Source organism: Amphiura filiformis, chromosome 4 (genome assembly GCF_039555335.1).
Source record: "Amphiura filiformis chromosome 4, Afil_fr2py, whole genome shotgun sequence".
NCBI lineage: Eukaryota > Metazoa > Echinodermata > Ophiuroidea > Amphilepidida > Amphiuridae > Amphiura > Amphiura filiformis.
This window is the reverse complement of record NC_092631.1, coordinates 75,066,452-76,057,860: the sequence shown is the minus strand read 5'-3', so window position 1 is coordinate 76,057,860 and position 991,409 is coordinate 75,066,452. Positions and strand designations below refer to the sequence as shown.

Here is a 991,409-nt window from a genome sequence, read left to right as displayed (position 1 = left end):
ACATGGAGTTAATGCAGTGTTCTCTCCCGACTATCTTTACGCTAACGGTACCTAATGGGTCTCTGTCTGACTCGGCTTGGATTCCGACGTCCCACCCACATTTGGGGTCCATATGTGTCTTTCACATTAGGTGTTCTCCTGTATCTCCAACCTGCTCCACCATACGTCCACATCCTGGGACTTTGTTGCCTTTTCCCCATCTTGGGATGTGTTGCACTGCCACTTCCGGATTGAACTGGACTCTCTTCTTTTCTTCTGCTCTTACTGGACGCTTCCTCAAGATACTGGGTCTTCCGGTGTCCGGGTCTTTACTTGAGCTATTCTTTCTCCTGTCCTTATCTTCAGTTTCTTGACTCTTTGCAGGTTCGTCCTCATTGGCTACATGATCATCTGGTCTGGGTGCTTCCACTGACTCTTCCACCTCCGTCAACACATCAGTCTCTGACTCAGACTGTTTCTCTACTGGGACTGGAACTTCGAAGACCCATGGTTCTAACACTGGTCCTTCATAGGGTTTGAGGCGATCTGCATGCACAACTTTCGGTTTACTTCTGGCCGTCTTCTGTATGCGGAAGGTAACATCCGATAATGCTGTCACCACTAGGTAGGGACCTTCCCATGGCAGTGTGAGTTTCTTTGACGAGCCAGGTCTCCTCTTGACATCAAACAGCCACACAAACTGACCCTCTTTATAGATAGGATCTCGTGTTCGGCGGTCATAGTTCCGCTTCTGACGCCTACTACTCGCTTCAAGAGCATGCCTAGCCCTTTCGTGTACACCTCTCATTCTCTCCCTCAACTCTTCTGCATAGTCAGTTGCACATTCTCCTTCTCCAGGCACTGCACCAAACACTAGGTCAACTGGGGCAGATACTTCACGTCCTAACATCATCATATTAGGGCTTTCACCGGTAGATGCTTGGATACTCGATCTATATGCGAAGCCTACGTAAGGTAAACACTTGTCCCTCCTTCTGGTCTTGTAGTGGCAGCAACATCAGCGACACTGCATTGGTTATGGTACGATTGTACCTCTCCACTAAACCATCGGCTTCGGGTTATAAGGAGTAGTCCTCGTCTTGGTGATGCCCAGTATCTTGCACATCTCACTGAAAACTTCTGACTCAAGTTCCTCCCTTGGTCTGAGTGCAGTTCTAGGGGACTCCAAACCGGCACACAAATTCATTCACTAATTTGTTTGCTACTGTCTCAATACGCTGGTTAGGTATGGGGTATGCCTCCATCCATTTAGTCCAGTAGTCTCCTACCACAAGGACATATGAATTTCCTTGGTGAGTTTCTGTAAGGGGTCCTAGGACATCAATTGCTACTCGCTCCAGGGGGGCTCCAACACGGGTTTGCTGCAAAGGGGCTCGACGCTTGCACGGGGGGGTTCTTCTTACGGGCACAGTCTACACACTGCCGCACATAAGCTCTGACATCAACGCTCATGCCTACCCAGTAGTACCGCTCTCGCAGTCTTGGCAAGGTTTTCTCTCTACCCAAATGGCCTGCAGTCTTGGATGCATGCAGTGCATCAAGTGCCTTCCTCCTTAATGACTTTGGAAGCACTAGTAGCCATTTGAACTCTTTGCCGTCGTCACTTTCCCATCGCTTCAGAAGGACGCCCTCTTTTACCGTCAACATGTCCCACTGGCCCCAGTATGTCTTTAGTGCAGCCGACTGGTGTGCAACTTCTTCCCATTTGGGTCGTTCACCCCCAGATTCTTTCCACACTATAATTGGTGACATAGTCTCATCAGCCATCTGGGCTTCTCGGATAGAAGTCAGTGAAACTTCAGGTATGGTAGTTATACGCCGTAGCCATACTTCAGTGTCACCGGTATCACTGTCTTCTGCGGCTTCTGTCCCTTGGGTGTCCTACATAACACCAACTCCTTCAACCACAGGAGTGTGCTCTTCACCGCTGTCATACTCTGTCTCAATATTGGCTTGGGCAATCTCTGCCCTCTCATGACTTTCCAGCTCGTGTTCTGGCTCTGTCTGGATCCCAATCTCATTTGTGGCCATAGGGATCTCATATGTTTCTCTTAATTCAGCCTCATCAACTTCTGTCTCCTGTCTTTGGCTTTCTTCTGCTTCTTTAGCCATCTGCCCTTCCCATCGACCACACTGCTTACATGGGCGCCTAGATAACCCATCTGCATTCTGGTGACGTCTACCAGGGCGATACTCGAGGTAGAGATCGAAGCTTTGCACTACTTCTAACCATCTGGCGAGTTGGCCTTCAGGATTCTTGAAGTTCGACAACCACCTTAAGGAGCTGTGATCTGTCCTCACTTTCACTTGGCCCACTCCCAAGTAATGTCGGTACTTCTTCAAGAACTCCACAATTGCTAGCAGCTCTCGCCTTGTCACGCAATAGTTTCTCTCAGCTCTTTTCAGTGACTTGCTACCATATGCAATCACCTTCTCTTCTCCATCTTGTTCTTGTGACAGTACACAACCGATTGCAAAATTACTTGCATCTGTGTCCAGGATGTACTGTCCTGCTGATTTAGGGTAAGCAAGAACTGGTGCCGTTATTAGTGCTTCTTTCAAGGTGCAGAAAGCTTTCTCACAATCTTCGTTCCACTGGAACTTTGCACTTTTCTCTGTCAACTTGTGCAATGGTGCAGCCGTGTCAGCAAAATCACGTATGAATCGCCGATAATATGACGCCAGTCCCAGGAAGCTGCGGACTTGTGTCTGTGTAACTGGTGTCGGCCAGTCTTTCACGGCTTCTATCTTGTCCGGGTCTGTGTGTATCCCTTCCTCGGACACAATATGTCCCAAATACCGGACCTCTTTCTGTAGCAGGGAACATTTGCTTGGCTTGACCTTCAGCCCGGCACTCCCAAATCTGTCAAACACTGAGGACAACCTTGTCAGGGACTCTTCGATTGTACGTCCAAATACAATGACGTCATCCAGGTAGACCAGTAATGCTTCCCAACGTAGGCCTGCCAGTACATTGTCCATCAGCCTCTCGAATGTGGCCGGTGCGTTACACAGCCCAAAGGGGAGTACATTCCAGGAATATAGGCCACTAGTTGTCCTGAATGCAGACTTGTCACGGGCATCTTCGTCCAGCTCTACTTGCCAGTAGCCTGACGCAAGGTCCAAAGTAGAAAAGAACTTCGCCTCTCCTAGCGCATCGAGTGAGTCGTCAATCCGCGGCAGCGGGTAAGCGCTTTTAACGGAAGCTTCGTTCAATTTCCTATAATCCAAACACAGCCTCTTTGACCCATCCTTCTTCTTCACAAGAACCACTGGACTTGCCCATGGACTGTCAGAAGGTTGTATCAGACCCTTGTCCAATAACTCAGCCACTTGTCTCTCGACTTCTGTCCTCTGCTCCGGTGAAGAGCGTCTCAATGGCTGTCTAATAGGCTGGGCACCCTGTGTGTCAATGCTATGCTGGACCAACTTAGTACGCCCTATGTCATACTCGCCCCTCGAGAATATGTCCTGATACTTGACAAGCAGCTCGAAGATCTGTTTCTTCCCCTCAGGTTCTAAGTCAGTGGCACATTGCTCATACAATTCTGTCAGGTGCTCTGGAAGTTCCACTTCAGCTCCTATTTCTTCACATCTGCGTACCGACTGTTCGCATTCGACTTCAACATCTTCTTCCTCAATCTGGAGCAACCGGGCAACTACCTTTCCTGCCTTGAGCACCTTTTCTTCTGGACCCAAATTCATGATTCTCACTGGTATGGTTTCCAAGCTAGCGTCTACTACGGCTCGGGCTACCATTAAGTCATCATCCTCTAATCCTTGATCTATGGGTTCCACCAAGCACATCATGCCACCTCTCCTGTTACCAGCCAAGCATGCGGGGACCACCATTTCATGTTCTGCAGGTATACGAATCTCTGATGACGTGACCAGCTTTGAATACAATGGTTTGTCATCTTTTGTGCGACAATCCACTCTCTCGCCACGAATTATCAGCTGCAGACTATCGAAGTCTATCTTGGCTCCACACTTCCTCAGGAAATTCGTTCCCAGCAAGTTGTCGCTGACTTGTGCTACGTAGACTGGTACACTCTCAACATGACTACCAACTTGCACTTCCATGTAGGCTGAACCCATTATCTGTACTCTGGACCCATCAGCCTGTCGCAAGTATACTTTCTCTTCTTTTAATGGTGGTCGTCTCTCCTGCGGGATCTGACGGTACTGCTCCGGTGTCAATGTTACTTTGGAGGCCCCTGAATCAACACAAAGCATTACTGTCTCTCCCTGTATGATAGTTGAAACCCATAGATCCTTTATTTCCCCAGGCTCATTCTCCCCTATCCCCAAAGCGATTTCTCCTATGTTCGTGAGAAATTCGGTCTCCCCAGTGTCTGACTCTGGTTGTTCCCCTGTCTCGCAAATTGGTTCGGTCTCCAGCCTTGGTCCCTCCTCATAGGTGGCCTCCCCCAGGACCATTGGTTTGGCCTCATCTCGTTTCCCTGCCATCTTGCAGGACAATTCCGGTACATGTGTCCTTCCTGGTGACACTCAAAACATGCCAACGGGCGTTCACATTGCCACCGAACATGATCACGGCCTCCACAATTGCGGCACTCCTTCCACTGTTGGTCTACCCTTCCATCAGCTGGCTGTGGGCAGGACTTCTGCATATGCCCTGGCTCTCCACATTTGAAACATCTCCGTGGGAAGTCTTGACGAGCTGGAGGACGCGGGGCGCGGACTCACTCTACCAGTCGGCGGTGGTTGCTGCGACTTTGCTGCAGGAGGTGACCGAGGACTCTTATTAACTGGACCTTGGCTCACAGCACTCACAGTCTTCTCAATTCCTTCCATCTTCTCTAGCAAGACCCTCACCATTTCATCTTGGCTCTGGTATCCAAGACTATCACTCCTGTCCACTCTACTGGAGACAACTTCGGGTCTGGTCTGCTTAACTGATCTCAAGTCACGCTCCATTTCGCTCATACGTGCAATCAGCTCACTCACTTCCGAATCCCTGGGTGAGTAGTCTCTTTCTTCTGTCGCTATTCTGCTATAGCCAACCTGTTTTCCACGACCTCTGGTCTGTTCTGTCTTGCAGAATGACTCTACATTCTCGGCAAGCCCTATAGCGTCCACCAGAGTTTTTGGAGTTGACCGGAATAGTTCCTTGCGTAACTCTGTATCAGCTATCGCCCTCTTGAAATGCTCTCTGGCTATGTAATCTTTCTCTGCTTTCTCAGACTTCGGGTGTGCCAACTCCACAAGTCTTTTAATCTGCTTCCCCAATTCACGGAGGCTCTCTCCTTGTTTCTGTTCACGCCGAGAAAGAGACAGGAAGTAGTTCTCGGGACACTCACGTGGGCCGAACTCTAGCTTAAGCACCTTCACTACTTTGGCATAACGAGCCTCGCGTGGGTTAATGTCATTCACGTTCAGCGTGGCCAATGCCTCGTCTTGGCAACAAGAAAACATCTGGAATGTCGCTTCCCTGTCTGACCAGCCATTGTAATCCCTACACGCATCAAACTGGGCGGCAAAGTCCTTAAATGAGCCTTTTCCATTGAACTTCGGTGGCTTCATACTGACTCGTTTTGTGACTGTGTCGTCTGCACTCGTGGACTCATCCGTGGATGTCAGTGTAGATTTATTTTTCTTCTTTCCACGTGACTTCTTCCCTCTTGAAGACTTCTTTTTCTTTGACTTCGCTCCTAAGGGCGATCTAGTCTCATCTTCACTGGACCCCTTGGACTCCCTCAGAAGCTTTGCCGCTGGGGTGCTCCTTTTGGCCGTCTTGCTGACTTTCTTACGCTTGTCATCACTTTCTGATACTGTGTCAGAGTCACTCCCACTGCTACTGCTACTCTCGGTTTCACTTTCTGCTTTTATTGTTTTCTTCTTCCTTGACACCGCTGCTCTCTTGGAAGTCGATTTGGGCCGAAAGTCAGACTCTGATTCGCTTTCACTGCTAGTTCCAGTCTCGCTAACTAGTTGTGACTTCTTCGAACTTGTCCTTTGCTTCTTCTCCTTTCTTCTTTTGGACTGTTTATCTCCAACTTGATCCGGCTTAGTGTCCTTTCCTTTCACCTTTCCCGATAGGGGTCCCAACTTGGCCTCAAATTGGCTCTTCCCTTCAGTCTCTTATCACGCCTTAAGGGGGGTGGCTGGCTTTGCTCTGCAGTGTCACTATCCTCGTGTCCTTGGCGCAGTCGTCTTCTCCCACTCTGCCGACTTTGTTTCTTAGAGTGCCGTTTTGATTCTTCCCCTGAATTGGAATCATCGGTCTGACAGCCTACTTCCACTCCTTCTCTGGATGCCATATTCACAGGTCCGTACTTATGCTCACGCTGCATGTCTCGCTGTGCTCGCAGTGCCCGCAATTCCTCTTGTTGTTCTCTCTCTCGGTTCAGACTATCAATTTCTATTTGAAAGGCCTCCTGGTTGCTATTCCTTCCTCGTTCTGGCAATTCTTTCCACTGCCGCTCTTCACGTTGTGCTTGTGCAGTTTCTTCGCGTCTTCTCGCCATTTCTCGTTCCACTCTCTCATGCTCTTCTTGTTCCCTACGACTATTTCGGAACTGGTTGATTCTCTCCTGCTTCTCTCGTGCTTCCTGTTCCATCAACCGCATTTCTTGATCCATCATCTGTAACTTCTGTTTGTTTTCCTCTTTTCTCCTTCGCATCTCCTGATCCTCCCTTTCCATTTCCTGTTCCTCCTTTTGCATTTCCTGTCTTTTCTTTTGAGCTGCGGCCTCAAGTTTCTGCATTTTACGTTCTGCCCGTGCATTTTCCTCCATTTGTTCTCGTTCCCTTTCCCTGCGTGCCATCTCCAGGTTTTGCTCATTCCACTCAGCGTCCCTCATAGCTCTTTTTGCCTCCTCAATAGTCCTTTCTTTCACCTTCAACTGCCATTCCTTACCCGCAAGTTCTTTCTCGTGCTCGCGCTTGATCCTATCCAGTTCTGCCATTTTCGACTGGTGGCGTTGATGTTCCTCCATACACTCCTGGTCCAACCCTCTACTCCTCACATCAAGCGCTATAACACCAGGTTCTCTCACCAGGGCACCTTGCTCATGGGAATCACCATCCTCGCTTGCCTCCAATCTTGACGCCATCTTCTCGGATCCTCTAGATCTAAGGTTGTACCGTCTCCCCCCGTGCTCATGTCTAGCGCCATCACCCTCAATCTCTGTATCACTGCCGGGTGCCTCTTCCTCAGATACCTTTTGAGTCCTACTCTTCCTTCTCCTTTGTGACCGCTCCATCCCTCTCTTCTTCTGAGTCCGTTTCTCCTCTTCAGAAGTACTATCCCGCCGTTTCCGAGTCATTTCCTTAGAGCGTGTAGCCTCCCGCCCTCTATCAGCAGGTTCATCCCAGAAATCTAGATCACTAGCAGTGCCTGAACCACTTCCGGTATCACTCTCGGAACTACTCTCATTACTGTCTGCTTCTTCCAGTTGATCTGATTCGACCTTGCCTTCTGTTGACTTTGACTCCAATGCATCATCACCGGGTCGAGCTCCTTCCCACTTCTCTTTCCATGCAGGGCTACCTCCATCTTTTTCTGCATCACCTTCCGACATGGCTCAATGTTCCACTGGTCCTTTAATGCTGTCTCACCTTGCTCCCCCAACTATCATACAATTCAGTTCTCTCAGATTCCAGGTTTACTACTCGCTCCACTGCCTCGACTTGTTGATCTCCTTTTACGCCACCGCAGTTACGGGGTCCATCTAAACTCACAACTCCTCCTAATCTGAACATAAATCCCACCGCTGCCACCACTTGTGACGGGACCGAGCGGCTAGGTACTTAGGTAGCAAGTGGTTTAATTGGTGGGTTTGCCGGAGCTGGAATCCGGCTACGCACTGGAAGAGTTATGATGGACCACAAAGGAAAACTGCGGCGACACTTTGTTCTACTTTCTTGAAACTTATTTATTACTACAGTTGTCAGATCAACAATACGGATAACTCTGGCTTCGACTCAATACTTCACTTATACAGGAGGAAGTCGACTACATACTTAACAACTCTTTACTTCTTATCACTACGGTCTAACACACTGAAATCTGAAAGGTCTACTATTTCATTTCTGCACACTGAGATTTGGGACTTGAAGCTCTACTGGTCCTAGACTGAAAGGCACATCACGTGAACTTGCTATTTCCAAACTTGATACTTGAAACTGCTAAGATTGTAACCACATCTAAGAAGCGTTTTGGCCTATGTCTCTTATCCTATAACAGTTAGATCCACAACAGGCGAGCAATAACAGAACAATAACAGGCTGTTGCAGAACAGTTACAGAACAGCAGGCGAGCGATAACAACATACAGTAACAGTAACAGGTTTCAGAAAAAGCACCAATATTTCTTTTGCAACCCTTTGGTTCACATTTGTCCTTAACTCGCTCGCCTTTACACTAAATAAACAAAAGTTGATTTTTACCACTTATTTACTTCCGCCACTTTTTACACTCAAACAGTTGCAATAGAATACGGTAATCTAAAATGGAATGATTTTTAATTCTGTTTCATCCACGCCAACCTACAACCCAATGAAACAATAATATTTACTTGACACGTGAATAATCTCTGGACCATGACTATAGCTCCATTTTGCATTGCAATGAGCTACAATAAATAATGGCACTTCTGCTCAAACCTGATGCCATTTTGCATAACTGACATTTATACGCCTACACACAAGTTTATATAAATGCATAATATGAAGACACATCATTATCACCTGTTTACTCAAACTTCACATGATTGAAATGTAAACACCACTAAGATTGATTTCTTTTAATCTGAAATGAACATTGGTAAGACACACATTTCTTTTGGCAATTTTTGGTCACTTGAATTGACATCATAACAACAGAAAAGCAATTAATCAATTAATTATGAACATCCAAATAATCCATGCCAAACATTTTGGTCTATTATTTTGGTACATGAATTAAAATCACAACAATGGGCGAGCAATCACTTAATTAGGAGCATCTGACATAATATAAACAAAGTACAACATTCAATCTATTTTATACATCCTACACAATGCTTTGTACGGCAAACCGTACTTGTACGTGTACCGCAGCAAGCATGTACCTTGTCCTATGACCCTATTGCTTACGCGACAGATTGTAAAATATCAATTTCCAAAATGTAGATAATCTAGAAAATGACTAAGTTTACGGCCAACCACTCATGTCTACTCTAACGAAGTCAACATCATGATAGATACACATTAGTGATGACCCCTACACACCAATTAGCACCTGACATTATGTCAACAAAGAGGATTTCGAACCCAAACTCGAGATTGTCATGTCAAAAATACGCAAAATCTTGGCGACCCTGTTTTGTTTACATGAAATTTGAATGCAGATCTGAATGCAAAATACGCACCAGAAAACATTGATTTCTATCATTTGAGAGCATTTAAACACACGCCAGCGGGCTCATCATGTGCTATAGATGTTTGTTTACTCAAATCTTATTTATATATTTATATATATTTATAACTACCTGAATCCCCAGCACTGGTTTAGTGATAAATATCACTCGTTCCGGTTTGTTTACACACAAATTCATGAAATTGCTGGTCACTGCCATTTCCGGGTTGTTCATTTCTCATGCAATTAGGAAGCGCGCCGTCTATCGCCACTACCAATTAGCGCTTTTCAGGGGAGACTGAACGCGGTTTGCTAGGACATTTCGGATCCCCGTCACAATACGAAGGATTAATAGAGGAAAAATATTAATTTTAACAAAACTAACAGCGGGGTTCGAACCCGTGGCCTGTAGTTTAGAAGTCGGCGCCTTTACCGCCGAGCCACGGAGATTTGAATGAATTCCAAGCCATATCTAATAAAAATTATATTAATGTTAGTTTAAAATTATGCAATGCATATGGTATCAAATTGACCTGAAACGTCTCCAATACACATAATTTCATCGATTTACAACGATTATATATGTTGGCAATGTATTTAGGGTTATAAAAATAAACTTGGAATTTTGATTCACCACCTTTCCCCACGTTGGACAAATCTTAAATAAAGAAAATAATCTAAATTTTTTTTAAATTTGTTTGTGTCGACCGTCCACCGTTAAATCATCAACCTCATCTCCATATGTGCAATGGGTTACTGATCTTAAATGCATTTGTATGACATGTTAATTCTACTATGAGGTTATAACATCTCTGTATTAGGTTAAACCAACCAGAACGGCATAACAATTGAAATTGTAGGTGAATGAGAATTAAATCACCTGTTTTAGTGTACATATACGCATTGCATAATTAGAGTCACGCGGTAGCTTGACCAGCAAGTTTTAAAAAAACGACTGATAAAGAAGAATAAACAGATGCACCGCGGGACTATATTTACACGAAACAAAACGCTATTGTTCTATGATATTTTTCGCTGGGTACAAAATATATCTAAAACCATGCTCAATCTTATTTACTGTCCAAAGTGTAATATTTTAATTACTCATTAATTCAAAATGTTACACCAATCTTACAATCAATCCGATTGTTTGATAATAAACAAACATTCTTGCTTCATTTCACGCGGTATTTTATAGCCAAAATTAGTGGCAAATCATAGCTAATCATACTGATATCCAGAATCTTTCGACACTGCTACAGCCATACATGGCTGTCACTGTCGCACTACCTTTTGAGATTCACTTCCAAATATACCCTAGCATTTTCCTGGATACCCTCCATACAAATTCTGGATCCCATTCGCCAAAAAATCAAATTTTTCACAATTCTTTTATTCTTTCCGGACCAGGCGGCGGATGACATGATCGCGCCGGCAACTCGTGAAACCGCCCGGCCGTATGGCATTTTCCATATACTCGGTTAGTTTTGTGGGGTTCATTATCGAACCTCAACGGTTTTAGCTTGTATTTATATTATTTATCAACATAGGCCTATTTGTTTGTGATATTTCAAGCGTTTTAAAATTTCAAAATAATCCCATTCAATTACACGGTTGACGATGAAAATTTACTGAATTTAGGGACTGCACGTCATACACCACCTGTTCCGGACCACAGCATACATTCATATTAATAAATACTCCACTTTTACACGTCGTTATATCGAGACGTCCCCGTGGTGAAGCGGTTGAGGCCATGGACTTCTAATCCATTTATGACTTTTTGCTCAAGTTCGAAACTTCCCACCACCTTTTTTTTCGATGTTTTATTAACCAATTTATTGTCATAAATCAAGAATAACACCATTTTGAACACCCATTGGTATGGTGATTTTTTTTTTCATCAAACAAACAATTTATCAGTGGCTCTGTTCACAGCTCAGACTGAAATTATATTTGGAATAAATATTATAAATTGTCACAAATTAAAATCACAAACCGCGACATGATGCAGTCATGGTCCATGGCAAAGGCGATTCGACCTTTGTGGCATTAAACCCTGGGGGGCCACTCAAATATGACAGTGTACGCATGCGTGACCAAATTTTTTTCAAACACCCCCTAAACGAGTTTTACCCTACCAGCAAATTTAGCCCCTTAATAAGGTAATTTAGTGTAGAATTTACCCCTAATGAGTTTTTGGCTGGTGAAAATGCAACAAATGTACCCTTTTGGACTCATAATTTACCAAAAATTTGAAAAGGTACCCTAAACAAGTTGTCCAGTTTCAGAAAACTACCCTTATTCTTGAAAATCACTGTTTTTTAGACCCTAAACGCGTCACGCGCGTAACTTGCCTTGCCTAAAAAACACCCCTTTTACTTGTTTTTTGGTCACGCATGCGTACAGACCATTTATGTGAGTGATCCCCGGGCATTAAACCCAGTTAACAGGAAATTAATCCAGTAAATCGATTCAGTAAAGCAAATAAGCTCATGCATTCGATCACTAACGGCAACCAGCTTCGGTCGATTACCCCAGCTGCAGCGTGTGTAAACTCTAATTGGCATAGAGGCTGTACGTGAAATTATTGATTGGCTCCAAACAAAGGATTTGAACCGGTGCACGTAATCATGGCGCAGTGCAGTCCATTCAATCAAATGTTGTCATCAACCTATTTGATCGCAGTGCATTGTTATGTGTGTGAGACGAACTGTCGCGGTTGATTGCAATCAAACAAACGATGTCTTATGTATTACTTTGTTCCGTGATGAAAATCGTGATGTTTTATTTAATCACTCTCGAAAAATGTATTTCTTTTGTAGGCCTATTACTTTGTTTTGTGATGAAAATCGTGATGTTTTATTTCATCACGCTTTAAAACAAACGATTTCTCATGTATTACTTTGTTTCGTGATGACAATTTTGATGTTTTATTTCATCACTCACGAAAAATTGATTTCTTATGTATTACTTTGTTTCGGGATGAAAATCGTGATGTTTTATTTCATCATCACGCTCTAAACCAAACGATTTCTTATGCATTATATTTGTTTTGTGATGAAAATCGTGATGTTTTATTTCATTAAAACGGTAGGCCCTATGTTGTTTAGAAAAAATGTAGAAAGTGATGATGATGATGATGTCGATGATGATGATGATGATGATGATGATGATGATGATGATGATGATGATGATGATGATGATGATGATGATGATGATGTCTCCAAAAGTGTCCCGCTTTGTTTTTCTTGCCTAAATCGTGCGTATCTATTAATAAGGCACTTCAATAATCAATAATCAGTCCCGTGACGGCCTCCACTAACTAGCTACTAACTTGGGTTTATGGGCGCTGATATTTCATGTTCACTGTCACTTATTTATCAGAAAAGTGCGACCCTTTGTCAATCACCTACAGTACCCAATTTCGGCATACTATATAAGAAACTCATCATGAAGGTTTGCCAGAGAATAATTAAAATGTAGCTTTTACCGATTTTGTGGCATCCTTCAGAAGTGAGCGGTCCGATACCAATATTTTCGGTCAAATCTCCATTCAATTAACACGGGGAGTTGGCTAGCTATGCCTTGCCCTCACTCATATTTTACAAAAGTGCGACCATTTCTGAACATCTAACCTAGCTGTAATTTTAGGTCATGTTAGAGAAATATATTTGCTAGAAGTTTTGGAGAATAAATTAAATATTGGCTGGTTATTTTTCACACAGTGATGTTAACTAGTCAAGTGCCCATTCTTCCAACATACATCATTTGTAGGGGTCACGCGTCAATGGTGAGAGCACTGTGTATTGTGTATAGGAAAACGGACAGTAACTGCAGTATGAAAGATCGCCAACAACTGCCGCTAAATATTGATATCCAACTAGATTTCCCCACAGGGCTATAAAGAACCACAAACCGCGAAATTTTGATATCCAACTACATTGCCCCGCAGGGCTACAAAGAATCACACACCACGAAATATGGATATATCCAACAAGCTTACATTATAAATTAGCTCCCGATAGAGGGCAGGGCTTGATAAGGGAAATTCAAATCACAAACCGCGAAAGATCGCCGACAACCGCCTTTTAATAGGGATATCCAACTAGATTGCCCCGCAGGGCTACAAAGAACCACAAACCGCGAAATTTGGATATCCAACCAGATTGCCCGTAGGCCTATCTATTATTAAGAACCATAAACCGCGAAATATGGATATCCAACAAATTAAGACCACAAACCGCGAAAGATCGCCAACAACAGCCGCTCAATATTGATATCCAACTAGATTGCCCCGCAGGGCTAAAAAGAACCACAAACCGCGAAATTTGGATATCCAACCAGATTGCACGTAGGCCTATCTATTATAAAGAACCACAAACCGCGAAATATGGATATCCAACAAATTAAGACCACAAACCGCGAAAGATCGCCAACAACTGCCGCTCAATATTGATATCCAACTAGATTGCCCCGCAGGGCTATAAAGAACCACAAACCGCGAAATTTGGATATGCAACTATTGCCCCACAGGGCTTCAAAGAACCACAAACCACGAAATATGGATATCCAACAAGCTTAAACTATAAATTAGCTCCCGATAGAGGGCAGGGCTTGATGAGGTAAATTAAAACCACAAACCACAAAAGATCGCCGATAACAGCCGCTTAATAGGGATATCCAACTAGATTGCCCCGCATGGCTACAAAGAACCACAAACCAACAAATTAAGACCACAAACCGCGAAAGATCAACAACAACTGCCGCTCAATATTGATATCCAACTAGATTGCCCGCAGGGCTATAAAGAACCACAAACCGCGAAAATTGGATATGCAACTAGATTGCCCCGCAGGGCTACAAAGAACCACAAACCGCGAAATTTGGATATCCAACAAGCTTAAACTATAAATTAGCTCCCGATAGAGGGCAGGGCTTGCTGAAAACAACAAACCACGAAAGATCGTCGACAACCGCCGCTTAATACAGGGTGTCCAAAAAAAAAGAGGCCCCTCATTGCGCCCTCTTTTTCTCCTATTTCTGAAAAGTTAATCAAATGTATTTTGGTATGAAAAGAAACCTTAAATCGTTAGCTTTAATAAACCAAAACAATTATTTCAATTGGCTCACAATTTTTGAAGATATGCCCTCTTTAAGAAATATACCCGTTTTTCACTCTGTCCACGGATGAGGTTTGGCTACATCAAAGATTTAAACGAAACACACGGTTAATGACATGGATAGATAATAACATTAGGCTTGGGAAAGCATTCAGTATAAGCGAGGATCACCAGCTAGCTTCAAACATCTTCGCAATGCCGTATTACTGCTGCATTCGCAAGTATCCGGCGCACAAGGATGGTACGCAACGCAATTAATGCAATGAGGACTAGGGCTGAAACCTGTATTCGTCGAGGAGGCAACCAGGTAGAGGGCAGACCAGCACAGTAAACTCACTTCAAAAGAACCAAAGACAAACTAAGCAGCCCTTTTCAGGGCTACCTTTTATTCCAAAAAGAGAAATGACTTATGTTGTCAATAAAAAGAAAGCAAGATACAATAAAGTAAGAAACATAATAACACAAGGCATAAAATGACCGAGAAAAACATAAGTAATTGCAAGTATAGCAAAAGAAGTCCCATCCCACATCAATTTCGCCCAAATTAATGACACTTAACAAAATCTATAACCCATGAGCCCAACGGTAAAGCCCATTCCTTAAAATAAAGTTGTTATTTTATAAATTTATCATCGAGGAATGTTTTATATTCATGCATGGTATATGCACTTTTCAATCTTTGAAGTAGCCGAACCTCCTCCGTGGACAGAGTGAAAAACGGATACAATTCTTTAAAAGGGCATATCTTCAAAAGTTATGAGCCGATTGAAATGATTGTTTCGGTTTATTAAATCTAACGGGTAAAGGCTTCTTTACATACCAAAATACATTTGATCAACTTTTCAGAAATAGGAGAAAAAGAGGGCGCAATGAGGGGCCTCTTTTTTTTGGGACACCCTGTAGGAATATCCAACTAGGTTGCCCCGAATGTCTATACAAAGAACCACAAACCGCGAAATTCGGATAGCCAAGTAAATTGCCCCGCAGGGCTGCAAAGAACCACAAACATCGGAATTACTCTCTGTGTCTCTCTGGCATTGTCAACATTGGGTGTGTGTTGTTCATATTTACATTTTCTTTACATATTTACGTGTATTAAAATGTATATTAACATTACAGTCACGCGTGACGAGCAAGTTTTAAAAACAAACGACTGATAAAGTTTTGTTTAATTTATTTTTTATTGTCATGAATCAAGAATAGCAATCTCAAACATCTATTTTTCGTTTTATTCGTTTTATGGAGCACTTCGTAACTTGATGACTTTCCAAGCTTGGAGCTGATTGACTACATTCATAAAAAGAAAAAAGAAATCTACCAAAAAACGTTGACAACGTAAAGAAATCAGCAAGTTTAAAAAACCCACCTCGGCTCACTTTTTGAAACTTGGTCCCATTTTGAACACCAACACCAAATCACTGTTTTTATTTTATTTCAACAGAATACAGCGTTTCCAACAAGATTACAAGCCTACTTGTTATTCGTTTAATTCAATCATTAAACATGATTATTATAAAACAAAACACAATAGGATATTGGTTTACCATGCAAGAACAAGATAATAACCTTTCAGGTCGTTTCATTTGCACATTAAAGATACATATAACACTACTGGAAATGTTTTAAATTTATATAAATATGATAAAGTTTAAATCAGTATCTTTTACAAATGGGACCAAGTTTCAAAAAGTGAGCCGAGGTGGGTTTTTTAAACTTGCTGATTTCTTTACGTTGTCAACGTTTTTTGGTAGATTTTAAATTAACATTAATACATTAGAAATACTCACGAATTCAACGACGTCTTCTTGGCTCAGCGGTTAAGTCGCCGTCTTGCCAATCTATAGATCAGCGAGATCAGGGTTTCGAATCCGTCTGATGACTTTTCTATGATTATAATTTTCCTCTTCTGATTATTATTATTAGGTCTAATACTTAAACTTCACGCTATTTCGTCATCATTAAAATAGTTTTAAAATTTTGCGTGTACTATCTTCAGTAGACAGCATGTACATGTAATGGCGATTGATATTTTTCACATATTTTGCATTATTTTGGCATCTTTATAAACAATAGGACACATAGACCAAGCCATGTATAAATTACATGAAAATAATTATATTTAGTACAGAGTACATAAACAGGCTAAGACTCTGTGAAAATTGCACGTAAATCCGGCATTCCGTTCTAAAGATATGAACGAAAACGTAATTTCAGATGATTTTTTTATATGTTATTAGAGACAACTCTGGCGGAAATTCGTTGCCACACCAGCACGTTCTGGTGTTAAAAGCACGCAATCGAAGCTAAATATGTGATAGTTCCGTATTATTTTGTATAATAGTTGCAAATGCACATTTGTCCAAATCAACATTGCAATAGGGGAGCGGGGAAGGATGTTGGCCAATTAACGCTCAGGTGTGGCAACATTTTTCGCCAAGGTTGTAGACCCCAGATAAACCCAAATAAGGCGCCTTAACCCCCCGGGCTTAACCCTAAATAAGGAACATACCTTATCTGGGGTTTAGACTGCGTTATGCTAGGTTAAGGCATCTTAGCCCCAGGTTATTTTTAAATTTTGGCGGCCATCTTGGGATTTTAAGGTCCTGTGCTGTTCTAGATTATTTCAATGGATTTCTAGACCCTGTAAATATGGGTATAGACACCAGAATCATACTTCCAGGACTTTCTGCACCCGAGATATAGCCAAATTAATTTTCACTGGCGGCCATTTTGAAATGTTGGTAGCCATCTTGGAATGATAGGTCCTAGGCTGTTGTAAATGACTCTATTGGATTCCTTGGCCCTGAAAACATGGGTATAGACAGAATCGTGCTGCTGAGTGCTTCTCTGACCAAGTTATGGTGATTTTAAGGGATTTTGGCGGCCATTTTGAAAAACGCCCTCTAGCGAGAGTTCCCCACATTTTCGATGGTGCAGACCCCTCTCATTTTATTCAGCGTCCTCAAATCTAAAATAAAAACACCTTCAAAACTTCTTGTACTCAACCCAGGGGCTATTTTAACGTGCCTCACTGTCACGTACGTGTCGAGATAAAATATTCGTACAGTGACAATTAACAATCCATGTAGATATGCTTTAATAGTAGACAATGGTAGCGCCTTTCTTACGGTCATTTTCAGGTAAAAATGTCAATTTGTTATTTTTGAAACGCACTCTACTTCATCAACACTTTTATCTCATTGCACGAACGTGACAGTGAGGCACGTTAAAATAGCCCCTGCAACCCGAGAACGGGGCTTCCATTCTGGACCCTACTGTTGGTTTGGGGTTCGAATCTACGCTTCACTGATTCATTGTGAACATGGAAATAGTAGATGAGTAGACATTTCCATGTTGTGAATGAGTATGTTGTGTGTGAGGTGTGTGAGTCGCAAGCTAAAATAAATGACACTTGCGGCGAGTTAAATGTGATAAAATACGGTTATGGTCACCAATATTACCAAGGTGGATGAAACATTGCAACAACATATATCACTCATTCATTTTTTTTTTTTTGAAAGAGAAATACTCGGTCTATTTTAACACCATCATTATTTGCTGTAAGAAAATGACCCAAATTCTTACCTTTTCACCCACTGAGCTGCTATTTTTCTATACTTGTCGTTTAATTATTGTTATACCATAATGATGGAGAATGAATTTCTCAATATTTTACGATTTAGGATATATTTATTCATAGTCAAACTATGCATATAAAACGCACGGGCATTAAACAACAGCTACTTACTTAAAAATAATCCTCAAATGCATTATCATAACAAAATGGCTAATCACTAGCGCTTAGCCTGTTATCATTGCATTTTAAGTTCGATTTTGATAACACGAATTACATCTTCTCTGGAATTACGTAGTGTTAAGTAAAATAATCGTATTCAAAAATTACTGCCCACTTTATTTAATACGTTTCTCATACTATAAACACTGACAATTCAATTTAAACGCATTTTGCAAAGCTTAGTCTTAAGTAATTTCCTCACTCGGCTATTAAATCCAAATGCCAAGAAAATAAAAATGCCCTGCATTGAATTCATAATAACAAATATCCACGACAAAGCTGGTACGTTAACAGAACCCGAGATAAAACCTAAAGTCCATGAAAACCCCATCAATGTAGACATCTGAAAATAGAAACAAGAAAGAAGAGAGAGAAAAAACAATCAGTTTTAATGAAATGTATGCAAGCACACATCTTAACCCCATCCACACGAGATACATCTGAAACATATTATTCAGTAAAGACAAAAAATATTGCATTGCGGTAAATAGGCCTTCCTGAGTTCCAACCTGTCGTAAATGTGTGGATATCAGTGTGATTATATCAAGCGTTATATTAAGCCTTTTTAATAGTACTCAGAAACTTGTAGCCGCCCACTAAAACCATTACCTTGCAGTTGTATAACATTATAAGATTGTTACTATTGATCTCAGAGCCTCCAAGAGCTGGCCCGGGCTCAGGAGCAGATGACATATTAGGTTTATATATTTTTTTTAATATGTAAAGATATGGAAGACTGCCTGCTATTTAGGAAGCAATCGTCCCAAAATGCAGCTGGAAATAAGCTAACAATTTGCAACTGTTTGCTATCGACCATTGGCCTCATACAGCCCGAACCTCGTCGCGAGGTGCCCTCCGTATCCCCGTTAATTTGTCGGTACGCCTGAATAATCTTACCTTAGAGCAGATAAGAACTTCTTCCCATCCATTAGTCGTTGTTTTACTCTGCCGAAGGTTTCGTGACATTTTCGCTGCTGTAAGAATAGTGTAAGCAGTGACTGTGAAGAGACAGGCGTTTAGCAAAAGAGACACTGCGACAGGTAGTCCAAATGCAAGCAAATTAGCGAGACCACTAGAGATCCAGCACACACTCCCATGACCGTATTCAAATGCAACATTTGAAAAGTGCAACGACAAACATAAGGATATGATTATGAGCGGCAAACCCCAGCCTATCAACTGAAAACCTGCAATGGTCATGAAATTGTCCTCCATTGTTTTCATTTTGTTAATTACAAATGTATTCACCAAATTACCTGCGATAATGGACATCCAGTGAAACATACACAACCAGAAATAATGGTTAACTACAGCCAATGACACGCATGCTGGCTTTGAGAGATCCAATTTGTCGCCTAATTCGGTCAAAATTTGTGCAACAGAAAAAGAAATACACAGACACATAACAGCACGGCCATGAGCATTTCGAATTTCATAGAGAAGACAATGAAAAAAGAAAGTAAGTAACAGAAAAATAGATGACAGGGAGATTCCAATCATGTTGATGACATCTAGAGGTCCGGCAAACATGACTTCCTTTGTACTGTTCTTCTGTGTATTCATCAGATTTAACATAGTGTCTTTAAGAAAGCTAAACAACCCTTCTTCAGATTGTGTATCACATATTTGGGCGCGCCCGTCTGGTAACAGAATGAAATAATCTGCACTAAAAGATATATTCTTGTAAGTTAAACTGGAATTACTTTGGTTGTAGGTAAATTCCTTCACATTAAGTGTCAAAAGAGGGCATTTCAGGATGGGCATTTGTGTTCCACATAACAGTAGCGTTTCACGTTTATCATATGAACTTGTGTTAAATGAGTACCTGTATGTGGCACGATACATGATGAACTGTGGATTAACAAAATGCCTCGTTCCTCTGAGAAAATAAATTTTAGATACCTGTGACGTGTTAACAAGTGATGCCGAAGATGGGGGAGCTTCAAACCATTGCCCAGAACAGCTATCACCTGATTCATATCTTTCATCCAATCGCAGTACCTCAAAGTTGGTGTCAAAATGACACCCAGAAACATTACTGTTGTTATTTATAGACATCAGCACATTGTCCAGAGACATAGACAATATTGTTGCAATGTGTCTATTTAAGACAAGAGACATACCATATTTATTTATTTCCCACGGTAATGAATAGAACTTTATACCCATATCTTGCAGAAAAGAAGTTGTATTGTTTGGATCTGTGGCATTGGTTGAATTTTCAAAAAGCTTTCGTAGAAGACAGTGCGGAGCATGTTGATCATTACTATTAAATATTATTTGATTAAACAAAAAGGTCTCATGCTGCAAACCCCAAGGTACTTCCAAGTTAGGGGAGCACTTCTTATTCTTAATTGAAAATCCAGTGAAACAGGACAACGACCGACACGATTGCAATACTGGGTCATATATTTCGTCATCAAGACATTCTATGTTTAGTAAAGATGAGGTAAATGACTCGCCGGAAGGCCTAAAATTCCAAACTGTGTCAAAGGAGAAATCGTCCAATAAAAAGGAATACCAGGATGGATCATTGTCGCATAATATTTGTGTGAATTTAGAATCGCAAAGCTGGCAGTGAGGATTTTTGTAAGAAACGGTCTCACCGAAGTCAGGATATTGACACGTAACAAGAGCTTGATAGCTTTCACATGCTTGCTTAATCATTACATCCTCAAAAGAATCGGGACATCTTTCCCACAGGTTTGGGACGCAAAAATGAACTTTCGCATTAAGTGTATATGAAACGTATGAATACACAAACCAACCAACCTCTTTCGTTGTTACATTTAACAAATGTAGGTCAGATATACGCTTATTATTACATAATGCGCAAAATATATTCTTAAATAGAACCCCAGATAGATCGAAAATAGGCCATCGAGAAGACAAATCAGTATCGTCAACATCAAGCTCACATTTTTTCTTAAAGAAGATGCCGCCAGTCCAGGCTGAGGAGCATTTTACTACTTGAAAAACAAAACCAGTTGATTTAAAGAGATTTGAGCAGGAGATTTGTCCCGTAATACGTGGGTAGCGGTTACCTGCGTCAATAGCGGGACAATGAGTATCGATATCATAACAACAGTCACCATAGATGGGGCAAAGGTCATCACAAGAACACTTAAAAGACCCGACTGTTGTAGGCATAATTTGCCCACATCTACCGAGACATGAATGAAATCTTTCCGAGATAAGAACGCGATGACTCGTGAGCAGAATTTCTGCAAAAGAAAACAAAAGAGAGAAAATATGAGCAAGTGATAGATTGAAAGAGAGAGCACAGACATTGTTTGCTGTGGATAGACACAAATTTAATATATCCAGACGTTGTAGCAGTGCAACTTGCGCTAATGCAGGCAGCCTAAACTAAAGCAATATTATAACATTTAGAAATATATTTGCATTTCTTTTCCAAAAAATGTTAATTTTCACTGTCAGATATGTCCATTTCCTTGAATCGTACAAATGAGGCAAAACAAATAAATAATTCCAACACCTGTGTCGCCAATACGCGTCACTCCGTTGATCGTGATTGAAGTTGGACCATAGTATTGCTCGGTGAGTTGGACCTTAGGTGCGTTATGACCATTCCATACACCATATACGTACAGTAGAGAAATTGCGATGTTCCTGCGCGGTCCGTGCGTTCATACGGGCGTTCAAACGTACGCACATATCGCTAGTTTCGGTTCTAAACTGGATTGACGAAGGAGCACATGGCGGCTGGGACCAACTCTAGATCTCGCCAACACGCCGATGATATGGTTTTCTCTTGACACATGAAGATTTGGGCACACAAACTCATACTCTGCAACTTGAGGTCAAATTTTGCACTATGATTATGTAATTGAGGTTATTGGACTATGCCATTGGGATGAGACTCTTGTGGTCCATAGTGATAAGATCAATTAACGACGCCTCTTAAACTGATGGCTTTTGTTTGCTAATTACCATAGAATCTATATAGCGGTTATTGCCAAAGTTGCAATATGGTGGCACAATTGGGCGGCAAACTGTATGCAAACAACACGGCATACTAATTATACATGTTCTACATTGTTGTATTTTAAAACACTAAAGACCAAAATTGACGTAAATGCCATGATTGGATCATGGAGGTAGTACTAGTAGCTACTACCTCCATGATTGGATTAAGTAAATAACTAAATCCTGTTATCTACCCAGCAATGTTTGCTTATCTTAATAATTGTAACAAACTGTAGTGTACTAAATGGTACAAGACAGAAAAGGCAAACAGACAGAAATTTAGAGTTTTAAATTAGAGAGTTGACAGGAAGTTGTAAGAGTTAAATTGTTATGGATATGATTGGTGTGTAAGCGCGAAAATGTTGAATGTCAGATCAAAGTCATCCGAGGTGAATTAAGTAATGTCAATCACAAATTGTTACAGGTCATTTGAGGTGGACTAAGTTTATATTTGGATTGTCAGAACACCTTCCCCAATCAAACACATTTCTCTTGCATTTGATCATCTTCTACTCTTCCCTAGAAAAATCATTATAATACCAAATCTACACACCATGGAATTCACCATATCACGTCCAAGCTCACATTGGGCGCCCCATTCCTTTTTAAAGGAATTTTTATTCATAATACAGCTTATCGTTTCCTAAAAGCCTGCTATGTATGGAATCCCTACACCTCCTTTGCTCTTATTTGTGTTTGGATTGATCAATAACATCATCAACGCTTTGAGAAAGCCAGAAGATTTCTGGCGAAACTGTTAGCAACAAAAACGTAAGGTTTTTCAATTGGTCTTGACAAATGAACTCAAAATAGCTTTATTATTATTTCAGGTATAACACCCAAATAGCAGCCAAACTGGCTGAATTACATTGTGAATTACATACAAATTCATAAAGATATGCAAATGGTAATAAAATACATAAAAAGATCATTATTGAATTATCGCACAATTCATACTCAATGAAATAATACATGAATTATAAGTATTATTAGAAATAAAATTCAAACTTTATATAGTTGTAGCTCATACCCAACCGCACTCGCCCCAACAGCATATCACACATACTTGCACCCCACACATCACTCCTATACCCCTACACACCCACCAACATCCACTGATACACTCCCACACTTATCATTGCACAAAAACTCAACCTATTAAAATACCAAATGTGACAACATAATAAAATAAATGATAATATGACAGGAAAGCGAATTGCACTTGTGGATATGGAACTACGAAATCACACCGGGCCAAGTCCCTCTCATCCATCTATTCGCACAATAAAATGATTCAACCAGATCACTTGGTAGAAATGGTAGAAAGGAGAATACTAAGACTGATTCAGGCGGGGATTCAGGAGTTACTGGGCTTTTTTTGGTTTTTCTCTTGTTATTCTTGACTTTAGCAGGCTTTCTTAGGGTCATTGAGGAGCTGATTAATTAACAGACCTGATGAACCTCTTCAATAATACTAGGAATCAAAGCGATCCAAATACCTAATTTCATAAGATCAGGATTTAGCTATTCGTATGAGCTTAATACGTTAGCAGATTGATTGTTATTACTACGCTACGAGAACATATGATACAAATTTTGTGAAGAAAAAATGTTGGTTCTCTTAAAACAACTTACCTTCGTGACATCTTATTTCTAAAGAATGACTTTGCACTTCGTCGTAACACGTACTGACGCCACGCAATAGATAAGTAGCAAAGGTTGAATTGTCGAACGTATAAAAGAAAACAACTTCTCGCTTACTAATCGTCCAATTGCCGATATATTTGTTGTTCGAACTCATATTTCGAAAGAAATCACAAATCATAGATAAATTCATGCTATATGTGTCGCTGCATGTTTCAAACAGTTCTGTCTGTCCGCTGATTGAAACCATTGGAGTCCCCGTAAATTTGTAAGTATAATCTTCCATCCATGGACTTCTAAAATGTACACCTGTAATGTTTATTTCTTCTACAAGGACACGATCTTGATTGAATGAAAATTTGGGGGAAAAATGCGATAAATCAGACACTATTTGTTCTCCAAGAGATCGTGAGGTACCCGTTTCTATTATATATTCCAACTTCAGTGGCACGTACCTCATGCATATTTTCTGGGTATGATTAAGACTTAAAAGATATTCAATGGAGGGGAATGACTATAGCACTGGATAATAGGAGCTAAGTGCAAAATTCGACTTGAAGCCACTCAAGCGCCCATAACTCAACAAATGATATCGTAGAGCAACAACAGAGGTATCAAAATGCGCAGGAGAAAACTGCGCTTTATGTTTTTGCTATATATTTCAGTTCCCGATATATCTGACCATCTATAATCGTTTCGATACTTTCTGGGTTGAGTTTAGAAAACAAGCCACTGCAGCCCAAACACCTTGTTAGTTGGATTGTAAAAGATTATGATGCTATGTTACTGTACAGTTTTCATAAAAAATGTAACAAAATTACATTATTACAATCAACAGAATAATAGCCTGTGGAGTAAGAAGCATCAATACCAAAAGGGTGTGACTTCTCCAATAGGCATTAACATATTAAGGTATATGACATTCCCGGGAGGCACTCAACACAAATGACCATACGAGTATTTTTCCCCAGGAAAGACCCCCTTTTTGGATTTCGCAGCTCCGAAAGACCCCCTATATTTGACCGAAAGACCCTTAATTTTGATTATTTCAGCTCTAAAAGACCAAAAAATTACTCATACATCATATTTTTCAGGCAATTTCAACCACCAAAAAGCAAAGAAAGACACTTGATTTTGACTGTTCGCAGCTCCAAAATACCCCATTTTACTTATTCGCAGCCCGGTTCGCAGCTCCAAAAGACCCCCTTTTACCGGTACGCCGTCAGCTCCCAAAGACCCACCACCTCAAAATTCCGGGGGAACATATCCACCAAAATTGTTTGATGTGCCCCCCCGGATGATATTACACACTATAAATATTGTACAATACTATGTTGGGTTTTAACAGGTGGTGTATGACATGCAGTTCCTAAATTCAGTAAATTTTCATCGTCAACCGTGTAATTGAATGGGATTATTTTGAAATTTTAAATCGCTTGAAATATCACAAACAAATAGGCCTATGTTGATAAATAATACAAATACAAGCTAAAACCGTTGGGGTTCGATAATGAACCCCACAAAACTAACCGAGTATATGGAAAATGCCATACGGCCGGGCGGTTTCACGAGTTGCCGGCGCGATCATGTCATCCGCCGCCTGGGTTTTAATTCACTTCCTCACCTATGCATGACAGTGATACATCAAAGTAATTTATGCACTGATTTTGAAACAAACGAACAAGGCAGCTTTCTAAAGGCGGAGTAGCTTCAGGTGTGGCAGAGCAGTCGAATTGAATAACAAAGATGGATCCATTGCTGTTACCAAATCTAAAGTTAAAATTGAAATAGAAATGTTATAACGACATACTTAAGAGGTTTTAATAATCGTCTACCAGGACCGCGAGACGTGATGTTGTGCATCAATGTACGCAATATCTTTGATTTTCAGTGAATCGGCAGTTTATTCCCCGAGGTTTATTCATGATCTCAATTGTCATCAAATGTACACGAAACCTTTGTTTTACAAGGAATCGCGGATTCGAACGATAATTTTTATGTTCAGAGAAGTGAAGTTTCCGGAATACTACACCTGCTGCCTGCTATAGCAGAGTTACCGTTGTATTGTCAGCGGTTTTGTGTGTCCCCAGCAGAAGATCAGCCAAAGCTCTCGAATATCTTCTAACATCTTTATGATCTTGTGTAAGAATTATGAGTTATTACAATACTACTGATGAGAAGGAATCCGGCCAAATTTGAAATATCGCCCCAGATTCCGGGACTAATTATAGCTCTCCACGAAAACCAGATACGTGCACACAATTTTACAGTATAAAGTACAGAAGGAGGTCTCGACCCCCCCCAATGATACCCAAACTAATGATACTGATGATAATCGTCCTTGAGACAAATAAAACGGTAAGACGTACCTTTGAGGATCGTCATTTTGGGCTGGTCTATAAAATCCCAACCCTAGACATAAGGCAAATCGTTCCCTTTCACTGAGATAATGAACCTGATTACAATATGCAAAGCGTCCCCATGATCCTGTCGGTGATCGAGCCACTATTCGTCCTTCGTAGTCATCTGCACCACCTTCTAAGCGCCAGTCCAATTGATCTGTTTCTCGAAGAAAGATGATTTCATTACAAGATGTCTTCACAGGAAATTTCGTGGCTGCTTGTTATTCAATAACTTTCCATATGAGAAGCAAATATGTGAATTTAATAGTCCTATATTAAAGTACGTGTGGATAAAATGGATAACCCATTTTGGCATCGTTTGGATATATTTTTGACTTGCAACATCCAAACAACACAGTTTCCATCCCTAATATTTGTCAGGGTCAACAAGAAAAATAACCCAGTTTGTCTCAATTATCTCATCTTAAATGCCTCCAAAACTATGGCATTGATAATTGCAACAAAAAAAATGTTTCTTCATAATCGAAAACTCTTTCTCAACAACCTTCTTATTAAGAGAGTTGCAGTTGGGGTGGTTTTGCGGCGAATTCGCGAATTGTATGTGAAAAACATGCTAAAACTGTTATAGGGGTAAAATTGCGTAATGAATGACAAATTTGAAATAACAGTAATTAAGCAACAAAAGCAAAGAAAATGGTGTGTTATTTTTTGGTTGCGAAATAACCTTTAATATATTATGTGCTCCAGATATTATGTCCTCCAGATTTTATACGTAAATAAGTAATTTACTTACCTGCTGTATATATTTCAGACGTACACCCCACGACACCCAATGCACTACATACGACAAATACAAAGAGACGTGTAGCATGTTTCTTTTCACACATGGTGATAAGTGTTTCAAAATGGTCGCTCAGGGAATCGAGGGTCACAACTGAGGTGTTTAGATGTTGCTAGTATGGCACATTTTATTGGTAAACTTACTGGAATACACCAGTAAACTATACTCGCTTGCATCTGAATAACTTCTACAAAATCAGTTTGCAGCCAATCTGTCAAATGCAGTTCATGCCTCAACTTTTTTTCCACTTTGGCGCAAATGTGCCGGAGGGATGACAGAAAAATAGTAATTTATATTCCTTAATTTTTCTTCGTTCTTTTCATCATCCTCGTTTTGTTGTATTTTATTAGCACTTTTTTTGACAGTAATAACCAGAGGTATGTAGATTCAGAAAATGAAAACAAACAAAGAAGGGGCATTATAAACCGAGGGCACGAGCTAGTGACCCAACCCAGGCAAGGTTTGACAAGATAACATCAAAAAGGCAAATATATAATATAAAACAAACATGGTATTATTTATTTTAAAATAACTAATAAATAGATATAATGTGTACGCAGTGTGAGAGGATCCTAAACAAAAAACCTATGGTTCGTGTCTGGAGGTCTACAATACATAGCTGCATATAAGCATAGTTTTAGTAATGTCTTTTAATGTGGATTTGTTACTTTTGGCGTCGACACATTTAAATATGCAACGTAATGTGGTCGTATTCTCAGATGTTATCCTCTATACCCAATAACACACAAACCTTGTCGGCTTTGAAGCTGGGACACTATTCAAGATTTATCATAAAAGATCCATATTCTACCTTTCAATAATCTGGATACGCTTGGTGTTGTTATTTAAGATGACTATATCTGAGCGTTGACTGGTGGTGAGAATAAAAGTTTTAAAAGGCAATGCATTAGTTCTAAAGTAGGTTTTTTTTAATGCCCCAAGGATGATTTTATAAGTAAATGGAAACAATGGTTGAAATGCCTGCGGATGATTTTATAAGTAAATGAGAAAATATTTGTTAACGTTTTTGAGAAAATCACAAACGTTGATTTTACTTTCCTGCATCGAAGGTAAGGGTTTATCTTGTCACTATAATGGGTTCTGAGCGGGAATTGTCACACAATGCGCCAATCAACTTGTCATATTTCAATTTCGGCCGAGTATTTTAATTAATACAAATGATTATAATTATCAATATACAAGAACTGTTATATCCTCGATTATGGTGAAAGTGGTCCAAACCGTTTTCTAGACCCATTAGACATTCAGGCATAAGTTTGGTAGCCGAGCATCAAATAAGCTCAACTAAAATTTTCTGGTAGCATAGACATTAATTTTTACTATATGAAATATTATGCCGTTGCACTTTTTACTATTTTGTTTTTTGGAAAAAATGCGATTGTTATTTTGTTGGTTACAACCTGTACATGCGTCATAAAAATAAAACACACTTTGAATGACCACACAAATTGCAGATGCAAAATTTAAATTCATTGACAGATTCGCATTGTTCATCCTTGTATTCACAGGTGAAGTATAATCTCTTGCAGTCTTGGACATCTTCTACAATATCAGTGACAAATGCATCATCATTATCTACGATTGGCACAAAGGTACCGTAGGCATGGTAGGGATGGCAGATAAATATTTGGGTTTGTTTCTCGCTATTTCCTTCACGTTCGTTACTGAGCTATGATTCGAAGAATATTAATATTAGCAGCCACCAGGTGAGGAGCATGCAATTGTTGGCGGATCGACAAGAGGAGGGCAAGCGATTTTTGGCACACATTGGCATTTTTTTAAATAAAATTCTCTAAAAGGCTCAGGAAAACGGTACAGAAACGCAATTATGAGGATATATAATCATTTTTATTCGTTCAAATTTTGTTACTTCATCATATTTGTTATTCAATCAATTTTTACTTTTAAAAATAAACAAAGAAGGAACATATACACCCAGGGCACTAGCTGGTGACCCAACCCAGGCAGCCTTGACAAGATAACATCAAAAAGGCAAAATATAAAATAAAAACGAACATTGCATTATATATTTTAATAAGCTAATAAATGGACACAATGTAGACACTCAGTGAGAGGAACATAAATTTTGATGTAGGGCACCCTTCCCACAGGTTCGTGTCTAGAGGTCCACAATACACAGCTGCATAAACATGTTTTGTAATGTCTTTGGATATGGAATTGTCACTTTTGGTCGTACTCTTGGATGTTATAAGTCCTCTATAAGTCAGGGCACTTTTCAAGATCGTTCATTTAAGATCCACGTGCTACCTTTCTACTATGCGCTTTATTGATATTCATTTTGAAATGGATGGTGAGTTCAATAATCTGAATGCGCTTGGTGTTGTTATATAAGTTGACTAAATCTGGGCGTTGACTGGTGGTGAGAATAAAAGTTTTAAAAGGCAATGCATTAGTTCTCAAGTAGTTTGTTTTCTTTGATATGCCCCAAGGATGATTGCATAAGTAAATGGAAACAAATAATTCTTACCGTATATTCCTCGAGGCAGTGATTTAGATATTGTTTTTTATTGTATCTCTAAACGTAATCAAAGTAGACATCCAACTAACAGATTCCTGCAAAAATGAAAAGTTTTTGAGAAAATCACAAACATTGATTTTACTTTACTGCCTTGAAGGTATACAGACTATAGCTTTATCTTGTCACGATAATGACAATTTTCGCGCAAGGCATCAATCGATGAACATTGAAAGGCAAAGAACTTGTCCAATTTTTATTTTTTTTTGGCCAAGTATTTTACTAACATACCGTATTCACTCGATAGTTAGCACATGTGCTTCCTATCGAGGGCTTTTGAAAACGTGCAAAAACGAAAAAAAATGAACAGCGCCATCCACAAAAGTGACAAAAGTGTAAAGGGTTTTGAGCAAATCATCGATACACATAGCTATATACGAACAATTAAACCTACAAATTTGTGTGTTAACTACATTAGCTCAGTTGGTAAAGCGACAGAATTTGAATCATCTTCAGAAGAGCGAACTGAGCAGGAGTTCGAGGCTCGTTATAAACTTTTCCGTTGATTAATTTTTATTTTGGGGTTTGAGCTTTTCTTGATAAATTTAATCTTTTTTTTGTTTTGTTTTTCATTTTGTTTCTTTATTGTTTCTTATTTGCTTTATTTTGTTTTGTTTTTTCTTTTCTTTTCTTTTTCTTCTTTCTTTTTTGTTCTATTCATACTGGGGTCATGGGCTGTTTATTCAACAATGTAGTTGGGTATGCCCTCAATGTTAAAATGAGGTGGTCATGGTCCTCTTTGCCATTACACGCTACAGAAATTCCATATTTTTCAAAGGCTCTGATGATGGTTCCTTCTATCAAATGACTATCATTGAAGACTGAGTTCCGCAGTCTATTTCAAAATACTGACTTCGTTTTACATCAAGAAGGACACAATAACTGCGACTTAAACGTGATATGGACATGCTTTTTAACCGCAAAGAAATCGTTTGCATTTTATAATTTTAACCTTATCCATTATACTTTTGTGCAATACGAAAAATAAAAAAACAAAGAGCGTGTTTATAGTGGGCCAGATTATGCGGTATTTAGCTGGACTGCCACGCAGTCTATATTTGTTTATGTTTTACTAACCATTGCAAATCTAGACTGCGCGGTAGTTTAGCTAAATAACGGAAAGATTGTCTCACTATAAACACGCTCATTGTGTAACATGTAAAATCCCGCTCCGATTCAATTGTGCCTGTTACCTTGTGTGCTTTATTGAATCAGGGACCTTGTATAGAGGCCCTGCATGAAATTATCGATTGGCTCCAGACAAAGGATTTGAACCGGTGTCCATCATCGTAGTTATAGCGGAGTGCAGTCCATTCAATCAAATGTTGTCATCAACCTATTTGATCGTAGTGCAGGGTTATGTGTGTGAGACGAACTGTCACGGTAGATCATGCTTTTATTGAATGGATTTGAGTAGTCCGCCATATTTACGGGATGATACGTCACATGCAAGGAGGGACTGTAAACGGCTTCCACCCATTGTACCATGCGAGTTGCTGGTTTACAAATTATCCTTAGTTGAGCAAGCATGAATAATACGTTGATCAATAGACCCTGGTACGAATCCAAGCACAGTTACAACACAGCGCGTGGCTTGTCTTGTACATTGCGAAATGAGCCTACATGTTTGCCTATAATGACAGACTCTAGAAATGCCAACATAAATCTTCAAAGTATCGAAATCAGTAGGAATACCAAGCGTACGGTGTACACATTCCAGAAAAAATATAATTTTGTTTGTTCTAGCATTCTGTATCTCCACAAAATTATCACATTTTGTCTTCAAAATCCTATGTAAATGATTTTCCATGCTACACAGAAATTGTGTTCGACAAAGGATAGACATTTTACACAATTTTACATAACTTAAAAAAGATATGGGAATATTTTGATGTTTTTTGTATATTTAGTAGGGCAACATGAGTAAATAATAAAATTCAAACATAGCGCACTCGGCGCAACTCGCATACAATCGAAGGTCGAAAAGATAATCTGATAACAATAGCTTGACAATAATCTGTTTCCAGTCCCTGATTAAATGGCCAAAAATACGCCAACAATGACATAACAGCAAGCCAAAGACGAATTCTGATCACCAAGTGGGTTGGAGAAGTATGGAAGGACATTACAATGAAGGGAACCAGACCTACTGTACATATTTCGATGAGCATAACAAACACCAATTGGTGTCGTATGACCTTTGACATGCATGCATTCTTTTGTCGAGAGTGACATGGTCTTTCAATTCGTGCCGAGTGTCCTTGTCAGACTTGACTATGCATCAGTGGTCATGAAAGGATTCAATTAACCTCTGCCCCAGTAATCCCAAGCAATTGTCTGAAATTGCTCCTCGGAGATGTATCATGATAGTCATAACGACCAAAAGATAAATGACTGACTATCATTGAGGACTAAGTTCCGCAGTCTAGGTGAAGCTGAGTCCTATCAAAATCAAACAGGAAACAATTTCGTGCCTAATTTTAACACCGGGATTTTTTTCAAATGTATATCCAAGAACTATGTTTTTATTCAACATTTTTATTCAACATTACTGAAAAAAAAAGTTTTTTATTTGACCGAGAATTTTCAAAGCAAAACGCGTATTTCTGTGCTGAGTTCAACATGTATCGACCGACTTTTAGCACGACTATGCGTAACAATTCGTAAGGGAAATGTTACGTGTAATCCGATTATCACTGTCAGCTGGATCACGTTTTTGAGTTCTGCACCACGATCGATATGATCGCAACACAAAGTCTATGGCATTCAACGCCATTTATTGTTCTATTGTGTCCCAGCAGCTATGTCTGCCATTGAGGTGTAGCATGCATGGGTGTAGAAATGCATGAAATTGGATGTAGGGGTGAAATTTTAAAGTTGATCCAATTATTCGCCAGCGAAGTGTTACGTGTAATCCGATTATCACTTTGTCTATTAGAACGAAATGAGCGTATTTATTTGCCTTCAAAAGGTGCGTGATCCAGTTACCAAGGAGTTATGTAACCACTCCACTTTTAATCCAACTGATCTCTAATTGTTCCTTTGGTAAAAATAAATAAATAAATAAATAAAAAGCCCACAAAAAAACCTTCAAGAATTGTCAAATGTAGGCCTATATTCGTAGTTAAAAAAAAGACCTGTAAAACAAACATGGCAGAGAAAAAAATCTAAATAGTGAAATACTGAACAGATTTGACCTTCATCGAGTCTCGAAGTCCGGCGTTTTCCAAACTGAGCTAATGGGATTCAGACATACATTTGCAGGTTGAATTGTTCGTATATAGGTATGTTTTGAATAAATAACCCATGACCCCAGTATGAATAGAACAAAAACAAAACAAAATAAAGCAAATAAAAAACAATAAAGAAACAAAATGAAAAACAAAGATTAAATTTATCAAGAAAAGCTCAAACCCCAAAATAAAAAGCAACGGAAAAGTTTACAACGAGCCTCGAACTCCTACTCAGTTCGCTCTTCTTAAGATAATTCAAAGTCTGTCGCTTTACCAACTGAGCTAATGTAGTTAACACACAAATTCGTAGGTTTAATTGTTCTTATATAGCTATGTGTATCGATGATTTGCTCAAAACCCTTTACACTTTTGTCACTTTTGTGGATGGCGCTGTTCATTTTTTTTCGTTTTTGCACGTTTTCAAAAGCCCTCGATAGGAAGCACATGTGCTAACTATCGAGTGAATACGGTATAACAGATTATAGTTATAGAAATTTGATATCCTCGATTATGGTGAAAGTGGTAAAACCCGTTTTCTAGACCCTTTAGACAATCGGTCATATAGCCAATCTGACCTATTGGGATTTTTTTTTCGTTTTCTATGCTGTTTTTATCGTACAAAATATTTTTTTCAAATGTTGTCATTTCATCAGTTAATTATTTGAAATATTTAATGATAACATTGTTACAATAGTAAAAAATGAATGAATAATAATTAAAGCAATGTTCCCGATAGTTCAACGTGTACTACAATTGTCCCACAATGCATTGCGAATTTAATGCCGATTTGGCTTATTTGTTGGTCCTTTTGACTAATTTTTCTAGACCAAAATTACAGATTCAGTCGGTCCTATTTCTATCTCCATTCCATATCATTGCTGCATATATGATACATGTATAGTTGTAGATAATGTCCGCCAATGTCAGCCAAATTCAATCAAGGCATCTTCAGGGGCGTAGCAAGAGCTTCGGGGGCCCATGGACAAGATACAGTTCGGGGCTTTACCATTGGGCTAGAGGGGCCCCAAAATTGCCCTGTGCATATTCTTATGGTAAAATTGCACAATTTTGCGCGCTTCGGGCATATCATACTATAACAAAGTTAACCTTCATTTTGGGCTAAATGGTCTGGTCTGAAATTAAAATTTATTTCGCGCGCAAATGTCCTAGTAAGATCGGAACAAAATATGCTTATCTCCCTCTAATATGCAATGCCTCTGCCACCACTGTCGATCTTATAGTAGGCCCCCAATTTGTAATCCAAACTATGAGCATCCCCTTGAGTGCACATGTCTTCCTCACGGTGAGTTTAGGCCTCCAAATTTTGGCATGGCCCAGGTATTTTCAGCATCTCCTTAATCAGCGCTTATTTCATGTTCTCTTTTGCTTGGGGCCCCTGAACCTTCGGGGCCCATGGACTTCGTCCACCCTGTCCCCCGCTTGCTACGCGTGTAATGTGTCAAAGAAATACAGCTTCTTTGCCCCATGCTAGTCTTTTGAATAATCTGATGATACCTCGAAGTTTTCATGGTTATGTTCATTTTACCGTAATTATGTGGGTTTTTTCGGGGAAAATGCTTTAATTATTATTTTATTCGAAAGAAAGGACAGTTTACCAACCCAAAGTGTTACAATTAAACAAGACAACAAATAAACACAAATCCCGACCGGCACATAACCCAACTTAAAAATAAACAAGGGAAAATGCCGGCGTGGGAATCGAACGTACGATCTCTAGACGAACGCTCTATCAATTAGGCTACCAGCTACCACTGATAAACGGTGATTTTCTCAAAAACATTTCATTTTTGCATGAATCTGTTATGCTAGTTGGATCACTGCGTCATTTTCTCTCTGATAATGTCTACTTTTATATCACCATCATGATTACGTCTAGAGATACAATGAAAAACAATCTGAAACAATCTAAATTACTGCCTCCAGAAAGGTATACGGATTATAGATATTATAGATGACTAATATTTTTCTGTTTACTTCTAAAATCATCCGCGGGGCATTTTAACCACTGTTTCCATATATCGGGGCATATCAAAGAAAACAAACTACTTGACAGCTGACTTGAGAACTAATGCATTGTCTTTTAAAACTTATAAATATTCTCACCACCAGTCAACGCCCAGATTTAGTCATCTTATATAACAACACCAAGCGCAATAAAGCGCATAGTAGAAAAATTGCTAATAATGGATGTGGAAAAAACGAAGAAAAATTTAAGAATATAAATAACTTTTATTCTGACACCCCCCGGCAAAATAGGGCCAAAGTGGAAACAAAACGTTGAGGCATGAACTGCATTTGACAGATTGGCTGCAAACTGATTTGGTAGAAGTTGTCCAAGTTCACGGGATTATAGTTTACCGGTGTATTCCAGTAAGTTGGCCAATAAAATGCGCAAGATACTAGCAACATCTTAACACCTCAGTTGTGTCCCTCGATTTCATGAGCGACCATTTTGAAACACTTATCACCATGATCACCATGTGTAGAAAGAAACATGCTACACGTCTCTTTGTATTACTCGTATGTAGTGCATTGGGTGTCATGAGGTGTACGTCAGAAATCTATACAGCAGGTAAGTGAATTACGCATAAAATCTGGATCGAGCACACAATATATTAATAACAACAAGTGTAACATATGAGGGAGGGAGGCACATTCGCATATTTTATCAATCATACCAAGACGAATTTCGCACTAATTACCGTTGTTTCAATTTTGCCCCTATACATTTCAACATGTTCTTTTTGCACATTTTGGTACAATTCGAGAAATTGCCGCGAAAAATATTGTTCTTAATTTCGTGGTTGTAAAAGAGTGTTTCAGATCAAGAAAAATGGTCTTTTTGGTTGTATGGCTATAGTTTTGGAGCCATTTACGGAGTGATCATTCAGACAAATTTGCTCATTTTGCTCATACGGAAAGTGGTAAAAACACAAGTGAAGTCATCTTGTAATGAAATAATTTTGCTTCGAATATATATTTCGCATTTTTATAATTGTCGTACAACATTCACGACAACAGATCAATTGGACTGGCGCTTAGAAGGTGGTGCGGATGAATACGAAGGACGAATAGTGGCTCGATCACCGACAGGATCATGGGGACGCTTTGCATTTTGTAATCAGGTTCATTATCTTAATGAAAGGGAACGATTTGCCTTATGTCGAGGGTTGGGATTTCACAGACCAGCCCAAAATGACGATCCTCATAGGTAAGTTTTATCATTTTATTTGTCGTATATGCAAGCCTAAATATGGAGTGATTATCATTAGTATGATCAGTTTGGGTATCATTCGGGGAATCCAGATACAATTAGTCCCCAATTCTGGTACTATATTTAAAATTTATCAGAAATTCTTTAAGAAAAATTTCTTTCGTATCATCCGGAATTTGTTATTTAAAAAAAAATATTATACGTCTCGCGTATAACATTTCAATTTCAATTTTTTCTTTAGATTTGGTAACAACGATGGGCCCATTTTTGTTATTCAATTCAACTGCTCTGCCGCACCTGAAGCTACTCCGCCTTTAGAAAGCTGTCTTGTTCGTTTGTTTGAAAATCAGTGCATAAATTACTTTGATGTATCACTGTCATGCATAGGTGAGGAAGTTAATTACAAACCTAACATAGTATTGTGCAATGTTTTAGTGCAATATCGTATACGTATTATGTTAATGCCTTGATGGATTGGAAAAGTCACACCCTTTTGGTATCGATGCTTCTTACTCCCCAGGCTATTATAATTAATTTGTGGTGTTCTGTTGATTGTAATAAAGTAATTTTGCCTTATTTTTGGACAAAAAATTACAGTAACATAGTCTTTTACAAACAAACTCACAAGATGTTTGCCTGTGTCAGGGCTGCACTGGCTTGTCGTGGCCCTGGTCGTGGTGTCCCGGACATTTTACTCGAGCCGACTGGCCCTTGTATGTAGGAATCTATTGAGCTCAAGTTTATTTTATGATCTTCTAGAAACGGATAACTCACGACGATTACAAGTTAGATCTTTGACCCCTGCGTCGCCACCGTGACTATTCGCAAACATCTCTTGGAGAACAAATTGTTCCTGGTTTATCGCATTTTGATATAATTTTGTGTTTATTCACATTTTCATTCCAGATCGTATCCTTGTAGAAAAAATAGACATTACCGGTGTACATTTTAGAAGCCCTCTGATGGCAAGTTTTGATTACAAATTTACGGGGACTCCAATCGTTTCAATCAGCGGACATACAGAACTATTAGAAACATGCAGCGACACACATAGCATGGACGTGCCTATGATTTGTGATTTCTTACGAATTTTGAGTTCGAGAAACAAATATATTGGCAATTGGACGATTAGTCAGCGACAAGTTGTTTTCTTTTACACGTTCGACAATTCAACCTTTGCTACTTATCTATTGCGTGGCGTCAGTACCTGTGACGACGAATTGCAAGGTCGTTCTTTAGAAATAATATGTCACGAAGGTAAGTTGTTTTAAGAGAACCAACATTTAAATTGTATATTACATGCATGGTTAGAGGTGAAAGTGGTCAAACTATTTTTCCCGAGATACTGGCTACGGGCTTATCACCATTTGCGTAGCGACCGGGGGGCAGAGGGCAGAGGAGGGAGCCGAATTGACCAATTCAGTATCGATTCTGCGCCGCACCAAGCGACGAAATTCAAAATTTTCGCGCACAAATACTCATTTAAAAAATCAATTTAAGACCGAAATTCACTGAACACTCTCTCTCTCTCTCTCTCTCTCTCTCTCTCTCTCTCTCTCTCTCTCTCTCTCTCTCTCTCTCTCTCTTTAATCTCTTACTTGCTCATAATATTCTCTCTTTTGTTTTCTTTTGCAGAAATTCTGATCATGAGTCATCGCGTTCTTATCCCGGAAAGAGTTCATTCATGTTTCGGTAGATGTGGGCAAATTATACCGCCAACGTTCTGGTCTTTTAACTCACTAAAGTGTTCTTGTGATAACCTTTGCTCCATATATGGTGACTGTTGCTATGATTTCGATACTCATTGTCCTGATATTGACACAGGTAACCGCTACCCACTTATCACGGGACAAATCTCCTGCTCAGATCTCTTTAAATCAACTGGTTTTGTTTTTCAAGTAGTAAAATGCTCCTCAGATTGGAGTGGCGGCATCCTATTTAGGAAAAAATGTGAGCTTGATGTTGACACTGATTTGTCTTCTCGATGGCCTATTGTCGATCTATTTGGGGTTATATTTAAGAATATATTTTGCGCATTGTGTAATAATAAGCCTTTATCTGACCTATATTTGTTAAATGCAACAACGGTAGACCTTGGTTGGTTTGGTAGTGCTTCATACACGCTTAATGCCAAAGTTCATTTTTGTGTCCCAAACTTGTGGGGAAGATGTCCGGATTCTTTTGAGGATGTAATGATTAAGCAAGCATGTGAAAGCTATCAAGCTCTTGATATGTGTCATCCCGAGCTCGGTGAGATAGTTTCTTACAAAAATCCTCACTGCCAGCTTTGTGATTCTAGATTCACACAAATATTTTGTGACAATGATCCGACCTGGTATTCCTTTTTAGGCCTTCCGACGAATCATTTGCGTCATCTTTACTAAACATAGAATGTCTTGATGACGAAATTTATGACCCAGTATTACAATCATGTCGGTTATTGTCCTGTTTCAATGGGTTTTCTCTAAAAAATAAGAAATGCTCTCCTAACTTGGAAGTACCTTGGGGTTTGCAGCATGAGACCTTTTTGTTTAATCATCTACTTTTCTTTTACTTACACTCCTTTTCCACTGTCTTCTCTCTGAAATTCGAAATGCTCATGGCCGCGCTGTAATGTGTCTGTGTATTTCTTTTTCTGTTGCACAAATTTTGACCGAATTAAGCCACAAATTGGATATATCAACGCGAGCGTGCGTCTCATTGGCTGTAGTTAACCATTATTTCTGGCTGTGTATGTTTCACTGGATGTCCATAATCGCTGGTAATTTGTTGAATACATTTGTAATTAACAAAATGAAGATAATGGAGGATAATTTTATGACCATTGCAGGTTTTCAGTTGATAGGCTGGGGTTTGCCACTCACAATAGTATCCTTATGTTTGTCGTTGCACTTTTCAAACGTTGCATTTGAATACGGTGGTGAGAGTATGTGCTGGATCTCAAGTGGTCTCGCCAATTTGCTTGCATTTGGACTACCAGTAGGAGTGTCTCTGTTACTAAACGCATGTTTCTTCTCAGTCACTGCTTACACTATTCTTACAGCAGCGAAAATGTCACGAAACCTTCGGCAGAGTAAAAAAATGACTAATGGATGGGAAGAAGTTCTTATCTGCTCTAAGGTAAGATCATTCATGCTTACCGACAATTAATGGGGATACGGAGGGCACCTCGTGAGGTTCGGGCTATATGGAGCCAGTGGTCGATAGCAAACAGGTACAAATTGTTAGCCTATTTCCAATTGCAGTTTGGGATGATCGCTTCCTAAATAACAGGGAGTATTTCATATAGTTACTTTTATATATAAACCTGATATTTCAGCTCTGAGATCAATAGTAACAATTTTATAATATTATGCAACTGCGGAGAAATGGTTTTAGTGGGCGGATACAAGTTTGTGAGTACTATAAAAAAAAGCTTATAGTCGAGTAGATGCCTTTTGTACACTTTCCTTTCGTGTAAAGTTGCGTATGACTAACATTTTCTGATTTATAGTTGATGCCTAACATGCTAAGATTAAAAAATGACAGGTGTCCAGTCGGCACCCTTGAGCAATAAAAGAAATATGAGGTCAAAGGTTATACAGGGGTCACAATGATTCAGCTTAAAGGTCAAAGGTTGAAATTTGAGCTCCATTGGGGTCAAACACATAAAATGTATCCGATTTTGATCGAAATGGTCTCAAAATGTTTAGCTTGTTGTAATAAAACACAAAAGAATAGTTTTCAGAAGTATGACATTTCGTTATCTAGGTAACGCGGGATAATATGTTCACATCAATTGAACTCAATGAGCAATAACTCCTTTTGGTGTGTTACCATGATAACGAAACATCGCAGATAAGGCAAATTATTTATTTTCTGAATTGTTATAACGATAAAAACATTTTGAGACCAATTTCATCAAAATTGGGTAAGTTTTCTGTGTCTGACCCCTATGGAGCCCCAAATCTAACCTTTGACCTTTTCGCCAATAACTCCAGACTGATTGCTGGATCAAACTATATATTTTCTGAATCCTTGTATGTAATATGGGGAATATTTTGCAATAGCTTTTAACAAAATCGGAACGATTTTGAGTTTTGACCCTGTGTAAAATTTGACCCTGAATTTCTCGGAATGCTCAAGGTGCCCACTGTGCACCCGTTATATTCTTATTCTATATACCTCAGATGTCAAAATTAAAGCAAAACATGTTAGTCATATCCAACTTTACACTCATAAGCAGGTTCTATCCGACTATTAACGTTTGATATAATCACACTGATATCCACACATTTACGAGAGGTTGGAACTCAGGAAGGCATATTACCGTGATGCAATATTTTTGGTCTTTAATAATACAAGGTGTCCCATAAAAAGGTTACATGTAGAAAATGAACCACATTTTGTACAACAAAACAATGTAATTTTTTTCAGATATTATTTATTCATCCTTCTTGTAACTGTTTGCTAAGTTTCAATTCTGTATCTTAAAAGCGACTTAACTTATGAGCGCAAGATGACATGGGTGTTAAGATGGGTATCGCACAACGAAAGTTGAACACAATCACACTTTTGTTTTCAGATTGTTTTCTTTATTACTTTTTATGTTTCTCTTATTTTTCATTCTTGAACTTATTGCACAAAAGAAACATATTGAAAAATTAAATATTGCACACTGAATTAAATCATTTTTGGAGCTTCTTGACTCTTGGTGGTAACAAATAAAGGAAATAAGAAATGGTTATTTGATAAGAACACATTTTTGGTGAAAGCAGTTCTGCACGCTGTATCTCCTGTTATCAATATAGTGAAATGAAAAACAATCTTTTGCATGCAGGGTTTGCTAGGATTGTGTTGAATTGAAATTACTGCTGTTTGTTTTTTACATTTCTGATTGAACTCTTGAAATAAAATTGAACAAGTTTTATTCGTTGTTTATCAGAATAAAATACTGCATCTGCCATGCTATGGATGTGTCTACTCAAGTGCCCCACCAAATACACGGTGGCTGTGACGGTGGTATAATGAACCTCATGTTGCATTATGTTACGTAAAGAGCTTGCTCAGGAATGCCTGGAATGCGGGCTAAATACGTAGGTTGCAAACTTGACATTCACAAGAGTACTAGTAGAGGATACATAAATTATGTCATGAAAAGGATATTTATATTTCTTAACATTAACTTAGATTATTTTCAAAAATCTGTACATGTAACCTTTTTTTGGGACACCCGGTATGTTTCAGATGTATCCCGTGTGGATGGGGTTAAGATGTGTGCTTTCATACATTTCATTTAACCTGATTGTGTTTTCTCTCTCTCTTCTTTCTCGTTTCTATTTTCAGATGTCTACATTGATGGGGTTTTCATGGACTTTAGGTTTTATCTCGGGTTCTGTTAACGTACCAGCTCTGTCATGGATATTTGTTATTGTGAATTCAATGCAGGGCTTTTTTATTTTCCTGGCATTTGGATTTAATAGCCGAGTGAGGAAATTACTTAAGACTAAGTTTTGCGAAATGTGTTAAATATGAAAAGTATTAGTGTTTGTTTATAGTAGGAGAAACATATATATTACAGTGAGCAGTATTTTACTTAACTCTAAGTGCAAACCGCGTTCGTGTTATTCGTAATTCGTGTTATCAAAATTGAACTTAGAATGTAATGATAAAAGAGGTAAACAGGCTAAACGCTAGAGAGCAACCCTTTTATTATGATCATGCATTTAAACGGGGCCTATGTATAAGTAATAGCTGTTGTTTAATACGCGTGCGTTTTATCCTTAATCAAAAATATTGAGAAAATCAATGACGATCATTATGTTATAACAATAATTAAGCGAAAAGTATGATAAATAGCAGCTTAGTAGGTGAAAAAGTGAAAATTTTGGTCATTTTCTAGCAGAAAATAATGATGATGTTAAAAGAGCCAAGTATTTCTCTTTTTCTTCACCCAAAACTGAATGAGTGATAATTATGTTATAGTAATGTTTCATTCACCTTGATGAGAACTATTGTAATCACGTACTCTTTGTATTTATTATATTATATTGAGTCTACCAGTCTAAATGTATTTTTTCACTTCATTTGTCTTTTGGATGCACAAGTGATTTTCTTAGTGTGCTTTGAGGTTTGAAGGCGGTGGCGATGTTATGTTTCTTGAAGACGCGTTGGAGTTTTTCTGAAGTTCCTTGCCCATATGGAAGTACTACCATGCCTTTTGACTGTTGGTTCTGGTCAGTCTTTTTCTTGGTTTTGAATACCATTTCGAATACCATTTCCTGTACCATCGGTGTTCTAAATAAGCTTAAATATTTTGTGTCCAAAAGTAATCTTTTATGTATTTATAACTCTTTAATACAACCTTATATTTCTTACGGTATTTTGGCTTGGGGTAACTCTCATAATATTTATCTAGACAAAGTATTTAAACTTCAAAAAAGAGCAGTAAGAAATATAACATTGTCTCACTACAGATCTCATTCCAGTCCTCTTTTTAAAGATCTCAAGCTCTTTAAAATACAGGACATGTACAAATTTTATCTATGTGTATATATGTGTAAGTATTCCATGGGAATGCTTCCATCTATATTGAGTAGCTATTTCAATCTAATGCAAAACATTCATAATTACAGCACTAGATATATCAATAATTACCAACTGGTTAGAAACAAAACCACTTTTTCATCCAAAGGTGTCAGAACCACTGGCCCTATTCATTGGAATAAACTTTCTTCTGATGCCAAAACTCTTAAATCTCTTAATATGTTCAAATCACACTTTAGAAATGCTATTATCATGTCTTACTAGATTTAATAGTCAGGGAAAGTACTTAGTATTTTTCGCGGGTCCATGCTTTTTTATTTTCATGTTTATAATATTGCATTTTCAGTTGATTGGTTGATTATAATCAGTTATATCAGTTTTATTAGGCTTAAGGCGATATAATACCCTGATTTTCATCAGTACCCATCTTCTTTGTTTTGTTGCACTATAAATATGTTCATCATCTCATGTCCTGAACTTATAAAATATCTCTACATACAAAGTGGTTTTAAACCATTTTAGAAAATCATTTTAGCCCTATATATTTTTTTGTTTACTGTATCCTGGTAACTGAGATGTGTGTTTCATAACAAACCATAATTTATTCTATTGAACATGTCCAAGTAGAATACATGAATAGAATACATTAAATCCTTTGTTATACTATCTATAGAAATGTACTCACTGATTATAACACTGAATAAATTAAATAGGCCTAATCTCTTCCACATAGACAATTTAATACTACTCCATGTATATATCTTTTATAATGTGTTGTTAGGAAAAGAGATTAAAAAAGGCTATAAGGTCATCAAAGGTCAGGTTATAGGTCAATTGGTTCAGGTCAAATTCAGGCATCAATTTTGAATACATGTGATAGTCTGTGATATCTTCTTCTTCTTCTTTCCGTTACTGTGCATAAACCTCCTAGGAGTATACTCGCACAAATGGTGGCACGCTCTCACACATGACAGGCATGAGACTCAAAGGCATAAAAAGATACTATATACAGGTTAAAAACAGGCTGGAAGGTACTGGCTTAGCTGAAGACGACGTCCTTGACCCTGGTCTTGAAGACGTCGACAGATGGTGAATCAACTACTTGCTGAGATAAGGCGTTCCAAAGACGGATGGTGTCTGGGAAGAACGTCCCCTTCAGTAAAGTTGTACGAGTGTATGGTATGGTGAATCTCTTGTTGTTCCCTCTGGTTGGTGTTTTGACAGGTATGAGCTGAGTGTCTGGAATGTCAATGAGCTGGTTTGTGATATTTTGTCTGTTACTGGATATATAATGGAAATGTGTGAGGTGGATATACTAAAATACCTTGGGATGTAAATGGTGAGTACAATTTAGATTGCCTAGTTGAGATGGATTGGGCAAATAAATATAAAATAGTTACCAAAATCACAAAAATGAAGCTTACGGAAAACTACCTAATATGGTGGTATAGGTGACAAAAATACAATCTTTTTCAACATTGCTGTAGTGTGGTTGTGGTAACCTGTTACATATGGCTTAATTAAGTTTCAGTGACATAGTGTCGCAAGTTCAAAATACAAAATATAGCTCAACATTGAAAATAGAAGCATTTTAACCGGTTCGTTTTTTGATAGTTGTGGAGCACCAAGTTCATGAAGTCATAAAAGAAATCAGGGACCACTTATTCCCATTTTACATATCAACATTATGTCCCTAATGTGTTAGCAACACATATCCAAAATTTTAACGAAATCCGTTGATAGTAAGCTTTCCAAAATGAAGTGAATTTAAAACATCAATGATGTACCACTTTTTGGCTTATACCATTAGAAGCATGTACGCGTCATTGATACTGATGCCACCAATTGAACGAGAAGATTTGCCCCTTCATTTTGCATACCACTTTGTCCAATTTTTTTTCTCATTTCTTCACAAAATGCAAAAAAATGCAAAAAAAAAAATGCAATGGGTGTAGTACCCCCTTAAGGTATTATCTTTTTTCTCGTGTTTGTTGCAGAATTAATTTATAATGTAATGTAAGGTAATTTAACGTAACGTAACGTAGCGTAAGTAAGGGGGTCGTTCACTGCTGGCCTTTTGGCCTTTCGAACGGCTCCTCCATGTCATGATAACAGAATAACTTGTACTATTTTTTTCTCATTCTTCATTAATATAATATAATTTAACCAATGTACTGACTTACATGTATAATGTTTATGTTTGTAATATGACATGGAAATAAATTTGATTTGATTGATTGATTGATTGGTTTTGGGCGTTTTGTTTCTTTGCTGAGTTTTGACTTTATTAATTGTCCATTCAGGATAGTTACATTTTTGAGTGCTTGCCGGATGTGGTCTTCTTCTTTTTGTCTGTCTTTGGGATCTGTGACAATCCGCTCAGCTCTGTCTAATAATGTTCTGACTACGCCAAGTTTATGTTGTAATGGGTGGTGTGAGTTTAAGTTCAGATATTGATCTGTATGTGTTGGTTTTCTATAGATGAGGAGCTTGATTTCGCCATCTGGTTTGCGAATTAAGAGCGTGTCCAGGAATGGGATTTGTTTCTCTTTTTCTGGTTCGTGCGTGAATTTGATGCTGCCTGTGTCATCTGCCTTGTTCAAGTGTTCAGTAAGTTGATCTACACTGCCTTGTTTGACTATCTCCAAAACGTCATCGACGTAGAGCTTCCATAACTTGGAACGGCAATCAATGGGTACTGTAGTAGCCATGGCTTTCTGTTCTAAAAATTCCATGCAAAATTCTGCAGTGATTGCCGACACATTTTTGTCTATATACAATTGGCCGCGAAAGACAAAGTAAGTGGTGGTGCATAAACACTCAAGGATTTCCATGAGGTCCTCAACACTTAAATTGGTACGTTGGTTCAGATCGCGGTCGTTTTCTACTTTTTCTGATGATATTGAGTGTCTCATTGATGGGAACGTAGTTTATTATCCTATGACCTCGATGCTGCGTCGCAGTTCCTTGTGGTCGGTGCAACTTGCCACGTACGCCTGATTTCAGGTACCTGTTTCGGGGTATTAATGTGTAGAAAATCATGTTGTCTTACGAAGCACACAAGCAACCGCACAGAACTGGAGCTAAAATACTGCGGTTTCATGGCATAATCTGAGTTCAGTACCAGGATCAGTATTGACGGTGAAATAACAGAGAACATGGTTACTCGCCCGGGTTAGTCGTTTCACGGCGGTGAAGAAGCCCTCGACCTGGCGGTGTTGGGAAAATTGTAGGCCAACGGTCTCCAGTTCACCTTGGGGACCAACAGATTCCACCAGATCCCTCAAGAGCGGTAAATATTTGTATATTAGCTACTGTCATGGCATTTAAATAGCATAGCTATTTGTTGAGGCCATTTGAAGGAGAATAAAGATGGGATCAAAAATGACCCCTGTCCACTGATCGACTGATTGATTGACTTAATTACGATTAACCCGAAAAGCGAAAACATGAGCAAATCGTTATCTTATAGTGCAAGCGAATTGATAAACTGAAGGATCCTGCTACTTCGTTTCTCCTTCATGTACGGGACTACTGCCTTAAGGTCCGTTCATACTAAGCTGCAATTTCTTTGCGGTGCGCTGCGGTGCCGATATATCGATTCCTTTTTGCTGCAACTCACCAGAACTCGTTGAAATTGGCTTCTTTAGAAACAAACAATTACGGGAGATATTCACCATTTTCTTCCCCGGTATCCAAAGATTTATCGTCTGAATATCAAATCGTGCATAGCAGTTACACCTGTATTGATCCCGGGTATTGATTTAGTTTCCCTGTCTGTACAAAATAATTTTCCCAGGTGTCGTCGCTGTGCGTCACAGAGCCACGAACCCGTCACAATGAGCAAGACGGCAGAATGGTTGTTGGATCACCGTTTTGTATTTGTAATGCATTGTTGGTCGAAGCAGCCAAAAATAGATTTTCATTATCTTAATCAATATATTATTGAAAAATAATACTTTGATACATCATATACTTTGAAAACTTGCTTGATTTATTGTTGTAAATGAGTTATGTACGTTTTACAAAAGTGTTGTTGTTTCAGCCCTCTTTACAACATAACTCAAGAGCCACGGGACCTACAAATGTATATCTGTGTTATTTGAATTCTTCTACACACTCGCTATGAAATGACCAATGCAATTTTTGCCAAAGCTCACTACCATTCGCAAGATGCTGTGAACTACCAAATCGCAACAGTTTAAAATAGCTGCTAACCTTAATTTGGCAGCAATGCAAGGTGATGATCGGTCTGATTTTCGAATGTGTTTTTTTTTAATTACATCATCTAAAATGGAAAAACATTATCAAGATTGTTTCTTTCAGTAGAACTGTATTTATTGATTTCCTTTTTTTTTATAAGCACCGTTAATGTTTGTATATCAGTTGATGATTGTTATGATTTGATAGACTTTGCTTTCAAACCATCCTTTGATTACATGCTGATGCAAAATAATAATGCTCGAACTTATTGCTCTCTCGGAAGATTTATGCTTTTCATTCATGTGCAATTTATGGAAAATGACTGAATTAAAATACTTAAAACATTAAATAAAGTTGTCGTTAGTGTAGCGAAACTGACTTGTTGAAGAGAGTAAACACGCCCTCTAGCAAAGTCGCCAGATACCGGAATTGTAATGTGCCTTGTTCAGAATCTATAATAGACAATATCCATTATTGTGGAATTCGTTTGTTGATGATACACCAAATCACAGTTTACCTTTGAACGCAATTCAATTTAATGTCATTTCTTTAAACAAAATATATCCTGGGTTCTTCACGCACACATGTTTATATTGCCACCAGTGTTTCACGTTACGGTGTGCACTTGTCTCGCCTATCTTCGTCTATCACTTTTGAATGTCTTGTCTTACTCGTCTGTAGCATGTACTTTTGTTTTTTTAATTATTTAATTTTATATTAGTAAATTGGTAATTGGGGTCAGAGAAGTTGGCCCACATATTTTGGTGAAATAAACTGAAACTGAAACCATCAGACAGCAGTGATTTGTGTTTCAAAGAAAATCTTCTTATGTGAATAACTTGTTGTAGTTAGTAATGTCGAAATTAGGATTTGCTGTCAATACGTGACACGTACAGGGTGAGTCAAAAGAGTGCAATAGAGCAAAGAATCGATATTGATGTAAGAATCAAGTTGAACTTTCCCATTATTGAAAGTTTTTATAAATGCCACACTCAATAGTCACCTTCTGTGAAAAAATGAAGTGACTGGCTACTACCGTTTAATTTTTATGAGCCCTTTTGCTGCGATACCCAATTTCATTATTTGTCCACGAGGTACCATGTATTTTGAATGAGAGCACACAATGCACGATAAAGGCACCAGCTCTGAAACTGACTTCAACTTAAATATGGTTGATATTTGCGTTACTTTAATTTCTTTTTTTCTGTTCATACAAACTTTCTAACATTACTTTAAGTCCTTCATATCTCATTCGACTCCAACTCTAGTTTTTTAAACTCTAATATGTCCAACTTTCTGGATATTTTGTAATTCACTCCACTTGAATTTGCGTGCATTTCATTTCGACATTTGAAAAACCCGCCTACAAATTTATGTTTTAGATAGAGAATAAACATCTTTAAAGTAAAGGGAAAATGAAAATAACAACAAATAATGTTTCTTCTCCTTAAACAGACCAAGGACAATAACACTTTGGATGCTCCATTTTATTTCAATGGCAACGAGGTTAAGAAAATAGCAGTTGTTCCAAATCTACCTTACACAGAGTGGGCTGACATTCAAATTTTAGATGACTCTTGGACAAACATTAAAATTGGTTATCGCTATAAAATGTGTCATAAAAACAAAACGGTAAATGCTAATTCCTTGATTTTTTCACACAAGATCACTAATGGATATATTATTTATAAAATGTTTTAAAACCTAAAATGTTCATCTCGGTTCTTAAATAAAAATGGATTCCTTTCTCTATTGCACTTCAATTTTGACTCACCCTGTATCATAAAAATGCAAGTACCGGTAGTAATATATATGAAGTCACGAAGATCTTTGACACCTCTCCTGACCTTACATCATGGCGCCATTTTTTCTGTGTGTTCATATTCGTGTACTCGTGTGAAAAGATATCAATCTGCACTTATCAGACATAATGGTACTTGGCTCCCGGCATGTATTATTGCCTGTCTCAAAAAAAATTGTGCAAGTGAAAAGCGCCCTCTTTGGCAATATTAGAAAATACCGTTGTGACAAAATACTTACATCAACGTCAAGGGCGTAGTCTCAGCTCTCAAATGCCGTTTGTTCTGTTCAATGTGCTTGTTTTAATCTCGAGACATGCTTAGTTAACGACGAAAGGGTAACACCACATTTATGCCACTTTTACTAGGGAAGAGAGCTTTACATGTAAATCAGTGATAGCATCAAGTTTATCAAGGGTTCATTCGTGAAATCCAAAGAATGCATCAATTACACAATAATTTTTTTTTTACTGTTTTTACTATTTAATCATGATACAGGAATAATCATTCTCTCTTTCTACAGATTAAAAGAATAAATATTTAACATTCTGCTGTAAATTTAAATACATGTGCACGTCAATGATTTTATCATGGTAAATAATGTTCTCTTAGTCACTCAAGACATGTTAAAAGACAAACAAATATTGCACACTAAGGTCCGTATGCACAAAAAAGTTAGACAGGGTCTAAAGTTAGACCTGGTCTAACTGGAATTAAGTTCCATCAGGCATGGCCTTTTACTCTTATTTCCTTCCTAGAGTAGCTAGCACATTCTAAAGATTTTAATGTAACGTTCAAAAATAATACAAAATAACTTAAGCAAAATGTAAAGGAAAATGTCCTTTCTCATGGTACTAAATTCCACTTAGACCAGGTCTAACGTTAGAACCGGTCTAACTCTTTTGTGCATACGGACCTTATAGGTTTACATTACTTGTTGGGAGAGAAATTAGACAAAATAATGCATGCACGCTGATGTTGATGCGAATGATGCGTCTAACAGGGCTCGTGCATTAGACGCATCAACTTCAGCTATCATTGATGTACAGCTCTCTTCCCTGTAAAAGTGGCACAATTGTGATTTTGCCCTTTTGTTGTTAAATAAACATATCTCGAGATTGAAACAAGCAAATTGAACAGGACAAACTGCATTTGAGAGCTAAGACTGCGTCCTTGACGTTGATGTAAGCATCATGTCACAACAGTATTTTCTAATTGCTAAAGAGGGTGCTTTTCACTTGCACAATTTTTTTTGAGACAGGCTGTATAGGTAAAAATTGAACACAATATTGACTACACAATAATGCACCAATGACTCCAAAAAAGTCACATGCCCGGTCACATGTTGACATACCACGGGGTCAACATTTTAAGATCAAGGCTGGTTTACATAATTATATTGTCATTTGTATACTCGATTATTTATCTTTGTTAATTAACATATCTATTAAATACAGATAGAAACGGTGTTTGCTGAATATCTATCAGTTATAATACAATTAAATGTTTGAACAGAATTCTCCCATGCAGTCGGGGTGCCGTACAGAATAGCTTTCAATCCAGCTATGCACTTTAAATGCCAACAAAAGTCATGTAAACTTCAAAGATTACACGCAATTAGATTTGAATTGAACAATTAGATTTGTTTTCTAATGAAATGGTATATCCTATAGGAAAGCGATCATCAAAAGCTATTCCTCTTATTTGCAACATTTCACTAAACGATACAAAGTGAATACGGTATGTGTTATAGACTTCTCCGTAGTCCACTTGCCCATTTTGCATACTATATGGCTATTACATTTAAACTCTGATTTGTATTGTATGCAATTGATAGATTTTCACATCTGATCTTTTCAGTCACCGTACTCCCTCTGTTTGTTAGCTTCCCAAGTGGACTACTTACTTTGACTTGCGGTTAACATTTTTAACACGGGTCTCTAGGTAAAGCTAGGCCAATTTCTGGACTAAAATTGGCCATGATGTTATGTAGTCTCCTCCGCAGCCAGTTTGGTTACGCTCCCTCCACACAATGTGTGGAGGAGCGTAACCAAACTGGCTGCGGAGGAGACTATGATGTTATGCATCTTTAAATGAATCTGGCTTGTGATTGGTCGCCCAGATCTCGTTATTGTTTAAATCCTCCGGGCACGTGCCATTATCAATAACTATACACAACTATCTATGGAATGCGGCGCTTTTGTGCTGGCGCGAAAGTTGGTGGATGAACGTACATCTAGCGCGTATTGTACCACTATGCTTAGTGCATGTGATTAAATTTGATTGATAAACAAGTATGATTGACAGTGTGTTTTAGAGAACGAAGTCCCGGGGTAAAGTTCTGCTTAAAAGTCAAAGTACATAGTCGGATTTTTTACTCGGGCTTTCGCGAATAAACTGGTAGATTCCAAAATCAGAATTGTTCAGTATTAAAGTGAGCCATTATGCAAGATATGTTGCATTCAATAACATAAGTATACTTTACTTTTACTATCACTAATTATATAAACTCTTTAAGACCATTTTACTATTAATTATAATACACATCAGTATAATTTTAAGTTCCAACAGGATGCGTTCATCATGATTAATAATAACATATTTTTATTTAAATCGAAATTCGACTATGACATAGTCTATATGTGTTATTGCTTCAGCCAAGTGTCAATCATAGCATTTCCTGTTGGGTCTACAAACACTTGACGCGCTATTTTTTGGATTGATTTATAAGATTGGTACCAAAAATGGGGTTTTTCGGAAAGGATAATTTCTTCCACCACCTTCGCAAAATCATCAGTTGTCTGCGTTTCCGTACCCATGACGTCATCCGGGTTGGTTGTTAACATTTTCGCGACAATCTCCCTAGTGTCTTCCGGAATTTCTGTTGTTATAGCTTTAAATAACGCGGTAGGGTCGGATCCAAAGTGTTTTGTCATTTCGGTAATTACAAATCCTGGTTGGATGACAGAAACCCTGAAGTAAAAGAAAACAACAGTAGGCCTACTAACAAAAGCCCGCATATGTAATGCACTTCCGCATATAAACATCACAGGAATGAAACGGGTCAGCTTCAAAAAGAAGGTTAAAGCCATAATGTGTGATTTGCTTCACAGCGACGCCCTCAATTTTACTCGGATTTCTACTTTTTGCATTATCATAATGCCCAGTGGTGCACTAAAATACCACGTAAAAGACTAAGCCTGAAGTGCTTTAATAACAGTAAAAGTTCACTTTTTATATTCAGAGTTCATCGATCGACTGCTTGCTAACATCTCCCGTGGATGTGAGCTTATGTGTGCACATGTCGAGCGCGATGCTCCGTGTAGTATTACATGTTACGATCGACGAGCGTAGTACACGCATTGTAGGGGCTGGAATGAAATCGCAATTTTCTTCGTTATACCTCATTGTTTGGCTCGAAATTAAAAGGGGATAATGTGATCAGTGAAAACAAACATTTAAATAGGAATCTGTTCTTTATGCAAATCACACATTATTGCTTTAACAGCTATCTAGGCGCCAACCCTATTAATAATAATAATAATAATAATAATAATAATAATAATAATAATAATAATAATAATAATAATAATAATAATAATAATAATAATAATAAATAATAATAATGTGGGTTTATAATGCGCACAAATTCACCATTAATGGCGCTAAAGGCACGATACAAAGATTACCTTACACTGCAATTTAAAATTAACTTACATTATAAATTAAAATACATAAACAACAACAAAGGGGAACAAAAATATGGTGACGCACATCAGGAAAATGCTACTTTCATTAACTGAGTTTTTAAAGAACTTTTTAAACTAAGCTAGGAGACGTACTTGATTTAACTTGAGTTCCAGTGACGAGGAAATACAATTGAAAAAGCCATGATCTCCCACGAGTGTTTTGAACGGGGTTCGCAGAGAAGTGGTTTGTTGCTGGAACGAAGACTTTACCATACTAATAGCAGCTGTTTATACCTTGATATTGTCTTGACATAAAAAAAAAAAGAGAAAAAAATCCATCAAGCGTAACAACCCATAAGCAATAAAATTAGCATGTTTTGGTTTGGATATGAAAAAGCAGTACTAATTTTTTTGTATGCAGATTAAAGTCATTCAGTAATCCCAGCGAAAGAGCAAAAAAAATAATAAAATTGTTTATAAATTGCTTAAAAGTGACGGATAAGTGGTTCAAATTGTTATTTGTTATTTTTGAAATGAAACATTTGGCAAAAAACGAAGAAAACAGCAGCATTGACGAAGCTGAAGTCCCATTCAAATACATGTAGCTAATTAAAATACTGTCAGTATGTAAATTACATATTCATGTATGACTTAAATACACGGCTTTCGGGTGAACCACTAGCAGGCTATGTTAGCACATCTATGACAATGACAAAGGTACCAAAATATGCATTTTTACGATCGCCCAGAATTTTTAAGAGTATTGGACTCGCATTACGGACCCACGCATACCGACACCGCCTGGCTAATAATTATTTGGTGCAGCAGAGACACTAAAATGAATACACGGGATCGATACACGTGAATTGCTATGCACGATTTTGATATCAGACGAAAATCTTCGGATACCGGGTTAGAAAATGATGAATATCTCCCGTAAATGAATTTTTCTCAAGAAACCAGATGTGGTCTCATACACTTGAAAATACGTGTTGAACAGATATGATGGTCGCTAGAATGCGCTTTGAAAATTGGCCGTGCGCTTTGAACTCAAAATCGGACCAAAACTCAAATTTTATATTGCGTTGTCCTGTATGGACTACATCGTGTAGTACAGCTGCACTCACTACTAGGCAGTATAAAAGTCGATGACCATTGACCTCAATGGGGTATACAAGCTTATTCACGCACAACCAAGATCAATTACCCGGCTATTGTGAGTAGCCTTAGTCATGTCCCTCGACTAATTATTCGTCTCAAAGAGCTTCAAAGGTCTGAACCAAATGGCCAATCGTGGCTGTGGATTCAACCTACCATGGCGATTTCTGCCATGAAGATATAGGGTCGATGACACTGTGCCACGCTTCATGAAAATACTTTCACGTATTAATATGTACCTTACACCACAAATGACGACTCATAATTATAGAGACAAGAAGTCAGCTAAACAATTTGAAATTAATTAGATTATCAACCTTTTTGTTTCCATGGAATTTGTCAAAATGTGAGTTGATCATGTTCTTACATAGCCTTACCTAATTTATATCATCTTATATTTTTAACGAAGAAGGAGGCGGCCTATATGCTTCACCCTAGTAGTAGTAGGGCGTAAGACAATGCGAGACACACATTAATGTATGTGAGGATCGGAATAAACGATACAAGCCCGAGAAGCTTGTATCGTTTATTTCCGATCCTTGCATACATTAATTATTTTGTGTCTCGCATTGTCTTACGCCCTGCTAGGGTGAAGCATACAGGCCGCCTCCTTCTTCATTATTTAGTATTATAATTGGCCGCTAAGACATATTGAGAGAGTTATCATCGGGAGTTATAAAGTTGAGATTAGAGAGCTTGCGGAATGAAGTTACTGGAACTTTAACGGCAACTTCAAAAATATCGATTCGATTTCTTGCTCAACTTCACTTCAACGCGAACGTCAGATTGGTTTCTGTACCAACAGCGTCTTGTTGTTTAAACTAGGGAAGTGTATCAATGGGTGATCAAAAGAAGGGTATGTAAAAGCGACTGCATCAAATTTCTCCCTTTTGTTTGCTGAAGTGGTTTGTTGGTAACACTTATTACAATAGGCGCTTAGTTTGAATAAACATGGATTACATCTCTTGGCGATGACCAATGCAATGGGAATTAGGCCTATGTTATAATATTATACTTCTAAACATGTTTCAATGAAATATTCTTGTGATATGCCTATATTATTGTCCCGGATTATTATAATAAAAGCTCAATTATTATTCCAGTAAACGTCAGCTTTGTCAATTTTATATTTAAATCAGGACACAAGCCCATTTTATCGGTTTGCTCTCCCTAGCCCCCCCACCACCACCATCACCACCTCTCCATATCATCCCCTCCCTCCATCTATTCATCTATCCTCACTTTCCCACTCCCCAGTGGCGTTGCCAGGAGTTTTCTTTTAGGAGGGCAAGGACTCCTCTTTGCATTCTGATCCTCATTTTGTTCTTTAAAAACTCCCAGAATTTTGAATTTCAACCAACATATTTCTGGATGCTCCTTTTCTGACATTCTTATTTTTTGTAACAAATAGGCCTCCTCTTTTAATAATGAATAATTTGGTTGACATACAATACCCATAGGCCTATAATATGCGTATAATAGCGTGGCACATATTAGACCAGCTTTCTGCTGAATTGGGGTACATAATGTAGGCCTAAATGAATAAAATAATAATTAAATAAAATACCTGAACAGTACAAACATATTTGGTTATATAGAGGTGTAATTATAAGACACGCAACGTTGTAAAAAAATGTTCACAGTAGCTGCAATTCGCAGAAGTTCACTACACTGCTGGGTCCCGTAAAATCAGTCCATTTTACTGGAACTTAATCCCTTGGCGTTGAAGTCAAGCCAAAAACTTGATTTGTCAGTTTGCTCGAGCCCCAAACACCCCATCTTATATTTTTCGATGGTTACACAGATGGCCAGTGATTATGCCATAGTATTTTTTACATTCATGTCTATGCACCTAAGCTATGCACCTCTGGTAACAACGTTTGCACAGTCGGACATGAGAGCACATCAGACATAATCGAATTGTATTCTGAATATGAGGAATGTCCGTCTGATATCAAATGATTTTGAATTTTTGAAATTGGCGAGATAAAACAATTTTGGTTTTCATATTTAACAGTCCTCGAAGTAAAATGTATAAATCTAATAATATGAACCTGTAAAGTGTAGGCCTATGTAGCTGGAGGAAAAGCCGACGATCATTTGAAAATGTTGACATTTCGTATTGAAGATTTTTTCCAAAACCCAAAAATACCTCAATTTTTTGGGTGTTTGGGGGGAAAATTTTAGATCTTCAAAACGAAAGATCAAAATATTTAAATGATCGTCGGCTTTGCCTCCCAGTTATAACAGTTGTACAAACACTTTAAAGGTCCGTAACCCGATCGACAGCATCATCCCCCCGATTTTTTTCATTGTTGATGAGGGTTTGGTATCACATAATAGATACTATTTTTCTCATTACTATCCTGAAATTTGACGCTCCAAGTCGATGTATTTCCGGAGAAATCATGAAACACAGCGGTTTTTACAGGTTACCAGTTGTTCGCATTTTACACGACACGGGAGTTTTGGGTAGTCATAGAATGAAATCGGAATAGATTCGGAAGACTTCACCCCAGTACCAATTCGTCCGCAAAAATACATCAAATCGGCCCCCTAATGTCAAACTATAGATGGCGCTATAATGATATAAAACAAAAAACAAAAATAAAGAAATACATAACAGGCGAAATAAATAAGGAAACATGACCTATATTGTCAAGCATGATACGAGGAATATGAAAAAAAAATTATGAGAGCACCCCCCATTAAAAAAAATTAGTTAAAAAATAAAACAAAGAAAAATCATAAATATGTGAAAATGTGCATCATATAGCTAAAAATAAAGAAATAATTAAGCGAAGTAAATACAGCATGGGCTATCTTGTCAAGAATGATAATGAGCGCAGTGATATGTAATGTTTTTTAAGATTAATCACTATGAATAGAGGGTATAAAAGTGAACAGGGGCGAGCCGGTTTTCAGTGCCAAGGCGAACACTTCCTGTTTCCACGCGTACCAGTGTATTGGCTTGCTAATATGCTAATTATTCACATTTATGCTGAAATTGTTCCCGTTTTCTCACATAAATTGATAAAGGGGACAATGTTTGACATTGTATGTAAGTTTGAAGAGAATCCATATCCTAAACCGATAGGGTTACCCCCCTTTAAGTAAATATTATCAGATTCATAAATTATACTTCGAGGACTGTTAAATGTCAAAAATATCAATTATTAATAATTTGCCATAAAATAGTATTATATCGCGATTAAAAAAATCAAAATTGTTTGATATCAGAAGGACATTCTTCGTATTCAAAATGTAATTATTGTGCAAACGTTATTGCCAGAGCCCTTAACTCAATTTGATATCCCAATTTTCCTTCCTATATGCTGTACCTCAATGGTTTGAGTATTAACGCACGAGGTTCACGCGCACAGGTACATATCCACGATCCTGGATCCCGCAAGACTCGAACCATCGCAGATCGTATTCTACCTGCCGATAGCGCAGCGCCATATACCTCTCGACCATCTCATCCTCATTCAGTCAATTTTTAAGGCAAAATAACCGACGTCGTACAATCGCCGAAAACCAAAAGGTTAATTCCATATAGACCCTCTGTGCCATTTTTAAGTGTTAAAATAATGAGGCGAAACTTACCAAACGTTAAATTTTCTCAGCGGAGGGGTGATAGATTCACTGAAGCCTTGTAAAGCACGTTTGGAACCAGTGTACTGTGCAAGTACAGGTATTGCTGAAAATAAACATGGAAGTGTTAGTAAACCTCAATGCATTTAATATTAAAATCTAATGCAGATATCCCGTCTCATTTTGTAGGGCTTCTTTTGAGTAAATTCTGAAGAAAGAAGAACATTTGGATAAACAAACAATTTTGTTAGAATCTCGCGATCGGTCGCAGGTTGTTGCTTCATGTCTCAGTGATATCTTAGGGTTTTGAAATGTAGGTCTAATTATAAAATTCACGTATCAGTTTTAGATTATAACAATGAAAAATTACTCATGGTTGATTATAAATGTCGCAGTATCATTTTTTTGACAATCTATACTTTATGTTATCGAGTTTTATCGGGCACCATGTCATATCCAAGAATGATGTATGTAACTCCTCGGAAAGAGCTAAAAACGCGATCATACCATTACCTTTCAGTCCAATCGTACTGGACAACTGAAGAATCCTGCCACTTCGTTTCTCCTTCATGTACGGGACTACTGCCTTAATCATTCTGACGCATCCAAAGTAGTTGACTTCCATGATATCGTAGAAGGATTCCATTGAAGCAGTTTCCCACCACAGTGGCGTGACCACTCCAGCATTATTGACTACAAAATACAATATTACACCACTAGTTTATATCTGGTGGCGTATCATGATTTCTTTTGTTTGTACTTCCCATCATGTGTCTATTATGGAACATTCATGGTCTATCTGTTTTTACATATTCTTAATTATGTCTTGTATTGTCACTTTGCCTTTGGTAAAGATTCTTTGAAATCACTAACTAAAACATATGCATTCAATAATGTTAGCTCAATACCACATTCCAAAAATACCTACCTAAGACATCGATTCTTCCTTCGCTGTCCACAATTTCCTTAACAGTTTTATCAATTGTCTCTTGTTTTGTTACATCCAATTCGCGAATAAAGAGTGTATCGTCTAAACTACTCCCTGCTTTGGCTTTCAGATCATCCTGTCTGGTAGACTGATTACGCATAGTAGCATAGACCTTAAATCGACGCTGAGGATCTTTGGCAAGATGTAGAGCTATTTCTTGCCCGATTCCTTGTGAAGAACCAGTGATTAGAACTACTAAGGAAGTCATCGTTCTCGTTGTCCAAAGTGACTTATACCTTTATAATATTGTACAATGGAAAGAATGGACTTTGAGCGCTTTGACCACAGTTGACCATGGCCGAGATCGATGACCTCTCAGAACCAATAAGATATCTGGTGGCGTATCATGATTTCTATTGTGTGTACTTCCCACCATGTGTCTATTATGGAACATTCATGGTCTATCTGTTTTTAAATATTCTTAATTATGTCTTGTATTGTCACTTTGCCTTTGGTCAAGATTCTTTGAAATCACTAACTAAAACATATGCATTCAATAATGTTTGCTCAATACCACATCTCAAAAATACCTACCTAAGACATGGATTCTTCCTTCTCTTTCCACAATTTCCTTCACAGTTTTGTCGATTGTCTCTTGTTTTGTTACATCCAATTCGCGAATAAAGAGTGTATCGTCTAAACTACTCCCTGCTTTGGCTTTCAGATCATCCTGTCTGGTAGACTGATTACGCATAGTAGCATAGACCTTAAATCGAAGCTGAGGGTCTTTGGCAAGATGTAGAGCCGCCTTGTCCGATTCCTTTTGAGGAACCAGTGATTAAAACTACAAGGAAAGTCATCGTTGTGAGTTATACAATTATATAATTATTGTATGATGGGAAGAATGGACTTTGAAAGTGTCAAATGTTTTATATACATATATTTCTATAATTCCTTGATTTGTTTGTTTTATGACCAGCACATTCAAAAGCAAATTCCATCATTTAATTGCTCTTTGGGTGATAATGTGATCGCAAAATCATTGCACATTGCCAAAGAGCCTTTTAACTCATAAGATATGAATATTGTAAACTTAACGGGATCAGCCGGTCATGTTATGTTTTGCTTAATTATCATTGTTTATGAATTAACAAACATACCTGGTTCGTTTAAACTTTTCCCGGTATCGGGGGCGGCCATTTTCGATCATTTCTTGATGACGTCACTACAGCCCAAGTATCGATACAGCCGTATGGGCAATGTTAGTTTTTCCTATGGAGGTTATCCACTTCACTCATGTGTGACTTCTAACAAAAGGAGCTGGTTCCCGTAGTATTCCTCATTCAAACCAATTCAATGCATGATCTCGGAGTTACCTGCGTGACTTTGGCGGGCTATTTTGAAACAGTCATGGTTGCACATGTACGTTGTTTTCGATTTTCATGTTCCGTTTCGCGCTGATTTCCGTGTTGCCAGTATCGCTTATCACTCGACCTAAGCGCCCGCTCAATGTGTGCAATGTGACGCCACTAAAGCCGAAGTATCGAAACATGGCGATTTCCACTGATGACTTAATTTATTACATTAATTAGCATATGTAACTAGAAAAGCAAGTACTACAATATGCCCTTTTAAAAAATCGTCCGGCTGTTTCCTTTAATAACAAATATTTAAAAGGCAAAGAACTGATTGATATTTTGTGCACGCACGCGTTGGCAAGGTCTTGTTAAGAGATCACACCACTAAATCGGGTCCAACCCTATCTGACTGAAGAAATAAGAACACAGGATCACTAATTATCCATTATTATTCACCTCATAACTCGAAAACTATTTATGTAAAGTATATAAAAGTATACATTTTTTGAAAGGAAATGATCTCATAAATCCATTTAAAATGTCAGTTTTGGGTCAAAAAGTACAATTTTCGAGAAAATCCCAAAAAATGGCTTTTTTGACCAAAATTTTTTGGTCCGCCATAAAAAAATTATTTGAAAATCAAAAACTGTAAAACATGAATTTTATTAATTTAGACAAATAAATCTAGAAAGTGTTTTTTTATTTTTTTCGAAATTTTGCTTAGTTTTTAAAATATAGGCAAAAAATCAGTAAAAACGTGTGACCCGTGTTCAAATTTTTGAATCATGGGTGATAAAAAAAAAAGCCCTAATTTTAAAAATGAAAAAAAAAATATCTAGATTTTGGCCATATCTAAACGTTTGACTTGAAAACTTACCTAAGTGATGCTTCATTTAGACGCTATGGCGGACCAAAAATGGTTAAAAGTGGTCAAAAGTGAACTTGCCGAAAATCGCGATTTAGAAAAATACAGCGGATTTTAGGTCCATTTTTGAAGATTATTCCATAAATATATAATCCGGTGACTTGTGACGTTTGGTCAAGTTAGAAAATGAGAAGGGGCGTCCAACTGCAGCAGATTGGCATTTTTTTGGTGATTTAGAAGGTAAAATATACAATATGACAAAATCTAATTTTCTGAACCGCAAACATGATGTTGTTACTACTCGTTGCTTTTTCTTTTTAGTTGGTGCTTGAGAGGCACCACAGCGGCCCGTCCGCGCCAAAGATAGGCATTTAACGCCCGTTATAGCTAGGCCTACACCATCCCAAGTAAAATTTTAAAAGATTCTGATGTGTCGCATTACTCAATATTCCGTTTTTGTTATTGTAATTGTTTGTTGTTATCATATTTTATTTTTAACTTTTTACGGAATATCAAACACGTACAAAAGTCATAGGCCTATTATAGGCCTAAAGCCACAATAAAGTTGTAAAATAATTTGTACCGCATAAAAAGTGAATAAAATACAACAACAAAAATTTTAAAAAAGTGTGTCTGTTGTTGTTTTCAATCAAATAAACGTGTAAAAAGTGTGGTAAAAGTTGTAATATGTCTTGAATAAACTTCTTGTAAAACGGACAAAAAGTAGGCATTTATATATGTTAAATGGGCAAAACACGGAGAGGTCACAAGAAAACTGAAAAACACGGAAATTGACATAGCCTAACAAAACCGAATTTCAAAAGTAGAAAACGGAACACTTATGGCTTTAAATTGGTTTATGCAGTAGGCCTACCGTATATGCATCATGCTATAAAGAGCGTTTAAAACACTGCATGAAATCATTCATGAAAAAATGCTTTAAAGCAGTTTACATTTTAAAGTATCCAGAAAACATTATAAACGTGAAAGTTGAAAGCCAGACAAACATTGCAAATAAAAAGGCATTCGGCCAAAACATTTGCAAAAAGTGTCGTAAAACCAAAAGCTTTTATCGCAATCATGGCATATGGTAGACCTAATAGGCCTACTAATGGAAATGTAGTTAAAATGGGTTATGAAAAAAGCACGAATTCGCGTTTTCGATTATATTTCTCGTTTGAAATTATTATTTAGCATTAAAACATTCATGAAAAATGCATTCATAAACGAGTGCTCGCTATGCCAATTTCAAATATCGACATTTTTGACATAGAGTTGTAGGCCTATGCCTAGATGGTCGATATGATGCATTGAAATGTCAACGTTTTTGACATTGCGTTAATGGTCAATCAGGAGTAGAGAACGTTTGAAAACGAATCTTAAATCTGTGTTTTGATAACACTTTGAAACATTATTCAGGGCCTTAGGTATCTAATATAGGCCTACCGGTAGTAACTGGTTGCCTATTTTTTATGGTCTTCAAAATTAAGACGAGGAACGACCGCAGAGGCCCCCGAACCAAGGCTGATGGGACTGCATAAAATATAATAGGCCTATATTCTTGTCCAACTACACCAACTTGGTAAATCAAATAATAACAATGAAATGAACGAACGAATGAATGAATGAATGAAATAAAACAAATTTTTAAACATAAAATAATAAGCCTAATGAATAATGATGTACTACACGGGCTAAGTCTAGCCTACTAGCAAAATATTTAGGGCCTACGTTTTCTATCGTATCTACCAGATTGCGTCATCATTACAGGGCTTCTTACGGGTAACTACTTCTTACAGATAAATTTCATCTTTTCAAGTTCAGAATGAAACTTGAAAAACAAAACAAAAACAAACAAAAAATTCACTATTATGTTCATAAAAAAAGCCTATAATAATATTTATACCACTATACCAGCACTTTTTTTGGCGAAATTTATCGAGTAGGCCTACTGATTCTGGGACGGGGAAGGTGGTGGTCTGTCGGCCCCCAGTTTCGCAATGCAATGGTGCAAGCTTTACCTACCTTGGAAGAGATCAATACGATAAAATACGGTAGTGATCGCGATTGGCGACTCCAGCGCCTCAATCAGCAATCACCTCGCCCATCCAGTTTACCATGGTGCGTGTCTTTGCTAGCTGTACGCCGCAGTACGCGTTACGAGAACGCGATCTATTGCGGGAAAACAATGATTTATTTACTTTTGCATTTTGACGAATTTTTAATGAAAAAGGGTCTTTAAAATAGCTTTTCTTATGGTTCAAATTTTAAGATTTCTTTAAAATCTATTAATGACAAGATAAAATACGGTTTGAAGATGACATTAGTGATGAAAACTCAATTCTGGCCATGTAACACTTCAGTGATCCTGTGTGCATCCTTAATTCGCTGACCATACCAGGTACATTAAAATGGAAAAAAAAAGTTTGAAATGAAGGCTGATATGCCAATTATTTGGTGATAGTTGTGCTCTGTGGATGTTTTTCTAATCATCTGAGCATAAAAAGATGAAAAATACTTCAATTCTGAAATTTTATGAAGGTTTTTTGGTTCCATGGACCAACTGATGTCACAACATAGAGGCACTGAGCTGTAGAGTTTGGTATGGTTTACCTCATGTTCGATGCACCACTGCGAAAAATCGAGCCGCTCAACTACCAAAAATTGTTTTGGAAAAATGGTGTTTTGTATGAACGCTAACGTTATAACTATGAGAAAATGACGATTTCTTGGGTACCTTTTAACACATAAAAGAATAGGAACTTGATTTAGTGGTGTGATTCCTTAAGGGTGGTCTTAACCCTGGAATTATGGAATTTTTTCCCATAACTGCTACATTATTGGCCTAAAGTTTATTAAAGTATATATATTTAGAATGGCAAAGACTTGAAGAATTCATCTGCGAAGTCAAATTTGGGCAAAATGCTCATTTTTGAGGGAAAATCCCCAAAACCGATTTTTTTTTTTTTTTTAAATTTTTTCGGACCACGTAAGAAAAAATTCTTGAGTAAAAAAATACCAATTTTTAAAAACTAGATAAAAATATTTAGGACCCGGTTTTCTTAATCTTTTTGAATTGTTGCCAACTTTGAGAATTTTGCGCCAAAAATGGTTGAAAAATGCTCAACTTTCAAAATTATAATTAAAAAAAAGCCTGATTTTCGCCCAAATTTCAGATATTTTTAGTGAATTTGAAAAAAAACGGGTTCTAGATATTTAGGCAAAATAAAAAAATAAACATGTTTCACGTCCCCTCCCGCTTCCTTTTTTGAGGTTTCTTCAATTTTATTTTTATTTTTTGAAATTCAGTTATAACTTTTCACAAAATATGTCTAGGAAGTAGAGATGCTTTCTATAGCCTTGCTAATATACAAGAAACACTTTTATAAGGTTTTGTAATAGTTAGAGGGGGCCTATCTCTCAGAACAACAAATAAAAAGAGGCCTCCTCCTTTTTCCAGGCATTATTGTATACGCTAAAACAGCTCTAATTATGGGTATTTACACTGATTTTGCGATAAAAAATAATAAATAAAAAGCCCCCTCTTCCTCCTTTTTTTTTCAAAAACCCGGACGTGAAACATGTTTTTTATTTTACATTATCTTTACATTATTTTACCTTATATCTAGTTTTTTAAAACGAATAAAAAAGAAAATTTCTACTCAAGAATGTTTTTGTTACGAGGTCCGAAAAATTTGGGCCAAAAATCTGTGTGCAAGATATGGTATATAAACCTAAACGAAGAACTCTATCTGTAAACATAAGACGCAACTAAATTCGCTTGTTTTAATAGTAATAATTGAATCAGAATGAACGAAGCCAAAAAGAAGACATGTCTGTATTTGTAGTATTCAATTAAATTCCAGGCAGGTATACACAAATTACAAATTAAATCAATTCACCAGATATTTCAAATTTTGTTTCAAACAATATGTATTATATAATCTAATGGGAATGCGGAATAATGACCTAGCATGTCAGTCAGCTCAGTCTAAAATGGTCTAAATCACAAAGTTTTGAATTAAATCTTTTATTGGCCTTACTTCGCTACGTTGATATCACATAACCAGCCCAGCGGGTCAGCTATCAAACGTGTAATGGTACACGGCTTTGCCCACAAAGTATCAAGGTTAGACGGCTTTGCTCACACGATTTACCTCTATCAGATATGCTCTTTCAAGAGCTAATATATTATACGACATTTTTTTCAATAAGTTTTGTTTTGTTTTGTTTTTTGTATACTTAATTTAGAAGAGCTCTTTCTGTGTCTTAAATGCAATACCACAGATTAATACTTCAGTGATCCTGTGTGCATCCTTAATTCGCTGACCATACCAGGTACATTAAAATGGAAAAAAAAAGTTTGAAATGAAGGCTGATATGCCAATTATTTGGTGATAGTTGTGCTCTGTGGATGTTTTTCTAATCATCTGAGCATAAAAAGATGAAAAATACTTCAATTCTGAAATTTTATGAAGGTTTTTTGGTTCCATGGACCAACTGATGTCACAACATAGAGGCACTGAGCTGTAGAGTTTGGTATGGTTTACCTCATGTTCGATGCACCACTGCGAAAAATCGAGCTGCTCAACTACCAAAAATTGTTTTGGAAAAATGGTGTTTTGTATGAACGCTAACGTTATAACTATGAGAAAATGACGATTTCTTGGGTACCTTTTAACACATAAAAGAATAGGAACTTGATTTAGTGGTGTGATTCCTTAAGGGTGGTCTTAACCCTGGAATTATGGAATTTTTTCCCATAACTGCTACATTATTGGCCTAAAGTTTATTAAAGTATATATATTTAGAATGGCAAAGACTTGAAGAATTCATCTGCGAAGTCAAATTTGGGCAAAATGCTCATTTTGAGGAAAATCCCCAAAACCGATTTTTTTTTTTGCCCAAATTTTTTCGGACCACGTAAGAAAAAATTCTTGAGTAAAAAAATACCAATTTTTAAAAACTAGATAAAAATATTTAGGACCCGGTTTTCTTAATCTTTTTGAATTGTTGCCAACTTTGAGAATTTTGCGCCAAAAATGGTTGAAAAATGCTCAACTTTCAAAATTATAATTAAAAAAAAGCCTGATTTTCGCCCAAATTTCAGATATTTTTAGTGAATTTGAAAAAAAACCGGGTTCTAGATATTTAGGCAAAATAAAAAAATAAACATGTTTCACGTCCCTCCCGCTTCCTTTTTGAGGTTTCTTCAATTTTATTTTTATTTTTTGAAATTCAGTTATAACTTTTCACAAAATATGTCTAGGAAGTAGAGATGCTTTCTATAGCCTTGCTAATATACAAGAAACACTTTTATAAGGTTTTGTAATAGTTAGAGGGGGCCTATCTCTCAGAACAACAAATAAAAAGAGGCCGCCTCCTTTTTCCAGGCATTATTGTATACGCTAAAACAGCTCTAATTATGGGTATTTACACTGATTTTGCGATAAAAAATGAAAAATAAAAAGCCCCCTCTTCCTCCTTTTTTTCAAAAACCCGGACGTGAAACATGTTTTTTATTTTACATTATCTTTACATTATTTTACCTTATATCTAGTTTTTTAAAACGAATAAAAAAGAAAATTTCTACTCAAGAATGTTTTTGTTACGAGGTCCGAAAAAATTTGGGCCAAAAATCTGTGTGCAAGATATGGTATATAAACCTAAACGAAGAACTCTATCTGTAAACATAAGACGCAACTAAATTCGCTTGTTTTAATAGTAATAATTGAATCAGAATGAACGAAGCCAAAAAGAAGACATGTCTGTATTTGTAGTATTCAATTAAATTCCAGGCAGGTATACACAAATTACAAATTAAATCAATTCACCAGATATTTCAAATTTTGTTTCAAACAATATGTATTATATAATCTAATGGGAATGCGGAATAATGACCTAGCATGTCAGTCAGCTCAGTCTAAAATGGTCTAAATCACAAAGTTTTGAATTAAATCTTTTATTGGCCTTACTTCGCTACGTTGATATCACATAACCAGCCCAGCGGGTCAGCTATCAAACGTGTAATGGTACACGGCTTTGCCCACAAAGTATCAAGGTTAGACGGCTTTGCTCACACGATTTACCTCTATCAGATATGCTCTTTCAAGAGCTAATATATTATACGACATTTTTCCCGCAGGCGGGTATAATTCCCGCAGGCGGGTATAATACTGAATTGATTGGGCATAAAATATAATTATTTGACACATAATTGTGACTGTGGAAATTGTTTTTGTGTTTGGTAGCTTTATGTATAACAAGATTGACTTATGTAAAATTGTTGTTTAAATGCGTTGAGTTTGTGACCGATAATTTGGAAAGAAACGTTCATTTTAATATTCTATTTTTAGAAACACACTCTGTCTAGAAACGCACTCTCAGCTAGACGCATGCGTGGTGTCAATTTTGTATAGAATGGGGCTCATTTGCATATGCATAAGTTCGTTGATAAGGCTGTAGCGTACTTAGTGATAGTAGAGTTGCAGTAAAATGAAGTTGCACGATTGCGTTTGGTGATATAATGCGTAGGGCCTATATATATTTAAACTGTTGAAACATTTGTTTTTGTAAATCTGCACAATGTCCAGGCATGTCGCAAATGGCAAATATTGTATTGCGTGTAATAATATGTCCTAGTGTATTGTATTTGCTCGAAAAGTTTAGCCCCGCTAACATACTTCGCGCAAGGCATAGTTAAAGTTGGATAACTTAATTCACGATATAAAAGCATGATAAAAGGTAGGGATAGAGATATGACGTCATCGAGAAGTGATTTGTTTTAGATTGAGAAATAATGCATGTCAAGTAAAATTTTCGCTGACATTTTTATTTTACTGTTGTATTAATTGTTGTCAATGAAAGTGACAGTAAAATTTCGGATATAACCGTGCATTTATGACGAATTTTTGTCATGGGACTATTTGTTATGCGTTTAATGCGGAGGGACACGGAGCTAAGGTCAGTAACTGTGAATCGGTCAAACTCACCTGGATTGAGACATGCAATAAATAATGCATGTCAAGCAATTGTAATTGTGGGAAATGTTAAATGTTTGTATTAATTGTTCTGCATGAAGATGATAACCAAGTCATAGATAATGATCATGAATTACAAGGAACTTTTGTCACGGACTATTTGTTTTGGTTGTAATGCGGAGGGACATTAAAATTGCGTCATTAAAAGTGAAACGGTTGAAGTCACGCTCAGTGACACGTGCCATGAAAAGTCTTTGTTCGATTGGAAAGAAAAAGTTCAGGTTGTTTATATTGAGTTCCAGTAAACTTATTTTGTCGTAAAAAACGTGTGATGTAATCGAAAACCAGCGAATAATTGGCATGGCGTAACAAGGTGATGGGGTTAAAGTTGAAGGATTTTGACCATGCGAGATAATTGCAACAGGTTACTGTGTGGCAGACTTTAATAGATAGTGGTTGTTGACAGGAAGATCCGGAATTGTAGACGAAGAATAGAGTTACGAACGAACTGCAGTATTCATACATATCAATTGTAATAGATAGTGGTTGTTGACAGGAAGATCCGGAATTGTAGACGAAGAATAGAGTTACGAACGAACTGCAGTATTCATACATATCAATTGAAATAATGGTAAGTGTTATCTTTATTTATATATTGAAACCGTAATAATGCATCCGCAGCGTGTACTTAGAGCAAATTGTCATCAAGGCAATGTTTCAATGTTTGGCCCAAACGCCGGTAGGCAATGTACAGCTATTGCCTTGATGTTCTTGCTTGCAAGTTTTCAATTACCATGTGATGAATGGAGTAGTAGACACTTATTGCTGGCTATGCAGTATGGTACGGAATTGTATGGTAATCTTATTAATTCTCAGTACAACGGAAGGCCGATCTTTTAATGCCACAAGATTTGCCAAATATTTTGAGTGCAAGCATGGTAGAAAGAGACAACCACACTTACTCAATAGATTATTATCATGACAGTATATATGGTGCGATTCAGAACGAGCAGGACAATTCTAGCAATAGCTTAGCTATGAACATTCAAAATGCCATTGTGATTGCACGTAACGTATCCCCACGCATAATATTGACAATTGGTGGAGCGTTTTCTGCCACATCGGTTGCTATAGTTTGTCATGATAACGAGACTCATTTTCTTATAGATTCCCATTCTCGCAACAGTGCTGGTGAAGTTGCGTCTGATGGATCAGCTGTGTTACTGGAATTTGTGGGTGTAGAAAATTTGGTTCAATACTTGCTAGCTATGTATAGTGGAAATCATTTCACAATGACACCTGTGCTAATTAATGAAATTAATGAGTTGACAGGTTCTAATAATTATACTGCACAAGAAGCATTTCATAACAATGAGGAAATGGAAATTGATGATTGTCACAGTGATATAAAAGTTGATGTAAATGTACTGAATGGGACAAACATGCATATAGTGTCACCAGATGTAGAAATTGAAGCAGTTGAGAACACAAACATGGCAAGTACTGGCACGAACAGTGAAATGGTTGTTGAGAACAGTGATAATCATGATAATGTCCAGATGTTTCCAGAAATAGTTGTCAGGAACAATAGAAATACTACATTTTCAACTGATGCTGGTTGTACGGCTAAAGAAACTCAGTCATTATGTAGTACTAATAATATGATGGTGGAGGATAGTGTGACTGTTAATATGAGCAAATTGCATGTAGAACTAGAAGATCAAAATAAACAAGACGATTCTGCTAGTGCATTATATGTGTTGGTATCGAGTTACAGTAATGAACTTGAAAATGTCGAGGTATTTTCAACATGTGACCCTTCAGATATAACACCGACCATATTAAATCCAAAACTAGTTATTGGAAACAGTACCGGTAGTAACATTACTAGAAATACTACATTCTCAACTGATGACAGTTGTACGGCTATAGAAATGCAGTCATTATCTAGTACTATGGATGTGCAGGATAGTGTTAATATGAGCAACTTGCATGTAGAAGATCAAAATATGCAAGATGCTGCTATTGCATTATATATGTTGGTCTTGAGTTACAGTGTAACTTCTAGTATTCATGTTGGTATAAACCCAGAAGCTGCAATACAAGCATTACTCCTAGGCAAAGCACTATACATGAACATTATAGCCACCAACTTTAAAAACGTTCCAACTGTTTTGTTTGTTCATGACTTGCCTAATTGCATTGAATATCTTAACTCTACCTTGACAATTTCATATTATTTAGATATGATATACGGTGAAGTCAGTTCATGCAACAATACAAATTTAGCAATGCAAATGCTTGAGGGAATGAAGCTAGCATTACAAGTATCTCCTTATAATATTTTTTCTTCATTAGGGAGAGCTTTCGCAATTATTATGAATGAAGCTGGAGATATTGACGTTATTGAATGTGTTACCAATTCACCTTGTTCCAAGAGTTATGATACAGTTGTTGTTTCTCGGTTCAATAGCATTGAGGAAGTTGTAAATGACTTAAGTGGTAAATTTGCTTGCAAAATGTATGAAATTGTGCCAGTTGTTATGTGTACATAAACTAGTGAAACTCAGAATGAAGAAATTTGTTTGAATCCATGCGTAGTACATGTAAAGACATGCAAGAATTCTAATGACACAGACGTAAACTCACTGTTGAATAACACAAATATTGCCATTGACAATGGTACAGGGAAAAGAAACCATTCTGTGAATAAACCAAGTTCATATCAGCATTCAGTCAATATCAGCCAATTAAAAAGCGATGAATTGAAGTATGAGTTACAAATAAGGATGACAGCACAGTTTTTCTGTCAAGTTTGTAATAAAATTTTGTTTTCAAATCAGACACAAAATATCTGTGCAGAAAACTTTACAGTGCTACAAGAAGTTGGTTTTGCAAATTCTAGTGTCACAGTATGCAACATTTGCTTGAACTCAATTATGAAAAATAATATGCCTGCATGTGCTGTATTCAACAATCTTGATGCTGGAGTTGTGCCTGAATGCTTAGCAGATTTAAGCATTATTGAAAAAAGACTAATAGCACAAATGCAGAGTTACATGACACTTGTTATACTTCCTGGTGGTCAATATGCAGAAAAAGGTTTAGCCATTCATTTTCCTTTAAATTTAGAAGCGTATTTTCAGCAACTTGAGAATGTTCAAAACGAAGAGTTGGTTGTGGTTGCAGAAACTAAAGCTGGTCATAGTATGAGTTCATTACAAATGAAATCAATTGCTAACATGAGTAAAGTGAAAAGAGCTTTATTGTGGTTACAAAGAAACAGCAAATTATATGCTACATTTCCAGCTCATTTATTATACCCTGCTGCAAATAATACAAACAAAGAACAAGTAGCAAATGTGCTGAATAGTGACGAGCATTCGGGCGTTATACCACTGAATTATAGCGTACCTAACATGAAAGCATCCTCAATAATAGAAAATAGCAGGCAGTTCTCTCTGCCTGTACAGTTTGACCAGCCAACTTGGATTTCGCAATTGTTGCATGGTGAAGAATTGGCATTCCCATGGTTGTTTCCTTATGGAACAAATGGCTTGTCAGAGAAACGGAACAAGGCTATAACACTCCTAAAATACTTTCATCATCGTTTATATAATGTCGACGCACGTTGGCGCACAGATATTACATATCTAATGTTTGCTGTGAATCATATGGAGCAGCAAAGATTATCTAATGATATTAGTATTCAGTTACGTGTGTGCAAAAGTAATAATCCAGATGATAGGTACACGGTAAACGATCTGACATCAATTCAGTCAGATGAGAATGTAAGATCACAATGTTACATGTTTATGAAAAACATACGTGGGACAGCAGCGTATTGGGCAAACATATTAAGCAACTTGCTTTCAACGGTAAAATGTCTAGGTCCTCCCACATTATTTGTAACATTGTCTGCAGATGATAATAACTGGCCAGAGTTGAAAATGCTGCTTCAAAACATTACATATGATGACGCATTACGAACACAGTCCGCTGCACAGCATATACGTAAAGATCCTTTGTTGACATCATTACATTTTGAAAGAAGATGGCGTGCATTTTTGAAATACATTTTGAAAGGTCAGAATAAGCCTCTTGGTAAAATCAGTGATTACTTTGCACGTATAGAGTACCAAAACCGTGGGTCTCCACATTTACATATATTTTTGTGGATTGAGGAAGCCCCGTCTTTAGAGACAAGTTCAGCTGATGATATAATAAAGTATATAAACAGTGTAATTTCTACAACACTACCTGCAGAGGAAGAGAACAAACAATTACACCATTTAGTCAAACGATTACAGATTCACCATCACACAAAGTCTTGCACTCGCAACAAGGAATGTCGTTTTGGATTTCCAAGACCTGTCACAAGTGAAACGCATATTCTCAATAATGTTAATATCAGTGATCCCAGAATTCGGGGACGATTCTATGAAACAAAGAGAACAACAGAGGAGCAGTATGTTAATGCTTATAACCCATTTGTCTTGATGAAATGGAGAGCTAACATGGATATCCAAATGGTGTGTGGTGCAAATGGTCTTGCCTATTATGTGTGTAATTACATTGCCAAAGCTGAGCCAGATGACTTAAAGGATGCTCTGTATAAAACTATGATGGACATTCAAAACAACCTGAAGTATCAGTTAGAAAGCAATTGCATTTAATTGGGAATTGTGTTTTAAAAACAAGACGCCTTAGTGCTCAAGAAGCAGCTGCACGTGTGGGTCATCTGCAGCTAACTTGGTCAAGTAGAACTGTAGTTTTTGTTAATGCCCGACCAGAGAATGAGCGTTATAAGGTACTTAGACCAAAGGGAGAACGTGATGAACTACCAGATGGTAGTACTAACATTTTTATCAAAAACATTATTGATTACTATATAGATAGGCCCTTGAATTTATCAGACCTAACATTATTTGAGTTTGCTTCATGGTATATCAAGTCTGCATCAAATAACATGAATGTTTCTGACCGCTGTCAGCAGCGAATTAAATTACGGACCCTAGATATTGTTATGCAGAAAAGAACTAAACATTGCATCATTCGTACACCTAAATTTTCAATGAAATCTGATAAATACTTCTTCTCTATGTTAATGCTTTATTTGCCTTTCTTTGATGAAGGTGAACTGTTAAGTCCATTCACTTGTGCTGAAGAAGCTTTTCTGAACAAGTATAAGCAATTACAAATTGCTCAATTTGTACATGAACCCCTCATACAGCAAATACAACAAGTGGTACAGATGATGCAAATTACAAGAGATGAAATTGGACCAATTGTTGCACCAAATACATATGAATCAAAAGAAAGTGACACTGAGGAACCAGCTCCAGACTATGCAATTATGGCTTGTACAACCTTACTGGCAACTGATATTGAAGCCACAAGCAGAAGTCCTGCTGTTGACAACACAACAGTGGCTGATATTCAACCACCTATGATAACATTAATTTCAGAAGAAGAAATAGAAAACCAAGTGACTCGTTTAACAGACGATCAATTCGCTGTATTTCAGCATGTCAAAGGTTTTTTTGATGCCAGGAAAGCTGCAAATGAATGTTTGCGTTTATTTGTAACAGGAGGTGCTGGAACTGGTAAATCATTTCTCATATCAACTTTAGTCAATTGGCTGAGAACGCTTCACTACACAAATATCAGGTGTTGATCCTGTTTTAATTTGTGGACCCACTGGAGTAAGCGCAAGAAATATTGGCGGACAAACATTGCACACTGCATTTAAGTTACCAATTCAACACGGTTATGAACCTAGTTATAAGGAACTTAGTAGCCGCTCCCTACAAGATTTACGAAGGAAATATAGGTCCATCCACACTGTAGTTATTGATGAAATATCAATGGTGTCAGGACAAACTTTGCTCTATATTCATCGAAGGTTATGTGCTATCAAGAATAGCAATGATTATTTTGGTGGATTGAACATTCTTGTTATAGGTGATTTTTATCAACTGAAGCCAATTCGTGGGAAGTATGCTTTTACAAATTCATTTTTGTGGAGTCTCTTCAGACCATTTCTATTGTCCACTAATATGCGACAAAGTTCTAGTGATGGTTATAAAGAACTGTTGAATAGAGTACGTGTAGCAAATGTAAATGAGAATGATGTTGACATTCTGAAATCTCGAATCATTACGAATGAAAATCCTGCATTTATTGGTGCTTTGCGTGTATACTCAACACGCAATGAAGTGGATGAATTTAACGTTGAGCAGCAAAATGTTTTGAACGGTGATGTCATTACTGTACTGGCTGAACATTCCTTTACTTCATCTGATATTGGGGACAAAGTTAACATTTCCACATTTATTCCACCTGACGATCGTGATGCCGGTGGTCTTTCATTGACATTGCAATTTACAATTGGAACTAGAATAATGTTAATTCGCAATATTGCAACTCAGCAAGGCTTAGTCAATGGTGCCATGGGATTTGTACACAGCATGTTATATGAAGATCAATGTATTACGGAAATTTATGTTAAGTTTGATGATCCCAACATTGGACAGCTTTTTTATAATAAAAACCATGATGCCATTGCTATCCGTAAAGTAACACAAGAGTTTTATAACCAGGGACGTTCCTTATCACGAACACAGTTTCCACTAGTACCAGCTTGGGCTACTACTATTCATAAAGTGCAAGGAATAACCTGTGATAAAGTTGTCGTTAGCCTTGGAAAGACAGTCTTTGCAAGTGGCCAAGCATATGTAGCACTGTCACGTGTAACCACTTTGAATGGATTAGGAATCTTAAAAATAGATATTTCAAAAATTAGAGCTGATAAAAGAGTGCAGCGATTTTACATGAAACTAATGCAGGACTTAAATTAGCCTCATTATTGTATGATATTGTAAAGGCAAAACAAATTTGTTTGTCAATTGACATAACAATTAACATTATGGAAAAAACCAAAAGATTGATGTACTATAAACAAAAGAAGTTTCGTTTAGGGGGAGGGATAAAAATACTCGATTATAATGTACAGAAACATATTGGCCTGAAGAATGTGTCTTTATTATGATTCTGTCAAAATTTGCAACATTTCATTATTACGATTCTGCCAGGGAGGGGAAGGCGTCAGCTGAGAACGTTACTAGTTACGTTTATACTAGTATAGCATGTCATCAATCTTTTGGTTTGTTCCGTATACGTCAATATGTTCAGTGACATTTATTTGTTACACTTTTCAACAGAAACCAAAGAAAATGTTGGTCATATGTTGTTATGTGTTACGAAAATATGTGGCGAAGGCATCCTCTGATTTGCATAATTAATGACCTCATTTGCAGATATTGCCATCATCATGTCAAATAAGGCATCTTTTAATTTTTAATTAAATATGCTAAAGGAGGTACTACACTCCTGCCCAATATGCTTGGTTACGTAACTCCTTGGTAACTGCATCACGCACCTTAATTGGTAGTACATGCCATAAACTTTGTGTTTTGCGATCATTTGGATCATAGTGCTGCACTCGAAAGCATGATCCAGTTGACATAGTCATAATCAAATTACACGTAACACTTCCATGGCGAGTTTTGTGTTGACTTTGCTCAAACTTGATAGGGCATATATAATAGAGGCAATAAGTAAAACTACTGCATTGGAAAATGTATTTCAGCACAGACACCAGTTGTAAAACTTATTAGCCAAAATTGTAGGCAAACTAATATTTGATCAATAAATCAATAACTACTTGTCTTGAATTGTTAAATTTTTAGTGCAGTAGTTGTAATCCTTGCCCCAATGATATGCATATGTACCTTGTCACAAATGCCCTATTATGTTTGAGAACAATGCATAAATAAGCACTAAATTGGCAAGGGGTGCAGTACACCCTTAAATTACTTGGAAATAGCTTTGATTAAGCCAATATTTTGTTTAATTAAAATGAAAATGGATGCATACCAGTGAAATTATCATTGAATTTATGTAACAAATGACACATTGGTGCACAGATTATTGAACACCTACAATTTGATATGTTCATTTATGTTACAACATTATATTCATTTGGAAAACGCTAGACTATATTTCAAGCCAAATAAATTAAGCACAAAATGTTATATTGCATTCTTGCTTGTACAATAATAATACTTTAAACTTGAACACTTTACAATTTATTATTATAATGACACACTTCAATGAAAACAATATTTCATTAAGAAAACACTACCGTATACTATATTACAAGCAAAATTAATTACAAAATGTTATTTTGCATTCTTGCTAACTACAATTATAATACTTAAAAATAGAACACTTTACAATTCATTATAATGCCACACTTCAATGAAAACAATATTTCTTTTAATAATGACAATAGTTACCAAATACTTGTACAATAAGTAACAAATACAATTACAAGTACATAAAATGGTAAGTGAAAGTAATTAATTTTGCAAATACAAATCAAACACTTCTATCCTAATCTGCTACAATAATTAAAAATATAATCTTTGCAGTGAATAACAAAATAATGTAAATAATATACAATTTAACTGGATTTAACCATTCCAAATTTGTAGCAAAACCTACATGGTTAAATATCAATTGCAAGGATTAATTTGGATCAATTAATATAGCAGGCTAATATCACATCTATATGTACTCAGAATGCTTAGATACAACTTCCCAAGACCATACCAGCCGATCAACTGTATTGAAACTTTCAGTAAAGTAAATAAACACTGTCATAAGGCTATGAGGATAAAGGTGATAAAGTTTGCTGAAAGAGCAGTGAAATCTTATTAACAATAACAGTCTGTTCTACCTATTGAAACTGCCATTTAAGTTATGTTCTTGGTACTTTTTCTCCACTGCAGAATACACTCAAGAAGCTGAAAGGCAGCAGCGCCGGTACCCGGCAAGTCTTACCATTGAAGGTAAACATCGTGAAAGCAGTGAAATGCAAGAACAACCTAATGGAGGCCATTGTTGTTGACAACAGTGCATGCAGGTAATTTCCACCTTCCTTTATTTTAGTGCGTTATCACTTCCTCGTTCTGCAGTTCCAGTATACAAAATAAGCGTGATAAAATAAGCACATGATTTCATTGACACCACCTTAGCATCATGTTAATCAAGAAATTAGATTTGTTATGTTTAAATTGTATTTTTACATACAGCTTTGTATTTCACATGCAATTTCAGTACAAGAATTGCAATTACAGTACTTTAGTAAAAAAATTCAAACAATTCATTTCAGATACATGTATTAAGGTACAGAAAATGGCTCTGTTCTGAAAGCTAGTGACAACTTAATAAAGCCATCTGTAGAAACAATAATTTCATAGTTCTATTTTAGAAAATCTCTCATAGAATAGCCATGCTTCTATATAGATAAGCATTTCATATGCTAACATGTCATTATTTTACTTTGCCAGTTATGTTTATTAATAAACAAGTGATCTATCTTCTGCATGCATGCACAATAAAATTATGTGCAATTTCATTATATATAAATAACAACTCCTAAAAGCAGTTCCCAAAACCTTATATATTCATGTTTCTATTATGTCATTTCAGCAAAGTCGTCATCTACAACAAAACATGCCAACCCTTTGTTGTGGAGGGTAATGCCGTAATGCTACTGAACACGTTGGTCAAAGCTTCAGAGATAATCGTCGACCAACAGAGTCGCATGGCGTTGTTGCCCAAGGCACTTGAAATACCAAGGAAAATCATGGACCAGGCTGAAATGCTCCAACTATCACAGCAACACCAATCTGATCAGAAGATTGAAAACCTTACCAACATAGCTGATTCAACAACAGTAACAATTTTGGGACAGATAACTGAGGTAAGTTCATATACTCCAAAATGTAACATTACCTGGCATGCAAGGGTGAACATAACCGTGATTAAACCAAGGGTCACTTTCATTAATAAGTGGCCCCTGGTTTATCCACATTTGGAGTGAACCAGGGGCCAATTTGGATAACCAGGGGCCAATCAAAATAAAGATGTGTTGGATGAGTGATAGAAACAAAAGTTGCTTTGAATTTGGTATTTTCATTTAATTATCCAGGGAGACAGTTTCCTGAAAGAGTGTTTCCTGCTCAATTAAAATTATGATGGAGGCAAAGCTATTTCAGAGTTTGTACGGGCTACATTGCTCATGTCTAAAACTTATTCCACCCTTGCTGCCATGAGCATTTCGTGTAACAGCTTCACTTCCATTACTCTTTTCAAATAAAGCTCACATTTGTACATTAGTATCACCCTCATATTGTGACTATTTTCTGCATTTATTTCAAACTGGTTCCTGGGTACTAAGCAAAGAGTAAATGATACAAGCAATCAAATATGAAAGTGTACCAGTATTAGAAAAAACATGTTCTCAGAATGGTCATTGGATTTCAAGATCAGAAGTCACAATTACAAACTTTCTTTCTACTACCTCAAACTTAATGAGTTGAATACTTGATTAACTTTATATGTCATAAAAAATAATGTACAATTCTCAATATGAGAAGAACTTGTCAAACACTCAAACACATTAGCAAGTGCCAAATTATTGCACTGCTTGTTTGTGTCCAAAAAAGACCATATACCCAAACAATTGAAATCACTGACATACTGTTAATGCAGTGTCAGTATAATGTCACAGAATTCCACATTTGAAAAAAAAAAAGCCTTTGTAGTATTGAATGGTACTAATCAATGTCTAAATTGTTTTTGTTTTTTAACCAGCTCAAGGAAATCCAAACATTTCCAAGTAAGTACCCACCATTCCAAGATGTAGAGGTGAGAAACGGAAGTCTTTCAGATGACACAGGGTGTGTTGAGTTTGCATTGTGGCGGAAGTTAGCAGCTTCAAAAATCCAAGTTGGGGACACGGTCCGACTACACCAAATGACTAAATCGACATCCACCTATGCTGGCACATCAAGACCTAAAATTACATCTGGACGTTACACATCCATTGAGGTAAGTTTACACATTTCCATTATGTATCCATTTTCAATTCCTTAATCATACAAGGTCATGTATGATATCATGAGCCAAAAAAATCAGAACCACAAATTTGTAGGACTACTGGTCCTTTTCACTTTCAAAATTATTACATTTCTTAAAATCAACATCCAAGACCAAAAAGTGTATACATTTTTGAAAAATTTGTTTTCCAAGAAATTCGCCTATGCAAAAAGCAGCTTGCAGCTTGCACAAAACTCAATTTAACTAGTAACATTATAATTAATTGGGTTTCTTTAATGTTACGTAACAACTCCATCAATATTTCTGGTAAAGGACACACTATAGCCATAAATCAAATTTCACTTTTCCTATATCGTGCTAAACAGGCCTTGTCTTTTGAAAAAGACTTGAAAGTGTTCAATCACATTCCCTAGAATTTGACAGGTGAGCTGTAGGCCAAAAAAAATTGAACATATTACAGATGTAAGCAGTAATAACACGTTCTCCTCAGTTCCATTTTAAGATAGTGATCACTCTAACTCACCTTCAACAATGATGCCTGCTGAAAGTGTAATATAACAAGTCCTATCATACACCAAATGCCAGCTATATTTTGCCACAAAAGACAATGCCTCCTCAGATTGTAATGTAATGAGTCCTTTCATACACCAAATGTAATATATGTTTTGCAAATAACTTCAGCAGTGTCTCTTGCATTTATTCACACACATATTGCAATGATTCAAACCTATATTGTACCTAAAATCTGAAAGTTTATTTCTGCTCTAAATAGGACAGCATTCATCACACTTGTAATACTACACAATTACCAGAAAATCAAGTTTCTGATTAATTTGCATTTTTCTTCAAAACATAAAAACACACTTGTAACAGCATTTTATTTGGGTAAGTGTATAGCTACAAAACGCACTTGTAACAGCATATTATTTGGGCAAGCGTATAGCTACACTACACTCCAACATTCATCTTTTTCTAACATTCTGCTTATATTTCAGCACACAGTAGCAGCTTTTAACATTAAAGAACCAGAAGACAACTTTGCAGAAGATGGCGTCATCGAGGCCGTCCTTAATGCAGCTCTCTACACTGCTTGCAGCCAGTGCAAGACATCGACCAAGGAAGGACAGTTTTGCTTTAGATGCAACACAACAGTCACACCTATTAAGATGCCAAGGTGTGAAGTTCTCATCAAACAAGAGGACGACTACACACCAGTGACTCTTTTCAAAACACAGCTTCAGGACATTATACCCACAATACCAGAAGAAGTATCAGACCTGACAAGTTCCATCATGACTCACCTCCCAACCACGATCCGCTTCACGCGATCTCCCAAGAAGGGTAATTCCTCATCAACAGCCCTCTCCAAAATGAAGGTGGTATCAACTACAACAAATTAAGATGTTTATATCTTGTAAAGTCAATCAGAACCACTCACTAAGTTCAAGAATCACCACCACGTATCTAGGGTTGACAAACAGAAGGCCTTAACTCATAAAGTGCCTTTCTGAGAAAAATTAGTAAAAATAATATTTTGCATTGAATGTGACCAAGTATTATTGTACTTCAGATGCAATAGGAAGTTAATTGAGTTAAGAGTTTATGATTTTGGTACCAGAATCTTAAAATGGCCACAAGTGAAATAACGCCTTCTGTTTGCCAACCCTCGATATACAATTTACATTGAAGATACCTGAAAATTTTCTTAATTCCAGATTCAACCCTTCAACAGATGCTCCTACTTCTCATTTTTGTAAAGTACAAACAAATATTAATATTTTGAAGAATCTGTTTGCAATTCATTACTCCTGATTTAATGTACCAGTATTCAAAAGGACCGTTCATCATCCACAGCATCATCTCCACACTTTCCTACAATAAAAAAAAACCCAAAATTGATATCACTGGAAACAACTGCCTTCATGACAGTTACGCTTCCAAATATTTCAATCAGATTAATCATTTAGCACAATATACTATTTTCAATTTTGTTTCATATACCACAACAAAATCAACACATTGTCCATGCACCAGTGCCATACACTTCATCATGCATTGCTCTCAAAATCAACTGGCATTTGAAATATACTTTTCGTGGATACTTTCTGGAAAATGCCAAAAACAGTGGATGCTAGAATCATGAACTACTCCTTTAATATCATGTGATTAATATTTCCTGTACAGATGAATGCCAACTCAAATGTCAGGAATTTCATGAACAATTTTGTTTTGTATTTTCTCAAATTGTTAATTATTTCACATAAATATTAGTGTTATGTCATGAATGCCAACTCAAAATGTCAAGAATTTCAAGAACAATTTTGTTTTGTATTTTCTCAAATTGTTAATTATTTCACATAAATATTAGTGTTATGTCATTGACCTACTTGTCAAGCTCCTCAGTACACATAAAGGAGCACTAAGCTCCTGCTTTTCTCATAATTAAAGGATTGCCAACTCAAAGTATTCCTGAATCGAACATTTATCATGCAATGAACCCCAACAGCCTGATCAGGTCCATTCAAAAACTATTGCTTTTAAATACTATTCATACTTATGTTTCCAATTATTGGAAACACTTCTCATCTTTAGAACTGCTTTACTCAGTTCTGATAGCATTTGCTGCAAAACGCAGCTTTATAAGTGCTTTCTACTATGTTTGAAGCAAATGAATGTTTCATATTTCTAAGAATCAAGTTCTTTTCAATAATGCAACCAAATATACTGCCATATTATTATTATTTATTTTTTCTTTATTGAGGGTTATACTGCTTCAGTACCAAACACTACTTTTCAGGCAGGCCCTCATTGAACAAACATTGCCATAATCACATTACACTATTATACATGTAATCTGCTTCAAGCCTGAGTCAAATAACTGTATTGAAAATATTTTGCATTGCTGTTATCATCATGTCAATACAAAGTTATACCTATTATAGTGTCAGCCACTTGACCAAGCAAGGTAATCAACAGCATGTTACAACAGCTAGGAAATTATTTTGACCAATTAAGACCTGCCAATTTCCACACATTTTCAAGGACCAAAATGTCCCTAATATCATTTCAATGTCAATATTGGCTACTTTTAAATGACAATTTCATTTCCAACATTTTGCTGTAACATATTCTTTAGTCTGTTGTAGTCAAATAACTGTATTGAAAAAATTTTGCTTTGCTGTTATCATCATGTCAATACCAGCGCCTGGTAAGACGATGTTAGATTGTAAGGTGTCATATTATTCAAGTTTGTATACTTAACAATGGTGACCCAGCGCCTGGTAAGACGACGTTAGATTGTAAGATCTTATATTATTCAAGTTGGTATAGTTAACAATGGTGACCCAGCGCCTGGTAAGACGACGTTAGATTGTAAGGTGTCATATTATTCAAGTTGGTTTTGTTAACAATGGTGAACCAGCACCTGGTAAGACCACGTTAGATTGTAAGGTGTCATATTGTTGTATCTGTTGTAGTAAGTTAAGCCTTCTAAAACTTCAATCTGAAAATATTGCCAACTTAACTATGAGTTTTTCAATACCTGTTTTATCTACATGTACAAGATTTTTGCCTGGTAACACAACGTTAGATTGTAAGATCTTATATTATTCAAGTTGGTATAGTTAACAATGGTGACCCAGCGCCTGGTAAGACGACGTTAGATTGTAAGGTGTCATATTATTCAAGTTGGTTTTGTTAACAATGGTGAACCAGCACCTGGTAAGACGACGTTAGATTGTAAGGTGTCATATTGTTGTATCTGTTGTAGTAAGTTAAGCCTTCTAAAACTTCAATCTGAAAATATTGCCAACTTACCTATGAGTTTTTCAATACCTATTTTATCTACATGTACAAGATTTTTGTCTGTTTCAGAAGCTGTTATTTAGATTAATTTTTTCTGTAGTAGCATCCTTTAAGAATTAAGTACTTTTTACATGTATAAGTACTATCTATTTACAACTGAGTGGCTCAGTATCAAAACAGCCCAAAGCATTTCTGTGAAAATTGACGACTTTTCAGCTGAAAGTGCTCTACTGCCTTCTGTTTATCTACCACAGAATTTGCACAGTTGTAAACAGTCACATTTTACTGCAGAGGTCAAAGAAAGCTCCCATTTCTTATATTTCCCTATGCATCTACAATGTGTCAGTCAATAACTTTAACACAATGATAACAATGTGCCATAGGCCATTTTTATACCGTGCCACTCAATTATCAGTAATGTATTGTCTGTACAAACACCTTGCACCCATTGTGATCATGAAAATGCTAACATGTATTGAATTGCTTGCCAGTACAACACATTCAATTTTGCATCTTCAATCTAGTCACAAGCTTTAAACCAACATCTCCCCACACAAGGATCTGTGTATGTTTGTCTCGCACTATTGTTATTGTACATATTATTTATAAGGCACCATCATGTATGTAACATTTAAGTATAGATAAAAATTAGTATTTAGTATTCAAAGTGTCAAGTAAACAATCTGTTGATATTGTATCCAAAGTTACAAAATCATACATTCATGTCAGAGGCTATAATACCACCTTCAAGTCAATCTCTTTCAATTTCATTTCCATTCACTTCCATTCTTTAATAACCAACATGTGCCTTTTATAACAGTTAGGATTAGCTTACACGAAATAATTACATCAAGGATTGACCCATTTCAGGGACAATCAAGCAATTTCTTTACCCTTACTTCATTTCACAATATTGCTATTTATTAGAAAAAGCCAAACAATCAGTGCAATACAGCTCATGCCAAACATGTCCAAATTCTCAAAGTACTCTTCTCATATTTTCATGTCACTACTTAAGCAGCTATTTGTAACAACTGTCTTCAAATATGCCGTCCACTTGTAACAAATAAACAAGTTCATATGAAATAACATTTATTTATTTTTTTTAACAGTAACGTAACTAGATACTTTCTTACCTATTTTGATATCATGTACATATGTTTGTTCATTACATAATATTTTTTTTATTTAACCTTTTCTTAAACACTTTTGTAATATATAAACACATATGTACTCATCTTTATGTCAAACTTAATAAAGAAACAAAAATTCACACTTTGTCTCACTCATGTCTTCTTTTTGCATTGTTTATTACAAATAATAATTTAAGTCTACATAAAGTACTTCAAGTAGAACATACTCTAATGTCTCAGTTTCCCCTATCCATCAAAACAAGCATAATACAAATTTAAACTTCCATTGCTTTATGTAATCCAGTTTGTCACCACTCATTCACTTGTTATCCAACCACCTCTATCCCTTCAATTACTGCGTTGTCTTTTTTAAAGACATTTCTTGTTTTCAATAAGTTTTGTTTTGTTTTGTTTTTTGTATACTTAATTTAGAAGAGCTCTTTCTGTGTCTTAAATGCAATACCACAGATTAATAAACACATAGATTGGAACGTTCCGTGCCTGTGCCCTCTAAACCAGGCGGCGAGTGGCATGATAGAGCCGGCAACTTGCCAACTTGTGAAACCGCCCGGCCGTATGGCATTTTCCTTATACTCGATTAGTTTTGTGTGGGGGGGGGTCATTATCGAACCCCAACGGTTTTAGCTTGAATTTATCTTATTTATTAACATAGGCATATTTGTTTGTGATATTTCAAGCGTTTTAAAATTTCAAAATAATCCCATTCAATTACACGGTTGACGATGAAAATTTACTAAATTTAGAGAATGCACGGCGACCACCACCGGGTCTAAACGTACTTGAATTCAGCTGACGCCGCTACATCATTCAGACCTGGCGACATCACTCATCATACGCGCGAAGTTTCATTTGTGTACGCTCGCGCTATTTGAGCTATTTTGAGTTGGCTCACGCAACCCTGACTTAGCGTCGACCCCACAGGCAACATGCCCACAATCGGCGGTATGGTAAATACATCTAATCTTATTGATCACTTTATTATTAGAAATGATTTCTAGCATCAACCAGACGTATACTATTGTGATACGTGAAATAACGCACTAGAGCATCGATCATTATATCGAATTATTAGTATACAGCAGGAAACAAGTACATACACACGAGAACACAGGCCGGGCTAGCGCAACACTTACGACTTGCTATCCCCGGTCTTGTCCTCCGCACCCGAGGGTTTCAGTGATTCAAAACTGGACCGAAGAAAACACATTGTTTCTTTTTTTCTTTCTTCTTTCCATCAATCCTTTCGTTCCAAAAGGCAGAAAGATTGTAAAAAATTAATTTATATATTTATTTATCATTACTTTATTTCTTGCTACACGAGATGAGATAAAATGAATGCAAAGTAAATGTATTATTGCTTCATCCAAGTATCCATCATTTCATTGCCCGTTGGGTCCAGTAAACGTCGACGCGCTAATTCTTGGATCGATTGATGAGTCTGGTACCGAAAATTGGGTTTTTCAGAAAGAATCACTTCTTCCATGAACTTTGCAATATCACCAGTTGTCTTTACTTCCGAACCATAGACGTCTTCAGGGTTAGTTGATACCATTCGCTCGACAATGCCCCTAGTGTCTTCCGGGATTTCTCTTGCTACAGCTTTAAGGAGCGCGGTAGGATTAGGTCCAAACTGTGCCGTCATTTCGGTAATTACGTGACCTATTTGAATGACAGAAACCCTGAAATGAAAAAATATACAAAATTACAGTTCTTGAAGCATAACTCCTAATAAACTTATAGTCAACGGGTTATAGGCTGCCACGATAAGCCTAAGATAAGAGTATCATGTTGTGATTTAGATAGGACAGGGAAAAACAAACACGGTAATCACGATTTGAGTATGAGGGCGCTTTGATAGCTGCAATTCCTCAACATCGCTCTCTTGAATATAATATGCTCCAAAAGTCGTCTTTAAAGATATTTATAACTTTGTGTGCTTACAATTGTTCTTCATTATTACCAAGGACATCATTGATTTAATTTTCTTGTACTTTTCATCGCTTTTTCGTGAGTAATTTGATATTTTTCGTCGTCGTTACCAATGTGTATTTCGCTACATTAAACTCTGGCTGATACGTTGTCGCTATAGACTTTATCATATTGACTGTTCGTTACCAACGATTGACTTGTTTATGTTTTCGTGCTTAAGTTGTGATCATCATGAACAATTTACTACGATATTCTATGTCAACGCTTATTTCCATCGGAAATGGTGCGAGAAACTCTATTCTAAATAGACTTGACCCAATTACCTGGAATAAAATCAACAATTTTGGTATCTGTTCATCCAAAACACAGCGAGGATGTCGGGCTGGAAAGAATAAACAGCGTAACATCAAAACTGTCACTGATATCTTTGATCGTTCTGGTATAAAATTTGAACGCGGTGTTAATCATTCTAACCTCTCACCCATTCAGATTAACCACAATCAAGGCGGTAATCTCATTCACATAGCGTGTAACTCTGTAGGCTCTAGTTATGATATAGGCCTGCCTCGAACAAAATTCGCATCTTGGAATGCGTGGTCTATCAATAAGAAAACTACGTCTCTTGTTGACCTTGTCATCGACAAAGATCTCGATGTTCTGGCTCTGCAAGAGACATGGCCCACTGGAACACCGCGAGATGACTGCACGCTTGCTGACATCAAAAGCTCACTCCCGAACTTTGCTATCTTCAATACCCCTAGAGGAACGCGAGGCGGGGGCGTGAGTCTATTGCTGAAGAGTGGATTTACTGCACGTTTCAACACATCCACCAGTTTTGATTCATTTGAACACACGGACTACTCGGTCTCCAAGAACACGTCCCACTAAGAATCATCAATGTGTATCGCAAACAGGAGATTGCTTCCAAAACGTTCCTCACCGAATTCTCCTCGCTACTTGAATGTGTTCTATCCTTGCCTGAAGAGGTTGTCATCACAGGTGATTTTAACTATCACGTGGACGTTGTTGACGATAGAGACGCGTGTGCCTTCAAAGATCTTATTGATGAAGCTGGACTCCAACAACATGTCTCCGGCCCAACACACCGCTCAGGACATACTCTCGACCTCATGCTTTCGCTTAAAGACTCTAGTTTGATTAGTGATGTTGGTACTGAGCAAAGTTTGCCTTCTGATCACTATGCTGTGTTATGCACCCTCAACTTTGCTCGTCCTGCGGCTGTGAAACAGAGACTTCGCTATAGAAAAATACGCGAAATTGACATTGATGAATTTAGGAACGACATTGCATCATCTGAAATGTACACTCATCCTGGAACCAATGTTAACGAACTTGCAAACCAGTACAACTCTATCCTTCGCGAGCTTCTTGACGCTCATACTCCAGTCACTGAAAGATCTGTCAATGTTAGACCAATGTGCCAATGGTACTCTGACAGTCTTCGTAGTGCAAAGAGGCACAAACGCCGTCTGGAGAGAAAGTTTCGGAAATCAAAACTTGAAGTAGACAGGCAAATCTACATCGACGCCTGCAGGTCTTATAGATATGCGTTGAACGAATCAAAACGTATTTACCATAATGACAGAATAACTGGAAGTAACTGCAAACAGCTGTTTAGAATTGTTGACTCGCTCACCAACCCGAACAAGGACCGCGTTCTTCCAACGTCCAAATCTCCTGCTCACCTCGCAAATGAGTTCGCTGACTACTTTGACAGTAAGATTCAGAAAATCCGTGAAAACCTGAACTCGAGTTGCCACACCGAGCTTTCTGTTACTCTCGTCGATGATTGTTTCAGTTGTTTTAGCGAGTTCAAAGAAATGACGGAGGATAAAGTTCGTGAGCTGATCATGCAATCTCCAGTGAAAAGTTGTTCTTCTGACCCTATACCTACCCCTCTCCTGAAGAAATGGGGACTTACCACAGTGTTTCAAAGTTGCTAAAGTGACACCTCTAATCAAGAAAAAGTCGCTGGATAAAGACACTTACAAGAACTACCGGCCGGTCTCGCTACTCTGCTTTCTTTCCAAACTTGTAGAAAGATGTGTCATGGCTCAGTTACAGGATTATTTGACCACCCACAAACTGTACACATGCACACAATCGGCATATCGTCCTAGCCATTCCACCGAGACTGCGCTTTTGAAGGTTCGGAATGATCTGCTTCAGTCAGTTGACGGCCATCGGGAGGCAGTGCTCGTCCTTTTGGACTTGAGCGCTGCCTTCGATACTATCGACCACCAAGTCCTTCTTCAGAGACTTCAACTTCGCTATGGCATATCTGGCACTGCTGTAAAGTGGTTCTCCTCTTACCTCAAGGATCGCTCACAAACTGTTAACATTAACAACTGCGAATCCAAGCACCATAAGATTATCTGCGGTGTACCTCAGGGATCGGTGTGTGGTGCTCCGCTATTTACTCTCTATACTGCACCAATCAGTGATATTATCTCTCGCCACAAGTTGCAGCACATCGAGTACGCGGACGACACTCAAGTTTATGCATGTTTTGAACGGCATGAGAGAGACTCTGTTATCCATCGTCTGGAAGCCTGCATTAGTGACATCAAAGCATGGGCAGTGAAAAACAGACTCCAGCTTAATGACGACAAGACGGAGATATTGCATTTTAGTTCGCGTTTTATTGACTCCGAACCACTTCCACCGGTTAAGATTGGTGATGCGTACATCAGTTCAAGCCCGGAGGCTCGCAATCTAGGAGTCACCTTTGATAGCCATCTCAGACTTAAGACTCATATAAGCAACATTTGTCGCAGTGGCTGGGCATTTATTCATAAGCTTGGAAAAATCAGGAAATACCTCGATAACAATTCCACTGAGCGTTTAGTCCACGCTTTCATCACCTCCCGCTTGGACTGCTGTAATTCGCTCCTTACAGGCCTGCCCGACATTGATCTGCAGAAACTCCAGAAACTTCAAAATGCCTCGGCCCGTCTCGTCACACGCACTAAACGCAGAGAACACATCACCCCCATCCTTGAGCGCCTCCATTGGCTACCAGTATCACACCGAATCAAATATAAGGTTCTTCTTCTTGTATTCAAAACTCTCAATGACCATGCTCCTGTCTATCTAGATGAGCTGATATGCCGCTATATGCCCATCCGCACCCTTCGGTCTTCCTCACATAACTCTCTCAGGTTTCCATCGCAGCGTCCACGGACACAATATTATGGCCATAGAGCTTTCGCTGTTTGTGGGCCAGCACTCTGGAACGCTTTGCCATTAGAGATCAAAAATGCTGCTACAACTGACCAGTTTAAATGCCGTTTGAAAACATTCCTTTTCAAGGACTACTATGGTTGATTGCACCATGCTGGAGCATTGTTATGACTTTGTGCTATATTTTTACCATATTTGTGTTGATCATGATAATATTGCTTTTGTTGTTTTTGTATATACATTTAATATGTTTTGCTTTTTAGAAATTACTGGAATTATGTGATTTCTGTTATGTATTTTATTGTTTAAATTCGCTTTTTATCATGTTGCCTGTACAGCGCTCAGTGGCTTGCTTGCTTGCAATGGGCGCTTATAAATCCCTCCTTTATTATTATTATTATTATTATTTATTATCATTATTATTATTATTATTTTATTAATATTATTATTAATCATGATCATCTGCTATTGGGATCTTTGCTTGCTGGAGGCTGTGAGTGACCTGGACAAAGCAAGCTAGTGTTTTGCATGTTGTGAATTTTAACTTTTATGTTGTAGTGTCTAAGATATTGTAAGGGGCAGAGGTTCTCGCATTGTATGAAATCCGTCATTATTCATGTTAATAATATTATCATTGTTGCTGTTGTTTTGTTTTTTCAAACGATAATGTACAAAAATAGGTCTAATAATGTCAAAAATAATAATGAACTGAAACTTACCAAACGTTGAATTTTCTCAGCGGTGGAGCTACTGATTCACTGAAGCCTTCCAGAGCAAATTTAGTAGAATTGTATTGTGCAAGTTCAGGTACGGCTGAAAATAAACGTGAATAATTAGTACTCAAATCTCGGGATCAAACTGATCCAAGCAATTCTCCCGGTTCTATCAAAAAATATGAAAATTCTTAATTATCAATCAGGCTTTATTTAGGCCCATGCATGGCACCTCAACTGCCTCCAAGGGTGCAACTAGGGTTTGTGACGCCCAGGTCAGAAACATTGCACCCCTTCTGGAAGAAAGAATAGCTGACAAGGCTGCTCCTAATAATGACGTACTGTTCTTGAACATTTCGCAAATGCTACTAATTTGGTCATAATGTGAATTTTGCCATTACTGGTGTCTCATAAGGAAAACATTTTATTAAAATACATGTACGCGCGAAAATGTAAACTTTCACTTGTATATCACGTAGCGGTTAATTCACCCCATTTTCCAACACAGCGACCGGGACGTGTTCCATTTTACCTCACGTTCTTAAGTTGCTCTTGTGAGGCTGGACGTAAGAAATGTATTCGATGTTAACAACTTGGCAGAGAAGCTTAAGAAGTACGAGAATGCTATGATTTAGGTGGAAAGTGTATCAAGTCACAAATGCTTTTATTTTGCCAATATAACCTACTATATGCACTATAATAATATTAATGTTTTAGATTACAATAATAAAATATTGCCTATGAGATTGATTATCAATTTATGGCCTAGTGCCAAATCTTTGAGCGACAATCTAGAAATGCTATTCGGTTAGAGATGACATCTGTTACATAGATTATGAATAGAGAGGGAGGTACTCAAATCGAAAAAAGTAGACCCATCAATATACTAATTCCTCTAGAAATTTGGACTCATTGACATACTAGAAACCTACATTTTCCTCAAAATTGACACAAATTGTTTTAGCTTTTGCATCTTTTCTCCAAATTTGGTGGAAATTTAAAAGTAATAGCTACAGTGCGGAAAATTAGTCTAGAATAAGGGGCCAGGGAGAAAAAAAGCAGTCTAAAAGCATATGACCATTGACCTCATTAATGGCGTATACATGCTCACTCACACAAAGAGAGGTCAATTACCAGGCTATTGTCAGTAGCCTTAGTCGGATGTCCCTCGGCTCATTATGCGTCTCAAATGTGGGAACAAAATGGCCATGCGTGGCTGTGGATTCAACCTACCATGGCGATTTCTGCCATGAAGATATCGGGGCGATGACACTGTGCTCCGGAGCCATATACAGGATCTCATTTTGCATTTAGGTTTTTAAGCCACATACAGGAAACAAATTTGGCTATAACTACGAAGAAAATTGTATGCAAGACGCCTTATCACTAAAGTAAACAAAATACACAGCCATTTGGTCTTGCTAGCTTTTGTCAGGGATATTTGTCTCATAGCCCTGCTTTTATGAAGACCAATTATTTATTTTGTAACAGAAAATATATTATACAGGTTTATACACACATTGCTGGGTCATTACAAGAGTCAATAAACATTCAATTAACTATAGATAATGGACTTAGTTTTGTGCAATGTTGTTATATTTAACTTTTTCTGAAGTAAATCGCCTGCTGCATAGTTTTCTATACAGATGATATAGGCCTAATCACAAAGTAAACATTCAGTATACTGACCATGACCTGCTAGTTTTGATTAACCAATCAGTTATGTGTATTGTCAGCATGTGATGGCTATAAGCCAATTATTGCAAACATGTTTATAAAAAAGGCACACAAATTCCTACACTGAATAGACTCTTTGCCGGATTTAAGGGCTAAAGTAGTCCTTGTCATGTGGGGTAGGATTAGATAAAGGCATACAAACTAGGGTATGAGATATTAGGAATTATTTCTTAGCCTCTTAACCACAGGGTTGGTGGGCTAATAGCTATTCAAGACACAGGATAATGTAAGGGATAAAATGTGCATCTGAGATGTGGGGGCAAGTGGCATCATTTCACTGCCGTGAAAAAATCCGAAAATGCTACCCATGTTTGTGGCACGTCATTTGGTCATTTGTACTGCGTACCCACTCCCTCCGTTGTATCACACAGGAAAGAGATAAACACGTGAGTAAATCATTACCTTTTAGTCCTAGCACACTGGAAAACTGAAGAATCCTGCCACTGCGCTGCTTTTTCATGTACGGGACTACTGCCTTGGTCATTCTCACGCATCCAAAAAAGTTGACTTCCATTTGGTCATAGAAGGATTCCGTGGGACTAGTTTCCCACCAATCTGCTGTGCCCACTCCTGCATTATTGACTACAAAGTGAAATATCAAACCATTAATTTATCACTGAAGACTGAGATATACCACACGCTATCTTAACCTTTCCCCGATTAGTTACCTAGGTAACAAGGCAATAAAGGTCAAAGCCCATTGAATCCTATTGACCTTTACCTGTTTTGTTATCATACCTATATGTAACAGAGCAGTCCAAAATAATACAATATATTCTTATTTTTATTTACTATTTGAGACTATTTTGATTAGAATTAGAGCACGTTTCAATATCTGACCCCTGTGCAATTCACAGTTTGACATTTGACCCTTTTGCCGAGAACGTTACGTCGGTAAAATTATACATTTTCTGAAACAGAAGGGTCCGATGTGCCCTGAGTAATTTAATTTGGTCATTTAACTTTGTTTACAATTTAAAGCTATTCCATGAAAGATGGGAACCCCCTTTAGCGAACATCGTTTCTGCGCATTGCAAGTAGGCGTGACGTCAAATGACGACACCTCAGGCATACTCGCAAAGGCTTATGGGATTTGCCGAAAGGTCATTCTAAATTGGGAGGGCGTAGGACGAGCATTGAGAGCGTCAGCGAGAAACCTGCGCGTCATGTTACTACTTGCTATTGATACTTGACTGGTTGAAGTTTTACTATGGCTCTAAACTAGAGCAAATGGTTCAGCAGATATGAGCTGAAAAATAAAATTTTGTCTCAATTCATGCCCTTCAGCCATAACCCTATTTAACCCGTTTTACGATACCCATCTGAACCTTTTCATGTTTGTAACTCAGGTTTGTTCTGTTGTTCTGGTATTGTACTGTATATAATAGATTATACTTTGCATTTTGTAAAGATTCTTAGGGCTACTAATATTCAAACCTACCTAGTACATCGATTCTTCCTTCGCTGTCCGCAATTTCCTTAACAGTTTTATCAATTGTCTCTTGTTTTGTTACATCCAATTCGCGAATAAAGAGTGTATCGTCTAAACTACTCCCTGCTTTGGTTTTCAGATCATCCTGTCTGGTAGACTGATTACGCATAGTAGCATAGACCTTAAATCGACGCTGAGGGTCTTTGGCAAGATGTAGAGCTATTTCTTGCCCGATTCCTTTTGAAGAACCAGTGATTAGAACTACTAAGGAAGTCATCGTTCTTGCCCAAAGTGAGTTATACCTTTATAATATTGTACAATGGAAAGAATGGACTTTGTGCGCTTTGACCACAGTTGATCATGGTCGTGATCGATGACCTCTCAGGAACAATAAGATAAACTGATGAGTGATGATAAAGATACTAACACGACTAAGTATGAACGTTCTAAACTTAATAACAAACATTTAAAAGCCAAAGAACTCAATACTATTTTGTACACGCACGCATTTGCCAGGTCTTGTTAAGACTGTATGGTGAGCAATATATGGTAAACCTACATGACGAACTCTTTCTGTAAAATTAAAATTCAACTATGGGATCAAATCAAAACTCGACCGCCAGTTCTGGGCGGTTTCCGGAGGATCCGCCGGAAATCGCCCGGAACCGAGTTTTGATTTCAGGTTTAATTTTGAATATCTTTTTTTTCTCGGTTGGTCCCACATCGCTTGTTTATATTAAACGTTAATCCTAATACCCCTTGATAAATTTATGACTATTTTTGCATTTTTTTCTCAAAAAATAATAACACACTGGTAACAAAAGTTATGTATATTATAGGGGCAAGGAATCCAGTTACTACACTGGAATTTCAAGACAAGCGGTACGTTATTTATGATGAGAAAAGAGGTACCGCTAGAATGTACCTCGTTTCTTAACATCCCAGCAAACACACAACGTTTTCGACATCATTCGCAAAAGGTTAGAAAAGGTTGCCGGAAAACGTTTAAATGTCAGGTTATATAAGGACATATAAAGTGTATAAAACGTTTTCATAACATTCAAAAACATTAATTGCTGATAACCTACTGCAAATATTCTAACATAAGGTTATTTAAGTGTTGACAAAATATTTGGCAAACATTTTGAGACCATTTTAAAAATATTGTTGTGGTGTGTTTTCATACAAAACGTTTTAAACGTTTCCATGACCTTTATATAACCCGATATTTAATGTTATTAAAACGTTATATCTAAACCAAAACCCAAAGTATAACATTTTTAAAACGTTTTAAAAACATTTTTTTGTTTGCTGGGATATAATGAACCACTTGCCTTATAATACTGAAATTTCAGTGTCAGTGAAGTAATTGGATTCCTTGCCCCTATACATAACTTTTGTTACCAGTGTGTAGTTCTTTTTTGAGAAAAATGCAAAATTAGTCACAAAATTTATCAGGGGGTGTTGTACCACCTTAATCAGAATGAACGAAGGTAAGACAAATAAGAGCCAAAAGAAGGTACTGTATTGGTAGTATTCAATTAAATCACCCTTTCAAATTGCCGATATATTACTTTAATTCCAGGCAGGTATACTATCCACAAATAGCAGAATATATCAATTCACCAGATATATTAAATTTGTTATCAAACAATTTGATTTCTCTACCATGTTCATTTTACAATGGAATTGTTCAAGTATATAATTATTATAGTCAAATATGATATGTACACAGGCAATGCTCAATAATGACCTTATAATGAGCATGTATGAAACTCAGAATAGTGAATATTCTCAGTCATCCAGTCGTTAAAATCACATTATTAAATCTTTTACTGGCCTTACTTTTACAACTTTGCTACGTTGATATCCCATGACCAGTCCAGCGGGTCAGCTGCCTGATGCAACGTAGTAAGTTTAATTCAAAACAATGTGATATATCAAACTTGCCCACGCACGATTTACTTCAAGAGCTAATATATTATATGATCTTTTTCAATAAATTACGGTTTTTTGTTTGTTTCTTTGTTTCTTTTTCTCGATATGTATCTTACTTATTTTGAGGATAAAAATTCAAATCAAACTTGATGATGATTTTTATGATAATTTCTAGCATCAACCATACGTATACTATTGTGATATTTGAAATAACGTACAAGAGCATCGATCATTATATCGAATTATTGGTATACAGCAGGAAACAAGTACATACACACGAGAACATAGACTGTCCCACAGTCTCGATCCATCTCTGGGTAAATAATTAGAGCTACAACCACCTTCTCCTTCACTCCAAAGATTAATACCAGACCTACTTGTTTATTTTTTGGGCGAGAAATGCACTGGGTTTTGACATACATATTGCTCACAGCGTTGCAGAAAATATTCCTGCTGTCTATATACTCAGGAAACTACAGAGGTGATAGTGTACATTTAGATTTGTAATTATTACTTCATTTTGATATTCAAACAGTTCTATAAAGTCGTCTTAACAAGGAATGAGTTTGTATTAAAAAGAAATAAATTGTTATACAACTTGGATGAACTAGAATTACTTGTATGCAAATCCGAAAATTGCAACAGATATTTTCATTTCTTTAAGATTTAGCGGTATTACCAGAATTTACGTACAGTTGGGCTACATTAATAGCTTCATTATAGTTTTATTAATACTGGCAAAATACTTGCTTGTATGTGCTTGCTGTTTTATCTATAGCGTATATAATCTGTTAATGATACGATACGCCATAGTCTCGTTATAGTTTTATGAATACTGGCAAATTACTTGCCTCAATGTGCTTGCCTGCTTTGTTTAGCGTATATAATTTGGTAACGATACGAGACGCCCTCCATGGACGAAAAAGAAAAAATATTAGTATGTGACGCCCTCACTCAGGTTTGCTGGTTTAACGAGAATCCATTAATCGGTGTAATGAATAACTGGAGCTAAAAGGCGCAAGGTACCATTCGGAAGTAAATTAATGTACGTGCCAATTCGACTTTCTGATGGGGTGTAAGATGAGCTGTGAGTCTGTGTATATACTAGATTGAGGGATCCGATACTGATAAGGAAATATTCCTAGTAGGCCTATAATATCTGGGTATAACTTATAAAGAAGTTAAGAACGTCATTTGTAATATGGAACAATTAAGGCTAAAGATACAAATTACATCTTGTGAAAATGTTATTCGGGTCAAATTTATTGTCAGAACACGGAGATAAAATAGCATTGAAATAGAAATAGATGTATCAAGGACGTTTATGAACATTAAGAAATAGATGTATCGAGGATGTTACGTTTATGAGCATTAAGAAATAGATGTATCAAATTGTTATACGTTTATGAACATTAAGAAATAGATGCATAGAGGATGTTACGCTTATGAACATGATTTTCAACATTGTTAACAATTGCTAGTATGTCAACAAATGAAAGTTCTGTAATTTGTTTAAATTCTTCAATACTAAATTCTTTTGGATGTCATAAAATTGTAAATCTCTAGTCAAATTTTCGATGTATTAACAACTAGCTATGTATCAAAGACGTTAACTTCATATACAAAACATTAACGCTCTTATCTTGTAAACATTGTATACCCATAGCTACTTTAATGAACTATAAATGTTCTGTAATTGTTCTTTATCCTTCATTTCTATTAGACTTTCAGTGTATTAGCAAGTAGATGTATATGTATAACAGACGTTATTCGTTTGTAAACACTTTTTTTTTCATAAACATAGGATACCCAAAGCTACTTATTATGCTAACAATGAACGTTCATTGACTGTTAGGCTAAGTAAACGTTACAGGATAATATGTATTCAAATTCTGCCTGAAGGTTCCTGCTTAAATCGTGTTCAAGAATCAACTATAAAGATTTATTTGGCCCCACCTTTTGCCAGTAAATTGGCTGTCATGAATTATCCAGTGTATTTTTACTACGTGCCCGGCCTTATCACTTGGTACACAATAGCTCACCAATCTGAAAGCCTGTTTTAATCACATGGTCAGAATTAAATAGTCAAAATGATTAGACAAATAGGCTACACTGTCCATACACTGTACAGTCTCATTGCAAGATCATGGGCTAAATAGTCCTTGTCATTTGAGGCACGTAAAAACATACTCATTATGATCAATGCGAATTAAAGAAACAGTTCAAACAATAAAATAACTACACCTTTATCTTGACAATTCCTCATTTGCTCGCCATATTCCTTTTTAAAGGAATTTTTATTTTATAATAGCTCTGCTAATCATGTATCGTGTTTATTTAATGTTATATAATCTACATTACCAGTCGTTCTCCATGGACCCGAGGGAGGGTCTAACGAGAACACAGGCCGGGCTAGTGCAGCACTTATAGGGTTTGCTGTCCCCAGTCTTGTCCTCAGCACCCAAGGGTTTGTTATTCAAAATCAGACCGAAGATTACACGTTTATCTTTTTTTCTTCCTTATTTCCATCGTTTCTTTCGTTCCAACAAGCAGAAAGGGCGTTAAGGTTAAGCAATTAGTTTACTTTATCTTATATATTTATTATTACTTTACTTATTTTTATTTTTTGCTACACGAGATGATATAAAATCACTGCAAAGTAAATGTATTATTGCTGCATCCAAGTATCCATCATTTCATTGCCCGTTGGGTCCAGTAAACGTCGACGCGCTACTTCTTGGATCGATTGAGAAGTTTGGTACCGAAAATTGGGTTTTTCAGAAAGAATCACTTCTTCCATGAATTTCGCAATATCACCAGTTGTCTGTACTTCCGAACCATAGACGTCTTCCGGGTTAGTTGATACCATTCGCTCCACAATGCCCCTAGTGTCTTCCGGGATTTCTTTTGCTGCAACTTTAAGTAGCGCGGTAGGATTAGGTCCAAACTGTGCCGTCATTTCGGTAATTACGTGACCTATTTGAATGACAGAAACCCTGGAGTGAAAAGATATAACAAAATTACAGTTCTTGAAACATAAATCCTAATAAACTTATAGTCAACGGATTACAGGCTGCCAAGATAAGCCTAAGATTAAAGTATCCTGTTGTGATTTGGATAGGACAGGGAAAGACAGACACGGTAATCATGATCATGTGCTATTGGGATCTTTGCTTGCTGGTAGACCGTGAGTGACCCGGACAAAACAAGCTAGTGTTTTGCATGTTGTGAATTTTAACTTGTATGTTGTAGTGTCTAAGATATTGTAAGGGGCAGAGGTTCTCTCGTTGTATAAAATCTGTCATTATTCATGTTAATAATATTATTATTGTTGCTGTTGTTATTGTTGTGTTGTTGATGTTGTTCTGTTGTTTCCAACGATAATGTCCAAAAAATGTCTAATAATGTCAAAATAATGAACTGGCACTTACCAAACGTTGAATTTTCTCAACGGTGGAGCTATTGATTCACTGAAGCCTTCAAGAGCAAATTTAGTAGAAATGTATTGTGCAAGTTCAGGTACGGCTGAAAATAAACGTGAATAATTAGTACTCAAAACTCGGGATCAAACTGATCCGAGCAATTCTTCCGGTTCTATCAAAAAATATGGAAATTCTTGATTATCAATCAGGCTTCATTTAGACCCTTGCATGGCACCTCAACTGCATCCAAGGGTCAGAAAAATGGCACCTCTACTTTGGTCATAATGTGGTTTTCGCCATTACTGGTGTCTCATAAGGAAAACATTTTATTAAAATACATGTACGCGCGAAAATGTAAACTTTCACTTGTATATCACGTAGCGGTTGATTCACCCTATTTTCCAACACAGCGAAGTGTTCCATTTCACCTCACGTCCTTAAGTTGCTCTTGTGATGCTGGACGTAAGAAATGTATTCCAAGTTAACAACTTGGCAGAGAAGTACGAGAATGCTATGATTTAGATGGAAAGGGTATCAAGTCACAAATGCTTTTATTTTGCTAATATAACCTACTATACGTACTATTATAATATCAATCTTTATCTTAAAAGTATCAGTTTTAGATTACAATAATGAAATATTGCCTATGAGATTGATTGGTTGTAGACAGAGAGCGAAAAAGTGATGAGTTTGTGATAGATGGACAGCAGATTGAGGAGGTGAAGCAATTTGAATATCTGCGTTCAATGATTAACAACAGCGGTGACAGCACAACTGAAATTAAGCGAAGACTGGCTATTGCAAGGACAACTGTGCAGGGCATGTCAAGCATATGGAAAAGCAGAGGCATATCCGTTGACCTCAACGTACGCCTACTTCGTGCAACTGTGTTTTCCATTGCCACTTACGGATGCGAGTCTTGGGCTACAGGGTGTATCAAAATGATTGGTACCAACGACTTTTCATTTTTTACTGATTTGTTTTACTATTTTTTGTACCAGTTTGGGGTAAATTGTTTACATATTTGTAATTATAATAGTTTTATCTTTTCTAAGAATTTTAGATCATAAAGATAGCACATTCTGTTCAGAAGTTAAATGATTCTAAAGGAAAGTAGGGTTTTTTACACTTTTCATCGTTACGCTGGATCAGTAGCGCACCATTTTCAAAGCTCTATTTTACTACAAATACCTTGTGAGAATGATATGTTGAAAATGATGGAAATATTTAATTGTTCCTTGCCTATTTCTTCATTCATAATATATATAAATGTTCTAATCAATATTTATTGGTTGAGAGTAATATTATTAACTTGAATAATTTAGATGGGGTGAAATAAGTTTGTGAATCAACACCTTCTAGGGCGGTAATTTAAATTGCAGTATTGAGATTACTATTAAGTAGATGGTGTGGCAGAATGGCTATAGACTGTTGACAGTGTAGGTTAGGTTAGACCTGGTAAAAGTATTCAACAGTATTCCACACTTCAGCGTGCATTTATAGTAAAGAATCGCTGGTTAACACGACGCTATGGTACAGAGAAGCTTTTGAAGACAGTTTTCAAGCGCAAGGAGTATCTCATGCAAACATGTATAACTTGCAATTTTTCACAATTTGATATGGGCAGTTACAAAACAGATTCACCTCAGGTGTCCATTCAAGTTCATTCAAGATAGAGGGCTTCACCTCATACTGCCAGAGTCGTAAGGCATGGTCTTCAGGAACTATCTTTCTAAAAGCATGTGTAAAGCAATTTGAGACTGAGGTGGGATATTGAAGAGCATGTATGCAATAAAAAGTTCAAGCAGTGAACCTACGAGTATTCATATTGTGTTGTGTAAGTAAAACCATGATTACGTCGATCTTCGTTTAAATGACAATAGCTTCCAGATGCAGCAACCAATCATATTCATATTATTAGATCAATAAGTTAACATACGCCCCGTTCTATTTATAGTACAAAAACTATATTAAATACCAATTTTATATTTTTGATATATTTTTGAAAATGTTACATAGCCCGGTACCAATCATTTTGATACACCCTGTATGACCAAGAATGATAGGAAAAGAGTAGATGCTTTGAGATGTGGTGTTACAGGAGGCTTCTACAAGTGACATGGAAAGACAGGAGAACAAATTCCTGGATCCTCGACAAGATTGGTACAAGTCTAACCATCAGAAGCGGCATAATGGAGAGAAAGCTGAAGTACTTTGGCCATATTGTCAGGAAACACGGAGGTGTAGAAAAACAGATTTTGCAAGGAGCTATGGAAGGCCGACGAGGAAGAGGACGTCCACCAACATCTTGGACTAACGACGTGAAGCTGGATTGATATTCCAAAGAACTGAAAATGCTACCCACGTTTGTGGCACGTCCCCGTATGCATGGTATGGTCATTTGTACTGCGTACCCACTCCCTCCGTTGTATCACACAGGAAAGAGAGAAACACGTGAGTAAATCATTACCTTTCAGTCCAATCACACTGGAAAACTGAAGAATCCTGCCACTGCGTTGCTTTTTCATGTAAGGGACTACTGCCTTCGTCATTCTCACGCATCCAAAAAAGTTGACTTCCATAATATCATAGAAGGATTTCGTGGGACCAGTTTCCCACCAATGTGGTGTGAGCACTCCTGCATTATTGACTACAAAGTGAAATATCAAACCATTAATTTATCACTGAAGACTGAGATATATTATACAAATATATACTGCCATGAGAGGTTCTGGTTAAAACTATGGGCCCGAGGTGAGATCAATAATACTACAGCCCGAAGGAAAATAGTATTAATTGGACCATAGTTTTAACCAGAACTTCGAATAAAGGCAGTACCCAGCAAACACAAAAACGTTTTAAAAACGTTTTAAATAAGTTATATTTTGGCTTTTGGTTTAGGTAAAAATGTTTTAATAACATTAAAATGTCGGGTTATATAAAGGTCATAATAACGTTTTAAAACGTTTTGTATGAAAACACACTACAACAATATTTTCAAATGTTTTCAAAAATGTTATTGTAAACTATTTTTGCAAACATTTTTGCCAAATATTGTGTCAATACTTAAATAACATTATGTTAAAATATTTGAACCCAGCAAACACAGAAATACTACTTAAAATGTTTTTTCAAAACCTTTTAATAACATTTAAATGTCAGGTTATATAAAGGTCATGAAAACGTTTTTAAAACGTTATTGAAAATATTGTGGGCAAACATTTTTCGCAAAATATTTTTCAACCCCAAAATAACATTCTGTTTAGAATGTTTTGTATCAAGTTTTCAAGAATGTTTTTGGAATGTTATTAAAACGTTTTTATACCCTTTATATAACCCGACATTTAAACGTTTTCTGTAAAACATTTTTGTTTGCTGAGCTGTAGATTATCAAAAAATGTTTATAAAAACGTTTTATACTCTGAATATACCCTTTATATAACCCGACATTTAAACGATTTCTGACAACCTTTTATACCCTTTTGCGAATGATGTCGAAAATGTTTTGTGTTTGCTGGGTATATATTTGTTTTATATACTTCATTAATATATTCTTTGTTTATTGATTGGTTAAAAGAAAATTATTTGACGTTTGGACTATCCAGCTTCTATCCTGAGTGAACTAGCACGACCAATTTAAGCACAACCTATATTTAAAAATCGAATAGGCTAAAATCGGGCTAACCAATTACAGCAGCGTGAAATCACGCTATGGCAGTTTCGCGTGCGTGAGCCGTTCCGTCGCATCGAATGCTCGCACGCGGAAGGCATGGTCAAAAGTACTATTTACGGCTGGGAGGTACTATTTATGGGTCATCCGGGACATTAAAATATTATATACTTCATTAATATATTCTTGTTCATTGATTGGTTAAAAGTGGATCACATGACCCAAAATAGTTCTACCATCAGTACTCCTATCCGTAAATAGTACCTCTAAGCCGTAAATAGTATTTTCAATGTCCTGGATGAGCCGTAAATAGTACCTCCAAGCCGTAAATAGTACTTTTGACCATGCCTTCCGCGTGCGCGCATTCGATGCGACGGAACATTTCACGCACGCAAAACTATTTTATAACAAAATTGTCACCAAAAATGTTGGAAAATACAAGCAAATATAAGTGGATCCACCCGCAAAAACATGAACGCGTCCGAAAGCACTTCGCGTACTACGCGGAGTGCGCGCCCGTGCAATTATACAACATTTATGCACGGCTAGTAGTTTACTAACGATTGCTCTGATTGGTTGTCGCTATCTAGGAGTGTATGAATGAAGTATATAACACTCGCTATTCTTTTTTGTTTCTTAACCTTTCCCCGATTAGTCCAGGCAATATAAGATTTAACTTGGAACTAACTGCAACATAATAATTATTTTACCACTATAAGGTCCCCATAAAACTAATATGGTCGATTATTCATGGGTCAAATTTCACATGGAAATGTGATTAAAAATTATATCAATGTATTCATTGTACCACACGGACCCATTAAATGTATAGTTTGACCAGGCTCCGGCGCTCAGTGCTTGAGTTATAGGCAAAAAGATCAAAATGTCACATTTTGGGCTCCAAGAGGCTGAAAAATGCTTCAATTTTGATAAACAAAATGGTCTTAAAGTATTTTTCTTATTATGCAAAAAGATATTAAACAAAAATTATACAAACACCATATCTCAGGTGTTTTGTTACCTGGGTAACAAGGCAATAAAGGTCAAGGCCCATTGAATCATATTGACCTTAAACCATTTTGTTACGGTATCATACCTATATGTAACAGAGCAGTCCAAAACAATACAATATATTCTTATTTTGAGTTATTATTTGAGACTATTTTGATTTAAATTAGAGCACATTACAATATCTGACCCCTGTGCAATTCACAGTTTGACATTTAACCCTTTTGCCTGAAACAGAAGGGTCCGATGTGCCCTGAGTAATTTAATTTGATCATTTAACTTTGTTTACAATTTAAAGCTATTCCATGAAAGATGGGAACCTCCTTTAGTGAACATCGTTTCTGCGCATTGCAAGTAGGCGTGACGTCAAATGACGTCATCTCAGGCATACTCGCAAAGGCTTATGGCATGCTGGCACACATAAGAAGATGAGTAAAAGCCTACAAATTGCTCAAAACAAAGTTATCAGATTCATTTTAAATAAGAATTGCATGTTTCATATTACAGAAGATGATTTTAAAGATCTTAATTTCCTTAACATACAAAATAGGGCAAAACAACTCAGGTTGAACCATGAACCGTGACCCTATTTAACCTGTTTTACGATACCCATCTGAACCTTTGTCATGTTTGTAACTCAGGTTTGTTCTGTTGTTCTAGTATTGTACTGTATATAATAGATCATACTTTGCATTTGGTAAAGATTCTTAGGGCTACTAATATTCAATCTTTTTGCTCAAAACCACATCTCAAAAATACCTACCTAAGACATCGATTCTTCCTTCGCTGTCCGCAATTTCCTTAACAGTTTTATCAATTGTCTCTTGTTTTGTTACATCCAATTCGCGAATAAAGAGTGTATCGTCTAAACTACTCCCTGCTTTGGCTTTCAGATCATCCTTTGCTTGGTATTTTTTATGATAATTTCTAGCATCAACCAAACGTATACTATTGTGATACGTGAAATAACGTACAAGAGCATCGATCATTATATCGAATTATTGGTATACAGCAGGAAACAAGTACATACACACGAGAACACAGGCCGGGCTAGCGCAACACTTATGACTTGCTATCCCCGGTCTTGTCCTCCACACCCGAGGGTTAGTGGTTCAAAATCAGACCGAAGATAACACTTTTTTTCTTCTTTTTCCTTCTTCCTTATTTCCATCGTTTCTTTCGTTCCAAAAAGCAGAAAGGCGTTAAGGTTAAGCAATTAGTTTAGCTTATATATTTATTATTACTTTACCTTTTTTCCCCTACGCGAGACGAGATAAAATGAATGCAAAGTAAATGTATTATTGCTTTATCCAAGTATCCATCATTTAATTGCCTGTTGGGTCAAGTAAACGTCGAAGCGGCACTTCTTGGACCGATTGAGAAGTGGTATAAGAACAAACTTGAGGAGAGTTTTGATCCTTACAACACATGCTTTTGGGTTACATGTTGCCAGTGTTCTGATTGTAGGCGTGTGTGGTTCAAATTTTTGTTCAAATTTTTTGGGAAGGGGAGGGGTGTCCTCATTGTTTTGATCTTTGCTGTCCTAGAGGTGCTTTGCACCTGTTAGTCCTTGCCTTTCACTGGTGCAAAATGTTATCTACTTCCTTTTTTTTGTATATACTTTTGAATATGCATGTGCAATTTATTTTGATGTTATAATATAATCATTGTATGTACCAGTGATAAAGTGTAATAAATAAATAAATAAATAAATAAATAAATAAATAAATAAATAAATAAATAAATAAATAAATAAATTAACATTCTTTGGGAGAATGATTGTTTGGTTGGTTGATGTTTTAAACTCGTACCCAGCAATACTGAGAGTTTACTTTAACTTAAATATGAAACCAATATTAACAAATGCATAAAAATAGCAGGCCAGCTGTAAGCAATTTAATTAAAAATACACAAGATCAAATGCAATTCAATTAAAAAGACAAAAATATCTCAATGCATGAAATCGCCAATTTGCCGACTGAGATGCAATTTGTTCGTTATGACATTGCTTTTGCTTTGGATATGTCTTATTAACAGTGATTGCTCTCTACTTAATTTTGTTTTGTTTCTCATTGCATTTTCTTACTTCTTCTCCCTTTTCCTTCTTACTTTTCTTCTTCTTCTCAAGCGTTTACTGTCCAAATTTGGACAACGTTACGCGCCTGGCTCCATTTATCTTTCTTTGAATTTGGTGGTACACATTGGCCTAATAATTAATGCAACCACGTACCTAGTATGTCAATTCTTCCTTCCCTTTCCACAATTTCCTTGACAGTTTTGTCGATTGTCTCTTGTTTTGTAACATCCAATTCCCGAATAAAGAGTGTAACGTCTAAACTACTCCCTGCTTTGGCTTTCAGATCATCCTGTCTGGTAGACTGATTACGCATAGTAGCATAGACCTTAAATCGACGCTGAAGGTCTCTGGCAAGATGTAGAGCTAGTTCCAGCCCGATTCCTTTGGAAGAACCTGTGATTAGGACTACTTGTGAAGTCATAGCTTTTTCGTCAAAATTCAAGTTTTTTAATACGTTGCGCAATGATGATATCTATGTAGGAGCAGGAAAATGGTCTTACGTGTAATGCCTTAGGTTACTAACAGTTGACTGTAACTTCAGCTGGTTGAATGGGCATAAGGGCAAATTTGAGCTCGCACTGTCGCACACATACGTAAATACATGCACAATAAATGCATGTATTTTTGGTGGACCGCATAGCGGAAACACCCTATATCAGTGCATGTTACTGACTTACTAGCTTACTTACTAGCTTACTAACTAACTAACCATTTGGTCTTAAATGAGTATATCTCGAAACGCCACGAAGCTATAACCCTACCAGTGGTGTCAAATGAAATAAATAAGCCATACAATAAAAAACACAGGGGGTTCTACTCCTAATACTTTTGAAGTTACGTCCATTTTACTCCCCCTCCCAAGTGAACTTCAATTTAGTGCAGCTGTATGGTTAACAGTTAGGACACTCTTGTGGCAACTTGCCAAATTTCTATTATGGGTGAAATAAATGTCCTATAACCCCTTATACCCTTATAAGATTTTTCAATGTTGTGCAATGGGGGTGCAATATATTAACCCCTTAAATGAAGAAAGAAAGAGAGAGAGGATAGTCAGTTAAAAAAGTAAAACATAAATAATTGAATTAATTAACTAATGTCATCCTAGGTCAAAGGTCATCAGGCAGAGGTCAACCGAGGTCAAAGGTCATATGGGGTCAACGGGATAGGCTTAACTCGGTCCACCAGTTTGCGGTACAATAACCGCTCTTGTTTTTCTTACGGTAATAGCTAAAAATCTCCCAAATGCGTAAAATGCATACTGACAGGAAGCAATCACAAGAGAAACGATTAGAAATTATTTGGTAAAAGTGAAGTGAATTTTAATATTTGTAATAAAAGATAAGCACGTCTTTAAAATAATGCATAGTGTGCAAGATAATTGTTGTAAACCTAAATGATTGAAGTACTCCATTTGTATACACATTGTAACAATGTAACTTTAAATCAAGTTTATCAGCTTACAACTTTAATCTGTGTTTTAGTTTGGCTCCCATGGCCTTTTAAAATGTTAATCCCAACAAGAATTAGAATGAACAAGGTTAAGACTATTAATCCAAAGAAGCGGTCTATTGCTAGTTTCTACATGCACTTGCCAAAGTATTGCAATATTGCTGAAAAAAGAAGAATTCAGCAAATTTATCAAATATCCTGTCCATTTCTTGCAAGTAGTAGCGGACTCGGAAATTTCAATTGCATAAGGTTATGACATTTAAATACGTAATGAACACACAAAATAAATAGTTTTGGTGTAATTCAAGGTCATTATGTGCGTTATGGATTCTTTTTTCTGAGTCTCCCAGACATTGAAGGACCTTCGTTTTCTATGTATCTGTATCTGTATCTGTGGTTGTACTATACAACGCTCCCAATGTTGGAGCCAGGCGTATAGGGTAGTGTGCGCATACGGAACAAAGCTAGTCTTGGCGAAGGTGCTGAAGCACTGCTTCCTTGAAGTTAGCTGGATCCTTTATCTGAGTGATATGATATGGTAGACTGTTCCAGTCAATAACTGTTTTTGGTAAATAAGAGAACTTGTGACAGTTTTTGGTGCTTGTTATGATCTGGTAGGCTGCTGGATGAGTATGCCGCGATTGACGTGGGTTTGGTCTAAGCAAGTGATCCACCGGCAGAGCCAGGAGGCCCTCTCTGGCTTTCTGAAGAATTGTTAGTCTATTAGCATGACGTCTGTTTTGAAGGGTATCCCAACCCAAGTCTTTGATGAGATTTGTGATGCTTGTTTTTCTATCGTATGTGTTAGTGGTAAATCTAGCAGCTCTCTTTTGGATCTTTTCCAACTTGTTGATGAGATCTTTTTGGTGTGGGTCCCAAACTGCGTTAGAGTATTCAAGAATAGGTCTAACTAGGGACATGTACGCAGTCTGTTTTAATGGTTTGGGGCAAGAGTGAAGGTTACGCCTAATGAAGCCTAGGGATCTGTTAGCAGATGATGTTATGTTGCTTATGTGTTTTGACCAAGAGAGATTGTTTGATATATTGACGCCGAGATATGAGTGATTGTCTGTTTCCTCCAGTATGCATGCTCCAATCTTGTAACTATACATTTTAGGATTTCTGATGTGAGTTAACCTCATGACAAAACATTTTTTGGTGTTAAAATTCATTTGCCAGTCTTTTTGCCACTTCTCTAGAGTGTTTAAGTCATCTTGGAGAAGGATATGATCGGTGTCATTTACAATTTGGCGGTAGACGACGCAGTCGTCTGCAAAAAGTCTGACTTCTGAATTAAGATTGTCGGGAAGGTCATTGATGTAAGCTAAAAATAACAAAGGGCCTAGCACCGTGCCCTGAGGGACGCCAGAACCAACATCTGCCCAGGTCGAGTGTTCACCACCGACAACGACTCTCTGTTCACGGTGCTTCAAGAAATTTGAGATCCATGCGAGTAAATTATTTCGAATACCATATGAATGAAGTTTTAAAAGAAGACGGTTGTGGGGGACGGTATCGAAAGCTTTCGAAAAGTCCATGATGATCATATCGGTTTGGGATTTGTTGTTTAGTGAAGTGGCTAGGTCATTTACTGTAAGTATAAGTTGGGACTCGCATGAATGCTTGTTTCTAAAACCAAATTGTTTGTCAGTTAGGATGGAATGATTGTCAAAGTGGGTCATGATTTGTGAGTGTATAATGTGCTCAAGAACTTTGCTACAAATGGCGGTAAGGGACACTGGACGATAGTTGGAGGCATCAGAACGGTCACCTTTTTTAAATATGGGGGAGATATTCGCACGCAGCCAGGATGATGGTATCTCGCCAGTCTCTAAGGATTTCTGGAAAATGACAGTAAGAGCCGGGGCTATCTCCTCAGCAGCAACCTTGAGAACTTTGGCAGGGATACCATCAGGGCCTGAGGCTTTGTGAGGGTTAAGACCAGAAAGAAGCTTGCAAACGCCTTCGGATGAAATTTTGAAATCAGGGACGGATGGAAATGAACTTGGAGGTAAATGGGGTAAACAGTCTTTCTCCTGTGTGAATACTGAGGCAAATTGAGCATTGAGAATGTTTGCTTTGGTGTTGTTGTCAGACTCAAGCTTTCCTCTGCTCTTCAGAGTGCTCTATGGCTGGTACTTCCTTCCACTCGAAACATCCATGAATCATTCGTCAAGCACATTTTTCCAGATACCAATAAAACCATCAAATGCAAACGAATTTTAGTTTTGGCTAAAGCTTAATATAATGAATTCAAAAAAAGATTTTAATAAGCATGTTGAATAATAAGACTATAATTGATTTTGTCTTTAATTAATTTATTTGTTTCTTTCTTTATTTACTTTTTGATACAATTTGTTTCTTTGTTTGAGATACTGAATGCAAAATAAATGTATGTTATTGCTTCAGCCAAGCGGCCATCATTTCATTGCCCGTTGGGTCTATAAAACGTTGACGCGCCATTTCTTGGACCGTCTGAGAAGATTGATACCGAAAGTTCGGTTCATCAGAATGAATTGCTTCTTCCACCAGCTTAGCGATATCATTAGGTGTCTGTATTTCCGTACCGATGACATTATCCGGGTTAGTTGTTACCATTTGCTCCACGATATCACTTGTGTCTTCCGGAATTCCTCTCGCTATAGCTCTTACGACTGCGGTAGGAGCTGATCCTAAGCTTGCGACTATGTCAGTTTTTACGAATCCTAGTTGTATAACGGAAACCCTTATGATCGAAAAAAAGTAAGAAAAACACAATATTTCATTCCACATTTTCAAACATAAACCCTCAATGATGGCGCTATTTATCTAAAATCTTATTTACATCTTTACAAGGGGTAGACGCTTGTAAAATGGTATTAGAACATCAGGAAACAAATTTAAAAAGTCAAGGGAATTTTCAAAAAACTTGTTATTAGTTATAACTCATATTATTTGGCTAATTCAAATTTGAAATATATGTAAATAGCGCCCTCAATTTGCACACAAATGTATAGTTTGTAGAATTAAAATAACCACAAAAAAGCAGAAAAAGATGAATAATTTGATATAGAAACGAAAATCTATGTTAAAAATTGCTATATGTGTGTATATATACAGTTTATTAGTGAGCTAGCTGTTCAACAATTACAATCAATACATATTTGAATAATAAGGAGATGCTCAAAAGGCCAAAAGGCCTGAAACAAACACCCCTTACAAACTCAAGTTTTAAATAGCGAGGGCGGCCTACCTGCTGTGTCCTAGCAGGACATCAGTCAATATGAGACATTAAATATTAAATGTGAGGATCCAGAGGATACATGCCTGAGAAATATATAATAAACAAGGAAATGAAGCTCAGACAAACTGGCATTATAATAAAGGAGAGAGAAAAATCAGAACCGTTCGGATTCGAACCAGCGTGCACTAACGATTACATGTCGTTCAGCTCACCACCACATGCCACAACAGCTCATGGCGGATCTGCCGGCGAATTGAACATGTAATGATTTTATTATTTCGAAAATGTCTCACGGCCAATGTAAATTAATTATTAATAGGGAGGGCGGCATATCTGCTGTGCAAAATAATTATTGAAGGCATTTGGTAACTGATTTGTAAAGTACTTGACATAAAATTGCTTATTTTAAGTTCATAAGTATCATAAACATTAAGCAAATTGTAATTCTTGAAAATGGGGGCCGAGTGACTTAAAAAGTGACTATTCGATTCGGTTTTAAGTGCTATTTTTTAAGTATGAAAATCTTGTTTCCCCATACCGTAATTCACTACTTTATAAATGGAGACTTACCAAATGTTGAATTTTCTCAGTGGTGGAGCTATTGATTCGCTAAAGCCCTCCAAAGCAAATTTGGCAGCACTGTATTGAACAAATACAGGGATTGCTGAAAATAAATGTTAAATAGTATATGTATTATATCGAGTAGATGCCTTTTGTTCTTCTCCCTTTAGTGTAAAGTTGCGTATGACTAACATTTTCTTTTTAAAGTTGGTGCATAACATACTGAAATGTCATAATGTACAGGTGCGTTCATTTTTTTGATCGCTTGAAGCTGTCAAATTCAGAAAATATATACTTTGACCTACCTACAACAAATCAGCCCGGAGTTATTAGCGAAAAGGTCAAAGGTTGAAATTTGGGCTCCATATGGATCAGAAAACATAAAGTTTATCCGATTTTGACAAAATGTTTGTCTGGTTATAATAATTTAGAAAATGAATAGTTTTCACTATGTGCGACATTTCGTTACAAAGGTAACGTGGGAAAATACGTCAACCTCAATTGGACTCAATGGGCAGTAATTTTGTGGTGTGTTACCAAAGTAACGAAACATCGTAGATAGTGCAAACTTTTTCTTTTCTGAATGATTATAACAGTACAAACATTTTAAGACAAATTTCATCAAAATTGGAGAACTTTTCTGTGTTTGACCCCTATGGAGTCCAAATTCCGCCTTTGACCTTTTCGCCAATAACTCCAGACTGATTCGTCCATAGATCAAAGTATATATTTTCTGAATTTGACAGCTTCAAGTGATCAAAAAAAATGAACGTACTTTTATCGTAACTTAAATTTGATGTCAGATATCGTCTATCAGATTGTTTTCACGTTTGCCATTTGATCTTTTCATTAGCATCATTAGGACATTTTGAATGTTCTGGATTGGTATAGCACTGATCAGTATACTTCGGTTATATCTATAAATGCGCTTTTATAAATACGCACGTGACCCATGGGCACGACATACCAAGATCAGCAAGCGTGACTAAATCCTCATGCATTGACCACTATACAAAAAGGGATAGGAACTCTGTAGATAAATATCATCAAATTTAAGTATTAATTATTACACATTTCGCAACTCCGAATTTGTAATATGTTATCAAAAACAACATTTTGAAAGTATTTGACGACGGAAAAAAATATTCAACGACGGAAACGTTTACAATATAAGCACAAAGTTGAACAAAATAGACAATTTTGCTGCACAACAGTCTCATGTTGTTCCGCCTTTGCATTCAAAATGTATAGAAAGACCACTCGCTATGTAGAAGGTCACTTCGAGACTTACTATCATAAGTTGATATGACAGCGCGGAGGTGGTCACGTGCGTATTTATAAAAGCGCATTTATATATATAACCGAGGTACACTGCTGATAAATCCATTTAATTGCATGTATATATCTGATGCCCTAGTCATTGTGACTAGGAATCCATGCGAGCAGCAGTAGTATTAGAGTAGTGGTGGCGGAAGCGGGGAGGGTGTTTGCGGAGGGGACACGTCCTCCTTAAATTTTAGTTCCCCCTAAATAAACATCATATATGTTACCCGAAACGAAAGGTACCTTATGTCATGTATGTCGGCTCCTACTTGTGTCTCTTTTTCCCCATTGTTGGAATAAACAATCATGACAATCTGAAGTGGCGGTCATTTCAAATCATCCCCTAGTCAACGAGGTCAAAGAATGTCCTCTCATTGTTAGTGGGTGGCTAATACATACCTACATAAATACAATACATTACCTTTACCACTTCAAATCAGGGATTAGCCATGGTAAAAAAAGACTGGAGCTGTATAAAAAACATTTCTATAGGAAATATACCAGCTTATTATCCTCTTCAACAATAGAATTATTGATTGGTTTAGAATGTGCTTGGCGCTAGAAAATGAGACATATGTAGCACCCGACCTAAGATTTTTAATATGCCCCCCTAAATGTCAATGCTTCCGCCGAATGTGTATGGTGTGAGCTGGTGTGGGCAGTATTAGTTAACACCAAAAAAAGGCACGCAGCAGGGATATTGAGTATAGCTCCAAACTGTGATAAAATGTGTACCTTTGAATCCAGCTATACTCGAAATCTGAAGAATCCTGCCACTGCGTTTCTGTTTCATGCACGGGACTACCGCCTTAGTCATTCTGACGCATCCAAAATAGTTGACTTCCATGTGGTCATAGAAGGATTGCATTGGAGCAGTTTCCCACCAAACTGGTGTGAGCACCCCTGCATTGTTGACTTAAATGAAAGTTAAGTAACAAACTATTAGTTTGAACTTAACGGATTCTGTTTTCGAGGAGATAAATATAATATGTCAATGGTTCGTATGTGTAAAACATACGCATACCTTTTTACATGTTTGCATTTCTTCAAATATTTTTCGATTTATTCTAAAAAGTATTTAGGGGGAACTTATAACTTATACCAACTATACCTGTGTCAGGGTATACAGGGTGTCCCCAAAAAAGAGAAGACTCGTTGCACCCTATTTTTCTTCTATTTCGGTAAAATTGATCAAATATATTTTGGTATGTAAAGAAACCTTCAATCAATAGCTTTAATAAACAAAACTTGTGTATCATTTTAATTCCTTCAGTTAGATTTACCTGGTCAATATGGTAAGTTTTACGTGCAAATGAGTGGGTTAAACTGTATTAGGTATGACGATTAGCATTTCAGGGACTTCGTGGGGTTCATTTTAAATGCTGGACTTGGGTGGTTTTTTGAATCATATACAAAGACAACAATGTTGGAATGAGATTACCACTAGTAAGATAATACAAAATAAAGCACACACAGGGCCGGATTTACCATAGGGCCAGATGGGCCCGGGCCCATGGCCCCCAAATTTTTTGGGGCCCCCAAAATTGCCCTGTGCAGTGTGCATCTTCTATTTTAGCCGAAAAATACCATGTTTTGGGCCAAAATAGGGTAAAAATATTGCAAAATTTTGCGCACTGCCTGTTACATACCAAAATTTAGCTTCAATTTGGCTTAAACAAAGTCTAAAATTGAAAAAAAAAATTCGCCCGCTTCGCGCGCAAATGTCTTATTTAAATCGAAAAACTTGCCCACCTGAGTGCACGTGCCTTCTTCACAGTGCGTTTGGGGCTTCCAAATTTTGGGCTGGCCCGGGGCCCCCAAAACGATAAATCCGGCCCTAAGCACACATGTATGTATAATGTTGATAAGCATACTGCCATGTAATATAAACCACACACTTTCCTTGATTAAACCCATTTTGTTTTTCAAAAGTCACTCTCCAGCAATGAATGTGTTACAAGTGTACTTTTATACATACTGGATTTCAATCAATGTGTTACAAGACTCAAATCCTGGCCTTGGGTGTGGTTCTTTCATTCATGCTATTTTTCACATGCTCAATAGACACAGAGGATGCATTTGAGTTGTTCTTGTTTTTTCATACATATAACAGGCCTATGTATAGCAACAATTTCCCATGCTTAACTCAATTTGGCCAAAGTATGGACTTGGGTGGGTTTTGTATTCATATATTCAGTTGTTTACGCTGTAGTTTAGTGATCATGCTTCGGGATCACACTGAACAATCTCATCCATCGCCACAACCTGTCAAGGACCTACGACGCAGCTATCAGGAAACTACCCCCAGCGACTCTCCTGTGACGTCATACCATCAAGTGTGTCACAGATCAATAGTTCATCACCTGATAAGTCAGCCTGATGATGCGTCTTGGATGAGACGCGATACTGTCGCTATCTAAAATCCAGATGGACAGATTTAATATTCATGTTTATTATGTTTATCTACCGGGATGACTGAGAATATTCACAAATTTAATCTCATCCATTGATGACAACGTAGATCAGCTAACTGCAAAGGCAAAGATAGTAGAGAGGTTGCGATATTCCATACTTCTTACGCCTATCGCACGTTCATTTGCCAGTTCATACGTCCGTACACGGTCTAGGACTTATGCTCGGTTATTATGTCTACTTTAATTCAGCATGATTTTGATTTTGACTATAAACCAATCTAACATGCCGCATAAAATTAAGAGTATGCTTGCCATAAAACCCAAATATTTCGGTAGATTAAGGACCACTACCACTACAAGTATATTATAATTATCATGACTTTATGTGCAAAAGGATACTTTTTGTGGGAAAAAAAACTGTCCATTTCAATGTCTTTCTGGCGTTACAAGTGGACGTTTGTATCACACATTCAAATCGCAAACTCTTTTATCCATAGAGGAAAGAGATAAACAGAGAAAGTACAACCAGTCAAAGTCCCCGTGTATTGTATGCTACCAGTTCTCGCATATTCATGAGGGCCGATTGTTCGATCGTGCCGTGTCAAACAATCACGCCAGCGCTGCGTGCCTTCGCGTATACGCGATAGAGCGTTGCGTGCTTTCGCGATTACGCGATAGACCATGAAAATACGCGGTAATTGCGTAGCAGTCTCGCCTGTCGCATTTCATGGCACAATCGGCCCTCATTATCGGATGAGGCGGAGACTTTGACTCTGGTGGTACGCGCTCTGTAGTCCTCTGTGCTTTTATCTTATGCGGCACGCTAGGGATGCATCATTAGATATCAAACATACCTCTCAATTAATTTATTTATTTGTGTACCCCTGATTGAGCAAAGCTTTTTTATACTCCTCAATGAGCAAATAATTTACCAGGGACCATCGTCTAAAGGCCCGGTCACACTGTGACGAATAGGGGTGAACGGCAAGCGACGTTAAGCTGCGAATTGCAATTTTGAATTTACCGCCACTCATCGTGGGTTGCCGTTAGTTGTCGCTGACGAATCCGTCAGCGACCGCAGACGGCCGAAATTATTCGTCGGGAAATTTTCAACATGTTGAAAATTTTGTGACGACAAAAAATAGTTGTGATTCCGTTCAAATTTCGTTGGAGACCGCAACCCTCATTTCTTTGACGTTTCCATACCGTGCGAAGCCGTCTCTAGTCGTTTTGAGGTCGTCACAATTTCGTTGGTAGTCGTTGTCAACGACCATTGACGAATAAACAACGGCAAGCGACGTCACATCTCGAACCCTGACGACACGTTGCGGCAAGCAACGAAATTGTAACGATCTTGGTGCGACAGTGACTTTTTGTCCGGAGAGTGACGGATATTGTTTGCGAGTATCGTTTGCGAGTACCTGCGGCATTGAAACGGTGGTCTGCGATGGGTTACGATTTTTAAACGATGGTCAACGATTTTAAACTTTTTGTGCGATTCATGAAATAGATATATGCATTTGTAGGATTGTAGAAATTAATCAAGTCTTTTTTATGGTCGTTGACAACGACTACCAACGAAATTGTGACGACCTCAAAACGACTAGAGACGACTTCGCACGGTATGGAAACGTCAAAGAAATGAGGGTTGCGGTCTCCAACGAAATTTGAACGGAATTGCAACTACTTTTTTGTCGTCACAAAATTTTCAACATGTTGAAAATTTCCCGACGAATAATTTCGGCCGTCTGCGTTCGATAACGGATTCTCAGCGACAACTAACGGCAACTCACGATGAGTGACTGTAAATTATAATCAAGTCTTTTTGTGCGATGTTTGACGTTTTATTGACGTCAGTTCGATTTCAATAGACTACCCGGCACGATGCAATTTTAAAGTTCATATAAAAAGAAAATAATATCAATAATAATCAAAAATATTAATATTTCTGATTATTATTGATATTGTTATTGATATTGATGTTAATATTTGTGATTATTATTGATACTGATATTAACATTTTTTATTATTATTGATATTGATGATAATATTTTTGATAATTATTGATATATTGATATTGATATAATAGTTTGGATTATTATTAATATTGATTTTAATATTTTGATTCCTATTGATATTTATATTAATTTTTTTTTTTTTTTATATGTGTAGTATTTGTTATTATTATTGATATTGATATTAATATCTTTGATTATAATAATTGATATTTATGTTAATATTTTATTATTGATATATTATTGATATAGATATTAATAGTTTGGATTATTATTGATATTAATTTTTACTATTTTTGATTATTATTGATATGTGTAATATTTTTGATTATTATTGATATTGATGTTAATAATCCTGATTATTATTGATATAGATATTAATAGTTTGGATTATTATTGATATCGATTTTACCATTTTTGATTATTGTTGATATTGATGTTAATATTTTTGATTATTTTTGATATTGATATTTTTGAGTGGATGATCAGAACGTTGTGAAGAGTGGGAACGCCAAAGGGGACTATACGACCCGCACACACACAGGCTTTGATGTCGGCTGCTGAGTCACGTCATCATCACCGCAATCCACCGTCAGCTGCCGTTCCTTGCCGCAAGCAAATCCGCTGCCAGCCGTCTGACCTCGTTGCTTGTTGTCGGGCTCCGTCAAAACTTCGTCACTCACCGCCCAGACAACGTCCGGTTTTGGTCGCTAGTCTCCGTTTCCTGCCGCAGCTTTTCGTCCCTTGCCGTCGTGTTGTCGCTAAAGGTCGTTCCCACTCGTCAGCGAATCTTGTTTTTCCTCTTTTTGTCGTCGCTTTGCCGTCAACATTTTGTGATTTTCACGTTCGTCACCTTTCGTTGCTTATCGTCCGTCATAGTGTGACCGGGCCTTAAACTACTCCCTGCTTTGGTTTTCAGATCATCCTGTCTGGTAGACTGTTTACGCATAGTAGCATAGACCTTAAATCGACGCTGAGGGTCTTTGGCCAGATGTAGAGCTATTTCTTGCCCGATTCCTTTGGAGGAACCAGTGATTAGAACTACTAGGGAAGTCATCATTCTTGCCAAATATTTTATTAGTTATACAATTATTATAATTGTATAATGGAAAGAATGGACTTCGAGCAAAATATTTCATTTAAATATACATGTAGTTCTATATTTCCTTAATTTATTTGTTTTGAGACAAGCACATCAAAAAACCAAAGTCCATCATTAAATTGCCCGTTGAGTCATAAAGTGATCGCAAAATCATTGCATATTGCAGAGAGCCTTTAAACTCATAAAATATGAACATTGTAAACTTAATAACAAACTTTTAAAAGCCAAAAAACTGATTGCTGTCTTGTGCACACACGCGCTTGCAAGGTTGGTTTTCAGGGTGGTCTTAACCCTGGAATTATGGAATTTTTGGGCTAATAACTGCTACATTATTGGTCTTAAGTATATTAAAGTATTTAGAATGGCAAAGACTTGATGAATTCACCTGTGAGGTCACATTTGCTCACAAATGCTCATTTTTGGGAGAAAATCCAACAACAAAACGGTTTTTTGGGCTCACATTTTTTTCGGACCACGTAACAACAAATTCTTGAGTAAAAAAATATATTAATTTTTAAAAACTACATAAAAATATCTAGGACCCGTTTTTTATCTTTTCAAATTTTGACCAACTCTGAGAATTTGCGCCAAAATGGTTGAAAATGCTCAATTTTCAAAATACATGTAATCATAAATATTTTTGATTTTAGATATTTTTGGTGAAGTTGATCAAAATTTAACAAAATTAAAAATGGGTCCTATATATTTATTCCTAGGTTTTAAGAATTAATGACATTTTTTAACAACTAAAATCGCTTGTTTTAATCGTTATTATTGAATCAGAATGAACGAAGCTAAAACAAATAAGAGCCAAAAGAAGGTTCGTCTGTATTGGTACATATATTGGTCTGTATATTCAATTAAATCACCTTTTCAGATTCATTGCCCATATATTAAATTCCATGCAGGTATACACGAATTACAGATTAAATCAATTCCCCAGATATATATATTTTGTTTCAACAAAGTTTTGAATTAAATCTTTTACTGGCCTAATGCCCCCAGCATACTTTCCTGCCGCTTGCCGCTGCGGCAAGCGGCAGGGCGTTCAACCAATGACAAGCCTTGATTGTGTCCGTTTGTCTGCAATGCGCGTGCGCCACGCCGCTCAGCGGCAAGCGGCAGGGTAGTATAAAACCAGCTTTACTTTTACGACGTTGATATCACATGACCAGCCCAGCGAGACAGTTGCCTGATGAAGTCTGATGGTGTTAGACGCAAGTTTAAATAAGTACCAGTAAAAGATATAATTCAAAACTATGTGATATATCAAAGGCGTAATGCAAAGTATCAAGGTACACGGCTTTGCCCACACACTTTACTTCTACCAGATATGCTCTGATGATTATACGATTTTTTTTCAATACATTTCGAGATTTTTTGTATACTAAATTTAGAAGAGCTCTTTCTGTGTCTTAAATGTAAATACATCTAATCTTATATTGATCACATTGAATATTTATTAAACATGATTTCTAGCAAACGTATACTATTGTGATGCGTGAAATAACGCACTACTCTTTGATTTTTGTGATTCGATTGTCAGAAAACAGGCTGAAAATGCATGTTGTTGGCTCTTTTTCAAGAAATTAATAAAATAGTGAACTTTTTCTTTTATCTCCAGTTAGGACTAAAGGAATGGGAATGGTTAGGATTGAACTATGTTTCACATGGCAGAAAATATTTTTTTAATCCCAAACAAATAAGTGCTGTATTTTTCTGGAATGGGAAGTAGAGCATCGATCATTATATCGAAATTTTTGGTATACAACAGGAAACAAAACTTAATACACACATACGAGAACACATGCCGGGCTAGCGCAACAATCACGCTTGCTATCCACGGTCTTGTCCTCTGCACCCGAGGGGTCCGTGATTCTAAGCTGGACCGCAGATAACACATTTGTTCTTCTTTTCTCTCTTCCTTCTTTTCATCGTTCCTTTCGTCCCAAAAAGCAAAGAGGGCGTTAGGGTTAAGCAATTATTTTCATTTATATATTTATTATTCCTTTTTTTGCTACACGAGATGAGATAAAATGAATGCAAAGTAAACGTATTATTGCTTCATCCAAGTATCCATCATATCATTGCCCGTTGGGTCCAGTAAACGTCGACGCGCTATTTCTTGGACTGATTGAGAAGCTTGGTACCGAAAATCGGGTTTTTCTGAAAGAATCACTTCTTCCATGAACTTCGCAATATCACCAGTTGTCTGTACTTCCGAACCATAGACGTCTTCCGAGTTAGTTGATACCATTCGCTCCACAATGCCTCTAGTGTCTTCCGGGATTGCTCTTGCAACACCTTTAAGAAACGCGGTAGGATTAGGTCCCAACTGTGCTGTCAGTTCGGTAGTTACGTAGCCTATTTGAATGATAGAAACCCTGAAGTGAAAATATATAACAAAATTACACTTCTTGAATTATAACCCCTCATAAACTTATATAGGCCTCCGAGATAAGCCTAAGATAGGACAGGGAAAAATAGAGATTATCGCGTAAGGTGTTATATGAAATCTGTCATTACTCTTATTAATATTATTATTGTCGTTGCTGTTGTTATAGTTGTATTGTTGTTATTGTTCATGTTGTTTTGTTGTTTCAAACGATAATGTCCAAAAAGTGTCTAAAGTCAAAATAATGAACTGGAACTTACCAAACGTTGAATTTTCTCAGCGGTGGAGCTACTGATTCACTGAAGCCTTGCAGAGCATATTTAGCAGAAATGTATTGTGTAAGTTCAGGTGCGGCTGAAAATAAACGTGAACAATTAGTACTCAAAACTGGGGATCAAACCGAATCGAGCCATTCTCCCGGTTCTATCAAAAAATTGTGCGAAGGCGTTTTTCTCCCAGCTGTATGATATTCTTAATGAAAAACTCTAATTATCAATCAGACTTTAGGCCCTTGCATGGCACCTCAACTACGTACATCCAAGGGTGTAACTAGGTTTGTGAAACCCAGGTTAAGGATAGAAAATGGACCCTTTTCTGGAAGGGGGGACAGCTGCTCCTATAAAGGACGTACTTTTCTTGAACAAATTGCGGAATGTCTCATAAGGAAAACATTGGTTGAAATACAATCATGTACGCGCGAATATTTAAATTTTTACTTGTATATGGGCGCTGAATCGATCGGTTTATATATCGCGTAGCGGTTGATCCGCTCAATTGCAGATCACATCCTTGGGTTGCTATTGCGATGATGGGCGTAAGGAAAGCATTCGATGTTAATCACTTGGCAGAGAAGCTTATGAAGCATGGTATAATTTAGATAAAAAAGTGTATTAAATCATAACTAGCTACGTCCCCGTATTGTCATCTGTACTGAGTACTCTCCCCCTCCCTCCAATGTATTATTACCTTTCAGTCCAAGCACACTGGAAAACTGAAGAATCCTGCCACTGCGTTGCTTTTTCATGTACGGGACTACTGCCTTGGTCATTCTGACGCATCCAAAAAAGTTGACTTCCATAATATCATAGAAGGATTTCGTGGGACCAGTTTCCCACCAGTCTGGTGTGACCACTCCTGCATTATTGACTATAAAGTGAAACATCAAACCACTAGTATATATATCACTCTTGAGGTATACCACTCGCGTTTTTTACCAAATAATCATACAATATTTTGTGTGTCATGACATTTTTAGTGGAACACCCATTGGGTGCATTGCATTATTCAATTCAGATTTATTATTATTATTTTATATCAGGCTTTTGAGCGATACAACAAAACTTTTACAAAAAATTAATAGTTTTTGCAAAATAGCTGGATGAAAATACAATATTGTTTTCAATATTGTACGCGTAGCGAGTGCGCCATCGCGAGTCACCGTGGTCACGGCACCTGACAGCACCAACACGCATCACAATACAACAACACAACAACACGGCCACCGCGCCGTACCTGCGCACAGGAGATTTTATAAACAAGTAACCCCGGCAAGTAACACCACAAACTTTATTTGCGGCAATTCTGGATGATGAATAACCTAGGAAATATAATCCACATCTACAAATAAACCTGCATATTTACCGAATTTGTCTTTGGGGAAAGGAAAGCGCAGAAAACAAGAAGGTCAATACGCATTGCTTAGGCCCGGTGACTAGGTAAGCTTAAATTTTCATTTCTACCGCAGAGAGAATGCCTGATATAAATAATAATAATAATAATATTGAATGGCTTATTTTCGTGTGATACAGGAATATATTGCACTCGAAAAATATCTTCTTGTAACACACTCAAAGCCATTCAATATTATATAAATATCTTGGAAATCCCCATGTCTTAATGTGACTATTTTATTGCACCATATAGGGAAAATCATAGCTGGCAATTTCCATGTTTCCTAGTTTGAGATAAAACACAGGAGCGAGAATTTCTCGTGGCAAATCCGAGTTAGAAAATGGTTGTAGACCTTTTAATGTGTTTTATATATATAACGACAGGGACTTCGATTGCAACAAAGTGCTCGTCTCTTCCCAAAGTAGGAATATGTTCTTCTGTCGACTTCCTGCAGTCTTTTTTTATTTCATGAAACAACACATCAGTCAATGAATAAAGTGGAACTGTGCGGAAAAGGCCTGTTTGGTAAAAGCAGCACCATTTTCTAAATTGTCATCTGTGCGAGGATTTTATACACAAAAGATATATAAATTCACGTCTACATTGGACTTCGCTGAATAGTGATCTTCGCAGGGCAAGTCCTCAACATTGAGTGCAACAGAACTTTGTCATCAACAAGAAGTAGACTGCGGATAAGTAGTAATTATTAATGTGATTCTAAAGTGTATGCATTTATGTTAATGTACAAAATCATTATCAATCACATTATACTTTTCATTAAAGATTTATATTTTGTTAACTAATACAAAGAGTGTATTTTGTTGTGCATTCTGAATTGAATTTGCCATTTTTGGCCTTGATTCATTTACGATTTGTAACAAAGGGAAAACGGGTATATATATATGTATGACGAGTTTTATAGGGTGCATTTTCTGGTTTTTTTGTTGTCATTGTCACCATCCGGATCCTGTTGGAAGTTTCCACCAAATCTAAAACATTCCATGCATACTTGGTATATTCAGTATTACCAACTTGAATAGGACTAGGTATACCTGTGTAATGAATATCTTGGACAGAGGCCAGGGGACAAATATGTATAAAAGTTGAAAACTTTTGAAGCTGAAAATACTGTACGCTTTATTGTTCCATAAGTTGGAAAAGCAAACAATCAAAGTTTGGAGTATGGCTTGGTAGAACTGGCCCAGTTCCCTCCGATCACGACGTCTTAATTTTACTCAAGAACTCTTGCTTTGAATTTGTATGACAGTTATAACAGCTATCGAATCAATGTGAAACTATCGGTGAGCAAATTCTCGAGCAATTGACTTTTTCGGTCAATCCCACAAGCCTTTGCGAGTACATCTGAGATGTCGTTATTTGACATCACGTCGTATGAAGCCGATGCGCACATCGTTTTGCGAACATCGTTTCTCGCAAAGGCTTATGGGACTTACCGAACAAGTCAATCTAAAATGCGAGCGCATAATGAAAGGGGGAATGAAAGACAGAGATAAAAAGAATTTATCGCGTCTGACGTCACTGTCAATTACGATCCATGATTGGTTTACACAGGTTAATAGCGCGTTAAAGGAAGACCGATCTATCTGGTGCCGATCGGAGAAAAGGAATAGCAGAAAATGGCAAAAAATTACGTACTTTTACAAGGCAAAATCAACTTTTTTAGGCATTGTTGACATGGTGTCTTCGCGAAAGAAAGTTTCCTACTATAAATACCTAACTTTTGAGATGGTTTACATGTTTGAAGGTGCAAAATTAACAATAAGGCGCCCGGTTGTACCGCCGTGTTCAGCAAGTCATCATCACGACACTTGTAAACAACCGTGCTCGAGTTTGATTGACAGATGACGTCAGACGCGATAAATTATTTTTTATCTCTGTCTTTCATTATAACACAATCATTGAGAACGTCAGCGCAAAACCTACACACCATTTTACTACGTTCTATAGATACTTGACTGGCTGAAGTTCGGGCTGAAGTTTTACCATGGCTCTAAACTAGAGCTAATGGTTCAGCAGATATGAGCTGAAAAAACAAAATTTGAGCAATATATGGTAAACCTACATGAAGAACTGGGTGGGACTGTCCTAGAGGTGCTTTGCACCTGTTAGTCCTTGCTTTTCACTGGTGCAAAATTTTATCTACTTCCTTTTTTTGTGTAAAACTCTGTTCTAAAACTGAGGGATCATCCAGTTCCGAAGAGTATATGTTCTCAGTGTGCTACTCAACTTCTACCTTTTGCGGATGCTTCATTTTTGACTGGAAGTTCTGAAAACTCTACCACGGACTCCGCCTCTGAAGCAAACTGTAGTGTTAATTATAATGATCTATCCATGCTTCTGCTCAATGCAGGCAGCATTGGCAACAAAATGGATGAGCTTGTAAATTTAGTTTATAGTTTCAGTAATAGACCTGACATTATTGGCGTATCAGAAACTTGGTTATCTTCAAACATAAATGACTCTGAACTCTCCATAAATGGTCAATACACTGTTTTCCGTTGCGACCGCCAAACAAGAGGCGGTGGTGTATGCTTACTAATTATGAACTCTCTTAGATGGTATGGGCTGAATGCAATTTGCATAAATGCAACCTTAAGATCTGTTGTTATTACCGTCCTCCCTATCTTCCCGATTTGAGTCATTGCATTGCGCTAGCTTCGCGCTCCAATTCCCCCGATTCTAAACTTCTGGTCATAGGTGACTTTAATGTTAATCTCCTCAATCAAGGTCACTACCTTTTTGATGATTTGTCAGATTTTTCTGCCAACCATAATCTTCATCAATTTGTCTCGCAGCCCACTTTTCATAGCCCGGGTATCAACCCGTCCCTCATTGACCACATTTATAGTAATGACCCTGGCTTAATCACTGGAGTTGCTAACCTCTCTCCAATCGGTGCCTGTCACCATTCGGTTATCTATTGTGGCCTTAACGTCCGGCCAAACAAACCTTCCCGCACCATCTGGCAATACAGTAAGGCCGATTGGGTTGATGCAAACAGGCAACTCAGTGATTATCAACCTCAGGACGGTAATGACATCAACTATTCTTGGGATCATTTTCATACATTTTACATGGAAGTTATGAACCAATGTATCCCTCGCAAACTCTTCAAGTGTAAGTCAAAAGAGCCTCCCTGGCTCAATGAAGAGTTACGTAAACTATGTAGAAAAAAGCACAATCTTTTTCGAAAATGGAAAAAATCTCAAAAATCTAGTGATTACACTAAGTACAAAGCAATTAGAAATAAGCTAACCAATATACTTAAGTATGCCAAGCACAACTTTTTTGCTAGCCGTCTCGAAAATGAATCCCCAAGTAAGCGTTTTTGGGGTTACTGTAAAACTCGTTCTGGTCAAGCAACCATTCCTGACTCCAGCCATTACAATGGCGTTTGTGCCAGCTCTCCTACTGACATAGCCAATACCTTTAGTCAGTTTTTCGCTGAGTGTTTCAACCGTGTACAACTCAGTACAACTTCAGTTCCACTCTTTCCTGTTTTTCCTGCTCTAGCTCTGATGTTCTTTCTCTTGTTCAAAAGCTTAACAACAATTCTGCTGCTGGGATGGACGGTATCACAAGTCGTATGCTGAAAAACACTGCTCCTTCTATTTGCCCCATCCTCTGCAGACTGTTTAATCTGTCGCTCATCACCGGTAGAGTCCCTGATGCCTGGAAGGTCTCCCGTGTTATTCCCATCTTTAAGGCCGATGACCCCCATGCTGCCACCAACTACAGTCCGATATCTCTCCAACCAATCTGTACCAAACTGCTGGAAAAAATCATCCACCGTAACATCTTGGATCACCTTGCCAGCAATGACATTCTCACCAAACGCCAGTTCCTTCCTAGATCATCTACATCCGATGCCATAATCACTGCCCTTCATGATTGGTATGGTTCTATTGAAGACAGGAAGAGTATTGTTATGGCCCTTTTCGACCTATCAAAGGCCTTTGATCGTGTTCCCCACCACCCACTCCTTCGGAAACTTGGTGATGTTGGGTTAACAGGTCCTATTCTCTCCTGGCTTAAATCCTATCTCTCTAATAGGTCCCAGCTGGTTGCTGTGCACGGCGTTGACTCTGACCATGTCCCTGTTATTTCTGGTGTACCCCAAGGCTCTGTCCTTGGGCCTCCAAGCTGGACTTCCAAGCTGATATAAACACCATCCATGGCTGGTTCATTAACAACTATCTCTCTGCCAATGCTTCCAATTCCAAGACAAAGGCCATGGTTATCACCACCAAAAAGAACCCCTACCCGGACATGCAACTTCACCTTGACAACCAAGTTATTGAGAGGGTGTCCTCAGCGAAATTTCTTGGTATTTTGATTTCTGACAGCCTCTCCTGGCCTCTTTACATCGATCATATATGTAAGAAAGCTCGTCGCACGATTGGTTTTATCCACAGGGTATTCTCTAGTGCTCCCATCTGCACCCGTCGCATCCTTTATCTTGCGATTGTTCGCCCAATCTTGGAATATGGCATCTCTTAAACACTACCCTGACCAATCGCCTTGAGGCTTGTCAGCGTTTCGCCGCCAGGGTTATCTTGCAGTCCTGGAATCTCAGCCACGAGGACCTTCTCCTGAAGTCTTGCTCTCCAAACGTAGGGACTATGCTACTCTCTGTCACCTGTATAAGATCCTCCGTCATCTTTCCTCCTCTCCTAACCCTTAAAACCCTCACCCCCGGCCTTCACTCCGTAATCTGAACTCACAAGCATCGTTCCTCCTTTCCGTCGTCTGACCTTGTGCCAAAAATCCTTCTACCCTTATGCTCCGACACTCTGGAACTACCTCCCCGAGGACATTATCCAATGTAATTATCTGCAATCCTTTAAGGGGGTACTACACCCCTGGCCAATTTATGCCTATTTTGCATTTTTCTCAAACATTATAGCGCATTGGTGACAAGTAATGTATGTATATTATAGGGGCAAAGACTACAACTACTGCACTCGAAATTTTATTTCAGCACAGACAACAGTTGTGGCGTTACAGTCAAAAATGAGGGAAACCAATATTTGATCGATAAATCAATAACTACTTGCCTTGAGTTGCTGAATTTGCAGTGCAGTAGTTGTAGTCCTTGCCCCTATAATATACATATCTTACTTGTCACCAATGCTCTATAATATTTAAGAAAAATGCAAAAATAGGCAGCATATTGGCCAGGGGTGTAGTACCCTTAAGTCAGCCCTCCATGCCCATCTTGGCTAGCCAGTTCCTTATTGTTTTGGTGTTTGTTTTTTCTGTGTTTTTGGTTTAAGTTTTCTTTTTATTTTGCTGTTTTGATGTTTAGCCTCCCTTTAATTTATTGCTTTTGCAATATTGGGCTGTGCCAGGCCTACGGGCCGAATGGTATAAATGTACTTTTGAATATGCATGTGCAATATATTTTGATGTTATATTATAATTATTGTATGTACCAGTATGTATGAAACGAATATTAACACATGCATAAAAATAGCAGGCCAGCTGTAAGCAATTTAATTAAAAATACACAAGATCAAATGCAATTCAATTAAAAAGACAACAATTTCTCAATGCATGAAATCGCCAATTTGCCGACTGAGATGCAATGTTCGTTATGACATTGCTTTTGTTTAGATATGTCTTATAAACAGTGATTGCTCTCTACTTAATTTTCCTCATTTTTTTTGTTTTGTTTCTCATTGCATTTTCTTACTTCTTCTCCCTTTTCCTTCTTACTTTTCTTCTTCTTCTCAAGCGTTAACTGTCCAAATTTGGACAACGTTACGCGCCTGGCTCCATTTATCTTTCTTTGAATTTGGTGGTATAGACATTGGCCTAATAATTAATGCAACCACGTACCTAGTATATCAATTCTTCCTTCCCTTTCCACAATTTCCTTCACAGTTTTGTCGATTGTCTCTTGTTTTGTAACATCCAATTCCCGAATAAGGAGTGTGTCGTCTAAACTACACCCTGCTTTGGTTTTCAGATCATCCTGTCTGGTAGACTGGTTACGCATAGTAGCATAGACCTTAAATCGACGCTGAGGGTCTCTGGCAAGATGTAGAGCTACTTCCATCCCGATTCCCTTTGAAGAACCTGTGATTAGGACTACTTGTGACATCATAGCTTTTTCGTCAAAATTCAAGTTTTTTAATACGTTGCGCAATGTTGATATCTATGTAGGAGCAGGAAAATGGCCTTACGTGTAATGCCTTAGGTTACTAACAGTTGACTGTAACTTCGGCTGGTTGAATAGGCAAGAGGGCACATTTGAACTCGCACTGTCGCACACATACGTAAATACATGCACAATAAATGTATTTTTGGTGGACCACATAGTGGAAACACCCTATATCAGACTGTATGTATTGTGAAATGGACAAATTTTGTACATTTTCAACGATGTATCTACGTTCATTTCGCACGTGTAAAATCTTCAAAACTGGCTAAATACGTGACCTCGCTTCGATACAGGAGAATAGTTTTGAATAGATTACGTCCGATACCTACGTTTGGAAATCGCAATCTCTCTATTGTTATATTCCGGTCAGACAATATTTTAAACATTAATACCATCACAAATTCGCAACAAATCCAAATTGGGAAAAAATCACCCCGGGCAGATTTTTGGCTATTTCTCCATTTGCGACCCTGCCCAAAAGTGTCTCCTTTTGACATGACACGTCACATATAATGAATTCAAAAACATTTTAATAAGCTTGTTGAATAATAAGATTATTATTGATTTTGTCATTAATTAATTTATTTGTTACTTTCTTTATTTACCTTTGATACAATTTGTTTCTTTGTTTGTTTTGAGATGAGATACTGAATGCAAAATAAATTTATGTTATTGCTTCAGCCAAGCGGTCATCATTTCATTGCCCGTTGGGTCCATAAAACGTTGACGCGCCATTTCTTGAACCGTCTGAGAAGATTGATACCGAAAGTTTGGTTTATGAGAATGAATTGCTTCTTCCACCAGCTTAGCGATATCATCCGTTGTTTGTGTTTCCGTACCAAAGACGTTATCTGGGTTAGTTGTTACCATTTGCTCCACAATATCACTTGTGTCTTCCGGAATTTCTCTCGCTACAGCTCTTACGACTGCGGTAGGCCCTGATCTTAAACCTGCGACTATTTCTGTTTTTACGGGTCCCAGTTGTATAATGGAAACCCTGCATAATTGAAAAGAAAAAATATAAGAAATAAACCCTCAGTTTGTGAGCCTATTATATATTATTTTGTAATTGAATTCCCGCAAGTTTCTGAGAATTGACTTCAGAAAAGTCTCACTTTAATTAGCAACATCTGAAGATTAAATTCAGACTTCTGCTCTCCCCGAGGTTAAATTAGAATTGATCAAATGAACAACGAGATCCCCCGTCATTCGGAAGGGACGTTAAGCCGTCGGTCCCGTGTGCAGAGAGTCATACCTATCAATCAATCAATCAATCAATCAATCAATCAATCAATCAATCAATCAATCAATCAATCAATCAATCAAAATCTTTACTTCTTTCAAAAATACAACAACAGCAAATACAATCAATACATATTTAAATGAGGAGATGCTCAAAAGGCCACAAGGCCTGAAACAAACACCCCATTAACATAATATGGGCCTAAATATTGCCTAAGTTGCATAAAGTTACCTGATATTTGCATACATACACCCCTCCGCCCACATACCTACATACCCAGCAAACACAAAACGTTTCGACATCATCCGCAAAAGGTTAGAAAAGGTTGCCATAAAACGTTTAAATGTCGGGTTATATAATGGGCATACAAAGGGTATAAAACGTTTTCATAACATTAAAAAACATTTTTAATAACCTACTGTAAATATTCTAATATAATGTTATTTACGTGTTGACAAAATATTTGGCAAAAAATGTTTGCAACAAATACCTTACAATTACATTTTGAAAACATTTTAAAAACATGGTAGTATTGTATTTTTCATGTCAAACGTTTTAAAACGTTTTCATGGCCTTTATAAAAACCCGATATTTTAATGTTATTAAAATGTTTTTATCTAAACCAAAACCCAAAATATAACCTGTTTAAAACATTTTGAAAACATTTTTGTGTTTGCTGGGTACGTACATAAAAAATAAGCAGAAAAATTCCATGGGTAAAGAACATGCAGAACATAGGTGTAAGACAAATTTGAAAGACTTCATAACATAATCACTTCGTTTATCGCACACGAAAGCTGTCATATGATTTGAATAAAGTATTAATGCTAGGAAATCAGTCAATTTAAGCGATTTTTTGGAAATGGAAGAAAAACAAAACTAAGAAGTACTGAATGTACATTTGTGTTTTAATTTGGGGCATAAAGATTTAACCGTTTTGGTGTCATTTTCATGGCCCGGCAGTTCTTATTGTTTTGTTTATCAATAAAACTCTGTTTTATTAGACAGATTGAACAACGACGCTTTTGGAAAAAGCGCTTCATAAATAACGGTAAATTTAAATTACTACATAATGAGACTTACCAAATGTTGAACTTTCTAAGTGGTGGAGCTATTGATTCGCTAAAGCCCTCCAAGGCAAATTTGGCAGCAGTGTATTGAACAAATACAGGGATTGCTGAAAATAAATATTTAATAGTATATGTTAGTATATATCATTTGTTGAAATCTAACACGGCTTTCCTGTACCATTCTTTCTTTGGGAAGAACAGCAAATTGAGGAGAGATTTTGTAAGATTAAGAACAAAATGTAATAATTGTATGATGGAAAAGTGGATCTGGATTGGAGTAACTGAACATTATTATACATGTAAGGATAAAGCCGAATAGGCTGCAAAGATATTTCGATGGACGAAAACTACCAACCATAAAGTTTGGAGATGAAACAGCGATGATATAATTTAAAGCGATTATGAGAAACTTTCGGTACATAATAGTTTGTCTAACTGCACTACCAAACGATAAAGTTAATATGAATAAATATTCAAATTGGAACTCGGAAATACACAGAGCATGGGCTTTTAGTGTCCTTTTTAAATCCGCGAATTTATTTTTAGTATTTTTTTTTTTTTGTAACAATTTTCTTCATCCCTGGACAAAATTCCGAATAATTCTGGAATAGCCTGCGCAATATATCCCTAACAATACAACTTACCCTAACTGTAATCTAACACACAGTGCTGTGGATCGGCTGCTTAACCAGAATTATGCCCCAGAAATCAGTATCATGAAATTGGGTAAATCGCTGTTTTTCCTAACAACCTAAATAAATTCGATGGTTTAAAAAGAATTATAATATTGGTGAAAACTTTTGGTGTGTTTTAGTTTCAATTTGAATATGTATCCGTACAAGTAAGCGCCGGTATCAATCTTTCAGAAGCACCCTGTATTCAGGCCTGAATTTCTTAAAATGCAATATCTTGCTCTATAAGATCTCCAGCGTCGACTGCACGCGTATGCAAGTTAACTATGTTTTTTTATCGGAACTTAAATTTGATGTCAGATATCGTCTTTATCAGATTGTTTTCAGATTTGCCCTTTAGTCCTTAACACATCTAGTGTTCTTGTTGAATTTTGTATGTATTTTAGTGTTCTGGTTTGGTATATCACTGATATGTATAGCACTATCGTTCTAGTCATTGTGACTAGGAATCCTTGGGAGCAACAGAGTATTACAGTAGTGGTGGAGGAAGCGAGAGGATACGTCCTCCTTAAATATTAGTTCCCCCTAAAAATCACATGATCACATAATGTATGACCCTTAAAATTCAAATTTTTAATCTGCCCCTCCCCCCCCCCCATTTCCCCAGCAAACACAAAACGTTTTCGACATCATTCGCAAAAGGTTATAAAAGGTTGTCAGAAAACGTTTAAATGTCGGGTTATATAAAGGGTATATTAAGAGTATAAAACGTTTTCATAAACTTAAAAACATTTTTGATAATCTACTGCTCAGCAAACAAAAATGTTTTACAGAAAACGTTTAAATGTCGGGTTATATAGAGGGTATAAAAAAGTTTTAATAACATTCCAAAAACATTCTTGAAAACTTGATACAAAACATTCTAAACAGAATGTTATTTTAGGGTTGAAAAAATATTTTGCGAAAAATGTTTGCCCAGAATATTTTCAATAACGTTTTAAAAACGTTTTCATGACCTTTATATAACCCGACATTTAAATGTTATTAAAAGGTTTTGAAAAAAAACATTTTAAGAACATTCCTGTATTTGCTGGGTTCAAATATTTTAACATAATGTTATTTAAGTATTGACACAATATTTGGCAAAAATGTTTGCAAAAATAGTTTACAATAACATTTTTTGAAAATATATAAAAATATTGTTGTAGTGTGTTTTCATACAAAACGTTTTAAAACGTTATCATGACCTTTCTATAACCCGACATTTTAATGTTATTAAAACGTTTTTACCTAAACCAAAAGCCAAAATATAACTTATTTAAAACGTTTTTAAAACGTTTTTGTGTTTGCTGGGTCAATGCTAATATTAGTTTAACCCAAAAGTATGCCCACAGCAGGGATCTTGAATATAGCTCCAAACATACCACAAATGATGAAACGTGTACCTTTGAATCCGCATGTACTTGAAATCTGAAGAATCCTGCCACTACGTTTGTCTTTCATGTACGGGACTACTGCCTTAGTCATTCTGACGCATCCAAAATAGTTGACTTCCATGTGGTCATAGAAGGATTGCATTGGAGCAGTTTCCCACCAATCTGGTGTGACCACCCCTGCATTGTTGACTTAAATGAAAGTTAAGTAACAAACTATTAGTTTGAACTTAACGGATTCTGCTTTCGAGGAGATAAATATAATATGTCAATGGTTTATACATATCAAAATATATAAACTCTTCAAAAAAGTTTGGAAACAAACAGAGTAGTTGGGATGGGTCATGCCGTGGAGTGGCTTGCAAGATCACAAGAACTCACAACACTTTATTACTTCCTTTGTGGCAAAATCTAAGATCTTCGCAAACGTATTACTGCTATATTCGCAAGTATCCGGCGCACAAGGATGGTACGCAACGCAATTGATGCAATGAGGACCAGGGCTGAAATCTGTGTTCGCCAAGGAGGCAACCAGGTAGAGGGCAAAAACAGCACAGTAAACTCACTTCAGAAAAACAAAAGACAAACCAAACAGCCTTTTAGGGCTACCCTTTATCCTAAAAAGAGAAATGACATATGTTGTAAACAAAAAAAAAGAAAGCAAGAAACAACGAAGTAAGAAAGTAAGAATCATAATAAAACAGAAAGGCATAAATAACCAAGAAAAAGTAAGTAATTGCAAGTATAGCAAAGGAAGTCCCATCCCACATCAAGTTTACCCACAAATTAATAACACTTAACAAAATCCATAGCCCATAAGGCCACCGGTAAAGCCCATTCCCATAATTATAAAGTTATCATTGAGGAATGTTTGATATTCATGCATGGTACGTGCGCTCCTTTTCAATCTCGAAGTAGCCAAACATCTTCCGTGGATAGAGTGAAAAACTGGTAAATTTCTTTAAAAGAGCATATCTTCAAAAGTTGTGAGCCGATTGAAATAATTGTTTTGGTTTATTAAAGCTAACAATTAAAGGTTTCTTTACATACCAAAATATATTTGATTAACTTTTCAAAAACAGGAGAAAAAGAGGGTGCAATGAGGAATCTCTCTTTTTGGGACACCCTGTACTTACTCCTAATATTCATCGATCAAAGATCAGAATGTCAAATATTAGTATAATTACTTGTACAACCTATACAAATTTGAAAGAATATTGAGAAATAATTATGTTATTAATCATGATGAACGCATTTCAGTTGATCTTGAAATTATACAGATCTTTGTTAAAAGTAACGTAATCATTAAATAGTCATGAAAAGGTGTCTATCAGTCATAATGAAAGAACGCAACATATTTCGGCATAATTATAATGAAAGTTCACATATTGGAAAAGTATTCTGATTTTCATATTTACCCGTTTAGTGTACCGCGAAATCTATTTGTGTCCATTCCAATCTAACCGCAAAGACCAAGTGAGATTTAAACACCACGCACCATTTGCCAGTTCATACGTCCGTACACGGTCTAGGACTTATGCTCGGTTATTATGTCTACTTTAATTCAGCATGATTTTGATTTTGACTATAAACCAGTCTAACATGCCGCATAAAATTAAGAGTATGCTTGCCATAAAACCCAAATATTTCGGTAGATTAAGGACCATTTCCACTACATGTATATTATAATTATCATGACTTTATGTGCAAAAGGATACTTTTTGTGGGGAAAACCGCGTGACGAAGTACAAAACTGTCCATTTCAACGTCTTTCTGGCGTTACAAGTGGACGTTTGTATCAAACATTCAAATTCAATTCTTTTATCCATAGAGGAAAGAGATAAACAGAGAAAGTACCACCAGTCAAAGTCCCCGTGTATTGTATGCTACCAGTTCTCGCATATTCATGAGGGCCGATTGTTCGATCGTGCCGTGTCAAACAATCACGCCAGCGCTGCGTGCCTTCGCGTACACGCGATAGAGCGTTGCGTGCTTTCGCGATTACGCGATAGACCATGAAAATACGCGGTAATTGCGTAGCAGTCTCGCCTGTCGCATTTCATGGAACAATCGGCCCTCATTATCGGATGAGGCGGAGACTTTGACTCTGGTGGTACGCGCTCTGTAGTCCTCTGTGCTTTTATCTTATGCGGCACACTAGGGATGCATCATTAGATATCAAACATACCTCTCAATGAATAATTAATTTGTGTACCCCTGGTTGAGCAAAGCTTTTTTATACTCCTCAATGAGCAAATAATTCAAATAATGCAAAGCTTGTAAGTTCTGTCAACGTGTCAATTTTAAATTGGGCTTACTTTAGCATTAAGATATCAAATATTTTGGCAAAAAAACTTACTTTTAAAAACTACAAAGTGGTTTGTACACGATGGTCCGTGGTAAAACAAATTTAGAATCAACAATCATAATTTCGTGTGTACCGGTTGCCAAAATCAATGATGTGTTTACTTTCAAAATTAAGCACATATTGGCACATTGAAGGACTAACGTTGCTATATAAATATTAAGGACAAATTTCTGGAAAATTGTTTTGGTATGCACACCTCATACCCCCACCGCACTTTTTAGATTTTTGAGCGCCATGGGAACAAATTTAGGGTCACAATTTTAGTCGGCAAAAATTTTTCTGTCGGTACTTTCACTGTATGAATTTGAATGAAAAAATGTTTTAAAAAATGTGTTGGAAACATGTAGTATTCACTAATAATGTTTGTCCAAAGACCTACAGACAATGAAGAAAAGCACCTACCTAGGATATCAATTCTTCCTTCGCTGTCCACAATTTCCTTCACAGTTTTGTCGATTGTCTCTTGTTTTGTTACATCCAATTCCCGAATAAAGAGTGTATCGTCTAAACTACTCCCTGCTTTGGTTTTCAGATCATCCTGTCTGGTAGACTGGTTACGCATTGTAGCATAGACCTTAAATCGACGCTGAGGGTCTTTGGCCAGATGTAGAGCTATTTCTTGCCCGATTCCTTTGGAGGAACCAGTGATTAGAACTACTAGGGGAGTCATCATTCTTGCCAAATATTTTGTTAGTTATACAATTATTATAATGTATAATGGAAAGAATGGACTTTGAGCAAAATATTTCATTTAAATATACATGTAGTTCTATATTTCCTTAATTTATTTGTTTTGAGACAAGCACATCAAAAAAGCAAAGTCCATCATTAAATTGCCCGTTGAGTCATAAAGTGATCGCAAAATCATTGCATATTGCAGAGAGCCTTATACAGACGTACGTTCTTTTGGCTCCTATTTGCCTTAGCTTCGTTCATTCTGATTCAATTATAACGATTAAAACAAGCGATTTTAGTTGTAAAAAAAATTTCATTAATTCTTAAAACTTGGATATAAATATCTAGGACCCGTTTTTCATTTTTTGAATTTTGATCAAGTACACCAAAACTATCAGCAATTTGGGCGAAAATCGGGCTTTGAAAATTGAACATTTTCCAACCATTTTTGGTGCAAATTCTCAGAGTTGGTCAAAATTTAAAAAGATATAAAATATGAACATTGTAAACTTAATAACAAGCTTTTAAAAGCCAAAAAACTGATTGTTATTTTGTGCACACACGCGCTTGCAAGGTTGGTTTTCAGGGTGGTCTTAACCCTGGAATTATGGAATTTTTTGGGCTAATAACTGCTCAATTATGATGAATTCACCTTTGAGGTCAAATTTGCCCACAAATGCTCATTTTGGGGAGAAATCCAACAACAAATTCTTGAGAACATGAAAATATCTAGGACCGTTTTTTATAATACGGAAAAACAGTGGCATGATCGACGGGAATTATATAAATAAACATTTATTTTCACCAAATAATAAAGGAGACAAGGAGAAAGCTACTATGGGCTATTTGCGGGGAGGAGATAAGTTTAAGTGACCGCTTATGGGTTCGAATTTCAACCAGCCTAATCATGAAGCTCCCGTGGCCAAGTGGTTAAGGCTGTCTCTTAAACCTGAGGTCCTGGGTTCGATTCCCGGGCGGGATCACTTTCTCCTTGTCTCCTTTATTATTTGCGACGGCGAACCTGGTGAAAATTACCGGTTCTTTTTATCTTTTTAAATTTTGACCAACTCTAAGAATTTGCACCAAAAATGGTTGGAAAATGTTCAATTTTCAAAGCCCGATTTTCGCCCAAATTGCTGATAGTTTTGGTGAACTTTATCAAAATTCAAAAAAATGAAAAACGGGTCCTAGATATTTATATCCAAGTTTTAACTAAAATCGCTTGTTTTAATCGTTATAATTGAATCAGAATGAACGAAGCTAAGGCAAATAAGAGCCAAAAGAAGGTACGTCTGTATTGGTATAATCAATTAAATCACCCTTTCAGATTGCCCATATTAAATTTCATGCAGGTATACACGAATTACAGATTAAATCAATTCCCCAGATACATTACATTTTGTTTCAACAAAGTTTTGAATCAAATCTTTTACTGGCCTTACTTTTATGACGATGATATCACATGACCAGCCCAGCGAGACAGTTGCCTGATGAAGTCTGATGGTGTTAGACGCAAGTTTAAATAAGTTCCAGTAAAAGATATACCGTAATTCAAAACTATGTGATATATCAAACGCGTAATGCAAAGTATCAAGGTACACGGCTTTGCCCACACGAATTACTTCTTCCAGATATGCTCTGATGATTAAACGATTATTTTTCGATACATTTCGAAATTTCAGTAAAGAGATTCATTTGGTAGGATTGTTGAAATCATAAACTGGTATTTTTGTTAGCCAAATCCAAATAGAAATTACTCACGAATCTGAGCTTTCGCCATCTTGGCTGATGGCTTGATCACAGATGAACTGGTCCACTGCTTTTCCCGCGAGACTTGGTTGCTAAGGACGCATCCTCGTTATCCTACTGCAGAAAGTGTTCCGAGATTATACTGTACTACTAAAATCCACAAGGAAGGAAATCCCATCAGGCCCATTGTGGATTATACGGGGTCGTTGGGCTACCAAACATCTAAAGCTCTCGCTGAAATTCTGGGCCCCTTAGTTGGTAACACAGAGCATCATGTTGTTAATTCTAAGCAGCTGGCTGAAGAGATGACAGGTGTACTAATTGAAGATAATGACATCTTCAATTCCCATGACGTGGTGTCATTATTTACGAACACGCCCATTGAAAAGTCGCTCAATGTGATCAAAGACAGGCTAGAAAAAGACACTCAGCTCAATACAAGAACAAATCTCACCCCCGACGACATCTTACAGCTTCTCCAATTTGTTTTAACTACGACATACTTCAGCTTCCGTGGATCTATATATCGCCAGGTTTTCGGGGCAGCGATGGGCAGTCCCGTCAGTTCAATTGTAGCAAACCTCTTCATGGAATGGTTGGAGCAGGAGGCTATAACAACAGCGCCCCTAGACTGCAAGCCTAAGCTATGGAGAAGATATGTCGATGACATATTGGAAATTATCAATAAAGACTCTACACAAAAGCTCACTGACCACCTCAACACTACCGATCAATCAGGAAACATAAAGTTTACCTACGAAGAGGAGAAAGAGGGCCAAATACCATTCCTGGACACTTTGCTCATTCGTAAACAAGATGGTACGGTCAAACTGCTGGTGTATCGCAAAAAAACCCACACCGACCAATATTTAAGTTTCAAATCTCAGCACCCACTTCACCAGAAACTGGGTGTAATCAGGACGTTGATGGATAGAAAAGACAAGATTGTGACAGAGGAAGAAGACAAAAAGAGGAGGAGCAAAGAATCATTAAGGCGCTGGCGGTCTGTGAATACCCCGATGGGCAGTGGACAGGGTGAAACAACAGATGAAGGACAAAGCAACAGCATCAAAACCACAGAAAAAGACAAACGAGAACCCAATTAAAGGCATGGTTGTAATACCCTATGTGGAGGGTACATCTGAGAAACTCCAAAGAGTCTTTCGTAAACATGGGTTTACAACGGCCATGAAACCAACCAACACGCTCAAAAGTATTCTTGTCCACCCCAAGGACAAAAGGACATTGACCAAACCAGCGAAGTCGTGTATGACATTCCATGCAAAGGTTGCAACAAATCCTATATAGGAGAGACTGGAAGGCCGTTTGGGGTAAGAAAGAAAGAACACCAGAAAGACGCCGACAAGATTGCGACTAAGAACTTTACAAGAGCCAACAGAAAGCTATCCACCACAGAGCAGCACAAATCGGCAATAACCGACCACATAGCGCAAGATAACCATGTCATCGACTGGGAGGGGGCCAAATTACTCGACAGAGACTCTAATGCGTTCACGAGGAGAGTCAGGGAGGCCATCCAAATCAGAAGGAGGGGCAAAAACTCACTCAATCGTGACGAAGGTGCACACTTTCTAGATCATGTATATGACCCACTGCTAAAATCAACATCACTTCCGGGTAACGAGGATGCGTCCTTAGCAACCAAGTCTCGCGGGAAAAGCAGTGGACCAGTTCATCTGTGATCAAGCCATCAGCCAAGATGGCGAAAGCTCAGATTCGTGAGTAATTTCTATTTGGATTTGGCTAACAAAAATACCAGTTTATCATTTCGAAATTTGTTTGTATACTAAATTTTTCTGTATCTTAAATGTTAATACATCTAATCTTATATTAATCACATTGAATATTAAACATGATTTCTAGCATCAAGTAAACGTATACTATTGTGATGTGCGAAATAACGCACTACTTTTTGATTTTTGTAACTCGATTATCAGAAAACGGGCCGAAAATGCATGTTATTGGCTCTTTTTCAAGAAATTAGTAAAATAGTGAACATTTTCTTTTATCTCCAGAATGGTTAGGATTGAACTATGTTTCACATGGCAGAAAATATTTTTTTAATCCCCAACATATTAGTGCTGTATTTTTCTGGAATGGGAAGTAGAGCATCGATCATTATATCGAAAATGTTGGTATACAACAAGAAACAAATACATACATACATACGAGAACACATGCCGGGCTAGCGCAACACTCACGCTTGCTATCCTCGGTCTTGTCCTCTGCACCCGAGGGGTCCGTGATTCAAAACTGGACCGCACAAAACACATTTGTTCTTCTTTTCTGTCTTCCTTCTTTTCATCGTTCCTTTCGTCCCAAAAAACAAAAAGGACGTTAGGGTTAAGCAATTATCTTTATTTATATATTTATTATTCCTTTTTTTTTTTGCTACTCGAGATTAGATAAAATGAATGCAAAGTAAATGTATTATTGCTTCATCCAAGTATCCATCATTTCATTGCCCGTTGGGTCCAGTAAACGTCGACGTGCTATTTCTTGGACTGATTGAGAAGTTTGGTACCGAAAATCGGGTTTTTCTGAAATAATCACGTCTTCCATGAATTTCGCAATATCACCAGTTGTCTGTGCTTCCGAACCATAGACGTCTTCCGAGTTAGTTGATACCATTCGCTCCACAATGCCCCTAGTGTCTTCCGGGATATCTTTTGCTGCAGCTTTAAGGAGCGCGGTAGGATTAGGTCCAAACTGTGCTGTCAGTTCGGTAGTTACGTAGCCTATTTGAATGATAGAAACCCTGAAGTGAAAATATATAACAAAACAAAATTAAAGTTCTTGAAGCATAACCCCTCATAAACTTCCGAGATAAGCCTAAGATAGGACAGGGGAAAACAGAGGTTATCGCGTAAGGTATTATATGAAATCTGTCATTACTCTTATTAGGGATGTCACAGTGGCCGCACAATAATTATACCACACTGTGCATGCATGCAAGCATAACGGTGAATTGAAAAGCGCGCGCTTCAAAGTTGGTCAATTTTAGAAAACATCCATGTCGAAAAATGAATTTCCTCATATGCTCCATTTATCTTAATTGTTTGAATTTTTAGTATATTATGTATGAAGCCTTTCCGAGGCTACCACCAGGACAGTAAGAATTAAATATTGCTTTGTTTAAGAACTACTGCCTGGTTTTTTTTAAGCTCGCTCATAAATCAGTAAATATAGGCCTATGTAAATTATTTCAGTCGACAACGAATGAAGCACTTGAGGAAAACTGTTTGAAACATAACATTATCAAAGATATTTCATAGGGAGTAGTTTTTCAAACCACAATTGTTGTAAGCAATTGTGTGTGCCCAAGGCCACGCTATTTTTGTATAGCCTACGCGGTACAGTGTAATGGCGGTTCCTTTTACCAATTTTACCCATGTTAATCCAGATAACAAAATGTTAATTTAAAGTCTCATTGCAACTGAATTTTTATTTTTACTTTTCGGATTTGGCTTTGAGTAATGGTGACACATACCATGTTTACAGTAAAAATGAAAATTCTATTCCAGACACCGTCAAAATGTCAAACGTTATATTTTGTTGTATTATTTTAAAGTAATTAACTGCATTTCATTTATTCAACCTCATAACAGGTTCATACTTGACAAATTTATGATGAATGAATAGACGTTCATTAAATATTGAAAAGAAAACCCAAAATTACTCATGCCTAATTTGCATAATAATATCATGAATACATAATTAGCTGCAATTACCTAATTTGTATAATTAATTACTTTTTGTGTATTTTTTCAATCAATCAATTGAAAGAACTTTGTATACATATGTGTGCAAAAAAGACCGCACCTTTATATCATGTACGGTTTTCTATTGGCATCAATTTTGCATATTTATTAGCTGAACTTAGTAATTTTTTTCAGGTTTAATTTGTCTGCAGATTGGCCGAAATTGCTCAAATAGTATATTTGGTTAATTTATTATAATTATTCAATGATAGAATTTTAAATTTTGTTTTCTTTAACGAAGTCAGGAAAGATAGGCATTTAACATGTGATATTTAACTTAACGCTGCTTTTTCAAGCAAGCGTCCAAATAAACCTTCAAAATCTCGAAATTTGCCAATTTGTGGCAGGATTTCATTCCATCTACGAGCATCTTTAAATTGACACTAGATCACAATGCATTGACCGATTTGAATCCTGTTTTTTTGATTTTTTGATTTTTGATTCTTATAAAGCTCAATAATGTAGAAACATTAAATAACCGGTGTCTGCTGCGCTTATTTTTGAGGTGATATGCCTACTCTTATTAAAGCTTTAATGTACGATCTTTTCTTTTTTTTCTTCCAAAATGATAATATGCAATCATTATGAAAGTTCCAATACATTTGTATTTGCAAAGAAATAACATCATAAACTTCACCTCTATTACTCGAAATATCTCACACTTTTTGGATTAGGACGGCGAGTGCGGCCTCAGGTTAGTCTCCTACGCAGCCAGTTTGGTTACGCTCCTCCACATGTGGAGGGAGCGTAACCAAACTGCCTTCGTAGGAGACTATGATTTGATGATCATTCCGATATATTATCATACTCTGAAAAATTATGTATGACGGACCAACAGAAAATCATCCCGTTATACTAAAAATAGGGCGGATTTGACAGTTTGCGCATAGATTTAAGTTGGAACATATGTAGGTATTACAAATATGCCAAAAAATCGGTTTTGAAAAAAATAAAAGTATATTCTGAAAAAAGATCGTACATTAAGGCTTTAATATTATTATTGTCGTTGCTGTTGTTATAGTTGTATTGTTGTTATTGTTCATATTGTTTTGTTATTTCAAACGATAATGTCCAAAAAGTGTCTAATAATGTCAAAATAATGAACTGGAACTTACCAAACGTTGAATTTTCTCAGCGGTGGAGCTACTGATTCACTGAAGCCTTCCAGAGCAAATTTGGCAGAAATGTATTGTGTAAGTTCAGGTGCGGCTGAAAATAAACGTGAACAATTAATACTCAAAACTAGGGATCAAACCGAATCGAACCATTCTCCCGGTTCTATCAAAAAATTGCGCGAAGGCGTTTTTCTCCCAGCTGTATGATATTCTTAATGAAAAACTCTAATTATCAATCAGACTTTAGCCCCTTGCATGGCACCTCAACTACGTACATCCAAAGGTGTAACTAGGGTTTGTGAATCCCAGGTTAACAGCTGACTAGACTGCTCCTATAAATTACGTACTGTTTTTGAACAAATTGCGCGAATGTTACTAATTTAGTCATAATGTGAATTATTTGGACCATAACTGGTGTCTCATAAGGAAAACATTTGTTGAAATACAATGCGCGAATATTTAAATTTTTACTTGTATATGGGCGCTGAATCGATCGGTTTATATATCGCGTGGCGGTTGATTCACTCAATTGCAGATCACCTCCTTGGGTTGCTATTGCGATACTGGACGTAAGGAAAACATTTGATGTTAATCACTTGGCAGAGAATCGTATGAAGTATGGTATAATTTAGATAAAAAGTGTTTTAAACCATAACTACGTCCCCGTATGGTCATCTGAGTACTCTCCCCTCCCTCCGATGTATTATTACCTATTAGTCCAAGCACACTGGAAAACTGAAGAATCCTGCCACTGCGTTGCTTTTTCATGTACGGGACTACTGCCTTGGTCATTCTGACGCATCCAAAAAAGTTGACTTCCATAATATCATAGAAGGATTTCATGGGACCAGTTTCCCACCAATCTGGTGTGACCACTCCTGCATTATTGACTATAAAGTGAAACATCATTTTTACATCAATCCACTAGTATATCACTGATGAGGTATACCACTCACGTTTTCTATTATGTTTCTTAACCTTTCTCCGATTAGTCCAGGCAATGTAAGATTTAACTTGAAACTTATTGCAAACATTATGATTATCTTTACCACAGTGCATTTCTATAAGGTCCTCATAACACAATACTAAAGAAATCCTAAGAAATGTGCCTGATTTGCATAAAACTAATATGATGGCTGATTATGCATGAGTCAAATTTCAAATGGGAAATGTGGTTAAAACCTATACCAATGCATTCATTGGATCACAGGGACCCATCAAATGTATAGTTTGACTCGGATCAGGCCTACAGGTCTTGAGTTATAGGCAAAAAGATCAAATGTCAAATTTTGGGCCTTCAAAGGGGTGAGAAATGCTTCAAGTTTGATGGTCTTAAAGTATTTGGCTTATTAAACAAAAAGAGTTTGAACAAAAATTATACAAACATCATATTTCAAGTGTTTTGTTACCTGGGTAACAAGGTACTAAATGTCAAAGGTCACTTAATCCTACTGACCTTTACCTATTTTGTTATCATACCTATGTAACAGAGCAGTTCAAAACAATCCAAAATTTTCTTATTTTGACATTTGACACTTTTGCCTATAACTCGCGAACAATATGTCGGAGATAACTTAAACTATACATGTTCTGAAACAGAAGGGTGTGATGTGCCCTGAGTAATTTAATTTGATTATTCAACTTTGTTTGCAATTTAAAGCTATTTCATGAAAGATGGGAACCCCCGTTCAAATAATAATGCAATATCATTTGTGTGTCATGATATTTTTAGTGGAACACCCATTGGGTGCACTGCACTATTCAATTCAGAAAATCCCCACGTCTTAAGCGGTGGGGTATGAACGTTTGGACAGTATTTATTGTGGGACATTAGAGCATATCAGACATATCGAATTGCATTCTGAATACGAAGAATGTCCTTCTGATATCAAATTATTTAGATTTTTGAAATTCGCAATGTAATACACATTTTATGGCAAATCATTAAAAATTGATATTTTTGATATTTAACAGTACTCGAAGTAAACTTTATAAATCTGATGATTTATATTTGAAGTGTTTGTAGGTGGGATGAAAAGCCGACGATCAATTGAAAATTTTGACCTTTCGTATTGAAGATATCGATTTTTTGTCCCAAAACACTAAAATAAAAAGGTCTTTTGGGAAAAAAATCCATATCTTCAATATGAAAGGTCAAAATTTTCAATTGATCGTCGGCTTTTCCTCCCTGCTACATACACTTTAAGAATATATCATTAGATTTATATAATTTACTTCGAGGACTGTTATATATCAAAAATGTGAAAAATATCAAATTTTTATAATTTGTCATAAAATTTGTATTATATTGTGATTTTCAAAAAATGAAAATTATTTGATATCAGAAAGACATGCTTCGTATTCAGAATGCAATTCGATAGGTCTGAGGTGCTCTCATGTAATAAACGCTCATTCCAGGTCCCTTAATGTGACTATGTATTGCATCATACAGGGAAATTCATAGCTGGCAATTGTCAGGTTTACTAGTTTGGATATAACACAGGAGCGAGAATTTCTCGAGGCAAATCCGAGTTAGAAAATGGTTATAGACCTTTTAATGTGTTTTATAGTTTGTGTGCCTTCAAAGAAAAGTACATGTGAGACAGTCAATTTGCATAATAATGTGCTATCATTCCAGCAATAAATAACGAAAGGGACTTCGATTGCAACAAAGTACTCGTCTCTTCCTAAAAGGGGAATATGTTCTTCTGTCGACTTCCTGAAGTCTTTTTTTTTAAATTTTATGAAACAACACATCTGTCAATGAATAAAGTGGAAAAGGCCTGTTTGGTAAAAGCAGCACCATTCTCTAAATTGCCATCTGTGCGAGGATTCTATACACAAAAGATATATAAATTCACGTCTACATTGGACTGCGCTGAACAGTGATCTTCGCAGGACAAGTCCGGAACATTGCAACAGAACTTTGTAATCAACAAGAAGAAGACTGCGGATAAGTAGTAATTATTAATGTGATTCTAAAGTGTATGCATTTTTTATGTTAAGGGGGTACTACACCCCTGTGGTAAATTTGTGACCAGTTTTGCATTTTTCTCAAAAAATAATAACACACTGGTAACAAAGGTTATGTATATTATTGGGGCAAGAAATTCGATTACTACCCTGAAATTTTAGTGACTCAAGACAAGCGGTTCAGTATATATGATAGGAAATGAGGTACATCCTAGCGGTACCTCCTCTGTTCTTATCATAAAAAACGTACCGCTTGTTTTGAGTCACTGAAATTCCAGTATAGTAATTGGATTCCTTGCCCCTATAATATACGTAACTTTTGTTACCACTGTGTTATTAGTTTTTGAGAAAAATGCAAAAATATACACAAATTTATCGAGGGGTGTAGTACCCCCTTAATGTACAAAATCATTATCAATCATATTATACTTTTCATTAAAGATTCATATTTTGTTAATTATACAAAGAGTGTATTTTGTTGTGTATTCTGAATTGAATTTGTTATTTTGACCTCGAGTCATTTACGATTCGTAGCAAAGGGAAAACGGGCTTCGAGAAATGAAAATGTCCTAAAAATATGTACATGTATGACGAGCAATTGACTTTTTCGGTAAATCCCACAAGCCTTTGCGAGTACACATGAGATGTCGTTATTTGGCATCAGGTCGTATGACGCCGATGCGAACATCGTTTCTGCGTGACGTACGTCAAATAACGACATCTTGGGTGTACTCGCAAAGGCTTGTGGGACTAAACGAACAAGTCAATCTAAATTGTGAGGGCATATAATGAAAGACAGAGATAAAAAGAAATTATCGCGTCTGACGTCACTGTCAATTACGATCCTTGATTGGTTTACAAAGGTTAATAGCGCGTTAAAGGAAGACCGATCTATCTGGTGCCGATCGGGAAAAAAAAAAGGAATAGCAGAAAATGGCGAAAAATTACGTACTTTTACAAGGCAAAAAGCAACTTTTCTACGCATTGTTGACATGGTGCCTTCGCAAAAGAAAGTTTCCTACTATAAATACCTAACTTTTGAGATGCTTTTGCTCGAGTTTGATTGACAGATGACGTCAGACGCGATAAATTATTGTTATCTCTGTCTTTCATTATAGCACAAGCATTGAGAACGTCAGCGCAAAACCTGCACCGCCATGTTACTACGTTCTATTGACCCTTGACTGGTTGGGGTTTTACCATGGCTCTAGACAGTAGAGCTGATGTTTCAGCAGATATGAGCTGAAAAACAAACCTTTGTCTCAATTCATGTCCTTCAGCTATGACCATATTTAACCCGTTTTACGATACCCATCTCCCCTTTTGTCATGTTTGTAACTCAGGTTTGTTCTGTTGTTCTGGTATTGTACTGTATATGATAGAGCATTTGCATTTAGAAAAGATTCTTAGGGCTACTAAAACCTGTGTATTCAATCATTTTTGCTCAAAACCACATCTCAAAGATACCTACCTAAGATATCGATTCTTCCTTCGCTGTCCGCAATTTCCTTAACAGTTTTATCAATTGTCTCTTGTTTTGTTACATCCAATTCGCGAATAAGGAGTGTATCGTCTAAACTACTCCCTGCTTTGGCTTTCAGATCATCCTGTCTGGTAGACTGATTACGCATAGTAGCATAGACCTTAAATCGACGCTGAGGGTCTTTGGCCAGGTGAAGAGCTATTTCTTGCCCGATTCCTTTTGAGGAACCAGTGATTAGAACTACTAGGGAAGTCATCGTTCTTGCCCAAAGTGATGTATACCTTTATAATGTTGTACAATGGAAAGAATGGACTTTGAGCGCTTTGACAACAGTTGACCATGGTCGTGATCGATGAACTCTCAGGATCAATAAGATAAACTGATGATAAAGATACTAGACGACTAGGGTTACCTATTTATAAGAAATTGTATTTTTTGATTATTTATTGATTTATCTATTTGTTTATTTTTTTTCTTCAAATTTAACTTTATAGATTTCTATATTTCCTTTTTTGTTTTGAGACTAGCATTCTGGGTCATAACGTGATCGCAAAAGCAACCATTATCTAATTTACCAATGAAATCTCTACCAGATAATTTGGGACCAGTAACCCCGGGCCAGTAACAGCACCCCTCAACCTTGTTAGGTTATAAACATCTCAAAAAAAGTAACTAACCCCCCTTAAATAATGACCATTATTCAAAAACGGGCGATTATATTGCAAATCTGTAAAATGTGTTGGAAGCAGAGTTTATTTCTGCACATTTTGACACCTCATTTGTAGCAATATTGACTAAATATTGACGTCACAGCATACATTAATTTTGAATCAATGTAACCCAAGATTTGAAAGTTGCAGTAAATTGAATACATGAATCCAAAACCCACCGAAGTCCATGGGAAGTGATTTTGAGAAAAAAACCTGTGTATCATTTTAATTCCTTCAGTTAGATTTACCTGGTCAATATGGTAAGTTGTACGTGCAAATGGGTGGGTTAAACTGTATTAGGTATGACGATTAGCATTTCAGGGACTTCGTGGGGTTCATTTTAAATTCTGGACTTGGGTGGTTTTTTGAATCATATACAAAGACAATAATGTTGGAATGATATTACCACTAGTAAGATAATACAAAATAAAGCACACAGTTATGTATAATGTTGATAAGCATTCTGCCATGTAATATAAACCACACACTTTCCTTGATTGAACCCATTTTTTTTCAAAAGTCACTCTCCAGCAATGAAGATGTTACAAATGGACTTTTATACATACTGGATTTCAATCAATGTGTTACAAGACTCAAATCATGGACTTGGGTTGATTCTTTCATACATGCTATTTTTCACATGCTCAATAGACACAGAGGATGAATTTGAGTTGTTCTTTCAAACATATGACATGCCTATGTATAGCAACACTTCCCCATGCTTGACTCATTTTGGCCAAAGTATGGACTTGGGTGGCTTTTGTATTCATATATTCAATTGTATTAGAAATTGTATTGGAAGTAAATTGTAATGATATTTGAGTGTTTCTGTATTGTATGTATTGTATATCTGGACCTCACTACATTAAATCGACCGGTGTTTTATTGTTTTCTAGGCTATCGTATCAAATGAGTTGTCAAAATGCGCAGAAATAAATTCTGCTTCCAGCGCATTTTTTCAGATTTGTAATACAATAGTCCCTTTTTGAATAATGTCCATTATTTAAGGGGGTTAGTTACTTGTTTGGAGATGTTTACATTGAATCCATATATAAGATCGATCCCATCGACACTAAGGTCATGGATGGCAGAAACAATTAGATTTGGCGACGATCGATCAGAATTCCACCCCCTGATCTATTACGATCTTTAAGGTAAACTTTGTATAGATGTTTAAGAATTTGTGGATGCACCAAGCCACGTTTCAGTAATAAGTCTACAAATAAGCCTACAAGTTTCCAATTAAACAGGCAAATTTAAGCTCTCGAGGGTTCGAATCCTACATGGTCGCTTTATTTGTTTTTGATCACGATATTTTGTCCCGTTTGTTTACTTCTATAGAATAGAAGTAAACAGTCCAGGGGGTCAGATGCCTGATGAAGTGTGATGGTATCACAAGCAACGTAGCATTGCTATAAATTGTAAGTCCAGTATTTTGATTCAATTCCAAATTTTAATTTTAGTGATCAGTCCCTTTATCTGACTGAATAGCTATTGTTATTGTGGTTAAGCATAATGCCAACAGCTGCTTAGCCTCCTAATTGTAGGTCCATATCGTATGTACCTTTAATTTTATGGCTAAAAAAACAAAATTAGATGATTACATTTTCAACTTTTCATAACAGTGCTAGACAAAATATATTGGAATAAAAAAAATAGAATGTGCACCTTGTAATGGCCATATTTTCGTTATCGTTATAGTTATAGAGTGATGAAATGGCGTCTTAGTGTCAAGTCTAAAAATTACCCCCCCCCCCCCCCCCCCAGACAAACGAGAACCTAGACCAATGACTTTGACTCGCGTAGTGAAGCCGACACTGCTTAGCAACGAATATGACAAGGACGCATACCCGGACTCAAACACGCAGACATGTTCGCGTCAATGGAACATGTTGCATTTGACGCGGCGATAACGGCGCAGTAACTACGCAAACGAGCGCGTCAAACATGTATGCGATATTTCTCCGCGCCTAGTAACCCCGTCAATCCGTCAATATCACCTTGGATACGGGGCTTCACCTCCCGCTGTGGTAAAGGATGGGCAGTAATAGGTCTAGGTGGTATGTCTATGCCCACCCCCATCCCATATCTCCCTCTGCTCCACCAATCAATGTTGGGTGTTACTGAACGCACATCATGTCAATTTGTAAGCGCTCTTTAGCAAAGTCATAGTTCATTGAATCTACAACCGTATGACAAAATAGGCGAAAATAACTTTTTGCACAAGATTTGCAATTTAAAGAGAATTGGCCATTGCTCATTCTAGTGACGCTAGTGTATGGAGACTATTCACTGCTTGCTGTTCTCTGCTTGGACGCTCTTGAACGAAAATGTGTGCTCAGGTGTCTGATCGAGGTGGAAACTGCGTAGATGGTTTATAAGAGAATCGTTTTTGTACAGAAACCTTTCCATATGGAACAAAATGTCAGGATTCAACATTGATTGGGGGAACGGGGGCTCATGATTTGCACTACCGATGCCGTATTTATTTCATTCCTTTTGTCACTCCAGCCAGGATTGTAGTTCTTTTTACGCAATCGGCAGGCTAGTGCAAAAGGTCTTTGCAAACTACTACTGAGTGTAACAAAATTTGAAGTCTGTTGCTAGTTCCCAGCTACACTCCCTTTCACGATTGTGTTATATTCCATGGATATTGTTATAATTGTTATAAAATATATCCAACTTATTAGTATGATTAGAGCGTAAAAACATACGTGAATCATTTGTTCATGTGGTTCTTTTTCCATTGTTGAGAACAATCAAATACCATGGAATTTTAGGCCAAAATTTTTTAGTATTGAAATTAAAAACTTATTTTTTGATATGTGAATTTATTAATTAAAAGGGCATTTCGTGATCCATAGCCTCATCTCTCCACTTAAAAAAAATATCTTGCAGATTAATTCGTTCAGCAAAAATATCGCCATATTTGAATTTCGTTCTGGTATACCAGAACGAAAGTACAACAGTGTCAGTGGCCTATGGAGCAGTGTAATACACATTTATAATCACGCATAACTCGCAAACGCAAAATCTGAATCAACTGAAATTTTGGGAATAAGCTTTTTTCATGGATATCTACTGAAAAATGACATAAAAAGAGGATGCTAGGATCACGAAATCCTCCTTTAATTTATTTACTTGTTGATTTTATTGTTTGCTTGTTCGTTTGTTTTGAGATGAGATAAAATTAATACAAAACAAAAGTTATTGCTTGAGCCAAGTGTCCATCATTTCATTGCCCGTTGGATCCAAGAAACGTTGACGCGCCATTCTTTGTATTGTCTGAGAAGACTGATAACGAAAATTGGGTTTATCAGAAAGAATAACATCTTCCATAAGCTTCGCAATATCGTTAGATGTTTGTGTTTTGGTACCAAGGACGTCATCCGGGTTAGTTGTTACCATTTGATCCTATATATTCCGTGTGTCTTCCGGAATCGCTTTCGTTAATGCTCTCAAGATTGGGGTGATATCTGATCCAAATTGTAAGCTCATGTTGGTTGTTACGAGACCTAGATTAATAATGGACACCCTGGCGATTGAAAAAAACAAAACAAACAAATAAATAAATATTTTATTCAATCATAGAACTTACATGTAAGAAAGCTCTGGACTCAGGCCAAAATTAGAGGCCCCAAGCGCACCGTGAGGAAGGCATGTGCACTCAAGTGGTCAAGTTTTTTAGATCATTATTAGGACATTTGCGCGCGAAGCGCGTGAAAATTTTTGAATTTTAGACTATTTTAGCCCAAAATGAAGCTGAATTTTGTTATATAGCAGGCCAGTGTGCGCAAAGCGCGCAAAAGTTTGCCATTTTTACTCTATTTTTACCCTATTTTGGCCATTTTGGCAAATTTGGGGGCCGTGGGCCCGGGCCCATCTGGCCCTGTGGTAAATCCGGCCCTGATGACCATCGAGAGCTACTCTCTCGGTTGAGACCAACGGTCTGACTCCAGTCTATGGTCTGATTGACTTCTGGTGACTGTTTTGGACCTCTTTTTATATACGTATAAACTATGTTTTTGGTGGCTGCCACGTCAGCCGAAATGTTAGTTACGCAAATCAATTACTCAACAGAAATTATGGTTGTGAAATTTGATGATGTGGAAATTCTAAATTAAATACGTTCAAAACAATTTAATATATTTCCATAATTAACATTAACGTGCCAGGGGGAACTTGTTTACCAAATCGTGAATATTCGTCCTTCACAACAACTACATGAATATACTGATTCCTGATTTTGCATATGGATTATTTTATTAAATTGCATAAACCATAATCATAATTTGTAATTGTATCACTCATTAACATGGTTTATCCGTTTGAATTACCCCAAATCGGGTTATTATAACAATAGTCTGGTAGAAAATATGTACCTATTGTTATGTGATTTTCCCGTTGCAATACCAATCTGTTTAAAGAATTTGTGCATGTAATTGAAGGTAACAACATACATATCATACTATAAAGGTTTGATATCACTGTACAAATACTTGCAATCTGAGATAAGAATATCAAAAAGGATCGGAAGCATAGCCTGAGCCCATTCATCACTGTGTGCAACGCCCGGTTAGGCATAAAAAAGGGACATTTTTGGTAAGAAACTACAAATTAATGCAAAAAATTAAAAGTTGCCCATGACATGGTGTATTATTTCCTTAATGCATTGCAATGTTTAAAAATCATGATGTAGGTCTCAATAATATGTAGTTTATACAAGTTTGTTACATTTTTGTCAAATTTCGATATTACAATCATTTTTCTACATTTGAGCAACAAATCGTGTATTTTAATATCAAAATATGAAAAAACTTAAGCTTAATGATATGAAATATGAATGTGTTGGTAACACAGATCAGACCTCAAATTTGGTAAAATTCTTTACTACAGATATTTTGTCTCTAGCCCACGTTAAGCAGACGTGAGTTGGCACCCTTCAGTTGTTCATATCCAAAATTTACTAAGATATATGTATGGAATATTTCTTGCGTTTGCCAAGACGAGTCTGAAAAGGGGGTCTGCATACTACCGCGCGGCTAAATATTTATTGGGGTGTATCGGTAGATGGTGTAGACGCTCATAATGTAGTGAATTAGCCTAAAGTGGCGGATTTAAGGCGACTGATTTTGATATTTGTGGGTGGTAACATTGTTCTTATAATTTATATTGACGTGTTGGTCAGAACTGCAATTAACTTGTAATGTACCAGTTTGAAAGTGGGAGGAGATTAAAAAAATATTGCCCTTAAAAGTTATTATTTATAACTCCTAAAAGTTACTTATTGCAAGTGCATTTGAGGTCTGACGTTTAGGAAATATCACCTCAAACCCCAATACATTTGATAATGACAGAACAATGTCACATAAAGTCTGAAACTGTGTCCTGAGCTGTCCTCCACAAAGCTCAGATTCCGCCATTTTAGGCAAATTGTTTTTTGATCAGTAGCCATAAAATGTGTATTAATTATTGTGAATTTCGAAAAATATAAATTATTTGATATCAGAAGGACAGTCCTCATATTCAAAATGCAATTCGATATGTCTGATGGGCTCTCAGGTCTCACGAAAAAATACGTGAAGATGTCGCTTTCCGAGCCCTTAAATCACGATAAATTAATAAATAAGTACATTGTAAAAGTGTGAATAGAAACTTACCAAACGTTGAATTTTCTCAGTGGTGGAGCTATTTATTCGCTAAAGCCCTCCAAGGCAGATTTGGAAGCATTGTATTGAACCACTACTGGTAGTGCTGAATATAAATAAATGATATTATAAATTATTATAATATAATAGTGTTAGTATAAGCTATAATTTTTGAAACTTAGCACGGCTTTCCTGTACCATTTTCCCGAGACCATTCTGGTACTTAGTGCTTTTTTGTTTCTGTTCCTCTTGGACAAAAAACAGAAGATGAACGATCTTGCAAGGCATAACAACAAACCTGCATGGGTGTTGCGAAAATGGGTCTGGATTCTGCTTAAAGCATCGCACCATTATGTTGGTTTACTCCAAAGTTGATCTACAGCAGGGATCGTGAATATAGTTTACCAAAAGCGATAAAATGTGTACCTTTGAATCCAAGTATACTCGAAATCTGAAGAATCCAGCCATTACGTTTCTCTTTCATGAACGGGACTACTGCCTTGGTCATTCTGACGCATCCGAAATAGTTTACTTCCATAATGTCATAAAAGGATTCCATTGACGCCTTTCCCACCACAGAGGTGTGACCACTCCTGCATTATTGACTTAAAATTGGAGAATTATACAATTAGTTTGAGCTTACGTCTTCTGCAAAATACATTATAGATCCTATTTTTATAGCTAAATCAACTGTCGTATTTTGCTTCCTATTATAGTATAAATGCAATTAATCGTAAAACCATGACGAAGCATACAGAGGAGACCTTCAAATATAGCCCTTAAAAAACATGCAATCGCAGTTTATCCTTAGTGCGTTATGATGCTTTATATCCCAGCAATATTCTATCGTATAAAAACTGGGGGCAGGGAGATTTTGGTTGTCTCTAATTTTCCTTCGTTTGTGATCTGATTGGCCATTACTTTTTGCCTTTTACATTGTTTTTCAATTTGGCTTTCTACACTTGCTGGTGTGGGTTTCCTTGACTGAATCAAGCCTCTTCTGTTATTTCGTTTATTTTCATATTTTATCATCCCTTAGTACTGGTCGCCATACGTCGGGTTTTTAACTTAGTTTATGCCTTTTGTATTATTCCCCCTTTTGATATTGTGTCACATTTCCCCTGGTTTTACTAATATTCCACGAGTCGCATACTCTCATCTCTGCGCGAGTTTCGACGCGATACATAAAACTATAACGTTCCAAATTTGTCAAGACAATAATAATTGCTGGTAGAAATGTCCCTTGGAACTATTGAATGTCCATAAAACCTATGCAGAGAAGACATTTCTCCAATTTCCTAACTAATGTTTAATAGTATATCTTTTCAGTTTTCTTGCACGTATAATGCTTGCAAAGACCTTAAACAAAGCCGCATCCAAACAATACATACCTAAGACATCGATTCTTCCTTCTCTTTCCACAATTTCCTTCACAGTTTTGTCGATTGTCTCTTGTTTTGTTACATCCAATTCCCGAATAAAGAGTGTATCGTCTAAACTACTCCCTGCTTTGGTTTTCAGATCATCCTGTCTGGTAGACTGGTTACGCATAGTAGAATAGACCTTAAATCGACGCTGAGGGTCTCTGGCAAGAAGAAGAGCTATTTCCAGCCCGATCCCTTTAGAGGAACCAGTAATTACAACTACTTGTGAAGGCATCGTTTTTGTTTGAAGTTTTCTAATTTCGTGGTATATTCATTTAGTATTTTATAGAACTTTGAAGCATTGATACATGGACAATGTTCATCATAGATATGACTGACACGGTCTCACCAAAACAATGCGATAAAATGTTACTTTAAAAAAACCATATAAGAGGATTGATTTCTTACGCTTTGGTGCTTCCGCCTGTCTATTCAAAACCATCCTCCTTGATTTTAAATTACACGGGCGTAGGCACCGAGGCATTAGAGAGTTTGCGGAATGAAGTTACTGGAACTTTAACGGCAACTTCAAAAATATTGATTGGATTTATTGCTCAAATTCACTTCAACGCGAACGTCAGATTGGTTTCTGTACCAACACCGTCTTGTTGCTTAAACTCGGGACATGTGTATCAATGTGCGTTCAAAAGAAGGGCATGTGTAAGAGCTTGTTACCAACTACATCCAAATGTCTCTCTTTTGTTTAGTCAAATGGTTATTAGTCCCACTTCAAGACAAAAGACTCTACCTTAAGAGCTTCGTTTGAGTAAACATGAATGAACTCGCGATACCACTCAACATGGATTATGTCGGGACCCAGCGTTAATCTTCTTATCATATTATTTTGAAACTAGCTAGGCCCTATACGTTTCAATTAATATTCTTACGATAGTTATAGGCCTATATATATATAATATTATTTAATAAAGGCTCGTCAGCTTTGTCAATTCCATATTCCAATTTACTTCGCAAAGCCTAATGAAATACATATTCTTTATTTCTTTCCCATCCTTCTGAATCTCTCTCCCCCTTCCCCTCCTGTTTCCCCTTCCCTACATTCTCCTTATTTTCCCCTCCTTCTCCCCTCTATCTGTACTCGCTCTCTCAAACTTGACCCTCCTATAATTACCCACTCGCACTCCTGTTTCCCCCTCCCCAGTGATTTTGTCAGGGTTTTTCTGTTAGGAGGGCGTGGGCCGATTCTCAAAGGGAAACGTTTGTACAAAAATGGGCTTAAAATGGCAGAAAAAGGCCTAAAAGCGTAAAATATCACGGCGGCCAGCATCCAAAAGGGAAGGGTCAAGAAGGAAGAGAAGATGTCCCACGGGGGAGCCCCCCCTTGGCTACCAGCAAAGCACCTCCCTGTCCACTTCCAATGCCCTCCCTCTCCTCCTCCCTACCCCCTCTCTCTCTCTCTCTCTTTACCAGGCACAACCTATGACATGTTATATAAATGTTATGCACCTGCTTTACTCTTCCAGAAGTATCGTACACTGCTGGCTCAAGTAAAACCAGACCATTTTACGGGAACTTAATCCCCTTGGCGTTGAAGTCAAGCCAAAAACTTGGTTCCGCAAGCTGATTTGGTGTACGTCATGAGCACACACAAAATGATATATCAAATGTGACGTTTGGAACAAAATTTATTTTGATTTAATTCAATCAGTAATTTTCAGCAACATGTAGCATGTTTTTTACCCAAACCAAATTAGATTTCCAATAATTGGTCTATTAACTAGATAATACATAAGTGGTAATTATGTAGTCTATGAGGAAATAGGCAAACTATTGTTCTAAAGTATGACGTATTTCATCATAATTTACGGCACACTATAGATTCTCGCGTTAACTTTAACTTCAAGCGGCTTTAATGGCATAGTGGTTTTGAATACATAATCCTCTATAATCCTCTAGACGTTAAAGTTAAAGTTAAAGTAACTTCATTCCGCAAGGTCTCTATTAAAAACTAATCACAAACTTTCAAAAATGCATGTCTAAACGCCTTGGAAAAATTCAGTGACCTTCATTCAGTACTTTGGCAAAAGAACACATACCTCAGAGTTTAGTATGGTTTATTTATTTATTTATTTATTTATTTATTTATTACAGCCATAACCATTATTAAACAAGCCAATAAAGTGAAGGAAGTTTAAAATCAAATCAAAACATTACTATAAAATACATAAGCGAAATATTATACAGACTGTAACAATAAAATTTATAACAATAAAACAATGTAACAATAAAAGAGAAAAGTGGCTAATAGAAAACTTTACTTGTTTTTTTGACCAAATGCTATGCTCAACGAAAACGAGTCGGGCCACTTTGACATTTTCGCGCATATCAAGCTTGCATCGCGTTCATGATTAGCAATTGCATTTTTGCTTTTTAGAAAACTAACTAACTAAATAAATAAAAGGATCATGGCATAGATGCGAGATGCAGTAGAATAAGTCATATATTGGCTACAGAAAAAAACTTTACATGGTTTCTTTTGATATGCCTGATTTTACTTAATCGCCCGAGTTGGGCCACTTTTTGCCATGTTTGTACGTATCAAGTTTGAACCGCGTATGAAATAAATGAACTTTTATGCTTATCGTCAACAATTTTAGAACAAAAGCAAATGTTTTTCATGTTTTCTTTCATGTATATTAATTTTATTTCAAATTAAAATACCACTTCAAATGCCCCATAGTTTAAAATTAGGAGTATTCCGTGATCCTAGCATCCTCTTTTTATGACATTTTTCAGTAGATATCCACGAAAAAAAGCTTATCACAAAAATTATTTCAGATTTCAGATATGCATGATTATGTGTATTACACTGCTTTATAGACAATGTGTTGTAATTTCGTTGTGGTATACCAGAACGAAATTCAAATTTGACGATATTTTTGCTAAACGAATTAATCTGCAAGAAAGTATTTGTACATAAACATTATAACCAGAGGTTTCCAGTGATATAAAAATCTCAACTTTTTTTGCGAAAAGTGGGGGATGATGCTGTGGATCACGAAATGCTCTTTTAAGAGCACCGACCAGGTGGTTCATGATTCAACTAATTTAGTCACTTTTGCTACACAAAGACACGAAAGTGGCCCAAGCTGTTTTAGGACTACTTTACACCATTGGTCATATATTCGCGTGTGGACCACCGATTTTATTGAAACAAAGCTCATGTAGTAGCTTAAGAAATATTATCTTGAGGATTAAGTACAATCTCGGGGGTCATTGAAACCTGGTAGAAAGGAACAACAGTGCATGAATTGATGTTGCGTAGACCGGTTCAGGGATGAAATCGGAAAGGATTCGGAGAAGACCAAATTGGAAAATATTTCGAACAAATGACATAGAGAACCCGGATAGAGAAGCAACATCGCGACCCTTTCTGAGAAGAGGCTGGTCGGAATCCAAGAGGTCGTCATAGGAAAGGTTCCAAGACTGAAGATTGACGCAACAGGCGAGTCTTTGAGTAGATTCCAGGCGGTTGCAAGGGTTATGATGTCAAGTAGTACAACCATAGGGGAGACACCAGTGCTGCGTGCAAGACCACATACTTTTGCAAAATATGATATTTTGCATATGCAAAATTACATACTTTTCCAAAAGTATGTGATTTTGTATCTGCAAAAGTATATACATGGTTTCCCAAAAAAGAGGCCCCTCATTGTGCCCTCTTTTTCTCATATTTCTGAAAAGTTGATCAAATATGGTTTGGTATGTAAAGAAACCTTGAGTCGTTAGCTTTAATAAACCAAAACAATTATATCAATCGGCTCACAACTTTTGAAGATCTTTTAAAGAAATGTCCCCGTTTTTCACTCTGTCCACGGAGAATGTTTGGCTACTTCAAAGATTGAAAAGGAGTACACATACCATGTATGAATATCAAACATTGCTCAATGCTAACTATATAAAATAACTTTATTTATGGAATGGGCTTTACCGGTGGGTTTATGGGCAATGGATTTTGTTAATAGTGTCTTAATTTGTGGGTAAAATGGATGCCGAATGGGACTTCTTTTGCTTTACTTGCAATTACTTATTTTTTCTTGGTTATTTATGCCTTTTTGTTTTATTATGAATCGTACTTTCTTACTTCGTTGTTTCTTGCTTTTTTTTTTTTTTATTTACAACATAAGTCATTTCTCTTTTTAGGATAAAAGGTAGCCCTAAAAGGCTGTTTGGTTTGTCTTTGGTTCTTCTGAAGTGAGTTTACTGTGTTGTTTTGCCCTCTACCTGGTTGCCTCCTTGGCGAATACAGGTTTCAGCCCTGGTCCTCATTGCATCAATTGCGTTGCGTACCATCCTTGTGCCCCGGATACTTGCGAATGCATTCAGTAATACGTTTGCGAAGATCTTGGATTTTGCCACAAAGGAAACAAATCAAGTGGTGTGAGGTCTGGTGAATGTCTGGTGAACTTTTATTCAAAAGGGCATATCTTTAAAAGTTGTGAGCCGATTGAAATTCAGAAATAGGAGAAAAAGAGGGCGCAATGAGGGGCCTCTTTTTTGGGGGGACACCTTGTACATCTGAAAAATATATGCAAAAGGACATATTTTACGGTCAAGTGGTTCATAATATATATTAAGAAATGAGGTACATTCTAGCGGTACCTCTTATCATAAATAACGTGCCGCTTGTCTTAAGTCACTGAAATTCCAGTGTAGTAACTGGATTCTTTGCCCCTATAATACTTTACTTACCAATGTGTTATTATTTTTTTGAGAAAAATGCAAAAATAGGCACAAATTTATCAAGGGGTGTAGTATCACCTTAACCTCAATAAAATTTGTCTTTCCAAAGATGTGATCCTTTTTCCATTGTTGAAAAAATAAAATACCATCGAATTGTTGGCCAAAATTTGAGATGAATTCTTAGTACAGGGTGTCCCAATAAAAACAGAACCCTCATTGTGCCTTCACTTTCTCCTGTTTCTGAAAGGTTGACCAAATGTATTATATTTATATCGCTAGCTTTAATACACCAAAACAATTATTTCAATCGGCTCACAATTTTTGAAGATATGCCCTCTTCAAGAACTGTACCCGTTGTTCACTCTGTCCACGGATGAAGTTTGGCAACATCAAAGATTATAAAAACGAAATACACGGTTAGTGGCATGGATAGATAATAGCATCAGGCTTTGAACCGTATTACTGCTGCATTCGCAAGTATATGCAATTGATGTAATGAGAATTAACCAGGGCTGAAACCTGTATTCGTCAAGGAGGCAACCAGGTAGAGGGCAAAGCAGCACAGTAAACTCACTTCAGAAGAACCAAGGACATACCAAACAGCCCTTTTCAGGTTATCTTTTATCCCAAAAGAGAAAATTACATGTTGTAATAGAAAAGAAGCAAGAAACAACAAAGTAAGAAAGTAAGAAACATAACAAAACAAAAGACATAAATAACCAAGAACAACTAAATTTAATTGCAAGTATAGCAAGAGAAGTCCCATCCCACATCCATTAATGACACTTAACACAATCCATATTCCATAGGCCCACCGGTAAAGCCCATTCCCTATTAATAAAGTTGGTTAATTTATAAAGTTATCATTGAGTTGTGAGCCGATTGAAATATTTCTTTCAGTTTATTCAAGCTAAAGAATGAAGATTTCTTCACATATCAAAATATATTTGATTACCTTTTCAGAAATAGGAGAAAAAGAGGGCGCAATGAGGATTCTGGGTTTTTTTCGGACACCCTGTATTAAAATTAATCATTATTTTTGATATATGAATTTATTAATAATTTATTTACTTGTTGATTTTATTATTTGCTAGTTCGTTTGTTTTGAGATGAGATAACATTAACACAAAGTAAGTACAAAATAAATATTATTGCTTGAGCCATGTGTCCATCATTTCATTGCCCGTTGGATCCAAGAAACGTTGACGCGCCATTCTTTGTATTGTCTGAGAAGACTGATAACGAAAATTAGGTTTATCAGAAAGAATAACATCTTCCACAAGCTTCGCAATATCGTTAGCTGTTTGTGATTTCGTACCAATAACGTCATCCGGGTTGGTTGTTACCATTTGCTCAACAATATTCCTTGTGTCTTCCGGAATTTCTTTCGTTAGAGCTCTTAAGATTGGGGTGGGACCTGATCCAAATTGTAAGCTCATATCGGTTATTACGGATCCTAGATGAATAATGGAAACCCTGGCGATTGAAAAACCAAAACAAACAAAGAAACAAATATTTCATTCAATCATAGAACAATAGAACATACATGTAAGAAAGCTCTGGGCTTCAAAAATACAAATTTGTGAATTAAGTATACATTTGATATTTTTTATGTAAAGGGAAGTAATTTGAGACCAGTTTCGCTGAAATCGACCTTACGGATAACTCCTGAGCACCGTGGACAAATGTAAAAATTGCCTTTTTTTATCCCCTGTGATGAGAGGAACAATTTGAGATTTTTAAGTTTTGGCCCCCACTGTGACCTTCGACCCCTCGTGAGAACCACGGGGTCATAAAAATGCAACCATTGAATGTTTAATATCATTTCAGGCCTCTGTGTCATGAATAGATATTTTTGACATTTATTTGACCTTATAACTCCTGAACTAAGCACCGTGGACATATGTAACAGTTTACTTTTTTATTCCCTGTGATGACAGGAACAATTTGTGATTTTTAAGTTTTGCCCCCACTGTGACCTTCGACCCCTCGTGAGAACCACGGTGTCATAAAAAATGCAACCATTAAATGTTTAATATCATTTCAGGTTTAAGAATGCCAGAAACATTGGTTCCACTAATGTATCAAAAGAAAATCCGAAACGCATAGCGCCATATTATTACTATCACGGTGAATTCATAATTAATTACATTGTAAAGGTATGAATAGAAACTTACCAAACGTTAAATTTTCTCAGTGGTGGAGCTATTGATTCGCTGAAGCCCTCCAAAGCAGATTTGGAAGCGTTATATTGAACCATTACTGGTAGTGCTGAAAATAAATAAATAATAGCATTGTTGAAATTTAGCCAGGCTTTCTCCCGTGAACATTGCTGTATTGCTAGTTTTTTTTGTAGTTTTTTTTTCTGTTCTCTTAGGGAGAACCATCTTCTCTGGGATATTGCAAGGCATCATACAACAAAACTGGGTGTTGGGAAACCCGGGTTGGGGAAATGGATCTGGATTCTGCTAGATATCGCACCATTATATTAGTTTACTCTAAAGTAGACATATATACAACAGGGATCGTGAATATAGCTTAACAAAAGCGATCAAATGTGTACCTTTGAATCCAAGTATACTCGAAATCTGAAGAATTCTGCCACTACGTTTCTCTTTCATGTACGGGACTACCGCCTTAGTCATTCTGACGCATCCAAAATAGTTGACTTCCATGATGTCATAAAAGGATTCCATGGAAGCAGTTTCCCACCACACAGGTGTGACCACTCCTGCATTATTGACTTCAAAATAATTTACACTCATACTATTAGTTTTAGCTTACGGATTCTGCAAAATATATTATAGAGCCTATATCTATAGCTAAATCAACTGTCTTATTTTGCTTCTTATTATTGTATAAATGCAATTAATCGTAAAAACATGTGATGATGAGCATACAAAGGAGACCTTCAATCGCAATTTTTCCTTAGTGCGTTATGATGCTTTGTATCCCAGCAATATTGTATCGTAGAAAAACTGGAGGGGCAGCAGAGAGATTTTGGTTGTCTCTAATTTTCCTCTCTCCTTGCCACTTTTGTCCTTCATTTGTGACCTGATTGGCCATTACTTTTTGCCTTTAACACTTTTTTTTAATTTGGCTTCCTACACTTTCCTTGCTGGTGTGGGTTTCTGTTATTTCTTTTATTCTCTGCTGCCTGATTAATTTGAGTGCATTGGGTTTTTTTTTTATCCCTTCGCGTTATAATTAAAACTGGTCGTCATACGTTGGGTTTTTAACTTTGTTTATACCTTTTGTATTATTCCAATATTGTGTCTTATTTTCCCTGTTTTTACTCATATTCCATCGGTCGTGTATTATACATAAACCTAACGTTCCAAAAGGGGCATTGCTGGCGGAATTTAAAATTAAAAATAATTTAAGATAAAACATAGTGCATTATTCAAATAGTGTTTATTGAATGCCCCTAAAACCAGTGGCGTGCCTGAAGGGGGGCGACCGCCGCGCCGCTTCTAACAACTCGAAGAAAGAAATATTTTCTTTAGTACTATTGAAATAAGCGCACATTCGATAAACTTTGATTTTGGCATAAAATAGTGTAACAAGTTTTTGCGCACCCAGATATCCCAGTAAAATTGAGCCGAAATAATGCTCACGGGCAGGTTTTTTTCCCTCCCCTGACAAAATGTCCAGGCAGTCAGGCATGCCACTGCCAAGAAAACATTTCTACAGTTTACTGACGCAGTGTTAGTATTATAATTATTTTCTTATATGCAGGGGCGTAGCCAGCTTTCTTGGTCAGGGGGGGCAAAATAAAATTTTGGGGGCACAGACGAAAAAAATTGCAGTTGCATCATACAATACATAGAGACTGTATGTCTTCGAGCTTCCCGAAAAGGGCCTTATTGGCATGATGTGCGCGCGTAGCGCGAAAAAAATGGTATAACTATTTTCGCCCATTATCCGGCTAAAAAAGGGCTTTATTGTTACAATTTGCGCGCGTAGCGCGGAAAATTTTTGTATTTTACACTATTTTGTATTTTACACTACCTTGCCCTTTTTTCTTTTCCTTTGCCCTCCTGATTTTCTCTCTCATTTTTTTGTCAGAGGGGCACTTTTTCTTTCATTTTTTGTCAGGGGGGGCACTCTGCCCCACCTGCCCCCCCGCTGGCTACGCTACTGCTTGTATGTATTAAAGAAATGTTCGCAAACCTACCTAGTACATCGATTCTTCCTTCGCTGTCCACAATTTCCTTAACAGTTTTATCAATTGTCTCTTGTTTTGTTACATCCAATTCCCGAATAAAGAGTGTATCGTCTAAACTACTCCCTGCTTTGGTTTTCAGATCATCCTGTCTAGTAGACTGGTTACGCATAGTGGCATAGACCTTAAATCGACGCTGAGGGTCTCTGGCAAGAAGAAGAGCTATTTCTTGCCCGATTCCTTTAGAGGAACCTGTAATTAGAACTACTTGTAAAGGCATCGTTTTTGTTTTCTAATTTCGTGGTACATGTAGAGAATATGTAGGAAAATGGACTTTGAACGCATTGGTACATGAACAAGGTTGATCATAGATATGACAGACAAGGTCTCACCAAAACAATGAGATAAAGTGTATAATACCGAAATGAGAAGATCTGATAAATTTTTTACGGCTTGGCGCTTACGCCCGTCTATCTATTTATTTTTTATTATATAAAATGCTACAGTGAACAATCGCCCATGACACAGGTCAAGAACTTTGGCAGCTAGGTACTATTGAAGACAACCACGTGGGCCAATCAATTGTTTACAGCAGCTTAGGAACAACAAGGGGTACAGTAAAGCATCAGACACGTGAAATAAGTGCTTATGCACTCTGCTCTTGAAGGATGGCGCGCCGTTGTCAGATATGTCTCCGACTACTCCATCTGGTAGGCTATTCCAAACGTGAACTGCAGTACGGATGAAGGTCCTGCTAGTAGATATGGTTCTAGAAACGGGTACTGTGAGAGCATGGCAAGGCATGGAGAAGCTGGAGCGGGTAGCTCTTTTGACTTCAAACGGCTTTGGTAACGGTGCTTTCATATCTGATGGGCACAAACTGGTGTGCATTTTGTAGAAGACTGCTGCTACAACCACTTGACGCTCTTTGATGGAGCGATGTGATTTTCAGCTCTGTACTTGCTTCCTCTTCGCTTATGCCTATGATTCGAAGGGCCTTCCTCTGGATAGAGTCTAGTAATCCTAGAGTGGTGGCGCTGGCACTCATCCAAGTCAGTAAGGCGTATTTCATCACACTGCGAACTTGAGCCTCTAGACGGTTGCTCTGCCTCTGCTATCAAGTTTATTTGCAACTCTCCTCAGAGCGCCCAGCTTCTGTCCTGCTCTGGATGATACGTTAGAAATTTGCTTTGTCCAGGTCAGCCTGCTGTCGACTGTGACTCCCATGATCTCCAGCTCCTCCTCAGGTACCAAACAGAAGATCTATCTTGGTTGGATTCCTCTTTCTTGATATTGTCACTGTCTTACATTTCAATGGCTCGAAGGTCACCTTCCATCTGTCTGCCCAGATCCCCCTTTTCTCCAGGTCTCTGTTCAGGCTAGCAGTAACGGCTTCAGGGTTGTCTCTAAATGTAATCTCACAGAACAAGGTGGAATCATCTGAGTAGAGTTCGTTTTTACACTCATCACCCAGGTCATCAATGAAGACAGAGAACAAAATTGGGCCCAATATTGACTCCTGGGGAACTGATGCATTGATAGAGGAAGTACTTGATAAGACAACTTTGATGGATTGGTCTGTCAGGTAGCTCTTAATCCAGTTGAGCAGCTTGCCGGATGCTCCTTTTGCCATGAGTTTTGAGCAAATGCCATTATGCCAGATCTTGTCAAATGCTATTTGATGTCCAGGGCAATCAGGCGCAATTCGTTGCCGCTGTCCAGGGAGTTGGTCCACTCTTGGGTCAAAATGGGGAGGATGCCAGCTGTCCTGTGGTGTGGCCTAAATCCAAACTGTATCTGATATTAGTTGGTTTCCAAGAAGGTACTTCTGAAGTTGGTTCTGTACAACAGCCTCCATAGACTTGCTGATGATGCAGAGCAGAGAGATGGGGCGGTACATAGATGGATTAGACTTCGATTCTCTCTTGTGAATAGGGATGACAGATGCATTCTTCCATTGGCTTGGGAAAACTCCCTTGGAGAAGCAAAGCTCAAACAACAGGCTGAGTGGCCTTGCAAGTTCTGCACTGCACTCCTTCAGGACTGCGAAGCTTCCCAGCATCTTTGACCTTAAAGGCTATCTTTTCCATTGAGCATATTGTTGAATGCTGAACTTCTGCGCTGGCAAGCTTACATTTAGCCGCAAAGGTCTGGCAAAATTTTTCAGCTTTGTCTGTTGATGTAGTGTAGACACGACGCCCATCCTCCAGCACTGGTATATCTACTCTGGTGGGTTTACCAGACAGGGTGTTAACAGTGTTCCACCATTTCTTACTGCTGAGGCTGCCATCTGAGAGTTCTTTCCTTAACTTATTGTTATAGCTCCTTCTAGCTACCTTCTCTGCATGATTGTACTCCTTTCTAGCTTCTGTAAACTTATCCTTGTTTTCCTTGGTGTTGTTCTTTTTTAGCTTTCTGAATAAGCAGTACTTTTTGGTTGCTGCTTGTTTGCATTGATCATCAAACCATACTTTGTCACCAGTCTTCTTGGAAACAAGCTTTGCTGTTATGAAAATCTCCATTGCATCACTGATCAGTGGTGATGTTGATGCACGCTTCTTCTGGGTTATCAGATTGGAGTGTAAGAGACCAGTCTGTAGATGCAAGAAAACCCAGTAATCAGTCTTATGGCACTGCCACACTTTGCGTTTGTGGGGTTTATCTCTGTACAGCGGCACGTTCAGAACTGGGCCATGGTCTGAAGTACCTAGTCTTGCATGTATTGTGCAGGTAGCATCTAGATCAGTGATGACCAAGTCGAGAATCTGGTCTTCCCGGGTAGGTTCTTTGACAAAGTGTGTTAGACTAAGAGCATTACACATCTCTAGTGTGCGGCGTCCAGCAGCATCTGTTGAACGGTTGCCAAGCCATACCTTGTGGTGGACATTGTAGTCGCAATGCAAGAAGAACTACTGATTGTGCATCAGAAACCTTTGACAAGGTGGTGATGGAGTTCAGATAGCTGATGATATCACTGTTAGCACTAGGTGGCCTTTTGATAGCAGCACAAATTTATTTCTGTGACTTCATTGTTACTGAGAATCACATTGTTACTGAGAACGAAATGATGTATAAAATAGGGAGAACTGGTTAAAGGTGAGATTGGATGGCCAATTTGTACGTTTGGAGGGAAGTTGCAATGACAGTTGCCTAAAAGAAATATTTCCAATGGAGAAGGCAAATGGATAAAAGATCTCTGGGCCAATGAAACCTGGTGGAAGGGCACAACAACAGCGCATGAAGGTTGCGTAGACCGGGTCTGAGATGAAGCCGGAAAGGATTGGAAGAAGAGCAAAGATTGGCAAATATTTTAAACAAATGACATAGAAAAGCAACATCGCGACCCTTGCTGATTCGGAATCCAAGACTGCAGAATGAAGCGTCAGGAGAGTCTTTGAGTACACTCCAGACGTTTGCAAGGGTTATGGTAAGAGGATGTCAAGTAGTACAACCATAGCCTACTCCAGAATATGGGCATCAATCCCGGGGTGAGAGCGACAGATGCACATTACAGGGTGTATCAAAATGATTGGTATACCGACGACTTATAATTTTTGCAGAATTTTTGTACTATTTTTTGTACCAGTTTGGAGTTAATTGTTTTATTATTTGAAATTATAATAGTCTTATCTTCTCTAAGAATTTTAGATCATTAAGATATCACATTCCGCTCAGAAGTTACATGATTCTAAAGGAAAATATGTGTTTTTACACTTTTTAACACTTGGATCAGTAGCGCACCATTTTCAAAGCTCTATTTTACTACAAATACCTTTTAATTGAGAATGATATGTTGAAAATCTTGGAAATGTTTTATTTTTTCTCAAGTTGCCTATATCATCATTCATAATGTATAGTGATCTAATCAAAATTTATTGGTTACGAGTAATGCCTTTTAGAACGGTAATTTAAATTGTAGTATAAGATGCATTGAGATTACTAAGTAGATGGTGTGGCAGAATGGGTATAGATTGTGTCTGTTAGGTTAGACCTGGTAAGAGTTATTGGAATGGCTTCACAGTACTCCATACTTCAGCATGGTTTCATAGTGAAGAATTACTGGTTGACACGAAGCTATTGATAAGTGCAGAGAAGATTTAGGAAGTTTCCAAGAGCAAGGAGTATCCCATGCAAACATGCTATAACTTTACTTAACTATAATTTGATATGGGCAATTACAGAATGGATCCATCCCAGGTCTTAGGCCTAAGTTCATTCATTCACCTCACACTGCCATAGTAGTAAACAGAGACTTCCGGACCTATCTTTCTAAAAGTACATGTAAAGCAATTTTATGTTATGTAGACTGAAATGAGATGTTGATTGAGAGCCTGTACGCAATAAATAGTTCAAGCAGTGATCCTATTCATCTTGTGTAAGTAAAACTATGATTACGTCAATCTTCGTTTAAATGACAATAGTTCCCAGATGCATCAACCTATCATCTTCATTTTATTAGATCAATAATTTAACATATGCTCCTTTCTATTTATAGTACAAAAAATATATTAATTAGCAATTTCATATTTTTGATATATTTTTGAAAATGTCACATATCCCGGTAGCAATCATTTTGATACACCCTGTACAAACAGCTACAACATATCTAACCGTATTAATATTAGCCTACCCGGGAAAGTCAGCTCGCAGATTAATGTCCTGTTGTTGAAATATAAATAAGACTTCTTTCATGTCTCAAACCTATTTCACCGATTAGTGAGCAGAAATGAAAATAGTGGAATTATTGGCTTTACTATTAAGGATCAACGATTAGCTACCTCTTCTAAATGGAATTGGAATGGTGACCTGTCTTTCCCAATTTGTGCCCACTTAAAAAAAATATAGTCTGTGCTCTTGCTTTGCAAACCCTCTTGCGTGTGCCCACCAGCATTACAAAAACTACTAATTCAGGGATTATTTTAAATGCAAAATAAAAGTTTCAACCGTTATCCTGATTTGCTATTTAAAAAAAAGCATTGACAACAAAGATTCCCCCGGTCACCCCACCGCTGGTTACACCCCTGAATCTTGGGGATTATAATGGGGATGATGCACAAGGTCCTACTTCCCTTAGCACAGAAACCTGTTTGATGCAAGAATCAATTACTCACAAATACGCATTTTTCTGGTCTTTTTTCTCTTTTATTTTGAATACATATCAAAACATCAATATTCAATAAATTATAAATATATCTTACACTGTACAATATTAAAGCTGAATCTACAATAGTAAATTGAGACATTTGAGGTCAAGAATGATGTTGGATACTTATATTTATTTTTTTTTTTGTTTTGTTTAAAGGATATTAAGATGAAGCTCCACACTAGACCTCACGTCGTGAAGCATGATCGCAGGATGAACACCACCAATCGCACAATGCACTATGATTCAGAAATCATATCAAACTTGAGAGATGATGTCAAATGTTGACTTCTACACAAAAATAATGTGAAATAGGCATTTAGCTGCTATACAACAAATAGGCGTTTCTCACATGTCTAATACAGAATATTCATATTGTCCTTTATTTTTCCCAAGAGAATGTTTTTTATTCTATATAAAAATATCCAGCAAGTAAATTTTACAAACCCAGTTGTAACTTTAAACCCTGTAATGAACTTAGTCACTTAGCCAAGTTTCATGAAAAACAAACAATCTTGACTTATTTTATTTGACATTAGACTGAAATGTCACAATTTCGTGTTGTGAGATTCAACATAATATGTGATGTGATTTGTGAAAACCTTTCATATGTTATCCTACTTTGATTTATAAAGATAATAAAGACTAACTCACTCATAACTATATCTTTATTTTTTCAATCTTACTTTGCTCATAACTTTTGATGTTGCAATCACAGGTAAAAATGTAAACAGTTCTAAACAGATTTCTAAATTTCAATGTTTTTTGTCTTCAAAACTCACAAATTTAAAATATCACCATGTGAAGGGTTTTCACAGATCACATCACATATTATGAAAACTGCTGCTCATATACCGTAAAAACTCTATAGTTAGCAAATGTGCTTACCCATTCAAAACATGCAAACATGAAGAGCCCCATCCACAAAAGTGTACATGGTTTTGAGCAAATCATTGATACACATAGTTATATATGAACAAGTAAACCTGCAAATGTGTGTCTCAATCCCATTAGCTCAGTTGGTAAAGCACTGGACTTTGGTACAATTTCATGTTTTCAAAAGCGCTCAATAGTAAGCACATATGCCAACTATCAAGTTTTTACGGTATCTTGATAGTTATGTATGGCTTTACACAGATATGATACAAGAAAGGCATAAGACAAGAAACACAATTTGACAAATGAATTATGTATCCAACTGATAACTATTGCATTCAAATTGGTAATACTATGCTACACCTCCAAATGACTTGTAACAAAAAGTGGTTTCAGCTAAATATTAATCAGTAACATTTACCAATACACTAAAAATGTTTTATACAATTGTTTTTGACATTGGTATATTGGCTATTATTTATTGAGAAAAGTAGCAATTCACAAAAATGCTTGGACTCAATATCTGCACATTTTTGAGCATAATAGAAAAATAAAAAAATTCAAGGTGAACAGATTTGTTTGGTGTGTGAAATTCAATCATAGAATCATACGCACCTCAATCAACCACCTATCATGATACTGGCAGAAACTGTTGGCATTAATACTTTGCCTAGTTTTCTGCTGGTGCAATACTGAAGAGGTAAGCATATCTCGTTAACTTTTTTACCCTCTTAAGGGAACTGGAATGAGCGTTTTGAGAGTTTCGACAGCATTTTTTGTGGGACATGAGAGCACATCAGACCTGTCGAATTGCATTCTGAATAATCGAAGAATGTCTTTCTGATATCAAATAATTTTCATTTTATGAAATTCACGATATAATACAGATTTTATGACAAATTATTAAAATTTGATATTTTTCACATTTTGGAGATATAACAGTCCTCGAAGTAAATTTTAGAAATTTAATGATATAGTCTTAAAGTGTATGCAGCTGGGAGGAAAAGCCGACGATCAATTGAAAATTTTGACCTTTCGTATTGAAGATATGGATTTTTTTCCCAAAAAGACCTAATTTTTTTTTGGTGTTTTGGGAAAAAAATCCATATCTTCAATACTGAAAGGTCAAAATTTTCAATTGATCGTCGGCTTTTCATCCCACCTACATACACTTTAGGTAGAAATCATCAGATTTATAAAGTTTACTTTAGTACTGTTAGATATCAAAAATATCAATTTTTAATGATTTGCCATAAAATGTGTATCACATTGCTAATTTCAAAAAATCCAAATTATTTGATATCAGAAGGCCATTCTTCGTATTCAGAATGCAATTCGATATGTCTGATGTGCTCTAATGTCCCACAATAAATACTGTCCAAACGTTCATACCCCTTCCTTAAGCCCAGAAGGTACTTCTATAAAGATAATGGCCCAACAACAAAATTAGTGGCACTCAGAATAGTGCGCATTGTGGGTCATATTGAGGTGGGATAACCAGATCGAAACTCAGTGTTTTATTGTCAATGAAGTTGGCACTTTGTAACAAATGCTTTGGCCGTCAATAGAAATCGATCAATGCAGCTTTTAATTCCATAATCAAAAAAACAGACAAATTACTTATTAAATACATTACTACAAAGAAGATTGAATGAAACGATTATGGAGGGACTGATTGAAAGGCCAATAAAGCCAGCGACCACCCTCTTTTATAAGACGGAAAAAAGGGAAAAGCAAAACAAGAAGATACAACACACATAAAACTTGCACCAAGAATTAATTGTAAGATGAGATAGGATGCAATTTGTATTTTTTTCGAAAGTTTTCCAATGATTTAGCTGCTAGAGGAGACTGTGTTACTTATCCCACCTAAAAATTACACATTATTATGTTTTGATGAATCCAAGTGTGTGAAAATATTGGATCCAACACATAATAATGATAAAATTAGATGCTTTACGCCCAATATATATTGGTCTCGCTATGAGTTTAAAAATATTGGACTCGACTACGTCTCGTCCAATATTTTTAAACTCATAGCGACCAATAAACATGGGCTCAATCATCCAATTTTATATCACAATGCATTTGCTTCTGAATTGTCAATTATCATTTATACCTGCCCGCACCTGCCTCATTGTCAGATACTTCTGAAGTTTTACCCTCTCCAGTAGCAAAGTCACTCGCCATAGGCATTGTGCTATCTCTGCAGGTCAGTGTCACTCTAACCAACATACCTTGGGACTGCGAAGTACAATGTTTGAATGAAATACTGTGCATTCAAAACTTGGTTAGTCCTGGTATTTAAATTGTTACCCAAACAATTAAAGCAAGGCCACATGGCCAGGAACCTTCACAAAGGCAATGTTTACTATAAAAACATCATAATTACACTAGTCAATCACTTGAAAGTGCTTCTTCCTGCAACCTCTCACTGTGAGCAACTGTTTAGCTTTGAGAAAAAGTACCGAATTCTTCCACCATCCTTTGTAAGTGTATTGCTGAGAGTTTACATTATGTAACTGATGATATTGCCAACACATGATGGCATCTTTCTGGTTCAGTTTCATTTTAAGGTGAACAAATCACCTTTGTTTCATAACCACTAAGGTATAGGACATTTTTTGTTTTAGCTATAGCCTCCTCTCCAGAAGTATTTAATTATATTTGTACTTGCTCAAGTAGCATTTTGTGCAAATTTTATTACGCAATTTGTTGCCGTTCTTTATAAGTGCCTAAAATGGCCTAAAATGAGGCTATATCACCCTTTCCAGGCTTGTCTAATATTAATCTCCATAGACTTTACATGTAAAATGAAAATGTCCATAAAAAAAGAACGGAACCAAATTGTGTAATAAAATTTGCACAAAATGTTAATTGAGCAAGTACGTATGCAATGCACTAGTTTTCGTGAGGGGGCTATACGAAATATTTTTTATGTATTGAATGCATGGTCTTTTCAAAAATTAAATGTCCATCTGAAACATAGGTGAAATGTCTCTGCTATGAAGCACCAACAAGTTCTTACAATTTAAACAAGCAAACAAAGTAGGGTCGTGCAATTGGGATAACTGAAAATTTAAATATGGTCATGTCTGGCCTGCATGACCCCAACTCTGATCCATTTTGGCACTTTCAAAATATGTTAACATATGTCCCCATGTCCTCGGGTATTCTACAGGGCAGGCATCTTGGTACAGCTCAGTTATAAGCTAATCCAAATAAGAGGAATCTGTATGTGCAATACACAGTTAATATCATGATGCAGCAGAGGTTGGAACATTGGCTGTTGGAACAGCCGCCGCTGCTGCACCAGGATTGGTATCAGTTGCTAATGCAGCAGCTGTAGCTGCACTGGGAATGCTTAATGTCGATGGAATTACGTCAAATCCTAGTTTCTTCATATCTCGGGTGACGATGTTAAATGACACTCGGATGTGGCCCTGAGACCTCACTCTGGTAACTGTACAAATAAATCAAAACAGTAAGATATATTCTTTAGTTGATTTTAACATTGATTTGTTTGTGGAATGGTATATAATGTTAATGGACACATAATTTGTGCAGAAAAAAATTCTGTGTGGATTTTCCACAGATTATTCAATTTGTTTTTTCTGTGCAATCCTGCAGTTAATCAATTGTAAATATACGTGTGAATGCTTGTCTTTCCAATATAAATCTTTACTAAGTGATATCTGTAAATGAATGTGGCATGTTCTCAACTTCAATGCCTCTTTAACATTTCGTTACATTTTGTTTTCAACTTATTCTGTTACATTTATAACCTCAACTTAAATGCTTCTTTTACAATTTTCAATGTAACTCCCATGGCAGGTATTAATCTAGTCTAGGTCCCAGCCAGTTTGTGCTCCTCCCTTACTAAAAAAAACTGTCTGGACACACAGGCAGTCAACGTTTCTGGTTGGTCAATATTGTATCCAAATATTTTATCAGGTTTGTGCTGACATTCAAAAGCTAACCAAGCTTCTGAATCACATGCATGCATCCTGAGATTTTGAATGAGGTATGTACTTTTTGAGTGTACAAATAGTAGATTTTTTTCCATCAAAAAATTAACAGGGATTTAAGAAAGCCGACTTTGGAATTAAAAAGATTGTCACAGCTTTTTTTGAGTACAATTTCCACTTCTTGCATTCTTATTTCGCCCAATTGAAGACATGTCAGAATGCAAAATCGTATTTAACATACCTTCTCTTCCTTCACCTCTGGCTACAACATTAGCATCAACATACTCTGGTCTTCTTCCCATGATCCAACTGAAATGAATGATAACATGGTAATATTTGTGTACTTGCTGGTTATAGGGAGAGGAAGAAACAAGAAATATCAGTTATGAGGAGACTATGAGGACAACCTTTATGAGTATTGAAGCACTTTTGAGTGTCTTCTCAAGTGAAAGATACAGAACACAGAATAAGTTCCACACATTTGCCTGAATTCATTTCTATATATCCTCGCTGGGGCAGAAAAACCTTGCATGTAAATTAAACCTCTGAAGTCAAAATCTCATAAGTAGTAAACAATGCATTGTTCAATGACAGAACATCCAATTTTGTCATTTTGCAAAAGGCACAAAAACATCAAATCTAACAGGATTTAAGGGGGTACTACACCCCTGCCCAATTTTGTGCCTATTTTTGCATTTTTCTCAAAAATTATGGCGCATTGGGGACAAGTAAGATATGTATATTATAGGGGCAAGGACTACAACTACTGCACTGGAAATTTTATTTCAGCACAGCCAACAGTTGTGGAGTTACAGTCAAAAATGAGGGAAAACCAATATTTGATCAATAAATCAATAACTACTTGCTTTGTGTTGCTGTATTTTCAGTACAGTAGTTGTAGTCCTTGCCCCTATAATATACATATCTTACTTGTCACCAATGTGCTATAATTTTGAGAAAATTGCAAAAATAGGCGCAAAGTTGGACAGGGGTGTAGTACCCCCTTAACAGGTGTTGGTTTTTTTCTTTTCGTTTATTTCCTTTAAGTTGACACAAATACACAAAATTGAACCAAAATGACAACCAGGAGATGTATGTACTGGGAGTCCTTGTTTTACATACACAATTTCGCATTTGACCTTTGCAATTAACTATGAAGGTTTCCTACCCAGCGCCAATGTGTACACACAAACCCTGTGAATGTGCTTTTACAAAATGTAAGCTAGAGCCCTGGCTAAATTACCTTGTGAACTTTTGGAACCGAGATGTTGACTCTGGAACAAACATTGGAATAGTCCTTGTGTGTCTGGAAGAAATAAAATTTTAGTTTAATGAAAGAATGAAATTAAAACCAAATATATTATAGTGATTTGTTAAATGCAAGATAAAGGAGATAAGAGATCATGTTGAAGCAATGCTCACAAGTCAGAGTGCCCATTTCCTTTCCTTCGTGTTTGGACGAGACTCCTACTCCTGAAATTTTGTCAGTGCAATCACTGGTCCTTATGTACACTATGGTGCAAAAATGGTCTCATAAGTATGTTTCCTTTTTTTACAGGAGCTAGATGTCACTACCTGCCTATGTAACCGCATAACCAGCAAAATGGAGAAAATTGAGGCATGCAGCATGATTAAGTTCCATTTAAGGGTTACAGTGCCCAGAAAATCTGTGATGAAATAAAATTCCTTTTCCAAAAAGCGACAGTGACATATCACAATCACCACCGAAGATAACTTTCATTTCATCATCAATTTTCTAGGGACTGCAACCCTTCAAAAGCAGGATCTTAATAATGCTGCTTGCCTCAATTTTCTCAATCTTGCAGTTTATGAGCAGTAACTGTGGCAGCAGGTTATTGGCATCTAGTGCCACCTGTAAAAAAAGTAAACATACTTATGGGCCCATTTTTGGACCATAATGTACATAAGGACCAGTGATTGCACTGACAAAATTTCATTGATATAGCTCTTTCACTTCTGGGCGATTTCTAAAACTTTTTGATACCCCCTCGTATATACGTTACTTGGCTGTGGGAAGTTTGTCAATTCTCTCACACAAAAAGTATGTTTTACCTTCATAGCACTTTATAAATTACGCTGGTGCCCATTTATACACCTGGGATGGTGGAGAGGGGCGCGTCCAATGTGATGATTCCTACACATATTTTAATTACTCCAGGTCTTGTATAGTTTCAAAAAACTCAATATTTTTTGTGACATCTATCTGTAAATATTACTGCACATGTCTACAGCAACAAGCAACTTACCTTCCAGGAGATATAGGTATATGTACTGCTCCATATCCCCGTACCACTGATGTACCAAATACATCTAGACCATAACAGCTTACTACAAGTTTTGGCCCTAGTGAAGGAAAAAAGTGTAAAGAAACATCAACATTTAACATGAACTTCATCTTTATGGATAACAATTTTCAAAAACATTACAATATAAAATAAATACAATACCCATTTTGTCCCCGAAAGTTAAACAATAAAATAAAATGAAAATGAAGAACTGTGAAAATTAAGCAGCAAGGTTATCAGTGAAACATTTCAAATCTGTTGAAATCTAGCATTATAATCTATTCATGTTCCTTTCTATCAGTTTTACAGGTAAATTGCACAGTTATTATTTTCCTCTACCACCTTTGTTTTGCAATTATTAACATTAAAAATACTCAAGTATTCTTCCAATTATAGCCTTATATGCACTTTTAATATCACTAAATGCTAGTACTTGTAAACTTACAACCATATGGGTTTGTACTTTTGAAAGTAACTTCCAGTGGGAAATTCCAGGCAAACAATCCTCGTCCATCATTACTTTTTTTGCAAACTTGTGAAATACCTTCTTCCAAACCCTGCAAAAGTGGTTGTAACAAAATTAAATGAAATTAGAATCCTTAAAAGTTCAAGTATTCCAGTTGGCTTTTTCAAAGTGTGAAGTGCTTCCATTTTGAAACCAAATTATGTGGATACATACCGGCTGTATGGCCTATACCCCAACATTTTTTTTGACACACTGAGCTAGCCAAGTTAAAAATTCTATCAGTTATCCCCCCAATTAATTACCATATTTGACCTAATTAACCCTAAAGCTCACTATTAAAACCACTCTGCGTGCATGCATTCCACGGGACTTGATGACGCAATCAGCCCAAGTCATATATACCCAGGGAATCGTTGGCCGGGCCAACGTCACCTGTGTGGCTACATGCTGGGGATCTTCTGCGTGGCATGCGAGGGGTCCCAGGCTCGAATCCCGGGGGTGCCAAGTGACTTTTCTCCTCATCTTCTCTCCTTTTTCATTTCTTCTTTCCCTTCCGATAGCTGGGTAGGGTTAGGGTTAATGCCCCTCCTTTAATAAGCACCCTACAAAACATTTTGGGTGACATATCTAAGTGCTTTCTTTTCAATACACCTGTACAACTAAATTCCATCAAATGTCTGAATAAAATGACCTTCTAAACCTTTAAGTTTAGAATTAAGCTGATTTTGACTTGACACCATATTTTTTATGTTTATGCATGTAAAGTCCCATTCAATTCAAAATTTATAAACTCTCCCTGAAAATGAATGACTTTATTATGTCACATATGGTACTCCAAAATTGTTTCCTGCCCATGGTCACAGGAAGACGATTCATGAATTGGCACTATCCAATTAGTAAGTTTTTAGCGGGTTTGCTGTCAAATAAGTTTAGATCTGTCAAGCCTGCTAAAAACTTACTAATTGTTACGAACTCCCGTCGTAAAAGTAAATACCAAAATTTGTTTGACACCATCCAACAGCAAAAATGTTAGATGTACCCTCCACTTGCATGAGGGCAGACGTTAATGTACCGGTATACCCCTGGATCAATGTGTAACTATTATCTTCATTCTTTGCATGCCCAATGTTGGCATTATAATAAGGACAGAAGCAATTTGCATACATTCAGTGAATAGCAGCATTAGGGATATATTGGAGGAGAAAGATTAAGAACAACACTTATAATAACATCCCAGTAAATTTTATAAATACTTACCGAAGTTATCACCCAATCTGTACCAAACACAAAGTTGTACTTCACATAGAGATCATCAAATTCTGGAAACTGATACATAAAGAAAGAAGAAAGACAATAAATTGATCAATTAAATCTTACCTGTATCAAAATTTATTCACAGGAATCTTCTTCTTCATTTGTCTCCAACTAGACTAGGCCTATAATATCATTCCCAGATTGCATGTGGGTCAACCATGAACATACAAAGTGGCAGAAACCCGAGTGGGAAACAATATAGCACTATAGTCGGAGACAGAGATAAAAATACTAGTTTGACGTCACCTGTAAATCAAACTCAGAAACGATCTGTTTAGGAATTGACATTAAAAGAGTGTGCCTTGTTTAATTTTGCACCTTCAATCATACAAACTGTCTTAAAAGAGTGGGTCTTTAGTAATAGGATTATAGGAAACTTTCTTTCCTGTTGACACCATGTCAATAATGACTTGAAAAGTTGCCTTTTGCCATGTAAAAGTACAGTAATTTTTCACAATTTTCTGCAATTCATTTTCTCCAATAAAGGCACCTGATGAATAAACTTTCTGTTTACGCCCTACTAACCGATCAATAACCATGGGAGTTTTATAATTCTGTCTCAAGACTCTCAGATTAAAATAAACTACAAATTTTGTGATGGGGAATGATGGAACAAGATTGTTATATTATGAAGTGAACACAAATTACAACTTCACCCTTTTTAGTTACAAAATTGCTTGTAACTTACTAATGTACGCTTTGCTGATTTGATTTTTTCAATTAAAAAAAATCAAACACAATGATTCTAGCACTTGGTTCTACAAGTGCTAGCTTCCAAAGAAATACAGGAAAAATATTAAAATAAAATATTATTCACAAGAACATAACAATTAAGGCAATGCTGCTAGTGACCAGTCACACTAGCGCACAATAATGTGATGTCTAAATATGGCGTCGGAGGCCAGCATCCGCATAAATTGTAGGTATGCCAGGCAAACCTTAATTAACACATTTGCTAGTCAGCCAAATTCGCCTAACACAATACATATTTACATAGAAATTTAAAAGAACTGGCCGGTCAAGGAAACCTACATAAATATATTGTCTATACTTCACTTAACCCAAATATATGATTTTTTATGGTGATAAGTCACTACTTTTGGAATTTTAGAGGATTTTGATAGCAGTTCCATTAAAAAAGCTGCAATCAACATGAGACTAAGATCTAGAAACACCACCGAAATGCTTTTTTGGGGAATTTGGCTAGCTGAATCTTTTTGATGAAAGTCAATCTTTGACTAGACTATGCCATAGTCGATTTTTGATAAATAAAAATGTTATTAATCATGATGAACGCATTCAGTTGAACTCGAAATTATACTGATATTTAGTAGGCCTACATCAAAATACTAGTATAAAATGGTTATGAAAAAGTTTAGGCTATATAATTATATTTGTGACAGTAAAAGTAAAGTATAGGCCCTACGTAGGCTTATATTATTGAATGCAACATATCATAATGGCATAGGCCTAATTATAATGACACTTCAATACTGAACAATTCTAATTTTAGAATCTGCCAGTTTATTATCCGAAAAACCGACTATGGACGTTCACTTTTAAGCAGAACTTTACCCCGGGACTCACACACTGTCAATCATACTTGTTTATCAATAAAATCTAACCACAAGACTAAGCATGGTAGTACAATACGCGCTAGATGCATACGTTCATCCACCAGCACAAAAGCGCCGCATTCCCTAGATAGTTGTGTACCATGTATAGTTATAATGGTACCAGTACTCGTCGGGAGGATTTAAACAATAACGAGATCTGGGCGACCAATCACAAGCCAGATTCATTTTTAAAGATGCATTACATCATCACCAATTTTAGTTAGGCCAGAAATTGGCCTAACTCTCAAGGCAAAGTCAGTAGTCCACTTGGGAAGCTAACAAACAGAGGGCGGACGGTGACTGAAAAGATCAGTTGTGAAAATCTATCAATTGTGCACATTAATTAAATCAGAGTTTTAAGCTTAAATGTAATAGCCAGAGTAGTGCACAATTGGCAAGTGGACTACGGAGAAGTCTAATCTTTGACAAGATGTAACTTTGCTATGGAAAGTGCTTCTACTTCCTACTTGGTTACTCGTCAAAGCATTTTCAGCATCTAGACGAGGGTGCTGCCGACGATGGACCGATGGACGGCTCGTGCATGTGCTAAATATGTACAGTCAAGGTGCAAGTAAAAACAGTGATGCCAACTACTCGGTGCTGACGGCTTCCTTGAACTGCTCTTCTTCTTCTTCTTCCTATATACGTGCATACCTCAAATTGAGTATTGTCGCACGGGCTTAACGTGCACAGTTTTTTACCTATGCACGATCCTGGAACCTAGGGTTGATTGCAGATATCAGAACCGGGGATGGTCCCCCTTCTCTTTTCGAATAGCTCTGACACTTAACGTGCACAGGGTTTGACTCTTCCTGTACACAGGACCAACGGCTTTACGTGACTTCCGAATCATGGACGAAGCACATACACTACCTATATCTGCACGTGATAAGCAGTGTATGAGGGCGAGAAGAAATTCTTCAATTCTGAAATTAAATTTCTGAACTGAATTGAAGGATTCCTGACCATATAGGAACTTTTTGGGAGGGAAGAGAATTTTCACCTAAGGGCAAGCCCAAGGCTCGAACCCTCGTCGATCGTATCTCCTGGCCGGCAGCGCAACGCCTTAACCACTCAGCCATCTCGCCCTCTGCTCCAAGGTGGTGCTATGAAAAAAATGTTTTCAGTTTTGGCTTTCTTTACTCAAGGGCTTTAATTTGATATATAAAATGATGCAGTTTGATGGCAAATTTGAATTCACCTGGCATACCTATAAATTGTAGGTATGCCAGCCGGCAAACACATTTGCTAGTCAGCCAAATTCGCCGACAATGTAAATGCATTTTTACATAGAAATTTAAAACAACTGGCCGAAGAAAGAAACCTACATAAATATGTTTTCTATACTTCACTTGACCCAAATATATGATTTTTTATGGTGATAAGTCACTGCATACATGGGAATTTTAATAGCAGTTCCATTAAAAAAAGCTGCTATCATCATGAGATTAAGATCTATAAACACCCCCGAAATGCTGTTTTGGGGAATTTTGCTAGCTGAATCTTTTTGACATTGTTTGATGAAAGTCAATCTTTGACAAGATGTAACTTTGCTACGGAAAGTGCTATGAAAAAAAGGTTTTCAGTTTTGGCTTTGTTTACTCAAGGGCTTTAATTTGATACATAAAATGATGCAGTTTGATGGCAAATTTGAATTCACCTAGCATACATGTACCTATAAATTGTTCGTAATCGAATACATAACACGTCACACAGCACGGTCATTGTATAGGTATGCCAGGTGAATTCAAATTTGCCATCAAACTGCATCATTTTATATATCAAATTAAAGCCCTTGGCCTTGAGTAAAGAAAGCCAACACTGAAAACCTTTTTTGTCATAGCACTTTCCGTAGCAAAGTTACATCTTGTCAAAGATTGACTTTCATCAAAAAAGATTCTGCAAGCAAAATTCCCCAAAACAGCATTACGGGGGTGTTTCTAGATCTTAGTCTCATAGCGATAGCGTCTTTTTTTAATGGAATTGCTATCAAAATCTCTCTGAAATTCCATGTGCGAGTCTCTCATCACCAAAAAAAATCATATATTTGGGTCAAGTGAAGTATAGACAACATATTTATGAAGGTTTCCTTCTTAAAAAGCTTCTTTTTAATTTCAATGTAAATTTGTATTGCCGGTTTAGGCCATTTTGACTGACTAACAAATGTGTTAACTGAGGTTTCCCTGTGATACCTACATTGTAAAGCGTACTTGTAACTACGTCACGAGACATGATCATTATACTTTTTCAATAACCCGCATTTGCGTCCGCGTAAGTTATTATCTGTGATTGGATTAAACACTTTTTAAAAAAAATTTATGAATGGTCTGTGAGTGACTCTGTGTATGTGTGTGTAATTTTTAAGCTTACTTACATCAGCAGTTTCGATTTGTCCACTTATCATAACCAAGAAAACCGTAGGATTCGTAGCCATGATTTGACACTCCTTTCATAGATTGGTGTTTGTAAGACAATCAGAGAACAAATCTATCGGTAACAATCTGGAAAATTACAACATTTTCAGTTGTTTGGTCCGGTTCGACACGATACAAAATAATTGTTTACAAGCAGCTTTGTAAATATGTTGCCTCATCCACTAAGCGCGGTCGATGTTGGTCATGCAAAACAATAGTAAGACCAATGTAGCATAAAGAAAAAGCAGTTGAGACTATTTTGTTTTTGTATTTGTGAAAAAATTATCTACTCCATCCCAAAATGTATTTTAAGTTAGCAAATATTTAAATAAGCTTTTCTATGAAAAGAAATGAGATATAAAAAACAGATACAAAAAAGCCAATTAATATTTTTATTAATGTTGAAAATAAAATAAAAAAATCTTCTAGGGCTCGTGTGTATTTTCTCTAGAAACCGTAACTGTAATTTTCATCCATAAATTATGTAACAAATACACACGTGTTAAAGGTCGCCCTGATGTAAACAAACCAGGGACCGTGATGTTGACACATACAGTGCTCTACTATAATTTAGAGTCTAAATTCAGATTAAGAACAAAGTTCATGGTTAATATTAGACACCGAAGTTCATAAATAGTTTTTACAATATTTGGCAACTTGTTACCCGTGTTCATTTAATTTTTAAATGTTTATAAAATTATAGTCATACTGTTACTGTTTTTATAGGAAAGCTTATAAATTTAAAAACTAAAGTGCACTGACTGCATGACTGCCTGTCTCACTCTGCACACTACACTGCAACAGAAGCTCAGCTGAAAGTTCAAATGAAGATTGTTAAATTTTTGCAAGGAAGAGGGCTGGTTTCAGGTACGTATACGTCATCACCGGATTAATGTTGCTCGAGAATAACCACAAATTTGCTCACTGTCACTGATGAGCTTCACATTCGAGGCTAGATATCGTTTCATTCAAAATCTGCAGATTCGCTGAAGCATGATACCGTGTAAAGCAATGGAAGTTCAGAAGTAACAAAGCCGATCACGACGGGTGATCGCATTAAAAATGTTACTAAAATTGCACTTCAAAAAAATTTTGGACTGTTCAAAATATTTAGGCAATCTTTACTAAAGAAATACAGTTGACTTATCAAAATAACATTCATCCGAATTTCAACATCAAAAGGGCATTTTGTGATCCACAGCCTCATCCCCCCACTTTTCTCAAAAAAAGGTTGAGATTTGTGTATCCTGGAAACCTCTGGCTACATAATGTGTATGTACAAACAATTTCTTGCAGATTAATTCGTTTAGCAAAGATATTGTGAAATTTTAATTTTGTTCTGGTATACCAGAACGAAATTACAACACATTGTCTATGGAGCATAACTCGTGGATATCTACTGAAAGTGAAAAATGTCATAAAAAGAGGATGATATGATCACGAAATACTCAGACTTTAACTGAATAAATAACATCTGTTGCAAAAATGTCAATGCAGATTGACTGACAGAAAAACAATAGCAACATACTCTAGCATCGAATGTGTAACTATTTCTCAAGTAAGGTTAGTAAATCTTCTAATGCAAGTGATTGGGTTTATAGCATGTGCAATTCAAATCTGCAAATTCAAAATCCAACATGGCTTTAGGAGCAGGGTCTTAGCTAGCCACCCGTCTGGCCGTCATTTTAGACGGCCAGTTTGCTCCTGGGACGGGCAAAATTAATGCCTTTGACAGATGCTATATTATAAATTGTATGTTTTGAGAAGCTAATTGCCCTTTTTAGTAGACCCAATTTGTAGGACAAGGCCATACCAGCACATATTTGAACTCTTTGAACCCCCAATGGGCTATTTTGATGTCTGGTAAATGTTTTAAAGGTCAAATTAGGACAGGCAATTTTATTCAAATGACGGGCAACCCTCAATTTCTAGCTAAGACCCTGGTTAGGAGACAGACTAGAGGCAATTCAAAATGCTAGGGTGCAAAAGAAGAGATGTTTATTGTAATTTGTGAAACGTAAATTTCCATAGAATAAATTAATTTTGAAGATAAATTACATTTTCAGACAGTGTTCAAGAAAGTTGTGTACCACATACATATGAGATATATGATTTTTCAAGATACATGTATATGTGTACCACATTACACCTTTTTTAACGGGGCTTTTTTATTGGGACATGGTACATGATGAGGCCACTGTTTGAATTAAAGGAGCATTCTAATATATGTGCAAGCAGCATAAATGTGTATTTGTTTCTTACTAAAATGCTTAAAAATTTATCACAAATCTTCATTTAATTTTTCTATTTTTTAGCGTATGGATTTCTGTCCTACAAGTGTCATCCAATAAGATGCAATAGAGTTGTCACCCGTGTGCTTCAGGCACCACTATGTACAGCCTCTAGTGGTGACAATATCCCTCAAGTATGCATCGTTGGTAGTGGACCAGCAGGATTCTACACAGCGCAAAGTTTATTAAAGGTATGTTTTATAGAGAGCATTGCTGGTCAGGTGTTTGAGAGTGAAATTAATGTCTGCGGACACATTTTTTTCAACACAAACAAAGGCAACAAATGCATTGAAGAATTCTTTGAATCACATTCTGGATTATTACTACCAAAAATAAAATATAGAAAGTTATTTTTTGTTTCTCCACTGAGATTTTAAATTTGATGATAAAGACATAGTGCCCGCAAATATTTATTTTATTTATTTATTAACCATATTTAAGCAGGGTAACCTACTCAACAATTATTACAATGTTGATTTTCAGTAGGGCCCAGAGACAAACATATAAAAGCATTAAAATACACGTAGATCATACATTATAAAACCATATAAAAATTGAGCTTACATAAATATTATATAAATATTATACAGCATTAAAATCATAATTGTTCGAGAAAATCATTAAACTGGTAAAATAAGTTGTACTACAATTAAACAAAAACCCAAGTTATTATAATGAGTAATTAAAAGAGAAACACAAAGTATTTAAAGCTGATATTCTGGCCTACTCCACAATTCCAGAAAAATACAGAACTAATTTTTTTGGATTAAAATTTTTTATCTTGTTTTGCCAATTGAAACATAGCTAAATCCTAATCCTTTAGTTAGTCCTAACTGGCAATGAAAGTAAAATTTTAATATTTGGTCAATGTTTGGAAATAAGGGCCCAAAACATGCATTTTTAAGGCGTTTTTCGACCTTTTTCGTATTCTGTGACATTCAAGCCCAAAGACTTGAACAAAGACTAATTTCAAGTTATGCGTTCTATTTTTTGGAAAACACATTTTCCAATCTTTTTCATAACTAATTAGCAAAAATAACATATAATATTAAAATTATGAGCTAACTCTTAGCCTATATACTCAAGATTTTGAATGCTTAGACTTGTGCCAAGTCTTACAATTTTGTCACTGCAATTGTGAGAAAACCTGCAAAATTGCATGTTTTGGGACCATTTTACCTCAAATTGCAAAAAATATTTGAATTTGACTATTATTGCCAGTTAGGACTAACTAAAGGATTAGGATTTAGCTAGGGAGTAGGCTAACTCAGATGTGTGGGATTTAGCTGTTGATATGGACATGATGAGAGACAGAGAGACTTCATCTTGGATGTCAGTCAGGATGTATTTCATTAACAGTGGTATAGCTAAAGTCAGTGGATGAAATGTGTGTCACCAGTGCTACTGTAAAAGGGGAAAAATTTGCACTGTGTCACACTTTTCATGCTCTCTAAAATTGAAAATTTCTGAAAATATTTGAAATTGTTTATGGTGTGGACTGTGGAAAATACCATTTTTACAGTATGAGATACATTGTAGCATCACCAAACTCCATTTGAAAACTGAGGATTCCATTTAGATTTTTGACCTGTGATCCAAAAAAGGCAAAATCTTTTTTTTTCATATACTTTATTTTAAATTTAAAGTAATAATAATGCTTCAATGTTTTCCTATTATTATTATAGGGTGACAAAAAGTTGACAGTGGACATTTATGACAAACTTCCAGTTCCATTTGGTTTGGTTAGGTTTGGAGTTGCACCGGATCACCCTGAAGTCAAGGTAAGGTTTATAGAAAAAAAAAAAATCATTATAGTGCATTTTTATCTTCACAAGCTTTGAATTGTGTACTAGAAATTGCTTTTTGAACAGTGAAGGAGTTTTTTTCCCAAATGCAGAAACAAACTATCCAACATTTAAAGGAGGTTTTCGTGATCCTAGCATCCTCTTTTTATGACATTTTTAGCAGATAATCCGATATCCACGAAAAAAGCTTATTCCCAAAATTTCAGTTGATTCTGATTTTGCGTTTGCGAGTTATGCATGATTTAGTGTATTACACTGCTCCATAGGCCACTGTTGTAATTTCGTTCTGGTATACCAGAATGAAATTCAACTTTGGCGATATTTTTGCTAAACGAATTAATCTGCAAGAAATTTTGGTACATAAACATTATGTAGCCAGAGGTATAAAAATCTCAAGCTTTTTTGAGAAAAGTGGGGGGATGAGGCTGTGGATCATGAAATGCCCTTTTAATAGTCAGATTTCAATTTCGAGTATAAATTCAGCCTTAGTATTTGGAAAACAGTGAGTGGCGAGTTCAAAACGAGTGAGCTATTGTACAAGTGAAAGTGTTTATTCTTCTTTTCTTTTAGGCCTATACACATTAGGATTAACTTTACTCTGTTCTTTTCTTTTCAGAATGTCATTAATCAATTTTCAACTCTGGCGGAAGGACAACGCTGTAGTTTTGTCGGCAATGTCAATGTAGGCCAAGATGTATCAGTGGAACATCTATTACAGGCCTATGACATTGTTGTTTTGGTAAGTGTGCATTTTGTCACATAATGATCAGTGTTTCACTTGTTTGTGGCTACACATGATATACATTGTACAATATATTCATTTGGTTGCCCCTCCCATTTTGATTTTTGTCACATCTACACTGGTAAAAATCCTGGGGAGGTATTTTGGTGGATATTTCTTGGCTATCTGGTTCACCTTTAAAAGACAGAAATTAGACAAATGAGCAAATGGAGTCTTTTATGATCAGAATTCAAATGTCTTTCAGTGCACTGACTGGGTCAAAGTCAGGCTGTATGGTCCCAAAACAGGTCTTTCTAGGGGAACATATCTGTATGGTCATTTGTGTTAAGTAATCCCACATATGAATATCAATGAGTTCATTTTCAAACATTTAGGCAAACATTCCATTTAACCCTGTCAATACCAAATTGCAGAATTTGACTAAAACATTATTTAGGGTTGACGAGCATGATGACCTCTGGTGCTGTATAGTTTTGTTTTGTTTTGCATTTATATTTTAATATTAAAATACCTCATTATACATAGTTTTTAAATTAAATTGGATGGGAAAAATAATAACACTGACAGTGACACACTGATTCCCAAGCTGGTTTTGTTTGTGGGTGACAGGGTGACACTTTAAGGGAACAACCCAAAAGTTTGATGAAGCCCTATAAACGAAAGTCCTTTCGTTAGAAGGCTAACGCCTCCCCCTCCCCTCTAACGTAAGGTTTCAAATATCGAAAAATTCCAACCCGGATTTATAGGATACAGGACTATCGCTATTGTGGATGGGGATGTGGAGGAGTGCGACAATGCAAGGATATTGAACACGTTTATGGAAGAAACCAATATTATATTTTATTTTATTTTTAAAATAGATTTTCAAATAAAAAATAATCAAGGTGCGGTACAGCTGATTAAAAAAATGAACGTACAAACTGCAGGTTGCGAGTACTGCACTCTATACTGATTTGAAATTATTTTGAAGCAACCACTTAACTGTAAAATGTCAATATCGCACTTCAGAAAATACTAAAATTTTAAAATTATATTATTAAATCCTTAAAAAAAAAGATCAACTTTGACCGATGTTTTAACTACTTTTTGACCCCCTCCCTCCCTAACGAAAGGACTTTCGTTTATAGGGCTTCATCGACCTTTTGGGTTGTTCCCTAGCACATATGATTTTTATTCTCATTGAACTATATTGACTGTTCACAGAGTTATGGAGCTGAGGATGATACAACTTTGGGTGTCCCTGGAGAGGATTTGCCTGGCGTATACTCCGCAAGATCTTTTGTTGGATGGTATAATGGACTTCCTGAAGATACTCATGTAAGTATTAAACAATATTTAAGAGTGGGCATTTTGTTACTGTTCAATCAATCAATCAATCAATCAATCTTTATTTTTCATCAATCTCATAAAGCATACAATGTAACAACAGAGGTAAATTAAATTATTGCACATTAACAAGTATTGATGAAGGCAGGTACATCACAAGGCCAAGAGGCCTGAAAACGATGTACCACCTTATAACATATAATTATAATTGTACATTAAATAATCAAAACATTAATTATACACAAGAACATAAAAACATACAAAGAACCCATCTTAAGTTATAAAAATACAAATTAAAGCAAACAAATAATTAGCAGTGTTAGTGTGATAATACATTATGGTGAATTGTATACAGAGTCGGCAAAGACAAGAAATTATGAGATTATGAGAGGTATTAATTAGATTTTAAATACCTTATGCTATTTTTGAATTCACATACCCGTTTAGCTTCTTTAATTTCACTTGGCAAACTATTCCATAGCCTAGGACCAAGTGTTAGAACATCAGTCATTTTATGGATATCAGTACGATAATTTTCTTTCTTTCTGGTATTATAATTGTGAATAGACTTCATGTTTATGAACAAATTGTCAAATGATCTTGGTAATAAACTCATATGATATTTGTACATAAAAATACCCAGTTCTTTATTAAATAGTTGACATATATTAAGTAAATTGTACTTTTCGAACAGTGGTTTAGTGTGGCAAAGATACAAACTATTTGTGATAATTCTAACTGCTCTTTTTTGGAGCTTCACAATTCTGTTTAAATTATAGTTATTAGCAGAGCCCCACAATACTATACCGTAAGTTAAATATGGTAAGATTAGTGTACAATACAACTGATACAGGCTTGGTTTAGGTAAAAATAGCTTTACTTTGTTTAAGACGCCAATATTCCGAGAACAAGTCTTACAAATGTTGTTAATGTGTGACCTCCAAGTAAGGTTTTCATCAAGTGTAATTCCCAGAAATTTGACATCATACACACATGAAAGTTTGCATCCATCGAGAAATATATTGTGAACTTCAGTTATATTTTTTGTTTGATGAGGTGTTCCAATAAACATAAGATTTGTTTTACTGGCATTTAAGGATAACTTGTTACACTTAAACCAGTTAACAATTTCCTTCAACTCTTTATTCAAATTATCACAAAGCCTCTGAATATTGTTATCAGAAAGAAAAACAGTTGTATCATCTGCAAATAATATGAAAGATAGAAGTTTTGATGTTTCACAGATGTCATTCATATATACAATAAAAAGTAGTGGCCCCAGGATGGAACCCTGTGGCACCCCACATTTAAAACTAGTATGAGATGAATTTGCAGAATTAAAGGATACATATTGTTTACGATTTGACAAATAGTTTTCGAACCAGTCATATGATACACCACGAAAGCCATAATGGTACAACTTTTGTAATAAAATGTCATGATCGATAGTATCAAAGGCCTTTGAAAGGTCCATGAAGATACTTGCAGTACACATATTTTCATCAATAGCCTTTCATCTTATATCTATGTACATTTGCATCAGTAGGTTTTTGGATTTGTTTTTTGAACAGCTTGTTCTTTCTACGAATACATTTCAGCAGAGAATAGGTTATCCAAGGTGCCCTAGGCATCCTATTTTTAATACTGAGATTTCTTAACTACCTTTTTAGGAATACATTCATCAAATACCTCTTTAAATTTATCAATAAACTTGTTGTATGATACATTAGCATCATGATTTTCACACACATTGGCCCAGTCAACCTTGCGAAGGTTATCTTTAAGTGTATCAATGTTTTGAACACTCATATCCTTAATTTCTATGACAACATCATTGGTATCTTTACCATAAACACTTAGGTTTGTCGACACAAATATAGGAAGATGGTCACTTATATCAGTAAGAATAATGCCAGATGTTTGATTTGCATAATTGTTGGTAAAAAAGTTATCAATAAGAGTTGCTGATTTTCTAGTTATCCGAGTCGGTTTAGTTATACTAGGGTATAAAGAGTATGATGTTATAACATCTACAAATTCACCAGTTGGTTTATGAACATCGTCATTAAATAGGTTAATGTTAAAATCACCCATTATATATAGAAGCTTATTTTCCTGACCCGTTATTTTACATAATACAGCATCAACATACTTATTAAACTCATCAATGTTTTGGTCAGGTGGTCTATAAACTACACCAACTACAATGTTTTGCGAATTACTTTTTTCAATTTCTATAAACAACGATTCAGTATACTTCAGCTGATTTAGATCATTAATATCATGTCTAACATGATAAGCAATATTTTCGTCAACATACATAGATACACCACCGCCTCTCTTGTCATTTCTATTACACAATTCGAGGTTGTATCCTCTTAGATGATAGTAATCATGAGGCTTTTTGTTCAACCAAGTTTCAACCAGTCCAATGATTTGAAAGTTGACATCAATTTCTGAGAGTAACTCCTTTAGTGCATCGAAATTTTTAGTCAAACTTCTTACGTTACTACAAAGTAAGGATAAATTACTGCTTTTGATACCAGCTGCTTCTTTTAGGTTATCGGTGGAAAAGTATTGTGTGTTGTTATTACAATCATTTACAATGCATCACTCTTGTCTAGAGGATTATACTTCATGTTTTCAAAATGAGATTTCAGATATTCAGTATCAGCCGACATATCCTCAAAGCACCTGTACAATTCAAGTTGGAATTCACGCTCATCAGTAAAGTGATTAAAAGGCAGTGCCAGATTTTCATTACAACTAGAACAATGCCAATATTTGGTATAGTCATTACTTCTGAACTCCTTTGCAGGTAGGTCACTGCAACATTTGTGAACATATTTCTTACATAATTTGCATATTAACTTTCTATGATTTCTTTTTACAAGATGGGAACATATAGCACATAAACAAGACATAAAAATATATATGAAAACAACAAAAGGAACTAATTATAAAGCAATAACCTAGATATGCTGTAAACACAGCAAAATATTAGGGTTTCACTTAGATATTACTTGGCTTGCATATGCCATTATAATGAACATATTTATCAAACACAGTTTGCATATTAAGATAGCAATGAACATATTTATCAAACACAGTTTGCATATTAAGATAGCTACATACTCAATGTGATAGATGACCAACTTATGGAATAAACATAATATATTCATATAATCAGTCACATTGGAAATACAAACATTCATGAATTTGAAAATACAGAAAATCATTAATGGAATCAACATGGATTCATATGTCAAGAACATTGTGTATCATTGTTCATAAACATATGAGAATTTCTATAGCTACAAAAGATACATTTTTTAAAGAACCAACATGGATTCACATTAAGCACGGTAAGTATTACACCGGTATTACATTCATTAGCTTGCAAAAATAGCATAGATATCATTTATAGAAACTACCAAAATGGGCTTATCATGCACATTGGAACATTACATCAACATGCATGGAATTATAAAGATAAATCATGTGGAAGAACATTATATTCATACATATATATGTTTAATGAATATAACAACATACATTAATTTGAAGAAATAATAAGGATACTCTAATTGAATCAATTTGAATTCATGGCATATTGTATCACATGCATATATGCATTTTAAGATACAGCAATAATTATCATATAACATAAAATGTTGGACACCAAAGAACATGTATCAGGCACAATGTGTGTATTAACATGAGACTGCAGATACAACAAGAATTGTAAACACATGTTTAACAAAGTTATCTGTGTGGTATGCATGTATCAACAATCAACCTATGATTTGTAATTTAACATAGGCCTACTGAGTGCAGGGTATGTATCAACATATCAATATTCTTATATAGGCCATTGTACATAGGATTTATAGATACAACATACTTTTTTGGAACCAACATAATTTATAATTATACATCAGGTTTAAAGAATATAACAACATACATTAAATTGAAGAATGCATCAATGACACCATAATGGAATCAATTTGGATTCATACACCAGACACATTGAATCGGAATGCATGGATTTGAAGATACAACAACTATCATATACCGTGTGTCGAAAGTCCGTTCCGCCTATATTCCGACTTCCCCTGGAGCATAACCTCAATATGGAAGTACCCCCTCTGTTTATTTGCCTTTGGGCTACTAGCTGCAATGAACCTTAAGGCTCATTGCAGCGAAAAAACATGTCGGCCGTTGTTCTAGAATTTTAGAGCTAATTTTTTATGTTATGGCAGATTTAAAGGTGTGCAAACCTTGATTTTCAATGGAAAAACAACAATAACAGAGGTTTGCAGACTTTCGGAGATTATCGACCATAAAAAGACAACAACTTCAAATAAATTGCTAAGTGACATTTATATTAATCCAAAACAATAACCAGTAACAAATTAATATCAAATTAATTGTGTAAGTTTAATTTCAAGCATGTTAAAATGGTTTTCCTATGGGGGGAGGAACAGACTTATGACACACCGTATATAACATAGAATGTTTGACACTCTGGAACAGATATCAGGCACATTGAGTTGATCAACAGTATTAACATTACATTAATACATTAATTTGAAGAAATAATAAGTATACTCTTAGAATGGAATCAATTTGGATTCATGGCATATTGTATCAAATGCATACATTTTAAGATACAACATAGTTATCATAAAACATAAAATGTTGGACACCAAAGAACATGTATCAGGCACAATGTGTGTATTAACATGAGACTGCAGATACATCTAGAATTGTAAACACATGTTTAACAAAGTTATCAATATGGAACCAACAATCAATCCATGATTCATATTTTAACATACTGGATGCAGGGTATGTATCAACATTATTCTTATATAGGCCTTTGTATATTAACATACACGGGATTTATAGATACATGGGATTTATAGATGCAACATAATTTTTTGGATTCATATATCAGACCCAATGAATCAACATGCATGGATTTGAAGATACAACAACTATCATATAACATATCATATAACAAGAAAAAAAAAGATACCTTAGGCCAAAAAAAAAAAAAAGGTTTGTCTCACGAACATTTGCCAAAAAAAGCTAAGTGCTATGCTTTTTTTTTTTTTTTTTTTTGGTTTAGAAGCTATGCTAATGCGTTTTTTTTTTTTTTTTTGTTGTTTTTTTAGCCTGAGACAAATGAAAATCACAAGACAGGTATTGGAAAACTACAAGTGGTCTTACAATGAAAGAGAAGCAACAAATTTACAATGTTAATATTCTGTAACTGTATTTTACAGCTTCGCCCGACACCAACTCATTTTAGGGCATTCAGAGTAACCGAATCGGTAGCACCGATGCAGTGCCCAATTCCTCAGCACAGTCCCCCTGTTTTAACTATCTGAATCTGAACAATCATGTTGAAATAAACGGTAAAAAATTAGTTAAAAACAGCTACAAAAAATACAAAAATTTATGAAAACAACATGGCTTCACTTTCGATCAAGCAGAGTTCTCCGTAGGCTAAGTCCTTTTATATTGCAGCCACTTTGCTTCGTCGGCGTTGGGGTCCGTGCCGTTGCAAGGATGGCGTGAAACTAGCGAGACTGAGGCTACGGTGTGGGTTACGGGCTATCTGCAACACTAATGGCATACGCGCTGCCTGACATTTTCGATGGTTTTCTGACATTGAGGAATTCATTTTTACTACGTTGGTCGAACTATCGGGAACCGGAAAAATCGGGGAAAAAAAAAAAAACCTTTAAAAAGGCGGTCAGCAGCGTGACAAACGCTGGCTGTATCGCTTTCACATACTTATCTTGCGCAGGGTTCGTGAGACAAACCTTTTTTTTTTTTTTTTTGGCCTTATTAGGACCAACATGAATTCTTGTATCATGACATTTCATATAGATTGAATTTGTAAAGATACATCATACATATCATATGATATAATTCATATACCAGGTATACAACAGAGTCGTGAATTGTATAAATTCAACAACAGCAAAGATATCATTTGATGGAATGAACATGGATTCACATAATCAAGTACATTGCATATAATAATGTACAAGAATTGTACATATAACATATCATATTTAACCAACACGATGATTTATACATCGGGCACAATTGTACTGTATTATAACATCATACAGCAATTAGTAAAAACATCAGTGAGATCACCATTTATAGAATCAACATGGACTCATATCAGTCATATTGTATAATTTTTTCACAGAACATGCTTATTTAGAACAATAATATTGCTATTTCATGATATTATTTATAGCAACATACATTGAATTTGAAGAAATATACATCATATATCATCAGTATGGAAGAAATGATTGCTCCATAGAAGTATAACTGAGAGGTATCATGCATAGCAAACATAAAAATCCATGTATCAGACATACCAGAGAAAACATTTACACCTGATACATTGGGCCCATAATCATGAACCTGTGGTGATAGTGAACATGGATTTAAATAAATACAACATAATTTTTGGAACCAACATATTCATACATCAGTTTTAAAGAATATAACAACATACACTAAATTGAAGAATACATCAAAGATACCACGATGGAATCAATTTGGATTCATATGCCAGACACATTGAATCACCATGCATGGATTTGAAGATACAACAACTATCATAATACATATCATTTAACAAAAAAAGATACCTTTTTAGGACCAACATGAATTCTTGTATCATGACATTTCATATAGATTGAATTTGTAAAGATACAGCATACATATCATATGATATAATTCATATACCAGGTATACAACAGAGTCGTGAATTGTATAAATTCAACAACAGCAAAGATATCATTTGATGGAATGAACATGGATTCACATAATCAAGTACATTGCATATAATAATGTACAAGAATTGTACATATAACATATCATATTTAACCAACACGATGATTTCTACATCGGGCACAATTGTCAGTACTGTATTATAACATCATACAGCAATTAGTAAAAACACCATTGAGATCATAATTTATGGAATCAACATGGATTCATATCAATCATATTGTATAATTATGTCATAGAACATGCTTTTTGGAACAATACTATCTCATGATATTATTTACAGCAACATACATTGAATTTGAAGAAATATGCATCATATATCATCAGTATGGAAGAAATGGTTGATCCATGTAAGTATAACTGAGAGGTATCATACATAGCAAACATAAAAATCCATGTATCAGACATACCAGAGAGAACATTTACACCTGATACATTGGGCCCATATTCATGAGCCTGGGGGTGATAGTGAACATGGACTTAAATTACTTTAAGCTACCAGTCCTATTTCTTGTTTGCATTGTATGCTTAGGTGAAGCTACACGAGGTTTATCAGACTTGGAGTTTAACCTAGCTAGTTTAAGACTAGCAACAATGTCTTCATCGACTTTGGGGATTTTCTTGAAGTCATTGTCATCTCTTATAATTATTTTTTTTTGGTGTCTACTGTTTTGGAAATGCTTCAATTGTTCATATCTTTGGAACTAAATGGGGTTTTCTGAAAAATGTACATTTGCAAATTGCATTATACAATCATGTAAAAAACTGAAAATTAATATTTCCTACTTCAGACTGATTTTATTTGATTACACCACAAATGTCTTTTTTGAGTTATTAAGAGTTGATTTACGATTAAAATCCTTATGTTCTTTATTGTGAAAATGTTAACTACTATGATTTGGTGTACTTACAATGTATGTCATGTATAATTGATGCCATTTACATCAAAGTATAGCTGATTTAAGGTGGTACTACACCCCTTGATAAATTTTTGACCATTTTTGCATTTTTCTCAAAAACAATAACACACTGGTAACAAAAGTTAATGTATATTATAGGGGCAAGGAATCCAGTTACTACACTGGAATTTCATTGACTCAAGACAAGCAGTACGTTATTTATGATAAGAAAAGAGGTACCGCTAGAATGTACCTCATTTCTTAACATATACAATGAACCGCTTGTCTTGAATCACTGAAATTTCCGTGAAATAATTGGATTCCTTGCCCCTATAATATACATAACTTTTGTTACCAGTGTGTAGTTATTTTTGGAGAAAATGCAAAATTAGTCACAAAATTTATCAGGGGGTGTAGTACCACCTTCTTCATCATGTAAAATCTTAACTTTAGTTTTCAGTGGCATTGTCCTCATTTTACTTGATTGGGTATATTACTGTTTCATGTTTTATTTGTCTGTCTTTCAGGAAATAGTAGTGTACTAAGATTAATTAATATCAATTTAACAGATATTCAGAATCATGTGTGGCACCACCTGTCATGAAATAATTAAATTGTGTGAGTACCCCTTAGTGAGATTGTAATGCTGCCCTCTTGTGGTCATACTAAAGTTTTTAATATTGAAGAATCTGACAACTAACCCCGGGGGGGCCACTCAAATATGAGAGTGTACGCATGCGTGACCAAATTTTTTTCGAACACCCCCTAAACAAGTTTTCCTCTGTGAGCAAAATGACCCCCTAAGCAAGTTTTTAGCGCCCTTTCCCAAAAAAATTGACCCCCTAAACAAGTTTTTGTCTAATTTTGACCCCCTAAACAAGTTTTTGTCTAATTTTGATCCCCGAAACAAGTTTTGTCTAAATTTGACCCGCTAAACAAGCTTTTGTCTAAATTTGACCCACTTTACAAGTTCTGATGGATTTTGACAAATTGAACAATTTTTTGTAAGCCTACTAACTTGTCATTAATTGAACACTAAAAGTCTACCCCTCCTGGATATACCCTAGCCTGAATCCTTCTGGCCTCTAATGGCGGCGCCTTTTTTACCCACAATCCTTCACGTTGCCTTATTCATCACAGTGGAGCGGCCGTGCGTGAGTATTCGAGGACTGGAGGATCGAGTCTAGATATACCCGGCCTCAGGTATACCATAGGCCTACCACTTTAAAATATAAATACTGACACAATGAATTCATAGTGTAGGCCTACCATATGAGGTCTTCAGATTTGTAGCTTGTTACATGAATCTGATTGGATTCTCGTAAAGTAGTTTTGTGAGAATATAAAATACCAATATACATGATATACAGCGTAATTTATCCAGAGGCAACGTTAAGCAGTAGGCCTATTCACATCGTAGTTGGTACTGTATTCGGCACCTAAAGTTGATCGTGTCCCTGTATCGTGTGCCCTTTTCATGCTTTCTACTACAAATATAATGTAATCCAGAGAAGGGGAACTCACAAATCTACAAGCAGGAGTAGTAAATAATGTGAGGAATCTATAATAGGTCCTGAAAATATTTTTGAAATACATGATATTTTCGTCCCAGATTTTCGTCTCCCCGTTTGTCCACTGAACAATATACCCATCATAATTTTGTATGACGTCATTAATTATAATTAATATGCACGTTTTTTTTAATATGAGGCCATGGTTAAATCACAATGTAATACGTCATGAAATATATTTGCATAACATAGTGACACTTTAGGTTTGGAGTATGCTGTAAACATTTAACATACTGAACGGGAATTCCGCACTGGAATAAACTTTTTCGAATCAGAGTTTCAGCAGATTTGAAAAGCGGATTAAAATGGTACCCTAAATGCGTACAAACGATTTTAAAACTACCCTTTTCATGAAAATCACCGTTTTTACCCCTTAACGCCACACGCCAGTAACGTGCCAACCAAGAAAAAACACCCCCTTTCACGCGTTTTTTTGGTCACGCATGCTTACATCATTATATTTGAGTGGCCCCCCCGGGCAACTAACTCACTATTCCATACTACATGCAACACTAATAATATTCTTTCGGGGTTACAGACCTGCAATTTGCTGGTCCAGATAGACAATATCATCAAGATTTATAAGTGAATGTTCTTAGTCATCAAGATTTCCACTGCAATGTTGAGGACATTTCCTGAGCTATAACATAGAATCCATTCATGAGTAGCAGATAATCACAAGGAGCAGATAAGCAGAAAATTAAATGACATAGTCTGCTCTGCTAGGATTCAAAATACTTTGTAGATGGCTACACATGTATTTTGAATTTGAACTGATGGTACCAATGCATCCCTGGTGTTTTTTACCATTGGTAATAGATATGTTGTGGGGGGGGGGCATTTTGCACAGTTTTGGGCAAATCACCCTCTGTATATTTTAGCCTTGACTCTGTCTATGGTAAATTAACTTCTTTCATGTCACATAATAAAGTGATTAACATCTCAAAACACATTCTTACTTTCCCACAATCAATTCCATGTTATACACACCCCATACATATGACACACCCCCACATACACACCCCCACACATAGTTTTTTTGTGACAAATATTTTACATCTCCACCCTCTATAGGGCACACAATTTTCTACCTGAAATATCATGGTGATAAATGGCAATATTAAAAGTGCATAAAGATTTAGTTAGCAAAAATTGGAAAGAATTCTGTAATCTCTTTTTACTTTTTTTTACTTTTTACTAAAATTATCAAACTAAATTTATATGAACAAGTCCAAAGGCAAAAAATCAAATAGAGTTCATGTTCATTAAAGGATAATTTTTCTGAATGGAATATGGCAACAGACTGTAGATATTTTCCCATATTTTGAGAGATCAAACAAGGGGTAATTAATAATTTGTGACACGATCAAGGGAAATGAGTCGGATGTCGATATTGATTTTGAGATATTGGCAAAGAAAGTGTTAAAATTTTCTTGTTTTATATTGTTTTAAGCGATTGATCAAGTGATGTAACTTCGCAAAGAAAGGTCGTCTTAACATGGGGTTTTCAGTTTTTGAAAGCTCTAAATTATCCTCTTTAGAAACCAATGTAAAACTCATTTTCGACCAAGGCCGACTCATTCCCCTTGATCATGTCACATATTGTACATTCAACCAAGCTATAGGTAACAATGATTGAAATTGCGTACTAAATGTACAAGTAAAAGCAACCAAAGATGCTAGTGCTCCGTGTGCAAGCCATTAAAGGCTTCAACATAAAAAAAATCCAAGTTTGAGATATTTTCTCAAAATATCAAGAGCTATCTTAAGAACCACTGAACCAATACAAGGCTTGTTTGCTTGCCATTTAAAATCATGAAAATTTACAATTTTTCAATTTTTTTTTAAATTTGAAACTTGTCTTCTGCAGTCGACACCCGTAGAGCTAGGGATGGAAGGATTTCAGCTATAGAACACTTGATTTACTGTGCAAGTTTGTAATGACAAATTAATCTATATTCACAATAGCCACCCTTGGCCTGATCAGATCATATTGCATCACACATGTCACCAACAGTATTCTACTCATTTTGAATTGTCATCTTGAACTAGAATACAGCTGCCTATAAGAAAAGCCTGACACAAAAAAGAAATATTAATAGGACAATGACATATAATATGTGTTGACAAGTGCTTGAGTTGAAGCATTTGGTTTAATAACATACAAAGCTCGGCTTTCACCTTCTCTGATTCAATACAGGGTTGTCATAATTGTTTACACTAAAGGTGCATTGAGCACAAGGTAAAAAAACCCACAAAAAAACAAAACAACAAAAAACAAAACAGCACAGCAGACAGGCAGTGCTTCACCCTGTGAGAACTACCTGCCGATTGGCCAAAATGAATATTGTGTCCAAATTTGAACCAATCAAGGAGGGTTTTAATAAGATCATCTGCAAATGCACGTTTGACCATAAATAGTTTAAAGCCTATAATTGGCAATTGAAATGAGCATTTCAAGTTATCAACCAATCAGAAATGCTGCTAGATAACCAGTAGTGTCCAGGGGGTTAATTCCAGTCCAAAATCCTGATATTTGGGTGCTTTTAATTATTTTATTTTTTATTTATTTACAACATATTTGTAGAAGGTATCCCAAATCATTGATCAAAGATAATATTATAATTTATATACAAAATAGAAACTACCATTTACATTTAAGATACAATTTCACACACACAGTATACATACAGTTTAAGTAGCACCAAATAAAGGAACATAATATAAAGCTGATAAATATTGCTCATGTAAATTGCCTTTATTGAATTAAAAACCTTAATTCTCGAAGTAGTTTCAACTATATGCTAAAACAATTTTTTTACATTTTTAAAATGCATGAATAGGCCTACAAGAAAATGCAACAAATTAATAAGAAAGCGCACCAATCCTTAATTTAGACAATTACACAAACAATTGTATAAATTAAGGTGAATCATGCATGACTCAAGTAACGAAACCACCCAATTTGATGGATGGCTGATGCCTACACTCGCTGTACATTTTGATTGATCAAACAAGTGACCATAAGATACTTGAAAGGTCAACTTAGCTTATTGTAGATTAAATGACAATGAAACTATGAAGTTAGTAACATGCTGGTGTCATATTCGTTGAATTCAGAAAGCAAGACAGCTGAAACCAGTGCTATAATGCTCAGGTATCTACTGAAGATAGCATAATTTGTCACATGGATTTATAAAGCAAGACAGTGCAGAAACAAGTGTTATAGTGCTATCTACTGAAGGTAACAACATGCTGGTATCAAATTTGTCACTTGGATTTAGAAAGTAAGACAGAGCTGAAAACAGTGTTATAGTGCTATCTACTGAAGATAGCAACATGCTGATGTCCAATTCGTTACTTTGATTTAGTAAGCAATACAGTGCTGAATCCAGTGTTATACCATAAAAATGTGTTAATAAGCATATGTGCCTATTAACAAGTTGCTTGGTCCAGAACCAATTTTTAAGGTAGTTTGTTGATCTTTTTCATATTTTTGTCTTTTGATTTGCAAATATCTGTGTTACAGATATCTGTGTTAATAGGCAGATATTTGTAAATTTAAAAAAAATGAAAAAGTTTAACAAACAACTCTAAAAATTTGTTTTTGTCCGAACAACTCATTGCTTATTAACAAATTCTTACGGTAGTGCTATCTACTGAAGATAGCAACATGCTGGTATTAAATTTGTCACTTGGATTTAGAAAGTAAGACAGAGCTGTAAGCAGTGTTATAGTGCGATCTACTGAAGAGAGCAACATGCTGGTATCAAATGTGTTGCTTGGATTTATAAAGCAGGACAGAGCTGAACCAGTGTTACAGTGCTCAGAGCTCTGCTGAAGATAGCAACATGATGGTATCAAATCACTTAGATTTAGAAAGCAAGGCAGAGTTGAAACAAGTGTTATAGTGCTATCTACTGAAGATAGCAAAATGCTGGTATCAAATTTGTCAAGCAGGACAGAGCTGAAACCAGTGTTATAGTGCTATGTACTGAAGACAGCAACATGCTGGTGTCAACTTTGTCACTTGGATTTAGAAAGCAAGACAGAGCTGAAACCAGGGTTATAGTGCGATCTACTGAAGTTAGCAACATGCTGGTATTAAATTTGTTACTTGGATTTAGAAAGCAAGACAGAGCTGAAACCAGTGTTATAGTGCTATCTACTGAAGATAGCAACATGCTGGTATAAAATTTATTACTTGGATTTAGAAAGCAAGACAGAGCTGAAACCGGTGTTATAGTGCTATCTACTGAAGATAGCAACATGCTGATATCAAATTTGTTGTTTAGATTTAGAATGCATGGCAGAGCTGACACCAGTGTTATAGTGCTATCTACTGAAGATAGTAACATGCTGATATTAAAATTTTCAATTAGATTTAGAAAGTAAGACAGAGCTGAAACCAGTGTTATAGTGCTATCTACTGAAGATAGCAACATGCTGGTATAAAATTTATTACTTGGATTTAGAAAGCAAGACAGAGCTGAAACCAGTGTTATAGTGCTATCTACTGAAGATATCAACATGCTGATATCAAATTTGTTGTTTAGATTTAGAAAGCAAGACAGAGCTGAAACCAGTGTTATAGTGCTATCTACTGAAGATAGCAACATGCTGATATCAAATTTGTTGTTTAGATTTAGAATGCAAGGCAGAGCTGACACCTGTGTTATAGTGCGATCTACTGAAGATACCAACATGCTGGTATCACATTTGTTGGATTTAGAAAGCATGACAGACTGAAACCAGTGTTATAGTGCGATCTACTGAAGTTAGCAACTTGCTGGTATTAAATTTGTTACTTGGATTTAGAAAGCAAGACAGCTGAAACCAGTGTTATAGTGCTATCTACTGAAGACAGCAGCATGCTGGTGTCAACTTTGTCACTTGGATTTAGAAAGCAAGACAGAGCTGAACAAGTGTTATAGTACCATCTATTGACTTACAAAACCACTGTGTGTTCATACTTGCTGCAGTAGCCAAATATTTACCTAAAAGGAAATGTTTTCATTGGATGATTCTTCTTGTTTAGTGAATTTGGAGGCAGTCAAAACATGTGATAATCAATTTAAAAAAATGTCATTATTAACATCAGTGGTTATTGTTTATTTAATCCCATATTAAGACATGTCAAGTTCTATGACCAAGAAGGTCACAAGAAGTGCAAGACCAAGGGTTACATCTGTAGGTAACACCTCCCAATCAGGAAATTTTACATCTAACTTTACCACTAAAAGGACAACTTGCATCTATAAGCGATTAAAGACCTTGTTGGTTGGTCAGAAAAATATTGAAATCGTTATGCTTCAATTTGATATTACATGAATAATGATCACTATGAATAGTGACAATTGTTATTGATTATCAAATGTTTTGATCTCCTCCAATGAGAGCTGAACATTTCATTCAATGGATATACTGAATACAAGGCAATAGGATTTTGCTGCAACTTTCAAATCTTAAGTAACATTCATTTAAATGTATGCTGTGGCCTCAATATTGGGACTATCTCAACAAATGAGGTGTCATAGTGCAAAGTAATAAATTCTGCTCTGACTGCGTATCCCAAATTTGGCATAAGATCAACCGTTTCGATATAATGGTCATTCATTACGTTGGTAAGTGCTTTTTGGGATGAGGTTAACATAACTGCTTGTGCTCGTGCACTGTCCCCACACATACACTTAATGGCAGCACCTTACTGATTGAGTTAACTTTGACTGCTTAGAAAAGGTGCTTCATATATGAGTTAACAACACCTGATATGTCTCGTGTTCTACTGAAAAGTCAATGACTTCCATTTTGCAGCAGATTTTTATGCTCGTTCAAGGAAAGAGACATTCAAACAAATTTAATCATATTGGTTCACCAGTTTTTGAAATTTCCTGTATGTTTGAAATGACAGTATTGAAGTACTATAACAACAGTGTGTAAGGAGCACTGTTTCCAACAATTACAAAGTATTAAGGAAAATTTGAACAGCAGAAAATAGAAAAGAGAAAATTAAGGAAAAATTCAAAAGCAATTGATTAAATTGAAGAAAAAATGGTTTAGATGACTTTTGTGCATACCACTATAGTAATAGACTGTATGCCATTTTGAGTGTACAACAGTTAAAAGGTCATGGACCTCATGATATAACAGAGGGTTTTACTGGTATTTTTCACTGAGTGATTGTGGTAACTGGGTTAAAGAAACAATAAAATTAAACTAAAAAAACTTAAAGTAGCATATATCTGAAGAATCCAGATATACAAAAGGCTTCCTGTGCAGTTTTTGTTGTATATTAATGTTTGATTTTAAGAGATCCTTTATCTTTGTAATGGATAATTAGGGGAGGCGCAAAATACAGGGAATTAGAAACATACTGACTGGTGTTGAAAATACAGGAAAAAATTTGCTTGAGTTCTTCCTTTTGGCCAGTTCCATCCTAAAATTAGGCAAATTTTGACACATTTTACAAATAATATTGCAAACTTCGTCTTAGTAATGAGTCATTTTGGGAACCGATCAGTGGGACCTATGGGCAATTCTCGCTATTCGCAATAAGGGCGCTGCCAGCGGTTTGCGATGTAATTGTGATGTATCATGGGAAAAGGTCGACATCAAGTCCATGTCTGAATATTACCATGCTATTACATAGGAACACGTGACAATATTTTTAGTTTGTCAATATAACGGTATTACACGCAAACCGATAGAGAAAAATTAATTGTGCACATTTCAAATCACATTATTAAGTATTATTGAGTATCGATTCGCGTGTAACACCTTTATTTTGACAAACTAAAAAATATTGTCACGTGTTCCTATATAATAGCATGGTAATATTCGTATTGCGCGGACTTGAATGTCGACCTTTTCCCATGATACATCACGATTACATCGCAAACCGCTGGCGGCGCCCTTATTGTGAATAGCGAGAATTTTGTCCCACTTTGAATTCAGCCTGTACTCAACTGCCTGCCTGACAAATAAGAAAAATTTACATTGTGATGCACAAAAAGATTATTGATAACAAAGTTAATAATTCAAGTAACACAATTCGTGAATGAATGTTTTTATTTATTAGTGATGTGGTCGACATGCCTTATGTCGACATAATGTCGACGTCGGCACGTATGCCGACATGTCGACATCAAAAAATCATGTCGACAAAAAAAATTTTTTTTTTTTTTTTTTTTTTTAGTTTTCAAAAATATTTTTGCCCAGAAAAGCAAGTTATAGGCCCAAACTGACTTGTTATTCAAGGTTGAAACCAGAGAAATACTGCTACTAAAAAAAAAAAAAAAAATGCCAATTTTTTTTTTACAAAGTTGGATGAACTTGTACATTTTGATTACCTTTGCTTCTATTGAACAGTCAGGGACACATTGAATTAGTATGCATTGCTAGCTGTTCAATAGAAACAAAAGTAATTCAAATGTACAACTTTTTCCAACTTTGTAAAAAAAAAAAAATTGGCATTTTTTATTTTTTTTTGAGTAGCAGTATTTCTCTGGTTTCCAACCTTGAATAACAAGTCAGTTTGGGCCTATAACTTGATTTTCTGGCCAAAAATATTTTTTTAAAATTTAAAAATTTTTTTTTTTTTTTTTTTTTTTTTTTTTTAGAATTTTTTTTATGTCGACACACTGTCGACGTCGGTATACGAATTATATCGACATGTCGACAATAAAAAACGGTGCCGACCACATCACTATTATTTATACCAATGCACTTGATATCCTTGTCTCTTAATATTGGTCTTCACACCAATACAAGGCAACAACTCATAAAATGCTTGGGGTGCACGGTAATAAGAATATACAACTTGATAGCATGTGGCATTGGCTGATTACTGACACTCCAACAAGATGGTACATCACTGTGTTCAGTGGTGTGTAACAATGGGCTATTCCAGTTGAAATCCATACACCCCTTATAGAAGACATGACCTTAATATCCCATACAGCACAGATCTTGGAAATATTTCTTCCATAGGGGATGTATGGATTTCAACTGGAATAGCCCAATGATGTACTATACAGCAGGATATTTTAACAGTAGTCATTTTTCACAAATTTGTTGTTGTTCTGAGCAGTTTCGTTCGTGCAGTTTGTTTTCATGCATGCTGTCTCAAAGAACATGGGTCAGAATATTGTTTGCATGCTTTTACATTATTGGAAGAAGGAAGGTTTTATTTCAAATTCTAATGGTGACCCGCAGGTCAAATTGCTAGAATTGTACATTAAACACACCTAAACAGACACAATGCAATTTACAGGCAGCAGCTTAATCAGCGCCAATATTGCAACATTGAAACAAACAACTATACAAACATCCAATCCAACCCAACCCCATCACCCAGTAGGCAATGAGGATAAAGTGCCTTGCCCAAGGGCACAACACGTTGGCACGAGCGGGGCTCGAACTCGCAACCTATGGATTATGAGTCGGGCGCCTTATCCACTCGGCCACACGTGCTCCCATGCTTCTTGAATCATGTTTGAAAAGCCCAAAGAGTTATTTACCACTGAAAGTATGTAAAATGCATGAGTGAAATGACACCTCATGTTGGTACTGCATATAATTATTGTCACTCTTATATGTTGATTGTATTATTCATGTTTATGGGTATATCCTAAAAACACAAAAGTACAGTTAACAAACTGGTCAAATAAACATTTATTCACTATCCTATGGACATGAATATTTATAACTGATTATGAAACATGATTTGAGTATATGTGCATGGTGATGGGGAGGTGTGGGTAAGAGAATAAAAACCTGGTTGAGAAACAAGTTACATAGTCATATTATGGTGATTCATAAGAGCAATATACTAAAACAAAGAATTACACAGTTCAGTAGTTATGTGCCTAATGACACCCGCCATCCCATTCCCCTGAAATGATCCTCATGAAGGAACTCAGCAACAGTCACCCCAAGTGGTTAAGGCCAGAGTAATGAAAGAAACATTCGTCCACGCCCGAATTTGAGATTTCTTGATATTTATCAACACTAAGATGTATTCTTTCACTTGAAACTGATAAAATACAACTTTTTAATATTTACACATATTTTTGCTTGATTTATTTCACTCTTTTCAACTCTAAAAAGTCACATGGCTCAAGACAGCTTAGTAAATTGGCGGGAAATAATGAGTCAGAAATGCGCGAATGCGAAATATTGTAATTACGTGCAACTCTGCGCGTATGTCCAACGCAGTCAAGGCGCATTCGGTATGTTGTTAACGCCGGCAAATGCCACTTAGATTTTTTTTAATATTTTGAATTTTGGCGCACTAAAAGCAGACATTATAAATTCATTGGTGCAAAAAGATGCATATTTAGACCATGCACCAGATACAGCTTTTACAAGCGTGAAAGTCTTGCCGTTTTAAAATATAAGGACATTTGGTGCATAATTTTACTAAAACATCGATTTCTCATAGTTCACTTTGACAATATTGCATGATTTTTGTGACAAGATAACTCGAAAAATATGCAAGCAAAAGGTAAACTTTTTGCACTATCGTTTAGAGTACATCAAAGTCTAGGGAAGGTTTTCTCATTTTTTCAAAATATTTGTTTTAAACAAAAATATACACCATTATGTGAAATTTTTAGCTGAATCGAGTGACAAAATTTTTCACATGTTTTTTTCAATATTTCGAAAAAAGAGACGAATTAAAAAAATCGAGTGACAAAATTTTTCACATGTTTTTTTCAATATTTCGAAAAAAAGAGACGAATTTAAAAAAAATAAAAAAACCTTTCCTAAGTTCATGTCTCTTCTTCATAAAAAGCTAACTGATTTTTTTTTACTCCGAACGGATTTTTTTTAAGTTGTCACAAAAAAATTGGGGTAAAAAGAGATTTTTTGTGATTTTTTCAAAAACTCAAGATTTTTGAAAAAATCTGACATCACCATGGGATTCCTTGACTCATTTCCTTTCCAAAAATGTATAGTTTTATATACTTTGGACATACATGTACAATTCAGAAATAATGATGCTCGAAAAGGTCCATGTTCTCTCCCATTACTCTGGCCTTAACCCTAACCCTCCTAAATACTACAAAATACTACTTGATATATGCGCTGTTCGTGCATGCATCCCACGTGGTGTGATGATGCAATCGCCTAAGTGATATATAGGCACGGTTTCGCTGGCCAGCGAAGCCCAAGACCCGTGGCAAAGTGTCGCCGACCGAGTGCTTGGCATGCGAGGGTCTCGGGTTCAATCCCACCCAGAGCAAACAACTTCTTTCCTTCTTTTCTCTCTTTATTCTTTCCTTCTTTCCCTTCCGTCGCCAAAAAGCCCTTAGGCGGTTAGGGTTAGGTTACCACTATCGAAACTCAGTATAGGCTTCCTTAACCCTAACCCTCCTAAATACTACAAAATACTACTTGATATATGCGCTGTTCGTGCATGCATCCCACGTGGTGTGATGACGCAATCGCCCTAAGTGATATATAGGCACGGTTTCGCTGGCCAGCGAAGCCCAAGACCCGTGCAAAGTGTCGCCGACCGAGTGCTTGGCATGCGAGGGGTCTCGGGTTCGAATCCCACCCAGAGCAAACAACTTCTTTCCTTCTTTTCTCTCTTTATTCTTTCCTTCTTTCCCTTCCCGTCGCCAAAAAGCCCTTAGGCGGTTAGGGTTAAGGTATTTAATACTCTGGTCCAGGTCTGTGCCAAGGTGTCAATCTCAACTAAATCTGAAATTAGTGGCTGGTTTTTACTTCTTTTAGAATATACCATTTTGATACAAGTGCCTTGACAAATCCTTTATAGACAGTACAGTATTTATTCTAGCCTTTTGGGTGACAAGAAAGGACTAACTAAATTCCATCCATCCTTCATTCTGTTGTATCTTTATTTGGTTGGAAGGACGTATGGTTTCACCAGTATAAATTTAAGGAAGTTAGTATGGTTTCAGCTAGCAGTGTAAATTTAAGGAAGTTTACCGGTATTATATTAAAGGAAGTTTGTATGGTTTTACTTGTATAAATTTAAGGATGTTAGTATGGTTTCACCAGTATAAATGTTCAGTAATGCATCTAGCAAATACTTGATTTATTCCAGGCTTTCTAGGCTTTTGGGTGACAAGGAAGGACTAAATGAATTCCATGAATCCTTCATTCTGTTGTATCTTACTTTAGTTGGAAGGAAGTTTGTATGGTTTCAATGGTATAAATTTAAGGAAGTTAGTATGGTTTCACCACTATAAATGTTCAGTAATTGCATCCAGCAGAGTATTTCAGAAATGCATAAGTGTAATGCTTCCTGTAGAATATATATTCACTTCCTTAACTCAAAAAGTTTTAAGTAGTACTTCCATTACTCCATCTCTATACTTAATTGCTTGTTGTATATTCATGATACCCTTTCGTTTCCCTTCAATTTACTATACTACTTACACACTCAGTGGGGAAAAGTCAAAATCCGGTTCCGTGATGATCATTTTTGAGATCAATAAAATAAAAGTATGAGTCTGCTTTCAAAGTATGTTGCTGTGCAGAAGTAGAAAGCTTTATATATTTTGATTTCATAGATTTTAATGGAAGTGAGCATATTCTTATGTGTGTGCCATAAAACTTCCTGGTCCATTCAAATCACTATTGTTTTGAAAGACATTATTTTCCACCATACAAACATTTTATTAGTAGGTGAGCTGTTTGATTTTTCACAATGGTACAGCCCGGGGGGTCACTCCCATTGTGGCCTGTACACCATCCACGATAATAAAAACGTGTAAAAAGGGTAGTTTTTCGTGGGTGGACACAATACTCACGTATCGTGTTTAGGGTGTCAAAAGATGAAAAATCGGGGAAAAAGGGTAGCAAAATTGCAATGGCTTTAGGGTATGAAAGGAGTAAAATTCCTGTTTAGGGTTTGAAATCAGGCACGTGTTTACCTGTTTAGGGTATCGTTTTAGCCAAGGGTTAAATCCTTGTTTAGGGTGCTCTTCTGAAGTTGATATTCGCTGATGGTGTACAGGCCACAATGGGAGTGACCCCCATGGGGTGCAGCTTAATGAAAGCAGGCTCTCTGAATCATGTGATGTATGTAAACATGGTAAATTGAAACAAATTATATGCCTCAAATTGCCAAATTAACAACAATGTACTCTTTTGGGGGCTAGATGTTGAGAAAGCTTCAACATATCACTGCTATCACAAAACATGCACACCAAGCCTTTCTCCGTTTTTTTTAATTGCATTTAGATAAATAAATGTAAATGAATGTGCTTGCTTGGTCAGATAGGAATGGGCAAATTTATTTTATGGATTTTAATAATAATAATTTGTTGCCGGCAATGAAATATGGGATACAGGAGCACAATAAGGAAAAAAAAACAATAAAAACATAAGAAAATAGACATATAAAAATTTCATAACTTTGCAATCTAAGTCTAAAAATAATAAAGTTTATTGTATCTAATATACAATAAACAGATTTACCTCCTGTGGAATAGACTAGTCCAAAACCAGTGCCTGGACAAATCCAATTGATTGATTTATTGATTGGTTGCCTAGGAATGGCATTATCCAAGGGCCAGTGATGTTTAGGATCTATTGTTTGCGGTGGCCAATGGGAAGCGGTCAATGACATTCTTGCCCCGCCTAGTTTTCCAGGATAAGGCCATAAGGATATCTGTCTTGAAAGGAGTAAGATGTTTCTGGAATTTGGTAATGAAAAAATGTTTTGGTCACTTAGAAATTTTCTGAGTTTTACTGTCGGCTGATATTGAGTACTTTACTTGATTTGAAGTTTGACTGTAGTGAGAATTGCCTGTAGTATTATTACGGAAACAAGAGAATGGTTCGTCAAGAAGAAGCGATGGAAGCATGATCACAAAATATGTCGGCAACTAGTGTCTATTTTTCTCGGCTAGTGTCTAGAAACACCGATGACATTAATGGCGGCTGTCATGAGAGACACCAAAACACCACATTGGTAATACCATTATCTCGATGGTAATACCATGGAGGTAAGACAGGATGTAAGCTTCAGGTGTTACAATGAGTGTAGAAAGCTATAGCACACGGAAAAGTGAAAGGAAGGGTAGATACTCAACTCAAGATGGAAATGTATGTCAGCGAAATACAACCCGGTGTATTGTGCCATATCATTGGTAGGCCTATATACTCTGAAGGGTGCAGAATTTTGAACCATTACAGGAATGCAAGGCATCGCTCATCAGTCAAAAAGCTGCAGCAGTCAAGGTGGTTATAAATTTAATACTGGATGCTGAATCTTTCGGCAGAAATGGAGTATATGGAAGTGTAAATGAAAACCTGGTCGAGCATCCATAGCAGCAAAAATCACAGCAACGAGTGGGATTTGTCACAGTCTGATGGCGAAATCTGCGTATTGGGAAAAGAGTATTGCAATTTGGGAAGGCCAGCCGAGTAAAAACCGGCGGAACATCTGATTACGTACGTGGATACTTACTAGGACATGGACAACAATACAGGGTGAGCAAGTTTTAAGTAAGCTTACATTGCAATAAAAAATAAACATCAACTAGAATTTTGAAACTTCACTACTTATGGAATAAACTAGGTTCTACGATTGATCAAATTTCGATTTCATGAATGATTAATTAGTTGCAATCATGTGATCATAACATCTCCTTTTACCATGTTTAACGTTTACAGGAGATATAAATTTATCACAAATGAAAAAAATAAATAAATAAATACATTTTAAAATTACATGTAATTAGTATCATGAATAATTCAGATGGTTAGAAAGGGAGAATTGGTCGGGTAATTAAACAATTTGGCTAGGGCGGGGCTTTGGAGAAATGGGCTTGGCAAATTGGGAAAGGATGGTGTCACTGCCGCTGTGATATTTGTGTATCACAATTTGTGAATATTTAATTAGTTGCAATCATGTGATCATGACATTGTCGTTTTTTTTTTTTTTTAAAAATGAGATAACAAAATAAAATATTGGGCAAATTGTTATGTTAATTCATAATGTCAGGTAGGGATAGTTTGTGAGGCAGTCAAGTATTGGACATGGTATGTGCATGAGGTCACTTGGACCATATTAAGTAAGATTTTATATTGTTTGGTAATTTTAGCGGGGTTAACAGCTTCAGTTAATGGGGTGCCTTGGAGCCTGGGTTTTACAGAACTGGGCAAGGCAAAATGAAAAGGGGTGCCACCACCACGGTGATGATGTTTACCAAAAATTTGCGAATTTGTATGTAATTAGATGCATTCATGTGATCTACGGGACGCATGTGATCATGTTAACATCTTTTCAAAGGGAAATTTTTATATTTTTACAAATCAATTCAAAATAAGCAAACATCGAAACAAGATAACGAGGGCAAGGTCAATGTGAGGTCATTTGGGGTCAAATGCCATAGTGTCGTTGGTTCATGAAGTTTGATGGGGTTGACCACAGAAATGGGACAAAAAATGTCAAAGTCAATTTCGAGTCATCCAGGTTCATCAAATTAGGTTGGGCGACCATCTTAAGGAGGAAACAAAATTTTAAGGTCAATTTGGGGTCATTCAGGGGCAAACCTCATGGATTGTGGGTTGCGTATCCAAAAGTGGGATCGTAATTAGGAAGTTATTGGTATCGGTCATCTAACTCTGGATTTCAAAAAAGATTGGAAACGATGCGAGACTGGTTATAATTTACAAGATGTTTTTCAAGGGTAACTTTTTAGGTTGGGTTTTCATCACTCCTTGTTATGTTTTTACGTTCAGTCAGGGTGAGGTGTAGTTTTTGCCACTTTCTTTGTTTCAATATTTATGGTAAATTTCAAGGTCTTATGGGTCCGTCCCCCGTCCCCCCCAAAAAAAAAAACAAAAACAAACAACAAAAACAGGAAAAAAAAAAAAAAAAGTGGAAGTTTATAAGGTAAGAGTGGGATTTTCATGGATTTTTGGGAATTGGAGGAGCAACCAAGTCAAAATTTCTCAGGGTCATATCTGGTTATCAGGTCACTCGAAGTCAAATAGTGATCATGTTCAGATTGGTATGCAACTCAGTGTAATGGGATTCAACAGTCTAACATACAGTAAAGGGATACATATCATAGGTTTGTGGAGCTTGGTCAAAAGAGGTAGCATGAGAAGTTATAGATGTTAGAACTTTTAGCTTTCCTCAAGGTCATTTCGAGACCAGCATGTAAGCCAAGGAAATTGGAAGTGATCGAGATAGGCATGATTGGGAAAATATAAGTAATTGCAAGGATAGTCATTTGGGGGATTATTGGGAGATCATTCGCCCGGATCATTCGATGTTAGAAAATTCATGAGGCTTGGGTATGATCAGCATTGGATGGTAGCAAAATTAATAAGATCAATTCCGCACGAAATTGGAAGTCGGAAGCACACGTTGTATCGTCATCAAGTACCGTAATAAATAAATAAAAATAAAATTCCTATTTTACGTGTGGTCAACTAAAGCAGCAACAACATTCCTGTTTATCTGGGGTGTATAAGGATTTTGTTTTATCAGTGATTTCTACAAGTTGTGAATGTGTAAATAGTAATGAAATAGGAATTTTGTGTAGTTGTAGGCTTTGCTGTACTGTCGAGTTGCTTCCCTTTTTCTGTTTTCTTTTTCTGATTCATTTCAGGTTGAATAGACACACTTGATGCTGGTAGTGATAAACGAAGGCCGGGCAGGTCCTGGACTACTAACACGTGGACTACTAGACGTGAGCGGTATAAATAATGAACACGTCTGGCGATTAAAAACTTGGGATAGAAAGATATATAATATGTTTGGAGCATTATTTCGACAATTTCTCCCACGTCAAACGAAATGATAGCAGAGAACTTATGGCATGCAGGTGGAGACAAAGTGGGATGCATGAATTAAATTTATATCATATATGATGACTCCAACCATTGGATTTTCACGAATCTGGTTTTAAATTGCATTTAAGGTTGAATCAACATGTTGATGCTGGCAGTTAGCAACTGGAGCCCTGGTGGGTTCGGGAACCCGTCGGACTAATAGTCATGGGTGATATAAACAATGAACATGGTTGGCGATTAAAAATATTGAATATAGACAGGGATAGAAGGAGCCTATATAATATATCTAATGATATATTCGCCCAGTACATTGTATATTCAAAGCAAGCCTATGGCAGGACAAGACAAAGTGGGATGCAAGCACTTTTATTTGTATGTGGTCAATATGGGTTAATTAACATTATGGTTTAATTGCCAATAATTTGTCTGACAACATCGTTCCTTGGGAACAAATGATAGATATGTATGCAAGATGGGTCGGATTGACAACCAGAGCAAAGCCAGGTGGTGCCATATTGGTGTTGTAATTATCGAGTTAGGCACCGCAGGTAGCCTAACTTGCTATGTTTCTTGCCGTTTCTTTCTTTTATTATATGACTATTATGCATGAATGCTCTGCACAACGGTCACAGGGTTTTGGGGACATGAGTTAATTTACTTTTACCAAAGTTGCTTTAAATCCTGGGCAGTATTATAATTGTCCAGCTAAATTGTAGTCAGTCTGCTCACTTCAGAATTTTATAATTAGTGGATAAAAATATATCCATTTGGAGCGAATTGGCGGTAAAGGTAATTGGCTTGTTACATCATTAGAAATGGGTTGTGTGGGGCTCTGATACATGGTCAAAGTGACAGTGGTCAATTCAGGTCGGTTTGCACTTCAGAGCAGACTAACCAATGCCGGGAACCGATTTAAACAGTTCAAATAAAAACATCAACTTGAGGAAAAGCTTTTGTGTCGGCTTTCAAGTTGCCTTCTATAAGGGTGTCGGTGGTCCAGGGCAGGGAACCGGGTGTCGTTTCCTAGGAGGAAGAATTCAATCACCAGGGTGCCATGGGGTAGTAAGCCAGGGTCATCCTACGTTCTCAATTTTTCTCCTAAAAATAAATAATGATAATAAATAGAGGAGTTTTTCGAGTTTTCAGTAGCCGCTGCTACCAGGATTGTTTTCTTTAGGCTCAAAGCCTTAACAATGTGAACAATTTGGTATACAAGAGTAAGTCTGAAATGCACAAGTATAGTATGGGGGAAGGGGGTCAGACACGTTCTTGGTCAGATGTAAATGACAAAACATTGGGGCTTAAGGTTGAGATCAATTATCTCAAATACTAGTATCCTTGTGTTGTGTCAATGACCCCGCCCCCAATCAAGGGTGTGTATTTTCTGCAAGAGCCATTACAGATGTTAATAGGCCTGGGGTTTACAGGTGATCAAAAGAAAAGGGTGGTTCATATTAAGTCTCTTACTCAAAATTGGAAGACAAAAACAAAAACAAAAAAAAGGGGGGGGGTTGGGCAAGTTTCTGTGCCATAAACTTGTTTGGCGGTAAAAAAGGGACATGGCCACAAAAATTTCATCTTAAAGCCAATTCAATTGAAAATAATTTGATCACCATAGGTAATTGCATAAGTGTTTACAAATAGTAATAATTTGTTACTAATATATTTGAGAAATAGTGCATGAGAAGTTGAACGAAATTATGTCAAATATCCAAATTACTTTCCTCAATGTTCCCGGCTTCAGGAAAGTAGGATTAATGTTATGCACTTTTCTAAGGTATTTATATTAAAGGATTGACTCAATAAATGTATGTAAATTTCTCTTGAGAAATTTTCTCTTGAGAAGTTAGGCTACGTTTGATGTATTGAACGGACCCTTTTGGTCCGTGATTTATTGATAAGCTGAAGTTAAATCCAATTCTGGATTACAAATAAATGGAGATACTCCTGACGGATATGCCTAGCAAAACTTTTGAGTAAAATGTGCTTTATTTCATCTGGGGGTAATAAAGTTTATTGTATCTAATATACAATAAACAGATTTACCTCCTGTGGAATAGACTAGTCCAAAACCAGTGCCTGGACAAATCCAATTGATTGATTTATTGATTGGTTGCCTAGGAATGGCATTATCCAAGGGCCAGTGATGTTTAGGATCTATTGTTTGCGGTGGCCAATGGGAAGCGGTCAATGACATTCTTGCCCGCCTAGTTTTCCAGGATAAGGCCATAAGGATATCTGTCTTGAAAGGAGTAAGATGTTTCTGGAATTTGGTAATGAAAAAATTTTCCCACCCACCACACCCAAAATTATATTTTTTTTTCATATTCCAGTATTCAATTTTATCGGGGAGCAGTAGTCGACTGGGAGGCCCCATATTGTATGGGATATCGAGGATCACATACCAAAAGTGTATTGAAATGAGTAGGTAGCCTCTAGGTAATGGCAAACTGCCAGGAAGAGAGGGTGTTAATGGACCAAGGGGTTGGATTCAATAAGTTCACAAGTTATGAACTTCTTTTGGGAGGTAGTCCTCATTTGGGTACACAGATCTAGGGGTTCAGGAAATCCCTGAAAAGGGCTTTGTTGTAACTTGTTGGTTAATACATTGCTGTTAACTTCTTTTTAAGAAGTTGGGCCACACTTTGAGCATGTTTGAAATTTCCTGGAGGTCCCGTTAGTTACAATAAATTAATTTGGGCTAACTTCTCTGTGAGAAAAGAGGTGGGACCACACTTGTGTGTGTGCAATAGAGCCGGGAAATTCCCTGGAGGACCCATATCTTCGAGGAATTAATTTGGGTTAACTTCTCTGCGAAAGAGAAGTTGGTCCACACTTGTGTGTGTGCAAAAGGGTTGAGCAAATTTCCTGGGGGCCCCGTAGCTTACGAGGAATTAATTTGGGTTAACTTCTGCGAGAAGTTGGGCCACAAGTGTGTGTGCAAAAGGTCTCGCTTAAAGTCATGGGGTGCCCCATATTCATTCATTCATTCATTTTTTATTTATTCATTCATGTAGTCATTTCTTTCATTCATTTATGTATCTTTCTAGGACTTAATTGGTTAACTTCTCTCCGAGAAGTTGGGCCACTGCTTGTGTATCGGCAAAAGGGGTTTGTGGGAAATTTCCTGGAGGGCACCATGGTCATTCATGTTTCATTCATTTATTAATGCAATCATTCATTTCTTCATTTCATTCATTTATGTACCTTACAAGGATTTAATTTGGGTTAACTTCTCTGCGAGAGGGAAAATTAGGCCACACTTGTGTGTGCAAATTAAAGGGCTCGGGGAAATTCCCTGGAGGGCCCCGTATCTGATAAGGAATTAATTTGGGTTAACTTCTCTGTGAGAAGTTGGGCCACACCTTGTTGTTGAGAGGCCCCGTACCTTACGGGTAAGTAATTTAAGCATGGGCTCGGGAAATTCCCGAGAGAGCTGTATCTTACGGGTGAGCAGGCACACTGTGTTTAGATGGTTAAAAAAGGTGGCGGTAAAAAAGGGACATGGCCACAAAAATTTCATCTTAAAGCCAATTCAATTGAAAATAATTTGATCACCATAGGTAATTGCATAAGTGTTTACAAATAGTAATAATTTGTTACTAATATATTTGAGAAATAGTGCATGAGAAGTTGAACGAAATTATGTCAAATATCAGATTACTTTCCTGAATGTTCCCGGCTTCAGGAAAGTAGGATTAATGTTATGCACTTTTCTAAGGTATTTATATTAAAGGATTGACTCAATAAATGTATGTAAATTTCTCTTGAGAAATTTTCTCTTGAGAAGTTAGGCTACGTTTGATGTATTGGAACGGACCCTTTTGGTCCGTATTTATTGGATAAGCTGAAGTTAAATCCAATTCTGGATTACAAATAAATGGAGATACTCCTGACGGATATGCCTAGCAAAACTTTTGAGTAAAATGTGCTTTATTTCATCTGGGGGTAAATCTAAAAGCTAAAGTTTAGTTTGAACAAAGAACAAAGAAAAACATGTTCATTTGGTGAGGGAATCTCAAAATTATTTTAAAAAGTGTTTTAGGTAACAATACCTGGGTCTTTGAATGACAGGGAGTTAAAAAGGGTGTCCATGTGGCTGTATATCCCTGTCACCCATTGAAGGTGCTAGAAGTCATAAATGCCCTTATTTCCAACACTTGAGCCCCAGTATGATCTTGTCAAGATGTGCATTTGTTCTATTCTGCATAATGACAGGTATTTTCCATTTCTTTATTGTTTCTAAAAAGCTACCGATCAAAGTTGATTAAACCTATTCTTAGTTGCAAGACTAATCAGCTTACATTGTGTACTTTCAAAATTAGGACAAAAGTAATTATGTTGTCAAATTAAATCATACTTAAAATGTATACATTCAACTTTTCTTGTTCTATTTTCTGCTATCTTCTCTAATGGGAATTAAAACAAATCCTGACTGTAGAAACATACCATTTGGAAATTAGATATGTTTATCTCACACAGAGAATCATTAATACTATAAATTGCTGTGTTGGCCCACTTTACTGCTACCCAATTTAGCAACTAAGACTATCTAGGTGTTACATAATTGTAACTTTATAGGTAGGAAAGAATTACTTCTGTATCAAAGTTAACGATGTTTTCAGGCACGCCAGATGCAAGAATGCGATATCAGTTTCTATAAAGAGTATTGAGAGGCAGGTTTCCAATTTGTCTATGCACCACTTTTCTGTTAGATTCACACCTGAGTGTTAAATTAGGTCTTTTAAAAGAATCAAGCAGAAATAAGTCAGACATGGGATTAGGTGAGGAAAACATTGGATATTGCTAATGATTTTGAACTAGATTTCTTCTTTGAGTTGTAAAATGAACTGATTAAAATGTAACATATATTTAATAAACACCTTTTTGTATTTGTTCTGTCTCATCTCTTTTTCCTCTTCTTCTTCTCCATTGTTGTATTTTCTTTCTTTTTTACTAACTATTAACCTTTGGTGTATAATTAATTATGCAAACAATGAAGTAAAATATGACTACATCTTGTGTGCTATACTGTGTCTCATCTCAAGTTGAGAGTAATGCCATGTTGGATTTTGTAGTGGCAGACTCAAATTAGTGTGTTTACTCAGTTGCATCATCAGCGTACGGACAAATCGCCCTTCTACGCATGTGTACATGCCACACACGTTTTGAATCTGCCACTGAGAAATCAAACATGGCGTTATTCTTAACTTGAGATGAGACAGTATGTAGCATCATTGTTTATCATTTTAAATTCTAAAAATAAAAGCACTCTGTATTTTAGTAACAGTTGTTTTCAAAAAATGGTGCAGCTCAAGGTGAAAATTCTATAGATTTTATCAGCCCACAATTCTGAGCAAGGAGTGTAACTTGTGTGACAAGTTGTTTACCTTCAGCAATTGCTTTGCAGTGATCAGTATGAGAAAAGCATCTGTAATAGAAACCTATTTCTGTGTCTAACTACCTAATTAACCTCATTAGAAACACTGGGAATCATTCCAATCTGCCAGGCCACAGTTCTGTAATTCCAATCTCATATGTGACGCAATCCGATCCCATCAGGCCAGAGTCACCAATGATGAAAAAAATGAAGAACAAAAAATAATAAATGATAAGAACATTGACACATAAAAAGTTTGTAACTCTGCAACCAAGTATACCGTGGACTTACTGATTTCAACATCAGTAAGGTGAGGTACCGTACAGATCAAGTTAGTAAGGGTGATAACTATATATTTGAAGGTTCTAACTTTTGTCTGAGTGGATTAGACTATGTCACATAATGATGTTTGAATGTGTTGTGTACAAAAACTCATACCTCTCAGCTTGAGGTCAACCTTTGTACTATTGTTGTTGAAATGAAGTAACCGAACAATACCATGGGAAATGAGACCATTTTGGCTAACAGTGAAATGGGACATTGAAAACTTCTTCTAAATATCAGCATGATGTTCAGTGTGATTGTATTGTATAAACATGCTTGGGAATTTGATCCCTGGAGATGATGCACTTTTTTATGCGATTGAAACTTCAGCTGGCAAAATTTAGCATCTGGTTGAAATAGTAAACACTTTGAAAGTAGGTAGGTATTTATGTTATGTGTTCTTTTATCTAAGTAATATCTCACTGTGGCAAATGCAATTGAAACCTATGAGGAAGAAGGGAGTGAAGACCTTGAGGGTGATGATGATGATATTAATCATGATTTATTTATTAGTTTTTGTTATTTAGTCAATTAGTCAGTCAGTTATTTATCTATTTGTTTGTCAACTAGATCTATTTGTTTGTCTACTTATGAAAAAATAATGATTATGAATATCCATAAAAATTGACTGATCAACTCTCACACTCTCAAACCATGTAGTACAAAACGTCATTGAGGTATGTTTAACATCTTTATACCAAAATACTTTTGGATTTGTACACCAGAACTTTTGTAAATAATTAAGATTAAGATACATTCAGCATAGGAGACAAAAATCCCTTTTATTGAGTGATTAGTGTAAGAATTGATCTCAACGAGGGACCATATAGTTTTAGCCAGAAGTTCGAATAAAGGCAGTATATATTTGTTTTATATACTAGTACTTCATTAATATGTTCTTTGTTCATTGATTGGTTAAAAGAAAATTATTTGACATTTTGACTCTCCAGCTTCTATCCTGAGTGAACAGCACGACCAATTTAAGCACAACCTATATTTTGCCCTTCAAAAAAATCGAATAGGCTAAAATCGGGTTAACCAATTACAGCAGCGCGAAGTCAAGCTATGGCATTTTCATGTGCGTGAACTGTTCCGTCGCATCGAATGCGTCATGGTCAAAAGTACTATTTACGGCTTGGAGGTACTATTTACGGCTCATCCGGGACATTGAAAATACTATTTACGGCTTAGAGGTACTATTTACGGATAGGAGTACTGATGGTAGAACTATTTTTGGTCATCGTGTATCCACTTTTAACCAATCAATGAACAAGAATATATTAATGAAGTATATAATAAAAGCTGTATCAAGACACACATAGCATTACTATCTTCAGTAGATAGCAAAAGCCTTATAAAGACACACATAGCATTACTATCTTCAGTAGATAGCAAAAGCCTTATAAAGACACACATAGCATTACTATCTTCAGTAGATAGCAAAAGCCTTATCAAGACACACATAGCATTACTATCTTCAGTAGATAGCAAAAGCCTTATCAAGACACACATAGCATTACTATCTTCAGTAGATAGTAAAAGCCTTATCAAGACACACATAGCATTACTATCTTCAGTAGATAGTAAAAGCTGTATCGAGACACACATAGCATTACTATCTTCAATAGATAGCAAAAGCTGTATCGAGACACACATAGCATTACTATCTTCAGTAGATAGCAAAAGCCTTATCGAGACACACATAACATTACTATCTTCAGTAGATAGTAAAAGCTGTATCGAGACACACATAGCATTACTATCTTCAGTAGATAGCAAAAGCCTTATCGAGACACACATAGCATTACTATCTTCAGTAGATAGCAAAAGCCTGACCAAGTCACACATAGCATTACTGTCTTCAGTGTAAAAACCCTGTCAAGTCACTATCTTAAGTAGATTGCTTAATACACACATAACATTGCTATTTTCAGTATTATATCAAACACATTATCAAGACACATAAAATCATTTTTGTTTTCAGTAGATAGCAAAGCCTTGATAAAAACACATGTAATAATGTGACTCTTCAGTGGATAGCAATAATGTTATCAAGTCAGACATTGCACCACTATCTTCATTGGGGAAGGGAGCTTAAGGACCCGATGTCAAAAGTTTGAATTGAGGGATGATGATGATTTGCATGGATGGTTATTCTGAGGTGTACCCATTTTTGCTTGGATGTTAGCTCAAATATTCAATCAGAACAAACTAACATAAATTGTGCTCATGCACGTATCCCAAACAGTTATTTACTAGAGTTGGGCGACTATCACTTTTTTCCTAGTCGACTAGTCGGCAGCAAATAGTCGCGACTACGACTATAGTCGCGACTATCTGTGGTTAAAATTGGACTGAAAAATCGGGTGAAAGATTGGTGGCAATTTAGTATTTATAATGCATGATTACAGGACCCGTGATTGCCGGCATCGCATCACAGTTTGCTACACAAACCAGCACTGTTGCGATACAAATTGCTACACTGTATCGCACGCTTTGCGATGCAAATATTTGACTGTAAAATGCTGTAATATAGGCCTAACTTTTCTGTTCAATTAAATTCACTTGCCACTTTCCAGCAACAGCACAAGAAACTTCATATAATTTCTCAAACCTTCAATATTCCAAAAGCGATCTTCGTTCGTTTCCATGTTTTGCTGGTCATGAAAATATGTAAACATGCCGGTACGGCAGTGCATATTTTCCATGATATGCTCATGAACGTGTTGCATCGTGCATGTACGATTAACTTTCACCTCCGACCTCGTCACCTGACCTCATCTAGACTACTGCATTTGTCGCTACAGGGTGGCATTGCAACATTACGACTGTTTGTCAGCTAATTTGTTTATTTTCCTGTTGCTTTCTAAATATTCTGTTACCACAATAAGCATATAGCTTTTTGAAATTACGTGAAAAGTACTTCTAATCTAATAATATTTTCCTAAATTTTCCCTTTTGGAAACCACTTCTCGGAAGTTCTCGCTGTTTCTTTCCAAAGTTAAAATAATCTCATACCTTCAGTAGTTGGTACAAACACCCAACCTGGGTCTGTACATGCACGCTATGATGCTGCTACACCTGTTATCGCTGCATAAATTATAATCATAATGAGATGTTCGACAATTCCAAGTAATTTGAGTTTTTTAACTGCTTTTATCTTGTGGGAAAGTAGTTCGACAACAAGTCAATAACACCAATTTAATGATGATTTTATTAGTTAGTGTTACTATTGGTAAGACAATGACTAACATTTTTCACATTTTTACGCAGTTTATATGTTAGTATTTGGTTGGTTTTAGTGCGAATAACTGGCACTTTTAAAGTAATTTTTAACACAAAAATATACTTGCATTAGTCGACTTTTGATTTTCAATAGTCGTAGTCGCGACTATCAGTAATAGTCGCGACTAACGACTATTGGCGACTTAGTCGCCCAACTCTATTATTTACCACTGATAGCATGTGAAATGCATGAGTGAAATGACACCTCATGTTGGTACTGCATATAATTATTGTCACTTTTATACGTTGATTGCATTATTCATGTTTATGGGTATATCCTAAAAACACTAAAGTACAGTTAACAAACTGGTCAAATAAACATCTATTCACTGTCCTATGGACATGAATATTTATACTAAATAAAATTTAGCCTTGGCATTGACTGTTTACTCCCTGAAGATGGTACATCACTGTGTTCAGTGGGCTATTCCAATTGAAATCCATACACCCCCTATGGAAGACATAACCTTAATCTTCCACACAGGGGGTGTAGATTTCAAATGGGATAACCTGAATGGGTGACTCCATTTGCAATCTACACCCCCTGTATGAGAGACTAAGGGGTGTATGGATTTTAACTGGAATAGCCCAATGATGTCCTTTTTTAAATTGCTCTCCTGAGCAGTTTTGTACATGCAGTTTGTTTTCATTGCTGTCTCAAAGACCTGCAATTAACCCCTATATGGGTCAGAATATTTTTTGTATGCTTTTCCATTCTTGAATCATGTGTGAAAAGCCCGAACAGTAATTTACCACTGAAAGTATGTGAAATGCATGAGTGAAATGACACCTTTATGTTGGTACTGCATATAATTATTGTCACTCTTATACGTTGATTGCATTATTCATGTTTAAGGGTATCTCCAAAAAACACAAAAGTACAGTAAACAAACTGGTCAAATAAACATTTATTCACTATCCTTTGGACATGAATATTTATAACTGATTATAAAACATGATTTGAGTATATGCGGATGATGATGGGGAGGCGTGGGTAAGAGAATAAAAACCTGGTTGAGAAACAAGTTACATAGTCATATTATGGTGATTCATAAGAGCAATATACTAAAACAAAGAATTACACAGTTCAGTAGTTATGTGCCTAATGACACCCGCCATCCCATTCCACTAAAATCATCGTCATGAAGAAACTCTGCAACAACCATCCCAAGTTGTTAGGGTATTTAATACTCTGGTCCAGGTCTATTCCAAGGTGCCAACCTCAACTAAATCTGAAATTAGTGGCTGGTTTCTACATACATTTACTTCCAGCAAATACCATTTTGATACAAGTACCGTACTGACGCGAGTATAGTCCCACCTTCGAGTAAAGTCCCACCCCAAATTTTCAAAAATTTCAGAAATTAAAAAGTTATTTATTTTTTCGACTTTGGAGTGTCCCAGGACCTGGACCTAAATGCTAGGATCATTCATGGTTGACCTAAAAAAAAAAAAATTTCAAGATGTTTTGTATTTTTAATATGAAAATTGATATTTTGTATTCATGTCATACTCTATTAATGATTTCAATGCATTTTGAAATCATTAATAGAGTATGACATGAATACAAAATATAAATTTTCATATTAAAAATACAAAACATCTTGAAATTTTTTTTTTTTTTTTTTTTTTAGGTCAACCATGAACGATCCTAGCATTTAGGTCTAGGTCCAGGGACACTACAAAGCCGAAAAACTTTTTTTTGTTGAAATTGGGTATAGTCCCACCCCCAATTTTGAAAAATGTTCACCCAAAAACGGGGTGGGACTATACTCGCGTCAGTACGGGCCTTGACAAATCCTTTATAGACAGTACAGTATTTGTGACCGTCCACGGCGAATGAGCCGTAAATTCCTCCCCCGGTCAAATTTGTTTTATTTCGTGTTTAAAAAATAAACATCATAAACTTAAAAATGGAATATCATTTGACTTCAAACGATATCCAGAAGCGGGGTTAAGGTTTGTTAAACTTTGCTCCTTCAACAAAATTATAGCTTTTTTCATTTATACATGCATCTCTTTTTCCACTTTGCTGGCAATAAATATCAAACAGTCATAATTGGCGGTCATTTCAAATCATCCCCAAGTCAACGAGGTTTAAGAAGGTTCTCTCATTGTTAATTGTTGGTTATGCATAGATACAAAATACAATGCCTGGTAACCCACCACTTGAAAAGGATTTAGCAAAAGCAAACAAAGACCAGAGCTATTAAAAGTTCTATAGCCATCTAAGGTAGAAGCTTATTATCCACTTCAATAATAGGATTATTGATTGGTGTTGTGACTATCAAAATGAGTCAGATGTCGCGCCAGCTTAAGTTACCGATGAATACGGCCTTCGTACACATTTTATACCGTAACTCAGAATACAATTTAGGGAATTTACGGCTCATTTGTGCTGCCGGGTCACATTTACTCTAGCCTTTTGAGTGACAAGAAATGACTAACTAAATTCCATCCATCCTTCATTCTGTTGTATCTTTATTTGGTTGGAAGGATGTATGGTTTCACCAGTATAAATTTAAGGAAGTTAGTATGGTTTCACCAGTGTCAATTTAAGGAAGTTTACCGGTATATATTAAAGGAAGATTTTATGGTTTTACTTGCAAATCTAGCAAATACTTGATTTATTCCAGGCTTTCTAGGCTTTTGGGTGACAAGAAAGGACTAACTGAATTCCATGAATCCTTCATTCTGTTGTATCTTACTTTAGTTGGAAGGAAGTTTGTATGGTTTCAACGGTATAAATTTAAGGAAGTTAGTATGGTTTCACCACTATAAATGTTCAGTAATTGCATCCAGCAGAGTATTTCAGAAATGCATAAGTGTAATGATTCCTGTAGAATATATATTCACTTCCTTAACTCAAAAAGTTTTAAGTAGTACTTCCATTACTCCATCTCTATACTTAATTGCTTGTTGTATATTCATGATACCCTTTTGTTTCCCTTCAATTTACTATACTACTTACACACTCCGTGGGGAATACTCAAAATCCGGTTCCGTGATGATCATTTTTGAGATCAATAAAATAAAAGTATGAGTCTGCTTTCAAAGTATGTTGCTGTGCAGAAGTAGAAAGCTTTTTATATTTATATATTTTGATTTCATAGATTTTAATGGAGGTGAGTGATAGTTTTACAAAAAAGTGAAAGGGTTCACACCACAAAACAAGCTTCATATTCTTATGTGTGTGCTAAAAGTACAGAATAATTTGCCATTTGCAAAAACTCCCTGCTCCATTCAAATCACTATTGTTTTGAAAGTTTTCCACCATACAATCATTTTATTAGTAGGTGAGCTGTTCGATTTTTCGCAATGGTGCAGCTTAAGGTTAGCGAAAGGTTTTTCATGCGCTTGATTTCAGAGGGCGTAAGTTCATAACAGAAACAGCCATGCAGAAAATGAACAAGCGTGCCGGGAGGTATAAGCCTACTTTAATAATTATAATAGAATATCGATCCATGGTCAAGACATGAAACTTGGCTCAGCTCGTGCCGGAGCTCGTGATGCGGCGGGGGCACAAGCCGTTTTGCAATTTTCATGAGGATTTTATAAATTTTAAAATCGATTGGAGGCACTTCCTCTGGCCCCTATGCCCGCCCCATGAAGATACGCCACCATCTAGAACATGTGTTGATATTAAATTTATAGAGCCTTGATATCTTTGATGAAATAAATAAATAACATCAACAACAACATCACAAAGCAATTATTTGTAAATTGAATTTGGGAATATTCTACAAAACAGACTTAGCAGGCCTACAAATTTCTGAATATATAGTGAAAAACAATCAATCACTGTAGTCAGCGAATCAATCAAATAGGCCTATACAAAAACTATAAAAGAAAGGAGCAAGAAAGAATAAAGAAATAGTGAATAAAAAAGAAAGAAAGAAAGAAAGATAAAAAAAAAAGAAATGATAAAAGAAAAGGAGAAAGCAAAGAGGGAAGAACAGAAGTAAAAATGAGAAAAGAGGAAAAAAACCCGAAATTTCAGCCACACAGGGACTCGAACCCACAAAAATTAATCATAATAGATTCAAAGTCCAACGCTCTATCCGCTCGGCCACACATGAGCTTATGCAATTGATTGTCCTCGAAGGGGATATATAATTATAATTTGACGCAATGACGTGATTACAATTGCGTCCGCATAATGGCTCTTAGAATAAACACGCATGTCGGCGCTGAAAGTTTGGACGAACCCGATGGAGAAAAACCTCGCTTCAATTTCGAGTGAAAATCAAATGGAATAGCAATTGGCAGAATGTTGAGAAATAATGTAGGTATTCAGATGTCTAAATTAACGTCCCGTAATCAAGATATCGATAATTTCACAAACCAGCTTTTTCTCAAGCAAATTCTCCAAAATTTTCCCACAAAACGGGCTTTTAAAATTTAATCGGTACTGTATTTGGTTCTTCCCCATGGCAACATTATTTCTTTGATCGATTTGTAGTACAATACGAAAAAGAAGAAAACAATCACTTTCGGCATGGATTTATACGGGCGCACATTTGAAAAAAAAAACGTCATGGAACGTGTTTTTGATCTTGTGAACATGGTGCGTAAAATGCTTTAAACAAAGGATTTTCAAACTTATTCTAAAAATTTGTATATAACACACACAAAATGTTAAGCTACATCCAATGCACCAACATTTCACTCGCTGCAATATTTGATTACTGAGAAAACTCTGTTTTAGAGAACAACTTTATACGTCTTTTATACGTTTTTTATACGTTTCTTCGTGTAACCTTAATGAAAGCAGGCTCTCTGAATCATGTGATGCATGTAAACAAAATTAATAATAATTTACTCTTTTGGGGGCTAGATGCTGAGAAAGCTTCAACATATCACTGCTATCACAAAACATGCACACCAAGCCTTTCTCCCTTTTTTATTTTATTGCATTTAGATAAATAAATGTAAATGAATGTGCTTGCTTGGTCAGCTTGGAATGGGCAAATTTATTTTATGGATTTTAATCATAATAATTTGTTGCCGGTAATGAAATACGGGATACAGGCAAAAATAAGGAGCACTGAATAAACAATAAAAACATAAGAAAATAGACATATAAAAACTTCGCAATCTAAGTCTAAAAATAAATCTAAAAGCTAAAGTTTAGTTTGAATAAAGAACAAGGAAAAACATGTTCATTTGGTGAGGGAATCTCAAAATTATTAAAAAAAGTGTGTGAAAACAAAACAAAAACCTGGGTCTTTGAACGAGAGGAAGTTGAAAGGGAATCCATGTGGCTGTATATCCCTGTCACCCATTGAAGGTGCAAGGAGTTGTAAATCCTCTTCCTTTGAAGACTTGAACCCCAATATGATCTTGTCAAGATGTGCATTTGTTCTTTTCTGCATAATGACAGGTATTTTCCATTTCTTTATTGTTTCTAAAAGCTACTGATCAAAGTTCTATTAAACCTGATCTTAGTTGCAAGATTAATCAGCTTACATGTGTATTTTCAAAATTAGGACAAAAGTAATTATGTTGTCAAATCAAATCATACTTAAAATGTATACATTCAACTTTTCTTGTTCTATTTTCTGCTATCATCTCTGATCGGAATTAAAACAAATCCTGAATGTAGAAATATACCATTTGGAAATTAGATATGTTTATCTCACACAGGGAAGCATTAAGGGGTTGTTTGGAATGACAGGTGAGTCAGGGGTCAAAAACAAAATTTTTACCTTTTTGACCTCAGCACATGTGTATGTATGATCTGCCATACAAAAATTAAAAAACAATACCTCAAAGTATCATTTTTTAATGTTTTTTGTCATAATCACGCTTTTCTACAAATTTCATCTGTTTGTACCGGGTGCGTGTCTGTTGCCAGATAGGCCTACATGACAGCATAGACACACGTTACAACCTTGAATAATAATACAGAATTGTGACGTTATATTCTTCTTAACCTATCTTAGAACTGCCTATTATTTCAATTGTTATACTGTTCTGGTTGGTTTATTGCATATACTGTATAGAAATTATGCAATATGACGTCGAGCATGACAGAGTCATCTTCATTCAAATAAAATTCAGGTACCCGTAAGGTACCACGAAGCAATTCGCACGATAATACAATAAAACAGATGAAAGGTATGAATGGTTGTGGAATCGAATTGCAGACCTGTCCCTCTGTCACCTTAGAACTGCATCTCGTAGAGGCAATGGTAGGTAATAAACCAACCGGAACAATTGAAATAACAGCATGTCTTGGTCTCAATTCAAGATGTGCAATTTGGACACACCTACTCGTTGGCTGATTTATACTTCAACAGTTCCTCAAAGCTATATCAGAAAAGCCACTATCTCATTGTTCATTGGCCCGCAGTATCATCGCCGCCTGGGCACTCAACTTTAGAATTGATGGGTATATGTGCCTACAAGCGTCGCTAAAGTAGGCATATCAATACAAAACGTTGGGTTTTTTTAAAAAAAAGGGTCATTATGTACAATCAAAATGAAAAAGGGGTCATTGGGTATAATATTTTGAAAACTGAAGGTGCCTGGTCATCGGGTATAGTCGGCTTCAAAAGAGGGGCATATATTGACAGGCACATACCGTCACCTCTAAAGTTGATGCCCCCGGTGCTCGCATTATATTTTGTTCATGGCTCGGCTTTTAAAACTCCCACACATCACAATAAGGCTATTGAAAAGTGTATAGAATAGCTAATGATAGACCGGTCCCTGCGATTAGTCGCGGACCCGAGCGACAATATAGTAAACACATCGAGTTTATAACACAAGTGACAGTAGTCGTGAATTATGGAGGGTTTCATTGAACTTCTACCAGCAAAATATGGAATAATACTAACACAAGACACCAATCGAGATGATGATACCAGCCATAATGGAAGGCTTGTATTTGACCTTCTTATGAATCCAATTTCGTGGCGAGAAGTTAAAAAGGTAATGTATATTTCAAGAAATTTGGGTTCAAAAATTCCGTATCAGCTCGTATCATCAATTCCGTAAATATGGCGTATAGAGGCACAACTTGACAATAAACTGAACTATTTAAACCTAAAGGACGCACTGGATACACATAAATTTGTGTTTCCTTGCTGGCGGAATAGTTGAAAAACTCTTTTTATGTCAAAGAAGTTCGACAATTTATGAATTATGATTGGCAAAATAGCGAAAGGAAATAGACTTTTCCAACCATGTAAAACTACACTGGGTTGTTGACATGGTCGACATACATTAAGGCATACGCATGTTCCTAAAGTAGGAGGTAAGTACTATAATTAATTGTTTAAAGTGCTCAACATACCAGCAAAAAGTCATAGGGTCATCAGAGTACAGGGACTTTGTGAAATACTGGGTACAAAAAAAAAAGTGCGTGAGCCGATATGCAACATCAAATATAAAAGCCGATTTACATAATTTCCCATGACCTTACAGAAGTGATCGTGCTCAAATATAAAACTATAGAGTTTGGTCCTTGATATGCACCATCAATTGTGTACTTGTGATCAATATTGCTAGGCAAACAATCACAGCAAACATGCCAAAATCCTCCCATTTCTCCTCCATTTACACACATATAAACCCATCCCTTAATACTATAAATTGCTGTGTTGGCCCACTTAACTGCTACCCAATTTAGCAACTAAGACTATCTAGGTGTTACATAATTGTAACTTCATAGGTAGGAAAGAATTACCTCTGTATCAAAGTTAACGATGTTTTCAGGCATGCCAGATGCAAGAATGCGATATCAGTTTCTATAAAGAGTATTGAGAGGCAGGTTTCCAATTTGTCTATGCGCCACTTTTCTGTTAGATTCACACCTGGGTGTTAAATTGGGTCTTAAGAATCAAGCAGAAATAAGTTAGACATAGGGATTAGGTGAGGAAAACATTGGATATTGCTAATGATTTTGAACTAGATTTCTTCTTTGAGTTGTAAAATGAACTGATTAAATGTAGCATTATTAAATAATCACCTTGTTGTATTTGTTCTGTCTCATCTCTTTTTCCTCTTCATCTTCTCCATTGTTGTATTTTCTTTTCTTTTTTTTTACTAACTATTAACCTTTGGTGTATAATTAATTATTCAAACAATGAATTAAAGTATGACTACATCTTGTGTGCTATATTGTGTCTCATCTCAAGTTGAGAGTAACGCCATGTTGCATTTTTCACCAGCTTACGGCCAAATCGCTCTTCTATGCATGTGTATACACCCCACAGGGATTAGGTTAGCATGCACGATTTACAATTTGAATCTGCCACTGCGAAATCCAACATGGTGTTATTCTTAACTTGAAATGAGACAGACTGTAGCATGATTGTTTATCATTTTAAATTCTAAAAATAAAAGCACTCTGTATTTTAGTAACAGTTGTTTTCAAAAAATGGTGCAGCTCAAGTAAGAATTCTATAGATTTTATCAGCCCACAATTCTCAGCAAGGAGTGTAACTTGTGTGACAAGTTGTTTACCTTCAGCAATTGCTTTGCAATGATCAGTATGAGAAAAGCATCTGTAATAGAAACCTATTTCCGTGTCTAACTACCTAATTAACCTCATTAGAAACACTGGGTGTCATTCCAATCTGCCAGGCCACAGTTCTGTAATTCCAATCTCATATGTGATCCAATCAGACCAGAGTCACCAATGATGAAATTGAGATATAGGTAAAACTAAGGAGCAAAAAACAATAAAAGATTTAAGAAAATGGATGGAATGTTTCATGTTTCATTTTCTAACACAGATTAGTTTTTACTATTCCCAAAAAATGCCTAGGGCATTAGACATAAAAAAAGAAAACCTTTAACAACACAGTAATTTTTATTTTCATTCAAATCTTAGGGGAAAACATTTTGGTTTGAAAATTCTGTGTGATTGTGATTATTTTCTTCATTCAACAGCACAAATTGTGTCACTTACTGATGATTTTGGAAACAAGAGGACAACACTTCCTTCCTTCCTTCCTTACTCAGCAACCTTTTGTCTATTACTGCAAACTGGTTTTAAAAAATTGTATTTCTTATATTTCCTCAATTGCCTGGAGTGAGTAGAGTAGTAATTCTACCCATCTATCCCGGTGTGTGTTTTCAATCATCAATTCTGTTTGAGTCATTGTGTCAGTGAAGGTGGACAAATCACATCAGAAATTGAATGTGGCAAAAAGCCAGTGACCAGCATATTAGTTTGCCATATTCGTTACTCCTCTGTCAAAAGAATATCATTGATCTATATGTATAGTGTAGGATGAGAATGTCTGCCTTCAGGACAAGGATGTCACATAAAAAGAAATGGTAGAATATGGTTCATATTCAATATTAGCTTTGATGCACAGGATCAGGTGAAGTATTTACTTAATTGAATAGTTTGGTGATACACTTCCTGTGATTACAAGATTTACTCAATCTTTCATGCCACCTTGTTACAAAATTACAAGTTTAAAGGATAAATATTAATATATGACAATAGAAACGACCCTTTAAGTCACCATGACCATGCCTTCTCCTCTCCTCTGAGGCCAAATTTATGGTTTCCTGATTTTCCATTTCACTTACACTATCCCTTGACTGGTTTTATCATCAATCTGTCCAATATATGTAAAGACACAACAATCAAGTCAGAATTGCAAGCAACATCAGCTAGTGAATGTGCCTTGCATTTCCTTTCTCATTCTTCGTTACCCGGTAAAGGCATTGACACCATATATGAATAGGTTATCTGGTTTGTGGATTATGCTGTCACAAAGAAGAATTGGATTATATCTCAAAAAAGGCAATCAGATTGCAAATACTGCATAGTTAGTCAATGTTTATTTGTAACTGATCACCAGAGCTTGATTGTATTTATCTTAATAAATGGTTCAATGACCGTGTGCAGTAGCCAGAGGTACTGTTTACATAGTGTTGTTGCTGTGTTATATTTGTTACTTGTTTTATATGATGCTGGTTTTCCTCAATCTCTTGCAAAACAAGATTAAGATACATTTGGCATAATGAGAAAAAAAATCCTTTTTATTGAGTGATTAGTGTAAGAATGCCCTATCTGCAATAGCTGGCAGATGTTGTATTGTTGATGTTTAATATAGAATGCAGAAATTTTCTATATGGCAGCTATTGCATTCTTGCGCTAACCCTTTGATATCTACATTCATTGAATTCTTTAGCAAGGATCAGAAACTGATCAACATGCACTTATTATTGATGCCTTCAGTACGTATCAAAACCTTATAGAGACGGAAGTCCTTCTATCATCCCTGGATAGAAAACTCTGATCCAGGCACACATAGCATAAATGTAACTATTTTCAGTAGAAAGAAAAAAATGTCATGTAAGATAAACTTATCAAGATACAATATTACTGTCTTCAGTAGATAGCAAAAGCCTGATCAAGACACACATAGCATTACTATCTTCAGTAGATAGCAAAAGTCAGACCAAGACTCATATAGCATTACTATCTTCAGTAGATAGCAAATGCCTTATCAAGACACATAGCATTACTCTCTTCAGTAGATAGCAAAGCCTTATCAAGACACACATAGCATTACTATCTTCAGTAGATAGCAAAAGCCTTATCAAGACACACATAGCATTAATATCTTCAGTAGATAGCAAAAGCCTTATCAAGACTCATATAGCATTACTATCTTCAGTAGATAGCAAAAGCCTGATCAAGACACATATAGCATTACTATCTTCTGTAGATAACAAAAGCCTTATCAAGACACACATGGCATTACTATCTTCTGTAGATAACAAAAGCCTTATCAAGACACACATGGCATTACTATCTTCAGTAGATAGCAAAAGCCTTATCAAGACACACATAGCATTACTATCTTCAGTAGATAGCAAATGCCTGATCAAGACACACATGGCATTACTATCTTCAGTAGATAGCAAAAGCCTGATCAAGACAGACAGCATTACTATCTTAAGTAGATAGCAAAAGCCTTATCAAGACACACATAGCATTACTATCTTCAGTAGATAACAAAAGCCTTATCAAGACACATAGCATTACTATCTTCAGTAGATAGCAAAGCCTTATCAAGACACACATAGCATTACTATCTTCAGTAGATAACAAAAGCCTTACCAAGTCACATAAGATTACTAGCTTCAGTAGATAGCAAAAGCCTTATCAAGACACACATAGCATTACTATCTTCATGATAGCAAAAGCCTTATCAAGACACACAGCATTACTATCTTCAGTAGATAGCAAAAGCCTCATCAAGACACACATAGCATTACTATCTTCAGTAGATAGCAAAAGCCTCATCAAGACACACATAGCATTACTATCTTTAGTAGATAGTAAAAGCCGTATCAAGACACACATAGCATTACTATCTTCAGTAGATAACAAAAGCCTTATCAAGACACATATCATTACTATCTTCAGTAAATAGCAAAAGCCTTATCAAGACACTCATAGCATTACTATCTTCAGAAGATAACAAAAGCCTTACCAAGTCACAGAAGATTACTATCTTCAGTAGATAGCAAAAGCCTTATCGAGACACACATAGCATTACTATCTTCATGATAGCAAAAGCCTTATCAAGACACACATAGCATTACTATCTTCAGTAGATAGCAAAAGCCTCATCAAGACACACATAGCATTACTATCTTTAGTAGATAGTAAAAGCCGTATCAAGACACACATAGCATTACTATCTTCAGTAGATAACAAAAGCCTTATCAAGACACATAGCATTACCATCTTCAGTAGATAGCAAAAGCCTTATCAAGACACACATAGCATTACTATCTTCAGTAGATAACAAAAGCCTTATCAAGTCACATAAGATTACTATCTTCAGTAGATAGCAAAAGCCTTATCAAGACACACATAGCATTACTATCTTCATGATAGCAAAAGCCTTATCAAGACACACATAGCATTACTGTCTTCAGTGTAAAAACCCTGTCAAGTCACTATCTTAAGTAGATCGCAACTTGCTTAATACACACATAACATTACTATTTTCAGTATTATATCAAACACATTATCAAGACGCATAATAGCATCTTTGCCTTCAGTAGATAGCAAAGCGTTGATTAAAACATGTGTAATAGTGTGATTCTTCAGTGGATAGCAATAATGTTATCAAGTCAGACATTGCACAACTATCTTCAGTGGGGAGGGGAGCTCAAGGAGGCGATGTCAAAATTTGAATTGAGGGATGATGATGATTTGCATGGATGGTTATTCTCGCCCATTTTTTGCTTGGATTTTAGCTCAAATATTTTTTAGAACAAACTAACATAAATTGTGTTCATGCACGTGTCTCCACACATACATTGTAAACATGGCAGCACCTTACTGATTGAGTTAACTTTGACTGCTTAGAAAAGGCGCTTCATATATGAGTTAACAAAACCTGATATGTCTCGTGTTCTACTGAAAAGTCAATGACTTCCATTTTGCAGCAGGTTTTTATGCTCGTTCAAGGAAAGAGACATTCAAACAAATTTAATCATATTGGTTCACCAGTTCTTGAAATTTCCTCTATGTTTGAAATGACAGTATTGAAGTACTATAACAACAATGTGTAAGGAGCTCTGTTTCCAACAATTACAAAGCATTAAGAAAAACTTGAACAGCATTTTAAAGGGAGAAACTTGAAAAGAAAAAATCAAGGAAAAATTTAAAAGCAAAAAATGAATTTGATGACTACTGTACATACCACCATAATAGTAATGGGGTAATAGACTATATTCTATAGGAGTGTACAAGTTCACAGTGAAAAACTATAAAGGTCCTGGACCTCACGATATAACAGAGGATTTTACTGGTATTGTTCACTGTGAGATTGCGGTAACCAGGTTTAAAAAAAACAATAAAACTAACCAAATAACTTATAAAGTAGCATAATCTGACGAGTCCAGGTACAAAAGGCTGCCAAGTACATTTTTGTTGTATTGATGTTTTATGTAAAGAGATCCTATATCTTTGTATTGGATAATTAGAGGAAGCACAAAATGCAGAGAATCAGAAACGTACTGACTGGAGCAGGAAATACTTGGACAATATTTGCTATGTGTTTCTTCCTTTTTGCTAGTTTCATCCTAAAATTACACACATTTTGACACATTTTAGCAATAATATTGCAAACTTTGTCTTGGTAATGAGTCATTTTGGGAGCCGATCAATGGGACATATGGGCTATTTTTCCCATTTTTAATTATAGCCTGTACTCAACTGCCAGGAATATTAAAAGCTGCATGCCATTTAAAAAAGAAAAATCTACATTGTGATGCACAAAAAATTATTGATAACAAAGTTAATAATTTTAAAGTAACACAGGGCATTTTGTGATTAATGTTTATATTTATACCAATGCACTTGATATCATTATTGGTCTTCACACCAATATAAGTCAATGACTCGTAAAGAGCTTAGGGTGCACTGTAGTAAGAATATATAACTTGGTAGTGTGTGAAATAAAACATGTCATGTTTTTCTGAAATTCTGTGTGAAGATGGCTTTGGCATTGGGTGATTACTGACACTCTCCCTTAAGGGAACTGGAATGAGCGTTTTGAGCATTTCGACAGCATTTTTTGTGGGACATGAGAGCACATCAGGCATATCGAATTGCATTCTGAATACGAAGAATGTCTTTCTGATATCAAATAATTTTCATTTTATGAAATTCACGATATAATACAAATTTTATGACAAATTATTAAAATTTGATATTTTTCACATTTTGGAGATATAACAGTCCTCGGAGTAAATTTTATAAATTTAATGATATAGTCTTAAAGTGTATGTAGCTGGGAGGAAAAGCCGACGATCAATTGAAAATTTTGACCTTTCATATTAAAGATATGGATTTTTTTTCCCCAAAACACCAAAAAAAAATTGGTGTTTTGGGAAAAAAATCCATATCCTCAATACGAAAGGTCAAAATTTTAAATTGATCGTCGATTTTTCATCCCACCTACATACACTTTAGGTAGAAATCATCAGATTTATCAAGTTTACTTGAGTACTGTTAAATATCAAAAATATCAATTTTAATGATTTGCCATAAAATGTGTATTACATTGCGAATTTCAAAAATCAAAATTATTTGATATCAGAAGGACATTCTTCGTATTCAGAATGCAATTCGATATGTCTGATGTGCTCTAATGTCCCACAATAAATACTGTCCAAACGTTCATACCCCTTCCCTTAAGAATGTACATCACTGTGTTCATTGGTATGTAACACAGGCTATTCCAGTTAAAATCCATACATATCCTATGGAACGAAGACATTACCTTAATCTCCCACACAGGGAGTGTGCATTTGAAATGGGATAACCTGAATGGGTGACTACAATTGAAATCCACACCCCCTGTATGTGAGACTAAGGTCATGTGTATGGATTTCAACTGGAATAGCCCAATGATGTACTGGGCAGTAGGATATTTTAACGGTATTCAGTTTTCACAAAATTTTTGTTGCTGTTCTGAGCAGTATTGTTCATGCAGTTTGTTTGTTGCTGTCTCAAAAACCCACAATTAAACCCTATTGCTCAAACTATTTTTGCATGCTTTTACATTCTTATGTCTTGAATCATGTGTGAAAAGCCCAAACAGTTATTTACCACTGAAAGTACGTGAAATGCCTGTATGAAATGACACCTTATGTTGGATTTTGATACTGCATATAATTTTTGGCACCCTTATATGATGACTGCATTATTCATGTTTAAGGCCTCCTAAAAATACAAAAGTTAACACTCTGGTCAAATAAACATTTATTCACTATCCTTTGGACGTGAATATTTATAACTGATTAAGAAACATGATTTGAGTATATTTGCACATGGTGATGGGGACTTGCGGGTAAGGGAATAACAACTTGGCTGAGAAACAAGTTACACGGTCATGTTAGGGTTATTGTCCAGAAACATGTCATCAGATGCTCACTTACCTCAAGAGACAGTGGAGGGGGGGGGTTGCTTAATAATGATACTAACAGTGAGTGTGCACAACCCCCGGCCCCCAATGTGCACCTCTCTACTGATTCTTCAAGCCATCCAATTACCCAGTTCAGAATGTTTCAGTTCTTTAAAACCTTCTTTTCAAAATGCTTTTGTTCTTATATACCTTCTGTAGTCAAAGAAACCTATATATAATCTGTTGCAAGGTTCCTTTTATGTGATAACATCTCATATTTGTGCGCAGCATCAAGTGTGTGCATAGGACCGTGTGAAAAATAATATGCGCTGGATGGTTACCAGTATGCTTAATTTGTAAAAGGAAATCGACAAAATAATAATGTGTTATTTTTTGGCAAATTGTGATTTGGATTACTGTATGTGCTGTTATTTTTACAAGGGTTTTTATTTTTTGCAAATTTTGTGAGTGAACCTTGATTCATTTCCTACATAAAGAGTAGTGTACTGATACTAAGAATTACACTGCATTGGTTATATGCTTAAACATTGGAAAAGATGGCACCTGCCATCCCACACCCCTAAAATGATCCTCGTGAAGGTACTCTGTAACAACCACCCCAAGTGGTTAGGGTATTTCCGCCTCGACTGCCCGTAAGGGCAGTCGAGGCGGTGGAATTTGTCTTCTGGCTCATAAAGGACTTGATGTAAAAGAAAATCAAGTGAGTCATTATCCATCCTTTGAATATATGGACTTCTTCATAACCAATACCGGTCAAGTTTACGCGCCATTGAGATTTCTGATTATCTATCGACCACCACCTTCGAAAGTAAATAAACTTACACGAACATGTTTTTCAACGATTTTTCTTCGCTCTTGGAGTTGATGACAATTGAGCCGTCAAGGGTAGTGATGGTTGGTGATATAAATTTTCATTTCGACGTCAGTGATGACAGAAATGCAAACATCATGAAAGACTTGCTCGACTCTGCTGATTTTGAACAGCTTGTCACAGAGCCGACACACTGTGATGGGCATACACTTGACGTTATTATCACCAGAAAAGCGGAAGACGTGGTTTCCAACATTGAGGTAGTCCGTGATGTACCCCCTCGTCATTACGCAGTCAAGTGTGATATTGACATTTCACGTCCGCGATCGGTGAAGCAAGTTGTGAAATTTTGTGAATTAAGGAAGATAGACATTTTGAAGTTTCAGGATGATATCCGAAACTCTCCTCTGTCTACAGATCCAGTTGATGATCTTTCCAGCCTTGTTTCAAATTATGAAAAGACGCTTGGAGATTTGTTGAATAAACATGCGCCATTGAAATCGAAGTCAATGGTACTACGACCTAACGCACCGTGGTATGGCGAGAATCTTCGCTCCGCAAAGCAAGAAAAACGTCGTCATGAACGCAGATGGTTGAAAACCAAACTAGAATGTGATCGTGAAGTATTTATTGAGAGCTGCAAAGCTTACACCCGACAACTAGAACAAGCAAAGCGTGATCACCATCGTAACAAGATCTCCGAATGTGATGATGGGCAATTATTTCGACTTGTCAGCGACATGACGCGTCCTACTTCTGCGCCAATTTTACCACCACATGATGGCGCAAAAAAAGCTGGCCAACAAATTTGGAACATTCTTCCAAAACAAGATCAAGAATCTCAGGAGTGCACTTGACAACTCGGACTCGCTCAACATTTCTGCTGAAATCTGCGATCAATGTGTTAGTGAGTTCACCGCATTTAGAGCTGTAACTGAGGAGGATGTTGGTAGCATCATATCAAGCTTGGTAATCAAATCGTGTCCTTTGGACCCGATCCCATCATCGCTGCTGAAAGACTGCTTGGAGTCTCTTCTCCCAAGTATCACTCGCGTGGTCAATATGTCGCTTATTTCAGGCGAAATGCCACAAGAACTCAAAGTCGCGAGAGTTGTTCCACTGCTCAAGAAATCGGTCTAGCTTCAGAAGAACTAAATAATTATAGACCTATATCAAATCTTAAATTCATGTTCAAGACAATTGAAAAAGTTGCTGCTTCTCAGTTGAATTCATATCTTGATGAAAACAATTTGCATGCTCCAATGCAGTCAGCATACCGCAAACATCACAGCACTGAAACGGCTCTGTTGCGCGTTCAGAATGACCTGCTTTGTGCAGTTGATCAGCGTCAGGAAGCCGCTCTCATTTTACTTGATTTTTTCGGCTGCGTTCGATTTGATTGATCACGACATCTTGCTGCATCGACTGCGTCAACGCTATGGTATTGAAGGCACTGCGTTGAAATATATGTCATCCTATTTGAAGGGCCGTTCTCAGTGCATTGATGTTTGCGGTGTCACCTCTGATGAATTCTTTCTTCATGAGGGCGTACCTCAGGGATCCGTATTGGGTCCACTTATATTTACCATGTATACTGCCCCACTAGGTGACATCATTTCATCCTATGGGTTGAGTCATATGATTTATGCTGATGACACACAGTTGTATATAGTTCTTGATCCATCCAAGCGTAGTGAGAGTATTGATATAATTGAACGGTGTGTTTCAGATATTAAAGCATGGGCAGTTACCAATAAGCTAATGCTGAATGATACAAAAACTGAGGTTATTCATCTGTCATCTCAATTTGTCAAGACCCGGCCACTACCACCACTTACCATTGGTAATGCAGCTATAGATCCATCGACCTCAGCCCGAGATCTTGGGGTTGTGATTGCTAGTGCACTTAACATGAAAGAGCATGTAAAAGCTTTAACAAGATCAGCCTCTTTTGCTATCTACAAGATTGGTAAGATCTGCAAGTATCTTGATAGTAAATCAACTGAGCGCCTTGTACACGCATTAAGTCACTTTGAGACTAGACTGCTGCAACAGTCTTCTGTTTGGCCTGCCAAAATATGAGATTGCCAAATTGCAGCGCATCCAGAATTCTGCTGCACGTCTAGTCTCTCGTGCAAAATATCGTGACCACATGAAGCCAGTTTTATATGATCTCCACTGGCTTCCGATTGAACAGCGTATCGTGTACAAGGTGCTCCTGATTACTTTCAAGGCCTTGCATGATCTAACCCCATTGTATATAAAAGATTTGGTTAATACATATCAACCCACCCGTTCACTACGTTCCACTACACAAAAGTTGTTGAGTGTCCCAAAGTGCAATACAAAGTTTTATGGTGAGAGAGCTTTTTGTAATGCAGCTCCAGTCTTGTGGAACAACTTGCCTATACAACTCAGATCTGCAGATTCCATCAATCATTTCAAGAGTATTTTAAAACTCACCTTTTTACCAATGCATTTAGTGATGTTTCTTAAACTTTTAAATTTGTTTACCTTTTAACCTAGTCTCATCTCAGCTGGTTCTGAGTTTTATCTGGGTATCAGTTGTATATTTTTGATATAGTTGAAATGTATTTGTGCAATTAATCTTTGTAGTTTTGGTGTTTTTAATATATTGTAAAGCGCATTGAGATTTTGTATGTAATGGGCTATATAAGAAATAAATATTATTATTATTATTATTATTATTTAATACTCTGGCCCAGGTCGGTGCCAAGGTGTTAACCTTAACTAAATCAGAAATTAGTGGCTGGTTTCTACTTCTTTAAGAAAAATACCATTTTGATACAAGTTCCTTGACAAATCCTTTATAGACAGTACTAAATTCCATCCATCCTTCATTCTGTTGTATCTTACCTTGATTAGAAGGAAGTTTGTATGGTTTCACCAGTATAAATTTAAGGAAGTTAGTATGGTTTCACCAGTGTAAACTTAAGGAAGTTTACCGGTATTATATTAAAGGAAGTTTGTATGGTTTTACTTGTATAAATTTAAGGATGTTAGTATGGTTTCACCAGTATAAATGTTCAGTAATGCATCTAGCAAATACTTGATTTATTCCAGGCTTTCTAGGCTTTTGGGTGACAAGGAAGGACTAAATGAATTCCATGAATCCTTCATTCTTTTGTATCTTACTTTAGTTGGAAGGAAGTTTGTATGGTTTCAACGGTATAAATTTAAGGAAGTTAGTATGGTTTCACCACTTTAAATGTTCAGTAATTGCATCCAGCAGAGTATTTCAGAAATGCATAAGTGTAATGATTCCTGTAGAATATATATTCACTTCCGTAACTCAAAGAATTTTAAGTAGTACTTCCATTACTCCATCTCTATACTTAATTGCTTGTTGTATATTCATGATACCCTTTTGTTTCCTTCAATTTACTATACTACTTACACACTCAGTGGGGAATAGTCAAAATCCGTTCCGTGATGATCATTTTTGAGATCAATAAAATAAAAGTATGAGTCTGCTTTCAAAGTATGTTGGTGTGCAGAAGTAGAAAGCTTTATATGTGACCGTACAGCACGAATGAGCCGTAAATGTCCTCAATTGTATTCTGAGTTGCAGTGTACAATGGGCATGAAGGTCATATTCATAGGTATTTCAATTTGGTGCTATGTGTATCTCATTAAATGAGGTACACGTAGCACCAAATTGAGCGTACCTATGAATACGCCCTTCAGGCCCAGTTGACACTGTAACTCAGAATACAATTGAGGACATTTACGGCTCATTCGCGCTGTACGGTCACATATATTTATTTATTTTGATTTCATAGATTTTAATGGAGGTGAGTGATAGTTTTACAAAAAGGTGAAAGGATTAGCACCACAAAATAAGCTTCATATTCTTACTTGTGTGCTAAAAGAACAGAATAATTTGCCATAAAACTTCCTGGTCCATTCAAATCACTATTGTTTTCAAAGACATTATTTTCCACCATACAAATATTTTATTAGTAGGTGAGCTGTTTGATTTTTCACAATGGTGCAGCCCAGGGGGGTCACTCCCATTGTGGCCTGTACACCATCCGCGATAATAAAAACGCGTAAAAGGGTAGTTTTTTGTGGGTGGGCACAATACGCGCGTATCGTGTTTAGGGTGTCAAAAACATGAAAAATCGGGAAAAAAGGGTAGCAAAATTGCAATGGCAATGCGCGGAAATGAAATTTAGGGTATGAAAGGAATAAAATTCCTGTTTAGGGTTTAAAAACAGGCACATGTTTACCTGTTAGGGTATCGTTTTAGCCAAGGGTTAAATCCTTGTTTAGGATGCTTTTCAAAAGTTGATATTCGCGGATGGTGTACAGGCCACAATGGGAGTGAAATTTTGTGAATTAAGGAAGATAGACATTTTGAAGTTTCAGGATGATATCCGAAACTCTCCTTGTCTACAGATCCAGTTGATGATCTTTCCAGCCTTGTTTCAAATTATGAAAAGACGCTTGGAGATTTGTTGAATAAACATGCGCCATTGAAATCGAAGTCAATGGTACTACGACCTAACGCACCGTGGTATGACGAGAATCTTAAGCTCCGCAAAGCAAGAAAAACGTCGTCATGAACGCAGATGGTTGAAAACCAAACTAGAATGTGATCGTGAAGTATTTATTGAGAGCTGCAAAGCTTACACCCGACAACTAGAACAAGCAAAGCGTGATCACCATCGTAACAAGATCTCCGAATGTGATGATGGGCAATTATTTCGACTTGTCAACGACGTGACGCGTCCTACTTCTGCGCCAATTTTACCACCACATGATGACGCAAAAAAGCTGGCCAACAAATTTGGAACATTCTTCCAAAACAAGATCAAGAATCTCAGGAGTGCACTTGACAACTCGGACTCGCTCAACATTTCTGCTGAAATACGCGATCAATGTGTTAGTGAGTTCACCGCATTTAGAGCTGTAACTGAGGAGGATGTTGGTAGCATCATATCAAGCTTGGTAATCAAATCGTGTCCTTTGGACCCGATCCCATCATCGCTGCTGAAAGACTGCTTGGAGTCTCTTCTCCCAAGTATCACTCAAGCGTGGTCAATATGTCGCTTATTTCAGGCGAAATGCCACAAGAACTCAAAGTCGCGAGAGTTGTTCCACTGCTCAAGAAATCCGGTCTAGCTTCAGAAGAACTAAATAATTATAGACCTATATCAAATCTTAAATTCATGTTCAAGACAATTGAAAAAGTTGCTGCTTCTCAGTTGAATTCATATCTTGATGAAAACAATTTGCATGCTCCAATGCAGTCAGCATACCGCAAACATCACAGCACTGAAACGGCTCTGTTATGCGTTCAGAATGACCTGCTTTGTGCAGTTGATCAGCGTCAGGAAGCCGCTCTCATTTTACTTGATTTTTCGGCTGCGTTCGATTTGATTGATCACGACATCTTGCTGCATCGACTGCGTCAACGCTATGGTATTGAAGGCACTGCGTTGAAATATATGTCATCCTATTTGAAGGGCCGTTCTCAGTGCATTGATGTTTGCGGTGTCACCTCTGATGAATTCTTTCTTCATGAGGGTGTACCTCAGGGATCCGTATTGGGTCCACTTATATTTACCATGTATACTGCCCCACTAGGTGACATCATTTCATCCTATGGGTTGAGTCATATGATTTATGCTGATGACACACAGTTGTATATAGTTCTTGATCCATCCAAGCGTAGTGAGAGTATTGATATAATTGAGCGGTGTGTTTCAGATATTAAAGCATGGGCAGTTACCAATAAGCTAATGCTGAATGATACAAAAACTGAGGTTATTCATCTGTCATCTCAATTTGTCAAGACCCGGCCACTACCACCACTTACCATTGGTAATGCAGCTATAGATCCATCGACCTCAGCCCGAGACCTTGGGGTTGTGATTGCTAGTGCACTTAACATGAAAGAGCATGTAAAAGCTTTAACAAGATCAGCCTCTTTTGCTATCTACAAGATTGGTAAGATCTGCAAGTATCTTGATAGTAAATCAACTGAGCGCCTTGTACACGCATTCGTCACTTTGAGACTAGACTGCTGCAACAGTCTTCTGTTTGGCCTGCCAAAATATGAGATTGCCAAATTGCAGCGCATCCAGAATTCTGCTGCACGTCTAGTCTCTCGTGCAAAATATCGTGACCACATGAAGCCAGTTTTATATGATCTCCACTGGCTTCCGATTGAACAGCGTATCGTGTACAAGGTGCTCCTGATTACTTTCAAGGCCTTGCATGATCTAACCCCATTGTATATAAAAGATTTGGTTAATACATATCAACCCACCCGTTCACTACGTTCCACTACACAAAAGTTGTTGAGTGTCCCAAAGTGCAATACAAAGTTTTATGGTGAGAGAGCTTTTTGTAATGCAGCTCCAGTCTTGTGGAACAACTTGCCTATACAACTCAGATCTGCAGATTCCATCAATCATTTCAAGAGTATTTTAAAAACTCACCTTTTTACGAATGCATTTAGTGATGTTTCTTAAACTTTTAAATTTGTTTACCTTTTAACCTAGTCTCATCTCAGCTGGTTCTGAGTTTTATCTGGGTATCAGTTGTATATTTTTGATATAGTTGAAATGTATTTGTGCAATTAATCTTTGTAGTTTTGGTGTTTTTAATATATTGTAAAGCGCATTGAGATTTTGTATGTAATGGGCTATATAAGAAATAAATATTATTATTATTATTATTATTATTTAATACTCTGGCCCAGGTCGGTGCCAAGGTGTTAACCTTAACTAAATCAGAAATTAGTGGCTGGTTTCTACTTCTTTAAGAAAAATACCATTTTGATACAAGTTCCTTGACAAATCCTTTATAGACAGTACTAAATTCCATCCATCCTTCATTCTGTTGTATCTTACCTTGATTAGAAGGAAGTTTGTATGGTTTCACCAGTATAAATTTAAGGAAGTTAGTATGGTTTCACCAGTGTAAACTTAAGGAAGTTTACCGGTATTATATTAAAGGAAGTTTGTATGGTTTTACTTGTATAAATTTAAGGATGTTAGTATGGTTTCACCAGTATAAATGTTCAGTAATGCATCTAGCAAATACTTGATTTATTCCAGGCTTTCTAGGCTTTTGGGTGACAAGGAAGGACTAAATGAATTCCACGAATCCTTCATTCTTTTGTATCTTACTTTAGTTGGAAGGAAGTTTGTATGGTTTCAACGGTATAAATTTAAGGAAGTTAGTATGGTTTCACCACTTTAAATGTTCAGTAATTGCATCCAGCAGAGTATTTCAGAAATGCATAAGTGTAATGATTCCTGTAGAATATATATTCACTTCCGTAACTCAAAGAATTTTAAGTAGTACTTCCATTACTCCATCTCTATACTTAATTGCTTGTTGTATATTCATGATACCCTTTTGTTTCCCTTCAATTTACTATACTACTTACACACTCAGTGGGGAATAGTCAAAATCCGGTTCCGTGATGATCATTTTTGAGATCAATAAAATAAAAGTATGAGTCTGCTTTCAAAGTATGTTGGTGTGCAGAAGTAGAAAGCTTTATATGTGACCGTACAGCCGAATGAGCCGTAAATGTCCTCAATTGTATTCTGAGTTACAGTGTAAAATGGGCATGAAGGTCATATTCATAGGTATTTCAATTTGGTGCTATGTGTATCTCATTAAATGAGGTACACGTAGCACCAAATTGAGGTACCTATGAATACGACCTTCATGCCCATTTTACACTGTAACTCAGAATACAATTGAGGACATTTACGCTCATTCGTTGTACGGTCACATATATTTATTTATTTTGATTTCATAGATTTTAATGGAGGTGAGTGATAGTTTTACAAAAAAGGTGAAAGGATTCGCACCACAAAATAAGCTTCATATTCTTACTTGTGTGCTAAAAGAACAGAATAATTTGCCATAAAACTTCCTGGTCCATTCAAATCACTATTGTTTTCAAAGACATTATTTTCCACCATACAAATATTTTATTAGTAGGTGAGCTGTTTGATTTTTCACAATGGTGCAGCCCAGGGGGGTCACTCCCATTGTGGCCTGTACACCATCTGCGATAATAAAAACGCGTAAAAAGGGTAGTTTTTTGTGGGTGGGCACAATACGCGCGTATCGTGTTTAGGGTGTCAAAAACATGAAAAATCGGGAAAAAAGGGTAGCAAAATTGCAATGGCAATGCTTGCGGAAATGAAATTTAGGGTATGAAAGGAATAAAATTCCTGTTTAGGGTTTAAAAACAGGCACATGTTTACCTGTTAGGGTATCGTTTTTAGCCAAGGGTTAAATCCTTGTTTAGGGTGCTTTTCAAAAGTTGATTATCGCGGCTGGGGTGCAGGCCACAATGGGAGTGACACCCCACCCCCCACCCCCCCCACCCCCGTGGGGGTGCAGCTTAATGAAAGCAGGCTCTCTGAATCATGTGATGCATGTAAACATGGTAAATTGAAACAAAATATATGCCTCAAATTGCCAAATTAACAACAATGTACTCTTTTGGGGGCTAGATGTTGAGAAAGCTTCATCATATTACTGATATCACAAATTGTTGCCGGTAATGAAATATGGGATACAGGCAAAAATTAGGAGCACTGAAAAAGCAATAAAAACATAAGAAAATAGACATATACAAATTTCATAACTTTGCAATCTAAGTCTAAAAATAAATCTAAAAGCTAAAGTTTAGTTTGAACAAAGAACAAAGAAAAACATGTTCATTTGGTGAGGGAGTCTCAAAATTATTTTAAAAAGTGTGTGAAAAAGTGTGTGAAAACAAAACAAAAACCTGGGTCTTTGAATGAGAGGGAGTTGAAAAGGAATCCATGTGGCTATATATCCCTGTTGCCCATTGAAGGTGCAAGGAGTTGTAAATCCTCTTCCTTTCAAGACTTGAACCCCAATATGATCTTGTCAAGATGTGCATTTGTTTTTTTCTGCATAATGACAGGTATTTTCCATTTCTTTATTTTTTTCTAAAAAGCTACCGATCAAAGTTCTATTAAACCTGATCTTAGTTGCAAGATTAATCAGCTTACATTGTATACTTTCAAAATTAGGACAAAAGTAATTATGTTGTCAAATCAAATCATACTTAAAATGTATACATTCAACTTTTCTTGTTCTATATTCTGCTATCATCTCTGATCAGAATTAAAACAAATCCTGAATGTAGAAATTAGATGTTTATCTCACACAGGGAATCATAAATACTATAAATTGCTGTGTTGGCCCACTTTACTGCTACCCAATTTAGCAACTAAGACTATCTAGGTGTTACATAATTGTAACTTTATAGGTAGGAAAGAATTACCTCTGTATCAAAGTTAACGATGTTTTCAGGCATGCCAGATGCAAGAATGCGATATCAGTTTCTATAAAGAGTATTGAGAGGCAGGTTTCCAATTTGTCTATGCGCCACTTTTCTGTTAGATTCACACCTGGGTGTTAAATTGGGTCTTTTAAAAGAATCAAGCAGAAATAAGTCTGACATAGGGATTAGGTGAGGAAAACATTGGATATTGCTAATGATTTTGAACTAGATTTCTTCTTTGAACTAGATTTCTTGTTTGAGTTAAAATGAACTGATTAAATGTAACATATAAACACCTTTTTGTATTTGTTCTGTCTTATCTCTTTTTCCTCTTCTTCTTCTCCATTGTTGTAATTTCTTTCTTTTTTACTAACTCTTAACCTTTGGTGTATAATTAATTATGCAAACAACAAATTAAAATATGACTACATCTTGTGTGCTATACTGTGTCTCATCTCAAGTTGAGAGTAACGCCATGTTGGATTTTGTAGTGGCAGACTCAAATTAGTGTGTTGACTCAGTTGCGTCACCAGCGTACGGACAAATCGCCCTTCTATGCATGTGTGCATGCCGCATACTATTTAAATCTGCCACTACAAAGTCAAACATGCCGTTATTCTTAACTTGAGATGAGACAAACTGTAGCATGATTGTTTATCATTTTAAATTCTAAAAATAAAAGCACTCTGTATTTAAGTAAATTTCAAAAAATGGTGCAGCTCTAGGTGAAAATTCTATAGATTTTATCAGCCCACAATTCTGAGCAAGGAATGTAACCGTGTGACAAGTTGTTTACCTTCAGCAATTGCTTTGCAATGATCAGTATGAGAAAAGCATCTGTAATAGAAACCTATTTCCATGTCTAACTACCTAATTAACCTCATTAGAAACACTGGGAATCATTCCAATCTGCCAGGCCACAGTTCTGTAATTCAAATCTCATATGTGATCCAATCAGACCAGAGTCACCAATGATGAAATTCAGATATAGGTAAAGCTAAAAGGAGTAAAAAACAATAAAAGATATAAGAAAATGGATGCAAAGGTTCATGTTTCATTTTCTAACACAGATTAGTTTTTACTATTCCCCAAAAATGCCTAGGGCATTAGAAATAAAAAAGAAAACCTTTAACAACACAGTAATTTTTATTTTCATTCAAATCTTAGGGGGAAACATTTTGGTTTGAAAATTCTGTGTTCAGAGGACAAAACTTAATTCCTTCCTTACTCAGCAACCTTTTGTCTATTACTGCAAACTGGTTTAAAAAAATTGTATTTCTTATATTCCGTAATTGCCTGGAATGAGTAGAGTAGTAATTCTACCCATCTATCTCGGTGTGTTTTTAATCATCAATTCTGTTTGAGTCATGGTGTCAGTGAAGGTGGACGAATCACATCAGAAATTAAATGTGGCAAAAAGCCAGTGACCAGCGTATTAGTTTGCCATATCTGTTACTCCGCTTTCAAAAGAATATTATTGATCTATATGTATGGTGTGGGATGAGAATACCTGCCTTCAGGATAAGGATGTCACACAAAAAGAAATGGTAGAATATGGTTCATATTAAAACATTAGGATTGATGCACTGCATCAGGTGAAATATTTACTTAGTTTGGGATACACTTCCTCAATCTTTCATGCCACCTTGTTACAAAATTACAAGTTTAAGGTGGTACTACTCCCCTTGATAAATTTGTGACTATTTTTGCATTTTTCTCAAAAAATTATAACACACTGGTAACAAAAGTTATGTATATTATAGGGGCAAGGAATCCAGTCACTACACTGAAATTTCAGGGACTCAAGACAAGTGGTACGTTATTTATGATATGAAAAAAAAGGTACCACTAGAATGTACCTCATTTCTTAACATAATGAACCACTTGTCTTGAATCACTGAAATTTCAGCGAAGTAATTGGATTCCTTGTCCCTATAATATACATAACTTTTGTTACCAGTGAGTTTTTATTTTTGAGAAAAATGCAAAATTAGTCATAAAATTTATCAGGGGGTGTAGCCGGCAGGTGTAGTAGCAGCTTAAGTCACCATGACAATGCCTTCTCCTCTCCTCTGAGGCCAAAATATATGGTTACCCTTAGACAGAGAAAACGAAAAATGACAATGACATGATTGTTTTGCTAATCATGATGGCAATCAAACAAGTCACCATTTATTATGCACTTGGAATTTGTTTCCAAATCAACACCAAATACCTCTGATCTCAGCCGAAACCCATTTATATACCGGCCGGTACAAACAAAATATATTCTCATCTAGAGAAACCATAATTGAAAGCTATTGAAACAACTGGATCACGACGGCCGCCATCTGATTTCCCTTTACAACAGTGTACGACCGTAGTGAAGTGTTCCAATTTGAACCATTGACCTCGACGTCACTATCGGGTCCACTGCTACAGCGACGCTGACTGTAGGAGTTAGCTTTTCAAAACAAAATCAAAACCTGTCCCATCCAGGAGACCTACTTCCCTAGGACTTGAATTCCCGAGTGTAAGACTCAAGAACCATTGATTAACAATAATTTTCAAAACAAAATCAAAACCTGTCCCATCCAGGAGACTTCCCTAGGACTTGAATTCCCGAGTGTAAGACTCAAGAACCATTGATTAACAATAACATATAATATCATGGCTGAGACCCACAAAAGGTATATAAACTACTGGTGCATACAATTCAAGAGCTCAGAGGGTGACTATCCCTGGATTCCTACCAGGCGTGTATGTGACCTGGAAGTTACAATGGATAAAGGATTACTGTGAAATACTCATATAATGTGCATATATATCATTGTAATTCAAGAAAAGAATATCTCAAAATCCAAGTCTCCAATTAACTATGGAGATAGTAAAGAAATAAAGCAACATACATTTGCACAATTATAACCTTATTATATTGCGACACCTTTTATCTTTGAAGATATCATTACCCTAAGACCGAGAAACTGAAGAAGCACAAAGACGCAAAATTTGCAATCTCGTTGGCAATCAAACAAGACAACCATTTATTGACTTTTGTTTTCAGACCAACACCAAGTCCCTATGATCTCAGCCGTAAAAGCCATGTATATGAAGGGCAGGAAAATTGAGACGTCAGTGACCAGCGACTGACTCCTGTTTATAGCAGTGGCCGCTACCGCACTAATTTTTTCCATAAAACCCCACGTGATCATAATTTCTCGAGTGTGTGCCCCCACCCTGGCATAAATTCTGGGTGTTGGACCTAGAAAAATTCATGGCTAACCAACACGTGATCCACACTTGCCCTAGGGCGTGCCCCCACCCTAAGACTGAATTCAGTGTTTTGACCCTGAACCCTTGGATCCTTAAAGCAAAATATAATGGCTGGAATTTCAACAATCAATAGGGTACTGGTGTATACAAGTCAAATGCTCCCAGGCGTGTGTCCCAAGACTCAACAGGTGGTCACCTGAAGTTACAAAGGATAAAATATAAATGTTATTACACGACATGTGTATTATTATAATTCAAGAAAAGAGAATTCAAATCCCATTCTTTTTTGCTTGTGCGAACTTTTTGCCTTTTCTAAAAGAAAACCTACACAATACGTTGGTGTTAAACGACACCTGTACAACAAGCTCCGACGATGATGAACAACTGCAATACATAATTTAAATATGCAGAATATATATATTTGCTGATATGTGATCTTGGTCTTCCCATGCTATACAAGAAAGGGAACAATTGTAGCATCAATCTACTAATTGGAACTATAGCTTAATCAAACAATATATGTACCTTTGACGATGTAGGCACTCTCTTATACTCTTCCTAGAAAGGAAGTTTTTAAATAAATAATCATGATGATCAACAAAAGCTCTCCTTTTCCTACATCCTATTTACACGTATATACAATTAACATACTTTTTATTTATAATTTTCCTTTAAATCTTCTTGCTGCCAGTTGAGTGCTTTGCCTTTTCAGGCACTATCTTGCAGAACTTACTGTACCTAAATAAATAAATTTAGCTATTGTTAATTGACATAATTTTTATACTATACATGCTTCCGATTTATCTATTTATTTTGCAATTCTGCCCAATTGCCCCCAATGGGAGCGGTGGGTGGGAAAATTTTTTAGATGTTGTCTTGTATGATTTCAAACCAACAATGATTTGATCACCAGGATCATGTCCCAAACCCGCGAGATGCGACGACTCTCATTGGTTCCCGGGTCAATCACCACAACGCTGGCATGACAACATGACCTCTGACCCGGTAAACAATTGGAATCGCCACTTTGTCAGCAAGGGCAAATTGAGTTTAACTTGTTGCACATCGTTAAACTTTATTATCTTTGAAGATCTATGAAAGCTTTCTCTCAAATACCTATGGCACCTGAGATAATTAAATTATAATTAAATAAGCTTATTAATTAAGATATAAACCCAACTATATTTCCATTTTGCTTGTAGAACTGTGGAAGCTTCTCCCTCTAAGGTACTCCTATTGGATATAACATATTTAACTATTATCTTACAAATAACTCTTACTGTAAATGATTTCCTTCTCACATGTGCTCCTATGCTTTAAAAAAATGAGGAAAATTTTAACAATATCATGCTAATAAAACATAATTGACAATTCATCACTCTATTAATTTTGTTTTGTCTTTCTATAACTGTTTTGTATGCAATCTTACTAACTTTTCCATAAAGTTACATATATCTTTTCATTTAACTATTTATTACCTTCAAGACTTTTTCTTCCTTGCACGGGTTTACCAAAACTCTATTGATATAATATTAAATATTTTTCACCACAACATACCCTTATATATAAAGGGAGTGGTGGGTGGGAAAATTTTCCCAATGTTGCTTGTTTGATTGCTAATCAACAATGATAATCAAAACATGATAGCGCCCCAACGTCACCACGAGACGGCGACTCCCATTGGTTCATGGTCCCTGCCAACAATAACAACAACTGCCCGACCTGGACCAATGGAATCATCTCTTTTCTCAGCATAGGTAAAATGAGTTTTACTTTTACTGCGCTTTGTAAAACTGAATTTACTGATTTTTTATTTCACTTACGCTATCCCTTGACTGGTTTTACCATCAATCTGTCCAATATATGTAAAGACACAACAATCAAGTCAGAATTGCAAGCAACATTGCTAGTGAATGTGCCTTGCATTTCCTTTCTCATTCTGCTTTACCCGGTAAAGGCATTGACACCATATATGAATAGCTTATCTGGTTTGTGGATTATGCTGTCACAAAGAAGAATTGGATTATATCTCAAAAAAGGCAATCAGATTGCAAATAGTGTATAGTTAGCCAATGTTTATTTGTAACTGATCACCAGAGCTTGATTGTAATTATCTTAAAAAATGGTTCAATGACCGTGTTGCAGTAGCCGGAGGTACTGTTTACACGGCGTTGTTGCTGTGTTATATTTGTTGCTTGTTTTAAATGATGCTGGTTTTCCGCAATCTCTTGCAAAACAAGATTAAGATACATTTAGAATAATGAGAAAAAAATCCTTTTGAGTGATTAGTGTAAGAATGCCCTATCTGCAATAGCTGGCAGATGTTGTTTTGTAGATGTTTAAGGTGGCTGTGTACTCTCAGACATGCATGTAGTAAAAATGCCATAACTTTGTAATTATTCACGCAAAAATATAAAAGTATACATTTTTATAAAGGTAAGACATCAATGAATCTTAATATAAATACAGATTTGGTGTAAAAACAACAATTATGAAGAAAATCACAAAAAATGAATTTTTGGCAATTTTTGTTCGGTACATCATAACAAAAAAACACTCTTTCCAAAAATTTTTGTTTTGTTTTTTTCTTAATCTTGAGGCACCTTTCCAAAAACAGTTTTTTTAGTTTTTTGATATTGGCCTTATTTTTGAGATATTGACCATATAAGGCATCAAAATGAACTTTTTAAAATTCACAAAATGATGCCTAAAATCGGAAATAGGCCATAATATAAAAAAAATGAGAAAATGTTTTTTTAAGTCGATCATGCTTTTTATGATGAGCATAATTGCTTACTTATAGATGCTGTATTTATTGAGTTATCGTGTACCTAAATCGTCATTTTACAGAGAAGATGAACATTGTAATAAAGGCCGTTGAAGTTTAAAGTGGTCACAATTTGTATTTTGATCGAAGTTCACAGGAGAATGCGGCAGTTCTCGTTTTTCTACCTTACATTGCGTGAACATCGGGTAAATCCACAGCCCCTTGAGAAGTTTAGGCGAAATTTATTCATATCTTGATGCTTAAATCGGGGGAAGTAACTTGAAAAAACTCACATTTTATCAGCTAAAACGGAGCCATTTGACCGCTAGGTTTTGTGAAATTAGTGCTTCCATAAGATGTGCAGCGCATGCAGATAAGCGTTAACGTGTGCGTAGCGTATCTGTGCGTTAACAAATTGTGTGACTACAAAACGCGATGCGTTGTTGCGCGTGTGTACCCCGATGGTACAACAAAGATTTTCTTTCCTTTTAAATTGCGGAAACAAGTGAAATAGTGAAATAAAATCCATAAAATAGAGCAGTTGGAGTTAACAAATCTGGAATTTCTTTCCTTGTATTTATAAAAAACATAACAAAGTAAATACATTTAAAACAAGCTCAATTTCGCGAAAGAAACAATGTCTAGAGTACACAGCCACGTTAATATAGAATGCAGAAATTGTCTACATGGCAGCTGTTGCATTCTTGTGCTGACCCCTTGAGAAATACATTCATTGCATTCTTTAGCAAGTATTAGAAACTGACCAAGATGCACTTATCATTGCTGCCTTCAGTACATAACAAGACACAAAGCCCTTCTATCATCCCTGGATAGAAAACTCTGATCAAGGCATAAATAACATAAACGTAGCAATTTTTAGTAGAAAGAAAAAAATGTCATGCAAGAGAAATACCATATGTTCAGTACTTATCCAAAACCTGATCAAGATACACATACAATATTACTATCTACAGTAGATAACAAGCCTGATCAAGACACACATGGCATTACTCTCTTCAGTAGATAGCAAAAGCCTTATCAAGACACGCATAGCATTACTATCTTCAGCAGATAGCAAAGGTCTTATCAAGACACACATTGCATTACTATCTTCAGAAGATAGCAAAAGCCTTATCAAGACACACATAGCATTACTAACTTCAGAAGATAGCAAAGGCCTCATCAAGACACACATAGCATTACTATCTTCAGTAGATAGCAAAAGCCTGATCAAGACACACATAGCATCACTATCTTCAGTAGATAACAAATGCTTGTCAATTGAGTCATTACATAACATCACTATATTTTCAGTAGATAGAAAAAGCCTGATCAAGTCACATATAGCATTACCATCTTCAGTAGATAACAAAACCTTATCAAGTTACATAAATCATTACTATTTTCAGTAGCTGCAAAAGCCTGATCAAGACACACACATTACTATCTTCATTAGATAGCAAAATTTGATCAAGACACACATGTCATTGCTATCTTCAGTAGATAACTAAACCTTGTAGCGTCACACATATAATTATTGCTATCATCGGTATACAGCATTTAACATAAACACATGTGGCATTACTATCTTTAGGAGGAAGACTAAATTTAATCAGTGCTTATAGCTTTAATTCTTTTTTTCTTCTTCTGTGGATAGGAAAGGCCTGATCAAGTCACACATCAGCTGACATAGAATAACTATCTTCAGTGGATTGCAAAAGCCTGATCAAGACAGCAGTATTGCTATCTTCAGTAGATAGCAAAAACCTGATCAAGACATTATAGCATTACTATCTTTAGTAAAAAAGGAAGATACCTATGGCATTACTATCTTTAGTAGGAAGACAAAATGTAATAAAGACACATAACCTTGGTATCTTCTTTTTCTTCTTCTGTAAATAGCAAAAACCTGACAGAGGCACATAACAATTTTAATTGTTATGTGCATTGCTACTTTTAGTAAGTAACATAAGTATCTTCAGTAGATAGCAAAATCATGTTCAAGACTCATATTAATACTTTCTGCAGTAGATAGCAAAAACCTAAAAATGCTCTTGTACATCACATGAATCACTGACAATTGTAGGGAATGCCATATCAAGTAACTTATATCATTATTTTCAGTAGTTGGCAAAAATCTGACCATAGCATTGTAATAGACTGTAGCAAAAGCATGATAACTTCAGAATTAACAGCCAGAAATAAAGGAAAGACTTTATATAACCATGCTGCAATATAATAATATTAAAATAATAATAAAATACTAATAGAGTTTTATAAACTACAAAATGCATGAGTCTCTAAGCACTGAGAAAAACAAAGATTTAATTTTTAACCATTATAACTAGAATGTAGCAACTATAAAATTGTAGTTTCAGTCGCTGTGTGCATGTAGAATGTCAATGCTCACAGCTGCTGGTGAGTACATATTAGGTTCAGTTAATTGTGTGTTCATGACGAGGCTATGTTCTAATTGGGAGACAGAGAATGGGGTAGGGAAACCAAGCCTTGTCTTTGTGTGGAGCAACAATTCATACATGCTTTACATATTAAAGGAAATGCAAAGAACTTCAAGAAAGAAAGTAAAGTTTTAAATATGTTTATATTTTTTCCAAGTGATCTCAAATACCATTAACCTAAGAGCTAATTAACTTTTTTTGATTACCAATATTTTATCAGTTTGGTTCTCTCGCTGCAGGGACAAAAGGTGTAAACACTTTTTGTGCTGAATCAGAAAGATTGTAAGTGGCATAATTTTCTTTCTCTTTTAGAATAAAAAAAAGATGTGAATGGAATTGAGGTAGTTAAATTTAGATACTATGGCCAGTATATTCTCTTGGTCGGGCTTGTTCCATCTATTGTACTTACCCGTTTCTCACATCTTTAAAAGGGGACACCCTCATGACATCCCTATTGATTTGTACATGGCCTTTCAGTTCCAGCCAATTTTCTCTGCATAGAAAATACTAATTTGCCTTGTAAATACTAATTTGTCTTGTAATTATTCAGAATTTTTGTTCCCTGAATGAGACATCAAACTTTTTGAATTGTTTCATAAAGAATTATTTATTTTATAGCATGTTTTGTGATTTCCCCCATTGAATGCAGTAGTGTCCATTTCATGTCAGAGGGTGCAAGATGAAACAGCCGACTTAAAACAACCAATGCGATGAAGCGATCCATTGCAAGTGACGCCATGCCAACCGACCAAATTGTTAGATATTTGTGACCGTGCACGCGCGAATGAGCCGTAAATTCCTCCCCGGTCAATTTTGTTTTATTTCGTGTTTAAAAATAAACATCATAAACTCAAAAATGGTATATCATTTGACTTCAAACGATATCCAGAAGCGGAGTTATGGTTAGTTAAACTTTGTTCCTTCAACAAAATTATAGCTTTTTTCGTTTCTATGTGTGTCTCTTTTTCCACATTGCTGGCAATAAATATCAAACAGTCATAATTGGCGGTCATTTCAAATCATCCCCAAGTCAACGAGGTTTAAGAAGGTTCTCTCATTGTTAATTGTTGGTTATGCATACCTATACAAAATACAATGTCTGGTAACCCACCACTTGAAAAGGATTTAGCAAAAGCAAACAAAGACCAGTGCTATTAAAAGTTCTATAGCCATCTAAGGTAGAAGCTTATTATCCACTTCAATAATAGGATTATTGATTGGTGTTGTGACTATCAAAATGAGACAGATGTCGCGCCAGCTTAAGTGACCGATGAATACGACCTTCGTACACATTTTACACCATAACTCAGAATACAATTTAGGGAATTTACGGCTCGTTTGTGCTGCCGGGTCACATTTTGTGTGTGTGTTTTTGCCACTGGTGCTTGTGAAATGCATGTATGCATCCCAGATTATTCATTTTACACTGCATGTATTGTACACTTTCAGTAGAATGTGGCATGCATATAACACCCACTGGTGGCAGAAACACTCAAATATACTAGCATGAAAGTATGACAGGTTGACACATAATTGCCAAACTACATACTAGCCTGTAACAGGCCATTCACAGATATGTCAATACCAAACTACACTATTGCTCACACGTCATGTTTTGCACTTTCAGAATACTTACTAATGTAGTAACAAGCCCTTACAACAAATAATATAGGACTAGTGTTTTCGTGTCAAGATAGACAAATCTTAATTAGTTATGCCCTGGCATATAGACTTAGGATGTTATCTCAAAGACAGGTGTAAATTTTTAGTTTGCTTTATATTTTGTCAAAAATGTCGGATAAGAAAGTAGTTTAAGGGTATTTTTCTAATTTGTCAACCATTTTTAAGTGACTTCACAAAATTGTACAGATATTTTGGTCTGACATTGACTGATCTCTGAAAGTCCATTTCATATATATGAGCACAGAGATATTGATAATTAGATAACAACATAAAGAATAAACTTCTGCAACTGTTTATGGAAAGAGTACAAAACTTTCATGGTCAAGTAGAGCTACTTATGCTGATTAATTACTTGTAGAGCTCAGTTACGCAAATTCTTTTGTATTGAAATTATCTGTCTATGCCTTATATAATGATTAAACACCTGCTGCTTAGGTTTGTTTTGTTTTATAGATGAAAATTATTTTATTTATTCAATAGAACTTAGATATTATCAAGTGCAATATATATGAACAGAAGAACCGCACACCTGTCCAGGTAATTTTAAACAAAATTAAATCAAAATAAACTGCATTGTGTTTCTTTCATGTTTATGTTTTAAAAGGAAACTCCATGGTTTTCTGTGCTTACACAATCATCAATCAATTGGTATGGATAAATGTTAAGCAAATGTTTTACAGGTAGAGCCATGTTTGAAGTCTATTCTTCTGGTATGTTGTTGGTTATCTCTCTGACAATGACATTACAAAACTTAAGTGTATGAATTTCTATTGATGGGGGTTTTCAGGTGTTTCTTTTTTATCTGATAAGGTTGTTGTTCTCTTTTGCATTTTATTAGGAATACTGCATGAACTTGAAACACATATATATTTACATACACTGATATGTGCACACACACTAGTTATATTTTAGCCTGTAAAAAAATTAAATATGTTGCTTAATTGAGTATGAGTGAAAGTAAGAAATTAAAAACCAAGACTCCAACTGATTGTTTTTAGATGTCATAATGTTGAGGGAAGCTATGAACCCATGCCTATGACACCTGTCAATGTCCAAAGATACCACTACTAGGATTTTTATTACCTGGTATTTGTCAATTTCAAATTACGATTAATGTCAAAACTGCTCCACAAATTTTGTTTTCGAGAACCGTCCTGATCATAAAGTAACATTACTTTCCTAGTATAGGACTTGAGACAGTTATATGACTAGTAGTAGCACCCCTGTAATGGGCTAAGGGGTACGTGCTATTAGCAGACAGGCGCATCCCTTAATAACCATGCCCTGGGTACTCACAATGCTGTAACTATGTTTGAACTGTGTTTATACCTACCCTAGTTGGTAGCGTTATGCGTTCCTTGTCAAAGCCTGCAACACGAGGCGTATTTGATCAGCTGCTTGTTAACCATCCATCGCCAGAATCACTTTTCCAATCTAACAAGTTTATTGTGTAATTATATATTAAGTTACTAGCTCCAATTTGTGAGTGTTCTTTATTTCCAGAATTTGCAACATTGTTGAGCATTCTGCGATTATTTAATTACTGTATTCAGCTTGCCAGACAGCATTCTCACATGGGTTACATTGTGTCATTATTTTAATAGTACCCGCAATATTCCATCGTCATTATAAAGGTTTTGGCATTCATTATAATGATTGTTAAAATAAAGGTGACGGTAAATATTTGAACATTGCCGCGTGGCTGTGTTCGCGACCTACATCCCAGGGTATCGTCTTTTGATCGATACGAGGCAAGTACTTGAATAGGCTATCTATGCTGTACTTGACAAGTTTCAAGGTGCCTATGGCTTACTGGATGTATAGATGGAAGGATGGATGGATGGGTGGCTGGCCTGTAGACTGGTCTAAGTCTTTAGAAGGCAAGAGGGGTAGCATCCTTTGTATCATTATTTGTTGTAAATGATATGAAAGCATGTTGTGGTTGACAGAGATTTAGTATGATTACAAAAAGGCATAACATGTTGATTTTGTTTTTATTCAAGACTAATATTGCACACACTGTGTACTTTTTGGCTGCACTTAGCTTTTTGCCTTTTATATAACTTCAAGGTGACATGAGACTTGAAAAGGATGACAATTCACAAGAAGTACTTGTAGGCAAAATGAGTTTACAGTATATACAAAAGTGTAGTTCACAACCTATCATTTTAAGTTAAAACAACATAACAACAACAATAAGGTTGATAGTGGTTTAATGTGAATTTTCCTCTGAATATGTAGTAGAATTAAAGTTAGTCCACCAATCATAGGCATGTCTCATGACTGTGAATTGCCTGTGGTGAAACTTCAGTGATACATGTATGTTGTATCTGGTTTAGGTTTCTTATTTCTCACAAGTGAATATTTTCCTTGCTGTTATCACCTGGATAACTCTTTGATCATGTACTCAGTCCCAGCCTAACGTGTTGGGGTGCTGTTGGGCTTATTGGGCTATTACAGTTGAATTCCATACACCCCTTGGGGAAAATGTAACTTAAATCTTCCATGCATGGAGTATGAATTTCAAATGAGGGTTACAGGAATGGGTGAATCCATAGGGGGTGTAAGGATTTCAAGTGGAATAGCCCATTTGAACCATTGCCACCCGACAGTCAGTCAGTCAGTCAGATCAGAACCATCAGATTCAGACAGCTTTCTTTCCAGCTTTGAATCAGCCCATGTAGTTTTTACATTTTTGTTAATTGAAATCACAAAGGCTTGGTTCAAGTCCAGACCAACAAGACAAGCCCTCATCTAAAACTGCATTAACCAGTAATCCTGCATTTATAGTTAATTTCAAGAGAAAGTGGTTCAGAAATCACTTTGTAGATAAATTATTTAATTGTAATCAGCCCCACTTATAGTGTCTACCTACTATCAAAGGCAATGCGGAGATTTAAGCAGGTCTACTAGGCATGTAACCTTTGAAGCAAGTCACCAGTGGCCAGAATATATATTTATTTATTTATATTGATATTGTTGAGGTGGTACAATCTAAAAAGACCAAAGGCTGGAATTGCCTTTTACTCATGTTCACTCACAAAGTCACAGTTAACAGACCGGTTTATAATTTAGAACCAATTTATCGACAGTACAGGCTGATTTGACAATGCTCTTGTACATCACATGAATCACTGACAATTCAAAACTAAAAATCACATCACCACAGGTTATAATAATCTTTATATAGGATGGTCAGTATTATTGGAGGTTCAAACTGAAGGTCCATTTTGTTAAAAATCTGGATGCCTTTGTGATGTACCCTCACTACCCTGTATAATGAGCAATATCAGCTGAAATCCATACACCGCCCTATGGAATACATGACCTTAATCTTCCACACAGGAAGGGTGAATTTCAAATGGGGTTTATACCTGAATGGGTGACTTCATTTGAAATCAACAATATTCATCAATATTCATAACAGGTCCCCATTTCACTTCTGGGTAGAGAGAGGCAAGTAAGATAAAGCGTCTAGCCCAAGAGAACAACACGGTCGCACCGTTGGGGCTCGAACTCGCAATCCGCCGATTGCAAGGCAGAGCCTGTACCGCTGTGCCACCGTGCTCCACTAGTATTAATGTTGGTCTTTTTTCGACATGCTGAATCTGGTTTCTCAAATGACGCATCTGTCAATGTAAGTGGAACAAAGTGGAAACCATTTCCAGTTTTTGCCCCCCCCCCAATTAAGTTAAATGGGTTAAAAAAGAACGAAAAAAGGTGTCAAGTTCTTTCATGTTGACCTTTCTTTTACTATTTAGACAAAAATGGGCATATTTTGCTTGATATGACCTACTAGAACACCAGAAACATGGACCCTCTGACATTTTGCAGGGAGTGTATCCTTTTGCACCCCTTGCTTTGTATCTATGCAAGATAATGCATATATAATAAACCAATTCTATAGGGGTAGAAACAGCTAATCACAGCATGTCACCCTCATAAACCCCAATCTTGATTTGATCTCATCTTTTCAAATTCTGAATCTACCCAGGATGTCTGAAAATTTTATAAGTTGACATGACAAGCACCTCTGCATTTTTTTTTTTTTTTTTTTGATTCGTTGTGTGAATCTTTCTCTAACTTTCAATTGATCTAAATTATTGACATTGACTGACAAAAGTTTGATCCGATTCATATCAAGTAAATATTCCATTATGAATATCCATCAATGCATGGATTGAAATCTAAGAATGCCTGGTATTAAGTTGCAGGCAAATTGTTGAATTGACCCTTTTTTCTGATTGCCATGCCAGAGGGGGCCTGATGCAGATTTATTTAGTTGTATAGATTGGTATATTGTGTGTGTACACAGGTGGATATTTCCAGGATTTCTTTTTTTATTCCATATAAATACAATGTTCAATTGATGCACTTATCTTGTCAATCAGTAGTAGCTTGGGAGTGCTTGGCAATAAAGGTATAATATGCTTTATATAATGTCAAATAGCTGCTGCATGAATACTTTGTTCAGGGGGTGGGGCACCTAATTATTATTGTGTACACATGTGTGTACCAAATTATTTTCATGGCACCCAGAAAAAAGAAAACACTGTACACCAAATTTCACCCCAAAAAAATGTTTTGGCCAACAACGGGTGCCTAACCATGGGCCAGAGTGACCCAGGGCCATAAGAAAGACATAAAAATAACAAAAAGAAGCCAATTTCCTTCACTTTTTGGAACTTCTGTAGAAAGAGAAAGAAATTTGGATCTTGAAACACTTTTTAGTATCTCCACTGCAAATTTATATCCTTGTATAACAACCAGAGAAGAGTTGCGAAGGACAGATTCTCTAGAAGCTCCTGGGTAGAATGGCCCATCAGTAGGTGTCTTCTAAACACATTCTGGCTAATGTACACATTGAACTACATTGTACATACCATTAAAAAAGAATCATACACAATTTTGTAACAAACCATTTGCACAAAAGACTACTTGGGCAAGTATATACTTCTTAACAAGAAAAAAAAATTTCCATATACCTTAAGCCAAACCCAACCCATGTTTTTTTTGCTATCGTAAGGGAAAGAAGAAACTAAAAATTAGAGAAGATGAACAAAGAAGTCACTTGGAACCCCCGGGATTCGAACCTCAGACCCCACGCATCCCATGCAGAAGATCACTGACCTGTAGCCACTGAGGTTTGGCAAGCCAGGCCAGCGATCCATGGATATATATATATATATGACTTAGGCTGATTGTGCCATCGCATCATGTGAAACTGGTGTAGAAGTGTGTTTAGTTCCAGTAAATGAAGAGTTCAGATTCAGAAAGTGATATATCAATTTTTCTCAATTTGAGATTTAGGCCAATAATATCTCATCAAATATAAAGAAAATGATAAGTGATGTTTTTGATCATAGTTTAAAAAATATATACATTAGATTTTATAAAGTTAAACCTAGCATTATAGGGCAGATATTGATGGCCTTCCGTAGATGCAACAAGTTTGTAAATGGTTTATATCTCATTTGTATCTGGACACTTCAAATACAGGTGGCAGCCCATACATTGCTTGCCAATACAACTATGTTGAACTCGCATTACACAACTAAGTGTCGTGAATAGGGCTATTTGAATGCCATCATAGCTATGATGTGCGCGCCTGAGATTTACGTAGTCCCGACATGATGGATGTGTTCTATGGTTGACAAAAGACCAGTCAAAAACATGCTATTTGTGGTTGTGTTGTGCCATACATCCATAGAATGCAAAATGTGTGAACCATTTGAAATTTTAGACCTTCCATGCTGTTGTAGAGTACTGTCAAGCCATTCACAAAATGAATTTGGGGTTCATTCATATAATTTTCATGACTAAAACGGCTGTTTATGAACAAGGGGCCGCTTACGGCCTGAGGGCATAAACAACCATTCATACAACCATACATACAACCCGTTCATACATACATTTTTGTGATTCTTATTTCATCAAAATAATAACAAAAAATTACAAGAAGTATTATTAAAAAATATAATTTTCCTTTATTTTCCCTACCCTGTGATCGCACATCTGGGTCACTATACTTTGATCAGCTCGTAATAGGTGGGAAATGTTAGGCTTTTACCACTACGCCCAAAAGTAGACCCATGTTAAAGAGTGCTATTAGTTGATTTTTTTGGTCTATATATTGTGTGTAATGAAAGAAGACAAAGTATAAGACTTGGACTAATATTTTGTGATGCTTCTGTCACAAGACAATTTTCACTCCGCGATGTTATCAGGCCCGTCGATTACGAGCTGATCAAAGTATAGGCATAAACATTGTTTATGCTCACCTCTTGACCAATCACACGCTCTGTTACATAGCGAGAATGTATGAGCTCAGTATAAATCCACAAACATGTTGACACCTGTTCCCACAAAATGGTGCAACTTTCCTCTAATTTTGTGGAAACAGTTTTCATTTTTTTTTTTTTTAATCACCTTTATTAACAAAAGAAGAACATATAACCCCAAGATCAACATAATAAAAGTCAGAAATAAAAAACTAGTTATGTCTGATGATCCTGTCAGTCAAACTCTGGCCCGGCCCATGATTGGTTAGTATCATGTAACTAGGGCGGTCCCCAAGTTATGCAGTAATAACCAATCATGGGCCGTGGGGAGCTTGGCTGACAGGATAGTCAGATGAAAACTGTTTTTTAGTTTGTTTTGGTCTTTGATTATAATGTGTCTTAAATGATTGATATTGAAAATCAATGAGTCAACAAACATGTTTTGGTAGAATCTTAAAATCTATTTCCCTGACATTTGTGGCAAAAAAGTACAACATTTGAATGAAAATGTTAGGAATTATTTTGAAATACCCTTCTCACCCAAATAAACAAATAAATCCTAAACCTAAAACTGTACATAACTTCAGATACCATTTGCACTATGTTTTAGAGTTAGTGTTAGGATTTAAGGTTAAAATTTGGATTATGTTTATAAAATTGAAATACCTACAGCTAAGTAGAAAATTGCCTGTTATTTGTAAGTCAAGTGAATAATTTCATGATAAGTTTAGCGATGTGACTTGTTGAAAACAAATCAGCCTGTCTCATCTTCCAGAAATTCAAGTTCACTACCACCTCCCCCTTCCTTCACTGCCTGGCAGGTTGCTGAACAGATCCAGTTTCATACTCTTGTTGACACATGTAAATGCCTCTGTTTCTCTACCCTTGGCTAGCTTTCCTCACTACTTCACACACAGAAATCCTCTCTGTTCAGCTGCTGGGAACTATTATTATTGCCATTATAATAGGAATGCCAATACCACAAATTCTTTCAAGAGTCTCCTCAAACCCACCTTTTTCCGAATCTCTAGTCTCTGTGGTTTCTTGTTGTCCCCATTTTTGTCTTCGCTTTGTTCCCTTCTTAATTTCTTGCAATAGTGGTGCTTTAAATATCCCTTGTGTATTATTATTTATATATTATGATTAAAGCATCTACACATTGGTCCAATATTTTTTTAAGTGACAGCAAAATTTCAATTTTTACGACTTTTTTTGGTAATTGCATTGTTAGAGTAATGTAATCAATTAAATAAAATGATTCTCTTGATAATCAAAAAATCAACTTTCATTCTTCATTTCTTGGTCATATTCATCTCCATGTTACAGACTAAAATATGCTGAAAACTCCATGATTCTAAATCATCCCTCACTAGAACTTACTGTAAAACTTTCTATCTTTCTTTAAATTGAAATGCCAATATATCCGAGTCGTGCTAGCACCCTTAATAGTATGGGATGAACTTTGAATGTTATCTGAGCTTCATTGGAAATATTATGGATGTTTATAATAAAAAGCACTTTACAATCTTATCCATCAGAAAAGGAATAAAAGTACAGTCAATCCAAATAGACAAATGAGTTTTTGAATGCAACTTGAACTAGAGACCTCAATTTTATTTGATGAATGAAATGCCACCACCTGTCTGCTAACCTTCTCTCAATGCATCTTTACACCACTTTATAATCAAAGAGTTCTGATGAAAAATGAGATAAAAATGAAGGCTGCCGGCTGTATTTTTATATTTTCATATTAATGCTGTGCGTGCTAACCATAGGCTTCAACATAAAAAGTTCAAGTTTGGAGATATTTGTTCAAAATATCAAGAGCTGTCTCAAGATCTGCTGAACCAATACTAGGCTTGTTTGTACTCATTTGAAAGCATTTTTCATGCTGATTCAAATATGATCATAAAAATTTACAATTCTGAAATTTTTTAATTTTTAATTTTTTAAAACTTGTCGTCTGCAGTCAACACCCACATGCAGAAAGTTAATATTGTTATGATACATACATAAGTGTCATTGCAATGGTTTATCAGAGAAGGGCACTAAATACAGTGAATACTGTACTATATTCAAAGTCCATTAAAAAAAGAAATATGTACAAAATATTAGATAAAACTAATAATGATATTGATTAAAGTAGCACAAGGCAGCCCTTGGCATATAATAGGATTTGCGTCGGAATTCTTCAGTTACATCAACAAACCTCAGGCATCTGCTTGCACTCTTGTCTACCATTGCATCACAGAATATTCAGGGCATGTTCAGGAAACCTTATCATCTCCGAAAAGCAGTGCCTTTTTTCAGTTGCCAGTGATTATGTCATAGGAGCCTTTGGGTAAGAGGGACGTGATTGAGTTTTTATTTGAACATGAATGCTGTTTTTGTTATGATTGTTGTATACCAAGTCATATATGCTGTGATTGATAACAGGATTGCGATAACTGGCACATGACCATGCATGTTATTAAAGGAAAAGAAACAACACATTGGCGGAGGTAGAGAGGGACGTGTCAGGTGTTTTTCTCCATGCTTTTTATTCTTTCTTTCTTTCTCTTTTCTTTTTAATTTACTTGTGGTGTCACATGTGTTAGTAAAATTTGATATTCCTTATATTTAAAAAAAGGAGGGCAGAACTAACTGGAACTGGAACTGGAACCCCAAACTCGGTTATTAAAACATCTTGAACCCAAAACCATTGTCTTTCAAAGAGGGTTATTAAAATAGTTTTATAGGTTACTGACTGCCTGAATTTGGTTTTATCGGCTCATTCTTAGCCCAGTGTGTGTGTGACATATTTTTAAACTCCAAATTGTTTTTAGGTTTCTTTTAAAGAAGTAGCCTATATAACTTAGTCATCAACAATTATAGTCAGTGCACATTAAGAAATATGTCACAGGTACGGATGTTAATCTTCAAGAGAGAGGTGTCACATTTGCAACTCTATTTAAAAGGTGTACGGCAAAATGGATATATTTGAGTGTAAAATCCTCTTTCATATACACATCATCTTAAATCAAGGTTCAAATAATAAGATAAGATGAAGAGAAAAAAAAGATAGAAAAACAACATGAAAATACTTCATGTTATTGCCCTAATAACACTATATATGTGATGCGAACTGGAAAATATGGGGAAAATGGTCATATTTGAATTTTTATGACAAACTCAAATATGACAATTGGCTCTTTAAGAACTGTTTAGACAGTCGTTGATGGAAGTCATGACTCTCATGACATATCGAAAAGGATTTAGTATTTTATTTATTATGCCAATGACCAATTTCCATCTTGTGCATCTGTCAGGAACCAACCTTTTATTATGCTAAATAGCCTTTCAAATTTTACATGTTGAAGGTCATGCTCTACATACATCAGTGAACATCAAAAAAGAAGCTACCCTGTTTTCCATTTCAAAAAATGTATTCGCTGGTCAAGTGATGTAATAATCGGATGAACTACCATAGCAATAGGGTAAAACAATTTTTGATTATATTCAAAATTGTTTTCACCTATTTCTATGGTAGTTAATTCTATTTATTACGCACTTTGCCAGCGATAATATTTTTTTAATGCATTGTTTCTTACCTATTAAGACCGTCATTGGTTACATGTGTCTAATCTGATAGTACCAATTTGAGTTCACCTGTGAACTATACTTCACTGGATCAAAGTATAGCTAAAGCTGTGTTCTGCTTTGGGCATTCTAGGTACTTTATTGTACACATTGCATTGTAAGATAACACACTTACAATATAGGTTACGCAAAATGCCTGTCAATCTCACTTGACAGATATCTTGTTGACAGGTCACCTTGCAGCAAGAAACTTGCAAGATGGTAAACATTTCTTAGTTACATGGTTTTCTTAGGTTTTGCACCAGCATTATAAGTCGATTGATTTGGTTTTCATTTAGAAAATAGCAAGATAAACGTGTCATTTGTTTCTTGTATTTGCTGATAGTCAGGCCCGTAGCCAGGATTTATTTTGGGGGGTGGGGGGCTGATTTTGAAAAAGTGGCCCTTTTTTTTCAACATTTGGACTTTTTTGGACTGGGGGGAGAACATTTAGACATTTTTGGACCAAAAGGCATAAAAAACTCTATTTTTGCTCATAAATGGGACTTTTGGGTCAAAAAGGGGACTTTTGGGCCTTTGGCATTTTTGGGTGGGGTGCTGATAGTAGCAATATTTTAAGCTACTGAAACTACATATTACTACTATCAACTGAAGATAGCAATGCTGCTATCTACTGAAGATAGCAATTCTGCTATGTACTGAAGATAGCAATGCTGCTATCTACTGAAGATAGCAATGCTGCTATCTACTGAAGATAGTAATGTTGCTGTCTACTGGAGATAGCAATGCTGCTATCTACTGAAGATAGCAATGCTGCTATCTACTGAAGATAGCAATGCTTCTATCTACTGAAGATAGCAATGCTGCTATCTACTGAAGATAGCAATGTTGCTGTCTACTGGAGATAGCAATGCTGCTATCTACTGAAGATAGCAATGCTGCTATCTACTGAAGATAGCAATGCTTCTATCTACTGAAGATAGCAATGCTGCTATCTACTGAAGATAGCAATGTTGCTGTCTACTGGAGATAGCAATACTGATATTTACTCAAGAAAGCAATGCTGCTATTTACTGAAGATAAGAATACAGAACTAGATATTGAAGATAGCAATACTGGTAGCTGTTGTTGATAGAAATACTGCTTTTTACTGTAGCAGAAGTAGGGTCATTTGAGGGGGCCCTTGCATTTTGTCAACAGTTTTCAATGGCATTTACAAAACACTTCACTTTGATATTTCATATGCCTTCAATGCCACTATGATGTTATACCAATGTACTTATAGTGGAAACCCCACTCATCCAGTTCACTACAGAAGAACTGCCTTGCACCTGTTACTTTAATGACAGACAGAACAGAATTTACATGGAAAATTTTAACCTTGACTAATTCCCTAAGGAACTTGAGCAAAAGCGGGCGTCCCTTTTAAGATAACAATTTGCTTATATGCTATCTACTGAAGATAGCAAACTTGCAATTAATTATTACCAGTACATGTTTCTGTGTTTTCTCATTTATTGAAAACACACAGTGTTTGTCCTGATAAAGTTGACACTTCAGCTGCAAATGCACTTGATATTTTTAAAGTCATCATTTGAATGGAAAAGTTTTGCTGTGAAACTAAAGTTACAAACTTTCCCTCTGTGCACACGGCCCCTGCAGTAAACAATCTTGTGTCCCTCAACAGCTTTAAAGACAGGTGAACTTGTTGCATGCATTTTGAATGATAACGAAATGAAGGAGTACATATGTACACGGTGTGTACCATATCATATTTACGCTTATATTTGCAGGTGTAGAAACAAATAATGTGTGTGCAATATTAATGGAAACATCTAGAGAGTTTTCTTTCAAATATCTTCACAAATTATTATTCATAGTTTACATTCAAGCATGTTCAAAATTGATTTATTACACATCTGGAGAATAAATTGTGGTGTCTACAGGGTTGTACACAAGAAGTAGTTGACCTGGGTGTGTTACCTGACCAGAGCAGTAGAAAACTTTATCTGGTGTTAGTTTAGAGACTGGAGTATTTTGAGGGTAATAGTGAGGGAATAGGGGCCGTAGGCTATGGTTTTTTTAATTGGTGGTCATCATGGACATATGTGTGCCAGCAAACCCAAAATGTCAGTCAAGATTAATAGGTAAATTTTCACGGGAAAATTTTCTGGACACGTGACCAATGCGTATCAATGTGAGTGTAACCTCGAGCCTGATTCCTGACCCCCGGCGGTGACCTCGCTATTCAAGTCTTAGTTATATTGAATTGGAATAGTATTTTTGGCCGCAGTTTCGATAGAAATTTGTGCATTGCAAAATTATTAAAAATTATGCAATCTTAATTTCTTTACAATATCATCAAAACGTAATTTCAAAAATATTTACCTACGGAAAAAAATATCTATCTACGAAAACTCTTGTTATAACAATATTAACTTCCGACAAGTAACTTATTTTGCATCCAAGGAGAAATTCTTCCTATTCAAATACATTGGAAGACCACCCGCTGTGCTCAAGGTCACATTCCATAATGCTAATATGTCTGCACCCATGGGTGTCATGTGTCCAGAAAATTTTCCCGTGAAAATTTTCATATTAATCTTGACTGAATGGGAGGGAAATAGATATGACTTTGAAAAGTTAATAATATAATTACACACCAAAAGGTTCAGCTGAAATCTTCATTAAAAGGAACAGGCCCATACGCAAGATTTCATTTTGGTGGGGGCTGATTTTGAAAAAGTGGACTTTTTTTCCAAGGGGGACGATTTTGTGAAAGTTGTCAAAATTTGGACCTTTTTGTCCAAAAAGTGTAAAAACCTGATTTTTTTGTATACTCTTCTAAATTGGAAGGGGGGCTTACATATTAATATATACAGTGTCATATTTGATAATCAAAGTTTTATGATGTCCAACTTGTTGTGTTTGATATCGTCACATGTTTCTGCTTGTATTTATTACAGGTAAAATCTGTAATAAAAGTAGTTGATACTGTATGAAAAAAATTGTGAATATCAAATCGAGAAAGGATTTGACTAAGTTTTATATGTCAATATTTCATTATGTAACTAACGGTCAATTAAAAGCGGATGACCTAATCGACAGCTCGTTTTACAACATCAAAATTGAGATGTTGGCATCCAAAGAAAATTCATCTTATTTTCAAGCTAAAATGTTTAATTATGTTTGAGAGGTGTTTTGTTTAAATAGTACAAAACAAATCCTCCCCATGGTAGTATACCACTAACCCTCAATTCATTTTTCCCTGTACTGATTTGCTAGTCCAGGCAACATGGGTCGATAGTGGCAAACAATACCTCAACAGAATTCATCCAGATCTTGCAATTGAGGTATTTCTTGTCACTATCGACCCATGTTGCACTGAATAGCAAATCAGTATAGGGAAGAGATGCATTGTGGAAGTGTAAGATGTCCACCGATTCTGTTCAATGAGGGCATTGTGATACATGTTTTGCATCTAATATACAAATCACTAGATCAATTGAACTCAAAACTTGGAATCATATTATTCTGAAGTAGTTAACCAAATGAAAAAATATTAAAGCAAAAATCAGACCTCTCATCTTTAACTTCATAATGAATTTGCCAAAATGTCGTGAATTACGTGATTTGTTACCTAATCAAGGAAATTTTACGCCATTAAAATAATTTGTATTACAATACTTCTGACCAGATTACCATCTTTTCTCTCTCCTATTTACTTTATAGTTAAACCCGGATTTGAAGAGTAGCGATACAGCAGTTGTTATTGGACAAGGCAATGTTGCACTGGATGTCGCCAGGATACTCCTGACACCAATTGATTTACTAAAGGTAAGCAAACATATGGTGCAAATGATTTGAACAGTGCACACCACAAAATAAAGCTTCCCTGTTTCTTATGCATTCAAATTTTTTAAATTCATCATTTTGTCATGTTTAAACCTCCCTGGTTCATTCAAAACACTATTTTGCGTAAGTTTATGATATTTTCTACCCTATAAACAACAGTGTTTAGGTAGGTAAACAGCTTGATTTTTTTGCAGCAGTTTATTGAAGACCAATCCTGCCAATCTTACAGCACACAGCGCTATATTCATCGATTCTTTGAAGGTAGAAAAAAAGACATACCTCAAGTGATTTGTGAAAATGTTAATCTTTAATGTTAATGTTTAAATGTTCAGAAAAGTATCATAAGGCCATAATACAAAAACAAAAAAAACAGGCATGTCGGTCTTCTTTCCAATTTGTTTATTATGTTAAATCAACTAGGTGTGCTTCTCTGCATAAAAACACTATTACCAGCTGCTTAGGCCGGACACGAGTTTGTAGTGTCATATCTGATTGAGGGGTTCTCTACCTTAGCACACAAAATCTGTATGGGCTATTCTAGTTGAAATCCATACACCCCCTATGGAAAACATGCCCTTAATCTCCCACAGATGGAGTATGAATTTCAAGTGGTGTTACCTGAATGGGTAACTACATTTAAAATCTATACCCGTGTAGGAGGTAAGGTCATGTCTTCCATAGGGGGTGTATGGATTTCAACTGGAAAAGTCCATTGGTGTGTTACTTGGGAAATCCAGATCAATGTGGATTTGATAGCATGCTTTGGGACCATCTTTGAGTAAATGTGATGTAGTATATCAAAAAGAGACACTTTTTGGCAGGTGATCAATTTTGATTGTTTTACATATCTTAAATATAGAGATATTTTGCTCCACAACGCCTTTTTCCCCAATGAAATCGGACATTCCTAAGCGAAGATATTTGAGTTTGTAAGTTATGGTATTATAAAATTGGAAATTGATATCAGCCTTTAAAAATATTATTGACAATGTTGAGAGTAGGAATTACCTTGAAAAATGCCTGAAAAAATACAAGATGCCAGTTATATTCCGGTCTCAAGCTATCAGACAATATTTCAAACATTATTAACATCACAAATGTGCAACAAACCCAAATTGTGAAAAATTCACCCAGGCAGATTGTTTGCTATTGCTCCATTTACGATCCTGCGATGTGTGTACTGTTAGGACATTTAATATAAAACACTTGTAGCACGTAACCGACAAGAGGGAAGTCTTGAATATGTGTATGTATAAATTGGATAAAGCATTTTTGAGTACAAGTTGTTAAACTGGGTATCTTTACTCATTTAGATTATTTTGCTGAATCCAAAGAAGGGGGTTATCAAGTGTTAGTTTGAATCTATGACCCCCAAAATGACCAGAAAATTACCCCATAGGGTTATACAGGGGTACAAAATTAAGCATACTCTGATTTCACTCAATAGGTCGTAGACCCACACAATTTATATTTTGTTGGTCCTTACGACCAGACATATGAATTGATATATGCTTTTGAGTGAAATTGGAGCTTGTTTAATTGTTGCCTCTGTATACGCCGTAGAAGTGACGTCATAATCGGATTAACTACCATAGCAATATAGATGAATACAATTTTTGAATAAACCGCCCTGCACTACAAGCAGATTGCACTAATCACCTGTGTATGTCAGCAACCATAGATTGAATACAATACCGCTCTTTTCAAAAATATTTATCTTACAGGTGCGAGTAATGAGCTTTTCTTTGACATCTATGGTTCAATGCATCGGTACCGCATGAACGTTGTAGTGCAGGGCGGTATAGTCAAAATTGTATTCATCTATTGCTATGGTAGTTAATCCGATTAACTACGTCACTTCTACGGCGTATAGCCCTATGGTCGTCATTATGAAGGTCATAGACTCAAAATAGCACTTTGATAACCCTTTTGTTGGATTCACCAGGTTCAAATTAGTAACGATACCCAGGTTACAGACTGGGGTGCATTGGTATGTGGCAATGTGACCTTGAGCCCCGGTGCAGTCCTTGTTTGCTCTCATGAAATATTTGAGCTAACTTAAAATTCCTCTGGACAAGGTTTTTGCTTATTGTCTTGGTTACCTGGTACAAGAACTTGTCCTGGCTGTAATGGTTTATTGTGGTATGTATAGGGTGTGCGCTAAATGATGTCTTGCACCATAGTGGTTAGTGAATATCTATAGAGTGTCCTGAGGCTGGTGGGTTTATGCCTGTATACTGTGTAGCACAGATTTCATCTTTTTCATTTTGATTTTCTTCCTTGTTTTCCCCTTCACTTGTTCTGCACAATAGTATAACATCCAGGTACGGGTGGTTTAAACCAGGAGTTTTTAAATCTTGAGATCACTTTAAAACCACTGTGCTCCAAATCAACCATGTGTATGTGTGGGAACGCAAATCAATAGTACTTTTTAAGTACTCCCACAACAGTGCCACACAAGTCTCATCCTACTTCAACTAAGTGGGAACACACCCTTAAATGGAGAAGAGAGCGACAGCACCTGTTTGGCACTGGTATATGGGAAAACAAAGTTACTAATAGCATGGCTCTGATCAATGTGTTGTGGTGGGAGATTGGCAAAACATTTAGTGAAAGTAGGTCAAAAGGATACCAACATCTTTCCAGACTTGAATTGTTTGCTCTGTGTGTGCTATTTCTTATAAATGAATCACGGTAATGATAGTATTTGCTGATTGCTTTCAAATGGGATTGGCTGTAAATTACCTTACATTAACCTGGATTGCATAATGGAATAGTTCTTCTCTCTAAGAAAAAAAAACAGATAAAGTTTGACAAAACATGACAGCTGAAACATGCTCACATAAAAATTGGAACAATATTTATATCACATACATGGAATTTTAAATCGACCTGGAAGTGATATGCCCTAGTTCTAACATAATGCCTAAGATTTTGTCCAGTATAGAGGTAATTGTGACGATGACATGAATACCAGTCATTTTCACAATGGTCTGCAATATTGGAATTTGTCTACTAGTACTAGGGGGTTTAAAATGGCCATTGTTATGTTTGCTATCAATTCAATAGTGATAACAATTCTGTATGTGATTTTTTTGTGTAGCTATATAGGGTAATGGCATATTGATGGATTTCAATATTGCACATGAAAATAGGCAGCCAGATGAAACTGGTTTCTTCACAAGAATCTTGTGTTAGCTATGCTTTTTTGAAAGGCAGTCAAGAAAATTCATTACACAACATTGCTTTGAGTGCAAAAATACTTATGGGTCAATGAAAATCTTCCTAAAGCTGTATACAGTTCCCCTGAAGCAGATTTTGTTTGTAAACTGTGGTGCTCACAACATCCGTATGTGCAAAAGGGAAAGAGTTTTGGGTGGGGGATGGAAAACCATTCAAAGTGTTTCCCCCCTCCCCAGTATATAACTATGATCAGTCCTAAATGGGGATTTCTGTCAGTGGGTCAAATTATAGCAGACAAGTCTTTAAACTCCCATATAAATTTGATATGGAAAACACCCGGGGGAGGTACTCCCTATCTGAAATGGCAGGGATGCGCCTCGGCCATGTTAAAAGTAGGGGGCATTCAGGTCAAATGTACAATTACAAAAATATGGGGTCATTCAGTACACAACCTGAATAAAAATGGGGTCATTCGGTAAGAAACATAGAAAAAAGGATGGTCATTGGGGTAACAAAAAGTAAAATGGGAGTCATTGAGTACAGGATTGCCAAAAGAGTATCATTAAGTACACATAAATAAGTGCCAAACTGCGTAAAAACAACTTGGCCACCTTGGAAATGTGAAAAATCTCATTATTTCTGGAGGAGAACACAAATACCACCTAAATTTGGGAATTAAAAGGGGGTCATTAGGTATAGCAGGAAATAGAAAAAGGGGGTCATTGAGTATATGAATTTTTTAAAGGGGGTCATTGGGTAATAGGTAGGACAATAACACAAAAAAATGGGTGTGTCAGTATTTTTCATTCTCTGGGATTGTAGCATTTCAGTAACTTCTAACTTTGGTAAGTAATGTTCAAACATGTATTATTAAGAGTATTACAACTCCTGTGGAAACAAACAAGTCAAAGCTTGATTGTTGAGAACTTATTGCAACTTGCTGCAATCCATACAAACATTCATATTAGCTAATGTTGGAGCACTGCTACATTAAATCGTAGTGCTATAAAAAAAAAAAAAGATATTGAGCCAATTGACTTACCTATGTCAGTGCACCTGTCAATATTGCTATTCTCATTTCTCAATGAATTTTCAAATCATATACAACATGATCAGATAACATTACCATAGGCCCCACCACCCCTATTACCAATATGTCCTAGTTTTCATAAATGCATTACTTTATCATACTCTGCCTGCAGTTATTTTTTGTTAGTTACTAAGAATGATACCAGACAAGCCAATGGCATGAATGTGGTCCAGACAGGTAGCAACTTTGTAGAGATTAAAACATAGATATGGTAATTGCAAAATGAATTTGTCAATCTCTGGAGACTGTAAGAATATTTGAGGTATGGCTCTAAAAATATATATGTGAGCGTACACTACGAATAAGCCGTAAACTCGGCAAATTGTATTCTGAGATACAGTGTAAAATGTGCGTGAAGGTCGTATTCATAGGTATCTCAATTAGGCGCGACATGTTTCTCATTTGAAAGCGGTTAAACCAATCAATAATCATATTGCTGAAGAGGATAATAATCTTCTACCTGTTTCTATAGAATCATTAAATAGCATTTAATAGTCTTTGTTTGCTTTGGCTAAATCCTGTTCAAGTGGTGGGTTACAATTGCATTGTATTTTGTCTAGGTATGTGTAACCAACAATTAACAATGAGAGGATTCCTGAACCTCGTTGACTTGGGGATGATTTGAAATGACCGCCAATTATGACTTTATTACCAGCAATGTGAAAAACGAGACACACATAGAACCGAAAAAGGGTACAAATTTGTTGAAGGAGAAGAGTTCAACAAACCATAACCCCGCTTCTGGATATTATTTGAAGTCAAATAATATACCATTTTAAAGCTTATGATATATATTTTCTAAACACGAAATAAAACAAAATTGACCGGGCCGACTTTACGGCTGATTCGAGGTATCCGGTCACATATTGGTGAGATGGTATCATGCTACTAATGCTAGTCCCATAGAGATGTGTACAAAATATATATGGCTGAGATGTGGATGATAAATAACACAACAATGTATGACAATACACTTTTTTCAACAACAAAGAAATGTATAAATTTGTTATCTGGTTCCTGTGACCTGTGACATTTGATCAAGTTTAAGATATCAAGTGTATCGCCCTTATTGAATTAAGTATAAATCGTTGCATATAGACGAATCCAATTTCACACATTCCTACACCTCAGTGGCAGCCATAGCTGGGTCCCCGCTGAGTATATCTCACCTGAAATATGAAATGATGCGTCCTTGGCGGGAATTTTAAACTGCATTCCATCACCCGTGTTACACATAGACAAAAGAATGATGAAAGTTTGCAACACAATACAATATTTCATCGATTTTTTAAGCGGCTTTAATCCACCCCAATTGGGCATTCACAACACCAGCTTGGTGCGCCGGGAACCCAATAATGGCCGACCAAATCCTGACCATGACTTGGCTCGTTGGATTCGTCTATACTGAGAATTATTATGTGGCACATAAAGTGAAATATAAGCAAAATTGTGTAAAACAGTAATAACAACAAAAATAACAACATGCAAGCATACATAACAAAATATTCGATAGAAAAAAGAATCTTTTTTTTACTAAGAAGTTGTAAATTTGCAAATTGATACACTGGACTCTTTTGTTTTAAGCCAAGCACATAGTTAGGCATTACTGAGTGTATCTGTATCTGTAATAAGTCATTATTCTATTTGGTCTTATTGTTGGAGCATTCTACTTCCTGTCCTAGAGAAAACAATTCAAAGATGAACTGTATGTGTGAATACAAACAGATGAGGGATTTAATAAAACTCTGCAGAGGCTCCAGAATATTTTTTAATTCGCATAGGCTCTGGAATATTTAACATATTGGTGTACCCATCAGCGACCTGTCCTCCTGTGTTTGAGTTAGGCAATTGCAAACATCAAGACAGGTAAAAAATGGTTATCCAGGTCATCTATAACCCATCTGATAAGAATTGCTGATGAGATAAGTTTATAGTACTATTCTCTGTAAAAAGTTTTTACAATCACCAATTTAAAGCATCTAAATGTCTGTAAGAAGGCAATTTCTGATGCATTTATGGTCACATCATAGTCAATATTCACCATGTTGATTATTGCAAATTTGCGGTGGTGGCAATTCATCAAGTGGTGGGGTCTGTGGTCTGAGGTCTGTGGATAGGCAGCCTTTGCATCATGGCTAAAACCCTGGTGCCCATCTATATGTTGCTAAAATTATTGGGGATCCTATGGTACATGCCCCATGGCTATCAAAAGTACGATACCAAGCACCCCTGGTTCTGGAACTACTGCTTTCTGTGAAGAAACTTATAATAAAACAAATAGATAAAGAAGTTTGAAACATTAGGCAACATTAAGTTAATTAATAAGAGTGAAAATTGATCTTGTTCTTTATTTCCAATTCTGTTTCTTTCTTTTCCTTCCATGTAGGCCAGCATGCTTATATATACAGGTTTTTAGCCTGGCTTGAGCATTTTGATTCAGCTTGTTTCCATCTGGACCCAGGTTTACCTCTGACAGAGTGACCATTTAAAAAAGTTAACAAAATTTTAATCTGAAAATATCCAAAATGTTTTATTTGTCCAACAGAAAACAGACATCACAGAACATGCATTGGAAGCCATTCGTGAGAGCGCCATCAGACGTGTGTACCTTATTGGAAGACGAGGACCTCTTCAAGTAGCATTCACTGTCAAGGAGCTCAGGGAGATGGTTAAATTACCAGGATGCAGACCTTCTTTGAATGCTGAGGACTTTGTAGGCATCCCAGACAAGATAAAAGGTAAGTGGTGTCTATTTTGGTTGTAGACTTGCTCGGTTTTGCATTTGTGTCTTCTATTTTTAGGTTCCAGAATTGCTAGTCAGGTCCCATCTTAGTCAGTGGCTGTGGTTTATCTTTAAGTGCTGAATTTCATCGGGTCTTGGATGTCGTCTATTACATGGTTGAAGATAGGGTCCACATCAATATGGAACACGCTTGTCGAGGTGTGCAGTAGCTGCATACTCAAAATATTGGACCTGCCATATCATCTATCACACTGTAGAACAATATTAATATTGTTTATTCCCTAATTGAATTGTTTGGATGCATTAAATATTTCAAAGGAATACATCATGCCTATAGGCTTAATATAATTTTGTTTGACAGCTCTCTATTGTGAACTTGGATTGCTTGACGGCCATTTTGTGAGAGTACCAAGATCTTTCATTATTGTGTTTTGATGAATGCAAGTGTGTGAAAATATTGGATCCAATACATAATAATGATAAAATTGGATGCTTTAAGCCCAATACTTATTGGTCTCGCTATGAGTTTTGAAATATTGGAGTCGACTAAATCTCGTCTAATATTTTAAAACTAATAGCTCGACCAATAAATGTGGGCTCAATTGATCCACAACTTTATATCAAACTTGGTGCTTGTCATAAATTTATTTTGTAATAGATTTAATTGATCATTGTCAGTGGCGTACCGTGGCCGCCCAAACCCCGGGGGGCTGAAGAAAATTCAATTTTGCCGCCCCTTCCTCAACAGCCCGAAAAGGTTGACCCAATTTTTTTCTCGGTCGTTTGAAAAAGTGAAGAGCAAAAAAAAAAAAAAAAAAAGGGTTTCAGGCGCTAGCAGCACATTTTGATGATGTATAGTACCATTTTTTCAAATTTTTTTATACTTTATCAAATTTTTTCGCCCTTTTTATTTACTAATTCTTTTTGCCTTCCTTTCGTTTTATCCGCCCCTTCTTCCGCCGCCCTTCATTTTGGCCGCCCCTGCTTTTACCCCAGGGGCTAGCACCCCAAAGCCCCCCACAAAATATGCGCATGATTGTTTTATTTGTAGATTTATAACCAGGCACAGTATATGGCTCAATTCTCTAGAACATAGAACAGTACTCCCCTATCCAGACCAGATAGCCAATTAAGCAAAATAGCCTCCCCTTATGGAAAACATGAGCTTAGTGTGGAAACACATGGAGTGCAAATTACAAATGAGGTTACCTAAATGGGTGGCTACATTTCAAATCTACCCCCCTCCTCCGTGTGGTAGGTTGAGTTCATGTCTTCCATATGGGGTGTATGGATTTTAAACTAAAATAGCCCAATTCTGGTCATCTTTATTTCACATATCTAAATCTGTGTAAAACATAAAGTAATAAAAGAATGCAATATCCCAATTTTCGCTGATTGTCTGTTCCCCAGAAACAGTTGTTAATGACGAGCAGTGAGTTTTGCTTAATATCAGGGATAAGGGCTACTGCAAGTAACACACTTGTAAAAGGAATCCTTATTAAGCTTATCTACAACACAGGTTTACAGCACAATTGTGTCATTTGCCTTCTTGCTTTGAAAACTGCCCTTGCTGAGTGTTTTGAAACATATTGGTTCCCATTCAATCACGCTTTCTTGTTCTCAACATCCTAGTTAATGGAATATCACTGCAGTTGTTCCAGGAAGTGAGAAGCCCTTGTGAATATAAGATAATAAAGAAATATGATATTCAAAGTATAGTATGAAATAGCACAACTGTAATAATAGGGAAATTAAATAGCCCTGGGCAAATTGTACATTTTCAAGCTTCTCTATAATTAAAAGTAGCACTAATGTTACATGAAACTGTTTTTATTCACTTCAGTTTGTTTGTATTTGTACCTTTTACTAGTTTTCATAGAATTTCATTTCTGTTCATTTTGAGAGATCCATTGCTGCCTTTTCAACACAATGCTTGCTCTCACGTCATCTGCTAGATTTGTATGTGGTGTAGACTATACGGGTTCACCATGCAGTGCATTAATGCAAGACACAGAGAACCATATTGATGTACATTAATTCAGATCTGTTGTCCCATGTGAATTGCCTTAATATATATTGCATATATGGTAACTATTGCATTACCCTTTTCACACATCTTGTACACATAAAATGAGCTGTTGAAATGTAGGACTCATCTCTCAAATTTCATATTTCTAGATCTCTTTTAGAGCAGTTGAATAAATAATTCAGGCAATGCATATCAAATTTCAAATAAGTTTATTTGACATGGACAAAAGATATCAAAAGATAAAATTTCTGTGAAGAGAGGTATAAAAATTGATCTATATTTTACCTACTTATGTACTTATCTTGATATGATGACCATTTCATTGTTTGACTGAAACTTTTCAAGATAAAGTCTGTGTATAACCCCATTAGTCGGGTAGAAATTGCTTATGAGTGCAAAGTTGTATATGACTAACATGTTTTGCTTGACATCTGAGGTGTATTGAATAAGAACATATTTCTTAAGTTGCTCAAGGTTGCCCACTGGGCATCTGTCATTTTTGACCTCTCCGTGTCAACTTTCAGCAAAAACATTTCATTCATATGTAACATAAAGAAAGAACAAAAGACATCTGCTCAACTACATGGGCACTGCTATGTTTCTTACAGTGACCCTGATTGGTTAATTTCATGATATAATCATCTGAGTAACCAATCAAAATAGAGCTTTTCAAATTCTCATCACTTTTAAGCTTAACCCCCTTCTATTCGCTTTCAGATTGTTTCTTGGTTTGTCTAGTAATGTTTCCTTTACTATTTGCTATTTTGTCTGATTCCTTCTTATGTTCACCTAATATGTGACTGGACGCGGCGAATCAGCCGTAAAGTCGGCCCAGGTCAATTTTGTTTTATTTCGTGTTTAGAAAATATATACCATAAGCTTTAAAATGGTATATCATTTGACTTCAAACTATATCCAAAAGCGGGGTTATGATTTGTTGAACTCTGTTCCTTCGACAAAATTGTATTTGTTATCGGTTCTACATGTGTCTCTTTTTCTACATTTCTGGTAATAAATATCCAACAGTCATAATTGGCGGTCATTTCAAATCATCCCCAAGTCAACGAGGTTCAGAAATATCCTCTCTCATTGTTCATTGTTGATTATACATACCTAGACAAAATACAATGCTTTGTTATCTACCACTTGAACAGGATTTAGCCAAAGCAAACAAAGACAAGAACTATTCTATAGAAATAGGTAGAAGCTTATTATCCTCTTCAGCAGTAGTATTATTGATTGATTTAAACAGCGTTTGATAAGATACTTGTCGCAAAGAATTGATACACCTATGAATACGACCTCCACATACATTTTACACTTTAACTCAGAATACAATTTGCCGAGTTTACGGCTGATTCGCCGCGTCCACTCACATATAGTTTCAAAACCTGGTTCACCCACATTGTATGACCAATTGTGTGTATGAGATTGTGCCAATTGTGACGCTACTTATTTAGATGTGTAATTTGAACAATGTGGAACCATTTGAATCTACATTACCACTTCTCAATTAATTATTATAAGCAGATGTCATGATAATTTATGGTTTAAGAAAAAGAAATTTTTATTTTTATTTGCAAATAAAATAATACATTTTTATTTGCTGGAAACACCAATGTAATTTAATTCCGGTTTAACTATTAATTTTATTCATAGATATTCATAATTTGGGAATTTTTCATATGACTGAGAACATAGATGGTTTGATTCTAAAAATAGATTTCCAAAATTAGCAGCTTGAAGTTGAATAAAATATTGTATACAAAATGAGTTGACATTTCTGGGACATAACAAGAAAAATGCAACATATTTCACTTGATACATTGTTTGGTAACCATTTCATATAGCTCCAGGGATTATGTAAAAATGAAAAAAAAATGCATGTATGTATGCAAAGTCAACATTAGATAAACCCGGTAAGCTGCCGACATGTATACATAATATCATGAATTGAGCTATAGTGTTTTAGTCTCTTGTTTGTAAGATGTTTGGATATAGCTTGTATCAGACTGTAACAACATTTAAGAAGTAAATCAATCCTGGCCTACCTTTCTATGAAAATATGATAGACACTTGTTTTTGCAGTGGTGGGACCTTTCAATTTGGGCAATATATAATAGACCTGATAATGAATTCTATGTTGCAGTATTAAAGGGCAAAGATATTAACACCTAAGATAGACCTGATAGTGATCGCTGTAAGGGCAAACATATCAGTGTGGCTATCAAGAATTGGGCAACTATAAATAAGATTTTTAACATATGTTATAAAGAAATACACAACAAATTATTTAAAAATCTGGATGCCCATAATAAATCGATACATAACAAATTACTCCATTTAATGTAGATTTTAATTTCATTTGCAGGTATAATCACCAATAAATGAAGATTTAGTGGATTACAAGCAAATACAAATTATGAATAAATTGACTCTTGTTATCTGAACTTGAATTTTAATATATAATATATAATATATTTATATTAGTATAAATATAAATATTATACGGTTAGCCTTACCAGAGGTCTATACTTTGAATTTGTTTCTTAGCTCACCTGTAATGGGTTTGAGCACTCTATAATTCCAAAGTTAGTCACTTGTAAAGTAAACTTGTTATATTAGTATACATGTAGTTTGAACATTTTCCCTGATGAAGAATTAGAAACAATTATAGTGTTTCTAATATTAAATAAACCATTAAAATAATTAACAAAAACAATTATTACATCAAAAGTAAAACATAATCCTACAAAAATGTATATGATTTTTATACATGACAAAATTTAACGAAAATGTCACACAATGATACCAATTTTAAGCTATTTTATTACATTAAATCATGTTCAAAAAAACAAAAGAAGAATTTTTCTTATATAACCCACACACACACAAACACACTGACAACAATTACTCTACTGTCTTACTTAGTCGATTCCATAGCGTAAAGACAATAAGACGATCCATTAAAAACATCCCAATATGAAAAAGGGGAAAAAAAGCATAACATCACTATGCAGTAGACTATTTGTTCTCACACCCTTTTTGAAATCTTGAGATATGAAATCAAATTTCACTTTATTGAAGTCCTATTTAAACATCATTTTTCCAGCGAGAGTTTTGTGAAAGCTTGATGTTTTGTTGAATTTTTATCATCTTTACAATAATATGTGAACTATATTGAGGATGTTTCAAGGTAAATAAATAATCTAGCAATGAAAATTAAGCTCCATTTAGTCACAAAAATAATTTTTAGGTGATTTTGCAAATGAAGTTGCATGATTTGGGTTGTCAAATTCGGAACCATTCTGTTAAAAATTGGCAGTGGGACTTTACTCGGGAAATAATAAATTCTGAAATTTCCCCAAATATTAGGGTGGGACTATACTCGCAGGTGGGCTTATACTCGCGTCAGTACGGTAGTTTTATTCACAGATAATTCATAATTTGGGAATCTTTCACATGACTGAGAACATAGATAGTTTGATTCTAAAAATAGATTTTCAAAATTAGTAGCTGAATAAAATATTGTATACAAAATGAGTTGACATTTGTGGGACATAACAAGAAAAATGCAACATATTTCACTTGATACATTGTTTGGTAACCATTTCATATAGCTCCAGGGATTTTGTAAAAATGAAAGAAAATGCATGTATGTATGCAAAGTCAACATTAGATAAACCTGGTACGCTGCCGACATGTATACATAATATCATGAATTGAGCTATAGTGTTTTAGTCTCTTGTTTGTAAGATGTTTGGATATAGCTTGTATCAGACTGTAATAACATTTAAGAAGTAAATCAATCCTGGCCTACCTTTCTATGATAATATGATAGACACTTGTTTTTGCAGTGGTACTTTTCAATTTGGTCTATGAATACTAGACCTGATGAATTCTATTTTGCAGTATTAAAGGGCAACCGATATTAGCACCTGATAGACCTGATAGTGATCGCTGTAAGGGCAAACATATCAGTGTGGCTATTAAGAATTGGGCAGCTATAAATAAGATTTTAAACATATGTTATAAAGAAATACACAGCAAATTACTTAAAAATCAGGATGCCCATAATAAATCAATACAGAACAAATTACTCAATTTAATGTAGATTTTATTTTCATTTGCAGGTATAATCACCAATAAATGAAGATTTAGTGGATTACAAGCAAATACAAATTATGAATAAATTGACTCTTGTTATCTGAACTTGAATTTTAATATATAATATATTTATATTAGTATACATGTAGTTTGAACATTTTCCCTGATGAAGAATTAGAAACAATTATAGTGTTTCTAATATTAAATAAACCATTAAAATAATTAACAAAAACAATTATTACATCAAAAGTAAAACATAATCCTATATGATTTTTATACATAACTAAATTTAATGAAAATGTCACACAATGATACCAATTTCAAGCTATTTTATTACATTAAATCATGTTCAAAAAAACAAAAGAAGAATTTTTCTTATATAACCCACACAAACACACTAAAAACAATGATTCTACTGTCTTACTTAGTCCATTCCATAGCGTAAGACAATAAGACAATCCATTAAAAACATCCCAATATGAAAAAGGTGAAAAAAGCATAACATCACTATGCAGTAGACTCACACCCTTTTTGAAATCTTGAGATGTGAAATCAAATTTCACTTTATTGAAGTCCTATTTACACATTCTTCATGGAAATGGAACATTGCCATTGCAGATGACATTAAATATGTTATGTTTATTTCTCCATGCTCTGTATGATATGCAAGGAAATTCTAAATAGAAAGTTGAAATCAAATTACATTAGGCTATTCCAGCCAAAATCCATACGCCCCTTATATAATTCATACTCCCTATGTTGAAAGTTCAGGTCATGTCTTTTATAGAGGTGTATGGATTTCAATGTAATGGCCCATAATAGCAACCCCCGCTTTGGCATTAAACATGACCATGATGTCAGTGAGCATACGGTAACTTAAGTCACATTTTATTTAACCAATTTCCTGCATGTTTGTATTGCCCATTAGTATGGAATGGTAATATTTGTTGTACTTGTATTGTTGTATTAGCGTGATGTTTGAACTAACCACAATCAAACATGACTGGATTTGTTGTAAAATATGATTGCATGGCTCCAAATTCAAGGCAATTCGAGAAATTTCCATTCTATAAAATTTGAGACTCCTCATCATCTCATAACATTTTTAAAAGAGCGCAGTGATTTATAGTGTGCTAACACACAGGCACAACGCCTAGACGTTAATCCACAAGCCTCAGCACACTTTACAGAATGTCACTGACCACTACGGCCCCACATCATTCCATAAACCATTTAACAACAAATCAGGGACTTTGCTGCTTCAAGAGCGCACACCCTAGACATTCCACAAATAAGCTGCGCAACCAGGATCAGCTCCCTGAGTTTTGTATGGGTTACAACGAGACAATTAGCAGTAAGTTCTTTGTCCAAGGGAATTTCAAGCTAACTCAATTTTCCACGAGAGCATACTAGGCACCGGCAGAGTTAGAACCCGCAACCTCTCGCACCATAGTCAAATGCCTTAACAATTGCCCTAACTTAATTGACATTAGCAGTTGTTTATTATGGTAAAGCAGAGAAGGAGGTTTTCTTTCTTTCTTCTTTTTCTTTCTTTCTTCCATTTTTCCTTTCTTCAATTTTGTTTAATTTATATATTTCATTTGCCACACTACCTTTTGTGTAAAACTAAAACAATTAATTTCTGCAACTTAAAAAGATCTCACTGTTTTTGTTTGTCAATTTATTTGTTTGAATGACCCTCAAGACCATGCAGAGTTGACATTGTCACAAACTACAATCCCGGAAAAAATGTGTTCGAACACCCACTGTAATTCCCATGTTCTTCTTAGCATAGTGCGCACGCTATATGAGTCACTGGAAAATAAGAATTATAATAGTGTTGTCTCAACGTTCATCTTAAGCATGCCCCCTCCCCTTTCCCCACCAAACAATGTTGGGAGAAGATATGGTGAAGATGAGCATATTGGGCATGCCAACATTGTATGCGGGGTAGAAGGAGACCATTTCCAATATGGCCTTAAAAGTGTTCGAACAAATATTTCTGAGATTGTCTGAGGAATTCCTAAATCAGTGTTTGCTACTTCACATTTGGGTTCACTACTTCAGATCCAGTAGAGCGATTGAAATGAAACTTACACATGTTAGTTTATATATACTAAGGAACATAGGAATAAAAATATTACATTCCATTCACAAATATATCAGGGATCGGTCAGTTTAAACATATATTTTCATCAAATTTTGACTAAGTTAAGTCAAATAAGACGTAGAATACATTATACGTAGCCCCAAACATTTTAAAACATAGCAATTTGGATAGTTAAAAGTTGAAAATCTTTTGGAAAATCATTCACCATCTTTTATATTTGCTATGACACTAAGGGCACCGTCAAGCAAACATCATACTAATGTGGGATGCAAATTTATCAATGTTATCTGCAGTAGATAGCAAAATAATGCAACGACATCTACCAACCTATGTCCATTGCTTTGCCAAACTTCTCCCTCCAAACCAGTAATTCCCGACCCCACGAAAGTATACCTCAAAGAATTCAAGCAAAGACAAAGAAAAAGAAATCATTAAAGACCCCCCCCCAATAAATAAGATGAAAGAAACAAAGAAAGGAAATCAAAACAAAAATGCAGAGAAAATACTAAAAAGAAATTAAAGAAGATAAAACGAACAATCAAACTAAAAAGAAAACCATGAATTAAAAAAGAAGGAAGAATAAAAAGTAATAAAAAGTGCACATGTCACTTGCTGGTCAATAAGTTTCAAGTTCAAGACCAATTGCACATTAAAAGACACACATGCGCAATGTATAAGACACATAAATCAATTTTAACTGACATATTCAATGATTGGTATGCAAGCTCATGGTAATTTAATGATTGTCATTATATTTGATTGGAATAAAAGAAAATATAAACGATTCAAAAATGCTGTTTTCCGATTAAAGAACCACCGATCATTATGAGCATGATAGATAATGACCTTTATTTTTAGGCCTATATGCAATCTTACATGGGCAAAGTTGATTAAAAACATGATTTACGGTGTCTCTTCTGTGGGTATAAGTATGTACACTGAAAGTGTGAAACCCTATTCATGGTAAAGGTAAATCATTGCTCATCTCCCCATTGAAAACACACAGTATGCACGATTGACCACAAAACCTAAAGAATAATATGATTTACTTTTCTATTATATTTCACACATTAGGCTGTTTTTTAAATGTTGGTCAAGTAATGTTTTTTATTATAAACTAATTTTAAAGCAATACATGTGCGTATCCGGCGTTTCTCCCTTCCTATCACTCTCTCCTCTCCTCGCTTCTCGATGCCCCCCCATTTATCATACCGTGGTACTGTGTGACATTTAAAAAAATAACATTGAATGTACGAGTAATGTTTATTTTTTATTTCTAGCTGAAAATAAAATTTTAATTCCTCCTCTTAATTTATTATACAATATGTACATATGAGCAATTAACATAGCACACAAACCATTAAGGCCTAATATTTGTGTGTACAAAACGCTATATTAAATCTATGGTAACTGACCGCTATCCAAATATTCATCGATTTCCTCCATATTTTGTGAGATGATAGCAAATCACGTCTCTGACATGTGTGCCAAATTGCATTAAGATCGGTGGCGTAACTGCAGAGTTATTGTCCAAAAACTAAAATCAGATGATTTTGCTAAGCAATTTTGTAGACAATCCCGGAAAAAATGTGTTCGAACACCCACTGTAATTCCCATGTTCTTCTTAGCATAGTGCGCACGCTATATGAGTCACTGGAAAATAAGAATTATAATAGTGTTGTCTCAACGTTCATCTTAAGCATGCCCCCTCCCCTTTCCCCACCAAACAATGTTGGGAGAAGATATGGTGAAGATGAGCATATTGGGCATGCCAACATTGTACGGGGGTAGAAGGGGACCATTTCCAATATGGCCTTAAAAGTGTTCGAACAAATATTTCTGAGATTGTAGTGTCATTATTTAATATTAGCGGTATAGTAAAAATCCCGTTTGTATTTTTAAAGAATTGAACAATTTGTGTTTGCTAGATCTGTGAAATTTTCTGGATAATGGATTGAATGCCAAAATATGAATATTACAGTAGTTATCAAAGAAGTTTGACACTCATGCTTTTACAAGTTTAAAATGTCATAATAAAAATTCCTTTAAAAGGGATAGGACGTAAAATTCCTTTAAAAGGAATAGGGTGAGCAAATGACAAATTGTCAAGAAATATATGAATGGTTAATCGATAATGCTTCATAGCATTACGGTTTCAGGAAACGTTGTACATAATAGCTTTGACACATCAACACCTCACTTACTAAACAAGCCATGTAGTTTACGTGATCATGACATGAACCAATTCTTTTTACCCAATAAACAGGATGCATGCATCTGCAAGTGCCAAACTGTGCCGGTAGTGATTTCAACCTGAATAAGTCAGTCCTAACTTATGATGTAACTGATGCCAGAATTGTGATGCAAATGTTGATTCTTTTGTACTGTAAGCCAGTTCTTTTATATATATATTTATTTTTCTGTCTCGGTTAATAGATGACTTCAACCTGTATTGCAATGTAGACACCAATATGTCATGACAAAAGATTAAGTTTGGTTGAAATTCAACATATCTGTGCTCTCTGATTCCCTACATCAAAGGTACAGACTTACCCACTCACATGAATGAATGTTCTTATGCCCACACATGACATTCAAACTGTAGTAAACCAGTAACCTATTTCCTGTGATTATATGAAACTATATATGGACTACAAGTAGGTTTGAGATGATTTGATTTGACTTGGGATGGGGGAGGGGTGTTAGTACAGACTTTTACCAAAGATGTCATAAGCAGGAAGAAGAAAATAGCAGTTGAAGTGCATGACTGGAAAAAATGCAATGAAAATGAGTTTTAGAAATAAAATGACAAACAGGTGACTAAAATCCTCCATCTTCACTAAATTCTTTATTGTGTATTCAATCATAAATTTGGATCTTAGATGAAATTGATCAAAAGTTGTTGATAAATCGGGGAAATACCCTTCATCATCTTGTCAGAAATGTTGACCTTTCGTCTGATATTGCTTTCAGGGGCGTAGCCAGCTTTTTTGGTCAGGGTGGGCAAAATAAAATTTTTGGGGCACAGACGAAAAAAATTACAGTTGCATCATACAATACATAGAGACAAAAGGCTTCATTGGGACGATGTGCGCGCGTAGCGAGCAAAAAATTGGTATTTTACACTATTTTCGCCCATTATCAGGATGGAAAGGGCTTAATCTTTGCAATATGCGCGCGTAGCGTGGAAAAATTTTGTATTTTCGGGCTGAATTTCGGTAGAAAAGGGCTCCTTGCCCCTTTTCTTTTCCTTTGCCCTCTTGATTTTCCCTTTTATTTTTTGTCAGAGCGGGCACTTTTTTTCTTTCATTTTTGTCAGGGGGCACTCTGCCCCCTGCCCCCGCTGGCTACGCTACTGATTGCTTTATATAACACCCAAAACATTTCTGATCATTACCTTCATTCATCGGTTGATCATACTAGGCTCCAAACTTCCAAAAACTCATCTTGTGGCAGAGCCTTTTCATTCATTGTTATTTCAGGGTGTATCTACAATAAAGTGGTGCCTGGGCTAAGAATGCTCAGATTCAATGCCTACAAGAGCAAGGCAGTTGCCAAGTACTTTAGTGGCAGTGCTGCAGGGCATTAATTTGTCCACTGTAGGCTTGGCTTTGGTCTGCTCTTCATTGTCTCTTGTTGTAGTCACATAGTTTGATTGCCTTGCATCTTTCATCTAACTTTGTTCCTCTTTGCATATAATTAGATGATTGGTCTGCCGTCTGCTCTGTGAGCACTTTTGTGGCGCCACTGGTATTGTATTTTGCAAATATCTAATAAAATATTTGAATAATTATATGTAAATAGGAATACAAAACTGAACGGTTACATCCATCTTTTAGATTTGCTTAAAAAGTTACCTTTTTCAGAGTCTTCATTGAGCAGCGACGTAGCTTGCGACACCATCACGGCGTCTTCATTCAGCGTAGTGATGTTTTGTTTACAATCCTCCGGTCACATGACCACCCGATGGGTGGTCAAGTGTCAGCAGATCATTGTAGATGGCGGGCAGGTCGTATCCGGCGTCCCTGTTGAGCGTGGGTCTTTGTGTCTTAATCTCTATGGCTTCCCTGATCTTTCTGTTCCAAAAATGGTCTTCTCTGCCGATGACTTCCACATCTTCAATACTAATATCATGTTTATGATCAGCTTTGTGATCACCGACTGCTGTTCGGGGGGGCAGTGGTTCTAGTATGTTCTTTGAAACGGGTGCCGAGAGATCTGCTTGTCTCACCAACATAAGTGTTCTCACAGTCGGGGCAACTGATTTTGTAGATTACACCACATTTGTTGGGTTTTGGGGTTTTGTCCTTCGGATGTACTAGGAAAGATCTGATGGTATTGACCGGTTTGTGGTAAGCGTTGACCCCGTGGTCACAGAAAATATAGGATAGTTTCTCAGATTTACATCGCACATCAACAGCCTAGACAAGAACATTAAGTTCACAAACGAACCGGAACAGGAGGGTAAACTCCCGTTCTTGGACACGTGTATTCATGTTGTGGATGACGGTAGCACCAAGGTCACCATATATCGCAAACCAACACACACTGACCAATACCTGAATTTTGACTCGAACCACCATCTGGAGCACAAAAGGTCAGTGGTTAGAACGCTAATGGACAGAGTGGACAAATTAGTCACTACAGAGGAGGACAAACAACAGGAAACGAGCCATGTAAAATCTGCACTCAAGGCAAACGGCTATAAGTCCTGGATGTTTAAAACCCCAAACCAAAGAAAAGAAAGATCGCAAAGAAACAACTGGACAGTATGAGAGAAAAATCAATGTCCCGCTGCCATACATCAAAGGACTTTCTGAGAAACTATCCTATATTTTCCGTGACCACTGGGTCAACGCTTACCACAAACCGGTCAATACCATCAGATCTTTCCTAGTACATCCGAAGGACAAAACCCCAAAACCCAACAAATGTGGTGTAATCTACAAAATCAGTTGCCCCGACTGTGAGAACACTTTGAAGATGTGGAAGTCATCGGCAGAGAAGACCATTTTTGGAACAGAAAGATCAGGGAAGCCATAGAGATTAAGACACAAAGACCCACGCTCAACAGGGACGCCGGATACGACCTGCCCGCCATCTACAATGATCTGCTGACACTTGACCACCCATCGGGTGGTCATGTGACCGGAGGATTGTAAACAAAATATCCCTACGCTGAATGAAGACGCCGTGATGGTGTCGCAAGCTACGTCGCTGCTCAATGAAGACTCTGAAAAAGGTAACTTTTTAAGCAAATGTCAAACATGACAGAGTCCAATATCAGTATACACGCTGCTATCTTTTATATTGTTTTCCCTAGTGGATTTGCTTGGAATTCTATAGCTCTGAAAGTCCCTTTAAAATGGCAGACAACAAAGTGGTTTCAAAAACTGAATAAATGAAGATAGGATTCATGCATTTGTCAACATACTACAGCTGATTTAAAATTCTATTTTCTGATTTAGTGGAAAAGTCTTACCTGTTAATGGTAAAATTTGCTAATTGATCAACAGGAAGAGCATCAAGGGATCTTGTTACAGAAGACCAGTGAATATAATTTTGTGAAGCTTTCTTGTAGAGCAAAGAATAAGAAAAATGTCAAGTGCTTATCCATGATTTAATTTGTTTATGTCCGTCATCAGTATCCCATCATTTGTAACTACAACTGTATGTACGACTGTACTGTGTAATAGGCCCGGGGGTACTCAAGTTTGGTTGTGGTAGGGACGTGACGCTGAGAATTTGAAAGTGGACCCATAAATATACCAATATTTCAAGAAATTTGGACCCATTGATATACCAAAAGTCAAAATTTTTGGCCGAATTTACCCAAAATTGTCTTAGTTTTTACAAATTTTCCCAAAATTTTGGGAAAATTTTGAAAATTTTGGCTAGATTAAGGAAAAATTGGGCTGTTTTCCGAAAAAATTGAGAACATTTTGAAAAAATTGAGAACATTTTGAAAAAGGACCCATTCATATACCAAAATAGGCTTTGAAAAAGGGGTCATGAATAAACCAGAGGGAAAAAAATGCTCCCCATGTTTGCGGCACGCCCCGCATGGTCATTTGTACTGAGTCCTACCCCCCATTCTACTATAATCTGGTGATTGTCAACTATCTCAGTGGCGGATCTAGAGCAGTCGGGCGGGGGCAATTTGATTAAAAAATTGTAAGATGTAAAAAATGCCACTTTGTGGCAGGAGGCGTCATCGGTGGGGGACAGGGGACACGTCCCCTCACTTTTAAAGTGGGGGGACACAATATCAAATGTCCCCCCACTTTTTGGTCCCCACCCCTAAAAAAAAAGGAAAAGAGAGAAGAGAAAGGGAGAAAAAGAGAAGAGAAAGGGAAAAGAGAAGAGAAAAGGGAGAAAAAAAGAAGAGAAAAGGGAGAAAAAAAGAAGAGAAAGATTAAATTGCATGTAATTGAGTATGCCCATCACTGCCCATGCTTACAAAAACCGCACAGTCCGTTATATATAGGCCTGTGGTTATTTTAGGCGTTGCGTGAAGGTGGGTCCACGGCCCATAAGCTTGTGAAAATTCCTGCGGGCCCGCCTATATGCAGGGCCTGTCACATTTTATCACCAAAAAATGATTTCAACATCAATCCATGCATGCTTTAGTAATTGTGAATCTCAAATCTCAAGTAAAATTTTGACAAAATGACTTCAATTGGACCTTTATTTTGAGAAATTTTCCAACGTCTGAAGGGGAACGTCCCCCTCAGACACCCTACCCCTTGTGTGTATAGGCCTATAAACAAGTGGTCGCTTTCACTTCTACACCCGCAGGCGCGGATTCAGGGGGAACATCCCCCTGCGTAGTGGGTGAACAAGTAGCCATTTTCGGTTCTGCTTTCCACATTTGCCAATTTATGTAATTTAATAGGCCTACAATAATAGGGAAAACTTTTCCACATAAGGCTTCATGGACCGTCATTTCACAAATTTTTGGCTTTTTTAAACTAAAATTTTACACACTAATAGTGCCAAAATGGGCCACCAAATCGCTTCAATTAGGTATTCATTTTGCAAAAGTTTCTTACTTCTGAGGGGGCACATCCCCTCAGACACCCCTGTGTAGTGGCTAAACAAGTAGCCATTTTCACTTTTGCTTTCCACATTTGCCAATTTATATGTCATTTATAGGCCTACGGAAAACTTTTCCACGAAAGGGTTTGTGGACTGTCATTTCACAAATTTTTGGCTTTTTTAAAGTAAAATTTTACACACTAATAGTGCCAAAATGGGCCACCAAATCGCTTCAATTAGGTATTCATTTTGCAAAAGTTTCTTACTTCTGAGGGGGGCACATCCCCCCTCAGACACCCCTCATGTCGGCGCATAAGCGCAACGCGATGGTCGCTTATATCCATTTTTACTGTATTGATTTCCCCACTGTCAGTGTGTCCCCCACTTTCAAAAATGGATTTACGCCCCTGCTTTGTGGCCATCAGGACCCCCTGCGCAATGCAGTGGGTGAGAAACTTGTGCAAAATGAAGACCCAATTGAAGCCATTTGTTGGACCATTTTGGCACTATTATTGTTTAAAATTTTAGCTTAAAAAAGCCCAATTGAAGCAAGTTGTCACTGTCAATGTATAAATTATTGCTTTAGACATAAAGTTGTGTGATTCAGGGGGTGTCTGAGGGCAAATTCTTTTTGAGACCCCACTACATTCACAAGGCGTGTACTCAGCCATGAAAAATGCTATTGTTTCAAATGGGGCGTCATTGTAAAGGGGAGTATTGTAGCTATCCAGTGATATGCAACACAATATGAATATGTCACAAATAATTTGAGATACAGATGCTTGAAAAAACTTTCCAAACTTTTGTTGAGGAGTTTAAATCATTATATCGATCCTCATTAAGTTATGATTAATGTCAACTGAACGGTAACTTAATCATTCTAAAATGCATAATGTGCATGCATTGTTAATTAACTATCACAGGTATTTTCTAATGTGAAGACAGTCATAGTTGTGACTCTTTGGTGCTGACTTATTGACTTTAAAAAACCCTGAAGCTGTGCAAGCCTAATGTATATTAACTAGGTTATAACAGAAGTGGTCAAGGGCGTAAATCGGGTGGGGGACAGGGGGACACGTCCCCCTCACTTTTCAAAGTGGGGGGGACACAATATCAAATGTCCCCCCCACATTTTGGTCCCCACCCCCCCCCCCCAAAAAAAAGGGAAAGGAGAGAAGAGAAAGGGAGAAAAAGAGAAGAGAAAAGGGAGAAAAAGAGAAGAACAAATGTTAAATTGCACGTAATTCAGTAGGCCCATCACTGCCCATACCTAAAAGATTATTTTGGGCAAATTGCTTGAAGGCGGGTCCTCGGCCCAAAAGCCTGTACTATGGGCCCGTCGATATGCAGGGCCCGGCACATTTTATCACCAAAGTTTTAAGACGGACTCAATGCTGACTTCAACATCAATCCATGCATGCTTTAGTAATAATTCCGAATCTCAAATCTCAAGTGAAATTTTGCAAATTGAGTTTGGTCCCTTTTTTGTTTGTTTTTATAATAACAGTGTAAAAATTATGCACCAAATGACTTCAATTGGACCTTCATTTTGCAAAATTTTCCAACGCCTGAGGGCGGAACATCCCCCTCAGACACCCCCCCTCGTATACATAAACAAGTGGTCGCTTTAAGCTTCTGTTTTAGTGAAGACTTGTTCACAAGTTAGGCCGTCATTTCATAGTTTTTCAGCTGTTTCAAGCTAAAATTTTACACAACAATAGTGCCAAAATGGTCCACCAAATGCTTACATTATGTCTTCATTTTGCAAAAGTTTCTTTTCTGAGGGGGGAACATCCCCCTCAGACAACCCCCTCGATACATAAACAAGTGGTCGCTTTAAGCTTCTGTTTTAGTGAAGTCTAGGCCGTCATTTCACAATTTTTCAGCTGTTTCAAGCTAAAATTTTACACAATAATAGTGCCAAAATGGTCCACCAAATGGCTTCAATTAGGTCTTCATTTTGCAAAAGTTTCTTACTTCTGACGGGGGCACATCCCCCTCAGACACCACCCTATATACGTTGCGGGGCCGCGACGTGCGGCGCTGTCGCGCCGAAGTATCAATGACTAATAATTTTCATTGTGTCCCCCCCACTTTCAAAAATGGATTTACGCCCCTGGAAGTGGTACATAATGCAATGCAATCAAGCAAAATAAATCAAAGAAATCATTTTACTGTTATTCTTAAATCTCATAATCATGTTTGCTTCATAAGTTATCATAACCTAAAATCTGCACCAAAAACCTAATTAAAATAGGACACACACATCAAGATCCTGAGATACGATCATTTTCAATTTTTGCAAACGGCAATTCAATACAAAAGAAATAGAATACTATGGTTTTATCTGCAAATCAATTTGGTTGATTGCATCATCACATATCATTTCAAGTGATTGCCATCAGATACAATAATACATCCAATACCATCAAACCATACAAACCTGAGTTTGGCTCTAGATATTGAATCTGCACCAAGATAGTATAAAAAAAGGTATTGCCCCCTCTGTAGTTGAATAAAATGCTTGTGTTTTGTACAAAGTGTGGAAATCCTTTGAACAGAAACATGGCCAGTGGCCACAGCCTCCCCCCTGCACACACACATGCAAACTCCTTAACAAACATGTGTCAACTGAGGACATAAACACCTCAAACTCTCAAACTGTAGACCTAATCTGGATACACCCAGTGAACTGTCAACTGACCCAATTATATACCACCTACAGGTGACTCACTTTTGAACATATTTGCTATTAAAGCTTTTTGTAATCTTTTGAGGTATGTGGCAGATCATAGATGTCCACGGTTGGATGTGTGTCCACAGTTTTCTGGAATTTGACAGGAAAAAGTTCATGTTTTTTTAATTGAATTGAATTGAATTGAATGTTTTACACATCATACCCATTAACATACACCCCCACACATCCCACACCCCAACACACCCCCACACACACCCCTGTCTGTGTTTGCCTCCAAACGTGGACATTGTGTTTTGCTATCTAACCGAGGACGTGTGTATGATGTTTTCATCGCCTAACCGTGGACTAAAATGGCGGATTTTTTTGTGTATAATACGAAACAGAATTTTAGCCATCACCCTGCGGACGGTAGTTTTTACACTTGTGGTCCTCGGTTTCAGGCAAATAGCGTTTAAAGCATCTAGCATGCATTTGAGGTCTTTTGCAGCAGTTTGAGACCGAGGACATTCCTCGGTTGGAAGTAGGTCCGCAGTTTAGGGTGAAAAATCTTGTGTGTGTCCACGATTGCCTGCCAACACAGACGCACCCCCATTATACCGCACCATGTGCAACCCCACATACCAAACAAACATATACACAACAAACAAACATATGGACATAAAGATAAACAAAAACATACACTGCTTCAGATTCCATAGAAGTGATAATTTTTTCCTTCTGACAAGAAAATGTTGGTAATTTTATTCTAAATAAAATGTTGAAGAAAATGAAAAATTTTTGTTTATCTCTCATTTTACAAAGAAATTGTCAAAATAACTGGGAATTTTAAATGAAATTTGAAAGTTGGCAATTATGCAAGCTTATTAGAGCAAAAAGTAACGGAAGCATCTCTGGCGTCACAGCGGCACAATTATGTGACTATTTTTTGTAACCCAATAATGGCATGTAATCTCCGAGATCTGAACAGTTTGACAAGAGACTTTGATGTTCATCGCAGGTTGCCAAATCTTCCCATGAGGACTACTGTACTAAATTTGTGACAGTCTTGAGCACCATTGATAGAACTACAAGATTTGTCTGAATATTGGCAAACTCTTCTAAATAGACCAAATTTAAGTATAATTTGTAAACTAAAATACTGGTGAGCTTATGGAAGTCAGTAAGGAATTAACATAAGAGCTGTATGAGAACTATACAAAACAAGCACCCATTTCCATAAAGACTTGGAACGTATATACGTCACAGCGACAGCGTTGGATTTGAAGTCATCGTGAAATTAGACTTTGAGTTAAAATAATCCCAGTGGAACTTTCCAGTAAATTTGTAGCAAAACTTACCGCTATCAAATTTGTCAAAATCATACGCTGGTAAGCTTATTTGAGATAAAATAAGACTGAATCAATCTTCAATTAGATGATGGTATGAATACATTAGTAACAGAATACTTGACTGGGATTGAGTTGTCAAAACATCTCACAAGAATCCCACACAATAATCAACCAATAAGATAAGAGTTGTACATTGTTCAACATTATTATAAGTGGCAAGACTCATAACAACAAACATCATGGATTAAAAGGCTTTAAAAAATTGTATCAAAGCAGACTTGTTGTTGCATGCAGTTCCATTAATCCTCTCTACATCTTACACACAATAACCAATGAACTTCTAACTTGGTAGGATGATAGAGTATGATCACCACTTATGCTGTATAGTTTGTGTCAAGCTATTTGAATATTTATGAATATTAATGAGCTTATTTACATATTTTGCATGTGCATTGTTAAGTTCACTGTATAGTTACTTGGAATGCAAAAATGAATGAAGTGAAATTCCCACTTTTACAGTCCAAAACAATCGTAAGAATTACTTTTTATCTTACTACTCTTAGTATCCATACAGAGACAAAATTCATGTGTTTACTTTACACTGTGCATTTGAGCATTTGGGAAAAAATTCTAAGACTTAACAGAAACATTACTTACTTGAAGTGCTGCTACTAGAAAACTAAAGAATGCTTCTTTGCTTATGTCAAGAATATGCTGATAAATAGGCCACAATCTTAGAACTGATCAAATATTTTCATCTGGTATGCTCTGAATATCTTATGAGAATGGGTGATTCCTTTTAAAAATCCATGCACCCCCTGATGGAAGACATAACCTTAATCTTCCACACAGAGGGATTTAGATTTCAAATGGGGTTACCTGAATGAGTGACTCCATATGAAATTTACACCCATTGTGTGAGAGATTAAGGTCATGTCTTCCACAGGGGTGTATAGATTTCAACTGGAATAGCCCAATGTTTAATCAAAGTGTGGAAAGAAGAAGAAGCATATTTATTAGAATTGACAAGCAAAAAATGTGCTATGTCAGCATTGCTTAGAGTAACTATGTTAGATTTTATAATGTTCCATCACATGAATTTATGTATACTTGTTAGTTTCAGCAAATTTACTGTGACATACAGTTTTAGTAAAAATGAAGCTGAGTATGACAAAGATAAAATTGTGGGAAAGCTGCCATATTCTACTAGGAGAGTGAACAGACCTTTTTAAAAAAACACAACTTAATAATGAGGAAAATGGGAAAATCGTAAAATGTTTATAAAGATTTTCCAAAAAATTTGGACCCATATCTGATTACCCTTGGACAGAGAACCTAAAAAGCACAAGGACGCAACTTTTTGCTTGCATGTTGGTAATCAAACATGACAACCATTTATTTCACTTTGATCAGACCCTCACCCGTACCTATGAACTCAGCCGTGTTATAAAAGATATTCTCAAAATTGAGTGACTGCCCCAACCCAAAACTCTAGCGGCACAATGGCCAGAGTCGCAAAGAGAATTTAAATTAGATCGGAAAATTTGAGATGCCAGTGGGCACTGACTATCCACTTTATCGCAGCGCCATGCCGCAATAAATTTTTCCATACGACAACACGTGATCAAAACTTGCCGCAGGTGGCCATCACCCAGAGCTTAAATTCCAGGCGTTGGACCCAAAACCCCTTGATCATTAACACACAAAATCATGGCTGGAACATCAACAATAAATAAAGGTATTATACAATTGTGAATACAGGTCAACTGCTCCCAGACGACGTAGCCCAAGACTCAACAGGCGTGTGACCTGAAGTTACAATGGATAAATTGTTAATTATTAATGTTACATTCTATAATATGTGCATATATATCATTATCAATAAATCAGAGATAAATCAAAACCCCATCTTTTGTCGCTTGTACGAAGCATTCTGTTGTTTATACATGAAGACATGCTCTATTATATCCTTGATGACACCTGTACCTGCATGTAAGGCTTTGATATTGATGCACCACTTCCATCAATGAATATTTGAACTAAAATACTGTGTATCTTTGAAGATCTGTGATTTTCCTATAAAATACTAATGAAAATTTGTATTAATAACCACTTATTTAAAACATATGTTGAAAACATATTCACGTACTGTGTATCTTTGAAGATATGAAATATTTTTCTTGTGCAGTGTTTATCTGGAAAGTGAATTCAATTTTAATTCACATGCACACATTTTCCATTTATGATGAGCAAGTAAAGCTCTCCCTTCATAACTAATTATTTTCAGGGACAATCATACTTCTAAATTTGACACATACTTAATTTACTGCTACACATACATGTACTTAACTTTCTTACATAGCTTCCCCTACATGCCCGCAAAGGGAGTGGCGGGTGGGAAAGAAAAATATTTAGATGTTGTCATGTCCGATTTCCAATCAACAGTGAAAAATACCAACGAAACACACCCAAGCCCGCGAAAAGGCGACAATACCCATTGGTCCGGGTCAAGTAAACAAACACGCTGCCATAACAATTGACCTCTGACCCAGAGAACAAAACATGGGATCGATCAATATTTTCTCAGCCAGGGTAAATTGAGTTTAACTTGTTGCACATCATTAAACTTTATTTTTGGCCAAATGTAACATAATTTTGAGGAATTTTTACCAAATTTGAATTTTTTAAAAAAAGTTTTGGGCTACAGTTAGGAGAAATTGGAATATTGTTATTGAAATATTGACCCATTTATATACCAAACTTGACCTATAGAAGTGGGCCATGTTATGCCACATGCCCGGGGCCACATGCCCGCAAATGAAACCCATATTTATCTCCGTATGGCAGTGTACCAAGTAAGTGATGCCAACATATTTTTTCTATGTCTAATACAGTGGATTTCCCACTGGTTGAGAATCCCTGGCTTGATCCATCTACCCACTTCAACTGCAGTGACATTATTGTCAGGTCAGATTTAGTTCACACAAGTTAAGTCCATGGTACTTCCAAAATGTCCCTTTGAGGTAGGATTAAGGGCAAACTCCTTGGTGAGGGTGACATGAAAAGCTTCCCCTGTAGGGATATAGCTATGTACTTGATTTAGTGAAACACTTTTTCAAGATCAACTTGAGATGTCAAGTACTGTAAAAGCAAAAGTTTTCATGCTGCATTAATTTTCATGCTTTTCTCATTCCAAGCTGCTACGGTGATAGTAAAAACGCACAAATATATTCCTCTTGTATATAAGTCAATATTTAGGAAGCTTAAATGAACAATTTTAAAAACAAGTGAAACAGTTCAAATTGGCAGAAATTGGCATACTATAAAAATGAATTGTGCAAAACTTTTCCAGTTTTAAGAAATGGAATTGGAGATGGTCAGGGTTTCCAAACCCACGATTTGGTAGCCCAATTGAGCGACTTTTGAAGATTTTCCATGCAACTTTTGACAGTTGCATGTCCCAGAAAAATCAATGGTTAAAAAAAATGGGTGACTTTTCAACATTTGCTCCTTCCTGCTAATGTCCTGTCCAATATAGAAACCAATGGTTATGAGAAAAATTGGGTAAATTGGGAAAAATCCTAGTAAGTACCGGAAGTTTAAAAGTCAAGTGCTTTTCCACCCAATTGGGTGATTTGCATTCTAAATACGGGTAAATCCGTCCAAATATCCAGTATTGGGGGGTTTTTTGGAAGCTTAAAAAATTGGGCTACTTGAGAATCCTTTATCGCGTCCTGGCGAGTCAATGCGCCGCGCCTTGGCACTGAAAAGTTTTGGCAACACTGGAAGGTACATCTCTGGCTCTAGGTATCAGGAAGTCAAAATTTTCTTAATGGCATCCAGTGGCTTCTTTATCATAAGGTCTGTAGGATATGTCACAAGAAAGGAGAAATTTCTGCAAAGCATGCTTGCAGCAATTAGTAAAGCTAAGGAAACTGAAAGCATGTTGTTGTGACTGTTGGACATTTGACCTATAAAAGTAATAATTGGGGATAAAGTAATAACTATTACTTGTATAAGAGTGTAAAATTAGGTATGGAAGCAAATTTTGGCAAGTTAAAAGGGGAAATTGCTTTTTGGCACACAGTTGCTGTGGCACCTTCCAATAATGTGCAATAAAATAACATAGGAAATAGGGAAGAAAAGCATAAAATATGCAACATGATTACAGCACAGTTGTAGTAATGGACTCTGCTAATACATCATCTGAAGGCAATTGAGGCATTCTGTATCTGCATCACAAATGCGCTTCCTGGCGATTCACACCTTACTAGCAGGCTACTTGCACTCATTCTTTTGAGGGCACAGAGTTTCAAGGAAGTAATCTAGCTCTAGGGTAGCAATGGGCTATTCCATTTAAAATTCACACTACCCCTGTGGAAGATTCAGCTAAAGTCTTCCACAGAGGGAGGATGAGTTTCAAATTGGGTAACTTCCATTTGTAATACTCACTTCATGTTGTGGAAGATATAGGTAAAGCCATAATATAGAGGGAGTATGGATTTCAAAATGATTAACCCTGACCAATTACACTGGAAAAACATACTCCCCCTTTGGAAGATATTTCCAAAATCTTCCCCAGGAGTAGTGTGGATTTCAAATAGAATAGCCCAATACATTTGTTCATCTGTACAATTATATTCCGTATTCATTCTGTAAAGCACAATGATACAACAGGTGGTTCTTTTTAGTTACTTAGGACAAATCAGGACAAATTTGACCTGCTATTGCATTAAACTTAACTCCAAATTGAATGTAATTTGATTTTTGGTCAAATTTGGCTAGAAAATAATTGTGTGAGATCTTATTGTACTAGGAATTTAGATTGTATAAGATACTTTTTGCATAACATGTCCCTGTCCTTAGGCAAGGCACTTAATCCCTGTTAAGTTCACTTCACCCAGATGTAAAGCAGTACCACCTCGATGATGAGAAGGTTAACAGACTCACCTCAGGAGTAGTAGTGTGCCCAGAGAAGATATCTTAAATAAATAAATTTTGGATTTATATTGCGCCTTTTGACCAGATCTTGGAGGATTCAAAGCTCTGTAATTTTGCTGCTATGGTGAATCATACACTTCCCATAATGCATTTCTTCCATTTCAACTTTCTGTATGCATTTGCTATCTGCAAAACATGGGTCGATAGGGATAAAAGTATCTGTATGAGCAGAGCACATCCAGATCTGGCAAAATATGTTTATTTCTTAATTGGCCCCTGTTTAGCCAGTCTATTCTCAACATGAAAACAAAGGAAACCTGTGCAAAGTATGCAAAGGATTCTGGGAAGGGTAAGAAATCTTCTATGAGGTGGACCCTCCTCAACAACATTTATGGAGGATTGTAATCCCAAGTAGATTTGAAAGAATGATGAGCACTCCAACTTGTGAAAACAGGCAGGAACCTTTACCATTACCTTAGAAGTGACAGCAAGTAGAATTTGACATGCTATATCAAAACTTCACCATTCCCTCAAAAACAATTATTATTACACAGCTTCTGGTTCAGGGCAGCTGTGCATCTTCCTCCAACTCCTGAACAAAAACGTTTCCCCAGTGTATATTGACCAATGTGATGTGTATTTTTTGGGCTGTTTCTACCCTACCTCGATGAACACACATAGCTTGATTAACCCGGTTATATTGATCATGTTCGACTAACCTTGTTATTTTGATCATGTTCAAATTATTTTGACTTTCTGTGTTAGACAAGGTTGCATCTACACTATAAAGAGCAGATCTATATTGATATAGATCAATGTCATACCATATGCTATTCCATCAAAAACCCACACACCCTGTGCAAAAGATTACACTGTCATGTCAATTCCAGTTGATCCTTATCAGTGTATTTCGGTTATATATATAAATGTGCTTTTATAAATGTGCATGTGACCACCTCCGCGCTGCCATAACAGCTTATAGACAGTATGTCTCGAAGTGACCTTCTACATAGCGAGTGGTCTTTATATACATTTTGAATGCAAAGGCGGAACAACATGAGACTGCTGTGCAGCAAAATTGTCTATTTTGTTCAACTTTGTGCTTATATTGTAAAAGTTTCTGTCATTGAATATTTTTTTCCGTCGTCAAATACTTCAAAATGTTGTTTTTGATAACATATTACAAATTCGGAATTGCAAAATGTGTAATAATTTTGCAATTCAATTAATACGTAAATTTGATGATATTTATCTACAGAGTTCCTATCTCTTTCTGTATAGCGGTCAATGCATGAGGATTTGGTCACACTTGCTGGTCTTGGTATGTCATGCCCATGGGTCATGTGCGCATTTAGAAAAGCGCATTTATAGATATAACTGAAGTACACTGCTTATGTTCAATCTAGCTGGAAATGTTTGCAAGTTTTATGGTATTAAATTTTAGTTGAAAACTTCAACAATTTGTCCTCAAATGAGAGAATTCTGTTTGTGAATTCCAAACTTTTCTACATCTTCACTGCTTTTGTTGTTGATGCAAATGGCTGGATCTGGAATTATTTAAACTCGTAAATTTGGTTGCAAGTTTTATGGTATTAAATTTTAGTTGAAACTTTAACTTTTAACAATTTGTTCTCAAATGAGGGAATTCTATTTATGAATTCCAAACTTTTCTACATCTTCACCGCTTTTGTTGTTGATGAAAATGGCTGGATCTGGAATTATTTAAACTCGTAAATTTGGTTGACATTCCAAATCTTCCTCAGTGGGGTGTGGATTTCAGATGAATCAACCCATTATGTCTTAATGGGCATACCATACTGGTGAATGCATTCAAGCAATGTCATTTTACTATGTATTTAGAATGTACTTCTTTTACATGTTGTATGCATGATATGCATACCTGAAAATTAGAATGCATAAACTGAAGCTAGTCTATAACCGAGTCACAAAAATCAAAGACTTTGAACAAGTCTAAGCATTCAAAATCTTAAGTATATATTTGTTCCCAAAAATTAGAATGCATAAACCAATGAGGTAGAAAGGATAGAGTGCCCTGCTCGCCGAATCTGTGAAGCAGGTTTGGGTCCCGCTTTGGGTGCTGTATAGATCACAAAGTTGAACAAATCATGTATTAAAACGCATTAAATTTCCCAGTATACCATTGTCTTTATCAAAAAATTGCTGAATTATAAAGGCAAACACGCCTGAATCTGGTATTTCATCAGTGTTGCCACGCTAAACAACTCTACCACTTTACGAAATTTCGCTTCTTCAGTCGCCGTTCCTGTAGCGCTGCATGGCAACGGCGAATGAACTAGATTTAGGAGCGTGCTTGCCTTTATTATTCAGCAATTTTTGATAAAAAATGGTACACAGTAAAGTTGAATATGCTAAAACAAGTAATTTATTTAATTTTATTAATCCATACATGCTAGAGTAAATTCAGTTTCCATTTTAGTTGTATTTGATGCTGATTTTGTTAGGTCCCTTCATTTCATAATGGCTTATTCAGTGTGTGATTGTCAATGAAACGGCAACGTACCAGCTCGAGCTCAGCGATCTATGTTTTTCTACGTCATTGGCATAAACTGAAGCTAGTCTTAGTACAAGTCTTTGGTCTTGATTGTCACAGCATACTGAAAAACACCCAAAAAAAAAAAAACAACAACTCATGTTTTTGGCCCTTATCTCCAAAAATTTGCCAATATAAAAATTTGACATTTTATTGCTAGTTAGGACTAACTAAAGGATTAGGATTTAGCTATGTTTCATTGGGCAAAACATGATGATATTTTTTAATCCCAAAAAATGAGTGTTGTATTTTTCTGGAATAGGGAGTAGTGTGAAATTAGGAACCACATACATTGTGCTGCAGGAGTCCTGGATTCTGGAGGTACCACGTCCCCCAATGCAGTTTGGTTTGTCCCCATGGTCTATACTAGAAGAACAGAGCCAAAGGCCATACAAGATTGGAAATTATTTCATATCAAAAAATATATATTAATAACAGGCATTTATATTTGGTGCTAGCTTGTAAATCAGATCAGCCTGCATTGTTTTAATAGCTAACTATGCACTCATCTTTCGTACATACTCTTATCATTTTATAGAATAATCAAGTTGATATGTCTTCAAACCAGAAGGAAAATGTTTACTAGAACAAGAGTCTTCATGTACCCGTTATCTGGTTCTTCATGTATAATGCTTTAACCCTACTCCTACATTATTCTAGGTTACATATAGCTTACCTACTTATTTAGGTATAGCCAATGGCTGAGTACACTCTAAAGTAATTCTTTGAAACTAGTATTATTTATAATAAGTATCTTTTGCTCAAATTGTTCTTTCCCATTTAAAATGGACCTGTTGGAGCAAATTTTCAAATCAGAATTGAAATTAACTCACACCAATCTCTCTTGATAATGTGAATTAATGACATAATGTCCTTAAAATGATTGAAATTAAAACACCAATGAAAAAATGTCTGCAATTCCCAGGTACCTTGGGGTCTGGAATATGAGAGCAATTTCATATAAATGTCAAATTCAGACAGAGCTGCATTTTTGTTCTTGAGAATGTTGATTATTGGTTCTGATAAATGTACAAAGTGATTCTTGATGGTACACTGTTCACGCCAGGTTTGTTTTCTTAAGGTTTCGGTGTCCTCAGGTATAAATTTGTGAAATTCAGAAAACTCAGTTAAAATAGAACACTTAGTGCACTTCAATACGGGATCTTACAAACCCTTAAAGCCTAGAATCTGGAGTTGTGTGTCTGGTATTAGCTAGCATAGTTACTGTTGTACTGGAGCTTCTGTGCAGAATATACAGTGGAAGAGTGTTGCTGCTCCTGCTGTCCTTTAGTGGTTTAGTCAGTGAATATGGTGGCCAGGGTACTTACCTTCTAGAACTTAATAGCTCTGTTTTGGATAGAATTAAGCTGAGCTAGGGACGTAGGTGTGTTTTGGGGTGGGGGGGTGGGGGATGTAAGGAGAGACAATTCATTTGAACCTAGCAATTTACTCTTGTGAAGAAAAAGGTAGGGTTATGAAAAACTGAGCTATACAGTTAGTTGACTAAGTTTTCTTGTGCTAAAAATATTGAGGACAAATGATCATAGTTACCGCTATAGACCTTTTCAAATCAAGATCGGAAAAGTTCTGAAAACCGTGCTATTTATTCAGTAAGCTAGGGGGTCAAATTGTACTCAAACTGGCTGACAAGAAATGTCATGAATTACGACACCCCTTTGCGCGAAAATACAGCTTATTAAGCCAATGTGAACATGGGGTCATCACAAGAAATATTTTCCTAGCATATTGAGCTAACACCTCAGCTACTTAGTTTTTCACAGTAAGATACTAATGGAAAGAGATGGACAAATGTCCATAATTTTTTGTCAGTCAATGTTTTTTACAGAAGGTTTTGTTTACGTGCATCACCTCTTCCACAGTCAGTCTCTTATGCAACGCTACTATACCACCACTTGCTTGATTGCACGTTGAGTATCCTTGGCAAAAGTACCTCTCTCATTCCTATATTGACCGTCGAAAGTTCATCCTAGTTATGATGCCTGTTACACATTGGAACTTCGCACTGTACATGATGCTGAAGAGGTACTTTTATGCATGCGCGATTGGGAAAATTATTTCATGCTTCAGGTTTTATCGGAATTACTCAGTATGAAAATGTCTATAGTGGCGGGCTTGCAACATATATTGCCACTCAACTTGCTCAGATTTGTTACTGGTGATGTTTTTGAATATTTTTTTAACCAACAATATTTAGTTTCATCATGGTTTGGTTTCTTTTTGTATTAATTATACTTTATTTCACTTGCAAGATATTGTTACCCACTTGACCTGCTTGCCTACTTTGTACAAATATTCAGTCATTTGTATATAAGAGTAGCGATTCTGGAGATGAATGTATATATGTGTAACATTTAGGTCATTTTGTTTTCTTCTTTCTTAAGAATACTACACCCTGCCAAATTTGTGCCTATTTTTGCATTTTTCTCAAAAATTATAGCGCATTAGTGACAAGTAAGATATGTATATTATAGGGGCAAGGACTACAACTACTGCACTGAAAATTTTATTTCAGCACAGACAACAGTTGTGGAGTTACAGTCAAAAATGAGGGAAAACCAATATTTGATCAATAAATCAAAAACTACTTGCCTTGAGTTGCTGAATTTTCAGTGCAGTAGTTGTAGTCTTTGCCCCTATAATATCATATCTTACCTGTCACCAATGCGCTATAATTTTTGAGAAAAATGCAAAAATAGGCACAAAATTGGCCAGGGGTGTAGTACCCCCTTAAACATATTCAAGATATTCAAATTAAAAATGTGAAATCAAAAAGAAATATGCCACAGACCGAAGATAGCAGAATTAGGATCTCTAATAGAGGGAGTCATATTTACAATAGTTCAATTTCCGCTAGCTACTGAAGATAGTACAATTATGATATCCTATTTACAAGAGTTCAATTTCAGCTATCTACTGAAGATAGCACAATTATGATATCTAATGGAGGGAGTCATATTTAAAAGAGTTCAATTCCTGCTATCTACTGAACATATCTACTGTACAGATAGGATAACTAATGGGTGACGCACTATCTACTGAAGATAGCAAAATTATTATATACTATTTACAAGAGTTCAATTTCAGCTATCTACTGAAGATAGCATGATTATATCTAATGGAGGGAATCCTATTTAAAAGAGTTCATTTCTTGCTATCTACTTAAGATAGCATAATTATATCTAATAGGTGAGTCCTATTTACAAAAGTTTAATTACTGCTATCTACTGAAGATAGCACAATTATGATATCTAATGGAGGGAGTCCTATTTACAAGGGTTCAATTACTGCTATCAACTTAAGATAGCACAATTACACTTTGATCAGCTCGTAATCAGCGAGAATTGTTCAGCTTGTACCACTACGCCAAAAAGTAGACCCACGTTAAGAGTAATATAGTTGATCTGTGCAGTGTTTTACTGAACATATTGTGACTGCGTCTTTAACTTTTCAGTTGTGATTGGGATCAGCAATTTTCTCATGTTACTAACTATTATGTGTTTGGTATTTTTCAAAATAGCATTCAGAATTTCTCATGATTATGTATAATTTTTGTACAAAAGTTTGAAGTACTTAAAATCTCTTCCAAAAGCTTTGTTGATGTTTACAGTGTCTATAGAGTCAATGAACTATGTTCATCTTTCGGGAAGCAAAATAGCAATGTGGCCTGGAAGCAAAATAGCAACTTAATCTACAATAACATTTACACAACCAATGTGTGCAAAGTTCAGAAGTTCATCTATAAGTAAGGTTGCCTATATATCATTCACTTGATGACTAATCTATACCAAGATAATACGTTGTAGCTGTTTAAACACTATTTTGAACTGAACAGCTTAAAAAATGTGTATTTAGGTTAACCAAAATGTTGAGTTTGAAGGTTCAAGAATACCGGCACAAGTTGAAGTTGTGCCATTCACCTTAAATACCATCCAACTTGATTTGATTCATTGAGTATGATGAAATCCTCCTATACTATGGAGGAGTCACGTTGTTTTTATATCAAGCACTGTGGGCTAATTTTTGGCATGACATAGCAGCCACATACCTACTTAAGCATAGCATGACTGGTATTCCATCGTAAGATGAACTGTGTGCACACTGTCTGATAAAACAAGATTTATTTTCACAATGAGCCTAGATATCCACATTTTTATAACAAGGCATATGAAACAATCAGCTTGTATTCGCTGTCAAAGTTATGTAATAATCGGATTAACTACTGTAGCAATAGGTTCAAACAATTTTTGATTATATTGCACTGCACTAGTATGTTCACGCTGTTCCTCTGCATTGAACCATAGATGTTAAAGAGCAGGTATAAAGACCTGGATCGTAATTCTATAGAATATTCATATCCTGCTAATCACTTGCTCCTGTAAAATTAGTACCATTAAAAAGAGCGGTATTGTATTAAATCTATGATTGCAGACATGCACAGGTGATGAGTGCAACTTTCTTGTAGTGCAGCGCGATATAATAAATAATATTCCATTTACTCACAGATTTCTTATATTGGATGCCAGTTATTGGGCTGTGAATGTGGTCCAGAAAGCTGTTCCATGTCAGTGCATTTTGCTGTTGTGTCAGTTGGACAACTAACTGTTTGGTTACTGACCCGTGTTTAGAGTAGAGTATTGAAGTAAACCTGTGTGCAATTTTTGTTCATTTTTATGGACAGGATTTTAAGATATGACCTTGTGAATAATTATAAGTTTCTTTTTGAGGCCAGTTTATTTACTACTGTACTATCTTAATTAACTTTTAGGTATGAGAATATGTCACATTGATATTATTCCATATATTGATGAATTAGCACAAGGAAGCCCTATATCCAATAGCTGCCCTGTAGAAATTTTACAATTTCTGCATTGTATAAGGTACATATCTAAGAATATGAAACCATGGCAGCTATTGCAGATAGGGGCTTCTTGATATATTTCTCTCTAGCTTAGAGAACAGAGAACTACAGGTTATAGGATATGTCATAGTGTTATTTCATCATTGTTTATTTTAAACTCCATTAAGACCCACCTTGCTTACAATACAGTGGGTATTGAAATCAGGAAAGAGAATCCACTCTCTGAGGCAGAGTCTCCATTTTAGTTTTTGTTTGGTCTTACTCTTGAGACTCAAACTCTACTAGACACCGCTGTGGGATTTCCAGTGACAAAATAACCAGTCACTTGTGTTTACACGCTCTTGTCCAACCAGTCCCCTATGGGTTTCGCTGCAACATTGATCGCTTTAAAACGGTAGAGTAAAAATGGCAGTTGAGTGGCTAAATAGATAACACATTATACAAGTGCCGTATGTAGTAAGCGGTCATATTTTAGATATATCAAAATTCCTGGTACCACCATCGTTTCTAAACAATTCTTGTGGTCATTTGCATACATCCATAGTGCTATATGGGGGAAAATTGATCTAACCGCAAAATTGTCATCCATTCAAAAAATAAATGAATGTTTTTGTTTCCACGGCTACAAGTGGTTAGTTAAGTTGATAAGTAGGAGTGATTGAGAGAAAATGTGACCTTTTATCGGAAGGCTGTAGCCAATTCAAGTCGGCCCTGAGGTCATACTAGTTCAAGAGGCCAACACCTGTTATTTTATTTGCACACTCCTAAGTGAGACACAAATATGAGGACGGTTTTCAAGTGTTTTACAAAGTATGCAAAAGCCACCTTTTTGAACATTCACAATACTAATTGCCAGTTTAAATGAAGAATATAGTGTTTGTAGCTTGATACATATTGTAATTTGTATGATTTGTTTCATGTTGGATTTTAAGGTTTTTTAAAATATTAAAATATATTGTTTTGAACAAAGTATTTTTTTATTATTGTCCTGGCTTTCAATTGACAAATTTCAAAGATACACAAACCATCCTTCCGGTGTGAAAGACAAAACCAAATGATACCAAGTACTAAGCAAAGAGAGCATAGCTAGCCAATGAAGATGCAGGAAAGCTGATAAAAATGCTGTATCTAAGCAACCAGCACCCAAGAAGCATTATGAATGACAAGGAACTTTGCAAGGAAGATTTGGCTGCTCTTAAGGACCCTTAAAGATGCATGTATGGCTAACAAAACCCTTGACCAAACAAGTTCCATTATTAAAAGATTCATACATTCACTTTTTCAAACCTTATTAGTATAAACATGCCCAATATTAATTGCAAGAGAAAATACAGAATTGATTGTTGTATGTATTGCTTTTGGTTTATTGCATTTTTGATTTTAGTGTGTCTGATTTTGTGTGGAACAAAGTATAGATTTGACCAGGTCCCTTTTAATTTGACAGATATTTCTAATTGTCCCGGTTTTCAAGTGACAAATTTCACCTAACAAGCAAATTAGTATAGATTTTTGTCTGCCAGGTTGACTAGCAGATACACATTAGTTTCAATTGGAATGGAATGCCCTGTAACTATATTTTTATTTCTCCAAAATTTCCTTGAAATAGATTTCAAATGTGGTTATAATGTTTAGTTTGAAAACATTATTGCACTGATTTGGAAATGTCTGTTACTTCAGTATTTTACCAGCTTTGATGTAATGTTAAGGTGTCTGTCTCATATATGAGACTTGCACGGAAAAATAGGTACATTATTAAATCACTTTGTCGGTCGCAACACATAGTGGTGTACGTGAAGGACAAAATATGTTTCCGAGCAAAACGTGTTTGAAGGATATGCTATTAATAACAGAGTCGATACTCCTCCACTATTAAGTTTAAGGTTCAAACTATTAAACTGTATATTTAATAGTTAAAAAGGAATAACTATTATAGGATATTGCTCTATATTTGCAACAGACAAATTAGCCTGTTCATTTCAAACGTAAATCACAGGTAAATTTGTACTCCCCCTGTTCTATAAGATTCAAAGAAAGTGTAATATTTGTGATGATTTCTTCAAAACCTTTCTGATTTTGAGTGACAAATTTGATATCAACATGTTACTATCTTCAGTAGATAGCACTATAATACTGTTTTCACCTCTGTCCTGGTTTCTAAATATAAGGACAAATTTGATACCAGCATGATGTTATCTTCAGTAGATAGCAATAAAGCAGTGGTTTCAGCTCTGTCTTAAGTGACAAAGTTGATACAGCATGTTGCTAGCTGGGCATTATAACACTTGTTTCAGCTCCGTCTTGCTGTTATTTCCTATTTTGTATGTGTTTTAATGATGGAAATAAAATAACTATGAACTATGAACTAACTATAAACTATAAATCCAACAAATTTAACAGCATGTTGCTATCTTCAGTATATAGTTAAGCATTATAGCACTGGTTTTAGCACAAATATCATACCAGCATGTTGCTATATTAAGTAGATAGCACTATAACACTGGTTTCAGCTCTGTCTTGTTTTCTAAATCCAAGTGACAAAGTTGATACCAGCATGTTGCTATCTTCAGTAGATAGTACTATAACACTGGTTTCAGCTCTGTCTTGTTTTCTAAATCCAAGTGACAAAGTTGATACCAGCATGTTGCTATCTTCAGTAGATAGCACTATAACACTGATTTCAGCTCTGTCTTGTTTTCTAAATCCAAGTGACAAATTTCATACCACCATGTTGCTATTTTCTGTAGATAGCAAGCACTATAACACTGGTTTCAGCTTTGTCTTGCTTTCTAAATCTAAGCAACAAATTTGATACCAGTATGTTGCTATCTTCAGCAGATAGCTGAGCAAGCACTATAACACTGGTTACATCTCTGTGACAAATTTGATTTCAACATGTTGGTATCTTCAGTAGATAGCACTATAACAGTGGTCTCATCACTGTCTTGATTTAAGTGACATATTTGATACCAGCATGTTGCTCTCTTCAGTAGATAGCTCTATACACTGGTTACACCACTGTCTTGCTTTCTAAATCCAAATCCAATCAATGACAAATTTGATACCAGCATGTTTTTATCTATAGTAGAGAGCTGTATAAACATTGATTTGTAATTTCAGCTCTTTTGTTGCCTTTAAAAAAAGTGACATTTTTTATATCAGTATGTTGCAGTATAGTAGATAGCATTAATATTATACTGGATATTACAGCTTTGTCTTACTTCCTAACTTAATATGACACATTTCTCCCGACAAACCTTTGTACTTCAAGTTCAAAGGTATCACTAGAAGTATTTAGTCATTATTTCAAATTCTATATGCAGCAACTTGTCCCAACAACTTGTTGTAGGGGTTTTACCAAAACTTCGCCCTGACGAACGAACTCTTGGGCCTATTTGAGACAGATCGATCCCTACTTTGCAGAATGTAACCTGGGATTCGTTGAACATACGCACCAAACACAGTTTTCACTTACAAACCAATTCTTTAATATCTCTTTAATACTCGTTGATAATTCACAATACTGTACGATATCTATTTAGTCTGATTTTAGTGATTTTGTGTATTCAGTGGTAGAACAAATTGTAATTACCACGGGTAACTTTCCGCCATTTTGTCTGTCTGATTGTTTACACGACTTCAGCAAAGTCCAGAGATGAGCTAAATTTAGATCCCATGAATGAATTAAGGCGCACCTCACATAAATGCTTAAAAGCCTAAATTGGCACCAACATTCCGGCCCCTAATTGAACGCTGCGCTTTCAATTACTCCTAAATTGACTGACAACAATTGAGTGCCCAATTTAGAAACGGACACCTTGTAAATTCACTCCTAAATATCAAACAATGTGAAACGAAGTGACCAAAACTAAAATGTGATCTGGCGGATTACTCAAACATATTTTGACAACACTTCATGTAAATAGCAAACATCTGAATGCAGGTGAATGCTCAATAAAGAACCTTATCATGAAGATTAACTCTGCTGTGTGTCAAGTTGTCCTTCTTTCATAGACTGTTCTGGTTCTTTAAAGACCAGTGAGTAGCATGGCTACTTTGAAAGCTGCATTGTAAGCAGTTATACGTGTACTATATAGTGTCCTTTCACAGTTCATATGATGATGATGATATCCAAATCATCCAACTCAATAACTTGGTCCTTTGAGCAGGTTTAAATTTAAAACTGAACAATTGAAAAATACCTTAAGGCTAAATATAGCCAAACCTCAAAAGCACAATATTTTGTGCAAATTATTGACTACTTATTTGTAAACAAAGCACTTCACCATGTGATCTGGTAAATACTCAAAAACAATGACCAAAACAAGAACAGTGCAAAATGCACTGAGCAATTGGAATGAAACAATTGGCAGGGCAAATAAGAGCCCATCAAATATACCAAGTCACATGGAGAAGCTACATGTAAATATACCTGTAAATTAAACTTTACTCAAGCCTCAAGTGCACATGGGAAATGTTATAAAACCTAAAGAAGCACTTCAATCTAATGAGGCAATAACGAGCATTACCAACATGATCCATTAATTATAATCATGCAGATCCTATAAATGATGAATAAATGATCTAGTTCAAAGACCGGAGTAAACCAGAATATGAAGCTAGATTTTTAAAATCCTGATTGATTGCTCTGATAAAGATACTTCATGGTGTGATTCAGTAAACTTTCCACAGAAATGAATGAAACATTTCACAAACAAAAACAGTGCAAAATGCACAGATGATTTGACAATTAATTTTGCCAGAAATGAAACCCAAATGTTTACTATATCACACTGTGAAGCTCAATTTAAACCAAAAAAGATTAGTTTAGTTGAACTCTGATAGAATTGTCCAAATTTGGACTAATTTAAACTCAACCAATTTCTCAATCATAAATGTCAGTAGGCTGAAATTTAAAGCTGTCTTTATACAACTTATTTTCAGATTTCTAATGTCCATCCAAATGTTCGATACATGTGAACAGTTCAATCTGGTGACTGGAGCACTGTGTGAATTTTACTACGCGTGCTGACTTGTGATGTGTGGCAATTTTTGAAAGTAGCAGGCTCAATCCAATGAGCCATAAAAACCAAATTTCACATGAATTATGCTGGATCTAAAATGATGCATTTACTGTCTCTCATTTCCAATGTTTGTAACCAGCCATTCAAGCAAATGTCCAAGTTGAAGTTGATAGGTGGCTATGTACATGTTATCATGTACCTGTAGTTCACACCAAGCTGCTGAAATTATCCACAATCTCAAATTTTAAGTGATTTATTGCAAAGTAAAATGAAATATGATATGCTATGCCATGGGCAAATGAAATATGACAAAAAGGCCTAACTCAGAACAAAACAATCCCTTTTGACATCCTAAGGAAACCCAACAAGGGCGGCTGCATATCAGGATTTCACTTCACCTGGCAAATTATCATTTTACCACATTTGTCAGCGTTTTCACAGTGCAAATCCTCGGTGCTGGAAACTTCCTCAGTGGTTATAAAATAAAAGTTTGAAGTTCACTTTGCTCGCCACAACAGTCAACATGGTAGACTGCTGTCTGCAACCCTGCGCCATGTTGATCAGCAGTCGAAACTTCCATGGCTCCAACATCTGCACGTCTTCATGGTTCTTGTAATTCACACTGGTAGATTCACACTCACCCCACACTGGTAGGTTCACATAGGTAGGTACACACTCACCCCACACTGGTAGGTATCTGGTACAGGTAGTGTCTGCATGCTCTCACACTGGTATCTTATCTTGATGATGACTGGATGGCTGGATGGGCTCAGAGCACTTAAAGTCAGTGTTGTTTTTCGTCTGACTTGGGGTTTCCAGTACCCCCATCAACTAAAAGTAAACTTCCAGTTGGTGTCCCGGATAAGGCGCCGGGGGCTCGCCATGTCATTTTAGTTCATGTCCTTGGGCCCTTGCAATGGGCTATCTTGCTCTTGAAGCAATACACAAAGTTTTGTGACTGGTCTCACAAGTTCAGTGGTTTGTGTCTTGAGCTTGGCGCTGCAGACAAGTCCATTCTTGTCTGGATGTATTTCTTGAACGCAGCCTGGGGTCCATGACTTGCGTGGCGCTTGGTTGTCTGCCATTAACACCACATTTCTGGTTTGGTATTTGCAGCATGTTACACACTGCTTTACTAATTTTCTCACCGCTACGCTCGCATTGATTATCCAGAATCTTTGCCTCAGTTCGGCTAAGACATTGTTTTTGCCCTGATGGTTGACATATTCATGGGTGTGCCTTATAATCAGGTTTGAAACATGGTGGTTCTTTGGCAGAATCATAGGATGCTTCACATGATCTGGCATAGGAGCGTTGCGGAGTCTTCCGCCAACTCGTAATATCCCATTAAGTATCATAGGATCCAGGTTGTCTAAGGATCCTACTTTCTGTCTCTTCTTACAGGTGATCTTCTGATCTGGTGTAGCTTTCAGAGCGCTGATCTCCTTAGCAAATGTTTCTTGCTGGATGTAGCGAACAATTGCTTCTTCTGCTTCCTGGAGATCCTCCGCTGACAAATGGGACACTGGAGTGGGTTCTAAGGATTGTCTAGATTGGGTTACTTTGTCACATTTGGCAGCTGCATTGGTTTTCTTTTTAGCTTTTTGCAGCAGTATTCTTTTGAGTCTCAGTAGGTGTGCGACAGCTCTCTTCAAGGAATTCCACTTGGAATAATGTCGCAATAGTCTGTTAATATGATCTTCATGTTCCTCTACCTGAATGGCTTTAACGGATGCCTCTTCTTCTGGATCATTATCCAGTTGGTTCTCATCACTGTTACATGGTTGACTTGGCTGCTCAGTCTTCTTCTGCCGTAAAAATTCCGGATTTCTAGGGCATCTACTGTTTCTGAGGCAATTTTTTACTGTTTGGGCCCACGAGCATTCATCAGCCGGGCTCCGTGCCGTGTCAACATGTTGCCATTGTGAGGGTGAAGAACCTTCTCTAATTAGTTTGACTCTATTGTACTCTTCCCTGAGCTGTGGCTCTCTTTGGGATTTTCTCTTCAGGTGTGAGATTTTGCTTTCTGCCATTGGCTTGTTGCTTGGGACTGTCACTTCCTGGTTACTAAGTGGCAGCTTCATCTGAGAGTTGCCGTCCTTTAAATGAATCGACTTCACCACCATGTTGTCACCTATTGACTTTTGCGGTGTGTCTTCTATCATCCGCTCATTAATATCATGGTTGTACGGGTCGGCCAACTCATTATGCAAGTCCTCCACAGAGATTCTATGTACAGAAGCCATACTTGTTGTTGTTGATGTAGCTCTTGACTTTGTAAGCCCATGTATCTCCCAGCCTAATGCTGATCTACATGCGTATGGACCGTTGTGTTGACTCTGGATGACTTCTAGCGGTTCCAATGCTCTTGGGACATTATTCCCAATGAGCAGGTCCACTCTTTGCCCTTTCCTCAACTCAGGTACTGTTATTTCTTGCAAATATGGCCATGGGGTCAGATCTTCTTTGGAGACCATATCTTCCACCTTGACTGGTATGGAGTCCTGGGTATAAACAACAGGTAACTCAATGTTGACTTTACCATCTGCATCTGTTACCTCCAAACCTGCTAACTTGTATGTGTCAACATCTTTGTCTCCATTGATGGTTTGGATCTTGATCTTAGTCTTTGTTCCCTTCATAGCCAATTTACTCTTAAGATTCTTGGAACAGAATACAGCAGTGCTCTTGCTGTCCAGCAGAGCATATGTCTTGACTTCTTTGCCTGTGTCTCTTGACAGTACAGTTACCGGCACTACCGATAATACCGATGCCATGCATCCTGCCCCAGTTAAACCACATGTGGTTGATACCTCTACTTCTGACTTCTGGGGTCTCTTTCGCCTGTTCACGGTGCAAAACTGTTGGATGCCTGCCTTTGCAGGTGATGCATTTGACTCTTTTTGTACAGTCTCTGACGAAGTGAGATCCTTTCTTGACACAGCCAAAACACACGCCCAGTTTCCGCAGAGTAGCCACCCTTTCATCGTATGGTTTCTTCTGGACCACCCTGCATACTTCCAGTGTATGTGTGGAAGTATCACAGTGAACACCCTGTCTTTGAGACGTTTTCTCTTCACTATGGGTACCGGTGGCAAAACTTGAAGTTCTTGGCTTTGGTTTGTGGTCATATTGTTGACTTCTGCTATTACTCTTGGTGTCGCTGCTAATTGTACCAAAGGCTGGATTAGAGACGATCTGTGCATGGCGACTCACGAAGTTGACCAAGTCTTTGAAACCAACGGTTCTCATTTTCTCTTCCTGTATATCATACACCTTGGCTCTCCATAAGTTCTTAAGCCTATATGGCAGTTTACCAACCAACAATTGCAGACTACTTGTGTTGTCCAGTTCTTTCAAGGGACTGTTAGCTTGCATCATATTGTGGCATTCTAGCAGGAATAATGAAAATTCATTAAGGCAACTAGCTTGTTCCTTGACATCTGGCCACTCCTTTGCTTTCTTCAAAACAGCTTGTGCAATCTTGTGACTGTCTCCAAACCGTTTGGTAAGTAGCTGTTTTGCCTTGCTGTATCCTTCATTGGCGTCTGTGTAATACAAGCAGCTGTTCACTAGGCTCTTTGGTTCACCTGAGGTGTATTGCCATAAGTAATTAATTCTGTCTCTACTATCTAAAATTTTGTCCTCTACTCCGTATTCAAAGGCCTTCATGAATGTGGTAAACTTTAATGGATCACCGCTAAATACTTGGATCTTCTGTGCTGGCAGTTGTGCTCGAACTTGTTGTGTGATGAGCAATTGCGTTAACTTGCCAAGATCACTATTGGCTGGATCCCTTTGTTGTAAACTCTCATTGTTTACATTCTGTGTTGCCATGGTAGGCACTGTCATACTCGTAGGTTGACCCATGCTTGTATTCATGAATACGGATGAATTTGTTGGCTGTTGTTGCATGTCATTGTCATGGCGTGTCTTGAATTGTCCAGCTGGAGTTTTAATCTCTTTTGACTGATCCCTGTCTGTATCCACCGGTGCTGCTATGGCTGACAATAGACCTGTGTCATATTGTGGTGGTATACTGATTAGCAATGGACTACTACTTGACAACTTTCCCACATTCACCGGCGCTGCTGATGACGGCATTTCACTGGCATCATTTTGTGGTGTGATGTTGGTTTGTACTTGACTACTAGTAGACAATATTCCCATATCCACCGCCGCTGGTGTAGACAGCAATTGACTGGTGTCATTTTGTGGTGGGGTGCCAACTTGCACTTGACTACTAGCTGCCAACATTCCCATATCCAATTGACCGACGGTGTCATTTTGTGGTAGCGTGCCGATTTGCACTGGACTAATAGTTGACCACTTTCTCATATTCACTGGCATTGCTGTTAACGGCAATTGACCGACGACATTTTGAGATGAGGTGTCAATTTGCGCTAGACTACTGGTAGACAACTGTTTCTTTGGTTGCTGTACATCCCAGTGCGTCTCAGAGATCACGTTAATTTGCTCTTTTGCAATTTCCTGCTTTGTTGTATTGTCACTGGGAATTTCCCATGGATTTGGGCCTGTGGCACCTTGAATTTCTTTGGTATCTTCTAACCAACGACTCACTGAAACTTTATCATCGATTAAAATTTGTGGAAGCCCTTCTGATAACGACCTGCTTCGTCTGCTCTTTGACTCGTCATCGTATTTCTCTAATGTAGCTATTTTTACTTCCTCAACATTTATTTCCGTCTCCATGTCTAGCAACTCCCTCTTTTGTTGCAAGTCTTTTGCTCTAGTCTGTAACTCAAACTCTTCTTTTTCCAGAGCTTGCTTTAGGTATCTTGCTTTAGCCTGCAACTCAAACTCTTCTTTTTCCAGAGACTGTTTTAATTTGAGTGCCTCGGCGCGGCATTGCAACTCCGCTTTTCTGGTGGCTGCCTCAAGGAGGGCATACTCTGTGTTTTTCGATAGTGAAGTTCTGGATGACCTTTTACTCCTGGGAGCAGAGCTTGTACTTTTGTTACTCATTTTATTACTCTCCTTCGTGTCTCAACTTTATTTCACAATCTATTTGTTGGATGAAGGGAGCCCTCAGTCGTAGCTTTGACACACTTGCGATACGCGTGGCTTATTAAGGCAATGTTTGTTTACACACGAATTCGACACAAATTTATTTTCGCTAAAGCACGCTAGTATTTTTGCCGAAAAGCCTTGATTTATTCTGAAATCAAGAAAGAGTATGTCATGCATGTATATTGACCTTGATTCGAGTTCGCCCTTAAATCAAGAAAGGGGTAAGTATTGCATGTAAGTATGCCTTGATTTGAATATCGCCCTTAAATCAAGAAAGGGTATAACTATTGCATGCACCCAAAATCGAGTATATATTTTGTATGCGTGTATGTATGCCTTGATTCGTTACCGCCCTAAAATCAAGAAAGGGACGCGTCTTATTGTTACGCGCAAATTTGCGGCGTGCTATGCTGATGCAATATAATATGCGAAAAGCACCAAAAACTTAATTTTGCTTAAATAAGCTCCTCAATTGTACAATTTGTAGCTTTGATACACATGCTATGGGTGTGGCTTATAATGCGGCATTTATTTACACACGATTCTTATGCGATTGCGATTTATTGTACACAGCTTGTACCGAATCCTACCGATGTAGGCCTATTTTCGCCAAAGCACGCTTATATTTTTAGCGAAAAGCCTTGATTTATGCTCGAAATCAAGAAAGCGTCTGTCGTGCGTGTATATTTGCCTTAAAATCCTAAAATCAATAGGAGTATGTCTGCCTGTGTGTATGCGTTTTTACGCGCAAATTTGCAGCGTGCTATGCAGATGCGATATGCGGGATGCACACGAATCTTAATTTTTGCTTAATTAATAAGCTTGCTCGAATAATTATTTGCTATACAGAGTTTACGCACACAAAACACTGTAGAGCCTCAATATGCTTGCTGAACAGACATGAGATGCACTGTCACATGACTGTTTTAGCCCTGATTTATTTATTTTAGCGTGTATGCTATACTGATGTACATGCACTGTCATGTGAATAGCCCAGAAATAACTTTTAGCTTGTTTACAGACGTACTGTATTTCTATAAGCTTATTTGCTATACACATGTACATGTACGGACTGCTGTACAGCCCTGATTGATATCACAGAAAAGCTTGCAATACAGTATACACACACAGGCGTACTGCACTGTGTGTTGTCACTCGACACTGCACTGCTCTATAAATAGAACCTTGTTTATTTGCCATAAATCTCGCCAATTTGCGACTCTCACGGCAATACCTGTTCTATTTTATGACAATGGTTCAACTTATGAACCTTATAGCATGTCATAAACCTTTGTTCAACTTAGAACATTTATCATTTGTTCTACTTAATGTAGGGGTTTTACCAAACTTCGCCCTGACGAACGAACTCTCGGCCTATTTGAGACAGATCGATCCCTACTTTGCAGAATGTAACCTGGGATTCGTTGAACATACGCACCAAACACAGTTTTCACTTACAAACCAATTCTTTAATATCTCTTTAATACTAGTTGATAATTCACAATACTGTACGATATCTATTTAGTCTGATTTTAGTGATTTTGTGTATTCAGTGGTAGAACAAATTGTAATTACCACGGGTAACTTTCCGCCATTTTGTCTGTCTGATTGTTTACACGACTTCCGCGCAAGTCCAGAGATGAGCTAAATTTAGATCCCATGAATGAATTAAGGGCGCACCTCACATAAATGCTTAAAAGCCTAAATTGGCACCAACACTTGTTGGTTCAAGCCATTGGCAATCCTATGATAAATGGGATATTACCTTTTGCTGTTGAAAAAATATATATTAGAAATAAGCACAAATCTGGAATATCAGTGTAAAAAACCCGAAATTGTGCTTTCAATCATGTAGCATCCTGAATAATACTATGCAAATTTCACTGCATTGTTTTCAAAAGGAATGGTATTGATTTCTTATCTTCAGTAGATAGTAGTATTATCTTGTAAAAGGATAACATTATTTTGTATGATTGCATTTTACTGTCATCTGTAGACAAAAGTGTCAGAAGATCTCTTACATTTCTATTTTTCTTTCAAATTTGAAGTGATTACTTTTTTTCAAAATTGAGACACACAAACACAGATTATTAATGATTGATGTGATGAAAGTGATATGTGAGAAAATAAAACAATACTTGTGATGTGTATTGTTATGATTGCGGTTGTAATCGAGTCTATTTACATGTAACAAATTTAGTGTGATAGACTTAATCTGTCATTTAATATGAAATTACATATCGGATAACCTGCTGAACTCTTTCCATGCAGGTGTAGATTGCAGATGACAAGTTTCAAATTTTGTTTACTTATTCAAAAATTTCAAAATTGTAAATTTTCATGACCATATTTGGAATCAGCATGAAAAATGCATTAAAATGAGTACAAACAAGCCTAATATTAGTTCAGTTCTTAAGATAGCTCTTGATATTTGAGAAAATATCTCAAAAGCTGGGACTTTTTATGTTGAAGCATATGGTTAACACACGCAAAGTATTAAATCATTGGAAATTGTTGAAGTAGGGAAGCAAATTTCTGTTGTGATTTAGTTTAAGTCTTAAATGACAAATATCTAGGCCAAAAAAATGTTATTCAAATATTAGCTATTGTGTCTGCTCTATATTTGAGGAAATATCAATATTAATTTTGCTGATCTGTTGACATACACAATCCTGTACCGTAATCATTTTAAAATATCTGTGACAATCACTCATGTTCTAATTACCAAATTGTGGTAGATAATGGAAATAATCATGTATGTCTAGCAGAGTGTTGATCTTACATACCCCCAAATCATATGTGTCTAGGATAGTGTTAATCTCATTTACACCCAAATTAATTTAGGAAGTTATCCTTGCCACCTGTCTCAGACAGGTTGTTTATTGGAAAGTGTTATTTTGCTGACTTATAAACCATCTGATAGATACCTTTATAAATAATCATGATAATGCTTGCTGGGATTTTGAGCCTCAACTTTCTTAGCCCATTAGGTGCCTTTGAACCATTTTTCCTTTCGAGTTTCGATTATAACACTTTAACATCTGACAAAATGGTTTCGGATGCCAATTCTACCTGTTCTTTTTCTTAGTGTTTGGTAAGTCAGATCCACCTGGAACGGTATTCAAATTAAATGAAAACACCCTCTACCACCAGCTATATGTTGCAAAGGGTTCTTTTTGAAGGAGGTCCCTTAGTGATGGTTGCATGTCAAATTTATTCAAAGGGTACCATTACTGACAAGATAAAATATTGGGCTATTCCAGTTGAAATCCATACATCCCCTGTGTGAAAAATTAAGGCCATGGCTTCAACATTTTAGTCAAATTACCTGTTCAGGTAAACCTATTTGAAATGTGCACTCCTCGTGCAGATGATTAAGATGTGTTCCATAGGGGTGTATAGAATAGTCCATTTTTCATCTATGGTATCAATAAGCACCTGCAAAAATAGTGAAGTAAAGGGCAAATTATTGAACTCACCCTGTATGTGTCAAACTATTTCACCTGATAATCACATTATCTATTGTAATTGTCACATTTTCAACATAAATGCACTTGTCACATTTTCTACATAGATGTTACCCTTTTGAACATTAATGTCTTATGAACATTCGTGATAAATGAAGTTTACTTTTTACTTAATTTGTCAAACAAAATCAAGAATGCTTGAATTTCCACAATTGCACATCACATGCATCTGTCTGCAAAAACCTGACGTTATGTCAACATATTTATGTTTCATGTTTTATGAAACAAACATTTTTTATTCATGCCATGGTTCCAACCAAATGCATTAAGACAAGATCAAAAAAAAATTTGCTTGTTTTTATTCGACTGACTGTCTCAAACTTTTCATCCTAGACCTTTGACTATTTTCATCAAAGATCTTGAATTATTCGGTCAGGAAACATGAAGAAACTGAAAAAAGTAATTTTCTGTGTCTCAAAATCATGAAATTAATGTTCGCCACCAATATAATGTAATATTTTACCAATATAATGTGACTACATTGTCACATCTCTTCAATTTGCAATAGACCTTGATATATTTGATCAGTGCATTTGAGAAACGAGTTTGTTCAAACAAAAGTATTGTTGACAAGAATTGAAGGCTCGAATTGTGCCTCGAATCGTCAGCTAGTTATAGACCCAAATGAGAATCCATGAATACTGTCATGCTGGTCAATTTGGAGAAAAAAGGGAAAAAAACCTAGCGACTGACCCATCTATATAAAGTGGTCTATGGACAAGTAAAATAAATTTATTTTTTATGGTGAATTTAATGTGGTTATTTAAGGCAGATCTCGGGTATTTGAAAATTTATGTTTTGGAGTTTGGGTCTCACAGAAATGAGTAAACTTTTGACCATTATGTGAGTGAAAATATGCTGGGACTCTGCCCGACTCAGTATTAAAAGTACTTTGATTTCAAGGTCAAAAACCTTTAGCTAGACAACAACGCAACCTGAAACATAAAGATAAAATGTGATTAGAGCTTTAAACCCCTTCTGTCACACTGGTGACTTGAAGATGAAGCTATACCTAAGGCAGTATTGGGTAACAATTGAAAATATTATGTGAAGGCTTTTTTGCAGGACTATAATTTTTATCATTTATACAAATTCTTGTGAAAATTCATAATACTGAAAAATTTTCTAGTCATGTATGTTTTGAAAAACACAAACATTATTTGTTTTGATCAAATGTTAAAATCTCAAAGATCTTATAGAGATAACAAAGTAGTGCAAATAAGTTTCTTCAAAAATTGTAATTTTTGTTATTATACCTTATAGACCATAGTTGAATCAGATTCGCTCACCCTTTTTGTCAAATTAATAACGTGGCGTCAAAACTTTAATACATCACAGCTTACCTTGGTGTCCTTGCACTCTCTGTCTTACCTCTTGACATTATGTGTGCAGATTCCATTTACTTAATTGGTAGAATGTTATGAGAACTTTGGGCTTGTATGTAGAAATAGAAAAACAAACAACAAACAAACAATAATAACATGCACATATTTTGGGGGGCTTTGGGGGCGCCAGCCCTCCGGGGTAAAAGCAGGGGGCGGCCAAAATGAAGGGGCGGCGGAAGAAGAAGGGGCGGCAAAAACAGAAAAACAGGGGCGGCAAAAACTAAAGGGGCGGCAAAAATAATTAGTAAATAAAAAAGGGCGGAAAATTTGATAACAGGAAAAAAATTAGGTCAACCTTTTCGGGCTGTTGAGGAAGGGGCAGCAAAAATAAATTTTCTTCAGCCCCCCGGGGTTGGGGTGGCCACGGTACGCCACTGAATGACAAAACATATTGGAAAGTAATTTATTGATAATTACTATTATTGATTGCAAGAAGTTGGTGTAAAACCTAGTCCTGCCACTGAAATCATAGCCTGTAACCGGGTTGTTCTAAATACACTGCTCAAAAAGGAATTGTTACACTTGACAAAGTCGCTGTGATTTAAAAACCAAAAGAGTATTAGCCTAGGTAAATTAATAAACTCGCTTAATGTGGCATTTCACTGCAAATTTTGATACCTCATTTGTTGCTCTGCTGATCTTGTTGAAAAAAGTTGCAAGCATTTCAATGGTAAAGCATCAGATTTCAAAGTTGCAGATGTCCGTATACAAAGAATTTGGCAAATATGACTGGATTGGTTTTGAAAACATTGTGACTTCGACAAGCGTAACAATACCTTTTTTAGCGTGTATTGTGAAAATGTAGAAATAGTAACTTTTTTAAAAGCATAAGTTTGGATTGCAAAATCATGAAAATAGTTAAAGCTACAGTGTCTGCAAAATTCAGAGAAAAGGTGATACTTTGGGGAAATCTGGTTATGTATTGCATATTAGATTATTCCAGTTGACATCTTAACACCCCCTATGAAAGACATGACCTTAATCTCCCACACAAGGGGGTGTGAATTTCAAATGGGAGTCACCCATTCAGGTAACCCCAATTGAAATTCACACTCCTGTGTGGAAGATTAAGACATGCCTTACATGGGTTTCAACTGGAATAGCCCATTGGATAATAACTAATGCTCCTGTGGTGCACTTATTACATGTTCTCTGCTTTGAGGTCATCAAACAGTAAAGTTAGGTCAAAAACTTCAATTTGGTGACCACTCTCTGGCTAGTAAGGTTTGACGATTGATTCGACTTCTGTGGACCATTTAGAAAAAAAATAGCCCCCATGTCCCTCGCGAAAATCCCGGCATTTTTCGCTAGAGGCCAAAATCCAAAATGGCCACCGCCACCATTTTGAAAATTTAAGTTTTGAACCAGAGCACCTATAATCATGCACAAAGACACTTTTTCGGATATGTCGAGTACAAGGATTCCGATTCTGACATTAGTTTGACATTACGACATCATTTTCACCCAGAAATCTAAGATGGTGGCCGGCACCATCTTGAAAAATTTAGTTTTGAACCAGAGGACCAAAAATCGTGTACAAAGACACTTTTTTGGATAAGTCAACCATAGGGATTTTAAATTTGACATTATTTTGACATTATGACCTATAAGTTTTGAACCAGAGTACCTAAAATCGTGTACAAAGACAGTAAGTCGACCCCAAGAAATCTGAATCTGACATTAATTTGACGTTATAACATAATTTTTGCCAAGAAATCCAAGATGGCCCCCATTTGGTAGAGCATAAATGTGATTTTTGAATGAGAGCAGAAGCATAAGTGTGTCATTTCCACCTTATCTGGGGTTCATGTCCCTTATATGGGGTTTAAACTGCCTTATCTTGGGTTTACATCCCTTATCTAGGGATAAGGCGCCTTATCTGTGGTTTAGACGGCCTTATCCTGGGTTTACGTTCCTTACCTGTGGCTAAGATGCCTTAACCTTGGTATTATCTTTTGGGTGTCTAAATGAAATGAATTTTTATCTCTTTAAGCTTGGATTAGTTCATAGATCTCAAGAAAGGAAGCTTATAGGACCTAAAACTGTATATTTACTAGTAACTGATGTAGACATTCCTCAGAGGTGAGCTTACTATGGGCTATTCCAGTTGAAATCCATATGCCCCCTATGAAAGACAGGACCTTAATCTAACACACACAGAATATGAATTTCAAATGGGGATACCTGAATGGTTGAATCAATTTGAAATCTTCACCCCTTGTGTGGGATATTAAAGCCATGTCTTCCACATGGGGTAAATTTCAGTTGAGATAGCCCATTATATTATAAAAAGTGTAGATTTTATTGCCTATCATTTGTCTGTCTAGACAAAAGTAGTGCAAATTGGTGAACATTTTTGTAAGTTATAAATGTTATGATCTTAATATTTCATGCCTTGCAGGCCTTGTATCTATATATTTATATTTGAGGAGTACATAAAAATAAATGTACCATGATTTTTATTACCTTATTTACATTTATTTTAGGTTACTTAAATTGTTTTTTCTTGCTACTAGCATTGTTATCTAAATGAAATAGCGCTTAATAAAATCCCTTATGTATGCATGTATGTAGGTTAGTGATCTGATCAGGCTTTGAAAACCTGAGACAAAAATACCTAAAGGGATTAGCAGAGCCACCCAAATTATGCGCATGCAATGAGCCAGGTCTGTTCAGGGGGGCGGCCAACATTGACTGAATTTTGACGTCGTCATTGGTTTAACACGTAAACACACAAATGTCTCAAATAATTCCAAAAGTGTATGTGTATTATCAAGCAATATATTTATCAGTCTAAATCCGTTGAGGTTTGACAATGAACCTCATTGTAAGTACTGTTTTTGAATTTTTTGTATGAATCACGCACAACATGTTATGATATATACTAAAATGTCCCCTTCGTGACATAATGTATATGTGGTGTAGTGGTTAGCATTGGTACCTGCCACACAACAGGTCTGGGTTCAATCCTCAGTACCAGCAAAGAAAATTTTTTTCTTCACATTCATTTTGAATCCAAAATTATTTATTTTCATGTGAATATGTATACATTGCACTAGGAAATATATTTTGTGTATTTTTTTTCTGTAACAGGGCCAATATAGCTAAAAACGCACCTTGACTCGGGAAAAATAATTGCGTCCCAACGTCCAGGCAGTGTTGCCGTCATATCGCCTGTTTTGTTTACTCTCTTGGCTGTTGCCACATTGAATAATGTTGGCCACCATCGTCTGGTCTGTTAAGACTTTTTGTGCACACTCAGTTCAGCCAACTTGTTTAACTATTATACAAAAGAATGTAGGTTCATCTGACAAAAATCAAACTTGATCACAATCTTTATTGACATGATCTAAAACTAGTTCAAAAGAAAAAAACCTATCTGTGACATGATCAAGGGGAATGAATCACATGTCGATCTTGGTTGAAAATGAGTTTTACATATGTTTCTAAAGAAGACATTTAAAGCTTTCGGAAACTGAAAACCATATCTTGATACGACTTTTCTCTGCAAAGTTAAGTCAATTTGTTAATGCTGAAAACATTATAAAACAAAAGAATTCTTTTTTGCCAATATCTCAAAATCAATATTAGCGTCATGCAACTCATTTCCCTTGATCGTGTCACATATAATAAGTCACTTTCTTGTGAATTGAAACAAAAATTTGTTTCATTCTTATAGACTCCTTGATTTTTTACCAAAAAGTAACATTTTGGTTTAATTTAGGTTATTTATGTTCTCTGAATGTTCTGTTCTCCCATGTTTGATATTCACAATTTAGTCAAGAAATATTTTTTTAAGAAGCACAATTTTAGAGTCAACAAATCAGTGTAACAGTACCTGCCACTGTAACAGATCTGGAATGATATGCATTGGTTAAAGAGCCACGCTACCAATCCCTGATTCTTGTCTCAGTTGAAAACACAGGAAATCTCACCTGTGAACCAAAGAAATGTATTAAAACTTTGTGATGTAAAAATTACTGTGAAAAACAATAAATAATGTATTTGGTGTGTTTGATAAGAATTATATGCCCCATGGATATTGTCCCATTTCTCTGTTTTTTGTTTTTCGCACATAAACTTTGTTTTAAATCTATTTGAATACGATGACATTCATGTTGTGTGGGGTGTAAAACAACTTATATTATATTATTTTATGCCAAAAATAGTTTTAGAAAGCAACTAAGCATAATAAACATGTTAAATCTGTCATCAAAATAGCAGCTATAAATACAATAGTAAGCCACATCATGCTTTACTGTCCATATCTCTTTCATCAAATCGATATGTAGCATTACAACCAGGGGCATAAATATCCATTTTGATTCACCACTGCCGGCCTGTGAGCTGGCAACATAGCCAGTATCTGTCATTCCAACATTGTTATCGATCACAGATCACATTAGACATGATCTGATCTACTTTGACCAATGTCGGTTATTTGCTCAGTACCTATGTCTATGCTTACTGATCACCACATCCCTGCATGCACTGTAAAAATAAAGTGTTAAAATACTTTGTGTACACTGGCGTTTCCCAGGAAACACAGAACGGTTTACAGAAAATGTTTTATTGTCGGGTTATGTATAGGGTAGGAAAATCTTTTACTAAGGTTCCAAAACAATTTTGAAAACTTGATGCAAACACTCTAACTAAGGTAAGCAACTACTTTAAACTGTTGCGATTTGGTAGTTCACATCATCTTGCGAGTACTAATGAGCTTTTGAAAAAATTGCATTGGAAATCATTTCATAGCGAGTGTGTAAAAGAATTCAAATATCACAGATGTACTTTTGTAGATCTTTTGGTTCTTGAGTTATGTTGTAAAGAGGGCTGGAACAACAACACTTTTGTTAAACATACATAACTCATCAACAACAATAAATCAAACAAGTTTTCAAAGTGTATGATTTGTAGAATGAATTTTTGCAAAACATCAAAGTGTTATTTTCCAATAATATATTGATTTAGATTACGAAAATCAACATTTTGGCTGCTTTGACCAACAATACCGCATCTACCATTAAAGTAAAGAGTTGACAAAATATTTTGAATAAATGTTTACTAAAAATACTTTACAATTTGACAGTCTTTTAAAATGTTGTTGTAGTGTTTTTATATATAAAACATTTTTGTGTCATAACATGTTTATAACATTTTAAAACATTGCATTTTTTGTGTTTGCTGGGTGCATATGATTAACACAAAATCATGCTATGGAGGTCTTTTAACACACTGTTGATATGTGTGCCAAATGTGAGCCATTTCCTGTGCCATGCCTCTGACCATTGTTCAGAATACAAGATTTCACCAGATGTCTGACACCGGGCTATTCCAGTTTAAATCCATACACTTCCTATGGAAGACATGACTTTAATCTTTCACACAGGGAGTGTGAATTTCAAATGGGGTAACCTGAATAGGTGAATACTTTTGATATCCACACCCCCAGTGTGGGAGATTAAGGTCATGTCTTCAACAGGGGGTATATGGATTTCAACTGGAATAACCCACATGTCAGTGGGAAAGGATGCTGCTATCTACTAAAGATAGCACAATGCTTGATCCACATACAGTATTAATGCCTCTCTATAAAGACAGGGTATGTGAGCAATTATTCAAGATTCTCTGCAATAATCTGTTGATATAGTCCTGAGGTAACAAGTGTGTTGCATCAATAACAAATATATAAAACATGCTCATTTATCAGGACACAGTTCTTCAACCCCAATATGTTTGCACATGTATAGAATGAACTTTGAATGTGGTGGGTACAAAAAACTCACCCATCACAATTTGAGGTCAGATATTGAGCTATGATAGTTGTGTGAGGTCAGTGAACTGTGCCATTAGAATTGAGACAGTTCTGACTCATAGTGTATCTATTGTGTCACAGCAGTATACGCCAAAATGTAAAGTGTTTTTAGAATAAAATAAAATGATGCTAATTTAATGCACCAGCTAAGGAAGCCTGATTACATTTTTAAAATAGACGAGTGGGAGGGTTTCCAATGAAACATTTTTTGTGTAAAATCTGAAGCATATGGTGCATAAATAATATATGAATATTAACTGTACATCATCATACATATACCGATATGTTGGAGTTGTGTATATAAATATATATATGATGGCTACTCATGAATCGAGTGGACGATTGATTTAGGGAACTGGTGCTATACTGACATTACATTGGTAAAATCACATACAAACCTATAAGTTTAATACCATTTTAAACGAAATCGTTTCAATACAGAGTTATAACTTTAATACCACGCTACTCAGTGTTACTCTAAAGATTGGCATGTAGAATTCACCAAAACTTTCAAGTGTCTTCTTCATAAAAAAAATGCCCTTTCAGGAAAATTAATTTAGCAATAAATAAGTTTGAGGCCAAATCTAAAACCAGTATTGTATAGCTCTGTATGTGAAACACTTCTGCCCATTTCCATACAGAGAACAGTTATGTGATGTGACCGACGATTAGTTTGATAGCAGCAAGGTGCGGTGTGGGTTCGAGTCCCTCTTCTACCAAACTAGTTTAGTTTCGTTTTTTGAAAATTTCATTTTAGAGAAAAGAGGCTAGATAAATTTATATATGGCATAGGTGGTGCAATATTGTGTCTGGACTTAATGTGAAAGCTTGAAGAACAATAAAGAACACAAAATGTAGTAGCTGTCTGCAAACTGATCTCACTAGGGCCAGTTATTGAATCTGTGTCCCAATTGACTGCCCTTATTATACAGTAAATATCCCCATTGTGGCTACAACTTGACATAAAATGTGACACTGCATATGCTGTCATTTTCATATACAGAATCTTTGTGCTTATCAGGTAAGATTAGGGGAACATGAATGCAAGTTGTTTGTTTTTTGAAAGAAGCGTTGGAGAGGATATTATATTATAACTCAAATACAAATGTTTTGGATGGTGTTATTTTCATATCTCCGTATCAATTTCTGAAATTTGTGAAAATTAAAGCTATAAAAATATTAGCACAGGGTATAGTAAGTGCAAGGAAGATGAATCCCAAGAGAAGGTATCTGACATATCCCACAATGCAGTTCTTCCCGTACTGATTTGCTATTCAATGATTCACTGATGCATCCTTGATAGATGTGTTTTGCTGCTTTAAACAAATATCTCTGCTTAAAGCAACAATGGGAGAATCTGCGGCATTCAGAGATCTTACCGGTGTGGTTGACTGAGTTTTTTGAAATATTTGTCTGTTGCAATCAATGTAATTGAAATATTTTAAGTCTAAATTATTGACAAAAATAGAGAAAGAAACATGCCACTTCAACACAACATTGCTGAAATTTTGTATTCTTTAGCTTTTTTTCTACCTTGCTTGGTCCTTTTCATTGATTTGAAAGCAGCCTTTGCTGCCAGTGGTTTTTAAACAAATAGTCTTGATATTGATTTTCATGTCTTGCTCAGGTGTAATTAGTGGTTTCTAACCTATATCATATAGTCTCATATGTAGGGCAGAGCTTGCAACAATAGGCTGCCATTCTCTGGAATGATCTGTTGATCTATACCTCAGGTATATTTGAAATTCAAAAACATGAACGACAATAAAGGAAAAGAGCATATTTATGTCTGCTAACTTAAGTCAGGAGGGTAAGTTATTGAATTTATGTCCCACATGCCTGGCTTTGCTATACAGCAAATATCCCCAGTGTGATTGCAGCTCGGAAGTAAATTGATATTGTAGTCTGGTAAATGTGTGGTACAATAATATATAGCTATTGAATTGCATATTCCATTTAGAGAATAATAGTATTGTTTTGAGATGCATCTGTGTTTCTCTCGCCAGATAGAAACAGGGAAGTGCAAATTTAGAACCAATATTTTAAGTATAACAATGAGGTGTAAGTTGAATTGTTCCACTTATTTTTTGTTCCACTTACAATAATGGTATCTCCTCTGTTTCATCAAACTGTAGATAGGATAAGATGATGTGGGGGAGCGTGGCGCAATGGGTAGGATACTTGCCTTTAGTGCATGAGGTCCCGGGTTCAATTCCCAGCGGTGGCGATTTGCTGGGATATTGACTTGGAAAAAAAGTCTGAAATTAATTGGCAACTTCTGTAGATTAAATTCAGACTTCCGCTCTCCCCATGGTTCATTTAGAATTGGGTAAATGAATCATGGAAGTACTCCGTTCTTCAGAGGGGACGTTAAGCCGTCGGTCCCATGTGCAGAGAGTCATACCTGTACATGTATCTTGCAGCCAGTTTCGAAAAGAGTAGGGTGTTAACCCCTGACTGTTCCAAACCCATCCCGGTGTTCAAATGGACCGCAATGGAAATAAGCTTCAATAGAGGCTTTCTTGGGTTATCCAGGGTTGTCAAAACTCGAACAAATCAAATACATGGATGGGTCCCAAAACAATACTTTTATTGTCAATAAACAGATTTAATTATACTTACATTTTACCTAATATTTTGATTATTTTTAATCAATTTTATAGTTTAAAGCAACAAGATTGAATGGCCATTTCCAAGCAAAAAAAGTTGTGCTTTATAAACAGTGTTCACAAACTATTCAGGAAATTTTGACAGACCCCACTGGCATCTCTGAATGATATTATTGTAATAAACATAAAGAGATTGAGTAAAAGTGCATTTTTTTCAAATAATGAATTGTTAGCAAATTGAAAATTGTGTCTATTTGCACTCTGCAGTCTTAAAATGGAGATAGTAGATTAATGGAGATAGTTCATAAAAACCATGTTGTTTCATTCTAATGCTTTAACCAATGGGCACTTTCCACCTGAATTATCAGCATCTAAGAACTAATATGATTGGTTACAAAGATGGCTGTATCATGTATTGAGCCAATCAGAGATATGGTAAGAATAGTCAGTATGTCTGAAGTGGATAATCTTAAACTAGTAAGAGATCTAAAAGCTCTTATTGGTTTACTTGGATGATCATACCATGCAATTAACCAATCAGAGGCAGTGTAAGAAAGGCAGCAGTGCCCATAGGATTAACATTATTGGATTTACTATCGGCATAGTCAATCACTTCATCATCATCTTCTTAATTTTGATATTGACAAAGAAGTTTTGTTATGAGAAACTTGTCAAGTTTGCCATTTATTTTGTTTGATCTCCTATAGTTTGATGAACTACTAAAAGCTTGTGAAAACTGACTTGTTTTATTTGAACAAAGGAGGAATTGTCCTTCCTGGGTACGAATATTTACTGTAGTTGTTAAAGTGTTTGACAATATTTATAGGCAATTTAGTATTGTCAATAACATTGAGTCAGAAAAGGTGTTTGCCCGTGAGTCTTGAAAAAAAACAGCAATTACTTAAAAGTACCACTGCAGGCATTTATAAAATCAAGAGGTTTTATGGAACGAAAGAATAAATATTGAGATTTTGCTTGTTGAAGTACAATTTTCTCAAACATTGGTAAACAATTCTGTAAATTTGTGCCAATTTATTTTTAAAGTTAAGAATATTTTGACTGGGGGTATTCCAATGGCTCTAAGACACCTACACATCCAAGTTTATTTTTAATGCCAGGTGATGTCCGTGTATTTTGCTGGAAATCTAGCAACACCAACAGGTGATCTAAGAGGTAATTTGTACGTAGCATAGCATGCAATTTCAGAACAATATTCTTGATATTCCAGCACTTGTAAGTAAGGTTGCAAGTAGAGTGTCAGAGATGTGACATAAAATAAAACCATAAGGCCTATAAGATATTAGTCCTTAGAGGCATCACTTGAAAAAACGGAAGTGAGCATCTATTTGACCAGTTGTAGTCCTACTCTGTAGGGCATATTATGTGGCCTTGGGGAAAATCAGACCTCAATTGTAAGACTATCCATGTGCTAAAGGTGAGATATACACTAACTGTGAATGTTACTGTCTCATTGTGGATTGCAATATGTGGCTTAAATATGGCAACAATTCCAAGTTGGCATATAAATATAAATCAAGTGATGCTGAGGACATCTTTTGGTGACTTGGAACTTTTGCTGTATCCAAAGACTTCTGCCTGACAGAGCATTCTATTTCATAGGCCTTATACTCAACTCAACTCGGTTGACTTCTGTCGGACTCCTACGATGGCTCTCCATGTCCTGCATGCAGCTCCGGATTTCGTTTGGTTCCTGTCCAATGTCCTCACACAGAAGATCTACATAGGTCTTGCTCGGCCGCCCACACTTCTTTTGCCGTGACTGGGATTCCACAACACTATGTCTGACACCACCTGCCCTGTACTTCTTAAACAGTGACCAGCAAATTGTAGTCTTTTTTTCCCGATTCCCTGATCAGACTGCCATATCTGAGTTTACGTCTCTTATCTGGGGTTAAGGCGCCTTATCTTGGGTTTAGATGTCTTATCTGAGGTTTACGACCCTTATCTGGGGTTAACAACCCTTATCTAGAGTTAAGGCACCTTATGTGGGGTTTAGATGCCTTATCTTAGGTTTATGATCCTCATTTAGGGTTAAAGCGCCTTATTTGGGGTTTGGACTGCTTTATCGGCGGTCTACGTCCCTTATCTGGGGTTACGGCGCATTATCTGGGGTTTAGATGCCTTATCTGGGTTTAGACTGCGATATGCTAAGGTTAAGGCATCTGAGCCACAGGTAAGGAACGTAGACCCAGGATAAGGCCGTCTAAACCACAGGTAAGGCGCCTTATCCCTAGATATTGGATGTAAACCCAAGATAAGGCAGTTTAAACCCCATATAAGGGACATGAACCCCAGATAAGGCGGAAATGACACACTTATGCTTCTGCTCTCATTCAAAAATCACATTTACGCTCTACCAAATAGGGGCCATCTTGGATTTCTGGGCAAAAATTAAGTTATTACGTCAAATTAATGTCAGATTCGGATTTCTTGGGGTCGACTTACCGGAACAAGTGTCTTAGTACACGATTTTAGGTAATCTGGTTCAAAACTTATTTTTTTTTTTTTGTCGCCGGCGGCAACGATCTTGGATTTTTGGGTAAATATGAGTTTGTAATGTCAAAGTAATGTAAATTAGAAAGCCTTGTGGTCGACTTATCGAAAAAAGTGTCTTTTTACACAATTTAAGGAACTCGTGTTCAAAACTAAATTTTTCAAGATGGTGCCGGCCACCATCTTGGATTTCTGGGTGAAAATGATGCCGTAATGTCAAACTAATGTCAGAATCGGAATCCTTGTACTCGACATATCCGAAAAAAGTGTCTTTGTGCATGATTATAGGTGCTCTGGTTCAAAACTTAAATTTTCAAAATGGTGGCGGCAGCCATTTTGGATTTTGGCCTCTAGCGAAAAATGCCGGGATTTTTGCGAGGGACATGGTGGCTATTTTTTTCCTAAATGGTCCATAGAAGTCGAATCAATCGTCAAACCTTACTAGCCAGAGAGTGGTCACCAAATTGAACTTTTTCACCTAACTATAATAGTTATTCTTGAGATAAAATAATACTTTTTCTAAAACTAAAATCTAACATCATTAATGCTCATCCTACAATCTCCATAATTGTTTTCCACCTGTTGCAGTAAACCCGGGACTATAAACCATTCAAATAAGCAACCAGTTGGCTATCTATTGGATATACCATATACAATATACACTGAATGTTTTACTATCTTACTGCAATGCTCCTGTTGCATCCCTTGTTGTGGTTTGTCACATACATTCATTTTACACCTTCCAAACTACTGTTTCTAACTTTGAAATCCATATTAATGATTTTTTTAGTCTATGGAATCTATAAAGAATGAAAAACAAAACAAAATGTTTTCACAGAGGCGCTAAAACGAAGCCCAGGAAACAAAGAGATAAAGTCATTGTAAAGGCAGTCATTGGGCTATTCCTGTTGAAATTCATATACCCTATGGAAGACATGACCTTAATCTCCCACACAGGGAGTGTAAATTGGTGACTCCATTTGAAATTTACACCCCCTGTCTGGGCAATTAAGACCATGTCTTCCATAGGGGGTGTATGGATTTCAATTGGAATAGCACATTTCTTGTGTTCTATTTTGTGCTCTATACATTTCAGTATTTTATGTCCTTCAAAAATAGTCGCTGTTTCAAAACTTCCTGCACGTAGCTCATGAGCTGCAAATATGTTTTGTTTTATAATGATTTCACATTTAAGTGGGTATCCAATTTCTGCTTTCTTTTTAAAACATATTTGCGTAAAAGACATGGTCCCTAGGGACTGTAATGTGATTTGCAGATTTTTGCACAAGGTAAATTCAGCAAGATTTACTGCTTTATCATTTTACTATAATGCAAACTATGAAGTCTGCCATTTTATCATGAAATTGCAAAGAGCTTCAGAGCACAGCTCCCTGGATGACAAGTAATTATACATTCAGTTTCAATTGTTTGTTTATATAAAAATTATTAACATTTTACCCCTCCCCCATAAAAAAGTGGATGATCCATTCCCCGTAGCAAAAATGTATTGAGTGAGAACATTTTCAGCTTTAAAAATCATTAACTACTTTATCCATACCTTAGACCCGCCATGTTTTGATTACGAGAAATGTTTTATCTCTAGGTCTGTAAACAATAACATTTCATTTCCTGATGTGAACACATTGGTCAAACAGGGCATACAGCAAATAGCCCATTTCACCAAATGTTACGTAAATAAATAAATACAATCAATTAGAATTGGTGTGTAGAGAATTGATTGTCTTATCTGGATGGTCTTCAGTGGGGTCAGTAGTTTACCATAGTGAATGTTCTAATATAATACCATTCTTACAAACAAAATGAAGCTGTGCCCCTTTACACAAATAAACCACATTGAGAATAGATTGTCCTATTTGGATGGTCTTCAGTGTAGGGTCAATACAATAGTGTGCTATAATGAATGTTTTAATAATGGTCATGTCCGTAGACGATATTTTTATTAAAACTCAAAATAAAGTCATGCTCCTACACATAAATTCAATATTAACATTTAGATTGTGAAGTTGTTTAGAATTGGGGCATTGAGAATGTGCTATGTGAATTGTCTTCACTTTAAAGTCAGAAGTGCCCCATTAACCCTAACTGAACACAAGGTTTTTTTGCTATCGGAAGGGAAAGAGGAAACAAAAAAGGAGAGAAGATGAAGAAAAAAGTCACTTGGCGCCCCCAGGATTCGAACCTCGGACCCCTCGCATGCCACGCAGAAGATCCCCAGCGTGTAGCCACACAGGTGACGTTGGCCCGCCCAATGATTCCCAGGGTGTATATTATGACTTGGGCTGATTGCGTCATCAAGTCACGTGCAATGCGTGCACGAGTAGTGGTTTTCATAGTGAGATTTAGTGAGATCTGGTTCAGTAAGGGTTAATGATAAATGTGTTTAATAATGGTTATGTCTGTACAGTACACAATAACTTTATTACAAATAAATCCATGCCCCCTTTACATGCCGCCATTATACACATAAATACAATGAACTTAAGCACATGAAGTTGTCTAGAATTGGTGCATTGAGAACTGACTGTCTGGATGGTCTGTAGTTACTGGTTGCCATAATGGCTGTTTTAATATTGGACATGCCCATAGACAATAAAGCCAATCAACAATCCTTGGGATTGACTCAAAGGCTAATACTAGTAACTGAAATTGTTCAATTTATTCAATAAGGGTATCTTCTCAGTGGCGTAACTAGGGGGCCAAGGGGGGAACATGCCCTGGGCGTTACCACTAGGGGCACCAAATCAACCTCACTCAAAAAAATTGAACCTGCCATTCCCACACCCCCGCGTCTAAGATATTCTCTGGTGGGGGTAGGGGCACCAATTTTGTTTCTTGCCCTGGGCGCTACCAACCCTAGTTACGCCACTGTACCCTCTTTTTCTTGATCTTATTTGAACTTCAGTTCTATTCTTTCCATTTAGGTTAGCTTTTATGCCATGAGCATACAGCTATTCCAGTTGAAATCCATACACCCCTATGGAAGATATGACCTTAGTCTCCCACACAGAGAGTATAGATTTCAAATGGAGTCACTCGTTTAGGTATCTCCATTTGAAATTCACATTCCCCGTGTGGAAGATCAAAGTCATGTCATTGTATGGATTTCAACTGGAATAGCCCATTTTTTGCTTGAGCCTAGTTACATCATGAACCTGCTATGTCTCTTAAAAAAGTAACCGATAGACTAACAAACAAACGCTTAAAAAATTTCAAAGAAGAAGGTATTTTATGTTGTGAAAAAAAATTCCATTTGTTTTCTGTTGTCTATGATAACCTTGCACATATTAACTTGTCATATCTTGTAAACCACTGAATGTTTTTTCCAGCAAATGTAGTGTTTGCAATGTGTAATTCAATCATGTAGAAATGTTTAAATTGAATATGAATGACACGTATACGACTCATTTTGCTGGCTCACATCACACGTAGCCCACGTTACAACTTACTAAATTGAAAACAAGCAGGGAATGCCTTTCAAGGAGAACAAGACCTTAACCTCTATATGTAAGAGTGATTTACAAATCTCATGACAAACAGAGATTTGAAACCGTTCTCTCAACAAATATTTGACTTACTTGATATTTCAACCCACATACATGGGATTTTATCAGAAGGTGTATCTAGTAATGTGTCTCACGGGGTAACCCGGGGTCACATGGCTTGATGATCGGCTTGTGGATAGATAGTGTCGGATTGAGATTGGAACTGAGAGGGCTAGGTAGTATGCCTCCTCTAAAGCCATCGTATTATTCATCTTCATTATTGGGAAAAATTGAACCAATTTTTGTTATCATTTGCCCAACATTGGATAAAGTTAGATTAATTGTTGGATTAATTTGCCAACAAAGTGGTTATACTCCTTGATAACTGGATCCCACACCGTTTGGAAAAGATGATCCAATAGCAAGTCATTTTCACTCAAAAGCATGATCCAGTTGATATAGTGATAATCAGATTACACATTAGACTTTGCTGGCATATTGCTTGGTATTTATTTTTTCTCGGCCATTGGTCCACATGGCTCCTCTAAACTGCATTTTAGGAAAATTAGGAGAGCTTTACACAGCTCTACTCATTTCAAAAGACAGTCCCTAGCACTGAGTAAGGTGGATGATCTTTTTATGAAAATAGGTCCACAGTTCCTACAAGCAGCACAATGTTTTGATTACCAGATAAGTAGAAGTCAGACCATAAAATTAAAATCATGTAACAGGTAGGCTATATGTTATGATTTACCAGAAAAGGAAGAAGTGCTTGATACAGACTGCCTTTTTTGCCTGAAATAATACAGACTTATCAGGAGGTACTGAGATCTGTGCAATAGTGTGATTCAAAGGTGACCTGCTAGCTAGCATACAACTACTAGCTTTGCTTGCTTTTCCTCTGACCCCTCAGAAAAGGCTTCTCAGGGGATCTGCCTCCTGCACCCCCACTTGGATATTTTCCCTGGACCCCAACTACATGTGGTGTTACTACATGACCCGCAGAACGTAACAAAATGTTGCTGACCATTGGGGTACAATGGTGTTACAACTCCATCAAAATTGGACCAATAGTTTTTAAGATTCACTTTTTTAAGCAAGAGGTTCAACTGTTCTTTTGGTCATTTATCAGTTTTACTGTATGTTTTTGTCAAGGACAACGACAACATATAACCTAAAATGATAAGAGTTTTGTAACAGTATATGCTTTTTATTATATTTACTCTATAATGAAATTTATAGAAATCTGAACCTTCAAATCGTGTTGAATTACAGGGAAGTTGTTTGCAAAATGTACACAATCCATTCAAGTATAGTTATCTAAGGACTTTCCTCCGGACACTGACGCTGGATATTTACCTCATGTCACAAGATGTTTGTGTCATCCAGAGAGAACTGCATGGATACAGAGATGTAAAAACATCTTTATGTAAACATGTGGAGTGACCTATATACCTTGTTATGTACATTACCCAGAGGCATCTTTTGTGATCTTTTTCTTCAAAACGACTTTCAACAACTCTTCCTATACCCTTCTACAGGAGCCAACCTTTGTTAATTCGTGATGAATCCACACTTTTCAAGTAGCGTATACGCGAACGTAAAGTTACGCATACGCACGTAAAATTCATCATGTCTGAAACTTATGCATAAATACTTTCTTAATATGTCATTAAAGTAACAGCTAAACATTACCGCTTTATTCTTTAGTTTTATTACTGATATCAACAGAGAAATCATTGATCTTCTTGTAAGGTTGAGTGGCAATGACAAATGGATATTCCGAATGAAAGAATCATGTGAATTAAATGATCTTTAGCTTGTTTTCGTTGTTGAAAGGGATTCAACCATGTTTCACCGTTGTTCATCACCGATTAATGCAGACGACGCGAACGCATCGTTGTTAATCGGTGATGAACAACGGTGAAACATGATTGAATCCCTAAATGTTCAATGCTTTTTGTGAATATTTTCTTCAAAAAGGGCTGATTTTCAACTTTTTAGTGAAAATAGTGTAAAATTGAAAACTGGCCTTGTAAATGCAAAATTTCACCTTTGTTAGGCAAAACTAGTGTAAATTGAAAATTGGCCTTTTGGGTTAAAATTTTGTACAAATAAAAAAAATGTTTTTTTGAATATTTTGATTATTTAAATAAAATGTAATGTTTCTTAGACTTCTCGAATGTAAGTTCATCCGTGCTGGTGATAAACAATTTCAAGAAGTTTAAACTGGCTTTCAGCACCAAAATTCACTAACCTTGAATTTTCGATGTGTGACACACATCCTCATCAGAAGAAGTCCAAAGATGTTGTGATGGACTTGCCCATATGTGCATTCACCTAAATCACTTTTTAAACAATGTACTTCAACCGACACAACAATTTAAATTATTTAATTGGAAGTTTAAACAAATACACAGATTTATATACATTTTAGGGACTCATCATGTTGACCCATGACCACCATAGCTCCGTAATTCAGTACCATTCAAGGATATACAGGCTTGATGCCCTTATCAGTCTATTAAGAACAAATTTTGGATGAACATGATCATAGATATGCTTACACCAAAAGTAGCCCAGTCAAATTATGAAACCACCCACCACTAATTGCAACAGAATCCATTTCACATGAGTCCATCTCCCAACAGCTTACCAGGAAAAAAAACATATCTGAAGTCCCAGAAAATCCAAGAAGTGGATCAAATCCTAATTTGTATAAATCCAAAATGGCTGCTTATGGAGGGGTGAAATTTCAAAGTGGGTCAAATCTTGTTAAACACCATACCAATGTATTCCTCTCATCACAAGGACTCAGAAAATGTATAGTTTGACCGATTTCCAATATACAGTTCTTGAAATATAGGGGAAAGGTCAAATGTCAACATTTGGATTCCACAGGGGACAAAAATTTAAAAATTCCCTGATTTGGATAAAAACTGTCTCAGATTGCGCTGCTTGCTTATTTTACCTCATTGATCAGTACACTATCAGATGGAGTCAGAGACCTTCCCTTTGCATCTGTGTATAAGCAATAAGTGTATCAGCTACTCTGTTTCTATTGAATATCAATGTTTTATCCAAGTAAAAAGATACAAAAAATTCTATTACAGGGTCTCTAATTTCGAATACATTGTATAAAAGAACAATCTTATCGATGCCCACACACATATAAACAAATCGCCTTTCCCAAGAAGACATGTTTATAAATTGAAAAGGATGGAAATTGTAGATAAAGAAGCTCTTAAGGGATCTAGAATGAACGTTTATGGCATTTCGACAGTATTTTTGTGGGACATGAGAGCACCTCAGGCGTGTCGAATTGCATTTTGAATACTGAAGCATGTCTTTCTGATATCAAATAATTTTCATTTTTGAAATTCACGATATAATACAAATTTTATGACAAATTATTAAAATTTGATATTTTTCAAATTTTTGATATATAGCAGTCCTAGAATTAAATTTTATAAATCTAATGATATATTCTTAAAGTGTATGTAGCTGGGAGGAAAAGCCGATTCAATTGAAAATTTTGACCTTTTATATTGAAGATATGGATTTTTTTCCCAAAAAGACCTATTTTTTTGTGTGTTTTTGGGAAAAAAATCCATATCTTCAATCCGAAAGGTCAAAATTTTCATTTGATCGTCGGGCTTTTCATCCCACCTACATACACTTTAAGTATAAATCATCAGATTTATAAAGTTTACTTCAAGTACTGTTAAATATCAAAAATATCAATTTTAATGATTTGCCATAAAATGTGTATTACATTGCTAATTTCAAAAATCAAAATTATTTGATATCAGAAGGACATTCTTCAGTATCAGAATGCAATTCGATATGTCTGATGTGCTCTAATGTCCCACAATAAATACTGTCCAAACGCTTCATACCCCTTCCCTTAAAGAAACTCCTGTTAATAAACTTGTTTGCTGGGTATCTCCTCAATGATGTTTTAGAATTTAGCTTGTTAACAAAGGGACATTATGGTAGGATGGGAGGAAAGACTCTGCTTGTTTTTTTTTGTTTTATTCATTAGCTGAAGGGAGTGGATAACAACATTTGACAGTATTTTTAGGTCTTTTGGGGAAAAAATGTATATCGTCAATATGAAAGGTCAACATTTTCAAATGATGACATTCTAGAACATTCTATTCATCTGTCTTGCACAAGTTCAGCAAAAATAATATTTCACATTTAATACAAAATATTAGTATTTAATACAAAATATATTAGTATTCCAGTGTAATTTGAAACATATCTTAAATTGCAATACATTGAAAATAAGGAATATGTGTACTTGGGTTACAAAAAAATAGCATTCAATTAGAAAACTGGAAAACAAACAATTTTGATGGCTGGTAATGCAAAATCAAATGATTATCTTTTCTATGCCTCAGTCTCTTATTCTCTAAATCTGAGATAACATTCCATGATGTGTTCTCTCCATTTGTTGCTTTTTTATAACAAAGATGTCCTGCTAATACCACTACAAGGTTTCACCCTTCCATTAGGTTTCTGCATTGGGCTATTCCTGTTGAAATCCCTACACCCCCTATGGAAGACATGACCTTAATCTTCCACATAAGGGATGTTCATGCATTCAGGTAGCCCCATTTGAAATTCACATTCCCTGTGGGGAAAATTAAGGTCATGTCTTCCAGGGGGGTGTATGGATTTCAACTGGAATAGCCCATTTACTGACCACATTAATCATCCAGCCATCCATTAATCTATATAACATACTTTAATCATAGAGGAAATAAAAGAAATGCTGATAAAGGATGGACATTTATGATGACTTATTTAAACCAATGTTCTATATATAAGCTATTTTGATAAGTGGGACTGTTAAATCTCAGGATTTCTTGGAAAGTGAACAGATGTTTTTGAAGCTATTGTTTTAATGGAAGCCTTTGAGAGAAGCTTGTTAAATACATAATCACCCATCAGAAGTTATTGTTGCATTTTTAAACCAAAAAAAATGGAAAATAAAGCATTTTGTTCTCGTCACTAGATGTGCATATTGATGAAGTAGTGTGTTCTGCTTATCTATTGTAGATGTGCGTATTGATGAAGTAGTCGGTTCTGCTTATCTATAGTAGATGTGTGTATTGATGAAGTAGTGTTTTATGTTTATCTATAGTAGATCAGAGTATTGATGAAGTAGTGTTTTATACATATCTATAGTAGATGTGTGTATTGATGAAGTAGGGTGCTCTGCTTATCTATAGTAGATGTGTGTATTGATGAAGTAGTGTGTTCTGTTTATCTATAGTAGATGTGCGTATTGATGAAGTAGTGTGTTCTGCTTATCTATGGTAGATGTGTGTATTGATAAAGTAGTGTGTTCTGCTTATCTATGGTAGATGTGCGTATTGATGAAGTAGTGTGTTCTGCTTGTCTATGGTAGATGTGTGTATTGATGAAGTATGTGTTCTGCTTATCTATAGTAGATGTGTGTATTGATGAAGTATGTGTTCTGCTTATCTATAGTAGATGTGCGTATTGATGAAGTAGTGTGTTCTGCTTATCTATAGTAGATGTGTGTATTGATAAAGTAGTGTGTTCTGCTTATCTATGGTAGATGTGTGTATTGATGAAGTAGTGTGTTCTGCTTATCTATAGTAGATGTGTGTATTGATGAAGTAGTGTGTTCTGCTTATCTATAGTAGATGTGTTTATTGATGAAGTAGTGTGTTCTGCTTATCTATAGTAGATGTGTGTATTGATGAAGTAGTGTTTTATGTTTATCTATAGCAGATCAGAGTATTATTGAAGTAGTGTGTTCTGCTTATCTATAGTAGATGTGCGTATTGATGAAGTAGTGTGTTCTGCTTATCTAAAGTAGATGTGCGTATTGATGAAGTAGGGTGTTCTGCTTATCTATGGTAGATGTGTGTATTGATGAAGTAGTGTGTTCTGCTTATCTATAGTAGATGTGTGTATTGATGAAGTAGGGTGTTCTGCTTATCTATAGTAGATGTGCGTATTGATGAAGTAGTGTGTTCTGCTTATCTATAGTAGATGTGTGTATTGATGAAGTAGTGTGTTCTGCTTATCTATAGTAGATGTGTGTATTGATGAAGTAGTGTTTTATGTTTATCTATAGCAGATCAGAGTATTATTGAAGTAGTGTGTTCTGCTTATCTATGGTAGATGTGTGTATTGATGAAGTAGTGTGTTCTGCTTATCTATAGTAGATGTGTGTATTGACGAAGTAGGGTGTTCTGCTTATCTATAGTAGATGTGCGTATTGATGAAGTAGTGTGTTCTGCTTATCTATAGTAGATGTGTGTATTGATGAAGTAGTGTATTCTGCTTATCTATAGTAGATGTGTGTATTGATGAAGTAGTGTTTTATGTTTATCTATAGTAGATGTGCGTATTGATGAAGTAGTGTGTTCTGCTTATCTATAGTAGATGTGCGTATTGATGAAGTAGTGTGTTCTGCTTATCTATAGTAGATGTGCGTATTGATGAAGTAGTGTGTTCTGCTTATCTATAGTAGATGTGTGTATTGATGAAGTAGTGTGTTCTGCTTATCTATAGTAGATGTGTGTATTGATGAAGTAGGGTGTTCTGCTTATCTATAGTAGATGTGCGTATTGATGAAGTAGTGTGTTCTGCTTATCTATAGTAGATGTGTGTATTGATGAAGTAGGGTGTTCTGCTTATCTATAGTAGATGTGCGTATTGATGAAGTAGTGTGTTCTGCTTATCTATAGTAGATGTGTGTATTGATGAAGTAGTGTTTTATGTTTATCTATAGCAGATCAGAGTATTATTGAAGTAGTGTGTTCTGCTTATCTATAGTAGATGTGTGTATTGATGAAGTAGTGTGTTCTGCTTATCTATAGTAGATGTGCGTATTGATGAAGTAGTGTGTTCTGCTTATCTATAGTAGATGTGTGTATTGATGAAGTAGTGTGTTCTGCTTATCTATAGTAGATGTGTGTATTGATGAAGTAGGGTGTTCTGCTTATCTATAGTAGATGTGCGTATTGATGAAGTTATCTATAGTAGATGTGTGTATTGATGAAGTAGGGTGTTCTTCTTATCTATAGTAGATGTGCGTATTGATGAAGTAGTGTGTTCTGCTTATCTATAGTAGATGTGTGTATTGATGAAGTAGTGTGTTCTGCTTATCTATAGTAGATGTGTGTATTGATGAAGTAGGGTGTTCTGCTTATCTATAGTAGATGTGCGTATTGATGAAGTAGTGTGTTCTGCTTATCTATAGTAGATGTGCGTATTGATGAAGTAGTGTGTTCTGCTTATCTATAGTAGATCTGTATTAATGAAGTTTGTTATACTAATCTTTCAATGTAAATCAGTGTTTTGATGAAGTACTGTGTTGTTTTCTTCTAAAATCGAAACTACAAATGAGGAGAAGAATATATTGATACATCCTTACTTTAATAGGGGTAATCAAAAACCTGATGGATTGCTTTCACAATTGGAAATGAAGCGCTTCATCAAGTGAATGGATATGGCATAGGTATTAAAATTATGATTATTTAGAACATTTATTGCACACATTTAAGAAACGTATCATGGTTTATTGTCTGGTAAGACAAGTGGCTCTCTTCTCACTAAGTCATTTATCATGTTAATACTGCAATCTGTAAGGTGACAGGCAATAACATTAGTGCAAATTAAGCAGGCTATAGAATTTCATGTCTTTGATGTACTCAATACATAATATGTTACATGTTTAAGGCATATCTAGCACATTCATGTTACACTATCATACTGCCTCTCAAGGGATCTGTAATTTGTTTTAGGTTCTGTATTTGTGATGCGATCAAGCAAAATGAGTCTGATGTCAAACAAAATCAAAAATCAGTTTTCAACCTTTTTATATGAGCCATTTCCAGAGCTTTGTTTGCTGAAAACCCCATCATAATTAGACTTACGGTTCCAGAGATATGGCCATTTTAGTGTTGCTCAGAACAATAAAATACAAAGGAAGTTGAATACTATTATTGATTTATCTCAAAATCAATATTCCCGACATCCGACTCATTTTGCTCGATCGCATCACATTTTGTTTATCAAGTGTAAAATAACATCGGTTGTTGTGAAATAGATGAAATTAGCCTTGAAATTAGGGTAAACCTCTTAACATGACTTTACTTAGAAGCTATTGTATGTGCTGCTTCCTTAATTAGCACCCTATGGGCTTGTCTAACCTACAATGTCTCAAGTGTTCAGTGTCAGCGTACTTAGGCCTATAGCTTGGAATTGGATTTAAAAACCCTTCCATAAGAGAAAAGCAAACTGGGTTTAGATTGTTGAACTAGGTTATATTGTTGCTAAACTATGTTATTGTAAGGAATTACCCCTGATTCCAGAAAAACAGGGTACCAGTTATTTGGTATGTATTACTGTTTTATCTAATATAGCTCAATCCTAATTGTGTAGTTAAACCTAATGGCAATGAAAGTTACATTTTCATACTTGTCAAATGTTTGGTAATAAAGTATGAAAAATCTTAATTAACAAAATTTATGACATGTGCCTCATTTACTCACATTGGGTCACATATAATTCATGACAACTTTGATAATGCAGTCTCTTGCTATTGAGTTGCATTTGCTTTGACATTTGATCCGTATAATTCTCTTAATTTCTATGGTCTGGATTGTAACATTGGTGTATAGGGCAACCATCCTGTTTGACCACCGATATTGGATCTGTGATTTGACTTTCAAAATAAAATAAATGACAATGTACCCTGAATTGACTTACATAAGCCCCACCCCTGGATTCTAAATACACCAAATATGTAAACACTTCACATTTTTATAAGAAAATATCAAGATTTTTAGCAAACCATTTTTCTGTAAGATAAGATTAATGTTGTCTCAACTGCTGTTCAGTCTTGTAATTGCTTTGACATTCAAACCTTGCCCTTTTCACACTTTGATTTATGTGTGCTATCATTTTATAGCATCATTTTAGTGCTATTTCTGAAGCATCCTTGATTTGCTGTAATCAATTTATTTTGCATCTGCCATGTCTGTTTGATCCATTTATTTGTTTTCATCAAAAAGTTAAGTGGGCGAAAAGAAGCTTGAATAACAGATGCCTTGAAGTGTATTTGCACTAATGCCCTTTATCAATTTTTATACTTATATGTATTTGCATGCAAGCACAATGTAAGAGCAACATCTGTTCAAGAAATATGGAATTTACAACTGCAATGCTTATTGATTAAGCATGATCCAATTTGTTTTGAGGAATGAAACTTGCTAACCATGCTTTTACAGTGAAGCACACACTTTGTCTTTTGTATCACACTAACCTTTTTTTACCAGGATCTTCATTTCAGGGTGTTTGAAAAATGGTTGAAAGTGTTATAGCATGAACAATTCCCAGGCAGGAGTGGACACTTGTATTCTGAAGTGAATATCATGCTCATGTGGACTCGAAAAGGACCCTAAACAAGTATTTTCCCAGGGCTTCCATATTATACCACAGACATATATTGTGGTCATGTTTACACTGCAACAGTGGAAAACAAACTGTTGTTATTTTGCCATTTTATTATGTTCCATGTCAAAAATACACAATACCCAATCAACTTCATTATTATGTTTTCAGTGTTATTAGGAGTTAAGAAAACCTAATAATGATAATATTGGATGGCTTATTTCGCATGATACCATAACATATCGGATTCGTCATACAAATATCAAACTCGCCGTTGGCTCGTCCGATATTTTTATGACTCATCCGATATGTTATGGTATCATGCTCAGCCATCCAATATTATATCAAACTTGGTAGGGTGATAGGGTATGGAGGCCTCATGTGCTGTATAACTTCAAACTTAGTATGGTGGTAGTATACTGGTGGCCTTATGTGCAAAATAGTTTTGTGTCTTGTTATTTGCATATTTATGAATATGAGCTTATTTGCATATTGTCCTAAAATCCCATTAATGCACATGTATGCAATAACTGATTAACTTACAACTTAATATGATGAGAGAGTATGATCACTTTTTGTGGTGTATATTAGTTTTTTGAGTCAGGTTATTTGCACATTTATAAATTTTAATGACCTTATTTGCATTTTTAAGTCAAATACCATTATGCTACTCTGTAGCTTACATGCAATTACCAATGAACTTCCAACGTATTGTTATGTTATTTGCACATATATGCATATTAATGACTTCATTTGCATAATATTATTTTTTGTATTTACAACCTTTGTTATTTACATATCTTTGTTGGGGCTACCTTAATTATAAACCACTCAATTCTAGTTGTGATTCTTTTTGACACCCTAAACATGCTCATACAGGTGGACCACTTTAGATACAAAGACATGCAGAATCTTCTAGGTCTTGTAAGCATCTCTTCACACCCCCCTCTCCTTTTGCCTTCTGTTCATTTTTCTATGGGTCAATATCTCTTGGGATATGACTTGTCTTCACATCTCATGTTACAACACCTTTGATACCTTTTGCAATAGATATCCCCACATTCTGATTTTGTTTACACTTGTAAAACTATTTATAGCGTTGACTGTTTGTTAATTCATGTGATGGACATGTAGGAAAGTCACCAGGTAATGTCAGACAGGTCTGTAGTTTGGCAGGTATTGTCACAATATTAATGAAATATGTAAAAACATGGTGTGGCTTGGGATTATAAGGTGGTAAACCTGTTTCTTTGGTACTACATTTCATTATGATGACACTATTTTTGGTTAAGGTCAGTTGGAGTAGTTTTTTACCTGTTGTGAATTTGTGGAATCGTGGTATCTTGAGAGTAGTAAAGATCTCGGGCAAAAATTGGACCCCTTGGGTGCCAGACTCCTGCATGGGGATCACTTATGCCACAGGGCCAGATTGAGCTTTTTTGAGGTTGATTCGGTTAGGGTTAACCTACTCATATAGGGGGGAAATTAAGGTGTTATTAACCTACTCATAAAGTTCAAGGTGAATTATCAGTGAATTTATCAGTGTTTAAAGTGGGCACATTTTGCACTTTGAACGAAGCTCACAGAAGAATGTGGCAACTTTGATTTTTCTACCTCACATTAACCCTAACAGGACGGTATACTACAAAATACTACTTGATATATGCGCTGTTCATGCATGCATCCCACGTGGTGTGATGACGCAATCGCCCTAAGTGATATATAGGCACGGTTTTGCTGGCCAGCGAAGCCCAAGACCCGTGGCAAAGTGTCGCCGACCCAGTGCCTGGCATGCGAGGGGTCTCGGGTTCGAATCCCACCCAGAGCAAACAACTTCTTTCCTTCTTTTCTCTCTTTATTCCTTCCTTCTTTCCCTTCCCGTCGCCAAAAAGCCCTTAGGCGGTTAGGGTTAAGTGAACAGTGGGTAAATTCACTGCTTCTTGAAAATTTGAGCAAAATCCATTCATAACTTGATATTTAAATCTGATGATGAAAGACTTCAAAAAAAACACACTCACATTTTATCAGCTCAAACAGAGCCATTTGACCACTAGGTTTTTGTGAAATTGGTGCTTCCATAGGGTGCGCCTCGCATGCAGATAAGCGTCACGTATGTGTAGTGTGTCTGTGCATTAACAAATTGTGTTGTTGCGCATGTGTACCCCGCTGGTACAACAAACATTTTCTTTCATTTTAAGTTGCGAACACAAGTGAAATAGTGAAATAAAATCCATATATTAGGAGAGTTTGGGTTTACAAATCTGGATTTTCTTTCCTTGTTTATTTACATGACATATCAAAAAGCTCAAATTTGCGAATGAAACAATGTCTAGAGTACACAGTCACGTTAAAAATAAATCTGCAAACAACCAGAAATCTTAGCAATGTCTATCATTGTTTAATGTTGGTGAAACAAATAGGTTAGCAGAAAAGAGAAAAATTAATAGGAAATTGGACTTGAAGTATTTGAGTGGATCAATTCAATTTAATCATGTAGCCTTGTCTGATGCTGGCGGCTTCTAAAGTTACTAAAATACAGGTAGTATTTGGCTACATGGTGTCCCAAAATAATGGGCCCATATAATGCTATCTTAAAATGTGTTTTAAACAGTCATTCAGTGTTTGCATATGTTAATGTCGCAGATATATTTTTAAAAGAGCAAACAATTTTGTCAAAAAACATTTCTGGAATTGATGATAATTAACATAAAAAGAGTAGCATATTCCCCACTTGTGGCTCCCTTGTTTGATACTACATATAAAATGCTTGGCAATTGTCAGGATTTTTCCAAGTGTTACATGTACATCTCTGTATATGCAATGTAGACTAGGTGTTCACATAAAAAGTTGCTCTCTAAAAATCTCTGCAGTTATGTTGGTATGTGGAGATTTAGGTAATCAGAAATGACGATTTTCAGATAAAGAAAACAATATTTCAAGCAAAATAGAATGTTCTTTCCCACAGGACATATCCACAAATGCTTTTACCAAATTGAGAAGAAATCAATTGCACTTAAAAATACATATATTAGCTCCATGCGTTTTCACGCTCGGTGATCGCGCTTTCAGCTTTCGCCATAAATCGCCACTTCACTGGCGTGAGCATTCCGCACTAGAAATAGAAATCAGTTTCCAGTGATAAGCATATTCTGACGAGTGTAGGTCGGCTTCGGCTGGCTTGCATGAAACAATATTGTAAATAATGCTTTAATAAATCACCAAGTCTATTTTAAATGTATATTACAAGTCCATAGGCAGTTAGTTATTTTCAGAGGCAAATGCTAAATATATTTTGCCTTTCAAAAATGTCGCTGAAGGGGACAGAGTGGAAACTGGGTGTTGTTATGGCCAAACATCTGGAGTTGGAGTTAAAAGGGCATACACAAATAAATTCTTCAAAGTGTGAGAGACAGAAACAATCTACTGCAATTGGCCTTATTTATTTATTTATAGCTCCATGTCATACTAAAGGCTTTGTCTGGACATGAGGATGTGTTTTCACAAACATTCACAAAATGTTAGAAAAGGTCGCCATAAAGCATTTAGATGTCTGGTTATATATAAAGGTATATAAAGGGTATAAAACATTTGAATAACATTTATAAGACTTTTTTGAAAACTTGCTGCTCTAAAATAATGTTATTTAAGTATTGATGAAATATTTTGCCAAAATGTTTTACATTTCACAAAATGGTGTTGTAGTATTTTTCCTTCAAATGTTTTCAAACATTTTCTTGACTTATATATAACCGGATATATAATGTTATTAAAATGTTGGACCCAAACCACCAAAACAAATATTATTAAGATCATTTTTTCCTGAGAAATCTGTTACAAAGTGATCTTTCCAACATTCATGACAGGAACTGTGAATTAGACAGAGTACATAACAATGCATCAATGGCAGTAAGGTTGCCTGAAGAAAAATGCAAGTATGTGTGACTTCAACTGACATATTTTCACAACTTGTGCTGTCAGCAAAGACATACATTTTAAACTGAGGAGAGTCAAAGCTAGCCAACCTGGTAGATGTAGAGAATTTCCATGACTTTCCATTTTAAGAATTTGATACAAAACAACATTATCTTTGTTGATGTGTCTTTTGATCCTGTCTGATGCTCTACTTCCAGATCTAATGTGTCTGTTGAGATAGAGCAGGTGATTTCACATTCTTAAGGTAGTATGAACGGCTAATCACGCTTGCAACAAAATAGCCACAGTAGCAAATTAGAATTATGTATTAATTTAAAACTTAGAACAAACTAAAGATAAGTCTTCACTCCATCTATTTTTAGAGTTTCTAACATTTCAAAAAGTACTAACAGTACTATTAAATATCTCCTTTGTTAAGACTAAAATCTTGGGAATAGAATAACTGTCCTTATTAAAAGGGCATTTTTATTTATTTCATATTTTAAGATCGTACATTATGGCTTTAAGTGTGTTGTAATCTCAATCATATCCGTAAATACCTAGATACCGACACCTGTCATAACATTGTCTACACTCTCATTTTATCCAAACTCAATTACTGTAACTTACTCTTCAATGATATTGATAAAAAATATCTACACCATCTCCAGGTTCTCCAAAATAAATCTGCCTGCCTTATCCTCAGGCAACCCAGTCGCAGTGTTGCCAAAACTTTTCAGCGTCAAGATGCGGCACATTGACTTGCCAGGCCGCGGTAAAGGATTCTCAAGTAGCTCAATTTTTAAGCTTTCAAATTGGACGGAAAAGCACTTGACTTTCTTCCGGTACTTCTGGGAAGTTACTGACCGATCAATAAATGGTCACAAAACCCATTGTAATTTCAATTTGGAGCTTCAAAGGCTCAAAACCTTTATAAATCGGCTAAATTGAAAGGAAAATACATCAAATTAGTGCCGCGGCCTGAGACTGGCAAAAGTAGCCCAATTTTAGACAAGTAGCGGTATGCTTTTTTGAGTAGCGGCAAGTGGCTCCACTGGTTGCCTGTTGCCCAAAGGATACAGTTTAAGAGTCTTCTGCAGACATTCAAAGAATTTCATATTCACCCACCTGGTTACATCTCTTCTTATTTTCAACATTGGACCCACAAAACTTCTTATGCACTTCGACCTGACTCTGCTGCCATATTCAAATTGCCTCGTTCCAAGAAAAAGCTGGTGATCGTGCCTTTTCAACAGTGGGGCTGTGACTTTGGAGGTGAAACAAATATTACCACCTTCAAGAATCTTCTTAAAACTCACCTCTTTCCCACTGTATAGCTCTTTTCCTTTAGCTTACTTTTGTAAAAGGTGCTTTATAAGACACATTGGTTTATATTTGAGGCCCTATGTCACCTGATCGATAACGCAAAGTATCCTTAAAAACAATTTATTTTAGAATATCTCCTGAAATTCAGTGTTATCCTAGAATATCTACTGATATTTTCCATTATTTTAGAGAATGTGAATTTTTTTGTTTACAATAGTCTTGTGTTTTCTTCTTTTTTTTTAGGATGTTTCGTTATTTTGCGTTATCGATCAGGTGACATAGGGCCTTTTATGTAGTTTGGGTGTGTGTATAATTGTTGTCAAAAGGGCAAACCATGTTCTATTTTGTTTTTAGCTCAATCTTGAGGCTCCATTTCAAAAACGGTTTTTTTATTTTTTTGATATTGGCCTTATTTTTTGAGATATTGACCATATAAGGCATCAAATTGAACTTTTTAAAATTCACAAACACCTATATGCACAAAATGATGCCTAAAATCGGAAATAGACCAAAAAAAAAATGAGAAAACCGTTTCTTGAGTCGATCATGCTTTTTACGATGATCATATTTGCTTACCTACAGATGCTGTATTTATTGAGCTATCGTGTACCTAAATCGTCATTTTACCGAGAAAATGAACATTGAAATAATGGCCGTTGAAGTTTAAAGTGGTCAGAGTTTGCACTTTCATCGAATCTTGCAGGAGAATGCGGCAGTTTTTATTTTTCTACCTTATATTACATAAACATTGGGTAAACTTGATATTTAAATCGGGGGAAAGAACTTGAAAAAACTCATATTTTATCAGCTAAAACGGAGCCATTTGACCACTAGGTTTTTGTGCTTCCGTGGTGTTTCCATAAGATGCGCCGCGCATGCAGATAAGCGTCACAGTATGCGTAGTGTATTTGTGCGTTAACAAATTGCGCGATGCATAGCACGCGATGCGTTAAGAGTTATAGCGTGTACCCTGCTGGTACAACAAAGATTTTCTTTCCTTTTCAATTTCAAAAACGAGTGGAATAGTGAAATAAAATAAAATCCTTAAAATATTGCAGTTGGAGTTTACAATTCTGGATTTTCATTCCTTGTATTTATAAAAAACATAACAAAGTACAAACATATCAAAAAACTCAATTTTGCGAAAGAAACAATGTCTATAGTACACAGCTGCGTTAACATGTTACCATAATATCCAATCACAAAACTGGTTCTTGATCTTAATCTTAAAAGATTTTCTCAACACTCCCTTTTTAGGAGGAAAATAAGAATGTTGCAATGGGTGCTATTTGATGGAAGCTTTAGTCATGGGTGCTTATGCTGGCGATGTTTTCTGTAACAGCGTCTTTGAATATTCTTGGATTCATGTGTAATTGACTAGAAACAGTATGTGATGTATTTTAGTTTAGAACAATCCATTTAGTTATCAAAACCAGCAAACATGTCAACATCATAGTGAGAAAAACAAATGGAGCAGAAAACCCTGAACTACTCACCCCAGCTCATCAGAACTATATACATGCTATGCATTATTAACATTACAATCTATGAAAACATGACCAATTGCATAGCTAGCTGACACTGTTTACAGGGATATACAGTAACTTAATTTCAACACCCAACACATAAGACAAACTTATTAGTATGTAAGTTGTGTTTATTAAAAAAGCTTGATCCTGACACTGAATTTGACTCTAAACTATTTTCTTCATTATGTTCTAAATAGAGCACCTTCAATTAAAATGGCATGCATGTGTGCCATTTTATCCTGTTGTGCATTTAGTAGTGCCGCCACCATACACAGACAATTCTTCTTTTTTTAATATTGTCACCTCTTTTTTTTAATTGAACTTGTGAAACTTTTGGTGTGAAACGCTCTAAGGTTTGGATTTCATTTCAAGTAATATTGTAGGATGCCCTTTTTATTTTGAGCCGAACTAATGACAAAATGAAAGGAAATTGCTATTACATTCCAGTGCCTAGACTGTAAACGTGCCTATTGTACAAGGGTCATTCAATAAGTTCAGCCTCAACTCTTATAACTCTAGTTCTGTAAATGGTAGCTTCTTAAAATGTGGTGATACATTGGAATGTCACCTACAAGTGAGGGTAAATATAATATTGACACCTTTTCCTGATGTTTGTAAGTGACCTTTGCACCAAATTAACATTTGATACACCAGATATTGTGAAAAATCTTAAAGCATTGTACATGACATGAAAATGTGTATACATGTATCCGTACTATAAAACTAACTCTAAATGCAAGTGTTACCATTTAGCCTATATACTAACATATTATAAATGAAGCAACATCAAATCTGCAACCAAACAGAAAGATTACCAGCAATATAATGTGTTTTAACTTAAACAAATGATACCAGGTAATGTTTGATGGTCTTTCAGGGCATGGGAATACGCATGGGATCCAGCTGTTTGAAATGACTTAAATTCACTTGATATTTTCAAATTACTTTGATTGGTGTTAAATACCAAGTGCTATTTCCATAGACGTTTTCAAGTGCTTCCATTGACCGTTTCTTTTAATATAGACAATTTTTGCATAAAATGGCTCTTGAGTATTTTGTAAAAGAACAAACTTCAATTTTGTGTACTTCTGTCTTCTTTATGGCTATCTCTACTATTTTTCACCATTTCCGATGCACTGTATTCTGATTTAATTTTTCTTTTGGCTGCAACAGATGTAAAAACAAATTTTTATCCTAAGCCAGATAAGACACATGGTTGTAATAATGGAAAATATAAAAGTAATACTATTTGCAGAAGCAGACATATTAGGGTGGAGGTAGAACGTTTTGATTGACCCTTGTATATGAAATTTTCAAGCATTGTCAACTTTTGAAGAAAAGTTCAAAGCGGTATTTTTCTACATGTTTTCAATAAGCGCAAACCTTTATACATATACATATGGGCTATTCCAGTTGAAATCCATACACCCCCTATGGAAGACATGACCTTAATCTCCCATACAGAGATATAGATTTCAGATGGAGTCACCATTCAGGTAACCCCATTTTGAAATTCACATTCCCTGTGTGGGAGATTAAGGTTGTGTCTTCCATAGGAGTTATATGGATTTCAACTAAAATAAAATATAGCCGGGTGCATATGGTGCAAGAGACTAGTTTGAAATTCAAGAATTAGAGTTAAAGCAATTTTACACATCAAAATTAGGACAAAACCAATTAAAAGTTTCATCTCTGCTCTAGGTTTTAAACTCAGTTTACATGTAAATGAAAATTGGTGCTAAAAATACACATGTGCCCTTTATTTCAAAACTTGATCTCAAACTGGATATGGCTTCCGGTTTGATGTTACATTCACATTGAGGAAGATGCTCAAAAGATCTAGAATTTATCAAATTAATATATTGATCAATATACCAAATTTGTGTCTTTCTAAACCTTGTATTATTTTGACAACAACAAAATCTGTAATTGTGAGTATACAAAATGGGTTATCCATTCCACAGCAATTTATAAGAACCAATCATATACAAGCTGACTCAAAAAGAAGTAAACTCATGTTTGAGGAGCTGTAACTCGAGTTCTGTAAAAAAACTGCTATAAAATGAAAATACCGCTGGAAAGAGCAAATTCTGCACGTTTAAATAAAGAAAAGAATTGTTGCAATTGCTCACAGCAAACTCAAGTTATACTTATTTGAATACAACCACCCATTTTTGTAGCTGCACACGGTTTCACTTCCCAAGTAGGCCCTACCTATTATATTGATTGGTAAGGCGCTATATTCAAATGCAAATAAAGTTTTGTGGCAGGTGTGGTTTCGATCAATAATTCCTACATGTTTAAGGGCTCTTTTCAATGTGAATTTTATTTCACTGCACTACATGATAATAAAACGGGCCAAATGACAACATGGCACCAAATTTACCGCACGGGAGCGCAAGATTCTGTCGACGAAGTATCATGAAACTAAGAGTCCCACTGAAGTTCAGCGTCTTTTTCGTCTCAAATTTTCTATAGTTAACCGGGTTTCATGTAAGGGAGCAGTATATAAGAATGTGAACAAGCTCAATGTGCTAGCATGAAAGCTCAATGTGCATGTAACACTAAGGCACAGACAGCCGGAAGCTTCAGGCAGACCACGAACTGCTAGATCACAGTGAACATTGCTAGAGTTAGACATGCGTTACAGCAAGACCAAATATCAGCTCAATCATTTACCCAATATTCCCCAATCAAGCTTCTGCCGGATCGTTCGTAAAGACCTAAATTGGTATCCCTACAAACTATAGTACCGTCATGGACTTTGTTGAATATTAATTAAAAGCAAAAGTTGTCTTTTCAACAATAAATCCTGATAGCACTTTGCTGATTCGTCGAAATTGAAATGGATGAAAATCAATCAGCCGTGTGCAGCTACAAAAATGGGTGGTTGTATTCAAATGAGTATAATTTTAGTTTGCTGTGAGCAATTGCAACAATTCTTTTTTTTTTTTTTTTGTATAGAATTTGCTCTTTCCAGTGGTATTTTTATTTTTAGCAGTTTTAGTTACAGCCCTCAAACATGAGTTTACTTCTTTTGACTCAGCCTGTATTGCTAGACACAACACCAGATTGTAATATGCTAGGGAGAGTTTACATTTGTCAAGTGATACTACATATCTAGCCGAGTGTACACCAGAAATGTGGAACAATCTTCAATCTCCATCAGGTGTAGCACCTCACCAGCAGTTTTCAAAATTCTCTCAGAATCTTTCTTTCCAAACTGATATGTTTTTGTTGCATTTGCTGGGTTTTCTCATTGTTTTTTGGTTTTTTTACATGCTTCGGCACCATGCAGAGGTCTAGATAAAATAGCGGGTTATAACAATTTGCTTTATGTACGTATGTAATATATAGTGTAATCTTGAGTGACCTAACATTGGCAGTTTGTGGAAACATTGGATTACTGACACCATTTCAAGCTGGAGTCATATTTTGTAGGTCAGCTATCTTGTTAGCTCTTGCTATCGGACAGATTTAGATTTAAAGACTGTGTTACAGACTTTTCTCAGAAACTGGTAAACAGGTTGTATAGAGGGCAGAGTAAACACACGGGTCTTTTCAAGGGAAAATGAGACAGAACAAATAATGATCTATGACTTTTCTTTTGGAAACAAACACTCTAACCAAGAATCAGTTTCCTAGAAATTCCTCCCGGATACAGCCAGTGGGTATTTAAATACTTCCCATAATCCTGTAGCTTCAACTGTCACTGTAGTTTGAAAACTCAAAATAAAAATCTATATAGTGTGCAGGTGAGCTCAGTCTGTTTTTCACAATATAAAACTGGGCCCAATGAGGAAACCATTCATAATATAAATTCTTCTAGTCCTTTCAAAGTGCAATTTTAAAATCTGGTTATTTTCAGAACAGTGCATCATCTTAGAATTCATTGCAGCTTGTGGATGGTATACCTTATTTCTTACCTATTATATGTGATGGGAGGTATACCTTAAATGCTTATTCAATTTCAGTAATTGTAACCTATGGAAAATTCACAGACATTAGGCTATTCCAGTTGAAATCCATACACCCCCATGGAAGATATGACCTTAATCCCCACACACAGGGAGTGGAGATTTTAAATGGAGTCACCAATTCAGGTAACCGCATTTGAAATTCACACTCCCTGTGGAAGATTTATGTCATGTCTTTCATATGGGGTACACAGATGTCAACTGGAATAACCCATTATGTCAATCTTGTAGCATCTACGGACCAGGGAATCCATTAATGTGATCAAAATTCATATCTGTCAGTGCAATACCAATCTAGACTGAAAGATTTTATTATACTTATTTCACTTATGTACATATTTTCAAATTGGAAAGATCCTAGCCTCTCTTGTTGCTGTCTTTCATCTCATATTTCCCTCTCTTGTGTCTGTGTTTTGTTTCTTTAACATCAAATTTGTCTACAAATTAAAATTTGATCAAAATTTTGCAACATTTTATATTGATTCTGTATGACATCAAGATAACAGCTTTTTAATAATTTTTGAAGTAAAGGCATATAATTAAAATAAATTGTTTAACATAATCTAAGTAGAGATCAACCTTGGCCTTTAAAAATGGTAACTGGTCTTAAAATGTCAACCTGCTTACGCTAAATGCCTAAGTCATTTTACATGTTTCTCATTTGCAATTTTGATTTTCTTAGTATAAACTGATAATTAATAAAAATTTCCAGTCGCATTTGTCATTAACTTGTGGAATACATCTCCTTTGATGTATTAGACAAGTTAATGAAGAATGCGGCTGGAAATTTTTATTAATTATGGGTTTATTACTCAGAAAATCAAAATTGCAAATGAGAAACATGTAAAAATGACTTAGGCAATTAGCGTAGCAGGCTGACGATATTCTGTTTGAAAGAGTATATCATAGAGAAAATGGAAGGCAGTAATCAATACATGGATGTACCACCCAAATGGGTCTGTTTTTTATTTACATTTATGAGGTTTTCCTCCTGTATGTATCTTTTCATGGTGATTCCTATTGCTCATGTCACTGAAGGACTTGTTACAGTAGCTACATTTATGAGGTTTTTCTCCTGTATGCATCTTTTTATGTTGATTCTTGTGGCCCACACAACTAAAGGACTTGTTATAGTAGCTACATTTATGAGGTTTTACTCCTGTATGCATCATTTCTACAATTATGAAGTTTCCTCACCTATGTATCTTTTCATGTTTATTCTTGTCGCCCATGCTAATGACGATCTTGCTACAGTAGCTACATTTATGAGGTTTTTCACCTGTATGTATCTTTTCATGTCGATTCCTGTTGCTGATGTCACTGAAGGACTTGTTACAGTAGCTACATTTATGAGGTTTTCTCCTCTATGTATCTTTTTATGTTGATTCTTGTGGCCCACACAACTGAAGGACTTGTTAGAGTAGCTACATTTATGAGGTTTTACTCCTGTATGCATTTCTACAGTTATGAAATTTCCTCACCTATGTATCTTTTCATGTTTATTCTTGTCGCCCATACTAATGAAGGACTTGTTACAGTAGCTACAATTATGGGGTTTTTCTCCTGTGTGTATCTTTTCATGTTGAATCTTGTGGCCTATTTGACTGAAGGACTTGTTACAGTAGCTACATTTATGAGTTTTTTCTCCTGTGTGTATCCTTTCATGTTGATTCTTGTGGCCTATTTGACTAAAGGACTTGTTACAATAGCTACAATTATGCGGATCGTTCAGTAAAGACCTAAATTGGTATCCCTACAAACTATAGTACCGTCATGGACTTTGTTGAATATTAATTAAAAGCAAAAGTTGTCTTTTCAACAATAAATCCTGATAGCACTTTGCTGATTCGTCGAAATTGAAATGGATGAAAATCAATCAGCCGTGTGCAGCTAAAAAAATGGGTGGTTGTATTCAAATGAGTATAATTTTAGTTTGCTGTGAGCAATTGCAACAATTCTTTTTTTTTTTTCACCCGTGTAGAATTTGCTCTTTCCAGTGGTATTTTTATTTTTAGCAGTTTTAGTTACAGCCCCTCAAACATGAGTTTACTTCTTTTTGACTCAGTCTGTATTGCTAGACACAACACCAGATTGTAATATGCTAGGGAGAGTTTACATTTGTCAAGTGATACTACATATCTAGCCGAGTGTACACCAGAAATGTGGAACAATCTTCAATCTCCATCAGGTGTAGCACCTCACCAGCAGTTTTCAAAATTCTCTCAGAATCTTTCTTTCCAAACTGATATGTTTTTGTTGCATTTGCTGGGTTTTCTCATTGTTTTTTGGTTTTTACATGCTTCGCACCATGCAGAGGTCTAGATAAAATAGCGGGTTATAACAATTTGCTTTATGTACGTATGTAATATATAGTGTAATCTTGAGTGACCTAACATTGGCAGTTTGTGGAAACATTGGATTACTGACACCATTTCAAGCTGGAGTCATATTTTGTAGGTCAGCTATCTTGTTAGCTCTTGCTATCGGACAGATTTAGATTTAAAGACTGTGTTACAGACTTTTCTCAGAAACTGGTAAACAGGTTGTATAGAGGGCAGAGTAAACACACGGGTCTTTTCAAGGGAAAATGAGACAGAACAAATAATGATCTATGACTTTTCTTTTGGAAAAAAACACTCTAACCAAGAATCAGTTTCCTAGAAATTCCTCCCGGATACAGCCAGTGGGTATTTAAATACTTCCCATAATCCTGTAGCTTCAACTGTCACTGTAGTTTGAAAACTCAAAATAAAAATCTATATAGTGTGCAGGTGAGCTCAGTCTGTTTTTCACAATATAAAACTGGGCCCAATGAGGAAACCATTCATAATATAAATTCTTCTAGTCCTTTCAAAGTGCAATTTTAAAATCTGGTTATTTTCAGAACAGTGCATCATCTTAGAATTCATTGCAGCTTGTGGATGGTATACCTTATTTCTTACCTATTATATGTGATGGGAGGTATACCTTAAATGCTTATTCAATTTCAGTAATTGTAACCTATGGAAAATTCACAGACATTAGGCTATTCCAGTTGAAATCCATACACCCCCATGGAAGATATGACCTTAATCCCCCACACAGGGAGTGTAGATTTTAAATGGAGTCACCAATTCAGGTAACCGCATTTGAAATTCACACTCCCTGTGGAAGATTTATGTCATGTCTTTCATATGGGGTACACAGATGTCAACTGGAATAACCCATTATGTCAATCTTGTAGCATCTACGGACCAGGGAATCCATTAATGTGATCAAAATTCATATCTGTCAGTGCAATACCAATCTAGACTGAAAGATTTTATTATACTTATTTCACTTATGTACATATTTTCAACTTGGAAAGATCCTAGCCTCTCTTGTTGCTGTCTTTCATCTCATATTTCCCTCTCTTGTGTCTGTGTTTTGTTTCTTTAACATCAAATTTGTCTACAAATTAAAATTTGATCAAAATTTTGCAACATTTTATATTGATTCTGTATGACATCAAGATAACAGCTTTTTAATAATTTTTGAAGTAAAGGCATATAATTAAAATAAATTGTTTAACATAATCTAAGTAGAGATCAACCTTGGCCTTTAAAAATGGTAACTGGTCTTAAAAATCGTCAACCTGCTACGCTAAATGCCTAAGTCATTTTACATGTTTCTCATTTGCAATTTTGATTTTCTTAGTATAAACTGATAATTAATAAAAATTTCCAGCCGCATTTGTCATTAACTTGTGGAATACATCTCCTTTGATGTATTAGACAAGTTAATGAAGAATGCGGCTGGAAATTTTTATTAATTATGGGTTTATTACTCAGAAAATCAAAATTACAAATGAGAAACATGTAAAATGACTTAGGCAATTAGCGAACAGGCTGACGATATTCTGTTTGAAAGAGTATATCATAGAGAAAATGGAAGGCAGTAATCAATACATGGATGTACCACCCAAATGGGTCTGTTTTTTATTTACATTTATGAGGTTTTCCTCCTGTATGTATCTTTTCATGGTGATTCCTATTGCTCATGTCACTGAAGGACTTGTTACAGTAGCTACATTTATGAGGTTTTTCTCCTGTATGCATCTTTTTATGTTGATTCTTGTGGCCCACACAACTAAAGGACTTGTTATAGTAGCTACATTTATGAGGTTTTACTCCTGTATGCATCATTTCTACAATTATGAAGTTTCCTCACCTATGTATCTTTTCATGTTTATTCTTGTCGCCCATGCTAATGACGATCTTGCTACAGTAGCTACATTTATGAGGTTTTTCACCTGTATGTATCTTTTCATGTCGATTCCTGTTGCTGATGTCACTGAAGGACTTGTTACAGTAGCTACATTTATGAGGTTTTCTCCTCTATGTATCTTTTTATGTTGATTCTTGTGGCCCACACAACTGAAGGACTTGTTAGAGTAGCTACATTTATGAGGTTTTACTCCTGTATGCATTTCTACAGTTATGAAATTTCCTCACCTATGTATCTTTTCATGTTTATTCTTGTCGCCCATACTAATGAAGGACTTGTTACAGTAGCTACAATTATGGGGTTTTTCTCCTGTGTGTATCTTTTCATGTTGAATCTTGTGGCCTATTTGACTGAAGGACTTGTTACAGTAGCTACATTTATGAGTTTTTTCTCCTGTGTGTATCCTTTCATGTTGATTCTTGTGGCCTATTTGACTAAAGGACTTGTTACAATAGCTACAATTATGCCGGATCGTTCGTAAAGACCTAAATTGGTATCCCTACAAACTATAGTACCGTCATGGACTTTGTTGAATATTAATTAAAAGCAAAAGTTGTCTTTTCAACAATAAATCCTGATAGCACTTTGCTGATTCGTCGAAATTGAAATGGATGAAAATCAATCAGCCGTGTGCAGCTACAAAAATGGGTGGTTGTATTCAAATGAGTATAATTTTAGTTTGCTGTGAGCAATTGCAACAATTCTTTTTTTTTTCACCCGTGTAGAATTTGCTCTTTCCAGTGGTATTTTTATTTTTAGCAGTTTTAGTTACAGCCCCTCAAACATGAGTTTACTTCTTTTTGACTCAGCCTGTATTGCTAGACACAACACCAGATTGTAATATGCTAGGGAGAGTTTACATTTGTCAAGTGATACTACATATCTAGCCGAGTGTACACCAGAAATGTGGAACAATCTTCAATCTCCATCAGGTGTAGCACCTCACCAGCAGTTTTCAAAATTCTCTCAGAATCTTTCTTTCCAAACTGATATGTTTTTGTTGCATTTGCTGGGTTTTCTCATTGTTTTTTGTTTTTTTACATGCTTCGCACCATGCAGAGGTCTAGATAAAATAGCGGGTTATAACAATTTGCTTTATGTATTATGTAATATATAGTGTAATCTTGAGTGACCTAACATTGGCAGTTTGTGGAAACATTGGATTACTGACACCATTTCAAGCTGGAGTCATATTTTGTAGGTCAGCTATCTTGTTAGCTCTTGCTATCGGACAGATTTAGATTTAAAGACTGTGTTACAGACTTTTCTCAGAAACTGGTAAACAGGTTGTATAGAGGGCAGAGTAAACACACGGGTCTTTTCAAGGGAAAATGAGACAGAACAAATAATGATCTATGACTTTTCTTTTGGAAAAAAACACTCTAACCAAGAATCAGTTTCCTAGAAATTCCTCCCGGATACAGCCAGTGGGTATTTAAATACTTCCCATAATCCTGTAGCTTCAACTGTCACTGTAGTTTGAAAACTCAAAATAAAAATCTATATAGTGTGCAGGTGAGCTCAGTCTGTTTTTCACAATATAAAACTGGGCCCAATGAGGAAACCATTCATAATATAAATTCTTCTAGTCCTTTCAAAGTGCAATTTTAAAATCTGGTTATTTTCAGAACAGTGCATCATCTTAGAATTCATTGCAGCTTGTGGATGGTATACCTTATTTCTTACCTATTATATGTGATGGGAGGTATACCTTAAATGCTTATTCAATTTCAGTAATTGTAACCTATGGAAAATTCACAGACATTAGGCTATTCCAGTTGAAATCCATACACCCCCCCCATGGAAGATATGACCTTAATCCCCCACACAGGGAGTGTAGATTTTAAATGGAGTCACCCATTCGGTAACCGCATTTGAAATTCACACTCCCTGTGGAAGATTTATGTCATGTCTTTCATATAGGGTACACAGATGTCAACTGGAATAACCCATTATGTCAATCTTGTAGCATCTACGGACCAGGGAATCCATTAATGTGATCAAAATTCATATCTGTCAGTGCAATACCAATCTAGACTGAAAGATTTTATTATACTTATTTCACTTATGTACATATTTTCAACTTGGAAAGATCCTAGCCTCTCTTGTTGCTGTCTTTCATCTCATATTTCCCTCTCTTGTGTCTGTGTTTTGTTTCTTTAACATCAAATTTGTCTACAAATTAAAATTTGATCAAAATTTTGCAACATTTTATATTGATTCTGTATGACATCAAGATAACAGCTTTTTAATAATTTTTGAAGTAAAGGCATATAATTAAAATAAATTGTTTAACATAATCTAAGTAGAGATCAACCTTGGCCTTTAAAAAATGGTAACTGGTCTTAAAAATCGTCAACCTGCTACGCTAAATGCCTAAGTCATTTTTACATGTTTCTCATTTGCAATTTTGATTTTCTTAGTATAAACTGATAATTAATAAAAATTTCCAGCCGCATTTGTCATTAACTTGTGGAATACATCTCCTTTGATGTATTAGACAAGTTAATGAAGAATGCGGCTGGAAATTTTTATTAATTATGGGTTTATTACTCAGAAAATCAAAATTGCAAATGAGAAACATGTAAAAAACTTAGGCAATTAGCGAAAGCAGGCTGACGATATTCTGTTTGAAAGAGTATATCATAGAGAAAATGGAAGGCAGTAATCAATACATGGATGTACCACCCAAATGGGTCTGTTTTTTATTTACATTTATGAGGTTTTCCTCCTGTATGTATCTTTTCATGGTGATTCCTATTGCTCATGTCACTGAAGGACTTGTTACAGTAGCTACATTTATGAGGTTTTTCTCCTGTATGCATCTTTTTATGTTGATTCTTGTGGCCCACACAACTAAAGGACTTGTTATAGTAGCTACATTTATGAGGTTTTACTCCTGTATGCATCATTTCTACAATTATGAAGTTTCCTCACCTATGTATCTTTTCATGTTTATTCTTGTCGCCCATGCTAATGACGATCTTGCTACAGTAGCTACATTTATGAGGTTTTTCACCTGTATGTATCTTTTCATGTCGATTCCTGTTGCTGATGTCACTGAAGGACTTGTTACAGTAGCTACATTTATGAGGTTTTCTCCTCTATGTATCTTTTATGTTGATTCTTGTGGCCCACACAACTGAAGGACTTGTTAGAGTAGCTACATTTATGAGGTTTTACTCCTGTATGCATTTCTACAGTTATGAAATTTCCTCACCTATGTATCTTTTCATGTTTATTCTTGTCGCCCATACTAATGAAGGACTTGTTACAGTAGCTACAATTATGGGGTTTTTCTCCTGTGTGTATCTTTTCATGTTGAATCTTGTGGCCTATTTGACTGAAGGACTTGTTACAGTAGCTACATTTATGAGTTTTTTCTCCTGTGTGTATCCTTTCATGTTGATTCTTGTGGCCTATTTGACTAAAGGACTTGTTACAATAGCTACAATTATGGGGTTTTTCTCCTCTATGTATCTTTTCATGTTGATTCTTGTGGCCCATTTGGTTGAAGGACTTGTTACAGTAGCTACATTTATGAGGTTTTTCTCCTCTATGTATCTGTTCATGTCGACTCTTGTGGCCTATTTGACTGAAGGATTTGTTACAGTAGCTACAATCATGAGTTTTTTCTCCTGTATGTATCTTTTCATGTTTATTCTTGTCACCCATTTGACTGAAGGACTTGTTACAGTAGCTACATTTATGAGGTTTTTCTCCTCTATGTATCATTTCATGTCTGTTCTTGTCGTTCATTCGACTGAAGGACTTATTACAATAGCCACATGTATGAGGTTTTTCACCTCTATGTATCGTTTCATGTTCATTCTTGTGGCCCATTTGACTGAAGGATTTGTTGCAGTAGCTACATTTATGAGGTTTTTCTCCTGTATGTATCTTTTCATGTTTATTCTTGTCGCACATTTGACTGAAGGACTTGTTACAGTAGCTACATTTATGAGGTTTTTCTCCTGTATGTATCTTTTCATGTTGATTCTTTTGGCCCATTCGACTGAAGGACTTGCTACAGTAGCTACATTTATGAGGTTTTTCTCCTCTATGTATCTTTTCATGTCTATTCTTGCTGCCCATTCGACTGAAGGATTTGTTACAATAGCTACATTTATGAGGTTTTTCTCCCCTATGTATCTTTTCATGTTCATTCTTGTGGCCCATTAGACTGAAGGATTTGTTGCAGTAGCTACATTTATGAGGTTTTTCTCGTCTATGTATCTTTTCATGTTGATTCTTGTGGCCCATGTGACTGAAGGACTTATTACAGTAGCTACATTTATGATGTTTTTCTACTCTATGTATCTTTTCATGTGCATTCTTGTGGCCCATTTGACTGAAGGATTTGTTGCAGTAGCTACAATTATGATTTTTTTCTCCTGTATGTATCTTTTCATGCCGATTCTTGGTGCTCATATGACTGAAGGACTTGTTACAGTAGCTACATTTATGCACCATACCATGCTTACCCACTTTTCCACAATAACTGAACGATTTTTCATGACATGTAGATTTCTTTTTCTTAATTATATTCACCTTTGCTGCAGAAGAAGAAAGTTTGCTTGTGTCATACACTCTTGGTTTGCCTTTCTGCACATTAATTTTTTGGTTTAGCACATCTTTTTGAAAAGGGACACTATTTGTGGTTGATATCATTGCTGCTTGCATTTGAGTTTTGTCATCTCTTGGTTTGTTTTCCTTAGCACAAGATACAGTTGCACTCAGATCAGGCTGCTGTTTCCTCCATGGGAAAGTAGCACATCTTGCCTTGGGTGGTAAACAAGGATTGCTATACCAGTATGGTGTTATTGTTAACTTGTGATGACGAAGATGAGATAAGTACCGAGGGATGCTGTTGATGAACCTCCTCTTACAATACTTGCACACGGGGTCATTCAGCAAATCCCACTGCCGTTTTGGTCGATTTGACATTATATCTGTGTAAGATAGAAAAATAATTTCCATAAGAACGTAATATGGCAGGCACATTGTAAGTTTTCTATCTAAATGTTATCACAAATTAAAACTAAAAACTAGAAGTTTTATATTTGCACACAGGTACGGCATGCCCGCATGTTTGGAACTTCTTCAATACCTGTATAACCCCCAGGGAGTATCAGTGTTCCAACTCATAGTCCTGAAGCTGCTATATATGAAGAGCTTATTTCCAAACCGTGTTATGTCCACCCACCTTCAAAATTGAGATTTTGATGAAAATGGGTAGTGAGTAACTAGGGCTATCCAGCAATGTGTGTTTTTTTTCTCCAAAATTAGTCAAGTCCCGAAATATTGACACACAAAGTATCGATTTTTTTCCAAAACGTGTTAAGTTTGGTAGCAAACTGTGCTAAGTCCATGAACACTGCCCTTGTGGGCAGCTTGTAGGCAATTAGCACGGCATAGGGCTTCCAATAGTTAATCGCCCAAGTTCTGCATGATTGATAACATTGCTTTGCTTTGCGTCTTCGTTCTTTTTTGGTCCTGAGACTAGTGTACCTGAATTTGGTCTGCATAAAAAGTTGTTGTTGTTGATTTGGTTTTTTTAAAAATATTAGTAGGCCTAGTTTGTATGGGATTTCTTAAATATTTGATAGATACCTCCAGAAAGACATGAACAGGGTGGGAAGGGGGAGAGTGAGAGGTTATGATGGTAGAATTAATGTTAGAGGATGGTGGTAGTGGTAGTTTTTGATATTATTATTTTGTATGATTATCAAAATGTACTACTAAATTCAAGGTATTATTTTAAAGTTAAAGGTATACAAAACTTAGGACTTAACGACTCAAAAACTTACGGCTGTCAATATGAGATTAGGGTGGAAGCATGGGGGAGGGGGAAATTGTGATAATGTGATAAAACAAGTGGATATATTGGGTCATCACTTATTGTCAGTGAAATGATGTTTATTCAATCCTGAGAAATGCAATACAACTCAGTTTTGAATTTTGAACTATTTTAAACATCAAATTTTGATAGAAAATGGTTGGGGAGAGGGGGTTCGAGATGCAAGGTGTTTTGTGGCAAAATTGTGTTTTATATAGTACATGTAGTATGTTTTTAATATTTTTTTTATCTTTTAAGACTAGTCTGAGAAAAATATGGTCAGTTCTGTGTTACAGATGCTATGTTTTGTATCAAAATGTGTTAAGTCCACGCCAGAAATTATGTTTTGTGTCAAAACGTGTTAAGTCCATGCTATTTTTAAAACAAATTAATTCATTAAAAAAACCAAAAGTCTCTAGATTTAAACTTAACATGTTTTTATGGTCCTATATATATCACCTTCACTTCACTGTAATTTTATAGAAATCAAACTTTTTTTCATTGCCATAAAGAAAATTCCTGATTTTCTTCAAAGTGAATCTTGTGGACTTAACACGGATTGGAAATAAGCTCTTCATATGCTGATTAATGACAGGTCCTTTATTTTAACATTAAATGTGGCCCCATACTAATTAACATGGGGTTTATGTACCCATGTAAATGTTTAATGCTCAAGTGCTATTATTGTACCAACTATAAAGCGGTGTTATTTACTAAGAAACAAGCAGTCTTTGTTTTAACATTTGGGCCTCGGGGGCCCTTATTCTTTCACATCCAGGGGTTAAGGCACTAAGATGTATCAGTGCTGTAGGGCGAGATGCGAAGCACTGCACATGAACATTTTGGTTGTTGGATTGCAATTAAATTTAAACTCTTTTTGGGTAACAACGAAAAAGGGAATATCTTAAACAATTTGGGCCCATCTGGCCCAATGGTAAATCCAGCCCTGGCATGAGTTGCCCAAAACAATTGCCAGATATGAGCGTGACCATTAATAATGCAATGCACCTCTGTGGATTTCATGCTTCGTAATAATTGATTAACAGGTGAGCAGTAATGGCTGCCATGCTGCTTGTACAGGATTGCAGCTTTACCTTATAAAATACATGCATTTGTCTAGACTTTCATATTTAAAAAAAATTTGTCTGTGCTCCCCAGAGATTTTGCATCTAGAGGAATTGAAATGGTATATTGCTCACCACATAGGCCTACATATTTGTGACTGGACACCACGAATCAGCCATAAAGTCGGCCCTGGTCAATTTTGTTTTATTTTGTGTTTAGAAAATATATATCATAAGCTTTAAAATGGTATATCATTTGACTTCAAACGATATCCAGAAGCGGGGTTATGGTTTCTTGAACTCTGTTCCTTCAACAAAATTGTACCTTTGTTCGGTTCTACGTGTGTCTCTTTTTCCACATTTCTGGTAATAAATATCAAATGTCATAATTGGCGGTCATTTCAAATCATTCCCAAGTCAACGGGGTTCAGGAATGTCCTCTCATTATTAATTGTTGGTTACTTGAACAGGATTTAGCCTAAGCAAACAAAGACAAGAATTATTTAATGATTCTATAGAAATAGGTAGAAGCTTATTATCCTCTTCAGCAAGAGGATTATTGATTGGTTTAAACAGTGTTTGATGAGATACTTGTCGCACCGAAGTGAGATACCTATGAATACGACCTTCGCACACATTTTACACTGTAACTCAGAATACAATTTGCTGAGTTTATGGCTCATTCGTAGTGACCAGTCACATTTTTTTGTTAAGGAGTACAATGCTGATTTTGTACAATCTGTGTCCAAACAGTTTTGATCAAAGTTTCAATGTTTCCGATAGTAAACATGGCTTGTAGTTGAAATTGGTTAGAGCTACTAATCCAGCTTTGATCTGAGACATTAGATTTTTTAATCGCAGGTTTTGAGGACAAAATACAACAAAACACATAAAATATATTTTGTTGTATTTCTGTATTTTGTCCTTTTGTTGTTATTGCATTTCTGTGTGTATTTTGGTATGTCATAAATAGAACACAGCACAAACAGTAATTTTGATCCAAACAAGACAATTATTTTTAAATATATTTTTATATATTTTTTGGGCCTGTTATGCTAATCACATTATATTATTTTTTAGACCTAATGATACAGATAATGATTAAATATTACCTGTGATATATGCTGCTGCTGCAAGGTAATCAACTCTTTCTGAATAATTGGCTGCAAACCAAAAAATTGCTGCTGCAGTGAGATGAACCCTTCTCAAATACTTCTCATCCAACTACCAAGCCACCTATATCAAATTAAAATCAAGAATATAAAGAAGCAGATGAAGACTGTGAATAAATTGTGAGATCAAAGTTGAATGTTACCAAGGCAGTTAGTGCTCCGTGTCATTACCCATCAGACACCACTGAATCACACGACCAGAAAAAAAATAGGAACTACCACAAAAACTGATCGCTGCTGTTGGCAAAAATTTTCGCACTACATAATGGTTCACATTCAGGTTCACTTTTTAAAGGGCGAATTGTAGTTATGATAACAAAAATGACTGGTAAGAAAATCTATGACCTGATGTAAGTCCAGGCTAAGGCCTCAATTCACTTCCAATACCTTTTGACAATCACAAACACAAGACGGTGTTGGCATATATATTAAACAATAATAAATCACTGAATAAAGAAATTGTTATCTAATCAAGACCTTTCCATTTAGACAAGAATACTTAAATTATTTAAATATAAACTACTCACACAAAGTTGATGAAACACAAAGTTGATGAAACACAAAGCAAAACGTTTTGGTCCTATACACACCAGTATACCATCCATTCATAACAACCATCTGGAACACACTGACCCAGAATCACACACTGTGATCAGTCAACTGAACAGGACAAAGAAGTCTCACTAAACGTAACAAAAGAAATGATGAAAAGGGTAATACTAATAATAAGGTCATTAGAAAACTGAATAAAAAGGTATAAAATCTGAAGGTCAATGAAGTATTGTAAAAGTGGTTTTTGTTGTGCTCAAGGCAGCTGCCATGAAAAAAAACCATATTCTTTTATTTAGGCATATCTGTCTGTAGATGCATCTAAAATCAACAAAGCAAGGGATAGTTTGAAATCAGCAAAGCTTACAAAATTGTAGTGAGAAGAAAATAAACAGCCTGGGATGAAACAAAAATAAGCTATTGAAAAATATACAGGGTGAAGCAAATATTAGCTACATAAAGTTTAAATAATTACATTTTCTAAATTGTGACAATATGGTATCCAATATTCACATAGCACCACCAATATTCAAAATGAACCCTAAACAAGTACTTCCCTTTATACCCTAAACACCTATTTTTGTCACATTTACTACCCTAAAAAAAGCTGAAAACTGTCATTATTTTGCAATGATTCTTTAATGTTTCATGTTTGCGATTCTTTCAAACGTACCCCATTTCTTAATTTTGACATGTTTGACACAATGTACTTTTTGATGTTCGAGGTTCAGTTAAATGTACCCTTTTTTCTGATTTTTTTAGCTTTTTGACACTCTAAACAATGCATGCATGTACATCACTTGCCCATGAAAACTTGTATTTCTTTATTTTGCATGTTTATTTGCATATTGTGCCTGATATTCAATTAATCCACCCTGCAGCTTAAATGCAACAACCAACCAATCAACTTCATTATTATGTCTTCAGAATCTTGCATCCTATACTTTGTACATAACCTGGCTGTCCGATAAATTTGTGTATCGGTCCCCTGGAGCTACAGGGTTTTTGTGTATCGGTCTGTAACCTCTTCATAGAGTGCACAGTCCATATACTTAATATGCAGAAGTCACCATGTATGTCTATTTAGGTGTGATTTTCTTGCCATGCCATGACCAAAAATCACTTTTTTGACCAAAAACACATTTTTGACCAGAAAACACATTTTTGACCCAAAATCACATTTTGACCCAAAATCACATTTTTGACCAAAAATCACATTTTTGACCAGAAATCACATATTTGACCAAACACATTTCTGAAAAGAAATCGCATTTTTAAGCAAAATCATGTTTTGACTAAAAATCATGTTTTTGACCAAAAAAAGATTATGAAGACATAATAATGATAAAATTGGACGGATACTTTCACATGATACCTGAATTTATCGATCTCGCTAGAGTTTTCAAATATCACGCTCGACTTCGTCTCGCGTGATATTTGAAAGCTCAAGCTCGACCGATAAATTCAGGTATCACACTCAATCCGTCCAATTTTATATCAAATTTGATATGGTCACATGGCATGGTGGCTTCATGTGTTGTATAGTTTTGTGTCAGGTGTTAAGCATATTTATGAATATTAAAGGGGGGTAACCTTATTGGTTTTGGATATGGATTGTCTTTAAAATTACATATAATATCAAATATTGTCCCCTTTATGCAGCTTTGTGAACAAAATGAAAGCATTTTCTGCGTAAATGTGAATAAATAGCAAAATTTGCAACCCAATACTTGGTATGCGTGAATTGCATTCTGGGAAGGCAAGCAATAACATGTGCCGTAATTCCCAGGCTTTCGTAATGTGCCATGCGTGCGTGGTTGCACTGACATTAACCAAGCTCCACTGTACTAGGTACACATTCCAATACTACGGTGACATTTCCCCACAACCAGTCTTTTTGTGTTCGTCTGTATATCGTTCATGATGTTTTTTGTATATAAATTATGGCATAATGGCAATAGAGCTCAATAACATAGCAAAACAGAAATTACCCAACGACAATGCTGGAAATGCCCGTAATCCGTATTGAACGGAAAATTTAGATTTTTAAAAACTCTTTTTCTTACCGATTCAGAAAAAAAAAGAAACCAAATATATTTCCCCTTGCAATATGTACATTTCAAATGAATGTAAATAATTTTGGGTTTAAAAAATGGAGCAGAAAAAAAAGCTATCACTACCGGGATTTGAACCGGGGATCTCTGGTACAAAAATACGATGCTCTAACCAACTGCGCCACATGGGCAGCTTCTAATCTCGGAAGGAATTTTTAAAGCTTTATAGTATCTAAAGTCTCTTCTACGGTTATTGCGGTTCACTCTTTTCATACAATGTGAATGACGCAAAACCAAACTAGCTTTGTAACCCACCACTGTGAACAGGATTTAGCCAAAGCAAACAAAGACTAGAGATATTTAAGAATTCTATAGGTAGAAGCTAATTATGGGAGGGCGAGTTAGCGCAGCGGTAATTCCCTCGCTTTTTTTGCACCACTGAGGTCCCGGGTTTAAGCCCTGGCGCGGCCCAAGGACTCATGTGCATTTGGTTTATCCCGATCCATGCTCGCTCTCGCAGGTTTTCTCCGGGATCTCCGGTTTCCTCCTGCTTTCAAAATTGGTGATTAGTTGTTTCGTTATCAACAAAACTTCCTTCACCCAATGGAATTTGGGGAGCTGCAGAAAATGGGTGGATGTTACAATCTAAGTGCGGATAGGTTTGCGCCGGGTTCGGCTGCAACTAGCCTAGTTGATGCGATCTGATTGTGATGATTCACCACGCAGCTAAATTACAGCGCTTTGAATCCTCTGGAAAAAGTGCTATATAAATTCGAAATTTATTTATATTTATTTATTTATCCTCTTCAACAATAGGATTATTGATTGGTTTAAAAGGTGTTTGACTAGCACTATCAAAATGAGATTTCATGTAGCACTAACTTGAAGTACCTATGAATACGACCTTCATGCACATTTTATACTGTAACTCAGAATACAATTTAGGACATTTACGGCTCATTTGTGGTGTACGGCCACATATATGCTGCGTCATACTTGTATGTAGATCTGCTTGCAAGAAAATGATTCTGATGTATTTCAGTGCCAGTAGATTAATAAATTATTGTTCACATGCGATGGTACCGCAAGGGGCAAACACATGTGATACCGATGTTCATTAATACATTTATTACTATTAAAAGTTTTACAAAGAAAACTTAATGGACTGTATTGAACTCCTCAGGCTGTATCACATTGCAATATAATCTTACCACAAGAAAAATCTATGTAACTACATTATGCTTCTTTGTATCAGAACTAGGGCATACTTTTGATATTACCAAAGGCAATGCAAATAGATGGTTCTACCTATGAATTATCAATATACTCAATCAATCTACTTCATATATGCAGAGCAGTGTCAACCCATTTGTGACCTATTCCTATATAACCGGTGGCATGTCAGCAAACCTAGTTTTGAGATAAAAAAAACCTGTAAAAGATACGTACCATAAAAATATTTAGTGATTTCTTAGCATTTTTGAATGTAATACTTAAGAAGGCTTATTTGATTAATTATTGACTGTTAATTTGGATAAAATCCATTTAATGCTATGTATTTGGAAAAACACTGCTGTATTTCTCAGAATTCCATCAACACCAATATCTGAAGACCCCATGGCAAATTCTATCATATCATACCGGGAGAACGGGTGAGTGTAGACTTCTCACTCGCTTCTCACCACTGTGGCCCGGGTTCAATTCCCTGCTTTGCCACCTGTGAGTTTGGTTGCTGATCAATGCTTGTCCTCGCAGATTTTTCTCCAGGATGTCTTCCCTGTCCTGTCATATTTGGTTGGCATACCTACCTTATCCGCTGAGCACCATTAACCTTTGCCTGGCTTCAACCAAATGTTATAAATAAATAAATAAATAAATAACTTAAAATGATACATTGTACACAAATAAATGTGATGTCATTTTCAAGCTTAGGCCCTTCATCACACTTTATTCTGAGTACCCAATCATATGTTTTCAGGAATCAAGCATTTTAACTTTCATTATTCATTATTTTCCAAAGTTTCAATATTAGTCAAGCACAGTCCCCAGGCACGTAAGCATACATATTCAGATTGCACTATAAAACACAAGTGCACAAATTCAGGTGGTTTTTAAACCGGAAAACACACTTATTAATTTTAATTTTTGAAAAATCACAATAATGAATTCAAATTCATATAGGTAACATTATACTCTTGAGAAATTGGCCAGGCTTTAATATGCCGCTGAATTCCTTATTAAGATTTACCTACCCAATGTTTCCTCTTCATTTAGAGTACATATTTTGCTCCTATATTATGCAAATCTAATTTGGTCATATTTACTCAATCTTGAAGGCATATTTAAAGCACAACATTGACTGGTATCCCCATTGGGTGCAATTGAGTACAGCATCAACTTTCACCTGGCCTAGATTTGGAACTGGAAATAACCAGAATGAAATCCACTTTAAACTGGATTAAGGGTTCCAAAATGAGCGTTTATTGCGTTTCGACAGTATTTTTTGTGGGACATGAGAGCACCTCAGACCTATCAAATTGCATTCTGAATACTGAAGCATGTCTTTCTGATATCAAATAATTTTCATTTTTTGAAAATCACAATATAATACAAATTTTATGACAAATTATAAAAATTTGATATTTTTCAAATTTTGATATATAACAGTCCTCGAGTAAATTATATAAATCTAATGATATATTCTTAAAGTGTATGTAGCAGGGAGGAAAAGCCGACGGTCAATTGAAAATTTTGACCTTTCATATTGAAGATATGGATTTTTTCCCAAAAAGACCTAATTTTTTTGGTGTTTTGGGAAAAAAAAATCCATATCTTTAATACAAAAGGTCAAAATTTTCAATTGATCGTCGGCTTTTCATCCCACCTACATACACTTTAAGTATAAATCATCAGATTTATAAAGTTTACTTCAAGTACTGTTAAATATCAAAAATATCAATTTTAATGATTTGCCATAAAATGTGTATTAAATTGCAATTTCAAAAAATCAAAATTATTTGATGTCAGAATGACATTCTTCGATTCAGAATGCAATTCGATATGTCTGATGTGCTCTCATGTCCCAAAAATAAATACTGTCCAAACGCTCATACCCCAGCCCTTAATCTGCATTAATAAGGTTATATTAAGGTAACAAGATAGCATAATGATTTAGTAGGTAAACATGATGACCCTATTGGGAAATTTGTGTCAGGGTACATTGTAATGTAAGATGGGTCATGTTTGTGTAACACCTTACTGACGCTACATTTACAGGGTGTACAAGGTCTGAAAAATGCCACTAGATTAAAAAGTATGAAATATTTAGTTAAAGTGCTGTACTTGACAGATGAATCAACATCTTGTCCTCCCATAACTGTAAAATCAGTGGTGTGTGGCCATTAATAAGGACTCAGTAGCTGTTTTTATAAGCCAAGTACAAATGCAGTTGCACAAAGTCAATTAAAATCAAAGCAACATAAACATGTTTAACCACACTCTTTACAGTAATTAACAGTCCAAGTCTTCCACATGACCACCCGGGCATGGCCACCATTCCTCCGTACGCAGATATCAGCTCTCCTCAACATGGCATTCCCACCACCTCTCACGAGAGACGTCCTGCCTGGGGATGTCACTGTGTGTAATTATCTGTCTCTGGAGTTCATCAATGTGACTGTAGGAGGACTTGCGAAAACCTTTGATTTCAGATAGCCCAACAAGAAGAAATCCAGAGGTGTAAGATCAGGAGACCTTAGGGGCCGTTCCACTAAATTAAAGCAATCATGCGATTGCCAAACAATTCTGCAAAGCGTTCTGTCAATTACTGTAAAGAAAGTGTTTCATTTTAACACACTTTGTGCAACTGCATTTTTACATGGCACACAAAAATAGCCACAGAGCCCTTATTAATGGTCACATGCCAGTGGTTTTACAGTTGTGGGAGGACAAGATGTTGATTCAGCTAGCAACTAAATTATTTTGACCAATACCTGATACTCATGTTCGTTTTGGTGAATTTTGTTATCAAAATCTATATAGTGTGCAGGTGAGCTCAATCTGTTTTTCACAACATAAAACTGGGCTCAATGAGGAAACCATGCATAATATAAATTCTTCTAGTCCTTTCAAAGTGCAATTTTTAAATCTGGTTATTTTCAGAACAGTGCATCGTCTTAGAATTCATTGCAGCTTGTGGATGGTATACCTTATTCCAAAGTCTTACCTAATGTGATGAGAGGTATACCTTAAATGCTTATTCAATTTCAGTAATTGTAACCTATGGAAAATTCACAGACATTAGGCGATTCCAGTTGAAATCCATACACCCCCATGGAAGATATGACCTTAATCTCCCACACAGGGAGTGTAGATTTTAAATGCCATGGAGTCACCAATTCAGGTAACCGCATTTGAAATTCACACTCCCTGTGGAAGATTTATGTCATGTCTTTCATATGGGGTATACAGATGTCAACTGGAATAACCCATTATGTCAATCTTGTAGCGTCTACGGACCAGGGAATCCATTAATGTGATCAAAATTCATATCTGTCAGTGCAATACCAATCTAGACTGAAAGATTTTATTATACTTATTTCACTTATGTACATATTTTCAAATTGGAAAGATCCTAGCCTCTCTTGTTGCTGTCTTTCATCTCATATTCCCGTCTCTTGTGGATGTGTTTTGTCTCTTTAACATCAAATTTGTCTAAAAATTAAAATTTGATCAAAATTTTGCAACATTTTATATTGATTCTGTATGAAATTAAGATAACAGCTTTTTAATAATTTTTGAAGTAAAGGCATATAATTAAAATAAATTGTTTAACATAATCTAAGTAGAGATCAACCTTGGCCTTTAAAAATGGTAACAGGTCTTATATATTCTGTTTGAAAGAGTATATCATAGAGAAAATGGAAGGCAGTAATCAATACATGGGTCCAAATGGGTCTGTTTTTGGCTCTGAGCAAAGCTAAAAGGGCCTATGCGATAGCAACAATTAGAGAGCCAATTCGGGCGTTGGTTTTTATGCTAAGGACGTTTGTCTGTTTGATATTTGGTCTTGAAATTTGTTTCTAAATTTTGCTTATTTATTATTTAATCGATTGCACTCCAGGTAGATTTCAAATACTGTCGATAAAATATGATTTTTTGGTAAAAAAGCCACGATGAACGAGTTGTTTTGTGGTACCCAGTGTGTGCTAGAGATTATTTTGGTCTGTATAATTTAAGTTGCGTAAAAGTGACGGAAACCAACAGAGGGTAATTTCTTAAGATTCAGTTCAGATTCAGAAGTTATTTACTATTTCATAACTTTTCTTAACTATTTCTTTACAATTTAAATAAAGAAATAGTTGAGGAATGTCAAAAAATGGTCAAGAACATGTCTGAATCTTGAATAAATCTGAACTAATGAATCGGGTAAATGAATTTCCTAGTGGACTATTTTTCCTTGCGCAAGTGCACATATTTTTGTGACCTCAATTTTTGTGCAAAACACGGACCGAAAGTCATGAAAAATGTTCGTATTTCATCACACTCACTGTAGTTTTGTTAGAATATAGTTTTTAAAAGTCAATTTAATCATATTGTGGACATGATTCTGAGGGAAAATTATATTTTCAATGAGATTTTACTTTACCCCACTTCGCAATATTGAACAATTTCCGTATTTTTCCATAGCAAAAGCAGTCTAAATAAATGATGTTCCACTTTGCACAACAATTTTATACTTCAGATTATCAAAGATTGATATGTTTTCTCTTGAAAAACAACATGGTTTTTAGGCCAGGACTTCTTAAGAAATTCAAGACCAAGGTTTATTTGATCGATGTTACGTCGATGGTCCCCGATCTCGCCATGCAGCTTGCTTGTTTTGTTTACAATCAGGAGGTCATGACCTATGGCGTATTGATCGATTCTGATCTGTTCTGATTGGATGGTCTCAAGGTCGTCACAGTTATGAATGAATAATTCACAAGGTCATGGGGGGGGGGGGCAGTAATAGAAAAGGTCAAAATAATGTTGGATAATGAACATAATAATGTACATAATAATAATAATTGAATTCAAATGTGACTGAAATTAGTGGTTTCAGAAATCATTGATTGCAAGTTGCAAAGTTTCATCTTTTACTATAGGCTGTGCAATATTAAAGGGGCATTTCGTGATCCACAGCCTCATCCCCCACTTTTCTCAAAAAAAGTTGAGATTTTTATATCACTGGAAACGTCTTGCTACATAATGTTTATGTACAAAATATTTCTTGCAGATTAATTAGTTTTGCAAAGATATCGTGAAATTTGAATTTCGTTCTGGTGCACCAGAACGAAATTACAACGCATTGTCTATGGAGCAGTGTAATACACATAATCATGCATAACTCGCAAACGCAAAATCGGAATCAACTGAAATTTTGGGAATAGGCTTTTTTTTGTAGATATGTACTGAAAAATGTCATAAAAAGAGGATGCTAGGATCACGAAACACTCCTTTAATCATGAGCTAAATTTTGAGAGAAATCAAAAGGAATGGCAAGCAATCAATGACAGCAGGGGGTGGGGAAATCACTTTTTTTTAAAGTATTCCCTGATCAGAAAAAAGTTACAAAGATCAATTATTTGACCCGATGGCTGCTTTTGGAAACTAATAACAACTAGTAGGCCTATGGGCATGAAATTTGGTAGGTACAGTCAACATTTATAGCCAAATTTTCGGAAGGTCATTTCGGGGTCACCAGAGGTCATCTGAGGTCAAAATAGTAAAAACTACTGAATGGGCGTGAAACTTGGTAGGTTAAGTCAACATTTATAGCCAAATTTTGGGAAAGGGGTACAAGCAGGAGGTCATGACCTTTTGGCGTAGGGCCTATTGATCGATTCTGATTTGTTCTGAAGGTCAAAATTGGATGGGCATGAAACTTGATGGGTACAGTCAACATTTGGAGTTTTGGAAGGTCATTTCGGGATCACCAGGGGTCGTCATATGAGGTCAAATTGGTAAAAACTGTTGCATAATTTATGCGTAACAAGCAAAATACCTTGTGAACAGATTATCTGGAGATCCGTATGGGGTACAGTGACGTAACTTGGTGGGGAGTAGCGTGGCCAGATGTTCTCGACCTGATTAGATTTTCAGCGCAAAATATGCTAATTAAGTACCTAATTTGCATAATTTTAAATGCGTATTTGATGCATATCAAGCAAAAAACCCTTGTGAACACCTTATCTGGAGATCCGTATGGGGTACAGTGACGTATCTTAGTGAGGAGAAGTGGGGCCAGAGGTTCTCGACCTGATTAGATTTTGAGCGTAAAATATGGTAATTAAGTACCTAATTTGCATAATATATGCGTAATAAGCAAAATACCTTGTGAACAGATTATCTGGAGATCCGTATGGGGTACAGTGACGTAACTTGATGGGGAGTTGCGTGGCCAGCGGTTCTCGACCTGATTAGATTTTCAGCGCAACATACTTTATCCAATTTCGTGAGGTCAAAGGTCACAGGTCACATACAAGGTCAAAGGTCAACTGAGGTCACCAAATCTTTTAATAATTAATTTTCAACTGTGCATCACATATCCAAATAACAGCTTGATCGGTCATGTAATTAAGGAAACATGACTACTTTAAGATAGTAGCTTTCCATGTAAAGTGTAGCAAAGTAGCACTTTCAATGAGTGATAACTCGTAAAGGAAGCATCTTTCTGTTTTGATTTATTACTTTGATGAAATAGTTCTTTGGTATTGCCAAATTTGATTGCCAGAGGTTCTCGACCTGATTAGATTTTCAGCGCAACATACTTTATCCAATTTCGTGAGGTCAAAGGTCACATACAAGGTCAAAGGTCAACTGAGGTCACCAAATCTTTTAATAATTAATTTTTAACTGTGCATCACATATCCAAATAACAGCTTTCTAGGTCATGTAATTAAGGAAATATGACGACTTAAAGATAGTCGCTTATGTAAAGTATAGCAAAGTAGCACTTTCAATGAGTGATAACTCGTAAAGGAAGCATCTTTCTGCTTTGATTTATTACTTTGATGAAATAGTTCTTTGGTATTGCCAAATTTGATTGCAAATTTGTAAGGTGGGCCCCTGAACCCCGGCCATTTAAAGCCAAATTTTTAGAAGGTCATTTCAGGGCCACCTGGGGTCATCTGAGGTCATATTAGTAAAAACTGTTGCATGGGCATGAAACTTGGTGGGTACAGTTACCATCAGCCAGATAATCGTGCCCAGCCGATAACCGCCAAATTCATTTACCTCTCTACCAAAGTTATTATCGCAAAAAGCAGGCGGTCACAAAAGCAGGCGAGACGTGTGGTTGGAGAGCCGCCTGGTTACCCTCTGAAATGGCCTTTCCTGTGGTGCTAAATGTGCAAAAACCATCTGGACCCCCCGGCCGTGCTGGGCAAGAGTTCCGCTCGCTATGCTTAGCAAGTTCAGGATTTTTTTGGGTCAGCTTGTGACATCTCTGACTGTTGTATTTAGTCTGAAACTTGGTGGGTATATAGTCACCAATTAGAGCCAAATCCTTATTCAGACTAACACTATTCTTGACATAGGCCTATTTTGATACATTTTGATTAGTTTAGACCCATTTGGACCCTTTTCCATCCAATTCCACCCGTTTCGATCCATGTGGCTAAATAGTAATTCCCAAAATTGATTGATGTATCATTGTATGCTCTGCAAATGAGATAGCTACCAACCGACCAGATGGACCCATTGAATGTAATATGTCACATATACTCAAATGATTTCACCTGTTGCATATTCGACTTTCACTGTCACCATAAAGCACAGAGCCACAGCGCCATTGGTGCTCTTGTTTATTTACATTTATGAGGTTTTCCTCCTGTATGTATCTTTTCATGGTGATTCCTATTGCTCATGTCACTGAAGGACTTGTTACAGTGGCTACATTTATGGAGTTTTTCTCCTGTATGTATCTTTTCATGGTGATTCCTGTTGCTCATGTCACTGAAGGACTTGTTACAGTAGCTACATTTATTGGGTTTTAGTCCTCTATGCATCATTTCATGTCTATTCTTGTTGCACATTTTACTGAAGAACTTGTTGCAATAGCTACATTTATGAGGTTTTTCATGTTGATTCTTGTCACCCAGGCTAACGACGAACTAGCTACAGTAGCTACATTTATGAGGTTTTTCCCCTGTATGTATCTTTTCATGTTGATTCTTGGTGCCCATATAACTGAAGGACTTGTTACAGTAGCTACATTTATGAGGTTTTTCTTCTGTATGTATCTTTTCATATTTATTCTTGGACTTGTTACAGTAGCTACATTTATGAGGTTTTTTACCTGTATGTATCTTTTCATGTTGATTCTTGGAGCCCATATGACTGAAGGACTTGTTACAGTAGATACATTTATGAGGTTTTTCTTCTGTATGTATCTTTTCATGTTTATTCTTGGACTTGTTACACTTACAGTAGCTACATTTATGAGGTTTTTCCCCTGTATATATCTTTTCATGTTGATTCTTGGTGCCCATATGACTGAAGGACTTGTTACGGTAGCTACATTTATGAGGTTTTTCTTCTGTATGTATCTTTTCATGTATATTCTTGGACTTGTTATAATACAATAGCTACAGGTTTTTCTCCTCTATGTATCTTTTCATGTTGATTCTTGTGGCCCACACAACTGAAGGACTTGTTGCAGCATAGCTACATTTATGCGGTTTTACTCCTGTATGCATTTCTACAGTTATGAAATTTCCTCACCTATGTATCTTTTCATGTTTATTCTTGTCGCCCATACGAATGAAGGACTTGTTACAGTAGATACATTTATGAGGTTTTTCTCCAGTATGTATCTTTTCATGTTGATTCTTGTGGCCTATTTGACTGAAGGACTTGTTACAATAGCTACATTTATGAGGTTTTTCTCCTGTGTGTATCGATCCTTTCATGTTTATTCTTGTCGCCAATATGAATGAAGGACTTGTTACAGTAGCTACATTTATGAGGTTTTTCTCCTCTATGTATCTTTTCATGTTGATTCTTGTGGCCCACACAACTGAAGGACTTGTTACAGTAGCTAGATTTATGAGGTTTTACTCCTGTATGCATCATTTCTACAATTATGAAGTTTCCTCACTTATGTATCTTTTCATGTTTATTCTTGTCGCCCATACGAATGAAGGACTTGCTACAGTAGTTACATTTATGAGGTTTTTCTCCAGTATGTATCTTTTCATGTCTATTCTTGTTGCTTATTTGACTGAAGGACTTGTTACAGTAGCTACATTTATGAGGTTTTTCTCCTCTATGTATCTTTTCATGTTTATTCTTGTCGCCCATACGAATGAAGGACTTGCTACAGTAACTACATTTATGAGGTTTTGCTCCAGTATGTATCTTTTCATGTTGATTCTTGTGGCCTATTTGACTGAAGGACTTGTTACAGTAGCTACATTTATGAGGTGTTTCTCCTCTATGTATCTTTTCATGTTCATTCTTGTGGCCCATTTGACTGAAGGATTTGTTACAGTAGCTACAATTATGATTTCTTTCTCCAGTATGTATTTTTTCATGTTGATTCTTGTGGCCCATGTGACTGAAGGACTTGTTACAGTAGCTACATTTATGAGGTTTTTCTCCTCTATGTATCTTTTCATGTTGATTCTTGTGGCCCATTTGACTGAAGGATTTGTTGCAGTAGCTACAATTATAATTTTTTTCTCCTGTATGCATCTTTTCATGCCGATTCTTGGTGCTCATATGACTGAAGGACTTGTTACAGTAGCTACATTTATGAGGGTTTTCTCCTCTATGTATCTTTTCATGTTGATTCTTGTGGCCCATTTGACTGAAGGATTTGTTGCAGTAGCTACAATTATGATTTTTTTCTCCTGTATGCATCTTTTCATGCCGATTCTTGGTGCTCATATGACTGAAGGACTTGTTACAGTAGCTACATTTATGCACCATACCATGCTTACCCACTTTTCCACAATAACTGAATGATTTTTCATGACATGTGGATTTCTTTTTCTTAATTATATTCACCTTTGCTGAAGAAGAAGAAAGTTTGCTTGTGTCATACACTCTTGGTTTGCCTTTCTGCATATTACTTTTTTGGTTTAGCACATCCTTTTGAAAAGGGACACATTCTGTGGTTGCTGGCATTTGAGTTTTGTCATCGCTTGGTTTGTTTTTCTTAGCACAAGTTAAAGTAGTCCTCAGATCAGGCTTCTGTTTCCTCCATGGGAGAGTAGCACACCTTGCCTTGGGTGGTAAACAAGGATTGCTATACCAATATGGTGTTATTGTTAACTTGTGATGACGAAGATGTGATAAATAACGAGGGATGCTGTTGATGAACCTCCTCTTACAGTACTTGCAAACTGGGTCATTCAGCAAATCCCACTGCCGTTTTGGTCGATTTGACATTATGTCTGTGTAAGATAGAAAAATAATTTCCATAATAACGTAATATGGCAGGCACATTGTAAGTTTTCTATCTAAATGTTATCACAAATTAAAACTAAAAACTAGAGGTTTTATATTTGCACACAGGTACGGCATGCCCGCATGTTTGGAACTTCTTCAATACCTGTATAACCCCCAGGGAGTATCAGTGTTCCAACTCATAGTCCTGAAGCTGCTATATATGCTGATTAATGACAGGTCCTTTGGGGCCTAATGGGGCCCATACTATTTAACATGGGGTTTATGTACCCATGTAAATGTTTAATGCTCAAGTACTATCAGTGTACCAACTATAAAGCGGTGTTATTTACTGAGAAACAACCGGTCTTTGTTTTAACATTTGGGCCTCAGAGGCCCTTATTCTTTCACATCCAGGGGTTAAGGCACTAAGATGTATCAGTGCTGTAGGGCGAGATGCGAAGCGCTGCACATGAGCATTTTGGTTGTTGGATTACTATTAAATTTAAACTCTTTTTGGGTAACAACAAAAAAGGGAATATCTCAAACAATTTGGGCCCATCTGGCCCAATGGTAAATCCAGCCCTGGCATGAGTTCCCCAAAACAATTGCCAGATATCAGCGTGACCATTAATAATGCAATGCACCTCTGTGGATTTCATGCTTCGTAATAATTGATTAACTGGTGAGCAGTAACGGCTGCCATGCTGCTTGTACAGGATTGCAGCTTTACATTATAAACTACATGGATTTGTCTAGACTTTCATATTTGAAAATAATTTGTCTGTGCTCCCCAGAGATTTTGCATCTAGAGGAATTGAAATGGTATATTGCCACATAGGCCTACATATTTGTGACTGGACACCATGAATCAGCCATAAAGTCGGCCCTGGTCAATTTTGTTTTATTTCATGTTTAGAAAATATATATCATAAGCTTTAAATGGTATATCATTTGACTTTAAACGATATCCAGAAGCGTGGTTATGGTTTCTTGAACTCTGTTCCTTGTTCGGTTCTACGTGTGTCTCTTTTTCCACATTTCTGGTAATAAATATCAAACGGTCATAATTGGCGGTCATTTCAAATCATTCCCAACTCAACGGGGTTCAGGAATGTCCTCTCATTGTTAATTGTTGTTTACTTGAACAGGATTTTGCATAAGCAAACAAAGACAAGAACTATTTAAGGAATCTATAGAAATAGGTAGAAGCTTATTATCCTCTTCAGCAAGAGGATTATTGATTGGTTTAAACAGTGTTTGATGTGATACTTGTCGCATTGAATCGAGATACCTATGAATACGACCTTCACACACATTTTACACTGTAACTCAGAATACAATTTGCGAGTTTATGGCTCATTCGTAGTGACCAGTCACATTTTTTGTTAAGGAGTGCAATGCTGATTTTGTACAATCTGTGTCCAAACAATTTTGAACAAAGTTTCAATGTTTCCGATAGTAAACAAGGCTTGTAGTTGAAATTGGTTAGAACTACTAATCCAGCATTGATCTGAGACATTAGATTTTTTATTCGCAGGTTTTGAGGACAAAATACAGAAATACGACAAAATACATAAAATATATTTTGTTGTATTTCTGTATTTTGTCCTTTTATTGTTATTGCATTTCTGTGTGTATTTTGGTATGTCATAAATAGAACACAGCACAAACAGTAACTTTGATCCAAACAAGACAATTTAAAAAAAAAAAATATTTTTATATATTTTTTGGGCCTGTCATTTATATTATTTTTTAGACCTAATGATACAGATAATGATTAAATATTACCTGTGATATATGCTGTTGCTGCAAGGTAATCAACTCTTTCTGAATAACTGGCTGCAAACCAATAAAATGATACTGCTGCAGTGAGATGAACCCTTCTCAAATACTTCTCATCCAACTACCAAGCCACCTATATCAAATGAAAATCAAGAATATGAAGAAGCAGATGAAGACTGTGAATAAATTGTGAGATCAAAATTTTGAATGTTAACAAGGCAGTTAGTGCTCCGTGTCATTACCCATCAGACACCACTGAATCACACGACCAGAAAAAAGGGAACTACCACAAAAACTGATCGCTGCTGTTGGCAAATATTTTTGCACTACATAATGTTCAGGTTCACTTTTTAAAGGGCGAATTGTAGTTATGATAACAAAAATGACTGGTAAGAAAATCTATGACCTGATGTAGTCAAGTCCAGGCTAAGGCCTCAATTCACTTTCAATACCTTTTGACAATCACAAACACAAGACGGTGTTGGCATATATATTAAACAATAATAAATCACTGAATAAAGAAATTGTTATCTAATCAAGACCTTTCCATTTAGAAAAGAATACTTAAATTATTTAAATATAAACTACTCACACAAAGTTGATAAAACACAAAGTTGATGAAACACAAAGTTGATGAAACACACAGCAAAATATTTTGGTCTTATATACACACCAGTACCATCCATTCATAACAACCATCTGGAACACACTGACCCAGATTCACACACTGTGATCAGTCAACTGAACAGGACAAAGAAGTCTCACTAAATGTAACAAAAGAAATGATGAAAAGGGTAATTACTAATAAGGTCATTAGAAAACTGAATAAAAAGGTATAAAATCAGAAGGTCAATGAAGTATTGTAAAAGTGGATTTTGTTGTGCAGCTGCCATGTAAAAAAATACATATTCTTTATTTAGGCCTGTCTGTCTGTAGATGTATCTAAAATCAATAGAGCGAGCAAAATAGTTTGAAATCAGCAAACAGCAAAGCTTGCAAAATTGTAGTGAGAAGAAAATAAACAGCCTGGGATGTAACAAAAATAAGCTATATAAAATATACAGCTTGAAACAAATATTAGCTACATAAAGTTTAAACAACTACATTTTCTAAATTGTGACAATAATTATGGTATCCAATGTTCACATAGCACCACCAATATTCAAAATGGACCCTAAACAAGTACTTTCCTTTATACCCTAAGCACCTATTTTTGTCACATTTACTACCCTAAAAAAGCTGAAAACTCATTATTTTGCAATTCTTTAATGTTTCATGTTTGCAATCCTTTCAAACATACCCCATTTCTGAATTTTGACATTTTTGACACAATGTACTTTTTGATGTTCGAGGTTCAGTTAAATGTACCCTTTTTTCTGATTTTTTGAGCTTTTTGACACCCTAAACGATGCATGCATGTTCATCACTTGCCCATGAAAACTTTTATTTGTTTATTTTGCATGTTTATTTGCATATTTTGCTTGATATTCAATTAATCCACCCTGCAGCTTAAATGCAACAACCAACCAATCAACTTCAAATTTGATATGGTCACATGGCATGGTGGCTTCATGTGTTGTATAGTTTTGTGTCAGGTGTTTAGCATATTTATGAATATTAATTACCATATTTGTATATTTTACCTAAAATGCCTTTACTCCACCCTAAAGCTTACATGCAATTGAATACCTGAGAGGAAGAAGGGCCCAACTCCAAAAATTAACAAAAATGAGTTAGACCCAGCATTTTATTGCCAGCAGACTGTTCTTCCTTGTGTGTGAAAGATGAGCCAAAATTCACTCTCTAAATAGTCTTCCACGTACACTTAATCATGGTTTTCATGGAAGAAAGGCCCAACTCCATGGAGTTGGGCCCTTCTTCCACAAATATTGGATTAAAGAGGACTTTTGTTCATGCATGAAATCTGCTTTTAACTACAATAAACTTTCTTGCTAACATATTACATGCTTTTACTTGTGCAATTAAAGGATAATTACCTAATTTCTGTAGCTATTTATAACACATCTGCTTACGGAACTGGCACTTGCAGTATATTAGTGGAAGAAGGGCCCAATTCCAGCTCATATTAAGACCTGTACCGTTGCCATGGAAACATCATGTATAATTTCGAATGTATGTAATATTGTATGTTCATGTATTAAAGGTCCTCTGAAGATAGAAACATTCTGTCTACAAAACTTTTCCAAATATTAAGTTTTTTCTTAATATCTCAAAAACAGTTTTGATGGAGTTGGGCCCTTCTTCCACTCAGGTATTCAATTGAATATATGAATACAAAAGCCACCCAAGTCCATACTTTGGCCAAATTGAGTTAAGCATGGAAAAGTGTTGTTGTACATAGATCTGTCATATGTGTGAAAGAACAACTCAAATTCATCCTCTGTGTCTATTGAGCATGTGAAAAATAGCATGTATGAAAGAATCAACCCAAGTCCATGATTAACACATTGATTGAAATCCAGTATGTATAAAAGTCCACTTAACACATTCATTGCTGGAGAGTGACTTTTGAAACAAAATGGGTTTAATCAAGGAAAGTGTGTGGTTTCAGTATATTACATGGCAGAATGCTTATCAACATTATACATAACTGTGTGCTTTATTTTTTATTATCTTACTAGTGGTAATCTCATTCCAGCATTATTGTCTTTGTATATGATTCAAGAAACCACTCAAGTCCAGAATTTAAAATGAACCCCACGAAGTCCCTGAAATTAACCATACCTAATACAGTTTAACTCACCCATTTGCACGTACAACTTACCATATTGACCAGGTAAATCTAACTGAAGGAAGTAAAATGATACACAGGTTTTTTCTCAAAATCACTTCCAATGGACTTGGTGGGTTTTGGATTCATGTATTCAATTATGAATGAACTTTTAAAATTGGATCACCTCTTGTGTTGTATCATATGCTATTTGCACATTTATGAATTATTTCAATGACTTAAATTGCATATTTGTTGTGCTTACAAACCTTTGTTGTGGGCCGAATCATTTCATTCTAGTTTTGATATGTTGTTGGGGATGTTACACTTACAGTCTACTCAGTGGCGTGCAAGTAAAGGGGGGGGGGGGGCACATGCCCCCACTTTTGTTGGTCATTCGGGAAATTCTGGGAAAACGCTATAAAAATGCACCTTACACACCTAAATCAGACTCCATTCGGGAGCTGAACAACCTGCCCCCCCCCACTTTCAATGCGCACGCCACTGAGTCTACTATCATCTTGTGCAGGTGTTTATGCAACAGGCCAAACCAATAGTTGGCCAAACCCCCTTGCTTCTCCCTCAACCTTGAAAGTCCAGATACAATAACTAATTAACATTAAGAACAGAGAATATGCTGCATCATGCTTGTATGCCGATATATCTGCTTGCAACAAAATGATTCTGATGTACTCAGTGCTAGTAGATTAATAAATTATTGTACACATGCGATGGTACCGCAAGGGGCAAACACATGTGATACCGATGTTCATCAATACATTTATTACTATTAAAAGTTTTACAAAGAAAACTTAATGGACTGTATTGAACTCCTCAGGCTGTATCACATTGCAATATAATCTTACCTCAAGAAAACTCCTTGTAACTACATTATGCTTCTTTGTATCAGAACTAGGGCATACTTTTGATATTACCAAAGGCAATGCAAATAGATGGTTCTACCTATGAATTATCAATATACTCAATCAATCTACTTCATATATGCAGAGTAGTGTCAACCCATTTGTGACCCATTCCTATATAACCGGTGGCATGTCAGCAAACCTAGTTTTGAGATAAAAACCTGTAAAAGATACGAAGCGTAAACTTTGGAAAAATATTTACAGTGATTTTTTAGCATTTTTGGATGTAATACTCAAGAAGGCTTATTTGATTAATTATTAACTGTTAATTTGGATAAAATCCATTTAATGCTATGTATTTGGAAAAATACTGCTGTATTTTTCAGATTCCATCAACACCAATATCTGAAGACCCCCCCCCCCCCATGGCAAATTCTATCATATCATAACTCAGTTCTCACCACTGCAGCCCAGGTTCAATTCCTGCTTTGCCACATGTGAGTTTGGTTGCTGATCAAAGCTCATCCTTGCTGGTTTTGTCCAGTTTTCTTCCTGCTTCTGAAGTGGGACCTCTTCCCATATCCATATCCTGTCATATTTGGTTGGCATCCGTTGAATTCAGCAGCCTCTGAGCACTATTGGGCTATGCCTGGCTTCGGCTGAATGTTATAAATAAATAAATATCTTCTAAATAATGCATTGTACAAAAATAAATGTGATGTCATTTTCAAGCTTAGGCCCTTCATCACACTTGATTCTGAGTACCCATTTCAGTTTCATTATTCATTATTTTCCAAAGTTTCATTATCAGTCAAGCACAGTCCCCATCAGGCACGTAAGCATACATATTCAGATTGCACTCCAAGTAAACACAAGTGCACAAATTCAGGTGTTTTTTAAACTGGAAAACACACTTATTAATTTTAATTTTTGAAAAATCACAATAATGAATTCAAATTCATATAGGTAACATTATACTCTTGAGAAATTGGCAAGGCTTTAATATGCCGCTGAATTCCTTTATAAGATTTACCTGCCCAATGTTTCCTCTTCTTAAGGGTACATATTTTGCTCCTATATTAGGTAAGTTGACAATATTATTTATAAGGCCTACCCAGTCGCACTGCGGTTTTTAGCGGGATCCCGCAAATGGGGCGTACCTCATCCCATTTTTTCACACTTCTGTAGTAGCAATTAGCACCTCTTGAGTTTTCCGATAAAATCAAGGATCATTAATAGTAGTGGCACCAGTCGCGTACACTGCAGTACAACGGACCTCTGCACTGGTGCACATTGAATAAACAATGTTCATTGTTTACTCTGGTTTAAATCATGGGTCAATATAACTATAAAAAGATTCTAAGGAGTATGTGAATGTGTGGGATGAATATAACTGTTTACTGTTACATCTATTGACCATATTGAGTGTTACTTTTTATCGAGTTTCGAGTTTACAATTGTCGAGTTTCGAGTTCGAGTTTCGAGTTTCAAGTTCGAGTTTCAATTCGAGTTTCGAGTGTCAAGTTCGATTTTCGAGTTTGAGGTTCGAGTTCGAGTGTCAAGTTCGAGTTTCGAGTTCGAGTTTCGAGTTCGAGTTTCGAGTTCGAGTTTCGAGTTCGAGTTTCGAGTTCGAGTTTCGAGTTCGAGTTTCGAGTTCGAGTTTCGAGTTCGAGTTGGTAATATTGGTAATTTGGTAATATGCAACACCAAAGAAGTTCGTTGAAGTGAAACTAATTGGATTTCTTTCATTGGAATTAGTAATCTGATAATTGCTTCAGGCAAAATTGCCTGACTCAACATGTTAAAGATGGCAAATTGCGAAGTAAGGGGAAATGAGAGAGTGGGGATAATGAAACGAGGAGATGATCGGGTAGAGGGGTGGAGGGGAGGAGAGGAGAGGAAAGGAGAGGAAATGAGAGGAGAGGAGAGGAAAGGAGAGGAGGAGAGGAGAGGAGTGGAGAGGAAAAGAGAGGAGAGGAGGGCGAGTAGAGGAGTGATGAGTTTATTCAGTTTATTAAAATTTGTCGATGTTGATGATAGGCAAACTGCTTCAGTTTTCCAACTGCATAGCAGGGTAAAATTAGCAACAAAAAGATGAATTAAGAAAGCCCAAAGTTTACCAACATCAAAGGCCTATCGGTATTAGAGGACATTCAAGCGAAAAGGGGCGCTAGACCACTAAATACACCGGTCTTCCACACACAGTGGGTGTCCCATAATCTCGTCTTATCCATCCTTGTATCTACCTCTATTGAAATAAGCTGATTGGTACTTCAAAGTTAACAATGAATTCAAGGAACAGATCAATTCACACAATCCCTTGCGTTTTCGCTTTCTGAACAATAGAGCTCCCGAAACAGAAAAGATAAAACGAGCCTTAGCCAAAAATCGTGTTATTTATTTATGTTTTCTTATCTTGGGTAAAGAAGAAAAATAGAATAAAATTCTATTTAAAACCTGTAGGTTTTGTGGCTTTTGATAAACCAATACGTTGACTATAATAATGTCCTAATTTGTAATTAGGGAAAGATGGATATACGGTAAAAGTAAAGGGAGTTTCGTGAAACTTATCCTCCTTTATATTATTTAAAATATGCCCTGTGGAGTATCATGTTAAAACTCGTGGGTCTATCATTTACATATTAGCATGCTTAAACATGTTTTAACATGTTAAAATAAGCGGTCTATGGATTTGAATTTCCATTAATATATTATGTCCGTGGACATTTTCTTCTTAGCTCATTCTTTATTTGAAAATACTACATTGTATTATATGGTTTACTGTGTCCATGTCTTTAGACATGTTTGACAGACATCATCTCTTTTTGAAGTCGGGTGGCTCTGAAAAGAGCCGTTGGGTTTGAAATATAAGATATTTAACGGCGGTCATGCGCCGTTGTCCAGCCTGCAGATTTGTATCTACCTCTCTGTGCTCCGTTTCTGGAGTGTGGTCTGTGTCTCGGGTTGTTGTGTTGTCTCGGTCTGGAGTCTCGTTGCGCTGGGGGTTGGCTCCGTGGTTGTGGCGGGGCAAAACTTGATTTTCTCTTTTTGTGCGGCAGCGTCCGTCACGCTGACCGTCTTCATACGTTTTCTTTCTGAGATAGGGGGGGGGCGGCCAAGGGGTAGCAGAACGTCCAGCCAACCTGATAAAAGTCCAAATCGGTATTCTGTCTTTCTATCCCATAAAAGAGTGTAACGTATTCGTAGGTTATATAAATTAAAAACTCTATTCCGGTTCATTAGTACAAAGCGGTAATATGGATGGGTGTGCTTGAAGATTCGGTCATATTGTTCTCCTTTTTGTGTCGGTAACCTGCAGGTAATGATAATCACTGGTTGATAATAATAATGACTGGTTGCAGTTGTTGGGTGTCATTACCTGGTAGATACATGATATATTTGTTTTTTCCGGAAGTTTGGTGCCATGTTTATAGATTCTAACACAAACTTGGACAGGATATTGGAATGTTGAATACCCAAACTATAAATGTTTTCCCCTCGGTGGAAGGTTGTACTGAACAGGAAGTCAATTGAGACTATCGCGCGTATAAATTACCCAATTTGTTTATTTGAAATTGGTGTTTTTCTTCTCCAATGTTCTTGCGAACTTTGGCAGGGTTTTTCCCTGACAAAGTTTGTGCCATTCCCCAAAAAATGCGATTCATATGTTATGCTTAATCTATTTAGACATGATGTCAGTTGAAGTCCTTATACATTATACAGTACTTTACATAAAATAAAGTATTTGTTAAAAATTAAAAAAAAAAAAAAAAGAAAATTTTTGTGGAAGAATTTGCTGAATCACCTGGCAGGCAGGGTGGAAGTTATTTGCTGTGTACCTGATACATACACATATTGACGGACCGACCACACGCACTTGAGGAACTCAAGCGTCGATTTGAATTTTTATTTATTTATTTTTTTTTTTTTATTTTTATCTCCAAGCCCAAAAGTAATATGCTATTTACTGAACCTAAAAATCAAAACGAGAAAGATTTTAATTTTTTTTTTACATAAAGGAAAATTTTCCGAAAAAACGCATGTAAATTTTTTCATTCTCCATTGAAATGTGTACAAAAGTGAAAAGTTGAAGCCCAAAATTGGCACTTTCCTTAATTTTCAGTGCTTTGAAATTCATGGGAGTAAAAATATGGACAATTTCGAACATATTATTTTTATTCAACAATGTGTCTTTAATTAGGACATGAAGTAAGACATGTCCCATTCTGATCCTATAATTAAGACATGACTTAAGGCTAGCTACATACTTTGTTGATGTCTTGTAGCTAGTCATGTCTTGATAAGGACATAGCTCAAAGTCATGTCTTGTCTTCACAAGCCATGTCTCCATGCAAGACATGACTTGCATAAGGACATGGCTAAAAAGTGGCTTCAAAGTCGCGTGTCCTCAGGTAAGACACAATTTTTGCTGTGTGGTATGAGAGTGCAACCCACATTAAAATAAAGCTTGTGAATTCGACCATATTTGGGTGAATTATTTTTACAATTTCTTTATTTCAAGTGCTACGAGAGTGCAACCTACATTAAATTAAAGCTTGTGAATTAGACTTTCAGGTTTTACACATTTCCACTGAATTGGGATACTTTTTTTAATTTTTCGTTCTTTTCTCCTTTCTTTCTTTCTTTCTTTCTTTCTTTCTTTCTTTCTTTCTTTCTTTCTTTCTTTCTTTCTTTCTTTCTTTCTTTCTTTTACTTTCTTCAAGTTTCTTTCTTTCTTTCTTTCCTTTCTTTCTTTCCACCTTTCTTCCTTCTTTATACCTTTCACCTTTTCTTTCCTTCTTTAATTTTCCTTGATAATTCATTCTTTCAATTTCTTTCTTTCGTACTTCGTTTAATTCTTTCTTATTTTCTTGTTCATTCTTTCTTTCTTTCATTTTCATTCGTTTTTTCACAATGACATGATCTATGATTTCTTTCTTTCTTCTTTTCTCTGATAATTCTTTCTTGCCTTCTCTCCTTATTTCTTTCTTTTTTCATTTAATTCTCTCATTCTTTTCCTTTCTTTCTTTGATAATTTTTTGTTCCTTCTTTCTTTCTTTCATAAGACGTATTTTTTTATAAAACCATTATTATGAAACATTAAAATGATAAGAGAGTAAGGCTTAGAAAAGAAGGTTTGTTTCTTGTAATGATTTTTGATTTGATTTGATTTGTTCGGTTTTGACAACCCTGGATAACCCAAGAAAGCCTCTATTGAAGCTTATTTCCATTGGGGTCCATTTGAACACCGGGACGGGTTGGGGACCCGGGGTTGGGGAGCAGTCAGGGGTTAACACCCTACTCTTTTCGAAACTGGCTGCGAGATACATGTACAGGTATGGCTCTATGTACACGGTACCGACGGCTTAACGTCCCCTCCGAAGGATTTGAGTACTTTCATGATTCATTTACCCAATTCTAAATGAACCATGGGAGAGCGGAAGTCTGAATATAATCTACAGAAGTTGCCAATTAATTTCAGACTTTTTTTCCCAAGTCAATATCCCAGCAAATCGCCACCGCCGGGAATCGAACCCGGGACCTCATGCACTGAAGGCAAGTACCCTAACCATTGCGCCAACGCTCTCCCACAAAATAATGATAATAATGAGAATGATAATAATGATAAATTATTATGATCCAATGTTGTTAAGGTTGCAACTCGAAACTCGAACTCGAAACTCGAACTCGAACTCGAAACTCGAACTTGAAACTCGAAGTCGAAACTCGAACTCGAAACTCGAACTCGAAACTCGAACTCGAAACTCGAACTCGAAACTCAAACTCGAACTTATTCATTGCATTATGTTTCCAGTTTCCAGTTTTAGATTTATTTGTACATATAGGCCCTTGGCCCTTTGCACTACAAACATAATAATTACATATGAGGAAGACATATAAATAACGTGAAGAAATAATTACATGAATTCAATCATTTCACAAAGCTTCATAGCATGAAAAACAAATAATGAAAGACCACTGATGTCAGATGGTGTATCTGAACTCATGAGAGAAATGAATTTTGGGGGACCCGGTTCCGATCTGTACCTGAGTGGAAGATATTTTGACGAATCTTATCAAAAAACTTGCAGACCATGACAAAATGATATTCATCTTCAATATTCCCATCCCTGCACAGATCACAAACCCGGTCCTCCAAATCCAATTTCAGTCTTCTACCTGTTTCAATCTTGAGAATATGACTGGAACACCTTAATTTAGGTAAAAACGCCTATATGAGGCGTGCTTTACATAAAAAAAAAAAATTTTCAGGGGTCAATTGATACTTGAAAGTGCAATAAGTGCGTAGCTTATCAAGTGAAGTTACATCAGAATACCAGTCTTGTTTTGCAACATCTTCAAGTCTTTGTTTAAATATGTAGATAAAAAGACATTCATTTTCAACACCTTGATTGTACCAAACGTGGCCAAAGCCATACGTTAAAAGAATGTTTTTAACATGCATTACCCATGTTGATTTACCTCTGTCGTCAAGATACAATAACATAAGGTAGCACTTTTTGGATACCTGTTATTGTCCATATTTAGAAGTTGAAACCAAAATTTAACACAACGAATCATACAAGTAACATAAATTGGAAGTCTACCACATTCACCAACAGCAGCATTATTGGGAGTGTTTTGAGATATCTGTAAAAAAAGTATGTGGACGCGCTGTGATTTTTCTATCATGACACTTTCATATTCGTCCAAATAATGACTTCAGGTTACACAGTGGATTTTTCAAGGCTTGATTCGAATAATTCCAGAGGGCGTAAGTTAATAAAAAGAAAAGAATGAACTCAAGCGTAGGCCTAATTAGTATATCGATCCACATGCACACTAAAAAGGACCACGAACCGTGACACCGTGGGTTTCATGAGTCATATATCATGTGGCAGGGTGCAACAATGATAGTGGGGAGGGGGAGCTGATGGGGGCCGTTTCGGCAATTTTCCTATGGAACTAAATCAATGCTGCTATTCAGTATCGAGGTTACGTAATGTTATATCTCAACGGGATCACGCACTTGAGTAATGAACCACGATCGAAATGATCACAACAGTACTACACCTTATGCGCCTGTCACACTACACCGAATAGGTCTTCCGTACAAGAAACGGATGGTATTTTAGTAAATCCGTTGTTCACTCAATGATCGTTTTATGTTCTTTTTATGTCCTGCTATCATCCGCCAAATGCGTTTCGTGTTAGGTGATGTTCGTGAAGTCCGTCGGCAAGTTTTGTGCATTCACAAAACTTGAACGGAGTGTACCGAATACACATGTTCGGTATTTATCCGATGTGTGTTCGTATGGTGCTGCATATTGCCGGAGTTTGTTCGCTCTCATTTCGTTCATGTTCGTTTTTGTTCGTTGCACTCGGCCCGTGTTCGTTGCAAATACGTTCCTGTGAGGCCTTTGCCCCCAAATATTCTTCCGAACTGGTGATTCGCCACCGGATAGCATATTTTTGAATTCGGTGATGTACGTTGACCCAGACCGTCTTAGTGTCACACTACACGGATCGGTCTTCAGTATAAGAAACGGATGGTATTTTAGCAAATCCGTTAGTGTTCGTCAATGTTCGTTTTATGTTCTTCATATGTCCTGCTATTATCCGCCAAATGCGTTTACGTGTTAGGTGATGTTTGTTTAGTCCGTCGACAATGTTTCAAGTTTTGTGCATGCACAAAACTTGAAACGGAGTGTGCCGAATACACATGTTCGGAAGTTATCAGATGTGTGTATCGTACTGTTCTGTGTATATATACCCTGGGTTTGTTCGTTATTCTTTCGTTTATATACCGCAGGTGTTTGGAAGGTTTCGCAGGCGCTTGTGCGGATGTAGGCCTATGGCGAACATGTACATCGATCATGGGGGGGGGGGGCACATTCTGAAGGGTGTGTGACGCAATATCATATTCCCCCAGTACTTTAGTGACTGACAAGTAGTAAAAGGGGGGAAAGGAGAGAAAAAAAGAAAAGAAACTGAGAAAAATTGAAGAGAGAAGAGATCACGTAATTTAGTAGGCCTATGCATGTAAGTAGTATTGAGGGAGGGGCACTTTCTGAAGGGTGGAGGACGCAATATCAAATTCCTACCAGTTTTAGTGATTGACAAGAAAGAAAAAAGAAGTGAAAACTTGGACAACTTTAAATTGTACGTTATTGAGTAGGCCCAGGATAGTAGTAAGCCTAAGTATAGGCCTGTGATTATTATAGGCAGTGCTTAAATGTGGTTCCTTGGCCCAAAAGACTGTGAAAATTACTGCCGGACCGGCGATACGTAGGGCCCGTGACATTTTGTCACCAAAGTCAGTATTTAAGACGGACTTAGGTCTATTCCTGACTTTAACATATCAATCCATGCATGCTTTACCTGAAATTACGAGTCTGAAGTCTTATATCGAAGTGTCAGTGGACCCGTGTAACATTTTAAATTTTGCAAATTCAATTCGGGCCTGTTTAAGGCAATGATAGTGTAAAAATGATGCACCAAAAAACAATTTTCCAAATTTTCCATTTCGTTTTTAAATGTAATGCAATTTTCCTAAAAGAGAAAAAACAAAGATTTTTTTATCAACGTCGTTTGTTGATCCCGAAAGTTTTCTTTAGCTTCCCGAAAAAATGAGGTGATTGTTAAATTTAATACAATTAATTAATTAAATGAATTGATTTTGGTGATGATGAAGAAGAAAGAAAAAGGATGGCACTTGTGAGATTCAATCATAGGCTAGACAGGACTAAGAGTTTTAGCACAGGTTTTTTTTTCAACGTGAAAATTAGAGTACTTATACTTTATGTGATAAATTATATAAAAAAAAACAGACAAACACATAAAGTTGCGTTCTTTCCCCTCCAATTTATTTTGCATCTATTTACTTTCTCAATAATAATTTCAATTTTTATGGGCCTTGATAAAGATCTGATAATTAGGGCTGTTCACAAACACTTGTAAGGGGGGGCTGATGCAAAAAGGGGGGCCCTGAAAAAATTTTGACCCTCCTAAGGGGGGGGGGCCTGAAAAAATGACCACAAATTTTCCTGGAAAAATTGAGTTTATATGCTTTTTATGGGGTTGACCCATAATTTTCATGTCAAAAAAGGGGGGCCTGAAATTTGTTAGTTCTGAAAAGGGGGGCCCAAAAATTTTCGCGATAATTTTGTTTTGCATCAGGCCCCCCCCTTACAAGTGTTTGTGAACGGTCCCTTAATCATTTTTTTCCCCGGAATGGCACACACCACTCCACGCCATACATAAATTCTGCCAGTCACATTTCCCCAATATGAAATTTTTTTAAAGTAAAATTTCAATTTTACTTCATTAAAGTTTGGCGGACGCGAGGTTCGCACTCACGGCGCACTAATTTGGACACACTATGAACCCAGCGCCTTAGACCACTCGGCCACTTGTCTTGTTGGAATCCATTTGAAACTTATTTGAAGATATAATCGCAACTTCAACATCGCCTACCACGTGACAAGCAAAGGCAGAAAAGCGTACCATATTTTTGGAATTTTATTTGCCTAAAACATTAATGTGTATTTTTAGCGCTCAATTGATGTTAAGTGGTGTGATATCGGCACGCATGCATCTTCAGAATTTTAGCTACACGCATGACCGTCATCACAGATTTATCAATACCGTATTCAGTTTCTTCTTGTTTCTTTTTTGTAAAATTTGTCCTGCTTGTCTCACAAATATCTCCAATATCATATAACCAATAGGCCAACAAATATCTAGAGCATTCGATTATATGTGGATTGGAATTAAAATTTAGAGCATAAAAAAGAAAATTTCGAAAGTTAATGTGACTTTCTTATAATACACAAGTCTTCAATTTGAACATTATATCAAGACTCTTGACCAGAATGATCGTATCAAACTTTGCAAATTTAGATGTGGTAACCACAAACTACCCATCACCACTGGAAGGTACCAAGGTATCCCCAAAGAAGATCGTTTGTGCCCTCTATGCACAAAACATCAAGTGGGTGACAATTTCACTATCTTTTGAGTGCCCATCGATGTCTAACGAAAGAGATAAATATTTGACAGTACAATTCAAGCATAGACCAAACGTGTTGACAATTGCATCAATTTTGAACTCTCAAAAAGACAGTGAAATGGTCAATCTGGCCAAATTCTGCAAATACATTATGAAAAAATTTGAGTAACCTATTATTATGCATTGTCGTATATTTTGAAGTCGTTAAATTGAAACGGTATTATCTTATATGTATTTTATTTTATCTATTTGGATTTGGATTTTGATTATATATTTGGATTTGGTTGTATGTGTATAATGACTGTATGGTTGATTATATTCTCTCATACCTTTTTGAAGGTAGTTATAGAGTTTAATAAAACTTGTAACTTGTAACTTACAAGTATTACAAGTATTATGATGTTATATAATACTATAAAATAAGATTTGAAAGGTTGTTTGATATCACCCCTTTTATAATTCTTTTTTTCTTATAGGCATACTGTGCATTTTTTTTAAATGAAACTGGCATTGTGTAAATGTTTTTGATTAGAATATTTACTTGCTAAAATAAACTTTCGAGTTTTAACTTAGAATTTGAATCAATATACACACTCAACTGTTTATCCACAGAAAATCCGTTATCACGGTTGAAAACAAAATCTTTAAATAACTGAAAAGGAATCTTTAAAATAACTGAAATGTATTCTTTCGATTATATTGCATTATTGTCATAACAGCAAGCTTCCCCTGAAATAAGGAAATTTGTGTTAAATCTCAACTTTGGTTACATGGGTAAAATGAAAATGAAACAAAAACAAAGAGCACATGATTTTACCAGTTTCCTTGTTTGCTCACTGACCATCTCTCTTCCTTGTTGTTCTTGACACAGATATCAAACTATTCTTTCTTTCCTTTTTCTTTCTTTCTTTCTTTCTTGAACTATTTCTTTCTTCATTTCTTTAATTGTTTCTTTCTTTCTTTTACTCTTTGTCTTTCTTTCTTTTACAAAAATCATTATACGTGGCAAATGGCGATGAAAAACACACGATACTCACGCCAGTAGCTGAACTTCTTACCACACTGTAATGCTTTTCGATGCTCGCTTTTCGCCCGTCGGTATACTCCAGCACTACGCGAAAGCACGCGTTCGCCAAGCACTACTGCGATAAGCGCAAGCGCGCGATCGCACCGCGAAAGCACGCGATACGCACCATGAAAGCACGCAGCGTTAGCGAAGCCACTCGCACGCCTTGTAGCGCCATGGACAGAGGGACGGACGACGGACGCCATGATTAGTATTATGATGATATTTTGCGGGAAATGGTGCCGGCAGGCATGATTAATAATTAATGAGCTATGAAACTTCTACCGAATCACTACGCAATAGCATCGCGCTATGAGGTTATTTTCTCTCAATCATTCATCAAAAATGACCACGTGACCATTAATTTGATTTCCCCCGAATGACCAACAAAAGTCCCTCCCCCCCCCCTTTGTGCACGCCACTGGGGTGACGGGGATGTGTGGTCACATTGACCCGCATTTTTCAACTCCCTCTCACCCAATGACCCCCTTTCTTGTTTTACTGAACTCCTTCTCACCCAATGACCCTCTTTTTGTTTTCTTTCACCAAAAGACCCCCTTTTTTCAAATATTTCTGATAATCTCTCACTGGATGACCCCATTTTTTCATTATTTTTCTTCAAATTTTTAAAAGTTTTGTATCAACTTTTATATCTTGACCCAAAATTGTTTCCAGTCTCACTGAATGACCCCCTTTTTGGTCAGAATTTCCTCAGTCTCATGGAAAGATTCCTTTTTTGGGACTTTCTCACTGAAAGACCATCTTTTTTTGGGTGTCTAGGCTCTCACCGAAAGACCCCTATTTTCGAACTGCTGTCCGCAGATCCCCGTCACTTCCAAAGTCGAGTGCCCCGGCCTACAGCTATAAAGGTGACGAACACACTGAGCAACAATTTTGTCACGGGAATAACATTGAAACTGCAGTCTTTCTAAAAATTTTGTTTTGTTTTAAACGGTAAATTTTGTTGTTTAAAAACGTATTTGTGGTCAATTAGAATGCAAAAAGATGAAAAATGTGAAAAATGTTTCTGGATTTTTATAAATTAAGGTTGGTATTCTTTTGTACACTTTTTCCCTTTTTCAAAATTAGGGCGGTCGATTGTGGCCAAATATAATAATGTCATTGAAAGAAAATCGAATTGGCCAAAATACTGTAGATTGTAAATGTTTTTGATTTGAACTGGCTGGCAAAACGAAAATCGAAGTGGCAAATGCGATGCAGATTATTATAATATTATTGACTTGTGGCTGCCAAATCCAATGTGTGAACTGCCAAATCCCATGTAATTGATTTAATCTGGCAATTAGGATAGAGTTGTAAACACGGTCCTGATCCCGGCCAATCGAGAACAATTCACACACTTCAGTGGTAAACAGAATTAACAGATTAGCTCATTATACCATTGAATGCTCAAACAATGTTAATTGGGGCGGCGATTCAATCAGGAGGTGTATCGGTGATCAACTCATGACAACCTACGAAATGGATAATTTGAATTTGTCGAAAAAAATACTTGAAACAAGGAAATACTGTGCATTGTCACAAACGTTTTCAGGACTATAATTATTTTTATTAATGAAGCTTGGTTGATCATATACATGAAATTGATACAACTCGATTAAAAAGGTAAGACTTTGAAGCATGTTTTAGATCACCCAATGTTTTCATTTATCATGAAAAGGGGAAACCCCGACTCTGTGCGAAGCGTTTTCAAATATACTAATTAAAATTTTTAATTAAGTACATTTTAAGGAATTTAAGCTCATATAACATTTTATAAAAATCAGATTTTTCTCTCTTGGGAAGATTTATTATAAATGTGGACTATACTTTTCAGCATAACTTCTGATTCTGATTTAAGAGAAAAAAAATATGCAGGGAATACTTGCACCCTCCTTTCTAGAAATACCGCTGAAACTGAGAAAGATTGTCCTTTCAAGACGGGGTGTATGAAAACACGAGGCGATTGTGCAGATTTTTAATGCGGAAAAGGGATTGCCGTGATGCCGTGTATTTCATGCGACGAGCGACTGATGTTTTCAGGACAGTTATCTGAAGTTCTCGTGGTATAAAAACAGTTCTATAACCCATGTAACATTACCATGAGGAATTTTATCATGCTACTATTAGGCTCATTTATTGGTGTGTTGAAATCGAAAACCTTTCTAGGTTAAACCCAGGGTCTATGGTTAAACCATTTTTACCAATTTACCAGCGATTTTAAAATGAGTCTTATTTTCAGGGTCATTTTTTAATAAAGAAATTATTAGCCCAGAATGGCTCCCAATCGGCTTTAAAAAAGCTATAATCCAAAAGCTTCAACCCCGCCAGGCCATTTCCCCTAGCAGTTATATGTTAATTAACAATATAAACATGATTTAAGATAAGTGAACTTGAGTTTCATACATCCAGATCGAGTAGATAGTGACAATGTTTGTTCTTCCATGCTTCCAAATAGGTATGTAAATAGATCGGTGCTGGAAGCTTACCGTGGTAGGCTTCGTATTGAGTTGATGCGATAGTGTTTATTAATCAGTCTCACACTTTTTGGTGATAAAACAGATTAGCCGATAACAACTAATTGTGTCGGCGACCTGCGATATAAAAAACAATAGATGCGGTAAAGCGTCCGTTCTACTGCAGGAAACCTTATAAATAATATTGTCAGCTTACCTTATGCAAATCTAATTTGGTCATATTTACTCAATCTTGAAGGCATATTTAAAGCACAACATTGACTGGTATCCCCATTGGGTGCAATTGAGTACAGCATCAACTTTCACCTGGCCTAGATTTGGAAGTGGAAATAACCAGAATGAAATCCACTTTAAACTGGATTAATCTGCATTAATAAGGTTATATTAAGGTAACAAGATAGCATAATGAATTAGTAGGTAAACATGATGATCCTATTGGGAAATTTGTGTCAGGGGTACATTGTAATGTAAGATGGGTCATGTTTGTGTAACACCTTACTGACGCTACATTTACAGGGTGTACAAGGTCTGAAAAATGCCACTAGATTAAAAAGTATGAAATATTTAGTTAAAGTGCTGTACTTGACAGATGAATCAACATCTTGTCCTCCCATAACTGTAAAATCAGTGGTGTGTGGCCATTAATAAGGACTCAGTAGCTGTTTTTATAAGCCAAGTACAGATGCAGTTGCACAAAGTCAATTAAAATAAAAGCAACATAAACATGTTTAACCACACTCTTTACAGTAATTGACAGTCCAAGTCTTCCACATGACCACCCGGACATGGCCACCGTTCCTCCGTACGCAGATATCAGCTCTCCTCAACATGGCATTCCCACCACCTCTCACGAGAGACGTCCTGCCTGGGGATGTCACTGTGTGTAATTATCTGTCTCTGGAGTTCATCAATGTATGTAGGAGGACTTGCGAAAACCTTTGATTTCAGATAGCCCAACAAGAAGAAATCCAGAGGTGTAAGATCAGGAGACCTTATAGGGGCCATTCCACTAATTAAAGCAATCATGCGATTGCCAAACAATTCTGCAAAGCGTTCTGTCAATTACTGTAAAGAAAGTGTTTCATTTTAACACACTTTTTGCAACTGCATTTTTACATGGCACACAAAAATAGCCACAGAGCCCTTATTAATGGTCACATGCCAGTGGTTTTACAGTTGTGGGAGGACAAGATGTTGATTCAGCTAGCAACTAAATCATTTTGACCAATACCTGATACTCATGTTCGTTTTGGTGAATTTTTTTATCAAAATCTATATAGTGTGCAGGTGAGCTCAATCTGTTTTTCACAACATAAAACTGGGCTCAATGAGGAAACCATGCATAATATAAATTCTTACAAGTCCTTTCAAATTGCAATTTTAAAATCTGGTTATTTTCAGAACAGTGCATCGTCTTAGAATTCATTGCAGCTTGTGATGGTATACCTTATTCCAAAGTCTTACCTAATGTGATGGGAGGTGTACCTTAAATGCTTATTCAATTTCAGTAATTGTAACCTATGGAAAATTCACAGACATTAGGCTATTCCAGTTGAAATCCATACACCCCTGTGGAAGATATCACCTTAATCTCCCACACAGGGAGTGTAGATTTTAAATGCCATGGAGTCACCAATTCAGGTAACCACATTTGAAATTCACACTCCCTGTGGAAGATTTATGTCATGTCTTTCATATGGGGTATACAGATGTCAACTGGAATAGCCCATTATATCAATCTTGTAGCGTCTACGGACCAGGGAATCCATTAATGTGATCAAAATTCATATCTGTCAGTGCAATACCAATCTAGACTGAAAGATTTTATTATACTTATTTCACTTATGTACATATTTTCAAATTGGAAAGATCCTAGCCTCTCTTGTTGCTGCCTTTCATCTCATATTCCCGTCTCTTGTGGATGTGTTTTGTTTCTTTAACATCAAATTTGTCTAAAAATTAAAATTTGATCAAAATTTTGCAACATTTTGTATTGATTCTGTATGAAATTAAGATAACAGCTTTTTAATAATTTTTGAAGTAAAGGCATATAATTAAAATAAATTGTTTAACATAATCTAAGTAGAGATCAACCTTGGCCTTTAAAAATGGCATCAGTGGTATCAAGTCTTACATCTGGATCTGGATCTGGATTAGTTACTGCCCAACGCCCCTGGGAAGGGGTCACACGAGCAGGGTGGTGCTAATCTGCAGATGCTTTGGTTGCTTATTTCTTGCTTTCTTTATCTTTGATGTGCTGTTTGACTGATGATTTAAACTTGTCCTTGTCTTCTATGTCTGTGATTTGGTATGGTAGGTTGTTCCAGTCCTTAATTGTGCGGTTCATGAATGAGAATTTTAAACAGTTTTTTGATGCTGGTAATTGTGTAAATCTACTATGTCGTGAGGCACGTTGGACGGGGCGCAGGATTTTATGCATTGGAATGGCGAGGTGACCCATCAGAGCTTGCTGGAAGACTGAAATTCTTGTTGTCTTCCTCCGATCTTCAAGAGGCTCCCACTCAAGCTCTTCTTTCATTGATGTCACGCTGCTATACCGTTCATAATCTGCCATTACAAATCTTGCTGCCCGATTCTGCACAGCTTCGAGCTTTTGTATGAGTTCCTGTGTATGTGGGTCCCACACGGATCCACAATACTCCATCCCTGGACGGATGAGAGATTTGTAAGCTAGATTTTTTATTTGTCTAGAACATGAATACAGGTTCCTCTTAATAAATCCCAGAGTTCTATTTGCCTTTGCTGCTGTATTATTAATGTGTGAGTTCCAAGTTAGCTTTGAGTTTAATGTTACCCCCAGGTATGGGTACTCGCTAACTTCTGCTAGTGAAGTATTGTTTAAGGTGTATTTGTACTCTAATTGCTTTCTTGCATGTGTAATTTTGAGGACAAAGCATTTTTGGCATTAAATTTCATTTGCCATTTAGACTGCCAGGAAGAGTGTTCAGATCTTTTTGTAACATATCGGCATCCTCAGATCCGCTAATTTTTCTATAAACAACGCAGTCATCTGCGAATAATTTCACAGAAGATGTTAAGTTCTGGGGCAAATCATTAATAAAAATGAGGAAGTCCAGTGGACCAGTAACTGTGCCCTGAGGGACACTAGATTTAACATCTACCCAATCCGAGCACTGACCGTCCACAACAACGCATTGTTTCCGTTGTGTTAAAATGCCTTGGTCCATTCGAGTGTTTTTCCCCGAATACCATAATTATCCAACTTCAGTAGCAAGCGTTGGTGCGGCACCTTATCGAACACCTTTTCGAAATCCATGATTATAACATCCACTTGTTGTTTTTGATCAAGGTGGGTAGCTATTTCTTGGATTGTGTTAATTAACTGAGTCTCGCAAGAATGGTTTTTGCGAAAACCATGTTGATTCTTGCACAAGATACCATGTCTATCCAGATGTTTCATGATATTAGATTTTAGGATATGTTCAAAAACCTTGCTGCTAACTGAAGTTAGATTTACAGATCTATAATTTGCTGGGTTTGTCTTGTCCCTTTTTTAAAAATTGGAGAAATGTTTGAAATCAGCCAGTCACTGGGAACAATACCACTATCATAAGAAAGCTGGCAAATGATTTTTAAAGCCAAACCAATTTCTTTTGCGGTTAATTTAAGATATTTAGCGGAAATTCCGTCTGGGCCTGTTGCTTTGTTCTGATTCAGTTCTTCAAGCAACTTGATCACTCCTTCTTCGTTGATCTCAAATTCTGTTTGAAAGAGTATATCATAGAGAAAATGGAAGGCAGTAATCAATACATGGGTCCAAATAGGTCTGTTTTTTATTTACATATGAGGTTTGTCTCCTGTATGTATCTTTTCATGGTGATTCCTGTTGCTCATGTCACTGAAGGACTTGTTACAATACATGTAGCTACATTTATGGGGTTTTATTCCTGTATGTATCTTTTCATGTTGATATTTGAAGCCCGTTTGATTGAAGGACTTGTTACAGTAGCTACATTTATAAGGTTTTTCTCCTGTATGTATCTTTTCATGTTGATTCTTGTCACCCATGCTAAAGACGAACTTGCTACAGTAGCTACATTTATGAGGTTTTTCACCTGTATGTATCCTTTCATGTTGATTCTTGGTGCCCATATGACTGAAGGACTTGTTACAGTAGCTACATTTATGAGGTTTTTCTTCTGATGTATCTTTTCATGTTTATTCTTGGACTTGTTACAGTAGCTACATTTATGAGGTTTTTCACCTGTATGTATCTTTTCATGTTGATTCTTGGTGCCCATATGACTGAAGGACTTGTTACAGTAGCTACATTTATGAGGTTTTTCTTCTGTATGTATCTTTTCATGTTTATTCTTGGACTTGTTACAGTAGCTACATTTATGAGGTTTTTCTCCTGTATGTATCTTTTCATGTTTATTCTTGTTGTCTATTTGACTGAAGGACTTGTTACAGTAGCTACATCTATGAGGGTTTTCTCCTCTATGTATCTTTTCATGTTTATTCTTGTTGCCCATTTGACTGAAGGACTTGTTATAGTAGCTACATCTATGAGGGGTTTCTCCTCTATGTATCTTTACATGTTGATTCTTGTGGCACACACAACTGAAGGACTTGTTACAGTAGCTACATTTATGAGGTTTTACTCCTGTATGCATCATTTCTACAATTATGAAGTTTCCTCACCTATGTATCTTTTCATGTTTATTCCTGTCGCCCATACGAATGAAGGACTTATTACAGTAGCTACATTTATGAGGTTTTTCTCCAGTATGTATCTTTTCATGTTGATTCTTGTGGCTTATTTGACTGAAGGACTTGTTGCAGTAGCTACAATTATGAGGTTTTTCTCCTGTGTGTATCCTTTCATGTTTATTCTTGGCGCCCATATGAATGAAGGACTTGTTACAGTAGCTACATTTATGAGGTTTTGCTCCTGTATGCATCATTTCATGTTTATTCTTGTCGCCCATTCGACTGAAGGACTTGTTACAATAGCTACATTTATGAGGTTTTTCTCCTCTATGTATCTTTTCATGTTGATTCTTGTAGCTCATTTGACTGAAGGATTTGTTACAGTAGCTACAATCATGAGTTTTTTCTCCTGTATGTATCTTTTCATGTTGATTCTTTTGGCCCATTCGACTGAAGGACTTGTTACAGTAGCTACATTTATGAGGTTTTTCTCCTCTATGTATCATTTCATGTTGATTCTTGCTGCCCATTCGACTGAAGGATTTGTTACAATAGCTACATTTATGAGGTTTTTCTCCTCTATGTATCTTTTCATGTTCATTCTTGTGGCCCATTTGACTGAAGGACTTGTTACAATAGCTACATTTATGAGGTTTTTCTCCTCTATGTATCTTTTCATGTTGATTTTTGTGTCCCATTTGACTGAATGACTTGTTACAGTAGCTACATTTATGAGGTTTTTTCCCTCTATGTATCTTTTCATGTTCATTCTTGTGGCCCATTTGACTGAAGGATTTGTTGCAATAGCTACATTTATGCACCATACCATGCTTATCCACTTTTCCACAATAACTGAAAGATTTGTCATGACATGTGGATTTCTTTTTCTTAATTATGTTCACCTTTGCTGCAGAAGAAGAAAGTTTGCTTGTGTCATACACTCTTGGTTTGCCTTTCTGCACATTACGTTTTTGGTTTAGCACATCTTTTTGAAAAGGGACACTATTTGTGGTTGATATCATTGCTGCTTGCATTTGAGTTTTGTCATCTCTTGGTTTGTTTTCCTTAGCACAAGTTGCAGTAGTCCTCAGATCAGGCTTCTGTTTCCTCCATGGGAAAGTAGCACATCTTGTCTTGGGTGGTAAACAAGGATTGCTATACCAGTATGGTGTTATTGTTAACTTGTGATGACGAAGATGAGATAAGTACCGAGGGATGCTGTTGATGAACCTCCTCTTACAATACTTGCAAACGGGGTCATTCAGCAAATCCCACTGCCGTTTTGGTCGATTTGACATTATGTCTGTGTAAGATAGAAAAATAATTTCCATAAGAACGTAATATGACAGGCACATTGTAAGTTTTCTATCTAAATGTTATCACAAATTAAAACTAAAAACTAGAGGTTTTATATTTGCACACAGGTACGGCATGCCCGCATGTTTGGAACTTCTTCAATACCTGTATAACCCCCAGGGAGTATCAGTGTTCCAACTCATAGTCCTGAAGCTGCTATATATACTGATTAAAGACAGGTCCTTTGTTTTAACATTAATTGGGCCCCATACTATTTAACATGGGGTTTATGTACCCATGTAAATGTTTAATGCTCAAGTGCTATCAGTGTACCAACTATAAAGTGGTGTTATTTACTGAGAAAAAACCAGTCTTTGTTTTAACATTTGGGCCTCGGGGGCCCTTATTCTTTCACATCCAGGGGTTAAGGCACTAAGATGTATCAGTGCTGTAGGGCGAGATGCGAAGTGCTGCACATGAGCATTTTGGTTGTTGGATTACAATTAAATTTAAACTCTTTTTGGGTAACAACGAAAAAGGGAATATCTCAAACAATTTGGGCCCATCTGGCCCAATGGTAAATCCAGCCCTGGCGTGAGTTCCCAAAAACAATTGCCAGATATCAGCGTGACCATTAATAATGCAATGCACCTCTGTGGATTTCATGCTTCGTAATAATTGTAACGGCTGCCATGCTGCTTGTACAGGATTGCAGCTTTACATTATAAACTACATGGATTTGTCTAGACTTTCATATTTAAAAAAAATTTGTCTGTGCTCATCAGAGAGTTTGCATCGAGAGGAATTGAAATGGTATATTGCTCACCACATACAGTCTGTCCACTTAGAAGTACAAACCAAATCTGTGGCATCGGGGGTTTGATGAGATACTTGTCGCACGGAATTGAGATACCTATGAATACGACCTTCACACACATTTTACACTGTAACTCAGAATACAATTTGCCGAGTTTATGGCTCATTGGTAGTGACCAGTCGCATTTTTTGTTAAGGAGTACAATGCTGATTTTGTACAATCTGTGTCCAAACAGTTTTGATCAAAGTTTCAATGTTTCCGATAGTAAACATGGCTTGCAGTTGAAATTGGTTAGAACTACTAATCCAGCTTTGATCTGAGACATTAGATTTTTTAGTTTTCGCACTACATAATGTTCAGGTTTACTTTTTAAAGGGCGAATTGTAGTTATGATAACAAAAATGACTGGTAAGAAAATCTATGACCTGATGTAGTCAAGTCCAGGCTAAGGCCTCAATTCACTTTCAATACCTTTTGACAATCACAAACACAAGACGGTGTTGGCATATATATTAAACAATAATAAATCACTGAATAAAGAAATGTTTATCTAATCAAGACCTTTCCATTTAGAAAAGAATACTTATTTAAATATAAACTACTCACAGTAAGTTGATAAAACACAAAGTTGATGAAACACAAAGTTGATGAAACACAAAGCAAAACATTTTGGTCCTATATACACACCAGTACTGTTTTTATACTAGTATACCATCCATTCATAACAACCATCTGGAACACACTGACCCAGAATCACACACTGTGATCAGTCAACTGAACAGGACAAAGAAGTCTCACTAAATGTGACAAAAGAAATGATGAAAAGGGTAATTCCTAATAAGGTCATTAGAAAACTGAATAAAAAGGTATAAAATCAGAAGGTCAATGAAGTATTGTAAAAGTGGATTTTGTTGTGCAGCTGCCATGTAAAAAAATACATATTCTTTATTTAGGCCTATCTGTCTGTAGATGTGTCTCAAATCAATAAAGCGAGCAAAATAGTTTGAAATCAGCAAACAGCAAAGCTTGCAAAATTGTAGTGAGAAGAAAATAAACAGCCTGGGGTGTAACAAAAATAAGCTATTTAAAAATATACAGGGTAAAGCAAATATTAACTCCATAAAGTTTAAATAATTACATTTTCTAAATTGTGACAATATGGTATCCAATATTCACATAGCACCACCAATATTCAAAATGGATCCTAAACAAGTACTTTCCTTTATACCCTAAACACCTATTTTTGTCACATTTACTACCCTAAAAAAGCTGAAAACTGTCATTATTTTGCAATGATTCTTTAATGTTTCATGTTTGCGATCCTTTCAAACGTACCCCATTTCTTAATTTTGACATTTTTGACACAATGTACTTCTTGATGTTCGAGGTTCAGTTAAATGTACCCTTTTTTCTGATTTTTTAAAACTTTTTGACACCCTAAAAGATGCATGCATGTACATCACTTGCCCATGAAAACTTTTATTTCTTTATTTTGCATGTTTATTTGCATATTTTGCCTGATATTCAATTAATCCACCCTGCAGCTTAAATGCAACAACCAATCAACTTAAAATTTGATATGGTCACATGGCATGGTGGCTTCATGTGTTGTACATGTATAGTTTTGTGTTTTGCATATTTATGAATATTAATTAACGTATTTGTACCTAAAATGCCTTTACTCCACCCTAAAGCTTATATGCAATTATCAATGAAATTTTAAATTGGTAGGGTAGTTAAGTATGATCATCTCTTGTGTTGTATCATATGCCATTTATGAATTATTTCAATGACTTTAATTGCATATTTGTTATAATAATAATAATAATAATAGCTTTATTTATACACGGTAAAAACATGTTCAATACAGTATTGTTCTTCCACATGTCTGTGTGCATATTAAAAATATTACTAACAAACTCAAGTTAATTTAAAATATAATACATTAGTGTACATAGACTAAAAACTAAAATTAATACGATCTTTTACTAAAAGACAAAATATATATAATAAATAAAATAGTAACCCTGCATTCTTCCTCATACGGTCACACTCTCACATGCACTCCTCTCTCACCCTCTCAACACACATCCTCCATACATCTTTCACAATAAAATGTTATAATATGATTTATGTACAAGTTATATTTGAATCATTAAAACACATCATCAAGACCACTATTGCACAAAAACATACAAAATGATAAATTATTCAAAAATATTATTAGGAAATAAATTATTAAAACACATTGTGATAATTTGCAGGCCCACTATTGCACAAATACAGAAATGTCATATTAATATAAAATACTATAAAAGTAGCACCTACGTTCATCTTCATACAAGCACACATATTCCCACCATGAAACAACATACACTCCACTCACCCCTCACTTACATACACGCACACCCCAACTCACCAAGCATATTGTTAAACCCTTTCATCCCCTCAACACGCATCATCCATCATATACGATTTATATACAAATTAAATTTAACTTATTAAAACACATCATCAAGATCACTACATAAATAATACAGATATTAAACAATATAAAATATACAAAATGATAAATTATTCACAAATATTAAGAAATAAGTTGTTTAAAATGTTTCACATTGCACATGCTTCTAGCATTGTCATCAATCGAGTTCCACAGCTGAGCACCTCTATAACTAAAGCTACGCTTCTTATATTCAGTATTTGGCTTATCCATGATAAAAACATCTTTATTTCTGGTGTTATAACAAGTTTCTTTTTTAACAAATGTATTGCACAGATATTGGTGCTTGATTGTTTACAATTTTATGCATTGTAACTGCTTCGTTTATGTATAACTTTTCTTCAAGATTTTTCCAGTTTAAAACATTTAAAGCTTCTGTACTTGACTCATATCTACTTACACCTGTAATAATTTTTGCTGCTCTGTTTTGTAAGACTTGAAGTTTATTACTAAGGGTTTTGTTACATCTTCCCCAAGTAGACACTGATGGTGTTTGGGGATAAAATTAGCGGCTCTCCTTAGAAAATACAAACCAGTTAAAACTTTCTTTCTCACTTGGTCAATCTGATTGTTCCATAACAGGTTATCATCAACTTCAATGCCAAGGTGTTTACAATGATTAACCCTATGAAGTTTTTGTGGAGTACCAATTAACATAAAATGGGTTTTGTCAACATTAAGACTTAATTTGTTACTTGCAAGCCAGTTGTCAACATTATTTAAATCATTATTTAGTATTCTAACAATATCATTAACATCTTTTGAAGAATAATAAATTGCTGTATCGTCAGCATACATGCTCACCTTTACATTAACATATCTAGGCAGTTCATTAACATATAAAATAAACAATAGCGGCCCAAGTATCGAGCCTTGTGGAATTCCACAAGAACTTCTTTGGTCATTAGACTTTGACCCATTTACACCAGTTATATGAGATCTATCACTAAGGTAACTTCTGAACCAGTTGACAACATGATCATCCATACCAAAATTTGGCAATTTATCAATTAAAATATTGTGATTCACTGTGTCGAAAGCCTTTCCGAGATCTAACATTACAAGACCAATGTACTCACCATCATCAATTGATTTTAACCAATCCTCTGTAATGTTTAATAATGCGGAAGATGTTGAAAAACCTGGCCGAAAACCTGACTGACTATCATGCAACATATCATTTGAGTTTAGAAAAGGGTAAATTTGGTCAAATACAGCACGGTCGATTATTTTTGATAAAATGGGAAGAATTGATATTGGCCTGTAATTACCTGGATCTGTATTATCACCACCTTTATAAACTGGGCAAATTCGGGCTTTCTTCCATCTGCATGGAAAGGTACCTGATTTAAGGGATAAATTAACAAGAAATGTCACAATGGGAGTAATTTCGATTGCTGACACCTTGAGTAACTTTGCTGGAATATCATCAACACCAGTAGCTTTCTTATCGGAGAGTGTACATAGTTGATTTAAAACATAATCTTCATTAACATTATTAAATATAAAAAGCATATCATTATACAAATTATTTGTTTCATCATGATGGTTTTCAGTATTAACAACAGGAATCTTGTCAGCTATACTTGGTCCAACATTTGCAAAATATTCATTCAATACATCAGCAACATCTTTAGAATTTGTACATTCACCATGTTCAGTTTTAAACATCAGTTTTCTTGTTTTTACCTGGTACAATATGCCTTATGTTAGCCCAAATTTCCTTAGAATCTTTAGTTTGAAGAGCATTTGTAAGATACATTCTTTTTGATTCTTTAATTAAGCAATTTACTCTATTTCTCAGCTTGCGAAAATCTTCCCAAAGAAGCAAACAATTTTCTTTGCTGGCGCGCTTCTTCATCTGGTCACGTTCGCGCATGTCTGCCAAAATATCATCAGTAAGCCAAGGGGAAGAATTTTTTTGCCGTATACAAACCTCAGTTTGTTGTGGGCCGAATCATTTCATTCTAGTTTGATATGTTGTTTGGGATATCACATGCAGGCTATACCGGCTACTAAATCATCTTGTGCAGGTGTTTATGCAACAGGCCAAACCCCCTTGCTACTCCATCAACTAATTTACAATCACTAATTCACATTAAGAACAGAGAATATGCTGCATCATGCCGATATATCTGCTTGCAAGAAAATGATTCTGATGTATTTCAGTGCTAGTAGATTAATAAATTATTGTACACATGCGATGGTACCGCAAGGGGCAAACACATGTGATACCGATGTTCATTAATACATTCATTACTATTAAAAGTTTTACAAAGAAAACTTTAAGGACTGTATTGAACTCCTCAGGCAATATCACATTGCAATATAATCTTACCACAAGAAAAATCTTTGTAACTACATTATGCTTCTTTGTATCAGAACTAGGGCATACTTGTGATATTACCAAAGGCAATGCAAATAGATGGTTCTACCTATGAATTATCAATACTAGCGGTCACCCGTCTTTCGCGGTCAGAGTGTTTCGCGGTTGGTAAATTTTGTTTATTTTTTGTACATGTAAATGTTTTATTTAATGTGATTAATGGTATGAGAGGAGATTATCATTTAGAAATATAATATTTAGTATCTTTTCCATATAAATCAATGGCTTGAAATTGCAATTAGATCATGATGGAAGTCTTCTTGCCACCATATCATATCCACCGTGAGAAGTCTTGCCCCTGTGGGATGCTGGGCCCCCGGCCCCTGATATTTAAAATTTTTATGCATGTGGAAATACATTAATTTTTTGTCCATTTTGGACAAATTTGTTGTACCTTTTAGCCCATTTGTTACCATTTTCATCCAAGTTTGTCCATCCCCAACCTTGAAATGTACCTTGCTGCCCCATGCAAAAGTCCTGGCTACATCACTGAGCAGATGAACACAATTTTATTTACTTCCCTCTTGGGCCCCTATGGTATGCTGGCTACGGATATTTAAGATTTGTATGCATTTGTATGCATTTTGTACTTTTTATTTGTTAGCCCATTTTGGATAAATTTTGTTGTACCTTTTACTTTTTAGCCCATTTGTGACAATTTGCCCCCCCATGAAATTTGCCTTCTCCCCTCTCTCTCTCTCTGAAAAAGTCCTGGCTACACCACTGTGCAGATGAAACAATTTTATTCACATATCATTACACTCTGTTTCATATAACATAGCATGGTAAAATTCAGTGGTTTGATAAGGCATGCAAATAGGCAATTGGATCATGACCTCAGTAAATGTTGACATTATTGATGTGTGACTAATTAGGTGTTCATACACAGTCCCTGGTATTATATAATATTGTGTGATTGCTTAAAAGGGCATTTCGTGATCCACAGCCTCATCCCCCCACTTTTCTCAAAAAAAGTTGAGATTTTTACATCACTGGAAACCTCTTGCTACATAATGTTAATATGTACAAAATATTTCTTGCAGATTAATTCATTTAGCAAAGATATCGTGAAATTTGAATTTCGTTCTGGTGCACCAGAACGAAATTACAACGCATTGTCTATGGAGCAGTGTAATACACATAATCATGCATAACTCATGAACGCAAAATCGGAATCAACTGAAATTTTGGGAATAGGTTTTTTTAAGTGGATATCTAATGAAAAATGACATAAATAGAGGATGCTAGGATCACGAAATACTCCTTTAAGGTATCTATAATAAATTACTGAGTTTTTCGAATTGGTAAGTTCAGTGACCATGTTGACAAATTGGTTGAATAAACAATAGATGTTAATTTATTTTCACCTGGCGCAGGGCAATTTGAGGTGCAGTCTCGGAATAATCAAAATAAATGTACAATTTTGTAGAACACTTACTTTCAACATTGGCAAAGTATTTTGCACAGACACTGATTATGCTGCTAACCTGTGAGTTACGGTGAGCCTTACCATGCTTACCAGACTTGTACCTGCGTTGCTATTAAAAAAGTCACCCATTTTTCTTAACCATCTGTCTCTATGGGACAGGAAATTGTCAAAAGTTGGGGGGAATCTTCAAAAGTCACCCATTTGGGCTACTAAATCACAGTTTGGCAACCCTGTTTAATTTGGGTGATTTGGAGACTTTGACCTAATTCACTGATTATGCCGCTAACCTGTGAGTTACGGTGAGCCTAACCAGACTTTTGTACCTGCATTGCTAAAAAGTCACCCATTTTTCTTAACCATCTGTCTCTATGGGACAGGAAATTGTCAAAAGTTGGGGATCTTATAAAAGTCACCCATTTGGGCTACTAATTCACAGTTTGGCAACCCTGTTTAATTTGGGTGATTTGGAGACTCCTAATTCAATAAACAAACATTTAACTGTTGACAATAGGTTCTAGTTTGAACACTGGCATGATAATGTTGACAAATTAGTTGAATAAACAATGCATGTTAATTACTCAAGTCAGAGTCTCCTGTGTAATGGTATGAGTGACCCAATCTCAGCATTGATCAGATCAGACATAGGATTTGCGGGTGTTCATGTTAAACAGCATGACTGTATTGTAGTGTATTGTGACTGTTTACTCAGTGTTTAAGGCCCGGTCACACTATGACGAATAGGGGTGAACGGCAAGCGACGTTAAGCTGCGAATTGCAATTTTGAATTTATTATTATTGATATTGATGTTAATATATTTGATTATTATTGATATAGATATTAAAAGTTTAGATTATTATTTATATTGATTTTACTATTTTTGATTATTATTGATATTTATATTGGTTTTTTTTATATTATTATTGATATGTGTAATATTTTTGATTATTATTGATGGTAATATTTTTGATTATTATTGATAAAGATATTAATAGTTTTGATTATTACTGATATGTGTAATATTTTTGAATATTATTGATATGTGTAATATTTTTGATTATTATTGATATCGATATTAATATTTTTGATTATTATTGATTGCCGTCGTGTTGTCGCTAAAGGTCGTTCCCACTCGTCACCGAATCTTGTTTTTCCTCTTTTTGTCGCCGCTTTGCCGTCAACATTTTGTGATTTTCACGTTCGTCACCTTCGTTGCTTATTGTCCGTCATAGTGTGACCGGGCCTTTACTCAGTGCTTAGCTCGCAGGTTGCTTGCTAGTGCCTTTGAAACTAATTAACATAATTTGACACCCTTAACGTAAACAAAAACAAAATTGGACGTTTTATTGGGGGTGCGGACAACTTTACTCTCACATAGCGCAAAAAATCCGCTTTTCGAAATAATGTAAAACGTAGAAGTTTTTAGCCTTACAAAGTCGCCAAACTCAGTAATTTATTATAGATACTCAATCAATCTACTTCATATATGCAGAGTAGTGTCAACCCATTTGTGACCCATTCCTATATAACTGGTGGCATGTCAGCAAACCTAGTTTTGAGATAAAAACCTGTAAAAGATATGTACCATAAAAATTGGAAAAATATTTACAGTGATTTTTTTTTTTTTTGATGTAATACTTAAGAAGGCTTATTTGATTAATTATTGACTGTTAATTTGGTTAATCTCCATTTAATGCTATGTATTTGGAAAAACACTGCTGTATTTCACAGAATTCCATCAACACCAATATCTGAAGACCCCATGGCAAATTCTATCATATCATACCGGGAGGATGGGTTAGTGTAGACTTCTCACTCCCTTCTCACCACTGTGGCCCAGGTTCAATCCCCTGCTTTGCCACATGTGAGTTTGGTTGCTGATCAGTGCTTGTCCTCGCAGGTTTATCTCTGGGTTTTCTTCCTGCTTATAAAATCAGACCTCTTCCTATATCCCTGTCCTGTCATATTTGGTTGGCATACCTTATCCTCTGAGCACTATTGAGTTTTGCCTGGCTTCAGCCAAATGTTATAAATAAATAAATATCTTCTAAGTGATACATTGCACAAAAATAAATGTGATGTCATACTCAAGCTTAGGCCCTCTCACACTTGATTCTGAGTTCCCAATCACATGTTTTCAGGAATATCTTTCATTATTCATTATTTTCCAAAGTTTCATTATCAGTGAAGCACAGTCCCCAGGCGCAAAGGCACGTAAGCATACATATTCAGATTGCACTCCGAGTAAACACAAATGCACAAATTCAGGTGGTTTTTAAACCGGAAAACACACTTATTAATTTTAATTTTTGAAAAATCACAATAATGAATTCAAATTCATATAGGTAACATTATACTCTTGAGAATTTGGCCAGGCTTTAATATGCCGCTGAATTCCGTTATAAGATTTACCTGCCCAATGTTTCCTCTTCTTAAGGGTACATATTTTGCTCCTATATTATGCAAATCTAATTTGGTCATATTTACTCAATCTTGAAGGCATATTTAAAGCACAACATTGACTGGTATCCCCATTGGGTGCAATTGAGTACAGCATCAACTTTCACCTGACCTAGATTTGGAAGTGGAAATAACCAGAATGAAATCCACTTTAAACTGGATTAATCTGCATTAATAAGGTTATATTAAGGTAACAAGATAGCATAATGATTTAGTAGGTAAACATGATGATCCTATTGGGAAATTTGTGTCAGGGTACATTGTAATGTAAGATAGGTTGTGTGACACCTCACTGACGCTACATGTACAGGGTGTACAAGGTCTGAAAAATGCCACTAGATTAAAAAGTATGAAATATTTAGTTAAAGTGCTGTACTTGACAGATGAATCAACATCTTGTCCTCCCATAACTGTAAAATCAGTGGTGTGTGGCCATTAATAAGGACTCAGTAGCTGTTTTATAAGCCAAGTACAAATGCAGTTGCACAAAGTCAATTAAAATCAAAGCAACATAAACATGTTTAACCACACTCTTTACAGTAATTGACAGTCCAAGTCTTCCACATGACCGCACGGGCATGGCCACCATTCTAGCCCTACTAGTATAGGGCCTTTTGACTGTGGTGATCCAAAACCATGCTAAAAGCTGTCACTGGGTTTTTAGCAGTTCTCAGTATATCATAGCATGGTGTATATAATGTGTAATAAAAAAGGCCCTGTGGTAAGGCTACACCATACCTCCGTACACAGATATCAGCTCTCCTCAACATGGCATTCTCACCACCTCTCTTACAAGAGACGTCCTGCCTGGGGATGTCAATGTGTGTAATTATCTGTCTCTGGAGTTCATCAATGTCTGTAGGAGGACTTGTGAAAACCTTTGATTTCAGATAGCCCAACAAGAGGTGTAAGATCAGGAGATCCTATGGGCCATTCCACAAACAATTCTGCAAAGCGTTAAGAAAAAGCTGTAAAGAAAGTGTTTTATTTTAACACACTTCGTGCAACTGCATTTTTTACACACAAAAATAGCCACAGAGTCCTTATTAATGGTCACACGCCAGTGATTTTACAGTTGTGGGAGGACAAGATGTTGATTCAGCTAGCAAATAAATTATTTTGACCAATACTTTTTAATCTAGTGGCATTTACCAAACTGTATACTTTATTTTGATACACCCTGTGTAGAAGAGAGGATTCATTGAAACTATTTCTTCTTGTGGATGTTGATGATGGCCCAGCATTGAACCAAAATGGTTGATCAAGATTAAAGCATCATCCACTATTAAAAGGGCATTTCATGATCCACAGCATCATCCCCCCACTTTTTTCAAAAAAAGTTGAGATTTTTTAACCACTGGAAACCTCTGGCTACATAATGTTTATGTACCAAATATTTCTTGCAGATTAATTCGTTTACCAAAAATATCATAAAATTTGAATTTTGTTTTGGTATACCAGAACGAAATAATTTACAACAGTGGTCTATGGAACAGTGTAATAACTCGCAAATGCAAAATCAGAATCAACTGAAATTTTGGAAATAAGCTATTTTCGTGGATATCTACTGAAAAATGTCATAAAAAGAGGATGCTAGGATCACGAAATCCTCCTTTAAATGAAACAGGCCTTAATCCTTTAGTTGTATTTAACTGGTAGTAAAGCAAACATTTTGCATGTTTTCATGCAATCACAGTCACAAAAACTTGGCATAAGTATAAGCATTTCAAAATCTCGAGTGCTATATACAGGATAAAGTAAAGCATTACTTTTGCCGTATATATAATTCTGGGTATTACTCAATGGTTACATAACTTGGATAAATTGTCCTATAGTAACTCCTAGACTGAGTTCCAAAATTGGTAACATTTTACAACATGCTCATTGTCCTGTCTGCACACATTTATAAATGGGACAGGTTGACCTGATTATCCAGATTGCCCTCAGGTAAATTAGATCTTACTTAAGTGACTTTCAAGTTCCAGATTTCTCCACAAAATCTTATAATTCTCAAAGTACTCATTACCCTGTCTGCACTGATTGTATATAGAACACTGAGGTACAGTTACTTTGGCCTGATTTTTTGTCTGCATTGCTTTTGGGTAAATTAGTTCTAATTTTTTTTAGGAAATTCCTCATAAAATCTCATGACTTGATTCAAGATCTACTTAACCAGCAGCTATGCATGTTTGTTCTCCTCATATGGATAAATGATGTGTTTCCATGTATCTATAGAAGAATTGTAATAGAATATCATCCCAGGGGACCACTCAGATATGACAGTGTATGCATGTGTGACCAATTTTTTTTCAAACACCCCTAAACGAGTTTTACCCTACCAGCAAATTTAGCCCCTTAATAAGGTAATTTAATATAGAATTTTACCCCCTAATGAGTTTTTGGCTAATAAAAAATGCAACAAATGTACCCTTTTTGGACTCATAATTTACCAAAAGCCAATTTGAAAAGGTACCCTAAACAAGTTGTTCAGATTCAGAAAACTACCCTTATTCTTGAAAATCATTGTTTTTTAGACCTTAAATGCGTCACACGCGTAACTTGCCTTGCCTAAAAAAACGCCCTCTTTTACTTGTTTTTTTGGTCACGCATGCATACAGACCATTTATGTGAGTGCCCCCCCCCCCCCGAATATCATAAAACAAAATTTAGAACGGTTGATAATTGTGCAAATATTTTAAACCAAGAATGTGTTGTCTGCATAGAGTGAGTAATTTTCAAATTGAAGCCAATTATTATCTTGCTCTAATTTTCTTTACAGAACTACCTCGGGTAAGGAAACGTCTCACAGAATTGATGGTGAAGACAGCGACTGAAGCGCCCTCAGGGGCTGAAGCTGAAAGACAAGCCCAGGCAAAGAATGAATGGGGTCTGAAATTTTGTAGAAGTCCTGTGGAGTTTTTGCCAGATGCATCAGGATCGCGAGTAGGAGCTGTTCGTTTAGGGATTAATAAATTACAGGTAAGGGTCTTAAGGGACCGGTCAATATTTATACTGCGGGATCTTGATCTTGATCTGGATCTGCATCACACTAAAGTTGACATGACCAAGACCGTTAGACTGATTGGTTGGGAGTGTAAAGTTTAAAGAATGGGGAGTTTTAACAAAAAAATCAACAAAAATGTTTCCTTGTTACCCCTTTTGTGCATTTAAAACTAAACATTCCCCTCTCATGTTTGTTTGTTTGTTTGTTTGTTTGTTTGTGTAACTGGTCGGACACATACTTGGGTCCATGGTTCAAGTAAAAAATTCTTAATCTCCCCTCAAGACTCAAAAAAAAATTCTGATTCCCCCTTAAAACTCATATTCCCCGGTTGTAAATATTGGAACGGTCCCTAAACAAAAAAATGTCGTTAAATGAGATAATGTATCCCTTATTTTAAAAGAATTAAACAAAAATGTTAGGTAACTTTGCTTGTATAGCAAAACAAATGAGAGTGAGAAAAAGAAACAGATGTTGTACAACAAAACATTTTTATGAGAACAAATTAAGCCTGCTACGTAAGAATCAACAAGAGCAACCTCAACAGGGATGCCGGGAGGTATTTCTTGCCCGCCGTGTACAACTCTCTTCTGAACCGAATGACACCGTCTGGTGTCAATGGCTCAGAATAGCCAACAATGCCCCCACATGCCAGGGGGCTGAAGACGTCCAAGAGAATTCTGGATGAAAGCTTCCTCTCGATAAGCAATCATAGTTTGTGAGAAATAAGAAAAAGTTAATCATGAAATGATCAATTCATCAAGTAGGCCTAAATAGTGGATTCTACTTGAGATGTTAGTTTTGAGCATAACAAAAAGTAGGGTCTGTGTCCTATAACCAGTGCCATCATGAAATGGGTGCTACAGCAATTTCTACCCTATGGTTCCAGAGTTTTGGCACCAGCATTTTTGATGAAAGTTACAGGACCTGAGTCGCAAGCAATATTCTGTATTTTGTGCCTGGTGCAAAGGCCAGTCGTATTGATGGTGCTGTAAGAATTTGGTCGTAAATATGTAGCAGAAACTACAAATCTGATATCAAATCTTTTGATATCAAAATCTTAGTTTTGAATAACTTTCCATTGCATATAGACCATGAATTTGTCACTCAAGAAAGACAAAGAAAGCCATTTCATAAATCTGTATAATTTGATATATGTGGGAGTCAAAGCTGATTACACATAAAGCTATTCATTGTTGTGAGCCATAACAAATTCATGAATTTATTAGGAAAAGTGGGTTATTTTACATCCAACTTCATAATAAGAGGGTGCTCCTAAAAGAGCAGGGTACTTGACATACATATGTGAATTTCAGCTGTTATTTTGAGCACATCTACGAGTGTATTCTAGAGATAGTTGGAGATAGATAAACTTTAACCAAAAGGTTTTTTCTATTTATTATATAGACATTAGGGAACGAGCCAAAAGATCAGTGAAGTCCTATGAATGAAATTACTTTTTTTATGGGAGGAATGCATTTCAAATGTTGATTATATTTCTCTTCTTATTAAAAAAAAGACAAGAACAAAAAACATCGATGTCATATTCGTAGGGAGGGAGGAGATCAGATTTGTCAAGCTCTACTTCATGTCACTGTTTTGGATTGTGTTACTGTACAGCAGGATTTTGGTATTGGTTTGTTGTGATTTTAGCTGCAATTTTATGGTTTCTTGTATTAACAATTTTAAACAGCAACATGTGAATTTGATTTGGAGCTTCAAACACCTAGGCCTATTAAAGCCTATGGGCCAAATATGTTTTTGTGAGCTTCTGAAATCAGGCACAAAAATACACACCTTGCAAAAATATCCCACTATATTGCAGTACAAGCAAAATAAATTCAATTTATTTTCAGTAGATAAATAATTGAAGTTGAATGGTAATCTGTGTCAAGTAGTACCATCACCATGCCTCTTCAGGTGCTATTACTTGTTCCACTACCCTATAGGACTTATTTTCTCATCTGCACAGTGTCAAAAAAAGAACATAAAATAATGTGTTGCTTTTTTTCTTTCAAAATGAGGACAAGCAATTGTCAAAATTGTCAAATTTCACATTGTCAATTTTGTAACAACTCTGTAACACTTGTTTCAACTATCCATGTGAAAACCTACAAATATTTGACATTTGTATGAATAGCTTCATAGTGAAGGACAAATCTAAAAAATTCTCAAAATGTATTCATTTTTTCATATGAAAGATCTACAAATTGGAGATATGCAGAAGGTATGTCAAGATGTGAATCTCTGTTAAATTATGTATTGCCTATATTTATGAAAATGTAAAATTTCATGCTGTCACTTTCAATCTTACCACTTACGGGGTTTGTTAGCACATTAAATCTGATTTTTGATGATTAGATTTGATCTGATTTATCAAATGACTGGTCAGTGCCTTTAAAAGATATGGTGAAAAGTTGTGTCAAAGGATCTTCTGCCAAAGATGATCTTTCATGGTGTAAAAACACAACTTGCAACAAAACAGTTTTTGCTGGGACATGGATCCCAGCCATTTTTAGTCTTTCTTATTTTATCAGAAACATATTGGTTGCCACAAATTTGCAGGTAGCATCGCCAGACAAATAGTCAGAAAGTCACCCAAATTTTCTCTAAATCCTTGGTTTCTATAGGACAGAAAACTACTGAAAGTCACATGAGCTGGCTGTTGCCATTGGTTTTTATGTGATAGGAAATAGTCAAGAGAAATTTTCAAAAGTGGCCCATTTGGGATACCAAATCACAGGTTTGGTAGCCCAATTGGGTGGACTTATGAACAGTTTCTTAGCAACTTGGAAAAGATTGACAAAATCTGTCAATCTGTTTCAAAACTAGTATGTGTGGTGCAACAACTATTAATATGCCACTTCTTGTTTGTCAGACAGTTATAAAGCTATTTTGGCTAAACCGGAGTAACTGATATATTGCAGAGTGTGAAAACTGCTAAAACTCCATGTTCCATGGTGTAAAAACCGCCCTAGTTAATAAAGCATCAGCTTTGCTGGTGACATTTGTGAGACATGTTGTAAGTGCTGCTCTTTTGTTTATTTAGAGATGTTCGTGGGAAGTTGTCCTGAGCAGTCTAACAACTTCCTTAGCCTGTAGGGATTCTATAAAAGTCAAAACTGCTATGTGTTAATACAGGTGATATACACAGTAAGGTAGGTGTCTGTGTATCTCAAGGAAGTCACAGGGAAAGTTGAAATATGGGAATGAGGACCTCATAATTACAACCCATATGCCTTTGTATGATCATGCATGGAGAGAGGATGAACTTAAGGATTTTAAATGTACACTGTGACATCAATATTGGAACCATAAATTCTGCTTCATCTGCATATCCCAAATTTGGTATACGATCAACCGTTTTGGAATAATCATCATTCATTAAGGGGGAAATTACTTTTTGGTATGTGTTTATAAATAGAACAATACAAAATCAATTTAATGGACTAATGTGAGGGTTACCAAGAACTTGCATATCCATGATATAAAACATACAAACAAAGAAGAAAAGAAAAAAGAACAGCCACTAAAACTGATCAATTTCTTTATACCGTTCTGGTTCTATCTATATGTCTGAGGCATATGGTTAATCCAACATTTGTCAGCTACTTGAAATAACCCTGACATACAGACACTTTTCCCAAATGACAAGTTTTTGAATAAAAGAATCTGCAATTCAGCTTTTACATTACATAATTGCCAGACACTTTAATGTATTCATGCCTCAGAACTTGCTCAAACTTTTGTGAACGATTAAAAGTAAGTAATTTCTTTAATATCCCAACACATTCATGATGGCATGCCTTTTTTATCACAAGTATCCTCAAAATGAACACTTCTCAGTTGTCACATACTTCAACATATTTTTCTGAAGGTGTAGGTTAATACTTAAACAGAGAGTCTTAGACTGTCATGTCCAATTTCATATCTTGATGGAAACCTGCGTCATGATGTTGTCTCCATAAATAGGCTTTCCCCCTCTACAAAGTTCTCTCCTACTCTAGTTGTCAATACCGAATCTGTTGTCTGATATAGAAATAAAGAACACTATAGACGTGAATGTTGCTACAGACAGCCTGTAGCAATACAATGTTGCAGAGAGCCTGTAGCAATACATTATATTTCCCCATGGTTGCTAAAGATACCAGTGCATCCTCAAGGTATTACTAGGGGTGTAATAAATGCACCATTTTATATTATATTGTTTTTCAGGATATTGTTGGAGTACCCTAACACCATGTTTGCCTATAAGGGGGTGAAATCGTGGTAAAACTGTCAAGTCCTATTACACTATAAAGCCATCAGTGTTGCTTATATAAGTCAGTTGGCATTATTGGTACGTCATTTCTACCGTAAGTTGAAGGATATACCTACTTCACTGTACTTAAACTTAGGGAGGGATTTTTAGTGTATTTAGTGTCATTCTGCGGCCCTCAGTTGGTAAAGAGGATCATCAGAAGGGAGTTTGATTCTGTGAAACAATTTCTTTGAAATGTCTGCTTATTAATGTCAAATTATCCTTGACGTCATCCATAAGATAGGGGACAAAATATGTCAACAATAAATTAATTATTGCTTTTTATAATAGTAAGTATGCTCTTTCTCTGTTCATCATTGAAAGCATATGCATATACAACAAGTTGAACAATGTGAAAAAGTAAAAGTAAAATTAATTGTTGATTTAAGTGCTGAAACAGGATTAGATTTAAGGAAGACTTTTGTTTTGTTTTGTTTCTTATTTTTACCATTTTGTACAAAAATTGTGAGTAGAAGAGGAAATGTGAACTAGATGGCACTGTTGTGTTTGATGAAACACAAATATCTATGCCTGTGATTGCAACCCTAACCCACCCCACCCCAACCCACCATGACACACTTAACCCATCCTGACACCCCATAATATGTATAATGCTATAAGGGCTATACCAACGCAGGGCATTGTAGCTGCTTTATTTACAGAGTAATGGCCGGCCCTATGTTCTGGCGTTTGGTGCCCTAGGGCCCATATTACGTGACATATGGGGCTCTTATATTACAATAACAATATAATGCTAAAGACCTATTAGTGCATCAAATCTGAGCCTTGTAGCTACTCTATTTGCTGAGAAATGGCTAGCCCTTTGTTTTAGCATTTGGGCTTCTGAGGCTTCTAGCCTGGAACATCTTGGGCCAAAATGGGCAATAGGCACATCTACAAGTTATGGCCCATATGTGTGGCACATATGAGCCCCTGTTCCCGTGTAGTTTAAGAGCTAGCCTTGTCAAGACTAAAGAGCATAAGGAGAATATCTATCTCCTCTTGCACAGGCATAGATAATCATGAACGAGGAAGTTGAGAACGATGATTAAACAAATCAAGCAAACAGATTTTGGTTTATCAGTCACAGCTTAAACGGTGGCAGGGATGTGAGATGGTAGTGGTGGTCATGTCAGTGTGTATTACCAGGGATGTGAGAGTAGAGCTTCCTTCTACTCTCACATCCCTGTATTACCCATTCACTCACTTACTCATCAGGCTGTTTCACCCACTGCTATGTGAAGCCATTTTTCATCTGCTTCTATTCCTTGGAACTGCTGCCCAAACTGTCATACTTTATATGGAGGTGGTTATTTATTTTTCAGTGATTTGCAGGAAATATGTCCAGAATATATGTGTGTATTTTAGGTAGCAAAGCAATTCTTTTGACAATAATTTGTGCTATTTGACTGTAGATTTACAAGTAGTGTAATTTAAATGGTGGTAGCTTGGTATTCAGTGAGTAGAAGGTCCTGAATATCATAGTTGTATGTAAACAACCTGGTGAACAATAACAGAAGCAACAACAACATGTTTTCAATTTGGTTCATTTATTTATTTACATATTTCTTATTTAACCAGGGGAAATTATTTGTCTTTATTTCTTTGAGGGGAGGGGGGGTTGCCTCCCCCCATCAGGTATTCCACTGTGTCTGAATACAACATAATGTCAAAATTGCTCTGTTGCCCTGACAAGCAACAAATTTGGCTGATTCCATATAGCTATAAGTTGGGACATGTATAAACAAATGTGCCCAAAAATCAGGTTTGATAAAGGTTACCAATTTCATATTATAAGATCGTACATTATGGCCTTAATTGTGGTCACAAATATATTTCACTGTTGTTTTACTTTATTTGCTGTCTGATGAATTAGAAACATACAAACTAAAATAAGCATTTCATTTTGATTAAAGACCTTATGTTTTTTGCTCTTGCTCACCTCACAGAAGACTAAGAGAGAAAACATACCTTCTCCTTGGAACCTGAATCCTTTCTAATCATTGGGAAATGGTATATATTTCATATTTGTCATTCATCAAAATGTGTTTTGGGTCAAAATCTCAATTTTGTTTGAAATTTTTATTGAACCTCACAACTAGATATTGTTATATCGTAACCATAGTAACTTGCCAAATGTTCAGATTTTAGGTGGATTTGTTTCCCTGTGGAATAGGACAGATGCAAATTTGACACTAAATTGTGCTTGATAGAAACAGCCACATCCAACATTTTCAAATGTCATTTTCCGACATTTCCAGAACAAAAGCAGAATAAAAAAATGCTGAAATACTTCAAAGCTTTCATCAACGTTTGGAAACTAAAGAAATACATTGTCCATTTTCAAGGATAGCATAATCACATTTGTCATTCTGCAAGGCAATCTGGGTCAAACACTTGCATCTCTCAGGACACAGTTCTATAACCTGCATTAACTTGTAGAGCATAGAATGACCTTTGAATACCCTGGGTACTAAAACTCATACTCCACAACTTGAAGTCAACCTTTGAACTATAACTGTTGAATGTAGATGATTGAACTATGCCATTGGAATTGAGGCCCATTTGGCTCATATGTATTTCCATTGGGGATTCCTTAATGGCTGAGTAGATGAGAGGATATCCATATTTTAATGCACATTGTGTGCAGATATTTACACAGCTTCCTGCCATTTCTGAATTTAGTTTCAATACAGGCTGAAATGAAACACATTCTGAGGTTTTGAACAATATTTTGTGCCTTATGCCATGTCACATAAAATTGTCACATTTTTGCATTCTAAAATAAACCCAATGTGTGTTAACTTTCACTTAAAATAGTATGATTTTTTTCTTTTTCCCCTGACAAAATGTCAAGGTACGGAACTATCCTGACATTAAGCCCCCATAGAGATCCATGCTAAACAGCAAAAATAGGTACTCCAGGTCGGGGTGTCTTAAACAATGTGAGGCCACAGACTATGGTGAGGCCAAAAACATTTATTGCAAAATGATGGGTCGGCATTAGAATTTTTAGAAAATTTAGCGAAAAAATTAAGTAAATTACTGTTGTTGGCTATATGTCCAAATTTGATAGAAAATACAGCCAACAATGTGTTACAAAGTGGAAAAAGAAACTCAACTTCTCAACCATATCCAGAATATCTATGTTAGCCCAACACAACAGTTGTTTTGGCTTAATATTGTAAAATACACCCAATTCAGATGGTAACTCCTTTGCATGCAAAAAGAGGAAGGGCAAGAAATTTTAAAACTGCTCCCAAATTTTGAATGTTTTAATGGTCATATGTCATATGGTAACAATGAACAAAATAAATCAAACTAAAATAAATCAAACCAATCAAAGGAAAAAAAAAGATTTTAATGACTAACTTAACATTTTGAAATATCCACAGAAAAGCAACAAAATATAAATGCACCCGACTTCATTAAAGCACTTCTGCCCATATATACATAATCTATACATATTTGATACATATTTGTCCTAAGTATATGCCATAAATTGGATTCAATCAAGTGAAATGAGCATCTGCTCCAGAAATGTCATATTTCTTAGGGTTAATGGGCCAGTTTACAGGCTACAGTTATGCAGAAACCCATCAAAAATTGGGACAATGACTCTCATTATATGAACAATTTCATATTGCTATCACATAATATTGGCTAAATATTATACAGTGGAAAGGTTTTGGTTAAAAATCATATCTCAAGTTGATTTTATGGCCTTATTAATGTTGCCTTTTTTAAGTCCTACACTTTTAGATTGCTAACACAAGGCAAGATAAATTGTATTACTGTATTTGACCTTTATGGGAGCACAGTGGCCTAGCGTAACGGGCACTGACTCATAATCGGAAGGTTGTGGATTCGAGCCCCGTCGAATCCATCGTGTTGTGCCTTTGAGTAAGGCACTTTAAGGCACCCAGGTGTTTAAATGGGTACCGGCATTCTTAAATGCTGGGAAGGTAACAGAATCGCTGTAGAGGAGGTGTAGCGATCCCCCTACAGCAACATTACACGGAGGAGTTTGGCCCAATCGCCAATGAAAGAGAGATGAGCACTTTGATCACTGTTTATACAGGATTGTCTCCTTTACCTTTACCTTTATTTGACATTTTGAAGACAAGAACCCAGATAGAGGACAAGGATTATGCACCCATCAATTGTAATCTCAGCCCTTGGGACTTGTCAAGTTCAGGGAACTATGTGAAGAATCAAATTTTAAAAGGGTTAACCTTTGCAATGCTCTGGCCATGTTCTTCCCTGGGTTTTCTTCCAGTCTAATAATCATCCAATCTTTCCCCAGATTTTCTCTGCCCTCTCACCATGCCAAGTCTGGTCAATATCATTGTATTTTTTTGAGAATGAGATATGATGCTTTGATCCTGGGTGTATTCACTACAAATAAAACATGGCTTTTATGAAGGCATACCAAATTGCTACATTTTTCATCTTTGAAATATACGATAGACAAGCACCTAATATTAAATTAATATTGAGAGAATTTTCATGATTAAATGATATTTACATCCCCTGTCAATGTCAAAATTTTTGAATATTCAGTTTCACTGCACGCAAATCCCTATGAATGCCCCGACAAGTGCACCACCATTTTCCCAGATTATTTTGGTTATGCCGATCTGCCACCATGGCTGAACCAAATCCTGTCCATTGGGAAGGTCTGCCTGAACACATTTAAATCCCTCACTATGTCCCAGTTATCTGTGCACAGGTACCCAAGGGCCCAGATTACAATTGACAGGTGCATTAACCTACATAGGAAAGTAGTTTAAGCCTATAGAACCTGTTTATTGGAAAATATTCTGTTATTTCTGGGAATGAAATGTAGCAGTCGTCATGTTTGGCATGTTTGGCATGTTCCACAACTTGTGCTAGATTATTGTCTCGCCAAAGGTAAAAGACTATGTGATCACTTTTCCGTATGGATGGATGGCTGTATGTATGGCTGTATGTGACATTTTTGATTAAATTGTAAATAAACTTGGGTCATAGCAGTGGTAACATTCATGTATTGGTGGTATCAAAGGTCACATACAGAGGTCAAAGGTCATTTGAGGTCAACTTGTAAAATAGACTGAAAATAATAAACAGTTCCAATCAAATTGCATACGAAAGCTGGTGGTCGCGAAAGGAGACAAGACTCATGGTTCGAGAACAGCCTTGTTATAAATGTGACAAAGGTACCACATCATTTTTGGTCCTATAGCGCTATTGGTGACCGAAGAGGTACCGATGGCACTTTTTATCGTACCATGAACATGTGTACAGTGCATTCGTTTTTTATATAGATGAAAAACAATAACACTATACAACTGTTAATTATTAAGCTTGCTACAATTTATTACATCTCCAGGGAGTAATGTTAAGAGTCATCAGTACCTAACCGGGCACCGATATTTCTATATGACCAAATTGGATGTGGTGCCCCCGGGGGGGTCACTCACTACTTGACTTGCTACGCACCCACGTCCAAGAAAAGCGTCTAAAAGGGTATGTTTTTCACCACACAGCGTCGTTGACGTCTTTTTGAAAAAGGGGTAATTTTTCAGAAGGCATCGCCATTTAGGGTCCTTTTTCAGCCAAATCTTTAGACGTTTAGGGTTAGTAATATTATTGTGTGAGTGAGTTTGCACTAATTTGATAAAAATCACCATTTTTTAATTGATTCTTGTTACCTTTGTGCATTTTTTCTTTAGTATCTATAGGTCTGCAACATCAAAAAGACACCTTCGGTATCAAATAAGCTCATTTTCCTGTTTACGCCACTTAGGGTATAATTAGATATTTCTCAGTTGACGCGCGCGATTTAGGGTATGGTTTTTGCAAGTGCTACGCCATTTAGGGTAGGATTTTGCATGTGTTTCGCCATTAAGGGGTGCAATTTGGTTATGTGAAAATTAGCCATTAAGGGTGCATTTCAGAGATGGTCGGACGCGGGTGGGTAGCACTTTTGTGTGAGAGTGACCCCCCCGGGGTGGTGCCTAATATCCTTTGGTAATTATGTTCATTATAATCCTCTAAAACTCTCACATCATTTGTCAGACTTTTTTCTATCTCCCTGTTTGTTAGCAAAAAAATAATATAGACAAAATGAGAATCCATAGTGCCCAAAATGCAGCAATGCAGGAGTCACATGGTGAATAACACCTACATGATCTAATATTCATCAGATTGTTCTCTATTTGATATGATTTGCATTTAGATAACTTATTTTGAGCATAATTTTAGGAGGAAAAACTATAGTTTATTTAAAAGGAAAATCAATGTCAAACTAATACCTGCTGAATACCTACCTACTGAAGATAGCATGCATTAGTATATCAGTCAAAGTGTGCATTTGGGGAACTTGCTTTTAACGAAAATAAAATTAGTTCTTTGTTTTGTTTGAAATTAAATGCATCTATTTCAATTAAGAACTTGAACTGGACATTTTGGGCAGTTTTGTGCATTAAGCAAAAGAATCTGCCTAAAGCAAAACCTACAATAGTGATAGAATTTACAGCACTGTTGTTTTGGTACCATGTGAAAAGTGTGATTGTATAATTAACAAATTGGACACACTGGTCGATTTACAGGAATCTGGAAGCAGTTGAGAATTGAGAAAAGGCAAGGACCCACCACACCCACCACTAAGACTAATCAGTTAGGTTATACTATTATAATATTTACACCACTTAAACACAATACTGCCACCTACTCAGTGACTTAAACTAATCATGCACATTTGATTGATCATGATACTGATCAGTATCTGTAGTTGAAACACACTGAATGTGCATATTTCACAAGTATTTCCCTGAATAAAATAAAATAAAATCTCCTCTTTTTTTTTGTTCAACTCCAGAAATAGCTGTAGCTGTAAAGTGCTCAAGTTGAGAATGTGCTGTATTGCAGTGTGCATTGAAACTAATATCAGAGATGGCTCTGCATAATATGTGTTAAAATATTGATATTTTTTTCATCTTCTCTGCAACATAAGGAAACCTCAATGAAAATATCAGACTCAGATTGTCATGCTCAAAGGGATGTGTTTCCCCTGAATATGGACAATGTATTTCTTAAGTTTCCAAAACTTGATGAAGCCTTTGAAGTATTTTATACATTTTCTTATTCTTCTTTTCTGTAAATGTAGGAAACGTACATTTGAAAATGATATATGGGTATCCTCGCATGAGTAAGTTGATTTTTTGTTGCTATCAAGCTAAATTTAGTATCAAATGTGCATCTGTCTTATTCTACAGGGTAAAGATCCTGCTAAAATATAAACATTTGGTACTATAGCTACAATATAATAGTATCCTGTAAAGGTTTAACAAATTTGGGAGCAAAATTGGGATTTTGACCTAAAAAACCATTTTGATGAATGACCCATATGAAATATATACCATTTCACAATGATTGGAATGGATTCAGGTTCCAAGGAGAAGGTAAGCATTCTTTCTCTTTGCAGTCTTCTGTAAGGTGAGCAAGGGTGATATAAAACATGTCATTAACCAAACTGTCTTGACACAAAAGGCCCGTAAAACCTGTGAAGTTGCCTTTTGTGACCTAAACTTTAATTGCACATGAGAATATGGATTAGAATTTAGAAATTTTCCATTTTGAGGTATTCATTTATCATGAATCATGTAAAATAACAGGGAAATACTACCAATCAAAATTTTGCAATTTTCACCTCCTTTCAACTACATTTTGCCTGTAGTCCCTAAAAGTATTGTGTGCCCTCCAGATACTGACAGTTGAGTCAAATATGACAAAATTGGAAAGCACACACAATGCTCATTTATTTTTAAATCAGATGGTCTTTGATAATAATAAGTTTAAACCTGCTTCCAAATTAAAAAAAAGTATGTTGTAACGGGAGCAATTAACAAAATAAATAAACAAAGCAAAGAAAGAAAACAATGTTTTTAACAACTAACTTAACATTATTGTGAAATATTCACCTGACAGTAACAGTAGCCAACATCATTAAAGCACTTTGGCCAAAATACACACAATCTATACATATTTGATACATTCATGAAAGTTCATCTGTGTTGGTATAAATCATGATTTTGATTTAAACTTTTGATCCAAACAAAAGGAATTAATTCCTACCTCGGAATTTTCAGATGTACTCCATCAGCAAATCAGCAAGTGAGTGACTGTATCAGGTCGTGATCCAGTAGTACAGCATCAGAGGTCTCAAACCACATTCACATCGAGTCTCCTGGACATTTCGTGGACTTAGATAAAGTTCATATACTCGATAGGGACAGCAGGTGGTTCCAAAGTGGAGTCAAGGAAGCAGTTCACATCAAAGCCAACCAACCATCTCTCAACAAATATGGGGGCCGGTTCAAACTCTCAGGAGTCTACGAGTCTGTTATCAGGTCAAAGGTCAAAAAGATTTGTTGATTTTTCCCCCACCCCTGAAATTCACTTTTCCCCCTCCCCTTCCCCCCTAAAAATTCCTGGTGCCGCCACTGGTGACCATTGACCTCGCTGATCTGTATGGCCATCAGATCTATAAATGTCTCATTTTCTTGTCACCACTCTGTCTCATCTTGGGCTAGTTTTTCACTCAAATCCTGATTATACATATCTATCAGTTTTTTAGAGTGTGTTTACTGTACAAAAGAATACAACTGTAATTTTGAAATTCTTGAATGTTTGTTTCCTTTTAGAATTTTTGCATTTTAAATAATATTTTAACATATTTTAAAACAGATAGTTCTCACTAAGTTGGTGTAAAACATGAATGTAGTGATATAAATAGTAAATATCCTTATTCATATCTTATTTAGGCTTCATTAGTAAGTTCTATATGCAGTTTGGACTAGGAAATCTTTAAACTAAATTTTTGTTAACATCATCCCCTCCTACCCAGAAAAGTTGTGGAGGACAAAGAAACACTTTTTTGGCCATAGAATAGTAGTTTCATGATATTTGAGCGTATTTGAAGGCAGTATAATTGTCATTTTTACAAAGAAAGACAATTTCATATCACTAAAGTTGAAAATATTTGAAAGTCAAAATTCAGTTATGTACCTTTAATAAAAACAATGAAAATCCACATCACTGACTCTCTGATTTGATTTCTGTATCACAACTTTGCTACATCACCTTGACAACAAACCGAAGCATTGAAATCCTTATTGAATCTGATGAAAATTTATCAAATAAAAATGTTCCCATTTAATGTGAGTTGAAACAAATGGAAGTAGAAATGTGGTTGCTAACATATCAGCAGACAGACATATAATAGTTTATTGTGTATTTGGTCGTAATTATGTTGTCTGGGATGGCTGGGTATCAGTGATTAATATTTTACCAAGTTATGGATATTGCATCAGTGCTTATATTGATTGCCTGTGAAATGGCAATCGTTGAAATCCAGCCATAAAATTTGTTTGTGGTTTTCTGATCTATTGGGAGCCTAACGTTAGACGAGTCTATTGCAAACATTGTACTGTGCATTAAACTAATGATGAAACAAGGCAAACAACATGGCAGCAAATGTTATTATGTATAAGCGTGTTCCCGATAAAATTTGTAGAAGTTACTGTATGCCCATCCTTGTGCATATGCCTGGAGCATTCCATTCAATATTGCAGCATCTTTGTCAACATGCAAGATGGTGGTAGTACTCAGTACTGGGTTTGGTTTCATGGATGTTAATGAAGAAATATGTCCAGTTTGTGCAACATGTATGTTTGATATTGATACCGTAGATATTTTGTGAAAAGAACAATGTCTGTTATGTGTAAGCAATCAGGAATCAACTTATCAGTGTAACAAGAACTTTCAGTATGGATCCAAACACCAGTAATGTAAGTTGCAGTGATGCCTCTACAATATACATACAGGATGATCAGCAGGTGTCAGAAATGCTTTACTCATCAGCAGAAGATTTCCTCTACATGATTGTGGTACCATGTCTGATGACAATTGGGTTGTTGTCAAATTCAGCATTTCTGTACACTGTTTACCGCATGCCTGAGTTGCACACAGTGACTAATGCTTATTTAGTCAATATGGCAATTGCTGACGTGATTTTTATTGAATTCACAGGAACATTACTGTATATTCTTCCGTACATCTTGTCTCCAGTACGAATGGATGTTGGATATGGAGCTGCAGTATGCCTGATACAAACAGTCTTAAGTGCAACTTGCCTTTATACTTCAGCTGCATTAATTAGTACTGTTGCAGTGGAGAGATACATTGCAATATGTCATCCATTCCTACAGAGAACACTAAGTGGTAAGAGTCACACAGCAAAGGTCATCATTGCATCTTGGATTGTAGGTGCAACTTCAGCAGCAGTGACCACTGTACCAGTTTCCATTCCAAACACTTACTGTATCATTTGGCCTACTGGGAATAAATATTCATCACTACCAAACAGAATTTCCACTTGTTTCTCTCCACTAATTTCATCTAAATATGTTTTCACCTCAATCCTGTATTTGACTGTGTATCTCACCAGCCTGGTATTAAATGTTACCATGTACATTAAAATTATTATAACACTCAGAAGAAGAGCATCATCTGCATTAGGTACACATCAACATCAGGCTCAACTAGAAAGCAACCAATTTGCACGACTGTTAACAATAAATGCAATTGTTTACTTCATCTGTTTCACACCTTTCATCTACTTCCTTGTAAATGACCTAGTAGCAAATATCCTTGGTTCAAATACCATTTCAAGAGTACAAAATGAACAATTGGTATTTATCAGTATGCTTTTGTTTTTCATTAATTCCTCAATCAATCCATTTGTGTATATTGTATGCAGCTCAACTTACAGAAATGCACATATGAAAGCGTTAGGCAAAATATTTACCAAAACTAATTAAATGGACTTGTTTTCTTCATCTGTTTCACACCTTATGAATACTTAGTTGTAAATGACATTGTAGCAAATATCCTTGGTTCAAGTACCATTCCAAGTGTACAATATGACCGATTGTTATTTATCAGTATGCTTTTGTTTTTTGTTAATTCCTCAATCAATCCATTTGCGTATCTGGTCAAAAAGGATTGTCTGTATTGAGATTGTATGTACTGTAGATACTTCGCAAAAACAAACAGGCTTGCTCTAAGAAGTAAGTAAACATCTCAAAAAAAGTAATTACCCCCTTTAAATAATGGCCATTATTCAAACAGGCTACTATATTATATATCAGTAATATGTGTTGGAAGTAGAATTTATTTTTGCACATTTTGACACCTCATTTGTAGCAATTGACTAAATATTGATGTTACAGCGTACATTTAAACCAATGTAACCCAGGATTTGAAAGTTGCAGTAAGTTCTATTGATTTGTATTCAGTATAATGGAAGGAAATCTGTGTAATGATATCTGAGTGCTTTTGTATTGTTTCTGAAAGTCTGTGTCAATGAAGTGGGGTTTACCATTCAATACTTTGTACAGTGATGTTTGGAGTTTTCTTCAAACACCAGCCCAACAGCAGCCAATGGCTAGTAAAATTGATGTGCAATTTGTAAAATAGCAAAGTGACACACCAGTATGTAGGACAGGTAAAGGTTTCTGTCAGGCTCAAATCTTTAGCTGCCGCATAGGCTAATGCTCAAGGTGCACTCTGGCAATGGGAAGAATACACAGCTTGAAATCTGTTAATGGCCACTCTGATTCTATCACGATGTGTGTATGGAGCAAAACAGTTTGCCAGGGTAATTATCCCTCACCAGTTGTTAAAGTACCTTGGGTGTCCTTTGCTTCAGAAGCTTGTTGATGATGATTCTGTTTCAAATCTTTCAGTTTCTCTGGTCCTTTGACACAAGATTACCACCCTTAATTTTAAAATTCCTGATTGTTGTTTCCCTTTCAGAACTTTTGCATTTTAAATAATGGTTTGACATATTTAATACATAGTTCACATCTTTACAAAAAAAATCAGTTATTATATAGCTTATACAAGAGGGATGAAAGAGACTCCACATCACTGACTCTCTGATTTGATTTTCGGTTTACAATTTGGGCAAATTGAGCAACTTTTGAGACAAAATGTGACATCCCCTTGACAACCAACAGGAAAATCAAAGTCCTTATTCAATCTGGTGGAATTTGATCAAATAAAGTGCTCTAGATATGTAGGTTGAACCATTGAAAAAGAAATAAAGTTACGCTATATCTTATTATATGCCATGACTATATTGTCATCTTTCAATCTATATGCAGCAAATTTAGATATGTAAATGTTGACAAAAGCCTCATTTCTACTTACTAAGGTAAGGTAGGCTAACATATCAATAATTTCATTAATTTGATCATTTCACACAGCAAAGAATGTGTATATAACTGGAACTTTTGATTGCTGCATCATTATTTACATGTGAGATGGTGGGAGTGTCTTGCACTTGATTTGGTTTCATGGATGTAAGTGAGTAATCAGATTGAATAATGATTAATTCATCTTAACAACTCGTTAATGTGACAAGAACGTCAGTATGGATCTCAATTTCAGTGAGTTCTAGTGATGATTCTGCCATGTAAATAAAAAAAAGGATTCAAAGTGTTCATCAGATCGCATCATCTAGGCCAGTTGCAGCCGAACCTGGCGCAGACCTATCCGCACTTAGATTGTAACATCCGCCAATTATCTGTGCAGCTCCCCAAATTCCATTGGGTGAAGGAAGTTTTTGATAACCAAACAACTAATCGCCGATTTTTTGAGCAGGAGGAAACCAGAGATACCGAGGAAAACCTGAGAGAGAGAGCATGGAATCGGAATAAACCAAATGCACATACAGTCCTTGTGTAAGCTATCAAGAATCAATCTACTCATCACTGTAATAAGGACTCCAGTATGGATCTAAATTCCAGCAATGAAAACTGTAGCGATGCTTCTACCATTTACATAGAGGATGACCAGCATGCATCAGAAATGCTTTACTCAACAACAGAATATTTCCTTTACATGATTGTGGTACCATGTATAATGACAATTGGGTTTATGTCAAATTCAGCATTTCTGTACACTGTTTACCGCATGCCTGAGTTGCACACAGTGACTAATGCTTATTTAGTCAATATGGCAATTGCTGATATGATCTTTATTGAAATCAAAGGAATGTTAATGTATATTCTTCCGTACATCTTGTCACCAGTACGAATGGATGTTGGATATGGAGCTGCAGTATGCCTCATGGACACAGTTATAGGTGGGGTTTGCATCTATACCTCATGCGTATCGGTCAGTGCTGTGGCAGTGGAGAGATACATTGCAATATGTCATCCATTCCTACAGAGTAAATTAAGAGGTAAGAGTCACACAGCAAAGGTCATCATCGCATCTTGGATTGTAGGTGCAACTTCAGCAGCAGTGATCATTGTACCAGTTTCCATTCCAAACACTTACTGTATCATTTGGCCTACTGGGAATATATATTCATCACTACCAACTAAAATTTCCACTTGTTTCTCTCCTCAATTTTCTTCGAACTCTAATGCCACATCAATCATGGATTTTACTGCGTACCTCATTGGCTTTATTTGTTTCACACCTTTCATCTACTTCATTGTAAATGGCCTGGTAGCAAATATCTTTGGTTCAAATACTATTTCAAGAGTACAAAATGAGCAATTGTTGTTTATCAGTATGCTTTTGTTTTTTGTTAATTCCTCAATCAATCCATTTGTGTATATAGTTTGCAATTCGACTTACAGAAATGCACATCTGAAAGCATTGGGCCTTAAATGCTGTAACCTAGTTAACAAGACTAATTAATTAACTGCTGTAATGATAATAAAATATTAAGGATAAGAATAGCTAATTAAAAATTGTAATATCTAGAGCATCTTTTGTAACTTGTTTATCTCCATTTAAACTGGCAGAAACGATTTTTTTTGCAACTCTGCATAATGTGACCCAGACCCCTGCCAACAATCCCAAAAAAAATGTGTGTGTAATGTTTACTTTTTAAGATTAGAACATAGGTTTAAAACGATTTGCACAATTTAGGCTTATACTCTTGAAGATATTATACAATTTTCAGACAGGGTTCTGTAGATATTTAGTATCAATACAATTTTGATAAATACAGCAATTAAATTGCCCAAGATACACACCAGTGAATGGAGATTAAGTACTACTAATGCAAATTGGTTTAGGCATTCTAACTAATTCCATTTTTTAAAGTTGCAGATCTTTTAAAAACTATATTGTCTCAGCATCAGGGGATCTTAGGCAATCATGTGCATCTGAGTGCAGAGGCTTATCCTCTCAATTTCCACTTGTGTCCACTCAAGCCCACTTCAGAGTTTCTGGCCTACCTTTAAGCTATCAAGCTATTGATTCAGGTCATAGTTTAGGGTTGTTTTTGTTGTTTAGCAACAAACCAAAATTTTGGCCACTCAGCTGTCACTTTAGTGGTGTATATAGCCAATCAGGTCTTTCGTTCTATTTTCCATTCCTTTGTTGTGGCCATAGTTTTCTTGTGATGCACTTGCATTTCTCCTTTCGATCGGACAGGACCAAAAAATCCCACCCTCCCTCCCATTATTGGGAAGGGTATTTCAGTTAAGTCAAAATTGACTTGCTTCAATAAAATACTCCTGCTCTACACTTTAGGTATGTTAGATATAATATGTGTATAGTCTCTCTGTATGAGGGTTAATGATGTATATGTATGGAGGTTCTTCAAATCCTGAAGATTCTCGTCTGTAGATTGTCTCTACTTTCTACTGCGCTTTGTATGGAGTCTGGTCAATACCTGATGAGACTTGTAAGTAGATTGTCTCCACTTTCTACTGCGCTTTTAAAGGGAAATAAGTGCTTTGTATGGAGTTTCTTCAAATCCTGAAGAATCTCATCTGTAGATTGTCTCCACTTTCTACTGCGCTTTGTATGGAGTCTGGTCAATACCTGATGAGACTTGTAAGTAGATTGTCTCCACTTTCTAATGCGCTTTTAAAGGGAAATGATTGCTTTATATGGAGTTTCTTCAAATCCTGAAGAATCTCTTCTGTAGATTGTCTCCACTTTCTACTGCGCTTTGTATGGAGTCTGGTCAATACCTGATTAGACTTGTAGGTAGATTGTCTCCACTTTCTACTGCGCTGATACAGAAGTCAACTTTTGTGTGTCGAGCCTATATGGTTGGTTGGCTTGTACACATTTTTGCAATAATTCTTGTATTTCAATAATTTGTTGAAACATAAATAATTTGAAAATGCTTGCTGTAGTTAAATATCTCAAGTTATGCTTATGTCTTAATTTCTATGAAACTGTATCATTATTTATCTTAATCATATTTATGTCTATATAATTGTTGAATGGTTAATAATAAAAATGGTCCTCATGATCGTGGGAGCAATGCTGCGTCTAAATCATTGCTTTGTTGTGTTTTACTGATGTCTTGAGACAATTTTACAATGTAAACAAAGAAGCTTTTCCAATTATTATTGGAAGTATCCAAATTTGATTGAACATTGGAGGATAATGACAGTTTGTAATTTTATAGAGTTGTATTTGTATTATCTTGTAAAGCGCCTTTTTGTGGTTGCGTGCAATATAAGGCGCTTAATAAATTGTATGTATTATTAGTATTATTATTTAAACTTCATTTGCAAACCTCTTTGTTGCCATTGTGAGTTTAGATAAAACATAAAATAAACCTGATTGTCCTCCACCACTTGCATCAAATTTTGAAAACTCTGACCACTTCTAAGTTGGTTTAAAGCATGAATGAAGTGATATAATAGTAAATATTAATTTTCGCGTCTTATTTGGGCTTCATTAGAAAGTTCCAAATGCAGTTTTGACAACACAATCTTTGACAAATTTGATTAACACCATCCGCGCCTACCCAAAAAAATTGGAGAAGAACCAACATTTTTCTTTCTTGACCATAGTATAGTAATTTTATAATATATTTGAGCTTTAGTATGCGAGGTCAGTATAATTGTTATTTTTACAAAGAAAGACAATTTTATATCACCAAACTTGAATCAGTTGCTTTGAATGTCAAAAGTCAGTTATATACCTTTAATAACAACTATGATAATCCACATCACTGACTATCTGATTTGATTTTTGGTTTACAATTTGGGCAAATTTTAACAACTTTGCCACGTACTGGTAATGTGACATCACCTTGACAACAAACAGTAGAATTGATATCGTTATTCAATCTTGATGAAACTTTATCAAATAAAAATGTTTCCAGTTAATGTGAGTTGAAACAAATGAAGTAGAAATGTGATTGTGTTGGTATGTGATCAATATTCTTCTCATTGCACACAACAAAGATGCTTGGAGCTTTCCATCCAATATTGCAGCATCTTTGTCAGTGAGCTGGTGGGAGTATTCAGTACTTGGTTTGCCTTCATGGATGTAAGTGAGGAACTTTGTACATTTTGTGACATGCATTTTGATTTTGATATCATAGTTTGTCAAAAGAACAGTATTTCTGATGTGTAAGCAATTAAGAATCAACTCATCAAATGTAACAAGAACTTTCAGTATGGATCCAAATACCATTAATGGAAGTTGTGCTGATGCTTTCACGATATACATAGAGAATGAGCAGCATGCTGTAAACATGCTTTACTCATCAACAGAAGATTTCCTTTACATCATTGTAGTACCCTGTATGATGACAATTGGATTGTTGTCAAATTCAGCATTTCTATACACTGTTTACTGCATGACTGAGTTGCACACGGTAACGAATGCTTACTTAGTCAGTATGGCAATTGCTGATGTGATCTTTATTGAAATTAGAGGAACGTTAATGTATATTTTTCCATACATCTTGTCTCCAGTACGAATTGATTTTGGATATGGAGCTGCAGTATGCCTCATAGATACAGTCATAGGTGGGACATGCATCTTTACCTCATTTGTATTAGTAAGCACTGTTGCAGTGGAGAGATACATTGCAATATGTCATCCATTGCTACAGAGAACCTTCAGTGGTAAGAGTCATACAGCAAAGATCATCATCGCATCTTGGATTGTAGGTGCAACTTTGACAGCAGTGATCATTGTACCAATTTCCATTCCAAACACTTACTGTATCATTTGGCCTACTGGGCATATATATTCATCACTTCCAAAAAGAATTTCCACATGTTTCTCTCCTCAAATTTCTTCTAATTTTGTCTTCACAACAATTCTTGAATTAACTGTGTATCTGATTGGTCTGGTGTTAAATGTTACTATGTACATTAAAATGATCATAGCACTCAGAAGAAGAGCATCATCTGCATTATGTACACGCCAACATCAGGCCCAACAAGAAAGCAACCAAGTTACAAGACTGTTAACAATAAATGGAATTGTTTACTTTGTCTGTTTCACACCTTATGAATACTTCATTGTAAATGGCCTAGTAGCAAATATCTTTGGTTCCAATACCATTGCAAGAGTACAAAATCAACAATTGTTATTTATCAGTATGCTTTTATATTTTGTTAATTCCTCAATCAATCCATTTGTGTATGTAATATGTAGCTCAACTTACAGAAATGCACATCTCAAAGCATTGGGTCTTAAACACTGTAACATAGTTAACAAAAGTAATTAACTGCTATAATGATGATAAAAAATCTAGAGTAAAGATTGAAAAAAAAGAAGATTGTACGACCTAGAGTATTTTGTTTACACAATTATCATGAATCAGGTGCTTTGAAAGTCAAAATTTAGTTATGCCTTTCACACACTGGGCTTTAACGAAAGCCATGAAAGAGACAGTCAGTTCACTGACTCGATTTGACTTTTGGTTTTCTATAATTTGGGCAAATTTTAACTGTGACACTTTCAGTAAACCACATTATAATGTAACATCACCATGTCCATGACAACCAACAGTAGAATCAAAAAACTAAATTTTGATTGAGTTATACCCTGGTTATACCAATGTTACTAATTGATATGAAATACCAATGTTACTATGCCATGCTTAGCTTTGGACTATATACATTATACCTTATCTTTTATACGTATCACAGATAAGGTATGTCTAAACACATATCAATGGAAATTCTCTACAACATTATCAAAAAACGTTTGAGCAAAATTAATTTCAGTGTAGATGAAAGGCTAAGTTCTGTTCTACACAAGAAAAAATTTCTATATGCCCAGTGCTTTTGATTGATTGTTATTGCATCTTTTGTCAACATGTACTTAAGTTTTGATTGATTATTATTACATCTCTTGGGTTTGGATGCAGAGATTTTGTAGAAATTTGAACATCTCTTATGTGTACAATCAAGAATCAACTGATCAATGTGACAGTATGGATCCAAATTCCAGTAATGTAAGTTGCAGCGATGCTTCTACAATATACATACAGGATGATCAGCAGGCAGCAGAAATGCTTTACTCATCAACGGAAGATTTCCTCTACATGATTGTGGTACCTTGCCAAATGATAATTGGGTTTTTGTCAAATTCAGCATTTCTGTACACTGTTTACCGCATATCGGAGTTGCACACAGTAACTAATGCTTATTTAGTCAATATGGCAATTGCTGATATGATCTTTATTGAAATCAAAGGAATGCTAATGTATATTCTTCCGTACACCTTGTCTCCGGTACGAATGGATGTCGGATATGGAGCTGCAGTATGCTTTATGGAGACGGTCATAAGTGGGACTTGCTTCTATACCTCATTTGTATTGATTAGTGCTGTTGCAGTGGAGAGATACATTGCAATATGCCATCCATTCCTACAGAGAACACTAAGTGGTAAGAGTCACACAGCAAAGGTCATTATTGCCTCTTGGATTGTAGGTGCAACTTTGGCAGCAATGATCATTGTACCAGTTTCCATTCCAAACACTTACTGCATCATTTGGCCTACTGGAAATAAATATTCCTCACTACCAAATACAATTTCTTCTTGTTTATCTCCTCTATTTTCTTCTCATTTTTTATTAACATCAATCCTGGATTTGACTGTGTATCTCACCAGCTTGGTGTTAAATGTTACCATGTACATTAAAATTATTATAACACTCAGAAGAAGAGCATCATCTGCATTAGGTACTCATCAACGCCAGGCTCAAAGAGAAAGCAACCAAGTTACAAGACTGTTAACAATAAATGGACTTGTTTTCTTCATCTGTTTCACACCTTATGAATACTTCATTGTAAATTACCTCTCAGCAAACGTCCTTGGTTCAAATATCATTTCACGAGTACAAAATGAGCAATTGTTATATATCAGTATTCTTTTATTTTTGGTTAATTCCTCAATCAATCCTTTTGTGTATGTAATATGCAGCTCATCTTACAGAAATGCACATCTGAAAGCACTGGGTCTTCAACGTTGTAATGCAGCCTAGTTAACAAAACTAATTTTAATTTAAAAATACTATACTGAATGAAATAAGAATAAGAACAATTAGTCATTTTAGTGGGTTTGCCATCAGACCAGTTTGGAATTGAAAAGAGCTGTTCACTGAAGCCACCAAAAAGCATTTACATTTGCTGATAGGTGAGGTTTGCTTGTTCACTGTTCACAAGGGACAGTCTTCAGTGGATGGCTCTTTTCAGAGCCATCAGTAGACCAGAAAAGAGCTGTACACTGAAGCCACCAAAAAACATATACATTAGCAGATAGGCGAGGTCTGCTTGTTCACTGTTCACAAGGGACAGTCTTCAGTGGATGGCTTTTTTCAGAGCCATCAGTAGACCAGGGGTAACCTACATGTCTCTTACTTAGGTACTTTGTCCTGAAAAGGTCAGAGCTACTCCTGACAAAAGCTTGACAGTTCTAAACTGGTCCAACGTCAAACCTGCTAAAAATGAATAATTGTTATGAACTCGTGTCGTAAAAGCCTATCCCACAATAAGAGTAAGAATTTAAGAATAAATAAATACAAATTGATTTATCTGGAAAATTTCTTGGCTTCTTTACTTGTTTGTTTACATGTTTCAGTTCAGTTAACACACAGGGTATTAACAACTTCCATGTCAATGACTTTCTGATTTGATCTTGGTTTAACAACATTGTGATACTTTCAGCAAACCACATTTGAATGTAACATCACTGTGACAACCAAAATGATAATCGAAATCCTGATTGAATCTGATAAAAGTTTATCAAATAAAATGGCTAACTCAAAATGAAAGAGGAATGTTGTTATGCCATGCATAGCTTGGGACTATACATTATATTCTATAACAGACAAGGAGTGTCTTTTAATGCAACACATACCAATGGAAAATCTGGACAACATTATCAAGATAAGTTTGGGCAAACATTAATTTCATTGTTGATGAAAGGCTAAGTTGTGATCAAATATTCACCTTGCACATTGAAAGAAAACTAAATTATTCTCTATCAACAATAACATCTGGTCCAATGAAAGTGGATAAAGTAGTAAACTAATAATGCAACAAGCATTTTAATGAATGATACTATCTTTATCTTTTGCCATTGTAAAGAAATGAAATGCTTTCACACCTTCAATCTGTTCAAGCATCATTCAATATTTGATACAGGTAGTTCATGGGCATGAGAAAAATAGAGAAAATGAGAAAATGTGCTGTGTCAATAAACTCTACCTAATTCTCTGTTCAATTCACAAAATATCCAACAAAATACTATGTAATTACTTGTTGAAAGTAATTTAAATTAAACTTCAAAACTACTTGTTTATTTCACTAACCGGGAGCAACTTTCAAGGAAATTCCTTGTCATCAACCAATGTTGTTAGGTCTGATGTTTTCTTGGAAACGGCTAGAGTATAGAGACAACATTGGCTGATGATGAGGAAGTTACTAAAAACTGCTCCCGGTAAGTGAAACAAGTAGTGTTTGAAATTTTATTTAAATTACTTTCATTTTCATTACCCCTATGTATGAATCCGCAATTCTATATAATTACTTGTTGTCCAATGTTTTTTGTTCATCTTGATTGAACAATACACCTTCATCAAGTAACTCCATCTTTTGCAGGCCTAGTGCACTGTGTTGCCAAAAATTACATAAACAGGTAGGGAAATTGGGGCTCAAAGTTAACAAACATTTGCCAAAATCTAAATTTACACAAAGTTACAAGTCAACAGTAATGGTTTCATCTTTCATTTTGGAGATTCTCAAATTATGAAATGTAGATGATGAATTCATTTACTTTATGCAGGAAAATACCTAAAATGTTCTGTTCATGTTCCTTTTTCAGATTGATGCATTTAATTTCAAACAAAACAAAATTGCATTTCAGTTGACAGCAAGTTCTCCAAATTGCTTTGCCTACCTTACATATTAATGCATGCTATATAGATGTTCAGTCGATATTTGTTACACATTGATTTTGATTTAGACCAAACTATAAACAGTTTCGTTCTTCAAATTATGCTCAAAATAAAGTTAATTAGAAGCAAATCATATAAGATAGAGCGAAGTAAAAAAAGACTGACAATTGATGTGGGAGTTTTAGATGATAATATAAATGAACATTACCCTGGGATATTAGATACCTATGATAACGTCCCAAACATGCTGACTGCTACACTTCATTCCCAGAAATAACAGAATATTTTCCAATAAACAGGTTCTATAGGCTTAAACTACTTTCCTATGTAGGTTAATGCACCTGTCAATTGTAATCTGGGCCCCTGGGTACCTGTGCACAGATAACTGGGACATAGTGAGGGATTTAAATGTGTTCAGGCAGACCTTCCCAACGGACAGGATTTGGTTCAGCCATGGTGGGATATCGGCATAAGCAAAATAATCTGGGAAAATGGTGGTGCACTTGTTGGGACATTTATGGGGATTTGCGTGCAGCTATAATGAAGATACTAAAATACTGACATTGACAGGGAATGAAAATTTCATTTTAATCATGAACATTATAACATTACTGGATTTGACAAGTCCTAATAATCCTTGTCCCCTGTCTTGGGTCTTGTCTTCTATCTGGGCTAACACAATTGATTAGATATTGCAAGTAATGTCCACTTCTTTTAGAATAGGGGGCAAAATAAGTATTTTCCATGGGCCAAAAATAAATAATTTGGAAGGATTTTTTTGTTCATCATGTTTCCCAGGGAAAGTGGATTAGGTGACCATATCAGTTATACCTAATGAAGTCCTCCAATGTGAAGGACAAAATATTTTAGTGAGTAAAATTTCACTTGGTTTTGTCAAAACAAAACTGTCAAAATTTAATACGTAGAAGTCAAATACACAAAGACAATGATACAATTTTATCTTGCCTTGTGTGTTAGCAATCTAGGTGTGTAGGACCTAAAAATGGTAACATTAATAATGAGACCATAAAATCAATTTTACGATATGGTTTTTAACCAAAACCTTTCCACTGTATAATATTTAGCTAATATTATGTGATAGCAATATGAAATTGTTCATATAATGGGAGTCATTGGCCCAATTGTTGATGGGTTTCTGCATAATTGTAGCCTGTAAACTGGCCCATTAACCCTAAGAAATATGACATTTCTGGAGCAGATGCTCATTTCACTTGATTGAATCCCATTTATGGCATATACTTAGGCCAAATATGTATCAAATATGTATAGATTATGTATATATGGGCAAAAGTGCTTCAGTGAAGTTTGGTGTGCTTATATTTTGCTGCTTTCCTGTGGATATTTCACAAAGGAAATTTGCACATGTAAGCATTTCCATACTGTTTTCCTAAGCCTTTTAGAGCGTTTTATTTAAAAGGCGCCCCATGAATGTGTGCTAAAAATCACTTACCTTTTTGGCTCGCCAACAATTTCTTGCCCCTCCCAATTTTACCCTCCCACCAGGCACCAGGGCTCATAATTATTGCACAGCCCCTAAGGGCATAACTGAATTTTGACTCTCAAAGCAACCGACTGACAAACAGAAAAAAAAGCAAGAAAACCAAGAAATACTATACATCTTTTATTTATTTATTCTTATTCTTATTTTGATTATCATTGTTAAATATATTATCATTGTAAAGTTTTGTTATCTTAATGTATAAGTTTAGTCAAAGGCATAACTGAATTTTGACTTTCAAAGTAACTTACTCATGATAAACATGCATATTGAAACTAAGAAATACTCTACAATTTGATCAGCTCGTAATCGGTGTGCCTTTTTACATCGCGGATTAATATCAAAGTATTTTATTTTGAGAATTATCTGGTGACATCTCGCCAGAAGCATCATAAACTAAATTGAAGTCCTATAATTTCTCTACTTTCTTTAACACGCAAAATTTAGACCACACAGGATAACTCTATATATTACTTTTAACGTCGGTCTACTTAGTGGTAAAAGCCTAACAATTCCCGCCGATTACGAGCTGATCAAAGTATAGGTAATACAATTTATATTGATTTGTTCTTATTCTTATTAGTTAATATTATTATAGCAGTTGATTAGTTTTGTTTACTAGGGTGCATTGCATCGTTGAAGGCCCAAAGCTTTCAGATGTGCATTTCTGTAAGTTGAGCTGCATATTACATACACAAACAGATTGATTGAGGAATTAACCAAAAATAACAGAATACTGATACATGTATATAACAGCAGTTAATTAAGACCCAGTGCTTTCAGATGTGCATTTCTGTAAGTTGAGCTGCATATTACATACACAAATGGATTGATTGAAGAATTAACAAAACTTAGAAGAAAACTTAGAACTGCCAATTGCTGATTTTGTACCCTTGAAAGCATATTTGAACCAATGATGTTTGCTACTAGGTCATTTACATTGAAGTATTCATAAGGTGTGAAACAGATGAAGAAAACAAGTCCATTTATTGTTAACAGTCGTGCAACATGATTGCTTTCTTTTTGAGCCTGATGTTGGCGTGTGCCTAATGCAGATAATGCTCTTCTTCTAAGTGTTATAATAATTTTAATATACATGGTAACATTTAACACCAGGCTGATGAGATACACAGTAAAATCCAGGATTGATGTGAAGACAACATTATGGGAAAATTGAAGAGAGTAACAAGAAGAAATTGTATTTGGTAGTGATGAATATTTATCCCCAGTAGGCCAAATGATACAGTAAGTGTTTGGGTTGGAAACTGGTACAATAATCACTGCTGTCAAAGTTGCACCTACAATCCAAGATGCGATGATCATCTTTGCTGTGTGACTCTTACCTCTTACTGTTCTCTGTAGGAATGGATGACATATTGCAATGTATCTCTCCACTGCAACAGCGCTAATTAATACAAGTGAGGTATAGAAGGAAGTTCCATTTATGACTGTCTCCATGAGGCATACTGCAGCTCCATATCCAATATCCATTCGTACAGCAGACAAGATGTATGGGAGAATATAGTTCAATATTCCTGTGCTTTCAATAAAGATCACATCAGCAATTGCCATATTGACTAAATAAGCATTAGTTACTGTGTGCAATTCGGGCATGTGGTAAACAGTGTATAGAAATGCTGAATTTGACAACAACCCTATTGTCATCATACAGGGTACCACAATCATGTAGATGAAATCTTCTGTTGATGAGTAAAGCATTTCTGCTGCCTGCTGCTCATCCTGTATGTATATTGTAGAAGCATCGATACAACTTACATTACTGGAATTCAGATTCATACTGAATTTCTTGTTACATTGATCAGTTGATTTGTGATTGCTTATATGGTCACATTAGAGACATTAACAATCTCTTGACAAAAGCTCAGTGGTATCAAAGTATAATGTTCCGCAAAAGTTCCTCACATCCATGAAACCAAACCTAGCATGTTGACAAAGATTCACCCATATTTGATGGAAAGCTCCAGGCATACGCACATTCTTTGTTGAGTGTAATGATTGAATACTGATCTGTTGCAGCACAATGACTATACCCAGATTTTAGGCTCTCATCGACAATGAAATTCAGAGTTGTCTTGGTAATGTGACATTTATAGACTGAAAGATGAACAGTGCCACTCAGTCTGTGATACAGTATAATATGTAGTCCAAAGATACATGGCATTACAACATTTCTAATTCATTCGGTTCAATCTAGTGGGAACATTTTTATTTAATAAAGTTTCAGCAGATTCGATTAAAGTGTTGATTTTGGTGTTTGTTGTCAAGGTGATGTCACATTATGTGGCAAACTTGTTCAAATTTGCTATAAGTTGTAAACCAAAAATCAAATCAGAGAGTCATTGATGCAGTGTCTCTTTCGCACCTGTACTTACAGGTGTAAAACTGAATTTTGATATTCATAGCAACTGACATAACTTTGGTGGTATTGTCTTTGTAAATATAACAATGGCCAAGAAAATAATGTTTGCTTGACCTATACAACTTTTCTGGGTCAGGAGTGGACAGTGCTAACCATTTGTTTTTAAAGATTGCCTAGTCAAAACTACTTATCTCCCCCTCACCAAAATAAGCCTGGGCGTTAGGATTCATTCTATAGTTTACATCAAAACTTTGTTGTTGCTGCTAAATATTTCTAATATCTCTATATCTCAAAATCACCATCACTGTTGACTTGCAGCTTTGAGTAAATATTTTTTTGCCAACTTGCCAATTTTTGAGCACTGTTCACTACTTTTTAATGATTCTTTTGGCAACACAGTGTCACATGTCTGACTAGGCATGGACAAAGATTGAGTTACTTCATAAAATGTTTTTTTTTTTTTTTTTTCAATTTTGGTGAACAAACCCATTAGACAAAAAGTAATTGCATCATAGTTTTGTTGGACATTTTGGGAATTGAACAGACAAACAGAATTTAATGTCACAGTACAGAATGTCAAAAAAGAGGCTGTTTCTCATGCTCATGAACTTCCCACATCAAATTTGAACAATGCTTGAACAGGTTGAAGGTGTAAAAGCATTTTATGTCCTTTAAATTGTTAGGTAGAAATAAGATAGTATTATTGATTGCAATGCTTCCGTTGCATTATATGTAGTCAATCCACTTTGATTGGACCAGATGTTATTGTTCATAAAGATAAATATCGTTTTCTAAGAATGTACAGTTTGAATATTCAATTACAACTTTTGGAGATTGCATTTGAAATGTAGGGCTCTACTCCTCAAAACCTATTATGTGCTGCTGTGTTCTAAATGAAGCTATTTAGAGAATATCTACTGAAGATAGCATTTTCAGTCGTGTAGGAATTTTTTGAAGAAATTCAAAATAATTTGTTTAGAATGACAAACAAATGGTCAAAAATGTTTTTAATAATTAATGTTTTTTTGTCAAATTGTTTCCATTATCATCATTGTCTTTGTCACTGTTGTCATCATAAGTTTTCAATGTCATCATAGTGAAGAATTCTGCAAAATCAAATTTAATGTGCACCCCTCTGGATGTACAAAATCCAGGTATCCAAAATCAAAAATATTCAGGGAAATCAGTCATAAAAAGGCCATCACCCTCTCTGACATTGACCTTGAAAGTGGTTGAGACTAGGAATCTTTCCTTTTCGGACAAATTCAATGCTTCATACATAATTCATTCTGGAGTTTTGTGAAATAAACTAAATTTAGATTTAGTAGACCGACCTAAATTTAAGACTATGGGTATGGGGTCACTAGGATGTCAAGCAACCCTATCTACCAGGACACAATTCCTTTAACCTGAAAAAACGGCTTGTGCCCTCCAATCAGATCCGGTGCCCCCCAATTATGGTCGGTGCCCCCCAATGTGATGACCCACGCTACACCACTGCACATGACTCCGCCTCTTATTGATCTACAGGACTGCACACAATGAAACGCCTTTCAACAAAACCAATGAAAAGTTTGGTTTAATTAAAGTTTGCTCAATCAAAACCAATGAGCATTATAGCAGTTAATTAGTTTTGTTAAATAGGAGGTTGCATTGTTTAAGGCCCAGTGCTTTGAGATGTGCATTTCTATAAGTTGAGCTGCATACTACATACACTAATGGATTGATTGAAGAATTAACAAAGAATAAAAGCATACTGATTAATAACAATTGCTGATTTTGTACTCTTGAAATGATATTTGAACCAAAGATGTTATTTGCAATGAAGTATTCATAAGGTGTGAAACAGACAAAGTAAACAATTCCATTTATTGTTAACAGTCTTGTAACTTGGTTGCTGTCTTGTTGAGCCTGATGTTGGCATGTACCTAATGCAGATGATGCGGCTCTTCTTCTGAGTGTCATAATAACATTAGTATACATGGTAACATTTAACACCAGGCTGGTGAGATATATAATAATTTGAAGGATTGATGTGTACAAAAGGATTGTTGAAATAGTTAGAGAGTAACAAGATGAAATTGTAGTTGGGAGTGATAAATATTGATTCCCAGTAGGCCATATGATACAGTAATTATTGGGAGTGAAAACTGGTACAATGGTCACTATTGCTGAAGTTGCACCTACAATCCAAGATGTGATGATGACCTTTGCTGTGTGACTCTTACCACTTGATGTTCTTTGTTGGAGCGGGTGACATATTGCAATGTATCTCTCCACTGCAACAGCACTGATCAATACAAATGAGGTATAGACACAAGTCCCACCTATGACTACATCAATGAAGCATACTGCAGCTCCATATCCGAAATCCATTCGTACTGGAGACAAGGCGTACGGAAGAATAAACAATAATGTTCCAGTGATTTCAATATAGATCACATCAGCAATTGCCATATTGACTAAATAAGCATTAGTTACTGTGTGCAACTCAGGCATGCGGTAAACAGTAAACAGAAATGCTGAATTTGACAACAATCCAATTGTCATTATACATGGTAATACAATCATGTAGAGGAAATCTTCCGTTGATGAGTAAAGCATTTCTGCTGCCTGCTGATCATCCTGTATGTATATTGTAGAAGCATTGCTACAACTTCCATTAGTGACATTTGGATCCATATTCAAGGTTTTGTTATTGATCAGTTGATTTCTGATTGCTTACACATAACAGATATTATAATATCTTTTTTGAAATCAAATCAAAATACATGTTACACAAAGTGGACAAAGTTTCTCACATCTATGAAACCAAACCCAGTACTGGCTGGGTACTCTCACCATCTCGCATGTTGATAAATATTCGATAGAAAATTCTTTGTTGTGTGAAATGATTAAATTAAATTAAATATCAATATGTTAGCAGCACAATTACATTTCTACTTGATTTGTTTCAACATTTTTATTTAATAAATTTCCATCAGATTCAATAAGGATTTCAATTCTCCTGTTTGTTGTCAGAGTGATGTCACATTATGTGGAAATTTTTTTACTTGTACACCAAAAGTCAAATCAGATTTATTGATAATTTTTCACAATGAATATTTTAATTGTCCTGTTGGTTATCAAGGTGATGTCACGTTTTGTCTCAAATTTGTTCAAATTTGTCCAAATTGTACAGGAAAAAAATGAATCGGAGAGTCAGTGATACAAATGTCATTTTTATGCTTGTTATTAAAGTTAATTAAATTGAGTAACAATTATACTGACATACACACTAAAGCCAAAATATATTTTGAAACTAGAACTGTACTAATTACTATGGCCAGGAAAAAATTTCTACTTTTATTAAAATTGCCTAGTCCAAATTGCATATGGAACGTACTTAGGGATGAAATCAAAACTTGACCTCTGGTTGACTGGCGGTTGACCACCGGTTCCGTCCAGTTTCCGTTGTTTAGTTTACTTAGTAAGAAAGACAATTTCATATCACATAGTTGAGTCGGTTGCCTGCTACACAGAAACAGAAAAGGAAGTCTTCTGTAGTTCGTAAACACTAGATTTGAAATGACATCACCATTACTGAGCTGGTTAAACAAAGGAGACTATTCTGCTCTCAATCTGTGGCAAAACTGTTTTGTTCCATACATGTATACCATAAAAACATGATGGTAGCATATGTGCTAACTATCAAGTGCTTTTGAAAACATAAAATTTTACCATAGTCAGGCGCTTTAGCAACTGAGCTAATGGGGTTGAGACACAAATTTGCAGATTTACTCGCTTCTTTGTATATGTGTATCGATGATTTGCTCAAAACCCTTTACACTTTTGTGGATGGGGCTCTTAATGTTTGCATGTTTTAAAAGCACTTGATAGTAAGCACATATGCTAACTATCCAGTTTTTATGGTAGTTCTCCTTGATAGAATCAGAGAGTCCATTAAAAGCAGCTTCAAGCTGTGTTTAAATTCCCCTGTTGCCAGGGTGCATCTTTGGTATCAGCCTTCCTGCCAGCTAAGTTTCAAGTCTGACAGAAACTATAACCTGTCCTACATACATACTGGCATGTAATTTTGCTATTTTACAAACGAGACAGCATTATTTCTAGCCATTGGCTGTTTGACTGGTGTTTAAGACTGTCAACTCCGCCCATTAGCCTTTTCGAAGCATGGCGTACACAATAGGAGGGCAGTATTCAATATGGGTAAAACCCGCCAAATACAAAAGCCTTTACCCATTTCGTGCAGCGCCATCCTATTGTGTCCGTCATACCTCTAAAACGCTAATTGTTAATGTGCTGATGTATAACAAAGTATTGAATTGTAAACCCCACTTCATTGACACAGACTGTCAGAAAGCATTTGACAGTGTGGAATAGTATGACACAACCCATTAAGTGATGTCCACCATAAAATGGGATGTAATGTTGGCATTTTTACTTTATGAGATATGTTACAGCAAATTTTCCTCAATAAGCTTAACATTGATATACTGTAGAATTCCATCTACAAGCATATGCCTCTAAATGAGTTTTTTTGACAAAAAGAAACCAAAGGCAGACAGCTTCCACAAAAACATTACAATACAATGGTCACTTAAAAGGAGTATTTTCGTGATCCTAGCATCCTCTTTTTATGACATTGGCCACGAAAAAAGCTTATTCCCAAAATTTCAGTTGATTCCGATTTTGCGTTTGCGACTTATGCATGATTATGTTACACTGCTCCATAGACAATCTGTTGTAATTTCATTCTGGTATACCAGAACGAAATTCAAATTTCATGATATCTTTGCTAAACGAATTAATATGCAAGAAAAATTTTGTACATAAACATTATGTAGCCAGTGGATTCCAGTGGTATAAAATCTCAATTTTTTTGGAGAAAACTGGGGGATGAGGCTGTGGATCATGAAATGCCCTTTTAAACCTTCCTATCCAAACTCATCATCATAATAAAAGACCTCTATGAAGGTACCCAGTGTACTCTGTGCTGGTAGCAATGTGGGCAACAAGTGAGTGGTGTTGTACTGATAATTGACGTAAATATCTATCAATGAGTAAAAAGGCAATGATGGTTATGTGAATGCTTATATACTTCCCATCATTATAGAATTAATTCAAGTTTACACCAAACCTTTGTTGTTGCTACTAAAAATCTCCATATCTCCATGCCCATAAATAAATCCCTTTTTTACATTAAGCATGAAAGCTGTTCACTGTTGACTTGCAAGTTTGAGTAAATTTGGATTTATGTAAATTTTGACCCAAAACATATGTAGGGCTTATGTTATCATCCTGTTGCCTGGGTGTTTGTTTGTCAGGCTGGTAAATTCATTAATTCACTGTGCAGCTCCCACATAATTACCGATCAACTATATCAAACTTGGTATGGTGATAGGATATGGTGTCCTGATGTGCTGTATAGTTTTGTGTCATGTTATTTGTATATTTATGAATATTAATGAGCTGATTTACATATTTACCTACATTTTCATTAATCCACTCTGCAACTTAAACACAAAAATCGATCAACTTCAAACTTGGTGGTGATTGGATATGCTGGCCTGATGTGCTGTATAGTTTTGTGTCATATTATTGGCATATTTTTGAATATTAATGAGCTGATTTGCATATTTTGCCTACATTTTCATTGATCGACTATGCAGCTTAAACACAATAACCAATCAACTTCAAACTTGGTATGGGTATTGGATATGATAGCCTGATGTGCTGTATAGTTTTGTGTCATGTTATTTGCATATTTATGAATATTAATGAGCTTATTTGCATATTGCATACTTTATTTGTAATTACAAACCTTGTTTACACACCTATGTGTGTGGCCACCTTAATTACGAACTGCGTAATTCTAGTTTCATGTCTAGGCCTTTACAAAGATGTTACTTTATGTAGGTGTAATTTTCATTTTAGACAAACAAAACCCACTAGACAACAAGTAATTGTTTCATACTGTTGTTGGATATTTTGTGAATTAAAAAGAGATACAGTGGAAACTCGTTAATACAAGATCGCCGGGGACGGCATGTTTAGCTCGTATTAAGCGGAGTTCGTTTTAAAAGTCAGGTACAAAATATGTGTCGGAAGACTAAGCAAAACTTCACTGGTCGAGTCTGCATAGCCGTCTTCATTATTTTATACTAGATTTGCAGCCTCCGAGCAATGTCACAGTTCGAAATTCCCTCAATCGGTATGATAGGCTAATAATTGTTTTTGATTTTCGGTAAGAGACATTTTTCTCACAGCTTTCTGATGAAATTCAGATGATTTTCTCAAGCTGATTATTGAAACAAATAAAACAATTAGGCCTACCTACGGCGATATCGGGATTTCCCCTACTTCCAGCAGCTAGTAAACATGCCTTGAAGGGTTTCCCACTTTTGATCCAAGGGCGGACTTCCGCGTTTGCGATTAGCTAGTTTGATATGTCGTCAGCAATAATTGGCCTTATATGGCAAATTTCGTCATGACTTGATTTTATAACATCTAAAAATAGGAAAGGGAATCCTCATTTGCCGCTAAAGTGATGTCTCGAGAGAGATTTTGTCAACTTCTCACATGATTTAAATCATAAATTTGCCTTGGGAAATTAGCTCGTTTTATCCATCATAAAAACAATAGAAAACAAAAGCTTTGACTGACAGCAAGTGCTCGTATTATGCGGATTTCGTATTATTTACCTCGTATTAAACAGTTTATTTTGTACAGTAAATAATAGGGGGAAATCGGGACCACGAGTTTCTGTTCGTAGTAAGCGGTTTCTCGCATTAAGCGATCTCGTATTAACGAGTTTCCACTGTATATGATTTTAATGACACACCACAGAATGTCAAAAAAACAGGTTGTTTTTATGCTGATAAACTTCCCACATCAAATATTGAATAAACCTGAAGACCTTCAAGATGTCAAAGCATCTTATGCCCTGTACAGGCTGTTGTTAAATACCTGTGTGATAAAGGTGTAACTGAATTTTGACTTGCAAAGTAACTTCCTCATGATAAAGATGCATAGAAACTACTCTAGGTAATACAATTTATATTGATTTGTTCTTATTCGTATTGTTAATATTATTATAGCAGTTAATTAGTTTTGTTAACTAGGCAGCATTGCAACGTTTAAGACCCAAAGCTTTCAGATGTGCATTTCTGTAAGTTGAGCTGCATATTACATACACAAACGGATTGATTGAGGAATTAACAAAACTTAAAAGTAACCATATAACTGACAGTTGCTGGTTTTGTACACTATTTGAACCAAAGATATTTGCTACTAGGTCATTTACAATGAAGTATTCATAGGGTGTGAAACAGATAAAGTAAACAAGTCCATTTATTGTTAACAGTCGTGCAACTTGGTTGCTTTGTTGTTGAGCCTGATGTTGGTGTGTACCTAATGCAGATGATGCTCTTCTTCTGAGTGTTATAATAATTTTAATGTATATGGTAAGATTTAACACCAGGCTGATGAGATACACAGTAAAATCCAGGATTGATGTGAAGAAAACAAGAGGGGATAATTGGGGAGCGGAACAAGTGGAAATTCTAGTTGGTAGCAATGAATAGTTATTCCCAGGAGGCCAAATGATACAGTAAGTGTTTGGATTGGAAACTGGTACAATAATCACTGCTGTCAAAGTTGCACCTACAATCCAAGATGCGATGATGATCTTTGCTGTGTGACTCTTACCACTTAGTGTTCTCTGTAGGAATGGATGACATATTGCAATGTATCTCTCACTGCAACAGCACTAATTAATACAAATGAGGCACAGTAGCCAGTCCCACCTATGACTTTATCCATGAGGCATACTGCAGCTCCATATCCGACATCCATTCGCACTGGAGACAAGATGTACGGAAGAATATACAACAGTGTTCCAGTGATTTCAATATAAATCACATCAGCAATTGCCATATTGACTAAATAAGCATTAGTCACTGTGTGCAACTCAGGCATGCGGTAAACAGTGAACAGAAATGCTGAATTTGACAAAAACCCAATTGTCATCAGACAGGGTACCACAATCATATAGAGGAAATCTTCTGTTGATGAGTAAAGCATTTCTGCTGCCTGCTGATCATCCTGTATGTATATTGTAGAAGCATCAGTGCAACTTACATTACTGGTGTTCGGATCCATACTTCAGTTCTTGTTACATTGATTTGTGATTGCTTATTTGATCACATTAGAGACATTAACATTCTCTTGACAAAATCTCTGTGGTATCAAAGTATATGGTCCGCAAAAGTTCCTCACATCCATAAAACCAAACCTAGCATGTTGACAAAGATGCACCCATGGAATGCTCCAGGCATATGCACATTCTTTGTTGTGTTGGTGTGTGTACTGATCGGTTGCAGCACAATGACTATACCTTGAGATTAGGCTCTCATCTACATTGAAATTCAGAGTTTGTCGTACATAGTTGTCTTGATGTGATGATAGTGGATCAAAGATGAACAGTGTCACTCAGTCTGTGATGCAGCATAATATGCAGTCCAAAGATACATGGCGTAACCACATTTCTACTTCATTTGCTTCAACATAGTGTGAACATTTTTATTTAATTAAGTTTCAGCAGAGTCAATAAAAATATTGGTTTTCATATATGTTGTCAAGGTGATGTCACATTATGTGGCAAACTTGTTAAAATTTGCTACAATTTGTACACCAAAAATCAAATCAGAGAGTCATTGATGTGAAGTCTCTTTCATACATGTATTCCAAAGTATGGAACCAAATTTTGATATTCAGAGTAACAACTTTAGTGATTTCAATTGCAAAATAACATCTATACTGACATTACATACTAATGCTCGAATATATTATGAAACTCCTTTGCTATGGCCATGAAAAAAATGTTTGTTTGTCCTCCACATCTTTTCTGGGGTAGGAGTGGATGGTGTTAACATTTTGTTTCTAAAGATTGTAGAGTCAAAACTGTATGTGGAACATACTTACAAAACCTAAATAAGATATGAATAGAGATATTTACTATTACCAACTTTTCAAAAATGTTAATCCATGTTAAATGTTAAAAAATAAAATATAGTTTATTGTGTTATTATTAACCAAGCAATTTGCAGACCTAGCATTTTCAGTTGTGTAAGAATTTTTTGGGCAAATTCAAACGAATTATTTAGAATGACAAATAGATGGTTTACAAATTTTCAATTCTGTTTCTCTCAAATTGATTGTTTCATTATTATCTTTGTCATTTTCAATGTCCCAGAGTTTTGTAAAGTAATAAATTAGTGTACACCCTTCTAGAACTGGGATGTAGAAAATGTAGGTGTCTTGATAGTCTGATTTAAATTCCAACTTAGAGAAATCATTCATAAAAGGCCATCACCCTCTCTGACATTGACCTTGGAAGTGATTGAGACTAGGAATCTTTCCTTTCAGATATTATGTTTTATTAGTTGTGCAATAAGAAACCAGGTGAAGGAAATTCAAAGCTTTGCACACACACTTCATTCTTGAGTTTTGTCAAATAAAGTAAATTTAGTCCACTTTACTGTTTCAAGATAGAAGTGTAATTGATGAAACTTCACATAGAGTGTGAATTGTGAAGAAAAGGAAATAGCAGAACAAATCTAACATTTGCAATTGATTTGGGAAACATAGATAAATTGATATGTATGAAGAATTATTTTTACACTGTATGAAAAATCATTTTGACAATGGAGATGTCGATAGTTGATTTCTTTAACTGTTAGGTTCCAGCTTTGCTGTAAAGACCATTTTTTCAATATATTGTCATTAGCCTTTTCAAAATATGATGTACACAATAGGAGGGCAGTCTTCAAATAAATATAGGTAAAACCCTGCAAATTCAAAAGACTTCACCCATTTCGTGCAGAGCCATCCCCAGGGGGGTACTTACGGGGACGTGGCGCTAATATGGGTAGCATTTTCGGCTTTTTGGTATATCAATGACCCCTTTTTCTAAACCAATTTTGGTATATGAATGGGTCCTTTTTTCAATTTTGTTTTTAATTTTTTCGAAAAATAGCCCAATTTTGCCTCAATCTAGCCAAAAACTAAGACATTTTGGGTTAAATTTGGCCGAAATTGTGACTTTTGGTATATCAATGGTATATGTATGGGTCCACTTTCTAATTCTCAGTGGCACATCCCTACCAAAATCAAACTTAAGTACACCCCCCCCCCCCCCACCCCCGAGCCATCCTTTGTGTCCACCATATCTCGAAATGGCTAATAGGTGTGTATTTGAAAAAGGATTATTTGATCAAAGATTGTCTGTTAGAATCTACAGAGCCCTTCATCAATTGCACAATATCTTCAAAAGTATACATTGTATAATATCAGATCGGAGTTGGTGTAATATTACGCTATGGAATAGGATGGAATCCTATGCTGTCCTTCTTGTGTATGTGATCAATCTTGTGTTTGTAGTCACTATGAAACAGGAATAAATGTTATAAAGTTGGTATCATTGTGTGATATTTTGGTCTATTGCCATTTGGTCTAATACCATTTCGTCTAATTGCCGTTTAGTCTATATTTAATTGGTCTATTACCAGAAAGGCTAATTGCCACTTAGTCTAATAACCATATAGTCTAATGTCTATATAGTCTAACATTGTTTGGTCTAATAACCGGTATGTCTACTAACCATATAGTCTAATAACCATTTGGTCTAATATTTCTTCAATAACCGTTTGGTCTAATAACCATTTAGTCTAATAACCGTTAGGCCTAATACTCGTATGGTATAATAACTAGTTAGTCTAATACATTTTCGTCTATTTATTACTAAACTAAATGCTTGTAAGACTAAAATGGTTTGTAGACCAAATGGGTATTAGACCAAATGGCCATTAGACCTATTGGTTATAGACCAAATGGGTATTAGACTAAATGGTTGTTAGACTAAATGGTTTTAGACTTAATGGTCATTAGACTAAATGGTTATCGGACCAAATGGTTATCGGACCAAATGGTTATAGAACCAAATGATTATTGGACGTAGTGGATATAGACCTAATGGGTTTAGACAAAATGGATATTAGACCAAATGATATTAGACCAAATGGCAAATCCCCGATATTTTGATTATGAAATGCTCAAGCTCATTAAATGAATTAGGTAGCTCATGTATGGAATTCTTGTACATAAATACACCCAGTTCAAGAGAATACTTATCTTCTATTTGGCGAATAAAGGTCGGGTATGACATAATACTATTAGAAATTGTTCTTATTCCCCATTTATTTATTTATTTATTTTATTCATATTTATCCAGGGTAGCCCAATTCAGCCGATAGATCTTACATGGGGCCCTGCAATACATTTACATAACATTAAAAGGCAACAATTTTCAACATGCAATTTATATAAAATATACAACTATTAGATACAAAATGAAAATACAGAAATATATACAATTTTCAAAGTAGAATAGAAATACATCATTAACAAGTACATGCTCAATTTCTTTTAAGACATCATTACTCAGTTTATTCCAAACCTCAACCCCACTGTATGAAAAAGATGATTTGTGGAGTTTGGTCAGTTTATCTAAGTAAATTTTACATGTATTCCCCCAGAATAGAATTCCATAATTGAGGTATGGCAAAATAAAAGTACAATAAATAAATAAAATAATGTGTTTTTTAAAACACTTTAAAACACAAATTAAAATTTGTTCATGATACCAATATTTCTCGACCAAGTTTTGGAAATGCAGTCAATGTGACATTTCCAGGTGAGGTTTTCATCTATTAAGACACCTAAAAATTTGGTATACTTCACTTGGTCCAAAAGTGTGTCTAGGATGATGTTTAAATCTTTCAGCACTTTGACTTTGACCTAACATATGATTTGTTTTGCTTGCATTAACTGATAATGGATTTGCTCTAAACTCAATTCAGTATTCATGACATTTAGTTGACTCTCAATATTTCATGTGAATAAAAGATTCAGAATGCTTCATCAGATTCAATCAGGATTTGATTATCCTGTTGGTTGTTGTGGTGATGTAACATTAAAATGTGGTTTTCTGAAAGTTTCAAGAAGTTGTTAAAATTTGCCCAAATGTAAACCAAAATCAAATCAAATTGATGCAAAGGTGTGCACGTTGTTAAAGCCCTGTATGCTAAGGGCATAACTAAATTTTGTGTTTCAAAGCTACCAACTGACAAATAAGCAACAAAAAAAAAACCCCAAAAAACAAGCAACCAAATGACAAACAAAAAAAATACCAGGGCAAACATATAAACTTGTGAAGAGGTAATTGTGTCGGTCCTAACACTCATTGTTTCTAACAAACATGTATGTTTGCGATAGCCACACACAGTCTGGCCCGAAACTAAGCCATCACAAGGAATTGTCAGAACCCCTAAACGATAAATAAACTCCCCAAATAAAGCCCCCAATATAACGTAAACCCTTCCAATATTGATTTTAAAGCTATGTTTTCAATGAAACCAAATAACAATGCGTAAAAAGCCACTCGTGTCATGACTGATCTAAGTGATTTTATTCTGCAGTATGTAGGTAAAGCACCAACTATATACTATAGATAGTTATCATGCCAGATTGTTGGAGTTAACACACCAAAATAGGTGTATTTGGACAGGAAAATTCCTGATTTGAGCTACAATTATGTACAGTGTGCGCATTTAAAGCCACTTTACCGGACCTCTCTTTTTCTGCATATTTCTAATTAAATTACTAAAATTAGGTTCCCATTCAAGTTCAAAATAAACTGGTGTCTAGATTTAATCACAGTTAACGCACCAGGAAAATGATAGAACATGAAACCCCCTTATAAAAGCTGTACATTACGAACAAGGAGGCACCTGGGCCAATTCCAAAGGGTTCCTCCTTTGGATTACCATTTGTCACCATTTTTACCTGATAAGTCCATTTTCCATGATGCTTGTTCAGAGATATTTAACGAGTGGCCAATAGACAGGCATGTAATGCCCTTTGATTTCTATAGTTAACATGGGATTGTATTAGGCTATAGGCCAACAATATATGTATATTCCATCAGATATCCTATGTTAAATGCTGTAATTCTGATTTATTTCATGACATTTAAGTTTCAATATCAATTGTACGGTTTCATGTTTGCAAATTCATAGAATTTCTTCATATGTGATGCGATCAAGCAAAATCAGTCGGGAATCGGAAATATTGATTTTGAGATACATCCAAACAAAGGTAATATTTCCTTTTGTTTCCTCTTGTTTAGGAAACTCTTTTTAATTATGCCTCTACCACGAGGCATACTGTTTTTGCAATGTCCATGCTTTCCGGCCTTCCAAGCTTCCGTCCGGATGCTGTATCTTGGGAATGGATGGGCGGATTGACTTCCGATTTTCAGGATAGGTGGGTCATGGTCAAAAACTCTGGCTACTTTTTTTGGGTGGGTTTCAAGGTCATATGCTGAGGTCATTTGAGGTCAAAAAACTTGTAAATTAAAATTTGGTCTCATATCAACAGTTTAAATCGTATTGCAACCAAACTTGGGTCAAAGCTGCACTATGGGATCCCCCATCTATTGGTGTTGTTCAAGGTCATATACTGAGGTCAAAGTCATTTGAGGTCAACTTGTAATTAGAGCCAAATTCTTGTAAGGTCATCCTCAGGTCATCCAGGAGTCATTGGAGGTTTGTTTTGGGACATCCAGGGGTCATATGAGGTCAAATTCAGTCTGCCCTTGAGGCTTGAAACTTTGTACCAACCTCCCCCTTTGGTGGAGGTATCACAGTCAACGCTGTGCGTTGAAAACCGCAACATCCGAGAACCGCCGTCGATCTAGTTGCTCATATCTTTGGAACTGGTTGTTCAATTCCAATGGGGTTTTCTGCAAAATGCAGCTTTGTAAATAGCTGTAAATGTTTTTACCCATCCTATATTGAAACAAAATGAAACTGAGTTCTGACTGATTTTGCTTGATCGCATCACATATAGGGGTAGATGGAAGAGCTGAAATTGCTGTGTGAATCTTATCACAATATGCATATACATTATACAAAAGAATTTGGCCATTTCTTTTGTGTTCACCTACACATAAGATGTGTGTGCTATTTTTCGTTACTTCTGGTGTTACTCATTTGGTAGGTCTCATCTTGCTTATGACCAGTTAGGTTGCAGGCTTTAAGGCCAAAGGCTTTCAGATATGCATTTCTATAAGTTGAGCAGCATACTAAATATACAAATGGATTAATTAAGGAATTAACAAAAAACAAAAGCATGCTGATAAATAACAATCGGTCATATTGTACACTTGGGATGGTACTTGAACCAAAGATATTTGCTACAATGTCATTTACAACTAAGTATTCATAAGGTGTGAAACAAATGAAGAAAACAAGTCCAATTATTGTTAACAGTCTTGTAACTTGGTTGCTTGCTCGTTGAACCTGACGTTGGTGTGTACCTAATGCAGATGATGCTCTTCTTCGGAGTGTTACAATAATTTTAATATACATGGTAAGATTTAATACCAGGCTGATTAAATACACAGTAAAATCCAGGATTGCTGTGGGAACAGATCTAGCGCTAGTAGAAGTTAGAACAGAGAAACATGTAGAAATTCTATTTGGTAGTGATGAATATTTATTCCCAGTAGGCCAAATGATACAGTAAGTAGTTGGATTGCAGACTGGTAAAGTGATCACTGCTGCCAAAGTTGCACCTACAATCCAAGATGCGATGATGATCTTTGCTGTGCGACTCTTACCACTTAATGTTCTCTGTAGGAATGGATGACATATTGCAATGTATCTCTCCACTGCAACAGTGCTAATTAATACAAATGAGGTATATGAGCAAGTCGCACCTATGACCACGCCCATCAGGCATACTGCAGCTCCATATCCAACATCCATTCGTACTGGAGACAAAACGTACGGAAGAATATACAATAATGCTCCTGTGATTTCGATATAAATCACATCAGCAATTGCCATATTGACTAAATAAGCATTAGTCACTGTGTGCAACTCAGGCATGCGGTAAACAGTGTATAGAAATGCTGAATTTGACAACAACCCAATTGTCATCAGACAGGGTACCACAATCATGTAGAGGAAATCTTCTGTTGATGAGTAAAGCATTTCTGCTGCCTGCTGGTCATCATGTATGTATATTGTAGAGGCATTACTACAACTTAGGTTACTGGAATTTGGATCCATACTTCAGTTCTTGTCACATTGATGAATTACAGTTAATCAGTTAAACTTGCCCTTTTGACAAAATCTTTATGGTATCAAAATCAAATTACATGTTGCACAATGTCACTCCATGCCTTCCTTGCTTCCTGCACTAGGACACATATTTATATAATCCCAAGAAAATCAACAAATAAATCCCATCATCCATTTGACTGAATAGGGCTGAATACACAGTCCATTCATAGATTTGTCACCTACCAATCAATAGAGATAAGACAATGAACCACAAACTGATCACACAGTACTAGGCATGTCCACACGGAGGGATTCATGCTTAAGCAACACGGTTCTCAAGCAAACACTGCCGTGTGAATGCTTTCAAAGATTCCAATCCCGAAGTTTTTCACCCGGAATTTTCCCCAAAATGTATCCCCAAATTAATCCCCAAGAAATTTAGTGGATTTCACGATTTCCCCAAGTTATCCTTAAGTTCTACTGCCGTGTGAACAATACATTTTGCGATTCTCGAGTACTGAGCATAACCTATTGTATTGATCATATTTAATACGGTTCAATTTGGCGTGCTACAAGATGGGTCACAGTAAGTTACCGGTTGCAACTCCAGAGCTGAAGACATCAGACATGGTAAAACTCAAGGATTCCATTCAGGCAGCAATTGAGTTGTGTGGACACATTCGAGATTGACTTAGGAATCACAATTCTCAAGCATGCTGATCCTTGAGAATCCTATGACCATCTGAACACAACTAGTATTTAGCTAAGTACATAATTTCACACACCACTTTAAGTTGTTTAACAGCATTTGGCTTAAGTACTTAATTATGTAATATTGATAAGAAAGTATGTAAATTATGTATTTGATATCTGAGGATGTAAAACACTTCCTTTTCACATGTCATTCACTTAACCAAATGTACTAAAAATAAACAATCAGGGCTGATGAGAAAGAGGTAATCAATTTAAATGGTATTTGGGAATTATTCATCTCTGGTAACTTAGATGTAAAGTATAATATGACCCTGGGAAGTGTAAATTTGTTTGATAATATAAGTAAGACAGAAGATTTCTATCACACATTTGATAAATTATGCAAATCCTTTGTTAAAAGATCATGGAAGGCAATTGAGTTTGAATGCTACTGATATTGTATTAATGTATTTTATTTGTATGTGATGAATTCTGCATTGCTAGCTAAACTGTATAATTGAATATTTTTATATTTTGTTTTATTTCCCTGCTTACGACCCATTTCAAGTCAATTTTGTCAAAATCAACCGCATATGTACCCATGGATGGATAATTTTGCAAACCACAATAGAAGGTGAAATCAAAACGGATATTCTGACAAAACTATAATATATAGACACACACGATGTGCCTTACAGAGGTTGGAAATATCTTTCTTTAGTGAACTATATTAGTTTAAGGCCTATAAAAATCAAAAATCTTACACTAAAAGACACAATTTCATGCCTAATTTTAACACCAGGATTTAAAAAAAATGTATATCCAAGGACTATGTTTTTGACTGACATTACTGAAGAAAAAAATATTGCTTTATATTTGACCAAGAAAAATAATTTCATAGCAAAAAGGTATATCTCTGAATTATGCTGATTTTAACATGTATCGATCAACTTTTAGCACAACTATGCATAACAATAGAAGCTGTTGACAAGAGTTCTGAGTTTATAGAGGAAATTTTCTCTTGATGAGGAATGCATTTCTGATGCATCATGCTGATCATCCTTTAGTGATGGTTTTGAATTATAGGCTTCTAAAGATCACATTCCCATACAAATACTTTAATTTGAAATTCTCAATTTCATGGTATTTGACTATGGGACTAAGGGTCTTTTTATATTTTCAGTTTTTTATAAGTCTATTGTTCAGAAACAAAAACGCAAAGGATTAAGTGAATTGATCTGTAGGAATCACACCACTAAATCAAGTTCCTATTCTTTTATGTGTTAAAAGGTACCCAAGAAATCGTCATTTTCTCATGGTTATAACGTCATCGTTCATTCAAAACACCTCTATGCTGTGACGTCTTTTGGTGCATGGAACTAATAAACCTTCCTAAAATGTCAGAAGTGTAATATTTTTTTTATTATTTTATGCTTGGATGATAAGAAAAACATCCACAGAGCACAACTATCACCAACAATGGGCACATCAGCCTTCATTTCAACCCTTTTTTTCCATTAAAATGCACCTGGTATGGTCAGCGAATAAAACACTGGTTGTTATTTCTTCAGTCAGATAGGGTTGGACCTGATTTAGTGGTGTGATCTCTGTAACTTCAGTTCATTGTTAAGTTTAAAGTACCAAGCAGCTTATTTCAATAGAGCTGGATGCCCGTGTCAATAAATGCTGGATAAGACAAGATTATGGAACACCTGTGTTTTTAGTGGTTAAGCGCCTATCGTCTTTTTGGTTCACATTAATGTGACAAAATGCCAATCCGAATGAAAAGGTCCATTTTTTGAGTAAAAACATTGAAAATAAGCCCTTAAATCACAAAAGGTCCGCTTATGAGCTGGTCGCACCCCAATAAATCCCTTTCTACGGGCCTGTGCAGGGCCGCAGTGTCGCTCTTCCCTCGTATCAATGTAAACTGGCTTCAAAAAGAAACTTATAATGTTTCACAAGGTCATATCTTAAAATCCCGTCTAAAAAAATGATAAAAAATTACTTCAATACCCTACTCTAAACACATGTCAGTAACCAAGCAGTTGTCCAACTGACACAACAGCAAAATGCACTGACATGGAACACATTCCTGGACCACATTCACAGCCCAACAGATTTCTTTGGCTGGGTTCCAATTATTCGCCTGTGAATGTGGTCCCGGAAGCTGTTCTGTGTCAGTGCATTTTACTGTTGTGTACGTTGGACAACTACTTGGTTACTGACATGTGTTTAGAGTAGAGTATTGAAGTAATCCTGTGTGTAATTTTTGTTCATGTACAGGCGAATAATTGGAACCCAGCAAAAGAAGTCTGTTGGGCTATTAATGTGGTCCAGGAAGATGTTCCATGTCAGTGCATTTTGCTGTTGTGTCAGTTGTGTCAGTAATCCTGCATGCAATTTTTGTTCATTTTTATGATATGACCTTGTGAAAAATTATAAGTTTATTTTTGAGGCCAGTTTATATCTCCCTATTTCACTTCGTCCTCCGCACCACTTCCAAATCAGTCTCCCCTCTCCTTCCCCGCTCCCTTCTCTCTCCTCTCATGTTCTTCTTTTCTAGTCTTTCCGTCTCTACCTCTCCTCTCTTTCTACCTTGCCCCTCCCACTCTCACTTGTTCCGTCTGTCAGTCTCAAGTATTATTATTTAGCAAAATTTATCATTTTGATCAATTACCATCTTTCTTCCTAACCAAACTCATCAACATAATAAAAGATCTCTATGAAGGTACCAAGTGTGCTTATTGCAGGTAGCAATTTAGATGAGCGAGTGGTGTGATATCACATCCAGAGTTGTAATAATATTTGGGAAGCAAGTCGAACATTTTTCAAGGAGTAAAAAGACAGTGATGATTAGGCCAATAGGAATGTCTTTTATACCTTATTACAATTATTATAGAATTCATTCAAGTTTATATTAAACCTTAAAAATGTCTTAATCTCCATCACATAAGTAAAACCTTTCAACCAGAATTTTTTAACAAATGTTAAAAGTGAAGCATGAAACCATTGCAAATTGGAATAAATTTGGATTTTTGTGAATTTTGTCCATTTCTTCTTGATCTGGAGGGCCTCCTGCACTAAACGGTGGTACTCTCTATCATCCTTGGCTAAAACCTTAGTGGAATCCCAGTCACACATCGAAAATTCAAGGTTAGTGATCTCTGTACTGAAAGTCAGTTTAAACTTTTAGAAATTGTTTATCACAAGCACATATGAACTTACATTCGAGTATTATCATTATCATTATTGTCTTTGTCATTTTTGTTGTTATATCTTCATCAGTTTTCAATGTCATCATTTATTTGAAGGTGAAGAGTTCTGCAAAATTAATGCACACCCTGCTAGAACTGGGATGTACAAAATCCAGGTTTCGTATTTCCAATCTAACTTAGTCTTATTTCAAGTCTAACTTATTAGAGAAATCAGAGTCATAAAAGGCCATCACCCTCTGTGACATTGACCTTGAAAGTAGTTGAGACTAGGAATCTTTCCTTTCAGATATATTTTATTAGGTTTGCAATAAGAAACGAGGTGAAGGAAATTCAATGCTTTACACACACTTCAACTAAGTATTCATAAGGTGTGAAACAAATAAAGAAAACAAGTCCATTTATTATTAACAGTCTTGTAACTTGGTTGCTTGCTCGTTGAACCTGACGTTGGTGTGTACCTAATGCAGATGATGCTCTTCTTCTGAGTGTTACAATAATTTTAATATACATGGTAAGATTTAACACCAGGCTGATTAAATACACAGTAAAATCCAGGATTGATGTTAATAAAAAATGAGAAGACAATAGAGAAGCGGAAATTCTATTTGGTATAGATGCATATTTATTCCCAGTAGGCCAAATGATACAGTAAGTGTTTGGAATGGAAACTGGTACAATGATCATTGCTGTCAAAGTTGCACCTACAATCCAAGATGCGATGATGATCTTTGCTGTGCGACTCTTACCACTGAAGGTTCTCTGATGAAATAGATGGCATATTGCAATGTATCTCTCCACTGCAACAGCTCTAATTAACACAGCTGTAGTAAAACAAGTTGCACCTAGGAACGTGACCATCCGGCATACTTCTAACATCCATACTTACTGGAGATGTGATGTATGAGAAAATATACAAGGTTACCTGTAATTTCAATAAAAATCACATCAGCAATTGCCATACTGACTAAATAAGCATTAGTTACTGTGTGCAACTCAGATATGCGGTAAACAGTGTAACAAAATGCTGAATTCGACAACAACCCAATTGGCATTATACATGGTAATACAATCATGTAGAGGAAATCTTCCGCTGATGAGTAAAGCATTTCTGCTGCATGCTGCTCATCCTGTATGTATATTGTAGATGCATCACTACAGCTTACATTGGGCTATTCCAGATAAAACATGCACCCCCCCCCCAACCAAGGATAAACACAATAAACCCTCTATGCCTTCAGACTAACAAAACTGTGGAAATATCTGGATATTTTGCGCCAAGCATAGGCAGAATAGGCTGGAATTTGACCAAGCATATTGTAGAATTGGCTGGAATTCCGAGCCCCAGAGACCACCAAAAAATCTGGATTTCCGTTGGCCTCTATAGGGGGGTGCATGTTTTATCTGGAATAGCCCATTACTGACATTTGGATTCATACTAAAATTTCTTGTCACATTGATCAGTTGAATGTTAATACATTTAAAATTTGCTCCTTAGCAAAATCTCTGTTGTATCAAGAGCATAGTACATGTTGTATAAGATGGACACTTACATCTTTACTCACTTATATCCATGAAGCCAAACCCAGTACTGTCACCAATGTTGACACATGCAATGAAAACCAATCATAAGCTCCAGGTATGTATAAATTCTTTGTTGTGTAGAACAGAACATAGTCTTTCATCAACAATGAAATTGATGTTAGTGCAAACTTATCTTGATAATACCATAGTAACAAGAAAGCTGAAGAGCTGTAACAAGAAACAGATGAAGAGATGCCTGAAGTCACAAGTTGGGAAGTGAATCATGCACTTAATAGTATGAAAAGAGGAAAGGCATCAGGAACAGTCAATGTGATAATTGATACAATCATGGAAGGAGGAGACTCCATCACAGGAGAGCTTGCTAAGCTTTTCACAGCTTGTATAAGGCAGGAAAAGGTACCCCAACGGTGGAAAGTGGCAAATATGGTCATTCTCTTCAAGAAAGGAGACAGACGAGACATCAAAAACTACAGCCCCATCAGTCTGCTCTAAAATGTGTACAAGCTTTTCACAAGAATCCTAACCAACAGATTGGAAATTACTCTGGATAGTAACCAACCCAAAGAGCAAGCAGGCTTCAGAAGTAGTTATTCCACCAGTGACCATATACACACCATCAATCAACTGAAGGAAAAATGTCACGAGTGTAATCAACCTCTCTGCATGGCCTTTATAGACTATGAAAAGGCATTTGACTCCATTAAAACCCAGTCTGTGTTGGATGCATTACATCAACAAGGAGTTACTGCACAACTACAGTTACTCTTCACAAAGAAAGTGCAAAGATCAATATCAAAAAAAGGAGTAAGACAGGGAGATACAATCTCGCCAAAGTTGTTTACAGCATGTCTAGAAAGCATTTTTCAATCACTTCTGTGGGACGAAAAGGGTGTTGATATCAATGGAGACAAGTTCAACCATCTCAGATTTGCGAATGATATAATTATCATCACATAAAAGCCTGGAACAAATTGAAACCAAATTCAGGGAGCTCGCTGAAGCTAGTAAGGAACGTGGCCCCAAGATGAACATGCAGGAGACAAAAATAATAACAGGATCCCTTGTTCAGCAAAGAATAGTCACTGTCAATGGATGCAACATAGAAGAAGTCAATGAATATATATATACCTGGGACAGCAGTTCAGTCTGAAGGAAAAAGGACAAGAGTAGGAAATAAAGAGAAGAATCAAGATTTGATGGAGGCCATGTGGAAAACTTAGCAATATCATGAGAGGAGATATACCAATTTGCCTGAAAAGGAAAGTGTTCAACCAATGTATAATCCCAACTATTACATAATGGGGCTGAGACATGGACGCTTACTGCAAAAATGGAAAAGAAGCTATAAGCGGCACAGCACAACATGGAACGAAACATGTTTGGGATCACCTACAAAGACCATGAAGACAGGAAGACAAACAAATGGGTTAGAGAACAAACAAAGACTCAAGACATCTTGGAAACAGCTAAACACAGGAAATGGAATTGGGCAGGGCACATCAGTAGAAGAACAGACAACAGATGGACAACAGCCATTACTGTATGGAGACCAATGATGGGAAACAGGAACCGGGAAAGACAGTGCAAGAGATGGAGAGATGAGGTAGACCAATACTGGGGAACAGTAAATTGGTTCAGCAAGGCGAGAGATAGAGCTACATGGCAGAGACATGCTGAGGCTTTCACCCAGCAGTGGACCGACAATGGCTGATGATGATGATGATCTTGATAATGTTGTCCAGATTTACCATTGATATCTGTTTGCATTAAAAGACATACCTTGTCTGTGATTAAGGGCTGGGGTATGAACGTTTGGACAGTATTTATTTTGGGACATCAGAGCACATCAGACATATCGAATTGCATTCTGAATACGAAGAATGTCATTCTGATATCAAATAATTTGATTTTTTGAAATTACAATTTAATACACATTTTATGGCAAATCATTAAAATTGATATTTTTGATATTTAACAGTACTTGAAGTAAACTTTATAAATCTGATGATTTATACTTAAAGTGTATGTAGGTGGGATGAAAACTCCGACGATCAATTGAAAATTTTGACCTTTCGTATTGAAGATATGGATTTTTTTCCCCAAAACACCCAAAAAAAATAGGTCTTTTGGGAAAAAAATCCATATCTTCAATATGAAAGGTCAAAATTTTCAATTGACCGTCAGCTTTTCCTCCCTGCTACATACACTTTAAGAATATATCATTAGATTTATATAATTTACTTCGAGGACTGTTATATATCAAAATTTGAAAAATATCAAATTTTTATAATTTGTCATAAAATTTGTATTATATTGTGATTTTCAAAAATGAAAATTATTTGATATCAGAAAGACATGCTTCGTATTCAGAATGCAATTCGATAGGTCTGAGGTGCTCTCTTGTCCTACAAAAAATACTGTCGAAACGCAATAAACGCTCATTTTAGATCCCTTAAGTATAATGTAAACTCCCAAGCTATGCATGGCATAACAACATTCCTATTTCATTTCTAGTTAGTAATTTTATTTGATAAACTCTCATCAGATTCAATCAGGATTTCAATTATCCTGTTGGTTGCCACATTGCTATTACATTAGAATGTGAAAGTGTCACAAAGTTGTTAAAATTTGCCCAATTGTAAACCAAAATCAAATCAAAGATCTATTATGTGGATGTTGTTAGATACCTGAATTTTGACTTTCAAAACCACCAAGAAGGCAAGAATACCAAGAAATACTATACATTTTTAATTTATTTATTATTCCTTATTTTATTATCATTGTTAATAAGTTTTGTTATCTAAAGTAAATTTCATAATTACTCAGAGTTCTGGTCACACGATGGTGATCATTGAGTGTACAGAAGGAGCAAAGTTTATATGTGCTCAATGATCACCAACATGTAAAAAGATTAAACATCTTGTTGTAATGACTGTTGATTAGCCAATCACCGTGATTGTTTTTCATTTCTGTATTCACGCCCATATTCGCTCAAGGTATGGCACTTTAATAAATAGGAAATTAATTTAGGTTGCAGCCTTTAAGACCAAAGGCTTTCAGATATGCATTTCTATAAGTTGAGCTACATACTATATAAACAAATGGATTGATTGAGGAATTCACAAAAAACAAAAGCATGCTGATAAATAACAATTGGTCATATTGTGCACTTTGAATGGAATTTGGACCAAGGATATTTGCTACAATGTCATTTACAACTAAGTATTCATAAGGTGTGAAACAAATAAAGAAAACAAGTCCATTTATTGTTAACAGTCGTGCAACTCGGTTGCTATCTTGTTGGGCCTGATGTTGGCATGTACCTAATGCAGATGATGCTCTTCTTCTGAGTGTTATAATAATTTTAATGTACATGGTAACATTTAACACCAGGCTGATGAGATAGACAGTAAAATCCAGGATTGATGTGAAAACAGAGTTAGAAGAAGTTACAGCAGAGAAACAAGTGGAAATTCTATTAGGAAGTGATGTATATCCATGCCCAGTAGGCCAAATGATACAGTAAGCATTTGGGTTGGAAACTGGTACAGTGATCACTGCTGTCAAAGTTGCACCAACAATCCAAGATGCAATGATGATCTTTGCTGTGTGACTCTTACCACTCAATGTTCTCTGTAGGAATGGATGACATATTGCAATGTATCTCTCCACAGCAACAGCGCTAATCAAAACAACAGAGGTATGTAAGCAAGTCCCATTTATGATTGCGTCCATGAAGCATACTGTAGCTCCATATCCGACATCCATTCGTACTGGAGACAAGACATACGGAAGAATAAACAACAATGTTCCCGTCATTTCAAGATAGATCACATCAGCAATTGCCATATTGACTAAATAAGCATTAGTCACAGTGTGCAACTCAGGCATGCGGTAAACAGTAAACAGAAATGCGGAATTTGACAACAACCCAATTGTCATTATACAGGGTAATATAATGGTGTGGAGGAAATCTTCTGTTGATGAGTAAAGCATTTCTGCTGCCTGCTGTTCATCCTGTATGTATATGGTAGAAGCATCCATACAACTTTCATTACTGGAATTTGGATCCATACTGAAGGTCTTGTCACATCAGTTTATCAGTTAGAATTGCTTTTTGACAAAATCTATATAGTATCAAAATCAAAGTATATGTTGCACAAAATATACAAAGTTCCCACCTACATCCATGAAAGCAAACTCAGTACTCCAACCATCTTGTTAAAATGATGCACCATTATCCAATGAAAAGTTCCGGACAAAAGCACATTCCTTGATTGCTGTGGTAGCAGTACATCAGCCAGAGATGAGGCTTTCATTATCAATGAAATTGTGATTGTCCTATACCACTCAGAAAATAACTTCAGCGATGTTCGTCTGCCCTGTCTGATTATTGCGTAAAAAGAACAAGGTCACACATTGCCACACAGCTTGACCAGCGAATGAGGTGCCGATGTGATGAAGACGTTATTCAATTAGGCAATCAGAACCACACATAAACTGCGCAAAATTGGTAGACCGCTGAAGTTCTCTGCTGAAAACTATAACTGTTCTTGATATGTTATCTAGCTTTTCCATTGATTAGATTGAAAGATGAATACAGTCTGTCCACATAGAAGTACAAACCAAATCTGTGGCATCGGGGGTAAAAAATGCGACACGTAAAGAGCGTGTATAGTGTGCTTGGCAAGTACAAATTGCGCAGCAGTTGGCACGCCAAATAAGCATTTATACACACATTGCACTGAAATAATTATTCTCATACCTTCAGTTACCGAGGTCTATTTACTTTGTACTTCTATGTGGACAGACTGTAGTGCTCGATACAGTATAATATGTAGTCCAAGATATGGCATAACAACAGTTCTACTTCATTTGTATCAATTTACCTTTCTTGGGAACACTTTTATTGATAATTCTTTATGAATAAATATTCTGCTTCTCCTGTTGGTTATCACGGTAATGTCACGTTTGTCTCAAATTTGTTGAAATTTGCCCCACATGTACAGACAAAAAATTAAATCAGCAAGTCGGTCATGCAAATGTCACTGTGATGCTTGCTATTAAAGTTCTAAGATAATTTGATTTTTACTTTCAAAGCAACTGATTCAAGCTGGGTGATATGAAATTGTCTTTTATATTAAAAAATTATATTATGAAACTCTTATACAAAGCTATACAGTAAACCAAATAATTAAGGTACCAGTAACGTTCACCACCTGTATCTCCTAAACAAAGACAGGTATGTTATAATTGGAACCAACAGCCAATAGCTGTATCTTTTAGCTCGAATTTAAAACCTCATTTGTTGATATTGTTCGAAAAATTAAAGACACAACGATCCAAAAACCCAAGGACTATGCATATTTAAAAGTTGCAGTTTGCCACATTATATGCCCTATTGATCTGTACACAAAGTGTTTGTGAACAAGAGAACTAGCGCTGTGCTTTTCATTAGGTTTTTGATCACTGTTTCTTTAATTCTCAACCAAGTTCAACAAATAAGGTCTTAAATCAGAGCTAAAGAGAACAGGCATTGGCTGCTTGTTTTAATTTTTACACATTTTTCTTTACCTAGGATATACAGGGGTTAACACAACTGGTACCTTAATTCTTTTGCTTACTGTATATACATATTTCATACTGGCAACAAAAGTTATGAAAAAAATGCCATCACTGACCTTATCTGATATTTGATTTCTGGTCTAACGTAATATAAACAAAAGTTTTAATAATAATTTAGTAATAAATAAAAGTTTTAACAGCTTGTGCAATATTTTCAGTAAACATGGTAGATTATCACTAAAGAGTTTCACTTGTAGGCAGGCTTAGAAATTTGGTGAGATTCTCAGAATCCTAATTTGTGTGCATCTAAAGATATTCTCACATATTTTTTTAGTCTACACACTAAGTAAATGGGAGATACTTAATGTATGGGAAAATGTATACTTAAGTGCCTGTGATTTTAATAAAGATCACACCAGCAAGTGTCATTCAACCCAATAGACCTTTTCAAATCGAAGTTTTCTGAAGAAAGCTGCTGTTTCACTCTGTGTACAAAAATTCCTTGTTGTGTGGAACAGAATTGAGCTTTTCTTTATAATATTCAGATTTTCCATTGAAATGTATTTGGATTGAAAGACATACCTTATCTGTGATAGAATATGAGTCTATTTCATTTCTAGTGAGCATTTTTATTTGATACACTTTCACCCGATTCAGTCAGGGTTTTGATTTTCTAATATGTTGGTTGTTACGTTACATTCAAATTTGTTAACTAAAAGTCACAAAGTTGTTGAAATTTTCCCAAATTTAAAACCAAGTCAAATCAGTGAATTAGTGATGCCAAGGTCTATTTCATGGCTATTGTTGAAACCCAGTGTGTTTAAAACCCAGTGCATTTAAAAATGCATTGCTAAATTTTGACTTACAAAGCAAGTGACCCATGGTAGAAAGGCAAACAAGCAAAGAAACTAAGAACTACTCTTGTGTTTCTTTATTCTTATCATCATTATAGCAGTTAATTAGTCTTGTTAACTAGGTTGCAGCGTTTAGCACCAAGTGCTTTCAGATGTGCATTTCTGTAAGTTGAGTTACATATTACATACACAAATGGATTGATTGAAGAATTAACGAAACTTAAAAAGTGACTGATAATTAGAAATAGCTGATTTTGTACTCCTGTAAGGGTAGTTGAACCAAGGATATTTGTTACTAGGTTATTTACAATGAAGCATTCATAAGGTGTGAAACAGATGAAGAAGACAATTCCATTTATTGTTAGCAGTCGTGCTACTTGGTTGCTTTCTTGCTGAGCCTGATGTTGGTGTGTACCTAATGCAGATGATGCTCTTATTCTGAGTGTTATAATTATTTTAATATACATGGTAACATTTAATGCTAGGCTGATGAGATACAAAGTAAAATTCAGGATTGATGTGTAAAAGACCATTGTTGAATATATTTGACTGTAACAAGTGAAAATTTTGGTTGGGAGGGATGAATATTTATTCCCAGTAGGCCAAATGATACAGTAATTGGTTGGAATGGAAACTGGGACAGTGATCACTGCTGCCAAAGTTGCACCCACAATCCAAGATGCGATGATGACCTTTGCTGTGTGACTCTTGCCACTGAAGGTTCTCTGTAGGAATGGATGACATATTGCAATGTATCTCTCCACTGCAACAGTGCTAATTAATACAAATGAAGTAAAGAAGCAAGTCCCACCTATGGCCACGCCTATCAGGCATACTGCAGTTCCATATCCTACATCCAATTGTACAGGAGACAAGACGTATGGAAGAATATAGTGTACTGTTCCTATGATTTCAATATAGATTACATCTGCAATTGCCATATTGACTAAATAAGCATTCGTTACTGTGTGCAACTCAGGCATGCGGTAAACAGTAAACAGAAATGCTGAATTTGACAACAAGCCAAGTGTCATTATACAGGGTACTGCAATCATGTAGATGAAATCTTCTGTTGATGAGTAAAGCATGCCTGCTGCCTGCTGGTCATCCTGTATGTATATCGTAAAAGCATCGGCACAACTTCCATTAGTGGTATTTAGATCCATACTGAAAGTTCTTGTTGTATTATTGAGTTGATTATTGATTTGCTAACACAAAATATCTATGTTTCTCACCAACATCCATGAAACCAAACCCAGATGCTGCAATACTGGATGGAAAGCTCCAGTCATATGCACATTCTCCGTTGTGTGTAATGATTAAATATCTATATAGTCGCAGCAATACAACATTTCTTCATTTGTTCAACTTACATTAAATGGGAACATTTTTATTTGATAAATTTTCATCAGATTCAATAAGGATTTCAATGCTTCTGTTTGTTGTCAAGGTGATGTCACATTATGTTGCAAAGTTGTTAAAATTTGCCACTTGTAAAGCAGGAATCAAATCAGAGAGTCAGTGATGTGCAGTCTCCTTCATGCCTCTTGTTATAGGTATATAATTGAACATTGATTTTCCAAGTTTCAACTTTGTGGTATGTGAATATTAAAGAGGTGGGCATATTCATGATCAAAGTACTGCCATTTTGATTCGAGAAGAAAAAAAAAAAGAATTTTTAAAAATAAATAATTTTTTTTTGTCAATATGATGGAAATTTTGTGCATGTACCTGCAATATCAGTGGTGCCTATAAATCAGCATTAAAAGCATGGATTATAACAAAGCATACCTTTTAAGGACATTATTTTGTATAAATGTAAATAATTGGATATGTTAGTCTGTAGAGACGATCATATAATAATAACTTATCTAAACAACGATCACAGTTGGGAAAAACTTTGTTTTGGGGTATTTTTTTAAATTTTTCTTTTCTTTTTTTTTTTTTTTTTTCTCATTGATATTCATTACCTCATGAATATACTAATTAGTCACAACTACCTCATTAATATTCATATATGCTAATTAGCTACAACCTACCATGCATATTCATATTTGCCAACTAGCTATGTTCTCCTCATGAATATGCAAACAGGAAGTGACTTTGGTCAACCATTGACCTCGGCTGGCCTTTGACCTCGTACCCGTGGTCCTGGAAGGCATACTTACTACTGCCATTGGCTGTAGGGCTGGTGTTTCAAGGAGATTGCCCATTACTAATGTACATATATCATGATAAACAAAATGTGAGTGGATGGGCGAATCAGCCGTAAACTCGGCAAATTGTATTCTGAGTTAAAGTGTAAAATGTATGTGAAGGTCGTATTCATAGGTGTATCAATTCGTTGTGACAAGTATCTTATCAAACGCTGTTTAAATCAATCAATAATACTACTGCTGAATAGGATAATAAGCTTCTACCTATTTCTATAGAATAGTTCTTGTCTTTGTTTGCTTTGGCTAAATCCTGTTCAAGTGGTAGATAACAAAGCATTGTATTTTGTCTAGGTATGTATAATCATGGAGGTATATAAATAAATGGAGAATGATCGCCAGAATTCTAATCTCTTAAGTGGAGATTATCCGATTACCTCTATTCAATGAGTCACCAAACTTGAATGACTAGCCACTTCAGCCAAGCTATTGATCTCCACGATGGTTATGAGACTCTACCATGGTTCATTGATCGTTACTCCCAAAATTTCCTCATAGGAATTGACCCTACATTGACCCGTGCCGGAAGGCTTGTAAAAGAGACTGTATAATGACGTCAGCTAGTCAATTAGCTGTTCAAAGTCGCCAGTTTTGATAGCTTATAGTTTCAATGTATGATTGTGCGAAAACCCGATGAAATTTGGATGTTCTGTTCTCAAGTTATGAAACTGTTTTCAACACTAGTTGTGCCGTAACTTGACAAATATACTTAGTTTTCATGTTCATATATTAAGCTTTTAAGGGGTCTGAGGGAGTTCAAATATAGTGCAAATGAAAGCAAAACGTTTTTACCTTCCGATTGTGAAAAAAATTATGTTGGGCCAATTTGGGCCAATTGAGTTAAGAGCGAGTAAAATTTACGGAAGTACTTCTGAATTCAGCTAAAATCTTTTCATCATCATTAAACTTCTCATTTTATAATAAATAATTATCAGTATTTAGGCCTAAATGATTATTAATATTATTAAGGGCCATCATTTTCTCTGGAGGGGGGTTCCAAATAGGCCTATACCGGGGGTCATAACTTTTGGAAAGAAAAATAGGGGTCATAGCCTAATTTAATTTTTCAAGAATCATGACCAAAATGTAGGGGGTCACAATATGACCACAGATATAGGCCTACAGATAGGGTGTTTATTTTATTCAAAAGACTGATTTCAATGCAATTTTTTGGCGAAAATGACATTTTGATATTAAATTTTCTGAAACATGAGCACTTTCCAATAAACATTATAAGTAACTGCATTTAGCACCTTATTGAAATAAATGACCAGTGAAACAGACTTAACAATTTAATCAGCTTAGCATAATCAATATCCCCTGAAATTGCCTATTCAACAATAATTGGTCATAACCAACGTAGTACAAAAGATGCTTGGCTAGATCATTCTCCATTTATTTATATACCTCCATGGTATAATCAACAATGAACAATGAGAGGATATTTCTGAACCTCGTTGACTTGGGGATGATTTGAAATGACCGCCAATTATGACTGTTGGATATTTATTACCAGAAATGTACAAAAAGAGACACATGTAGAACCGATAAAAAATACAATTTTGTCGAAGGAACAGAGTTCAACAAATCATAACCCTGCTTTTGGATATCGTTTGAAGTCAAATGATATACCATTTTAAAGCTTATGGTATATATTTTCTAAACACGGAATAAAACAAAATTGATCGGGGCCGACTTTACGGCAGATTCGCCGCGTCTAGTCACAAATATTGAATGGTAACCCCTACTTCGTGGACATCATAGACTTTCAGAAAGCATTTGACAGTGTGGACTTGTAATCTGTCTGGAAAATCACAAACTCATCAACTCATCAACATAAAAAAAAAGATCTCTATGAAGTATCTCCCCAGGTTTTTTACAGGTTTTTCGTCAAAAAAAAGGTCCAAATTTTGGAAAGAAAGTCCACTTTTCACAAAATCACCCCCCCTTGGGAAAAAAGTCTACTTTTTCAAAATCAGCCCCCCAAAAAAATCCTGCGTACGGGCCTGAGTGTATGTAGTAATTTAGATGAGTGAGTGATGTGATATCACATCCAGAGCTGTAATGATGCTTTCAAGAAGTAAAAAGACAGTGATGGTTATGTGAATGTCTATAAACTTAATTACAATTATTATAGAATTCATTCAAGTTTATATCAAACCTTTGTTGTTGTTGCTAAAAATCTCTGAATCGCAGTAATAATTTGCATCACATTTTTTTGGGACATTTACGTGAATTTCACCTGGGAACCAAGGGAGAATAGTGCCAGTGCATTGATTGGTCACCCCAGGTTATATAAGAAATAAATAAATTAATTAATTAATTAATTAATTAATTGAACAGAGAAATATAACTCAAAGACCCAGCATAGAATATCTAAAAAGAGGTAAAAAGAGGTTCAAACTGTGTAGACTCTCATTCATCTGGGTATGTTGAAATTAAGATTTAATTTAAATCTGGTCAACCAGACATACCTATTTTTGACGGACGAACCGACGTTGCGACTGAAACCTTCAGTCTTCAGCTGGGTTGTGATGAAAGAGGTTGTTTCATGCTCATGAACTACCCACATCGAACGAATGAATGAATGAATGACTGTACTTGAACACCTTCAAGGTGTAAAAGTATTTGATGTCACTTAGAGAATATGGAAAAGTAGTAGGGACAGAAGACAGAAATCGATTATAATGCTTGTGTTGTATTATATTTAGCTGAATACTCTATCCACTTTGATTGGACCAGATGTTATTGTTCATAGAGATAAATGTAGTTTTCTCAGAATGTACAGGGTGAATATTCGATTACAACTTTTGGAAATTGCATTTAAAATATGACCCTGCCCCTCAAAAGCTAATTATGTGCTATTGTGTTCTAAACGAAGCAATTTACATACTTTCTACTGAAGATAGCATTTTCAGTTGTTTAGGAATTTTTGTAACAAATTCTTTTTCTCTCAAATTGTTTTGTTGTCTTTGTCCTTTTTGTTGTTATTCCTTCATCTGTATTCAATGTCATCATATAATATTGGTAGGTGAAGAGTTCTGCAAAGTTGAAAATTGATATACATTGTGCTAGAACCGGGATGTTCAAAATCCAGGTCTTGTGATAAGTCTTATTTCAAATCTAACTTGTCGTATTTCAAGTCTAGAAATCAGTCATAAAAGGCCATCACCCTCTCTGACATTGACCTTGAAAGTGGTTGAGACTAGGAATCTTTTCTTTCAGACATGTTTTATTAGGTTTGCAATAAGAAACAAGGAGAAGGAAATGATGATAGTCTTATTTCAATTCCAACTTAGAGAAATCAGTCATAAAAGGCCATCACCCTCTGTGACATTGACCTTGGAAGTGATTGAGACTAGGAATCTTTCCTTTCAGATGTTTTATTAGTTGTGCAATAAGAAACAAGGGGAAGGAAATTCAATGCTTTACACACACTTCATTCTAGAGTTTTGTCAAATAAAGTAAATTTAGGCCACTTTACTGTTTCAAGATAGACACGTATTTAATGGGTATGGGGTAACTAGGATGTTAAACAACAACATCTGCCAGGACACGGTCCTTCAACACAAATATGTGTGTACATTCAAAAAAGAAAGGGATATAGTAGACAACTGTAACAGTTTGAATTGATTTGGAAAATGTAGATTATTGATGGGTAAGACATCTATGAAGCATGACTTCTCTCTAGTCCGATGGGTTGCTAGTCCGAAGGCTCTCTAGTCCGAAGGGTCAATAATCTGAAAACCAATTTATGTTCACTAATCCGAAGGTTCTCTAGTCGGAATATAAAATAAGGGTTAGGGTTTAGGGTTAGGGTTAGGGATACACACAAGAGATTTTACAATTGCTCCTTAGCAAAATCTCTGTGGACATATCAAAACCATAGTTCATGTTTTATGAGATGGACAAAGCTCCTCACTTTACATCCATGAAGCCAAACCCAGTACTCTTATCATCTCACATTGACAAAGAGACAACAAAGATCAGTCGCAAGCTACAGGCATATAGAAATGCTGTCTTGTGTAGAACAGAACTTTGAACAGATCTTGCAAATAACACAATTAAAAGACAGGGTCCATTAAGTTGGAATGTAATTGATCTCAATATTCGTAACTGTAACACCGTTAAATGTTTTAGTAACCTGTATAAAGATTATCTTGTATCACAATATGAGTTGTAATTAGATTGCTTCGATTTATCTATTGATCATGTTGATTTCAATAAATATTTTCTTGACTTGTGTCTCGTAAAACCATTATCATGATTATACTGCCATTGCCAACATACTTGTCTGTCTCACCTGTGTTGTCCTGTCTCGTTTTGCACATTGTAGTTATGTCGCTTTATAATGTCTCTTGTCTCTGCACGTAGTATTTAAGTTAGCTCTCTCATAAATTTCTTTCAGGGTGGCTAAACTTGTACGAGCCTTGTGCTCTTTTTTGGTCATCCCTCCATTAATTGCGTTTGTTTCGATTTATATGATAAACTTATTTGGTAAATAAAACTGAAACTGACAATGATGTTGTCCAGATTTTCCATTGATATGTGTTTAGATTTAAAGACATACTGTATCTGTGATGGAGTATAATGTATATAGTCCAAAGTTGTGCATGGCATAGTAATTTCTAGTCAGCCATTTTGTTTTTATAAACTTTACCTGATTTCGATCCTCCTGTTGGTTGTCACGGTACATTTAAAATATTTTGTGGCTATTGTTAAAACCCTGTGTGTTTAAAGCTTAACTAAAGTTTGATTTTCAAACAAAAAATGACTCGTGATAGACATGTAAAACAAACAAACACAGAAACCAATAAATACTTTGGGTAATACAGTTTTGATTTATTTCAAATCTTATTCTTAATATTTTTATCATCATTAAAGCAGCAAATTTATTTTGTAAACTAAGTTAGGCATTTAAGACCCAATGCTTTGAGATGTGCATTTCTGTAAGTTGAGCTGCATACTACATACACAAATGGATTGATTGAAGAATTAACAAAACTTAAAAATAAACTGATACTTATAAATTGCTGATTTTGTACTTCTGTAATGGTATTTGAACCAAGGATGCTTGCTACTAAGTTATTTACAATGAAGTATTCATAAGGTGTGAAACAGACGAAGAAAACAAGTCCATTTATTGTTAACAGTCTTGCAACTTGGTTGCTTTCTCTTTGAGCCTGATGTTGATGTGTACCTAATGCAGATGATGCTCTTCTTCTGAGTGTTATAATTATTTTAATATACATTGTAACATTTAGTACCAGGCTGATGAGATACTCGGTAAAATCCATGATTGATACGTAAAAGAGTGTGGAAAGTTTAGGAGATATACAAGTGGAAATTCTATTTGGTAGTGATGAATATTTATTCCCAGCAGGCCAAATGATACAGTAAGTAGTTGGATTGCAGACTGGTAAAGTGATCACTGCTGTCAAAGTTGCACCTACAATCCAAGATGCGATGATGATCTTTGCTGTGTGCCTCTTGCCACTAAATTTTATCTGAAGAAATGGATGACATATTGCAATGTATCTCTCCACTGCAACAATACTAATTAATATAAATGAGGTATGAAAGCAAGTTGCACCAATGACCGTACACCATCAGGCATACTGTAGCTCCATATCCAACATCCATTCGCACAGGAGACAAGGCGTATGGGAAAATATGCATAACTGTTCCTGTGATTTCAATATAGATCACATCAGCAATTGCCATATTGACTAAATAAGCATTAGTTACTGTGTGCAACTCAGGCATGCAGTAAACAGTGTATAGAAATGCTGAATTTGACAACAACCCAATTGTCATTAGACATGGTAATACAATCATGTAGAGGAAATCTTCTGTAGATGAGTAAAGCATTTCTGCTGCATGCTGATCATCCTGTATGTATATTGTTGAGGCATTACTGCAACTTTCATTACTGGCATTTGGATCCATACTGAAAGTTATGGTAACGTTGATGTGTTATTTCTTGATTGCTTATACATGGGATGCTATATTGCTCTTTGACAAAATCCCTATGGTATCAAAAATTAAATACATTTGCACAGAATGTACAAAGTTCTTCACCTTTATCCGTGAAACCAAACTCAGTACTCACACCGTCTTGCTTGTTGCACCATCAGTCAATGAAAAGTTCCAGGCATATGCGCATTCTTTGTTGTGCGTAATGGTAAAATATTGATATGTTAGCAGCATAGAGATGAGGCATTCATCAACAATGAAATTTGTCTTTGTCCAATTTTTTCTTAATTGGTATCTGTTTGGATCGAAAGATGAAAAGTGTCTTTGAAGCATAATTATATGTAGTGACGATACGGCATAATTTTTCATGAGATGCAATAAATATTTTGATTCTCCTTTTGGTTGTCAAGGAGATGTCACATTTTTTTCACAAAGTTGTTTAAATGTGCCCAAATTGTAAACCAAAAATCAAATTAGAGAGTCAGTGATACAAGTGTTGCTTTCATGCATGTTATTAAGTTATAAGATAATTGAATTTTTACTTCCAATGCAACTGATCAACTTGGTGATATGAAATTGTCTTTCTTATAGTAAATATTATATTATAAAACTATTATACTTCTTAACTAAACACATTTCTTACTGGCAACAAAAAGCCTTTCAACTGTTGTAAAAAAAAAGACTGCCATCACTGGGTTTATCCTTAGTGTAAGAGAGCACAAAATACTAATAGGATTAGTGTTAGGGTTATGATTTAGGGTTAGGGTAAGGGTTAGGGTTAGGATAAAGGTTAGGGTTAGGATTATAGTTAGGATTTGTTTGGTGCTCTTTTACACAAGGGATACACCCATCACTGACCCTAGGTGATTTTTGATCTCTGGTTTGACATAATATGCACAAGTTTTAACAGCTTACGCGATACTTTCAATAAACATGGTAGATTATCACTAAAGAGTTTTGCTTGTAGGCACTAGGATTGTTTCAGTTCAATAGTGCTTTGTTGTTAGGCAAATCCCAATAATTGTACAAACTTTTCTGAGCCTTTGATGACAGGTTATGTTATCTTAAGCACAGATGTCCAGGCTCACTGCACTGGTAGTCTCATTCCCATAGTTTGGTGTTTGCAGAGAGTCTTACCACATATGATCTAGAGAATTCATTCCTATATCAAGAAAGATGCTGAAAAGCTAAACACTAGAAGCAGGCCCGTACACAGAATATTTTGATCTTGAAAAAGTGGATGTTTTTCAAGAGGGGTGGGCTATTTTGTGAAAAGTGGACTTTCTTCCCAAAATGTGGCCCTTTTTTGACCAAAAAAGCGTAACTCCTCTTCATACGGGCCTGACTAGAAGCTACAAGGAAAGAATCCTAAACAGAAGAGAAAAATCTGCCATAACAGATTGCATTGCATGCAGGATACTTCACTACACTTCAAGCTTTCCTCCCATGACACTGATAGGTCTGGAGATAGCAAATATTTAGAATATGTATTCTTCATTATCCAGATGTGGACTATAAAGAAAGACTTGTGAAGCTTGATTTGCTTCCATTTGCCCATAGGAGAGAAGTGTCTGATCTTTTTCCACAAATGTATAGGTATGGTCACTGTGACAAGTCACTTGATATTATTATTATTATGTTGTTTTTAATTCTCCAGGGAAGGACCATCCCACCACTAGGTCTTCCATTGACTCCCATAAACTTACCCCCAAAGTGCAATACTGGGACTGAATCTCATTAATCATCTTATTTCCAACACATTATTACCATTTAGAATAAACTTGAAATCATATTTGTTGCACTGTTTTGTTTTCTAAGTTCCAATCCTAGACTCTTGACTTCTACAATTGCATGTTTACTTCCCAGTTTGTATCATATACCAACATATGTATGTGAGTCTCACACTTTTGCTGCACAACATGTAGAGTAGTGTATTCCTTTTTGTTTTACCCCTCCTTTTGTCCTTCTGGCTCCTCCCCCTATTTTCGTTTCCCTTAGTAGTTTTGGTAATAGAGGTGCTGGTAACCAGTGTAGATGACTACTGACTTTACATAGTGGTTCGTCATTATGTATTTCGCTTCTCGCTACATACGGTACTTCACTTCATAGTCATGTTTGAATTCATGTAATTCTCCTTTTTTCTGTTCTTTCTTTCTGTTCTTTCTTTCTTTCTTTCTTTCTTTCTTTCTTTATTTCTTTATTTATTTATTTATTTATTTATTTATTTATTTATTTATTTATTTATTTATTTATTTATTTATTTATTTTTTATTTTTTATTTTTTTTTTTTTTATTTATTTATTTATTTATTTATTTATTTATTTATTTATTTATTTATTTATTTATTTATTTATTTATTTATTTATTTTTTTTCTTTCTTTCTTTCTTTCTTTCTTTCTTTCTTTCTTTTCTTTCTTTCTTTCTTTCTTTCTTTCTTTCTTTCTTTCTTTCTTTCTTTCTTTCTTTCTTTCTTTTTCTTTCTTTCTTTCTTTCTTTCTTTCTTTCTTTCTTTCTTCTTCCTTCCTCTATCTATTTATTTATTTATAAATAAATAGATAGATGAACAGCTTCCCATTCTCCTGATGAACTGGAAGCCGTGTAGTTGAATATGTTTCTTTTAATATAATAATACTGAATATGATATGAAAAAAATCTATCTAGAAAATGGTTGTTTCCCGGGGGTTGTTTATTTCCATATTCATTCATCTCGTAATGCACTGATTTGAGTACCAATTAGTATTGTCTTTAATCTCATCTGCAACCTAAGTCTGATGCGAAATATATCAGGTTTGCATTCTGCTTATGATGACAACATAATTATCATTCCACATCCAACACTTACCATGGTTGCTGAATTCAATTGTATTTAACCTAATCAGTGCTTCTGACTGTCAAAAACCGCCATGATTTTAAACTTCCGAAAGTAGTTATATTATTAGCAATATTTACCACCATATATTTTCCTGAGGTGCAAACTACAAAAGAAGCCTGATTTTCTGGGTAAAGGCATCGTGTGGCCTCACTACCAGCAACCTTTCCCCAGTATAAGCACACCGTGTAATGGAAGTCTCAAAGCCCAGACAAAATATCCTGGCTAATGTATGGGCCCGGTAGAAAGACACTGAACTGATTTAGATTAAATTTCACCACTGACCGCCAAACGAGAACACACCTTAAAAATCACTTTGGTGACTTTGGTTCAACTAAGCATACTGCCATCTTTTGACAGTAAGAAGCACCTAGACATCATTTGTGTTCTGTGTGAGCACAGAGAGTAGATAGTTTGATGCGATTGGTTGGATTGCTTGGACTGTTCTACTTTTCAGAGGGGAGTTGCATATAAAGACACTATCAGTGATTCACTAAATATGAAAATCTACAAAAAATCATCAAAAATGAAATATGTGCATTTTGGTAAGTATAGGTATGCTAGCACACTCTGTAAATAACATGCCAAGTAGTGACATAGTAAGTGAGGCTAACATTTTAGTCAATGTTGGCGACTTCTGTCCGTGTGGACCCTTGCAGCAATACGTATTAACCATAATGTGTGATTTGCTCCACAGCAACACCCTTATTTTTTCATAAATTTCTACTTTTTGCATGATTGTAATGCCCAATGGTATACTAAAATGCCATTTGAAAGACTAAGCCTGAAGTGCTTTAACGCGGCTGTGTACTCAAGACGTTGTTTCTTTCGCAAAATTGAGTTTTTTTGATATTTGTTACTTTGTTATGTTTTTATAAATACAAGGAAAGAAAATCCAGATTTATAAACTCCAACTGCGCTATTTTATGGATTTTATTTCACTATTTCATTCGTGTTTGCAATTTTAAAGAGAAAAATCTTTGTTGTATCAGCGAGGTACACGCTGCATAACAACGCATCGCGCCATGCGTGTCGCGCAATTTGTTAACGCGACAGATACGCTTACGCATACGCCGACGCTTATCTGCATGCGTGGCGCATCCTTTGGAAACACTAATTTCAAGTGGTCAAATGGCTCCGTTTTAGCTGATAAAATGTGTTTTTTTTTCAAGTTCTCTCCTCGATTTGAATATCAAGTTATGAATGGATTTCTCAACGGGCTGTGGATTTACCCGATGTTCACGTAATATAAGGTAGAAAAACGAAAACTGCCGCATTCTCCTGTGAGATTCGATGAAAGGGCAAAATGTGACCACTTTAAACTTCAACGGCCATTATTTCAATGTTCATTTTCTCGGTAAAATGACGATTTAGGGTACACGATAACTCAATAAATACAGCATCTATAGGTAAGCAAATATGATCATCGTAAAAAGCATGATCGACTCAAGAAACGGTTTTCTAATTTTTGTATATTTTGGTCTATTTCAGATTTTAGGCATCATTTTGTGCAAATAGGCGTTTGTGAATTTTAAAAAGTTCATTTTGATGCCTTATATGGTCAATATCTCAAAAACTAAGGCCAATATCAAAAAATTAAAAAAAAAAAACGTTTTTGAATGGAGCCTCAAGATTGAGCTAAAAACAAAATAAAATATTTTGGAAAGAGTGTTTTTTTGTTATGATGTACCTAACAAATATTGCCAAAAACTCACTTTTTGTGATTTTCTTCATAATTGTTGTTTTTACCCCAAATCTGTATTTATATTAAGATTTATTGATGTCTTGCCTTTATAAAAATGTATACTTTTATATGTCTTATGTAATAATTACAAAGTTATTGCACTTTTACTACATGCATGTCTGAGAGTACACAGCTGCCTTAATTACAGTAAAATTTAGAGTTTTTGTAATAAAAATTCACCAATTCCCTCATAGAGCTCCACATATAAGCTGCCAAGTGGGTTTCTTTCATTTCACCTCATTATTTCGGCTTGTAATAATCAGAAAACCTCCTTGACAGTTGTTACTAATATTTTTACAAAATTTTAATTTGACCGAAATCATGTGTTATGGCTTTTAAGTTTCACTAATTCAGCAATACTATTTACATGTACTTCCTTTCTTTTCAATTTTTCATGTGCAAAAATACAACTTGATTGACTTAATTTCAATTGCATTTAAAGTTATTCCTACAAATTCCAAATATTGCAGTGCATTTGTAGTATCATTCGTAAGTACATGGAGATAGTGTATAAAATTCATATGTGTACCAGATAGTTAGGGAGGATATTGATATATACCTAAAAATACAAAGTAAATTATAGTAGAAGCAATTTACTAAAGAACCTTAAATAATGCAATTGTCTTCTTTGAAATGAATAAACCATGGATGTGACATTTATTAATTTTCCAGAAGAATTTTACTTAATTATCAACATTTCTATTTGAAATGGGAGAATAAAATGAGTCCTGTTTCCTGTTGTGTGTTTGAATTAAATGCATATACCCTGGAGTTCTTTTGGCAATTATTTTGTGTTTTTAAATGGAGAGCAACAGGGTTTCAGTGGGTGTGCCATTGTATTGAAAAGGTTGTTGAGCTTTTGTCAGCTTTCGACGCCTGACTTCTAAGTGACTGTTATAGATTCCTGTCATGAAGCCTCTTTACTTTTATTTTTCAATGGGGCTTGCACCTTTGGAAACAATGACATTTGTCATGTCAACAGATATGAGGTCAAAGGTAATCTAGGATCATTTGATTGAGGTCATTGTGCACATTTGAAGAGATCCTTTCAAGCTAATGTAGCGTGTTTAGGAAATTTGAGGTGAAAGGTCTTCTAGGTCAAGTGAGGTCATAGGTACATTTAATGATTTTATTTTTTCCATTCTTTGCCCCTCATGCATGCCATTTCTATCATTATTCTCACTGCAATATAATTGACTGCATGGCATTTTTTGTGACCAACGAGGATTCCCCCCATGTAGTCAAATGCCAAGTTCAGTGACTTATTTACTTCCTCATAAACTGATATCCAACAGCTTTAATAGACAATATACAAAAGTATATAGACATTTTAGATAGAAACCAGCAATTTGAAACTAAACTTTTGTTTCTTGAGGTTTTCAATAAGCATAATAAGTAGATTTTGTGTATATTCAGCTTTAACCTTATAAATATTAGACTTAACTGCTGAAAAAAATAGAATGTGTAAAAAATGTGTGTGCTCCAGAAACCAAGCAGATCTTAAGCTGTAATCATGACAACAAACATATGAGAAGCACTCTAACAGCACTTATGACAGCAGCAGCTAAACAAGTGCACTACTTCAGGTCATATTTTTCTGCAGGGCTCAAACAAACGGAGAAATTCAATACATTAAGAGTATGTTTTACTGGTCAATTTAAAGAGACAAGTCAAATTTCATTTAGATTATTGCTTTGGAGAAAAATTCCAACTCTATTTATAGAGAAGGATTATAGGGGGAAACCTGGGGCACTGTGGAATGTGGAAATGTCAATCAACTTGAGGCGCTGGATAGTTAGAATGGTGGGATTTAATTTTAGAATATATGTCAGAAGGTAAATCTGTAGTTGTCAACATAAAAGAGATGATATTTACTACAGGTTCACTGTCGCATCAAATATAAAATCACTATTTATTGAGTAGTAAATTATTAGAAGCTAGACAAAATTATTTGATTAAAAAGCTTCAAGTTCATAGTTTGAGTGTGTGGATTTTATGGTTTCATTGTCACTTGTAATATGAAATTAATCCTTTCAGTGGTAATGTTCTATTTATTTTATGAAGAAAAAAAAAAAAAATGTTCTATTTTTTAATTATTCAAAGCAAGAAAATAACAAATATGTTTCCATTGAAGATCTACAATGTTTTTGTTAGATTGTGCAATTCTTGTTGCGTGTTGAGTTTGAACACAGGTTAGACAGTCTTGTTTTAAAATTATTATTGTTTATGAGTCATACACCTTATTAGTCTAGAATTGGGGAAGGGGTATAGAAAAGCTAGGTGTCCATGTGCATCACTACCTTGTAAACACAATATTTCTCGATCTAAGCAAGTATGGGTATCCATCTTCGCAGCATAAATGTATCTCAAGTAAGCGGTGGTTGAGTTTGGAGTTGGGTCATGTGTCATGGGTCAAAGGCAGGGCTCGATCTTAACTTTCTTTGGTACTAGCCAGTCGGGCGTGTAACTCTAAAAATGTACACGCCCGACAGAAATTTTGAAGGAAATAATATTATAATAAATGTGAAAAATAAGACGATAGACGATAGTCTAGTAATTTTAATACATGTAGCATGTAACAATTTTGATGTGAGCCCTGCTTGTGATTTATTCTTCATTGGCATAGATTTCTTTTTGACATAGGGGGGAGGTGGGATATAGTGAATCCAGCACCTTTGGTGACAAATTAAGTTTATGGTACAAATACTCGCGAAGCGCACACAAATTTTTGCCATATTCCAAATCTTTCAAATTGTGAAGGGGGCCGTTGGTGCAAAAGTGGAACAAATTCGCATGAAGAGAGCAAAATTTGCATTTTTTGGCCAGATTGCCAAATATGAGTATCAAAATTCCACACACCAGTCGGGCGTGTACTTTTAGAAAGTTACACGCCCGACAGCAAAAGTACACACCATTGGCGTGCGGGCCCTGGTCAAAGGTCAAATAGGATCTTTGTCAATACTATGGCAGGAGACCCAGTGGTTTAAGAACGTACCTTCTTATTTCCATCACAACTCTTCCTGTGACCATGACAGGTGGAAGATCTAGTGGTCTGTCAACAGCCTTTTTCACCTTTTGTTCAGCAAAGAATAAAACAAAAATTCAAATTCAAATCCCCGAACAAAATCAAGGCAAATCATTGAAAGTTACACGTACACTAGCAATCATGTAGACATGACCTCTTTACAAATGGAAAACATATTTTGCAAATATTCACATGTGGAATTGTGGAATGATACAAAGGCTTCCTCCAAAAATCATCCAATAGCATTATACCCAGGGGATATATCACAAATATGATCTATATAGAAGACATTCACAGCAGATTTGAGGGTAACCAGTAATCTGAAGGACCAGACAAGGCTTGCCTCTGGGATGTTCAGAGCAGGGATGTCACCACACTGGTCAGAACCGGCCGGCTACCCACAGCCAGTACTCAGTGATAATGACCGGCACTTAGCCCTTATGAAGCCTTCACGACCAGCACTAAATTTAAGTTAAATATATGACATGTTCATTCAAAATAAGTCTATTGTTGTTCAAAAATCCATTTAAATTTTTGTGTTTAATGTTTGGTTATCTTCAGTAGATAGCATAACTAAAACCTCGGAACAGTTTAAAAATCTACTTTCTTTTTACATTTCTGTGCATTTTTTCTTCTTAACACACCTTCATTTTATAAGTCACAAGAAAACCAGGTGTTCATGACAATTCATGAGATTGAAATGAGTGGAATTAATTACATCTTTACAACAGCATGACTACTGTAATAAAACCTAGTGTAACTAATGTATGGCATCATTATTTTATCTGCTCATGCAAATATTTCCAATTGCTCATTTTTTTAATTATTTGACAATAGTGTCCATTCTGTTGGGCTGTTCCAATTGAAATCCATACACCCCCTATGGAAGATGTGACCTTAATCTTCCACACATGCAGGGGTGTGAGTTTCAAATGGGGTTACCTGATTGGGTGACTCCACTTGAAATCTACACTCTCTATGTTGGAGATTAAAGGTTGTGTCTTCCATAGGGGGTGTATGGATTTCAACTGGAATAGTCCACTGTACTTGTGTTTGCTTGCAGTAGATGATAACTCTATTCCTGATAAAAAATACAACAAAAAAATACACATTTTTTCAGATTAGAATATACTCATTTCTACTGATTTTATAGTTGAGGCCTTACTAAAAGTCCATATTTAATCTTTTAAAAAAGGGGTGAAAAATCTCCCTTTTTCGTGGTAGAATAATTAAGCGAACCCTAAAGCAGTATTCAGACTTTTTATTGTACGTAAAATATTGTATGCAACATATCTACATTGTTTAATCTATTGCCATTCTATTTCCAGTAATGTTTAAGTTCTAACGAATGTTTGATGACGTAAAATCGATAATATATTTCTACTAGATATTACATGTAACATACTATCGATTTTTCGTCATCAAACATTCGTTAGAACTTAAACATTACTGGAAATAGAATGGCAATAGATTAAATAACATAGATATGTTGCATACAATATTGTACGTGTAATACTCGGAGTCTGTGGAGCGCTTAATGTTCAAATGTTTTTGGTGAAGGGGAAGGAAGGAAGAAAAAAAAAGATAGAGAGAAGTTACTCTGGTCAGGTTTTGAACCAGGGACCTCTTTGGTACAGAGGACAAGGCTGGTTATTTTGTGTGTACACTGTACATGTGGGATTGGATGATTGTCCAGTCAGATCATGTGGAATGCTTGCACCTGTAGTCCCTTTATGCTGTGGGATTTTGTGGTGTTTAGTAATGCTAGGGTTAATGTATATGCCTCAATGAAGGAAAAGAAGAAGTTTATTAACTCTAATGCTCTGATGGGTTTTTTTTGAAGGGGAAGGAAAGAAAGGAAAGAAGGAAGGATGGAAGAAAGAAGAGAGAAGTTAAGATTTTGTGGTATTTGGGTTTGGTAGTATTATGGTTAAAAATTATACTTTAGTCCACCTCAAGTTCGGTAGTAACATTATATGCATATTTTGGGGGCATTATTTATCTGTACACATAAAGTAAATCATGCAGAATGTACATCATGTACATATACAAGGGCAGTTTGTTGGTATACTTGTGGCGCAACCGTGAAATTAAACTTGAAGAGAACCAATGTATAATAACAGCAGTATGGATTCTAATTGTGTGCAATACTAGTATGTGTTAACTACTCCCACCACTACTGCTATGCCCACCTATGACCACCTATGACCTACCATCCTTATGTGGATACTTTGTGTGTTTTAATGCAATTTTAGGACAAACAATACATATTACAAGACAGTATATAGTTGCCAATCAAATTATAATCACAGATAGTTGCATTAAATGACACCTTAGAATTCAATTCTATGGTCAATTTTTACTCTTTATTTATCAATATTTACAGAGTTGACCTAACAGTGAATCAATTGAGGGATATTGCACACACCATCAATGATCAGAAAAGTAGTAATGCAAGTGTGTTTTTACTGTAAGAATTACCATGATACCTGTAACCATGTAACCTTATAATACAAACTATTTATGAGTGCAGTGGTTGAAATAAAATCACAGAGTGAAAGATAGATGGTTCCATTTTATGAGCCAATATGTGATGCAATCAGGCAAATGAGTCTGATGTTGATCAAAATCAAAATTCAGTTTTCATTTTTATTTTGCTGAAAACCCCATCATAGTTAGATTAACAGTTCTAGAGATAGGGTCATTTTAGTGTTGCTCAGAACAATAAAATACAAAGGAAGTTGAATACTACTATTGACTATATTTCTAAATCAATTTTCCCGATATCCGACTCATTTTGCTTGATCACATAACATATTTGACCCGGTCTGATCCACTCAGGCCAAAGTCAGAAATTTTGAAAATTGAGTTACTACCATTACTTACTTGCTCAGTACCCAAGCTTACTTATGTTGAATCCCCAGGTTTCTTGATTACTTGGTTGCAAAGTTATGAACCTTTTATGTATCCATTTTTGTATGTTTTTTGTTTTTTCTCCTCTCTTTTTGCCTATATCTCAGAGTCATTATTGCCAACTTTAGCCTGATTGAATCAGATCTGACAACACAAATTTAAGACAGTTACTATTTATCTATAATTATTACTCTGATTTACTCATACATTGCTGAAGAGACTATACATGTAATATGAAAGTGAACATACTCATGATCCTGAAATGCTGCGTCAACAGAGAAAATGGATTTCATCTATTTTACATAACAGAAATTTGATACTCCTAGATATAATCATGATTTATAAAAATTAATTTCAAAAGACTATAAGCATAAATAAAGAACTGTGAACAAAATGTTTGTACAAATTATGTATTATGTACAAAATGGAAGCTAAAACTCACTATGAATGCTGTTATTTTATACACAACAATAAATTATTTCATAACATGTTCATGATTCATCCATTATACCTTACTGTAGTAGATCATCTCTCAAAATACATGATATTGTACAGAAATGTCAATCAAGCTACCAGTATTGATGCATATAAAATATATTCTGATGTATAAAAGATTTGTGCATACATGTATATAAAGTGCTTAAAAATGGCGCATGTAAGTTTTGAGATCGGCGTATTTCATAATATTACCAAAGAGGGATGTAGCCAGCCTCCTGGTTGACAAGATTTTGTAAATTTCCTCTCCACTTCTCTTTCCCCTTTTTCTTTTTGCCTCTTTTCCTTCCTCTTCTAGTTCCCTTTCTCACATATCTTGAAGTATACCCTGCATCAAAATTAAAATATCTTAAGTTTAATATTTGGCTAAGGAAGTCAAAATTCATACTGGGACAATAAACAATCACACTTATTTTCACCGTTGGTGTCAACATTATGATGAGTTCACTAAGCTCACTAGATCTACTACATAACAGACTTTTGGAGATATTAAATTTAAAAAAATATCAAAGTGAAAATAAGAATAAAATTGGACCAAGTTTGAAAAAGGTCAAAGACACAAAGAAGAATATTTGTAAGCTTTGGAGCTTCTTTTACGAGTGTAATGGTTTTTTGTTAGACATAGCTATCTCACATCACACCACTGCCAAGTATGAAATATGCACTGCTGTATACCTATCATCATGTTGAACATTATAGGGAAACATTAACTGCTTTTTTCATCAGTGGTGTGACGATACTGTGTATAAGAATTGCAATTCTTATACACAAAATAATGCTCAAATTTGTCATGGCTTTAAACACTAATGAACAAGGGGAAAGTATATAGTGTCATTTAAGATATGAGATAATGCAGTATTCATAGGAGTGGAATAATTTGATGGTTTGAAATAAATGAAAAATGCAATTAAATTTGTGTGTTCATGTGTATTGTATATTTTGCTAACCTGCATCAACTATTGTATACCTGGAATTTTGCAAGGTCTTTATTTGGTGCTGTTTGTTGTTGATTTTAGAATCACAAATTTAAAAGCTCTTGAAAATATTGTTAAACTGTATGGTTCAATTTGTATCTCTTTAGAACTGTGAATAAAATAAGCATGGTAAACATTGACACTGGTTTGTTCATAACATTTTATTCGCTAAATTTGTCCTGATGTAATAAATAAATAAATAAATAAATAAATAAACAAACAAACAAACAAACAAACAAACAAACAAACAAACAAACAAACAAACAAACAAACAAACAAACAAACAAACAAACAAGCAAGCAAACAATGCGGTATATTACTTACACAAAGCTACTCTGAATTGGAAGAAAATACAAGAAACCCTCAATGAAAATGGTTGATAGAAATTTTTGGCCATATTCATACCCCTTTTCCAACTCCTTTTCATCCAATGACCTGTTTTTTACCCTTACTTATAACCACCACCAAATGACTCTCCTTTCTTTGACTTTTTTCTCTAATTCTATATGATGAGCAAAAATTAATGAATGAATAATGAGAGAATAAAACTACAATTTCATTTGTCCAAATTTGTATTTTTTGTGATAAAGTTTGATTACTTTTGATGTTTAAAATGTGCAAAATTTATTTTAGTACTTCAGCAATGCTTTGCCCTACTGAATGAAAAGGGGGTATTTTCAATCAATGGCCCCTTTATTGTCCCCTGCATTGCTCTGACATACAATTATAAATTAATGCTGGCCACACATCAGCAGCACTTATAAAGTTCAGTGCCCCCATCCCAGCACTTTCCTGACAATGTTAATGACTGGTTGGCAATGAAGGATGGAGTAATTGTGCTTAATGCTAATACAGGACAAGAATGGTGTATGCCCCATGGGATGCTTAAGGGAAAGGAGGGTGTAGGGGATGTACAAGTGAGATAGGTAGCAATTTCAGGTTGTTAGCATGTTGTCAATGAAGGTTTGTCTAATTTAATGTATTGGTGTTTTCCAGTGGCGGCACCACGGGGGGGGGGGGGCATGATTTTGCAAATGCCCCCCAGTCGGAACTCTTCCCCCCCCCCATTGCCCCCCCCAGTAAAAACCCAAAATACAAAAATTTCCATTTTTCGGCGATTTTGCCCCCCTCAATGCCCCCCTGGAAAAAAATCCTGGTGCCGCCACTGGTGTTTTCACTTAATGAACCATCTTTTCGTCAAATCACAAGATACCAAGAAATGGGGGAATATTTGTATGGGGGTACCCACCTTAACTAGTTATTTCTAGATAAATATATATAGATACTTAGCAATGGGAAGTGGGTATTTGTATGGGGGTACACACCTGAACTAGTTAGTTCTAGATAAACATAGAGATAGCAGCGTGAATTTTGACAAATATGTGGGTGTGTGTGTGAGACAATTTTTTTAAATGGTCTTCAGGACAAGCAAAACACACAGGGTCTTTTGGGGAGAGGGGAATGAAAATGTGACCTTTCAAATAGCACATGAATATGTTGAGTGTCCCCTTTCCCTAGTACTAAAGACCTGACTGATTTAGTGTAAATGATAAATGACATTTATTGATTTTATAATGGGTTTGCATGAGAAATTGTGTTTGCTTTAATTGCTTTTAATGTGTTTTCCTTTTAAAATCAGTAATGAGTACATAACATCAAAGGAGTGCTGTATTAAACCATATACTAGTTATACAACACTTGAATTTTTATGCCATTCAAAATATAGCAGTGAAGGGATGAACCTTTTACCTGTTTGTCACAGGGTCCTGCGGTCCTTGAGATTCCTTGAAAGTCCTTGAATTTGAAAACACCTTTTCAAGGCCTTGAAAATCCTGGAAATTTGCAAAAGGTCCTTGAAAGTCCTTGAAAATTGGAATTTTATCTAAAGTATAATTTTGACAAAATCCTTTCCAATTGGAAAAAAAGATTGAAAATATTCACTCTAAAAAGTTTGAAATCTCATTCCAAACATATGTAACACATGTCATTTGGAAAAACATGAAATCAGTCTACAAAAAGAGTAAGAGTCAAACCAAGAAACGTTTTCAATCTATTTTTCAATCTATTTAGATTGATTCCCATCAGCTGTTGTTAAAAGATTGAAATATTTCAATCGGTCGATATAAGAGAGTGTGCAGAAAGGCACCCAATTACAACATTCCTTTGCCCTGATGGTTAGAGAACATTCTGAGTTTATCTCTGCCTGCGATTATAATACATTTTCTGAATATGTAAGTTTTTATTGTGATCGCTGTATAAACTTGCCCATGTGTTCCAACGTATATTCTTCATTTAAAGCAATAAAATCATAAGCAACCACTACTTTACAATAAAGCCGCATTTTCAATATTAACCACCTCCTGACTAAAGATCTATATTTATGCACTAGATGACACAATCAATTTTGACAATATCTTGAGGTGCCATTTTTTCCCACCAGGTTCAGCAAGAATCAATGATTAAGTTTGTATTTTTCAGTGTTATTTGAAACATGTAGTGTGCTCTTTTGTGTGTAATTTGTACCTGATGTTGGACCTATTGAAACCTGGTTGCTTGTTTTACTTGTCACCCAATTCAACAAAGTATAATGATGACTGCTTAGTGCCAGAAGTGGGTAAGTGCATTAGCTGCCATGTGTAGTTGCATACAATATATTGTGTGTAAATTGCAAAATGTTCACAGTGCATCTACTGCACTTCCCCACTTCTGGCACTGAGCAGTTGATAAATTAACAAATACTTTGAATCTTGTGTGATGGAAGTCAAATTTTACTTCTACACTTTTTAATCAGTATATTATCTATGTCTGTCATTCCAATACACACAGGTCATTGATGGAATAGAAAAGGCAGTTCCTACAGGAGAAACTGAGGATTTCCCCTGTGGACTAGTTTTGAGAAGCATAGGATACAAGAGTCTTCCTTTGGATCCCATGGTGCCATTTGACAGCAAGAAAGGAGTCATACCCAGCACTGAAGGACGTGTTCCTGGGGTCAAAGGTAAGTGATATTAACTTCTACTTTGTATTCTTCTTCCTCTGCTTCTGTGGTAAGTGGTATTTCAATTGCATGGAGATAATCCCATTTATGTTAGCTGCAGTGGCGTAGTCACATGTTTGGGAAGAGAGATGCTAGCTGCCATGATATTCCAAGGTTTTTGCCCTGTTTTGTTTTAACAAACTGGCCAAAAACCTTTTAAAATGTTAAAATTTTAAAATCTTGCCTCCCGTGTAAGTTGCCCTTCCTTCTTTGGTTTCCCACCCCTTTGAAAAATATGGCTATATTACTGCTTATAGATGCAGACTAGTTTGCTCATATTGGGCTATTCCAGAAATTAAAGGCACACCCCCTAAAGAAGACATGGGATTCCCAAAAATTTTCACCATTTTTTGCTCTGGGAATTCCCAAAAAAAATGGCCATTATTCTCACAACCCTAAAGAAGACATGGGAATTCCCAAGAAAAAGACGCCTTTTTAGGCTTGGGAATTCCCAAAAATTTAGGCAAAAATTTGCACGTCTTCTTTAGGGACACTGGGAATTCCCATTTTTTTAAGCATTTTTTTTTTCAAAATGGGAATTCCCATTATTTCGGATATAATATTTTGGTTTGGGAATTCCCAAAACATTATGGTACAAATTTACATGTCTTCTTTAGTCCCCTTTTGCCTTTTTTAGGAGTGCAAATTTTCTTCCAAAAGGGGTTGTCATTATTCTGGAAACCCTAAAGAAGACATGGGAATTCCCAAGAAAAGACACCTTTTTAGGAGTGGAAAGTCCACCAAATCGGCCATTGTTTTATTATTTTCAAAACCCTAAAGAAGACATGGGAATTCCCAAGAAAAATGTCCCCTTTTTTAGGAGTGGGAATTACCCCCGTTATTATTCTTAAAACCTAAAGAAGACATAAGAATTCACAAGAAAAAAGACCCTTGTTTCTTTTTAGGAGTGGACATTCAGAATAGGGGATTCTATAGAATAAAGAAACTATTCTTGCAAATATCATATAGGGTGGATAAGTTAAATTTTGGTTTAAAAAGTACACAATTTTGTTCTTCTCTTATTTACCCCCATCAAAACTTCTTGTGTTAAAACCAATGTGCTAAGAACATTGTAGGCTTTCAAAAAAATCAAACTTCAATAATGAGTTATGTTGCCTTGCTGAGATACAGCACATATCCTGGAAATCAGGATCTGTGGATACAGTGTGTTCAAAAACCATACATAATTTTAATATATTTTATGACTTTCTCAATCAAAACTATCAGCCATTTCCTAATCTAACCATCTTCATATAAATGTGCATGAAAAGGTATGTAAGATTTGGAATTCCAACCAAATTTAACATTGTGTGAGCACATGCTCAACTGGACAAATATCCACATTGATATTGCTGGTGGTGGAGACATGGTTAGCATAATTATGTAAAAGTATCTCATACTAGTATGGGGCAGTATAGGTTTATAATGCAGCAAACATTGAAATGTGTAGCATATATCATCTCAGGACAAATCTATCACGTATTATGTAAGCCTAATCTAAAAACGGCCTAATATCTCATGACTAGTTATATTAAATTACTGGTGAAATCTTACAACTAAACCTCATTAGGTAGTTGAGAATGAGGTTTTAATAGCTAGTCAGTAAGTTGTTTAATAGCCAGTATCTCAGTACCAATGAACGCCTTTTTAGTTGTGACTGTCCTTTTGTAATAATATCGCCAAAATATTAACCCTAACAACTGCCCTAATCCTAAACATAATCATAACCCTAACACTGATGCCTAAACAATAGACCTAATCCTAAAACCATACTAAATATAAACTTTAAAAAAAAGTAGAGCATGCACATGTAATTTTCAAGTGGGGGTAAAATAGTCCAAAAACAGGGTACTTGAAAGAAATCTTTAAACAACAAAAACATTTTGCTGGTTTTTGTAGTAAATATTACCCTTAGAAATGGAGTAAAAATAACCCCTATGATATGTGGTAAATATTACACCTATAAAAGCTTATAAAATGTTGTAGGGGTTTGAAGTTTCCCCCACTCTGGCCTCTGCCCCTCCTGCCATGCAATGAATAAGTTTGATCATGTTGATAGTTGCGGAAGAGCAACCTAATTGGTGTCATTTAGAGACCTGCCACCAACGTCCACCATGACCACAGACAAATGTAAGCATTTGCTACTTTCTTGTTCCAAGAAATGCAATTAAATAATATTTTAATATTATTTAAAAGAGGAAGCATGTTCATCTCTTATACTTCCACTTGCCTGATCCTGAGCCTGGGTCCCCTCGCCCCCGCCCTCGCCCTCTTTTCAGTCATTCTTCTCCATTCCGGCGTGCCTAACGACTGGACCTTTTGACCACCTATATAATATATAGACATTCCTGAATAGTGCAACACATGGCCTTTCTGTCTTGTTGGTGGTCGTCCTAATTGTCTCAAGACATTGAAGTCATTCTGGTATAGACTTGGAATGGAATGGGAGTTGTTCTACTAGGCATATGTGGGGGCAATTTAACAATATACCCAAACCATATCAATTGCCCAAAATTAAATCACAACAACAAAATGGGATGTTTTATTTCAGGCTGATATTTTTTATAATATAAGTCAAAAAAACAATCTTCACCGTCTCATCTTGACACATGTGATGGGAAGTCAGTAGAAAGAAAGTTCCAGTGAATTGGCATTCATATTTCCCTTGCTAATTCTATAATCGTCCATATGACAAACAACATATCATTATCATATCAGTAGAGTTTCTGGAGCTTCGGAATCCACATTGTTCCTCTCTGAGGTTGTCGCCATTTATAATGGTTTACTGGTTCAGAATCATCTTGCAGAATACTCTCCATCTCTCTGGGATGGACAGAGTGATTGCTCATAGTTGGCTGAGTCTAGTTTCCCCTGGGCCTCAAGGAAGAACAGATGATTAATTGTGTTTTCAACTGATTGAGTGAAGAAAGAAGAAATAAAGCAAACAAACAAAATCCCCCTTCTTGAATCCTGGGTGACAAGACCCTTGCTCCTTTCAAATGCCAGGGCCTTTATTTCCCCCTTACTTTTTTGTAACCTAGTGACCTATATTTCATGCACATCGATCAATATTGGAAAACTTATGCCTCCGCATCAGGCTGCATGTTAATTTAGGTGAGTCATATTTTCACATATTAACATTCTGAAGTTGAAAGATCTATAATGGTACAGGGTGTCCCCCACCCCCTCCCCCCAAAAAACAGAACCCTCATTGTGCCCTCTTTTTCTCCTATTTCTGAAAAGGTGATCAAATATATTTTGGTAGGTAAAGAAACCTTTAATCGTTAGCTTAAATAAACCAAAATAATTATGAAGATAATGTCCCTGTTTTTCACTCGGTACACGGATGAGGTTTGGCTTTGGAATGGTCTGCAAGATCACCAGACCTCACACCGCTTGATTTCGTCCATTGGGGCATTCTTCGCAACCGTATTACTGCTGCATTCACAAGTATTGGTATGCAACGTGATTGATGCAGTGAGGACCAGGGCTGAAACAGGTATTTGTCAAGAAGGCAACCAGGTAGAGGGCAGAGCAGCACAGTAAATTCACTTCAGAAGAACCAAAGACAACCCAAACAGCCCTTTTCAGGGCTACCTTTTATCCCAAAAAGAGAAATGACTTATGTTGTAAATAAAAAGAAAGCAAGAAACAACAAAGTAAGAAAGTAAGAAACATAATAAACAAAGGCATAAATAACCAAAAAAATAAGAAATTACCCCACATCCATTTTGCCCACAATTATGACACGTAACAAATTCCATAGCCCATAAGCCCACCGGTAAAGCCCATTCCCTAAATAAAGTTGTTATTTTATAAAGTTATCATTGAGTAATGTTTGATATTCATGCATTATTAATCTTTGAAGTAGCCAAACCTCCTAGATCCTCCGTGGACAGAGGGAAAAAGGTGTACATTTCTTAAAAACAGCATATCTTCAAAAGTTGTGAGCCGATTGAGGGGAAATATTTTTTTTCAATTTATTAAAGCTAACGATTAAAGGTTTCTTTTCTTGCCTCAAATCTACATTTCCTTAAAATGACTGAGATGTAGGTAGTCAAAGAATATGAGAAAAAGTGTGCCTATACATGTATATGGACAAGGTTAACATTTTGTCATTAAATTGCCATTTGTTCAAAATCCGTAGAATTTATGTTAATATTATATTATTGACCAATTTGGTATTTCTACAAAGCCTTTTAATTGTTTTCAAAGTGACTTAAAGAAGGCATTTTCACTCTAATAGTGTCCAATTAGTTACCCATGAATTGCCCTTATTTATAATATGATGAGAACAAAATATTTTAGAATTTTCAGGCAGGTATCTGCTGTCATCAAACAGGACTTGTGTCATCAACCATATTTCTCTATTTTAGGTGTGGTATGGCTCTGAAGGGCCAAGACAAATATTGGAAACTTGAAAAACTAATTTTCCATGATCTGTGGGGCATTCTTGACATTTTGTGGAAAATTGTTTAAGCTTTAGCATCCATAGCACTAGCGTTGGGCTGGGACAGGCATCTGCTATCTACTGAAGATAGCAACATTCACATACTTAATTCTGATTGGTTTGTGTGCTTATGTGTACAGTGCACACCGTGATTTTCTTCACTTGTTCCATTGTACTTTTGTATTGTTTACCTGACACTGCTATATGGGTTCTGGAATTGGTCATATTTGGCCATCAAACTTTACCTATTTTTATTTTGTTGTTCAGTTTAGCATGTCTGCATGCTTAGTACACATTATGTTAGTATACTTTTGCACTTTTTTCTTTCCAATTCTGAAAACCTGAATGGCTACACATGGAATGCCCAATCTATTAACATGATTAAAAGCTGCCAATGTTTGTGATTTTATTATGAGTCAAAAGTCATGTACTGGAGGCATAGCTATTAAAGCAGACATTAAAGGGGTGTTTAAATGACCCACAGCCTCATCCCCCACTTTTCTCAAAAAAGTTGAGATTTTTATACCACTGAAACCTCTGGCTACATAATGTTTATGTACATGTACAGAAAATTTCTTGCAGATTAATTCTTTTCAATAGCAAAAACATTGTCAAATTTGTATTTTGTTCTGGTTTGAAACCGAACAAAATTACAACACAGTGGCCTGTGGAGCAGTGTTATACACATAATCATGCATAACTCCAAACACAAAATCGGAATCAACTGACATTTTGGGGAAAAGCTTTTTTCATGGATATCTACAGAAAAATGTCATAAAAGTATCACAAAATACTTCTTTAACATGACCATATCCTTGCTGACATTATCAATGCTATGTTGGGCGGGACGGGAAGAGAACTATTTTACCGTAGTTAACATTTGAATGGGAGCCTGTTTAAACACCTGTATACGTGGTGTCCCGCCTATTAGGGTTAGGGTTAGGGTTAGAGTTCAGTTCATTATTGATCGGAAATTATATAGATATTCACTGGTAATAAATACTAGTCATAGTATATCGTGTGTATGCATTTTATTCCGTAATCATAAAAAGACGCCATGTAGCACAGTGGTCATGGTGGTATAGCATCTGACCCATAGGTTTTCTATTCCGAAACCGGGTGGATCCTTGGTAGAATTTTATATATTTTGTTTCTTTTTGTTAGGCAAGAGGAAATAACAATGGCATTATGTGGAATTTAACCTCATAATACTTATGTACATTATGATGCAAATGTTAAATACGGAAAAAAATATTGTGGATGGGGAGCATGACCTAGTGGTGTTTCCATTCAAATACTCCGCTCAGACAAATTAAAGATTACACTCAAGCAAGAGAAATGAAGACCTATAGGTTCTATAAAAGATATCCCAAGACTCCGTAAACTTTACAAGAATAAAGAAAAATGGATAAATTAAATTAAAATCCCAGCAAACACAAAAACGTTTTTAATAAGTTATATTTTGGCTTTTGGTTTAGGTAAAAACGTTTTAATAACATTAAAATGTCGGGTTATATAAAGGTCATAATAACGTTTAAAAATGTTTTGTATGAAAACACACTACAACAATATTTTGAAATGTTTTCAAAAAATGTTATTGTAAACTATTTTTGCAAACATTTTTGCCAAATATTGTGTCAATACTTAAATAACATTATGTTGAAATATTTGAACCCAGCAAACACAGAAATGTTCTTAAAATGTTTTTGTCAAAACCTTTTAATAACATTTAAATGTCGGGTTATATAAAGGTCATGAAAACGTTTTTAAAAACGTTATTGAACATATTTTTTGCTAACATTTTTCGCAAAATATTTTTTCAACCCCAAAATAACATTCTGTTTAGAAAGTTTTGTATCAAGTTTTCAAGAATGTTTTTGGAATGTTATTAAAACGTTTTTATACCATTTATATAACCTGACATTTAAACGTTTTCTGTAAAACATTTTTGTTTGCTGAGCAGTAGATTAGCAAAAATGTTTTTTTAAGGTTATGAAAACGTTTTATACTCTTAATATACCCTTTATATAACCCGACATTTAAACGTTTCTGACAACCTTTTATAACCTGTTGCGAATGATGTCGAAAACGTTTTGTATTTGCTGGGATACTAGTAGTCGCCCGAGTTAGTATTTACAAAAGGGGTGGGGAAAGTTCTTGATTTTGATTTGGGTAGGGGTATGCAGTTGGGATTTAAAAAATAAATAAATAAATAAACCAAATTTGATGAGGAGACCAACATTCTTTTTATTATTTCTGTTTAAAATTATGTTGAATTTGCCTAACTATTTATAGTAGTATGGACAAAATTGTACAAAATTTGCTAAAACAATAAAGAATTTTTTAGATTTTAGGAAATAATTGGAAACACCACATGCACCTCAAGACACAAATTAAATTATGGCCCAGAGTAATGCCAATAAACCTGAAATTCACCCTAAATCGAGGAGGGGGGCACTCGCTAAAATTGGGTGACGGGGATGTTTAAGTGTGGCCACATTGACCCTAGTTCCAGAAACTGTAACTCAGTATCTTCATTTATCATTAGGACGTTATTAGATACTGATACAGGTCCGTAGATGTCAGTATGTTTATGATAAAGACCGAAGTCCTGCTTGCAGGACTCCTTCTCACCCAAATGACCCCCTTATTTGTTTTACCGAACTCCTTCTCATCCAATGACCCCCTTTTTGTTTGCCTGTCACCAAAACATTCCCTTTTTTCACTTTTGGACACATTTCTGATAATTAATCTCTCACCGAATGCGGGACCCCGACATCTTTTATACTTATTTTTGTACTTTGGACCCAAATGTTTCCTAGTCTCATGGAAAGACCCCCCCTTTTTTTGGTAAGATTTTCCCCAGTCTCATGGAATGACCCCCTTCTTTGGACCTTCAGTCTCTCTAAATTAAGACCCCTAGTGGAAAGGTGGGTACCGAGATGTGCAGCAGATTTGCATAATTTCAGCTATTAACTTTGGGTATGTTTCAGTAGATATCCACAAAATGCCTATTCCCCAAATTTTAGTTGATTCCAACTTTTTGTTAGTGAGTTATGCATGATTTATATGTATTATAGGCTCAGTAGGCTACTTGTTATTTTGTAAACAAATACAAATTTGACATGTCACATGGGGGGAAATGGGAATTAAAACTACAAACTATTTTAAAATGTTGACACATTTTGACAAAATTTTGACATTTTTGTAAAGTATTTTTGAGAAAAAGTTGTACAAATTATGAAATTCAGTGAAATCACTCAAAATCTCATAAAATATTTTTGAAATTTAACAGTCCTCGATGTAAATGGTAGGGGAGACCGGGGTAATTGTGGCCCCCTTTTTGCATTTCTACCATGTAATTCTTTAAGTATATATGAACTGGAGAAGTAAAAAATCTGCATGAGTGGATAGAGGCAATGGGTACCTATAATATGTGATAGATATAATTTGAAAAAATATTACAATTTGCATAATAATTAACATAATGTTAATTAGTTTTCGGGGCCACAATTACCCCATGCATTGGGGTAATTGTGGCCTTTGTACAAAATAAAGAATTTAAAGAGTATTGTGAATCCAGTTCTTCCTGATAACTATTAATAACATGTTTTATAGTCATTGCAATAATTTCAGGCCATTTGAACTGGTTTATTTTCCAGAAAAGGGCATTTTAAGGCATTTTGTAAAATACTTACAACTATTATGCTAATTTTTGCATGCCGAAACTGCAGGCAAATCTGACTGTTCATTATACTTCCTTTTTTTGACTTGAAAACATACTAAATATGTCTTTTTGTTTCAATAATGACCCCCAAATGACTAATTTGATCAAAATATAACAGATTAATGACAAAAATAGCTTTTTAGGGGGGTCAGATGCAAGTAATTTGCATAAGACATGAATAGGGGCCACATTTAGCCCAAGCCGGATGTTACATAATATGCAAATTTAGCTCATTAAATAAACAATTTTTTTATAAAATTGTTATATCAATGGGAACTGTTATGATTACTTTTGATGTCAAACACATACAAAATAGTCAGTGATACAACCAATAAGTACCACCCCTATGAATAAAAAGTGGACTTGCCACTTTTTTAAAGCCATTTGCGATGTCGCTCCACTAATTAGACCCCCCTCATAAAAATTTTAATGCTATATGAATAATTTTGAAAAGCGGATGAAAAGCCGTCCATCATATGAAAATTTTGTCCTTTCGTAATAGATTTTTTTCCCAAAAGCACCTAAAAAATTTAGGTCTTTTCAAAAAAAATCACATACAAATAATAAATCACAAGAAAAAATATGTAATCGCAGGAAATAATGTGAAATAACAGGAAAAATCATTACATTATGATTTTTTTTTTTAAATTATTGTAAAAAATAGCCAAAGTTGTTAGTTTCTAAATCACTGAAAAATATATATAAATGAAAAATAATGTAAAATTGCATGAAATAATGCAAAATATTTTTTAAACACCTTTAATAATGTCGCTCTCCTTGGGACAACGACATTCGATTTAAAAAAAAGTCCCAAAATATAATTAATAGTCAAGATTATTTGGTCAATTTTAGTTATCATTTTAAATTATTAATATGTACATATATGTAATCACCTGATTGTAATCACCCTATAAAAATAAATTTTTTGAATTAAATTTGACTGGAAAAAATTATTAAATTTCATAGTCATTTTGAGAAAAAGCCCACAAATTATTTCACCATAATTATAGTGTGGAATTTGTAAGTGTTTTTACATATTGAGATTGAGGCTTTTGCTTGGGTAGAACTCAATTCAAAAGTATATTTTACAGCCCTGAGCTTCAATTTGTCCATCAAGACGTGTTCTTCACATTTCACCTATGGCCAAACCATCTCCATAAAATACAGTTAAATTGGTTTACAAAGATCTACAGGTTAAAATTTATATTGATTTGAACAAAGTTTACTAGTAAGTCAGACTAACACTTGAATTGATTCACATCAATATAAAGAGAAATGTACGATATATTCGGCCTAAAACCCCAGTAACCATGATAAAAAAATTCAAAAAGTAGCATGTTCAAGAAGGTATATTATGCTGCAGCACTGAATGTTTTATCTTGGATAATCTATGGTTTTATCAAACTTTGAACATGTACACTGTATAGCATGTATACTGTACTAGTCAATGATAGTAATGCTGCAGGCATCAGGCATATAGACCATAGATATTGGAACACATGGGTCAAGGTCATATTATGTAATAGTTTCTACCAAGGGTTTCTGGTTTCTACTGTCTAGCATAGCATGATCTGGTTAAATCAGGGATCTACTCTCACATCCCTGGTTTATTAATATTATGTAGCATTTATATTTTTGCAAAAGTCTGGTTTTGAAACTTCCACAATGCAGACAAATGTAATTTCCTTGGCCCATGAAGTCTTAAAGTTGGGCAGTGCATGGACACAAAGTTAAAGTCATACTTGATTTATTATATAAGTTGATATTTTAATACCACAAAATATTAACAGGCAAAATAAAGAGTTGAGATAACACATTTTGTCTTGTTTTGTGTGTCTTCCATGGGGTAAATTTGCAAGTGATTGAGTTATAAAAGTGCAGGAAATGATTGAAACTGCCCCCAAAATAAAGCAATTGTATAAAGAATTTTTGAATATGGTTAAATCGCATAACGTATTTATAAAAATGGTAAAATACCAAGTGATATTTCAAACTTCCCAAATAATTATATTGTAAGAAATTTACAAAAAATGCCAAAAAAGTTGTTAAATCGCATGAAATATTTAAAAAAAAAATCACAGGCAATAATCTAAAAACATCCTAACATTTGTAGAATTCCGGGATATATTTTTAAAATGTCTCAAAAACTGTAAAAACACAGTAAATATTTCAAAATGGGCAAAAAATTAGTAAAATGGCAGGAAATGTTTCTAAAAAGAGTGAAATCGCAGGGAATATTCAAAAATCACCTTAACAATATTTTTCAAAAAGTAAACTCACTGGAAAAAATCTAAAATCGCAACACATTTAGAAAAATAAAAGTGGAAATATGTCAAATACGTTAACAAAATGATTTCCCATTCCCCCATGAAACACTCCCGCCCGCGCCCGGTCGTTACACCTCTGAATAAGGGGCAGGGCAGAACAAATTTTGTGTCAAAGGGGTGTGCAATAATTATGAGCGGGAGGGGGTAAAATTTCAAACGGCTTGCCAAAATCGCTTGCCCCCCCTCTCGGCCCGCCAAAAATCACTTGCCTCCCCCTCGGCCCGCAAAAAAATCTTTGCCCCCCCTTTTGGGATTCCAAGTTTCAAACCTTAAATGGTCTATATACATGTTGCGAGCAGGAAGATTTACATAATTATTTAAGTGTTTCCGTGCCAAAAATCACTTCCTCTCGGCTTGCCAAAAATTGCTTGCCTCCCCCTTTTGGCTCACCAAAAAAATTTTGCCCCTCCCATTTTACCCTCCACCCAGGGCTCATAATTATTGCACAGCCCCTAAATTTTTAGGCTTGGGAATTCCCAAAAATATTGGTAAAAATTTGCCTGTCTTCTTTAGGTACACTGGGAATTCCCAATAGTTTTAAGCATTTTTTTCTGGCAGTGGGAATTCCCAAATAAAAAGGGCAGTATATTGAGGCAACCCTAAAGAAGATATGGGAATTCCCAAGAAAAGTACCCCTTTTTAGGCTTGGGAATTCCCAAAAATTTTGACAAAAATTTGCCTGTCTTCTTTAGGGTCACTGGGAATTCCCAAGTTTTTAAAGCATTTTTTTATCAAAATGGGAATTCCCAATTTTTTTGGATAAAATTTTGGTATGGGAATTCCCAAAAATTTTGGCAAAAATTTGCATGTCTTCTTTAGGGTCACTGGGAATTCCCAATAGTTTTAAGCATTTTTTTATCGAAATGGGAATTCCCAATTTTTTTGGATAAAATTTTAGTCTGGGAATTCCCAAAACTTTATGGTATAAATTCACATGTCTTCTTTAGGGGGGGTGCCATTAATTTCTGGAATAGCCCATTGTGGGGAGTGGGGCTTTATATTATGATAGAGGTTATCCGTGTTCTATAAGTTGCATATCCTATCAGCAACTGCTATACCGTGTTTAGGACTTTCAAAAGAAGTACCTGCATGTGCAACCATGACTGCTTCAAAATAGCCCGCTAAAGTCATGCAGGTAACTCCGAGGTCGTGCATTGAATTGGTTTGAATGAGGAATACTACGGGAATCAGCGCCTTTTGTTAGAAGTCACGCATGAGTAAAGTGGATAACCTCTGTCAATCACACTCAGAAATGATTCGTTTACAAGTAGTATTGATGTTTGAAATTTCTGAATACAGAGGTAAAACAGCATGCCCTATGGATAATTTGCACCTTCATATATACAAACCATTTCAAAAGTGAAGTCTTAGTAATTGGAAGCTTTCTTTCCTGAAGACACCAAAATCACTTTTTCCTTGTACTGTCATTTTTCTCAATTTTCTGTGATTCCTTTTCCCTGATGTAAGCCAGATGAAACAACCTTCCTTTTACACACTACTAACCAGGGCACGGTGGCTCAGTGGTTACGGCCTTGGACTCATAATCTGAGAGCTTGCTCGATGTGCGTGGGTTCGATTCCCCGTCCCACCACGCATGTTGCGCCCTTGTGCAAGGCGCTTTGCCTCGCTTGCCTCACCCCACCCAGGTGCAATGGGAAGCTGTTAGGGGTAGTCACAGTCGTTGTACTGATGGACCCTGCGCCACTTGTAGGCTGCAAACGTGGTTCCGACGTATTCTAATGACGGCGGAATAAATGTAAAGCGCTTTGAGGCTGTTTATGGCATAAAGCGCTATATAAATATCTACATTTATTTATCAAGTAGGTAGTTGATCATCAGATGCAAGCTGGTCTTTTTAATACAGTTTCTGATTATGACATGGTAGACTGAGATCATAAGGTACACATTTCTCTTGCTGCTGCCACCACTTGGTTACCTCTAAGTGCCACTTCAAAGAGGAGAAACAGGATGTGGATCTGTGTGGAAGACGGTCCAATCATGGCATGTGCAGGGGAAGAACATTAGGCTATCATATGCTGAAAACACCAAAAGTCTAGCATACTTGGTTCTAAAGTTATGAAATTTTGTGATGTTTATTTTCTTATGTATTTTAATGCTTTTTTACTCCATAGTTTTGCATTTATCTGAATTTCAAATTTGCCACTTTTGGCCTCCATGGACCAGATTGTGTCACAGATAAGACTGAAATTGTTATATTATGACTTTGAGGCAGTCTTGTACATGGATGAACATGGTATATGAGGTAGAAACACTGATCTGTATGATTTTACTTGATGCTACTGCAATATCATGATTCATATGCTATCTTTAATATAAAAAAAAGTAATATCAAGGAGATGAGGCTGTGAACAAATTTGACTGGAAAGCTGGATTTACAGTATTCATTAAACATGAAACACATAATATGTGACACGATCGAGGGAAATGAGTCGGATGTCGCTAATATTGATTTTGAGATATTTGCAAAGAAAGTGTTAAAATTCTTTTGTTTTATATTGTTTTCAGCGATTGATAAATTGACGTAACTTCACAAAAGAAATTCGTATCAACATGGGGTTTTCAGTTTCTGAAAGCCCTAAATGTCCTCTTCAGAAACATGTGTAAAACTCATTTTTGACCAGGGCTGACATGTGACTCATTCCCCTTGATCATGTCACATATGTAGTTGCAAAACTCAAGAGAACTTCGTTTTGAAAGTTTAATCTTTTTGTTCTTTACTAATCTTAGAATTGGAGTACATTGTTATCATTGTCAGAATAATGTATCATTGCTGACCTACATCATAGCAGTAAGTAGGCCAGTAGTACTTAATGTAAAGAACTCGCAAAGAAAATGTATTTGAAAACTATGCATTTCTCATTATATCCAATACACCTATTGCGGAAAACAGTCAGATCAGAATCTTTCCATCAACCTGCAAAATTACGAGGTATTTAGTTACTTAAAACTTAATACTTTGATACCTAACAAACATATATAAAAGTACAGACGATAATAGTGCTTCAAGTCAATATAGTTAACAAAAATGTGCCACTAGTATAGACACGATAAACAAGTATTATCCTGTGGCTGCTAGCCATTTCTACATCACAGAGCACTGCTGTGTTATCGCCTGTGATATCTAGCACGCAGTGACGCAGAAAAGATTATGGCTCTTAATATGCACATGACGTGACAAAGAGGACTGGATTGAGCCGACTTTTGGTGCAAACGTTGTGTTTGTAAACTTGTTGATTTATACTGGAATGATGTCTTGAGATTTGAATCGAGAGCAGACACAGGATTTACAAACATGTTGAATAATTGATGCAGGGATTTGTTTGTTTCAATGTAGTCGGGATGTGTTGACATTTTAATGTAAAAGTTCATGAACCTTGTTGTGGAAATTTAAGTTAAATGATGACTTGAATAATATAAAAACATCTGTATGCATTTTATTAATTTAGATAAAAAATTGAAAATGAAAGAACAGTTAACAATTTTTCCCATTTTACAATGGGCTTAATAATAATAATATTACACACTTATATATAAAGTGCATTAAACAAGCAAGTCTCTAAGGGCTGTGTATATGAATGACAAATTACAAAAGCATTATGATATCTTTAATAAAAAAAATGTCGGGTAGATGAGGTTGTGAACAAATTAAACTGGAAAGCTGGATATATACAGCATTCATTAAACATGAAACACATATTATATGTAGTTGCAAAACTCAAGAGAACTTCATTTTGAAAGTTTAATCTTTTTGTTCTTTACTAATCTTAGAATAGAGTACATTGTTATCATTGTCAGAATAATGTATCAGTACTGACCTACATCATAGCAGTAAGTAGGCCAGTAGTACTTAATGTAAATAAAGGACTCACAAAGAAAATGTATTTGAAAACTATGCATTTCTCATCATATCCAATAAACATATTTTGAAAAGCAGTCAGATCACAATCTTTCCATCAAGGTGCAAAATTAGGAGCTATTTGGTTACTTAAAACTTATTACTTTGATACCTATTCATAACCTCATTAATATACGCGATACATGCGATCCAATCATTTCTATTTATTTGCCAAAACGCAAACGCTGAAGACAGTCACTAATATTCAACAGTGGACCTCCGCGCCGTCAGCGTAAATATTAGTATCTTCCGCGCGCGCGCCGTGTTGTGCGTTGAACAAATTGCGAGAGCGCTGGTCACCATATTTGTATTGCGTGCTACCATATTTGCACAGATTGTGATTCGCACTTCTGTTATTGGTCGTTCTGTTTTAGCCTGATCGATTTTTGAAAAGGCAAAATGTAAAAATTGTTTATTTTTGAGGAAAATTGTGTGTTATTTTGTATAAAGTGAAGCGATGGAAGTGACGGTTATGAATGAGGTTAATACCTTTGCATCGGTAATATGTCGGGCATTGTGAAAAATCTAAACATTTTGCTTTGGACCTTGGGATATTCCTCAGTTCCAAAGGCAAAATTTTTATATTTTTCACAATGCCCTCCAATAACCGATGCGCAGTTATTAACCTCCAAACAAACATATATAAAAGTACAGACGATAATAGTGCTTCAGGTCAATATAGTTAACAAAAATGTGCCACTAGTAGTGTAGGCACGATAAACAAGTATTATCCCGTTGCTGCTAGCCATTTCTACATCACAGAGCACTGCTGTGTTATCACCTGTGATATCTAGCACGCAGTGACGCAGAAAAGATTATGGCTCTTAATATGCACATGACGTGACAAAGAGGACTGGATTGAGCCGACTTTTGGTGCAAACGTTGTGTTTGTAAACTTGTTGATTTATATGGGAATGATGTCTTGAGATTTGAATCGAGAGCAGACACAGGATTTACAAACATGTTGAATAATTGATGCAGGGATTTGTTTGTTTCAATTTAGTCGGGTTGTGATGTGTTGACATTTTAATGTAAAAGTTCATGAACCTTGTTGTGGAAATTTAAGCGATACCTTAGTGCATTTAACGAATAATGTCTCTAAGCACTGCACATTTTAATGACAAAAGATGCAAAAGAACTATGATTCTGTGTTGCACAGGTTGGCTGTTAAACCTTATGTTAAACAAAATCATACTGGGTGCCCCTTAGTTGGATAGAATATCTGTACTGATCCTATTTTGAAAAATAAATATGACATCCAGGGTGCCAAAACAAAAAATGTGAAATCCAAGATGGCAGCCAATCCAACTTGACCAAATTTCTCATTTTCTGACTTTTTTATATGATTTTGTCATCTTCTGGCTCAGGGAATCAGATCATGAAGTTTAAATTTGAATTTTGTCATTCAAAATGGATTTGCTCTCTTAAATTGGCCGATTGAAATATGTCAATCTTTTAGCGAACGCTGATAGGAATCAATCTAAATAGATTGAAAAATAGATTGAAATGTTTTTTTGTTTTCACCCTAACTCTCTTTGTAGACTGCTTTCACAATCTAACCAAGTGTTACTCCAAATGTACATTGTACTGCCAAATGACATGTGTTGCAAATGTTTGGAATGAGGAACTGTTTTAGAGTGAACATTTTCAATCTTTTTTTCAACTGGAAAGGGCTTGTCCCTAATTTGGGATGCCAAAGGTTGAAAAACAACGAAAATCTTTTCTACTGAAAATTCAATCAAAAAAGATTTGCCTCTAACTTTAATCACTAAAATATTGAAAAAGATTGAGAATCACTCCTTTTGATTGGAGAAAAAGTTTGAAAAATTCAAATCACCCGACTGAATATACAGTCAAAAATGATTTGTCCCTAATTCGGGATGGCAAGATTGAAAATTCAATCTTTTTGATTGAATATTCATTCATTTGGGCAGTTTAAGAGAGTGACTGTGATACAGACTGACATCAGATGATCAATTGATGATCAGATTAGAAAGGGATTAGTTCTTTGGGTTTGGGGATGGGGCCAGGGTGTGGTCACAAAGTGGCTTGCGAGGCAATACAGGGAGAGACTTGTCACATCAGCACTACACCAGTGCTATAGCCACAAGGCCTGTTGAGCTGATGAAAGTGCATTATTTGAATTGCTTATAGCAGTAGCTTTTTTGGCAAGTTTTTTTTTTTATTGAAAATCAGAAATCAGATCATTTGCAGACCCATATCCCAATTGCATTCCACCCTTTTCCTGGGTAGTCTCACCCTATTTTTGGGTAGTCTCACCCTATTTCTGGGTAGTCTCATCCTATTTCTGGTAGTCCCTTCCTATTTCTGGGTAGTCTCACCCTATTTCTGGGTAGTCTCACCATATTTCTGGTAGTCCCTTTCTATTAATGGGAAGTCTCACCCATTTCCTGGGTAGTCTCACCCTATTTCTGGGTAGTGTCACCCTAATCATGTGTAGTGTCACCCTATTTCTGGGTAGACCTTCCCTATTCCTGGGTAGTCTCACCAATTTCTAGGTAGTGTCACCCTAATCCTGGTAGTCTCACCCAGGCCCATAGCCAGAATTTATTGGGGGGTGCTGATTTTGAAAAAGTAGACCTTTTTTCAAAATTTGGACCTTTTTGGACTGGGGCGGATTTGGACCTGTGGTCTCACCCTATTTCTGGTAGTCCCTTCCTATTTCTGGGTAGTCCCTCCCTATTCCTGGGTAGTCCCAACCTATTTCTGGGTAGTCTAACCCTAGGTTAGGTCATATTCCTGGGTAGTCTCACCCTATTCCTGCAAATCTGGGTTTTGCACACCTCTGGCTTAGAGCCTTTAAAATAATTACCATGTGTTACTTTTCACACTACTGATGTGAATAATGAAACAAATGCTTAACTTTCACAAAGTGGCTTACCAAGTAGCCGCACCTTTCGTCAATTTCGTCAAGTGTAGCATCAGCAGAGTTATAATTAAATCTGAACAACTGGACATTTCTTGTAGTGGCTATTGAGTTACACATCAAGTTGTGTAACCCGAGATGAAGGAGATAGTCTTATCATGCTTACACAAGGCAGGATGGATATTAAATTCTAATAAATACATTGTACTTTTAGAATTATGGCACTTGATAGTACAAGTTAGTGCATTACATTATCATGTGATTCTTGAGTACATTTTAAAGAGATGTTTCATGTTCTGACGCAACAACTGTAGTTTATCTGACCTATCAGCCAGTATTAACCATAATGTCCTTTCTGCTTTTTGATGAATGGAAAGAAAAGAAGGAGGAATAAAGAGAGAAGATAAAGATGAACAAAGAAGTTGTTTGTTTTGGTTGGGATTCGAACCCCAGGCCCCTTTACTTGCCAAGCACTTGATCAGCAACAAGTAACCACAGGTGTTCAGTGCTCCCACCAATGAAACTGTGCATATGTGACTTTAAAGGAAGGTGACCTGATATATTTGGAAAATCAAATTCTTTAAAAGTTCCGTATAACATAAAATGTCATCCCTTTCAAGCACTCATGCAAAAAGAACATGTAAAAGTTTTTTGTAAATGTGACTCATTCCTAATGGAATTACCGACATTTATACAGCGGGATATTGGTAGTCTACAGTGTTTTTATTAATGATAATCATCATCATCATGTAATATATTGGTTTCAAGTGAAAGGCCCTATTTTTCTCATAAACATATTGAAATTAGAAGTTTCAACTCAGTGTATTTCCGAAGATATCATCAAAAAACTGCCTAGTTAGTCTCAAATATGGTATACCATATTTGAGACTAATTAACAGTTTTTTGATGATTCTTCGAAATATACCGATTTGGAACACCAAATTTCAATATGTTTATGAGAAAAATATGAGCTTTCATCTGATACCAAAATCAGCATTTTGATGAGGTAAAGTGGGGGATGAGATTGTCAATCAGGTTACCCACCTTTAATAGGGTGATTGCGTCATTACATCACGTGGGATGCATACATGCGCAGTGGCTTTCACGGTTCGTAAATGCATAGATAGAGTTTGGATTTGATTGTTGGCAAGATTTACATGAAATATATGCATGTGGTGACCCTTAGAGGATTAAAGTTGGTGAAGGCATCAGGGAAGTAAGTCCCCTCCCCATAAAAACAATAGGAATATTGTTAAAAAACCTTTTGCGAATTTCATATCTGTCAGTTGATAATAAGCAAATTGATCACAACCCACACATTGGCATACTTTCACTACACACTTGCCATCTTTTAACTTTTAGTAGAAAATACACGACTAACAAACAACTAAGTTGATGGATCAGGAGATTCTCATGAATACTTAGCAAACCCTATTGTCTTGTGAGTTTGGGCTATTCTATTTGAAATCCATACACCCCCTATGGAACATATGACCTTAATATTGCACACAGGGAGTGTGAATTTCAAATGGGTTACCAGAATGGGTGGATTCATTTGCAATCTACACTCACTGTGTGGATGATTAAGCAGTGGCGTACCGTGGCCGCTCGTACCCCAGGGAGCTGAAGAAAATTCAATTTTGCTGCCCCTTCCTCAAAAGCCCAAAAAGGTTGACCCAATTTTTTTTTTGGTGGTTTGAAAAAGTAAAGAAAAAAAAATGTGCTAGCAACCTAAAAGCAACACATTTTGATGTATAGTACCATTTTTTCACAATTTTTTATACTTTTCAAAATTTGTCCGCCCTTTTTTCTTTGCTAATTTTTTTTTCCGCCCCTTCTTCTTCCGCCGCCCCTTCGTTTTGGCCGCCCTCTGCTGCTTTTACCCCTGGGGGCTTGTGCCCCCAAAGCCCCCAAAAAATATGCGCATGTTAAGGTTGTGTCTTCCATAGGGGGTGTACGAGTTAGATTTGAACTAGAATAGCCCATTGTGTAGAAAAATCAGAACATGAAAATGGAGCAAGACTTGTATGCTGAGTGAATTGAAATATGGGGGTTACTAATGCAACTTGACCAGACTCTTTTGATACTAACAGTACATATAAAAACTTGCATACAGTATAACATTTCAAGCAAAACTGTATACCGATGTGTATGAATTTCAAAATTTGATTTTGGTGATATAATTTTTTGAATCTTTGTCAAATTTGCATTAAATTGAGTACAAGCATCCCTAGTATTGGTTCATGTTTATTTTTAATTTGGCATCTTAAAAAAAAGTAAATTTGTTAAGATGAGACGTATGACAACACAGAGAGTATTACTACTCTAGACTAGACAGATAGATATCAGTGAGTGGGATCAAAAAGACACAATCAATTCAAAGAGACAATTGTGTCAATTTCTGAGACGATTCATTACAAATGAACCAAAAAAGGACAAGGCATAGTGCATGGCGATGTACCTGTCTGGCTGTGGCAGATCGTCTTTGTGTGATAAAGCTGTAAACTGTTGCTATCAATTCTGCCTTCATGCCCGTATCTCTGCTTTGAGACAAGTATAACAGTTCTTGTTGGTTTTTTTTGGAGATCCGTTCCCAAAGGAAAAATACAGTGTCTACAAGAATGTTATGTGGTTTACTTAGTGAAATTCTACGATAATATTGCAATAAACTGGATGGAAGTGCAAATTAGAATAGGTTTTGTTATGCAAATTAGTGATACTGACCAGCAAATGTCTGCTTACTCACATGATATGGCATGGCAATTTCTGCATTTCAGTCACTCTTATATTAAAAACGTTATGAGGGGGAGGAATTTGTTAAAGGAGGTTTGCAGACAATACAGTATCATAGCCATGTGTTTTGATTTATTTTGCATACTTCACACATATTTTTCAAACAGATGGCTTTTCTTCTTTGATAGGGTTTTATATTTGGGTGAGCTTCAATTATTTTCATGAAAACAATACAAGTAAAATAGTGGAAAACCTAGATATTTGAAACTCTATAGATATCAACCTGTGACTTTAAAAACAATTGTGTTACAATATCCTGACTACTTTTATTTTATTAGGTTATAATATTGACATTTCTTTTTTATATCCTGTGACTTGTCAACATTTCCTTTTTCCTATGTTATTGTTAAGCTACGTAAATGATGCAATCAACTAAAATGTGTCTGAGACCAAGTAAAATCAATTTTCAAATTGCTTGTTCTATTTTATATAGTCTAAATCTACATTGCACTGAAAGCCTCATCAAAGCTAGCCATATATGCTTGTTAAAACCCAGGCCAGGTATATATTACACTTCCCATGATGCATTTTTCAGCTTCAGTTTTTTGTGCTTATAGGCTGTGAAGTTCAACATGGGTCTTAGAACTTGATCAGTTCCCTCGGAAAACGATATCCATACACCCAAGAGTGTTATCATGAGCAGAGGCATGTAACATCGACATTTGACCACCACCTCTCTGCCCACCAACGCAGCATAGACAGTAGATTACTTGTGGATAGTGTAAAGGCTCTTTACTAGAGCTACATCTTGGCAAAAAAGTACTTGGAATGATTGGCACACTCTGCCGTAAATTCCATGAGAACAAACATGACATCTACAACAATTATTTACCCTTCCCCTCCCCATCAATCAATGTTGGACACATTGGGAAACTGCTGAAAACATTGGCATTTCTCAACATTGTATGGGGGAAAAGGGTGACAGTTTTCCGTTATTTACATGCGAGCATTCCAAGACTTATTTTCAAGATTGTTAGGTGGGTCTTTAGCAAAAAATACCTCAATGAACAAAGCACATCCAAATCTTGCCAATATGGTACAACCCCTGTTAGCCAGTTTATCAATGTAAATAGCTAGATGAAGTGAGAGACTTCAAATATCTTGGAGCATGGATGGCTAGCACAGAGCATGATGTCAAAATATGCAAGGCAGCTGCTTGGAGAGCATGTAACAGCCTAAGCAAGATCTGGAAGTCTGCTCTACCAAAATATTATTTCTATATACACAAATACTCAGTAAAGTTGCCGAAGCAATATCATGCTGAGAAATAACATGGCACTGGATGAAAAACAAATACTACACTACAAAACTACAATCTTTGGTTTAGGCCCCTAAACAATCTTAAACTACCTTACTCTTAGATCTACAAGTGCATTTTTGAAACCATTGATATTTTGAATATTGAGTATTGAAGTTGGCAATGAATTCCAGTCTAGAATGGTGCGTGGGTACAAAATTATTTGTAAGCATTGCTTTTGGGTCCCATGACTCTGAACTTGGCCGGATGATATTGGCGGGTTTGGGATGCTGTCTGTTTCTGAACATAATAATCCGGTATGGGAATGGCAATGAGATCTTGTTGGATTTTAAACATAACGGTTAATCGTGATTCCAGTCTTCTTTGCTCAAGTGTGGGCCATTCAAGTTGGTGCAATATGTTTGTCATTGTACCTGGTGATTTTTTTGTAATTTCTGGTAACAAACCTTGCGGCTCTACGTTGGACCATCTCGATTTTATGAGTATCCGATGCTGATGGGGGTCCCAAACTGAGCATGCGTATTCAAGCAAGGGTCTGACCAGAGCAAAATACATCTGTTGTTTTACCGCTACTGGACATCTCCATAGATTTCTGCGGAGGAACCACAATGCTCGGTTTGCTTTTGCTGTGATATTATTTATGTGATGAGACCATTTCATATTGTATGTCAGTTCAACTCCAAGATACGGATGGTGTAAAACGGATTCCAGTTGATCAGATGCCATCTTGTAGGGATGCATACTACTGTCTGTTCAATTAGCTCGTATTTTTAAGATATTTGAGAAAATAAAGAATTTTGGTCAAAGTCATCAAAGAAAAGTGTTAGCACAGCCTTAGACCCAATGTGATTTTAACTTTTCAAATTCCAAAGTTCAATTTAAAACCCCATTTCTTTTCAATTTTGCCTCATTTTAGGCAGTTACTTGGGTCCACCAAAAGGGTTCGCGACCTTTTCACAAATCGAGTGGGACGGTCCATTCTCAACTTAGGGCATAGACCCTATCCAATTTAGCAAAACAATCTGTCTACCAATCTGTCCTGTCATTTCAATTGTAATACCGTTCCGGTTATTGGGTAGGATCTATAGGTGACAATGGTTCACCGGTTTTTGTTGCACTAAAATTATATGCTTGCGATTACGTTTTATGCATAACATTATGCTGAGCATTATTTTTTCCTAAAATAATGACATTAAAATTATGGATTTCGTTCTTATTTCAACTGGTTTACAATGTAAATTGAGTTTTGTTTTACATGTTTAATACCATCATTCCTTTCCAAGAATATCAGCATTCGCTTGACATTTTCATATAGGCCTACAGTGACTTTCTGTAACCTCATTGTTTTAAATAATATTTTCTTGTACAACAGTTCTTTTGTTTCCAAATGTCCTTCACATAGTTTGTATTCAACAAACAAAAAAAAAAAAAAAAAAATAAATTGTAGTTTTATAATAGGCCTAGGCCTACACCTTCACAGACCCATTCACACAATAAATAAATAAATAAATAAACAAACAAACAAACAAACAAACAAACAAACAAACAAACAAACAAACAAACAAACAAACAAACAAACAAACAAACAAACAAATAACAGTAAGGAATGTATTTATATAAGCTGGGCCTATTCCGGAAACCCTTAGTTCATCTTCACATTTTTATAATAACGTAATGTTTCAACAGTGGGGTTTAAACACAAATTAGGCCTACTGACAAATATAGCTATTTAGCTGGACAATACTTCCTGATGCGGATGGTCGAATAAATACTATCTCAGCGCATCTAATTATTATGACTTTCGTCCCCATTGCACTAAATGGATTGATTCAAAAAAGTTTATGGTAACCGATGTTCTACGGCTCTTTATAAATATATCGCGGGAAAAGACCAAAATTGAAAAGAAATGGGGTTTCAAATTGAACTTTAGAATTTGAAAAGTATTATCACGTTGGGTCTAAGGCTGTGCTAACACTTTTCTTTGATGACTTTGACCACAATGTTTTATTTTTTCAAATATTCTAAAAATACAAGAATCTAAGCTAATTGAACAGACAGTAGGATTTTTCTTGGTAGTGACTCTTAAAGTTTAACATTTCTTTGTGTTGAAAGACATTTGCCACATGTTTGACCACTCCACCAAGGTATTTAGGTCAGACTGAAGAGTCTCGGTATCCATTGGTGACTTAATAACTCAGTAGAGAAGGCAATCATAAGCAAATAGCCTTATTTTTGTTTGACTGTGAATATTGTCGGCAATGCCATTAATATATATTAAAAACATGAGTGGCCAGATTTTACAGGAACTGGTTCAGATGTTTTCCCCTCAACAACGACCCTCTGGGTTCTAGATGTCAACCAGCATTATATCCAATCCAAGATGGGTCCTTTTATGCCATAAAATTCCAATTTCCGGATCAGTCATTGATGAGGGACAGTATCAAACGCTTTTTGGAAGTCGAGAATGAGTGTGTCTGTTTGTAGCCCACTGTCCAGGTTTCTAGTCAGATCTTCAACTGCATACTATGAGCTGAGATTCGCAGGAGTGTTGGGAGCGGAAACCGTGCTGAAATTTGATAAAATGCTGTGTTTTCCAAGATGGTCCATTATGTGGCAGAATAATATGTGTTTGAGTAATTTACTTGTAACAGATGTAAGTGAAACTGGTCTATAGTTGGCGGGATCACATTTGTTGCCTTTCTTGAATATGGCAGTAATATTCGCAGTGAGCCAGTCAAGGGGCAGTGTTCCTGTTTGGATTGACTGTGTAAAGATGTGCGCTATAACGGGTGCACAGAAATTAAATCTGGGTTTTCAGTGCAACAGTGGAGTCTGTGTTAACATATGGATGTGAAGCCTGGACCATAACTCCTACATTATCTAAAGAGCTGGACGGCTGTTACACTCGAATGCTTAGGGCAGTGTATAACATCCATTGGAAGCAGCACATAAACAACAAAGAGCTGTATGGAGTCGTTCCAAGACTCTCAGAGAAGATTAGAGAAAGGAGAGTATGCTTCGCTGGACACTGCTTCAGGAGTAAGTGCAAACCTGTCGCAAATCTGATAACCTGGACACCCAAATATGGAACAAGAAACCCTGGTAGACCACCCCTTACAAATGCAGATGTACTCGAGTAGGACATAGGACTGGAAGCATCTGACCTGGGAACAACGATGCAGGACAGGAGGATATGGAAAGCTGTCGTGGTTTGGGAAAACCACCTGATATAAGCAAGTAAGCAAGCAAGCACTTAATAGGCATGTGGACATGGTGTGAATAGTCATGTTTTACAGGGAGCCTGTGAAAAGACATGGAAGTGTCATTTGAGATGTCGTAATATGTTGCAAAGGATTATGGGAAGGGTAAGATATAACCACACAGATTGTATTTCTTCATAAACTGTTGTTGTATCATACATTTTGCAGTTTCAGGGTTTAAAGGTGTGTGACACAACAGCCTCATCCCCCTAAATCATCAAAGATTTGATGTCAGAAGAAAGCCTACTCTCATCCTCCTGTAAAGTTTTATACCCCCAAGATGTGTTTTGTAAATACCCCGTACCCTAAGATTCATGTATCTTCCTTCACTGAAAGGTTAATAATCTGTCCATATATTTAAATGTAGTGAATTTACTATTTACACCATCATTCAATACAGAACTGTTTCGTATAGGTGTTGTCACACCTACACTCCTCAGTTCAACTGAGGAGTGTAGGTGTGACAACACCTATACGAAACAGTTCTGTATTGAATGATGGTGTAAATAGTAAATTCACTACATTTAAATATAATCCTGCTCCTTTAATTAGTTGAGCACTTTATCTGTAGTGATGGTTTCATCTAAGTTTATTCTTGTTGTAATATGTCCATATATATATTTCTTCCTTTCTTTCTTTTCTTTCTTTCTTTCTTTCTTTCTTTCTTTCTTTCTTCCTTCCTTCCTTCCTTCCTTCCTTCCTTCCTTCCTTCCTTCCTTCCTTCCTTCCTTCCTTCCTTCCTTCCTTCCTTCCTTCCTTCCTTCCTTCCTTCCTTCCTTCCTTCCTTCCTTCCTTCCTTCTTTCTTTCTTTCAATTTCTTCCTTCATTATATTAGCTTCCTTCCTTCCTTCTGTACTTTTACTATTGTCATAGTCTTCTTAATCCCTTAATCCCATCCCGTACCATAAACCATAACCCCAATACCATGAACAGGCGATTGGTATTGTACTCGCTGACCTTCTACCATATTGGTGAGGGCAAGGCCATAGTCAGTGGTTTCAATAGAGGTTGTGCATATGACGTATCATGCCATATGTTGTGCATATGATGTATCGTACCGTAATTATGGCAGACTTCACAAATGCATTCAACAAAAGCATGATTGCAATCTACCGTGAGAGTTCATCTCACACACATAACAAATGCACTACGATCAAATAGATCTGCCTGTATGTAATAAACCGTCAAAATTAAGAATAAACAAGCAAATAAATGATGATTTCCAACAATAATTCTGATCAGGAGATATTTAATTCATTCTAGGGGCATACTGGTAGGATTAATTCTGCAACACATGTGCAGGTAATAAATGTAATTTGTATCCACTACTGCTGGTTCAAAATTCAAAAGTCTTGCATTAAAAACAAAAGTGAAGTGTTGGTACATGTAGATGACCAAATCTTTGACTCACAAAATTAAGTTTCCTCGAAAATGGCATACTTTGGCAATTCACAAAAAAAAGTATTGGCAAAATTAAGTCATTTTTTACAATAACCAAAGTCGACAACAACAAAATAAACAAGCGTCTTTGTTGCTTTGAGAGCTCAAATGGCATAAAATAACAATACTGTACAATCTTAAGTTTGATTATATTATTTCTGCTGATATTATTTGTCCACTTTGCAAAACAGAGTGATGAAATAATAACACCCAATTGATTTTGTATAAGTAGAGAAAACAAAGAAAGTTTGTTAATTCAAAGTTGTTTTTGGTCAAACCAACAATTGTGTCTTACTTTATTTTGAAACCTGCCAATGCAAATTGGCATCCTTAGCTCACCACAAAAGCCCTGTATATTGTGTAGCATTGTAAAAGAAAGTTACACTTACTGAATGATAAACACTTATCTTGTGCAAAATATAGAATTCTATTAATCAAAATAATAGATTAAGAGGGTTTCTGGATTGTGCATAAGTGATGGAAAGCTTAGTAGAAATCAGTAGCCAAGCCGAGTTGAGCTATAGCAGCGAATTAATATGCAGGGATAATATGTGAGCATCCACCAGGGTTATAGCTTGTTTGAGATATTGTATATTGGTTATGTCAACAGAATAATAGAAAACTAAGGATTTCCCAACTCTTTTACTAATTTTACTACAAGCCACAGGGACATTTAATAAATCAATGTAAAATTTTGCGAATTTCCATCCAATCTCATTGGACTTCATCTGGCAACTGCAAAGATGCTCCGGTATTGATCGTAATCGGAGACTGGTCACGTGTCAATTGGCAAGGGATATTGACAATTGATGAATCCCATGCGTGTGAAAGTTGGAATCTCAGGCCCCCTCGTTTGTTGAGGGATGGCTTCTCCACTCGTTCCCAAATCGCTTCTCGAACTCCCCGCTCAAACCACCTCTCCTCACGATCTAGAATGATAACATCCTCCGTATCAAGTTGGTGTCCGCAAGTTTTGGCATGAGCGTATATAGCAGAATCTGGTTGCCAGTCAGTAGAACTAGGACGTCTATGTTGTCCAAGACGAGCTTTGAGGGATTGCTTTGTTTCACCTACATACGCTTCTGTGCAGTCCGGATCCATATCCCTTGCCGATTGACACGTGACCAGTCTCCGATTACGATCAATACCGGAGCATCTTTGCAGTTGCCAGATGAAGTCCAATGAGATTGGATGAAAATTCGCAAAATACGTAAGTTATTCCAGTATTTTATTCATAATTCACCTCTGTTTCTACGACTGGATGAATCATAATATACATCAACATCAAATCAATGTAAAACTTATTGAGAGGAAGTTGTCTGTCCAATATCTCAAAAAGTAAAAACACCAACTGCAAGTACAGCCCATTTGTGGTGGGTGGTCACATAATGGGCACTGTTTTCTTTGAACACACAGCTTTTTATGATTGTTGTTGTTAACCTTAACTTACCCAGATGCAACAAAAAGTTACAGCACCAAGCAACTGTGAGAGCAAGTATCCCACATGATGCGATTACATCATCATGCGAAAACACATAGCATGGAAAGTATAATGGTCCTCCAAGGTAGGCCTATTCCCTGTGGCTGTTCGTGTGTCTGGTACCTGAGGGGTAGCGGATTCAAAACTGCACCTGAGAAAAATCTTTTCTTTCATCTTCTTCCTTCCTTCCTTCCTTCCTTCCTCAACTCCCTCCCTCCCTTCCTTCATTCCTTTCTTCAATTCCTTTCTTTCCTTCATATCATATAAGAATAAAATGATATATGAAACTTCACATTGTTAGCTTCATCGTGGAGGTATAAAGTATTGAAGGCTTGCAGTTATATCACATTAGAAAATGTCTACATTCGACGAAGATAAATTAATCTTGATTAACTAATTAAGCATGCGTACACATTACGCTGAACGAAGATTGAACGAAGACATTGCACTGTACACATTTCATGAAAATTAGCGAAGCTCAAACAAAGCTATCATCTGGATTTCTTCTTTGAAGAAAACATTTACCAGGGCTAACTATTCCTCCTCTGTCCACGTTTTGCCCTGTGTGTTATCGGCCATGGTTAATGACTTCAAGTAACCAGAGACTCTAAACACACTTTCCAAGCTAATTTTAATTGAATACGTGGGGAAAATTCAATGAAACTGTTTAAAATACTATCCAGGAAAATAATAATATGGTGCGAGATGAAAAAAAAAGGTTTATCAAAGAAAAAAGGGTGGAAAATTGTCAAAAATTGTGAAAGAATGGAATTTTACTTTAAAAATTTTGTTTTGTTCTATTATGCCTATGCAAAATACACATTTTCTTCAGCCACTTGGTAGGAACGGCTGGGGCACGCCAGTGGTAATAGCACATACGATGATGTAGTCTTGATCAATATGATGCTGTTGAGAAGATGAGGTACTTGGTTATCAAGTGCTGTAGATGTTGATCGTTCTATTGGATGACATTTCCTGAGTGCTCGTTTAGATAGCGGGATCCTTAAACAGAAAAGGTGCCGCATCAAGTTTTCTGGAGGATTTCAAGTGTAGAAACTTGTGGAAAATGGGAAATACATTTTTGAATAAATTTGTTGTCTGAATTTGCTTTTTGAATTGCTCCATTTCCTCTGGCGTCAATAGTAGTGAGTGCCTTGTTTGTATTTCCTTTGTTGAATGCATTGAATAGTTTATGGCTAGACATGCTATTAATCTGATTTGAAACCAGATCTATACTTCATAATATGCAATATTCATAATTATTCAAAACTTTAGCAGTATTCTTACGATGCATACATCTAGACTTCAGTCCACTTAATATCACTGGCGTGCACAGGATTTTTTTAATGGTGAGGCACACAATCCTGTTTCCCGAATAACTGTGCCCAAAAAGGTTGACCCAATTTTTTTTTTTTGATGGTTTGAAAAAGTGAAGGTCAGAAAAAATGGAATATAGACGCTATCAACCAAAATCACAAATTTTTGATGTAAAGTTCAATTGGTTTCACAATTTTTAAACCAAACCTCCCAGGGTCCAGAGGGCCCTCATGGATTTTAGGTTTTTTAACCTTAGATATGCTCATTTTTTTATGGGATAAAGTGGTAAAGCTGTTTCTAAGTCTAATCCACTATTCATTGTTTCACCTTAATGATCTTATCAAAAATAATTTCCGTCTCAAACTGGCATGAACAGTGCATGACCACTCCAGAATGACCATTTCCCCGACTGATAGGTCAAACTGGGGACCTGTGCCCGCCCCTCCCCCCCTTTGCACATGCCACTGCTTAATATACATGTAGTTTTCTGGCAAAGTGTTTGTGCTAGCTTGTTAGCAACTTCAATTGCATACACAGTTCTAGTTTGATATGAGTCAACAAATATAATAATTCAGTTTTTGCATTTACCAATTGTTAGTTATAAGGAAATGTTTCTGTGCATTATGCGTTCATGGTCTTGGTCTAGAGAGGGGTCATTTTCACTTGTTTTATTCTTGGATTATGTGAATATGGTAGTGAGGAACCTGGTGTCAAAAGTGGGAAATGTATGTTATATACTTATGGGGTCATTTTCACTCATTTTGGTGTCAGTTGTGTGTCAGTTACAGACCTATAGAACACTTAATTATTTACCCCCGGGGTGGCACTCCAACTTTGGAGGTGACGCATATGTATGGCTCTTAAGACCCCCCTTTTTCAGCGTTGCTGTCACCCAAAGACCCCATATTTTTTTACAAACACATGCTTTGTCACCCGAAGACCAGGTTCAATTTGAACAGCAACTTTCATTTATCACTGATTTTGTTACTTATTTTGACAAAACAAAGACATTTGAAGCCATTTAGAACTAGAAATTTGATTTTCGAGGTTTCTGTGGCGCTGTTTCGGCTCTCACCCAAAGATTCCATTTAAAAAAATGATCATGCTCTCACCCAATGACCCCATATTTTTTACATTTTGCTCTCACCGAATGCCCCTTAGTGCGGAAGTGCTAGCCCTACACCTATATCTATTTCATATTGAAGTTCCCCCCCCCCCCCCGGGTATTTACCAAGTACAAAGCCAATCTCAAATCATTATTTCATGAAATCATTCCCTGCTTGCTGCAGCTGGAAAAAGTGCAAGGTATAATACCTAAACTTATTATAGAACTGATTTCAAATTAGATTAATAGCATATCTAGAAACAGCATGTCTAGAAAACTCACTATATTGCAATCGTGAAAAATGTTTATTTGGAAAAAAGTACTGCATACCTTTCATAAAGCATGCATTTATTGCTGCATAAACGTAATTATTATGATCATAGTACATCAGGCAATTTGTACTTTCGAAGTATTTTATGAAAGCATTTGAATTGTTTTCTATAGAATACTACAGTGGAAATTGCAATTGAATGAACACAGCTTTCAACAGGTGCATTCAATCCAACCGCGTATTTCAAACTACAACACAAACACATAACCTTGGATACAGTATACTAACCAATCACATGTGCGTTGACATTGTTGGATTCACTTTTGCGTTATGCATGCACAACAGGCCAAGGCCAACTCTTAAAAAGGCAGGACAGTTCAGTTCTGTTCAGTTCATAGTCTATTTAGCCCGATGTTAGAATTTAGTGAGGGCAGCCATCCAAATCAAGAAAAAAATCCCAAAAACTAACTCACAATCAAGGACTGGAATTGCCAACCTTAAAAATGCCCTCATTCAACTAAAAGTCACCAATGGTCAACATCATAGGACTTCTCCTGATGAAGATGTATGCCACTCATCGAAAATCCAAGGTTAGTTGAATTTGTTGTGCTGAAAGTCAGTTTAAACTTTTAGAAATTGTTTTATCACCAGCATGTATGAACTTATATTTAAGTATTGAACAAAACATCTTTTGACCGTAATATTTAACCGGATTACTGAGAAAAATATGGGCCTTCAAATGATACCAAAATCTCTATTTTGATGGAGAAATGTGGAGATGTGATTGTTGAGCGGACTCTTCTCCTTTAAGGAAGAAAAAATAAAATTTTGTAATGGTTCAAATCCATTAAAAAATGTTTTTGAAATGGATCACTATCGTAGAATACACAACTTAAATTTGTGTCAATGAATTCATTTGTGTCCTTGATAATTTGGGTCCTTAATTTCAAGGCAACACATGACTTTAAGGAGACTTGAAGTTTTAGATTTCATGACTATAAGTACGAATATTTGAATATCAATTAGTTGTAGTAAAGCCGTGCAAAGCACAGAAATCAGAAAAAAAATCATTCACAATAAAACATGTAAATCGCAGAGATGTGCAGTGAATTTGTAATCTTATGGGCCAGAGGGAAATTATGTTTTTATACATTGTTATTTGAAATTTTAAGGCCCAAAAAAAGGTTTGTCTCAAAGCTTGCGCGCACATTGGTAAAATCGTGTGATTTAAAAAAAAAAAAATGCAGAATTTTTTGTATTTAAAAAAACATTTTTTTGTTGTTGAAAAATTCAGATTTTTTTCTCAAAATACCATAAAAATACCAAGTCGGGAATAAAAAAAATCTCATTCCGCATTTGTTTTCAAACCACTCGTGAGCTTTGAGACAAAGGTTTTTTTTTGGCCTAAAACACTTTCTCACCAAATGTTTAATTAATAGTAATAATTGATCCTTTATATATGATATGAATATGTATGTATGGGTGGTATGTGAGTATGTATGTATGTTTGTAATGGATCAGATTTCTAAATAAGCCAACATCTCTAGAGCTCCAGGCCATTTAGGCATGTTACTATGATAACAGTAATAACCACTGTTAGCAAATGTATATTCTGATGTATATTAATCTATCTTTTTTGGTTGTGAACACTATTTGCCATCAAATATTCAATAGCAAATCCTTTTTTGTCAACAAACATTTGTTACAAGATTAAAATGACTTGAAACAAATTGAATAATGAATATTTGTTGAAACTATATAGAATTGAAAAAAGTATGAACCAGTTGCATATGATTATTTCTTTACTTCATTATTCTTATTCAGTGGGAGTGGTCTAGTGCTTAGACACATCTGATTGGACAATCGCATGATTTCTTGTGTTGTCTATCAGGTTTTAAGTGGCCCTTCATCATCATGAGCATTGATAATGCATAACATGCTTGTAGAGGTGCGAGTACGTAGCGAGTTGTATGCATAGACATAGTGCGCACAACTAAAGATGTACAGTTGTAAACAAGTTTTGTTCATTCTTGATAAAGGGAGTTTGCCCCATGAAATATTTTTATTAGAATAATGTTTAAGTGACTAAGAATGAGATGCTCTGGCATCCACTACTCAAAATATTGGACCTGCCTGTTGTCTTGTGCATGGTAGATGGTAAAAACAAAAATTCCTATCGTTTCTTGTCCTGTTTGAGCATTGGTGGGGGGCAAGTGCCCTGGGCGCCACCCTTAGCCAAATTGACCAATTCAGTATCGATTCTGCGCCCCCTCCGAACGATTAAAGTCAAATTTTCTCACACTCATGCGCATTTCAGCACAAAATCATTTGAAAGACCAATTTATTTATGACCGATATTGTGCAAATTTTCACTCGTTCTGCGCGCAAATGTTTCAATAATTGAGGAAAGGCACCATTATGTGTCCTTAGCCCTGGAAGCCACAACCCCTAGCTACGCCACTAGGTCTGAGCTGAGGAGTAGGCCCCCATAAGATTGGATCATAATGTATTCTTTCTCTCAAGTCCGTCTAGAAAGAAAAAAAAACAATCATCCTTGACCAGGATATTTCTCCCCGATGAAAGCTGAGGAGTAAGATATGATCATAATGTATTCTTTCTCTCAAGTCAGTCATAGTCCGATGAGTATAGGACCTTTTTTTCTAAGTTATCAGACTATACTCAGCTCAGACTATGATCACTGTCTCACATATGTGATGCGATCAAGCAAAATCAGTCGGAACTCGGAAATATGGATTTTGAGATATAGCCAAACAAAGGAAATAATTATTTCCTTTTGTTTTCTGTTGTTTTGGAAATTCTTTAATTGCTCATATCTTTGAAATTGGTTGTTCAATTTCATTATGGTTTCATGCAAAATGCAGCTTTCTAAATGTTTTTTACTATCCTATAAGAAACTGAAACTTTAACATTTCCAAGTTCCGACTGATTTTGCTTGATCGCATCACATATGGCACAAGAAAGACAAATCGCGAAAGTCCAGTGACTGCGCCGCCCGTTCTGGAGGGGCGGTTAGTGGATTTTTGTGGTTAATCTTTCTTGAGCGGTCAGGGTCAGAGTAAGAAAAAAACAGGTCCTACTCGTCGGACTATTCAGTTAAGGAAGAAAAAACAATCATCCTTGACCAGGATACTTCTGCGTGATCAGAGCTGAGGACTAAGGTATCACCATATTGTATTTTTTTCTGAAGTCGATCAAGAAAGAAGAAAACAATCATCCTTGATCAGAGCTGAAAATATGATACATGTATTTATAGTAAACTTACCTGTGCTAATAATTTTTTTTTCAATTATCTCTGTTGTCTGGAAACTGACTTTAATGCAATATACCATAGAATTCCATCAAGCATATGGGTGTTTTCTTAATGAAAGAGATGAAAGGCAGACACCCCCCAAATATTATTTGAAATTTGAACAACTATTTTACTGATACAGGTGGCTGTACAAATGAGTACTATTTAAGACTAATCCCTTGTTTTGTTTTTGTGGAGGCTGGAGGTTGTCTGCCTTTCATCTCTTTCGTCAAAAAAACCCACTCATTTATAGCTGTAATGCTTGTGGATGGAACCTTTTGTTCATACAGTGGCGTAGTGTGGGGGTGCACTGACCATGATTGGGGTGCACAAGCCGTTTTTTTGTAATTTTCCTGTGGGATTTTCTAAATTTTGCAATCGATTGGGGGAATGATCCCCCTGCCCCTATGACGATACTCCACTGTGCAGGCCCGTACACAGGGGGGGTGCATGGGTGTGACGTACCCCCCCCCCCCAATTTGGAAAAGTATACAAAAGTCCAAAAAATCAGAACTTGCGAAGCGAAAAAAAATCAGGTTTTTACTCTTTTGGGGCAAAAAAGGTCAAAATTTTGTCCACTTTTCACAAAATTGCCCCCTCCCTGGAAAAAAGTCCACTTTTTCAAAATCAGCACCCCCCAAATGAAATTCTGCATACGGGCCTGCCACTGTGTTCATATTCTCATAAGCAAGTCTGTGCAAGGCAGTTTCATATCTCACATCAGTTCTGTTATTGTTGGATTGAGGAATCTAAATGACTACCAGTAGTTATATCTCTTTAGTTGGAAAAGTACAAACTGATTTGATTTGAAATCTATTTTTGGATCTTTTTCCCTAGCAAGTAAATAAGCTAGCCTTGATTCCAATCTAATAAATAGGACTATGATGACAGATTTAACCAACATTCAACATTGCCACAATTTTCCTAGCCAGAGATGCATCGTCAGTCATTGTATTAAAGGAAGATGTTCGGATTGGCAAATCTATCTGTACGTGATTTCTAGTCATTATCTCCACTTTCTTATGTCAAACTGGAGAGTTTAGTTTTAGCTAAAACACATTTTTGTCAATAATTAGACTACAATATAATATTAGTTGTGTGGGTAACCAACTTATTAAAGTAGTCTTCTATGGTCCATATTAATTTACAGTTTTGCTTCTCATATGAGACTGGTTCCCACAAAATGAGAGCAAATTTTGATTTCTGAGTTATTTTCAGATTCATAATCTCTGGGTCATAAGATTTAGAATGATCTATAACTTGCCGTGCAGGGTTCTCCCTTACTTGGAATTCAAAAGTCATTATTTCCATGTAGTTTTCTTTGTTTTTGATATTGTTTTCTAGCATGTTCAGTGAATCTTATGTCCATTTCTTCCCTGGCAACGTACGGCTCATTGTGTGAGAACAGATCTCATATTAAAAATAAGAAAAGGAAAAAAAACATTAATCAGTATAATAATTAATTAATATCAGCTTTATGAAAGTTGAAGCATTAGCCGATGGGGGAGAAATTTCTAAACTGCATGCCATTTAACCATTGCCCCTTCCCTTGCACATGTCACATATTTAGGTACCCAATTTGCAAACATAATTTATATAATATAAGCATGGCAAGTAGGAAATTTTGCATATTTGAATGTTTCTATACGCCTATGGTTTTCATAAGCTTTTTAAAGCGTGCTATTTAAAAGGTTCTCCATAAAATGTGTGCCAAAATCACTTCCCCCCCTCCCTCCCTCCCTCCCTCCCTCCCTCCCTCCCTCCCTCCTTCAACCTGCTGAAAATTGCTTGCCCCTCTTCATGGTGCACCAAAAAATCTTGACCCCTCCCAATTTGACCCTCCCCTGATCTCTTGACCAATCTGTGCCCTAAATTCTACAAGACCGTAGTCATCACCATACAGTTACAATCCCAAGGCAACCAAACATATAAATAAATAATACACAAAACTAATGCGTATACAATTCTTAATTATAGAGCTGATGTATCTATCCTTGTATGTTTGATTATGATCCTGTGTCATATACTGGGGTACCCAAAAAGGTGCGTTTTGTTACATTTTGATGTGCAGTTGGGATTTCAAAACACTTGTCTCTTGAGTATTCCTTCACTTAGAAGATTCAATTAGGTCTTAAATTGAGGCTAATTTATTCTATATTACTCATGTTTTTAACCTGTTTTAAAATAATTTTTAATTATTTTCTTATGACGTTTGGCATGAAATGTGCCAAGGGTGGTTGAGTATTAGGAGGAGGAGGATTAGGAGGAGGGATTCATATCGTAAATTTGATCTAAAAACCCCATTAAAAATTTGAATATAGTAAAAAAATGTCTAAATGAACTCCCAGACATCTAAACCAAGTTAATAAATACATAAGGTCATTTAAAAGACTAATACTTGCTCAGAATGATTGTAAATGTGGTAAAAAGAGGTGGGGTTAAATCCCACCTACTTTGTGATTGTTTTTGCCCGCACTCTCTCATTTTTTAACCGATTTCCATTAAAAAAAAAGGTGTCAAAATGCTCAGGAGGATGAACCACTTCAAATGAGACGTGTAGGTAAAATGTTTGAAACATTTCACTTTTTTACTATGTAACACAAAGGTACCCCAGGTTGTGACACAGGACCTTATCCATTCTGGCTGGGGTCACAAATGTTTGTATTCACGATGTGTAATTATGTATCAAAACTAGGACATCACCTTATTTCTGTGTTTGTTTTTGCAATTGACAATTAATTCCCAAGATAGTGATCCTGAACTTTTGAAATAAATGATAGATGTTTTCATCAGGCAGTTGGTGAGTATAAAAGTAATGTAATACTATCATTGAAACCTTGATTTAGGTTAGTAGCTTTAATGAGAAATAATGAAACTGGGTCAGTAAGCTTGTCTTGGCACTAATGCCTTAATATGTAAATAAAAAGTAAATAAAGATGATATTTCATGTGTGTAATACCCAAAGACTTCAGGGGATAAATGTTGATATAGGATGGACAAAATAAATACACAAGGGCTCAGAAGCTTTTACTTACTTTGTGTTCCTTCTTTTTCCAGTCTCTTTTAATTTCTTTTTTGTTTTCTTGGTTTTCTCCTTTTATTTTATACTGTTCGAATGCTTATACAGGCTTTCTTGTTTTCAATCATGATTTCTTCCTATTCTTTATTTCTTTTTCTTTCTCTCTCTCTATTTCTCTCCTGCTCTCCTTACTTCCTTCCTTCCTTCCTTCCTTCCTTCCTTCCTTCCTTCCTAATTTCCTTCCTTCCTTCCTTCATACAAAAAACCAGCCAGCTTGGGCATATGGTATCTATGATAGCATTGTATCATGGAGAGAGTACACAGTAAATTCATATTATAATTTCATAGCTGCTGGTATGAGCATATGTTTCAAAAAGTCTAGTTCTGGGAAAAAATGAACCATAGTATATTATACAGTGCAGTATGCAGTACATGTATAACATGATGTTACGATATTTTCTTAATATCCCTTCACATGATTTGAAACAATAACCAGCAATATTAATTAGCTTATCTGATATCAATTTAATTTAAATTTAATAAAATTGGAACTACAGTACAGTAGTTGTAGTCCTTGCCCCTATAATATACATATCTTACTTGTCACCAATGTGCTATAAGTTTTGAGAAAAACACACAAATAGGCAGAAAATTGGCCAGGGGTGTAGTACCCCCTTAACCCCACAAATTACCATCTTCTAAGAACTATTTTGATTGGTTACAAAGAGGGCTATATTGTATATCAAGCCAATCAGAGATACGATAAGAATGATAAGAATGGTCAGTAGGGCTGAAGGGGATTATACTTAAAATTGGTAAGAGATCTAGTTTGATTTGTTACACATTATACAATGTAATTAACCAATCAGGGGCACTGTAAGAAGGGCAGATGTGATTGACTTGATTTGTTACTCACACAATTATACAATGTAATTAGCCAATCAGGGGCACTGTAAGAAGGGCAGATGTGATTGATTTGATTTGATTTGTTACACACACAATTATACAATGTAATTAGCCAATCAGGGGCACTGTAAGAAGGGCAGATGTGATTGATTTCCTTTGATTTGTTACTCACACAATTATACAATGTAATTAGCCAATCAGGGGCACTGTAAGAAGGGCAGATGTGATTGATTTCATTTGATTTGTTACTCACACAATTATACAATGTAATTAGCCAATCAGGGGCACTGTAAGAAGGGCAGATGTGATTGATTTGATTTGATTTGTTACTCACACAATTATACAATGTAATTAGCCAATCAGGGGCACTGTAAGAAGGGCAGATGTGATTGATTTCATTTGATTTGTTACTCACACAATTATACAATGTAATTAGCCAATCAGGGGCACTGTAAGAAGGGCAGATGTGATTGATTTGATTTGTTACACACACAATTATACAATGTAATTAGCCAATCAGGGGCACTGTAAGAAGGGCAGATGTGATTGATTTCATTTGATTTGTTCAGGTTTTGACAACCCTGGATAACCCAAGAAAGCCTCTATTGAAGCTTATTTCCATTGGGGTCCATTTGAACACCGGGATGGGTTGGTACAGTCAGGAGTTAACATCCTACTCTTTTTAAAATTGTCTGCCAGATACATGTACATGTATGACTCTCTGCACATGGGTCCCCTCCAAAGCACAGTGTACTTTCACGATTCATTTACCCAATTTCAAATGAACTATGGGGAGAGCGGAAATCTGAATTTAATCTACAGAGGTTGCCAATTAATTTCAGACATCTTTTTCCCAAATTAATGTCCCAGCAAATCTCCACCACCAGGAATTGAACCTGGGACCTCGTGTACTAAAGGCAAGTGCCCTAAACATTAGGCCACACTCTCCCACAGTAGTGCCCATAGAGTTAATTTGGCACCCACAATTTTCATGATTTTTTACACATAAATATCAATGGTTAAGAGTAATATATATTGGGTGATTTGCCCCACTGTGGTGCTGTTTTTATGGCAACCCTGTAAGAGTGCAGTTGTTTGTCTCTTCTTGAGGGTACATAATTATAAACTGCCATCTTATAAGTACTTAAGATCAAAATAAGTTTGATGGATTGCTATTTTGAACTTTAAAAACAGGAATAAAGTTTTCAATCCCATCAATTGAAAACCAATTTAACCCCTGCAGAATTAATGCTTGGGTCCCCCGTTGTCATGGCCCATTGTCTGTGTGTTTACCGTTACTAGGTCACGTTGTTGCGGTTGGTGATGTCTTGCATTCCGTTTAATTCATGTAGCGTCATTGCTTTGTCAGATTCAACAGGACTAAGTTGTGTTTTACAAAATTTCTTTCCGAAGTATTTTAGTAGTTTGATTTATATTATTTATCATCAAGTTTTCGAGTTTACATTAAATTTAATTTAATCACTGACTGTCATCGTCTACAATTCATCTACCGAATTTTTCTGGTGTTCATCGTTTCTGGTTTTCTTCGTAAAATGGGGAAAAGAAGAGTACAAATCGAATGTCAACAAGGAGAGGCCGTGGTCGAGGAATGCATAATTCTAACCTCCACACCATTGAACACAACTCTGATCACAATAATACTGGAAGTAACTCACCCAGTAATACGAGCAACTGTAATTCATCAGCGCTCAATAGATCGGGGGTGAGTGGTGCTGGTGTCCGGGAAACACGTTCCCAAACACAGGCGATGAGGAATGAAAATGAAAATGATCAACATCCAATGATACCTCAACCGGGATCTCAACGCATTGTTATCAGAGGTCGGGTCGTGGTCGTGGTCGTGGTCGTGGAGCTACAACACAACGTGTAGCACAACAACCAGGCACTGGTGGTAACCATGGTAACCCGGTATTGATACCACAGAATCAACCAGAACCAGAAGTTGGGTACCAAGAACAACAACAACAACAGATAGCGCCTATACAGCAACCACAAGTTTTATGTGTACAACAGGCACAGCCACAGGCGGTCCAATTGTTGCAAGGTAATTTTAATGATAATGTCATGATGGGTGGTTTGGATAATTGTTGTACGAGTAGTAGTAGGCTCACAAGTAATAACAATGTGAGTAATAATGTGAACACTGTTGATAGCACGGCGGGGAGTGTTCAAGTTGATCACGTAAATGAATCAATAATCAATGCTACAATGGGCAGTAGTGTTAACGATCCAGTGATTCAACAGCATCACTTGGGTTTTAATCCCCTGGTGTCCGTATGCAGCCCATTAGGGACAGGGGTTCTACAATCGATCAAGACAAAAATTATTAATGAGGAATATGTGGACTTAGCCACTTTGCTTCAAAAACGGGATCCATATTGGCAACAACAGGATCATTTAGGGCTGGCTTTGTCAGTTAATCAATCAGGGCAAATTGTTTGGAAAAAAAACAGGCCCTTTCAAAGGATAACCAATATTGATGATTGGACAAGTGCCTTCTTGATATTTAGTTCAATTTATTTAGAGGCACACCCGCAACGGGTGCAAGAATTACTCAAATATACCCACCTTGTCAGAACAGCGGCTTCTCGATTCGGTGGTTACGGGTGGAGATCATATGATCAGCAGTTTAGATTAATGCAGCAATCACTACCACACCGGTCATGGGGGGTTGTGGATGGTGAGTTATGGGCATTATACATGATCCCTTCCGCCCCCTCCTCCTCGGTATCTAAGGCCGCCAATAACAGCCGGTCTTTTAATCAGAAAGGAGGTAGTTTTGGGGGGTTTCGTGCCCAATATACCAATAGAGGACCACCAGCCAGCACAGTTGCACGAAAACCAGCAAACAGCAAGGTGTGCTATGCTTTCAACAAGGGGCAATGCAACAGGGCAACATGCCCATACAGCCATAAATGCTCTCTATGCAAAGGGATGGGACACGGGGCAAGTCACTGCAAAAGTAAACAAAGCAACTAGAGGTAGGGATACAGCAAATAAAAAATCATGCTCACAATTAACATCAGTGTGCGTTTGTTGTAAATACCCGTCACCGATTAAGTTAGATATTTTGTGCCCAATGTTGAAACTTTACCCAGACTTTGCATCTGCAAAAATTCTTGAAGAGGGTTTTGTACATGGATTTAGATTAGGTTTTCAGGGTAATAGAAGCAGCAGAGATGCTCCTAATCTCCTTTCAGTAAAACAAGATCCAGAAAGAGCAATTGAAAAATTAAATAAAGAAATCGATATGCATCGAATGGCTGGTCCCTTCACTCAAAGGCCAATTGCAGATTTAATGATTTCACCGATTGGTCTTGTCCCAAAATCTGAACAAGGGAAATTTAGGCTCATTCAACACTTATCATACCCTGATGGTGAGTCAGTAAATGATGGGATTGATCCTGACGTATGTATAGTTAAATACAATAGCTTTGATGCAGCAGTGCAGCTAGTCATGGAAGTAGGCAAAGGAGCTTTAATGGCTAAGGCAGATATCAAATCTGCATTTAGGCTCCTTCCAGTTCATCCGAGTGATTTCCAATTACTAGGCATTCAAGTCCAAGATAAGTTCTATGTTGATAAAGCTCTTCCACTGGGAGCATCATGTTCCCCAGCATTTTTGAGAAATTCTCCACGTTTTTGGAATGGGCAACAAAAAGAGAGGCATGTTCACACAGGGTTACCCACTACGCTGATGATTTTTGCATGGTTGGAGGGCCCGATAAGGGTGATAAAGATTCATGCAATCATATCGTAAAAAGTTTTGAAAAGATCTGCCAAAAATTGGGAGTCCCGTTAGCTGAAGAAAAATCCGTAGGTCCGGCCACAAAAATGATATATTTGGGGCTAGAAATCGACTCAATCGAGCAGAAAATTGCAATTCCACAAGGAAAAGTGAGAGAAATCATGGAAAAGGTCAAAAGGGTGCTACAAGCCAAAAAGGTGTCCTTAAGGGATGTACAATCAGTCATTGGATCTTTATCCTTTGTATGTAAGGCTGTTTCCCCAGGCCGAGCTTTCTTACGCCGCATTATTAACATAACATGCGGTGTCAAACAATCATGGCACAAAATTAGGCTCACTCCGGGGGCTAGAGCAGATTTGGAAATGTGGATAGTATTTCTAGAACGTTTTAATGGTTCATCCATTTTCCCTGATCAAATGTGGATCTCGGGTTCAGAACTTCAGTTATTTACCGATGCAAGTGCGAGCATAGGTTTTGGAGGTTTCTTTAAGGGAAGATGGTTTCAAGAGAAATGGCCTGAAGAGCTAAAAACAAGATCAATAGCTTGGTTGGAATTTTTCCCCATTTTAGTAGCAGTGGTTCTTTGGGGAGACCAGCTGAGAGGGAAACGGATCATTATAAGGTCCGACAATCAAGCGGCAGTGTGTATAATTAACAAACAGTCATCCAAATGCCCAGAAATAATGAAATTAGTGCGATTTTTTGTATTGCAATGCCTCAAATTAAATGTAGCTTTTAATGCAAAGCACATTCCTGGGTTAAAGAATAACATCATGCGGACGCTCTTTCACGGTTCCAGATGGATCGTTTTTGGAAATGCGCACCAGGAGCAGAAGAGGTAGGCACACCAGTCCCAGAATTCCTTTGGACACTCTGAAAATAGAGACGCAGCGGTTATTGCAATCTTCACTAGCGCCAAGCACTTGGGCATCCTATAGAAGAAGTTTAGATTCTTTCATTGAATTTAGAAGCCAAAGTAATTTACAACCAGTGTGGCCAGTGTCTCAATACGATATTGTGGCATATATATCATATTTATCAATTACGGGATGGGCGCCAGCATCCATAAATTCTCATATATCGGCACTGGCATTTGTTCATAAGGTGAATGGTTGGAAAGATCCAACAGACACTTTTATCATTAAAAAATTGAAAGAAGGATGTAGGAGGTTAAACACAAGAGCTGATACTAGACTTCCCATTACTCCTGCAATTTTAATGAGACTGGGTCAAGTTTTACCTTCAATTTGCAACTCACAGTTTGAAGTGTTGCTCTTTAAGGCAGCCTTTGTGCTAGCCTTTTTCGGTTTTCTAAGGGTCAGCGAGTTCACATGTCCAAAAAAGTGTGGAGATTTTCCCGCGTTTGTCAGCACAGGACATACGCTTGGTAGGGGAAAGAAGGAAACCCTGGAAATCAAAATTAGGTATTCAAAGACAGATCAAAAGGGAGAGTCAGAAAAATTGTTGATTGACAATTGTGTCAATATGGCTATATACCCGGTAAGAGCAATTATGGAGTTTTATGCAGTCAGACCTAGCCAGCAAGGTCCTTTTTCATTCATTTTGGGGAGATCCACTAACCTTCTTCCAATTTAATCACATCTTGAGACAGGGTATAAAGGCCATAGGTTTATCACCCAGGGACTTCAGCTCCCATAGTTTCAGAATTGGGGCAGCTACTACTGCCTTTCTGTGTGGGATCCCAGAAGAGAGAATTAAAGAAATGGGTCGATGGAAATCATCGGCCGTTCAATTATATATTCGACCACATCACTTCCTAACATTATAAGTGCATTTAGTCTTCCATGTTGGCTCGGTAATTCACCCAAAGACGCATATTGGTACTTCATTGATACAAAGAAATTTCGTGATCAATCTTAATGTGATATTTTAAAAAAATAAAAAAAACCCAATAGGTGTTTTAACAAATTGCCATATTTGTAATAGAAAATAGAAAATTGACAGTGTCACGTTGCAGTTTGATAACCCCCCTCTTTAAAGAAAATTTAAGCAAAAATGAAAATATATAAAGAGATAAATAAATAAAGAAGGAAAGAAGCCTTATCCCATTGCTACCTATTATTGTATTTCACAAATTAGGCTACCTGTATTTCAAAGGTCAAAGGCGGTGGTAGGTGTTTTTATTTTATTTCTTTGTTTCTTTGTTGTGTTTATCTTTTGTTTCGTTTGTTTGTTTACGCTTCATGTTTTTATTTGCTTTGCTTTGTTTTAGTTTGTTTGCTTTGCTTTGCTTTTGTTTTTCTTTTGCTTTAATTTATTGCAGAGAATACTGTTACTTGGATAGTAGGAGATAGTATCGTTGATCGAGCTGGCCAAACGATGCACAACTCCATGGTGGAGGCCGGTGTTTTTGGAGGGACATCCGGGTGGGAGATGTGCAGCCTTGGTGCCTAGAGTCAGAAGAATGACGCATGGGGTGGGAAACACCCATCCGACCACACTTATTTTACATGTGGGCACTAATGACATTCTTAAGAGCCCAATAGGAGAAAAAAAAAAAAGAGTAAAGGAAAACCTTCTGGGTCTAAGAGAATTGTTGCCAAACACTAGACTCATGTGGTCGGATATATTACCCAGGCTTGGTTACTCGGATGAGAAGAAACGTGGTGCTGGGCTCAGATGTACGAGAAATATAAATAAATGGGCCCACAAGATCTGCAAAACGGAAATAACAAATGCACATGTTATTACCCACTTAGATATCTTCCATCCAGACAAGCGCAATATTGATAGACCACTATGGATCTGGGATTGCACACACCCGTCAGATTTTGGCCTTTTACATCTCAGGCAAAAGTGGCAAAATGCTCTCATCCATTTCAATGCACATCCAGAGAGCTTCTCATATCCCCAGGCTCAACTGAGGAAAATTAAAGAATAAATAGAATATGTTTTAAAAAAAGGGAGGGGGATTGGGAAGTTTATTTCTCATTCAGTTTTTTGCATGATCCATTAACTTCTTTGGCAGATATTTTCTATTTTGAAACATATTTCTATTTAAGTATGGACAAGAAATGCACATAAATTAAAAGTATGTAGACATTTTACTAGGGATCAAGTTATCCAATTTAACCTGTTTGGGAATTCCCTATATGATATATAATTATATTTTGCATGCACAAATATTGTTAAAGGTTTCAGCCCATCATTTTATATTACTGGCTGTGCTCTTTGTTTGGATATTTATAATCTCCCTTTTTTGTAGTTCACTGGGGATGTGATGTCAGATAGGTCATCTGGGGTGCTATATTAAATATTCCTAATTTTCTGTTAACAAGATATTATTCAGCTCCCTCTGTATGGGTCACGGGGGTGGTGACTTAAGATAGGTTTCATCTAGGTCCTCTAAAATATTCTTGTTTATTTATTAGATATTTATAAGCCCTTTGTAGGTTACTGGGGTGGTGACTTTAGATAGTTCGTCTGGGTCCTTTATAAATTTAAATATCGTTTTCGCTAATAAGTCCAGGTACTGGGGGCTGACTCCTTATCTGCATGCTATTTTGTTACATACTTATTGCAAATAAATCATACTTATATCTGTTGAACGTCTGACAAAGGCGCAAATCACTGGTTCCGCTTTCATTATTTTGTCTGGGGTTAATAAAGTTTTCAATCCCATCAATTGAAAACCAATTTAACCCCTGCAGAATTAATGCTTGGGTCCCCCGTTGTCATGGCCCATTGTCTGTGTGTTTACCGTTACTAGGTCACGTTGTTGCGGTTGGTGATGTCTTGCATTCCGTTTAATTCATGTAGCGTCATTGCTTTGTCAGATTCAACAGGACTAAGTTGTGTTTTACAAAATTTCTTTCCCACCCACCACTCCCTAAAATAATTGCTGAAAGGCTTTGGAAGTTGTGGGGCGAAACAATTTTATACAGAGAAATTAAAAATTTCTATGATTATGTGAAAGCTAAATAAGCAAAATCTAACGTGTATATATTAGACCAATCAGGTCAAAATGTCAAAAAATACAAGTTACAAATTTTTTATAATTATATTGGGTTGATAGAGCAAAGGGTTGGTACAATTTCCTTGGCTTTAGGTTGGTCTTGGTGCAGTCGTTTAACTTCATTTGAAAGCGATAATTTGGTTGCTTTCAGGAAAGTTCTGGACATACGCCCATTCATTGCTCTATCAATTAACAAATTTCTAATGGATACCTCATCGTATAGAGATTTAAAGCTCATCGAAATCTCTTTTGTGGGCTAATATGTATATAGTTAAATATTATTTAAATGTTATAAATGTCAAACAAAAATTTGAAGGAAATGACAAAACAGCAAATTTTGTTTTGAATAAAATGCACACTTGTGCAACCATGTCTTTTCAATTGTGAAAGCTAAATAAGCAAACCTAACGTGTATATATTAGACCAATCAGGTCAGAATGTCACAAAAAATACAAGTTAAAAATTTTATAATTATATTGGGTTGATAGAGCAAAGGGTTGGTACAATTTCCTTGGCTTTAGGTTGGTCTTGGTGCAGTCGTTTAACTTCATTTGAAAGCGATAATTTGGTTGCTTTCAGGAAAGTTTTGGACATACGCCCATTCATTGCTCTATCAATTAACAAATTTCTAATGGATACCTCATCGTATAGAGATTTAAAGCTCATCGAAATCTCTTTTGTGGGCTAATATGTATATAGTTAAATATTATTTAAATGTTATAAATGTCAAACAAAAATTTGAAGGAAAATGACAAAACAGCAAATTTTGTTTTGAATAAAATGCACACTTGTGCAACCATGTCTTTTCAATTGTGAAAGCTAAATAAGCAAACCTAACGTGTATATATTAGACCAATCAGGTCAGAATGTCACAAAAAATACAAGTTAAAAATTTTATAATTATATTGGGTTGATAGAGCAAAGGGTTGGTACAATTTCCTTGGCTTTAGGTTGGTCTTGGTGCAGTCGTTTAACTTCATTTGAAAGCGATAAATTGGTTGCTTTCAGGAAAGTTCTGGACATACGCCCATTCATTGCTCTATTAATTAACAAATTTCTAATGGATACCTCATCGTATAGAGATTTAAAGCTCATCGAAATCTCTTTTGTGGGCTAATATGTATATAGTTAAATATTATTTAAATGTTATAAATGTCAAACAAAATTTGAAGGAAAATGACAAAACAGCAAATTTTGTTTTGAATAAAAATGCACACTGCGTGTGCAACCATGTCTTTTCAATTGCGCAATGCTAAAGCATTAGCATCAATTTAAACAAATTTAAAATTCTTTGGCAGATATTTTCTATTTTGAAACATATTTCTATTTAAGTATGGACAAGAAATGCACATAAATTAAAAGTATGTAGACATTTTACTAGGGATCAAGTTATCCAATTTAACCTGTTTGGGAATTCCCTATATGATATATAATTATATTTTGCATGCACAAATATTGTTAAAGGTTTCAGCCCATCATTTTATATTACTGGCTGTGCTCTTTGTTTGGATATTTATAATCTCCCTTTTTTGTAGTTCACTGGGGATGTGATTTCAGATAGGTCATCTGGGGTGCTATATTAAATATTCCTAATTTTCTGTTAACAAGATATTATTCAGCTCCCTCTGTATGGGTCACGGGGGTGGTGACTTAAGATAGGTTTCATCTAGGTCCTCTAAAATATTCTTGTTTATTTTTTAAGATATTTATAAGCCCTTTGTAGGTTACTGGGGTGGTGACTTTAGATAGTTCGTCTGGGTCCTTTATAAATTTAAATATCGTTTTCGCTAATAAGTCCAGGTACTGGGGGCTGACTCCTTATCTGCATGCTATTTTGTTACATACTTATTGCAAATAAATCATACTTATATCTGTTGAACGTCTGACAAAGGCGCAAATCACTGGTTCCATTTTCATTATTTTGTCTGGGGTTAAACAAATGTTGTGTAACATCTGTACATCTGTATTATTTGGGATTATTTCATATGAATAGAAGTGGGAATTATATATTTGACACAATCTGGTCCATGGAGGCCAAAGGCGGCAAATTTGAAATTGAGATAAAGGCAAAAATATGGAGTAAAAAACAATAAAATACATAAGAAAATAGATATCATAAATAATCATGATAATAATATGATCAGTGAGCTAATACACACATTGTATAGGCACTGGAATGAAATAGCACTTTTCGTCATTTTACCTCATTTGTTTGGCTCATAATTAAAAGGGGATAATGTGATCAGTAGCTGTCAGTGAAAACTAACATTTCAATGGGAATCTATTCTTTATGTAAATCACACATTATGGCTTTAATGTGGAATATGACCATTTTATAAGTGATACACCACTATATTAGAACAAAATACAATTTTCACACATCTACGCAGTGCTGGCATGGTCAATTCAATTATGGGTGACCAATTATGGGCTGCCAATGATAGATTTTTATATTACTTTTGATTTTGGTAATTTTTGAATACCTTTATAACAAAATCCCTATATAACAACAATGGTTATATGATGTTTATGAATGAGGTTACTCAGGTTAATGACCTAATGATTTTGTTGACATGTAAATGACAAAAAATAATGCACATGCCCTTTAATTTTTCCGCATCACAATGCACTACCCCTTCAGGATCGTGCATCGTTCTGGTGAAAAAATTAAGGGTAAGTGTGCATTGATTTTGTCATTTGCTCCATACCAAAATCATATTCAGTCATTTATCCTCTAAATAATTAATGCATGCAACAAACTTATAAGACAAGGCTTAAAATAAACTTTTCACTCTATCCTTTTGGGTAAAACTGAATATGTGACCCAATCTAGTCCACTCAGGCCAAAGTCGGAAATTTTGAAAATTGAGTAACTACCATTACTAAGTTGCTCAGTACATACAATTACTGATGTTGAATCCCCAGGTCTCTTGAATACTTGATGACAAATGTATGAACCTTTTATATGACCATTTTCTTATGTTTTTATTGTTTTTTTCTCCTCACTTCTATATAAATAAAAGGAAGTCGTTAAATCTTGTCCAGAAGCAGTCTCCGAGATGCTTTCACTTTCAGCTCTGATTTATTCGTACATTGATCGGGTACATATTGCCATTAAACCATCTGACGTTCATTTTTGCAAAACTATTCAGTCACTATGGAAATAACAAAAAATGTTCGGTTGCTAGGCCGTTGATGTCAATAACCTTATGGATCAGGTCATGACAGCAAATGCATCAAATGCAAGCGGTGTCCAACACGCGCGGTAAGTGGCGAGTCACGCACCTGCGCGTACACGGCACCAATGGTTTCACGCGCATTGCGGCGCATGGTATGGACGCATTAAATGTTGGCTTACCGCGCGTAGGCCTACGTATGTTTGTCTGGGTGTGTACGTGACTGACTGCTTCTCTGAGACAGTGACGGATCCAGGAATTGGGGGGGGCACACTCGGAAGTTTTTTGTATGGCCACGAAGCACCATTGTGTCGCGCGCCGTGCAGCCAGATGTGTCCCCTCAGAATTGGAAACTGGGTCAAAGCAAAGGCCTTGAAGCCATTTCGGGGGAATCATTGGGTGTAAGCTGATGAAAAGGGGGGGTTATTGGGTGACAGATTCGCAAAAAAAGTCCACTTTTCAGATGGAGTGTTAAAATATAGCCAATACAGTCATTTAACTGTTCAGTATAGCCTGACAAGATTAATGATAGGGGGTGGGTGAGCCCATTTTAGTGGAACTTGAAAGTCCACATTTTGGAAATTCTGCGACCCCCGCAAATAAATCCTGGCTATAATGTAGGCCTAGCTATTAACTTTTAAACATGTTGCTTATATGTTTTATACCATTATAACCCGAAATTGAAACGTTTTCTAGCAACCTCTTCTAACATTAATGCAATATGTTTGTTGGGATAAAGTTAAAATCAACCATTTTGTCACGAGCTGTTTCAAAAGAAATCTGAGGGATTGAGTGAGTAACAACATTATCACAGGTCTGGATATTCACTTAAAGTTATTTAGCTTCTTTAATATGACAGGAGCTAACATATGATTATCAAGCTAACATGGTCATTACTATAGGCTTACTGGATGAATAATCTACACCAAGACACGATGATTATTATCATCACCGTTTACCATGTTTACTAACCACTCCCGTGTACTAACCGCTCCCGTTTACTCAACTAGTGGGGACCCGCGCAAAGCGCGGGTCTCCCGCTAGTTTTGTCTATATCTCAGTTTCATTATGGCTGACTTTAGCCTGATTGGACCAGATCTGGTCACATATGCCATACCAATTTTCGTCAGGAACCTATTACCTATTACATAATATGTTGGAAAATTTCAAATGTGATAATCTCAAAACTACATTATGTCATATACTGGTATGCTAGACAGTGACAAATTAGTTAACACCCAAATCACACATGCATTTGCTACATAACATGTCATTGCCATCATCAGGTTTTAAATATTGATAGCTTCATCCCATTAATCTTCACACAAACATATTTTCAGGTGTTCATGAGGTTTTTTCATCTTTCTTACTTGGCATATGAAATTGACTAATGTAACCTACTAAAATGGCAGATATATAAATGTTTAATACGCTTTCTTATATATCAAAGTGAGTGTAAGTTGATGAGTAGAATTTGTCCAAGATTCACAAATAACACCAGCTGTCCAGATATGTATAATTTAAAGTTATGTTGATATGTTAAACCTGGGAGCAATGAACTGATAGGATAGATTGTAAAAAATATTGTTTGCTTGTACTCCACAACTTTTTTAGAATTGGGTCGGTCGGCCAGGATTTTTTTAAAGGTTATAGCCAAAACAAGACTGTATGCCTTTAATTAGCTTAATAAATAGCCCAAATAGTTGTGAATTGGGATATTTTTCTACTGTATACCACTTCATTCATATTTTTAAAACAGTTTAGAAGTGTGTAGAAACTGTAAAAAAACTTTTCAGGATGTCAAAAATGTTGAAAGAAAAAAAACCCTTTTTCTAGAATTTCTAACATTAGGGTCGGTATTCATTTGTACAGTAAAACAAAAAAAAACCCATTTTTTCCAGATTTTTCCAGATTAGGGTCGGTTGGTGGAGAACAAGTGAACAATCATTTTTTTGGCCTAAGCTTGGTTTCCCACATAGTTTAACTTTATTCCTCCATCTCTAAGCTTATGTGTCATTATGAGCTTACACCTGATTCCAGAAAAATATAGCACAAATTTTTTGGAATTAAACAAAAAATCTTGTTTTACCAAAAGGAAACGTAGCCATATCCTATTTCTTTAGTTAGTTCTAACTGGCAATAAAAGTCACATTTTGATATTTTTGCAATTTGAAAAAAAAAACTGTTCCCAAAACATGAAATTTTGCATATTTTCTTACAATTCGAAGTCACAAAATTCTAAGACTTGACACAGTTCTAAGCATTCAAAGTCTTGAGTACATAGGGTAAGAGCTAGCTGACAATTTTAATATTTTATGTTATTTTTAATTGGTTATGAAAAAGATTGGAAAATATGCTTTCCAAAAATTATAATGCATAACTCGAAATGAGACTTAACGTTGCTATCTGAGCCCTTAATTAATTACATTTTATTTCTGCAGGGTAATACATTGATCTTATAAGAAATGAGTTGATGAAGCCACTGGTTTTATGTTCTTGTTTATATTTTCATTGAGTTATAAAAAATAATAGGTCAAATGAAAGTTTTCGCTAATTCCCCCATCCCACGGAAAAGTATGCGCATGGGGGGAAAATAAAAAATAAAACCCATTATAATGAGCCTTGGGATCTAACATTATTAAACCCATGCCTTTCACTGTGAGTGTGGGATTTCTCAATATATCAGCACAAACACCGCTAGCTCAGCCACTGCTCTAACTCACTTTAACTTTTTGAATAAGGCAAAATTTAAAAATAAAAAGGATTGTCTCAAAGCTTGTGTGGAGTTCAATATAGAATGCAGTTGTTCATTTAATAATTCTATTTATTTTCATATTAGATGATATTTGATAGTTTATCCAGGTGTGATAAACATGGATAAATTTTTCATTCAAGAAGGAGCTTTATGACAATTTAAAAAAAAATTGTAGAAGTTCTGTGCTGTGCTGTAGATACATACTATAAAATGCTTCCACAAGCCAATTCAGATTCCTTCAATCTGTAGTATCTCTTTCTGTTTGTTATTCCATCTTCAGGTGAACTTTTTGATTAAATTGTGTTTATAGCCTTGCCCTTTACCAGGTATGATAGTATACCCATGTTTGTAACAAAATTGCCCAAATCCAAATTTTGATTAAATATTTTGGGTGGTACTACTGTTAGGCAAATCACTGATTTTTGCTTCAAGATATGACAATTATAGGGCACATTTTCAATCAACTTATACCAGTGGCGACCTTGATATAGCGGGATGTGTGCCATTTATCTAGACATCGTCGGCAACATCTGAAAACATTCACGCACAGACGAGACGGATAGACTTATAATGCACCAAAAAGCAGAAATATTGCATGAAAAATCAATATGGCTCATATGATCATCTACTTATAACAGGAAGTTGACAAATAAGGCATGAAGAGAGATATGTAACAGTTGCCTGGTTCACAGGAGCACAACATTTAGAGATTTCACAGCCTTGAGAGAATGGTGAAGATGGGGATGAGTGGTCTTCACAGAATTCACAAGGAGAACTCAGATTGCATAGCCACATGTAAATCCTATGGGGAAATATACCATATTGGATTGTAATGCATGGTGCTCGAAAACAGGTGCTTCTGACAGAAATGACTTTGGTTACTGTCTATACTTATGATAGCAAATTCAATGACCACAGATGCTGGCTACATACAGTATACATCAAGTTCAATGACTTTAGATGCTGTGTACTGTAGGTAGCATAGTCAGTGACTACAGATGCAGTCTACTCCACATATATTAAATGACATTAAGTGCTGTCTACTGTAGATAGCAAGTTCAGCGACTTCAGATGCTGTCTACTGTAGGTAAAGTTTGTTCAGTTTATATAAGGCGGAAAAAAAAGACTCATAACACTGTATATTGATATAGAATGGCATGCACGCAGTTGGGTGCAATGCTTATGTTAGTTGTGCATTGCATAATGTGTGACTGGCGCACGGTTATGTGAATTTACGCGAGCGTTAGTTGGGACTTTATTGACACACGCAGTAACAAAAGCCGAATAATTTCCGCCTTATATAACTTGAACAAACTTTAGAAAAGTTAATGACTGCAGATGCAGTCTACTCCAGATATATTAAATGACATTAGGTGCTGTCTACTATAGATAGCAAATTCAATGACATCAGATGCTGTCTACTGTAGGTAGCAAATTCAATGACTACAGATGCAGTCTACCCCAGATATATTAAATGACATCGGATGCTGTCTACTGTAGATAGCAAATTCAATGACTTCAGATGCTGTCTACTGTAGGTAGCATAGTCAGTGACTACAGATGCAGTCTACTCCAGATATATTAAATGACATTAGGTGCTGTCTACTGTAGATAGCAAGTTCAGTGACTTCAGATGCAGTCTACCCCAGATATATTAAATGACATCAGATGCTGTGTACTGTAGATATCATATTCAATGACTTCAGATGCTGTCTACTGTAGATAGCAAATTCAATGACTTTAGATGCTGACTACTCTAGGTAGCCAAATTTGCTATCCACAGTAGACAGCATCTGATGTCATCAAATTCCCGAGCACTGAAATTGTCTAGTGCAATGACGTCCCAGTAATACAATGACGATTGAGCACAAATAACATGCGAGTTGAGAGCAGGCTGTTTTTATTCGTTTTTATGGTCAATATGAGTTTGTTTAGGATTTTTGCAACAGAAATCACCTTGATTTATCTCTAATTTTTACTTATGATTTATTCAAGATTTTACGTCAACAATATTTTGCATTTGAGGGACAGTGTGTTTGATTTTTATTTCATAATTGGAATTGCCCACTCTTAGGCATTGTGTTGAGCCACTTTGGTTGACTTGAGCAGATGTTTTTTTTTTGTCTCAGCCTTGGTCTCTGATTTGTAGTTCTCTGTTTCCATCCAAACACATCTGTAGACATCATTATAACTATTAGCCGGATCACAATACACATGTCTGAAATCTAGACGGTATTCCATATATCACCAGCCTACTCATTTACCCATATTATTTCCCAAATCACTTATGGTTTACATTTCAAGTTAAGATAAACAGTTGATATCTGACTATATATTTTTGTCTCCATGTATGAAATCCATTAGTAGGCGTCCAGTGCTAATTGCTACAAATTTTGAATCTTTATAAATAAAAGGGTGAAATATGCAAAGGGGAAGTTGACCTTAATTGCAATTGATCATAACATATTGATTATACTGGGTGTCCCAGGAAAGTGGGCCCCAACGAAATCTAAATGTGAGTAAACACACATTTATTGTTCATATATGTAATGCAGGATCTGTTCCAGGGGGGCTGCTCAGATGGGCTTTCAAAGTTATGCCGGGGGGGGGGGACAATATACACAACCATGCAGCTCCAATACACCCAGCTGTCAAGTTTGTAAAGAAGATCCTTTCAAAAGAACTGCTGTCATTTCCCCTTTAATTTCATTGGTTCTTGCTCATAGCTATGATAGCAATTTGCCTCATAGCTATGAGCAAGAAACAATGAAATTAAAGGGAAAATGACAGCAGTTATTTTGAAAGGATCTTCTTTACAAATTATTTTTTCCCATATTAACTTTCTTGGACTAAAAGGTTTCATCATAGGAAAATAAAAGAGTTGATCATAATCAATGTTTCCATGCATGTCAAACTACACTATAACTACACTACAAGATTCCTATTGTGACGCCTGTACAGGTACACCATGTCCAAGGTACCTGACTAGCTCTGACTGGTAACACAGAGTACCTATAACTACACTACAAGATTCCTATTGTGACTGCCTGTACAGGTACACCATGTCCAAGGTACCTGACTAGCTCTGACTGGTAACACAGAGTACCTATAACTACACTACAAGATTCCTATTGTGACTGCCTGTACAGGTACACCATGTCCAAGGTACCTGACTAGCTCTGACTGGTAACACAGAGTACATATAACTACACTACAAGATTCCTATTGTGGCTGCCTCTATACAGGTACACCATGGCCAAGGTATTTGATTGGTACACACAGAGTACTTATACACAGTACCAATACTGCTACTGCACTGGTACTCCCCTGGTACTGCATATTACCAGCCAAGGACCTTAGCAACGGTGTACCTGTGAAGGCGGCCCAATTAGGAATCTTGTAGTGTATTGTATAGTAATGTATTGTTTTAGCATGGATATTGACTAGCATAAACGACACTTATCAGATTGATACACCTGTATGTGATGTTTAATTGATGGGATTCAGTGCTGTCTAGAATGGTTTGTGAATTTACTTGAATGATATCCAGACACTTCAAGGTCTACACAATAGCATCATATCATAGCATCAAGAGTGCACAATATTTCCTTCTTTTCTTGTTTGAATGGAATTCTGTGACCAAGTTCAAATCATTATTCATTCATATCCATGATTAGACAAGCCGTACAGAGGTAAATTGGTCCTTCCAGCAAAATCACTATTTCTGGGATAATGGTATTGTATGCCACACTGTAGTTGTTTCCTGGGACCAGGGTCTATGGTCATAGATACATTTTGTGTAATGGCACATGTCCCAAGGATTTTAAATCATTTATCATCATCAGATCTGGACGACCAATAACAAGCCAGATCCAGTTTCCCCGGATAACTTTCCATTGGCGCCCATTTAAGCAAAAACTCAGATGAAAGTAGTCCACTGGGGATCTATCAAATGAAGGAGTACAGTTGCTGAAAAGATCAGATGTGGATAGGTATCAATTTGGTGAATTAGGTAACACCTACCCAGAAGGTTTACATTGGTATGTAAGTATCAGCAACAGTTATGAAGCAGGTGTATTGGTGCTGCATAACATCGGAGCACGGTGGCCGAGCGGAACGGGCTCCGATTCACAATCGGAAGGTTGCGGGTTCAAGCCCCGGTGCCGCCATTGTGTTGTGCCCTTGAGTAAGGTACTTTATCTCGATTACTCCACACCACCCAGGAGTTCGGGGACCTCCAATAAAGGTAATTCCGGCCCTGTACATGGCAGTGGGCACCCCTGAAAAACAGTGCTTGCACTGATGGGGTTTCCCCAGGCAAAATAAGAACTAATAATACATGTAGTATTTATAACATATTTCCTTCACAATATTATGAATATTATTTGACAAAGGAGATATTTAAATACAAATCAGTCTCATATTTACATTGTGAAATATTAAAAACCTTCCATTTCATATTTATGCATAAAATATTGAACATACAAGCACAAGAATCTGTATGTTTTATTAATACAAGAGAGTCTACCTGCCCTGATTTATACAGTCTTATTCTTACTCCCATAAAAAGCTTTTAACCTATCCAACAATGTAACATAGATATTTGTAGCCTTTTAGCCAGACAAAGCAGCCTTATAATGCACATTTCATGTGAGGTTCTCTGTCATCCTTGTAAAGTGTCCCCAGCGGGTTTGGTACGTCCACACAATCAAATCTGTAATATTTTGTGCTATAAATTTTTGTTGTACAATACTTTGTACAATTCTGCATATTCCAAATCAAATGTGTAATTGTTAATAGCTTTATACCTTGACCTACATACAAAATACTTGTTTCCTGTGTTTGATTAGACAGAAGCATGATGGTACACAAGAATCAGAAATATTTTGATGCAGAAACTTTTGTTTTCAGAGCATAAGGAAGTAGGGCTTTGTAGTCAAATACGTTCTTGAGTCTGACAAGTATTCCGGTAAATTCTCAATCATTATTAGAAAAATATTCAGTATGTCTATGAAGTAAGTATAAATGTATTGTGGCATTCCTTGTAGCTTATTTCAAGTAACAGGCAAGCACACTAATCTGGTGCATCACTATTAGATTACTTATTTTAGGGAACCATACATAAGACACACAAAAAGGTCTTAGAGGTGTTAAACAAAGTCATTTTGAAGGATGCTGAAGGAAATGTTAAAGAAAATAAGAGCATTTTTACAATGCTGATCCATGTAGAGCACAAACTATGACTTTGACTTTCAGTTTTGCTTAAGACTTGAGAATGATGTAGCACAGATAGGTCAAACTATACTTTTTCTGAATCTTTTATGGATTTACGATTTTATCTTAAAGTGAACATGGATTTTATATCTTCTGACTAGTTGGTGAAGAATTTTAATTTGGTATTTTACTGAAAAGTATTACAATATATCGTTGCTTTTAAAAAAAGTGCCAATGCAGCCTTACCATGTATATTGCATGTGTTACATTTCTCATATGCACACATGTGAGGAGTAATAACATTCATATTATGCAACCAAGGCAGTTATGCTAACGGTGGCATAGTGCCATAGGGGCATGTGCTCCCCCCCAATCGATTTGAAAATTTAGAAAATCCTACAGTAAAATTGCCAAAAAATAGCTTGTGCCCCCCCCACCCCCATCAGGCCCAGTGCCCCCAATCATAGTCGGTGCCCCCTCCTCCCATTGAGATGACTCATGCTACACCACTGTAAGCTAGTGCCCTTGTGGTTTTCAGACACTGCTGAACCAGCGATCAAAAAAAAAATGGGTACCTTCAACAAAACTGATTGCCACTGGTGGCAAGAATTTTTGCACCACAGGTCTCCAAGGAGAGATCTCTTTCAATGTGTCATTGACAATGTTTTGAAAACTGTAAAAACAAATTGTGAACTTGTGCTTTGGGATTATACAAAACTGATATGAATAGAAGATGAAACATTATATAAGAACAAGAGGTTGATATGCAGTGGCAGATCCTGGCAAGGGGATAGCAGATCCAAGTACGCTTCCCTCATCTAGGGTGCTGAGGGGAAAAATCAACACATGACAACACATGCCATTCTCCAAAGGCTTTACATTCGGTCCTTATAAATTCTCCATTGAAGTGTTATGTGTAATCTGATTATCGTTTATGTTGACTGAATCATTGCCACACAAATACTACTACATGGACATTCATTCCAATGTGATCCCACCATTTACCAGATATTGAAGGTGTTTTGTGGCCAAGTGTGTTTTCATGTTTGTGACCCGTATTACACTTGACACATCATGCATACTTTATATGATAAAAGCTCATCATCAACACTGCTTATATAACGCTCATTCTACAATATCCGGTGCCAATAGCCTTTTTTCCATTCTTTGGTCCACAAACAGTTTGTTGAGCATTTAGGGCATCAAATATGTTGTTTTTCTGGTAGAACTCAACGAGATCTACACGGACATATATAGTTTTCCATACTTTAAATGCTTTCTTCAGCCTGATTAACCCTTGCAAAGGCTCAAAAATCGCTAAAATGTATTTCCACTGCTCAAGTGTCACATCTAACCCTGAATATTTTCTTTGAATAAATGCGATTTCTTTACATATTTGTTGTTTTTAATTAGATAACGCACCATCATATTGTTTATCAACATTATTTTTTAGTGATTAAAACGTCTTTGTGTAATTCTAAAATAAATTGCACTTTCCACCAAAATGCTGCGAGCTACGTTACCCCTTTTTAACACACGTTATTGGAAAGAAGTAAAACAGAGGTATCAATGCAATTTGCGGTTTTGAAAGGAAACACTCATAGGTTTTTAAAAATCACAGTAAAAATTGTGATGCTGTAGCATTTTTGGCATAGAAATGTTATAAACATTGAAATTTCGACTGACCATGTTAAGATTGGTGAGCTACGTTACCAGGATTCTATAGTATGCACTTGTATTACATGTACTTCCTAATAATATGTGAAAGCTACCAGTGGTCGAACCCCATTTATATTAGAATTAACCGACATAACGGTCTAACCTTCGCAAATCACATTAAAACATTAAAAACCAGTGAACTAAGTTACTGTGAGCTACGTTATACACTCATTTACGCATCTTCAAAACTTCTATGAAATGGTGAAATCTGTTTTACATTTCACTCAAGTGATCTTTAGTTTGCTTTTTATGACCTTGGATTGAGTAAAACCAGCCCATTTTGTAGTCGGTAACGTAGCTCACATTACATTGAGTTTTAGTGTTAAAAAACATCATGACTTCCTGAAAGAAAAATATGCAAGTGGTGTTGGCAATTTTTACATCTGAAAGTAGTGATACATTTACTCTTAAAAAACACAAAAAGCAGGTCTTTTTGAACAACTTTTATTTTTTCAATTTTTATAGTGGATTGGCACCGGATTTTGTAGAATGAGCGATATCTTCATTCTGCATAATGTTTTCAAGCATGAATGTACATAAGTTGATCCCAAATTTATTATTATTCAAGCACATCATAGAATAGAGCATCATTGCAGCATCATTAATTCTATAATGATGCTAAAATGATGCTCATTGTTCTCATCAGTGTCATTATTGTTATCATCATCATCACCATGTACCCCCACATGTACCATTTATCATAGAAGAAATCAAGGCTGTCAACAACTGTCATGCATTAAGCATGACAGTCATGCATTCAAGCATTTTTTACACATACTCATGGGCAGGTAGTAAAATGTCATGCCAATGTTGTAAAATTGCACAAAATCTCACACATGTTTAAATAAATTGATATCCCCACCCCCTCACTTTTTTTAATTCTTGAGCACTGTAGCTAAAATAATTGTGGCTCAAAATGGACAATTGTATATCGGCAAACAATAATTCCATCTGACAGTGTCACATGCAAATTATTCTAAAAAGTTGATAGCCCTGCATTTATATCATCATTATTATTATTAATTAGTGATGGTCTTGAACAACTGCCATTGCTGCAGTGTTTTAAAAGTAAAGAAAATTACCCCCCAAAAAGCACATAAAAGTGAATTGTGAATTTTAGGTTTTGTTTCCTGGTTGCAGTTAAACAGTCAACTGTCCACTGATCTTGTTTTGTTGAAAGTATCATTGTCAATGCTGTTGTAAATGGCATCTGGATGGGCTTGTTATCATCATCATTTATTTGATCATCATTCAGATTTCACACCACCAAATAGCATTATATGGCTGTGCTCCCATCATTTTTATTCTCAGAATAAAATCATTTACGCCTAAAGTAACCATTAAAATGAGCAGAAATTTGCATAATTTTGGCTAAATTTGGATTGGTCATGATTAGTAATGTTAAATCCTGCAAGTGTACCAAAGATGGGAAAGATCAAGTAATTTTTAATAATTTGTTTTCTGGCATGATTTTGCATATAAATTCAGTAATTCCCGGACATCATAGACTTCAAGGGCCAGTCATAACAAATAATGATGCTCAACTTATTTTTTTGCCCAGCCAGAGGGATCGACCAAGGACTGATTTCAAGCATCATAGCTGTCACTAAGAACTGAGTCACTCCTGTGAAGAAAAAATGGTGTTTTCATAGCACATTTCTCTATGAGACTATGATGGTGTGAAATTTGCGGCTGTAGATCGAGTAGCGAATAGGTGACCACAAGCTTCCTTTAACTGATAGGATCCACAGCTGTAATCACAACTTGATTTTGTTTCATCATGAGTTTGTTATCGCTACATATTTGTTTAAATCTGTAGAGTTTATCCACAGACGGGAGATTGAATACACTCAAGCCTGATCTTCATTTTGGATGTTTAAAGAAAGCAAGAAAAACATTGTTTTTGGTGATTCCCGGTGATTATCTTGGATTGATTTAACATTTACTTCTACATTTTGTTAAAGGTTATCAGATATTTGAAGCTATTCGCTCAATAAATCATGTTTATATATGTGATGGGATCAAGCAAAATCTATCGGAACTCAAAAATATTGATTTTGAGATATAGCCAAACAAAGGAAGTATTTCCTTTTGTTTCTTCTTGTTTTGGAAACCCTTTAATTGCTCATATATTTGGAACTGGTCATTCAATTTCAATGGGGTTTTCTGCAAAATGCAGCCTTGTAAATGCATTTTACTATCCAATAAGAAACTGAAAATTTCATATTTCTGAGTTTCGACTGATTTTGCTTGATTGCATCACATATAATTTTGTGCTCATGTATGTTTTCTTGTAGTTGGTCTCAATGATTGAATGTTTCAATAAATATTTACAAATATTCCACTATTCATGGGTACGGATATGCAAGTATAAAATCGTTTTCTGTCTGGCGAAATAATAATAGGATCATTCATACTAAAGGTAGTACACTACAACAAATCCAACATTGATGAGTTCTATGGCTATACAGATCACATGCAGACAAGACAATACAAAACTTGCGCTCAATCAGTCTGTCTCAAAGTTTCGTCAAGGTTGCCACTTTTTCAATCCACTATGATACACAATCACATACTGCTAGGTAAGAACGTTTTGTAGCTCAGCAAATGTAATTGAGCATCAACTAATTCTCCAGTGAATCATTAGCAGCCCTAAACACTGGCAAATTACAAATTTCTATTTAGGCGATGGAAAAAAAACCCCTATTCTATGCAGGTGGTGAGCGCAATGCATTCTCTAAATTCAGTAAATTTCCTTTGTCTGCCGTGTAATTGAATGGGATTATTTTGAAATTTTGAAATGCTTAAAATATCACAAACAAGTAGGCTAGGCCTATGTTAATAAATAATAAAAATACAAGAAAACTAACCTTCAAATTAATTAAATACAGTAAAAATTTGATTATTACTTGGTGAGAATCGCTGTGACGGTTTCAAATTTGCCGTGTTGGTTAGGCTCCGATCACTCAGTGTGCAAATTGAATGGCGCGTACCAGTGATCATGGCAGCTGCGAAATTCAGTCCAACTTCATACGGCTGAGCAGTTTTGCCATCTCTCTCTATCATGTCATCCGCCGCCTGATTCTATGGGCCCGACTGATCCAGATATTGGAGATTTTTTTCAGTAAAATCAGCCATATTTTGGCCCAAAATGGATTTAGTTTGACAGAAATTGATGTGTGAATGTAAAATCAGCAGTTTGGTGCAAAAAGGAGATTTATTTTGACAGAAAAAAATGTGTGCAAAGCGATAGGAAAGAATTGGAAAAAAAAATTATTTAGGGGCGAGTACAGATTTTGGGTTTTTTAGAAAATACAATGCCTGACCGACTGACCCTACTTCAAATGTCTGTTCTCCCATAAAACAGGATAATTATAAGCTTTCTGGAAAGCTAGCTGCTTGGTAAAGATTTCATATCAGTTGTATTATTTCTCCTTAATATGCATATTCAGACAGAACCCATGTGTTACTATTGACAATGGAAGGAGTATATCTTAGGTATAAGTTACCTTTCCTCTGGAAGGATAAGTGATTTCTAGCAAAACTCTTATCTTATGAATGGCAGCCGGGTAAGATATTTTTCTATTAATTAGCCATTAATAAAACTCAAATATGCATTTGGTACTAATAATTTTTCTTAAAGCTGGTTGGTCAGATTTTGTCGCATTGATATGAAGCAAAAACATGTATAATAATAAAACATGTATAATAATAAAATAATAATAAAACAGCATTTATCCACGCTTTCTGAATACTCAGATTCCTCAAAGCGCTCCACGGGTCGATATGCTGCCAAGCCCTAAAGGGCAGCGCAAGTTGACCTCAATGCTGAGTGTGACAGACAACAGGCCGGGCTGATCCCCTGCTCTTTACTGAAAAGGCCTGCAACTTTTACATGTCCAGATATTGCTCTTCTGGTACATGGGACCACCATTTTATGTGACTCTCCGAACCACGGCATGCTATGCACCCACTGTGGTGTCTGCACGTTTAGGGCCACAATGAGTGGGATAGAGGATAAATGAGAAAGCTCATGATCTTACAACCTTCCGACCGATAGCCTAGCACACCAAACTACATGACCACCCTCCATCTCTAGGCTAATACTGTAGCCTTCTACAGGGTGGACTAAGAATGACCACCATTTCCCTCTGTTCATCCGCCAGTGGACTGCCGTTGACTTTGGAGGTTGTAACTCATCCGCCTTCACTACCGATGCTAACTGCTGGTGCTAGCTCGCTAGATCCGCCGTTGGTCTTCGCCATAACCCTGGCCAGTAAAATCAAATCAAATCAGTAGTACATACTTCTGGTGGTGGTTACCAAATTTTACCACATTTTTGTTCATACCATCTAAATAAAACATATTTAGGGCATTAGATTTTATTGGGGGTAATGAGAAAACTATGTGAGCTTTCTTCTGATACTAAATCTCAGTTTTGATTGATTAGGTAAAATGGGGGATGTCACTGTTGGATTGGTCACAGACCTTCAATCTCTATTGATATGATAGCTGTGTTCATTTGCATCCAGAATCTCCCCAATGTCCTGCTTAAAGCCATATTATAACATTTCTGAAAAATAGATTAGTATTAATTTTCCATCAAATATTAGCTTTTACTGTCAGATATGTCCCCTTTCAATTTTGAGCTGAACAAGTGAGGTAAAGCAAAGAAAATTGGAATTTACTACTAGCGCCAATGTATGTTACTCTGGCAGTTGTAATATGGTACAACCCTCTGATGTGTGTGTAAGTGTGTCCTGCACGCCGTGGGTGTACTGTGTTATGAACATCACATACATGTTCGACTAATATTTCCATCATAATAATAAAACGACGGTTCCTCAGATCTCAGATTTTGACCAAACTACAGCGCCTAAAGTCTTGATTTTCGCAGAGTATCTTTGTTTACTAAAGTACATTACCATCATGTAAAAACAGAATTTAAAAAAAATTTGAGGGCGTTCTCCTCAGCAAATGTTATAATATAGCTTTAAAGTGTAAGGAGTAAACATCAGAAAACTTCAGCCCAAATAGGTGGTTTATAGCATACTATAGCAGTTGACTGTATCAACAACTGGGTCTTACTTTGTGTGGGAGAATAATAGGTCAGGAAGATGGGCTTGTTTTTTGGAAACCTAAACCTGTTATAGTTGTTGTAACACAAAGCCAATAAGGCTGACAATACAGGGTTGTGTTACCATATGAATCAACATGGCCACTTGCAAGTGAAATGGATAGTATTATGATGTATGTTGTTGTAGCAAACAAGGTTGGTCAATAAATGCATGCTTTAAAGCTACAATGAGTGATGAGAAGGCATTGTAAGACAGACAGCATCTGCAATGCAAAATAGGTAAGGCAGATGTTGGGAGAATTGATTTCAAGCGAGGGTCATGAAAACTATGTCATTTCTTTTCTCTATTGTTAACCCCATGAGAACTACCTGCCGATCTAACATTGCCTCTGATTGGTCTATTACATGACATCTTCACTTTAATCACCAATCAGAATGGAGCTTTGCAAATAATTCACCCCAGTTTTTTGTGTGGTGAAATTATTCCAACAATGTTGCTGATTGGTCCAATTGATAATGAAAACTTCTTTTTGGCCAATCGGCAGGTAGTTCTCATGGGGTTAAGTAACACTATTCACACGTAATGCAGAAACAAGTGATTTGATTTACTGATGGCAGTGTTAGCAAAATATTAGACTTCTCCATAGTCTGTGTGTCCTTACTCTAGCTTATTTATACGTAAACCCAGCTTAAAGATGCAAACCATTGTCCAATTCCGGGCTGTGTTGCCAAGAAATACTGGAGATACATTATTCTCTATGAGCGACAATCTAAGATGGCGGATTTACCATAGCATTATGCGTGGTGCAATTTTGAGTCCGTAATCTTTTGGTATAGTATCTTTGGTATGTCTCTTTCTCTCCTTCATAGTCTTGTCTTTGATGTCAGAGTTGTTAAATATAACAGTTTGTAAATAATGGCAAAACTATGGTGTTTTTTTAAGGATAATCATAAGTAACTCATCATCAGTTAATGAAAACTAAATATTTAACTTGGAAAAACGGTGGCATGATCGACGAGAATTATATATAACAAACATATTTTTACCAGGTTCGCCATCGCAAAGGCACAGGTCTTGTAAACCTGAGATCCTGGGTTCGATTCCCAGGCAGGATCACTTTTTCTACTTGTCTCCTTTATTATTTGCGAAGACGAACCTGGTGAAAAATTATGTTTATTATGAAATATTTAAGTGCCAAAACATAATTTTGGTTGCATATTATTGCCTCTGAAAATAGTCCTCTCATACACTTTAACTATTGTAGATATTAAATAACTCATTCAGTTTTTTAAATGAAACGGGCAAGTGCTTAAACATATTTGGATTATGATTATTGCCTCTGTGGACTATTTCCTCTCATAACACTTAACTATTATTTGATTTTACAAAATTGATAAAATTACTACTACCCACATATCTCATGTGGTCCAAGCAATAAGTCCTGTAAAAGTGCTCATTTTCACATGTATAATTTTTTGTGCTGATCTGTAACTATTTGTTCATTTTAAATTTAGCAATTTTGAGTTTCATTGAATTTCTTTTAAACCTACACATAAAAGAACAGTATTTACATAATTTTAATTTCGTGGTAGCTAAGTTAAGCACGAAAATGAATGTTCTGCAAAAATATCTGTTAAATGTAAAGTCTAATGTTTGATTACTTTCCTTTCATTTTCAACTGAACATACAGAAGGACTATCGGAGGGACTATTATTTTATTTACATTTGAACTTTGGATAGAAATTATGTTTGCTTATACTGTATAACTACATTGATTTTCCACAAAATCAGACTTGTGTAAACCTATTATAATAATACAAAAATGAATAAGTAAATAAATGTGATTGCTAAAATAAAAGCTTTTGGGAGAAACAAGTAGTCAAATTCTGTTCTTATTTTGTAATGTCAGTAAGTTGAATGTATTTAATCAGTAAAAAACAGTTGGAGAGTGGAGATGAGTGGGTACATCACATCACAATTTCAAATTAAAATAATAATGAATAGTATTTATTGTTTTATTGTGTTCCCAGCAAACACAACATATTTTTGTCATCATTCGCAAAATGTTAGAAAAGGTTGCTGGAAAGTGTTCAAATGTTGGGTTATATAAAGAGTATATAAAGGGTGTAAAATTCTTTTATAACATTCAAACACATTTTTTGTAAACTTAGTGTAAAATATTCAAACATAATGTTATGTAATATTTGACAAACAATATTTGTAAAAAATATTTTATAATAACATTTTGACAACATTTTAAAAATGTTGTGGCAGTGTGTTTTCATAAAAAACATTTACAAATGTTTTTGTGACCGACATTTAATGTTAGCAAAGCATTTTTGCCAACACGAAAACCCAAAATGTTTTAACAAAACATGTGTTTTGCTGGGTTAATGCATGGCAGGTCAATGTATAGGTCACTTTTTGAAGTTTTTAATATACTAGAGTAGCTATCTTGTGAAGATAACACACATTAGTTAGACTAGAGTAGCTATCTTATGAAGATAGCACACATTAGCCAGACTAGAGTAGCTATCTTATGAAGATAGCACACATTAGACTAGCTATCTTGTGAAGATATACACATTAGTCAGACTAGAGTAGCTATCTTATGAAGATAGCACACATTAGACTAGAGTAGCTATCTTATGAAGATAGCACGCATTAGTCAGACTAGAGTAGCTATCTTATGAAGATAGCACACATTAGACTAGCTATCTTGTGAAGATACACACATTAGTCAGACTAGAGTAGCTATCTTGTGAAGATAGCACACATTAGCCAGACTAGAGTAGCTATATTGTGAAGATAGCACACTTTAGACTAGCTATCTTGTGAAGATACACACATTAGTCAGACTAGAGTAGCTATCTTATGAAGACAACACACATTAGACTAGAGTAGCTATATTATGAAGATAGCACACATTAGACTAGAGTAGCTATCTTATGAAGATAACCCACATTAGACTAGAGTAGCTATCTTATGAAGACAACACACATTAGACTAGAGTAGCTATCTTATGACGATAGCACACATTAGCCAGACTAGAGTAGATATCTTGTGAAGATAGCACACATTAGCCAGACTAGAGTAGCTATATTGTGAAGATAGCACACTTTTGACTAGCTATCTTGTGAAGATCATACACATTAGTCAGACTAGAGTAGCTATCTTATGAAGATAGCACACATTAGACTTGAATAGCTATATTGTGAAGATAACACACATTAGACTAGCTATCTTGTGAAGATTATACACATTGGTCAGACTAGAGTAGCTATCTTATGAAGATAGCACACATTAGACTAGTGATATTGTGAAGATCATACACATTAGTCAGACTAGAGTAGCTATCTTATGAAGATAGCACACATTAGACTAGCTATCTTGTGAAGATCATACACATTAGTCAGACTAGAGTAGCTATATTATGAAGATAGCACACATTAGAATAGAGTAGCTATATTGTGAAGATAACACACATTAGACTAGCTATCTTGTGAAGATTATACACATTGGTCAGACTAGAGTAGCTATCTTATGAAGATAGCACACATTAGACTAGTGACATTGTGAAGATCATACACATTAGTCAGACTAGAGTAGCTATCTTATGAAGATAGCACACATTAGTTAGACTACAGTAGTTATCTTATGAAGATAGCACACATTAGTTAGACTAGAGTAGCTATCTTATGAAGATAGCACACATTAGTTAGACTAGAGTAGCCATCTTATGAAGATAGCACACATTAGTTAGACTAGACTAGCTATCTTATGAAGATAGCACACATTAGACTAGCTATCTTGTGAAGATTATACACATTGGTCAGACTAGAGTAGCCATCTTATGAAGATAGCACACATTAGACTAGCTATCTTGTGAAGATTATACACATTGGTCAGACTAGAGTAGCCATCTTATGAAGATAGCACACATTAGACTAGCTATCTTGTGAAGATTATACACATTGGTCAGACTAGAGTAGCTATCTTATGAAGATAGCACACATTAGTTAGACTAGAGTAGCTATCTTATGAAGATAGCACACATTAGTTAGACTAGAGTAGCTATCTTATGAAGATATCACACATTAGACTAGAGTAGCTATCTTATGAAGATATCACACATTAGACTAGCTATCTTGTGAAGATACACACATTAGTCAGACTAGAGTAGCTATCTTATGAAGATACATACATTAGACTAGAGTAGCTATCTTATGAAGATAACACACATTAGACTAGAGTAGCTATCTTATGAAGATAACACACATTAGACTAGAGTAGCTATCTTATGAAGATATCACACATTAGACTAGAGTAGCTATCTTATGAAGATATCACACATTAGACTAGCTATCTTGTGAAGATATCACACATTAGACTAGAGTAGCTATCTTATGAAGATGCACACATTAGACTAGAGTAGCTATCTTATGAAGATAACATACATTAGACAGACTAGGTAATCCCATTTAGGTAACCCCATTTGAAATTCACACTCCCTGTGTTGAAGATTAAAGCCATGTCTTCCAGAGGGGATGTATAGATTTCAGATGGAATAGCCCAATGCTTATGGGTTTTGTTGTTATGTATATTTGCCTGCACACCAACTAATGTCTGTGTTCTTTGCCTATATTGTCAATGAACATTGAAATAAGTTTTGACAACACTCTCAGTTTAGCTTAAACAAAGACCAAGTAAGCAAAAATGCAATTCAAAATTAATTTCCCTAAAACTTTAGTGTTGGTAAAGAAAATGTATCACATACATAGTTAATGGAAGGAGAAACTGTATACCATATACTTACTACAAAATAGTGTTGCATCAGTGTGCAAAAGCATAAATGAGATTCTGACCATAAAACCAGCTGTATGCGTATAAATCTATGCATCACTCCACACAGGAGTATACTTTATTTGACAGTTATGTCTGAAAGCAGTATTAATGAGATTGGTCACTCCTTTTAATTGGCAAAATAATTTGCTGAACAGGTGGCCCAACTTTTCAGAGCAAACGAATAGCATGTACCATTTCAGCAGCCCAATGTAAGAGTGCTTTTGCAAACCTTGTTCAGTCTCCTTGGACCTGTTACTCATTTTCATTATTGGGTCATTGGCAATAGTTTATCAAAAATGTAACATTTTGTATTTAATGGTGGAAAGTATTAAAACGAAATATTCTGAACGTTTTATCTAAATTTGCCCACACTTTGAGTCAGACTCCAGTTCACATGACCGATGATACTGCATCAGTATGTACTACATACTATGTAGCATGCAGGTGCATGATTTGCGGACCAGTCCTCCGGCCGGGCACTTCAGTAGACCACTCATAATGAACCAAAGGTCCCGTCTCAACCTATGGAATGTAATAGTGGGGGATTTTCCCTCTTGCTACCCCACTGGTTTCCAGCTGACAAGCAAAGCTCCCCTGGTTGATAAACTGTACCATTATGTGCTTGCTTTGCAGGTTTGTAAAATCCTGGTAGAAATAAGTGCAATTGAGCCTGCAAATTAGGAAATAATATGCCTTGACTTTAGTCTACTAAAGGAGTCACCCACTCACAACCATGGTTTCGTTATCTGTGTGAGAAAGTTGCCCTCTAGCTCCAGTAAGTGTCTGTCATGAAAAAAATAAAACACTTACAGTTAGATCTTTATTATTATGTAATTAACTTGTCATTCCCAAATGGCATTTGCCCGCCCTAGAATGAAATTTGTTGTGGATTTCATTGATGAATCTGAAGCATTGACTGTCCACATGATACTTGAGTGCAGATTAATCTGCACTACAAATATCCACATCAAATGCACAATGCGTGAAATATTTGTATGCTAGCAGGGGTATATCGGAGGTACATTGTCTTGGGGAAGGTGTTTACGCATACCGTACAAAATTTGTTAGGGGGAGTGTAAATTCCTCCTGCAGACCTGCCCAAAAAATTACCTTGATAATTACATGCAAAGGTCACAACAAGGAGAATTGAACCCTTAGATTAATAAATGCACAGATTGGAAACATTGCTCATCTTTCTTTTGTGTACGTTCACGCTATTTGTGCTATTTTTGAGTTTGCTCATGTGGTGTACCTGACTTAGCTTCGATTCCCATAGGCAACATGCCATGATTCCGAGGTATGATTGAACCAAACAGAAGATGCACACCACACCATTTTCATCCAGTTAGACCCATATGAGAAATTTTGTCCCAACTATAGTCTGTTTCATCTCAAGTTGAGAGTAACGCCATGTTGAATTTTGCAGTGACAGACTTGAAACATGTAGAAAGGCGATTTGTCCAATGTCCATACACTGGCGACACCAGTGTAAACCATGCTTTGAAACCCATACTATCAATGTTCAAAGATTTGAACCAATCTGGGCTCATCTGTGCCATGTAAACAACCTGCCCAGCAATGTGCTCTGGATGTTTATATTTCATCAGTTTGACAACTTCTGTCAAAAATCATGATGGAAGTTTTTACACCTTTGTATAGTTAGGAGCATTTGAAGAGAAACAGTTACTTATGTGCCGCTATGTCATAGAAAATGTCATTTATTTGGATACCTTTGCAACATACCAATGGCAAAATTCCACACCTTATACTTGGTTTGAAAAATCATCCATATTATGAGTAAAATGAATATTCATGAAGATAAATGTCCACTTTTACTACTAGTAGGTAGATCTTTATTATTATGTAATTAACTTATCATTCTCAAATTGCCCACCCTAGAATGAAATGTGCTGTGGATTTTACTGATGAATCTGAAGCATTGCCTATCCACATGATGGTTTTAATGTAGATCAATTTACACTACAAAGATTTACATCAGATTTACAATATTTGAATGCTAACAGTAGCATATGGCTTTTGTTAATTTAATAACATGTATTTTTCACTTATATAGACACTGATTAACCCTAACTACACCACCTACTACAAAATACTCCAACTGAAAACCACTGCCGCATGCATGCATACAACGTGATGTGATGACACAATCACCCTAAATCATATACACATCAATGGCTACTGGTGGGCGACTTAGTACGTGGCATGCGAGGGATCTGGGGTTTGAATCCCACCCAAAACATCTTCTCTCTTTATTCATTCCTTCTTTCCTTCCATTCATCAAAGAGCACTTCAAGAGTTGGAGTTAATATGTGCCATCTTTATAAGAAAGTTAATTGCAAATTATGGCATTTGTCATTATATCATGTATTTTAGAAGTTGTGAAATAAATGTTTCTCGAATTGAATTGAATTTAATTGTTATCTTCATACGATAGCTACTCTAGTCTAATGTGTGATATCTTCATAAGATATCTATACTCTAGTCTGTCTAATGTATGTTATCTTCATAAGATAGCTACTCTAGTCTAATGTGTGTTATCATCACAAGATAGCTAGTCTAATGTGTGCTATCTTCATAAGATAGCTACTCTAGTCTGTCTAATGTGTGCTATCTTCATAAGATAGCTACTCTAGTCTAATGTGTGTTATCATCACAAGATAGCTAGTCTAGTGTGTGCTATCTTCATAAGATAGCTACTCTAGTCTAATGTGTGATATCTTCATAAGATATCTATACTCTAGTCTGTCTAATGTATGTTATCTTCATAAGATAGCTACTCTAGTCTAATGTGTGCTATCTTCATAAGATATCTATACTCTCGTCTGTCTAATGTGTACTATCTTTATAAGATAGCTACTCTAGTCTATAGGGGAAAGGCAAAGAATTTTGGCCCGGTATGCTCAATGGCATTTACACATACCATATACCATGCAAAGAGCCATAAGAAAAAAATCTTTCCCACCTCATACACCAATGTATCCCAGTGTAAACCATGCTTTGGAACCCATACTATCAATGTTCAAAAATTTGAACCAATCTGCGCTCATCTGTGCCATGTAAACAACCCAGCAATGTGCTTAGGATGTTTATATTGCATCAGTTTGACAACTTCTGTCAAAAATCATGATGAAGCTTTTACACCTTTGTATAGTTAGGAGCACTTGAAGAGAAACAGTTACTTATGTGCCGTAGTGTCACAGAAAATGTCATTTACTTGGATGCCTTTGTAACTTACCAATGGCAAAATCCCACACCTTGTTAAGGTTGGAAGTTTGAAGAAGATCATCCAACTCTCATTGTGTGTATTTTTTATATTTTTTTATGTTGTGTTAAAGCAATAATATAGGATTTACTCAAGAGCAGGCCCTCCTTTTTTCAACACAAAATTACACTGAAAATAAAACAAGGCTTATTGTGCTGTATTTTTATGTATCCCTGGTAATCCGCTAATCAGATACGCTGATGCGTGCATTCACAATCTAAGCACTGGAATGTAATAGCTATGTAAAATGTAAAGGGAACATAATCTTATAGTGAAAACTAACATCCTGGTATGAAATGGAAATTGTCAATAATCTGACATTATTGACAAAAGGTTTTAAAACAGTCAACTTGACTGGTGACTGTATAACAGACCACAGCTCATACATTTTATAGCAGTTCCTATTTTGTTGAACTTGATTAACTAAGCCATCAGACTAATACATTATGGATTAGTTAAGGGTGATCAAGTACATTTTTATTTCCTCAGTTTCAAAAGTACACTGCTTTTAATTTGAAATTCACCTTATTGCTTCAATTTGCATATGCTCTGACTTATTAAATCTTCATACCTATAAATAACTGCCGCTCTTTTTGAATAAAAGCTTGTTGCATATTTTTGTTCATTATTTTGTTCAGTTCAGTATGTACTTGCCATTAGGAAATGAAGCTGTCATGCCAGAATGGGTTGGTGGGCAACAAAAATGGGCCCTTCCAGTTGGAATCTAAACACCCCAATGGAAGAGATAGCTTAATCGCGCACACATTGGTGTATATTTCAAATGAAATCACCCATCCAGGTAACCATTTTTAAAATTCACACACCCTGTGTGAAAGGTTAAGATCATGTCTTCCATAGGGGGTGTATGGATTTCAACTGGAATATCTCTATAATTTAATACTATAAACTTTTTAGTGCAGGTAGTGAATTTGGTAAAGAACTTTATTTTTACAAACAAAGTGAAGAACATTTAAAGACAACAAAGTTATGAGTTGAGTGTTTTGTCAACTTCAATGAGTTGTTGACTTTGCTGATACATCAAAATTATTCCATTCCAAAGAGCCCTTTACTGACACTGCAAAAAGCAATCAGTTGCTTTCTCTGCTGGCACTGGCAGTGCACAAGTTATATAGAGAATGTGTACCAATGCACTGAGAATATACATAAGAAAGCTTAACATTTTTGAAGTCTTTAGTTCACATATATTGCACTTGTTATTGTTAACATGCACTTATTATTATGTTGACTAAGGTTCTCACTAGAAAAGAAGAAGAGAATGAGTATTCACCAAGTTAGACAGTGTTATATTTATTGTTTGGAATACTCGGTCAGATTTATTGTCATAGTGTTGACATCAAAATTGATTGTTGTCAGGTTAACTGGTTCATGCTAACTGTGTTCAGAACCATGATCAAAATGATCACAACACAAAGTCAATGGGTTGCTAACAGGTGTGTAAACCAAGCGTGGACAGTAACTTAAAAATATGACGGCAAATATTCCATTGACTAATCTGATTCTTTACTCGTATGATGAACAAAATTTACATCTACCCGTTTTCATGAAATTAATATTGTTTTTAGCCCTACATTTCATTATTCCTGTGGCAAAAACATGGATTGGTCCCTCGAAACAAATTTGTCTGTGACAGACAGTACGAATTGCCACAATGACGTCAAGGAAGTTATCCTCAGCGCTCACATTGTTATGTCTGCTGATGTCGTTATGTTGTGCATTGGATGATTGGCCTATTCAATAGAAATCTATACACCCCTATGGAAGACATGTCCATAATCTTCCACACAGGGGGTGTAAGTTTTAAATGGTGGCACCCATTCAGGTAACCCCATTTAAAATTCACACTCCCTGTAGCAGTGTGTAGGGAGATTAAGGTCATGTCTTCCATAGGGGGTGTATGGATTTCAACTGGAATAGCCCTTACCAGGAAATGTTGCTGTGCGTTACCTTATGCATATTTTAAAAGTAAAACATGAATATTTTACTACTGGGTAAATGCTTATTATCTCTATAGCAGTTTATTTCAAGGGTTTTCAATTTTTGTTATCATAACAGTTTTGAATAGCTTTTCAATTTCTTGTATTCATGATTTGATAGATCTATATATTTAAGAAATAAATGGTAATGCATGATCCTTTACACCCAAATAATGTGTCTGAGGCAGTAAAAACGTAAATAATGGGTGAGGCGCAGCCGAACCCATTATTTAAACGTTTTTACTGCAGAGGACACATTATTTGCGTGTAAAGGATAATGCTGCACCCTTTATTTCTATTCTATTACCAGAAAATAGTGCGATTTAAAGAGAATTTAATATCATTTTTGGCACAAATATTTTAAGTTGTTTACTTCAAGGTGGATCGCGTACGTGTAAGTGACAGCGCGCATCGCGGAAATATTGCACGCGTAACCAAGCGTAATGATGTGTTTAGAATGCGTTACGGCGCTTGACCCATTATTGCAGAATAATGGGCTCTCACATGACGCGTTTAAAAAATCACAGTGCGCGATTTTGAATAATGGGTCGTGGGGGTAATAGAATAAATTGTATGGGTCAACAATATTATTGCAGACTTTTAAAATTACTATTCTGAGATCAGCTGTAAAACAGCGTGAAAATAGCAACTTCACGTAAATTTCCTGCTCTAAATACAATCTTCAGTGCTGCTCCGGGTGCTGCTCCTCCAATTCTGTGCATCATTACTTCCTTGGCACTTCTACCATAAGAAATAGAATTGTATTTTTTTTCCATTAAATTAGTCAGATATGTCCTTTTGATTTTGGCCCAAACAGGCAATACTAAGAAATCGCTATTAATACCAGTGCATATGTCGCCAATGTGAGCCACTCCTAAGAACTTGACTCCAGTCGGTTCTTTTGATATGTGATGACTGTCCCACACGCAATGTACATACTGTGTTATGAACATTATGTACGCATTTGACTAATATTTCCATTGTAATAATCTCTGATTTTGACAAAACTGCAGCATTTTAAGTCATTACGGCATTGAACCATATATGTCAAAGAAATGCTGATAACTTGCACCTGTAAGATCTTTGAAAAGAGCAGTATTGTATTCAATCTATGATTGCAGACATACTCAGGTGATGAGTACAACCTGCTTGTAGTGCAGGGCGGTATATTCAAAAATTGTATTCATCTAAATTGCTATGGTAGTTAATCCGATTATTATATTACTTCTACAGTGAATAGTAACAAAACTTGGTATGAAGGGATAGCACTTAGGGCCAGAGGTTCTTGATCTGATTAGATTTTTGGTGCAAAATATTTGTAAGGGTTTAAGTGGAATGGGGTGGGGTAGGGTGAGGTTAGGGGTGGGTGGTGTTGTGTGTAGGATATGGTATGGTGTGGGTAGGGATGGAGTAGGGTACAGGTATGGTATGAAGATAACACTGTTGCACCAATTTCATCTGATCAAATATAAGATGGCGATATAAAAAAGAGTATGGCAAAAGCAAGTGAGACTAGTGGTTGAAACTTACCTTGTGTTATGAGATGCAATGGCCAACTGCTACTGAGTCTCGTCTTTTCTGCACCCCAGTGAGGGTAGTTCCATAAGCTTGAAAAGGCCCCAGTAAGTGTTGAAATAATTGAAAGCATTGGTCTTTATGGTTAATGAGAATCAGGGCATATCTTGTTTTAATGAAGACGGAAGCAAACACTTCAGAGCTATAATCAGACATAGAGAAGACCACTTGACAGCTAGGATTGTGTTGGATGTATGAATTATTATCATCAACTTAATGCATCACTAACACTTCTCTTGATGTTATTTCAAGATTGGTGGTGGCATCACTGGTCATAACTTTATTTATTTTACACAGCAAAAACCGTGTTAAGACTTTTTATACACTTTTGTAAATTAATCGATTTGTAAACATGTTTAAATGCTAAATATGTTTAGGAATTTGATGGCTTTTAGGAATTGGTCAGGGTTAATCATTTTGAAACCCATAGCTTTACGTATTTCTTCCACAACTGGAGTGAGTATTTCAAGTGGAAACTACCCAATTGTCTATTCTATTCAAAACTCATACTCCCTCTTTGGAAGACTTTAAATAAATCTTCCACAGGGGTAGTGTGGATTTTAAATGGAACAGCCCAATGTTGGTAGGTTCAGTTCCCCTCATACTGTCGATACGAATGGATAAATCTGGTCCTGCCACTGCTGCTACCATCTGTTATAATTGACAACATGATTATTAACTAGTTTCCACTACCTAAGCTTCCTTCACGCTCTAATTGATACCTAAATCTCCTCCACTAGGCTTAAGACAAAAAGTACAAAAGTTGTACAAGTATTTCAAAATTAAGCAATGTTTCAAAGCTACAAACGATTTGAAATCCTCAGTCGTGAATATCCGGTATCGAGTGATAGTTACCATCTGTTACAAGTGCTTGAATGATTAAGTCTGGTATTACCTAGTAACACCCTGACTGTTTGAAAATCATGACATAATGATGTAAACCAAGACTCCGCTGTGGGGATTTGGCAATGTATTAATAATAGGCCACGGTGGAATGTGAGATAGACCACAGATCTTCCCAAGTGCCAATTTGATCTAGTTTACAACTAATTATTACCATTCATTGACATTGATGAAAGTATTATTTATGGAAATGGGAATGGGACATTATGGAATTGGGTTTTTGAAAACAATTTTTGGTACCCAGTGTCTCTGGCTGTTTGTCATTTTGGCCTAGATTAAATGAGCATTATTTCACATATCATCATTATTTTATCAGTTGACTTCAACTGACACGCTTTTCAATTAAAATTATTGTCTGTGATGTGGGAAATGAGGTGTTCCCATTCCTACTGAAAACGGTATGTAATTCAAAATGATGACAGGATATTGGTGAAATCAATTTTAAAAAATATCACCAAAATAGCATGCAGTTTCCTCTGTTTCTATTGTTTTACTGTTGATAACTTAAAACTACTGATTTCATGTTTGAAATATTTTAATTAAAATGTAGAAAAGTCACAATTTGTACATGATTACCATTCATCTGATTTCCATGGGAGGTAATTAGATAACTATTTTAACAATTTATTGTACATTTTGATATGTGAGCTTGCTATGACCTTTATTTACCAACTATGAATTACAACAGGAAGAGAATTTGATATCAATTTAAACCAATGGGTACATTTAAAACTGCACAGATGGGGAATTGCCCATCCAAAGTATAACTTCATGTGATATCAACATAACAGTGTATAGGTTAACCTTCTATATGTCCCATATGTGATCCGCTACCACAAAATGAGCGGAAAATCAGAAGTTGGTAGTTTCGGGACTTCCAGCCTAACTGAGTTTATGTTTTCTGTTTGCCGCGCATCTGCACAAGCCAGTAGTATGTCCATAGAGTAAATTCCTGGAGAGGGCTCAACTCATTAGCATGAGGCGCATTGATATGTAAATAGCGTATTATTATTCAAATTTGTGCCCTGGCTTATTGCGGGGCGGTAGTCATGTTATGCAGACGGGGCCTGTGTTCTTTTTATGCGTGCTTGATAGAACAACCGTGAATTTAGTGTCACTCCTTGGTATGTCCTTCCTGAATGGGCCATTCTTTTGTACCCCATTCACAAAGGACATACAGACATGCTACTGGCTTGAACAGATGTGTTTGAAATAAAGAACACCAACACAGTAGCCAGGGCATCTTGCAACTACTAACTTGCGACTTTATACTCATTTTGTGGTAGCAGGACACTTATATGCATCTTAACTTGCCATCGTCTTTGAATAAAATCGTCTTTGAATAAAATCTTCTTTGAGCACAGTTTTGCTTTGTTGGTAGATTCACTGCCTGGCATGCCCTCAAAATGAAAATAAATAAATCTCATCCTTACAGCTGCTGCTACCATCTGTTATAATTGACAACATGATTATTAACTAGTTTCCCCTACCTAAGCTTCCTCCCCATTCTGATTGATAACTCCTCCACTAAGCTTAAAGACAAAAAAGTGCAAAAATGATGTAAGGTATTTCAAAATTCAGCATTGTTTCAAGGCTACAAATGATTTGAAATCGTCAGTCGTGAATATCCGGTATCGAGTGACAGTTACCATCTGTTACAAGTGCTTGAATGATTAAGTCTGGTATTACCTAGTAACACCCTGACTGTTTGAAAATCGTGACAAAATGATGTAAACCAAGACTCCGCTGTGGGGATTTGGCAATGTATTAATAATAGGCCACGGTGGAATGTGAGATAGAAGACAGATCTTCTCTAGCGTCAATTTGATCTAGTTAATTAACTGATTATTACCATGTCTTTTTCATTGACAATAATGAAAGTATTATTTATTATTTATGAAAATTTGGAAATTATAAATGCAGGTTTTTGAAAAACGTTTTCCTTTTTGGCACCAAGTGTCTGACTGGTTTTCATCTTGGCCTAGATTAAATGAGTGTTATTTCACATATCATCATTGTTTTATCATATTTTATTGGTTGATTTCAACTGACACACTTTTTCAATGGGCATTTATTGCCTGTGTTGTGTGAAGTCTCTTATTTCTATCCTAGCTAGCCATCTTGATTGAGTATAATTTTCTTTGCACAGTTTTGCAATGTACATGTAGGTAGAACCACTTCCCAGCATTCCTTTGAAAGAAAAGAAAAACAAATCTGGTCCTGCCACTGCTACTGCCATCTGTTATAATTGACAACATGATTATTAACTAGTTTCCCCTACCTAAGCTTTCTTTCCTCTCTGATTGATACCTAAATCTCCTCCACCAGGGCTTAAAAACAAAAAGTACAAAAGTGGTACAAGTATTTCAAAATTCAGCAATGTTTCAAGGCTACAAATTATTTGAAATTGTCAGTCCTCAATAGCTGGTATCCAGTGACAGGTACAATCTGTTATAAGGGCTTGGATGATTAAGTCTGGTTTTACCTAGCAACACCCTCCCAATCGCTGACTGTTTGAAAATTGTGACAAAATGATGTAAACCAAGACTCCGCTGTGGGGATTTGGCAATATATTAATAATAGGCCACGGTGGAATGTGAGATAGACGACAAATCTTCCCTAGCGTCAATTTGATCTAGTTTACAACTAATTATTACCATTCATTGACATTGATGAAAGTATTATTTACGGAAATGGGAATGCGACATTATGGAATTGGGTCTTTGAAAACGATTTTTGGCACCCAGTGTCTGACTCTTTGTCATTTTGGCCTAGATTAAAGGAGCGTTATTTCATATATCATCATTATTTTATCAGTTGACTTCAACTAACACACTTTTCAATTACAATTATTGTCTGTGATGTGGGAAGTGGGATGTTCCCATTCCTACTGAAAACGGTATGTAATTCAAAATGATGATAGGATATTGGTGAAATCAATTTTAAAATATCACCAAAATATATAGCATGCAATTTCCTCTGTTTCTATTGTTTTACTGTTGATAACTTAAAGCTACTGATTTTATGTTTGAAATGTTTGAATTAAAATGTAGAAAAGTCACAATTTGTACATGATTACCATTCATCTAATTTCCATGGGAGGTAATTAGATAACTATTTTAACAATTTATTGTACATTTTGATATGTGAGCTTGCTATGACCTTTATTTACCAACTATGAATTACAACAGGAAGAGAATTTGATATCAATTTAAACCATTAATGGGTACATTTATAACTGCACAGATGGGGAATTGCCCATCCAAAGTATAACTTCATGTGATATCAACATAACAGTGTATAGGTTAACCTTCTATATGTCCCATATGTGATCCGCTACCACAAAATGAGCGGAAAATCAGAAGTTGGTAGTTTCGAGACTTCCAGCCTGACTGAGTTTATGTTTTTTGTTTGCCGTGCATCTGCACAAGCCAGTAGTATGTCCATAGAGTAAATTCCTGGAGAGGGCTCAACTCATTAGCATGAGGCGCATTGATATGTAAATAGCGTATTATTATTCAAATTTGTGCCCTGGCTTATTGCGGCGGTAGTCATGTTATGCAGACGGGACCTGTGTTCTTTTGCGTGCTTGATAGAACAACCGTGAATTTAGTGTCACTCCCTTGGTATGTCCTTCCTGAATGGGACATTGTTTTGTACCCCATTCACAAAGGACATACAGACATGCTACTGGCTTGAACAGGTGTTTTTGAAATAAAGAACACCAACACAGTAGCCAGGGTGTCTTGCAACTACCAACTTGCAACTTTATACTCATTTTGTGATAGCAGGGCACTTACATGTATCTTAACTTGCCATCTTCTTTGAAAAAAATCATCTTTGAATAAAATCTTCTTTGAGCATAGTTTTGCATTGTCGGTAGATTCACTGCCTGGCATGCCCTCAAAAAGAAAAGAAATAAATCTCATCCTAACCACTGCTGCTACCATCTGTTATAATTGACAACATGATTATTAACTAGTTTCCCCTACCTAAGCTTCCTCCCCATTCTGATTGATAACTCCTCCACTAAGCTTAAAGACAAAAAGTGCAAAAGTGATGTAAGGTATTTCAAAATTCAGCAATGTTTCAAGGCTACAAATGATTTGAAATCCTCAGTCGTGAATATCCGGTATCCAGTGACAGTTACCATCTGTTACAAGTGCTTGAATGATTAAGTCTGGTATTACCTAGTAACACCCTGACTGTTTGAAAATCATGACATAATGATGTAAACCAAGACTCCGCTGTGGGGATTTGGCAATGTATTAATAATAGGCCACGGTGGAATGTGAGATAGACCACAGATCTTCCCTAGCATCAATTTGATCTAGTTAATTAACTGATTATTACCAAGTCTTTTTCATTGACAATAATGAATCTGTTTCCTTTTTGGCACCAAGTGTCTGGCTGGTTTTCATTTTGGTCTAGATTAAATGAGTGTTATTTCACATATCATCATTATTTTATCATATTTTATTGGTTGACACACTTTTCAATGGCATTTATTGTATGTGTTGTGTGAAGTCTCTTATTTCTGACCTAGCTAGCCATCTTGATTGAGTATAATTGTCTTTGCACACAGTTTTGCAATGTAGGTAGATTCACTTCCCAGCATTCCTTTGAAAGAAAAGAAAGACAAATCTGGTCCTGCCACTGCTACTGCCATCTGTTGTAATTGACAACATGATTATCAACTAGTTTCCCCTACCTAAGCTTCCTTTCCTCTCTGATTGATACCTAAATCTCCTCCACCAGGCTTAAAACAAAAAGTACAAAAGTGGTACAAGTATTTCAAAAATTCAGCAATGTTTGAAGGCTACAAATTATTTGAAATTCTCAGTCCTCATCCAGTGACAGGTACAATTTGTTACAAGGGCTTGGATGATTAACTCTGGTATTACCTAGTAACACCCTTCCAATCGCTGACTGTTTGAAAATTGTGATGAAATGATGTAAACCAAGACTCCGCTGTGGGATATTTGGCAATGTATTAATAATAGGCCACAATGGAATGTGAGATAGACGACAAATCTTCGCAAGTCTCAATTTATCTAATAAACTGATTATTACTTTGACACCAATTGAAGTATTATTTATGGAAATGGATTTGGTAATTATGGAAGTGGGTTTTGGAAACGTTTTTTGACCTAGATTAAATGAGTGTGATTTCACACATCATCGTTATTTGTTCTTTCCATTTTATGGTTGACTTCAACTGGCACACTTTTCAATGGTATTTATTGTCTGTGTTGTGTGAAGTGAGGTGTTCCTATTCCTACTGAAAATAGGATGTAATAAGAATGATGAATGTGATATTGGTGGAATCAATTGTAAGGTATCACCAAAATTAAGCATTAATGAGTCAGATATTGTTGAAATCAAGCATTTTTAGATACTTTAAGGGCTGGGGTATGAGGTTTGGACAGTATTTATTTTGGGACATTAGAGCACATCAGACATAAATTGCATTCTGAATTTGTCATTCTGATATCAAATAATTTTGATTTTTTGAAATTAGCAATTTAATACACATTTTATGGCAAATCATTAAAAATTGATATTTTTGATATTTAACAGTACTTGAAGTAAACTTTATAAATCTGATGATTTATACTTAAATTGTATGTAGTTGGGATGAAAAGCCGACGATCAATTGAAAATTTTGACCTTTCATTTGAAGATGTGGATTTTTTTCCCAAAACACCAAAAAAATTAGGTCTTTTTGGGAAAAAACCCATATCTTCAATTTGAAAGGTCAAAATTTTCAATTGACCGTCGGCTTTTCCTTCCTGCTACATACACTTTAAGAATATATCATTAGATTTATATAATTTACTTCGAGGACTATATATCAAAAATTTGAAAAATATCAAATAATTCATGGTAACTTAAAAAAAAACAAACATTTTGTTTCTTTAATATGCAGTTAAAGTTATAATTTGTGTTCATGTCATAGTCTTTTAATGATTTCAAATCCAATGTATTTTGAAATTAATAGACTATGACATGAACACAAATTATAACTTTGCATATTGAAGACACAAAATGTTTTTGGGGGGCTTTTTTACATTCAACCATGAAAGATCTTAGTATTTAGCTCTAGCTAGGTCCAGAGATACTCCAAATCTGAAAAAAAAATTGAATTTTACTTATTTTTTATTTAAAAAAAATATTGAAAACAAAAATATTGATCAGGCCTTAATCTAATCTGAGGAGCGGGCAGTGGAGGACAAACAAACAACTTTTTTTTTTTTTTTGCCTAATGTTAAGAAGTCATTTAGGAAGAGTCAATCCAAGCACAAATATCCATGAATTGCTTGATCAAGCCATATAAATTACACAATTTGCTGCTTATTCAAAGTATGGCCATGACCCTTTTTAACTAAATCTCTTTTTGTCCTATATTTGTATCCTAGTTTGCCGTCTTGATTGAATATAATCTTCTTTGTACCGTAAAAAGTAGGTAAATGTAGCATTTTGTCTGTCTGTATAGCTATAAGAAACTCTGTTGTTTCTACTAGAATAAATTCATTTGTGGATTGAAATGTTATTAATGTGTCTATTCAATATGATGGTTAATTCCATCAAAATCTGTAATGCAATACATCACAGTTAAGCAACTACTATACACATTTGTAATGGACAATCAGTGATTTGTTAGACCAAACCACCTTAGAAGTATTTCTTATAGGGACAATCAGTGATTTGATTAACTAAACCACCTTAGAATTATTGCTTACAGGGACAGTCAGTGATTAACCACCTTAGAATAATTTCTTATAGGGACAATTAGTGATTTGATGAACCAAACCACCTTAGAATTATTGCTTACAGGAACAGTCTGTGATTTGATAAACCAAACCACCTTAGAATTATTGCTTACAGGGACAGTCAGTGATTTGATAAACCAAACCAACTTAGAATTATTGCTTACAGGGACTGTCAGTGATTAACCACCTTAGAATTATTTCTTAATAGGGGCAATCAGTGATTTAATTAACCAAACCACCTTAGAATTATTTCTTATAGGGACAATTAGCGATTTGATGAACCAAACCACCTTAGAATTATTGCTTACAGGGACAGTCAGTGATTAACCACCTTAGAATTATTTCTTATATGGACAATTAGTGATTTGATAAACCAAATCACCTTAGAATTATTTCTTATAGGGGCGATCAGTGATTTGTTGAACCAAACCATCTTAGAATTATTTCCCAAAGGGGCAATCAATGATTTGATAAACCAACCCACCTTAGAATTATTTCTTATATTAGTGATTTGATAAACCAAACCACCTTAGAATTATTTCTTAAAGGGACAATTAGTGATTTGATAGACCAAACCACCTCGGAATTATTTCTTATAGGGACAATTAGTGATTTGATAAACCAAATCACCTTAGAATCATTTCTTATAGGGACAGTCAGTGATTTGATAAACCAAACCAACTTAGAATTATTGCTTACAGGGACTGTCAGTGATTAACCACCTTAGAATTATTTCTTATAGGGACAATTAGTGATTTGATGAACCAAACCACCTTAGAATTATTGCTTACAGGAACAGTCAGTGATTTGATAAACCAAACCACCTTAGAATTATTGCTTACAGGGACAGTCAGTGATTTGATAAACCAAACCAACTTAGAATTATTGCTTACAGGGACTGTCAGTGATTAACCACCTTAGAATTATTTCTTAATAGGGGCAATCAGTGATTTAATTAACCAAACCACCTTAGAATTATTTCTTATAGGGACAATTAGCGATTTGATGAACCAAACCACCTTAGAATTATTGCTTACAGGGACAGTCAGTGATTAACCACCTTAGAATTATTTCTTATATGGACAATTAGTGATTTGATAAACCAAATCACCTTAGAATTATTTCTTATAGGGGCAATCAGTGATTTGTTGAACCAAACCATCTTAGAATTATTTCCCAAAGGGGCAATCAATGATTTGATAAACCAACCCACCTTAGAATTATTTCTTATATTAGTGATTTGATAAACCAAACCACCTTAGAATTATTTCTTAAAGGGACAATTAGTGATTTGATAGACCAAACCACCTCGGAATTATTTCTTATAGGGACAATTAGTGATTTGATAAACCAAATCACCTTAGAATCATTTCTTATAGGGACAGTCAGTGATTTGATAAACCAAACCAACTTAGAATTATTGCTTACAGGGACTGTCAGTGATTAACCACCTTAGAATTATTTCTTATAGGGACAATTAGTGATTTGATGAACCAAACCACCTTAGAATTATTGCTTACAGGAACAGTCAGTGATTTGATAAACCAAACCACCTTAGAATTATTGCTTACAGGGACAGTCAGTGATTTGATAAACCAAACCAACTTAGAATTATTGCTTACAGGGACTGTCAGTGATTAACCACCTTAGAATTATTTCTTAATAGGGGCAATCAGTGATTTAATTAACCAAACCACCTTAGAATTATTTCTTATAGGGACAATTAGCGATTTGATGAACCAAACCACCTTAGAATTATTGCTTACAGGGACAGTCAGTGATTAACCACCTTAGAATTATTTCTTATATGGACAATTAGTGATTTGATAAACCAAATCACCTTAGAATTATTTCTTATAGGGGCAATCAGTGATTTGTTGAACCAAACCATCTTAGAATTATTTCCCAAAGGGGCAATCAATGATTTGATAAACCAACCCACCTTAGAATTATTTCTTATATTAGTGATTTGATAAACCAAACCACCTTAGAATTATTTCTTAAAGGGACAATTAGTGATTTGATAGACCAAACCACCTCGGAATTATTTCTTATAGGGACAATTAGTGATTTGATAAACCAAATCACCTTAGAATCATTTCTTATAGGGGCAATCAGTGATTTGTTGAACCAAACCATCTTAGAATTATTTCCCAAAGGGGCAATCAATGATTTGATAAACCAACCCACCTTAGAATTATTTCTTATACACAACGCAAAAAAAGTTTCTTTATGGCTAGGAAATTTACCCACTATTAAAATCTAGCAACTAATTTTGTACGTTTGCTAAATAATTGCATGCGGGGGATTGTCCTGCGCATTTTGACACCTTAATCACTACCCTATGACACTCCTGAGAAAAGATATGAATGTTTAAGTAACACAAGGTCGAAAAATAAAAATTGCAAAAAGACCTATTCAAGTTTGTAGCATAAAAGAACACAAAAAACAACAAACATGCAGATAACATTTTTTGTTTACTTGCTAAGCCCATTTCAGGCATCATACTGCCACTTCCAACTTCACATTAGATTAATCTCTTTCTTTACCAGTCTTTCAGTACTTTGTGTGTCCACCGATGGCTTCCCTTACAGCAGCCACGTGGCGTCGCATGCTCCTAATGAGGCGTTGAATGTTACCTTGCTCAATCCCGTTCCACTCGTTGATAACGATGCGACGCAATCCCACCAGAGTTGTATCTGCCTTTATCTTCTTGTTGACTCGTCTCTTGAGCTGTTAATGTTTTCCAAGGGGCTAGGGGTTAAGATAAGGGCTTCTGGAGGGTCACTCAAGTGTCTCAATTCCTTCTTCTTCCAGGAATGCAGCTGTCCTGGCTGTAATCATGATCTGTTTTGAATCCTTTTCCAAACCCATCTTTCAAAACGGAAATGTCTTTGTCTTTGATCATTCATCTGCACAATAAGCAAAGGATTATCCAACATGCATCAAGGAAAATGCTTTAAATTCAAATTGATAAGGCGCGAATAATGAAACTGTCTTGGATCAGTGAATCAGCTCTAAAACCATTGAATAGGCTTCTTTGCAATTTTTATTTGTCGACCTCTTGGTACTTAAACATTCATATCTTTTCTCAGAAGTGTCGTAGGGTAGTGATTGAGGTGTCAAAATGCGCAAGACAATCCCCCGCATGTGATTGCTTAGCAAAGGTACACAATTAGTTGCTAGATTTTAATAGTGAGTAAATTTCCTAACCATAAAGAAACTTTTTTTGCGTAGTTTATTAGTGATTTGATGAACCAAACCACCTTAGAATTATTTCTTATAGGGGCAATCAGTGATTTGATAAACCAAACTACTCTATAATTATTTCTTAAAGGGGCAATCAGCGATTTGATGAACCAAACCACCTTAGAATTATTTCTTAACCCTAACACCCAACCCTGCTTTTTACTATCAGAAGTTACAGAAGAAACAAAAAAGGAAAGAAGATGAAGAAAGAAGTCACTTGGCACCCGGGATTTGAACCTTAGACCCCCCCGCATGCCCAGCACACAATCACAGACCGATAGCTACACAGGTTATGCTGCCCTGTGATTCCGTGAGCATATAACACTTATGGTGATTGCGTCATCGCAGACCCTGGGATTTACACACAGTGACGTACCGTGGCAGCCCCTTCCCCGGGAGGCTGAAGAAAAGCCAATTTTGCCGCCCCTTCCTCAACAGCCCGAAAAGGTTGCCCCAATTTTTTTTATGGTCCTTTGAAAAATTGAAGAGCAAAAAAAAAAAGGATTTATAGGCGCTACCGGCCCAAAAGCAACACATTTTGATGTATAGTACAATTTTTTCACATTTTCCGCCCTTTTTTCTTTTACTAATTTTTTTGCCGCCCCTTCTTCTTCCGCCGCCCCTCTTTTTGCCGCCCTTCTTCTTCCCGCCGCCCCATCGATTTTGCCGCCCCCTGCTTTCACCCCAAAATACGCACATGCACACATGCGCAGTGGTTTTCATCATGGTATTTTGTGGTATCTATGACTGTTAGGGTTAACATAGGCTTTAATCTGGAAAAATACATGATATCTAAAGGGACAATTAGTCATTTGATGAACAAAACCACTCTATAATTATTTCTTAACCCTTACACCCATAAATACCACAGAATACCATGATGAAAAATTATGCGCATGCATGCATCTCAGGGTCTGCGATGACGCAATCACCCTAAGTGTCAAATGCTCACGGAATTGCTGGCCGGGCAGCAATAACCTGTGTAGCTCCCGGTCCGCGATCGTGTGGTTGGCATGCGGGGGGTCAAAGGTTTGAATTAATGAATTGAATTAGTAATGCAGCGCATCCACCCAAGCACGCTTATCATGTATCAAAGTTGGTGATGTTACTTCTGATGAAGATTCCTACCGACAAGGATAGACGTAAGACGAAGATCCCGGGGTGCCAAATCAAAATTCTTCTTCTTCTTCACTTTTTCGGATCTTCTGTGACTTCCGATAGCAAAAACCTGGGTCAGTGTTAGGGTTAAAGGAACAAACAGTGATTAGTTAGACATGTATGTTAAGAAGGACTGTCAAATGCACTGCTGAGGTAAACTGAGCTGAACATCCTGTTATGAATCATTGAGTTGGCATCAAACACCAAGTGACAGGGGATGTTCCAGCTGCAACTTGTACTTGCATCCAAAACTAGGCCAAAATGTTGACTGGGCTATCCTGCCTTTCTTCACTAGTTTCATAGTGATGTTGATGTCATTTCTTACAATTCACAGTATTATTTTGAATTGTATAGTAAATGTCCCATGAGACATCTTCCCCCACCCCACCTGCCTCTGCATGTGGGAGCTGGCCACCTTAATATTTTACCATTTTTACCCATTTTCATCAAAGTTTACCCTCTTGAAAGCCACCTTGCCCCTTGACCCATCAAGATACTGGCTATGCCATTGATTGCACCCAACTAGTTGTCAAAAGTTTGTCTCTTTTCACATTGTGGAAATAGTACAATTATTTATCATGTTTATCATTTGTCTTTGGAAAATTATATTAACTCAAAAACACAAGCCGGTAACAAGTTGTATCTGTCATTATCACCTTATTGGTTGCATGTCAGTATGTGTGGCATGTGCTTCTTCTCTTCATCAGTTCACCTGTAATTCAATTGTTAATGGGCTATTCCAGATGAAATCCATACACCCCTATGGAAGACATGACCTTAATCTTCCACCCAGGGAGTGTGAATTTCAAATGGATTACCTGAATGGATGACTCTATTTGAAATCTACATCCCCTGCATGGGAGGTAGAATGTCATATCTTCCATAGGGGGTGTATGGAATTCAACTGGAATAGACCAATTATGCCAGACTAATCATGTAATAATTGATGGACACTTTCTGTTGAATTCTATTGAGTCAGTGTGTAATCAGCATTTACTACAAATCTAGGTCGCTCATTTGGACTCTTAATGTGAAGCTTAATCTCAGTAGCAGTAGAAGCATTAAAAGTGAGGGGGACAAACCGATTAAATTCTGATTTTTAAAATGGGAAAACGGGATTATCGTTGGTGTAAATCGGCACTTAGCTTAGCACAGAATCTTATATTGAAGGATTAAACAGCGTTATTCCATAAGCTACTTAAATTTATCATTGGAGTCTTTACACTAGTCTAACTCATGAATATCTTACATCATCGATACACTGAAAACATAGTGAGTAGAACCAAAGATGTATTCAGACCCGTATGCAGGATTTCATTTTGGGGGGTGCTGATTTTGAAAAAGTGGACTTTTTTCCAAGGAGGGGGGGGGGGCAATTTTGTGAAAAGTGGGCAAAAGTGGGACCTTTTTTGTATACTTTTCCAAATTTGGGTTGGGGGTGCGTCGTACCCCCGCACCCCCCCCCCCCCTGCGTACGGGCCTGCTTATATTACTTTACACTGCTACTATAAATTTTGAAAAATAAACCCTTAAACCTGAGTAACAACTTAGAGTCACCTCAAGGTTAAGAATCAATATGAAACTATGATAATTTAATATTAGTAGTGACAAGTATTATCTTTGAGTTACTCACAATTGGAGAAAAGTACAACACTTTTTTTTTTATTATTATCCTATTTCACCAAATGAAACACATCCCAATTGTAATCCTTAGTTGGAATTTACCATGGCAATAAAAAGTGAAACTTGTCAACTTTTTGAGAAAACCTGCAAATGTGTATGTCTTCATACAATTAAGTCACAAAATTTAAAGACTTGGCACAAGTTGAAGCATTCAGAAACTAGAGTACATGCTAAGATATTCTTAATCTTACTATTTTGTGTTAATAGTTGGTTAAAAATAGGATACAAAATGTGTTTGCTAAAATTAGAATGCATATACTGATATTAGATTTTGTACAAGTATCTAGGCTGGATTGTTGCACCATTCAACTAGAAAATGCATATTTTAGCCCATATTTCCAAACATTAGCCAAATATTAAAATTGCCCAAATATTAAAGTCCCAACTAAAGAATTATGATTTTATTTGGCAACATTTTCAGCATTTTGTAAATAAAACAAATTAGTACTTTTTGAATCATGAGTTCAGGTGTGATATCACTGGCCAGTGTTCCTGGTGTAAGGCAATATATCACTTAAGCCTTGTATTTCGAGAGTTGGCTCAGGAGCATCGAAGAAAAGAAAAGAATAAAAAAGTGGGTTCCCTGAGCCAAATATTAATGAATAGTTAAATTGACCCAACTTACCCTCACAAGGATGACACCTGCACCGCAACTTGAAAAGGATATATGGACAAAGCCATCATTTGCAAACCATTCATATTTTAGTAGTCTCCAACATCTCTAGGAGTTTTTGGGACAAAGGTAAATATGCTAAAGGCAAATTGTAGTGAGAATGCAAAAGGATGCAACTGAAAATTGAAAATGATGAGGCAGTTACAATATTCTTGGACTGTGGCATGTGCATGTATACAACCATGACACTTTCAACAACTCTTCCTATACCTTTGTACAGGAGCCAACCGTTGTTAATCCGTGATGAATCCACACACGAATGCAAGGTAATGGAAGCGCGTATGCGCGATACAGGTTAGCGCATAAAATATGCCATGCCTGGAACTCGTGTGCGCTACATGTTGTTTTCATTATTTTGGAGGAAGCGGTTAAACATTGCCCTTATATTTTGTAGTTTTTTTGCTGCTATCAACAGAAAAATCATCGATCTTCTTGTAATATTGAGTGGCAATGACTAAACTGGACATTCCTCTTGAAATAATCCTGTGAATTAGACGATCTTTAGCTTGCTTTCGTTGTTGAAAGGGATTCAACCATGTTTCACCATTGTTCATCCCCGATTAACAACGCGCGTCCGGCGCGTCTGCATGGTTTATTTGATTACTTCATGGTAAACCATGCAGACGACACGGACACATCATTGTTAATCAGTGATGAACAATAGTGAAACATGATTGAATCCCTAAATGAACAGTCAATCACACGGAATTAAGACTCTTTCTTAATGTTTGCAAAATTAAACTATTTGCCAATGGAAATAATAATAATAATACCAGCACTTATATAGCGCTATTACAAATTCAAGGAATATGAACATAGCACTTTACACAAAAAGAAAAGAGGAAAACAACAACAAAAAATCTTATGAGGTGAACAAATGAGTCTTTAGATGGCTCTTGAAACTGCTGACAGTGGGACATGACTGTATGGATGATGGCAAGTTGTTCCAAAGTTTGGGACCAGCAATGCTGAAAGCCCCACCACCAACCACCCGGTGATTCCGACAGATGACAAGACGAGAAGTGTCTGCAGCAGATCGTAGACCTTGTCTACCTGATTGATATATGGTAATGCAGTCTGTGAGGTATGAAGGCGCCTGATCATTAAGTGACTTGAAAATGTACAAAAGTGTCTTGAAGGTGATTCTATCTTTAACTGGGAGCCAATGAAGACTAGCGAGAAGAGGAGTTGTAGAATGGCGGCGAGCAACTTGAGAGATTATGCGAGCAGCCCTGTTCTGCAATCTCTGAAGGCGGGTGATGTTGCTAGAGTTGCATCCAATTAAGAGTGAGTTGGCATAGTCTAATCTGGACAGAACAAGGGCTCGCATGGCATGGCTGGTTGTGTCCCTGTTGATGAATCTTCTTATACGAGATATGTTCCAAAGAGAGAAATTTATAGAGCGACATAATGATGTGATATGAGATGACATGTTCATGGTAGAGTCAAAAATAACACCCAGGTTTTTACTGTGTTAGAGGAACGAATGATGTCAGATCCAATGTGGATTTCAGTGTCCTGTAATCTGTTCATATTATGTTGAGAGGCGGCAATAAAGAATTCAGTTTTGGATTGATTTAATTTCAACTTATTGCTGTTCATCCAGCGATGTATTTCAAATCAACACAAGCAGTTAGCTTAAATAAAGCGCAAGCACTATCACCGGGTTTTGTGGGATTAAAACAAACATACAATTGGATGTCATCGGCATAAATATGAAACTGGATGCCAAATTTACGAATGATGTTAGCAACAGGTTGAGAGTACATTGTGAATATCTTAGGGCCAATTATAGAGCCCTGAGGTACTCCAAATTTGAGATAGTGCCTTTCAGACATATTACCACCAACACATACTTGAAAATTGCAATCAGTCATATAAGATTGAAACCACTCGAGTGCTGTGCCTTTGATACCAAAGTCACATTCAAGTCTGTTAAACAAAATTGTGTGATCAATGGTATCAAAGGCAGCAGAAAGATCGAGCATGACTAAGAAAACAGCTTGGTTCTCGTCAATGGCAGTCATGATGTCGTTTTTGACAACGAGTAAAGCAGTCTCAGTGCTATGCCTGCATTTGTAAGCAGACTGCAAACTTTCGTCCAAACCGTTACTCACAATGTGCTCATTGATCTGAGATATGGCTGCTTTCTCAATCACTTTACCAATATAGTTGACATTTGAGACAGGCCTATAATTGGTAAGGTCGTTCCAGTCTAAAGAAGATTTCTTTAGTATAGGCGTCACAATAGCTTGTTTCAACTCACTTGGGAAAACACCACATTGAAGGGATGTATTTACAATTTCAGCGATATAAGGTAAAACAACACTGATATTGCTTTTTAGCAACCAAGTAGGAACACAATCAAGATTACAGGTCTTGTCTGCAGAACTGGCCACAATCTCATGAACCTCACCGTCATCGAGCAATTTGAAACTTGACATGTGGGTCTTGAGATTGACACCTATACATTGTATTCTGAGCGATATCATGACGTATAGACAACTCCCATTTCATGTACATATCCTTAAAACTTTTGAATCCATGCTTTCTTCAAATGTTTTCAGCTTTGACAGCCAGTTGCCATGGCAATTGCCATGAGCATGAAAGTTAGTCTTAAAAACACAGTGGTCAATCTGTAATCCTAACCAGCTGGACTTCACTTGGGTCACCATACTATATGCCCTCTGGCAATTCCAGCCCTGAAACTCACTCCCCTGCCCAGCTGACCTCCAGAGCACCAGGAATGTGTTGACATGCAAAAGGTCAAACATCAGTTGGTGTCGAGGTATATAAGATCAAATTATGAAATCCAATATCAGAAAATGAAACCAGTGAAACAAAATTAATTACCCTCGCTTTTCTCTTATCGAGGGTAATTTTGCTAAAGTTCTTTAAGGACCCGTCGACGAAATGCTTATGATCAGATACAACATTTTTATCAATACCAGATCGGATCTTGACCACTTTCTCATTGAAAGAAAGAGCAAACTTGTTACTCAAGACGTCTGGAGTGTCAAATGACGGAAGAGCTTTAACATTCTGGTGCATAACACTGCCAAGTATTCTGAATGTCTGTTTGGTGTCAGCATCTTTAAGAGCATCTTTGTAGTAACAAGCTTTAGATCTATCAATCAACTTATTTACATGCATACGTTGCTTGTTAAAATTGTCCCTATCACACTGGAGATGAGTTCTCCTAAACCTTCTTTCAAGTTTACGTGTTTCCCTACGAGCTTCACTTATTTCTTGTGAGTACCATGGGAACCTTGGTCTTATTTTACGTGTTCTTGTACTTGATGGGACATGCTGATTAAGGACACGAGTAGAAGCAATATTGAAATTGTTAAGTTTCATGTTTACATCGGCATCAGGTTGAGCTTCAACAGCAAGTTCTTTTTCTAGATCACACTTGAAGTCTTCCATGCTGAGATCACGATAGTTCCGTAGTGTACACGTAACCTTAAGGGGAGGTGGTTTTTGCTGTTGAAGCAAGAAGATAACCATATTGTGGTCTGAGCCATAGCGGAGGTCACCAGCACAGTATCTAATTAATGCCTCATCTGACCTTGAAATAACCAGATCAAGCATATGACCCGATATGTGAGTAGGGAATGTAACATGGTTTTCAAGACCATACGAAGACAAAATAAAAATCTGTCAACGGAAATGCTTGTAATAAACACACAAAAGACTAAAATGCAGGGATGTAGCCCCTGGGCTATAGCCATCTTTCTTGGTGGGGGAGCAAAATACAAAAATTTGTGGGCAAAGACAAAAAACCTGGTTGTATCATTTTGACTATTAAGACGCAAAGAAAAACCATGTTGTGTAACACCATTTATGTACACCAACCAAATATATTTTATTGTGTGATTCCTATACAGGTAGCCATGTCCATTGAATGACAACCTTGAGAATTGAGAATCTATTTCTGATTAGCAATTAGTTATAAATCAATTCTTTTCTGAAAACCATTTTAAAATTTGCCAAAAATTTGGGTCATTTCCATTAAATGTGGCCAACAAAATTATGATGGGGACCAAATTACTTGAAAAATTGGTATCAAGCTGGTTAAAAGGTTACAAATTGTTTACCTAGTGGGTGTTGGGAAGTTTTGAAATCATACCTGTTTTCTTCCTTTAATGTTTTGTTAACAATTATTGCGTAGCAGTCTTTGCATGATTGGCACTTTACACATCATGATTAGATTATATCTCAGACCCATAGCAAAAATGATTGTATGTTGTCAGAATTCTGATTGAAAAACAAGATTATACATTTTCATGTTACTTTTGTAAAAGCCTTTTATATGCTGTATAGATATTAAAATGATTAAGGGAAAGTTCAAAAGTTCGTAGAACAAGGTATGCTACTTTGTCGCATGGTAATGAATTTGGTCTCATTTGAAAGCTTGTTCCTTCAAAACATTACTGCAAAAAGATTCCATTTTGAATCATTGTATATGGGCAGGACACCCTACCTCCTTGAATTCACAGGTACTACCAGAAGTGAACACAGGGTCATCGTGGAATTGTCTTCCGACGGTGATGAAAACTCACATGAGATGTAACAATGTACACTTGCTGTAAATGGTGATGAAGTCCTTGATATTCAGCAGTAACAAAATGGTCCTTAGAGTTCAAGGATGGAATGAGCATCCTTGAAGATCATCCAAGGTCCAAAAGACTTGATGATGTCACCACTAATGATATGCATGCTGGTACAGTGGCATTGATAATGAATAAAGAACCAATCAAGAACGATGAGATAGCCACAAAATATGACAACTCTGATGAAAGTGTTTTCAAGATAAATCCATTAACATTTGGGTATTCCAGGGTGTCTTCTAGATGGGGTCCCAGAATCTTTATGCACAAAATTGATACCGGTTGACATAATCAGGTTCACACCTTCTATAGACTTAGAATGCGAACCGAGACAAGTTTCATCTTTATGAATCCATTCAGTGGACGCCCTTGGATCTCCCACCCCTAAGAAGATCACCACTCGCTCACCGTAGTGGAAGGTCTTCATCACTGTTTTCTGAAATTCAGGGAGAGTCTTGATGACAGTTCATTTGTCAAATGAAAGTACAATCATAGGCATATATCATACCATTTTGATAGCAAAATTGAGGCAAGCCATCGAAGCAACCACATCGGGTCCAGGCACAGCCTCCAGTTAGTGAAACCTATTATAGAATTTGAAACCCTACCTTCATAATATCAGGTTTGCTGGTGATCAGTGCTGGTGAGAGTTCACTGAAAAGTGGCTCATGGAGCGATCAGAAGACTTCCATTTTTTTGATATACATGGTTTCAAGAAAAATTGCGATGGGTGCATTAAGGTATGCAATGACCATGTTCAAGATTGAGATTTTGGCTAATACTCTTTCAAGTACCTTGTTCTACAAACTTATTGACCGCCCCTCGTACAAGTTGGTGGCATTTCAAAAAAGAAGGCAGGAATGGTGTATAATCCGTATATCACCTGTTGCATCTCAACTCTTCAAGCCAGAGCAAATATCTTACACTTCCCACAATGCATTCTTCCATTTCAATTTTTTGTACTGATTTGCTAGTTCAATAGTGACAAAAAGTGCTTCAATACAAAGAACAGAGTACATCCAGATCCAGAAATATGTTTATTTCTTGAATATCAATGTTTAGCAAGTTTATTCTCAACATGAAAACCTGTACAAAGTTGTAGGCATGTCATTTTATGTAATGAGGTGATGCATAGTGTTGCAAAGGATTATGGGAAGGATAAGATACCTTCTCTATCTTCAAGCATTCACAGCTAAAAGGCTGCAGAATTAGACGAGAAGCAAGATAAATATTGCCATTTGTATGATTTCAGTCTGTATCACGCTGTCAGATAAGATGAAAAGATATGATTGACAAGTTTTAGAGGTAAGACATTACTAGATAATACTGCTGGATGGGGACCAAAATAGCTGGGTTATAGAGTATTGAAGTGTGACGTCATAAAATTATCTCTTTTACATTTCAGCATTTTCATGACCATATTTCAGTAGAACATGATGAAAAACATCCACAGTCCAAATTTGGTGGGAATCGGATCATGAGGGCCTGGATAACTGGCCACATGGAATACCTGATTTCAATGGGGCTAATTGGCCTATTCATGCGCCATATCTCGGCCAATCATGATCCGATTCCCACCAAATTTGACTGTGGATGTTTTTCATCATGCTCCACCGATACATGGTATTCAAAACGCTGAAATGCAAAAAAAAAAAAGTTTTCTGTGGCGTCATCACTGGTACTCTATAGTGGGTATGTTGCTCCCCATACAACCACTTTCAGAGCACTCTTATCCCCCACATTTGACAGGTCCTTCTAAAATATTTTCATACTTAATTTACACTGATTTTGTGCGATCATGGATTTCAGTTCCCTTAAACCCCAGCAGCACAAATACCTACAAACTCTTCAATATCCCACATTTTGGTTACTCCTTCATGTAATTGGAAAACAGGTTTGAGAGTAATGGTCTATATAATGTTGTTTCGTATATATCTATTAAAATACACCCCCCCACACCCTATGTATCTATATACATACATATACACATAAGCCTATCCATAATGAATATTACTGTTATATATATGTGTAACATTTCGTATAATTACATGAAGGATACACCCACATTTTGCAGTTATTTACAAAATTAATTCATGTTTAGGCTCCCGATACCATACTCTAACAATCCACAAACCAAGTTTCATTTCCGAGACCTTTTTTGTTTGGAGAAAACAAGTTCCCAGACCTTCTTTTGAAAACATGAGCAGTTTATTGCTATATAAAGCACAGCAAAGTATATTTCACAAAATTGTTTTGTGACAGTGTTTATCCATAATCAGATTGTACACCTTTAAAAAGAGCTATAAAGATAGATAAAAATGGTGATAAAAATATGAAATCACCTGTCTTCTACTCCCTGAAGCTGGTTATTACCCATCTCCAGTATTACCACAATTTTCACACCAAAGTGTGGTGTCCACATCAAGGTGGCAGGAAGTAGTGTTTAAGATGCACCCAAAATTCTGCCATTTGGGTGCTTTGAACTGAATTTATCATGGAAATCATTCAATTGGGTGAATAATCACTTATAGGTTAATGAACGCGTATTACTTGTTGGAAGAGAAATTAGACAAAATAATGCACGCGCGCTGATGTTGATATGTCTAATGCATGAGCCCCGAAGGGGGGAGTGCATTAGATGCATCAACATAGGCGCAAGTGCATTATTTTGTCTAATTTCTCGAGCAACAAGTAATACGAGTTCATTAACCTATTTCATACACGAAAAGAAAAAAAACACGTGATATTTGCTGTTTTTATAACAAAATTATCACTAAAAATATTGGAAAATAGAACCAAATATAAATGCATCAACCCGCCCGGAAAATGAATCAAGCCTATGCGACGCGAACATGTGCAAACTACAGGGAGTGCATATTAGACACAATCAATGCATGGTTTGGATTTTTCTAACGCTTGCTCTGATTGGTTCTCACTATCTAAGAGTGTATGAATTGATTTTAAAGCAATAACCAGGTGAGTGCACCCACCCCAAAATGCAAATCTGTCCACTTTTGTCTGTAAAAAATATTGAAAATCTACCATTTCTTAAGGAAATATTCACAAAAGGTTTGCCTTTTGTGTGAAAAATGTTGAAATTAACCCTTATTTTAAACAAAAACACCACTATTGGCTCCCTGCACCCCCAATAAATCTTGACTATGGGCTTGGTTGATTTACTACACTGTTTGTACTTCAATATTAATCACAGTTGTGTTGAAAACATGTGAAACAGGCAATTCAACATTTTATTTTTAATGATTTAAAAACCTGTGAAAATCTGCAAAATAAAGGGAATTTACACAAAAAAACCTCTACAAAAACTTGCAAAAATAACCCAATTATGCTGATAAGGTACTCAATGTGGCATCACTGCCCATCTCTTGTCTGTAAATCTATAAAACTCATCCTGAAGAAAGACTAGCTCTTGACTGGTTCATCTATCCGTCCATTTCACAGATACAATCTCAAGGCATCCTGGAGCACTTCCTCCATGGTGGAATGCTCACTTGACACCGGAGTCCTTACCGCATCTCAACTTTCACTGCCTTGCACAATCCCTGGTATTAAGGTTTATACTTGAATATCGCAGCTATATTAAGAAATGTTGAGTGTATTGGATAACTACAGTGCAAATCCCAGCCCCAGGTAGCAATACTTTTGTATTACCAGATTTATTGGTGTGAATGAAGGTTTATTGATGGGCAAATTTGTGAACAACCAAAAAAAAAAAGGAATGTTGCATGCATGGAACAAATTCTATTTTGATTTTTAGCAAAACTCATTTCCCACTGAAATTAGCCAATAAATTTGACAATCACACAGGGCCCAATGCACATAATCTGCTCAGATTCTCTCTATGTTCTCATCACCACCACCCACCCCCCACACAAACACCAACTGCCCCTACACTGGTAAGATGTGTCAACCATGGACTCTCCCCCCATAACCAAATGAACACTAGCAACAGTGGATCCAAATTTAGTATCAAACCAGGGATCTAATCAGGACATGCTTGCCAAACTGTGGCCTGACCCAATTGTATCCCCCATAGAGGACTCAAGATAAATACATTTTGAGGCTTTATGCGATCTTCTGGGTCCACAGTTGTTCAAAATGTACGTAACAGTATTAAAGGTGTCCACATTTTTGGCATCTTACCCACTCATACATAGCAACACACCCACACAAATGCAAACACTCGATTCTGACCATGCTGCTTTAGATTTGAGCTATATACTTTTTAAAATTGTTATTTCACAAGATTTTGTATTCCTTACGTGTAGACATTGCATAAGCCATCTATTATATCAATAGAATCATGTAGCATTTGTTGGCCAATTTCTTTTGTTTTTGAGTCCCCGTGTAACCTTTCTGTCTGGTTACTGTGTGTTATCAAGTTTCTAACGTCTTCATCTGGGAACAATGTTCTACAAAATCGACCGTTTAAAACGGATCAATTTACAAAAATAAGAGGCAATTGGCGAGTTCATGTACAGATGGCTCTTGTAGATAACTTTTGTTTGTTCAGTGTGTGGAGATCAAATTACTAAGATAAGAATTGGTCAAGTTTGTTTTGATCTTATCAAAATTATATAAGCAAAAACATCTTCCTGTACATGTAAATACGTGGTGTAGCAAAGGAAAATGATACAAAGTTTGACTCTTTTCAATCAAGTTTACAATGTATCAATTGTAATTGATTGATGAATTAATCCACAAATCGATCACCAAACCAATTTGTTTGTGCACAATCACAGATTGAATACAGTACCTCCTCTCTTTTCCAAGACACTAATCATACAGGTGCGAGTGAAACGTACATGGACTCTTCATGATGTGAAATTTCCATAGAATTACAATCCATGCGTATTCTTTGATAATCAATGGTTTACTTATAGTGCAGGGCAATGCATTCAAAAATTGTTTTCACCTATCGCCATGGTGTTATATCACTGAATACTAGTCTCAGCAGCTGTAGAAGGTATAGGCCCTAACAAATACTATACAGGGCAATTCACATGATAATACAATAAAACAGGGGATATGAATGAATGATTGTGGAATCGAACTACAGACCTGTCCCTCTGACACTTAAAACCAACATGTCTACCATTGCAATTGTAAACCGTTCCGGTTGAGTTTATTAGTTAGGGTCTATACTAGTCTCATGGTGGTGCTGTACTGACATATGTGATTAATCAACAAACTAATCACTTGCAATTATAAATAAATCAATCAATTGTAATTGATTTATCATGTTATCAGCAATCCAACCAATTGCAATAGATTTATCAAATAATCAATGAAATTTACATTTCAGCAAATTTATAGTTCTTGGAGTGAAGAAAATAAAGTGTGCGTAAATTTTGTGAAGAAGTTTAGCAAATTTAAGGATTTTAACAACTTTTAAAAATTCCTGTAAAGTGTCATATATTGCCTCAATAAAGATTATTTTAAATGCTGAATAAAGTACCAACTTATGAACTAAGCCCCACCCTGAGCAAAATAATATCACATATTACCCAAAAGTCCCACTAATATTCATGTATAAAATTGTAACTCTGATCAACTATAAGGTACTTGTTACAATTTCATATACAATGAAAATATCAGGTGTTAATTTTTCACAGAATTCTGTTAATTCTATTTTTGTAGTATAACAGTAAATCCACTTTGGGATTCCAGTTCCATGCAAAATTAAACCACAGCATTACAGTTTTATTTGGTAAATATGAAATATATACTAAGCCTATACTTATATGTAGAAAACATATCTTAAATGGTAATCTCACACCATGTTGAAGTATAATTTCAGTTTAAAGCTAAAAATATGTGCTGCGTCTAATACTACTTGGGTAATAACATATTCACACTCACATTCACACTCAAAATTGGTGTAAAATTACTTCTTTTTTGTTTTTAAAAAATAGAGACTGTTCAATGAGCCTAGGGTCATTCATTAATCATGGTCTCTATGATTAGGCATTGGTGAATTTATATTACAATATGTTTCAATTATTTTGCCTCCAAGTCGAGGTTCTCATAGCACGGAAACCTTGATGATGTAGTTGTAGAAAAATAATTGGAATTTGCTCCTAAAATTGTAGGTTAATTACAGATTCTCTTGCTAAAAAAAAAGAAGACGAAGAAAAAAGTGAAATTTCCTGAGGCATTTTGTGCAATGACGATGTATGAATGAAGAAATTAAACCATGAGACTGCTGTAGGATGCTAAATACTATCCAGATCAGAGTATGTGCTGAGAGATACATCAATAATGAAACAACTTTCCTTCGCAAATGACGAAACTTTCCAGGAATTATGCTTATTATATTTTCATGAAAGGACTTGTCTTCATGAATATGCTAGTAGGATGAACCATGGGCATACTGGGTGAAATGGTTAAGTCGTCATCCCTCTAACTGAACCGCTCCCAGAAATATACCTTACCATTCAATTATGTTCCCAATGGGTACAAAAACCTCAATGCTAAAATGGGGCACAATCGGGAAGTCATTTTGATCTGAATCATATCAAAAGCAAGATAATCCCTGGGAATCTCAACTTTTTGTCCTGGTATTTCAAAAGAGGGGGACGATTGCATTAAGTATGCCCTTTCTCTCGACCTCAAGACTCAAATTACTCACTTTATTATTTGGGAGTAGTTGGGATCCAAAGTGTTTCTGCACTGCAAATAATTAGAAACAATAAACCCTGTCTGTTCAGTGCAACTCTACTAGTCTCATTTCAAGACTGCCCTACCCCCAACTCTAACCCCTAACCCTAAACTCCATAAATGAGGACTAGACTCAAGTTGCACCCTATTTGGTAATTGTACCCTGTTTTAACATGAAATCTTATAGTTTGGTAGATACCAAATAGGTGGCAATTATTTGGTTAATGCATTCACAACATTTGGTAAGTGTCCTGTATCCCACATAATGTATGCACTACACCTGTTACATTTGTGTTGTTCAGTATTCACAAATTTTAAAAGATGAATTTTATTGAAAAAAAGTTATTGAACAGCATGTCACTCTTGGTTGCCATGCTAGATAGATAGAATTGTTATTTTGTGTTGCTGAAACTTTTAGTTACCAGAATGACATCCAGCCTTATTTGCCTTTTGATCATCTCCTCAGTATAATCTCCTCAGTATTAAGTCACACTGTTATACTGATTGTAGGTGGCTATCAAGGTTTGACAGTATCAATCCACCTGTTGCTATGGGCATATTATCTCAATTATTTAGGCTCAGTCCATACTGGTTTAGCAAGTAAATTGACCTACTTTTAGGACAAACAAAAGTGACACATACAAGATTTAGAGAATTCTGTCAATTATATACAGAGTATAACTTACATTTTATTGGTCCCTTAAATCCTGGTCAAATAGCAAAGTAACTTATGCTTGATCATTTGAACAAATAAATGTGAAATAGAATATGAGAAGTGATGAAATAAAGAGGAGAGATGATAACAGGGATGTTGCAAGTAGATGGTCATTAAAAGGATTATCAGTGGCCCGGATCAGTGGTTGCCAAATCAGCACATCATATTAGATTTGTACATTTTTGGAACAAACTTAAAGATATGCTGTGCACTGAATCACACAAATGGCAAAAATGAAAGTAATCTGATGAAGACAAAAATCTGTTTTTTGAGTTTTGAGGTGAAAAGGTTTTCTCTTCTTCTTTCTTTCTTCCTTCCTTTTTTCCTTTCCCTCGCCAAAGAGTAGCTAAGGACTGTGGAGATTTAAATGATTTTAATATCAAGTAGTTCACTAATATCCTATATCTACTGCTGATAGCAACTATTGCAACAATTCCCTATCTACTGTTGATAGCATGTAGTTCATCTATCGGCAGTAGATAGATAAGACATTGATGAACTACTTGCTATCAGCAGTAGATAGGGAATATAGATGAATTACTTGCTATCAGCGGTTGATAGCGTATTAATGAATTACTTGCTATCAGCAGTACATAGGACGTCGATGAACTACTTGCTATCAGCAGTAGATAGCGTATTGATGAACTACTTGCTATCAGCAGTAGATAGCGTATTGATGAACTACTTGCTATCAGCAGTAGATATGGCATTGATGAACTACTTGCTATCAGCAGTAGATAGGACATTGATGAATTACTTGCTATCAGCGGTAAATAGTGTGTATATATGTTACACAGTATATATGGACGTATGCTACATGGCGATTGCAATTGACACTTACATGCTTTATGAAATAGACATAAGATATTATGATTAAATTACATTGTTGTTAATTGTTTCGTTGTGTAGTAATAGACAACATATTTTGTACACAAAATCTCTGAAAATCCCTTTTATCAGAGATGGTGGAGGGAGGGTTTGAATTAGTTAGGACCATGATACTGAATGCTATATATCTTAAAAAGAGAGTTTGTTCTTTAATATTTAATTTGTTTTTCAGTAGGAAAGTGAACATATATTGACAATTACGCACTCGATATATCGCATTCATGTAATTTATTCATGAAAACTGAAAGCAATAATCAACAAGTACAATTTTTCTGAGCATCCTGATTGTGAGTAAAATATGGATAACTATGACTGATTAAAAGAGCAATTGAGAGTGCATTGAAATGCATTTATTCCGAAAATTGAGGACTGTTTATTTTGAAAAAATACATACCAAATTAGACAGACCTTGTGTCTCTGTGAAAATCATAAATTTGTAATGAAGAAGAAATGGTATAATTGCAAACTTTTGTAAGTTTATTATTATTTCATTTTGTGTTTAAATTTGTTTTTCTTCCATTCATGATTAAGAGGATAGTGGGGATATGCACCAGGGCAAATGAATGAATGAATAAACAAATGAACGATAAGCAAACAAACGAGACCAATTTATCAGAGCACAAAATGTAATGAAGTCCCATTGGGCTATTCCAGAAATTAAACACACTCCCTGCAAAGAAGACATTGGATTCCCAAAAAGTGTCACCATGTATAGTTCTGGGAATACCCAACAAAAATGGTCATTATTCTTACAACCCTAAAGAAGACATGGGAATTCCCAAGAAAAGAACCCCTTTTTAGGCTTGGGAACCCCAATCATTTGGGCAAAAATATGCCGGCCTTCTTTAGGGCCACTGGGAATTCCCAATTTTTTAAGCATTTTCTTTTCAAAATGGGAATTCCCAATATTTTTGGATAAAGTTTTGGTCTGGGAATTCCCAACAATTTAAAGTAAAAAGTTCACATGTCTTCTGGGGGTGCCATTAATTTCTGGAATAGCCCAATGCCCTGAAAGAAGAATAAATGACTTGCAAAATACAATACACAACTAATTTAAAACAAGGGAAAAACAGAAATTTAAACTACATAGAAGATCATATAAAATGCATGACAAATTATCAACACAGTTGAAAAAATGAAATAAATGGAATAACGAATTTTGTACTTGTCATATCAAATATTAGATGTTGAATAAAAGGTTCGAATCAGGCCCTATGGTGTAAGGGCCGCTACAGACTTTTTAGTGGATGTAGACTATTCTATGCAACATGTCTTCATTATTTAATCAATTCCCATTATATATATTTCCAGTAATGTCTAACTTCTAACAAATGTTTGACAACCTCCCTTGTGTACAATTTCAATAGGAATTTCTATGTATTAGGAACCACCTTATGGGTGTTTTCCAAAAAGAATTGTGGTGCTGTGGTGACAATTGTCTTTACTGCTGGGTACTACTTTCTTTCTTTCTTTCTTTCTTTCTTTTCTTTTCTTTTCCTGTACTTCCTATAGCAGCTCATTTGAGCTAAACTGGAAGTCCTCTGGAACTTAGAGGAAGTGATTATACAGATATCAGAACCGGGGATGGTCCCCCTTCTCTTTTCGAATAGCTCTGACACTTAACGTGCACAGGATTTGACTCTTCCTGTACACGGGACCACCAGCTTTACATGACTTTCCGAACCACGAGACACCGTTCATACACTACATATATCTGCATGTGCTACGTAGTTTATGGGGGCGAGAAGAAATTCTACAATTATATTCTATGTACTGCTTCGAAGCAGAGCCTGCTTCACACTTTCAGAGAAAATATCTCGGATACACTAAACTCACAGTAACTGAACATAATTGCAGGATTCCCGACCATTATAGGAACATTTTGGGATAGTTTAATTCTGCTGCTCTCTTGACTTTACAATTTAAAACCTTAGTGGAAGAAAGGCCCAACTCCTTCAAAACTGTTTTTGAGATATTAAAAAAAACAGGGGACCTTCAATACATGAACATACAGTATTACATACATTCACTGTTAGTGCCAGTTCCGTAAGCAGATGTGTTCTAAATAGCCTTAGCAATTATAGGTAATTATCCAATAATTGCACAAGTAGAAGCATGTAATATGTAAAGCAGTAGCAGACTTTTTATTAGACATACAATATTGTATGTAACATATCTACGTTATTTAATCTATTGCCATTCTATTTCCAGTAATGTTTAAGTTCTAACGAATGTTTGATGACGTAAAATCGATAATTTATTTCTACCAGATATTATACGTAACATATTATCGATTTTATGTCATCAAACATTCGTTAGAACTTAAACATTACTGGAAATAGAATGGCAATAGATTAAATAACATAGATATGTTACATACAATATTGTACATCTAATACTCGGAGTCTGCATACTGCTTTAGCAAGAAAGTTGATTGTAGTGAAAAGCAGATTTCATGGATGAACAAAATTCCTCTTTAACTCAATATTTGTGGAAGAAGAGCCCAACTGCATGGAGTTGGGCCTTTCTTCCATGAAAACCATGATTAAGTGTATGTGGAAGACTATGTAGAGAGTGGATTTTGGCTCATCTTTCACACCTAAGGAAGAACAGTCTGCTGGCAATAAAATGCTGGGTCTAACTCATTTTTGTAAAAAATTGGAGTTGGGCCCTTCTTCCACTTAGGTATTTAATTTCATGTAATAATTCTTCATTGCAGTCCAATGTGTGTTTGTTCAATCAATTTGTAATCCTATATTATTTTTGAGCATGAGCAACTAAATCCTATCATACGGAAGTCTCCAACTTGATAAACAGAATACTAGAAGATGTTATTTCATGAATACCATATCATGTATACAATAGGCTCAGCCCAGCATTATCTTGTATCATATGACTGTAACGCCACTTCAACATGTTGAATTAAGCAAGTAAGCAAGCACATGTCTGTTGAACTCCATGTAAATAAATACCAAAGTTTTGATATGCAGCATGTTGTTGCCATACTGTTTCTCATTTATGGCAAAATCAAATTGACTTTGTATAATTTTGAGACATTTGCTTTCATATGAGTATCATATTGATTGGCTTTGATTTCCATAAATAAACATTAAAAACAAGTTTGTTTATGTGCCATTTGGTAAAAGGTTATTTAGATACTGACTAAGTTGATAAGTTCAATTTGACGTCAAAAGCTGGTCTTTAATAATCATTTTATCCTCCCATGTTTTTTTCATCCCCAACAATATGTATGCATTTGAAGTGACATTATTTTGCTCTGGTGAAAAAAGTTAGCTTGAAATCTGCTGGACAAAAAATATTATTTATAATTGTCCCATTGTAACCTGGAGAGCTGCTTCTGGGTGCGATAGTTTATTAAGGTTTGACTAGGATCTGCACTAGGAGGGTAGACCTCCCCTACGGGAAGTCTTGCCCAATCCCCACTGGAATGCTGCCTGCACTGATATTTTTAAGATTTTTAGGTCTTTTTTATACTTTTTAGCCCATTTTATACTTTTTAGCCTCCATTGGAAGTTGCCTCACTCCCTTTGTCCCCCTCCTCCTTCTGAAAAAGCCCTATCAATGCCACCGGTGATATGATTTGGGGCCACAGTGGGTAAAGTTTGTTCAGCTTATAATTGGTGGAAATTATTTGGTTTTTGTTACTGTGCATGTCAATAAATCCCAAACTTTCACTCTCATAAATTCACATATGGGGGAGCCAGCCACATATTATGCAACGCTCAAGTGCTGCACCCAACTGCATGCATGCAATTCTATATCAATACACGATGTTGTGAGTCTAAATTTTTCACCTATATAAGCCAAACAAACATAGTGACAAACTGTAAAGTGTTCAGATTCCTTGTATATATTGTAAATCATGAAGACTTTGTTTATCCTGTAATGAAAGTGTCAAACAAGTAACATTTCGAGAATAAAAGTTGGTTTTGAGACCCATCTGTGTATTACCAGGCAGGTCCTCAAGTTGTTCCAAGTGAAAATAATGGTATCCATCTTGTGTTATATCAGGGCATACATACACGGCTGGGTCTTAATGACTTTAAGGACATTCAGTTTTTTTGAGTGGATATTCACTTTTGTTGTCTTTCTTAAACAGATCAACCTTAAAATTATGTTTGGATTTAACTTCCATTTTTGTGACCGTTGTTATCAAGTTTACTCCCATGTATGTCATGAAGACATATCCTGTAATGAAAGTGTCAAAAAAGTAACATTTAGAGAATAAAAGTATTGTTTTGAGACCCATCTGTGTATTACAAGGCAGATCATCATTTTATTCCAAGTGAAAATAACAGTACCATGTTATATCAGGCGATACTTTTATTGTCTTTCTTAAACAGATCAGCATAAAAATTGTGTTTGGATGTAATTTCCACTTTTGTGACCATTTTTATCAAGTTCACTCCAGCTTCAACATAAAAAGTCAAAGTTAACTTAAGATTCACTGAATCAATACTAGGCTTGTTTGTACTCATTTTAATGCATTTATCATGCTGATTCCAAATATGGTCATGAAAATGTACAATTCTAAAGGTTTTGAAACTTGTCATGTGCATAGAGAGATTTAACTATAATAACAAATTATGTACATGTTCCTTTCCCTTACAGGTTTATACTGTAGTGGGTGGGTGAAGCGTGGACCAACAGGTGTGATCCTATCAAGTCTTAATGATGCCATGGAAACTGCCAAATGTATCCTCAAGGATCTATCAGCTGGTGAACTGGAAGCAAGTCATCAGGCAGGATGGGGGAAGGATGAGATTCTTAAACATCTTCATCAGAAAGGTAAGTCAGATGATGTACGTGTGGCTGAACATGCTGTGCAGGTAGGTAAATGGGTATTCTATTTGAAATACACATTCCCTCTGGAAAGTTTAACTAAAAGTCTCATGCAGAGGGAGTATGTGTTTCAAATAGAATAGGCAATTGGGTAATTTCAGTTTGAAATACTCACTCCAGTTGTGGAAGATATAGGTTAAGCCATATACAAGAGGAGTATGGGTTTCAAAATGATTACTGCTAGTCAATTCCATTTGAAATACATACTCCCTCTGTGAAAGACATCTCTTAAATCGTCCATAGGGGTATGGTGTATTTCAAATGGAATAACCCAATATTTCATTTAAAATAGGTCTACACGGATCCTTCCTTGGAGGGTCTCCACATGGATCCTGAAGAATCCCCACGTGGATCCTTCCTTGGAGGATCACCACATGGATTCTTCCTTGGAGGATCTTCACATGGATCCTTCCTTGGAGGATCTCCATGAATCCTGCTTTGAAATGATCTCCATGGTACTTCCATGAGAGGTCTTCATGAACCCTGCTTTGATTTTGTCATCATAAATCATTCCTTGAAAGATCTTGACGACTTTCCTTGTATTTCCACGAAGCCTTCCTTAAAAGATCTCCATGGATCCTACTTGAAAGTTCCCCACGGATCCTCCTTAAAAGATGGCTCTTTCATCCCAAGGTCTCCACAATTCCTTAAAAGATCTCTGTTGATCAATCTTTCTGCATGTCTCATTTCTTGGAAGATATGCATGATGGATAACAATCTTTACCTTGAACATTCTTCTTGAATTCACCCTTAGAAGATCTTTATGATTTTTCTTTTGAAAATCTTGACCTTGCATCCATTCATAAATCTTTAATTTTCTTATGAGTACAACCAAAAAACAACAGAAAACATGACAAAAATAACAACTTAAAACTAATTTAAAGTGAAGGAAATGGTATTGCTATTGACCACTCCCTAAATGTTTTAGGGAGTTGTCAATTCTTGCCTCAGACATGTATGCATGTCTTTGAGCACAGTGCTTAACCTTGGTTTCCTCCTCTCCATCAATGTGTATAAATGAATGTATTACTGGATTATGCTGGGAATTAAGGTAACAGACTCATTGTGTGTGGATAAGTAGTGACCCGCCCACAGGAAAATTACATAACAGAGGAGTCTGATCCAATTGCATTGTAAGAGAGATAGGTGCTATGGGATGTACCAAACAGTACGATCACCCAATTTACCCTCTAACTTGCTTGACTACATCACATATGGGCTTCAATGACCAACAGGCCTCAAAATTCACATCGGCCACATAGGCCATAGCCTCCATTCAGTGGCATAGCGTGGGTCATCACATTGGGGGACATAAGTAATTTTTTGGCACTTTTCCTATGGGACTTTTTTTAAATTTCAGATCGATTGGGGGGGGGCACATACCCCCGTGCCCCTATGACGCTACGCCACTGCCTCCATTGCCCTCAATTACAAAGCATTCTTCAGTACATAGCGGCCCTCTGCCCTTTGCTCACTGATCTTGAAATGAGCACCCTTGAAAATTTGAATTTTGAGGCCTGATGACCTACACGATTCCTTTAAATACGATATAAGCATTCCCTATACACATGCAAGCTGGCAAAAATGTGACGGCAGACAAGCTTATAATACAATACAAGTAATCTCTTATGTCATGATTCCTAACTCTTGTCTGAGTGCGATCAAATAACACATTCAGACCAGACATGTAATATCCCTTGATGTATTGTAGTAAAGGTTATCGACGGACTTCACCATTGCACATCTTATTGGCTCTTCATGTTATAAATGGTTTTAGGTCATGGTACTTCATGAAGAAAATCATGTTACAGTAAACTGTTTTACAAGCTCTTATGGTCATTGTTCGGAATGAATCAGCTACTCGGATAGGCTTTGTGCCTATAAGCATACAAGTGAACAAACTATTTGTCCCATTAAGGGCTCTGGAATGAGCATTTTGGCAGTATTTTTTGTGGGATATGAGAGCACGTCAGGGGCATAACCAGCTTTTTTGGTCAGGGGGGCAAAATAAAATTTCGGGGGCACAGGCAAAAAAAATGACAGTTGCATCATACAATATAGAGCCTGTATTTCTTTGAGCTTCAAAAAAGGCTTTATCGGGACAATGTGCGCTCGTAGCTCACACCAATTTGGTATTTTACACTATTTTCACCCATTATCAGGATGGAAATGGCTTTATCCTTATAATGTGCACGCATAGCGTGCAAACAAATTTGTATTTTACACTGTTTTGGCAATGATCGGGCGCTGAATTTTGGATTATCAAAAATATCAATTATTAATCATTTAATGTGTATTATATTGTAAATTTCAAAAAATCAAAATTATTTGATATCAGAAGGACATTCTTCGTATCCAGAATGCAATTCAATATGTCTGATGTGCTCTCATATCCCACAAAAAATACTGTCCTAATGCTCATCTCTACCCCTTAATGTCACTGCACAGGAATTCATGTAAAACTCTTTCATCCTCACCCTGTATTTTTTCTTCATCACCCAAGACAGTGTGTGAGATCAAATAATATTGAATGCATAATATAAGTAATTGTTACTAAAGCTAGAGGAAAAGCCTTCATATTAAAAGTAAGAATAATTTGTCCATGAACTGTTCTCCTGTGCTCTATGTTTGAGCAGGGATTTTCCCCCTTGGATCACCGATCATTTTGTTAACCTGTTATATGCTGTACATTTCACAACCAATAAGCGTGTTTATACTGAGCACCTTGCATTACCATGCTATTATTCCCCTACATAATTTGTAATCCTTTTGCCATTAACTGGGTCATTTCTGCCCACATATTTAGTGGGGAGAACGGTCTAGAAAAACTTTTTGATGACCTTCAAGCTGCTTTAAGGTCAGATTTTGATCGCCGTATCATGGTATTATAACTTGTCGCAGTTTACGCAAGGATCTTAAAAAGACCTAGATTATTTTCATGATCTTTGGTTTAAGTGACTTTAGGTGTCACCCACTAAATCGTCACCCACTAAATCGTCACCCATATTGTTTCTACTGGGCACGTCACAGCGTTTTACCCGGGCATGTTACCCACAATCAAATAACTTCATTGCAAAGCACGATAAGCACCAAATATATGACAATTGAGATAACACTGCCAAACGATTGTTGAGAGATGGTGCAATTTTCACCAACTTGCAATATATCCAACAGTAAACTGGTGCGCAAGTTACTTCTTTTTTGCAAAATGCAATAAATGTCATGTCCATTTAACACAGTTTGGTCTTTTTCTCAAATGGATTTATCGATTTATCGCGTTTTGTGATGAAATTCTTCAATTGTTCTCCTCAAAAGGTGGTTGATGGTGAGGTTGACTTGCAGCACTCCATATCACTGTCCCTTACCCTTTACCGCAACCTGTTTCAACTGGGGCTGTTACCACATATTCCTGGCATCACCCTGCATTATGTCTCATTTCCTGTCAACCGTTTGCTCAGTAATAACACGCTGATAGCTTCACTGAACACAAAATTAGTTCACATCTAGATATATTCATTGGAAAATCACGTTCTGCTTTTGTTAATTTGATAAAAAGTTACTCAAAATTTGCAGCAATTATGGTTCCACTAACCCAATTCAGAGGTTCTTTCTTAAAGGTTAAAAGCTACTTTAAGAAATTGAAGAACCACTTAACCAATATTAAGAATATGTGCTCTAATTATGTGCATTTCCAAGCAGATTTACAGATACTGTGATTTATGATTTTGGTGACAAATTTTCTGAGTAGCTGGTGATGCAGCATCTATACAGAGAGTGTTAAAACACTGACTATATGTGTCCATCCATATCAAAACGATGCACTTGTCGGCTGCTACATGTGTCTTATTTCACATAATAACTAGGAATAAATACCAGACTCATATCAAGTGCAGGTCACTTCAAATCATCCCCAAGTCAAATTGTATAAGAAATGTTATCTGTATTCATAAACCATGTGACTTGGGATGATTTAAAGTGACCTCCACTTCGGAGATGAGTCTGGTATTTATTCCTAGCTATTATGTGAAATGAGACACATGTAGCAGCCGACAAGTGCATCGTTTTGATATGGATGTACACATATACTGAATAATACCAGGGAGATTTGATCCATAGTATGGAAATAATCTAGCAGTCGGATTGAATTCTGAGAGATGATATTTTGACAGAATGCAATCTTGAAATAAAATATCATCAAGTTGATTTTATTTCATTCTTGTTTTCAATATCTTGATATTATTATATAATATTCTTAGTCAGTGACTATGGTAAGCGCTGAATTTCATTGGTTCATGCATGTTGTATCACAATGTAAACTGCAATGTCTGTGTCGTCACAGAACACGCTTGTCAAGGTGCACACTTGCCGTGCATATGGCGTGTGTTATAATTAGCATAGTGCGTAATACGCCACAAAGTACGCACAGCTGAATTTGTCCACAAGTTTCGTTCATTTTAGAATAAAGTGAGTTTTCATGATGGTACCTTACACATTCAGGTTTAAAATTCGCTTTTTTTTAAAATTCACACTAGGAGATTAAGGTCATGTCTTCCATAGGGATTTCAACTAGAATAGCCCAATATTTAATCTGCCTGTTGTCTATCACATGGTAGAGGAGAGTAACAAAAATTTTAAAAAATTTATAATTCTCTACTCATCACATCTGTTTTATTGCATCCTGGTTGATTTGGTTGCATGGGATGTTAAGAGGTGGTCCAGGCCCAGAAGTAAAACACAAAGTTTTGTTCTTTATCTTTATTAACTACAGTACATCCATCAAAGTTGAGTATTGCTGCACCTTAAATAAGAAATGAAATTGAAGCGTATTTAATATAGGTTTATAAATAATTTTGCACATTTTATGCCGTATTTGTCAAAAAGTGGCTTCTGTTCATTAAATTAGAATTTCATGATTGACAAAATTTCTAACATTTACATTATAACTGTCTAGTTCTAGTGCCTGATAATCACCAGAGCACAACCGCAATAGTGTATTAATCTAATATTATATTCTCTAGTTCTATAATACAATAGACTATACTTGAATGATTAATAGTATTTTATAACTTCATTATGATTTTTAATAGTTTTAAGTACATGTATATGTGCCGTAGGATATATGGAATGACAGGAAGTGCTGTATTTCAAAAGCTAAGATCTTATCAAAAATGTTTTTAAGTGTTTATATTTGAGCCCATTTGAATTAAGTGCACTACTATAGTTTCTCTTTGACCTTGAGCATGAATTTCCTCAGCCATTTTGTATGTGTATAAATTTGTATTTTTTTAAAAATCACAATATAATATAATAAGTAGAAATTATTGTTTTATAAAATATGTATTGAAGTAAACAGGAAATTACTAAGGGCATCCGGTGGAGTAGAGGTGATGTTTTGAAATATTCCTAAAGTTAAAAGGCAGTAATTCTGTTCATTGAATTAGAATTTCATGATTGACAAAATGTCTAACATTTACATTCTTATTCACAGAGCACAACTGTAATACAATAGTGTATTAATCAAATATTCTAGTTCTATATACAATAAACTACTTGAATGGTTAATAGATTTTATAACGTCCTTATGTTTTTTAATAGTTCTAAGTATAATATCCTTAAAACTATTATGTGCCATAGGATATATGGAATGAAAGGAAGTGCCGTATTTCAAAAGTTCTAATCAAAAATGTTTATATTTGAACCCAGTTGAATTAAGTGCACTATTTAGTTTCTCTTTGACCTTGAATTTTGTTTTTCAAATTATAAATGTAATAAGTAGAAATTATTGTTTTATACAATTCATATTGAAGCTTCCAGTGGAGTAGAGTTGATGCTTTTAGTAAAGGCATCGAAATTGGTCCATTCAAATTTAAGTTTTTGTTGTTGTCAAAGTAGCTGTGCCATTTTTATGGCCATAACAACAAAATCAAAATAATCAAAGAAAAGGACATGTATGAGGAAGACATAGAAGTTTGTAATTTTCACCCCCTTTCAAAGTTCAGCACCTAGCCTAGATTGGGCTATTTTAATTTATAATCATGTCTATAGGCTGCATATCTGTAAAAAGATATAAGGCAGTTTATGATCCTCTTTTTGGAGACTGCGAGGAGGACTAACATCACTACCGGAAGTGATAACTTTCCGCCAGTCATCAGCTGTTGGATCACAACATCAACAAGCCTCGATAAAGTCAGTGGTTCACTGACGAAACTGTCAGCAAGAAAATAGTAAGTTTCTTCACTGGTTTTGACAAATTAAAAACCTGTTTATTTTGTTATTACCAAACCTGATGAACCTGTTTCAAGATATAAGGCAGCTATCTACTCATGAGAGCAGCTATTTACAGTGATCTGGTTTTGTGCCAATCAACCCAGTAATTTGATCACACCCCTAGGACTACCCAGTTGTAATCTTAATCAAGAGCTTCAGATTTAGGAGTCAAGTTGCTGCAACCCCTTACTAAAGCAGGGCAAAATCCTCCCAAGTACTCCAACTTGAGCTTTGTCCAAGATCTATTTAATATCTAAAGACGTTATTGAAGGGAAAATCATGGCTTTTCAGCCACTTCCTCTGCTAGCCTACAGCCTTTACCAGACTATTGCATCCATTTCTTATTTATTGCTTCGATGGTTTCAATATTCCTGCAATTTTGGAAAGGGGATTTCATTGTGATATGGCCAATATTTCTTTATGCATACATTCTCATGTTGATCCTTTTGTCGTCTGTCTTTCTTTCATAGTATTTTCTTGTGTCTGTTGCTGTCTGTCCATGTCTCTGCTTTGACTTTGCTGCTGTTTACCTGTGTGTGTGGGGTAAGGATACTCTCAGGCCCGTACGCAGGATTTTTTTTGAGGGGGTGCTGATTTTGAAAAAGTGGACCTTTTTTCCAAGGGGGGCGATTTTAAGAAAAGTGGATTTTTTTCCTCTCAAATTTGGACCTTTTTTGACCAAAAAAGCGTAAAAAGCCTAATTTTTTACCTCACTACGCTCGCAAAATTGTCATATTTTGTATACTTTTGCACATTTGGGGGGGGGGGTGCACCCCCTGTGTACAGGCTTGGATACCCTGTACAACACATGTTGATTTCAGTTAGCATCAATGACCACAGGGATGTGCCGCAAACATGGGTCACATTTTCTGCCATTTGCGCATCAATAACCCTAGGCCAATTTTGAGATATGGATGGTTCATTTTAAGTTCAAAATTTTCAGAAAAATAGCCCAAATTTGTCTGACTGAAACTAAAATTGTAGAAATTTGCCAACAAATGTTTGGAAAAGTTGCACAAATTTGCACATTTGCATTAAGTTTGGCAGAAATTTTTACTTTTGGTATAGCAATTGTTCTAATTTTCTTGAACACTCCTTGGACCTAGCACACACACACACCCCACACACAACAACTTCCTATCCAACTGTGATCTGTCCTGAAACCCCCCCCCCAAAGGTGGACCACTTTAAAATGCATTTTTACATTATTTGCGACGGGCCATGGTTGCAGGTGTGTCCATGGTCTCACTGAGTGTATCCTAATGTAGGTCCATGTTTGCAGGTACATATGCACACCCCCCACACACCCCGGCAGCTTTTCAAATACATTCCCATTGGTGAAATATCTTCTGATGCAATTTTGTGGATTTAACAAATAGCAAACATGCGATGAAACAACCATTCCGATCTTGACCTTTAATATTCCCAATCTGTCCAGGATTTAACTTAATTGGTGATGACTTGATTAAATTATACCATTGTTTTATATGTGCATATTGTGCAATGTCAATGTAAAAAGTCATTGGTCTTGCCAAGGTTGAGTGTTTTAATGATGACAGTATCGTATTAAATTATTATTCAGATGGAGAGATTGAAATTGCTCACACTGATATGAAAGGTGTTAAAAAGCTTGCAAGCAGGCATGTGATACTCTGTACAAACAGTCTATATTGCGAATTTCAAAAACTCAGAATTATTTGATATAAGAAGGACATTCCTCATATTCAGAATGCAATTTGGTGTGTTTGATGTGCTCTCAGGTCCCACTGTACAAACGTTGCTCTCCAATTCATTAAATCGGTAATAAAAAATTAAAATAATTGTTTTTAAAAAGTATTCTTCTTCCTATATACGTGACACATTCTTCTATTCTGCGCATGATCAGAGTCCAACTCATTACGTTATTCATAGTCAACTTTTTGTCTGCGCATGACAGACTCTTAAAACATTATCTAGCTCTTACACAAGTTACCGAGCTCACACTGTCTTCAGTTTAGTACTCTCAGTTGCAAGGTAATAAAATGTATTACAAGTTTTGAAACACATGCAGAGATTTTTAATCTGTGAAGTATTGCATTGATCAACTTTTTGTGGGGGTGGGCAGCATTATTTGTAGATGTCCTTATTATTTTCTGACCCTTCACATCAGCATGCAGCAATTGTCTTTCTAAATGCAAATATTTCTTAACCAAGTTAAAGAACTCCGGTTTTGCTTTAAAATGACATTTCACCATTGATGCTGAATGTAGAATATTGATTTTATGTGATGTGACCAAGTTTACTAATTCTTTATTTGTTCATGCATATTTACTTTATTATCTTCAAATATGGGTTTCTGGAAATTAAGGCTAATGTTCTGGCCTTTTTGGTCTTCCAGCTTTTTTTCCTCCATAGCATGTTTTTTATATTTTTTATTGAACTGATTTTGATGTTACAAATGTTCAACTGACTTCTTCAGTAACTATTAGGAGTTCTGCATATAGACTGCCCCTGCCCAATGATATATTATGTTCTTATCTACAAAAGAGATGGTAGCTCTGAAAAGAGCTATTGTAGTAGGGGCTTCATACCTACTAAAGATTCAGTGGCTCTGAAAAGAGCTGTTGTAGTAGGTGCCCCATACCTACTAAAGATTCAGTGGCTCTGAAAAGAGCTGTTGTAGTAGGTGCCCCATACCTACTAAAGATTCAGTGGCTCTGAAAAGAGCTATTGTAGTAGGTGCCCCATACCTACTAAAGATTCAGTGGCTCTGAAAAGAGCTGTTGTAGTAGGTGCCCCATACCTACTAAAGATTCAGTGGCTCTGAAAAGAGCTGTTCAAGCAGATAACTCCTTGTCTAATAAAAGGTTGGTGGGTTAGTGGCTCTGAAAAGTGCCTCTTTTTATTTCAACTGAAGATTAGTAGGTGCTCCTTTTATTCCTACTGAAAATATAAATATAGATATACAGTCCAACCTCCCTTGTCAGCATTTGGTCTGCCAGCTTTTTTTCCTCCATAACATGTTTTTTTTAATTGAACTGATTTTGATGTAACAAATGTTCAACTGACTTCTTCAGTACCTACTAGGAGTTCTGCACATAGATTGCCCCTACCCAATTATATATTATGTTGCCCTTATCTACAAAAGAGATGGTAGCTCTGAAAAGAGCTATTGTAGTAGGGGCCTTATACCTACTAAAGATTCAGTGGCTCTGAAAAGAGCTGTTGTAGTAGGTGCCCCATACCTACTAAAGATTCAGTGGCTCTGAAAAGAGCTGTTGTAGTAGGTGCCCCATACCTACTACTAAGATTCAGTGGCTCTGAAAAGAGCTATTGGAGTAGGTGCCCTGTACCTATTAAAGATTCAGTGGCTCTGAAAAGAGCTGTTGTAGTAGGTGCCCCATACCTACTAAAGATTCAGTGGCTCTGAAAAGAGCTGTTGTAGTAGGTGCCCCATACCTACTAATGATTCAGTGGCTCTGAAAAGAGCTATTGCAGTAGGGGCCTCATACCTACTAAAGATTCAGTGGCTCTGAAAAGATCTATTGTAGTAGGCGCCCCATGCCTACTAAAGATGTAGTGGCTCTGAAAAGAGCTGTTCAAGCAGATAGCTCCTTGTCTAATAAAAGGTTAGTGGGTTAGTGGCTCTGAAAAGAGTTGTTTATAAATAGTAAATGCCTCTTTTATTTCTACTGAAGATTAGTAGGTGCTCCTTTTATTCCTACTGAAGATATAAATATAGATATACAGTCCAACCTCCCTTATCAGCACCTCTTTTATGTGGATCTCTCCATTATCCAGATGTGTGATCTTCACAGGAAACATGTTTTCCATTGCTGTGATGCTTTATTTTCATTATCTGAAGCACAAATACCATTTTTCAGTTTAATTACCACATTATGAAGTAATCCTAATGTTTTGTCATTTTCAACACATAGTTATCTGGATTTTTTGCCTGGGCCAATCATGGCCAGATAAAACAGGTTGGACTGTACAATTTACTTTGATGGCTTTTGCTGTTCTTGGTAATGATATTTATGGAAATAAATGAGTATGAATGAATATGACTTGCTAGGGATCTATGACATTATGATGCATGTAACGTGCCAAAATGATGTTTCTTCAAAACTAAAACGTAAACATTTGTATAATGTCCCACAAAATTTGAAGAGCCAATAAACGTCATTGTCAAGGCCACTTTTTAAGGCCATGCACCAACATCTGTCCTATAATGCTGGCAAAACAGCACATATTTTATTATTATGTTCTTTACATTTGCCAAGTTACATTTGCCTGTATCTCAAGTTGAGCAAACTAGATATATCGGTTTTTACATTAGAACTCTTCATGTGTGAACTCAAAATTAATCAATGTTCCTTTAAAGCTACAGCATTTCATTTCCCCTTGCTTCCAGCGTAACATGTCCATGTTGCATCTCTCCTCACCCCATGATGTTAATGTGGAGTGCAGAGAAGAAACCAAATCTTTTTATCATCGTCTTTGATGATTAATTTTAACAGACACTGAAGAAGTCATTGGCCATTGTGTCAACATGGTTTGGATGTACTGTGGGAGTCATTTTGTTACATTCTCATTTCCTATTGCTATGAATGTATAATGATGCAGACAGGAATGATGATAGACCGGTAATATGCTCTTTTTTGTATCCCAGTAATTAAATATAGACAGCGAATGGCAGTTAAAAAATATAAAGAGTTTGCTGGTTAATTTTTATGAAAATCATCCAGGGGTATGCTTGCAACTTTCGGGGCTGCAAGTGCACCCAGGGAGCTGATTGGCTAAAGCATACCCAAAATAGGCTGATTTGCCGCATAAAACCCTTAGGGGAATTGAGCTACTTCCGGACATACACTTGTTATCATCTTATATTAACAAACATAGATGGAAGGTGGCCATTATAATAGAGAACTTTCTTGCCTTATATGCAGATTAGCTAACAGGAGAAAATATTCATCAATTTTATAGGATGAAACAGGCTCAGGTATACTGCAGTTACATCAAAGATACCATCTAGCAAGTGGTACATGTCTGTGTAAGAGGAGATTATTTGTATTTGCAAAGTTGTCCAATTCTTTAGTATTTACTATTTGCCTATTTGGTATCCTGGTGTGGTATATCCTGAAAATCTTTGTGAATTTAACCCTGACTATGAGAACATCACTACTGCACACATCAAACTGTGTAGCAACAATTGGTTGCAATGTTTAGAGTTCAATCACACAGTCTATTTTCTGCTTTATTTCTGAAAATGTGCACTTTACTTTCTGACAGATTCAGAAATTACCAGCAGTTTTAATGTTAGTGTAATGCCTTTGTGAAACTACAGCAGTGGACACGGTTCACCAGTATTTCTGAAAGGCTGCTAAAATAAGAACAATTTGAATGCTATTTTCTTGCACATGTTGAGGAAGCCTGATTACCTTTTTTAAATAGCCGAGTGGAGGGTTTTCAATGAAATATTTTTTGTGTAAAAACTGAAGCATCATAATGTATAAAAAATATTTGAATATTAACTGTACATCATATATGACGATTCGTGATACCCAATGGTGCTAAAGTTTATGTGGTTTAGAGAAAGCAGAGAATTTTATTTCAATTTTATATACGCCAAAATATTTTCTGAATTTAGTGGAAATTAACACTGAATTGATGGTGAAAATGCAATTTTTATATGTTGAAAAAAGTTTCAAGATGGATACCAACAAGTTGGCCAAGCGGTCTAAGGCGCTAGGCTCATTCAGAAGTCACGATAGCGGTGCGGTGTGAGTTCGAGCCCCACCTCTGCCGAACTAAATTTCCTTTAAAAAAAAAAAAATTCATATTGGGTTAGGGAAATGTGGCTGGGAGAATTTATATATGACGAAGAGTGGTGTGCTGTGAAACTAATCCATGTGCCATGATTAATAAGTATCATTTTGGAAGGAGTAGATCAATCCACATTTCAACATCATCCTGAAACATACTGGAAGTCAATGGCCGTGATGTCAATGAAGTTGAGTGTACTACAGAAGTCATATGAGTTCTTCTGGTTTTAAATAATCATCCAATGACACATGCTTGGATTTGCTGATAATAGGTACTAATCTATAATGTAATGAGTGCTATTAATGTTTTAGGCCAAGAACTGTGTGGGAGAACCGTTACCTAGCCTTTGAGATCATCAAATTAGTAATGCATAATTGTAAGAGGTAAGAGAGAGATCTTGAGGCATACAGACAGACACCATCACATATTCTTTGGTTCACCTCAAGTTTGGTAGTGAAATCAGTGCTTATTTGTGGTTGCACTGCAAGCGTCCTGACAAACTGCCCTTGAACGCGTGTGTACACTCTGCATGATTAACATTACATGTGTGATTCCATACTGCATTCAGTGAAATATGCACTTATATCGTTACAAACTTGAGGCAAACCAATGTATATAACCAACCAAAAGTGAAACTAGGACAAAAAGAAGACACAAAGAGATGAGCATGAAGAAAATGTAGCAATTAGAGAGGAATGGGAAAGGTAGAGGCTAAGAGAGTGTGGAGGGAGGTGTAATGGGCGGGCCTTATAATATCGCCGATTAATATCTATATAACTTATTTCCAGAATAGTTTTGTGACATCTTGCCAGTTAAGCATTACAAATTATTCAAGTCCGATACATTGTCTATTTTATTAACATGCACAATAGAGACCAAACAGGTCAGCTATGACACTTTTAATGTGGGTCTACTTTTGGGCGTAGTGATAAAAACCTAACAATTCCTGCCGATTACGAGCTGATCAAACTGTAGAGATCAGAGAAGAGGAATATATGGTAAGGCAAGCAATCAGGAAACCAGTGGTGCAATTATTATTCACATGCTTACAACTTGATTCTGTGTAATACATTTCTTTTAACCATTCAATATTGCCTTGCATCGCATTGCATCCCATCACCATCACTTTTTAAAGCACCCTTTACCTGGGGATGTGTTTTGTAACTAAGTTAACTGTGTTTTCCAGGAAGCAAACATGCTTTGACTTGGCTTTAAGAATCATGTTGACAGATAGAGTAGCACATTTGTAATTCTAAAGTTTAACAGTGTTTCATGCAATGTCACTAGTTCCAGCTGACATCTGGATGTGGTGATCCCTACCATGACAAAATTGTAACATAAAAAATGAACTATATGGATTTATTTTAATCTTCCATGCAGGGCACCTGCCCACCTGTCATTTTGGATGGGCAGTTTGCTCATGGGACAGGCTAAATTAATGCCTTTGACATATGCTGAATTCTAAAAATAATGCTTGAATAAGTTTTGTGAACTCAAAACAAGATCAGACTAATACATCAAGGCTATAGAACTAAGCTATTTGCATTTGAACTGACTGAACCCCAGAAGGTACGGAGATCTGGTTTATGTTTTCTGGGTTAAGATTTGGACAGGCAGTTTGGGTAAAAATGACAGGCACTTGTTAAATCATAGCCAAGACCCTGGCTGGGAGTGTGAATTTCATATGGGTTTACCAAAATGAGTGGACGCCATTTGAAATCTACACCCCTATTCAGTAGTTTTTGGAACAGGGGCACAAACTTGTGAATGTCCCGTGAATGTACCAACAGAAAACATGATCACCAACAAGTACTCTTGTGTCAAGCATGTCATGTCTGTGATCTCCCGCTAACCCACTCCTCTGCCCCCACACATGTACCGCTCAGTGCTGTACCAACTGAATACTGATAATTTTGGACTGAAACAGTTGAAAGGGAAGAAGCACATTGCAGATTTGGGCAAATTTTGTTAATTGTATAGTATGGTTATTGACGTGGACCACCACTAGCTACGCCACCATAACATGCTCTATCTGTGTTGATACTACACTTTATTCGTATTGTTTTAGAGGGCCATACTATGGGCTGTATACATTGTAATGTACAAAACGTAGCCTGGGTTCGGAAAAGTAACCTCATGATTGTGCACTGTCTATACGCCACTACCCTTAATTGTTTGGGAGACAAGGTGATGACTTTCATATGGTGTGTATGGATTTCAACTGGACTAGCCCAATTTTGAAAGTTTTCCTAAATTGAAAATGTGTTTGTAACAAAGTCAAGTCTTTGTTTTTTTTTGAAACAAACATTTGACGCTACAGAAACGGTGCTCTGAGAATTGTGTTGACAGATAGCGTGATAGCACAGATCCTGGATTTGTGGTGATAATAACAGATTTGTCATTCTGAAGTTAACATTGCTTTCTGGTGCATACAATGTCGCTTATGTCAGCTGACACCTAGACATGGTGATCCCTATGAAGACAAAATTGTGTCAATTATGTGTATTTCTCAAAATAACAAGGATCTTGAATTCAATCAATCTAATGTCATGACACACATTCAAGGCAACAAAGCAAAAACTTGATCGAAAGCTAGTAGTAATAGGGCTTTCCAGGACGTCTACTTCCGGGTCACGAGGTCAAAGGTCAACCGGAAGTGTCAAAGGTCAACCGAAGTGTCAAAGGTCAACCGAAGTGGGCAAAGGTCAACCGAAGTACCGCCATTTTGAAAAGGTCAACCGAAGTGCCGCCATTTTGAAAGGTCAACCGAAATACCGCCATTTTGAAAAATTTAAACAAAAAAATTAAAAAATTGTGAAAAAATTTTGAAAAAATTTGAAAAAATAATTTAAAAAAAAAAAAAATTAAAAAAAAAATTTGAAAAAAAAAATTTTGAAAAAAATTTCAAAAAAATTTTCGAAAAAAATTTCAAAAAAAAATTTTTGGAAAAAAATTTGAAAAAAAAAATTCAAAAAAAAAAAAAAAAAATTTTGAAAAAGTAAAATTTCAAAAAATTAACCTTTTTTTTTTTTAAAAGTGAACTTTCACCCGAAGTGAACTTTGGCCCAAAATGATCCTCACAGGGATGGGGGTATTTTTGTTCTAGAAACACAGAATTTTTAAAATAATTTTTTTTCCTAATTTGAAACGTCAGATCGGTCGTTCTCACGGCACGTGTCGGGCCAAATTTCGGTATACAGAGTAAGGGTCGAATTACAAACTACCCGCAGGGGTCGAGAGGTCGAAAGGTCGATGCGCTTAAAAAATTTATTTTGTCTAGGGAAATATCGTATTTTTCGTTTTATACCCCGTATCGAAGCAAAACTTAGAGGTGCGACAATGCAAAAGAGAAGTGACCTTTATCCCGGAAGTGACGGTCGACCCTGAGTGCCCCTACACGATCTTTGACCCCTTACGCGACCTCTCCTCAAATGCGCCAATTGCATCAAACGCGTCAATTTCGGTGAAATGAGCAAATGAGCATGGAAATGAGCAGTAAAATGAGCAAATGAGCGGGGAAATGAGCAAATGAGCGAGGAAATGAGCAAATGAACAATGAAATGAACGAATGAGCAGTGAAATGAGTCAATGAGCAGTGAAATGAGTAAATGAGCGTGTGAAATGAGCAAATGAGCGGTGAATTGAGCAAGTGAGCTGTGAAATTAGTCAATGATGAGTGAAATGAGTCGATGAGCATGTCAATGAGCATGTAAATGAGTAAATGATCAGGGAAATGAGCCAACGAGCTGTGAAATAAGCGGAGTAATGCTATATATAGAACCGGATAAAACCGGTTAGAACCGGTTCTCCTCTCCCCTCCCATCACCACCAAATATACAACAGAATGCACAAATGCTGCAAAATGCGTCGATTGCGTAACAAAATGCGTCAAAGCGTAACGAATCGTGTAAAAAATGCGTCAATGCGTCGTGAAATGCGTCAAAGCGTATTGAATCGCGTAAAAAATGCTTCAATGCGTCGTGAAATGCGTCAAAGCGTAACAAATTGCGTCCAAAATGCATCAATGCGTCGTAATTTGCGTCAAAGCGCAACTAATTGCGTCGATTTCTATATTTTTCAGGTGGATGGGATGACAGGAGTCATGTTTTTCCAGTTTTAGCCATTTAACTTAAAAAACTGCAGTGTACCTCTTAATGCTCTGCGTGCTAGCCATAAGCTTCAACATAAAAAGTCAAAGTTTTGAGATATTTTGTCGAAATATCAGGATCTATCTTAAGAACCACTGAACCAATACTATGCTTGTTTGTACTCATTTTAATGCATTTTTCATGCTGATTCCAAATATGGTCATGCAAGTTTACAATTCTGAATTTTCTAGAAACTTGTCATCTGCAGTCGACACCTGCGTGGAAAGAGTTAATAATAATAATATATTGATCTTAAAGGAAATGAGTCAACAAAGCCTATGTTTCCAGATCTTGTGGTCTTGAGTTAACTTTAATAAATATATCAAAACAAAAAGTTTGGGACTTTTTCTTCCTCATCATGCGCATGGGGTGGAAATGGCACCCTTACATCAATCCTTGGGATCTCTTATATAGGACCCATACCATTCCTCTTGTAAAAGATTGATTATTTTGAAGTTAACATTGGTGCATACTCAAACCAGCAGACACCTGGACATGCTGATCCGGACCACAGCAAAATTGTGTCAATTATATGTATTTCTCAAAGTAACAAGGATCTTAAATTCAATCAATCAATGAATGACAATGACAAGACAATAAAGCAAAATAAGTCTCTATTTGATGGAAAGCTAGTTTCAAGCTTTCTCTATCATTAAGGGCTGGCAATGGCCATATTATTCCAGTTTTAGACATTAATTTTAACTAAAAAACTGCAGTGTACTTCTTAATACTAATACATTGATCTTATAGAAAATGAGTAAACGAAGCCTATAATCACATTTATATTTTCAGATGTTGTGGTCTTCAGTTAAGTGTTTTCCCCCTCCAGAGAAAAATCATGCACGTAGGGCATAATGAGACCTGTTATAAGTGTTATATCAAGCCTTGGGATCTCTTATATAGAACCCATACCACTCCTCTTGTAAAATATTTATCATTCTGAAGTTAACACTGTTTTCTGGTGCATACAATGTCACTCATACCAGCTGACACCTGGACATGGTGATCCCTACCATGACAAAATTTGTCAATTATGTGTATTTCTCAAAGTAACAAGGATCTCTAATTCAATCAATCAAACACCATGACATACATTCAATTCAATGAAGCAACATAAGTCTCTACTTGATTGAAAGCCAGTTTCAGACTTTCTATATCATTAGTTTGTCCAATTTGATAGCAATATTACGCATAACTCCCATCACAATTGGATATACAGTTCCTTACATGTGTTGATTTTCATTATGTTAAAAACAATAAACAACAAAAGACTGAAACTTTGTTTAGTTATGTTAGAAAATCTGCTTTCCCGACTTATGCATCTTTTTGCACGATCACTTCACATACACTGTATGTATCATACGATTCACTTGATTGAAAAGAGACATACAAAATAGTAGGAAATCTAGTCTGCTCATGCATATGTTTGCATCTCTTTAATGTCCAACATACTGTAAATAAACTAAACCTGATTCTAGGCATCTCCTGTCTTGTTTGTTACATTACGATTTCACTTCAAATCACTTGCTACATCTGTCGGAAAAAAGTTACATATATTATTTTCAATTGAAACAAATATTCACAGTTTACAAGAAATGAGAAATGAACAATGTTTTTAAACATACCTTTTGTCATATTTTTCTATTTGAGCATAACATTTTGTACTTGGAAGTAAGATACATGCTAATACTTTGGCACTTCCTAAAAATTGTTGGTTTTGGTTTAAATATGTTATGCAATCATCTGACATCAAATCCCATCAAATCCTTATGATTGGAAAGTTGTTGATCAAATTTTACCTGTAGAGGGTATGCAGAGTGTATTTTGAATATATTCACAAAAAGTAGCACATCTCATATACATGCAGAGCACAAATCACAAATGCAAATATACAATGCAGTTTATATTAGAGTGGAACAGAAATACCAGCATTACATGCCTCAGCACTCCTTGAATTGCTCCAAGTTCATATGTCTTAGTATCATGGTTCTTGACAATTCAGATTTGTCATCAGATTTTAATCAAGTTTGCAAATTTTTGGTTACAACAAATGGCTGAATCAGTATTCAACTATATACTACATCTCAGGGGGTATCGTGGCGAATATCATGATGTAACTGTATATCCTATACCATCACAATCTGTCACTTGTTCTTCTGTGGTTTCCTTATACCAAGTGACTGATATCCATTTGTCAACACACATCTTGGCATGGATCACTAGTGTATCCGAATTTGACAAATGGGTCAAATGGGATGTTGCAAACTGCAGCATGATTGTTCTGCAATTGCTTTCATAGGGTTTGCTACCACCTACAACTAGCCCCATTCTCAAACCGTGACGCCTCTCGAACAGTGAGCATAGCAAGCAGCGAGCGTACAGTTGGAAAATCTTCAAATCATCAGAGTACAGCCCAGAAGGCAGGAAACTAATTAAGTTTCCTGCCTTACACAGGATTGAATAGGGATTATCATAGTTCAACTGTTAATTATTGATTAAATAAACCTCTTTTAATAAGTACTTTACGGTTTGAAGTCCATTTCATCCCACACTCAAATACCATGAAATTAAGAATTCCAAAATTTGGTAGGTGCTTCATATAGAAGTCCCAAATACCGAGTTACAGATTTTAATGTCCCGAACAAAAGGTACCTCTCGATGAATAGCGTTTCGGTAAATCAAATCGGCACAAAGGAACAATGCATTGCCACCAGGCCCGTACGCAGGAGGGGTGCAGGGGGTGCGACCGCACCTCCCTAAATTTGCAAAACTATACAAAAAGTCCCAAAATTTAAGAATTTGCGAGCGTAGCAAGAAAAAAAATCAGGTTTTTAACGCTTTTTTGGTAAAAAAAGTTCCAAATCTGGGGGAAAAGTCCATTTTTCACAAAATCGCCCCCATTTGGAAAAAGTCCACTTTTTCAAAATCAGCACCCCCAAAAAAAAATCCTGCGTCGGGCCTGATTGCCACTCTATGTTTATTTTAATAAACATAGAGTTAAAAAAGCTCTTTGGTTATATCACTCTGCTGTTATGTAGTTGTCTGTTTGTGGGGGTGTTTGTGTGCATTTGTAAAGGCCTGTAACTGTGGCCTTGATTTGACTTTGTAGTGCCTAAATGGGGACCACCCTTGCCAGTATCAGCCAAAATGTCCACATTTGTTCAGGCATGGGGTCCATCCTTGCTATGTTAAAGGATTGGTGTGTCTGGTGGGTGTCCTCAGCGATTAATTTCGGTTTGTGGGGTCCACGGTTGGTTGGGTATTTTCTAGTAAAAAAAGGTCCATGGTTGCAGTTCTTCAGAAGTTGGGGTGTGTGTGTACTGCTAAGGAAACTTGTTCTGGATTCTCAAAAACTGGTGACTTGGTCGGCCACGAAGAGTACTTGTCTATCACTAGGATCCACAACATGCTCATCTATCAAGGCACAGTTCTTTAACCCCAAAACATTTGCACATTCATTGAATGACCTTAGAAAATTTGGGTACAAAAACTCATACTCTGCAACTTGAGGTCAAATTTTGCACTATGGGTGTTTAGGGACCACTCATTATTAATGTGGGAGGGGGCGGAGGAAATGTAGGGGGGTTATGTGATTTTCACTTTGACAAACAGGGGGGTTATGTAATTTTATTTTTCCTGATAGGGGGGTCATGTGAAATTTAATAGTCAATCATACCATACATAATTGTCTAATGACTTATTCAGTTATTCACACAAAATTGTTCCAATTTTGCACCATATTTCACCATTTTAGCTTCAATAGGGCAAAAAATTGTAGCGCTTGGCGCATTTGTTCCATATACATAGTCAACGGTCAAAATGTGCTGGATTCACTATACTTCAAGAATTTTTTTCTTTTTCCTACCCCATCCAAAAAAATAAAAAAAAGAAATCTACGCCACTGCCAGATGCTACACACACAAACAACTCACTCCTCACCACATGACCACCCCACCTGCAAGCACACACCTATAAATTTTCTCACCAAAAGTAGGCCTATAGGTGTATATAGATCCCGGGGGATGGGGGTAAATTCCCCCCAATATTTTGCCAGGGGGATGGTCCATACAATTATTCTCCTCCAATCAGTGGCGTAACTAGGGGCAGGGGGCAACGTGCCCCAGGCGCCAGCCTTAGGGGGGTGCCAAATTGACCAATTCAGCATCGATTCTGTGCCCTCCAAGCGATGAAAGTCAAAAATGTATCTGGCGCTTCACGCCAAGCATTTTAGCACAAAATCAATTGAAAGAACATTTCAAGACCGATATTCAACTTCTAGTAACCATAATTAATTAGTGGTAGGCCTTTGTCCAAAATTTGAGGCGCTCCGCGCAAGCAATTGTTTCAAGATTTGGGGATTATCCTTAGGTTAGGCGCCACAACCCCTAGCTACGCCACTGCCCGCGTCTAAGATATTCTCGGGGGGTAGGGGCACCAATTTCTTGCAGTTTCTTGCCCCGGCGCTACCAACCCCTAGTTACGCCACTGCCCCCAATGTTGAGGCCTGTATGCCTATGTAGGTTTCTGACCAAATTAACCTTACATATGGCCATTTTAGTCTAAAAATTGCAAATTTTTTTGCGCTTTGCATGAATTTATTCCACTTTTGCACCATATTTCATCAGTTTAGCTTCAAAATTGCCACAATTTCCACGCGCTTTTGCCATTTGTACAATAGACTTGTCGCCAAAAAGACCTGGATTACTATGATTTTAAGAATTTTATTCAAACCCCATCCCCCAATGTCAAAATCCCAATCTCTGTGACTGAATTAATAAAGTTTGCTTGAAATGTGGAGGTAGGGGGGGTTATGTGATTTTGTTTGATTCAATAGGGGGGGTTACTTGAAATTGATTCGTCGCAATAGGGGGTTAGGTATTTTTCACCCATAAAGCTCAACATTCCTCCGACCCCCCCTCCCGCGTTAATAATGAACGGTCCCTTAATTGAGGTTATTGAAATATGCCATTGGGATGAGGCCATTGTGGTCCATAGTGTATCAAATTTGCTAATTTCTTACTGAAAACTGAGATTACAAAATTTGACCCTCAGATTGGTCATTCAATGCAGATCTGATTAATTAGTTACACTGCTGAGTAAAAAAAATATGTGGTTAAAAAGTATTGAACATTACAAATCTGTTTATTTTTTGTTCAAAAATAGCAATAGGTAGGCCTATATACTTTCATTAAAATTACTTGCACTGGGCCTGCCTTCTAAATATCACACTGCATACTGTTATAAACATCATGTTACACACAGTGTTCGAAATATGCCTCAAAAAGTTACAGGCCAGCTGGGCTTGACCTTAAAAAGTTACCGGCCAGCCGGGCCGGCAACTAGATGCCAGTCAGAAAAGTTACCGGCCAGGCCAAAAAGTTACAGGCCATTGAGCGGCTGACCGGCCCTATTTCGAACGCTGGTCACACACACACAAAACAGTTGAATGTACTTGTAGATTAAGTCAAAATTAAGAAGCATGTACAATGATGATTATACTCCTTTTGTCAGAGCCAGCAGGTTGTTCTTATGTCAAGGGAACTTAACTCACAAATCATGGAAGTTAATTTGGTCCAATTACCATGTTTGGAACCCTAGTGATGAATTCCTGAAAGGGAAGTGCCAGAATATTTTTTTCCTGGGTGACAGAATTTTGAATCAGTTTCCAATTACTGCTCTTCAGCAAGCCTTAACTGAAATTGTATTGAAATTTTCAAATAAAGTTAATGTTTTAAAGAAAAATGTTTTCTGCATGATTTTTAATATAGATATAAACATACGCACGAAGATTATAGTTTTATGGCCAATCAAGATTAATGCACAGAAAGAACAATTTGACTTTTTAACGTGATAAGATTCCATGAAAATCTAAATCACCGATTCAAACATTTGTTTCTATGTTGGGATGTAATCTTACACAATCTATATTAATTGTGCCTATGCATAGGAAAATATAATTTAAAAACATTTTGTGGGGCCATTAATTTAAAAACTGTGAATTAGTACACACAACTTGTTCTTATGTTCCCAATTAGATCCAAATTAAGGTTTAATATTTAGCTACATGCCAAATTTAGTCTTTTTTTTCTAATTTGAAACATTAGTTGATTTGTTTTCTCCTGAAAACTTTGACCTCCTTTCAAGAAATTAGGAATTCATCACTAGGGTTCCAAACATGCTCATCTATCCAGGCATAGTTCCATAACCTCAATAAGTTTATACACTCATAGACCGACCTTTGAATGACTTGGGTACAAAAACTCATACTCCTCAACTTGAGGTCAATGTTTGAGTAATGAATGTGAATGGGGGTTATTGAACTATGACATTGTAAATGATGAGACTGCATCATGATGCATAATTTACATGCAATCAAATGTATTTTAAATTTAAAAGTTGTTAACTTGTTTAAATAAATGTGTATGTGCAAAAGTGACAGAATTAATTGTTCCTCCAAGATGCGTCATTCTATGCATTGAAAATGGAGAAGAAGGCAACTTTGGCAATTTGCATACATTGACCACATTTTGGAGTTTAATATTTTACAATGTCAATCAGTTTTTTTCTACCAATGTTGTCACTATTTCCTTTATGCAAAATGATCAGAATTGCACAACATGGTGAGTAAATCAGGAAGAAGTAAAGAAAAGTAAGGAATGAAAGAAATACCAAAAGAAAGAGAGATAGAGAGGGCGGGAGGGAGAGAGAGAGAGAGAAGGTGGGCAGAAAGGAAAGGAGGATGAAAGAGAGAAAATGGTAAGAAAGAAAAAAAAAGTTTTACATGTTTACTTAAGTCTTTGGAAATGTTGAATATATTTTTCGAACATTTCTAACATCTAAAATGTGTATATCAAGCTTTACGAAAATTCTTGCCACAGAAGCACTGTTTAAAGATGTACGATAACTATTGAGTAAAACATCCTGTCACTCTAAAGATACATTAATTCAATAGTGTTGCAGGCATTATAGGGTGAACTCCATTTGCACATCAAATATAATCAATTTACACTGCTTAGATGAAGACCCAATGGCTATAATGTGTCAATTTAATGTTCACTTCCTTTTTCTTTGTTCTTAATTCATTCTAAAAACCATCTAACACATTCAATCATGTTTATGTAATTTTTAAAGGAGTATTGGTATTACCAGTGTGATTTAGACACCTGCCACATTAAAGTAAGTTTTCACTCTTGTTTTACTAAATGCTTAGCCATAAATTTCAACAGAGAGTAGCGATGCAGTCAGTACAAAAAGCAGGATAGTGCCATAGTGTCATTTGCACCCCCACGTAGGCTTTCCAATCCTCACAGTCAGAACAAAACTCACACTATTTTGAATAACAAATTATTGCAAAATTTTAGTAAATTATCAGACCTGCAAAAAAACACATTCCCTGGAAATATAATCTGGTGCCACCACTGAAGCAGCCTGAAAGAATTATCAAAAACAGAGGTCTTTCGGGGGGGGGGGGAGCATATCCATATGGTCATTTGTGTTGTATAGTTCCGGAAATAGTGTCATATTGGTGAAAACAATACAATTAACAGGCAAATGAAGACTTCTTTTGGCCACATTTCAAAATTGGTTTTCATCATAAAGGACTCCTTTTACTAGCTTCAGTAGCTTGCTAATGCCCAGGTCCATGGGGGTGTGAGGATGCTATGCACCTCCACCCCCCCCCCCATAAATAAATAAAAGTCTGCTTTACAGGTAAAAAATAGCTACATTGGGCCACAATTTCAAAAGTTTATATACCTGAAATCATGAACTTTGCTGTGAAATTTTTTCTAAAATAATGGCTCCTAAAATTAATGATAGAAAGGTTTAATTTCTGCTTTTGGCTAGAATGACGATTTCTCTTAACGTGTACTCAAGACGTTTCTTTCGCAAAATTGAGCTTTTTTGATATTCATGTACTTTGTTATGTTTTTTATAAATATTTTTATATACCTAAAATCATGAACATTTTTCTAAAATAATGGCTCCTAAAATTAATGATAGAAAGGTTTAATTTCTGCTTTTGTGATTTTGAGTTTGTACCTCACCACTGAGCGATCTAGCGATCGATTTCTAGCCAATCAGATAGGACTCCTTTTCTTGCGTTCGGTGAAATACCAATTGCCCGTTGCTCACCACGGAGTATTAAGTTGCAGGGAAAAAATATTTATAATACAGGGTGTCGACACTGTGAGGTGTTACTGGGCAAAGGAAATAAATACGGCGACCATCAGGACAACTTTAAATAAAAAAGGGGAAACTCAATTGTCCATCAGATTTTGCTTGATCGTTTCATGCATTATGTTGGCTTTGTGGGATTAGAAAGATGTCAGCATCAAAATGTAGTCCAAAAAGTGTTACTAGGATAACATATATTAATGCAGTGACCACTGGACAGCTTCAACAAAAAGGGGAAAACTCAATTTCCCAGAAGATGATCAGATGTCATTGAACTTCTTACTTTCCTGCCCAGAGGAGGGCCACTAATGGATTAATATACTGACAGTACACATGTTTGACAAACAATGTGAAAAGGGTATTTTTGTGTACAGGAAAGTGACTCTCATGTGATGTTTTTACAATGCAGGGTTGAAAATGCTAATTAACAAGAACTTTTTTTCTGATCATAGAACTTGTTTAGGTTTTTTTTAAATATATGCCTATGATTCCCAAAAGGGTGCATGTTTTTGCCCAAAACTTTTCTTTCCAAGGCCTTCAGGTAACCCCATTTGAAATTTGCACTCCCTGTGTGGAAGATTAAGGCCATGTATTCCATAGAGGATGTATGGATATCAACTGGAATAGCCCATTGGACATCTTTAGATATTATATCATATTAAGATGATGATATCAATTCAAAATAACAGATTTATTCTTCTAAGTTGAATATTTTGTTTAAAGATCTGATCATATATATGGTATGGAATGTGATAAAACCTGTTTTTGAATAACCGTTTTTAATTAACATTATTCATAAATAACATTTTTAAATGTTAAATCCCGTCTTATTATTTTCTTAAAGATCAAAGTGTTCCTTCAACATGCAAATAATTAAATTGCTTTGTAATGTGTTTAACAATACACCATTTTTATTTGTCTTCACTTTGTATCATTTTCTTTGCACTTTTTTGTTGCATACCAGTTTATTTGTGTGCAATTCCAACATGTTTCCTATCAGCTTTTTATACTCTCAAGCATGGTAGACCGTCTACTTTGTCTCCATCAAGTAAATAGCACTTGACTTACACCCATCAGGAACCGACACAAAGTAGTATACGCTTGCTTTCTCCGATCATTGACCGTTACTTTTGTTTAAAGGAAACATGTAACGATTTGAGAAAGTTGGTCTATAATCTACGTATATATCTACCTCGAGTCACCAGCCCTAGCTTTGAAGTTCAGCGTGTTCTGCGTTAACTTAACGTTACTTGGTGCGTGTACATACTTTTACGCGCACAATCAATGTATCGCATATGTACACACAAGAAACCATGTTAGGCCAACGCAGCACACGCTGAACTTCAAAGCTAGTGCCAGTGACTTGAGGTAGATATACAGACTATTAAAATTACATAAGAATATTTTTGAAGTCCCATTTGTTACCATACTCATTTGATGGACTATTCACAAACCATTAGCCTTTTCGAAGTATGGCGTACACAAAAGGCGGCAGTCTTCAATGTGCGTAAAACCCAGCAAATTCAAAAGGCTTTACACACTTCGTGTTGTGCCATCTTATTGTGTCTGCCATATCTCGAAAAGGCTAGTCCTAAAGTCACTCTCATCACGCTAGAAATAGTCAAGACTTACAGCTATCCACGCCAAGTGGATTGAAAACTGTCTTTTCAACAGGTCCAAAAATATGGAATAATTTGCCATTATTTAAAAATTGAACAGGGTTAATTTAAAATGGAGCTTACAGCCCTCTTTTCAAATCAATAATTCATCAGTAATCTGGTAATTCCTTGCACTTTCACTGATTGTGTTCTTTTAATTGATCTGTCTGTGGAACGATCAACTATAATCATTTACTGCTCATGCTTATGACAGGGGTGAATTTGATGAGTATAAATCCACAACCAATCCCATCATGTGAATTGCACCAATCTGTTACCAGTTACCTTCATATCAGCAAAGATATATAGCATTGTATATATTAATTTAGCTGCAAATGAGTTGAATTTACAAAGAAGAAAACAATACTTTGCCCTACTTCTGAAGGGTTTATTGAGACACTTGTTATTTATCATAGGTTATTACGGGTTTGGATGAGTGCTTTTGAATTGTGTTGATTTCATATGTATTTATTTATTTATAATTTCAGAGACATGTAAACAATATATCAAAGTTGACTAGATTTTCTGATTGACAAATCTAAATTATTCACTGTTTTTAGACTTTGCCATCTTGACTGATGACTTTTAAGAATGACCACTGGGATTCACCTGCCCTGTGGGATTGGCTGCTATTTTAGGTTAGGCCTCAAAAAAAATGTTTGATTGGCGTAACCAGACCTACCCTAAAAATATTACCAACTTTTTTTTGCAAAAAAGATTTTTTTAAATAGATTTAATAAATAAATTTTAAAAAAAAGAAGAAAAAAGTTCTGAGGCCTTTATCAAATACAAAAATTATGTAATTTACAGCTTTAAAAGTAAAAAAAATCCCTACCTACCTACCCTAAATTTGTTTATGTTACACCAATCAAACAATTTTTTTATTTTAGGCCTTATTTGTAATTCCCTCTGTTGCTTGGTGCTTATTAGTGGATCATATTAATTTATTATTTATTTATTTATTTATTTATTTATTTCTTCTTTAACCTAGGACATGCAATCTCAGAGCCCAGCACTGTTTTCCCTTGCTTCCCAGGATTCAACACACTGAACACGGATAAACAACAAACATGTATTTAAAAATATAGGCCTACATAAAAAGGCATACACATAGTTTATAGAGTAACTACTGTTGTCCCGATTTACTGTTTTGCCAACCCCACCCCACCTTCTAATCCAAATTGCTTCTCTGATCAATCTTGTTTGCTGGTTTCCATATTTCTCAAGTATTAAATTAAGGAAGTTACTTTGAAGTAAATCACTTATTATGGCCTTAAGAATTAGAATGCATTGTCAGATACTTAAAGGGCAGGTCTATTGCAAAAACAAGTTTATCTCTATTCAAAGAGAATAATTATTACATTACAAGTTGACACTTGTTGCAATTTTTTTATGCGTATTTCTCCTGAAAAATGAGAAATTGTGTGGGTAAAGTTCAGCCTCGTACATGCAATATACAGGGAAATCAGATACGTGAGTTTGTGGACTTAACACGGTTTATATGCTAGTCTCAGGTGAAATTCTAAGCTCAAATTATGTATTTATTTTTAGGCCTAATATTTCTCATGGTATTGATATACATATGAATTGTAATATCACAATTTACTAATATATAAAAAAAGAAGCGGCTGATTTTATCCATATGTTTAAAAACCATTAAATTTGTAATTTTCTGTGAACAACAACAGTATACATTCTGCGCATTGAGAGCGTTTATAGTCCCTTTTCTCAAAGCGGGCACATCATCTCATTTCATGACGTCACCGTTTTTCTAGGCCAAATCTGTCTTGTTCAAGGAACTCACCGCTTAAGTTGGTTTTTTGCGGAATATCAATTTTAAACATCTTATTTTCTCAAAAAAGGAGTCATTTTCATTGTCCTCATAATATTAGCTTGCCAATGATATGATGATGTTTTTGCAATAGACCTGCCCTTTAAAGTCAGCCTATTTGGTCCAAAGATAAACAAAACTTCCGGGATCTTTGTCATCCCTTTCATACTGATTGTGTCATCCAGTTGTTTGAAGCAGGGCTCTCTGTCCCTATGGTTGCCATCATTGAATCTCTTCATACTACCAATCTCCTCCTCCCTTGCTTCTCCTTCTTCTCTTCCTCCTCCACATGCTTGTTCCTTTCTTCATCTCCTCTTTACATCTTATTCACACTATACTCTTCTGTGGAGCCATAAGTTTTCTGTTTTTCAAAAAGCAAATTCTGTTTTGTGAATTGCAATACCAGTTTCCAACAGTTTTCAGATTGCAAAATTGCACCCTCATCATAGGCAGACAATAATTGTTAGCATGAATTTGGAGTGTTTAAGGGATCTGGAATGAGCGTTTTGAGCGGTTCGACAGTATTTTTTGTTGGTCATGAGAGCACATCAGACATATCGAATTACATTCTGAATACGATACGAAGAATGTCTTTCCGATATCAAATAATTTTCATTTTTTGATAATCACATTATAATACAAATTTTATGACAATTTATAAAAATTTGATATTTTTCAAATTTTTGATATATAATAGTCCTCGAAGTAAATTTTATAAATCTAATGATATATTCTTAAAGTGTATGTAGCTGGGAGGAAAAGCCAACGATCAATTGAAAATTTTGACCTTAATAATTATTCAAGATATGGATTTTTTTGCCCAAAAAGACCTAATTTTTTTGGTGCTTTAGGAAAAAAATCCATATCTTCAATACGAAAAGGTCAAAATTTTCAATTGATCGTCGGGCTTTTCATCCCACCTACATACACTTTAAGTATAAATCATCAGATTTATAAAGTTTACTTTAGTACTATTAAATATCAAAAATATCAATTTTTAATCATTTGCCATAAAATGTGTATTACATTGCGAATTTCAAAAATCAAAATTATTTGATATCAGAAGGACATTCTTCGTATTCAGAATGCAATTTGATATGTCTGATGTGCTCTAATGTCCCACAATAAATACTGTCCAAACGCTCATACCCCACCCCTTAAGGCAATGCAAAGCTTAAAATTACATTGATTAGTCAGACAAAGGTTTCTCCAAGAAGTTATGGAATAAACTGGCTTTCCACCAAAACATTGAATTCCATTTTCTTTACCTGTAAATGTAAAACTTCTGGCTCAACTCTCCTGTTCATCTTACTTCCTTTCCACTTTTCCTTCAACCTTAGTTTCCTTTCTCACCTCTTCCTTTTTTCCCTCCTCTCTGTTGCCTCATGTTTTGTTTCAGTGTTCAAAGTATTATTACTGATGTATTCTTAAGATGGAAACTTCAATAAATCTCAATTTGTTTGTTTGCCTTGTTTTTGTTTCTTTTGATGGTAACATTTTGTTGTTAAACAGTGTGGCTTCCTCTCCTCTGGTCATCTCCTCTATGATTTTTTTGTTTGATATTGCTTTTACTTTAATTGTTTAATTTATACTTGTGATTTGTGTGAATTATGGAAATAAAATGATCTTGCATCTTGTATCAATCTCATGGTGTCAATTGCATTTCATGCTATCTTCATATGCAAGGGAATGACACTAACTTTTATGGGAGTGCTGCCTCCAGTCTTTCCTCCATGATATACTATGTTTAATTTGTTATTCATTGCAGCAGATCACAAGCCATATTGAAAGATCTATTCCTTGCTTATTTTAGCATGTGGCTTTATTTCCCGGTATAAATTTTTCATTTCTAAAAGTCTGGACCATGTCTACAAATTGAAACTTAATGGAATTTTTAAATCTTGTAGATTTGCATAAGTCCAATTTCATTACCAAATGCATAATGAACAATTGCTGATTGACCAGAAATTAGGATTTGGCTATTACAGTTGAAATACATACACCCTCTATGGAAGACACAACATTAATCTCCTACACAGGGAGTGTGAATTTCAAATGCAGTTACCTGAATATATGGTGATGACTTCATTTGAAATCTACACCCCCTGTGTGTTTGATTAGGTCATGTCTTCCACAGGGGTATATGTGACACGATCAGGGAATGAGTCGGATGTCGCTAATTTTGATTTTGAGATATTTGCAAAAGAAGTGTTTAAATTCCTTTGTTTTGTATTGTTTTCAGCGATTTATCAAGCGACATAACTTCACAAAGAAAAGTCGTATGAACATGGGGTTTTCAGTTTCTGAAAGCTCTAAATGTCCTCTTTAGAAACATATGTAAAACTCATTTTCGACCAGGGTCGACATGTGACTCATTCCCCTTGATCATGTCACATATGGGTTTCAACTGGAATAGCCCTTTGTATCATTTGGGAGATGTAATCATCCTGTTCATTTGTAGAGCATCAATCATTCCTCCCTCATGATTGACCCATATAAACAGCTGTAGCTTACATTGATCTATTTTACTTTTCTTTAGAGCTTGTTCACACTGTTTCTTTTTTTTGCTCCAGCTCTTCCGTAAAACTGAGTCAACTTTCGAATTGAAAAGCCAGTGTGAAGGAAAAGTCTTGTGTTTTTCAAAACTGGTGTAAAACCTGGATCAATTGGAATGTTAATAGAAATTTAGGTTACTCCTTCATGTAATTTTACACGAAATTAGGGTTAGGGTTAAGGTTAGGATTAGGAGTAGGCTTAGGGTTAGGGTTTGGATTAGCTTACACAAAATAATTACATGAAGGATCAACCAAAATTTTCTATTTTACACTTACAGGAAATAAACAACCCACACTGAGCAATCCGTGGCCTCATCCCTGATGTCATCCAACGAATCCAACAAGCCAAGACATGGTCAGGATTTGGTCGGCCATTACTGGGTCCCCGCAACAACAAACTGGTGTTGTGACTGCCCAATTGGGTGGATTAAAGCCGCTTAAAAATCAATGTTAGATTCTTTTGTGTTGTAAACAGTCAACATTCTTTTGTCTATGTGTTAAAAAGGTGATAGAATGCAGTTTAAAATACCCTCCAAGGCCACATTATTTCACATTTTAGGTGAGATTGAGCCGACAGGGACCCAGCTATGGCTGCCATTGAGGTGTAGGAATGCGTGAAATTGGATTCGTCTATATATGCTGATAATTAGGGACAAGGAACTTACTGCTAATTATCCTGGTCTACCTGTATGAAATCCAGGGAGTTGATCCTGGCTGTGATGGTTTATGTAGGTCAATTGCACTGATCTTGAACTGCACACCCTATAGAAGACCTTAATCTCCCAAACAAGGGTGTAGATTTTAAATGGAGTCACCCATTTAGGTAACCCCATTTGAAATTCATACTCTCTATGTGGAAGAATAAGGTCATGTCTTCCATAGGGTGTGTATGGATTTCAACTGAAATAGCCTACTACAAGTATCAAAACCTATTGCAAATCACACATTAATTTCCTCAATGACCCAGTTATTAGCACCTTAGATGCGAAATCTATAAGTTGGAAATATCTCAAGTATCAATATTGTAGTTCTAAGTGATAAGTGAAATATTACAGAACTTAAAAGATAAGTCCTTCTGTTAAACTAATTTTGTTAAAAATTAATTTCAAAATCTGGTGTAACACATACTGCATTATTGACCCAGTTTGTATCACTTCACATTTTAAAATATCAAATGTGAACAGAATGTACTAAAATTGCTGAAAATGTTGTTCCATTTCCATTACAATATTACAGAACTTAGTGCACCTGTTAGTGTGTGTTACAATGGTGGTTTAATTTTACTGTTGCAAACACAGTGTCTTGTCCTATTTCATATGCATAGCATTATTAAATATTGAATTGCACATCATCAATTCTAAATGCTGCATATTATGTATGGTCTTATCATATTGCCTGTCTGTTTCAACTCCCAGCCATTTCCGGTTCTATGATAACAAACTTGGGAGGAAAGTATAGAATGGATGTAATGAAACTATTAGTGTAATCCTATACTTGATGTGATCTAGCTATGTGTGAGTATGGGATACCAACAGGTGTCTGTTGTAACAACTTGGATGTGGCATTGGGGATCTCGGAGCCAGATATCTTGCAAGATCAAATAGCGTGTTTCTATTGGGGCCATTATCCGGAAAAAAACCGGTTAAGGCCGTAGCATGGATGGATTTAACTTCCGAATTCATTTGAAGGGATATAACATTATCAACATATAAAATATTAAAATTTAGTACACTTTTCGATTGTAATAGTCTATATGTCCCGCATCTCGCCAAGGTCAACACACAATGATCTGATATATGACATTTCGCCGGTAAGTATGATGATCGGACCACGGCAGCTTGTACTTTCCGGATAACATCCCCCAATAGAAATTGACCATTATCCGTCATTCTCCGCTATTACCCGGTGAACAAATTCACTGGAAAAATTCCGGATGCATAATAGAAACACGCTAAAAGAGGCAGTACTGTACACAGGTTTTTAGAAAGTGTGGCCGCAGGTTTTGATTCCCCAACTGCTCAAAAAATGTTGGCTCACTTCGCTCACCAATTTTTTGGCCAGGATGCTAAAGAATCTAAAACATGAGGGAGATTACACTCATCTCATTTCCTGGATGCAGATTTGAGTGCCATGTAGGCACTTTCTATTATATATCGTGTTTACATTTTGAGTTACACCCAACATAAACTTAAGCTAACATTGCTAAAAATTCCACAAATATTTTCCCTACTCCACACCTAGCCTACTCCTAGCACTACGTCCACCAATTCCACCAAGCATTCACTTCTGGTTGGCGTAAACATCAGCTACCACTTCTGGTGTTTCTGTGACCTTTTTCAAATTCAACAACATGATATGTAATTTCTTAAGTTCCGACCCAAAAAAGGTAAAACTTACACCTGGTGCCAGGCGTAACAGCGTTCACATTGCAACTTACGCCTAGCAGAGATTACACCCAGCTCGCTGCTCCTGACTTTTGTCAGGAAAAAAGCATATGACGTACGCCTGGCAGAACTTACACTGACCATTGTTCACACACACTGCCGCTACTCCTGGTAGCGCCTAGCAACTTGTACTGACCGGGTTCCGTCGGGCGTATGTCCGACAATGTGAACACAGCTATAGATGAGCATCCCAGGAGATCCATTGATGCTGATTCCTCTCTTGTGTGGAGTCACACAACTAGTGTCTCAACCGTTACATACTTTGGTTTCTTGAGACAAGTTTTGACAATTTACGTAGGCTGCACAGTTGTTGCAGACACACATTGATATAATGGAGGTGTGTTACCTGAGATGCATATGAAATACTATACCTGGTTAGAAGATAGCTGTTTTTGTTTTGATAGGAACAAGCAATATCATAACATAAAATTAAGGATGCATGGAGTTTTTTTGTTCACTTTTGTCCCAAATTACAAAAGATTTCTGTTTATAGTGCATTAATATCAGAGTAAGGGACCGTTCATTATTAACGCGGGAGGGGGGGTCGGAGGAATGTTGAGCTTTATGGGTGAAAATACCTAACCCCCTATTGCGATGAATCAATTTCACGTAACCCCCCTATTGAATCAAACAAAATCACATAACCCCCCCCTCCCCTTTCAAGCAAACTTTATTAATTCAGTCACAGAGATTGGGATTTTGACATTGGGGATGGGGTTTGAAAAAATTCTTAAAATCATAGTAATCCAGGTCTTTTTGGCGACAAGTCTATTGTACAAATGCGCGCAAAGCGCGTGGAAATTGTGGCAATTTTGAAGCTAAACTGATGAAATATGGTGCAAAAGTGGAATAAATTCATGCAAAGCGCAAAAAAATTTGCAATTTTTAGACTAAAATGGCCATATGTAAGGTTAATTTGGTCAGAAACCTACATAGGCATACAGGCCTCAACATTGGGGGCAGTGGCGTAACTAGGGGTTGGTAGCGCCCGGGGCAAGAAACTGCAAGAAATTGGTGCCCCTACCCCCGAGAATATCTTAGACGCGGGCAGTGGCGTGGCTAGGGGTTGTGGCGCCTAACCTAAGGATAATCCCCAAATCTTGAAACAATTGCTTGCAGAGCGCTCAAATTTTGGACAAAGGCCTACCACTAATTAATTATGGTTACTAGAAGTTGAATATCGGTCTTGAAATGTTCTTTCAATTGATTTTAGTGCTAAAATGCGCGTGAAGCGCGCATAAATTTTGACTTTCATCGCTTGGAGGGGCACAGAATCGATGCTGAATTGGTCAATTTGGCACCCCCCCTAAGGCTGGCGCCTGGGGCACGTTGCCCCCCTGCCCCCTAGTTACGCCACTGATTGGAGGAGAATAATTGTATGGACCATCCCCCTGGCAAAATATTGGGGATTTACTGCCCCCACCCATCCCTGGGATCTCGCCTATAGATCTAGGGCTAGGCCTACTTTTGGTGAGAAAATTTATAGGTGTGTGCTTGCAGGTGGGGTGGTCATGTGGTGAGGAGTGAGTTGTTTGTGTGTGTAGCATCTGGCAGTGGCGTAGATTTCTTTTTTGACATTGGGGGATGGGGTAGGAAAAAGAAAAAAATTCTTGAAGTATAGTGAATCCAGCACATTTTGACCGTTGACTATGTATATGGAACAAATGCGCGCGAAGCGCACAATTTTTTTTGCCCTATTGAAGCTAAAATGGTGAAATATGGTGCAAAATTGGAACAATTTTGTGTGAATAACTGAATAAGTCATTAGACAATTATGTATGGTATGATTGACTATTAAATTTCACATGACCCCCCCTATCAGGAAAAATAAAATTACATAACCCCCCCTGTTTGTCAAAGTGAAAATCACATAACCCCCCTACATTTCCTCCGGCCCCCCCTCCCACATTAATAATGAGCGGTCCCTAAGTTCACTTCATCCATAACCATAGCCCTGAATTACTAAAAGGTCATGCCTGTATTATAGTTTGAATATGCAAAGAAAACTGAGATGTTTGAGATGTCTTGAACTTTCCACAATACTTTTTTCCCTGCACTGATTTGCTATTCAGTGCAACATGGGTCGATATTGACAAGAAATACCTCACTTGTAACATCTGAATAATCCCTGTTAAATTGATGTATTTTAGACACTTATCGACCCATGATGCACTGCGTAGCAAATCAGTACAAGGAAGAAATGCATTATGATAAGTGTAAGATATCTTCTTTGGAGATGCACAGTCAGAGGATGATTATGGCATTACCTATATGAGCTGATTGAATCACATGTACAGGTGTTTCTCAATTACATGGAACCAAGTACTTAACTTTGCCTCTGATGGACAAATCACTATCATGGTTCAGTTGAGTATGCAACAGTATACTTCCATTAAATCTGCTGTGTTCTTACCTTGTTAAGTTTAGCCTTGATTCAAGACTTCTACCTTTTTATTATATGTCTTCTTTCGTCCATTTTTAACTAATTGACTATTAAAGCTGGAGTATAAACAGTACTCATTCTATCCCTGCATTTGGGCATGCAGGGCTAGCATCAGAGGGTTACCATGACCAGGGGTGTCATGTGTTTGACCTGGATGACCCCTGCTGGCTGCTTTAATACAATATCATGACTCACACTACATACAAGCAGTGACAAGAGATAGAGTACTCTCACACTAAAAACCATTCACATTTCAGGTAGGCATTAAAAAATATCTACAGACAGCAAAAGCATTGCCAGTTATTTTCAGCCCTGTACATTTTAAACAAAGACAAATATGTCATGATTAGAACCAGCAGCCAATAGCTGCATCTTTTAGCACGGAAGTAAGACATCATTTGTTGTTGAATTTGGTCAAGACAAGAAATAAAGACACAGTAATCCAAAATCCTTTCAAAAGCTTTCATTGATTAGAACATTCAAATGCAAATTTTGATTTTGTTCCTTTCTTGAGTTTTCGATCACCGTTTCTTTAATTCTCAATCAATTTCAACAAATCAGAGCTAATAGGTACATGATTGGCTACTGATTTTAATTTTTACATTTTTGTTTAGGATATACAGGGATGAACATAACCGGTACCTTAATTCTTTTGCTGTTTATATTTATAGGGCAATGTATAAACTGTTGGATATAAGTGACCAACAGATACAAAAATGCATCATCTACATAAAGCCTGTGGACTTGGACCAAGTGCATGTAGGTAAGGTTGACGTCAGGTCTCAGGTCTCAAACTAGTTGGATTAAAATCATTCATTGAGTACCTCATCTCATTAATATGAGATGTACTATTTGTCCCAGGTTCACTATGTATAGAAAGAAACAATATATAGATATAAAAAGTTCAATCATATTTGAAAAATGAAGTCATAAAGTTAATCAACTTAAAATAATCTATGTCATTATTTTCAAAGGTTACTAACTTCGTCATATAAATAATCATTGCATGCTAACCATAATTAAACCCTTGGGACAATGCAGTAGTTTGATGATTAAGTGATGTAAAATTTCATTAAAAACTTGATCTTCCGGTAGATTATTCCCTTTAATCATGGAGCAACATATATATATATATATTTGCAAAGAGTTATCTAGTGATATTAGGTAGAGGTACAGGGTTGCCATGCAAGGTGTGTTTGCAGCCCAATGGGGCTACTTCCAAATGGCTTATCAGAGTTGCTGCACCTTAGAAAAAGTTGCCATGCTTTATTAAAATTAAGTTATAAGGCATGCCAGTTTTTGACAGTAATGTCCTATAATTATTTTTCCATTTTTGAGTCACTCAGTTTTGTTACAACATTCAGTAAACACCTCAAAATATTTGGACTTGTGGCATCTTTTCCTTCATCTGGAATTTGGGTTAGGCTACTTGATCACCATGTGTTACCACTTGTTTGTTCGACTTATATATAAGACGGAAATTATTTAGCTTTTGTTACTGCGCGCGTCAATAAAGTCCAGACTCCCGCTTGCGTACATTCACATAAGCGTGCACCACCCACACATTACGCAACACACAGCTAGCGTAAGCATTGCGCCTTACTGTGTGCATGCCATTCTATATCAATACACAGTGTTATGAGTCCTGTTTTTTTTTGCCTTATATAAGCCAAACAAACTTTAGGCATGGTGCTCTTGCATCTTTTGGGCTGGTAATAATTTGTAGCAACTCTGAAGAGGTAACAATTTGAGATGATTAATGTATGAAGTGATAATAATGCCCATATTGTAATGGCATGAATGATGTATGATACCATTCCTATATGGATGCAGCATAGATATTTGGCAAAGATTACAACTTAGTACCACCATAAGGAGGATTAGCATCCCTCCTACAAGATTGATGAGGAGATACATATATCATGAGATGATGCAGGGTGATAATTATGACCACAATAGATCAAATGTCAACTTTTCTTTTTACAAGATTGGTGTAATGCCTTTGGGAAAAACAGATCAAAGTTACCAAAATGCTTGGGTTTATTTCCAATAATATATCTATAGTTGTGTTCACATTGTCGGACGTATGTCAGGCGGAACTTGGTCGGCGCAAGTTGCCACGAGTAGCGGTAGGCGCTGCCAGGAGTAGTGGCAGTGTGAATGATGATCAGTTCCGCCAGGTGTACGTCCGATGATTTACTCCTGACAAAAGTCAGGAGTAGCGAGCTGGGTGTAACCTACGCTAGGTGTAAGTTGCAGTGTGAACGCTGCTACTCCTGACACCCGGTGTAAGTTTCACCTTTTGTTGGTTGGAACTAAGACATATTGTATGGTTGAAAAAGGTCACAGAAACACCGGAAGTGGCAGCCGATGTTTATGCTGACCAGAAGTGAATGCTTGGTGGAACTGGTCGACGTAATGCTAGGAGTAAGTTAGGTGTGGACTCGCGGTAGGAGTACGCCGAGTGTAACTCAAAATGTGAACACAACTTCTATGCATGCTATCAGAATCTTTAAGATTTATTAGTCATGTACTTCAATTCCAGGGTTTATAATATGATCATTTGAAATGAGGTAACTATTGAGTCTGTACACACATTTTGGCTCACAAAATCCACACCAAACATCTTTCAGCCCTAATGTGGGCTTTCCATAGATACCAAAATCTCCATCTTGATACAGATGAAATCAGGATGATATCGATGTTGTTGATCAGACCAGCCACCTTAAACAAATAGAATGTGAGATACCTGCTGTAAAAGTGGACATTTTCACAAACATTTATTTTCACGCTTTTTGCATTTCAGGCAGTGACCATGAAAATAACAACATTTAAATATATTCCTTTTGTGTATAAATCAATGATGCTAGAGAGCTTAGAATCACAAATTAAAAAAGTGGCAAGTCACAAAAATTAATTGTGCAAACATTTCCGTTTTTTGCAGACGAAAACAAGATAGGAATCAAGTTGTGCTCTCAGGATTCAGTGTCTTCAATTAAATTTGGTGTATTACATCGGCTCAACTTGCATTCTAAATTGCTAAATAGGTTGAAATGTGGTGAACGGAAAACACCCATGTGAGCGTAAGTGGATTGTTACTGTATTTTTGTCGTTATTGAGCTGTGAGAGTGAAATAGAGGAAGCCAGATGATATGTTATTCTGGAGTTTGTAACTGACCCAAGCAAACTGATAAAGAAATCCAGAATGGAGTGGATAAGTGATGTACATATGCCAGCAATTAAATTTGGTGCTTAAACGAAGATCAACTTTCCATTTTTGAATTGCAAATTTTAAGTGGAATGCAGCTTTTGGTTAACATTAGATAGTGTATGTTACGGCCATAGTTGTGCCTGTTTTACTAAAGAAAGTTTAGCAAAGAAAGTAAGTGTGTTAGAATTGTCCTAAGCACATGTCACAGTGTATGTAAGCTGAGTGGCTGATGAGCCAAGGACTGGATGCCTCATGTGTTTGTGATTTAATAAACAATTCATCATATCTTAACAAATAGAATGTGAGATACCTACTGTAACAGTGGACATTTTCACAAACATTTATTTTCACGCTTTTTGCATTTCAGGCAGTGACCATGAAAATAACAACATTCAAATATATTCCTTTTGTGTATAGGTCCATGATGTTATAAAGCTTAGAATCGCAAATTTAAAAAAAGTGAAACCGTTTAAAATTGGCAAAGGCACAAAAATTAATTGTGTAAACATTTCCAGTTTTACAGATGAAAATAAGATAGGAATCAAGTTGTGCTCTCAGATTCAGTGTCTTCAATTAAATTTGATGTGTTACATCGGCTCAACTTGCATTCTAAATTGCTAAATAGGTTAAAATGTAGTGAACGGAAAACACCCATGTGAGCATAAGTGGATTGTTACTGTATTTTTGTCGTTATTGAGCTGTGAGAGTGAAATGGAGGAGGCCAGATGATATGTTATTCTGGAGTTTGTAACTGACCCAAGCAAACTAGTAAAGAAATCCAGAATGGTATGGATAAGTGATGTACATATGCCATCAATTAGATTTGGTGCTTAAACAAAGATCATCTTCCATTTTTGAATTGCAAATTTTAAGTGGAATGCAGCTTTTGGTTAACATTAGATAGTGTATGTTACAGCCATAGTTGTGCCTGTTTTACTAAAGAAAGTTTACCAAAGAAAGTGTGTGTGTGTTAGAATTGTCCTAACTACATGTCAATGTGCATGCAAGCTGAGTGGCTGATGAGCCAAGAACTGGATGCCTCATGTGATAAGTAAATTAGGAGCTTTTCTTGGTCACTCCTTGCAAAATTTGGCTTAGTATTTGCCAGTTTGGGTGCCACAGAACTTGGTATCTGTCATATAAAAGGCTATGTTTTGATAAATTAATGACAATGGCTTTGCTATCATGCTGTAGTACCATGTTATTTGTGTCGAACTTAGAAGTAATAAAATATAATAATTTCAGGAAACAAATGTTCAGTTATCAAATAATTAAAGCATTTTATTTAAAGAGGAAAGTACTGTAACTACTCTTTGACAAAAACAAAAACAAAAGCTAGTAATACAATGTCATGATTCAGCAAAAGTAATTATACAATGCAGTACAATATCAATTCAGGATAATGGTGTCAACTTGACAGTTGATGATTATATAAGTGGACATATGAAGAGATTCTAAATATTTCACTTGAAGCAAATTGTGATCTGTCAACTTGCTTCAATGTGTCCTCGTCATTACAAAAAGAGCTCACAGCTTTATATGATGAGACTTCAAATTACCCTGAGTAAAGGTAAATCAAACGCTACACAAGAATCAAAATTTCAATCACTGCATCATACAACCTCCTACACTATAGTTCAACTTGCTCTCCTCCCTATTCCCTTAAATGTCCCACTCGTTTGACCGGTCACTGATGACACTGTCATATCCTGTCATCCACCAAATTACCCCAATGGGGGTTTAAACTTACATGGCAGATCTGAGACTACAGGGATTTGTAATGGTGAATCTTATACTACAAAGTTTGTTTGGATATATCGGAGCAGGTCAGGTTCTGTTTTGCTTTTGCAGTTGTAGTCCGGAATCATTCATACACATATGTGTGTTTTAACTGGCACACTTGGCAAATATTGACTTGGGCTAGTTTGGATTGAGTGAGTAAACTTTGTAGATAAATTGCCTTGGGTTGACTAAAAATACCATCTGTGTTTGTAATGTCCAGATTAATTCAGTTGCAAATCTTTTTGGTCATATTTGATTAAGAGTTAATGGGTCGATGTACTGATGATATTGTACGAATTTTGTTTTTCTGTACATTTGATAACTCCAAAATATATAAAACTACCATTGTTTTTCTTTATCTTATAAAGCTGCACTATTTGTCTTGTCAGTTATAGCAGCTATCATTTGCTAATATGTTTGTTACCAGTGATACCAATCTAGTTCTTCAACAATGTACTTCTAGTAATATCTTAACCAACTTTCAAGACTACTTCATCAGCTGTCTACTGTTGCTGTCAGACTACATATCTACTGCTGATAGAAACCTACTTCATCAGCTATCTACTGCTGATAGCAAACTACATCATCAGCTATCTACTGCTGATAGCAAACTACTTCATCAGTTATAATATCCACTACTGATGGCACATTACTTCCCCAACATTCTACTACTGATAACTCACTACTTTGTCAACTATCAAAACTGCTGATAGCACACTACTTCAGCTATCTACTATAATTGAAGACCGAATTAAAAAGACTAGTTTGCGTCTATGTCAGGGCAAAGGTGCAGCGTGATTGGTTACTAACCTGCGCAGTAAGGCATTTTTGGTCTGGTTGACAGGACGTCATACGCAAACTAGTCTTTTTAATTTAGTCTTTAGTTATACTGACAACACATTAATTTGGGCGAGTTAAGCGCAGCGGTGGTTCCCTCGCTTTGCACCACTGAGGTCCCGGGTTCAAGCCCGTCGCGCGCCCAAGGACTCATGTGCACTTGGTTTATCCCGATTCCATGCTCGCTCTACGCAGGTTTTCTCCGGGATCTCCGGTTTCCTCCTGCTTTCAAAAAATCGGTGATTAGTTGTTTGGCTATCAAAACTTCCTTCACCCAATGGAATTTGGGGAGCTGCATAGATAATTGGTGGATGTTACAATCTAAGTGCGGATAGGTTTGCGCCAAGTTCGGCTGCAACCAGCCTAGTTGATGCGATCTGATTGTGATGATCCACCATGGCAGCGAAATTACAGCGCTTTGATCCCTCTAAGATCCGGAAAAGGCGCTATATAAAACACCGAAATTTATTTATTTATTTATTTATTAATGCATCAACTTTGATAGTGCACCATTTCATTAGCTATCCTCTGCTGATTGCACACAACATTAAACTATTTACTGCTGATATGTATTTATACCATCCAGCTGATCATGCTGATAGGCCAGGCACAACCCAATATAAATGGTACTTCAGTTAGCTACTACTGATAGCACATTACCTTGATTACTTGATCACCTATTTTCTGCTGAATGACAGGCTACAAATAACTCATTATACTTAATCAGTTATATACTGTTGATTCTACACTACTTCAGCTATCTACTGCTGATAGCTTGTGATTTTAACTATATAATACAGATAACTCACCACTTCATCAGCTATCTACTGCTGATAGCACCCTACTTCATCAGCTATCTACTGCTGATAGCACCCTACTTCATCAGGTATCTACTGCTGATAGCACCCTACTTCATCAGCTATCTACTGCTGATAGCACCCTACTTCATCAGCTATCTACTGCTGATAGCACCTAATTCATCAGCTATCTACTGCTGATAGCACCCTACTTCATTAGATATCTACTGCTGATAGCATCCTACTTCATCAGCTATCTACTGCTGATAGCACCCTACTTCATCAACTAACTATCTACTGCTGATAGCACCCTACTTCATCAACTAACTATCTACTGCTGATAGCGCACTACTTTGATACCCTACTACTATATATTGCTGATAGCTCACTACTTTGATACCCTACTACTATATATTGCTGATAGCTCACTACCACATCGGATATCTACTGCTAATAGCACACTATTCCATCAACAACATACTACTGGTAATCTATATTACTGAAATCAACTATCTTCTGCTGATAGCTCACTACTTCATCAACTAACTACTGCTGATAGCTCACTACTTCATCAGCTATCTACTGCTGTTGGTACACTATTTCATCAACTAACTACTAATGATAGCTCACTACTTCAATAGCTATCTACTGCGGATCTCATTCATTAGCTATCTAACAATGGTAACTCATCACACACAATCTGTATCTAATACTAATAGTTTCTGTGAAAGACCAAACCACTGATGCTAACATGTTGCTTCTCTCCTCAATTTCCTATTGCAAATTTTAATAAAAGGACAAGAGCCCCTCCTCTTTTGATAGTATTGAATGATAGTTAATCAATCAACTCAGTCCATAGTTATAGTTCCTACGATACATGAAACATCTTAGGTCATTGCATTGCAGTGTAAAAATAGAGGTTTGTTTGGCCTAGTTGGTCTAGTTTTGTCTCATGGATGATCATAAAACTGGTACAATGACCTCATCTACTGTTTGGAAACATACCCCAGCTGAATTTGGATGAAGTTTTGATAGTAGACAATCCTCTCCCACTTGGGGCTTATTTTTCCCATGTAGCACACATTAGGGACAGGGGAAAAACGTGATTGCGTGATTGTGCTTTTGAGGGGGTTGGTCTTTCCAGCTTCATTTTGAGGTTTTGATAATATTGGAGAAAAAATGTTTTTGTAGACCAGACTAACCCCAAGTTTTGGTAACTGTTAATTTTTTTATGTATCATTTGGCAAATTGTGAAAAAGATTTTTTTCTATATATTTGATTATTTCTGTAGTTAATATTCCCAAATTGATGAACTTGCTTTTATTGATGCCAATTCAAGCATCTGAAATGCTCTCCAACACAAATGATGGAACCATTCTGTATGTTAAAGCTACTCTGTCCAATCCCAATGGCTTTTGGAATTTTCCTAAAAGGTCTGCCGTTTTGTTACCTATTTTAGAAATCACTGCGCATTCTTTATAATTGGACATGACTTTACCTGTAAAAATATTATGTCAAACAGTGGGTATTAAATTTACTTATCAGAAAGAAGACAGCATCAAAACTTGAAAATGAATCGTTAAGAGCCATTGAGGTTTCTGTATAAGTTGTGTTTTTTGCAAACAAAAAAGCATGCTGTGTCTGTCCCTATAATAGGCATATAGTGTTGGACTGCTTTTGGCATAGTTTGCCTGTATGCCTGCTCATTTTACACTACACTTAATATACTCCTTACACCCTACAGGCTAAAACCAAAACTACTCCAAGTCTTGAACTGAAATTAGTTTCTTCTTAATTCATTGAAACAATTGTTGTTTCTCTTAAGGGTAAAGAAAATTCATAGCTGCCAATTGGAGCAGCATTAGCCGGCAACTGTTGACATACCATGTTAGTTACTTAATCGTTATGTTGTACTTCGAATTGGCTAATTTTCCTCACAGCAATTTATGATGTTAAAGACCTGAGAAATGGGATGCAGAGACGGATAACTCTAGTCTTGAAGCAGGTTTGTTTTGCTTGTACAATGTAATCTTGTTAAGTCTTGGTTGCACTTCCACACTGGCAGGCTGATTACTGCTTAACTATAAATCACCGACTCGTGTAGTTATCTTTTTATCTTACTTGTAATTCACTAACCCCTTATTTAAAGGCACAATCAGTAATTCACTGAATTAGAAAATCTACTAATTGAAAACCAGATTTTTGCATTTTGCATATTTGTAAAGTATATATGTTTGCTATTATATCCTGCAAGTGATTTGTGTCAATGTTGGAGGAGTCTGTTCATATGGAAACTTGTAGCTACAGGCAATTCAATGGAGCTTCATAGCTTTTAAATAATTCCTGTCGACCATGCCATTGTTTTTCCGTGTTCATAGCTTTTGATATTTATCAACACTGTTCTTTTTGTCCTTTTTGATATTTTGTTTCGTTTGCAAAACACCTTAATTGACTGATCTTTAAAGGTGAAGGATAAATTAATAAAATTGTCAATGATTTAAAAGTCATCTCTTCCCGCGCAAACAAAAAGATACTGAATTCCTTAGTAAGTATCACTGAGAGTGCCTTTAAGACATTGATGGGAATGTGGCTGTATTGAGTGTTTCAATTTGGAAATGTGGAATAATTGATTGGTAATAGTAAGGGTTTGATGCATAATCTTGAGAGAGCAATTAGAACATTAGTATAGGATTTTACCCCATAATTTAGGATACACTAACTGCCATCATTTCAAATAATATTTTACCAATTTTCTGGGGAAATAGATAGCAAAACAATCCATTGTAGTTGTGGAAATATCTCTATTGAGCTCTGATACAGCAACTGAACATTAGCTTTATTGTTTTATTAGTGCAGAGCCCATCTGGCTTCCTATGTCGACTATGTCACACTTAGCTGCACAATCTTTCTACTCTGGTCATCTTCAGGGCTATAGATGGAAGTAGATATGGAATATGAAATCTGTCTAATGTTTTGTGGTAGGCAAGTAGTGTGTTCATCTTCTGTAGCATAAATCTAAAGTTTAAATGAAAAAAAAATGCAATTAAAACGATATGCCAATTGGGGTATACAATTGATTGTGTGTGACGCACTATTCGGAGGCATTACAAAGGTCGTCGGACACAGGTGCATAGCACTATATATGAAATCAAGAATGACCCCTTGGGATCTTGAAACCAATTAATTAAATATTTGCAAAGTCAGAAGTTCCCCTCCCATTGCTCCTGTAATGAAATGAAGTATCTATGATGACCATGTAACTCAATAGGTATCATGTCATCAGAGACCAATTACCCATCACTTAATCAGACATTCAAATGAATTCTGTCATGTCAAACGTGACCATTAGTTCAAATCCACTCTTAACCTTGATGTGGATAGACCTCATGGACTACACAAAGATGTAAATGAGGCTCTTCAACTGCCATCATGAAGTACTTGTAATTCTGTATTGTAAAGTCTGATTGCAGTCAAGTCGTTTGTAAATCAGCACAAGTCTCCCAGGGTTTGTATGTGTGTGTGTATTTGTTATTTGAGGTGTATGTTATTCCAATGAAGCCAGGTTTGGATTTGCCCTGATATCTACCCACATCGACTGTCATATGAATAGAAAAAAACAACAACAATGGACCGGAAATCTACTCTCCCATGGGAAGTTTGCCACAATTTTCAAAATTAAATGTATGGTAATATGATATGAAGGTACATGGATGCCTTCAAGAAGGCCAATTTCCCGTCAAAAGTAATAGTATCAAAGAAAATGAATAAATAAATCAGGAAGGATATAAGTGAGGAAGTGAACAAGAGTACATGGAAGGAAGTAGTTAATCTCCGTCACCTAATTTGAGTGAGTGAGGCACCATTCATATCTGCCTGCCTGTCTGTCTGCCTGTCTGGTTAAGAGATTAGGCATAGCCTACTGTTATATCTTGTCTTGAAACGACTCCAGACAAATTAATAATCATCATCCCATGAGAAAGTTTCTGACTCTTTGAGTGTTATAATATAGATTCAATTCTATTCCTTAGGATTGTTTTACATTGAATTAAGTTTATTATTAGGAACAGGTCAGGAAGCTCTGAAAAAATGACATTTGTCAAGAGAAAAAACAGAACTTTTGGAAAAACAGCCTTTTGGGATTGAACCACGACCATCACAATTCACCATTTCTGGGCAAGAACTGTTTTTCTATTGCACCACAAAGAACTAAAGCAAAATACTGGCGACTGCTGTCAGTCATGATACATCGTCTCCCTTGTGTCTCAGTGGCTAAAAGTCAACTTGGGAGAAATTAATTTATCTCCAATACTCCCTTTTCACTGTAAATAGCTCACTACTTTATCAACTATCTACTGCTACTAGTTACTGCTGATAGCACAATACTTTATCTTTTATCTACTGCTACTATCATCAACTATCTACTGCTGATATATACTCCTCTGCAACTATCTACTGCTGATAACTATCTATTTCATCCACTGCTGATACCACATTCATCAACTATCAATCTACTGCTGATAGCTAGCATCTACAGCTGATATCACATTACTTCATCAACTATCTGCTGCTGATAGCACACTACTTCATCAACTAGCTGCTGCTGATAGCACACTACTTCATCAACTATCTATACTGCTGATAGCACACTACTTCATCAGCTATCTACAGCTGATAGCACATTACTTCATCGACTATCTGCTGCTGATAGCACACAACTTTGTCAAATACAACTATCTACTGCTGATATCATACCACTTCATCAGCTATCTACTGCTGATAGCACATTACTTTATCAGCTATCTACAGCTAATATCATGCAGTTTCATCACCTATCTACTGCTGATAGCACTCTTCATCATCAGGTACCTACCATGTCTACTGCTGATTGGACACTACTTCGTCAACTACTACTACTGATAGCACTTCACTAGTACTTTATTAACTATCTACTGCTGATAGCACAATATTTCATCTGTTATTTACTGCTGATAACACACTACTTCAGCTATCAACTGCAGTAGCTGATAGCTAGTTATTTCTTCTAATGCTGATACTACATTATTTCATCAACTATCTACTGCTGATATCACACTACTTCATCAGCTATCTACTGCTGATATTATGCTACTTTATCAGCTTTCTACTACAGAGAGTGCTCTACTTCATCAGCTATCTACTGCTGATAGCACACTTCATCATCAGCTACCTACCATGTCTACTGCTGATTGAACACTACTTCATCAACTATTTACTGCTGACTGCACATTACTACTATCAACTGTCTACTGCTGATAGCACTTCACTACTTCATCAACTATCTACTACTGATAGCACAATATTTACTACTTAAACATTATTTCTTTTTTTTTTTAATTTTTTTTTTTTATTCATTTTGCTTTTAGATTAACCAGGACAAAAGACAAATAACTTGAGAAAAAATAAATAAAAGATAGAAAGAATAAAAACAACACACACAAATACAAAAGCATCTCTTATATCACTAGTACAATACAATATTATGCATATTTTTTAATTCGTTTAAATACTTTGTTTGTCCGTGGGCACATGAGAAAGACAATAGTAATTAATATGTTATATTTATATATAATTACTTTGTTGTTACATTATTTTCTTACACAAAACCTTCCCATTTCATACGAAAGATATTCAATTTATTTATTCTCTGAAAACAAGCTTTTTCTTCTTCAATTTTTTTACTTAAAAAATGTGAGAACGTGGCGATATATGGTTTCTCATTTGAAAACCTGTTCCTAAATAAATAATACTTAGCACTCAGAATAATATAGTTAAGCACTTTGAACCTTGAATGTCCTCCCAGTCCCAAAATTATATCTTTGTAACATAGATGTATTCGAGCCTGTATCTTTCCATTTAACCATGTCTCTATCTCCTTCCAAAAAGAGTTTATTTGATGGCATTCCCAGAACATGTGATCAATTGTTTCTTTATTTTGACATAAATGACAATTTTCGTTCTCTTTCAGATTAATAAGCTTTAAATAACTATTGCTTGGAATAATTCGATGAAGGATTTTATATTGAAAAAATCTCATTCTTTCTTCAGTGGTAATTTGAAAAGGTAATGTCCAAATGTATTCCCAATTTAGATTACCCAAATGATCAAACAAACGATCATAATAATTTTGATTTACTGGTTTTGTTGATTGTGACCTGTTAAATTGTTTAGATACGTTACATCACAAGTTGTTAACTTCTTTACTTCTAACGAAATGTTTTTTTTCAACACTTTTAAGTCTTCCCATATCTGTTTCAGAAAGTTTCTTTATTTCTAATTTCCATTCCCTTGGTAAACTATTTATAACACCGTAATATGTTACAAAATCAATACATCGTCCATATTTTTCACAAAGCTTTTCGTATGAATAAAATGAACCTTTATCATCTAATATATCTTTAATCTTTATTAGTCTTGTTCGAGCTCTATTAAGAGACTTGTTTACATCTTTTGAAAACAACTTGTTATAACTTAGTGGCATATGCAATACATCTTCCAAATTGATTGTTTCTTTGTTATTACATTGTTTAAAACTTTGCCAGCTTAAAATGACTTCTTTGTAAAACTGGGGAAATTTGCAGGAAAAACAGAATCATCAACATTACATTGTAACAGGAACTCCAGACCTCCCATTCTATTAAAGAAATAATTTGGGACATCTTTCCACGGTGCATAACCTTCACTCAAAAATCTTTTTAGCCACATTATCTTTAATGCTTTGTCTGTATTGAATATATTTACCATCTCTATTCCTCCGCTTTCTTTTGGTGCAATTAAAACAGAACGTTTGATTTTTTCTGGTTTTCCACTCCATAAGAAGTTATACAGTATCTTTTGAACATCAGATAACACATTTCCACTCACATAATCTGTGGACATTAAATAAGTCATTTGTGAAATACCAATACTTTTTACTAATAAGACCTTTCCTCTAAGTGTTAGATCTCTTTGTCTCCAAATATCTAATTTGTCCTTTAATTTTGTGAGTCTTGGTTGAATATTATACTCATTACATTTTTTACTATCATAACCAACAAATAAGCCCAATATTTTCACAGGTTCCTTAGTTGGTTTAATACCATAAACATAATCATTACAGTTTCTAAGACTTCCTATCTTCATCAATTCTGTTTTCTCCAAATTTATCTTCAAACCAGACAACCTTCCAAACTTATCTATTTCTCTTACAAGATTCTCCACAGATTTTGAATCGGATAGAAAAAGGTTGCATCATCTGCAAAAAGGAGCACTTAAGCTCCACCCCACTTGGGAGTTCTATGCCATTAATATCCTTACATTTCAAAGTTATTAAAGCCAACATTTCTATCACACACATGAATAATGCTGTTGATAACGGGCATCCTTGACGAACACCTCGTGTCAGATCAAACCAACCAGTAGAAAACCCTTATTTATTACACAACTTTTAATATTTGAATAAAAACATTTTACCCATGAAAGCAGGTTTGGACCAAAATTAATTTTTTCAAGGTTGCCATAAGAAAACTCCATTCAACAGAATCAAAAGCTTTCTCCAAATCGGCAAAAAGTAACATACCAGGAATGTGGTTATCATTTGTGTACTGCAGAATATCTTCAACTAAACGAATATTTTCTCCAATATTTACTACTTAAACATTATCAACTATCTACTGCTGATAGCACTTCACTACTTCAACAAATATCTACTACTGATAGCACAATATTTACTACATAAACATTATCAACTGTCTACTGCCGGCAGCACTTCTACTTCATCAACTATCTACTGCTGATATCACAATATTTACTACATACACATTATCAACTATCTACTCCTGATAGCACTTTACTGCTTCCTCAACTATCTACTGCTGATAGCACTTCACCACTTTATCAACTATCTACTGCTGATAGCACAATATTTACTACATAAACATTATCAACTATCTACTCCTGATAGCACTTTACTACTTCATCAACTATCTACTGCTGATACCACAACACACACAAATACAAAAGCATCTCTTATATCACTAGTACAATACAATATTATGCATATTTTTAAATTCGTTTAAATACTTTGTTTGTCCGTGGGCACATGAGAAAGACAATAGTAATTAATATGTTATATTTATATATAATTACTTTGTTGTTACATTATTTTCTTACACAAAACCTTCCCATTTCATACGAAAGATATTCAATTTATTTATTCTCTGAAAACAAGCTTTTTCTTCTTCAATTTTTTTACTTAAAAATGTGAGAACGTGGCGATATATGGTTTCTCATTTGAAAACCTGTTCCTAAATAAATAATACTTAGCACTCAGAATAATATAGTTAAGCACTTTGAACCTTGAATGTCCTCCCAGTCCCAAAATTATATCTTTGTAACATAGATGTATTCGAGCCTGTTTCAGTAGTTCGTCAACTATCTACTGCTGATACCACGTCACTACTTTATCAGCTATCTACTGCTGATAGCACATTACTTCATCAGCTATCTACTGCTGATAGCACATTACTTCATCAGCTATCTACTGCTGATAGCACATTACCATACTTCATTAGCTATCTACTGCTGATAGCACATTACTTCAGCAGCTATCTGCGGGTGATATCATGCTACTTCATCAGCTATCTACTGTTGTAAGCGCACTACTTCATCATCTACCTACCATGTCTACTGCTGATTACATTGAACTTCATCAACATTACTCTCTGTGAATGACATATTTCTGGGTTTTTTATGTCAAAGCCTATCTAGACATTAACAGCAAAATCCTGTGGTAAAAAGAAATTGCTGACAAGAAAGTGCCCAGGAAGCTGGTGATAATGAACACCCAATGGGAAATCCAGCACCAGAAACATCATAGTTTTAAAAACTGCTTCTTCTTCTTCTTCTTCTTCTTCCTATATACGTGCATACCTCAAATTGAGTATTGTCGCACGGGCTTAACGTGCATAGTTTTTTACCTATGCACGATCCTGGAACCTAGGATTGATTGCAGATATCAGAACCGGGATGGTCCCCTTCTCTTTTCGAATAGCTCTGACACTTAACGTGCACAGGGTTTGACTCTTCCTGTACACGGACCAACGGCTTTACGTGACTTCCGAATCACGAGCGAAGCACATACACTACCTATATCTGCACGTGATAAGCAGTGTATGGGGGCGAGAAGAAATTCTTCAATTAAATTCTGAAATTAATAACTGAACTGAATTGAAGGATTTCTGACCATATAGGAACTTTTTGGGAGGAAAGAGAATTTTCACCTAAGGCAAGCCCAAGGCTCGAACCCTCGTCGATCGTATCTCCCGGCCGGCAGCGCAACGCCTTAACCACTCGGCCATCTCGCCCCTAGTGGCATAGCTAGGGGTTGGGGCATAGCTAGAGGGCCAAGGATACATAATGCCTCTTGAAACAAACACCATTAATTAATTTTGGTTAAAGGAAATCTGTACCATAAACTAATCAATGGCTAATATAGTTATATACCCCTAAATTAAACATACCAGACGCTCTATATGAATTTCGGAATATTCCTAACAAAGAAAAAGCACTTTTAATCCTTTGTTTCTGTGATTCAAGGGAGCCGCCATGATAGCTGCTTGTGAATCCTTTCTGCCACAAACGGTAGTGTAACCTTTCACACAGACCCACGGCGAGCGTGTGTTGCTGTATGGCATTCGCGACCCCTACAGCGAATTTTGGTTTTAGTGCTGTTTTTTTACTTTTCGTTCTCAAAAGACATTGTTGATCATAAATATTACTTAAAATACATTTTTTTATGTTCTTCTGTAGTTTTATGGGTAGAAATTGTCGCGTTTTCTTTTGAACGAATGTTGAATCTGAACTTTGGTAGTATTCGCTTCGTGTCACCAAAGTTCACGAGGGACGACGCTTCGTGTACGGATTTCGCTGGTTTCAAAATCGGGTACCGTTACAGCGTAATAAAAATACATCGGGTATCAATATGGCAGCCACCATGGATCGCAAACTCACCGCTAATCGTCGTAAGGAATTAAGAATTTCTCCTTTATTTGGACGTATATAAGCTTGGGACTTTTACTGTTTGTCGTTTTTATTATTGCTGCAACTATATAGCCATTGATTAGTTTATGGTACAGATTCCCTTTAATATAATGAAGTTGAAATTTGGTCTTAAATTGATCTTTCAAATGACTTTATGTGCTGAAAAGCACAAAAAGTGTGTAAAAATTGTGACTTTCATCGCTTGGAGGGGTGAAGAATTGATGCTGAATTTGTCAATTTTGTGCCCCCTAAGGTGGTGCCCAGGGAACGTGCCCCACCCTCCTCCACCCTGACTCGCTAGGCCACTGGTGCTTCTTTACAAACAGTTGTAGGTGATGGCAAAGGTAATTATCTGCACCCCGGCACAATAAGTAGTACCTCCTAACATTAGTAACAGCATAATGTTTCTTCAACTATGTACTACTGATAGCACACTGCTTTGTCAAAAACTTACTGCTAGAATCTGTTGGAAGCTCAAAACTTCAGTAATAATCTCTATACTAAAAGGCTATTCATTGCAGTAATTATTGCAAATTTATTTCAGACACCTTAATGCTGCCAACATTCAATCGTTTGTTTCATCCTAATTTGTGTGTTTATTCCTAAAGTTTGTTCGGTTTATATAAGGCGGAAAAAATAAGATTCATAACACTGTGTATTGATATAGAATGCCATGCACACAGTTGGGCGCAATGCTTACGCTAGTTGTGCATTGCGTAATGCGTGACTGGCACATGCTTATGTGAATTAACGCAAGCATGAGTTGGGACTTTATTGACGTGCACAGTAACAAAAGCCGAATAATTTCCACCTTATATAAGCCGAAGAAACTTCAGTAACCCCCTATTCCCAATATGATTCATGGTCATGATGTGTGACCAAACATTTGTATTTCTCTCCACATGGGTGTCGACTGCAGATGACAAGATCAAATTTTTAACAAATTTAAATGATTCAGAATTGTACATTTTCATGATCTGAATTAGAATCACCATGAAAAAGGCATTAAAATGAGTACAAACAAGCCTAGTTCAGTGGCTTGTAAGATATAGGGCATGATGTTTTAAGAATATATCTCAAAACTTGGACTTTTTAAGTTGAAGTCTATGGCCACCATGCAGAGCATTAAAGCTCTGCTCTACTTTGGTATTGTCGGCGTCCTCATGCTCTACCTTACTGTCTTCTATATTGTTTGCTGATGGAACAGTCAATAAACTTGAAACTGAAAACTTCAAACTTGATGGCATACTACTTTCATGTGCTACTAATAAAACACTACATCATCAACTCTTTACCGCTTACATTATACTGCAAAACTCTTTAGTGATCTACTGCTGACAACACCTTGCTTATTCTACTTTAAGCTACTGATAGCATACTTGAGGAGGTGTCAACCAGCTAAGTGATAAACTAAAACAAGAAGAAGCAAAAAAGAGCATTGATGCTACAGACAGAAGCATAGCGATGATGATAAATTCAATCTTTTAGTTTCCAAGTCTCAACTTTATTTTTGGAAACTGATCCGCTTTAAGTTAAGCACAACATTGACCAGCTTTGGTTTGCCTGTGATAATGTCACTCTCAATAAAATTCAAAATGTATTATTTATTTATGTCAACTAAACACTTGCCGCGATCCTCTTTAGAAGTGAAGATGTGGGTCAACGTGTTTATCTACAGATCTAGAGGATGTGAAATCAGTGCTTCCAATCAGTGTTGCTAATACTTCTTACCACCAAGGTGGGATAATTCAGCCCACTAAGCCATGGCAAATTGCCTGATGAAGCACAATGTCCTTCTGATATCAAATACTTTTGATTTTTTGAAATTCACAATGTAATACACATTTTATGGCAAATGATTAAAAATTGATATTTATGATATTTAACAGTGCTCGAAGTAAACTTTATAAATCTGATGACATGTACTTAAAGTGTATGTAGGTGGGATGAAAAGCCGACGATCAATTGAAAATTTTGACATTTAGAATGCAATTTGATATGTCTGATGTGCTCTCATGTTCCACCAAAAATACTGTCGAAACGCTCAAAAACGCTCATTCCAGATCCCGTAACAAAATACTACCTAGCACATAAAGTAAAACCCAAATAAACCGAGCACATAAGTATGGCAACACAGTTTTATAAGCCACTATATTTCATAAGTCGTTCAATAAAACAAAATCTTATTTGACACTTCATTTGTGAAAATTGAAAAAAAAGCGGAGTGATCAGGTACAACACCTAGACCTTGGTCCACAAGTCTCAGCACACTTTACAGGTTGTTTCTGACCACTATGGCCCCACATCATTCCATAAACCATTTCCACACCTCAGGGACAACAGTGAAGGCTCATACATTCCGGTAGTTGAATAAACAAAAGCAGTTTTGAAAATTTCAACGCAAACTAATGAAGGAAAATTTTCATTTACCTTGCAAATACTATCGGTAACGATCTGTCACCATCCTCAGGCAGTAGTGACTACCTGATTGTCTTCTTCACACTGGGTGGTTTAGGTGTTTCTAGAAGACTTTCATGACCCTTTGGAAGATATCTACCACCCCCAGGTCTCTGTTTAATTTGCCTTGTTGTTCTTTCTTTATTGCTATGGACTCCTTGATCTGTCTGTTCAGAGTCTTGTTCTCCTTCTTGACAATCTTTGGGGGGTCTATACGGTGCCCAGGGACACCTCAGGGACTTTGCTGCTTAGAAGCGCACATCCTAGATATTCCACAATTGACCTTCGCAGCCAGGATCAACCACCCCGCCAAGTTTTATACAGAGTACAACGAGACTATTAGTAGTAAGTCCTTGTCCAGGAGAATTTTTAGCTAACTCAATTTTTCCACGAAAGTGTACTAAACCACTGCCAGGGTTCGAACCCGCAACCTGACGCACCCTAGTTGAATGCCTAGTAGAGCTAACTTGACTGCTTAATAACATTACACACCTAGCATATGAGACAATCATACTTTGCTTGGAACAAGGCTAGCCAGTGGGCCAAAAGCCTGTAGAAATCCCTGAATTTCCCTGTTTACTACTGTAGGGCCTGTTAAATTGTTGTCATATGACTAAAGTCAACACCATAGACCGTAACTTTTCCCATGGCATTACCTATAAATTGTTGATTTACAAGTCTGAAGTCTTACAAGTTGTCGCAAATATGGACCAGTGTAACATTAAATTTTACAACTTTGAGTCTGGGCCCATAGATTTAAAGATTTTGGCCTATTTCAAGCATTGTAAATAGAGTACACATTAGTCATTAGTTCCTTTAATATTTTATGCATATTTTCTTTATATTATATCTAAATGGGGGTTTCCCACAACTGCTGTGTTTCAGTGAGATATGTGAATGTGATTTACTTCTGCTACTTACTACATATTTTTTATTTAAATTTTAGAAGTGTAAAACATTTTAAAAATTAGTTAAATGAATAGAAAATGCCATACCATAATTATTATTTTTTCATCCAATTTTCTGTATGTCCCTTTTATTTTGTGTTTGGTATATTTAGGCTACTCTTTAATGTAGAGCTCAGACCCTATTGGGTTCTTGCCTGGTCTCTGACCGAATTGTTATAAATAAATACATTAATATAATTTCTTACAAATTACTAACATTTGAAAAAATAGCCTTTGGAATTCCTTGCAGCACAGTTTTCTTGAGCTGCAGCAAGCAATCCTCAAAGTAGCCCAATTATGCTCTAAAATGATGACATTGGCAACACTACCTCTAGTAGGTAGGTAAAAGGTAATAAGATACAAGAGGTACAACATTAGCTCAAGAGTATTTTTACACATAGTAATGTTGTGATTATAACTTGCTCATTTAAGCATAATACATCATTTATTAGTGGGTCAGTGTATTTATCTTGAAGATATGGTGTTACCTGTCCTCATTTAGGAAGCATGGAATCAACACTGGAGGTGTTTTATGAGCTTTCATGTATAAAAATAGAGTCAATCTCTCTTCTATTATTTCTCTGTGTGAAGTAAACAATTAGATGAGTGCTATATAGTATGTTATTTCTGGAGTGAAGTTGCATTACATGTTTAACTTCATTTAACTTATGCCCTATCTATGATTTTGGTACGTGCTACCAATGCTGTTTTGTAGTTACCCCTAACAAGCCTGAGTACTACAAAACATTACAAACAACTTCATGGCTCATGCGTGCATCCCACGGGATGTGCTGACGCAATCACCTTAACTGATATATTGGCACAAATTCACTGGCCCGGCCAACATAGGAACCGTGGTTAAGTGTCGGCGGCCTAGAGTGCTTGGCATACGAGGGATCTCGGGTTCGAATCCCACCCAGAGCAAACAACTTCTTTGTTTGTTTTCTCCCTTTATTCCTCCCTTCTTTCCCTTCCAGTCGCCAAAAAGCCCTTCAGGCATTAGGGTTAATGGTGAGAATTAGGGGTTAACATGTTATGGACATCTACAGACACATAGCCTAGAGGAGGTAACTGTAACCCACCCCACCCCCACCCCCAAAAAAGGTGTGCCACAAACTTGTTATTGAACAGTAATTCACAGGTGCGCTTGTTAATATGTGCCAAGAACTGTGGGAATCATTGTTGAGTAAGGCTTTTGTTAGAAGTGTGTGACCCTCTCTGTCAGTCCACAAGCATTGGGTAGGATGTATCATAAACATGAGAAATCCGCTCTCAACTAAATTAATATTAAGGGCGTTGGCTCTTACTAACGTTGTCCCTTGTTATGCAAATTAGCAGTTTACGCTTCCGTAGCTTCTACACAGAGATTTCTGAGCTATTTTGTTGTTATTTCCCTATTCCACATGCATCATGGCCGTTTCTTGAATGAGCATGAAAATAATCTTCCGCACGACTATTATACAGTGCGAAGTAAATATTGTTTTTGTATACTTTTGGAATGTAATGTGTTTGGCAAAAAACGAAAAATGTGTATGTAAACTTTTCCAATCTTTCTTTTAACATTTTTTTGGTAATGACCCTGTTTGTGACATGAAGAACTCTTATAAATTAAAAAGTAAAATATGTACGGTACCCTGTTCTTGATAAGTTAGTCTGTTTCTGTAATTGGACTAGATGCTGGTTGTGATATGATTCAGACAGACTCTTTCAATATTTTAGATTTTGTCTCATGTAGATTGGGTCACATCTTTGATTTCATGCCTGGTTGACTGCAGAGTTGATGAAGTTTCCAATGCAAGAAGTTGGTGTAAATCATCTTTAAGGCGGGTAGGGGACTCAGTTTTAGCCTTTTAACTAAAAACCTGTGGTGTACTTTTTAATATTAATACATTGATCTTATCGGAAATGAGTAATGGAAGCCAATAATCATATATTTCCATACTTCTTGCAGTTCTTGAGTTAAAGCCATATTATAACATTTGCTGAGGAGGACGCCCTCACTGATTTTTTAAAATTCATTTTTTTACTTGATTATATTGTACTTTATTAAACCAATATACCTGAAAAAATCAAGACTCTAGGTGCTGTAGTTTTGTCAAAATCCGAGATTTTGAATAAAACGCCTGAATCAGCATTTTATTATTACGATGGAATTATTAGTCGAACGCATACACGATGTTCATAACACACATTACATACACGGCGTGCGCGACGGTGATCTACACAACAAAGGGCCGTACCATAACATGACCGAAGGAGTGGTAGTGCGTATTGGCGCATATATGCGCTGGTAGTAAATTCCAATTTTCTTTGCTCTGCCGTAGTTGTTCGGCTCAAAAATAAAAGGGGATATATCTGACAGTAAAAACTAACATTTTATGGCAAAGAAATGCTAATTTATTTTGTATGAAAATGTTATAATATGGCTTTAAGGCTAATAACATATGTAAACATTTTTTCCTCTATACCATTTTTCACTCTGATGTAGCAGTGACGTCAACACGCTGAGGTAGCTTTAACGTGCGTATCTATGGGGCGTTTTTAAGCGTGTGCATTTGAACACTGTGTTGGTCGAACACTAGCGATTTGAATCTGCGCCCAATAAAATGCACACTGACGTCACTGCCACATCAGGGTGGGAAATGGTATACTGAAAAATCATGCATGTGAGGAAACCTTGGTATCTCCCTTATAAAACCTGTACAATTCCTCTTGTATCAACTTTTTTGTCTCAATATTTGAGTGCAAACACTGCTAGGTCAAACTCCCCTCCAGCTTGTCTTAAACACAATTAACAGAAATGTTTTGCATGTGCATCAGAGCATGGAAGTAATGGTGTCTATTACTTCCATGATCAGAGGCAGACTGTGTCTCATTTAAGAATTGATGGAACTTTTCAAAATGTTTCACTATATTGAAATTGGAATTCTATTTTTTACATGCAATATTAGAATGGCAGACCTTGGAGGACTTTGCTTTAAAAGATTTGGTGCATTTCAGCAAAGTAAGTTGAAATGCATGCTATATATCCTGAATGTAACAGTTCATGTGCCAAGTGTGATAATGTTTTTAAATAGATAGTGTCTCACTTTCCCACTCTCTGTAAACAATTTATTTTAAACATTATAAGATTAGCTCTATATCGTCTTAATAAGATTTGAAATATCTGACTGTTTTATAAATTAATTAATTGACCACTGCCTTATTGCAGGGTATTTTTGACTAACTTGTTATGACGATTCATAAACGTACTGATAGAAAATATTGAAAAGTTGGTGTCTATATCTGTCCTAGTTTGTAAATGGCAGAGGGAAGTATAGAATTAGATTTTCCAATTTGCCTCAGACAATCCTGGAAAAATGTGTTGGCTCATTTGAGCAAAGTAAGATGAAATGTATGCTATATCCTAAATGCTACAGTTCAAGAGACAAGTGTGATATATTTTTAAGTAGACACTATAACCATGCACTCTCACTCCCCATCCCCATCATTTAATGTTGGTGGAACTTCTGGCCCTGATCACATGATTATGCTTTACTCAATATTGGTACTGGTTGGGGAGCATGGATGGACCTTTACCTACATGCAAACAAAGTGCCAATATTTTGTTCAAGAATTGTAGGGCACATCCAGTGTTTCCTCTAGGTCATATGGCCCAAAACTGGCTCAGCAAAATAAGAAATTAGCCCAGAAGAATTTGTGGAAAATAAAGAAAATAATAGCATCAAAAATGCTTTGAATTTGGTCACTGACATTTGAAATTGCTCAATTGATCCAAGTACAAAATGCTTAAAGCCCGGGGGCTTAAAGGTAACTAACACTGGTCACATCAATATGTTTTTGTCTTGTTTTTGTTTCTGTGTGTGTTTCCAAGATGATAAAAGTAGTTTTCTAAGAGGGAATGGTGCAGGTATCTGCACGGTATACACACTAACACCCCCCTACACCCACCCCCACACAAGTAACCTACATTGGATGAAACCATTTGTATATTTGGTTTGTCAAATCTGATTAGTAAAATGAAAGTAGTTCAAGTGACATGTGATGATTGACATGGGTTTGATGCTATCTATTGCACCACCAAAAGAAGATCTGCGCAGTATCCCACAATGCACTACTGCTGCATGCTGACCAAGGTCTGCCAGTTACTATTCAAATATACACAGGATATACACTGGCACTACACTGACTAATCATTTGAGGTCTAAAGCTGAATTTATACTTGATCACTTTTGCAGAAAAGCGATTCTCACACATGCTCAGTGTTCAGTCCATAAGCAACAGGATGGCTTTCAAAAAGGCTGTCAAAAAACACCTGGCTGCAGGGGCGGCGGAACAATTTTGAAAGTGGGGGGGGGGCCAGTCAGGGTGATGTAAAAATCAAAATAATGGCCGCGAAGCGGCCATCGCATCACGCTTGCGCGACACAGGGGGTGTGTGAGGGGGATGTGCCCCCCTTAGAAGTGAGAAACTTTTGCAAAATGAAGGCCCAATTTTAGCCATTTGGTGGACCATTCTGGCACTATTATTGTGTACAATTTTAGTTTGAAAAATCCGAAAATGGGTTAAATGAAGGCCCAAATTGAAGCCATTCGTGGATAAGTTTTCACTATAATTGTATAAATTATTGCTTTTAGTGTTGGGTGTCCTAATACAGGGGAGTTGGAAAATTTTGCAAAATGAAGGTCCAATTGAAGCCATTTTGTGCATAATTTTTACACTTTCTTCAAGCAAGTTAAGGTCTAGAATAGAGATTTGATTATTTATGTTCACCCAGACATGTTACACACAGCACATTATGGGTTAAAAGTGGGGGGGCCAGGTCCCCCCAGTCAAAAAGTGGAGGGGCCACTGGCCCCCCTGGCCCCCCCGGTTCCGCCGCCCTTGCCTGGCTGATAGTGCTTTGAAGCAGGAATCTGCAGAATTTATACGTATGTAGGCTTATGTCCAAATGTCTCTTTTTTCTATTTTCCTCCACGTCCACAGCCATTTTTTGTTTGGGACCCCATTGGAAATAAGCCTGCATACGTAGCCAGGCTTTTATGGGCTATCCTTGCCTTGCAACTTTTGGTGTTGTGGCGTGTATGCCGTTCCAATCTGGATGGCATTTTGTGGTTTGTGCACATTTTATTATTGTTGTTAAATTTTGATGCTTTGTACTTGATGTCTTACCATTTTTCTGTATTTTTGTATATGTTGCAAAGCTAAATAAAAACTAAACTAAACTAAACTCAGTGTTTACTTACATTTCCAGAGCGTCGAGCCGATCAATCGATTCCAATCGCTGAGGCAAAAACGATGTTGCTTTTGCAAGTTAAAGAAATCTCAACTTCCCAGTGATATCGCTTGACACATGAATGCGTCAACCAATCATATGCAACCAACTGGATCTATTATTTTGCTAATTAATTTACCTTTCTCGATTATTAACTTTTAGTGATGAATTAATTCAAAGCAATAATTATTGACAGCAACTGAACTGATGTTTTAAAAATGTATTTTGTGGCATTTAGAATATTTTAATTGTCATCTGATAGAGAAGCACATGGTGATGAATCATGGGATATTCTGACAATCTTCTCTAAGTATCACAGATTGGTGTTTGTGACACTGAAGCTTGGAAAAACACATGTTAATGTAAAAGTACGGTAAAAGTCAATATTTTCACAGCATAAATATTTTGAGATTTGAAAAGAAGCATTTTTGTGGCTGGTAATATTCACAAAATAGACACATTTAATGAAAGGCCTATAAGAATTGAAAAATAAATATTTTCATGAAAATGTTGTTAATCCATGCAAAATGTGCACAATTTTCATTGAAGCGAATAATCTATGCGTTAATATTGTTGCCCTGCCAATCCTACAGTAGATCTGTTTCTTCTGTGATGTTATCTTGATGGTAATTTAAGGTTATTGGAACACTAATCTAATGACAAGATCTTTGTGATTTTCCTCTTGAGATCAACTCTGACATTTGTGAAGTTTTTGTTTTCTCTTATTTCCTTGACATGTCGATATCAAGTGGTTCTTTTATACAGCAGAATTACTTGTGATGATGATGATGATTATGAGAATGATGTCAATGACGATTACAGCAGCAACAATACGGACATTAGAGTTGCATTACAGTAAGCCAAAGAATTAAGGTATTACATGTAGTTGTGTTCACCCCTGTATATCAAACTAAAGACAAGTATGTCAAAATTAAAACAAACAGCCAATACCTGTTAATTAGCTCTGATCGTGAACGCTTTGTGTACAAATCAATAGGCATGCAATGGAGCAAACTGCAACTTTTAAATGGGCATCTTCCTTGGGTTTTTGGATCGTCATGTTTTTATTTCTAGAACAATTTCAATAAACGAGGTCTTAAATTTGAGCTAAGAGATGCAGCTATTGGCTACTTGTTTCAATTATGACATATCTGTCTTTGTTTAGGATATACAGGGAGTGAACATAACTGGTACCTTAATTTTTTGGCTTACTGTATAAACAGTGGTGTAGCCAGGATTTTGGAGCTGGGGGTACAACTTGTTAAAAGGGCATTTCGTGATCCACAGCCTCATCCCCCACTTTTCTCAAAAAAAGTTGAGATTTTTATATCACTGGAAACCTCTGGCTACATAATGTTTATGTACAAAATATTTCTTGCAGATTAATTCGTTTAGCAAAGATATCGTGAAATTTGAATTTCGTTCTGGTGCACCAGAACGAAATTACAATGCATTGTCTATGGAGCAGTGTAATACACATAATCATGCATAACTTCATGAACATAAAATCGGAATGAACTGAATTTTTGGGAATAGGTTTTTTTCGTGGATATCTAATGAAAAATGACATAAATAGAGGATGCTAGGATCACGAAATACTCCTTTAATGTACCAACAGAAATATTTTTTGCCAACAGAAGTTGTTAATTGTTGACCCAATTTTTTTTGGTCCAGTACGCTCAAGAATCTAAAAAAGTGGGGGGAGGGTGGGGTGGAAAGCAGCATTTTTCAAAAAGTTTCCAACATGCTTTTAAGTTCATATTATCAATATCTGTCAACAGTCAATAGGGAAGGGGTCACACCCAAGATTTGGTGTATTTGAGCTACACATACTCTTTATTTATTCATCTTGCATAAGCAGTGCACACAAAATTGTCTATTGTTGACCCCAATTTTTTTTCACCAATGCCCTGCATGTACTGACAGCCATGATGATGGGGGGGGTTCACAATCCGAGGGAACCGAGTATGTTCTAAGCTCAGATTGACCATCATTGTATTATCTCAGGACCTGTAAATCCAATTTTGATGGGTTTTAGCATCATTCAGCCTATAAAATCAGAAACTGAGCAACATACAAAAGTAAATGAATGAAATTTGAATTTCTTTTATTGCATTAATACAATTTTACTGCACATTATATATTTCAATAATGCACAGTCTTAATAGTGGATGAATCCTAGACTTGTAGTAGCGCCAGTTGATTCATAGTTGTGTGCCCTTAAGGTGCACTGAGCCTGGTTGGGCTCTCTCTCTCTGTCTCTGCACTCGTGGAAGCTACATGTGCCTGGTTGTGATTATCACATTAGATTAATCCCTAATCCTTTTATTGGCGTGGTGACAGCTTGGATTCGAAACCAGTCATCTCTGAAGTCTCTCAGCTGACCTTCCTGACGAAATTGGTGGTCATCTTGAACCCTAATTGTGTGATCTTTCACAAGACTGTGAGCGACCAGTAAGCTTAAAACAGTAAGCTTAAGCCTGCAAGGCTGCATATTAGCTTTTATTCTGGTTCACATACACGAGTGTAAAAACAATCAGCAATGGCCACAACACATCGTGCGACGAAGCAATGGCCTCTAACAAAGAACGAAACAATAAACTCATTTGAAAGCTGGAAACATAACCTCCAGTATACACTGTCATTAGACCCAAGCTTTTCTCCCTACTTGGTTGAAGGAGTGGTATGGGGCAAAAAGTCAAAAACTTCCCCTCTTCGAGGTCTCACTAACGACGGTGAGGACATACAGGAAGCCCAAAGGAAAACAGCAGTCCAGAAAAATGCTGCATTGGAGCTTATGCTTGGACAAATAGCCAACTATTGTCCAATTATCTCACGAAATACAATACTCAAAAACTGCACCAGCCTGAAAAAGATATGGCAAGCCATCCGTCTCCATTTTGGCTTCCAAACAACAGGTGGCCACTTCCTAGAGTTCAACAATATTACCCTTGGCCCTGATGAACGGCCAGAGGACTTGTACCAGCGTCTAGTAGCATTCACCGAAGACAACCTCATGCGTGAAGGAGGCGGCATCAGTCACCATGACCAAGTCATCGATGAAGATGAGGAGATTACGCCTACACTCGAAAACTTTGTAGTGTTAACGTGGTTGCGTCTTATAAACCCTGATCTGCCCCGATTAGTAAAGCAGCGATGCGGTACAGAGCTAAGATCCGCACCTTGGCTTCTATCAAAGCCGAAATTTCTCAAGCTCTGGATTCGCTCCTGGATGAGCTGAGCTCAAACGATGCTGCTCGCAGCATGCGCACTAGTAGTCAGCGTGAGACCGATGCCTAAATTGAAAGCTAAGAAATCATTTGGTAAATCCTGCCCTCTGTGTGAGCAAGCTGGTCGGCATGACCATGCGCATTTCTTAAGCGAGTGCTCGTACCTCCCTGAAAAGGACAGAAAATACCTGGCCCCGCTTCGTCAGCTTAACATCCTTGATGATTGTGACAGCGACTCAGATTTAGCATGCGCCTTTGTTGACCAATCTGACCTTAGTGCGCAGCCCAATGTTCAGACAGCGCTGCAATTCATGTTGATCAGTCTCCTTATGTAGATGCATTCCACAAGCACCATGCGGTCCGCATCACCATTGACAGTGGATCCACTGGTAATCTCATTCGCGAAAACACTGTCCAACGATTAGGATGCCCCATTCATCAGAGTTCGCAGTCTGCCCGTCAAGCTGATGGGTCATCCCCTCTTAAGGTAGTTGGGGAAACATCCCTCACCTTTACTCGTGACAGACACTCCTTTGTCTTTAAAGGTCTAGTTGTTAGAGACCTTGACGAAGAAATCCTTGCAGGTATTCCCTTCATGAAATGCAATGATGTCGCAATTAAGCCCTGCTAAGAACCAAATCATCTTGACAGATGGTACAATTATCACTTATGGCGCCAACAAGAGCCCCAAATCCCAGCACACTGTTCGTCGTGCCCATATACTTCGTGGACCTTCTCAAAACACTACCATATGGCCAGGCTCATACGTTGAGGTAAATCTCCCTGCAGACATCGTTGAATCAGATGCTACTTTTGCCATTGAGCCACGTGTTGATACCCCGCTCGGTAGGTTCCTACCGCCCAAACAAGCCTGGCCCAAGCCTGATGTAATCACAAGTATTGCAGGCAGGGTTCGCATTCCCAACAATACTGGTGTGCCACTTGTCATCAGAAAGCATGAACATCTTGGCCAGATACACACTGTTTTTTCACCATCACTAACTTCTAAGCCATCACACACTGCTGCAGCAGCATCAGTCAATGTCCCAAAGCCCAGTTCACCGGTTAACTACTCAGCTGCTGTTGCCCTTGACCCAGATGGTATACTTGGCACTTGTGAGCAATCCAACTTCCGCAGTCTTCTCGATGAGTACGATGAAGTTTTTGACCCTAGTTTCCCAGGTTACAATGGTGCTGTCGGCCCTTTCAAATCTGTGGTTAATATGGGACCGGTCCAACCCCCCCAACGCAAAGGTCGTCTCCCATTGTATGCACAGGATAAACTCCAAGAGTTGCAATCAAAGTTTGATCAGCTTGAAAAAGCAGGCGTCTTTGCTAGACCTGAAGATGTCGGTGTGTGTGTCGAATACCTTAACCCGTCCTTTCTTGTCAAGAAGCCTAATGGAGGCTTTCGTCTGGTTACTGCATTTGCTGATGTCGGTAGATATAGCAAGCCACAACCCTCTCTAATGCCCAATGTGGACTCAACATTATGCTCAATTGCCAAATGGAAGTATTTGATTGCCACTGACTTGACTAGTGCTTTCTACCAAATCCCTTTATCCCATGAGTCCATGAAATACTGTGGTGTTGCAACTCCTTTCGTGGGTGCGTGTATACACGGTGTGCCATGGGTATGCCAGGTTCTGAAACAGCCCTTGAGGAACTGATGTGTCGTGTCCTTGGTGACCTCTTAGAGAAAGGTATCGTAGCAAAACTCGCTGATGACTTGTACTGTGGTGGTAATACTGTGGATGAACTTGTTGAGAATTGGCGTCAAGTTTTGCAAGCTTTGTCTAAGTCTGGGTTACGTCTTTCTGCTTCCAAAACAGTCATTTGCCCCAAAAGACAGTAATTCTGGGTTGGATTTGGTCAAATGGAACCCTTTGTGCTAGCCCCCATAGCATCGCCACACTTTCCAGCTGCTCGCCTCCAAGCAAAGTTGGTGGCATGCGGTCCTTCATCGGTGCATACAAGGTTCTGGCCCGTGTCATTCAGAATTGTGCCAGTCTGGTAGCCCCATTAGATGATGCTATTGCAGGGCACCAATCAACTGAAGAGCTTACATGGTCTGATAGTCTGCATACTGCTTTTCACAAGGCTCAAGCAGCACTGTCTTCCGCTAGGGCAGTCACACTTCCCCATCCCAATGATCAGCTTTGGATCATTACTGATGGATCCGTGAAGAAACATAGCATTGGGTCGACATTGTATATTTCCCGCAATGACAAACTCTTCCTCGCCGGGTTCTTCAGTGCTAAATTGCGTGATCGACAGCCAACATGGTTACCCTGCTGAAAATTGAGGCGCTGTCTATTTCTGCCTCCACCAAGCACTTCAGTCCCTATGTTATTCAGTCCAAACACAAGACATGTATCCTCACTGACAGCAAACCTTGTGTTCAGGCATATGAAAAGCTCTGCCGGGTGAGTTTTCAGCCAGTCCTCGCGTGTCCACATTCCTCTCCACTGTCAGTCGTTTCCAAGCATCTGTTCGTCATCTTGCAGGATCAGCTAACACCCCCTCAGACTTTGCTAGTTGTAATGCCCCTGACTGCACTGAGCCCACTTGTCAAATATGCTCCTTTATCAAACGTGAAGAGGAAGCAACTGTCCTTCGTGTTTCCGCACATGACATTCTGTCCGGGAAAGCTAAGCTCCCCTTTGCCAGCAAAGCAGCCTGGCATGCTATTCAGCAGGAATGCCCGGATCTGCGCATTTAACACATGCTCATCTGGTTCAGGGCACTCGCCCTTCAAAGAAAGCTACTTCTGTCAAAGATGTGAAGCGCTATTTGCAGGTTGCATCTATCGCTAGAGATGGCCTACTTGTTGTTCGTCGTGATCAACCATTGTCCCCAACTCGCGATTGTATTGTTGTTCCCAGACAGGTCTTAAATGGTCTTCTCACTGCCCTGCACATCCAACTTGACCATCCCTCCAAACATCAGCTCAGTTTGGTGACCCAGCGTTACTTTTATGCTCTTGATATGGACAAGGCTATTGATCAAGTGACATCAACTTGTCACCAGTGTGCTTCTCTGTCCAATGCCCCTAAGACATTGATCGAGCAGTCCTCAAGTGACCCTCCCGATGCAGTTGGCATTTCTTTTGCAGCTGATATCCTGAAGCGTAGCCGCCAGCTAGTCCTTGTGCTGCGCGAAACCTCAACGTCCTACACAGCTTCTTGCATTGTCGAGAATGAACAACATGGCACGTGGCGTGATGCCCTGATTCAATTGTGCATTGAACTTCGTCCACTTGATGGCCCCCCTGCAGTCATTCGTACTGACCCAGCACCAGGGTTTGTTCGACTCGCCAATGACAAACTTCTCTCACGTTACCTTCTATCGGTTGAGATCGGTCGTATTAAAAATAATAACAAGAATCCTGTTGCTGAGAAAGCCATTCGTGAGCTTGAAGATGAGTTGCTCAGACAAGATTCTACAGGTGGTCCGGCTACAGCATTATCACTTGCCATTGCTACTGCAGCCCTTAATACTCGTGATCAGATCCCGAGGTCTTTCAGCCCGTGAGATGTGGTTTCAGCGAGACCAGTTTACCAATGAGCAGGTTCCTTTCACTGATTGTCAAATGATTCAGGCCCAACATGCCTTGCGAAAAGCCAACCACAGTGCTCATTCAAAGGCCCCATTAGCCTCTGCCTCCCCAGCAGCAGAGTTGGAGGTTGGTGATCTTGTCTACCTCTACTCAGATCGCAAGAAATCTCATGCTAGAGATCGCTACTTAGTCACTACTATCGAAGGCCCATGGTGCAACATCCGCAAATTTGTGGGTTCTCAGCTGCGGAATACTTCTTATCGTATCAAGAAATCTGAGTGCTTTAAGGTCCAGTATTATCCTCACCTGGAGTCTCGTCCCTTTCCCAAGTCGTCTCCACCCACCGAGGATTCCGATTTTGTTGAAGTGGTCCCTGAATGTACTCCTCCACAGCCTCCTTTCATACCTGGCGAGTTGTCCACACCTGCTACTTGTGACCCCCTGCCCAGGAATGCTAATCACTGCACCCCAGTTCTGAGTCAGATCCTCGCGATCCCTTGCGCGATAGCGGTCATAGCTCCAGCAATACCTCCGGTTTGGTTGCACAGTCTAATCCATGTACCTGTAACAGCAGTGAGGTTAGTGAAAGTATCCCCCAAGCTAGTATGGTTGGCCCTGAGATCATGCCACCATTGCTCACACAAAAGGCGCCCGCCAAGCGCCCTCACAAACTTCCTGAGCACCTGAAAGACTATGTGTTAAACTAAATGGACAGGTCACTGTGTACTATGACATTAATCCATCATCGGTGTCCTCCTATATCGCTACTTCATTGAACTTTGAACTGATTTACGATGTCATTTGGAATTCTAAAAGAAAACTCTGGAACTGACGTTTACTTCTTTGAACTTTGAACCATTTTACATTCATGTTGAATGTCAGTTTGTCATTGCAGACAAAAAGACTCTTGAACTGTTGATGTTATTGACTGTTGGCACATTGCCTATTTTGAGTGTTCTAAACCAACAGTGTCTTCATTCACATAAGCTGTTAGATTGGTTTCTGCAAGTCAGTTGTTAGTAGTAGTTGTTTAGTAGTGTTATCCTCACTTCCTTGTGAGGAAAGTGATCTTTTTTTTCTTTAAAAGACAAAAAGAGAGAAAGAGGTAGTTACGCCAGTTGATTCATAGTTGTGTGCCCTTAAGGTGCACTGAGCCTGGTTGGGCTCTCTCTCTCTGTCTCTGCACTCGTGGAAGCTACATGTGCCTGGTTGTGATTATCACATTAGATTAATCCCTAATCCTTTTATTGGCGTAGAGCCTTTGATATAGGCTATACATTTAGAAACAATAAAATATGATCAATACTGTCTGTTTTATCTCCAAAACGTGAAGGAAAATAGGTCAGACCAATATAGAAAAGTTTCTCTATGGGCAAGTAAAATTTTATTAAAAAATAGTAGAATTGTATTTCTTGAACTTGTGAACCAATATTGGACATGTGTATACTTATTTCAATACAGATTCAAATATGAGTTAAAAGAATTGGAAAATGTTGAAATTTATTTTTTTAAATTTATGAAATGTTTGTTTTTGTGCATGGTTTGCATCTGCTGATTCAGGCACCACTTCAGACTATAGAATTCCATGTGATTGTCAAAGACTTAAATACAAACACTTAAAGGAGTATTTTGTGATCCTAGCATCCTCTTTTTATGACATTTTTCAGTAGATATTCACGAAAAAACCTTATTTCCAAAATTTCAGTTGATTCCGATTTTGCGTTTGCGAGTTATGCAGTGATTATGTGTATTACACTACTCCATAGACAATATGTTGTAATTTCATTCTGGTATACCAGAACGAAATTCAAATTTCACGATATCTTTGGTAAACGAATTAATCTGCAAGAAATTTTTTGTACATAAACATTATGTAACCAGAGGTTTCCAGTGATATAAAAATCTCATTTTTTTTCAGCTCATTGTGTTCGCACAATGAACTCTAGGCATAGTCTATTTTTCTGTATGTTTTTTTCTTTCTCTTGCTACATCGTTTGAGCAATGGATCTGGTAATTTGAGGCGGCGATCTTTGCATGATGGTTCATGATTGTTACTTATTTAGCTGAAACAATTCGGACGGAAAGTATCATTTTTGGAGCATTTTCTTACGAAAAGTTTTACCTAATTTCATGGAATAGTCTCCTATGTAGACTGTTTGTGGTGCTTTTCATATTACAAACACTGTACAAACTCCTTGATCGTGCGAATTTGTAAAAGAGATTGTTGAACTTTACTGTTTCAGTGCGGCTACAATGTCTGCTTTTCAGTGTTGCTTTTAGCACCAATTGGGCTTGTGCTGTCTATAGGCCCTTACTTCTGTGCACGAGCCATGAGCAAATAGTGTCTCAAATTCTCCCAAATCTGAACTAATTGGGCTACCAAATTGTTGGTTGGCAACCCTATCTATGAACAAACATCTCACTCATTTACACTTTATATCACACATCTTGACCCAATTAGTTATGTAAACATTTAATCAAGGTGAAATGTCCTTTTGACTCAGACTGGCACTGGCCTAGTATATCAGTATGGGACCATGACAACCCCTCTCTGACATTACAAAACAGACAAACAGAAAGTCTGAACAGGGAAGTGCTGGGGGTAAACACTAGGCTAGTGGCCTTTCCCTGTTCTGAAGATTGAAGGGAGCACTTGTTTGAAATATGAAGCCAGGAAAATTAGATGTGTGTGCAAAATTTTATTTATTTATTTATTTCATTTACCATGAAAGTGTTGTAGTTTTTAAGTTTCAAGTTTTATTTGGAAATTGCTTTTACATCAGTGGCACTCATCTATTTGATGGTGCATCCAAGACATTAAATATACAAACAAAACTGTATTAAACAAAATAAAATCAAAGGATACTTGACAAGCAAAAGGTACAAATAAATTAATAGCCTTGAATAAATAAATATCTTGAGAACCGCAAGTATATTTTCAAAATGCTGATTTGTGCTTGATCACAGCACTATGGTGATTTTGAGGTTTGAGAATACTGAAATGTGTTTTTTCAAAGTTGGTAGCCCTGTATACATAGTTATACATGGCTATACATGGCTATACATAGCTATATATGGCTATACATGGCTATGACATGGTTACATATGGCTATACATGGCTATGCATGGCTATACATGGCCATACATAGCTACCCATGGCTATACATAGCTATGCATGGCTATACATAGCTATGCATGGCTATACATAGCTATGCATGGCTATACATAGCTATGCATGGCTATACATAGCTATGCATGGCTATACTCGACAAGCAAAAGGTACAAATAAATAAATGCCTTGAATAAATAAATATCTTGAGAACCGCAAGTATATTTTCAAAATGCTGATTTGTGCTTGATCCAGCACTATGGTGATTTTGAGGTTTGAGAATACTGAAATGTTTTTTCAAAGTTGGTAGCCCTGTATACATAGTTATACATGGCTATACATGGCTATGACATGGTTACATATGGCTATACATAGCTATGCATGGCTATACATGGCCATACATAGCTATCCATGGCTATACATAGCTATGCATGGCTATACATAGCTATGCATGGCTATACATAGCTATGCATGGCTATACATAGCTATGCATGGCTATACATAGCTATGCATGGCTATACATAGCTATGCATGGCTATACATAGCTATGCATGGCTATACATAGCTATGCATGGCTATACATAGCTATGCATGGCTATACATAGCTATGCATGGCTATACATAGCTATGCATGGCTATACATAGCTATGCATGACTATACATAACTATGCATGGCTATACATAGCTATGCATGCCATTTACCATGAAAGTGTTGTAGTTTTTAAGTTTCAAGTTTTTATTTGGAAATTGCTTTTTACATCAGTGGCACTCATCTATCCGATGGTGCATCCAAGACATTAAATATACAAACAAAACTGTATTAAACAAAATAAAATCAAAGGATACTCGACAAGCAAAAGGTACAAATAAATAAATGCCTTGAATAAATAAATATCTTGAGAACCGTAAGTATATTTTCAAAATGCTGATTTGTGCTTGATCACAGCACTATGGTGATTTTGAGAATACTGAAATGTGTTTTTCAAAGTTGGCAGCCCTGTATACATAGCTATACATGGCCATGACATGGTTACATATGGCTATACATGGCCATACATAGCTATCCATGGCTATACATAGCTATGCATGGCTATACATAGCTATGCATGGCTATACATAGCTATGCATGGCTATACATAATTATGCATGGCTATACTATGCATGACTATACATAGCTATGCATGGCTATACATAACTATGCATGGCTATACATAGCTATGCATGGCTATACATATCTATGCATGGCTATACATAGCTACGCATGGTATTCCTGACCATAACCCATAACAAAGGAGCTACAGCACCAGTGGTGCTCTTGTTTGAGAAAATGGGGGGATGATGCTGTGGATCACGAAATGCCCTTTTAAATATTGCACTTTATTTTAAACAATTTTATTCACTTTTAAAACACCATCATTAATTTAATAATTTTCTGCCTGAGCTAACACATAAGAATCTGTTTTTGTGAGATTTAAATTTTGCACAAACATTAGAAATATATGGAGACCCACACAGAAACTATGAATATTATTGAGAGCAAAAATTTCAAACTTTTACCTCACTTGTTGTTTCGGTAGATGCTGACAAGTGAAATAACCGTAGTGATTTTATCGGCGTGCAATTTGATCACAGTAAATTCCCGTGTCTGCTGCGCTGACTTTCATTGTATTCGCCTTGTCTCCTCCACCATACCCTGGATGTGGCTGGTTGCCAAGTAGGAGATGATATCAGAATTGGCATTTCAAGGTTAGAAAACAAAATCTTTGCTGACATCTCAAAAGATATCGTGATGACATTTGATGGGGGTTAGTCACTTGTATTGATGTTGGTTTTAGTCAGTTTGACTTTTGTTGCTGTATATGGGGCAGGGGTTCATTTGGATGGTTTAATGGTGATTTATGTAGGTCAACAAAATAAGGTGGTTACGCCCATGTAATGAAGTATATTGATATTCTGCTTGTATACTGTTTAGGCACATCCTTATCTCCTTAATACGGGCTTTATATTCCTGCATCAGAGAAACAACAATAGCCTCAGGGCCCATAATACATGGTAGACTAATGTCGCTTGGATCCATATTCTTATTTTCTCTGTTTAGCTTTCTCCAATTTCTCTAATTTTTTATTATACTTTGTAACTATTTAGTCTTAATTGTGGCAGTTAGGCTAAAAAAAAGCTATGTCTCAAAGCCGCTGTATGTGTTTGTTTTTCTTATCGTGTCCATGTCAGCTGAAATTTTTTATTTCCGTTTTTTTTAATAGTTTGTTTCCTTAAATTCTGAGACATATTTTGAAGAAAATTTACTTTATTCGATATTGTTTAGATATAAAACAATTGATATTTGTACTTCAGTTGTGTAAATCAACCACAATTTTTGTAGTTTTGGACACTTGAAAATTACATTTTAACTCAAAATTAAGTTTAAAAAAACCACATTCGGCATTCATTTTTTGAACTGCCATGGGCTTTGAGAATTAGCCTTATACATTTCAAATTGTTTTCAAAACTGCAAGGCCACCTGTGTGTGTATAATCAGATGAAATGATCAGATATAAAGGTTTCATTTTATGTTATTGCATTACTGAATCATAGACAGTGAGTAGAGAGTAAAAGCCAATATTTCACATACAGATATTTTTCCGGTTGAAAGCTTCACCAACATTTGTCACAAAGTGATGATTTACTCAGTTGTAGATTTCTTAGTAATCAAGCTTGGTAATATTGAGCATATTTGTGGAAATAGCGGGCCTATGTCAAACGTGAAATGCACAAAAATAACCACTGTGAAATTTCAGCTGAAAACTCAAGAGTAGGTTTGCCATAAGGTGCCTTTAATCTGCCCCAGATCTGTAGCCAGTATTTCTACGCAGGGTGCGCAGATTTTCCAAATGCAGACCTTTTCAAGAAAAATATTCATTCTGGCCAAAAGCAGACATTCACCCCCTCTACAATTGATTTTTAAGCCTATAATTTAGACAAATTTCACAGTACGTATATTTATCTGAACAAATTTCCCTTTTGGCCCAATGTTGGTATTTTTTGACACGCAAAACAGACCTTTTGTTGATTTAGCGGGTACATTGTACCCTGCACAGTGCACACCTTGTTGGCTATAGATGGGCCTGACCCACACAATAAGGCTACTTTCAAGCAGTCTGCCAAACCTCAGAAAAAGTTATCATACTTAACAGAATCACTTAAATCAGTAGATCGTTGTGTAAATGAAATATGGATTCAAGTGGTCATCTGCCCAATCAGGTCATTTCTTTGCTAAATGCTAAGTCCCCACCTTTTAGAATGTTTGTACCATCAACTTGGAAATTGAGCTACTTGAAGTGGTATTTGGGGCATTTTGGAAGTGCTCTATGCATGTTTTAAACAGATTAATTGAGTAGACCAAAGTACCCTTATCAATATCCCTTTTGTTTGAAACAAATCAGACATACAGTTTTCAAAATATATAAATTTATATTTTCTTTGTATCAATTATGCAAATTAGAAAGCGGCTAGACATCTGTCCAAGAGTACAGGCAAACTTACAATCTGATCAAGGTTTATTTGTTGTTAATGCTGCATACAAGTAGCCAAACAATTCGATAAAAGTGTTTAGACCTTTGTGAAAGACCTTATCAATCTTTTCTTATCTACTTTTGTTTTATAGCTTACCTGGAAAGGCTGTTTTTATTCTATTATTGTTAACGATGGCACATTGGTACATATAAATGTTGTTTCCAGTGATATGGATTTGACATTTTCTATTCTACAGATAATTAGATAAGACATGTTGTTTTCACTTGATGACATTGAGATTAAGGTAATTTGGAGGCAGTTGGAGGCAGTTGCACTCCACAATAAATATAAATGTACACCATTGATCCCAACATTTTACTGAATAGAATAAAGCATTACAGCTGTTGACATTGGCTCAAATCTTTTGTTGAAATCAATTGATAAAAGTATACATGCTATATCATTTAATTTCACCCTGATGTGGCAGTGACGTAATTGCACATTTCATTGCTTATCACAGAATCACTGAAAATCTCTTAAAATGATGTGGAAAACCTTGAAATTGAATATTTTCAACACTAGACTCATTTCCGTCGATAAAAATGTGGTGTGATCAAGCAAAATCAATCTGAAGTCAGGCATATTCAATTTCATATTAAATTTTCAGTTTTCTACATGATGTATCAGCAATTTGCAAAGCTAGATTTTGCAGAAAACCCCATTGAAATTGGACATTTAGTTCCAAAGATATGAACAGATAAAGTGTTTCCAAAACAAAAGACAGCAAAAGAAAGTATTTCGTTTGTTTGGCTGTGTATCTGAAAATCAATATTTCCACCTCCAACTGCTTTTGCTTGATCACATCACATATGTAGAAATAAGTATCTATTCATCAGTAGGCTATAACTCAGCACGCTATCATTTTTAAAGTGATCCTGTCCATATTGGTTTTTTTCTTCTACCAAATGTGTAAAATATATCTCATACCTTGAAACCAACCATATTGGATACTTATTTGAGGGCCAACATACAATGTTATTCAAATTGATCAGGTGGAGATGAGGGGCTGTTGAAAGATGTCTGATAAAATGTTTCACGTTTATGATTGTGGATCTTCTGAATTTTTATATGATACTTTTGTTTTGTGACACAATCTGAACTAAGAGAGATTGAACCACAGTTTGCAATAATGAAATTCAATACCTGAGTGGAAGAAGGGCCCAACTCCATCAAAACTGTTTTTGAGATATTAAGAAAAAACTTAATATTTGGAAAAGTTTTATAGACAGAATGTTTTCATCTTCAGGGGACCTTTAATACATGAACATACAATAATACATACATTCGAAATTATATATGATGTTTCCATGGCAACAGTAGAGGTGGAGTTGGGCCCTTCTTCCACTACTATACTGCAAGTGTCAGTTCCGTAAGCAGATGTGTTATAAATAGCTACAGAAACTTGGTAATTATCCATTAATTGCACAAGTAGATGCATGTAATATAATGTTAGCAAGAAAGTTTATTGTAGTGAAAAACAGATTTCATGGATAAACAAAATTCCTCTTTAACCCAATATTTGTGGAAGAAGGACCCAACTCCATGGAGTTGGGCCTTCCTTACGTGGAAAACTATTTAGAGAGTGGATTTTGGTTCATCTTTCACACACAAGGAAGAACAGTCTGCTGGCAATAAAATGCTGGGTCTAACTCATTTTTGTAACAAATTGGAGTTGGGCCCTTCTTTCACTCAGGTATTCAATTGGGATATAGGCAAAAATAAGCAGTTAATGCCTGCAACATCTTCCTTAATCTTGTTCATGTCATTTTGTAGTAGTTTAAGTTGTAGTGTAAGTTGTATTTATTGCTTAGAAACTTTTTCAATTATAAAAGTTAGTATATTATTATTATTAACAAGATAAGATGCGGAGTAAGTGATTTATGTTAAAAACTCAATTGTCAAAATGTCCTACTTTGATCTGAGTGTGTCAGATTGTGTCCAATGTAAGAAAAAATGACACATGTAAGAAAAAAATGATAATAGAGGGAGTATTGATGAGCTATATAGCGATGCAGCTTTAAAGAAGGCATCAACTTTGTCAAAATCTGATCAACCTTTTCTTTTTGTCATCCATACTTTATAATATCTTGGCTCAACACAGGTCTATGCCTAATCCATATTTTCATAAATCTAGATAGCTTTCAAATGTCCATTTCAAATACTTATCCCTAAGGAAAGATGAAAGAAAAAATGTATAATCATAGATTTTTGTCTTTTCTGATTATTACCTTTAACTCTGATTCCTATCATGACTAGTATGGCAAAGCTTTGACTTTGACTATTTTTTTTTCACTATAAAATGCTGCTGATCTATCTGTGTATAGCAGTCCATTAGGATGCTCTCAGAGGAGACCTGTGTATGAATTAAGACTTGCTACTTGATTTAGATGAAGATAAACATCTGATGGTCATCATAGAGAGGATTTGGTTTTGTTGTGCTGTTAGTCACATGTGAAATCATACTGATTTTCCATATAGATACAAGTTTGTGGTGTCCCAATGTTTAAAATTTAGTGCTCATTGCTGTGTCATGTGCAAGACACAAATATGCCTGTTGGGGAGAGGGGGAGGCACATGACATTGACGAGGTGGTATCATCTGCAGAGATGGACTTACTTTCAAAAAGCACCCTAAACATGAATATGGATTATCTTATTCCCTAAGCAAATAAATTAGCAGTTATTTGAGAATTGGAAAACACTTACAATTCACAAGGTCTGGAAGTTTCCATGATTTCATTAAAATTTTGCCACAAAGGACCCTTAATCATCATCATCCTTAGCCATCAATGAAGTAGAATGAAAGAAAACTGACTTCACTGTGTAACTATGGAGATATATTGCAGACTTCATAATTATTGCAATAATATACAGGCGTATTTAGAGGGGGGCGCACCCGGCGGCGCCCCCTCTTATTTTTTGCAGAGCGGCGCCTGACTTTGTGTGCTGCCGCACCAGCTCGGCGCCCCCTCTATTGAAAATTTCTGGATCCGCCCCTGATATACAAATTTACTCTATGTTCCTACAAACAAAATGAATTTGGGTGATTCTAACAAGGTGCAAGTTGAAACATGTATAAATTACTAATTATGCCAGAAGCCCAAAAATGTTTGGGAGAAAAATAATGATTTCTTTAAAGTACCTCCAAACTAATAGGGGGAGCACAGGAGGAGTTCTGGGGTGTGATGTTTCATACAAATAGTCAATTTGAAAGTCTTTGTAGGAAAAACATATTTTCCAAGCACCATTTTGACTGAATTATAAAATTACACATGGTCTATAGCACCTCCCACAAGTTTCAAGATGGTAGCCCCCAGTCTATCAAGTATTCAACTATTGTACTATTTCATTAAAGAGTTTTTAAACTTATACATGTTTACACGGGTAGAAAGTTGTAATTGGAATTTACCTGGAAAACAATTATGTCTGAGGATGAACATGAATTCATTCAAGTAGTGGATGTTTACATATGGTATAATAAATAAGAAAAGTTACTTATTAAAAAGTTACAAGTTATCTCATATATAATAGGCAAATACACTGTAATTTGATAAGTAAATATTGTATGAGCATATTTTATTTGCACTTTTTATCACAATTACTATAGATCTGTAACAGCCTACTCTTTAAATTCCTAAAATTAGAAAAAAGGCACAACCCAAATCCCTCACCTAGCCTAGTTTTGCTCACCCCATTATTCCAATATAACATCTATTTTGGAGGCCTATCCCATAATAGACAAATACACTGTAATTTGATAAGTAAATATTGTATGAGCATATTTTCAACTATATCACAATTATAGATCTGTAATAAGCCTACTATTTAAATTCCTATAATTAGAAAAAGGCAAATTCAAAATCCCTATTCACCTAGCCTAGTTTTGTTCACACCGCTATTCCAATAATACATCTATTTTGGAGGCCTATATCATAATAGACAAATACAATGTTACTTTGATAAATAAATAGTGATGAGCAAATTTTATTTGAACTAATTATCACAATTATTAAATCTGTATAATAAATATACATCCTCACTTCTTGCTTACCATCAAACATATTCACTTAACAATAACACAATACAAACTTTATTTGAAATAAAATTACATTCTCAGTTCATATTACCAGCAAACATTTCAACTTAATGATAACACAATATTTGGACAACTTTAACTATATATTTTGAGATTTCAATCAATAACGAAAAAACGAATGAAGAGACTTATTCCCCATCAGCTTAAAAACCAAACCTCACAGATTGCATTTCATAAATAAGCGTAAATACCGCACAGATCAAATCAAATGAATTACATTACATAAAGCTGAAATCTGTAGAACTAGAAAGTGAATACAGACTTAAAAAGCAGCAGACATTTCTGCTTTCTTGTTATTTACATAGAAAAAGCATTTGAATAGCTATAGTAAATGGGTGCTTACAGTAAATAGGTGCTTTTAGTGCTTCTTTTGATTGAAATTGAGTGAAAATGGAGCCTGTGTGGAGCTCCTCTGATTAGTTCATTTTGAAGGCATTTGGCAAGCTTAACTGCTCAATATTGTCAGAGGCTGAGTTTTTAATGAGTTTGGATTGCTAGAGTTACAGTTATCTTTGAGTTTGATATTGAGTTGGGTTTTCAGCACATTTACATTGCATTTGCTAAGTTCCGATTTGAGGGCTGTGTTCATATAACATTTTTAGTGAGTTTGAATTGATGAGGTATTGGTTGAGTTCTAGATCGAGGTGGATTATGAAGTTACATGTTGGTCCAGACATTATTCAACCTTCTGAGTGCGTTTGCGATCTTGGCATCATTTTTGACACACACATGTCCATGTGCTATGGTGTAACTTATTATCTAAGAAACATTTCACATATCCACTGTTATCTGGACTTTGAAACATCTAATCATGCCGTCCGCTCATTAGTACTTTCAAGATTAGACTACAAAAACACCCTTCTAATGGGAACATATGCTACTGACATTGCCAGACTTCAACGCCTTCAGAATTAGTCAGCCAAGTTGATATTCTGTGCCAACAAGTGTGATCATGCAACTCCCTTCCCGAATAAACTTCACTGATTGCTGGTTAAGGAACATGTCATATTTAGGATCCTCCCTTGCACCAGCATATCTTTCATCATGCCTTGCCTTATACTGCCCAGTCCAGAGGGGGTTGCTTTCATCTTCTGATATAACTCGCTTGGTTGAACATAAAATCCAAAATAGGACACCAATATTTGCTGCTGGCAAGTCATTCTTTTACACAGCTTTGTCATTGTGCAAAAAGTTGCCCATTGCCATTCGCACTGCCAACTCACTTCATTCAAGAAGGCTGTAAAATCACATTTGTATCTAATCTGCTGAATTTGTTGTATATATTTTGTTTCACTTTGCATTATTGTATTCTTCATAATGTTGTTTGATGCATGGTCTAAATGAAATGGCGCATTATAAATGCCTAATGTATGTATGTGAAATGTGTGTATATGAGTGATTCATTGACGTCAGGTATTGTATTCATAACAACTCTTGATCTTGTTTTCACTCAATTGTTACAAAAAGTCATGAAATGTCAAACAAATATTTAGACATATAACACAAAGGCCAATGAAATGTTGCAGAATACGAATACTCTAAGCCTATCAGGGTTAACCAAATAATGTAGTTTTAAAATAACAATGAAATCGATGTTAAAGCACATACATAAGCACAGATAACACATATTTAACTAACCTTGCTGCTGCTAAATTGGGTTATTCTTTCTATGTTAATGCTAATATTTATTCAGTGGAGTTAATCTTAATATTCATTTTGATGGAGCATATGGTATATAACAAACAGTAAAAGGTTCAGTTTATTCCATGAACTTGTAAAGAAGACAAAACAGGCTATTCAAGTTGAAATTCATATACCCCCTATGGAAGAAATGATCTTAATCTTCCACACAGGGGATGTGTATTTTAAATGGAGTTACTTAAACGTTTGACTCTATTTAAAAATATGCACCCCTATGTGGAAGATTAAGGTAATGTCTTCCATAGAGGGTGTGTATATGGATTTCAACTGGATTAGCCCAATTCTAGAATACCTATTGATTCCATTTCTATGTTGGCATCTTACATGGCATTGACTGAGACATCTGTGACATTTTTAGAACACATCTATAAACTCCCTATTATAGGCCTACACACAAAGCCCAAGCTTTTGGTGAGTTATTACTTACCGGTGGAGCTTGTGTAGGTTGCCATGACAATTGTGTTACTGTAAATGACTATTTTCAATTTGTGTAAGCAGGTAGACATGTATGATAATACTTGAGTCTTGAAGTGTAAGTAAGTCACTTTATATTTATATTGAAGTATGCTTTTATGGTTCTGTCAATATAATATATTATGTTAGGCATTGGTTCTATAATGAGCACTCAATGTGGGTACAAATTCATAGACTGGTATATCAAATGTGACATGATTTGATTCAATCAGACCAAACTCTGCAATAATCAAATTGAGATATAGGCAAAAATAATGAGCACAAAACAATAAAAAAACATTGAAAAATGGACATGTAAAAAGTTAATAAGGAATGAAATCAAAACTCGACCACCGGTTGACCGCAGTTCCTGCCAGGTTACAATTGTTTAGAACAATAGCAACCGGACGGAACCGGTGGTCAACCGCCGGTCGAGTTTTGATTTCGTCCCAAACTTTGCAACCAAGTGTACCAGAGATTTAGGGGAATTCAATCAATATCAGTTAAAGCTTAGGTATTGGTTGAACAGGTAAGTGATGATGGTAATAAATAATTCAATTTTCAAAATGTCTGATATAATTGGTCTGAATGGATTAGATTGTGTCACACGAATAAAGACCTAGATCAGGCTTCCTCAAATAGATTTGTTGAAGCGCACATGAAATAAAAGAAAACTGCAAAGCGCCACTCAATAGCTACAAAGTCGCCGGGGGAGTCAGCGGCAGTACTTGTTTGTCTGGGGTCAGAGGGGGTTCCCCCCCCCCTCTGAAGCTATAGATTTTCTGAAATTTGAGGTGCAAATGATGCCATTTGGTGCAACATTTTGAACTATTTTAATCTGTCTTTACAAGGATAACATGGGAATTGCATTGTTTAATGTTGAAATATAGAATATTGGAGATATTCCTGCAAAGTTTGATCAAAGGGTTTTATTTTTTTTAATTTATTTTTTAAAAAATCTAAATGACTCGGGAAGCCACAGCGCGCTACATGTGGCGCGCGCCGCTATTTGCGGACCCCTGACCTGGATAAATGACAACTCTATATCACACAAAATCCAGTGTATATGTCTGTTAGAAACTGGTATGAACCAGTTTGTATACAAGTGAACCATAAACATAATGCAAATCAAAATTTTATATGAACCAATATTTTATCATCAAAAGAGTTTACATTATTTAATCATCCTTCTTTTCAATTAAGATTGTTATTTTAATTCATTTTGAAAGTTTATGAAAACAATTTGTAAGTATAAAATTGTCTAGTATAATCAATTTTGAAAGACTGCTCAAATATTGTCTTTTTGTTTTGATATATAATTTAAAGTAATCTATGCCATGATGCACTCAATGTGCCATGTACTGTATGACAGCCACTTGATCAGTACAGAATAAAGTAATGAGGAAAGTGAATAGAAAAAGAAAAATTAATAAAATATTATCAATATCATAAGATGTTTTGATAAACAAAAAAATACATTGCATAAGGCACTCTACCTAATATATGGGCACGATTGAAATGCCGACCTACTATTTGTTAAACTAAAAAGAAGAGGGAAAGACAACTTCAAAATAAGTTTGAATAGTTTATGTGAATCTTTGAATCTTTGGACAAATTTTATAATACTCAAAATAATGTAAAACAGGTAAGAGAGTAAGTAAAACCTTTGAAAGTCATTTTGCATTTGCTGATCCTTAGTTGCTGCTTAAAATAAACATGAAGCTCATCCATACTTCTTTGTTGGCAAATTTTGTAAGGAGTTCTTTGAAATCCAAGTACCTCTTTGCTCATTTACTATCACCTAGATATTGAACTTATTCCATCTGCTGATATATTGTATCATTGTGGTGGACATGAGTTTGGAAACCCATCTGCACAACCTATTCCACCGGGGAGTATAAGGAATTGGCCATTGACCATAGTTCAGTTTCTGTCACATACCACTGGGGTGCATACATTTCCTCCACGCCACCCCCAGCACACCTGCCTCACCTATGTCTCAAACCCTCTTCTTTCCATCTGGAGGTTCCCTTATAACCTCCTCCTCTTCACCAATCTTTATGAACTGCTGATATATTTCCTACACCAGGACGAAGACGTTTGTACTTCTATCAGAATGGGTATGTAGAACAGTGCTGTAGCTTGGAAGCTTTAATTCTTCTCTTAAAAGTTTCTGAACATCACCATCTTTACCACTCCTTACTAGTCTTCCATCATAGGCTTGGCCCATCAGGTATCTTGGGTCCAGTTTAGGTTTCTCAAACAATATCTTCATCAAATTAGGTATTAGTATATTGCAGACGCCTATCTATATCTATATGATCTGCTTAAGAATGTATATATTTCTTGTACCAGGTCGAAGAAGTTTCATACTTCAGAGGCTGTGAATTTTCTCTATCAAACCTAAGTTATACTAAAACAGGGTTGATCTGATGTGTGGATCTGATGTGTGGGGAAATAGACATGTGGAGTAATGCAGTAGCTTGGAAGCTTCGTTTCATGTCAAAAGTGTCTAACACCACTCTCTTTACCACTTCTGACTAGTCCTCCATCATAGGCTTGGCTCATCAGGTATCTTGGGTCCAGTTTAGGTTTCTCAAACAATATCTTCATCAAATAGGTATTAGTAGATTGCAGATGCCTGTCTGTATGATCTGCTAAAGAATGTATATATTTCTTGTACCAGGTCGAAGAAGTTTCATACTCAAATTTCCTCTGTCAGCCACATGTACTAAAAGAGTGTTTGTATCTGATGTGTGAGAGATGGACATGTGGAGTAATGCAGTAGCTTGGAAGTTTAATTTCTTCTCTTAAAAGTTTCTGAACCCACTATCTTTACCACTCCTTACTAGCTCTCCATGTTCATCATGTTAGGTGCGTGCAGATTGCAGGTGCCTGTCTGTATCTATATGATCTGCTAAATAATCTATATATTTCTTGTACAAGGTCAAAGAAATTTTGTACTTCTATCAGAGGCTATGGATTTGCTTTCTCAACCTAAGTTATACTAAAACAGGGTTTATCTGATATGTGGGGAAAAGGACATGTGGAGCAAAGCAGAAGCTTGGAAGCTTCATTTCATGTCAAAAGTGACTGACACCAATATCTTTACCACTCTTACTAGTCCTGCATCATAGGCTTGGCCCATCAGGTATCGTGGGTCCAGTTTGAGTTTCTCAAACAATACTCATCATGTTAGGTGTGTGTAGATTACAGGTACCTGTCTGTATCTATATGATCTGCTTAAGAATGTATATATTTCTTGTTCCAGGTCAAAGAAGTTTCATACTTCTATCAGAGGCTATGGGTGTCCTCTCTCAGGCTCATTTATATTAAAACAGGGTTTGGTGAGTGTGGAATAAACATATGGAACAATCCAGTAGCTTGGAATCTTCATTTCTTCTCTTAAAAGTTTCTGAACAAATCCTAAATAATTATAACAGCAGAATTAAATTTACAATAGTAACATTACAAAAATGGATTAGTATCAATATGAAATCATGGAATTTAAAACACCATATACAAAAGTTAAAAAGATCATTAGAACTAAATAGTACAATACAAACATAATTGCATGAAGACATGTCAAAGTAAGCAAGTGCATTTTAAGTCACCTTTTAAATTCACGGAGCTACGTACACCACTATCTGTACCACTCCTTACCAATCTTCTAGCTGGCATAAGCTTGTCCCATCAAGTATCCTGGATCCAGGTTGAGTTTCAATATTCTCATTAGCTGTGTAGTGATTGCAGATGCCCCTCCATCAACAGCATGAAAATATCTAATGACGCTTTTGTGTATGTTGAGACATTTTGTTTTTGTTAGTGATTACATACCTCAGAAGAAAGCCATCTTGTCCTGCTGATTAATGTCAGGTGACCTGTCTGCAAGCACTGTATAAAACTTGCAGATGCCCCTCCATCCACAATATGAAAATATCCATTGAGGGTTTTGTGTATGTCTATGATATTTGTTTCTCTGTTAACGATAACATACCTCAAAAGAAAGCCATCTTGTCCTGCTGATTATTGTCAGGTGTCCCATCCGCAATCACAGTATAAAACTTGTGTAGCTGTGTGCTGATTGTATGTATGCCCCTCCATCCACAGCATCAAAGTATCCAATGAAGCTCTTGTATTATGTCTATGACTTTTGTTTCTCTGTTAATGATTACATACCTCAGAAGAAAGCCACCTTGTCCTGCTGATTAATGTCAGGTGTTCCATCCACAATCAAAGTATAAAACTTCCAAATGCCCCTCCATCCACAAAATGAAAGTATTCATTGAAGCTTTTGTAAATGTCTATGACTTTTGTTTCTCTGTTAATGATTACATACCTCAAAAGAAAGTCATCTTGTCCATCTGATTAATGTCAGGTGTCCCGTCCACAATCACAGTATAAAACTTGTGTAGCTGTGTGCTGATTGTATGCCCCTCCATCCACAGCATCAAAGTATCCATTGAAGCTTTTGTATATGTCTATGACTTTTGTTTCTCTGTTAATGATTACATATACCGCAAAAGAAAACCATCTTGTCCATCTGATTAATATCAGGTGTTCCATCCACAATCAAAGTATAAAACTTCCAGATGCCCCTCCATCCACAAAATGAAAGTATCCATTGAAGCTTTTGTAAATGTCTATGACTTTTGTTTCTCTGTTAATGATTACATGATTAACAGCCTTTGGAGATCAAACGAGAATTCTGATAGTCTATTGATGCCCTGTCAATATCCTCTGATGGAATCCAAATCCTGTTAACTGCACAAGGCGATAAAAGCTGCCAAGTGACAATATATTTAGTCCACCTCTGGACCACTACAGTATCAAACTTTCACACTTGATTATATTTTGATTATCAAACTTTCTTACTTGATTTATTGAAGTGAATGTAACAAATTGTCAATGGAATCAAAGAAAAATGTAAGTGCCTTGTTGTTATTATGTACTCACCATCTTCTTGCATTCAACTGGTGAAATACTGAAGTGTGTTTGTGCCGTAGTGAATGTGAGTAAGTACTGACCAGATTTTATAATCTCCTCTGTAGGTATTACAACCATGTTCTTCCTACTCTTGTACTTTATGTACTTTTGTATTATAGGTTTAAAATCAAAAGACGTATTCCCATATCAGCACATGTTGTTGTTTTGTTTTGTTCTGGGATTGTTTTTGGTGTAGAAATATTTTAGCCTCTATCTTTTTCTCATTTGCTCGGTAAGCTTCTTCTTCACAAAGATGTTATCTTTTATTTTCAGACATGGTGACTTTTACACAAAGGTGGCATTTTGGCTAGATTGGGAGAAATGTGCTAATAACCTGGATAACCTGTATACCCTGCTGAGTTTTCTTTTTCTGTCTTTCTAGCATGGTCCTAACGCTTCACCAGGCATGTTTCACATCACCCTTTTGACAAAAATGTCACATACAGACTAGTCATTTGTTGCGTTTGAAAACACATGATCTGTTTATGGACAATTGTTGTGCAATGTTTTGGTTCAGAATTTTATTTCAGAAAGGTAAAACATTACTTCTCATTTTACTCATATATTTCTTTTTTTTTCTAATAATAAAACACAAGTGTTTTTCGTAAACCCATTCTTTCCGGTGATTGCTTCACAGAGTAAATATTTTCCACTCCAAATACCATTTACTCTGATTTCCGCTCCTAATGCTTGGTGACAGGTTGATGTTTTAAGCATCATTTATCCTGGGCATTTATCACTGATGTTTGTTGCACTATGAGGCTTCCTGTCTAAATGCATATCCAAATTGACCAGTTATTTACTAGGGGTTTAGATGCTTCTAGCTATCAATTTGAAGTAGTCCCATTTTATAGGTGGGCAAATGAGAGCCACTGTAACATGGACATATTTAGAATTTTTTGGCAGTTTCACATAACATATCTTAATGTTGTATATAATGCATATATGATATCATAATGTATAATACGTCGTATATATCAATCATACAGTGGAACAGCGACAAGTTATGGTAATATAATACATCACAGATAATGGCATTATCAATAAATCTCAGCTTGAAATTGACAATGACAAGGCAAATTGAGAAATGGAATTGGCACCAAATTTCTATTAATATATTAGGAGACAGAGCTATTGGTAGTATAAAGTAAGAGAGAGACAGAGATACTAGCATAAACAAAATATTGAGAAGTTGATAAATACTTTTGTTTTATAGGCAGACTTCTAGCTACTTCTTGAGAGCTGTGAGAGATGCTTTGTATTTTGATGATTTTGATATTTGTGTCAAATGCTCAATAAAATTTGTTTCTCAATGCTCTATTGATTAACTAATAATGAGGGTGCGATTGCTGAGCGGTTTAAGGTGTTGCGCAGTTGGCCAGGAGTCGAGAATATGATGGGTAAGGGTTTTGAGCCTCGGACTTGCCTTGAGTGAGAATTCTCTTCCTCTCAAAATGTTCCTATAAGGTTGGAAATCCTGCAGTTATGTTCAGTTCATTTACAGAATATTAAATGTAGAATTTCTTCTCATCTCCATACACTGCTTAGCACATACAGATATAGGTAGTGTGTGTGCGACGTCCTGTGGTTTGGTAGTCACATAAAGCCGTTGGTCCCATGTACAGGAAGAGTCATCCCTGTGTACATTAGCGTCAGAGCTATTCGAAAAGAGAAGGGGATCATCCCCGGTTCTAATATTACTCAATCCTAGGTTCCAGGATAAGTTAAGTTGGGATGATGCTATAAAAGCCCTGTCAACTCAACCAAGAAGAATCTGTGTGCACCTGTCACCCAGTACAACCCAAAGTACACAGACATTGTGCTTCTATTGAAGTAATTGCATGGTTCCAATGTTGAGATCAAGATAAGGATGGCAAGCCATGCTGGGAATTTTATGACAAAGGGGAATATATTTGGGAATAATGTGTCACAAGATTAATTAACCACAAGGTATAAAGTAACATTATTTCAACTTTCATGGAATAGACTTCTTTTGGCAATAGACTTCTTTTGGCAATAGACTTCTTTTGGCACATGCATGAAAATGCATAACATCCGTTGACCTCTCACCATCAACAACAACAGCTTGAGTGTGAGATGTTAACCAGCTTTCAATCCAAGTGTTGGTATTGCCTTGTATACCATACCATGCTAACTTGTACATGAGTCTTCTATGAGCTACAACATCAAAAGCCTTGGGGAAATCCAGTATCAGGCAGTCAATCTGCTGTTTCTGGTCAATGCCACTACTTAGATTCTCTAGTGTTGCTATTAGCTGAGTTTCACAACTATGGTGTTTTCTAAACCTGTGCTGGAATTCATTCAGGATGTTGTGCTGATCTAGATGAGCTCTGATGTTACTGGAGATGATATGCTCTAACACCTTACATGTAATACAAGTTAGGGAGGCAGGTCTATAGTTGGCTGGCTGGGTCTTATCACCCTTCTTAAAGACTGCTGTCTTATTGGCTTGCCTCCAATCTTCAGGAATATCCCCGGTGTCAAGAGATTGTTGAAATATAATTTGCAGTACAGGTGCAAGGATAGAAGCATGTTCCTTCAAGATTCTCGTTGGAACCTGGTCTGGTCCTGATGCTTTTCGATGGTTTTGAGAAGCAAGCAGCTTCTCAACTCCCGCTACAGTAATGGTGATGTCAGGCATTGTCGGAAATGGACTTGGACCTTTTGATGGTATAGAAGTAGTATCTTCCATGGTAAAGACTGAGCTGTACTGCCTGGACAGGGCTTCAGATTTCTCTTTAGCAGAGGTGACGACCTGGTTCATGGAGACCAAGGACGCTATTCCCATACTATCTCTTTTCAAAGACTTAACATACTTCCAAAGATTCTTGGAACCACTGTCAGCATCTTCAAATATGCCATTGATGTAATCAGTATGTGCTTCATTCAACTTTTGCTTGATGAGGGTTTGAAACCGTGTGTACTTATCCCAGTTCTTCTTAGTCTTATATTCCTTGTATTGATTAACTAATAATGAGGGTGCGATTGCCGAGCAGTTTAAGGTGTTGCGCAGTTGGCCAGGAGTCGAGAATATGATCGGTATGGGTTTTGAGCCTTGGGCTTGCCATAAGTGAGAATTCTCTTCCTCTCAAAATGTTCCTATAAGGTTGGAAATCCTGCAATGCTTAGCACATACAGATATAGGTAGTGTGTGTGCGACTTCCTGTGGTTCGGAAGTCACATAAAGCCGTTGGTCCCATGTACAGGAAGAGTCATCCCTGTGTACATTAGCGTCAGAGCTACTCGAAAAGAGAAGGGGATCATCCCCGGTTCTAATATCTGTACTCAATCCTAGGTTCCAGGATAAGTTAAGTTGGGGTGATGCTATTCACTGTCGTAGTGCACGTTAGAATATGACCGTTGCTAGGTCAACTGGATCACGCTTTCTTTGTTACGAACAACTGATCGAAATGATAACAATGGTTACTAACGTGCACTACGACAGCGAATAAAAGCCCTGTCAACTCAACCAAGAAGAAGAATCTGTGTGCACCTGTCACCCAGTACCTATTTTCCAACTCAAAGTACACAGACATTGTGCTTTTATTGAAGTAATTGCATGGTTCCAATTTTGAGGTAAGGATGGCAAGCCATGCTGGGAATTTTATGACAAAGGGGAATATATTTGGGAATAAAGAGTCATAAGATTAATTAACCACAAGGTATAAAGGAACATCCCTATTATTTCAACTTTCATGGAATAGACTTCTTTTAGCACAAATTGCATGAAAGTGCATAACAATGATAGCCATGTGCAGTCTGTGCTCTGTGGTCATCAGAACTCGGGGCTGGACCAAGCAGAGTGTAGTAACTAATTAATGTGCTCAATCTTGGCCTGGATACTTATGCATGGGCACCTGGTAGTATTAGAAAAGCAACAGATCCTGAAAGGTAGTGCTGTATACATAGTGACTTCTCTTTCTATTAGCAAGAAAAGGCAATTCCTTATACACCTCATCAACATTGACAGTGTTATTGTCTAATAATGCATAGGATTTTTTGCCCTGTAACAAGATGATGTGGGTATTTTGTTATCAGATGGATGGATGAATAGATGTCTGGGTTCAGAAAATATCAATTTTAATCCACTTTACTGCCTAAAGGCTAAATGTGGCGTCTAATCAACTCTTAAAGTTGTACAAGTTTCTATCCTTACTCAAGTGGTACATTATGATGAGTGTTGATGTAGGGCGATAGAGCATGAAGGATTCTAGTTTTATGTCAAGTTATCTGCATATTTATGACTGTAAATGAGATCATTTGCATATTTTGACATTATATCATGCAGGGCTGTACCTTTTACACCCACCACACATGCTCACCAATGGTGAGTAAGAGGGTTACTTTGCTAGCAGGTGTTTTTGGAAGTATTTCAAAAGTACCGACGCATACACATATGTTTCATTATCATTTTTCGGAGAAGAGCAGATAGGGCAACTACTTGATTATATTCCTACATGTTAATACTACTTACTCTGAAAATTTCAGAAAAAATACAATGCTAATTTTGTTTTAATTGCCTTTTTCTTATTAAAAATGGAGGTTATAGCGCCCTCAACGGGCACACTCTCCATAGAACTACTTGTAATTACCAGTTCTAGAAAAACAGCTCACAAATAAAGACAGCTGATTCGTTAGATTTAACATGTGGAATGTAATGCAAGTACAGTCATTGCTGAGAAAATTTGTTTATAAAATATCCACCCCAGACCAACCAGTGCTAACCATGTAACTTGTTTTAAATTAAGAGTTTTGTCACAAAAGCTCTGATGGCCATATATTATTCAATGCACCACATAATTTCTGTTTACACTATGTCAGGATACAATCATTAATACTCAATATTGTCAATTGACAGATATCAGATACTGCTAATTGCTTCTTGTTTACTGACATGAACAACTGTAATAGGGACATGTCAACATCAATTAGAAAACAAATAGTGTAATATATTACATGTTGAACTGATTTCAGATGGACAGTGACAGATCTGGCACAACTATTCAAGGTGATTCAGAGATACATCTTGGCAAATGTAACCTTTATATTGTTGTGAACTGATTATATTGACATAACTATACCAGGGAAGATGAGAGGGCAGTGTGGGTTAGATAAGGGGGAAATGGGTCAATAGGGGGAAAGTGGGTAGATAAGAGGGAAGGAGGGGTGTGGTTGATATAGTCTATCTTGTCTCAAGTTGAGAGTAATGCCATGTTGGATTTTGCGGTGGTAGATTCAGTGTATTTAAAGGGTTGTGTCTCCAGTGTATGGACAAATCATCCTTGTGTACACCCACAGGATTAGGTTAACATGCACAATTTGAATCTGCTACAACTTGAGAGATAAGACAGACTATAGGTAGTGCTGTTCCCTGGTAGATAGTGGATATTAAGGCTAGGGCGATCATACCCTCAAAATATGTCTACATTGTTTTGCACATGTTCACCCCAGATAAATACGAATTAGATTAGTTATAAAATTTCATCTGACAATATTGTTATCAAACTGATATTTTAAGATGCATATTCTAAGTAATTAGAATTGCAACAACAGTTCTTTTGCTTCTTACAATTGGTGCAATAATTGGTAAAAGGCAACAAAATGTATCTCCAGGGTTTTACTTTTTTTCACATTTCAAAGTACATAAGTGATGCTACTTAAATCCTCCCACTTTTTCACCAAACAGAAAGTCAAGTGCCTTAGTTGCAGTTGTGTTGTGTTATAGCTTGGTTACAAATTCATACCTATGGCTTATTTGTTCTTCAAATTAATTGTCAACATCAATTTACAAAAACAATGTTTATATGTTTTATTTGTGTAATTTTGTTATAGCTGTTTTAAGAAAACTTGAAATAAAAACACCTGTGGTCATCGTCTGTGTGTCTCTCTCTTGTTTGCTTCCTCTGCCTCCTCCTCTTCATCCTCATCCTCTTCCTTCTTTCTCTTATTCTTCCTCTCTCTAGCTCTGTCTCACTTTCAAAATTAGAAATGTGAATATCGTGCACCATTTTCATGATTTCAGGAACAAAATTTTTGATTATTCATTCAATAAATTTACTGCTCTGCCTTGATGTAGCTCTGATGCAACTTTGACATTGACATTTCAAAATCATTTCTCAGAACTGGTCTAGCACATGGTGCTTCTCTTTTGCATAGTAAAAGTAAAATGAGTTACTTTCGATCAAATTCATTCTTAGATCAAGCCAAATGTGAGATATCATATCTCTGGAATGGTAAGTCCATTTTGATGGAATATCAGCGTATTAAAGCATATTAATAAATTAGGAAAACACACACACATGTGGACCATGTCATCAAAGTGTCTAAGTGCACAAAATGACAATATTAAAAAAATACACAAGGGTAGCCTTTGGATTTATCGTGTTTAACACCTGATTGCTTTAAATTGATTTTACCCTGAACAAAGTAAGATTTTATAAATAAAATGGCCTCTTCTGACAAGATTGCACAATATGTATGTCACTGTGTTCATGTTTACATACCTATTAGTAGTTGTGTACAATTGCCCAATTTCTACACAACATTAACACGCATTTGGGTATCTTATTTTAATTCGCCTCTTTGCAACATGTAGAGTCACTTCTGATAATGTATGACTTGACATGTGTATGCCTAATGGCAATGTTTGACTTCACATTTACTCATATCAAATGTTAAAACTTGTCAATAAAAGGTTGATTTTCTATTTTCTCGCACACACCATCAGTTCACACGGCTAGTTTTCCTCAACTCATCATTTTCCTTACGGTTTATTGGCCTATTACAAAGTTGGTCAGATTGATTTCATGGCACAATTGCTTAATACCCATATTTGCTTTCTCACTGTGTAAGAATTGTAAATATACAAAGATATTTACAACCTTCTTTCACAACAGCAATGGATGTCATGGTTCTTAATGGCCTCGATAGGCAGGTGGAAGTGCAAACATGTTCCAAGGCTTGTCTACATGTATAATGCGAATTACTCATGTTTACTTTTGCAAATGTTAACAATTGTTACAATAAAATTGTCTGATCAGTGTTTCAGTGAGTGTAATGGACTCAATTTTATTAGGAAACTAGAGCGGTTCTCGGGTTGCGCGGTTTTCGGCATACGCGGTTGGTGTGTAAGGTTGTTGGGTGATGGTATGGTAGTGGTTGTGTTTAAATGTGAGTTTCTTTTCAGAACCCTGATGGTGGAAGCCTGGATGGTGAATGGGGAGTGTGGGGTGATAAAGAAGGAAATATGTAATATGGAAATGTAATAGGCTGTGGAATGTGTATGTTTTACAAGATGGCCAGAGCACGGGTTGGGATATCCCTTGTGGTGTCGAGTTAAAGTTTTGTATATATAGACCGTTTTCTAGCAATGTTGACTGTACCCACCAAGTTTCATGCCCATACGACAGATTTTAGTCATTTGACCTCAGATGACCCCTGGCTGCATCTTGTTAATAAAACATTTATTTTTGATTGACTGCATATAGTTATCTGGTTTACCTCTAAAGCTTGTGTAGTCATGGCTGCTAATGGTTATTCTAGATATAGGTTGGTAAGGGTACTGGATCTCTCTGAATAATTCAAATGATTTACAAAGTAGTATTCTGAAGAACAAATTATAATCTTTCCCCAGAGCAGCCAGCATACATAAATGTTGGAAGAAAAAAACCAGCACATCTGGTGCATCTGGAGAAAGTAGCATTTTCTTTATATTTGTGTTTTAAAACTTCTAGTGGGAATTTCATGGTCTCTGCATCAAAGATTCCAAGAATTCTTAAATTGCAACAAATTGACCACAATATCAACACCCCAATACATTTGAGACTGTTTTTGTACTGAAGAATTGATGGTTCTGATTCTGAAAAGGGACAACATTTGTTAAAATTATTCTTATAGGACCACAATCTTTAATCATATGAGGGGCATTTCATTTGAATGGTTCTCTTCTCAGCCACCGCATCTTCTGCAGGGCAGGGGCATTTGTGTAGGAGGCCTCATGCTATTTGAAGCATTCTTTTCAGACCCACCAATTCAGGGTGAATCTTTCTCAGAGGGTGTATGAAATTAAAATGGAGCTGCCTAATGTGCCCATTTCATTTGAAATTCATACTCCCCTGTGGTAGATATTTCCCAATACACCGTTTAGTTTGGCGATGGCTTTCTTTGGCCTCATTAGGCGACATGAACAAATGTTATGTAGTGACATGTTTATGCATGGCGGTGTTTGACTGCACATTTACCCATATCAGATGCCAGAAGATGTCAATAAAACACTGCTTTGAAGCTACTTTCCATATCATTCTGACAGATCCAGTTCCCAGTATAAAACATTTCCTTCAATTCTGTGGAACATTTTCCATGTGTTCTGTGGCCTCTTGAGTAGGCATCATCTTGTGTAAAATATGTCATGGTATGGTGACATGCCATATGTTTATCTTCTCAAATGGTGAGACTTTTCCAATATAAAACTGTCTGGATTATGTGGCACAGTTGCTGTTATGGACCTACTTTCAACTGAAAGTGCTGTTCATTATTAATGCACAACTTATTTTTCCAAATAAGAACTTACTTGACAAATTTTGCATGTTGCTGAATATTAATCTTTTATTTGGTCCTATATTGGGAATGTATTAGAAAGAAACATTCCCAGTTTTAAAATAAATGGCCAAAAAGAGTATATATTTTCCTACTTTTAACCACAAATACTTTAGACTGAGAATAAAAATTTTTAATAAGCTTACAAGTTACAAGCTGCAAGAAAAACATATATTCAATTCAATTCAATTCAAGAAATATTTATTTCTCAGCTTCAATAATACATGGTATAATGACAAATGTCAGAAAAAAATGAGCAAAATATATTGAAATCAGGCATAACAAAATGAAATCCATGAAAACTGTGATACCAGCAATGGAAAAGGAATGATGACAAATAAGTTTTACAAGTGTCAGAATCGGAAGTAAATCGCCCCTTAAATAGAACATAGTAATCAAGGTTTTTATTGGCCCCTATAGGCGACATGGTCATATCTTGTAATGTATGTTATGACATGTTTTTTTGCTAATGGCCATGTTTGACTTCACATTAAAGACATATCAAATGTTGGGAAATGTCAATAGATATGTTGTCTGATCCTTGGATTCACTGTCACTCATGGAGTGAACACATCTTGCGGTTATTTGTCAAATAATTTGCAATATTGATCTAAAACGTATTAGAAAATTCAGCGAAAGGAGGATTTAATAGTAGCCTCATGTTTGCACTTTTCCCCTTTAGGTGTCCTTGAATTTCCCTCAAAGGGACAGGACATGCTTAGATATTCTGTGCAAAATAATCTGCTTAACTGCTCTGTTGGTAACACCCTTCTAACATTACACCATCTTGTATAACAGAAGCTGGAAATGAAATAATAAACTAGTCTATTTCAGACGACCCTATCAATGCAAGAAGTCCACTAAAGTTGCTAGTATTTTTTCCTAATCTTTTAATAGCAAGGTATGTATGGCCTTGTGTGGTTCAGGGATACCACAATGTTTTAGCCTAAGTCACTTGTTAAATCACTACCAATAATTATTTTCTCCTTAGAGCATGTAAGAGGTTACATCCCCTTTTCTGTAATTGAGAATATGATATTTTATCCATTTTTTCATTGGCTCTTTTCAATAAGTCCAGTCTGGATCCAGTCTATTAGTGAATACGACCCTATCAATGCAAGAAGTCCACTAAAGTTGCTAGTATTTTTTTTAATCTTTTTAATAGCAAGGTATGTATGGCCTTGTGTGGTTCAGGGATACCACAATGTTTTAGCCTAAGTCACTTGTTAAATCACTACCAATAATTATTTTCTCCTTAGAGCATGTAAGAGGTTACATCCCCTTTTCTGTAATTGAGAATATGATATTTTATCCATTTTTTCATTGGCTCTTTTCAATAAGTCCAGTCTGGATCCAGTCTATTAGTGAACTGATTGAAATATTAGCGTGTTATTTGAGATTGAAGTTGACATAAGATTGAGCCACTTGTCTGCATAGTAGACGCATCCATTAGCCTTGATTGTGTGACAAATGGAAAAGGTTTTAGCCTAGTCCTTTCACAATCTATCATACCATGGACGATCAACTTATACAGTCTTGCCAATTGTTAATTCTGCTTTTCTGATGTATGATCCAATGTGGTACTGCAGATTAGCAATGGAGCCCAAGGTGATACAAGCAACAGATTCCGCATGTACGTACATGTATATTCTCCTAGTGTCCCGTATTAGGAAAAATATGTTAGCCATTTGTGCAATCCCATAATTCTAAGGTCATAGATTATACAGGGGTAAACATTCAAAGTTGCTCAGATTTTGTTAACACCAATTACAAAATATTCTTGTGGTCATAAGGATTAAGAAAATATATAGTTTGACCTATCTATGATTTATTGTTCCAGAATTGTGAGCAAAAAGTTTGAAGGTCAACATTTAGGCTCTACATGAGTCAAAACAGAATATTTCCTCTGATTTTGATGAAAATGGTCTCAAAATGGTTGACTTGTTATAACAATTTCAATAAGGAATTGTTTGCAATCCCTTTGTGTTACCAAGGTAACATTGTGACAAGGTAACATTGTTACCAAGGTAACATTGTGAAACATTATGACCCAATCAGTCCTTTTTGTTGATTACCATTACAAGACAAAGAATTTAAGCCCATTTTTATTCAAATCAGAGGAATTTTTCTGTTTGAACCCATGTGGAGCCCAAAAGTCGACATCTGTGATCATACCTTTCGAACGATAAGTCGTAGCTGGGTCAAACTATATATTTTCTAGATCCTTATGACCAGAGGAATAATTTGAAATTAGTTTTAACAAAATATTAGCAACTTTGACATTTGACCCCTGTATAAGTTTTGACCTTGGAATTATGGGTTTCCACAAATGGCATACCGTAAAATTCCTTCTACAAGCATATATATGCCTCTAAACGAGGTTTTTTTGACACAAGAGACAAGAGGCAGACACTCTCAACAAAAACGTTATTTGGAGTTTGAACAACTATATTACTGATAAAGGCGGCTGTACAAACATGTATATTTGTAAGACCAATCTATTGCAATGTTTTTGAGAAGGGTATTGGCCTTTCATATCTTTCGTTAAAAAAACCCCTCGTTTAGAGGCATATATGCTTCTAGACGGAATTCTACGGTATGTTTGCTAACATATTTTCCTAATAAGTGACCCACAAAGAGTGTGTTATGCCAATTCTGTTGCTTCTTACTTATTTGTATGGTACAAATGTAAAATAATATGTTTATAGGTTTTTTACAATTTCTTGTTTTTATCAACAACAAAAACTGATGAATGCAAACATTCCAGGTGGTATCCAGTAATCGATGTTTTGGAAGGTTTTGGTATCTTTTTCTAATATCAAAAATATACATACTCCTCATTACATACATATAGAATTTGTGAGTTGAGCTTAAAACATTGTGGTATCCCTTAACCTCACAAGGACATTTACCTTACTATTAAAAGATTTGGAGTAAACCAAACTGGGAGAAAAGCAACTTTTGTTGCCTTGATTGGTTGCATTTGTCAGCAGTTCAGTTGTTATTGTAGCTAGGAGAAGTTTATAGATAGTGGTAAGTGTCTTCCACAGTCACTAATGAGCTGGAGGATGTGAACAGGTGTTCTTGATAATGTTAGCAAGATTATAGTGTACATTGCCTTATTTTGCTCCTTGGACAGTTATCATATTCTGGATCTGTTCAGCTAGTATCAAATGTTTATCCCTTCTGATCGCAGCAAAATTGGGCCAGACTCCTCCAAAAAACCCACTTTTATAATTGCTTTTATTATGTTTTTGTAAATACTTGTTTGTGTCACTCTTATTTACAAAATATGCCTTTACTATTATTTCTTATTAATTATTAAAAACACTCTACTTATCTCTCTTTTCTTCCTTCATAATTAATTGTCTTCATCTTATGTGTGAAACCTAATAAGTGGGCACCTTGGGAGAACAATGCTAGTGCATTGAAAGGTCAACCCAGGTTAAATAACAATGAAATAAAAAAAAATAAAAAAATAATCGCTAGATATTTAGACCTCTGGGTGATTTCTGAACAGCCAGTCCCTTGTTTCTGCATCAACTTTATTGAGACCGGTGGCTCCATTTGGATGACAATTACTTGTCAACATCATATCATCTTACCATTTTATATCACCCTTGCTTTTATTCCCTTTTTGTGAAATTGTTTATATTGCTCTTAAGTTCTTAACACTCCATTAATTTGATAGTTTCCATTGCATATAGTTTACAATAAAAGTGAGAATAAAAACTTCAAAATGCAAAATAAAATGATGGCGATAAAATCAACACTTCACTAAGTACTTGACCCATTTAACAGATAAATCCTTTAGAAAACTAGCCAAAAACAACACATAATTGGTATTATTTAGAGATGAAATGAATCATGAAACTATATTAAGTACCATAGTCAAGTGTTGTTGGCAGGGTTGTCAATTTTGATATTTTGGAGCCCAATCAGGTGATTTTGGAATATTTCATCCTCAAATACCCAGCAAACACAACATTTTTGTAACATTTTCAAAAGGGGACACATAAATTGTCAGAAAATGTTTCAATATTTGGGTATTATAATTATAAAGAGTGCAAATATTTTCAAAAGTTGCCCCAAAATGTAACATAATGTTACCTTAAAGCCATATTATAACATTTGCTGAGGAGAACACCCTCAAAAACAAAAAAATTTTAAATTCTGGTTTTTACACGATTGTAATGTACTTTAGTCAATAAAGATACTCTGCAAAAATCAAGACTTTAGGTGCTGTAGTTTTGTCAAAATCCGAGACTTTTAATAAAACGATGGAACCGGCGTTTTATTATTACGATGGAAATATTAGTCGAACACGTATGCACAGTACGCACAATGTATTACAACCGCGGAAGTAACTTGCATGGGCGCTTGCTAGTAGTAAATTCCAATTTTCTATGCTTTACCTCACTTGTTCGGCTCAAAATTAAAAGGGGACATATCTGACACTAAAAGCTAACATTTTATGGTAAATAAATACTAATCTATTTTTACAGAAATGTTATAATATGGCTTTAATTATTGACAAACTATTTTGTTATTGTTTGCTAAAAGATTAACAATAACACTTTGACAACATATATCAGTTTTAAAATGTTGATCTAATCTTCTAACCCTAACACCAAACCCTGTTTTTTGATATCTGAAGTTAAAGAAAATACGAAAAAGGAGAGAAGATGTATAGGATAATGGCCAAGGATTAGAACGTGAGTGGCTAAGAATGGCCGTGGGCCGAAGGCCCTAGGCCATTCTTAGCCACTCACCTCTAATCCGCGCTTATATACACACTTATGACGTCGCGCTATTGTTTTACCGCTCCATTATTTTCCACGAATGGAGTGTTATTGAAATTTGGTGCTCTTTACAAATTGATCAATTGCTCACACTGAATACACTATCAAATACACTAATAGAATGATCGTATTAGGTGCGGGTGAAAAATACACGGACTCAGCTTTATGTAAAATTTCTATAGAATTACCCATCATATCACGATCCAGGCGTTTAGTTTAAATCATCCGTAACCACGTTCTTGAATTATAAAGATCTAAAATGTTTGTTACCCAAATTGAATAAACGTAGATTCGTAAAATCATTAAAGTGATTAGAAGTACAATCAATAGTTCTTTATGCCCACTTCTAATGTGTTAACTATTGACATGATTGAAGTAGTTATGCGTTTGGGTCTCTATTTTGCATAATAAAGAAAATTGGCAAAATGGTCATAGGTTAATATGAAATAGTTAAATGCAGATCATTGCAGTTTTGTACCTCAAGAAAGCTAGACCTGCCGCTATACCTGAGCAATGATACTCTTCTCTATGAATCGAGTGTTCGATTTTGGACAACCTTGCAATTATGGACACTATTTATTTATCTTGGATAGTAATTATAATTTTGTGATGGAATCATTCCGAGGATATATATCGTTGATTCGCAGGAAGGACCTAAATCAGGTATGATTCTACTTTAAGCCGAAGTAAGGTACGAATATTTTAAATGTGTAAACTTTGTTTTATTTGGTTGGCCTTATTACAATCCATTTTACCTAGGCCTATTATGTCCCTGAACTTCAAGCGGCAAAACAACAACAACAAACAAACTTCGCCGCTTCCTATACGCGAAATAAAAGCTCAACTTCCAGTCCCCTCCGAAATCAACTGGAGCGTCCCTAACATTATAATATTTAATTATCGGATAGGCCTACTGATCGATGTAAGTAAATATTCAAACATGCCAAAATACTATCAGATGAAACATCAGATGTACTAAAGTGAAATAAAAATTATACCGAAAATAGACCTACTGTGGCTTTTATCATTATTAAACATGCCCAAAGCAAACAATTTAAAAATAAACAGATACATAGGCCTAAGTAGCAATGTTGCCCAAAATGTAACAAATTAAACGTTGGTCCCAAGCCACTGAAAACGATAAAAATATAAAGAACAAAAAAATGATATAAAAAACAGTAAGCGTAGAAAGAAAGGTCCAAATAATTTAAAGTTACGGGCTTATACTAAGTGAAGCCTAAATAAGCATTTTCCAAAGTGAGGGTAAAAACACATCTTGCATAATAAGTATATACAACTTTTAACCTACCCGTTTTGATCTTGCCTTATTTTTCACAGATTGCATTGTAAATTTATGTTTAAGGGCTCGGATAGCGACGTTTTCACGTGTAGGCCTATATATATTTTTTGTGGGACCTGAGAGCAAATCAGACACATCGAATTGGATTTTGAACACGAGGAATGTCCTTCTGATATCAAATAATTCTGATTTTTATTAAATTCGCGATATATACATTACACATTTTATGGCAAATTATTAAAATTGTAAATTGTAAAAAAAATAAATTGTATAAATCTAACGATATGCACCTAAAAATTATGAAGTTGGGATGAACAGCTGTCCATCATATGAAAATTTTGACCTTCATTATTACAGATTTTTCCTCAAAACACTAAAAATGTAGGTCTTTTTGGAAAAAATGTTTATGTTCAATATGAAAGGTCAAAATTTTCAATTCGGCTTTTCATCCCAGCTACATAGGCCTACAGTTTCATTACATATCATTTATTAGATTTATAAAGTTTACTAAAAATATGACATTTTAATAATTTGCCATAAAATTTGTATTATATCACGAATTTCACAAAATCAAAATTTTTTTTTTTATATCAGAAGGACAATCCTCGTATTCAGCATGTAATTCGATATGTCTGATGTGCTCTCATGTCCCATAACAATAATGTGCAAATGTTGCTATCCGCTTCCTTAATTTATTGTATTAATGAAAATCATAGTTTTGTTGTTTTTCGTATCATTGTTTTGCATGAATGAAGTGATGATAAACAATACTGCACTTTACGCAAATACATGCTTTTCGAAAGTGCAATTGTTATTAACACTACATTAAGTAAATGCCAGTACTTTTCCCTGAAAAGTATTTGCTTTTCAGAAAAAAGAGAAAGGCATTTACGAATGGCGTGTTATTGTAATCATCGCTCCATTCGTGGAAAATAATGGAGCGGTAAAACAATAGCGCGACGTCATAGGTGTGTATTAAGAACAAAGAAGTCACTTGTCATACCCATTCCATGAGCATTTAACACTTAGAGTGATTGCGTCATCGCAGACCCTGGGATTCACGCGTGCACAGTGGTTTTCATCATGGTATTTTGTGGTAATTATGGGTGTTTAACATAGGCTTTAATCTGAAAAATACATCTTATCTAACCCTAACACCAAACCCTGCTTTATGATATCGGAAGTTAAAGAAGATACAAAAAAGGAGAGAAGATGAACAAAGAAGTCACTTGGCACCCCTGGGATTCGAACCTTCAACCCCCCACATACCAAGCACACGATCACGGACCAGTAGCTACACTTCTGAAGACTGGAAGTAAGACTACTCACAACCGGAAGCCAGGTTCCCGGGAAAGTGGATCAGATGCTCACATCTGATGAAGTCCTCCGACGAGATGGACGAAATATTAGTAAGTAAAAACTTACTGGTTTTGGCAAGCAAAATTACTAATTAATTTGTTTCTATTGCCTATAAAACCACTCAGACCTGTATGCAGACCAATAAACACATGTTACTTGTAATCAGTGGATTCTTTTGAACATTTTCTTTCAGTTAGATTGGCTGCAGGCTGAGTCCATTTGATTATACTTTTACTGCTCACAGTATATTGGTAAGGTTATGTTGATCCTCATGAGATTTGCTTGTGAAAATCAGATCTGGAATCCAGTCAAACATGGTGAAATTGAACCCTTTTTCAAATCAATGATTGAAAAAACTGTAGGATGATGCTCTCTTCAAGCGCATCAAGTTGCTTTACCCTGCCCTATTTAGCTTCCTGGTGTAACATGACAGGATGGCATATAAAATAACACACACTTAATGAGAATTATGCCACCAATCTTTGACATACACACTTATGATGCTGGTTTGGATTTCATTATAAAGTTAGCTTGTGAGTTTTCATTTTCAGTGCTGTCTATAGATTTTCTTGTGTTTCAAGCATCTTGTCAAAGTACTATAATAGATTATTTTAGGATATTTTACCGATGAGTTTGGTGTGTTTTTTTAAATTGATTTCAGAGATCATGTTGGGTGGACCATAGCTAGTGTTATGCTGTTTTGAAACTGGGGCATTGGGCTGTTCCAGATGAAATCCTTACATCCCCAATGGAAGACATGGCCTTACTCTTCCACACAGGGAGTGTAAATTTTAAATGGGATTACCTAAATGAGTGACTCCATATGAAATCTACACTCCCTGTGTGGGAGATTTAGGGAGCATAAATTTCAAATGGGGTTACCTGAATGAGTGACTCCATATGAAATCTACACTCCCTGCTTTGTGGGAGATTAAGAGAGTGTAAATTTCAAATGGGGTTTATACCTGAATGAGTGACTCCATATGAAATCTATACACTCCCTGTGTGGGAGATTAATGGAGTGTAAATTTCAAATGGGGTTACCTGAATGAGTGACACCATATCTTCCATGGGGATGTATGAATTCAACTGTAATAGCCCATCATTGCTCCCCGGCACCTATTCTCCAATCATAGTTACAAATGTATCTGTTAAAATTTAGACCAGAAGGAGTGAAGCAAGGTTTGTGACTGAATAGGTTTCAATAAACTTTTGGTCAAGACACTTGCCTGGCAGGTGTATATCGTCAGCCTGCTACGCTAATTGCATACGTTATTTTCAGTACAAAGTACAAAATATGGTTCAAACATGCATTTAAACATATTTATTCAACAATCTGTGCACAAGAACAAATGATAATGATACAAATGAAATGGACTAATCCAAAATAATTAGGGTCATTAGGTAACTGATGCATGCTTGAACCACATTTTGTTCTTTGTTCTCAAATTTACAAAAAATGACTTAGGCATTTAGCGTAGCTGACGATATGAAGTGTGTCCAGCTCCCGTCGTCTTTTTGACACTTAGTTTGGCAACCCCACCTAACATACAAAAATCTAGTGCTGGGGATATAGGTTGGGGATATATTCTGGGGGATCAAGGATATGTAACTTCTATTGTGTATTGAGTTCACATGTTTAGCAGGATTTTGTAAAAGTAATATGAAGGAATATGCTGCTTAGGAACTGCTGAAAAGTTGTTAAATGCTATGGAGGCGAGTTGATGGTGGCACATACACAGAGATGCATTCTAGGTGAGCAGAATAACTGGCATTCAAATATGAAAATGTTTCATTTTTAAAGAAGTTGAAGAACCTATTAAATAATCTAATCTATGTCAAAGATCACAAACCAGAGGTCATGATGTGAATCAAAGGTCACCTAGGGCCATTTGCTTCTTGTAATTTAGTTAGAAACCTATTAACATAAAAGCGGAGAAGTCAAAAAAGAGAGTGTGAAAACATGTTTGATCCACAGATCTATTTGTTTGTATGTATGTTTGTGTGTATGTGTGTATGTTACTTTCTACACTCTCCCAAGCATATCCTGACCTAGTTAGCTTCCAGATGCAACATGATTTTTCAGAACCTCCTTTCAGAATAGTGTCACCAATCTACGACATGGAAACTTGTAATGGCAGGTTTGATTTCACCATAGAGTCACATAGTGGAAATTAGCTGTCAACAGACTGGTTTCATGTTGCTTAGGATTTAGAAATATTATCATCATAGGTTGGTGTGTACCTCATCAAACATGATTTATTGCTGCATTAGGATGAGTTGGGTGATTTATGAGTAATTACAAGTTGTATTAAGGTTTATTTGTGTATACAGTGGACACTTTTGTATATAAAAGATGCTTCATTTATCACTTATACTTAGTAGTAGCAGTAACATGATCTTTATTATGACAAGAAATGCACACTGGAGCGCCAGTGAATCCTCTCTCTTGAAGTTGACTTATCACTTATGACCAGGGTGTGTTATTTCATGTACAGTTCAATCTCTTATACTCTCCTCCTTTAACAGGATATTTCTTTTAGGCCAATGAAAATCCATTTATAGTTTACCGTTTCTCTCCTGCACCAATTTTAATCATCATTTTCATTACTTGCTCCAAAAATTGGTACAATAGTACTGCCACATGGGAAAAATATTGACCCATGGTAGCAAATAGGACAAAATATATGACCCATTCATACAGTAACCGCCAAAAAATATGATCCATTCATAATGTAATCTCCAGAAATTGCCAGTTTTTTGCTGTAGTGCTAGTAACCAAAATAAGATGACCAAAAGATATCATCGTAGTATTCGGCGTTGCATGCCTCGGTGTTGGCGCTTCATATGCACACACACCATGGAAATTTAGGTAGCTTGATCAAATTGTGACATTGAAATTTGAATGAGAGCAGCTAATATATGATGAACTATTCATGTATATGTGTAATGATACATGTGTAGTAACTTGGGTATTTGTGATGTGTCATGTCAAAAGGAGACACTTTTGGGCAGGTTATCAATTTTGAGGTTTTTACATATCTTAAATATAGAGATATTTTGCTCCAAAACACCATTTTCCCTAATGAAATCAAGCATTTCTAAGCGAAGATATTGAGTCCGTAAGTTATGGTATAATAAGATTGGAAATTGAGATATTGGACTATAGAAATATTATTGACAATGTTGAGAGTAAGAATTACCTTGAAAAATGTCTAAAAAATAAATACAAGATGCCAGTTATATTTCGATCTGAAACTATCAGACAATATTTTAAACATTAATAGCATCACAAATTCGCAACAACAATTGTGAAAAATCACCCGGGGCAGATTTTTGGCTATATTTCCATTTATGATCCTTTTGACATGGGACATCACATTTAAAGGTGCATAGCAAGTTCAATAATTGTATTAAACATTGCATGACTGGACAGTAACCTTTCCAACATGCTCAATGATTTTATTATGACCCTGTTAAAAGTATAGCACATGTTTGTAACATGTGTGTTTGCGTATTTCATGTTTATTGCTTGTATGAATTTAATCAAATGAGCTTGATGTTCAACTTTTTGACAAAGTTGAACATCAAGAGTCCCTAATCCCACCTTTCAGATTTCACACCACCAAATAGTATTTATTATATGGCTGTGCTCCCATCATTTCAATTCTCAAAAAAATCATTTAAGCATTAAAATGAGCAGAAATTTACATCATTTTGGCTAAAATTGGATTGGTCATGATTAGTAATGTTTTAACATTACTAAATCCTGCAAGTGTACCACAAATGGGAGAGATTGAGTAAATTTCAATTATTTTGAGCAGCCTTTTTCTTCTGTTTTCTATACGGAAACACTGGCATAATATTTTGCATGTTGAACCTTTGTTTCAACTTTTACATGTGTCCTGCGACTCAATTAAAAACATCTAAAAGATTGAGATGCAAAGAATTAGGCCCTGCTTAATTATCATATCTTAATTTTGCTATCTTCAGTAGATAGCATGTGGTTATCAATGCACATGCTGTATTGATTTGAGTCAGCATCATACTTAAACTTTAATTATTTAACTTTTAATGGTTAAAATATGTTGCGATAGGCTGAAGATCATGTGAAATAATCCTTCTATAATGTCTGCTCCCTGTAGTTATTCAGCTTAACACTAAATAGGGAGGTAAATGGGAAAATGCCCACCCAGTAAATTAGTTAGTGTACTCAGTAAATTCAACATACCCAAAAATATTGGGCACCATGCATATTATTATTTTCATAAAACAAGTACCATGATGATATCCTTTAAGATCAGCTGTAAAAAGCTATATTTATCTGAAAGTGATGTATATTTTCATAACATTTGCCATACAAGAGCAGGATTAAATATCACACAGTAGGATCTAATGATAATAATAATGTACATTTCTAACGTGCACAAATTCGCCAAAAAAGCAATGAAACCAAACAACAACATATATATATGAAAACAAGTAATAGATAAACAAGAACTTAAACCATAAGCAATATTCATAAGGTGAGTTTTTAGAAATGATTTAAATGATTCAAGAGAAAGAAGGACAAGCACATATATGTGACACGATCAAGAGGAATGAGTCACATGTCGACCCTGGTCAAAAATAACTTTTACAAATGCTTCTAAAGAGTAAATTTAGAGCTTCCAAAAACTGAAAACCCCATTTTGATACGACTTGTTTTTCCGAAGTTAGGTCAATTTATCAATTGCACAAAACAATATGAAACAAAAGAATTTTAAAACTTTCTTTGCCAATAGCTCAAAATCAATACTAGCGACATCCGACTCATGTCCCTTGATTGTGTCACATATATGATGAGGTAGATGACCTACATGGTATAGAAAGCTAACATTATTAAAACAATTTTGAACATATTGAGAAGTATACATTTTTTATGAACACGTGTCAGGTGTTCATATTATATTACATTTATGAACATTTATGAAAGTGTCCTAGGTATGTTTTGTTCATTATGTAATCCTTATTAAATAATTAATTACTCACAATCCCATTCCCCATTTCCAAGCCTTTGCTCCCATAACCCCTTTCACAACCTCTTCCCATATCTCTGTCCCATCATATTTGGTTGGCATACTTTAAATTTAGTAGCCTCACCCGGCTTCAGTCGAATGTTATAAAAAAAATTAAGTAAATAAAAAATAATTTCAACATTGAGCCAAAACAGGTAATATCATTTCCCTAGCCTGATGAGTGGTTTGTTTATAAAGCATTCAAGCCCTAAAATGTAATATTTTCGGTAATGTGAGAATGCAGGCTTTGTACATTGCAAAATCTGCTATCAGGCCTACCCTTCCCCTTAATCATTTTGTAAGCATTGCTAGATAATGTGAAACACTTATCTTTTATGATCAAACAAGTTGCGCGATTACAAATCGGCATGATCTTCAAACACATTTTTGTCAGAAACTCATTTTCTGGCGGAGCTCAACATCTATCACTATATGCATACCCAACATAATGTTGCATTGAAAGTTTCTTGAAACGTAATACACACCCAGTATATCTGCAGCCAAATTATTCCGATACCCCGGCCACATCAATTTACGGATAACCAGGAAATCAGTAGATATCTCATTGTCTCAATTGTCATGGAAACCACACATCTCTGGGGTTTGCATTGCCTTCGTTCCTATTAAGCTCAACTCCTTTTCTTTACCAAGTAGGTACCGTGGGAAATCTCGTCAAGCTTATTGCCCACCTGTGGGCAGGTTGCTTCATTCAGGGATACTATTATAGCCTTTTGTGACTACGGCTTGGTTTCCTTAATTATTCTCACATTACTTGCATAAAGTATTCTCAATCTTAGCAAACCCATTTTATCATCTATTATAACCACCTGCAGGACGGTATTATATATTTTGTTAATTTCTGTTTCTGTCGTAATCTTTTTGGGAAGGTAAGTGAGCTTAATTTAATTTCTTGTTTCCTAAAGGTGTGAAAAGGAAGAACAGGTTGCAGATTTCATCTTATTGAAATAATCGGAAACCGTAGTAGGCTACTTGTAAACAAATTAGGTACTTTTGCAGCCCATCCTGATAGCCCATGATGGGGGAGGGGGCAAGACTTCTGACAGGGGGAATCTGTCCCCTTGCCCCCCCCCTCCCCATGGTGCAGATTTATTTTCAACATTGGTAGGATGGGCTTTGTAAAAAAATTCTGAAGTAGGGAGAATCTAGTCTCACTGTACATATGCACATGGAAATTTTTGCCATTTTTAACCTAAAATGGTCAAATATGCTGTAAATGTGGTCCAAAACACATTGGGGGATGATTTATGGACCACCTGTCCCTTTGGGAGATGCATCCCCATCCCCACCGAATTTACGCCTATGCTATGCACCCACCCCTACACTACTGCATAGTTTGCTTATGTTATTATTCCTGTTTACCTGCTACACAAGTGTCTTTATTGGTGATGTTCCAGTTTTCATGTATCTTGTTCATAACTTTTTCCCAAAAATGGTGCATACATTTTTCTTAAACATTGTGATTGGTTGTAGAACTTCTTTTTCTTGAGAAGGTACTAGTTAAAAGGAAATATTGCTAAGGGGTATGGTTTATATAGAACATACTTTATCATGGCTACAAAACAGTGACACTTTTATTGTAGACAGAATAATTGTCTTTGGAGAAAACCTTGGGGGAGGATTGATTACTTTTTCATTTCACTAGCATGGCCTACATTTTACAGGAGTAGAATTGGTAGGCATGCATGCCCCAGATACCATGGAAAAAAACTCTGAAAAAAAAAAAGGGAAAGAAAACTTATTCAAACTATGAAAATATGTGATTTTGACACCCTTATTTGAAATTATTATCTTCTATAACTTAGACTCTTAAAATGGGGTACCCTCCAGGTTACTCAAGCTCCTTGTGCAATTTGGGAGTGTCAGAAGTGAGTTAGGTTTCTGGGAGATGCAAGTGTAATAATCACTGTACTAATTTAAGCATCCCCTATATGTAGGGAGTAGGGAGAATCTAGTCTCACTGTACATATGCACATGGAAATTTTTGCCATTTTTAACCTAAAATGGTCAAATATGCTGTAAATGTGGTCCAAAACACATTGGGGGATGATTTATGGACCACCTGTCCCTTTGGGAGATGCATCCCCCATCCCCACCGGAATTTACGCCTATGCTATGCACCCACCCCTACACTACTGCATAGTTTGCTTATGTTATTATTCCTGTTTACCTGCTACACAAGTGTCTTTATTGGTGATGTTCCAGTTTTCATGTATCTTGTTCATAACTTTTTCCCAAAAATGGTGCATACATTTTTCTTAAACATTGTGATTGGTTGTAGAACTTCTTTTTCTTGAGAAGGTACTAGTTAAAAGGAAATATTGCTAAGGGGTATGGTTTATATAGAACATACTTTATCATGGCTACAAAACAGTGACACTTTTATTGTAGACAGAATAATTGTCTTTGGAGAAAACCTTGGGGGAGGATTGATTACTTTTTCATTTCACTAGCATGGCCTACATTTTACAGGAGTAGAATTGGTAGGCATGCATGCCCCAGATACCATGGAAAAAACTCTGAAAAAAAAAGGAAAGAAAACTTATTCAAACTATGAAAATATGTGATTTTGACACCCTTATTTGAAATTATTATCTTCTATAACTTAGACTCTTAAAATGGGGTACCCTCCAGGTTACTCAAGCTCCTTGTGCAATTTGGGAGTGTCAGAAGTGAGTTAGGTTTCTGGGAGATGCAAGTGTAATAATCACTGTACTCATTTAAGCATCCCCTATATGTATTATGTTGTCTCTGTTTCATCTTTCTAATAATGTAAAATGATAGGCTTTGTCGAAAATGGATTCACGTTTTGCTAACAGCAGTCTTTTCGTGTGTATCACAGTCGTCAAAGTGTAATCAAAGCGGAGGGTCTCTATGGGCTGGGGAAACTTTTGACTACCAGAGGTGCTGTGAGGCAATTAATTCCTTTGTTGAATTTTCTCCTGGGAGTTTTCAAACTAATAGAATACTTTACTTTATTACTTAAATTAAGTAATAAAGTATCAAAAAATGTAACAGGAAAAGTGCTCTTTGTTACATATACTTATGTACAAAGTGAGGGAGGATTACACAGGCCACCCCATCATCTAGGATACATCCCCCATCCATTCACACACACCCTCATGATTTATGCACAGAAAGGTGGGTGAGTGGGGTTCTTGCTTTTTTCTTTTTAGGAGTGAACCTCCATCTGCATATATGTGACTGTACACGGCGAATGAGCTGGAAATTCCTCTCCCGGTCAATTTTGTTTTATTTCGTGTTTAGAAAATATACATCATAAGCTTTAAAATGGTATATCATTTGACTTCAAATGATATCCAGAAGCGGGGTTATGGTTTGTTAAACTTTGCTCCTTCAACAAAATGGGTAGCTTTTTTCGTTTCTACATGTGTCTCTTTTTCCACATTGCTGGCAATAAATATCAAACAGTCATAATTGGCGGTCATTTCAAATCATCCCCAAGTCAACAAGGTTTAAGAAAGTTCTCTCAATGTTAAATAATTTGTTGGTTATACATACCTATACAAAATACAATGCCTGGTAACCCACCACTTGAACAGGATTTAGCAAAAGCAAACAAAGACCAGAGCTATTAAAAATTCTATAGCCATCTAAGGTAGAAGCTTATTATCCACTTCAACAATAGGATTATTGATTGGTGTTTGACTATCAAAATGAGATAGATGTTGCGCCAGCTTGAGTTACCGATGAATATGATCTTCATACACATTTTACACTGTAACTCAGAATACAATTTAGGGAATTTACGGCTCATTCATGCTGTACGGTCACATATATCAAGAAATAGAATGATAACATAACCTAAATGTCTGTTATTTTCAATTTTAAAGCAATATGGTAAATTTGTTCTACAGGGTGTCCCAGAATGATCTATACCGGGAAAGATGGAATTTGTTAGGTATGAAGGGAATGTTGAATGGTCATATTGTTTTGCATTTTAAGTTCTACATATATTTAGCTTTATCAGATTTTTTAGATTTTAAAAATTGGACGTTTCTAGTAGAAGTTATAGAAGATTGCGTAAAAATGGTGAATTCTAAGTTTTGACAACGCAATCTATTTTGAAAATCTGTAAGATTACTAACCGGACAGCAAAAAGTTATTTGGAAAAAGTTATGCAGGTATTTTAGTTGTGCCCTGTTCATATTTCCACTAAATAGCCGATATCTATCTATTATTTATGACGTTACGAAGCAATCATTATATGGAATTAAGGATTTGTGGCCTAATCCCATTCTCTCGTTGGCGGTAGTTTTAAATATAGTTATTGTGGTGTGTGAGGTCCATGTCATTTGAAATGCTTGCAGAGATCGAACTGGTTGTGGTACAGAAAAGACGGCTCCTCAATTTACTGTACAGCAGCGTGGATTTCTTTCAAAAACTTACTGGCAAACCGGCAGCTATGTTGAGACGCAAAGAAGATTCATTAGACGATAGTGTATAACGTAAAGAAGTTTGACGAGCACGGAACTGTCGGGAATCGGCAGAGTGAAGCTTCAGGTGCTCCGTAAAGACTGTAAGAACTAGAGCGAACATTGCAGCTGTCCGCAAGCTTTAAGGCGCAACCCCAACAGTAGTTGTCGTCGAAATGCTGTGCCAAACATCCCACGTTCTTCATTTAATCGTATCGTGCCATTTTTCAAAGGTATGCGAGTCGTTTTTCATCGATTTTACATTATTGCATGTCACGCCAAAACAAATAAAGGTAGCGTGCTGAAATTAACAGAATAAGTAGGAGACATGTCCAACATTATAATGTTGGTATCAAAAATAGATACACTGCCCGTCTTCTATTTTTAGTAATTTTGGCAAACACGGTACAAATCATTCTGGGACACCCTGTACAAAGATCTTCAAAATACACACACATCCATATTCATAAGTAGGCTTGTTGTATATAAAATAATTTTTTTAATCACTACTACACAACTTTTTTTCGCTATAACCTGGAGCATTTTAACAAGATTGACTGGCGTCTACAGTAGATGATGGTTAATCTGTCTTATGGACTATTATACTGCAGAGAATTATCACTGCACCGCTGTCTGCTGAAGATGCAACTTTCAATTAATACAAATGCTCTTTGCTAGATAATTGGCAAAAGCTGTGTATTATTTTTGTTTGTAACAATTTCATCTCTTTCCATTCAAAGAGTTACCATGGCAACAATATATGTGTTATTGAAACAAACATGGTTTCAAAATGTGAAATAAATTATTGGCTCTATTTTTGAGTTTTGTTCTTTGCATTTTGTGATGTGTTGATATACATATCACAGGATCTATAAGTCCAATATTGATAGTTGTTAGCATATTGTAGTCTGTTACATCGGCAAAAGTATGAAATGAAAAGAAAAATGAAATCTTGTGACAAATAACTCATTGCAATTGCATCACATATTTAAGATAAAAATATAAACACCGTTCTTTTATCATATTTGAAGCCATTCACTGAGTATTTGAGTGTGATACCCAGTGATATTCATTGAATTTTACTCTCTTTTTTTCTTATGGATGTCTTATATGTCAACAAATCTCAATCAAAACTGACTCCTACTGTAAGAAGTGTTGATGATTAAGATGGGGTGTATAAGTACTATAATGCTATATTTTAACGGTACCAATTTGTTGCTAATTTTGCATAACTGGACAAGTTTGCACTTTGTTTTATTCACAGTTCCTCACATTAAAGCCTATGGACCCACAAGATTTTTGTTTGCTATTAAATTTGTGGTTCTGAAATTAATTAGGCCAGAAATTGGCCTAACTCTCCATAGAGTCCCGTGTTAAAAATGTTAACCGCAAGTCAAAGTAAGTAGTCCACTTGGGAAGCTAACAAACAGAGGGAGTACGGTGACTGAAAATATCAGATGTGAAAATCTATCAATTGCACACAAATTAATACAAATCAGCGTTTTATGCTTAAATGTAATGCTGGTTTCATACTTTCCTGCCGCTTGCCGCTTTGCCGCTCTGAAGATGATTTTACTTCACTGCGCAATCTCACCAAAAATGCTAGCGGTGACCAGCGGCAAGCCGATATATTGATCACTCCACCGCTTTGCCGCCGCGGCAGCACCGCTGGGAGTTGAATTCAAGTCAACTCGGAGCGGTGCTGCTCTGACGTATAACAACAAAATATGATTTTGGAGCAGTGCTGAGCAGCAAGAGTAGCTTTCAGAGTCATGCCGCTGCCGCTCAGCGGTGTGCCGCTTTGCTTGCAGAAAAGTACAAGAGGCATGATGAAGTGTCATGCCGCTCAGCGGCAAGCGGCAGAAAGTATGAAACCAGCATAATAGCCAGAGTATGCAAAATGGGCAAGTGGACTACGGAGAAGTCTAAAGGAAACATAGCTAAATCCTTATCCTTTTAGTTCTAACTGGCAATAAAAGTTAAATGTAATATTTTTATGATTTGAGGGAAAAAGGACACGAAAAAAATGCATGTTTTTGGTCGTTATTTCCAAAATTTGCCCAAATATTAAAAATTGACTTTGCAGCTAACAAAAGGATTAGGATTGGGCTATGTTTCATTTGCTGCTTGCTGCATTTTCCGGTTTTGGGAGCAGTATTTTATCCCCAAGGTAAAGCAGGCTTAAGAATGGTCTATACACCCATTCCCTTTCATCTGCTATACTCTTAATGTATAACTGACATTTATACCATGTTGGTTTATGAGGTCTTTTGAGATACAAGCTCTCAGCAATAATATAATTCTCCTTACATGAATGGATTTCATGATTTCTCAATATTATACAATTATTTTATGCAATTTTCTTAGAAAATAAGCCATAGTAGTATAGTGCTGGAATTCAATTTTCATAATAGATCTAGATGTGCAATTCACATCACACAGATATCTTGCATAATTCTCAATGGACATGCATTAGTGCCCCTCACTGATTGAACCATTTCTTGAAAGCATTTTGCAATTTTCTAGATTTCTTTGTTATCCTAATAGCTAGCTGATAGCTAAGAGAATTGGGTCGTCAGTTGAGCAAAAACAATTTCATTTAATATTCTTGGCCATTTAACAGACTACAATATGCTTAAATAGCCATGGAGTAAGAGAATCGGGTATAGGATTTTGTTTTTGTTGTTTTGACTATTCACTATTATGTCCTGTAAAAGATAGTTGAGATGTGGCAGCACCAGGATATTTTTCCAGGGAGGAAGGGACATAAGGGGGGGGGGGAAATCTGGGGTTATAAAATCAGAAAATTTGCCATTTTTTGCCCAAACTTGGTTTTCTGTGACATTTCCTTCTAACTGTGGGTGAGTGGCCAAAGTTTTTTTTGGGGGGTGGTGGTAGTGGCCAAAGTTGTTGATTTTTTTGGGGGAAGATGGCATGCCCCTTGGTGCTGCCACTGTAGACAAATCTAGCATATGGATTGAATAATTATGGAACCATCCATAACATGCTGTCATCAGTAGACAGCATATTAAAGTGGACTATTCCAGGTGCAATCCATACACCCTCTATGGAAGACATAACCTAAATCTTCCACACAGGGAGTGAGATTTTTAATGTGATTACCTGAATGGAGGACTCCATTTCAAATATACACCCCTGTGTTTGAGATTAAGGTGATGTTGATGTTCCATAAGGGGTGTATAGATTTCAACTGGAATAGCGCAGATTGTGACTTATTCCCACTATTAGAACATTGCAATATTTGGATTTTTTAAAAATTTGGAGATAGCTGTAGAGAATATATATTTTGTACATACCATGTCTAATTATGTTTGATAATTTTTGATGTCAGTGTAAATGTCTTTCATGAAATAAAGCAATTAATTCTTCCTGTTGTAGTGCACCACCACAGGGATAAACAGATGAGGCACGTAATGAGTAAGCATTCTTATCATATGATACACTGTATTTTAAAACCTCTCTATACAGAGCAGTTACTTTGGCACATAGTAAAACCATTGGCAGTGGCTGCGGCCACTTGGGGTGTGGTTGGCCACACCCTAATTACATTGGCTGTGGGTATTTACAATCCATGTAAATCTAGCTTAAGATACTCACATCTGCTGGATGGCCTTGGTTTCGGGCACAGTGGCATAGCACGAGTCATCCCATGGGGGGGGGGGGGGGCACCGACCATGATTGGGGGCACTGGGTCTGATGGGAGGCACCAGGCTTGAAGGTGGGCACAAGCCGTTTTTTCGGCAATTCTCATTATGTGACGTGTCATGTCAAAAGGAGACACTTTTGGGCAGGATCGTAAATGGAGAAATAGCCAAAAATCTGCCCGGAGGTGATTTTTTCCCAATTTGAGTTTGTTAAGAATATGTGATGTTATTATTAATGTTAAAAATATTGTCTGATAGTGTCAGACCAAAATATAACTGGTATCTTGTATTTTTTGAGACATTTTTAAAGGTAATTCCTACCCTCAACATTGTCAATAATATTTTAAAGGCTGATATCTCAATTTCCAATTTTATAATACCATAACTTACGAACTCAATATCTTCTCTTAGGAATGTCCGATTTCTTTGGGGAAAACGGTGTTGTGGAGCAAAATGTCTCTATATTTAAGATATGTAAAAACCTCAAAATTGATAACCTGCCCAAAAGTGTCTCCTTTTGACATGACATGTCACATATGGGATTTTCTAAATTTTCAAACCGATGGGGGAGGGGTATGTGCTCCTGTGCCCCATATGACACCACAACACTGCTCAGGTGTAGAGTATGGTTTCACACAATGGCAGCATAGTCATACAGTACATGGTGGTTGATACACAGCTTATAGCACACCTACCTTCTAAGAGAAAGGTTTAATTGCATTCTCATGCTCAAAGTATAGTTCGTTTTTTTTAGGTATCAACATTTTTAAAATTAAAATAGTGTATAAATCTAGCATATTCAATAGGTATTGTATTTGAAATGATATGTGAATTGCTATCTTTAGTAGACAGCATTTTAAATGGTTCACTTCTAATCAATACAGCATTGCATTCATAGTGTAAGTGGTAAACTTGATTTTGATATAACTATTATACTACACAAAGACCAAAATATGAAGAGGCTGCTCTAAAAATGATTAAAGTCACAATAATGTAGATATAACTTTATGTGGATAAATACAAACTCACATTCCAAGTTATGAATGAGAAGACCTTTTTTTTATCAATATGCTCTAGATGCATCAAGTCACAATTAACATTAACATAGCTGCTATATAACTCCATTTATATTAATACTATACAAACACACCATACTGGATTGTAAGAGAGAGGACCTTTTTTCCAATATGCTCTAGAATCGTCAAGTTATAAGCATAGCTATAACTCCAATATGATAAAACTCTCCATATGCAAACTTCCCGATTAAGTGTGAAAACCTCTTTTTTCAATATGCTCTCAGAATCATCAACTCACACAAGCCTAGATTATTCTTTTTAATGAAATTGTTATCAGGAGACTCGTTCACTTAAATGGGGTCACACAATTTATATAAGGGCACAGATTACTTTCTTCCTATCAAAAGAAATTAAAATTCTCTTAGATGAGGAGGTTCTCAAGACCATTGGCTGCTTTGTGTTATCATCATGGCAAGTCTGTGGATGTGTTAAGATGATTTTATTATAAACAATTGGAGTGGTAAGCCATTTGAATGTCAATATGCTATAAACAAGGGGTGTTAGGTATGGGTATATGGTAGGGGCAGCATCAGGGGTAGTGAATTAAAATAGAGTGTACACCTGGCTATGTTCCTTGATGTGACAAATTTCAGATTTTTTCATTATATTTCTTGACACAACTATCACGATATTTACATTGCACGTTAAACTTGTGCGATACACTCTTTTCATGTGCATTCACCTGTATAGGAACGACCTCATGCACAGAAAATAGGGAAAGGATTTAGCACAACAAAGGAAGAGGCTCCGAGATTCAGCGTGAAAGTCATGGAGCGTGAAATTGTCTTATTTACGTAACAAGGCCTAATAGGTTAGAGCCAACGCCCTTAATATCAATTTAGTTGATTCTCATGTGGGTTTGGATATCTAAACAGAGCCCTTGGAAAGGTTTTACATCAGTCCTTCATTCTATCTACAGCCCACACATGGGTTGCACTACCGCCTCACATTCAAGAAATTGTAAAACGAAAACGGGCCAGATTCAAAAAGGAGGTTAACATCTAAGCACCAACCAGTCTGCTTTACCATAAGCTGTAATTGCCTTTATATATCTTGACATAAAACACTACCAAATACTTTTGCTCAGAATAAGGAAGATGATTACTCATCTGTACCCATGTGATACTACTCATGGGCTACATGTACCACCATCCCAATATCATGTCTGAAGGTCCAGAAATGAACCATTATGTTGCTATTATAAGTGGATACAAAATGTTCATTTCTGTTTATATAAACTTTTGAAACACATTTTTCACCAGACTTTTATGCAGCACTCAAACAATAATATGGAAGTGTCCAATTCTATTTTACAAAAATTAGTTTATCATATGTGACTCCTCGCCACAACTGAGCCCGGATGTCGCCAGTGCCACTATTGAGATATGCTCCATCGAACTTAACAATAAACAATAGGAAAGAAAGGATTTATTGACTGTTTTATTGATTTTCACTACTTAAATGTCAAGTACTATAGACATGATATACATCATTTTAAAGCTAATTTCAAGCAGAATATTTTGGTTGAATATCTCAAAAATGATGATTGGTGACATCCGGGCTCAGTTGTGGCGAGGAGTCACATATTTTAAAAGACTTGTACCGTTGCCATTGCAACATATATCATATTATGTATGTTCATGTAAAAGTACTAAAGGTCCCCTGAAGATGAAAACAGTCTGTCTCTTAAAACATTTCCAAATATTGTGTTGATGGAGTGGTGCCCTTCTTCCACTCAGGTATTCAATTGAATGAAAATAACTGAATGAATAAATTAATGAGTGAATGAAGGAAGGAACAGACAAACAAATTAATGAACGATCACTGATGTGAAATTATTGAATGTGTGAAACAAAATCAGTTGGCAATGCTGTGTGTCATTTAATCTTTCAATTTCGTAAATTGTTAGGTATAGGGCCTACATAGTTTAACTGTTTGTACTCTCAAAACTGGAGTTGCCAACAATTTTTAGTACAATAAGCCAAATCGGCACTGGAAGTTTGTAATGCCTTGTGGGACAGTTTTTGCAGTTTGGGGACACTTTGCCCTCTGACCTATTGAGAAAATTCAGAAAAATTGGTTTTTGTGCGTACAAAATATAATCTAAAATGTTTTACAAGAATAAAAAGAAACCCCAAAAAACATTATTATTGAATAAATTAGTTATTTAAATATATTTAAAGATAATATTATGACAATAATAAATAAATTAATAATAATTACAGCAATTTTCCCGATATATCAGAGGTCAAAGTGTCCTAAAAAAACCGGAAGTTACAATAGCGATTGGGCTTATTCGCAGTCCAAATCACCAGAAAGTCAGAGAGTCAACACATTTTTCTCATAATCAACACTTTTCTGCTTTTTGCCTAAGTGGAAGGGAAGAAAAAATGAAGGAAGAAAAAAAATGAAAGAGAAAAGTTGTTTTGTCCACTATGTTTTGAACCACTGACCCCTTCAACCATCAGACTGGGGTAGCTACCACATCATAGTTTTAGTAACCCTGGTCAAATCATGTTTCAGCATTTGATCAAAGCATCTTAAGGCAGCCCACACTCTTGTTTAATCAAAGTGAGATTCTTGATTTTTCACATTCATAGAGATAATTCTGTCACTCCTGTGGGATTATTTGAATAAGAATGAGAAAGGTCATTGGTGCTTTACTGGCATGAAAAAAAATGTTGTGCCAAAAATTTTAATTATTTTGCAAATTACTGGTGACCATTATTTTTGCAGGGACTAGATTTCAAAAAAATCTGAAATTCAGTGTCACTTCCAAACCTCAAATGCAAATATAATTTTTTAATGAAATTTGTGAATTGGTCTGCTCAGAAAATTGCATTCCTCACAAAATAAAGTAGTGTTTCACTGTTTGTTTGTGTGTTTATTTTAAATATAGGAACTTGACAATGACCCATAATAATCCCTGGTTTACGTCAAGCTGGCACAACGTAGGCCATCTCTTATGTCCTTCGGGAAATGCCATTTTGTAGTCTTGCATCTTGATAGCCCTTTTTAGATATTACACAATTTGCTCTAGCCTTTTGGGTACCAATTCACTCCACCATCCCGCATATCATAAAAATGCAATGAAAATTGCCAATAAATTGTTATGCATATAATTTATTGTGGGTTTTTTTTGTATTTTTGCATATTGTGTAAACTTCTGATGTATATATATTGATGACATTGCTTTTAGAGGCTAGTGCCTTTCAGCTTTTTGCCACCAGCTGGTTTCTTATACAATAAATAAATAAATTAATAAATTAATAAATATATAAATAAATAAATAACTAAATAAACAAACAAATCAATAAATGAATGAACGAACAAACGATCAAATGAACAAATGAATAAGGATGTGTTTTAAACATAAAACTGTTGAAATATATGGAATTAAAATGTGATTTATTCTATACTTGAGGCTCTATCATTCCATATTGACTCTCTTTCTTTTCTAATAAATTCCACTTCTGAGGGGGCATAAATGCACTTTTTCAACTCCCTGTATTGCTGAGAGCAAAATTCAGATCTAAAGAGGCTTGAAATTGATGGGTGTGGATCCAAACCTTATCCTAAACCTTATATAACCTCTCAAGCCTAAGCCCATCTTTAGGCATAAGCCAACTCTATAGGGAATAAAGGAGTGGGCTACATATTCGGCCATTTAAGTCCCATTCGGACTCCATATCGCAGCGCAATGTGATGCTTTTTGATAAAATTTAAACGTACATTTCAATTTCATCGCACGATGCTGCGATATTTTGAAACATGTGGGGTCTGCATCTCCTTTTGTGCTCATTCTGCCGACCTTGATTTGGCAGTAGCCAATCACAAACGTGCATGGCTGCGATATCGCAACGCAATGCGAAGTTGAGCATAATTCAACTCTCATCGCGCGCAAAATTTCCATCACATCACAGCATCCCACATCTTCAATCTTAATGATTTTGAAGAGGAGTGGAAAGAAAATAGCAAGATAAAGGAAAAAGGACATCACTAGTTACAAACACACAGAAAAACTACAGGGAAAACCAGAGGCGGATTTAAGGAAAAGGGCCCTGTCAGCAAAATATCCTGGGGGCCCAATGGTAAAGAGTTGAAATCAGGAACGTATACCTGAAGTTTTGTCGGGAGGAGAGTAAGAACAAAATTTGATAGTGATCATTCGGCCCAATGTTATGAGATACGTGCGCGTAGTGCGCAAACATTCATTCCATTTCATACGTTTTGAAGTAAAAGTTGATGTAGGACTATATTATTTCGGTAAATTTCGCGCGAAGGGCGCGAAAATGTGCAATTTCACACTATTCTATACCCAATTCGAGGATTTATCAGATTTGTGAGTGTTTAAACGGTACTAAAGAACAAGGAATATTTCCTTTTCTGTTTTTGCTTGATAGTCAAGAAGCAAGCAAAATCCCAGATTAATGGTCATAATCTGATCTCAAGGAATACTGAAGCCAATACGTTGGTAATGCAGAAATCCAGGACTTTTTGACGACAAATTAAGTTTATGACACAAATGCGTGCGAAACGCCCGAAAAATGTTGCCATTTTGAAACTAAACTGTTAAAATATGGTACAAGGGGGGGATTTATCCCCATCCCCACACCCCCGGATCTACGCCTATGCACCTTAGGGCCAGATTTGCCTTTTTGGGGGCCGCCCCCGCCAAATTTGGAGGGCCCGAAACTCACTGTAAGGAAGGCATATATGCACTCAAGTGGCTTAGTTTAATTTGATTTACGTATAAGATTGCAGCAGAAGCACAACAATTTAGAGAGAGTCGGGCATATTTTGTTTTCGATTTTACCACGGGTAACGTGAAGCATGGAAAAAATAGAGGTGAATTTTGCTATAATATAGGGCCAGGATGTGTTAACAACAGTAAAAAGAATTAAATGGAGGTGGGCTGGACATCTGAGTAGGATAACAGATGAAAGATGGAGTCAGCTCACAACAGAGTGGCAACCGTTGTATGGAGTAAGGAAAAGAGGAAGACCTCGAGCTAGATGGAGAGACGAGCTGGTCAGCTACCTGGGAACAACAGCCTGGACAGGAATTGCAGGAGACAGGAGAAATTGGCAGAATTTGGGAGAGGCTTTTACCCAGCAGTGGGATGACATGGGCTGATGATGATGATGATAGGGCCAGTGCGCGCTTTGCGCGGGCAAAATTATGCAATTTTACCCTATTTTGGCCCAAAACATGCAGTGTTTTAGGTCTAAAAAGGAAGGTGCACAGGGCAATTGGGAGGGAGGCACATTTTGGGGGCCCTGGGTCTGGGCTCATTCGGGCTCTGTACCCAATAATATTTGACATTATGAGGCTCACATGCCCATGTAAAGGTACACTGCCCAAGTGCTGAACCATGAACTGTTATTGCTTTAAATTACTTTTTAAAAACATTTTAGGCCCCGGGGACCGATAATATTTGACCTTTGGAACTCATAAATAGTTATTGAGAAACGACAGGCCCTTTGTATTGACATTTGGGCCCCCGGGAACTCTTGATCTTGGATATCCGGGCCAAAATTGGCAAAATTCATATCTAAGGCCCGGGATCTAAGGGGAAAGACCTTCAGGCTTAAGTGCATCACGGTCCACATACGGGGTCCTTTGTAGTTTTAGAGCCAGCTTTAATTGATGATAGGCCCCCTACACTTATATCTAACATTGGGGGCCCTGGACCCATACTAGATGACCTACTTGTATTTTGAGAATGTGTAATGCACCAATTCGTAGTCCTGATTCTATAGAAATTGTATTCCCAAATATTAAATTTGGGCAGCTAGGGCCCTTGACTTTTGATCTCTTGCTGTGAACAAAACGGGCAAAATTTAATGAAACTTTTCAAGAATCATAAATGCAGGCATGAATAGAATGTCCTCTTGCATGCACGGGCATCTATAACCTTTTCAGTACTATTCTACCCACCGGACCTTTGAACCTTGCAGAAAACAATTAAAGCAAAAAAAAAAAAAAAAAAAAAAAAAAGCAGGGGGGCCCTTTGGCCAAAATAAGAGGGGGGCCTTGTCAGCACTTGCTGACTTGCTGACAGCTTAAATCCGCCACTGGGGAAAACCATACACAACATGTACATAATATCAGTAGGTATTTAGCCCTTTGAAGCTGGGTGGTGAGCTTAAACATGAGCAGTGATACTTTATGATGATAACTCTAGCTTCAACATCAAATAATCTTCACTCTCAATGTGAGAAATGTGTCAGCCAGTCAGCTGCTTAATTTCCGACATTTTATTAGGTTTTCAAACATCAGAAAGTAAGAGACCTCATTCACAAGAGGCAACCTGAATACATGAGTGCATGGCCATTCATTCACCTGTCGTGCTTTCATGTGTTAAAATGTTTTGCCAGACATGTCATATGCCTCATTTGATTTTCAATTTTCATTTCTGATTTGCTGCGACATGCTGCTCTATCTGGCCAACATAACGAGGGAATTGCAGCTACGATGCTTTCCATGTATGTTTGATGAATGTTTAGATTTTAGATTTGTTGACTATAATGAAAGTCACAACATTAAAGTGCAAGTAATGTGTTGTGACAAGCAGCAGAAGAATAGATGGTTCATATACTTTGCTTACACAGAACCCTCCAACACAACCAAGGACTTACACACCCGTTTTTAATCGACACACCGTGGACCTCACACAAACACACCAGACAACTTACTATCCAACTGAGACCGTCCTATACCCCCTATGGGGACCTATCTTATATGCATATTTGCATCATTTACGTCATCCTGGTCATAGTTTCAAACCGAGGACGTCCTCGTTTGGAGGTGTGTCCTCATTTTATGGTGTGTATCCATATGTAGATCCTCGTTTGAAAGCATTTACAAACGCACACGCCCCCACACACACACACGCCACACACACCCCTACCATATCTACAGGTGTTTGCTGGCAAACGGGGACCCTGAACTTAACTATCCAAATGCGGACATGTTTTTTCTGATTTTCTGTGCCTAACCAGACATGTTAAACCGTTAAATACACAATTTGTTTGGATTTTAACAAAGGACTGATTTTTATATTAACAATAGAGGACACAATATCAAATGCATAATTAAGCTGTTTGCAGTTAGGTGCTTATACCATAGGTAAATGGGGATGGTCCCTGCTTGCGGTATTGTCCCACAGTTGGAATTTTAAGTTCCAAATCATCCATGTTTGATGGCAACCATGTATACACACCAACACAGGTGAGCATGGAGAGTGATACACCAGTTTTGGATGAGTGTCTTATTTTTGATATAATAACACTGTTCAACAAGTTTGTATAACTGCAATTCATGTGTGCTAGTCCATCCCTACACCATAATTTCTCATAATTATGTATATTCTTGATTAACTGCGTGTATAAAAAGTGCCCCACACACACACTCAATCTGAGTTGCTATTTCATTTTTATCTCCGATACACATTTTATTGCACAAGCATGATGGAATATGTATATAAGTAAACCATATTTGATTACTATTGGGATGTTTTGATCATACAATACTTGGCACTTGTCAACCCCTTTCTATTATCGCTTATCCAGCTGCATATCTTCTATTCTATATTCTGCATACCCTTTATCACTTTTCTAAATCCCACACTGAAATCCTATCATAGTTTTCTATGCCAGAAGAAGGAAATATGTTAACAGTGCCGAAACCCATATGCTTCTATAGGCTTTTGCTGTGAATCCCAAGTAGGTAGTGTATGATCCCAGACTCAGATCCATGGCTTACCCTGAGCTTACAGTTACCGTTAGTAGGAGTCTATGGACACCAAAGTGGGATTTAAGATACCAGCAACATATCATACTTCATTTTCATGTTCTTAGTTATGTGCTTGAGTCATAGAATCACTAGAAGGGTTTTACTTTTCTTTCTAATTAAAATTGACAAAAGAATTGTTCCCAACCTTTTGAGGCACCGAAGATCAATTCAGCATATTGATTCATAGATATGAGCATATGATTCGTAAGAACAAAATTTCAATCCAATTTAGCCAATGGCATGTGTGGTGTCGAAGGAGAACATGATGAGATAAGAGTGGCTTAAATTAAACCGCAGAGTGTTTGTGCTAGCGTCAATGCAAGTTTTATCCTTTATGGAATAATGCTTTATCTGTCAGCTTAACCTACAAAACATGATTGGTTGTATTATCAGAAATATGTTTTGAATAGGCTACCTACTAAAGATAAAATGTTATAGACAATTTTTACTGAAGATAGCATGTTATGGACAATTTTGAATATGCTACCTATTGAAGATAGCATGTTATGGAAAATTTTGAATATGCTACCTATTGAAGATAGCATGTTATGGACAATTTTTGAATGTGCTATCTACTGAAGATAGCATGATATGGAAAATGTTATCAGAAATATGTAATTGTCAAAATGTTTTGAAATTCATGTTTCATTCAGAAGTAACCATAGAAGATATAGCACATGGACAATTTTGAATGTGCTATCTACTGAAGATAGCATGTTATGGACAATTTTGAATATGCTACCTACTAAAGATAGCATGTAATGGACAATTTTTGAATGTGCTATCTACTGAAGATAGCATGTTATGGACAATTTTGAATGTGCTACCTACTAAAGATAGCATGTAATGGACAATTTTTGAATGTGCTATCTACTAAAGATAGCATGTAATGGACAATTTTTGAATGTGCTATCTACTGAAGATAGCATGTTATGGACAATTTTGAATGTGCTACCTACTAAAGATAGCATGTAATGGACAATTTTTGAATGTGCTACCTACTGAAGATAAAATGTTATAGACAATTTTTAATGTGCTATCTACTAAAGATAGCATGTAATGGACAACTTTGAATGGGCTATCTACAAAATATAAAATCTTATAGACAATTTTGAATGTGTTATCTATTGAAGATAACATGTTATGGACAATTTTGAATATGCTATCTACTGAAAATTCCATGTTATGGGCAGTTTTGAATGTGCTATCTACTAAGGATAGCATGTTAAAGACAACTTTACATGTGGTATCTACGGAAAGTAGCATGTTGCAGAGAATTTAAATGTGCAATCTACTAAAGATAGCATGTTATGGACAATTTTGAATGTGCTATCTACCAAAGATAGCATGATTTGGACAATTTTGAATGTGCTATCTACTTAAGGTAGCATGTTATGGACAATTTTGAACGTGCTTAATTGTTACTTAAGATAGCAGGTTATGGACAATTTTGAATGTGCTATCTACTGAAGATAGCATGTTATGGACATTGAATGTGTTATCTTCTGAATATAGCACATTATGGACAATATAATATACTGAAGACAGCATAAATATGGAAATTTCGTGGACACTTTTGAATGTGCTATATACTGAATATAGCATGTTATGAACAATTTTGAATGTATTATCTACAGAAAGATAGCATGTTATGGGCACTTTAAATATGTTATCTGCTGAAGATAGCATGTTATGGACATTTTTAATGTGTTAGCTACTAAAGATAGCCTGTTATAGCCAACTCTATGTTATGGGCAGCTGCTATCTACTGAAGACAGCACAATAGACAAATTAGAATGTGATATCTACTGAAGATATCATGATATGGATTTTTTTGAATGTGCTATCTACTGAAGATAGCATTTGATAAATTTTATTTGCTGAAATTACATGCTGACAATCAGGCGACAGAATTACCTTCTACTAAAGATAACCAGTTTATGAAGTAATCAATTATACCATCCATTCAAGATAATGAATATCTACTACAGATTTGAACATGGCATGAGCCAGCACAAGGTGAAAACAACAATCTTATAATTATTCTAACACAAACAATACAATTTTGTTTACTTTTTACCATTAGTATTTGATAAGTCAAACCTCTGTGCTACACAGCCTCAAGTTTTAAAGTAGGTCATTATATTGAGCTATTCCAGTTGAAATCCATACACCCCCTAATGAAGACATGACCGTAATGTTCCACAAAGGGAGTGTGAAATTCAAACAGAGTTACCTGAAATTGACACTCCCTGTGTGGGAGATTAAGACCGTGTGATCCATAGGGGGTATGGATTCAACGGCAATAGCCCATTTGAGAATTGTTCAATTACTTTTGTGCTGATTCTAACAGCAAGAAATATTTTCCAGAAAGAAAACAATATTCTTAATATTGATTAATAAAATGTAGAGTTGTTTTGCTTTATTTCATAAACAATCTTTCAATTTACGTAACTTTTAAGTTTATTTTTTGTTAAGAATTTGTGCAGGAAAAAATTCAGAGGAATACTCTCTAGAAACACATTGTTTTTAATCGTCAAATTAATTGATATTAGTTAAAAGTGTGTCGTTACTTTTGAGAGTTCAATAATACCAAGGAGCATGTTCTCCCTGTGTACCCTACAGGAAATGGATGTGACTTGAATATTGTGAATCAAAAATAACTTGAGAAAACTAATTACTCAGAACCTGCAGGGCTGGTATATGTAACACCTCATATGCTCCTCAATGAGTAGTTTACCTTTTATTTGAAGAGCCAACTGAATATGTCATTTCCCATTCAAGTATCACAAATTCCCTAGCAATGTTCAGAATTTTACTGAATAACAGAGGTCTTAAAAATTGGAAGTGATTTTACTTTCCTATGCCTAGAAACGATTTTGGTGATCAGGAAACTCAAGAATGGTCCAGATATATTGTTCCAGCCAGGCAAGATTGTGCAAACTTGTAAAAGATATATTTAATGAAAAAATAGGTTTATCTGTCTGAAGTTAATTTGTTCAAAAATTCCTTCCCACAATACAATATGCATATTGTGGGATAGGCTTTTAGGACAGGAGTTCATGACACTTCCAAACTTGTCCAACGGCAAACCCACTAAAAACTTACTAATTAATATGCATTGCCTAACAAAGCAGATAGATTAACCTTCAAGCTGTATCTATTGTTATGCAATACGCCTATTACCTTGTGGTTAAGAATTTTGGTATAGACGAATCCAACGAGCCAAGTCATGGTCAGGATTTGGTCGGCCATCTTTGGGTCCCCGCAACACCAAAAAGTCGCTTAAAAATTGATGTTAGATTCTTTTGTGTTGTAAACTGTGATCATTCTTTTGTCTACGTGTAACACGGGTGATAAAATACAGTTTAAAATACCCTCCAAGGCCGCATTAGTTCACATTTTAGGTGAGATTGAGCCGACGGGGACCCAACTTTGGCAGCCATTAAGGTATAGGAATGTGTGAAATTGGATTCGTCTATAACTTGACTTCCAGTAGAGAAACCTAGTATCCACATATGTGACGTGTCATGTCAAAAGGATACACTTTTGGGCAGGATCATAAATGGAGAAATAGCCAAAAATCTGCCGGTGGGATATTTTTTCACAATTTGGGTTTGTTGCGAATTTGTGATGTTATTAATGCTAAGAATATTGTCTGATAGTTTCAGACCGGAATATAACTGGCATCTTGTAGTTTTTGAGACACTTTTCAAGTTAATTCCTACTCTCAACATTGTCAATAATATTTTTAAAGGCCGATATCTCAATTTCCAATTTTATAATACCATAACTTTTGAACTCAATATCTTCGATTAGGAATGTCCGATTTCATTGGGGAAAACGGTGTTGTAGAGCAAAATATCTCTATATTTAATATATGTAAAAAACTCAATTTTCATAACCTGCCCAAAAGTGTCTCCTTTTGACATGACACGTCACATATTAGTATACATACCATCATACTCTGGTTAAACATGTTAGAACTAGAACTTGAGGTTTATTGTGTCACAGAGAGACATAGTTATGTGGTGCTTTAAGATCATAGTATGTATTTGTATAATACACTAAGTTCGTGTTCCTTAATTGAAAGAAAACATAGGAATATATATAAGCATATTATATACTGTCATACAGTGGATAAACATGTTAAAACTAGGGCCCAACATGACATTAAATAGTGCTATTCTCTTGAGACACAGTAAGGTCGTGCTTTAAGATCATAGTATGCATTTATTAAGCACACTTCATTTGTATGTTCTTGTTCATTAATTGAAAGAAAACATAGGAATATAGTATTAGTATACACTGTCATGCTTTGGTTAAAACTAGGGCCCAACATGACATCAAATAGTGATAATCTTTGAAGTAATGGTGTCACTCAGGGATAAAGGAGGTCATACATTAATAAGATCATATATGTAACCAGCTCCAACAAAACCCGGAACAAGTCGCCAGACATGTTTTTGAGTTATAGGCCTTTAAAGATGACATTCCCATAAAAAAATTTTGGAATTCTTAATTTCATGGTATTTAACTGTGGGACTAAGTGGACTTACAAATCCTTACAAATACTTACAAAAGAGGTTTATTTAATCAATAATTGAACTATTATTTCAATCCTGTGTAAGGCAGGAAACTAATTGGCCCATTAGTCAGAATAGCAATTTGGCAAAAATATCAAGGTATCATTTACAAAATTATCCATAGTTTGAAAAGTATTGATGCTATGTATATAATTTTAGTATCATTTTAAAGCTTATTGGTTAATGCTTACATTTTTATTCAAATCATAAAATATCTAAAATGCTACTTGTTCCTGGTTTTGTCAGAACGGGTCACATATGTATAGTATGCATTTGTATCACACACTTAAGTTCTTGTTCGTTAATTGAAAGAAAACACAAATTTTCACTGTTTTCACGTTTTGTAACAAAAAGCTACAAAAGTTGGCTGAGTTTTAAAATCAAGTACACCATTGGTGCTCCCACAAGGTGTGTTTTATTCTGTGTATGATGCACCATTCTCCAAAGACTTAAAGGGTGTCAGACAGGAGTGACTTACTATATTGAGAAGTCACAGCCTATGTTATGGCCTATGTACTCTGTGATTTGGTAAATATAGAACCTTGTATTTTGCTTATGTTTAGGAAGCAGTCTTGCTTGGTTATGCATACTCCCAAAGTCTCATTTCAATCAGATTTAGATTAAGTTAAACACTCTTATCTCATTAAGATGGGAACAACCCTGTAGAAAGTTTCTAGTGGGATCTGGTCTCACCCTTTATATCAAGAGCTGGGTTTTACTTGTTCCCAGAGAAAAGAAGTATTTGTATCTTTTTCCCCTTGGATATTATGTCACATCTGTGTTTGCCTCAAATTTTGTTAAACCCCATTCAGTGCTGTGTAATAGAGAAACAATCATGCCTTTCTTCAATCATGGCTTTGCAGAATTACATTGACACTGTTATCTAAAGAACCCTTGACAAATGATACAACACAGTGTCATCGCCCCGATATCTTCATGGCAGAAATCGCCATGGTAAGTTGAAGCCACAGCCATGCATGGCCATTTTGTTCCGACCTTTGAGATGCATAATGAGCCGAGGGACATCCGACTAAGGCTACTGACAATAGCCTGGTAATCGACCTCTCTGTGTGTGAGTAAGCATTATACGCCATGATGAGGTCAATGGTCATCTGCTTCCACGAGTGAGTGGAGCTACGCGCTGCTCTATAGTTCGGCACATGTAAAATCTTTTTGAGTTCAAGACGCAAGCTTCTTTCTCAAGACGCAAGCTAACGACTATCATATCCGTTCAACACATATATTCAAGTGCAAGGAACCAAATCTGGCTTCTTTAGACTAAATAAATTACGGGAGATATTCATCATTTTCTACCCCGTTATCCAAAGATTTATCGTCTGAATATCAAATTGTGCATAGCACATTCATGTGTATCGATCCCGGGTATTCATTTCAGTGTCTCTGCTGTGTAATGTAATGATTAACCGGGCGATGTCGGTGTGTACAATGTCTTCAAAAGTATTCATGTATGGCTTGAGAGAAATATGACATGTTATCCACAGAATTTGTGATGCAATGAAAATACTCCATCTTTGAAACCACCCGGGCTGGACTTTTACACATGCCCACATGCCAATGGCATATAAATTTGCTGTCGGGCGTGTTTTTAAAATTACACACCTGACTGGCGTGTGGCATTTTGACCCTCATAGGTCACTCTACTTGGCAATTTTAGACTAAAAAGTGCCAATTTTATGCTCTCTTCACACCAATTTGTTCTATTTTTACACCATAGGGCCCCTTCTCAATTTTAGCTTCAATAATGGCAAAAATGTTCACACACTTCGCATGCATTTGTATCATAAACTTATTCTGACGCCAAAAGGTGCTGGATTCGCTATACTTCAAGAATTTTTCCATCAGCACCCCCCTTGACGGATACCGGCGCTTTATTAAGTGTACATTATTATTATTATTAATATCATAAAGAAATCTGTGCCACTGTTAATAAAGAATAAGTCACGAGCAGCTAGGGCTCACATCTAAATGGTTAACAGTAACACTTAACTGCTACGCATATTAACTTACTAGACTATCGTTTATTGTCTTCTTTTTTGCATTTATTGTAACATTATTTTCAGAAAAAAATTTCTGCTTGTAAAATTTCTGTCGGGCCTGTAACTTTTTAGAGTTACACGCCCCACTCGCTAGTGCCAAAAAAGTTAAGATCTAGCCCAGGGAAGCACACTTTTGAATTCTGTTGTGGATGTAAAGTGAGTGTATTAAATTGAGGAATTGATCTTTTTCAACACAAAAATACACAGCAAAAGTCTGTCAATTTATATTTTCCTGTGAAGATTCAGATTGTATTTATTAAACTCTTACTTTGGTAAACTGCTATTTTTCAGTTGAATGCCTCCCAAAAAATCAGGTAAAATTCTGCTTCAGATATTTTGTAATTATACCTTTAAAGTATATCCTTACTAGAGCAGCTGTGATGTACATTATGTATACCCAGACATCCATAGACCAACCTAATTCAGTCCTTAACCAATTGACCATTCTTTCTGTTGACTTCACCCAGCATTTGAAAATTTAACAAGATTCTTGGATCGGCAAGTTTAAATAAAGAACTTCCATCTGCTCTCCTTTTTCATTTATATATAAGCAATTGGTGCATTATAGCATAACATAATGGGTAAAAAGCTGGACAGACATCCTGCCTTCTTATTTATAGTGGCCTAGTTCTCATCATCATCAATTGGTTCATTTGGTATAACTCTATGACTGACATACTTACTTCTACTACATTTCTTATCCATGCTGCAAAAACAAAACAATCATTTTTTTTGGTTTTATAATATACTAAAACACAAACTAACAGTTTCTAGTTTAGCATACACCCAACCAAATACAGTCATTGTGTATGTATGTGTTGTGTGAAATAATAAGCTTAACTCTTGCCCAAAAGAGGAAGTAAATACCCAAATGTATTGAAATTGAGAATCTAGTTTGATATTGTTTCCTTTGCTACATTCACAGACCATAAGAGATGGGGTGTCCATCTAATATTGAATAAGGATTACTTGACCTGAAAAGTTTAGTTCCGAATGCAATGTACGGTGTGTGTTGCCTTGTGCTATGTCCAAACTGTGATGGTATTGATACTGGTTTTGGTTATTTTATTGAATAAATTTATTTCCTTTTTTTTTTTTTTTTTTTTTTTTTTTTGAATGGGCTTTTAAGCTCATTCAATAAAGATTTTATATCATATTCATCACTTTTTATCAGCATTCTCTTTTACTCTTTACCGACTTTAGCGCAGGTGTGTATACAGCGTCAACACAGAAGAGTGGTATTGGGTAATTGAATTATGTCATCATGAAATATCAGCACTTAAATCGCTGAACAAACTGCATAGACCCTGAATCAGAATAAGTTCATTGGCCAGTCCATACAGACCTTGCTGAGAACTAAAATACCACTCCAAATAAGGGAGTACAAATATATCTTATTACTTTAAAATCATTGATTCAAAAAGAACACATAAAGCAGCCTTTGCATGAATCACATTTTTTCATGTGAACTCTTTCACATGTCTGTCTGTGATAACATGAGAACCATAGGCAAGTAAAAACATGAACAAGATGGGCGAGACAAAGGCAAATTGAGTTGTCAAAGAGGATTATGACTTGTGATGTATTGGTCAGACAGGGTTACTACAATATGTCAGCCTTAAAGGCTTGGTAAGCACCACATCAAGGCAGAGGTTGCCGCGGTGTCACATCTAAAGGCACGGTAAGCACCACATCAAGGCAGTGGTTGGAGGGTGGTGCTCAAGAAGTCTGGTTTCCAGTTAAAGGAAAAGGGCACCCAAAGTTCTAATAGTTGGCACGGTAAGCACCACATCAAGGCAGAGGTTGGCGGGTGGTGCTCACAAAGTCCGGTTTCCAGTTAAAGGAAAAAGGCACCCAAAGTTCTAATAGTTGACTACTTTTATTAATTCAAGCAAAGAAATCCTCCAATGGGTTACTCCAGTTAAAATTCATTCACTCCATAGAAGACATGCCCTTAACCTTCCACACAGAGAGTATGAATTTCAAATGGAGTCAAATCTTTTCGGTCACTGTACTCCCTCCGTCTAACCAGTTTTAGTAGCTCCCCCAAGTGGACTTCTGGATTTTGGTTAGCTGATCTAACATTGTCATCAATGGGTGAGATTGTTCAACATGTTGTTATAGCATATTCAACTATGTGTGGGATTTGCAGCACTTTGTTTTGTACGAAAGTTAAACTGTCACTCGGTACATGAATTTCCCGTTGTAGTTAGATTAGAATGATGCATGTGTGATTGACACATACCGCGGAATCATGGCATGTGTGAACACTGTACCGGCATCAGCTGAATTGGAGTACGCTTAGAGAGCACAGGCATGGAAAATTCCAATCTATGTGTTTATTAATCTAAGGATTGACAGCTTAGAGGCACGATATATGTAACAAAATGTATGATGTTGGTGACAAAGTTCCAAGGCCTGCTTAAAATCAAAATGTCCATAGATTTTACTCAGGATTTCACGGTCACAAAACGGTAGATCTGAAAATCACAATTATCCAATAAGTGAGCCCTCATTATTATTATGCCGAGATATGTTGCATTCCAGGGACGGATTTAAGGGGGGCGCCCCTGGTGTGTGCCCCCCAATTGTGCATAGCGGCGCCTGCTTTGTGTGTATTTTTGCATAGCGGCGCCTGAATTTGTGTGGGTGCTGCGGCAGTGGTTCGGCGCGCCCCTATTGAAAATTCCTGGATCCCACACTGCTTTCAGTGCATAACTGTACCTTCATTGCGACTGTATCATGACTATTTATTGAATACTTTTACTTGTGATAACATCTTTATCATTTTTGAGTTCAACAGAATGCGTTCATCATAATAATAACATATTTTTTACTTAGATATGAATATTTTCCCCTATTGTCAAAAATTATTCAATTTTTGTTGCTGTCCACATCCCAGCTTACGCCCATGTAAATTAAAGCCTGTGCCAGTCACACATTACGTAAAGTACAACTAGTGTAGTGCTGTGCCCAACTGCCATTCACACCATTCTAATGATTCTAGATCAATCCAAGATGTTATGAGTCATTGCCAGGGACAAGTGATTTGCACGGAAAAAAAATAGCCAATTGCACGTAAATCACTTGTCCCTGGTCATTGCAGATTATAAGCCAAAGTATAACTTTGTTGGCTATTTAAAAGTCTCCCAATTGGGTGGAAGAGGAACATTATGGTAACTCTGTGGCCAGACACCGCTCTATAAACACCCTATGTACAAATTCAACTTTAGCTTGGCCTTAACTCCTTATACAACACTGATATTAAGTGGGTACGGCAGGTTGACTTTCGCCATATATATTTAGGCTCTGTTGGTCAAATTGAATACCAGTGTCTCTCCAATGCAGTGATTTTGCAGTCGCTAGATTTTACACTAAAGTAGATAATGTGAAACTGAGCAATAGTTAACTGCATTAGGTTGAGTTGTTTTTTTATGGCATGGAATTTTATATCATTTTGATCCAGGTGTGTGATCATAATATAGTATGTGATTTGTAATTCTAAAACAGCTTCTTGTTTGTCATTTTAGTGTTTTGTAACAAATTTATGAACATTTTGCTGTGATTTTGGAAACATTGTCCTTTTTGTAGCAATACACAGACATGATGGCTGTCTGATGTAAACAGATTTGATTAAATTGAAGGGAGATTGTATTAAGAGACATTTATATGTTATTTATAATCTAGTGTCACTTTATATTGTTTAAACGGTTGCTCCGTGTGGAGACACTATTGGGTCCTGATGGGACCAGGCTCAAACAAAATGCTCAAGCCAGGCTAAAAAACCTATATAAGCATGCTGGCCTGTATGGAAAGAGAAGTGAGAAACAGATTTGAAGACAAAGAACAAGGAAAAGAAGGCCGCTCCCAACAATCAAGTTAAACATTTTACTGTCAGCCTTTGGGTCAAGAGAAAGGAAGTGCTTAATCCAATCTCAACTGCCACTGAGCTAGCTAACCAATTGTTTTGAGCAAATAAATAAGGCATCTAATACAGCATGCACACTGGGCAAAAGTTGTTATTGACTTAAGTTTTGTTTTGAATTTCATCTGTCAGGATTTACATTAATTAATTTGAGCAGTAGGCATTTAACTGAATTTGATTCTTCAGGATTAACATAAATTAATTTGTGCAGTAGGCCTTTACACTGAATTTGATTCTTTAGGATTAACATAAATTAATTTGTGCAGTAGGCGTTTACACTGAATTCAATTCTGTATTCACATTTAGGAAATTTTGTTTGGTTGTTGATGACCGGAAGTGCAGCAGCCATGGACTACTTGTTTACGATAAGTGAATACAAATTCAATAATGTGTTTGTTTACATAAGTCAAAAGGCATAATTAATGATGATATATGCAAATTAACTTCAAATTAATGTTGATCCAGTCATCATTTGAATTACAACTTTTTGAATTATTTATGACTGATTACGGCTGTACCTGTTTACACTTATAATATAAATGAAATCAATTACAACTTTACTGAAATTGATAACAAAAAGTCAATCCTTTCAAGTGGCATACCATAGCATTCTATCTACATTCTACAAGCATAATATGCCTCTAATTGAGTGTTTTTGGCACAAAAGAGATGAAAGGGAAGATGACCAGCACTCTCAACAAAATCATAATTTGGAATTTGAGCAAAAATATTACTGATACAGGTGACTGTACAAACATGTATTATTGTAAGACCAATCTATTGTAATGTTTTTGTGTAGTGTGTCTGCCTTCCTTTCATCGGATTTTGAATCATCTAAAATTGATTATTTATTTGTATTCACACTCCTGAATGCTGCAGCATTATTGAAAATGCACAAAACCTACAATTGCATGATAGTCTCAAGCTATATCATCGGTATCAGGTGTTCAAATCTGCTTCCTCAAGAGTTTAAAGTTCTGAAGGATTTGTGATGGTATGCAAAATCACAATCCGCCATGCACACAACCTATCCAGTACCTATGAGACCCATTGATGTGTGAACTGATCTTCCTTTCAGTGCACAGCTTTGCCTCTTATCATTTTCACCTTCTCAAATTAAGTTTTTCATCAACTCAGATGCCACCTGACAGCTTTGACAAATATTGGCATGTTGCATTCATGTTATTCTCACATTTTCATGATAAATCTCATACCCTATTGACCCTTTGCACAGATCTGTGATCTTGATCCCAAAACGAGGTTTCCCCTGCAAATGCATGCTCAAAAAGTGCATTTGTGTTTTCACACTTTTCTATCAAAGGGCAAAATTAGACAAAAATGGTAAACAATTAGCTAAAAAATTAAAGAAAGGCATAAAAATCTTAAATATCAGAGTGGCTAGCATTCCATGGGGGAGCAAGAGGGTGGCAAGACTTCTCATAGGAGGACAGATGCCCCCCCCCCCCACCCTGGCTACGCTGCTGACTAGATAATGCAAACTGAGATCTGGTTGATTTAAACCAAACTATATTGTCATTTTCCTCAAGATATTGCATTTTGCTTTGTCAGGCAAAGTTTGTTGTTGAATACTTCTGTCTTCCCTACTAAGTAATGAGTTGTGAATCTTACCCTGAATTTACAGCCCAGTAGAAATGACCCAATGAAGGAGAGAGGATTAAAATACGAGTGAAGGTGAAAGCGTAGTAATGCGGGGTGCTCAGTATAAACATGACAGTCTTGATAATTTGTCAGTTTTGAAAATTGATTGAAAATTTGATAATTGTCACAATTTATAGTTAGTCCCCTTCATCATGCATGCAGTACTTCATTAAATAATGTGATCACGCACATTTCAGTTAAATATGCACTGTTTTGACAACAGAGAAATCAATTTTTGATATAATATCTGTTGAACTAATCGCCTGCAGATATAGCAGCTAATAATGAGTGTATTGATGGATAGATGGTGGAATTACAACATAAAATGAATGGAATATATTTTTTCTATCTTGGTATATTTACACCATGTTTTCTGATCAACACCAATGTTAATCATATAGATTCAGATCAAGTGTAATATAGACATGCAAAGCAGTGGTACATTAAAGGCAAAGACCGGACTTACACAAAAGTGCAGTGATTTATAGTGCGCTACACACAGGCACAACGCCTAGACATTGATCCACGAGCCTCTGCACACTTTACAGGTTATCGCTGACCACTACAGCCCCACATCATTTCATAAACCATTAAACAACAATACAGGGACTTGCAGCTAAAAAGCGTACACCTTAGACATTCCACAATAAGACCTTCACAGCCAGGATCAGCTCCCCGAGTTTCGTAAAGTTTTCAACAAAACAATTAGCAGAAAGTTCCTTGTCAGGGGAATTCCAAGCTAACTCAATTTTTTACACAAGAGCACACTAAAACACCGCTGGGGTTCGAACCTGCAACCTCTTGCATCATAGTGGAATGCCTTATCGATTGAGCTAACTTGACTGCTATCTTAGCCTCCATTTGTAAAATTATAGTCACAAAAATGGTCTGTGTCCATACAACCAACCCAGTGCCTCTCACTCTGACCACCATCAGATGACTTGTGCTATTGTACCAAAGCATAGTAAGCCCGCACTGATTGATACGGTCAAGAGTTACCCCTATATTTGACGTGTCATGTCAAAAGGAGACACTTTTGGGCAGGATCGTAAATGGAGAAATAACCAAAAATCTGCCCGGCGGTGATTTTTTTCACAATTTGGGTTTGTTGCGAATTTGTGATGTTATTAATGTTTGAAATACCATCTGATAGTTTCAGACTGGAATATAACTGGCATCTTGTATATTTTGAGACATTTTTCAAGGTAATTCCTACTCACAACATTGTCAATAATAGTTTTAAAGGCCGATATCTCAATTTCCAATTTTATAATACCATAACTTATGACCTCAATATCTTCGCTTAGGAATGTCCGATTTCATTGGGGAAATTTATGATATGTAAAAACCTCAAAATTGATAACCTGCCCAAAAGTGTCTCCTTTTGACATGGCATGTTATATACATATTACACAATGCTTGACATAAGACAAAGTTTTGCTTATCTGCCAACAATAATTAGACAAATATTGGCATGTAAAATGGAGGCAAGTAGACCAAGAGGAGGGATGACCTAAAAGGACAAGTTTGATGAAAAATGAGAAAACAGGTACATTGTGCTTTGTGGTTAATGAGATAACCAACATATAGTGGTTTGGCCAGTGGGCTGCCCTCATAAGAGATCTTACACCCTAATTTACCCCTTGTGATATTCCCCCTTGAGAGATCTTGTACCCATAGCCTCCCTCCCCATAACAGACCCCCCCACCCCATTGTGGGATGCTGGCTGGTATGATATTTTGGATTTTTATGCCTTTTTTGAACTATTTACTAATACTCTGTTGTACTCCGAGTCTGAATCAAAATGGATCCATTTGAATTGTGTGGGTACCTGCAGTGACAGTGAGATAAATACCATATTAATGAGTGATAAGTTTCTACTCAGTACCAAATTGCATCAAAATATTACATGAAGACAGCAATGTGATGTAAATAGCATAGAGCCAATTTGATTAATCATACCTGGCCTAGTTTTTGAGGGCATGCAATCAGAGATTTTATATCTCTCTATTTCTACCAAAGTATATATCACAGGTGGTTAACATCAATAACAGCTGCAAGTGAAAGAAGTCTCTTTCTTTGCAGATCTACCTGCCCAGGCTTACCACACTCTGTAGGAATTCCCATACAGATTTTGAACACCGGATTAAATTGGATCAAGAAATAGCGCCTTCAAATTTGCATTCTTGTTCCATAAAACAAGCTGTAGCTGACAAGCAAGCTACTGTCCTGTTATTCTGATGGTTGGTGGCTTCCAAATTATGATCCGAAAAATGGTTATGCTTACTGCTTTGTGCTTTCTTATCCAGAAGTTGGGCCAAAAGTACAGGAAGACCATCACAGTGTAAAGGTCTCATTTCCAGACTTCCTGCTGTCTACAAGCATGATGGCAGCCACCAGTGCTGGCATCAATAAATTGTTTAATACAAATTAATGAATTTGATATTACTGACTTTTTATAGAGTAACAAACAAGAGTCTGTCAGTTGCAGGTAGTGACCCAAAGCAGCTATAGTCCAATCTGGGACAACATGCAAATTGATCAAAATGTCATATCTGAGCCCTGACTACATAATCCGATCCAGTCCACTCAGGTTAAAGTCATATTTTTTCAAAATTGAATTATTATTAGATTTATATGAAGTCAAAAATTCCCTTTCTAGCAGTCCAAACCCCATGTTTATAACTGATCTGGTTGCAAAGTTACAACATTTTGACCAGTTCATAGTCTAACTGTGAACAACTATAACCATATATTTCTGACTGTATCTCAGTTTTGTATTCGCTGTCAAAGTGACGTAATAATCAAATGAACTACCTTACCAATGGATGAATACAATTTTTGACTATATCACCTTGCACTACAACATTCACGGCGGTACCTATGCATTGAACCATATGATTCTGATCACTCGCACCTGTAAGATCTATGATTGCAGACATACACAGGTGATAAGTGCAACCTGCTTGTAGTGCAGGGCGATATAGTCAAAATTGTATTCATCCATTGCTATGATAGTTAATCCGATTTATCAAGTCACTTCAACAGCGAATTTGCCGACATTATCCTGAGTGGTGTAAATCAGACATGGTCTAATTCTGCATAAAACCGGGCAGCCTTATTTCTATAGATCTGCTGCGCATTCAAATTGCATTGTATTGCATCGTAATTTCATTTGTGTCTATGCTAATTATGTTTATACAACATGAACTCACATGTTTTCAAGCAACTTCGCCGATAATAGGTAATTAAAAGCGATCGGAATGTTACAAAAGTACAGATCGCATTCAGCTTACTTCATATGAGATGATCTTTGGAAAAATACGGCATAATTTATCTTGGTGCTTGCGGAATGCCATGCAGTAAAATATTAAAACGTTGCGGCAATTCATGATTGACAACTAACAATCGGTGTGTCCTTCGTATCCTCCGCTGTCAATTTCTTATCCACTCACTAATCCTCACAAAAGCTTTGTGTTGATTACGTAATGTGTGGAGGCAAATTGCAATAAGTACAATGAAATAATGAGTAGGGCGGGCTCCGAGGCGGGTTTCTTCTTCATCTTACGTAACAGTATTGTTCTCCAAAAAAACCCGGAAGTTTGTCGTCTGGCGCTCTAGCTGAAATACAGCAAGATAATGTAAGATAGTAAATGTAAACCTGTATTTGAGCTAGAGTATCTCGAGTTAGTGTAAATCGGGTCACAGATTGTATGGCTGAAGTCAACCCCTTCTCTTTGCAGTAGAATTGTAGACCTTATGAATCAATAATATTACACCTGTCTGATGATATCAACTGTAAATAGAACAATGAGATCTGTACGCATATCATATGCACCAATACTGAAGGAAAACAACATTGGAATTAGGCATAGACATGTCTTTATGTATATTTGATTGAAACAAGTTGCAAGCCACATATGTGACCATCCAGCACAACTGAGCCCTGAAGTCGCCAATCATCATTTTTGAGATATTCAGCCAAAATATTCTGCTTGAAATTAGCTTTAAAATGATGTATATCATGTCTATAGTACTTGACATTTAAGTAGTGAAAATCAATAAAACAGTCAATAAATCCTTTGTTTCCTATTGTTTATTGTTAAGTTCAATGGAGCATATCTCAATAGTGGCACTGGAGACATCCGGGCTCAGTTGTGGTGGATGGTCACATATTAAAAATCGAAATTCTATATTACAGAATACTTCTTTAAGCCAGATAATCTGCCTCCCTGTAAACATAGAAGTCTAGCCTAAACCACAGTAGGCACTTCAGAGAGAAACACAAGTGACAAAAAGTTGTGTTTCTATCACGTCCTATATTTTGAGGGCATCACATTTGCAATACAAGGCAATCCTATAGGAGAATGACAGATGAGGTTCAACTAGCCTCATCTCTCATGCCACATTACATTAACCCATATTAATAATTGGGAAGATTGAAAAGTCCTGTTGACTCTGGATAAAGTGCACATTATCCTGAAACATGTAACATAAATTGATTATTTCACATGATTGAACGCCAACATGGACTGTGCTTTAGTTGATGTGATTTGTCCATTATGATCTTTAAATAGCCAAGTTGGTTACAGGGTCCTGTCTGCAAATTCACTCCCACCAGTGAAAATCATGACCCCTCAAGCATTCATTGTACTATATGGGTACAATACATGCGTCGTGGATGTCTTGCTCGAAGCAATCAGACCCAAGAGCCTGTGCATAAAAACAGTCATGATGTAGCAATCAGGCCAGGCGGAAACGGATCACAATATTGTGGTTATTATCAAAGTATCATCTATTGCGCTTGAGGCATTTGATGTGATATGTTACACATGGGTTGTGATAATATTTCCCAAAACATATTAGACATAATATGAAATTAAATCATGAAGTCACTAGTGTAAATTTGGTCTTGGCTCTCTGTGCTCTAAGCAATATGTGGTATTTGATAGTTTAGAATCAGAATAATACAATGCAAACTAATGAAGTGAAAAATTCTGCTCAAAAATAAAACATGTATTTTTTAATTAAGTCTGCACTAGGCATTTAATCTTGCCTAACAAAATCAGTGAAAAGCTTCCAATTTCGATTTTCATTTTTGCCATTTTGGTCATCTACCGCCTTCATATATTGAAGGTTAAAAGGAAGAGAGCAAAAAGAAGGATGTTGCTGCAAAACTTGGATGTGGTGGGAATGATTAACTTATTTTTCTTTATTAGCCTTATCAGTATTGAAACTAATTACAATGTACAGATGTGAGAGAAGGCAATCATGTCCAAGTATTCATTTCAGATTGTAACAAATTCAATTTACCTAATGAAATTTTTCTCCTGTATTACAAGGTCAATGGGCATACCATTATCTGGTCAGCAACCCTTGAAAGATATTCATCATTGCACCCTAAGGGCACCAACCCTTACAAGATGTTCATTGCACCCAAGGGTTAGAATTAGTTCACACCCTGTAATAGTGCATGGTTTGCTATACTGAGTAGCATCTCTTGTTGTTAAGGGGAAAAGGTCCATCAGCATCTGTTTCTAACCCAAGGGTTTCAGTTGGTAACATCACTGGATGATGCCATTGTCTCAATAAACTAGGCAAGAGAACACTCAATTCAATATTGTAACATTTGCTGAGGAGGACACTCTTAATTTTTGGAAGTTTTGATATTTACACATTTATAACACACTTTAATAAACTAACATGACCTGCAAAAATGGCACCAGAAACAAATTTGTTCGATCTTTGGATTGACCGTCGATGGTGCTTTGATGCTTGTTATTAATGAACTATCAACTAATTAATCAGAATTAAGGCTAAATTTACATTGTTCAATATCACTACATGTAAAAATTAGGTAAGGTCTTGTCTTCTGTAGGGAGTGTATGGAATTCAAATGGAATAGCCCAATGCTTCTATCTTTCTATGCAGTGGGTCACATATTTTTCATCATCATCTACAGTGCAACCGTTGATGCACCAAATGATAAAAAACCCTCTTTGATAATGGTACTAAATCAATAAGAGCATTGCCAATATTAACCCACAAGGTTCATATCAGATCTCACTTGTTTCATTACTGAAAACTAGACCAATGTTGAATATCAACCTATATAATAATTGACCAAACTGGCCTTTTTGCTCAAGGTCTAAATCAATTTAATCCACCCAACTGATTCATTTTTGAAAAGGATTTTATCATCGATTTCCATTTTGTGTGTTGGTCAGAAATAAGAGAATATTGATGTGTATTTTGTGAAACCCCATTTTCTGACCCAGATGTCATTTGGGGTATGACTTTGGGTGAGTGATCCATGTGATGTCTTCCAACTATCACTTTGATCTAAAATATGACAATCTGCAAAGATGCAATTCTTTGACCTTAATATAAACCTTAATTATACACACTTGTAATCTGACCTTTAAATATGATGGGTACATCACAATTATTAAAAGGTAAAAATCTCATACTCTATAACATGGGGTCAACTGTTTAGCTGTGATGATTATTGAACTACGCCTTTGAAATGAGACAATTGTGACTGATGGTGTAAATGTACTAATAACAATGAGTGTTTTAGTAATAGCACTTATCATAATGGTGGCCATGGTTATCTGACTATCTGGCTCAATGGAAACAGTCCATGACACATCATGATTGAATCAAACTTACTCTCTCTCTTGTACCAAAGTATTCTAGCCATGGCTAGAATACTTACTATTTCCTCTTACTAGTTATAAGAATATTATTACTGTATATACTTCTAAGTTCTAGTGCCTAGTTCTTTCACTACAATAATCTGTTTTAGGCTACAATGTATATGGAGGTGGCCATTTAAGGGCAACAGTGGCTGAGTGCCAGGATTGTATTTCAGGAAATAGAGCAGCTGATACCCTTCGTAGGCATTTGTATTGTTTAAGTAGGACCTATGTTGCAGGATGACCAAACATAAAAAAATTGATAATGAGCTATTGTATGTGCTTGCCAGTGTCTGAGAGGGTAATTGTGGAAGTTGGAATGGGTTTTTTTTTTAAGTTCCTGCACACAACCAATGTGTTAACTAGCCACCTGTCTGCCTGTCATTTTGGATGTGCAGTTTGCTCCTGGGACAGGCAAGATTACTGCCTTTGACCGATGCTAAATTCTAAACAAGACCAGACTAATAAATCAAGGCTATATAATAGCAATTGCTATTTGAACTGACTGAACCACAGAAGGTGCAGAGGTGATGCATGGTTAATATATTTCAAGGTCAAATTTTGGACAGGCAGTTTCAGCAAAAATATCAAATGCTAGCTAAGACACTGTACACAACCCATAAATGGGAATATTCCCTTTCCTGCACACCATAGATAGCTACCATGGCATGAGCGGCTATATTGGATGTGTAGTAAAGGTGAATTTGAAACTATTTTTAAGGAATGAGGAATTATCATTCTTCTGTACCGAGTACCTAAAACTTGAAAAAATGTACTTTTGAATTTTTTTACTGTAAATGACCAATTAACCACATTGCTTTATTTTCTTGTAACTGTGAAATCATATTATTGTCTGTCCAAATAACTTAGACACCCGGTTTATAGGATATATTTCGAAAAGTTTTTACTTTGGCAAAAAGTCATGAAAGAAAATTTGCTAAACACGGTCAGACCTAACAGAAATTATTAGTAAAGAAATGAAAAAATATTCTTCCTTGTCTATTTTTATTCAATTTTGACCGATTTACTGCAAGATATCTGGGTCCAGCCGAATATTCCTAATGACTTGAAACTTTTGATGGGATAATCTATTTACAGTAAGGGGTGTTTGAACATTGTAATCATGCATATTGATCAGTGATGCCACCCTTTTTTCTTTGATCCTTTTACTAATTCACAATAATGGCGGTCTACTCAAATGCATTCAACAAAAGCATGTTTGCAATCTACCGCGATAGGTCTTCTCACACGCATAACAAATACACTACGATCAAATAGGTTGATGACAATATTTGATTGAATGGACTGCACTGTGCCATGATTTCGTTGAAGGACACGGTTCAAATCCTTTGTTTGGAGCCAATCAATAATTTCAGTTGGTGCATTATAACAAATGATAGGGCAATTTAGTTACTATGCGTCTGGAGTGTATTGTGAATTATACTCCTCACCAATAACATCAGAACATTCATGGTGCATACAAAAGCATGCACAGAACAAGATTCAAATACCGCGCCGAATTGTTGTAATTGGTTGAGGGACAACTGGGATCACTGAGTTAATACACTAAGAATAAATATGCCTAATTAGAAACACTGTCTGCATTTTATGCAATGAATAATATATTTTTCATTTTTATAAAATGTTTTTTGGTGAGGAGTATAATTAATTTACTATTCATCCATTCACTATCCAAAATCACAATACCTACAAATCTGTATAATGAGACCTTCCAAAATAGTGGTACCCAACTTCTACCAGATTATTTTTAAAGTGTTGAGAAAAACCTTCCAATTTCAATAGAATTTCTGGTAAACTCTCACTCAATGCTTTGGAAACACAAAAATCCCGTTAGGTCTCAGCGAATGTTAACACTTTTCTTTCATGACTTTCTTTGAAAGTGGATATTTTTTCAAATAAGTAACAAAAACTGGGTGTCTAAGTTAATTGGACAGACAATAGTAGGCATGTCCACTAAAAATTGAAGTACTTTTAAATTGATTCAGACCTACCTTATTGGCTGGGAATTGATGAAAGAAACATTTTGGCGTTTAAATAATCTTAATCGGACGTTTCATTCCAGAGATATGGCCTTTCGAGTGTCACGGTTTTATATAGGGCTGCTAGAACATGTTAAAAAGTTAAAGTCCAAAAAGGAATACTAACTGAAAGTGCAACTTTAAGGTACTTTTTCTTAATGTATTTATTAACTAGCTTATCTGGAACAATATATTTGCTTATAACAACATGAAAATAAGATCATCCTGAAAATTTAATCGATTTTGTTGACATACAACAAAAAATATAAGACCTCAAAACCCATGGTTTGTTTGGTGAAACCTCAAGCATGATCATAGATGGCCGCTATGGAAAATATCTCCATAGAGGAGATGAACAATAAGTGCATTATTTCAAATGAAAAGCGGTAGTCTTAAACATTGTTCAATCTTTTAAGGTCAGCACATTTTATCTTCAAAAATTATTATATTTCATCATGGCATAAGTTTGGTAACATTAATCACTACCAATTTTGAGAAATTTGCTCCAACTCAAAGGTTATCTTTACTACATTGAGCAATACACTGTGTGTGCATGGAAGCCATGATGGATAGCATATGAAATGGACATGGTAGTGAGAAGTGCACGGGGAAGTGCATGATTTGAGATGGGCAGTAGGCTTAAACATTCTTAAATTTCTTAACATCCTACACATTTTGTCTTCAAAAATAGTTAAATTTGATGAGTATGTAAGTTTGCTTGTCTGATTCACTCCAAATTTGGAGATAATTGCGTTTGAACACCTGATGCACGGAATGGTGTCACTTCAACCTGTTGTAGTTCTCATCTCATTAAATTTTTCAATAAAAAAAGTTGATCTCTTCATGAAGGAAGGTCCTCTCTATTTACTGACCAAGCAGGAAAAAGTTTGGTTAATGTTTTCTGGTGGAATCAGGAATTTCTTGAAACACCCTGATATAGGCCTACATTTGGATCAAAACACGTCATGTACGCCATTTAACAGGATTGGGGTTTCTTGTATCGATCAGTTTCTCCATAGACAATACGTGTGTGAGTCCATGCACACAGTGAATGAAAAATCGTTCTAGTGGAAACTGTATTGACAGTGGGCATCCCTAATATTAGTACATTTTTCTGAAAAGGAAAAAGTTCTGTTCAGTGCAAATAATGATATGTCCTCAAGTAGTAAATTTTCAATCTGCCCGCAAGCTAGTACTTTCACCAGTAGAATGACCTTGAAAGTAGCACGTCTCTTGTAGTTTCCTTACCATGCATTACTTTCAGTATAAAAGGACATTGAAAGTGACCAGATGATAGATATGTCATTGGTGATCTTAGGAACGGCAAAAATTAATGAAAAACCTTTGAGGTAACTGTCTCCTATTATGAATGAGATATTGCACTGATAATGATACACACCTTCACATGGTAATTGCCATCGATGCCCATATAACCTGTGTGCAGCCTTGCACCAATGGTCCTAGGTAAGCGCTTACTACAAAAGTCTTGTAGCTTGCAGGTAAATAATCATAGGCAAGTCATTAGTGAGTTACCTAGAAACATTTTGAACAGAGCTTATACCGTAGAATTCTGTCTATAAGCATATATGCCTCTAAATGAGTGTTGTTGACAACAGAGACAGAAGGTAGACACCTTCCACAAAAACATTACAATAGTTTTTTTTTTGTTTTTCCATTTTTATTCACCTGTACTTGGGCCTGGTGGAAAGGAAAAAGAACATACAGGCATGCTCCACCAGACCCCATCTTAATTACGGTAACCAAGAAAGATACAAAGATACAGAGTATGACAATGAGATTTTTAAAGTACTGCCCCACCATGACAACAGGACCCAACGGATACCTCTGTTAAAAAGAGCATAATGCTGCACACTACGAAGAGCGATGAAAAAGGCAAGCAAAAACAAGTAGTGTTAGTCCAGCAAAAGCAAGAAAAAAAAATTTCATAAAAAAAACAGACACAAAGGCCACCGTTGGGTCCCCCCACCATGGGTGGGCAGAATAAGCACCATGAGATGAAACAAATAATGTTGGTTACAAATGAATTAAAACATTACAATAGTTGACCTTAATACATTCTATTTGTACAGCCACCTGTATCAGTAATAATTGTTGCTAACACTTGATAGTTTTTTTGTTTTGTTTTTTTGTGGGGAGGGTGTCTGACTTTCAAGGCTATTATTAAGGGGAACAGTTATAGTCTCAGCAGATCGTGTGCACAGTGTATCGCAATAAAAAGTAGTGGATGCTTTTATTTTGTTAAAACTCCAAAGATACACACTGGAATTTAAAACATTTGGGAACATGTAGTACAGTGTATTTCCCAGTGCAAATTGGTTACAAAGAAATGGGATATTCCAGTTGAAATCCATACACCTCCTATAAGACATGACTTTAATCTTCCACACAGGGAGTGTGAATTTCAAATGGGGTTACCTGAATTAGTGACTATTTGAAATCTACACTCCCTGTGTAGAAGATTAAGGTCATGTCTTATAGGGGGTGTATGGATTTCAAGTGGAATAGCCCAGTTAATGAATATGTAATTCATGTCTCAATGCAGTTCATTCCAAGTTTGACCATGCATGTGGAGCTTCGTCGTATGCTCATCATTACTTTCCATTCACTTGTATGATCAATCATCTTGGCATTTGTCCTCACATTGAGGTATCTTAATTGGTCTATGTTGTCCCAGAGCTCTAACATAATATACCGTATTCGTCCGAGTATATGTTGTTTGCAATCTTTATTTTGTTTTCCAGAACTGTAAAGCACAATATTTGAAGTCTTGCCAAACATATTCACAAAATGTAACACAGAGCAGCCAGTCTCACAGGACTGGAATATGTAACACCTTTAAATTCAGGAAATTCAAAATATTCACAGAAACAAAATTGGCTGGGAGCATATTACATGTGATGTGTTGATGTTCCTCCATTACATGGGTTTTCTTACCTGAATTGGTAACTTAAAACATCTTAAAATGTGAATAGTATCTGCATTTAATGTAAACTTCTATTTCAGTTAGCAAAATCAAATATAGTGCAAATGATGCTCTCATGGTAAGTTCAACGACAGAGAGGATGAGTGGCAACATTATTTCTTTTGGCGAGAAAGTTGGTTTTAATCATATTGGTGAAAAATATGCAGTAATGTAATACTCATGTAAAGTTACATTAGAACATTGCCTATAGGGTTAAGGGAATACATGATGTAATGAATTGAAAAGGGTTATATGTTCAGTAAAATCAACATTTGTTTCTTTATTTAATATATATTTGTCTGTTTAACAGGCAACTGCATGCTGAAAACCTCATTGAATTGGACTTATGGTTGTTGAGATGTGATTGCATTAGTGTTCAAAAAACAGTAATATATGAAGGAAATTGTATACTTTTTTCAGCCATTATCTGCAAATTTTTTGTGATGACAAAGGATTCATTTTGTTTGACCAAATCACATATATGTAGCTGGCTAACAGTTGCCTAATGGATATTATAAATGAAATGGTAGCCTGGAGCCAAATCATGTGCTAATCACATTACTTTTCATGGTGTGATATGTTCACAAATTGGAAATGATCATCATATTCTTAGCTCATACCAACTGGGAATCAACGAATACATAACACTCAGGTCTTTAACTGTAATTTGTTGTTAATGTATAAATATATCAGTTTTCTTGAAATGGTTTTAGATTTTTAGGACCTTTTACTTTGATTCGAGTATTATCATTGGATTTGTAAGGGGTCTTTTTCAGAGAATTAAATAAAACTTGTCATGTGGTGAATATACAATGAGTGCGAGGGTGGCCTCCATTTTAGCAGCACTGTTTAATACTTCTGCTGATGGTCATTAAATTTGCATTCTTCATGCAATACTTTGTACTTAGGTTGGTGGGTGAGTGCATGGGTGGATGGGTGCTCATAGTTTAACACATGATGTTTTTTGAGGCCCATCACCCAAACAATCTCATTCCAATTTTTCAGCAAAACTGTATATCACATTGCCCACAGAATTGTGCATGACTTCTGGGAAGCTCTCATGGAAAAATTGAGTTAGCTTGAAATTCCTCTGGACAAGGAACTTACTGTAATTGTCTCGTTAAAAACCTGTGCAAAACTTGGGGAGCTGATTGTAGTTGCGAAGGTCATTTGTGGAGTGTCTAGGGTGTGCGCTCTTGAAACTGCAAATTCCCTGAGTTGTTGTTAAATGGTTTATGGAATGATGTGGGGCTGTAGTGGTCAGCGACAACCTGTTCAGTTTGCTGAGGCTTGTGGATCATCGTTTAGGCATTGTGCCTATGCATAGCACACTATAAATCATTGCGCTTTTTTTTACCACCAAACTCCCATGATGTGTTTCAAACATAACATATGATGGTGAGAAGATACACAACAATACAAGACAACAAGAATAGCTAGTGTGCAAACCCCAAGCTGGAGACTACAACAGAAGGGAAAGAATAGAAGGAATTATTCTACTTCTAGTACTAGTAGCCAATTATAGCCTCAGTATGTAGTACTTTTATCATTTTTCGAATCTTGCAACCTCTTCTAGGTTGAGGCAGTTAATATTGCCAGGGTTCTGTAATGGATATAATATTTCATCCTTGTGATAAATATTATGACATCTTATCTGTTCTTGGTTCATTTTAGATGAGAGTAATACAAGCTATCTATACCACCTAATGGACATTGTGGTGTAGCACCATTGAAATGATATCCACAAGAAAGCCAGCAATATGTGATAAGATATCTGCTAAGGGCCGAAGATGGCAATTTGGGAAATTGAATTGTTATCACCATTATTCTACCAACCAAGAGTCAAATCCCATGTTTACATCAGTGAAAAGTAGATTGAGTTTGACAAATATCATTATATGTTGGAGGTTTATTCACAGGGCGAGACCATTATATATTGGGCGAAAGCATCAAATTTTATCATTTTATCATGTGTTGGATCCAATATTTTCACACACTTGGATTCATCAAAACATAATGAGTTGTATTTGACTCATTTTGTTGTTTTGTTCCCTTTTTTACTCAACATTGAGTAATTTGGACTATTTTTTATTTAGAGTGTATCAACATTAAAGTCATTCCCTTATTCGCATCATATTGCATAAATGCCACTCTGCCTGACAAAACCGGGTCACTATGAACTGCTAATAATACAACCCCGATATACGTGATGTGCTGGCATACAAGAAAAGTAGGAATTATAAGTTGAATGATGAAATTGATTTGAGCATCTGCTTTTTTATTATTTTTACCCAAAGCAACAAATAAAACGTCTATTTCAAAATGGATTTCAGCAAAATATAGCTTTGCAAAATAGAAGTTGTGTTTAAATTTGAACAGAAAATTGTTTGATATCTTTGATCTATGTTTCCTGTGGCAAAAATTCATATCATTATATTCTTTTTTTGTGTGCGGTGTATCAAGTTTATGTAATACACATAATCATGAGTAACTTACAAACGTAAAATCGGAATGAACTGCAATTTCTGGAATAGTTTTTTTGTGGATTTCTGCTGAAATATACCATAAAAAAGAGGATATTAGAACCACAAAATACTCCTTTAAATGTTCTTTATGTTTTGTTTCCTATATGTTACAGACATTCAATTTGAAACCATCAAAGTGTAATCAATGCTTGCTGAGATACGACAGTTTCTATATTACATGGGGTACTCAGTACAAATTATCACACAGTGATGTGTCGCAAACATGGTTCTCATTATTATGCCAATTTTTGGTTGGATTTGTCATTTTTTTCAAAATGTTCGCAAATTGTTTGGAAAATAGCCTAATATTCCTTTGTAGCCAAAATTGTCTAAATTTGTTCAAAAAATTTGAGAAAATTTGAAAAATTCTACTAATTTCTGTTAGATTTGGCCAAAATGTGTGACTTTTTGTGTAGGGATGGATCCAAATTTCTTAGGAATTTAGTAGGCCGATATTGATTGGTCCACTTCAAATTCTCAGGTGTAACAATCAAATTTGAATACCCCTGGATTACATGTATAAGTAGAAACAATGAAATACAAAGAAACCCAACACTTTTTGACCATTTTTCTTATAGTGGAATTTACTGACATATGACTCTCTTGGCTTGCCATATCACATTTCAATTCTATTTCATCTCTCTCACACTTGAATTTAGGTCACTATAAACCCTAATGAAAGATCAAAACTGAACACTGTTTAGAATACTGAAAGATGCAATGTTAAATTTAGAATTGCATGAAGTTAGCTTTCCTTAACTGGCTTAGCCCACCTCCAACATGTTTGATCAAACATCAGTAGCATGGACGAAGAATAGAGCACGAAGGGCGATGGACTTGCAACTCCGTTCGTCGATGTGAGGTCAGCGACGTCACCATGTCGACGTGGTGGCAGCAGCATTTTCTTTAATTAGCATAAGTCTCCACAGCACTACGCAAATTATTTTAAAGTAGCTTTTAGTACTATCGTGGTGGCAGCAGCATTTTTCTTTACTTTTCCAATATGGCGCCGCCCGTGAATCAATTTGGCGTCTATTGGCGACGCCATCGGACACCATGTTAGCGCAGAATAATACACAGGGAAAGCCGATGCTGTCGCCACCTTTTTGTATTGCGCTAGTATATGAGTTGCAACGGCCTGTCAGTAGTGGATTTAAGAAAAAGGTCCTCTTGTCTTTTTTACGTGAATTTGAACCAGTGGCGGGGGAGGATTTCCCCCTGACAATTCAAAGAAAAAAAGAAATATTGCTTGTTCTTAGTACTGTTTAAAATACGCACACATTCCGTAAACTCATTGATTTTGTTTTCGCCAGCCCATCGGGCTGGTACCTATTTCTGGGATGGGGTCAGTTTGCTCAAGAGATTATTTTTTATTGGTATTGGAATGACTTTTGTTTAAAACTTTTTGTGGTTGAATTTTTTTTTAAATATTTTAATTGGATTTGTAAGGAAAAGTAAGTATGTTTTGCAGTTTCAACGAATCTAAAACGAGTGAGTATTACCAAAGTTATGTTTGAACTAATTAATTATGACTTTAAAAGTTTAAAGGCCTAAATGTAACAATAATAGTTAATATATATAGCATCATATGGTCAGCAGAAGAAAATCTGACATCACCTATGATGTCATATCAGTGTCCTTGACCGGGGTCCTTACTCCTTGACCACTGAACAGCGTGATATCATGTTGATAACAGATCTATAGAATCAAAATCTTCATCATATCCTCGGATCATATCACAGATTCTCAACAATCTGTGATCATATGGACCATATTGATGTGAAAGTAGTTATCTATCATATCCTGTGTCGTTTTATGGATAAAAATGACTCAAAATGTTATTGATGAAATGGTTGCTATCATAAACATCAGTTTTGTCTTTTCAACGGGAAAAATCCGATGCAAAATAAAGTTTTTAGGGCCTAGCTATAATATGGGCATAATTTATGCATATAGTATTGAACAATGTACCCCATTTGACATGCACTTATAGATAAATAAATTGTCTTACTTTATTAATTTAATAACTTCTTTATTATAAATAAAATGACACATAACTATTTGATTCATAAAATTACATTCAACAAAATGATTGAAGAGAAAACACACAAGGCACTAGGCAGACTGTTATAGAATGGAGTATGTAAGATGCCATGTCCATAGCTTCGCAGGAGTTTCCGACTAGCAATCAACATGATCAGCACATTCAGAAAAACACAGTTTAAGAGTGAAGATTGTAGTGAGTAACCAGTCCTTTATAAATGTGCTGGCCACTATCTATTATAATATAGTAGACTTAAACTATACATTGCGAATTAATTAAGTTATTTTAAAATAAAATGTACATGTAAGTTAACTCAAACCGGCAGTGTATATATCGAAAGCAGTGAAATCGGACATTCCTAAGCGAAGATATTGAGTTCGTAAGTTCTGGTATTACAAAATTGGAAATTGAGATATCGTGGGTAAAAAGCTGAAAAGACAAAAAAAAAAACCAACGACAACAACAACAACAACAATAACAAAACAAACAGACCAGAACAATTTGGAGTACATGTAATGAATTAAAAGAGTTGACATGAGATTAGGAATTAATGTTTTCTGCTGTTTCAGTGTGCATGTTCTCATCGTTGATGGTTTGGTGGACTGTCATGTAGATGTAAGCGTGATCCTAAAAATGCCTTTCACATTGACCAAAACTAATTACAAGACCTCTTCTACATTGAGGCTGGCTTTCCCTTTTAAAGGGAATTTTTATCATCAAAAGAGCTAGAAACTGACAAAAACATGACGTAACTGCATGCACATTATTAACTAATGACCTAACAAAGATGGGGGTGGAGGACTTGCCAAGTTTGTGGAAAGCATTCTTAAATTTCTTCTCTTGCTTTAAGTTATAGTTTTTAGATGATAATTCATTGCTCTTTGTACAATTGCAAGACTTTTGAATTCCTCTTACCAATTGTGGATTTCTTTCCAGCACAGTGTCGTAGGTTAATGTCTTTAAGTTCAAATGTATAGGATGTGTAATTTATTCATATTATGGGCTAATCTCTCAATTTCTCACAAAGACCTTATGAAATATGCATATCCCACGTCCAACATAGTAATGGTTATAACTTTACTTTAAAATTGTGTCGGAGAGAAAGTCTTTGTGCACGTGCAGCTTAAAGATTGCATGTATACCTCTTTTCTTGTTAATTACTTAAAAGCTTCTACATTATTCTTGAAACAATTTGCAACATTCACAGTGAAGATTTTAATGGTTTAATGAGTTCATTGCACCTATGCAAGTAGCTGCTTGCAGGGAGGACCAGCAACAACATTGGGCTATTCCAGTTGAAATCCATAACCCCCTATGAAAGACATAACCTTAATCTTCCACACAGGAGGTGTAGATTTCAAATGGAGTCACCCATTCAGGTAACCCCATTTGAAATTCACACTCCCCTATGTGGAAGTTTTAAGGTCATGTCACAGTGGCTCAGTGGTTATGGCCTTGGACTCATAATCTGAGAGCTTGCTTGATGTGCATGGGTTCGAGTCCCGTCCCACCACCGTTGTTGTGCCCTTGGGCAAGGCGCTTTGCCTCGCTTGCCTCACCCCACCCAGGTGCAATGGGAAGCTGTTAGGGGTTGTCACAGTCGTTGTACTGATGAACCCTGCGCCAATTGTAGGCTGCAAACGTGGTTCCGACATATTCTAATGATGGCGGAATAAATGTAAAGCACTTTGAGGCTGTTTACGGCATAAAGCGCTATATAAATATCTACATTTTTTGGAATAGGGGGTGTATGGATTTCAACTGGAATAGTGCATTACAAGTTTGATGCTTAGCATAATGTAAGTTATATTACATCACTAAAACATAATGGACATGATGCTTTAAGGTGAAGCCAACATGGCTTTTTGTTTTTTTGATGAGAAAGATCTAACAAGTTAGAGCTAATTAGTGAAGAAAAAAAAGCTGTAAGATGCACGTATTTTGGTAAAATATAGTTGTTGAATTAAACCAGTAACATTTATCAAATTAATGTGTTTTTTATCATGTCTTAACCCCATATACACTAAGCCAAAAAAGAAACTTATAATTTTTCACAAGGTCGTATCTTAAAATCCTGTTGATCAAAATTAACGAAAATTACACACAGGATTGCCTCAATACTCTACTCTAAACACATGTCAGTAACCAAGCAGTTGTCCAACTGACACAATAGCAAAATGCACTGATATGGAACAGCTTCCTGGACCACATTCACAGCCCTATTGACACCTAGCAAACGATATCTGTGAGAATGGCATCTTGAATCACAGGTCACAAACTTACCAACCGATACAAACAGATCACAAACTTACCAGGATCATTATGTCACATGTCCAAACAAATAATGAAGTCCTTAAGTAACGGTCCACCGTGTCCACCGTGCGCTTGCACGCATGCTGTGCACCTGCCTCTCATGCTTCCAACCAAGTATGATGATTTCCTGCGGAAGATTGCCCCATACTTCCCGTTACTAAAGGACTTCATTATTTGTTTGGACATGTGACATGATGATCCTGGTAAGTTTGTTTTGACTCTCTTTAATGTTTTTAACTTAATGTTGTTAAAATTGTTGGATGTGACCTGTGATTCAAGATGCCATCCTCACAGATTTCTTTTGCTGGATGCCAATAGGGCTGCGAATGTGGTCTAGGAAGTTGTTCCATATCAGTGTATTTTGCGGTTGTGTCAGTTGGCCAACTGATTGGTTACTAACATGTGTTTACAGTAGAGTATTGAGGCAATCCTGTGTGTAATTTTGGTTAATTTTGATGGACAGGATTTTAAGATATGACCTTGTGAAATATTATAAGTTTCTTTTTTGGCTTAGTGTATATATCCTCTTCTTTTTAAAAATATTCATCTGAAGGAGTGTTGCACTCTTTTTCCCTCTTAATTTTAAGGAGCACAGACTGCATTGACTCTAAAAGACTCTAAAATGTTTTCAGATGTTTGTTTTTCAACCATGACCTAAGTCTTTAGGTTTTATCTTGGAAATAAAAAGCATGATGTTTTATAAATTGTACTCTGCTGCCCACAGATTCAACCATACAGAGAGAAAAGCATATTGATTGATTTTGGAGGGGGTTTGATGAAAATCATTCAGTATCATATGGATTCCTATCCATGTGTACAACGTTAGAATCAATTTTGATGTTTTATCAAAACAGCATAGCCTAGAAGTGAAGGTCTTTTGACTCTGATACAACTCGGCTCAGCTCCTGATGGAAAAAAAAATTCAAAACAATATTTTCCCCTCTCTCCATTTATACTGCATTTGAATTTTGGGGCAGGTGATGTGAATGACAAAGATCTTGTACCCAGTTCCGATCAGGGTAATCCCTGGGCATCATGGGAGAACAGTGGAAAACAGTGTCTAACCTTGAATGATTTACCCAGGTTTAATATAAGAAATCTTGGAAAAAGAAGTAGATTTTTTCAGTGTCTAAAATGTTTACCAGTGTTAGATTATAAAAACTTTACAAAGTAGATTTTTACAAAGTAACTCTAGGTGTGTTTAGACGGTAGCCTACTTTTGAATGTAACTTACACAAGTCAGCAATTGAATTACACTACAAGTGAGTGTGTGTCCACACAGAACTTACTTATAAGTACAACTCACATGTAAGCGTGACCTTCACTGGTAAATTATGCCATGATATACACAATCACAATAGGATTGGATCATCCAGGTCATGCTTACATGCGAGTTACATGCAAGTCTTAATCTCACTGGCTTTACATTCGAATGGAGCTCGCTACATGTAAGTTATCTTACATGTAAAATCGTCAAAAGTAACTTGCTAGTAGCTACATGCGAGTGTGTTTAGATGGGCACTACATGCAAGTTTACATTCGAATGTGCTTACAAGCGACTTAACAAGCGATCGTCTGAACAAGCCTTCTATGAAGAAAATGTGTATGTTATTTTAAAGTATGCATTGGATGCTTTTAGTGAATGACAAAAGTACCTGTAAGAAGAAACATGTATGTTATTTTAAGGTATAAGCATTGGAATACATATGCTTTCAGTGAATGAGATTGGTTGAATGTAGGGCTGGGTGGATGAGTAAGTGTTGCACTCAATCATTTATATTATCAAGAGAGAATTCAATTCCTACTTGTGTGATGTGAGTGTTGCATTGTTACTATAGAGTTTGAGATATATGAAAAAACTTTTTTCAATTCCTTTTGCAATTTTCATGTTTTAAGTAATGCAGTTGTGATGTTTGGGGAATGATTAATATTTCAGTGACATTGTAGTCTGGAAATGTGACGAATAATCAACGAAAATTGACTAAGCACAATGTAAGTAACTCATTACCGTTGTTGTGCTGCATTTATTTTTCACACTTTTTATGCTCCCAGCCCGGGGCACTCGACTTTGGAAGTGGGGGGATGTGCGGACAGCAGTTTGAAACTAGGGGTCTTTCGGTGAGACCTAGACACCGAAAAAGGGTGTCTTTCCGTGAGAAGGCTCCAAAAATGGGGGTCTTTTGGTGAGACTGGGGAAAATCTTACCAAAAAAGGGGGTCTTTCTGTGAGACTGAGACAAATTTTGGGTCAAAATATAACAGTTGATACAAAATGTTCAAAAATTTGTCAAAATTTGAAATTTTTTGAAAAATGTCATCAAAATATTATTTGAAATGGACAAATTTGAAGAAAAAATGGGGTCCTTCAGTGATAAATTTGTCTAAAGTTCTTGAAAAGAAGTGTGCGAAAAATGCAACTTTAGACTATTTGAGCCCAAATTGAAGCTGATTTTGCTACATAACAGGCCATTGCGCCCTTCGCGCGCAAAATTTTGCAATTTTTGTAGGCTATTTTGGCTTAAAACATGGTGTTTTTCGGCTAAAATGGAAGATACACACTGCACAGGGCAATTTTGGGGGCCCCAAGGCCCGGGCCCATCTGGCCCTATGGTAAATCCGGCCCTGGTCTTTTGGTGACAGAAAAACAGAAAAAAAAGGGGTCATTGGATGAGAGAGAGTTCAGTAAAACAAAAAAGGGGGACAATGGGTGAGAGGGAGGTGAAAAATGGGGGTAAATGTGGCCGCACATTCCGTCACCCATTTTTAGTGAGTTCTCCCCACCCCACCCCCCAGGGCTGCAAGCAGGTACTAGTCTTGATTCATGCCTGTGTCCATTTGAAGCTACATACTGTGAGAAAGGCGCAGGATTGGTTGTTTTAGTAAATTTCCTATACTTAAGGGCTGGGGTATGAACGTTTGGACAGTATTTATTTTGGGACATTAGAGCACATCAGACATATCGAATTGCATTCTGAATACGAAGAATGTCATTCTGATATCAAATAATTTTGAATTTTTGAAATTAGCAATTTAATACACATTTTATGGCAAATCATTAAAAATTGATATTTTTGATATTTAACAGTACTTGAAGTAAACTTTATAAATCTGATGATTTATACTTAAAGTGTATGTAGGTGGGTTGAAAAGCCGACGATCAATTGAAAATTTTGACCTTTCGTATTGAAGATATGGATTTTTTTCCCCAAAACACCAAAAAAAAAATTAGGTCTTTTGGGAAAATAATCGATATCTTCAATATGAAAGGTCAAAATTTTCAATTGACCGTCGGCTTTTCCTCCCTGCTACATACACTTTAAGAATATATCATTAGATTTATATAATTTACTTCGAGGACTGTTATATATCAAAATTCGACATGCTTCAGTATTCAGAATACAATTCGATAGGTCTGAGGTGCTCTCATGTGCCACAAAAATACTATCGAAATGCAATAAACGCTCATTTTAGATCCCTTAAGGTATAGGGAAATTTTACATTTCGCCACATATAAAATGCAAAAGACAAGGGTTCAAAGGGCTTTAACATACTGGCCATATAAGCAATTTTGAACTTAGATTATTTTTCTCATATCCTAGTTGCTTCCAATGATCGCTATTTGTGCAATTTGTGCAATTGGTGGAAAGGGCTTTAACATGTCGACTATATAAGCAATTATGACATTGATCGCCAAGTCCCTTCTAGCCGTCAGCAATTTGTGCAATTTATGCAATTTTGAACTTATGTTATTTTTCTCATATCCTAGTTGCTTCCAATGATCGCTATTTGTGCAATTTGTGCAATTGGTGGAAAGGGCTTTAACGTGTCGACTATATAAGCAATTATGACATTGATCGCCAAGTCCCTTCTAGCCGTCAGCAATTTGTGCAATTTATGCAATTTTGAACTTAGATTATTTTTTCTCATATCCTAGTTGCTTCCAATGATCGCTATTTGTGCAATGTGTGCAATTGGTGGAAAGGGCTTTAACGTGCCGACTATATAAGCAATTATGACATTGATCGCCAAGTCCCTTCTAGCCGTCAGCAATTTGTGCAATTTATGCAATTTTGAACTTAGATTATTTTTCTCTTATCCTAGTTGCTTCCAATGATCGCTATTTGTGCAATTTGTGCAATTGGAAAGGGCTTTAACGTGCCGACTATATAAGCAATTATGACATTGATCGCCAAGTCCCTTCTAGCCGTCAGCAATTTGTGCAATTTATGCAATTTTGAACTTAGATTATTTTTCTCATATCCTAGTTGCTTCCAATGATCGCTATTTGTGCAATTTGTGCAATTGGTGGAAAGGGCTTTAACGTGCCGACTATATAAGCAATTATGACATTGATCGGCAAGTCACTTCTAGCCGTCAGCAATTTGTGCAATTTATGCAATTTTGAACTTAGATTATTTTTCTCATATCCTAGTTGCTTCCAATGATCGCAATTGGTGGAAAGGGCTTTAACGTGCCGACTATATAAGCAATTATGACATTAATCGCCAAGTCCCTTCTAGCCATCAGCAATTTGTGCAATTTATGCAATTACCCCCCCTTTGCAAAAAAAGTCCACTGTTTCAAAAGCGAGTTGACTTGCTGTAAAAATGTTAACTCGCTTATGGGACTTGTTGTAACTCGCCAGCAGGACTTGCTGTAAATTATAACTCGCTGGCAAACCCTGTGGTAAAAATTTTAACTCACTGGCAGGACTTGCCGTATGATGCCTAGGATGATGATGATGAGGATGACAAGATGCCGATGCCTCAAATTAAGTATGACTCGAATGATGAATTGGATATAATGATGATGCCTAGGATGATGATGCCTAGATGATGATGACTCCGATAATGATGATGATGATGATGATTATGATGATGATGATGATAATGATGATGATGATGATGGCGACGATGATTACGCTATTAGCGGGAATAAGGGCTAAATCAACCGGGAAATTTTGTGTATTAGTATTCCCCAACCAAGCCTAAGCATAATGACAAAATGAATGAAGGTGTCATTTTATTAGCGTTATTGAAATTAGGAGAGCCCCGAAAAGTTGAGTCCGTTGTTAGGGCGGTTTTCGGACTTGTTTTTTTCTTTCTAAACATCCTCGTCGTATCATTCTTCCTTAAATTTTCTCGGTTTGTAATAAAGGCGGTTCTCGAAAGCAATGGGACCTACGGCGATGCCTCAGATTCAGTATGACTCGGATGATGAATTGGATATAATATCATCACACTGCCGACGCAGCTTTTGATTATAATGATGATGCCAGGCGGCGAATGACATGATCGAGCCGGCAACTTTTGAAACCGCCCAGTCGTATGGCATTTTCCATATACTTGGTTAGTTTTGTGGGGTTCATTATCGAACCCCAACGGTTTTAGCTTGTATTTATATTATTTATTAACATAGGCCTATTTGTTTGTGATATTTCAAGCGTTTTAAAATTTATAAAATAATCCCATTCAATTACACGGTTGACAATGAAAATTTACTGAATTTAGAGAATGCACGGCGACCACCACCTGGATGATGCCTAGGATGATGATGACTCCGATATGATGCCTAGGATGATGATGACTCCGATAATGATGAATATGATGATGATGATGATGATGATGATGATGATGATGATATGAAAGCGGTTCTCGAAAGAAATGGCGCAGCGCGAGCCCGGAAAAGTTGAGTGTAACCGTAGTTAAGGTGGTTGACGGATTTTTTTTTTGCTTATAATTATCCTCGTACGCATCATTCTTCCTTAAATTTTCTTTCCACCAATTGCACAAATTGCACAAATAGTGCTTACTGGAAGCAACTCAGATATTGTCCTCATTGCTTTTATAATGTGGCTATTTCTACAATTTGTAAAAATTGCTTACTTACATGGCTATTTGTACAAATTGCACACTTTCTTGCAACTGTAGGCAGTTTGTGCAATTGACTGACATAAATGGCACAAATTGCAACACCTATGGCTATTTATGCAATTTGGAAAAATTGCTTACATACGTTGCTATTTGTACAAATTGCACACTTTCCTGCAACTGTAGGCTATTCGTGCAATTTACTGACATAAATTCCACAAATTGCAACACCTGTGGCTATTTATGCAATTTGTCCGACATAGATTGCATCAATTGCAACTATCTGTGGCTATTTATGCAATTTGTGAAATTTGCTTAAGCAACTGGCTATTTGTGCAATTTGTGCTATTTATACAAATTGCACACTTTCTTGCAATTGAAGGCTATTTGTGCAATGACCAATCCTGCGCCTTTATGCATACTGTGTGGTGCTGTGCACAAGTTATTAGTAGTGGGTTAGACATCAATGTTGACAGATTCTCTAGCTATGGGCATGAGACAAAGATAACTCAAAATACGGTCTTATTCAATCTGTATTCACTGTTTAAAATTCTTTACAGTGGTTAAGAATACCAAATATAGAAAATAATGAGGGCTGCTGCTAGCTGAACATGAGTATTTATGAGTAGTCATCCAATCATGTACCGAGATGGCGAAACTTATATGTTCACCATTTTTTGTTGCCATTGTTTACCCATCCATGCATTGCTCAACCCCATTAGCTCAGTTGGTAATTAACGCCAGACTTTGGTACAATTTCATGTTTTTAAAAGTGCTCAATAGTAAGCACATATGCTATAAACTATCAAGTTTTTATGGTATGTAATTAAGAAATAAACAATTTGCCATTACAGGGGTCCTGGGAAACAGTAAGCGTACGCACTGCCAGCTAGGGTGATCAGCTGGCTGTAGTATATAAGAGAGAGTCTTGAACAAGGCTATGCAGGTACAAACAAGTTTTATGTGAATATGTTCCTTTTGTGTATGTGCCATTGTAATAAGGGGAAGATAGAATAGTGATTAATTAAATCATGTCAACCAGAAAAACTCACTTTTTGGTTAGATAGTGTTATCCACCCACCCAGCTGAAGGCCAAAGTTTTTGGCCACAACGTTAGGGATAACATCTAACCAAAAAGTAAGTTTTTCTGGTTGACATGATTTAAATAACCACAATTTGAACATTTCCCAGATGACTGAGAGTATACACAGTGTTAAGGGGAAGTTAGCATTACTACTTTATTTGTTAAGCAGTGCAGAGCCCCATCTGGCTGCCTATGGTGCCGCCCTCTATTGACTGGCTTACCACACTTGGCTGCACATGCTTTCTACTCGGATCATCTTCAGTCTGTTAATTCCGCTGTTGTTCTCACCGGTACTCTCATATCGGTTTTATTATTTTTTGGGAAAAGCGATTGCTTGGGCAATCAGGTAAGCGCTTGGTGCCGTCTCTTAGGCCCCACTTCACTTCCCCATAGCCGGGACAGTGAAACTGCCTGCCACTCCGTTTTGTGTGCCAGGGTTCCATTGATCTGTTAGGTTGGAGCAGCTGCCTTGCCCAGTCGGGCAAATTGTTCCCCTTATCTCATGATTGTTTATGATTGGTGATGCAATGCGCATAACAATAAGGAAGCTTAAAAAGTGTGAATTTAAAAACAAGTCAATATAATTTACAAAGCATAAACATTCTATCTCACTGACAAAAATGTCCACTTGTAGAAGTTAATTTTACATTCCTTGAGTGGGTACTAATGTATGTATTAAAAGATTTACTTTGAAAGGTGGATCGAGTTGCGATAAAAACGACTTGTCCAATATATGAATAAAACATTATTCGCATGATAAGACAATATTTAAAACAGGGATGTATGGCAAGATGTATTAAAAGATTTACTTAGAAAGGTGGATCAAGTTGAGATAAAGGGACTTGCCCAAAATATGAATAAAACATTGTCTGCATAATAAGACAATATTTTAAACAGGGATGTCACGGTATGGCAAGGCTGTTTACTGATGAATAATTCTTTTGATTTTCAGTATTTCTAAGATGTCACACACCATCAACCACCTCGTTGCATATGAGTGAGGTGAATTGTGAAATTGTCTTGGCAGCATTTGCTTTTCCATAGTTCTAATGTTCTGATGATATTCATTCAAAGTCTGCATAATGGGCACAATTTACTCAAATGACATGTAAGTTGACATTTTGCAATGTCACAAAAAGTACAGTTTGTCAAATTCCAATAGATTTGCATGATAACATCCTGACATAGCTTAGATTCTGTGCTACCAAATGCCAGTCTATTAGAGATATGTACAAAACTCAATAATAGTGATTGCACAACTTGACCCTTGGTGGTGTAAAATCTTATGTCTCACATTTTGGATTGGATTCCATTAATATGGACCAGTGTTTTGTTGCAGACAATGCATTATTATCTGTATCTTGGTTGAGATATGGTATTTTTGTTTTGATTTGATTGAAAGGAAGGTTTAATCCATTGTAAACCAAATCAGCAGCATATTCAGCCTTATATTCAATGTGTGTTTGGTAGTACTGAAGTCAAATTTGAATAAAACCGAGTCGACCTGGTTTTAATACAAAAAGTAAAATGTTACTGTTATTAAAGCACTTCAGGCTTAGTCTTTTACGTGGTGTTTTAGTGTACCACTGGGCATTATAATAATGCAAAAAGTAGAAATCCGAGTAAAATTAAGGACGTCGCTGTGAAGCAAATCACACATTATGGCTTTAATCACAAACTGCATTACACGTGTATACATCACAAATATTATTTCAAAAAAACATGTTTTGAAAAAGTAATGAAATTTATATTGATAGCTTTAATGTACCAAGTTAGTAATGATATACAGTAAACGGCCTTGAGTCATATGTCGGGTGTTTGAAAAGGGAAAAGATCAAATTAACTTTACATTTTCAAGCTTGCTTATAATGTGCATAAATGTTATCCAGAGATTTCCTTTAAGCCCAGTGAGACATACTCTTCATTATTAATCATTTTATCACAAGGTTATTGTTGCTATTTCCACCCAAGATCACACGCACATTTAGCGGAGAGGTCGTTTCCTTGACTAGTACTGTGCGTGCCACGCAGCCAATGACAAACTTTTATTTCTTAGATTGTAGAACTTAAGGTGTATCATATAGCAAGTTTTGTAAGTGTTTGTATATTAATTGTCAGAAGTTCAATTTGTATTCAAAATTCTTGTACATTTAAGGGATCTGGAATGAGCGTTTTAAGCATTTCGACAGTATTTTTTGTGGGACATGAGAGCACATCAGACATATCAAATTGCATTCTGAATACGCAGAATGTCTTTCTGATATCAAATAATTTTCATTTTTTGAAATTCACGATATAATACAAATTTTATGGCAAATTATTAAAATTTGATATTTTTCACATTTTTGATATATAAAAGTCCTCGAAGTAAATTTGATAAATCTAATGATATATTCTTAAAGTGTATGTAGCTGGGAGGAAAAGCTGATGATCAATTGAAAATTTTGACCTTTCATATTGAAGATATGGATTTTTCCCAAGAAGACCCTTTTTTTTTTTTTTTTTTTATAAAAATCCATATCTTCAATATATAAGATTAAAATTTTCAATTGATCGTCGGTTTTTCATCCCACCTACATACACTTCAAGTATAAATCATCAGATTTATCAAGTTTACTTCAAGTACTGTTAAATATCAAAATATCAATTTTAATGATTTGCTATAAAATGTGTATTACATTGCGAACAGAAGGACATTCTTCATATTCAGAATGCAATTCGATATGTCTGATGTGCTCTAATGTCCCACAATAAATACTGTCCAAACGTTCATACCCCATCCCTTAAGGCTCTAGAAACTATGCATCAAACAATGAACATCAACATTTTATTATTACGATGGAAATATTAGTCAAATGCGTACACGATGTTCATAACATAGTATGTACATGACGTGCTGGACGGATATACACATCAAAGGATAGTACCATAAAACAACCGATGGAGTGATACACATTGGTGACATCAGCGCTGGTAGTAAATTCCAATTTTCTTTGCTTTACCTCAGTTGTTCGGCTCAAAATTAAAAGGGGACACATCTGATAATAAAAGCTAATATTTTATGACAAAGAAATCCTAATCTATTTTGTATGGAAATGTTATAATATGGCTTTAAAGCTCAATTTATGGTAGCAGTTTTTTTTGAGGAGGAAGGAATGAAGGAAGAAAGAAAGAAAAAAGAAAACTTTTCTTGGAGTGCGATTTTGAACCACTAACCCCTCGGGTGCCAAACACGTGCACAGGCATACCTTGCCATGGGTCTCTCTCTGCCTTGGCTGGCCAAGCTTTCTGTGGCCATGTGGCTGTTCACATGATGATTCCATCACATCATGTGAGATACCTGTGCATATATTCCAATATCTGTGTGTGCATGCATATGCTAAGTGAATTGAGGTTTTTTGAAGTTTGGTTCTGTTAGGGTTAATAACTATTAGGAAGATTTTCTATTCAGTTTAAGCCATACTTACGAGGTAGAATGAAATAAACACCACCAACTACCAGACCCATTTTTAAATGAGCTCAATGGGAATTGGAACATATGTAACCATCGCAAATATAATTATGTCAAAAATCAAGTTTGAAAATAGTAATGAAATTTGTTACAAAGAACTGTTTATAACATAGCTTTAATGTACCAAGTTAGTAATGATATACAGTAAACAGCCTTAAGTCATATGTCGGGTGTTTGAAAAGGGAAAAGATCAAATTAATTTTACATTCTCAAGCTTGCTTATAATGTGCATAAATGTTATCCAGAGATTTCCTTTAAGCCCAGTGAGACATACTCTTCATTATTAATCATTTTATCACAAGGTTATTGTTGCTATTTCCACCCAAGATCACACACACATTCAGCGAAAAGGTCATTCCCTTGACTGTGCCTGCCAAGCAGCCAATGACAATTTTTTCTCGGATTATAGAACTTAACAGTGTAACATACATGTATAGCATCAGTATAATAAGCTATAATTTTTTCCTGAAAACTTTTGACAAGAGTATATTTTAAGCATACATTGCATATTTACTGCATTGAAACACACTTTTTTCTGATTACTTGCTAAGGAGATCAGACTTTTCAGAGTGGAAATTTATGAATGAACTATGCTACCCGTACTTGTTGTTGAAATGGCAAATTCATTGGCTTCTACAAATCATGATATTCTGACAAATATTTTAAAGAAAATTTACTTGCTTTGATTAAATGTCCACTTGTAGAAGTTAATTTTACATTCCTTGAGTGGGTACTAATGTATGTATTAAAAGATTTACTTTGAAAGGTGGATCGAGTTGCGATAAAAACGACTTGTCCAATATATGAATAAAACATTATTCGCATGATAAGACAATATTTAAAACAGGGATGTATGGCAAGATGTATTAAAAGATTTACTTAGAAAGGTGGATCAAGTTGAGATAAAGACCCTTTTTTTTGGTGTTTTGGGAAAAAAATCCATATCTTCAATACAAAAGGTCAAAATTTTCAATTGATCGTCGGCTTTTCATCCCACCTACATACACTTCAAGTATAAATCATCAGATTTATCAAGTTTACTTCAAGTACTGTTAAATATCAAAAATATCAATTTTTAATGATTTGCTATAAAATGTGTATTACATTGCGAACAGAAGGACATTCTTCATATTCAGAATGCAATTCGATATGTCTGATGTGCTCTAATGTCCCACAATAAATACTGTCCAAACGTTCATACCCCATCCCTTAAGGCTCTAGAAACTATGCATCAAACAATGAACATCAACATTTTATTATTACGATGGAAATATTAGTCAAATGCGTACACGATGTTCATAACATAGTATGTACATGACGTGCTGGACGGATATACACATCAAAGGATAGTACCATAAAACAACCGATGGAGTGATACACATTGGTGACATCAGCGCTGGTAGTAAATTCCAATTTTCTTTGCTTTTCCTCAGTTGTTCGGCTCAAAATTAAAAGGGACACATCTGATAATAAAAGCTAATATTTTATGACAAAGAAATCCTAATCTATTTTGTATGGAAATGTTATAATATGGCTTTAAAGCTCAATTTATGGTAGCAGTTTTTTTTGAGGAGGAAGGAATGAAGGAAGAAAGAAAGAAAAAGAGAAAACTTTTCTTGGGTGCGATTTTGAACCACTAACCCCTCGGGTGCCAAACACGTGCACAGGCATACCTTGCCATGGGTCTCTCTCTGCCTTGGCTGGCCAAGCTTTCTGTGGCCATGTGGCTGTTCACATGATGACCATCACATCATGTGAGATACCTGTGCATATATTCCAATATCTGTGTGTGCATGCATATGCTAAGTGAATTGAGGTTTTTTGAAGTTTGGTTCTGTTAGGGTTAATAACTATTAGGAAGATTTTCTATTCAGTTTAAGCCATACTTACGAGGTAGAATGAAATAAACACCACCAACTACCAGACCCATTTTTAAATGAGCTCAATGGGAATTGGAACATATGTAGCCATCGCAAATATAATTATGTCAAAAATCAAGTTTGAAAATAGTAATGAAATTTGTTACAAAGAACTGTTTATAACATAGCTTTAATGTACCAAGTTAGTAATGATATACAGTAAACAGCCTTAAGTCATATGTCGGGTGTTTGAAAAGGGAAAAGATCAAATTAATTTTACATTCTCAAGCTTGCTTATAATGTGCATAAATGTTATCCAGAGATTTCCTTTAAGCCCAGTGAGACATACTCTTCATTATTAATCATTTTATCACAAGGTTATTGTTGCTATTTCCACCCAAGATCACACACACATTCAGCGAAAAGGTCATTCCCTTGACTGTGCCTGCCAAGCAGCCAATGACAATTTTTTTCTCGGATTATAGAACTTAACAGTGTAACATACATGTATAGCATCAGTATAATAAGCTATAATTTTTTCCTGAAAACTTTTGACAAGAGTATATTTTAAGCATACATTGCATATTTACTGCATTGAAACACACTTTTTTCTGATTACTTGCTAAGGAGATCAGACTTTTCAGAGTGGAAATTTATGAATGAACTATGCGCCGTACTTGTTGTTGAAATGGCAAATTCATTGGCTTCTACAAATCATGATATTCTGACAAATATTTTAAAGAAAATTTACTTGCTTTGATTATAGATATAAAATAATTGATATTTGTACTTCAGTTGGATAAATGAAGCACAATTTTATGCTGTGTACTTTTGAACACTCGCAATTAAATGACATCTTAATTCAAAATTAAGTTTCAACAAAATCTAAAAAAATGGCATTCTGCATTCATTTTTGAAACTGCCACATGCTTTGAGACAGCATTATTTTTGCAAGTGTTAACCGTTAACCCCATGAAAACTACCTGCTGATTGGCCAAAAAGAAGTTTCCATTATCAATTGGACCAATCAGCAACATTGTTAGAATAATTTCACCACACAAATGAATTGGGGCAAATTATTTGCAAAGCTCCATTCTGATTGGTGATTAAAGTGAAGATATCATGTAATTGACCAATCAGAGGCAATGTTAGATCAGCAGGTAGTGCTCAGCGGGTTAAATATGCTGTGAACAAAAAGCTATGAGAGTATTATATTGTGAATCAATGGTGTGTGTATAGTACTGTAAAACAAGATTTCTATCATTATTTTATTACTTGCTTAATGATCCATGCTGTAGCAAATCCTTCACTCAATGCCAAAGAAGCTTATATTACATCAAAGTTTTGCCAGGAAATAAAAACAAATGTGAATTTCCTATTTTGTGAATTTTCAATTTGGTGTTGATGGAGCATAAAAATATATGTTAGTCTTGCAGGCAGATGTAGTCAAATGTACTAGTGAACATGAGTTAAATTGTTAATTTATATACCATATATAAAAAGATTCAAAGTAAAACAGCATAGCAATACCAGGTACCCCTTGCAGGAAGTAAGTGGATTTGTCCATTATGTTTAAATTATTAATTTACATTATTCCGTGAATAAAACAACATGCCAATATACTTGTTAGCTTGAAAGAAGTGGGTGTTGAAAAGACATAGCCTGGAGTCATTATCCCCATAGCTGCAAAAATAAATCATAAATGACAATGATGGCAACATGATTCTAGGCATCAATTCCGTATATCCTATCCTTATTAGATGCTTCTGGCTCCCATAGAGATGTATACAAAATAGCCTATATTCAAATGTCCCTACCATCCTTACAAAGCAGCTCAGTTCTTAAAAGTAATGTTTTCTTTAAAGGCAAACAAACAAGTAAACAAGCACAAAGAAATATAGTGAGTTTCTAAACCACAAAGTTTGTTCACCTTATTTTAAGAATAGCACCAGTTGTGATTAACAAGGAAGTAGATAGCTTGAGAAGTACAAATCTGAATAAAAACCTGGAATCTTTCTCAATTTTTGGCAGGAGCTTAGATCCAACTATATTTAATAGGAGGCAATTTTCACAACATTTGCCAGACGTCAAAATAGCCTAAATAATAAATCTCATAAAATTCTTCATTTTGACCACATTGAAACCTTCTTGAGAGATGACAGATGGCCTATTCTTGTCACAAAGCTTGTCCCACCACAGATATTGGTTCCAATATCTGTGGTCCCACAGATAAAAAAAAAATTAAAGTAAAAAAAAAAAAATCTAACAAAAAACTGCATCCCGCATTAGGTTTGAACTTAGGAAGGGCTTTGAGATGAATTATTAAATTAAAATGGCCTTACTTCTAACACTTAGTTGTCAGCATTTGTTTAAGTAGCACACATCTCTCTTTCTTTGTTTCAAAATATAAATCTTCCTTATTCTGAAGATCAAATGAAGTGCCACTTAACATGCTAAAAGGCTGCTATTGTGTACTTTGTCTCATCCATTCTCATAAGTATTGTTTTCGAGTGCTTCAAAATGGATGCAACCTTTACAATCAGGTGGCAATTTTAAAGCAGAAATTTTTGTGTTATCTAAAGCAGAAATTTTCTTGCTCTTTCAAAATAGGGCCAAACCATATATGAAATAAACAATGAGAATTTCCTTGTTTTTGTGAATCAAATTAATTAAGAGCCAAAATGAGAACAAGCAATTGTGATTAAATTGGTTGCAGTGGGGCAAAATAAAATTGTGTGAAAATTGTTACACACAGTAGTGTCCTACCATAAATAGATCATGTAGGGACTTTTATATTTCAAGTGTTTTTGTTTGCAGACTACTTATTTGAAAAGATGAAGGCAGGAGGAGTTAACTTTCTCCATGCTGGTGTCGAATGCAAATGACAAGTTACAAAAAAAAAATCAAAATTCAAAAATTTCAGAATTGTAAATTTTCATGACCATATTTGGAATCAGCGTGAAAAATGCATTAAAATGAGTACAAACAAGCCCAGTATTGGTTGAGTGGTTCTTAAGATAGCTCTGGATATTTTGAGAAAATATCTCAAATTTTGGACTTTATATGTTGAAGCTAATGGCTAGCATGTAGAGCATTAATGTTCACTGCGAATGGGTTACTGTACTCAAGCAAGGCATTCAAGTGTTTGCAGATCTTAAACAAATATGGATATGTTTTTGTTCAATGTCATAAAAATCGGAATACAAGGAAATAAAATAATGTAAGGTGTTATTCTTAGAGAGTGATCAATAAATTGATCAATCAATCAATTAATCAACCAGCCATGATCAATTATTAAGACAATTACTCACTCAATCAATCAATCATTTATGACCAAACATTCAATCAAATCACTCGGACAATAAAATAATAATCAAATGATCTTTCACAATCAACCTGTCAAACAATCAATCAATCAAATAACTTGCATGTGAAAATTATGCCAAAGATTGTCCTTCCCTTTCATAAAAACTCTGGCAAACTTCAGCCATAGTGAGTGTTATGTTCAAACTTGGCCGTCACCTGCTGTACAAGATATAAATCAAAATAGAACATGGATTTTATTAAATATATTATTTTTGGTGTATTTCACCCACTTGTTTATTAAAATTGCTCAAGGGGAAGCAATGTTTCCAATATTAATCAGACATATTACCAACACTATCAACGCAAAGGAAATTGAAGTCAAAACATATTAAACATATCAAAAATGTTGAGTATTAAAACTATGTGATGTTCAAATATTTCTTTTTCAAAAGTATTTTCTTTCAAAAGTTTGTTTAAAAAAATACACACATTTTCTACTATATACAACACGCATCAAGGTGGAGGCATTGTGGTCATCAATCTTTCTCGTAACTTACGAAGCATTTAATTTGTCAACACTCGTCATGTAAGCCAGATTTTATCTTGCAACACTAAGCCAGCATTTGCCTTGCATCACTAACTCCGCAAGCCAACATAAGACATATCATGTCATGCAATCTAATTGTGTCTTCTTATAAAGCTGGATGACCCATTTCGGGGCTTATTCTTTATGTGAATTGGCTGCTCTGATTCCAGAAAAATAATTTTTTAATATAACTAAGGTATCATCCTGAATTGTCACATAAATCATAGCTCAACCATTATCCTCTAGTTGGAACTTACTGGCAATAAAAATCAAATTTAATATTTCAGTTCATTTCAGTTCAGTTTAGTTCCAATTTATTCACACAATTGTTGGCAAATTTTTGAAAATACCCAAAACACAAAATGCTTTACAGAAAATTTAAAAATGTCCAGTCATTATAAAGGGTATATAAAGGGTATAAAATATTTTAATAACATTCAAAAACATTTTTGAAAACTTGCTGTAAAACATTCTAACAAAATGTTATTTACATGTTGACAAAATATGTTGCAAAAATGTTTGCCAAAAATATTTTACAATAACATCTTGAGTGTTTTTTCCTATAAAACATTTAAGAAATGTGTTTATGCATATAAATGTGATTCAAATATTTGGCCCAAAACCAAAAAATGTAAAATAATGTTTAAAGCAGATTCAAGTAATTGAAAAAATATAGCACTTCCTTCTCAAATAGGGTTTGGAATTCCAAGAACTTATATAGGGTTACATTTAAATCATTAACAGATTCTATTGAAGGTACATACAAAGCTGGTTTAAAAAAATCTTTATTACCTTAAAAATATATCAAGAAACTGTCCAAAAGGATTGTAGCACTATGAAATTATGACCCAGTCCATACGAGTATATTTTCGTCATCGTGTTGTAATCACCCGATTATGACACAATTATGACAAATGAATGATGAGAGCATTCTCACGGTCAGCACCTCGTCATTGTGTCATAATAAATTCTGGTTATACACACGCCATGGCAATTACGAAGTCCATTGAATAAACATAATACAATGACAAAATGCGTATACACCGTGCGCATATTTGGGGGCCTTTGGGGGCACGAGCCCCCCGGGGTAAAAGCAGGGGGCGGCCAAAACGAAGGGGCAGCAAAAAGAATTAGGGCGACAAAAAGAAGGGGCGGTAAAAAGAATCAGTAAAGAAAAAGGATAAACAATTTTGAAAAAATGGTACTATACATCAAAATGTGTTGCTTTTAGGGCGCTAGAATCTATTGTCCTTTTTTTTTTTTTTTTTGCTCTTCACTTCAGCCCCCAGGGTAGGAGCGGCCATGGTACGCCACTGCACATGGGTAATTTTCGTCGGCAATTACGACACAATCATGCTACAAACTGGCCCAATGATGGAAATTTTCATCATTCGCGAATGATGACACAATTGTAATATGCGGACGACATTTAGCGGACACACGGTACTCATGTTGTAATACTATTCAGTCTATTGTAATACGATTGTAATAAATGGAGAAAAATACACTTGTGTGGATCGGGTCTATGACTGGATACCACCAACTCTCATATTGCTTTCCCACTTGGATACTGATAATAAAGAAATGATAATAATAATTTGAACAGAAGATCTCCAAGCGCCTCCTTTAAAATTATTTGATGTGGTAACTCTGCACCCGACCCATTTGTGTCTATCTATTTGTTTTTGTTATGGTTCAATCCTAAACCATACTTGATAGATCATTAAAGATTTTCCTGTCATAGTTTGTCTTAGATTCCTGATGTAATTGATGTTTTTTGCTAGCAATGCCAATAAAGCATCTCAATGCTATAGGTTGTGTCTGGACTAGTCTGCTTTTTTATATTGAGAAAAACAGGCAAATAATCAATGGTTACTCAAATAATGATAGATGTAGGGCGTAGTTTGGTTTTCATCCAATTAATTTGATCTGGTGTCTATGTCTAGTCATGATGTTCAAAGTAAATAGAGTTGCCACATTTTGAGACTGAGTTGAGAAGAAAATAACATACTATACTAAAACCTGATTTTTTGGATTGCTACTCTCGCAAATTCTGAAATTTTGGGACTTTTTATATACTTTTCCAAATTTAGGGGGGGTGCGTCACACCCCCTGCGTACGGGCCTGACCTATACGCAGTTATAAAATTATAATCGATGCGAATATTGTCACTACGTACATCGGCCTTGTGCACATTGACCTGTGCAATAACAATCATAAAGGATGTACGCATTGGTGTGATGTACTTGGAGGGTTATATCTCAAAGGCTTTCAGGATTTAATGAAATGGTCCCTTTAAATGTGTTACTGTAATAGTGAGCACCATTAACATCATCAAGTTTGACTGTCTGAACTGAATTGATCCCTACTTTTGAGTTCTCTCCTGAGGTTAGTATTTGTCAATGAGGTGACCAGATTGCTACTATAGAGGCAGTTAATGACACAGATGGGTCAATGAGTTATATAAAATGAACTTGTGTGGCGTTTAGTTCCCAGGATGTGAGTTTTGCCTGAGGCAATTTGTGGTTCAATGTTGGCAGCTCATTGCAGGAGTTATTACCATCAATTTGGTTAAAAAAGGAGGTGAGACATGATTAATTTTGTTCAGGCAGTGGAACCTGATGATTTTTTTCAGAACATTAATGCTCATGATTTTTGTGCTCAACACAGATTCCCTGAAAGTTAAAACATGTGACCAGCTTCTTTCATCTGTATAGGGCTATGTAACAAATTTCAAAAAAATGCAAATTTCAAAACAAAGTAGCTAAAATCAGTGAAGCTTGACCAATTGCAAGCATAACAAGTGGTTGGTTATTCCCCAAATGAGGGGTATTTCAAGATGGTGCCAAAACACCAAACAAGCTTGTAGTTTCTTCTGTTTAAGTAATGCTGAAACATATCTTAGAAACAACTGCTGAAGAGAGATTTGTCACGTTGCAGTGCCAGGAATTTTTTTTCTTGGTTCAATGGGAGGGGGAGGAGTGAAATTTTAAGAGGGAAAAATTGTACTAAAATTTGGTTTCTTTTCACCCAAATTGTTGCTCAAAATAGGAAGATTTTTCCCAATAAGGGTGATTTTCGCCAAAGCATTAATTTCCTAGAAACAATTGAGTGAAGAGAAATCGATCCACACATTTCTTATCTGTAAGTAATGAGTAGTGAACTTGAAGCAAAAATAAACTCAATAACAAGGACGCAATAAAGCAAATTCATCAAATGAATGGCCTCAACACATTCACTGTGAATGTCAAGGTTAAAATGTCTTTATTGATCGCAATGAAACTTCCAAATATCTTCATTGCTGGCTTAATTTTCCTGAACTACAATCTAATTCTATTAAATTGGCCATTTTGCAAACTAAATTAAGCTGCAACTCATAGCAAAAAATGTATTTTTGAGTTAATGAGATTGAGATTAAGGATACAGTATGGGAATCCATCAGGTGTTTTTATATTGGTGGATATCTTAATGAAATTTACAGTAACAGAAAAATATTCCACTATCTTGAGGTTTTTCAAACATCAGTAAACTGTAAGCTGTAATTAATAGCTAGTACTCTTGGCTCAGTGGCTGCTTTGTAGCCACTCATGCTTCTTACTCTGTGATCAAGATCACTGCAATGTGAGGAAACTACCCGTGGAAAATGAGCGAGATCTAGTTATTGCAAGGAGATGGTATTGATGCCTAGTGTTGATCATCCCTTGTTTTGTACTCCATTACATAGTAGGGAGTGTAAGTGATCCAAGATCATAATACAATTAGGCATTTTGCACACTAGTAAACCCTAATTTAATGATTTTGGTGGCCATTTTGTTTGATGCAAATTTTGATCCAAAAATCCAAAATGGCAAGGCCAACACCCCACACGCTAATGGGTACACCATGAAGATGTGATTCAACATGGTTAACTGCTTGTAACAAAAAATGCTGTCAACAAAATTGCTGAAATCCTCATGGCTGCCAATTTTTTTTTTTTCTGAAGAGGGTGAAAATTTATCCTGTTTTAGCTGACAATAGTAACTTAACCATCAGATAGAAGCAGTATCCAGCACGTAAAAAAGCAAGCAACAAATTACTTTCATGTTTAGTCCAAATCAAATTTACCCATCATTGGATACAGGTGTGTAGTAATACACCATGCAAACTAATTAACCAAGAAGCAATAGGAGAGATCAGCCAGTTCTGCATGAAATTTTGCTGCCATTAGCATCGATATGAGGGTTGGTTTACGCTTACCAGTTTAATAATGCACTGACCTGCTTCAATTGATTATCAAAGTACAAAATGCTATTATTTCTACTGATTTGTGTACTTTTCTCAAGCTTCTGAGCTCAGTGTCAATACTCATGTTGCTAGTGACTGTTTTAGTACTTTAATGGAAAATTGAGTGTTTTTATATCATGATGACATTGTAAATACATACCATTACTGAAAATGTACTTTAGGAATTATCCGTGCTGCGATATCTGTTTCTAATTGTAATTAATAGCTTAGATTTGCAACATCAGCAAAGCTGTCAGAACTTGTTTTTACTGATATTGATTTAATAAAAGTTGACAAGCTAATAAAAACGAGGTGATCAGCAGTTAATTGGTTAATAATTCAATTATGATACAGATGAAATGAAGGCGATATACCATTAAGTGCTTGTAGATAGTGTCATTGTGAGTTTACCTTGGCTTAAGTTACCAATATACAAAGTGTCTTGTACTTTCCTTTCATAGCCAAGAAAGAATCGATATCGGTGTTGATAGTGTTTGTGTCAGACAAGCTAGTGTGAAAAGCTTTTGTTAAAGTACATTTTGACTGCAATGAATTATATTCAGGCAGTCAGGACTCAAAATACTTCTTTTTGATTACGAGGGCTATTTCAAGCAGATTCTATAAATAAATAGTAAAAGCTATAAGTAGGGTACACAGTGTTGAATACGTGCCATAAAGAAAAATTTTCACTTGGAACCATATAACTTTGACTCTGGTAGATTGCCTGTTTAATTTAGAATCGAGGGACATTTTTCACTTTATCCACAGAATGGCCAGTTATTGTTAACATGCAGTCAAATGTGTGCATGTAGAGGACATTCATGCTATTAAAAGGCATAAGTTTTCTGTGATATGGAAAATGGACAAATTTCACGAAATCTGAGATAGAAAACAGAATACAGGATTTCATAAATAAAATTGAAAAAGTGAATAAGCTACAAAGAAAAAAAATGTGTGTATGTTGTTGTTTTCAATAAAATAAATGTGTAAAAGTGCATATAGTTTGTAATATACAGTAAGCCAAAAAATTAAGGTACCAGTTGTGTTCACCCCTGTATATCCTGAATAAAGAAAAATGCATTAAAATAAGCAGCAATTTGTTGAGATTGGTTGAGAATTAAAGAAACGGTGATCTAAAACCTAATAAAGAAACCAAATCAAAAGTTGCACTTTTGTGTTCTAATCAATGAATGCACGACGCTAGTTTTAACGTGTTAATCAACGGAAGCACAGTGTTGGTTATCTTGTTCGTGAATGCATTGTGTGCAAATCAATGGGACATGCAATGGTGCAAACTGCAACTTTTAAATTGGCATCTTCCTTGGGTTTTTGGATTGTCATATCTTTATTTCTTGAACAATTTCAACAAACAAGGTCTTAAATTTGAGCTAAAAGATGCAGCTATTGGCTGCTGGTTCCAATTATGACATATCTGTCTTTGTTTAGGATATACAAGGGATGAACATAACTGGTACCTTAATTTTTTGGCTTTACTGTATCTTTATTGAACTTCTTGTAAAACAGAAAAAACATGGTAAAACAGACAAAAAACACAGAAAGTGATATTGATAAAACAGAATTTCAAAAGTAGAACGCGGAAAACTTATGGCTTTAATTTATGCTTTATGTTTGATCAAAAACACTTACTATTTTTAACCTTCGTCTTAATATGATTATAGTACATAATATATGGATTTTAAAAAATATTTCACTTATTGTAGTTTTAAAATGACATAGGTTATAATAAAAACAGACAGTCCTCAAAGCCATTTCGAATAATGCTTTTTCATGCTAGGAAACATAGACCTGAAATCAGACCATTCACCTTTAAGTAATTTGTGCTCGCAATATTTCATCAATAACATACACATACAAACAACATCTAAATGACATAGGTGTGGACAGATTGATGGTTTGAAGTAAGGAAGAGTAGGGTATAATACTTGCATTGCAAAATTACATTCCATTTTAGGTAGTTTATTCTCGGGTGCAAAAGTGGAAATTTGTGTGATTAATTGAAAACTTGAAATCAGATTTTATAACATGTGGCAATGAAATGGACTTAAAGTTAGCAATAATGTGTGCATATTCTGGGTTAAAGAATCGGATAGCAACGTTTGCACAGTATTTTTTGTGGGACCTGAGAGCACATCAGACATATGGAATTGCATTTTGAATACAAAGAATGTCCTTCTGATATCAAGTAATTTTGATTTTTTGAAATTCCAGATATAATACAAATTTTATGGCAAATTATTAAAATTTGATATTTAACGGTCCTCTAAGTAAACTTTATAAATCTAATAATATATACTTCAAGTGTCTATAGCTGGGATGAATTTGTAATCATTTGCCATCAAATGTGTTTTATAACATGATTTTAAAAAATCTAAATTATGTGATATCAGAAGGATATTCCTTGTATTCAGAATGCAATTCAATATGTCTGATGTGCTCTCAGGTCCCACAAAAAATATGTGAAAATGTTGCTATCTGAGCCCTTAACTAATAACTATAACATGTGGCATTGAATTTTACCTAAACTCCGTAATAATTTGTACATAACAAGAAACACTGTTTCTACTGATCTTTATCATGGAATCTTGGATTAATATTATTATTACACAATAGGGGTCTCTACGGACTAAACAGTGCTTTTAAACATAAAGCGTGCACTCAACAGAGCACACAGTGTCATCAGTTTAAAGTAAAAAATATATATGATTAAGTTGAACTTCATCATTATTTTTAGAAAATTAACTTGCAAATACCTTTCACTGTAACACACAACAAATAATATCTGTGTATTCGGGTGTGTCCTCTTGATGATATTGGTTTTTCTTAATGTTGCTGTTCATTGTTATTGTTAAATTCAGCATGTTAGCTTCGATCACTTAAGGAAGCCAAATGAAAACTCAAGAGAAAATGGATTAACAAATAAATTAGATTAAGGTATTTTGAAGAATGACATATATAAAACTAAACTGGTTACTGCGTCATTTTCCAATTCATCAGTGGGAGGATAGTAAGCATATTTGCCCTAAATGCAATGGGAATGTTTGCATTCATCTAATTGCATTGTTTTTTACTTGCTTTCCCTCCTTATTTTAATCAAATGTATTGCATGTGAGTGTTACAAAATTGAAAATGTGTAAGAATGGCATGGCTGCCATATACATACAGGGTGTGGTGAAAAACACTTTTTTTCTCGGATCCACTTGGAACTAAGAATTTTACAACTATTTTACCAAAATATCTCTCCTCTGATATTGCTTTCTGGTCAGTGGCGTAACTACCGGGGAGCAGAGGGGGGCAACGTGCCCCGGGCGCTACCCTTAGGGGGGGGCCAAATTAACCAATTCAGCATCGATTCTGCGCCTCCAGCGATGAAAGTCAAAATTTTATGCGCGCTTTAGCGCATTTCAGCACGAAAATCAATAAGACTGATATTCAACTTCTAGTAACCAAAATTAATTAGTAGTAGGCCTTATTTGTCCAAAATTTTGTGCGGCCCGCATGCAAATGTTTCAAGAATTGCCCGCGTCTAAGATATTCTCGGGGGGGGGGGGGTGTAGGGCGTAAATATTGTTTCTTGCCCCGGGCGCTACCAACCAGGGGCTATTTTAGGCAGAAAAAGTCACTGCACGTTGGCAAGACAGTGTATAATACTAGTATACCTTTGTCGTAGTGGGCATCGGAGTGGGGGTCGTAGCCCCCTTGAGTTTCTGAGATTTTTAAAAACCACACGTTAAGATCACTCAGTTTGATGACACATGTGACCTCACGTAGGCTTATTTTAAACACTTTACTAGAACAAATGCGCGCGAAGTTCACAAATATATGTGCAATATTAATGGGCCAAATGAGGATAATAAAGGAAGATGTAGCTTATGATTAATTTTGTTCTAGTATTAATTTGGAGCCCGGAGCAACGGGCTGCAGCATCTATTCATCTATTGTTTAAGATTTGAGCGCTGACATATTGGAAATTGTTGCCAATCAATATTCATGAGAGTGACATTTAACGTCCAATTTTCGAAATTCGGTGACTTGTGTTTGGCAGGTAGGTGTGAAATACATCTGACTGTGTGTTTTAATTACGTAACGAATAAAGGTTTTGGCATAATGGAATGGCTGTCTAGTGCTGTTATGTGTTTAGTTTCTATAATAATAATTATTATTATTTTCTTTATTCATTCCTTTATTTTCTTTTCTCTGCACTTGTTCTTTCTTATGCCTACACATGCCTCCTTCTCCTCTATCCCCTTCTCCCTCCCCTTTTCTTTCTGTTTCATTTTGTCTTCTTCCCTTCTCTTCCCCTCCCATCCCCTCCACTCCTCAGCCGCTTCTCCTCCTTTCACCCCTCCCACCTTCACTTCCTCGCCTTACCCTGGCTTTCAAAATTCGTGACTTTAGAAAAAAAAACATTTGACTTCATTGAATAGGCCTATATTACCATGATAACAAAATTATACAGCGAAATAGTTACTTGATAGAAAGAGACACAGATAGACATGGACTTATTACCTGGCAGCCACACCACGTTGTTACGGGTAATCGATCAGTAACTCTATTCAATATATTTAAATGATGTGCCTCAAATAAGGCGGGCGGTAAATAACTGTACATCGCCGACTATTAGTGTGCCTTTTTGTACTTGCGGGTACTCATCACACCTGTGGGCTGTATGAGAACAAAAGGTACCTCTCGCTCAAGTAGGCGCTTTCACATAACATTCTTTTGATCACCTATTGACATTAGGCTGCCTGGTAAAGCGTTCATATGCTGTCAGGTCGGTTAAAATTTCAATTAAATTGTCAATTTCAAATCATGTTACCTGAATGGGTGATGTCATTTGAAATAGTAACGCCAAATGTGTGTGAACCCAATTAGTCCAATTTATGAGGATTGCACTCTATATTGGTGACAGCTTTAAAAGTGAAGTGATGGAAATTAGTGAGATTGAAACCATGATGATTAAAGGAAACCCAATTGGGAAACTAATATATACACCACTGATAACATATTAGTGAATTATTAAGGCGTGTTGGAGTGGATGGGCTTACAATAACAGATTTCATGAGTTCCTGGGATCTTTAGTTGTCGTAACTATTTTTTTTTCATTTCTTTACTATTTCTTTATTTCCAACTGGCTAAGTCATGAACACAAGAAGTCAGGACACGTGATCATGAGATCCTGACTTCCTGAGTTACAAAGTGAACCGCATGGCCCTTAGTTACTTTCGTAGAATCGTGCTGAATAAATTGCTAGTGTAGCTTCTTCAATAATTGTGGTCTTAAAAGGGGCTTCCTTGAGCATGTTGAGAAACTGGTGCTTTTGGAAAATAGGAAGTTGCACATCAGTCGCGGCTGAAGCATAAACAATTTCAGTCACTATATTAAGCACAAAATGAAGGTGAAGTTCTTTTTAGGTGGGCCCGTGCCCGTGAAGCGGTCACAATTGTTGCAATTTTACTCTTTTTGGCTTAAAAAAGAGGATTTTCAAAGAGGACGCCCGTCTTGAAAAAAAATAGGGACACGTGTATCCTGCCCTTCTCCGCCACCTATATGATGCACATTACAACATTTGGTCAATTTTGCCCCGGTGAGCAACTTGCATCCCCTGCCAAACACACATCCACCCAGGTCTTCCTTTCCCAGAAATGGGGTAGAAACGGACCAACTGTCAGCGTCACCGAGTAATTTTGACTATACAAGAGGCGTTGTAAAACAATTTGCGGTTGAATTTTTTACTGAGAGCAAAACTACTAAATACAATTTTTGAATAGGGATTGCGATTTTACTTTGTGGAAGTACTTCATTTCTTGGTCATTAGACCGGTTGAAACTTTAATGACATATAAATATTTTAAGCACAGATTTTCAATTCTCACTGCACAGATTTTTAATCTCACTGCATGAACGTGCCAGGAGACACGTTAAAATAGCCCATGCTACCAACCCTAGTTACGCCACTGTTTCTGGTTGAGCATATGGGCTCCATATTCCCAAAACACATTATTCAACAGATGACAGAGCCTTTTCAGTTATTGGACCTTGCCTTGACAGTAGTTTGTAATGGCACTTTAGACTTATTAGATTAAGCGGGGTATAAACTGTATTATATGTATGTAGTTTTGTCAGCATTATCACCTAGATTTCTGTTAATGCCTATATGCTTGACATAAACATATGTTGTTGTTGTTTTAAATATCAGTAATATCAGGGCATGTTTCGCCCAGGCAGCAGATTTTCACAAAATCCCTTCTTATTTGGTATTTCTTACTGTATAGCTCTATAGAGAAATCAATAGAAACAACCTGGGAAAATGTTCAGATGACACCATAATAGGCCATAATCATGCCATGCAGTTCTGTGAGTTGCCAGCATTTTATGCAAGTTTTGATTCGGATGGATCCCACACATGATGGACATGCTTCTATCACTGTACATGTAATGTATTAGATTTGGTATAGAGGACAAAATAGTACCAACCAATCTGGGGTTGGGAAAATGGAAATGAAAAAATAATGAGTGAAATGGATTAAATATTCAGGAATTGTCTGGGTGTCAGCTATTGGGAATACATTTAGGTCAACCACTTTGAAAGTGAATTTAGTTAATATCCGAGATGGTTGATGTTTGGTATGTCCTTGCCAGGGTACCTCTGGGTATTTGTGTGGTATTTTTTGTTGTTGTTTTGTTTTGTTTCTTTTTCTTCTTGTGTCCTGCAAATTTGATATGTTTGTCATTCACAGGTTATTAAGTTGGTTTCAATATCTATGTATTTATTTATTGATGCTTTAATTATTCTTTGTTTGTCTTGAAGCCTTAATGTACGATTTCCGTCAAATTTTAATTTTGTTATTCTTTACTCAAAATGTTGAAATAATATTAATAATAACGGCCAGGAAGGGTTGCTGTCCATTTTAAGCTGAAATAACAAAGTCAAGTGAAAGAAACCCTACTGGTAATTTTGGCCATTTTTAAAACTTGCATGTCGAACTTTGCTCTGTTCACTTACAAAGACAACAAATTTGGCCAATTCCATTTAGGTACAAGTTGGGATATGAGTAAACATTACAAATATGCAAAAAAATCAGATTTGAACAAAATTAACCAATTTCATATTATCCCCAGACAGAATAAAACAACACGTTGACAACTTTTTTGCGACTTCTGTCGACATAAGACATTAGAAAAGGTCAGTGAATTTATTTACCAAATTGTTTTTTGAAAAAAGAAAACTGGAATCAGCCATTTACAAGAGCAGCCCAAAAGCGATTGCTGGAACTTTACTTTTCTGGTGGTTACCTAAAAGTAGCAAAAAGGAGCAAAACATTGCTAGCAAGCAAGCAAGAGACAACTTTGTTGGTGTGAATATACCTCATGACGAACTCCGCCGGGACATCCTGGAGTCCATGTAAGTTGACTCATAAAAAGCAAAGATAAATATTAAGGAGACAACTTTACCCGTATGAAAATACTTGGTGAGCTCAATTAAATGATTACCTATAGAGCCGTTGCTCACTAAAATGCATGGTCTTTGCAAAGCTGAGGCCTTCAAAATATAAAGATATTGATCAAAGCATGATCTCAATAAAAAGCAAATGGCTTTTTAAAAAGCAAATGGCTTTTAAAAATTGAATGGCTGAAACCTTTGTTTTTCAAAATACATGGCGTGCTCCACGAGAATTCTGAAGCCATAATTGCTCTTCAGGAAGATTACCTGACAGAAAAATAATTGTTTTTGAAATAAGCTGGTTAATTTTAATCTGAGAACTACACTATTACATTAAAAATAAAAAATTTGGACAGAAAAACTGCCTTTCACACACGTCAATTCTGCAACAAGTATTGAGTAGCATTGCCATCAATTTTTGGTGAATATTTCTACTTGGATGGCATTGCTACTAGCCTCGTAATAGTAATAACCACACGCTCGACCTTACCACGAAGCCCCAATAATGACCATGATAATTCTTATACTCGCTAATTGCAAATATTTCTAATTTTGTTTTGAATAAGCATAATATCTTGCAATGAAACTGTTTTCTCCTCCACCATTAATGGGTGTGGTGGGTGGGAGAAAAATAATTTTCACCAATCTCCTCTAATGCTTTACGACAGAATGATGCTCCTGTTCACGAGCATTGTGCCGAAAACAAGCGATGCCGTCACACGTGATTGAAACCCAACGCGCACCAACGGATCACGCCATTGGCCAAGGCTAGTTCCCCGGGAAAACATGACCTTTGACCGGGCCTGAAACTTTTTTCTGCAGGTGATAAATTGAGTTTCACCGCGATATACGCGATGAAACTGTATTATCCCCAGACAGAATAAAACAACACGTTGACAACTTTTTTGCGACTTCTGTCGACATAAGACATTAGAAAAGGTCAGTGAATTTATTTACCAAATTGTTTTTTGAAAAAAGAAAACTGGAATCAGCCATTTACAAGAGCAGCCCAAAAGCGATTGCTGGAACTTTACTTTTCTGGTGGTTACCTAAAAGTAGCAAAAAGGAGCAAAACATTGCTAGCAAGCAAGCAAGAGACAACTTTGTTGGTGTGAATATACCTCATGACGAACTCCGCTGGGACATCCTGGAGTCCATGTAAGTTGACTCATAAAAAGCAAAGATAAATATTAAGGAGACAACTTTACCCGGTATGAAAATACTTGGTGAGCTCAATTCGTGATTACCTATAGAGCCGGTTGCTCACTAAAATGCCGCGGTCTTTGCAAAGCTGAGGCCTTCAAAATATAAAGATATTGATCAAAGCATGATCTCAATAAAAAGCAAATGGCTTTTTAAAAAGCAAATGGCTTTTAAAAATTGAATGGCTGAAACCTTTGTTTTTCAAAATACATGGCGTGCTCCACGAGAATTCTGAAGCCATAATTGCTCTTCAGGAAGATTACCTGACAGAAAAATAATTGTTTTTGAAATAAGCTGGTTAATTTTAATCTGAGAACTACACTATTACATTAAAAATCAAAAATTTGGACAGAAAAACTGCCAAACAAGTTTTTTGACATTTATGGAAAAAATTTGCCAAACTCCCCCTCCCCGCTTTTGACTGATCCGGATTTTTATTTTTAAAAATCAGCTGATCTGGGAGGGTATGAAAATGCATGGGGGTTGGCGTTGAAATAGCCTAGCGCATTTGCATACGTTTGCCTTAACAGTAACAGCCCAAATTCTGACGGATGCACGCAATCCCAATCAAATATAGGCCTATTATCTACGTTATGATCGCCGGTTGAAAATGTCAAAGTGTGTGATGACGTGAGTGGCTCCCCAACTACTTCCCTCAATACCTTGTGTGCATACTTATTTATATTTCTTGTGCATTCCTTCCCGCTCCCTCTTTCATTTCATCCGGATATCCCAAACGTATTAGAATATCAGACCATATTAATCTGGCAGATGGTAATAATGCCCTAAGCCCTTCTAAGCACTCAAGCACCTTGTTTCTGATTTCCCATGTGGGCCTCTTTAGGATATCATTCGTCCCAATGTGCAATATTACCGTTGTGGGACAGGGGTTCTTATACATTAAGCGTGCTACTCTATTTACTACATCACCATGTCTTGAGCCTATTAATTTATCTCCTGGTTGACCTTCCCATTTTACATAGCCTCCGCCGTGGAGTTGTGTTTGCTTCGTTCCTGCACGTGTTATGATACTGTCCCCTACTACCCACGTTCTCCTGTTAGACTCTGTAATAAAGCAAAACAGAACAAAAACAGCAAATTGTCTCTACCAAATTTAATAAATATTACAACAATGCCGCCGCACTAATACCCTTAATTTGCTGTATCCGTTCCTCTGCTATACCACGACAAGGATCTATGTGAGATAATACAAATTTTTTCTGTTAAATTCCTCAATACAATCGTATATACTACTACGCCAAATTATTTTTTCTTCCGCACCTATCCGGCGATTACCGACAGCCTACTAGCGAATAGCTGCTAGGGAGCAAAAGAATTAACATATAAATTCATAGATGTATGGTTTTACATTATGCATTGCACAATGGCTGCTTTCAATAGTCTCTTTAGACTTTACAACCCATAATCTGTATGAGTTCTTGCCTGTGATTACTGCAAGGTCTGCCCAGGAAGACTACCTGAAACATACAAAAGTTACAGATTATTACACATGTTGATTGGCCTAATATATAATCGAAAGGCTGAAGATTTCCACTTTCCCATTTCCTTGATTTTTTCGTCACTGATGCCCCCCATAGCAGCTGCCGTTCAGCCGTCGCCTTCGCCAATTCTAAAACTATGAGGACTAAAATACTCTGGATCTAAGCCTATTAATTTATTGATGAGGGCGCCCAACCTTCTGACGATAGGAATGAAATGAATGCCACTATGTGCGATTGATTCGCTGGCCATGATGACCCCAAATTAAATTTCTCCCTAAAATCTAAAAATTTTCTATACCTTTACGGTATGAAGCCCATGTACTTGAAGCTACTGACGCCCGTACCAATCGATGCGACTCATCCCTTAAAGCTTCCATAGAAACTGGGGCACCAACGTGGACACTGGTTCTGCTCGTGGTGCCGCCTCCAAAAAACGTTCCATCTGGAATCGGGAAAGGGCATCGGCTATATTATTAAGTTTGCCTGGAATATGCTTAGCACAAAATGTTAGGTTCAATTTTAAACATTGTAACACAAAGAACCGCACTAGCCTCATGATTTTAGGACACTTTGACGTTTGTCTATTGATGATAGATATTACTGGCAAGTTATCTGACCTAATGATGACCCTCTTTCCCTTCACTTATCTCCCCATAACACTACTGCCACCACAATGGGGAAAAATTCTAACCATGCAATTGAATATGACGAGTAAGTTTCATTGGGCCATCTACCTTGAAACCACTTTCCTCCAAAAAAACCCCCGAATCCTATTTCCCCACTGGCATCAGTGAATAGCTGTAGATCGCTTTCATCTGACCACGCTATTTCGGTATAATGGCTGCCCCATTAAAATGGCGCAAGAACACCTGCCACATTTCTAAGTCGCTTTCCGCCCCCGGTGACAATCTGATTGTGTACCAGGATTTTTTGCACCCGCACGTTAAGTCTATTAAGCGCCGCAAGAAAGCCCTGCCTGGATTAACGGCTTTACATACAAACGATAACGATCCTATGATCGATTGCAGATCCCTTAGTGTTATTTTTGTCAGCTTAAGCGCATTCTCAATTTTACTTCTAATATTGATCAATTTGCTCTGTGGTATTGCTATTATTTGTTTGACCGAATCAATCTCCAATCCCAAATAAACGATCTTAGTTGTTGGGTCTACTGACTTATCTGGGGATAGTGGTACGCCTAATTTCTCACAAATCTCTTCAAAACATGAAACCAACTTTTCGCATGATGCATTTGCCCGAGTTATCAGAATGAAATCATCCATATAGTGGCTAATTAAATCAGTAGCTGCCGCTCTTTTACCGCCCATTCCAAAAGGTTGAAAATGTTTGAAAAGTGCCGGAGAACAAGACGCCCCATGGGTAAAGCTTTGTCCACAAAGTATTGGTCCACAACTTTAATACCCAAAAGTTGAAAGTCACTTGGATGAACCGGCAGCAACCTGAAAGCCGACTCGATATCGGCTTTTGCCATTAAGGCGCCTTTCCCAGCCCTTAATAATATTTGCACAGCTAGGTCAAAACTAGCGTATTTAACCGTGCACATGTCTGGATCTATCCCATCATTAATGGATTCACCATCTGGATGCGAAAGGTGTTGTATAAGCCTAAATTTGCCTGGCTCCGCTTTTGGAACTAAGCCTATTGGCGACACAATTAAATCCGCAATGGGTTTGTAAGCAAATGGACCCGCTATTCGCTTTTAACTTAACCTCTTTAGAAACTTTCGCCAATGCCATTTCTGGATCATTTAACACAGATTTGAGGTTAGACGCTTCTCGTGCATTACGTTTCCTAAATAACCTAATTTAAATCCATTTGTAAAACCCTCCTTCAAAACTTGGGCTGATTTTGAATCGGGTATGAATCTAACAAAGGAATTAATGCTGCAAGTTTTATAGGCGAGGATATTTGCAACAAATACAAGTATCAGTGCAAATTCCATTTGAAGCAACCAACCCTCACTTAATTCCCCTTCTTGCAATTTGCTGCTCCATGACCTTGTTCTTTGCACTGTGTGCAATTGTGGCTGTATGCACAATTTTTGCGCATGCACCCGTTGATGTTAAAGTCGTAAAAATTCGTCTGGCCTGTGGTGTGCTACCCCTATATGCTTGGCCCCTGTTCCCAAATTGCTGGCGCACTCCCCCTGAGTATGATCCCCTTGTATTTGTACGATAGGAACGAAAATTGTCGTTCCTGTTCCCTGCTGTGACCGGTGCCGCACCCGCATGTACATAAAGGGCCCACAATTCCCCATCTAATACCGCCCACGATCTTTGTGGCTGCCCTTGTTGTCTCATACTGAAATTGTTGGTCGTCGACCGCCAACCCCAGCCCCGAACCTTGATGCTGCTGTCCGAATGAGATGCGCATATTTTAGCATTTCTTGGGCCCTATTTGGTTGCGCTTCCAAGTAAATGGAACTGAACATCAGAAACGCATTAGTCCATGAATGAATTGATGTAATAAACCGCTTTGGTTTATTGCTCTTCCAAACAATTTGTCCCCCTTGATTAACAGCAAGCGCCACCCCCTGTTCATCAAATTGCTTCCATTGCTGATCAGGGTCGCTTTTTTCTAACAGAGTAGCGAAATCAACATACTCCCCATTGATAATTTTTAATCTAATTTTTTTGCGGTACGGTTGACCCCAAGGGACTACATACAGAAACTAGTGGTTCAAAACCCAACTGCTGTTGTGCAATAGCTTCACTACTCATGGCTGCCGCATTTGCATCCACATGAAACGGCACAGTGTTAATACCCCCACCCCAATTCACGAATGCTGCATTTGAATTCATTGGTTGTGTACTAGAAGGCAACATATTAATTGATTTGATGCATTTGCATTATTATTTGATAATGCATTGATTGACGGCGCTTCGCATTGGGTAATCTATTGATTGCAAATGCCCGCTATTATTATTGGGTAGCCCATTAATTGACATGATTGACGAGGCACTTGCATTGTTATTGGATGAGGTATTGATTACCGAAGTACTCGCATTGTTATTGGGTAACATATTGACTGAATGGTTGAATGAAGAAGCACTCGCATTGTTATTGGGCAACATATTGATTGCTGAAGTGCTTGCATTATTATTATTAACAATTGACAACGGGTTCACTCCACAAGCTGAATTAAGATTATCATGGATATTGCTATTAAATATACCTGTTAATAGTCTATCTGCCATGCTTGCTGCTTGTTGTGGTTGCCCTACTACTGGTGGTACTTGTATTGGTAATTGAGGCTGTGCCTGTTGTCCTTGGTTCTGCCCTATTACTGGTATTGGTAGTGCTAACTGAGGCTGTCCTTGGTTCTGCCCTTGGTTTTCCCGTATCCATCAACTTGCACCTGTTGTTCAGCATGCTGATTCACATTCGGCGGTGCTGGATGTTCGTTGTGTTGCTGTTGTTGTTCAACCATGGCGGGCTCATTCAGACTGTCTATCCCCGCATTTCTGGCCTGGCTTCTCGTCAAACTTCCCGTCCTCGTCCCCGACCTCGACCTCGACCTCGACCTCGCCCAGTCCTTTGTTCAGTTTGTAGGTCTACCCCTCTCAGGTTTGAACGTTGGTTTCGATTAGTCGGCTTACGTTTCCCCATGATAATTGTTTATTTTTTCCAAAGTAGCAAAATGATATATTCAGAATTCTCCACTTATCGAAAAATGTATTTACCAAAGTAGCAAAATGATGTCCGTCTCTTGAACGAAATTAAAAACACACTTCACGTCCAAACTCGATGAACTCGATTAGGTATGCTGTTGGTATTTCTGACGGAAACTGCTGTCAAAACTGAACGAACTTGAGTCCCAATTGAGTATAATGTGACTGAGTTTGACGATGATGAGCTATGAGCTATGATGATTCAATGTAAATGATGAGAGAAAATAATTTTCACCAATCTCCTCTAATGCTTTACGACAGAATGATGCTCCTGTTCACGAGCATTGTGCCGAAAGCAAGCGATGCCGTCACACGTGATTGAAACCCAACGCGCACCAACGGATCACGCCATTGGCCAAGGCTAGTTCCCCGGGAAAACATGACCTTTGACCGGGCCTGAAACTTTTTTCTGCAGGTGATAAATTGAGTTTCACCGCGATATACGCGATGAAACTGTATTATAAGATTGTACATTATAGCTTTAAATGTGCTGGCAAATGAAATAAAATGAAATAATAATTCAGAGTTTTGTTTGGAGGGGGACTTTGAAGGGATCAATTTTTGTATGTCCTTTCCCTCCCCCGTAACTGTACACACCAAACCTAATCCTATGTTTACACTAATTGGGAAAGTTGTTCTCAATGTAGCTGCCCCAATTTCCTCGTTATCACTATATGATAGCGTAACCTCAATTAAAATGTTGCCCCTTTACTAGTTTTTAAAAACAATTTAAACTATTTTAAGTATCCCAGATGGCAGCTATAGCTGCTTTACAAGCATGCTTTGACAAGAATTATCTATATTATTGAATGTAACACAAAACAATCATGTTTTGCTTTTCCCTCCTCTCACAGTGTTTGTTTTTACATTGTCTGATGCTGCCTATGTGATTATTATAGACAAACTAAGCCCATATCACTCCTTTTCAGACGGGAGATATTTTATAACTTCAATATGACAAATGAATAGAAACAGTTGCTGACTCTAATGTCAAATTCACTTAGTAGAATTATAGAAAATTGTGCAGAAATGAATTAATTAATGTTTTTCCCAATTTGCAAAATGGTAGTAATTTTATAAGAAGAGAATGAACAAAAATCTGCTGAACTGAAATTTGTTGTACATAATTTAATTGTATATTCATTAGATACTTTCTGTGTCATAAGATGCAATCAAGCAGCATTTTAGTCATTTGTTGAGAAAAATGTATTCTTCAATCTAATATCTTTGAATATTGCACAGACTGATTGCTGAACACTGTAAATTGGATGTATTGTTATTATGTAATCATTTTCATGTTGCTAAAACAATGACATTAAAAAAAAAAGAAACAACACATTTTGCTTGATCATGTCGAATGTTATTGTTTTTGGTAGATACATGAGCATGTTTGTATCAGAAGAGGCAATGACAGGGGAGTAGACAGGGGAGCTGGGGGTGAAAAATTCTCCCAGAACATTTTCATGGTTAAAATTGGGATGGCAAAGAGTAAAGTGTCATTTTAAAATGGGACAAAAATTTCCCCAAATTTGGCTTTGCCCCCCACACTAAAATCCTGGCTACACCACCGGGCAATGACCTGTCAAAGTAGTAGTATAACTAAAGGGGAGACTTTGGCATATGTCTATTAGGTGTTGAACCAGGGGGAGCATTCCCCTAAAAAGGAGAAAAAAGTATGAAAATACCACAAGGTACTTTCCTTGGTCCATTGGGCAGGTTTTCTTCATGTGGCAGTCATTTTTCTAGGCTCATTTTCAGTGGGCCACCCTTCATAAGCCTGGATCCTTGCCTGTTGCCTATCTCACCTGATATCATCAGTTCATTGGTGTAATTATATATACAGCGATAAGCATTTAGCATGAGTAACTTGTTTATTTGTTTGTTATTGTCAGGGTGGTCTGTTAGCCTCTTTTCTTGTTGTGACTTTTTTGACTTCACTCACTGCACTGATCAATAAGTATATGTGTGGGAGAGAATTAAACTTTAAAATACCTGAGTTTATAGAGATAAGCATTTAGCATGAGTAACTTGTTTGTTTGTTTGTTTGTTATTGTAAGGGTGGTCTGTTAGCCTCTTTTCCTGTTGTGACTTTTTTTGACTTCACTCACTGCACTCATCAATAAGTATAGACTTTTGTATGGGAGAGAATTAAACTTTAAATTATCACACCTGAGTTTATGTAATCTTCAGTCTACATTTGATTATTGTAAATAGCAGAAAGTGACCTTTAAAGTCAAATGCAACGTAAGGTGATGAAACCTTTTTCAAAAGATTCATTGTATGTTTTGAGATACAGCATTCTGTACTTGCTGAAAAGATTGGATTTCAGCATACAATGCAAATGGGGTCCTGATACAGCCTATGCACCTGGCACTTAGATTAAAAGTCAACCTGTCTCTTTCAGAGACTCGCCAATCCAAACAACAATTCTTATTTGGGAAAATAATCTTTGAAACTTTGTTCTAAACATATTGATTTAAACCTACTACATTTCAAGTTCAGCTTAGTTCAGGTCTGTTCAAGTACAAGTTCAGCCACGTTTTGCTACAATTTACAAAGTTCATGTTGAAATTCATCAAAATAGTATCTGAAACTTAAGTTGAAGTTGGTTCAAATATGCTCAGTTCCAAGTTCACTCATGTTTTACTACAATTGACACATGTTTAAATATATAATGAAATCCTCAAATAATCTCCGAAACTTAGATCTAAATATGTTGGTTTAGCCCTGCTTCATTTCAAGTTCAACTTCGTTCAAATCTGTTCAAGCCCAAGTTCAGCCATATTTTACTACATTTTTACAATGTTCATGTTGAAATTTATCGTTAAATAATATATGACACTTTAGCTTACTTCAGTTCAATTTCAACTTGGTTCAAATCTGTTCACATCCAAGTTCAGTCATGTTTTGTTACAATCTACATGTTTTTAAATGTCTAATGTAATCCTTAAATAATCTTAGTTCTAAGCATATTGACTTAAACCTACTTCAAGTTCAATCTGTCCAAGCCCGGTTCAGTCATGATTTACTTAAAGCCATATTATAACATTTGCTGAGGAGAACGCCCTCAAAAAAAATTTAAATTCTGGTTTTTACACGATTGTAATGTACTGTAGTCAATAAAGATACTCTGCAAAAATCAAGACTTTAGGTGCTATACAGGGTGTCCCAGAATGATTTATACCGAAAAAGATGAAATTTTTTAGGTATGAACGGCATTTCTATTGGTCATTTTGTTTTGTATTTTCAGTTCTGCATATATTTAGCTTTTTCAGATTTTTCAGATTTTAAAAATTGGACGCTTCTAGTAGAAGTTAGAGAGGATTGTGTAAAAATGGTGAATTCCCAGTTTTGACAAAGCAACCTATTTTGAAAATCTGTAAAAATTACTAACCGTTCAGCACAAAGTAATGTTATGCAGTATATTGCTGTGTCCTGTTCTTACTTCGACTAAATAGTCGATATCTATCGTTTATTTATGATGTTACGAAGCAATCATTGTATGGAATAAAGGATTTGCTACGCTTGAGTGACCTTAAACTATTCTTTCTTTGGCGGTAGTTTTGAAGACAATTACTGAGGTGTGTGAGTTTCATCATTTAAAATGCCGGCAGAGATGGATTTTTCATAAAAGAATAGATAAGGTTCGTCCTTAGTGTCACAGCATGCATTTATGTCCACAGTATATGGGCAAACCCACAGCTATATAATAAAGAAGATTAAAAATTACTGCAGAGGATTCTTGAGGAAGTTATATCCTCTGTAATAATTACATTTTTGGGTAAAAATTGTGGTAAAAATCACATAAAAAGTATGTTTTTCAACTTAAATATCTGATGTCATATTGAAATGCTTCACTTAATCCCATATCAAGAATTATTTAGCATTGTACGCTCTACATCTGTGCCAAATTTGGTGTATTTCCTATCCAAGAATGTAGGATTTCTCCAATATATTGCACAGTGTGGCTGGACGATGGTGATAAAGGATCCATGTGTTGTGATGCCTTTACAATGTAAATTACACACATGCAGTTTTCGTCCATTTTCAGTAATAGCAATGTCACGCCAAAACGAATTAAGCTATTTCCATGAAAGTCACAGAATAAGTAGGAGACATGTGTGGCATTGTATTGCACTTATTAAAATTAGATACACATTTGACTATATATTTTTGATATTTTATTCAAACACGGTATAAATCATTCTGGGACACCTTGTAGTTATGTCAAAATCTGAGATTTTGAATAAAACGATGGAACTGGCGTTTTATTATTACGATGGAAATATTAGTCGAACACGTATGCACAGTACGTACACAGCGTGCGGGACTGCGGGATACACATACACACACACCCTGAGTGTTGTACCATATTACAACCGCGGGAGTAACATGCATGGGCGCTAGTAGTAAATTCCAATTTTCTATGCTTTACCTCACTTATTCGGCTCAAAATTAAGAGGGGACATATCTATCTGACAGTAAAGCTAACATTTTATGGAAAATAAATACTAATCTATTTTTACAGCAATGTAATAATATGGCTTTAAGAAATAAAAGGGTAATGCATTATCCTTTACACCCAAATAATGTGTCCTGGCAGTAAAAACATAAATGGGTGAACCCATTATTTAAGCATTTTTACTGCCGAGGACACATTAATTATTTGCATGTAAATGATAATGCTGCACCAAGTTGAGAAAATAGTGCGATTTAAAGAGAAAATATCATTTTTTGGCACAAATATTTTAAGTTGTTTACTTCAAGGTGGAGTGCATACGCGTAAGTGACAGCACATATCGCGGAAATATTGCATGCGTAACCAAGCATAATGCTGTGCATAGAATGTGTTACAGCGCTTGACCTATTATTGCAGAATAATGGGCTCTCACATGACATGTTTTAACAAATCACAGTGCGCGATTTTGAATAATGGGTCGTAAGTGTAATAGAATACATTTTATAAAGTTCATGTTGAAATTGATCATTAAATAATATCTGAAACTTAAGCTTTCTTCATTTCAAGTTCAATCTAGTTCAATTCTGTCAATTTATTCAAGTCCAAGTTCAGATATGTTTTGCTACAATTGATAAATTTCACTTTGAAATAATCCTTGGCTTTTATACTTACAGTCTATTTTTGAAAACACTTATATACTTCGAAGATAATCTTACAACTTAGGCTACTAAAAGCAGAGAGTGTCTAGCAGGGTGACATACCATATTATACAAAGAAACAAAGAAGGCAGAGGAAAATATTACAAATAAAAATGTATCAAAAATCCAAATCAATACAAATTAACCACCAGAGCTGCACGGACTTGTAATTTTTTATGTAACTTAATTTATAAGTGACTTGACCATCAATATCTGCAATTTGAGGCAGCCATATTTTAGGATAAATCCTGACATCAAAATTAATCAAATTAATTAATTAATTTTCAGGCCACCTCCAGGAATTTGGCTGACTTGTAACTAAATTTTGAAAAGGTGTCAAAGTCCATTTTTGTCAATTTAACATTGGCCTATTCCAGTTGAAATCCATACACCCACTATGGAAGTGTCAATTTCACATGGGGTTAGCTGAATGGAAGACTCTATTTGAAATCTACAACCCCTGTGTGGGAGATTAAGTCATGTCTTCCATAGGGGGTGTAGGGACTTCAATTGGAATAGCACATTAGCAGTGTGAAATATAACACATGGTTATTTTCAGAGGTTCTACGAAATTCAAAGAATACATTTTAAGCTGGACAGGTCTTGTGGTTCTTCAGATGTGTGAAATCAAAGAGATTAGACCAAAGAGAACCAACTCTGTGATGTGTGTTTGTTACTTGTACTGTGGCCGTGGCCTGGGGCAAAATAGTGTACTAGATTAATTGACCTTTTTGGTAAATCCCATAAGCCTTTGCGAGTACACCTGAGATGTTGTCATTTGACGATCTGCACCAATGCGCACATGGTTTAGCGAACATTGTTACTGTGCATTGCAATTCAACGTGACGTCAAATGACAACATCTCAGGTGTACTCGCAAAGGCTTATGGGATTTTTGACGGAAAAGGTCAATTGGCCGTGCAGTGAAATGCTTCCAGTAAACTTTGATTTCAAGTGCATTCTTGTTTGCATTCAGCAAGTAGTGTGTTATATTGATGATGGTCGGTAAGTGCTACATAATGCAAACCTTTGTAACGCTCAAGCTCAAAGACACAAATGATCATTCAATATTGGCCATTGCTGATAAATGGTGGCAGTACAGCATTTTGGTCTCCATGTGTGACAAACCAATCTGGCAGATTTACCATAGTGTTACGCATAGGTAATTCTGAGTCGATGCTCTTTGGGATTTATCTCTTAATTTTTTGGTCAAAATCTGAAAAAATCTATTCTCTTTTTTAGCCTTTTGCAAGAACTACAGGTAAAATAGCTCTTAATAACAAATTGCTTGACATTCACCCTTAAATGCTCAAAGTTGTTTGAAAGCTTGATCTCTCATTTTATTTCAATATGTCAATAATCTGTCAATGGGCTGTCAATATTAAGGTTAAGGTTTGCTAACCTCAAACTTGTATATTAAAGTTCCGCTCATCATATTGTTTCCAGTCATCATGTCAATTTTAAGCATATTACTTCCTAAATCAAATGTTCAATCATTTCCTAAGTTAAAGGTGGGTGGTATTTTATAGTTCAAAGGTCTTGTGGGCATTTTGTCTAATAGAACTAACACAGCGTTGTCATGCTTCATCAGATTTTCTGTTCTGTGGCACATTTAAACTTACATATGAAATATTTACCAAATAAGGCATGAAATATGACTTTTTTAAACTAAAAAGACATTTTAGTAACCAAATAATGCCTATTTGGTCAATTTGGTCAAAACATAAATCCAATACCAGACAAAATTAAGTAAAAAAATAAAAAGTAAATGTCCTTAGAGTGGAGTGCCTAGATTAAAAATCATCTAAATACCAAATGTTTTATTCTTTTTCCTCCAAAAGTAAGGCAAAAATATATTTGTATAATATTCTTCAAAATGGTTCTTTTTACACCAAATCTGTGTTCATATTTAGATTTAGTTACCTTTCAAAAATTGTATACTTTTGACTACCATAGATTTCAACACTCTTTCTAAATGCATTTCTGAGCCTTGACATTTATTTACCTCACTTCAACTTGATTCAGCTTCATTTCAAGCTTATCAAAGTTGACTCAAGTTTTGCTAATCTAAAAGCAGAGCTCATTTTCCCAAGCCACCTCCTTCTTATTAAACACGGGTATAAGACTACCTTTATATCAAGTTCACGTTAGCTCAAGTTCATTTACCCTGAAGGTTCTTGTAAAGAGATAGCCACAGTTAATAATAACAACATCTCAATGTCATTCCTTTATTTATTTTCGCCATTGTTTAATTGGCTAGACAAATACGTAGATAAACATGGGATATGGCGATTGACAAACGCTTTCAACATTCATCTTGTATGTCAGGGTGAGGTACTTGTGTCCATTGTCCTGTCCAGGGTAGTCTGTGTCAGTGCATTGCGCGCAAAATGAGCATGAAGTTAACAACATTTCCAAATTTATTATTTTATAAGCCTTAAAAAAACCCACTAAACTTGTTAGGGTTGCTCCTTGCTTTTGGCTTCAAAAATCAATATTTCTTGCAGATTTTTTTTGTTGCTTTCTATTGAATTTTGTTGTGTTTAATGTACAAAATCATCTGCTTTCTCTGGGAAACTTTATGCTCATTTTGCGGCATTGGGTTCTGTGACAGTGCATTGATAGGAGAGACAGAACCATAATGTGACTCAGTGCCAGTATATAAGACTGATGTCAGAAATTTTTTTTAAATTTTAAATGGACCGGATATCAGCGTAATCACTGTATTTTTTGTTAGAAATGAAAGCACATCAGACACATTAAATTGCATTCTGAATATGAGGCATGTCCTTCTGATATCAAATAATTTAGATTTTTCTTACGTTCCTTACGTTTTAACAAAAATGAGGCTTTGGTAACAGAGCATTATTCATATAATAAGAAATAAAACTACACCTTGTGTGTGTTTGTTTTCTGCATTGATACTTAGCATGATAGATAGCATTGAGTAATTATTGTAAACCTCGGGATATAGCATTTGGCTGATCGCTCTTTCACTGGATAGCATTGAGCAATTATTGCTATCCTTAGCCTAGTGATATCATTTAGCAGATAATTGCTTCTCCAGTAAATAGCATTGAGTAATAATTAGTAGATTGAGTAATTATTGCTATCTTCAGTAGATAGCATGGAACAATATTGCTATATTCAGTAGATAGCATTGAGTAATTATTGCTATCTTCAGTAGATAGCATTGACCAATAATTTGCTATATTGAGTAGATAGCATTGAGCAATTGTTGCATTCTTCAGTAGATATTGTAGTAATAATTGCTATCTTCAGCAGATAGCATTGAATAATTATTGCTATATTTGGTAGAGAGCATTGATTAATTATTGACTGAAGATAGCTTTGAATAATAATTAGTAGATAGCATTGAGCAATTATCGCCATATTCCATAGATAGCATTGAGAATTATTGCTATACTCAGTAGATAACATTGATTAATTATATTGCTATCTTCAGTAGATAACATTGGCCAATAATTGCTAACTTCAGTATATAGCATTGAGTTATTATTATCTTCAGTAGATACAATTGAGCAATAATTGCTATCTTCAGTAGATAGCATTGAGAATTATTGCTAGATTCGGTAGATAGCATTGAGTAATTATTGCTATCTTCAGTAGATAGTATTGAAGAATTATTTCTATCTTTGGTAGATAGCATTGAGTAATTATTGCTATCTTCAGTAGATAGTATTGAGTAATTATTGCTATCTTCAGTAGATAGTATTGAGGAATTATTGCTATCTTTGGTAGATAGATAGTATTGAGGAATTATTGCTATCTTCGGTAGATAGCATTGAGTAATTATTGCTATCTTCAGTAGATAGTATTGAGGAATTATTGCTATCTTCAGTAGATAGCACTGAGTAATTATTGCTATCTTCAGTAGATAGTATTGAGGAATTATTGCTATCTTCAGTAGATAGCATTGAGTAATTGTTGACTGAAGATAGCTTTGAATAATAATTAGTAGATAGCATTGAGCAATTATTGCTATATTCCATAGATAGCATTGAGAATTATTGCTATACTCAGTAGATAACATTGATTAATTAAATTGCTATCTTCAGTAGATAACATTGACCAATAATTGCTAACTTCAGTATATAGCATTGAGTTATTATTGCTATCTTCAGGAGATAGCATTGAGTTATTATTGCTATCTTCAGTAGATAGCATTGAACAATTATTGCTATCTTCTATAATTGGGTAATTATTGCTATCTTTAGTAGATAGGATTGAGTATTTATTGCTATCTTCAGTAGATAGCATTGATTAATTATATTGCTATCTCCAGTAGATAGTATTGACCGATAATTGCTCTCTTGAGTAGATAGCATTGAGCAATTGTTGCTTTCTTCAGTAGATAGCATTGAGTAATTATTGCTATCTTCAGTAGATAGCATTGAGTATTTATTGCTATCTTCAGTAGATAGCATTGAGTATATATTGCTATCTTCAGTAGATAGCATTGAGTATTTATTGCTATCTTCAGTAGATAGCATTGAGTATTTATTGCTATCTTCAGTAGATAGCATTGAAAAATTATTGCTATCTTCAGTAGATAGTATTGAGTATTTATTGCTATCTTCAGTAGATAGCATTGAGTATTTATTGCTATTGTTGATAGATAGAATTAAAGGGGCATTTTTCAATTTTATCGATTTGTCTGCTAAATTACTGCTTGGTAGGCTCTCTGAGTATTTAATCTATCAAAATAAAGCAACATTTTGTTATTTGATTTTACCAAGAAATCTCTCAGAGCATCTTTAAGTAATTATTAATATCCTTAGGAGATATTATTTATCAGATAATTGTTGTCTGCAGTTGATATGATTGAGTAATTATTGCTATCATTTGGAAATATCATTAGGCAGATAATTATTTGAATACCTGAGTGGAAGAAGGGCCCAACTCCAATTTTTTACAAAAATGAGTTAGACCCACCATTTTATTGCCAGCAGACTGTTCTTCCTTGTGTGTGAAAGATGAGCCAAAATCCACTTCCACGTACACTTCCACGTACATGGTTTTCATGGAAGGAAGGCCCAACTCCATGGAGTTGGGCCCTTCTTCCACAAATATTGGGTTCAAGAGGAATTTTGTTCATCCATGATATCTGCTTTTCACTACAATAAAAAAATTTCCTAACATATTACATGCTTCTACTTGCACAATTAATGGATAATTACCAATTTTCTGTAGCTATTATATAACACATCTGCTTACGGAACTGGCACTTGCAGTATATTAGTGGAAGAAGGGCCCAACTCCATCTCGTATTAAGAACTGTACCATTGTCATGGAAACATTATACATACTTTTGAATGTATCTAATATTGTATGTTCATGTATTAAAGGTCCCCTGAAGATTAAAACATTCTGTCTATAAAACTTTTCCAAATATTAAGTTTTTTCTTAATATCTCAAACACAGTTTTGATGGAGTTGGGCCCTTCTTCCACTCAGGTATTCAATTGTTCTCTTCAATATAATACATAACATTGAGCAATTATTATGATACAGCATTTAGCAGATAACTGCTATCTGCAGTAGATATCATTGAGCAATTATATTGCTATATTCATAGCATTGTGTTGAAAATCAGCCAGCATTGCCATGACGACTCAGTTTTGAAGAATTTTAAATGCATATGTTCAATGGGGGTAAACCAGATAACAAGCAACATGAATGAAACGACCAATTGATTCAACTGTGCTAGTCAAATTTGTGAAGGGAGTGACCCATACCACTCAGAAGAAAAACAGCTGGTAACAAAAGAGCATGTTTAAAAAAGTAAGAAATATGACACAGTTTGGTGCACAAGTGTTTCTATACATATTTGCATCAAATCAAATGATAACCACTGTCTCGACATCAGCAGTGTGGAGAGGGTAAGGGTCACCATGACCATGTGACCAAGATGATCTCAGTATCATATACAGCTGGTTAGCATTGGTTAGGACTCAAGTTTTGTTTGTGCAAAGTAAGTGTGAGGGGCCTAAACTAAACTGACTATGCATGCAACTAAAAGACGAAAGTCGTACAAGTGTGAGCTTTGATACTAAGTCAAGTCAAGTAATTTGGGCTGTGGAATTGAGTCAAGTCAAATCAAGTCATTTTAACAAATTAGGGAATGTAACTTGAGTCAAGTCATTTGCCTGCACTGCATCAAGGCAAGTCACTACAAAATTGTGACTCGAATCTGACTTGAGTCAATCCAGTTCATTGCAAAACTGACATTTATCAATAGAATGGCCAATATAAATGATCATTATTAGGAATATGTAGTGGAGAGTTTGGGCATTCTATATGTTGAATGACCATAATTTGCTGGAAAGTAAACTTTAATGGGTGGCTAATGGAACAAATATGTACTATCAATACACCGTACCTGTCACGATGTGAAAGAGATATTACTTTTGCAGATAAAAGCATTCTTTGATAATTTGAAACTATTTACACCACATAGAAAGATGTAAACAATCACATTTGTGGTGCAAACAAAACTAAAGTATCAGACACTAAAGAAGTGGCATGAATTAAGGTAGGTGTTTTTGTTAAAGAAGTAAAAGGAATCATATTTGCCGTCATAGTGTTACGTCAAATTTGATCTTTAACCAGGTCTACTGGTTCATGCTATCTGTGTTTGGAACCACAATCAAAATGATCACAATGCAAAGTCAATGGATAGCTAACAGGTGTGCAAACCAAGGCGTGAACCAATAACTATGGTAATTTGTATTCACTACGATGGCAAAATGTTGGCCTGTTGTATAAAATTTTATTAGCAAACATTCATTTCATTTAGTGCTGTTGATGCACATATTGATGTACTGTCTAATTTGAGAACACTATTGCAATTTGCACATCATTAAATCATAACCTTGTATTCATATTGTTGATGTAATAATGAAGTTCAGTCAAGTTCAAATGTCTATGTTACAATCATCAAGTCACATTCTAAGCCCCAGAGAGTGAGAGGGAGAAGGAGAAGACAAAATTTAATGACCTCACATGGCATGTTCACATGGAGGGCATTTTGCTTAAGTAATGTAGCTATGGAACAAAAACTTGGAGAAAACTGCCATGTGAACTGTCATGAGGTCTAATTTATCCTAAAATTTATCCCCAAGAATCCTTGAGTACTGCTGCCATGTAGACAAGCTAATTTGCAATTCTCAAGACCAACTGGTTTACGCTATTTGTGTTCGGAACCACAATCAAAATGATCACAAGGCAAAGTCAATGGATTGCTAACAGGTGTGCATACCAATCATGAACCAGTAACTATGATAAGCCATATTCTATACAATGGCAAATGTTGTACTAAAATATTGCATTCTCAGACATTCCTTTCATTTAGTCCTGTTGATGCACATATTGATGTACTGTCTAATTTGAGAACACTATTACAATTTGCACATCATTAAAACATAACCTTGTATTCATATTGTTGATGTACTAATGAAGTTCAGTCAAGTTCAAATGTCTATGTTACAATCATCAAGTCACATTCAAAGCCCCAGAGAGTGAGAGGGAGAAGGAGAAGACAAAATTTAATGACCTCACATGGCATGTTCACATGGAGGGCATTTTGCTTAAGGGATCTGGAATGAGCGTTTCGACAGTATTTTTTGTGGGACATAAGAGCACATCAGACATATCGAATTGCATTCTGACCTTTTTTCCCAAAAAGACCTAATTTTTTTTTGTGTTTGGGGGAAAAAATCCATATCTTCAATACAAAAGGTCAACATTTTCAATTGATCGTCGGCTTTTCATCCCACCTACATACACCTTAAGTTTAAATCATCACATTTATAAAGTTTACTTTGAGTATTGTTTGATATCAGAAGGACATTCTTCGTATTCAGAATGCAATTCGATATGTCTGATGTACCCCACCCCTTAATCCTATTCTATTACCCCCACAAAAAAGTGGTATATTTGAGTGGTGTGGAGGTATCATATTAAGGTTAAATACAATTGATTTTCAAGGCTTGATTCCAGAGGGGCGTAAATTAATAATGGAAACAGCCATGCAGAAAAGAATGAACTCATGCGTACAACATTGTACAATAGTGTATCAATCTGAACTAGGGCCACGGACAAACCGCGGCTCGTGAGGCCCTATGTTGCAGGGATAGGGAGGGGGCGACCATGATAGGACCATATGGGCTGATGGGGGGGGTTGATTGTGTGCAGCCGTTTTGCAATTTTCCTTTGGATTTTCTAAATTTTCAATTTTCAAAATTATCCTGGATGATAGGCCTATCTGTCATGAAATAAATCAATGCTTCTATAGGCTATAATAGGCCTAGTAGGCCTATTTATACCCTGATTATGCAATACTGATATAGGCCTATAACAATAACTACAACAACAATAACAAAACCAACAACTAATATTTTGTTATAAACTAATTTGTAAAAATATATTCATAGGTCGCGCGCCGCGCCTATTAGACTAGTATAGCCTAAAATTCCTGAATTATATAATGGAAAAAAAGGGGCAAAAACAATCAATCGCTGCAGTCAGAAAGAAAGAAACGAACAAAAGAAAAAAGAAAAAAAGTGAGAGAAAAATAAAATAAAATAAATGGAATGGACCACATAGGGACTCGAACACGTACCAAAGTTTTCCAGCTCAAAACTAAAGTATTATATAGTCGAGCGTGAGCCCGACGCGCTAACCGATTGAGCCACTGGAGGATACATGAAATTGATCGATCTCAAACTGACTAAGTATTATGGAATAGTGCATACCAGGCTCTTATGATAAACAAGCTCATTACCGCTGTAACGGTCGGAGGTATCGATGGCGAAAAACCTCGTTTTTTGCAAAAGTAGCTTAAATTTGGAGTGAAATTCAAATGGTAAAGTAAGTGACAGACATTTGAGAAATAATGTAGGCAGTTAGAAATCAAAATTAACGTTCCACAATCCAGATATCGATAATGTAACATAACAGTGTTTTGTGGTACAAGATTCTCGATTTTTGTTCCCAAAAACGGGCTAATAAAATTTAATCGGTACTGTATTTGGTTCTTCCCCATGGCAACATTATTTCTTTGGTCGATTTGTAGTACAATACAAAAAAGGAGAAAACAATCACTCGGTGTGGTTTTATACGGAGCGAACATTTGAAAAAAAACTGCATGGAACGCGTTTTTGACCTTGTGAACATGGGGCGTAAAAATGATTTAAACGAAGGATTTTCAAACGGATTCTAAAAATTTGTATAAACACACATAAATAATGTAAAGATACATCCATGCACCAACATTTGACTCACTGCGATATTTGATTGCTGAGGAAACGCGGTTTTAGAGAACAACTTTATACGTCTTTTATACGTTTCTTCGTGTAACCTTAATTACTGCATTGCAGTGTTATCGGCTGGGTAAAAACCAATAAGTGGCATACCATTGACAAGCTTGGACTTTAAGCTTTTAGAAAAACAAGTTTGATAATTAATTATGCAAATTTTATCAAATTAGCTCATGAATAATTAATGAGCTCATAGCCAAATATGATGAAAAAATATTTTGATTTACATTTTTGAAGTGTATGAGTACATCATTGTGGCATTTTCATTCAGTTTTAAATACACTGCTGTGTTTCTACATTTTGGACTATGTTTAAAAAGTTTATGGACATTTTTGGGCTTTTTAGGGCAAAATTTGGCCTAAAAATGGCTACAATATGCAAGTTTCCAACATTTTCGACCATTTTTATGATGTGTAAATGGTATTTTTTGTTGATAGAGAAGTGATAAATTATCAAAACTGTTCAAAGGATAAGACCTTATTTGTGTAAATATTTTTTTACATGCATATTGATGGGGGTAATAGAATAGGGTTAAGCAACACAGTTCTGGAGCAAAAACATGGAGAAACATCCATGTGAACTGTCTTGAGGATTCCAATCCCTAAGTTTGTCCCCAAGAATCCTCAAGTGCTACTGCCATGTGAACAAGCCAATTTGCGATTCTCAAGGACTGAGCTTAACCTATGATCTTGGTTTAATGATATTTGATAATAGTTCGGCACTCTACTAGTAGAGGTAAGTTTTCAGTCATAATTACAAAGATTTTGTCATCTGGCATTGCAGAAAAAAAAGCGCAGTGATTTATAGTGCACTACGCACAGGCACAATGCCTAGATGTTGATCCACAAGCCTCAGCACACTTTACAGGAGGATTCCATGCTTTAATTGATTCCTATGGATACATAGTCAGGATTGACTAAAGAATCCCAATTCTTGAGTAACCCGATCCTCAAGAATGCTATAACCATCTGAACACGCATTTCAATCCAAAGCGTAAACTTCATCATTGACCTTGTAATGTCTCCATTACACTCATCATGAAGTCATGTAATAAGCCCCATTACTTGATAAACCATATTAATATGACAATGACACTAGATGATGACAACAATGTGTAGTAGTGGCTAGTATTCCATGTTAACATGATCTGCCAAGGTAAGAGGCCTATCTACAACCATGGCCAAAATGTGTTAGACACTTATGGAAAACGTACACAGCCTTTTCTCCGTTATTTTTAATATGATAAAGTGGAGGGTTCTTTGGTGTCAAGCCTAAACCCTTTCCTAACACCCAACCCTCCCCTTCCCCACCAATCAATGTTGGGTGCCACCATGTGTGTCAATATTGATGTGAATTCAATATTGATCGGAGGAGCGGGGGTTATTTATATTACCCTACCAAAACCTTTAAGGCCAGCAACTGAGAACCTTTGAGGCACATTAATGTGTCAGACTTACCACCAGAATCTGGACATATGATTCTGTGTAGTAGTGTCCAACTTAACCTTTTGACAGAAATGTTTAAATCATTCAGTGCATGATCCTGTCTGCCATTAATAAGTTAAACAAAGTATACAGTTACCATAGGGTATTAAATAAAAGGCACTAAATTTAATGTGATCCATGGGCGCCGCCATACCAAGACCACCAAGTGATCAGTAGATGTGCAAGAGATAGGAATTTTTCAGACAAATATCATCAAAATTGCTGACAATTTAAGGGCTGGGGTATGAACGTTTGGACAGTATTTATTTTGGGACATTAGAGCACATCAGACATATCGAATTGCATTCTGAATATGAAGAATGTCATTCTGATATCAAATAATTTTGATTTTTTGTTTTTTGTAATTTAATACACATTTTATGGCAAATCATAAAAATTGATATTTTTGATATTTAACAGTACTTGAAGTAAACTTTATAAATCTGATGATTTATACTTAAAGTGTATGTAGGTGGGATGAAAAGCCGACGATCAATTGAACATTTTGACCTTTCAGTATTGAAGATATGGATTTTTTTTCCCAAAACACAAAAAAAAATTAGGTCTTTTTTGGAAAAAAATCCATATCTTCAATATGAAAGGTCAAAATTTTCAATTGACCATCGGCTTTTCCTCCCTACATACACTTTAAGAATATATCATTAGATTTATATAATTTACTGAGGACTGTTATATATCAAAAATTTGAAAAATATCAAATTTTTATAATTTGTCATAAAATTTGTATTATATTGTTTGATATCAGAAAGACATGCTTCAGTATTCAGAATGCAATTCGATAGGTCTGAGGTGCTCTCATGTCCCACAAAAAATACTGTCGAAACGCAATAAACGCCATCATTTGGATCCCTTAAAAGCAACTTAATTATACATTGGGGGATTCTGTTTTTTAGTATGTTTTCAAGAACTAAATTTTGAAAGTTTTGACCGACGGAAAAAAAAGTTTTTGACGGAAACTCTTACAATAATACTACAAAGTTGAAATAAAAATTCCCTTTAAAAGGGAAGGCCAGCCTCAATGCAGAAGAGGTCTTGTAAATAGTTTGGGTCACCGTGAAAGGCATTTTTTAGGATCACGCTTACATCCATGTTACATGACAGTTCACCAAACCATCAATGCTGAGAACATGCACACTGAAACAGCAAAAAGCATTAACTCCTATAACTCCTGTCAACTCTTAATTCATTACTCCAAATTGTTCTGTATTTTTGTCTTTACTGCTTTTTACCCATGCTTATTATTAAAATCAAGAAATACACTGCAGTTGTTAGTTAATTAGCTATGTAAACTCAACTTACATGCACATTTTATTTTAAAATGATTTTATATTATTTACGCAATGTATAGTTTACTATAAAGTAGATAGTGGCAAGCACATGATAAAAGGACTGATCATTCACTACAATCTTCACTTTTAAACTGTATTTTTTGAATGTGTTGATTGTTAGTCCGAAACTCCTGCAAAGCTATGGACATGGCATCTTACCTACTCCATTCTGTAATAGTCTGCATTGTGTGTTTTCTCAGTCTTCAATCATTTTGTTGAATGTAATTTTATGAATCAAATAAAAAAGATAGAAAGTGGCCTCACTTTAGTTATGTGTCATTTTACAGTATTTATAATTTATAAAGTAAGACAATAATTTATTTATTTTCTATAAGTGCATGCCAAAATATGGGATTTATTGTTCAATATTATAGCTAACCCCTAAAAACTTTATTTTCCATCGGATTTTTCCCGTTGAAAAGACAAAACTAATGTTAAAGATAGCAATAATATCATCAATAACATTTTGAGTCAATTTTATCCATAAAACGATACAGGATAGGATAGATAATTACTTTGACTTCAATGTGGTCCATATAATGAAGATTTTGATTCTACAACATTATTAGATCTGTTATCAACATCAATTATGCACTCGCAGGCAACCAAACATCATGCTATGCTCAGTAGTCCACTGATATGACCTTGTTCCAGTGATCATTCCCGCTAATTACTAATTGTTGACCATGTCATATTTTTGATATGCTGATTGCTGAACAAGTTTATGTTTATATGTGTAGGCCTAACCTATGATAACTTTTTAAGTCATAATTAATTCAAACATAACTTTGGCAATACTCAATCGTTTTCGTTCGTTGAAACGGCAAACCATACCTTCTTTTCCTTGCAAATCGAAATAGCAGACATCAAAAACATTTCCACCACAAGAAGTAAAAAAAAAAATTCATACCAATAGAAGAAGGCTATAATCTTAGCTAATCTTTAGTGTACACAAATCCCATCTCAGAATTAGGTACCAGCCCTATGGGCTGGCGAAAAATGACAAATTTGCTAGAGAATTTGGACATGCATCCCGCATTTCCAATTGAAATACACAGGAAGACCACACGCTGTGCCAAAGGTCACTTTTCCAGACATCCTGTCTAGATGCTGTAATGTCAGCACCCATCTGGTTATGTGGGTATACAGACTATAGCAAAGGACATTCATTTGTTCTGAAGTGTGGCAGGCCATTGGAAGTCATTAAAGGGGCACTTTATGATCCACAGCCTCATCTCCTATCTTACTCCAAAAAGTTGAGAGTTTATACCATCAGACACCCGAGACAGCCGACTACATCATGATTGTGTGCTTAAGATAATTTTGCAGATACGGTTGTTTAACACTGTCCAATTTGTATTGCTGGACTGTCGTCATTGTACCATGTTGTGCAAGGTACAGAACCCTGGATGCTTTGCCCACTTTACATCAATGTGTAGTAAGCCTTTGTTTACATCACACCTCTAGATGGATGCAAACAACAAATCTCATGTTGTGTGCAAGAAACAAATATACTTGAAAAATCTGCTTTATAGCTGTTGGCTGCCTCATGTAGTTTCAACTTGCCCACTGTGCTTTTTGATAATATTGGCCCCCACAACAATGTATTTCATATTTATTTACAAAAATGTATCAAAATGTTAATAAATAAAATATGAAATACATTTTTGTTGGGCCAAATACGGACTAAATAATATTAAAAACAATGTATTGTGTAGGGGGTACGTTGTGGGCAGGCGGTTTGTCGGTCAGGTGGGCGGAAGCAACATCATTAATCCACTCTGATTAAACCGATTAAGGTCGGATCGTCGGCTATCGTGTCATGCACCGAATCCCCTCAAAATTTCCTTAATTGTGCCCTATCCTGTAATAAATATCTTCCCCAAATTACAGATCGGGGCATCATTTAAATCGTTCAGAATCCGCAAAAAACGAAATGTCAATTTTCACTAACTTAGCCGTCTCATTGATATTGCACAAATCACAATAGTATCGTGCATGTATGAATAAAATAATAATTGTTTCATTGAACATTTTTGTCTGATTTTTCTGGGAAATTTTTAGAATGCTATGAGTTGTATAGTAAGAATATATGAAATTCTCAGTGCTTTATAACATTTAGCGGCGACAAAATTCAACACACTTTCGTGCACAGCGGCTCCCGGGCTCTTGAAATTGTCACGGGAATTCAGCTGTGAGCATTCGCTACACTCATACACACACCGCTTATACGGAGCTATTTTGGCTCCCAGGTTTTCACTAGTTTTCGTGCACAATTAACTTACCAGTCAATTTGGTAAATATCCAATACCTCAAAGTCATAAATAAAGTGTAGATATGCATGTTTCTAAAACTGAACCATTATTATTGGGTTTTACGTGTCGGGTAAATTTCATGATTTCGCCATGGACCTGTTCCATTAAACACTGTACAAACTACAACCAAAGGAGCCCATGCAGCGCCGGGCATCGCCTAAAATTTTTTTCCAATTGCGATAACACTGTTAACACACCTTGCGAGCAATCAAAAAAGAACACGGCAGCCAGCAAAATTACGACAATATTAATAAGACTCCCTGTTTAGTGGAAAAAAGTTTTGTTTACCTTTTGAAGGATTTATCTGAATAGTGTTTTCCCACCCAGTGAAAGTATTAGTGTTTGGTCAGAGACTTTTGAAGTAGCCAAGATTGATTGTTGTAAATAGATCTTTCTTTATGAATGAAATTTGCCATCTGCTACGTAATATTTGGACACTTACACACTCAAAAGTGTTTTCTGTAAAAAATGCCTAAAATAGGGGATTTTCAGAATGTCACAAAAATTGACTTAATGTAGACATTTTTTTTTAATTGAAAGTTAAACACAACAAGATTACCTAAATTCTCTCGCCAGCTTTTGTTACTTTTCAGCTTCTTTAAGCAGAAATAAATTTTTAACGACATCAATATTTTCACAGACTAGAAACACATGCTATTACGTAATTAATGGACTTAGGCGAAAAAGATGGCGAGAGATTTTAGATAATATTTATTTACAATTTTTCCGATAGTAAAAGTTGGAATCAGAGTTCAAGTTTTTGCTAGCAATAATTATTAGTCGTAAAATTAAGGTTGAACTAATTAATTGATATTCATTAATTAATGCAAATTAGCAACTCTAATATTTTGTGGTTTCAAGCATTGGGGTGTGTAGTTTACTCATAAAAATCAAGAGGTGTACACAAGGAGGCGGAATATTTTTTATAATTTTTTCCTTGCCGACGTGTGGGAACCGAGTTTCCTACCTTAACTTCTAACTTGGTAGGATGATAGAGGATCAAAAAGGCTTTCAGGCTTTGCAATAGACCAAAATAGTCTATTGCCAAAGGGCAAGTGCAAATTTCAAAAACCATGACACTCATATGTATGAAAGCACCTTACTTCCAGTCTTCTCCCTATTTTGGACATTTTGGGACTACCCTTTGCCAGTTGTGTGGCGTAGCCAGTGGGGACACAGTGCCCCTCCCCATCAATGTTGTAGGTACATCTTAGGCCATTGATACACAACGGGCCTTGGCAATGAAAAATTTGGGTTAACAAGAGACAATAATTTTGTGTGAACTGAATGTGGATGTGTAGAAACAAAAGTACATGTTGTCTTTAACAGCCTGCATCATGCGCATATTTTGGGGGCGCCAGCCCCCCGGGGTAAAAGCAGGGGGCGGCCAAAACTAAGGGGCAGTGGAAGAAAGGGCGGTAAAACAGGGGCAGCAAAAACAAAGGGGTGGCAAAAAGAATTATTAAATAAAAAAGGGGCGGAAAAAATGGTACTATATACATCAAAATGTGTTGCTTTTAGGGCGCTAGCGCTTATAATCCTTTTTTTTGTTTTGTTTTTTTTGCTCGTCACTTTTTCAAACCACCAAAAATAAAATTGGGTCAACCTTTTCGGGCTGTTGGGGAAGGGGCGGCAAAATTGAATTTTCTTCAGCCCCCGGGTAGCCACTCTGCATAAGGTAATAGCATATAAATGTGCATTTTAATCTTTTAGACTCTTGAGCGCACTGGGCCAATAAAAATTGGGGTCAACAATTCACAACTTCCGTCAGCAAAAAAAAACATTTCTGTCGGTACATTAACAAGTTTGTGCTCCCCTGGTTCCGAAAACCTGGCTACGCCACTACCCTTAGCTAGCTGTTTAAGGCAGCTATGTTGTCTTGTGTGATATTTTCAATGGCATGTTGATCTGTCTGGTCATTAAAGCATAGTAGGGTGACATATCCGGCCTCTATATGTGACAATGTGTACATCACCACTCCATGACTTGCCTGTATCCATAACCCTTTTATTTTGACTACAATAGTATGCATTCTCCTACAATCTAGGTATTCAGTTTCTTGTTTGAGATAGAGCACATTTGATCTGGAATGTGTGTATTTATTCTGGCACATAACACACGACCCTCTTACCTACTTCATAAGGAGACACTTAACTTTGAGTGTTTGTAGACATGTTGTAAATTCTTGTCCCATACCTACTACAGTGTCACTTTCCACCAATGGTTTCCATTTGTGACCCATTCTCACAAAACTCAGAACATGGCACATAACACACGACCCTCTTACCTACTTCATAAGGAGACACTTAACTTTTGATTGTTTGTAGGCATGCTGTAAATTCTTGTCCCATACCTACTGCAGTGTCACTTTCCACCAATGGTTTCCATTTGTGACCCATTCTCATAAAACTCAGAACATGGCACATAACACACGACCCTCTTACCTACTTCATAAGGAGACACTTAACTTTTGAGTGTTTGTAGGCATGCTGTAAATTCTTGTCCCATACCTACTACAGTGTCACTTTCCACCAATGGTTTCCATTTGTGACCCATTCTCATCAAACTCAGAACATGACACATAACACACGACCCTCTTACCTACTTCATAAGGAGACACTTTATAACTTTGAGTGTTTGTAGACATGCTGTAAATTCTTGTCCCATACCTACTGCAGTGCCACTTTTCACCAATAATGTTAAGAATATTTGCACTTTCATCCATTGGTTTCCATTTGTGACCCATACCTACAAATGTTCTTGAAGAAATTCATTAGGTTTGTGTGATACAATTCAGCATAAATCATGTGATCAATTGGGACGGCGCTAAAATCCTCGACAAGGAATGTGATTCGGGGGCTCGCCGCATCAAAGAATCCATGTGGATAAGAAAGAGAGCTCCAAACACCATGAACAGAGATGAGGGGCCCATTTTCTCAGTCACGTATACGATCCACTTCTGGGCGCTAGTGTGCCCTCTGTTGGTGACCAATCAACCAGAATGAAGGATCAAGTATCATCATTCTGATGATAAAATATAATTGGTTTTGGCAAGAAGAACATTCTCTTAACCATACCTACAAAACTCAGAACATGTCACATAACATACGACCCTCTTGCCTACTTCATAAGGAGACACTTTGAGTGTTTGTAGACATGCTGTAAATTCTTATCCCATACCTACTACAGTGTCACTTTTCACCAATAATGTTCACCAAAAATTTACACTTTCATCCATTGGTTTCATTGTGGCCCATTCTCACAAAACCTGGAACATATCAAAATGTAACTTTTTCCTAGAGCTTTAAAGGTTAGTAAATAAGTAAATTTATATTAAAGACTCCAAGTATGTTTTTGCACTATGTAGGCCTATACTTTAGAACGATTTGACGCAATTTGTGTAGGGAATATGGAAGTCAAAGCTATTCTGGGAAATATAACAATGAATTCCTCAACTCACACAGCACTGAATAGGGATCAAAAAATGTGAACAGGCAACTGTTTTATATACAAAATATTTGTTGTAACTGCATCAACAATTATATATACGCTGATTTGATGACAATACCTTATGTGTATTGCACAAAACTTGTAAATAACCCACCGTACCATGCCAAATTTGCAAATATGACAGCTTTGTATAAAAATACTTAAAACCCAGAATAACGCTACTGATATACTTTTATTCTATTTTCATTTTGATGTTCAGTTTTGTCTTTATCACTTTTTCAGATTTCTTTCATGTTTGTCATGTCCACTTCAATATGTTGCACAGTTCAGTTCAGTTTATCAGCAGTGGCGTAACTTTGGTTCCGGGTGCCCGGGGGCGAAAGTAGATCGGGTGCCCCTGAGCAAGGGCGGGACCAAGGGTGTGCATGGTGCAAAGCAGTAGAGTAGCCAGTGGGGGCAGAGTGCCCCCCCCACCCGGACAAAATATGAAAGAGAAAAGTGGTCTTCCGACAAAAAATGAAAGAGAAAATCGGGAAAGCAAAGGAAAAGAAAACCAAAATTCATCCCGATCATCATGATCATGGGCCAAAATAATTGTGCAAAAAAAAAAAATGTGCGCTACTCGCGCTCACAATGTCCCTATTAGGCTCTTTTCACCCAGATCGTGGGCCAAAATAACGTAAATACAAAACATTTTTCTTTCCATTATCTGTGTCCAAATAAAGCCTTTTTGGGATGATCAAAGACTTTATATGTAAATACTCTCTCTAAAAAAACTGGTATAATTATGTATAATTCCCTCCGAAATTACGGGTCAAAATTATGCAAGCCTTGAAATTGTTTTCGTTTTTGCCCTCGAAAATATTCCCCCGTCCAAGAAAGCTAGCTATGCCCCTGATTGAAAGCCATATATTATACCTACCGAATAACTTAATAATAGTGTTTCCGATCAAATTAATTTCATGTTTCAATGAACTTCATGTTAACAAAAAAATGTTTTCATCTTCTTCAATGGCTCTACTGTTGAAGATTCGTCACTAGCTGCAGTGACGTAGCTAGAGGTTGTGACGCCCGGAGGCAAGATAACATAATACCCCTCTTCCTAATACAATTGCGCGCGGCCGCGCGAAATGTCAGGCTTAAATACCACTAATTTGGTATAATTAAGTTTAGTCTCGGTCTTTCAAATGACAACTTATGATGCACTGCGCGCGAAGCGCGCGAAAATTTTGTGTTGAGGAGGGCACCCAAATGAAGATTAATTCTCTCTATGGTGGGGAAAGGTGTCCACTTCATTCCTATAATAAAGTATTTAATATCGTGTCGAAATGGTATCCAGGCCTGGCCAGGGTGCCCCTTAGCCCGGGTGCCCGGGGGCGCGGCCCCCCAGAGCCCATAGGAGTTACGCCACTGTTTATCAGATTGCTTTCATGTTTGTCATTTGTCAGTGTCCACTTGAATATGTAGCACAGCACAGCTCAGTTCAGTTCAGTTCAGTTCGGTTTATTTAGCACAACTTTGCTTGTTCCAAAAATCTGGAATTTTGTTGCATTTTAGCACAGTTCAGTTCAGTTTATTTACCACAACTATGCTTCTTCCAAAAATCTGAATTTTGATGCATTTTAGGGTGTTCTGTGTTCTGAACAGGCCATTAAATATGATTGTTACAAATACTTATGTGCTTTGGTATTAGTGCTATCTTTTTCAGATTTCTTTCATGTTTGTCATGTCCACTTCAATATGTTGCACAGTTCAGTTCAGTTTATCAGATTGCTTTCATGTTTGTCATTTGTCAGTGTCCACTTGAATATGTAGCACAGCACAGCTCAGTTCAGTTCAGTTCAGTTCGGTTTATTTAGCACAACTTTGCTTGTTCCAAAAATCTGGAATTTTGTTGCATTTTAGCACAGTTCAGTTCAGTTTATTTACCACAACTATGCTTCTTCCAAAAATCTGAATTTTGCTGCATTTTAGGGTGTTCTGTGTTCTGAACAGGCCATTAAATATGATTGTTACAAATACTTATGTGCTTTGGTATTAGTGCTATGTGTGGATATAGCATCCAAAATTGCTCAAACTAAACTTTTTAAAAATGTGACAAATTTCTAGCTACCTTTCAACAGCCTTCATCTCAAATTAAGGTCTGTCGGCATTTTTTCCGGTTTTGTATGAATGAATCATTTGGTTCAGCAAATTGAAGTATTTGCAATGTTGAGGATAACATTCCAAGTTGAAAGCAAAACAATGTGAATAATTTGTAGAGTCTAGACACATGGCACTTAGTGATACTAAGTATTTCCTGTGTTACAATATAATGATTATTTGGTTCCTTGGAGACACATCTGGATGGAGGAATTTTTGTTTAGCCATAACAGGTGGCGAGGCCAAGGTACTACATTCATTCCTCTTTGTTGTATGGGTACTTTATGTTGCTGTCATGATGGCCAAAGAGGTAAGTTTCATGGTTTTGGAAATAGAACCTAGCTGCCAATTCTCATAACAATATCCTAAGTTATATCTTAGAGAATGCGCATAGCTGTATTATGGTCCATGTACTGCATGGCTGTGTTGCTGTTCTGCAGGCGTGCTCAGGGAGGCTGATATAGTCCGTCTAAGATATAACTTAGTATATTGTTACAAGAATTTGGCCCCAAGTTTTTCATTAATTAACAAAGGAATCCTGGCTTTCCTAAAAGAAGAAGTTAGAAATTTGTAAGCTACCTTCCGCATGTTTTAACTGGGTGTTTGGCATCCCTGCATACTAATATACACTGATAATCTGTTTTTCAAGTATCCATCATCATGTCCATAATAAAACAACTATTATGGAGGCAAATTATATCATCATAGGATGACAAATATTACTAACATAATTCATTTGGTATCATTTAGCTCTTACCGGACAATAGTATTTAGCAGATTATTGCTATCTTCAGTAGATAGCATTGAATAATTATTGCTATCTTTGGTAGATAGCATTGGGTAATTATTGCTATCTTCAGTAGATAGCATTGAGTAATTATTGCTATCTTCAGTAGATAGCATTGAGTAATTATTGCTATCTTCAGTAGTTAGTATTGAATAATTATTGCTATCTTCAGTAGATAGCATTCAGTAATTATTGCTATCTTCAGTAGATAGCATTCAGTAATTATTGCTATCTTCAGTAGATAGCATTCAGTAATTATTGCTATCTTCAGTAGATAGCATTCAGTAATTATTGCTATCTTCAGTAGATAGCATTCAGTAATTATTGCTGTCTTCAGTAGATAGCATTCTGTCATTATTGCTATCTTTGGTAGATAGCATTGACTAATTATTGCTATCCTTAGGCAGTATTGTTTAGCATACAACTGCTATCTTCTGTAGATAGCATTGAGTAATTATTGCACGATAGCTTTGGACAGAAAATGACATCTTCAGTAGATAATTGCTATCTTCAGTAGATAGCATTGTGTAATTATTCCAACAGATAATTGTTATATTCAGTAGATAGCATTGGGTAATTATTCCAAGATACCATTGGACAGATAATTGTTATATTCAGTAGATAGCATTGGGTAATTATTCCAAGATAGCAATGGACAGATAATTGTTATATTCAGTAGATAGCATTGGGTAATTATTCCAAGATACCATTGGACAGATAATTGTTATATTCAGTAGATAGCATTGGGTAATTATTCCAAGATAGCAATGGACAGATAATTGTTATATTCAGTAGATAGCATTGGGTAATTATTCCAAGATAGCAATGGACAGATAATTGTTATATTCAGTAGATAGCATTGGGTAATTATTCCAAGATAGCAATGGACAGATAATTGTTATATTCAGTAGATAGCATTGGGTAATTATTCCAAGATAGCAATGGACAGATAATTGTTATCTTCAGTAGATAGCATTGTGTAATTATTCCAAGATAGCAATGGACAGATAATTGTTATATTCAGTAGATAGCATTGGGTAATTATTCCAAGATAGCAATGGACAGATAATTGTTATATTCAGTAGATAGCATTGTGTAATTATTCCAAGATAGCAATGGACAGATAATTGTTATATTCAGTAGATAGCATTGGGTAATTATTCCAAGATAGCAATGGACAGATAATTGTTATATTCAGTAGATAGCATTGTGTAATTATTCCAAGATAGCAATGGACAGATAATTGTTATATTCAGTAGATAGCATTGGGTAATTATTCCAAGATAGCAATGGACAGATAATTGTTATATTCAGTAGATAGCATTGTGTAATTATTCCAAGATAGCAATGGACAGATAATTGTTATATTCAGTAGATAGCATTGGGTAATTATTCCAAGATAGCAATGGACAGATAATTGTTATATTCAGTAGATAGCAATATACATGTATATTCATTCCTCTTGATCATTTTACATATGTGACTCCTCGCCACAACTGAGCCCGGATGTCGCCAGTGCCACTATTGAGATATGCTCCATCGAACTTAACAATAAACAATAGGAAAGAAAGGATTTATTGACTGTTTTATTGATTTTCACTACTTAAATGTCAAGTACTATAGACATGATATACATCATTTTAAAGCTAATTTCAAGCAGAATATTTTGGTTGAATATCTCAAAAATGATGATTGGCGACATCCGGGCTCAGTTGTGGCGAGGAGTCACATATGTCCTTCTACCACATGTTTTAAGCTGACCTACTTTATTGACACATTGATGATGTGTTATATTGGGAGACTTCTCTCATCCGGAGGGTCCTCACTCTAGGCTCATTTTTAGCATGTACAACTATATCTTAAGGTGATATGGTAATGCAGTCTTTTTGAGTGTGCAATTAGAAAATTTTAAAAAGTATGCAATGTTATGTCCAGTTTTATGTGTATAATGGTTCTGTATTCCCTTAGTAATAATAATCCCTAGAGCATGAAAGGGAGGAAATGTGTTACTGAAAATAACATAATACAACATTAATGGGTATATTTTCACGGGAAAATTTTATGGACACATGACCAATGCGTATCAATGTGAGTGTGACCTCGAGCCTGATCTCTGACCCCCAGCGGTGACCTCGCTATTCAAGTCTTAGTAATTTTGAATTGGAATGGTATTCTTGGCTGCAATTTTGATAGAAATTTGTGTATTGCAAATTTATTGAATATCATGCAATCTTAATTTCTTCACAATATCATCAAAGCGCAATTTCAAAAATATCTACCTACGGAAAAAAATATTTATCTACGGAAACTCTTACCATAATATTATTAACTTGCGACAAGTTACTTATTTTGCATCAAAGGAGGAATTCTTCCTATTCAAATACATTGGTAGACCCCCCGCTGTGCTTGGGGTCACTCTCCATAATGCTAATATGTCTGCGCCCATGGGTGTCACGTGTCCAGAAAAATTTTCTGTGAAAATTTACTCATTAATTCTGACAAAATGATGTGGGACAAAATATAAAATTGGTAAAAATGATTTGTTGTGAGAACTGTTTAAATATCTATGTACCATACACTATACCTTATTTCACGTCAAAATTGGTTGTAACCCAGCTGTGCACATATAGGTCGCTGGTCATAGTATCAAATCACACATATTATCCTAATTCTCCAGGGTGTAGATGGGCATTTTTATTGGCATGCTTACAGCACAGCACCATTTATACATGACGTCACTACCAAACTTGAGATGAAATAAAGCATATACAGCTAGTTGATGAGCATTCCTATTTCCTGGCCTTAAGCTTCCAAGTACTCCAACGTCCCTTAAGATGGACATCAATCCCTAATGATAAACATTGAATAGAGATGACATCTTGCTTGATATTGTACAAGTGAAACACTATCCTGTGATGAGTGACCAGGCAGTAATTACATCAACTTGTGCACTTCAGACGTTGCTTGCATAATGATAAAAAACACTAAATGTGACACGATCAAGGGAAATGAGTCGGATGTCGCTAATATTGATTTTGAGATATTGGCAAAGAAAGTGTTAAAATTCTTTTGTTTTATATTGTTTTCAGCCATTGATAAATTGATGTAACTTTGCAAAGAAAAGTCGTATCAACATGGGGTTTTCAGTTTCAGAAAGCTCTAAATGTCCTCTTTAGAAACATGTTAAAAACTCATTTTCGACCAGGGTCGACATGTGACTCATTCCCCTTGATCATGTCACAAATGATGCCCTGGATACAAACAGACACATTAAACTGCAAAGAAAGAGAGCAAGGTATACCAACTTGATATGTGGAAACAAAATACAGACTAGACGGTATGCAGAGGGGGACAAAAAACAACAAATGTAGGGATATGGGGAAACAAAATACAGACTAGACGGTATGCAGAGGGGGACAAAAACAACAAATGTAGGGGATATGGGGAAACAAAATACAGACTAGGCGGTATGCAGAGGGGACAAAAACAACAAATGTAGGGATATGGGGAAACAAAATACAGACGAGACGGTATGCAGAGGGGGACAAAAAACAACAAATGTAGGGATATGGGGAAACAAAATACAGACTAGACGGTATGCAGAGGGGGACAAAAAACAACAAATGTAGGGATATGGGGAAACAAAATACAGACTAGACGGTATGCAGAGGGGGACAAAAAACAACAAATGTAGGGATATGGGGAAACAAAATACAGACTAGACGGTATGCAGAGGGGGACAAAAAACAACAAATGTAGGGATATGGGGAAACAAAATACAGACTAGACGGTATGCAGAGGGGGACAAAAAACAACAAATGTAGGGATATGGGGAAACAAAATACAGACTAGACGGTATGCAGAGGGGGACAAAAAACAACAAATGTAGGGATATGGGGAAACAAAATACAGACTAGACGGTATGCAGAGGGGGACAAAACAACAAATGTAGGCATAGAAGTAGGTAAAGTTTGATAGCCAAAAATTACCAATTCCAAGGCCCACTGAAGTGTTAAACTTGCAAAAACAACAGGGATCAATAGGAATACAAAAGTGCACTGGAACAAGTGATGAAAATTACTGTGCACATAAGCAGACATGAAGAACCAAACAACCAATGTAGGTTCAGGCAAAGTTTGATTGCCAAAAATTGCCAATTAGCCCACAGAAGTGTCAGGAAAACTGTACAAAAGTGTACAAGTGATGAAAATCACTATGTGTACATATAAGCAGACCAAACAGACAACAACAATAATCAAACCAAATCATACTACAATCAGTCTTTAAAGACACTAAAGTGGACCTTTTGTGAATTTATTCCGCAAAAAAAGAGCTAAATTTAATGTTTTCCCCTTTTGTGAATATTTTGTTAAAAATGGCTGATTTGGAATGTTTTTTTAACGAAAAAATTGAATTGTTTGAATTGGCATGGGGATGTACGTTACTCCCCTGACTAAGGCTTTGACTGCAGTGTACTTTCACAAACTAAAATACCCCAGCCTGTGAAAATGAAAACACAAGGTAGTGTAATTGCAACAATATCCAAGATTTTGAATAAAAACTCAAGATACTGAAATGAAAATAGCCAACAGTTTCTGAGGCTGAATCTCTGTAAGTGTTGGCATATAGAGTAAGTGTCTTTGATTTGACCTCGTTAGGCTTGCTCAAAATGCAAAGAGAATCCTTTCAGATAGTGTAAATTACATATTATTTCTCTCTTTGTGATTGAAATTTGTCAGAAAGTTATCTTACATTATTTCTTTAATCAAGTCAAGGATTTTTGTAACCTACCGTACTTCTAAGTGGCTATTATTGAAACGTCTTGTTTTGATGTTTCACTTTGTTTGCGCTAATTTAAAGCGGGTGGAAGGGAGCATGACCTAGTGGTGTTTGCACCTAAGTATTAAAACGCATAAATGAGGAATGGTATGGGTTCTTTACAGGTGATCTTAAAGCTTGATATACGGGTTGTGATTTTTGCCTCATGTGCATAATTTTTTTAGCCATAAAAAATATTAAATTTTAATATTTTAATATTTTGTTTAGTTGCAACATTTTTAATTTTCTAGTACACATAAAGTGAGCTGATTACAGAATGACCGCCTTCCAGTCTTTATTAAACACAAGTTGAATAATATCAAATCTGATTTAGTCATAGTGGAGTTGAAATCAAAATGATTTCAAAAAGCAGTATACAAATTTACCACTATCCTAGCTCTGGTGCTGTGACTGTGCCAACATGTCAAAAAAGGGATATATACCCCCAGAACAGAAATCTATGTTTGGGTCAAAATTGCAAACCTGCTAATTTTCTAGTTTTGAATAGTCCACAGAAACCATCTGTTGTCTGTAATAAAATATATTGCTTATGATAATATAATACTTGTTGAATCATCAGTCAATGAAATATATTAAAATTGAGATTTTAGTAGTTTCAAAAAGTTTGATTACCTATTATACCAGACAATTGTACAATTTGCACACCTGCTTGGCGCATGCAGTCTCAAACTACTCCCGATTCCAAAAAGTCAGATTAATGTTTCCAACTGATTGCACAATTTGCACACCAGATTGGCACGTGCAGTTTATAACTACTCCAAATTCCAGAAAGTTGCAGAACTAATGTTCCCAAATGATTCTTCCCAAAAGTATTGGGGTAATATGATCATATTTACGTTTTTAACAATGAACCGGGCAGCAGAGTTTTGGATCCTCTGGAGGCGAAGAATTTGATCAGAAGTGATACCAGCCAAGGTGGAATTACAAAAATCAAGGCAAGACATGATAAGAGAGTTAACAACATTGCGGATTAACAAATATCACTATATTTTATTCAGGGAATTGCCTTGTGACAGCTCACCAGAAGTATTACAAATTATTATTTCAAATCCTATACTTTGTCTACTTTTTTTACCACACAAAATATAGACCAGGCAGATCAATTATATCTTAATGTGGGTCTACTTTTCGGTGTAGTGGTAAAAGCCTAATAATTCCCGCCGATTACAAGCTGATCAAAGTATAGCATTGTCTGAGGCTTGTTCCCTTTCTCAACACTTTCTGCTTCAAAGATGGTGCCACAACTTTTTTCCACTGCAGTGCAATCTTATAGAAAAACACCCAAATCTCTATGTCTACCTTATATTATGCATGCAAGTCTTACTTCTTAAAGGCCACTACAGACTTTGAGTATTCGACATAGAATATTCAATGTAACATGTCTATTACTCTCTAAATGTGAAAGAGTGAAAAATCACTCAAAAAGAGTGAAATCTCACTCTTTCAAAGAGCCATCTGAGTGACAACTCTTTTAGAGTGAAGCTCACTCTCAAGAAAGAGTGAAAAAATTCACTCCGGAAAAGAGTGAATCAGAAAAGAGCATTTATTTATTTATTTATTCATTTAGGCCTATTTTATATACAAGAATATCACAGCAGTTCATAACAGCTACTATATGCTTTAAATTGTTGTGAGGCTAGGCCCCAGGTTAGGGTAGGGCCGGTCTAGGAATATTGAACTGGTCTAAAGCTTAAGCACATACACAATGTGTCGAACTTCAGTGTGGGATGAATGATGAAAAACTATGGATTTAGTGAAGCTAATAGTCAAACTGTTCAATGGTGAGTACACTTAGGTGTAGGACAATAACACTTGGCAAATACCATGTTTACGGTCACAGTCTGGAGAAGCTTGATGCGGCGTAACCTATACATAAGCTTACATATGCGTACATGTAAACCGGCACTGGGCCGGTAACAAACTGCTCACATATGACTTAAGCTTACTGCCGCCAGACCAAGTGTATACTTGCTACGAGTTATGACCTACACATAAATGTAATCACTATTGAGTATGCTGTCTATTTCTTCATCAAATCCGCTTTCTTTTCGCCATTCATTCACACACTGTTCGCCATTTTGTTACACAAGTTCAACAAACATCGGCCGATTTTCGTAGCTTCTGATTGGCTGACAGTTCACTCCAAGAAAGAGTGAGATTTTGCGCCACTTTTGAGTGAGTGAGGCTCACTCGAAATCGCGAGTGAAATTATGTGTACTGTTTTCACTCTTTTAGAGCTAAAACCCACTCTTTTAGAGCTAACTTAAATTCACTCTGAAATTCAGAGTGGTTTTTCACTCTTTTACATTTAGAGAGTATTTAATCTAGTCCCATTCTATTTCTAGTAAGCTTAATATTTTTAAAGGTTCTAAGGAATGTTTGATGATGTAAATTGATGATATGTTATGTAGAATGTCTGGTGGAAATATATTATCACTTTTACGTCATCAAACATTCGTTAAAAGTTAACTGGAAATAGAATGGGAATAGATTAAATAACAAAGACATCTTACATCCAATATTCTACATCCAGTAAAAAGTCTGTAGCGGCCCTAAGTACAGTGTAAATATTGCAGCTGTGATATCATGCTTGCAATGAAATTAGAGCCATATTTTTAGAAAGTCTATGATGAAAACTGTCACTGTTTGATGAGTTTTGTGACCATCACCAAGAGTTGAATTTTGGCTGCTGGAAAATCAATGTCAGGTAAACACCAAAGAAGAATGATAAAACAGTATAGTCAATACCTTTCTCATGATAGCGATATATCATATTAAGTAAATTTCAACTGCATCACATGATGCTAAAATCATGGTAGGGTAATACTGTGATGATAGAATATGCAACAGCCTTGATACTCACTTGCTTATTGATTGCTTAATTTATTAACCCTAACCCCGCCCTGACTGCTATAAAATGTCTACAGCACAACAAAACATACTACAGTACAAAACCCCTAGCAGCTCAAGCATTCTAGGGGTGCGAGGCAAGGCCTTGCTTCACATGCATATATAATAAGCTACATTTTTGATTGATCAATGAATAGAAGAAGTTATGTTGTTAAAACACTTTTTTTTTTTTAAAGAGCAACTTATTTATGATATTGATAAAATAGTGCTCAAACTTGCTGGTTAATAGAGCTATGCATAACACATGAACTTCATGCAGATTATTTACATTAAGTTTCTCTTTAATTCCCATTTCTGTGATATTATGCTACTACACTAGTCTATAATGCTTTTGCTGGTAAGTACAAAATGTTTCAAGATAACTTACTTTTTATTACATGTATCGCCAGTTGATTCATTGTTGTGTGCCCTTAAGGTGCACTGAGCCTGGATGGGCTCTCTCTCTCTGTCTCTGCACTCGTGGAAGCTACATGTGCCTGGTTGTGATTATCACATTAGATTAATCCCTAATCCTTTTATTGGCGTGGTGACAGCTTGGATTCGAAACCAGTCATCTCTGAAGTCTCTCAGCTGACCTTCCTGACGAAATTGGTGGTCATCTTGAACCCTACATGTGTGATCTTTCACAAGACTGTGAGCGACCAGTAAGCTTAAAACAGTAAGCTTAAGCCTGCAAGGCTGCATATTAGCTTTTATTCTGGTTACACGAGTGTAAAAACAATCAGCAATGGCCACAACACATCGTGCGCCAAGCAATGGCCTCTAACAAAGAAACGAAACAATAAACTCATTTGAAAGCTGGAAACATAACCTCCAGTATACACTGTCATTAGACCCAAGCTTTTCTCCCTACTTGGTTGAAGGAGCGGTATGGGGCAAAAGTCAAAAACTTCCCTCTTGAGGTCTCACTAACGACGGTGAGGACATACAGGAAGCCCAAAGGAAAACAGCAGTCCAGAAAAATGCTGCATTGGAGCTTATGCTTGGATAAATAGCCAACTATTGTCCAATTATCTCACGAAATACAATACTCAAAAACTGCACCAGCCTGAAAAAGATATGGCAAGCCATCAGTCTCCATTTTGGCTTCCAAACAACAGGTGGCCACTTCCTAGAGTTCAACAATATTACCCTTGGCCCTGATGAACGGCCAGAGGACTTGTACCAGCGTCTAGTAGCATTCACGAAGACAACCTCATGCGTGAAGGAGGCGGCATCAGTCACCATGACCAAGTCATCGATGAAGATGAGGAGATTACGCCTACACTCGAAAACTTTGTAGTGTTAGCGTGGTTGCGTCTTATAAACCCTGATCTGCCCGATTAGTAAAGCAGCGATGCGGTACAGAGCTAAGATCCGCACCTTGGCTTCTATCAAAGCGAAATTTCTCAAGCTCTGGATTCGCTCCTGGATGAGCTGAGCTCAAGCGATGCTGCTCGCAGCATGCGCACTAGTAGTCAGCGTGAGACCGATGCCTAAATTGAAAGCTAAGAAATCATTTGGTAAATCCTGCCCTCTGTGTGAGCAAGCTGGTCGGCATGACCATGCGCATTTCTTAAGCGAGTGCACGTACCTCCCTGAAAAGGACAGAAAATACCTGGCCCGCGCTCGTCAGCTTAACATCCTTGATGATTGTGACAGCGACTCAGATTTAGCATGCGCCTTTGTTGACCAATCTGACCTTAGTGCGCAGCCCAATGTTCAGACAGCGCTGCGAATTCATGTTGATCAGTCTCCTTATGTAGATGCATTCCACAAGCACCATGTGGTCCGCATCACCATTGACAGTGGATCCACTGGTAATCTCATTCGCGAAAACACTGTCCAACGATTAGGATGCCCCATTCATCAGAGTTCGCAGTCTGCCCGTCAAGCTGATGGGTCATCCCCTCTTAAGGTAGTTGGGGAAACAACCCTCACCTTTACTCGTGACAGACACTCCTTTGTCTTTAAAGGTCTAGTTGTTAGAGACCTTGACGAAGAAATCCTTGCAGGTATTCCCTTCATGAAATGCAATGATGTCGCAATTAAGCCCTGCTAAGAACCAAATCATCTTGACAGATGGTACAATTATCACTTATGGCGCCAACAAGAGCCCCAAATCCCAGCACACTGATCGCCGTGCCCATATACTTCGCGGACCTTCCCAAAACACTACCATATGGCCAGGCTCATACGTTGAGGTAAATCTCCTGCAGACATCGTTGAATCAGATGCTACTTTTGCCATTGAGCCCGTGTTGATACCCCGCTCGGTAGGTTCCTACCGCCCAAACAAGCCTGGCCCAAGCCTGATGTAATCACAAGTATTGCAGGCAGGGTTCGCATTCCCAACAATACTGGTGTGCCACTTGTCATCAGAAAGCATGAACATCTTGGCCAGATACACACTGTTTTTCACCATCACTAACTTCTAAGCCATCACACACTGCTGCAGCAGCATCAGTCAATGTCCCAAAGCCCAGTTCACCGGTTAACTACTCAGCTGCTGTTGCCCTTGACCCAGATGGTATACTTGGCACTTGTGAGCAATCCAACTTCCGCAGTCTTCTCGATGAGTACGATGAGGTTTTTGACCCTAGTTTCCCAGGTTACAATGGTGCTGTCGGCCCTTTCAAATCTGTGGTTAATATGGGACCGGTCCAACCCCCCCAGCGCAAAAGGTCGTCTCCCATTGTATGCACAGGATAAACTCCAAGAGTTGCAATCAAAGTTTGATCAGCTTGAAAAAGCAGGCGTCTTTGCTAGACCTGAAGATGTCGGCGTGTGTGTCGAATACCTTAACCCGTCCTTTCTTGTCAAGAAGCCTAATGGAGGCTTTCGTCTGGTTACTGCATTTGCTGATGTCGGTAGATATAGCAAGCCACAACCCTCTCTAATGCCCAATGTGGACTCAACATTGCGTTCAATTGCCAAATGGAAGTATTTGATTGCCACTGACTTGACTAGTGCTTTCTACCAAATCCCTTTATCCCATGAGTCCATGAAATACTGTGGTGTTGCAACTCCCTTTGGTGGGGTGCGTGTGTATACACGGTGTGCCATGGGTATGCCAGGTTCTGAAACAGCCCTTGAGGAACTGATGTGTCGTGTCCTTGGTGACCTCTTAGAGAAAGGTGTCGTAGCAAAACTCGCTGATGACTTGTACTGTGGTGGTAATACTGTGGATGAACTTGTTGAGAATTGGCGTCAAGTTTTGCAAGCTTTGTCTAAGTCTGGGTTACGTCTTTCTGCTTCCAAAACAGTCATTTGCCCCCAAAAGACAGTAATTCTGGGTTGGATTTGGTCAAATGGAACCCTTTGTGCTAGCCCCCATAGCATCGCCACACTCTCCAGCTGCTCGCCTCCAAGCAAAGTTGGTGGCATGCGGTCCTTCATCGGTGCATACAAGGTTCTGGCCCGTGTCATTCAGAATTGTGCCAGTCTGGTAGCCCCATTAGATGATGCTATTGCAGGGCACCAATCAACTGAAGAGCTTACATGGTCTGATAGTCTGCATACTGCTTTTCACAAGGCTCAAGCAGCACTGTCTTCCGCTAGGGCAGTCACACTTCCCCATCCCAATGATCAGCTTTGGATCATTACTGATGGATCCGTGAAGAAACATAGCATTGGGTCGACATTGTATATTTCCAATGACAAACTCTTCCTCGCCGGGTTCTTCAGTGCTAAATTGCGTGATCGACAGCCAACATGGTTACCCTCGCGAAATTGAGGCGCTGTCTATTTCTGCCTCCACCAAGCACTTCAGTCCCTATGTTATTCAGTCCAAACACAAGACATGTATCCTCACTGACAGCAAACCTTGTGTTCAGGCATATGAAAAGCTCTGCGGGGTGAGTTTTCAGCCAGTCCTCGCGTGTCCACATTCCTCTCCACTGTCAGTCGTTTCCAAGCATCTGTTCGTCATCTTGCAGGATCAGCTAACACCCCTCAGACTTTGCTAGTCGTAATGCCCCTGACTGCACTGAGCCCACTTGTCAAATATGCTCCTTTATCAAGCGTGAAGAGGAAGCAACTGTCCTTCGTGTTTCCGCACATGACATTCTGTCCGGAAAGCTAAGCTCCCTTTGCCAGCAAAGCAGCCTGGCATGCTATTCAGCAGGAATGCCCGGATCTGCGACGAACACATGCTCATCTAGTTCAGGGCACTCGCCCTTCAAAGAAAGCTACTTCTGTCAAAGATGTGAAGCGCTATTTGCAGGTTGCATCTATCGCTAGAGATGGCCTTCTTGTTGTTCGTCGTGATCAACCATTGTCCCCAACTCGCGATTGTATTGTTGTTCCCAGACAGGTCTTAAATGGTCTTCTCACTGCCCTGCACATCCAACTTGACCATCCCTCCAAACATCAGCTCAGTTTGGTGACCCAGCATTACTTTTATGCTCTTGATATGGACAAGGCTATTGATCAAGTGACATCAACTTGTCACCAGTGTGCTTCTCTGTCCAATGCCCCTAAGACATTGATCGAGCAGTCCTCAAGTGACCCTCCCGATGCAGTTGGCATTTCTTTTGCAGCTGATATCCTGAAGCGTAGCCGCCAGCTAGTCCTTGTGCTGCGAAACCTCAACGTCCTACACAGCTTCTTGCATTGTCGAGAATGAACAACATGGCACGTTGCGTGATGCCCTGATTCAATTGTGCATTGAACTTCGTCCACTTGATGGGCCCCCTGCAGTCATTCGTACTGACCCAGCACCAGGGTTTGTTCGACTCGCCAATGACAAACTTCTCACACGTTACCATCTATCGGTTGAGATCGGTCGTATTAAAAATAATAACAAGAATCCTGTTGCTGAGAAAGCCATTCGTGAGCTTGAAGATGAGTTGCTCAGACAAGATTCTACAGGTGGTCCGGCTACAGCATTATCACTTGCCATTGCTACTGCAGCCCTTAATACTCGCATCAGATCCCGAGGTCTTTCACCCGTGAGATGTGGTTTCAGCGAGACCAGTTTACCAATGAGCAGGTTCCTTTCACTGATTGTCAAATGATTCAGGCCCAGCATGCCTTGCGAAAAGCCAACCACCCACACAGTGCTCATTCAAAGGCCCCATTAGCCTCTGCCTCCCCAGCAGCAGAGTTGGAGGTTGGTGATCTTGTCTACCTCTACTCAGATCGCAAAAAATCTCATGCTAGAGATCGCTACTTAGTCACTACTATCGAAGGCCCATGGTGCAACATCCGCCAAATTTGTGGGTTCTCAGCTTGAATACTTCTTATCGTATCAAGAAATCTGAGTGCTTTAAGGTCCAGTATTATCCTGACCTGGATTCTCGTCCCTTTCCCAAGTCGTCTCCACCCACCGAGGATTCCGAGTTTGTTGAAGTGGTCCCTGAATGTACTCCTCCAGAGCCTCCTTTCATACCTGCGAGTTGTCCACACCTGCTACTTGTGACCCCCTGCCCAGGAATGCTAATCACTGCACCCCAGTTCTGAGTCAGATCCTCGCGATCCCTTGCGCGATAGCGTCATAGCTCCAGCAATACCTCCGGTTTGGTTGCACAGTCTAATCCATGTACCGGTAACAGCAGTGAGGTTAGTGAAAGTATCCCCCAAGCTAGTATGGTTGGCCCTGAGATCATGCCACCATTGCTCACACAAAGGCGTTCATGCGCCCTCACAAACTTCCTGAGCACCTGAAAGACTATGTGTTAAACTAAATGGACAGGTCACTGTGTACTATGACATTAATCCATCATCGGTGTCCTCCTATATGGTCACTTCATTGAACTTTGAACTGATTTACGTATGTCATTTGGAATTCTAAAAGAAAACTCTGGAACTGGCGTTTACTTCTTTGAACTTTGAACCATTTTACATTCATGTTGAATGTCAGTTTGTCATTGCAGACAAAAAGACTCTTGAACTGTTGATGTTATTGACTGTTGGCACATTGCCTATTTTGAGTGTTCTAAACCAACAGTGTCTTCATTCACATAAGCTGTTAGATTGGTTTCTGCAAGTCAGTTGTTAGTAGTAGTTGTTTAGTAGTGTTATCCTCACTTCCTTGTGAGGAAAGTGATCTTTTTTTTTTTTCTTTTAAAAAAATCAATAAGAGAGAAAGAGGTAGTTACGCCAGTTGATTCATTGTTGTGTGCCCTTAAGGTGCACTGAGCCTGGATGGGCTCTCTCTCTCTGTCTCTGCACTCGTGGAAGCTACATGTGCCTGGTTGTGATTATCACATTAGATTAATCCCTAATCCTTTTATTGGCGTATGGGACTTCATGTATGGGAGGGCGAGTTAGCGCAGCGGTAATTCCCTCGCTTTGCACCACTGAGGTCCCGGGTTCAAGCCCCGGCGCGGCCCAAGGACTCATGTGCACTTGGTTCATCCCGATTCCATGCTCGCTCTCGCAGGTTTTCTCCGGGATCTCCGGTTTCCTTCTGTATCGCAAAAATCGGTGATTAGTTGTTTGGTTATCAAAAACTTCCTTCACCCAATGGAATTTGGGGAGCTGCACAGATAATTGTTGGATGTTACAATCCAAATGCAGATAGGTGTGCGCCATTCGGCAGCAACCTAGTTAATGCGATCTGATTGTGATGATTCACCATTGCAGCGAAATTACAGCGCTTTGAGTCCTCTAAGATCTGGAGAAAGGCGCTTTATAAATCCAAAATTTATTTATTTATTTATTCATACACTTCAATGATATTGTTGTCTAACATCAGTATACAAAAAACTCATGAGTTATTTAATAGACCATTGTTAGAAATGCTCTCAGCACATGGAATGTATATTTTATCTTTACAATATATCAGAGGCAATTGAACATTTTGAATTCTGGTGATACCATAAATTTGAACATAAATGAAGGATGCTGATCATATCAGAGTATGCATCTTTAAATTCAATCTTTGAATTGCATTAACTAATCAATCATGTACGTGAAAGTGATTGATACACTACAACGCTTCATTTGCCAGCACAGTTTTATTGCATACTTCAAAATGCAATTTAAGTTGATAGCATTGTAGCAAATCGAATAAGTTTGATATGTAATTAAGTTAGCATTTAATGATCATTATACAATTCAATGATGCAATTACTGTTGATAGCGCCAACAACAAAGTTTTGATGGCGTAATTAAATTAGGATTTAATGATAGACAGCTTAATTTATGTAATTTGAAATTTTGTTAAAATATGGAGATACTCTCTGTGGATGGCGGAGTTGATTAATTATTGAGGGGATTTAATCTGAATTACTGATTAGAAATAAAGTGAATATATTAATTACTAGAGAAGATATCTTACACTTCCCACAATGCATTTCTTTCATGTAGAGATTTGCTACTCAGTGCAACATGGGTTCAACCAGATCTTGCAATTGAGGTATTTCTTGTCACTATGGACCATGTTGCATTGAATAGCAAATCAGTACAGGTAGGGCCGTTCCGACCATTAGGCCAGGTAAGGCGGTCGCCTATAGGGCGGCAAACGCAGAGGAAAAAAAAAAAGGGTGAAAAAGGAAAAAACGGGAATGGAGAAAGAAAAAATGAGGCCGGATAAAAAGAAAAACTGGGAGGGAAAAATAAAAAGGGGGCGAAAAGAGAAACAGAAAACAGGGCGGAAAAGGAAAAGGGGGACATACAAATAGGTCAAAACTGATGAGTTTTCAAGGGGTAACCACCCTTAGCACTTTTTTGGTATGCTTTAGTGGGGCGGCAGGGAGAGGCTTTGCCTAGGGCGGCAAAATCCCTAAGAACGTCCCTGAGTACAGGGAAGAAATGCATTGTAGGAAGTGTTAGATATCTTCTCTGATTGATAACTACATAATTATTGTTAGCAGCATGAATAAACTCAACACAAAAAGAAAGTCCACACTTCAATCATGTTTACATTTTGAGTTATTCTCTGCATAAACTTACTTACAGCGATCAAAATTTCACAAATATTTTCCTACTCTTACCAAAAAAAGTCAAACTTGCACCGAGTGGCAGGCGTATTGAGCGTACAAATTGCAAAATACGCCTGGTAGAGATTATGTACACCTAGCTCACTGACTTTTGTCAGGAGTAAATCATTGGATTTGCACCTGATGGATCTTACGCTGACCAACGACTACCCCTACTCCTAGCAACTCGCAAGTCGCACCGACAAAGTTCCACCTGGTTTTCTCAGTGGTGTGCGCAAAGGGGGGCTGAGGGGATGTCCCCCACCCCACTTTGCTGGTAAGTCAGGGGAAAATGCACCCAGTCAAGGGTAAATATTTGATTTTCACTTTTCTACAAACTTAAGATTTTAGCACAAAAGCATTAACTGTGCAAAAGGTAAAAGTGATCTAATAATGAAGAACACCTGACATTCCAAATGAAGGTAGGATACATAATTATATTCTAGCATAAGTGAAGCTGCCACATTTAGCAAACTTGCTAATCTAACCAGGGATGTAAGTTTTCTGGTTTGTTTTTACAGATTTGAGGTTTTTTCCGGATCCGGAATTTGGAAAATCCGCAAAAAACATTGTTAAAAATATGCATATATTTTTTTTGTTATATTTCCAGAATCGGATGATATTTCATCATTAAAAGAGCAATTTTTTTTAGGGGGTGATACTCTCATAGCATATTCCCCAATCTCTAGCATTCGCTGAAAAGATCCGATCAAGCATTCGGCTTGCTCGCTTCACTTGCAGCATTTCAGGGTGTGTTTTTTTTCAATAGCTGAACATACATCAGAGACTAACAAACAAACAAACAAACAAACACAAGCAGCTGATACTAGGGCTAGACATTACTTGCAGATTATCTAACAACAATAACATGAGCTATATTTTGATCATAGATATTGATTTATTTATAAAAATGCTTGTTGATTGTGTGCACAGACAAACACTGATTGTCTCTTTAAGTTGTGTAGACATGTTATATAACATTGCTATATAATTTATCATTCAAGGTAAAACTAAATCTTTTGATCAGGCCACAGACCCTATCAGACAATGCACTTAAAATTTCATGAATAAATCAAAATCTACAGACATTCTCACTCATGTTCAAAGAGATTGATTCAAATGTTGAATGTTAACAATATGCAAGCAACTTGATTTGTGTTTGTTTTAAAAGGTTGCACTCTTTTGTATCGGTAAATTGAGTGGGCAGATTTGCTTCACATTAATTTTGTGCTTCCGTGCTCTTAGGCCAAAAAATAAGTTGTTTGTTTGTCCTCCACCGCCCGCTCCTCAGATTAAGGCCTGACCAATATTTTTTTTTTCTATTTTTTTTTAAAATAAAAATAAGTAAAATTCAATTTTTTGTTGTTGATTTGGAGTATCTCTGGACCTAGCTAGAGCTAAATGCTAACCCTAAGATCTTTCATGGTTGAAAATTAAAAAAAGCCCCCAAAACATTTTGTGTCTTCAATATGCAAAGTTATAACTTCATGTCATAGTCTATTATTTTTAGTGACTTCAAAATACATTGGATTTGAAATCATTAAAAGACTATGACATGAACACAAATTATAACTTTAACTGCATAATATTATTAAAGAAACAAAATGTTGGTTTTTTTAAGTCACCATGAATGATTGTAGCATTTAGCTCTAGCAAGGTCCAGGAATCCATAAATCCGAAAAAAAAATTATAAAAAAAATCCGCCGCCATACATCCTCTTTCAAAGCTGTGGAGGACAAACAAACAATTTTTTTTTTGGCCTTATAAACGTTCAAATTTAAAAATGCACAAAAAGTCATATTTAGTGTGCAAGTCAATATGTAGAAATGGGGAAGTAGCAAAATTAAAAAAACACACACAAATGTTTAAAATTATTAAAGTGTGAAAATTAATTCCATGAAAAAATTCCACTTTTAATGTAAAGAATAGCTGAAATGAAATGTAAAGACGGATTATATCATTCTAACAGGTTTTAAGTGAAAGAAATCAACGCAAATTGCTGCGTTTGTAAGATCTTTGAAATTACATTGTGAATATGTGAGGATCAGTGAAAGCATACAAATGGAATAAATGTTCTATGTTGATTGGTGGTTTTCCATCATTAAAGTCGTGTTCACATTGTCGGACGTACGCCTGGCGGAACTTGATCGGCGTAAGTTGCTAGGAGTAGTGGTAGGCGCTGCTAGGAGTAGGTGCAGTGTGAACGATGGTCAGCGTAAGTTCCGCCAGGCGTACGTCCGACGATTTACTCCTGACAAAAGTCAGGAGTAGCGAGCTGGGTGTAACTTCCGCCAGGCGTAAGTTGCAATGTAAACGCTGATTACGCCTGGCACCCGGAGTAAGTTTGACCTTTTGTTAGTCGGAACTAAGAAATAACATATTGCGTGGTTGATAAAGGTCACAGAAACACCGGAAGTGGCAGCCAATGTTTACGCCGACCAGAAGTGAATACTTGGTGGAACTAGTCGGCATAGTGCTAGGAGTAGGCTAGGTGTGGACACGCGGTAGGTGTAGGGAAAATATTTGTGGAATTTTTATCAATGTTAGCATAAGTTTACGCCGGGTGTAACTCAAAATGTGAACACGACTTAAGGCAGGTTGGAGGAGAGCATGACCTAGCGGTGTTTGCACTCAAATATTGAGACAAATAAAGCTGACACACAAGTGGAATGGTATGGGTTCTATAATAAGATCTCATATGGCTTGATTATAAGGGATGCTATTTCAACCCCATGTACATAATTTTTCTTGGGATAGGAAAATTGTCCAAAACTTTTGTTTGAACTGTTAGCATTAACTTAAAACCAAGGTAATGTATATCTGATTATAAACTTTTTTGACTCATTTCCTATAAGATCAATGTATTCATTTTAAGAAGTACACTACAGTTTTTTAGTTAAAATGTCCAATACTGGAAAAAAGTAGCACCCCACTTACCTTAAATGCTCATGTTGTTGAAAAGGATTTTGAGCTACATCAATTTTTTAATGTTTTTATATCAGTTTGAATAAATGTGATGGGATCATGCAAACTGAGTTAGACAGCAAGATTCCATGTTGTTGCTTTGTGGTAACTTGCTATTCAGAAATGAGTTCTCATTGTTGTCATATAAAATGCACCAGCTGCACCATATTTGATAGGCATTACCCTGATCGGAACTGGCTGCAAGGTCTTTGTTATTCACCGCACCTGCCCCAACATTTAAATGGATAGAATGGATGATTAATATTTCAGATCTTTTTGATTATTTACCTCCACTGGGAATTGAACTGGGTACCTCTTGCACCAGAGTCAAAGTCTTCAACCTCTGTACTGCAGAACACATAGATAAAATGAGCAAAGTTAATCATTTCAGCAGAAAGGACAGAAAATTTATAGTAGGCCTATATACAGCCAAAAATCACTGTGTAGAACCAAAAATGCAATGTCTGACACAACAGCAAAAATGTCAGTCTATAGGATAGGAACTGTATATGGTAGCTGTGTAACTGAAGCTATGTATTCATTTGGATGCAGGGCCGGATTAATTGCCCTGTGGATCTTCCATTTTAGACAAAAAAACACATGTTTGGGGCCAAAATAGGGTACAAAATTGTGCGCTTCGCACACACTGGCCTGTTATATAGCAAAATTCAGCTTCAATTTGGCTAAAATAGTCTTGAATGGAATTTTTCGCGCGCTTCGCACGCAAATGTCCTAATAAAATATATCCTTGTCTCCCTAAAATTGTAATGCTCGATCCCGCCGACACCATCGATCTTATATCTAAACCAAAACTTGAGTGCACATGCCTTCCTCGCAGTACGTTTGGGGGCCTCCAAATTCAAAAAGGTAAATCCGGCCCTGCTTGGATGTAAAGTGCATAGGGGCCTATGTGTAATTTTGATGGAAAATTAGTTGATCTAATTGAATCTCTGAACATTTTTAAGATGTTTGCCCACAAAAGTGTTTTTGTTACATCACTTGTTTATATCTGTCTGTGCAGATATATTTATATTTAAGCAGGAGATGTGAAATTGACCAGACCACTTTATACATTCAGCTTAGTTTTGGTTAGAAATGGTTTGAACTAAGATTATGTTAACACAGACATAGGGTTATTTAGTCATGACTGGTCAGGACCGAAGATTGCACAGACACACACAAGTGGAAAGTGTCAGTTTTTCAAATGAGCAGCATTTAACATGCCTGTCAAATTCCAATGAAGGTCACATTAAACTTACGCAACAGAGTGAGAGACTCGGCCCGGGACTCGGCCAACATTCAAATTCAGCTGTGGTCAGTCAGTACTGATCTGAGCCAGCTTGATTCTGTGCTTACATAGAAACCAAATGCATTGGTGTGACCATACCTTAAGTTAAAATTTGTTACAGGCATGTGTAATGTGATTTTCTTTGCTGATTCAAATACAATCTTTTCAATTATTATACAGTTATAATGGAAAACAAAAACAACATCGTATCCTTGTTGACCATAGTTCTTATGAATAAAATCAAGCTCATTGTGCCGTGAAATATGCTGTAGGTATATTTTGAAAGTATATATAAAATGTATTATCATCTTTACTTTAGTATATATGTGTTTTTTTTAATAACCAAAACTTGTAGTGAAGTATGGAAAATGTTTTTAATGAGGGGTTAATAACTGCAGAAATTGTTTGGTTTGAATAGGTTTGTGAGTAGCAATGTTGATTGTGTGTAATTGACTCTGCTATTTAAGGAAAAGTACCATAATGAAGAAGTAGTAATGTTATGTTTGAAAATAGCTCTAGTCAAAACTACAGTAAACTTACCACCAGTTAAGTTGCAGTAGACTAGTCAAATCTCTGCTAATACAGAGGTTTCACTCCCTCACAATGATACGCTTGCAATTTGTGTGACATTGGGCTATTCCATTTAAAATCCATGCTACCCCTGTGGAAGATTTGGCTAAAATCTTCTATAGAGAGAATATGAATTTTGAATAGAATAAACAATTGGGTAACTTCTATTTGAAATACTCACTCTAGATGTGGAAGATATAGGATAAAGTCTTAATACAAGGGGAGTATGGTTACAGAATAAGTAACTCCGACCAATTAGATTTGAAAACATATTTCTACTGTAGAAGATATTTCCAAAATCTTCCACAGGAGGAGTGTGTATTTCAAGTGGCATAGCCATTGTGATCCAAGGATCTGGGCCAGCTCTAGTGTGAAAGGACTTCCTGATGCATGGCTCAGATTGGAATATTTTTAGCCTTTTCAATTTGGATTTTTTTATTATGTACAATTTGCTGTTGAAATTTGTTGTAATCATAGATATTGGTATTTTAAAATAACCTTCGACTATAAGCCACATAATAAATCATTATTCTCCATCAGGTTGAGTGTGTTCAATAAAGTAATAATGTTATTATATATACTGTACACTTGCAGATTTTTGATTATGAAAAGCTTGCAACAATCATGTTTCCTGAATGTTGAGTCTATTTTTGTAGAATCATGAAAAGTCTTATAATTGGAAAGAAGCAGAAGTAATTTGATGGAATTATTATTATTTTTGTCATGGAAATTAGTGACATTCATTCTAAGTAAGAGCGAGGGAAAGTGAGAACAAAGTGTTTATATATTTAAAAATGGGATTCAATGTTAATTCTACAAAAGCCAAAAGTAAGGGTTTAATGTCCCTCAAACCTGCACAAAAGCAACAAAGAATATTAGAATTAGAATATAGCTTGTTTTACTATAAAAAATCATTACACACAGCTGTTTTGCAAGTTTTAAAATGCTTGAGAGACAAACATTTATTTGTTTGGACTAAGGCTGACTAAAGTCATGGTTAAAATGCATGGGTATCGTGTAATAATATTTCTATTAGGCTTAACTCCATTGTTAGATCATTTTAACATTTGGTTTATTTTGCAAATAGACATTTGTCTCGAGACAGCAGGAAAGCACAACAACGCAAAGAATAGACTCCGCATTGCCCCCACGATCATGAGGACCATTTAATACACATAAGCTTATTTATAATAATTTCACAATCTCATAGAAATTAAGACTATATTGAGATAATAACAGATTTCATATCAATTAAACAAATTATATACATTGAGATGATTAATTGCAGCAAGCATTTGGAATTATTTATCATCTTCATATAAATCAATAAATACACAAATTATTGGAAAAATGTGTACAAGCCAACCATACAGGCTGGACAAACAAAAGTTGACTTCTGAATCACATTTAACCAAATTTCATCTTAAGCAAATCTTAAGCATATCTTAAACAGATACATCTTTGGATCAAACAGAGGATTGGATTGGAAAACAGCATTTTTAACCGCAATTAAATAATTAGAAATCTCCAAAAGAATAAACAATGCCAACACGAGCAAACGAACATTTTGTATTCAGCAAGATACGGCATCAATGCTTAAACCATTTACTGATATATAATCCACTGGTATTGACAACCAAGTAAATAAAGATACTCCAAATAAGCAACAAAGCATTTATAACCCTGGTATAAAAACGCAGCAGAAAGGGAGGAAAGCATGAAGGCAACCAATAGCCCACATAAAACGCAGTAGAAAGTGGAGACAATCTACTGACGAGATTCTTCAGGTTTCGAAGAAACTCCGTAACACATTCAAACACCATAAAACGCAGCAGAAAGTGGAGACAATCTACCGACGAGATTCTTCAGGTTTCGAAGAAACTCCGTAACACATTCAAACACCATAAAACGCAGTAGAAAGTGGAGACAATCTACAGACGAGATTCTTCAGGTTTTGAAGAAAATCCTTAACACATCCAGGCACCATTAAGCGCGGTAGAAAGTGGAGACAATCTACCGACGAGCTTCTTCAGGTTTCGAAGACACTCCGTAACACATTCAATCACCATAAAACGCAGTAGAAAGTGGAGACAATCTACAGACGAGATTCTTCAGGTTTTGAAGAAAATCCTTAACACATCCAGGCACCATTAAACGCAGTAGAAAGTGGAGACAATCTACTGACGAGATTCTTCAGGTTTCAAGAAACTCAGTAACACATTCAAACACCATAAAACGCAGTAGAAAGTGGAGACAATCTACAGACGAGATTCTTCAGGTTTTGAAGAAAATCCTTAACACATCCAAGCACCATAAAACGGAGTAGAAAGTGGAGACAATCTACCGACGAGATTCTTCAGGTTTTGAAGAAACTCCATAACACATTCAAACACCATAAAACGCAGTAGAAAGTGGAGACAATCTACAGACGAGATTCTTCAGGTTTCAAGAAACTCCGTAACACATTCAAACACCATAAAACGCGGTAGAAAGTGGAGACAATCTACAGACGAGATTCTTCAGGTTTTGAAGAAAATCCTTAACACATCCAGGCACCATTAAACGCGTAGAAAGTGGAGACAATCTACTGACGAGATTCTTCAGGTTTCAAGAAACTCCGTAACACATTCAAACACCATAAAACGCAGTAGAAAGTGGAGACAATCTACAGACGAGATTCTTCAGGTTTTGAAGAAAATCCTTAACACATCCAAGCACCATAAAACGCAGTAGAAAGTGGAGACAATCTACAGACGAGATTCTTCAGGTTTCGAAGAAACTCCGTAACACATTCAAACACCATAAAACGCAGTAGAAAGTGGAGACAATCTACAGACGAGATTCTTCAGGTTTTGAAGAAACTCCATACAAAGCATTCATTCCCTTCTATAAAACGCAGTAGAAAGTGGAGACAATCTACTAATGATATTCTTCAAGATTTCAAGAAATTCCATACAAAGCCTCTATTTTTAAGCATAAAGCAGCATATTTGGACATACCATTTTATTGGAGTATCTTTAACCATATTTAGTTACTGAATCACCCTTCCAGCTTTTGGGAGGGTGGGTGGGATTTTTGGTCCATCAAGATCGAAGGAACAATTGCAAGTGCATCACTAGTAGAACTATTGTCATAACTAAGGAATTACAAAATAAGACGGAGACCTGAATGGCTGCACACCACTAAAGTGACAGCTGACTGGACAGAAAAACTGAGCTTGTTGCTATAACAACATAACAACAACCCCTAAATTAAAACTGACTTGACCAGGAGACCAAAACACTTTAAGTGTACTTGAGAATGCTCAAGTGGGAATAAGAGGATAAGCCTCTACACCTAGATGCACATGACAGCCTAATGTCCCTGCTGCTGAGACAATCTAGTTTTTAAAAGATTTGCAACTTTAAAAAACGGAATTGTCTCGAGACAGCAGGAAAGCACAACAACGCAAAGAATAGACTCCGCATTGCCCCACGATCATGAGGACCATTTAATACACATAAGCTTATTTATAATAATTTCACAATCTCATAGAAATTAAGACTATATTGAGATAATAACAGATTTCATATCAATTAAACAAATTATATACATTGAGATGATTAATTGCAGCAAGCATTTGGAATTATTTATCATCTTCATATAAATCAATAAATACACAAATTATTGGAAAAATGTGTACAAGCCAACCATACAGGCTGGACAAACAAAAGTTGACTTCTGAATCACATTTAACCAAATTTCATCTTAAGCAAATCTTAAGCATATCTTAAACAGATACATCTTTGGATCAAACAGAGGATTGGATTGGAAAACAGCATTTTTAACCGCAATTAAATACTTAGAAAACTCCAAAAGAATAAACAATGCCAACCAAGTTTCTCAATGGAGAAACTTGATTAAACCCCCTCCCTCCCCCTCCCTCCCTCAAAACAATGTACAAAGGTGGAAAAGCAAAAAGCCTCAGGATGCTCCAGATGAGTCCTGAACCAATCCAACCCCCTCTAAGGACCAATGAAAGCTGTCATATCTAAATGGGGCAGCCACATCGCCATCATCTTGATGTCAGCAAGTAATCAGCTGCTGAAAATTTTTATTTACACATGTAGTGGTTTTCTTACAAAATCTCTATTGATGATCAATGAGGAAACTATAATATATACACCAAAGATTTATGTACAGCCTGTACCGAAAACATAGGAAAATATTGCATCACCCCATACACCCAATAAGTTAAAAACAAATATTATTAAATCAAAAGGGGCAATTTATTTTGTAAATTTAAACCATATATTCTATGAAACAACTAAACAGGGATCTATTATAATAGCATACAGGTGTATAGGTATAATGATAGTTGTATTAAATGCACCAAGCCCAACAAAAAAATGAATATGCTATAAACATGACAAACTTTTTAGGAAAGAAGACTGCAATTGTATAAATAATACTTTAATAAGTTGTCAAGCTCAGGCAACTAACCTTAAACCTATAATAATAGTTGTGCACAAGCCATAGCAACCAGATTTTTATTGTTTGTTTGGTGTTAAAATAATGAATAGAAATTATGTAGTTGTTCTCTTTCTCTATATATACTCTCTATAATTATATGAAATGTACATAATATGAACATATATAAATTATACAATTAGCATGATTAGATAGCACCATTAATTGTGCCAGATATCGCTTTACATATAATATTGCTTGCTGCAATTTCCAAGCATGTTTAGTGTAAGTTATCAAATACATACTTAAGGATGGACAGAATAGTGTACAGTATGAAGTAACTCACATGATAATATTCACATGATGTGCAAATTGACATAAGCATGAAGCCGATGGCCAATTCCAACATGAAAATGACAAAACCAGTTCTGCTCTGTGGATGCTGATTAGCGCTTCTATACACTTAAATATTAATGAAATAATAACATCCACTGATGCAGTAATGTATAGTTATCAAGCATATACTTATAGATTACTACCACACTAGCTACTGGTAATCTTTTTTCACTACCAAGAGCCCAAATATTTTTTGGTCCATCAAGATCGAAGGAACAATTGCAAGTGCATCACTAGGAGAACTATGGACATAACAAAGGAATTAAAAAATAAGACGGGAGACCTGAATGGCTGCACACCACTAAAGTGACAGCTGACTGGACAGAAAAACTGAGCTTGTTGCTATAACAACATAACAACAACCCCTAAATTAAAACTGACTTGACCAGGAGACCAAAACACTTTAAGTGTACTTGAGAATGCTCAAGTGGGAATAAGAGGATAAGCCTCTACACCTAGATGCACATGACAGCCTAATGTCCCCTGCTGCTGAGACAATCTAGTTTTTAAAAGATTTGCAACTTTAAAAAACGGAATTAACAAAACAAAAATTTGTGAAGTCCAGTTATTCTGCTATTTTGAGTTAATTTATCAAGATCAAATGAAAAAGTTATGTTTCTCTGCTGATAGTTTTGCCAGAACCCTTCTGGCTTTCTCAACACGATAATGATGTTATTGATCTATCTGCTTGGATCAGGAACCTTGACTGAATGTTTTGATTTTCCCAGAAGTGGTACTCCTGTCTCCAGCGGTGGTCTTGAGCAGAGGATCAAAGATGTGATTTAGAAAGAATGCGCCCTCATCTCTGTTCATGGTGTTGTCCCCTCTTGCAAATCCATATCAATTCCTTTACCCATCTTGTCCTGCGATTTTCTTCTCTGTAGATGATTGATAAATATAATAAAGAGCCTATCATTAACACACAGAAGCAACTAAAAGTAGTGTAAGGGGTCATTCAGAAAGTTCTGCCTCAATTTTCATGATCATGTACTATGACTTTTTAGAGGAAGTAAAAATGAAACAAAGCTTTAGTGCACAATGTCATATTGAAATCTTACTACTGTCAATAAAGAAAGAATAAACTACTCTCAGGAAGTGTCTCATATACTGGGTAGTGCATATTATTTTAAAGAGTGAGACAGACAGAAAAAGAGAGAATATATATTTGATCAAACACAATTTCTACACATTCAAGTGCACAAACTTGCAGCATGGATAGCCTTGAATTGGAAGGCATGGATTGTGTGAGAAACCAAAACTGATTATATGGTAAGGAAACAAAATGTGCAAGATATTATTTATAAACAATGATCCCTCACACCTTGCTATTTCAACAATCCCATCACACATCATCGTAATAAGTTATATCACATAGTTACCTAGGAAACCTGAAGCAATGTATTAAAGTAACGCTCACCCACTAAGCCTATTTTGTGACTTTTTGAGATATTTTTGTAATTAATCATTATTTAAAAAAAAAAAGTTTCTAAGCATTTAAGTTGATGTTTCAGGGATCATTTGCAATTATAGATTTATGCCTAAAAGAGTACTAAAAATGAAATTTTATACAACATGTTAGGGTTTCACCTTACAATGAATATAGTGCTTCTACTACATGTCACAATTGATTATGGCGTATGCAGTGATCTAGGTAGCCTCACCTTAAAAGCAATTTCAATTTTGTGGCCTACTAAAAGTGTAAGAAGTGTTAGTTCATCTTCTCTTTGAGACATAACTTGAGGGTATGTGAAGGTCGTCTATGGTCTGCAGGTAGATCTCATCATATCTATAGCTTCTCAGTGATTGACCTAAAATATGTCCACACAAAGGCTAAAATGTTAAGGTTTCAGATGATTTAGGGTTTCAAAGCGGGGTTTCTGGCTTCAGTGAGTAGGATTGTTGAGATATACTGGTTACTTTTTGGTTAGCCAAATGCAATAAAAATGAATCTGAGCTTTCACCATCTTGGCTGATAGATGATGAGTAACGAGGATACGTCATCAGCAACCAAGTTTCGTGGAATATAAAGTAGTGGACCAGATCATCTGCAGGTGATCAAGCCATCAGCCAAGTTAGCAAAAGCTCAGATTTGTGAGAAATATTTTATTGGATTTGGCTATGAACAAAAAAGTAACCAGGGTTTACTGACTGTTTGAATGGACTAAGAGTTTTCATTCTGGATAAAAATTGATAGTTCCAGCACAGATCCTGGAGCGGATCCATTAATCATCAGGTATCATCATGATCCTGCCACAGAGTCTCCAGGATCTGTGTTCGGCTGAAAGCCCCAAAGTGTGGCACTATACAATGAATAGGTGATTCACATGATATGGTTTCATATGCTGAACTGGTTGTGGGGACACAACTTGAGGTGTTAAAGCCATATTAATGTTTTACAAAATTCTGATGTTTACACAGTTATTGTAATGTTATTTAGTAAACTAGCATACCCTGAAAAGTCTTTAGGTGCTGTAGTTGTGACAAAATTTGAGATTTTGAATAAACCTACAAGGTGACCTGATATATTTGGAAAATCAAATTCTTTAAAACTTACGTATAACATAAAATGTCATTCCTTTCAAGCACTCATGCAAAAAGAACATGTAAATGTTTTTTGTAAATATGACTAATTCCTAATCGAATTACCGACATTTATACAGCGTTATATTGGTAGTCTACAGTGTTTTTATTAATGATAATCATCATGATCATGTAACATATTGATTTCAAGTGAAAGGCCATATTTTTCTCATAAACATATTAAAATTAGAAGTTCCAACTCAGTCTATTTCCGAAGATATCATCAAAAAACTGCATAATTAGTCTCAAATATGGTATACCACATTTGAGACTAATTAGGCAGTTTTTTGATGATTTCTTCGGAAATATACCGATTTGGAACGCCAAATTTCAATATGTTTATGAGAAAAATATGAGCTTTCATCTGATACCAAAATTATCATTTTGATGAGGTAAGTGGGGGATGAGATTGTCAATCAGGTTACCCACCTTTAATATGATCGAAACATTAGTTGAACACATACGTGATACCCATAACACTGTATATGGGAACATCATTACACATCAAAGGACCGAACAGACTCATGATTGACGGAGTGACATATTGGCATCATATGCACTGGTAATAAATAGCAATTTTCTTTGATTTGCCTAAGCTAGAGTCCGAAGTTTACTGTTTTCTAAAATCCATTTTCCGTGTTGTAATCTGTGTTGTAAAATTTGTAAATCCATGTTTTGTGAATAAAGCTTAAAATGCAGTAGCGTAGCCAGCCCAGGGGGGGCAGGGGGGCAGAGTGCCCCCTGACAAAAAAAAAAGAAAAAAGTGCCCTCTGACAAAAAAATGAAAGAGAAAATCAGGAGGGCAAAGGAAAAGAAAAAGGGCAAGGAGCCCTTTTCTAGCAAAATTCAGGGCCAAAATAGTGTAAAATACAAAATTTTTACCCGCTACGCGCGACATTGTAACAATAAAGCCCTTTTTTAGCCGGATAATGGGCGAAAATAGTGTAAAATACCATTTTTTTTTGCAACGCCTTTACATCATCCCAATAAGGCCCTTTTGGTGCCCCCAAAATTTTATTTTGCCCCCTGACCAAGAAAGCTGGCTACGCCCTGTTAAAATGTATAAACAATGATTATGAATGATATTAATGTCACAATAAAGTGTTCAATATCGCGATGATTGGAATATTCTCACGATAATAGACTGACTGTTACGATGTTTGGATGGATAGGGGGTTCATGCCTTGGTAATATACCTTTATTTTGGTATTATTAAACAGTATTTTTATCATAAAAATTTTTAACATTTATTTCTCTTATCTTTCAACAATTTTTGTCACATCATACAAAAATGTCATTTTCCGTGTTGTACTTCCGATTCCGTGATTTTTTTCCGTCTTCCCTAAAACGGAAAACTTCGGACTCTAGCCTAATCTGTTAGGGTCAAAATTAAACATATCTGACTGTGAAAAAAAACATTTTGTAGAAAAGAAATACAAATCAATTTTTTATGGAAATGTTACAATATGGCTTTAAGCATTTACTTTTGTATCCTTGAGTGCCATAAACCCGGGGCCATAAACCCTAGATTTGCATGCTTATCTGAACACTATACTATTGGCTCCATCTAATGTGCTTATTGGACTAGCCCCGCCAGCTGGCCCATTTACGTGACATTGTTGAATTTGGATCAATGTGATTCAATGTTGTAGGGCTCAGCCAACCTGTATCTACTGGACTTTCACATTGATGTTATTTCACCCACTTTACTCCTGCACTGATCAAACAGTATAGACCTGAATCTCCTAAATATGTATGTCACTCCGGGATGTCACTTTATACAATTTTGAAACACTCATAATTTTGTGTTCAAAAGATATTATTTCTTGTGTACAGTTGCTTAAATTTTGTGTAGAGGACCTATATATAATATAATTTTAGACCTGACATTTAGAATGTATGTCCAGGATGTATGTACTGGTCTGAGTTATCTAGACATTTTTTATACCTTTACGTAGTAGATAAAGGGTGAGAAACAGACCATTACCATAGATAATCGGTGTCTTGTTGAGGTATGGTGAGCATGTTGAGTCGCTCGAAGGCGAGACCCGAAGGGTCGAGCCTTCAGCGACTAACATGCTAACCATACCTCAACAAGACACCGATTATCTATGGTGATGGTCTGTTTTGAACCGCTTATCTTACATATATACTGGCGAAGAGCAAAAATAAACGAATTTGTTGTAAAAGTGTATTCATTTTCCAAAAAACAAAATGGAAAAAACTGATGTATTAATTTGTAAAAGTTGTGGGTTTTTTCCCAAAATAAAAAATCCTGCGTGCGAGTCTATTAATTTAATGACAAATGTAAGTGATTTAATCAAATCAATACAGAATTGATCTCAATTGACAATATTGTATTTGAAGTGGTTTGGTAGATTATTCACTTGCTTTAATCCGCTGAAGTTTATTCACCCCGTGACCATTGTTATTCAAATAATTAATGAATAATGCAAATTATATGGACTACAATCTGTTTCAACACCATGAAATTTATATCTTAGAAAAATGTGAGTATAAGCATATATTTGAAAGACCTAGTAACGTTGTGTCCAATGGTGCTCCCCATTATGGGTAGGTCACAGTAAGGCTTTGCACCCCCAGCCTCTTGACTTGTAATGAGTACCGCAGGTTAGTTTGCGAAGCTCCCCTGGTCGGGTAGTATCCCGGGGTTCTTGCCTAGCAGCTAATTTGCATGGACCGTTGAGCGTTTTTGGGTTGGGCAAGGATAAAGGCAGATTCCCTTCTGAAAACCAATGGCAAGTTTATATACATGTACTGAGTTTACATTCAACGAAACGGTTACTATTTATTTATGAATATTTACTTCGTTATGCTAATTAAAATTTAATTACTGTTATACGGACTGCAGGAGCCCTCTATAATTTTCTCTTGCCATGTAACATTTGCATTTAAATCGAGCTGTAAATGCATTTTTTCCAAATAATAGTAACCAACTCAGATTCTACATGTATGTTGTGATCCTTTCCATAGTGTTTCTAGAATGTCCATGGTATTCCTTTTGTTTAGCTCGCTGCCCGAGACCGTTATCTTGAGCTATTGTGTTGATAACGGTCTCTGGGCAGCTAGCTACCTCCATTACTCTAGGTAATGGTCGAGGCAACGAACCTCAAACAAAAGGAATACAATGGATAATCTGTGAATAGAAAAGGGCTAGACGTATATTCTGAGATAACATTTAGAACTTATGTCTCATTTTGACATACTTTTGTACATTTGCCTTAAGGTAACATTTGTGATCTGATTTTCAATAGGAGCTGTCATGCAAGCATATTATTGATTTCTATTGGTAAGAATTAGTTTATGTAGTCTGGTTTATTGAGTGAAAAGAGGCCACAGGTTACAAGTAAGACAGGGAGGATTATCTATTTCAAAGCTCACTTTGTAGCATTCCTGACCATACCTCAAATGTCAATTTGAGAGTATAATACAGGAGCAATGATTGTTATGTGCCTGCTAGAATTTCTCAAGACTATTATTTTAGTATTTTGATCATTGTTATTGGTGGCATTTATCGATTTTGAGACACTAGCTTTTCATATTTGCTCTGAGATAAGATTTGAAACTCATTGCAGTTTACTAGACATGTTTTACCTTTACTCTAAGATATCATATAGGGATGTCTTTAAAACCAAACCTCCAGTTGACCGCCAGTACCCTGGCAGAACCATAAATCATGTTCTATTGTTCCTTCTATTGATCAGAACAATAGAACATGGATAATGTTCATTCTACCAGGTCTTTTGTGAAACTTCACGTGTATCTTTAATACAAAAGGTCAAAAATACACTTTAAGTACATATCATTAGATTTATAATTTTACATCAAGGACTGTTAAATGTCAAAAATTTAAATTTGTAATAAATTTCCTTAACATTTGTATTATAGGGTCAATACGCCTATTCTCGGTCACACGCCTATTCTCGGTCAGTTAGCGATTTGAACAATCGCTGACGATCGTTGCTTTAATTTCAGCCGTGTCTGCCGAACGACTCATTTAGCCGTACCGGTGCTGCAGGTTTTGGTGACTTTTTAATATCACGGCAGCACAGTTCACCTCAAATGATAGATTTTGAGATTGTATGGTGACCTGAAATATCGGCATTTAAAAAAAATAATGACGTCATTTGAGAGGGGATATTGTAATATAATCAGTGATGCGAAATTGTACATGCATTTTAAAGCTGTAATTTTAACAAGTTGATCCACCTGCATCGTAAATAACACCATAGCAAATGATTGGTGTTGTGTTTATGTAAATTCCCATAGAAAAAGGGGTGTCCGAGAATAGGCATACGAATTCCGTTGGTATTCCTATTCTCGGTCAGTGTTCCCAAGTATGAGCTATGTTGACATTGTTGTTGCCATGTGTCCTACAAATGATTATGCATGAGCACATGAGAAGTATTGCATTTTGCTCTGCAGGCTTAAATTAGGCCTATAGCCATTTGTCGAATACAAATGAGCGAGGAGAAATTATTTGTGACCGCCCGCCCCCCCCCTCCTCTACCCCTTACCCCATCCCCTAACCTGTCGTATTTTCGAGCTTTTTCGGTCGGAAAAATTGGGTCAACAATGTCACATTTCTGGCGTTAAAAATGGTTCCTGCCCTGGACCGAGAAAGGCGCTATAACTGACTTGCCAGATTACATACACTATCTCCTCGGGCCTACACGTGCTATTAGCGCAATTTAGTCATTACTTTATATACATGTTAGCACAAATAGCACTGCTATTTTCATGGATATGCTATCTGTGCAATTGACAGTGTTATTTTTTGAGGACTTAGAAAAAAACCATTAGGGACATTAAAAATAGCTTTAAATGTTAATTTTAGCGCAGTTATCATGGTTATGCTATTTTTGAGTTCTCCTATTACTTGGAGGGGTGTTATTAGCGCTGTTGTGCTATTCTTATGGTTAGACCTTATAGCGTGCTATTAGCGCTATGGTGCTATTCTTAAAATGGTTAGGCCTTATAGCGTGCTATTAGTGCTATTGTGCTCTAGAAATTGTTTTGGCCTTAGGCGGCATATAGCGCGTTATTATGGCAATAATGTTATTTATAATCGCAATAATAATTCTTGTACACTTGGAGGGGTGCTATTAGCGCTATTGTGCTATTCTTAAAATGACCTAGACCTTATAGCGTGCTATTAGCGCTATTGTGCTATTCTTCAAGGGGCACAACACTAAATCCTTCCGCATTTGGTGTAACCTTGTATAGTTCCGGTTAAAACTAGCGCCTGAGCAAAATGTATCAGCCTCTCGTGGGTACTAAATTCGAGTGAATCGTGCTTGTTTTTATGGGAACAACAGAGTAGGACCTCAACATTGAAAAATATATTCAATAAATGTTTCAAATCGATTGCGAATTAGTGACAGGCTGTCGGAATAATATCAAGGCGAACTGGTAAGGAGGCAAAATTGTCGGCTGAAATTTGTGAGGCGCTGTTTAGGTGCCCATAAGCGCAAAAATTTTGACTTTCATCGCTTGGATGCTAAATTGGTCAATTTAGGCGCCCTAAGGTATGTTGCCCCCTCGTATTTACGCCACTGATCGATCTGCAGTGGTATATATTGATACCAAAATGAATTCATTTTCATCAGTAAAACGTGAGTTTTGGTGATTTGTATGTCCCCTACCAAATGAATTCATTTTCATCAGTAAAACGTGAGTTTTGGTGATTTGTATGTCCCCTACCCTTAATATTGTTATTATTTTATGTTGCTACACATGGAAATTAACCCTTTTTCACATTTTATGTCTATCTACCTGACAACTAATGGTTTAATTGCTTTTAAAATAATTACTAGAAAGTTAGAACAACCAATTAGCTACATATTGATACCAAAATGAATTCATTTTCATCAGCAAAACTTGAGTTTTTCGTGATTTGTATGTCCCATACCCCTTAATATTGTCATATTTTATGCTGTTAGATATGGAATATTAACATATTTCTCATATATTATGTTTAACTACCTGACAACTAATGGTTTAAATGCTTTTAAAATTATGCTAGACAATGAGAACAATCAAATAGCTACATATTGATACCAAAATGAATTCATTTTCATCCATAAAACTTGAGTTTTGGTGATTTCAATGTCCCCTATCCCTTAATATTGTCATATTTTACGCTGTTAGACATGGAATATTAACATTTTCGTATATTTTATGTCTATCTAGCTGACAACTAATGGTTTAATTGCTTTTAAAATAATAATAGAAAGTTGGAACTATCTACATGTATTAGCTACATATTGTTACCAAAATGAATTCATTTTCATCAGTAAGACCTGTGTTTTGGTGATTTGTATGTCCCCATACCCCTTAATATTGTCATATTTTACGCTTCTACACTTGAAAAATGGATATTTGTTTACATTTTTAAGTGTATACAGCTAACAACTAATGGTCATTTTGCTTTAAAAGATTACAAGAACCAAATAGCTATGTATTGATGCCAAAATGAATAAATTATAATGAATAAACATCGAGTTATGTTGGATTGTATGTCCCCTACCCCTTAATATTGTCATATTTTACACTGTTACACATTGGAAAATTAACATTTGTTCACACTTTATGTAGACCTGGTGGTTTTTCTGTTAAAAATAATACTGGAAAGTTAAAACAATCAATTAGCTACATGTTGATACCAAAATGAATTCATTATTATGAGTAAAGGTTGAGTTATGGTGGTTTTTATTTCCCTAACCCTTAATAATACCATATTTGACATGGTTATACATGAACAAATAACCTTTTCTCACATTTTATGTCTATCTACCTGACAAATAATGTTTGTTTTGCTTTAAAATAATACTAAAACATTTGAACAATCAATTAGCTACATATTAATTCCAAAATGAATTCATTATCATGAGTTGAAGTTGAGTTATGATGGTTTATATTTCCCTACCCCTTAATATTGTTACACACGCTGCTACATGTGGAAAAGTAACTATTTTTTACATTTTCAGTCTATTTTCCTGACAAGCAGTGGTTGATCTCACCCCGCACATATAAATATTCAAAATATTATATGAATGGTAACTTACCAAACAAATTTTGTTAATGGAACTTATATAGTTCAGCTGAGTGACATATTTTAATATGTTGGGGTGTTTTACGTGTCTTAAAAGACACGTAAAACACCCCAACCCTGAACCCTATACACACCCACACACCCCACCTACCCCAAACCTACACAACACAAACCAACATGCACGCAAACATGCACTTATATAAATATTTGAACCAGAACATCAATGTTTGCCTAGACATGATAGATATGCTTGATATTAAAAACAAAATTAAAAAATGGAGCTTAATTAATTTTGAAAATAGAAATTGGCACAATAGTAAAATTTGAAGCCAGTGCCATAAAACACCCACCCTACGCATTGTTGTGAAAAATCTGATTTTCCACTAGTGTATGGACTGGCCACTTCCAGTCATGATCTAATGAAACCTAGGTTTGCTTTCAAATAATACTAGAAAGTTAGAACAATCAATTAGCTACATAGTCATACCAAAATAAATTCATTATTATAAGTAAAAGTTGAGTTATGGGGATTTATATCTCCCTACCCTTAATTTTGCCCTATTTTTGTGATTTTATGTGATTATACGTCCATATATAAATGTCCTGTAAAAACGTGTTACCACAATTTGAGACCACTGCCTACCTAGCAGTGATCTAGAGGGTCCATACTAACTACCTATGGTGTCAAACCTTGTATGTAGTGGGGGTGAACGAACTCCTTATTTAGGGCCCTGTGTGATCTTGCTCCTGGACTAGTCGGGCGTGCCACCGCATTCCGCTGTGCGCTCCCACAAAATAGGACCACCTCGGACCCCTATCGGATGGTACGAAAATTTTTGCCAAAAAACCGTTTTGAAAGGATCGCGCCTTGTCAATATATCTAAGAATACTGCACGCGTATTTTTATTATGCGTTTAAGTTATCAAAACCGCATCATACCGATCAACCAGGCTTCCAAAGAGAATGACCGAGAATAGGTATAGAAAAACTATACGGTGACCGAGAATAGGAGTTTAGTGACCGAGAATAGGCGTTGTCGTCAGCTTTGAACTTTTGACCTTGTACTTCCAATACAAGTTCAATGGAAGATGTCATGCAGGGTATGTTAAACCGGATGTTGTGGGGAATACACGTTCCCATATAGCTAACTTTTATAATTATTTACACAAGAAATAGAGCGGGTTGTTTCTTAAGTGACCGAGAATAGGCCTATTTACCCTATTGCAAATTTAAAAAAAAATCAAAATGATATCAGAAAGACATTCCTCATATTCAGGATGCAATTTGGTGTATCTGATGTGTGCTCATGTCCCACAAAATACTGTGACAAGGTTGGTGACCAAGCCCTTAAACCGTTCAAAATTGGCAAAGTGTGGAAAATTCAGCATGTGAACATTACTACTTTTATAGTATATGACCTGATTATAAATGTAAACTTTATGATTATGTTGATATTGTCATTGTTGTCTTGAATATTGTTGCTTTTTCTTTTCTTCTAGATATAGTTTTGCTGTACCATTGGGCTTCCGCAGTGGGAGATTTTGGAAATATCTTCCACATGGGAGTATAAATTTAAAATAGAAGTTAGCACATTAACCAACTCTATTTGAAACTCACCCCTCAGTCTCTGGAAGATTCATGTTCAATCACTCTCAAAGGGTGTATGAAATTCAAATGGATTTGCCTATATGTGCATGCATTCCATTTGAAATTCATACTCCCCTTGTGTAAGATGTATTTCCCAAAATCGTCCACAGGGGGAGTGTGGATTTTGAATAGAATAGCCTTTGGAAATGTACATACATTAGTCATCAGGAGGTCATTGACAATTGGAACTGTGTAGTAACTGTAATTCCAATAATAAATTACATTAAAACATGTTGAAATCTGTTATTTCCAGAAATAGTGATGTGGCTCTATCTCAATTCAATCTGGTTAAGTAGTATAATCTACACTTAAGCTTCCCTAAGACAGGGAATGTAACCAGATGTCTTCATTGTATTCAAAATCATGAGTAGAGCAACAATTTCACATGAAATTAAGTTCAAAAATGATTTTTCATAAGAGCCTCTGATTCCTGACATTGAATTTGCTATGAATATATTTACTATTAGAGGTATTTAGTAGTGGAATAGCCAAATTTGCTAGGTAAGATTATTTACCCCAGAGCAGTGTATGTTTACCTCTTTGTGAAAAGTATTAGTCACAAAAATGATTTCTTTACATGCAGTTCCAAAATATGAAACAAAATGATGTTATATACAAAGTATACAAAAGCATGAAGCTAATTATATTTTAAACAGTGGACTCAACTCCCTATGTGTGGACTTCAAGGCCCATTCAGTAATTTGCTCATCCAGATGATCGTAAAAATCCTCAAAACTCATATTTTGGCACCTTTGTTAGTGTCATAGATGTGCTATCATAGCCTGCTGGTGGTTAGTAATGACAATTTTAATGACTAATCCTTCACTCTTGGGCAATTTATAAACACTTCTAATTTCTTATACCTTTGCCAAAATCACTGAATAGGTCTTTAAAGATTAATTTATTCCAAATTGTATAATTTGTCAAATTTCTTATTTTTATGGTTCGGTTTGACATATGCATTCAAATGAATACAAACATGGTAGTATGGCTTTTGTGTATGTTTTTTTTCTTCAAAATGTGTCTACTCATATATGCCAACCTGCCAAGTAAAAATGCAATTACCATCAAGTACACTGTTTTACCAGAAAAGATATCTTACACTTCCCACAATGCATTTCTTCTCTGTACTGATTTGCTATTCATTGCAACATGGATAGATATATTGATAAAACTACCTCAATTAACAGAGCTCATCCAGATCTTGCAATTGAGGTACTGGGTATTTCCAGTGGTGTAGCCAGCACTTTTTCAGAGGGGGGGGGGGGGCAAAGGGGGGCAAGACAAATTTTAAGGGGGCACCTTTTGGTGACAAAATCAGTTAATGTTACAAATGCGCACAAAGCGCACAACAAATTTTGCCATATTGAAGCTAAACTGATGAAAAAAATTATTGGCACTTTTTTAGGTTAAAATGGCAAAATATAATGTAAATTTGGTCAGAAACACACGGGGGTATTTCTGTTCACTATCAATCCATGTTGCACTGAATAGCAAAGCAGTACAGAGAAGAAATGCATTATGGGAAGCGTTATTTTATGAGTAATGAAAAGTATAAACATTGTATCTGCTGTGTTATTTACTTCTACATGAAACAATCCGAGTAAAATTACCCCCAATAGTGGCAACGGAAGCGTTAAAATTTAGGGGGGAAGCATGCATCAATTTTCAATTTCAGACTATTTTAGCCCAAGATGTGGTGAATTTCGGTATTTGATGGGCCAGTGCGCGCGAAGCATGGAAAATGTGGCAATATTTTGGCCCAAAACGTGTTAGTTGTTTTTCGTGCTAAAAAGGAAGATGCACAGGGCAATTATGTTAGTTAGGATTTTAGGGTACAATGTCCCTCCATGTAAAAATTTAGGGGGATGTATCCCCCGTCCCCTGTACATTTGCCGCCTATGACCCCAAGTCAGAAGACAATATCTGTCATGTTATTTATATGCAGATACTGCATCCTTACTCAGAATGGCAGAAATAACACATACTATGGTTGTAAAGCATTAATGTAATGGGTTGACATGTTATTACAGGTGGGGTATAACCAGCAAGAATACACTTATTAAAACATGATGCCTTGTGGATGTGTTTGTGTTGAAGAGCTCATGGCTATTATATATAATGTATCAATTTGCCTGCTAATGTTCCACTCTGATTTTAATTAATACTTAGCTATCCTTGATATCTCACCTACGTGAACACACCTGCCAGTTATATATATGTTAGAAATTTAAGCCCATCCTATACCTTCACCTCCTCCCCAAATATTAGCTAGTTGCTTTGCTTAAAAGTGTATTTTGTGATTTTAGCATCCTCATAGGTTCATAGGCCACTGTGTTATAATTTCATTCTGTTAAGACGTGTCAGAGTTGTTATGGTAAAAAAAAAAAAAAAAAAATCATTATCTAGATTAAAGGATTAATGAAAAGTTACACCTTGACAATTTGTATGGGTATGGAATGCAAAACATGCACTTTAAAAAATTGCTTTAGAATGTATTGTGGTTCTTGAGATATGTGTCGTTTTATGAAGATGTTTTGTTTCAACACTCTTTACACCATAACTCAAGAACCACAAAACATATCAAGAGTGTAACTGTGATATTTGAATCCCCCTTTAAAATAACCACAACATTTTCTTGCCAGACGTCAACTATTTGCAGGATACCACGATTTGACCAATTCACAACAGCTATAATTTTTTGGAAGAATTCCTTTTACAAATTAAGTGTACTGTTAACCGTCCAGCGCATCTTATTTTCCACAAGGTACTATGTACATGCTTGGCGTCGTGCGCGTATATGCAATGGTTAACGCATAAAAGGAACCTTGTGAATCAAATGAATCTGCAAGATTTATTTTGCACACAAACATTATGTAGCCAGAGATTTCCAATAGTATCTCAACAGTATTTTCTGAAAAGTAGGAGGATGAGGCAGTAGATCACAAAATGCCCTTTAATGGCACTTGTTTGTATCTTGAACCAATTGTGCAAATACTAGCTGGGCACTGAGAAATCTTTCCAGTTATAAATCACTTTCAATTTTACTGTATTTATTTTCTGCATAGTTTGTTTATTTTTCATTTTGGTATAATGATGCTCTGTGTTTAGACAAGTGCTTGAGAAATGCATAAAATTTATTTCTTGAAAATATTTTCGTCCATTCACTTCACATTACCAGGCACGTTCATATGGTGGTTATTAGCCACGAGACTAGCGTCAAATTTGCTAGCCTCAAGGTTAAACCCGGGGGTTAAACTCTTGGAACTACTCCCCATTCCTGAAAAATACAGCACTGATTCTTTTGGATTTAAAAAATATTATCAAGTTGTACCAAATGAAACATAGCTCAATCCTAATCATTCATTTATACTGAAGATAAAAGAAAAAATCACTATTTTATTAATTTCTTGAAAAAAGAGCCAAGAACATGCACATTTAAGTTTTATTGTCATCAGTTAGCACTAAATGATTTATTCGGATCGAGCTGTGTTTCATTTGGCAGAAGTTGATAATATTGTTTTAATCTCAAAAAATTAGTGCTGTATTTTTCTGGAGTGGGGGATAGTTTAGAGACTAGTGACCATCTGATCTAGAGACTCTCAAGGGTTACTTATTTATTTATGAATTTCATCCTCATCTGTTTGCATTTATTGTCCCCTCTTCAACTGCAAACCTTCTTAATAGATGTCCAGAATAGGAAGGCTTTTTATACCACTTCATAATTCAGAACTGAACAGTTGTAAATTATTTCTATTGCATTAAAAGAATATGACATGTTAGTCTATGAAAAATAAATATTGGCATTTACACAGCACCTTTCACACGTATCAAAGCACTTTGCATTTATTCGCTGTGGTTAGAATATGTCACCTGCCATACAATGCCTAAGGCATGCTCATACCTTTGGGTAGCACTCAATTGACAATATTCATAACAGCTCCCCATTTTACCCCTAGGTAGAGAGAGGCAAGTAAGGTAAAGCGCCTTGCCCAATTGCACAACACAATGGCACAGCCGGGGCTCGAACTTGCAATCCTCCAATTTCGAGGTGTAGCCTGTACTGCTGCGCGCCACCTTGCTCAGTCTATTGTCATAACATATTCAGAGGATGTGTATTATGTAAATAAGAGACAAATGTGGATATGTACTATAACAATCTCTGCAAAATTTCACACATGGAAATAAAAGTTAAATCTTTTAATTTTTGAAACCATCCGTTTATTTTGCCATATAAATTGTCAAAGGTACTTTTTATTTATGAGTTTCGTCTTCATCTGTTAAAATAAAAAGTACATTTCGGAATTGGGAATTAAACTTGGGACCTCCCATTTATTAAGTGGAAGCGGTATTGATGGTATTGAAATTCTACACATTACCTATAGGTCTTGGTTCAAATTCCTCCTGCTTCTTTTGTGATAAGCATGATGCAGAAATTATAATGAATTAAACATGACAAAGAAGCTGCTTAGTACTCAAGGTAATGGGATGTGCAATAATTAATTTGTCCTTCAAGATGGCCAAGAAATTTTTTTTTTAAATGTTTTTTTTTTCAAGATCCAAGTTATTGTGCATCCCAATACCTCAATTAATAGCTTCTTTGTCAACAACAACTGCTTACTTTTTCTGTGTGGGGATAATTACAGTATTGTGCTCTTCACTTCAATTGTTAAACTTTAATAGATGTCCATACTGTTCATATTAAAATATCAGGTCTGTTTATATGCGACTCAAAACTGTAATTCTAAATTATTTCTATATTGAATTAAAATAAAGTCTGCACAAAAAGTAACACAACTGTTATAAATATGCCTGTAATTGTTTCCACAATATTTCTACATAGAAAGAAGGATGATTTATCTATGCACATTTTGATACCTCATTTGTCAAATAGCGATCAATATTAACAACGCAGTAGGGTTTTTAAAGAAAATTAACCGAATTTAAAAGTTGCAGTCTACAGCAATCAATGGTTATTACGCAAGCATTGTGGCATGTAAAACTCATTTTCTTTGCGCTGACTTTAAATCTATACAAATAGCTGCAACTTTTAAATTCAGGCATTTTTCTTTAAATACACTGCTGTATTGTTAATATTGACATAATATTACAATGCACATGAATAAATCATCCTTGTGTTAAAATATTGCGAACACATTTATTAGTTCTAACGCTATAGGCATATTTATAAGAGCTGCGTTACTTTTTGTGCAGTCTTTACATGACAGGCCAATCTAATAGATTTCCAAGGGATGTGTTATTCTGACTAGATATTTGTTCTGTAATTGTATGAAAACTAATATTTGTTCTACAGAAATGAGTTCATTAGTTTTTGATATTGAAAAGTCAAGTGAACATAAGTGATGTCTATTTTATTTGTCATCCTTCAAGGACATGAGATAGATTGAAATGGCAGACAAGAGATCAACAAAAAGAGTCAGAATGAGAAATAAGTTGTGGAGATGGAGAGAAAGATAGACAGAGAATAAGAAAGAAGTAAAGAACGAAAGATAATATATAGATAAACTACTAATGTTATTGCAAATTGTGTGATCAATGGAAATTGGTTTTGAAATATTTTATAGATATATTTTGTATTGCTTTTGTTAATATGGAATTGTGCAATTGCTATCATAGTAAAGGGCGTTGTTATCATTAGCATTTAAAAGGTGAACTGTCCGATACTGACCAAACAAAACATTTCAGGCCTAAAATTCCACTTGATACCAAAATCTGCATTTTGATATGGGTAAAGGGGGAATGGGATTAGAGTTAGTGAATGGCATTTGCAAAAATACTTTTCATATTTTTACTTAATTGTTCAATATAAATAGTTATAATCCCAATTCTGGATTAAATATCTCATTTTTTCTTTTTACATGAATGAAAGATTAATTTATCATTGTTTTTTACTTTTTGAAACAGAGATGGTCAAGGAGGACACTGTAAGAAAGATAAAATGGTAATTCACAAAATTGAAAATAAAACTACTTTTCCACACATAAAACAAGAAGCAAAACTCTACCTTTCCACATGAGGAAAGTTGAGGTCAAAAGATGAGAAAAATAGAAATGGAATAAGGATGTGAAGAGATAGGGCCAGGAGATAAGCAGAAAAAGAAATCGAAAAAGGTTAAAGACTAACCAGTGAAGGGGCACAATAATGATGGTATGAGAGATATGGAGATAGAGGCAAGATTAAAAGCTATGATTACAGATGGAGAGAGAGAAGGAGAGAGTAGGGTAGTGATGATGATGATAAGATTGGAAGATTTGTATTGTCTTGATATGACTGGATGGCTACTGTTTGACCTGAAGCTAATTTTGGACATTGTCACTAAAGTTGTTTTTTAGTTCCAGGCAAATGTCCAGTTCAAATCCTTTTGTATTGTTATTAGTTATGTGACAAACATGTTTGGATAGTTTAAGTTGGAGTGGATGTATTTAGAGTAATGTGATAGTTTTTATCTTGTGACCAGTGGTCAGCGCACACTCTGGGGAAAGATAACAATTTATACATTCTAAGCCCCCAGAGTACTAGTTAATATCGTAATCTAGCCAATGTGACTTGTATCAGCTTAAATATTGTTCTGATGAAATCTGATAGCAATGCAATGAACAATGAACAAGGAATGAACCTAAGACTTAAAGATTTAATCCACTCAATATTTGTGGCTTAGTGACTAGCTATAGAGATCAGAAGGTTAGCTTAGTGACTAGCTATAGAGATCAGAAGGTCGCTGATTTGAATCTGGCCAAGTGCATATCTTTTTTTCTTCAATGTTTATGTGTCCATGCAACACACTGGGGAAACATCAAAACATAAGATTTATATATGAAATAGTGTTTTATTGAAATTAGATATTTTATTTTGTTTTGAAAGTCAATGACATTGCTTATCTGCTTGGTTGTAGTCACAGGAGAGAACAAAATGTGTGATTATTTTATTTACTTTAATCCTTTATCCCTATTTTAATCCCATGACCAGCGATATTGAAAGTCCTGAAACACTGCACTTCATTTTTTCTACATAACCTTCATTCACACTCCAAGTGAAATTTATTCTCTTAAAGCCACACTTTGAAAAAAGAAGTAGATGTGAAAATGGGAGTATAAATTGACTAGTAGATACCGGTTTTAGTCCTAATGTGTGACATCATGGATGGCCTAGGGGAACTAAGCCCATACGAGGGCTGGTCAGTATAAAATGAAAGTTGACCTGTGACCCCATATGGATTATTTTCATAACATTCCTATAACTAAACAATATTACACATATTGTATTGGACTCGCAACACAGTATTTCAGTGTCGCTGTCAAGCGATCATCAGGCGATCATCAGGCGATCATCAAGCGATCATCAAGCGATCAGCAGGCTGTATTAACCTATGTGTAATACTACTGCTCATTTTCGTGTATATAAATAAATTCATATATAAATGATACCATACAATTAATTCAATATATGGGGTCAAATGTTAACTTTCATTACATACTGACTGACCGTTGTATTTTAAAACTATTCATGCCTTCAAGGTGAAATAAACCTACTCATTAGTTAGCGTACTGTCTGGTCTGCTGTCTGACCAATTCCCTGGGAAATGCAAATTTCCTTATTGTGTTTTTAATCTACACATTGTAAATCAGATGAGTAATTTCATTTAGTAACATTTGCACTACTAAAGTACTAAAGTCCCTTGACACTTACAAATACTATATTCAGCACCCACCCTGGGATCAGCACCATGTGAACAGAAAATAATGCAAATATGGACTGTCAGATTTCAATCCTTTATATTTTGTAAGAAGTGTGTAGGTCTAATATGTGTGAGGTTCTAAAATTTGCAAAATTGCAAAATTTATGAATTTTTACAAAACCACACAACCTGAAAGCACAATGTAAAGATTGATTGTCTAAGTGCCGATCATGAAATAAAGCCAAAGCTATTAGATATTCATAACAATTATCTACATAATTATTTGAATTTCTGTTTAGATATAGATCTTTTAATTCTGGTTTGAAGGCATGTGTGGCATTAAAATGTATTTATACATGTAGAGATTGGTTTGAGGGTTTGAAAACTGTAAATGTTGTTAGAATAGCTATTGATATTGTTTTAATGTAAATAAGATTTATAATGAAAGAATTTCTGAGAAATGTGTAAATATCTGCAGGGAATACATCTAAATTGCCAATTATTTTTAAGGGATTAAAATAAATTGCCAATAATTTATATTGTATGATTCTAAAATGCATGAAGTGCCCGTAGCAAGTACTAAAGTCCTTGGACACAGGAAATAACTATATTCAGCAATTTGCACCAACCCAGGGATCAGCATCATGAAAACAGAAAAAGAATGCAAATTAGGACTGCCAGATTCGGATCCTTTAAGTTTTGTGAGATGTGTATACTATGTGTCAGGTTCTAAGATTGCAAAATGTATCCATTTTTACCAAACAACACAACATGAAAGCACAATGCAAAGATGAATTCCCTGAAGTGATGATTAGGCAAAGCTATTAGATATTTCAATTTCTGTCTGGAGATCTTATAATTCTGGTTTGTACACACTTAAAACTACGGGGTCATTTTTGACCCCAGCATAGTTATCAACTAAACACCATACCACAGACGGGGTCATTTTGACCCCATTGATCAGGGTCATTGCAATGACTACGTATTTGGGTCAAATAGTAACCCCATTGGGGTCAAAATATTACCACATTTCGGGGTCAAATGAAAAAAGGGTTGCCTTATTTGGGTTATTCAATATTGACCCCATTGGCTGTGGTCATTTCAATGACCACGTATTTTGGTCAAAATGTAACCCCATTGAGGTCAAAATATAACAACATTTCGGGGTCAAATGAAATGACCCATTTGAAAGGGTTGTTTATAATAGGGTTACTCAATAACCACATTTAGGGGTTGTTTGGATTTTTTTAGTATGATGCGATGGATGGTATTGATATTGCTGGTCCCACCAGGACATAAGTGTGTCTCTGCACACTAGCATTACATAAGCAGCAAATTTATACATAATGCATCTGTGTATCACACTGACACGCCTCATGACAGTTCACGCATTATATTAAGCTTACATGATATCATTGATATGTAAGCTTATAACAACTGCAGCCAAGACATCCGGCCACGACAGCATGAAATTGTCCGAATCTGCGTTCATAGACATGGGTCTATGCATCCTTGCAGTCCCACTTTCCCAAGTAACTTTTCATATTCCATCATGCAGACACACGACAATCCGCTCAGGCTGCACAATCAGAACAAATATGGCGCTGATGTGACGCGGGAAGCCGATGCACACCGTACGTGCAAATAGTTCTGAAATGCAAGTCATTATAAAGTTGTAAAATTGGGCAACGTCGGTCAAAAAATTAGCTATATTTAATAATCAAAAAACATTAATTGCAGCTCATGTTTAAACTCATTTATGAATTGAGATTTTCAAAGCTGAACATTGAAACTGATATCAATGCACGACAGTATCGGCAAAATGACCCCGAAGTTTTTGACCACGTTCGTCTTGGTTAAAATGACCTCGTGAATGTGGTCAAATTAAAACAGTACAACCCCCTTACGGGGTCAAAACAACCCCAAACGTGGTCAATTCAAAATGACCACGGAAAATATAACCCCGTAGTTTTTAGTGTGTAGGCATGTGTGACATAAACATGTATTTTGTCTACATTGAGATTGGTTTGAGGGTTTGAAACTCTAATGTCATCAGAAAAGCTATTGTTCACTGAATATTTATTGTGTTGTTATACACAGGGGCAATAAATATAGTTTCTATTGATGATGATGTGAGAAAACCCAGTTTATATTGTTGTGATGTAAATGATAAATATGATATATAATGATAGAGTGTCTGAACAGTTTGTATATATGTAAAAGAACTATATTAATCTAAATTACCAATTATTTTTAAAGGGACTATATTAAACTAAATTGCCAATAAATTTCTATTGCATGATTCTAAAACTCATGAAATTCTCCTACTTCAGACATTTTTGTATGACTTCAATTATGTGGTAAAATTGTCAGCATAATGCATATATTTTACAGGTAATAAAATGGTACAAAAACATGAAAAATAATTTTGTATCTCCAGAAGACTCACACCACACACATGTAATTGTATGAAAACTAATATTTGTTCTACAGAAATGAGTTCATTAGTTTTGATATTGAAAAGTCAAGTGAACATAAGGGAACAACCCAAAAGTTCGATGAAGCCCTATAAACGAAAGTCCTTTCGTTAGTGGGGAGAGGGGTCAGAAAGTCCGATTACGTTTGTAAAAAGTAGTTAAAACATCGGTCAAAGTTGATCTTTTTTAAGGATTTAATATATCATTTTCAAATTTTAGCATTTTCTGAAGTACGATATTGACATTTGACACTTGAGTGGTTTCTTCAAAATGATTTCAAATCAACATGGAGTGCAGAACGCGCAGCCTGCAACGTCATATAAGGTCATTTTTAAAGCAGATGTCCAAGCATACCGTACACAAAATGTTTTTAAAACGATTTAAACATGTTACACAGTGTCATCGCCCGATATCTTATCTTCGTGGCAGAAATCGCCATGGTAGAATGAATCCACCGCATGGCCATTTTGTTCCGACCTGTTTAATAGTTTTGAGATGCACAATGGGCGAGGAACATCCGACTAAGGCTACTGACAATAGCCCGGTGACTGACCTCTCTGTGTGGGAGTGAGCATGCTATCGCCATGGGGTCATCTGCTTTTAGACTGCCTCCACGAGTGACCTACGCTGCGCTATAGTTCGGGACATATAAAATCAGAATTTTTGTCAGTTTTTGAGCTCGATACGCACGGTTCTTTCGCAATACGCAAGCTAACGACTATCATACCCTTTCAATACATATATTCAAGTGCAAGGAAAAAAATATGGCTTCTTTAGAATAAAAAAATTACGGGAGGTATTCATAATTTTCAAACCCGGTATCCAAAGATTTATCGTCTGAATATCAAATCGTGCATAGCACATTCACGTGTATCGATCCCGGTATTGATTTTAGTGTCTCTGCTGTACCAAGTAATTATTAACCAGGGGATGTCGGCGTGTGTTATATTTTTTGGGTTTTGGTAAAAACGTTTTAATAACATTAAAATGTCTGGTTATATCAGGGAACTTCGATATCTGGGAATTGCGACTGAAAAAGGTCACGATTCACACAAGTATATCATCGCTATACGAACTGAATTGACATAGGTCAGTTTATTTCCCGGCATTTGCTCACATTTAATCAATATGATAAAATATTTTTAATATATTTTATGGTAAGAACATTCATAGTAAATCAGTTATACCAAGTAACTGATCCTTTAGTTAGTCCTAACTGGCAATGAAAGTAAAATTTTAATATTGTCAATTTTTGGAAATAAGGTCCAAAAACGACAATTTTAGGGCGTTTTTCGACCTTTTTCATATTCTGTGACAATCAAGCCCAAAAGACTTGAACAAAGACTAATTTCAAGTTATGCATTCTAATTTTTGGAAAACACATTTTCTAATCTTTTTCATAACCAATTAGCAAAAATAACATAATATTAAAATTATGAGCTAACTCTTACCCTATACTCAATATTTTGAATGCTTAGACTTTTGCCAAATCTTACAATTTTGTGACTACAATTGTAAGAAAACCATTTTCCCTCGAATTGGAAAAATATTAAAATTTGACATTTATTGCCAGTTAGGACTAACTAAAGGATTAGGATTTAGCTATGTTTCATTTGGCAAAACAGGATATTTTTTTAATCCAAAAAAATTAGCGTTGTATTTTTCTGGAGTGGGGAATAGGTCCTGACATTTAACCTGACTCGAGCAGTCTTATCCCCTGGTTACCCGGATATAAAGGTCATGAACACGTTTTAAAACGTCTATGAAAACACACCACAAAACTATTTCTAACATGTTTCCAAAATGTTATTGTAAAACATTTTTTAATACCACTATGTTAGAATATTTGCAGGAGATTATCAAAAAAATGTTTTTAAATGTTTAAGGGAACTGGAATGAGCGTTTTGAGCGTTTCGACAGCATTTTTTGTGGGACATGAGAGCACATCAGACCTATCGAATTGCATTCTTAATACGAAGAATGTCTTTCTGATATCAAATAATTTTCATTTTATGAAATTCACGATATAATATAAATTTTATGACAAATAATTAAAATTTGATATTTTTCACATTTTGAAGATATAACAGTCCTCAAGTAAATTTTATAAATTTAATGATATAGTCTTAAAGTGTATGTAGCTGGGAGGAAAAGCCGGACGATCAATTGAAAATTTTGACCTTTCATATTGAAGATATGGATTTTTTCCCCAAAAAGACCTAATTTGTTTTGGCATTTTGGGAAAAAAATCCATATCTTCAATACGAAAGGTCAAAATTTTAAATTGATCGTCGACATCCCACCTACATACACTTTAGGTAGAAATCATCAGATTTATAAAGTTTACTTGAAGTACTGTTAAATATCAAAAATATCAATTTTATTTGCCATAAAATGTATTACATTGCAAATTTCAAAAAATCAAAATTATTTGATATCAGAAGGCCATTCTTCGTATTCAGAATGCAATTCGATATGTATGATGTGCTCTAATGTCCCACAATAAATACTGTCCAAACGTTCATACCCCTTCCTTTAATATGAAAACGTTTTTTACCCTTTATATACCCTTTAAATAACCCGACATTTAAACGTTTTCTGGCAACCTTTTCTAACCTGTGGTGAATTATGTCGAAAATGTTTTGTGTTTGATACCACATTCCTTTTTATTTGAAAATCTAGCAGGTCCTTTTTTTCTGTGCCAAAGATAATGAAGGAAAATATTTTAAAATAGAATGCAATATTCGTTTCTTCCATAAACGTGATCAATATCATAGCATTGCCACACCCCTCCCCAACCCCATGCACTATAGTCACGGCCCTATGTATCCTCTATGAATACGGGTTAGAATTTTCGATATTTGTCACTTATGTTAGAGGGGAGGGGGTTAGCCTTCTAACGAAAGGACTTTAGTTTATAGGGCTTCATCGAACTTTTGGGTTGTTCCCTAAGTGATGTCTATTTTATTTGTCATCCTTCAAGGACATGAGATAGATTGAAATGGCAGACAAGAGATCAACAAAAAGAGTCAGAATGAGAAATACGTTGTGGAGATTAGAGAAAGATAGACAGGGAATAAGGAAGAAGTAAAGAAAGAAAGATAATATATAGATAAACTACTAATGTTATTGCAAATTGTGTGATCAATGGAAATTGGTTTTGGAAATATTTTATCGATATATTTTGTGTTGCTTTTGTTAATGTGGAATTGTGCCATTGCTATCATAGTAAAGGGTATTGTTATCATTAGCATTTAAAAGGTGATCTGTCCGATACTGCCCAAACAAAACATTTCAGGCCTAAAATTCCACTTGATACCAAAAACTGCATTTTGATGTGGATTTATGTCTTGAGAATGATAACAGAGAGAGCGGTAGAGATGCTGAAGGATGTTTTCATGTGTTTCATTGACTACTCAAAAGCCTTTGACAAGGTGAGACATGATCAGCTTTTTGAAGATCTTGGTAAGCTAGACCTGCATGGACAGGATCTTCGACTGTTGCAGAACCTTTATTGGAACCAAACAGCGTGCATAAGGGTGGATGGAGATTGTAGTGAATATACAAGCATTAAGAGAGGAGTCAGACAGGGATGTGTGATGTCACCAGATCTCTTTAATTATTACAGTGAGCTGATCCTAAGGGAGCTAGAAAAGGAAAATGGTCTCGGTATAGGTGGACATAACATCACGAACATAAGATATGCAGATGACACTGTCCTATTAGCTGAGTCTGAGGAGGATCTGCAAAGGCTTCTTGATGTGGTGGTTCAGGAAAGTGAGAGGAAAGGTTTATCGTTAAATTGCAAGAAGACAGAATGTATGGTGGTATCAAAGACTGAAAGCCCAACATGCATATTGAAGGTGAAAGATCAAAGAATTAAGCAAGTTTCCTCCTTCAAATACCTTGGCAGTCTAATCACAGAAGATGCTAGATGTATTAAGGAGGTTAAGAGAAGGATTGCACTGGCTAAGTCTGCGTTCTCAAAATTAGACAAGATCCTAAAAAACAGTGCCCTCAGTATAGAGACCAGAATTGGGGTACTCAACTGCTATGTCATCCCTGTATTAATGTATGGAAGTGAAGCATGGTCAATAACAACAGACATTAAAAGAAGATTGGAGAGCTGCGAGATGTGGTTCCTTAGAAGAATGATGAAGATCCAGTGGACTGATAAAGTGTCTAATGACGATGTCCTAAGTAGAGCAAATGTGAACAGGAAGCTGTTACTTGAAATCAGAGTTAAGCAGCTGAAATTCCTTGGTCATATCCTCAGAAAGGATGGTTTCGAGAACCTAGTATTGACAGGAAGAATAGAAGGAACAAGGAGCAGAGGCAGGAAGAGAGTGATGTGGTTATCAAATCTGAAAGACTGGCTAAAAGAAAGGAGAGCTGAACATAAAGCGACAGAGCTTCTGGAGATGGCTTATAACAGAGAATTGTGGCATGACATGATCGCCAACGTCTTAGGATATGGCACCTAGAGAGAGAGAGAGAGAGAAAGGGGGGATGGGATTAGAGTTAGTGAATGGCATTTGCGAAAACACTTTTCATATTTTTACTTAATTGTTCAATATAAATAGTTATAATCCCAATTCTGGATTAAATATCTCATTTTTCTTTTTACATGAATGAAAGATTAATTTATCATTGTTTTTACCTTTTGAAACAGAGATGGTCAAGGAGGACACCGTAAGAAAGATAAAATGGTAATTCACAAAATTGAAAATAAAACTACTTTTCCACACATAAAACAAGAAGCAAAACTCTACCTTTCCACATGAGGAAAGTTGAGGTCAAAAGATGAGAAAAATAGAAATGGAATAGGGATGTGAAGAGATAGGGCCAGGAGATAAGCAGAAAAAGAAATCGAAAAAGGTTAACGACTAACCAGTGAAGGGGCACAATAATGGTGGTATGAGAGATATGGAGATAGAGACCGATTGAAAGCTGTGATTAGTGATTGAGAGAGAGAAGCTGAGAGCGTAGGGTAGTGATGATGATGATAAGATTGCAAGTTGTTTTTTAGTTCCAGGCAAATGTCCAGTTCAAATCCTTTTATATTGTTATTAGTTATGTGACAAACATGTTTGGATAGTTTAAGTTTGAGTGGATGTATTTAGAGTAATGTACTAGTTTTTATCTTGTGACCAGTGGTCAGCGCACACTCTGGGGAAAGATAACAATTTATACATTCTAAGCACCCAGAGTACTAGCCAATGTGACTTGTGTCAGCTTAAATATTGTTCTGATGAAATCTGATAGCAATGCAATGAACAAGGAACGAACCTAAGACTTAAAGATTTAATCCACTCAATATTTGTGGCTTAGTGACTAGCTTTAGAGATCAGAAGGTCGCTGATTTGAATCTGGCCAAGTGCACATCTTTTTTTTTCAAAGTTTATGTGTCCATGCAACACACTGGGGAAACATCAAAACATAAGATTTATAATGAAATAGTGTTTTATTGAAATTAGATATTTTATTTTGTTTTGAAAGTCAATGACATTGCTTATCTACTTGTGGTTAGTAGTCACATGAGAGAACAAAATGTGTGATTATTTTATTTACTTCTTCTTTAATCCTTTATCCCTATTGTAATCCTATGACCAGCGATATTGAAAGTCCTGAAACACTGCACTTCATTTGTTGTACATACCTTCATTCACATTCCAAGTGAAATTTATTCTCTTAAAGCCATGCTTTGGAAAAAAAACAGATGTGAGAATGGGAGTATAAATTGACTGGTAGATACCGGTTGTAGTCCTAATGCATGACATCATGGATGGCCTGGGGGAACTAAGCCCATACTACTGCTCTTTTTCGAAAACGGGCACTCTTTTGCAGCAGTTTGTGATAAGTACATTTTTGTGTATATAAATAAACAATACATATATAAATGATACCATACAATTAATTCAATATATGGGGTCAAATGTCAACTTTCATTACATACTGACTGACCGTTGTATTTTAAAACTATTCATGCCTTCAAGGTGAAATAAATCTACTCAATAGTTACTGTCTGGTCTGCTGTCTGACCAATTCCCTGGGAAATGCAAATTTCCTTATTGTGCCTTTAATCTACAGATTGTAAATCAGATGAGTAATTTCATTTAGTAACATTTGCACTACTAAAGTACTAAAGTCCCTTGACACTTACAAATACTATATTCAGCAACCACCCAGGGATCAGCACCATGTGAACAGAAAATAATGCAAATATGGACTGTCAGATTCTAATCCTTTATATTTTGTAAGAAGTGTGTAATATGTGTGAGGTTCTAAAATTGCTTAAAATTTGCAATTATTGCAAAATGTATGGATTTTTACAAAACCACACAACCTGAAAGCACAATGTAAAGATTGAATGTCTAAGTGCCGATCAAAGTCAAAGTTATTAGATATTCATAACGATTATCTACATAATTATTTCAATTTCTGTTTAGATATAGATCTTTTAATTCTGGTTTGCAGGCATGTATGATATTAAAATGTATTTATACATGTAGAGATAGGTTTGAGAGTTTGAAAACTGTAAATGTTATTAGAATAGCTATTGTTCATTGAATATTTAATATTTATTGTTATAAAATATAACTTCTATTCATGATTATGCAAGAAAACTCAGTTGATATTGTTTTAATGTAAATGATAAATAAGATTTATAAGAATTTCTGAGAAATGTGTAAATATCTGCAGGGAATACATCTAAATTGCCAATTATTTTTAAGGGATTAAAATAAATTGCCAATAATTTATATTGTATGATTCTAAAATGCATGAAGTGCCCGTAGCAAGTACTAAAGTCCTTGGACACAGGAAATAACTATAATCAGCAATTTGCACCAACCCAGGGATCGGCATCATGAAAACAGAAAAAAAAAATAGGACTGCCAGATTCTGATCCTTTAAGTTTTGTGAGTTGTGTATACTATGTGTCAGGTTCTAAGATTGCAAAATGTATCAATGTTTACCAAACAACACAACATGAAAGCACAATGCAAAGATGAATTCCCTGGAGTGCTGATTAGGCAAAGCTATTAGATATTTCAATTTCTGTCTGGAGATCTTATAATTCTGGTTTGTAGGCAAGTGTGACATAAACATGTATTTTGTCCACATTGAGATTGGTTTGAGAGTTTGAAAACTCTAAATGTTGTTAGAATAGCTATTGTTCACTAAATATTTATTGTTATAAAATGTAACTTCTATTCATGATTATGCAAGAAAAGTCAGTTGACATTGTTTTAATGTAAATTATATTGTATGATTCTAAAACTCATAAAGTGCCATGTCAAGTCCATATATACAGGAATATGCACCAACCCAGGGATCAGCAGCATCATGAAAACAGAAAACAAATGCAAATTAGGACTGCCAGATTCTGATTCTTTAAGTTTTGTGAGGTGTGTATACTATGTGTCAGGTTCTAAGATTGCAAAATGTATCAATTTTTACCAAACAACACAACATGAAAGCACATTGCAAAGATGAATTCCCTGAAGTGCTGATTAGGCAAAGCTATTAGATATTTCAATTTCTGTCTGGAGATCTTATAATTCTGGTTTGTAGACATGTGTGACATAAACATGTATTTTGTCCATATTGTGATTGGTTTGAGGGTTTGAACACTCTAATGTCATCAGAAAAGCTATTGTTCACTGAATATTTATTGTGTTGTTATACACAAGGGCAAGCAATAAATATAGTTTCCATTTAGGATGATCCAAAAAAAACCAGTTTATATTGTTGTGCTGTAAATGATAAATATGATATATAATGATAGAGTGTCTGAACAGTTTGTAAATATGTAAAAAAAACTATATTAATCTAAATTACCAATTATTTTTGAAGGGACTATATTAAACTAAATTGCCAATAAATTTCTATTGCATGATTCTAAAACTCATGAAATTCTCCTACTTCAGAAATTTTTGTATGACTTCAATTATGTGGTGAAATTTTTAGCATAATGCATATATTTTATTTTACAGGTAATAAAATGGCACAAAAACATGAAAAGTAATATTGTATCTCCAGAAGACTCACACCACACACATGTAGTGCATGATGGGTAAAATCTCTAGAAATATGGATTTTCCAGAAAAGGATATCATACCAAACTGATTAATATGTGCCAAAATGTTGTTGATTGAATCAGAGCCCAATGATGGGTATGCTACCGGTATACCATATTGTTATAGAATAAGCAATAGGAATTTTTGTTTTTACTATCCTATACCGTGTGATAGACGACAGGCAGGTCCAATATTTTGAGTAGTGGATGCTGGCGCACTACGATAAAAATATTGGACCTGCCTGTCATCTATCATAAGTAGAGGATAGTAAAAACAAAAATTCTTATCGTTTATTCTCATTCTTAGTCAATTAAATATTATTTAAATAACTGTAAACTTTTTTTTGTAAGCAAAAACTAAGTTACCATCATAAAAACTCCCCTTATTATAAAATGAACGAAATTTGTTTACAACTTCACGTATTCTCTTCCGCGTACTGCTAGAGCGTGTGTGTATTCCGCACTAGTCTACGCATACAACACGATTCATACACGCACCTCTATAAGCGTGTTACGCTTTATCAACACTCATGATGACGTGGGGTCGTCTATGGCCTGATAGATGGCACCTGAAATCATGTGATTGTCCAATCAGATTATGTGTCTACGAACTAGACCACTCCCACTGACTAAGAATTCCTAATTAATGACCCTGTCCTAATAAATGCCGCTCATATTATTTTCAATGACAAACTGACCAAAATGCAGAAATTTCCATGCCATATCATGTGAGTATTACCTAGCATTTGCTCGTTGTTGTGATTGCTAAATTGTATAACCAAAACCTTTTAAAACTTAAACTTCCATCCATTGCATAATTTGCCAAATTGTGGTTGAATTTCACTAAGTAAATCACATTCTTGCATAAAAATGCCTCAGGTAAATCGCAGTGGAGGACAAATCTAAAATAATATTTGAAAACTGGCTGACCTTTCTCTCACCAGTAGCACTGGATCACAAGCCAGCACACTATTTAAATTGAGAATTTCTTTCTGTAATATTCACAACATACATAGGTAAAATAATATTGCTGGCCTTGACTTAATGTGAAATATAATTTTTAAAAATGAAAAAGTGTGTCACTATAATATCAAGATAACTCAAGAAAGTGGGGGTAAATATTTGATGGTATTGTCCTTGACTGAGTGGTTAAGGTGATACTTATTCTTCTTAAACACTAGAGAATGTTCCTGCAATCTTATTGGTTCTTACCCATGTGATATGACACGATATCACACGGGTCAGCGCCAGCGTGCATAGACGCGATACGATCTGCATACTCGCTATTTGAACCAATCAGAGCGCATAGCAACAACGGGACTGATCGATTTTAAGCCTTAGGTAATTCTTTGCAAAATGTAGGAATTAATTTGATTAAAATTTGTAATACTTATGATATTTTTATTTGAATTGAAGTGTTTAAGAATGAGAATAAAGGTATTGTTTTTAGTCAGCTGTCGTGCATCTATCGTCTCATATAACACGGGCGACATCATTATTTTTGGTGTAAAACAACTCGGCTTTGCCTCGTTGTTTTACTTAAAATAATGATTTTATGAGACAATAGATGCACTCCAGGGGCTAAAAACAATACCTTTATTCTCTAATTAACAACCTATTAAGTGCACAAGAGGAATTCAAATATTTTATTTCCAGTTTTACATATCTTAAGGTTCTTGTATGCAGTGGGGGAAAAGTGATGATATTACATTTTTACACAAATTAACAGATATTTCAAGATATTGATCAGTACTTGCATTATTTAAATTAGTTAGTCTTTTCATATCATAGTGGCTGCACCAGACATTCTTTCTATGTTCCATTTGATGGGGAAGGGCAAAGTGAATTTCAAGGTCAAAAATCATGAAATGACCACAAAAATTATGAAGTTCAGATTTTTCCAATTTTTATTGGGGGCATCCTGTGGGCAAGTCTCAGACTGGGAGAATTACCCCCCCCCCCCTGGTGCTACCACTGGCCTTTTCACTCTTCTAATTTGAATTTTGAAAAAATAAATTCTTAAAACTGAGCACTGGTTAGTGCCACCTTAAAGAGAAAAAACATTGCAATTGAGGAAGGAAGGATAGGAAGTCATGAGCAAACAGAAGACAGGGGTGAATTGCCTTCTGCTATACCTAACTTTATACTCTCCTGATTTAAAACTGACAGTTGGATCTCAACTCTATCACATTCAGACTTATCTATAATATGAAATCACACATTGAAATCACTACATTTTGCTAAAAGCCTCAACTGAAACTGCCATCAAATTGAGTGATTTGTTCTTAAAATATGAATATTTGTAATGTTACCGAAGGATCAGGGTAGTTAATTACATCATTGCATATTAGGCTTGAATCTTTAGCTTTACAACATTTTCTCATGCTTTCAGCTTTACCATCACGCTTTTGAACAAAATCTCAAGGTTTATAAAATATCAGGCAAAAATAGCACAGTCACTGTGCAATTACTATTTTCCATCAGACCTCAGCTGTGTATTTTATTGTGGATTCTTTGCAGAATTTTTAGTGATAAAACTTTTTTTATCTTTTCATTTTTTAAAGGTCCTTGATCAGATCAACAGCCTCATCTCCTGTTCTTCGTCATCAAAACAGAGATTTTGGTATCGGAAGAAAACTCATATTTTTCCCATTAACCAAGTCAAATTGAACGCTCGATATATGTTTAGTTTAGATGGTGTGAACAAAAGCATAGTGATTTGTGGTAACCACATTGGAAGTGTATGTACTATCCTATGGGGCATTGTTGTACACGTTTTTGCTTCTCATATCAAAACCAGTGGATCAATATTTTGGAAACATTATTGTTACGCCTCAATGTAAGTTAGAATACAGAACATAAAAAATTGGAACACATCCCTTTAAGCACTGAAAATTTATACTCTTGATAATTGTCAGAACAAATCAATAAATTATCAAGCTGTACAATACTAAAAAACATATTACTCTGATGAATAAGAAAAAAGAAATTGCAATTCTTTTTTGGTTGATTTTGAAATCATGTTGCCCATAACAACTCATTGATTTTCCTTGAGAGTCCATCCATAACACAAAAAAGAACACAGTTAAAAACACACAGAAATGGGATGACACTGAGTGAAAAGTTAATTCAGGTCTCAGTAAAGCTTTTGTGACCACAAATGAGAAATAGGAAGTTTTACGTAAAACAGACAGTTCCAGGTTCCTCTTGTATCATTAAATTGATCACCAATGTGTTTGTTTATTCTGGTTCATGATGCATACTGCGCATAGTTTGAGTACATCTTTTGGTACCACTTCAGCTCTATAGTGGGGTTTTGCGCTTAACCGTCTCTCTCCATGCGGGTATCAACTGGAGACAACAAGTTTAAAAACAATTTACAACAGAATGGTACATTTTCATGACCATTTGGAATCAGCATGACAAATGCATTACAATGAGTACAAACAAGCCTAGTATTGGTTCAGTGGTTCTTGTGTCAGCTCTTGAAATTTTGAGAAGATATCTCTATGTTGAAGCCTATGGCTAGAATGCAAAGCATTAACTTTTAGATCAACTTTATTATGCAAAGACTTGACCAACTGCTATGGATCACAACCCAGCAAACACAAAATATGTTGCCAACCAATTTTAAATGTCAGGTTATATAAAGGGTATAAAAAGGGTATGAAACATTTTAATAACATTTTTGAAAACTTGCCATAAACATTGTAACATAATGTTATTTTCGTGTTGACCAAATATTTTACAAAAATGTTTGCCAACAAACATTTCACAATAACATTTTAGCTACATTTTCAAAAATTCAGTTGTAAGGGTTTTCATATAATATGTTTTAACAACATTTTCATGTGACCTTTGTATAACCTGACATTTAAATGTTACCAAATATTTTGACCCAAATGAAAATGTGTTTATATCTTGTTTATAACATGCCCAGAATTTAAACAAATGCCGAGTATTATACATTACAACCCCACACCTCCACACACACCTATATAACACCACGTAGTTCAGTCACTGAGCACTCTGATATGCTGATTGCCCCCTCAGCAAAATATGATACATGTAAGTCCATTTTCTAGATTTTATAGGCAAATAAATGTAATTTGGTAAATATAAAGACCATAATAAGAAAATATGTGTTGTTTTTGATCATAGCTTCAAATATACATTGGATTTTTTAAAGCAGTGTGTCAATTAAAAGCTAGCATTATATGGCAGATGCCCGGGGCAGACATTGGTGGCCTTAAAGCAAAATGTTTGAATGGTATGTAAGGGCTTTTGCATCTAATCTCTTCATTGTGCTACAATGATGCATTCACAACTCTTTTAAAATTAAAATTACTTAGACAAGTGCTAATTTGAGCCCTGCTTCATATAAGTTGTTAGTATAAATACAACAGTATGCAAACGTTTAATTTCTTGCAATTGATATGCAAAAGTTGTATTACTATAATAATTGACAGGAGAGGGATGTTTTTATGTCAGTGAGTATTCCATAAGTGGTAAGGAAGGCAAAATCCAATGCCATGTCTGACTTGAAATCAATATTGTTATAACATTCATTTGTATCTGGTCATTGACACGCTAGCTTTAACGAGGAGATTAAGCTGTATGATTTATCCTGCCATTGTACTGTAGAGTTAGATCAGTAGAATTCACAGTGATGCTTTATGCTGCTTGATTGGAAAAAATTGTGTTTTTTTCTTTCAATATCATTGATTCAAGTGTATTCAACCTTTTATAGAGACAAGCAAATGTGTGTTTATGTCTTATGTCCTTTTTCTGCATTTAACATACTTTTTACAACAACAAAAACCTTGATGATTGTTAGCTTTGATTTGCCATGTTATTTTAGAAACAATTAGATTGTGTATTGATGTTTTAAGTTGCTAAATTGCATGTTTTTTCTTCTTTCAAATATAAAAAGTATAAAATAATGTGTACTGATTTAGTTGGTCTTCTTTATTCTTAAATAAAATAGGTAAAGTTTTGCCCTGATAGAACAGTTAGCATGCTTGTAGCATTGCGACAAATCACACTGGCATTCAAGACTATCCAGAAGATTGCATGCACTGATACACATGCCTTATACACTGTGTACACAATTATTATGCTACAAGAAACCCACTTGTATGTTCCAACAGAGCCAAGAATTACTTCCCCATTACACCTACCTGGGTTGGGGGAGGCAAGTGAGATTCAAACCCACACATTGAGCTACCCTGTGATTATGACTCAAAGCCTTTACCACTCCACCCTGCCCATGATGCTTGGTCACAACACAACAAAATCCTGTATAATTTTTTCAAATTTGATCTAGTTTCATAGAAACTAGAAGAATGCGCATTGATGCATTGTGTGGTTAGATTGGTCTTTTCTTCATTTTGAACTTAAAAAATCCTTGACGATTTTGAACATTTGCTCTACCTTTGAAGAGACTAGAAGAATGTACTTTGATGCTTTGTGTGGCTTGATTTGTCCTTTTTCTTCTTAAATCTTGCTTTTTTATCATAAAATTCTCTTTTCACAATTTCAGAAGAGGTACTTCTACACACCCTCACACATCATTCATAAGTATTTGCATGTTAAACTGATTCCATGACAGCAATATAATGAATGCTTCAATTTACACTTTACAAGTGCCATTCTTTGCATTGCAATTGATGTGAAAATCATGATATATAATGCTGGAGGCTTTGCTTTCCTAAACTGTTTGTTGGAAATGCATGAATGAAATGATAGGAGCTCATGTGGTATGGTAATGAGTATGGGGGTGTGTAACTGTGTATGCATCAAATTACAAACAAACATATTTTACGGTATCCATGAGATTCATCCTAAATACCAAGATTATTTCAAGAGCACCTGAGCCTGATACTAAATATTATAATGTCAGATCATTCAAATGTAATACCCAAATTTATCTTGCTGGGCCATTGTCAAATGCCAAATTATAACATATTCAAAACAATTGCTTAAATAAATACAGATGCAGCTTGAAATGCTATGCTACTAGTTGTAAACTGTGCAGCCAACTGTTTAATTAAGCAGATGTGAATACATGTTATACAATATTACAGTCCAGCCTTCCTTGTTTGCCGGACTTCTTTAACTCCAATCTCTCTATTTATGCTCGGATACCATGCTCTGAAGCATTTAGAAGGACATTATGCTGACTACAACACTAATACCATCTTTCAGTGTTGTGATCTTGTGTTGTTCCTATCTGAGAACCTACCTTGGCCATTCCTTCAAAATTACACATAATACACCTATATCTGAAAGAAGTACTTAAGAATCACTGAAAAATGTGACTGTCCACCACGAAATGCTCGTAAAGTCAGCCCCTGATCAATTTTGTTTTATTTTGTGTTTTGAAAATATATATCATCAGCTTCAAAATGATATATCATTGGACTTCAAACGATATCCAGTCATCGTGAAATTTTGGCCATTTGTGTATTCAACCTTCTGCTTATATTATACATATTCCCATAAGACCCTCCTATTAAAACATCTGTACATGTGTTTGTTTTAATTATTGCAGATGTTCAACCTGTGCTGTATGAAGACTGGAAAAGAATAGATGCAGAAGAAACAAGGAGAGGTGAAGAGGTTGGCAAACCCAGAGAAAAGCTCACCAGTCTAGAAGAAATGCTACACTATGCCTTCAAACATTGATTACACCAAACTGGTATTTCCATTTTATATGTTAGGTTAATAAACAAAAATTAGGAGAAAATATAATCAGGAGAAAATATTATAAGGCAACCATTTCTTGTATAAACTAGTATTATATATTATAAGCATAATAATTAATATTTGCATAGTATTACTGTTTTTCATTTAAATATAAACAACAGTACAATGCAAATATTCAGGATACAAAAGAGCTATCGGTACCTAGTGCTATAGGAGCAAATTAGATGTTGAACGTAACACTGGAGCAATCTACATGAAAGACCAGATTCACATTAATGTGGTACATCTGTGGTTGGCATTAAGTCTAAACAAGCATTCTGTGATATTGCATATAAAGAAAATAAAGAAGTATGGTCTTAAACACAAGAGGTTTGAAAATGGCATATATTGGTTTAATGTTGTAACACTCACATTGTCACATTGTCATGGTATAAGATGGAATAATAAAATCAAGATGAAAAACAACAAACATATTGTGATTTATCCAATTAGGTGTGAAAAAAATTATTATTTTTCATTCTTTCAATAAGAATATTATTCTGGTCATGTCTAGACAATGCCAAGAAGTATGTGAGAAATGAATAGGAAAAACACTGGAATATTGGTAATATTTGAAATATGAAACAATAACAACAGTTATCATAAAACCTGTTGTGAAGTATTTGTCCATGTCACAGCTATTTATAAATGGGCCTCCACCAATATACTTCTATGCTTGCTATATATAAACACAACACAGAAAGAAAGTCCTCACTTATGTGACCCATCTTATATCTAAACCTTACATCTTGTTATAGAAAAATTACTTAATTTGTATACATTGTGGAACATACTCTTTGCGTGGCTGTGCGTAGTAAGCTGTTGTACGCAGATAACCTCGCAATATGGACGCGTAGAGTAGCGCTGTAAGCTCATGTATTAGCATGATTAGTCGCGGAGTAACAAGCGTAGTTGAATGTTCCATGATGTACACAAATTTAATAATTTTTCTATAGTGCTAATTTGATACCACATTTGCTTCCAAAACCTCTCATTGACAAAGATTGATACCATTATATGAAATATGGTTCATTTTGTAAAAGTTGCAAATTAAAAATCAGTAAAGCATTGCAACTATCCATGCATTTTAAAATTAACAATTGGATAGACCAGGCACTTGGAATAGTTGACAGGGGCTGTTTGCAGGCATGTGAGCTTGACTATGCATAGAATTCCAATTGTGTAAACATTTTGCAACTTTTGAAAGTGCACCATATTTCATATACTGGTATCTTTGTATATTTAGAGCTTTTGGAAGCAAATGTGGTATCAAATTGGAGCTAACAAGATGCTGCACACGACAGTGTCAATCAAATTGTCATAACATGAGCCGGTTTAGACTTATGACAAGTTATGTAAGTGAAGAGATTCTTTTTGTATTGTGTTGATAAGGTAAAACTGGGTGTGTCACTTTTGAAGCCTCATTCAATGATTTGTTGTACATATTATCTCTCTTAATACTGTAAACATTCGCCTAATGGCGCTATGGGCTCGCTTGACATAACTGGAATTTTAGACACAAACTAAAAGTTCCCTCCCGTAAAAATCCCACCAGCAAATAAGGGCATGTACCCTTAAGTCTTATTTGGATTTTTAGAGGACGGAGCCCTCTATTTGTAAATGAAATTTACTCCAAGGCGACGGAGCCAAGGTGCGCCATTAGTATGAGTATTGCTCAACAAATGGATGAATAAGTAAAACAAGTTTTAAATTCAAATTTGATTATAATGACACATACAGGATTGATTGGTACCCATCAGCTTTGTTGTCTATTAAATGAAATGCTTGCATCTTGCAAATTCAACATCACATCCTCTTGAAATTTATTGTTTATGACATAAATCTACAAATAAGGTGGATGTTATACTACATTTTGATGTGGCATCCTTGTCCATACTCACTGGATATTGATGGATACCATGCCAATCATTTTGATATAGTCTGTACTTAGAAAAATAGAAATATTTGAATTAATTTGTAATTGGAATGTTGATGGCAATCCCAGTGTCAGATACTTTAGAAAATCTCTGATAATCACTTTCATAAAATCTTAAATAGAGTTACGGACCAAAAACTTAACAAAACATATAATTTGCAATTTATACCTGGACAATACCAACAGCTTGCACACTAATATGTGCAAATATTTTATAGCTACACTAAGCCAAAAAAGAAACTTATAATTTTGCACAAGGTCATATCTTAAAATCCTGTCCATCAAAATTAACCAAAATTACATACGGGATTGCCTCAATACTCTACTCTAAACACATGTCAGTAACCAGGCAGTTGTCCAACTGACACAACAGCAAAATGCACTGATATGGAACAGCTTCCTGGATCACATTCACAGCCTAATTGGCATCCAGCAAAAGAATGCCATATTGAATCACAGGTCACAGAAACAATTGTAACAACATAAAGTTAAAAACATTAAAGTGAGTAAATCAATCAATCAATCAATCAATCTTTATTTACCAGGATCATCATGTCACATGTTCAAAACAAATAATGAAGTCCTTTAGTAACGGGTAAGTCCACCATGCTGGACCACATTCACAGCCCAATAATTGGCACCCAGCATAAGAAATCTGTGAGAATCGTTGAAGAGATGTTTGCTTCAGTGACACAAGAGAAATGTGCACTGACATGTGACATGATGATCCTGGTAAGTTTGTTTTGACTTTCTTTAATGTTTTTAACTTTATGTTGTTAAAATTGTTTGCTGTGACCTGTGATTCAAGATGCCAGATTTCTCACAGATTTCTTTTGCTGGGTGCTAAATGGGCTGTGAATGTGGTCCAGGAAGTTGTTCCATATCAGTGCATTTTGATGTTGTGTCAGTTGGACAACTGCTTGGGTACTGACATGAGTTTAGAGTAGAGTATTGAGGCAATCCTGTGTGTAATTTTGGTTAATTTTGATGGACAGGATTTTAAGATATGACCTTGTGAAAAATTATAAGTTTCTTTTGCTTAGTGTATTATTTAACATTGATTTTCCTTTCTTATCTTTTTTTTGCTTTTTTGTACTAATTTGTATTCTATAAACTGTATTTTGTGTGAAAACTGAGGGCGCTATTTACATTTATTTTTAAAATTAGTTTAGCTAAATAAAATTTGTGGAAAAAAAAGTTTTTGAAAATTTACTTACTTTTTGTTATTAATTTTGTTTAATTAATGTATTAGTGGCAGTTAACAAGATTTTAAGATATAGTGCCCTCAGTGTTCATATTTAGTTAATAATCAGAGTAGCTGCATAAGAATAAACATGAAAGCAGGCTCAGGCTTGCGATGCTTACATTTGGAGATAAATTGTTATTACTGTATGAATGATTTGGGCTGAAATTCAATCTGGAATGATATTACCAGAACTGTTATTCCAATATCATTGCTATGGAATCAGAGAGTTACAAACTGTATTCGTTTTAAACTGATTTTGTAATTTTAGGAGATTATACTTAAACCTATGGTACCTCACCTTGCATATATGCATATAACAAAAGTTAGTAGAGTTGTGAAATATTAATGATTCTGGTAGAAATCCCATCTGCTTTCCTATTACTTCTTCTTCTCTGAAGTTAAAGCACAGAATCTCAATTTAATCCAAACGACTATGTGGCATGACTGACCATCAACAGGCCTTGCACATCTTAGAAATCTTACTCCATGTGTAAAATGGTAACTATTCCAATAACAAACTATCCTCCCTGATACTTAACCATGCTGTAATGTAATCGGCAAAGCATTTTGTGTCCGATGTGACTGTCTAAGTTTGATATAAAAGTGTAATACATGTTTGTTATATGTTATGTTTCACTTCATATTTCCATTTCAATATGGAATGGAATCCTGATTTCTATTGTAGAGTGTCATTTCTTGACAAAGAAACTTATTGTAAGTCCTGCTTCTGGATAAAAATACCACAGTCATTACTCATTATTATTTTGTACTTAGTTCCTGAACCATTGAAACACATTCATTAACATACAATTGTGTTTGTTCATCTAAAAGCAAGTGTTAGCACTTGATATAATGCTTCAGTGTGTGATTATATTTACTTTACACATAAAAGTATAGGAAGCATTGCATACAATTAAAAACAACAACAAAAACTGTTCTATTGACGGACAATTTTTTTTTGTGCATATGATCCTTACAATCACAAAATTCTGCAAAAATACCTTAGAACAGGTTTTTTTCTCACTGCCTAAGAGGTTTTTAAATACTGTTATTAACACTTTAACATGCTGATATCAGTGATAACAGGGAGTAAGTTTATTTTATGGAACAGCCACATTACCAAGGATGTCAGTAGTAGCACTAACCTTTAGTTACAATCATTAAAAAATCATGAGTTTGTACCTTTCAATTCTCACTTAAGTGCGAGTTATGGTATCAAATTCTATGTACGGATCTAATGGTATGCAGAGCTACATTTTGAAGAACTCATGCATAAACCTTACTTATCCAAACGCTGCCTTGTGTGTTATTTTGTATATTGATATCGCTATTTTATGCAATCAGATACTTAAGTAAGCAGGGCATTAAATTCAGGGAATACTGTAAAACATAATCCAAAATTTAGCCAGTTAGGCTGATGAAATTCAATTCCTAGTTTCAAGTTACATACTTTTTCATGACTGTGTAGGTGACCATTTCATTATCCATTATTTCATACCATTTCATTATTGCATCTGTTACAGCTGTAAACCAATAACTACCCATGTATACATGTGAAATCACAATTTTTTAGTTTACAGATGTAGTTTACAACCACATGAAGGTGATTATCAAAAGTTTCACAATATTTTTTATGGGATGAGATCAGAGCAGATCAAAAAGTGCGGGACAGAGAATTGAGTAGGTATTCATTATTAACCATATACCATGCTCCTACTGCAAAGAAAATCCCTGAAAATTAACAGAAAGAGATTTATGATATATTTAAAACAACAATTATTTATTTTTGTATGTTAAAGTTTGCTAGAAATCAACATTTTATTCAAAATAATGAAATATTTTAGACTTAGATGGACAGCAACATCCGGGGGCATAGCTAGGGGCTCACAGACATTTTCCAGGGATAAAATGGGGGGGGGGGCAAAGAGTAAAGTGTCCTTACAATGACAAAAAATTGACAAATAGGGACAAAATTCGGCTTTGCCCCCTCACACTAAAAAGCCTGGCAATGTCTTTGGATGCATCAACAAATCTTCAGAGCAATAACATCCACTGAAGATGCTGGTTGAGATGGTGAAAGCCCCGATGCGTGTACCAAGTTTGAGTAGCGTAGCAGTTTAATTTTGCTTTCTAGTTACATTTACCGCTATGTATGAATTTACATCATTATATGATATGTTGATATTTTGCTTGAATTTGCAGTTACAATACACTCCTAGTCAATTTTGTCTTGATGCTTAAACAATAACATTACATGATCAACTCCCACAAAAGCTGTTTTGTTTGCACTTAGACAAATATGTGTCTCAGGTTGGCAGATATTTATCACTATGAAATAAAATCACTAAAACAAAGCGCTTTAATCTGAGATGAACACTGAAATGAGTAAGACTGTAATAATCATTTAAATGATTTCTGAAATACCACCAATGAAAATTTCATAATTTCAATGGCATTGTGCTTTGGAAATTCACTATATTTTAGGGATCATTTTGGTGATTATTACAGTGTTGCTCATATTAGTGCTTTTTCAGTGATTTCGTTTTGATGTAACGGTCATTGAAAGATATAGACGTTTTAAAAAATGGTCAAATTTTGCCTTCTGACCTTTAATAATTTCCAGAAAACTCTAATATTGTGCAAATTGAAGCAAACAAAAGTTAGCATGCATGCATGCTTACACCATACTAAAAATAGTCTTTATTAGTTTGGTAGCAATAAAACAACTGTAAAAAATACAAGTTGCTATCAACCATTTTGTTATTAAATTTCTGTAATATTTTTATAATCTAACTAGGCTGTAAAAAAGAAATAAACATATTGCTTCTGTATCAATCAAAAAAATTAAAACTGAAAGGAAATTATAGCATTCAGTCGATTTGTGTAATATATCTCCAAAATGAAATATGAAAAGAGGGAAAACTACTACATAAGGTAATTATTATGTTACTACACATTTGTATTGTACATCTTGAAATCATGAATTAAATGATCAGAAATGTAATACAAGCTTCATTTTGTTTTCTTTAAAGTGTCACCATTTCTTTCTGCCATCCTTTTTGTCATCTCTCTCCTCCTTTGTCGCCTCCATTTAATGCTGCCAGTTAATGGCTATTCCAGTTGAAATCCATACACCCCTATGGAAGACAAGACAGTACTCTCCCACACAGAGGGTGTAGATTTCAAATGGAGTCACCCATTCAGGTAACCATTTGAAATTCTTACACCCTGTTTGGAAGATTAAGGTTAGGTCTTCTGTAGTAATGCCCTGTGGGGCAAGATTTTTTTCCACCCCAATCCTGGCATTCCCTGAACCCGACCAACCCATCCCAAAAATATTTGGAACAAACTCGTCCGATTCAGACCAATTCATTTTTTATGCAGACCAAACCAACAGATCCCGATCCATTCTAGCTTTTTCAAATTGGATCCAATCAATGTTAAATGAAAACTAAGAATGACCTACATGTATGCAATCACCCATATTCATAATAATTATGGATTTATAATGCCACACGCATTTGCACTCACTTGAATGTTCAATCTGATCCGCTTTCAGACCGAGTTGGTCTGGGATACTTTGAATTTTTGGGTTGTGCAGCAGGACATTATTCTGTAGGGCATGTATGGATTTCAACTGCACTAGCCCAATGTTACTTTGAGTCTCCCAGTGGTTTCAGAATTTAAGTTCTATTAACATTTTGGTTTTATTGTCAATTGAATTCAACCTCTCAAAAAATACAATTGTTTTATTATTTCTTCTCAAACTGTTGTCATAAAATCCAGTAGCATGGCTAGGAGAAAGGCAAGGCCGAGGGAGCACTTTCAACAAGTAAAATCTATGAGTGGAATCGGTGATTTTATAAAATTCACCAAGCATTTGAAGGGAAGATTAAAATATAGATGCATGTAATATTTTCTGATTTTTTAAAATGTTATAATTATTCTGTTTGACTGAAGCTCACTAAACCCAATAGTGCAAAGCACTAAATACAAGTGTATAAACATAAACATCGTAACAAATATTATTGCTCCATCCAGGTGTTTAATGTATTTTTCAAGTACACTTAATTCTTAGAACTTCGACTGTACTTTTGTTCTGTTAAAATTTAAAATATTATGAGCCCATTAAACTTGGCGCTAGGAGTTGATTGTTTTTTACCAAGAGCCTCTCACCTATGTCAAATGTGTAACCTTTCTATTGTTGTCATCTAATTTTCTGTCAAATTAAGTCTCTATTTTGATTTTGAGGTATTGTCAAAATATCCCAATCCTATGTCCATCCATAAAAGAGAGAAGCATGCTGAAATATCAAATAACAATATGAAATACATTCATAACCTCATTAATATACGCGATGTATTTAATCCAATCACAGATAATAACTTTAAAATACGCGGACGCAAATGCAGGTTATTGAAAAAGTATAATGACTGTGTGTCTTGTGACGTAACTAAAATTATGCTTAACAATGACCACGTTACGTGACGTGTTATGCATTCGAACAATTTACGCGGGCGCTGGCCGCCGTATTTGGACATCGCCTGATTGCGTGCTAGTGTGATTTGTTGCTAGCGGTATTTCCCTAATGGGCTATTCAATTTTTTACAGGGAAAACGAAAGATACAGTTGAAATTATATTTTGTTTTAAAATTTAAACGAAGAAAATTTGATGTAAATTAAATTTAAAAAGTGAAAAGTGACGGTTATGAATGAGGTTAATGACTTTGCATCAGTAATGCGCCCCTAGGGACCCCTAGGGATATTCCTCGGTGCCAAAGCACAATGTTCAGATATTTCACAATTGCCTCAAAACCAGTGGCGGCGCCAGGAAATTTTTTTCGGGGGCATTAGGGGGCAAAGTGAATTTCAGGGGGGGGGGCAAAATCAACAAATTTTGCACATAATAACCGCAGAAAGGTGAAATTTTCGTAATTTTGTTTTTTTTTTCTGGGGGGGCAACAGGGGGCAAGAGTTCTGACTGGGGGGGCATTTGCCCCCCCATGCCCCCGTGGCGCCGCCACTGCTCAAAACAACTGATGCGCAGTCATTAACCTCTAAACAATGATAATAAAAATCACACAAAGCAGTCTTTTGAGACAGATCATGTGATGCACCCAACAATTAACGTAAAAATTGCAGTGGTCCTGATTGGCTGATTGAATCATGCATGGGGCAGTTGGGAGGTGCAGCATAACCAAAAGAGGGCTGGGTACAAAGTTTTACATGTAGATTATAGCAAGAGCATGCTCAACACTTGGGCTAGCCAACAACATTTACCAGAATTATTTTCAATTATACTATATAAAAATATCCAATGTTATGATCAGATTCGATGTAGAATTCAGTTAGGGAAAAAATTGAACAGAAATGAAAGACTTATCATTATACCTAGCTATAACTATACACTCATAGAAAACTGATCAACATGTGTTGGGTAAAAATAATATTATCCAACTGTTGACAATTTGGTTTTTGATTTTGTAGAATTTAACCAATTAATAAATTTTACCAAATACTGGGAAAATATGTTCGGCAACTGTTTGGTTAAATGGTTTACCTGTGATCCAATCATCCAACAGTTGCTTAAACCTCCCCACATGGGTTTTGACTGCAGATATGTTTCATGATATGATATGATAACTTCAACAATCAAATTGTACATTTTGATAACCATATTTGTTATCAGCATGAAAAATACATGAAAATGAGTACAAACAAGCCTAGTATTGGTTCAGTGGTTCTTAAAATAGATCTTGATATTATATTTTGAGAAATATCTCAAAACTTGGATTTTTTATGTTGAAACCTATGGCTAGCATTAAAATGTCACCTTTTATACAATTTACCCAATAATGGGTAAAAGTGACATATTAACCAATTCTTGGAATTGTTGTCCACCTGAGTGTTAACCAACAAAATTTTAACCAGAATTTTTAGAGTGACACACTGATTCATCCATCAGCACTTGGCATGCTTAATGGAGCCATTGGAAGCTATTAAGCGTAGATACAATTGAATACATGAATACAAAACCCACCCAAGTCCATGGGAAGTGATTTTGAGAGAAAACCCATGTGTATCATTTTAATTCCTTCAGTTAGATTTACCTGGTCAATATAGTAAGTTTAATGTGCAAATGAGTGGATTAACCTGTATTAGGTATGACGATTAGCATTTCAGGAACTTTGTGGGGTTCATTTTAAATTTTGGACTTGGGTGGTTGTTTGAATCATATACAAAGACAACAATGTTAGAATGAGATTACCACTAGTAAGATAATACGAAATAAAGCACACATATGTATAATGTTGATAAGCATTCTGCCATGTAATATAAACCACACACTTTCCTTTATTGAACCCATTTTTTTTTTTTTTGTCACTCTCTAGCAATGAATGTGTTACAAGTGGACTTTTATACATACTGGATTTCAATCAATGCGTTACAAGACTCAAATCATGGAATTGGGTGGTTCGTTCATACATGCTATTTTTCACATGCTCAATAGACACAGAGGATGAATTTGAGTTGTTCTTTCATACATATGACAGGCCTATGTATAGCAACAATTTCCCATGCTTAACTCAATTTAGCCAACATATGGACTTGGGTGGGTTTTGTATTCATATATTCAATTGATTGTTCATTTGATTGAAAATGCTATATTATTATGATCGAGCAGAAAGCAGGTTGGAAAATAGCACCATGAATGAATTTGTCTCTTTATCACTTACATCTTATGAGTGGGCAGAGAACGTGTTAATGGTGTCAACTCCATCCCATCTTTCGTTGTCATTTGTTACAATTTTATATCAAAATTTAATACATGTTTAAAAAACTGCTTTTTTTGTTGAAGGCCAGGTATATTATATTGATAAGGAATGGAATGAGAATTAAGGAATCGCGTGTGTTTGTCCAGTTGTTGAAAAAGTCATCCACTTTAATGTGTTTTGATAACAGTATGGTGGATGTGATCTTGAGTAGATATTGTAAGTGATATCGATGCTGTTGACATAAGTGATGTTGTTTTACAATTATGGTGGATGTGTTAGAGTTGCTGAAAAGAAAACCCAAGTTCAATTTAAATACTCTCCTGTGAGGTTTTGAAAAGCAATTACTTTTAAATGAATTGTACAATATTGCTTTTTGAATGTATCAGTACTGTCTATAACACAATGAAAGAAAATTAGAATTCAATGGGGCATTAGTACAAGCCATAAGCAAGTATGTGAATATTCATCTTGACTAAAACCATCCCTATTCAGGGTTGCCAACAATTTTCAGCCTGAATCGCGGGTTAAGTCATCAAAAAGTCACCCGATCTTTCTTTTAACCAATGGTTTCTATGGGCAGGAAGCTACCACAAGTTACAGGAGCCAATATAGTACAGTCACCCAATTTTTTTCCTAACCATTTTTTTCTATGTGACAGAAAATGTTCAAAAGTCATGGGGAAAACTTCCAAAAGTCGCCCAATTGAATAACCAAATTGTTACTACTGGACAAGAACCAAAAAATGAATTGAATGCCACTTAATGTGTGACATAGCTTATAGTATCTTTTGTATGTATATTCATACATTAAAGGTGCCTTTGTCTCTTCAATCAGATCTGACTTTTCATTTCTTTAAGTGTACATTTATCAAGCATTTAAATTACATTATTTCTTTGAAATTTATTGCTGTATTTGAATTGTTACTGGAATATAGGTGAAAATTGCAATTGACTTCAATACAATTTGCCCAATACATTTGAAAATAAAAGCTTGCTGCTAACAAAAGTCAAATTTGCAAGTGACTGTTCACATATTATGAATGATTACTCTTGTAGAAAATAAATATCAAACTCATTACACAAATGAATTTGTGGTTCGGACCAATGACCATAGTTCATTAAATGTTTATGCTCACCACATATCATCTTGTATTTCAATTGCTACTTAACTTGAATTGATCACCCTATTAAGGTATAATCAGGTGTAAAATATATTTATATGTGGAGTAGTGCATCACTATGATAAAATATTGGACTTGCCTGTCATCTATCACACGGTAAAGGATAGTAAAAACAGCCAGTCTGTTCACCTTTCTAGCATAAGCTGTTACCCATTTATACACCTGGGTGGAGAGTGACAATAAAAGTTAAGAGCCTTGCCTAAAGGTATAAAATGATAGCACCCCCGGGTTTGAATCTATTACCCTCTGATTATGAGTCTGTGCCTCTAGTCGCTAGGCCTCTCTGACCACCTCGAGGCACTGAATATTGGTTAAAATTCTTATTCAGTGGGTGCGGTCTAGTTGTAAGCACATCAATTTATTGGACCTGGGTATCATCTATGAGGCCATAGATGACTGTGTGTCACATCACCATACAACATTGATGCTGTGTTACAACTATACATACATTATGTGTGCTAAACAAACATTTAAGTAAATGCTGCTCTTTCCCATGAAAGACTCTGTTAAACAAACAGACTGAGAAAAATATCAATATCAAAAAACACCTTACTGGTGATGCAAATATCTGGGCATGTATGTTGTGCATTTGTAGGAATAATAAAACAAAACTTAAACATTTGAACCTGCCCACTGTCTCTCATTGCCTGTGCATCTCAAAAATGACTTCTGTAAAAAAATTCATTAAACAATTCACAATTCTAAATCCTGAGTGGTGATCAAGTAACTCTGTTGCAGAGCAAATCTCTAATCAATAGGCAATGACTAATTTGACATTTCTGTAGACGATTTCCGCAAATCGCAGACAATAATTGTAGAAAGTAATTAATTGCAAATCATTTTGACTCCTACACAAAAGCAATCAAATCAAATACAATTGATGATAACACTTGCAAATATTATTCACTTGTGTAAGCCTTTTTGCTTATTATACACTTGAAAAACGGCGGCTTTTACTCGTCGGGTAACTGATGAAATATCATCATAATTATACACTTATTTAATTCATTTTATTTCAGCATATATCTTACACACACACTGAAAGAATCAAGAATGTTTAGATAATTTTAAAATCCTGTTGCAGAAATCATTTTGCTGTAATTTATACTTTAAAATACACAATTATGCCATTTCTGGTTAGTGTGTTGTACTTATTTTATAGAGATGTCGTTGAAAAATAAGGCAAAGAAACAATTTTATCATCTTTAGCATCATGCCCACTTCCTTTTTTAGTAAGAATTTGTCTGAATTTAACATTGGCAATATAATTGCTCCTGTAATATTTTATGAATTTTTATTTTATTTCATAATTATTCTGTTTGGCTGAAGCTCACTAAACCTATAAGCGCAAAGCACTAAATACAAGTGTATAAATATAAACATCATAACAAAAATTATGTCCAGGTGTTTAATGTATTTTTCAAGCATACTTTATTCTGTTTTCAGAACTTCAGCTGTACTTTTGTTCCGTTAAAAATATTATGAGCCCGTTAAACTTGGCGCTAGAAGTTGGTTGTTTTATTAGCAGAAGGCTCTCACCTATGTCAAACATAGACATGACATACTGATCTACCTCAAAAATCTGCTTTGTGTAATTTTTTTTATTGTTGTCATCTAATTTTCTGCAAAATTAAGTATCTGTTTTGATTTTGAGGTATTGTCAAAATATCCCAATCCTATGTACATGCATAAAAGAGAGGAACATGCTGAAATATCAAATAACAATATGAAAGAGAAGTAATTCATTGGTAGAGCACCAGCGCAGTCACCTTCGGAGCTTTATTTCACCCTTGTACAGATGAGCACTCCATTATAATGCCTCTTTGAAGGTGTCTTGGGAAGTATTTCTTGAACTGCATATCTCCTTGTCTTGGGTAGGCATCAATCAATTCTCTGAGGTCTCTGGACATAGGATCAGACTCTGGTGGGTTAAACCGGTTTTAGGGGGCCCCAACCGTCCCGCTTCCCTCAGAGATAGATTTAATTAAATCATCATCAGAGATTGGGCACTCCATCCTACTTTCAGGCTAGGAACAGCTGGTATGAGTGGTGTAAATGCCCTTATATTACCCAGCAGACCCTTGAGCTAGAGTCAGCTGAGCAGAGCTTGCACTGTTGGAACTGGGATGTGCAATGTCATTACGGACAATGACTGGTCAGAGGAACCTAGTCTTACTATCAGTTGGAGGGGTAGATCATTGGTTGATCACCAGCGCGGTCATCTTCAGAGTCTAATTTCACCCTTCTTAAGATGAGCACTCCTGGTGTAGTTCTCTCTTGGAAGATGACAAAATTGATAATTAAATATCACACAAAGCAGCCTTTTGAGACAGATCAGTATGTGATGCACCCAACAATTAATCTAAATAAATTGCAGTAGTCCTGATTGGCTAATTGAATCATGCATGGGGCAGTTGGGATGTGCAGCATAGCCAAAAGAGGGCTCGGTACCCGGTATTACGTGTGGATTATAGCAAGAGCATGCGCAGACACCCTCAACCATGGGTGCTGGGAGCCCTCCTAGGGGCTGAGTTGCTAAAATGTACCCAATATAGGCTGAGTTTAATAGGGGAGGGGGTCAAGCCCCAAGTGCCACCTATACGTACTAACCCTGCAATAGGGCCTTTTGACCATGGCAATCCCAAAAAGCCTGTGTGATATCCAGAGAACAGCTAAACCTAGTTTAGATTTTTGTTGTCTGTCCCTGAAGAAGAGCAGTTTATCTGCTCGAAACGTCGGTTGTTTTTTGTCTGTTTAGTGTTTGACTGCTATGTACACAGTGATTTTCATCACTTCCAGTGTACTGTTTTCCTGACACTTTTGTGGGCTCTGGAATTGGCAATTTTTGGCCATCAAACTTTGCTTATTTTGTGCCTACTCTGGATGTTTGGTTTAGCGTGTCTGTTTATATGCACAGTGATTTTCATCACATGTTCTAGTGCAGTTTTGTATTACCATTGATCCTTGTTGTTTTTGCAGGTTTAGCACTTTTGTGAGCCTTGGAACTGGTAATTTTTGGCTATCGAACTTTGCTTACTTCCTATGCCTACATTTGCTGGTTTTGCTCCCCCCCTGCATATTGTCTAGTCTGTATTTTACTTGTTTCCCCCACATCAAGTTGGTATACCTTGCTCGTTTTCCTTTCTGTTGTTTATATTCAAGGTATCCTCTTGTATCATTTATTGATCCTCGATGTGTTTTGTGTCCTCGTCCGTTGGATTCACCATTACCCACTTTTTCTAGTGACAACTGTTAAACCCAGTGACCGCTCCCGCCGACAAGGGGTGGAGCAGTCACTTTGTTTTTAGTAGTTCTTGGAGTATAATGTTAAGGCTAGCATGCACCTTCATAGTTACTTTAAACAACCCAACCCGCTATAGTTTGTATGTTATTAAAGATTGGTAACTGAAGAACTTGAACAGACGACAATCAGTAAATTTGTCCTTGTTAAAATAAGAATTTTGTATTTTTAGAACAAACATTAATCTGTAAATAAAAGGTACAACATAAAGCTATTAACCCTAATGAAGACAAAACTGACATTTCACATAAGTTGGTTTAAAAATAAATGTTTCATATACATATATTCTCACTGACCCAGTCAACACTGTGGCTAGCCAACAAAATTTACCAGAATTACTTATTTGCAATTATAGTATATAAAAAATGCATCCAATTTTATGATAAAACTTGATGTAGAATGCAGTTAGGCAAAACATTGAAAAGAAATGCAAGACTTACCATTATACCTAGGTATGATTATACACTCATAGAAAGCTGGTCAACAATGTGTTGGGTAAAATATTTGGGCAATATATTATCCAACAATTGACAATTTGGTTTTTAATTTGCCTGTGAACCAACTATTGTTTCAAGTTTCAAAATTTCTGTACAAATTCAACAGTTTCAAAATATATTTTCATGCCCATATTTTTTTCAGCATGAAAATGCATTAAGATGAATACAAACAAGTTCAGTGGTTCTTAAAATAGCTCTTGATATTTTGGACCTTGGGCATTAAAATATCACCTTTTACACAATTTACCCAATAATTGGTAAAAGTGACATATCACCAATTCTTGGTTTTGTTGTCCAGCTGTGTTAACCAACAAAATTTTAACCAGCATTTTGAGAGTGACACACTGATTCATCCATCAGCACTTGGCATGATTAATGGAGCCATTGGAAGCTATTAAGCGTAGATACAATTGATTGTTCATTTGATTGAAAATGTTATATTATTATGATCGAGTAGAAAGCAGGTTGGAAAATAGCACCATGAATGAATTTGTCTCTTTATGACTTACATCTTATGAGTGGGCAGAGAACGTGTTAATGGTATCAATTCCATCCCATTCATCATCATTTGTTACAATTTTATATCAAAATTTAATACACGTTGTTTAAAAAACTGCTTTTTTTGTTGAAGGCCAGGTATATTATAGTGATGAGGAATTGAATGAGAATTAAGGAATGACATGTGATTGTCCGGTTGTTGAAAAAGTCATCCAATTTAATGTGTTTTGATAACAATATGGTGGATGTGATCTTGAGTAGATATTGTAAGTGATATACATGCTGTTGACATAAGTGATGTTGTTTTACAATTATGGTGGATGTGTTAGAGTTACTGCAAAGAAAACCCAAATTCAATTTAAATACTCTCCTGGGAGGTTTAGAAAAGCAATTACTTTTAAATAAATTGTACAATTTGTAGGAGGTATCAGTACTGTCTATAACACAATGAAAGAAAATTAGAATTCAATGGGGCATTAGTATAAGCTATAAGCAAGTATGTGAATATTCATCTTGACTAAAACCATCCCTATTCAGGGTTGCCAACAATTTGCAGCCTGAATTTTGGGTCAAATCATCAATTTGTCTCTTAACCATTGGTTTCTATGGGACAAGAAATGTTCAAAAGTTGTGGGGAAAACCTTCAAAAGTCGCCCAATTGGGTAACCAAATTGTGGGTTTGGCAACCCTGTCCCTTTTTTGCCTGTACCAATGTGACCGTTCCTGCCTCTGAGTGATTAGGTTCACGTCACATGTGATAAAGCCGAATAAAAATTTGTAGTCCTTGCTTGCATTTTTCCTTCAGTCATATTTCTTTTTAATTTTTCAATCAATTTTGATTTAAAAGCTCCAGCAATTCATAAAAGTGATAAGAAATTAATTAAGCAACATGAATCACTTTAAAGACATTTTTGTAGTATTCTTCCCTCGGAATCATTTTAAAAAAGTAACTCATCAACTTAAAAGAATGCATTGAAAAAAGATTACAAACTGCTAGCAAGGACTATTATTTTGCATTGAAAAAAACTCCTCCCAAACTCATCCTCATCAATTCTTGATGATCTTCTGGACAAGAACCAAAAAATGAATTGTATGCCACCTAATGTGTGACATTTGTATACCCATACATTTAGGTTTGGTTTTTAATTTGCCTGTGAACCAACTATTGTTTCAAGTTTCAAAATTTCTGTACAAATTCAACAGTTTCAAAATATATTTTCATGCCCATATTTTTGATCAGCATGAAAATGCATTAAGATGAATACAAACAAGTTCAGTGGTTCTTAAAATAGCTCTTGATATTTTGGACCTTGGGCATTAAAATATCACCTTTTACACAATTTACCCAATAATTGGTAAAAGTGACATATCACCAATTCTTGGTTTTGTTGTCCAGCTGTGTTAACCAACAAAATTTTAACCAGCATTTTGAGAGTGACACACTGATTCATCCATCAGCACTTGGCATGATTAATGGAGCCATTGGAAGCTATTAAGCGTAGATACAATTGATTGTTCATTTGATTGAAAATGTTATATTATTATGATCGAGTAGAAAGCAGGTTGGAAAATAGCACCATGAATGAATTTGTCTCTTTATGACTTACATCTTATGAGTGGGCAGAGAACGTGTTAATGGTATCAATTCCATCCCATTCATCATCATTTGTTACAATTTTATATCAAAATTTAATACACGTTGTTTAAAAAACTGCTTTTTTTGTTGAAGGCCAGGTATATTATAGTGATGAGGAATTGAATGAGAATTAAGGAATGACATGTGATTGTCCGGTTGTTGAAAAAAGTCATCCAATTTAATGTGTTTTGATAACAATATGGTGGATGTGATCTTGAGTAGATATTGTAAGTGATATACATGCTGTTGACATAAGTGATGTTGTTTTACAATTATGGTGGATGTGTTAGAGTTACTGCAAAGAAAACCCAAATTCAATTTAAATACTCTCCTGGGAGGTTTAGAAAAGCAATTACTTTTAAATAAATTGTACAATTTGTAGGAGGTATCAGTACTGTCTATAACACAATGAAAGAAAATTAGAATTCAATGGGGCATTAGTATAAGCTATAAGCAAGTATGTGAATATTCATCTTGACTAAAACCATCCCTATTCAGGGTTGCCAACAATTTGCAGCCTGAATTTTGGGTCAAATCATCAATTTGTCTCTTAACCATTGGTTTCTATGGGACAAGAAATGTTCAAAAGTTGTGGGGAAAACCTTCAAAAGTCGCCCAATTGGGTAACCAAATTGTGGGTTTGGCAACCCTGTCCCTTTTTTGCCTGTACCAATGTGACCGTTCCTGCCTCTGAGTGATTAGGTTCACGTCACATGTGATAAAGCCGAATAAAAATTTGTAGTCCTTGCTTGCATTTTTCCTTCAGTCATATTTCTTTTTTAATTTTTCAATCAATTTTGATTTAAAAGCTCCAGCAATTCATAAAAGTGATAAGAAATTAATTAAGCAACATGAATCACTTTAAAGACATTTTTGTAGTATTCTTCCCTCGGAATCTTTTTAAAAAAGTAACTCATCAACTTAAAAGAATGCATTGAAAAAAGATTACAAACTGCTAGCAAGGACTATTATTTTGCATTGAAAAAAACTCCTCCCAAACTCATCCTCATCAATTCTTGATGATCTTCTGGACAAGAACCAAAAAATGAATTGTATGCCACCTAATGTGTGACATTTGTATACCCATACATTTAGGATGCTTTTGTCCCTTCAATCAGATCTGACTTTTCATTTCCTTAAGTGTATATTTATCAAGCTTTTAAATTACATTATTTCTTTGAAATTTATTGCTGTATTTGAATTGTTACTGGAATATAGGTGAAAATTGCAATTGACTTCAATACAATTTGCCCAATAAATTTGAAAATAAAAGCTTGCTGCTAGCAAAAGTCAAATTTGCAAGTGACTGTTCACATATTATGAATGATTACTCTTGTAGAAAATAAATATCAAACTCATTACACAAATGAATATGTGGTTCGGACCAATGACCGTAGTTCATTAAATGTTTATGCTCACCACATATCATCATCTTGTATTTTAATTGCTACTTAACTTGAATTGATCACCCTATTAAGGTACAATCAGATGTAAAATATATTTATATTTGGAGGAGTGCATCACTATGATAAAATATTGGACTTGCCTGTCATCTATCACACTGTATAGGATAGTAAAAACAGCCAGTCTGTTCACCTTTCTAGCATAAGCTGGTACCCATTTATACACCTGGGTGGAGAGTGACAATGGGCTATTCCAGAAATTAAAGGCACACCCCCTAAAGAAGACATGGGATTCCCAAAAATTTTCACCAAATTTTGCTCTGGGAATTCCCAAAAAAAAATAGCCTTTATGCTCACAACCCTAAAGAAGACATGGGAATTCCCAAGAAAAAGACGACTTTTTAGGCTTGGGAATTCCCAAAAATTTTGGCAAAAATTTGCCTGTCTTCTTTAGGGACCCTGGGAATTCCCATTTTTTGAAGCATTTTTTTTTTCAAAATGGGAATTCCCATTTGTTTCGATAAAATTTTGGTTTGGGAATTCCCAAAAATTTATGGTAAAAATTTACATGTCTTCTTTAGTCCCATTTTCCCCATTTTAGGAGTGCAAATTTTCCTCCCAAAGGGGTTGTCATTATTCTGGAAACCCTAAAGAAGACATGGGAATTCCCAAGTGAAAATTTCACCACATCGGTCATTGTTTTATTATTTTCAAAACCCTAAAGAAGACATGGGAATTCCCAAGAAAAATTTCCCCTTTTTTAGGAGTGGGAATTGCCCCCCCCCCCGTAATTATTCTTAAAATCATAAAGAACTAAAAAGAAGACACATGAATTCACAAGAAAAAGACCCCTTGTTTTTTAGGAGTGGACATTCCGAAAAGGGGATTCTCTAGAATTCCCGAGAAAAAGACCTTTTTCAGGAGTGGGAATTCCCAAGAAACTATTCTTGCACATATCATATAGGGTGGAAAAGTTTGGTTCAAAAAGTACACAATTTTGTTCTTCTCTGATTTACCACCATCAAAACTTCTTGTGTTAAAACCAATGTGCTAAGAACATTGTAGGCTTTCAAAAAAACCAAACTAAATAATGAGTTATGTTGCCTTGCTGCTGAGATACAGCACAGATCCTAGAAATCAGGATCTGTGGATACAGTGTGTTCAAAAATCATACATAATTTTAAAATATTTTATGACTTTCTCAATCAAAACTATGAGCCATTTCCTAATCAAACCATCTTCATACAAATGTCCATTAAAAGGTATGTAAGATTTGGAATTCCAACCAAATTTAACATGACGTGAGCTCGGTGGGGGGGGGGGACACTTCAATTTGAAATGGATATAAGTGTAGGGCTGGCACTTTCACACTAAGGGGCATTCGATGAGAGCAAAATGTAAAAAATATGGGGTCAATGGGTGAGAGCATGATTTTGGGCATTCGGTGAAAGCAAAATGTGAAAAAAATTTTAATGGATCTTTGGGTTAGAGCCGAAACAGCCCCACAAAAACCTCAAAATCAAATTTCTAGTTCTAAATGGCTTCAAATCAGTGATAAATGAAAGTTGCTGTTAAAATTGAACTTGTAAGGGGTCGCATGTCATAAGTTGGGTATGCTAAAAGGGTGGAGGGATTACACTTTTCTGAAAATTGCGATACAAATTTGACTGGCTTTCCGTAACCCCATATCCTACAGCAGTGGTTGATACCTCATTTTAAGCCTAATGTTATACTCTTTCAGTCTACTGAAGCATATAATTATACATTATTCAGTAAAAAAATCACATCAGTTGAAATGAAAAATGCCAGGGGTGGAGGAGCAGGCGGATGTGGAGCAGGCGGATGCGGGAGTGTACAATAGGGCCTATGTGAAAATTCACATGTCAGCATGTCAAAACTACTGGTTACTTTTGTCAAATATAGGGAGGGTATGATGTATTGACAGCTTTGAATGTTGAATTTGTACAATTAAAACAATTACTGACTACTTAAGGTGGTACTACACCCCCTGATAAATTTTGTGACTAATTTTGCATTTTCTCAAAAAGTAACTACACACTGGTAACAAAAGTAATAAAAAGGAATCCAATTACTTAACTGAAATTTCAGTGATTCAAGACAAGGGGTCATTATATATGTTAAGAAATGAGGTATGTTCTAGCGGTACCTCTTTTCTTATCATAAATAATGTACCGCTTGTCTTGAGTCACTGAAATTCCAGTGTAGTAACTGGATTCTTGACCCCTCTAATATACATGACTTTTGTTACCAGTGTGATATTATTTTTTGAGAAAAACGCAAAAATAGTCACAAATTTATTAAGGTGTGTAGTACCACCTTAAGGGTTATATATTCCATTTTTTTCATTTTTAATGAAATCCTAGTTGAATTTCAGTAATTTTAGCAATATGCTAATGTTCATTTCTCTTCTTGATATTCATTTCCTCAATAATAGAATAACCATCTTGCTAATTACTCATAAAAGGTCATTGACCTTCACAATGTAATTAACTTACGTACAATTATTTTAAAAGTTCATTTGAAGCATTAATGTATTCAGAACATATCCTCCAAATCTGATGACATTCTTGCATAAAATAAAAAATTACAGTCATTTTTGTAATTGAGGTCCGATTTGAGAAAAACGCATTTGAAAATTGAGATTTACATAGACACCTGTGTATTAATTAATTACTAATTAAGCATTATCTCAAAAATTAAGCATGTGTTAAGGTTAAAAATGGTGTTAATTATTAGAGATTGTCAATATATACAACATATCCAAAAACACATTTTTTGTCATTTTTGACCATGTAATGGAAATTGTACCCAACTTATGACATGCGACCAAGGGTCTTTGGGTGACAGATCAAATGAAAAAGGGTCTTGGGTGACAGAACATGTGTTCAGTAAAAAATATATGGGTCTTTGGGTGACAGCGGCGCTGAAAAGGGGGTCTTAACAGCTCTACATACGCGTCACCTCCAAAGTTGGAGTGCCCCCTACCCCCGGGACGTGAGCACATGCCCAACTAGACAGATATCCACATTGACATCAAAATTGCTGATGTAGACATGATTAGCCTACGCAATAAATAAACTTTAAAGAAAGTATAGCATAAATAAATAAATTTTGGATTTATAACATGCCCATGTAACAGTGACATTACCATTATTTTTCGGGGCGTGTAAAGGGCGGTTCATTTTCAAGTGGGAGTAAAATAGTCCAAAAACTTTAAAGAAATCTTTAAACAATGTGGGACCATATTTCAAAACATTTTGCTGGTTTTTGTAGTAAAAATTACCCCTAGAAATGGAGTAAAAATAACCCCTATGATATGTGGTAAAAAATTACACCTATAGAAGCTTATAAAATGATGTAGGAGTTTGAAGTTTCCCCCACTCTTGGCCTCTCCTGCCCCTCCTGCCATGCAATGAATAAGTATGATCATGTTAATAGTTGCGGAAGAGCAAACTAATTGGTATCATTTAGAGGCCTGTCCACAATGATCACAGACAAATTTAAGCAGTTGCTACTTTCTTGTTTCCAAGCAAGGCAATTAAATAATATTAAGAGGGAGCATGCTCATCTCTTATACTTTCACTTGCCTGATCCTGAGCCTGGTCCCCTCGCTCCCTTTCCAGTCATTTTTCTCCATTCCCGCATGCGTAACAACTGGACTTTTTGGCCACCTATAGACATTCCTGAATAATTGTTCAACACATGGTCTTTCTGTCTTCTTGGTGGTCGTCCTAATTGTCTCAAGACATTGAAGTCATTCTATAGGCTTGGAATGGGAGTTGTTCTACGAAGTAGGGGCAATCTAACAATCAAACCATATCAATTGCCACAGAGAAACTTTTTCAACAACAGATTTTTAAACATGTTAAAGGTAAATCACAACAACAAAATGGGATGTTTTATTTCAGGCTGATATTTTGTATAATATAAGTGAATAAAAAAATCTTCACCGTCTCATCTTGACACATGTGCTGGGAATTTAATAGAAATCATCTTTATTCAAACAATTCAAATAAATATCATATGGGGTACTGATCATGCGCAAATCGTAAAAACATGCAGAATAGAAACTCTGTGGCAGGCTCTGTGGTATCTCATATCGTGTAAATGGTATGCTTAGCCTGAGCCGCTCGGCCTATCTCAAACAAAATCGTGAGTCATATTTTCACATCATTCTGATTGGAACTTGAAAGATCTATGATGGTACAGGGTGTCCCAAAAATAAACAGAACCCTCATTGCGCCCTCTTTTTCCTCCTATTTCTGAAAAGTTGATCACAATGATCAAATATATGTTGGTATGTAAAGAAACCTTTAATCGTTAGCTTTAATAAACCAAAAGAATTATGAAGATATGCTCTTTTAAAGAAATGTACCCGGTTTTCACTCGGTACACAGATGAGGTTTGGCTTTTGAGTGGTCTGCAAGATCACCAGACCTCACATATGGAAAAGTTTATCTACAAAAACAATTTTCTTATATACCATCATGCGCACACTTTCCACCCTGAGCACACATTTTCGTCCAAAAGCTCTCAAGCAGGCAGTGATTGTCTCCACTGCAGCTTTGATTACACTGCACGGTTGAGTGCATAGCATCGAAGAGCTGTGGAGCGTCTAGCTGAAAAATAGGCCTCTTTGATTTGTTTTTGTCGAAAAAATTACCTTCAAGTATTCCCTTCATCCAATCAGAATTTTTTTATATCAAACGAAAGCTAACACTTCCCTTCCCCCTAAAAACACTTTTCGTCACTAGGTCAACAGATAGCAAGGCGAATGTGGTAAATCTGTTGAAAACTTCCTATCCAAGCACATTTTTTTACCAAAATGTAGGTTTTAAAAGTCAAAACCTCAAGTGTTTCTTACAATATTTCTCAAATTTTGTGTGTCATTAAATGAAAAAAGCACACTTGTATTGTCCATTATACTAGCGTCACTTGAATGAGTAATGGCCAATTCTCTTTAAATTGCAAATCTTGTGCAAAAAGTCACAATTTTTGCCTGGTTTGTCATACGGTTGTAAATTCAATGAACTGTGAATTTGCTAACAGAGCGCTTACAAATTGATATGCACCGCTTGATTTCTTCCATTGGGGCAACATCCAAAGCGAGGATCAGTTAGCTTCCAACTCCAAGATCTTCGCAACCATATTACTGCTGCATTCACAAGTATTGGTATGCAATGCAATTGATGTAATGAGGACCAGGGCTGAAACAGGTATTTGTCAAGGAGGCAACCAGGTAGAAGGCAGAGTAGACTACTCCGTAGTCCACTTGCCCATTGTGCATACTCTGGATATTGTACAGGGTGTCCCAAAAAAAAGAGGCCCCTAATTGCACCCTCTTTTTCTCCTATTTTAGAAAAGTTGATCAAGTATATGTTGGTATGTAAAGAAGCCTTTACTCGTTCGCTTTAATAAACCGAAACAATTATTTCAATCGGCTCATAACTTTTGAAGATATGCCCTTTTAAAGAAATGTATCCGTTTTTCACTCTGTCCACGGAGGAGGTTTGGCTACCTAAAAATTGAAAATGCATATAACATGCATGAATATAAAACATTCCTCGATGATAACTTTATAAATAACAACTTTATTTTAGGTAATGGGCTTTACCGGTGGGCTTCTGGGTTATGGATTTTGTTAAATGTTATTAATTTGGGCGAAATTGATGTGGGATGGGACTTCTTTTGCTATACTTGCAATTACTTATGTTTTTCTCGGTTATTCTATGCCTTTTTGTTTGATTATGTTTCTTACTTTCTTACTTTAATGTTTCTTGCTTTCTTTTATTGACAACAGAAGTCATTTCTCTTTTTGGAATAAAAGGTTAGCCCTGAAAAGGGCTGTTTAGTTTGTCTTTGGTTCCTTTGAAGTGAGTTTACTGTGCTGCTCTGCCCTCTACCTGGTTGCCTCCTTGACGAATACAGGTTTCAGCCCTAGTCCTCATTGCATCAATTGCGTTGCGTACCAACCTTGTGCGCCGGACACTTGCGAATATAGCAGTAATACGTTTGCAAAGATCTTGGATGCCACTCCACAGCATGACCCATCCCAACCACTCTGTTTGCTATCCGTGGACAGAGTGAAAAACGGGTACTTGGCTTTAAAATGGCATATCTTCAAAAGTTGTGAGCCGATTGAAATAATTGTTTGGGTTTATTAAAGCTAACAATTGAAGGTTTCTTTACATATCAAAAAATATTTTATCTACTTTTCAGAAATAGGCGAAAAAGAGGGCGCAATGAGGGGCCTCTTTTTTTTGGGACACCCTGTATTTAAGCTTAAAACTCTTGATTTAATTAATGTGTGCACAATTGATAGATTTTCACAACTGATCTTTTCAGTCACCGTACTCCCTCTGTCTGCTTCCCAAGTGGACTACTGACTTTGGATTGCGGTTTACATGCTTAACACGGCTGTCTATGGATGAGATTGTCGGATTTCTGGCCTACTAAAATTGGCCATGATGTAATGCATCTTTAAATGGATCTGGCTTGTGATTGGTCGCCCAGATCTTGTTATGGTTTAAATCCTCCGGACACCACCAACACAAAGGGCGGTATAGTTGTGTACCATGTAGTTATTAAAATAACTATGGTACACAACTATACCGCACTTTGTGTTGGCGGGAACATTAAACTCTCAGTAGGCGCATGAGCGCGTCTTGTAATTGCTTGCGGTTTAATTGGAATTATTGGATTGATAAACACGTATGATTGACAGTGTGTGGGTTAGGGACTTTGCCCGTTCAAAGTCCCGTTTAAAATTCAAAGTACATAGTCGATTTTTAACTCGGACTTTCGCGATTAATAAAGTAAAACTGGTAGATTCTAAAATCAGAATTGTTCAGTATTGAAGTGCCAATATAATTATGACATTATGATATGTTACACTTTACTTTTACTGTCACTAATAAATTTATATGAACTTTTTCATAACAATTTTATACTAGTATTTGATGTAATAAATATCAGTATAATTTCGAGTTCAGCTGAATGCTTTCATCATGATTAATAATGTGCTTTTATTTATCAAAAATCGACTGTGGCATAGTCTAAGGGCAGAGCAGCACAGTAAACTCACTTCAGAAGAACCAAAGACAACCCAAATAGCCCTTTTCAGAGCTACCTTTTAATCCCAAAAAGAGAAATGACTTATGTTGTTAATAAAAAGAAAGCAATAAACAACAATGTAAGAAACATAATAAACAAAAGGCATAAATAAACAAAAAATAAGTAACTGCAAGTATAGCAAAAGAAGTGCTACTCCACATCTATTTTGCCCACAATTCCATAGCCCATAAGCCCACCGGTAAAGCCCATTCTCCAAATAAAGTTGTTATTTTATAAAGTTATCATTGAGTAATGTTTGATATTCATGCATGATACGTGTGTTTCTTTTTAATCTTTGAAGTAGCCAAACCTCCTCCGTGGACAGAGGGGAAAAGGGGTACATTTCTAAAAAAAACAGCATATCTTCAAAAGTTGTGAGCTGATTGATTTTTTTTCAATCTATTAAAGCTAATGATTAAAGGTTTCTTTACAAAAAATTTATTTTTGGGACACCCTGTGCTATAGGTCTTTATTAAAGTGACACCAATGTTTTCACCCCAAAACAATCCCCTTTACTGTGTAAAATGGCTTCGATAAATGACATTTTCTCAGCTCGACTACATTTCCTTAAATGACTGAGATGTAGGTGTAGTCATTGAATGAGATAAAGTGTGCATATACATGGACAATATTAACATTTTGAGGTACAATAAATTGCCATTTGTTCTAAATTCGTAGAATTTATATTAATTATATTATTGACCAATTTGGTATTTCTACAAAGCCTTATAATTGTTTTCAAAGTGACTCGAAGAAGGCATTTTCACTCTAAGTGTCCACCTAATTACCCATGAATTATGCTATGATGAGAACAAAATATTTTAGAATTTTCAGGCAGGTACATTTTTTCAATTATTTTCTTCAATTCGAAGAACTGAAAAAGGCCATTGCTGTCATTTCAACAGGACTGGCATCATCAGCCATATTCCTTTATTTTATGCATGGTATGGCTCTGAAGGGCCAAGACAAATATTGGAAACTTGAAAAACTAATTTTCCATGATCTTTGGGACTCTTGACATTTTGTGGAAAATTGTTTAAGCTTTAGCATCCGCAGCACTGGGACAGGCATCTGCTATCTACTGAAGATAGCAAAAATTGCAACATTCACATATTAGTCAATTCTGATTGGTTTGTCTGCTTATGTGCTGTGCACAAACAGTGATTTTCTTCACTTATTTCACTGTTCCATTGTACTTTTTTTATTGTTTACCTGGCACTGTTGTGGGTTCTGGAATTGGTCATATTTGGCCATTGAACTTTACCTATTTTTATTTTGTTGCTCAGTTTAGCGTGTCTGCATGCTTATGTACACGCAAGGCGCATTTTGACACCCAATTTGTCCAATTTTGTTCAGTATTAACAATACAGCAGTGTTTTAAAAGAAAAATATTTAAAAATTGCAGCTATTTGTATTGATTTGAAGTAAGCGTGAAGACAATGGCGAGCTTTACGTGCTACAGAGCTGGCATAATTATTATTAATAACCATTGATCGCTCTAAACGGCAACTTTTAAATTCAGATATTTTTCTTTAAAGCACTACTGTGTTGTTAATATTGAACGACATTTGACAAATGGGGCATCAAAATGCGCGTAAATAATTTATCCTTTCCTCAGTGTTAAAATATTTTGAAAACAGTTATTGGTTCTGAAGCTATAGACGTTAGGTAAGAGGAAATAATAATGGCATTATGTGGAATCTCTAACCTCATAATACTAATGTACATTATGTATGCCATGCAAATGTTAACTGCGGAAAAAATATTGTGGATGGGGAGCATGACCTAGTGTTTCCATTCAAATACTCAGCTCAGACAAATAAAGATTACACTCAAACAAGAGAAAATGTATAGGTTGTATAAAAGATATCCCAAGACTTTTTATAAGGAAACTGCATAAACTTCACAACAATAAAGAAAAATGAATAAATTAAATTAAAATACTAATAGTCGCCTGAGTTAGTATTTACAAAAGGGATGGGGAAAGTTCTTGATTTTGATTTGGGTTGGGGTATGCGGCTGGGATTTAAAAAAAATATATACACAAAAAATAAACCAAATTTGATGAGGTGACCAACATTTTTTTTAATTAGGCCTATTTCTGTTTAAAATTATGGTAAATTTGCCCAACTATTTATAGTAGTATGGACAAAATTGCACAAAAATTTGCTAAAACATATAAAGGAATTTTGTAGATTTTAGGAAAAAATTGGAAACACCACATATACCTCAAAATACAAATTAAATTTTGGCCCAGAGTAATTCCGAAAACCTGAAATTCACCCTAAATCGGGGGGCACTCACTAAAATTGGGTGACAGAGATGTATACTTGTGGCCACATTGACCCTAGTTCCAGTGAAACTGTAACTCAGTATCTGAATTCAGAGTATTTATCATTAGGACGTTATTAGATACTAAGTTACAGGTCCGTATAAATGTCAGTGTGTTTATGATAAAGACTGAAGTCTTGCTTGCAGGACTACATTGACCCCCATTTTTCAACTCCCTCTCACCCAAATGACCCCCTTATTTGTTTAACTGAACTCATTCTCACCCACCCAATTACCCCCTTTTTGTTTGCCTGTCACCAAAAGATTCCTTTTTTCATGAATTTTGGACACATTTTTGATAATCTCTCACCAAATGCCAGACCCCTGCGTTGTTTTTTTTTGGTATGATTTTCCCCATGCTCATGGAATGATCCCTTTTTTTGGACCTTCTCTCTGAATTAAGACCCCTAGTGGAAAGGTGGGTACCGAGATGTGCAGCAGATTTGCATTTCAGCTATTTATAACTTTGGGTATGTTTCAGACTCGTAGATATTCACAAAAAAACAATTCCCCAAATTCTAGTTGATTCCAATTTTTCGTTAGTGATATGCATGATTTATATTTATTTTGCGGTATTTTTTATTTTTTTTTTATTTTTTTGAAACTTTTTTTGTTAGGACAGGGGTTCTTAATACAGGCCATCCGGTCTTCCGAGAACCTCCTCATTCAATGTATGTGTTTAATTGTTGTGCTGTTATATTTTTTATTTGAATGAAATAAAGATGAATGAATATTTATTATAGGCTCAGTTTTGTAAACAAATACAAATTTGACATGTCATATGGGGGAAAATGTTGACACATTTTGACAAAATTGGTAAAATTTTGCAAAGTATTGGTAAAAACTTGTACAAATTATAAAATTCAGTGAAATCACTCAAAATCTCATAAACTATTTTTCAAATTTAACAGTCCTGGATGTAAATGGTATAAATTTAATGATATGTACTCAAAGTGTATGTAGCTGTGATGAAAAGCTGTCCATCATATGAAATCACATGAAAAAATATCACAAGAAAAAATATATAATCGCAGGATATAATGTGAAATAATAGGAAAAATCATTGTAAAAATTAGCCAAAATTTCTAAATCACTGAAAAGTATATAAAAATGAAAAATAATGTAAAATCGCATGAAAAAGAAATGTAAAAAATTTTTAAACGCTTTTAATAATATCATTTTCCTTGGGACAATGACATGTGGTTCAAAATAAAAAATCCCAAAATATAATAGACTTATTTGGTCAATTTTAGTGACCATTTTATGTAGGCCTACATGTACAAAATATGTATTCACCTGAATGTAATCACCCTAGGGAGTGTTCAGAAATACTCTGGTGGGGGGGCTGGAAAATATGTAGGGGGTCATACAATTTTAGGAGTTCTGAATAGGGGGGGGGGGTAAAAAAGTTTTGGGGGTATGAACAGGGGGGGGTAAAAAGTTTTTCGGCACGTAGAGGGGGGGGGGGGTAAAAAATTTTCACGCGCTGTGCGCGCAAATGTTCCAATGTTAAACCAGAACAAAAGAACATTTGATCCAGTGTTGAAAATTGTCGTCTTTAACTTAATTTTGAGGTTTGTGTCAATTCTTTCTAGTAAGCTCTTTAAATCACTAAAAGCTGCAATATCTTTGCTCTTCTTTAGTGTTGACAATTTTTACAATAATGTTTCATGTAGTACAGATTATTATAGGCGGAGGAAGCTTGGAGAACCGGGGTACACGTCCCCCCCCCCTAATTTTTTCCATGGGGGACATCCCGTAAAAATCCTAATAGAAGAAAAAAAATAAAGCAATAATTGCCATGTGCAACTTTTTTAGCACATTGAAAAGCACCATGTTTTGGGCCCAAATAGGGTAAAATTGCAATTTTGCACTTCGCGATCACGCAAACTGGCCCATCAATTTAATAGCAAAACACACCATTTTGGCAGTAATGTAGACAGGGGGCGGAAGGGCCCCTGACAAAAAATGAAAGAGAAAAGTGCCACTCTGACAAAAAATGAAAGAGAAAATCTGGACGGCAAAGAAAAGGAGCAAGGATCGAGCCCCTTTTCCATATAAATTCAACCCGATCATGGGCCATTGTCACAATAAAGGCATTTTCATCCCATCATGGGCGAAATACACAATGTTTGCACGCGTTTTGCCTAAATAAAGCCTTTTTTGGAAGCTCAAATACATGTACAGTCTCTCTAAAAAACAAAACCGGTATATGTATTTGCAACTGCAATTTCTTTTTTCGTCTGTGCCCCCGAAATTTTATTCACCCCCCCCCCCCGACCAAGAAAACTGGCTACGCCCCTGTATTTTGGGCTAAAATAGTCTTCTTTTTGCACGCTTCATCGCAACAAAAAGTCCCAGTAAATATAGGCGTAGATCCCGGGGGATGACCCATACAATCATCTCCCCAATGTTGACGCCTGTTTGTATGTTTCTGACCAAATTAAGCTCATATTTGGCCATTTTGGCCCCCAAGTACAAATTTTTGTGCGCTTCGCGCGTGTTTAATCCACTTTTGCATCAAATTTCATTTGTTTAGCTTCCAAATGGCAACAATTTTAGCGCGCTTCACGCGCATTTGTACCATTCACTTATTCTGTCGTCAAATGGTACTGGATTCATTATACTTTTTCCAACCCCATCCCCCTCAATGTCAAAAAGAAATATACGCCACTACCAGTAAAACCAGAACAAAATATACTCCTCCCCGCCCCCCCCTAAATTGTAATGCTTCCGTCGCCACTGATTCCAATCATAAATGTATGGTTTATTAATACTGGGTTGCATAAACATACTTAATGCTACTTTAAAACATTTCCACAATTCCACATATTTTATATCAATGACATGGGTACAATTTCATTGCACATGAATACAAATTTTAGTACGGTATATCATTAATATGTTTCCTCTGCCATTTGATGTAGAATGGTACATTATGATGGGGGGGGGTCAAAATAGTTTTGAACCTATATGAGGGGGGGGGGGGCAAAAAAGTTTTAGGGCCATTAAGAGGGGGGGTCAAAAAAGTTTTGAGTTTGCGAAGAGGGGGTTAAAAATTTTCGACATGAAAAAATATTTTCCAGCCCCCCCCGGCCCCACCAAAGTATTTCTGAACACTCCCCTATCTTGAATTAAATTTGACTGGAAATAAATGATTACATTTCGTAATTTTGAGAAAAAGCCCACAAATTATTACACCATATAGGCCCTTGTGTGGAATTTTTAAATGTTCATTTTTTTTTTCATATTTCAAAAATTGGTGTACATTTGAGTCTTAGATTGAGGCTTTTGCTTTAGGTAGAACTCAATTCAAAAGTAAAATTATTTTAATATTCAGCCCGGATCTTCAATTTGTCCATCAAGTGTTCTTGACATTTCACCTATATCTGATATAATATCGGCAAGTTTATTTTGCATAACAAAAATGTGCATAAAACTGCATAATGCTGCATACTAAAATGCCAAAGATTCTCAGGCTAAAAGAGTAAAAATTATGAGAGCTCCCAAGATTGAGGAGTTGCATTGCATTTTTATGCCTATACTTCCAAAATCATATGGTGGTAGACTTGTTTTCTTCGATAAGTGTTAGACTTGTTTCAAGTCTTTGGAAGCAAACCGGCCTCATTTCCAACGGCATAGTTCAATAACATCATACAACAGTAAGTGCTTAAAATACAAACTCAAAGTGTGTAGTATGAGTTTCTGTACCCAAAGACGCTCAGTGATCAAAGTGTTTAACTATACATTGTATGAATAAAAATATATCCAAAATAAAAATATATCCAAAATGGTCTCAAGTGCATAGTTTGGTGACATGCATGTAACAAGCATAACTCACATGAGTTTTTACCCTTAACAGCCGCGGATCCAGAGAGAAAAAAATACGGGGGGCGCAAAATACATGGGATTTCTAGAGGGCGACGAACTATATGGCCGCATGAAGCGGTCATGGCGTCAGCTTGCGCGACGCAGGGGGTGTCTGAGGAGGATGTGCCCCCCTCAGAAGTGAGAAACTTTTGCAAAATTAAGACCAAATTGAAGCCATTTGGTGGACCATTTTGACACTATTATTGTGTAAAATTTGAGTTTGAAAGAGCGGAAAATTTGTGAAATGACCATAAAGGCTATTTCCTATTCGTGGACAAGTTTTCAATATTATAATATAACGGCTCATTTCCTATTGGTGGACAAGTATTCAATTATTATAATTGTATAAATTTAATTGCTTGCGCGACGCAGGGGGTGTCTGAGGGGGATGTGCCCCCTCAGAAGTGAGAAACTTTTGCACAATGAAGACCTAATTGAAGCCATTTGGTGGACCATTTTGACACTATATTGTGTGAAATTTGAGTTTTAAAGAGCGGAAAATTTGTGAAATGACCATGCCGGCTCATTTCCTATTCGAGGACAAGTTTTCAATATTATAATTGTATAAATTTAATTGCTTGCGCGACGCAGGGGGTGTCTGAGGGGGATGTGCCCCCTCAGAAGTGAGAAACTTTTGCAAAATGAAGACCTAATTGATGCCATTTGGTGGACCATTTTGACATTAGGGCCAGAGCCAAAAATGGTCATCACTCAACCTAAAATTTAGAAATTGTTACAGGAGTGAATTTCTCCTCTGATTTAATAGACCACTTACCAAAGATTATGAATCGGCAAAAAAAAAGTAAAATTTGCCCGTCAATTTTGGAATACAAGCAATAAAATACACACGTATCGCCCTCTCGGTGTGGCGGGACGGAATTGTTAAATTTAATGTTACTGCATATTTAAAAAGATAGGATTTTTTTTTTATGGTATTATAAAGGTCTTCTGTATAGACAATTTCAGCACTAAAAAAAAAAAAATGTCAGTGGACTTTGCAAAAATAAAGAAATAAATTAAAATATGTGTAAAATTCCGTCCCGCCACATTTTGAGGTGATTTTTGTACGTCCCGGAAGGGACGAAAAAAAAATTTTAGTCAAAACTTTCCAAAATATCAACTATTATGGTAATAAACATTCCTGAGTACATAAAAATTGAATTCATCAACTTTGCTAGGCTCAAAACCATTTTAACTTCTTCTATTTCAGGCCTTTTGTGGTAGGATGCCAGCAATAATGCTATTTTCAGGGTCTTTGGTGTAAAACACGGCGCCGCCACATTTTGAGATGATTTTTTTAAGTTCAGGAATCTATGAAAATTTCTTTCTCAGTCAATATTTTGCAATAATTTTTCATTGGAAGTGAAAGAAAAAACAATTTTGTCAGTTTTAAAGTGAATCAATTGTTTTTTTTCTTGATTTTGACATTGTGGACAAAATTCCGTCCCACCACATTCCGTCCCGCCACATTGACATGATTTTTAAAAATTAATGAACGTACTATAAAGAAGGGGGTGAATTTTATAATTCCTCCCATAACAAAAGAAGGATAGTTGAAGTTAATACCAATGTTAGAAACAAATGTTTTATCCCAGTACTTTTGATAATAAAAATTCCCTTTAAAAGGGAAGGCCAGCCTCAATGCAGAAGAGGTCTTGTAAATAGTTTGGGTCACCGTGAAAGGCATTTTTTAGGATCACGCTTACATCCATGTTACATGACAGTTCACCAAACCATCAATGGTGAGAACATGCACACTGAAACAGCAAAAAACATCAACTCCTATAACTCCTGTCAACTCTTTAATTCATTACTCCAAATTGTTCTGTATTTTTGTCTTTACTGCTTTTTACCCATGCTTATTATTAAAATCAAGAAATACACTGCAGTTGTTAGTTAATTCGCTATGTTAACTCAACTTACATGCACATTTTATTTTAAAATAATTTTATATTATTTCGCAATGTATAGTTTACTATAAAGTAGATAGTGGCAATCACATGATAAAGGACTGATCATTCACTACAATCTTCACTTTTAAACTGTATTTTTTGAATGTGTTGATTGTTAGTCCGAAACTCCTGCAAAGCTATGGACATGGCATCTTACCTACTCCATTCTATAATAGTTTGCATTGTTTGTTTTCTCAGTCTTCAATCATTTTGTTGAATGTAATTTTATGAATCAAATAAAAAAGATAGAAATTGGCCTCACTTTAGTTATGTGTTATTTACAGTATTTATAATTTATAAAGTAAGACAATAATTTATTTATTTTCTATAAGTGCATGTCAAAATATGGGATATATTGTTCAATGTTATAGCTAGCCCCTAAAAACTTTATTTTCAATCGGATTTTTCCCGTTGAAAAGACAAAACTGATGTTAAAGATAGCAATAATATCATCAATAACATTTTGAGTCAATTTTATCCATAAAACGATACAGGATAGGATAGATAATTACTTTGACTTCAATGTGGTCCATATAATGAAGATTTTGATTCTACAACATTATTAGATCTGTTATCAACATATCAATTATGCACTCACAGGCAACCAAACATCATGCTATGCTCAGTAGTCCACTGATATGACCTCGTGATCATTCCCCCGCTTTGACCATGTCATTTTTTTGATATGCTGATTGCTGAACAAGTTTATGTTTATATGTGTAGGCCTAACCTATGATAACTTTTTAAGTCATAATTAATTCAAACATAACTTTGGCAATACTCAATCGTTTTCGTTCGTTGAAACGGCAAAACATACTTTCTTTTCCTTGCAAATCGAATTAGCAGACATCAAAAACATTTCCACCACGAGAAGTAAAAAAAAAAAATCATACCAATAGAAGAAGGCTATAATCTTAGCTAATCTTTAGTGTACACAAACCCCATCTCAGAATTAGGTACCAGCCCTATGGGCTGGCGAAAATTCAACAAATGTACTGTGTTCACAACAAATACATGAAGTTTATCATTCCGTCCCGCCACATCAATGAATTTGTGTTACCGTGGCAACGTGTTGATTCTTAGGACTAATTTTCTTGTGTGTGAATGTAGTCTGTAACTTACTTGTTTATATTAAGAACATAAAGAATCCATAAAATAAACAGGCACAGAGCTACAATTTAAAAGGCCTATCAAAATTCCGTCCCGCCACAAACGGGAATTTTGGCTCTGGCCCATTATTATTGTGTGAAATTTGAGTTTTAAAGAGCGGAAAATTTGTGAAATGACCATGCCGGCTCATTTCCTATTCGTGGACAAGTTTTCAATATTATAATTGTATAAATTTAATTGCTTGCGCGACGCAGGGGGTGTCTGAGGGGTCTATAGGTTTATAATGACAAAGTTACCAAGTAGACTAACACTTCAATTAATTATCAATACCGATGAAGAGAAATAAAACCAGCAAACCACTGTGACTATTTTTCAAATTCAAATGCTCAAGAAAGTATCCATGCAAAGCTGCACTGAATGTTTTGGTTTTATCAAACCAGGGATCAAACTTTGAAACTAGTAAATAGCTGTAAATGCTGCAGGCATCAGGCATATGATAGACCACAGAATATAATTGGAACACTGGACATTGAGTCTTATAGCTGCAGGTCAAGGGCATATTATGTAATAGTTTCTAGCAAGGGTTTCTGGTTTCTACAGTCTAGCACAGTGTTTTGAAACATGTTGACTGCTTATTATCAGAATACCAGTACTTATATGGTTAAATTTATGTAGCATTTATATTTTTGCAAAAGTCTGTTTTTGCAGACAAATATAATTTCCTTGTCCCTTGAAGTCTTTTTAAATGTTGGGCAATGGATACAAAGTCATACTTGATATTTTAATATCACAAAATAAAGAGTTGAAGTTTCAGGAACTATAAACTAAAGTACTAAACATTTATATTTTGGTGAAAAAATTTAAGTTGCTGAAAAAAGAATCTAAAATACATTTTGTTTTGTTATGTGTGTCTTCTATCACACACTTCTATAATCTGTGCTTCTATGGGGTAAATTTGTAAGTGATTGAGTTTACACAACATGTTTATATTATTGAGCAGGCAATAATTGAAACTGCCCCCAAAATCAAACAATTGTAAGATTTTTTTTAATCCAAAAAAAGGTGTGGTTAAATCGCATGAGGTATTTATAAAAATGGTAAAATACCAAGGAATATTTTAAAACTTCCCAAATAGCTATACAATATAAAGAAATTTACAAAAAAAATGCCAAAAAGTTGTTAAATCACATGAAATATTTAAAAAAATTGCAAACAATTGCAAAATCACAGGAAATAATATAATAACATCCCCAAACATTTGTAGAATTTTTAAAATGTCCCAAAAATTGTGAAAACAAAGTTAGTAAAATCACAGGAAATCTTCAAAAAACGCTTCAACAATTTTTTTTTTTAAAAGAGTGACATCGCAGGAAATATTCAAGAATCGCCTTAACAATATTTACAGTAAATCACTGGAAAAAATCTAAAATCGCAACACATTTAGAAAAATAAAAGTGGAAATATGTCAAATATGTGACACGATCTGCTGGGGACCAAAGGAGGCATTTTTGAAAATAGAGTTACTGTAATTATTATTACATTACACATACATTAATACGCTATCAAAACACCAAAGCTCTAGCATACTTGGTTATAAAGTTGTGAAGTTTTTTGATGTCTATTTCTTATGTATTCGCTTGTTTTTTACTCCATATTTTTGCCGTTATCTCAGTTTCAAATTTGCCGCCTTTGGCCCCCATGGACCAGATCATGTCACATATGTTAACAAAATGATTTCCCATTTCCCCCCATGAAACACTGCCCGGTCGTTACATATCTGAATAAGGGGCAAGGCAGAACAAATTTTTTGTCTAAATTTTTAGACTTGGGAATTCCCAAAAATATTGGCAAAAATGTGCCTGTCTTCTTTAGGGACACTGGGAATCCTCAATATTTTAAGCATTTTTTTTCTGGCTGTGGGAATTCCCCAAAAAAAGGGCAGCATATTGATGAAACCCTAAAGAAGACATGGGAATTCCCAAGAAAAATACCTTTTTAGGCTTGGGAATTCCCAAAAGTTTGACAAAATTTGCTTGTCTTCTTTAGGGTCACTGGGAATTCCCAAGTTTTTAAAGCATTTTTTTATCAAAATGGGAATTCCCAATTTTTTTGGATAAAATTTTGGTATGGGAATACCCAAAAATTTGCTTGTCTTCTTTAGGGTCACTGGGAATTCCCAAGTTTTTAAAGCATTTTTTTTATCAAAATGGGAATTCCCAATTTTTTTGGATAAAATTTTGGTATGGGAATTCCCAAAAATTTTGGCAAAAATTTGCATGTCTTCTTTAGGGTCACTGGGAATTCCCAATATTTTTAAGCATTTTTTTATCAAAATGGGAATTCCCAATTTTTTTGATAAAATTTTGGTCTGGGAATTCCCAAAAATTTATGGTACAAATTCACTTGTCTTCTTTAGGGGGGGTGCCATTAATTTCTGGAATAGCCCAATATAAGTTAAGAGCCTTGCCTGAAGGTACAAAATGATAGCACCTCTGGGTTTGAACCTATTACCCTCCGATTATGAGTCTGTGCCTGTACCTCTAGTCTCTAGGCCACTCTGACCACCTCAAGACAATTCTTATTCAGTGGGTGCGGTCTAGTTGTAAGCACATAATTTTATTGGACTTGGGTATCATCTATGAGGCCATAGATGACTGTGTGTCACATCACCATACATACATGCTGTGTTACATCTATATATTATGTGTGCTAAACAAACGTAAGGAAATTTATATCATGTTGTGAAATGTATTCAAATTAATTTAAGTAAATGCTACTCTTTCCCAATAAACCATTGTGCATACATGAAAGACTCTGCTAAACAAACAGACTGAGAAAAAATATCAATATCAAAAAACACCTTACTGGTGATGCAAATATCTGGGAATGTATATTGTACATTTGTAGGAATAATAAAACAAAACTAAAACATTTGAACCTGCCCACTGTCTCTCATTGCCTGTGCATCTCAAAAATGACTTCCGTGGTAAAGAATTATCAATAATTCATAAGAAAAATTCATTAAACAATTCACAATTCTAAATCCTGAGTGGTGATCAAGTAACTCTGTTGCAGAGCAAATCTCTAATCAATAGGCAATGACTAATTTGACATTTCTGAAGATGATTTCCGCAAATCTCAGACAATAATTGTAGAAAGTAATTAATTGCAAATCATTTTGACTCCTACACAATAGCAATCAAATCAAATACAATTGATGATAACACTTGCAAATATTATTCACTTGTGTAAGCCTTTTTGATTATTATACACTTGAAAAACGGTGGCATTTACGTGACGGAGAAACTGATGAAATATCATCATAATTATACACTTGTTTTATTCAATTTATTTCAGCATATTGCTTCTTACACCCACACAGACAGAATGTTTTGTAAATTTCTGTTGCAGTAATCATTTTGCTGTAATTTATACTTAATAATACACAATTATGCCATTTCTGGTTGGTGTGTTGTACTTATTTTTAGAAATTTTGTTGAAACAACTATATCATGTTTAGCATCCGCCCACTTCCCTTTTTAGGGATTCTGATTTATTTTCTGTATTTCAGGCATAAGTGTTTTGTAAAAATGTTTCTGAATTAAACATTGGCAATATACTTGCTTCTGTTCAATTAGCATTTTAAAGCAGGTTTTGTGTTTATTTACCCCACATTAAATCAAACATTTTTACAAGATCCTCCTCTTCAAGTTACAAAACTGATAACGATAAGCAGGTGAAATTTTATTGTTAAAAAAGGCCTCCTCCTCCTTCCTTTGTTTCAAAATGGAACTTTTTTTTTATACTGAAGCTATTACCTTTTTTGTAACTAGGCTATGCCATGCCATTCATGATCATATACTATTTATTTGATCATCTCAATCTTTATTGCAATCATTCAAAAACATACAAACTTTAAGCACAATGATTGAAAAGAAAACACATAAACCAGACTAGAGAATGGAGAAGACAAAATGCCATCCCCATATCTCCGCAGGTGCATAAATACCAATACATACAAAACATTCAACACTGTACAAGAAAATATACCTTCAGTAAAATTCAGTTTTTTAAAAAGGAATAAAAGACATTTTAAAAGGGGGATCCAGAAAGTCAAAAAGCCAAAGCATTATTCGACAGACCAATCGTGGTCGTACTTTGAATAAAAAATTGTATATGAACCCAATATTTATTTCTTTTTGAAGTTTTTTACAAATCCTTTTCCTTTTGCTCGCCCCTTGGTGTTATAAGAGGGAAAATAGAATCAATATTGCACTTGTTTTTGTCAGAGATAAGGCCAGGCCTCGACTGCAAATTTCAATACATAGAAGTTTGGCGTCATAATTCTGTTCCCGCAAGTCCATGATCAAGCCAGCATATTTGTTCGTCTTGTAGACATGAGCATTGTGAATGTTTTGTTCAAAAGGGATCGTGAGCTCAATGACAATTATTTTGTTGGAAGCGCGGTTGACGAGGACCAGATCAGGTCTTTGTTGGGTGGCCAGGATGTCAGGTGGATTGTGGTCCCCGCAACTGTAGAAGCACCGGCAAGATCGCAATAGAAGGTCCAAGAGGAATCGCTAACTTCACGAAGGGTGTCAAGTATAATGCGGAGAACAGAATTATGGCGCCATGTATAACGACCTTGTTGCAACATTACTTTACAGTTGTTCAAAACATGTTGAAGAGTTTCCTTTTTACCACAAAGATCACATTTAGTGTTCATTCTTTTACCCCAACGACTCAAGTTGTTTTTGGTTGGAAGTGTGTCTAAAAACGCATTCATGATAAAGTTCATGACACCTTTTGGCATGTTAAGAATAAAAGATTTCCAAAGGTAATCGGCATTCTCAAAAAGGGCTATACGCAACATGTCACCTTGCACTACAAGGTCCTTTAAGTGACCAAACCATGTGTCAGAGATTTCTTCCTTGATTGACTTGATCAACATCTCTTTTTTTTAAATACTGCTATAATAATTATGTGAACATTTTGCATACGTTTTCTTTTCCAAATTTGTGGTAGTACTGTTGTTCATTCTAAAATATGCACATTTGATTTAACTATTTATAATCAATCAAACCTGAAAATGGAGAAGTAGTTCAATTGAAATTCCAATGTGTTTCTATTTTATTGAGTTTGCTAGTACCAATTAATAGAAATGAAAATCTCAGATAGCGAGAACCAATCAGAGCAAACCTCAGACAAATGAATGCCAGAAGTGCATTGATTTTGTATAATACATGGGCCTGCACCACACAGCGTGTAATATGCGTAGTACTTTTGGACGTGTATATATTTGCTTGCATTTCCAACGGTTTTAGTGACAATTTGTTATCAAAATAGCAAATATCACAGGATTTTTTTCTCGTGTTTGAAATACGATAATAAATGCATATTATTGTTTGCTCTAAAAATTGTACAAAATAATGCATTTGTACTGAGATGTTAATGTGACTAATGCATTCTCATGCATTCCATGCATCAATATCTCAATACTCGTGCATTATTATGTACAATTTCACTCCCAATAACTGATACACATTTATTAACCTATGATTGTTTTGTCAAGACAAAAAGACAGTGGATTATTGATTTATTTTTTATTTGCAAGTTTGGATAGAATGTCAATGACATTTGGGCACAATATATTTATTTTTATTTTTTAAATTTATTATTGTCATTATCAGGTTATAATTGAATTTCCAAGTACTATGGGAAAGAGAAATGAAGGGCAACATTTCGTTGATTTTTTTCAAAGGTCACCTTGATAATAAAGGCATTGGAACTCCAGTCTTTGTTTCCTTCAATACTCATTTCATATTGACTTTTGCCTCAAAATCAAGCATTAATTTATACAAATATCATTGTCTTTTTGGGACGGCAAGTGTTATAGTATTATATCAATAGTCAATAATGCAGCATAGAATATAATTATGTAAGTTAGGTATGTAGCCAGATAATACACAGAAGAAATTGTCTAAAATGTGTAAGGACTGAGGAGGATTTATGTATAGACACATAATACAATTATTATTTACAGGAATATCTGTGATTTCAGACCAAGGGTTGTACTCTGGAGGGTGCAATATACACAAATCCACACGCAAACAAAGATTATAACCGGTCGGAAGATTCTTGAAAAGATCCTAAGTTATAGCATATCCTACGATATATGAAGGGGTGGGTGTAATAAAGTCCTAACCCACCTAAAACACATGTTACTGGTTTTGCGATAAGTTGTTTTTTGACCAAGTACATGAGAATTTCCATAAGTAAAGTATACAAGCATAAAGTATAGGCTTTCTTCAACAGACTAACTGTTTTGTTGAAATCATTCGTACAATTTTTACACACAAACCGGTCACTTGTAAATTAGTGGGTTAGGACCTTTTTGCCCCAAGAATTCCACACTACTTTCTAGAACTACTTATGAGATGGATATTTCTTATCGAAAAATATCGAATCTAGTCGTTGTTGATGTAAGAAACACACTCTCAATGATTCCAGATCAAAATTGTTGTTCATAGAAAATCTAGGACCCCAGGTTTAAAGTCGATAGCAATATAGTTCTAACCCACATTTCTTTTTTGAAGAAAAACAGGGAACATTACATAGCTGTAATCATGCCAATAAGTTCATATTGGTGCAAAAATTACACATTATTTTAATAAGTACAATATAAGGATTACTTTTTATAAAAATGGATTAAGTAGTTGTCCAATCTATATGTTTTAACTGCAACTGATTTGAAACCAGTAACAAGTGCACCAGAGGATGATTTAAGCACTTCCCACCACGCCACTGTGTTGACTTGCGGTTAGCACAGCTGTGTGAGTGAACATGACACTACTGCTCGCACATTGCATTGACGGGCATGGTTAAGTTTGAATTTGGACTGATATATTTACAATAAAAACGCATTCACAATGCTGGTCGGTTTCACATTTTATGTTACCTACAGAAGGTGTGAATTATCCTTCATGCATACATCACTTTAGATCTGAAATCGACCAAATAATAATGACACACGCACAATTCTTAAACAACATCTTTTGCACAGAATTCAATGGGATTTGAAAAGTCAAGTGGCAGTTGAAACTCTGGTGTGCAGAGTTTGCAGTGCATGATGGGGCTTCCTTAAATCATCCTCTGCAAGTGCACCGAAAAAAGGGGGACGGTTAGAACTATATTACACCCACCCCTTCATATCTTAAATGAAATGTGCTGTACTGTGCAGCTGCTTCACCATTGTGTAAAGCCATGGAGCAATGGCTGCGGACACCTGGGATGCAGTTGACTACACCCTGGGTACACTGGCAGTGGGGACCGTGGACTCTTTTAAATCCATAGAAATGTATGACACTTAGGCAGCTGTTTTAAACTGGCTTGCCTCCATGCGAATCAAATATCATTGAAAATCCCACTTTTGGGGCAAACAATAGCATATTTTTAGATTTTTACCCCCCCTCCCTGATTTCAATCCCCAACCCACAGAAATGCCCGTATATTGCAAATCATTGGTCATGGTTTATGTATTAAAACTGCAGAGTGCAGGTGTCCTTGATTTAGTAAATTGTATAATTTTAGCATAATATATAACTATTTTATTTTTTGCTTTGACACCCACACAGAATAAATTTGCATTTGCAGGCCCAATAAAAAACATCTGTAAATATGTTGTAAAAGAGAATTCAGATTTTTACTGTGGTGCTTGGTGTTTTTAATCAGCCTGCCCTGAAAATGAATAAATGCAGTATCAACAAGTAAATAACATATAGAAGGTGGTGTATTATCATTTGGCGCACATATTTTTAATCAGCCTTCTTCCAAAGTACAACACGGTGAAATGAAGGGTAGTGATAAGAAACAAATATTTAGATGTTACCATTTCTATTCCGTTTTCATGGCAATGGTCACACAATTTAAGGATTTTTTGTCATTTTTTGCCCCCCCATGTCATTTTTATTCTATAAATGTAATGGATTTAGAAACAAAATCATCACTTAATTCAATAAATTTCTTTGGATTTAGAAACAAAATCATCACTTAATTCAATAAATTTCATTTATTGGTAAAAATGCCATCTTTTGGTGTTTTTGCGCAGTTTTGATCAACAAATGTAATTTTTACATGGGAATATTTTGGAAAAATCAAGTGACTTATGCGTTATGAAAAGTATATCAATTTACTAAGATGGATGTTTGGATAAAAAAATTCAATCCTCCTGAAAATTTCAGTGAAATTCTTATGTAGGTGTAAAATGCATGTTTTGGTGATTTGGGACTTTTTCATCACTTTTAGCATTCTTGCATCACAAAAGTTTGAAGTACACTTTAAATTATTGATATACAGGTCTTTTGTAATTTTAAGCTATTAGGAGAATTCAAAGAGAAGACAGGTTCCATGGAAACGACAATTTACACCCATTTTTTGTCAATTTTACTGGGATATTTGCTCACCTTTACTACACAGGCAAAATATTTAGGCATGAGTCATGCCCATGAACATGCCAAGAACATGCCCTATTTCGCTAGCAACGGGCATGAATTTTCGTGAATTTAGGAATTTTTGATGGGTTGTTCATGCTCCCCCATGAATCCGTGATAGAGGATTTTATGGCGTGTTCATGCCACATGGCATGAACACGCCATATTCATGGCATGAACATGGCATGTTCATGGCAAGATTTGCATAGCAACCAGTAGCCAATTTTGGGAATATCCATGATATATTTTTGCCTGGATAGGGATATTTGCTTAAAAATTTGTAATGCAAGAAATTGCTCAAAATGGTGAAAAAGAGTCTATTTTTGGCCAAAATAACCAAAATCACCAAAAATTGGCATTTTAGTCCTATTCTACTCATGAATTCCAAGAGGTCATAGGTCAAAAACAATAGGTAACAGAAAAATGTTGTGATTGACTTTTTTGATCCAAACATGGATCTTTTAACTGATAAAATTGGTACACTTTCCAGGCCGCATAAATAAGTTTTCAAACATTTTCCAATGTAAAAATTTACATTTTTTGGTCAAAACTGCACAAATATCACCCAAAAATGGCATTTTCACCCATAAATGAAATGTGTTGAATTAAGTGCTGATTTTTTCATAGATTTTATATATCCATGTGTCACCAAATATGAAGTTGTTTCTAATCCATTTAGTTTTAAAGAAATCGCTAGTTAAAATTTGCCATTTTTAGGTAAAAATTACCGTAGCGTGACCGTTGCCATGGAAACGAAACAAAAAAGAATGCATAGGAAAGATTCCCCAGACTCTTCTGAACATTATGATATAGGATTTGTCCATTTGAAACATCTGTTCTACGAAACCGTTAAATAGAGCACTTTTGGCTGCATGGTCCCTATACTGTCAGTGATAACTAACTTTTATCACTGGAATTAATAGGAATATATTCTTTATGCAAATCACTTATTATTGCTTTAACCGCTGGGGCACGCTACTCCTAAAGTTTCACTATGTATGCTCATATTCAAATGTGATTTGAAGTCTCCGAGCTAATTCATAAATATATCATCAAGTTACCAAACAGGAATTGAAAAGATAGTGATGAGAAGAATTATTGTTATAAATGATTCATATATTAGTAACAATAAATAAGCCATCAATCAGAGCTTTATTATTGAATCCATGAACATCTGCGAACATATCCTATGTCATTCACGGTCATGTTAAAATACTGCTATAAGAATCAATTATCCATGCATTTTGTCAAATTTTTGGCAGTACTCTTGTACATAGTAAAATATGCAATTTGCTGATGTTGTGCAGTGATACATATTAAGGCGGCAAAAAAAAAACCCAGTTCCAACCCAAATGCATTTTGGCGTGTGTTTTTGTTGTTGCTAAAATCATGTAAAATTAGCTGCTTGGGCGCCAAAATTTATAAATCTTCAGGTAGATTTCTTTTCAGATTTGTCCGATTTGGGTGAAATTTTAGGGTAATTTTAGCCTACAGAAAAATAAAATGCCCGACCGACAGACCATACTTGAAAGATCCGTCCGCCCGTAGAACAGGTTTTTTTTCGTCGCCTTATGCTAATCAATCAAACCTAAAGACGTATAGAAAAATAAAAGAGAAAAATGTTCATCAAATAATTTACTCCTTGTGTAGCAGAATGTGAAGGCTAAATTGAAATTCTGAAGTGTGCTTATATTTGATTGAGTTTGCCAGTACCAATAAATATAAATGAAAATTAATTGTTTTATCAAGATAGAAAGACAGTGGACTATTATTTGATTTTTACTGGCATATTTTGTCAACATGTCAATGACATTTGGCTACATTTTATTGTGTTTGATTTTTAAATTTATTATGGTCATTATATGTCAGAATTAATTTTCTGTGCACTGTGGAAAAAATAAATGAAAGGCAACATTTCATTGATATTCACAAAGGCCAGCTGGATTAAAGTCATTGGAACTCCAGTCTTTGTTTTCTTTAATACTCACTTCATGTCGCCGACTTTGTCTCGCAATCAAATCTTAATACTATGTAATAAGCAAATACAAAATGTTTTACAGAAAACGTTTAAATACCAGGTTATAAAGGGTAAAAAACGTTTTAGTAACATTTAAACACACTCTAGAAAAATTGTTGCAAAACATACTTTTATTATTATTATTATTATTATTATTATTATTATTATTATTATTATTATTATTATTATTATTATTATTATTATTATTATTATTATTATTATTATTATTATTATTATTATTATTATTATTATTATTATTATTAAGACATTTATTAGGCGCATTTTCAATAAAGACCAAAGCGCCTTACAATATTAAAAACATCATTGCACAATAGATAATATAATTCACAAGTATACATTAAGCATGTTAAAGGCAGAAAAATAGAATACATAAAATATGCATAATTATTTCAAACATAATGTTATTTATTTACTTAAAAGTGTTGATATAAATTGTGCATAAATGTTTGCCCAAAAATATTTTACATATCATTATTTTTGTGAACTTTTCAAAATCAGATGATATTAAACATATAAATAAAAGTTGTACAATTAGATAAAAATAAGATAATTAAGATAAGATTTGATAAGATGGTTGATCCAATCCATCTCATGACGGAAATTTATCCTCTGGACTTCAGGTGATCATTTCTAATGGAATCCTGGTAACAGGATGAATTTAATATCATAAAGTGAGGAAACTTAATATTGTGTGAAGCTTGAGGTGGAATTCTTAGTAATGGCAACAGGTAGGTGTCAAATCTACATTATTGAAACATTGAAAGCAACAAAGTATCACGATTGCTTTGTTGCTATTGGTGAAACCGGTACAAATATCTCTAGAAGTTACGGCTATGAACTTAATTATTGTGATTTGGAAGGTTTTTTTAATTACTTTAACAACTATATACATAGTTTGATCCCCTAGTGATTTTCCATTTGAATAAACCATGATCGAAATATTTGAAGCCCGGTTTACAAGTTGTAACAGTCTCAGCAAGTCTCAAAAATCTTATATATAAATCAGCAGCTTTTACTATTAAAGAAGACACGTTCATACTCGTCCGTTTTTAAATTACACAATGATTACGTTTGCAAGTTATAAAGGATTTTGATGTTGACTTATGGTCTCCCATAGCTTCCATTCTTCGGTAGAATTGGATTAGGGCTGTTTGATTTTAGCAAAGAATGACGGTTGTCGAGTTGTGTAACGGATGTACATTTCAAAGTAATGTATCCTTTGATATTACTAGATCTGTATGCCCCCATGTAATGACAGCAGTTCTGTTATACAACAACAAAAGGGCATAACAGTTACTGACATTTTTGCCGAAGAAGGTTTCAGGTAGTATAATTATATCTAACATATATCTAAAAAAACACCATTTTCTAGCCACAAATACCCCTTAGATGTTCATGTCTGTTAATGGTAAATGTAAACTACATTTGGTTTCACACGAAGTAAGGGCCGATACATATGCTTTAAGTGGATGTAGAATATTCGATGCAAGATGTCTACAATCCGCATTCAATTTCCTGCAATGTTTAACTTCTAACGAATGTTTGATGACGTAAACTCAATAATGTATTTTTACCAGACATTCTACATAACATAATTTATTATCGATGTTAGTCAAGCATTTGTTAGAAGTTATTGGAAATATATGGAAATTACTGGAAATATAATTAAATGGGAATATACTATTAATTAACGAAGATATGTTGTATCGAATATCAATAACCTGTATTCCTGTGCAGGCCAGGTATTAATATCAATTGGGTGCGTATTAAACATTACTATAATGGAATAGTTTTATTATTAGCATTAGATAGCTTTTGATACTGTTCATATTCAAATTATTCACAGTGGTTGACGTAGAATGCCATTTTTACCTTTCTCCAAACCACCAAGATGCAAATTCGTAGTATAATCTTTGCCTACGAGCAATATATCACTTTTGCCATTTTGTAAAAATGAAAAAAGAATTGTTACATCCCATTTTGTTAGAATTTGCCATCATTCAGGTTCCACAATAATAATCGATGATAATAAATTCAAACACTGTTCCCCTCTATATTGTATTGGGAGTTGAGTTCGCTGAAGATTAAAGGTTACATAGTCCATGAAGGCTGTAATATTTCAACATAATGGCTCCTTTGACTTTATGCTGCTAACGATAATGGCCGCTTATGTCACCTAGAGATCAATTGTGATGAACCTTACAAACAAATTAATGTGAAATCTGAGACACTGGACAATACTTGAGACTATGTCAAAATGAAATCCATACATGCATACTACACTGCATGCAGAGAGTTTAATAAAAATATCGACATTGAAACAACATTCTGATTGTAACTCTTATTGTAACTCTTAAGGAAAACGATTTCGATGTTACTTACATTCCTGTTGAAGTTGGCTCGAGAGGTTTCATTTCACAAGATAATGCTGACAGGCTCAAATCATTCATTTCTTTAGTTCACTCCCTGATTTGTTTCAAGGATTTCCGCGACAAGGTTTCCAAATTGTCCATCATTGCCTCTTTTGTCATTTACTATGCCAAAGACGAAAGGTCTTGGGACCAGTGCAATTTGCTCAGTGCATAATGAGATAAATAATGAAATCTTATATTTTTTGTATGTCTTTTAATATTGTTATTTCCAGTGCTTATATGTTTTTATATTGTATTTGTCCACCCTGCATGATCTTTTATACAATCTGTCCTGGGCTTGTATTCCTTTATTGTTCAATGGTTTTATATGTATTTTGATAATAAAGTGATGTGATCTCTAATATGAAGCAATTTTTTTGTATTAAATTTTGCATAGCTTATGACAGCATTTGTGGCTTGTGTATTCCAAAAGAAATTGGACGCAATGCGCAATGTTTGTATGATTCCATTTCTTCATAGAGAACCCATGATTTCTAGCATTGCTTCGTCTTTGATACTCAAGTTAATCATCGGCGTATTCAGAAGCAAAATTTCAACTTGTAGAAATCGAAATACTGCAGGAATGTCAACACTGCGTAGGAATATCGGCTACCTTTAGCAATTTATTTCGGGATCAATTTGAAAATCCAAGAACATCATCAAAATGATTATCCAGACTTGAAATGCTAAGACACTAAACAGCTGCTAGAGTTATTACATTTACCTACAAGTACCAACAATTCTTTGATCAAATTACAATTTGCCCAACTTTCACACGGACTAACTCACGTCGAGCGCACGTAGTTACAAACGAGCTATAATGCCCTTTTTGAATCTCAGCTAGTGTTTTAAATGACCGCTTTGATCAAAATGACCATCTTGACTTTAAATGACTATATCACCATTGATATGTGGTCTCATTGACAGTATTAACTAGATATGCTGTGGTCTAAAAAGACCAAAAGGTGCAGCCGAGACCTTAAAATGATCTCTGATTACCTGAAAATGACCTTGGACAAAATTGAAGAATGCATGCATTAAGTTTCATAACAATCCATCCAATAATAAAAAAAAATGTCCTTTGTTTGACCTCTAGTGACTTTGAAATGACCATCATTATACAAATATTAACTGTCTATGAGTGTGATGGTCAAAATATAATCACTAGGTGAAAGATGGATTGAATGGAACAATACATCTTTCACCGAGTGATTATATTTCGACCCTTACACGAATTTAAGACAGTTAATATTTGTTTTATATCACTCGTACATACATTCTATTACTAATATACTATTTAAGGTATGAAATACATTTTTCATGAACATAACACCATGTTTTGCCCTGATATACTTCACATTTTGGGGTCCACCCCATAACTAAATCGGCGAGTCAAAGAGTCAGCGCACGGCTTTGCGCAGGCGCACTACGGCCCAGCACTATGATGGTAAAAACTATCACACGGAGAGGCTGATGGTAAAAATGATAAATGGTAATCAACCAATGAACTGTCTAGAATTTATGTATGAGTGATATAATATATTTTGAATCATATCAACATCACATTATATTACTTTTCATTCCAATTAGACGGCCTTAGGAGAAAAATCATTGTTTGTTACCCCATACGTGACGTTTGACCCCAAATAGGTCATATCAAATATAAAGTCTGGGGTAGTAAATTTTGCTCAAATGTGGTAATATGCGGTCAAATAATGAAGGAGCTAGAGCAAATCATAACAGGTTTCCAGAAGAAAGAAGAAGAAGAAACCACTGAAAAACGATAGGCAGCCGAATTTCGGCTGATATAGCATGGCCTTAACCCTATTGATTGTGAAGGTGAGTTAGCCTGCAGGGGAAGTGCTTTGCTTAAGCCTACTGACGATGAATCAGTCATAGCCGTTAGCATTATTCTGATGCCTTCAAGAAACCTCTTTATCAAATCGATTTGCCACCATGCATGAAGGTTGACTATAGCAACAAGCTTGTGTGGAGTCCAAATGTGTGGAGACATTTAACAAATTTTGATAAATGTGTGGGATGAGGGGGTCAGGGGTGTTTTACACACCACAAAGTTTAATGTATTTTATTTGATGTGTTGGGTCTTGAGCAAGAAGGTAAAAAGGGATTCAGCTGATATTTTTGTTGAAATATGTTATAACCTACCCCTGGTAACCTACCTGGCTCTAGGACTGAGAAAGGTTAAGTAAAGGTCATGCCAAAGCAATATTCACATACCGACGTGTCCATTTGTTTTTCCTCGGCGTATCGACACAAAATACGTTGCTGCGGGAACTTCCTCTAAATCCTCTCACACAACGATACGAGTCTTGTTTACCTTACCAGTTTATATACCTGAGTAAAAGTGAGAGGCCTTACCTAATTGTACAACACGATATTGTGCCGCTGGGATTCGAATCAGTAACCTGTGCGCCGTCGATCTAGGTGGTTTGTATCAATGCCTTATATATAGCAGTAGCCTTAAGAGAGAATTGCATAAGAGGTACCTTGAAGTCAGATTTTTATCAAGTAAGGAAACGATGCTTCGTTTTCGACGTTTAGGCTCTAGCAACCAAACCAATGAAAAGCCTTAAAATCAAAGCATTTTCCAGCTTTCATACTTAAAAATGTGTAACGCGATATAGTAACTGAATTTCGCCAAAGACCAAACAAGTTACAAGTTTCATTTCAAGTTTCTTCAATTTCACGATCCTACACTAAACTAAGAAGACTCAAGAAATATTGAGAACACATTGAAGAATTGAAATGTATTTTTGTAGATCAGTATTGTGTGTGATGCTCAGAAACATAGTAAATGTACAAAGTACGAGTATTACGTGTATATTAAATACAATTTCCAAAGAACGGATTCTTCAGTAAATCAATGAATCTGGTGCAATCGACATATTCCATGAAATTGATTTTTGAAAGCACTGAATTTGGATTGTTTCATGTTTCACGTTTTTCGAACGCCGTACGTGGACGGGTCACGTGATGTCGCTGTACCCAATAGATACTCTTGAATGACATCAATTTGATGTCTAAGTACGACAAACTAATTCTGTCAATTTGATAACAAAAAGATTGGAAAGTTCTTTGTTTAATTACGGAGAGTGCAAAATATTTCGGGCATTTGTGATTTAAACATTAACAAAAGGAAAGTAAAAAGATTAAAACTTTCAACTGCACTCACCAGGTTATTTTCCCAAATATTTCAGAACCAACTGGTTCCTTCCTCAGTGGGTGATGGTGTGTGAGATGCTGCTGAAATCAGTGTTTCTAGAAGATTAACAAAAGGGTTGTAAAGGTTTTTGTCTGTTTGTTTATTAGCTTAAGCGTGTTACCTTGTTTAATTTTACTCCGCTTTGTTTTCTTTATTTTGATCTGTCTTTTATTTATGTGGTAAAGATGTTGGCAGAAGGTAGACGTGCGATATGTAGAGTTAAAATGCGGTCAGTTGTGACGAAACTTTAATTCCAAAATCCTTTCTTTAAAAAAACATGGACACATCCACGTGTTAGGCATCAACAAAATCTAGTTCAGGTTCGGTGTATAGGCTACGTGTGTCTTTTATTCATGTTTTAATGATTCTAACTGCGAGTAGAAGTGTGATAATGTACTATGTAGTTTGTTTTCACGATGGCTAACGTCTCGGAACTGTTAGACCGTGACATTACCAGCGTTATTTATGAACGATACATGTTACATAAAAGACGAGTTCGTGTGTGGTACGGTTTTGTAAAGTAAAGCTGTTTCCACGAGGTTCGTTAAGAATAAGCATGCCAGTATCCTACCTTTAACATGATTTAAGATCCTTTTTCTTCAACGTTCACATGTTGAAAAAAAAGCACTTTCAGCTCATTAGGTCTTGTGGGTCTTAGGACGATTCATGATGCAAAAACTGAATGACTTATGTAAATATATTGCTATTATCAGGTGTTCTACTACAATATCAGATAAAACTAAAGTGTTAAAAAGAACAAAGGCGTATCTCCTGCTATTACAACTTGGTTAATATACATGCAGAGGATGATTTAAGGAAGCCCCATCATGCACTGTAAAAGTGTTATCACTAGAGGTTCAACTACCTCTTTACTTTTCAAATCCAGTTGAATTCTGTGCAAAAGATGTTGTTTTAGAATTGTGTGTGTGTCATTATTACTTGGTCGATTTCAGAACAAAAGTTATGTATGCATGAAGGATAAATCACACCTTCTGTAGATAACATAAAATGTGAAATCGACCAACATTTTGAATGTTTTTTTATTGCAAATATATCTGTCTAAATTCAAATTTAACCATGCACGTCTATGCAGTGAGCGAGCAGTGGTGTCATGTTCGCTCACGCACCCCGTAGAGTGCTGGGTAGTGCTTAATCCATCCTCTGATATACATGCATGATATATTGATATATTGTAATGTCAAATCGGAATACGTTTCCTATTTTGATTCAGCTCTTCTCTCGTTTTTGAACATCAATACGGAATTTTATAATATTAACCTCAAGGTCGTTCACTATATTCACTTTCTGTATTGAATTTAGTATAAAATAAAAGCAGTAAAATTAAGTTTGCTGCAGTGTTTACGAAAGAAAATCAGTAAAATCAAATAAAGAAATTCATGGTACATTAAAACAACAATGTGAATGCAACTACTCTACAGAACAACAAAAATCAGAGAGATACTTAATAAAAGGTACGTGAAATAAAATTTAATATGTGGCACAAATCGGCATCAGAAAGTTAAAGGTTTGATCTTAGTTTCAATGCTACATTTCATGCACCAGAAACTCCTGGGTCCTGCCGGAGCTATCTCTGACTGCAGTCATTCGTAACGCAAACTCAAGCACATGAACTTGACACTCTACTTTGCCCGTCAACCATGGATGGTATTTCTACTCACGATGCATTACAAATAAGTTTAGTGTGCAATAAAAAGTGACATTATCCCGCTTAATTTCATAGTAATACACGTGTTTCAATAATGTCAATAAAATATCAATAATAATGTGAGATGCCAGAAGGCATTTCTTCAATCTTGGGCTTTGCACCCCTGTTAAAATAAATAATTAACAAAAACCCTTTTTGACCCAAAATAACAAATTCTAATATATATTCGTGTGTTGGTCTCCTCTATCAAATATATCTTCCTCCATCACCCCCCTCCCACCCCCCCGCGTTGCGGCTACTGATTGCATATTGTGCCTTTTCCAAATAAATTGTCGAAGTTGTTAGTTTTTTTTAAGTAGAAAAGGTTAAGTAATTTGAAACAACTTTACGGACAAAATTCCAGCTTGATTATGTGTACAATAGCTGTAGAAACTGTATTACTTCTGTCAGAGCATGAGATTGACTTTGATACACAAATGACGAGCTAGGCCGGGCTCATTGGAATATTTATGATTTAATTTTCAAATCTAACCACCAATCCTAACACAAATGATTGCTATTTCTAAGCTAAAGTGGCAAGTTTTCCGTATCATGGAAAATGGAAAAAAATAAATCTTGGGCTAAAAGAAAATACAACTGAAAAATAAGAACAAAGTTTTAAAAAGAAAATGAAAGTTGGTCCATCTTAAAGTGGAGATAGATCGGGAGAAAGATCAAGAATTTGTGGTGTCAGACTCAAAGACCACAAACAAATCTGCGATTATAGATCACGTAGCAAAGAAGAAACAAGATAACATGAGTCACAAATCAAAGACTGTGAAGAGAACAGAAATAGGAGACACATAAAAGAAGTCATCTGGATATATAAAAAAAAGGGGGAGGGCAAACAATCAACAAAGGGAACTAAGTTCTTTCGCATATTTATGACCAAATGAAATCATTACAGCGCTATCTACGTCAACTCCAACAGTAAGCAGCTGACGATAGGGGAATTGGTCAGTGTAATAGCACCAAACTGTTATAGAGGTACGTAACACCAACCCAAATATTTGTTTAAAAGAATATTATGAAATAATACTTGTTATAACTTTACGTACTTTCTTATGATTACATTGTTTGAGGTGGTTTGTCGGCAACTTGCGCTTTCCGTATAAATATCTTCTTCTTGTTAGTTTGGGTCAGTAGCTCGAAATAAGAAACATGTCAGTACTGCTGTGTCATTTTGAAATTGCAGAGCGCAGAATCGTTACATTGCCTTTTGTTAGAATTTGCCACCAGTTTCCACAATAATAATAAATTCAAACCCTGTTCTACATTGTATTGGGATTTGAGTTTAAAGGTTATATAGCCCATGAAGGCTGTAATATTTCAACCTAATGGCTCCTTTGACTGTCTGCTGCTAATGATAATGGTCGCTGAAATCACCTAGAGATCACTTGCGATGAACCTTACAAACAAATTAATGTGTAATCTGAGACACTGGACAATACTTGAGACTATGTCAAAATGAAATGCATACATGCATACCACACAACAGTGAGTTCGGAAAAGGCGATACAAAACATATCAACATTGAAGCAACATATTTACACATCCCTCTTATGAATTTTTGGGGAGGGTTCCTAAATAGGACAGATATCACGACAAACTTTAAACGAATATAAACTAATGAAATTTTATGAAATACTGTTCTTGAAATGAAGCATTTTGTTCAATACGATTTAATAACACTTAAATGTCGCGTTTGGCAAATAGAACTTTATATGAAAACGTTTTGTATGAAAAAAAACCACTATTTTGAGAAATGTTATAGTAAAATAATTTTGGCGAACATTTTGGTAAACTATTTTGTCAACACTTATTAAAAAGTTATATACTCTTTAGTATAACCTGACATTTAAATGTTAAATGTTTTCTGAAAGGCTGTTTTATGTTTGCTGGGTTAGTGCTCATTGGATCACATACATAAATGGACATAGGAAAAGTGCTGCCCAGGAATCAATTGTCAACACCGAAAGAAATGTTCGGATCAAGAACATTCACCCTGTCCCTTTGTTTTCACTTTTATCATAGATACGGGTGTTTTCCAAGTCATGTGAAATCATAAAATATACGAATAAATTAAAAATGAAAAAATATGACACAATCCCACAGAAGTTATGCATAACTGTGACAATTAATTAGATGACTAACGATAAGATGATTATTGATCGTGGATAAAATCCAGTGCATGGCGGGAATTCAGTATATCATCCTCTGGGCTTTAAATATGATCTATTTTGTCATTTGTAATGGAATCCTGTAACAGGATAGATGAAATATTATAAAGTGAGATAACAGTTCAATTTATTGTATGAAGCTTATGGTGGCTGTCTTTAATAGCGGTGGCAAAAGGTAGGTCTTACATCATTGGTTGAAAAAAATTAAAGAATAATACAATTGCCTCACAGTAAACTTAAACTTTTCCATTGTTAGTACATAGTTCGACCTCTGCGATAATTTCCATTTACGCAAATTGTGTACAATTTATGTAAGATTTCACAATTCAGCGTTTTACGATTAGGGGCTGTGCAATAATTATGAGCCAAAAAATCTTTGCACCCCCTTACACAATGTGTAATACACATTCCAAATTTGCATATTAAAGCGTTTCCGTACTGTTTTCCTAAGTGTTTGATTTAAAGGCTCCCCTTGAATGTGTGCCAAAAATCGCTTGCCCCCTCTCGGCTGGCCAAAAATGTCCTCCCCCCTTTCGGCTCGCCAAAAATATCTTGCCCCCAATTTTAGCCTCCCCAGGGTTCATAATTATTGCACAGCCTAAAGGAGACACGTTCATACTCGTCCGTTTTTAAATCACACAATGATTACTTTTGTAAGATATAAAGGAATTTGATGTTGACTTATGGTCCTCCATATCCTCATTCTTTCGTAGAATTAGACTAGGGCTATTTGATTTGAGCAAAGAACGAATGCTTCCTAGTTTAGTAAAGGGTGTGCATTTCAAAGTGATGATGGATCCTTTGATATTGCTGGAGCTGTATGCCCCATGTAATGACAGTAATTCAGTCATACCACAACAAAAGGGCATAACTGATACATGTATTTTGCCGAATAAGGCTTTAGGTATAGGTAGGTATTAACATAAATTATATATCAAACCCACATTCCAAACACATTACACCTTCAATGTGAATATCAGTTAATCCATATTAAAACATTATACAGCCCCATGGTAGGCACAAATGGCGTGTGTGTGATGTTTTAGACAATGGCGGAAATACTTTTAGTCTATGGTCAGCATTGTTAAGAATAAAGGCTGCCGTTAGCAATTTATTTCGGAAAAAAATTTCAAGCCCATGAACAGCATCGAAACGATTACTAAAGACATTGCGATTTTCCAAACGCAGCACGTGGAACGTACGTTTTCGCGTACGTTTTTACGTACGTTAATACGTACGTTAAATATTGCTAGTCTCGGTTCCAGACTGGATTGTGCTCATTCGTCACGAAGGAGAACAAGACAGCTAGACTTAAAGACTATAATATTTGATCTAATCTAACAGCTTCTAACCTAGATCGATAGAGGGCATAGTGATTGAAAAAATAACAGTGAGCTGAGTCTCTGCTTAAATTCAAACAGACCGCTTTTGATTTTGATTAAAATTTTGACCCACAAGTGCTGATTAAACCTAACTGTTTTTTGTGCTCCCCAAATATTATAGTTGCCCAAAAACATATATTTTGGTAGCTTAAAGATCACTACATACATACATCATGACTTTACTTTCAAAATGAGACCTTTTCGTCCTGAAAATTGGGCGCGTTGCATGGACTTAGACATGAGGTAAAATCAGCATATTTCAACGTAGCATCTGCGTTTTTATTCTACGTTGGAATCCAAAATGGGAAATCGCAATGTAATTTTTTAACGCAAAGTATCACACACATTTCAATGGGCAATCTCTGCGTGTGAATATTGCGTTTAAATTTAGTCCATTTTAACACATCGCTGTACCTTTATTATAATGATTTGTTACAAACAAAAGGATCATAATAATAATTAGACTTTCCTTCATATGTTCATTATCTTTGACTGTCTTTAACATATTGTGAAATGGACAAATATTTTGCATTTTCAACGATGTATCTACGTTGATTTCGCACGTGGAATATCTTCAAAAATAGCTAAATACGTGACCTCGCTTCGATACAGGAGAGTGGTTTTGAATAGATCAACGTACGTCCGATGTCTACGTTTGGAAATCGCAATGTCTCTAATAAGTATATCTAGACTTAAATTAAGTTATTTCCTTGACCTAGGCAAATTATTTTATTCTGTTTAAAACAATGAAAAGTCTTTGCAATCCGTTGATGACACACGGACTGCCTTACACAGAGTGTCCATAGCCGCAAACGAGCTATAATGCCCCTTTTAAATTTCAGCTACTACTTTAAAATGACCATCCTAACCAATATGACCATCCTGACTTCAAATGACTATGTGTTGCCATTGATGAGCAGTGGTCTCATTGACAGTATTGGATAGCATGTCCTTAGCCCTATTGATTGCGAAAGTGAGTTAGCCTGTAGGGGACTTGCCTATGCATAATCCTCTGGCGATGAATCAGTCACAGCCGTTAGCATGCCTTCAAGGAATCTCTTTATTAAATCGATTCACTACCGTGCGTGAAAGCAGACTAGAAATAACGTGTGCACTACAGCGGATAACCCTAATGTGTGGGCACAGCAAAAAACCCATGTGGTCTTTGAAGGGGTTCAGGTGGGGCTCGAAATCACCATAAATTTCAATACACTTTATTTCATTTGTTTGGTCTTGAGGAAAAGGTTAAAACATAAAAATGGTAAAATATATCGTCCTAAAACGTCACTCACCTGACACCTTTGTCAAAAAGACTTTTTAACATAGCTGGGTCTATGTGTCCAAGTTTCCTTGCCGTTGTGCCAAAATATCCTCAGTATAAGCTGCTGGGGAAGCTTTCTACCAAGACGTAATCGTGTTAGTTCCATCAAAGACCTTGGTCTTGATATTTCCGCATATTTCACTTGCAATGATCACATTAACAGGGTTGTTAATGTGTAATAAAAAATTGATATGATAAAACGCACCATTGGCTTCAATGTCCCTCATAATGTATCCAGAGCTTAGTACTCAGCCTTGGTTCGTAGTGATTTTGGAATATTACAGTCCCCTCTAGCTCAAAGCGCAATATCCAGAAAGTTGAAGGGTCCAGAGAAGGGCAACTAAATTCATTTTAGATTATCCCGAGGCTGAGTACAAAGAAAGATTAACAGAACTTAACAAAACTAACTCTTCTTCCATTAAGTTTTAGAAGAAAATATGTCGATCTCAACATATTTTTCAAGTGCAATCTGGGATTATATGACATCAATCTAGATAATTATGTAGTTTTTAACGGTATTAACAAAGACCCACCACCAGATTTTCCTCCGATCCTTTGTTGCTGGTAAATCAGTTGTCTAAAACTGAGTGCCACAAGGCTATTTTCAGCGTATGGTGCCCATTTGGAACCAGCTCCCTAGTATTATCAGATCCACAAATTCTGTTGCGTTATTTAAGCAACAAGTTTAGGAGTTTTACCAGTCCAAATTTGCTCACACCTTTGATGCAACTTGTAATTGTAATTGTCCAAATTGCAGGCAAACGTAACCCAACCTGCATTTTCCCCCTCTAATTTATTTTTCCCATCCCTTCTTCTTGTGCCAGTGATAAAGTCTAAAAGGTAAAGGAGACGACCCTGTATAAACAGTGATCGGAGTGCCCATCTCTCTTTCATTGGCGATTGGGCCAGACTTTTTTAATTGTTCCTTTTATGATATTGTATAATGTTGCTATAGGGGATCGCTACACCTCCTCCACAGCGAGTCTGTTACCTTCCCAGCATTCAAGAATGCCGGTACCCATTTAAACACATGGGTGGAGAGGAGTAATCGAGATGAAGTGCCTTACTCAAGGGCACAACACGATGGCGTCGCCGGGGCTCGAACCCGCAACCTTCCGATTATGAGTCGGGACCCGTTCCGCTCGGCCACCGTGCTCTCTAAACACAGTGATAAAGTGAAATAAATAAAAAACAAATAAATGAATTATCAACTTTTGCTCGTTAGCCTGTTAAATTGTCTTTGTTTTGATCTCTCTCTTTTATTCATGTGGTATAGAAGTTAGACGCGTGATTTATTACGAAAATTTAATTCCAAAAAGCTTTCTTAAAAAACATGGACCCAACCAGGTGTTTGGCATTATAGACTACGTGTGTAATTTATTCATGTTTTAATGATTCTAACTGCGAGTACAGGTGTTATAACGTACTATGTAGTTTGTTTTCATGATGCCTAACGTCTCCGAACTGTTAGACCGTGACATTACCAGCATGTTTCATGACCAATGCATGTTGCATAGAACTCCAAGTTCATGTGTAAAGTTGTCAAGTAATCGTATGTTTACACGAGATTCGTTAAGAGTGTGATTAGGCCTATCGTAACTTACTTTTGACAGGATCTATGACTTTTTTCAAACAAATATTGAAAATGTTTGCAAAATGGTTATGTAAATGGCATAACATATTCATTGGATATACTTCACGGGAGATTCATCCGGACACTTCGCTGGCCTTGACTCATCCATCAACCACATAAATCTAAGCACAATAGATGGCCTGAAATTGAAATATTGTCTTCAGGACAATATCAAATATGTTTCTAAAATAACCACGTTGTATTCCTTCTTTTTACTAGGTTAAAATAAGAATTGGTTATATGATTTCTGATACTGATAAGTCAGCGCTTCACTCGTGAGTATCAAACATCAAACATCAATAAACTACAGTTTAATAATATTAATTTCAAGGCCATTCACTATGCCCGACCACTATGTCAACATCCTGTTTAAATGACGTATAGTAGAATAAAATAACAGCAGTAAAATCAAGTTTGCTGTAGTGTTAACGAAAATCGGTAAAATCGAATTTACTGCAGTGTATTTATAAAAGGCATCACAGAAATTCACGTTACAATATCAAAACAACAGTGTTTATGAAATTACCTTACAAGTTACATTGAACAATAAAAGTCGGAGAGATGAAAGATACGTGAAGGAAAGTCAATATGTAGCACAAAACCAACAACAGAAAGGTGAAGGTTTGATCTTAGTTTCAAGGCTGCATGTCATGCACCAGAAACGCATGGGTCCTGCTGGAATTATCCCTGACCTCGTTTAGTCATTCGTAACGTAAACTGAAGCACATGAACTTGATACTCTACTTTGCCCGTCAACCCTGGACGACAATTATACATGGATAGGATTTCTACACACGATGCATTGCGAATAATGTAGTTTGTAAGAAACAATTTTCACTTTCCAGCTGATGTTTTAATATAAACTAGAACTAGCCCCGTTCCACAAACCACGACGCCTCTCGAATAGCGAGCGGGGCGAGCACCGAGCGTTGGAAAATCATCATACAGGTATCAGAGTACAGCACAGAAAGCCACAATCCACGAAATTAATAGTTGGCACACTTGCACTAAACAATGGAAATGCGTGCCCTATTAAAATTGGGGAGGCGAGGGAAACATGCATGCAATATATGTGAAGTACAGACTCCCCCCTATACCTCACCCTTCCCCACTTCCCATCTTTCAATGTTGGAGGGTCTCACGGACCTGTTGACAACATGGCTTGGTCCAACATTGAATTGGGGGAGCGGGGGCAGAGATATACCAAAAGACAGGCAAAGTGTGCCAACCTTTTTTTCGTGGGTTGCGGGTTGCAGTGCTGATATAAACAAATACACACTATAATAATTGTAAAATTTTCCGAATAACTGATGACTGAACAAAGAACTGCTGCTATAGTACAGGTCTGTTTCTGAATCAAATGTGTTTTAAAAAGTATGAAATCTAAGTAATTTATATTTCTTTAAGGACTAACTGTAAAGAAAATCCCAGTATAAATATGTGCACAATAAGGGCGGGCAATAAGGGAAGAACATGTAATTCGTATTACCTCAGACAGAGCATGAGATTGACTTTCATACACATTTTATGAAGAGCTAGGCCGGACTTGTTGGAATATTTGTGTTTTACTTTTCAAACCTGACCACCAATCCTAACACAAATGATAATTCTAATCCCTTGCCTGCCCTCAAGTGATAATGCAGCATCTGCTCTGTTATTACCAGCAGATACTTCTTTTAACCTTGGAAGCTGTCTGATAAAAAGAGTAACCAAGTCATAATTCTTTATTTGCCTCTTTTGAAATGACCGCGGTTTTACTCTTGTCTTGATATTTGTCAGGGCCTGTGATACTAAACTGAGCTCAAAAAGAAACTTATAATTTTTACAACTTGTGAATCACAAGGTCATATCTTAAAATACTGTCAATCAAAATGAACCAAAATTACACACAGGATTACCTTAATACTCTACTCAAAACACATGTCAGTAACCAAGCAGTTGTCCAACTGACACAACAGCAAAATGCACTGTCATGGGACAGCTTCCTGGACTTCCTTCACTTTCACAGCCCAACAATTTGGCACCCAGGACAAAAAAATCTGTGAGAATGCACACAAGATCCTTGCACAGATGATAAAACGGTGCTGCTTTCTGCTTTTCATACACTTTTTTTCATGAAACAGGGCTGGGCTGTGAATGTGGTCCAGTAAGCTGTCCCATGTCAGTGCATTTTGCTGCTGTGTCAGTTGGATAACTGCTTGGTTACTGACATGTGTTAAGAGTAGAGTATTGAAGTAAATTTGTGTGTAATTTTGGTTCAATTTGATGGACAGGATTTCAAGATATGACCTTGTGAAAAATTATAAGTTTCTTTTTGAGCTCAGTTTATATCCGACTCTGACATGGAAATAACCAGCCAATTTAATAAGTTGCGGGATATGCAATTTATGTTATTATTTCAAGAGCATCACATGTTTCTAAAAATCCTAGAATATCCACCCGGATATTTTCTTCAGAACAACATTGTTAACATATGAGGATGTACTTCGCAGGATAGAATAACCAATATTTAATGTTTATTACACGTATACTACCTACACTGTGTTTAGGAACCATAAAAAAGGCAATTGTGCAAAGAGGTATAATTCAAGACGGAATTAAACGACTAGTTTGCGTATGACGTCCTGTCAACTAGATCGAAAATGCCGTACTGCGCAGGTCAGCAACCAATCACGGCCCGCCTTTGCTCTGACGTCTGACGTAAATTAGTTTTTTTAATTTGATCTTCTACAATAGTAGAAGTATGACATTTTTGCGATGCATTGTGGGATTGCAATGATTCCTCCAATGGCCTCATGATTATTTTATGTCGCGAAAGAGTTTAGAGTTAGAGGTGTGATATTATACCGCTGCTTTATTTTATGCTTGTCTGCTTGTTACTGAACTGTAACATCAGCTGTAACGAGTCTATGTTCTATAGCAGGTTATGTGCTGGGTAGTTGTTTTATAGTTATGAGAGTGCGAAGTTTGAGGTATTTTGGGTTTTTTAGGAATGAGCGTGATAAGTAAAACACTTCTTTTCCTGTTATCAATAGATAGTGCTGGGGAAAGGGCGGTACAAAAATATCGTCATTGAAACTTAGACAGCTCTTTTATACATTTTAATATGAAGCAAAATAATTTTCAGTATATAGTTTTGGTTTTTAAAAATACGCAATACGTATACCATTTTTATATTACATGTTTCTTTGACCCATGGTTTCTACAGCAGCTTATAGCTTTGCTTCTTTGTTCATACTCAATTTAGTAATCAGTATAAAAAGCAAACATCTTTGTATATGGAAATCGTGCCGTGTCAGCATTGCAAAGGAAGATAAGTTTAACTTAAGGTGACACGGCCTAAAAAGGTGATCCTGGTTTGATATGTTAAAGTTTCCCTTTTAGTGACATATCGTAATAAAAAAAGATGCCTTCATCAGAAAAAACAAAAACAAAATTGATACAAACGAGGTCTTAAATGACATTTTTTAAATATAGCGTTTTCATGAAAAATCCAAAAACAATCTCTTTGTAGCAGTTTGTTAAAAAAAACCGAGTTCATTCTTTTAGAATTCATAAACGCAAACCATAGCATGCAAATACTTATTTCTTCTCCATAATTATTTGAGTTATAATTGAGTAATACACGATTTAAGCAAGGTCATGGCAAGATATTGACAAATATTCCAAACTTGTATCCATTACTAATTGAGGATAGCTTTAGTAATTTATTTCGGGACAAGAAAGTCCAAGTACAGGATAGAAAATGATTACTAAAGTATATCTATACTAGCTAAGATACTACACTGCTATTTCATTTCATGGGAAGTCTCACCAATTCTTAAATCAAATTTCAATTTGCGGAAGCGTAACTTAACACAGAGGCTACCTCACAGAGAGCGCCCATAGCCATGAACTAGCTATAATTCCCTTTCTAAGCTATCACTTTAAAGTGACCACCTTGACCAAAATGACCATCTTGACTTTAAATGATTATGTCGCCATTGACCAGGATGTGACCAGTGGTCTCATTGACAGTATTAAGTAGCTTGTCCTTAGCCCTATTGATTTTAAAAGTGAGTTAGCCTGTAGGGGACTTGCCTTTGCCCAAGCCTACTGGCAATGAATCAGTCACAGCCGTTAGTAAATTCTAGTGCCTTCAGTGAATCTCTTTATTAAATCGATTTGCCACCATGCATGAAGGCTGACTAGCAACAAGCTTGTGTTCTACGGCAGATGGGCCTAATGTATGGACACTTGTAAAACAATCGACAGAACTGTGAGGTCTTTGCAGCCGAGTGGTTAAGTTGGTGGTTTAAACCACCACAAATTTCGAAGTGTATTGTGTTGGGTGTTCTTGAAGAAGGTAAAACATTGTTTATTAAATCGCGCTAAAACGTTAAAGGGACTCACTGGATAGTTTTGCTGAAAATACATTCTCACCAAGGTAAAGAGTGTAAAGTAGAAGTCATGCTAGAGTACTGCTCACATGCCACCGTATCCATATTGGCGTTTTGGCAAAAATTCCTCAGTAAAAATTGCTAGGGGAAGTCATTCTAAATTCCAAAGAATTATCAAAGAGCGAGTATGTGTTACCTTCCCAGTATTTGCCTATACCTGAATAGGGAGAGGCAGCAGAGGTGAAAGTCCGTGCCTAAATGCATAACACGATATGATGCCGCTGGGATTCGAAATCGTATCCTCTGTGCAATCAATTGTTCGAAGTAGTTTAATACCTTTACAATAATTATATATGCCATATTTTATGTTTTCATATCACGGGCTGCCGGCTGAATGCCTAATCGTTCTAACAAGCAGGAAGTGAGAAGCAAAGGCACGATGTTTCGGGTTCATGTTTATGGAAAGGAAAACGATGCAGAACCTTAATATCCAAGCATTTTGCCACTTAAATATCAAAACAAGTAATTGAATTTCAGCAAAGACTATACAAGTTCCAGCTTGTGAATACGTAATATTTCAATTTCTAATAATACTTCTTTTGTTAAGTAGTTGGCTATCTCTAGCTTTCAGCCGTCTCTTCTATAGTTATTATTAATCTTATGTAAATAATATAATCTTGAGAAGGCAATTTGGCCATAAATTGTCTTGCTATGGCTTGAATCAAAGCAATACCATTGCCCTCCCATGTTACGGTAAATAACAAATATCCAGGGCAACAATTACGCAATACTATAATGGATTCTGACGTATTGAATACATTTAATAACTAGCTAACTAACTAAATACTAGAGCAATCACAGTAAGTACCTTAAAAACTAAATATCGCGTATCGGTTCTGGTTCCTTTTCTGATTGATAGATAGATACCAGAAAATGTCGAGTGTTAGGAATTGTGATAACACACTTTGAATTGATTAGATTATACATAATACATTTTTACTACAAAGTATGATATGTGTAGCGTGTACTTCAACAGCAATATTAAGGTACGACACATTTCAAATATGAATAGTATAGATACGGAATGGGAAAGCGAAAAAGCTTTCAAACTCATCAAACGATCTGATTCTACCATATTATACAAAATGTTGAATATTGAAAATGTAGATAACTTTACACATTTCTTCCATATATTATAATTTTATGACACGATTCTTACAAAATCATCCAATTAAATTTTACATCTAGAATTGGTAAATTTCCAACGGCACTCTTGAATCAAATTATTCATGAGGAAAGACATATTCCATTTAGATTAGATATGCTAATTTTTGAGCATATTTCTATCAAGTCTCATGTTAACTTTAAGAGAACAAAAGCGGAAGCGTAAATTAATGGATACATTATAGATAGATATTATAATTAATGTAATTTCTTCTAGTATATCTACTGGGGATTGTATTTGTACAAAGGATTGTTAAAGGGATACTGTAATTTTATAAAATCATCACGAATCAATACCAATCCGAATTTAACATCATAATATTCCTAAATTAAATTGCAATTGGTTATGGCTCAGATTAATAGTGCAAAATAAAGTATAATTAGGTCCATATGACTAGTCCTCCAAGCGTTTCGGTGCAACCCATCATATTTGCTCTTTTGAACAGTCCAAATTTACCGTAAAATCTGCACCAACGTTGATCCTTTTTGATCAAATCGAATGCATTACAGAAGTCAACGAAGACGTAATTATGAACTACTGTTTGAAGTTTAAATTAAAGGCCCATTCAGTGATTTGCTCATCCGGACGATCGTAAAAATCATCAAAATTAAGATTTTGGTACCTTTGTCATTGTCATAGATGTGTTAACATAGCCTGCGAGTGGTTCAGCCGAAAGCCGTGTATTTAAGACCAAATAAGACATTTTACACGAATCTGTAATTTAGATACTGACAGTATCTAAATTAGCTACATGTATTTGAATGGGGCTTCAATTTCTTCATTGTTGCTGGTTTTTTTCGTTTTTGGCTAAATTTGTCATTTCAAAAATACCAAATGACAATTTGAATGACTTATCCTTCACTTTAAACCAATTTATAAACAATTTTATTTTTTTTACACTTGCGCTGGGATCACTGAATGGGTCTTTAATTGTCAACAGTGCTATACTCCTTACGATACACATCTTTCTTTTCACCTTTATTGTTCCACCACATCATTAAATGAGTATTGAGAACAGATTTCAAATAATAGTGGATGGTGAGGAGCAAAACGCAATAATTTGTTATTCCTCAGGTTAATATTGCAAATCAAAGTAGAATCAGGACCATGTCTGGCCCTCTCGTGTTTCGAATCAGCCAATTATTCCCCCAAAACGCAAGACTTTACACTAGCCGTCCTAACTTTTGGACAGCTACTCTTAATTTACAGTTCACTCTTCAAATGATCTACTCATTTTGTAATAGAAACTTGTCAAATCTGACAAGGGAAACTATTCATATGGGGAAGATATTTCTCTTCAAAATTAATCGGATATTCTCATTAAAATGACAAGAAACTCATCACATTTGATAAGGTTGTCTTGTCATTTAAAAAAATTAATAGATTCTTGTCAAAAGATTCTTGACAAACTATTCAAAACTGATCAAATTTTAATAGTTTGTCTTTCTAAGGGGACTTAACAGAATCTTGTCAAAATAAAATGTGTAATCTTGTCATTATAATAAGTTGGAGACTTGTCAATTTGAATAGTTACTATTAATTTGATAAGATTGTCGGTTCAAAGTGATAATATACCTAATCAAAATGAGCAGTACATCTCTTCAAAACGAATCGATCAAAATAAATGAATAGTACGAAATTAGCGTTTACAGAAAGGTGTAGCTTTTGGGTAACTTCACTGAAGATATTTGGCTAATTACCGTTTAGCCGACATCAGGCCAACGTTGGTTCAGCGTAAGAAGGTGCCGCGCAGTCGGCACTCGCAATCCAACGTTAAGTCAATGTTGTTCAGCCGATGTTGGGCCGATTATCAGTTAACTAACATCGGGTCAACATTTGTTCAACTTTAGAAAGTACTGTAGTCGGCATTTGTCACTCTGTCGACTTTGGGTTACTTATCGGTTAATCAAGATAGGCCAAAATTGGTTCAATGTCAGAAAGGGCTGCAGTCGGAATTGGCAAACCAACTTTGGGTCAATTGTGGATTACCAACATTGGGGCAAAATTGGTTCAATGTCAGAAAGGGCTGCAGTCGGAATTGGCAAACCAACTTTGGGTCAATTGTGGGTTACCAACATTGGGCCAAAATTGGTTCAATGTCAGAAAGGGCTGCAGTCGGAATTGGCAAACCAACTTTGGGTCAATTGTGGGTTACCAACATTGGGCCAAAATTGGTTCAATGTCAGAAAGGGCTGCAGTCGGAATTGGCAAACCAACTTTGGGTTAATTGTGGGTTATCAACATTGGGCCAAATTTGGTTCAACGTCAGAAAGGGCTGCAGTCGGAATTGGCAAACCAACTTTGGGTCAACTGTGGGTTACCAACATCGGGCCAATATTGGTTCAACAGAAGAAAGTGTTGCAGAAGGCGTCGGCAGGCCAACGGTGTGCCAACATTGATTCAACGTCAGTAAGTGATGTGACGGTATAATAATTACGTGCCAACGTGCCAAGAATTTGAAATCAGTTTGCTTATTCATACATTATGTTTAAATTTATAATAAATTATTGATTGATATCCCTAAAAAGATGAGAGATGACAAGTTTAGTCATCAAAATATTGTTTAAACACTTCATCAAATGTATTAGTACTATTTTTAATAATATCTCTAGATAGAACAATAGAACATCATACTACTAATCCAGAAGTACCCGCTTAGCAGAACTTTCAAGGTTATGTGATCTGCTGAACAGTGCTAGCTTGTCAACATATATGTATTATGGGAAGGTGCATTCTTATTAAAAGCATGTCGAAAATAGTCTTTTCAGCACTGAGATTCATCAAGTTCGGAAGTCATTAAAAAGGGATCAGGAACCACTTATTCCATGAGTCTTGCAAAATCAATGTCAAATACTCGTAGTCTAACATTATCAAAGTAGTACAATATATCTATGCAGAACCTACAATTATTTCACCATAAGGATAAGTTCTCATTCCTTTTCAAATAGGTTATGATCTATAGTTGATCACTTTTGATTATAAATTGAAAATGCACTGCAAACCACTGGCATGCATTTTTCTTGCTTTCGAAAAGTTCGCGCGTGAACTGAATTGAGTAACAGGTTTGGTGTATTTAATGATACCTGAATGCTTTTGACGACTGTATAAACCGGAGGTACTGTTTCAATTGATTTGAATTCCATATATACATATGAGGAATTATTCACACTGCGTTAGACATCGCATATGAGCCACAATACCACAGAAACTTGATTTCTTAGAAATACGGCGCATTTTGTTTGTCCCGTTCTTATATACATTGTTTAGATAGGGCAGACAAATATAACATATTATAAACTCGAACCTGTGCCCCAGACCGATAGCCACTTGTTTCCTGTACAAGCATAAATGCATATTCAATATAGCGTTCAACATGAGCTTTATAATGCATATTGGTTCAAGTACGTATAGAATGTATAAATAGGAAACTTAAAACTGACGTTAGTATGCCAAGTGCTCAATTCATTCCCATCACTCGTACATTGTAATTTGATCAGATTGGTAATAACTATATTCATATTTTTGACTAGGACCTGCGTTATGAGGACATACAATACATGAAATGAACCGCACAAAGAATCTGACTTGGACTTTACATCCCATCGTATTTGGAGTTCACACTATTTCCTTTTCAACATTGTAATCTAAGATGCCATATGCCCTATTCCACGAATGCATGCCCAAACGTTGCATAATATTCGTGTTTATCCCTCTGATAGCCCTACGGGAACAGCTAGCCAAAGAGCTCACAAATAAGCTTCATTCGCCGTTAGAATAGTTATTTGACGGACACCAGTTCCTGTCCTATTCTTTAATATATTAGATTTGGAAAAGGCATTTAGGGTAAATCCAACAAAATCACCACAGCTACAGCTAAGATGACTTCGTTATGGCTATTGAGAAAAGAATTTGTCAGTGCTATTCTTGGAAACTAAAAGTGATTTACACACCATAGATGACTTCATCGGTTGGATTTTATTGGATGGAAGTTGTATGAATATGCCACATAGGGTAACACTATTTGCATGCCATGAGCAGCGTAAATGCCATTATTGTTAAACCTTGACGTATATTGCATTGCCCACAATAGTCCACCATGACATTTATAATTCAAACAACAACTTAGAAACAAACAAACAAAAACAAACCAAAAACAGCTATTTCCAAACAGCTCGCCAGTATTAATGGTGAAATATTGAAATATTTTGTTGAATACTGTATTACTGTACCTCCGTGGGTATTTAAGCGGGATATTTGATAGAGTATTTTGGACATATTTTAACATATGCAACTTTTGTAATAATCACGTGCCGCCAACATAATATACTGGCATATCAAAGACACTAAAATAAAAGGGAAACATTCATGAACATGAGATAAAGTTAATAAATATGGTGTATATGAATTTGCAAATCGTATACTCTTCGTAATTTCAAGGATGACTTGAATATCTTTTATAGATATAATGAGCAAATCATCTATGCTTAAAAGCATAGATGATTTGCTCATTATATTTTGAATCTAACCAGAAAATTGACTTTTTAACCAATATCTACGTTTCTAAACATCATTGCGAGAATGATGTATTTATTTATTTCGATTATACTGTAGAGGGTATCCAAATAGCAATGCTAAACTTAAGGATTCCCATGAACCGGGACAGATTACGGAGGACGGAATACTCATTACAAATCTGCTTCAGTGATCTCGCCCTGCGGAGCTGTCATGCGGGCTCTGCACGCTATTCGAGGGCACCGTTCGAGGCCAGTTCTATAATGCTCATCGTTCATTTAACTAATTCTTAATTCTTTATAAGCACGAGGAGAGCATATTTTAATTTACAGATGTTGCCAATTAAGACTTTTTTCTATTTAAAAAAAAAAAAATGTATGAAAATGCCCCCACCAAGTTAGGGATTGAACCCAGGACCTCATGTTGCTGGTTCATCGCATTACTGATGAAGTCTTCCGATCGGAAGACGAAACGTCTAAAACGTAAGTAAATTATTGGACTTGTAAAACATAATTTACCAATACGGTAGTATGATATCTAACAGTCCTGATGAACTTATTTAAGGGGATAACTCTATCAATGCTTCACGGTTTTATTATGCACCAATATGGCTTCAGTGTGAAAAGATCGACACACACATTGCTCTTGAATAACGAGGAAACCAATGTAAATTAATTACGTTAAAATTGTTCAGGAATAACGCTATCACAGAACAGGATTAATATTCTTTATTTTTACATATATCTCGCTTTTAATATGTTTGCCATATTCTACGCTAATAATTAAAGCAGGATGTTGCATATGGCAAAATAATTCAACGCCTTTGTTCTTTGGAAAACTCTTCCGGGAATAGATTATCATGGATTAATAAGATTTCTATGATTTAGGTCAAGCGGTAAGTTATCCTACTTCCAGTAATCTACAAAGACACATATGAATGCTGTTTCACGTTTGAAGTGACATGACCATGGCATTGATGTGTTCTTGTTGTCAAGAAAATATATACGCAAATTTCAAGGCTAGGCAACATATCTTTACCTCTCCTGCGCGTGATCAAGGATTCTTAGTCAGTGGGAGTGGTCTAGTTCGTAGACACATTTCTGATTGGACAATTCACCTTTTCGGTAATTCCCATAACCCTTTGCGAGTACACCTGAGAACTCGTCATTTGACGTCACGCCGACTTGAAATGCGCAGTAATGATGTTCGATAAACGATATGCGCATCGGCGCGGAGCGGCGTGACGCAGAATGACGAGTTCTTAGGTGTACTCGCAAAGGCTTATGGGATTTACCGAAAAGGTCAATCGCATGATTTCGGGTGCCGTCTATCAGGCCGTAGACGACCCCACGTCATCATGCGTCTTGATAATGCGTAACACGCGTGTAGAGGTGCGCGTATGTATCGCGCTGGATGCGTAGACTAGTGCGGAATACGCGAACGCGCTAGCAATACGCGCAACAGAATACGTGAAGTTGTAAACAAGTTTCGTTCATTTTATAATGAGGGGAGTTTTATGACGGTAACTTAGTTTTTGCTTAAAAAATTTGTTTACAGTTATTAAAATAATATTTAACTGACTAAGAATGAGAATAAACGATAGGAATTTTTATTTTGCCTATCCTCTACCTATGATAGACGACAGGCAGGTCCAATATTTTTATCGTAGTGGATACCGGCTGCGCCGGCATCCACTACTCAAAATATTGGACCTGCCTGTCGTCTATCACACGGTAGAGGATAGGCAAAATAAAAATTCCTATCGTTTATTCTCTAAATATATCTTTTATACGTTATTTACACAATTAGGTATGCTATTTACTGCTTATTACAATCAAGTTATTTGAACTTTGTAATGGTGTGATCGCAAGATCAATAGAAGCGTTAAATGAAAAAAGAAAAAAAAGGTTCATTTAGCTCAATATATTAATTGAACTTTGCAATGCTCTGATCGCAAGATATATAGACACGTAACCAGATCAAACTCAAATGAACAAAATTAAGCTTCATTTAGCACAAACCATACTTTAATTCGGCATGCACCCTTAATCACAAGGAATATGACAAACAAGTGTAACATTAAAGTAGTACTTTAAGGGGGTACTACACCCCTCGATAAATGTGTGTCTATTTTTGCATTTTTCTCAAAACTAATAACACACTGGTAACAAAATTTATGTATATTATAGGGGCAATGAATTGAATTACTACACTGGAATGTCAGTGATCCAAGACAAGCGGTTCGTTATTTATGATAAGAAATAAGGTACCGCTAAGATGTACCTCATTTCCTATCATATATACTGAACCGTTTGTCTGGAGTTATTGAAATTTCAGTGAAGTAATTGGATTCCTTGCCCCAATAATATACATAACTTTTGTTACCAGTGTGTTATTATTTTTTGAGAAAATGCAAAAATAGTCACAAATTTACCACAGGGCGTAGTACCCCCTTAATTAAAGCCTTGTCGATCCATCATCAGATGCTAAATTTAATGAAATATTAATTGCATACATAATTCACCCTTTATTGAGAATAACACTCTGGTGTTAATAATTGAATAAGCTGTTCCCTATATGACCCAGAATACCCGATGTCTCTCTCGATGATATCTAATCACAAGACACATTCACGCCTGCAAGATGTGGAAAACAGTCTTCTTTCATGCAGCTTGCAAATAGCACTACTCAAAGGTGATGAAATACTGTTCAATAACGGCACAAAAATGGACCATGGAATGTTTAATCTGGTTATGGTTCAACACGTACATCTAGGCGATACTATGAAATTCGATATATAGGTGTGTTTCCGGAGCGAAAACGGGCGCATTTATTGAAAAAAGCCCTCCTAGTTCTACACCTTGTAAACTAGTTGCCGAGCAAACTTAGATGATTAGAACTAGATAGCGAACTAGCGGGTGCCACTTGCTTGATTAAAATCTAAGGTTAAAAAAGATATCGCCGATTCAATCTAGCAGCTCAATACCATTACAATTTCCGACCATCATCTTTCCACGTGACTGTATTTCTGTAACAGGGCTGCCTTGTGCTACATAATAAAAAACTTTGCTGTCTATCTATAGCATCAAGATTTTCAAAGCTCTTCAATGTTTTGACAGTCCAAAATAATTATAATGCAAGATCAGTGAACCAAAATACAACCTTGCTAGAGCAAAAAGAGGAAAGTATTGATGTCAACTTCGCATAATTTCTGGATATGATGAATCCATTGGTAGAGATTAGGTACTTGACCTAGGTTGTTTTGAAGTGGTATTTATTTAATTGCACCAATACGGGTACATTGTCTCTTGACCGTTAATATTTATTTACAATACATAATATAAATTGCTATGTAAGCTTAATAGGTATTTACCCTTTTTATAGACTAGTTAATGTAAATAAGATTTTTAAATTAGATTTGTGTTCGATGTCAAATGAGACGCTTCAAAAAACCCTGGAAAAAACACCTCGTTAGTGATGAAGTCGACCACTCGGGGTTTATGTCATCATTTGTAAATTAGTATACACAATATGAAGTAATTATGTACACATCATGGAAGTGCAAAACAAGAGTATCCTCGCGTGTATGCACAATACAGTTTTATTTCTATACTTCGTTTTACAAACATATGCTTGTGATGAATTAGTTTATAAAAACAGAACTCTTTTCAAAACTGAAGCAACATTAAATGCTGGAAATACGATTTCAAATTAACCATTATGGCATTTAGTGTACAGGTAAGACTTTTCTTTAGAATATTGTAAGCAACAATTATATATCTGGTGATTTATACTTAAGGCTTGTTTTCCTTAATGTATTAAATTACACTTAATGTATTTTACGCTTATTTATTATTTATTAATTATTAACTTCTGACGTCAATGCCTGGCAGTACGCGCACGAATCATCACAATTTCCATTGTTTTTTGAATGGCAGTATGCGCGCGCATCATATTTTTCAGGGCTTGTGTTTTTAAAACTCCCGCCACATCCCAATAAGGCCATTGAATAGTGTAGTGGTTGCATGGGGTTCACTCAAGCATATTGATATACCAGTCCCTTGCATTTGTTGATAAACATTGAGGTCAACTCATCTATACATGTATGTAAAGGGTTCCAAAATATCGCGCTGTGCGTTTAGTAGCATCTTCATCTTCTGCTTGTCACGTTATAATTAACCATGTTTCTCACTGTTTTGTTTCATATTTGTTGTAATATATGTGACGTGTCATGTCAAAAGGAGACACTTTTGGGCAGGTTGTCAATTTTGAGGTTTTTACATATCTTAAATATAGAGATATCTTGCTCCACAACACCGTTTTGGACATTCCTAAGCGAAGATATTGAGTTTGTAAGTTGTGATATTATAAAATTGGAAATTAAGATATCGGCCTTTAAAAATATTATTGACAATGTTGAGAGTAGGAATTACCTTGAAAAATGTCTAAAAAAATACAAGATGCCAGTTATATTCCGGTCTGAAACTATCAGATAATATTTTAAACATTAATAACATCACAAATTCGCAACAAACCCAAATTGTGAAAAAATCACCCCGGGTAGATTTTTGGCCATTTCTCCATTTACGATCCTGCCCAAAAAGTGTCTCCTTTTGACATGACACGTCACATATTTGAATTAGATGAAAATAGATATAAGTTGAATAGATGAGCTGAATATGAAATTAGAATATACATTCGCCTTACTTAATCACAACTTAATTTTTATGTATACGACAATGCTGTTTATTTACTCAAAGCATTGCACAAAATAGAATTATGATCAATTAAACTCATCAGGAACTGTAATTCGTGTTATTTAAAACGTTCCTTTCATTACTGTTTGTTATAATATATATTACACACACCACTGAGGATACGGCACCTTAAGCTTTTTCAAAGGCAATTCGATTTTTGATGCCTTCAATAAAAATTTCCCGCCATCCAATTCCTGTCAATTGAATTGAGATTTGTATCTGTGTGAATGTATGGCGTCTCTAGTGGATCATTGTGTTTCATTTACCCTGCTCCTTTGGCGTATCCTATATGACTAAAGTCTTAGACGTTGACATGTACCTTTTCGCAGCGGAAATGTTATTGTCTATCATGCTATCAACTCGAAAAGACTTAGCAACTAGGGCTACTAAAATATCGGATTGTCAGTAACGCTATTTCAGTATACTTTTAAAGGTAAATTGCTTAAAAGTGACGGATAAGTCATTAGAATTTCCTTGAGATACTTTTCAAATGACAAAAATGACAAAGAATTAGGAAAACGGCAGTATTGACAAAGTATTGACAAAGACCCATACATGTAGCTAATTTATTTTATTAAGTAAAGATATTACAGATTCATGTAAAATGCGCTATTTTGTTTTTAATGCACGGCATTCGGCTTAACCACTAATGTCAGCACGACTACTAATAAAGCTGCAAAAACGGAATTTTGATGATTCTGACGATTTTTCGAATGAACAAATTGCTAAATAGGCCATTAACAGGCAGTGAAACCAATGTAGTGTTGTCATTTCATGATAGTCCTTGCAATACAGGAAAATATTGCACTTCGTTATTACATCATTAATTATACATGTAGAGGCTCAGCATCGCTGTTATTACATGGTATCCTGTCCCAAATGTTGCGCTACCATTTTGAATGTTCATACATTTTGTAATTAAAAGAGCATTTTAAAATATACTTCAGATCCAACATTTGGTACTGTTAAGGTAAATGTGTGTTCGCACTGAAATATGTAAAATTGGTTCTGAAAGTTCACCCTTCAATTTTTTACTCCCAAAAATTCGAAGAACAAATTCAACTAGTCCCGTTATGATAATCTTCATGATGCAAGATTTTCTTTAAAAACCCCATATTTTCAAAGAAATTGAAACAATAAGCTATTTCATCCTGACCCAGATAAACTGAAGACCCCGCTCGACTTTTTGTAATCATTATAATGTGCCTTAGACTTTGACATTCTTTTGATTGCAAGGCAGCCGATGATTTTCCTTTGGCTTGAAGTTGCAATGAAGAAATACTTTATATAAGAAAGGGAGTAGAGAATATCGAAGACTTAGTCTTGTCAAATTTGTTGAAAGGTCATTCCTGTTTTTATAACGTTTTAACCACTGTATTGAGGAGAGCCTATCACAAGTAATGTCAAATAGTCTAAATAACATCGTGAAAGTTAGTAGTGCAAAGTTTTTAAGAAGAATCTGTCCCAATTTCACCATTTAAAACATAAGAGTCCATGAGTCCCGGGTAAGGTATCACTCTTTTTCAGGCGTGCTCTGTATTTGATCACTTCAAATCAACTGAATAACTACTTGTTGACATGTTAATCCTTGACTGCTCTTTTGCTGCTTCTAGTTTACGATATGAGAATAGTTCGCGAGTGAACTGAATTGGGTAATGCGGTTCATGTATTCAATAATACCTGGACGCCTTTGACGACGGTATAGAAATAAGGTACTCTTTCAATAGTTTGGATTGGATGATGTTCAATGTATGAGGGAATAGTCACATTGCTTTAGACTTCACGTATGAACATAATACCACAGAAACTTTCTTTGCATCGTTTTGACTAATAGTGCAGAAGAGAATAACAAGATTATTCCTCGATCCTGAACATCTGACGGATAGTAAGTAGTTTCGTAAAACAAGCACTAAGCTATATTACAGATATTGAACATGAGCTTAAATAGCTTTTACGAACATTGTACAGATAAAAACTTTAACCGACACTATGTCAACTGCTAAGTTCATTATCAGAAAATGCATTGTAATTTGATCTTGGTGGAACAACACACCAAATTCGACTTTGATCTGCATTTGCATTATGAGGTCATATAAAACATGAAAAGGTGAATATAACAAAGACTTTACATCCAATCGCATTTCCTCAAGGTTTTAAGCTATGATGCCGTATCTATCCCTCCGTTTCTGAGTGATATAGTATTGCACATGTTGTTTCTCTTTTTGGAACAACAGTGTTTGTTTGTTTTTCAACATTATCAATAAGAAACAGCAATATAGCAAAGAAGCAAAATTTACTAATTTCATAGTACCACTCAGTACTATCCAACAGCTGAGTAGCTGACAATACCAGGACGGACCATTAAGTATATCAAGAGGTGTAAGTAAGGGAGTGTGAAGTTGAAGGGCACAAGGGAAAATGAAAGGAGTTCATACTGTGGGTGGATGCTTTCCATATATAAATATGATGAGTCAGGTAAGAGACGTAGATCTGTACTTGACACTGTTTGTTGTAGAGCAGTAACATAATTAATGTAACTATACCACTCCAAACTATGTTCTCTTCATGTTTCATGTTTCAAAATAGTGTATTCTTTTAATAATGTGCTCTCTGTACAATTCAGCTGTCTCCTAATAAAAATAAAAATAAGATCTTTAATTAGATTTGTGTACGTTGTCAATGAGGCGCCTTAAAAGCCATTTGAAATGACACTAGCAAAGTCAATCACAATACCAGTATTCTTAAATGCTGTTTTAAAGTTATTTCCATCAATAGTGTAAATAATTTAAAGTATATAAGTACATAGCACGCTTTTCTTCAAGAAGTTCAAGTACATTAATGTGGTTAATGCACAAAACATGTTTGTTTCTTCTACTTCTATTCGTCATTAAACAAGATGCATTTGATCAACTATAGTTTATCAAAACATGGTAACTCTTAAAAAATGTGAAGTAACATTAACACATGAAAGTCCTTTATATCAAATGGTGGAAATGAGATTTCAAATTAACCACCATGACATTTAGCATACAGTTAACGATTTCCTTTAGAATATGCATTCTCTTTAGCTTATCCCAACTTAGATATTCATTTATTCAACAGTAATGTTCATTTACCATTTACTACACATATTTCTTTCATAAAGCCCTGAGCAACATTGAATATATACAATTAAATTCATCAAAAAACCCATGTTATTTAACTCGTTACCTTCGTTACGTTTCTTATATAAGTATGCACACACTAACGATACGGCACCGCGAGCTTGTTCAAAGGCAATTCGATTTTCCCTGTCTTCATTATCAATTTCCCGCCATACAATTCCCGTCAAGCTTTTTACCGCGCGCAAATTATTTGAGATTTGTGATGTATGGCGTCTCTAGTGGATCATTGTGTTTCATTTACCCTGCTCCTTTGGCGTATCCTATATGACTTAAGTCTCAGACGTTGATATGCACCTTTTAGCAGCTGATTGAATATGTTTTATACTATTAACGCGAACGGATTGGGAAGCTATTGTTAAATTATCAGGTTGTTCATTAACGCAGCTAATTTCATCATAATTTTGTTAATTTTGTTAGTATTTTAAAAAACTAAACTAAAACTAATACTTAATACTTTTTTGAAATCTACCTTAAAAATGTTAGTTATGTTTTAATGTTGCTTTTGAAATGGTAATTTAATAATTAAAATATTTAGGAGTCTAAAAAGAAAGTGCTTTTGTCTCACTAATGGGCGAATTTTTGTTCACACAAGCTCCCCAAAATCAAATGGCGCCCCTTGGTCATGCTTATTTCAATTATACATATTTTCTATACATATGGAGAACAAAATAGTGTAAATTGCATAAATAAATTCAAAGACCAATGCCAAAATTGCTCCTAATTCGACAGTTTATTAATCCGGAAGGAATTTAAAAACTGTTCGGACTGGCAACATATCAGTTTGATACAATCTACCTGTCAGTTAAGGTTTTGCTCCCAAAATAATATTAAATTTGGTCAACATTTGGCAATTCAAACTTAAATACGACAACTAAATAAAAAGCCTATAATATATACTTTTGAACTTTAAAATAGTTAATCGAGTTGTTCAAACAAGAAATATTACTTTCGCCCAGAGGAGAACTCCGCCATAATTATCCATCCATCAGTCTTATTTACATTACCTTAAATACTTTGATCTTTCCATTAAATATATGGCTAACTCTGATAAATAATACATTTTATTCAATATGTGCTATTAAGGATGTAATTTACTCAGCACACATAATTCAAAACAATCGTTTCTGTTTACATCAGCAATACCCCGCTGTACGGCACGCTGGCGAGTTTCCTGTTGCTAGAATAAATTAGAATGTTTAGTTAAAAGTTTATTTCCTTTATTGAACAAAATACATTAAAAACCGACATGTGACGCAAAAAAGAATAAAAAAACACCCAAGGAGTCAAAAATTTGTACTGCAGAAATTAGAGGAGAAATGCCAAAATGATGAACTATGTTTGTTCGTAAAAGTTGATGCTGTTGTGATATTATTGTTCTGCAATACCTTTTAAAGGTCCGTAACCGGATCATTTAATAGATCATATTTTTCTCATTACCATCCTGAAATTTGACGCTCCAAATCAATTTATTTCCGAAATCTGGAGAAAACAGGTGAATTGTGGTTACCAAATTTTATACGCCCAGGAATTCTGGATAGGCCGAACGAAAACGGTGAATTCGGTGAATTCGGCTACGTTCACTCCTAGACCAAATAGATTAAAATATATAGAGGGCGCTATAATGATATACACTGAAAACAAAAATAAAGTAAATTGTACTGCAGAAGTTTGATGAAAGATGCCAAAATGATGAACTATGTTTGTTCGTAAAAGTTGATGCTGTTGTGATATTACTGTTATGCAATATATTAAAGGTCCGTAACCCGATCGACAGCATCACCCCCGCCCTCGATTTTTTCATTGTTGATGAGTTTTTGTTCTCATTTAATAGATCATATTTTTCTCATTACCATCCTGAAATTTGACGCTCCATATCAATTTATTTCCGAAGAAATCTGGTGAAAACAGGTGAATTGTGGTTACCAAATTTTTATACGCCCAGGAATTCTGGATAGGGAAAACGGTGAATTTGACTACGTTGCACTCCTATACCAGTTCGCCCAGAACAAATAGATTAAAATATATAGAGGGCGCTATAATGATATACACTGAAAACAAAAATAAAGTAATACATAAGTGGCCTGTTCAGCATTTGTTGTCGGCACCCTAATATGTTGATACATGTACTATTACTTTTTATATTTTGCATTTATGTTTCAGTTCACTGTATGTAAGCCCAGGGGACATAGACAGCATTTTGGCCAGCATTTTTGCTTTTTTCCATGTGCACTGAGTGCACGAATGTTAGTGTGTTTGTACCTTGCTTTTGCTTTTTCTCTCTGTAGTAAAATGCTTACATTTATACATTACGCAGGCAATTAGTCTTCAATATGTTTCTGAGTTTCTGAGTTACGATTGACGTGATCCAGAGAACCAGGAATCGAGACATAGGGATGTATTCTCTGGATCACGTGTATGACTCGCTGCTATACCAAGCAAGAACCTGTGGGAATGAGACTACCAGGTCCCACGACGGGAAATGCACATAACCGATCATCGAAAGCTCAGAAAGTGAGCAAAATCATTGGATTTGGTATGAAACAATCCTACAAATGAAACTCGTTAATGTTTCTAAGTTATATTAGTCAAAATATGTGCTTCGATCGATTCCGCAGACAGTTTGTTATCGTTGGTAAATAGTATTTTTGGTCAAAACAAAAGTTTTGTTACTACACATTTATATGTACGAAAATAGAATCGTACTTTTAATTCCGTAATTTTGTTTGTCATTCTTTCTATTTAAGCACATGATTATTATTTTTCTTTAAAAAACAATCTTTATACATTTTTACTGCATATATTATGTTAATGACTCTTATGAGACTCTTGTTACTTGGAGTTAAAACGCCATATAAGAGAAAGAGTCGCACTCTGAACAACATTATAAAAGTTTGTTTCAACAATCCGTTACAAATACAAAGCCATATTGCTCCGTTATAAAAGGGTGTAACGGTTACGGTATAGGCGATCCAAACACTTCAATATAAAATTATACCGTTATTGCGATTACTTTAGTGCAATACATATCAGTGGACACTTCAATATAACATTATATACCGTTATTGCGATTACTATAGTGCAATACGTATCAGTGGACACTTCAATATAACATTATATACCGTTATTGCGATTACTATAGTGCAATACATATCAGTGGACACTTCAATATAACATTATATACCGTTATTGCGATTACTATAGTGCAATACATATCAGTGGACACTTCAATATAACATTATATACCGTTATTGCGATTACTATAGTACAATACATATCAATGGACACTTCAATATAACATTATATACCGTTATTGCGATTACTATAGTGCAATACATATCAGTGGACACTTCAATATAACATTATATACCGTTATTGCGATTACTATAGTGCAATACATATCAATGGACACTTCAATATAACATTATATACCGTTATTGCGATTACTATAGAGCAATACATATCAGTGGACACTTCAATATAACAATATATACCGTTATTGCGATTACTATAGTGCAATACATATCAATGGACACTTCAATATAACATTTTATACCGTTATTGCGATTACTATAGTGCAATACATATCAGTGGACACTTCAATATAACATTATATACCGTTATTGCGATTACTATAGTGCAATACATATCAGTGGACACTTCAATATAACATTATATACCGTTATTGCGATTACTATAGTGCAATACATATCAATGGACACTTCAATATAACAATATATACCGTTATTGCGATTACTATAGTCCAATACATATCAATGGACACTTCAATATAACATTATATACCGTTATTGCGATTACTATAGAGCAATACATATCAATGGACACTTCAATATAACATTATATACCGTTATTGCGATTACTTTATTGCAATACATATCAGTGGACACTTCAATATAACATTATATACCGTTATTGCGATTACTATAGTGCAATACATATCAATGGACACTTCAATATAACATTATATACCGTTATTGCGATTACTATAGTGCAATACATATCAGTGGACACTTCAATATAACATTTTATACCGTTATTGCGATTACTATAGTGCAATACATATCAGTGGACACTTCAATATAACATTATATACCGTTATTGCGATTACTATAGTGCAATACATATCAATGGACACTTCAATATAACATTTTATACCGTTATTGCGATTACTATAGTGCAATACATATCAGTGGACACTTCAATATAACATTATATACCGTTATTGCGATTACTATAGAGCAATACATATCAGTGGACACTTCAATATAACATTATATACCGTTATTGCGATTACTATAGTGCAATACATATCAATGGACACTTCAATATAACAATATATACCGTTATTGCGATTACTATAGTCCAATACATATCAATGGACACTTCAATATAACATTATATACCGTTATTGCGATTACTATAGAGCAATACATATCAGTGGACACTTCAATATAACAATATATACCGTTATTGCGATTACTATAGTGCAATACATATCAATGGACACTTCAATATAACATTTTATACCGTTATTGCGATTACTATAGTGCAATACATATCAGTGGACACTTCAATATAACATTATATACCGTTATTGCGATTACTATAGTGCAATACATATCAGTGGACACTTCAATATAACATTATATACCGTTATTGCGATTACTATAGTGCAATACATATCAATGGACACTTCAATATAACAATATATACCGTTATTGCGATTACTATAGTCCAATACATATCAATGGACACTTCAATATAACATTATATACCGTTATTGCGATTACTATAGAGCAATACATATCAATGGACACTTCAATATAACATTATATACCGTTATTGCGATTACTTTATTGCAATACATATCAATGGACACTTCAATATAACATTATATACCGTTATTGCGATTACTATAGTGCAATACATATCAATGGACACTTCAATATAACATTATATACCGTTATTGCGATTACTATAGTGCAATACATATCAGTGGACACTTCAATATAACATTTTATACCGTTATTGCGATTACTATAGTGCAATACATATCAGTGGACACTTCAATATAACATTATATACCGTTATTGCGATTACTATAGTGCAATACATATCAATGGACACTTCAATATAACATTATATACCGTTATTGCGATTACTATAGAGCAATACATATCAGTGGACACTTCAATATAACATTATATACCGTTATTGCGATTACTATAGTGCAATACATATCAATGGACACTTCAATATAACAATATATACCGTTATTGCGATTACTATAGTCCAATACATATCAATGGACACTTCAATATAACATTATATACCGTTATTGCGATTACTATAGAGCAATACATATCAGTGGACACTTCAATATAACATTATATACCGTTATTGCGATTACTATAGAGCAATACATATCAATGGACACTTCAATATAACATTATATACCGTTATTGCGATTACTTTATTGCAATACATATCAGTGGACACTTCAATATAACATTATATACCGTTATTGCGATTACTATAGTGCAATACATATCAGTGGACACTTCAATATAACATTATATACCGTTATTGCGATTACTATAGTGCAATACATATCAGTGGACACTTCAATATAACATTATATACCGTTATTGCGATTACTATAGTGCAATACATATCAATGGACACTTCAATATAACAATATATACCGTTATTGCGATTACTATAGTCCAATACATATCAATGGACACTTCAATATAACATTATATACCGTTATTGCGATTACTATAGAGCAATACATATCAATGGACACTTCAATATAACATTATATACCGTTATTGCGATTACTTTATTGCAATACATATCAGTGGACACTTCAATATAACATTATATACCGTTATTGCGATTACTATAGTGCAATACATATCAATGGACACTTCAATATAACATTTTATACCGTTATTGCGATTACTATAGTGCAATACATATCAGTGGACACTTCAATATAACATTATATACCGTTATTGCGATTACTATAGTGCAATACATATCAATGGACACTTCAATATAACATTTTATACCGTTATTGCGATTACTATAGTGCAATACATATCAGTGGACACTTCAATATAACATTATATACCGTTATTGCGATTACTATAGAGCAATACATATCAGTGGACACTTCAATATAACATTATATACCGTTATTGCGATTACTATAGTGCAATACATATCAATGGACACTTCAATATAACAATATATACCGTTATTGCGATTACTATAGTCCAATACATATCAATGGACACTTCAATATAACATTATATACCGTTATTGCGATTACTATAGAGCAATACATATCAGTGGACACTTCAATATAACATTATATACCGTTATTGCGATTACTATAGAGCAATACATATCAATGGACACTTCAATATAACATTATATACCGTTATTGCGATTACTTTATTGCAATACATATCAGTGGACACTTCAATATAACATTATATACCGTTATTGCGATTACTATAGTGCAATACATATCAGTGGACACTTCAATATAACATTATATACCGTTATTGCGATTACTATAGTGCAATACATATCAGTGGACACTTCAATAACATTATATACCGTTATTGCGATTACTATAGTGCAATACATATCAGTGATCAGTAGAACATAACCTGAAGGCTTTCAAGATTTACCTATTACATCTCTATTTAACGATGACAAAAGACTGCGTGCTTTCACCATTTAAATAGGTTAAATTTCTCATGTTCACACTTTCAGCATAAAAGACACTTTGTGAGTGGAAATGTCGTGTCACGTATTGGAACAAAAAATATGTATAAATGGTAAGTAGGGCGGAGTAGTTGCTGCTAGTGTGACTTTATTCTCAAGTGCTTTTTAAGAAAACTTGAATACCTACGTTGTATAAATACACAATTGCAAAATTTGGTGGCGTTTTAACCCGAAAGTTGAAGTAGTAGCATATCTGGTGCATTCTTTTGGGGAATATACTTGTTTAGATTCCATGCAAAATATTGTGTGATTATCCGATTCTCCAAGTTTGCAACTCATATGGTTTAAACAAGTCATTTTTGAAGGACTAGTAAGCTTGAAGATATTTTAGACATTAGACTCGCTCCCCTTTATAGTGTTATCTACGTGTCAAATTCTTTTTGAATTCATTTGTCTTTCTTTGAACACCTGATAAATGCAGGTAGTGAGGTAGTACCATACTTGGTACATTTGTAAATTCTTGGCCGATACTTTAAGTCGAACATTACAACAAAGCAAACATTTCCCCCGTAACAAGTACTAGAATTGTTTATTTCTACATGACGTGCGTGACTCGGTAGAGTTACGTGAGGGCGTTATTATTATGTAGGTGACTACAATTTATGTCACGCGAAATCAATATAGACGTCTTTTAATCTACTCAGTTTACGCTTAAAGTGAGAATGTTAGATGTGAGGTATTTCGTTATCATGATAACGCGTATGTACGAGAATGAGAAGACGTGATTCACACTTGTTGATTTGATCATTGTGTGTATCAAGAATATAAACCCAACAACCATGCAGCTGGCCTTGGCTGATACTTTTTTCTCTTCTTATTTTTCCACTTAACAATAACATATTGCATTTGGTAAACAGCCACAAGGCAAATGGTTTCATATGTTTATATTTTGCTTATAGAAACCAGTGGTAGATTCTTACGTTGCCATCTACATTAAAAGAAGCAATATAAGTCCCTCCTCTCCCTCATGGTCAGAAACACAAATATTTGAACTGTCGTTCTATATCAAATGGGCAGCTCATATATAAAGCAGAGTCGATCCCTTGGAGTCATAATGAACAGCTATAGTAGATCTTTGCTGCGTCGAAAGTTAGATATCATATTACAACTAGGGCGATATAAACTTGAACTCAATGGGGCCAAGATGTCTGAAAAATAAGTGGGAACACTTCATAACATGCCTAAGGTGCATGTGACGCGCAATGGACATTATTCAAGTAATACTGCAGACCGACTCTAACTACGCTATTAAAGAGGTTTTCTTCACTATAAACTACAGAGTACTTTTCCTTTGATGAAATATGGCAAGAGAAAGAGCCTGACCGCTCAGTCATGTCGTCAGATGGATTCTTAAAGACTTTCTGCAGTGCAATTATGTAGCACTTTGAACTAATTTTTATTGTGTCTACCACCTTTTGCGTATCAAGTTTATATCGAAGAACCACTTGTAGCAGCCGACACCTTTTTATATGGTTGCACCCCTTGAATTAGAGTCCGAATGAGAGCAGCACCATGTATAATTCTGCTCCACGAATTTCGTACATTGCACAAGGTTTGCGCATGTGCCAACTTCTAATGGCGCCTTGTGGCCCCATGTATAACGTGTCTTCTTTATTGTAACGCTTTTAAAAGTTTTAAAACTGTCATTGTGATGCTAGCACTCCTAGTGTAAAGTTACCAAACTGTCCAAAATCTAGATCACATATTAAACCGTGGTTGAACAGAACAATTGCCAGATATGACAACTGAATACATGAAATGATCAAAAGAGATAACATTAAACATTTTGAACAGAGTCGAGTACAACAGTTTTGGAACAGAATTCCTGAATCACGCAAGCTTGCGTCAAGGACAAATAGGGCTGTCATTAAAGTAGTGGAATTCGACAGTAAAATGTGGGCGGGATCTGCTCTTGTCTAGACTATTGTTGATGATATTTTAAGTTCCATTTCATGTATCTCATTGTTTGAAACATAACGACCACACAAATTTGGCGAACCACCATCTAAAAGAACAGCATTCGGTTACTGTAACTCATAGAAAATCGATGGAACTCTATGAAGCAAAGAGGACACACATTAAAACATCCACATGATAAGCGAATGATTTTGGTCATAGATGATTTACATATTGAGTTGTTTCAAGTGGGATATTAATTTTTAGCAATAATATGGAAATTAGATCATAACGTAATATCAACCTATATTGGTCTTAATTTAACTATAAATATTGTTGAACGAAACGATCATTTGTTAACAAGTTTTATTTCTTAGAAGAGGGGGTCAGTTCTTCATCCGGTTAATGCAAACCAATAGTAGTAGTGTATTTCAACCAGACATTAATTTATAGTAATAAGTAATATTGGTTTTCCCTCATTTTTTACTGTAACTCCACAACTGTTGTCTGTGCTGAAATAAAAAAAATTCCAATGTAGCAGTTGTAGTCCTTGCCCCTATATAATATACATATCTTACTTGTCACCAATGCTCTATAATTTTGAGAAAAATGCAAAAATAGGCACAAAATTGGGCAGGGTGTAGTACCCCCTTGATGGTGACAATTAATTACATTTGACTGTTTCATTCATACAAAATTGTAGGTGCACCCTCAAGTTTTGTAAACGTCTGATTTCATTAATATTCTTAAATGAAAGCGGAATATATTCATACATTTTTAGATCGATCAATTTATTTCTTAATAATAATTTAATTTTGATATAGTATTGATAGATTATAACAAAACATGCGTAACATTTCCTATTACTACGATCGCACGTACATTCTTAAATGCTATGAATGTACAATAGTAATGATAGGATAGTCAGCACATGTTGCAAATGATAAAAACTTAATTCTTGTCTCACCTTGCGGCAATGATATCATGCTATAAGGTGATCCTCCTCGTGTTATCGGGTTTGACTAAATTCGTAGCAGAAATACAAAGGGAGGTACAATATTTTGATGTTCTCCGGATGAATACTAGGGTTGACAAACATAGTTTGGTAAGCAAGGTGGGCAAACGATTATCAGCAACCGAAGCGGGGCGAGCGATATTTGGCACATACATGCATGTTAGACGAACATTTTTAAACTATATGAAAACTGTTAATTATGCAAATCTTTCTGCTTGCTCCAATCACATAACTAAACAATTAAAACAGTTCTTGTAATTACCGAAATATGGCTCAACAATTTTAAGAATCATTAGACCCCCAATCTCGTTTTATAATACACTATAAAACCAGAAAAGTATGAGAACATTTATACAGAATTAAGATTATACTCAAATGTAGCAGTAAAGTCTACTATAATAGCTGTGTGTCTTGAGCCGTACAGTGTCACCTTATGCTTACCTCTAAAAGGTTTCAAAACATATCTGACCTTGGTGGGTTATGATATTGCTTTAGAAAACACACCTGCATTAGAATCCTAAGATGTTCTCGTAAGGTAAGCCAAGATAAATATAGGTGCAACGTCATGTAAACTGTCTTCCTTGAAATTGACGAAGTAAGATAATGTTGGGAAAAAGTGATGGTATATACGGAGATATGATTTGTAAATGGCAACTTTGTTAAAAATTTAAATAATTGTGTTTTAATAAGCTCAACGCAGATAAAGTAGGTAAAATAGAGTACTTGGTAATAAACTGGTATAACGGTAATTACAGTGTCCTCCGTAAATACATCAATTGCTTTTTACTGGATGCTTGCTACTGTTATCTAGTGTAGCTGTAATATAGGCCTATAGGCTACATATTGTGTAGTAGATAAAGGGTGAGAAACAGACCATTACCATAGATAATCGGTGTCTTGTTGAGGTATGGTGAGCATGTTAGTCGCTCGGAAGGCGAGACCCCGAAGGGTCGAGCCTTCCGAGCGACTAACATGCGAACCATACCTCAAATAGACACCGATTATCTATGGTCATGGTCTGTTTTGAACTCGTTTATCTTACATATACGGTGAGCCAAAATAAACGAATTTGTTGTTATGGTTTATTCATTTTCCAAAAGACAAACTGGAAAAGCTGATATGATTATTTTGTGTAAGTTTAGGGTTTTCCAAAAATAAAAACACACCGAGACAGTGTAATATTCTTCCCGTGTGTCCTGCGTTTGAGTCTACGAGTCTTATCTAGTGTCAATTGAAAGTGATTTAATCAAATCAATACAGCATTGATTTTAACCGGAGATTCTATTCAATTCACTTGTGGTCATGTCCCACTCGATTATACATATTCGTAATATTAATAATGAATATGTAAATAGTTCAAAGGTCAAAGTGGGTGTGTTTTACCTAGACATGGCGGTAACTCATTTAACACCATAGAATTTATATTTATCTTTAATATACTTATAGAACAAATGTCCTGAACCAAATCAACGCATATTCCTGGGTACCTTCCTCGGCCTTTTTTGGTTGGGGTTAGGCTGCAGATTGTTGTAGTTCTTCTACATCTAATCTTGTGGCCTGTAATGTACTGCATTTTAGGTGCAAAATATCCTTGGTTGAACTTAATTTGTAAGACCTCATGGCTCTTGTTTTGTTACCTACTTTGTCGGAATCTGCGTTAGTTGGGAGAGGGGGGACAAAGGTAGATTGACATCCTCGTCGTAATTATACAGGCTTTAAGACATAATACAAACTAATTTGCATTATTCAATAAAGGTGTTCTTGGTGTCATTCAATACACACAAGTATTGTTTACCATCTTCATTTAAATCTAATATGCATAAACTTGCATAATAATTTATGCTGATCGTGTAAAATATATTAAACTTTGATGCATTTTAAGTTTGTTGAAATGTCCAAAAGTCAAATAATGTGGCCAGTGTTTCTAAATATGAACATGTACTTTTCTTGTTCAAAATTTATTGACCTGACCAAGATTATCTTGACCTGTCCAGATTATCTTGACCTGTCCAGATTATCTTGACCTGTCCAGATTATCTTGACCTGTCCACATTACTTGATATAATCGACAGTTGACCAGACTTTGAACAAAAGAAATACAATAGATAATGGAACAAAAGAAGAGGGCTAGACGTATATATATAAATAGTGGCCATCGACATTGTTGTTAGCTTGGTTAAGTTAGCGATTATTAATTTATGATAATAATTGTTTCCAGGTGTCAATCTTCTTTGCATTTTCAAAGAGACTATGTTTTATCACAGATACTGGACAAGTATTGATTTGACTGAAAACAAAAAAGGTCTTCAGCAGTAGGTCGATACATACAGGTTGTAACAAAAAATGTATACAATTTAGAAAATAGAATTAGGCAAATATGTCAAAAGTGACCGAATTGAGTTGAATCATGAAACATGTGGTCGGTGCTCTTAAGGGCTGGGGTATGAACGTTTGGACAGTATTTATTTTGGGATATTAGAGCACATCAGACATATCGAATTGCATTCTGAATACGAAGAATGTCATTCTGATATCAAATAATTTTGATTTTTTGAAATTCGCAATTTGATACACATTTTATGGCAAATCATTAAAAATTGATATTTTTGATATTTAACAGTACTTGAAGTAAACTTTATAAATCTGATGGTTTATACTTAAAGTGTATGAAGGTGGGATGAAAAGCCGACGATCAATTGAAAATTTTGACCGTTTGTATTGAAGATATGGATTTTTTTCTCAAAACACCAACAAAAAACAGGTCTTTTTGGGAAAAAAATCCATATCTTCAATATGAAATGTCAAAATTTTCAATTGACCGTCGGCTTTTCCTCCTGCTACATACACTTTAAGAATATATCATTAGATTTATATAATTTACTTCGAGGACTGTTATATATCAAAAATTTGAAAAATATCAAATTTTTATAATTTGTCATAAAATTTGTATTATATTGTGATTTAAAAAAAATGAAAATTATTTGATATCAGAAAGACATGCTTCGTATTCAGAATGCAATTCGATAGGTCTGAGGTGCTCTCATGTCCCACAAAAAATACTGTCGAAACGCAATAAACGCTCCTTTTGGATCCCTTAAGATAGGTAATTTTAAAAAATGGGGCATTTTTAATTTATGATTTTGAAATAAATATCGATTTATTTATTTGCTAAAAATATTTGCTTTTATACTGAAATCTTGGACGATAAGCATGAGAGTTCATTTTATACGCGGTACAAACTTGATGAGCGAAATTGGCAAATAGTGGTACAACTCTGGCGATTAAGTAAAGTAATGATTTACCAAGTTAAGTTTTTCTGTTGGCCAATATATTACTAAATCTACTGCATATTGCATTTACGCCATGTCCTCTTTTAATTTTTCTGAAAAGCAAAAATGCAATTGCTAATCATGAAAGTCGATTTTACGCAATGCGAGCTTGATATGCGCGAAAAAGTCAAAAGTGGCCCAACTCGTTTTCTGGACAATTTAATTGAGCCCTAGCAGTCATATGGTATGATGCGGAACTATATGATCATGATGATGTATCACGTGTGGGGTTTCTGTCAACATGGTAATCTAATAAAGCATAATATTCATCAATCTTAAACTCCTAAATAAGATTTCTATTAAGAAACACCATCCGTTTGAAAGTCGACCCAGGAACCTGAAATACTACTTGGCTTTCATATTTATATTTGTTTATCGTTTTACTGACAGTTACCAGATATATTTTAAGTATTTATTGAATAATACATTGCTTGTTCACATTTTCACTTATGTGTTAAACAACGTATATATAGATTCCACATATAAATTAAGTAATCATATTAAGTTGGAAGCATAGTATCTTCATTAAGGAATGATCTGCGCAAATAATATTATATTCAGATACCGCATCTATTTAATCTTTAGATGCTTAGGTAAGGCGTTAGTTGTAAAATATTGCAAAGTAATTTTTGATTATTTGGAAAGGCGATTCTTTATAGGCATAATCACAATAAGTGATACCATTTATATCATTTATATACATCTCTATATAACTGTATGTAAAAGAGAGAAAAAGAAAGGTTTCACTCTAAGAGGGTGCCTACAGTGATCAATGGAGTGAAATTTAAGAGTTGAAATTAATTGAGTGGGAAAAGAGTGAAAGACGATGCAAGCAACATTAATGAACTACATTACATCACAGAGTGCTTTTATATTGCGCTATATTTTACTAAATGATATCCAGCTCAGAGCGTTCAAACAAAACTTATCCTTCATAAACAAGTGAGCTTGGACATCAATAAAAGTACGAATTATTTATTACATTTATTACATTACTAACCCAATGACCATTAGAAAATACACTCCTCAAAAGAATTAAAGGATCAGTTTAATATTATCAGCATTTTTGAAAAATATTATTGATAATTGTGCTTGATCTTTCATTACATCACTTGTTCCCTAAGCTGCAGACAAAATTCACTCATTACAATTATCCGCCATCACTCACATCGTGAGGGGGAGTGAGGAAAATGGAGGCCAAAGTTTCGATTTTGAAGCCATTTTTCAAACGTCACCACGGTCAAGGTCAAGTCACATATTGGGGTGGGTTTGTGTATGTGACGTGTGTGCGGGTCTATACGTCACATTAGTGGGTATAAGATGTCCTCAATGTATCCCTGGGGTGGGGAAAGTCATTAATGTAACCGTACAAAAGATGACCACCTGGCCCCCTCCTCGTTTCTCTGAGGGTAGGGGTCTTAATCGTGATCATTAAATGGTACAGAACGACAGAACATATAGAGTATTCATTTATGCATTACGTTGCACTAGTAAGGGAGCTCAATTATCACCCTACCCTCAGATACTGTGAGGAGGGGGCCGGGAGATCATCTTTTGTGCGGTTACATTAATGACTTTTCCTACCCCCTGGGATACTAGTACATTGAGGGCATCTTATGCCGTCTAATGTGACGTATAGCCCCAAACACACATCACATACACAAACTCACCCCAATATGTGACTTGACCTTGACCGTGGTGACGTTTGAAAAATGGCTTCAAAATCGAAATTTTAGCCTCCATTTCCCCCCTCCCCTCAAGATGTGGGTGATAGCGGATATTTGTAATGAGTGAATTTTGTTTACAACTTAGGGAACATGTTATGTAATCAAAGATCAAGCACAATTATCAATAATATTATCATCATATCCAATGTTTTCAAAAATGCTGATTATATTCAACTGATCCTTTAATTCTTTTGAGGAGTGTACATTCGAAAATCATTTTCCTCCTAAATTAATCACACGAAGCAGTTCAAAAACGTTGAGGTATTTAATAATGTGCAACGACGTCCTAATTATTATTGCCTGGACATTTTTAAAATAGCCAAGTGTCATTTTGTATAATAGCGTATATGACGTATCATTGCTACTTACTAACATATCAACATTATTTTATACACGTACCTCTGATGTAAGATTACATTAGATATAGATGGGTGACCAAAAGAATAACAAAATATGAAATTGCCTCCGATATAACGAGCTTCATAATTATATATTCGTTGTAGCCACAGTAGATGCTTGCAATTACCTTCCGTTCGAGACAATCCAATAGAAACACTAACGTGTTCCTTTGTGACTTAACATTTTTGAATTAAAAAGGGTTTTTCCAGTTTCGAAAATATTTAGTGACCGACCTCTGAAAGCTGTAACACATTCACTCGTAGGAACTATAAAAGGAATACAAGCTAAAACAGAAGATCAAGGTATAACAAATTGACGTGGGCAAACAAGTATGTAAGAGTGCACTAGTATGATAGACAGTATTAACAAAATGTGGGTACAGTTCGATGATAAAATATTTTGAAGCCCAACAATAATAAAAACATGATAAAACAATCCATATGCATTAAAGAGTCGTACTGCACACAAACAAGATCAGGGGCCATATTAAGGGCATTTACTGTTGAACATACTCGTAGTACCAATTTGTATATAACACCCCTGAATATTTTTTCACCAATTTTAAGCTCACATTTTAACACAGTGCACACAATGCAACGTCTGGCCACCTGTTACCCATTGGGCATAATCAGCAATAACGAGCTATCATTTCTCTTTTATCTTAAAATATATTAGGAGCTATTAGTTTTATCAATCCTGTCATGTTCTTGACCTATTTGAACCGTTTAATGGTTTAGGTTCTATTAATCAATAGTTAGTCAATAAGTGCACCTGGAGCTTGAGGGTATACTTTGCTGAATTATAAGACTTTTTCATCTCCTGCAGATATTTTTTCCATGACGTTGTAACATGTATTAATGGCTTCCGAAATGGTTTCATAAACGATTGAGACTAAATCATACAATTATCGTCTACTGTATCAACATCGATTACGAAATAGTATTATTGTGGATATTTTAAGTTATTTTTAATAGGTGTTGTTTTTAAAAGCCCGCCGCCGGGATGAAAACATGATGAGTTGGCAAGCAGAAGAAGATTAGATTAAGGTTGAAAGATGAATGACTGATAATGTCACTGTGTGTTTAAAACAAATCTATTCATGCGTGAAAATCCTCATGCAAATTATTCTCACAGGTAAACTTATATTATCTGCCCTGGTAATTCATGGGATGAACTTCAAGAATCCAATATATCAACATTTAAAACAAACATAATTCCCTACTTCGAGCTTGGATAATTATAATTGGTGCTTAGAAGTCATTCAAATTATTTGCGTCATTTTTCAATACCAGTGTTTGATACAAGAGGAAACCGGGAAACCCTTAGAAACCTGCGAGTGTGAACTATAGACGTCTAGGAATGGCCTGGGCTCTAACCCGGAACCTCGGTGGCTTTAGCGTCGATCCGTCTTGAAATGTGGAGGGGTGGGTGGGGGCATCCGGCCTGTAATGTCAAAACATGACTGAAAGAATAAAATATGGGTCAGTTCAAAGGTTGGGGGGCTATGATACACGCCCATGCTCGGTGGTGTAAAACACTAGCCAGCTCACCTCCCTACTTCGGACAAAACTGAATAAATGGTATCATCTTATGTGGCATGGTTGAACAAAACATATCACTTCTGAATTCAGGTGATATGAGATAACAGCAATATATAATATAAAATTTATATGGGATATACACTGCCACGTCTAACTACCCATTTAGTTCTGTTTAATATCTTATAATATCACCAAATTCATAATAAGTCAGAGCTATACTTAATATTTTGGGTGCACATCTTTCGTAGTCTTAGGTAAACCTGAAATAATAAAATAAGCATTCTCACAACGGAAATGCTTTCGGCATGAATATGTGCATTTTGTGTTTCAAAGAGGTGTAAGACAAATTGCATTTCGGGCTGAACTTTTTCGCTAAAATATATAATAATACATTTGATCATTTGGCAAAAGATACTACGGTAAAATATATATACTTTTAAACTTTTAAATAACTAACACAATTATTCATAAGTCTTCAACGTACCCTAAATACATATACTTTCCATGGCAAATAATTATGGCTAATATATATACTTTTGAACTTTTAAATAAAGAAATTCAAACAGGAAATATTAGTTTGGCCCAGAGGAGAACTCCGCCATAATTATTCATCCATCAGTCTTATTTAACTTACCTTAAATACTTTGATCTTTCCATTACATATATGGCTAACTCTGATAAATAATAAATTTTTCAATTTGTGCGTTTAAGGATGCATTATACTCATCACACATATAATTCAAAACAAACGTATTGTGTTACGTCAGCCTATATGAAGTAGACATTTACCAAACATGACCCAGTTTCTGGTGGATGATCTTTCGCAAAGAGTGCGAAATCTATCATGATAAATTAAAATTTGACTGTATTGAGGTATATTGATTGGTATAAAATCCTGATCTATCTTCACGGTCATTTCATTGGTCTTGGAGTATTTCACTTATTGGAATCCAAGAGGGACTCCCAATAACTTGTCACTTCCGGTAGCGATGTAAAACTTAGTTGCAGTTCCAAGTTGTGGATCATAAACAACGACTAAGATTGTGTTCATCCCTGTTCATAACTGCCCAGATCCAGATTGATTCCCTGATCATCAATTGTGTCTTAATGTCAATTTCTCCCTCTATGACTTTATATTTGCAGATTCATTATTGAATATCGGGGTTCAATAGTGTAAATGTGCATTGGTACTGGGATGTGCTGCAGATTTTGGATAGCTTTTGCAGGCTTTTAGGTTTATCTGCTATTAAAACGCGATATAAAAAAGAGTCCTGTACTATATAGCATAACTAAATTGTATGGTTCGACAATACCTTAAGAAAATAAAAAACAATTCCTCTCTCATAAAAGGTTCTTCGACTTTCCTGCGGTACAAGCGATCCAAATACTTCAATGTAACATTATACCGGTATTGATGTTGACCATAATGCGATATATATCAATGGTCAGTAGAACATAACCTGAAGGCTTTTAAGATATGCCTATTACATCTCTATTTAGCGATGACAAAAGACTCACGATGCATGCTTTCACCATTTAAATAGGTTAAGATTCTCATGTTCACGCTTTTAGCATAAAAGACACTTTGCAAGTGGAAATGTCATGTCACGAACAAATGTATCGGAACAAAAGATGTGTATAAATGGCAAGTAGGGCGGAGTACTTGCTCCAAGTGTGACTTCATTCTCAAGTGCTTTTTAAGAAAAGTTGAAGAACTACGTTGTATAAATAAAAAAAATTCAAGATTTGTAGGAGTGCAATTTCGTGGAATATCCTTTTTTAGATCCCATACAAAATATGCCATAATTATCTGATTTTCAAAACTTTTCTAAAGGTTTAAACAAATCCATAAAACAAGAGGAATGATTCTAACTTGAATTCTGATTTGAATTTTTGTCAAAGATTTGCATCAAAACGTAGCATTTTGGAATGGATGGCTAGTACCTGATGTAAAATTAAAAATTGTCCTTCTTTGAACACCTGATAAAATGTGGTAGTAGTACTATACTTGATACATTCGTAAATTTGTGGTTGATAAATAAAGCAGAACGTTTTCACAGATCTGACATTACCGAATAGCAACTAGAATTGCTTATTTCTAAATAACATGATGTGACTCGATAAAGTTGCGTGAAAACATATTACGCAGATGAGTCAGTCTATGTCACGCGAAAACAATATAGACGTCTTTAATCTACTCAGTTTACGCTTAAAATGAGTATGTTAGATGTGAGGTATTTCGTTATCATGTTAAAAGGCGTATGTATGTGAGAAGACGTGATTTACACTTGTTGATATGACCACCATGACCACTGTGTGTATCATGAATCGAAATCCAAAGAGCATGCATCTGACTTTTTTTTCTTAAAATGATATGTTTTAAAGCAAACCAATTGTGTTACGTTGCCATGTATACACTAAAAGAAACGACGTAACTCATTCCTCTCCCTCTGCGTGCAATTTCTTTCTGGTTATAGAAACATCAATATGACACATTTAATCGAGGTAGGTTTTGAATTGTCTTTTACAATCAAATATGTCACCTTCCACACAAGGTAAAGATGAGTTGATCCCCTGGAGTTATAATACAAAGCTATAGAAGATCTTTGCTTCGGTCAAAAGATGATATCATATTGCAACTAGGCCAATATAAACCTGAATTCAATGGGGCCAAGGTGTCTGAAAAATAAGTGGGAACACTTCAGATTATGCCTAGGGTGCATATGACACGCAATGGATTATGTTCAAACAATGCTGTAGACCGCGCCTAACCACGCTATTACAGAGGTTACTTTTCTCCGCTGATATAAACCCCAAAACAAGCCAAAAAACCACCAAAAACAACAACAACAACAACAACAAAAAAAAAAAAACAAAAAACCTGGTCTGACTAATAAGTCACCTCACGGAAAGTATTCTTAAAGACCCATTCAGTGATCCCAGCGCAAGTGTAAACAAATTATAATTGTTTATAAATTGCTTAAAAGTGAAGGACAAGTCATTCAAATTGTCATTTGGTATTTTTGAAATGACAAATTTGGCAAAAAATGAAGAAAACAGAATTACTGACGAAGTTGAAGCTCCATTCAAATACATGTAGCTAATTTAGATACTGTCACTAAATTACAGATTCGTGTAAAATGTCTTATTTTGTCTTAAATACCCGGCTTTCGGGTGAACCACTCGCAGGCTACGTTAGCACATCTATGACAATGACAAAGGCACCAAAATCTGAATTTTGATGATTTTTACGATCTTCCGGATGAGTAAATCACTGAATGGGCCTTTAAGACTTGCAGTGTATTTGCAATGAAATTATTTGCATAATACGTATTCACTTAAAATGTCAGTCTTACAGAAATTAGGTCTGCTTTAGTGCATTTGTCATTCGTTATCCAAAATTCGAAACCGTTAGATAAATCTACGCTCGTACTACCGGTTGCTACATGTAGTAGCTGAGACTACTATACCTGAAGGTATAAACCACGTGATTCCCGCTTGATAATTATTTATCTTACATATAAGGCATAATGTTGTGATTGCCGGAGTCATCATTTAATTGCTATTGAAATCAAATGCAATGCACTTCATGTGGCCATTCAGTTCTCTACCTTCTGTTGGGTATCGAGTTGTTCTCAAAGAATCTCTTGTCGCAGACAACACCTTTTTATATGGATACACACACAAGGTGCCCCACGTGTCCTTCAAGTGCTTGTGTCGCAACAACAGCAGAGTTTGCTCACACCTTGCACATACGGTGGTAACCTCCAATCAGGGATGGCCGCTATACCGCGTCTTTTAGATATCGTAACGCTATAAAGCAGAATTAAACTGTCGCTGTGGTGATGATAACGCTCCCAGCATTAAGTTATTATCATTTCGGAAATCTGGAACGCATGCTAAATCGTGGCTAAACAGAACAATTGCTGCAGATATGACAACTTGGGAATGCATAAAATGATTAAAAGAGATAATACAAACATTTTGAACAAAAATCACACAAGCTGTTATCAAGGTAGTGGATGCGACAGTCAAATTTGGGCGTGACATAATCGTGTCTAGACTTCGTGGATGATTGCGGAAAATAGTTAGATTCCTTTTCATGCTGATCTGATTATGTCAAATATATATGAACACAAATACAGGACTTAGACGATATCGTCTTAATATTACAGGTCTGCGTCATTCAGGGAACAAACATCTGAAAGAAGAGATTTAGGTTAATGTAAACGCATAGAAAATCGATGACACTCGATGGAACAAAGACACGACACATCGAAAAATACAGTAAAAATACCAAAACACCCCTACCCACTTGATAACCAAATTATTTTGGTTATGGCTGACTATTCAGCAGATTCAGAAGGGAAAGTAATATGTTATCAAAAATAATAATAAGAGTAAAATTAAGATCAATTTATATTTTGCCTTAAATTCCTTGTTGTCAGTGTCCAGATTCATTCTTTCAGGCCATGAAGTAAAACCATCATTTTTCAACAAGCTTGATTTCTTAAGAAGTGGTGGACTTCATCTGGTTTCGGCAGAAATAATCATTAATTGCTATTATGGGTGTGTTTTAAGGGTAGACGAGGTATTGTTGGTCGAAGCAACCTAAAAATCGATTTTTATTATCTAGATCAATATATTTTTGAAAATTAACACATTGATGTACGTTTTACAAAAGTGTTGTTGTTTCAGCCGTCGTTACTGCGTCACTCAAGAACCGCAGCGCCTATAAAAGTATCTCTGTGATATTTTAATTCTTCTACACGCTTGCTATGAATTGAGCAATGCAGTTTTTGCCAAAGCTCACTACCATTCGTAAGATGGTGTGAACTACCAAATCACAATAGTTAAAAATAATTAATAACCTTAACCACAAGCTTAACCACTATAGGCTTTCACTACTGCCTTTGGCGTATTTTAATAATAATAATAATAATAATAATAATAATAATAATAATAATAATAATAATAATAATAATAATAATAATAATAATAATAATAATAATAATAATAATAATAATGCATTTATAATGCGCCATCTATCTAGACAACCTATTCCGAGGCGCAAACATTGAACATTTAAAAATTAACACACTTATAAACACAGTCACATAGAAGTCAATTGTCAGCAATCTTAAACAGATGAGTTTTAAAGTCTTTTTGAAAACATCAAAGGAATCACAAAAACGAAGATTCAAAGGAAGCAAGTTCCAAAGTGTATTTTCTTCTCTCCAATACACAAGAACCGCGAACCGAAGTTTGAAGACTTCACACAATTATGGTCATAGTATGAGAAAGTTTTAACTTACGTCTCACGACTATTATATTCAGAGCTGTGGTAGCCCGCGGTTTGCATCCACAAGCCTTCGGAGCCACTGGTTTATTCCGTGTTCGTCACGTGACCGCTGGTGTTTCTAGGGTCACATGACTTGATGATGTTGTCATAGCTGAGAGGGAGGATGTGCCGACCCTAGTCCTTGTTCAGGTTGCAGTCTCGTCTCTTGATGTGAAAGGCTTCGCGCACTCCCCTACGGTACCAGTTATGGTCATGTTTGTACCACTACTGGTTAACATAAGTTTCACAGAGTTTCCAACCGGCTGCCTATGTTTAATTATTCCCCAGGCCTTTATCAGTGTTTATATATATTTATATATAATTTCGTACCATTCTAGAATTATCATCACTAATAATGGCATATTACAGCATATTACATCATTTCTAATAATGGCTCATTACCTCAACACAAGCCAATCAGAATCATTCACCCGTGTACATGGCGACTGTAATAGCACCACCACTTCATCCTGTGGCAATCATGATCATTCTGGTATTTTACATTATGTATAATTGTTTGCTAGCATTTTCAATTGAATTTGTGGAATATTCCATGTATAAACAAATAGAGATAAATATCAGAACAAGTGAAAACTAATGTCTGATGACAAAATGCATACCTTTTAATTAATATTATGGAATATTGGGGGGTGCGCACATAACAGGAAATAAACAAGTATTGTCACTGACAACTAATTAAACTTGACGGTTTCATTCCTATACATTTGGGTGTGTCAACATGTTTCACAAACCTTGCATGTATAGGAGTAAGGTCAAGCATCGAATGGGGATAGGGAGAGCAAGTTTGGCAGAATAATACACCATCAAACGCAGCAATAAGAATATTATTGAGCACCACATGGAAAGGGTTGGCTACAAAAGGATTATCTTATAAACGCATCTATGCACAATTTCCACCTCGATACAACTTAGCAAAAATTTTGTCCTAGAGCTTCCAAGCAAACAGTGAATTGTCTCTACACAGTCTTTGTTTACACTACACAGTTGAGTGCATAGCATCATAAGAGCTTCTAGCTAGTGACTAGTGGAAAATAGGCATCTGTGATGCGTTTTTGTCAAAATCTCAAGTGTTCCCTTCATCCAATCAGAATTATTTTAGATCGAACGAAAGCTAAAAACACATTTTTCATTACGTCAACAGATAACGCAATTCAATGTTTGTAGCAAGGCGAATGTGGTAAATCTGTTGAAAACAAACTATTCAAGCACAATTTTTGACCAAAATGTAGGTTTTAAAACTCAAAACCTCAAGTGATCCTTACAATATTTTTCATATTTTATGTCATTGAAAACCCGTTCAGTGATCTCAGCGCAAGTGTAAAAAAATTGTTTAAAAGTGAAGGATAAGTCATTTAAAGAGTCATTTGGTGTTTTTGAAATGACAAATTTGACAAAAAAACGAAGAAAACAGCAGTATTGACTAAGTTGAAGCCCCATTCAAATACATGTAGCTAATTTAGATACTGTCAGTATCTAAATTACAGATTCGTGAAAATGTCTTATTTTGTCTTAAATACACGGCTTTCGGCTGAACCACTAGCAGGCTATGTTAGCATATCTATGACAATGACAAAGGTACCAAAATCTGAATTTTGATGATTTTTGAGAAAATCACTGAATGGGCCTTTAAATGAAAGAGAACACTTATATTGTTCCTATAGTAGCTTCATTTCAATGAACAATGACCAATTCTCTTTAAATTGCAAATCTTGTGCAAAAAGTTAATAGTTTCTTCTATTTTGTCATATGGTTGTAAATTCAATGAACAATGACTTTGCTTAAAGAGCGCTAACAAATTCTTATGTTTTTGCAATTATCGAAAAATGGATAAAGAATCATAGAACTCTAAACTTCTTTTGTAATACCCTTACCACAACCAGATAAGTATTATAACATTTTTACACAGAATTAAGATCATTCTAAAATACAAAGTCTGCTAAGCTCGTTAAGTGTCTTGAACTGCACAGCGTCAACGTAAGAACCATCAAATGCTTACGACGAAAAGGTTTCAAAACATATGTGACCTTGGTGGGTTATGATATTGCTATAGAAAATACACCTGCTCTGGGATCCTAAGATTTCCTTGGAAGGTAAGCCAAGGCGAATATAGGTGCAATGTCATGTAAACTGTTTTCCTTGAAATTGACGAGGGAAGATAATGTTGGAATAAAGTCTTCTTAACGAATATAAGATCTGTAAATGACAAGCTTGTTTATAACAAAATCGTGTTTTATGATTTTGTATAGGACCAATCGACAATGTGCAAATTAATATGTTAAACTCAGATAAGATAGATCAAATAAGAGTACTTCGTCAAGAAATGATATATTGGTAATATCATATTTTTGTGAAAGCCATTGTACAGTCTTAAACAGTAAGACCAATTGCCGCAGCAGCTACGTCACAAACATTAATCATTACAGACTTTTTACAAATAATTTTTACATTTAGCTAACGGGCATCAACGTTGTTGACAGCTTGCAAGCCTGGTTATTAATTTATGATCATAATTATTTCCATGTATTGACCTTCTTTGCATTGTCAGGTGAAGTACTTTTTGTACGCCTGGGAAAGATTTCAACTGATGTACCAGCAAGAATTATTTGAAAACCAAAAAAAGGCCTTCATTAGGTCGACACATCTCGTCATCAGAGCAGTCATATGTTATGATGCGGAACTCTGATCATGATGGTGTATCACGTTACACGTATGGCGTTTCTGTCAACATGCTAATCTAATAATATTCATCAATCCCAGACTCTTAAATAAGACTTCCAATGTTAGAGCTATCATGCATCACCATCCGTTTTCAATTATATTATTCAATATCTTTAAGCGTTATTTAACAATACGTTGCCAGTTCAAATTTTCAAGATGACTTCAAACATTTTACGTATAACATTCCACAAATACTGAATGATTAAGCATTATATTTGTATCTTGTAATACAGTGAAAGTTCGCAAAATGAAGATGAAATGATTTTATTACAGAGTTTATCTTACTTCCATTTAGAATAATAAGAGTTGAAACCATAATATCTCCATTAAGGACAGATTTGTGTAAATCAATGTTATCAATACTCTAATACTCTAATACGGCATTAATTAATTACTACATTACTTAATCTTCCGTATTGACATAAAGTTTAGAGGTTTAGATTGGGCATTAAGGAGACTATCGTCTGTGAGGAAAACATATTAATACGGCATTGACAAACTCTGTCGTTGAATTCATGTCATGAATATTAAGTGATTTTTCACTAGAAGTCTTTAAATTAAGCACACACATTATATTACAGAATTTATTTATATTGCGCTATATTACCCAAATGACACCGGCTCAGAGCGTTCACAAAAGTAACACAACTATGAAGTAATACAACATAAATAAATAAACTTTATTATTTATTGAAAATGCCTGGTAATGACAGGCAATGTATTCCATTTTTAGGTAGTGCTATAAAAATTATTAAGATGAAAATAGAATGTAGCGAACTACAATCTGTTTGGAATGTGTCAGAAATTACATTGGAAGCTACTTGTTCTGCCTTAATTAATTGCACGAATCTGTACATCAATAGCAAGTGTCATTTTGTATATGGCGTATCATTGCTACTTGCTAAATGTATCAACATTATTTAATACACATACCTCTGATGTAAGACTACATTATTAGACATAAACTGAGCTCAAAAAGAAACTTATAATTTTTTACAACTTGTGAATCACAAGGTCATATCTTAAAATACTGTCAGTCAAAATGAACCAAAATTACACACAGGATTACCTTAATACTCTACTCAAAACACATGTCAGTAACCAAGCAGTTGTGCAACTGACACAACAGCAAAATGCACTGTCATGGGACAGCTTCATGGACTTCCTTCACTTTCACAGCTCAACATTTGGCACCCAGGACAAAACATCGGTGAGAATGCACACAAGATCATTGCACAGATGATAAAACGGTGCTGCTTTCTGCTTTTCATACACTTTTTTCATGAAACAGGGCTGGGCTGTTTGGTTACTGACATGTGTTAAGAGTAGAGTAATGAAGTAAATCTGTGTGTAATTTTGGTTCAATTTGATGGACAGGATTTCAAGATATGACCTTGTGAAAAATTATAAGTTTCTTTTTGAGCTCAGTTTAGATGGGTGACCAAAAGTTCAAAACATTCAATAACAACAAAAATAACAAATTATGAAATTATCTTCAATATAATGAGTTTCAACAATATTTTGTACTCGTAGTAGTCACAGTAGATACTTGCAATCAATTTCCTTTGGAGACAATCCAACTGCCCGGAACTATTTTTTGTTTTGTTTTTTGATCCTTTGTGACTTTATAGTTTTGGATTAAAAAAAGGTTTTTGCAGTTTCTAAAATGTCTGTTGACCTACTTTTGAAAGCTGTGGCTCAGGGACTTGGGTACGATGACCAAATATTATACATTCCAAACACCCAACAAAACGCCAACAATAGTCATGGATAGACAGTTAAAACAAAGCCAAATGCAAATAGATGTACTACACAAATACACGGGCCATAAATTAATGGTATTAACATATTCGCATTACCGATTTGTGTATATACCCCATGAACATTTTTGAACAATTTTGTCACCAATTTTAAGGTCAAATTTGAACACAGCGCAAACAATGAAACATCCATCACCTGTTGACCGGTGGGTATAATCAGCAATAACGAGCTACCATTTCTCTTGTATCCTATGATATATTAAAAGCTATTAGTTTTATCAATTCCGTCATGTTCTTTGACCTATTTGAACCGTTTAATGGTTTAGGTTCTATTAATCAATAGTTAGTCAATAATTGCATCTGGGGCTTGAGGGGATACTTTGCTGGATTATAATACTTTCTCAGCTCCTGCAGATATTTTCCATGGCGTTGTAATATGTATTAATGGCTTCCATAATGGTTTCATAAACGACCGAAACTAAATCTAAATATATTCTCTGTAGTATCAACATTGATTGAGAAAACGTTTTTAGTGGATATTCAAGCTAGTTTTTAATAGCTTATTTTTCATGAAAAAGAAATCATGATCTGATGCCTTCATCTAATAGGTTGGTAAGGGCTAAAGGAAGGGAAGGTGGGACCGGGAGGTGGGAAGGTGAAAGTGACTGAGCATGATCCCGTGTGTCGCCAAAGATAAATCTTGCGCTCATGCAATTTATTGCCACAGGTGAAATCTCTCCTGGTAATCAACAGAATAAATGATATCATGTGGGGTGGGATGTTTTGTTAAACCGTCACCTAAGGTGATATCAGCCAAAGGTAACCCTATGTGATATTCTGCGCTACGCAATAGCTACTAGTATGTTGAACGGGAACTAGTTATTGCGCATGCGACTGCAATATTATTATTATTATTATTATTATTATTATTATTATTATTATTATTATTATTATTATTATTATTATTATTATTATTATTATTATTATTATTATTATTATTATTATTATTATTATTATTATTATTATTATTATTATTATTATTATTATTATCTAATTTCGTTACAAACATGACAAGCATGTAGATTTCCAGAACCCGGATCTCCTCGTAGTAAAATCATTATTATTATAAAATACCGAAAGATGCTCGAAATGTAAAAGATTGTGAAGAAATCTACCACTTGGTAATGGTTTATTTTCCATTTACAATGTTTCCAATATTGCTATATGAGCATACTATCTCCCATTATGGTGTTTATTATCATTATATCAAGCTGCAACGATATCAATATTTGAAAACGGACAAAACTAATCTATACAAAACCCGCCTTATATATTTCTATAAAACAAACACTTAAATCATGTAAATGCTCCTAATGTTTCAATATAAGGACAAACCACCAAATCGGATAGGAAGTAAAAATCAATGTTTTGGTTCTCGTCCAGAGGATTGTCATGGATTGATGAGGGAGTTTTCTCTTTAATGTAAGATTAGCATTTTCAGTAGTTTTTGGTCTTTTCCAACAATGCTCGAGGGAAAGAGGAGGACAGTTTTCTTCTTTTTTTCAAATGTGAGATTCTGAGGGATAAACCCCATAGAGTACCACAAAAGGACTTTGAAATGATCATTGTTCTCTAATAAATTTATTTATCTATAAAACTTTCCTAAAGCATTTCAAAGTTTATTTTGAGAAAACCTAAAAAAAAAAAAAAAAAAAAAAAAAAAATAATAATAATAATAATAATAATAATAATAATAATAATAATAATAATAATAATAATAATAATAATAATAATGATAATGATAATGATAATAATAATAATAATAATAATAATAATAATAATAATAATAATAATAATAATTAAACATCACTGAATCATACGATATAAACATAGAACATTCAATCCCAGCAGGTTTTCACCTTGGAGGTGTACATAATCCATGGATAACGTGTTTCAATGGGACATTAGCTGTGCCGATTGGATGATGTTGCATCAAGGTAACGCTTTAATTCGTGTAGAAAAGTGTGTTATCCATGGATTATGTACTAGCTCGAGCTCTTTACACTTTCCTACCAATGATATTCTCTTAAACTCCATTCTTTAACATTGTTATCCTTTTAAAGATAACAAGAAAAGTGCCTGGACCTCAATGAAGAGCAGATGATTACTGTGTTTTCAACTGAATGGGTGTCCCAGGTTAAATCAAAGAAGAAGTGAAACAAAACAAAGACGAAAATAATGTTTTTCACTATTCAATAAGCATTCCCTAAATAGAACAAGTACCTCGAAACAAACAACTACCAACACAGGAGCTGATATACAGGCATTTTTCCATACTTCCCATCATGCACTATTCCAGGGGGTTACTTCCTCGAGTGTTGCATCATCTCCCAAAGGGTGTACGGAGTTCTGTTCATTATATTCTGGAATACGGACATTTCGGCTGGTGCCTTCATCACGAATAACGTGCACGATGACTACTACCTTTTGGGGCCAAAAACAAAATTTCTATGCCTTATTGACACGGGGTCGTCAGGAAAAAAAATCCTATTATTGAAACTTTGTATACGTTTTTAAGACCCAGAGATGAAAAACTAATGACGGGACACGGAAGAAGAATACATAACCATGATAATGGTGAATAGAAATAAAATGGGCACTAGACATATGTAGCTATTAGACAAGAATAAAATAAAGCAACTGTATAATATCACACTTCTAGCTCGCAACCCTTTCCCGCCATAAAATAATCATGAGGCTACGTTTAACCTCACATTGCATGTAGTATCACGTGTAATAAACATTGAGTACTGATTGGCTAGTTAATAGCAAAGTAAATGCTGCCTTATTATACGCAGTAGTGCAATTTGGGATTAGAATTAGCATCTGAGTTAGGATTAGTGCTTAGGTGTGAAAAGTAAATCATAAATATTCAAATTCTTCATGTATGAAAGTCAATCTCATGCTATACCCAAGGTAATACGAACTAAGGATTAAATTACCTGTATCTATTGTACACTTAAAAATAGTCCGTTAAGTTGTTTAAAGTCACTTAAAGGTGTGTGTCCCGATTGACAGCATCATAATCTTTATCATAGCTGCAGTGAAATATAATTCGTTCAGACGGTGTGAATCGTGTTATAAAATCGTGTTTTAAGTGATTACC

The 991,409-nt window shown here is 35.9% G+C and overlaps 13 protein-coding genes across 14 annotated transcripts; 4 read left to right on the top strand and 9 right to left on the bottom strand.

The window, feature by feature from the left end:
* Window positions 1–43,709: 43,709 nt before the first annotated feature.
* On the bottom strand, window positions 43,710–45,381 carry LOC140150379 (uncharacterized). The gene is made up of 2 exons (XM_072172388.1): window positions 44,999–45,381; window positions 43,710–43,950 (listed from the first exon to the last, which is right to left on the bottom strand). The coding sequence occupies exons 1-2, from the start codon at window positions 45,379–45,381 to the stop codon at window positions 43,710–43,712; spliced, it is 624 nt and encodes a 207-aa protein (XP_072028489.1).
* Window positions 45,382–50,759: 5,378 nt separating this feature from the next.
* On the bottom strand, window positions 50,760–66,398 carry LOC140150378 (retinol dehydrogenase 8-like). The gene is made up of 6 exons (XM_072172387.1): window positions 66,354–66,398; window positions 58,636–58,861; window positions 58,042–58,269; window positions 57,627–57,806; window positions 57,126–57,219; window positions 50,760–51,645 (listed from the first exon to the last, which is right to left on the bottom strand). Exons 1-6 carry the CDS (start codon window positions 66,396–66,398, stop codon window positions 51,318–51,320), a joined length of 1,101 nt encoding a protein of 366 aa, XP_072028488.1. The 3' UTR covers window positions 50,760–51,317.
* Window positions 66,399–67,674: 1,276 nt separating this feature from the next.
* On the top strand, window positions 67,675–83,292 carry LOC140151415 (uncharacterized). Its single transcript, XM_072173748.1, has 5 exons — window positions 67,675–67,875; window positions 76,100–76,233; window positions 76,803–77,076; window positions 77,970–78,206; window positions 79,211–83,292. Exons 1-5 carry the CDS (start codon window positions 67,873–67,875, stop codon window positions 79,613–79,615), a joined length of 1,053 nt encoding a protein of 350 aa, XP_072029849.1. The 5' UTR covers window positions 67,675–67,872; the 3' UTR covers window positions 79,616–83,292.
* Window positions 83,293–85,333: 2,041 nt separating this feature from the next.
* Window positions 85,334–87,066, top strand: LOC140150376 (uncharacterized). Its single transcript, XM_072172386.1, has 2 exons — window positions 85,334–85,882; window positions 86,017–87,066. The coding sequence occupies exons 1-2, from the start codon at window positions 85,334–85,336 to the stop codon at window positions 87,064–87,066; spliced, it is 1,599 nt and encodes a 532-aa protein (XP_072028487.1).
* A 1,955-nt stretch (window positions 87,067–89,021) lies between these two features.
* LOC140150375 (retinol dehydrogenase 8-like) lies at window positions 89,022–92,465 on the bottom strand. The gene is made up of 3 exons (XM_072172385.1): window positions 92,198–92,465; window positions 91,159–91,338; window positions 89,022–89,119 (listed from the first exon to the last, which is right to left on the bottom strand). The coding sequence occupies exons 1-3, from the start codon at window positions 92,463–92,465 to the stop codon at window positions 89,022–89,024; spliced, it is 546 nt and encodes a 181-aa protein (XP_072028486.1).
* A 3,986-nt stretch (window positions 92,466–96,451) lies between these two features.
* LOC140149589 (retinol dehydrogenase 8-like) lies at window positions 96,452–104,782 on the bottom strand. The gene is made up of 5 exons (XM_072171665.1): window positions 104,457–104,782; window positions 102,990–103,130; window positions 100,019–100,198; window positions 97,558–97,651; window positions 96,452–97,122 (listed from the first exon to the last, which is right to left on the bottom strand). Exons 1-5 carry the CDS (start codon window positions 104,722–104,724, stop codon window positions 96,795–96,797), a joined length of 1,011 nt encoding a protein of 336 aa, XP_072027766.1. The 5' UTR covers window positions 104,725–104,782; the 3' UTR covers window positions 96,452–96,794.
* Window positions 104,783–130,959: 26,177 nt separating this feature from the next.
* On the bottom strand, window positions 130,960–134,059 carry LOC140150374 (retinol dehydrogenase 8-like). The gene is made up of 2 exons (XM_072172384.1): window positions 133,792–134,059; window positions 130,960–131,213 (listed from the first exon to the last, which is right to left on the bottom strand). Exons 1-2 carry the CDS (start codon window positions 134,057–134,059, stop codon window positions 130,960–130,962), a joined length of 522 nt encoding a protein of 173 aa, XP_072028485.1.
* Window positions 134,060–136,118: 2,059 nt separating this feature from the next.
* On the top strand, window positions 136,119–136,919 carry LOC140150373 (uncharacterized). Its single transcript, XM_072172383.1, has one exon. The coding sequence runs from the start codon at window positions 136,119–136,121 to the stop codon at window positions 136,917–136,919; it is 801 nt and encodes a 266-aa protein (XP_072028484.1).
* A 687-nt stretch (window positions 136,920–137,606) lies between these two features.
* On the bottom strand, window positions 137,607–153,122 carry LOC140151414 (retinol dehydrogenase 8-like). The gene is made up of 4 exons (XM_072173747.1): window positions 152,916–153,122; window positions 141,421–141,600; window positions 140,711–140,804; window positions 137,607–138,592 (listed from the first exon to the last, which is right to left on the bottom strand). The coding sequence occupies exons 1-4, from the start codon at window positions 153,073–153,075 to the stop codon at window positions 138,265–138,267; spliced, it is 762 nt and encodes a 253-aa protein (XP_072029848.1). The 5' UTR covers window positions 153,076–153,122; the 3' UTR covers window positions 137,607–138,264.
* Window positions 153,123–158,797: 5,675 nt separating this feature from the next.
* Window positions 158,798–162,094, bottom strand: LOC140150372 (retinol dehydrogenase 8-like). The gene is made up of 3 exons (XM_072172382.1): window positions 161,827–162,094; window positions 159,827–159,920; window positions 158,798–159,125 (listed from the first exon to the last, which is right to left on the bottom strand). Exons 1-3 carry the CDS (start codon window positions 162,092–162,094, stop codon window positions 158,798–158,800), a joined length of 690 nt encoding a protein of 229 aa, XP_072028483.1.
* Window positions 162,095–169,097: 7,003 nt separating this feature from the next.
* On the bottom strand, window positions 169,098–180,070 carry LOC140151413 (B9 domain-containing protein 1-like). The gene is made up of 7 exons (XM_072173746.1): window positions 179,878–180,070; window positions 175,831–175,899; window positions 174,553–174,664; window positions 174,069–174,165; window positions 173,045–173,107; window positions 172,043–172,110; window positions 169,098–171,296 (listed from the first exon to the last, which is right to left on the bottom strand). The coding sequence occupies exons 1-7, from the start codon at window positions 179,935–179,937 to the stop codon at window positions 171,091–171,093; spliced, it is 675 nt and encodes a 224-aa protein (XP_072029847.1). The 5' UTR covers window positions 179,938–180,070; the 3' UTR covers window positions 169,098–171,090.
* Window positions 180,071–180,441: 371 nt separating this feature from the next.
* On the top strand, window positions 180,442–884,701 carry LOC140151412 (NADPH:adrenodoxin oxidoreductase, mitochondrial-like). The gene is made up of 11 exons (XM_072173745.1): window positions 180,442–180,784; window positions 182,233–182,399; window positions 183,894–183,989; window positions 184,630–184,752; window positions 185,959–186,072; window positions 268,959–269,063; window positions 275,900–276,092; window positions 421,046–421,245; window positions 500,806–500,977; window positions 607,829–608,005; window positions 884,192–884,701. The coding sequence occupies exons 1-11, from the start codon at window positions 180,742–180,744 to the stop codon at window positions 884,323–884,325; spliced, it is 1,524 nt and encodes a 507-aa protein (XP_072029846.1). The 5' UTR covers window positions 180,442–180,741; the 3' UTR covers window positions 884,326–884,701.
* LOC140151411 (uncharacterized) lies at window positions 364,775–370,381 on the bottom strand. Of its 2 annotated transcripts, none has more exons than XM_072173743.1 (3): window positions 370,240–370,381; window positions 369,653–369,776; window positions 364,775–366,589 (listed from the first exon to the last, which is right to left on the bottom strand). In XM_072173743.1, exon 3 carries the CDS (start codon window positions 366,582–366,584, stop codon window positions 364,854–364,856), a length of 1,731 nt encoding a protein of 576 aa, XP_072029844.1. In that variant the 5' UTR covers window positions 366,585–366,589; window positions 369,653–369,776; window positions 370,240–370,381; the 3' UTR covers window positions 364,775–364,853. The 2 variants fall into 2 exon arrangements, with proteins under 2 accessions (XP_072029844.1, XP_072029845.1); XM_072173744.1 differs by having other exon boundaries at window positions 370,256–370,381.
* Window positions 884,702–991,409: the final 106,708 nt, after the last annotated feature.

Excerpts from the sequence above, each read along its gene's own strand:
- LOC140150379 (XM_072172388.1), bottom strand. The coding sequence starts at position 45,381 with ATGGCTACTACAGTACCCATTGATTGCCGTTCCAAGTTATGGAAGCTC. Across the intron at positions 43,951-44,998 it reads AAAGAAGAAGACCACATCCG|TAACAGACAAAATATCACAA; the intron begins GCAAGCACTCAA and ends TTATATATCCAG.
- LOC140150378 (XM_072172387.1), bottom strand. The coding sequence starts at position 66,398 with ATGTCGTATAATATATTAGCTCTTGAAAGAGCATATCTGATAGAG. Across the intron at positions 58,862-66,353 it reads AAAGAGCATATCTGATAGAG|GAATCGGACAAGGCGGCTCT; the intron begins GTAAATCGTGTG and ends GTTCCTCAAAAG. Across the intron at positions 57,807-58,041 it reads AGGAAGAATCGATGTCTTAG|TCAATAATGCTGGAGTGGTC; the intron begins GTAGGTATTTTT and ends TGTATTTTGTAG.
- LOC140151415 (XM_072173748.1), top strand. Across the intron at positions 76,234-76,802 it reads GTTGACAACAGTGCATGCAG|CAAAGTCGTCATCTACAACA; the intron begins GTAATTTCCACC and ends ATGTCATTTCAG. Across the intron at positions 78,207-79,210 it reads GACGTTACACATCCATTGAG|CACACAGTAGCAGCTTTTAA; the intron begins GTAAGTTTACAC and ends CTTATATTTCAG.
- LOC140150376 (XM_072172386.1), top strand. The coding sequence starts at position 85,334 with ATGAACAATTTACTACGATATTCTATGTCAACGCTTATTTCCATCGGA. Across the intron at positions 85,883-86,016 it reads GAGGAACGCGAGGCGGGGGC|GAGATTGCTTCCAAAACGTT; the intron begins GTGAGTCTATTG and ends TATCGCAAACAG.
- LOC140150375 (XM_072172385.1), bottom strand. The coding sequence starts at position 92,465 with ATGACTTCCTTAGTAGTTCTAATCACTGGTTCTTCAAAAGGAATCGGG. Across the intron at positions 91,339-92,197 it reads AGGAAGAATCGATGTACTAG|TCAATAATGCAGGAGTGGGC; the intron begins GTAGGTTTGAAT and ends TTCACTTTGTAG. Across the intron at positions 89,120-91,158 it reads CAGTGTGCTAGGACTAAAAG|CCGTACCTGAACTTGCACAA; the intron begins GTAATGATTTAC and ends GTTTATTTTCAG.
- LOC140149589 (XM_072171665.1), bottom strand. The coding sequence starts at position 104,724 with ATGACTTCACAAGTAGTCCTAATCACAGGTTCTTCCAAAGGAATCGGG. Across the intron at positions 100,199-102,989 it reads AGGAAGAATCGATGTCTTAG|TCAATAATGCAGGAGTGCTC; the intron begins GTAGGTATTTTT and ends TTCACTTTGTAG. Across the intron at positions 97,123-97,557 it reads TTGAGAAAATTCAACGTTTG|GGTTTCTGTCATTCAAATAG; the intron begins GTAAGTGCCAGT and ends TTTTCACTCCAG.
- LOC140150374 (XM_072172384.1), bottom strand. The coding sequence starts at position 134,059 with ATGACTCCCCTAGTAGTTCTAATCACTGGTTCCTCCAAAGGAATCGGG. Across the intron at positions 131,214-133,791 it reads AGGAAGAATTGATATCCTAG|TCAACAATGCAGGGGTGGTC; the intron begins GTAGGTGCTTTT and ends CTTTCATTTAAG.
- LOC140150373 (XM_072172383.1), top strand. The coding sequence starts at position 136,119 with ATGACAGGTGTACTAATTGAAGATAATGACATCTTCAATTCCCATGAC.
- LOC140151414 (XM_072173747.1), bottom strand. The coding sequence starts at position 153,075 with ATGCGTAACCAGTCTACCAGACAGGATGATCTGAAAACCAAAGCAGGG. Across the intron at positions 140,805-141,420 it reads CAGTGTGCTTGGACTAATAG|CCGCACCTGAACTTACACAA; the intron begins GTAATAATACAT and ends GTTTATTTTCAG. Across the intron at positions 138,593-140,710 it reads CTGAGAAAATTCAACGTTTG|GGTTTCTATCATTCAAATAG; the intron begins GTAAGTTCCAGT and ends TTTTCACTTCAG.
- LOC140150372 (XM_072172382.1), bottom strand. The coding sequence starts at position 162,094 with ATGCCTTTACAAGTAGTTCTAATTACAGGTTCCTCTAAAGGAATCGGG. Across the intron at positions 159,921-161,826 it reads AGGAAGAATCGATGTACTAG|CACTACCAGTAATGGTTCAA; the intron begins GTAGGTTTGCGA and ends ATTTATTTTCAG. Across the intron at positions 159,126-159,826 it reads CTGAGAAAATTTAACGTTTG|GGTTTCCATTATTCATCTAG; the intron begins GTAAGTTTCTAT and ends TTCAATCGCCAG.
- LOC140151413 (XM_072173746.1), bottom strand. The coding sequence starts at position 179,937 with ATGGCTACGAATCCTACGGTTTTCTTGGTTATGATAAGTGGACAAATC. Across the intron at positions 174,665-175,830 it reads CAGATTGGGTGATAACTTCG|GGTTTGGAAGAAGGTATTTC; the intron begins GTAAGTATTTAT and ends CCACTTTTGCAG. Across the intron at positions 172,111-173,044 it reads CGGTTCCAAAAGTTCACAAG|TTGGATCATGGGAAGAAGAC; the intron begins GTAATTTAGCCA and ends CATTCATTTCAG.
- LOC140151412 (XM_072173745.1), top strand. The coding sequence starts at position 180,742 with ATGAAGATTGTTAAATTTTTGCAAGGAAGAGGGCTGGTTTCAG. Across the intron at positions 183,990-184,629 it reads CGGATCACCCTGAAGTCAAG|AATGTCATTAATCAATTTTC; the intron begins GTAAGGTTTATA and ends TTTTCTTTTCAG. Across the intron at positions 186,073-268,958 it reads GACTTCCTGAAGATACTCAT|TTAAACCCGGATTTGAAGAG; the intron begins GTAAGTATTAAA and ends TTTACTTTATAG.
- LOC140151411 (XM_072173743.1), bottom strand. The coding sequence starts at position 366,584 with ATGTCAAATCGACCAAAACGGCAGTGGGATTTGCTGAATGACCCCGTG.